A 1,153,433-nucleotide genomic window follows, 5' to 3' on the forward strand; every position below is an offset into this window, starting at 1 on the left:
GCCCAGTATAAAGGGACAATATTGCTAGGAGACCCGGAGGAGGGATTTCATAAAAAAAGAAATCATTTGGGAGCATTCCCAAGCAGAATTCGAAAACTTTTAAACAATTTCATTTGGTTTTTTTTTACGTAAGTATTTTTCACATTGATGGACTACCCAAATAAAAACCAACATCGTTGGAAGGAGAGGGTAGAGGAGAGTTCTCGTATTATTTATAGAGCGATTCGGACACAGAGCGATCATGCATTAAAAAATCCTGTTGTTTCATTTTTTTCCAACTTGGGAAACTTTAAACTCGGGAGGGGCTTAACAAAATTAGGAAACTGGAGGAAGTTCTTTCCCCCAAAAAAAGGGGAGTTGTTTAGATGAATATTACGCATAAATCTATGCTGGTAAATCGAAATGAAATATAGGCAGATACGTACTAATCATCGCGGGACAATACAACAGAACTTTTATTAATAATGTAATACAAAGAATAGGTACCTTTACCAACCTATCTATAATAATATGAAGAAAAGCTTACGAAATATATAATTAATTAGTTCACACGTAAGAATGATTTCGTGAAAAAATACTCAAGTATTATAAATTTTAAACAATAGGTACCTAAGTAAACTAAAAAATAAAATAGCGCTGAAATAAAAATATACCTAGGTACGGTTAAAATCATATCAGATAGAACAGCACTGAAAAAAATATAAAATATAGAATACCTACGCATGTAAATATATAATACCAAATTATGCCAAAATGAATCATTATACGTAACTACCTATCGAAAACAATTCTATATCAAATCAGCCACCCATGGCATCTTCGACAAAATCAGCTGTTTCTTTATTTCACGTGCGGTGGACAGATCGTTTGGAAAAACTGCGTCGATAAAATTACCAAATTCATTCCATTTTTCTCCATTCACAATGACACTTCCCGCATCAAATTCGTCAGACTTTAGTAACTTGTTGATGAATTTTCGAGTTACATCAACATTCGGTGAGTAAAACGCCACTCTGTCGACTCTGTCGGCAAATGTACCAAATCCTAAATGGTTTAAGAATTCCACGAAATGTTCTACCATCTCGGGCGATTCAATAATCAAATTTTTAAACTGCAATCGATCTGATTCTTCGAGTAAACATAACTCGAGAATACTGGAGAAGGCGCCGAAGTCGTCGACACGTACAGCGAAAGTATATTTATCTTGATGGAGAATCATTTCTTTTCTGCTATGTTCGTTTACCATTGACAAAATTTTTAGGACTAATGTAAGACCAGTAGACGAATACTGGAAACAATTGGCGAATGATTGGAACATGAAGGGAGCTTCGTTTTCGGCGAAATGTTTTCTAAGGCGATCCGAAGCTGTATCCCAAACATTATTCAGCATAATCAAACATTCTTCAGAAAACATTCTATAAAAGATTACGCTTTTCAATACGTTTTTTAAAAATGTTACAAATTGCAGCTCTGTGATTCGATCTTTCACGTGGGTCCAAACTATTAACGCATTCTCCGGTAAATCACATTTGACGACCAAATTCGTCATCAATTCGATAGGAATTTGGTCGATTAGTTGAAATTGTTGAAAGGAAGACATAGTCGATAACATGATTTCCTGAAATTTCCACGTCCGAATAGGCAGAATTCTAGAAGCAAGAGATACTTGTTCGCCTTCACTCAAACGGCTCCAAAAATACTCGAAAGCATACGGAATATCCTGCTTGGAACACCACACAGCCATGGTTACATCGATCGAGGCATCTTCATCGTACTGGAGCTCAGCTGATAATTCAGGCTTCAACGTGCGCAACTGGTTTCCAAGGTAAGAAAACCAATACGAGATTTCGAAGTTGAAATAATTGTAATCCAAAAAATATCCCGAAAGTGAGGTCACAGGAAACGTTTTCAATTCATCAGCCATACCGTAAAAGCACATAATCACAAATTTTTGCTCTGCTTCTAATTTTCCTTCGTCCGATAGTATCATCTTTGAAACACTTCTTTTGTAATCAATTTCATTATTTTGTTGCCAAACGCAGTGATTTGGATTCAGCCTCCATAGGCGATTGCGTGTAGTAAAACGATCGCAGAAAATTACCGTTTCAAAATGACGTAACCACGTATCCATTTCACAACGAATTCTTTTCAGGGAGTGTGTTAACATTGCTTCGATACAGCTTGGCATTTTCAACGATTCCGCCAATTTATCTGATTCACAATCAGATACGCAGCCTTCGCCGCCAGTTAAATTAGATGCGAACCACAAGCTTTTGAAGTTGAATTTTTTCTGTACTTTTTCGCTTTCAAGACGACTAAGGTAATGATTCCATAATAGTAAAGCGACCTCGTGGCTAGCTATACTTTGCAACGTTGGCACCGATGCGTAGAAAACGAATGGTTTTTCTGGCGAATAATCCAAATCCAAATCTTCAACGACGTTTCCCATGGCGGCCATGGCTCAGTTTACGAGGTGAAATTCGATAGAATATCTGAAATGAGAATTTCCACAAAAATCTATTCATTATTTTAAACTTACGATGTTTGTAGGTACTATAGGTAGGTAGGTACGTACTATTGGGTAAGTGAGCTATACTATAAGGTTGTGTTTACGAGCGTAGAAAAGAAATTTGTTCAAAAAAAAGGAGTTTTTTTGAAGAACTCTGACAAGAAATTGAAAAAATGTTGTCAACTTTCTTCTGTTTGATTTTTCTTTTCGATCTTGGAAGCTCTGCACAAGAGAAGGCTGACATCGCTTGGGCGATTTCGAGAAATTTGTCCAGTAAAGGAAGGTATCTATTTGGAAGAATTTCGACGCAGAAATTGGCAACTTCTAAACAATTTTTACCACATTTTTTTCCAAGTATTTTATTTTATTGATTTTTTTCGATTATGAGGAGCTCAATGTAAACGAAAGGTAGAGGAACTGGCAAAACACTGCTTGCAAAGTGCACAGGATTGGAATTTTACTAAAAAACATATAGTCCGGCATATGACAATAGGAGTAATTCCACCCCCCCCCGCCGATCGTCCGGGACAACTTTTTTCTTAAAGGGGACATCCTAAGGAACATTTTAAAGCAAAGTTGCCAAAAAAAAAGTTGGCCTTACAAAATGGCGGCCATTTTGATTGACAGGTCAGCCGAAATCGCAGATTTTGCGTTTTAACATAGGACTTGCACGAACTTTTTCAAACTTTACAAAAGTAGATCGAAATATAATGCAAAAATTTATCACCTGTCAAAATTTCAAGTGCTAAAGTGCGTTTTTCGATTTTTGGTGAATTTTTGAAAATCAAATTTAGGACAAAAATAAGGGAAAAAATCAAAATTTCACCAAATTGACCAAGAAAGCTGAAATTTGGGATACACCCTATTTTCGACATGCCAAATCGATTGGAAACGGTTTCAACCCGTTTTGAGCAGTTCTGGAGCCTCCAGCAAATTTTTGAAACTCGACATTCCCACAAAATTTCATCAAGTTGGAGTTGTAAAGCTAAAATTTATTCTAAAAACTAATTTCAATACGCTACGAAGTACTGCAGGTGAATTTCAAGTCGTTTTGGATCCTCCAGCGACTTTTTGAAAATTCCCAAAGCCTCCAGCAGATGTTTGAAACTTTAAATTTTCACAAAATTTCATCAAATGGAGATGGAAATCTGAAATTTTCTGTACACTCCAATTTTAACACCCTCTGAAGACGACTTCAGGCGAGTTCAAGTAATTTTAGGGCCTCCAGCGACTTTTTCTGAAAATTACTGGAGCCTCCAGCAGATTTTTGAAACTTTATATTTTCACAAAATTTCATCAAATGGAGATGGAAAGCTGAAATTTACTCTACACTCCAATTTTAACACCCTCTGGAGACGACTTCAGGTGAGTTCAAGTCATTTTAGGGCCTCCAGCGACTTTTTTGAAAATTACTGAAGCCTCCAGTAGATTTTTGAAACTTGAAATTTCCCCAACATCAATTTATCAAATGGAGTTGGCACGCTGAATTTTACTTCGCAGACTACGTGGTGGTTTCAAATGGTTTTAAAGCTTCCAACTACTTTTATGAAATTTAAATTTTCCAAAAAAACGTCATACAACCTTTCAAAAAGTTGTTGGAGGCTCCAAAACGACTTGAAATTCACCAGCAGTCAACTTCGTAGCGTATTGAAATTAGTTTGCAGAATGAATTTCGACTGTCCATCTTGGTTTGAAAAAATTTTGGGGAAATTTCCAATTTCAAAAATCTACTGGAAGCTCCAGTAATGTTCAAAAAAGTCGTTGGAGGCTCTAAAATGACTTGAAATCCACCCGAAGTCGTTTTCAGAGGGTCTTAAAATTGTAGTGTACAGAAAATTTCAGCTGTACATCTCTATTTGATGAAATTTTGTGAAAATTTAAAGTTTCAAACATCTGCTGGAGGCTTTGGGAATTTTCAAAAAGTCGCTGGAGGATCCAAAACGACTTGAAATTCACCTGCAGTACTTCGTAGCGTATTGAAATTAGTTTTTAGAATAAATTTTAGCTTTACAACTCCAACTTGATGAAATTTTGTGGGAATGTCGAGTTTCAAAAATTTGCTGGAGGCTCCAGAACTGCTCAAAACGGGTTGAAACCGTTTCCAATCGATTTGGCATGTCGAAAATAGGGTGTATCCCAAATTTCAGCTTTCTTGGCCAATTTGGTGAAATTTTGATTTTTTCCCTTATTTTTGTCCTAAATTTGATTTTCAAAAATTCACCAAAAATCGAAAAACGCACTTTAGCACTTGAAATTTTGACAGGTGATAAATTTTTGCATTATCTTTCGATCTACTTTTGTAAAGTTTGAAAAAGTTCGTGCAAGTCCTATGTTAAAACGCAAAATCTGCGATTTCGGCTGACCTGTCAATCAAAATGGCCCCATTTTGTAAGTAAGGCCAACTTTTTTTTGGCAACTTTGCTTTAAAATGTTCCTTAGGATGTCCCCTTTAAGAAAAAAGTTGTCCCGGAGGATCGGCGGGGGGGAGCAATTACTCCTATTGTCATATGCCGGACTAATAGTAATTTAAAACAATTCTAATGAATGAATTGAACTTTTTACAAAACATTCATTTTATTGACTTTTTTTTTTTCAAAAGTGAGGTCTTTGGCACAAACTCAACCTTATATGTTGAGACCCGAAATTTCAAGTGTTTTTTTTCCCTCGTAAAAACCAACGACTTCATGTTGAAGTACTTGAAAAATCGAGAAAAAAAATGTCTACACAATTAGTGTAGGTAACTAAGCCACTACCAATGATCACCATCTTTCTTCAACTATTCCAATATTTTGGATTGAATATTGTGTTACATACTAAATTTGGTGACATTTTCAACACGTAACACAACATGGATTTCAAGCAAAGAATGTCGCTCGTACAAATAAAGCAATAAATTTATTTGAACAAAAAAAAACGTAAAAGAACAGTAACTTACATTAAAAAAACCAATAAAATAAAACGTGCCAATAACTACGCAAACAAAAAAAATCAAAGTACCTATCTCTGAAACAAAATTCTCAAAAAAAAAAAAAAAATCATTCAAGATCAACTAAATCGATTACATTTTCTTTGCTGCTTCCCATCCACTGAACAGAAATTTGAACAGGTATTTTTCAATTTTTAACACTGAGCAACCAGTTTAAAATCGTACGTTGAGTTTCCCTCATAAAAAATTGCTCAACTTGACGAATCCAATACCCATCACGTTCGATATATTTACGTATTTTTACCATCTCAACTTCTTCATCACTAACGCAAACATATTTTAAAAACGCATCCAGCTCGTTGAGTAACTTTCCAGGATCGTTATTGGGTGCAGAGCAAATAGTACGGAAAATTTCGTCGAAAAATGCATCAATAGGAACAATACTCTTGAAATCAACTGCAATCTGGTTTTCATCACCTGAACACCACGATACAACAGTATTGTAGCATTTTCCTTCGAAGTCACGCCATGATGTTTGCGACGAGATCATTTTCTGGAAATTTTTCAACAATGTTTGTTTAAAAAGTTTCAATTCTTCGGTCGAGAAAACTTGTTCGGTTATTTGAGCTAATGCGCCAACGTTTTCTTTCTTGTCCCAACAATCAACATCATAAGCGGAAAGAGAGGAAACCATGTGTTTCTTTAGCCTTGAGATGGCGGAAAAATCGTTTGTATGAACTGTGTCGATGAAATTACATAATTTATTCCATGATTCATATTCTAGAATGAATGAAATGTCATAAATGTAGCCTGACTCTAGTGCTTTCTTGAATAATTCGCGAGCGTCATGATCATTCCGAGAGAAAAACTTCACTTTGGCGACTGCTTCATCGAATTCCTGATGGTTCAATAATAGGGCGCAATGGGCCACCATATCGAGGGACTCCATAATCCGATTCTTAAGTTGCAATTGATCGGCTTTTCCAGGCAAACATAAATTCAGGATACCGATGTCGCACTTCGAATAAATGTCACGCACGTTTAGAGCAAGATACAATTCTTTTCTAGTAGGTTCATTAACCAATGGCAAAAATTTCATGAAAAATTTGTAACCACTCGGTGAATACTTATGACACTGCATGAAAGAAGCGAATAAAATACTAGTACAGTTTTCGACAATGTGTCTCTTAAGATGATCCGAAGCTGTATCCCAAATCCTGTTCAACATAATCATGTACTTTTCAGAATACCACAGCTCATGGCTCAGTACGTTTTCTAGAAATTGAACAAATTGCTGCTCTGTAATCCAATCTTTTACGACGGTCCAAACTAGAAAAACATATTCTAGCATACAGTGTTCGCCGGAATAACGAATGACGGAGAAATTCGTCATTAATTCGACTGGAATTTGGTTGAACACCTGAAGTCGTTGAAAGGAGGACATCGTTGAGAGCATGAGTTTTTGACAATAGCTCGACCGCGAGCGAGGCAGAATTCTAACAGCAACTGATATTTGTTCGTCTTCATTTAAACGACTCCAAAAATATTCGAAAGCGTAAGGCAAAGACAGATTGACAGTCTCCATGGCCATAGTGACATTGATCGAAGTATCTTCAGGACGAATCACACCAGGCATTCTAAGCCAAATTTCACGTAAATCGTGTCTATGGTATGAAATCCAATACGCGACTTTCAAATCAGAAATCGCCAGTAAGCAAAAAAACTCAGGAAGAGAGTTTGCGGGAAATCTTTCCAATTCCGTACCCGCCGAACATTTCGTGTTATTTTACTGTCAACTGACCGCCACAACATCGTCAATTCTCTGTCACAGAATTTCAACCAATCAGAATAGAGGTGGCTCCGCCTACTTTCCAGTTTCAGGTTTGACAAAGATTTGACGCTGTCAATAAACAGTCAAATATGCGTCAAGTTTGTGTCATGATTTCATGACACAAATTTGGCACTAATTTGACGTATTATTGACAATTTTCAAGGACACCGAATTGATTAAATTAATGTAGTGAAACGACCATGGGTCTTTGACTAGGTTTTGACACTTATGTGACACTTTCGTGACATTATCCTAGAATTATCATTTGCTGAGACATTTCTTGATTTGTGGTAATTTTTGAGCTCTGATGTCAATGAAATTTTTTCAAAAATAGCCTAGTGTAAAAATTGTTATAAGTAGATACCTATTACCTACCTTATCAATATTTCGAAAATTTATTTTAATAATTGCAAGTAAGTAGGTACATACATACTTTGTGAAAAAAAGTAATATTTAGAGATTTTTGGGTAATACCTTATTTTTTTAAAAAAAATCAAGTTTGAAATACCTACTTACATTCACTTTTTTATTAAATCGAATGTTTATGCAAGAAATAAAAATCAATTTTTTATAAAGATACACAATTGATAGATTAATTAATCAACTATGTAATTTGAGATCCAATTAAGGGTAATTTTCGCGGAATCCATGAGTAGGTACTTCATTTCCAAGTAGGCCTAAAAATAAATTAACATTTTACGTGAGTTTATTCTAAAGGGTTTATCTTTTGTTGAGCATTTTTTACACTGTTTTTTTAATGTAAGTATTAGGTACCCATCTAACTTAGGTACATTCAAAATCAAAAGTTAATACCAAATTATTTCAATTCGTTATTCATGTAAAAAAATTCAAGAAAATTGGTAGATTAAATTCACTTACGTACCTATCTGCCAAGCAGAGTTTTTAAAGAGCACATAACAAATTATATGTATAGGTATCTTATCATTGCACACATATACTTTGCTTTTAATGCCTACATCACAGTCAAGTCGGCGTAGCCCATACGTTAGGTGAAGGTTATAGGGTAGTTGGAAATGTTAGGGTTACAGGTTCGAATCCCAGGAGAGGTAAGGAATTTTCGAAGTTGAATTCAAATTTCGATGATGCAGATCAATTCCTACCTATAGCAGAAGTGCATTACATGTTAAATTACATTCCCCAGTTAATTACTCGATTTTTAAAAATTAATTTTAATTATTCAACTTTGTCAAAAAATAGTCAAAATTTCGTCAAAACATTGTCAAATATTTGCCAAGAGATCGCCGAAAAACCGGTTTGGTGGCATGGTATTGACACGTTTTCGGCACTTTCAGCTTCTTTCTGATTGGTTGGAAATTGTCAAAATAGTGTCAAACGTACTGTCAAAATTATCACGTCAAAAAAGTGTCATTCGACACTTTTTTGACGTGTTGCTTTGCACGGCGGGTAGCCATACCGTACCAACACATCAAAATGAACTTCTGCTCCGTGTTTAATTTTCCTTCGGTCAACATCTTCGAAACGCTTCTTTCCCAATCAATCTCACCATTCGACCGCCAAACGATGCGATTCGGATCGAAATTTTGGACGCAGTATCTGGACATTCCATCCTTGAATATTTGATCGTTAAAATCATTTATCCACCATTCTGTTTCGTTACAAATATTCCTCAAGGATTTTTTCAACATTTCTTCGATGCGTTGAGGTGTTTTCAATAATTCTGTCAATTTTTCTAATTCTATTTCGTAGTCTTCATCCAGATTGAAAACTGTTTGAAAAAAGTCGTACGTTTCCTCTTGTGTTTTTCCACATTTTGCTCGACTGAGGTAATGGTGCCATAATTGCAGAGAAACTGCATGACTGGCTATACTCTGCAACGTTGATACAGATTCGCGGAAGACGAATAGTTCTTCTGATGAGTAATCGTGGTCCAAATCCCCAGCGTCGATTTCCATAGTCACCGAAGATTCAGCTCAGATTCAATTTACGAGGTGAAATTCGGAGGAATATCTGAAACGAGAATTTCCGCAAAAAATCTACTTAGTTATTATTTGATATACTTAGGTATTGTACTAGTTGAGTGGAAGTACGTAAATATACATGGGCTAAAACTGTATAGGTATATAGATAAGTTGTAACATAACGTACATATACCAGCAAATGTCAAAAATGCGTACCTGTGACATCGATCTCAATGCAATTGTGGGTAGATGTGATCAAAATTTCACGAAAAACAAATTTAATCAAAAAAATAATAAAATTACGTAAGTCTAACAATAAGTACATCGTCATTTGTCATTCTTCATCCTAATTTTCCTCAGAAACCAAAAAAAAAACAAAAACGAAACAGGCTTATTCAGTCTATAACAATTTCAACGTATGAGGGATTTGAATGAGTGATTCAAGCAATTGTTGGAAGATGATAAGTACCCGAATTTTATCAGTTTTCGGTCATTGACGTGCTAATTATAGAGTCGAATTCTGAAAGTCAATGGATCAGGACGATACAGAAACTCAAATAAATGAAGAAAAAAACTCAAGCTCAAATTCAAAAATCCGATCTATTGATTCCACATCAGTAAGGTATCGACGAGTCAAATAGCGTCGATCAAAATACATCAGATGATCATTTCACTTAAAATTTCAAATTTCAGTTTTTAACGAAAACTTTTACAATTATTTGATATTGAAATTCAGGAAAAGTGGGGAAAAAATAACTGAGATCTGAAAATTTAAGCAGCGTCTAATGGGTTTAGACGAAGGTTGACTGGCGAAGTGTCGAAAAAATAATTATATCAAATTTTCGAATTTAAGAACCAGTTCTATGTGAATTTTCAACTTGACTAGTTCGATGGTAGAAGAAAACAAAATTTCATTACATAATCCCCATGGCTTTAGGACGAATTAAAATTACGTCGCGGAGAAAATCATAGATACCTACCCAGGATTTTTTAGATTTTTTTTAGGTATACCTACAGGCAGTGTTGCCGTTCTAAAAATTTGAATCCCGCCAGATTGATCTCAAAAAATAGCTAAAAACCGCTAAATTGCCCATGGAAAATAGCTAAAGTTCCCGCTAGATTTACATCTTTGAAAAGTCTGACTTTTACGATAAAAATATGCTAAAAAGTTTCATTTTTTTTGCCAAAAATCATTAAAAATTGTCGTTTTTTTGCAAAAAAATCCAGAAAGCCTCATTTTTCCCCAAAATTTGCTGTGAAGTCTCATTTTTTCGTCAAAATTATCAACATTTTTCTTTCATGTCAGAAATTGAAAAAAAATTTAAAAATTTTCATTTTGATGTTAAAAATCAATTTGGAGTTTTTTTTTTTAGTAGAAAATAGTTAGAAATAAAAAGACAATTTTTCTCAATTTTTGACATGAAAGAAACATTTTGATGATTTTGACGAAAAAAATTAAAAAGAAGACTTTAATGCAATTTTTGGAAAAGAAATGAAGATTTTTGGATTTTTTTTGCAAAAAACGACAATTTTTAATGATTTTTGGCAAAAAAATGAAATTTTTCATCATTATTTTGATCGAAAAAGTGGGACTAATATGATATTATGATCTAAAACGAGAATTATTTTCAGCTGAATCGGAATAAAATAGGTTTTTGGTGAAAAAAGCTAGAGTTCCCGCTTAGCAGAGTGCAAAATCGCTAGACTTCCCGCCAGTTCCCGCTAATAGCTAGATTGAAAATATCTGGCGATTTTCCTAAACCAAAATCGCTAGGAATAGCTTGAAAATCGCTAAAACGGCAACACTGCCTACAGGGTGCCTAGAAATATCGAGCACCTCTAAAAAAGTTTTCTACTAAAATACTTTGGTTGGTCACAGTGAATGATAATAATGATAGCACATGATTGGTTGAGGGACTGGAGAGATAACATTCCACCAATCATATGCATCTATTTCACGTTGCCAACCTATATTTTTAATGAAAAACTTTCTTAGGGATGCTCGATATTTCGGGGCACCCTGTAACTTCTTCCTAGACATTTTTAAAATCCAAACCCACACTCGTGAAAAAATGTTTTACAATATTATATTTTTCAATTTTTACACTCACCCGATACTGTTGGAAATGTAGCAAACTCTACTCTATATTATAACTCGTAATAGTGGTAACCCTGCTATTACTGATGAGTCAGCTTCAAGCTGCTGTACGAGCGATTAAACTAAACCTATACCTAGTTAGTCGTTTTATGTATTCTGAGATGTAAATATATCGTAAAATGTATTCGGCGTTCGTTTATTACAACATGGTAGCCGTTCGTGGTTCGATTTTCGATTTTTTTTATGAATGAATTAAAAACTGTCAATTTTGTGATTTCGTGTATTTGAAATATTAATAACGAGATATTTCAATCGCGAGTGTGATTAAAATGGCATCCGGAAATTCAATCAGTCTCGAAAAATATGGAGTTACTGCTTTTGATGGCAACAACGCCGTTTTTAATAATTGGAAGTACAGAGTTGAATTGGTCCTAAAGTCCAGAACAGCTTTCGAGTCAGTGCAGAAGAAGACAGAAAAAGATGACGACGCAAAAGACCTTTTGGCGCGGACTATTATTGTGGCTTGCCTATCTGACACTGTGCTGGAAGATATCAAAGACTGCAAAACAGCTTATGACATGTGGGACACCCTGAGTAAAAAATATGAGAAAAGCAACGTTACCAGTAAGTTACTATTGAGAAGAAAATATTCGAATTTTACTGTGAACCCAAAGAAAAGCTTGGAGGAAGAATTCAAACGTTTTGACGAATTAATAAGAACATTAAAAGTAGCTGGAATAAATTATGACGAGGAAGAAAAATGCTCTACTTTACTTAATGGTATGCCTGAAGAATATGAATCAGTTGTAACAGCTATTGAAGTATCTGCAAAAGATGATGGTTTGGTATTGGCTAAAGTTAAAGCTGAATTAGAAGATCATGAAACGAAGTTGAAAATGAAAAAGGAAGAAAAGAGTCAAAAGGAACCTGAACAAACTTCATTTATGGCAGTTGGTAGTAATCGCGGCAGGCGAGGTAATTATCGAGGTTCAGGAAATCGTGGTGGAAGTTTTAGGCCGAATAACAGACAGGACGGACATCAACATAATGGTGAAAACTCTCAACATCAACGAGCCGATTTTCGTCATCCTACTGGTGGTTTTCAACAGCAGAATAATGATTTTCAACGTCCGAGTCCAAGATGTCATGGTTGTGGTGAAATTGGTCATATCAGGAAATATTGTCATTCTGGTTATGGTTCAAATGGTCGTGGACGAGGTTTTCAACGTGGTTATCAGCATAATAATTATCATAGAGGTAATTTTGGTAGAGGTAATAATGACGCAAATTTGAGTTTTCGTGATAATAATTATAAAAGGGAAACGTTTTTTGTATATGCTGGTAATACTGAATTAAGCTACGATGACGAAAATAGTGAATATGTTACGTTTATTTTAGATAGTGGTTGTAATCAGCATTTGGTAAAGGACCCTATTTTATGTAATGAGAAGAAACTAAATTTGACTATAGGTCTTGCTGAGTCTGGTAGTAAAATGGTCGGAGATGTGTGTGGTGACCTTGATGTTAAATGTGTGGAGTCTGGCAAAGAAATTACTATCAGCGACGTCTTGTATTTGAAAGGTTTACGAAGAAATTTGTTATCTGTGTCTCAGATCGAAGAAAAAGGTTTTATCATGCATGTGGGTAATGGAAAAATTGATATCTGCAAACACGGCGAAATTTATGCTACAGCTTATCGTAGGAATGGTTTATATTTTATCAAGTTTTTATTGCTGAGCCAGCCGGAAACGAATTATGGCAGTTATCCGTCGTCTAATAATCAAGAGTTAGAACTATGGCACCGGAGGTTTGGTCATCTAAATTACTCAACGTTAAAAGAAATGATCGATAAAAAAGTATTGGATGATTTGTGTGTTAAGGGTGACCTTGAGACGTGTGATGAGAAATGCGAAGTGTGTGTGTTAGCCAAGCATCACAAGCGGTCATATAATTCTGTCAACGATGCGCGAAGTAGTGAACCATTAGAGCTGATTCATTCTGATATTTGCGGTCCTATTGATCCTATATCACGCGACGGATATAGGTATTTTGTTTCTTTTATCGACGACTTTACTGGTTTCAAGGCAGTGTATTTTTTAAAGCAGAAAAGCGAAATGTTTGAGAAATTTAAGGAGTTTCAAGCTTGGATTTGTAATTGGATGGGTAAAAGGATTTGTAGGTTAAGGTGTGATCAAGGTGGTGAATATCGAAGTAGGGAGTTTATGAGTTGTTGTAGGAGTTTAGGAATCCGTATTAATTTTACACCTGCTTATGAGTCTCAGATGAATGGTGTGGCAGAAAGGTATAATCGAAGTGTTTGTGAGAAAAGCAGAGCTATTTTGGCGGAATCTGGATTACCTAAGACATTTTGGAAAGAAGCAGTTGAGTATGCAAATTATTTATTGAATAGGTCTCTGACTAGAGGTACGAAAAGTGAAAAACCGCCAGCTGAAATAATCTATGGAAAAAGGATCAGTGTGAAAAATCTTCATGTGTTTGGTTGTCGTGCCTATTGTCTCATTGATGGAAAATTTAGAAAGAAATTTGATGAAAAAAGTGGAAAGGGTTATTTCGTTGGAATAGAAGAAGGAGGATATAAAGTGTGGGTACCTGAAGAGAGGAGAATTAAATTTTCGAGTTGTGTAGAATTTGATGAGTCAAAGTTGTATAAGGATAGGGATGTGCGTTATGTAGATAACCTAGTGGAGAATGTGAATGAAGAGGATAAGGTAGAAGTTGAGGAAGAAAGTTCTGATAAAGATGAAAATGAAGTTAAAGGAGAAGAAAAGCGCGTGAAAAGAAAAAGAAAAGTGCCGAAGAAGTTTGATGATTATGAGGTGGAAATTCATTATGCGAGTGTGGATGACGTGCCTGAAAATTTTGAGGAAGCGATTCGTTCGAAAGAGAGTGAAAAATGGAAACAGGCTATGGAGGAAGAGTTGAATTCGATGTATGAGAACGAAGTGTGGGTGTTAGAACCGAGAAAAGAAGGTGAAAAGGTAATAGGGACCAAATGGGTGTTTTCGATTAAAAATAAAGGATGTAAAAATGAACGTTATAAGGCTAGGTTGGTGGCACAGGAGTATAATTCGTCAAATAATGCGCCAGTTGAGCAAACTTATGCACCAGTGGTACAAAAGACAACCGTTCGAAGTGTTTTATCCGTTGCTCATCAGAGGAAAATGATTTTACGTCAGGGTGATTTCAAAACTGCGTATTTGAATGGTAAGGTAGAAGGTAAAGTGTTGATTAAACAGCCACCAGGTTTTGAAAAAGGGAAAAATCTTGTGTGTAAATTGAATCGGACAATTTATGGTTTGAGAAGATCCTCAAGGTCATGGAATAAGTGTTTGCATGAGTATTTGTTAAAATTAGGTTTTGTCCAATCAGAATCGGATCGGTGCTTGTACGTAAGGTTTAAAAATGGTAGGTACACTTATTTCCTACTTTATGTTGACGATTATTTGTTGGTATCCGATGACCTTCGTGAACTCAACGTTATAGTAAAGGCGTTAGGCGATCGTTTTAAGATGGTTGATTTAGGTGTTCCGAGTAAATTTATTGGTATAAATATAGAACGTGACGAATCGGTTATGAAACTGCATCAGGCCGATTTTATTGAAAAATTGTTGAGTGATTATGGAATGTTAGAGTGTCGTCCGATTGATTCTCCGATGGAGGTTAATTTTTTATCGAATACTGACGATAACGAGTTGTGTGATCAGCCATATAGGGAATTGATAGGTTCACTTTTATACTTATCAACGAATACGAGGCCGGATATAGCGTTTGCCGTGAATGTTCTTAGTCGTTTCCAGGAAAATCCTACTAAAGCGAAGTGGGTTGCTTTGAAAAGAATTCTGAGATATTTGAAAGGAACTATGACGATTGGATTAATGTATACTCGAAACGAGGGGGATATTTTAAGAGCTTATGCTGATGCTGATTTTGGATCTGATTGTGTAGACAGGAAATCAGTTACTGGATTTGTGATCGAAGTGTTTGGAAACGTTGTAGGATGGGGTACTAGGAAGCAAAATATAGTTGCACTCAGTTCTACTGAGGCCGAGTATGTAGCTTTGTCTACTACTGTGAGTGAGTGTCTGGGTGTTTTACAAGTGTTGGAAAGTTTAGGTTTAGAAACGATTTGTGTTGTTTTCAAAGATAACGAGAGTGCTATACATATTAGCAAAGCTGTGGAAAATACTAAACGTACGAAACATATTGACGTGAGGTTTCATTTTATTCGCGATTATATTGATAAAGGTATTGTTAAGGTTAATTATATTAATACTAAGGAACAGAAGGCCGACTTATTAACCAAGTCGTTGCCCAAACAGACGTTTATGTATCTTCGAAATTTGTTGAATTTAAGTTTCTAGGTTTCATACCTACTAAGTATAAGATTATTTGATTTTAGTTTTTGGATTATTTTATCAAGGTATTTTATTATTATACCCATGCAGAGTTTGAGGGAGAGTGTTGGAAATGTAGCAAACTCTACTCTATATTATAACTCGTAATAGTGGTAACCCTGCTATTACTGATGAGTCAGCTTCAAGCTGCTGTACGAGCGATTAAACTAAACCTATACCTAGTTAGTCGTTTTATGTATTCTGAGATGTAAATATATCGTAAAATGTATTCGGCGTTCGTTTATTACAACAGATACAATAGTCTATGTGATCTCGATCTTTTCAACTGGATAATGATAAGATAATATCTCAACACTTCTACTCTTGAAATATTACAACATCTTCTTCACAATTATTCAAGAAGACGAATTTGTCAACACATTAGAAATTGTGTAACTCGATTTTTACACAAATAGGAAAGTATTTCGCGAACTCAAAGCTCCTAATTACATAAGTAGGTAACTAAATATTTTGCGAAATCAAAGGTCTTTTGTACTTAGCACCTCGACTGACACATGCGACTTGCGAGACCAACTATGTACTTGGAAAAGCAAAATATACAGAATATACAGAACAATAGAACATAACATAACATAAGTACTGAGAAGCAACAGCAACGCAAAAGATTAACAGTTCTTCAAATCTATCAGCTCGTCAACTGATAACGACATTCGCATTCGCCAACACCGAACACCTTTACGTACGACTTGTACGAGTAAAAAACTCTCTATCTTCAGGATCTGGTTGCCTATCTTGTGAATTGAAGGAGCCCCGTGCTTCACAAAACTCATTTACTATTACTAGTACTACAAAACAATAAACAAACACTTTTGAAATTGGAATTTCTAAAAAATCATCATTCAAATTCTAAAATTTTGAAACCGAAAAAACAAATTCTTCAAATAAAAGACCTTATGTTTCCACCTATCAAAATGTTAGACCCATCAAAAGTGACTTGAGTTTTTTTAAATTTTTATTTAAAAAAAAAAATGAAAATTAACCTCACCTAGCTAGTAGCTACACTATGAACTATGATCACTTCGCATTCATTCAAAAATTGTTGTACGAGTCGAACAAAAAAACTAGAGACCGCAAACGTACCTACGATAATCTTATCCCTGTCAACCGATTGATTTTTCTCGAAAACTTCGATCAGATTTTTTCTTTGAACCGTAATATTACAAAAATAAATTAGGTACACCGCCGTGTTCCTAAAATAATTACAAGCTACAAAATGAGCGCTTACTTAGTTCACTAATAATGCATGTGAATTAGGCTTTTATTCCCCAGAGCACAGAAGGCATTACGAACTTTGAAAATTCACATACAACACACACGGTTCCAACTTCCAGCAAATACTCGTAGCTCACTCATCAGAGTGAAATAATTATTCCCCAGTTCCTCAAGGAATGTTGACCTGTCAGTATGAAGTTCCAAAAATTAATGAAAAAAGAAACGAGCAAGCGAGGGACCTTCTATTGTGAAAACGGAGTAGTTTCAAAAATCAAGATAAGAAATTCATAATTTATTTAGGAAAAATTGTCCTCGAATTTCTGGATTTTCGACTTTATGTGGAAATATCTTGTACAGAAATAGGCAATTTTTGAACAATTTTTACCAAATTTTCTTTCAAGTATTTTATTTTACCTATTGATTTTTTTTTATCGATTATAAAGAGATTAAGGAAGTAGATAATCGGAAAGCGGAGGAACCGGCAACACCGTTTGCAGGATGGGGAAGATTAGGATTTTACTTATACATATGTATGTAGGTAAGTACCTATAGGTACTTGAAAAGAGGGTTATTTGAAACAATTCTGATGCATTGGAATTTTTGAATTTTGAACTGAATGAGCTAGTAAATTCAGTGACATCTTCAACGTACGAAACACAAAACGAATACAACGAAACAATATTAATCGTTAAATATATTTGAAAAAAACAGGTAGAAGAACAGTAACTTACAAAAAATGAATCAATAAAATAAATGCGTAAGTACGAATAATAATGAATAATGAAACAAAAAAATCAATATATGTAATAAATGTAAGTACCTAGGTATAATATATCTGGTACAAAATTCGAAAAAGATACAAACAAATTCATTCAAAGTAACACCGACTACATCTTTGCTGCTTCCAACTCACCAAACAGAAATTTGAATATAGGTTATTTCTCAATTTTTAACACTGAGAAACCAGTTTGAAATCGTGCGTCGATTTTCATCACGAAAAATTAGCTCAACTTGACGAATCCAATATCGATCACGTTCGAAATACTTACGTATTTTCACCAGCTCAACTTCTTCATCACTGACGCAAACATATTTTAAAAACTTATCCAGCTTCTTAAGCGAATTTTCAAAATTGCTATTGGATGAAGAGCAAATAGTACGAAAAGTGTCGTCGAAAAATGCATCAATTGGAACAATATCCTTGAGATCGATAATTCGGCTTTCATCTTCAGAACACCAGGATATAAACGTATTGAAACATTTCCCTTCAAAACGTGACCAATTCTGCGAGAAGATCATTTCTTGGAACTGTTTCAATAATGTTTGCTTAAAAGTTTTCATCTCTTCGGTCGAGAAAACTTGTTCGGTTATTTTAACCAGCACGCTGAAATTTTCTTTCTTGTCCCAACAATGAACAGCACGAGCGGAAAAAGAGGAAACTAATTGCTTCTTTAGCCTTGATATGGTTAATGAATAGTTCATAAAAATGGAATCGATAAAATTACTCAATTTATTCCAGTTTTCATAATCCAGGATGAATGTTTCCGCATGACCTTCAAGTTCTTTGGACTCCAGTAACTTCTTGAAAAATTTGCGACTTTTACGAGCATTCCGTGAAAAAAACGTCACCGCGTTGATTACTTCATCGAATTCCAAGAACCACAATTTTATTTCGCAATATTCACTCATATAGTCCGTCTCCATGATCGAATCCTTCAGCTGCAACTGATCAGATTCTTTTGGTAAACATAAGTTTAGCAATTCGGTGTCCCTCCTATGAATTATGACATCCGAATCTGAATCGCAAAACGACCACATCAGGTTTTTTCTGACACGTTCGTTCACCAATATTAATAATTTCATGAGCAATCTGTGACAACTCGGCGGATACGCCTCCGCCATGTAAAACATCAGAGGAACAAATATAGTGTACGGATCGTTTTCGGCAATGTGTTTTTTAAGACGATCCGAAGCTGTATCCCAAACCTTGTTCATCACAATCATGTGCTTTTCACACAACGTCAAATTTTCCAGCACGTTTCCTAGAAATTTTACAAATTGCTGCTCTGTAATTCGATCTTTTACGAGGGTCCAAACTGTAAAGACATTTTCTGGCATACAGTTTTTGGTGGAATCGTCAATGACGGAAAAAATCGTCATTAATTCGATAGGAATTTGATCGACCAGTTGAAGTTGTTGAGAGTAGGACATCGTCGATAGCATTATTTTTCGAAGGTCCTTCGACTGCATATGCGAGTGAGACAGGATTCTAAGAGCAACCGCTAATTGCTCCGCTTCACTCAAACGATTCCAAAAATACTCGACAGCATACGGCAATTTGACAGACTCCATGGCCATAGTGACATTGATCGAAGTATCTTCGGGACGAATCACGTCTGGCATTTTAAGCCAAATCTCACGCAAATCGTGCCTATGATAAGAAATCCAATACGCCACTTTCAAATCCGTAATCCCCAGCAAGCAAAAATACTCTGAGAGAGAGTTAGTGGGAAATTTTTCCAATTCCGTAGCCATACCATACGAACACATAATAACAAACTTCTGCTCTGCGTTTAATTTCCCTTCGGTCAATATCCTCGAAGCACTTTCTTTGCGATCAATTTCACCATTTGGCCGCCAAACGATGTGATTTGGATCGAAATTACTAGGGCAATATCTGGACATTCCACCACTGAATATGCAATAGTGAAAATGATCTATCCACGGTTCTGTTTCGCTACAAATTTTCTTCAATGATTTCTTCAACATTTTTTCGATACGTTGAGGTGTTTTCAATAGTTCTGCCACTTTTCTTGATTCTGTTTTGCAATCTTCAGCCAGATTAAAAACTTTTCGGAAAAAGTCGTCCGTTTTTTCTTGGATTTGTTTGGATTTCGCGCGACTGAGGTAATGGTGCCATAATTGCAGAGCCACTGCATGGCTGGCTATATTCTGCAGAGTTGATACAGATTCATGGAAGACGAATAGTTTTTCTGATGAGTTATCGTGGTCCATATCCACAGCGTCGATTTCCATAGTCACGAAGATTCAGCTTAGATTCAATTTCCTGGGTGAAATTCGGTGGAATATCTGAAACGAGAATTTCCGCAAAAAGTCTACTTAGTTATTATTTTTTTGTACTTGTGGTATTATACGAGTTGTGCGTTGATATCTAAGTATGCACTTATGCATATAAAGTAATCTATAGGTTTAGATAGGTAGTACGTGAGGGGAAATTTCGTAAAAATTGCTCATATCATCGAATCAATACAATTGTGGATAGGTGACACGTGTACACCGTTAGTTCTCATTCATCATCCTGACTTCTCTCAGAACCAAAAAACAAAAAAAACAAAAAAACAAGAAAAAACAGGCTTATTTAGTTTATAACGATTTTCCCTGAGGGAGGGGGGGATTTGGGGCCCGGCAACACACAAAATCGGTTTCGAGGTTCCTCAATTTACGTGACATTGGATGGATTGGTGGAAAATATAAAAGGTACCTATAGGTACTATCAACTGTAGATGTTTTTTTTTTCATGGAGTGAAATATTTTAAAATTCATGGCGAGCTATTCGATTTTGCTCTCACTCTCAAAGTGATTAGTTTTTATGGAGAAAAAACGCTGAAATTTTAGCCTCTCGACAAAGCAATATGTATTAAAACGAAACGTAGTTTTAAAAATATACCTTACCTTTTGCTCTCAACTGAGAAGTAAGAGGTTCCGAGAGCCCTTGAAAGTTGAAAACAACTTGAGAAATGAAATACTTAATACCTATCCTATACAATATAATTCTTATCAAAAATTTCAAAATTTATTTTATACGACAGACAAAAAATAATAATTGAGGGAAGGGAGGAGGTTTTTTGTTTGAAAAATGGAGTTAATTGAAAAAATCTCATCGACTTTCTTCTGTTTGATGTTTTTAGATCCTAGAAGCTCTACTAAGTATACAAAAAAGAAACCTGACATTGCTTGGGCTATTGCGAGAAGTTTTTTCTTAAAAGGAAATTATTTGGAATAATTTTAACGCAGAAATTGAAAATTTTTGAACAATTTTGCATTAAATTTCCCGCCAGGTAGTTCATTATTTTTATAGATTTTTTTTTCGATTATGAGGCGCTGAAAGTAAACTATATAGGCGAAGGAACCGGCAACGAAGGTGGGAAGAATTCAGATTCTACTCGAAACGAGAGTTATCTGTATTTAAAACAATTCTGAGACACAAATTGGAATCTTTGAAGGTAAGGCCCTTGGAACAATTCAACTTCGAGTTGAGAGGCTAAAGTTTCATGGAGAAGTACTCGTAAAATCGAAAAACCTTTCATCATAAATAACTAAGTGACCTCCCCCCCCCCCCTTCTAATGATCACCATCTTTCTTCGAGTATTCCAACATTTTAGACTAAATGTTTTGATAATTTTATTCATTTTAAAAAAAAATTTAAAAAGGTGAGACCCTTGGCACAAACTCAACTTGAAGTTGACAGGCTAAGATTCTAAGCGTTCTTTTTTTCATAAAAACCAACAATGGTCAACATCTTGGAGAAGTACTTGTAAAATCGAAAAAAAAATCTTCATAAAAGTAACTAAGTGACCACCACCCCAATGATTAGCATATTTCTTCAATAATTCCAACAATTTGGACATCTTCAACACGTAACACAACATGAATTTCAAGCGAAGAATGAACCTTGTACAACGAAACAATATTAGATGAACATGAAATTTATTTGAAAAAAGAAACCAAGGCAGAACAGCAACTTACAAAAAAAGAATAAATGAAATAATAAATTTTACACCATGTTTACGAATAATAGGCTATCTAATAAGAAAAAAAAAAACAAAATAAGTACATCTGATACAAAACTTGAAAACGAAACTAAAAATTAATTCAAAGGAAAACCGACTTCATCTTCTTTGCTGCTTCCAACTCATCGATTAGAAATTTGAATAAGTATAGGTATATCTCAATCTTTAACACTGAGAAACCAATTTGAAATCGTGTATCGAGTTAATCTATCAACGATAATTTGCTCAACTTGACGAATCCAATACCGATCACGTTCGAAATATTTACGAATTTTCACCAGCTCAACTTCTTCATTACTGACGCAAACATATTTTAAAAATGCATTCAGCCGGTTCAGCAAATGTTTAGGATCGTTGTTGGGCGAAGAGCAGATAGTACGAAAAGTGTCGTCGAAAAATGCATCAATCGGCAAAATGTCCTTGAGATCGATAATTCGGCTTTCATCTTCAGAGCACCAGGATATAAACGTATTGAAACACTTCCCTTCAAAAAAGGACCAATTCATTTGCGACAAGGCTGTTTCTTGGAAATGTTTCAACAATTTTTGCTTAAAAGTTTTCATCTCTTCGGTCGAGAAAACTTGTTCGGTTATTTTAACCAGCACGCTGAAATTTTCTTTCTCGTCCCAACAATAAACAGCCCGAGCGGAAAAAAAAGAAACTACTTGTTTCTTTATACTTGAGATGGTTGATGGATAGTTTGTAAAAACGGTGTCGATAAAATTACTCAATTTGTTCCACTTTTCGTAATCCAGGATGAATGTAAACGCATGAAGTAGTTCGGCCTTCAGTAACGTCTCGAAGAATTTGCGACTGTCACGAGCATTTCGCGAAAAAAACGCCACCGCGTTGATTACTTCATCGAATTTCAGAGAATTCAATTTTCCTACGCAATAAAATTTCATAGAGTCCGACTCCATGATGCAATCCTTTAGCTGAAACTGGTCAGATTCTCTTGGTAAACATAAGGTCAAGATGTCGGTGTCCCGCTTCTGAGCTAAGATATCTGAATGTCTTCTGGTAAGCTCCCAAATCAGGTCTTTTCTGGCATCTTCGCTCACCAATGGTAAAAATTTCATGAGCAATCTGTAACTAGTCGGCGGACACGGCACGCAATGTATTAAAGAATCAAATATAGAGAAGGAATGGTTTTCGACAATGTGTCTCTTAAGATGATCTGAAGCTGTATCCCAAATGTTGTTCAACATATTCATGTATTTTTCAGAATGCATCACATATCTCAGTACGCCTTTTAGAAATCGAGCAAATTGCAGCTCTGTAATTTGATCTTTTACAAGAGTCCAAATTGTGAAGACATTTTCTGGCGCACAGTGTTTGGCGGAATCAATAATGATGGAAAACATCGTCATTAATTCGATAGGAATTTGGTCAACCAGCTGATGTTGTTGAAAGGAGGACATCGTCGATAGTATGATTTTTTGAAGTTCCCTGCACTGAAAGCGAGGCAGGATACTAGGAGCGACAGCTAATTTCTCCACTTCACTCAAACGATTCCAAAAATACTCGAAAGCATACGGCAACCATGATTCGACAGACTCCATGGCCATAGTGACATTGATCGAAGTATCTTCGGGACGAATCACGCCTGGCATTTTATGCCAAATTTCACGCAAATCGTGTCTATGGTATGAAATCCAATACCCGACTATCAAATCAGTAATCCCCAGCAACAAAAAAAACTCTGGTAGAGAGTTGATGGGAAATCTTTCCAACTCTACAGCCATACCGTACGAACACATCATAACGAACTTCTGCTCCGCGTTCAATTTTCCTTCGGTCAATATCTTCGAAGCGGTCCTTTTGTAATCAATCTTACCATTTGACCGCCAAACGATGTGATTCGGATCGAAATTCTGGACGCAGTATCTAGATATTCCATTCCTGAACCTGAAGATCTTACTTTTGAAATGATAAACCCACTTTTCTGTTTTGGTACGAATTTTCTTCAACGATTTTTTCAACATCTCTTCGACACATTGAGGTGTTTCCAATAATTCTGCCAATTTTTCTGTTTCGCTTTCGTAATCTTCATCCAGATTAAAAACCTTCTCGAAAAAGTCTTTCGTTTGTTCTTGGTTTTCTTTGGATTTCGCACGAGTAATGTAATGGTGCCATAATTGCAGAGCCACCCTATGACTGGCTATCTCTCGTAATGTTGATACAGATTCGTGAAAAACGAAGAGTTTTTCTGATGAATTATCGATGTCCAAATCTCCGTTGGCGACTTCCATTGCTCGCGAAGACTCAGCTTAGACTCAATTTACGAGGTGAAATTCGGATGAATATCTGAAAACAGAATTTCCGCAAAAAATCTACTTAGTTATTATTTTCCAGGCTATAGCTGTATTGTGGATAGATGTGATCAAAATTTCACGAAAATCGAGTTTCAAAAAATAAATGATAAACACGAACATCGTCACTACTCATTCATCATCAATTTTCGGTTATTAGGTATCGTGCTCATTTTACACAGTCGAATTCTCAAGTCTATATGGATCAGGACGATACAGAAACTCAAATAAATGAGAAAACTCACTCTCAAACTCAAAAATCCAATCTCTCAATAAAGATCCGTCAGATGATCATTTTACTTAAAATTTCAAATTTCGGTTTTTAACGAAAACTTTTACAATTTGATATTGAAAATCATGGAAAAGTGCAGGGAAAAAAAATAACTGATAGGTATCTGGAAATTGAAGCGAAGTGATTGTATAATGGGTTTAGATGTGGATTGAATATCTAAAATATACCCACATAAATGTACAAGTGTGAAATATAAATGGGAAATTACATCTTCTGAAATTTTTCGAATTCAAGAACCAATTTTATGTGAATTTCTGAATTTTCAACTTGACTAGTTTGAAGGTAGAAGAAAACAAAATTTTATTACATTATAGCATTTCCATGGCTTTGGGATGTATTCAAATTTACGCTATGGAGAAATTTTCAAATCATAGATAGAGGTACATAGATTATTTCAGGTATAACTCTTCTTTTCAAACATTTTTCAAATCTAAACTCACATTCGTGAGAAAATTTTTAGCAATATTAAGTACATATGTTTTTTAATTTTTACACTCACCCAATATAATGATAGGCTATGCGATCTTTTCAAACTGGTTAATATCTCAACTTCAACGCTTCTACTTGAAATATTACAACATGTTCTTCACAATTAGGTAGTTAAGAACACGAATTTGTCAACACCAATTTGATTTTTACACAAATAGGAAAGTATTTCGCGAACTCAACGCTCCAAATTACATAAGTAAACCTGATGGGAAGTAGATACGATTAAAACAATGAGAAAGAAGACATTTCGAAACACTTCTATAGCAACGCAATCTAACGCAACGCAAAAGGTTATCAGATCTTCAAATCAAACTCGTCGACTACTACTGATAACGAAATTCCCCTGTGCCGAATGCTAGCAACCAGTCATACCTGATAACGTATAACGTTTTTTGATCATCTACTCTAGTCTAGTACTATTTTCAGCTGAATTTTAACAGACGATTTCCGGAACACCTTTTTTTCAAATAAAAAATTAAATTCATCTCCTAACATAAAAAAAGCAAAGCTCTTTCAGCTATCAAAATACGAACTTTCGAAAGCTATTGCTCTCAGTTCATTCCCACCTGTCTGTTTTTTTTTAAAAACTTGGAAATCAACCTCTTCATACAAAAGACATTACACACCATGATCAGTGATCATACTTCGAATTCATTCAAAAAATTTTGTAGCAGTCAAATAAAAAAACTGAACACATCCCCGTGTGCAGGAGGCTTTGGACTGTAAAATGAGAGCACACATTAGTCAGTTTATCCCTGTCAATCGATTGATTTTTCTTTAAAACTTTTCAAATTCGATTCAATTTTTTCTATAAGCAGTATCAAAAAAATAAATAGGTAGGTACTCCACCATCGTGTTCCTAAAACTTCAGGCCACAAAATGAGCGCTCACTTAGTTCAATAATATGTGAACGACCGTCCTCCAGAGCACAGAAAGGGAAGACATTACTTACCTATTTTCATTTTACCCTCGTATTATCAAAAACTTTGAATTTATACAACACGGTTCTAACTTCCAGCAAATGCATAACTCGCTTTTTAAGAAAAAAAAATATTCCCCGGTTCTTCCAGTACAAAGTTCCCAAAGTTTAAATAAAAAAAAAAAAACAAAAAAAACACTTGAAAGAAAGTTTCAAAAAAATTTGATTTCTTATGTCGGAATAATTGTGAAAGAAAATAATATGAGTACACATGTAGGTAAGGTACTATTTACGTAGATAGAAGATACCTAAGTAAGTATGCTGCAGAAATTGACAAATTTTTAACAATTTTTACCACATTTTTTCCCAAGTATGTAGGTATTTCATTTTAATGATTTTTTTCAATTATGAAGAGCTCAAAGTAAAATTTCTTCACGAGTAAATAAGAAACCACCCCAATGATCACCATCTCTGTGTCTTAGGCCTATTAAATTTGGTGACATCTTCAACACGTAAGCCAACATGAATTTCAAGCGAAGATTGCAGCTCGTACAACAAAACAATACATACCTATTCAACATTAAATTTATTTTTTTTTAAAAACACGTGGAAGAATACAAACTTACAAAAAAGAATAACCAATGCAATGAACGTGTACGAATATCTAATACCTACATGTAAAAAAAAATCAATGCCTATAAAATATACCTATCTGATACAAAAAACGAGTACGAAAAAGATTACATAAAATTATTTCGAAGTAACACCGACTACATCTTTGCTGCTTCAAACTCACCGAACAGAAATTTGAATATAGGTTATTTCTCAATTTTTAACACTGAGAAACCAGTTTGAAATCGAGCGTCGAGTATCATCAGGAAAAATTTGCTCAACTCGACGAATCCAATACTGATCATGTTCGAAATATTTACGTATTTTTACCAGCTCGACTTCTTCATCACTGACGCAAACATATTTCAAAAAGTTATCCAGCTGCTTGAGCGAAATTTTAAAATTCTCATTCGATGAAGAGCAAATAGTACGAAAAGTGTCGTCGAAAAATGCATCAATCGGAACGATATCCTTGAGATCGATAATTCGGCTTTCATCTTCAGAACACCAGGATATAAATGTATTGAAACATTTTCCTTCAAAACGTGACCAATTCTGCTCCGACGAGATCGTTTTTTGGAAATGTTCCAACAACGTTCGCTTAAAAGTTTTCATCTCTTCGGTCGAGAAAACTTGTTCGGTTATTTTAACCAGCACGTTGAAATTTTCTTTCTTGTCCCAACAATGAACAGCACGAGCGGAAAAAGAGGAAACTAATTGTTTCTTTAGCCTTGATATGGTTGACGAATAGTTTCTAAAAACGGCGTTGATAAAATTACTGAATCTAATCCAGTTTTCATAATCCATGATGAATGTTTCCGCATAAAGTTCAAGTTCTTCGGACTCCAATAACTTCTTGAAGAATTTGCGACTGTCACGATCATTTCGAGAAAAAAACGCCACTGCATTGATTACTTCATCGAATTCCAGATAATGCAATGTATTTGCGCAATAATCTATCATACCGCTCGAATCCATGACGATATCCTTCAGCTCCAACTGGTCAGATTCTTTTGGTATACACAAGTTCAGGATGTCGGTGTCTCGCCTCCGAGCTATGCGATTTGAATCTGAATAGGAAAACGACCAAATGTGGTCTTTCCTGGCATGTTCGTTCATCAATGGTAAAAATTTCTTGAAAAGTCTGTAACTACTCGGCGGACACGGATCGCAAAACATGAATGCAGCAAATATTAGGAAACCATGGTTTTCGACAACGTATCTCTTAAGACGACCTGAAGCTGTATCCCAAACGTTATTCAACATAACCATGTACTTTTCAGAATTCATCATATCACGCTCCATCAATACTTCTTCTAGAAATTTGACAAATTGCTGCTCCGTGATTCGATCTTTAATTCGGGTCCAAATTATAAAAACATTTTCTGGCGTACAATATTCGGCGGAATAACCAGTGATGGAAAAATTCGCCATTAATTCGAGAGGAATTTGATCGACCAGCTGAAGTTGTTGAAAGGAGGTCATCGTCGATAGCATGATTTTTTGAATTTCTCTTGACTCCGCATGCCAAGAAAGCTGAGGCAGGATTCTAAGAGCAAACGCTAATTGCTCCGCTTCACTCAAACGATTCCAAAAATACTCGAAAGCATACGGTAAACACGATTCGACAGACTTCATGGCCATAGTGACATTGATGGAAGTATCTTCGGGACGAATCATACTTGGCATTTTAAGCCAAATCTTAAGCAGGTCGTGTCTATGATAACAAATCCAAAACGCGATTTTCAAATCCGTAATCCCCAGCAAGCAAAAATATTCTGGGAGGGAGTTCATAGGAAATCTTTCCAATTTGGTAGCCATACCAAACGAACCCATTATAACGAACTTCTGCTCCGCGTTTAATTTTCCTTCGGTCAACACCTTCGAAGCGCTTTTTTTGTAATCAATTTTACCATTTGGCCGCCAAACGATGTGGTTCAGATCGAAATTACTGGGGCAATATCTGGACATTCCGTCCGTGAAGATCTTACTTTTGAAATGACATATCCACTGTCTTGTTTCGGTACAAGTTTTCTTCACGGATTTTTTCAACATTTTTTCGATACAACGAGGTGCTTTCAATAGTTCTGCCAATTTTTTTGTTTCACTTTCGTAGTCTGCATCCAGATTAAAAACCGTTCGATAAAAGTCGTTCGTTTCTTCTTTTATTTCTTCAGATTTCGCACGAGTAATGTAATGGTGCCATAATTGCAGAGCCACCTTATGACTGGCTATCTCTTGTAATGTTGACACAGATTCGTGAAAAACGAACAGTTTTTCTGATGAATTATCCATGTCCAAATCTCCGTAGGCGACTTCCATTGCTCTGAAGATTCAGCTTAGATTCAATTTACGAGATGAAATGCGGTGGAGTATCTGAAACCAGAATTTCCACAAAAAATCTACTTAGTTATTATTTCCCAAGCTATAGCTGTATTGTGGTTAGATGTGATCTAACTTTCACGAAAATCAAGTTTCAAAAAATAAATGATAAACACGAACATCGTCACTACCTACTCATTCATCATCCGGATTATCTCCAGAACTAAGAAAAACCCAGACTTGCTCAGTCTACATAAATGTATATAACGATTTTCACAGACGGGGAATTTGGAGTCAGACCACACACGAAATCGGTTTTTTATGCGCATTGGGTCTTACTTATATATGTACTTATACGTCTCCTGTTTTTACCTTCGGATTTATAAGATCATCTCTGATCTCGGTCGGAGGAATTTCTACGAAATTTGCTCAAATTTGGTATTTAGAGCGAGTATGAGATGATATGATCAGAAAAAGCGAACATAAAAATCAATCTATTGAAAAGCTAAGAACTGTGATTTGTAACCACGTTCATGAATCAATTTTTGCTCTTTCTTCTATCAGCATTATTCATCACGCAATATTACTAGTTACGCCATTGATTTCAATAAAATTTTAATGAAATAAATTCGAGAGTAAGTAAATTTGAATGATATGCTTCAAGTAATTGTCTGTCGCCATGTTCACCAACAATTTTCGGTTATTATCGTGCTCATTTTATTTTTATAGTCGAATTCTCAAGTCTATGGATCCGGACGATACAGAAACGTAAATAAATGAAAAAACTCACTCTCAAACTCAAAAATCCAATCTCCCGATCAAAATCCATCAGATGATCATTTCACTTAAAATGTCAAATTTCGGTTTTCAACTTAAACTTTTACAATTTGACATTGAAAATCAGGAAAAGTGGGGGGAAATACATAGGTAACTGATATCTGGAAATTTATAAGCGATGTGATCGTATAATCAATAATGGGTTTAGACGGGGGTTGACTGGCTAAAAAATACTTAGGGTACAAAGTGTGTACTAAAATAATTACCTATATCAAATTTTCGAATTTAAGAACCAGTTGTATGTTCTATGCCAATTTTCAACTTGACTAGTTCGAAGGTAGAAGAAAACAAAATTTTATTAGTTACCTATTACATAACATTTCCATGGTTTTGGGATGTATTCAAATTGCTATGGAGAAATTTTCAAATCATAGGTAGAGGTACATAGATTATTTCAGGTATAACTTTCTTATTAGACTTTTTTCAAATCCAAACTCACATTTGTGAGAAAATTTTTGACAATATTATATTTTTCAATTTTTACACTCACCCGATACAACGACAGCAGTATGTGATATCGATCTTTTCAGCAGGTTTATATCTCAACACGTCTTCTACTTGAAATATTACAACATCTTCTTCACAATTAGTTAAGAACACGAATTTGTCAACACATTAAAAACTAACTATAACATGATTTTTACACGATCAGGAAAGTATTTCGCGAACTCAAAGCTTCATAGCTCCAAATTACATAGGTAAAAAAACTAAGAAAGAAGACATTTCGAAACATTTCTACAGCAACACAATAACGCAAAAGGTTATCAGTTCTTCAAATCTGGGTAATTCGTCAACTGATAACGACATTTAATTCGCCTGCGCCGAATAGGGTAAAGTCGCCAGTAGTTGAACAGATTTTTGATACTTTTTGATAAAAAACAATCTACAGCTCAAGTTGATATTTTTTTGAAAACTTTGGTAAGTACATCTAAAAGAACACAGTTTTCCTTACATTTTGATTTGTGTTTCACATTTGTAAGTGCATTTTTGAGATTTTTACGATCATTTCAAAAAGTGTCCAGAAAACCCCAGTAATTGACACCCGGTTTATCGAGCATGAAAATGTGATTATGAATCAATCAAAAGTAGTTAGAAAGAAAGTGTATCTCATTAGCTTTCAAATGGTATAATAACCATCTCAAAATGTTCAAAATTGTTTGATGGAAAAATAATTGTAAAAAACTTTGCAAAATTTTCATGGTGAAAATAAAAGTTGATAAAATGCAAAAAGTATGACTGATAATCATCACCTAACTCACGGCCAATAATAAGCGAGGTATGAATTAACTTTTAGTGCAATCAGTGTTTTCAATAATCACACTGGGACACCAAAATGGCGATTTTTGTGACGTAGGTGTCAACTACTGGATCATGTCAACTACTGGTGACTTTACCCTACACCATTGTTAGCAATTTTCACCATGTACGAGTTATCGTTTTGCTCGGGATAATTAGAATTAGCTTTTCTGTTCTAGAATTAAAATGTTTGAAAGCATTAATAATTGTTGAAATTTTAAAAATTTCAAATGCGGCAAAATTAAATTTTTGCACCTAAAATGATGTCGTTCTATTTTTTGAATAATAAATTTTATACGTAACTATCTGAAGCTAGTTCCCTATTTGAAGTACTATTCGGGCCGGGCAGCGCTAGTATCGCTGGACGAAAACGTGATGATTTGAAATTTGGTGCAATGGTGAATTACTGAATAAATGCTGAAATATCGAAATGAAGTGATGATTTTGATTTTTAAAGTTGTTTTCACGATCAAGAAACTGAAAAATCACAAGTACAACGGAAAATTGTGCTTATTTCCGATCATCAGTTTTCAACTTTATCACGTTTTCGTCCAAGGACAACTAGCGATCCAAGCGGATGCCCGGCCCGAATTATGAAAAATTTCAAACAAAAAAAAGAAGGCAAAACTGCTAAAAATGTGACCAAAAATAGATAATTTTGAAGTAATGGAGGGGAGAGGATGAAACAGGAGTACAAAGGATGATGTAAGTGTTCCTTTATTTACATTACAGGTTTAACTTGACTTGAAGGTTAATAGCGAAAACCGCGCGAAAATAACTGCATTACAGCCAAAGTTGTGTGATCTCAATTATCTGAGTAAGAAGATGAGGCGTGAGTGGGAGGTGAGGGTGAGTGGAAAAAATATTTATCAAATTCTAAGCATTAATTGTAACCTAACAAAAAAAATTTCACTCAAATAAGTGCATTGCATCAGGAAATATACGCATTTTCATTTTTGAGGGGGGTGGACCCTTTTTAGGGGTGGGGGAGGAAGGGGGTATTGATTATTTTTAAACTATAACAATACGACAGTATAGATTTCACCCAAAAATTACGAAAATACACACCACAAGACGGGCTTTCACACCCCCTCTAGGGGGGTGGTACCTCAGCCCATGGTCGGAGGGGTGGGAACATTTTATTTTTTCAATCAGTGGTATATGCCCTTTTCAAAAATATAATGTTCCCATAGTCCCCGAAAAGTATTTACAGTCGACTTTCGGGAGCCCCCCTTTTTTTTGAACACTTTTCGGCCCATAGAATATAGACTAGATTGGTCGGTTTCATTATCAACAAACAAATTTGGCCAATACCACCTATAGTAAAAGGCCTGAGCGCTGTTTTGTGACGTCATCACTAACGGGGTATACTTATGTATCTAACATGTAACATATCTTAATACACTGTAGAAATGAAAGAAAAATGCACTCGAACGAATTAAATCCGGTGAAAATTTTATTTTTCACATTTTATTCACATGAATAATGAATTTATGATCACGTAGGAATGATTTAAATGAAAAAAAATGAAAAAATTAGGTTATAAACAACACTGTTTTTCAGAATTTAAGATGAAACTTATACATAAACTTGACAAAATTATACCTTCTGGCGGATATTACAACACTCACTGGTGAAATAGAATGAAATAATCGTCGAAGATTCGCAGGGGTGCTAACCGTAACTGCAAAAAACCGAAAACCGTAACCGAAACCCAAACAAGAACCTAATTTTAGCCATTTTCAAACCCTAACTGAAAAAAAAACCGAAATTTCATAGGTTTTTTAAAAACCCTAAAAAACCATAACAATAATAATGAAGCAGAGTGAGTGAAACCGAAACCTAAACCGATATAATTTATTTCGGTTTTTTTCGGTTTTCGGTTTGGGTTTTTTCAGTTTTTTCAATTTTTTTGGGGGGATTTTTTCACATTTTCGACTTTTGAGACTCGAAATCCGGGGAAATTGATAAATTTAATGAACCTATCAAATTGGGTCCTTGGCTGTTGTTGTTGACTTGTTGCTTTTTGGGTTGTTAAATCGCTTTGTGTTTTGAGATTGAGAAATTTTGAAGAAATTTTTAAAAAATACGTAAACCAAAAAAAACCGAAAACCGAAACCAAAACCGAAATTTTTGTAAATAAAACCGAAACCCAAACCGAAACTGAAATTTTGAATTTTAAAACCAAAACCGAAACAAAAACCGAAAAATGTCAACGAAAAAATTGGAGTGAAACCGTAACCTTAATAAAAATAATTAAGGTTAGCACCCCTGAAGATTCGTTAATTTGTCAAAATCACACAAAAATTAAATGATATCAACTCTATTCCGATTTCCGAAGTATGTATTCCATTTCAACTACAGGTAAAAAACCACACATGACAGGGATAACCAGTGTTCAGTTTCTTCATCAGCAATGTGATTGATAACCAACTTGAGTGATAAATTAATGACTAAACTAAAACACTTTCAGCTAATTGGTTTCAGTTTTGAGATGTTGATGGTTTCTTCATCTTGATTAGATTATCCATTGTACTTTGTAGTTGGATTGGATGGTTGTACTCAATATGCAGATTTAAAAGTAAAACGCATTGTAGATTTTATGGTTCACATCTATTCATTTCACTGTGACATTTGACATTATTATTCCAGTAAAGAGTAAAACACAAGCACATACACACACACACACATCAGTTTTCATTTTTCAATTCACTTGATAGTTGATATCTACATATTGTTCAAATCACACAACACAAACAGATTGCGAATTATACAAAAAGAAAGTGAACCAACACCACCAATGATTGAAAACAACAATATTTCATCACTATACCACATTTTAGAACGAATACTAATTAAAATTTCATCATTTTAATAATATTTTCAACGAAAGTTTAACTCAATTTCACGAATTCGCCATTTAAACATATGTTAAAATTCAAATTGTAAACACAATGGAGTCCCCTTAAGGTGTGATGTCAGAAGGTGATAACGATTCAGCGCTCAGGCCTTTTACTATAGGTGGTATTGATTTGGCCCTCGATTAGCATTACGTTAAATGGGGAATTTGAAATCTATAAAGAAATGAGGAAAACGCTTGTTAAATTCGGATTCTGCGTTGAAAAATACCCTAATATCATACAACCTTTCTCATAATTTCTTTATGGATATTAAATTCCCCATTTAAGGTAATGTTAATCGAGGGCCAAAAACGTTGTCAAAAGCGCTTTCGAACAATTGTCGCTACACCATTAGCCAATCACGTTGCAGCTGTCCGTCAAGTGACGTCATTGTGACGTTTCATTGAAATCGTCTATAGCCAAGTTTGTGTGTACCACAGGGTGTTCGGGAATTTTTTTGCCAAAATTCTACTCTATAGATAGTACTATTAGTACTCGAGGAGGAGGAGATAAACAAAAAACGTTATTATGACTCACAGTGGGACCTGAGCAGAATTTAGGAGGGAAAAAGTCAAATTGACGGATGCACCTGAAACCACTGTTTTCTACTTGAAAATACTTTAAAGTAACTATAGACACTGGAACTAGTGTCTATAAGAGTAACACATACAATCATTAAAAACTCGCCCTACCCACTTTTCCTGGAATTACAGATAGAGGAACTTCAATGTTCTAGGAATGTGAAAAATGGTGAAGGTAATGTTGATAAGATTAAGTGCGCCGTGTTGTACATTTCAAGTTTGCGTGAGTTAAATAGTAGGTAGGAAAATTCTGAAACATGGAAATGAAAGCTGAAGGGATGTAGATTCTATTAATGTACTTAATTTTGAATTTACAATTATTTATAATGTAATTATAAGCTGTTGAAGTTGGAAAAAAAATTTGTAATTTTGAAATTTTCAAAAAAATGGTAAACTTGGCTTTCAAAAATTGGGGTGTAAGTTAAAAAAATTTCAAATGCAAGAAAATGTGACACCAAGTGTAGACTTTGAAAGAATCGAAAATTTTTTGCAACTGAGCTTTAGTTGGTTTGCAATTTTTGGTTTTAGCAGCCAAAAACGTTGAAATTTTGCAAAAAAAACTGTTATATTTTTAGTCATTTTTTTTCTGTCTAAAAATGTTTTCAGAAAAATGGTTTCGGGCTCAAAAGACAAGAAATTTTATGCTGTTTCCAAATCACCTCTCGTATACTTGATTTTTCCCATAATAAGTGTCCAAAAATCGTTTTTTTTTTCTAGAGATTACATCAAAATTAGTGATTTTCCAAGTACCTGAATTTTCTAATTTCAAATTTTTTAGGGTGAATTGACTGAATTCCGGCTGGGGTGTAATGATTTTGGTTTTGAAAGATGCTAAATTTGATACCTTCTCATAATTTGTTTCAACCAATGAGATAAGTTTGCAACTTCTCCCCCTATGGTGGAATCAGAATGAAATGGAGGGGGCAGGAAACCTTTTTCTATGGTAATCAAGCTCTTGAGGGGTAAAAATTGTTTTTTTTTTTGGTGCTGAATGCAAATTTCATGTCCGATTTGAAACATCGTACTTCTAACGTAGTGAACCGCCACCCCCCCCCCTTTATATGATACAAAATCGAAAAAAAAATTAAATACCAAGTGACATATCGTTTGTTATGTTTTTGGGGACGCTGAATCCGAATATCGACTTCGTTTTTCGATCTGGCCTTCTCTACCCTTTCCACCCCCTCCCCCACCCTTTATGATCCAAAATTGAAAAAAATAATACCATGTGGCATATCGTTTGTTATGTTTTTGGGGATGCTGAGTCCGAATATGCGCTTAGTTTTTCGATCTGGCCTTCTCTACCTTTTCCACCCCCTTCCCCCACCTTTTATGATCCAAAATTGAAAAAAAAATAATACCATGTGACGTATCGTTCGTTATGTTTTTGGGGACGATGAATCCGAATATGGGCTTAGTTTTTCGATCTGGGCTTCTCTATCCGTTCCACCTCCTCCCTTGCCCCTTCTTCAGCCAAAATTCAAAAAAAAAAAATTATAAAACCATTGGACATCCGATTACTATGGACAAAACCTAATAATGGATTCGGATTCAACGCCTCAAAAAACCTATAATATGAGGATACCCATATTGGTTTATAAACCCATTTTATGATTTTACCCCTTTCCTCCCTCTTTTTCCTACCCTCAGATGACCATAGACAAAAAACTAATATTGGATTCGGATTCAGCGCCTCAAAAAACATATATCCCGGTTGGCAAAACGGCATTTTTTAGACAGTGCATCTGAATAGGGATATGACCACATATCAGTCAGAATGTATTTTCTGACTGCCAAAACGGCAATATCTGACTGTGGTTCTGAGTGTGGATCTGACTAGTCAGATCCACACTCAGATCTCCACTCAGTCTTCTGACGAGTCACCGCCATCTTGGAATTCCAAAAAAATACTTGTTTCTGATTGGTTGATTGTAGTCAGACTGCGAATCTGACTGTCAAAACGGCAATTTTTGACTGCAGAAATGATTAGTCAGATATCACCAGAAATGTGCCAATCGGGATGAGAATACCCATATTGGTTTTTAAGCCTATTTTCATGATTTTAACCCCTCCCTCCCCCTCTCCCCCACACCCTGATGACCATAGATAAAAACTACCATCGAATTCGGATTCAGCGCCTCAAAGAACATACATGAGAATACGCATATTGGTTTTTAAGCCTATTTTCATGATTTCACCCTCTCCCTCCCCCTCTCCCCCACCCCCTGATGACCATAGATAAAAACTATCATCGAATTCGGATTCAGCGCCTCAAAAAACATACATGAGGATACCCATATTCGTTTTTAAGCCTATTTTTATGATTTTACCCCCTCCCCTCACCCCCCCAATGCCCATAGTCAAAAACTGATATCATATTCAGATTCAGCGCTAAAAAATACTTCTAGTCAGACATATTCCAAAATTACTACATTCAAAGGGACTTTTTTCCTCCTAAATTCTGCTCAGGTCCCACTGTGATGACTGGTTGCTTAGCCTATCTTATAGAGACTCCAGTGTCTATAGCTTATCTTGTGAATTGAAAGAGCCACGTGCTTCACAAAACTCAAATTAGAAGTTTACACTTTTGGGAAAAACATCATTCAAATGATGCCTATAACTGTGTTTGCAACTACAATTTTGAGGATGGACAATTTGTCATCATTTTATTGTTCGTTCTTTGAACACTATGGGTCATTAAATTCAATTTCAAAGATGCAAACATTTTCTCACTACATATACGTAAGGTAAGTACATATCCGTAAATTGAAAAAGTAACATCATTTTTGGGCAAAAATTTATCAATTTTAAAAAATTTGCCAACAAAATTATTGGATTATTCAAGTGACTTCAGTAAGCAACCAGGCATACCTAATAACGATTTTTAATCATCTACTCAAGTACCTACTTTTTCCAGTTGAATTTTAACCGACGATGTCTGGAACACCCTTTTAGAAACCAAAAAAATCAAACTCCTCACATAAAAAAAGCAAAGCTCTTTCAGCTAAATATCTAAAAACGAATTTTTGAAAACTTTTGCCCTCAGTTCGTTACCGCCTGTTGTTTTTTTTTCAAACTTGGAATTTCTAAAAAATCATCATTCAAATTCTAAAATTTTGAAACCGAAAAATCTAACTCCAAACGCTTCACATAAAAAACATTACATTACACCATGATCATTGATGCACACATTAGTCTGTTATCCCTGCCAACCGTTTGATTTTTCTCTAAAACTTTTCAAATCCGATCAAATTTTTTCTATGAGCCGTATCAAAAAAATAAATAGGTAGGTATAGGTACCCTATCGTGTTCTTAAAACTTCAGGCAACAAAATGAGCGCTCACTTAGTTCAATAATATGTTAATTAGACCCTCCTCCAGAGCACAGAAAGGGAAGATATTACCTCTTTTCATAAGGTATTACATGACCAAGCGAGAGACGTTCTATCGTGAAAACGGAGTTGTGATAATTTTGGAAAAATTGTCATAGACATTCTAGATTTTCGACTTTATGCGGATTGCATATAGCAGCAAGCGGATTTGTCAGCCAAGTGAAATAAGAACAGATCTGAAATTAAACAGAATTTAATAGTTTTTTAAAAATTTATGTACCTAAGGATCTTATGCAGAAATTGACAATTTTTGAACAATTTTTACCAAATTTTCTTCCAAGTATTTTTTTTGATTTATGAATGAGATTAAGTGATCAGAAATTGGAGGAACCGGCAAAACTGTTTGCAGGATGGGGAAGATTAAGATTTCGCTGATACTTGAAAAAAGGGTTATTTGAAACAATTCTGATGCATAAATTGGATTTTTTGCAGCATTTTTTTGATTTTTGCCAAAAGTTTCCTTCAATTATTCCATATACGTAGATAGGTATATTTGAACTGAATGTTCTAGTGAATTTAGTGACATCTTCAACACTTAATACAACAGGAATTTCAAGTGAAGTTTGCAGCTCGTACAACAAAACATTATTGATTATTATTTATTAAATTTATTTGAAAAAAAAAACATGTAGAAGAACAGTGAGTAACTTACGGGGAAAAAAATCAATAAAATAAATGCGTTAGAATAATAAAGAAAAATGCAAGAAAATCAATATAGGTAAGTAATTAAGTATATATATCTACGAAAAATATACAAAAAATTAATTCGAAGTAGATAACACCGACTATAATATCTTCTTTGCTGCTTCCAACTCGCCGAACAAAAATTTGAATACTGCATTTCTCAATTTTTAACACTGAGAAACCAGTTTGAAATCGTGCGTCGATTAGAATTAAGTTCACCAGGAAAAATTTGCTCAACTCGACGAATCCAATACCGGTCACGTTCGAAATATTTACGTATTTTTACCAGCTCAACTTCTTCATCGCTGACGCAAACATATTTTAGAAACTCATCTATCTGGCTAAGCCGATATTTAAGATCTTTATTGGGTGAAGAGCAGATATCACGAAAACTGTCGTCGAAAAATGCATCAATCTGAACCATACTCTTGAAATCAACCATCCGATTTTCATCACCTGAACACCACGATACAAACGTATTGAAGCATTTTCCTTTAAAACGACGCCAAAACTGCGGCGATGAGATCTTTTTTTGGAACTGTTCCAACAACGTTTGCTTAAAAGATTTCATCTCTTCGGTCGAGAAAACTTGTTCGGTTATTTTAACCAGCACGCTGAAGTTTTCTTTCTTGTCCAAACAATGAACAGCACGAGCGGAAACAGAGGAAACTACTTGTTTCTTTAGCCTTGATATGGTCGATGAATAGTTTCTAAAAACGGTGTCGATAAAATTACTCAAGTTGTTCCAGTATTCAAAATTCAGAATGAATGTTTGCGCATCAAGTTGTTCGGACTCAAGTAACTTCTTATAGAATTTACGACTGCAACGAGCATTCCGCGAAATAAACGCCACCGCGTTGATTACTTCGTCGAATTCTAAATCATTCAATTTATATGCGCAACAATTTATCAGACCTTCCAACTCCATGATGCAATCCTTCAGCTCCAGTTGGTCAGATTCTTTTGGTAAACATAAGTTCAGGACATCGGTTTCTCGCCTCCGAGCTATGAACTCTAAATCTGAAAAGGGATATGACAAAAATTGGTCTTTCCTGGCATGCTCGTTCATCAATAGTACAAATTTCTTGAAACAGTGCCGGCGTTAGCACTGTCGCATATGTCGCAAAGTGCGACATAGCAGATTTCTGGTGTGTCGCATTGCGACACACCGGAAATCTGTTGCCAAATATGAGAAAATTTGAAAAATTGAAAAAAACGTCAATTTGGTAGCAAAATTGTTAGTTTGCCGACAAAATCACCGATCTGTCCTCAAAATTCTCATTTTTTTCAAAAGCTTTTGCCCTCGCTTCGCTCGGGCTACATTAATATTTTCTATTTCTCAAATTCTTCATGATTGTGCTTGAAAAGTATTTTTATTTTAGACTTTTAAAAATGTCAGTAATGGAAAACTGACTTTTCACATCAAAATTACAGCAGTTTTGCTTCTTGAAACTTCAAATTTTTGATAGCTTTAGCCCTCGCTTCGCTCGGGCCAATGTTGTTCTATTTTTCAAAACACAATTTTTCCAAAGCTTTTGCCCTCGCTTCGGTCTGGAATTCAAGATACTGATTTCCCAAATTTTAAGAATATGAAAACCAAATAGAAAAATTCTAGAAATGGGAACTCATAATACTCAAAGCACATGTGAAAAATGCAAATTTATCATTTTTTGTGAACAGGTTCATTAGCTTTTCAAATTTTTTTAACACAGCACGTTCAAATTTTGATTATCGCCGGCAAAATTCCGACTTTTTGTCGGCAAAATTACGTGATACCTCCCCTCCCTCCCAGTATGTTAAATTGTTCGCAAAAAATGAATAAGTTAAAGAAATGTCGAATTGAACATTTTTAAAATTTGAACCCTTCTCCTCCTTCTCCTAGGAGAAGGGTGCTGTTCTTTCATGTGTGAAAAGGAGCTCCTTTTCACACATGAAAAACTGGCACACTCTACTGGAAGGCCCAGTTACACTTATTGGGGGGTGGGGGGGGGGTCTTGGCTACGTTTCTCATATGTAATTTTTTTGCGACACATCAGAAAAATTTACTTCGCCGGCTCTGTCTTGAAAAGTCTGTAACTACTCGGCGGACACGGATTGGAAAACATGAATGCATGAAATATTAGGAAATGATGGTCTTCGACAATGTATCTCTTAAGACGATCCGAAGCCTCATCCCAAATGTTGTTCAACATAACCATGTACTTTTCAGAATTCATCATATCATTTTCCACCAAAACTTCTTCTAGAAATTTATCAAATTGCTGCTCCGTGATTCGATCTTTAATTCGGGTCCAAATTATAAAAACATTTTCTGGCGTACAATGTTCGGCGGAATAACCAGTGATGGAAAAATTCGACATTAATTCGAGAGGAATTTGATCGACCAGCTGAAGTTGTTGAAAGTAGGACATCGTCGATAGCATGACTTTTTGAAGATCTCTCGACTGCATATCCCAGTGAGGAAAAATTCTAAGAGCAACCGCTAATTGCTCCGCTTCACTCAAACGATTCCAAAAATACTCGAAAGCATACGGCAATCTGACCGACTCCATGGCCATAGTGACATTGATCGAAGTATCTTCGGTACGAATCACACCTGGCATTTTAAGCCAAATCTCACGCAAATCGTGTCTACGAGTATGATAAGAAATCCAATACGCGATTTTTAATTCAGTAATCCCCAGCAAGAAAAAATACTCTGAGAGAGAGTTTGTGGGAAATCTTTCCAATTCTGTAGCCATACCGTATGAACACATTATGACGTACTTCTGCTCCGCGTTTAACTGTCCTTCGGTTAACATTTTCGAAGCGCTTCTTTTGTAATCAATCTCACCATGTGGCCGCCAAACGATGTGATTCTGATCGAAATTATTGGGGCAATATCTGGACATTCCATCATTAAATATCCAATGGTTGAAATGATTTATCCACGGTCCTGTTTCGCGACAAATTTTCTCCAGTGATTTTTTCAACATTTTTTCGATACGTTGAGGTGTTTTTAATAGTTCTGTCAATTTTTTTAACTCTCTTTCGTAGTACGAATCCAAATTGAAAACCGTCCTGAATAGGTCGTACGTTTTCTCTGGTATTTTTCTACATTTCGCACGACTGAGGTAATGGTTCCATAATTGCAGAGCCGCTGCATGGCTGGCTATATTCTGCAAAGTTGATACAGATTCGTGGAAGACGAATAGTTTTTCTGATGAATTATCGTGGTCCAAATCCCCAGCGTCGATTTCCATAGTTACGAAGATTCAGCTTGGATTCAATTTACGAGGTGAAATTCGGTGGAATATCTGAAACGAGAATTTTCACAAAAAATTTACTAAGTTATCATTACAAAGTACATAGTTGGGCGTTAGTATCTTAAGTATGTAGATGTACTTACTACTTATACATATAATTTAGGTTATAGCTTTAGATAGGTAGTACGTGCGGGGAAAGGCTATAGCCGGTATAGGTGGATAAGTATGGCGAATTTGCCCCCGAAAGCTTCAGGGTTGATATTTGCATGGAAGGTGGGTACCTTTGAGCACCTTCCGTCACGAAAGTTTCAGACCCCCAGACCCCCCGTTTTTGAGAAATCCCCCCTTTTATGAAATTACAATATAAATTTTTTTCTCAGCCCCATGTGAACCGATTTTTTCAATTTTTTGGTATGTTGTAAACATCCATAAGAGGTATCCCTACGGAAATTTTCACCCCCCTCCCCCCATATTTTCCCCTCAAAATGACGTTTCTTAGCTTTGTTTGAGTGTTTAAGCAATGATAATGATTCTGCACAAAAATGGGAATAGCATTTTTAAATGTGTTTTCGACCCCCACAAAACATATATTTTTTTTCAAAAAAAAATTTTTGGTGGGTCGTGGTCAAAAGTTGAAAAAACTAACAGAGGGGGTAAAAATGAATTCTGGTGTAAATTATTGTTTTTGGTAAACGAGGTGTCGTTTCCATATGAATCGAACCCTCCGAACACGAATATGACGTCCAATTTAATGCTACCCTCAACCACACCCCTCCAGTGCCTCTGCCCCCACCTCAATTTTTACTATTATACTAAAAATTGAGCTATATAATAATATTGGTGTCGTTCTCATATGAATCAAACACCTCGAACCCGAATATGAAGTCAAATTTTATGCTACCCTCATCCACACCCCTCAGGTCCCTCTGTCCCCAACTAAATTTTTACTATACTTACTGAAAGTTGAGCTATTTTCATAATATTAGTGTCGTTTCCATATGAATCTAACCCCCCGAACACGAATATGAAATCAAATTTTATGCTACCCTCATCCACACCCCTCCGATGCCTCTGCCCCCACCTCTATTCTTACTGTATTAAAGGTTGAGCTATTTTCATAATGTTTGTGTCATTTTCATATGACACGAATACCCCGAACACGAATATGACGTCCCATTTAATGCTACCCGCGTCTATCCCCTTCCAGGCTACAGCCAGCTGCTCGAGAATGTTAATTAAAGTTTGACCCTTGCGATGTCGTTGAGTTTTCAACCTTCGCGAAACATACCTTTAATAGTAATTGATTTGATTTGAAGTAATTATTGGTCGAAGATTGATCGGAGTTAGTTAGGTGCGGGCAGAGGCACTGTAGGGGTGTGAATCGGGGTATCGTTAAATTGGATGTCATATTCGTGTTGGAGGGTTTGTTTCATATGAAAACGACACCAACATTATGAAAATATCAAAACTTTTAAAATAGTATAAATTGAAGTGGTGGCAGAGGCACCTGAGGGGTGTGGATGAGGATAGCATGAAATTTGACTTCATATTCGTGTTCGGGGTGTTTGATTCATATGAGAACGACACCAATATTATTATATAGCTCATTTTTTAGTATAATAGTAAAAATTGAGGTGGGGGCAGAGGCACTGGAGGGGTGTGGTTGAGGGTAGCATTAAATTGGACGTCATATTCGTGTTCGGAGGGTTCGATTCATATGGAAACGACACCTCGTTTACCAAAAACAATAATTTACACCAGAATTCATTTTTACCCCCTCTGTTAGTTTTTTCAACTTTTGACCACGACCCACCAAAAAATTTTTTTTGAAAAAAATATATGTTTTGTGGGGGTCGAAAACACATTTTTGAAAATGCTATTCCCATTTTTGTGCAGAATCATTATCATTGCTTAAACACTCAAACAAAGCTAAGAAACGTCATTTTGAGGGGAAAATATGGCGGGTTGAAAAAATCGGTTCACATGGGGCTGAGAAAAAAAATTCTATTGTAATTTCATAAAAGGGGGGGTTTCTCAAATACGGGGGGTCTGGGGGTCTGAAACTTTCGTGACGGAAGGTGCTCAAGGGTACCCACCTTCCATGCAAATATCAACCCTGAAGCTCTCAGGGGCAAATTCGCCATACTTATCCACCTATAGCCTTTCGTGAAAAATGCGCAAGTCATCGACACACATCGTCACTTCTCATTCGTCATCCTGATTTTCCTCAGAACCAAGAAAAAACTAGGCTTATTTCCACGAATGGGGGAGGGGGGATTTTGGGTCAAATCACACACAAAATCGGTTTTGTGATTCCACAAGTTCATTTTCGCATCTACTTTATGCACATTGGATAGGTTTAGGTATTGGATAAATTTCTATTTTTCCCATCGGATTTATGGTAATTTTCACGACAATTCGATCAATTCTTCAGCTAAGAATCGTGATTCGTGATCACGTTCACTGACCATTTTCTTTGCTCCTTTTTGCTTCACAAGACAATATTATACTATGCTATTGATTTCAGTAAAATTCTACTCAAATAAATTCGAGAGTATTCCTCAGTCGAATTTCAAGATACCTATATTTTTTATGAACATTGAATGAAGTTTAAAACATTTGTCTGTTGCCATGTTCACCTCATGTACTACAATTTTATCAATTTTCCATAATTTTCGGTTATTATCGTGCTCATTTTATAGTCGAATTCTCAAGTCAATGGATCAAGACGATACAGAAACTCAAATACGATTAAATGAAGAAATTCACTCACAAACACGATCTATTGTTTTCACATAATGAATGTACCTACTTGGCGAGTCAAATAGCAACTGAAAATAAGATTGAATAACGCAGAGAGCCTTTGAAACTTGAAAATGAGCAAAATGATTGAAATGAAAAAATTATTATCACCAGAGACTGTGAATTTATACGTACAACACAGTTCTAACTTCGAGCAAATACATACATAACTCGCTCATCAAGAAAAAAAATTATTCCCTCCGTTCGTCATGCAATGCAGACCTTTCAGTACGAAGTACCCATAGTTTTAAAAAAAAATTAAAATAAGCTAGGAACGTTGTAGGTATCATAAAAAAGAAGTTATTTCAAAAATTCAGACAAGAACAATTGATAGATAATTTTGGAAAAACTTGCCATCGATTTTATAGATTTTCGAATTACTTAATGCGGATTGCATAGGTACCTTCAGGCGTATTTGTCTGCCAGCGAAATACGAACAGAATTTGATAGTTTCTGAACGTTTACTTAGTTTATTGATGAATTTACAACTGTTGAAATTTACCCATGAACCAAATAAATAGGTAAACGTCCTGCAACTAGGAGGTTTCTATTTTATTCCAAATTCGTTGTTATCTCGTTGGCAGGCAAATCCGCTCAAAGCTATGCAATCCATATGAAGTTAAGAATCTCATTAAAGGCCAAATCTTCAACACGTAACAGAGCTGAATGTTTATTTAAGGAATGTGCTAAAGCATTTTAGATTAAGTATGAAATAAATTTAAAACGACATCACAATAACATCTAAGTATTTTGAAAAAAAAACACGTAAAAACTGTTTCAAAAAAAGAAAGAAGAGAATATCTAATTCATTTGATTTTATGCCGGAATGATTCTAAAAAAAAAAATAAAATAAAATTAGAATAGGATAAGTATCTTATGCAGAAATTGACTATTTTGAACGATTTTTACTAAATTTTCTACTAAGTATTTTATTTTATTGATTAGAGGGTTATTTAAAACAATTCTGATGTACATTGGGATTTTGAAAAAAAAATCATTTTTTTGATTTTTTTTCAAAGGTAGAGAGAATTTCTTGGCACAAACTCGACTTTAATTTTTATTCTCGTAAAACCAACAACATTATGGCAAAGTAGGTACTTAATTCGAAAAAAAAAAACATTTCAATCACAATCAACGAATCAACAAAGCGATCACTGTATACAGGGGTGGCGAAAAGTCAGTTTACCCATCATATTTTTGCATGTGGATCGAGAACGAAGCATCCTAGAGAAAAACTGATGCCATTGATCTGAAAGGAAATGTTATCCTCTACAATTTTCTACACCCTCATTTTTCTCTAGGATGCACCGTTCGCCGGGAAAATCAACTTTTATGTCAAAAAACGTGAATTAAAAAAAACAAAAAAAATTGGGGAAAAAATAATAAAAAAATAATGATTCATCTAGAGGGTTGAGAGGGTGCGCATGCATGGAGGTGACGTCAATGACGTCATGCATGTTACCTTTTACCTACTCAAGTACCCAACAAACAGTAAACACCTCCTACAGGGTAGAGCCCTGCGCCGACAGCGAAATGATCGGCGGCGGCTACAGTACGCGCAGCACTGTGGCTGGCGGCGAAGCCGATTCCAGCCGAAGGTCTTGGCGGCTGCCAAAATTTTGCTCGGCGGCGGCTCAGCCGGCTACAAAGTTGAAATTTTGGGGTAATTTTTCGTAAATTTTAAAATTACCCCAAAATAAAAATTGGAAAGCAAAATCAAATTCAACTTCTCAAATGAAAATACCAATTTTTTCCGAGCTGAAAAGATTGGCTGTTTTTAATGACGAAAAGTTTTGATTTTTGTTTTTGAAAAAGTCAAAATATTCGAAAAATCCTCCTGAAATTTGCTGATTGAGTGAGTTGAGCCGGCTCAGCCGAGCAGATTACTCGGCGGCGGCTGCGGCGGCTGAAGTAATTTTTGAAACGGCGGCGGCGGCTTGAAAAATGTTTGAAAAATCGGTGGCGGCGGCGGCGCGGCGCGGCGGCGCAGGGCTCTACTACAGGGTGGACAGAAATATCGGGTACCCCTAAGAAAGTTTTTCATTGAAAATATAGGTTGGCAACGTGAAATAGATGCATATGATTGGTGAAATGTTATCTCTCCAGTCTAACAACCAATCATGTGCTACCATTATTATCATTCACTGTGACCAACCGAAGTATTTAGCAGAAAACTTTTTTAGGGGTACCCGATATTTCTGTCCACCCTGTATGCCTGAAATATGTACTTATTCAGTTTTGTTTTGGTAGAGCGCGCTTCGAACACTACACAAAAACTGGACCTTACAAAAATGTTTTTGACCTGTTTTTTTTTTTTTTTATTTTTTTTTAAACGTATTATGTATTTATATTTTATCAAATTATGTAAATCATGTTGAAAATAGCTGAAATTATCTGCTGAATTAATTTTAAATTTTTTTCTCGAATTTTTTCCATTTTTTTTTTTTTTAAATTCACGTTTTTTGACATAAAAGTTGATTTTCCCGGCGAACGGTGCATCCTAGAGAAAAATGACAATAAAGAAAATTGTAGAGGATAAAATTTCCTTTCAGATCAAAGCCATTAGTTTTTCTTTAGGAGGCTTAGTTTTTGAATTATGTGTGATTTTTTATGGCATAAACTGACTTTAAACAGCAAAACTGAACCTTACAAAAATGTTTTTGTAAAAAAAAATTTTAACGTGTTTTTTTCTTTTAAATCATAATATATTTCATCAATTTATGGAAATCATGTTGAAAATAGCTGAAATTGACTGCTAAATTAATTTTAATTTTTTTTCTCGAATTTTTTTCATTTTTTTTCTTTTTTAAATTCACGTTTTTTGACATAAAAGTTTGATTTTCTCGGCGAACGGTGCATCCTAGAGAAAAATGACAATGAAGAAAATTGTAGAGGATAAAATTTCCTTTCAGATTAATGCCATCAGTTTTTCTCTAGGATGCTTCGTTCTCGATCCACATGCAAAAGTATGATGGGTAAACTGACTTTTTGCCACCCCTGTATAATGATCACTATATCTTTCTTCAACTAGGTATTCCAAAATTTTGGACCGAATATTGTGATGTGCTATTAAATTTGGTGACATCTTCAACGCGTAAGGCAATATAAACATTAAATTTAATTTGAAAAAACCACGTAGAAGAACAGTAACTTACAAAAAAAAAGAACCAATAAAATAATAAGTACGAATGATAATTATTAATAATGCAAAAAAAAATCAATACAAGTACATATAGGTAGTAAAATATATCTGATACAAAATTCGAAAAATATACAAAAAATTTATTCAAAGTAACACCGAATGTATTTTCTTCGCTGCTTCCAACTCACCGAACACTGAACAGAAATTTGAATAAGCACTTCTCAATTTTCAACACTGAAAAACCAGTTTAAAATTGTGATTCGATAAGGATTAGGTTCGCCCAGAAAACTTTGCTCAACTTGACGAACCCAATACCGATCACGTTCGAAATATTTACGTACTTTTACCAGATCAACTTCTTCATTACTGACACAAACATATTTTAGAAACTCATCTAGCTGGCTAAGCAGACATTTAGGATTGTTATTAGGTGAAGAACAGATATCACGAAAACTGTCGTCGAAAAATACATCAATTGGAACAATATCCCTGAAATCGATAATTCGGCTTTCATCTTCAGAGCACCAGGATATAAAGGTATCGAAACACTTCCCTATAAAACGACGCCAATTTTTTCGCGATGAGATCATTTTTTGGAAATGTTTAAACAATGTTTGCTTAAAAGTTGTCATCTCTTCGGTCGAGAAAACTTGTTCGGTTATTTTAACCAGCACGCTGAAATTTTCTTCTTTGTCCCAACAACCAACATAACGAGCGGAAAAAGAAGAAACCAAGTGTTTCTTTAGCGTTGAGATGGTCGAAAAATCGTCTGTTAGAACTACGTCGATGAAATTACTCAATTTATTCCAGTTTTCATAATCCAGGATGAATGGTTTCCCATAAAAATCAATTCCTTCCGACTCCAGTAACTTCTTGAAGAATTTGTGACTGTCGTTAGCATTTTGCGAAAAAAACGCTACCGCGTTGATTACCTCGTCGAATTCCAGACACTCCAATTTCATTGCGCAATAAGATATCATACCGCTCGACTTCATAACCCAATCCTTCAGCTGCAACCGGTCAGATTCCTTTGGTAAACATAAGTTCCAGATCTCGGTGTCCCGCTTCCCAGCTACGAGATCCGCATCTCCACCGTCATCCGGCCAAAACAAGTATTTTCTGGTATGTTCGTTCAACAATGGTAAAAATTTCATGAACAATCTGTAACTACTCGGTGGATACGGCTCGCAAAACAAGAAAGGAATAAATATAGTGTTGGGATGGTTTTCGACAATGTATCTCTTAAGACGATCAGAAGCTGTATCCCAAATGTTGTTCAACATAATCATGTACTTTTCAGAATACATCACATGGAGCAGTACTTCTTCTAGAAATTTAGCAAATTGCTGCTCTGTAATTCGATCTTTTGCCAGATTCCAAACTGTGAACACATTTTCTGGCATACAGTGTTTGGCGGAATCACCACCTGTGAGGGAAAATATCGTCATTAATTGTGCAGGAATTTGGTCGACTAGCCGAAGTTGTTGAAAGTAGGGCATTGTCGGTAGCATGATTTTTCGAAGTTCCTTCGACTTCAGGTGAGGCACGATTCTAGGAGCAACCGCTAATTGCTCCATTTCACTCAGAAGATTCCAAAAATACTCGAAAGCATACGGCAAAGATCGCTTGACAGACTCTATGGCCATAGTTACATTGATCGAAGTATCTTCGGGACGAATCACACCTGGCATTCTACGCCATATCTCACGCAAATCTTGTCTATGGTGAGAAATCCAATACGCAATATTTAAATTAGTAATCCCCAGCCACTGAAACAATTCCGGGAGCGAGTTCGTGGGAAATCTTTCCAATTCTTCAGCCATACCATGTGCGCACATTAAAACGAACTTCTGCTCGGTGTTTAATTTACCTTCGGTCAACATCTTCGAAGCGCTTCTTTTGCCATTAATCTCACCATTTGGCCGCCAAACGATGAGACTCGAATCAAAATTATCGGGACAATATCTGGATATTCCATCCGTGAAGATCTTACTTTTGAAATGATTTATCCACTCTTCTGTTTCGGTATAAATTTTCATCAAAGATTTTTTCAACATTTTTTCGATGCGTTGAGGTGTTTTCAATAATTCTGCCAATTTTTCTGATTCAATATCGTAGTTTCCATCCAGGTTAAAAACCTTCTCGAAAAAATCTCCCGCGTTTTCTTGAATTTCTTTGGATTTAGCACGATTGAGGTAATGGTGCCATAATTGCAGAGCCACCCTGTGACTGGCAATCTTCTGTAATGTTGGTACAGATTCGCGGAAAACGAACAGTTTTTCTGATGAATTATCAATGTCCGAATTTCCATAGGCGACTTCCATTGCTGCGAAGGTTTAGTTTTGATTCAACTGACGACGTTTAATTCGGTAGAATATCTGAAACGAGAATTTCCGCAAAAAGTCTACTTAGTGATTATGTATACGAGTTGTGCGTTGGTATCTACTACGTAAGTAATTAAGTATGCACTTATTTATACATATAATTATAAAGTAGGCTACATGTTTAGATAGGAAGTACGGGGAAATTTTGTCAAAATTGCGAATGTCATCGAATCAATACAATTATTGTGGATCGGCTTCGCACACATTGGATACATCTATTTTTCCCTTACAACGGAACCCTCCCTCAAAACACCCCCATCCCCCAATTTTCAGCTGCTGAAGTTGATTTTTCGAATTCGATTTTTGACGAGCGTACTTGAAGTTTTGTGTACACAGGTAAAGTTGTTCTGTAAATTCGAAAAATGGCCGTTTCTCCCCACCGTATGAACTTCAGCAGCTGAAATTTTGGTCAAAGGCTCTATGCTTGATGCCTAATTGACTAATACTACCGCCGGCCGGATCTGGAATTATCATCAGAAATCGAATTTTTTGCCCAATTGCTGGTTTTTAAATGCCATTGAAAAATTCGAAAAATGAGTCAATTAAGCTCTTCTAATGAACTTCAAGGGCTCAAATTTTGGTCAAACAGTCTCAGCCGAATACCAAATCGACTCATGCCATCATTGGCCGGATCCGGCCATCCGTTCAGGAAACAAGATTTTTTACTGTTTTTTCCCATGTTATGAATGAATTCAAAAAATGGCCGTTTCTCCCCACCACATGAACTTCAGCAGCCGAAATTTTGGCCAAATGGTCCCTGCTTGATACCTAATCGATAAGTACTACCGTCGGTCAAATCTGGAATTATCATCAGAAATCGAATTTTTTGACACATAACATGAGAAAAGTATAAAAAATACACAAAACTTCACACGCTCGCCAAAAATAGAAAAATCAACTTCAGCAGCTGGAAATTTAGGGATGGGGGTTTTTTGAGGTCCTCTTTCCACCTGTCCAAGTTTCATTCAAATCGGAGATTATCATGTGGGAGGGTTCCCTTGTTAGAATTTATGAGACTATGTCTCGGCCGAAGGAATTTCAACGATATTTGCTCAAATGGTATTTTGCTTTTATTTACAGTCAAATTAGAGGGGTTTTAGAACGGGTCAGATGAAAAGATCAGAAAAAGTGAAAATAAGAATCAATCGATAAGAAATGAAGGTTGTAAGTACATATGCAGGGTCCGGGACAATTCGATTATTTCTTCAGCTAAGAATCGTGATTCGTGATTACATTCACGCATCATTTTCTTAGCTCTTTTTCTCTTCGTCACACAATATTATACTATATCGAATTTTAAAATATATTTTTCATGAACTTTGAATGAAGTTTCAAGCATTTGTCTGTTGCCAAGTAAGTATACCTCATTATACTACAATTTTATTAATTTTCCGTAATTTTCGGTTATTATCGTGCTCATTTTATATTCGTAGTCAAATTCTCAAGTCAATGGATCAAGACGATACAGAAACTCAAATACGAGTAAAAGAAAAAACTCACTCTCAAACTCAAAAATCCTATCTATTGCTTTCATATAATGTACCTACTTGGCGAGTCAAATAGTTACTGAAAATAAGATCGAATAACGCAGAGAGCCTTGAAAACTTGAAAATGAGCAAAATTATTACCATCAGAAACTTTGAATTTATACAACACAGTTCTAACTTCCAGCAAATACATAGTCTAGGTATACATAACTCGCTCATTAAGAAAAAAAATTATTCTTTCCGTTCCCCAATTTTAGAATTAAAAAAGCGAGACTCTCAAAGTCTCAAGTTGTTAAGACAGAAGCTAGAATTGAATCGGTCAGTACGGAAAGGTAACAAGTCACATTTTTGAAAAAAAATGTTTTTGCGGAAATGGGGGTTTCAAAGTACGGCGGATCGACTGGTGATGTCAGAGTTCCGCAAAACTGCCGGGAAAGTGGTATTTGGGCGCAGAAAAAGGGCGGATCCGCATTTATGACTTTTTTTGTAAAATGTTTTAAATTCCTTGAAAAATAACTAACATTTTTGAGAAGACCATTTTTTGAAATTTAAGTTAATCTCTGAACTGAAAAATGATGAAAAAATTAACAACTTCGGCAAAAAGTATTATGTAGAACTCAAGGGGTTTTTGGTCAATTTAAACGAGATAGCAGTCTAAATGATGTACTTAGATGTAGAATCAAGCCCCATTCGTGCCCGAGAAATTTCAAAAGAAATTTTGTCGATTGAGTGCAGAAAGGGTCTAAGTCCCATTTGTTTAGGCAGCAACAGCACCGGCGCACGTGAATATTTTTTTTTGGAAACTGCGCTAAAAGTTGTGTCTTGGTGTCCTCTTTCAATGACCTTAAGCATGTTTACTAAAATTTTTTGATTTTTGAATGAATCAGTTTTTTGTTATTCCTGAAAAACGCAAAAATGGACTTATCCCCTTTCCGTACTGACCGATTCAATTTTTGACGAAAAAACAAGACCTTCGGACAATTGAGGAAAAAAGGAAGATTTTCTGAAATTTTTTGCAAAAATAAAATACATTTTTTAGTCATTTTTCTGAAAAAAAATCCAGAATTTTTGTCAATTTTCAACAAAACGTAGTCATTTATTATTGGCAAAAAATCAAAATGATTTTCGCAGTTTTTGTCGAAAAAGCGAAATCTTTTTTCAATTTTTCAGTTGAAAGGCGAGATTTTTAGACCATTTTTCGACATTATACTTAGGGTACACAGAGGACAGGTTTACATTATTTTTTTTCAACAAATAGTCCGGCATATGACAATAGGAGTAATTGCACCCCCCCCCCCCACCGATCCTCCGGGACAACTTTTTTCTTAAAGGGGACATCCTAAGGAACATTTTAAAGCAAACTTGCCAAAAAAAAAAGTTGGCCTTACTTACAAAATGGCGGCCATTTTGATTGACAGGTCAGCCGAAATCGCAGATTTTGGGTTTTAACATAGGACTTGCACAAACTTTTTCAAACTTTACAAAGGTAGATCGAAAGATCATGCAAAAATTTATCACCTGTTCAAATTTTAAGTGCTAAAGTGCGTTTTTCGATTTTTGGTGAATTTTTGAAAATCGAATTTAGGCCAAAAATGAGGGGAAAAATCAAAATTTTACCAAATTGACCAAGAAAGCTGAAATTTGGGATAAATCCTATTTTCGACATGCCAAATCGACTGGAAACGGTTTCAACCCGTTTTGAGCAGTTCTGGAGCCTCCAGCAGATTTTCGAAACTCGAAATTCCCACAAAATTCCATCAAATTGGAGTTGTAAAGCTAAAATTCATTCTAAAAACTAATTTCAATACGCTACGAAGTACTGCAGGTGAATTTCAAGTCGTTTTGGTGGCTCCAGCGACCTTTTGAAAATTCCTGAAACCTCCATCAGATTTTTGAATCTTTTAAATTTTCACAAAATTTCATCAAATGGAGATGGAAAGCTGAAATTTACTCTACACTCCAATTTTAACACCCTCGGAAGACGACTTCAGGTGGGTTCAAGTAATTTTAGGGCCACCAGCGACTTTTTTTGAAAATTACTGGAGCCTCTAGCAGATTTTTGAAACTTGAAATTTTCACAAAATTTCATCAAATGGAGATAGAAAGCTGAAATTTATTCCACACTTCAATTTTAACACCCTCTGAAGACGATTTCAGGTGGGTTCAAGTCATTTTAGGGCCTCCAGCGACTTTTCTGAAAATTACTGGAGCCTCCAGTAGATTTTTGAAACTTGAAATTTCCCCAACATTAATTTATCAAATGGAGTTTGCAAGCTGAAATTCACTTCGCAGACTACATGGTGGTTTCAAATGGTTTTGAAGCTTCCAGCTACTTTTAGGAAAGTTCAATTTTCCAAAAAATACGTCATACAACCTTTCAAAAAGTCGCTGGAGGCTCCAAAAAGACTTGAAATTCACCAGCAGTCAACTTCGTAGCGTATTGAAATTAGTGTGCAGAATGAATTTCGACTCTCCATCTCAATTTGATGAAATTTTGTGAAAATTTAAAGTTTCAAAAATCTGCTGGAGGCTTCAGGAATTTTCAAAAAGTCGCTGGAGGCTCCAAAACAACTTGAAATTCACCTGCAGTACTTCGTAGCGTATTGAAATTAGTTTTTAGAATGAATTTTAGCTTTACAACTCCAATTTGATGGAATTTTGTGGGAATTTCGAGTTTCAAAAATCTGCTGGAGGCTCCAGAACTGCTCAAAACGGGTTGAAACCGTTTCCAATCGATTTGGCATGTCGAAAATAGGGTATATCCCCAGCTTTCTTGGTCAATTTGGTAGAATTTTGATTTTTTCCCTCATGTTTGGCCTAAATTCGATTTTCAAAAATTCACCAAAAATCGAAAAACGCACTTTAGCACTTGAAATTTGGACAGGTGATAAATTTTTGCATGATCTTTCGATTTACCTTCGTAAAGTTTGAAAAAGTTTGTGCAAGTCCTATGTTAAAATGCAAAATCTGCGATTTCGGCTGACCTGTCAATCAAAATGGCCGCCATTTTGTAAGTAAGGCCAACTTTTTTTTGGCCACTTTGCATTAAAATGTTCCTTAGGATGTCCCCTTTAAGAAAAATGTTGTCCTGGAGGATCGGCGGGGGGGGGGGTGCAATTACTCCTATTGTCATATGCCGGACTAAAAGGCGAGCTCTCGAAATAATAAATAATATTCATCTATGTACATAACTCAAAACAACACAACTTTTATTAAAAATAACATGCGAGTACCTATAGGTACTAAAATAAAGAAAATAAAAAATATCGATCCTCCGTAAGTAGTAAGACTTCGTACACAAAAAAAATTGCTAACAATAGATAATTAAGCAAATCAAAATCAAACAAACTAGCGAAAAAATAGAAGTAACCCAAGTACATTTATACACTTTGAAATAACAACAAATTAAATATTGTCGAAAAAAAATGTATCCAAGATACGCATCCCTAATTCAGCATCCTATATCATAACAGCAAATGATGCTCAAGCTCAAATTGAACATAATTATCGGAACAATTCTACCAAATGGCCAACGCACACTAACGGCTTCTTCGACAAAATAAGCTGTTTCTTCAGTTCACGGGCGATGGACAAATTATTTGGAAAAACTGCGTTGATGAAATTACTAAATTTATTCCATAACTCGCCATCGAGAATAAACTTTTCCAAATCAAATGTGTCAGACCTTAGTAGCTTGTTGATGAATTTTCGAGTTATATCAGCATTTGGCGAGTAAAACGCAACTTTGGCGACTAATTCATCGAATTGGAAATGCTGCAGCAGTTCCAGGCAATGCTTCACCATTTCATCCGATTCTATAATCGAATTCTTGAATTGCGATCGATCGGACTCTGAACAAAACTCCAGAATACGGGAAAATGCATCGAAATTGTTGATATTTGTAACTAGGCAATATAAATTATGCTGCATAATTAAATAGTTTCTGGTATGTTCGCTTGCCATCGACAGAACTTTAATGGCAAATGCAAGACCTGAAGCAGACCTCTGGAAGCATGTATCGAATAAAAAGTACATGATTTCGCCTGCGTCTTCAGCGAAGCATTTTTTATGACCGTTCGAAGCTGTATCCCAAATGTTATTCAAAATATTCATGCACTTTTCAGTATACGTAGCATCTTCGTATACCAAATCCAAAAACTCTACGAATTCGAACTCTTCAATTCGATGTTTCACGCGAGTCCAAATTACAAGCGCATTCTCCGGCGTATCTGATTCGTCGATAGAATTCACCATCAATGCAGTAGGAACTCGGTCGATAAGCTGACGTTGCTGAGATGGAGTCATTTTCGGTAATATGAATTTTTGGAATTCCCACGTTGGACGATAACGCCGCATTAAATGAGCAGCTGGACGATAATGCAGTATCACATCAGCAGCGGCCACCTGTTCATTTTCATTTAAACGGCTCCAAAAATACTCGCAAGCGTACAGAAACAATTCTTTGAAACACCACATGGTTATTTTGAAATCAAACGAGACGTACGATTCATTATAGCTGTGCAGAAAAATTACTTTAGATATTCTAAACTTCACCTTGTGCACCTGATTCCTAAGATAATAAATCCAATACGAGATTTCGAAATTCGAATTATTTCGTTGAATAAAACAGTCCGGAAGCGAATTCACGGGAAACTTTTTCAATTCATCGGCCATTCCGTAAAAACACATTATCATAAATTTTTGCTCTGCTTCCAATTTTCCTTCGGATAGTATCTTCGAAGCGCTTCTTTTGTAATTAATTTTACCATTTTGGAACCAAACGCAGTGATTCGGGTTGAAGTTACGTAACCGATAATGGCTCCTTTGTTTAGGGAAAATTTTCTCGTCAAAATGACGTATCCACTCTTCCATTTCATTACGAATTGTCTGCATGGATATTATCAATATTTTTTCGATACAGCGAGACAGTTTCAACGATTCTATCAATTTCCACGAATCAGAAGCGTAGTCTTCGTCTAGATTAAAAACTAAACACAAGTAGTCGCTGATTTCACTATCATCGTCGCTAACATCATCATCGTCTTCGTCGCTGACGTCGGATCTTGATTTTGCTTTCGACTCATCGAGATCGATATAGTAGAGCCATAAATGTAGAGCCAACTCGTGGCTAGCTATAACCTGCAACGTTGGTACAGATTCATAGAACAGGAACAGATTTTCTGACGACGAATGATCGGAGCTTAAACCTCCATCTACGTCTCCCATTTCGATCTATTCTCAAAATTGAATCCAGTTGAAAATCTGAAACAAGAATTTTCGAAAAAAATCGATTCCCACTCAATACTCATGGTATTGGGTAAGTACTAAGTAGTTAGGTAAATATGTATGAATGTATAACTATGAATACTTACTTAGAGATTTGTTCAAACATAAGTATTATTAGTTTCAAATTGAAAATGTATTCAGATCAAAAACACACGTAAGTTGGCTTAAATGATGGCAAAATAATCAAAATTCAAAACTCCTCTGAATAAAAATAAGCAAAACCAAATCGAAGTAATTCAGAATTTCACCAAAGATAAAAATATTACCTTCGAAACTTTGAGTTAGGTATAAAATAATAATTTCCCCTTACAGAAGTACATTACATAAAGGAAATCTTTACAACAGATGAAGTTACTTACTTAAAATAACACCGGTATACAAAGTTGCTTCACGTGAGTAGCGGTTCTGTAAACTTGACTCTTAACGGCGATCTTTGAGGCGTGTACAGATCTTGATACAGAATTCGAATTCAATTCAATCATAAACCATGGAAACCTTTGGTGGCTTTTTGCTTCGACATTACCTTAAAGATGATTTAGGTGATGAGAATGGGAACGAGATCAAACGATGAAAGTTCATCTGCAAGACAATACCACTTTAAACAGCGATTAATAATAATTTAGGTACGCGAAAATGTACACTTGAGAATCTCCGGCACGTGTATTACATATTACCGGGTGACCAAGAATAATGGGATTTCGATGTTATCAAAAAGAAGAGAAAATTCCCGTTATGAAAATTAGAAAATTAAATAATCATGTAAAAAATGACGTTTGAGTGATTGTTTCAATGAAATACGAAATAATCTTTCATTTTGCATCGAAACAATAATTCGAAAGCACTTTTTCTCGATTGTTATTTCATTTTCCAGTTTTTAATTAGGGAAATTTTTTTCCCTTTTTGGCATATCAGAACATTACAAAACCCATTATTCTTGGTCACCCGGTAGACGAGTGTTTTGGTGATAATACTGATAAGATCATAAGTGTTTAAGTGATAACTGATAATTGGTGCAACATACCCCCTTCCTCTTGTTTTTCTCTTTGACTATATATACATGGACTGCTATCTTCTATTGTTCTTGAACGGGAATCGTGAAGCCAAAGCAATGGAGGTACTTAATCGGGACATGGGCTCTGAGCATGCGCGAGATTTCGTTGCAACGAGCAGTGCGGTTGTTGGAACGTAGGAGGGTGTCCGTCGCTGGTGATTGGAAGGGTCGTGCTAGATTCACCGACTCCCAGTCCAAAAGAGTCGATTCACTGTAATTCGATTCTTTTTGCTATTTGATGGTGGGTTTACACCGCAGTCGACAACAGTGTTTCAGAAACAAATTCATGTTTACAACCAAGTTTCAGTTTTTCATTTACACCAAATGTTTCGAAACCTGTGTTTACAACGTGTTGTAAACAATGTTTCAGGTCGCCGAAATTTCCGGCGACTTGAAACAATGTTTAGAAACATTTGTGGTTAAGGGTATTGGTATGAAAGATGAACAGTAATTTAAGTGTGTTTTCCTTATATTTTTTATTGTGAGGTGTATTATTTTTCATTAAAAAGCTGAAAAATCATGTCAGGAATGCTTCTATTGCTACTTTTCTACTAAATACAGCAGCAATATCATTTTTTTGCAATGGTTACTGATAAGCATATAACGAACAAACAAAACACAATTTTTGATATATAAGTACCAGAAAGAGGTGAGTGAACAGACTGCATTGCATAGGATTTAAATCAGAAAGTAAAAATATTCAATATGAAGAGAATTAATTAATCAGAAAATCGTGAAGAGAAATGCTGATAAAAATGTTGCTGTTTTAAAATTTGGTGTAAATCAATCATGTTTCAAACATTGTTTCCTAAACATTTTGTTTTCCAACTTTGTTTTCGAAACATTGTTGTCGACTGCGATGTAAACCCACCATTATGCAATATGTTTTTGTTAAGGTAGCTGTTTTTAGTGTTTTTAGTGTTGGGGGGCGTTGTGTCTGCTCACCTCGGCTTCGCCTCGGTTGCGCTGGTCGCTTTGTTGTTCATACTATGTCGGTTTACTTCCCTCGGCCTTCGGCCTCGGTGAGTACAATTTTTTTATAAACAACCGCAGTGCTTCATACACGGTAATGTCTAGCCTCCGTCTGAACTTACCAAGGGGAGTAATGCTCATCGAATGAAATGTAAATTTTAAACGGCTCGGCTTCGCCTCGCCTAATTCGGCATACAATTCGAAAAATAATATTAATAAATTTATTCATTGTTTGAAAGCAAAAAAAAATAATTTAATTACATTTTCTGTAAAAATTCAACTCGTAAAAATAAAAATCGCGATAAAAATTTTTGAAAAAATTTGTGCCCGACGCGGGATTCGAACCCGCATTTTCTTGCACTCCGATCCGATACCTTAGCCATGCAGCCATCGGTGCTGATTGGCAATTCGTCTTTTTCAACACTTTACATGTTGCTAAACACGTCGAAAACTACCCCCCCACGCGCGCGCACGTATACGCGTACGCGACCGATTCATTTCTAGTTTGGACTGAGAGTCGGTGAATAAAGTAGTACCCTGATTGGGAGGTGTGAGCGCGGTTCGGATTCCTGCGCGCGCATGAAAATTCCCGATGCTCCCGATTAAGTACCTCCATTACTTCGGCTTCATCGGCGACAATGAAGATAGCAGTCCATGTATATATAGTCAAAGGTTTTTCTCTGACTCCAGTTTTTTCAGGTATTTTCACAGTAATTACGATGCTACGTAGGTAGAAATAATATTGTAGAAAATAAAAATGTACATTGTACAATCAACAATGTAGAGTTCGCAGATAATGACTCCGTGCGAGTCATCCTCTTATTATCTACCTAGTCAGAGAAAAATTGAGTTGAAAATCATGTATCTTCTCCTTCTATACTTTTACAAAAAGTAGAAGTACATTAGTACATACCTAAATCCAGTATCTACATATCTATAGGAGGTATATGTCTTCAATTAATTTATTCAGTAAAACTTCAATTTGAGTAACTCATACACTGACTGACATTTTGGGAATAGCTCCGCAGAACAAAAATAAACGCATACCTACGTAGTACGTACTGTAGATACTTACGCTCGTATCTACATCGCACATCCACATATTTTGTGAAGACCGAAAAAACTTGTCTAGGACTTCGGTTCACCCTCAAGCAATGTTGACTTTTCAGTACAAAGTCACCAAAGTTTTAAAAAAAATGGACCAGCGAGGAACATTGTATCATGAAAAGGGAGTTCTTTCAAAAATTGAAATTCAGACAAGAAATTGATACATATCTAAATACAATAGACGACACTAATCGTTTTTTCATACAAAATCACATTAGTCAAATTGGTTAAAATGAAGGTAAATTTGTTTTCAAGAAATCAAGATTCATAGTTGCTCTGAATAAAAAATAAGCAAACGTACTTCAAAACTTCACCCAAGATGAAACGACCCAATAACTTTGCAATTGTGAGTAAAAAAATACCTATGTACTACGTAATTTCCTTTTGAAGCAGTAGGTAAAGTATGTACATTAATTGCAGATTTATATTAAGCAAATCAATAACTCCAATTCTACTTAAATTTTCAAATCTAAAAATCTACGTAAAGTGTACCTTACCTACGTCCAACGTCTAATGGGTCTAGAACTAGATCGAGCTTATTCGACGTCGCTAAATACGAGTACCTCTACCTACCTACAAATGTAATCAGGTAGGTAGAGGTAATGAATTTTTCAGATATAGAACGAATTTTCTCTGAATTTTCGAGTTGAGCGAAAGGTAGGTATACCGAATTGGAAACAAATTTCAAGCCACCTTTAATTTATAATTTACGTTTCATTGGATCGATTGGAGAAAAATATCAAATTAGGTATACCCAGGTCCCAGATGTTTTTTGCATAGAGTGAAATATTGTAGAATTCATGGCCGTGCTGTCGCTATTCACATCTCTGAAATTTCGCTCTCATGTTGGTTTTTAAGGAGAAAAAGCACTGAAATTGTAGCCTCTTAAGCAATACCTATCTACGAGTATTAAAACGAAACTTAGTTTTTATATACCTAGCTCTGAGCTGAAAAAGAAGTGGTTCGAGAGCCCTTAAAAGTTTAAACAAAATGAAATAATTATTTTTTACAAAAATTATTTAATACCACGAAATTTCAACTTTGACCATTGTCAAGAAAACAATCACCCACGGTCCCCCATGCGATGCTGATCTTCTAGTACGAAGTCCCATACTTGAAAAAAAATTTAAAAATGAAATGAAGGAAATTTTTCAACCAAAAAAGAATAATTGAGGGAACCCCTACCGGCCACAAACGTCTAATAGACATCTATTAGATATTCTTTTCAGCCAAAGATACAGCTAATGGATAACTGGAATAGCTGAAATTACCTTGTTTTAATAACTGGAAAGTACCTTTTATGTAGTATTACATGGTAAATACAAGGCTAATAGATATCTGTAAAGCACTATGGCTGCAATGCGCTAAAGAATAGATATCTATTCTCCAATGCCTTGTAGCCATAATGTTTTACAGATATCTATTGGATGCTTCTCAGCTATTGAAATGACTGAAATTCGCCCTGCAAAATGAAAGTGCTTTTAAAGATCTGCAACTCGTTTATTTGAGTAAAAAGTAAATTTAAAGAAAACTCAAAGTGTTCTAAAAGTAATAGGCAATATTATAATATGGCAAAGTTTTACATTATTCAGGTATACTTAATTGGAGAAGAATTTGCGGAAATAATAGCAAAATGGTGTCAGCAGCATATTCACTTTATCAGTAAGTTAGTATTAATATAATTAACATGAAAATAAGAAGTTCATGGTTAGGTAGGTAGGTAGGTAGGTAGGTACTATACAGATCTATACTTACATATTATCATATATTTCATAAACTATTTCTACCTAATCATGGGTTTCATAATTTCATGTCAGTTATAAATCTACTTACTACGTAAGATGAACATGCTGCTGACTCAATTTTTCCATTATTTTCCGCGAATTCTTCTCAAATTGAACCTGAATTACTTGGAGTTTGTCACTTATTATTACTTTTTGAACACTTCGAGTTTTCTTTACATTTAACACAAATAAACACGTTTTACGATACATATTTTCTTATCAAAAAGCGAAATTGAAGAAATATCAACTTTAAATGTAATTTAAGAACTCAATTAATTGTAATTTATTGCAATTGCGGCCATTTTCAAGTATAAAATAACGAAAATACTTATTTCCGATGCACACTCTCCCTTCTATCATGACAACTGGAGCAATACTAAAGTTCTTGTTCAAGTTTTATAATTCATTTAGTTTGCTGTATATCTATTAGACATCTAGTAGCTGTAAATTTTTGTTTGGTTATTTAATATCTGGTGACGATATATTTTAGCTATCTAAAATTTGTTTCCAATAGATATTGAAAATTTGGGCTTATATGTAGCTAACTATTATACGTTGCTTGATATTCCATTCAATATTTTGCAGATGGAATATTTAACAACTTTTCCGAATATCTGAAAGATAGCGAATGAATAGCGGAATGACTGAATAGCTGAAAAGCTGTTACAGACATAAATATTCTGTCTATTAGATATTTGTGGCCGGTAGGGACGGGGAAGTTTTCTCTAAGAAAAAAGGAATTGTATAGAAGAACTCTGACAAGAAATTGAAAAAAATTCACCAACTTACATTTGTTTGATTTTTTCGATCTTATAGTTAGATTAGAAGCGCTGCACAAGATAAGGCTTACATTGCTAGGGCAATTACGAGAAGTATTTTTCTTGAAAAGAAATGTTATTTGGAAGAAATTTTACCCCAGAAATGGGCAATTTTTGAACAATTTTTACCAAATTTTCTGCCAGATGTTTCATTTTAAAAAGTTTTTCTGTCAATTATGATAACTTCAAAGTAAACGATAGGCGGAGAAACCGACAATGCTGCTTATAAGGAGAGGGGGGATTGGGATTTTACTCGAAACGAGAGTTATCTAAATTTAAAACAATTCTGATCCATAAATTAAAAATTTTAAAAAGTAATTCATTTTTCAATTTTTTTTAAAGGAGAGGTTCCCTTTGGCACAAATTCAACTGGGTAAAATTTCAAATTTTCTTTTATCGTACAATATCATAGAGAAGTACCTACTTGAAAAATCCCTCCAAAAAATTCTTCATAAGTAACTAAGTGACGTGACCAATACACCCCATGATCACAACTCTTTCTTCGACTATTCCAACATTTTGAACTGAAATGTGCTAATAAATTTGGTCACATCTTATTCAACACGTAACACAATACGAATTTCAAGTAAAGAATGCAGCTTGTATACAACGAAACAACATTAACCATTAACTTTATTTGAAAAACAAAACAGGTAGAAGAACAATAACTCACAAAAAAATAACCAATGAAACAAATGCGTACGAACAATAATAAATAGGTAACCTGGTAGGTAATAACGCAAAAAAATCAATATAAATATAACATCTTATACAATTCGAAAAAGATAACAAAAAATTCATTCAAAGTACATAACACCGACTAGATCATTGCTGCTTCCAACTCGCCGAACAGATATTTGAATATAGGTATTTCTCAATTTTAAACACTGAAAAACCAGTTTAAAATCGTGCGTCGATCTTCACCATGAAAAATTTGCTCAACTTGACCAATCCAATACTGATCACGTTCGAAATATTTACGTATTTTCATCAACTCAACTTCTTCATCACTGACGCAAACATTTAATAACTTATCCAGCTGCTTAAGCAAATATTCGAAATTCTCATTGGGTGAAGAGCAGATAGTACGAAAAGTGTCGTCGAAAAATGCATCAATTGGGACGATATTCTTGAGATCGATAGTTCGGCTTTCATCTTCAGAACACCAGGATATAAACGTGTTGAAACATTTTCCTTCTAAAGATGACCAATTCTGCGACAATATTTCCTGGAAATGCTTCAACAATGTTTGCTTAAACGTTTTCATCTCTTCGGCCGAGAAAACTTGTTCGGTTATTTTAACCAGCACGTCGAAATTTTCTTTCTTGCCCCAACAATCAACAGCACGAGCGGAAAACGAGTTAACTACCTGTTTCTTTAGCCTTGATATGGTTAATGAATAGTTTTTGAAAACGGTCTCGATAAATTTACTCAACTTGTTCCAGTTTTCATAATCCAGGATGAATGTTTCCGCATAACGTTCAAGTTCTTCAGACTCCAGTAACTTCTTGAAGAATTTACGACTGTCACGAGCATTCCGCGAAAAAAACGCTACCGCGTCGATTATTTCATCGAATTCCAGATCATTCAATTTCTCTGCGCAATAAGCGATCATACCGGACGACTTCATGACCCAATCCTTGAGCTGCAACCGATCAGATTCTTTTGGTAAACATAAGTTCCACATGTCGGTGTCCCGCTTCCGAGCTACGAGATCTGCATGATCCTCGAACCTCGGCCAAAACAAGGCTTTTCTGGTACGTTCGTCCAGCAATAATAAAAATTTCATGACAAATCTGTAACTGCTCGGCGGAAACGGCTCGCAAAACGTGAAGGTGAAATTGTCAAATATAATGGTAGGATCGTGTTCGGCCATGTGTCTCTTAAGGCGATCAGAAGCTGTATCCCAAATGTTGTTCAACATAATCATGTACTTTTCACAAGACATCGCCTCCTCGCTCAGTACGTTATCTAGAAATATTTCAAATTCTCGCTCTGTAATTCGATCTTTTACGAGGGTCCACACTACAAAAACATTATCTGGCATACAGTGTTTGACGGACCATACGAGCGTGAAATTACCAGTGAGGGAAAACATCGTCATTAATTTTACAGGAATATGGTCGACTAGCTGAAGTTGTTGAGAGTAGGACATCGTAGATAGCATGATTTTTCGAAGTTCCTTCGACTGCGAGCAAAGCGAGATTCTTTCAGCAACCGCTAATTGTTCCGCTTCACTCAGACGTTTCCAAAAATACTCGAAAGCATACGGAAATTTGACAGACTCCATGGCCATAGTGACATTGAACGAAGTATCTTCGGAACGAATAACATCTGGCATTTTAAGCCACATCTCACGCAAATCGAGTCTATGATAAGAAATCCAATACGCGACTTTCAAATCCGTAATTCCCAGCAAGCAAAAATACTCTGGGAGAGCGTTTATGGGAAATCTTTCCAATTCTGTACCCATACCGTACGAACACATTAAAACGAACTTCTGCTCGATGTTCAATTTTCCATCAGCCAACATCTTCGAAGTGCTTCTTTTGCCATCAATCTCACCATTTGGCCGCCAAACGATGAGATTCGCATCGAAATTACTGGGACAATACCTGGACATTCCATCCGTGAAGATCTTATATTTGAAATGATTTATCCACTGTTCTGTTTCGGTACAAATTTTCTTCAAAGGTTTTTTCAACATTTCTTCGATGCGTCGAGGTGTTCTCAATAATTCTGCCAATTTTTTTGATTCACTTTCGTAGTTTTCTTCCAGATTAAAAACGGTCTCGAAAAAGTTCGTTGGCTCTTGTATTTTTCTACATTTTGCACGTCGACTGAGGTAATGATGCCATAATTGCAGAGCCGCCTTGTGACTGGCCATCTTCTGTAACGTTGGTACAGATTCGTCGAATACGAACAGTTTTTCTGATGAATTATCCATGTCCAAATTTCCGTAGGGGACTTCTATTGCTGCGAACTGGTTGGAATGTCTGAAACGAAAATTTTCGCAAAAAAACTACTCAGTTTACTATTTAGCGCTCCTGGTATACTACTTGAGTGGAGGTATACAATATTTTTTTCGTAGGGGTGAATGGTGAGGGATGAAAGGGGTGAAAACGATTGAAAATTCAAAATTTTGACTGATGTGTGATACGTCGAAAGGTACCAAGTATGAATAATTCAACTGAAAGTAAGTACTTTTCATCAATTTACAGGATTTTAGTTTTTATAAAGTACCTAGATGCACGGGAAATTCCAGTGGCTGGTAATACCTTGAGATAGTGTATTTCAAGATGTTATATGCCATTTTTGACCTAAAGTGACCCGTCGTCGACCTCTACAGTCAATTGTAGTGAAAAATCATAGTGAATTTTGTTAAAATGTTACAAATTTTTTCTTATACTGGGACTTTGACGGCTCCCCAACAGAAAATTCTTCATCCCCCACCCTTCACACACATCATTGTAGTCAAATTTTCAATTTTTCACCCCCTCACCCCCACCATTCACCCCTACGAAAAAAAATATTGTGACATTCGTGATCTACACCCTCGAAAACATACATTTCGTCATATCACACATCATTGTAGTCAAATTTTGAATTTTTCACCGTTTACACCCCCTTCATCCCCCACCATTCACCCCTACGAAAAAAATATTACGAAATTAGTGATCTACGCCCTCAAAAACAAACATTTCGACGTATCACACATCATTATGGTCTTATTGGATATACCTACATATTTCTATTTTTCCCTTCGAATTATTTATAAGACCATGTCTCGGCCGGAGGATTTTCAATTTGCTCAAATTAGGCGTTTTGGCTTTATTTGTCGTTGTATTTGAAGGGTTTTTTGAGCGGGTGAGATGAAAAGATCAAAAAATTTAAGAATAAGATTCAATCAATTTCTAATGAAAACTTTTATAATTTGATATTGCAAAATCAGAAGAAATAAATTTAAAAAATGATCACAACTGAGATCTGCACATTTAAACGATGTGATCGTCTGATGGGTTTAGACGGAGGTTATTTGACTGGCTAAAAAATACCTGTAAAAATTGTCCAACTCTATGTGAATTTATAACTTGACTAGTTCGAAGGTAGAAAATAAAATTTCACATGTACCCATCAACATATGTAATTCCCAAGGCTTTGGAATGAATACAAAATTACGCTTATACAGAAAGTTTTCAAATCGTAGGTTCCTAGCCTAGATGTATTTACCTATGCATAACTTTTTTTTTTAAATTCAAACCAAACCCTTCTGGATCAGGGTAGTTTGGTCACACTCGTGAGAAAATTTTTAGCAATATTTTATCTACATACTAGGGGGCTTCGCCCCCTAGGTCGCTTCGCGACCCAGACCCACCAACGCCTCGCGCACTCGCTTCGCTCGTGCTGCTCGCCCTGGCCCTCGCTTCGCTCAGGCCTCTCGCCCCTTCGGGGCTCGCTTTTTTGACGACTCAACTCATGCCCCTCACTTCGCTCGGGCTGCTCTTATATGTCAATAGCGAATTCTACTCTGGTTCTAAAATACAATTTTTAAAAAAAATTCATGTTTGAACAATATTTCTATCAATTTTTAAAATGAATTAACGACATTTTTTTCTCAAAAAACTTCCGACTATTCACTTCAGATTTATATTTGAGGTGTTGAATTACTCTGGTATAACTACCTATACTGACTTGACATCATCATTTTTTAGGAGTAAAATTTCTGAAATTCTGTATACGTAAAAATTGGGTAGAAAAATAATTGAAATTCTTGGAGTATGCTGGAATAATTCATTCCTATTAAATGAAAATCTGAGGTAAGGTAGTCAAATTTGTATCCCAAGTATAGAAACCCTACCAGTGGTGGCGTGGCTATAGGAGGGATGTGACTTGAGCCATTGCCCCCCCCCCATGTGAAAATTTGAAATAATACATGCAATAATGAACTGTTTTTTCGTTTTTTGTGGACCCATTTTTTTCAAAAAAATTTTGTTCTCACTTCACTTGAGCTGTAATTGCACCTTCATTTCCATTAAATTACCATACATTACAAAGGGTTTTCATAAAATTACCTCTAATTTCGATTTTTTATGCCTAAAAATCTGGTTTTGCCCCCTCCCTCGAGAGAATTCTGGCTACACTGTACTGAACCCTTCCTCTATCTTCACTTCAACTTTTTTACCAACATTTGTTCCAGTTCCACTAAACATTTCAATTTGTACTATTGTACTGTGGAAATAAAATTCTAAACCAAAAATTATCTCAAGTGCAGAACCTCCTCTCCATTTTATTTTAACAGACACCACATTCCAGTTTTAAAAAAAAATGAAATATCAAGTATAGCAATGAATGCGAAACTGCTTTTTTGGAACTCGCAACACAACAACAACATTCCCTCCTCAACACCCCTATGCTGTAAACACGCCCACATAGCAACGTTCTGAGTGTATTGTTGTCCCTGCGCATTGTATTCTGTAAAACGTGCATTTTATACACAAAAGAGAAAGTGTTTTTTCAATTTTTTCGGCCCTTAATTTGAAAGTTTCCGATTTTTTTTTCTTGATGACATATCTACACGTCAAAAGGAACGTTTTAAAAAAAATATTGTCGAAATCGGTTCAATAGAAAAGGCTGGCGGACTCTATCAAGGTTTCTATTCGAAATTCTATTGTTTAAACACAATAGAAAACGTGTTTTTTCAATTTTTTCGGCCCTTAATTTCAAAATTTTCAATTTTTTTTTCTTGATGACATATCTACACGTCAAAAGGAACGTTTTAAAAAAAAATTTGTTGAAATCGGTTCAGTAGAAGAGGCTGGCGGACTCTATCAAGGTTTTTCTACACGATTCTTTTAATATATATAGATAGTTAGGTAGGTATATTTTTCAATTTTTACACTCACCTTTAGATTGCGATCTATCTATGTGGTTAATACGTAAGTAGGTATCTTAACAATTTTACTTGAAATATAACAACGTCATCTTCACAATTAAGAACACGAATATGTCAACAAATACAAAATTAACTTCATTTTTCCACAAATTGATAAATATTTCGCGAATTCAAAGCTCCGTATTTAGCTCAGCTCCTCGACTGACACATGCGAGACCAACGTATCTACAGTATCTACTTTGGAAAGCAAGAGGAAGGACAGGTATAAATATACTTAATATAAAACATACTGAGAAACAAGCAAAAGCATGATGACGAGAACGATCATTTTTTCCCCATCAATACCTCAAGCACTCATCTTCACAAAAGTGCAGTCATCTAGACGATAAGATTAGAAACAAGAATAAAAGGTTCTCATGTTATCAGAATTTCAAATCTAACTCGCCAACTGATAAGGACATCCCCCGCTGTTATTAGAGTCAGCGCTGAATGGTATCAAAAAAATAAATACGCCAGCGTGTTCCTAAAACTTCAGGCTGAAAATGAGCGCTCACTTTCAGTTCAATATGAGAAGTAGACTATCCTCAAAAGCGCAGGGGGTATTACCTTTCAACTCATGCTCGTATTATCAAAAACTTTGAATTAATGCAACGCGTCAGAGGGTGTTGAAATTGGAGTGTAGAGTAAATTTCAGCTTTCCATCTTCATTAATGATGAAATTTTGTAAAAATTGAAAGTTCAAAAAATCGCTGGAGGCTCCAAAATGACTTGAACCCATCTGAAGTCATCTTCAGAGGGTGTTAAAATTGGAGTGTAGAGTGAATTTCAGCTTTCCATCTCCATTTGATGAAATTTTGTAAAAATTAAAATTTTAAAAATCTGCTGGAGGCTCCAGTAATTTTTAAAAAATCGCTGGAGGCTCCAAAACGACTTGAAATCCACCAGAAGTCGACTTCGCAGCGTATTAAAATTAGTATGCAGAATGAATTTCGACTTTCCATCTCCGTTTGATGAAATTTTGTGGGAATTTCGAGTTCTAAAAATCTGCTGGAGGTTTCAGAACTGCTCAAAACGGTTTGAAACAGTTTCCAATCGATTTACCATGTCGAAAATAGGGTATATCACAAATTTCAATTTTTTTGGTCAATTTGGTAAAATATTGATTTTTTACCCTCATTTTTGGCCAAAATTTGATTTTTAAAAATTCACCAAAAATCGAAAAACGCACTTTAGCACTTGAAATTTTGACAGGTGATAAATGTTTGCCTGATCTTTCGATCTACCTTTGTACGGTTTGAAAAATTTTGTAGAAGTCCTATATTGGAACGCAAAATCTGCGATTTCGGCTGACCTGTCAATCAAAATGGCCGCCATTTTGTAAGTAGGGCCACTTTTTTTTTGAGTACAAGGGCTAGAAATGTTCCTTAGGACCCCCTCTTTTTAGAAAAAAGTTGTCCCGGAGCCAGTACGAAGTCTAAGAAAAAGTCGGAATAAGAACAGATCTGCAATTAAACAGAATTTGATAATTTTTGAACGTTTACGTAGTTTTTTGATGAATTGTCAACTGTTGAAATTTATCCATAAACCAAATACGAGATTCTGTTTTATTCCAAATTCATTCACTGGCAGGTAAATCCGTTTGAAAGCTAACTTAAGTAGGTAATCCATTTAAAATCAAGAAGCCCATGCTACAAAGGTCACATTTTCAACCCACGTACAATAAAACGACATAAAAAAACATATACCTATAAAGTATGTATTTTTTTTTAACACGTGAAAAACAGCCATAAAAAAGAAAGAATAAAATAATTAAGTCTGATTTTATTTTATGTCAGAACACTTGTGATGAAAATTAAAATTTACCTACGTAGAAAAACATCTTATACTTAAATATGTACTTATTCGACACAAAATTCTATGAAAAAATAAAAAAAATTCACAGAAAGTAACTTCTGCAACTGCAGCTTTTTTGCTGCCATACAACTCATTAAACAGAACTTTGAATAAGTATCTCCTCAATTTTTAACACTACGAAACCAGTTGAAAATCATGCGTCGAGTTAGAGAATCAAAAACTCGATCAACTTCGCGAATCCAATAGCGATCACGATCGTGATATTTACGTATTTTCAACAGCTCAACTTCTTCATCACTGACACAAACATATCTTAAAAACTCATCCAGCTTGTTGAGCAAATTTTGAGGATCGTTATCGGGCGAAGAGCAAATAGTACGGAAAATTTCGTCGAAAAATGCATCAATAGGAACAATATTCTTGAGATCAACAATCTTGTTTTCATCACCTGAACACCACGATACAAAGGTATTAAAGCATTTTCCTTTAAAAAGATGCCAACGCTTCGGCGAGGAGATCTCTTTTTGGAAATGTTCCAACAATGTCTGCTTGAAAGATTTCATCTCCTCGGGCGAAAAAACTTGTTCGGTTATCTGAACTAATGCGTCAACGTTTTCTTTCTTATCCCAACAATAAATAACACGAGCGGAATGAGAGGAAACTAGCCGTTTCTTTAGCCTGGATACAGTGGATAAATCGTTTGTGAAAACTTTGTCGATAAAATTACTCAATTTATTCCACGATTCATACTCCAAAATGAACGAATTGTCATTAATTCGGTCTGACTCTAGCGCCTTCTTGAAGAATTCGCGAGCGTCGTGAGCATTCCGCGAGAAAAACGTCGCTACGGTAATTACTTCATCGAATTTCTTATCGTGTAATAACGCGGCGCAATAATCTACCATATCAGGGGACTCCATGATCCGATTCTTAAGTTGCAACTGATCGGCTTCTTCAGGCAAACATAAATTCAAGATATCGATGTCGCATTTCGAAGCAATGTCATGCACATTTAGATCGAGATACAATTCTTTTCTGGTATGTTCATTCACCAATGGTAAAAATTTCATGAAAAATTTGTAACTACTCGGTGAATACTCGTCGCAAAGCATGAAAGAAATGAATAAAACGTCAGGATGGTTTTCGACAATGTGTCTTTTAAGACGATCCGAAGCTGTATCCCAAATTTTGATCAATAGAATCATGTACTCTTCACACACCATTGCATCGTCATCGTAACATACTTCTTTTAGAAATTGAACAAATTGCTGCTCTGTAATTCGATCTTTTACGAGGGTCCAAACTATACGAACATTATCTGACACAGGCCTGTAGAATTCCGCGGGATCATGTCTGATGAAAAAAGTTCTCATTAATTCGGCAGGAATTTGGTCGACCAGCTGAAGTTGTCGAAAGTAAGACATCGTGGATAGCATTATTTTAACCACTTTCCATCCTTCAGGCAAGATTCTAACAGCAACCGATGTTTGTTCGTTGTCATTTAAACGACTCCAAAAATGTTCGAAAGCGTGAGGCAAAGACCACTTGGCACACTCTATTGCCATAGTGACATGAATCGAAGTATCTTCGGGACGAAACACATCTGGCATTCCAAGCCATATCTCACACAAGTCGGGCTTATGGTATGAAATCCAATACGCGGCTATCAAATTAGAATCAGAAATCCCCAGTAAGCAAAAATACTCTGAGAGCAAGTTAATGGGAAATCTATACAATTCTGTAGCCATACCATACGCGCACATTAAAACGAACTTCTGCTCCACGTTTAATTTTCCTTCGATCAACATCTTCGCAGCGCTCTTTCTGTAATCAATTTTATCATTTTGGTGCCAAACGATTAGATTCGGATCGAAATTACTGGGACAATACCGGGACATTCCATCCCTGAATATGCTACAGTTGAAATGATTTACCCATTGACTTGTTTCGCAATCAATTTTTTTCAATGATTCTTTCAACATTTCTTCGATACCTCGAGGTGTTCTCAATAATTCTGCCAATTTTTTTGATTCTCTTCTGTAGTCTCCACCCAGATTGAAAACCTTGATGAAAAAGTCGTACGTTTTCTCTTGTATTTTCCCGCAGCATTTTGCACGACTGAGGTAATGGTGCCATAATTGCAGAGCCACTGTATGGCTGGCTATATTCTGCAATGTTGATACAGATTCGTGGAAAACGAATAGCTCTTCTGATGATGAATTATCGAGGTCCAAATCCGCAGCGTCGACTTCCATTGTCACGAAGATTCGCCTTAGATCAGGTTACGCGGTGAAATTTTGATCGAATATCTGAAATGAGAATTTCCACAAAAAATCTACTTAGATAGGTGTATAATTTACAGTTATGTTATATGTTAGGTAGCAACGCATGCATAAACAAAATTGGTTTTTCAAAATCCAACCCCCTTTCACAAACAGGGCTGGCGGTCAAACATAAAAGAAAACTCGAGTTTTTTCCACTTTAAATTAGGGATAAGTACACATTGTTTTGGAAAATCAAGTTTGAACCACAATTCGTACTACACACACACAAAGGTTGTCCTTATTCACTTTGCAAAAAAAAAAAAATTTCTGCGATATTTTTTCCTGCTAATACCACATCTGCTGCACTCCAGCAGGATTTTTAGCCTGGTCATCGTATAATCACTTGGGGATTTTTAAAGGAGGGAAGAAGGGGCGAGGGAAAATTTTATAATCACTTTTTTCGATTTTCTAATGGCTTGAAACGTCTCAAGATTTTTCACAAGCGAGCGGATATCGAAACTGTAATTTCATCATTTAAATCTTTGATTTGATTTTCACCCTTAAGGTTCTTGCTAATGTAATGAAATTGGGCAAATGAAAAATATTTTACAACATAACAAATTTTTTTCAACTTAAAAAAATTTAATGGAAGATTTCAACATTAAGTACATTTGGAAAAAAATACACAAATTTTTCAAAATAAAACGGCGAATCTTGAAGCAAAATAAGTAAGAGATGAAATAAAAATGTTGTCATTTGATAGGAGGTAGGTATACGTGTAAAAATATTCATTTCTCCTTCAAAACCGGAATTTTATAATTACGGAAAAAAGAAACGAACTGGTTCCAGCGCAGCGAGGGCAAAAGCTCTCCGGAAATCAGTACTTCGAGCGAGAGGTATAAAAAACGATATGCTTCAAACTTTTTTAATTTAAATGATTTTTTTTTTTTTGAAGGATTCGCAAACAGGCTCGAGTGAAGCGAGGGCAAAAGCTCTCAAAAATGTGAAATTCAAATTTTAAAAAACTCGACAAATGGGCCTTTTTCTAGAAAAAGGAGAAATTAATTTGATAGTTCGAAGCTTGATTGAAAAAAAGCAGGACTTTTGGATAAAATTGTTGAAACGCAGGACTTTAGCAGGGTCAGCTTGAAAATGATCAAATTACTGGAGTTGAAAAATTATCAACATCGAATTTATACAACACAGTTTCAACTTCCACCAAATAACTCGCCCATCAAAAAAAAAATCATCCACCAGTTCTTCAATCAAGCAATGTTGACCCTCCAATACGAAGTGCCCAATAAACTTCTAAAAAAATTAAGCGATTGAGAGACGTTCTATCATGAAAACGGAGTTAGGTATTCTAAAAATTCAGACAAGAAATATATATAGATAAGTTTGGAAAAATTGCCTCGGATTTTCGACTTGCGGATTGCATAGCTTCAGGCGGAAATCAGAACAGATCTGAAATTAACAGAATTTGATAGTTTTTGAACGTTTATTTAGTCTATATTGATGAATTTCCTGAAATTTATCCATAAACCAAATGAACGTTCTACGACTACGAGATTCCGTTTCATTCCAAATTCGTTGTTATCTGGCTTGGCAGTTAAATCCGTCTGAAGCTAACGTAAGCGATCCAATTAAAACGTCAAGTCTTCAACACGTAACAGACAGAGCAGAAAAGTGAAAAACTAACGAATGTACACAAGCATTTCAGATTATTTATGAAATCTAACGTAAGCACAAAATCGTAGCACGTACAAAAAAATGACATTAAAAAAACATTTATTTAGAAAAAAAAACACGTGGAAACAGCCTTTAAAAAAAGAATGAAATATTTTATTTGATTTCATGCCGGAATAATTGTGAAAAAAAAAACAATATTTACCTATACGAGTATGTAGAAGAACATCTTACAATTAACAAAACATTCTAAAAATATAAAAAAAGAAAAAGTTAACAAAAAGTAACACCCACTGCACATTTTTCTTGTTGCCTACAACTCATCGAAAAGAAATTAGAATAAAAACTTCTCAGTTTTATCGCTGCGAAACCAGTCTAAAATCTGGCGTCGCGTAGCCCAGCCGAAAATTTGATCAACTTGACGAATCCAATACTGATCACGTTCGTAATATTTACGTATTTTCAACAGCTTAACTTCTTCATTACTGACACAAACATATCTTAAAAACTCATCCAGCGTGTGGAGCCAATATTCAGGATTTTTATCGGGCGTAGAGCAAATATCACGAAAAGTTTCGTCGAAAAATGCATCAATCCGAATAATACTCTTGAAATCAACAATCTGATTTTCATCACTCGAACACCACGATACAAAGGCATTAAAGCATCTTCCTTTGTAAAAAGGCCAACACCTTGGCGAGGAGATCTGTTTTTGGAAATCTTCCAACAATGTTTTCTTGAAAGATTTCATCTCCTCAGGCGAAAAAACTTGTTCGGTTATTTGAACTAATGCTTCAACGTTTTTTTTCTTGTTCCAATAATAAACCTCAATAAACGATAAAGAAGAAACTAGCCGTTTCTTTAGCATCGAGATAGTGGAAAAATCGTTTGCAAAAACCGAGTCGATAAAATTACTCAATTTATTCCATGTTTCATACTCCGTAATGAACTTACTGCCAAAAAATCCGCTTGATTCTAGTACCTCCTTGAGGAATTTGCGAACGTCATGAGGATTTCGCGAGAATAAAGTCACTTTGGCGATTGCTTCATCGAATTTTTCATCCTTCAATAATTCGGCGCAATAATCTAACACTTCGCCGGAGTCCATCATCCGAATCCTAAGTTGCAACTGATCGACTTCTTCAGGCAAACATAAATTCAGGATATCGATGTCGAACTTCGAAGCAATCTCATATTCGTGTAGATCGAGATACAATTCTTTTCTGGTATGTTCATTCACCAATGGCAAAAATTTCATGAAAAATTTGTAACTACTCGGTGAATACCCATCACAACGCATGAAAGAATTGAATAAAATGTCAGCACGGTTTTCGACAATGTGTCTCTTAAGACGATCCGAAGCTGTATCCCAAACTTTGATCAATACAGTCATGTACTCTTCACACTTCATCGAAACGTCGCATACGTTTTCTAAAAATTGATCAAATTGCTGCTCCGTAATTCGATCTTTTACGAGGGTCCAAACTATGAGAACATTTTCTGGCACAGGCCTGCAGAATTTGACTTCATCATCATTCGAGATGAAAAAAGTACTCAATAATTCGACAGGAATTTGATCGACTAGCTGAAGTTGTTGAAAGGAAGGCATCGTCGATAGCATTATTTTAAGAAGTTTCCAACATTGAGGCAGGATTCTACCAGCAACTAATGTTCGTTCGTCTTCATTTAAACGACTCCAAAAATATTCGAAAGCGTAAGGAAAAAATCGATTGGCACACTCCATGGCCATAGTGACATGGATAGAAGGATCTTCAGGACGAATCACATCTGGAATTCTAACCCAAATTTCACGCAAATCGTGTCTATGGTATGAAATCCAATACGCGACTTTCAAATTAGAAATTCCCAGTAAGCAAAAAAACTCCGGGAGCGAGTTCATAGGAAAGCTTTCCAATTCTTTACTCATGCCATATGCGCACATCACAATGAATTTCTGTTCCGCGTTCAATTTTTCTTCGGTCAATATATTCGAAGCGCTCATTTTGTAATCAATTTCATCATTTTGCCGCCAAACGATACGATTCGGATCAAAATTACTGGGGCAATATCTGCGCATTCCATCACTGAATATCCTATAGTAAATAAGATTTATCCACTCTTTTGTTTCGTAACAAATCTTGCGTAAGGATTTTTTCAACATTTCTTCGATACGTTTAGGTGTTTTCAATAATTCTGCCGATTCAACTGATTCTCTTTCATACTCTTCATTTAGATTAAAAACTGTCCTGAATAAGTTGTACGTTTTCTTTTGTATTTTTCCGCATTTTGCACGACTGAGGTAATGGTGCCATAATTGCAGAGCCACTGCATGGCTGGCTATATCCTGTAACGTTGATACAGATTTGTTGAAAACGAATAGTTCTTCTTCTGATGAATTATCGAGCTCCAAATCGCTAGCGTCGACTTCCATAGTCACGAAGATTCTGCTTAGATCAGGTTACGCGGTGAAATTTTAATGGAATATCTGAAATGAGAATTTCCACAAAAAATCTACTTAGACATCATCTTGCACTTGTGTATTAGGTAGGTAACTAGATGTAATATACAGGTAGGTATATGTTAGGTAGCAGTGCATGCATAAACTGATTATGTCACATATTACTTATATGCTAATGCAACTGTCAATTGAATTAACTTTCTGCATGGTAAATTTCGTTAAGAACATTTTTACGGACATTGGATATACATATTGTACTTCTATTTTTCCCTTCGGATTAATCTCACTCATCAAGAAAAAAATTATTCCCTCCGTTCCTCAAGCAATGCACCCCTCTCAGTACGAAGTACCCACAGTTTTAAAACAAATTCAACGAGCGAGGGACGTTGGTATCATAAAAAAGAAGTTGGTTCTTTCAAAAATTCAGTCAAGAAAAATTGATAGGTAATTTTGGAAAAACTGCCATCGACTTTATAGATTTTCGAATTAATGCGGATTGCATACTTTCGGGCGTATTTATCTGCCAGCGAATGAGCGAAATGAGAACAGATTTGCAATTAAACAGAATTTGATAGTTTTTGAACGTTCACTTACTTTATTGATGAATTTCCAACTGTTGAAATTTATTCATGAACCAAAATAAACGTCCTGCGACTATACGAGGTATCAGTTTTATTTTTATTCCAAATTCGTTGGTATCTCGCTGGCAGGTAAATCCGCCTGAAGGTATGCAATCTGTATGAAGTCAAGAACCTCAATCAAAAGTCTAATCTTCAACGCGTAACAGAGCTGAATTTTAAGGAATGTGCTAAAGCATTTTAGATTAAGTACGAAATAAATTTAAAACGACATCAAAATAACATCTAAGTATTTAAAAAAAAAAAAAAAAATTAAAAAAAACTGTTTTAAAAAAAGAAAGAAGAGAATAATTAATTTGATTTTATGCAGGAATAATTCTTTTTTAAAAAAATTATGTACTTAGATAAGTAAGTATCTTATGCAGAAACTGACAATTTTTGAACGATTTTTACAAAATTTTCTACCAAGTATTTTATTTTATTGATTTCTTTCTATTCTGAGATTAGGTAAACGGAAGGCGGAAGAATCGGCAACACTCCATGTAGGATTGGAAAGATCATGATTTTACTTGAAAAAAGGGTCAAGTATTTAAAACAATTTTGACGTATGACTTGGGATTTTGAAAGAGAAAACCTTTTTTTGATTTTTTCAAAGGTAGAGAGGACCTTGGCACAAACTCAACTTCAATTCTTTTCTCACGTAAAACAAACAACATTATGGCGAAATACTTTATTCGAAAAAAAAGGCCATCACAATCACAATCAACAAAGCGATTACTGTAATTATCGCTATCTTTCTTCAACTATAGGTAGGTATTCTTAACATTTTGGACTGAATGTGATGTGCTATTAAATTTAAGATTGCAGCTCGTACAACGAAACAGCATTAATTATTAAATTTATTTGAAAGTGGAAAAATAGTAACTTACAAAAAAAAAGAACCAATAAAATAAATGCGTACGAATGATAATTATTATTAAATAATAATGCAAAAAAAATCAATACAAGTAAGTAAGTGAAGTATATCTGATAGGTATACAAAATTCGAAAAATATACAAAAAATGCATTCAAAGTAAGGCCGAATTTATTTTCTTTGCTGCTTTCAACTCAACGAACAGAAATTTGAATGAGCACATCTTCTCAATATTCAACACTGAGAAACCATTTAAAAATCGTGCGTTGATTAGGATGAAGTAGATTAGGTGATGGACTAGGAAAAATTTGCTCAACTCGACGAATCCAATACCGATCACGTTCGAAATATTTACGTACTTTTACCAGATTAACTTCCTCATCACTGACGCAAACATATTTAAGAAACTCATCTATCTGGCTAAGCTGATATTCAACATTTTTATTGGGCGAAGAGCAGATATCACGAAAACTGTCGTCGAAAAATGCATCAATCGGAACAACATCCTTGAGATTGATAACTCGGCTTTCGTCTTCAGAACACCAGGATATAAACGTATCGTAGCATTTTCCTTCAAAGTTTCGCCAAGATGTTCGCGACGAGATCATTTTCTGGAAACGTTTCAACAACGTTTGCTTAAAAGTTTTCACCTCTTCGGTCGAGAAAACTTGTTCGGTTATTTTAACCAGCACGCTGAAATTTTCTTTCTTGTCCCAACAATCAACTTCACGAACGGAAAAAGAAGAAACCAACTGTTTCTTTAGCGTTGAGATGGTCGAAAAATCGTCTGTAAGAACTACGTCGATGAAATTACTGAATTTATTCCAGTTTTCATAATCCAGAATGAATGTACTCGCCGAACTTTCCAGTTCTTTGGGCTCCAGTAACTTCATGTAGAATTTGCGACTGTCACGAGCATTTCGCGAAAAAAAAGCCACCGCGTTGATTGCTTCATCGAATTCCAGACACACCAATTTATCTGCGCAATACTTCATCATACCGCTCGACTTCAAGACCCAATCCTTCAGCTGCAACCGATCAGATTCTTTTGGTAAACATAAGTTCCAGATGTCGGTGTCCCGCTTCCCAGCTACGAGATCCGCATCACTGTAATGCGGCCAAAAAAAGTCTTTTCTGGTACGTTCGTTCAATAATGGTACATAATTCATGAACAATCTGTAACTACTCGGCGGATACGACTTGCAAAACATGAATGCATTAAATATCAGGAAGCCATGGTTTTCGACCACGTGTCTCTTAAGACGATCAGAAGCTGTATCCCAAATGTTGTTCAACATAATCATGTACTTTTCGCAATACATCACCTCCTCATCGTTCAGTACGTTCTCTAGAAATTTTTCAAATTGCTGCTCTGTAATTCGATCTTTTACGAGGGTCCAAACTCTGAACACATTTTCTGGCATACAGTTTTTGGTGGAATTACCAGTGACAGAAAAATTCGTCATTAATTCGATAGGAATTTGGTCTACTAGCTGAAGTTGTTGAAAGTAAGACATTGTCGATAGCATGATTTTTCGAACTTCCTTCGACTTCAAGTCAGGCACGATTCTAGGAACAACCGCTAATTGCTCCACTTCACTCAAACGTTTCCAAAAATACTCGAAAGCGTAAGGCAAAGACTGACTGGCACACTCAATGGCCATAGTGACATTGATCGAAGTATCTTCGGGACGATTCATCTCTGGCAGTCTACGCCATATCTCACGCAAATCTTGTCTATGGTGAGAAATCCAATATCCGACTTTCATATCAGAAATCCCCAGCCACTGAAACGACTCTGGAAGCGAGTTCATAGGAAATCTTTCCAATTCTTCAGCCATAGCATGTGCGCACATTAAAACGAACTTCTGCTCCGTGTTTAATTTTCCTTCGGTCAAGATCTTCGAAGCGCTTCTTTCGCCATCAATCTCACCATTTGGCCGCCAAATTATGTGATTTGGATCGAAAACACGGACGCAGTATCTGAATATTCCTTCCGTGAAACTTCTGAAATGATGTATCCACTCTTCGGTTTCGGTACAAATTTTCTTCAAAGATTTTTTCAACATTTTTTCGATGCGTTGAGGTGTTTTCAATAATTCTACCAATTTTTCTGATTCATTTTCGTAGTTTTCATTCAGATTAAAAACCGTCAAGAAAAAGTACGATCGCTCTTGTATTTTTCTACGTTTTGCACGACTGAGGAAATGATGCCATAATTGCAGAGCCACCGTGTGACTGGCCATCTTTTGTAATGTTGGTACAGATTCGTGGAAAACGAACAGGTCTTCTGATGAATTATCGATGTCCATATCTCCATAGTCGACTTCCATTGCTGCGAAGATTCAATTTACGAAGAGTAATTCGTTGGAATATCTGAAACGAAAATTTCCGCAAAAAATCTACTTAGTTATTATGTTGCACTCCTGGTAAACCACTGAGTGGAGGTACGTTACGTATATCGCACATATGAATAAAAAGTACCTAAACTAAAGCTGTAGATGGGTGGTACATAAGGGCAAATTTTGTCAAAAATGCGCATGTCATCGATACATGCAATTGCACATAGATAGATGTGATCAAAAATTTCACGAAAATCACGTTTAATCAAAAAAGTAATAATTGTAAGTACACATGTACATCGTCACTAGTCGTTCATTGCCCTGATTTTCCTTAAAACCAAGAAAAACCCCGGCATACTTAGTCTTTAACATGCACATTGGATAAATGTATTTCTATTTTTCCCTTCGGATTTATGAGACCATATTGTCTCGGCCGGAGGAATCATTCTGGAGCCTCCGGCGCGATTTTTCAATTTCTCCAGAATTATGAATTTGCTCCAGAAGGCGTGAATATGAAGGTGGACAGCTAAAAGTCGAGTTGAATATTACACTCGACCTGTTTAACGAGTTTATGCACATTTGAGCCGATTTTGAGAGTGACGCCTCAAAAGTGGCTTTTTGACCAGCTTTTTTCAAAATTAAAAAATCCAAAAAATCAAAATGATAACCGTTTGTGAGGAAATTTCTGAAATTTGTGCGATTCGTTGTATTTCTTCAAGAACTAACCCCCGGAGCGCAAATTCTACCATTTCCAGCCGTTTTGGAGCGACAGTGATACCTCAAAAAACCACTCTTGAGGTGTCACTCTCAAAATTGCCTCAAATGTGGATCAACTCGTTAAACAGGTCGAGTGTAATGTACAACTGGATTTTTAGCTGCCCAACTGCATATTCACGCCATCTGGAGCAAATTCAAAATTCTGGAGAAATTGAAAAATCGCGCTGGAGGCTCCAGAATGGCTGGAAATTGTGAAATTTGGACTCGGAAAATTAATTTTAGGCAAAATATAGCAATTTGCGTGAATTTCGAAAATTTCCACACAAACGGTTATCTTTTGATTTTTTGGTTTTTTGAATTTTGAAAAAAGCTAGTCAAAAAGCCACTTTTGAGGTGTCACTCTCAAAATCGGCTCAAAAGTGGATAAACCCGTTAAACAGGTCGAGTGAAATACACAACTCGATTTTTAGCTGCCCAACTTCATATTCACGCCTTCTGGAGCAAATTAAAAATTCTGGAGAAATTGAAAAATCGCGCTGGAGGCTCCAGAATGGCTGGAAATTGTGAAATTTGGATAGGGGGGGTTAGGTTTGGACAAAGTACAGCGATTCGCGAGAATTTCAAAAATTTCCACACCAACGGTAAACTTTGGATACTTTGGATTTTTTAATTTTGAAAAAATCTGGTCAAAAAGCCAATTTGAGGTGTCACTTTCAAAATCGGCTCAAATGGGGATAAACTCGTTAAACAGGTCGAGTGTAATATACAACTAGATTTTTAGCTGCCCAACTTCATATTCACGCCTTCTGGTGCAAATTCAAAATTCTGGAGAAATTTAAAAATTGTGCTGGAGGCTCCAGAATGGCTGGAAATTGTAAAATTTGGATTCGGAAAATTAATTTTAGGCAAAATATAGCAATTTGCGTGAATTTCGAAAATTTCCACACAAACGGTTATCTTTTGATTTTTTGGATTTTTGAATTTTGAAAAAAGCTGGTCAAAAAGCCACTTTTGAGGTGTCACTCTGAAAATCGGCTCAAATGCGGATAAACTCGTTAAACAGGTCGAGTGAAATACACAACTCGATTTTTAGCTGTCCAACTTCATATTCACGCCTTCTGGAGCAAATTAAAAATTCTGGAGAAATTGAAAAATCGCGCTGGAGGCTCCAGAATGGCTGGAAATTGTGAAATTTGGATAGGGGGGGTTAGGTTTGGACAAAGTACAGCGATTCGCGAGAATTTCAAAAATTTCCACACCAACGGTAAACTTTGGATCTTTTGGATTTTTCAATTTTGAAAAAATCTGGTCAAAAAGCCAATTTGAGGTGTCACTTTCAAAATCGGCTCAAATGGGGATAAACTCGTTAAACAGGTCGAGTGTAATATACAACTAGATTTTTAGCTGCCCAACTGCATATTCACGCCTTCTGGTGCAAATTCAAAATTCTGGAGAAATTGAAAAATCGCGCTGGAGGCTCCAGAATGGCTGGAAATTGTGAAATTTGGATTCGGAAAATTAATTTTAGGCAAAATATAGCAATTTGCGTGAATTTCGAAAATTTCCACACAAACGGTTATCTTTTGATTTTTTGGATTTTTGAATTTTGAAAAAAGCTAGTCAAAAAGCCACTTTTGAGGTGTCACTCTCAAAATCGGCTCAAAAGTGGATAAACCCGTTAAACAGGTCGAGTGAAATACACAACTCGATTTTTAGCTGCCCAACTTCATATTCACGCCTTCTGGAGCAAATTAAAAATTCTGGAGAAATTGAAAAATCGCGCTGGAGGCTCCAGAATGGCTGGAAATTGTGAAATTTGGATAGGGGGGGTTAGGTTGGGACAAAGTACAGCGATTCGCGAGAATTTCAAAAATTTCCACACCAACGGTAAACTTTGGATACTTTGGATTTTTTAATTTTGAAAAAATCTGGTCAAAAAGCCAATTTGAGGTGTCACTTTCAAAATCGGCTCAAATGGGGATAAACTCGTTAAACAGGTCGAGTGTAATATACAACTAGATTTTTAGCTGCCCAACTTCATATTCACGCCTTCTGGTGCAAATTCAAAATTCTGGAGAAATTTAAAAATTGTGCTGGAGGCTCCAGAATGGCTGGAAATTGTAAAATTTGGATTCGGAAAATTAATTTTAGGCAAAATATAGCAATTTGCGTGAATTTCGAAAATTTCCACACAAACGGTTATCTTTTGATTTTTTGGATTTTTGAATTTTGAAAAAAGTTGGTCAAAAAGCCACTTTTGAGGTGTCACTCTGAAAATCGGCTCAAATGCGGATAAACTCGTTAAACAGGTCGAGTGAAATACACAACTCGATTTTTAGCTGTCCAACTTCATATTCACGCCTTCTGGAGCAAATTAAAAATTCTGGAGAAATTGAAAAATCGCGCTGGAGGCTCCAGAATGGCTGGAAATTGTGAAATTTGGATAGGGGGGTTAGGTTTGGACAAAGTACAGCGATTCGCGTGAATTTCAAAAATTTCCACACCAATGGTAAACTTTGGATCTTTTGGATTTTTCAATTTTGAAAAAATCTGGTCAAAAAGCCAATTTGAGGTGTCACTTTCAAAATCGGCTCAAATGTGGATAAACTCGTTAAACAGGCCGAGCGTAATATACAACTCGATTTTTAGCTGCCCAACTGCATATTCACGCCATCTGGAGCAAATTCAAAATTCTGGGGAAATTGAAAAATCGCGCTGGAGGCTCCAGAATGACTTGAAATGGTGAAATTTGGATTTGGGTAATTAATATTAGTTTTGGGACTTATTTTGACCATTTTTATTGATCAAGTACGTACTTTTTTTAAAAAAAAAACATAAATCGCCAATAAAAGTCAGTTTTGAGTTTTCAAAAATTCCCCAAAAATCGTAAAATGAACTTGGGCAGCTGAAAATTTGGTTTTGGGGGTTTTAGACTATGCACTATCCAAAAATCGCGGTCCCGTTCAAATCGGAGTGTGCCACCTCAAGACGTTCCCTTGTTAGAATCGTGATTCATGATTACGTTCACGTATCATTTTTCTTTGCACCTTTTCCATTCATCAGACAATATTATATTACGATGCTACTGATTGTTGCAAAATTTTACTCAAATAAATTCGAGAGTAATTATTCCTTAACCTGGTCCTTCGGGTGTTGCGTTTTTTAATCTTAGTATAACCAATGGGCTCAAGGCGCATCTGAAACCAAAATTATTTTTGTTCGTTTTCGTGTTTAAGTGCAGTAAATTGAAAATGTAATCGATCAAATCGCTAGTATATTGTGTAATTAATAAGATGAAATATTTTGAAGCATTTAAATAACTGTATAAGAATTTTTAGCTCTTTTTTGTAAGTGTTAAATTTCAAGATATCCGTTCGGTTTTAAAGGGATTTCTCCGCGAAAACTGAATGAAATTGGATGATTTTTGGATATGTTGTTCATGAAAGTGCCCTTGAGGTTGCTATGTTGCCCTTTTTTTCAAATTTGGATTTTAAGTTGCCCTTTTTTTCAAATTTGGAATGAAAATTCCAAATTTTAAAAAAAGGGCAACGTAGCAGCCTCAAGGGCACTTTCATGAACAACATATCCAAAAATCATCCAATTTCATTTAGTTTTCGCGGAGAAATCCCTTTAAAACAGTCATTCTGGACATCTTCCAAAATAACTAAACAAATGTACTTATATAGGTACTGTTTTTATTATTTCAAAATATTTTATTATATTAAACAAACTAATATTAATCGTTCTGCGCAAAAAGTTTTTACTTTAGTACTTTTGAACACGAAAAAAAAAAGATTGAAATTCTCTGCCTTGATAAGTGAAACGCAACCCTCAATTACCGAAGGACCACGTTAAGCGAATTAAGTATGAGATTTATCTACTTAATAAATTTTGAATAATGTTTCAAGATTGTCTATTGCCAAGGCCACCTCATTCTACTAAAATTTCATCAATTTTCGATAATTTTTGGTTATTATAGTGCTCACTTGGTACTCGAATTCTCAAGTCAATGGATCAGGACAATACAGAAACTCAAATACGAATAAATGAAAAAAATCACTCTCAAACTTAAAAATCCGAGCTAGGTATTGTTTCCACATTTTGTACTTGGCGAGTCAAATATGCTCGATCAAGAATCAAGATCCATTACAAGATCATTTCACTGAAAACTTTTATAATTTGATATTGAAAATCAGGAGGACTCGGGAGAAGTGAAAAAAAATGAAAATAACTGAAATCATATGGGTTCATACGACGGTTCTGTGACTAGCAGACAGGCTACTAAATAAGTACCAATACTAATTGTAAATCTGGAAGAAATTGATCACATTTTCGAGTTCAAGAACCAGTTCTCGATAAGTATGTGAATTTTCAACTTGACTTGAAAGTAGAAGTAAACAAGATTGTATTATGCACAAAATTTCCATGGCTTTGGAATGAATACAAAATTATACGCTATGGAGAAAGTTTTCAAATCGTATGCTCTTAGATCTAAGTGTTTATGCATAACTTTTTTTTTTTTTTTGAAAAAATGTAAATCAAACCCTTCTGGATCAGAGTACATAGTTTGGTCACACTCGTGAGAAAAATTTTTGCAATACATATATATCTACTTATTAGGTATATTTTTCAATGTTCACACTCACCTTATTTCGGAATTCTGGCCAATTTCAACATTTCTCAAGTGCACAAAGATTTTTTACTTCTTCAGTCTTCAAAAAACGATATGATAGTCTATGTGATCGCGATCTTCTTAACAATTCTACTTGAAATACATATAACAACGTTATCTTCACAATTAAGAACACGAATTCGTCAACACACACAAAATTAGCTTCATTTTCCCACAAATTGATAAGTATTTCGCGAATTCGAAGCTCTGTATTCAGCTCAGCAACTCAACTGACATGCGAGAGGCGAGACCATTTATCTACTTTGGAAAGCAAGAGGGCAGGTGTAGGTAGACAAGATTAGAAAGAACAACAAGAGACAGAAAACACTTCGATACATTATATGTAATGCAGCAACGCAATAAAAGGTTCTCAGTTCTCAGAATTTAAAATCTAACTAACCAACTGATAACGACATTCCCCACTGCTATAAGTCAGCGCCGAATGCCCGATTGTCAGCAATATCAATCCATTGATTTTTCTCGATAACTTTCAATTCAATCAAATTTTTTCTACGAGCCGTATCAAAAAAATGAATACACCACCGTGTTCCTATAAAACTTCAAGCTACAAAATGAGCGCTCATTTTTAGTTCAATAAATGTGAATTAATCTCTCGTCCTCTTCAAAAACGCAGGAGGTATTATTACTTTTCAACTCACCATCCTTTTATCAAAAACTTTGAAATACAACGTGGTTTTAATTTCCAGAAAAATTAATACATAATTCGCTCATCAAAAAAAAAACTTATTCCACAGTTCTTTAAGCAACGTTGGCCTAAAAAATTGAGCAAGCAAAGCACGTTATCGTGAAAAGGGAGTTGTTTCAAAAATTCAGAAAAGAAATAAATAATTTTGGAAAAATTGCAATCGAATTTCTGGCATACCTTTAGGTTGATTTGTCTGCGAGCGAAATAAGAACATTATCCAAAACCAAACAGAATTTGATAGTTTTTGACCGTTTACTAACTCAGTTTGTTGATGAATTTCAACAAACTGTAGAAATTTATTCATAAACCAAATAAACACCATACGACTACGAGAACGTTTTATTTCAAATTCGCTGAAGCATTTCAGGTTGAGTACAAACTCTAAGCAAAAATCGTATCATACAATAAAACAACATCAATTTAAGATCTATTTTATTGAAAAAAAAAGATGAATAGTTTTTAAAAAAATAAAGAATACCTCTAGAATACATAAATTTGATCTCAGGTAGGAATTAATAATTTTGAAAAAAAAATATTTATGTAGGTATCTAAGCCTCTTTTAATTATGTAAAATCAAATTCTAAAAAAAAAAACAATAATTTACAGAAAGTAACACCAACAGCATCGCTCTTGCTGAGTCCAACTCATTTAACAGAAAGTCGAATAGGTACTTCTCAATTTTAAATACTGAGAAACCAGTTAAAAATCACACTTTGAGATTCAGAACCAAAAATTCGCTCAACTTCGCAAATCCAATACCGATCACGCTCGTAATATTTACGTATTTTCAACAGCTCAACTTCTTCATCACTGACACAAACATATCTTAAAAATTCATCCAGCTTGTTGAGCAAATTCTGAGGATCGTTATCGGGCGAAGAGCAAATATCACGGAAAATTTCTTCGAAAAATGCATCAATAGGAACAATATTCTTGAGATCAACAATCTGGTTTTCACCACCTGAACACCACGATACAAAGGTATTAAAGCATTTTCCTTTGAAAAGATGCCAATGCTTCGGCGATGAGATCTTCTTTTGGAAATGTTCCAACAACGTTTGTTTGAAAGATTTCATCTCCTCAGGCGAAAAAACTTGTTCGGTTATTTGAACCAATGCGGCAACGTTTTCTTTCTTATCCCAACAATGAATAATACGAGCGGAACGAGAGGAAACTAGCTGTTTCTTTCGCCCGGAAATGGTGGATAAATCGTTTGTAAAAACCGTGTCGATAAAATTACTCAATTTATTCCATGATTCGTACTCCAGAAAGAATGAATCGTCATTATTAATATGGTCTGATTCTAGTAACTTTTTGAAGAATTCGCGAGCATCGTGATCATTCCGCGAGAAAAACTTTACTCTGGCGATTACTTCATCGAATTTCCTTTCGACCAATTTTGCGCCACAATAAGTTACCATTTTGCGGGACTCCATAATCCAATTCTTGAGTTGCAACTGATCGGCTTCTTCAGGTAAACATAAATTCACGATATCGATGTCGCACTTCGAAACAATGTCATGCGGTTTTAGAGCCAAGAACAACCCTTTTCTGGCATGCTCATTCACCAATGGCAAAAATTTCATGAACAATTTGTAACTACTCGGTGAATACTCCTTACAACGCATGAAAGAAGTGAATAAAATGCTAGGACGGTCTTCTACAATATGTCTCTTAAGATGATCCGAAGCAGTATCCCAAACTTTCATCAATATAATCATGCACTCTTCACGTCCCATCGCACGGTTACATACGTTTTCTAGAAATTGAAGGAATTGCTGCTCTGTTATTCGATCTTTTACGAGGGTCCAAACCTTAAGCAGATTTTCTAGCATTATAGGCCTGCAGAAATCCGCGATGACAAAAGCACTCAATAATTCGACAGGAATTTGGTCGACCAGCTGATGTTGTTGAAATGATGACATCGTTGATAGCATTATTTTAAGCGTTTCCCACGACTCCGGTAGGTTTTTAACAGCAACCGATGTTTGGTCGTCTTCCTTCATATGACTCCAAAAATGTTCGAAAGCGTAAGGCAAAGACAGCCTGGCACACTCTGTGGCCATAATGACATGGATCGCAGCATCATCGGGACGAGTCACATCTAGCATTTTGAGCCAGGTTTCGCGCAAGTCGGATCTATGGTATGAAATCCAATACCCGACAATCAAATCAGAAATTGCCAGTAAGCAAAAATACTCTGGGAGCAAGTTGGTGGGAAATTTTTCTAGTTCATCGGCCACACCATACGAAGACATTAAAACGAACTTCTGCTCCGCGTTTAATTTTCCTTCGGTCAGTAAATTCGATGCGCTCCTTTTGTAATCAATCTCATCGACTAGGCGCCAAACGATATGATTCGGATCAAAATTACGAACGCAATATCTTCTGGACATTCCGTAACTGAATATTTCATCGTCGAAATGATTTATCCACCATTCTGTTTCGTAACGAATTTTGACTAAGGATTTTTTCAGCATTTCTTCGATACGTTGAGGTGTTTTCAATAATTCTGGCAATTTTTCCGATTCTCTTTTGTAGTCTTCATCCAGATTAAAAACTTTTCTGAAAAATCCGCACGTTTTCTCTTGTATTTTTCCGCATTTTGAACGACGATTGAGGTAATGGTGCCATAACTGCAGAGCCACCGCATGGCTGGCTATATTCTGCAACGTTGAAACAGAATCGTGGAAAACGAATAGCTGTTCTGATGATGAATTATTGAGCTCCAAATCGCCAGCGTCGACTTCCATATTCACGAAGATTCAGCTTATAGATCAGGTTACGCGGTGAAATTTGATGGAATATCTGAAATGAGAATTTCCACAAAAAATCTACTTAGACGTTATCTTGCACTTGTGGTATCAGGTAGGTATAATTTACATTTAAGTATATGTTAGATAGCAGTAAGTAGGTACATGCAAAGATAGATTTTGTCACATTATTAATGCTCATTTTCATCAAGTTCAGCGCAACTGTCCATTGAATTTGAATCTAATTAATTTTCTCGTGAAATGGAACTCCTTTTTTTCATAGGAATGGGTTAATATGTTGTTTAGAGGACCATTGTAGGCACAAATATGCGCAAAAAAACCTCAAAATCCATTATTTGAAAGATCACAAGGTCAAAAATTAAGCTTGTTTGACGAGGCTAAAAAACCATCTACGATTTGGACCTTAGTTTCATCCAAAGCCACGGAAGTCAATCAAAACAGTAAGAAGATTTGAAGATCTGCTGCCGCGGCCGTCTACTTTCGAGGTGCTCAACTAGAAAATGCAGATTTGAAAAAAACTTCACGCAAACATACCAAGTTGTTCATATATTTTTTTACGTTTGACTCGCCCATTCCTTACATAAAATGATATAAAATTGCATAAAAAGTAGTTTTTCAAAAACGATTTCATTTTGAAGATTTATTAGCTCCAACCACAAACGGTCTTATGAAACCTGCAAAAGCTACATCATATCATTGAAACGGCCACAGGTCTAAAAACGCAAAAAAATAGCTCACCAATCGAATTTTTTTGACTGTGGAGAGGAATCAAAATAATAAGATTAGAAGTCGGAACCTAGTCTACCCCTCTGAAAAAACACATCTATGTAGCATCTTTTCTTTCGTTGTGCCAAATTTGAACCGTCCTGATTAATTTGGAATGGCTGGCGGACAAAAGTAAAAGAAAACTCGTGTTTTTCCACCTTAAATAGGGGATACCTAACTGTACATTTTCTAGAAAATCAAGTTGAACCACAGTTCAAACTACGCACAAGGGCTGTCCTCACTCACATTTGCAAAAAAAAAAATGTCTACAATACTTATTTTTCACAGCTACTATACCAAATTTTCTGTTTTCTACAAAAGAAAAATATACTTATCCACTGGAAATTAAGTAACCGCTCAATTAAAAATTGAAAATTAATTTTGAATTTTACCAAAGATTTTTTTTAGGATCCTGAATTTTTCAATTGCGGAAAAAAGAAATAAACTGGTCACAGCGAAGCGAGGGCAAAAGCTTTCAAAAATGTGTAATTCAAGTTTGAAACTTGAAGTCTGATTGAAAAAAAAAGCAGCACTTTAGCAGGACCATCAGACACTTTGAAAATCAGCAAATAATTGAAATAAATAAATTATCATAAAAAACTTTGAATTCATGCAACACCGTTCTAACATCCGCCAAATACTAGTAACTCGCTCACCAAGAAACAAAAATCATCCAGTAAGTCCTCAAGCAATTTCGACCTTCCAGTACGAAGTTCTCTAAGTTGGAAAAAAAATTGATCAAGCGAGAGACGTTCTATTGAGTAGTTTCAATTGCCATTGAATTTCTGGATTTTCCACTTAATGCAAATTGCATAGTTTAAGGCACATTTGTCTTTCAGCGAAATCAGAATAGATCTACAATTAACAGAATTTGATAGTTTTAAAACGTTTATTTAGTCTATTGATGAATTTCAAATGGTTAAGATTTATCCATAAGCCAAATAAACCGTTCTACGACTTCGAGATCTTATTTTATTCCAAATTCGTTGTTATCTCGCTGTCAGGTAAATCTGTCTGAAGCTAACTTAAGCAACCGTTTGAAAACAAGAAGCCTAATTAAAAGGTCACATCTTCGAAAAGCTAACGAATGTACAGAAGCATTTTAGATTAAGTATGAAATCAAACGTAAGCAAAAAATCGTAGCCCGTACAAAAAAATGACATGCGAGAGGGCAGGTACCTATAGAACACTGAGAAACAAGCAAAAGCATGACGACGAGCATGCGAACGATCAATTATTTTTTCCATCAATACCTCATTTCAAGCATTCATTTTCATTAAAGTACTGTCATTCATCTAGACGATAAGATTAGAAAAAAGAGACAGAAAACATGTCGAAACATTAATACAGCAACGCAATACGAGTAAAAGGTTCTCAAATATCAGCATTTCAAATCCAACTCGCCAACTAATAACGACATTCGCCGCTGCTAATGCTGCTGTAACAGTCAGCGCCGAATGCTCGATTGTCAGCAATGTCAACCGATTGATTTTTCTCCATAACTTTTAATCCAAACAAATTTTTTTTATGAGCCGTATCAAAAATAAATAAAATAAATACACCAGCGTGTTCCTAAAACTCTGAGTTACAAAATGAGCGATCACTTTTAGTTCAATAAGTATGTGAATTAAGCTCTCGTCAAAAGCGCAGGAGGTATTTCATTTCAACTCACCATCGCTCGTATTGTATTATCAAAAACTTTGAATTAATATACAACGCGGTTTTAACTTACAGCAAAATAAATACATAATTCGCAATTCGCTCATCATCAAGAAAAAAAATTATTCCACAGTTCCTCAAGCAATGTTGACCTAAAAAATTGAGCAAGCAAAGCACGTTTTATCATGAAAAGAGAGTTGTACATACTAAAATAAAAATTGAGAAAAAAAATCGAAAATTTTGAAAAAATTGCCATCGAATTTCTGGCCTAGGTAGGTACCTATTGGCTTTAGGTGGATTTGTTTGCCAACGAAATAAGAACAGATTCGAAATTAAATACAATTTTACAGTTTTGAACGTTTACTAACTTAGTTCATTGATGAATTTCAACCGTTAAAATTTATTCATAAACCAAATAAACACCTTACGACTAAGAGATTATGTTTTATTTCAAATTCGATAAAGCATTTCAGATTCAGTACAAAATCTAAGCAAAAATCGTAGCACGTACAATAAAACGACATCAAAAAAAACATCTACCTTCATTGGAAAAAAAAAGTTTTAAAAAAAGAAAAATTATAGAATAATCAATTTGATTTTATGTCGGAATAATTGTGGAAAAACACAATACATATTTATGTTGATACGTATCTTACATCTAATACAAAATTCTAAAAAAAATATATATTATGTATATTAAAAATTCACAAAATGTAACTCTAATTGGAATCTGCATCGTTCTCTTCAACTCATAGAAGAATAGTATGACAAATTTGAGTATCATAGGAATTTCCAAAACTGCGAAACCAATCTAAAATCGTGTGTTGAGTTTCACTATCAAAAATTCGCTCAACTTCGCGAATCCAATACTGATCACGTTCGTAAAATTTACGTATTTTCAACAGCTCAACTTTTTCATCACTGACACAAACATATTTTAAAAAATCATCCAGCTTTTTGAGCAACTTTTCGGGATTTTCATCGGGTGAAGAGCAAATACCACGGAAAATTTCGTTGAAAAATGCATCAATCGGAACAATACTCTTGAAATCAACAATCTGATTTTCATCACTTGAACACCACGATACAAACGTATTGAAGCATCTCCCTTCAAAACAACTCCAACGATTCGGCGATGAGATCTCTTTTTGGAAATGTTTAAACAATGTTTGCTTGAAAGATTTTATCTCCTCGGGCGAAAAAACTTGCTCGGTTATTTGAACCAATACGTCGAAATATTCTTTTTTGTGCCAACGAGAAACATTCAAAGCTGAAATAGAGCGAACTAGCTGTTTCTTCAGCCTTGAGATAGTCGAAAAATCGTTTGTGAGAGCCGTGTCGATAAAGTTACTGACTTCATTCCATGATTCCAACTTCAGAAAGAAGGATGTTAAATAGCCATAAACTGTGCGTGACTCTAGTAACTTCTTGAAGAATTCGCGAGCCTCGTGAGCATTCCGTGAGAAAAACGTCACTCTGGCGATTACATCATCGAATTTCTCATGAAACATTAACATGGCGCAATCCTTCACCATATCGCGGGATTCGTCCATAATCTCATTCTTAAGTCGCAACTGATCGGCTTCTTCAGGCAAACATAAATTCAAGATATCGATGTCGTACTTTGACGTAATGTCATATACATCTAGAGAGAGATACAATTCTTTTCTGGTATCTTCATTCACCAATTGCAAAAATTTTATGAAAAATTTGTGACTACTCGGTGAATAGTCAAATCGACGCATGAAAGAAGCGAATAATATGTCAGGACGGTTTTCGACAATGTGTCTCTTAAGACGATCGGAAGCTGTATCCCAAACTTTGATTAATGTCACCATGTACTCCTCACACCCCATCGCATCGAAACATACGTTTACTAGAAATTTAACAAATTCTTGCTCTGTAATTCGATCTTTTACGAGCGTCCAATAAGCTATAAAAACATTCTCTGGCATAGGCCAGTAGATTTGCGTCAACTTATTCTTGATGAAAAAACCACTCATTAATGCGACAGGAATTTGGTTGACCAGCTGAAGTTGTCGAAAGGAAGGCATCGTCGACAGCATTATTTTAAGTAGTTTCCAACACTGAGGCAGTATTCTGACAATAACCGATGTTTGTTCCTCTTCATTTAAACGATTCCAAAAATATTCGAAAGCGTAAGACAAAGACTGACGGGCACACTCAATGGCCATAGTGACATTGATGGAAGCATCTTGGTTACGAATCATTTCCGGCATTCTAAGCCACATCTCGTGCAAGTCGGGTCTATGGTATGAAATCCAATACGCGACTTTCAAATCAGAAATCCCTAGTAAGCAAAAAAACTCTGGAAGAGTGTTGATGGGAAATATTTCCAATTCTGTAGCCATACCATACGAACACATTAAAACGAACTTCTGTTCCGCGTTTAATTTTCCATCGGTCAACATATTTGAAGCGCTCCTTTTGTAATCGATTTCATCGTTTTGGCACCAAACGATGAGACTCAAATCAAAATCACGAGGACAATATCTGGACGTTCCATCGCAGAATATTTGAAAAGAAAAATGATGTATCCACCGTTTTGTTTCGTAACAAATTTTGACTAAGGATTTTTTCAACATTTCTTCGATACATTGAGGTGTTTTCAGTGATTCTAATAATTTTTTAGATTCTTTTTCGAAATTTAAATCCAGATGAACAACCGTCTCGATAACGCGCCACAATTCCACTGGCATTTTACTAGCATGTTTTTCACGACTGAGGTAATGGTGCAATAATTGCAGAGCCACCGTATGACTGGCTATATGCTGTAACGTTGATACGGAGATTTCGGACTCGTGGAAAACGAACAGTCTTTCCGATGAATTATCGATGTCCAACTTTCCAGCGTCGATTTCCATAGTCACAAAGATTCAGCTTGAATCACGTAACGCGGTGAAATTTGATGGAATATCTGAAATGAGAATATCCACAAAAAATCGACTTAGAAATTACTTGCACTTGGGGTATTTACTTAGGTTGGTAGTTGGTACACACATAAGTATCTACGTATTTACAGTATCAAGTTCAATGCAATAATTATTGTCAATGTTGTGAATAAATAAATAAACTCTACGCATAGGTATAGAATTATCCACTTAATTTTCTCGTGAAATGCAAACTCCTTTTTTAAAAAAGGAATTGGTTAACAATATGTTGTTCGGGGAACCACCATTATACTTATGGGCACAGATATTTGCAAGAAACCTCAATAGCCATTTTTTGAAAGATCCAGGTCAATAGTTAAGTTTGTTTTACGAGTCTTAAAAAACATCTGCGATTTGAATCTAATCTAAACAGGAAAAAATTTGGCTGCTGCTTACTTTCGAGGAGCTCAACTCGAAAATATGAATTGTGCATCTGGCAGAGCGATGTTTTTGAAAATGTTGTTGAGGAATTACACTCGTGAGAATTCGAAAACTGAAGATAAGCAGATGTGACGCTGCTGTAATTAGATTTCAGTTGTTTAGGCTCACATGAGCGATATGTCTGGGTTTGTGGTAGACCTTGAACATGAAATACGTTCTTATACGAAGATATTCAGGCAAACTTATCAAGTATACCTACGTACTACGTAGTTGTTCATTTATGTAATTTCATGTTGACTCGTCCATTTCGAAAATCGTTCCATTTTAATTTTTCGACTGCGAAGAGGAATCAAATAAGATCAGAAGTCGGAACCTAGCCTACCTAAATGAAAAAACACATCTGTACCACCTTCTCTTTCGCTGCGCCGAATTTGAACCGTTCAGATAAATTTGGGATAGCTGGTGGTTGGAAATGAAAGAATATACACATGTTTTTTCCACCTTAAATAGGGTAAAGATAACCAGCTGGAATGCTGAAATGTGCATATGTTGGCCACCATGAATTGAAGGTTCCTTTTTTGAAAATCAAGTTCGAATTACAGCTCAAACTACCCACAAAGGTGGCCCTTATTCACATTTGCAAAAAAAAATTCTGCGATATTTCTTGCTGCAACTCCCAAAGTTGCCGGTCTCTACGAGAAAAATGAAATAGCCGCTCAATTAAAAATGAAAAAGTTTATCAAAAAAATAAAATTTCATTAAAAATTTTGAATTTTACCACAGATTTCTTCTGGAAAACTCCCTCGTCAAGAAATAATCAAAAAATCACCCTCGCTTCCCCAAGCAAACTTTATCTTCTCGGCGCAAGCGCTCTTTATAAAGTTGAGAAAAAAATTTTCGAACAAACGGGGCAGCGAGGGTAATTTTTTCTTAAAAGAGAGCTCTTTTGAGAAATTTTGCCAAAAAATTTAAAACTTGAAAAACTGTCAACATTTGATTTTGAATGCTTTGCATGAGACTAAAGTAACATATTGCTTGGGAAATCGCCCGAAGTTTTTTCTTGGAAAAAGGTCATAATTATTTGGAAGAATTTTGAGGAAGAAAATAATTTTTGGAAAATGCTTACAGGGTGTCTAACAAAATATTTTAAAATATTTTAAAGGAAGGGGGATGGGAGAGGCAAAACTTTGTATTCAAATTTTTCAATTTTCCAATGTCTTTTCTTGAAACATCTTTAGATTTTTTCAAATTTGAACGACATTTGGAAAAAAAATACACAAATTTTTCAAAATAAAACGGCGAATTTTAAAGTAAAATGAGTAAGCGAGATAAAATAAAAGTGTTGTCATTTGATAGGTATATGTGACGCGACCAGCGATACCATACCATATGTCGGCAAAAATTTTTTTCGTTTTATTGTGGTTTCTGGTAGTGTTTTTCTTCCTCTTTTCAATGGTGCAAACAGATTTTCAAAATATTAAAATCTGACAAATTTGCAAAATTTCAAAGTTGCGTATTTTTTGAAATTCAAAAACCAAAATTCTGAGAAAAACGTTTTTGAAAGTTTGGGTTATTTTTGTAACATTTTTAAAAACCAGTGAACAGTATTTTTTTTTTTTTTTTGATTTTCTTCATCTTTTAATGGTTTTACATCATAATATTTTTTTTTTTTTTTGACATTTTTTTATGAAAGCACTTTTGTAAAACCGGTTTTTCACCACTAAAACGACGTGTTTGAGATCGGTGGGTACACCCATTCCAAAGTATAGGCTTCACAGTATATGAATCGACAAAAAATTTTTTTTTGATATTTTCTGACTTTTTCCATGAAAACGCGATTATCTCAAAAAAAAGTTTTCCGACTTATGGTATGGTATCGCTGGTCGCGTCACATATATCGTATACCTACCCTCGGAAAAAAGAAACAAACAAGTTCCGGCGAAGCGAGGCAAAAGCTCTCGAAAATCGGTACTTCAAGAGGTATAAAAAACGATGTTTTTTTGTGCGATGATTTACTTATACCAAGTTTATTATTTTGATTCAAAATCCTTAAATCGAATGATGATTTTTTTTTAAAATTCGTAATTGAAAAACAAAGCAACGGGCCCGAGCGAAGCGAGGACAAAAGCTCTCAAAAAAGTGTAATTAATGTTTTAAAAAATTGACAAATGAACCCTTTTCTACAAACTTTTTCCAAAATTCAAGATAACAGGAGAAATTAATTTGATAATTTCAAATCTGACTGAAAAAACAGGACTTTTGGATATAATTGTTAAAAAGCAGGACTTTAGCAGGACCGTCAGACACTGTGAAAATTAGTGAATAATTAAAATCAAAAAATTATCATCAAAAACATTGAATTCATGCAACACAGTTCTAACTTCCACCGAATAACTCGCTCATCAAGAAAAAAACCATTCACCTGTTCCTCAAGCAATGTTGACTTTCCAGTACAAAGTCCCCAAAGTTGAAAAAAAATTGAGCAAGTAAGAGACATTCTATTGTGAAAACGGAGATTTTTCAAAAATTCAGACAAGAAATTGATAATTTTGGAAAAATTGCCTTAGAATAAACCAAATAAACGTCCTACGACTACGAGATCCGAAGTTATGCAATTCGTATGAAATCAACAAACCCAATTAGGTAAAGGACACATCATCAACAGGTAACCCAGGTGAATAGCTAAAGAATGTGCTGAAGCATTTCAGAAGTATGAAATCTAAGCAGAAAACGTAGCACGAAAAACAAAACGACATCGAAATAAGATCTAGGTAAGTATTTATTGAAAAAAAAAAAGAAAAAAAGAAAATACGTGAAAAACAGTGCTGTTTAAAAAACAAGAAAGAATAGTTAGAATAACAAATTTGATTTCATGTATATGTAGGAATAATTGTGAAAACAAAAAACAATATTAATGTAGATAGGTTATCTTATATTTAACACAAAATTCTAAAAATATAAAAAAAGCAAAAAATTCACAGAAAGTACGTCTTTCTTGCTGCCTACAACTCATTGAACAGAAAATTGAATACTAATAAGTACTTCTCAATCTTCATCACTGAGAAACCAGTTTAGAATCATACGTCGAGTTTCGAAACCAAAAATTCGCTCAACTTCGCGAATCCAATACCGATCACGTTCGTAATATTTACGTATTTTCACTAGTTCAACTTCTTCATCGCTGACATAAACATATCTCAAAAACTCATCCAGCTTGTTGAGCAAATTTTGAGGATTATTATCGGGCGAAGAACAAATATCACGGAAAATTTCGTTGAAAAATTCATCAATCGGAACAATTCCCTTGAAATCAACAATCTGATTTTCACTACCTAAACACCACGATACAAAGGTATTGAAGCAATTTTCTTTAAAAAGATGCCAATAATTCGGCGATGAGATCTTTTTCTGAAAATGTTCTAACAATGTTTGCTTGACAGATTTCATCTCTCCAGGCGAAAAAACTTGCTCGGTTATTTTAACCAGCACGTTGAAATTTTCTATTTCGTCCCAATAATGAACAGCGCGACCGGAAAAAGAGGAAACCACTTGTTTCTTTAGACTTGAGATGGTCGAAAAATCTCCTGTAAGAACTGTTTCGATAAAATTATTCAACTTATTCCATGATTCATACTCCAGAATGAATGATTCGTCATAAATGTAGTCTGACTCTAGTATCTTCTTGAAGAATTCCCGAGCATCATGAGCATTTCCCAAAAAAAAGGTCACTATGGCGATTACTTCATCGAATTTCTTATCGTATAATAATCCGGCGCAATAGTCTACCATATCGCGAGACTCCTTAATCCGATTCACAAGTTGCAGCTGATCGGCTTCATCAGGGATACATAAATTCAAGATATTAATGTCGCACTTCGAAGCAATGATAGACATATCTAGAGCGAGATACAATTCTCTTCTAGTATGTTCATTCACCAATGGCAAAAATTTCATGAAAAATTCGTAACTACTCGGTGAATACTCGCGACAATGCATGAAAGAATTGAATAAAATGTCAGCACGGTTTTCAACAATGTGTCTCTTAAGACGATCCGGAGCTGTATGCCAAACTTCGATCAATATAATCATATACTCTTCACACCCCATCGCATTGGCACATACGTTTTCTAGATATTGAACAAATTGCTGCTCAGTAATTCGATCTTTTACGACGGTCCAAACTATAAGAACACTCTCTGGCATAGGCCTGCAGAACTGCGCAGAATTTTCGTCGATGAAAAAAGCACTCATTAATTCGACAGGAATTTGATTGACCAGCTGAAATTGTTGAAAGGAAGACATCGTCGTCAGCATTATTTTAACAGATTCCCACGACTCAGGCAGAATGTCAGCAGCAACCGATATTTGTTCGTCTTCGTTTAATTGACTCCAAAAATGTTCGAAAGCGTAAGGCAAAGCCTGATTGGCAGACGCCACGGCCATAGTGACATGGATCGAAGCATCTTCAGGTCGAATCACACCTGGCATTCTAAACCACATTTCATGCAAGTCGTGTCTATAGCATGCAATCCAATACGCCACTATCAAATCGGAAATCCCCAGTAAGCAAAAATACTCTGGGAGAGAGTTTATGGGAAATCTTGCTAGTTCATTGGCCATACCATACGAACATATTAAAACGAACTTCTGCTCCGCGTTTAATTTTCCTTCCATCAACATATTCGATGCGCTCCTTTTGTAATCAATTTCATCGTTTTGGCGCCAAATGATGAGATTGAGATCGAAATTACTGGGGCAATATCTGCGAATTCTATCCCTGAATATATCGTACTTGAAATGGCTTATCCAGAGTTGTGTTTCGTTACAAATCATTTTCAAGGATTTTTTCAACGTTTCTTCGATACGTCGAGGTGTTTTTAATAATTCTATCAATTTTCCTGATTCTCCTTCGTAGTCTTCATCCAGATTAAAAACTGTTCTGAAAAAGTCGTATGTGTTCTCTGGTATTTTTCTACATTTCGCACGACTGAGGTAATGATACCATAATTGCAGAACCACTGTATGGCTGGCTATATGCTGCAATGTTGGTACAGATTCGTGGAAAACGAACAGTCTTTCTGGTGGATTGTCGTGCTCCAAATCTCCAGCATCGTCGACTTCCATAGTTACAAATATTCAGCTTAGATCGGGTTACGCGATGAAATTTGATGGAATATCTGAAATGAGAATTTCCACAAAAAATCTACTTAGACGTTATCTTGAACTTGTGGTATTAGGTAGGTATATTTTACATTTTATAGGTTAGGTAGGAATGCATGCGTACACTACACAGATTTGGTAACATATAATTCTCATGCTATCATGTTCATTGAAGGGTCATTCCACGTCAATTGGACCAAGAAGTGGTAGGTGGGTTCGGCGATTTTTTTGAAATTTTTCCTGTGGAAATACCTTCCGAAGGGATGACCAATGGCGCAAATCGCAGCCCTCTAGCCCATTTTTAACGGCAGCCAGGGGGTGTCAAAGTTTTCAGTGAACCTAAAATATCATCCATTTCAGCAGTGGATTGCTCGATAACCGCGATACCTACCAAAATGGAACTTTTTCCCATAGTTAGAGGTTTTGAAAGGCTTTTAGGTGATATCATAAAAATCAGTGTTGCCACTTTTTTTCGTACAAAAAATTAGCTGAAAAAGTTTCAAAACGTAGTTTTCATATCGTTCCGACTCTCAATAATTCTAAAAAAAATATATTATGGACAACTGTTCATGCTGAAAAACATATTAAAAAATTGGGATGGTAACGTGTAACAAAGTCAATTTAAAAAAATTTAAACTTTGCGAAAAAATGTGATTTTTTGATTTAAAACATGAAAAAAAGTTTTGATTGGTAAAGTTGACCCATTTGACCTCTATTTTTACATATCTGTTGAAAAAGTTGAAAAAACCCCTTTCACTCAATAAAATGAACTCATCACAAAAAAATCAAAATTCGAAAAAATTCAATTTTCAATTTCAAACATCAAAAAAAGTTTAAATTTATTCAGTTGTCTGATTTTGACCACTTTCTGACGTATTTCATGAAAAAGTTGATAAAAATCTCACTCACAGTAAAAAAAAATGAAATTGGCTTTTTTTTGAATTTTTTTGAATTTTGATTTTTTTGTGATGAGTTAATTTCACCGAGTGAAGGGGTTTTTTCAACTTTTTCAACAGATATGTAAAAATAGGGGTCAAATGGGTCAACTTTACCAATCAAAACTTTTTTTCATGTTTTAAATCAAAAAATCGCATTTTTTCGCAAAGTTTAAATTTTTTTAAATCGACTTTGTTACAAGTTACCATCCCAATTTTTTAATATGTTGTTCAGCATGAACAGTTGTCCATAATATATATTTTTTTAGAATTATTGAGAGTCGGAACGATATGAAAACTACGTTTTGAAACTTTTTCAGCTAATTTTTTGTATACGAAAAAAAGTGGCAACACTGATTTTTATGATATCACCTAAAAGCCTTTCAAAACCTCTAACTATGGGAAAAAGTTCCATTTTGGTAGGTATCGCGGTTATCGAGCAATCCACTGCTGAAATGGATGATATTTTAGGTTCACTGAAAACTTTGACACCCCCTGGCTGCCGTTAAAAATGGGCTAGAGGGCATGCGATTTGCGCCATTGGTCATCCCTTCGGAAGGTATTTCCACAGGAAAAATTTCAAAAAAATCGCCGAACCCACCTACCACTTCGACTGCTCTGCGGAAGAAGGGCCAAACTGCTTTTTTACACCCAAGGGCCAAACTGATTTTGCAAATTTCACGAAAGTCAAAAGGGCCAAACTGTGAAGTTTTTTAGGGCCAATCTGATTTTATGAGCAGAAAAAGAGCCAAACTGTATTGCTTTTCCAACAGAATAACGTAGTTTCCTAGGGCAAATCGAGAATAATTATCTTTGCTTCGTGTTTTTTGATTTTCTGTGCCATCCTTAGTGTCAACACAACCGCTGTTACCAATTTTTGAAGTCTTAACAACACCTTTTATAGACGATTCTCTGGAAAGTAGGTATACATTGCTGTTGTTTGACAGTAATTATCATCGAAGACAAAGTTTTCAACTTTCCCAGTTGTTTTCATTCCAAATGCTGCGGTTATTCAATTAAATTTTGAAGAGATTCATGTTGAAAATGTTGAAAAAAATTGCATGTTGTGTGTGAAAATCATTATTTAAAATGCCACGAGTGAGAGGCGGAATGCTCTCCAAAAGATTGAAATTAAAAACTCCTCGTAATTCGCAAGATGCCCTTGTTAGTAATACAGATGGTACGTTGCTATTGCTGTTTTGGATAAAATTATTACACTGTATTAGAATAATAAGAGTAAGACTGCTGCTTCATGTTTTTCTTTTTTCGGTTGAATTTAATCGTAATGATACTCTCACACCACCGGAAGAGAATGTTATGATTATGAATCAATTTGAGCTTTAGAGCTTTCACATCTTTTGATTGAAAAGCGCTAGAGCTTTGGGGAAAAAACGAGGTTGTAGAGGAGAAAGAGTAGATCTTTTTTCATGTTTCAAAAACCTATGTGCTCGATCAAATTTTCGAGTTATCAAAGTTCAAAGTTTCAAAGTTACAATTTTTTTACATTTAAATTAAAATATCTCAAAATTTTGATTGGGCATATGGGTGTTTGAAGCATGAAAAATGATCAACTTTTTCTCCTCTACAAGCTGGTTTCTAATTCAAATCTGTTAGCATCAACCATTCAAAAGTTAGATATTCGAGAAAAACTAAGAAATTGGGCAATCTCCCATAAGAGGGGATAAAGGTAATCGATTGTGTTGCTGGCCGAAGAAAAGACTGCAAAAAAGTGAAAAGAGTATCATGAAAATTGAAAACAACTTCGGGTCAATCCTATGAAAACTCAAAAGGGAATAACTATTCCAGCAAGAAATATTAAACCTGGTTGCAACGAAAAGTGTTCGAAGAAATGCGCAACTTAATTTTCTGATCCAGAACACGATGAACTTTTTTCAAATTACTGGGCTCTTCTTGAAAGTTGAAATACAAAAGAAGGAGTTCGTATTGCGGCATATTATCAGAAACGACAAGAGAAGAAAAACTGTTGCTGGGAATAGTAGAAGACACTTTTCTCGAGAATATTCCTTGCCCAAGAATGGTGAAATTGTACCAGTATGTCGATAAAACTGACAGATTGGCCCTTTTGATTTGTGTAAAAATTGAAAAATAATATAGCTCAAAGGGCCAATCTTCATCATTCACTACAAATACATTCCTTGTTAATAAATTTTTAAATCAAACTGTGATTTTTTCACGTAATGTTGTACCTGAATGGTGAATGAAGGCGAGAAAAATTTAAAACCTAATTTATAATACTATAAAATCTGTGTATGGCGATTACCGTTTTAGAAACGGGTGTAAAAAAGCAGTTTGGCCCTTCTTCCGCAGAGCAGTCGACTTCTTGGTCCAATTGACGTGGAATGGTCCTGAATTAATCCTTCGCAGTCCGCATGGGAAATTGTGTCAAGAACATTTTTGGATTACACCAATTTTCTCTTCAAATACATCTTTCAAGAGATTATGAGCAAAACACTCATACTTCGTTTCTTGGATTGAAAGGGAGGGGAGGGGGGGGGTCAGCAGGGCATAACTTTCTGTACGTATGTTGTTTCGTGGACCATTCAGCATAGATATTCGCAACAAAAATTCTCAATACTTAACCCTTAAATGCATGATTTTTCGAAACGTGTTGAAAAATTTTTTTTTGGGTAGGTATTTTATGTGCCCCATAACTTGGAAAAAATACGCAAAAAATTCTATCTGCAGGAACTGTGAGGAAATCGAACATGGTGGCCATATTTTACAGGATCAAAAATTAGGTTTTTTGAACAAATTTTGATTTTTTTTCATTTTATGGGTTCATAAAAAAATTTGTAAGTATATTTCGAGTAAAATGCATGACTTTTATTCAAATTCAATGAAAAAGTCGTAAAAAATATAATCCATAATTTGCGAGTAGGTAATTAATTTCAAGTGCATATTTTCTTTACTTGAAGAAAAAACAACGCGTGTAACTGAAATAATTTTCAATTTTAGTATTGGGTTGGATTTTTAATCGCAGTATTTCAATTTTTAATGAGTATTGGTTTCTTAGTTTTTGATTGAGACATTTAAGCTCACTTCGTTTTTGTTCAATTCATTTGGTTATTTCAAGTCATTTTAAATTTTTTTAAAACAAATTTGTAACTTGATTATTGTTGAATTTTACTGAAATCATCATAGTTTTTGGAATTTTGAAGTGTTTTAATTGCGTTTGCTGAATTTCAGAGGAAGTTTCAACAATGTTTCACACAATTTTTGTAAAATTTTACCTGAATTTCTTTAAATTTCACATGATTTTGATGATTATTCATGTCCAAAAAACAAAATGAACCAAAATCAAATTTGAAAAATGTTTGTGTTACTACAAAACTACCAAATTATGTTCAAATTGTTAATTGGCCATGTATAGGTATAATTGACACAAAATAGAAAATATTGATGTTTGGGTTAATTTTTAGTTTTTACACACTCCTGCATATGAAAAAAAGCATTGTGCAGATACTCACACTATAAAAAAATATAAACCAGCGCATAAAAAAAAATGATTTTACCTTCATGAACTTGTTGTAGGTACACTGCTCGAAAACATCTCAAAAAATTTATAAATCATATTCTAAGCGTACGTACTCGTATTATTTTCAATACAGAAAACTCAACTGACCACAAAAAATTATCTTTCCAAATAAGGAATGATGGATACATATATTCAACACTTTATATCACTTATTTCTATACCCACAGCAGTGCAGTGTACTCCTACAATCCAAGTCAGCCAGCATCCCCTGAAGGTACCAGGTGCGCAGGGTAAGAAGAAACCAGGAACAATCAACATCATAAGAAGAGAGAACTGCATACAGCATACAAAGCATACTGATACACACAGATCGTGCAGTAGAAAGATGGCTGACAAAAAAAACTGGTTTCTGTTGCTGTTCAAGGGTGGGATGAGGGTGAAAGGGAAGTACCTTACATACACAGTGCTCTATTCATTCATTAGTACCTACCTGTGTATGCAAGGTGAGGGGACGGGAACGCTTCACTCGATTGCATTGTTAGTGAAAGAAAATGAGTGAAAGACTGTCCTTATTATTGAATTTTTTAATCATATGGTCGAGAACCAGTAAATCCGGGACATTTTGTGGAGAATTCGTTATCCCTTACTTACATGGAAATTAATTTAACCTGCATAAGCGCTGCGAACAAGGGTGCATAAAACCAGGTATAAATATGAGGGAGACGCACAGTGGCGGACTGGCCTATGATGTTATCTGGCGATTGCCAAGGACCCCGAAACACCAAGAGGCCCCCAGGGCCATGTTTAAACAAAAAAAAAAAAAATGATATTTTCACTTTCTCTAACAAAAATTTTTGAAAAGCTTTCGCCCTCGCTTGGGCCCATTTTCTTTCTTTTTTGTTTTAAATCTAAATCTTCATTCATTATTAGTAGGCATGTATACCTATTCAAATTCTAAAATTATGTGGTCAAAAAAATAAACTCATCAGTCTCCACAAAAAACATTGTTTTTTACCTTTCAAAATACAAATTTTTGAAATCTTCACTTGAGCCTCTATGATTTTTTTCTCAAACTGAGATCGAGCTTCAATAAAAATCTACATATCTAGGTATTCAAATTCCAAGAAATTTTTTAACTAAAAAAAAACACTTTTTCCCTCAAAAAACGTTGTTTTTCTACTTCTCGAAACTAGCTGAGCCCTTTTGCTTTTCATTTTCAAATTTAAAATTTTTAAAGAACAGTTCGTCCGGCATATGACAATAGGAGTAATTGCACCCCACCCCCCCGCCGATTCTCCGGGACAACTTTTTTCTTAAAGGGGATATCCTAAGGAACATTTTGAAGCAAACTTGCCAAAAAAAAAAGTTCACCTTACTTACAAAATGGCGGCTATTTTGATTGACAGGTCAGCCGAAATCGCAGATTTTGCGTTTCAACATAGGACTTGCACGAACTTTTTCATACTTTACAAAGGTGGATCGAAAGATCATGCAAACATTTACCACCTGTCAAAATTTCAAGTGCTAAAGTGCGTTTTTCGATTTTTAGTGAATTTTTGAAAATCGAATTTAGACCAAAAATGAGGGAAAAAATCAAAATTTTACCAAATTGACCAAGAAAGCTGAAATTTGGGATATACCCTATTTTCGACATGCCAAATCGATTGGAAACGGTTTCAACCCGTTTTGAGCAGTTCTTGAGCTTCCAGCAGATTTTTGAAACTCGAAATTCCCACAAAATTCCATCAAATTGGAGTTGTAAAGCTAAAATTTATTCTAAAAACTAATTTCAATACGCTACGAAGTACTGCAGGTGAATTTCAACTCGTTTAGGAGCCTCCAGCAACTTTTTAAAAATTCCTAAAGCCTCCAGCAGATTTTTGAAACTTTAAATTTTCACAAAATTTCATCAAATGGAGATGGAAAGCTGAAATTTACTCTACACTCCAATTTTAGCACCCTCTGAAGACGACTTCAGGTGGGTTCAAGTCATTTCAGGGCCTCCAGCAACTTTTTTGAAAATTACTGGAGCCTCCAGTAGATTTTTGAAACTTGAAATGTCCCCAACATTAATTTATCAAATGGAGTTGGCAAACTGAAATTTTCTTCGCAGACTACGTGGTGGTTTCAAATGGTTTTGAAGCTTCCAGCTACTTTTTGGAAATTTCAATTTTCCAAAAAAATGTCATACAACCTTTCAAAAAGTTGCTGGAGGCTCCAAAACGACTTGAAATTCACCAGCGGTCAACTTCGTAGCGTATTGAAATTAGTTTGCGGAATGGATTTCGACTCTTCATCTCAGTTTGATGAAATTTTGGGGAAATTTCAAGTTTAAAAAATCTACTGGAGGCTCCAGTAATTTTCAAAAAAGTCGTTGGAGGCTCTAAAATGACTTGAAATCTACCTGAAGTCGTTTTCAGAGGGTGTTAAAATTGGAGTGTAGAGTAAATTTCAGCTTTCCATCTCTATTTGATGAAATTTTGTGAAAATTTAAAGTTTCAAAAATCTGCTGGAGGCTTCAGGAATTTTTAAAAAGTCGCTGGAGGCTCCAAAACGACTTGAAATTTACCTGCAGAACTTCGTAGCGTATTGAAATTAGTTTTTAGAATAAATTTTAGCTTTACAACTACAACTCCAATGTGATGGAATTTTGTGGGAATTTCGAGTTTCAAAAATCTGCTGGAGGCTCCAGAACTGCTCAAAACGGGTTGAAACCGTTTCCAATCGATTTGGCATGTCGAAAATAGGGCATATCCCAAATTTCAGCGTTCTTGGTCAATTTGGTAAAATTTTGATTTTTTTCCTCATTTTTGGTCTAAATTCGATTTTCAAAAATTCACCAAAAATCGAAAAACGCACTTGAGCACTTGAAATTTTGACAGGTGGTAAATTTTTGCATGATTTTTCGATGTACCTTTGTAAAGTATGAAAAAGTTCGTGCAAGTCCTATGTTGAAACGCAAAATCTGCGATTTCGGCTGACCTGTCAATCAAAATGGCCGCCATTTTGTAAGTAAGGCCAACTTTTTTTTTTGCAAGTTTGCTTTAAAATGTTCCTTAGGATGTCCCCTTTAAGAAAAAAGTTGTCCTGGAGGATCGGGGGGGTGCAATTACTTCTATTGTCATATGCCGGACTAAGTCATTCAAATTTTAAAATTTTGAGCTAAAAAGGTGAAGAAATTATTTAAAACGTCGTTTTTTTACCTCTACAAATACGAATTTTTAAAAGCTTTTGCCCTCGCTTTGTTCGAGTCAATTTCTATCTCTTCTCTAAACCAAAAAAAATCTTTCAAAAGGGAAAATAAGAATTTTTCATAAGCCCAAATGGGAATTATATTATATCAGTTGGCAAAGTACAGTAAAAAGCTCGTAACTTTATTCGGTAAAATTGGTATTTTTTTCTTATGGAAAATTTTTCGTTCACCCTCCCTCAAAAAACCTGCTCTTTTTTGCTATAATATTGAATAAAAAGACAAAAGCAAAAATCAATCCCATAACTTGCATTCGAGTACCCAAACCTTGAAAAAAAAAAAACAGAATGAGAAAGATTCTGAAGGGGCAGTGGCGTAGCCTAGGAGGGGGAAGGGAGCCATTTCCCTCCTTGCGAGTGAAAATTTGAAATAAAACATACAAAAATAGACGTTTTTTTGGTTATTTGGATCCTTTTTTTCTAAAAATGTTTGCTCTCGCTTCGCTCGAGCAGTAATTTTGCCTTCGTCTTCGTAAAATCACCACACATTACGACCGACAGGTTCCCAGAAAATTACCCCTAATTTCGATTTTGCATGCCTAAAAATCTGGTTTTGCCCCCTCATTGAGAAAATCCTGGCTACGCCACTGTTAAGGAGGGAGGGAAAAATTTTTGTGGATCCCATTCGGTGTCTCCGCCAGGGGCCCCGAACCGACCCAGTCCGCCACTGATTGCAGAACACGCGTAAATCAGTTGAAAATTGCTGCTCGGGAATATCGGTGCATGAAAAAATGTCAATTAAAAATACAATTCTTTTTCCTCCAGGTAGTCTTTCGACCCAAACTAGAATTTCAGTTGAGATTCGAGAGAAAATTTTCGAAGATTTTTTTTAATGCCATCAACTTTAGAGAGCGAAATGAGAAGAGTTTTGAAATTAAACACAACTTCACAGTTTTTCAACTGTTACTTAGTTTATTGAAATTTATCTATACTTACCCCTAAACCAAATAAACCTTCTACCACTACGAGATTCTGTTTTATTCCAAATTCATTGTTATCTCGCTGGCAGGTAAATTCACCCGAAGCTATGCAATCCCTATCAAGTAAAGAAGCCCAATTTAAAGAACACATCTTCAACACGTTACACAGGATGAATAGTTCAAGAATAAGCTGAAGCATAAATCGTAGTACGAACAATGAAACGACATTAAACTAAGATCTATTTTTTTTTTTTAAAGGTGAAAAACAGTTTAAAAAAAAGAAATAATAAAATAATAACTTTGATTTTATGTTGGAATAATTGTGGAGAAAAAAAACAATATTTAGGTATGTAGATAAGTATCTTACATTATTTAACACAGAATTATAAAAATATAAAATAAGAAAAAATTCACAGAAAATAACACCCACTGCACATATTTCTTGCTGCCTACAACTCATTGAACAAAAATTGAAATTTGAATAGGTAGGCTAAGTATGTACTTCTCAATTTTTATCACTGAAAAACCAGTTTAAAATCTTGCCTCGCCTCGTTGGTATGCCTCGCGCCGTCACCATACCAAAAATTTGCTCAACTTGACGAATCCAATACTGATCACGTTCGAAATATTTACGTAGTTTAACTACTTCAACTTCTTCATCACTGACGCAAACATATTTTAAAAACTCATCCAGACGGTTGAGTACCCGTTCAGGATCGTCACGGGGCGAAGAGCACATAGTACGTAACATTTCGTCGAAAAATGCATCAATCGGAACAACACTCTTGAAATCGACAATCTGATTTCCATCATCCGAACACCACGATACAAAGGTATTAAAGCATTTCCCTTTAAAAAGATCCCAACACTTCGGCGAGGAGATCTTCTTTTGGAAATGTTCCAACAATGTTTGCTTGAAAGATTTCATCTCCTCGGGCGAAAAAACTTGCTCGGTTATTTGAACTAATGCATCAACGTTTCCTTTCTTGTTCCAACTATACACAGGACGAACCGAAAAAGAAGAAACTAGCTGTTTCTTTAGCTTTGAGATGGTTAATGAATAGTTTGTAAAAACGGTGTCGATAAAATTACTCAATTTATTCCAGTTTTCATAATCCAGGATGAATGTTTCCGCATAACGTTCAAGTTCTTTGGACTCGAGTAAATTCTCGAAAAATTCGCGAGCATCATGAGGATTCCGCGAGAAAAACGTCAGCATGGCGATAACCTCATCGAATTTCAAATTGCCTAATAATCCGGCGCAATAACCTACCACATCGCGGGACTCCATAATTCGATTCTTAAGTTGCAACTGATCGGCTTCTTCAGGCAAACATAAATTCAGGATATCGATGTCGCACTTCGAAGTAATGTCATACATACTTAGAGCAAGATACAATTCTTTTCTAGTACGTTCATTCACCAATAGCAAAAATTTCATGAAAAATTCGTAACTACTCGGTGAATACTCACGACAACGCATGAAAGAAGTGAATAAAATGCTAGGGCGGTCTTCTATAATGTGTCTCTTATGATGATCCGAAGCTGTATCCCAAACTACGATCAATATAATCATATACTCTTCACACTCCATCACATCGTCGCATACGTTTCCTAGAAATTTAACAAATTGCTGCTCTGTAATTCGATCTTTCAGCCGGGTCCAAACTGTGAGAATATGCTCTGGCATAGGCCTGCAGAACTGCGCAGAATTATCATCGACGAAAAAAGCACTCATTAATTCGACAGGAATTTGATTGACCAGCTGAAATTGTTGAAAGGTAGACATCGTCGACAGCATTATTTTAACACATTCCCACGACCGAGGCAGAATTTCAACAGCAACCGATATTTGTTCGTCTTCGTTTAAACGACTCCAAAAATGTTCGAAAGCGTAAGGCAAACACTCATAGGCACACTCCATGGCCATAGTGACATGGATCGAAGTATCTTCAGGACGAATTACATCTGGCATTCTAAGCCATACCTCGCGCAAGTCGTGTCTATGGTATGAAATCCAATACGCGAGTATCAAATCAGAAATCCCCCTTAAGCAAAATGACTCCGGCAGCGAGTCCATAGGAAACCTTTCCAGTTCTTGATTCATGCCATACGCGCACATTAAAACGAACTTCTGCACCGCGTTCAATTTTACTTCCATCAACATATTCGAAGCGCTCCTTTTGTAATCAATTTCATCGTTTTGGCGCCAAATGATGAGATTCGGATTGAAATTTTTCGGACAATATCTGGACATTCTATTCCTGAATACTTTGTACTTGAAATGGGTTATCCAGAAATGCGTTTCGTTACAAATTTTCTTCAAGGATTTTTTCAACGTTTCTTCGATACGTTGAGGTGTTTTCAATATTTCAACCAATTTTTCCGATTCTCTTTTGTAGTCTCCATCCAGATTAAAAACCGTTCTGAAAAAGTCGTACGGTTCCTCTTGTATTTTTCCGCATTTTGCACGACTGAGGTAATGGTGCCATAATTGCAGAGCCACTGTATGGCTGGCTATATGCTGCAATGTTGATACAGATTCGTGGAAAACGAACAGTCTTTCTGGCGGATTATCGAGGTCCAAATCTCCAGCAGCGTCGACTTCCATAGCCGCAAATATTCAGCTCACAATCAGATCAGAATTTGATGGAATATCTGAAATGAGAATTCCCGCAAAAACTATACTTAAGACGTTATCTTGCACTTGTGGTATTAGGTAGGTATAATTTACATTTATAGGTTAGGTAGGAGTGCATGCGTAAACAAATTTTGTCACACAGCTCGTGTTATCAAGTTCAATGCAATTGTCAATTGTGAATAAATTGAATCAACTCTCCGCAGCCAACATGGGAAATTGTGTTGTTAAGCACATTTTTGTTCCATACCTGGATTATTCTCAAAAAAAAGTAAAAATCGTGTACATGGCAAATTTCTCAAAGGTTTTAGCATGAATTTTTTTTTTTTTTTTTTTTGGTCCATTCAAGGATCATCCCTCACACATTTCACATTTCACATATGCTATTGAAATTTTTAGCCCCTCATTTCATTGGTGTATATTCGATTTTATACCCCAAATGTCCTTCGACTTGGCTGTCACACGCCATGTTTTTGAAAATGAATGTTATAAAGTGTCATGAACTTCATTTTTTTGGAGAAAAATTGACACATTCTCATTATCATAGAACACGGAGGTCCATTATTGTGCAAATTGCAATTGCAGTAAGTCCATAGGAAGCTCACATTTCACATTTGAAAACTATCACACACTTTTTGCGCAAATTTTAGAGCAATTTTCAATTATTTTTGGTAGTTTCCCAATCCAACATTTTTTCTGGTGAGTGGCTGTACTGGTTCACTGTTCTCATAAAAATGTTACCCCGCAATGTTATTTTCAAAACCTACGCAATGGCTCGCAATGGCTCGTTCTGGTCGTACTTAGGTATCTCTGAAAATTTGATATTTCAAAAAATCCGTGTCCTTCGGCTTGCTTTTTTATTTACCCCGATAAACCCCGTGTTAAACATCGAATAATGTCCAGTAGGTAAGGCTAGAAACGAAAAAACGTTGAGATTGCCCTTCCACAGACCCCCCCCCCCAAAAACGGCGATAATTCGGATTCTACCTTCATCGATGTGCAATACGTCGAATAATACGTTTTCGAGGTCGTAGAATTCGAATCTGCACTTATTTTTTTGTAGGGGTGGGGGTGAGGCGTGGGGAGCGGGCAAATTTCAAATGCTGCTTATATGTATAATCGTGTAATATATCGATTAATACGTTTTCGAGGTCGTAGAGTTCGAATCTGGAGTTATTTTTTTGGTAAGGGTGGGGGGTGAGGCACGGGGAGGAGAGAATTTCAAATTTTGCTTATATTATTGTGTAATGTGTCGATTGATGTGTTTCCGAGGTCGTAGAATTCGAATCTGCACTTATTTTTTTGAAGGGGTGGGGGGTGAGGCGTGGGGAAGTGAAAAATCCCAAATTTACTTTTTGATGTTTTCTTATACCACTGATTTTTAAAGTTTACGGTTTTTTACACAAAATCAGAACACATTTTGGAACAAAACTCATATAATTGCGCAATCTTGCGTGTTCTCTTCTGCATAGTGATGTGTATCTGGGAGTAGTGTATGCTACATAATTATGTTCTAGCAATTTTTTGCCCGAAGTTGCCCCATTGCTTTGCACAGGATCATTTTTCCATTAAAAATACATCAATTTTCTTCACAATTGCGGATACATCGCAATTTTAAGATCGAAACATGATATACTTGATTCAATTTTGATTGAAATACATTATTTTAGATATAAAATGATTTTTTCAAATCAACGATATAAACAACCTCAAAAACATAACAAACGGCATATTAAACGATAATATGAGCAAAATTTGGAATTTTTCACCTCTCCACGCCTCACTTTTAATCTCTACCAAAAAAATAACTCCATATTCGAACTCTACGACCTCGAAAACATATTAATCGATATATTACACAATAATATAAGCAAAATTTGAAATTTTTCGCTTCCCACGCCTCACCCCCCCATCCCTACAAAAAAAATAAGTGCAGATTCGAGTTCTACGACCTCGAAAACATATCAATCGACATATCACACAATAATATAAGCAAAATTTGAAATTTTTCGCTCCCCACGCCTCACCCCCCCACCCTACCAAAAAAATAACTCCAGATTCGAACTCTACGACCTCGAATACATAGTAATCGATATATTACACGATAATATAAGCAAAATTTGACATTTTCCCCCTCCCCACGCCTCACCCTCCACCTCTACATAAAAAATAACTCCAGATTCGAATTCTACGACCTCGAAAACATATCAATCGACATATTACACATCGATGAGGATCGAATGCTAATTATCGTCGTTTTAAGGGGGTGTCAGGGCCCACAGGGGGGATTGATTTGATGCCAACACTAGAAAAGGGATCTGGGACACCTAGACAAATGATTCCCACTTGAAATTTTCCAAAAAAATTATTTTTTTTTTTCAAAATTATCCACATCAAAATTGACCTTTTTTTTGAAAAATACCCACCTACTAATTTTCTCGCCAAATGTACCTTTTGAGAGATGTTAGCCAAAACTCACACTTCATTTATTGGGAGAAGGGAAGGGGAACAGTCTCATTTTTCTCTTGAAACAAGCCTAATGTCAGCAGGGCAGAACTTTCTGCATCTATTGGTCGTTGTTCAATTTTTAGACGATGATACATATATATGTACATTCGAAATGAACTTTCCGCAAAGGGTTGGAGAAATGTGGAAGGTTTTGTCTTTAAATGGTAGCTGTTCCCAAAAATTCTTTCAAGAAATAGAAAAGTTCAGAAAAATTTTGGTCGACTACTCGACTTTTTAAAAGATTTGTACACATAGGAGGAGGCTAATTCAGGGTGTCTACCGGAATTTTTTGGCCGAAAATCACTACCTTTTCACTAATTTTTTCACTACCTTTCAAAAAAACCAGTGAATTCCAAATCATTTTTAACCCCTCCCCCCTTCTCACAAGAACGATTTCCCATTTTTTTTTTGTTGCAATTTTTCACTTTGGAGTAAGTACACGTTTTCATCAATTAGAAATAACTTCAATGATTTTATAACCATTGCTACTTTTATTCAAGTTGGTACAACTTCTCATGTGTGCATGTTGAAAATACAAAATGAGCGAACTCGAAAAATTAACAGATCAACTATTTCGATTTTCGAGAATAAAATTCTTTTAAATATGAATGATGCAGGATTTGTTTCATTTTTAGCAATGATTTTTCAGGGTGTCCAATCCATCAAAATTTCAAAATAAAAAAGCAGGACTTTGACAGGACATTTTTTAAACACTGGCAAAATTTTACATTAAAATTTTTCGCTTTCCTAATGTCTTCAACCATCCCAAGATTTTTTTCAAGCAAGCCGATGTCGAGACTCGAGAATATAATTTTATCATTTCAATTTTTGATTTTATAATTGGGCGAATAAAGAACTTTTTCAAAATGAAAAATTTTTAAAAAAATTAATGGAAAATTTGAACAACATTTGGAAAAAAACATACCAATTTTCGAAAAAGTCATCGAAAATTAGTATTTCGAGGGGTATAAAAACCTTGTTTTATTGGGTGACGAATGACGAAGTTTATTACTTTTGCTTCAAAATTTTACAACTTGAATGATTATTTTTTTTTTTTAATTCAAACTTGAAAAAAAAGCAAACGAGCCCGAATAAAGCAAGGTCAAAAAATATTTCAAAAATTCATGTTTTAAGAAGTAAAAAAAAATTTTATGGAGGTAAGGGATTATTTTTCTGATTGAAACTTCGAACATTTCTTGAATTTGAACAGGCTTTTTACATTGAAAAAAGAGCAAATAGCCCGAAAGAAGCGAGGGCAAAAGCTTTCAAAAATATGTAATTCAAGTTCTAAAAAAGTCAACAAATGAGCCATTTTCTACAAAATTTCTCTTGTGAGGAAAATCGGATTTTCTGCTTTTTTTTCATTTTTCACTACCTTTTGAACAAAATTGCTAAAAATCACTACTTTTTCGCTACTTTCACTGCCTGGCGAACACCCTGTAATTACTTGTGGGATAGTGGGGAGTTTTTCCTCGGAAAGGAGACCAATTAAAATAATTTTGACGCAGAAATTGGACATTATATTTGTTTCAAAGTATTCGCCTACTTTCTGTCTACGTGTTTCATCGTTTGTATGATTTTTCTGATGAGAGGGGGAGGGACCCAAAGTAAAGGGCAACCCAGCTTGCGAGACGGGGAGGATTTTAGGAAGTTATTCGTAGCAATATTGATGCACAAAAAAATGTGCATTTAAAAAGATAATCATTTTTCTTCTAGATGGAATCTTTCCGGCACAAACTTAAATTTCAGTTGAGAAGAGAAAATTTTCGAGCATTTTTTTAAAAAGCCACCAGCGTTAGAGAAAAGAAATTTTAAAAAATCTCAACAATTTTCTTCACAAAAGCGACCAATAATGCACAGTATCTTTTTTCGACTTATTTCAACATTTGACATCTGATTTTAAAACATGTAACATAATTGAATAGTAGCTAGGAAAAGTATGGGCTTAATTCAAGAAAGAAATGTAGCACGTACAGAATGATGAAAGATTTTTTATACAGGGTGTCCACTCATTTCTGGAAATGATTTTCCCTGACTTTTCCAGGTTTTCCAGAACAATTTTTCCATTTTTCCAGACATTTTTTTTTTATTTTCTACCTATGCTTACTCCACACTTTAATTGAAGAGGAATTGGGGGGGGGGTGTAATTTTTATTTCATAAGCTCCTCTTCGAACTAGATACTTTTTCGGCTATAGAAACAGCCAAACTTCGATTATTAACTTTTTATTTTTAAATTAAAAATAAATAAATAAAATATGTATCAATTTTGGCCAATTTATACAATATTCATATGACTTATACAAATTTTTCTTTTGTTTTTTGGATTTTTGGAGGCCAGAAAATATGAAATTTGTTCATCTGAAAATGAGAAACAAATTGGCCCGAGCGAAGCGAAGGCTAGAACTTTTGAAAATTTTCACTTCGAGATGCCTAAAAACGAGGTTTTTTAATGCAAGAGTTCATTTTTTGATTTCTTAAATTTTAATATTGGAATGATGTTTTTTTGAAAGAAGTTACTTTGAAAAAAGAAACGAGAACAGGCTCGAGCGAAAGCTTCTGAAAATTTGCATTTCGAGAGGCATAAAAACGAGGTTTTTTCATGTGAAGACAAGTACATTGGCTTTTTTTGACTTTTAAAATTTTAGAATTTGAATTATGTTTTTTTCGAAGGAAGTTGATTTTGACAAAGAAAACAGAACAAGCCCAAGCGAGGGCGAAAGCTCCTGTAAATTTGTATTTTGAGATGCATACTTGTAAAAACGATGTTTTTTTTGTGAGTTCATTTTTTGGTTTCAGAACTTGATTTTTACTATCCAGAAATGGTCATCTTGCCGTTGAAAAAGAAAAGAAAACAAGCCCGAGCGAAGCGAGGGCAAAAGCTTTTGAAAATGTGTCTTTCGAGACGTAAAAAATGACGTTTTTCTTGCATCACAGGTCCTTATCCAAAATTTACAATTGATCATCTTTTAAAAATTCCAGGGATTTTGCGTGAAAATTACGAAATTCCCTGACATTTTCCTGACTTTTCCAGACCAACCAAATTCCCTGACTTTTCCAGGTTTTCCAGTCTTGTGGACACCCTGATTTAATGAAAACGAAACGTAATTGTAAAAAGAACTGCATGAAAAAATAACCAATAAATCAACTAATTTTTAATGCCACGTACAAATAATTATGTAATAAGAAAAAAAGTATTACACCGTTGAAAAGTCTAACTCATTCTCACTACTACAAAACCAGTCTGAAACCGCAACTTGAATTTTGCGATGAAGAAAAGTTCGATTAACTTCGCCAATCCAATACCCATTCCGTTCGTAATATTTACGTATTTTCAACAGTTTAATTTCTTCATCACTGGAGCAGAAGTTGCGCAAATACTGGTCCAGCTCTTCTAGCTTTAATTCAGGATTGATATCGGCTGAAGAACAAATAGAACGGAAAATTTCATCGAAAAATGCATCAATCGGAACAATACTCTTGAAATCAACAATTCGGCTTTCATCATCTGAACACCACATCACCAAGGCGTTATAGCATTTTCCTTCAAAATAAAACCAATCCTTAGGCGATGAGATCATTTTTTGGAAATGTTCCGACATTATTTGCTTGAAAGTTTTCATCTCTTCGGACGAAAAAACTTGTTCGGTTATTTTAACCAATACGTTGAGATTTTCTTCTTCGTCGCTATAACAATGAACGACATGAGCCGAAAAACAGGAAACTATTTGTTTCTTTAGCTCTGGGATGATTGACACATAGTTTGTGAAAACTGAATCGATAAAATTACTCAACTTATTCCAGTTTTCGTAATCCAGGATGAATGTTTGCGCATCAAGTTCTTCGGACTCCAATAACTTCATGAATAATTCGCCACTGTCGCGAGTATTTTGTGAGAAAAAAGCCATAGTGTTGATCACATCATCGAATTCCAGACAGTTCAATGTTTTTGCGCAATAACGTACCATACAGTCCGACTCCATAATCTGATTCTTAAGCCGCAACTGATCGGCTTCTTCTGGTAAACATAAGTTTAAGAAGTCGATGTCTTGCGCCCGAGCAAAGGTAATCTTAGTCTTCGAGAAAATAATTTCTTTTCTGGTATGTTTGTTCACTAACGGCAAGAATTCCATAACAAATCTGTAAATACTTGGCGACGGAACTTCTTTATAACTAATGAAAGCACCTAGTATAATATCTGGATTGTTTTCGGCAATATGTCTCTTAAGACGATCTGAAGCTGTATCCCAAACGTTGGTCAACATTACAAAACTTTTTTCAGAACACATAGCACGATAAAATACCATTTCTAGAAATCGTACAAATTGCTGCTCCGTGATTCGATCTTTGATGCGGGTCCAAATTATAAACGCAGTTTCTGGCATATCGCAACAACTGCAAAACGGCGCCATTATCGCGGGAGGAATTCGGTCGACTAGCTGACGTTGTTGAAAGGGAGACATCTTCGATAGTATGATTTTCTGAATTTCTCTATACTGCATATGCCACTGAGTCAGGATTTTAAGACTAAACGCTAGCTGCTCCGCTTCACTCAAAAACGATTCCAAAAATATTCGAAAACATGCGGCAAAATTAAACTGCCAAAATGACGATAGCCATACTCAAAGGTCATAGTGACATTGATCGAATTTTCACAACAATTCACACCTGGCTTTTCAAGCCAAATTTCACGCAAATCGTGTCTATGATAAGAAATCCAATACGCGATTTTCAAATTAGAAATCCCCAGCCACTGAAAAAACTCCGGGAGCGAGTTCATGGGAAATTGTTCTAATTCTTCAGCCATAGCATACGCGCACATCAAAACGAATTTCTGCTCCGCGTTCAATTTTCCATAAATTATCATCTTCGAAGCGCTTCTCTTGTCATCTATATTACCATTTTGGCCCCAAACGATGAGACTCGAATCAAAATTACGAGGACAATATCTGAATATTTGACCCGTGAAGATCTTGTATTTGAAATCATTTATCCACCGACTTGTTTCGAGATCAATTTTTTCCAAGGATTTTTTCAACATTTCTTCGATACGTTGAGGTGTTTTCAATAGTTCTGCCAATTTTTTTGATTCTCCTCTATAGTCGCCATCCAGATTGAAAACTGTCTTGAAAAAGTTCGACGATTCCTCTTGTATTTTTCCGCATTTTGCACGACTGAGGTAATGGTTCCATAATTGCACAGCCACCGTATGGCTGGCTATATGCTGCAATGTTGATACAGATTCGTGGAAAACGAACAGCTTCTCTGATGAATTATCGAGGTCCACATCCGCAGCGTCGACTTCCATAGTCACGAATATTCAGCTTAAATCAGGAATATCTGTAACGAGAATTCCCACAGAAAATCTACTTAGACGTTATCTTGCACTTGTGGTATTAAGTAGGTGTAATTTACATTTATACAAAGCTAGGTAAGTGTGCACGCGTACACAAACTCTTTCACATATACGTAGGTATTATGCTCATATTATCAAGTTCAATGCAATTGCAAATTGTGAAATATAAATGAATTAAATTTCCGCAGTCAGCTTGGGAAAAAGAACAGTTCTTGTTCTACACTAATTTTCTAGTCAAATCCACCCTTTGAGGGATGTGAGCAAAAAAATCACACTTCATTTTTCGAGAAGAAGCGAAAGGGGGGTGGCCGCATTCTTCTCTCGAAGCAAGCTTCATGTCAGCAGGGCAGAGCTTTCAGTAAGTATACGTTATTTTGTGGACCATTAAGCATTAGACATTCGTAATCGTAACAAAAATCCTCAATAACCATTAACCACGTTTCGGAAGATTCGAAGTTTTCCTTCATAATGAAATTTTCAAATTCCTTCCAAAGCCACGGAATTCAATAAAAATAGTAAAAAAAATAATTGCTCCCGTCTACCCGATTTCTTTTTGACGCACACAACTTTGAAATTCATATTTTAAAAAACCTTCAGCCAGACATTTTCCGAATAAGTAAGCCTATGCATAGTAGTCCGGCATATGACAATAGGAGTAATTGCACCCCCCCCCCGGCCGATCCTCCGGGACAACTTTTTTCTTAAAGGGGACATCCTAAGGAACATTTTAAAGCAAAGTTGCCAAAAAAAAGTTGGCCTTACTTACAAAATGGCGGCCATTTTGATTGACAGGTCAGCCGAAATCGCAGATTTTGCGTTTTAACATAGGATGTGCACGAACTTTTTCAAACTTTACAAAGGTAGATAGAAAGATCATGCAAAAATTAATCACCAGTCAAAATTTCAAGTGCTAAAGTGCGTTTTTCGATTTTTGGTGAATTTTTGAAAATCGAATTTAGGCCAAAAATGAGGGGAAAATCAAAATTTTATCAAATTGACCAAGAAAGCTGAAATTTGGGATATACCCTATTTTCGACATGCCAAATCGATTGGAAACGGTTCCAACCCGTTTTGAGCAATTCTGGAGCCTCCAGCAAATTTTTGAAACTTGAAATTCCACAAAATTCCATCAAATTGGAGTTGTAAAGCTAAAATTTATTCTAAAAACTAATTTCAATACGCTACGAAGTACTGCAGGTGAATTTCAAGTCGTTTTGGAGCCTCCAGCGACTTTTTGAAAATTCCTGAAACCTCCAGCAGATTTTTGAAACTTTAAATTTTCACAAAATTTCATCAAATAGAGATGGAAAGCTGAAAACTCTACACCGCAATTTTAACACACCCTGAAAACGACTTCTGGTGGATTTCAAGTCATTTTAGAGTCTCCAACAACTTTTTTGAAAATTACTGGAGTCTCCAGTAGATTTTTGAATCTTGAAATTTCCCCAAAATTTTATCAAACCAAGATGGAGAGTTGAAATTCATTCTGCAAACTAATTTCAATACGCTACGAAGTTGACTGCTGGTGAATTTCAAGTCGTTTTGGAGCCTGCAGCAACTTTTTGAAAGGTTGTATGACGTTTTTTTGGAAAATTGAAATTTCCTAAAAGTAGCTGGAAGCTTCAAAACCATTTGAAACCACCATGTAGTCTGCGAAGTAAATTTCAGCTTGCCAACTCCATTTGATAAATTAATGTTGGGGAAATTTCAAGTTGAAAAAATCTGCTGGAGGCTCCAGTAATTTTCAAAAAAGTCGCTGGAGGCCCTAAAATTACTTGAACCCACCTGAAGTCGTCTTCAGAGGGTGTTAAAATTGGAGTGTAGAGTAAATTTTAGCCTTCCATCTCCATTTTGATAAAATTTTGTGAAAATTCGAAGTTTCAAAAATCTGCTGGAGGTTTCAGGAATTTTCAAAAAGTCGCCGGAGGCTCCAAAACGACTTGAAATTCACCTGCAGTACTTCGTAGCGTATTGAAATTAGTTTTTAGAATAAACTTTAGCGTTACAACTCCAATTTGATGGAATTTTGTGGGAATTTCGTGTTTCAAAGATTTGCTGGAGGCTCTAGAATTGCTCAAAACGGGTTGGAACCGTTTCCAATCGATTTGGCATGTCGTAAATAGGGTATATCCCAAATTTCAGCTTTCTTGGTCAATTTGATAAAATTTTGATTTTTCCCCTCATTTTTGGCCTAAATTCGATTTTCAAAAATTCACCAAAAATCGAAAAACGCACTTTAGCTTTTGAAATTTTGACAGGTGATAAATTTTTGCATGATCTTTCGATCTACCTTTGTAAAGTTTGAAAAAGTTCGTGCAAGTCCTATGTTAAAACGCAAAATCAGCGATTTCGGCTGACCTGTCAATCAAAATGGCCGCCATTTTGTAAGTAAGGCCAACTTTTTTTTTGGCAACTTTGCTTTAAAATGTTCCTTAGGATGTTCCCCTTTTAGAAAAAAGTTGTCCCGGGAGGATCGGATTACTCCTATTGTCATATGCCGGACTATAGTTGTTCATATTATAATTGAAGGGCGGTTTTCCAAAAGTGGATAAGTCAGTTTTTTTGAAAATTGAGTTTTTCACGCCATTGTGTTCTATAGGTCGTATCTCACCTATTTAATGCCTAACCTACCCACAATACCTATTTATCTACGCACAATCCAGCTTTTCCGTAAGTTGGGGATTGCAATCGTTTTTCCAAAACGCGATAAGTCATAATTACTTCGTTTTCGTTACTTTTATAGCCAAAATAGAGCTGCCAATATGGTTTTTTTAATAGGTAGTACTGTAATATGTACTATATTTTCGTTTTTATTTTATTGCCAAAATGCAGATAAATTTTTTTTAAATGATAGTGCTGTAGATAAATACTTAATTTTTGTCAATTTTATCGCCAAAATGGAGGTAAACATTTTTTTTTTCAATCAAAAATTTTTTTTTCGTAAATTTATTGCCAAAATAGTGGTAAGATTTTTTTAAAATCAAAAATCTTTTTTTTCAATATATAGTGTTGTAATAGGTACTTAATTTTTGTTTAAAATACAGGTAAAATTTTTTGTAATCAATTTTTTTGGTCATATACTTTTGTATTGTGAATTAGAGTTGACTTACATCGATTTGCAACACTGGTTCTATCATATAAATGAAAACATGAAAAATCGTTTTTCCAAAAAGCGATAAGTCAGTTTACTTTTTCTGCCGCAGAAGCGCTGCAAACTTGAGTTACACCACAAAACCAACACGTACCTGTTGAGGTAGATCCAATACAACATGCAGGATAGGTGGCATACTCCAAGTGCATTGCGCCTTGGAATGGGCACTAAAAACATCATTTATCTCGAAATCATAATTTTTGACTTATCGCTTTTTGGAAAACCGCCCTTCAATTCTATGCTGACTCGCCCTACTCGAATTTTAACCATAATTCATAGGTATAATTAAAAGCTCAACATTAATTTTTTCCCCGCCATTTAAGCTTCATTAGATGAAATTACAACTATCAGCCTCACCATGTAAAACCAACCCATTCGAAGATTTTGAGAAAATATTGTATTCGGTGAAAAGAATAAAATAATAATAGAAAAATACTTCTGATTGCTTGAAAGGTTATAGTTGCAGCGGGCCGCCGAAAATCCAAAGCAGAAAATGAAAATTGTTATAAATCATATTGAACATGATCGGTGAAATTAGTAGGTAATTTCTTTCCCATATCAATCGGCAAATTTTCAATCGAACCCCCTCGCCTCCCAAATAACTTCGTAGTAGGTACATATCTAACGGATTTTTGATTGAAAAAATCACTACCTCTTTTCAACCAAATTTTCAGAATGCTTTCTACTCGACACCTCCCCCTCCCCCTCTTCATAGTGGCGAGACCAGGATTATCTCAATGAGTGGGCAAAACCAGATTTTTAGGCATAAAAAATCGAAATAACGAATTGAGATTTTTTCAAGTAAGCAGATGTCAAAAATATAATTCTATCATTTAAATTGTTGATTTAATTTTCACCTTTGAGGTTCTTGCTAATAAAAAAATTGTTCCAGTCTACCCAACTTATTTTCAACGCATGCAACTTCGAAATTCATATTTAAAAAAACCTTCAGCCAGACATTTATCGAAGAAGTAAGTCTATGCATAGTGTTGTTCATATTTTATGCTGACTCGCCCTACTCGAATTTCAACCATAATTCATAATAATTAAAAGCTCAACATTAATTTCATTTCCCACCATTTCAAGCTTCATCAGATGAAATTACAATTATCACCATCGCCATCACGTAAAACCAACCTATTCGAAGATTTTGAGAAAATATTGTATTCGGTGAAAAGAATAAAATGAAAATAGAAAAATAGTTTCGATTGCTTGAAAGGTTGCAATGACCTTTCCTGCAGGCGAAATTTTCAACAAATCATCAGTGACAGTGACCTATTGGTCATTGTTCAATTTTTAGACGATGCGATATGAAGTAAATCGTTTAATTATAAGCTGAAATATCAACAAAAAAAAAAAAAAAAATGCACACGCACTACATTCTGATACTTCGGTACGATGCAAACGCAGTAGAAAAATATTGAAAAATTCTTTCAAGAAATAGAAAAGTTCAGAAAAATTGTGGTCGACTTTCGTCCAAGTACCTACGAGTAATTATCTATTTCAGTTTTTGGTTTTCTTCGTTTTTAAAGACTTTGTATAGGAGGAGGCTAATATTGCTCGTGAGATAGTGGGAAATTTTTCCTTGGAAAGGAGATTAATTAGAAGAATTTTGACGCAGAAATTGGACATAATTTAATGTTCACCTACTTTCTGTCTATGTGTTATTGTGTTTCATTCGTATGTATAATTTTTCTGATCAGAGGAGGAGAGACTCGAATTCTACGGGAGGGTGTGGTAAGGGCAACCCAGCTTGCATGACGTGAAAGGATTTTAGGGTGCAAAATGTGAATTTGAAAATACAATTCTTTTTCCTCCAGATAAGAAGAGTAGTTCGGGCCAAACTTGAATTTCAGTGGAGAGGATAAAATTTTCAGCGATATTTTTTATTAAAGCAATCAGCTGTGGAGAAAATGAATGTTAAAAAAATGACAAAAATTTTATACAAAAGAATACAAAAATAAGGACCAAGCGATCTATAATGAAGATACTTTTTTTTCCGACTATTTCAACATTTTGCACTAAAATTAAATAAATTTGGCGACATCTGATTTTGAAACATGTAACACAGTTGAATAGTGTAGTAAAAGAATATAGACTGAAACATTTTTGCAGGCCATGTCATGAAATTAAAGCAAAAGTCGTAACACGTACAGAATGACAAAACGTTTAATGAAAATAAAACGTAAAAGAAAGATACGAGTACGTATATGAAAAGGAAATCGATAAATCGATTAATTTTTGATTCCATGTAAAAATAATTATGTAATAAGAAAAAAATCGATATAACTACTTAAGTAAGGTAGCTTTACCTTTATCGTAATACATATTAATTCGAAAAAGTTTTTTTAAAAATCACTTAAAGTAACACCAACTACGAGTACATCTTCTTTGCTCCTAATACGGGAAGAAATCTGGAAAGTCCAACTCCGTCAGAATACTACAAAACCAGTCTGAAATCGCGTTTTGAATTCTTTCGTCAGGCCATGTTCGATTAACTTCGCCAATCCAATACCGATCCCGGTCGTAATATTTACGTATTTTCAACAGTTGAATTTCTTTATAACTGGAGCAGAAGTAGCGCAAATACTGGTCCAGCTCTCTTAGCCTATATTTGGGATTTATATCGCCTTCAGAACAAATGGTACGGAAAATTTCATCGAAAAATGCATCAATCGGAACAATACTCTTGAAATCAATAATTTGGTTTTCATCATCCGAACACCAGGTTACCAAGGTGTTGTAGCACACTTCTCTAAAACAAGACCAATCGTCAGGCGATGAGATCATTTTTTGGAAATGTTCCAACATTGTTTGCTTAAAAGTTTTCATCTCTTCGGACGAAAAAACTTGTTCGGTTATTTTAACCAATGCGTTGAGATTTCCTTCCTCGTCGTTATAAAAATGAACGACATCAGCCGAAAAACAGGAAACTAGTTGTTTCTTTAGCTCGATGGTTGACAAATTGTAGTTGGTAAAAACTGCGTCGATAAAATTACTCAACTTATTCCAATTTTCGTAATCCAGGATGAACGTTTGCGGAACAAGTGCGTCGGACTCCAATAACTTCTTGAAGAATTCGCCACTGTCACGAGCATTTTGTGAAAAAAACGCCACCGTGTTGATCACATCATCGAAATCCAGATAGTATAATCTGTTTGCGCAATAACGTACCATACTGTCCGACTCCATAATCTGATTCTTAAGCTGCAACTGATCGGCTTCTTTTGGTAAACATAAGTTCAAGAAGTCGATGTCCTGTGTCCAAGCTACGCTACCCTCAGTGATCAAGAAAATCCTTTGTTTTCTCGTTTGTTCGTTCACCAATGGCAAAAATTTCATGACAAGTCTGTAAATATTGGGCGACGGAACTTTACTGCACACCATGAAAGAACTGAGTATAATGTCTGGATCGTTTCCGGCAATGTGTCTCTTGAGACGATCTGAAGCTGTATCCCAAACGTTGTTCAACATATTCATCAATTTTTCAGTATATACCGCCTGATTGTGATTTACGAATATAACTTCTGGAAATCTGATAGCACGACGAAATACCATATTTAGAAATTGTACAAATTGCTGCTCCGTGATTCGATCTTTAACGCGGGTCCAAATTATAAACACATTATCGAGCATACCGCAATCGATGCAAAAACTCGTCATCAACTCGAGAGGAATTCGATCGACAAGCTGACGTTGTTGAAAGGGAGACATTGTCGATAGTATGATTTTTTGAAGTTTCCACCATTCAGGTGGAATTTCAACAGCAACGGATAATTGCTCGTCTTCACTCAAACGATTCCAAAAATACTCGAAAGCGTCTAAGAATGGTCGGTTGGCATGCTTATTGGCCATAATGACATTGATCGAAGTATCTCCGTGAGAAATCATTTCTGGCATTTTCAGCCATATCTCGTGCAAATCGCACCGATGTTTACATATCCAATACGCGATTTTCGAATCAAAAATCCCCAGCAAGTGAAAAAACTCCGATAGCGAGTTCATGGGAAATCTTTCCAATTCTTCAGCCATACCATATGCGCACATCAGAATGAATTTCTGCTCCGCGTTTAATTTCCCGTAGATTAACATCTTCGAAGCGCTTCTGTTGCCATCTATTTTACTATTTTGATGCCAAACGATGAGATTCGGATCCAAATTACTGGGACAATATTTGGACATTTTACCCGAGAAGATATTGCTTTTGAAGTCGTTGGTCCATCCTTTAGTTTCGTTACAAATGTTCGTCAGGGATTTTTTCAGCATGTTTTCAATACACCGAGGTGTTTTCAATAATTCTGCCAATTTTTTTGATTCCGTTTCGTAGTCTAAATCCAGATTAAAAACCGTCCTCATGAAGTCAACGTACGATTCCGGTTGTAATTTTCCGCATTTTGCCCGATTGAGGAAATGGTTCCATAACTGCAGAGCCACCGTATGACTGGCTATATCTTGTAACGTTGATACGGATTCGTAGAAAACGAACAGTTTTTCCGATGAATTATCGAGGTCCAAATTCCCAGCGACGTCTTCCATTGTCAAGAAGATTCAGCTTGAATCAGTTTACGAGATGAAATTCGATGGAATATCTGAAATGAGAATTTTCGAAAAAAATTTACTTGGTCATTATCTTGCACTCTTGATATATGTAGGTAGCTATGTACTACGTTAGCATAAACATAGCTATAGCAGTTCGTGAATGTACTCAGATTTCTTCAAACATGTTCAATTATTGTTCATGTCATCAAGTTCGATACAATCGCGAATAAAATATAATGAAATCAACCTTCCGCATAAAAAATATTTCTCAGAACATTTTCTGAACTCGACAAAACTAGGAAGATACGATGGAAAAAAATTTTCTCTGTGAGGGGGGAGGAGTCTCTCATTTCTCTCCCGCGAGGGAAACTTGAAAATCTTCAGCCAAACATACCTATGTATATATCGAGTATCTAAGTAACATCTCCTCGACTTTTAACCATGAGATAATTCAGTTCATCTTCATATTCAAATCTCAAAATTACTTTTTCTTTATACTCTATTCGAACTTCATTGAATAAAATTTAAATTACACCAGCGTCATTAATCCTCATAAGGCGAGAACACTCGTAAATTAAAAAAAAATTATCTAGATCGCACAAAATAATATTACTTTGCATGTAAAATTTCCTTCCCAAGTACTTATTATTCTTTTTTTGATTTTTTTTTTTTTCATTTCCAAAGGCTTTGTAGTTTGTATAGGAGGAGGCTAATAATGCTTGGGGGATAGCGGGAACTTTTTTCTTGGAAAGGAGATTACATTATAATTAGAAGAATTTTTGACGCAGAAATTGGACATTATTGCCTTCAATATGTTCGCCGACTTGGGACTAAAAATAAATGGAAGAGTGAGGCAAGGACAACCTATGTATCTTGCAAGACGGGGGAGGATTTTAGGGAGTTATTTGTAGCAATACTGATGCATAAAAAAATGTGACTTTAAAAAGACAATTCTTTTTCCTCCAGGTAGATAGTCCGGCATATGACAATAGAAGTAATTGCACCCCCCCCCCACCGATCCTCTGGGACAAGTTCTTTCTTAAAGGGGGCATCCTAAGGAACATTTTAAAGCAAACTTGCCCAAAAAAAAGTTGGTCTTACTTACAAAATGGCGGCCATCCGAAATCGCAGATTCTGCGTTTCAAGATGGGACTTACACAGGTAGATCGAAAGATTATGCAAAAATTTATCACCTGTCAAAATTTCAAGTGCTGAAGTGCGTTTTTCGATTTTTGGTGAATTTTTGAAAATCCAATTCAGGCCAAAAATGAGGGAAAAAATCAAAATTTTACCTTTACCAAGAAAGCTGAAATTTGTGATATACCCTATTTTCGACATGCCAAATCGATTGGAAACGGTTTCAACCCGTTTTGAGCAGTTCTGGAGCCTCCAGCAGATTTTTGAAACTCGAAATTCCCACAAAATTCCATCAAATTGGACTTGTAAAGCTGAAATTTATTCTAAAAAGTAAATTCAATACGCTAGGAAGTACTGCAGGTGAATTTCAAGTCGTTTTGGAGCCTCCAGCGACTTTTTGAAATTTACTGAAGCCTCCAGCTACTTTTTTGAAAATTACTGGAGCCTCCAGTAGATTTTTGAAACTTGAAATTTCCATCAAACTGTGATGGAGAGTCGAAATTCATTCTGCAAACTAATTTCAATACGCTACGAAGTTGACTGCTGGTGGATTTCAAGTCGTTTTGGAGCCTCCAGCGACTTTTTGAAAGGTTGTATGGCGTTTTTTTGGAAAATTGAAATTTCCTAAAAGTAGCTGGAAGCTTCGAAACCATTTGAAACCACCATGTAGTCCGCGAAGTAAATTTCAGCTTGCCAACTTCATTTCATAAATTAATGTTGCGGGAATTTCAAGTTTCAAAAATGTACTGGAGGCTCCAGTAATTTTCAAAAAAGTCGCTGGAGGCTCTAAAATGACTCGAACCCACCTGAAGTCGTCTTCAGAGGGTATTAAAATTGGAGTGTAGAGTAAATTTCAGCTTTCCATCTTCATTTGATGAAATTTTGTGAACATTCAAAGTTTCAAAAACCTTCTGGAGGCTTCAGGAAATTTCAAAAAGTCGCTGGAGGCTCCAAAACGACTTGAAATTCACCTGCAGTACTTCGTAACGTATTGAATTTACTTTTTAGAATAAATTTCAGCTTTACAAGTCCAATTTGATGGAATTTTGTGGGAATTTCGAGTTTCAAAAATCTGCTGGAGGCTCCAGAACTGCTCAAAACGGGTTGAAACCGTTTCCAATCGATTTGGCATGTCGAAAATAGGGTATATCACAAATTTCAGCTTTCTTGGTAAATTTGGTAAAATTTTGATTTTTTCCCTCATTTTTGGCCAAAATTGGATTTTCAAAAATTCACCAGAAATCGAAAAACGCACTATAGCACTTGAAATTTTGATAGGTGATACATTTTTGCATGATCTTTCGATCTACCTTTGTAAGGTTTGAAAAATTTCGTGTAAGTCCCATGTTGAAACGCAAAATCTGCGATTTCGGCTGACCTGTCAATCAAAATGGCCGCTATTTTGTAAGTAAGGCCAACTTTTTTTTGGGCAAGTTTACTTTAAAATGTTCCTTAGGATGCCCCCTTAGAGAAAAAACTTAGCCCGGAGGAGGATCGGCGGGGGGGGGTGCAAGTACTCCTATTGTTATATGCCGGACTAAGAGTCTTTCGGCCCCCAAATTGAATTTCAGTTGAGACTTGAGAGAATAAAATTTTCTGGGATTTTTTTTTAGACCCACCAACTTTAGAGAAGAGGATTGCAAAATTTTCTTTACAACTGTACAATAATAAGGACCAAACCACCAATAATGCAAATTCTTTTTTTTTTCAACTATTTTAACATATTTTACTAAGTAGTTAAATTTAAATAAATTCGGTGATATCTGACTTTCAAACATATACATATTATATATCTAAATAACAGGAGTTGATTGGTATAGTAAAAGAATAGGTTGAAACATTTCCGGTAATGAAATTCAAGCAAAAATCGTAACTAGTACAGAATAACAAAACGTTTAATGAAAATAAAACGTAAAAGAACTATATGAAAAAAGAAACGATAAATCAATTAATTTTAGATCCTATGTAAAAATAATTAATGTAATAAGAAAAAAATCAATTATATAACTACTTGAGTAACGTACCGTTACCTTTATCCTGATACACAGTTCCAAAAAGGTTTGAATAAAAAAAAATCACTTAAAGTAACACTAACTATACGAGTACATATTCTTCACTCCTACCAAACCGGTAAAAAGAAAGTTGAAACTAACTCTTCTCAACACTGAAAAACCAGTCAGAAATCGCGCCTTGAGTTTTTGCTTGACGATAAGTTCGACAAACTTCGTTAATCCAATACCGATCTCGTTCGTAATATTTACGTATCTTCCAGACTCGAATTTCTTCATCACTGGAGCAAAAGTTACGCAGATACTTATCCAAATCTTTCAACTCACCATCAATCACAGGATTGGCGAAGACCGAACAGCAAAGGCACTCGAAAATGTAATCGAAAAATGCATCGATCGGAACAATCGTCCTGAAATCTATAATTTTGCTTTCATCATCCGAACACCAGGTTACCAAGGAGTTGTAGCATTTTCCACTAAAAATATGCCAACCATAACGCAATGAGATCATTTTTTTGAAACGTTCCAACATCGTTTGCTTAAAAGTTTTCATCTCTTCGGACGAAAAAACGTGTTCGGTTATTTTAACCAATTCGTTGAGATTTTCTTTCTCGTCGCTATAACAAGGTACGACACGAGCCGAAAAACGGGAAACTAGTTGTCTCTTTAGCTCGACGGTTGACAAATAGTTTGTCAAAACCGTGTCGATAAAATTACTCAGCTTATTCCAATTTTCGTAATCCAGGATGAATTTTGCCACATCGAGTTTGCTGTTCTCCAGTAACAGCTTCTTGAAGAATTCGCCACTCTCCTCAGCATTTCGTGAGTAAAACGCCACCGTGTTGATTAGATTATCGAAATCCAGACAATTTAATAATGTTTTCGCGCAATAACTTAGCATACCGTACGACCTCATAATCTGATTCTTAAACTGCAACTGATCGGCTTCCTTCGGTATACATAAGTTCAGGAAGTCGACGTTCTGCGCCCAAGCTACGGCACACTCAGTTTTCCTCGAAATCGCGATTCGTTTTCTGGTACATTCGTTCACCAACGGCAACAATTTCATGACAAATCTGTAAACACTCCGCGACGGAATCTCCCTGTCATTCATACTCGTATAAGGACCGAATACAACACCGGGATTCATTTCGAGAACGTGCCTCTTAAGACGGTCCGAAGCTGTATCCCAAACGTCGTTCAACATAATCACGCACTTTTTAGACGGATCGTGATTTACCAGTACGTTATTTAGAAATCGGACAAATCTCCTCTCCCTCATTTGATCTTTAATGTGGGTCCAAATTATAAACGCATTTTCCGGCATATCGCATTCGATGCAAAAATTTATCATCAAGTCCAAAGCAATTCGGTCGACCAGCTGACGTTGTAGACAGGGAGACATCGTCGGTAGTATGATTTTTTGAAGTTTCCGCGATTCACCGAGAATTTCAACAGCAACGGATAACTGCTCGTCTTCACTCAAACCATTCCAAAAATATTCGAAAGCATGCGGAAAAATTGAATTGACCCAACTACTACACTCCTTGGCCATAATGACATTGATCGAGATATCTCCTCGACGATTCATCACTGGCATTTTCAGCCAAATGTCACGCAAATCGCAACGATGTTTACATATCCAATACGCGATTTTCACATCAGAAATCCCTACCCACTGAAAAAACTCCGGCAGCGAGTTCATCGGAAATTTTTCCAATTCGTCAGCCATACCATATGCGCACATCAAAACGAATTTCTGCTCCACGTTTAATTTTCCGTACATTAACATCTTCGAAGCGCTTCTCTTGTCATCTATTTTACCATTTTGGCCCCAAACGATGAGATTTGGATCGAAACTACGGGGACAATATCTGGATATTTGACCCTCGAAAACGTGACGTTCGAAATCTTCTATCCATCGACTTGTTTCGAGATCAATTCTCTTCAGGGATTTTTTCAACTTTTTTTCGATACATCGAGGTGTTTTCAATAATTCTACCAATTTTTCTGATTCATTTTTGTAGTTTTCATCTAGCTTAAAAACCGTCCTGAAGAAGAAGTCATCCGATTTCTCTTGTACCGTTTCGCATTTTGCACGACTGAGGTAATGGTGCCATAGTTGCAGTGCCACCCTGTGACCGGCTACCTTTTGTAATGTTGATACCGATTCGTGGAAAACGAATAGTTCTTCTGATGAATTATCGAGGTCCAAATCTGCATCGACTTCCATTGCCTCGAACAATCAATTTAGATCGGTTCACGGGGTGAAATTCGGTGGAATATCTGAAATGAGAATTTTCGCAAACACTTTACATGGTCATTATCTTGCACTCTTGGTATAGGTAGGTAAGGTTACATACTAGATTCGCATTCCAATAACATATAGCTATAGCAGTTAGTGAATGTATGTACACGGATTTTGTCAAAGATGTTTAATCGATACAATCGCAAATAAATATAATTAGGTAAATCAAATGAACCTTCCGCATCAAAAATATTTTCATGAACATTTTTTGACTCGAGAGATGCGAGCGAAAAACTTTTTCTCTGGGAGGGGGGGAGGAGTCTCCCATTTCTCTCCCGAGGGAAACTTGAAAATCGTCAACCAAACATACCTGGGTATATATCGCGTAAGTAACGTCTTCTCGAATTTTAACCATGAGATAATTTATCATTCAAATCTCAACATTCCCCTATATTCAAAATTCATTAAATACGTACCTACAATTAAATCAGTGCCATCATAAGACGATATTTTTGTACTTGCATGTAAAATTACCTTCTCAAGCAAAAATTCGACATTACTCGTATTTTCTTCAACATGTTTACCGACTTTCTATCTAGCAGGGTGTCTAACAAAATTTGGAAACTAAAAAGAAGGACTTTAGAAGGACCTTTTGGAAGGACATTTTCAAAATTGAAAATGTACCAACTGAAACCCCCCTCATTTATTTTAACAAAATTTCCAAAAAAAACTTCAAAAATTTATAATTTTTAAAAGAAACGAAAAAATTAATAATATTCAAATAGACCTGATCAGTTTCTTTTCCAGGGTGTCTGGTGTCTACCAAATCCAGAAAACAAAATTTCGTACCTTTTTCATACTTTTTTCACACGCCATATTTTCAAGTTCTTTTTAGACATAAAAATTAAGTAATTATTGGGAAACTATTTAATGAAAATTTTTAATATCAGGGATTGTACTCAAATTTTTCTGTAAAAAGTAACTTTAGTACCCAAAAAGTAATCAAAAAAGTGATTTAAAAAATGTTTAGTGTAAAGAATAGAGACGAGCATAAAACTTTCCATACAAAACATTACATTTTATTTTCAGAGGCGTGACGAATCGATGTGTGGTGGGAGACGGGGGAGGGGGCGACACTGAGAAATTCTCTCAACTGTTCTCGCTAGGATTTTCCAATTATTTACTCCACACTCCCCTTTACACCAAGATTTTTCCAACTAATTGGCCAGATTTGGTTCAAACCATTTCTTAAAAAAGGAAATTGAAAACAAAAATGTCGAATAAAATTTTTTTGAATTTTTTTATCGATTGGATTATGTTTTTGGAATTTCTCGAGTTGATTTTTCCATTCAAGGAAATGTTTGAAAATTGACGTAGTAGAATTCAAATCTGATCGAGTGATGATGCAAGGGTGAAAAAGCTGTGAAAAATTGATAATTCAAAACGTAAATCATCATTTTTTATGCAAAAAGTTGATTTTCATAGCTTAGCTTCAAAACTTTCAAATCTTCAAAGTTTTCAGAAAATAACATAAGGTAGGTATTTATTACATTCGAAAATATGAGTACAGGCCCGAGCGAAGTGAGAGCAAAAATTTTGAAAATTCACAATTCCTGAGGGGTAAACCAGCATTATTTTTGATTTGAGGAATCAATTTTTCTGCCCACTAACTTCGGTTAGAGAAAAGAAAAGAAAAAAAAAAAAATCTAGCCCGAGCGAAGCGAGGGCGAAAGCTGCGGAAAAATGATAAAATGAGATGTAAAACAACGCCATTCCTGATTTTGATTAAATGACAGAATCATTTGAAAATTTGAAAAAAAGAAGGACCTTCGGGCAAAAAGGAGGACTTTTTACTGACTTTTTCGAAAAGAAGGACCCATAGGCAAAAAGACAAACTTTCACTGACCTAGAAGGACCGGAAGGACCGTTAGACACCCTGATCTAGGTATGTGTTTCATTTGTATGATTTTTCTTAAGAGAGGGCGAGGGACTTAAGGACAACCCATCTTGCAAGACAGAAAAGATTTTAGGGAGTTATTTATATCTAGCAATACTCATGCATTAAAAATTTAAAAATACAATTATTTTTCCTCCAAGTAGAGTCTTTTGGCCCAATAAACTTGAATTTCAGTTGAAATTCGAGAAGATAAAATTTTCAGGGATTTTTTTCAAAGAGAAGAGAATTTCTAAAAAATTGCAAAATTTTCTTCACAAGAGTACAAAAATAAGGACTAAACGACCAATAGGTAATGCACATTCTTTTTTTTCGAATATTCTAACATTTTACTTACACTAAAATGAAATAAATTCGGTGAAATCAGATTTTGAGACATACACATAACAGAACTGAATAGTAAAAGAATAGGTTTAAACATTTCAGGTTATGAAATCCAAGAAAGAATCATAGATAACACGTACAGAATGACAAACCGTTTAATGAAAATGAAACGTAAAAGAACGAAATGAAAAAACAAACGATGAATCAATTAATTTTTGATCCCATGTAAAAATAATTATGTAATTAGAAAAAAATCAATATAACTACTTAAGTAAGGTACCTTTACCTTTATCGTGATACATTTTAGTTCGAAAAATATTTTTTTTTAAAACCAACTCAAATGAACACTAACTTCTAATAAGTACATACATATTCTTCACTCCTACCAAACCGACGAAAATAAATTTGATACTAATTGTTCTCAACACTAAAAAACCAGTCTGTAATCTCGCGTCGAATTTCGTGAGGAAAAATGCGATTAACTTCGCCATTCCAATACCCATCCCGTTCGTAATATTTACGTATTTTCAACAGTTGAACTTCTTCATCAGTGGAGCAAAAGTATCGCAAATACTGGTCCAGTGCGTATAGGTTAGATGTAGGATATGTATTGCCTTCATAACAAATGGTATTACGGAAAAATTCATCGAACGATGCATCAATCGGAATAATATTCCTGAAATCAATAATTCGGCTTCCATCATCTGAACACCAGGTTACCAAGGCGTTGTAGCATTTTCCTTTAAAATAAATCCAATCCTCAAGCGATGAGATCATTTTTTGGAAATGTTCCAACATTGTTTGCTTAAAAGTTTTCATCTCTTCGGACGAAAAAACTTGTTCGGTTATTTTAACCAATGCGTTGAGATTTTCTTTCTCGTCGTTATAACAATGAACGGCACGAGCCGAAAAATTGGAAACTAATTGTTTCTTTAGCTCTGGGATGGTTGACAAATATTTTGTAAGAACTGTGTCGATAAAATTACTCAATTTATTCCAGTTTTCGTAATTCAGGATGAATTTTTCCGCATCAAGTTCATCTGCCTCCAGTAACTTCATGAAGAATTCGCCACTGTCACGAGCATTTTGTGAAAAAAACACAACCGTGTTGATCACATCATCGAATTCCAGACAGTTTAATGTTCTTGCGCAATAAAATATCAAAGACGACTCCATAATCAGATTCTTAAGCTGCAACTGATCGGCTTCTTTTGGTAAACATAAGTTCAAGAAGTCTATGTCCTGCACCCAAGCTATGGTAATTTCAGTGATTGTGAAAAACATTTGTTTTCTTGTATGTTCGTTCACCAACGGCAAGAATTTCATAAAAAATCTGTAAATAATCGGCGACGGAACTTTACTGTAACTAATGAGAGGATTGAGTATAATAAATGGATTGTTTTCGGCAATATGTCTCTTGAGACGATCTGAAGCTGTATCCCAAACGTTGGTCATCATTACAAATCTTTTTTCAGAATACATAGCATGATGAAATACCATTAGCAGAAATTGGCTAAATTGTTGCTCTGTGATTCGATCTTTAATGCGGGTCCAAATTACAAACGCATTTTCTGGCATATTCCAACGACTACTGCAAAACTGCGCCATCAATTCGAGAGGAATTTGGTCGACTAGCTGACGTTGTTGAAAAGGAGACATCGTCGATAGTATGATTTTTTGAATTTCTCTCGATGGCGAACCAGGCAGGATTCTAAGAGCAACCGCCAACTGCTCCGCTTCACTCAAACGATTCCAAAAATATTCGAAAACATGCGCCAGAACTGAACCGTCAAAATCATGAGGAGAGCCATACTCCTTGGCCATAGTGACATTGATCGAAGTATCTTCAGGACGAATCACATCTGGCATTTTAAGCCAAATTTCATGCAAATCGTGTCTATGATAAGTAATCCAATACGCTATTTTCAAATCAGAAATCCCCACCCATTGAAAAAACTCTGGCAGCGAACTCATGGGAAATATTTCCAATTCTTCAGCCATACCATATGCGCACATCAAAATGAATTTCTGCTCCGCGTTCAATTCTCCATAAATTATCATCTTCGAAGCGCTTCTCTTGCCATCTATATTGCCATTTTGGCCCCAAACGATGAGACTCGGATCGAAATCACGTGGAAGATATCTGCGTATGTGACCGTTGAAGATCTTGTATTCGAAATCTTTTAACCATCGTCGTGTCTCGGAATAAATTTTCTTCAGGGATTTTTTCAACATTTTTTCGATACACAGAGGCGTTTTCAATAATTCTGCTAATTTGTCTAATGCTTTATTGTAGTCTTCATGCAAATTAAAAACTTTCTCGAATAAATCGTACGATTCCTTTTGTATTTTACTACATTTTGCACGACTGAGGTAATGGTGCCATAATTGCACAGCCACCGTATCACTGGCTATATGCTGTAACGTTGATACGGATTCGTGGAAAACGAACAGTTTTTCTGATGAATTATCAGTGATCAAATCTCCAGCGACGACTTTCATTGTCAAGAAGATTCAGCTTAAACCAGTTCACTAGATGAAATTCGATGGGATATCTGAAATGAGAATTTTCACAAAAAATCTACTTAGTCATTAATTCATTATCTTGCTCTCTTGGTATAGGTACTAGATTAGCATAACATATAACTGTTATTGAATGTACACAGAATTCTGCAAACATGTTCATGTCATCAAGTTCGATACAAACGCGAATAAAATATAATAAAATGAACCTTCTGCATAAAAGTATTTCCCAGAATATATTTTAAACTCGACAAAAAATTTCCTTGAAAAATGCACCTCCGAAGATACGAGTGAAAAATTATTTTTCCATTTGTGGGGTGGTGGGGGGGGGGGCGAAGTCTCTCATTTCTCACCCGAGGGAAACTTGAAAATCTTCAGCCAAACATACCTAGGTACGTATGAATATTGGGTAAGTAACGCTTGCTCGAATTTTAACCATAATATAATTCAGAATTCAAATCTCAACGTTAATTTTTTTTCACACTCTATTCAAACTTCATTATAAATATGTAAAATTATGTACATCAGTGCCATCATAAGGCGAGAACACTCGTAAATTCAAAAAAAAAATATCTTGATCGCTCAAAATGATAAATGTATTACTTGCAAGTTGCATGTACATATAATTTCCTTCTCAAGTACCTATTTCATTTTTTGATTTTTTTCATTTTCAACGGCTTGTATAGGAGGAGGCTAATATTGCTTGGGGGATAGTAGGAAGTTTTTCTTTGGAAAGGAGATTACACAATTAGAAGAATTTTTGACGCGAAATTGGACATTATTTTCTTCAAAATGTTCCACCGACTTTCTATATTTATGTGTTTCATTTGTATGATTTTTCTGATGAGAGAGGGGGGACTCGGAGTAAACGGGAGAGTGAGGCAAGGGCAACCCATCTTGCAAGACGGGGCAGGATTTTAGGGAGTTATATATGTAGCAATACTGATGCATAAAATTTAAAAAATGTGAACTTAAAAAGACAATTATTTTCTCTCCAGGTAGAGTCTTTCGACCCAAACTTGATTTCAGTTGGGACTTGAGATGATAAAATTTTCAGGGATTTTTTTTAAAGCCACAAACTTTAGAGAAGAGGATTTTCAAAAAATTACGAAATTTTCTTCACAAGAGTACAAAAATGACGACCAAACGACCAATAATGCACATTCTTTTTTTTCGACTATTTCAACATTTTACACTAAAATTAAATAAATTCGGTGACATCTGAATTTGAAACATATACCTAACAAAGTTGAATGTTGTATTGTAGTAAAATAATAGGTTGAAACATTTCAGGTTATGAAATTCAAGAAAGAATCATAGCAAGTACAGAAATACAAAACGTTTAATGAAAATGAAACGTAAAAGAACGACGAGTACGACAAAAATCGATAAATCAATTAATTTTTGATTCCATGTAAAAATAATTATGCAATAAGAAAGGTACCTTTACCTTTATCATGATACATAGTTCGAAAAATATTTTTTTTTCAAAATCAACATTACGTAACACTAACTTCTAGTACCTACACATTTTTCGCTCCTACCAAACCGACGAAAAGAAATTTGAAACTAACTCTACTCAACTCCAAAGAACCAGTCTAAAACCGCGTCATGAATTTCGTCAGGAAAAAATCGACGTACTTCGCCAATCCAAAACTGATCCCGTTCATAATATTTACGTACTTTCAGAAGTTGAACTTCTTCATCGCTGGAGCAGAAGTTGCGCAGAAACAGGTTCAGCTCTCTAAGCCTAAATTCAGGATTCATATCGTCTTCAGAACAAATGGTACGGAAAATTTCATCGAAAAATGCATCAATCGGCACAATCTTTTTGAAATCAACAATTTGGCTTTCGTCATCGGAGCACCAGGTTACTATGGCGTTGTAGCATTCTCCTCTAAAACGAAACCATTCCACAGGTGTTGAGATAGTTTTTTGGAAATGTTTCAACAATACTTGCTTAAAAGTTTTCATCTCTTCGAACGAAAAAACTTGTTCCGTTATTTTAACCAATGCGTTGAGATTTTCTTTCTCGTCGTAACAATAATGAACGGCACGAGCCGAAAAATTGGAAACTATTTGTTTTTTTAGCTCTGGGATGGTTGACAAATATTTTGTAAGAACTGTGTCGATAAAATCACTCAACTTATTCCAATTTTCGTAATCCAGGATGAACGTTTGCGGAACAAGTTCGTCGGACTCCAATAACTTCTTGAAGAATTCGCCACTGTCACGAATATTTTGTGAGAAAAACGCCACAGTGTTGATCACATCATCGAAATCCAGACGGTTTAATGTTTTTGCGCAATAACGTACCATACAATGCGACTCCATAACCATATTCTTAAGCTGCAACTGATCGACTGGTTTTGGTAAACATATCTTCAAGAAGTCGATGTCCTGCGCCCGAGCTATGGTAATGTCAGTGATCGAGAAAATCATTTGTTTTCTTGTATGTTCGTTCACCAACGGCAAAAAATTCATTAGAAATCTGCAGATACCCGGCGACGGAACTTTTCTGTAACTCATGAAAGGACTGAGTATAATATTTGGACTGCTTTCGGCGATGTGCCTCTTAAGACGATCTGAAGCCTCATCCCAAACGTTGGTCAACATTATTAAACTTTTTTCAGAATACATAGCACGATCAAATACGGTTTTTAAAAATTGTACAAATTGCTGTTCGGTGATTCGATCTTTAATTCGGGTCCAAATTATAAACGCATTTTCTGGCATATCGCAACGACTCCTGCAAAACTGCGCCATCAATTCGAGAGGAATTCGGTCCACCAGCTGACGTTGTTGAAAGGGAGACATCGTTGATAGCACGATTTTTTGAATTTCTCTCCATTGCGATTGAGGCAGAATTCTAACAGCGACGGATAATTGCTCGTCTTCACTCAAACGATTCCAAAAATACTCGAAAACATGCGGCAAAATTAAACTGCCCTGATGATACTCCATGGCCATAATTACATTGATCGAAGTATCTCGTCCGTGACGAATCATTTGTGGCGTTCTAAGCCATATCTTGCGCAAATCGCACCGATGTTTACATATCCAATACGCGATATTCAAATCAGAAATTCCCAACCACTGAAAAAGCTCCGGAAGCGAGTTCATGGGAAATCTTTCCAATTCTTCAGCCATACCATATGCGCACATCAAAACGAATTTCTGCTCCGCGTTTAATTTTCCATTAATTATCATCTTCGAAGCACTCCTCTTGCCATCTATACCACCATTTTGGGCGTATTTTGACATCGCACGCACGATGTGACACTCCGTTCATTAGGAGTGGAAATTCCGATTCTTTTTCGCTCGTATCTATTATCAGTATGTATTATCAGTTTTCTGGACTTGAAAAAAATTTTCTATCGAATATGAATGAGTTACACCTGTCAATCATTAAAAAATGAAAATGTACATGGAATAATTAATCATTTTCAATTCTGAACTATGCAGAAGAAAATTCCATGATGTTTTGTTGCTTTGTAGTTTGTTAATTAAATAAATTTCGCCGATGAAATCTGTTCCAGTGCTACGAATGCTGCTCTACGTAATGCATGCATATCATAATAATTGTGTATTCTCATCTGATTTTTCAATTGTTGACCAGCAATCATTGATTTACACAATATTAAATTACATTTTGCTCGTAGAATGGTTGTAATTATCTATCATTTTTGCGTTGGCAATGTTGGCATATATATGAATATCTGTCATGTGGTATTGAGGGAATCGCGAAAATAATACAGCCATTTTACGAGCAAAATATAAAACAATAAATGTTTAATGAATTATTACATTGTTAGCGATGTGTGATCAACTGATTATAGAACAAACGTGATTTCGATTTGAAATTTGAATGGGTTGATTGTTGCGAAGGCGAAGAGCAAAGATGCTACATCACATCATAGCGTTACTGTTTAGTGTTTTCACATTTTAATAATTATGTAGTTCTCGATCTCGAACTTAATAAATAAATGTCAATGACAACATGAAACATGAAAGAAATTTGAGGTAAATGAGAATAAAAAGACGAGAATTAAAAGTGTATATTTAATTCATAATTCGGCATTGCCGTGCTTATTCCGTGTTGATGGTAAAATTTTTTCAAGTCCAGCATTCCAGCAAAACAACAGAAAGTAGATAAGGCGAATCGGTCCTCTGAACGACGCATCTGATTGGTCGAGTGTCACATCGTGCGTGCGATGTCAAAATACGCCCATTTTGGCTCCAAACGATGAAATTCGGATCAAAATTGCGGGGACAATATCCGGATATTTGATTCGTGAAGATCTTGGATTCAAAACTGTCTACCCACCGAGATGTTTCGGAATAAATTCTCTTCAAGGAATTTTTCAACATTTCTTCGATACGTTGAGGTGTTTTCAATAATTCTACCAATTCTTCTGATTCGCTTTCGTAGTCTTCATCCAGATTAAAAACCATCGTGAATAAATCGTACGATTCCTTTTGTATTTTACTACATTTTGCACAACCGAGGTAATGGTGCCATAATTGCAATGCCACCGTATGACTGGCTATATATTGTAACGGTGATACGTATTCGTGGAAAACGAACAGTTTTTCTGACGAATTATCGAGGTCCATATCCGCAGCATCGACTTCCATCGTCACGAAGAATCAGCTTAAATCAGTTTTCGAGATGAAATTCGATGGAAAACGTATCTGAAATGAGAATTTTTGCAAAAAATTTACTTGGTCATTATCTTACACTCTTGGTATAGGTACTTAGGTAGGTAGGTACATACTACGTTAGCATAACATGGCTATAGCTGTTCGTGAATGTACACAGATTTTGTCAAAGATGTTCAATTGTTCATGTTATCAAGTTCGATGACACAATCGCGAAAAAAACATAATCAAATGAACCTCCCGCATAGAAAATATTTCTCAAAACATTTTTTGAACTCGACAAACAATTTCCTTGAAGAACACACCTCGCTAGATTTGAGCGAAAAACTTTTTCTGTGGGAGGGCCAGGGGTTCAGCCAAGCATACCTGCGTAGGCAATGTAGGTATACATACATATCGAGTAAGTAATGTCTCCCCGAATTTTAAACATAATATAATTCAGTATTCAAAGCTCAACATCAATTTTTCTTCACACTCTATTCAAACTTCATTAAATAAAATCACATCAGTGTCGTCATAAAGCGAGAACACTCGTAAATTTAAAAAAAAAACTTATGGACTTTTTCCTTGGAACGGAGATTACATAATTAGAAGAATAGACCCGTTCGCGTACGAGTGTTGTGTGAATTATAGTGGGTGTCTAAGCATTGTTTTTCTATGCAAAAGTTGTCCCGGTGAACCCGGTGAACCCTCACACAGGGATGTTCCGTCAAATAACTCGAGTTATTTTACTGTAAAATAACTGTGTAAAATAACGTAATTTTACATTGTCAAATAACGCGAATTGTTTGACACATGTCAAATAACTAAAAAAAATGTAAAAAAACTACAAAAATGCTCAAAATCGAATTCTCACAAGCCAATTAACAAGTAGGTATTTGATTTTGATTGAGCTTTCTGTTTCTTTGATGTTGAACTGAACTTAGTTTGATTTAACTCATTTGCGTTGATTTGAAATTTGAGTATAATTAGATTTGAAAGTTTTGTGAAAATAAATGTGAAAAGGAATGAGATGAGAATGAGACCAAAGGATACTGTTGGAAGAGCAATGATTGTGAAAACAAATCCGAATAATGATACCTATTAATGAATAAATTCTCATTGACTCGACTGTGATTTTGTGTTTTTAACGTTATTTCATGAGATGAAATGAAAGTGTTACTCTTTGCAGCCTTACTGGTGGTAATTTATTTAAAATTTTTCCATTTTGAAACGAATTTTGACTCGTAATCATTCATAATTCATTCTTAAGCTGAAAAATTACTGAGTTATCAGTTATTATCAGTGAATTTTCCTTGTCTGTGATTGGCTGAATTATTTTACATTCTCAAATGTAATTTTACATGTTATTTGACACTAATAGTTATTTGACAGTTATTTGACATGTAATGTCAAAAAAGTTATTTGACATGTCAAGGAACATCCCTGCCCTCACACAACGAAAGAAAAAACGCTTCGACTACGAAATATTAGTTAAATTCACGCTGTACCCGTACGCTTATTAAAACCGAATATCTCACCATGAACGGGTCTATTTTTGACGCAGAAATTGGACATTATTACTACCTACCTATGTGTTTCAATTGAATGATTTTTCTGAAGAGTGGAGGAGGGACTCGAAGTAAACGAGAGGGTGACACAAGGGCAACCCATCTTGCGAAGAGGGGAGGTTTTTAGGGAGTTATTTATAGCAATACTGATGCATTAAAAACTAAAAAATACATACAATTATTTTTTCATAATACATGCAATGAAACGTCGGTATAACACACTCGATAAATGTTGAGAAACGCTAGAATTACAACGAGTTCAAACTAGCATTGAAAAAAACATAACAATAATACAGTTGAATGTATTTTTTCCCAACTTGTTTACGTTTTAACGCGCAACGATTGGTGAAAAAAAAACACCCAAGGGAAGGAAAAAAGCAACCATACTTTTTTCTTCCCTGGTTGCTTTTCTCCTTCCCTAGGTAAGGAGAAAAGCAATCACGTATTTTGTTAATTATGTACGTAAATCGGTTTGTTTCATTGCATTTATTATGAAATATACTATTCCTTCACGTAGAGTCTTTTGGCCCAAACTTGAATTTGATTTTGAGTTCAGACTTGAGAAGATAAAATTTTCAGGTATTTTTTTTTAAAGCCGCCAACTTTAGAGAAGAGGATTTCTAAAAAATTGCAAAATTTTCTTCACAAGAGTAAGGGTAAGGTGCTCTAATGTCGACCACATTTTTTCTTTTGGCTGCCAAACGAACACGTTTTGAGATAGAAATCCCGGAAATGGCTTAAAATACACCTTGATCCTTCCCCCAACCCATGCCAAAAGCTCATTGACATCAATAAATTTCTAAAGTTTTTGCAAAAGTTTTTCCTCAACAACTCAAAAATTGAATTCCAAATTTTTGGGTCCTAATTCCGACCACCCCTGAAATTGAAAAATAGATGTGTAAAAAGAAGTACAAAATAAATTTATTTGCGAGTAATTAAAATACTTTTCATAACTTTATCGTTCATTTAAGCAATAGCTATAGACATACTGATTTTTCGAAAGCATTCCAAGTGTTTTTTTCCCAAAATGACCCTACTTTGAGAGACCACCGTTCCACAGCAGGGGCAGGTAAAAACTGAAATTTTTTTGGGGGCCATTTCAACTCCAAATCTTCAAAATAATATTTCAATTTTCAGCAAAATCAAAGATTGCGTAAATTTTTTAGATCTGCCCTAATAGTAAGGTATAGGTAATGTGATTTGCTTGTAATTTAGGAGAAATATAAGGTGGTCGACATTAGAGCACTTTTCAAAAAAAAAAATTTTTGAGAAATTTTTCAACTTACCTTCGTCAAATTTGAAAAATTCTTATTTCATTGAATTCCTCATATTTTTTTATTGTCAAAAGATACCTCACATAATCAAAATCACATAAATCACCGAAGTCATAAAACGCAATATGAGAGGCGCCAAAAAGTTTTTGACCCTTCAAAAACAATTTTCTGCTCTATCTAATTCAATTTTGATTTTTGGGTTACGATTTTGGTGTCATTCGTTTTGTCTGTGAAAAAGGAACAGAAATACATGTTTTCCGGAAAACATTTGAATGAAATCGGCAGGTGGTCTGAATTAGAGTAGTGGTCGGCATTAAGGGCACCTTACCCTTACAAAAATATTAAGGACCAAACGACCAATAATGCACATTTTTTGTCGACTATTTCAACATTTTACACAAAAATTAAATAAAGTAGGTGACATATGATTTTGAAACACTTACCTACTTACCTAACAGAATTGAATGGTATAGTAAAAGACTAGGCTGAAACATTTCAGGATATGAAATTCAAGCAAAAAACGTAACAAGTACAGAATAACAAAACGTTTAATGAAAATAAAACGTAAAAGAACAATAAGTACGAGAAAAATCGATAAATCAATTAATTTTTCATCCCATGCAACAATAATTATGTAATAAGAAAAAAAATCAATATAACTACTTAACTAAGGTACCATTACTTTTATCGTGATATGTACATATAGTTCGAAATACTTTTTTAAAAAAAAAAATCAACTTAAAGTAACATTCTACACATTCTTCGCTCCTACCAAACCGACAAAAAGACATTTGAAACTAACTCTTCTCAGCACTAAAAAACCAGTCTGAAATCGCGTCTTGAATTTCGTGAGGAAAAACTCGATTAACTTCGCCAATCCAATACCCACCCCGTTCGTAATATTTGCGCATTTTCAACAGTTGAATTTCTTCATCACTGGAGCAGAAGTTTCTCAGATACGTGTCCAGCTCTTCTAGCTCATATTTAGGATCGCGATCGGCTGATGAGCAAATGCTACGGAAAATTTCATCGAAAAATGCATCAATCGGAACAATATCCTTGAAATCAATAATTCGGCTTTCATCATCTGAACACCAGCTTACTAAGGAGTTGTAGCATTTCCCTTCAAAACAAAACCAATAGTCACGCGATGAGCTCATTTGTTGGAAATGTTTTAACATTGTTTGCTTAAAAGTTTTCATCTCATCGGACGAAAAAACTTGTTCGGTTATTTTAACCAATACGTCAAGATTTTCTTCTTCGTCGCTATAACAATGAACGACACGAGCCGAAAAACGGGAAACTAATTGTTTCTTTAGCTCTGGGATGATTGGCAAATAGTTTGTGAAAAATGTGTCGATAAAATTATTCAACTTATTCCAAATTTCGTAATCCAGGATAAATTTTTTCGCTTTGACTAGTTTGGAATCCAGTAACTTCTTGAAGAATTCGTAACTATCATGAGCATTTCGTGAGAAAAACGCCACCGCGTTGATCACATCATCGAAATCCAGACAGTTTAATTTTTTCGCGCAATAACGTGCCATACCGTCCGACTTCATAATCCGATTCTTGAACTGCAACTGATCGGCTTCTGTTGGTAAACATAAGTTAACGAAGTCGATGTCCTGCGCCCAAGCTACGGTAAACTCAGTGATTCTGATCGAGAAAATTATTTGTTTTCTGGTATGTTCGTTCACCAACGGCAAGAATTTCATAACAAATCTGTAAATACTCGGCGACGGAACTTCTTCATAGCTAATGAAAGGACCTAGTACAATATCTGGATTGTTTTCGGCAATGTGCCTCTTAAGACGATCTGAAGCTGTATTCCAAACGTTGGTAAACATTTCAAACTTCTTTTCAGAATACATAGCACCTATAAATACAGGTTGTAGAAATCGTGCAAATTGCTGCTCCGTGATTCGATCTCTAATACGGGTCCAAATTATAAACGCAATTTCTGGCATCTTGCAATAACTGCAAAACTGCGTCATTAACTCGAAAGGAATTCGGTCGACTAGCTGAAGTTGTTGAAAGGAGGACATCGTCGATATCATGATTTTTTGAATTTCTCTCGATTGCGAGTGAGGCATTATTCGAAGAGCAACCGCTAACTGCTCCGCTTCATTCAAAAGATTCCAAAAATGTTCGAAAACATGTGGCAGAGTTGAACTGTGCCAATTACGAAAACCATACTCCATGGCCATAGTGACATTGATCGAAGTATCTCCTTGACGATTCATCACTGGCATTTTAAGCCAAATTTCACGCAAATCGTGTCTACGACGAGAAATCCAATACGCGATTTTCAAATCAGAAATTCCCACCCACTGAAAAAACTCCGGTAGCGAGTTCATGGGAAATCTTTCCAATTCTTCAGCCATAGCATATGCGCACATCAAAATGAATTTCTGCTCCGCGTTCAATTTTCCATGGATTATCAGCTTCGAAGTGCTTCTCTTGCCATCTATATCGCCATTTTGGCCCCAAACGATGAGACTCGGATCAAAATTACGGGGACAATATCTGGATATTTGACCCCTGAAGATCTTGTATTTGAAATCATTTATCCACCGACTTGTTTTGGGATAAATTTTCTTCAAGGATTCTTTCAACATTTCTTCGATACGTTGAGGTGTTTTCAATAATTCTGGCAATTTTTCTGATTCGCTTCCGAAATCTTCACCCAGATTGAAAACTTCTGCGAAAAAGCCCCTCGAGCTCGCTTGTATTTTTCTAGATTTTGCGCAATTGAGGTAATGGTTCCATAATTGCAGAGCTACCGTATGGCTAGCTATATCTTGTAACGTTGACACGGATTCGTGAAAAACGAACAGTTTTTCTGGTGGATTATCAAGGTCCAAATTTCCAACGCCGACTTCCATAGTCACGAAGATTCAGCTTAAATCAGTTCACGAGATGAAATTCGATGGAATATCTGAAATGAAAATTTTTTCAAAAAACCTACTTAGTCATTATCTTGCACTCTTGGTACAGGTAGCAGGTAGTAGGTTAGCATAACATATTATTATTAGCTGTACGTAAGTGAATGTACACAGATTTTGTCAAAGTTGTTCATGTCATGAACTTCGAATGCAATCGCAAATAAATACTTACTCGTAATGAAATGAACCTTCCGCATATGTAGCCCAGTCAAATAGCGGGAAAAAATGGGTGAACCCGGACATAATTGGGATCAAAGGTTTTTTTTTTTGCGAATATTGTCCAGGATGGTGTAGTGAGCAACATACTAAAAGCCCCCGCCCCAACGCCTCGAGCTAATCCCCCCACAGTGGATCAAAGCCCCCCAAAATCCGTTTTTTGTCAAAAAATTACTTTTGAGTAAAATGAGCACTGATTATTTAATCTCTCCTCAAATACCTATCAAATGAGCTATTAACCAACTCCCTAGCCCCAAGGGGGGCGCTACGACCCTTCAAAGTGATGTGATTTCAATAAAGTTTACATTTCATGATTTTGGAACTTGAAACCTGTTCTAATCGATCAAATAAAGTCAAACTTGGGGAATGAGATTATTTTGGGACCTAAAGTCGACCCCTAGGGTGGGGGAGGGTCAAATTCAAAAATTACGGTAAGGTCATTTTTTTGGAGGGCCACAATATGGTCCCAAATGAATGAAAATGGTCCAAAATCATATCATTGGCCAGTACTCCCATTGTGATCAACATATCCAAATTTCGGCTCCCTAGGTCATTCCCACCCCATTTAAGGCGGAATTAAGGTAGGAAACCCCTCATTTTACCCCTATTTTCGGGGTTTTCCTCCTTAAAAGAAGTGGGGATGACCTAGGAAGCTGAAATTTGGATATGTTGATCACAATGGGAGTACTGACCAATGATACATATGATTTTGGACCATTTTCATTCATTTGGGACCATATTATGGCCCTCCAAAAAAATGACCTTACCATAGTTAATTTTTCCATAACGAAACACTGCTGAATTGATTTTTTTTATAAATAATGAAAAACTCATCTAATTGGCATCATCTCTTGGAGAGGTATTTTCGCAATATCTAGGGAGATGAGGGGGAACATATTTTCTACATGAAGTTATACAGAGTGGGAACACTTAGCTTCAACCACCTTTCATCTTATCGTCTCAAGTTGAACAGGGTAAATAACAATAGTAAGAAAATGAGCCTTTTTTTAGTGAAGAATGGTGAAAGGCGAAAGCTCTTATTTAACTGGGCTATTTCATTTTATTTACCGAATTGAAGTTTGAATCACAACCCAATACTTAAAACACAATGGTAATCCTTATTCACATTTGTAAAAAAAAATTGCGATTTTTTTTGCTTCTACTCCCAAAGTTGTTAGTTTCTAACTAAAAATTAAAAGGTTGATTAAAAAACTAAAATAACTCCTAATTCTTATCGAAAAATCAAAATACATACATACATATGTAACACGATTCTTTCAAAAAACTCCCTTGACAAAACAAAAATAAAAAAATCACCTCTGCCCCCCCCCCCAATGCTGACTTTTCACCGCAAGCGCTTCCAGGGTTTAATGAAATGAAATCAAAAATGAAATACCTAAATTTTTCAATGAAAAAAATGGGACTGCGAGGGAGGTTTTTTCCTACAAGAAGAGCAAGCTATTTGGTATGAATTCTGTCAATAAACTGAAAACTTGAAACTTTGCTTCAATTTTTTTCTGATTCATTTGTTTTTTCGATTTTGGTGCTTTGCAACAAAAGAAGACTAACATTGCTGAAAAACTGCGAAAAGTTCTTTCTTGGAAAGAAGATCATTTGGGAGAATTTTTACGCAGAAATTGACACTGTTCGAAAAATCCTATGGTCTAGACAAAAACTTATTGTTCAGTGTTTTCTTTTCTCGTCAAAACTCACAGCTTTATGAAAAAGTACCTACTTTAAAAAAATTGGAAATCTTTCTTCGCAAGTATAAATATGGACCATGCGAGCATACGAATAAATCGCCATCTTTCTTAAGCTATTTCAACATTTCAGATTATGACATTCAAGCAAAGACCGCAGTTTGTAGTTGTACTCAACATTACATTTATTTCAAAATAACACGTGAAAAAACAGAAAGTATGAAAAATAACTAATTACAATGATTAATTTTACTCCATGTGTAAGAATGACTTTGTAAAAAAGAGAAAAAATCAATCCGTACATTGAGTGTAAGTATAATACTTCAAATCTAATAAAAAAAAATCCAAAAAGATACGAAAAAATTATCTATCTAAAAAAAAACACAAACAACATCTCCTCTCCCACCAACTCGTTGAACCGAAATTCGAAAACATCTCAATTAATTCCTTTCAAAAAACCATTTTAAAATCCGGCGTCGAACGTCACCAAGAAAGTTTTGCTCAACTTGACGAACCCAATACCTCTCGCATTCGTAATATTTACGTATTTTTACCAACTCAACTTCTTCATTATTGGTACAAAAGCATCTTAAAAACGTATTCAGTTCATAGAGCAATTCTCCAGGATCATTATCGACTGAAGAGCAAATAGTACGGAAAGTGTTGTCGAAAAATGCATCAATCGGAACAATACTTATGAAGTCAATAATTCGGCTTTCCTCGTCTGAACACCAGGATACAAAGGTATCGAAGCATTTTCCTTTAAAGTCTTGCCAAGATGTTTGAGTCGAAATCATTTCCTGGAAATGTCTCAACAATGTTTGTTTAAAAAGTTTCAACTCCTCGGTCGAAAAAACTCGTTCGCTTATTTGAACCAACGCTTCGACGTTTTTTTTCACGTTCCAATAATGAATAGCACGGACCGAAAAAGAAGAAACTAGCCGCTTCTTTATCCTCGAGATGGTTGATAAATAGTTCGCGAAAACTGAGTCGATAAAATTACTCAATTTATTCCAATTTTCGAAATTCACGATGAATGACAGCGGAGAAAATCTCTCTGACTTGAGTAATTTTTTATAGAATTTGTAAGCGACACGAGCATTTTGTGAATAAAATTCCACCATGGTGATGGCTTCATCGAATTCCCTGTTGCCCAATAATGCACAGCTTACCAATTCTGCGTAATGACCAATCACAAGGGGCGACTCCAATATACGATTTTTAAACTGCAGAAGATCGCTTTCTTTGGGTAAACATAATTTCAGAATTTCGATGTCGGGACGCTGAACCCAGACGAATTTCATATTTAGAGAGAAAATCAGATGTTTTCTAGTATCTTCGTCCACCAATGACAAAAAATCCATGAAAAATCTGTAAATACTCGGTGACGGAAGCTCGTAGAAACGAGAACTCATGAAAGGACGGAATATAATATCCGGATTGATTTCGATAATGTGCCTCTTAAGATGATCCGCAGCTGTATCCCAAATGTTGGTCAACATTACCATACTTTCTTCAGAGTACATAGCACGTTCAAATACGGTTTTCAGAACTTCACCGAATTGCTGCCCTGTGATCGTATGTTTTACCCGGGTCCAAATTGTATACGCGTATTCCAGCATATTATGGTGGCTGCAAAAATACATCAATAATTTGATAGCAATTCGGTCGACAAGCTGACGTTGTTGAAGGGAAGTCATCGACAAGAGCACCATTTTTAAAATTTCGAACGACTGACCAGGCAGGATTCTGACAGCCAAGGACATTTGTTCGTCTTCGTTCAAACAATTCCAAAAATACTCGAAAGCGTACGGCAAAGATCGCTTGGCGAACTCCACGGCCATGGTGACATTGATCGAAGCATCTTCCGGACGAATCACATCTGGCATTCTAAGCCATACCTCGCGCAAGTCGTGTCTACGGTATGAAATCCAATACGCGACTATGAAATCAGAAATCCCACGTAAGCAAAATACCTCCGGGAGCGAGTCCATAGGAAACCTTTCCAATTCTTGATTCATGCCATATGCGCACATCAAAATAAATTTCTGCTCCGCATTCAACTTTCCTTCGGTTAACATCTTCCAAGCACTTTTTTTGTGATCAATTTTATAATCTTGGTGCCAAACGACGTGATTCAGATCGAAATTGCGAGGGCAGTATTTAGATTTTCCACTCATGAAGATTCTGTATTCGAAATTCACTATCCATCGACTCATTTCCGAATAAATATTCGTTACGGATTTTTTCAACATTTTTTCGATACTTTCAGGTGTTTTCAATAATTCCGCCAATTTTTTCGATTTACTTTCGTCACGTTCATCCAGATCAAAAACCGTATCGCATAACTGCAGAGCAACCGTATGGCTGGCTATATGTTGTAATGTTGATACAGATTCGTAGAAAACGAACAGTCTTTCATCATCGAGGTCCAAATCTGCGTCGACGACTTCCATCGCCTCGAACATCTTAGATCAGTTCACGGGGTGAAATTCGGTGGAATATCTGAAATGAGAATTTCCGCAAAAAATCCACTTTTAGTCATTATTGCACTCGTCGTATCAGGTAGGTAAAGTATAAAGTAGGTTATTGCTGTAGGTAATATGTACACGAGGTGATCAAAATTTCAAGACCAACATGAAACAAAAAATAATAAACATGGGGATTGCAAAAAAATGCCGGATGATTTTGACCAAATTCGGCTAAGAACTTTGTTTGAGTTCAAACTAATTCAGAAAAAATTTTAGATCCGCAATTGTTCATGAAGGGGAAATCGGAGCTTTTGAGGAGGGGAAGTTTTATGATAAAATAGTGGTTTTTCGCTGTAGACTCTACCCAACCTGTTTTGAAACAGATGGTCCACTTCTAACAGATAGTATTTGAAATTCTGCGTCGACGTGACAATTTAAAAATCTCAAGAAATTTGGTGAGTTTTTGCCTACAAACTCAATTTTTTGGAATTTGCAGTAATGACCCGCGCCAGATTTTACTCCCTCTGATGATATTATTGATTAATTTCTTTGATATTAGGCACTTAATATTATACGATCTACTCAATTTTCACGTAATTGTGCTCAAATTCTGAGATTATCTGCCAATTTCTGGTCATTTTCATTACTTTTATGTCATTCCAATAAGTTCACAACATTGTTTTACATAAATTTTGCCATTTGTTAAATTTTTATCACTATCAGTTTTTCGATAATTTATTTACAGTTGTTCGGCACATATTAGCCCAGGTAATTTTTTATTTAAAACCACATTCAGGTTAATTTTTCGTAATTTTCCCCACATAGTTTGATTTTTCATATTTCAAAATATTTAATTATCATTTATTATTATTATTATTATTTATTTATTGAATTTCAGTTTTTTTTCAACCACTTTCACGGCATTTTAACAAATTTCGAACACATTTTCGCAAAATTTTTTCAGATGCTAAATTTTAAGCAATTTACCCTTATGCCAATTTTCAATAACTGGGAAATCAGTTTAACAAATTTTATTACACTTTTTTCTGCAATTTTGATCATTTCAAGACGCGATTGTCATTTTCTAAGTTCAGTAGTCCAGTAACTTTAGCATTGAATAGTGAATCTCAAGGTGGCAAGCTGACTTTTGGTATACTGGTCCATTTTGATGTCCTGAAAACGAATCCGAGGAGTCCCCAACTGTCCGAGGTGAGCTTTCCCCCAAATTGTGGATCTTAGCCCCCCAAAATAGGTTTTTGGCCAATATATCGAAAAATATCGACTCTAGCGCAAAAATGATTGAAGAATGTTGTTCTACGTTAAATTTCCGATCTATTGATATATCAACTGTCTTTCTCCTTCCCAAGGGGGGTGGAACTACAACCATTCAAAAAAGGGGGGTTTCCTGAAAAATACATAAAAGATACAGGCGCCTGAGGGGGGTGAAATGGTCCCTGAAAGCGTTCCAGTTGATATCAGCATGGAAAGTGGGTCCCATCGAGAAACTTCCACGTGAAAAATTTCAGATCGGCACCACCTCCCCTTTTTGGGGAACCCCCCTTTTCTGTAATTTCAATACCAATTTTCTCAGCCCCATTTCAACCGATTTTGAAAATTTTTCAGTATGTTATGTATATTTATAGTAGGTATCCCCACAAAAATTTTCAACCCCCTCCCCTCATACTTACTCCTCCAAATAGCGTTTTTCAACTTATTTCAAATAATATAAATTGAGGGGGGCTATGTGCTGTGGAGAGGGCTAGATGAGTGTAGCAAAAAATCTGACGTCATATTCGTGCTCAGCGGTATCGAATCATAAGAAAACGACACCCTACTCATTAATACTTATTTATTTTCCCCAAAATTTCCATTTTACCCCAACCCTCACCAAGGCACATTTTCACACCATTTTGAAGGGTAAATATGAGGGGAGAGGGCTGAAAATTTTTGTGGGGATACCTACTATGAATATACATAACATACTGAAAAATTTTCAAAATCGGTTGAAATGGGGCTGAGAAAATTGGTATTGAAATTACAGAAAAGGGGGTGCGGTGACCATAGCCATGGCCATCGCATTCTTACCTCGTCGTCGTCGTCCTCGTATCCTGCTGCTGTCGCTCACACTCCTGCTCGCATTCCTTTCGTCGTCATCTCGTCCTCCTTCGCTAATGCTGTCGTCGTCGCCGTTGACGCACTTGCACATTCTCGTACATCTCGTCCACGAACTGCAGCAACCAACACGACGATGCTCACGCCGCTGCCAATGTCGCTGCTTCTGCTCGCTCTCTCGAACCAGTTTCCCGTTATTCTCATCGTCCTTTCTCCTGCCTTTACGCGCCTCGCCTTTCCCCGCTTCTTGTCGTCGTCCACACGCTCGTTCTCTTCTCGCATCGATCCTCGCCTTAACCGACGACACATAGTTTAGTTCTTCTATGTATACGGCTACGTGCACACGCCAACAAATATATCGTTGTAACTCTAGCTTCGCCTCGACTATCTTTTCGCGCTCGCGACGATCTACGAATGCCCGTGACGCGCTCGGGCATATCTACGTTTGCGGAACCGTACAACCCCGCAACTGGTGACCCCGACGTTGAAAATTCGATCGCGCAACCGAATTCAGACAATATTAACGAACCCGCGAGTGCCGAAAATTCCGCGAAATCTAACGCAAATTCGAACATAGTCAACGAAAACCAACTCGAAAAACACGCGAATACGAACGAAAATCGCGCCGAACCACTCGAAAATCACGCGAACTTATCCGAAAAATCGCCCGTGACAGACGAAAATCGCGCCAAACAGCTCGAAAAATCGCTCTCTCCGCCTGAAAAATCGCTCGTTTCAACTTCAGCATCAGCAGCCATGGGAAACCCAACGCCGCCGCCAGCTATCTCGATTTCGCCTTCACCGTTCTCCAAGAAGGATCCGGCGAGTTGGTTCAGACAACTTGAGGCGATTTTCCAGATCAATTCAATCGAAGACGAATCGCTTAAATTCGTCTATGTCCAGGCTCAACTCGATCCGTTAATCACAGCTGAGGTAAACGATTTTTTTCCACCCAGTACCGACTACGAACTCGATTAATCAGTGAATTCTCCGACTCCACAAAACCGAACCAACTTCCCATCCGGCGACCATGTTTCTCAAACTACTCCGGCAGCAGATCCAATTCGTCTTGGCTCAAAAAACTCGTCAAAACAGCAGATCGAATGACGAACCACTTCAGCGACTCCATTCTGACCAACTCAGCGACACCTGTTTCTACCAGTGCGATCCAGACCAGATACAACGCAGCTCAACTTACTCACCGAACAAATCGCCAAGCTGACCAGTATCGTAAGCGATAAATACTTGACATCCGACCTTGTTCTCGTAATCTATTTGTCCGTGAAACCCTTCAGGCACATGATGGAAGGTCGCCAATTTCGGTGCTCACCGACCATCAGCCCCTGATTCACGCCTTTGCTCAGAATACCCATCTCCTTGACAATTTCGACATGTTTCTCTCTATCTCGTGTATTTCTCCGGCTCACCTGCAAAACCTTCTTCGCTCGAACTATTTTTATTATTCATACCTACTCAAACTATTTTGTATTTTGTATTTTGTCAAACTATTTTGTATTCTGTCGAACTATTTTGTGTTTTGTCGAACTATTTTTAAACGTCTATTGTTAACATTCATTTTCGTATCTTCGAACCTATTTTTATCGATACCTATTGTTAGACTTATTTTTAACTTTCTCCCTAAGTCCTTTCTAAAGGGGGGGTACTGCGGTGACCATAGCCATGGCCATCGCATTCTTACCTCGTCGTCGTCGTCCTCGTATCCTGCTGCTGTCGCTCACACTCCTGCTCGCATTCCTTTCGTCGTCATCTCGTCCTCCTTCGCTAATGCTGTCGTCGTCGCCGTTGACGCACTTGCACATTCTCGTACATCTCGTCCACGAACTGCAGCAACCAACACGACGATGCTCACGCCGCTGCCAATGTCGCTGCTTCTGCTCGCTCTCTCGAACCAGTTTCCCGTTATTCTCATCGTCCTTTCTCCTGCCTTTACGCGCCTCGCCTTTCCCCGCTTCTTGTCGTCGTCCACACGCTCGTTCTCTTCTCGCATCGATCCTCGCCTTAACCGACGACACATAGTTTAGTTCTTCTATGTATACGGCTACGTGCACACGCCAACAAATATATCGTTGTAACTCTAGCTTCGCCTCGACTATCTTTTCGCGCTCGCGACGATCTACGAATGCCCGTGACGCGCTCGGGCATATCTACGTTTGCGGAACCGTACAACCCCGCAGGGGGGTTCCCCAAAAAGGGGAGGTGGTGCCGATCTGAAATTTTTCACGCGAAGGTTTCTCGATGGGACCCACCTTCCATACTGATATCAACTCGAACGATTTCGGGGACCATTTCACTCCCCTCAGGCGCCTATATCCTTTATGTATTTTTCAGGAAACCCCCCTTTTTAAATGGCTATAGTTCCACCCCCCTTGAACGTACAAGGAAAGTTGATACATCATTAGATCGGAAATTTAACGTAGAACAACATTCTTCAATCATTTTTGCGCTAGAGTCGATATTTTTCGATATATTGGCCAAAAACCTATTTTGGGGGGCTAAACTCCACAATTTGGGGGAAAGCTCACCCGGCACAGTAGGGGACTCCTCAGATTCGTTTTCAGGACATCAAAATGGACCAGTATACCAAAAATCAGCTTGCCACCTAGAGATTCACTATAGCCCCTATTTTTTTGCTAAAGTTACTGGACTACAGGGTGTCTAACAAAATTTCAAAATGAAAAAAAAGGACTTCAAAAGGACTTTTAGTAGGACTTTCAGCTGGTCATTTTTCGATCACTTATGGAATTTTTTGATGAGAGGAAGGGGGGGGGGGGTCAAAATTTTTTTCCAAGGTGAGAGGTTCAAAATTTTCATTCAAGTGTATATTATTTTTCTTCAAAATTTTGAAATTCGAATAATGATTTTTTTTGAAAAATTGAAATCGCTCGGGGCAAAGCTCTCGAAAATCAGCATTTCGAGAGGTACAAAATCAAAGTTTGTATGCGTGATGAATTATTTATGTTTTGCTTCAAAACTTTAAAATTTGAATTGTGATTTTTTTGAAAATTTAAAACCGGAAAAAGAAAAGCCAACGAGCCCAAGCGAAGCGAGGGCAAAAGCTTTGGAAATTCAGTATTTTGAGAGGTATGAAAACGATGTTTTTTTGTGTAATAAGTTACCTATATTTTGCTACAAAATCTTAAAATTTAAATGATTCAACACCCCAATTCAAAAAAAAAAAAAGAAAAGAAAAAATTCAAACTTGAAAAAGAAAAGCAAACAAACCCAAGTGAAGCAAGGCTAAAAGTTTTCAAAATTTCATGTTTTGCTGAGAAGTAAAAAAAATCTGTAAGGAAGGAGGAGTTTATTTTTCTGTTTCAAACTTTGAACATTGCTTGAATTTGAACAGGCCCGAGCGAAGCGAGGGCAGAAGCCCACAAAGATGTGTGATTCAAGTTCTAAAAAAGTCGACAAATGAGCCCTTTTCTACAAGTTCAAAATTCCGGAAAAAGGGGAAAAAATTGAAATTTGAAAAAGTCATTTAAAAAAAAAAGGACTTTTGGATAAAATTGTTGAAAAAAAGGACACTAAAAGGACAAAAAGGTGTCATAGGCAAAAAAAAGGACTTTTGTAGGATAAATAGGATAAATAGGAGTGTTAGACACCCTGGTTGTAACAACATTTCAAGAAGTTTATCATTATTTCCTGCAATTTTTTTTTCAAATATTGAGCATTGGTGCAATATTTTGCTCAATTTTTGTAATGTTCAATAAATTTTCAGTTTACTTTATAACATTTTAATGAATTTTGATGCAATTTAAATAATTAAAAGCTCAACATTAATTTTTTTCCCCACCATTTCAAGCTTCATTAAATGAAATTACAACTATCAGCATCACTATGTAAAACCAACGCATTTGAAGATTTTGAAAAAATATTGTATTCGGGGAAAATATTGAAATAAAAATACTTTTGATTTCTTAAAAGGTTGCAATGACCTTTACTTGCAGGCGACATTTTCCAAATCATCAGTGACAGTGACCTATTCGTCTTTGTTCAATTTCAAGACGACGAAAAAAATATTGAAAAATTAAACTTTCTTTAAAAAGTTGGAGAAATGTGGAAGGTTTGTCCTAAAAATTCCTTCAAGAAATGGAAAAGTTCAGAAAAATTGTGGTCGACTTTCTTCCAAGTACCTAATTACTTATTCCATCTTTTGATTTTTTCGTTTTAAACGGCTTTGTATAGGAGGAGGCTAATATTGCTTGGGGGATAGTGGGAAATTTTTCCTTGAAAAGGAGAAATTTTAAAAAATCTAAAAAAATTGTCTTTACAAGAGTACAAAAATAAGGACCAAAGCGAACAATATGCATAGTAGGTAGCTATCTTTTTTTCAACTATTTTAACATTTTGCCCTTAAATTTAATATATTTGGTGACATCTGGTTTTAAAACATGTAACACGAGTTGAATAGTAGGAATAGAATGGGCTCAAACATTTCTGGTTATGAAATTCGAGAAAGAAATGTACCACGTACAGAATAATAAAACATTTATTGAAAACGAAACGTACTTGTAAAAAAAAACTGTATGAAAAAAGAACCAAATAAATCAACTAATTTGCAATTCCACGTACAAATAATTATGTAATAAGAAAAAAAGTATTATGTACTTCTTAAATGAGGTACCTTCACCTTCACCGTGATACATGGTTCGAAAAAGATTTATAAAAAAAAAATCACTTAAAGTAACACCAACTACGAGTACATCTTCTCAGCTCCTACCAACCCCATGAAAAATCCAACTCCTTCTCACTACTACAAAACCAATCGAAAATCGCAAGTTGAATTTCGCGACGAAAAGTTCGATTAACTTCGCCAATCCAATACCCATCTCGTTCGTAATATTTACGTATTTTCAACAGTTTAATTTCTTCATCACTGGAGCAGAAGTTGCGCAGATACCTGTCCAGCGTTTTCATCTCAAATTCAGGATTTCTATCGACTGTAGAGCAAATGGTACGTAAAATTTCATCGAAAAATGCATCAATCGGCACAACATCCCTGAAATCAATAATTCGGCTTTCATCATCTGAACACCAGGTTACCAAGGCGTTGTAGCATTTTCCTTCAAACTGAAACCAATACACAATCGATGAGACCTTTTTTTGGAAATGTTCCAACATTGTTAGCTTAAAAGTTTTCATCTCTTCGGACGAAAAAACTTGTTCGGTTATTTTAACCAATGCGTTGAAATTTTCTTCTTCGTCGTTGTAACAATGAACGGCACGAGCCGAAAAACGGGAAACTATTTGTTTCTTTAGCTCTGGAATGATTGACACGTAGTTATTAAAAACTGTGTCGATGAAATTACAAAATTTATTCCAGTTCTCGTAATCTAGGATGAATATCAACGCATTAAGCTCATCTGCCTCCAGTAACTTCTTGAAAAATTCGCCAATGTCATGAGTATTTCGTGAGAAAAACGCCACAGTGTTGATCACATCATCGAATTCCAGACGGTATAATGCTCTTGCGCAATAACGTGTCATAGTGACCGACTCCATAATCCGATTCTTAAACCGCCACTGATCGGCTTCTTCTGGTAAACATAAGTTCAAGAAGTCGATGTCCTGCACCCGAGCAATGTTAATCTTATTGATCGAGAAAATCATTTGTTTTCTGGTATGTTCTTTCATCAACGACAAGAATTTCATAACAAATCTGTAAATACTCGGCGACGGAACTTGATAGTATGCCATGAAAGGGCTGAGTATAATATCTGGATTGCTATCGGCAATGTGTCTCTTAAGACGATCTGAAGCTGTATTCCAAACGTTGGTCAATAATACAAAACTTTTTTCAAAATACACCGCACGATCAAATATCATTTTTAGAAATCGTACAAATTGCTGCTCCGTGATTCGATCTTTAATGCGGGTCCAAATTATAAACGCATTTTCTGGCATATCGCAACGACCGCAAAACTGCGCCATTAGCTCGAGAGGAATTTGGTCGACTAGCTGACGTTGTTGAAAAGGAGACATCGTCGATAGTATGATTTTTTGAATTTTTCTAGATTGCGAGCCAGGCAGGATTCTAAGAGCAACCGCCAACTGCTCCGCTTCACTCAAACGATTCCAAAAATGTTCGAAAACATGCGGCAAAATTGAACTGCCCCTATTACGACGATAGCCATACTCCATGGCCATAGTGACATTGAGCGAATGTTCAGCACGAATCACACCTGGCATTTTAAGCCAAACGTCGCGCAAATTGTGTCTATGATAAGAAATCCAATACGCGATTTTCAAATCAGAAATCCCCAGCCACTGAAAAAACTCCGGAATCGAGTTCATGGGAAATATTTCCAATTCTTGATTTATACCATACGCGCACATCAAAATGAATTTCTGCTCCGCGTTCAATTTTCCATAAATTATCATCTTCGAAGCGCTTCTCTTGCCATCTATATTGCCATTTTGGCCCCAAACGATGAGACTCTGATCTAAATTACCGGGACAATATCTGGATATTTGACCCGTGAAGATCTTGCATTCGAAATCACTTATCCACCGACTTGTTTCGAGACCAATTTTTCCCAAGGATTTTTTCAACATTTCTTCGATACGTTGAGGTGTTTTCAATAATTCTGCCAATTTTTCTGATTCTAAAAAGTCGTACGTTCTCTCTGGTATTTTTCCGCATTTTGCACGACTGAGGCGATGGTGCCATAGTTGCAGTGCTACCTTATGACTGGCTATATATTGTAACGTTGATACAGATTCGTGGAAAACGAACAGTTTTTCCGATGAATTATCGAGGTCCAAATCCGCAGCGTCTACTTCCATCGTCACGAAGATTCAGTTTAAATCAGTTTACTAGATGAAATTCGATGGGTTATCTGAAATGAGAATTTTCACAAAAAAATCTACTTAGTCATTATCTTGCACTCTTGGTTTAGATACTAGGTTAACATAACATATAGCTGTTAGTGAATGTGCACAGATTTTCAAAGATGCTCATGTCATCCAGTTCGATACTATCGAATAAATACTATAATCAAATGAACCTTCCGCATCATTATGCCAAGAACGTTTATTGAACACGACAAATTTTCTTGCAAAACGCACCTCGGGAGGTATGGGCGAAAACTTTTTTTTCCCGGAGGACTCTTTTTCTCTTCCGAGGGAAGCTTAAAAATCATCAGCCAGACATACCTATACATCGAGTAGGTGACGTCTCTTCAAAATTTAACTACAAGATAATTCAGTATTCAAGCCTGGACATTAATTTCTCTACACTCTATTCAAACTTCATTAAACAAAAGTACAACACCAGTGTCACCTCACCATAATACCAGAACACTCGTAATTTAAAAAAAAAATTATGTTGATCGCTCGAAATATTACTACTATGCATGCAAAATTTCCTTCTGATAGTACATACAATTAAAATGCCAAAAAATCAACAATTTTTCCGATTTCAACAGAAAAAGATGCGTTGTCTCCAAACAAATGTTGACTTTTCACAACAAGCGCCTTCAGAGTTGAAAAAAAATGAAATTTATCTAAATTTTTCAATAAAAAAAATGAGGCAGCGAGTGAGGTTTTTTCCTATAAGAAGAGCTAGCTATTTTGAAGAATTTTGCCAATAAACTGAAAATTCGAAACTTTGCTTCAATTTTTTTCTGGTTCATATTTTATTTTTTCGATTTTAGTGCTTTACAACAAAAGAAGACTATATAGTCCGGCATATGACAGTAGGAGTAATTGCACCCCCCCCCCCCCGCCGCCAATCCACCGGAACAACTTTTTTCTTAAAGGGGACATCCTAAGAAACATTTTAAAGCAAACTTGCCAAAAAAACTAGACAGCTAAGCAAAGCTTAGCTGCAAAGTGTGCGTAGCTAGCTGCCTTTTCTACAGCTCTAACCGCTATTACTCGTACATATCTAAGTAGTGCATGCCTCTAATTTTTCAGAATTCTCATTATCTTCATATATATTACATACAATAATTCATATCATTTTCAAGTTCACATTATCTACAACTTATAGAACTTTTAATCAATTTTTGGAATTCTCAGTGTCTCTAAATGACAAATTTTCATATTTTGTTTAGAATTTCCATTGTCTTCAAATTGATAAAATTTCAAACCAATTTTCAGAATTTGCCTTTGATTCTAAAATTATTAAATCATATACTTAAAATATGTTAAGAATTCGCATTGCCTCTAAATTGCACAAAAAAAATATGGATAATTTTTACAAAAAATGTTGACTAAATATTTAGCACAATAACCGGATCCCATTCAAAAATACATAATATAAGTATGATAACATTTGTTTTGAAAATCAGTAATTTCTAACTGTTCAGTTACAATAATAATTTTTACTGTAATCTTATAGTAAAAATCATCATTTTAATAAATTTTGCTATAACATTAGTAAAAATGATTTTGTTTTAATAATTTTTACTAAAGCATGATAATAAAAATTACATAAACCAAATTGTGTAAAAATTATTCATTTTAAAGTAATTTTTATATGTATCATAAAAAGTAAAAATCACTCAGTCATCTTAAGATAATTTTTACTATACTTACGGCATTATAGGTAGTAAAAAGTATTTGAATAAATGGAATGAAAATTCATTTAGCAAATGAAATCATCATATTTCATAACTTGATTTTTATAAATTGAAATGAGGGGGTTACATGGTTCAAAATTCATTTTTTTTGCACCAACATCATTGTACTTACTCCAAAGCATTTACCTATCCAATATTTCCAACGAAAAATCCGTCACCTATACCTACCTACCTGATGGGGATTCGAACCTGGGACCCTACAATTCCTATTCCTACCTACATGCCCTAACCATTCGACTATGAGTTCACATGGAGGGTTTGGGCATTAAAAGAATATATTTGTTGGGTAAACGCCCCACCAAACCACTCCCACTTGGAATATACAGCTAACAGATGAGGGGTGTAACAGGGTACAATGAGACAGCTGATTTGAAAAGCGGAGTTGAAATAGACTGGGGGTATAGCAGGGTACAATGAGCGGCAGGTGTTTTGCAAGTCCCCTTTCTCCTTTTTTAGGAATTTATGCATTAAAATAATGAACTAAAATTGCAATTACTCAGCAATTACCCATCCGAATTGAATGAAAAATAATCTATTCCCTCCGCCTTAATGATTCTCAAATGGTGTCCAATAGGTACAAAAAACAGTTGGATAGTTTAAGAGAACATTCATGTATAATGAAATTTCATTTCTCAAAGCGAAACCAATAGTGTGCTACGCACACTAAAAAGTTGGCTTTACTTACAAAATGGCGGTCATTTTGATTGACAGGTTGGCCAAAATCGCAGATTTTGCGTTTTAACATAGGACTTGCACGAACTTATTCAAACTTTACAAAGGTAGATCGAAAGATCATGCAAAAATTTATCACCTGTCAAAATTTCAAGTGCTAAAGTTCGTTTTTCGATTTTTGGTGAATTTTTGAAAATCGAATTTAGGCCAAAAACGAGGGAAAAAATCAAAATTTTACCAAATTGACCAAGAAAGCTGAAATTTGGGATATACCCTATTTTCGACATGCCAAATCGATTGGAAACGGTTTCAATCCGTTTTGAGCAGTTCTGGAGCCTCCAGCAGATTTTTGAATCTCGAAATTCCCACAAAATTCCATCAAATTGGAGTTGTAAAGCTAAAATTTATTCTAAAAACTAATTTCAATACGCTACGAAGTACTGCAGGTGAATTTCAAGTCGTTTTGGATCCTCCAGCGACTTTTTGAAAATTCCTGAAGCCTCCAGAAGATTTTTGAAACTTTGAATTTTCACAAAATTTCATCAAAATTGAGATAGAAAGCTGAAATTTACTCTATACTCCAATTTTAACACCCTCTGAAAACGACTTCTGGTAAATGTCAAGTCATTTTAGAGCCTCCAATGATTTTTTTGAAAATTACTGTTGCCTCCAGTAAAAATTTCATCAAACTGAGATGGAGAGTCAAAATTAATTTTGCAAACTAATTTCAGTACGCTACGAAGTTGACTGCTGATGGGTTCTAGTCATTTTAGGGCCTCCGGCGACTTTTTTTGAAAATAACTGGAGGCTCCAGCAGATTTTTGAATCTTTAAATTTTCACAAAATTTCATCAAATGGAGATGAAAAGCTGAAATTTACTCTACACTCCAATTTTAACACCCTCTGAAGACGACTTTAGGTGGGTTCCAGTCATTTTAGGGCCTCCAGAGACTTTTTTGAAAATTACTGGAGCCTCCAGTAGATTTTTGAAACTTGAAATTTCCCCAACATAAATTTATCAAATAGAGTTGGCAGGCTGAAGTTTACTTCGCAGACTACATGGTGGTTTCAAAATATGGTTTTGAAGCTTCCAGCTACTTTTATAGGAAATTTCAATTTTCCAAAAAAACGTCATACAACCTTTAAAAAGTTGCTGGAGGCTCCAAAACGACTTGAAATCTACCAGTCTGTCAACCTCGTAGCGTATTGAAATTAGTTTGCAGAATAAGTTTTGACTCTCCATCTTAGTTTGATGAAATTTTGGGGAAATTTCAAGTTTCAAAAATCTGCTGGAGGCTTCAGGAATTTTCAAAAAGTCGCTGGGGGATCCAAAACGACTTGAAATTCACCTGCAGTACTTCGTAGCGTATTGAAATTAGTTTTTAGAATAAATTTTAGCTTTACAACTCCAATTTGATGGAATTTTGTGGGAATTTCGAGATTCAAAAATCTGCCGGAGGCTCCAGAACTGCTCAAAACGGTTTGAAACCGTTTCCAATCGATTTGGCATGTCGAAAATAGGGTATATCCCAAATTTCAGCTTTCTTGGTCAATTTGGTAAAATTTTGATTTTTTCCCTCATTTTTGGCCTAAATTCGATTTTCAAAAATTCACCAAAAATCGAAAAACGCACTTTAGCACTTGAAATTTTGACAGGTGATAAATTTTTGCATGATCTTTCGATCTACCTTTGTAAAGTTTGAAAAAGTTCGTGCAAGTCCTATGTTAAAACGGAAAAATCTGCGATTTTGGCTGACCTGTCAATCAAAATGGCCGCCATTTTGTAAGTAAGGCCAACTTTTTTTTTTGGCAAGTTTGCTTTAAAATTTTCCTTAGGATGTCCCCTTTAAGAAAAAAGTTGTCCCGGAGGATCGGGGGGGGGGGTGCAATTACTCCTATTGTCATATGCCGGACTAATAACATTGCAGGAAAACTGAAAAGTTTTTTCTTGGAAAAAAGATCATTTGGGAGAATTTTTACGCAGAAATTGACAATTTTTGAAAAATCATTACCCAAAAAATGTGGATATTTATTCTGACGCATGAATTACACTTCTGATTTTTTTTTCTCGTAAAAACTTACAGCTTTATGAAAAAGTACCTATTTTAAAAAAATTGAATAAATTTCTTCGCAAGTATAAATACGGTCCATGCGAGCATACGAATAGATTCGATCTTTCTGAAGCTATGTATTTCAATATTTTGAACCGAATAATTATTTTCATTAGATTTGGTGACATCTTCAAGTCATAACACAGTTGAACAGCAAAAGAATGCGCAAAAAACATTTCAGATTATAAAATTCAAGGAAAGATTTCAGTTTGCTACATTTATTTCAAAATAACACGTGAAAAAACAATAAGTAAAAGAACTAATTACAATGACTAATTTTACTTCATGTGTAAGAATGATTATGTAAAAAAAAAACAATCGATACATTGAGTGTAAGTACTTCAAATCCGATAAAAAATTCTAAAAAAATACGAAAAAATTAATAAAAAAAAAAAACACAAAGTACATCTTCTTCTCTCCTATCAACTCCTCGAACCGAAATTCAAAAACTTCTCAATTAATAACAATTTTCAAAAAACCAGTTTACAATCCGGCGTCGAACGTCACCAACAAAATTTTGCTCAACTTTGCGAATCCAATACTGATCGCTTTCGTAATATTTACGTATTTTTACCAACTCAACTTCTTCATTATTGGTACAAAAATATCTTAAAAAGTCATTCAGTTCATAGAGCAATTTTCCAGGATTATTATCAACTGAAGAGCAAATAGTACGGAAAGTGTTGTCGAAAAATGCATCAATAGGAACAATACTCTTGAATTCAATAATTCGGCTTTCCTCGTCCAAACACCAGGATACAAAGGTATTGAAGCATTTTCCTTCAAAGTCTCGCCAAGATGTTCGCGACGAAATCATTTCCTGGAAATGTTTCAACAGTGTTTGTTTAAAAGGTTTCAGCTCGTCGGTCGGAAAAACTTGTTCGCTTATTTGAACTAATGCGCCAACGTATTTTTCTTCGTTCCAATAATGAACAGCACGTACTGAAAAAGAAGAAAGTAGCCGCTTCTTTAGCCTCGAAACGGTTGATAAATCGTAGTTCGTGAAAACTGCGTCGATAAAATCACTCAATTTATTCCATTTTTCGTAATCCAGGATGAACGATAGCGGAGAAAATCTCTCTGACTTGAGTAATTTTTTATAGAATTTATAGGCGACACGAGCATTTTGGGAATAAAATTCCACCATGGTGATTGCTTCATCGAATTCTGTGTTGTCCAATAACGCGCTGCTTACCCATTCCGCGTAATGATCTACCACAATGGGCGACTCCAATATACGATTTTTAAACTGCAAAAGATCGCTTTCTTTGGGTAAACATAATTTCAGAATTTCGACGTCGGGCCGCCGATCCAACAGGAATTCCACGTTTAGAGAAAAAATCAGATTTTTTCTATTGTCTTCGTTCACCAATGGCAAAAATTTCATGAAAAATCTGTACATACTCGGTGACGGAACCTCGTAGAAACGATGAGAAGTCATGAAAGGACTGAATATAATACCCGGATTGATTTCGATAATGTGCTTCTTAAGATGATCCGAAGCTGTATCCCAAACGTTGGTCAACATTACCATGCTTTCTTCAGAATACATAGCATCTCTAACTACGGTTTTTAGAAATTCACCAAATTGCAGCTCTGTGATTGTATGTTGTATGCGGGTCCAAATTATAAACGCGTACTTCAGCATACGGCAGCTGCAAAAATACATCAATAATTTGATAGCAATTCGGTCAATCAGCTGACATTGTTGAAACGGAGACATCGTCGATAGTACGATTTTTAGAATTTCGAACCACTGATGAGGCAGGATTCTGACAGCCACGGACATTTGTTCGTCTTCATTCAAACAATTCCAAAAATACTCGAAAGCGTAAGGCAAAGATCGCTTGGCATACTCCACGGCCATGGTGACATTGATCGAAGCATCTTCGGGACGTATCACATCTGGCATTCTAAGCCATACCTCGCGCAAGTCGTTTCTATGGTATGAAATCCAATACGCGACTATAAACTCAGAAATCCCTCGTAAGCAAAATAACATCGGGAGCGAGTCCATAGGAAACCTTTCCAATTCTTGATTCATGCCATACGCGCACATCAAAATGAATTTCTGCTCCGCATCCAATGTTCCTTCGGTTATCATCTTCGAAGCACTTTTTTTGTAATCAATTTTATAATCTTGGTGCCAAACGACGTGATTCAGCTGGAAATTTTTCAGGCGATATCTATATATTCTACTCGTACATGTGAAGATGTCGTATTCGAAATGGTGTATCCATCGACCTATTTGCGAATGAATATTCTTCAAGGAGCTTTTCAATATTTCTTCGATACTTTTGGGTGTTTTCAATAATTCCACCAATTTTTTTGATTCACTTTCGTAACTTTGATCCAGATTTAAAACCGTATCGCATAACTGCAGAACCACCGTATGGCTGGCTATATGTTGTAATGTTGACACGGATTCGTGGAAAACGAACAGTCTTTCATTATCGAGGTCCAAATCTACATTGACGACTTCCATTGCCTCGAACATCTTAGATCAGTTCACGGGGTGAAATTCGGTGGAATATCTGAAATGAAAATTTTCGCAAAAAATCCACTTTTAGTCATTATAATGCACTCGTATCAGGTAGGTAAAGTATACGGTAGATTATTGGTGTACTGTAAGTAATGTACACGAGTGCAAGATGAAACAAAAAAATAATAACAAGCGGGGATTGCGAAAAAAAACTGTCGGACGATTTTTACCAAATTCGGACAAGAACTGCATGGTGAGTTCAGACTAATTCAGAAAAATTTTAGCTCCTCAGTTATTCACGAAAGGAAAATAGGAGCTGTTGAAAAGGGGACGTTTCCGAATAAAATCGTGTTTTGGTTTGCTGTAGCCTCCCAACCCGCTTTGGAACAGGTGGATCGCTTCCAAAAGATAGTACCAACTTGAAATTTTGCGTCAACCTGCCAATTTAAAAAACTCGAAATTTGGTATTCCGAGATGCTTTGTCAATTTTCGATCATTTTCGTTATTTATACGTCATTCTATTTTGCCAATTTTGTCAAATTTTTATCAATTTTTCTGTAATTCTTTACAGCAATTTTTTAAAATATTTGAGCATTTGTGCGATATTTTGCTCAATTTTTGCAATTTTCAATCAATTTTCAGTCTACTTGAACCACTCTTATGGCATTTTAATAAATTTTAAAGCAATTTTGGCAAAACTTTGTCCGATTATTTGCATGGTAATTTTCAATTTTAATAACTGGAAGGCCAATTTAACAAACTTTTGAGTTTTTTGCATTTTTTACAAATTATTATTCAATTTTTCAAAATATTAAATTGAATAATTTTTTAGCTCAAAATTCTTCAAAATTGCTCAAAAAATATTTTTATTGAAATATTGGAATTTCTATAGCAAAATTATAACCCATTACGTATTAAATAGATTACGTGACATTTTCAAAAAATATAGGTTACCTAAAAAACCATTCCCCAATTTTGGACTAAAAATTCTTCAATAATGCTCAAAAAATATTCTCGAGGTAATATCATAATTTATCGCGATATTTCAACCCAATTTTGGACTAAAAATTCCTCAAAAAATATTCTCGAGGTAATAATATCATAATTTATCGCGATATTTCAATCAATTTTCATAGAATCATTACCCAATTATCGGCTTAAAATTCTTCGAAATTGCTTGAAAAGTACTCTCTAAATTTGAAACAGTCAATTTCACTGCTTAGCAGTCACGACATTTTGCCTTTTTAAAGCAGTAGTTTTGTTTTACTGCAAAACAGTGAAAAATTACTGAATTGGTCAGTAAAAAATCATTTTGACTGACCAATTCAGTAATTTTTCACTGTTTTGCAGTAAAAAAAAACTACTGCTTTAAAAAGGCAAAATGTCGTGACTGCTAAGCAGTGAAATTGACTGTTTCAAATTTAGAGAGTATTATCGTTGAAATATCTGAATTCCTCGTAAAATTATTCTAATCCATTCTGATAAGTCACGTGACAATTTTCACAAAAATTTTAAAAATCATGACGCAATTTTTTAAACTCAAATTTCATCAAAAATGCGTTTAAAAATTTATAATTGAAATATTTGAATCTCTCGTGAAATTTTGACTGATTTTGATAGGTCACATGACAACTGTTTTCAAATATCGCGAGAATCGTGACCCAATTTTGAGCTCCAAATTTTCAAAATTATTCAAAAAAAAACTTATTTTGATAGGTCGCGTGACACTTTTTCAAAAAAATCATTACCTAATTTTGGGCTCAAAATTCTTCAAAAATGCTCAAAACACATTTCTGTTGAAATATTTGAATGTCTCGCAAAATTTTAACTCATTTTGATAGGTCGTAAGGTCATTTTCGAAAAATTTTACAATACTTTAATTTCACTCAAAATAAAAGAGGCTTCATGCACATCCTCCCCTCTACTGATGGTGCAACTGCGAAGATCTAACATGTTACGCCTTTTCCGATATTCAAGACCAATTTCAATTCGATTCGATTCTGAGACAAGTTAATTCGACCCGAATCGAATAGACAATTAGACATGGTATAGTAGGTAGTAGGTACCTTATTTATTTCGCAGGTAAATCAATTCGAATTCGATGGCGTCAAAAATCGATTGTTACTTTCAGGATTGACAAAGAATGTAAACCTCTCGTTTGAAAAATAAAATTATTCACTTGAGAATGCAGTTTCGTTGAAATGTGTAAAATTCAAATCGAGAACAATCACTGTAAAGTATCCAGGTAAACAATTTTTTAAAATGTTATCTTGTTATCTTTTTTATGAAAAGTAACAATTAAAAAATATACTTATTGTTTTAAAATTTGTAAAAAAAATTATGAACAAAAGAATCTTCACAATTTATTGACTTTGACTGAACTGAAATTTAGTTCACTAAAAAAACACGTCGTTCTCACATCAGATCAAAATGTTGAGTTGCTAAAATTGACTTTTCGATTTCAGTCAAATTCTCGAAAATAATGGAAATAATCTCATTTTTCATTAATTTTAGGCATTTTGGAAATTAATTTATAAATTGATTTGCACATTAGAGTCGATCTCTCAACCCGATTACGATCATTTTCGAATCAATCTTGAGTCTCTATAGCAAAAGAAAAATTGATTAAAATGCTTTCTGGAGCAATTCCAGGATGCTGGGGGAAAATTCAACTTTCGCCAGATGAACCTGATCGACTCAAAAGTGGTTGCCATCGCTTCGAGGACCAACTCCGCCTGTAATAAACCGGTTTTCAGATTTTCAGTTCATGATTCTCTAATTATATATTTCGGTCACTTTTTTAAAAAAATCAACAAAGACAGAAAAATCAGTTTTTTTAGCAGCTCAAAATTTTGTTTCGAAGTGAGGGATGCTCTTTCAGTCAGCCAAATTTCAGGTCGATCGTTGAGAACAAGTTGTAAAGGTTTCCTCGTTAACAAAAATTTGAATTAAAATGTTTCTGAAATAGCTACTTACATAATTCTCTACATTCGTAAAATTCAAATTTCGTCGCAACTAACTAAAAATTGTTATTGATGCAACTGAACAACGAGAAAGAAGTACACAGCACATTTTCACGACCACGTCACAGGTGATGAGCTAACACAAGCAGTGGCAAATTCACTCGAATCGAATACCAGCTGTTAATAGAAAAGTGCATGGATTGAAAGCAATTGTCAAAACTTATAAATAGTACCGGTAAAACAGAACTTTCGGAGCAGTCGCGTATTCTTAGAAATGAGGCATTTTTTCGTGGTTTTGTTCTTAACCTGTGTAATGACGGTAAATCCATTTCATGTTTAAAAAATCAGGTAGGTGACTGGGCAAGTGATAGGCTTATACTTTACGCAATTATCTTTAAAAAAAATACGCGTTCAGTTTTTAAAAAATCGATAAATCTTTATACACGTCCACATTAAATTGTCACGTTTTCTGCATTGAAAAAATTGATCATTTGCAAAATACACCTGCCCACTTACAATTCCACGAAGTACCTATATCGCACTCGAAATTCCATAAAATTAAACAACCATCTATGTATCTTCATTTTACAGGCACCTTCTCCAGTAGATAAGCCTACCACAAATCCAGAACCAGAGAATTGTGCCTCGCTGTGCCAATCGATCCTCCAACAAAAGAAACCATCCCATAAGGAACCCAAAGAATGGGAATTCGCACCGATTAAATGGATAAAAACCTTCGCGAATTCCATCAGCAAATTTTTCACTGGTAAAAACCGTATATTCCCCAATTTGATCGTCAGAACTGGAGTAAAATCAGTTCCACAGAAACGACGATACTGTTGTTTTAAACCGAAGTCTTATCAATATCCTCCTCGCACACCATACACAAACGCCTACTCAGCATCAAGACCGAGACGTGAATCCAAAGATGGATGTTGCTTCACATTTTGTTGCACGTATATTCCCGACGATGATGGTAACGGAGGAGAATTAGTAGTTGTCGGGGGAGGCGCGATGAATCATTCTCACGGGGGCCAACGTACGACTGCTGCAGCAGGGTGCTGTTTTTCTGCCCACATTGATGATTCCAGCACTTCAACTACTACTAATTCAGCAAATCCCGAAGGGACTTTTAGCACAGGAAATCCATGCTGTTGTCCATGTTCGGCTGAAGATGTAATCAATTGCGCAGGTGCAACGTGCAGCTGTATCGGATCAGCTTGCAGTTGTGTAGGTCAAGCTCTTGGAACTTGTCTGGAATTCATGTGGAACATGAGTAGTGGATTGATTATATCATGTTTAAAAGGCGCAGCTGATTGTTGTTTAGATCCTTGACTCAACTATGAAATTCTGGACAGTTATTTTGTGCTCACATATTGAATTTCATGTTTTAGGGTTCTAAAGATTACATAATTATTCACTTATATGTATCATTAACGAGTTATATGTATAATACCGATATTTTTTATGAGCCAAAAGTTTGGCTGACAAAAATCAACGAAGGAAGAAAGGTTCAGAAACACATCTGACATCACGAATACCAACATTTTTTCAATCAACGATATATAAATACTCGTATTAAGGTTAAATGGTTATTGTTGTACTTACGATTAATTCTGAATCGGGTTCACCAAATCGACGTAATTCTGAAGTGTTCTCTCTCCTGAGAAGTTTTTTCACACGTTCCAACAGTTATGACTCAGATTATCCTGAAATAATACAGAAAATTAGATACTATTGAGGAAAAAAGTCATCATATCGTAGATAAATATTCGTGATTTAACGAAGGGGAAGTTCGGGGTAATGTCAATAAAATTGCCCTCAAAATATGTACCTTTGAGCACACTTCAAGCCCAGAGATATTTTTTTTCTTCCATAGGGCTCTTGGGGTATAACTTTAAAAAAAATTCTCCCCAAGTGGTGCCAAGTTTTTAATCATTATTGTAAAAAAAACTGAAAAAATTGATGAATTTTTGGTTCTTTTTCTCGATTTTTTAAAATTAATAATGGCCAAAAAATTGGCACCACTGCGCTTCAAAATATTTCACCAGTTTCAAAAATGATATCTTTCAATATTATTTTGGCTCAATTAATGAGAAAAGTTTCAGGAAAAAAATATCCAAAATTGCAAAAACAAAAAAATACTGAACTGAAATTGGAACTGATCAGAAACGAATACCTACTCATAAATTTTTTAAATTTGTTCAATGTTCATTCAAAATATAAATAACTCAATAAAACATTATTCTTCACTAAAACAGTGATTTTTTTTTTTTTTAAATAAAGTTACCTCCAAAACTGGTATCTATTAATTTGAACAAAACCTAGCAAAATCGAAAAAGCATGTCTTAAAATTACTTCTGTAAGTAATCAAAAATTTCAAGAAATAAGTTCATTTCGGGATTTCTTTCGAATTTTTGAAAATGTAAAAAGCTCTGTCAAGAGAATGCCCAATAAGCACCGATCAAAGTTATAGGTCCTAATGTTCATTTTTGACCCTTCCAAAACGATTAAAATTTATGGGAAAATTTGAGAAATTGAGATTTTTTCGAATTGAGTTGTGAATAAGTAGACGAAACAGACGATATTTTGCAGGAAAAATCGTTCGTTATATTGCTTTTGTTGAAAATTTCACTCTTTTACAAAACTCCTAGACTTTCACATGATTTATTTTTCACATTTTTACCGCATGAAAATACCCCCCCCCCTCCACAAAAAACCCTTGAAACTGCTAGGACAATTTTTTTAATTTGTAGACAAGCAGGTAGGTACATTTCAGTTTTTTCATTTTTCTGATTCAATTTTTATTTTTTATTTTTTTTTCATTTTATGGGCTTTTTGAAAAAATTTCAAATGTATTTCGAGTAAAATTCATGACTTTTCATGACTTTTATGACCGTTAAATATCCTGGTCAAAAATCTGAAAAGGGAGGATAATTAACTATGTTTCGTTCAAATTGGAGAGCGCCAGTTCAAAAAATTCCCTAGTAAGATATTTTGAGCAGAAGTTGATCTGAAATTTTCTACCTGTAGAGTGTGATTTTTCGTTTAGAACGCGATTGTATGTACTATTTCGAGCACCTGGTTCGAACAAAAACGATGAGAAAAAATAGAAACCCGATGTTAAAAACAGATGTTTCATTTTTAGCACGTTTTTTTTTTCCGAGAACGAATGTTTCATTCGACACAATGATACGTTTATTTGCGTACCTTGTCGACTAATTTCAACTAATTTTTAATCATGAATAATCATCGAAATGTGGCGAATATGGAGGCATATTTCGAACAGGCTTACCTTCTTCTGCGAACACAAAATCTATTTAAAGCTATGTACTTTTTAATCATAAATAATTTTTTCAATGTAGCAAAAGTGCAAGCATACTCACAACTCGCAAGATTCAAGATTGACGAGGAGGTATCAGAGTAAAGCAACATAATTATAGTGGCAAAATGTTCTACACTAGACGAATTCTGTTGTTATTGTTGCTGCTCCCGAATAATCAGGTAAGCACTGGTACGTACTACTAATGAAAGACAAAGCATGGCCAAAATTTACCGCAGATTTGATTACTTCGGAAAAAATAAAATTCGACATCTAATTCAAATCCAACATTTTTTGCAAAAAAAGTTCTAAAAAATTTCAAATGTGAAAATGTATAAGGTATGTACTCGTATGTACCTATTCTACAATTTTTACCTCAACATGACTTTTAAAAATAATAGATACACTTTGGACCCACTTATTCAAAAAACATCCTAACAAATTGAAAAAATTTCAAAAACGTTGATCTTACTTCTCAGTGGATATGGATGGATATTGTGATCAATTATTATAAAAACCTTTTTTCATTGATTATCAATGTCAATTTTTGGGATATAAAATTTTCCATGTAGTCTTTTGCAGTCCCTTCGCAACTTTTAATCGAATTCTCCTCCAATTTTCCTAATCAAACACACACACAATTAACCAAGTTGATAAACCCATTGAAATTATTTTATCGCCCGCAGGCATTTCCCACGCAAAACGAAGACCTCGCAAATACTCGTGACAATATTTCAAAAAAACCAGAAGACACCAATTTGAACAAAAAATCTAGTTGGATGCCCAATATTTTGAAAGCACCTTGGGAATGGGTTACTGGAAAAATATCGCAAGTTTTCGGCAGTTCCGAAGAAGAAGAAAAAGAAATGGTGAGCTGTTATCTTCCAGCAGATCGTTTACGAGAATTACGTGCTGAACGTGACACTGGAACTCAAGTAAGAGAAGTCTCAGAGGATCAGAAAAATAATCAACCGAAGAAGAGAGGCAGAGCTGCGCAATTCTTTGTCAATTCAGGTAAAAATATATTTCTTGGAGCCGCTTTCACCGGATGGGGTTGTTATCAAGTTAGCAAATACACGTGTGCATCGTTTGGAGGTTTGGCATTGGCCTTAGTCGGTCTGGGAGTGATGACCTGTTCAAATATAGCGGACTTATTCGAATCTGATTCGCCACCCAAAGAAAAACCTAAAAAATCCAAAAAGAAAGAACAACAAGAGTTGAAGAAATCAAAATCCCGAGGTGAAAATTGACAGTCATCGCAAGCATTGTTTTTAAAATCTACAAAATTGAGGTTTTTTTAAATAAATCGATATGCAAGGAGAGATTATAAATTTTAAGACGTATCCAATATTTTAAAAATTGAATTTCAAAGTTGCAATTTATTGTTCTCAAACGCTTTCAAAATATGTTTTACGACGTAAGTAACCTACAAGAAAAAAATTATCATTATTGTTACGAGTATTTTTTTATTCCAACCACTACGAACATCAACTAATTTAATTTGATAGATTTTGGGAGACCGGAGTCTGAATTAAAACTTGTTTTTTTTTTTTTTATCGGACTCCAAAAGGACTCTCTAATCCAACTCTAAAACAAGACTTTTTCCAAAACCAATACACCTTCCTAGCCATCTTCTTCTTTAAGATCATCCATTCCACTTTCCATATGATCTCAATCAACACCTCCATACGTGGTATAATCATACTCTCATTTTTCTCAAAACCACTGAAATAAAACCACCTTCACACTTCAAATGCGCACGCGAGCGAACTGCTGGAAGATCACCTACATCGAATTTTTCCTCTTCTCAAGCGGCGAGAATCTGTTTGATAATTTGTATAATAAAAAGCGACTAATTAAAAGACGCGAGCGTCGGCTAATTTTCATTATACGATGGCCTTGACACTTATACATGATAAAAGCGGTAGGTAAAGAATCGCATCGCACAGCGTAAAACGACGATTTAATGATTTATATCACAGTTACGCGCCAACGCCTTTGGAATAAAATTAATAAAACGAGGTAGAGAGGTACATAAACTCAAACTCGCCAGTAACTGGGCATCGAGCTCGTGTACACAGAAGGTATCTGTAGTGTAAATTCATAACAATGGTGCATTTCCCCTCCCCCCTCCAATCATCTCGCATAATTGGCATCATTATCTAAAGCAAAGATGCTGTAGTAATAATTGTCTCACCGAGATCGTTTAATTAATTCCTTTCTCTTCATTATCTAATATATGGAAAGAGCACTCTTCCATACGAAAAACAAACACATCGATTACAGGAAAATTTATCAATATTTTGTATGATGGTATTCAATTTTAAGAAGAAAGAGAGGGGAGAAAAAAAAATCTGCAAAATAATGAATCAACTCTCCTAGATTAATTAGCCACCTAAGTACATTATATGTTATGCTGTCTGGTGTTTAAAATGTCACGAACTGCTCGCGACTCGCTCAATTTCACAGAATCAAATCACCATGCTGTCTGCGGTATCCTTGTACTCCTATAATATTTTTCATTCAAGGTGCTAAACGTTCCATGTCAGCGAACAGATGCTTTTGAATGGCGTAAAATTTCTCATCGAAAAATCTAAAAATAGACGAGTATTTTCACTCGACCTGTACCTACTCAACTTTATGAGGGCGATCAAAGGACATTTTTGTTTTAATTACGATAATAATAAATGGCATAAAATTGGATGACCTTTTTATCTACCTATTCTTATTTTATAGAGCAATGAATTTTTTTCTTCTAAAGCTCCAAAGCAGATTTAAAGAGGCAATTAATGCAGGCATGCAAACACACTAAGTAGAATGTTTGATTAATAGAGAAGAAAAATAAAAGTTGGACAAAAATTGAAACAATTGCAGTAGGCAGGTACACATCACCTTTTTTTTGAAAAATTAAAAATCTGATACGAATGTAATGGGAGTTTCACGTTCACTCTCTAGAAAAAGAAAGAATCACTAAAACTTCATGACTGGAAGCTCCTATAGAAACAACAATTTCAACTCAATTGGAAATCCTTCTCAAGCTCACTCTGAAATTTACGCGAATAATTTGCAGATTAAAAACCAGTCTTGAAGTAGAAGCGAGTACGTAATTTGGGATATAACGATTAAACGTTTTTCCTGTTTTACACCAAAAAACCCAAACATTAAAATTTGATACGCATGTGACTACGCGAAAATTTTCAATTTTCCCCTACACTTCTTGTAATTCAGAAAATGTAAAAAGTGGGGAAGAGGAAGGGAGGGGAAATAATCAAAATCAACAGAAGGAGCTTTCATTCAAAAATTACTAGATGGATTTTTTATCTATTAGAATCAGGAAGGAGGAGGGTTGGTATCATCTTCAATGACTTTGAATGAAATTACAGCGACCTCAAAATTCCATCTTTTATTTATTCAAAACACAAGAACATATCCACGTTTCGAAAAATGTTCTTCTAATACTTCCTCATTAAATTTTGATTAAAAATTACAATTTAGAAATTCGGAAAAAAACATAACATTCGAACAAAAATGGGGTTTTCTGACATTTTTGAAAAAAAAGAACTCATTTCATTTCATTTCACTTCACTTCCTATCGAAATGTTTTTTGAGTATTCCCATTCTCAATCATTAAAAAAGTATAGTCACGTCTACAAGTACAGACAGCATCAGCATCAGCATCAGCCCACTAGCCCAGTTTTCAATTAAGTACATAAAAAAAGAAGAAAATTATTGAAAAATTGAGGCCACTAGAATCAAAAGTGTACTTCTCCACTTTTTTTCGAAAATGAGTTAAGTATGGTTTGGTATACTACAACATGTGCCGCATCCAATGAAAATGTCAAAATTTGAATTTTGTGCCAGGAAGTATGGTAAAACAGCGTGTAAAGTTAGGTGTTGGAATCAAAACTGCACTTTTTTAATGGAGAAGTGCAGTTTTGAAACCAACCTGGCGGAAATTGAATGAAGGACTAGTGTTATGCCTTGAAATTAGGCTTGAAATTGAATAAATTCATCAAGTGAGGACCCTATCCGCAAAAAACACCTTTCATTTTTATAATTGAAAATTAATTTTTTTTACTTTGAAAAAAAAAGGAAAATTATTTCAATTTCCAAATGAATGGTCTAAAAATGCAGTATTATTTCAATTTCTTAAACTTTACAAGATTTCCTGAACGTTTAGCACTGTATTGCTAAAAAAATTTTGATGAAATGCGCTACAAAGATATATTAAGTGTAAGGTTGGAGACAAAACTGCACTTCTCCAAACTTGAAGCGGCTCAGGAACTCTTATGGCAACGTGTAGGGTAAAACAAACATGCGGGTCACTATCGGCATGTTGGTACGAAAATATTAGACGTATTACCTCAGTATTTTATGTTACGATGAATGTTAGGGAGGTTTTTTGCGTTTTTCTCAAAAAGTTCAAAAATGGAGAAGTACACTTTTGATTCTAGTGGCCTCATATTATTAAACAACTGATTTTTACAATTTTGAATTTCATCATTCATCAGAACAAGATTGAAAAAATTACATCTTTTTTCAAGGCAGTCATCTCATTGTGTAGAAATCTTGAATCCCAAAAAAATCGCCACCGGCCAAAATCTCAGGTGCAGACTTTCATTTTCAGATTTTTGGAGATTTTTCGTGGATCCAAAAATGTTATCCAATTTTTTCACTTTGTTGCAATTTTGAGCACATAAAAAGTTTCTTAAGGGGGAGAAAGGGGAGGAGATTCACCAAAACCTTTATCGCCTTGAACTTCAGCTAGTTTGAGATGAGAATACAAATCTAGGTAATACTTTCCCTGCATATTTATTGTCCACTTGATTTTCAAGTAAAATATCTCTACTTTGTGTTGAATATGTAAAAAAAAAAATCAATGAGCTAGTGCAGGTGTTGGATTTTATTTGGGATTTTTTTTTTTTAAGTTGTCCGAGGCTTCAGAATGCTCTTTACTAACATCACTAATCGATTTGGAATTTCTAAAATAGGTTTAAGACCTTTCAGATTTTCGCCTCAATTTATTTAAATTATTTTTTTTTTCAATGGAAAATTGACCAAAATACCTCGCAATAGGAAAAAACTGAAAAATGGATTAAACCGAAATTCTCGAAAGTTTGACAAAAATTTATAAATCATTCAACTCAGCACCTAAAAAGTTCACTATGTGACGTATTTTCGATTATTTTTAGGCTTTTTCGTTACTTATTTTTTTTTCCTTCAAAATTTCCATTCATGCAACGTCTAGAATCAAGTTCTCTTGAAAAACTAATTTTTCAAAGAAAAGCTTTTTTTCGAGGGAGATTTTCTGATCCACAATTTTGTTCCTTTTCATTCGTAATTTTCAAAAATACCTGGATTTTTGATATAAATGACAATTTTTTGAAAATTTTCAACTTTCCATTGGAATATTTAAAGGAGACCCCAAGGATCTTGCAAAAACAATCAACAGACACAAAATTGCCAAGCATAAAATTATCTTGAAGTGGTTACTTTTTTTTATATGATTCGTTTTCGAGACAAACCAACAAATCATGTTGAAAAATTCAAACTGAATAGGTCCCTGAATGAAAAATTGAAAAAAAAACAATTTTCCAACACAAAAAATCCATTTTAGAAAAAAACGAAGTGTCCTTCCAAAAAAAAAAGGCAAAGAAAAATACGATTGTAGAGCACGAATTTTTCACTTGTAGAGACTGAAGAGTTTTATTTATTGAGCACTTGACTTTTTATGAAATTGAGGATACATAGAACAATTTTTACCTCGTACATTTGAAAATTATGTACACCAAAATTTGAGCATTTGGGAAGAAGATTCCCTCTCTGGTTTCCCACGCCGCCGTAAAAGGTCACAAATTGCCAAGAATTTCAAAATAAGGGCACGAGCGACACAAAATCATCAACCTGACAACATTTTGTCAAGGACGTGATAACCAACTCACATTGTTCAGATCTTTGTTTTCCTGGCCATAAATCTTTCTTTTACTATTCATTAATCAATCAATCAATTAATAAATCAATCAATCAACATGGTTCTTTAATATACGAGTATGATTTATTCTCACATGAATTCGAGCAAACCAAAAATCCAAAACAGAAAATGAAAATTTTCATCTCATATAAATAATATCAATCTGTGAAATTGGTATTTTCCTCCCTACATTAGTCGTCAAATTTTCAGTCGAAGCTCCTCCCCCCCCCCCTTATCCCTAAAAATGGAGCCAAATTATATATATTTGCCAGGGGCCCACATTGGCTCTCGACAGCCCTGTCCCTCTCTAACTTCAATCAATTCCTTTTATAATTCAAGTCATATTACCCACGAACACAAAAGCAATCTAAATTCTCATCAAAACGATAACTTTTCACACAATCGAATCCCAAAAATATTCCAATTACGTAACGACGGTCCGGTGACGATTGATACAAATAAATTAGACAGCACGCGACCATCATCAACTCGATACCTCATTAACCAATTACGTGAACATGGGTTTGATTCATTAACGATGCTATAATAAACAACAACTCGAAAACACGAGTACATCCGATAGTAATTATTTTCCCACATTATTGCCTACATTCTTCGCCTAGGTACACTATTATAGGATATACTCGTAGTAGCTTCAGGTACCTACACCAAACAATACCTCTATACAAACATCTGATTCGATGTTATACTTTCTTTAATTTGTACACAGAGATAATAATAACCTTGTAAGTTGTAATACTACATACTAAACTTGTTGCTTTATTCCTAACAGATAATGTCTTTCGGTGGCCATTTCGTACCCCACTCCATACACACGATAATACCTACCAAGTATACCGAGCATACGTTACGAGTACGAAGAATTTTTAATTAGAAAACCACGAGTTTCGCACACAATTAATATTTTCATCCGACAAATGCAACATGCCGGCCGCGTTGTGGTTTTTGTGCTTTTGTTTACTCAATTTGTGTTTGGGCGCCGATTTGCCAAATGCCCAGCCTACCTATATTACCAGATATGATTATTTGGATATCGATAAAATACTGACCAACGATCGCATCCTCAAGAGATTGATGGATTGTATTATGGATCGAGGACCGTGCACGAGGGAAGGAAAAGAACTAAAACGTAAGAGTTATAATCTTGTACTCATATCATTAATATTTTTCATTTCGCATCTTTTATGGTTAATCGCGCGTAATCTATTTTCATCACGGTGTTCGCATAAATAATGCTGTACTTATACCTATCAACGTATAGGATAAAGTAGCAATTATTCAGGTATTTAGAAGATACCAACAGCGTAATCACCGGGTCGAATTATCTACACACTTCATTGATTCGTCATTATTTTGCACGCGGAATTAAATAATTATACACGTTTGGTAAACAAACCATCGGGTTTGGAGGAAATTGGATAATTTTTCGCCAAATTGGCCAAATATCTAACCCTCTCCTCTTCCCCGTCCATGCTCGAGAAGATTATCTGATGTGTTTTTTATACCTGTAATCTTATATAACTAATTAATGGAAAAGTACACAAGAGTTCATTGAAGATTTTTCAAATATTTATGAACTTGACCGTCTCGATAAATTTTATTTTTTTCAACTCTTTTCTCGTTCAAAGAGTATCATTATATTTATGTGTAGAGTGGACATGTGGTCGATCTGAAAAATTGAAGAAAGTTTATGAGCCCCCCCCTCTCCTTCCCGAAAAAAGAGCATAATTATTTATGGGTAGAGTGGACATGTGGTCGATCTGAAAAATTGAAGAAAGTTTATGACACCCCCCCCCCCCCCCTCCTTCCCGGAAAAACATTTTAAAATTAGTTTTTGATCAAAGGAATACATAGACAATTAGACAATCGTTTTAAAACTAGGACAGCTTTCAACACACGATTCTTTGCCAAACATTGGACATGAAATCTTAAAAGGCTACAACTTATTGTGATTTCCTGAAGAAAAAAATCATCAATCAATATGGCTTAGAAAAGATATTGAATCCTGAACACATCAAGTTATGTTGACTTTTTTTTCATTTATTATTGTTTGATTGCTCGTTATTGGTATTCATAATTTCAGTTGAGTAGGGTTGGTATAAATAGATTTTTTCCACAAAAAAGTAATTTTAGTAGCCAAAAAAGCTCGCAAAAGTAACCGAAAAGTAATCAAAAAAGTGACAAAATGAGAGCAAAACATTTAATGCAGAAAAAAAATTACCAAAAAAAAACCAGAACATTTCGAATTGAAAAATTCTGGTTTCTAATTTTAAAAATCTAAGCTACTTATTTTGAAACTTTTCGATGAAAAGTCGAGACTTTTTGGCCAATTTTAGTAACAAAGTAAAATTTTTGCAATTTCCAGCAAAATAAAACGAGACTGACAACTTCTAACAAAATGCATAATCTTCTGGAATTTTGAGTAATTTTTGAAAAAAAAAAACAATTTGAAGGCAAAAAGTTGACAATTTTAGCAAGTCAACCATTTTTGGAATAGAAATAATTACACTTTTTTTCGCTGATTTTTGTTTTTTTTTTCGTAATTGTTGGAAATTTGACGTAAAACAGCGAATCTTCAGAATTTTTGAACATAAGAAGGCTTCTTTTTAGGCAATTTTTGGAAAAAAGCAAAACTTTTCAGAATATTTTGCAAAAAAAAAAACAAGAATTTTTGAGGCAATTATCAGGGTTGTGCCGTAGAATACACCATGTAGAATACATGGACATTCTACGCGTAGAATAGCACATGTAGAATAGCCTGGAAAGCATGTAAAATGCGTAGAATGAGTAGAATGCGTAGAATATGCGTAAAATGAATGTACAGACGATTTTTTTTTTTTGAAAAACTTTTATTTTTTCATTTTTTTCCATCATTTAATTTATTATCAAGTTACATAATCAAGAAGAAGAAATTCCAAATTCACATTTCACATTTCATTTGCAGAACAGAAAAGTTGAACTTTCATTTTTCAAGACGCATTTTCGCTAAATAAACAATTTTTTGGCTTTCAGATAGGTGATTTTACTGCATTCTACGCATTCTACATCGTATTTTACACATTCTACACATTCTACGCATTTTACGCATTCTACATCAAATTTTACGTATTCTACACCAAAATGTAGAATAGGCTATTCTACGCGTAGATACCCAACCCTGGCAATTATTGGCAAAAAAATGTGATTTTTCGCAATATTTGTTGAAAGAGGGAGACTGTTTTTGGTTTTAAAAAAATGAGACATTTCTTCATTTTTTTAGGGGGGAAAATGGAACTTTTGAGTAGAAATTTTTAGAAAAAACATCAACATTTTCAATTTTTTGGCAAAAAGGTGACAATTTTCAGCTTGAAACGAGGCTATATTTTGAGATTTTAATAGAAGGTGGGTTTCTTCCTATTTTTTCCAGAAAAGACGTCGGCAATTTTGGCAAAACGTACGGTTAGGATTGTTTTCCTTCAACTTATTTCAAAAAATGTTTCATTTTGCTCTCAAATTTAATCAAAGCATCCAAATTTGAATTCAAGTTCCGAAAAAATGAAATTTTCATAAACATAAGAGGAAAATTTCCAAGAATTCAAGTCTTTAAAAATTGTATCAAATGTTCGTACTTTGAAATCCCTTATTTTGCTTTTTTTCTACCATCTGATCGACCCAAAATTTGACTCACCCAAAGAGCGATGGGTCATCTCCCTCCCCTCCGTTTAAATGTGTGCTAAAATGGATTCTTCCATCTCCCAGATCGATTGTGATCAATTTCTGAGTTCATCTGGAGTTTCCAGCAGAAGCTGAATTATTTTTATAGCATGCCAGGATCAGTTCAGAACACATACTCAATCAACTTAGCTTCCACTAAAGGTTTCAGATCGGACTGAAAATGGTCAAAACCGATTTAAGGCAATTAACTCAGGGAAGTAAGGAAAGTTTCAAGCGATTTTTTTAGAACTTCTTCAAAACACTAGATCTTCCAAATCGTATGAAAAAAGGAAATAGGTACTCGACAACTCATCATTTTATAGATTTGAAATTCATCTACTGTAATCGGCTGTCAAGATCAAAAAGTCAAACCTTCATGACATGATTAAATTTCTAACATCCAGAGATTTATTCGAATTCTCAGGAGAAATTCAACTTTTGATAAAGACTCCAGATTGGCTCGAAAATGACCAAACTCAATTCGAGTGGCAGAAGGAGGGGGGGGGGGTGGGTAATTTCGAACATAAACAAATTTTTATATTTACAACTCAAAATTTACCACTATAACGAGCTATTTCTGTATAATTTTCAAACTTTTTAAAAAAATCGAGAAATCAACTTTCAGCAGCTCAAAATTTTTGCTCGATTGAAGATGACAAATCAACAAAGGGTCACCTACCTACTGAGATTACAAAATTTTCTACTTCTGGAATTGAGATTGCACTCCACTTTACAATCAGATAATTACTAGTGCCCCTAGGGTCTCTCCCTGTGACCCCAACTTCTCGACTCTTGCCTTTGTTTTGTCAAACATCTTTTCAAAAATTTGATTTTCAATCTTATGCTCACCCTTAGCTCATTGCTTTAGTCTACCTTTATACTTCCAAAATTGCAAGAATCCTTCTATCAAGTCGGAATTTCCTCCAAAAAAATTCAACTCCCATTTCTTTGAAAAAAATTTAGCGAAATCAGTCTATTAGGAGAGCTGGCAAATTACAACTTCAAAAAAAAAAAAAAACTTAAAATATTTTTCAAATAGAAAAAAATGCAATCATTTTCACTTTTTCAATCATTCTAATCCAACGCTGTACCTCAAAATAAAGTAATCACTTATAGTTATATACATCAACTTCATCCAAAATTCATCTCTAGAAACCATAAAAATCTTCGACTTCTCCAACCAGTCCCATTAATGAAAATTCTTTCATTTCGCAGGAATAATCCCAGACGCTCTACGCACAAACTGCAGTAAATGCAACGAGCGACAAAAAATGAACACCGGACGAGCTCTGGCATATTTACTCCACTACAAACCCGAATACTGGTACGAGCTACTCAATCGTTTCGATCGAGATGGCAGTTTCAGACGAAAGTTGAACATCGATATAGACGAAAGCTCCGAATACTCGAGCTCGAGCACATCGGTACGTAAAATACGAAGCCTGTTTTCCAAGGAATCGGAATCAAAAAGCATCGAAATGAGCTCGGAGAATGACCAATAATGAGAACCTCACTCGACTATAATTTTAATCCTATAAGCATAATGTGATAATTACTCAAACTTCTTTCGAACATTTCGCCGAAACTCGAAAGCAAGTACTCGTAAGATATTAAGAAAGCATTCATCAACCTAAATTCTCAAACCTGATAAACGCCATTCTCAGAGCCTGAGTTTTTTGACGTCAATTAAAGAAAAACAAAAATTCTCTTTCTCTGCGTAGTAAGCAGTAGGCATATCGAGTTGCGACTCATGTTGACAATTTTTTTTACCATTTTATTATACACGTTACCTTCGAGTAAAGAAAGACTACGTTTTAAAAACTTTTATACATCTACTCGTAATTCGCGTATTCGATCCATGTAGAAGTACCTGTGTCTTTGAATGACATTGTAATTTCAAGCGAACAAGTTTACTCTCTTTTTTTTTACTTCGTTTTGTTTTCAGTTTCGTTTTATTTATTTATTTTTTTTTCGAATTTTCGTTAAGATGTCGTATTATACTCTTATTATAGAATACTTAGATTTTACGAGTTTACTTCCAAAACTCCTCCCTCTCTTTTTAATGTTCCTTTTTTTAAAATTATCATTTTCAAGGCTATATTTTGCGTAAGCTTTGATGTCTGTAGGTAAACTTATCGTTGAAACAGGCAATTTTGGCAAACCGAGTATTTCCTTCCATCTTGTCCGCCGGATATTAAAGCTATAGAAATTCACAAATAAGCTAGAGCGGTATACGAAGAGGGAAATAATTACGATTTGCGAGAATCTCGTTTTTTATATACTCGTACTCGGTTTAATAAGCAAACTATAGCGTTTAATAACTCGATTTATTATTTGTACCTTAATCATACACGAGGCCCTTTTTTATAATCATTATTCACTTACCAAAGAAAATGGAGCACAGTGGAGTGAACTTTTGGCACTTTAATTGGCTACCACGATCACTTTGTTGTAGGTATAAATTTATACGTTTTTGCAAACAGCAAAATGGGCGAGGGTAAATCGAGCGCACCAATCACATTATTTTTGAATAACGCTAAATGCTTAATTCTAGGTGAGATTTTATTCGAAAGTTCCAATAAAGCTCATCTCGTACATGTGCATCATAACAATATACATACCTACATTTTATCAGAGGCGGATTTTAGTTTCCCTGATACGTTGAAAATCAAAAAAAAAGGCACGATTTCTACGAGTTATGTATTGAAAGAGATGAGGATTCTCTTTCAATACATAACTACTTAACTAGTAAATAGGACTTGATGATTTCGAAAATTAGCCATGTTGTGGTCATTGAATCAATCTTTCATGACCTATCAAAAATAGTTTTTTACTTTGGTGGTGGGGGGGGGGGATTCATTCGCGAACAATTGAAAAAAAATGATCATTAGCTAATTTTCATGAAAAATAACGACGATAAAATTATTCAGACGTCGATTTTTTTCCCAAATCAAGGTTAAACTAATGCGTAATAATCGAGTAAAATAAATTTTGAACGATTCAATGCATTGCACGCTAACATATTTTCATAGGAAATAAAAAGTGATTCAGTAATTCGCGAACGATTCAATCCTTCTGAAAAGAAAATAATTGAATTTTTGATGAAAAATCCTAATCAAAACAATTCAGTCAGTTCTATTCGAACGATTTTGTCATCATATTTTTTGAGTGAAATCTATTCAGTTGTTGACGAACGGTTCAAAATTCAGAAAGATGAATCGCAGGTCGTATTTTCTTCCCAAAAATTCAAGATCAAAATAATTAAAATGATTTTGAACGAATGAACAATTCAAAATCCACTTTATGATTAAAATGAAGTGATTCAGTCGTTCGCGAACGACCTTATACTGTCGGTTTTAGAATCAAAATCACAATTTAATGATTCAATCGTTCGCGAATGATTCAATTCAACATCTTGACAACAAAATTGCGAGCAGTATTTTTTCGCGATGAATTTAATTTCAAGATCGAAAAAAATTAGTTGATTTTGAAAAATTATACAACCGCTCGTTTAAATCAAAATGATGTGATTCAGTCGTTCGCGAACGATTCAGAATTCCCGAAAAAAAGAGATCTCGTGATTGAAATTTGTAGAAAGGAAAAAACTCAACTTTACTCGGAACAATTCCGACAAAATTTCAATTAAAATTGAAACGAAACGATTCAGTCGTTCGCGAATGATTCAAAACTAAATTGAGAAAAAAATCACCAGCATTATTTTTTTCCTAAAATTATTTAATATGAAAGTAATTTAGTCAATCCTGAGCTTACCAATACCAAATTTCAAAATGAAGTGATTCAGTCGTTCGCGAACGATTCAAAATTCAAAGAAATGATCAAGTTCTTGGTGATATTCTTCGTGAAAACTCGACATAAAAAAATTAACAATTCAAGAATCGAAATGAAAAATAATTCGATTGGATTAATTCTGAACTAGAACGACTCCGCATTCCAATTGAAATTTAGCAAATGATTGATTCAATTGAGTCGTTCGCGAATGATTCAAAATTATAAAAAATAAATCCTCTGCTAGAAAATTCAAGATAGAAATAATTCATCATTCTGTTTTAGAATAATTCAACAGTCAAGTTGAAATTGAAAATATAAGAATGATTCAGTCGTTCGTGAATGATTCAAAATTGAAAAAAGTTACCAGCAGTATTTTCTTCCTAAAATTATTCAATATGAAAGTAATTTAGTCAATCCTGAGTTTACCAATGCCAAATTTAAAAATAAAGTGAATAAGTCGTTCGCGAACGATTCAAGTTCTTCGCGATATTCTTCAAGAAAATTCGACATTAAAAAAATCAAAAACCGAAATGAAAAATAATTCGATCAATTCTGAACGAGAACGACTCTGCATTCCAATCAAAATTTAGCAAATGATTGATTCAATTTAGTCGTTCGCGAATGATTCAAAATTTGAAAAAATGAATCTCTAGCAATAATCTTCTATAAGGAAGAAAAAAAACAAGTTCAAAGTAATGTAGTTGATTTTGAATAGCTCTACAAACACTTCAAATGAAGTGATTCAGTCGTTCGCGAACGATTCAAAACTCAAAAAACTGATAACGAGCAATCCTTTCTTTAAAAAATGGGGGAAATAAAAATGAAAATCAGGATGAAAAATTTCAATTGATTCCGGATGATTTTTCATTAAAGCCGAAATTCGTGATGAGGTAATTCAGTCGTTCGAGAACGATTCTAACAATAGAAAATTGAATCACGAGTGATTTTCAATGGTAAATCATTCTACTCATTATTAAAAAATAATAACTAGGAGTTCCGAAAAATCAATTTTTGATAAATCTGCCTTTCTCTCGTCCAGAAAGATCTCAAAATCCGCCCCTGATATCCATTACACATAATTATTTAACTTATTTATTTTACATTACACGATCATGTCGGTTATTTTAACCTCTGTACAAAGAAATTAGACAATTAAGTGTGTTTCTACGTCATCTCGTATTATTCTAGTACTTATTTGTAATTGTTCTTTTTTACCATTTTTATTTATTATTATTTTATCAAAAATTTATAAATCGAGCATTTAGTCTATAAATATATCTATTTCTGTCTTTGTTTCATTTCTCGCTTTCTTAACTCCAATAAACACCTCGAAAATGTAACCTTAACCATCACTCATCCTACCTACATGAAAACATTGAAAACTCTGGCTACCAATAATGGTTGAATTTTTTTTATCGCAGATAATTACCAAAATATGTAAGTATTGTACATGTACATACTACGAGTACATTTTGGCATCGACGAGAATTTTCGTATTTTAAATTACGACAATTTTGAGGACAAGACAATGAGTAAGTAAACGTGCACAGAAAAAGCAATTAAAACCTCGTAAAATGAATAAAAACGCGTCCTCACTTAATGCAAAACCGGTGCTCGTAAGTTGGCAGTGCAAAGAGCAAGGACAACGACCAAGCATCGGTTCCAGACGTTCGTTCCATATGATTACGATAAGGAACAGCATCGAACATCGACAATGTATTATAATCGCACCTCGAGCATTCGAATCAGATCGATATCGATCATGTTGCTCGTAAATATAAACACGATGGTGAAATGTTTTTCCTCTTCGTTGAGAAATTGTTTACCCATAAAAATGAACTTGAAGTAAGCATTATCGTATACGAGTTATGTCTTCTTCGAAGGATATTTTTTCGACACGCGATCATTTTGTTCGGACAACTTTTAAAGAAGAGGAAATGTCGACTAGACGGTTTGTTTTTCTGCTCAGAATATCTAATACTACTCAGTTGTACCGTAAAAATCAGATTAAAATTTTTATGGTACCAAACAACGATAGTAATTTTCATCGTTAAAAACCCAAATCCAATTAGGTATACCTACCTATCTATTTCAGAACGTTAATTCTACTTAAAAAATTCAACTCGATAAAACAATACTTACATGTAAATTGTGTAATTTCAATTTGTAGACTTATAAGGGTATCTACCAAACTACCTACTGTCACGCTGAGTAAATTTGGCTGATAAAAATACTCGTTAAGGAAACGAGCAGTGAATTTTATAGAAGGGTTAATCAGAAAAATACACGTCGTATTATGTTCTATTGTTCCTACTCGAGTAAAATCAGACAAACGAGTAAATGTATTTATAATCTATCGAATCTGGAATTACGAGGATTTGACGATTAGCGATGATTTTTTGACAGGTGAATGTCAAGGTTTTTATATTTTTAACGCCATAATTATCCTTTTTGTTGCAAAGAATTCAAACCACGTGCTGAGAGATTTCGCCAGAGGCGCCTAATTACGACATTAGGCACGCGATTAGCGAATTTTTTCAAGTACTCGGAGATGATTTACGTTTGCGAAACGAGTGATTCGTTTTTTTTTTTTTGTAAGTTGTTGATTTCAGATACGATTCTAGAAAATTCTGTTACATTTATTATTAAGAAGAACGAGATGAATAATTTTTCAAAAAAAGAAATCTGGTGATGGTAATCGCTTTTTGCGATTCAACTATTTAGGTACACGTAATTTTTTGGGGCAGCTGATTGCAGTTAATGCAGAGCTCGTAAAGACATAAATCTATACCTTACGTCATCGAGAAAGTCAAATCATAGATATGAATAAAGTAACGAAGTTCACAAAATATTATAACAAGAACAATATACCAAACACGAGCTCAATATTTCAAGTTATTTTCCTTCAATTTTTCATGTCCTTAAATAAATACATGAATGTATAAGAAGTTGTATGACTCCACTCCTGTAAAAAATTTTCCTTTCAACATGGTAAGTTAGTTGTTCAACTCGACATCAGAAGTAATTTTCAACAGAGTAAGGGATGTATTTGATTTTTACCTTAATAAAAAAAAGACTATTCAACAAAAAAATAATAAAAAAATTACTAATAAAACAAAAATGGCTCAGAAAATCTGAAAAAGATTACCAAATACTATTCCATGTATTTCATGAAAATTTTCATAAAACCACATATCTCAACTTTCAAACTGGCAAGGACAATTTAGCAAAAAAAATGTATTGGAATAGTATCCAGCTAAAAACAACTTCACGAGTGTAATAATCTTGTAATTATAAACACTCAAAAAAAAAAACAATTGACGATCCGAATTACAAGTAAGTAAAGGAAAATATTCACATACCAATTTTAAATTTTTTTCTCACAATCAAATCTCTACATACTTCTTTTAATTTGCTGAAGCTGCTATATGAGGGATTCGGCTCCATACCACTAGGGTCATTCCATGTCAACTCAACCAACGTTTTTGAGTCATGTCATTCAATTTCGCTTAATTTTTTTTTTACAATATATACCCACCCAGTAAGTAAGAACCCCGCAATTAGTTTGGTCCCAGACCCCTCAGGGGGCGGGTGGAGGGGCTTCCATTATTTTCACATTGTCTCGAGGTACTCAACTTCAGCAGCCCATTCCTCCAAAACTATGATACTTTGATCAAAACTGATTTCACAGTTCGAAAGGGCATTGCATTTAGAACTTTTTAAGCATTTTGAAATGTTCAAAAGTTCAAAGTTGAACTTTCAAATTGAAAGTACAAATTTCAAAATGGCGCTGTAAGTGGGAGCTACCATTTAAAATTTTGAAAAAATTTCCTTAGATGTACCTTTTGATGCTATTTCGAAATATTCAAGTTTCGAGATGGGATCTCTCAATGGAGGGGGAGCACCCCAACCCCCAATTTTGGGCGAAACTTTCGAAAGAAAATCTGGGGCATGTGATATATCGAATTGTATGTTTTTGGTGACGCTGAACACGAATATGACGTCAGATTTTTGATAGGACCCCATCCACGGCCCCCAGCAGCCAGCATCTCCCCAAAGGGGGTAAAAGTTCAAAAAAGCGTTTTGTTCGTGTGACACATGGAATAGTATGTTTTTGGTGACGCTGAACATGAATATGACGTCAGATTTGTGATTGGACCCCATCCACGGCCTCCAACAATTTTTTTGGACTTTTACCTATTGGGGGAGGTTCCGGGGGCCATGGGTGAAGTCAATTCGAGAAACTAAGGCAATATTCGTGTTCAGCGATATCGAAAACATTCCATTTCATGTGTCACACGAATGTAGCCATCTTGGGGGGGGGGGGTCACCCCTTTTAGGGAGGTGCTGGGGGCAGTGGATGGGGTCCAATCACAAATCTGACGTCATATTCGTGTTCAGCGTCACCAAAAACATACTATTCCATGTGTCACATGAACAAAACGATTTTTTGAACTTTTGCCCCCTTTGGGGAGGTGCTGGGGGCCGTGGATGGGGTCCTCTCAATAATCTGACGTCATATTCGTGTTCAGCGTCACCAAAAACATACAATTCGATATATCACATGCCCCAGATTTTCTTTCGAAAGTTTCGCCCAAAATTGGGGGTTGGGGTGCTCCCCCTCCATTGAGAGATCCCATCTCGAAACTTGAATATTTCGAAATAGCATCAAAAGGTACATCTAAGGAAATTTTTTCAAAATTTTAAATGGTAGCTCCCACTTACAGCGCCATTTTGAAATTTGTACTTTCAATTTGAAAGTTCAACTTTGAACTTTTGAACATTTCAAAATGCTTAAAAAGTTCTAAATGCAATGCCCTTTCGAACTGTGAAATCAGTTTTGATCAAAGTATCATAGTTTTGGAGGAATGGGCTGCTGAAGTTGAGTACCTCGAGACAATGTGAAAATAATGGAAGCCCCTCCACCCGCCCCCTGAGGGGGCTGGGACCAAACTAATTGCGGGGTTCTCACAGTCTTACTGGGTGGGTATATATTGTAAAAAAAAAATTGAGCGAAATCGAAAGACATGACTTTCAAAATCGCCTTTTTTTTGGTTGAGTTGACATGGAATGACCCACTAGTAATATTACTAATACTCAATTAATTTTTGCATGTTTTCTCAATTTCATATTTTCTGATTTTTTTTGACCAAGAAAATTCATTTTTGCTGTCTTTATGGCAAAAGCACCTACCTAGTCATTTTTCGCTTGAAAATCGGAATCATTTTTCAGATAAATATCACTTCTTCTCAAAAATTATGATTTTTATACCAAAGTGGCCATTTTTGCAAAAAAATTAACTCATTTCCTATCAGAATCATTTTTTTGTTCAACATGTTCAATTGTTCATTTTCGCTGAGAATAATCATTTTTCGCCTAAAACACCAATTTTCGGTGAATTTTTGAAAATTTAAAAACTTCAAAAAACATATTTCGAGGGAAATTTCAACTTTTTAAATGAAATAACCCTTTTTTTTTTGAGGAAAGTGAAAACGTATACTGAATAATTCCCATTATCAACTCCCATACACCGAAATTGCTCATTTTGGGCAGTTCTGGAGCATCCGGCGATTTTTTAATTTTCTCCAGAAATCCCACATCGCCCTGAAAAAGGCCAAACATGAACGTCAGCATTCACAACCTCGGTCGGTGCTTATAGGGCATCCTCAGGAGTGTGAAGGGTATAAGAAGAGGAGTGTGAAGGGTAAGAAGTGTTTCCTTTTCAGGGAGGAGTGCGGTGTGGATGGTATGGGTGTAGGATGCAGGAAGAGGTCTTCTATTAGGGAAAAACTTGGTCGCTGGGGTCACTTGTCTAAAGCGTGCTTCAGCAACACCCCTACCAAAAAAAAAAAAAAAACAGGGCATCCTCTCAACCGTTCGACATGGTTGATTTTTTTCACATTTTTTTGGAATTTACAGATTGATTGAAAATTTACTTTGACCCGGGCACTCCTGGAATTTCACGATAACCACCTATAAAACGGCCGAGAGAGAAAGAGAAAGAGAGAGCTCAATAAGCGAGGGCAAAGTTATGTGTACTAAGGTTCATTTTCTATGCCCTTCCAGAACACGATTTGAACGATCTGGAAAAAGTTAAAAAAAAATCGCTGGAGGCTCCAGAATGACCCAAAATTAATAGTTTGTTGTCAATATATGGGAGTTGAATTATTGAAAAAATTATTCACATTGATCCACTTTTCTTCTTAAAAAATTTGAAAATCGCTTTTGGAACAGCTTTTTCAGTTTTTAAAAAATCTCCCAAAAATGCAAAAATAAATTGCAGCACACGACTTTTCTGTTTCTTCAGAATTTTAAAATTTCTCCAAAATATTTACAAAATAATTTAAGCTTATCTGCTGAAAAATAATGAACTTTTACTAAAGCTCCTATTTTTTTTTTTTTACAATTTTACAAAGTAAAAAAGTATTTTCAAAGGAAATCTTCAGAAAAATACACAAACATTTTACTACTTAATTGTAATAATTATTAGAATATCCAAATGAAAGATTACCTAAGATTGTATAAAAAAAGAATAATTTTCAGAGAATCTATTATTTGTATTTTAAAAAATAGATACCAAGCATTCACTCACAAGTTCATTAAAAATTCTACCAAAAACGTAAATAAATTGGGGAAAATTGAAAAAATTTTCAGAAAAAGTGCATCTCCCCCAAAGAAAACGATAAAAACATTGAAAACTCACATTCCAATCAATTTTTTTTTCAGTTCAACACAAAGAACTTCAAACTTTATGAAATCTTCAATAAATTTTTACAATTTTTCATGAGATTTCAAAGAAAAATTGAAAAGTTGGTCATTTTTTAATTTAAAAAAATGAATAAATAAGTAACAATCTCTCAAAAATATTAAATTCTATTAAAATGAGAAAAAAAAACAGGATACCAAGGTTTACAATTTTGGCACTTGAAGAATTTCAAGCCTTTTCCTAATCTACATATATTCCAAAGGCTATTCAAAGAAGAGCCATGTTTTCAAACACATACTGCTTAATAAAAAACCTATTTTGCCTTGCAGTTGTTTTGTTTCTCCTGCAGGTTGATTTGGATCTCAAGTCAAGAGCTGAATTATACTAAACCTGTTCGGTTACTTCGAACACCTATTGATAAGTACATTAATTCGAGTCTGGTCGTCTTTGGCTATCAGAAATAAAAATTGTGGAGGTTTTTGACTCGAGCTGTCATTTATTATCTGCCACGGTTTCAAAAAATCAAAAAACAACTTCTTTTGAAATTTAAAATCACGGTAGAAATGATGGGGTTCCTCAGTAAAAGACTCAAAATTTTATCCTTAGTCTTTTGACATCACCTCGTTTCTTTGCCACAAAAATATTCAAAGACGACTCAATCTAACCTGCACTCGTACCGTAATTTTCAAATGACTCAAATGTTCAAAATTTGAAATTTGTGCGTCTAAATGTTCAACGTAAAAAATGTCCTCACAACGTCTCGAGAGCTCATTTCGAGTACATTATGTCAAATAATGCTAAAAATAAAACCACTGAACTAGAAAAACTGGTACGAATTTCAATATCTCGACCTACCGCCCAATTAAACACTTCTCAATTAAATAAATTTGATAAACAAACCTACTGAACAGAACGAACAAAACTAACTGAATTTCGCTACTCTCTAGACCACACTTGAATCACGCAAATAAAATACAAGAATACCCATTCCGTATGATTTTTAATCCAAAATGCAACCAAGAATTCGCCCAACTATTCTCAAATACCACACATATCTCTTACCAGACTTTAATTTGCCTATCTTATTCACCTCACTTTAAAAATAAAACAAAAAAATGCATTTAAAAAAAACTTGAAAAACACCTTCAAATAAAATACCCAATACCCATATAACCGACGATTTAAAAAAATCAAACCACGAACATTCGCCAAGTAAACAAATAAATGTACTTCCATCAGAGATATATAAAAATTCAACTTGTATGTCCAATTTCGAGAAAAAAATTTCACCCATGGAAAATTTCCAAGTTTGAAAATTACGGAAATGGTTAATTATTCGCGATGAACTTCTCGATCTGGTTTCGCAAAAACCCCAATGGTATTTCCAAGTCAGTTATACCGAACAAGTTTTACATATTAAATAAGTAAATATATAGGTACCTCGTCGTCGTTGAATATAATTCAATTCCTCTTGGTACATGATCTTATATTAATATTCATCTCAAGCTCGAGTCAGTCAAACAGTCATAAATGTACACACCTTATTCGAATTGAATCTTAGGCATCACATTTTTTCATTTCATAGGCCTAACTACGTACATATAAAGATCTTTATCGAAGACCCAAGTACATATTAATAATCTTTAAAAAACGAGATGGATTAATAAAAATACACCTAATCTCACACATTCTCGAGATGAAGGCTGAAACTTCACGCAATGAACACCTTCATGCTTCAAAATTACGTGCTAATTACTTATTTTTGGTAAAAATCTCAAATTAATATTCGCTCGTAAATCGGAAATAATGAATAAAACAAGGCGATGCGTTGGATTATATTCTAGTAGGAAATATAGCCGAAAATAAAAACAAAAAAAAAACAAACCAACACTTAGAGCGTTAATGATAAAAACATGTTTCGTTAGCCCCTCTCTCTAGCTGCAGTTACGTTTACATTGATTTCAATTTATACATAATATAAATTCAAACATCAAGTTAGTAAAATTCATCAAAACACTTCACTATCCGGTTAGATACACGAAAAAGATCACCCTGCATTTAGAACATTTTCCTAGAAATCGCTATTCATTCGTCACTAAACTTTTTGTTTACAAACACCTGAGACAGGTTTTATTTGCAACAAAGTAATAGGTATTCAGTATTCACTAAGCTGGTAATGGATATTCGGAAATTTTTGTTTTATTTGTAGCAAACACGTAGCAGGCACGCTCAAAATGATTAACTCTGACTCATACTATCTATGTACTTCCTTTGACCAACTCAAGGTGAATACCTACTCTTATTCTTAAACAAGGAGCACGTTGCAACGAGTCAGACCATCAGACGAATAAACTCAACAGTACATGCAAAGCTTTCGTTTACGAAAATTTTCCACAATTGCTAGGGTAATTCGTTTCAATTTAATTATCCATCCAAGACTAAGACTACGAATTAACTAGCACCTGAAGATAATAATTTATACCATGACGATGCTTATTCGAATAGATAATAATCAGGTAGACTAATTTGTTGAGTATTACGCAGATAACAAAGTACCAAGACCAAATAACTTGAAGATTTGAATTTTGCATACATATTCAGACTACGAGCATACGCAGCTGATATAGAAAATCAATCGGAAACTTCTACAGACGTAATTCTAAAAATACTAAAAATATTCGCGAATTGTTCATCATTTAGATCGCATGTTTCCGGATTCGCGATGATTCTTTTTATTGTATTCGTTGTACGATTCTACAAAGGTTACATAACTTGGCCAGTATCATCGTTACATTTTTTTCGCATATTTCAAGGAAAACTGGTAGTTTTTCTCGACGAGTAGGATTACACGTACCTAACCACTTAAATAAGTAGATAAATAGATGAAGTAATGTAGGTACGAATTCGACATAAAAGTCGAAATTTTACATTTAAAATGCAAAAAATGCACTTCCATTACAACTAGGTAGTTAGGTAAGGCACTCATTGATATTCAAGTTCCGGAGCCAAGAACGTCAGCAATTGAAACATAGTCAAAGTTGCTATCGCAGGCTATCTGATATTACTCATTATGACCAATATTTTAGAAAGTGAAGGGCATTCTTCGGTTTATGGTGAATTCTTAAAAAACACTTTTGGGCCAAAAAATGTTTAAAAAATCAAAATTTTACCAAGTTGACCGATGAAGTTGAAATTTGGTATGTAAGCTATTTTCGATTCCCCAAATTGAACGAATAGAGGGCTCGTATCTAATTTTTTCCCCCCAAAAAAAAGAAACCTAAGAAACCAAAAAAGAGACAAAACGCGGGCAAAATATCTTCATGCAGAAAAAAGTTACTCCCCCCCCCTCAAAAAAAACAAAAGCGAGATTTTTTAGCTAGAAAGAGGAAATCTTTGCAATTGCTGCCATAAAACCTATTTTTGGCAAAGTATGATAGGCTACAGCGAAACTTTGACAATTTTAACAAGTGTTTTTTGAATATTTCTAGACAAAATGCAACACTTGGATAATTTTTGAAAAAAGTGACTTTTTGGAATTTGAGAACTATTGATAATTTTTGGCAAAAAGCCAGACCAACAGTTCTAGCAAAAAGCAGGACTTTTATAGGCAATTATTGACAAAAAAATGATACGTTTTCGCAATCATTGTGGAATATGGGCAACTTTTTTTCGGTTTTTTGGTTAAAAAACGAGTTTTTGTAATTACTGGCAAGAAGCTAATTTTTGGCAAAGTACAGCAATTCAACAAGGGGAAATGGCTTGTGGACAATTTCTGACAAAAATGCAAGAGTTGGACAATTTTTGAAAAAAGTGAGACTTCGGGATTTTTTGGGGAAAAAACACAAATATTAAAGTAGCAATTTTATTTAAAAGCCAACATTTCTTAAAATTTTAAAATTATTGTCAAAAAAGTGACTCTTTTATGGCAATTTCTGGCAATAAAGCGAGGGTTTTGGATAATTTTTGAAAGGAAATGAACAAAAATCTTAAGCAATTTTGCTAATAAGCAAAAAAAAAAATCAAAAATCGAAAATTCAACAATTTTAGCAAAAAGCAGCAGTTTTTTGGAATCAATGGCAAAGAAACTACATTTCCCCCCCAATTTTTTCATCAAAAAGTGATTGTTTTACATTGTTTATGGGAAAAAACGTCACATTTTAGGCAAAAAAAGTGAGACTTTTCAATTGTAAAAGAGCTTTTGGCAAAAAGAAAGGCTTTTAGACAATTTTCGGAGAAAAGTAAAACTTTTTGCTACTTTTTTTTTGGCAATCATTGTGGAATATAGACAACTTTTTTTCAGTTTTTCGATTAAAAAACGAGTTTTTGTAATTGCTGGCAAAAATCCAATTTCTGACAAAAACGCAAGACTTTGAAAAATTTGGAAAAAAAAGTGAGACTTTTGGGTGTTTTTGGGGAAAAAACACGAATATTATCGCAGCAATTTTATTTAAAAGCCAGAATTTTTTAGAATTTTTGACAAAACACAAGACTTTTGACAATTTTTCCAAAAATACGATATTTTGGAAATTATTGTCAAAAAAATGACACTTTTATAGCAATTTCTGGCAATAAAGCGAAGGTTTTGGATAATTTTTGAAAGGAAATATGAACAAAAATCTTGGGCAATTTTGCTAACAAAGCAAAAAAAATGTCAAAAATCAAAAATTCGACAATTTCTGGGAAAAAGCAACAGTTTTTGGAATTAATGGCAAAGAAATTACCTATATTTTTTCCTAATTTTTTCTTCAAAAAGTGTTTTAATTCTTCACATTTTGAAAAAAGTCACAATTTAGGTAAAAAAGTGAGACTTTTCAATTGTGAAAGAGCTTTTGGCAAAAAGAAAGACTTTTGGACAATTTTTGGAAAAAAGTAAAACTTTTTGCTATTTTTTTTTTTTTTTGCAAAAACACGAGAATTTATACCTATCAATTTTTGAAAAAAAGAGAATTTCTGATAATTTTTGGCAAAAAGTAAGACCAATAGTTCTAGCAAAATGCAAAACTTTTAGACAATTTATGGCAAAAAAATGAAATTTTTTCGCATCTTTGTTGAAAGTGGGTGATTTTTTTTCAACTTCTCGGTTATAAAGCGAGACTTTTATGGAGTTTTAGCAAAAATCCAAAACTAAAGGGTAATTTTTAGAAAATAATTAAGACTTTTTTTGATTTTATCCCCAATTTTTTCATCAAATAGTGTTTTTTTTTCACGTTTTTCAGGTGAAAAAACGTCACATTTTAGGTAAAAAAGTGGGAATTCTTGATTGTAAAAGAGCTTTTGGCAATAAGAAAGACTTTTGAACAGATTTTTTTTTTTGTAAAAACACGAGAATTTTTATCAATTTTTGAAAAAGCGAGAATTTCTAAAAATTTTGGCAAAAAGCAAGACCAACAGTTTTATAGCAAAAATCAAAACTTTCAGGCAATTATTGGCAGAACAATGAAACTTTTTCGCAATCATTGCGGAAAGTGGGTAACTTTTTTCGACTTTTCATTTAAAAAACGAGACTTTTTGGAGTTGAGGCAAAAAAAAAGGCGAAACTATATGGGAAAATTCAAGAATTAAAACTTTAATATGAATTTTTAGCGAAAATTCGTCAATTTTCAGCCAGAAACGAAGTTGTTTGGCAATTTTAGCAAAAGGTAGGGTTTGTATAACCACTGAAAATGCTGCGTAGTCAGTGCAGGACTTTTTGACATTATAAGCATTTTTTCAAGAGTAAAAAAATGAATTTTCGAAAATTTGTTTAAAAAAAATTATTTCTTGTAAGAACTAGAACGTAGAAAAAACTGAAATTTACTTCACAATATCACCTTAATTTTAAGGTTCGGAGTCAATTAGAAATGGTTCTAGGCCGATTTGGAGCCTCCGACAATGTTTAGGAAATTTCAGTTCTCTCAAAAATGTTATTAATCTGTCGAAATGAACTTCTTCAACACCTATGTATGTACGTGTTCAATGCATGTTACTTGCAATTAGTAAACCACTTGAGCGATTACACATCATTTTTCTAAAATCAGTTTTTTTTTTTTTTTTTTTTTTTTTTTTTTGAATAATATTTACATCTTATAATTACTTATCCCTGCGGTGAGGGGGCGGGGCCTAAGCCCCGCCCCTTCCGCAGAGATAATACCAGTACAATCTTAAGTTTAAGGGGAGGGTGATGTATATTCTAATACTAAATTACAAACTTAATACTAAAATTTAGCTATAAAGACTATGTACAACTTAAACTAAGCCAAGATTAGGAGTGTTTCAATTTTGCTTAAAACTAGGAGGGGAAGGGGACGGTTCGGCCACCCAGTGGTCCTGGAGCCGCAGTGAGTGGGGGGCCCCAGTTTTGGTTGGGACTGCTGACCCACCCCCCCCAGCACCAGGCCAAAGGCCCGGAGCTCCTAGGCAGTATCCCAGAATCGCTCCCACCACTTCGGGGTTGAGGGAGTGGTCACCCTAGGATGTAGCCCATTCCCCCCTTCCGCGGATTTGGAGCGACCCCCGACCCGTCTCCCATTTTGGGGTAGGCCTAGGAGGTCTCCGGGCACCACTGTACCCTTAACTACCTCAGAAAGAGATCTCCTAGAGTAGGATTGTCCAAAAGGATATTATTTCTGATGTGTGAAAGTGGGAACACTCGGTCCTACCTTACATAGTGGATAACATTGGAGTAGTTTTGAATGCTGAGAATGGACACATACCATAGGTTTCTTCCATCCTTCAGCTTAGGGTAGTGCTACAATAATATACATACATTGTACTATATAGATTAAATTAAATTAAATAAGATATATTTGGGGAGAATATTTACTTTATTACATTGTTATATAATCTATTTACAAGTGCTATCAATTCGTTTTAGAGCGGGTGTTAGGGGAGGTCCAGTTACATACCTTGATATTGATAGGTATCTCCCTGAACTCTCTTACGATGATTGGCCGTACCTGGCCCCAGTCAAGCTGGTCCAGCCCACATCCAATCCGTGGGATAGCGAGTTTTTTTATTTTTCTTCTGGTACATTCCCTGGCAAGATTTTGGATGCCAAGGGAGAAGTCCTTATATGTTGGTTTGTCGTAGTAATGGATTTTTGTGACGACACAGAATATTATATAATGTCCCTGGCTCACTGTTCCTTCGACTTTCCGCTTTAGAGTTGCCACTTCCCCCACATTGTGTGGTTGGGTCAGTAGCATCTCTCTGCCTCCAAAGTGGCGGACAAAGTCCCTCGCTATCCCAGCGGACATTCTGAGGTCTTGGCTGACACAGTGTGCCAGTGCAAAGGAGGGTCCCTGAAGAAATATGTCTTCATTGGCTTCCTCCAGCGTGAGTAGGCCGTTGGACTCAACTGCTGTTAAAGCCATATTTCCCAAGCTTCTTCTCCTCATTGCTTCTGCAGCAGAGGCGATGAGTCTGGTCTCGACATCACGAGGTGTTGGTTCGTGCATGTCAAGATATTGTTCGTATGGGAGAAGATCCCCCACACTAGCAGCACTGACTGGGGCGTAGAAGCGCTCTTGGATTCCACGAAGCACCAGGTATTGCATAGCAGGTATGTAGACATGGTCACTGAATATCAGGGAGTATGGATGATCCAGGCCTCCTTGAGTGAGCAACTGTCTCTGGGCTGTTGAGATTATCCTCCTGGGTTCAGCCTCCTTTGAGGCCTCTTCCCAGTGCTGGTATGCCACAGAAGTGGAGAGCTCAGTGCTACTCTTTCTGGGAGTTGGGGGGAAGGTGGTCCTTAGGAATATTATTCGTCGGTTTACATCCTCCAAGATGTGTCGGTTTACATATGGTCCCATTGGTGTGTAGTTTGATGGAGGTTTTTTGATGCCCAGCTTCCCACCAATGGAGAAAGTTGAATGATCTTGTTTTGGTGTTTCCTCAGCTACAGAGCCTGGAGTCACCCCTCCATGCATGAACTGTATTCTGTTTTTGTGACTCTCAAAGGCGTCTGCTACCTGCTTAGCTTTCAGCGATGTTTTGTTCAAGTTGATTGGTGGATGCACCTTGCTGATAGGTACCTGGATCAGATTTGGAGAGCACTGGACCTCAAAGCTACTTGTGTAGTCCATTCTATGTTGGTGAGCTGTTGGTGTGAGGGTTAACGGTGAGAAGTTGCAGGGTTGAAAGCCTGGGCTGTTCCAACCATTGTACACTGGTATTGATGTGCTGTGCCCCTCAACTGGACTGGAGTGTACAACAGGAATATTATATCTCCCTGTTCCCAGTGTTGTGCTAATGTTGTGTGCAGGGGGGCTTTTACAGTTTCGGATGACACGGCCATGTTGGGCAGTAGTTGTTGATGTTGTTGTAGTTGTGTTGGCAGGAGAATACAGTACATCGTGCTCAGGGTGTGGCATTGCTGTAGTATGTTGGAAAAGGGAGTTGGATACCATGATTCTCTTCCTAGGGGATGAGGTTGGTGAAGAAAGTGGGCCAAGTATGTGGTCTGTTTGCTGCAGGATTGGGTTGATAGGTTGCACCATTGGACTGAATTTGGGTAGGTTAATTGCTGTGAAGTTTCTCCTTGCAGCTAGCCATTCGTTTTCGAACCCTGGTGAATGATGCTGGTCACCTCCTTGTGAGGCCTCCGAACTAATACAGGATTCAGTTGAATGTTGTGTGACTGGGCTGCTGCAGACCTCTTGGTTCCTCTTGAGTAGCTCGCTAGCTATCAGCACTGTTCTAGGCACAAGCTTCAGTGCTGATGGTGAGTAGGTAGGTAAGCTTGTTACTCCGTTGTTTTTGTTGGTGGTTTCTGGTACTTGTGTTAGTTGTGTTTGGAGTATAGAGACTGGTGATGGTGACTGCAGGTGCATTGGTATTGGTGTGCTGGTGATACTGGTAGTAGGAGGTAGTTCTTGGAGACTATATAGTGTGGTTAAAGGTGATGGATCATCCACATCTGACGTTCCCTCAGTATCTGTGGTAGATTTGTCAGCTATAACTTTAATGGAGTCCCGGATGTGAAAGAGTTCTTTGATGAGTTGATTCAGATTTTGTAAGTTGGTGGGAGTGACATCAAGCATTTCTACTGGGTACCGTTCCCTGATCTCAGCAATTTGGGTATTTGTACATTCAGTGATGAGGTGTTGTGGACTTTGTAGATTACCGCATACACAGAGGTTACTCCTTATTATCTTGAATCTCTTCAAGTAATCGGCGAAGAAACCATGGCCTGTGAGGGCCTGGGTTAGGAAGAAGCTTGGTTTGAGATGTGCGCAGCTACCTTCCATTCTCTCAGCTATATCAGGAATCCATTCATAAGTGACTCTTCCAGTTGTAGCCAGATCCCAGCGGCTCTGCCACATCTGGTATGCCATTGAGGTGAGTTCATTATCCAGCTGACGCCTTGAGAATGATCTGTTTTGCATTATGTAGGCATTCTTGGTCCTATTGGAATCTTTGTGCAGTAAGGTAATGGGTCCTGTGTCTAGGTTTGGAGCTTGAGTGCGATACCCTATGTCAGCAGCTCTTCTAAGGGCCATTTTTGCTATTGCCAGGTCAAGTGGGAGCATCCCAGCAATAACAGAGGCTGCAGTATCAGACACTGTCCGATAAGCTGAGATAATCTTCAGGTTTGTTGCTCTCTGAGTTTTACGGATTTTTTCTAGAACGCATGTGTACTTCAGGGCTGGCAGCGTGATTGCTGACCCATAATACCAGAGTGAGTTGATCAGCCCCTGCGCCATGATTTTCCTTGCTTCATAACCATAGCCATAGGTGCGTCCAAACAATCTATTTATAATGTTGAGTGACAGTTGAGATTTCTTGTGTATGTTAGTGAAGTGTGGTATAAAGGTGAGTTTTTGATCAATTATCACTCCAAGGTATTTGATTTCCCTAGAGGTAGTGACTAGCTGACCATTTACTGTTATTATGGGCTCAGTGTGGTGCTTCCTAGTACATACCATCACCTGGGTTTTTGCAGCATTTAGGCTTAAACCAAGCTTACTCAGCATAATAGTGAGTTGGGTGATGGCAGTTCTGGCATTCTGTTCCAGGGTATTGATGTTTTTGGCTCCAAATACAAAAAGCAAGTCGTCAGCAAAGCCAATTGACCTGCAGCCCCGAAACATGAATTTGAGTACTACATTGTAGATGATGATCCATAAAAGGGGGCCCAGGTTAGACCCCTGGGGGCACCCCTTAGTTACCTTGGCCTTGAATGTTTTACCATTATACTGGTACTGCACTGTTCTGTCTTTTAGATATTCAACCAGCATCCAGATTAGTATTGGATGGATACCATGATCAATAAGTGCATCAATTATCACTTGATGAGGTATGGAATCAAAGGCCTTGGCAACATCAAAGCTTATAGTCATAGCTATGTCTCCATTAGCCTGAATAGATTCAATTTCAGTTATTAGTTTTGCCAGGGCGTGGTCTGTTGAGAGCCCAGGCTGAAATCCATATTGGTTAGGAGCAATGAGGTCATTACTAGATAGGTATTTAAAAATTCTTTTGTATATTAGTTTCTCTAGTATTTTTGATGTGGTTTTCAGCAAGCATATAGGCCTATATCCTGCAGGATCATCTGGGTCCTTACCAGGTTTTTGGAGGACAACTAGTTTAGCCACCCTCCAAGCAGTCGGAAAATATGCCCTTTTCAGACAGGAGGTGAACAGATTGGTGACCTGTTCTTTATTATGGAGAAAAATGATTTTCATTACTTTGTTGTCAACATTGTCCACTCCAGGGGCCTTACCATCTTTCAAATTGCGGATGATTTCCTCAATTTCATCAGCAGTAGGCTCTTCAAGATCATGTTGTAGTGGGTATCCAAGCATTTTATGGATATCCCTGTTTGTATTAATGTGTTGGTACAGGTTAGCAGTATTTACGGGGTGCCCATCTTGGGGAAAGAGGTGGTGGAGGAGGAAGTTCACATTTTCATTGTCAGTTTTTGCATTAGAGTTGCGAAGTAGTGGTATTGTTCTACTGTTGTTACTTGTTGCCATTTTTAGTACCTTGTAGGGTTTACCCCATGCCTGGTTGGTTGTTATGAATGTTCGCCAAGCTCTGCGCTTGGCTCCTGCTATTTCGTAGGTATATTTGCGCTCTATAGCTCTATATTCTTCATAGCATAGCTCATACTGGATTGACTCAGGTGGGATGGAGCGGAGGCATTTAGCAAGGTCATTTTTGGATTGCTTAATTTTCTCAAGGTCACTATTCCACCAAGGAAGAGGAGAGTCCTTTGAGGAGATTTTTGCCATATCTTTCAGATTACTAACCAGCTCTTCAAAGTATTGAATAAACTGGTCTATTTCTTCCCTACCACAATCTGGATCCAAACTTGGTAGGGGATTGGCTAGGATTGCCTCCTCTATCATATCGTAGTCGTAGATGTATTTTTCTTCTCCCACACAGTAGGTAGGTTGTATAGTAACTTCAAAGGTGATGAGCTGGTGATCTCTAGGAGCTGTAGGTACTACTTTCCAGTCTCTCACCCTACTTATCATGTAGTCTGAGACTATTGTGTAGTCCAGTATTGATTTATACTCCCTTCTAACAAAGGTTGGTGTATCGTCATTTAATATGGTGAGGTTAGAGGATATGATAAAATCATCAAATAATTCATCTCTCTCTCTTATAGCATGGTGCCTATAGAAATAAAGTAGAGACGAGTAGGTATTAAAATCACCCATCATAATAAGTTTATCATTTTGCTTTCTCAGCACAATGGTTTTCAGTACCTGTGTTATTCTCTTAATGGGCTTATTTGGCGAGGCGTATACAGAGACATACGTCACACCAGCTATTTCAATTTCAATGATGCCGCCGACACTATGGAATGTCTGTGTCAGCGGAATGTTTTTTTTAACAAGCATACATGCACTGCCACTACATATGCTTCGATAGTTGTCTGATAAGATAGGAATTTTATTATTACATGTGTATGGCTCAGACATTGCGATCACGTCAATATTTTCTTCTTTAATTACATCAGCTATTGTGGAGAGATATTTCTGGTTGTTACCTATATTTATCTGAGCTATTTTTGTGTTTGAGTTTTTCTTTTGATAGGCCATTCTACTCATATTGGATGGTTTTAGAAACTGCGTTGAGATGATTAATTAGGGAGGTACAATTTTTACTGTGAGTATCATGCTTGGTGTCCAAGGGGGTAGCTGAGGGATTTTTTTGATTCACTCGAGTGCAGTTTAAGCAGGTTCCAGCTTCCTTAGTTGCTACAGGAAGCCTGCAATATTTTTTAAGATGGCCATACTGATGGCATTGAGTGCATTTGATTAGAGGTATGTTATTAGCAACTGGACACACCGCCCAACTGTCTCCCCCTATCAATATCTTCCCATGGGTACTCACTAAGAGCTGCCATGCCGCGGGGGTTACCACAGCAGTTGCAAAAATTCCAGAGTTTGGATCGTCATGCCTATACCTCATAACTTTGGTGTACTGAGGGTTGCAGCCAGTACTATTTACTATTGCTTGCTCAATTTCTTGAGCTGTGCATAATTTTGGTAGGCGGTGGATAACTATTTCTGGATTTCTTTTTTCCTTTTTCAAGATAGGAGTGAGATTTTGCTGCAGCTTTTGCTGTACATTTTTGAGTTTTGACTGGTCCTGACATGCAATAAGTACTCCACCTCCAGGCAGGGGCTTTGCAAAAGTTACCCCATCAGTGTAGGGGTTGATAGCAGTTTTTACTAGCTGGAATCCATCTTGGCCTGTGATTTTGGGCTTTAGGACCATAGTATTATTGTTGAGTTTGATGGGAGTTTTGGGTACCAGTTCTGGGTTTTGCTGCTTGAGCTGATGCATTTGTACTGGTTTTTTAATTACATCTGCATAGGTAGTAGGCCTATTCGGAGGTATTAGTGGAGTATGTGAGAAGGTTAGCTGGGGTAGCTGGTTTTGTGCAGAGCTGCTTGGAGGCTGTGTGCGGCTGCCTGCAGCCTTTTCGGCGAGCTTGGCCGCAGCCTCCTTAATCTGAGTTTTCACGGAGTTCGCAAAATTAACGCTATTTTCTTTAAGTTTTGTGAAATTGTCCTTCATACCTGTTTTTATGCTGGTTTTCAGGTTGTTGGACTGGTCCAGCAGTTCAAGGCAGGAGTTGATGAGATCGTTGGTCTCTTTTAGGTAGTTGTCAATGAAGGAGGGGGGTGGGGTCCCTTTTTTCTTCCGATTTCTTCCTTTTTTGCCCTCATTTGACGAGTTGTTGGTGACGTTATTATCCGTAGATTCGACGTCAGTGTTGGCCATTTTTTAAGTAGGTCATCAGCGTTATACACACACGAAACGCGATATGCTCGTCAGTATAGGCGTGTCCGAACCGTTATGAGCCAAAAATCCCGTAATTTTGGTCCGATTTTTTGAGCAAGAGTGTGTCAAAACCAGAGAGAATCACAACCCGCACCCGGGGGCGCGAAAAAAAACGACGGAAAATCCGATTTTCCCGGAAAAATTCGCACTTTTTCCGAGACTCGACTGCGTACGTGTTGTCTATTCGAACGATACTTTAGGTATATACCTTTACCTACCTACAGTCAGTTCAGAACCGTACATTGTTCAAATTTTCAGTCATGAAATAGTTGGAGATACGTTCTTAAACAGGCAGAAATCAGGGGGCCCGCATAAGGATCACTAGCACCCCCCCCCCCGGAAATTTTGGAGAAATTCCAAGTTTCAAAAAGCTACTGGAGGCTCCAGTAATTATCAAAAAATTGCTGGATGCTCCATAGCGACTTGAAATTTACCTGCAGTCGACTTTATACAGCATATTGAAATCAATTTGCAGAATTAATTTCGGCTTTCCAACTCCCTCTGATGAAATTTTGTGAGAATTTCGAGTTTAAAAAAGCTACTGGAGGCTCCAGTAATTATCAAAAAATTGCTGGAGGCTCCATAACGACTTGAAATTTACCTGCAGTCGACTTTAAAGCATATTGAAATTAAATTGCAGAATTAATTTCGGCTTTCCAACTCCATTTTTGATGAAATTTTGTGAGAATTTCGAATTTCAAAAATCTGCTGGAGGCTCCGGAACTGCTCAAAACGGTTTGAAACAGTTTCCAATCGATTTGGCAGGTCGAAAATCGGGTATATCCCAAATTTCAGCTTTCTAGGTCAATTTGGTAACATTTTGATTTTTTTCTCATATAGTCCAGTAACTTTAGCATTGAATAGTGAATCTCTAGGTTGCAAGCTGATTTTTGGTATACTGGTCCATTTTGATGTCCTGAAAACGAATCTGAGGAGTGCCCTACTGTGCCGGGTGAGCTTTCCCCCGAATTGTGGATTTTAGCCCCCCAAAATAGGTTTTTGGCCAATATATCGAAAAATATCGACTCTAGCGCAAAAATGATTGAAGAATGTTGTTCTACGTTAAATTTCCGATCTATTGATATATCAACTGTCTTTCTCCCCCAGGGGGGGTGGAACTACAACCATTCAAAAAAGGGGGGTTTCCTGAAAAATACATAAAGGATATAGACGCCTGAGGGGGGTGAAATGGTCCCCGAAAGCGTTCGAGTTGATATCAGCATGGAAGGTGGGTCCCATCGAGAAACTTCCGCGTGAAAAATTTCAGATCGGCACCACCTCCCCTTTTTGGGGAACCCCCCTTTTCTGTAATTTCAATACCAATTTTCTCAGCCCCATTTCAACCGATTTTGAAAATTTTTCAGAATGTTATGTATATTCATAGTAGGTATCCCCACAACAATTTTCAACCCCCTCCCCTCATATTTACCCCTCAAAATGGTGTGAAAATGTGCCTTGGGGAGGGTTGGGGTAAAATGGAAATTTCGGGGAAAATAACTAAGTATTAATGAGTAGGGTGTCGTTTTCTTATGATTCGATACCGCTGAGCACAAATATGACGTCAGATTTTTTGCTACACTCATCTAGCCCTCTCCACAGCACATAGACCCCTCAATTTATACTATTTGAAATAAGTTGAAAAACGCTATTTTGAGGAGTAAATATGAGGGGAGGGGGTTGAAAATTTTTGTGGGGATACCTTCTACATATCAATATACATAACATACTGAAAAATTTTCAAAATCGATTGAAATGGGGCTGAGAAAATTGGTATTGAAATTACAGAAAAGGGGGGTTCCCCAAAAAGGGGAGGTGGTGCCGATCTGAAATTTTTCACGCGGAAGTTTCTCGATGGGACCCACCTTCCATGCTGATATCAACTCGAACGCTTTCGGGGACCATTTCACCCCCCTCAGGCGTCTATATCCTTTATGTATTTTTCAGGAAACCCCCCTTTTTTGAATGGTTGTAGTTCCACCCCCCCTGGGGGAGAAAGACAGTTGATATATCAATAGATCGGAAATTTAACGTAGAACAACATTCTTCAATCATTTTTGCGCTAGAGTCGATATTTTTCGATATATTGGCCAAAAACCTATTTTGGGGGGCTAAAATCCACAATTCGGGGGAAAGCTCACCCGGCACAGTAGGGGACTCCTCAGATTCGTTTTCAGGACATCAAAATGGACCAGTATACCAAAAATCAGCTTGCCACCTAGAGATTCACTATAGCCCCTATTTTTTTGCTAAAGTTACTGGACTAATATTTTGGCCAAAATTTGATTTTTGAAAATTCACCAAAAATCGAAAAAGGCACTTAAGCACTTGAAATTTTGACAGGTAGGTAATGAATTTTTGCCTGCTTTTTCGATCTGCCTTTGTACGGTTTAAAAAATTTTATATGTTGGAACGTAAAATCTGTGATTTCGGCTGACCTGTCAATCAAAATGGCCGCCATTTTATAAGTAGGGCCACTTTTTTTTGAGGACAAGGGCTAGAAATGTTCCTTAGAAATCCCCATTCAAGAAAAAAGTTGTCCCGGAGGATTGGCAGGGGGTGCTAGTGATTCTTATGCGGGCCCCGACTATAAAGCATAAATTGATCAAGTTAAATTGGTACAGTTTTCGCTGCACTTCATGAAAGTCTGGAATTTTTAGGATCGCTGCTAGTTCCAGAACAGTTTGAAACCATCTCCAGTCGACTCAGCACGTTGAAATCAGGATAATAAAGTAGAATTTAGCTTTGCAATAATTGAGGAGCTTGGAATCAAAACTCACTTTTGACACCAAAAATCGATATGCGTTTTTTCGCGGATTCGGATACTTCTTCAATTTCTCTATCACCCTACAGAATCCATTTTTCCGAATTCGGCCCCAGTTCTTCACAATTTCGTGTTAAAAAGTGCCCTTGGAATCAAAACTCACTTTTGCCAGTGGCAAAAGTGAGTTTTGACTCCAAGCTATACAAAAAACTGTATTTTCAAGGTCGCATGGCAGTCTACAAAGCCAAAATAATTCAATTGCAACTTCGGAAGCATTTTCTGATAGTGAAATTAGCGAAAATGGTAGTTTTGAATTTGGAAGTTATGCAACTGAGAAGGTGAAAAATTGGATGTATTGAGCGCTCAAAACTTTTAAAGCTCTCTGGAGGCGGAACAAAATACTCTACAGAAAAATGAAGTCGAGGAAAATTGTAGAGAATTAAATTTCCAATCGACGTAATGTCGTTAGTTTTTTTCTAGGGTGCTTAGTTTTCGATATATTTGCAAAAGAAAGTATAATTTTTGGAAAAATTCAGCGCTCAAAACTTTTAAAGCTGTATGGAGACGGAACGAAGCATTCTACGGAAAAATTAAATCGAGGAAAATTGTAGAAAATTAAATTTCCAATCGACATAATGTCGTTAGTTTTCTTCTAGGAGGCGTATTTTTCGATATATTTGCAAAAGAAAGTAAAATTACCCCACCTTGGAATCAAAACTCACTTTTGCCAAACTTGATAGCCATACTGCAACTATATGGCAACTTGAAAAAAAAAAATTTCTCATGGAATCCTATTTAGTAGTCTTACTCAAGAGCTCGACACACTTTGAGGTGTTTTTTTCATCAACGCACTAGGCGAAATCAGTTATTGTCGATTATCTCGAAACTTTGTCCGATGGCAAAAGTGAGTTTTGATTCCAAGCTCCTCAATTCTTCCTTGGGTAAAATTTAGCGGAAATTTCAAGATTCGAAGGTTCGCTGAAGGCTCTAGAACTGCTAACGGTGCCTTAAAATTGCTCAAAACGGTTCGAAATTGCTTCTAATCGATTCGGGGAGTCGAAAGTGAAGAATAGACATACCAACTAACAGCTTTTTAGATTAATTTGGTGAGATTTTGAGCCACGTTTCGGTAAAAAATTGAATTTTCAACAAAAAAATGTCGTCCACGGTCCACATATTAGATTTGTTTTTCGAAAATGAACTGTTTGAAAACATACGAAATTTTCTCTACTTTCGATTGATATGTTTGAGTTCAAAGCCAGAAAGTGTGATCTATATAGCTTGCCAGGTAGTGAGTTATAGCACTAAAAAGCAGTCATGTATTATGTTTACCGGTAGGTAATTAGAATCGAAAGGTTTTTCCATTTCCAGTTCAAGTAGTAGGACTAGTAGGTAGTCAAGATTAAACGACCAAAGTAATCGAAACGATTATCACGTCCTGTTCGACATTTTACATTTCCTAACCACAATTGTCCTTGATTAAGACCGCAGAAAATCGTACACACGTCAAAATAATAAACCAAAAGCTAGAACTTGGAAGATTATCGACATGGAAATGTAATTACAACTGTAGTAATACTCAAGCAATATCAAACGTACAAATACAAACACAATACAGTAGTCGAACACTGCGTGCTGTATACAGCAAATCCACATTTCCTGTATCTATCTACTTCGAGTTTTGACTAAGCAGAAGCAGATGATACTTACATAGACATTAAACATTATGTACAAATATCGTTTATGTTTTCGTTGATGCTAAATGAACGAAGAATTGAAAAACAACGTGACTATAGAATAGACCAAACCATTTGAATTGAATACGAACTACGAAGAAACAGTATGGACGTAGGGACAAAGAATGCACATGAGGTTAATAAATGATCAAGATCAAAACACATTGCGTAAATAAGTGGACCACTGGACCTGTACCTCAGATCAATTCAAAAATCTGATGATATTATAGTACTTTAGATGATATGCTGAAATGGATTCATTTACATTGAGGAGATATGATTTTAGATAGCATGGAGAAAGTTGTACTAAGTATTTTCAAAATAGAGCACGTGTATAGTATTACTGAACGGTAATAAACGATCGAAATATCATTAATATCATCATAACTTACTCTGCTGTTCATCAAACTGTGAAGTCCCAAATCGAATCGAATGGAATCCAAAACTATGACCGAAGATCGAACCCACGAAGAATATTTTGAGTATAGTTAACAGTTAATGAAATATAACGAGACCGAGGACCGAATTACACATGAAATAATAAATAAACGATGTTAAAATACACGAGACATCGCTTTTCGAATTCGTTCTATTAGAGTGTTCGACAAATTTCATCACACAACACAATACTGACGCCAATCTGATCTGACGGACGCACGCTTTTACTTATCTGAGCTGACAGCTGAGATATCTTTTGTTCTTTTGCAGTGCATTGAGATTGGAATTCGCATTTCTTGTCAATGCAATGCTGCCAACTGTTGAATGTTTAAATTCACTCGAATTCTCGAAAAATGTCATTGTGTTGTGTGATTGTGCCTAATTGTGCCTCAGCCCACTCAGCCTGTAGGAAACATATTAACGCACGTCAACAACAAATAACAACGTTTATTATAAAAATTAACAAGGAACATTGAAATTACATCTTAACGCTTCGAGAACATAAACGCTAGTCAGGGAATCGAATACACGAGATCGAGAAGGCGCGTGTACGTAAATACCGCGTAATTACGATGACTATTTCCCACAATCGGCCATCCTTTCCGGTGTGTCGTCCTCGACACACGATTTTCCTCGTTGAAATGGACCGCTTTCAGAAACGTTAGAAAGGCAGCCACTCGATTTCTCCTCGGAATTCGAATCGTTGTCAGATGACGAATCACTGGGCGATGAAGGACGATTTAACGATGGTTTGCTTGACTGGAACTCACGAAGACGTCTGGTCCAATCCGCCGCTTTCGAATAATCGTATACACGTAGGAAGTTGGCCATTTCCTCGTTTTTAAAACCAGAACATACCGCATTTTTCGAATCTGTCACTGATGCGCCGACATCTTTAGCTAACCGCAGCTTATCGAAGATGTATTCGATCGGTGACTCGTTTTCGTTTTGGGCTCGGAGGGAAAAACGCTCCCACTTGTCGACTACGTTGGTTTCGCTTCCGATAAACGTCTCGGAAAATTGCTGTCGAAAGTCATACCACGTTTTGATATCGTCTGCGGACAGGAGATACCAGGTTTTGGCCGCTTTTAGCAATAAACGCTTCGCTGCTTCTAATTTCTGTATATTGTTCCACCCGGCAATGGTTGCTTGGTTTTCGATGCTGTTCAGCCACTGTTTCGCTTCCGTCGATGATACTTCGCCGGTAAAGTGTGGAATGTTGGGCAATAGCACAGCGCTGCTAGCCGCTCGAACAATTTCACTCACCGTATCAATTGGAATCGTATTTTTCGATGCCGCCATGCTTTCGAGGGTGATCGAGAACAACACAAGAACTTTCAACACTTCAAAAACGAATGTAACGATAGCGATGTCATACGAGACACAGGTCCGACCACTTCTGAATATGTAGGAAACATATTAACGCACGTCAACAACAAATAACAACGTTTATTATAAAAATTAACAAGGAACATTGAAATTACATCTTAACGCTTCGAGAACATAAACGCTAGTCAGGGAATCGAATACACGAGATCGAGAAGGCGCGTGTACGTAAATACCGCGTAATTACGATGACTATTTCCCACACAGCCTCAATTTATTCAAGAATTTTTGAATTATTAATTATTTTATAGACCAGGGTTTAAAACTGATTGGATTAATCACCACTTAAAATCACCACTAACCTTTTTTTTTGGTCAGCTGAAGCGGTAACCAAAACCAATAGACCGTTTGAAAATTTACGACAAAAAAATCCCCAAAGAACCATCTTCACTCTTCAGTCATCAAAATAACACGATTATTTTGTAGGTATAGTAAGGTTACCGATTGAGTTTTTGAGGAAAAGAACAACCATCACAAGATTTCAATCAGAAGAATCATCAAAACCCTTTTCAGGTACCTATCGGTTCTTTTCTTTTTGGTTTCCTTAGTTTTTTTTTTTTACCAGGGGTTGAAACTGTTAAAAACCCCAAAACCAAAAATGAAGGAAAAACCAAATATAAAATTATAAATCTATTTTGTGCAAAACTCAAAACCAAAAATAAAAAATATTTGATCAAAACCACTTGACCAAAAACCAAATATAAAAAATTTAAAATTTAAATCATCAGAAATGTCAAAATATGTGTAATGTTTTCACATTTTATGCATTAATTGACTAGTAGAAATGAATACAATAATTAATAATATAATACTAATACTAGGTACCTAGAATTAGGCGGCATAATGCAATAATTGGCAGGAAAAAAAACCTGAAAACTGAAACCAAAAACCCAATACCAAATAAAAATAGCAAAAAACTGTAACCGAAAACCGAAAACCAAATAAAAGTAGCAAACAACTGAAACCAAAAACCAAAAAACCAATTATCAAAAGGTGAAAACTGAAACCAAACCAAAAACCAAAATTCAATTTTCAATCAGTTTCAACCCCTGTTTTTTACCAAACTCAAATAAGAATTCAAAATTTTTAGGCAAAGTTAGCAAAATGAAAGAAACTTTTTTAAATTGGTAATCTTTATACTATATTTTTGATTTCGAATTTTTCGAAGCACTTTTTTTGATCGGTGGAACCAAAAAGCGAAATAGAAGGAACAACCAGAACAACTGAAATAGTTTGAATTGAATTTGAAAAAATTTGAGAACCACTTTGGAACAATAACCTGAAAGCAAAGGCGAAGTGATCGAGTCAGAGTCCCTCATTCAGATTGAGTTGAGACATGGAATCTTTCAAAACTACGATTTTAGTCTCTAATAGACTAATATTGAATCGAGAAAGTATAATGCGAGTCCCTTTACGAGTCTTCATTGCCATGTCAAAATAAAAATTATGCTCTGAGGTAGGTTTTTTATGCATTTTTTGGTTTTCCGAGTTGAAATAAAGTCGATGCAGTGACAAAATCTGCCAAAATATTTGTAGGTACTTGAAATACCAATTTTTAAATATTTTGGATCATTTCAACATTCGTTCGTTTCCCTTATCCCCTATCTGAATAGCTCGAATATATTATTACCTTCCTGTCCTGTCGTAAAAAAAAAAAAGAAAAAAAAACATTTTAATATCTATTATTCTGAAAAAATCAACTTCTGTACCTACGTCTATAATTTTCTCATAAATGTGAATCTTCACCAAAATGAAGCCATATATTATTTCGACTTTTTGAGGATCAAACTTCTCAGTTTGAAGCTCTTGAATTTAAAAAAAAAATCATTAGGAAATAGGTACCTATGTGAATAGACATTTTAAAGATTCAAGACTCGCAAATAAAGACTCGCAAGTGTGAAGTCAGCTAAAATAAAGACTTGGAGTCTTTAATATGCGAGTCATCAACAAAATTAAAGCCGCAAAGTCGTCTAGTTCTGGTTGAAAAAAAAACAATAAAAAAAATAACAAAATTGAAAATACTGAACACGAAAATATTTTTGCTTTTTTTTTCTTGGAAAAATGGGAAGAAATTGTGACTATCATACCTACTATGGTGACAAATAAATTATTTGTTGCTTCTTAGTTTTGGAAATTTAACTTTTGAGTTACTTATGTTAAGTTTTATTCTTCAGTTTGACACATAGAAAGGAAACCCTGAGAAAGTTTAGACTCTCCGAACTGAAAAAAATGGAAACTTCATATTGACTGAAATAGTGAAATTCTATTAGTAGAAAGTTTATGTAAAAAAATATTGCAGAATATTATAATCCTTAAACACAAACACTTTCGTTTTACAAAATTTCCACCTTGTCCATTGTGATTTTTTTTATTTTCTGTAAAAAATGGTCTGTAGTCAACGATTTATGTTTTATTTTAGAGAACATGAAACAATTTAATTTTTGAGTGACTACGTATCTTTATTTAGTTTATTTAGAGATACATTATTAAACTTTTCAGATCTGACAAAAGGGGTAGATAGATATCCCAACTGGCAGACAAATTTTGGAGCCAAAGAAAGCTAAATCAAAAGAGCAAGTACATGTAGCCTATACAAAAATACATTACCAGCTAAAACTTGCAGGGCTTTAATGTATGTATTTTTTGATTTTTGATCACTTTTTGTAATCTTCGAGCAAAAGGTGCATGGGAAAAATATAAAGTTCCATCAAATTCGCCTAGAATGCTGAAATTTGATAAGTAGGTACCTAGCTACTAAGCTACCTACTGTATTTTCGACCCTCCCAAGTCGATTGGAAACGTTTTTCAACCGTTTTGAGCAGTTCTGAAGCCTCCAACAGTTTATTGAAAGATTGAAATTTCGACAAAGTTTTACCCAACGAAATTGGAAAGCTAAAATTTATTTTATAATTATTCTAATTTCAACATGGTGAGTCGATTGGATGTGATTTCAAGTCTTTTAGAGCATGCAGCCATATTTTGGAAATTCTAGATTTTTAAAGTGTCATAAAAATCAGCTTAACTCGACTTTAGCTCGTATGAACACGATTGGTGCTTGTCAGTGACCGACTTGAGTTAAGTTGAGCAATTACACATAATTTTTTCAAAATCGACGAAAAAACTGAAATTTAATTTATGACTGAAGATTGCTGGAGGCTCCAAAACAGCGTCAAACGTCCTCCAACGTAGGTACTCATTTTGTTGAAATATTTGGTGAAGAAAGTAAGAGTCGAATACAGGGCATCTACGCCGAATTTCAGTTTTCTAAGTTAATTTGGCGAAATTTTGATTTTTCCTTCATTTTTGGTACCTAACTATGAATTTAATTTTCAAAAATTCATCAGAATTCGAAAAACGCATTTAAGCAACTAAAATTTTGGCAGATGGTGCATTTTTGCACGCACTTTTGATTTGCCAAATTTTCCATCAAAAATTACTCTGCCAGTTGGGATCGGTACTTCCCTTGTGAGTAGCAGAGGCCTCTCGTTATCTACATAAAAAATAAACCTAAGTATATTAGCTGAACCCTGGACATTGTCGAATTAAAAACTAAGATAATGAAAAATCACGATCAAAATTTCACGAGTACCATTTAATGATCGCTAAATATAGGTTACATTTGCACGAGATCTCACGTCCGAATTCTGGCAACGAAAACAATGATTAAAATAATTTTTTTTCTGCTCGATCATCCGTAAATAAGAGTAAGGTATTAAAAATGTATTAGTACCGAAGGCACGACGACGATGTACCTATGTACGCAAATGACGATTTAAAAAAACAAAAAACCAGTTCTTTTTGATAATTATATTATATTTTTTACACGAATAAGTTTGGTTTTGTGTTATAGAGCGTCAAGTTTATGATAGATAAAAAGAAATTAAGATTAATGCGAGGAAAATCCTACATCAATGACGTCATGAATTTTCGAACATAAACTGCAAGAAAGGGTTCTCAATATTGTACTCTATTTGAAAAAGCTTTCGCACAACGTAGACTGTATTGTAGTAGGTCTAATCATTTTCGAAGTTCAAGAAATTTGTAAAAATAGTACCCAGCTGAGATCGATGAGTCGGATCACATGCCCTACCTTTCGTCCTCTCGAAGATATTTCAGAATATTCCAGAAAGCTTATTAATATCTGAATATAACAAGTTTTACTGGAATAAAACCTATCGAACGATGCTGGTCCTTTTTTGAACTTGAGAAAGCATAATTCCAATGACAAGAGTGCAATGCTCAGAAAGCACCTACCCAACTTTTTCATTTTTTTTTTCATCGTAGAATCCAGAAAACGACTTACAACAATTGTGATTTATTTGTGAAATTTTTGCTGTATAAAAAGTTGACGTAAAAAACACTCGAAACCTTCGTAGTTAGCCTTCAAAACAACTCGCAGCATGCATCTCGTTTATAGGTAGAGATTTTTCAATTTACCTACTCTTCGTATCTGTGTGGCTAAAATTTGAAAACCACTGCACTCGTAGAGTAGGTAGGTAATACGGCACTCAATCGATAGAAAATTCATCGAAATAGACTCGTCGCGAAGGCGAAGGTTAAATGCACCATCATCAAGGTATTAGCATCTTGAACTTGCGATATCAACAATAGCCAGAGGCTATCAAGTCTGCAACTGGTTTACGACTACCGAGTATTTATATAAGGAAGCACGTGCCTTTTGGACAGTATCAGTGCTTTGAAATTTGCCGGTTGTTCAAGTTGTCGTACGAGTCGTTCAATTTTTTAATACCTAAAATTAAATCGCAAAAATGAATTCCTTTTCGGTTTTAGCTATCGTGTTGTGTGCTTTTGTCTGCTACACTTGTGCGCAAGGAGGGCAACAAGGGCAAACCTCATATACCACCAGATACGATAATATCAATTTAGATGAAATTTTATCGAGTAAAAGGCTCGTTAATAATTATGTTCAGTGCTTAGTCAACGGAAAACCATGCTCTCCTGAAGGATTGGAATTGAGAAGTAAGTCAAGTTGATACATTTTCTCAAAAGTCGGATTGAGAATTTTTCAATATTGTAGAATTATTATTTCAAAAAGGTCCTAGAATAATAATTGACCATTTTTTTCATTTTATTTGCCTATTCATTTTTTCATATGACACCAATTTGAAATTAAATCCCTTTAAGTTCATATCTTATCTTTTTTTTTTTTTTTTTTTTTTTAAATATATTAGACAACTAGATAGGTACTTATTTATTTACTTGAATACCTAAATTATTTTAAAATATAAAAATAAAATTAATCATTTTTCTGAAAACATGTTCAAAAAGACCTTTTCAAAATCCAAATCTCGAATAATTTTGTTTGAAAGTTCAAGATTTAATGTAAGATTTTCTTCTCTACTTTGCCAACTTGCAAATAAATTAAACTTACACATTCCAGGATACATTACGAAATAATTTGTTTACATTTTTATACGAAGATACTTCATATTTCCGCGTTTTAATAATTCAATGTCTCATAAAGGTAAACCAGGTACTCCTCGTTAACGCTTCTGCAGAAGCATAAGCACAGGTAGTGTTTTAGTAGTACCCACACATTATACGTATTCGAACACGATGACATAATTGCACGTGATGATATTTAATGGCAAAATGACAAAATTATTTTTATTCATCCAACCGATGTAAAAAGCAAACTGGTTTTACTTTTTACTTGTTTAGTTTCCTACAAAACTAATTAGGTATTCATTTGTATAAAATTTCTCAAAAAATTGACCTCCAACAATTTATCGCTTATTTGCATTTAATTAATAGTGTACATTTTTTTCTAGCCAATTAATTGACATTTACATTGAAGTACTTACAAGCTGCTTATTTATTTGTATTAATATAGCGATAAAAAAAATGTTGAAAAATTATCCAGAAATATGTATTAAATAGTAAAATATGCAAATTAACGAATATATAAAAAAACAACACTTAAATTTCATGTTTTCTTTTTCACAGGAATATTACCCGATGCTTTGAAAACCAAATGCGCCAAATGTTCGCAAAAACAAAAAGAAGGTGCATTGAAGGTTATCCAAACTGTACAAAAAGATTACCCAGAAGATTGGAAGAAATTGGTTGCCAAATGGGATCCCAACGGTGAATACTTCAAAGCTTTCCAACAAGAAGTAGCTGCTGGAAGATTATAAGCGTTGATACGTAAACGTTTCAATTCTCAATTTTGATTTCCTATTTGAAAATGAAATCTGCATTTCTATACTTTAACGTATTTTTTAAAAAGAATTTTTCGAGTACCTACACCATATTTGAATGATGTTATTGCATTTTTTTTTTTAAATTCCTGTTTTTGAAATTGATCATTATAATGAATACCTACCTGTTTGAACCATTTTTTTTATCACGTAATTTTAAGGATAATTTAATTGTGATATAATTTATTCCTAAATTGTAATAAATTGACATTTTTTTTGAAAACTTGTGTGATTTTTTTTTTTTGAAATTTTGTTACGAAAGTATTGTAAAAAATAAACTATACCTATTTGAAAGTTGAGAATAGTTATTTAATCATAGAAAATAAGGACGTGGTGTGAATAACTCAGAAAAAGAAATGAGCATTTTGAAAATGAAATTCTTGTATTAAAAAAAAAAACAAACTCCAAAACCTGTTTTTTTAGCGATGCAAAAAAAATTCGATGGGTATATGGTTTGGGTTAACTATACATAGGATGATTCCGAATAAAATATCTTTTTCATGCGACCACCAACATAGAACTCGACTTTTTTACTTGTTTTTCACTTTCAATGATGATATTGGTTGGGTTTTTGTGTGACGAGGTTAATAAACTCCTTCGCTTCAGATTTTTTTGAACAGCCAATAACAGAAAATTGGAGGTCAAGTTTCGAATGGCTTATCGAATACCTACAGATACCGATAAGAATTATATTAAAAATGATATTTTGGGTAAGTATTTGTGTTTTGTAACTTTTCCTTCAAATCTGTTCTATATCAGTTCGAACAAAAAAAAATTGAAATTGAACTTCACAGGGAAAGGGAAAGCGAGAGAGACGATTCTCTTTCAACTATGATTTAAATAAATTTGTTTTTTTTTTGGAGTGGAACCTTTCTGGTTAGTGCTTCTTCAGACTACAAATCTTGGAAGAAAAAAAATTAAAATGTGAGGTGATGAATCAAAAATTTCAATTCGATTTCCTTATTTTGAAAATTATATGAAGGAACGACTTGAAAGTCTCGAAAGGGTCATTTGAGGAGCCGAATACAAAAAAAATAATACTCACCTAACATTTTATTTATTTTTTAAAATTTCAATGAAAATTGGAAACCGTAGTGTCCTCTTCCAAAGCTTTCAAATATGAGGTGATGTAAAAAGACCATCGGAAATATTTTGGATCTCTGACTTGAACACCTCGTTTAAAATTCCTAATAATTTCAAGTCCTAGGTCATTTTTTTTGAATTTTTTTTTTTCAAAATATTTCTTACAAAGGAATCTCTCGAAGTGTCTGCCTTTAATTTGGAAAGGACCGCTATTTTTGGAAAAGTTATGGCCTGAAACTTCCTTAACCAAAATTTCAACAGCCCAAATTCATGAATAGTATTTGAAAATTCAATATTGATTATTTTCGAAACTGATTTCAACTAGATAGGTACCTCGGATCGAATTTCAGCCTTCAGCGTGATTTTCGATCCCTCTAGAATTTTAAAATTTCTCCGGAAGATGTGGAAATTAATTCGGCCAACGAAAAATAGAGTTTTGGCTACGATTTTTAGCTCTTCAAATGAATTTCCAAACTTCCTGAAGACATTTTAAAATTCTGGAGAAATCGAAAATCACGCTGGAGACTCCAGAATCGCTTGAAACTGTGAAATCCGGTGAAATCCGAATTCGATAGGTTGGTTTTTGACAAGATACGTCCATTCGTGCCCGTTTTCAAAATTTCCCAACAAATAGAAAAATTTCAATTTTTTTGAATTTTTCTCAGAAATTGGCTTAAATAAAGATAAACGCTTTAGACAGCTTGGAAATGAGCTGCAACTCGTTTCTTAACTGCCGAAGTTGATTTATACATTTTCTAGAGAAATTTCAATATTTTGGAGAAATCGAAAACCATGCTGGAGACTCCAGAATGACCCGGAAAAGTGAAATTTGTTTTTTTTTTTGAAGGGGGCTGTTTATAGACAAAACGGTTATTCGCGTAAATTTAAATACTAATTTTCATTTGAATAGAATATTTTTGAGTTTTTAAATTTTTATGATGCTGGTCAAAAAAAAAACGCAAATGGGGTGTCCGCCCAGAAATTTGCTCAAATGTAGATAAACTCTTTAAACAGAATGAGAATAAGCCACATCTCGATTTTCAGCTACTCAAATTGATTTTTACACCTTCTGGAAAATTTTAAAATTTTGGAGAAATTCAAAATCACGCTGGAGGTCGTTGAAATTGAAAGACACATAAGCAAGTGGCACAATAAGGGGAAAAATTTTGTTCGATTCGAAAGGTTTTCGAAAAATCATGCTAAAAAAAATATGTTCAATAATTTTCAAAGTATTAAAATATTTAGCACATAATTTAATCAAAATAAAAAATATATAGGTAATATAATTTCAATTTTTTAAACATGTAATCTGAGATTATTTTCAAGATCCACCGTATACTGAAAAACTGAAATAAAACCAAAGCAATGGAACTACCTAGGTACCTACCTATTTCATGTAAGTAACAAATAAAGTACAATCGTAAAAGCTGATATAAATTAATTTAATTTAAAAATCAAGTAAAGAAGTAAAGTAGGTACCTACCTATCTAATTAGTGACTCAGAATTATGGTTAGGTACATTAATTTAATATTTATCTACTGCTAATGATATTTTTTTTGGAGAAGAGCATGTTGATCCACCATTATTAGCAGGACTAACTCCATAATAAGTTACACCACCGCTTCCTTTGCCATAAACCAGTTTACAGCCGTTTTCATTTTTGCACATGGATACTTTTTCTGTACCACCTCCCGCAATTTGGCATTCCACAATACTTGATGAGTATAAATCCACCATACCGTCAAGGTCCTCTATTTGAGCTACATGATTGCATATTCTATTACGCTCTTCCTGGGTTAATTTATCAATAGGTGTACTGAAAAATTTTAGGCAGCATAAATACTTAGTAGGAAATCTCATAAAAATGATAGGTAATTTCTTACCCTTTTAAAGCGTCGTAATGCTTATCCGCATATGTAACGCCGCAGTTTGGGTCATTGCTGTCAGATTGAGCATGGATCAGATACGGGGTTGATTTCATCATCAGAGTAATGTACAAGCCTAACAAACATAAACGATTTGGGAACATTTTATCAATTTTAACACAAAACACAATGAACTGAAATGCTGCAACGTTTCGACAGTGGAAATTTTTTTCCATTTTCATCTCATTATATAATTTGATAGTGCAAATAAATCGATGTGCAAATTAATGTTCTTTTATTTATCCAGCTTGCCATTTTTCAGCTAGATCAGGATACAGAAATAAAAATAGCAGTGTACGGAAATATACATCGCCATACCTATAAGCATTGAGAAACATATACCCAGATATGTATGAAGTCAATTGTGCAACCATTAGCACCTCCATTTGCCATTTGAACAATTATTTTTACCACTGACAAAGAAGGATGGTTTCATTGCTATTTATTCGTTCTCCTAGAATAGAAGTGAATGGGAGTGTACACAGCTGAAAAATACATTTTGCTATAGTACAGTCGATGGTTTCAGCAACATGAAGTGTAAAAATAAATAGGTACCTATGTCATAATTCAATCGCTTTATTTGTACATAATTATATTGTAGTTTGTGCCTATTTGTATCACATTGTTATTTAGATTGTTCAAAAATAATCTTTTTTTTGCTAAACACGTGATCACTGTAGCTGAGAACGGTGATTTGTTTTTCGCCATGAATACTCATTTTCTGTCTCAAAACACTTTTACCAAAATTGTTTGGTTTACGTCTTTGAAGTTTGAAAATATTCCTTTCTTGGAGAACTGATTTATTTTCTCAAAAATTTGGTGTTCGGAAAACTGTAATAATAAGTACGAGTATGGATAATTGGATATAGAGCATATTGTATTATTTTTATCACTTTTTTAACAGGTAAGAAAATAAAAGATCACCAGCCCAGTCCTACGTAAAAATACGTTCAAATTCAAACTACTTAAAATCAATTCAAAACATTATAATAAAAGATATTTTCAAATCCTCTCAAAAAAATAACTGATGAAAACTCAAACGAGGAGGAAATAATTATCAGAAAATCAAGCGAAAATCCATGTGAAAGTGCACGAAAAGTTCATTAGAAATCCGTACCAGGGATGGAAGAGCCTTGAATTCAGGGCTCCCGCTCTTGGCTCTGGCTCAGCTCCCCGCAAGTTTCAGCTCTGGCTCGCTCTTGGCTCTTGGCACTTTTTCTTTACATGAGCTCTTTGGCTCCTTGCTCGCTCCTCAATTCTTTCCGACTCCGCTCTTTGACTCTCGACTCCCTCTTCCAATTTCTCGGCTCCCACTCCAGCTCTGGCTCTGGCTCTTGGCTCTTTAAATTAGAGTTCAAAATTCGTGTAAAACGATGAAAAAAATGAAAATACACTGCATTTATTTTCATTTCATTTCTCAATGAGGAAAAAAACTTAGAAATTCTTCATTTTCTTCACAAATGTGAGTTAAAAGTTGAATTTTTGATAAAATTGTGCGCATTTTTCAACTTTTTTCTCTACTTTTAGGGAGCCAAAGAGCCTGAAAAATTTTGTGGGCTCCCACTCGGCTCTGGCTCTTTCCAGGTTAAAGACTCCTTATGATGATGGCTCTCTTGAGTAAAATAAGGAGCTCTTTTGCAAGAGAGCTCGTGATGTTTTTCTGCACTTTCATTTATTTGGCTCTTGGCTCTGGCTCTAGCTCCTCAAAAAATCCGGCTCTTTCAGACTCTGGCTCCGGCTCGCTCCCGGCTCTTCCATCCCTGATCCGTACCAAAATAAAATCGTAAAAATCAAGTCTGTCAAAATTCTACACGTCAGTTTTTTTTGGAAAAAAATCTTCAAAGTTGGAATAGTTAAAAGAAAGCATTCTAAAAAATTTCAAATTTCGTTTTCTTCAAAGTTTAAACTTCAAACTTCGAATTATTCTGTTCTTCAAATGAGTTCGAACGTTCGAATAAAAAATAAAAATTTGATTTTGTCCAACGTCCTCGTAATTCAGTAATGCCAACATGGTAATTACGGTAATTCTCGTAATTTTCCGATCTGGTGTTTGTTATCAAAAAATCGCGTTATCTTCATTCGCGGCGTGCTTTTGCTTTCAAAACACGTGTGATTGTAATTCAAATCGCGATCTTCGAATTAAATATAATTAAATTATTTATTTCGATATTTTAATATCTTCCTATCGCCCATGTACTTGCTCTACATGAATCACAATGATTGAAGATCGGATACACTTACGTAAAAAGACAGGAGCTAGTATCATCGATCATAAACCGGTGTTTTCTGCCAACTCCAAGTAAGTTTTAAACCTCAGTTCATTATTCCTCTTCGTATCGTTAAAATTATTAAATCACTACTTCTCTTCTAGAATACTGTATATTGGATGTGGTCCGGTTTTACGTTCATTCAGCACTGATACTGGAGAACATATACGAGATGTGGACTTCGAAACCATCTCATATGATAACCCAGAAGAGAAGCCAGAAGGCAGTATCGTCGACATAAGTTTACATCCTTTCGATAAAAATGTCATAATTGTATGTTTCGAAGATGGCCGAATCATCGCTTGGTCTTTCCAATTGAATTCTGTCGTTCATAACATTGTAAGATCGCAACTCAATTCATCGTTTATCATCTTCCTACTACTACGTTCGTGTAATTTATACTTTATTAATTTTAGGCATTAGATATCGGAAATTATCGAGTAACTCGTATGAAACTGTACGTTCGAAATGATGCAGAAATCTTCGACATTGTTGTTGCCAGAATAGTCAACGTTGAAGTAGAATTACTAATATTCTCGTACGAGAAAAGAATCTTGGAAAATATCGTAGGAAAAAAGTAACTTTCATTTCAAATACTCGTTTATTACTTTGCTTGTTTCGTTTCAATACTAAAGTTCTGCGTTTTAGGTTCGCTTTCTTGATGCATAGTTGGTCGGTAACCGAACGAGATGGTAAACAGTTTTTAGCTGGAATAAATGGAAATGCCCTGAGTGTGTTTAATTTAGCAACACGCAAATTAAATAGAGAGTAAGTTCGTTTTTCCCCCTTCAAATTAACGTTGAATTTCTTCGAATAACGAATTCTGTATGTGTTTTTTAATTAGCATTATGATCGGTACTGATCGTAAAGTCGGTGGTGAACGTTTTTTCACGTGCGTTTCGTGTCATCCTTCCGAAGAATGTTTAGCTGCTGGTGATAATACAGGAAGAGTTATTTTATATAATAATTTTTTGAATCCTAACGATCGACTGGTTCATAAAGTTTTCCATTGGCATACGTTGGCTGTAAACGATGTCACGTTTACGTTTACTGGTAAATGTTACAATATTCTGTACTTTGAAGATGATTTTATGGTGCTTAATCTTATTTCTGATTTATTTTTCAGGTACTTCGTTTTACAGCGGAGGTAACGAACACGTTTTAGTTAAATGGGCCGATGAAAATACGAAACACTGCCTACCTAGATTACCAGGACCAATCGTTCATGTTACCGTAGCATCTGATAATCAATTCGTAGCTCTTTCTACTTTAGATAATGGTGAGATTTGTTTACCTCGTCATAATTAACGTATATTTTGTGTACCTTAATCTACAATTCGAATTTTTCAGGTGTTCTGATTATTAATTCTCAAAATCGAATTCATTGTTCGTTACAACAATTCACTTGGGGATTTGTGAGCGTACCAGGTCAAAAATTATTCCCTAGTGGACTCGTCGTAGATCCTCGTTCAGACTGTATTGTAATGAATGGGAAACCAGGCCATATTCAGTTTTTTTCACCTCAGTATTCTTCATTAATTTATAACGTGAGTTGAATTAGCTATTTTTTCCCTAGTATTGTTCGTTTTAAATTAATGCTAAAGAATTTTTTTTCAGTTGGATATCGTTAATCAAAATTATATTACTCAAGAGAGAAATAAAGCCATTACGAATGCCGAAGTAGTTGCTATAAATTTCAGCTCTGATGGAACATGGTTAGCTACTTCACAGTGCAGAGATGATCCTGATTTTCAATCCGATACGCTTTTGAAATTTTGGCTGTTCGAACGTAAATCTCAAACGTACGTTGGCGTTTTCATGAATTTAACTACTTCGACCCTCCTGATTACGTAGATTCGTAGTCTTGTGACCATTAATCGACGCTAAATGTATTTTTCAGGTATAAGTTGACTTCCTGTGTAACTTTACAGCATTCTGTCACGAAGATACTCTTTCAACCGTTCAATTTAGATTCATCGCCGACTGAAATCGAGTATGTTGCTGCTACGTTGTGTAGCGATTGTAAATTCAGGTTTTGGATCAACGCTGCTAAAAGTAAACACGATTTTTACCTCGAACTCCGACTCAATCGATCGTATTAATCGAAATATTTCATTTTCACAGATCAAACCACCCAGGGTGTATGGAATTGCTATAGCATAGGATACTATAAAGATTTCCCATTGGGTGATATTTCATTCAGCAGCGATGGTTCTCTGTTAGGAGCTACCTTTGGACCTTGTTTTACTTTATGGGATGTTGAAACTAATGAAATGAAGTGTAGTCTTACCAAAGGATCGAAAAGTTTACTGTAAGTATTAATTTCTTTACGAAATTCAGGTATTTATATATATTTTTTTTTACATGTTTTTAATATTGAAAAAATGATGTTTTTAGGCAAATTATATTCGGAAGCGGAGATTGCTCTTTCATAGCTGTGACTCGTACAGATACAACGTTGTATGCTTGGGATTTACTGTCGCTTACTTTGATTTGGAGTTGTGAAATGAGTATTTCGTTCATTGTACCTGATCCTAGATCAGAATATTTTGCTGTTTTTACGCTGGAAAATTCTCGTAAGTTTAGCTCTTGATCAGTGTAAATTTTCGCGCGATTAGAAAATTAAAAATTCGTTTTCATGATTGAATCATAATCTGAGATGTTTTTAGAAGAAAAGTGAACCGGTCTTCTCGTTTTGTTGAGGTCTTTTTCTAGAAAAATTGTCATTTCAGCACCTGTTGCTCGCTGATTGAAGGTCATAGTTGATTGTTCTCAATTGATTTTGGATCATGAATTCCTTAAAATTATAATTGAAGGAAGGGAATGATGCAGGGGGGGGGGTATGGATCAAATTTTCATAAAAACTGAAAATATTCCTAAGGTTTCAATTTACAACTTCCGTATGAAATAGCAATTTATTTTCAAAAAAAGGCTGTAGCCTCAGAAAAAGGAAGGCTTCAAAAAAATGGAACACCGGTTCATTTTCTTCCAAAAATACTTGTCTCAGATTACGATTCAGTCGTGAAATTTTCTTTTTATTCATTTGATATCGCAAAAAAATTTTTTTTCTACATTAACCATATTAATTTATGTTTCAGTGTATGTTTTCCGAGCTTCTTCCTCAGATTACGTATATCATAGAGATAATCTTTGCGACGATCGTAACGATGTCCTCAACGCTATTTTCTTCCCAACTACGAATAGTTTTGATTTCCAGAAAACAGATTTAAGCTCACACTGGCTGTGCAATTCATCTTTATACTTTTTCAATTCGTGTCAAGTAAGAAACGTTTTACAAACTGAATTTTTATTCGTACTATCAAGAAAAGAAAAAAAATCATAATTGAAAATAATCTATTGTATTTTTTAAAAAAGGAATTAATGGTATTCGAGTATCGTGGAAAAGAAACGAAATCTGATAATTTGGCATTCATTTCGGAGAAATCTGCAGCTACTCCGTTCCAAGCGTTAGTTGCCAGACAGACAGCATCGAGTGTTGAAAAAAAAGAAATCAAATCGCATTTGCAACTCGGCGGATCTTGGTCTCAAACTGTTGCTCAAGTACGATACCATTTTTATTCGTTAATCATTATTTTCGAGGCTCGATATTTATATTTTCTTCTTCTGATTTTTTTCCAGTTTATTAATTCTCCTGCACACACAATGCCACCAGTTCATCTGCTAACGGAACCTTTACTCAAGTCGTTAATTATTAGTCGAGATTCGTGAACGTTGCAATTCTCCTATCCTGAGTCATCTTGGTTGGTTGTGAAATGCTCGCCCAGTGCTCGGTTCTTGAAGACTGGTGATATTTTTTTATCGAAGGAATGCAAGTTCATCGAGTCAAGCGTGGTCAAAGTTACCCATTTTTCATCGAGTTGAGAAGTGGTATTTTATATGAATTTTTCATGCGGTAAAAATTTCTTCGTGGCGACAAAAAAATGAATATGCGTATCGTGAAATTGGGAAAAAAATTTATTTAAATCGATCATCGTGTTTTGAATTTTAGTTTATACGATTTGTTTTTTATTTCTACGAATAAACGTTGTGATTTTACTTTGACAGTTGTTGAAATTCTCTATTTAAAAAAATATTTTGAGTAATTGAAGACTTCTTGCTTTTTTAATTATTTTCTAATTTTGGATTCTAAAAAATAGTAATCCTCTTTTTATCGAGCTGACAATGAGAAGTGAGAAGTAGCATTATTATTTATGAACTTTTAATAAATACCTACAGTGAAAATTTAATTGTGAAGCCAAAAACTGTGATAAGCATACTTATTGTGAAATCAGGAAAAAAAAATCCTTTTATTATTACCTATTTCATTTCTACGAATAAACATTGTGATTAAAAAGCGACGAATTCTTATTGGTCAACCAGTGTCGAGAAAATCTGGTCGGTCTGTGAAACGGTCTCACGAATATCTTCTTGGTTTCGTTTAGTTTAGCATCTCGACTCTTTCGATTCAAATCCACCAAGTACTTGTGAAACACTCCAAATGAAAAGTAATACATTATTTCGCCCAAACTGATAATGCTGGCTCCTACAAATAGACCTATGGCTCCGCCGAAGTAAACTGAAAATTTATAAAATAAAAGAGTCAGATGTTTTATAAACTGTCGGGTTAAAATTAGTTACCTACCTATTAGGAATATTTCAAACTTGCCTATTAAATCTTGTCGTTTTCTTACCACGTTCCTCTTGAATTTTTCAGATGGTAAATGATCAATGACTAATTCGATTGTGGAAGTATCGTCATCATCGTCCCTACTTTTTTGAAAACATCTTATTAATGATATTTTTACAAAGTTAATTATATCGAGCTGCACTGCTTTTACCTGAAACTTTCTTGTGAAACGATTTCCATCTCAATATCTTCGCAAGATGGTAGACAGTCGCAAGACAAGCCCGGTTTATCTTCCCATTTTGGTTTTAAAACAACAAAATCGTTATACATTTTGCTCAAACAGTTCAAACCTTCGAAATTACAATGAAGGCTTTTATCTAAAAAAATAATCATATTTTTTATTAAGAATATTATTTCAATAATTGGTAGGATGCAACTTTCGTGAAAAGTTTAGCGTACCAGCTTTTGGCATCAGATGTGAAGTGCAATTGCATTTCTTTAATTGATTCTGCATCCTGCAATCGACTAAACAAGCGCTGTAGCTGTATTTGTCGCTAACTCGTAGGTAATTTTCTTCGGGAAAACGACAATTACGTTGATTGATCTCAACCAATCGTAGTTCCGGTTCATTTTCAATATCTCTAACTGACATCGTATGTTTCGTATGAATATTCGGGATTGATTTTAGAGTTTCAGATGTTATCGAGTTGTAAAATGGTATATCGTGTTCAGCATGCACGTATACCTACGAAATAGAAAAAAAATGTAGGTATTGGATGATTTTCATGTTCGTGAATTTTAAATCAGATGAAAATATGAGTACAAACTTGTATCAAAGCTGTAGTCTTGATCAGAATACTCGCCTTGCCGTGGAAACGATTAGAATATAAATTGATATCCGAACCTTTATGCCTATAAAGTGGAAAATTATAAATTTTCATTTTTTTTGAATAGTACCCATTTGAAAGAAATAAACACGAACTACCAACCAACCTTTGAACTGAACTCATACTCAATATGTAACAAGTCCCTAACTCTGTCTCTTTAGTTTCGAAATACTGGCAACAATTGAAAGGTTTATTACTGTTCCAAAAACATTCGTTTAGAAGTTTTTCACAAGGGCTTCGAATCTGTGAAAAAAAAAGACAACAAAATGCGTAGGTAGGTAGGTTTTTTCAGCTTTACAATTCGAAAACTGACAGTCCTACGCTACGTTGGCTTACCCCTTCGGATATCTCTTTGTAATTTTTAGTCGGGCATTCGGATCCGGGATTGAAACAAAATTCATTAATGAAATAACCACTTCCTTTGAAGAAGGCTATTTCTTCCAGTACTTCGTCTATGTTGTAGTCGCGATCTTCACCGTAAATCCTGCGACATGAATATCGAGATGGTAGGTACTTTCTTTAAGGCAGAACACCCCACGAGGAAAAATGTTTTATGCAGGTAGTGGTAGATCAATAAAATAACCTACTTGGATGAATAATCTGCGATTGATTCCTGATTCTCAAGTTCACATACAGAAACTGCTGGAAATGTTGTGTTCCAGTTCAAATAATTCGTTTCTACCACGTAAGTAACCGCGTTATGTTGATAGGCTTCTATTGACGATAAAACCAGCTTTATTGTAGCAAACCAACTGAGAATGCAGCATATCACCCAAAATATTCTGAAACAACGTGCAGGTAAAAATACCTCGTGTAAAATAAATGCCTGCTTTATCAGCTATCCGTTTCAAAGAAAATTGTATTGTGGGAATAACATGTTACAAATATCTTCGAAACTGCTTTGATTTATTTTGCTTCAATTTTGGTCGGATTCCGTGAAAGTCAAAAAGGATTCGATTTAATTTTCAGTGATGATTCAGAAAATTAGCTGTTTCAACCGATATTCCGATGCAACGATTACCGAGAAATGTTCTTTAGATCTATTTAATTTTGCTCATGGGCAACATATGAAAGTAGCCTCTTTTTGTAGAGTATTCAAAATTGTATATGTAAAAGGCTGTATCACGTTATGTCCAAATTCAAGATTGGAGGCGTTAAAACATTGCAAAATTTCCAATCAATCGATCTCATTTTCTAAATATCTAGTAATTTTGCCCCTTCAGTTTTCAAGATCAGCAACCCAGTTCACGTTTATGCATCTAGTTTGAATTGCTATATTATTTCAGGCGGATTATTTTTGGTACCTGTAACGAATACAGAAAAAAAATCTGCAATTCGCAAGCAATGGCCCAATAAACTATTATTATGTAGTGTAGTTACGTACTTCTTTTTTTTTTTATAATAAAGATGCACAAAAAAAATAAAAATGTTGAAACGTTGAATGCTCTATATTAAATTTGGCAAAAATGCCACTTTTCAAGCAAAATATTTTTAAAATCGTTTTTTAAATTTAAAAGTGCCTAGGTACATACTAATATCTTGTCGTGAGTTGAATTCAGCTTTGGCACACTCCCAGGAAGCTTTTTTCATGGAGGGTACGTGTGTTTCTTTAAAACGAATTTATTGCCCCAAAAATGAAAAATTTCTAAATATTTTTACAGATTTTAATTTCTGATTTTTCCCACTATTTATTTTTTCAACTTTGGAGGGCTTTATATAAGAGTAAAAAGAGTGTTCGGAGGACCAAGGGAGATCTTTTTTTTTGGAAAGAGAACTATTCAGAAAACTTCCGATCAGAAATAAATATCTAATATTCAAAAAATTTATACCGACTTCAATTATTTTTGATTTAGGTATTTGATTTTTTTTTTTTCAAGTTTGGTAATTTTAAAGCAGAGGGTTAAACTTTTCAAGAAATTCAAGAAAACTAATAATCAGCAGTTTGACCAATAAGAAGGGGAAAAAATCGCAAAACTAATTTTTACAAATACAAATAAAAGGAGCCTTCTTATAACGACCATAAATACAAGAAGATCTACAAATCTGTTTATAAGGTTTGAGATTGAGAATCGAGATTGAAAATTAAGTTATCGTTTTTTTGTCTTTTAAAGCACGTCCCTCAGAATTTAAATTTTTCCGAAAATATTGTCCTGGAAAATTTACCTAAACACAAAAAATTTTATGATTGGTCCCTTCTCCATAAAAAAATCAATTTTAGGGATTTTCAACCCTCTACTTCCCCCTCTTACCAAAAAAACAACCAACACCTAAGAGGGAAATTTTTGAGAGGAATTCTACACACGCACTCAACACATACCGAGTGAACAATTTTCTATGAAAATTTCAATATTTTTAATATTGAATTTTGAGTATTCTTATGACTATTTCACTCAAATTGGAAAGGAGGATGGGATCGACTTAGAAATTGTTTTGAATTAGTTTTGCATCAATTTAAAAAATTTCGAGTGAGTTTCGCCAAATTTGATGAGAATGCGGATCTCACCATCTTTTATGCTCAAAGGCTCTTTGAAAAAGTTAAAAAATTTCAATACTTAACGTTTTTTCGAGCGGGTAAAGAACCTATTTTTTCCTCACAAGGCAGACAGGCATCCAAACCAAACTGATGATGGAAAACTTTCTAGAGCAGATACAAGGCTAAATCATAAGCTAGCACTCGAAAGTACATTACCAACCAAAATTTCAGGTGCTAAAAAGTGCATCTTTCGATTTTTTCCTGAAAATCAAACTCGGGCCAAAAATGGAACAAATCCAATTTTTACCTTTCTTGACTTTTTCCTGACTTTCACTCCCTAAATTTTAGTACAATATCCCCTCTCCCCTTCATCCACCTCCCGAAAAATCCCTTCACCCTTCCACCAACATGTAGCAAATTGGGATAGATTTTATGACTGCACTTTTTGAAAATCTGAAATTTTCAAAATATGACAGAAGCTCTAGAATGGCTTGAAGCCATTTATTCCGATTGACTCAGCGTGTTCACTGCTCAGATCAATGGTATAAAGTAAATTTTAGCTATCCAACTTCATTTGGTAAAATTTCCAAGGAATTTTAATTTTCAGAAATCTGCCGGAGACTCCAGACTTATCCAAATCGATTTTTGAGAGTCGAAAATAGAGTAGATATCCGGTCAAATTTCAGCTTTCTGAGTCGATTTGTTCAAATTTTGATATTTTTTCATTTCTGGCCCAAATTTCATTATCAAAAATTCACCCAAAATCTAAAAATGCACTGCAATCTCTGAAATGTTGGTATTTCGATTTAGAACTGGTTTTGATCTCGTTTTGATCTGAGAAATGAGAATAAGAAATAGACACTGCACTTCACTGATTTTTTTTTCATTTGGAATTTTTACTCCTCTCTCCACAGCCCCCCCCCATCTTCAGATTTCAGAAGCAGGATCTAAGAGACCTTTGCAGCTTTTTGAGGACTGTTTGGCAATTCCTGAATAGAAAAACGTTGGAAGTAACAAGTGGAGGTATTTTTTAATCTCCTTTCAGAGGCAAAGTTGTAGCACAGCAATATCTTTTAGACCATTTTGGAGCCTCTAGAACGATTTGTAGTTTTCAGAAACATTTTTAAAGCTCACATCAGACAATACAATGGCATACGAGTATAAACCGCATAGCTTGATATTTTTGAAAAATTCATTTTCTTTTTTTTTTTGGTTTTTTGTGACGAGGGAGGTATCCCAACCTGCAGAAATCCATTCGTGACTTTGCTTTGTGAAAAACGAATTTTTTAACTTACCTTTCCGTCCAATGCCTTTCATCTTCAACGATAAAATGTAACCCATGGATCGATGTTTGAGTGAAGTATTCTTTAAAATGCTCCACTATCACCTTTCCTGGCTCACTTCGTTCCTGTTCCATGTTACTTCTTTATCAAACTGCACACCTAAGGACTCGAAAAAGAAACGTGATTTCGAATCGAAAGCGAAACTATATCGCACCTCGGGAATAATAAGGTCACATCTCAAAAAAAATTGATTTTGACATTTTTGCATTTTTGGGGTTTGTATGACCCCCCTCAACCAAAAATAACACTTTGAGTTGGGTACATTATGTGGATCTTGTACAAAACGCAAATGGCCTAACTCAAAATCCCAACAACATTGCAAGTTGTTTGGAGTTATAAGGGCACATCTCAAAAAACTCCACCTTTTTTGATCAAAGAAGGAGGGTCATTATGGGCATTTTCGTGCCCCTCGCTACTTCGAGACTTGAATGGCCTTTTCTTATAGGGAATGGTCCCTAGTATTAATATTAGGCGATATTTTCCCAGAAAAGCCCATAGGGGGGCTGTGGGGTGGCCCCAAAGTCGAAAATTTCAAAAAATTTTAGAACCACTGCTCGAAAATGTAAAAAATTAAAAGTAGCGAATATATGTTGCTTTAAGGGTAAGTAATGCGGCACGTAACGCTTTTTTCATTTTTGACCTTTTTAGGGGTTGTGGTGGGGGTATTTCTATTTTTGAAAATTTTGGAACCCCCTTTTTTGACCCTTCCCGTCGAGCCACCCTAATGCCCTTTTCATGGTTTATTGCTACTAGTAGTAAGTTCAATTGATATCATTTGCAACCCCCTCACCAACTTGGCTCATATCGAAAAATTCAATTTTTGACTTTTTTTTGAGGTCCATATTTTGGGAAACCATGAAAAGCTATCGAGGTTCGGTTTGCGGCAAATATGTTGCATTTTACTTCTTAATCGACTGGCATGCTTAAATTTTTATTTCAAGTCAATTTTTGACCTCATTGTTGCAGATCACTTTTGGGGGTGGCGAACTTTGAGAACCCCTGAAAAAAGTTCTAAAGTGAATTTTTTCAAACTTTGAGCTGAAATGGTCTTAAATACATGGGTTTAACCAATATAATATGCGAATGCGATATTTTAATACAATTTAGTCATTTTGGCTGATTTTATCAAAAAAAGTAGTGTTTTAACAACAGGCATAGCATTTCCGGTAGTCCAGTCATTACTTAAAGACATTTTTACAGGAAAAATTAATATCAAACCGATCTTTCGCAGATATTGTTCACAGAGGTCCCCTCAACAACGTACTAAAAGTCCTGGCCCCTACGGGGTCCGGAGCCCCCTCAAATGGGGGTGGAACCTCCCCCGAAATCAGTTTTTCGCCATTTTCTCCCCCGCATTGCATTTTAGCGAAAAATATGTGGCTAGATAAAAGAACCTACGTCGAATTTCCGATGTAATGATGCATCAACTTCCCTTGTATGTTCAAGGGGGGCGGAACTGCAACCATTCAGATGAGGGGGGGTTCTCTGAAAAATACATAAAGGCTATAGACGCCTAAGAGGGGTGAAATGGTCACCGAAATCGTTCGAGTTGATATTAGTATGGAAGGTACCATAGGTACCATTGAGAAACTTCTGCGTGGAAAGTTTTAGATCCACACCCTCTCCCCTTTTTGGAGAGTCCCCCTTTTCTGAAACTTCAATAACACTTTTCTCAGCCTAATTCCAACCGATTTTGAAAATTTTTCAGTATGTTATGTATATCCTCATTAGGTATCCCCACAAAAATTTTCAACCTCTACCCTCATATTTACCCTTCAAAATGATGTAAAAATGTGTCATAGGGAGGGTTGGGGGTAAAATGGGAATTTTATAGAAAATAACTAAGAATTAATGAGTAGGGTATAGTTTTTCTTATGATTCGATACCGCTGAGCACGGATATGACGTCAGATTTTTTGCTACACTCATCTACAGAATACTTGGCCGCCTCAATTTTTATTATTGTTAAAAAGCATAAAATAAGTTGAAATACGCCATTTTGAAGGGTAAATATAAGGGGAGGGGGTTGAAAATTTTTGTGGGGATACCTAATAAGGATATACATAACATACTGAAAAATTTTCAAAATCGGTTGGAATGGGGCTGAGAAAAGTGTTATTGAAGTTTCAGAACTTTTGCCGGAAATGCTATGCCTGTTGTTAAAACACTACTTTTTTTGATAAAATCAGCCAAAATGACTAAATTGTATTAAAATATCGCATTCGCATATTATATTGGTTAAACCCATGTATTTAAGACCATTTCAGCTCAAAGTTTGAAAAAATTCACTTTAGAACTTTTTTCAGGGGTTCTCAAAGTTCGCCACCCCCAAAAGTGATCTGCAACAATGAGGTCAAAAATTGACTTGAAATAAAAATTTAAGCATGCCAGTCGATTAAGAAGTAAAATGCAACATATTTGCCGCAAACCGAACCTCGATAGCTTTTCATGGTTTCCCAAAATATGGACCTCAAAAAAAAGTCAAAAATTGAATTTTTCGATATGAGCCAAGTTGGTGAGGGGGTTGCAAATGATATCAATTGAACTTACTACTAGTAGCAATAAACCATGAAAAGGGCATTAGGGTGGCTCGACGGGAAGGGTCAAAAAAGGGGGTTCCAAAATTTTCAAAAATAGAAATACCCCCACCACAACCCCTAAAAAGGTCAAAAATGAAAAAAGCGTTACGTGCCGCATTACTTACCCTTAAAGCAACATATATTCGCTACTTTTAATTTTTTACATTTTCGAGCAGTGGTTCTAAAATTTTTTGAAATTTTCGACTTTGGGGCCACCCCACAGCCCCCCTATGGGCTTTTCTGGGAAAATATCGCCTAATATTAATACTAGGGACCATTCCCTATAAGAAAAGGCCATTCAAGTCTCGAAGTAGCGAGGGGCACGAAAATGCCCATAATGACCCTCCTTCTTTCATACATACAAAGTGTTAACAAACAGTTTTGATTGTTTTGAATGTTTGTCAGATAGAAATAGACACAAGAAGTGCATTTTTTATTGGTTTACACCAAATGGAAATTTTTTTTTAAATTGATCACTTTTCAGAAAAATGTATTTGCACATAAAATGAAATTTTAGTTTTTTGAGAATTACTCAAAAACTAAGCACTCTAGAAAAAAACTAACGACATTACGTCGATTGGAAATTTAATTCTCTACAACTTTGTTAACATGAATTTTTTTTTGGACGCTTCCTTTCGCCTCCACATCAACTTTAATGAAAGGTTATAACTCAAAATGTTTTCCAAACATTGAAATATTTCCTCTTCAGGATTTTATTTTTCAAAGTATTCTTATGCTAAATGAAGGTAAGATACCCAATCTTTAAAATGAGATGCTATTCATTCCTCACAATCAAATTATAAGTTGATGAAAATAATGTATAAAGTGTTTAAAAAAAAGAAAATCGCTCTCCTGTAAAATTTCACTTTTTTGAGATGTGACCTTATTACTCCCGAGGTGCGATATAGTAGCCAACTGCCAAGGACAAAATTGAAGGTTTTTTTTTGGTGGGGGCAAACCCTCAAACAAGGAATTTTTTATTTTGCAAAAAAAAACAAATTTGACCAACCGTAACGAGAGCAAAAGCTTTTAAAAATTCGTATTTTGATAGGTGAAAACACAATGTTTTTATGTGAAGAATTGGATTTTTTCTGTTTCAAAATTTTAGAATTTGAATAATGATTTTTTTAATAGAAATTTTAACCTGAGAAAAAAACAAAACAAACCGACCTGAACAAATTGAGAGCAGAAGCTTTCAAAAATTCGTATTTTGATAGGTGAAAAAACGATGTTTTTTTATGTGAGAAGTTTGATTATTTTAGTTTCAAAATTTTAGAATTTTAATGATCACTTTTTAGAAGTCCAAATTCGTAAAAAAAAAGGTTTCGAAAATACTGAGTTTCGAGAAGCAAAAAAAACGTCAATTCTTTATAGTAGGAGTCTCTTTTTTGATTTAAACATTTTTCGAGTGTGTTGTTTTTGTAATAAGTTAAGTATTCAAGTCTCAGATGACATTAAAAATACCTATACCATTAAAATAATGTGTATGCCCTTATTATTCAACGTTAAAAACAATACAAGACGTATTTTTTCCCCTTCCTCGATATACACATAAGTAAGTCCAGCCACCGGTCTGTTACAAATAAAACCGCTCGTACTAATTTATGTTCATTGGTACTTAAAACGAGTACCTACATATATAAAACGAAATTTAGTCGTCAAGAGACAAAAATAAATTTATGTCCCAAAGACCAACCAACGTGTTCATGTCAATACTTACAGCATACCATACACAAGTAGCAGTTGCATACCTACTTAAGTATAAACTTACCTTTCTCTTCAGCAGTAAACACGACCGGTGTATTTGTATTTTGGATAGGTAGACTAAGTATATTCTCGAAATTCACCACAAGCTGGTTCGTTATGACACCTGGAAAATGAATGCTTCGAACAGCAACATAATATATTTTCAAGTTCAATATTTCACCGTATACCTAAAGGGAAAGAGGGAAGCAATTTGGTCAGTTGATTTCCCACCAATACGTTGATTTGATTAAGTAACGCGAAAATGACATAAATTTTAAGCCTCTATTTGGACGAGTACCTAAGTTGTGTCATCAGTATTATTTTTTATTCAAAATATTATACCCTGCTATAATATACCTACCTATAGTCTATAAGTACGTAATCACGTATTATTAATTTATTATTTACAAATGCTCGAGTATAAATATAGTCAGCGTAATGACAAATACACGAATTAAAATGCTATCGGTCGTAAAGATCTTCAAACGATCTAAAATTCATGCTGAGAAATAAACGGAAAAGTGTGCCAAGAAATTAGGTGTTGTCCAGTCGAGCCATAAGCTGCATACATTTACCTAATGACTAAAATGACGTTATTCTTTTTTAAATTCACCGATCATTTTTATTTTTAATTTTTCATCTACGCTGCTCGTAACAAAACACGGATATCGATACTCAATCTAACCGTTAAATAAAGTGATCTAATACTACCTACAACCTATCCACCTCACAGTAAATTAGTTACACGGTGAAAAATGCATGTAAGCATTGTAAATATCGATGAAAAATTGCAATGAATCATAATGAGCTGTACGAATAGGTATTAGGTACTAAATAAACACCGTATGGAAATTTTTACTAGGTCAAGGAGAGCGATGAAGCTGATCTAATCTCTCTAGTATTTTGTTTACCGAAAAGAAAAAATCTACTCGTAGGATCGAGTCGATGAAATTTTTCATTCAAAGTTTGGTCCCTATTTATCTTTGTTTAAATCTTTAAAAATAATTTGGAGTACCTGAGAGCCAGACAGTTCCATATATTAATTTATTTTTAAACCCTCGACAATAGTCATGAACTTGTACCTACCTATTTTATTTGACGAATTGTACCCATACATAATCTTTGTCACACTCTCGAGATGAAGCGAAAAATTATGTACAGAGGTTACGTCTATTATAAGGTTAAAATTATACGACACCTCATACCTTACATAAAGTGCCATTATAACTGCATTAAACATTGCATATTAGAGATACCAAGCGTACCTACTTATCTATGCTTCAGTTGTGGGCGTTTTTTTTCTACAATTAAGCATCTACATGCAGCTTGTACAAATTTTCTCTCGAACAATTCAACACGCCTACTGTCTGTGCGGTATCGTACTTCGTTCGTATACATGGAACCAATTACGAGTACAAAGCATCTTCTGGAGTAATTTAATTTTCACTTACACTTACTCTCCGAGTGTCTATAAAACAAGTTTTCTGCACCAGTAATGAAAAGTTTAACATAAAATTTTTAATTGGAAGTCGTAATCTTTATCGTTGCACTCTTAGCTTTCTTTTTGCAAGCGTTTGAGTCTCTCGATTATATTGAACCCTGCAATCAATTGCAAGAGATGGATAATCGAGTGTTCAAGTTCAGTGTTCTGCTAGTTGTAGTGGTATAGGTATCAATTTCTTCGCAATATCTCACCTCATTAAACCGGCAATGATTGAATTTTGTTGTTTATGGGTGTGAGATGATGCGAGTGTCTGCATATTCTCTGTATTATGGTTGGTTAATTACTTAGTTCTACTATAGGTATACCTGTGGAGTTGAGAACGTATTTGTGTAGACTGTAGATGGTGAGAAATTGTTTTTCAGAGCAATGATGAACTACCTACCTTGATTGCTTTATCCATGAGTAAGAAAATGAACACATGCGAGCTTATAGATATTCGATCTCTTGCCAAAGGATTAGGTTTATTTATGTTTTGAAAATCTGGAACAATTTTCTACCTACCTATGCAAAAAGTTTGCCTTTATTATGAAAATTCGAATTTAACCGCTCTCATACGGTAATCAAATAAAACCATTGTTCAGTTCATTTTTGCTAAAAAAATTAGAGTCTGAAAATTTCAGCTCAAAAAAATTAATTTGATTTTATTCCCAAAAGCGAATAATTTGTTCTGATCTCATAAATGGAGATTCATTTAGGAAAAAAAGTTATTATGTACATCGCATTTTTTTTCAATTTAACAATTTTTTTGAACACTTTGGTGAATGGGGGGGGGGCTGATGTTTCAGAAAAGGCAGTTTCAGATATTTTCCAAATTTTGTCAATGTAGGTACGCATTTACTTCTTTGACCCTGAAGCCAGAAATGTGTTTATTAGAGTAGATCGCGAGAAAAACCTCAAACAATTTTGACCAAATTCGGTGAAGATCCTCATATTCCTGATTTACACTCGTAATAATGATATAGGTATTTAGACTTAACTTAGCTGGTGATTTGTTCGCATTTGCTGATGATACAGCACTTGTCTATAGATCAAAAAATGAGAGTGACTTGGTTAAAAGTATTAATGAAGACCTTAAAATTCTAAGTAAGTGGTTCTGGTACCATAAAATGAGTTCCAACCCCAGTAAGTCCCAGTTGCTTAGTCTAGGGTACCTATGTAACATCTTTGGACTTGAAAAGTAAGTAAATGTTTTCTGCATGAGCAACCAAACTGTGGTGAAAATTGTGATTGCAAGCCTCTAGCACAGGTGAGCTTGGTCCGTTATCTTGGAGTAATAATTGATGAAAAGTTGATCTGGAATGCTAACAGTCTTCACCTACAGGTAAAGTTGAGAAAATTAAATTACCTATTTGCATCATTTGGCGCAACACTTTCACTATTATGGCCACATGGTTAGAATTTATTATGCCCTGTATCAGTCAGTTACGCAATATGGTTGATAATCAGGGGGGGAGTAGATGAAACCCACATAAAGCCTATACAGACACATACTACAAAAATGGGCAATACAAAGTATTATGGGGCTGAAAAAGGGGTGTCCCCCTTTTTCAGCCCCATCATTTGAGTGATTTAAATCGGCTCAGCCGAGCACATTACTCGGCAGTGGCGACCAACAGCGGCTTCAAAAATTTTTAAAACGGCAGAGGTGGCTTAAAAAATGTATGAAAAATTGGTGGCGGTGGCGGCGGTGGCTGCGGCGGCAGCGCAGGGCTCTACCTGTTCAGTACAGACTAATTTATTCTAAAAATATGTATTTCCAATCTCTTATGCTTAAGTACAGTAAAAGATCGTTATAACGCTCTTCAAGGGACTGGAGAAAAAGAGTGTTATAAGCGGAAGCATGTTATAACCAAAAGTCTCATTTTAACGCTGATTAGCGTTATAGCGTTATACTGCGAATTCTCATTTTAAAGTGAAAAATGTGTTATAACTATAAAGGAAGTGGAAACGTGAACTTTATTTTGAATTTTAACAACTGTTCCAGTTGGAAATACCTAGAAAAATCTGAAATTTTACTTTGATTTTGAGGTCTGCTATAATATGTAATAAGTATAAATGATTTTTTGGCAAAATGTTTGCCATAAAAGTTTTTTTTTTGCTTTTTTAAAAATCAAAACTACAAAAATTGCAAAAAAAACTGTTGCTGCGGCCAAAATTGTCAGAAAGTGATAATTTTTTACACATGAGTAAGCTTTTTTTCGCAAAAAATTTGGTTCTTGTTGTTAAAATTATGAAAAAATGTGATTTTAACTGAATTAGTGAATTTTAGAGTATTAAAACACGATTTATAACCGCTCATGAGCATTATACTGCGATTAATTTTACATTGGTTTAAATGGGGATGTCAAGGGACTGGAAGAAATCAGCGTTATAACGAAATCAGCATTTACATTTTGTTGTTTTATTTTATTTATTTAATATTTTTTTTAATTCTGTAACTGTTAACTGGAGCCCTGTGCCACTCATGCAATATTGCGCATAGGCCAGGGAAAATTTGTAGATTTTAAATGTACTACCTACATAAATGAAATAAATTAAAATTGAAAATTGTATGATTTCCAATTATTTTTTGTCCAGAAATTATATAATTGAAAATTTGAAAAATTCACTGATGTGCGCTATGTGACAAAAAAAACTGAAATGAAGTTTAAACCGTATTTTTGATTTACCTAGTCGATTTTAGATGATTTCTAGCCGTTTTGAAGGCTCCAGTTAAATTTTGGAAATTCCAGTTTTCACCAATCGGTGCATCAAATTGCCAGAACAATTTTGAACGTAGAGAAAAAAGCAAACAGGAAGTGACTAAGTCGAATTTCATTTTCTGAATCTTGACTGACTTCCTATTAAAAGTTCAAAGTCCCATAAAAATACATATTAAAATTTGATCAAAATGACGTAGATTGTTGAAATATTGTTTACATTCCTATCTTAGACTTTCCAAATCGATTGGTATGGGTTCCAAGTCATTATAGATCATTCACTTTTAAATCACCCCACCAATTAATTTTACAGTTTTTGGAGAACTGATAATGGATTTGAGCAAGTGAAGGTAGGTGATTTTTGGAAAATCGAAGCTATAAATCGATCGTAAAGATCACAAGAATGATCAATTTAATGTTGTAAGCATTAAATTTAATTTCAAGTTCTACTAGGATACAATTTTTTGAAAATTGGCAATAATTGAAAAGTTTTAAAATATTTCTTGAAAATCGCCACAAATTAATTCACAGGGGACAGGGGGGCTCAAAAATAGAATTCTTGCTAAATAACGTACTTCGTTATCTTCCAGGCAAATTCCAGCTAACTTGGCACGCATCTACCTACTTCCCACTTATCTGCAATAATTTTGCATTGTTTAATGCAACTGGGAAATCCTTACGTAGACATACGTTATCGTCTCGTACTAATTATTCGATAAATTTCTGCGAAACAGTTTTATTTGACTCTTACAACGAAACATGCCAATGATCGTAAAACCCAGCGGCGATTCAAAGCACGTTGATTAAATTACTTACTCATACAATTTACTGTATCTGTATCGCAGAAAATATTTTACATCGAATTGCCAGTTGCCACTTAATCAGCATTCATTGTTTACCTTCAAATGAGCAATTATCGCCTACTAAGTGCATTATAATTTTGTTTGTTGCAATTTCGCGACATGATTTAATCACAAATTCAAACTAAGCGATTGAAGTTTCCTACATAAGTGGGTATATTTCATACGCCACGCTCTCGTAACACGCTGACTTTTTTTTTAAGAATAAAAAACCCCAATTTATTGGAGCAGACCTCACACATGTGATTTATTTCAACGCGGTCATACGTCTTTTCCAATTACTTCATCAAGGTTACTGATACGTACTGTTCTCTATTTTAGTCTCTCGTACATGTTCGCATATTCTATAATGTATACGCATTTCATTGACGGCGGCTTAACTTATACGTCTGCGGTTGCTCACTCCAATGGTATTTCATTTTTTCGAAATAAAATTTATCACAGAGCACAGACCGAGTTCGGAGTTCGGACAGCTCTTTTTATACCAGTATGAAATTAAAATTATCATCGTTGGTAGATACGTGAAAAAATTACCAGTAGGAAGACTGATAGTCAAATTCATACGCATACAATGCACAGAGCACGTACCTATATCTACCAATGTTTCGGTTATAAACGCCACAGGCCACCTGTAGATTGTTAATTAAGTTACATAGTAGATAGAGATACATACATATGTACGTCGTTGTATGACAGTATAGTTCTCTTGATCAGTTAAAAATACCTATCGCGAATATATAAATCAAGTTTGATTATTTCGTCGAGTTTTCTGGAAGGCGTTTGCTGAAAAATTTTTCATGTTTATCGATTGTGAAACATTCGTAAGTATATGAGGGCTCGTATTTTCTCGAACCGTGGGTATAAATCTTTTTTTCTTTTTACAAATTCGAATTTATACTATACCTATGAGCCTATGAAGTATTCTGGTTAAGGATTGGATAACGTAGGTATTTCAATAAAGATACAAAATGTTACCTATGTAGGCTTAATGACCCCTATTTTTACATACCCGTTGAAAAAGTTGAAAAAAATCCTTTCACTCGATGAAATAAACTCACCACAAAAAAAATCAAAATTAGAAAAAAATCAAAAAAATAAACGAATTTTATTTTTTTTGCTATATGAGTGTGATTTTTATCAACTTTTTCATGAAATACGTCAGAGAGAGGTCAAAATAAGAAAACCGAATAAATTAAAACTTTTTTTGATGTTTGGAATTCAAAAATTGAATTTTTTTTCAAATTTTGATTTTTTGTGGTGAGTTTATTTCATCGCGTGAAAGGGGTTTTTCAATTTTTTCGACGGATACGATAGGATTCAAATAGGTCAATTTCACCGATCAAAACTTTTTTTCATGTTTTAAATCAAAATAATCGCATTTTTTCTCAAATTTCAATTTTTTTAAATCGGCTTTACGAAATAACGTCATCTCAATTTTTTATTATGTTGTTCAGCATAAAAAGTTGTCCATAATATATTTTTTTCAGAATTTTTGAGAGTCGGAACGATATGAAAACTACGTTTTGAAACTTTTTGAGCTAATTTTTTGTACGAAAAAAAGTGGCAACACTGATTTTTATGATATCATCAAAAAGCCTTTCAAAACCCCTAACTATTGGAAAAAGTTCCATTTTGGTAGGTATCGCGTTTATCGAGTAATCCACTGCTGAAATGGATGATATTTCAAGTTCACTGAAATTTTTGACACCCCCTAGCAGCCTTTAAAAAGTGCTGGAGGGCTGCGATTTGCGCCATTGGTACTCCCTTCGGAAGGTCTTTCCACAGGGAAAATTTCAAAAAAATCGCCGACCCTCCCCTTACCACTTCTTGGTTGAATTGACGTGGAATGATTCAGTTGGAAAGCTAAAATTTACATTATTTATGCATTTTCATGGCTGGCGCTTTATAAAAATCTGAATAACCTTCCAAAATGTCAATGGCGGTTCCTGAACGGCTTGAAACCACCTTCAGATGACTCTGATCAGCATGTTAAAATCAGGGTTTAAAGGTGAATTTTAACATTTCAGCTCTATTTGATAAAATTTTTTGGGAATCGCAATTTTAAAAAATCCGCTGGAGGCTCTTGAACTGCTCAAATCAGATTGAAACTGTTTCCAATCAATTCAAGTGGGTCAAAAATAGCGAAGGTATGTGCCAAAATCTGGTTTTTTAAGTCAATTACCTTCGTCAGAATTCTAAATGAACGCTTTTTCAAGAATAAAATTACCCTTCTGTCATCCGAGTGATATTGGCCTCTCTACAGAGCGTCTAAAAATTGAAGAAAAAAAATTAAGAAGAGAGAAGTCAGTGAAATTTTTTTTTTAATTTTGAATTTCTGTATGAGAATTCGTGGAGATGCTCTCTCTTCGAAAAAAGTCCCCCCCCCATTTTGGTAACTTCAAGGAGATGGCGAAGGAGAGGAGCTTTCAAAATGATCAGAAAATTTAATTATTTTCTTTATAGGTACTTTCTGAATTTTGTTTACTCGTACTAAGAGTGGCTATGCTATAACTAATCACTTTTCAAAGTCTCTCATAGAATGTTGACTTTTCTCAGTGTGCCTCTGTCACACTGAGGTGAGGCTAACAAAAAATTGACACGAAGAACTACATATATTTAAATTTATTTAATATGGGAAGCGAGGGAGGGTTTTCACGAATGTTTGAGATTGATGATCAAGACAAAAAAACAACGCCTTTTCATGCCTTGAACTAAATGTGAATGAGAAACTTAATTCTAAAGATGAAATACACAGGTAAATAAGTAAGTATGTGTGATTATGCATGCATTATTCAATAAAACTACACACTGATAAAGTTTATATAATGTAGATACGAGTAGTGTCTGTTTCTCGAATTGCTCTAAAATATTTTCTCATTCTCCAAAACATCATGAAAAGATTTCAGTTTTTCATTAACAAATTTATTTCTTTAGTTGTAGGTAAGTTCCAATTCAGAGCTTAACAATGACTACTCAATAAACCATTGCCATTTTTCTGATCTGGGTATGTTTGGCAACTTATGAATTCTTTTATTTCCGCGATAAGTATAGTATAAGTTTTCGCATACATCATTATAGGGCCATTTACAAGTATTTTCTAGCGATCGCCTGTAGATATTAATCACGGAATCTCCAAATTGGTCAACGTAAGCCGCAAGATCGATAAATTTTTCGACTCATAAATTTCGTTTCGCAAAACCTCAAGGAATGTCGATGTGAAAATGAAAATCTGTCGGCCGAGTTATGCCAATGTTAATGTTGAATATTTATTACAGATCATTCTCGTCGTTTTCCTTTACGGATTTTTGATAATCACTTCGGTTAGTATTCTGCTGCATGAATTGATATTTGTTGGATCACGAGTGACCATGGATAAATGTAAAAATGTTTCATGAACTTTTGTAGAATTAATGGATGATATTAATTTTTGCTGGTTTTACGTAATTGGTTGAGTAAGTCCACAGAAAATGTGTCTGCTTCCCAAATTGCTTCAAAAGATTTTCTATACCAAGCCTTTTCTTCTCATCCTCTAAAACGTCATGAAATGCTTTTAGTCTTCCATTTATGGACTTTTCTGCAGTAGTCGCTTCCCATTCATGGCTTAGCAATAGCCATTTAATAAATAATTACCTATGTAAATGTCATTTTGCTGATCTGAGTATTCCGAGTAACTTTTCTGCATTCTTGTCCTTTTCGATATATAAAGTTTCTACATACATGCATTGTTGTAGGGTCACGTACTTTCCTTTATATTTTGTTTGCTCGAAAACGGAACGCATATATTCTTCACGGAATTTCCGATACTCAACATGAGCAGGACGATCGATAAATTTCTGACTCGTGAATTTTGTTTCACAAAGCCTCATCATGGAAATTGGAATGTTGGCAGTTCTATTTAATAAGTTTTCTTCAATGAATCTCTTGCTTCTTCTTTGTCAAGAACCGTTTTTTCATAATTTTATTACTTAAGGTCTTCGTTTTCTTTTTTCTTCATGGAACTATTGTCTTTAGTTGGCCAATTGTACATAAGGCCGCTATGCTACCTACATACAAAGGAAATTTACATTACCTAATGTAGCTAATTACGTACAGACTAATCATTATATGTACCTAATAGCTACATTATAAGCAAAGTAGAATAAAGGCATGTAAAAATAGGTAGGTATACTGGTACTTCTACTTACATCAGCCTGATCAGATGTTGTCTTGCTAATAATGAAATCTACAGTAAAATGGTGCCTGCGATTTACATTTATGAATTTATAGAAATATTTAATTGATAGTGAGTTATCTGGTTATAGGTACTTTTAATCTACAAATCTAGCTGTGATATCGAAACCATGTCTGGTTATTAAAAAATTTATTTGCAAAGGAAATATTTGATAGTAGGTACCTACTCAGTATCTTATCAAATTTTAAGATTTTATAAAGTTCGTTTCGATTAGGGTCATAGGGTGCGCAGAAAGATAGGTAGGTGGTCAACAGAGTATGTAAACGAATCGTAAAAAATCGAGATAAAATATTTTCTATCGTAAAATGAAACATTTTCATTCATTAAAACTAGGTATAGTTACCCAGATTTCTACTCGTAATTAAATGCTCAAATCGTTCATAAAAATCTTTGAAAAAATGAATTTTTGATGAATGGGTATATCTACTACCTACCTGCGGTAATTTCTTTCATTGAAAAAAAAAAGTTCATTGGGAGATGCGTGACTTTTTGTGTCGAATGTACTACAATTTCAAAGCCATCCATTCATTTGCGCATCCGAGAGCCTCCCAATTTTTTTCTAAAACACGTACAATTTTGAATATTGGTTTTTGTTAATTTTTTCAACCTGAGCGAATTGAAAAAATTAACGAATTTTAATTTTTTTGTCATGGGTGTAATTTCTATCAACTTTTTCCTGAAATACGTCAGATAAAAAAATGTCAAAATAAGACAACAGAATAAATCTTTTTTTGATATTTGGAATTGAAAATTGAATTTTTTCGAATTTTGATTTCTTTGTGATGAGTTTATTTCATCGAATGAAAGGGTTTTTTTCAACTTTTTCAACAGATACTTAAAATTAGGGGTCAAATGGCTCAACTTCATCAATCAAAACTTTTTCTCATGTTTTAAATAAAAAAACGCATTTTTCCACAAAATTTCAATCTTTTTAAATCGACTTTACGAAATAATGTCATCCCAATTTTTTAATATGTTGTTCAGCATAAAAAGTTGTCTGTAATATATATTTTTCAGAATTTTTAAGAGCCGGAACAATATAAAAACTACGTTTTGAAACTTTTCGAGCTGATTTTTCGTACGAAAAAAAGTGGCAACACTGATTTTTATGATATCACCTAAAGAGCTTTAATATCACCAAAAAGCTTTTCAAACCCCCTAACTACTGGAAACAGTTCCATTTTGGTAGGTATCGCGGTTATCGAGTAATCCACTGCTGAAATGGATGGTAAGTTCATTGAAATCTTTGACACCCCCTGGCCCTAGCAGCCTTTAAAAAAGGGCTGGAGGGCTGCGATTGGCGCCATTTGTCATCCCTTAGGAAGGTCTTTCCACAAGAAAAATTTCAAAAAAATCGCCGACCTCCTCTTATCACTTCTTGGTCAAATTGACGTGGAATGATCCTTCGATAAAAAAAAAACAAAAAAAAAACAGAAAATGAAGTTTGCAATTAAAAAATTGTGTTTGCTCACCATTTTTATTCCATTATAAAATAAAAATGAACGAGAAGCATGTAAAAGTAAATTTTACGTTGTATTATTATTTTAATGTTCAACTTCCTAACTGCAATTTCATCACGTTATTTCATCCTCTTGTAAAATGTCATTTCGTGGACTATGGACCCCTCGAATAGGTACATTTAATTTCACAATGGATGCAACTCGTGTGGGGGAACATAGAACATTATTATGATAAGTTGCCTATCTTGTAAAATAAAGGAACTATGTGCTTCGCAAAACCGAAAATTGACCCACTTTTAAAATTTCATCAAAAATAAGAAAATACTTATTCGAATCATTCAAATGATGCCCTGACTCCCTCACTCGAGTGGAAAAACAAAAAAATTTTACTATGACCAATTGCCTGTCTTCAAAATCAAAAGGGTAAACCGGATTCAACATTTCCAAAGTTTGAGTGCCCCAAATTTAAATTTTCAACTTGTGTTTGAGCCTTCAATTTTGAAGATAGGCAGTTCATCGTAATAACGGGGTTTGTTTGTATACTGGAGGAATTAGCCATGCATTTTTTTATTTTTGACAGATTGTTCGAAATTGGTAAATTTAAGTTCAAAAAATGGTGTAATTTCTTCAATTTTTGCAGACAAAAAGAAAATGTTCATATCATTTAAATAATATGTACTTACTCTCAATCCATAGTACTCGAGGGAACAAGCAAAAAATGTTATTATTACCAATTTGCTATTTTCGAAATTGAAGGGGAAAGCTTGATTCAAAATTTCCTCAATTTTGAAGTCAGGCTTATTTGTTTGTCCGCTTGAGTACCTAACTATGGGTTGGGAGAGTCATTTAAATGATGCAATAAACATTTTTTTATTATTGGGAGAATTTTTAAAAATTGGTTCAAATGATGCCCCTATTACCAGTGGTACTCGAGTAGATGAACAAAACAAGTTTCTATGACGAACTGCCTATCTTCAAAATTGAAGGTGTAAACGCAGTTTGGAAATGTAAATTTTGGGCACTCTAAATTTGGAAACTTTGAATCAGGTTTGCCCCTTCAATTTTGAAGACAGGCAATTAGTTATATGACATTTTTTGTTCGTCCACTGGAGTGTACGATGGGTTAATGGGAGGGGGGGGGGTCGTTCCATGTGAATTCGACCAAAAAATAAATGTGATTTTGAATGTCATGTCTTTCGATTTCGTTCAAATTTTTTTTTACAATGTCTACCCAAGTACCCACCCAATAAGTCAGAAACCCGCAATCAGTCATGAAATATGTATGTAGTATGTTTTTGGTGACGCTGTATGAACACGAATATGACGTCAGATTTTTGATTGGACCCCATCCACGGCCCCCAACCCAACGCAAATGAAACAATTTTTTTCAACTTTTACCCATTGTGGGGTTCTGGTGGGCATGGGTGAGGTCAATTTGAAAAACTAAGGCTATATTCGTGTTCAGCGATATCGAAAACATACCATTTTATGTGTCACACGAATTCAACTATTTTTTACACTTTTACCTCATTTGGGGAGGTGCTGGGGGCCGTGAATGAGGTCCAATCAAAAATCTGACACCATATTCGTGTTCAGCACCACCAAAAAAATACTATTTCATGTGTCGCACAAACAAAACACTTTTTTCTACTTTTACCCCATTTGGGGAGGTGCTGGGGGCCGTGGATGGGGTCCAATAAAAAATATGACGTCATATTCGTGTTCAGCGTCACCAAAAAACATACAATTCGATATATCACATCCTCCAGATTTTTTTTTAAAGTCTTTCCCAAATTTAGGAGAGGAGGTGCTTCCCCTCCATTAATAAATCCCATCTCGAAAATTAAATTTCGAAAAAGCATTAAATGGTGCATCTATGGAAATTTTTGCAGAATTTCAAATGGTAGCTCCCACTTACAGCGCCATTTTGAAATTTGAACTTTTAATTTGAAAGTTTGACTTTCAACTTTTGAAAATTTCAAAATACTTGAAAAGTTTAAAATAAAATGCCTTTTTGAACTGTGAAATTAGTTTTGATCAAAGTATAATAGCTTTGGAGGTATTCGCTGCTGAAGTTGAGTACCTCGAGACAATGTGAAAATAATTGGAGCCTCCCACCCACCCACTGATGGGCTGGGATTAAACTGATTGCGGGTTTCTTGCTTATTGGGGAGTAGACATTGTAAAAAAAAAAAATGAGCGAAATCGAAAGACAAGACTCAAAAACGTTGGTCGAATATTGAGGTGGAATGATCCATGGATATCATTTAAATGATTCAAACATTTTCTTATTTTGAATTTTTCAAAAAATGGGTAAATTTCAGGTTTTGTTTTTCGATGCACATAGCTCCTTCATTTTACGAGATCGGCAACTTATCTTAATAATGTTTTTTATTCGTCTACACTCTACAGTCTACTCGATTTGCATCTACTTATGTAGGTGTGAAATTATTGCCCACGTTTCAATCAACACCTTGTAGATTATCTACCTTCGATTTTGACCGAATTCACTAACAGGTAGTTCACCTTATCTGCAAATCATCCTGTACCAAACACTCCGATCAACTGATGAGGACACCCTGTATACAATTTTTGTTTGAATACTCACCGACCACAGTGACTTATTCGCACGCGTAAAATTGTTATAATTAAAATAGTAGCTTCGCGTAGTGAAATACTTATAATGTATTAGCAGCACGAAAATCGTGGTTCTCGTTCTCGAATCATCAGTTCAGTATTATTATACATAAGTATACATACATATGTAATAATATGCAAACTACAATGTACGCAGATGACGTCTCTGGGTGGATCCGAACATCCACTCATAGTCGTGTAGTACCTATTTTTTTCCTATCATTTGTAAAACGTTTGTGTCGCTTGAAGCTTTCAGTACGGTAGCCTAAAGATTGATTTTATCCTGTTGAATGTCGAATATAAGAAATCATTTATCAACGACTTTCTTTACCTACTGTTGTAATTTGTTGTTGTTGAAAAATAGTAGTACCAGCATCGTTTTAAAATTCATCCTCGTGATTTTCGAGTATTGAATTTCCAGTTTAATATACGCTTCATGCACTATCATACTCGTAAAACCATTTATGTACCTAAGGTGCAATTGCTCGAAATAATTGAACATGTATCTGTATCCAATCCATATATTGGAATGTCGAAATGTACCCTGAAAAAAAAGGACACAGTTACACGAGGCAATATCACATTCGAATCGAAAATAGTCTTCCATGAATGTACACGACTTTGGAATGTTTAACGTTATTTTATGCCTATATCGATTAACGTCTTTTTCATCTTAATACTTGGAATTCACGATTACGAAGTGTTACTGATTTAGAACAGTTTAGCTAAAAATTATACAACACGATGATATTAGCCCTATTTAAAACGTAATATTTATCAACTCGAGTAATGTAGACGTAAAAATACTAAAAATTTCACTCGTTCGTACCTATTTAAAAAATCAACAAGTTCGTATAGTATCTAGTAACTCGTTCTTACCTATTCAAACGTACATAATTCGAATAACGAAAGTTTATACGTGCATCTTTGGTTTATGGAATATTATCTCATAAATCACGAGCCTCCGAAGTCACGACGACGAATTAAGTACCTCACTTGAAAAATTTCACGATTCCGGATCATCTTCATCGTCGTCGTCATTGTGTACACCCTAAGGTGAATTTTTTCCCCAGATTTTTTTTTCACAATACCGATGATAAGAATCGAAAAAATTAATATTTTTCGTAATTCGCCCGAATCTAAACAGAATCCTCGAGTGTTGAAAGACATTGACTTATGGTGATCTGTCTACAAAGATACGTATAGCTGTTGCTCGTTTCTGTACAATTTCAGCGGCAGAATTCGAAGACAACCAGCCGCCGAAGTGTTATTGAGAAAAGCCGGTAACGCGACGAGACTTCTCGTGTCTTTTTATTTGCCGGCTTCATCGCATATTTCTCGGTCGGCTCTTGGCGCGTTTCTAAATTTCCGTATTTTAACTAATTAACCGAACAGTTTACCCTCGTGGATTCGCGATTTGATTTTATTTACTCGTGTAAACTCGTTAATAATTATTTTAATGAAATTCATAACGAGATTTTCGACGCGGGTTTATCGTCGTGTTATTTTTTTAACGTGTTTTTTCCTATCTCTGCGGCGTTAACCATGTGACTGTGTTGCGAAGTTTTTTTTTCACCGGAGATGAAGTAGTGCTAAGAGTGGTTCGAGAAAGTTTCGTAGTGGTGATTTTTTTTAAACCCCTTAAATGTGGATGTGAATGTGTTGGTGAAAGTGTTGCTCGAATTTTAATAGGATGGCTCGTTTGCGTGGATTTGTCAGGTAAGGAAGTTATTTTCAGATTTTTGAACTCGATTGTGAGAAAAATTGAAAAAATTTTCAATTTTTTTCTATCATTTTATTGCATACTTATTTTATCTTATAAGATCGAAGAATTAAAAAAAATTGATCAAAATTAAAAATTTTTTTCTACAATTAGATGAATCATTCACGTGAGAAAAACCCTCACGTGAATGTAGACCAATAAAATTCATTCCAAATTTTGCAAATCAGTGTTGCCACAAGTCAAGCCAAAAAACAAATTTTCAATTCATACACATTCAATAAAAATAACACCATGGTACCTGCTAATCTACTCCGAGTCAAAAAAATTAATTCTGGTAACCCTCACACCCCTCCCCCTCCACTTCTTAAAAATTTCACATTTTAGATTCAATTTACAACAATTTTTTTTTTTCAAGTACTACACAAATTCACAAAAAAAGAGAGAAAAAAATCAATACCACCTACCTCACAATAGCGTCGAAATTATTCGAAAATATCCTCCAGAGGTTTAACCAGAAGCTTCGTGAGCTTTCGCAAATTATAATAATACACCAGTATAGTAGTTGTAGTCATATTTTAACCGAACCTGTGTCGACGTGCTACAATGCTCGATGAAATTTTGGACTTACAAAACCGTGTTGAGAAATGAAAAAAAAAACCTTTTCCTTTCACAGAACAATCTCTCGTGTGTATTCAAATTCTTCTTAATCCTTCGCTCTGTATAGACTCCTCATGTGTACTGGAACTCTGTGTAAGGCGGCGTGTAGAGTACCTCTACCTATCTATGCATATTTCTCCACAATGTGTTTTACTTGTCTTGCCTCTACCTAGACCTATACCTATACGTATGAATAGCTTACTGAACTTGATGTGGATGTCGGTGTCTGTGTATAGTACGATATTTCTCCTTAGGTCGTCAAGTTTAGTATAAAGAAACCTACTGGCAGTACTGGCTGTGCTGTAAGTCGTTCGGGAATGTTTAACGAGGTGCTTATTCAGCTCGTAGACCTCGCGAGCAAATTTTTCTATAGAATTTTTTTTTCACCAGGTGAAAGAAACGTGCGAATTTCTTCGTGGGTGGATATTTTTTTTTAAATGGGTATCGTGAGACGTTTTTCTTCGTGGTGGAGAGGAGGATTTTTTTTTGGATTGATGGGTTTGTGATATTTTCGTCTCTCGTTTTTGTTTTATTAAACGTTTTAGTTCAAATAAACCCATTTTAAAAACAGAAAATTTACTCTTTACTTTTCCTCAAATGCGTGACTGCTTGATGAAAAATCAGAAAGATTTTTTTTTCACTTTTTTAACCATCAGAAAACCATTAATTATAATACGATACTTCGAAGTTTTTTTTAAATAAGTAATTTTTTTAGTTATTTTTTTTTAAATGATGTTTTAGAATAAAAATTATTTTTGTTCATTTTTTAATTTGAAAAAAAAATGAAAAGAAAAAAGAAAAATAAGGAAGCTGGACTACCTATATATTTTCGTGGCGTTCTTGTTCTTTCCTCCAGAAATTATTTTTTTAATGATAGAAAAATCATACTTTTGAACACAAAAAAATTATAGTGGAGAAAAACTACGGATTTTACGAAGAAAAAACAAAGAGAAAAAAAATTGTGGAGCCTTATACATATTTTATCAACAATTGTTTTTTTTTCAGTTATATTTCTAGGATTTTGTTTTTCAAATGATTTAAGTGTTGAAAAGCGCAGCTGAAATTGATCAAACCTGATCATGATCAACAATTGAGACCTTTTTCATATTTTTTTTTTGTCACAAATAGGCTAATGATTTTTAAAAAACTACCCCAGGGTTTGACAAAAAAAATCATTTGAAAGATGTGAAGGCTTTGTTTTTGAGATATAGTACAGTCATTTTAAATTTTTTATTCGGACTAAATCCTACAAAAGGTTTTTTTGCGGGATACTGTAGTGGAAGGGGTCCTATTTAACATACTAAAAGTCCCACCCCGTACCCCGCGTGCGTCGCGTGCTAGAGCGTGAAAAGTGTCCCGCCGCGGCGTTTTTTGCGATTTTCTCGCGAGGGTTTGATTTTACGTCGAAAATGGCTTTATTTTTGTGTTCTACGTCAAATTTCCGATCTATTGATATATCAACTGCCCTTCTACCCCCAAGGGGGGTGGGACCAGAACCATTCAAATGAGAGGGGTTTTCTAAAAAAAACAAAAAAGCTATCGGCGCATATGGGGGATGAAATGGTCCCGGAGAGTGTTCGAGTTGATACCAGCATGGAAGGTGGGTACCATCGAGAAACTTCCGCGTGAAAAATTTCAGATCCACGCCCCCTCCCCTTTTTGGGGAGCCCCCCTTTTCTGAAATTTCAATAACACTTTTCTCAGCCCCATTTCAACCGATTTTGAAAATTTTTCAGTATGTTATGTATATCCTTAGTAAGTATCCCCACAAAAATTTTCAACCCCCTCCCCTCATATTTACCCCTCAAAATGGCGTTTTTTTATATTTTTTATGCCTATTAACAATCAATATTGCGAGGTAAAATTTTGGAAACACGTTTTTTGGATGTATTTTCGGCCCCCAAACATCATATACTGTTTTAGAAATTTTTGCTTTGGTGCGCCGTGGTGAAAAATTGGATGAATGTGTTTTAGGGGGGTAGGGGGTGAAATGGGAATTTTGAAAAAAATAACTATTAACGAGTAGGGTGTCGTTTTCATATGATTCGATACCGCTGAGAACGAATATGACTTCAGATTTTCTGCTACACTCACCTAGACCCCTCCAGAGCCCCTCAGCCCCCCTCAATTTTCACTATTTTGGAAATGAAGTTATTTTGATGAAATTGGTGTCGTTTTCATATGATTCGATACCACCGAGCACGAATATGACTTCGAATTTTCTGCTACACTCTCCTAGCCCACTCCAGAGCCCCTCAGCCCCCTCAATTTTCATTATTTTGGAAATAAAGTCATTTTCATATTTTGATTATCTCGCGAAATATCGCGTTTTTCGACAAAGTTGTTATTCAAAAAATGTTCTCATATAATTTCCTATAAGAATGGTTCTTATCATGTTTTTGAAAAAAACGCAATTTAAACTCCCAAAAATCGTAATTTGTACCAATTGTTTAGGGGAAGCATGCCTTAACGCCGCTTCTCCTATGACAGAAGACGAAGATAGTGAAGAAGAAGACAACGTTGTAGAACTACAGACAAAAACTAAAACTCGTCGCCGATGCCTAAAATTTTAAATATTGAGATTAATGTAACTTGGAATTTTTTTGATTTCATTATTATATAATATATACACTTATTCTACAGGTTTCATTTAATTGTAACATCCTTCTAGTGAGTGTGACCTTGAAAAACTTCACTCTGATGTAACTATTTTAAAGATAGTGAAAATTGAGGTCGGGCTGAGGGCTGTGGAGAGAGCTAGGTGAGTGCAGCAGAAAATGTGAAGCCATATTCGTGCTCAGAAACATCGAATCATATAAATACGACACCAAAATAACTTTATTTCCAAAACAGTGAAAATTGAGGGGGCTGAGGGACTCTGGAGTGGGTTAGGAGAGTGTAGCAGAAAATTCGAAGTCATATTCGTGCTCGGTGGTATCGAATCATATGAAAACGACACCAATTTCATCAAAATAACTTTATTTCCAAAATAGTGAAAATTGAGGGGGGCTGGGGGGCTCTGGAGGGGGCTAGGTGAGCGTAGCAGAAAATCTGAAGTCATATTCGTTCTCAGCGGTATCGAATCATATGAAAACGATACCCTACTCGTTAATAGTTATTTTTTTCAAAATTCCCATTTCACCCCCTACCCCCTTAAAACACATTCATCTAATTTTTCACCCCGGCGCACCAAAGCAAAAATTTCTAAAACAGTATATGATGTTTGGGGGCCGAAAATACATCCAAAAAACGTGTTTCCAAAATTTTACCTCGCAATATAGATTGTTAATAGGCATAAAAAATATAAAAAAACGCCATTTTGAGGGGTAAATATGAGGGGAGGGGGTTGAAAATTTTTGTGGGGATACTTACTAAGGATATACATAACATACTGAAAAATTTTCAAAATCGGTTGAAATGGGGCTGAGAAAAGTGTTATTGAAATTACAGAAAAGGGGGGCTCCCCAAAAAGGGGAGGGGGCGTGGATCTGAAATTTTTCACGCGGAAGTTTCTCGATGGTACCCACCTTCCATGCTGGTATCAACTCGAACACTCTCCGGGACCATTTCATCCCCCATATGCGCCGATAGCTTTTTTGTTTTTTTTAGAAAACCCCTCTCATTTGAATGGTTCTGGTCCCACCCCCCTTGGGGGTAGAAAGGCAGTTGATATATCAATAGATCGGAAATTTGACGTAGAACACAAAAATAAAGCCATTTTCGACGTAAAATCAAACCCTCGCGAGAAAATCGCAAAAAACGCCGCGGCGGGACACTTTTCACGCTCTAGCACGCGACGCACGCGGGGTACGGGGTGGGACTTTTAGTATGTTAAATAGGACCCCTTCCACTACAGTATCCCGCAAAAAAACCTTTTGTAGGATTTAGTCCGAATAAATCTTCCCATATCATCTAAAATTCCTGTACTAATACCTAATTTGAGAAAAAATACAGAAATTATTAGATATTCAAATTGATTAATTTTTTTCTGAATGGCTTGAGATGAACCTTGAGTCCTTGAACATGAGCAACCCTGGATTTATGAGTTTATCCTTCATCATGTGTAAAGATAAGGAATATAATAATTGGGATAGGTAGTCTGTGTTATATAATTTGATGTAGAGAGGATTATTGAAATATTTTCCTAAGGGGTGAGAATTTACCTATGCCTAGTTGCATACCACTATGCAACTAGTATTACATTTTCTATCTTACACACTAAAAGCAATCACATATAATTTATAAATAACTTACGAGACAACGTTTTAAACCAATTTATTGATGTTTTAAATACCAATAAAATAACCTAATAAGTTGTGCATTTAATAAAACATTAATTATCGTAAGGATAATTAATGTAGTAATCATAAACAGGTGAATAGACCTAGATTTACGTTAAGTATATTAAGCTTTCACCTCAGGACGAATCCTGGTCTAACGATAGTTACATGAGCAGAATTAGAGTAATCTATTCCTTAACATCTAATTCGTTCATAGCTCAATGCAGGTAGGTGCAATGCAAATGCTCCGCTACATTGAGTCATTTCTATCATTTAATTACGATATAATTATAATTAAAATGATGATCGTTTGGAGCGTGTTTCAACACCTTACCCAACTGTTCACGTTAATCATCTCTTCCGGGGCTCACCAATACTAGGCCCAGCGATGATTATGAATAAAATCTCTGAATACACTTTGACACAAGTATGCTCTCCTATGGTCGACAAATAGGAGGCATACCAAGATACCGATTAGACACGACGTTCGATTCGAAACATACCGCGAATATTGTTAATATACACAAATTTAACAGAACAAGCGGGTAATTATTGAATTAATAAAAATGCATAGAGCCACAAGGGCTAAAATGACCAACAGTGACTACATTACCGAGAGCTCGAGATCTAGTAAGGTAGTGAAGAAGGTAATCTTCGCGATCCTGGTCCAGACCCAGGATCGCGGTATTTCTCACGTAACCTTGTACCCTCACCTACAAACTGGTTATTCTAATAATAACCACCCTAGAGTAAATTACATTAGAACCACCACAGGCGTTTAAGGCATGTCTGCTCATCACAAATGTATTTAAAATTAGATGTTTGTGACCATTTTTGTTTTTTTTGGCAAACCCCTCTTCACATAAAAAAAATAATCCACTCAGAAATTCGAAAAAAATGGCAATTCAAATAGAAGAAGTCCTGCAGGTTGCCTATCTGTACTTAGCACTAAAAAAATGGCACATTTAAAGAGCATAGTTATAGGTTGGAAGAAGAGGAGGAGGTGAAAAAGGAGGACGGGGAGGAGAAGGAAGAAGGGGAGGAGAAGGAGGAGGGGAAATGAACTCTCGGCTAAAATTTAAAAGTTACGTGCTAAAAATTGGTCTCTGCAGAAAAATTCTGTGGTAAAATTTTTGGCTTTTTTGGTTTTCATCGCCCCCCCAGTCCCTTCAAATGGGATAATCACTCATTTTTCGTTTTCAATTTATACTTTTATTAGTGAATTTTTGAATGATTTTTTTGAAATTTTGACCTATGTACTGTGAATATACTTTCATTGTAAAATAAGGAAACATTTCAATTGAGAATGGGGCCAGACTAAATTTCGAGAAATGAATTTAATTTTAAGATTTTTGGCAAATTTTTGTAAATTCCTATTTTTTGCTCCTGTTTTTTTTTTTTTTTGAAAATCTCGAAATTTGATCAAATTGTGGTAGAAAGATAAAATTTTGGTTTATTCTCTATTTTTGACCTCTCGAATCGATCGGTGATGGTTTTAAGCCATTTTAGAGCTCTCATCGGGTTTTTAGATTTTTCACAAAATACCACTAAAACGGTTAAAATGTAATTCAGCATTTATGAATTCGTACTTAGAATCTTTTTGATCATTTCAATCCATTTCCAGGCAAAAATTTTCAGATCCAATCAAATCCAAAATAATCTTTACGGATTGTTTTTGAAAAAAAAAAGAAGGAAAAATTCGAAATTCTCATTCACAAATATGCCAACGTAAAAAAGGTGAAATTCAGTTTGTACGCCATTTTCAACCTCCCAAATCGATTGGTGATGGTTTTAATGTTTTGAGTTATCCTAAATCTTCGAGTGGATTTTTTAGATTTTCCAGTTTTGAAAAAGTGTTATGAGTGCTCCGATCAATCTGAGCACAAATTTATAAAATTTGTTTCTTTTCTACTCATCATTCTTTAAATCAAATTTTCAATACACTTAATTACTTGACCAACTTTTTTTTAAAAGAAAGAACTGTAAAATTTTAAAATCTAAGGAAAGCTTTAAAATAGCTCGAAATCTTGGACGATCCATTGGGGAGGTTGAAGTTGCAGTTCGAACCGAACTTCAGCTTTCTGTCTCAATGTGATCAAATTCTGATTTTTTTTTTCATTGAGAAACAGCCAAATAGGTATGAATTTTCAAAAATTATCCAAAAATCAAGAAATGAAAGTCAGCGCTTGAAGTTAGGTTTAGTGGTGTGTTCTGTTCGAAATTTACTATTTTTAGGTCATTTTGGAGCCTGCAGGGAGTTTTCAATTTTCTTGAGGATTTCAAATTGCATTTGATTATCAGATCAGAATTTTTATACGATTAGATCTCTTCAGATATGATCAGATCAGGTTTGATCAGATTGGATTGAATCTAAATCCATGTTGATTTTACCAATCTGATCAAATCGCACCTCGGGAGTAATAAGGTCACATCTCAAAAAAAATTGATTTTGATGTTTTTGCATTTTTGGGACTTGTATGAGCCCCCTCAACTAGAAATAACACTTTGAGTTGGGTACATTATCTAGATCATGTAAAAAACCCAAATGGCCTAACTCAAAATCCCAACAACATTGCAAGTTGTTTGGAGTTATAAGGTGACATCTCAAAAAACTCCACCTTTTTTGAGCAAATTTTGTACATACAAAGTGTTAACAAACAGTTTTGATTGTTTTGAATGTTTGTCAGTTAGAAATAGTCACAAGGAGTGCATTTTTTATTGGTTTGTACCAAATGGAAAAATTTTTTTAAATCGAACACTTTTCAGAAAAATGAATTTGCACATATCATGAAATTTTAGTTTTTTGAGAAAAAGTCAAAAACTAAGCACTCTAGAAAAAAACTAACGACATCATGTCGATTGGAAATTCAATTCTCTACAACATTGTTCTCATGAAATTTTTTTTGGACGCTTCCTTTCGCCTCCACATCAATTTTAATGAAAGGTTCTAACTCAAAATGTTTTCCAAACATTGAAATATTTCCTCTTTAAGATTTTATTTTTCAAAGTGTTCTTATGCTAAATGAAGGTAGGATACCAGATCTTTAAAATGAGGTGCTATTCATTCCTCACAATTAATTATAAGTTGATAAAAATAATGAATCAAGTTTTTAAAAAAAAGAAAATCACTCTCCTGTAAAATTTCACTTTTTTGAGATGTGACCTTATTACTCCCGAGGTGCGAAATCTGATCAGATCCGATCAGGTTTCCCATTATAGGATATAATCAGGTTCAACCAAGCCTCTCTGATCACATTAGGTTAAATCAGATCAGGCTATAAAATCCCTTAGATACGTACAATTTGATTTGACCAGATCTAATCAGATCACAGTTTTGATCAGATTGAATTTGATTGGGTCTGATCAGCATTTTTTGATTAGGTCAGATGAGCTTTGATCGAATGTCGGACCCTTCAAATCCTCCTTTTTTTGACCCAATTTACCCCCTTGCATTCTTCTTTCAGTCCAAAATTGCACACTTAACCTAAATATAGGAACCAGGAATGCAATGTAAATCGTGAAAAATTTTACGACTGCATATTTTAATGCAGAATTTCTTTAATTATGGTGCTTACCACTCATGATTTATGCATTAGCCAAACGTGCCATGCTTTTCACTCGTCATTCGTCTCTCATTGTTGCCCACTTCTTCGAAAATACCACCCAAAATTTCACACATTAACGCCTGCTTTGAATACCTACATACTTACGAGTACTTAAAAAATGACAAAAAAATTGCACCAAAACACGAGTATTATTTTTAACGCCTAATTTACCCAGTCATCGTGGCGATTATTTTTCTATCCAGTAGTAAAATACCTACAAATAGCTTCCAGCGAATGTTTTTTTTTTATTATCTCGAGTATCAGCTTTTATTATTATTATTTTTTTTCATTCAAGTTCACTTGAATCGAGTCGGTCTCATCGTCTGGAATAATGAGATACTGTTTGCGATCTTTTCAAAGTAAATTTTTGTGTGAAGATTATTTAATTCTGTAGCTTTTATTATAATTGCCCATGTTTTAATAAACGTTGTCGTATGTAGAGAGATGCTTAGATACATGAATATTGTATAATGGGCAATGATCCAGATCCAAGGTATATTGTATTGAAATACTTAGTATAGTTACATTTATTGAAGGGGTTCCTAAATTATACCTACCTAGCTATAAAACTTACCCCAATGCAATCTATATTTTTTCGGATAAATCGTACCTACGATAAAGGTATAAAATCCATAAATCATTAAAAAAATTCTTATAACGTATACGGATGTATAAAAATATGCCCTACACCAAAGCATCGGAGAGCAATAAACGGTAACAATGTACGTATTTGGGCGCTACTGCTAGAAATATATGTAAATTTCCTGCTTTATAGCAGCACATTTCCTCGAAAATATTTCTTTCGCGAGGCACAACAGGCAAGAAAGGCGCTAGACAATGAGTCAATCTCATTATTCCAATTGATAAATGGCTATAAACTCGACCAAACTCTATCTTAATATTTTTTTTCCACCCGTTGTACATCTACATATATTGTGCTGCGGTTTCATCTTTCACAAAACCTTCTTCTTAATCCACCGACTAGTTTTTCTTTCCATCTTTTCTCGCTTTTATCAGCTGCAGGGCTTCGATATGCGATATTTCACGTACAATCACACCCTTTCTTCGTGGTTACCATCTGTCCAACCTCTCGTGGCAATTTTGCCAAAAAAAATTGGGTAATCACTGTGGTGAAAAATGTCATCGGATTTAAAACTCTGGTTTTAATGAATCGTTTCGTTTGCCGAAGAGAATTGCAAGTGCACTTTGTAGTTTTACTGTTGGCACTGAGACCACATGTGTCGTAAAATTTGGGTAATTTTCTAGCGTAAATTTTATTAGCGCCGGGATAATACGCTCGATTTTGTATGTTATGGGAACTCGCGGCTTAGTCGGTGTGATTTTGATTCATGCGTCGTGTTTTTTTTTTAGATGTTTATCATTTTGTCGTTGGGCGTATTACACTCACACTCTAAAGTACCAGATGAAAAATTAAAACGATCTGGTGCCCTTTAAAATGCGGCGAAATGCGAATTTTTCGCTAATAAGTTTTGACGGAGTGGTTTTCCATGGTGGAGAAGGCGGGGTAATGGAATATAAATTTGCATTCGAAATTTTTTTAATTGAAAAAAAAAGTGAATTAAAAATAGCATAAATGTTTTTTTTTTTTGCTTAACGAATTCAATTTAGAAGAATAAGATGTCATGTATCATTTTTGTCATGTGCTCTCAGACGAACTTAGCCCAAGTAACGAAAAAAAAAATCAAAATATATTACTTCTTTTTTTTACATATTCATGAAGTCACATTCCATTAGTCTACTAAAATGTAAGTACTTACTATACCTACGTTCTCGTTTGAAATGAATGTAAAATTAGGCAGTTTATTAGTGAATGAATCTCTCTCCCACGAAACGAATGAATTATATGCCAGGCTGCCGGTATTTCTCGACGTTTGTTGATTGTATACTGCGCTATTTTGAAGCGCTTACCTCATGTCGTCAAATTTTGCCATTGAAATTGAATAGAAAAAGCGACGAAATTTCAACGTTGTAAATATGCCTGGCCAGTGGCCCTTGTCAGCATCTTCATCTCATGTTGAGTGAAACTGGTTGCTCGTGGTTAATTAGATACGAGAGTTTATGCCAAAATTGGCCTTTCTGCAAGTTTGTAACAATGATGTGGATTTTGATTTCTATGGCGTTTTTATGGGTGTGTTGACTACGGGTTGTTGGAAATCAACAATGTGGAAAGATGTATGTAAATGTGACTTTTTAAGATATTTTTTTCCGAGTCTTGAGTGGAAAAATGGACGTAAAGTATCCTCTGCAGGGAAAATGTCAAATCATGAATATGTTTTTCACTTCATTACATGTCAAGAATTACTGAATTAGGTACCTATTTAATTGTAAATTTTGAGAATTCATCAGGATTTTTTCCACTTTCTTAAAAGTCAGGCAAAAGACTAGAGAAACTTCGACATACAGGGTGTCCCTACTTCTATCGGCAAGCTGACGTGTGGTGACAGTACTCGGCGAGACAAACAAAATTCATTATGTACACAAGTAGTCTATCTTGTGAATTGAAGGAGCCACGTGCTCCGCAAAACTAGAAATTCACTAATATTGAAAGGTTCATCAAAAATAGGAAAATGTTTGAATCATTCAAACGATGCCCAAAACCCATAGTACTCGAGTGGACAAACAGAAAATGTTATTATGACCAATTGCCTATCTTCGAAATTGAAGGGGCAAACACGATTTGAAAATTCAAAATTTTCAAAATCTAGGGCAAGTCAACTTTTAAAATTTTGAATTTTCAAATCGTGTTTGCGCCTTCAAATTTTAAGATAGACAATTTGTCATAATAACTTTTTTTGTACGTCTACTCAAATGCTATGAGTTACTGGAGTGACTTAAATGATCCAAACGTTTTCTCATTTTTGGCAAATTTTTCAAAATTGGTCAATTTTTGCCCAAAAATGGTGTAACATCTTAAATTCACGGATAGTAAGAAAATGTCTGCATCAATGAAATGACTTCAATAACCCATAGTACTCGAGTGGACAAACAAAAAAAGTTATTATGACAAATTGTCTATCTTCAAAATTGAAGGCGCAAACACGATTTGAAAATTCAAAATTTTCAAAATCTAGGCCAAGTCAAATTTGAAAATTTTGAATCAAGTTTGCCCCTTCAATTTCGAAGATAGGCAATTTGTCATAATAATATTTTCTGTTTGTCCACTCGAGTACTATGGGTTTTGGGCATCGTTTGAATGATTTAAACATTTCCTTATTTTTGATGAACCTTTCAAAATTAGCGAATTTGTAGTTTTGCGGAGCACCTGGCTCCTTCAATTCACAAGATAGACTACTTGTGTACATAACGAGTTTTGTTCGTCTCGCCGAGTACTATCACCACACGCCGGCTTTCCGTTCGAAGTTGGGACACCCTGTATATGATATTAAAATGTTAGAAATTATTAAGTACCTACTCATTTTTTTCAAAAGCTTTTAAAAATCTGATATAATTTCAAGAATTCCTCCAAAAATTGCAATTTTTTATAATTTCTTAAAAGTTGGACGAAATTTGAACAGTCTTGAATACATTTTTCTCAAGGTCACTGACCTGCCTGATTAGCTTCTTATGCTCTTCTGTATGCCTGCCCAGCTTCTGAAGGTCATTGACCAGTCTATCCAGTCGCTCAAAGGTTGTCTGTCTGATATTTTAAGGTCATTGACCCGTCAGCATAGCTTCCTAAGGTCATCGATGCTTGCTTGTCTGACTTCTTAAGGTCATTTACCCACCTGCGTGGCCTCTCAAGGATGTCTGTCTGCATCAGTTATGGCTTCACGAGGTTGTATATCCCTGTCATGTCTGGCCTCTTAAGGTCATTGACTCGTCTGTCTGGTCTCTTAAGGTCATCTGCCCACCTATATGAATTATTAAGGTCATTTACCCACCTGCGTGGCCTCTCAAGGATGTCTGTCTGCATCAGTATGGCTTCACAAGGTTGTATATCCCTGTCATGTCTGGCTTCCAAGGTCATTGACTCGTCTATCTGGCCTCTTTAGGTCATCTGCCCACCTGTTTGAATTCTTAAGGTCATTTACCCAACTGCGTTGCCTCTCAAGGATGTCTGTCTGCATCAGTATGGCTTCACACAGTTGTATATCCCTGTTATGGCTGGCTTTCTAAGGTCATTGATCCGTCTGTATGGCCTCTTAAGGTCGGCTGGCCCTTCAAGGTCATTACCTTGTTTGTTGGGCCTCTCAAGGTCGTGTGCCTGCCTCTCTTTTTAAGGTCGCTGACTTGCCTGTCTAGCCTCTCAAGGTTGTCTGTCTGCTTGTTTGATCTCTTAAGGTCATTGACCCATCAGTATGACTTCCCAAGGTCGTCTACTTGCCGGCATGGCTTCTTAAGGTTATTGACCCGTCTGCTAGGCCTCCTAAGGTCGCCTGATTACTTGTCTTGCCACTGAAGGTCATTGACCTATCTGTCTAGCCTCTCAATGTTGTCTGTCTGCCTGTCTGATCTTTCAAGGTCATTGATCTGTTGGAATATATACCTTATGGCTTTCCAAGGTCAGATGTCTGCTTGTCTGGTTTCTTAAGGCCACTGACCTTTCTGTCTGACCTTTCAATGTCGTATATATTCTTGTCTGGTCTCTAAACGTTATTGATATGTCTGTCCAATTTACGAGAATTTTTTCTAAATTTTCAAAAGTCTGACACAATGTCAAAAATTTATTGAGATTTTTCAAAAAATGTGGCATACTAATGTCAGATAATCATTGTATTTTTTTCCTTGAATATTCGAACAAGTCGATTGATTTTCTTACAATTTTTCAAAAGTCTGAGATAATGTCAGAAAGTCAACTGAATTTTTCCTCCAAGTTGACCCCCGGCCCAAGAAACACATCCATGTCAAAAGTTCTATGATAAGAAGTACATACCTATTCGTTTTATTCCATCTTCGTGGTCAATTTTCAAACATTTTGCACTATTCAGTGTCTATTTGTTCTGTTTTATGCATAAGAATAATGTTTCAATAACACTACATTTTAAAAAATTCAAATTTTGGTATCGAAGAGGGAAAGGGAGGGTGCAAGCGTCCTTGTAGCAAGTTTCATCACAAAATTGATGTCATATGAGACGTTCTTTGCCAGATGTTGGGAAAGTTGAGATGAACATTTGGGAGGATCACAAAAAAAAAATAATAATAATGTCTGACTGTTTTTACCAAATTTAAAGATGACCTTCATTTTGAATTTAAAGTCATTCAGAAAAAATTTTGGGTTTTGGATGGGCCTCAGGGTATTTTTGAAAAATTGCGATTTTTTCGCTCTAGCCTCTACTCAACCTGCTTTGGAAAATTAATATGGTTCCAAAATATAGTTTTTGAGATTCAGCGTCCATACAGGCTATTACTATAAAATCCAAGACCCATCTTGGGGCATTATTGCACGATTAAAAATTCAAAAATCAATCGCTCATTTTCGGGTAAATTTGTAACCTACATATTTTGATTTTTTTCTCAAATAGGTACTTACTTGATAAATGGTTTGAAATGTATTGGTGTCAATTTTTAGGTCATTATTCTTAATTTCAAAAAACCCAACAAATTTTCTAAGCTCTCTACTACTTTAAATTTTTTGAAATCGACAATAATGACCAAGAAATTGGCATCATTATCTACTGACAACGAAACTCACATACTATTTTTTGGAACTGGACCATTTTCCCTAAAATAGATTGGGTAAGGGTTAGAACGAAATAAAAATACAATTTTTCCAAAAATTCTCGCTCTGAGGATCTAATCTTCCCTTCAATGGCATCCTCGGAGCTGAAAATTTTTTCTGAGTGACTTTCAACAGAACTCAAAGTGAAGATTCCCACTGAATTTGGTCATAATCCTCTTGCTGCCATATGAGCCTGTTTTCTTCAAATTTTTGTCTTGCTATGAACTTCCAAAATTCAATAAAATTCCTGAATAATGAACTTTTTAAGGAAAACGAGTTCGAAGTTCTGCGTTTTTCCCACTTTTTTCAACATGGAACTCAATCATGTTAATTTCACATATTTCAACCATTCGTTAGCAAAATCAACCTTAAGTAGTTTAAACTTTAAATTTTCATCTCGTTCATCAACATTGCCTTTGAATTTTGCGACTTTCTACCTGTTGCTCTAATCCGATTCCTTTTCAAAACACAGTCTATTTTACCGGAAGTTCTACCTACCTGTTGAGCATCGCTCATTTTCCAGGCGCATAATTTACTTGGAACAAAATATAAAAAACACAATAAGAATCAAACTGACGAAGTTACCATTGTACTGTGTAGATTTGTACAGTATATAGAGATACCTCAATGGAACACAAATAGCCAGGTAAACTATCCATCTATTCATTTTACCTTCTACACCTGCCTACCGACACGTAACACAGCCTCAAATCTATCCATATTCACCTTTATTCAGCCGACAAAATAAAAAAGCAAACACAATTCGTAAGTACATAAAAAAAAAAGGAAAAAAACGCGATAGTAAAATTTAGGTATTTTCTTTTCGAAATAAAAACCAGTTATTAATTTTTTATCTTCGCTAAAGGAATTAATACAAGTTACGGGTGCCACAATCGCAATACCATTCGTTTAATGAATCGACCACGACCAAACTCGTAAATGGTAAAATATTGCCGAATAATGGGTATCGCAGTCGTTTACTTATATTCAAGATTTAGGATTACCATTATCATACGTAAATAGCTTTTTAAAAAGCCTGTTTTTTATTCGTATTCTTCACAGATTTTAGAACCAATGTTTCCAAATGGAAAAAAGTGACGACGAATGAAATGCTTTAAGGCGAAATTTTTGTTCATAGAAGCCGGATTTATTAATGGGAATATCATTTTGGTTGATTATATTGTTATGATTGTGATGCATTTGAAAGTGAACTGCATCGGAATTTTAGTTCACTCGTACATAATGCAAGGTACATTACATTATAACACCTGATTAGTAGGTTCATATTATAAGCCGACATTATTGTATATTCAGTTGGATCTTACACCCACTACTTCCAAATGCTAATGAATCATTTCGTTTACATAATTGTACGTAGTATGCAAATAGGAGGTTATAAGTTGTACAAGAAAAAAGTACAGGGCGATCGAAAATTAAGGAACGTCATTGTACATTGTGTGAATGTATTATCTATTACGCGCTTCTTTGAATACAGATAACTTCTTGCGTTTAAAAAATAGTATCGAGAGAGGTAGGTAATTCCAAAAAATATGAACCAATAAAGCATTATTCATCATGCGTAATTGAAAATTCGCAAATGAGCTCATTCGTACATAACAATATTATCGTTGTTCATTTCTATGAAGAAAGAAACATACTGATAAGAGAAATACTACTTAAGTGCGTAATCTACATATCTATGACTAAATTTCACAGAATCACCAAGTGGGTACTTCCTTATTTAGGCTACCTACATGTATGTTATGTTATCGAAAAGCCTAACAATCAGTGTCAAAATTTCAAGTTGAGATTAAAAATCGCAAGTCCCATGTTTTACACCCCCCCCCCCCCCACCTACAAAATAATTATTGAAACTAAAATTGAAGACAGATTTATTTTGCACATTTTCCTATTATTTTAGCCCACTCTCCAATCCTAAATTTCAGAGGATGAGTACAATACATTTTTTGATTTTTAGTGAATTTTTAAAAATCCAATTTGGGTGAAAAAAATACCAAAAAATCAAAATTTCAACAAATTGACCTAAAAAGCTGTTTAGTAGGTTCTCTATAGTATTCGACCACCCCTCCCCACAATCGATTTGAAACAGTTTCCAAACATTTTAATCAATTACGGAGCCTCTAACCGATTGTTGAAGGTTGCAATTTCTATCAAAATTTACTTAATCAAGGTGGAATGCTGAAATTCACTTTGTACCCTAATTTTAACATGCTGAGTCGACTGTAGAAGGTTTCCAGCCATTTTGAAGCTTCTAGTAACATTTTAAAATAATTGAAAGTTTTCAAAAAATGTCTGTACAAAAATATATGGTTCCAAACTGGAACACAACAATTTTTTTAAAAATACTGGAATTTCTAAAAAATCGCTGGAGGTTTTAAAACGGCTTGAAACCATCTCCACTTGACTAAGCTGGTTGAAGTTGGAATAATTAGAGGGCTTAATTTCCAAAGGGACCTATATCGATAAAAGTGACTCTCCAGAAGGTCTGAAAATGACATTTTCTCAAGGGTTCTTTTGGAAACGAATCTTTTTGGTTCGAAAAAAAAAATATTACTCTGGTGTAGCGAGAGAGGTCGTTAAGAGTGGAAACAGTTCCGAGATGGGTCACTTTGGAAATTCATTGACGTAAATTTTCAGAGGAAAAAATGTAAAAGCTGCGTTTAAAGACGTAATAAGTATGAATTTATGGTGTACTATACTAGGGTGAAAAATATGCTTCGAAGACTCAAGGAAGTACAGCACTAGACCTAGATGGCATTAAAACCAGAAAAACGACTTTTTCGAGATGGGTCACTCTGGAAGTTTGAGGCCTCAATAAAGTAAATTTTAGCTTTCGAGCTTCATCAGGTGAAGTTTGGTGGAAATTAAAATTTTCACAAATCTACTGGAAGCTCCTCAACTGTTTAAAGTGCTTCAAAACTCGAGGTACCTATCGAAAATAAGGCACCTACACGTTAATACCAAATTTCAACTTTCGGGGTCAATTTGGTGAAATTTTAATTTTTTTTGCATTTTTGGCCCAAGTAAGATTTTCAAAAATTCCCAAAAAGTGTAAAATTCACTAAGCACCCGAAAATTTGGATGATGGTATTTTTTGCACACTCTTTCAATCCAGCTTTGTCAGGTCCAAAAATTTTGTTGCCAGTTTGGATACCTTCCTTACAAGAGCACAATGAGTGAAAAGGAGCTTTCCCATAAAATAGCACTTTTGCAAAAATAAAAAAATTTAATGTTGAAGGAGTAAGATCAAACTGCTAGAGCATGAAATTTTCATCTTTTCTTGCTTTTTTGTAGTGGTAGAAATGATCACTTTTTCCACTATAGGCGGTAGAAAATGAACGTTTCTATGTAATTCTACAAGGTAGTTGTGACGTCATTCACATTTTATTGAGTATTCGTGACGTCAGTCACTGGAAATATTCGCGACACATCAACCCTTCCATGATACCACCACCAATTTACTGCCACCAATGAGACCTACGCGACACGCACCGTTATGTCCCTACTTTTACGCCAAATATCCGTCATTCCTGCCGCTTTTACGTTGAACTTTCGTCTTTATAAGCTCCTGCACAAGCGTTTTTTCCTCAGTTGTTAGTTCCAACAACTCACCATGCTAGCTGTTCCAGTTGTTGTATGCATTCCTCCTCACGCTTTCGACTTCTTGCTGCCCAGTGGAATACCTCGGTGACCAAGACTTACAAATACCAATTTATGCTGTGGATACGCTTTCTAAGTACGCTTGGAACTTATCCCATTCATCATGGACCAACATATCGAGTCACGCCCTACGCGTTCTTATATCTGCACAGCATAGTGGGATATAAGCCATGAAGGATCATAAATGAGGAACTGTGGAATGTAACTAGCACCAGGCGTTGGGGTTAAAAGCTCGTCAGTAGACACGGCACTCCAGAGAACGCGATGTCCTTAACCAAGACCCCAACAGGGGGTTGTATATGAGCTTTTCAGTTTTGGGCTCAATATGCAACTAAAAACGTTGAAAGCCTGCCACCAAACTACACATTCGATTTATTACGTTTTCTACTAGAAGTTTATAATTATCATTTAATTATAGAAGTCTCATTCATGTATATGATTTGAGCAACCTGTGATATTACGTGTTTATGCTATCAATACATGAATTTATTATTTGGCTAATTGATGTCATAATTTCCTTTGTACGCTTTAACCCCAAGAAGATCTATTATCGGGGCTTCCTACCTGAACAACTTATGACGTTTTCTACTGTTTTATGACTTCGCGCTTCGCGATATCAAGTTCCCCGTTAGTGTATCTGTTTCGGTTCACGAGGCTCCTTAGGAAAGAGTCAGAGGACATAATGTTGGTGGATAATTGCATTTATGCGAAGAAATGCAATTATATCAAGAATCAACAAAAGTAATGTGTTCGAATATGCAATCCAACCCCCTACATTGCGGACGAGGACCAGATAATTACTTTCTCCCCCTACATTTTCATTAGTTCCATAGGTACTTGATAATTCTCTTTTTTGGGCGATATTCAAAAAAATATTGAGACATGGGATTGAGAGAAGGAGTTGGAGCTTAAGTATGAGGAAGATTAAAGTGATAGTAGAGAAAGAGTTGGAGCGAAAAAATAATTTTAGAATGAATAAATCTGGTTGTTGCTAATGTCGCACCTTCTGGCCCTTTTAAAAGTTCGAATTTTTAGCCCCTGAGGCACGAAATAAAATTAAATTTCTATTGTTTTCGAGTCGGGTGATTGTATAGACACCCCAGATAATATTTTTTTGAAACCCCCTCTCTTTCTGCTCCTTCTTTGGAGATCGGAGAATGGAGATCTGTTTTTTTTCACATTTCCCTGGAATTCACAAATTGATCAAAAATTTACTTCTGAACTGACATTTCTATAGAATTCAGCGTTAACGACCTTAATAATTGGTCGAGAGGAATAATGGTCAATAATCACCTAGAAAAAGTTCCAAAGTTCATTTTGGGCCCCTTCAGATAGTGATTTGAAATTTCTAGAGAAATTAAAAAAATCACTGGAGGCTCCAGAGTTGATGTGTGGGAGTTGAATTGAAGGAATTAATTGCTTTAGCTCACTTTACTAAAAAAAATGTAGGCATAAGTATTTTATGAAAAATTAAAAAAAAACCTCTTTAAACTGCTTTTTAAAATTTTTAAAATTTGAAGAAAAATATCAGAATTCTTGTGAAAAATGTCCAAGAGGCGAGAATGCAAAAAAATGCATTTTATCCCCCCCCTCCCTTCCGCTATACAGCAAGCATGCAAGTACCGAGAGTAAAATGTTTCATGCTCGGTATCATTTTCCACCATGTTTGTGAATGCTGAAGCAGTAAATAGACATCTTATGTATTATGCCGAGTGGCAATTCTGTGCTGAAAATTTTTCGATAAATGAACATCTTTATCGAGGCAACTGTTTCTCTCATTTCCCTTCCAATCCGACACTTTTATTTTTTTATCTTATCAATGAGAAAATACAAATGTAGGTAGCAAGTGCCATTGAATATTTCTCATTAGTAATTTCTTCATAATCTACGTGGAGACATATCGCACACAAGATGAATCATACCTAATATCATTTCATTTATTCTGTTTCAGCATATCGTTGATCCTATACTTGAACTTGGTCAACTACACTAAGACTGAAATTGCAATAGCTGATTCAGCGGTACCAAAAGGTAAGATTAATTGTTCTCGTATAAAATATAATTTAGCTGACAAACACATTCTTGATTTCTTGCTGTTCGAGTGGTTGATAGAACGTCGATCTTATTGCTATAATGACCGGAAATACGAGTTAGCTTTGATAGTTCTTGTTCTTTGATACATGTAATGATATTTTTTCACATCGTCGACTCGAGCTAGGTAACTCATTAAAACGAGTTAATTTTATTCGAATGATTGAAGCACCTTATATAATGGTTATGAAAATCTAGCTGTACGATCCTCCACCCTAAACATAGAGAAGCTGCGTTCAATAGGGTAGGTAAGGGATCTATTTTCAAATAAATAGGTAGGTGCATATTTACGCTTTGACAGATATGAAAACTTTCATGTTTTTATGGTTCATCGAGTGAAGGTGCAAAAACAGATTGGGGTGGTACCTCTTAATAAAGTTTTTCATTTTCCTTCGCACGTTTCAACTCCAGCATTCAAGACGGAATTAATTTTTAATGGTATAAAAATGATTACAAAATGTTAATTAAAAACGTTGAAGGTGCTCCCTTCCTTGATCCCTAAAATTTGAGCATATAAAACACAGAAACCTATCTTTCTTTCAATTCAAATACTTACTCAGGTATTAGCCAACAATTTTTTCCGGAGCTAAAATTTTTTTCAACGACTATGAAAAGGAATTCCCAACAGACATGCTATAACGTCAAACAATGTTAATTTCAATTTCGAAAATTTTTTTCCCAAATTTTTAGCCCGGGTACTCGAGTCATTGGAGATTTCACTCGTTGAAAGAGAAAAAAAATTCCAGGATTAAAAATAATTTTAAAAGTAACCCTTGACCCGAAAAAGGGAGAAACGTTGACGTAATTATTAAGGTATTCCCATCGGATGCAGGCCTAAACTTAAGAGTTGTGTGGCTGCGCTACATAACAATATGGTTTGAAATAATAATGAAATAAAACGTATCATTACCCTTCCAAAAAGCATTTACACTATTTCGTCGCTATAGACGGATGGTCGCTTTTGTAACTTTAAAACAGACTTGCCGGAGAAGGCCTCTTTGTGGCAAAATCTTGGCCTGCTGGTTCTCGCCTGTGCTTTTGGGAATAGGTACCTACGAAATGTTGTTGTACGAGTTGTTGTTGTTGATTAAAATTTTATGTTTATAGATTTCTCGTCTCAAATTTACCTACCTATTCGCAGTGCATTCAGATTTTACTCGTGTTTTCGTGTTGTACAGATGCAAAAGGCTTGCATATTCATTCAGAAAGTTGATTTTGAAAAAATCTCATTCGGTTTCCTCTACTCTTATTTTATATGGGAATTTTTCAGCACATACTCAAAATACAGTAGAGAAGTTCAGCAGGAAAGTTAATGAACGAAGTGTCATCTAACTTACAACTTGATCGATTCGTGTGTATCGCAGAAACTTTCGACTTGTTTAACATGCTACCTATACTACCCACCTACCTACCTACCTACCAACCATATAAACGTAAATATAAGCAAACAATCTTTCTTCTTTTCTCTTCGTTTTTCACGGATACAATTTGAAAAATGTATTCAACGAAACGTAAACAAGCGTTACAGTACGTTTACTTTATTCACAAAAAAATGTATACTGGCGGGTCAAAAATGAGATAAAAGAAATTGTCAAAAAAACTATATAAACTTAAACGTGTTTGGAATACATTGATATCTGAGTGAAGGAAATGTTTTCGTCGATTGTTCTATTCAATACGAGTAAGAAAATACCTATACAAGAAAAGAAGAGTCGATATGTAAAAATCAACTCAATAACGGTGAATCGAACTGGAAACATCTTATTTCAATTTCTTTCCTTCATCATCGCGTTTTTTACTCATACTTACGTATTTTCACGTTAAAGTTTTTAAAAAACGCGTTTTCTTCTCTAGTGTTGAAATGTGTATCTCAGAATATATGAAGCTTAATTAATAATTTCTAGATATTTATATCATAGGAACTTATCAGTATAATAATTTTATTGTTCACACTAGAAAATAATTTAAAATAAGTAATTATACTGTCGATGACTGTAATGCATTCTGGTACGACAAGATATGTTTTTGATGCAGTTCAACTTACCATCAAATGGTGTCTGGATAGCTCTTTCACTGTTACGATGCAACGAAGAAAAAAAATCACTTTGTGCTTAAAACAAGGTTTAAATTCCTTAAAAGTGGGAATTCTAAATCATTGAAATAGATACGACTATAGGTTTTCAAAAAATAAAGGAACAAAAACGAACTCAAAATATCACAAAAGTTGAAAAAATCATTCAAATTGTTTCAAAAATTATCACTGAGGTTCCATAAATTGTTGAAATACAATTTTCAGCAATTTTTGAGACATTTCAGAATCAACGAGAATAGTTTATTTCATTTCAGCCCTTGAATCGGCTCTTTGGCTCAGATTTTGAAAATATTCGTAGGTTATCTTTGGGGGACCAAAAAATAATTTTAGAGATGAAAACATTTCACCCAACCCTCCTCCCCCTCCCCATTCAAAAAAAAAAATGTGTTTTCATCGCGAAAAATTCCTATTCTTTGCTATGTCGACCACAAATTTTGCAACTTATGTGGTAAACAGAAAAACTGGGGACCAACCCATGAATTTCTTTCAATTTTTTTGCGCTGTTTTCTAGCCAAAAAGCTCAAAAGAATATTTTAAACTGCAATTGCTCCGAAACTAAAAAAGGTGCGGACTAAATTTTTTCGTCAAAATGTCGACCTCAAGCCATAGTATTTTTTGGTATTTTTTTTGAAAGTTTTTCAAGTGCTAGGTCAGGGTTAAAAATCCAGAAAACCCACTTTTTGGTGGGCTTTTCTTTAATTTTAGAGCCCATTTAATATTGGAAATACCTAATAGGTAGCTGGTATCAGCCTTTTTTGTAAGTTCTCAATCCATCCCCTTCCAGCAATGCCAGTTGAAGTAAAACATTCGTCATTTCATAGAAAATTCTACAAAAAAAAAAACTCACGAAAGGTGTTTTTTTTTTATCCTGAACGAATCCTATTCCTATGGCCAAAATTCACCAATTTTATTTATCTATGTACATACATATTATCATCAGTGTTACCAGACGATTAGAGGTGTCACACACTTCTTTTTGTTTAAGGGAATTTTTCATTTTTGGGTTGGCGATAGTGATCTTAAAATGCGCGCAAATACCTCAAATGGATGGCACATGCTTATATGTATTTGTAATTTTCTACATGAAAATTTCTTCAACAAACAGAACAGCAAAAAATTAAAAAAAAAACAGGAAAAAAGTAAGACATTTTTTTCAAATTGTATTTGGGTGGAAGGGGGGGGGGGTGTTCCAACGTTCCATCCTGTTACTATCGATTTTTTTCACTAGGTATCTTGAGAAAACATTTCGATTTTTCCTTTTAAATTTCAAAGTTTTGTTTAGATCTTTCTCCCCAAATTTATCATCACTTAAGAGAAAATTGTTAGAAATTCAAGCTTTAAAACAAGAAGAGAATGAATGGAAAATTTATACGTTTTGATTTAAAATATGGAAAAACAAGACATTTTCCTAAGAATATCTCAATATTTTTCAGAATATAGGAAGTCTAAAAATTTTGTTTCCAAGGTTTGAAAACAGGAAAATAGAAGTAGAAAGTGTCGTCATAAATCAGAACATCGTGAAAAAAAAGAAGAGAAAAAAACAGACTTTTTTAAGGAGAACTTAATTTTCAGATGCCTATTTCAATTTTTGGGAATCAAAATATAAAATCAAAATTCCTCACTTTTTACCAAAAAATTATTATGGAATGGAAAAAAATGGCACAAATCATTTCATTTTTTAACTTTGGGGAAGGAGAGTTCAGTTGAAAAACTTTTCAGCAAAAAAAGGGAATTTGAACAATTTCATCTAAATGAACACAACTTTTTGACCATTATTGCCAATTTCAAAAGAACGAGAAAAACAGCCAAAAACTTTTCAATTTTTTCCCGTTTTTTGAAATTGGCAATGGCCAAAAATTTGGAACTTTCGCTCTTTTCAGAAATCATATCCTTCGATGTTTTGGCTCAATTAATACGAAATTTTCGAGAAGAAAATATTTTCAAAACATGAATTTACACTAAAATAAGCGATTTGTAAATTTTTAACAGCTCAGTAGTACCCTAAAAGTGGTCTTGAATTTTAATGTTAATATCCTAATTCTTTTCAAAACGTCTTAACTAGGGACAAGAGCGAAGAAACGGCGATTTTTTTCGAAAATGCCTCCTCTGTAGTGATTCATATTAATTTCCCTTCTATGGCCACTTTCGAAGGTTAAACCTTTTCTGTGCTAGGTACTTTATAAAGTCAAAATGAAATTATCCTCTGAATTTGATCGAGTTTCGTTGACTTTTTTTCTCGAGATCTTCTATATAATGTCGTTCAATTGAAATAGTAAAATTTCTTCAATGTTGAATAAAAAAATGATACAGAAATTTGAGCGGAAGACGGGGAGGGGATGGAGAACCTATAACAAGTCTGAATTCAGCAATTAGAAATTTCTTATATTTTATGCCTCAAAAGTTGGTTTTTTGAATTTTTGACACTGACCCACCACTTCAAAAATCTAAAAAAAAAAATATATATATATATATCAGGTCTTGAGATTGAAATTTTTGTGAAAATTCTAACCTGACTATTTTCAGTTTTTGAGCAATAGCAGTTTAAAATTTTTCAAAGGTTCATTTGGCTAGAAAACAGTGCAAAAAAAATGAAAAAATCCATGGATTTGTTCCTAGTTCCTCGCTTTATTCTAGAGATGGTAAAATGTGTGGTCAATGAGAATTTTTCGCGAGGAAAACACGTTCTTTTTTCGCACGGAGGCGGGGGGAGAGGGTTGGATAACGTTTTTTCAGTTCTAAAATTCGTTTTTGTCAAGGGCTGATTCACCTATCTGAACCAGAGTAGGGTATCCTTTTTCACACTAATTTTGGGAAAAGAGTATTCGCTCCTGCGAATAAGTCGAATCTCGCAATTTTTTCCTCCACAAACCACGCACAATAGTGCCAGTATTTTAAAACTCTATTCTCGAAAAACTCATCAACCAGGCTAAATTTCAATAATTCCATCGTTGAAAAAATATTTCAACCATTACCTCCCACAACGAAGCTCATCCAGACGATAATTACTCTGTCATCGTATCCGGATGACAGCGGCGGACGATAATTTGAGGACAAAATTACAACTGCACGCACTGGCAAGTTCAAAGTATCAACATCTCTTTGTCGGTTTTACGCCAGTATAAAACGCCAACACCTTTTTTTTTTTTTTTTTTTTTTCGTCGAATCGCGTTTAAAAGCTAATGAAATGTCTCCCGGGGTATCAAATTTTCAGTTTAAATTAACAATAAAAACAGAAAACAAAAAACGTGCTACTACGATTAATTTTTTTTTTACAGCGTTTGGTTTATCATAGGCAGACATTTTCATGCATGGTTGTGATTTTTTTTTAAAGCTTCCTACCGTAATACACACTACACAGGTAACTCTAATCCAAAATTAAAGAATGGAATTGTATTAAAAACCCGTCAACGTGGAATGAAAAGTCAAAAGGAAAAATAGTAGGTGCACACAAAATATAGGTTCATGTTCCTAGCTGCTTTCATTATACACTTCTCGTTCTCGCCGAATAAAGATTCCAAGTAAAGGGGTAGGTAATTCATAGAAAACTGAAGATTTTTTTCAAAAAGAAATCGATATTAAAAAAAAAAGAAATGTATGGCGAAAAAGCGGCCTTAATAAGAATTGAAATGACGAAAAAAAAATGCAAGAAGAGAAAAAGAGCCTCTTTTTTGTACACACTTTGACTTTTTGCGAGTAATATACCCTCAGCTTGTTTTAGTGTACCATATACTGGAGGCTGTAGCGATAACGAATTTCAAGAGATTCTTTGATGCGTTTGAATACGATACCTACGTCGATAAGTCCCATTCAACTTTTCTCCCTCCTTATATAATAAGCACTATTTTTAATAAATTTGCCAATTTTTCTTAAGCAAATTTCACGCACTGAGGAGTATAGCTAACGCGACTAACCAGGTAATTTCATAAATGAGTAAAGTTGCGCGGATTAATTTTTTTCTTTGATGATTATAATACGCGTGTATGTAGCGTAGGTCTAGGTACTTGAATATCAAAAGGATTTCACTTCTAAGGTAATTTCAGAACTTCTTTAATAAGTATTAATTTTATTTCGAATTACTGCGGGCAACTTTTACCCGTCTTTTGAATTATGTTCCTCGTACCTAAACCTAAAGCTACCTACGCGATGGAGAAATTCCTATAGCAGGTAGTAAACATGTACCTCCTCCATCAGTTTCGGTGACATTTAACGAGTAGGTACCTAAATAATATTAAACTGTATCGCGTTGATGATGACCATAATTTTTAAGATTTTATACCAAAGTGATACTTATTTTAGTTTTTTTGAGTGGGTGTATCGTGTTGAAAATTTACGAGTAGATGTAGGTACTCGTAGTATGAATGAAAAATGCTCTCGTGTATCGATATCGTGATTCTAAAGGGTTACAGGTGATGCTTCATCGGACAAAATTAGTTTAAAATTGGTCTCTGGAGTTTTTTTTGGGGAGGGGGCCGAGTTTATTGCCGCAAACGGCAGCTCATCGAAGTTATTTCTATTCACGAACGTGGTCAGGTCAGAATGCTGCTAAAAAGGGCCCAAAATTCAAGCACGTGCGACAAATTTGCGGAAACGAATTGAAAATTGGTATCTGGAGGTTTTCTGGGGCGGCAATTTCTTCATAATTAAGCTGCACTTTGAAGTGAATTCATTCGAAATTGATTTTCTTTCATCTTATAAAATTAGTAAAAATTCAAAAAATCCGGAAATTTGATAAAATTAACAATGAATTTTTGTTTGAAAATTATTCGAAATTACTTGGGAAAAACAATTCCTTAAAATTTTGTGCAACTCTATTAAAGGATCAGAAGATGTTCAATATAATGGCTTGACTTTATGAAAAATCGTCATAAAATTCAGTCGAAATCAGTAAACTGGCAAATTTATTTTTGAAAATAGTCACAATCAATAAAAATTTTTTTTGAAGCGTGTCATTCAAAATAGTAATTAAGTACCTTAAATTCCCGCAATATGTAAAAATTGATTTGCTTTTTGGTTTTCAACTTAGAAACTCCACAAGACTTTTCAAGTTTTCAAAAGCTGCTGGCTTCTCATGGTCGTCTGTATTCTTGTCTGGTCTCTCAAGGACATTGACCCGTGTATCTGAACTCTCAAGGTCACTGACCCATATGTCTAGTCTCCCAAGGTCACCTGCCTACGTGTCTGACGACCTTTAGAGTCCATTGGCTCATCTGTCTAGCTTCACAAGGTCGTATGTCTTCCTATTTGGCCTTTTTAAAGGTCATTTTGACCTGAGTGTCTCAACTATCAAAGTTACCGACTTACTTGTCTGGCTCCCAAAAGTCGTCTGAATGCCTGTGTCACCTCTGAAGTTCATTGGTCCCTCTGTCTGGCCTCTCAACGTTACTTGTTTTGCCTGCCTGGCCTCTTAGGGTGATATTTTATTCTCCTGTCTGGCACCAAAGATCGGCTGCCATTCTCTTCTTCTTCAATGTCATTAAACTGTCTGTCAGGGTTCCCATGGTCGTTTATCTCCTGTCCAGCCACTGAAGGTCATTGACCCGTCTGTCTGGTTTCTCGTGTACAAGTGTCTTTCTGTCCGGCTTCATAAAATCATTGACCCGTCAGTCTGACTTCTCCAGGTCGTCTGTCTCCCGATCCGGCCTCTGAACGTCATTGACTCGTCTGGCTGGCTTCTGAAGATCATTGACCTGACTGTCTGGCTTTTCAAGCCCGTCTGTCTTCCTGTCTAGCCTTATACGAGTATAAGGACAATGACATGCTAGTCTGTCTTCTCAAGGTCGTCTGTCTCCATGTCCCTTGTCTTAAGGTCATTGGCCTGTCTGTCTAGATTCCCAAGGTCATATGTCTGCCTGTCTCTACTATGTAGGTCATTGACCTGACGTCTGGCTCCAAGGCGGTCAGTGTAGCCTTGTAAGACCGTTGACCCGTCGGTCTTGCTTCGAAGGCCGTCTGCCTGCCTGTCCATCCTTAAGGTCATTGACCCATCAATATGACTTCTAAAAATTGTCTTCTTGTCTTTCCAGTCTCTCAAGGTCTTTGACCCAAATTACTTGTAATTTACCCAGTAATTTATTAAAAATTCCCAGTAATTAAGTACCAAAAATTCCCAGTAATTTACCTAAAAATTGAAAATTTCCAATAATTCATCAAAGAATTTCCAGCAATTTAACAAAAAAAATTACCAGTAATTCACCAAAAAAAATAACCAATAATTTACCAGTAACTTGCCAAGAAATTATCAGTGATATACCAAAAAATTACTAGTAATTTAGGTACCAAAAAATTACTAGTAATTTAGGTACCTACCAAAAAATTACCAGTACCTAATTTACCAATAAATTATCAGGAATTTACCGAAATTTACCAGTAATTTACCAAAAAATTACTGGTAATTTACCAAAAAATTACTGGTAATTTACCAAAAAAATTACCGTTAATTTACCAAAAAAATTACCAGTAATTTACCAAAAAAATTACCAGTAATTTACCAAAAAAATTACCAGTAATTTACCAAAAAAATTACCAGTAATTTACCAAAAAAATTACCAGTAATTTACCAAAAAAATTACCAGTAATTTACCAAAAAAATTACCAGTAATTTACCAAAAAAATTACCAGTAATTTACCAAAAAATTACCAGTAATTTACCAAAGAATTACCAGTATTTTCCAAAAAAATTACCAGTCAATTCCCCAAACTTGCCCATAATTTACCAAAAATTACTAGTGATGTGCCAAAAATTTCCTCACCGTCTGTTATTTAACAAGCATTATTAAATCATCATTTCAGCTACCAAAAGTCACTGAATCTGCAATCATTAATCAAAAATTACCTGAAATTCACCAACAATTACTAGTTTTTTTAAGCAATGGAAATTTATTATCTAAGATTTTTTGAAATTCTTAAAAGTTTGATGAAATGCCAGGTAGAGTCATTTCTGGCATAATTTTAGCAATTCATTATTTTTTTCAGCTTTTGAAAAGTCTACCTTGTGTAATATAATATGTATCTACTAATGGTCTGCTTCAGTGTGGCTCAAAATGTTTGAGAGGCCACTTTTTCAGTTTTTCAAAGTTCGAAACAACTCCAGAAATTTATCACAATTTTTTCAAGCCCATAAAAGTTGGTAAAAATATTGTAAAGTCATGAATTCCCAAAATATTCAAAAGTATTCGAAAAATTGTAAGTAAAACATGCGATAATTTTGGATAAAAATGTTCAAATATCAATATAATAGACACCTATGTGCAAAAATATTCATTTTTAGGCAAAATATTTGAAAATATTTGTAATGAGCTTCGGCTTATTTTAAATGATTTTTTTTTTTAAGGAAAAGGATTTTATTTCTTTGGTAATCAGGTGCAAAAAGTGCTAAAAAAAAACACATGAAAAATAAAATATTGGTTTGCTGTACACACGTGAAAAGTGTGAAAAACTGATCCCAAAGCTACAGCAATGGATTAAAAAAACACCACTTGAATTACTATATGCCCAAAAGATATTTTTTGTAGTATAGTTCTTCATAGGTCCAAGTAGGTACAGCTAAATGAATAAAAATATAGCACGTGCAAATAATAAGGCGCAGACAATACATGACACCGAGAAGATAATAGGCTGGAAGATCTACTCGTTGTAGACAATTTGGAACGAAGACACGAAAACTGATTACGAAGCTGTAAAAAATACACGATAAAGGCGTGTTTTTAATCCAAGAAAGAATTTTTTCCCCTCTAATTTATTTTGACACGAGAAAGTGTCATCGTAGTACAATACGCAAGTAAACGCGTATCTACTTCTACGTGGGTACTCGATAGGCTACGAAAACTAACGTTTTTCAGCCTTTGCAGATTGATTGCTGAGAACTTCACAACACATTGCACTCCTCCTATTCTACTGACTAACTGACAAAATGCGATTAATTTTAAATTTTTTATAATTTGTCTCTTTCTTCACATGGTGTCAGGCAGAGCCGACAATACACGTGCCAAAATCACTCCATGTATTACACTTACCCTTATAAACTGTTCGTTGATTTTATACTCAAACACTTTTATGCATCGATGATCCTTTTTTCTGCTACCCATACTTACCCATTCTAATTCTATAATATACTGTACCTATATTATGTTCGTTTCTAAAAATCTTTAATTTATTATCATCTCAAACGCTCGAGCCAAGTTGAAAAAAATTCAGTTTGATGGCGATTAAATAACATTCAGACGATGACCAAAAAAAAAAAAAAAAGGTTGTTCACTTTAGCATAGCCGGTTATTTCTACAATATACTCTTTCTCGTACACAGTCCTAGTGTAGTTTCCAATTGAAAACTATTCATGCGAATAAATTTCACTTCCTTGACCGTTCAAAAAGCCTTTGATCCTGTTTGATTTATTTGACTATGTCTTACATATATAGAGCCCAATCGTACACGAATCGTTCGACTCGAACGAATTTTCGTACTTTTGTCACGTTGAAAAAATATACGCATTTTTTATTATAGGCCCTTTTTCACTCACCCTGCTCCTCATTCTACATGTATATCTGGTTATGTTTTTTTTCCTTTAACCAAATATACTATAGCATATTTGTATGTACCTATACATATAATAGGTAGGTACTTCTTTGTATCGAAATCCAGACGACTTTTTTTCTATAAGAAATGGTACACTGTCTATTTGTACATATTTGTATTGAGTGAACTTCGTGTTTTCACTTTTACTGACACGAATTGGTCAATAAACGAAAAACGACATCGATACAGACACCCCCCCCCCGCTCAATGATACCAATTCTGGTTCAGTCAAGGGTAGATAGAGATACAGGAGAGTTGTTTGATCTAGCTAGAGAACATTATTTCAATAAGTTTCATCTGTGCTGTGTACCTATATTTTCGATTACACCTGCAGCTTAAATTCAAATGAAGATGACTGAAAAATAAGGGGAGGAAATGGAATAAAGAGTTTGGACACATGAAATACTTTCTACGATTTTTTTGAGGGTGGAGAAGACGAAGAGGAGGAGAGTAGAAGGGGATTACTTGAGTCTGGTACAACTTTGAACCGATTTCATCTCAATTTTCAACACGTTTTTTAACTTGAAGTGAAATTTTATGAGATTTTTGAAGGTTTTTTCCACATTTGAATGAATCAAATTGTTGTTATTTTTTGTCGATTCTCTCGCAAAATGTTCAATTTTCGAATCAATTCCGCGATAATTTTTCTAATCGTAAGAAAACGGAGGACGAGGGAACAATCAGTATTATTTAAGTTCAGTAGAAGTTTGAATCAAATTTGTCTTAATTTTCAACACATTTTGCGATTTTGAGCAAATTTTTATTTGATTTTTTGAAGGCGTTTTTCGAATTTTAATGATGATAATGAATAATGATGATGATTCAAATACTTGTATTTTTTGAGGATCAGGAATTTTCACTCTTTTCAAAAAAATGGTTCAAAAATCTTGATATTTTTTGTTCATTTTGGATACTTAACTAAATACTTTGAATGAATTTTCTTAAACATTTTGAAAGTTTTTCTAAAATTGAGTGAATTTTTGTAAAATTTGGTTCCAATTTTTGGATTTTTTGAAGATTTTCCCACAAATGTCCAATCTTTGAGCGAATTTCTAGGAACATTTTCTCAAAGTAAAAGATTGGGGGGGGGCGGATTATTTGGGTCTAGTAGAACTTAGAATCAATTTCATCTCTATTTTCAACTCACTTTTCAATTTAGAACAAATCCTCGTGCAGTTTTTTGAAATTTTTTTCCAAATTTAAATGATTTTTATTTTTTTTAGACGATTTTGTTCAAAAATCTTGGCATTTTTCGTTCATCCAAAGTGAATGCTTTTATAACTTCGATCTGATGATGAGCAATTTTTGAATGAATTTCTTGAATATTTCTCTGATATGAAGGGGGAGGGGAGAAGAGGATTATTAGAGTCCTTTAGAACTTCGAATCAATTCAATTTCAATTATCGAGTTATTTTCCAATTTTGAACGAATTTTCACGAACATTTTGGAGTTTTTTTTTTTTTTTTTTTTTTTTTTTTTTTTTTTTAGTCAAGTGGATTTTTGGAATAATATTGATTTTAAGGTCTAGTGAACTTTTAGAGGTTCTGATTCCAAGTTTAGATTTTTTTAATATTTTGAATACCTACTTGAATGTTTCTTGTTCACTATTTTGATTTCAAAATGTTAAATTTTTAAATGTAGCTTCAGCAAATTTTTTCACCTCAATTTCAAAGTTCTTTTCTGATTTTGAGTGAATTTTTATGAAAATTTTGCAGATTTTTCCAAATTCGAATGGATTTTTCAAAATTTTTTTGTAATAATCGGATTTTTTGAAAATTTTGAATGAACGCTGTTCATTTACAATTTTGATTTCGCAATAGGTACATATTAAACATTTTTGTATGTATTTCTAAAAAATTTTCTGAAAATAGAGGGGGAAGTTTAATCAATATCTTTTCAATTTTCAAGTCACTTTTCAATGTTTGGTGGCATTTTGTGTGGTCTTTCAAGATTAGACACATTTTCAGAAAAAATTCCAATGTACGAGTATTTTTCAAAAATTTTAAATTTACACAAAATGATGATTCAGATAATTCATCTGAGATGGAAAAGAAAGATGCACAAGAGATAATGATCATTCAAGTGCAACAGAATCTCAAATTCAATTGAAGCATGTGTTTCCAAAACGCACCAAGTCCAAAAAAATATTGATAAGAAATTCATGGTACATACTTAGTACAATTTGGAAACGTAGGAATGACCCAAATTGGCTGATTTTTTGATATGTTGTAGTCAAGACCCTTGGGCACAACATATCAAAAAATCAGCCAACTTGGGCCGCAACTTCATGCTAGTAGATGGCCTTGCAACCTCAGAATCTTTGAAAATGGACATAGTGTGTTTCAGAAACACATGCTTCAATTTCAATTTTCGAGTTATTTTTTGATTTTGAATAAATTTTTATGTTAATTCTATTTTCAGAACATTTTCTAAAATTTATCTAGAGACAAATGTTCGGTAAAATTTTTGGCAAATTTTGATGAACAGATTTTCCAATAATTTTCGAGAGGTAATGAGGATCGAAGATCTTTCAAGTCCAGTGGAACTTTGGACTGATTTAATTTCCTAAATTTTGAAGTAGCTAGGTAGGTGTTGACTTTGAAAAATTTTTAAAGAAATATTTTGATGGTTTTCCAACTTTCTATTTTTATAGAATTTCATCATGATTTTTATTTTGAGTTGGTAAGAAACTTTTTTTGCCACTTTCAGCATTTTCCAAAGTATGTACTTAGTAGGTTTTTGGAAGATGCTAAAAAATTTTCTAATTTTATTTTTTTGCCAATTTCGAGATAATTTTTCGACCTTCGCTCGATAATTGAGGACGTCATAGCAAAAAGGACATACGTGTGAAAGTTGTATTTTGAGAAAAAACTGTTTGAAAGTTTGAGTGCTTGTGAAGTTTAGAAATGTGCATATTTGAACATGGTGACGATTTTATCTTATTTTCCCACTATCTAACTATATGAAATGCTATGCACCATCAGTCTGGAGGAAACTGTGTGTTAGCGGTAAGCGCTCAAACATTTCAAATTATATGTCCTTTTTGAAGCGAAAAATTGGCCAATTTTTTTTTTGATTTAAAAATGTTTTTGAGGAAATTTTTGGATTTCAACCAGGTAAATAATGGTTGATAACACAAAATCGACCATGAATAACCCATTATCTCTGAAAAAAGATCGCTACGCTGAGTAAAAAAAAAAAAACAAAAAAGACAAGTTTTTTTGGCCAATTTTTTTTTATTGATTTAAAAATATTTTTGAGCAAATTTTTGGATTTAAACCAGGTAAATAATGGTTGACAACACAAAATCGACCACGAGTAACCCATTATCTCTGAAAAAGTAAATTTTTAATCGACTTCACAGTTTTAAAATGGCGATATCTCACTGGTTTTTCGACTTTGTGAAGTGGGGGTGGTCTGAAGGTCTGAAGAATAACAATATGGATTCGTCTCAAAAAGGACATATGTGTCATATATACCCCTTTTTGGTATGACGTCTTCAATTTCTTGTCAGAATGAGAGAAATATGTGAAGCAGTCAGAATTTTCAGAAGGGGGAGGGTGAAAGGGGCAAAGTTTTATCAAAAGTTTCAGTATTTTTTTTGATTTCTCAAAAAACAGCCCAGTTTTGTGCAAATTTACCTATGTGGCCGTTTCCTTCAACTTTATCGCCAGGACGGAGAGAGGTGAGAGGAGGATGGAAGAATTTACCTTGCTATCAAAATTGTTTTATTACGTTAGGATAGATACATTTTTCTGCGATTTTCACGCCAGGATTTAAACAAGTAGGTATTTTAAAATTTTGTTGCTTTGTCGAGAAGATACATTATTCTTAATGAATTAATTATTCATCAACGCCGACTGATTGATTACAACATAGGTACCTACCTCTTTCTAAAACCATCCCAAAGGACGCATTCTACTCTAACAAAAGCTACTTCTTAAATGTAGCTATTAATGCACTCGACCTTTGGGAATTTTTAATATGAAATATAATCAGTACAATCGCGTAGCATTTAATCGGTCGTATAACTTTTTTGATTTACAACGAAAAGAGCTCTATACCTCTACCTATAAAGTTACCGGGCGAGGTGAAATGAAGCTGAAAAGATTAAAGGCACGTCGAGCAGTAGCAGACTTTTTAAAAAAGTTCTTTGTGTACAACATGTACCTACCGTATACACTTCTTGAGAGATTTATTCGGTATTTATTTTTTTCGTGCTGTGCTACCTAGTTTTATGTATAAAGCCGTTATCATAGTTCTTTCATTTGTTTCAGCTTTATACTTTTTTTCTTCTTCTTCTTCTTCTTCATCTCCTTGCCTAACTTTTCCCTATACCTACTATACTATAGGTAGTCCTTTGCGCATTTTAGTTCGAAAAAGCAACAAACAGTCCTCAAGGGTGTAAACGATCATAACGCAGGACGAACCTCTCTCTTCTTTTTTCTTCCTTCGTCTACCTATACAGTATATATAGGTACTTTCTGGTGTTCGTATTTTATTTGTTTTATCTTCAACGTTAGAGTAGTATAAGAAAGGTAAACAGCCGAGTTAACTTTTCTCCTTTTTATAAGTTTTCGATTATCTGATCTCTGTAAACAGAAGTCCAATGTGACTTTTTTTTTTAGCAATTTGGAAAAATATAGAGGTTTTAAGGCAGGCTTGTATCAAGTTATAAATAATTGTTGTGAGTAGAGGGGTCGAAATACTAACTAAGGGGATGATGTTACCTACAACTTGTTTAATTGTACGAGGGGTTGTGTCCTTTTCTTCAACGACACGTGGCCTGGCGTTTACTTTAATATTTCAAACAGGAAAATTATTTTTATTTCGAATGACTTAAGGGTGAAATTAATTATTTCGTTGAACGAATCTAAAGATATTTTTTTATGATTCCTTTTGATTAAATTTTCAGTACAACGAATTTGAAAAATTTAGAAAATTTGTTTAGGAAAATTTTCATCTCTAAATTAGGTTCCTTTTTTTAGTGAGAAAGCGGCCGATTTTCATCAAAGGATTTGTTTCAAACGTACGAATAACTCGTCCGATGGGAATTTAATTTAAGTAAAGTATCGGTCAGAGTTTGTTCCTCGAGATGAATTTTTATTTTGTCAAATTGAAAGCTTTAGAGTGCGTAGATACGGAGGCGAGATGAGTGGTAGGTGGTTTAATTTAATGCTTTTGTAGCTTGTATTGGAAACGCCCTCTGTTCAGTTGGTAGTAAAGTTGAGAAGGAAAAATATCCGAAAGTTTGGAATAGTTTACGTAGAGAGCGGTATCGTGTGGTTGGGTAAGGAGAAAATTACTTGACTATGGGGATTTATTTTATTTGGAAGAAATTTAGAGTACCTAAATTGTACTCAAATAATTAAGAAGATTTCACATTGATTTAGTTAAATTGATTCTAATGTGGGTACATCATTACTGATTTTTTATCCATTTTTTTACAGTAAAAGAACACAATTTGCTGGGTACGATTAAAATACCATTCGAGGATCCGAGAACTACATTTTTCGATTCAGGCGTCGATGGATTTCCAGCCTACGGAATCATACCCGGTTCTGATATCAAAGTACCATATCGTTCGTTCCTTCCACCGAAATTATATCCAGAATTTTCGATCGTTTGTACGATAGCTGTGAAATCATACAATGGAGGATTTATTTTCGCTGTCGTAAATCCTTTGGAAACGGTAAATAAAACTATTTCTTACGTAGGTCTAGGTACCTATCTAAAATGAAACATATCGCACTCGTATCTCATAGAAAAAATTCCATTTTGCTTATAGGTAAGTATAAATAGTAATGTGCATATTTACTTCAATTGACAGGTGGTCGAATTCGGAGTCCAAGTCCATCCTGTGGTGGGACTTAATCGCATGAATATCAGTTTATTGTACACAGATATTGGGAAATTCTCGTCTTCTCAAATCATCGGTAGTTTCTTGATACCTTATCAAGTTGGAAAATTCATCAGATTCGCTCTTCAAGTGACAGGAGATAGTATCGGTCTGTATCACAATTGTAATAAATTCGAAACATTGTACATGAAGAGGGATACCAGTGAGTTACTCTTCGACACCGCATCCACCCTGTATATCGGACAAGCAGGACCAATCATCAACGGAAATTTGAACGTAAGTACCTACTTGGAATATTTATACCTACCTATTATTATTGAGTGAACTCAATTTACGAGTAATTATACAAAGTGCTACATTGATACGGTAATGACATGGAGAAGAATTTACCAGGATATTACTTAATAAGATAATTGTGTAAACAGTTGAGATTTCATTGATTAATGTTCAAAGTTACCCATTAAGGTTGATCATGAAAAAAAAAAAAAAAACTGCTTGAGAATTTTGACCAAATTCAAAGGAGCTCTTCATTTTGAGTTGAAAGTCGCCCAGAAAAAAAAACATTAGCTCTAGAAATGCCCCAGGAGGAGAGATAAAGATCCCAAAAGAAGAGACATTTTCGAAAAATCTTTCGCTTTGTCTCACCTCAACTTGTTTTGGGAAAATGGTCCAGTTCTCAAAGGTATTATTTTAGATTCTGGGTCGATCCAGGCCATTGTTTTCAAAACCCAAGACCACGTTTAGGGTTCTCCTGCTTCTATTGAACGGTTGAAGATTTGCCAATCAATTTTTCCTGGGTAAATTTGTATTTTAAAAATTTTTTCTTCCAAAATATGTCACATTAGGTACCTAATTAGGAATGCCAAAATATCGAAAGATATCATTTCCGAAACAGGTAGGTATCACATTTTGGAAAACAGTGGTGCCAATTTTTGAAAAATTCAATAATGATCAAAAAATCGTCACAAAATGCATTCCAAAATATTCCTCCAGTTTCAGAAATGATATCTTTATTCGATTTCAAAACACGACTTTTTCCTAAAATAAGCAATTTGCTTATTTTCAACCGCTCAGTCGAACCACAAAACTCGTTTTGGATTTTGAGGAAATCTCGAATATTTTTTAAAACTGGGTCGTTTTTTCCTAAACAGGTTAGGTAGAATTTCGAGTGAAAAAATCGGTGATTTTTTCAAAAAGGCTCCTTCTTTGAGGATATTTGCAAATGACTAGTGTGCCACTGCCCCCAATAACAACCGCCACTCCTCTCTATCTTGAGCTAGTATGGCCACATTCGCAACAGAGCCAACTATTTTCCAGACTGTATCAGTCCATCTTGTTGGAGATCTTCCTCTCCCTCATGTTCCAGGGACCTTGCCAAAGAGAATTCCTTTTTCTATGTTTTCTGGTCTTCTTCTGGCTATGTGTCCAAAATAACTCATTATCCTGGTTTCACATATTTTATTTAGCCTGGTTGATTCTTGCAGTTGTTCCACAATTGATGCATTTGTTCGGTGCACAGGCCACAGTGTATGGTATCTTCAACAACCTGAGCCATACCCACATTTCAAAGGCATCAATTCTTCTTTGATCATCTTGCTTCAATGTCCAAGTCTCCGCTCCATATAAGAAAACTGGAAAAACTAGCATACTGATTGGTCTCTTCCTTGTTTTTATGGAGATTTTCTGGTTGGTGGTGACTTTTCTCAACCGAGACATCACTGCTTTTCCAAGAGCTATTCTTGTTCTAATTTCCTTTGCTGATCCTCCATCAGCATCCACAAATGAACTCAAATAAATAAAAAGAGTTCACTTTTTCGAATTCATTCAAGGCTTTGGATTCTGGTAAGTATCCAGCTCTATCAACTACCATGACCTTGGTTTTCCCCACATTTATGAGGAGTCCCATGTCCTCACTGATAAACCTGACCCACTTGATCAGTTCTGCCAGTTCCTCTTCATTTGCAGCTATTAAGGTGGTATGTCATCAGCATAATGGAGATAGGAGATTCTTCTTCCTCCTGTCTTGATGCCGCCTTCCCAGTTCTCCAAGGCTTTTCGCATGATGTACTCACCATAGATCGCACCTCGAGAGTAATGAGGTGACATCTCAAAAAACTCAAAAAAGTGAAATTTTACAGGAGAGTGATTTTCTTTTTTTAAAAAACTTGATTCATTATTTTTATCAACTTATAATTAATTATGAGGAATGAATAGCACCTCATTTTAAAGATCTGGTATCCTACCTTCATTTAGCATAAGAACACTTTGAAAAATAAAATCTTAAAGAGGAAATATTTCAATGTTTGGAAAACATTTTGAGTTAGAACCTTTCATTAAAGTTGATGTGGAAGCGAAAGGAAGCGTCCAAAAAATTTCATGTTATCAAAGTTGTAGAGAATTAAATTTCCAATCGACATAATGTCGTTAGTTTTTTTCTAGAGTGCTTAGTTTTTGAGTTTTTCTCCTCTTTTTGTTTAATCCAATTTTTAGTGTGGTAATTAGTGTTTTTCTAACATGTTAATAATTTTGTTTATTAATTATGGCACTTTTGAATACATCTCCGATTATTCCGGACATCGAGAGTATTTCTTGTCTTTACATTGTACCTCTAGTAATACATTCCCATCGAGGCATCTAGTATGAGTGTGTGCATCAGAAAGAGATAGGAAAAATGTACAGTGTCCAAGTAAGTGTAAGGTAATTAATTATAAATAAATCATAATTAGTTGAGATGGATAAAATAGGTAAAAATACTCCTAGTACTCGTATTAGTGGCTGTATAGATAATACCCATCTTATTCTGGAAGAAAGACATAAATTTATCATGTTCTTAGTTATATTTAAGTAGTTTTCACACCTAATAAGTACTTAAGCTAAAACTGAGTGATTATTAGTGTACAATATATTGACGAGAGTGGTCATCATGTGAGCCACAGCTCATATGACATTAGAGAATGGCGTTAAGATGTGTTTTTAATTGAAGAACAACTGAGAATATGCATGGTGAGCTGGTATTATCTACATAAACTCTCCCAATACGAGCTAGTCTGGGACGAGAGAAAAATATTCACCCCTTAGTGAAGATTTCTTGGCCGACGATTCAATCGAGAGATCATTATAATTCTTACTATATCACAGCTAATGCCAACTTCCACTGTGTCAATATTTTTCTTGATTTTTTTGAAAATTAGCAAAAAATGACCAAAAAATTGGCACCACTGTCACCTTAATTGAGAGTAGGTAATTGAGCCAATACATTGAAAAATATAATTCCTGTAACTTGAGAAATTTTTTGAATTTTTTGACATTATTTCCAATTTGAAAAAAAAAACAAAAAATTTGGTAAGTTACCTATTGGCTATTTTTCTTTTTTTTTTTTTTTTTTTTTAAATAAAATTCGAAAGTCTTCACCGAATTTGGTTATAATTGTCCAACAACTCTTTTTCAAGATCCTCTCTAATGTAATGATTGTAAACATATTTCATTCAATTTTGAAATTGAGCTATAATTTTTTTTAAAAATTACAACATTACTAAAAATCACAACCTACGAATCCCTCCACTTTTTTTTTTACAGAAATTCTCTAGTGAAATAATGACCTTAAATTTCCACTTTAACCATTAAAGGGAGGAAGAAAGTACTTATCTTGAAGTCGTGAGCTAAAATGAGCCCAGAGATAAAGTCATTTTGCCAGCTTTCTTCAACAATAGGAAATCTACTCGTGAAAAAACTATTGATCAGTTGTTCATTTTAGAAAAATTAAGGGTTGTTCGAGGACTACTTAGTTTATAATTTTATGAAGGTATTATTTTATCGCTGACCCCTTCATTTTTCAATATTTTCAAAAAATTTCTTATTTTATAAGGTCTGGTCATACTTTATGATTTTTATGCATTTGCGATTTATTGCGGAATTTACAAATTAGAAAGGCTCATAACACTTCTAGAACTTGGTTTGCACATATTTGAAATCAATTACATAACTTATTATGTTTGAAAAATTCAAAATAAAATTTTTTTGAAATGAAAGCTCAAAATTTTCTCAATAAACACAAAAGTTGATTTTTTTCTCGAAGTGCCATGAAAGATGCCTCAATAACCACTCTATCATTATCCTGAATTTGGGCAAAACTCGTCAATTTTTTCCATGTTTAACTGAATCTTTATTTAAGAATTTGAGTCGCACATCATTTTGAGAATCCTTTGAATCTTTTTTCAAGTCACTCATGGACTAGAACTCATATCTAACAAGCTTATGCGCGTATCTATCATAAATTTCAATTTCAGAGAATCATTCCATTTTCTTTATTTTTAAATTTTATTTTTCAAGTGTTGAGACGTAAAAAATGCTGTTTATTACTTGATTTAGAATCACATTTTACATCAGATTTTCTAAAATTTTCCAAATTTTTTAAGAAATTGAAAATGATATTCGGGTTACTTTTTGCATAGTTTTTTACTCCTCAAATTCTTAGAGTTTTTTTTTTTTAGTTTTTAAATGTAGAAGGTTAAAAATCATGTTACCGGGCTAAAAAAAATGTCTACTTTCACTTTCCCTTTTCTCTATTTTTTTTTACAGTCATATGTTTTGGAAAGTTACAAATTTTGTCAACTGATTGCACAGTTTTTTACTTCACACTTTCTTGATTTTTTTCAAGCTTTATCAGGTAAAATTTTTAATTTTCAGAACTGGAAAATCCAAAAACTCGCAGAAATCTTCACATGAGTTTGAAATTAAGAACACGAAACCACCACTATTGATATTATGTATTTGGGAGTTTTTATGATGTCGTTTCATTAAAAATTAGGCCAGATTTAGATGCCTGAAAATGTGTAAAAATCAAAAAATTCACTGGGCTTAACTTTCCCAGGAGTGGATTCGGCAGCATTTTCGCGCCTCCTTCAACCTTTTTGGAAACCCCTCCTCAACCCTCACCTCCCACCCCCCCATCTTGAGGTGTCACTTTCAAAATCGGCTCAAATGTGGATAAACTCATTAAACAGGTCGAGTGTAATATAATGTACAACTAGATTTTTAGCTGCCTAACTTCATATTCACGCCTCGCCTTCTGAAGCAAATTCAAAATTCTGGAGAAATTGAAAAATCGCGCTGGAGGCTCAAACTGGGTGTCTAATGTTTCTCAAATTCAGACTACATCATGATTACAGTAGAAAATACGTCATCGAGTCGAGTATTCCACCTACTTACCTTTTTTTCCTTCGACATGATTTTTTTGTAATCCAAATTCCAGAGTTCTATTCGTTATTTGAAAACTTTTTTCCTTTACTTAAGGGAAATTGTTGCGTTGTTTGCTTCTTTTCTTATACTTAGTCGATTTGTTTGAATCCGTCTTCGTCTGTGGAAAATTTTCTCCGACACCGAAATGAGTTTTAATTGAAATTTCGCCGAGTAAATCGATTACACTACAACGATGTCTCATTGTTGTATACAAGTAAGTTGAAATGTTTTCAAAGAATGAAAAAAAAACTACTACCAGTGCCGTATGTTTGGCGTTCTCTCTCTCGCTCGGTTCACTGTATAGTGAAATTTCTATAAAAGAGAATATAATTACTTTTCTAATGCTTATTCTGTACTTTGGCTTGTGTATTGCACCATCAGCGAGAACTGATGGAAGTTTTTCTGAGCAGTGTTGCCCGTGCTGCCCCCTTACATGTATTGAGTATAGTATATGCTTGAAGAAGGGCAAAAAAAAAGGAAACGTACAATTTCGCTTATTAAAAATTAATACCATCGGGCGCGAGTTTATAGGCGTTCTTTTGCATGATCCGGAATGAGGGTGTACGACCGGTAAACATTGTACCTACAATACCTACCTATGTGTAATGTGTACTCGTACGTGTATTTTAAAATGAGTTTTCAATTTCGCGTATTTCTACACCGTTCGTTGTATGGCACATACTACTATATGTATAGGTTCCTATTACCTACACATATGGGAAGTCGTAGGCTGTCTTTTGTTTTTAATTTTACCTGAATTGTTGTCTTATGTAAACTGTACGCATTGCTTCAGTTGATTCGTTGAATTACTCGGTGTTTGTATTCGTGAAATAATTTATACCTGTAGGAAATTTGTGTGAAGTTGGATTTTTGGGGGTTGAAGGGGAAGGGATGTATGTGCTTTGAGCATATGCCACGAAATGTCGTAAAATGACAAATAAAGTTACAACAGCAATCGCCATCACTTTGAAGTCAATAATTTTTTTTATCAGATTGGAATATTGGATCCCTCTCAAACTGATTTTAATGGATTTTTTCTTTACAGAATTGGCGTTGAGAAAAAAAATAATCCATGTGGCAGAAAAACTGCTGAACCTACTGATATTAAAACAAAAGAGCAAACAAAAATGCATCGCAAAGTACCAAATTAGACTCGAAATTTGAAATTTGGCATGTACCTCATTTTTGATGCCTCAAATCGATTGCAAATGCTTTAGAACCGTTTTGAGTAGGTATAGTTCTGGAGCCTGTAGAAGATTTTTGAAAGTCGATTTCCACAAAATTTTCCCCTGAGTTCAGTAATCTGCTACCTATAGGTGCTCAAACCAGTTACAGAGTTGACCCAAAATGACCATTTTTTGGGCTCCAGGGGTTCCCAAAGTTGTGGATAAAATAATTTTAGGAACCACTGAGTATTATTTTCGAAGACTTTCTTAGTGTAAAATATCTGTTTTGACCCAGTGAACGTTATGTGAGGTGTTTTTTCCATTTTCGACTCTCCGAGGCGGAAATTGGGGAGGGGGGTTCATTTTTGGAAAATTTTGGAACCACCATTTTGAACCTACCCCTTTGAACACCGCAAAAAAAGTTTTCCATCGTTTATTAGTGTCTGAAAGACCTCCATCCTACCAAGTTTTGAGCTCAATAACATTTTGCGCTGGTACTCAAAAATCCAATTTTCCAATTTTTTGAGATTTCGATATTTTAAGGGAACCCTCGGAAAACCAGAAAAGTGCGATTTGCGCCAAACGTAACGTTTTGAGGCATATATTCAATTATTTATGTGAAAAATGTAGTGGGAGAAAATTACAGCTTTCTCCCCCACTTTAGTGGGAGAAAATAATTTTCTTCTGTCACTTAAGCTGGGAGAAGCCTAATTTTATATTTTTCTGTCACATATATACTGGGAGAAATTTATTTCGTCGTATTTCTGTCTGCCTACGTGGGAGAAAATAATTCTATCTCTGTATAGAATGAGTTTTCTCTGGTCTTTTAGACGAATGAATATTTTTCTGTCCCCTTAACGACGGATATTCGACCATTTTAATAACCATTTATGACGTCAGTGACCAAATGCGACATTTTTCCCAACCTATTTAGTGGTGGTGGCGCCTACGATCAATCGCAATCGCGAGATTATCGAATATCGACGATGATACACGATCATAACTTCGTACTTCCGGTGGTGGCGCCAAGTTTTACCTCCACTTCCGATATATCAACCAATAACAACTAAGTTTTTTACGATTTTCGCCGAATATACGCCAACATGACGTAATATGAGCGCCGGTCGCCTACGTTAGCGCCGCTAGACGCGATATACGCGTGCGCCACTTACCCCACCCAGCTACTGCACGATTTTCAACTACCGAAGGTTATAAATACTCCGATCCGAGAAGAAAGACCTCAGTGCATCACTCTTAGCCTTAGGTTAGTCATCAGTATTCGAATAAATTCTCTTTATTTGTTACTCCTAACCAACACACAAGTGCCATAGCTTGGGTTAGTCTTCAATGAGTCATTTTTCAAGAACTTGTAATATCAAGTTACAAGTTGTTAGTTGGTAAGTACTACAACTTCCGATGTCGTCATCATTATCTACTTGGATTGATCTGCAGTTCAATCCAAGAGATGAATTAGATCCAGTACAGTTCGTGTTCAAGTTAAGTAGGCAATTCGGTCATACGAAACCTACGATACTAAATGGATCAGACATCCACGACTCGGGCATTTTCGTTGCCATAGACGATTCTTGTCCTTAACACTGTTTCCATTGAGGATAAGTTATCGATTCCCGTCTTCCTCGGATTGGTTTCTGACAATTTAGTACAGGGGTAGGCACTTTAGGGCGTTTCTTTTCCTTTTTTTCCAAAATTTCCTTTATTCTGATAAGTTATTTTGATAAGTTTATTCTGATAAGTTTTATTCTGATAAGTCTCCCTTTCCCAATAAAAATCCCTTTATTCTGATAAGTTATTCTGATAAGTACACAAATCAAAAAGGACAATTTTGTATCAAAATGTCCACATTTTTCTCTTGGCATAATTATAATATATAAGTTATTTCACGAGTTCTTTTCTTATTTATCGACAATTGTCGAATCGTCAAATTATTATTCTTGGTAAATCATTCCATCTACGACAAAAGTAAGTATTTCCACGAATAAAGTAAGTATTTCTACGGTATGAGTAAATATGGCATTGTGGCGTATAAGACTACGCAGATTCGTACAATATACGAAGTATTGTATCGTGTCCCCAGGACAAATATAAATAAATTTAAATATTCCGGTGGAAATTAGGAATAATTCCTCGTCCGTGATTCATACAACCCCAAGATTATTGCACTGAGCTATCATACGAATCGCGAGAGATATTAATTATATGCACACGATCACATCCATTAGAACCAGGAGAGTGCATAATAGGATATCCAGTACACTGAAGTGGATATGAGGTTATTAGTTACAATTAAGTTGTGTATTGTCGGCTCTCATATCTTCAAAGAAATCAGAAATTTTCCTTCTGGAAAATTTCTGGGAAATTCCAAAAATCAAAAACCTTTAAACTTCAAAACGAAAAAATTTTCTGAATTTTTTGTTTTATGGTAGTTTTTGATTGGGTTCCAGTTTTTTCTCCCACCACAAAAAGTTTAATTAGGCTCCCTGTATACTTGTAATTTTGAACCCTTTTTTTTAAAAACCCTCACTTTGGGCACCCCTGTAAAGGCGTTTTTGTATATTTTTTCAAATAAATTGAAGGATTTACATTTGAAACGCACTAGCAATTGCTCGATAATTTTTCATTTGATTTTTATTGTAACTTTCGAAATTAAGCTATTTTTGGGTCAGTTCTGAGATTTTACCATAAAATTTTTAGATCGCCAAAAATCACTTCTAGGAACTCCTTCAAATGGGATAATTGTTTCTAGTTTACTCTCAACTCAAAATAAAGATCTCCACTGAATTTGGTCAAATTCTTTCCACAATTTTTTTTTTCTTTTCGAAAACCCCCCTAATACATAATAGTACTCATCTGAGAAAAAATACTGGTAAGTACAAAAATCAAACACATTGATTTCAACACCACCTTTACCAACTAATAAAAAAAAAGAAAAAAAATATAAGAAATAGAAGTGTGAAAAGAAGATGAGAAATTCTCACCTCGCATACGTAGTATTACGATGAGGAAACATAATACACTACGAAATTGGTTTAACGAGCAGAAATTTTCCTTGCAAGGCAACCCTATTACACAAAACGGGATCCCGAGCTAAAGAAATGCAAAAGGAAAAACCGGAAACCGAACTTTAACGTGGCGGAAATGTTGGCGAGAAATTTACAAAACTGAATGATGAACTGTTCCCAGAACACCGGAAATTTTTTTACAAATGATTTCGAAATTCCTTAGCGATTAACAGTCGCGTAAAATAAATAATTCAGGGAAATTACACGACGACGATGCGACCGCCGCGACGTCTTCAATAAGATTACTTATCCTTCTCTCTATTTTTTCACCCAGCTAACTCCTTCTTTCTCGTTATTTTATCCCTTTTTTTTAAGCCACCGAGCAGAAGGAGAGTTGCGAGTCTCTTTCTATACACAGATTTTCTATCTTCGTCTCTTATAGTTGAAGTTTTTTTTCTTTTTATTTTTTGTTAAGACGTAAATGAATCACTCGAGCGGTTATTATGCATCACTACACTTTGGCAAAATTATATTAAATAGTTCCAGCTATAAACGTAAGTTTTTACCTAGCTTACTTGGAACTTGGAAAGTGGCAAAAATTGCCAACTTACGACGAGTAGATTGTGGATATTCTGGTATACATCCAGTTGTCTTAAAAATTAACAACCAGAACAACATCGTGAAAGCGAATAGTTAAACCAGACGAGTGCAAGTTTGTTTTTACAAGTTTACGAGATGGTCGTCTCGTAAAATGATATTTTTGCAGTTCGATTTTCATTTTGTACGATGCTAGGTAAATGATACCTTACCTATCTGGCTCCAGCCATGATGCTGAGAATAATGTGCTATGCAGTTGGTATGATAGCAGATGACTGTGTATGTGTGTAGGTGTACTCGTAGATATATCAAACCAAAATATACGTGTATTACCTCGTCTCGTATCATTTATGAAAACACTGCAGTAAAATTTACCAAAAAACACAAACGAACCGTCTCGTTTTTTGAACTAAAATCAACAAAGGTACCTATTTTGTTTTCGTGTATTTATTCGACGTAATATTCCGACGGTGTTCGTATTTTTTTACGTTCACTTACGAAACGATTTTTTTTTCATACATCCAGTGGGGCGGGTGCCTGTTCAATGCCTATGTACATATCTCCAATCTCTATGTTAGGTAGGTATTTATTTTTATTTTTATAAGAAGTAGTCTCTGATTTATTATAAGTTGAATGAATCTCGTTTTTAGTGGTGTTGAAAGCGAGGAGAGAGGGGGAGGGTCTCTGAAAATCTCACATTTTAACATTTAAATAAAAATTGTTCAATAAAGTTGAGCTTTTTAAAAAAATTTTCGTTGTTTCTTTAAAACAAAACCTTTAAGTAAAAACCTCATCACACTTTACAGATGAAATTTCACACTCTATACAATTTAGTTTCTCCTCATTTTTTTCCTCGTTGAAATGAACCCTTAGTTTTCTTCTCAAAAATAAATTTTTCGAGATGAAAATTTTAAAAGAGTCCCTAACTTTTCAATAAAATTGAAACCGTCACCAATCAGCTCGAAAGGTCGAATTAATTTCAGCAGTTGAAATGTTGATTGGTGGTATATTTTGGGGTCCTCTTTCGATTCCCTTCTGCCCAGTTCAAAATGTTTTGAGCCAGTTATGATCATCCCCTAGTTAGGTCAAGGTTTAAAATTTGCAAATCGCTCATTTTTTGATAAATTCGTTGGATTTTACTATTTTAATTTCAGCTTTGAAAAATTCCATTTCAATAGAATATAATAACTCATGCAATCGAGGCAGAAACTTGGTGTTGGAATCCTTATGAACGGTTTTGGGACTGGTCTGAACCGCCTTAAAACATCCATTAAATTTCTGAATTTTATAGTTTTGGAATTATTATTCCCATCAAAAAGAAAATGTTGAAAGATTTTGACCAAATTCAAGGAAAACCTTCATTTTGAATTTCGAATCAAGCATACTATTCAAGAAGATAAAACAGATCACCCAGAGATTTTAAACCACAATCACGTGAAATCACAGCCGAGGATGGTACAGTCACATGGGACTCCAATAAGATTCTAGAGAACTGAAGATTGTATTGTAGCAAGCTACTCGTGTATGGGAGTGAACCATAGAACCCAAACAACAATGAAGTATCAGAAATTGGAAATTGAAGTGGACAGTGTAGAAGAGCCAGAAATCTTACTTGATGAAGTGAGAGATGCCATCAAGGCGTTGATAAAACACAAAGCACCTGGATGTGACAGTATTGAGACTGAGATACTACAGTCCATGGGTAAGGAAGCAGAGAAGGTGATCTTGAAGATATGCAACAACATAATATGGAGCAAAAGAGAATGACCAGAAGATTGGTGCAAATCAGTGTTAATTATACTACACAAGAAAGGTCACATAAAAAATTGCGCTAACTATCGCACAGTAGCCCTGATTCCACATGCCAGTAAAGTGATGCTCTGAATAATCAACAACAGGATCAAGGCATACTTGCAGATTCCAACTGAACAGGCAGGTCTTATGCCTGGAAGAGGTACAAGAGAGCAGATTTTGAAAATCAGACAAATAATCAAAAAATTCCGTGAATATATCCCTGCAGTACTATGCTTCATTGACTATGCAAAGGCCTTTGACTGTGTCAATTGGACAAAGCTACATGAGATACTATGTGAGATGGGAGTTCCAGAGCACTTAATTGAGCTTATCAAATCGCTCTATGACAAGAACAAGATGATGGTGAGAGTAGGTGGAGAAGAGTCAAAACCATTTCAGTCAGAACTGGGAGTAAGGCAGGGCTGCATACTCTCACCTCTGCTGTTCAACATCTATGGTGAGTACATCATGCGAAAAGCCTTTGAGAACTGGGAAGGTGGCATCAGGGCTTGCAAACCAAAACCAAAACCGAAACCAAAACCCCCAAAAACCGATTAAAATTGCTCAAAACCAAAACCAAAACCGAAACCTGGAGCGTTATTTTTCCACAACTAAAACCAAAACTGGGAGTGTTATTTTCTCAAATTCAAAACCAAAACCGAGAGCGTAACAGATTGAAAATTGAATTGGTTTTGGAATTTTTCAGATAATTAGCCTAATTAATACTGCATTTTTGGTAAAAATAAAGTAAAAACTGATGCTAAAGGTGAAAAGGCCTGAAAACTAAAAAAGTTGACAAATTTGGCACTTCCAAAGTGCCGATTTCTAGTCACATACACAAAATATTTGAAAGAGTGATCACTTTCTTGGCTTTGATCCTTCCCTGTAAAAAATGGAGAAAAAAGGAAAAAACCAAAACCAAAACAGATTCCTTTGAAATCAAACCATTTAGGTACAAATTGTTAATAAACAATCTAGGGGTAAGTTGAAATCAGCGTTGAGGCCTTTGAAAATATAAAAAGTTGATCCTAAATCATCGAACGAGTTCTTAATTTTGCATTTTCTTTTATATTGCTTTTAATATGTACGTATTTTTTCAACTCTCTTCATTTTTATTTGCAATCAAAATATCTTAATAGGTAACGTTTCTTCAAACTGAAAAATGCTGCGTTGTATTAATGGTCAAATTTTACCCCCACATTTATTAAACAGCTGTAGAAAAAAATGGCAAATACGTATTTCAAGGACTGGGCTTTTAATTTTCCAGATTACAAAAAAATCACTTTTTAAACGATAGGTATTTTTTTTCTTTCTTTAAAGCTGGAATTTTTCTGATGAATTTTTTCATCAGTCAGTTTTACTGTCTCGTTTAATCTCTTTTAAATTAAAATTTCAGTCGGACAATCTCCCACTTATTTATCCCACCTCCTTCCCTTTCAGTACAAATATTACATAGATACCCATCGTGTATTTTTTTTTTGTACAGAAATCGAAGTATAGGTATTAGGTAGGTACGAGTATTTTGATTTTAAACATCTGATACTACGCTATTTCTGTTGATTCGAGAATTTTCCTTATTCGGAGTATATTTTTAGCATTGACCGTATGCAATGCACGAATGAAAGATTGTTTGCCGATGTAAAGTTTAGCAGGCGTAAATGTCGCAGTATCGACTTCGTACGCATACCGATGATTGTAGGTGCATTGATCCGAATTACCCCGTGAAATTGGTTCAATTTATTTTCACGTACAAAAAAATACTACTTCGACCAACGTAATTTCCATTCCGAAGTAATATTACAATTAGGATCTAAAAAATATGGCAAATTTTATTTTGAAAAAATATTTGAAAAATTTTCGTTCTTTCAAATGTACAAAAAAAATTCACGTTCAATTTTTTATTTCCAAAAAATTTGAAAAATGTAAATTTTTTATTCCAATTTTTTTATTATTCGATATGAAAAAAAATCTTCGAGTCTACGTTATAGGTACCTAATACCTATACATTGTATATAGTACGCTTCGAATACGTAACATTTCAATTTATTTATAATCCCGAAGAATGTCTGTTTTTGCAAAAAGCAAAAAGAGGAGACAGACGCACAGACACGAAGAAAAAAAGATTATTATTAGCAGAGAGAGAGAGAGAGAGAGAGAGAGAGGCAACCGAGTAGATTCTTTTTAATTTCCGAGCAAGTAAAAACACGAATGGAAAATATCGCGTATTTAAGCCTTTTCGGGTTAGAATTTAATTTTTGTACAAAAACGTTGGTTCAAGCCGATGAAGAGAAGCGTGGTTAAAAAAATAAAATGCAATTTTAATTATTTCGGAGGTCGAATCGACGGCAGAGGAGCCGATCTCATGGTTCTGCGTGCTCGGTAGCAATTTCCGCAAGCGTCGGGGGCAGTCGAAGATTTTAAATGCCGAACTTGATTTCCTTCGCTTGGAAAATACGTGTTTTTCTTCGCGTTTAGTTGGTGTTTCGTTTTCACGCAGAGTGCGCTCGTCTGCACCAAACGTCGTTGAAATTTACCCGCCAAAATATCGTAATTTTTACGAAAATTCGCGGCAGTTTGTATTATATTTTCTTTGATGGTTTTGGCGAAACGTTGAACTGGACGGATTGCAACTTGTTCTACATATACGAGAATTTCTGTATGAATTAATTTTTTTTAATACGATTTTTTTGCATCGCTTGTAGATTTATTTTATTATTTTTTTTAAATACACGTACGAGCAATTTACCGGTATTTTTTGGAATTTTTTTATGCGTTGATTTTTCTAAATTAACTACTTTTTTAATTGGTTTTGTGTGTAGGTTTATATTAAATACTTGTTCTCATTCTATATGAGAAGGTGTACCTTATTTTAAAACTGGAGGTTATTTTTAATTTTTATTGAGACGAAATGAAGGAAAAAGACATGACTGCTTTTGATAAGAAAATCTGAAAAATGTCTGTGATGTTTATCAATAAATTTGTGATTTTTTTTTATGTATTTGAGAAAAGATAGGAATCGTTTATCAAGATTCATTCATTGACTTCTTGATGAACTGAAGAAATTACCTAATTGTGATTTAGTGAATTATCCAAAATCTCATTCCAGAGCTTTTTATCATTATTTGAAGTGTCAAATTTTGAATGAAAGACCTGGAGAAAAGGATTACGAAGCATGATTTAATTATTTTTGATTGAAATGAGCAATTTGCATGACTGAAAGTATTGGCGAGAGAAAAATTAATTAGGTAGGTACGTTAGAACATATTTCTGTGACTTTTTCTTGAAATGATGGAAAGATTTGAGTTTTTTGATGAAACAAATGTTAAATTTTTCAATTATTATCGCAAGTTTCGATTTATTCTCGAGTTTGATTTCATATCTTGTTTTTTTTGGAAATATTTTTTACCCTTTGTTTTGCTTTGAAATTGGAATTAAAAGTCTTTACCTATCGAAATTTCAAGAACTATAAATGAAAGGTTATTGGATTTTTTCCATGATGAAATTGGTCAGCTTTTTCGTGGAATTTTAGAACCAATATGATACAACTTTAAAAAAATAAATAAATACAATTTAATGGGCTGAGATTTTTAAAAAAGTTTGAAAAAAAGATGCTCACAAAAATATCTAAAGTAACATTTTGATACCTTGAAATGAAAGTGTGATCATATATGTGCCTTATACCTATGCTAAAAAACAGAAAATTGTTGATTTCAAATTTTTTTAAAAAATGTAAACAATTTATAAAAAAACAGGCAGACTAAAAAAGTTGAAGACAAAGACATTCATTTCTTTTTTTTTAAATAGGTACCTACCAAGTATCATTTTACAACATGGTTTGTGTTTGTGACGTTAATATTGTGTGAGGGTGGGGGGGAGGCGGTGAAGGAGGAGCCTACATGCGAATTCTTGATGTTCCTAAAATAATCTTTCAATAAAATTGATCTTTTAAATTTTCACTCGTACAGAAAAATTTCAACCCCCTTCAGAAAATACCACATATCTATACTTACAGCTACACACTCAACAGGTGTGAGAATTTTATGCTCTGCAATTTTCTTTTTCCATCTACATTTTTTTTCATACGATCCCTAATTTTTTAAAAATTGATATTTTGTGATGAAAAAACAATCAATTGTACGAGCAGATAGTTGAATTCTCCTAGTTTTGCTCATAATACGTATCTTGAAATCAATGTCTCCAAAAAAAAGAGTTAAACTCCGAGTGAGAAATTTTGTACCCTGCAATTTTGTTTTTCTTCGTTTTTTCGTACCTAGAACCCCAATTTCTTCAAAAATTGATAATTTGAAACGAAAAATTAAAATTTTTTCAATTTTTTCATCGTAAACAATCGATGAGGTAATCGTCCAATTTGGTCAAAATATCTCAAAATTAAAACCTGCTTGAGATGAGGCATGGAATCTAAATTAAGAGCAATTATTTTCATAAAATTCTGTTCCTATGCGAGTTCTTAAGAGATAAATTTACTCAAAATTCTACATAAATTTCAACCCAAGTTTCCGAATTTCCAAAATGAATTTTCATATGATTTTTGAATTAATTTTCAGAAAATTTTATTATTCGTTGGAAGCCTTCACATAAACGTTTCTCGCAATTTCGAAATCATTTTTTCAATTTTTAATGAATTTTTAGACACTTTTTCTGCTGAACGGAGAGAAGAGAGAGGAGCAGATCAGTCCAGTAGAATTTTGTTTCGAGTTCATATCAACTTACATTACAATTAATTTTTTTATTTTAAATAATTTTTTATGGTTTTTGAAAGATTTTTCAATTTTATTTATTTGGTTGGTTTTATTTACAGTCTCATATTTTTCAGTTTTAAATGAATTTTTAGGACAATTTTGACTCAATTAATTTTTTAAAAAGATTTTAAACGAATGTTTTCCCCATTTTTGAGTGAATTTTTCAAGTTTAATTCGATTTTCAGATGATTTTTCTGGGAGAGGGGGGGAGGGGAGGGGGTAGATTTCAATGTACATATTCACTTATATAAATGTACTATCCGAATTTAAATAGGTTATTTTTAAAACAAAATTTGTTGCAACTGTTCAACTTTTAAATGGGGTTTCTGATAATTTTTTGAGAGGAGAGCAAATGCAGAGAAGATGATTCAAGTTCAACTTTGAATCGACTCTATTTCAATTTTAATTTTCAAGATTTTGAGTCAAGTTTTTCACACTTACCTTTTTGTTGTTTCTGAGAAATTTCCTCTAGATAAATTTTCAGAAAAGTTGATTCGAGATTCTCATTTTGTTTTGAAAATTTTGAATGAATGTTCCTCATAGTTTCGATGTAATTTTCCAATTTTGAACGAATTTTTAGACTAAGTAATTTTTTGAAATGGGAGAGAGAAATCGAAGAGAAAGAGAATTGATTGTGTGCAATTTCAACAGAATTTTGAAACAATTTAATCACAATTTTTTATTTGTTTTTCTAATTTTAAGGGAATTTTCATGTAGTTTTTGAAGGATATTATTCCCCAGAAGCAGAATGAATTTCTTGATGAGAAAATTCACAACTTTTTTGAAGAGTTTAAATGATTATTCATCTTCACAATTTTTGAGGTAATTTTCCAATTTCTGATGCGTTTCTGAACAATACCTACTTCTAAAGTCGAGAGGGAGAACCAAAAAAATTTTTAGTGTTTTTTTTTTTTTAAAATTTAAGCGAATTTCTACTCAATTCTTGAAGGATTTTCCAAAACTGGATGGAATTCTTAGATGGCTTGATTCGAGAATTTTGATTTTTGTTCTTCGAGGATTTTTTCCAAAATTGTGATAGGTATTTTTGGAATTTTGAACAATTTTTCTAGAAAGGAAATGGTGGACAAAGATTATTCAAGTGCAGTGGAACTTTGAGTGTCACCGAGAGTCAATGTAAGCCTGAGGGGGGGGGGGGGAATAAGAGCCTCCTGAAGATTTCTCACTCTTTCACCCCCCCACCCTCTCACCTTCAAAAGCAAGCAAGTACGTCTTTGTTTCTGAAATCGAGGTCGAAAATGAGTCGTCCACAAAACCGAATTTTTCCACGAGTTTTTTCTACGAGGAAATCCCCCTCCCCTCCCCCAAAAATAGATCATTTTGTTTTCAACAAATTTGTTGGGTAAAAAGAAGTTTTCTCGTAAAAAGTTTCCTTCAATAAGAATGAAAACTTCATTTTTGAAAGTTGAAATCAAGAAGAAATTTTGTTTCGTGACAAACAGTTTTTGGAGAGACGATTTTCCTCAATTGTAGAAAAGTTTTTCACCAGAAACTTGATTTTTTCCCCCAAATAATGAAGGCTAGTTTGTCTTTAAATATGAAGTTTTCAATTTATTTTTAAAAATAACGATTGCATTTTCTCTTCTCAAAATGAAATTCACAAATTTGTTCAAATCACACAGATCCTCTGAAAAATAAGGACCTCGAAGTAAAGTGTCCCACTTGCCCAATTGTCTGTGGCAGTAGGAACTTTGAATCCTTTTTCATATAAATTTTGAAGAAATTTTCTAATAATTTTGAACCAATTTTTCCAGGATTTTTTCATCGTTTTTCAACCTTTTTACTGGGGTTTTGCGCGATTTTGAATACACTTTTTTGATTTTCTTGTTGTATTTTTCAAGGAAACCCCCATAATAATTTTATCAAACTCAATAAATAATTGAATTTAATTTTTTAAGTTATAATTTGTGTTGAAATTGGTCATTTTGAAAAATCTAATCAATCAAATCACAAGTGAATAAAAATCCACTTCAAAAAAAACTTCTCCCAATTGAATTTCCAGTTTCACTCAATTTTCAGAAAATTTTCCTTCATCTACCAAACACAAACTTTCTCACCAAAGCTGTAAACTAACGCTATCTACTTTTCTTTTTCATCGTCTCAATCGCACAGCGAGACAGTGTAATAAATTGAAGAAATCTGTTGCTTTATTATACAAGATGGAAATCATTCGATACGTTGTAAATTTCCACTCTCTGGTTTGAATTTTTTTTTTTTTTCATCGAAAATAAATTTCTATTCGGTATTACATAGGGCGAGAGAAAGGTAACGAAAAAAAAAAAAAAAAAAAAAACTGAAAACTGACATTCGACGACAATTCCGGATACGATTTAAAACTGATAAAATACTCGCCTGTACTGGTGGTTGTTTCGAGGAAAAATATATAGGAGAAGACGTATCTCTCTATATTGGAAGATAAACCTGTTAAAAATATAAGAATCCGGTAATGTGACAAAAATTCATTCCCGAGGGTCTTTTTTGCTTTATTTTTCAGTTCAAGTTGAACGATATTGCGTATTCATTGTGGCATAACTGTGTCATCGGCATTCCAATCTTATACCCTACTCCGTCGAAGGCGATATTTTCGGGGTTGGTTTTTATTTCGACGAATGTCTTTTCCATCGCTTACAGGTTGATGTGTTGCGTGCTCGAACTACTTTATACATGGCAAGGTTCCTCGTTCGTTCATTGGTCTCGACGACGACGATGGTTTGTGAATTGTGGACGAGAATGAAAGAAAGTACCTCAAAAAAAAAAAAAAAAAAAATGCGTTTATATGCGTCGCTTAAAAGTTATTATATTTCACACTTTGGTAAACCTACCCATGGCGTATGCGTATACAGTGTCTATATAAGCTTAAAGTTTATTTACTTTTTGCCGAGGGGTTGTGGTTTTGCGAAAATTAAATCGTACCGTCGAGGATTGTAAACGTTATACGTTGTAGAGTCAGGGTAATGAACGATTTTACGCGTTATTTTCTCAACGAAAATAGCTTTTTTTCCAGAGGAAAAATACCAAAGGGTTAACGAAACTGACAATGAGTGTTGTGTACGACTCGAGTCTCTGGTGTGTTGAGCAAACCATCCGGATGGCAATTTAATCAGCTGATAATATGGTCGTAGTGTTGAATAGACCACTGAGCAAAGATTACGATTTTTTTTTATTTTGCTGATGGCATGATTTCAATGATCATATGTAGTAGATGGGTGTTTAGAATGGTGAAATTGGCCTCAGGCTGAGATTTTCAAACTATTTTGGTGGAAGATATAATCCCCGAGGTATGAATACTTACTGGTAGAAAATTTTGAAGTTTTGGCATACTTATACTTATCTGGTGCAATGTTGCCAAAAGTGTTGTATTTTTCTGATGATTTTTACGCGGTATTTTCATTGGTGAAATTCAAATAATTACTAGTTATTGGTCCGATCTTTCTGAACATCTTCTTTGAAAAATTATTAAAAATGTATTTTGACTGCCCAGTTTACTGTTCTCGCGGAAAATCAGTTTGATATTAGATAAGAAAGTTGCAAAAAAGCGCAGTCTGTGGAGCCACCAGCACAATTTAAAAAAAAAAAATCAAGCGGAAGATGAAAATTAGAAAATACATTAAATATGTCGAAGAGTTATTTTCGAGTGAGAGAAAGGAGATAACCTGAGAAATCATTGCTGCTCTTTCCGTCAGTATGTACGGCTTCCCAAGGTTGTCAGTCAGCCTGTGTGGCCTCTTAAGGTCACTGACCTACCTGTCTAGCCTCACATGGTTGTCTAGACGGCATCCTGTCAGTATCACTACCACTGGTTTTAAGCAGTGTCTGTCACTAACACTGGTTTTCAACAGTGTCTGTCACAAACACTGGTTTCAAACAGTGTCTGTCACTACCACTGGTTTTACACAGTGTCTGGCACTACCACTGGTTTTAAGCAGTGTCTCTCACTACCACAGGTTTTAAACAGTGTCTGTCACAAACACTGGTTTTAAACAGTGTCTGTCACTACCACTGGTTTAACATAGTGTCTGTCACAACCACTGGTTTCAAACAGTGTGTGTCACAACCACTGGTTTCAAACAGTGTCTGTCACTACCATTGCTTTAAAACAGTGTCTGTCACTACCACTGGTTTTACATAGTGTCTGTCACAACCAGGGGTTTCAAACAGTGTCTGTCACAACCACTGGTTTCAAACAGTGTCTGTCACTAGCACTGGTTTCAAACAGTGTCTGTCACAACCACTGGTTTCAAACAGTGTCTGTCACTACCACTGGTTTAAAACAGTGTCTGGCACTACCACTGGTTTTAAACAGTATTTGTGACTACCACTGGCTTTGAGCAGTGTCTCTCACTACCACAGGTTTTAAACAGTGTCTGTCACAACCACTGGTTTTAAACAGTGTCTGTCACTGTCACTACCACTGGTTTCAAACAGTATCTGTCACTAACACTGGTTTTAAACAGTGTCTGCCACAAACACTCACTAGTTCAAGAGCAATGTCTGTCACACTGTCACAAACTTTGGTTTTAACCAGTGTCTGTCACTACCACTGGTTTTAAACAGTGTCTGTCACTACCACTCGTTTTACACAGTGTCTGTCACTACCACAGGTTTTGAACCGTGTCTGTCACAACCACTGCTTTTAAACAGTGTCTGTCACTGTCACTAGTTTTAAACAGTGTCTGTCACAAACACTGCTTTTAAACAGTCTCTGTCACTACCATTGCTTTTAAACAGTGTCTGTCACTGCCACTGGTTTTAAACAGTGTATGTCACTATCACTGGTTTTACACAGTATCTGTGACTACCACTGGTTTTGAGCAGTGTCTTGTCACAACCACTGGTTTTGAACAGTGTCTGTCACAACCACCGGTTTTAAATAAGGAACTAAATCGTCGCCTTAGTTGCAAAACCTTGTATCTCCAACTCTGAGATCACACCTTGTGTAAACCGTTCTTTTTGCACTGTAGCGCTCCCTATTGGACTTTAATGCTCAACTAAAAGGTAGGTAAGAGAGGGTGGTCCCCCTCTGTTACCAATCTTTTAGTTGAGCATTAAAGTCCAATAGGGAGCGCTACAGTGCAAAAAGAATGGTTTACACAAGGTGTGATCTCAGAGTTGGAGATACAAGGTTTTGCAACTAAGGCGACGAAATACCAGGTATGGAAATACGCAATTTTTGGTTATAGATTTCGTAGTTTTGACGGTGATTTGATTTTTTCATTTCAGTCATATAATGAAATGGAATCAAAAAAATGATGGGAAAATGTCTATTTTACTTATTAAAATGTAAATCAGGTAAAAAAATAACGTAAATTGGGGGTATTATTAATAAATTGGGAACTTGAAAATTTTTTTCTATAACCAAAGATGGCATATTTCCATACTTGGTATTTAGTTCCTTAGTCTTAAACAGTGTCTGTCACTACCACTGGTTTTAAACAGTATTTGTGACCACCACTGGTTTTGAGCAGTGTCTGTCACAACCACGGGTTTTGAACAGTGTCTGTCACAACCACTGGTTTTAAACAGTGTCTGTCACAACCACTGGTTTTAAACAGTGTCTGTCACTACCACTGGTTTTAAACAGTGTCTGTCACTACCACTGGTTTTAAACAGTGTCTGTCACAAACTCTGGTTTTAAGTGGTGTCTGTCACTACCACTGGTTTTCAACAGTGTCTGTCACTACCACTGGTTCTGAGCAGTGTCTGTCACTACCACAGGTTTTAAACAGTGTCTGTCACTGCCACTGGTTTTACACAGTGTCTGTTACTACCACTCGTTTCACACAGTGTCTGTCACTACCACTGGTTTTAAACAGTGTCTGTCAAAAACACTGGTCTTACACAAACTCATTCACAAACACTCACTAGTTTAAGAACAGTGTCTGTCACAAACTCTGGTTTTAAGCAGTGTCTGTCACTACCACTGTTTTTAAACAGTGTCTGTCACTACCGTTGCTTTAAAACAGTGTCTGTCACTACCACTGGTTTTACATAGTGTCTGTCATAATCAGGGGTTTCAAACAGTGTCTGTCACAACCACTGGTTTCAAACAGTGTCAGTCACCATCACTGGTTTTAAACAGTGTCTGTCACTACCACTGGTTTCAAACAGTGTTTGTCACTATTTTTTTACACACTGTCTGTCAAATTCCTGTCTGGCTCTCCAAGATTGTCATGTCCGCCCTCACAAGGTCATTTACTAGTTTTTCAGACCTTTAAAGGTCGTCTGTATTCCTGCCTGGCTTCTCAAGGTCATTGACCAGTTAATCTGATCTCTCAGGGTCATCTGTTTGGCTATCTGACCTCTCAAGGTCACTGATCCGTTTGTCTTACCTCTTAAGGCCATTGTATCATTTGTCTAATCTCCTAGGGTCATATCGTATCATTTGTCTGACCTCGCAATGTCATCTGTCTGCTGGTTTGGCTTCTCGGGGTCATTTACCCGTCTAATAGGTCTACCAAGGTGACTGACATGTCTGTCTGTCTGTCTTCTCAAGGTCATTGACCCGCACGTGTGAGTCCGGACTGACAAGGTCACTGACATACCTGCCTAGGTTCCCAAGATTGTCTGTCAAGCAACAAAATGTATCCTATGGCTTTAAATTCCTGCAGTTTTACCTATTTTTTTTTTTTTTTTAAATTGAAAATCCAAAAATCTGTTAGAGGCCCTACGATGTTTCAAAATCATCGCCAATTTACTCAAAAAGAGGGAAAAGAGCTGTTACCATAAAGATTAATCCGATTTTGAAGACGGCAAATTTTGTTTAAGTTCTTTTTATGTGAAAATTGGAGACCCCGAAAACTAGCCAAATGCTTCAGATGTCTTAAATATTCACCAATTTATTAGCAGGAGAAGGGGACTGGGGAATAGGGTCATCAGAATGATTAATTCGAATTTAAATGTGCTCAATGTTGTTGCAGTCCTGTTTAGGTGATATTTTGAAAATTAGAAAATCCAAAAATCCATTGGAGGCTATAAAATGGCTGAAAATCTTCATCGATCTATTTAGAAAAAATTACAGAATACCTCCAGAATGATTAATTCGAATTAAAAGGTGCTGGATTTCTGTTTATGGGATTTTTTTGAAAACTAAAAAATCCATACATCCATTGGATGCTCTAAAATTGCTCAAATTCATCACCAATCTGTACCATCACTCCTGCTTATGAGATTTTTTGAAAGCTGCGTGAAATTCAAAAAATTTATGGGAAGCTGTGAAATGATGTAAAATTATCACCAATCCAATCTATTTATTAGTATTTAGAGAGAACGGAAGAGGTGATTCCCAAAACATTCTCATTAAGGAAATAAGCCAAATTTAAATTTTCAAAAATTTGTGAAAAATCAGAAAGTACGTTCGTCTGTTGATATATTTCAAATTCTTTCTAAATTTTTTCTCCTGTTGCACCAAAATGTTTCTGTTGGTTGAGAATCCCCTCCTACTCCTTCACCATTTACCACATCTAGAAAAATATTAAAAATATAGTCAAACACATTTCTAAAATCAACACTTTGAAAACTTCTCATAATTTTCCTGTAACATCCACGAATAAAATACTCAAACAATTCCCCAACATTTTTTCCCTTCTTTTTCCAAAACTGACAATCAACTCGAACTTTCACTATAATATGTACCTTTCATATTTCTCGTCGCCACTCTCATCAAGAAAACGTCACATAACCAAGAGTGCAATAACTTGACCCCAGCGCAGAGTTCATTTCACTTTTAATCCGTCTCCTCCTCCTTCTCCTTCATCTTCGTCATAAAATTGCGGTAATTATGAAAAATTTCCCCAGCGTCGAATCGCCACATAGAAAAAAAAAATAGCAGGAATACGAGGCGCTTCAAACAGGACGAAAAAATTGGACACGAAGGCCGCCCCCGAGCAAAAGTTTCTTACTAATAACTCGGCAAAGTTGGTTAGCTAAGAAAAAACACGCTACATCGAGCGTCGTCGACGACGAAGAAGCGAAGGCAGCAATGGTGGCGGCGGTGGCTTTTTCGTTTAAATATTCACGCTAGACGAAGCTGGCTAATTTGAAACTAACAAATGATGACGGTTCCATCATCACAGTTAAACCAATTCCGAAGGGATTGCAACAGGCCAATGCGGGTTTTGTTCTATATAAATCCAAAATACCTCTAAGATTATCTCATCTTTCGTCTATGTCTCAAAACAAAACTAAGGTCGGGGTAGTACAGGTGGCTGAAAATTTCACCTAAACATTTTTACCCCAGCACCGCCATTGTTGCTCGCCAAACTTGCCGTAATAACCACAAAGAGATCAATAGTTTATAAAATTTATCCCACGAGACTGAGAAGCCTGCCTTATCCGCAGACTGTTCGCAAATCGTTCTCGTAAAAGCTAATTAAATCAACCTTCCTGTAGAGATTTTTGACCGAGGCTATGTACTAAGTACAAAGTACCTACTATACAAAAAGGCTGCAAGCGCAGGGTAGGGTATACGTTGTTGTGCTCGCAATGAAAAGAGACCAAATTCAGATGCTAAGATCCGAGTGACTGGAGGGGTTTTGAAAAAAAATTCTATTCTGTCGTACATTCGGTGCAAGCTCGAGTTATGTAGTAAGTCGGGGTGATTAAATTGCCTAGCCGAGTTTATACTACAAGGAGCACCGGCGCGCTGCTGCGCCGCGGCGTCAAAGTCACCGAGCGTATCTTAAACGAGAGAAGTCGGTAATTCAAATTAAACAACGTATTCGACTTAATTAAATGAAAGTGCCAGTATACCAATTGTTTTCAGCTGCCAGTCTGAATAATGCAACGCACACAACCCGAGTACTCTGCAAATACGATTTCATATAATAAATCTACTCGAAAATATAACCTAATTGTTCTTCCGCAATACACAATCGTGCTCCGATGCTGGGCGAAGTCGAACTTTTCATCAATTTAATCTCGGCAAAAATGAATCTCAAATGATACTACAAACTTCTACTTGTGGTCTAACTAGCTGATTCGTGATTAAATTATGAATTAATATCGTAATATCGTATTTCATTATACTTACAAGTAACTACTACAGAGGAAATTCAAAGATAGGTACCATGGGAGGTAAATCACAAAACGAAATAATCCATGTAGTGAGCACTCGAACGACTTTCATCGTTCAAAAAGCTTCTTCGCATTTCAGTTTTTCAACTCTGAATTTCTGCCAACCCCTTCGAGTGGCTTAAAAATAGGTTTTTCTTTCAAAAATTCCCTTTTTTATAGTTTTTAATTTTAATCAAATTTTTTGAAATTTGTTCAGCACTTTTTTACGTTGAAGTACGCTTTTTAAAATTTACGAGTAGCGAAAGAAATGCTCAAAATTACTCATTATCAAAAAACAATCCCAATTTTAAAGATTATTATGGTGATTTTTTTTTGTTTAAAAAAAACAGAGGCGTGAAGAAGTGATAATTATGTTGTGGTGGGGGGGTGGGAAAAAGGGTGGGACTGAAATTTTCTCAAAGATGTGGTTCGAACAAATTTTCTGAAAAGGGGAGTTACTGGCTAATCAATTTATGTATTTTCTTTCTCGTTTTTGCAAAATTTCTGCGAGAACTTCAAGTTGGTTCTAAAATGGGTTAATGTGGTGATGGGGGGGGGGGGGGTTGGATGTCGGGAGTCGGGACAGACAAACAGGGTGGAATTGAGGCAAGATTTTGTATATTTTTTTTTTGAATTTGCCTTTCTTGGCAATTCTTCTTTATGTATTGCTTTGCTTGTTATAAATCTGTTTCTCCCTTTAAATGATTACCAACGGATTATTTTTTCTTAAATTTTTTCAATTCATTTGGACACGAGGTTGTCAGCTTCATTTCTGAGTGAGTATCAAAAGTTGGTAGGTAGGAAAATAGGTATCAGAAGGAGAATTTCTACACAGGTAGGTAGGATCAAATTACGTAGGAAATCAGGTATAATAAACCCTAACACACCACGTCAGCTTCTTGATAATAACAAAATTCATTCTCGAATAAGAATCTAAAAATTCTTCTCCTTAAAATAATTTAGAGCAAAGCCAAGAAGGAGATGAGATAGAAGATCTCATCTATTTAAATTTGTTCACAAAATCCAAAAATTCTAACTCAAAAGAAAAACGAATTTATCTCACACAAACCAAATCATCTTGGTACTTCAAAGATAGGTAAAAAGTAAAATCTCATATGTCAAGATATATCAATAAATTTGGAAAGAAATAAACTCGATTCATAATTGAACCATTTCAATTTATAAAGCAAATAAGGTGCACCGGGGCAAGTCAGAATGATTTTTCGCAATTTCAACTTTGACCAGCTGTTACTCCCCTTCTAATGAACCAATATGGATCAAATTTATTATGTAGGTTCCCATAAGGGTTCTTAACCTATGGTAAAAATTTGAGCGCGATTGACACAGTAGCCTTCGCTCAGTGGAATAAAATATAAACTGTCCTGACTTACCCCAATTGGGGGAAGTCAGAACAGGCTAAACTTTGCAGAGGCGTAGATCACAAACCGAGCGTCCTAGAAAACTTGCATAATAACAAAATTGTAGAGAATTTAATTCTCTTTGAGATCACTCTCATCAGATTTTCACTAGGACGCACGGTTCGTCCGCTATATGTGAAAAACTAAGAAATAGAAAGTCTGTATTTTAGACCAAATTCAAAATAAGTTCAAAACAACAACAAAATACAATTGAACCAAAGACATCTAAAATGAAACTGAATCGCGAAAATTTTTATGCCGTGATGAAGTAGGGGTAGTACCCTCAATTCACCTTTAGTGGCACTTTGCCAGATATAAACCTATAGGCGCTAGAGCAAGTTTTCTAACTTACCCCGAATTCCAACTTCCCCCGGTGCACCTTATGTAAAAAGCTAGTGTTGAGTCCTATTTGACTACATTATATGTACCATACAAAATATTAATTAAAACCATATAATCATGGTATATCTTATGGGACGTTTGTTAGCTCACCTACTTAGGTCATGGCAGAGCCATGCCTACACCAGCACCCTCAGTGCAGCGACTTAGGCTTCCATAGTTACCTTGATGAGCACTTTGAAGTTTGAATAATATTTAAAAATCACAAAACTCTGAACACAATTAAATTCTCAATTCAAATCATAATAGCTTTAATTCTCTTCAAAACATAACATCAAAATCATAAGAAAAAATAGGAAAAATCAAACACATATAAAAGCACACTTCTTTCTCGAAACGTGGTCAAAATACAAGTTATTGAGAACATAGAAGTTTATCTCGAACACTAGATATTTTTCCCTTTACCTCCTCCTAAGGCTGTAAGGTAATTTATGTTGGTAAATTATGGCGGGTATTTTATGGTATTTTACCATAATTTACCAAAAATCCAAATTAAACACTTTTTTTCCATCTTTCCTTCATAAATTTCCAAATTTCCATGGAAATTTATGTTTTGAAAGTTACCAAAAATTTCCCCCATAAATTTCCAAAAGATGTCCATGGAAAATTTCCTATAATCTCTAATAACACCTAAAACAGATCAAAATTTACTTCAGAGGCAGGTCAGAAGTTCAGAACTTCAAAGTCAAACTACAAATAACTCTTCATATCCAAAATGGTAAAATACCATAAATACCGTAAAATACCGTATTTTACCGCCGTATTTTACCAGCTAATAAATTACGGTAATTTAACAGCCCTGCCTCCTCCATTTATCTCATCCAAAGAGAATAATATTTTATCAGTAAAATACGAAATTACAAGGTAATACACATTTTACGATAAGAACCTTGTTTATGTTGTTTATTTTTAGGGCTGAGATATTTATTTACTAAAAAATATACTTATGCTAAAATATTCCCTATAAATACAGTGAAACCGCGATAAGTGCAAACTCAAGGGACCAGAAAAATTAGTGCACTTATTGAGTTTTTCACTTAAAAGGGTTTGCACTAAGCAAGGTTATTTTTTCGCAATTTGCACTTATCAAGGTGAATAAATTACGCGACAAGTACCTCCTTTTTTTTACTCAATTTTGATGATTATTCATTTGATTTTACGTTACCTACATCCATTTTCTGCCAACTTTACCTGTTTTTCAATTTTACACAATTTTTTTTTGGACATTCTACTATTTCAGTGTAAGTGTTGGAGGATTTTTTGAATATTTTCTACATGTTTTACTCAATTTTTCAAATTTTTAGTCTAGTTTGAATGATTTTCACTAAAATTTCGCCAAATTTATTGAACTTATCGAGGTACTGTTGAAGTTATGGGGGTGAATTTACATAGTAAATCGACTGTAGGGACCGGGGATTAATTTTGGTTGCACTTAACGTGAATTTTCACATATTGAGGTTGCACTTATCGCGGTTTCACTGTATTTCCAAAAAAACGTGAAATATGTAAAAATATTCGCTAAAAACCCGAAATATGCAAAAAAATTCCCTTACAATATGAGTATCATTTGAAAGAGAATTTCATTCCCTCTTTCATTTTGTTGATATTATGTGATATTTTATATAAATGAATTAGAAATTCTATCATTTCCATCAAAATTAGCATAATTTTTGATTTTTTTAGAAAACAAATTTTTCATTTTTCAAATTTCAATTTTTTGATTGAAACATTTTTTTTGCATTTAAAATTTTTTTTTTAGTTTCAAAATTTTGCCTGCTTTGTTAGTTTTTCTTAAAATATTCTCCAAAAACAGTGAAAATTGCTGAATATTGCCAAATATTCCTTTAAAAAGCCCAAAATATGCTAAAATATCCATTTATGCCTAAAATATACCAAAATATTTTCTAACAAATGGGGCTCAATCGACTCGAAATTTTATGAAACGTAAAACTATGTTGGATATACCTTATCTAGTATACTACAAAAAATTACGATATAAAATATTTTTCTCAGCCCTATTTATTTTAATGCAGAAAAATATGTATCATCATAATCAAATTCTATGACCACCCAAGAAACATGTATTTTGATGTGTCACATGCCCGTATGTGAGAGGATTTTTCGACTTTCCCCCCATAATCCACCTCCCCTTCCCCCGTCATAAATGATTAATTTGGAAAAAATGTCTCATTTTGAAAATCATTACTGCTCTTTCCGTCAGTATGGCTTACCAGGGTTGTCTTTCAGCCTGTCCGGCCTTTAAAGGTCGCCTAACTTACCTGTTTAGCCTCATATGGTTGCCTGGCATCCTGTCTGGCTGTCCAAAGATTGGCCATCTGCCCTCTCAAGATCATTTACTCGTTTTTCTGACCTTCTATTCGAGGTCGTTTGTATTTCTGTCTGGCATTTCAAGGTCATTGACTCGTTTGTCTGACCTCTTAAGGTCTTTGTTTCATTTGTTCAACTTCTCAAGGTCCTCATAGTCTGTCTATTTGGCTTCTTAAGGTCATTGATCCGTCTGATTGGTCTCTCAAGGTTACTTAATCTACTTTTTTAGCCTCTCATAGTATAGTCTGTCTGGCTTCTCAAGGTCATTAACTGACCTGCAGTATGGCCTCTCAAGGTCGTATATATATATATCTATGTCTGTCGATGGCTTCCTTAGATAATTTACTGGTGGGTCTGGGCTGTCAGATTCACTGACCTACCTGCCTAAATTTCCAAAATTGTCTGTCAAGCAACAAATGTATTCATGGCTTTGAATCCCAGCAATTTTATAACTATGCTTTTTCAAAGTAGTAATCAGCTTAAAAAAATGAATATTTTAGGTACCTCTACCTACCTGATAATTCTCTGCACTACGAACGTTCGCAAGCGTAGATATTTTATCGTTCAAATATATTTTTTCGATCATTTGTATTCATTTATTTCGAAAAAATGAAACACCTACGTTACAGCAATATGAAAAAAGCAGTCTTACGTTAGGGTGAAATTTAGGCACAATTCCTCGAAGAAGAAAAAAAATCCAAGGATAAAAAATTTTCTGACGCGTGTACGACTTATATATTAATAAAAAATCGCATATCACGACGAATAATAAAATAAATGAAATGCAAAAAGGAAAAAAAATTTCACTATATTCATCAAAAATATGTTCAACGTCGAAATTTCAGTTAGAATGAAATCTCCAACTAAGTATAATTCAACTTCGGTAAAACACAATAGTGATGTGAAAAGACCGTGTATGTAGTAATTTCATTTGGTATGTTTTTCTGTTCCTTTTTTTTTGCCTCTCAACTCCCAGTGGAAACGAATACACTGAAAGATATAAGTTCGTATTTCATCTAGTTGGAAATTCTTATAGTTAGTAGAAAGCCTTATTTACGTAGACGTACGCGTACTACGAGTATAGGTATAATACCTCGAGATAAAAAAAATTCCGAGATAGAAAGTTTACCCAGAGAAAGAAATAAGGTGAAATGAGGGGTGGTTGGGAATGCATAACGATCGTTCGCGGTCTTCGACGTGGTTCAATGTTCAGCACCTATTTAACCCATTTATGCGAACTTCACGAGTATGAAGAGAGACGATCTATACTCACCACGTTCATGGAACACAAGTGAACGACTGACTGAATCATATGTTCGACTTCGGATTTGTAATCATTATCATTTCTACACTTAGCCGACTTCGGAAATTTTTTTATCAAAATTTTACCAATAAAATAATGTGAAATTTTAAAGGTGAAAAATGAAGGATGTGGACGAGTGTTTTTTAAGTAAATTGAAAACGTTTGATGGCGTTGTCCTATCCGATGACGCTTCTTCTTCTGGACTATGTAGTAACGTAAATTTTTACATAGATAATAAGGAAAACTTTGCGGATTTTTTAAAACACCTAAAAAGAGATGGCTACGAGTTCAGCAAGAGAAATTCTCGCTGTTTGGAAGGCAAGTATCCAATTTTTTTATTTTTTCAGTGCTTGTATACTTTTATGTACAATTACTGTTCTCATTATGTCATTAACAAAACCATAAATTTCAATTTTCATTTCATTTTGTAGGTTCTGTGCAAACTGAAATAAATGCATTAGATGTAAAAATCCCATACTTTGATCATCCTTTCGTAAAAGTTCAAACCTCCTACTATGAATGCAGTCACGGTGCGAAGTATTTTAAATCAAAAAATGATAATGTGGTAAGCTAATTGTGATATTATAATGACATATCTACACACTTTTCATGTTTCATTACTTTCACTGATTGATGTTATTGTTATGTTTGATAGCAACATCAAGATCATCCGGTTTGTAAAAAAAAGAAAAGATTCCGAATTCAAGACACGAAAAAAATGAACTGCCCTGTTGTTATGAAAGTGACTCGAATTGTATATTTCCCCAAAGTTGAATTGAAAAAAGATGTTAGCTCTTTTAAAAGGAAAAAAACCAAGGTATGGTGTCTATTTTGTATTGTAGTATTGAAAGTTCATATAAAATGAGATTCCTAATTTTTCTTCTTCTACTTTTAATAGATGATGAACGAAGTACGTAGAGTATTGCAACTGTCCGGTGATAAAAATGGTGAACTGGAGGGTAAAGAACGGTATTACTGCACGTTTTCGTTGCCAAGCAATCACAATCATCCGATAATGACCGCTTATTTGAATCAAAAATTGGACCCTTCCATCCAAGAAGAGATTAAAAAACTTGTCGAAAATGGTATAACAAATACGTACTTCGTGAAAGCTGCCCTGAAGAAGTTTGTATCTGAAATGCCAAATGGAAATAGCATACCTCGGATGTCTAAAGCGTTCTACCCATCCATTAAAATCATTTCCAATTACATCGCTAAATTTACGTTGGAAAATCGAGTAAGCAACATCGATCAAGTTGCATTGCAATCAAAAGTGAATAAATGGGAAAAGAACAAGTCCTGCAGTATTTTCTACCGTCCGCATGATACTGAGAATGATTTTTTACTTTGCTATCAAACTACATGGCAGAAACAACTATTGAAAACGTTCGGTGGAATCACTCTTCTAGATGCAACTTACAAAACTGTGAAATATGCCCTGCCAATGTTTTGTATTGCTGTCAAAACGAATGTAAATTATTGTATCGTCGGAATGTTTATCACGCTCTCGGAATCTTCTGAGAAAATAAAGGAGGCTCTCGAAATATTTAAATCATGGAACCCAGATTGGAATCCAGAATATTTTGTAGTCGATTATTCGGAAGCGGAAATTAATGCTATAAAATCGGCATTTGGATGCTACATTTACCTATGTGACTTCCACCGAGAACAGTCCTGGGGAAGATGGACAAAAAAACGTGATAATTTAGATTATGCTTCCGATGAAGATGAAATTATGGCGATTTTTAGAGCATTTGCGAACTGCAAAAGTAAGTCAGAATTTGAGGAGAAAATTGAAGATCTCAAATCTAATGACGTGTTTATTCGAAACCCAAAAGCACTTCGTTACTTCGAAAATACCTGGTTGCCTGTCAAAGAAATGTGGATAAGGTGCTTTTTTCCTGATGAATTTGTATTTAAAATTTCCACGAATAATGGGATCGAATCGCAATTTAAAATGCTAAAATACGGATACCTAAAAGTTCGTAATGTAAACACCTTAAGCGAGTTAATGACGTTAATGATTGAAGAAGTTTTCTACGATTTGCTGAATAAATACACCCAAAAGAACTCGTCGCTTTATCATGGTTATAAACTGTATAACAAAGAGATTCCTCATTTTCTTCAAAACCGTCCGAAGCCATTTATCAAACACGTCTGTAAACGATATGACACTGCTGAAGAGTACTCTTATGATTCAATTCTCTTTGAAGGTGGAAAATTGAAAGTTCGTAGCAAAATGAATCCTCTTACTCTTTATGAAGTAGATTTTACCAAACCATCTTGTAATTGTGAAGATTTTTGGCGATACCGGCTTCCATGTGTACATTTCTGTGCAGCTTTTCTATACTTACCGCATCTGCTCTCTTTTGAAGATTTGCCTGAAACGTATCGAAACTCTCCATACATCACGATCAATAAGGATTTCAACCTATTTGAAAATCAACCACAATGCGATTGGAATGCTGAAGCTCATTCGAATTACCAGTCTATTGAATGTTGTACTAATACTGCAGAACTTGGCTCGGATAACATGACGAAGAATACAAATGTGTTCGTTGAAGAAGTTTCCTCAGTTAATGTGAATGAGAAAAACCAAGCTCAAGACGATGTTGAAAATAAAAAGAAAGAAAAAAAAATTCGTAATATCCGAGAAATCTGTAAAATGTTGATCGATAAGACATATAACATGAGTTATGAACATGATAAAGTTCAAGTAATTGAAACGTTGCTTCAAGAAGTTGATGTAAAAATGAACGAGTTACAATCCTTTGAATTTTTACCTCTACGAAGTATTGAAAACAAGAAAAGAGGACCAGGATCACAGCTGCGAGACCTACCTAAACGAAAACGATTGAAGAAAACCAAAGCTGCCGGTGAAAATGATGCTAGTGCTATTGCAATGAATCTAGTTATGGAGGAAGCTACACCAGTGCTGATTGAAAGCACTTTAATCGATAATATATTAGTCTAATCCGCAATATGTTAGTCTTGTCTCTTATAAGTTGAAACGTTATATTTTTTAGTTACTCAACTCTAGTAATAGACATCAAACAAACTATTTTATTATACTCACTTATTATAGGTACCTTAAGATTTAAGAATGATTAATTCTAATCGTTACCTCAAATTTTTGTACCTTTTATTATTTTTAGGTATACTTCTGTTTCGTTTTTCATTTATGATAATTTAAGTCTACCTATTTTGTTACTTTCGTTTATGATTATTGAAAATTCAAGTCTTGTAATTTTCATTATTGGTGCCGAAGAATGATTATTTCTAATCGTTACCTCGAATTTTTGTACCTTTTATTATTTTTAGGTATACTTCTGTTTCGTTTTTCATTTATGATAATTTAAGTCTACCTATTTCGTTACTTTCGTTTATGATTATTGAAAATTCAAGTCTTGTAATTTTCATTATTGGTGCCGAAGAATGATTATTTCTAATCGTTACCTCGAATTTTTGTACCTTTTATTATTTTTAGGTATACTTCTGTTTCGTTTTTCATTTATGGTTATTTTAGTCTACCTATTTCGTTACTTTCGTTTATAATTATTGAAAATTCAAGTCTTGTAATTTTCATTATTGGTGCCGAAAAATGATTAATTCTAATCATTACCTCGAATTTTTGTACCTTTTATTATTTTTAGGTATACTTCTGTTTCATTTTTCGTTTATGATAATTTTAGTCTATTTCGTTACTTTTGTTTATGATTATTGAAAATTTAAGTCTTGTAATTTTCATTATTGGTGCCGTAGTGTTACCTAAAGACCTAAGACCTAAACTTTCAAGTGTTTGATTTTCCAAGTCATTATTATTATTATTATATTGGCAGTTATGTACTTTTATTTTTATTAAAGAACTGTCAGAAGTAAATAAACGCAATTGTTCATGATATTTCAAATTTTTATCAATTTGGGTACTTTCATAAAGAAAAAAATACGTGAACTCTTCTCTATTCATTGAAATAAAAAACAACAACTCATATGTTCGAAGTGCGAAGAAAAAAGAACGAATCTGCACTGATTCTTCATAGGCATGTTCCATGAACGTGGTGAGTATAGACCATCTCGTATGAAGAGATTCCTCACGAGGTTTTGGTTGCGAAACGTTGACCTTTATACGATGTATTTTTTTTTTCAAATTTCCTTTTTTATTGCCTCTGGTTTTAGAGGTGGAATTTTCTTCGATGATATTTGGTGAAGGTTTTTTTTTTATTTTTCAGGTGAACTGAAATGGTAATATTTGGTTTGGTTTCAACTTTTGATGGTTTTAGGTCCTCGAAAGATATGGAAATATGTAAATTTCTCTTGAGAAAATGAGATTTATGGCTGGACTCCTTTTTTTTTTTTGCTTTTTATTCGTTGCCAATGTTTGGCTACGTGCTCTTATCAACAGGTGTATTAAGTGAAAAAGAGAAGCAGAATATTCTTCGTTAAGGTTTTTGATTGCAATATTAATGATATCCCTGAACACAAATATATAGCTTTAGTTTTTCAAATTGACCTCACCCATGGCCCCCAGATGGTAAAAAAAATTGAGCGAAATTGAAGAACATGATTCAAAATCATTTATCGGAAATACATAACACAATTAAACATTGCAATTTATTTACCTAATCCTATTTTTTTAAAAAGTCGATTGTGACTGCCTACTTGATCAATGACTCGATACACTTTTTTTTTGTTTTGTTTGGGGGGGGGGGTGTTTATAATTACAAGATTATTACACCCGTAAAAAAGGGGGGTTAGATTTGGTTTGTTAGGTTGATGTTTTTTATTAGGGAGATGAATTTTTGTATTTCAGAGGGTTCGTCAGGGATAGTAGGTGGATTATCTTTTCTCTGTAGAGTAAGTCTGTTTTGTTTCAGTTGGGGACAGTTGAAAAGTACATATGTGTTGAATGGATGTGGGTTCGTTTCTGCAAAATTGACATGGGGGTTTTGGTTCTTTTTGGTATAAGTGATTATGAGTAATTTTTGTGTGGCCTATTATTAGTCTAGTAATAAGGATTTCTTCTTTTCTGTTCAGGTGGCCTAGATTTTTCCAGGGGAGGGTTGTTTTTTCATGTTGGAAGAGTTTGTTTGAAGTTTGTTGTGACCAAAAGTTCTGCCAGTTGGTAAATGTGTTGTGAGTGATTAGAGATTTAATATCATCAGGAGTGATAGAGGTAAGAGGAGAGGGGCAGCGGCTGTTTTTGCTAATCTATCAACAGTTTCGTTTCCAGTGATGTGATACCTATGTGGCTGGGAACGTACATGAAGCTAATTGAGTAATCATAATTTTGGAGGTTAAAAAGGGACTTCTGTATGTCTTGGACTACGGGATGGTCAGAAAAAATGTTTTGAATTGATAGCAGTGAGCTTAGTGAGTTGCTTTGGATTAAGAATTTTTTATTTTCTGATTGAATGGAAATTATATCTATTAGGCAATGTTTTATGGCAGTGAGTTCAGCAGTAAAAATTGAGGCACAGTTGTGAATTTTGAAACTGAGAACTTCGTCATTAATTGAGTAAGCATAACCAGTATGAATGTTAGAAATTTTTGAACCATCTGTGAAGCATAAGTTATATTCAGTATAGTTTGATAACAGTTCTAAGTAATGACTCTTGATTAATAATGGGGAGTGATCATGTTTTGGGTAGTTTCTTAAATAGAATTCCATCTGTATACTCGTAGATTTGAGAGACCAAGGGGGATAAGATATTGGTTGATGGATAAGGTTTATAAGGTCAATTTGTAAATTGTTCATATTTTTGATAAATTCTGGGATTAGACCTGAACTATGTAGGAAATGCGGAGAGCTGTAGACATTGAGTGATTTTTGAAGAGGGCGAGATGGATTATTTGCAACAGTTATTGAGAATTTGTTAGTCATGAGAATTTTTCTAAAATCAGGAGGAAGCTCTGTAGCTTCACAATAAATGCTATCAATTGGAGAAGAATAGAGAGCACCTATGCAGATGCGCAGGGAGGAATTTTGAACAGTTTTGAGAATGTTAGTAGTTTTATTTGAGAGGTTTGTAAAGCATGGACTTCCATATTCAATTTTACTACGTATCAGAGCTTTGTACAAGTGGAGTAATAGTTGGCGTGGGTTATACTCTGGATTTTTAACAATTTTTAGTAAATTTAGACGTTTGTTAAGTTTGAGCTTTTATGTTGAGAAAATGAGGTGTCCAAGTAAGTTTTTTTTATCAAAAGTAAGTCCGAGGAATTTGGTAATTGGTTTAAAACCTAAAGGATGTCATTTGAATTCAAGGATAGGTTCTAGGTAAGTTTTATTTCTCTTGGTAAAAAGTATACAGTGAGTTTTAGATTCAGAGAATGTTAGTCTGTTTGATTTAGCCCATTCTTCAATACAATTTTAGAGTTTTTTGGATCATTTCTGAGGCGAAGTTATTTGAGCGTATTGAAATGTTTATATCATCTGCAAAAATTCTTAAGGAAAGAGGTTGGGGAATAATACTACAGATATCATCAATTAGGAGTATAAATAGGATGGTGCTATGCACAGAGCCTTGAGGGACTCCATTTTCAACATCAAAAAGTTCAGAGTATGTATTTTCAATTCTGACTCATAAAGGTACAATTAGACAAAAAGTTTTGAATAAAGTAAGCTAAATGTCCTCGAATTCCTATAGAATGTATTTTTTGAAGTATTTTGTATCTCCATGCTTTGTCAAAAGCCTTTTCAAGATCAAAGAAGACTGAGAGTACAAATTCTTTATTTTGAAAGGCAGTATTGATTTCCTGTGTAAGACTAAGAAGATGGTCCAGAGTAGATCTTTTTTTCCAAAAGCCACTTTGAAAAGAACTGAGGGAATTTGTAGAGTCAATATACCAAGTAAGACATTTCATAACTATTTTTTCTAGAATTTTACATGGGACAGAAGTTAAGGAAATAGGCCTGTAATTGGAGGGAAAGTGAACGTTTTTCTCAAGTTTAAGTATGGGAATGACAGTTGCAGTTTTCCACGATTGAGGAAAGAAATCTGAAGACCAGATTTCATTATAGAGGTTTAGTAAGTCATTTTTTACGGGTGGGATTTATCGGCACGACAGTTTAGGGTGTTTCAACAACGAAAATAGGTGGTTTTCACGACGAAGTAATATAATGTCCGGCCATATAAGAATTGAACGACAATATAAAAAAGTCAGCGACGGAAAATAAAAAGTATCCCGACGGCAGTCAACGACAGGTTTAAAAAAAGTTCACGACAGATTAAAAAAAATTCACGACATTTTTGTTCATCAATTTCACGTCCATCTCGAGTCTCTGGAATCCCAAGTACAATCCGAGTATTCATTCAAATTCAGTCAAAAATCCTCGAATTCGGAAAATTGTCATGATTTTTAAAATTTGGGTTACATGAAACCCCCTCCTCTGAAGAAGGGTTCACACGGAGTCAAATTACTCATAGGATCTAAGAAGTCAATGTGATGATCAAATGTATTAAAATACTATTTTCAAAATTTTGGAGCATTTACTTAACCCCTCTCCTTCTCTCGCTCGATCCCAAAAATTAAATTTGTGTACTTTTCTGTCAAAAAAATTGTCAAATTCGGCAAACTTTAATACATAAATGAAAAAAGCTTAGGACACATGAACCCGCCCCCTCCTCCCCCAAGATTCTTATTTTTTGGAGATTATGAATTAATCTAGCTACTGGGAGGTATCTTACCTCCCTTCTTTCCTTCCGTAAGTCCCTCTTAAGTGTTTTGTGTCTCATTTATCTTGTAAAATTCAAAGGTCATTCTACAAGTACTATTGTCGGGAATTCTTTTTTTTTGGCGTGCAAATTGAATATCTCTGTCGTTACACTACCCGTCATTCAAAAACCTATTAAATTCGTCGTTCAAATCACTTATGCCGTCGTGCATTTATGGCTGTCGTGCAAACACCCTATATTGTATGGTTCGAGGTTATCAGATGAAAAATCAAGTACCTACTAAATTTTCAGTTTGGTTTTTGATTGTTTGAAAAGCTTCACTATAGGAACTTGTTGCTGAGACTTTGGAAAAAGATTGAGCCAGGGTGTTGGTTATGTTATCTAATGAAGTAATAATGTCATTGTTGTGGAGAAGATATGAAATGTCAGATGGGACATAGCAGCCTTTTAATACTCGTATTTTTTAGTCCACATTTCTTTTATACTAGTACTGTGAGTGATATTCAACAAAAATTTGGTCCAACTATCCTTTTGTCTTGATAGATTAGTTCGGCGAGCAATTGCTCGTTTTTTCTCAAAGTCTATGAAATTGTCAGTAGAAGGATATTTTTTGAATTTTCTTAAAGACCTTTTTCTTTCTTGAATAGCAATTTTCAACTCTGGACACCACCAGGGTACAGATTTTTTTGGGACCTTTGAAGAAGATTTAGGAATGGTTTTGGTAGCAGCTTGAATGATTGAATCAGTGAAGTAGGTACTGAACAGTAGAGTCAAGGTCTTGACAAGAGAAATCTAATGAAAGGACTTCTTTATTAAAATGAGACCAATTTCCCTTATCTAATATCCATTTTGGAAACTTTGCTTTTATGGGATTATGAATTTGGTTTGGAATGGAAATCGTCGGCTAAGTGCGAAAAGGTGCCTCGTGAAATTTGTTACTTGACACCTGTGTAAAACGGTCTTTCCACTCTGAGCACCATCTATCAATCCAAATGTTCAAACCAAAAGTTATGTTACCTCAAGGCACCCTTCCCATCACCGAAGATGCCTTTAGATTTGAACTTGGACTGATAGATGGCACTCAGTGTGGAAAGGTAGTTTTACACAGGTATCAAGTAACGAGTTGCACGAGGCACCCTTTTGCACTTAGCCGACGAAATGGTAATGGGAAAATGATCACTATGTTGAAGATCATCTTGGGGGTTCCAGTCTAAAAGATGTGAAATATTTGGAGAGCAAAAAGTCAGATCAATATTTGAGAAGGTACCATTTGATATATTAAAGTGAGTAGGTTTTGAAGAATTGAGGAGAAAAATATCATTTTTTGATAAGAATTTCTCTATAACATTACCTCGATTATTGTTAGAATTTGATCCCCAAATTTTTGAATGAGCATTAAAATCACCAAGTACAATGTATGGTTTAGGTAATTGTATGAGAAGGTTTTCTAGTTCTTGTAAGGTTATATTTTGATGAGGGGGAATTACGAGTCCAAGTATTTTTTCACACTTGATGCTTCTACGTAGTTCCTACTTGCTTAGCCAATCTACGTAAGTACATACATATTTTTGGAACCATTAAAAAGAGTGTATCATGAAATTGTTTGACGAAGTAGTTAAGCATCTCGAAAAATTCACACAGTAAAATTATTTATTCTACGAGTGCGGGGGAAAAATTACACGCTACAAAGTTATCATAAAACGTTCATGCGTTATTTCACAATTTCACACAAATTAGTCCAATGGTATGACACGGGTTAGTATAAAAAGGGTATAAGATGACGAAAAGGAAGACTGAAGGGGGAAACTGAGTGAAGGATTGAAATAGGTCTAGTAGCTCTGGCTGTAGCACGAGTTTTCGAAAACGATAGGCCTATCGATAACGTGAATAACGTCTATACGCAAATTTGCCTTCAAAGGAGGAAAAATTATCACGTGTTATCGAAATCGGACGTGTCTAGCGATGCGAGTATTTGCTTGTCGATGTTTTCCTCTTGGTTGATCTCGTCGTATCGATCGAATGGGCCTATTTTTGCGTTTTATTTACACAATACCTACGTAAGTATAGCAGTGTTTTAAAGAAAGAGAAAAAAGTAACAGTGACAGAGACAGCAGGGGGAGGCAGGGAGACTGAAAAGATCTAGGTTTCTTTGATGTGACACTTTTGTTCATAAAATAAAATAAGAAAATTTTCCAAAAATACTGCGGCGTAAGGAGTATAGTCTTTTTACCGTATGTCAAAATGTCAATTTCATTTCGCACCGTGGTGATAAATAACATCCATCCTCTATTTTAGTTTATATGTTCGAGCAGAGAGGATCTCCTTATATAAGAGAAAAAGAAAACGGCGACCGTATTTTAGAAATATCGCTCGCGTTTTTGAGAAAACACCAAATACTCGTAGTTGAGAGGGAGAGTGAGAAAGAAATACGAAAACGAAACGAGTCGAAGGGAACACTCGCACAGATAGCGAATTTTCGTACATTCCTATTTTCCCTCTTCAAATATCGGTTCAATTTATCTTTTTTTTTTCACCCGAAATAATTCAATCGAGCTGACAATTTTCTCAGAAACGGCAGAATTTTCGCGATGGTCCTTTCTCTTTTCGAGAGGATTTTTTTCTGCTGCGCTGATTCCCACTAAGTACTTTAATAACGAGACGTGTTCGCTTTTTTTTTCTCTCTTTTTTCGATACATCGAAAGGCTTTCTTTTTCGACCGGGTCCATTACCGCGTATAATATTGACACGAGTGACCGACGTGTAATTGGGTATTTTTGAATATGATATGGTATGAATTTTGATCGCAGTTTTAACCTAGGGATTTTCATTTTCGATCCCACGACCCTTTTTTTTTCTTTTTTTTACTCGTGTACCTACTCTTCTATTGTTTTAAATCTATTCGAACAATTTGGCACGTTTGCTTTTTTCTACGCGCCGAGTCGAGGTTTAGGAATTCGTATATATTTTCGAGGAAGCGATTTTTAAATTAAATTTTTTTCTTGGATTTTTTTTTCGACGTTCTTGTTTCCAACAATGTCGTCGTTGTTGTTATATTTTGTGTTCGACGAGAACGAGACGCGACGCTGATGTTTTTTCATTGATGTTTCATTCCGTCTACTATTATGAATCTTTTAAAGGTGGTGAAATATTCAAACGGCTTTGACGTTTTTCACGGGTCTCTTCTCTTTGGTGATAAGGCAATTTTTAAAAAATGTGTTCCTTTTTCGCCCTCCCCCTCGGTCTCCGCCCACGTGTTTCTAATTCTGATATTTTAGGTATCTACCGGTTTACGCCTACTGCCAATTATATTTGTATAAGTGATTACTTTTGGAGAAATTTTCCATCGTGAATGTATTTAATAGCGTGTTGAGTGTTTTCTTTCGTCTTAATGTTTGGATAAAGGACAGTTTCCTTTTTATTTTTCGTACACTGCCGGCAGACAACAAGGATTTTTAGGCCTTTTTAATGACGAGAAGATGAGAAATTAATGGAAAATTCTCCTTGTGATGGATACCATATGTTTCGTATCGGAAAGTGAGAGTAAATGAAAATAAAAACGATGGGTAGTCGGAAAAATTGTCTGGTTGAAAAGCGAAACTTTAACAATTGTAGTAAAAGTAGGAGCCTTTTAAAATTTCTGACAAAAAAACGAAACTTTTGACATTTTTTAAAAAAAGACTAGAGTTTTTGGTTTTTTACGAAAAAAAATCACAATTTATAGCCATTTTAATGAAACACGAAATTTTTTGTCAATTTTTAAAGTGCGAAAATTTTTGATAATGAGTAAGTACTTACCTTAGTATCTTAGTTTTAAAAAAACACAAATTTGATTTTTTGAGAATTATTGGCAATTTTGTGAAATACTTGACGAGAATTTGAGTCAAAAAGAAAGGACTTTGAAAACTCAAAAATCAGTCTACCTTATAAAAAAAAAACTCTCACGCATTTAGCGTGAGAAAACCGACTTTTCTTCAAATAAAAATCTTTTATCCTACTAGGTAGTAGAATAAAACACTACTTTATTCACTCTCGCTAGTCGCTCGAGTGATCAAATGCGCGTTTTCTTCCCACGTTTGGATAAAATATGTTATTCAACTAGTGAAATAAAGTGATTTTCGACGATTTTTAATTACTTCCCTCGCTCTGCTCGGGAAATAAACCTCAAAAATCGTCAAAAATCACTTTATTTTACTAGTAGAATAAAATACCATTACAAACGAATTGATTCACTTTTTTTGAAACATATTTTGTACAGTAATTGATGTGATTATAATCGAATCGAATCATTTACGAACGATTGGCGATTAAATAAATTGCTTGATTTCTTGGTGAATCAGTTCACAAACGGATCGATTAATTTACGATTGATTCGGTTTTTGTGAAACTATTGCATAGAGATTGATCTCTTTGCAAGCGAAGTGAATTAAATCGAATCAATTCGAATCATTCACAAACGATTGGCGATTGAACAAACTGATTGACTTCTAGATGAATCATTCGCGAACGAGTTGATCAATAGTTACTGAATCACTCGCGAACGAATCGATTCATTTCTTCAATTTTTGATGAATCATTGGCGAACGAATTGATTCGTATAAGTTACTCGTTCGCGAACGAATCAATTCATTTACTCAATTTTTGATGAATCATTCGCGAACGAATCGATTTGTATAAGTGACTCGTTGGCGAACGAATCGATTCACTTACTCAATTTTTGATGAATCATTCGCGAACGAATTGATTCGTATAAGTGACTCGTTCACAAACGAATCGATTAATTTACTCAATTTTCGATGAATCATTCGTGAACAAACCGATTCATTTACTCAATTTTTGATGAATCATTCGCGAACGAATCGATTTGTATAAGTGACTCGTTCGCGAACAAATCGATTCATTTACTCAATTTTTGATGAATCATTCGCGAACGAATTGATTCATTTCTTCAATTTTTGATGAATCATTGGCGAACGAATTGATTCGTATAAGTGACTCGTTCGCGAACAAATCGATTCATTTACTTGATTTTTGATGAATCATTCACGAACGAATTGATTCGTATAAGTGACTCGTTCGCGAACGAATCGATTTATTTTCTCAAATTTTGATGAATCATTCGCGAAAGAATTGATTCGTTCAAGTGACTCGTTCGCGAACGAATCGATTGATTTACTCAATTTTTGATGAATCATTCGCGAACGAATCGATTTGTATAAGTGACTCGTTCGCCGACGAATCGATCTGTTCAAGTGACTCGTTTGCCAACGAATCGATTCACTTACTCAATTTTTGATGAATCATTCGCGAACGAATTGATTCGAATAAGTGACTCGTTCACAAACGAATCGATTCACTTACTCAATTTTTGATGAATCATTCGCGAACGAATTGATTCGTATGAGTGACTCGTTCACAAACGAATCGATTCATTTACTCAATTTTTGATGAATCATTCGCGAACAAATTGATTCGTATGAGTGACTCGTTCACAAACGAATCGATTAATTTACTCAATTTTTTATGAATCATTCTCGAACGAATTGATTCGTTTGAGTGACTCATTCGCGAACAAATCGATTCATTTACTCAATTTTTGATGAATCATTCGCGAACGAATTGATTCGTTTGAGTGACTCATTCGCGAACGACTCGCTTCATTTACTCAATTTTTAGTGAATCATTCGCGAATGAATTGAATTATTTTTTGTGAATCATTCGTGAACGAATTGATTCATAAATTAAAGAATCGACCGATTCGTTGGCGAATGGTTCTTTCCAAAAAATTTATCTATTCGTTCATGAAAGATTCACCAAAAATTGAGGGTCGTATTAGTTTTTTGTAGGAATCGTTCAGGCCTAGTGAGATTTCAAGTTTCATCGAAATCGATTCAACCGTTTTCTAGGTAATGAGATTTAAAAAATGTTGAAAAAAAAATTGTCGCTCGATAAACTTGGAAGCTTTGAACTTGTGGAACATGATGATGATAGCGAAATGTCCGGCTAGAGTAGTCTAGTTGTGAAGTTTCAAATTTGATCAAAATTTTCGCAAATTGCTCACTAGTCAACCTGGCTGCTGATGCATCTTTCCATGCTTTTTAAATTCAGCCTCATCTGGTTCTGAAAATTTTCAGCCAGTTGGGGGTAATGCCCATGGTTGGAAAGAACGAGAAATTTTTTTAAAAATGTAGTTACAGTTTATGCATTTCTTTGATGTACCTTTTTCAGCTCGAAAAAAAAAACAGTTTAATTTTTACTCGAATCGATGTAGGTAAGTAGGTAGGTACCTATAACTTTGAAAATTACTTCAAGTTTTATGCTGTTCTTTCTTGTTCGAGTTTACACCACGATTAAGATAGAATTCGACGATGACCAAATCTAGCCTGCCTACAAGAGAAAAAACACGAAATTTACCCTAATTCGAAACTTTTCCAACTCAATTTCAACCCACTAAAGATAAAATAAAAAATAATTTTAAAAAACTCGCTTATTGTCATGATCTCACCTCAAGGGCTAACAACAAGTCCATACAATTTAAACAACCGAGTACCTGTAAGATACAGTCGCACAGAAGGAAAAACAATTCAAACGAAAAACAGTAGAAAAACATAGTAGCCTTATAGGCCTTTAAGGCCAACCCAATTACCAAAGTTTAGACGAAAGGAGACGCACTCCCTAGGCAATACTTCGACAAAACGTAAACTACTCTACTTAAAAACTTGTAAACAGGGGGCAAAAACCTTAATAATCTTTCAATACAATCTTTTATACACATTTTTTTGAAAATTTATCAAAAATTCTTTTTTTTTCAAAAAAAAAGAAAAGGAATCTCCCTTGTAACTTTTCCCTCCGAGCTATAGGCATTTGTTTCATTAAGAAATCTTTACACTGCTTTAAGAAGAGAATCTTGGAAATATAAATTGCAGAGAAAGTAGGTATTTCTCGACTGTACATGAAAGAAAACCCAAGTGGAACAATTTTTAACTGTAATATTGTGGAGAAATTTTAATCCGAAACCACAGAGTTGAGGAAATCCCATTCGATAGGTACTTCTCCCTTCTGTCGAATAAATTATTCGATACGGTTACTCGACTTGGTTGTTCAGTTGGCGTCGTGTTTGCTTTTTCACAACGCTAGACGAAGCAGTACAAAAATTATCTTTTATTCTCAAGATCACCATCAATCACCAAAGGTCGTCGGATCGAGTTCGAGTTTCTTTTCGAGGTTTTTCAAAAACTTCTAATCTTTCTATATCGAAGCATAGATACCACTTGGAAGATATATTTTTACCCAAACTGTACTCTCGTACATCAATATATCGAGAACTTGCAGTACATTGTTCAAAGGGACCTAAATCCTTGTTCGGTTAACATATCGACTCGAATTTTATTTTATTTTTCATACTAGGAAATAAATACTCGAGAATGACACCAAGATCGTTAATTATTCCAATTTTCCTCCACGAAGGAGTCCTCTATTTTATCCCACAAAAGTAGATCACTAGGTTTTTGAGTACTCTTTTTCCCCTTTACTAACAGACAAAGATGCTCTTGCAAAACTTTAAACTTTTTTTCAATACCTCATCATTCCTCCCTGGTATAACTTGGCTACCTACATATAACATCGAAACACAACACGACCTCATTTATAGGCATTTTTCTTCTCCTTGCAACTCCAAAGTTTATCCTGTTTCACATTCCAACTCGACTTTTTCATTAAAAAAGTTTCCTTTTGACGACTAAATTAAAAAATTCTACAGTTTGTTTTTTTTCTTCTTCGAAAATACCGATTCTTACATCTGCTTGTATTTTCTATACTTAGGTACCTACCTAAGCTTATATAGAGAAAAACGAAAGAGAAAACCCAGTCTGTGAAATGTTCTCTTTTCAAGAAAGAAAATCCTTTTAAAGTAACGCCGGTATTTGGAAAATGTTTATTTTACCTCCCTCGACTGTTTCCGCATCCGTTGCAATGGCGAGTTAAAAATTAGAATTTATCACACTGTAAGCCCCGACCAACGCAATCGTATGGAAAAAAAATCCCCAAATTATATGATACGCGCGATGACAAAATGAAAAATTATATAAATAATAGACTAGCGGCTAAAGGAGTTATTATAATTTAGATGGAAAAAGATTTCACCCGCTGAATATTATATATATACATACCATACCCGTCGTCGACGACGAGTAAACTATACGGATATTTATTTTTTGTTTTTAAAGGTTTATTTTTCTTCCTCGTCGAATTCTCCTTGAAAAATAATTCGAAAGGATTTTTTTTTTGAAAATAAATAATAACTAGGCTATACAACATATTGCAAAATCTTTCGATCGAGGATGAAAATTGAAAAACAAAATGAAACAAAATGAAAACGAAGACAACTTGTTGATTTATTCTCGATATGAGGGTAAGGGAATGATGTGAGTATATTGGTGAAAATTTTAAACATCTCTTATTCTGAAACCTGGGTGGTGAGGATTTTTAATGCTTTTTGCATTTTACGTGAATTTTTGAAAAAAAAAAAAAATGCAAATTTTCAAAGATGGCTGTAATTTTTAGAGATTTTTCTTCTAAAAAAAAACCAACAGTTTTACTCTGATCTAGATAGAGGTGAAAAGAGTACGCAAAAATTCATCACCAATCAAAATTTCAAGTGCTCAAGTGCATTTTTCGAATTTTGGTGAATTTTTAAAAATAAAATTTAAGCCAAAAATGAGAAAAAATCAAAATAGAGCTAGAAAGCTGAAATTTGGGATATACCCTATTTTCGACATGCCAAATCGATTGGAAACGGTTTCTACCTATTTTGAGCAGTTCTGGAGCCTCCAGCAGGTTTTTTAAACTTGAAATTTGCACAAAATTTCATCAAATAAAGTTGGGAATCCGAAATTCACGTTGTACTCCAATTTAAACACGTTATCAAATCGAATGCTGATGAGTTTAAGTCGTTTTTGGAGACTCCAGTGACTTTTTGAAAATTCCTAGAGCCTTCAACTGCAGATTTTTGAAACTTGAAATAGTCTTAAAATTTACAAAACATCTTCCAAAAATTGACGAAAAATGCGAATGGCCAGCTACAACTTTGGGAACCATCTTTTCTAGCCACAGTTCGAGCTCCTTGGGGTTTTTGGTCGATTTCGTGTCTAAATACCCAAAATGGTATTTTTTGAGCCCAAGACTTTCAAAAAATTACCCACAAAATGGTCGAAAATGTGAGAAACTCGACTTGTGACAAAAAATACCATTGTGGGTATTTGGACACGAAATCGACCAAAACCACGAGAAGCTCGAATTGTGGTTAGAAAAGATGGTTCCCAAAGTTGTAGCTGGCCATTCGCATTTTTCGTCCATTTTTGGAAAATGTTTTGTAAATTTTGAGACTAAAAAATTACCATTTCGTGTACTCAGGTTCAAAATTTTACCCGAACCCTAGGAAACTCGACGTATGACTCGAAAAGTTGATTCCCAAAGTTGTAGCTGACTGATTGACCAATAAAGATGCTCTCCCAAAGTCATGACTGCCCAATTACATTTTTTACCATTTTTGGAAAATTTTGGGCTCAAAAAATACCTAGCATTTTAAATGAGTAGACTCGAAATTGTGCTCAAACCCTGAGAAACTCGACTTGTGACAAAAAAGTACAGTTTCCAAGTTGTATAGCTGCTCAGTCACATTTTTCGACCATTTTTGGTCAATTTTTTGAAAATTTTGGGCCCAAAAAATGCAATTTCTGGTACTCAAGCTCGAAATCGCACCAAACCCCTAAAAAGCTTGAATTGCGACTAGAAAAGATGGTTTTCAAAGTTGTAACTGTCCATTCGCATTGTTCGTCCATTTTTGCTGAATCGATTGGAGGGTATTTCTCAAAAAAGTTTGAAAACCATGCAACAGGTGATTTACTTGAATACTATTGACAATTGAAATTTTTTCAGTGGTATTGTGTAGATACCAACTCGGGCATCACATGCATATAGTTTAACGACCCCCAACCCCCCCCCCCTCCACTATGGGTCAAGTCCCCCCAAACCCTGAAAACGCCATCGTCATGGCCTGTAACCACTTAAATTTTTCAACTTCATCTTCAAAAATGAATTACACTATCACTTTTTCTGAAAAAAAAAAAAAAAAAAAAAAAAATGGTACATCAAGTATATGATATGAGAGTAAATGACAGAACTGATACATATAAATTTTTGGAATGATACTTATACCCTGAAACCGGGGTCATAAAGTGATGTAACCAGTTTTTTGTCCATCGCCGTGGCCAATTTTTGTTTATTTTTTCCTGGCTCTCCTATTCGACTTTTTTTGCGGTGAAATGGCTACACTGTATTGTTTCAGTGATAGCAGTACAGTGCCCATTTCACAACCATCAATCAAATACAGTAACCCGTTCTCCGAACGGTAATCTGTAAAAATTGTACAGATTACCATTTTTCAGATCCATCGCCGTGGCTTATCATTCTCACGTTTAAAAGAGACATTTTTTTCTTGAAAAAAAAGAAAATATTCAAATAGTAAGTACTTGATGACCACAACTTTGAAAATTGAAAAATCATTGATTCTATTACCGGTAAAACAAATTTTAGTTCTTTTTTTCTGACGTCGTGGATAGTACAGTTTGGTATTTCGTCGTGGCTATCGTGATTTTTTTGTCCACGGCGAAGGAAAGTATCTACTTTATCATGTTTGAATACTCCCATTGAAATGTACCTGGTACCTACTTCATCGATGAACTTTTTGTGAGCTAAAGCTACTAATAACTGCTCCAGTTATACCTACATATACCTACCCAAAAGTAGTGAACAGCCTTTTTTTTCAACATGTGACACCAATTTTTTTAAAGCCCCTCCCCCCTCCCCTATTGAAGATGACTTGGGCCTGAAGTCATTTTTGGGGTCCTGGGTATGCCTAGAATCAAGTCCCTTTTGAAAAAAATTCAAAAAAAGGTTTTCATTTTCGAAAAATTTTAGTACTGAAATTTAAACTTTTTTTGAAAATTACCCTGGAAACAATTTCAAGCCGTTTTGAGCAGTTCTGGAGCCTCCAACAGATTTTTGACATTTGGAATTTCCACAAAATTTCATCAAAAAGACAAAATTTACGCTGCACAGTAGGCACGTGTTAAAGTTAATTCGTACAGATTATGTGGAATTTTTTGAAAAACAGAAGTTTCTAAAAAGCCACTGGAGGCTCCAAAGTGGATTGAAACTGCTTGTAATCCATCTCGGAATTAATTTCAAAAATAGAGTATAAAATGAATTTTTCCTTTCTACCTCAAACGGAGATGGAAGGTTAATTTTTCAAATTTTCAAAGCAGTAGTTATGAGATCGATGGACAAGAATATTTTTCAGACTAAGATACCTCAATTTTGAAAAAAATAACGGGCACCTCATCGGCCATGAAGGTTCAAAAAGTAGCTGGAAGCTTCAAAATGACTTGAAACCACCTGCAGTCAACTTCTAGAGTTTATAGAATTATTTTTGGCTTTCTAACTTCATTTTTGATGAAATTTTATGGAAATTTCAAGTTTTAAAAATCTGCTGGAGGCTCATGAACTGCTCAAAGTAAGTAGAAACCGTTTGAAATCGATTTGGTAGGTCGAAAATAGGGTATATCCCAAATTTCAGCTTTCTAGCTCTATTTGGTAAAATTTTGGATTTTTTTCTCATTTTTGGCTTGAATTTTATTTTTAAAAATTCACCAAAATTCGAAAAATGCACTTAAGCACTTGATATTGCGGCTATAGTGATAAATTTTTGCACGTTCTTTCAATCTAGCGGTGTCCAGTTCAAAAAATTTCGTGCGAGTCCTGTGTTGAAAAGCGAAATCTGACCTGTCAATCAAAATAGCCGCCATTTTGTTAGTAAGGCCAACATTTTTTTTTTTTGTCAAATTTGCTGTAAAATGTTCTTTAGGATATCTCCTTTGAGAAAAAATCAGTCTCAGTGGATTGGTGGAGGGGGTGGGGGGTGCAATTATTCTTATTGTCATACGCTGGACTATTTCTGTATTTACGGCGAACTGGTTATGCAAATTCATTAACATATTTTTAAGGTGGTTTGCATAAATCCTGGAAATATCACTTAAAAGATAGGCTATGATTTTTTTAGAAGTTGATCCCGTTAGTATTTTAAAAATCCCTCAGAATGTATTCCCTTCCTCCTCAACGTGTTTTCTCCCCCCTCCCAAAATTGACGAGTCACTCGTCAGTAAAGAAATCATACGACACCGCTGTGAAATTACGAATTTGTACTTCGTACAAAAACAACTCGGGAAGCATACAACTTACGATGGAAAAGAGTAGGGCGGAGGGGCCGGGGGTGGTAAAATTTTCTCACCGGGGCAACTTGTCGTTGCGGCGAGTTGATCGACACCGTGAAAAAGAGTCCGAAAAAGCAAAACTTGGTTAACGAAATAAAAAAAGAGAGAGAAACAGAGCGATTCAGACGAAGAAAAAACCAAACAGAAACATTTTAATGGAGCATAGTTTTGTTTTAGACATTCGACAAATGTTGATAATGTTCGTTTATATTTCATACGAGCGAGAGAGACGTAGTACGAACCAGTAAGTGCGATGAAAAAAGAAAAGGGTTTGGGGAAAAAAATCGAATGAACGGAAAACTTAATTTGTTTGAGGGTAAATGGTATTTAATGAAAAGAGAACTTTTAATTTACCTCGATATAAGCGAGCGAGCGAGCAAGCGTTTAAATGTGTAAAAAGTTTGTATAAAAAATAACCAGGCTTGGTGAAAAATTACACCTCGCTTTTATCATCGCATCTCGTCCAAATTGCTCCGACAATTAGAATGTGGAATCGAAAATTTTTTTCTTCGAGCCTCGAGGAGGAATCTCACATTGTGGGGAAAAAAGCCAAACCGAGTTTATAAATTTGAATAAGCGAATCATTTCGACGCCAACGTCCTAGATAAAATTTAATTTTATCTAATATACTCGCACTGCTGCAAGGGTGAAATATTCATGGTTATGTCAAAAACTCGTTGTGTTGTTTAAGTGGTGTGGTGGTGGAGATGGTATAATCTTTTCAGCAAATTTATCCTGCTATGAGGTATAAAAAGAGTGAGCCTGTTGAGAGAATAGTCTGGATTTTATTACGTGTAAATGGTTGGTAAAGGTGTATTAAAAAAACAGGTACACTGAAAATTAAATGTCTTAAAAACACGAAGGATGTGTAAGGGGTAGAAAAGTGTATACTTAAGGCACCTAGTACACTTACGTATGTTGTAAAATACCGTTCGCCGTCTTCAGCCAGCGTGCTAGCTTTTGTATTCGAATGAAAGAATAATTTTGAAATCTTGGGGATAAAATTCTTTTGAATTTTTTTTCTCTCTTTAGAGCTATAGCAAAGAATGAGTAAATTTAGGTATATACAGAAGGTCGTTGGTTTGAATAGAAGCGAGTTTCAATTCATTCGAATCGTACGTATAGCTGCGTTACTTGGGCATAGTTTGTATGGAAGATTACTGCAGGGGGGACTGAGGGGAGGCAGAGAAAGGAGGGAAACACGAGGGAAAAAATTCAGCTTGTGTATCTGCAGTGCTGGTGCGGCTCGTCGACCTTATAACTAGAAAATTCCACCGAAAGAGACCTGAGAACGTAATAATTTGCGAAACACGCTTTTCTGACGTGTACACACTTCGGTATTAATTCAAAGTTGGCAACTTTTACCTGCGTACAATCTCCTCGTGTTATAATCTACTCGTACTATACTCGTATACTCGTCCTCATCGTCCTCGTCGTCCTCGTCGTCATCGTCGTCGTCGTTCAACAACTCGACGAAAGAAAATCAACTTAGTCTGTCTCAACGCTTAATTTTATTTCGGTGTCGCTGACGCGAGCGCTGCTGCCACCTCATCGTCGTTTACCGTGTACTTATAAAAGCTCATTAAATTCCAGATTTCGACAATATTCGCAGCGTAAACTTTAACCTATGACACTTAATCACGACGAGCGTTTTTGCGCTTCCAAATTAGCAATCTGATGAAATGACGTAGGTAAAAAGAATTTCGCGAATTTGTTTCATAAGGTTTAATGTTATATGCTCGTATACGTATAGTTCTCGTGCTCGTGTTCTCTTCGTCTATACTCACGCGTACTCGTACTCGTACGTACGTTCTGTGTAAGTTGAAAGTTTTCGAATGTTTTGAAAAGTGTTCACGTTTCCGCTCCAAGTCGGATACAATACTTCAATCTGTTCTACTGCCTTATTTTCTTCTTTCGGCGTAAACTAAATTTACAGTGAAATGCGTTAAGAAAAGTTCATTTTCCGCCGACAAACTAATTAAATCACCATGTTTAGAATAGCGAACTTACCTACACAATTCAACATCCAATCAAAACGTTTCCGTTACAAAGGACTCGACTTAATGAGAATTTTAAACTATTATTGTACTTATACGGGTGTCGGGTAGGTAACGTAGTAGGTACGAGTACAAAGCCCTCATTTCGTTTGCGAAATTTTCCATCATCGATCACATCTTTCTATAGCTGAAATTTCCGTTTCGTGAGACGACTGAATTTTCTTCGCGAAATAACCTATAGGTAATTCTTATGTACCTACTACCTACACCAGGGTAAATTGTGAAAAAAAAAACAACAAAAAATGTCGATAGATTTTGACCAACGTCAACAGAGACCTTCATTTTGAATCGAAAGGTAGCGAGGAAAAAATTTTGGCCCCTTGAGATTGAAGTCTCATGAATCATTCTGGGTAAAAGATCCATCTTTCAAGATATTTTTAGTAGAGTAGTTGAATAAAAATTGAAAAAAACTTTCCCAAAAACTCAATAAACCTCCTTCACTCCTTCAAGTAAAAATTAACTGAATTTGTAAAGATAGGGTTGAGAACGACTGGCTGAGGTAAGAATTATCATAAATACTGGGTAAAGGGGGAATCTCAGAAATATTCCTTAGGGAAGGAACATTTCCTCGATACCTAACTAGCTCGGAGAGAAGGATCTTTGTCTATCTAAACCTATTTATACAGATAATTTTGTTCAAAAGTCGAATTAAAGACGCATCAAAAGAATTGTTGTCCTACTTTATTACGATTATGTACAACAATTGTGCAAAGGTTACAACTAATTGGCCTTATTGGCCACTAACCTAGTTGTCATGAGAAAATAGGTGAACAATGCCTACATCTCGAAAAGGTGAAATACACAATAATTATAAGGAAACTTACCAATTATTAATTAAAGTTATTTCAAAGACGATCATATAGGTAAGTGTTTTTCATCACTTACGTACCTACACTATTCGCATTAGCTATCTCTTCAGGGATCTCACAAATGTTAGGATCATTCAACAGCTATGATTAATCTCTAAAAGTTCACATTTAAACTGGGTACACACTCCCATGTCCGAATTATGGGAGGTGATCCAAAATACCATAAATCGCGAAGATCTATATGATAATTACGATTTACGTTAAAGAAACACATTTTAACCATCAAGTGGTAAATATTTAGGATCAGAGTGCGAGGATGGGCCAACCCATAGGTGACATAAGTCAGTTGTTGACGAGGATCTACCACTGCGAATAGCAAAAACCGAGTGAGAATCGAGAGTTATTTGCATAGGTACAAACCCTATGCTCATAAGAATAATAGCCACGTTAACCTTCAAATCTCAAACTAGGTAGAAGTTACATTAATAACCATCATATGCGGTTAGGCCATTCCTGCATTACAAATTTTCATTTTTAAAGTTCTTCGCATGTAAGTATGCTGGATGAATCATACATCCTGAAAATTGCAATTTTGCCTTAAAACGCTTCATTTTCGAGCTATACCACCTCAAAGCTAGAGTTAGCATTTCCTTTCAGTACATAAAGTGTTGACCAAAAATGGTCGAAAAATGTGCTAAGCCGTCGTCGTCGTTGTTTCCTTATAAATGGTAGGCCTGTTGGCCTGAGAATATTCTCAATGCGCATAATCTGAGAATATTCTCGCATATTCGCGAATATTCTCAAATGCTTGGAGAATATTCTCTCAAAAAAATAAAAATCATGACTTTTTTCAAAAAATTTGAAGATTTTTTTGCAATTTTCCCACAATTTACAAGTTTTACGACTACTTTTCTTAATATGTAATTTGAAAGTTGCCAAAACCTTTTCATGGAAAGTTTCCTATCATCTCCAAACTAAGCAAAATGTTCTAATTTTTTGAATAGAATATGCGGAATATGCGCACAAAAATGCGCATATTCTTGCGCATGCGCAAGCAAAAAAAGAATATTTGCGAATTTGCCCAACACTAGGCCTGTCTGCTACAGTGTGGAACCTGTTGAGGATGAGCCTGAGATGTCAGTGAGTTTCCTCCTTGGTCTCCCTTTGCTTCTCTTCCTCCTTGGTGTATATTGGAGGACCTGTTTTGGTGATCTTGTTTCCTCCATCCTTTTGACATGATTTCTCCAATCTTTCCTATACTGTTTTATCTTCTTCATAACTGGCTTCACCCTGAGATCTGCTGTTATTTTCTCAGATGGTGTCGTGTGAGAACAATCACACGAGCAAATTGATGAATTAATTAGCGAAAACGGTGAAAATAAATGAATAAATACGCGAACATTTTAACGGTTTTATTTCAACTCAAAAAACGTATAAAAAACGTTATGTACATAACTTAAGACTAGGGTATAGTAACACTATCTATGCTCTCTTCGAGACAGATGGGACTCTGTCTCTGAGAGTCATCCCTGCCATTCTCCTCATTTTATTTCGTTTGCGTGTGTTTTTATTTTAACCAGGGGTTCCCCTCCATCTGGGATCCAATAGTTCCATCCGTTTCTTGTTGTTTGCGTATTTTGAGTAAGGTTGATTTTCGTCTGACTTGGTTACTAGCCATGCCAGATATATCATGGTGATAGGGCTGCTATCTAGGCCTCCGCGTTTGCCTGGTCCTTTTAGTCGCCTTTTACAACAGGCAGAGGGTATAATAAGGATATTCTTAACCTGTCCCTACACGGGGAATCATGCTAAACCCCCTTTTGAAAGTAACGATAAATTGCACCCTAAAATTTTAATAAGATTAAATAGGTTTCATGGCACCTTTTGAAAATAAAAGGTTACCTAGAAAAGTCAGTTTTGAATAATCCAACAGCAGTGCATTTTCACTCAAAAAAATCTAAACACTTACCTACGTATTTTAATGGCAATTGAGACCCATATCTACAGAAAATTGATTGAATTTTTTGGGCTTCAAGAATACCAGCCAACAAAACTTTGTTTGTTTGATGGACTGTTGACTTCTTTAATTGGAAAAATGCTCACCTTCCCTCTAATTACAGACCTATTTCCTTAACTTCCGTCCCATGTAAAATTCTAGAAAAAATGGTTATGAAACTTATTACTTGGTATATCGACTCTATACAAATTCTATCAGTTCTTTTCAAAGTAAGTACATAGCTTTCAGAAAAAAAGATCTACTCTGGACCATCTACTTAGTATTACAGAAGAAATCAATACTGCCTTTCAAAATAAAGAATTTGTACTCTCCGTCTTCTTTGATCTTAATAAAGGTTTTGACAGCGCATGGAGATACAAAATACTTCAAAAAATACATTCTAAAAGAAATTAAGGGCATTTAGCTTACTTTATTCAAAACTTTTCATCAAATTGTACCTTTAGAGTCTGAATTGAAAATACTTACTCAGAACTTTTTGGTATTGGTGCTTAGCACCATTCTACAGGGTGGCCAGAAATATCGGGTACCCCTAAGAAAGTTTTTCATTAAAAATATAGGTTGGCAACATGAAATAGATGCATATGATTGGTGGAATGTTATCTCTCCAGCCCAACAACCAATCATGTGTTATCATTATTATCATTCACTGTGACCAACCGAAGTATTTAGTTGGAAAACTTTTTTAGGGGTACCAGATATTTCTGGCCACCCTGTATTATTATACTCCTAATTGATGATATCTGTAGTATTATTCCCCAACCTCTTTCCTTTAGAATTATTGCAGATGATTTATAAACATTTCAATACGTTCAAATAACATCAAACTAGCCTCAGAAATGATCAAAAAACTTTCAATTGTATTGAAAAATGGTCTGAATCAAATGGACTAACATTTTCTGAATCTAAAACTCTCTGATTGCTTTTTACTAAAAGAAATAAAACTTACCCAGAACCTATTCTTGAATTCAAATGACATCCTTTAGTTTTTAAACAAACTACCAAATTTCTCGGACTTACTTTTGATAAAAAACTTACGTGGACTCCTCATTTTCTAAACTGAAAACCTAAACTTAACAAACATTTAAATTTACTAAAAATTGTTAAAAATCCAAAGTATAACCCATCACGCCAACTATCACTCCACTTGTACAAAGTTCTGATACGTAGTATAATTGAATATAGAAGCCCATGCTTTACAAACCTCTCAAATAACACTACTAACATTCTCAAAACTGTTCAAAGTTCCTCCTTGCGCATTTGTATAGGTGCTCCCTATTCTTCTCCAATTAATAGCATCTATTGTGAAGCTGCAGAGCTTCTTCCTGATTTTAGAAAAATTCTCATGACAAACAAATTCATAACAACTGTTGCAAATAACCCATCTCACCCTCTTCAAAAATCACTCAATGCCTACAACTCGCAGCATTTCCTCCATACTTCAGGTCCAATCCCAGAATTTATCAAAAAAATGAACAACCTACAAATTGACCTAGAAAACTTTATCCATAAACCAATATCATACATCATACCCCCCTTGGTCTCTCAAACCTATATAGGTGGAACTCTATTTAAGAAACTACCCAAAACATGAGCACTTTCCATTATTAATCAAGAGTCCTTACTTAGAACTGTTATCAAACTATACGGAATATAACTTATGCTTCACAGATGGTTCAAAAATTTCCACCATTCATACTGGTTATGCTTACTCAATTAGGTAATGACGAAGTTCTCAATTTCAAAATTCACAACTGTGCCTCAATTTTTACTGCAGAACTCACTGCCATAAACCATTGCCTAATAGATATAATTTCCATTCAATCAGAAAATAAAAAATTCTTAATCCAAAGCGACTCTCTAAGTTCACTGCTATCTATTCAAAACATTTTTTCTGATCATCCCATAGTCCAAGACATCCATAAGTCCCTTTTTAACCTTCAAAATTATGATTATTCTATTAGCTTCATGTATGTTCCCAGCCATATAGGTGTCAGTGGAAACGAAACATGTTGATAGATTAGCAAAAACATCTGCTGCTCCCTTCCGTCTTACCTCTCTCACTCCTGATGATATTAGATCTCTAATCACTCACAACACATTTACCAACTGGCAGAACTTTTGGTCACAACAAACTTCAAACAAACTCTTCCTACATAAAAAAAACAACCCTCCCCTGGAAAAATCTAGGCCACCTGAACAGAAAAGAAGAAATTCTCATTACTAGACTAAGAATAGGCCACACAAAAATTACACATAATCACCTATATCAAAAAGAATCAAAACCCCCATGCCAATTTTGCAGAAACGAACCCACATCCATTCAACACATACTTTTCAACTGTCCTGAACTGAAACAAAACAGACTCACACTACAGATAAAAGAAAACCCACTTATTATCCCTGACGAACCCTCTGAAATACAAAAATTCATCTCTCTAATAAAAAACACCAACCTCACAAACCAAATCTAACCCCCCCCCTTATGGGTGTAATTATGTAAACACCCCCCCCCCCCCAAATTCAAGATAGACAATCCAATATATTTATCCATCAAAAAAAATTTTGTTCACGATTGTTCTCTTATGCCCAAATTTTAAATTTTTCACTCGCTCCTGGGATACCTTGTAGTTATTGCAAATTAATATCCGTCTTGTCGTCACCATTACAGTTTATTATTCCTTATACATAGAAACTTTCTTCGTCATTTCAGAAATTTTTCCCTCCTCGCTTCAACTTTTCATAAAGAATACATCGCCCACTATACACTTCTTATTGTACCTTTTCTAATTAAAAGAGTATCTAGGTGTTTGTTTGTTTACACATTGTTTGCCTGCGGAAAAAAATTCTGCGTTGGAATAATATAGGAAAATTTCAATCCCAGCAGCATTTCCATCAATTTTCAAAACTGTAGGTAGGTACTTAAATATTGTTATTCGACAAAATATTATAAAATTCTATTTCCAGTTACCTAAACTTCTTTCATTTTATAAATACCGTACTCGAATAATTCTTTTGTGTAGGCAGATTTGATGAAAAACGAAAATCGGAGTAAAGATTTAATTCGGTAGGGAATAATTTCGCATGAAATAAAACTACATATTTGCCAACTTTCAGTTACAGTTCAGAGTAAGTTTACCGCCCACAAAAATTAGGTAGATATATCTACACTGCGCTGATATAGACGAGGTTTTGAATACCAATAGGTTCAAATACCTACGAGTAATACAACGCTAGTACCTACCCTTGACTTACATAATTTTCAAATGCAAATGTTGAAATATACGGCAACCAATACAGGTGAAAAAACTCTTAAACGAATTTCTTATAGCATTTATTTAATTTAATCAAACAAGAAAACACGCAGTTGTACACCACAACAAAAAAAAACAAATAGAACGGGGAAAAAATATTAAACTTTTTTTACCCTGTTGCAAAAAAAAAAGAGAAATCATGTTTGAGATTTTTTCCCCGGTGTTTTTAATTTCATTCTTTGGCACGCCTTGAAACTAACTTTACTTCGCTGATGCTGATGCTGGTGTTTTCGTATAATGGTAAACCCGATACTAATGAGCGTTTAATTTCGTCATCTTGCCCACTCCGTTTGTCTCTGGTTGATGGCAGAACCAGAGGGAAAGAAATGAACGAATCTGTCAGCCGGCGAAACGTTGAATGTTGTTTTAATTATAAAAATATAACGAGAATATTAATAAAAGCTAGTTCGACGTATACGGTGTATTTTTTTTTATTATTATCCTATTTTTTTGCAATGATAAACCATAAAGTCATTAAATTTATATTATCCGTATATTTTTTTTTGGCCTCAAAGGGTGCGTGGTTTGTATTACCCTTGTCCTTGTGGTATATCTCAGAGGTTTTTAGAGAACTGAATTCGCGTCGATATTCTTTTACTGTTTGGCTCAAGAAATTAATTAAATTTTAGATTTTGAATTTTCATTTTTCGAATTTTTTAAAATTTATGTGATCAATTTTTTTCTGGAAAAAGATTGAAAATGTGTTAAAATTGAGGTATAAAACTAAAATTTGGTTCAGGTCTTATTTTTGATCGATGCATCAATTTGTGATGATTCCAAGCTGTTCTTTTGATATTTTTATGTTAGATAGATTTTATTCCAGTTTAGGAAAAACTGTCATAAGAAAGTTCACACAGAAATTCAAATCTTAAACGCAGGATAATCCAAAAAAAAAATCAGTAATGGATTCGTAAAAAAGCTCAAAACCATGGACCGAATTTCAGATTATGATCACAATCTCGTCAAATTTTGACTATTCTATAGAAAATTTGGATTTTGAATAGTATTGAAAATGTGCTAAAGATTCAAAAATTAAATTTATCACCACCCATAATTTGAAGTGCTAAAGTGTATCTATTTTTCGAATTTTGGTGAATTTTTGAAAATAAAATTTAATCCAAAAATGAGAAAAAAAATCAAAATTTTACCAAAAGGACCTACAAAGCTGAAATATGGGATATACCTTATTTTTGGCCTGCCAAATCGATTGGTAACGGTTTCAAACCGTTTTGAGCAATTCTGGAGCCTCTGGCAGATTTTTGAAAATTGAAATTTCCACAAAATTTCATAAAAATGCTGTTGGAAATCAGAAATTTATCCTTCAAACTAATTTCAGTACTCTATGAAGTCGACTGCAGGTAGATTTCCAGTCGTGTTGGAGCCTCCAGCGACTTTTTTTGAAAAATCTCGGAGCCTCCAGCAGATTTTTGAAACTTGAAATTTCATCAAATGGAGTTGAAAAGCTGAAATTCACTCTCCACAGTGGCTATACCTGAGTGCTATAGTTAATTCGGATAGAATTTGTGGCATTTTTTGACAAACAGAAGTTTCTAAAAATAAAAACGGATTGAAACTGCTTGCAATCCATCTCAAAATTGATGTCAAAAACAGGGTGTAAAGTAAATTTCATCTTTCTTGACGTGACTAACAAATTAAAATACATTGAATTTGTGCGAAATATTCAAATATTATTTCGATGGAAATATTTTTTTGAAATTTTTTACGAATTTCAAGCCCAAAAATTTGATCATGATTCTCAAGGGTTTTCAAAATATATCATGCGACCAATCAGATTGGGTTAAAATTTCGTCAGAAAATCAAAAATTTCAAACACTACTTTTTTTTGACCACGTTTGAAAAACTTTGAACCCAAAACTGAGTCAATTTTACGGTTAGTTATGAAAAAGTGCTCTGTGATTTATCAAAGTGGGTCACATATAGATAGAACATGCGGTTAAAACTTATTTATTACCAGTGTAATATTTTTAACATGTCTTTGGAATTTTTGAAGTACCTGTAACTTGGTAATGTAAAGAAAAACTACTTTTTTTCGTCTTCAATATAGTTTCCAAAACTCTATCAAATTCGAAGCTGTAAAAAAATGTTCTAAAAATATTTTTATTGGAATATTCAAATTACTCGCCAAATTTCAACTTATTTTGATAGATCGCATGGCATTTTTTAAAAATCCCAAAAATTATGACCCAATTTTGAGCTCAAAATTCTTCAAAAATTCTTAAAAATATTTTCGTCGGATTATGCGAATTTCTCGCTGAATTTCAACTATGAACTGAACTGAAAAAATATTTTATTTAAAGACGCCCAACATCTAGGCTTTTAGCATCTGCAGTAATTACATACATTAGAACACATAGATTTAAATTTTTAAACTAATGAACAAAATCACCAACATAGACATAAAGAATACATAACAATGGTAAAGGAAAAAATATAACAAATTAATAACAATTAAAAAAAAAAAAGTTTCAAATACTTATCATTAAATAGGTTGGAAACTTTCAAGAAAGTGAATAATTTTTTGCACAGGTCTTCATCATCTTCTTTCAAGTCTTCATATTTGAAGCCGATTCCCAATACCTATTTGATTTGTTTAAAATACAGGAGTCCAATATGTGTTGAATTGTTATGTTCACACTGCAACATGGACATATTTCTTGAAAGATTTTTCTGTGAAGAGTGAGCTGTGAGTAGGTATGGCCTATTTGCATCCTGGCTAAAATTACTTCTTCACGTCTACTTGAACGGTATAAGGTAGTAGGATTTGGTGGTATAATGTTTTTATATGACTGAATTCTCCCTTTAACAGCATTCAAGTTGGCAGGATCAATATTATCAGAAGTCAGCAATTTCCTAGTATGGTTTCCAAAAGGTTTGTAGGTGGAGTATTGCTTTTCAAGGCTTGAATGAAATATCTTGAAGTAATTCATGTGACTCGGATTCATGGCGATGGCGATCATTATGTAGTATTTTAGAGCAAGGTAGTTTCTTCTTTCTTGTAATGTGGTGTTGCCTACTTCGGATAAGTATAAGTTTTGATATGGGATTTGTGCGGAAAGTGCCTATACACAGACAAAGAGCATGATTTCTGATGGAATTTAGTTTGTCTAGTTCTGATTTGGCAGCTGAATTATAGATGATTGATCCATAGTAAATAATGGATTGAATGTGGCTTGAAAAAATGTGTAATAATGCCCATCTATCTGCATCCCATCTGGTATGACTGAGTTTTATAAGGATGTTCATAGCATTATTTCCTCTCTGTTTGACATAGTTGAGATGGGTTTTCCAATTTAAGCGCTCATCTAGGTAGAGTCCAAGAAACTTATGAACATGAGTACTTGTTATTTCAGTTGTAGATTCGAAGAAATTGATACTCTGTGTGGGTCCATGCTTATGATGAAAGTTGACAATAACAGTTTTTTCATGTGAAAATCACAGCCCCTTTTCAGTAATCAATCTCTGAAGTCGATTAATTGTTTCTTGGAGACTTTTTTGAAGTTTGTTGATTGATTTTGCTCGAATAAAGATCGCCACATCATCAGGAAATAGTGAGTAATTTACTGGCTTGAGTATCACGTTTTTAATATCATTCATTGCCAGAATAAATAACAGGGGTGGCAAAAAAAACAGACATGTTTAAAACAGTGTTTAAAACAGTGTTTTAAACAGCCCAAAAAAAATTGAAGTGTTTAAAACAAGGAAAGTGTTTAAAACGTTTAAAACGTTTTAAACGTTGTTTTTTTTGAAATGGAAAAAAAACATGTTTTTTTTCTATTTTTCTCATGAAATTCTCAATTTTTTACAATCACAGTCACATTTAAAAATCATTTGATAACCAATATAAAAATGATAAACAGAAATTTCAATCGTTGGCAGAAAGAACACTACATTATGAATGAAATTTAAACAACAAAAGTAAGACTTTTGAGATTTGACTGATTTGAGTTTTGACTACCTATTCATTTTGCTTATTTATTCAAAATTTTGTTTAAAACGTGTTTTAAACATGTTTTAAACACTGTTTTAAACAACGAATCGATGGAACTGTTTTTAACATTTGTTTAAAACAAAAACTGTTTAAAACAAAAACAAACGTTTTTTTTGTTTTTTTTTTAAAAAAAAATGTTTTTTTTTCCAACTCTGATAAATAATATTGGACTAATTACTGCTCCTTGGGGAGTGCCAATTTGTTGAATGTGTGAGCACTAGAGTAAGTTGTATTCAGCCGGATTTTAAAAGTTTGATGCCTTAGAAATGATGATATTAATAGAGGTAGATTTCCAGTAAGCTTGAGATTTTTCAGTGAGTTCATAATGGCTTGTTTTGGTATTCGATCAAATGCTTTTTCTACATCAAAGAAAACACAAGCTGTGTACTGTCTAGTTGTAAAGCCATCCAAGATTTCTTGCTGAAGTTTTACTACATATAGCTGGTCCAAGGTTGATCTGTGTTTTCTAAATCCACACTGGTTCTCATCAAGTAGGATTTTAGTTCCAGATGATCCATTAATCGAACAACAACCATTTTTTCCAGTATTTTACATAAAACTGAAGTTAGGGCAATAGGGGGATAGCTATTTGGTTCTAATGTAGGTTTTCCAAATTTTTGATAGCTTTTGTGACATCTTTCTCAAAAATCATAAAAATTGCGGTCCATTTTTGTCTCAAAATTTTTCAAAAATGCTGAAAATATTTGAATTTTTCGACAAATTTGTCAAATTTTAACGCATTTTGGCTGGTAACATGCAAATTTTTTTTGTTTAATCCTGAAAATCTGGATGCAATTTTGTACTACAAATGATTTTAAACTTTAAAGTTCTCAAAAAACGATTGCTATTCGTCAAATTAAGTAGGTATGTGAATTTTATTTTGAAGGTCCCATAGTCCCTTTTTTGTAAATCTCAAGAAACATGAACTCAATTTTGAGCTCAAAATTCTTCAAAAATATACCTACTCAGAAAACACTTTCGTTAAATCATTCGATTTTTTCGCAAAATTTTAACTCATTTTGATTGGTGGCATGGCATTTTTTCAAAAATCCTAAAAATTATGACATATTTTGGGCTTGAAGTTTGTCTAAAATGCTCCAAACAAATTTTCGTCGAAGTACATTTTCAATTCAATTTAGTCGGTCGTAACGTCACTTTGGAATAATTTTACTACAGTCGATTTTATACTCCAGTCATTTTTCGAGAATTTTAGTTCAATGGGAATAAAATTTGAGCCACAAAAATTCAAGCCAAATTCTATTGTTGGTGCACTTTTTGCCAATTGGACTACCTAGGTATATACACCCTAAAAGATGCTACGATGTGTACAACCTTGAAAAATCAACACCGAACACCTTCTATTTGTATTTCCAAGCCCAGCAAACCAATTCACCCTGACGTTATTTAGGTTGATGCATTACCAGTTGAATTATTCAAACTCACAGTATAAATAAAACCATCCAGATACCTACGATACAACAAAAAACTGAAAAATGATACGTTGCAGTCTCCAGCACGTACTACCCACTACCTACGGGGCGAAGTGAAAGTAAAAACAAATGATGAAAAAGTAGCCGAAATTTTAATATCGTTTTATTTATTACAATCGCGCCAGCGAGAGCGAGAACATCTCGTCGCAAAGTTTTTTGTCCTGTTGGAATCCTCGTGGCGTGTTTTTTGTACGCGACGACGACACCTCGAGTTTCATTTAAAATTAAAACAAGCTCGCGAACGAACGCTACAGCAGAACACAGAAGGCAGAGAAAAAAAAACCTACCTCTCGCTGAAAGAAAAAGAAAACGAAATTCGCAATTGGTGCTGCTGGAGAGCTCGTACATTTAATGAAATTTACGCCGGTTTTTGTCCTGCAAAGTAACCGAGCTTAAGCAAATTATGTATGTACATTGGTAGTAGTCACGTCATCCGCCATCCCTGGCACGATTTATCGAGCTTGTGTTTTTACTCGCGTACTATACTCGTATAAATACAAAGACGACGAGGACGATGCTATAGCCTAGCCAGAGGTATACACCGCACCGACGAATTAGGAATTATAAACTTTCGATGATGGTTTGTTAATTATGTGTAAACGATACTCGATAATCTGCCCGATGTTGATAACGCCCAGTCGAACGTTCAAGTATAGGCCTCTGCCTCTACCATATACACGCCTATACGTAAAGCAACAGAATAAATAATTTGTTTAAATTGTCAACATGACAAAACTAAAACTTGGCCAAATTATTTATTACGTCGTATTGATTCGTAGAGTCGAAATTCATTAAGATAATGCGTAATTTATCTAATTTATTTGCCATCGACTGACCAACAGACTCTGGCAGTGCTTGTATGTTTCAAAACTTGATGATCGAATGATGTGTAGGCTGTAGGTTGTTTTGAAAATGTGTGAGAGAGTTTGTGAACAGTTTTTTTTTCAGTGGACAGAGATTCTTGTTTATGGGAACTTTGTCCAAAATGTTTATCCTAAAAGATTTTGATACGTATTTGAAAGTGACAATCGATCAGTAAATTGCTCGTTTTTGTTTGCTTTTTATTGCGCTTTTGCTAGTATAACATTCAAATTGCTTGTAGGTAAGTGTTTTCATTACAATTCTATATTAGTTTTTAGATTTTAAACACTTTTTGCACACCTTCAATATTAAATGCGTAATATATTTTCAAATAACAATAAAAGCACCTTCTTATATTTAAAGAAAAAGAATTAGAGAACTTTATTTTTTTGTTGATTGGAAATTTAATTCCCTGTAAAATTAGATACCTACTTGATCAACTTGAGATTTTTTTCAAATTTTTTCCACCAAAACATTTTTTAGAATAGAAAACTTGAGAAAATTGCAAACCTGATCAATCGAATTAAAAAGAAGGCTAGATTTCAAGCAAAAAAATATTTTAATGCATAAATTTTGTCTATTTTCAAACTGCAACTTGATTATTATTTTCTCAATGTTTCTTTCAAAGAAAATTAATTCTGGAGAGTGGAAAATGCTTAATTTTTATTAATTTTTTTGTCTGTCAAATTTAGGTAGCCAGCTATTTGATTTAAAAATTTGATTGAAATTTAATTTTAATAATTATCAAATCAAATTTGGAAATCTTTCAGAGTTGCAAAACATTATTTTGGTAGAGGAAAATGGAAAAAGTTTTCAGAAAAATCTTTCCATTTATCATAATTGTATCAAATCCTCAATCTCAAAAAGAGGCCTTTTCAGAAGAACGAGCTTAAAGCCACAACTCGACTATGGCTCAAAGTGACCCTTATGAAAGTTTAGAATTTTACAGCTTTTCACAGCTAAATGGGCTTATTTTGGCTAAAAATGAAATTCTGAAAATTTCAGCTAGAAATATTTTTATTCCAACAGATGCCTTCGTGACCAAAATTTCAAGCTTCGAAACTCATTTTTGGATTTTTGATGAATTTTTGAAGCTGAAAAAAGTTATAAAACGACAGATTTATCATGTAGGTACTTATGGGCCCCTTCCACTTCGAAAACTACCAGTGTGAGGCTATTCTGGAATCTCCAGCGAGTTTTCAATTTTCTCCTGACATTTCAAATAGCTCTGGAAGCTTAAAAATGTGTTCATGAATGGCTTGAAACTTGGAGTTTTGAAAGGGTGGGAGGGGAGGGGGTTTAAATGAAGTAATTACTTGTATTTATACTGGTATGTTTCGTTTGAAGAAATCTGAAAATTTGCCAATTGCCATTGTTATAGGTGGAGATTTTTTTGAATTTCATCGATTTCCAAAAATTTGCCAAAAATCCCCAAATAAACATCAATCTGTGAAATTTTAATTACAGAGGTTTTAGGACATAGTCTTTCCTTCACAATTATATCAGACATTTTTCGTCACTAGGGAGAGAAAATATTACTCCTAGTAACGTTAAAGATTTATTTTTACTTTCAAAAGTACTATTTTTTTTTTTTTTTTAATATATTGTTTAAACAGTCACAAGGTATTAGATACATAAGTGACTTGATATCAGTAAATAATACATCTTAAATTAAATCATTGTACTTGATATCTCGAATAAATTTAAGTAGTTCACAATAATTATTTTCTAAAAAAGGATTTTGATTACGAGAAATTTTATGTAATTTTTGCACTTCAGAAACCGGAGTTTTTTTTTAGTTCCATTTATTTTTGTTTCTAACCTATAAGAAAAAATATTTACAAATTTTTAACATATTAAAATTATTTTATTAACTTAGATCTTCTGCCTTAATATTTTCTACATATGTAGTCAATCTCTGGTGAATTACTAGCTCTAATATGGAGCATTTTCAAACTGATTGGGGTGATCCTGTAAACGATCTTGGGGTCTTCTAGCAAATAAATTATGGGCTTATATTTGTACTCATACTTTTGTTCAATTTATGAACCTGACGAACTTGTTGGAGGGGGAAAGATGTTCCTTTTAATAATTTTTCAAATTAAAAGTATCGCAGGAATAATTTTTTTTAAAATGAACGTCAAGTTTCACTGAAAGTTTAGCCCTCGTAAAATCTTTTCCATCTCCAAAGTGTGAAATGAGTGAGTAAAATGACGTTGCTGGAATATTTTCTGTCAATTTTGAGGGGCTGTTGTAAAATCCACGCCAGAAAATTATTTCTTCAGAATTTTAAAAGTTGAATATTTACGAAGACTTGTTCGGAATTTTTGCAAAATTTTTGGAGAGAAATATGCTCCCTCCCTCAACACACACTAAAAATTTCCTTGAATGCCAATTAGCATTCTTAATCTCCTTTCTCATACTTTCTCTCCACCCCCCCCCCCAAAAAGGCATCAGTACCTACTTTACCATTTTTTAATCAAACGAATGAGTACTCGTATTTTTGAGTCAAATTCAGGACCTCTTTTTTAAATTAAGAATTCTTTGGCGGAAAAATTTTGTTTTAGATGATCTTTTTGATCGTTAAAAATAGAAAATTTGAGTGAGAGTAACCACGAGGAAAGAGTTTAAACTCGTAGGAGCCTATTGGACCAGATGAAAGGGAAAGGAAGGGAAGTCATATGCCTACAAATTTTTGGAAAAAGAAAAATACACGTGATCTACCTATTATAGAAATTTGAAATATTTACGTCATTTTTGAGATATGGGCGTCTTATAGATGCTCTGTGAACGGAGCTTAACGGCTCCTTAAATTTAAAAAAATTGCGTTTCCTTCATTTTTGAACATTTGGTTGTTTCATTGACTATTTTTAGCTCTTAAAATTTTCGAAAATTCATAAATACAAATAAAGTTGTACCTACTCTGCTTGTATTTGGAGCATGAAGGAATTACATAGTAGGCAGCGAGGGTATAAATGTACCTAAAAATTTTACTGTACAGTTGAAAAATTCAACTAGGCAACAAAATCCTGATTATTAGTAAAATTCTGCGAAAAAAGAACAGCAATAAATTGTTTCCCAATTTCTGGAGCATTTTCCTTCCCCTCCATCAAACCTATATCAGATCTTTGATAGCTCAAAAGATTATGTTTTGAGAAACACGAACCCCCCCTTTCATGCTCAAGTCTCTATTAGATCCAAATTGATCTATAAGATTCGGTTTTAGAATCAAAGAAGTGAAATCAATGACAAAATAAGCAAAAATCACTAAAAAAATTTTGAGCTCGTCTCAAAACCCTCCTACTCTAAAATGTTGAGGCATTTACTTCAATTTCTCAGCTAAAAAAATTCAAAAGTCTTGAATTTATAATCAAATTTTCACTATTGTAAAAATTTTCGGGGTACATAATCCCCCCCCGACCCAATGGGCTCCTATGAAATGGAAATAATCTTTGTATCCGCTTCATGTGAATTTTCACGTACAAAGTCATAATAATTCATGTTCAAACGATTTTTTTTTCTTTAAATTTAACGACTATCAGGAGGCTCAGTCTACGTATACCCCCCCCCCCCCAACAATCTCCTCTAGGTTTAAAATACACCTTTTTTTTCAAATTTAACCTCTATAAGGAGGCTCAGTCCACTCCAGCCCCCCCCCCCCTCAACCAACAATCTCCTCTAGGTTCAAAATGCACCGTGACGGAGCAAATAGACTCATGTTTCAGAGAGGTACCTATGTTACGTAAGTCTCAGCAGGTACTTAGCAGGTACTAACTATTTTTACCATGTTTCCCCTTCGTTCATCGTCAAAAAGTTTTTCGAGCTTAAATTTTTCAGAATCTGATTCTGAACCAGAGTGAACCAAATTTAGCATTTTTGAAAGCAATAAAATTCTTTTAAAAAATAATTGCCTAATCAGAGAAATGAATTTGAAAAGTATCAACATTTTTTTCCCAATCTCAAAATTATTTCAAACATTCAAACCACACAATTAGGTACCTATATTTTCATTCTTGTAAATTTTGTGCTGAAAAGTCAGAGCAAAAGTTAACATTTTTAGGGAAAAGATGTGAAAATTCACACAAAAAGGATTGCCAAATAATCTACATACTTACATTAGGCCTTATCTACAAAAATGTAACTGAGATTTTGAAAAATTGTATCCTTGCTTCAAAAAATGAGTTTCACTTTTTTTTATCCTTCTAAAAAATTTGAAAGTGGCTAAAAAAGAATAAAAAATGAAAATACTGCAATTTTAGTTTTTTTGAAATTGAAGTTCTGAGGAAGACTTCCAAGGTGAAGTTCAAAAATTGTCATCGATATACTCTTTTACTTCTCTACGAATTTTAAAATACCTAACTAGAAATAACCACAATTCTCTATTATTGAATGAGAATTAAATATACATTTTTGGGTACCCAACTCGAAATGAAAATTCTCCAGCTTGAGCTTTTTTGAATCAATTTTGAGTTTTTTTTGTTCGCTTGCTTGGCTTATAAAATCGCTCGCCAGAAAATCTATTTTCCACAAACTAATTTTAATTCAAAATAATTTTGTGTGTGATCTAGGGATGTGCCATCTCAGTCGTCAAAAATCACATGCACCTGATCAAATACCTGTGTAAGAATCTCGTATCCAAACATGTGACTGAAATAAAATGAATTTCGCCTCGATCGTTTTCTCACTATAAAGTGGAACACTCTCGACATCTACGATGACTTGACGCGTTTTTCGCCATGTTTTCTGAGTTGCTTCAGTTACCAGTTTAAAAATAAGCGACTCGTTAAAATAATATTGAAATGTGATACTTACTCATAATGTATATATAATTGTATAAAACAAAGAAGAAGAAGAAGAAACAGGCAGCGAAAAAAAAAATACGAACTCACTAGACCGATATGGCCATCGTGTTGAGTACGAAATCGAAAACGGTTACGGTTGTGGTGGTATGTGTATTTTGTGCCAGTTTCGCGATATTTGTGGGAAGTGCCAGTGGATGGTTTTCAAAAGGTGATCCTTTGGTGGAACCGTTGACTTCGATGAAACGAGAAGCTCGATTGGTTGGATCGAACAAGGAGCAAAATAGTGTTGACGCTTTTCAGGTTATATTGAATCTAATAATATGCTTACTTATATTATTTTTAACCGAGTATGTGAAATCATCAATCCTAAAAATCCTTTAAAAAATTCCTCATCTGATGTTCCTCGATAATCAACAATGGATGAATGAATTTTCCAAGTGTTGAGTATAAGATGACTCTTATCAAGTAAGTAGTTATTTAGATATAATACGAGTACTTGAAGAATTTCGAGTGATGAGTTATATTAGAGAAAGAGATCGGATCGATTTATTTTTTAAACGAGGCTACCTCACAATGGAATCCTTTCAACTCGGCTGATAGAGGCCTATATAACTATATTTAAGTCTTAATGAACAAGTTAAAATTTTTCTTTTCTTCAAAGCACCTTATTATAATAAGTAGGAATTTCAACTACTACCATAAAACAGCCACCGTATTTATATCGAATATCAAGCCTGTTTCTCCCCTGTGAACCATAGCAGCACGAAGTATACGAGTATATAAACACTCCCTAAAAAGCAAAAAGGAAATCTCGCAATAAGAATACAAAGTGATAGGCTTTTCTTCGACTTTTTTTTATTTTTTATTGTTGAAAATAAATGAATACAGTTACTGGAACACAGCAGCCGAACCGCCTACTTATCCGTTTTACTAGGCTTTTTTCCTTTGTTAATTTCATCGAAAAGATTTGCTTATTTTTGGTTGAATATAGCCTTTGATGTTTTACTATACATATATCGGCTATGTGGATCGTACACAAGGGTAATACACGGTACCGTAAGTTCTCGTATAATTGGATGAAAGTAATGAGAAACGAATTTGTCAATTTTTAACGAGCTCAATTGGTTCTCATCGATATGAAAGTTACGAGGTACTTGTCGTATACAAAAGAGGATCGTTATTTTGAGTCTTTTTTTTTTTACCTCCTCTTCGAGCTTTCTATTCCCCACATCACATGTGTGCAAAAGGTACATAAATAATGTTGCAGGTAAAAGTACCTAATCGAGTACCTACCAATGTTGAATTGTTGATTGTGAAGTAAAAAAGTCTATCGTTGTGTATAGATCTAAGGAGGAGGAGGAGGAGGAGGAGGAGTACAGATTACAGAGTGACAAGAAAGTCTTGACTGGTGTTTTTTATTTTATTCAAAACAAAGATGACCACGAGACGGTTCAAAATGATTTTTTATTTTTTATAATTGGTACTTTTTGCCAATACAAAAATTTCAATATCATATACACATACAGCGTGTTCAAAAAGGTCACAAAATGCGTTCGCATAAAAAATTATGATAAAAAATGCCATGATATGATACGTGATTCGGATCTTTCTTTTTTTGTCATGATTTGTGATTCCTTCTCAGCCATATGAATTACCTTCACGATTTTTTTTTGCTCCTCGTTCTTGTCATTAGGTTCACTACACTTTTGATTGTTTTTTTTTTCAAATTTTGCGATACTTTATCCACTTTGAATAATATTTCAAGCAATTTTTGCCAATTTTACCTCAATTTTTCAAAGATTTAATCGAAGTTTGATGGAAATTTTTAGCCATTTTCAAGCTTATTTTACAGCAACAGTTTTTATCAAATAACATTCTTGATTAATTTTATTAATAGGCATTGCTTACCAATTTAAAAATTTAGGCTATGCAATTTTTTGCGAAAATTTTCCCAAATTTTCAGATATTTCATTGATTTCTGCTTGTTTTTAATTTCAGAGTGTCCACTCTTTTGAAAAATGATTTTTCTGATTTCCCACGCTTTTCCAGACAAATTTTCCCCCAATTTCCTAGACTCTTTAACTTATCAACTGCACTCAAATAAAGGTGGAGGGGGGGGGGAGAGATCATTCAATTTGGTTTTCAAGGGCCTTAAAATTTGCAAAGTGGATCAGAAAAAATTAAAAAAAAGTAAATGGAAAATTTTAAATGTGTGGAGGGAGAAATATTCGGAAAAACCCAAAAACTACCATACCTAAAACAAGAAATTAAATTTTTCATTTTGAAGTTTTTGATTTTTCAACAAGAATTCAAAAATGGAAATTTTTGAATCTTGATTTCTTTGAAGATAAGAAAATATAGACTAATTCAAATCCTCTTTGGCCATCTGGATATCGGATTCATGCACTCTCGTTCTGTTGGAAAAAATAGTGATGGAAATATTGGTGATGTCAAAATTGATATCTCTCGCGATTCTATAACTAGCTCATCGAGATCTCAGGATCGGACGAATCGCGGATGTAAAATGGGTTCCCTTCCCAATATTTACATATTTATAATACGTGGGGTTAAAGTTGTATTAAATGAAGCTTGAGCTAAGATATGATTGAACTTTCGACGGAATGATATATTGTTGGTAAAGTTGGAAATATTCATTGAATTCTCAATTTCTCAGTCATGAAAGTTGAATAAAAGTCCAAGACAAATTCACATTTAGGACATTTATTCTTATACTTAAGGGATAAAACAAAGACAAATAAAAAGGATCGCAACCCTGGGGAATTTTGGGAATACTTAAACTAGGAGCAACAAAAAGGAAAATAAATATTAAAAAAAGAAAAAAGAAAGGAACGAAGTGAGCCATCCGTTGAACTTAAAACTAAAATGCACGTCCTGAGCGATACGTCATTTTCAAACAAAAAAGAAAATAAAGAAAGACAATGTGAGCCAAGGTCCTGAGACTTAAATCTAAAGTTGGAATGTAATGTGAACCAAGGCAACTTGTTATTAAAACCTATCTCTGTGCATTTCAAAGAGTGATCAGAGACAGCTGAAGATTCACTAATTGACCCATAGGGACTTAACTTGAGAAACGATGTCATCGCAGATGATGACAAAGTCCGAGGCTGCAGACGCCAAAATTCATCAAAGTCCAATAAATCACGAACTGAAGGAAGCTAAAGCTGGAAACAGTAGGAACTACAGTTGGAATTGTTGGAAATATTGAGCTAAAAATGGATTTATTGGTCTCTTCTGGCGAATGGGCTCCAGCCCATTCGCGGAGATGGAAGTAAAGTTGGAACTATACTTGGCAGCGTCGATGTCTGCAGTCCTACCTAGATTGTCTCGGATCAGAGCTTTTAGAACTGCGCTTTTTATGAGAAATCAGGTAGGGGAACGTATGCAGTCAGTGGCGCACGCGCTCAACGCTTCTAGCGGCGCTATCTTTCGTGGCTGGTGCTAGAATTACGTCACGTTCGATTATACTCTGCGATATTTGTATTGAACTGGTTTTCTATTGGTTATTATTGCGAGAGTGGTGGACAGCTTGGCGCCACCACCTAAAAAACGATGATGTAATCTAGTATAATCGGCTGTATTTGATAATTTCTTGATTATAATTGGAGGCAAGTGCCACCACCACTGAGTAGGAAGTTTAAATTGTCGCTGCTTGGTCACTGACGTCATAATTGGTCACTAAAATGATTGAAAATCTGTCGCTTAGGGGGTAGAAAAATATTCTGCTGCTATGGTGAATGAGAATTTTCCTCCCAATTAGGAGAGAGGAAAATTTTCTCCCATTAAGGTGACTGAACTTTTCGTATGTAAATTTCAGGGCTTCAAACCCGAACGTTTTCGGGTACAGGTATCGGGTACGGGTACAGATTTATTTCTCAGAGAATCGGGTACAGGTATGAAAATTTTAAACGTTCGGGTACAGGTACGGGTTCGGGAATTTTAGGTGAAGTACCCGAACTGTACCCGATCTATCGGGTATTTTCGGGTATTTGGGTTCAAAATATTCTCTATCGGGTACGGGTACAGGTTCGGGTATTCCTCATTTCATTTTTTGGGTACGGGTATGGGTTTGGGTACAGAAATTGTTGGATTTTCGTTCGGGTATTCGGGTACGGGTATGGGTATGGGTATGGGTTTGAAGCCCTGGTAAATTTCTCCCAGTGTAGGTGACGGAAAAAAATATTTTTCTGTGGGAGAACTGCGTGTATTTTTCTCCCACTACAAATGTTGATTGAGGAAATTTAAAACAAGCAAAACTGGCAATTTTGGCGAAAAAATAGTACTTTTTCGACACAAACAGAAAACAAGAAATTTTATGCTACCTAAGTAGTTCGGGCAGAGAAATTTTTTTTTGACAACTTTGGCCAGAAACAAAACGACAATTTTTAAAAAAATCAGGACTTTTTAATACCTAACAAAAAGTGGTATTTTCAGCGATGATTTTAGAAAAATTGGGAGTTTTTTGACAATTTTGGCCAAAAATTGAATCTTTTTGGACAATTATGGTGAAAAGTAAGACTTTTTTTGCATTAACAGAAAAAAAAACACTTTTAAATGTTGTTTGGCGCAAAATGGAACTTTTCGACAATTTTAGTAAGAAAAAAATAGAACTTTTGAACGACATTTTCGTCATTTTTTAAAAATCTGCTCTTTTAGCAAAAAACATGATTTTTTGGCAATTTTGTCAGAGCATAATGCTATTTTTTGGAAATAATTCAGGCAAAAGCTTTTCTGAAAACTTTGACAAGAAACAAAATTATTATTTGACAATTTTGAAATAAACTGGACCATTTGACCACATTGGCAAAAATTAAGTCCCTCAAGCAAAAAACAAGAGTTTTTTTTGACAATTTTGGTAAAAATGAAACTTTCTGGAAATTTTGCCATAAATTAGGGTTTTTTTGACAAACTTGGCTAAGTATGGAAACTTTTGAGTGATTTTGGCGAAAAACAGAACAGGGCTCCTTTTTATATTACCAGAAAAGAGGACTTTTCAAAATTTTTGACGCAAAACAGAACGTTTTGATAATTTTGGCTGAAAATGGGACTTTTTTTTTGAATTTTAGTGAAACAGGACTTTTCTGACAAAAAGTAGGTCTTTTGATAATTTTGACAACAATAATTAAGGACTTTTTGACAATTTTTGATAAGAACCCGAGACATTTTTCTGCAGTGTTAGTAAAAAAAACGTCAGTTTTACTAGAAGGTTTGGGAAAGCAAGGGCTACTTTTTTGGAAATAATTTAGTCAAAAACAGGATTTTCGACAACTTTGACAGAAAATAGAAAATTTAATGGGGTGATTTTGGAAAAAAACATGACTATTATTTGACGATTTTGACAAAAACTGAAGCATTTTAACAAAAAGTGAGATTTTTTTAAATCTTTGGAAAAAATGGAACTGTCCGCTAATTCTAGAAAAAATTACATCTTTTTGGGTAATTTTTGGCAAAAAAATAAAAATTTTCCTTCAAATAAAAAAAAATTAAAATATTAACAGAAAACAGGACCCTTGACATTTTTGACTCAAAACGGAATTTTTTGACGATTTTGGCTAGAAATTGGATCTGTTTTTGCTATGTAATCTATTTTGCCAGGAAATTAGGATTTTAAAGCGAAAAATAAATAAATTTTTGTTTTATTGTCTAAAGAATATTATAATTTGGAAATGACTTGAGTTTTCTGACGATTTTGGAGAAAACAAGACTGCTTTGTCAATTAAGACAAAAAGTAACATTCTTGTGTTTTTGCAAAGAGTAGGATACTCGATCACTCGATAAAAAAAATTGGACAAATGTAAGGAAAACAGGATTTGCAGATCAGGAAAAACATTATCAAAATTGGTGATACCGTATAACAAAATATGGTTGGATAGTTTAAGAAAAGATTCAGATATAATAATCGATAAAATTACTTCTCTCAGACTAAGACCAACAGTGAGATATACACAGTAAACGAAGAAGAATTTATATCTTGTCTAGGTATACATATGAAATTGAAGGAACTGAAGCATTTTTGAAATTTAAATTCTCTTCTTTCTGGTTCTAAATTTTTCAAAAACTTCTATGCCTGCAATTTTGAAATATGTGTTTCTGCATTGTCAGTCGAAATATTCGACATTTTGTCTCTGATTATCAAATTTGGTACTTACAAGAAACTTTACACGAACTGGGTGCTTATTTCGAAATCTGAAAGGGCAGCACTTATACAAAAATTTCAAAAAGGATAATTTTTTCTCGATTCAACAAATTTCACTTTTATTTAAGAGCATTCGTACTTTAAATACCTGCTTTCGGATATTCGACACGTGAAAGTTTTATATCATCAAACACCCCGTACCCAAAGCTTAGTAAATAAGTGGGAAATTTTTTCCAAACTTGATAGTTTTTTTCATCTGTCCTACGCCCACACCATATTCTTTCGATTTCTCCACACGTTTCTGTTTCCCAATCACCTCTCACACTTTAAAAAAGTAAAAAAACTCTTCAGCCAGCACAAAGCTTGCGAAGAAAAAAAAATAAAAAGCTTCAAACGATACATCACCACATATATCTCCATGTTCTATACGATACATAAGCGCTAGCGAAAGTTACTTTTAAAATCACAAGCTCCAGCAACAAAACACGTATTAAAGTTTAGTCATATAAGAAGAAGAAGAAGAGTACGATAACGAGGGGTGAGAGGTGAGAGGGGCAGGGGAGGGAAAGGAGAGAATAAGCGAGATGAAAAACTGGCGGAAAAAATCCAATAAAAGTATGAATATCAACTCAGCTGTTGTATAAGTTCACCGCGACGAAATCTTCGCTTAAACTGACACATATTGAAATGTCTCCCTTGGGACCAATTTGAAAATGCATTTAAGAAAATCACTCGAATATACGACAGAGCTTTCGAAACTTTTGCCAAGTAGTGATGTTGTACCATATATTTATATACTTACTTACTTGTGTAAGTATATCTGTACGCGACGACGACGAACAAGAAAGAGAAATGTCTGCACGGAGCTGGTTATAAATCGCCGAGTTTTCTTACTTTTTGCTACTTGGCTTTGGGAAAAAATTTCGATTAAATAGAATCCGCCTTTTGGCCTCATCGCCATCGCCATGCTCCTCGGTCGAGCACATACAGTGCTTGCTTAAATTGGTACTAAGCAGCGTAACATATTTGTACATATAGTTATATAGTATAGGATTGGTTTTAATAAAGAATTCATACGCGCGTACGTTCGTCCAATATAAGAAAACACTCGATAAAATTAAGCCAAAAACTTTCCGCAAAGCCAATAATACGAAAAACCAATTGCTGCGGCTCGTGAGTTGAAATGTTAATAACGTATGCGATGATACCAATTCGGGCAGAAGGGGCAGGAAAGGCAACACGAAGTCGAAGGGGTGTAAACCAAAAATTCTTTTCTGGGTTCGAATTTCGCACTGCTACGCGAAATAATGCTCTCGATGAATACTAATTAATATACGACTACGTGCTCCGAAGCAAAACATGCCAAAGGAGTAGAAAAAAAAACAATCAATTAGGACAACTTACCGTAAAACTTCACGCCGCAGCTTTCATGTGTTCGACTTTTAAATACGATTTTCTTTCGTTTCAATCTATACATAGGTATGTTATACATAGACATACAGGGTGACAAGAAAGTTCAGACGGATGCTACTAATGTTATTTGTGAACTCATTCTATAAATTTGGGTTTGATTTAAAGTACATTGATAAAATAATATTGTGTCGTAGGTACCTACTAAATATACGTTCGTATATTCGATACCTACTCAGTATTACCTATTAAATAGGTAATGAGTGACGGAAAATGCACTGGTGTAATTGTAATAAAGCTAATTACTTACCTCGGCTATGGGTTTTACAGTACACTACCGAACACAATAAATTATCATACGCAAAGTTCGTGTAAACGAATGTATTTGTCAATAAAGACAACTTAAACCGACTCGGAGCACTTCAAAGGGTTCAACACAACGATTATTCGGGGGGAATTACAAATTACGTTAACACTACTAAATTATTACTAAATTATAAAATATACAAAAACACTTTAAACCTAGGGCCGGAGCTCTAAAGAATTAAGGACATATTAACTTGGCAACTCGTATACTCGCGGATTCGAACTACGAGTTGGTCCAGTTGCCAAAGAAGCTGGAAGGCTCATTTGACACCTTGACCACTCATTGTTACCAACCACATCACCGAACGGTGCTGGAAGGGTTAAATTACCTGTTTATATACATACGTGTTACCATTAAGGCATATCCGTCTAACATATGCCCTCCGAGGTTTACTCAGCTATGACTCAGCGAGCTAAGTTCCCAGCAGAGGAAATCACGGTGTGAGACATAGACATGACTTAATGATAACACTGTCCATACGGACCCTGCTGCCCCCCATGAGTTTCTCGGATGAGAAATTGGTGAGCAGAGAAGAAAGAAGAAAATTCTCAAATTTGGAACCACAGCGCACCCTAGGTGTTGAAGCAGGCGCGTACGTGACCCACTGAGCCACCAGAGATCGATTACTCGAAATCCAATGTACTCAACAAATACACGTAACTACCTAGTTCTAGCCTAGAATACACGACATCGAAAAGGTTTCCAGTTAGCAATAATACGATCCTTTTTTGTTTCAGATACCCGTCCGGAAAAGGTGAGAATATGGATCAAATCAAGATCAGCCACAGCAGCTCTGAACGATGAAGAAAAGAAGAGCTACGTACGTAGCTGCGAGTTCGATGTCCAAGTCAACATGTCCAAAACAGGTGAGAACCGGTTACCAACTATTGCTATTATTTCGATGTAACTACTGTGAATAATAATCAAAATAAAATAAACAAAAAAAAAAAAAAATATTAAATTTGGATTTAAACTAGGCTCGTAATTATACACCTTGTATACTAACACCATTGTTTCTATTTTTATGTTTCAGGTTTATGGGTCATTAACGCCTCCGAGCCGGTTTATATTTACGTTCGTATTCATTCTTACGATTAAGTGCAACGTTTAGGAAGAAAAAATGTGCAAATTATAGAATAAGTTTGTACTTTTATTCGATGTATAGGTTACAACATGCATTGTAAATACTGATTATTGTTTATTGATAAAATAAAGAATAAATACCCAAAATAGTTTTGTAAATTATTACGATACTCAGTCTTACTTCTTCAGACTTATACAGTAAAGTAACGTTCGTTAAAAAAAAAAAAAAAATTATTAAGGAAAAAACAATAAAAATTAAAACAACATCCTCGAGATAAACGAATTACAGTTATGTAACGGAAAAACTGCAAAAAAAAAAATTCAACAATTGGTAAGAAAGGGTAAAGTAAAATAATACTATTTAGTACAAACTGGTATGAAATAAAATAGAAAAGCACTTCGAGGTTATTGATCATAAAGATCGCAGATGGCACTATTCGTGCAGAAATGTAAAATTTAAATTCCAAAATTTAACCTCGATAAATAAAAAAAAAAAAAAAAATATATCAAAAATTTGGCTTAAATTTAACTCAAACAACTACATAACATTGTAAAAAACTTAAACAAATACGCTTTTTTTTTAAATTTATGTCACGATTCGGTGGTAAATATTTACAGAAAAGTCACAATTGGTAATTTTAATGGATACTCCATTATGTCAAAGATTGGGTAGTATTCGAACGAAGGTAACGAAATTTATCACTTTCAAACTACACGAGAAAAATTTTGAGTAATTAAGAAAACATATTGCATCGATGAAAAATCCTTAGTTGCCAAAGTTCCAACATTTATTACCAAAAGATCGATGCAAAGTTACTCGTACGAGTCTTGATTTTGAATAGAATGGGAAAATTCCTCTTTTTCAATTTTTTCTGGTCTACATTTTTCCAGCAGGAGCTTCATAGTACCATGCAAAAGTAAGCAATAACAATGACGTACGTCAATATCATGCTGTTAGATTGAAAGTGATAAATTGTACAAACGAACCTTATTCGAGCATTTCTTCGTCCGTGGTTAGATTTGGAGCGGTTGTCGCATCGCCGTCGGTTTTTCCAGTATTTTCAGCTTGCTGATTTTCATCGTCGCTCAGATCTGAGACCGTGGTAGATAGCGATTTCATGTCTTCGTCAATATGGAGTTTGGAATCGACGGAATCGTTATCGGCATCGTCGTTGTTATCCGGCTGAGGCGTTGTTGGCCGTGCTTCCTGTTCGTTCGCTCGAACGCCCGAAAAACCTTCGCTTTCGTCAATTTTTTCTTCGGCCGTTGAAACGTCGTCGTTGGTACGGTTTTCGGAGTCTTGGCCGGCGGTAAGGTTTACCCAACTCTCGGTGTGTGCGGCTTTCGTCGATGGGCCAGGTTGGGCATCGTCTTCAGTCAAATCGTGGACGGCCTGGTGCGGCTGAGCGTCGCGCGACGTCGAAGCTGGGCCATGCGTCAGCTGGCGGTTGTCAGTCGTCGACGAAGATTCATTTTCGGATTGCGATTCTGCCGTCGGGTTGCGAATAAGATTCTCGGGTTCTCGATACCGTTGACGTATTGCCTCGCTGGCGTCGTTGGTCGGCGGAATGAACGTGTGCCGTATCCATACCGCGAACTCCTCATGTTCCTGTATCGTGTACATGGGAGGTCGTTCACCTACTGTCGGGGTGTAGTTCACGAACCACGGATAAGGGTCGATCAATGCGTAGCGTCCGCCGAGCATGGTGCTGTAGTTCACCTCAAACACTGACATGACCGAAGCGTATACAGTTTCATCATGCTCCACGTGTTGAATAATTGGCACAGCGTAAATTTCACGCACTCCGCGTTCGCGGCAAATCTTGATTAATCTGCGAAATAGTTCTTTGAATTCTTCGCTGTCGAAATTATCGAACGCATCAAGATTACCAATGGAGATGATGAGGCGAGGCGGTAACCGTTTGAAACTTGCGAGCGTACTGATGAATTCTCGAATACGAATCTCGCGTCCATACAGACCGGGATGCATGTATTCGCGTATATCGCGTTGGTACATAATCCATTCAGCTACACCTAGCACAAATCCATCACCAGCCAATAGCACGTCTTGTGCGGCGACCGCCGATCTCGCGTCATTTTCGCCGACGAATACGCCAAGTGTCGTAAACTCGTGAGGTAGGGCGTTGAGCGGATAGAACGGCTTGAGCATTTTGGAGTCGATCTTGAATTTTTTGTAGAAACGATTGTGGCTTTTCGAAAGATTTGCCATGCAATGCGGTCTTTGTTTCTCGGCAGGTTTCGCAGGCTCGGTGATGAATTTGCTCGTTGGATTGCGTGCGGTAGGTGGAATCGCCTCGTATCTGTCGTTGCTTGGCGCTGGACCAGATCGAAGGGGTCGGAAGCCCATGGTTGCGATCGATCCATCTGCATTATATTGGGGTAGATCTCGCATCGGCGTATCGTATTCGTAGTTGGACAGTGCGGCAGCAGCGTGCGAATTCGTAGGTCGGCGGTGAGACGTAGCATTATCGAAAGGCCGTACGGTCGCTACGTTTCCAGAAGACATACCAGGTGTCGGCGGTGTCACGTTCGTGGCGTTGGTCGTCGAAGTTGTCGCGTTTGTAGCGGTATTTGCCGGAGTCGTATCGGTATTCGTCGAAGTCGTCGAAGTCGTGGATACACGTCGCTGATCGGTGGTACTAGTGACAGCTGCGTTACGATTAGGCATATTGCGACTGGCTACATTGACTCGCGGCGGCCTGGTAGCTTGGTTACGATTTACGAGCGTAGCGTTCTCGTTACGTAGTTGGCGATTGACTTCTCGCTGGTGCTGCAATTGATTTTGTAAGCGGCGAATCGTCGCATCTCTATCTTGCACCGATTCGCGATAATTTTCCATGATGTATTCATACCTTGAAATTCGCTGGCGGGCCGCGTCGAGTTCAATTTGTGGGTCCGGACGGGCAATTGGAGCTGCGGCGATTTGATCGGTTGCCGGACTAATGAAATTCGCGTCGAGTGGCCTTATCGCTCGGTTACAATTCAGTTCTGGGCATAATACAAAATTGCCATTTTCGTCGGAAGCCATAGACTCACCTCGCATTTGGCTAAGGCAAAACGGGTGAAAAGCGTGGCAGTGCGTGGCGGCCAGCGTCGGTAAATTATCATGACTTACTCGTTGGTTTGGGTCGAAAATCGGTTTGTGACATTTGGAGCACAAGATTACCGTAATTTGGTCGTCGGCCATGGTGGAATTCACTCGCGATCGGTAAAGTTTTTCCACGAATCGTACACACGTACCCGAGATGTCGAACACTCTGCGTTCGTAGATATATAATTCGCGACACACCGACACTAGAGGATTATCGTACTCGCAGTATTTACACATATAACACGTAATGTACGCACAAAAAATTCATATTATTCGCGCAATTTACAAGAATGGTAATAAAATACTCGATTAATCGAACACTGATACTTCGCAAAACGTTCACACACGATAATAACATACATCAAAAATACAATGATAATTTTAAAAACGTAAAGATCGAACTGTAGCCGGGCGGTAGACAGGGATATAATGGAACCGATTACAATATGTGCAATAGATAGTAATTCGAATCCGTCTGCGCGCGTCGCTCGATGCCTTTTTTGTATAAATATAATTTAGAGGAGGGTGGAAAGCATCTCTCGAACGAGAGCAAGTATTTCTTTGATTATCAGTAAAATGCGCGATAACGTTTCGCATTCTTCCAGCGTAAGCATGATGATAACACGAGCGACTAGAAGAGAATAATCATATCAGAGCTGCTAACGCAAAAACTGCCCTTCTCCCTCCCTTAGGTGACTGGTTGGTGGCGACCAGGCGGCGTAGTCAAATTTCTACGAAAAGCAGAAGAAGCACGTTCGTGCAATGTGCGTATTGTTTCATTTTATTACGCACTAGAAAGCGGTCTTTTGGACATCTTATTCGGTTTCAAGTTGATTTTTTATAGGTAATAAATCTGTAGTTGTCACGCTAGTGAATATTTGGTCCTTTGAAAGGAATTTGATTGTAATTTTAGCCTTGAAATTCTAGCCCTGAGATGTACTGTATTGTTCGTACGAACCTATTTGCTACTATCACGTGTGTAGAAAAACATGTTTGGTTCAACTCACGTGGTTGTTTTTCACTTAGCAGGGCATCGAACGATGCATTAATTACCATTTTAATGGTCGATGAATTGTTACCGAAAAAGGTTCGTATTCATCGTACGATGAGTGTTTGAGTAATTTGCAGCAAAAAATGAACCTTTTTATGGTAATTAGTCACTCTGGTGGGCGTGGAGTTAGAAAAAAGAAACGTACGTTTCTAACTGGCATTTCTTATGTATTATTTCAAGGCAAGTAGGTACCTACCTATTTCTTCGCCTTCTCTACTCAACTCACCTATTTCTGTCTCAAATATACGATGTTTTATGTGTGTTCAGGCGTGAAACTGTACGAGTAATTTGAGTGAGGTGTGAGTAGGTTAGTGTGAGGCGGAACGAGCGTTTCAGGTTTTTAAAATAGTAAATCAAAAAATGTGTACGTTTTCGTACATGTTTAGATTTTTCAATCATTCTTTTCTACGTATTTTCCCGAGCTAGGTATAATTGTAAAGTACTTACCTTTCGGTTATTTGCACATAGGTGCATCTTGCGTTCGTATCATAACTGTGATACCACCTGTAGAGAAAAATGTTTCAATACAATTGATACTTACCCATATCTGTTGAGATAATAGTTATCAAGTTTATTTTTAAACTCTTATCACGTTGGTGATATTCTATTCGAAGCATTTCGTTAAATTTTTACTCATTTTTGAGTCTGTTAATTTTATCCCCTGTTGCCACGTTTGCCCTTCCTATAATTTTGTTGATTCTTATGTAAGCTTTTACCTATTTGTTCGAACATAGTTCCTATTTATTTTGCCCTGGTAGGCATGGACAAGTAATACGTATACGTATATCGCTGGACTAACCGTACAGTTTTATTCGTTGAGAAATTTTACATCTTAAAATTAAATACCGAGGTACAAGTTACCTATATAACAGTTACCGGACGAGTTCTTACTTTTTCGAGTCTATAAAACTTCGAATTTTACGCAAAATCCGCGTAATTTAATCTTAATAGCTGCAGGAACTCGTCTATGATCGCCATTGGTCGATAGACCCTTGTCGTACGATCTCTTCGCCTCGCAATGATCAGCTGCGCACCTTCTTCATTAAAATGTTGGTGAAATTCGATAACGATTGCTGAGTTTCCGTGCGCGAAATCTGTAAGATTTTGAAAAATTAGCTCATTTAGCCGTTGGTCGAAATCGTTGATATGGAGGAATCGTATTATATTCCGCTCATTGGCAGCGACTGTTACTACGATACGCGGGCATCGTCGTGCTGCGTGTCGAGGTCGCTGGAATTGTAAGAAGATCGATCGGAATGGTGGTCGCATTTCTGGCGGTCGAATGGCCGCAAGCGCCGGATCTAATCCGGGGAAAATCGGCTCCTGAGCCATCGTACGAACGTAGAAAGATTGCGTAGCAAAACACTCGTAAATTAACCGTACGGTAATATTATAAGCGCGATCACTTTACATCAATTTACAGTACTCGATATACGCACGCTGCCTCCCTTATACGCTCGAAATATTATGCTTTGCGAGAACGCATTTAATCGAACTACTGGCACATTGGTTGATTTATCAAAATTTTGATTTGATAATCGTACGAACGCACATTCGAATTTTGCTTAGCAAAATATTCTCCGATCTAGAGTGATGTGATATTTCACGATTGCGATATTCAAGAGAATCAATTTCACTTACCTTTTACAGTAGTTATTCTCTGGCTTTGTACGTGTGTCAATTTGTTCATTTATTGTACTTTAAGTAAAATAAAGAAGTCTATACGTGTGTACATTAATTATTTTATTCGAAACGAAAAATCGAAAGAAATCAGAAATCAGGTACATCTTGACTTAATACTAAGTGGTACGTACGTATCCTAATTAATCTAAACATCTTAAAACTTACATAAATTCCGCCGGGATAAAGCCGAAAGTATCGAGGAAGTCATCGACGACTGCTATGGGTATGCGTACCCGTGCCGTACGGCTTTCTCTGCGAATTACCAACAATCGATCACCATTCGCGAAGTAGAAATTATGAATCTCCATGATGATTAGTTCTATTGGATTATAGTCAAAATCGAACAATAGATCTTGATGGAACAGCTCGCGGATCATGTTTCGTAGATCAATTCGGGAAAATCTTCTTGTGCAGGCTCGTCCTCTAGCTTGTACGTTAACGCTAATCGCATCCGGTATAATATGATCATGGACCATTCCGTTTAGTCGTATCCGAACGGTAACATACCCAAATCGTAGGTTCCATGGTCGACGTCTGCGTAATGCGGGAGCCAGGTGTGGGAATGGTCGATTGTTATTCATTGCGATCGTTGAATTTGCCAATAGCACTGTTTTTTTATCACCGTAAGGTACTTGTATAATTATACGTACGCACTTATCTTACATTAAACTATATTACCGCACATGTACTGGTTTCTCGCGAACTTATACTTCACCGCATCAGGCGCTAAATAATAAAAATAGCCACGTTAGCTCTGGTTACGCACAATTACGTCCTTTCGATACTGATCTACACAACATAATAGCCTTTCAATCAATAGATGACGCGTGATGTTTCCAAAACTGAACGGCTGATTCTCGCAAAATTTCCTGGAATTTTACGAGATCGGTACAAAAAGTAGCGAGAGGGTGCGGGTGAATACGAATGATAGAACGACGAGCGTCGCTGAATTGGCTAATTCTAATCTTTTTTGTTCGAACCCATCAACCAAAGCGCCAATTTTTTAATCTTCGATTTTGCTTTTTTACCTTTCTTATCATTTTTCTCCGTATCAGAGTTGTTTGGCGAATTATTTAATATGAATTCCAGTGAGTTTTCTTCGTCCGAAGACAATTCAGACGAGTCACTTTCGCTTTCGCTAACTGATGCCGAACGGTCATCTTCGTATTCAGTTTTTGGATCTGGATCAGTACCGTAATACTTGCCGTAGAATTTTTGTTCATTATCAAGCATTTTAATTTGGTTTACCGTTTTGGCATTCTTTTTCAAAATTAACCGTTGTCCCATTCGAAGGGCTGTAGCTGCGAGACGTTCAGATCTTCGAGTTTTCTTTTCCTTTGGTTCTTCATTCGCAGCATCTTTCTCCTTGTCATCCGTGGTTAGATCTATGACAGGTACTTCGTTCGAAGTATTTTCCTTTTTCTTTTTCTTCTTTTTCTTCTTCTTCTTCACAGGTGTGTCCAATTCTTCGTATATTGGCTCTTCACTACCAGTGCCAGCTTTACTAGCTAGGTACTCCGAACGTTTCTTAGCTCGAGCGGCTTGTCTTTGATCTCGCGCGATTTTTTCTAATTTTGACAAAATTACCTTCGTGGCGTTTTTGGTATTTTCATCATTTTTGTCCGATCTTGGAACCTTGATTTTTTGAATTTTTTCGACCATTTCTAATTCATCCTCCTCCGATGATTCGTCGTTGTTGGTTTCAATTTTATGGTCATTCAAAAAATCAGAAATTTTCTTCTCTAACGTACGTTTATCTAGCCACGAACGTAGGCAGGGATCTTTTTCCATTTCTGAAATTTCAGCCTTTTTTAAAAACAACGTAAGTTGTCTAACGTTCGCAATGCGATTCACGTTTGAACCGTCGGTTGGTTCAAGTAGGTATGAGTTGGTACCTGCTCGTTTGAGAATCTTAAATGGACCAATACGCTTTTGGTACAATTTTTTCGCGGTTTGCTTGTCCGAACTAGACAATTTATGATTTGTGAGCAAAACCATATCTCCTTCCTTAAGCGTGTCTGGATCCTTGTGCTCCTTGTTGAACTTGTACTCCTCTTCGATCTTTTTTAATCGTCTTCTTTCCCGAATATAAGTTTCAATTATTTGACGGTCAGTCATTTTATCGATTTGGAATTTCGCCAGTTCAATCGTGTAGACAGCTTTTTTGGCCAAGTGATCCGCTATCACGTTCGTGTATTCGTATTTACGTGCGTAGACGTGGTGAAATTCAATGAAATCGAACGATTTTTTCAATTCCAAAATTTGCTCAAAAAGCTTCTTGTGGTGGACAGGTTTTTTCCTGGCGTTAAGCCACTTGTTTTTCAACCACACGTTAACCGTATGGTTCAGGGCCTTAATGACGTAATTCGAATCTGAAAAAAGCTTAACTTTTTTCACGTCATTAAATTTTAAAATTTCCAATGCTTGAATAATGGCTGACAATTCAGCAAAATTATTCGACAGTTGGAAATCTTCAGTAGGTGATATCCGATCGGATATATTTCTCAATGAATCTGGTGCAAAGCAGATTCCAATCCCCGCTACCGCGTCCGCGTCTCCATTCTTCGAACACGCGCCGTCGGCGGTTACGCGGGCGTATCCGTCTGGATCTAAAATTAAGTCGACCGTAGGGTCTAATTTCTTCGTAAAGCATTCCGATAAAGGAATTGAAGGAGCTTTAATTTTGCTCAAATTCTCTTTCAATTCGATTAATTTATGGGTAAAATCGAATTTCTTTCGTTTATGAGGCATTTTCGCGTTTATAGCATCTATTATGCCCCATGCCTCGTTCGGGGTGCATCCGAATGACGTAGGTGTATTATTTATTTCAATTTGGATTTCTCCAATAAAGCCTTGCCACCCCGTATGAGGTTTATGAGGATTATGAATTTTATTCAATTTAACCCTTAGCTTATCACCAATTACTCGCATCGTGCGTTCAACCGAAGACGATTGCGGGTTGTAAGCATTGGTATGGGCTACCTTGATATCATTATGTTCAAGTAGCTTATACCACGATTCACTAATAAATTGAGTACCGTTGTCGGTAATTACTTTTTTGACGGTTACGTCACGACGTTCGATGTCCGCAAGGACGGTTTGCATTGCGTTGCAGACATCCTTTTGTCGCGTATGGCACATAGTTTGGATCCATGTTTTACCGGTAAAAATATCTTTTACCACCAGTAAAAATTTAGGATATCCTTCGATCGCAGGAATTGGTCCAAAAATGTCAACTGACAAAACATCGCCAATGGCGTACGCCTCTATTTGTCCGTATTCTAAGACCTTATGGTTGGTGTAATTTTTATTTACTTTACACACAATGCACGTATTACATATTTCGCGTATGTAGTGCATAGAGTTGGGATGATAATACATGCGACGAAATATCATTTCCAACTTAGCTGGGCCCAAATGGCCATACGCGTAATGCAGGTAGTCTACTGTATCGTAGAATAGGGTATCTGGTAGGTAGGGTACCAGCGAGCCATTATCTAGCCTTTTCATTAACATTGGTTTTTTAATAGGCGTGAGGTCGTTGACCTCCTCATCATCTAAGTCCAATTCGTCCGAATTTTCATATACGAGCGTATCTTTGATCGCAAATTTCTTAGCTTTACGCTTTTTTATTTCGATTTCTTTCTTGTCCGTTTCTGGATAATGCGTAGTTAAAATCTTCATGATCGCTTCACATTTTTCATCTCCGTTTTGGAACTTAGGAATATCGTTCAGACGATTATGGAGTATCGTGATATTTTCTTCAACAAATAACACTTCCAAAGGTGGTATTTCGGTCGAAAAATTCTTTAATTCCAATTCTGGCGCTTTTACACTGTACAAGTGCTTATTGGATTTATCCATAGTCCATTGTAGATCGAAACAATTGAACCAAGTAATCCAATGAGCAGCTTTACGATGTGTTTGCGCCATCTCTCTATACCTATTAGCGATCGCCAATAAATTTTTCCGAACGTGAATTTTTCGTCCAATGACCCACATTTGAACTTTCTTCAAAACTTGCACCAGTGTCATCATTTCACGATCGAAAAGCGTGAAATTCTTCTGATGTGTTTCGAAAAGTTTCGATACAAATAAGCAGATATGCTTCTCTTTCGATACCTTATCTATGTAGAATAACACAGCGTTCATTGCATCTTCGGATACGTACGTATCAAGATACAAATCACCATCTTGAGGCGGTGGTTTCAGTTTGAAATCTTTGCAATACTCAGCTTTCAATTGCTCAAAAGCTTTTTCTTGCTCCTTGCCCCATACGACCTTGTCTTCATTACCCTTGGTAAGGTCATAGATAGGTCGCAAAATTTGCATATAATTAGGAATAAAATTCCTATAAAGACCGGTTAGTCCTACCAGAGTGAGAATTTCTTTCACCGTTTTTAGTGCAAATTTGCCTTTTTTCGTATGTTTTTCAACAAATTCCATAAACTTCTTGATTTTCTCACTCTGTTTAGCTACCTCATCTTTTGAAATAATGAAGCCCAAATGTTCCGCGTATTCGCGGAAAAATTGCGTCTTATTAGGGTTTAGTTTTAAACCATTCTTTCGAATTGCTTCGAATACTTCTTTTAGACGATCTAAAGTCTCTCTAAACGTAGCGCCAGACACTTTGACGTCGTCAACAAACTTAGTCACTCCTTTCATGTCAGGAATCACCTGATTTATCATGTGAACGAACTCGCCACTTGATATTTTCAAACCGTACGGTAATCGACAAAACTCATAAACTTGTCCGCATACTTGGAATGCGGTGTATTGACGCGATGCCTCGTCGAGAACCAGCTGCCAGAAACCGGCAGTAAAATCGAGAGTGCAAAATAATTCATCACCTTTGTTTTCAAAGATGATCCATTCAACCGGGTTCGGTTCTGTAAGCACTTGTTGTAGTTTTTTATTGAGTTCGTCGGCATCTAAACACAACCGAATGTCACCGTTCTTTTTTATGACCGGCGCCATCGTATTAATGTATTTTGACCGTGAGGGCCTTATTATACCTTCTCGCAACATTTTTGCGATCGTCTTTCTCAAGGCTTCCATGATCTTCTGCGAAGGACGGAATTTTTCACCTCTCCAAGGACCCAGTTTTGGGTCAATGTCAAACTTGAAGTTGACTCTTTCGCCAACATAGCGACCTGGCGAGTTGCTGAAAATGTCACAGTAGCCTTCAACTTCTTTATAGGCATTGTCTGCCTCTTTCGCGGTAATTTTACCCTTGAGAACGAGGTTGTTTAAGTCATTCTTCATATTCTTTTTATAGAGCTGTTGAGCCTTGAATTGCTCATCGAATAGCTCTTGGTCGAGGTATCCCGATTTTCTGTGTAAGTTGTGCACCATTTCGTGCATGTATTGTGGTTCAACTTCACAATGGTAGACGGACAAGGCGTCCCTATATTCGTCCTCACGTAGGTAAGGTATTTTGAACGGTTGTCCATTTCGTGGTTTACATAAAGCATAATCGTGCCCCTCTTCTAGCTGAGGTAAAATACCTAAGTATCTCATGGCCACACGGCCCATTATGCACGATTTGGCGGGAGTATCCAAGATGTAAAATGGTGAGTAAATCATCTGAGTACCTACTCTCATACAAATTTCCACGATATGAGTCATTGTTTTGACTAATTTATCATCAGCCATTCTTAATAGTACCGGACGGCGTAATTGGATATACTTAATCCATTGAGGGTGTTGTATACTCGACGACAGGCTTCGAAATTACATTGGGCAGAGCCCCTGAGTCCAATTGCAACGCCATCGGTTTTAATCCAATCATAACCGGGATTACACACACTGGATCGACCGTTTGGTGATCAATAAATTGATCACGAGTCATAGATTGTATCTCATCTTCGTTCGAAGCAGGGTGTGCATACTCGATTGCATCAATCGCATTGACTTTCAATTTAGGTGTTTTATCCACTTCCGGGTTCTCGTCATCAGAATTAGCATCTTCCATGATCACCTGGTTATCACCTTTGCCAAAAATCTGTTTTGGCGGTTTTGGTGAAAGAATGGTCAATTCTTCAAAGTTCACCGGTTTGGATAAGTGGCCAGCCTTAGCTGGCGGATCATATACAATTTTTGCAAAAATTGCATCGCCGTTTGGCGTTATTTTTCGACGTAAATAAACACCCGTATTTGGACAGCAGTCAATTTTCATAGACAACGCTTGGATTAATTTCTTCATCATCGAGTTGTTTATGTAAATTTTCTCGTCCATAGGGTTTTTATTTCGGTCGATATTCGATTCGAATAATGTTTTCAGACGTCCTAATGCAGCTTCCCGCGGCGGGGCCTCTTTATCACGTTTATAATCAAGTACAGATGTTTCCCATTTATCGAGAGCGTGCACAACCATCTGAAACACGTGCGTGTACATCGACATGTCTGGGTAATATCGATTGTACGCTTTCGAATAAAAGAATTTATTCTGTAATGGTATTACATTATTTCTTTGATCGATCGCAGGTCGATCAAATTCATCGCCATTTTCCGTATGGATTTTTTCTAATTTTAGATATGCGTACGCCATCTGGCGCCAAAATGTGATACGTTTGTCGTCTGTTAGTTTTACTAAAATATTTCTGTACGCAATATACCTACTTAAGCTTACTGGTTTGTCACCTTTTTTACGAGGCTTTACCAGCGGCATCATTAAAAATATATGCTGGACTTTTTTGACGTCCAATAGCAAATTAATAATGCTGTTAATTTGCTTCTCTACGACCTCGTAAGGTTTCCTTGAAAAATTCAATTCTCGTTGTCCTAACGACAATACCACCTTGGCATTAGGTGTAAAAGTCACCTTTTGAAGGCTCGCATAGAGCTCTTCTAAACCTATTTGGTCACGTACGTAATCTGGTAATTTTTCAATTTGGTCAACATCACCTCGTTTGAGATGATGGACCAAACCATCTCCGATCCACACATACTCGTAAAACATATCGTTAGGGATCTCTATGTGGCTAGGTTTATCCCTCTCTTCCCCTAGCTCTGTCGGTTTCCCGAAGTCGCCGTGGTGGCTGCTGGTTGAGTCGTTGTAGACGCTGTATTCGTGGTGCTCGTTAGAATACTCGTAGCTGTAGGAGTAGGCGGGATGTGCGGGTTGTTTACGTTCGTGGCCACGTGCGTGGCGGTAGGTGCTGGATGCATAAGCGTGGCGTATTGAACTTGCATCGAATTGTCAACGGTTTGTTGCTGTTGCGGTAATTCGGTAATTGTCGCTTGGTGCATCTGTTGATTTAAACATGCATCATACCAATCATTGTATTGTTTTTGTATTTCATCATACAATGGTTGGTGTTCATCGCTATAATAAAAATCATCATCGTCATTATATTGGGGTTGAAGGGGTACTTGCGTACCATTTACCATTCTTGGTATTCCGTTCGGGTCTATCATCATAAACTTAGCTGGCAAAATAGCCAATGGTGGATTCTGTGCTGTGGGTGGGGGCATCGGAATCGCTGCACTGGCGTTCGCGTTATTTTGTGCGGGTGGTGTATAATACACATCTTGGTTGCGAGGCACATTTCTATTATTTCCTCGGTTAAAAATATGCCTAGGTATCCATCCTTGTGGATTAGCTTGGCCTTTAATAAATGGAGGGTACCGGAATGCATTCGGACGCACCTGTGGTACCGTTGGTGCCGAAAAAAGTGGATGTTGCATTAATGGGGGTGGAGTGGGAGGGAGCGGTCCCATCGGTCCCATTTGGATCGTAGGTGGAGCATGAGGGGGCCATACCCCACTCATAATCATCTGTTGTTGCAACGTCCACTGGGGGGTTGGTTTGGATTGCACGTTCGGCATAATCCTTACCTTCTTGTGTTTAGCAAAATCGATATTAATTTCACTCAACGCACGTAGCTTTTCAATAAATTGCTCTATTGTTTGACCTTTCTTTTCGACTCGCATCTGGTATGCACCAGGTAGTTTATGTGCGATCGTATCGATTATGTAGGACGTACTACGGTGGTCAGAATGGCTTAGCGCGATAGTAAATCGGATTAATTGCCCAATTACGTCTTGTAGGCTGTTTGCACAATCAAAATTGTCGCACGCTCGTTCGAGCATATCTTGGGCACGTTCATTCCAATAGAATCTCAAAAAACTCTCCTTTGTACGTTCGTACGTATCATCTGGCGATAATGTCGTCATCCAGGTCTCACGATCGTTCGTAGCTACCACTGTGGTAAACACATGTGCTTTATGCGCATCCGGAGCATTCGTAGCATTTGTAAAATGCTCAAATTTCTGAATGAAATCATGTGGAAACAAGCGATTTTGCTCCGTAAATACTATGTTGGATGCTTTCAATAACATCACGTCGATCTTATTAGGTTGGCGGTTCCCGCCACCTCCTCCTCCGCTCGGAGCATTGTTAACACGTTGTTCGAGGGTATTGACCTTTTTGGCAAGGTGTTCGGTAGTAGCATTTGCGTCCTGCAATACCTCTGCATGTTCCTCAAGCTTGTGATCCAGCTCTTGTATGTCATCAAATAATTGATGCATCTCATCATTTGTATCACTTATAAGTTTATTGGTGGTTTCCTGGAACCTGTCATTTTTCTTGACGTATGCCGCAGATGCTTTGTTGATTTTATCAACCTCTTTCTGGTTCGCTTTGGCTATATCATTGGCCTTTCCAGCCATTGACAATGCACGATTCGCCGCATTGCTCGCCTGTTGTGACGAAACGTCAATTTCATTGATCCTATTTTGCATCTCTTTTTGCTTTTTATATACCTTTTTAAAACGACCATCGATATAGTTCCAGGTATACGTAAGTCTTTCAGCAACCATATCGAGCGATAAATCGCCGGGCGGCATTGTGGGAGGGTTAATTACCTCATCGTCACTCGCGGTAAGGTCATGACTTTCGTCGCCAAAATCGTTCATCTCGTGTAGTGGACCTAAGTTGTTTAATGATGGATTTCGCGACGATTTTTTACTACCTACATTGCTTGGTTTGCGACCTTGCAAATCTCTCTCGTTTAGGCTTCGTCTGTTAGGCCTATTTCTTAGTCTGTCTTTAAGTTCCGACATACGAGCGATATATTGGAACGGGTATTAAAACAAATAAAATTACTAGCTCGTAAAACAGTAGGCGTTGACAGACAGCAGAAATGCGTGAATGAGTCACACACGCACCGCAGATATAGTTGTTCTGTCTGGGACAAGTTTCGCGCCTCGGACGTTGTACAGAGGTTCCCCTCTGAAATCAAGCGTGACGAGGTCAACTAAGTATGTAGACGCGTTCGCGCCTTTTTCACACCTAATTGCACACGTTTATAAATATACAAATACCTACACAGGTATTTGCTATCGGAAAGCGGAAGCGAAGCACAAATTAATTAACGTTAAACACAGATTACAGTAGCTAACTGTATTTTAGGCGCGTTTTTCCGTAAGGAAAATCAAGCTCACTTTGCATGCAATAAAGATTTGCGTTGAGGCGCCAATGATAAAATAATATTGTGTCGTAGGTACCTACTAAATATACGTTCGTATATTCGATACCTACTGACTAATTACCTACTCGAATAAGCAGGTAATCGGATACGGAGAATGCACTGGTGTAATTGTAATAAAGCTAATTACTTACCTCGGCTATGGGTTTTACAGTACACTACCGAACACAATAAATTATCATACGCAAAGTTCGTGTAAACGAATGTATTTGTCAATAAAGACAACTTAAACCGACTCGGAGCACTTCAAAGGGTTCAACACAACGATTATTCGGGGGGAATTACAAATTACGTTAACACTACTAAATTATTACTAAATTATAAAATATACAAAAACACTTTAAACCTAGGGCCGGAGCTCTAAAGAATTAAGGACATATTAACTTGGCAACTCGTATACTCGCGGATTCGAACTACGAGTTGGTCCAGTTGCCAAAGAAGCTGGAAGGCTCATTTGACACCTTGACCACTCATTGTTACCAACCACATCACCGAACGGTGCTGGAAGGGTTAAATTACCTGTTTATATACATACGTGTTACCATTAAGGCATATCCGTCTAACAACATATTATTTTGAATCCAAATGGCAGCAATAATTTCTTAATCTTATACAGGGTGTCCAAAAAATCCTCACCCTGTTTTCCAACAAACAAAAGTGTCCATGTCCAATCTTGTAAAATAGTCAATTTACTTGCGAATGATTCACCAAAAATTATTCAATTCGTTCGCGAATGATTCGTAAAAAATTATTCAATTCATTCACGAACGAGTCACTTATACAAATCGATTCGTTCGCGAATGATTCACCAAAAAATATTCGATTTACTAGAAAATTCAATTCGTTCGCGAATTGATCCACCTAGGTATCAAAACCAAGTAAATGAATCGATTCGTTCGCGAACGAGTCACTTATACGTATCAATTCGTTCGCGAGTGATTCACCAAAAATTATTCAATTCGTTCGCGAATGATGCGCCAAAACATATTCAATTCGTTCGTGAATGATTCACTAAAATTAAGTTTAAAATGAATTTATTCGTTCGCGAATGATTCGGCAAAAATTATTCAACTCATTCGCGAACGAGTCACTTATTCAAATCGATTCATTCGCGACAGATTCACCAAAAATCACTCACTTTGTTCACGAATGATTCACTAAAAAAATTCAATCCGTTGGCGAATGATTCACCAACTATTAATCAATTCGTTCGCGAATGATTCACCTTGAAATCAAAATTAAGTAAATGAATCGATTCTTTCGCAGGCAAGTCACTTATACAAATCAATTTGTTCGAGAATGATTCACCAAAAAATATTCGATTCGTTCGCGAATGATTCGCCAAGAATTATTCAATTCGTTCGTGAATGATTCACCAAGAATTGTTCAGTTCCTTCGTGAATGATTCATCGAAAACTGAGTAAATGAAGTGATTCGTTCGCGAATGATTCGCAAAAAATTATTCAATTCATTCGCGAACGAGTCACTTATACAAATCGATTCGTTCGCGAATGATTCACCAAAAAATATTCGATTTACTAGAAAATTCAATTCGTTCACGAATGATCCACCTACGTATTAAAACCAAGTAAATGAATCGATTCGTTCGCGAACGAGTCACTTATACGTATCAATTCGTTCGCGAATGATTCACCTAGGAATCTAAACCAAGTAAATGAATCGATTTGTTCGCGAACGAGTCACTTATCACTTCGTTCGCGAATGATTCGCCAAATATTATTCAATTCGTTCGTGAATGATTCGTCAAAAATTATTCATTTGTTTTGTGAATGATTCACCAAAAATTAAGTAAATAAATCGGTTCGTTCGCGAATGATCCGCAAAAAACTATTTAATTTGTTCGCGAATGATTCACCTAAAAAATTTAATCCGCTGGCGAATGATCCACCAACTATTAATCAATTCGTTGGCGAATGATTCACCTTGAAATCAAAATCAAGTAAATGAATCGAACCGTTTACCCACGAGTCACTTATACGAATCAATTTGTTCGCGAATGATTTGCCAATAATTATACAATTCGTTCACGAATGATTCACAAGAAATAATTCAATTCGTTCGCGAATGATTCACTAAAAATTATTCAATTCCTTCGTGAATGATTCACCAAAAATAAAGTAAATGAATCGATTCGTTCGCGAATGATTCATCAAAAATTATTCAATTTGTTCGCGAATGATTCTCTAAAAAAATTTAATCCGTCGGCGAATGATTCACTATACCTAACTATTAATCGATTCGTTCGCGAATGACTCACCTTGAAATCAAAATCAAGTAAATGAATCGAACCGTTCACGAACGAGTTACTTATACGGATCAATTCGTTCGCGAATGATTCGCCAAAAATTATTCAATTCGTTCGCGAATGATTCACCAAAAATTATTCAATTCCTTTGTGAATGATTCACAAAAATTAAGTGAATGAATCGATTCGTTCGCGAATGATTCACTAAAAAAATTTAATCCGTCGGCGAATGATGCACTACCTAACTATTAATCAATTCGTTCGCGAATGACTCACCAAAAATTATTCAATTCGTTCGCGAATGATTCACCAAAAATTATTCAATTCGTTCGCGAATGATTCACCAAAAATTATTCAATTCCTTTGTGAATGATTCACCAAAAATTAAGTAAATGAATCGATTCGTTCGCGAATGATTCACCAAAAATTATTCAATTCCTTTGTGAATGATTCACCAAAAATTTAGTAAATGAATCGATTCGTTCGCGAATGATTCACCAAAAATTATTCAATTCCTTCGTGAATGATTCACCAAAAATTATTCAATTTGTTCGCGAATGATTCACTAAAAAAATTTAATTCGTTCGCGAATGATTCACCTTGAAATCAAAATTAATTAAATGAATCGATTCTTTCGCGAACGAGTCACTTATACGAATCAATTCATTCGCGAATGTTTCACTGAAAAGTTCGATTCTTTCGCGAATGATTCACCAACTATTAATCAATTCGTTTGCGATTGATTAACCCAGAAATCAATAGATTTGTTTAATCGTCAGTCGTTTGTGAATGAATCGATTCGATTCACTTCGCTTGAGAACAGATTAATTCCTATACAATAGTTTCACAATAACCGAATCAATCGTAAATTAATTGATCCGTTTGCGAATGATTCACAAAGAAATCAATCAATTTATTTAATCATCAATCGTTCGTAAATGATTCGATTCTACTGTGAACAGATCAATTGTTATACAAATGTTTCAAAAATAGTGAATCATTTCGTCCATAAAAGATTTTTACATGAAGAAAAGTCGTTCTTAGCGTGAGTGTTTTTGTAATTTGTAGACATTTTCAAAACGAAAATTGATGTACGAGTTCGTTATTTGAAAACAATAGAAATTCTCAAAATTTATTCAAAATATTGTTGGCCTTAATTTAAAGGCAATGTAGGTACGTAAATTCCAAAAATTGAACAAAAATTCCGTAATCTGAAGACAATTCAGAATTCTGAGAATTGATTTGAAATTTTATAAGTCTAATTTTAGAGGGAATGCAAACAGGAATTATTCTCAAGTTTAGTAAGTACCTAATTTAGAAGATATGAGAGATTATTTAAAATGACATGATTTGAAGCAAATGCACATTCTCGAGCATTCAATTTTCAAAAACTTTGATAAATATTTTTTCTGGATCAGATTTTAACATGCTTTTAAACGATGGAATCAATTTTGAGTTTAGACTAATATCATAGTGACGAGGTTGAAAATGAAAAACCTCCTTCCTCGACTCTCGCTAAACTCCAAGAGGTTTGTTAGATGAGTGGATGCTTCCAAAAAAAGAAAAAAAATTTAAAAAATCAAAAGACACACGACATCAAAAATTGCGTTTTTTTCCGGCCGAGTTGATATGGAAAGACTCCAATCCAATCTATAGACAGTTATGATTCGACACCTGTTCCAGAACACATTGCTTCAGTAAATAACGTTCAACATTTGACGTAGGTTTTGATGGAACACCCTGTACATATACACGTGTAGGTGTAGTAAATCCGACCAAATACATAGAATGGAAATTCAACATTGTATTTTTATTGACACATTTCCTTTTCATCTGATTTAATCGACCTATCGCGTACGATACACCTATACTATGTATATGCCATGAAATCGTTGTGTATTTTCATACTACATATGTATACTCTATTTTCATAAAATTTCTCTTAATACCATTGATATAAATACGCGTAGGTAAAGGTACACAGTACACACAGATACTCTCATTTTTTTTACACGCAGAAATTTGAACACCTCGAGCAAAAAAATCCGATTTCCGGTTTAACTGCAAAGAGCACACGAGATGAGATGAAAAAAAAGCAAAGTTATTTTAACCCATACGAAAACCTAAGGCAAGAGAATAAATCGCGCCGAAGTGTTACATAATTACCATAAAAAAAATTTTGAAAAAAAAATTAAATAAAAAGGCATCTCCAACAGTAGTGTTTTTTCAGTATTAATTTTTACAATTTTCATTTCCGCGCGTCTTTATTTTCATTTTTATATTAACTGCATTAAAACTTCCACGCTTCCTAATTACGAACGCTCGCAGATATTTTCTAAAAGCGGGATGTTATTTAAAAAAATCAATGTTGACATAAAAAATATTAAAAAAAAAAAAAAAAGAGGTTTTATTGTAAACGAAAAAAACTTTCTCGCTTTCGAAATTCGAACCTTAAATGTCAGAATAAAATTGAGTTTTTTCAGCTTTTTTCGTGCGAAATATACTCTATAAAAATGTAGTTTTATGTAAATCGACGGTGGTCAAATAATAAATAAATCGATAGTTATCAAATTCGAGTGGAAAAAATATATTTTGACGAAATTGATGATGAGAAGAAATTCTACAATGCTGTTGCCTTGTCAGAAGAGTTGACAAGAGGAGGGGGAGGAATAATATAGTCGGTTGATGAACTTACTTACGTAGATCAACGTGTGGTTGAGAAGACATTCTTTCGTACCTAGTCTGAAAATTTAGTTAGGTATATTATTGTAAAAAAAAAAACGAACCATAAGCAGGATTTTTTTTTCAATTTTTGAAAAAAAAAATGATGGGTATTTAGCTTATAGTTGGTGGGTAAACAATAATACCTACCTAGCTACTTTTACCTTGAAATAACCCTGAATACAAATCTCGTGGCTAAACAAAATAAACATCCATTCTCCAGACACCCTTAAGTACATATTTACGTATCATAAAATTTAACCCAGCGATGTAATTTTTCATCCCTAGACAGTTGTTATTTTTCTTAGGTAGGTACCTACCCTTGATGGCTGCAATTTATCGATACGATAATGACAACTGTTTAAAATGAAATTTCAACTACCTCGATCTCTCGAATACTTTACCTATTTCGGTTTCGACCGCGTGTACTAAAAAGGTCTCATTCAAAGGATATTCGAAAACTTGAAAACTATTCCAAAAGATAACATTCGATAGCCCTAGCTAGTAGTTTAATTCCATTCAAATAAATGAACCATGACAAGAGCTAAGAATTAAGTAGAATTTTCGTATCAATAATTTAACCATCAAACTTAAACTCGCCAACTTTGGTTGCCGAAGCCTTTAAAAGACTCGCGGCTCAGTGGCCATAGCAGCCGGCCTGTGTTCCACGAAAATACCTAAGGTAAAACCTATTTTCTCATACTTCCATAAATGGCTAATAAATTGGCTAACTTTATTTAAAGATACAAACGTAAGTATAAGCTTATTTCTGTATCTTTTATTCGAGTCTTATAGCGATGTACTTACAAAAGTAGGTAGGTAATGCGAGTGTATAGTTATGTATAGGTAGGTACCTAACAATTGAAGTAAGCATCGTGTTGTTTAAATTGCCTGAATTTATTGACGACTTCATCTTTGGTAATCGTTTTCTTGATGTTTGGAGTGTTTTAAAAATCGATATTCGATACGATAACTTAGTCAGTTTTTTTGTTTGCTTCAATTTCCAATGTGAAGAAATTACCATTTAAAGAGCTGGGTTTAATTAAATGGCACCTAGATTGAATTAGTTTTAAAAGATTTTGAATATTTATGAGGGGAAAAATTCTCAGTCAGCCTTGGAAATAGTATAGGCACAGTTTTTGGAAATTTATTTTCATGCGTTTAACTGTCTCCTCTCCCTGCTTGAATATCGTACAAATTAAACGTTGTATCAACACGAAAGTGTTCACTTCCTTGAATGCATGACCATAGGCAACTCATTCGTCAGAATCGAAGTGAAATTAAAGTCCTCTACATGGGCAAAATAGGATGTTTCTTATTTTGTAAAGTTGGAATTTTTCACCTCCCTCCTCCACCCAAAGTTGTTACCTCGGCCCCTTGGATGAGAAATAATTCTCTAGTTCTTATTTTCTTCTTATCTGTAAAAAAAGTGGCGCTGATAGCCCCTTCAAGTTGAAAAAAATCAAAAAAATGGAAAAATTATATTTTTCAAAATTCTTTGTTTCTGTGTTAGAATTTTCCTAAATAATCTATCCTTTTCAAAAAAAAATTTCCCCGGCCCTTCAAACTATAAAGGTCTCCTAGTAAGAGCACCCCCCCCCTAGGTGAAAAAATATCTAAGAATAAATCAAAATCAAGGAAAACTTTTCGAAAATATTTGTATCCCATTTCTATATTAAAATGCGATTCTACATTACCTCCATTTTCAAGAAAACCCTTCGTTGGACTCCCAAACGATGTTAGCTCTCTTGTACGGAGCTCCCCGAATTTGGGGAAAAAATTAGGTAATAAAAAAAATTGACGTCTGTAGAAATTTTTTGAAAATTTCTCATTTATGAGCAGATTTTTTTAAAATAGATAGATACCTACCTTTTCAAGAAAAACTTTTCTCGGTCTCCCAAATGATGTTTGTTCCTTTATTTATAATGCCCTTCAAAGTTGAAAAAAATGAAATATTGATATCTGTAACTTACAAATTTGAAAATGTTTGATTTCTATTCAGAATACGTTTAAATAAGTAACCATACTTTAAAGAAAAATCCTCCCTGGATCCTCTAAATGTTAATATGGTCCTTTCAAACGTATAAAACCTTCAAAGTTGAAAAATATCAAAAACCATGAAAAAAGGTCGAAAATTTTTAAAAATTAATTCAAGGTCGAATTAATTCACACTGAGCAGTAAAAAATGTAGCCAATTTAGATTTTGAAAACAATCGAATTTTTGTTGTAAAAAATGGCCCCTAAAATGTAGTGGAGGGAGGGGGGAGGAGACATCAGCAAAGACCAGATCTGAGGCAAAAGGAAGAATATTTCAACCCCAAAATAACCATTTAGAATGCAAAAAATTTTTATCATGACATTTTAATAAGTGAACGATTTTAATCGAATTCTAGCTGTCTAAAAACACTAGACTTTTTACTACTTTAAAATCCAGTGCTTTTTGGACGTTTTGGCGAAAAAACACACAAATTTCTTATCAATTTTGACAAAAATTACGACCATTTGACTGTTTCATCGAAAAACTACTTCCTGAGAATTTTGACGAAAAAACATTACAATTTTTCGTCGTTTCTCCAAAAATCGACACTTTTTTGGTGAATTTGATACCTAAAAAATGAAAATATTTTGACAATTTTAGCAAAAAAAGGATTTCTTAAAAGCAATTTGGGCAAGAACAGGACTGGTTGAGAATTTTACCAGAAATGGAAACTTTTTGACAATTGTGCCAAAAATGGGCACTTCTTGACTACCTATTTTTTTTTTTCAAAAATTGACTTTTTTCAACATTTTTCTCCCAAAAATTGACACTTTTTGATCAACTTTTCCAAAAATTGATACTACTTTTTGACTTGAACAAATTTGACAAAAAAAAAAAAAAAACAGAAACTTAGGTACATAAGCAAATTTGGCAAAAAAAACAGGACCTCTGTTTGACAATTTTGGAACAAAAAGATGATTTTTTAAACGCGAAAATTATTTTTTGTAGGTATGTTTGAATGTTTGATGTGGAGAGGGGGTACGAAGAATTATGGATTTACAACTTTCGAGAATTGGCATACCCCCAAAGAAGGTCTGTTTATCTCACAGAGAAATTTGTGGTGTTAAAGCTTTCTCTTATCAATAAAAAATATTGTGCTAATCACAACTTTTTCTATCCTTTAATAATGCTCTACTGTTTACCATCTAAATTGTCGTTTTTGAACTAAGTACATTGAAAACTTTGGAAAAAAATGAACAATTTTTGAAAACTCTCAGAAATGACTTTTTATTGAAAGGAAAAATTGAAAATCAAATGTTTTCTTTGGAGAATTTTCAAATGTGAATTTTTTTCTTCAGCTCATTCGATACAGAGCTCAATCTTGATCAAATGATCAATCGTAAATATTGCTCGTCGTCGTCGTCGTGGTTCCTTGTCCTTTACAGGACATTGGAAATCGCATTTTTGTGGTACCCTTACAGGGTGAGGTGAATGCCTATTGCCACTGCGATTATTCTGGGGAATCGACGTTGTTTCGAGCTTCCACTAGTAGTTTCCCGTTGCTTTCTAGTGACATCTACACAAGCACCTTGGAGCTAGCCGGGTAGTTTAGAGACCCTGAGCTCCTCAGTGTTGCCCTCTATAGACGCTCGAACCAGTTTCAGCTTTTTGATTCTGCTAACAGATGGCGTGCATCATCTGTTAGCTCAGCTAAACTGGTAGTCCCCCGGTACTTGGCGTGTAATGTTGATAATTGCACGAAAGATTTTTTAATTACACGCACAAGCTTGCCTCTGTAGCTGGGTTTGAACCCGGTACCTCTTGAACGGAGGTCCGCGGCTCTACCTACTACACCCCCGAGGGACTTCAAAAAATATTGCTAGGCGAATAAATTATATTGTGTTGCTTTTGACCACTTCAATTGTAATATATTCGTACACACGTAAATAAGCACATAATCACGTTGTCAGAGTTTATTCATAACTGCCATGTTGTGCAGTGCTACCAACCTAAAACTACCACAATTCTCTATACGCTACATATCCTATAATAATATAAAAAACAATTTTAAAAAATGCCGAGGACATCTTCAAGTCCATAACGAATCTAATAATACATCGAGCTGCATTGACTTGATAAAGTATAGCATACTCTGGGTCATCATCCTCACTATTGTCTGCTACTAATAACGCGTTTATCAGTGCTGTTGTTTCAGCTGCTGATGTGATGATGGATGAACCTTGTAAGGTGTACCAGGGTAAGTTGGAATTTGGGGTAAGTTAGAAAACTTGCTCTAGCGCCTAGAGGTTTATATCTGGCGAAGTGCCACTAAAGGTGACTTGAGAGTACTACCCCTACTTCATCACGGCATAAAAATTTTCGCGATTCAGTTTCATTTTAGATGTCTTTGGTTCAATTGTATTTTGTTGTTGTTTTGAACTTGTTTTGAATTTGGTCTAAAATACAGACTTTTTATTTCTTAGTTTTTCGCATATAGCGGACGAACCGTGCGTCCTAGTGAAAATCTGATGAGAGTGATCTCAAAGAGAATTAAATTTTCTACAATTTTGTTTGTATGCAATTTTTCTAGGACGCTCCGTTTGTGATCTACGCCTCTGCAAAGTTTAGCCTGTTCTGACTTCCCCCAATTGGGGGAAGTCAGAACAGTTTATATTTTATTCCACTGAGCGAAAGCTACTGTGTCAATCGCGCTCAAATTTTCACCATAGGTTGAGAACCCTTATGGGAACCTACATAATAAATTTGATCCATATTGGTTCATTAGAAGAGGAGTAACAGCTGGTCAAAGTTGAAATTGCGAAAAATCATTCTGACTTGCCCCGGTGCACCTTAGTTGAGCTGATTCCAGTAGATTGGCTGTTTTCACAACATCATTGAATGTTACATGTTCGTCTGGATGTTTGGCGAAGATTTTTTCGAGCATTGACGAATTGTTTATGCCAACCAGGAATTGATCTCTCTCTCAACCTTTCGTCCAGTGTTGTTCTAAATTTACAGGGCACTGCTTTTGAATGTAGATTTTCAACGAATTGCGAGATGTTTTGCGTATTTTTTCTGATGGTTTGGCCAAATTTTACTTGCTCTGACAGATAGTTTGTCATAGGGTGGTAGTATGTGTCCAGAAATTGCACAATTGATTTGTAAGTGAGCTGAGTTATTAGCTTTGGATCGAAGTGATCACTTACCATTTGGTAACGGTCTGGGCCAATGCATTTCAGCAGTAAGTTGCGCTTTGCTTTGATTTCGTCATCTAGTCCTTGTTGACTGATTTCTAGTTTGAATCGTTGTATGTAATAACGCCATTCATCAGATTGCAGAGAGAATTCTGCGAATAGGAAGTTTGAAATGCGTTGTTGTATTGTATAGGTGTTTGTCTGAAAGCGTGGACTGAAACCAGCAAAAGGTGTCTCTTCGTATGTTGGTGTCTTTGGCTGCTTATTTTTGCATCTAGGAGCCATTGTCTGGTGTCTTGTTGCCAAATGTAATATATATTCGTACACACGTAAATAAGCACATAATCACGTTGTCAGAGTTTATTCATAACTGCCATGTTGTGCAGTGCTACCAACCTAAAACTACCACAATTCTCTATACGCTACATCAATGATTTAATTTTTGGAAAAAATGTATTTCAATTTATCCCCAGTTTTAGGTGAAACTTTTCCCATTTTTTATGCCATTTAAACTTGTTTCAATAACGTTGTGTGGGTGATTTTATTTAAGTTTTGATGAAATTTCGTCTCTTTTTAATAATTTTCAATAATTTAATTGATATTTTTGTTTTGTTTGATTGTTTGTATTTTTTTTTTCGTATATCATTTCATAGGTTTTTTACATGCTGTATGCAATTTTCAACTTCGTGAGCTTCATTTGCCATTTCAATTTTCTAACAACCTATTTTCGAAGTACACGCTACTTTTATTTTAAGTATATTGGTGCGGTTTTCACATGAATTATTCAGCTCATTGAACTCGAATGTAAAGTTGGATTTACTGCCACCTACTTTCTTCCAGAACCCCCTTATAGGTATCTATTAATAATTTTGAAGTACTGCTGTATTGAGAAAATTAGCCTTGAATCGAACCCATCTTTTGGAGTTCTCCCTGATCAACTAGTACTCACATAATGATCAATCTCATAGAAAATTTTTAGAAAAATTAGAAATTCAGGGCAACAATTAATTCATCTCTAAACCTATTATGATTCTTGAATAAAACAAGATTAAAATTGCAGATTGCAGAACAACATTGAAAAAACCATTGTGAACATAACTCTGCTTCTTCAATCATGGGACTAGGCAAACACACATAGGTACACGAGCTCAATACGGGTTTCCTATGTTTCTGTATAAAAGGAGATTATTCTACACTGGGACACTCGGTATTTTCATCGTGTAAAAAACTATAAAATTCTCCATTCTCTCTTCTTTACGGCGTCGTCGACTCGTCGACTTATCTCCAGTCAATTTTTCTGCCGCAACGAAAAGGCTCGTCGAGCGTAAACGATAGAAGGGAAAATCAGAATCACCCCATGCACCGGTACAATTACCTGACAAAACATCTCGCGCGAAGAAATACCCTACTTCACGTTGTTTTTCAGTTCGTACGTATCTATACCTTCGTATATATATAGGTACCTACGTATATAACGTTGATACCCTCATATTCAAAAATAATCACGTAAACGGACATAATTTCACGTCAATGGATGCGCGCATTTAAATCACAACAACGAAACTCAATTTGAAAATGCACTAAACAGGAAACATAAAAGTATACCAATAATGGTAAAATTTTCGGACCCCCGTTGCGGAATATAAATTTCTCGGGCAGCAGCGAAATCTGAAAACAACGAACGTAGAACACCGAATGCGAATGGAACGTTTACACAATAAGAAACTTATAAGAATCGTATATTGCGCAAAAGTGCGTGCATACTACATAACTCCCGAAGTAACTGTTAAATTTACAGTCGGCGGCACAATTCCTTACGTGTGACCGGTACTTTAAATCTTACCTAACTAGTCTCCGGGGGCTCATCAAAAACCAGCCCCTTTTCTCACGCCTTCGTCAATTTTTTCGCTTTCTTTCCCTTAGCGTTTTTTTCCTCCCTTTCTTTCTCATCTTCGGGCATTTCATTTTTGCATTATTCGCGTAAAAACTGAGAAAATGAGAATTTTTTGCCATCGCCGAGCTTCGTTGTCTGAGCGTTGAAAAAAAAAAGAGGAGAAGTTTGAATTTGAAAAATCGTTCGCCTCTACAAAGAATGATTAATCGAGTCGATAACGACCTCCGGCTCCATCGCCTCTGTTACACGCTCGCAAAGGAACATCATTTTTTTAACATTTGATTGCTCGTGTTTCAACAGTACACAGTGTTGAAAAAAAAACCCTAGACCGAGTGATACGGATAGAATTTAATTGATTTTAACGTTTAACATTAATTTTAGCCGTTTTTCTCGCTGTTTCCGCGTCGTCGTCGTCGTTCCCTGGGCGCGTGTTTTATGTACCTAGCTGGGCTAACAAGAGCTACCTCTACGATACCTACCTACCTATACTAAACAGTACACATCCTGATATTATGCTACGATAACATCACGTCCTCCTGTATTATTTTACCTCATTCCTCTCGTGCCATCTAATTCATCACACTTATCGCGAACAATTTATTATCATATTTACCACGTGTAATATCACTCGATTGTCCTTGCTTTATATTGGCTTTCATGTTGGATTCATTTCACTTTCTGATATGATTTACCTAAATGATCCGCGAAAAATACACTTTCGTAGGAGCAAAAAATAAAACAAAATCAGGCAGACCGAATTATTTTTTTAATTTTCAAATTCAATGCTAGTGCATTACCTATTTATATTTGGTGGAATTTAAACTAGGTAATAATGCAATAAAAAACTCAAAATTAAATAGAAAACTTGAAATAAAATACGAACTTGAAAAATAAACTGGAAATTTTGAAAGGTAGATGAAAAAGTAAAAACAGGTATAAAAACAAAAATCAAAAACTGAAAATGAAATTGAAACCTAAAAATGAAATCCAAATCCAAAAATAACCTCTTGCCTCTCTTTCACACTAATTTTACGAATAATGCATCAGGTTCGTGATTAAGTTTAATTGTTTACGTTTTGATCAAAAATTCTGAATTCCAAAACCAAAAAATTTATTCAATTTAATTCAATCGATACAATTTAATTTCAGATACCTACTAAAGAAAAATAGATAAAAAAATAATATTGTAACAATTAATTAAATATGTAGTAATTATTTAATATTTACCTACATATTTTTTTTGAAATTTAATTTCAAACATTCGGGAATCGCCACTCAACAATTCACTGGATGTGCAATCATTCATGGTGATGTATCTATCCCCATTGCTCTCCCCTCCCTTTGCACTATCCTTACTGCTGAACTATATGCAATTAAATCTGCAATTTCATATTCCCTTGATTTTTCTTTAAATAATGTTATAATTTTTACTGACTCTTTATCTGCTCTTTTATCAATAAAAAACTATAGGTCAAAATATTCACATCCTATATCACTTGAGATCATTGAACTCCTTCAACTCTTCCAAAATAACACACCCATACTATGTTGGATACCTTCACCCGTGTAGAAAAAACGAGGTATTTACCACAAGTTTACCACAAAGTAGGTGGTATATCACTGATTTACTCTTGATATACCATCAAATTGTGGTATACCACTAGTAAATGTAAAAAGTAAAATTTACTACTGTTATACAATTTCCTGAAAATGTAAATGCAAAAGTTTACCACTGGTTTACCATTTAGTAAATTTAACAACATGGTAAACCAATGGTAAATGAAAGATGTAAAATTTACCACTGGTTTACTATATTTTGATAATGTTTTACTGTCTAAAAAGTGAAACCATGTTTGTAATACCATTGGTAAATGTGAGGAGGTAAATTTTACCATTGGTTATACCAAGCAAATCGTTTTTTGATTTGCTGAAGGATAAAGTTATCAAAAGTCCAAACTTTGTAGGTTATTCACAATTTTTGTGCAATTTTTTCATCAACTTTGAAGTTTTTAAAGCACATCACGTTTTAAATTTCAGTTCTAGATAATTTATGGTATTTTATTGAAAAAAAATATAAAAAGCACTCAAAAAACGCGACATTACTTTGTAGAAATCTACAAAAAACATTATAATTACAAAATAATGTCATCCATTCAGAAAAATACATATTTCTTGGGGACTGGTTAGGTATAGAATCAAATCTTTTTCATGAACAAATTTTTAATCAAGGTTTCCAGGTGTTTTTCAGATTTTCAGATGGTATTTTTTCAAGACTTCAAATAGGATTTACTAGATTCATGTCTTCCTACCCCATAAACTACCCACTTTCAGTGAAAACTGAAAAAATGTGCACCTCATCACCTATATCCTCATAAAAAAAGTCAGTAAACAAAGTGCATGATCTGGTATCATCTGCAAAATATCGCCCCATGAAATATTATTACAAAAAATGAAAGAAAATAAATAAGAATAAAATCATCACATCTCCAAAATTCGACTAAGTCCAAATTTCCTAAACAAATAAACCCATATAACACCACATCCTCCATCGAACGCAGTAGCCTAGTTGTCAGAGCAGAGCGGAAGTAAGTGGTGATATAGAGGTCGTGGGTTCGATCCCCACCCAGGGCACGAATTTTTTTATTTTGAAAAATTTTTTAGGTAGCATTTTAACATCAACTCTTGCTATTCTGTACACACAATGTGCATTTCAAGCCTTTTAAAACAATACAAAGGGCTTGACTTGCATTTCCAAACCAGTTGTAATTTGCATGGTATACTAGTGGTTTACGTGTTTCAATCTATGACTTGTATACAACATGGTATTCAACATAGTATATCCACCCAGTTAACTATGTGGTATACATCTGGTTTTTTCTACACGGGCACACTCCCAGATTCAAGGAAATGAGCTAGCAGACAAAACAGCTAAACAGGCAAACCTCCACCTCCCCCTTGCCAACATACCAATCCCTCTATCTGATTTGAAACTCCATTCCAAAAGACTAATGCATGAAGTATTTCAATCTTCATGGTCTCAGGTCCCAAGTTCAAATAAACTCAAAAGCATCAAAAACACCACATCTTTATGGAAAACTTCTGAGCAACATCAACGTAAATCTGAGGTTCTTCTCACCCGACTCAGGACTGGCCACTCCCTTCTCACTCACCAATTCATATTCCTCAAACAGCCTCCTCCGTTATGCCCAGAATGCAACAACATCCCCCTAAACATTGCTCATTTACTAATAGACTGCCCTTCCTACCAGAATGAACGCCCCAGACACCTAAGTTCTAACCAACTACAGGTCCTCCTCTCTGACAACCCTTCTCGCACAGACGAAGTAATTAAATTTCTAATCTCAACAAAATTAGATAAAAAAATTAAAATTTGTATGTACATACTTATCTTTATTTCCTGTACAACCTAATTTTAAGCTTTTCACTCGTACGTAAATACGAGCCTCTAGCCGATAAGTTGCTGTATATATGGCTCATTAAATGAAATAAAAAAAAACTAGACAGCTAAGCTTTGCTTAGCTGCAAAGTGTGCGTAGCTAGCTGCCTTTTCTACAGCTATAACCGTTATTACATCTAGGTAGGTAGTGCATAAGTGAATCAACCATGTCACAGTGATGAGAATTTTTGAAACTCTCACTGCTTCAAAATAATATTTGTTTTTCAGTGTTTTCATATTTTCCAAATTACAATAGGTATTTCAGAATAATTTATAAGCTTGTATTGCTTCTAAATTAAGAAATTTCTAGTTGTTTTTCATAGTTTGCATTGTTTTAAAATTTACAAAATTTCAAATCAATTTCCCGAATTCCCCATCGCTACAATTTCATAAAGTTTTCAATAAATGTTCAGAATTTTGCATTGCTGCTGAGTTAGGAAATTTGCAATCAATTTTTAAGAATTCACATTGCCTCTAAATAGTCAAATTTTGAATAATTTTTCAAAATTCTTATTGTCTTTAAATTAAAAAATTTCAAATTCAATTTTCAAGTTCATATTGTCCACAAATTGTAAAACTTTCACTCAATTTTTGGAATTCACAATTCACATTGCCACCAATTTTTCAGAATTCTCATCTTCTTTATAAATATATTACTTTTTGACTTTTTTCAGTCATTTCAATATGCTTTTTGGGTGTTTAAACACAATTCTGACATATTTTCAGTGATTTTGATATTTTTTTTTTTTGGAGTTTTTTGCCCATCATTTTATCGTATTTTTTACACTTTATTTTATCATAATTTATTTTTTCAGTGACTATTGCTTTTCTGATACTTTTACAGTATTTTGATGGGTATATTAAAATTCAACACTTTTTCATGCATTTCAGGCAGCTTTCACTAAAATTTTAGTAGTTTTGACTTCGTTCATTTTTATTAATTTTTTGTTGGAAATTCGAGGCTGTCTTGAAACTTGATCCACTCGATTATTAAAAGGGGCCCATTTTACGAAGTAGATCCATTATTCATGGGGTCCCACTGGCTACTGCTCTTTTTACCATGTATTGAATCCGCCTCTGGACTGGAGGAAAGGATTATCCGGTATTCAGTATCGATAATTCAAAATTCTCCCATCGATATTATCAACAGATCGTGTGCCTGGAAATATACTCGTAGCTTGTTGCATTATGCAAACTATGCGACTGCAGTCTGGCCAAACGTTTCCAAGAGGCGGTGGCGGTGTCAGTGTCAGAAACGTAGAATTGTGTATTCCAGTATAGTCTATAATAATATTACGGAGTTTAGCATTAAAACAGATAAGTTAAAGGATCGAATTTGTCATCGTCGTTTAATGGCCCTTATCTGAACAATGCTGTTATACGTATACTGAAGTCCTCGGTGAATAATAATTATGCTATATTAGCGAGCGAAGCTTCCCCCCTCTAGGTCGAGCTCCTTCTCCTCTCCCTCTGCTGGATTCTGGAATAATCGAAGCGACGCTAGTAATATTTCAGTTTGCTTTTGAAAGATTCATTTAATAAAAGCTTATCGGGTAAACTGGCTTAAATAAACGTTCGCAGATGATGGCACTTTTATGTAACGCTTTCAATTATACACATTTAAACGCCGGCGCCACCTTCGCGCGAGAGTAAATTAATTAAGCGACGAAAGGAGATGGTTTGGAATAACGCAGCGCCGTTTACAGATACGTACTACCACGCCGCTGTCGTCGCTTTACCCGTCCATCTTTCTGTCTCACTCTGGCTCAAGTCTCCTCACCTCGGCGTATAGACTTAAATACATACTGTAGAGATACCACTTTGCACATCGCCTTCTCAAATTTCACACACTATACGCTAATGGCGAACCAACATCCATTCTATACTATATAGGTATACAGGTGATAGAAATACCACTTTTCGGCTGCATCACAATGTCGCAAACTGTATACCTATAAATTATTGAAGACAAATACCTACTTATTAAGCGGTTTACACTTAGCCTACTTAATTAAATGACAAATCTCTCGTACTGCTATACATTATGTGTATCTATACCATACTCGTATACCTACAGAATATGCCAGCAAATCCCAAACATTCGGTGTGCCTGAGAAAGCTAATTCACGTGTAAGATTTTAGGAGAAAGTGAGGTGGTGATGAAAGCCCAAAATGAGATATATTTTGACGAGTTGATAGTGAAAATGTTCGCTATAGTATGGGGTAGTAAGGTTCGATCGGTATCGGATTGAGGTGATATTTCTGTGTTGATTAAGTAAGTACCTAACTAGGAGCGTATCGATCGCGAAGAGATGCTTATTTTCAAAACCAGAACATCAATTGGCCCGCTTTTGTGCGCATCAAATTAGGCAGATAACTCACAGGGAACCTCAAGCTTCTTGCTCATGCATGACATCGATTTTGCACATCTTTTTTACCAAATCATAAAATCTGATGAAATCAAAAGCTCCAAAAAAAATCATCTGTCATCTGTCAAAAAGACAACTTTTGTTTCAAGCTTTTTTCTCCATCTTCAATTCTTAGGCGACTGTCAAAAACTGGTTGGTAAATGCGAACCAATGAACCGGTTTCAGAATCTGATTTGCAAAAATGGTTCAATTTTTCAAGCTCTACAACTTTTGTCTCAAGCTTTTTTCTCGATCTCCAATTTTTAGGTAATTTTTAATAACTGGTTGTGAATTAACGAACCAGTTTCAAAATTTGATTAGTGAAAATGGTTTAATTTTTCAAGCTCTACAATTTTTGTGTCAAGCTTTTATCTCTATCTCCAATTTTTAGGTGATCGTCAAATCTGGTTGCTAAAAGCGAACCAATGAACCGGTTTCAAAATGTGATTAGATAGAATTGTGTAATTTTTCACACTATACAACTTTTGTTTTAAGCTATTTCTCTATCTACAATTTTTGGGTATTTTTTGTTAATTGGTTGCAAAATTAATGAGCCTGGCTCTGAAAGTTCATAAAATGTTTTTGAGAATGCTATTTACCTTAATGCTTGAAGTTGCAAAAAAGTGATGGAAAAATACTTAAAGATCGTTTTTGATCCAAAGCTTTGTGATTTTCAAGCATTTTTGTGTTAATTTTTTCCTAAAATAATGAATTTTTGAAATTTACATTCTTTTTGGAACTGCAAACTGCATAAATTTCATTTGGGGCTGCGAAAAATCTGAGCAGGTGCATGTTAGAATAAGTCCTGCATTTGCCAGAATTGCAAAAAAAACTTATGCACTGTAAAAATAATATTCTATTTTCGTCAAAAAATACCAAAAAAAAAAAAAATTGCCAGAAAGGATTTTTTTTCAAACATTTTTTTCTTTTTTAAAAATGTCAAAATTTCTAGAAAGTTTTGCTTTTTTATGGTAAAAAATCTTGATTCGTCAAAATTGCAAACAAAAATCAGATTCAAGCCAATACCATGTTTAAATCTCAATTTTATTTTGTTATCCAAATTGCAAAAAAAAACTATTTTTTTTGTGAATATGTACCCTACTGTAAAAAAGACCCATTTTTTTGTCAAAATTGCAAGAAAAAATTGTAATTTTATCAAAATATTTTCAAAATTATTTTTTTTTTGTAAAGGGTGTTTGTAAAGTTGTTTGAAAATGCGTCAGGAAATAGCCATTACAAACCACACAACTATTTATTAATTATTAAACAAAAGCAATTGTCAGGTAAAATAAAACGTCATCAAAAGAATAGGTATGCAAATCATCTAAATTGATATCTTAAATCAATCAATCAATCAATCAATCAATCAATTAATCAATCGAGGTTGGTAGGTCCTGAGTTCTGGCTTGGCTGGAACTTGGATGGATGAATCTGTAATAAAAATAATCGCTTTTGAGTACACACACATACTACTCATAGATCATGCAAGGCTAGTAAATAACTTGTAGATAACTCGTAAATATCTCAATCATTTCTAAAAGACCTCTGTCTCAGGCCGTGCAGTCTCAGCCACAGCCAACTGTGGGGATGCTTTGCACCCAAGTACCAATTCTACCTGTGGTTCACCCATCAGTGTCAGTATAATGGAATGATCTTCAATGGCCAACTAGTAGCACTGTTCAATGACGCCCTAGCCCGGCGACCCGAACATGGTGACAATTGTCACAAACCGGTTTCTTCCTGCGATTGCTCCGCAGGAACAAGTGATAGGGCAGTAACGACTCCTGGTACACATACTGGTATGCTCTGCCATTCATTTGCCGTGTGGAGAAGGTTGCCTACTTTTTTATTTTAAGGAGAATTTTTTTTTAAATTTTGTACAGGCCAGAAGCTCGAAATTTTTTGCCCCTTGAATAATTTAAATTAAAAGGATAGGCAAATTGCTGTGCATGAGCAAGTTGAACATGGACACACAATTGTCAGTGAGGAGTTAAAATGATTCCACCTGTTTTTAATTTATAAAAAAAAAAAATTTAATAAAGAATCAATAAATGTAGAAATTACAAATTTTTAAAAAAATGTTTGCCCCTTAAAATATAAAAATTGGCAAAATGCTCAACATGAGAAATTAATGATGCAACCTCTACACACCCCCTCTGGATATCCCAATGCCATACCATATTTCGTTCTGGCGCAGGAAAATTTATTAGTCAATGACATTTTTGTAAGTTGTGGGAGGCGGGCTAGGCACCAACACAGATTTATCCGAGAGGCCACATCATTTCCTGTATGGCTCGTCACACATACTGCATAGTGGTACCTCTATGAGTCCCCTACAGGGTCCTGACTCACTGACAAGACATACAATGTGTATATCAGAAGGCGACCACTATACTAATCACAATCACTGTCTGACTGTCTCGATTAAAATCATATCTAGTTGCATTGCATGTGCAATGCACCATGATATCATTCAATCACTAAAGCAAAACATATTCTAACCAAGTATTCATGTATCAGTGTACTTAGTAAGATAACTTACGTATTTGTAATTGTCAATACAGCGTCAACAGAGCAGGTATCTCTTAGGTGACCAGGGAAAACAGCAGCAACAAGCACAGGCACTTTACTTCAACATAGTCTTATAACGACTGAGATCTCTGTGCTTAGCCCAACTCTTTGCTGGTATATTTTTACTCAATAAGTGGGAGAACCCTTTTCCCCATCACCCATGGTTGCACTCAATGCAGCTGCCAATAATGCATATTTGTGCATCATAAAAATTCACATGCTTAAGTATCTGTGTATTGTAAAAATATATAGAAAACACACAGCCACTAATTGCCCTACAAGCTGACACCCCAGGAGGTATTGGAAATGCCAAACACACCAAGACGACGATAATAGCGTGAGAAACACACAAAATATACTTGTAACAAAAATGACTTCTTACATTTTCAAAATTGCAAAAAAAAATTATGTAAGTACCCTACTTTTATATCAATATCACCAAAAAATCTCACCTTTTTCATTGGAAAATTGCGAAAAATTTTACTTTTGTGTGCAAACTGTAAAAAAGAACCCATTTTTTGTCAAAAATAATAAAAAAGATGAAAATTTGCTAAAAGGTGATTTTTTTGTGAAATCTATACTGAAACACCCTTCTTTGTAGTCGAAATTTCCAAAAAGATTATGGTAGCTTTTTTGTTGCAAAAACTTTTCATTTATCAAAATTGCAAGAAAAAAAAAGTTTTTATTTACATACTTGTAGCAATAAATCTCAAGTGGATAGGTACTCACCTACTTTTTATGTCCAAATTTTTCAAAAATTTACATTTTTATGTAAAAATTGTAAAAATGGCCCATGTTTGTCAAAATTTCCAAAAAACATTTTGACAAATTTAAAATTTGCTACAGAATCTAAGTAGTTGTTTTTTTTTTGGTTGCCAAAAATCCCTAAACAACCAGTTTTTTTGCCCTAATGTGCTCAAAACTTGAAAGTCTCATTTTGTTTGCTCACGTTCAAAATCTTTTAAGCTGCAGTACCTCCTACCTTGATATGATATGATCAAATTTTGAGTTTTCCTAGGAAAATGGACCATTTTGAATCGCCAAAACTTGGGCATATGACACCACCAAGTACCTAAAATCAAGACATGGGTCAAAAAAATCTTTCAACAATCCGGAATTATTTAGGGTTAAACTTCGATTCACACACTTTCCACATCGCTCGAACACTTCACACGTCTAAATCAAGCCTTCTCGAATCCATTATCGCATCAACAAACAATAACGATAATTACCATCGCGAATTAACTTTACGCATTTTCAACCGCATAAGCGAACAATTAAAATAAAAATTTCCTCCTCACATCGGCGACGTAAAAATCTTCGCGAAGGAAAACATCGAACACGACGCAACGGCGAATTCGCCTTATAAAATTTTACGATAAGCTTTAAAAAATTCTCAGCTTTTTGCAAGACAGTTTTTTGCGTTATCCTTAACGGCGGTTTTTTTCCTTTTTTAATGGCCAATAAAACCGGGTGTTTCGGAAGTTCGTTCTCCATTTCCTTATATGAGCAGACGCGAAAATGTAAAAGGCATTTCGAGAAACGCGACTTGGCGAGTAAATTTTCAATTTTTATACCCGACGAGTGGATTTCATTAAAAGCTAAAAATTATCATCCAGCGATAATTGAACTTTCTTTTCTTTCTTTTTTTCCCCATCTCGCAGCAGTCGTTGTGTTTACCAAAGTATGGGTAAACGCGTAGTCGACCAAAAGTTACCGATATAAGAAAACACTTTGATATCAACGTGCTAAATTAAATAAAGCTGCGATAAAAAGAAAAAAAACTCCAACGCGAGGGTTAGTTTTATTGTTTTCTTCAAAGCTCCGTCAAACGATTACGACAACTGTCTTACCTATACTTAGGTACTTTTTTCAATTACTTATACTATTATCGGAAAATTAAGAAGAAAAAATCCAATCAATTTAAAACTGCAAAAATGCTGCTCTTCGTATAGCTAGTTGGCCGAGTATAAAAAAACAAAACTCTCGTTCGATAGAAACTTGAACAATTTTAAGAGTTTTATGTAGTTTGAAAAGTTACTTGAAAAGCGCCACGTGCTATATAAATTTTTACCATAATGTGTAATTTTTTTCGCTAAGATTTTTGTTAATTTAACTTTTCTACGTGTTTTGGGAATACAACCAACGCAGTTTTATTGTCAAATTTTCCAACCGATAATTTAAACCTATAATATCGAGTGCTGTACGCGAATTCAACCGTGCTCGTATTTTAAACTCGATAATAAATCAGTACTCGCAGGCAAAGAAATAAATACGCGGCGGTTCGTAAAATAATGATACTTATTTGTCCTCTATAGGTAAAGGCCATCGTATAAATAGGTAACATGCTGTACGTACGTATACCCTCCCATCCTATCTTTTTGTTTGATTTTTTTTTTCAAAAGAACAATGATAGGTAAGTAAGTACTTATCTTACTTCCTTCGAGTGGAACAAAAAATAAACCGTAATTGGAAACTGTTCAACAGTATCATCGAATTCTCCGCTTAGATTTATTTTTAAATGAATATTAAAGTAAAAGATGTTATAACATGGAGAGAAATCCTTTTCGAGATTTTTTTCTCTCTATCTTTTTTATAAATACGCGCGCTCGTTTTGATTTATAGCTCTGGAAATGGCATAGAATCGCTGCACTTTTTAAGACTATTTTTTTTTTTTTAGTATTTTTAATACATGTAGTACAAAATGATGTAGCCGATGTTTACACGATAGATTAGCAACGTGCAACATAATGGATTCGGATCTCTTCTCGCTGGTAATAGGTGTTTTGTTATGAATTCAACCCGAACGGTGTAGATTAGCATACGCTATAAATACCCAACGGTTGAATGATTCTTCTATCACAAGTGCCCTAACTTATACGCGTGTTTTAAATAGAATAAATTATGTACGGTCAATTTTCGAGTTCATCAAAGCGGTCGAATTGATTAAACTGTACGACTGTACGTATACTATGTAATATGTATGTGCTTGTAGCATTTGGTTTTCAAAATCATCGTCTCTGTACTTTGTATATTTGTAAATGTTGTCCTTTGATTCGATAATTTCAAATGGCTACTTGGGGAAAAACATCACATTTTTAGAATGCATTGAAGAAAACTTGCTACATGATTGAAAATTAAAAGCAAATCTTTGACGAAATGACGAGCCATAGGTAGACTATTTTTAGCAGGGTATAATTTGAAAAAAGTTGAGGTAAAATATGAGGCAGCTTGCTTTATTAAAATGTGATAACAAAAGGTGTAGGTAGCTAGGGGAGAACAGACTGTTATTTTTTGCAAATTTGATCATACTATCATGTCGCAAAAATGGCAAAAGCATAAAAAAAAATGTACATACCAAGAACTGGATGTTGTGGAAATACAATGTATAACCTAACCTAAGTTGCATGAAATCTTGTAGTACAGTCAATGACTCAGAAATCAAAATGTCAACAATGGCTGAGCTTATACTTTTTACTTACCCATTTAATTTTGAACTTTCAATTATATCATCTACAGAGTTACAGACTTATTTTTAACCAAATATTGGTACATATCACGTAACGAGACCGTTCGCTATTTCGTTTACCCCCATTCGCTATTTTTTTTACCCCCCCCCCCATTTTTCCTGTGTTTTCAATAGTAACAACATAGATTCAACGTTTCCTAACAAATTAATCATGCCAAAAAGTGTCCTGTCCGTTATCATTAGTATTTTATTCATTACTTGAAAACATAAGTGAGAATAAAATTGAGAATTTATAAAGATTATTTGTGCAAATTTTCAACAAAAAAAATTTAATACACGTATTTTTGGGCTCTAAAATTCCTGGACCACCAGGTGAACACATTGTTTTTCACCAGAAACTACTTTTTGGAAATTTTGTGCGGATATAGGTGGTGAAAAATTGCTGTGAAAGTTCCTGCTCCAATTTTCTGTTCTCATGTTACTGCTACCTACACTTAAAGTCTTCAATTTTGTACCTGTTTATGTTTCATTTGCTTTCCTAGAAAACCTATATTAGAGGGGTATCAATCATTTATTCAATTTTTTTGGTTGATTGTTTAAACCATTGGTTTTAAACAGTGCCTGTCACAACCACTGGTTTTGAAAAGTGTTGGTCACAACCACTGGTTTTAAACAGTGTCTGTCACAACCACTGGTTTTAAACAGTGTTGGTCACAACCACTGGTTTTAAGCAGTGTCTGTCACTACTACTGGTTTTTAACAGTGTTTGTCACTACAACTGGTTTTGAAAAGTGTTGGTCACAACCACTGGTTTTAAATAGTGTCTGTCACAACCACTGGTTTTCAACGGTGTCTGTCACAACTACTGGTTTTAAACCGTGTTTGTCACTACCACTGGTTTTAAACAGTGTCTGTCACAACCACTGGTTTTAAACAGTGTTGGTCACAACCACTGGTTTTAAGCAGTGTCTGTCACTACTACTGGTTTTAAACAGTGTTTGTCACTACCACTGGTTTTGAAAAGTGTTGGTCACAACCACTGGTTTTAAATAGTGTTGGTCACAACCACTGGTTTTAAGCAGTGTCTGTCACAACCACTGGTCTTAAACAGTGTCTGTCACTACCACTGGTTTCAAGCAGTGTCTGTCACTACTACTGGTTTTTAACAGTGTTTGTCACTACCACTGGTTTTGAAAAGTGTTGGTCACAACCACTGGTTTTAAATAGTGTCTGTCACAACCACTGGTTTTCAACGGTGTCTGTCACAACTACTGCTTTTAAACCGTGTTTGTCACTACCACTGGTTTTAAACAGTGTCTGTCACAACCACTGGTTTTAAACAGTGTCTGTCACAACCACTGGTTTTAAACAGTGTTGGTCACAACCCCTGGTTTTAAGCAGTGTCTGTCACTACTACTGGTTTTAAACAGTGTTTGTCACTACCACTGGTTTTGAAAAGTGTTGGTCACAACCACTGGTTTTAAATAGTGTTGGTCACAACCACTGGTTTTAAGCAGTGTCTGTCACAACCACTGGTTATAAACAGTGTCTGTCACTACCACTGGTTTTAAGCAGTGTCTGTCACTACTACTGGTTTTTAACAGTGTTTGTCACTACCACTGGTTTTGAAAAGTGTTGGTCACAACCACTGGTTTTAAACAGTGCTTGTCACAACCACTGGTTTTAAACAGTGTCTGTCACTACTACTGGTTTTTAACAGTGTTTGTCACCACCACTGGTTTTGAAAAGTGTTGGTCACAACCACTGGTTTTAAATAGTGTCTGTCACAACAACTGGGTTTCAACGGTGTCTGTCACAACTACTGGTTTTAAACCGTGTTTGTCACTACCACTGGTTTTAAACAGTGTCTGTCACAACCACTGGTTTTAAACAGTGTCTGTCACAACCACTGGTTTTAAACAGTGTTGGTCACAACCACTGGTTTTAAGCAGTGTCTGTCACTACTACTGGTTTTAAACAGTGTTTGTCACTACCACTGGTTTTGAAAAGTGTTGGTCACAACCACTGGTTTTAAATAGTGTTGGTCACAACCACTGGTTTTAAGCAGTGTCTGTCACAACCACTGGTTATAAACGGTGTCTGTCACTACCACTGGTTTTAAGCAGTGTCTGTCACTACTACTGGTTTTTAACAGTGTTTGTCACTACCACTGGTTTTGAAAAGTGTTGGTCACAACCACTGGTTTTAAACAGTGCTTGTCACTACCACTGGTTTTAAATAGTGTCTGTCACAACAACTGGTTTTAAACCGTGTTTGTCACTACCACTGGTTTTAAACAGTGTCTGTCACAACCACTTGTTTTAAACAGTGTCTGTCACATCCACCGGTTATAAACAGTGTCTGTCACTACCACTGGTTTTAAACAGTGTCTGCCACTACTACTGGTTTCAAACAGTGTTTGTCACAACCACTGATTTTAAGCAGTGTCTGCCACCACTACTGGTTTCAAACCGTGTTTGTCACCACCACTGGTTTTAAACAGTGTCTGTCACTACCACTAGATTTTAACAGTGTTTGTCACCACCACTGGTTTCAAACGGTGTCTGTCACTACCACTGGATTTTAACAGTGTTTGTCACCACCACTGGTTTCAAACAGTGTCTGTCACTACCACTGGTTTTTAACAGTGTTTGTCACTACCACTGGTTTTCAACAGTGATTGTCACCACCACTGATTTTAAACCGTGTCTGCCACTACCACTGGTTTCAAATGGTGTTTGTCACTACCACCAGTTTTAAACAGTGTCTGTCACTACCACTGGTTTTTAACAGTGTCTGTCACTACCACTGGATTTTAACAGTGTTTGTCACTACCACTGGTTTTTAACAGTGTCAGTCACTACCACTAGTTTTAAACAGTGTCTGTCACAACCACTGGTTTTAAACCGTGTTTGTCACTATTGATGTAATCAACTGTAGAAAGTATTTTTTGGACAATATTATTTACAAAAGTTCAGAGCCGCACATTCAAATACTTCCCCAAAAATGAATAAAATTGTTATCACACCTTTAAAGGGTCGTCAGCGAGTAAAAATTCTGAAAATAGGGGGGGGGGGGATCGGATAACAAAAATTAATGTGGATTTTCTATTTTTTTACCCGGTAAAAAAAATAGAAAACTGGGCTTGATTCGTTTTTCGTTCCCTATTTTTTTACCCTCTCTAAAAATTTTTAGAAAACAATTTTGATGAAAAATAACTACCTCATCTAACAGACCACAGTGTGTAGAATTCAGCGATGTACTCACGAACTCATTTTGATGGAAATTATTGCGACCCATCCTTAAAATCAAAACTCACTTTTTTAAAATTTTGTAAAGAAAATCGACTGAAATTCACATCGCATTTTTCAAAGTCTCCTGAACCATGAACATTGAATGGAAAATGCAGCTTTTCAAGGGCATTGTGTACCAAAAGTAGCACAAAACATGGTAATATGGTTTTCAAATCGATTCATGACTTTGGTGGCTTATTTTTCAGAGAATTCCTGGGGGGGGGGAGTAAAAAAAACTAGAGAGGGTAAAAAAACCAGGCTGTTTCCCCTGCTTATGCTTATGCCTGCGTGGATTTGAACGGGCGAAAACGACTTTCGAAAACTGGAAGATCTGAAAAGTTTCTGAAAGCTTCAAAATGGCTTGAAACGATTATTGAGGAATCACTTTGAAATAGTTCAAACATTTTCAAGTTACACATTTTTTTAAAAACAATAAAATTGCTGGAATATTTCTTGATTTGAACTGGCACAAATTAATTTAAAAATCTGTGGCCAAATCGAACGTGAATGGCTCACAAAGACGATAACCGAAGTGCAAGTTCATAGGGGCTAAATTTAGTTTCGGTAATTTTATAACAATTTCTCTAAAACTAAAAAATCCAAAATCTTGCTAAAAATTCCAAAACCACGTCGAATTGATTCGAAAGGTGGAAAATAGGGTATTAGAAACTTTCAGATTTTTACTTCCATTTCATCTTTTTTTTTTCCAATGAAAAAATCTATTCACAATTGAGTTTGGCTCCTCAAAATTCAACTCGTTGGCGTATTTTTGATGCTGTTTGGATTTTTCTTTGCTTGGTCTAAAAATTTCTCTATCAAGTATCAACCTTGAAAGTCTGAACATGACCATGGCAAAAAATTGATTTTTTTGCATGTTTCACCGATTTTCGAGCTCCACAAAAAATGTGTGTTTTACTTTCGTAGAGCGTACCCTCTCCGTTTTTTCTTTACGAATTTTTGAATTTTTGAACCCCCTTGAGCACTTCTGGAGCCTCCAGTAGATTTTTGAAAGTTAACATTTCCGCAATATATTACTTAATGAAGTTGAAAAGCTGTTGAGTCGATTGAGGTGGTGGTTTCAAGCCATTGTAAAGCCCCCGCAGTCATATTTTGAAAATTTCAGATTTTCACAAATTACTGTCAAATTTATTTTGGTGCTTACGAGTATTAGTGATCCATTTTGAGCAATTCTTCGCCATTTTTCTGAAATACATTTCTGCCAGTTTGGAATCGTATACCTATTTATTTCTTTAGCGATTTCAGAATTTAAAATTTGAAAAATATGCAGCGATGCTAAAGTTTATTTCCACAAATTTTATGGTATTTTTTTGGAATATTGGAATTTTCAAAAAAGTGTATGGAAGCTTCAAAATTTCAACTGACTTCAGAGCTGCTCATAAAACAGTTCGAAACGGTTTTCAATCAATTTTAAGAGTCAAAAATGAGGTATTAAACACATACCGAATTTCAACTTTCTACGTCATTAGGTAAAATTTAGATTTTTCCGCAATTTTGGCTGAAATTTGATTTTTTTAATTCAAAAAGAATGCTTCAGCACTGGAAATTTTAGCTGGAGATTATATTTTAGCACACTTTCTCGATGTTATGAGAATATTCTCAAATTTTCTCTGTTTACAAATGTACCTATATGATCCTCAAACTGCATTGTATGTCTCGTAACACTGATTTCAAGTGAATATCTTTTCTTTTCAATTTTAAAGACTCTCAGCAATAGTTATAGTATTTAAAATCTTTTCTTGGAAATTAATTTCAAAAATATTGTATTTTCGACTTTCCAAATCGATTGGTGATGTTTTCAGGCCGTTCTTGCTGCACATAGTTGGGCCTACGATATGTACATATTTCCAAAATCTGTCGGTGCCAGTTCAATCCCAAAATTTTTCTCTACGGATTATTTTTGAAAAAAAAAAATGAAAAAAATCACTTCTAACATAAGAAATTTGGTTTGTGTCCTATTTTTTACCTCTCGAGTGGATTTTAGATGGTGGTTTCGAGCTGGTTCTGGAGCCCCAGGATATTTTTGGATTCTCTCGCTTTTGAAAAAATGCTGTAAACAGGCTCATCAAAGAAATTCAACCTCTTTAAAACTCAAATTCGCCATTTTTCTCACTCTTCCGATCAATTTTGGAAAATTTGTTTGTGCCAATTCATATCTAAAAACCAGAATTTCTGTGATTATTTTTTGAAATAAATAAAAAATTCAAATCTTATTCACTCTCTTTTTCAGTTTTCTTCAATTGGCCCTTTATAACAGTAAAATAGATACCCTAATAAATACCGATTCATTAGGATACAAATCACCGTCCAAATTTCCATCTATGTTTTTTTTTTGTTTTTTTAAAAAAGCACCTAGGTATTTGTCTTCAATTTTAATCAAACAAACGTACTGTAAATCGCGTATAAGAATCGAAGAAAATCTAACGTCAAGTTAAGCAGAACGATGTTTCGTTTTTGTTGTTTAATTCTAGGTGAAAACGTTGAGAAAGCGAGTCGCTGTGTATACGATAGCGAGGAGCTAAAAGCCGTTGATTTTAGTACAATAAGAAAGCACTATTGTAAATCAAAAGTAGGAGGTCTTAAATTTACTGTTGCAGTTGATTCGGTGGGCCGCAGACTATTCAGTCACTTAGAGGGTATATAGGACTCATTCCACAACACTTATCTACTATTTATTTAATGGGATGGTTTAATTAAACTTCGTTTCTTCTCGTTTTACTGGCTATGTGGGTGCCTGACGCAACGTGTGTGTTTGTATTTTATAGGGATAAATTTGATTCACCACGTATTTACCACCGCAGCGTACCCTCTATCGTCATCCTTCATCGTTACCTACCTACCTACTCACCAAAAAGTAGTTTTCTTTATCAACTTCGCTTTTCGCCAACATCTCCTTCGTCTCCCCTGCCTCTTCGTTCACTCATCTGGACCAACTGAGAGCTGAAAAAACGTCGGTTTAGAGAACGAAAGAACGAAAAACTCAAACGACGACTCGATTCAACATTTACATTCCACACCGTTTCCTTAACTCGGCCAGAACTCTTAAATTAATTTCCAACTTCACAAATCACGTTATTTACTCGTTGAAAATAGCACACAACGAACGGTGAAAAACAGCGCGAGGGTATGAAACCCGTTCTTTTCGTTGATTTCTTTCATTTGTGACCTATTTTTACGTACCTACTCTCTCGGAGCTTACTTTTTTTCTGTTCGTTAGCAATTCGTCGATTCGAGCCAAAAAAGCACCTCCCCCGAAATTCGAAAAAAAACAACCAAAGTATTAAAAACCTGGTATGATTTGTGCTTCGTCACAAATTGCTTCAACAAATTTTACCTCAGAGTTTTTTTTTCTCTTCTTAAATGATTCGCGTTTATCATACTGTCGTCTGAGAAATTGGTGCGGATTTAGCTCAAACACCTTCTCCTGCACCTAATAACAAATCTCGTCGTACATTTGGATACCAATTTTATCGCTAATGGGTTGACATGGTTCTAACAAAATGTACGCACATACGAAATTTCATATTAAAGTCCTTTTTTTCCACCCTCTATACCTCGTACATAAAGTCATTACATAGATGTTCGTATACGTAGTATTTCGTATGACAAACGTCGACGTAGTAGGTAGGTTGGTACATATAGTAAAAAGAAAAGCTTTTATTTACAACTATACGAGATTCTGGTAGCGAGAGATGCAATTTCAAAACCTCTATTTCTTTTGTCGGTATTCATATACAAGTACTCGCGGGTAGGTCTCGGGTGCCGACTGCCGTCGACGAGCTGACTTTGAGAGACGTGCAGAAAACCGTATAATCTTTATTAATTGTTAGCCTTTTTAAAAATCTTATTTCTGCTAATTGGAAGACGGTAATTTGTTTCGCGGCGTAGGCTCTCCCTCTCACACCTCACTTTCTCCTCGGTGTTCGTTTCCTTTGGTTAATAGATGTTGTACCGTACTCGTTCGATTCTCTCTCGCTCTCTCGCTGCCTCGTTCATCTTCCATCGATTTCGCATTGTTAAAGCCAATTTTCGCTTGAACTAATCATTTGATTCGTTGTAACTGTCAGTTAAATTGGCCTCTTTCATTGTTCAGCCAATGATTTTCCATCTCGTATACTATAAAAGCGTCATTAGTATTTTACAAGCCAGACACGTGGTGAATTAAATAGTATTAACGTAACGAGAACCGGAATTAGAGGCTCGATTCTCGACTATAGTGAGTAATAAACGCACTGTTACAAAGTGAAAATGCCCCCCACGCGGTCGACAAGTAATCCTGGCATTTTTCTCATCTCGTCCAAGAATAGGTATTTTTGAGAGTTGGGTGTTATTAGAGGGGCAGTAGGGCAGTTCATGGAATTACCACATTTATTGGTTTCGATGTTCGAGTGGATCTTCTTCTTGGTATCGAGTTTTGAATCCTGAAATTATTCCATCCCTCTTTTTTTAAATGAGAAAATAGTCAAAATATGTATAGGATTCCCCCCCCCCAAATGAGGTAATCATTGTGTAGGAAGTTCAATTTCCTACAAAAGAAATCCTTTTCCCATTTTGGATATCCTCAAAACTGAAGCAGACAGATCGATTGAAAATTTGTATTGATCGGTCCGTTTCAGTTTTGATTTTCTTGTTCTTCAATTCTGATCTTGAATCATATCAAAAGTTTCTAATTTCTCACTCTTTCTGCATACTTTGTCACTTCAAGTTAAAAATTTTATGGACAGAAAAGGTTCATATTTTTTTGTAATTTCATGTCATGATTCTAATTTCTGATCAAATCTAGATTCAAAATGTTTAAAATTTTATCAAAACTGTTTGCTGTTCAGAAATTTGCTTCCCCCTCCTAAAAAATTCCCCAATTCAAGAACATTAAAAAAAAATTCTACTCAATTTTGGAGGACTAGGAGTTCGGTAAGTGTTACTTGTGCTTTAATTTAGAAGACTTATATTTGATTACATTTTTTTTTCTTTTGGTCATCAAACAGTATTTTTTATGGGACAGAAGCGGAGGAAAATTGTCACAATTTTAAATAGGTAGCTTAGTAAAAAAAATTCTTAACAATAGCCTTTAACAAAATTACATTTTTTTCGTCCATCTAGCAACGACTTCCATCTCCTTTAATCACCTTATTCTCGATCCAAATGGGGACACACGCAGTACATTACAGTGCGAAAAAGGTACCTACGAACATAGTACAATGTCCTCGAAATTTTTTTCTTCAGCATACGGAAACATTCGACGCGTAACGGCCTAAATTTTACAACAACTGCATTGTAGCCGTTTTCAAGGCTATTTAAATTGCCATGTTACGCAATCCGTGTAGTGAAAAATAACGCCAAACATTTACATAAATACACCATTCGGTTCTATAAATTCGAACAATTTGCTCGAAATATATTTCAATCGAAGATCTATACTTACACAAAAGACTCGCCGATACCCGGATGCCATTTATTTATTCCCAGTGTATTTATTTCACCAAATCGTGCTTCAGCAAACACAAACTTGAGAATACCATCGCCAAAAAGATTGTTTACGTTGAAAATTTTTTCTCTCGATTGGAGGCGTGATCAGTATTTCTGTCACTGTTAAGTAACTTCAAAGAAACGTTTTCAAGTTACCACAAACATCTACTACAAATCGCAATTTGTTTCTCGTGATTTTGATTTTTCGTTTAAATAAATTTCTAGGCCTTGTACTAAAAAAAAAAAAAAGGTGGCCCTATACTTACAAAATTGTGGCCATTTTGATTGACAGGTCAGCCGCAATTGCAGATTTTACGTACCAACATAGGACTTGCACAACATTTTTCAAACCGTACAAAGGTAGATAGAAAGATCACACATAAATTTATCACCTGTCAAAATTTCAAGTGCTAAAGTGCGTTTTTCGATTTTTGGTGAATTTTTTAAAATCAAAACATTGAAGCTAAAAATGAGGAGAAAAATCAAAATCTTTCCAAATTGACCAAGAAAGCTGAAAATTGGGATATACCTTATTTTCGACATGCCAAATTGATTGGAAACTGTTTCAAACCATTTTGAGCAGTTCTGGAGCCTCCAGCAGATTTTTAGAACTCGAAATTCCCACAAAATTTCATCAAAATGGAATTGGAAAGCTGAAATTTTTTCTGCAAACTAATTTCAATGCGCTACAAAGTACTGCAGGCGAATTTCAAGTCGTTTTGAAGCCTCCAGCAATTTTTTGAAAATTACTGGAGCCTCCGGTAGATTTTGTAAATTTTAAATTTTTACAAAATTTCATCAAAATGGAGATGGAAAGCTGAAATTTACTCTACACTCCCATTTTAACACCCTCTGGGGATGACTTCATGTGGGTTCAAGTCATTTTGGAGCCTCCTAGCAGATTTTTGAAACTTGAAATTCCGGCAACATTTTACCAAATGGAGTTGGCAAGCTGAAATTTACTTCGCAAACTAATTTCAATGCGATATGAAGTCGACTACATGATGGTTTCAAATGGTTTTGAGGCTTCCAGCTACTTTTTGGAAATTTCAATTTTCCAAAAAACGCCATACGACCTTTGAAAAATTCGCTGGAGGCTCCAAAACGACTTGAAATCCCCCTGCAGTTGACTTCGTAGCGTATTGAAATTAGTTTGCAGAGTAAATTTCGGTTATCCAACTCCATTTGATGAAATTTTGGGGAAATTTCATATTTCAAAAATCTGCTGAAGGCTCCAGAACTGCTCAAAATGGTGTGAAACAGTTTCCAATCGAGTTGGCATGTCGAAAATAGGGTATATCCCAAATTTCAGCTTTCTTGGTCAATTTGGTAAAATTTTGATTTTTCCCCACATTTTTTGACCTGAATTTGATTTTCAAAAATTCACCAAAAATCTAAAAACGCACTTCAGCTCTTGAAATTTTGACAGGTGATAAATTTTTGCCAGATCTTTCGATCTATCTATGTACGGTTTGAAAAATGTTGTGCAAGTCCTATGTTGGAACGCAAAATCTGCGATTTCGGCTGACCTGTCAATCAAAATGGCTGCCATTTTGTAAGTATAAGGCCACTTTTTTTTTGAGTACAAGGGGTAGAAATGTTCCTTAGGACTCCCCCTTTAAGAAAAAAGTTGTCCCAGAGGATCGACGGGGGGGCAATAGATACCTAAGCGGGCTTCCCGACAACATACTCTACCCACTGAAATTCAAAATACATAATATATATATTTTTTGGAGCTACTCTTTTCACTTTGAGAAAAATTGAGTGGAGTGACCTTATTCCGTCGTATAGACTTCCAAAAAATTTTCTCAAAAAATGTTAGTTTTATAGCGAAGATAGATATTTTTCTCCAGCGAGCTTTAGAAAACGTAGAAGTTTATTTAAGCAGCTGAAAATCGAGTTGTGGGTTATCAATCAAAAAATGCACTAGTTGAATAAGTTGAAAATGAGCCATAACTCGATTTTCAGCTACCCAAAGAAGTGTCCACTGTTCACACGTTGTAGAGAAATTTTAAAATTCTGCAGAGATGGAGGCTCCAGAACAGCTCGAAATGGCAAAATTTGAATTGAACGTGTCACTTCAAAAAGGACATAAGAGAAAAATGGCGATTTTGGGAAATCGCGTTTGAAGTTTTAAGTGCAATTTTTTTCGTATTTACGTTGGGAATTCAGCCGGAAACGTTTTGTATTCTAAAAATTTCATGTCTTCGCTACAAGAAAACACCTCGCTCATCACACAAAATAAATTTCTCTTTTCTCCAGAGCAATTTCAAAACTCAAAGTTATATGTCCTTTTTGAAGTGACTTTCTGTATTTTTGACATGTTCGCATTAATGACGTCAGAACTTCTGTGTATAGAAAGTAAATTTGAAAATTTTTATACGAAAATGTTCGTTGTTTCATCCTCTACAATTTTCGTCATGGTTATTTTTTTCGATACCCGCCCTGTGACGAAAAAATCACACGCCAAAAAATGACAAAATTTTTTCTCAAAAATTAAAAAAAATATCTACGGTGCCGATGTGGTGATGTCAAAATGGTCGAACATCGTGATTTTTAGGGACTTCGTGGTTTTAAAACGTCATTACTCTAGGAGAAAATCATTTTGGAAAGTGGGCGGGGTCTCATTATGTTTCCAAGGCTTCAGGGAACACGAATCCGTTGTCGCACCAAAAAGGACATAAGTGAACTTATGCCCCTCTTGAAGTGACACGTTCAATTAAAATTGTTGATTTTCGAACTTTTTCCTTTAGAGTAAAAAATATCCGGGACAAAAAAAATTGCCCTCGAGATGGCCTGAAAATTGGCTCAAATGTGCGCAAACTCTTTGCACGGGTCAAGAATGAGCCACAACTAGATTTTTAGCTGCATAAAATCAATTTTTACGCATTCTAGAGAAATTTTAAAATCCTGAATAAAATGAAAGTTCTGTGGAGTGGAGGCTCCAGAATGTCCAAAAATAGTGAAATTTGATTTGGGGGAGTCGATAAATAGGTTTCAGGAGTAATTAATATAATTTTTACTCACACATAAATACATACCTATGAACATTTTTGAGAAAATTGTCAATTTAAATTTTTTTTTAAAATTGTCGAAAATTGAAAAATTAATTTGGACAGCTAAAATTTTGAGTATGATTGGTGGGTTGTTTTTCAATTTTTTTTCTACAATAAAATTTCACTGACCTTGTTGGAAAAAAATTATGGCCAAATGACCTCAACAAAAAATGAAAAAAAATTTAAGATTACTATTCAAACTTTTCTAGTATTAGAGCTCATGGTTTAAAAAGTATGAACATTTTTCAATTATGTTTGAATTTTTTTCATTTTTTTTTCAAGTTCAAATGTTTAAAAAAATTGGAAAAATGCTTTTTGCATTCAAAATTCTTTACATTTTTCAAAATTTGAGCTCTCATCTGGGGGAGCTGAGTTGAGCATTCTGCATTTTTTTGACATTTCAAAATTTTTTTTACGTCTTGTTCAGGTTTATTTGGCTATAATTGTTTGCTAAGGCGCTGTTAAATTTGAAAAAAATTATTTTGAATGATTTTTGAAAAAAGGAGGTAGGAGAAGATAGCCTATCATAACTTATAACAAATTTTCGTTGAAAACAAATTAGCCCGTTTGGTGGATGAAAACATAACGTTTTTTATGTGAAGAGACACAAACAAAACGAGGGCAAAAGCTTTTGAAAATTCGAATTTTGATAGGTAAATGACCTTTATTTTTTCATGCGAGAAGTTCGATTTTTTTGGTTTCAAAATTTCAGAATTTGAATGATGTTTTTTAGAAATTGCAACATCGGGAAAGAAAGCAAACAGGCCCGAACGAAGGGAGGGGCGAAAGATTTCTAAAATGTAGGTAAATCAAATTCCAAAAAAGTCGTAAAATACTTATTTGCTTTATCAAGTCTGAAAAAATTTGAAATTTTCCGATTTTGTCAAAATTGGTCAACTTGGAGGCCTCCTTAGTTTCGTCTCTGCTGCATGCTGACGCATCGCAATCTCATCACAACTCGCTGATTCAAATCGGGACACCCTGTATACGGTGTGAGAATAGTTTCAAAGACGAGAATTTTCTTTCAACTTTACGTAAAATTCCGCAACAAACAAACGACGTAGAACGAACAAACTATACGTACAGAGAATAGCATTTTCGTTGAAACTTGGTAAATGACCGTAAAGTACCGAAACACGAATGACTTATACGTTTCAATTAAAATCTTATCAGTGGTTCGATAAATTAATGCGTAATTGCGCGTATAATTCCACGTATAACGAGAGTACACCGCCTTTAATCTACGTACAGTTTAATTCGGACAATTCTCGAAATCGTTTATTATGTGTATCGTATGGGTAGGTAAAGGTATACCATACCTGGTAGGTAAGTTGGGTATAACCATAGGTAGGTACCTTGTTTGTACGTAAGGAAGGTAAACGCATCATGAGAATTTATGAATTTCACGCGATTGTATTTTTTGTTTTTTTATTCAAAGCTTGTCTTGAATGAATCCATAGTCGATATAGTTTTACGATGCTTGCATTCTTTTAATCGTATATACGGTATAAATGCGGCGCACCGCGCACCGCATACATTAGCTTCCCTACCGGTTTCAAATTAGAGAACGTTTCGGCGAAACCTAATAATACACTTGCATCGGTACACGTCGACTGAAATCAGATTGTGTTTCAATTGTTGACTGTTAAAGTTGAAATTTTCCGAGGAATTTTAGATACAGATACAGTACAAGAGTAAACGTATATAGTGCAGTGCAGTACCGTATATACGTATCGAAATAATACGATATGTCGCCGTATATTATTTCCTTACGCTATTTATTATGTGCGCCGAGTATCTCGACGTAATTTTAACACAACTCGACGATGTGTTGTAGAATGGAATTCTTAATTTTATTCCGAATCTCGAACGTGTGTAACACGATCCACGATGTTTTAACGTCCGTCCTATGTACTATGGATGGTGAATGTATTGTTACTTCGTGGCATTACCGAATGTGCATCAGGATGTACATACATATATTTTTTTAAAAAAAGATCGATGAGTTTGGTTTTTTGATTTGATGGGTTGATTTTTTCACGAATATTTTGATAAAAATAATCGTTGTAAGTGGTATTTCAACAAATAACCATATAGGTAGGTACCTAATAAATGACCATGAGATGACGTGAATTTCGAGAAATTACGAAAAATTCAACCAAAGAGTCTAATGAGTTGCTCAAGTACCTATCAAATTTTTAGAGGAATAAAATTAATCATCGTCGTTTCTATTTCGTTTTTAATTTAGTGTTTCAAAATTATAGTCACAGATTAGGTCAAGTTTTGATAATGAAAAGTCATTGGAATATCGAATTTATACCCAACTTCTTGACCCTGTTTTTTTCACCCCCCCCTCCCCTCTTCTTTTCATATAACGTAAACCGATAAGAACCATCAAGTTCGTCACATTTGTATAGGTACCTAATTTGAATGCATATCAATGTCATTTGTTGATCGCATATGGTATTTTATTACATCTTCACGCTATTTAGGAACTGTAGAGGAGAAAATGGGAAGAATTTCTTAGGATATTGCAAAAACTTGAGGAAAATTTTACCCAGATGAAGATGTTGCCTACCTCAAAATTGAAGGGACAAACTGGTCTTGCATCATAATCGGTGAGGGGAGAGGGGGGCACATTGGGATCTTCGCCTATGAAAATTTCAAGTGCTAAAGTGCATTTTTCGATTTTTGGTGAATTTCATGAAAATCAAATTTAAGTTAGGGCAAAAATGAGGGGAAAAATCAAAATCTCGCCAAATTACCATAGAAAGCTGGAATTTGGTTTACATCCTATTTTCGTCCTGTCAAATCGATTGGAAACTGTTTCAGACTGTTTAGGGTAGTTCTGGAGCTTCTATTAGCAGATTTTTGAAACTCGAAATTCTCACATTTCATCAATGGAGTTGGAAAGCCGAAGTTCATTCTGAAAATTGATTTCAAAACTCTACGAAGTCGACTGCAGGTGGATTTCAAGTCGTTTTGGAGTCTCTAGCAACTTTTTGAAAATTACTGGAGCCTCCAGTAGATTTCTAAAACTAGAAATTTTCACAAAATTTCATCAAATGGGGATGAAAAGCCAAAATTTACTCTGCACTCCAATTTTAGCACTTCCTGAAGACGACTTCAGGTGGGTTCAAGTCATTTTGAAGCCTCCAGTAGATTTCTGAAACTTGCAATTTTTATAAAATTTCATCAAATGGAGTTATAAAACCGAAATTTACTATGCATCTTAAGACGGTGTATTCGACCTTATTTACAATTTTTGCGATTAAGACAAGAATTTAAAACTAAACAGCCTAAGACTTTGGAGCTTTGGTGGTATAAGTAGTAGGCAGCTTTTCAACTCCATTTGATGACATTTTGTTGAAATTTCAAGTTTCAAAAACTCGACTTGAGGCTCCAGTAATTTCTGAAAAGTCGATGGAAGCTCCAAAACCATTTGAAATCCACCTGCAGTCGTCTTCATAGCATATTCAAATTAATTTGCAGAGTAAAGCTCGGCCTTCCAACTGCATTTGATGAAATTTTATAAAAATTTCAAGTTTCAGAAATCCACTGGAGGCTCCAGGAACTTTCAAAAAGTCGCTGGAGGCTTCAAAATGACTTGATTTCACCTGATGTCGTCTTCAGAAAGTGCTAATATTGGAGTGCAGAGTGAATTTTGGCTTAATTTCCATCTCCATTTGATGAAATTTTGTGAAAATTTCTAGTTTCAGAAATCTACTGGAGGCTCCAGAAATTTTCAAAAAGTTGCTGGAGGCTTCAAAATGACTTGATTTCACCTGATGTCGTCTTCAGAAAGTGCTAATATTGAAGTGCAGAGTAAATTTTGGCTTAATTTCCATCCCCATTTGATGAAATTTTGTGAAAATTTCTAGTTTCAGAAATCTACTGGAGGCTCCAGGAATTTTCAAAAAGTCGCTGGAGGCTTCTGACTTGATTTCACCTGATTAGATGTTGTCTTCAGAAAGTGCTAAAATTGGAGTGCAGAGTCAATTTTGGCTTTCCATCTCCATTTGATGAAACTTTGTGAAAATTTCAAGTGTCAAAAACTCGACTTGAGGCTTCAGTAATTTCTGAAAAGTCGCTGGAAACTCCAAAATGACTTGAAATCCCCCTGTAGTTGACTTCGTAGCGTATTGAAATTAGTTTGTAGAATGAATTTCGGCTTTCCAAAAAAAAAAAACTCCATTTGATGAAATTTTGTGGGAATTTCGAGTTTTAAAAATCTGCTGGAGGCTCCAGAACTACCCTAAATGGTCTGCAACAGTTTCCAATCGATTTGGCAGGTCTAAAATAGGGTGTAATCCAAATTTCAGCTTTGTAGGTCAATTTGGCAAGATTTTTAACCCTCTCTGAAGACCACTTCAGGTGAGTTCAAGTAATTTTGGAGCCTCCAGTGACTTTTTGAAAGGTTTCATGGCGTTTTTAGCAGAACTGAAATTTCCAAAAAGTAGCTGGAACCTTCAAAACCACTTGAAACTACCATGCAGTCGACTTCATATTATTGCATTGAAATTAGTTTGCAGAGTAAATTTCGTTCGGTTTGCTAACCCCATTTGATGACATTTTGTGGGAATTTAAAAAATCGCTGGAGACTCCAGAACGGCTTGAAATTCATCTGCGGTCGACTTCATAGAGTATTGAAATTAGTTTGCAGAATTAATTTCGGCTTTCCAACTCCATTTTTGATGAAATTTTGTGGGAATTTCGAGTTTTAAAAATCTACTAAAGGCTCCAGTAATTTTTAAAAAATTGCTCGGGTCTCCAAAACGACTTGAAATTTACCTGGAGTCGACTTCATAGAGTATTGAAATTAGGTTGCAGAATTAATTGCGGCTTTCCAACTCCATTTGATGAAATTTTGTGAGAATTTCGAGTTTCAAAAATCTGCTGGAGGCTCCAGAACTGCTCAAAACGGTTTGAAACGGTTTCCAATCGATTTGGCAGGTCGAAAATAGGGTATATTCAAAATTCCAGCTTTCTAGGTCAATTAGGTAAAATTTTGATTTTTTCTCATATTTTGGCCAAAATTTGATTTTTGAAAATTCGCCAAAAATTGAAAAAGGTACTTTAGCACTTGAAATTTTGACATGTGATAAATTTTTGCCTGCTCTTTCGATCCATCTTTGTACGGTTTAAACAATTTCTTGCAAGTCCTGTGTTGGAACGCAAACTCTGCGATTTCGGCTGACCTGTAAATCAAAATGGCAAATATCCTCATCACTTCTCCTCCATCTTCAATCTCGTGGCTACTATTCGAAGAATTCAAAAAAATACTGCCAAAAAACTACACTTTTTTCCAAATTATATTTGCCCCTGGCCTACATTGGCTCTGGATGGCCCTGCTTATACTACAAAATATTTATGAAGTCAATTTGCCTTCTCTATACGAAAGCACGTATCAACATACCCGGTTGCATTTCATCTCTCATCTTCACCACGCTACCCATAAGTACCTGCCTTTTACAATGGTACATCTTATTTATCCATATCCAGGGTACAAAAAATCTAGTTAGTGTAATTCGAGCCATTACAAGACAGACGGTAGTTTGAAAAAGGAAAAAAAAGAAATAAGATCTCCGTAAGCGAGATGCCATGTTCATCTAATCCTTTCCCTCGTGTATGATTTCTTTCGACTAAATATCTAATCCGGATTTAAGAATAACGCGGCAGCGGCATGCAAGAGTAAAAAAAACACACCCAAACGTAAACGCGGCGATCCGTGGTAAAAAAATAAAGAAGAAAATACACGAGAATTTCAAAGGGCAAAGTCTTGTCGAGCCGTCGACGATGTCGAGTAATTCAATCAAAAAAAATTTAATTCAACCAGACTATACGGAGAGGAAAAAAAAACATTCGAAAAGTAGCTTAGCGACATTGTTGATCTTTATCACTACATACTTTGTTAGCTAATTGCCCCCCGTATAGAAAATTAATTTAATTAGGCCACCAACTAGGCGCCTTCTGCTTCTAATACGAGATAGTCTTGTACTCTGGTATACTTGTACGTAATCAGAGAATTATGCTACTAGTGCAACATACCTATAGTACTACGAGTAAAACACCACCATAACAGCAATGTATGTACCAGGAAATATTACTGAGAGGGAGAGAGGGAGAGAGTGAAAAAAAAATCTTCATTATTTTAAATAAATATGTACGAAGCATAACGTGAAAATTTTTTTCCACGTCGGTATTTCGAATCTGTGTAGAGTAGACGGTATATCGGTGCGCGATGAGGCTGTGTACATATTACCTACCTACCAGCTACCTACACATAGAGCGAAAACGAGGCACATGCACAATAAATTACGCTCGTTTAGAGAGAAAAAAAAGCACCATTCGCCTTGTCAAAACATCAAGTTCATCGCACCAACAGGTAATAAATCTAAACCGTGAATTTTTTTCACACTTTTATCGCAACTATGTGCGAACGTGTACACTAATACAGCCCTAGTATAATGTGTATATTTTTCGTATGAATGTGAGATTGTGTAATTTCAAATAAATGTAGGAAAATCCTACGTACGTTGGTATTACCTCTACCTATCTATTATATGGATCAATTGAACCGAATTTTTTCACTTATGCGAAGAACTAAAGCAGATAAAGATTTCCGATGAATCATTGTCCAAATGAGAAAACCCGTTTATATTTTGAAAAATTGGTTTTTACGATAACTTACAATATTTATGCGTCGAAATTGCTTATCTTGCGAAATACGAGGAGTACTTATCGCTACATAAGAAATTCCAAGTATCTTTTTGTAGATAAGTAAAGTAGGTACGTATCAACTTTTTCAGAACGTCTAGTCATCTTAGGTATGTAGAAAAATAGGAAATACATAATAAGAGAATGATATCAATTAAAGTGATAATTTAGACAGGAAGTGAATAAAAGGGTAGGTGAAGAGAGAAGGGAATGTTGCATGACAGATGATAAACGTTAGATCTTGATCTATACTGTATTTCAAAAGGTACATATAACGTGTGAATTTCGGTTCATGGTACATGGCAGGACTGTAAAGAGGGGGAAAAGTGAAGAATATCTGTCAAGGAAACTACAATGGTATTCTTTTTGAAAGGTAATGAGTAATTCGGTATTTTTTTAACGATAAGAGCGCAGAAAAGATCTTGTACCTGGGTCTATCTCTATAGGGAGACTCGTGCATTTGAGAATAGAATTTTTGGGTACAGTTTACATATCTTAGACCTCAGAGCAGACAGGTACTGTTTGGATATCATGAGGAACAAGTTACCTATGTAGTTGAATTTATGAATGAATGAATGAATGTGATGTAATCTACTGTGCTTTACATGTGTAAAGTTACACGTTGGTAGGCTATTTGCATAAGTAAATAAAGGGATTGAAAATGATACTTTCTTATTATCGTGTTCATGCACTCACTATTTACAAAAAAATAGGGCACAGATATCTCCGACAAAGAGATCTATTCATCTCACCAGAGCCCTGTAAGCTTGCCAAAGAACTTCCTCGTTTACAAAGATTGAAAAAATTCTGGCCTTATGAAGAATTTAAGTAAATACATATTGAAAATACAGGTATTGTCAAAATCTGAACTTTCTCACAGTTTTTTTTTTTTTTGAGCCTCAGGCGACTTGTTGATTCTTTTAAACATTTTCGAAACAATATTTAAATTACCTACTTTTGGCATTTCACGACTCAGCAGAGAACAACCTCTTGAAGTGTCTTCTATTTGAAGGGCATGATCTGAAATTTCCATAATCAAAATTTCTGCTCCCCAAATCGATTTTTAGATTTTAGTCGAATTTTTGAAAACCCTAAATCGACCTGCACTTTGGCAGTTCACAAAACTTGCAAGAGAACCTCTCGAGCTCCTCCAGATATCTTCTGATTTGAACAGGATTGTGGTTTTTGAAACCAGCATACCAAGTCTGAAACATCCATAGCCAAAATTTCACCTTCCCAGGCTGATTTTTGACGAATTTTTGAAAACCCAAAATTGACGATAATTTTGACAGTTTACTATTTACAAACTCGCATGGAAATCTCTTAAAAGTCATTTTATTTTTTGACATTTTTTTTCCTCATAAATATTGCAGTCAAACAAACAATCTCGAGATATTCCTTTTGTAACCAGCTCAGATGTGGATAAAATCACTTTTGGAGAAATCAGAATTGCGCTGGAGACTCCATAATTGCCTAAAATGATGGAATTTGCTTCAAGAGGATTTTTCAGGAATAATTTTCGTCCTTTTTTTAAACTCATTATTTATTTATTTTAATCCCGCGCGAGTCAAGAGGCGAAATTTTTTTGTCGATTTTTTTGTTAATTTTATTCGTCCAAAATTTTTTTGCTACAAACAATCAAAATTTTTCAAAAATTTCTAGTGTAATTTTTGTTTCAACAAAAAACATCAAGTTTTTGGTAAATAGCCAGTAACTTTTGATAATTTTTTTTTGGTGAATTAATAGTATCTAATTTTTAGTAAATAAAATGATTAGTTATTTTTGGTGAATTACTCGTAATTAAAGTTGGTCGATAATTTTGGTAAATTGCTTGGGTAATTTTTGTTTTGGTAAATTAATGGCGTAATTTTTGGTAAATTGGTATTCCAATTGGTAAATTTTCGTAAATTGCTGGGGTAATCTTCAGTTTTTCAATAAAGTTGGTTGAAAATGTTGGTAAATTACTGGGGTAATTTTTGGTAAATTGGTAAATGTTGGTAAATTGGTAAATTGGTAAATTTTGTAATATTGGTAAATTTTGGTAAATTGGTAAATTTTGGTATATTGGTAAATTTTGGCAAATTGGTGAATTTTAGTAAATTGGTAAATTTTGGTATATTGGTAAATTTTGGTAAATTTTGGTAAATCGGTAAATCGGTAAATTTTGGTAAATTGGTAAATTTTGGTAAATTGGTCAATTTTGAGGTAATGTCTGGTAAATTATATACTGAGGTAAATGTTATAAATTGCTGGGGTTATTTTTGGTAAATTGGTAAATTTTTGTAGCAAAGACGGTTAATATTGCGAACTGCGCAAGATGTTTTTTTAAGTTGGATTTTTTCCAAAAATACCAAGCAGAAAATTCAATTGAACAGCAACCGTTTTCCAAATGGCCTTTTGATTTATCCTTTTTTTTTTTTCGATGTAAACAGAAACACCCCAACAAGAATAGTTTGGGTCAAATTTTCTGAACCTAACAAAAACGTATAACTAAAAACCTAAAGAAAACGTTGGAAAAAGCTAACATTTCTACATCAATGCCAAGCCCCCTCTCCTGCAAGACTTCAAAATAGAAAAAATGTTGAAAAATGTTTACAGATTATTTAATTTTTTTATGAAAAAATTGGAAAATTGTAATAAAAACAGGTTTTTTAAAGTTTTCAAATTTTCGAAAACTCGCCAAAAATCTGAAAATGAATTTTTCACCCTAAAATTTTGGTTACAGGAGTGTTAAGTTTACCTATTCTTTTTTTCTGGCTTGGTTTCGTTCAAATCAGAAGGTGTCAGTTCAAAAGGCTCTCTTGTAAGGCCCTTCATTTCTGAGGACTTTCTATTCAATTTCCTTCTCTTCACGTCTATTTTATCATATTTGTATGTTACATTAAATTTCACTCTCTTCTGCAATCTGCATTGCGAGGATAGAGGGAGGGGGTGGAGAACTAAAGGTTGTGCATTTCAGTTTAAAGGACTGGACCGAAGCCTGTGTTATCCATAAATGTTCTCTTCACTTGTTGAAGGGAGAGAAAAAGTTGCAGCTCAGCAGCTCCAACATCATAGTTCAGATATTGAGATAAAGTTAAAATAAAGAAAACTGGGGGAAAAAAATTTTCGCCATTTCGACAGGCTTAATTCGAGTTAACTCGTAGCCTCGAGTTGAAATTTAATTAACTTCCAATTAAACAATTTCGATTGAGTTGGCGGCGTTGTAAATGTACCGTGCAGTACCTACGTTTCACAAAACAATAATTCTGGTGTATAGAGAGATGAAGATGCTTCGTGCTTTCGTGTTACTGCTTATAGAGGTACAACTACAAGTGCCTGCGAGGTAAAACGTGAATCAAGCACCGTATTGTATACAGTTTGCTGCTTCTGCCTTTCGCAGGCGGAGAGAAGTTTATGTTTTTCTTTGTAGGTACTCATCGTTCCATCTCTCTTACTCTTCCTCTTAACTTACTTACTCTCTGTGAAGCATTGAGAAAATTCGCGCGAGTTATACCATAATCGTTCGCCATTAAGTCTCGAGTAATTCACCTTAGTTAAAATTTCATAGTGGAAAAAAATATTATGCTTTGGGATCGAGCCAAAAAAACCGTTAATTTTAAATATACTGTAGGTTTTTATGGTGCTAAGTTGATTTCGTCGAGGCTTTTATTTATTACTTATTTTCTCGCGAAATGGCGAAGCTTAAATGGTGCCGGATTTCTTGGCTTTTTTTTTAGCATATCGTACCTACTTAAAGGTGTACTTATCTCAGCTGATAAGGCGAATATAGTGATTGGTAAGCGCCTACTTCGTGGTACTTTGTAAAACCAACAAATTGTTGCGAGGGTGGATTGCTTTATTTATATTGAATTCTCGATGGAAATGAGCTTATAATTGAATGTTCTTCTATCTTGTAGTCGAGCATTTATGCGAAAAATTCAACGAAATGGTAATAAATTTGATATGTAATCGGTTTCCAATTTTTTCACCTAATGAATTTGAATGAATTTGTGGAGGATGACAGATGATGAAATAAGTACCTACCAAAAATTTCTGCGAGGTGTTATCCGTAGGTATAGGACGTACATAGATAGAATTTGGACATGATGTTTAATTTGATAATAAATGAGTCAATTTTCTTAACAAGTATCTAAAATATCAATGTAAAACAAAAACAATAATTTATCCCAATAATTCTTAATTTATCTCTTCACTACACTCGAAAAATGTCATTCTTCGATCATAATCCCGAAAATCAGCTCTTCAGAATTGATGAGAACTCGTTTCAATAAATCAGTCGTAAACCACAGCATCAATTTTGAATTTTGATTGATCTCTTATTTAGCGATCTGTCAAAAATACGAATGATTGTGAAAAGGAAAGGAAATGAATCCAAAATTCAAAAGCTAAAATACAATAACTGAAAACATATCAGCTTTCAATTTCGATGTAACTTTTGGTTACCTACTTATTTTTTCAGTGATTTCGAACCTGGTTTTTGTCTGAAGAAAAAACTTTCATTAAAAAAATTGAAAAAGCGCTGGAAGCTCCTGAAATATGGCTCGAAATGGTGACATCCGATGCGGAAGTTCAGGTTTTTAGACAAACATGCAGCCATTTTCTCTGCGAATAAAATTATATTGATTTTTATGAATTCATTTTCAACCTAATTAATTATGTTTGTCAAAAAAATACAGCCGAAATGACCCCTCCCCCTGTCAAGAATGAGCCACAACTCGGTTTTCAACTGCCTGAATAAATTTTCTCCTTTTTGGAAAAATTCAAAAATTTTGGAAAAGTCGAAGCTCGACCTGAATGGCCCAAAAATCAATATTATTTTCAAAGCCAATTTTCATCCTTTTAACTAAATGAAAACAATAATTTATAGATACACTTTTTGAAAAAAAACATAAATCGTCAAAAATGGCCAATTTTGGATTTTTAAAAGTTCGCCAAAAATTCAAAAAATTAACTTTATTTGCAGCTGAAATTTTAGTTACGGAATTTTCAGATTCACGAATAGATTCATATTTAGCGAATCATTTGTGAACGATATCATTAATTTATGAATTAATTCGTTCGCGAAGGAGTCACTTATACAAATCAATTCGTTCACGAATGATTCACCAAAAAATATTCAATCAGTTCGCGAATGATTCGCCAAAAATTATTCAATTAAAAAAACACGGGACGTGTTTAGAAGACTAAATTACGTGATACGTTTGCGAATGATTCACTAATAAATCAACCAATTTATTCAATCACCAATCGTTCGTAAATGATTTGATTCGATTCGCTTCGCTTGTATAGACGGATCAGTTTCTATACAAATGGTTCACAAGAAGTTGAAGAAGTGAATCTATTCGTTCATTTCGTTCGTAAAAGATTTACCTACATATATTGGAATAATTTGACGAAAAGACGATCTTCTCACGCATAATGCATCAGTGTTTTTTCTATCGTAGCATGGTTTGGTTTGGTTTGGTTAATTGGAATGTGTCAGTTTAAAAGACTTCCTCGTTTTAATTAATCAAAGAGAGTTCTAAATTTATGTAAAACATCTCGATCATCTTGCATTGTTTTTTTTTGTATGTGTGCGACAGGGAAAAAGTGAAAAACGATCATCCTTATTCTTGAAGCCACAATTCTAATTTGAAATCTTCAAAATTAAGAAGAGGGATGCTCCTTTATTTGAAGAAACTGTACTCGTAAGTTGCTGCAAGATACATATAGGTATATATCGCAGCAATATAAAATTTTCAACAAATTTTGAAAACGTCTCGTAATTTTAATAATAAAGAAGCATTGACGCTGAAGGCAAAAATTTTCATATAATGTAGGTAAGTATGCTGTGTAGGTTTGAAAATGAATAGATTCAGCCTACTATACCTTCAACCCAAGTTACCCATCTTTCATCTCTTTCTCCACGAATATTATTACACCTATTTTACTGTTTTCTCCAGAGTCCTAGTTACACAAAAAAAAAAAACAAAAAATGCCCACTTAAAAATAAAAAAACAAATTGCTAAATTTTTCGTTGAAAATTTCCAGACCCAATAGCACCCAACAACCTACAACACATGATAGATATAAAATTTCGCGTTAAAAATTCATTTTTTTTTTAATACGAGAATTTTCAATAGCTCGAAAACAAAAGGATGGAATATTACGCCTGCTACAGCTGAACCTGAAATGATAATCTCTAATCAGAAAGGTTATTTTTCGCAAAGGATCAAAAATCTACCTAGGTACCTTAGCTAACTTGCCAACTTGGTGTGTAGTATCGCACATATGCCTACGTAGTGTTAATTTTTTTCCATCGCGCCGACAAAGTGTTTGCGAGTACGCAGAAGGGAATTTTCTACACACGAATATGTATAAAATGTTTTAATTAATGACGAACACAAAAGGAGTGATTAATTCAATTGATTACGCTGTAAAGGTTAATTTATTGGATACACATCGTATCACACCCATCGACCAGAAATAAAACCACCGTTAACCCCTTTGGAAATTCGCTGCTTGTCTTACCCCATCTATATCCCTCTCGCTGGATCGTTTAACGTGGTGTGGCGTGTAAATATCGCTGAAATATGTAATCTCGAATCTTAATGCACCACGTTACACTTAGGAATAGGTTTAGATAGGTACTCGACTACTTCTGTTCTACGCGGTTCTCATCTCACAGTATCGTTATGTATGTATATGTGGTTGGCTGGATGCTGCTGTTATACACTATGTACTTTAGTTTATTATAACTTGAAGATGATTTTCAATTTGCACTTTTTATGCATCATTTTCCATTAGATAATTGCTTCTTGTTACGCAGAACTCGATACGATTAAGGTTTCTTCTTTTTTTTTCATGTAACGTGTAGGTAGGTTGTGTACTTATATACCTACCCTTATATTTCGGCTGGTTGTCTATGCGTGTGCTTCGCCTTCCATATATGTGGTGTGAAGAGCTTTTATAGACTTTATATAGTGTGTGCTATATGCTTATACGTAGTATGATGGTCTTCTCGTATCATTGAATGCGAATGTTGCTAGGTTAGGTGTTTCTGCTTAGATACGCGTAATTTTTCTTCACTTTACGAGTATTACTTACTGGGTAACGAACTATGGAAAATGTGTAGGTATTAAAAAAGGTAACCTGCAATGACTATATAGTTATGTACGTGTGGTATCGAAAGGGTATCATGGTGTTGCTGTTTGTTGGTGTTTTTATCCTGCTAGCATTTCTCTATAATACAGCCACATATAAAATTCAATTCAGTGCCGGCTTATTTTATTATTATTGCAGCTGTATGATTATTTAGAATACATTTTTTTTCTCTTTTTCAAGAATTACACGTGACGTACCCTTTTTAGATAGGCACTACCTACTTACGAAATGTGTGGATTTTTCTCAGTTTCATATACCTACACCTAGGTACCTACGAACATATTTTGAAGATTTCTCTCACAAAATGAGTTGAATTTGGGAACAAAATTATTCGAGGACAACACAACTTTATTACAAAGGAATCATTACAATCTGTCGTCTGCAAATTGAACTAAAATTTAGCTCTCTGAAAGAGTTTAGGACCACTCTCAACTCAGAACCAAATTTAGAAGTTCTGAAGTTGGTTTTTTGATTTTTTAATGAAATTTCTAAACTGGCAAAATTTTTTTAAAAAAAATATGAAGCAATCAATTTTTTTGAAACTGGCGAAAAAATAGCTGAAAATATAAAAATCGACTTCTTCTGTAAAGTGTATCCTCTTCCCTCCACCCCTCAATCGATTGCCACTAATTTTGTGCTCGTTCAATGTACTTATTCCGTAAAAGTTGACTTTCTACAACAATCTCACGTTGAAAAAAATCCAAAATCGTTTATTTTTCAAAAAAAATTACTTCCTAGAAAATTTCTTTAACTCCTTGAAGTTGACCCTCTGAATTGATTGCAACAAATTTCAACCTCATATGAAACCTCCAACAATAATCAAATTGATTAGGTAAAACACTTTCTGGAGCGATTCCAGAATTCTGGAGATATACCTATTTATTAAGGCTGGAGGCTCTAAATTGGCTTGAAATTTAATTTGCATTAGATTTTAAAGTGGAGGAGAGGTTAACTCGAGGGGAAAAAAAGAATTCCACAATTTCATCTCAATATTGGCCTACTTTTTATTACAAAAAATCGATTCGGTTCTGCAATACACTAATTGTAAGTACCCTGCAGTGATTTCCATTTCAAAAATTCGTTGAAAATTGAAAATAATAGAAGTTCTGTAATTTTTAAAATTCTTATAATCACTTTTAAAGGTAATGAGTGCATGCTGGATTCGATTTTGGGTCTTTCTGGGTGAATCGACGATATATTTTCGGATTCTACGCGCTCTAAAACTCACGAATCTAGAGTCAGTCTTCAGTATGCATCAAAATGTTTCATTTTTTCGGCTGCTGTGACTCATTTTTGACTCAAAATCAAGTGATTTTCTGAAAAGCATTTTTATTTTTGCTTCTCAGCTTCGCAACTCATTTTTACTTCGAAAATTGACGATTTTCAACAAAAATTTAATTCTTTTCATAGCGTTTTAAAATATTTTCATCAACATGCTAGGTGAATTTGGAAACTTTGTTCAATCAAAGTGAGATCGATGCTGATCAAAAATATTCATTTTTTAAAAATCTTGGAAGGAACCAGAAGAGGCTTACTAGTTCAGCCATAATTTTATCTGATGCTACTGAATTTTTTTGTGGGGGGGGGGGGGAGGTTGAAATAACTTTAAAAACTGTCTTTTGTGGTTCTAGTTCTCGCTTTTGATGCATTAAAACACGTTTTCAACGATTTTTGGGCTTTTAAAAAATTAATTATTTGTTACTCCTAAGAAAATTCAAAAAAATATTTTTTTTTTAGTTCTGGTCAATTCGATTTCTAAAAAATTGAAGAACTCTATTCCAGAGTGGGTTAAGTCATTTTTTCACCAAAAAATGCGTTTAAAATTTTTGTTGCTAAAATTTGTTCTGTTTCGAAAGGTCGGTGCACATTTCCTTTCTTTGGACATAGAACAATTGCTTGTTGAGAAAATCACTTTGAAAAATCGATGACTTAACTCACTTTTGAAGTAAAAATCTCCGTAAAACGTGCATTTTTTTAAAAATGACTTACCCACTTTGGAATAGAGCTCTTCAATTGGACTTCGACTCTTTTGGTTCCAAAAACCTAAAAAAAATGGATATTTTTGGTAAACGTTGATTTTGAATTTTGATTGGACAAAGTATTCCGAAGTCACCTAGCTATTGATGAAATATTTTTGAAACACCATGAAAAGAAATGATTTCTTGTTGAAAATCGTCAATTTTCGAAGCAAAAATGAGTTTCGATGCTGAGAAGTAAAAATCAAAATATTTCTCAGAAAATCACTCGTTTTTGAGTCAAAAATAAGGCAGAGTAGCCGAAAAGATAGAATAGGTATTTTGAAGTTTGACCTATTTTGGCTACCTACCAATTCGAGCTTGCAATGTTGCCAGAATTTACTTTTATTGGTGCAATTTTTTGTAAAATTTCGATCATGCCAGTCTACGAGTATCTAAAATTTTCAAGTTGTTCGATTTCCTCCAAAAAGTCAAAAACGCTGAATTTGGACTGTTTATTTTTTTTGCTGTGGTCGAGTCGACTGCAGCTTCATGACAGTTTTTCTATACGTGATGATAATGTTATTACTTATATCAAGCATATTTTTAAAAACCTGATTTTCGTTTTTTTCTTCAAAAACTTTATTTTTTTTTAAAAGTTTGAAAAAATAATTTTGCCTTTTTTCCTCTTGATTTTTGCAAAATGTTTGATTGGATTTTTCTCTATTTTTAATCAACCTACATAATATTATGTTTATTATTTTTCACCATTTGATGACCACAAATTTCATGATGAGGTGAATTTTTATTGAGGACATTTTGAGAATTTTCAAGCTTCAAAAAAATTAATGAACACAAAAAATTTAAGAATATTCAAAATACCTAATGGTTGCAAAAATTTCAAAAAATTCGACCTTCTCCAGCTCTCCCCTCCAGTATGGTTCATTTCAAAATGAGTGCCTACTTATGTTTAAAGGTGACATAAACTTTCATGCAATTATATTCTCTATTAGGTATTTTATTCAATTTCTGATGTATACCTACTTAGCTATTTTCTTATAATAAGAGGTCTAGAGTTTAAAAATGATCGTTTTTTTTTCAAAACTGTTATAATTTTTTGTCTAGATAAAGAAGAAAAAAGCTTTAAAAATCTATTTGAACCGTTTTTGGGAATTTTTACATTGAAATAAAAACTGATTTTAGGTAATAAGCTTTTTAAGAGTAAACTTTTGTACGATTTTGAGAGCCCTAAAATTCTATTTCACCATTTTCAACTCACATGTTTGTCAAGGGGTTGAAATTGGCCCTCGACGCCCTCGTGCTTTTGACTTTTTATTTTCAAAATTGGAATAGTGTACTTGAAATTCGGGCCACCCATATACCTACTCTGAAGACCTGAAAAAAATTATAAAAAATTGAAAAGCTTTCAAGATTTTTTTGAAAAAAAAAAAACGAGCAATAGAAAATGTAGGAGACTGGAATTTTGTTTTAAAAATTATCTAAAATATTGGATAGATTCTTGCCAAAAATGTCCAAATTGAAGTGAGCAACCAGCCCAAATTAAGATTTCCAAATTTTTAAAATTCATTAATTTTGATTTTTCATGTTTTGAAAATCGTATACTAGTCGAACCTCTTGGAAAGGGAGGCCATCGAGAGTAAGTAATTAAAATTTAGAGTTTTTTCAGTTTTCTAGAATTCTACGTAAGGGTAGGAGTTTTTATGAAGATTTATTTTTAAGCATTTCGCGAAAGTCACTTTTGACTTTTGAGGACCACACTTGAAGACATCTAGAAAAGTCTCGAGTGTAATTGGGAGGTCACGAATACAAATTTTTGGTGTCTGTAATAACAAATTTCATGCAAATATGATCTCAGGCACCTACAATTTTTTTCAAAATATTAAAATTCAATCGTGAAATTTTCCTAGCAAACGTTCTACGGGTTTTTGCACATGAAGGGGTGACAATTAGGCTGAGAATAAGGGAGAAGTGAATTGAAAAAAAATCATTAAACATGTAATCGAAGACCACCCTAATACACGATGCACACCCTGCATAATAATGTTACTCTCTCTACTGGTTTTATGTACCTACTCCTAGGTATGGTTATGCTGATCGAAAAATCTACCTACGTAGAGACTACAACCACATCACCCCCTCTCACCCCTTCTCCCACATCGAATACACTTATTATAATTTCTTACGCTAAAGACAAAAATTACAAGGAAAAAGAACACGAGCGCGAGATTTTTTCAAAAGGCATTGTTTGAGACGCTTCTAAGTGGATTTTAATTTATCACGTATGATTAGTGGCCGACGTGTTGATCCGGTCGGTTTGATGCTGGCAACTCTAGTCAGTCGCATGGTGCAATTATCATCGTAATGTTCTACGCTGCTTCTTCGTGTGTGTGATATGCCTCTCGAATTTTATTATCGTCGTGTACGATTACGTAGCTGTAGCAGCGAAATACTACGAATACTTAGTGGTGATTTTTTTTGTTTTTCGCGAACATGGTGAAAATCGAATCATATTATTTTATTGGTTCGTAGAATTGATAGAAAAGTCGATGATGACGATGATGATGATAAGTGGTGGCATTTAATCGATAAAATGTCATGTACCGTTAATACTATTACCTAATAGACTATGTTTTTACCTACGTCTGCAATTATTAGAGTCTCGTCTTCATCGTTTCGTTGTTTAAGCTGCGATAATATCGAAATGTTCAGTCATTACCGTCGATGATAGCACTTTGTAGTATGGATTTATTTTTCATTATTTTATTCGCTTTGTCTTGTTTCAAGGGTTCGTTGCAAGAAGTTAAACTCTTCGATGCGGCTTCGTACGCCGAATACCAATGTGATAATTTTCAGGTAAGAAATTTTTTTACATTTTTTATACATTAGCTACCTACCTACTTACTACATATTTATGTATAATAGCTTTAGCTGTTTAGTGATAGAATATTTCGTTAGGGTTGTAGAAGGGTGGACTGATAAGGAAGTAAAGATTTACCTACCTAAGACTTGAATGTCGTGAATTATGTGAGGGGTAATCTAAATCGAGAGGATTTTTTACTCACTAATGTGAGTTTCGGTATCACGTTTTGAAAAATTAGATGGAATGTTTTTCAAATCGTATTTTTTTTTTTTTTTTTATTTATTTATAAAAGTGAAATATCTACATAATTGTGAACGATGAATTTCTAAATGAAGAAAAAAATTACAAAGTGAAGATTTTCTGAAAAATTATAATTTTTAAAAAAATTTATGAATATTTCTGGGTGTTTAAAAATTAAATTTAAAAATATTTTTCCAGTATGATTTTTTTTTTCGAGTTCCTATAACAGAAAATTTTGACGAAAGAACTTATCCGAAAACCCTTCAACCAAGATTTTAGGTCCTAAAGTTCATTTTTTTGGCAAATAAAAATTTTAAAAATTCAAAAAAACTGTTTCAAGCCCTATTTTCAAACCTTTTTACAAAGTATAAATTTTTTTGAGCAAACTGAACGAATACAAATAATTTTATCAATTCAACTTCCACAAACATCCACATCTACTAGTTTTAGACCTTTCTGAAGCCTCCAACAATTTTTAAAATTTCTCCAGAAATTTCAAATTGCTTTGAGGAAGCCAAAAATTGCCTTCGAAATCCGTAACTTTGGTCAGTACTTATTGGGCATCCTCTCGACCGTTTTCGGTGGTTACTGAGAACTTTCAGTAGTGCCAGTTCAAAAGTAAATTTTTGTCCAATTTTCAAATTCCAAAAAATTTGAAAAAAATCAAATTTTCAGAGAAGTTTTTTGAGAAGTTTTTTTGTTCAGATATCGCCTGATGAAAGGGTATCCATCAAGTTTTAGGTTCTAACGTTCATTTTTAGCCCCTTGGGAGCGATTTGAAAATTCTGGAGAAAATTGAAAAATCACTTGAAGGCTCCAGAATGACCCAAAACTAGTCAAATTTAATTTTTGATGGCGATGGGAGTCAAATTAAACAAATTATTTACAATTAATTCAGTTTTTTAGAGAAAAATCACCAAAAAAAATTTTGAGTTTTTTTTTTAATTTTTCAAAGTTGTATCCAAAAATGAGCTTTAGGGCCTAAAATTTGGTTACAAGGGATTTAGGAAGTAATCTTTCAATAATCAAGTAAATAAAATGGAAAAAAATGTGGGTGGAGAGAACCGAGGAAATGATGTTTTCGTATTGAACTTGAAACGCACGTGGCCGTGGTCATCTTCTAGTTGAATGTATGGGATGAGGTGGAGGAGGCGGTAATTAGAGAGAGCGTTTAATCGCTTAAAACGAAATGAACGATCATTCGAATAACAATTAAAGAAGAAGTATGGAAACATCTATAGATTTTTTTCGTGATTCGTGACCAATTAACCGAATATCATCGTCTATTTGAATGCGATGAAGTTGAATATCGCTTACGATGGGAAGAAAGAGCAGACAGAGCCGTCCAATTTATCCATTTGAGCATAAACAGATGGCTACTTTAAAAAATAAAATGAAATTCTGAGAATCGAAGGGGAAAACATTGAACAAATCTTGAAAAAAATTAAAAATTACACTGGTATTTAAAAACATTCAATTGCGCCAATTTCTACCAAAATTATACTCACAATAACATCAGCTGTAAAACCGAACCCAAAACTTGATCGAACAATACTGCACATTTATCTCAACGAAGAATACATTACAACTACATCTATCACCCGTCCATACATAAGTTATGTATACCTACCATATACACTATATCTATACAATATTTCACGGTAATTATATTTCCACGGTGATTAATAATTTTATTAGTAGTTAAGGTCCGGGTCAAACTTTTCTAATAAAGAGGTCTGGCCAAAACTAAGCTAACTTGTATGACAGTTTTAGTCACCAACAGAGAAGCGTGTAGGTGGAGATGCAGAAGTTGTAAAAAGTCATTTTTCATCGGTCCCGGCCAACAGCAGATTCTTAACCAACAGTCATTTTTTCAAACGCAAACAAATGAAAACAATTTGTAAGTTTTGCGAAATTAATCGCGTCGCGTCGCCAAAACAGCAACGCGATGTAATTGAATCGGAAATTCGCGAGCAAAAAAAAAGTTATAAATTGTCTCGAGTGGGGTGAGAAAAAAGAAGAATATTCGATATGATGTGAAGTGATGTAGTTGATGAGAGGTAATCAGTACTTACGTGTTTATTTGAGAGTTCGGTGGTAACTTTTTTTCATGTTGAGAGGGTTTACTTTGCACAGTTGATAAATTCAGGGTATCTTTATGAAGTGTGTTTTGCTGCAGTCGAGAGAGAATTTGACTCACGTGAGAGAGCATGAAAGCGAGACGTCAGAATTGAATTTTGAGCAGTCGAACTTTATTTTTCGATTTTTGGCGAATTTTTGAAAATGGTGGAAGTAGTTTTTGGCATTTTAATTTTCTACAAAAGAAGTAAATATGGAAGATAAATCGATTTTCACAATTTTCGGGTCGATCTGGAGCCTCCAGCAAAAGTTGGATTTCTCTTTAACAATACTAAATCACTCCAGACGGCGCTTGCAATCGACTTCGGCAGCTTAAAATTTCGAATCCTGTCTCTCCACAACAAAAATTCACAATATACCATTTGGGAGAATTTTGGTTATGACTCTAAGTCCGTAAAAAATGTCGAAAATACATCATCGAAAATATTGTGAAAGTTGAAAATTAATTTTTACAAATTTAAAATAAGTTTTTTCAAAGGCTAGGAAGGAAGAGAGGGGAACTTGAAAATTTGTTTTCGAAAAAATGAATTACGAGTAAAAATGTTTTCAAGAGGTAAATCAAAATCTTGATTACAATTTCCGACAGGGTTTCGTTTCCTATCATATATGTACCCTACTTCGCTCATTAGGCTGTTTTTTTTTGGTGCTGTTTACGTTTTTAGATTTTTCCAAAATTGCCAATTTTTGCAAAAAATTACTCAAACTTCTTGTAACTCTTAAAATCTACACTACAACGAATGGGTCGTTTTTCGATTTTTTTTCGAATTTTTATGGAGCTCAACAAAACAAAATGTCACAATGACCTCAATAAGACGCAGGAAAAATGTCAGATTTTTTGGTAACCCCCCCCCCCCCCCCTCTTAACTCGAGCTCGAAGTTTTCAAAGTTTGATAAATTTTCAATTGTTTCAATTTTTTGATTTTTTTTTTCAAGTTCAGGTGGTCTCTTGACGTCTTAATTACTTGCATGTGATTGTTTTCAGCTCATTAGAAAAGTTCAAAGTTAATTTTCACTGAATTCAGGAGTTTTCAAAATATTCGTTTTTTCCCTTCAAAATATGATAATTTTGTGATCACCTTCCTAAGATAGTGAAATTAGAATTGAATAAGTGGGTAATTTGGGCATCAATGGACCATTTAAGCTGAAAAATCAATTTTTTCAACATATGTATAAAAATTTTCAATTTTTAAAACCTTTAGCTGAAGGAAGGGGGAGGGGGGTCAAACATTTACCAAAAATATTAAAATTTCCTGTACGTCTTATTGAGGTTAATTGGCCACAATTTTTTGTTGGGCTCCATAAAAATTCGAAAAAATTGAAAAACGACCCTCCCTAATGTATAACCCTCCCATCACGCCATGTTTCATAGGCACATTTTTACTGAATCAAAAAAATAAGCTTCGAGTGAAGTGGTTGAAATTTCTGGAGAAAAACCAACTTTTTCAGGAGGCTCCATATCGGATGGGAAATGTTTATAATCGATTCGAGAGGTCAACTTTAGGGGGTATGAGAAATTTTGAGTAATTTGTTGAAAAATTGGCAATTTTGTAATTTTCTTCCGAGTTTAAAAATTTTTGACATAAAAAAATACCAACACTTTTCAACTTGTCGGTTTGAATTTGCGCAATTCATCTTCTGTAATCGATTCGGAAGGTAAACCAATTTTTGCTGGAAGCTCCAGATCGGTCCAAAAATGGTGACAATTGATTCGGGTGCCTAATTTTAGAGGATATGAGAAATTTTGAGTAGTCGAAAGAGAAATATAAAATAACTAGACAAAAATATAAGACTTTTATTGAAAAATGACAATTTTGGAACTTTTTTTTCGAATTTTCTTTGAAATTTGAAAATTTTTAGGAAAAGAAGCACTTACAAAAAGAAGTACTTACTAGTGGTCTGCGCGGGTCGGGCAAGCCCGTGGGCTTACCCGACCTGGCCCAAGTACTCGGGCAAAAAGCCCGACCCGACCCGAAAGCCCGAAACAAGCCTGAAGGGCCCGAGCCCGACCTGACAATAATTTTTTCAACACTTCCGATAAATTTTGTTGCAACGTTGGCGTGATGCAACGAGATGGTTTTCCCAACAATAGGTATTGTTGTGACGTGAACATGGTGCTACACTTCTTTATTTACAAGTACTCACAGCGCATGCGTTGAGTAAGAAACCCGAGCCTGAGGAAGCCCGACAACCCCGACAATCCTGGCCCAACCCGACCCGACTTTTATTGGGCTCGGCCCGCGGGCTTTCAGACAAACCCGTGCAGACCACTAGTACTTACATACACTTTTCAATAGGTCATTTCAGCGATTTGAAATTGCTGGAGAAAAGTAAGTTCAAATCAAATCAAATCAAATCAATTATTGTAAGGTACTGGAAGCGGCATTTACATGGTCATTTACATCGATAGTGCCTACAGAGCAACTTTACAATGATCAACAATACAATAAAATGAAATGAATGAAATAAAATAAAACAAAACAAAACAAAATGAAATAATAAATAAAGTAATAAACATAAAAATAATTCAATAGAGGGTTATAGTTTGCCCAGGAACTTATCTACACAATAAAATGCCTCCTTGATTAGCAATTTTTGAAGGAATTTTTGAAATAACTTAATATTATGAACATCTTTGATTTGTGGAGGGAGACTATTACAGATTTTTACTGCCATAGTATCTATTCCTTCCCTGTTGACTTTAGTCCTCATCTGATCGGCAAAGATTGAGTTTATCCCTCTGGTATTATAGTTATGGGTCAGTACTGAAGGCTGAATAATATTCTTTTTTATCATTATTGATACCTGCAGTATATATAGGGATGGTGTTGTAATAATTTTTTCATCAATGAAGGTTTGTTTACAGGATTGGACAGTAATGCGATCAATCTGTGCAATTTAAGTCGCTCGGCTTTGCCTCGCTCCTTAAACTTTGCACTCATTAATCGCATACTTTCCGCTCCTGTCACGTAATATACTATTAGTGTAGCGATTGATGCTGTTTTTTTCAATTGATAGAGAAGGTAGTTGTAAGATGATAGTTTTTTTGTAAGCTTATCTACATGGCTAGTCCACTTCAAGTTAGTTTCTACCAGAGTACTGCACGGTTAAGTTAAAATAGCCGGATAACCGCCGGAGCTATCGGCTAATTTAACTACAGGTTACAAACTGCAGTTACTTTTGTCGGCGCGCGCAACCAGCGGTAAGTTAGGTTAATAACCATACGTTAACCGCATTCGGTTCTCTGGTGTCTCAACAATACATTTTGGTGACTCATCAAACAGATAAGACAGAATCGAACATTACATTTCCGATAAGAGCGCGGTATAATCGCAGGTAGTTTAGTCATTTTAACTACAAAATTATCCGCATAGGCTAACGCTAATATAACTGCTTTTGGATGAGTTATATTTGGTAGCTTACCGCACACGACACGCGACTAACGCAGATAACTTTTAACTATACCGTGCAGGACTCTGGTTTCTACAGTAATGCCCAGAAATTTTGCAGTTTCCCTGAATTCTGGTAAAGAGGAATTTCTAGAATTGTCCAAAGTGTGCTGTATGCCAGAGGTGAAGGGGACTACTACAGTTTTCTGTAGGTTCAGGGCCATTTTATTCATTTCAAACCATCTTTAAGGATAGAGAGTTGGTTATTTTTATCTACTTTCAGGAGAACAGTGGAATCATCTGCAAATAACGTTGATGGGTAAGAGATACAATTGGGTAGATCATTTATGTATGTTATAAAAAAGAATGGACCTAATATCGTTCCTTGGGGGACACCCTGTTTTTTTGCTGAAAGCTCCATATGAGTTCAAAAAATGGTGAAAGGGGGGGGGGTTAACTTTTGGGAAACGGACGCAGTTTCGAGTAATTTGTTGCAAAAATTGACGATTTTGGAATTTTTTTTTTGAATTTGAAATTTGTAAAAACATCATTTTCCATTTCGTCGCTTTAGATTTGCAATTCACCCTTCGTAATCGATTCAGAAGGTTGGACTTCTGACAGGATTAAACTTTCAGCTGTCGAAGTTAATTACAACACTTTCAGGAGCGATTTGAAATTGATGGAGAAAAGTCAAATTTTGCTGGAAGCTCCACATCAGCTCAAAAAATGGTGACATTCGATTGTGGGGGGGGGGGAGTAAACTTTACGAAGTAGACGAACGACGAAGTTTCGAGTAATTTGTTGCAAAGTTAACGATTTTGGAATTTTTTTTTTTTTTGAATATGAGATTAGTAAAAATATCATTTTGCATTTCATCGCTTCGGATTTGCAAATCACCCTTTGTAATAGATTCAGAAAGTTGAACTTTTATGACAGGATTAAATTTTCAGCTGTCGAAGTTAATTAAAACACTTTCAGGATCGAGTTGAAATTGCTGTGGAGTGAATTCGACTTTTGCTGAAAGCCCCACATCAGGTCAAAAAATGTTTACATTCGATTGTTGAGGGGGGGGGATATATTTTACAAAGTAGACGAAGTTTCGAGTAATTTGTTGCAAAAATTGACGATTTTGGATATTTTTTTTGAATTTGCGATTTGTAAAAACATTATTTTCCATTTCATCGCTTTGAATTTGTAGGTAGGTAATTCACTTTTCGTAATCGATTCAGAAAGCCGAAATCATGACAGGATTAAATTTTCGATCAGGAGCCGAAGTTGATTGCAACACCCTAGTGCGATTTGATATCGCTAGAGAAAAGTCAACTTTTGCTGGAGGCTCCAGATTGGCTGAACGAAGAATTTCAAATTCTCATTTTTTTTTCAAATCAAAAAAAAAAATCTCGAAGTTAGAATCCAAAATTGCTCAAATGTCACAGATAAATTGATTGCAAGATACCTCGAATCTTATTTTAAAAAAAATTAAATTAAACAAAATACATCAAATCTGCGTACAATCTGCGAAACATGACGACGTCATCATTATTGTAGGAGTCTATAAATTGGTCGTCGGTCGTCGTCGTTCGTCTGATCCGAATATTCGTATCTCTTCCTACCTATAAACTAGCTCCAATGACCTGTGCAAACATTGACAGATAACCGTTTAAATCAATATTTACTTATGCCTTTTCCACCTGAAAGAATTTTCTGTGCGGGTCGACGTCGACGACCATAGGACCAGAAGGACGAATCTAAGCTATATAGGTAAAGCAGAATATACTCGTATACTACGTCTCGAGTAAATCTATCCTACACTATAGGAATAGGTATTATTTCGCACGACGAATTGGCATAAAAATTGACGCGATCTCGCTGTGTTGGTATTTCGATAGCTCGATAGTCGATGGGTGATTAGTACTTGGGGAAATTCACCCGCGCGTTTCCACCAATACCTACATATATAGGTAAAGGTATACTCTCGTACTCTACACGTTAAGCCATCTCATTAATAAAATTAACCCTATTTTAACGCTACACTAGTCTTTAAACTCAAACACGCATCAATAACGCGTCTCTCGCTAATTTCTAAAACTTATCCAGAAGATTGAATACTACACGAGGGTCGAGAGGGTCGTACTTTGGACGAAAAAAATACCGAGTACACCTCATCTCTCGAGTACGAGAGCTACGACTTGTTTTTTTCCACCTTATAATCTCATCCCACGAGCCACGACGATGACGTTCATTACAATCGAGTAAACTTGTATGTTATCGATAAATTGCGCTAATACCACCTGCGATGATATCCGACACGATGTGATAATTTGTTTTTTTAATCAGTCATTTCGGTGGAGGAAAAAAAACGCCAGCCTTTATACCTTTTTTTCAGCTGGGTTAACGATTTTCTAACCGAGTTTTAATCCGATTTGACAAAATGGGGAATTTTTTTCCTATATCGTTACTAAACCGGTTTCGAGTCACTTTTCACTTCTTAAATGGAAATTCGATTCGCAATTTTCGAATATTTCACACGTCGACAGTCGAATTAAATTTGGTGTGAATACAAAATGCAAAATAGAAAGTGAAAAAAAATTGCTGAGCTGAAATGCCCATCTCTTCTCTAAGATGCCATGGACCGAGCTCTTGCCGGATTCTATACGAATGAAATGTAATTTATTTACAATAAACTATGTATATCTATCGGATCGGTTTACTTAATACCTTTATTATGAGATTTTTAATGATTTTTCGTTAATCGAATTATCTACTTAACATTTTACGAGCTGGCAAGACGCTGCGCTGAGGTGGTTACAACGCGAAATATTTTCTCCAACGATAGTATAGGTACCTTGAGAAATTCGAACCTATTAATTAATCGTATAAATTACTGTAATGCTTCAAATGAATGGGATGGTTTTTAAATTACATTCTACTGCGCCGTTTATCAAATAGTCCATTTCTTTTACTTACCTACCTATGTATTAAGAGTACCCATTCATAGGAAGAAAGCAAAGAAATAGAAAAAAACCAGCCAACGAAATGAAAATCTTATGTATCGTAACATAACTAGGTAGCTTTATGTAAATGCGATATAGTTAATGAAACGTTTAGGCCATTCTCTCATCGAATAGTACGATCGACTTTGTCGTCAAGATGAAAATATCAGAGTACGATGCGTAAGGTATCTGTAGCATATAACTTCGCACACGCCTTCTTATTACACCATCGTCATCTCATTGAGATTTTTTTTATAGCATATTTGCCGCTCTGCTAGAGCTATCAAAAACGTGTATTATTATTTCGCCTCTCTTTTTCATCTTTGAAATGATCGTTTGGTTAATTGGATATGTTATGGAAGGTATAGTAATGAGCCGGTCTATGTGTTTCTTTTTTGATACCTTACAGATTCTTTTTCACGTCTTTTTACAACTTGCTCGGTTGAATTTGTGAACTAGGTACATTATTTAGTGATCGGCGTATTTAGGGGTTTATAATGCATATTTTATTGTTACGATACGATGTGTTCAAAATGAGTGTTTTGTTGGCTGGAATATTTTTCAGGTGAGAGAAAAAGGTGGATTAAATCGACCGGTTTATGTAGTGTGAGAATTAGGTATTTACTTGTGTTAGGATCATTTTATTCAATTTGTACTTACGGATTAGAGAAGATTGGAATGGATGAAAATTGAAAAAGGAATGTCAGAAATCATAATGAGAGTAAATATCTTCCTACTTACTTGATACGAAGTTCGGGATTTTTTCTGTGTAGTTTTTGTGGTGTTTTTTCGACTTTGAAATTTTTTTTGAGGATTTGAGAAAGGATTTTATATTTTATGCTTTACAAGATGTTATTAGAAGATTTTAAAATTTTCAAAATTTGACGTGATTTCAAACCGAAGTGAAAAAAAAGAATCGTGTCTAAATTTGGTAACATTATTTCGAGTCCTTTTTAGTCTCTGACGATGAGGGAGGATTTCGAAAAAATAGTCAGTGGATTTTGACTGAGTTCAGCAGAGACATTCTTTTTGAGTTGAAAGTTACTTACGAGGGAACCTTTATAACTCCTCTGCTCCGATCGAGCTATTTGGCTCACTGAAAGAGCATGTTACCTTGAACTGAGAACCAAATTTTCAGCTGCTGAAGTTTATTTTTGGCTTTTTGGCGATGGCGAACTTTTGAAAATGGAGGAAAAATAGCCTTTATTGTACCTACATATGTTGAATTTCTACAAAAAGAGCAAGGATCGAGATAGAAATCTGAAATTCTATTTGTATACTAAAATCGACCCCCTCCAAAATTAAATGGAACCATTTTCCAGCCGATCTGGAGCCTCCAGAAAAAGTTGTCTTTTCTCCAGCAACTTTAAATCGCTCTAGAAGGCGTTGTAATCAATTTCAACTGATGAAAATTTAATCATATCATAAGTTTGGTATTCCAAATTGATTAAGATCGATGAATCGAAAATCCTAAATGATGAATTGAAAAATGTAGTTTTTTACAAGTTGAATAGGTAGTCTCAAATTTTTAAAAAATTCCAGAATCGTAAATTTTTGCAATAGGTAAATTACACAAAACTTCACTTGGGTATTTCCTAAATTCAACCCCCCCCCCCGAATCGATTTCCACCATTTTTGGACCGATCCGGAGCCTCCAGCAAAAGTTGACTTTTCTCCAGCAATTTTAAATCGCTCTAGAAAACGTTATAATCAATTTGACTGCTAAAAATTCAATCATATCATAAGTTCGGTATTCCAAATCAATTAGGATCGATGAATCGAAAATCCGAGATGACGAATTGAAAAGTGTATTTTTTTACAAGTTAAAAAAAACTCCAAATTTTCAAAAAATTCTAGAATTGTAAATTTTTGCAACAAATTGCCTAAAACCTCACTTATTTCCTAAATTCGACCACCTCGAATCGATTGCCACCATTTTTGAACCGATCTGAAGTCTCCAGCAAAAGTTGACTTTTCTCCAGCAATTTAAAATCGCTCCAGAAGGCGTTGTAAATCAATTTCGGAAGCTGAAAATTTAATCCTATCATAGGTTCAGTATTCCAAATCGATTAGGGTCGGTGAATCGAAAATTCGAGGTCACGAGTTGAAAAGTGTATTTTTTTACAAATTGAATAAACTCAAATTTTCAAAAAATTCCAGAATTGCCTATTTTTGCAACAAATTGCCCGAAACTTTGCCTGACTCCTAAAATTTGACCCCTCGAATCGATTGCCACCATTTTTGGACCGATCTGGAGCCTCCAGCAAAAGTCGAGTTTTCTCCAGCAATTTCAAATCGCTCCAGAAGGCGTTGTAAATCAACTTCGGCAACTGAAAATGTAATCCTATCATAAGTTCGGTATTCCAAATCGATTAGGGTCGGTGAATTGAAAATCTGAGGTCACGAATTGAAAAGTGTAATTATTTTTTTACAAATTTGAAAAAACTCAAATTTTCAAAAAATTCCAGAATCACCTATTTTTGCAACAAATCCCCCGAAACTTCACCTAACTCCTAAAGTTCAACCCCTCGAATCGGTTTCCACCATTTTTGGACCGATCTGGAGCCTCCAGCAGAAGTTGACTTTTCTCCAGCAATTTAAAATCGCTCCAGAAGGCGTTGTAAATCAACTTCGGAAGCTGAAAATTTAATCCTATCATAGGTTCAGTATTCCAAATCGATTAGGGTCGGTGAATCGAAAATCCGAGGTCACGAGTTGAAAAGTGTATTTTTTTACAAATTGAAAAAACTCAAATTTTCAAAAAATTCCAGAATCACCTATTTTTGCAACAAATTGCCCGAAACTTCTCCTAACCCCTAAAATTTGACCCCTCGAATCGATTTCCATCATTTTTGGACCGATCCGGAACCTCCAGCAAAAGTTGACTTTTCTCCAGCAATTTCAAATCGCTCCAGAAAACGTTGCGATCAAATTGGGCAGCTGAAAATTTGGTTTTGAGGTATGGGTGACATGCTCTTTCAGTGAACCATAATTCCAGCTAGATTGGAGCTGACGAATTGTAAAAGTTCCCTGATGAGAAAAAATTTTGGCTCCGGAGATGCCCCTGGAGAAGAGATATGGGTCCTCAAAAAGGGGACATTCTCGAAAAAATCGTGATTTTTTCGCTCTAGCCCTTACCCAACCTGTTTTGGGAAAAATTGTCAAATTTCTAAGACATTTTTGAGGGATTAAAAATTTTCAAATCGCTAATTTTATTTTAGTGTAAATTTGTACGTATTTTGAAATTTTTTTCTCGCAAATATTTCGCATAAATTATGCCAAAATATCGAAAGATAATATTTCTGAAACTGGGGAAATATTTTGAAACCCAGTGGTGCCAATTTTTTGGTCATTATTGCCAATTTCGAAAAATCGCGAGAAAAATACACCTATAGAAACCTATGGAATTTTTTCGATTTTTTGAAACTGACAATAATTATTTACTTACCAAAAAATTGGCACCACTGTTCCAAAATGTTTCCCCAATTTCAAAAATGATATCTTTCGAATACTTACTTTGACTCCATTTATTGCGAAATATTGGAGAAGAAAAAATTTTCAGAACACGAATTTATCTCAACCGCTCAGTGGAGCCTTAAGAAGTGGGTGGTCTTGAAATATTTTGATTTTGGACTGGTCCATTTTCCCCCCACATCATAATTATTGAGTAGGGACTGGAGCGAAAAATTCACGATTATTCGAAAATTCTTCCTCTTTGAGGGCCTATATCTCTTCTCCAGAGCTACATTGAGAGCTAACAGCTAAAAAAATTTGTGAATCACTTTCAACTCAAAATGAAGGTCTCCTACTTAATTCGATCGAAATTCACCTATTTATTTTAGGACGATCCACCCTATAATTAATGTAAGTAAGGTTCTCAAATTTTAGTCTGTTCTATACTCAAAATAATTCCGAAAAATATTTCCTTCAAGTGGGTATACTGTGAGAATTTTGATAGTGATTTGAAGATCTGAGATTTATTAAAAACAATTCTTCGTTGAAGATTGAGGGAAGAGTCGAACTTTCAAAACTGCATTAAAATGAAACCAAAGTGGTTTCTCTTAATTTTTTGCCCACGATCGAGGATTTTTCGAAAAATTGATTACCTACCTATTTGAGTTGAAAAAAAAATAAGTACCTGAAATCACGAAAAATCAATTCTCGAAAAAACTAAGGTCCCTGTATAATAATCCATCGAGGAAAATGAAATCTCAAAGCTTCAAATTTGTTCTTGAAATTTTTTTGAAAAACTCTGAAGGACGAAGGCTTAATTTTAATTAAATCAGTGTGATAAAAACTTCTTATACCTAAGCTTTTCATCCCAAAAAAATTTGTTATTAATGAAGATCAAGAACTTTTACGAAAAATATCAATTTTTGCAATTTGATAGACTATCTACAACATTAAATTTTAAAAAAAGGTATGAAACGTGAAAAAAAACGAATGAAAAGATGGTATTTTCTTAATTCAGCTAGGTAGAAAAAAATTCCAACCAGCGAAAAAAAAATGTAGAAGTTTTATCAAGTAAAAATTTGCAATGCGAAAGTTACGTACGATTCATCTCCAAAGAGGATAACTTTTTGCAAAAAATTTATCTCGAGTATTTTTTATTTTTTTTATTTCACTTTCGAACCGTGCGAAAAAAATTCCAACTTCTGTGGTAGTAGGTACATAAATTTTGAAAAAATATTTGATCATTTGATAACAATAATAGGACCTAAGTATAATGATAGATTCTGTGGATACGAAAAAATAAAACGAAGATTATTTTTTTAGCTTGTACTTTCTTTCAATTTTTTTCCTAAAAAAAATTCATGTTGAGAGGAATATGAAAGATGATAACAAAACAGTTCTCGATTGAAAATAGGCACGTGCGGATTTTTATTAAGAAAAGAATTTCACGAGCACATTTAAAAATGTTTTTTCAATACAAATAAGTAAGTATCTACTTACCTATATCTGTACTTAATGAATAATTTTGGTTCGAAGCTTTAAAAAATTTGAAAAATTATTCATCTCGACTTTCAATGCCAAAAATTAACATCATCAATATTAAATACTTATTTTCTTTCAAAGTTTCCAAAAATCTATTATTTTTAAAACACCCAGTGTTTTTTTTTTCAATTTTAAATTCCCATTTGTAACATTCAGAATCTTTCCTGCATCACGATGAGACGTATTATAAGTACTTTTTGATAAATTTCTACCACAGATGTCATCTCATTTATCATTCCCTGCATCGTAAAATTCGCGCAAACCACGCAAAATAACTTGGCCAAATGACCCCATCAGGCAAACGATACAGCAAACTACATACACACTTGCATATATGCAAACGTCCAAAAAAAAATGTCAAATTACAAAGTGGCCAACAAATTTAGCATACAACGTGTTAAATTAACACCGCCGCATCTTACTCGAACACATATTCTGTCAATGAACCGAACCCAACCAAGCTTAAAATGTTCACGATGACATAATAAAACTTTATAACATGCCAGAGCAATTCAGATCACACGACCAAAGTATGCGATGAGGGAGGTGAACAGAACTACACAGAGAAGAAAAAAATACGCAGACGGAAGGGCGCTGGCTTGGCAAAATCTTCGCAGCCAATTTAATTATTCAGTCGGTTAAACGATTGTTCATATTCGCCAAGCATTAATAATCTAATATTTAACCTTTCAAGTGACGCCGTTTTGTTTTACAATGTTTCGATGTTGATTAATTTATTATTTGTTAAAATATTCTCGTCAACACACCTGTGTACCTGAAGTACTTCATTTACAATGCACCATGTACTGGGAGACTGGGACATTGCTGGCGCCGCAGAGCGAAGCCCGAGCTGGGGGATAGGGTACCACCCTGATGAAAGGATTTGTGTGTGTGGCAAGTTCCTATATAACTCGAGGTACATTCCGATTACTTGCTGTGTTCTGTGTGAAGTCGTCGTATGTACTATTTTATAGTATGGAGAAAAGTTATTATTTCATATCACGTGTTCTCCAAGTCTTTTATTCACGTTTAAATGAATGAAATGGTGCTTTGCTACATCTTCCACAGCTCTCGAGACTTGGAATTTAACACGTTGGTTGTTGTGATCGTGTCATTCGTACGAATGCTAATGCTCGTCTCGTCTCTCGTAATTTGCTGTACCTAGTAATATATCGTATAAAAATGCACCAGGTACGAATAGCTTCAGCTTCCATGTGTGTAAAGCATTCAATGAATACATTTCCCTATCTCGTACCTCGTATCTCTATAACACAAAGTATAAAGCTCTTACAAATTATTAACTCGTTTATCAGGTGTAAAGAATGTAAATGAAGAGATTATCTCGAATGAAATTTTATCTATGTAGTAATAGGCTGCGTAATATTTTACACGCATTTCAACTTGATTAATTCAATTAAACGAGACCGCGAAAGATCGAACTCTGCGTCATTTTTTCTCCTCTTTACGACGCGATGTGATGTTGTCAAGTCGTAAAAAAATTTGTTGGACTTTGAAATTTGGCCCAGTGTTGATCGTGCTCGTGTTCTAAATGGATCGTCATTTTAGACGATAAACCAACGAATGGATGAAAAATTTTTACGACTTTTTAAAAATCATATCGGTGCCTTTGCTTTTAGCTTTGTTGCGGTAGTTGTGTCTCCTTTGCCAATTGACCCGAAAGCTGCGTGTTTTACTACCTTCTTTATCGGTTTCTGATAACGATGATTAGATTCATCTTCATCGTCGTATTTCATACCTTTTACTTGCGTAATAATGTGGTTATTAGGTTTTTTATTTTTTTATTTTTTTGGACGATGCGATTGTGATGTGATGTTTCAGTAGATATACCTACCTACCTACCTACTAAAAAATACAAATTGATTCATCCAGGTATATGGAACGTTATAGATTTACGAGTGTAGACCTAATACTAGAGCTTATACGTATGCTTTGCCATTGAATATTCCTATGGACTGGTTTGAGTTTTATTATTGTCGAGACTAATGCCCAGAAGTGGTTTGATTGTGTTGTGATTCGTGTACAATGACAATGACATGATCGAGTTGTCTATACTCGTCTAAGATAGGTAATATGTGTATTGTCTATTTCTAAAGTCATCCTGCTGGTGAATTTGATTGATTTTATTCGAGTGCGGTCTCGAACGTGTAGATATAATATGAGGTCGATTTAATTTAAATGCAGTAATTTGATCATCATCATCAGCTTACCGGTTTAGTAATGGTAAAAGAAAAAAATATAGTAAATATTTTTTCGAGAAAGTGGTCAGATTTTTGTTCAACTGTTGTATTGATTTTATAGAATATCATGGAACTTAATGAATGTTATGAATTATTTATTCATTAAAAAAAATGAGGAGCTAGAAGCCAAACGTAAAACTTTGATGGATGAGAGGTGAATGGGAGAAGGATTTTGAAAATTGGAGCTGGATCTCTGCAGCTAATGTGAGATGTGATATAGGTACCTAAGCTTGACCCTCCTCTCCCCCTCCATCAAAAATCAAAAAAAAATTTCTTCAACTTTGAGTCTTTGAAGATGCTGATACGTTTTCAAAAACATTTGAATGCTGATAAAAAAAATTAATAATGCATTGAAAATTGGTTGAAGATTTTTTCTAATGCGATCTATTCACAATGGAGATATCCTAACTGGCGGAAAATTTTTGAATCAGGCAAACCTGAATCCAAAGAGCATGTGAGAATATATCATTAGTCAAAATTTCACGTGTTGAAGAACATTTTTTGATTTTGGTGAATTTTTGAAGATTAAATTTGGAATTAATAAAATAGGGAAAAATCGAAATTTTATCAAATTTACATAGAATGCTGAAATTTAGTATGCGCCATGTTGTTGACTCCCCAAATCGATTGAAAATGGTTTCGAGCTGTTTTGAGCAGTTCTGGAGGCTCCAGCAGATTTTTGAATGCTGAAATTTTCACAAAATTTCACCCAATGAAGTTGGAAAACTAAAATTCACATTAAATGTACACTAATTTCAACTTTCTAAATGAATCGAACTTGGTTTCAATCCATTCTGGAGCATCCAGCCATATTTTGGAAATTCCAAATTTTCAAAAAGTTCCGTACAAACCATCTACTTTGACTTGAGTGCGTATTAAACGTGACTGGTGCTTGTTAATGACCCATTTAATCGATTACACACCATTTTTCCAACATCGAGTTCTGCCTGTTCAGAAACGTATTATTTCTCCAGCGATTTTAATAATCGAAAGTTGGGGGAAAAAATACTTACGGTTCTGAGCTGGCAGAAACCGATCCTGGAAAAATGATTTGTAATCGGATGATTGGGTCACTAACATGTCCTGAACGCGTTTTATTGGTTCTAAATTTCATTTCGACAGATTTTATGACATTTTTTTGGGTAACTGGAAACTCTAAAAAATTGTTGGAGGCTTCAAAATGGCCTAAAACTGTCTCCAATCGACTCAGCATGTTGAAAATTACGGTTTAATGTAAATTTTAACTTTTTAATTTCACTATCTATAAATGAAGGGCGGTTTTCCAAAAGTGGATAAGTCAATTTTTTTGAAAATTGAGTTTTTCACGCCATTGTGTTCTATAGGTCGTATCTCACCTATTTAATGCCTAACCTACTCAAAATACCTATTTATCTACGCAAAATCCAGCTTTTCCGTAAGTTGCGGATTGCAATCGTTTTTCCAAAATGCAATAAGTCATGATTACTTCGTTTTCGTTACTTTTATAGCCAAAATAGAGCTGCGAATATGGTTTTTTTTAATAGATAGTACTGTAATATGTACTTAATTTTCGTTTTTATTTTATTGCCAAAATGCAGATTAATTTGTTTAAAATGATAGTTCTGTAGATAAATACTTAATTTTTGTCAATTTTATCGCCAAAATGGAGGTAAAAAATTTTTTTTTCAATCAGAATTTTTTTTTCGTAAATTTATTGCCGAAATGGTGGTAAGATTTTTTTTTAAATCAAAAATCTTTTTTTTCAATTTATAGTGTTGTAATAGGTTCTTAATTTTTGTTTAACATACAGGTAAAATTTTTTGTAATCAATTTTTTTGGTCATATACTTTTGTATTGTGAATTAGAGTTGACTTACATCGATTTGCAACACTGGTTCTATCATATAAATGAAAACATGAAAAATCGTTTTTCCAAAAGGCGATAAGTCAGTTTACTTTTTCTGCCGCAGAAGCGCTGCAAACTTGAGTTTCACCATGAAACCAACACGTACGTGTTGAGGTAGATCCAATACAACATGCAGGACAGGTGGCATACTTCAAGTGCATTGCGCCTTGGAATGGGCACTAAAAACATCATTTATCTCGAAATCATAATTTTTGACTTATCGCTTTTTGGAAAACCGCCCTTCAAATACATGACATTTTGTGGATATTTAAAACTTCAAAAATTGCTGGAGCTAGAGGTTCCAGAAGTGCTCAAAACATTTTGTGGAGATTTCAAATTTCAAAAATTTGTGGAGCTGCATGGAGGTTTCAGAAATGCTCAAAACAGTTCAAACCCGTTTCCAATGAATTCAAGGGGGGGGTGTTTAAAATAAGATACATAGTAAGTACTAAATTCCATAGCTTTCTTGGTCGATTTGGAGAAATTTAGATTTTTTTTTCGTATTTTTTGGTCAGTTTTTCTGGATTTTCAACTTTTTGATGGGTATTTCAGCTTTTTCTGCGATTCTTTTTCCAAATTTCAAATTTATTTTTCTCAAATTTTGAAAGATTTTATTATTCCTATGACATTTTTAGTTCATTTAATGTCTCTTTTTAACAATTGAAAATTTTTTATGCAATTTTTGTTCAATTTTGTTGAAATGTTATCAATTTTTAGCATGATTTTCAGTAATTTCGATGAAAATTTTACAATTTTTGAAGTATGATAATTTGTGTATTTTTTTTCTTCAAAATTTCATCTTTTTTGATATCTGAAGTTTGACAACTTTTTTTCTTATTTTTAAAAATACAATTCGTTAAGTATACATATTAATAGGCTATCAAGCATTTTTGTACAATTTCGTTTAAATTTTGTGATTTAACAACAACTTTTATCAAAAGATTTTCAACATTTTCGTGGCATTTCAGCAAAATCTTTAAATAATTTTCACAATTGCAATTTTGATGAAATTTCATTCAGCATTTGATAAAATGTATAGGTGCCAATAATTTTTGTAAATGTCCAAAAATCATAGTCTACAATCCACGGAGCCAAAAGTACGTTAGAAATCGATTTTACTGAAATTTTTTGCTCACCAAAAAAATTATCCGGCAAAATGTAGAAGGGACTCCCGAAACCCCGAAACGCATGATTTCAATATTTCAAACTTGCACAATAGGGGGCTGGAGCCTTAAAGGGGTGTATTTCTGAACGTGGCCGGCACAAAAAAAATGAAACGTGGTCAAGAAGGGTACTACCACCCGATACCGAATATGTGTTTTTTTCTGTTGGGCATTAGCACAAACGAATTTTATTGCACTTTGAATGCAGTTTTTATGCATTTTTGATGGTTAAATTGTTCTGTAGTCGTAAGTATGAGCGGCAACAGAAAGATTTTTGTGAAATTAGTTCGACAAGATTATTTCGAACCGAACTGAAAAAAAACGGCTGAAAAATACCGGCACAATGACGAATTATGGGGCCGTGAAGTTGTTTAGGGTTACCCCCACTCCAAAATTTACATTGACATTTTTTCTCTCAAAGTACCCGTGCGACCTATCAAAATGTATTAAAATTTCGCGTAAAATCCGAATATGCCATTAATTTTGCATTCCAACCCTTCAGTGCCCCTCCCCTCTGCCCTAAAATGTAGTTCGACAACTTGTTCATGAATATTCCCGTGTGACCAATCAAAATGCATTAAAATTTTGCGTAGAGTCCCAATATCTCACTAATTTTGAATTTCAGCCCTTCTGTGTCCGCTCCCCCACCCTAAAGTGTAATTCAACAAGTGTTTTATAAAAACATTCCGGTGCGACCTATCAAAATGCAATAAAATTTTGCGTGAAATCCAAATGCACCATCAGTTTTGAATTCCAACCCTTCTGTGTCCCCTCCCCGCGCCCCTAAAGTGTAATTCGACAACTTGTTTATGAATATTCCCATGCGACCAATCAAGATGCATTAAAATTTTGCGTAGAATCCCAATATCATATTAATTTTGAATTTCAATCCTGCTGTACCCCTCTCCACACCCAATGATGATTTAAAGGAAATGAATAAATTTTCAAAAGTTTATTACAAAAAATAAAAGTAAAAATTGAACAACCATCACGACGCTGCCATTCAACTACAGTTGTGAATCAGATTCAATTTTCACAATTCATTTTTATTTTGAATCCAGTTCTGAATGAGATTCAAAATTGATCCGCGATTCATTTCTGCGATTCGAATCAGGTTGTGGCTATACTCAGTAACCATCTGCGCAGCTCATATCGCACCTCGGGAGTAATAAGGTCACATCTCAAAAAAGTGAAATTTTACAGGAGAGTGATTTTCTTTTTTTTAAAACTTGATTCATTATTTTTATCAACTTATAATTAATTGTGAGGAATGAATAGCACCTCATTTTAAAGATCTGGTATCCTACCTTCATTCAGCATAAGAACACTTTGAAAAATAAAATCTTAAAGAGGAAATATTTCAATGTTTGGAAAACATTTTGAGTTATAACCTTTCATTAAAGTTGATGTGGAGGCGAAAGGAAGCGTCCAAAAAAAATTTCATAATAGCAAAGTTGTAGAGAATTAAATTTCCAATCGACATAATGTCGTTAGTTTTTTTCTAGAGTGCTTAGTTTTTGAGTTTTTCTCAAAAAACTAAAAGTTCATGATGTTCAAATTTATTTTTCTGAAAAGTGATCAATTTAAAAAAAAATTTCCATTTGGTACAAACCAATAAAAAATGCACTCCTTGTGACTATTTCTAACTGACAAACATTCAAAACAATCAAAACTATTTGTTAACACTTTGTATGTACGAATTTTGCTCAAAAAAGGTGGAATTTTTTGAGATGTGTCCTTATACGAGTAACTCCAAACAACTTGCAATGTTGTTGGAATTTTGAGCTAGGCCATTTGCGTTTTTTACAAGTTCTAGATAATGTACCCAACCCAAAGTGTAATTTTTCGTTGAGGGGGGTCATACAAACCCCAAAAATGCAAAAACATCAAAATCAATTTTTTTTTGAGATGTGAGCTCATTACTCCCGAGGTGCGATATGTTCTTTCAGGTTTGATGCAATATTCCACAACATTCATCATTGTGTCCTTTGTTGCGGATAAGTTAAAGATACACCGTGTGTGTGGAGGAGTGATGGTACACACTTCAGATTTGGTATAAATGACTTGAAAAAAAAAGTTAGATGAGCAAGTTGCCTACCATTCAAATTTAAAGGACAACCAAGCTTTGAAAAAAAGTCGGAAAAACGTATTTTTGGTCATGGGAATGAGTAATACTTTGAAAAATAAACAAATTTCGTAATAATAAATTTTTGCCCAACTTTGAAATTGAAGGGGCTAAAATAGTATTTGACAAACAATTTATTTTCAAACACTTTATTTGGTTGTTCAATTTTTACTTTTATTATTATTTTTTTTTTGGAATAAACTGTTGAAATTTTATTCATTACCTACCTTTAAATCATCATTGGGTGTGGAGAGGGGTACAGCAGGATTGAAATTCAAAATTAATATGATATTGGGATTCTACGCAAAATTTTAATGCATCTTGATTGGTCGCATGGGAATATTCATAAACAAGTTGTCGAATTACACTTTAGGGGCGCGGGGAGGGGACACAGAAGGGTTGGAATTCAAAACTGATGGTGCATTTGGATTTCACGCAAAATTTTATTGCATTTTGATAGGTCGCACCGGAATGTTTTTATAAAACACTTGTTGAATTACACTTTAGGGTGGGGGAGCGGACACAGAAGGGCTGAAATTCAAAATTAGTGAGATATTGGGACTCTACGCAAAATTTTAATGCATTTTGATTGGTCACACGGGAATATTCATGAACAAGTTGTCGAACTACATTTTAGGGCAGAGGGGAGGGGCACTGAAGGGTTGGAATGCAAAATTAATGGCATATTCGGATTTTACGCGAAATTTTAATACATTTTGATAGGTCGCACGGGTACTTTGAGAGAAAAAATGTCAATGTAAATTTTGGAGTGGGGGTAACCCTAAACAACTTCACGGCCCCATAATTCGTCATTGTGCCGGTATTTTTCAGCCGTTTTTTTTCAGTTCGGTTCGAAATAATCTTGTCGAACTAATTTCACAAAAATCTTTCTGTTGCCGCTCATACTTACGACTACAGAACAATTTAACCATCAAAAATGCATAAAAACTGCATTCAAAGTGCAATAAAATTCGTTTGTGCTAATGCCCAACAGAAAAAAACACATATTCGGTATCGGGTGGTAGTACCCTTCTTGACCACGTTTCATTTTTTTTGTGCCGGCCACGTTCAGAAATACACCCCTTTAAGGCTCCAGCCCCCTATTGTGCAAGTTTGAAATATTGAAATCATGCGTTTCGGGGTTTCGGGAGTCCCTTCTACATTTTGCCGGATAATTTTTTTGGTGAGCAAAAAATTTCAGTAGGGTAACACTTTTACGTGTATGGATTGTAGACTATCAAGGTGATTTCTGAAATATTTTACTCAAATTCATTCAAATTTTGAGATCTAGGTACTTTGTCACCTTTCAGCCATGTTCTGTTCTATTTGGGTAGGTATGTCCTCTTGACCAATTTTAAGCCTAAGGGTGCCCTATGCAATTTTTGGTTACCTCTTACCTAAAACGTCACCAATTTTTTAAATCATTTTGAGTGAGCTTTATTTCAACTTGACACATTTTAATAATAAATTTATGTGATTTTTGTAACATTCCAATCTGTTTTGAAAACGTGTTTACTGTTTATTCTTTTGTTATTTTTAGAATTTCCCATTTTTTATTTTGATTTCCATATTTCTGAAATTTTTGAAAGATTTTTTTCAAATTTTATAAAGGAACATCCACAACTTTTGATGTTTGCCAAATTTTGATCAATTTTTCTGACATACATATTTCCGCCCTTTTTTCGTTGGACTTGTTTTTACGATCAAAATATATCTTAAATTCAGAAGACCAATCTCGACAATTTTTCGCAAAAAAATTTTCAACGACAGAAAATGTTCTTATTTTCTATAAATTTATCATTTTCGTAATTTTTATGCAATTTTGAAAAAATTTCGTTCAATTTTATCAACGAAATAATAATAATTTTTGATATTTTCAAGATTTTAAGCGATTTCTTTCAAATTTTGGTCTATTCAATCTTCTTTCAATCGTCTTTAGCTCTGTTTATGTCACTTTAACCTGCAATTTTAATGGTGTTTCATGCAATTTTTTAAACCAGGTAAATTTCATTGAAAATTTCGTCAATTTTTCAGTAGTCATTTTCAACGATCCTTTATAAACAGCTATTTCTCTTCGATATACTGACACGATTCTTTTCGATTCATTTCTTCCATCGTGTGCTACTTGATGTATGCTCTAAAAGGTCGTGTGTGGGATGCTCGTAACTCGTATACTACCGAGACCGAGATATAGGTGCAAGATTGGAGATACCTAACGCGTCAATAATGTGGAATAATATTTAGTTGAATTGATTAGCTCTATCTTAACAGCAAATCTTTATTTGAATGGATTACAACGATAAGGGTTAGGATAGAATGATCCAGGTATACACATCTTTTATTGACGAATGTACCCTTTGTTTTATTATGATTGTACATTTACGAACTTATAGTTCAGTGTTGGGTTCTCTACATTGTACAGAGAATATACCTACACATCTGTCTAGCTAGACTAGGTATTTAAGTATTAAGACTATAGGTATCTAGTGTACAATGCAAGATCAAAGGTTCTTAAAACTTTCTACAGCGCAATTGTTTTCCAACTGAGTATAGAGTTTTAATCGGCGAACGACTCGACTCGACTCCGAACGTGGTATGGAGGAAGATGGAACTCGTTTATATGTATAAAAACGACTCGTTAAATTTATGGCACTAATAAAGTAAACAAAAATTCGATTCTCGAGTATATTCATGAATTCATGATCGTATTATTTGAAATATTTATAACGACGAACGTTTAATTTATTGCTGCGCGAACTCTTCTTCGCTTGTATCTGCTAGACAATTGTTTTCCATCACAAAATGCTTTTCACATTCGTACATTCACGAATAAATTTTTCATATTAAATGCGAACAAAACACAATGCTCTTTTTGCTCATCCTCAGCATCGTCGTCGTAATCAAGTAGCCTTGGAAAAAACAAGCAATTCATCTTTGATTAGAAAATGCTTATGTTTATAAAACCTAAATATGCTGCCTAGTTTGCATGTTGGGTTGTTCATTCGCGGTATCAGGCTCGTCATCCACAATACACATACATATAGGCGTATCGTCTTAAGATGTATTTTCGAATAACCTGTCTGGAAAATCGTTATTATATTAATATTTATGCCACGAGCTATGCATTTTTTTTTTTTTTCTAATGCAGTCTATCTCGAATGCTAAATGAAGACTTTTATTTATCGCACGAGCTGCTGTGGCTGACGAGTATCAGGTAGTAGGTATACGCGTGTTTAATATTATGTATGTGTAATATGTGGTTAACTTAATCTTCACCTTGTTATACGATGATGTTTTGCTTCTGGTCAATTTATATAGACAGATATTTACCTATTGGAAATCGCTTAAAATTACGAGATTAAAAAAAATTGTGATTAAATTAAGTACTACCTTTCTCACTCGTCGATGATTAAGTTGCTTGCACGAAGACGAACAAGTACCTATATTTGATAAATTGGATACGTACTTATACTTACGTCATTTTTTTGTAGGTAAATGCAGTCGATTTCTTTGAAAACAATATCTGGATGTGTGATCAAACATCGAAATGAATTTATAAAAAATATTACGAAGATTTTTTAAAAATACATCGTGAACGCTGTTTTTGCACGTGGAAAAAATTTCCAAAAAATTCTCCAAAATTGGCCAAAATAAGTACCTAAAAAACAGTCCTACTTTTCGTCAAAAATTCGTAAGCGATTTCTAATTTTTGCCCAAATTGGTTCTTCATGAAAAGGTAAAATTTTATGCTGAAAAAATGAATAATAATTGCGAATTTTTGAGAGCTTTTGACCTCGTTTCGCTCTGACTTGGGAAATTTTGGAAACATGATCAAATCAATAGAAAAATTCAAATTTTTTGTACAAAATAATCATTTTTGAAAATTTTAAATTATTTCAACATTTTTTTGTTTCCTACATTCCCTTTCAAAATTTATTCAAACTACATACATCTGGCTAATTAGCTGGAAAAATTTGTGGGGGGATCTGAAGTAAAAAATTGTGAAAATCTGCCGAAAAAACGTTTGGAAAATTTCAGCCTCACCCCCCCCTCAACACATCATTTCGTCATGGCTCTGATAGAACCCCAAAATACAATACGAGTGGGTACTGAGTACCTATATCATCAGTGCAAATCTCAGTAGCTGAAATTCATTTCTCGATTTTTAACGAATATTTTTAAAAATTTATAAATGTGGCTCATTTCCCTTGAAAAAAATCAAAATTTAATCAAATCAAAGGCTGAAATTTGGTTAGCTTTTCTGGAGCATCCGCGGTGGATTTTTGGATTCCACAGTTTTCGAAAAAATACTGTAAATAAAAGGTAAAAAAAAAAAACAGCCACTGCATTTTCAGATTTACCATCTGAGTAACCTTTTCGATCGATTTAGACGCAAACTTTCACAATCCATTTGAGCTAATCAAAATTCAAAATTTTCTGTAGCGATTATTTTGAAAAAAAAATCACGAACTTAGGAAAACAAAAAAAGCCGTTTGGTTTATTTGCCCAAAAATTCATTTAAAATTTAATTTCTCAGCAACGGCTGAATCGATTTTGATCAAATTTGAAATTTCACAACTAGGCTACTGAGCTTTAGGAAATATTCATGGGGTGATTTTGCACAATAAATTGATTAAAAATTTAATTTCTTAGAAACGGTTGAACCGATTTTGATCAAATTTGAAATATCACAACTAAGCTGCTAGCCGGGCATTCGCCATCATCATCATGTTCCAAAAGCTCAAAGCTTCCAAGTTAATCGAGCGACAACAAATTTTTTTTCAAAATTTTTTAAAACTTATCACCTAGAAAATGGCCGAATCATTCATGAACGAATTAATCAATTTTTTGAAAGAACCATTCGCCAACGAATCGACCAATTCTTCAATTTATGAATCAATTCGTTCGCGAATGATTCACAAAAAATGATTCAATTCGTTCGTGAATGATTCGCCAAAAATTGAGTAAATGAATCGATTCGTTCGCGCATGATTCACAAAAAATGATTCAATTCGTTCGTGAATGATTCGCCAAAAATTAAGTAAATGAATCGATTCGTTCGCGAACGAGTCACTTGTACGAATCAATTCGTTCGCGAATGATTCGTCAAAAATTGAGTAAATGAATCGATTCGTTCACGAACGAGTCACTTATACGAATCAATTCGTTCGCGAATGATTCATCGAAAATTGAGTAAATGAATCGATTCGTTCGCGAACGAGTCACTTGTACGAATCAATTCGTTCGCGAATGATTCGCTAAAAATTGAGTAAATGAATCGATTTGTTCGCGAACGAGTCACTTATACGAATGAATTCGTTCGCGAATGATTCATCGAAAATTGAGTAAATGAATTGATTCGTTCGCGAACGAGTCACTTATACGAATCAATTCGTTCGTGAGTGATTCAGCAGAAATTGAGTAAATGAATCGATTCGTTCGCGAACGAGTCACTTGTACGAATCAATTCGTTCGCGAATGATTCATCAAAAATTGAGTAAATGAATCTATTCGTTCGCGAACGAGTCACTCATACAAATCAATTCATTCGCGAATGATTCATCAAAAATTGAGTAAATGAATCTATTCGTTCGCGAACGAGTCACTTATACGAATCAATTCATTCGCGAATGATTCATCAAAAATTGAGTAAATGAATCGATTCGTTCGCGAACGATTCACTTACACGAATCAATTCGTTCGCGAATGATTCAGTAATTATTGATCAACTCGTTCACGATTGATTCACCTAGAAATCAATCAGTTTGTTCAATCGGTTGTGAATGATACGATTCGACGATTCGATTCAATTCACTTCGCTTGAAAAGAGATCAATTTCTATACAATAGTTTCACAAAAACCGAATCAATCGTAGGTAAATTAATTATTGATCCGTTTGCGAATGATTCACCAAAAAAATCAATCAATTTATATAATGGCCAATTGTTCGTAAGTGATTCGATTCGATTGTAAACAAATTAATTAAGTACTGTACAAAATATGTTTCAAAAAAAGTTAATCAATTCGTTCGTAAAAGATTTTTATTTGGGGAAAAGTCGGTCTTCTCACGCTAAATGCGTGAGTGTTTTCTATGCCTTAATTGATTTAATCAAATTTCGATTAAGTATTTGTTTTTCATAAAAAAATATGAACCAGATTTGAAATTTTCAAAATTCGAAAAAAATTAAGAAATCAACTTCACCGGCTGAAATTCACATTGGCGGTGTATTTTGAAATCTTTATTCGATACCCCTTTGGTCAGTTCCCGAAGTTTCCAGGTCAAAATCTGATGTTAGAATTTTCATCCTATTTTTCACCTTTCAAAAGCTAAATCACGGTGCATCATTTTAACCACTCTAAAGCATTCATCATCAGCGTGTTTCCAAATTTATAACTTTGGAAAAATTTCTTCAAAATGACACTAATAAAATTTTAGCCAACCTTACAAATTTTTGTCCATCAGTTAAGAAATGATTTTCCAAACTCTGTTTTCATCAATACAGGTACAAAGTTCATATTTTTTTCTATTCAAATTTTCCTATTTTTTATTGCAAATAAAATAACTTTCCTCGATGATCACCACTCTATAAAATTGTTTGCCTCGAGTAATCTCAGCTAACAATAAGTCAAAACATCAGTCCTGTAAAAGCTATATAATATCATCAACGCAATTCTTCAAACACAAATTTTCACCTAAACATGGGAAGCATTTCCGAAGCACACTAATCTGAAAACTTCGTAAACCTGTGAAATTCTCGTATTCTTAAAAAAATCTCATATCTGCTTCCATGCATTTCTTTTTCCAGCACCTCGACTACGTTACTCTCTAAATGGCATAGCACACCACCGCGTGTATATATTTTTGCACCAGCATCCAGCAACCTAATTCTCTTAGCGTAATTTCATTTTCGTTGATTTTTTTCCAAGAACTGTATACACAAACGTAAATAAAGAGCATTACTTCGTTTTAGCCCGAGAGCACTATGAAAACTATATATACACGAGAGAAGATGATGCCATAATTTCTCGTATCCTTTGGGTTGTTGCTTTCGCAGCAACGTTTTATAAAAACAACATCACTTTTTCCCTCTTAGATATACAATAAGTAAGTATAAGTTCAATTTGCTCGAAATAATTGTTCAATTTTTACATTTCGAAACGGGGCAAAAAAACTCCGTCGATTCGTCCTTTACTATTGACGCGACGATGTTTACCTGTATTGTGAATTTTATCGCATGAAAAACTTCGCTAATGAATTCAAAAGCGAAGATATAGGTATGCTAAAGGTTTTTTTTCTCTATTTACTTCGTAGAAGAAAAAAAAAAGAATGAAAATGTAGGTACCTGCCGGTACAATGTACAAAAATATCAAATTAAAGACGTAACTCGAATGACATTTTTTCGCTCGAATGTTTGCAACTTTATTGGTAATAGAACCTCAAAGAGGTACTGTCGCAAAGTGAACGTTGTTGTTGTTGTTGTTGCGAAAGCGAAAAAAGTGAATTCGACGAAAAAAGCTTTTCAGCTGCAAAGAAACTATCGAACATGTTGTCGAATTTGATTTTTTAAGATTGTAATTTAAAAGCTATCGAGGCATACGATAAAACGAGAGAAACAGAAAGAGAGAGAGAGAGACGAAAAAAAAGACGAGAGAATGATAATGTTACCAAGAGTTGAGCCATTTTTTTTTTTTTGCTAGCGCGATGACAGGCTACAGGTCAAAATTACATGCACACGTTGCTACTTCACCTCCCCCCCCCCCACCCCATCTGCAACCTTCTGCGATGACTTTATAGGTAGTATACGCCACCGCTCCGCGGCGGTACCATCGTAAGCTCGTTTTCTTATATATACGTAATAAACTTTTGGAAATTTTGCCGACTAATTTCACGGCCCATCAAGTTCTTTTTCTCTTCTCATTCATAACGATTTCGCGAAGAAGCAAATCTAACCGAGGAATTGGGCCGAGGAGCCGGATGGAGAGCGGCTGCTGCCTTTTGGAAAACTTTTTAAAGCGTCGGAGTAAACTTCAATTATGATAAAAATGAACCTCGATTCGTTCCCTAAAGCTTTGTGTTTTTTTTCCTGCTCTTCTACGGTGTCTTTAACACCGGCGTTAAATTTAGTTAATGATTATAGGGGATTTTTGCTTTCGATGCGGATCGCGAGAGCTGTACTCGTATACCGCATCGCGTCATCATCGTCGTCGTGGCGAATTTTCAGTGGCTAAAGGCAGCACAGCATGGTTGAGAGTGAAAAAAAAATCAAAATATCGTTTAAGCGTATTTGCTCATCGCGACTTATACTATAACGATAATTTCATACTTGGCTGACAATATCGCCTCTTATAATCGCACCAAATTCGGGGGTAGAGTTTCTTTATTCTATCCTTGATTCGGTACCATGTTCAAAGTTTTGGTTTTTTTTTTACTATGTATATCCGCTTATTTACTTGGAAACATCACACGGAATTCGTGTATCTTTTTATCTCCGCGGGGAATGCTCGAATTTATTGTTTTTTACCGTCTCATCCCATCTCTCGTATTTGGCTCAGTTTTGGTTTCTTATTCGCGGAAGCTGAGATGCTGCCTGGTGCCTGGGTAGGTCCTTGGTTTACTCGAAAGTTTCTTTTTAATGGCCGAAACTCGGTTAGCGAATTTTATTTCTTCGGAATTCGCAACTTGGCGATGGAATTTGCTGGTTAAATGGTGAGCATAGTTTACATATTTTATACGCCGACTTTTTACCATAATTACATTCGTATAAGTATAAGCGAAAGCAAACTTCGACTTTTCGTGATCGATTTTCCTCCATCGAGGAGTGGAAAAAACCAGAGGCGAAAGTGAACCGTGGTGAGGATGTTTTCCACATGGAAGAAATTAACACTCGAATGAGTAAATTCGCCGAGTACAAGTATTACGTTTTAAGTTTGAATTTTTTTTTTTACTCGGAAGACTTGTTAACGTAAGATATTGTTTTATTTTGTATTGGAAGTATTTTATATGGGGTGAGATTTTTCGAAAAAAAAAAAAAAAATAGTAATAATAAAAAAAATAATTATTTGAAAATTTTAGCTCATTCGGACTGAAGAATAAATTTAAGCTAAAAAAAAATTAATTTTCACTTGTGTCTGAAGCCTTTATTCTTTTTTATATGGAGATTAATATTGGGAAACAGGTTAAAACCAGGCTTTTTTCCAAACGATTATTCTAAAATGACTTTTTTTACTTTCAGAACTTGAAACAGGGACTCGGAAGGGGAGAGAAGATCTTAATACCCAGATTGATGCCAAAATTGAAATACATAAATCATTCATCAATGGATGAAATTTTCGAACTAGAAGGTCTCCAGTTTGAATAAAATAAAGTAAGATTAAAAGAAAATGCCCTAAAATCCCAGTTACCAAAATTTTAGATGGTCAAGTTAATTTCAGAAAATTAAAGAATCAGTTTTTATGACGATTGTTCAACTTGATCAATTTTTTAAAAATAATATGAGCTAGTAAGAATAATGACTTTATTTCAAGTTTTTCAACCTCCTCCTCCATTTCGAAAAATACAGTTTTAGTACGTACATACATCCTATTGCCTCCAGAGAGTTCTCAATTTTCTACAGAAATTCAATATCTGGCGATATTTTTTACAACTTTCCCAATTCTACCAATTTTCGTCCAATTTAGCCAATTTTTCATGCATTATTTGAGGAGGTGGATAGCAAAACGCAATAACTCCATTTTTGGTTTTTTTGGGAAATTAGGAAAAATTGTCAGGAGGGGAAGGGTGGGGGGTCGAGTTCCAAAATTGGTGTCAAATGAAAGGGGAAGGTGCCATAAATAAAATTTCCACTCAATTTCAAAATTTCGGTCACCTGGGTAAGCACAGTGAGGAAAAGAAAAAAAAGTTATTGCGTTTTGAACGCAAAATTTTTTTTTGGTATTTTTCTGCAAAAAAACGTATTTTTTATTTGAAAAAATTGATGTTTAATCGAGAATTTTCGATAAAAAACAATTAAAAAAATGGAATGTGAAATTCAAACAATTCCTGTGTGTGATATGGCATTCAGAGAGTGGCAACGAAAGCACCATTTTTTTAAGTAACTCCTACCCAACGATTTTCAGTACCTACCCGATGAAAAAAAACAGTGTTACCACATCTGCGCAACTGAAATGTATAAAAAGTAGTGGAGTTATTGCGTTTTGCAAACAAAATCTCATTTTTCAATGCATTTAGCTCTAAAATCAGACTTGTTTTCCTCGATTGCGCTATGATATTCAACTGATGGACAAAATCTGACACCGGGAATGGATTCCCCGTTGAATTTTACATAAGGATAGATATCAAACTCAATTTTCGTAATTTTGGAGTTATTGCGTTTTGCTATCCACCTCCTCATTTGGAAAATGTTTTGATTATTTCATTGGCTTGTATTCAACTTTGCTCGATATTCAACTAGGTATCCAAATTAATTTAATGATTTTTTGGTAATTTCAATTCATTTTTAATACTTCTTCGTACTTGGTTAATTAATTCGAATTTTTCGCTAACTTGTTTTTCGAGCTGTAGGTCTTCGTCACTTTCAGGAATTCTCACTATCAAACGAATTTTACGAGATTTTTCATGATTTGAAAGCTTTTTGTAATCGTCGCAATATTTTACGAAGAAACATTTTTCCAATTTTTCCAAAAGCCAAACATTTTGTACGGCCCACAGTGGGCCACAGACCCCCCCCCCCCCCAAAAACGGCGATAATTCGGACTCAACCCTCATCGATGTGCAATATACGTCGAATAATACGTTTTCGAGGTCGTAGAAATTCGAATCTGCACTTATTTTTTTTGTAGGGGTGGGGGGGGGTGAGGCGTGGGGAGTGGTAAAATTTCAAATGTTGCTTATAGGTATTATCGTGTAATATATCGATTAATATGTTTTCGAGGTCGTAGAATTCGAATCTGCACTTATTTTTTTTGTGGCGGTGGGGGTGAGGCGTGGGGAAGTGAAAAATTCCAAATTTACTTTTTGATCTTTTCTTATACCTTTGATTTTTAGAGTTTACAGTTTTTTATACAAAATCAGAACATATTTCGGAACAAAACTCATATAATTGCGTAATATTTCGTGTTCTCTTCTGCATAGTGATGTGATGTGTATTTGGGAGTAGTGTATACTTACTATGTTTTAGCGACTTTTTGCCCGAAATTGCCCCATTGCTTTACAGGTTCATTTTTCTATTGAAAATACATCAATTTTCTTCACAATTGCGGATATATCGAAATTTTAAGATCGAAACATGATATACTCTATTCAATTTCGATTGAAATACTTTATTTGAGATATAAAATGATTTTTTCAAATCAACAACATAAACAACCTCAAAAACATAACAAACGGCATATTAAACGATAATATGAGCAAAAAATTTGGAATTTTTTACCTCTCCACGCCTCACTTTTAATCCCTACCGAAAAAATAACTTCATATTCGAACTCTACGACCTCGAAAACATATTAATCGATATATTACACGATAATATAAGCAAAAACTCCAGAGTCGAACTCTACGACCTCGAAAACATATTAATCGATATATTACACGATAATATAAGCAACATATGAAATTTTCCCACTCCCCGCGCCTCACCCCCCCCTACAAAAAAAATAAGTGCAGATTCGAACTATACGACCTCGAAAACATATTAATCGATATATTACACGATAATATAAGCAACAATTGAAATTTTTCCACTCCCCAAGCCTCACCCCCCCTCCACCCCAATAAAAAAAGTGCAGATTCGAATTCTACGACCTCGAAAACGTATTATTCGAAGTATTGCACATCGATGAGTGTTGAATCCGAATTATCACCGTTTTTGGAGGGGGGGGGGGGTCTGTGGCCAATGTTTTGCCAATTTCGAGTATAATTTCATCAATTTTCGATCGAATTCGTGTAATTTATCAACTTAGATACAATTTTTGGGGATTTCTTTTGTCACAGGTTGCACAAATTTTCGCTCATTGTGAGGTTCTGATGCTTTTTGCACAATTTTGTTCATTTTCTGTGATTTTGTGTGATTTTTTGCTCATTGATTCGACAAGTTTTGCTCATGTTCGTACATTTTGCACATTTTGCGCATGTTTTTGCATCTGGTTCATTTCTGTGCGCATTTGATATATTTTTGCACACATTTCCACAATTTTTGAAGATTTTTTTAAAATGTTGCACAAATTTTTGCTGATTGTGAAATTCTGGTGCTACGAGTATTTGCACAATTATGTTAGGTAATTTTTTTGTGATTTTGTGTGATTTTTTGCACATTGACAATTTTTGCTCAGTCAGTTTATACATTTTGCACATTTTGCGCATGTTTTTGCATCTGGTTCATTTCTGTGCGCATTCAATACATTTTTGCGCACATTTGCACAATTTTTGCAGATTTTTTTTACATGAATTTTTGCTCATTGTGAAATTTTGGTGCTATTTGCACAATTTTGTTCATTTTTTTTTGTAATTACTTTGTGTGATTTTTTGCACATTGACAATTTTTACTCAGTGTGTAGTCGTACATTTTGCACATTTTTTGCATAAATATTTGCACTTTTGGCGATTTCTGTACACGTTGCGCACTTTTGTCGAGTGCGGTTCATTTTGCGCATTTTTTGTACATTTTGTGCATATTTGCACATTTTGTGCATATTTGCAAGTTTTTGTGCATATTTGCACATGCACATTTTTGTGTGTATTTGCACATGCACATTGTTGTGCGTATTTGCACATTTTTGTGCATATTTGCACATTTTGTGCATATTTGCACATTTTGTGCGTATTTGCACATTTTGTGCGTATTTGCACATTTTGTGCGTATTTGCACATTTTGTGCGTATTTGCACATTTTGTGCGTATTTGCACATTTTGTGCGTATTTGCACATTTTGTGCGTATTTGCACATTTTGTGCATATTTGCACGTTTTGTGCATTTGCATAATTATTTGTGCAAATTTGCATATTTTGTGCAATTTTGAACGCTTGTGCCACTCTTGCTCAATTTACACAACTTGGATGCATTTATTGCAAATTTGCACATTTTGTTCAATTTTGTAAATGCTATGTACTTTTTTGCACATTATGTGCAGTTTTAGAGCGTTTATCTTACATTTTCTCATTTTTTAAAATTTTCATTGTGTTTTATGCAAATTTTTTAATTTTTTAAATTTTTTTACATTTAAAAATTTTTGTTCTTTACACAATTGTTTATTTTGCTCATTTTTAAAAACATTTTGTGCAATTTGTCGCCGTCTTAGCACCTTTTATGCCATTGTTGCATGTTGCACATTTGAGCAATTTTAATGTGTTAAATACTCTAGCACATTTTGCTCAATTTATTTTTGTTCCTTTTTGTATATTTTCACTTATTTTGTAACCTACAGTTTGGTACAATTTGAAGAAATTTCACCAATTTTTGCAACATTTGTGCAATTTTTATGCATACTCTGATTTTGATGCATTTTGTGCCATTTTAAATTTATTTCTGTAATTTTAGGTATTTTGGTGTAATTTCCCTAGGTAGATATATATATATATCGCACAATTTTTCAAATTTTTCGCATTTTGGCTCATTTTTGAACACATTTTGCACATTTTTCTAAAGCTTTTTTTGTTTAATTTGTTGCAATTTTGGCGCGTTTGTGCGACTGTTGCACATATTTGTGCAGTTTCAGTGCAATTTGTGAAATTTTTATACTTTTTGAGTCGTTATTCATTTGGTCAATTTTTTTTGATAAATTTTTTTTTACTTACCTAGGTACTTATTTTCATTTCTGCTTTGCTCAAGTAATCACCTATTTCTCATTTGAAATATTTTGTAGGTAACGTTTACTTTTGTTTTCAAAGATTTTCATGCAAATTCATGATTTTTGCTGTAAAAATTTGGAGGATATTAATTACAATATTTTGATAATTTTTCTGCAGCTTTTTCTTGATTTTATTTTTCCAATTTATTGTAAGTTTTAAGTAATGATTTGTTTATGGGAATTTAGCAAAGTCCAATTCCTAATCAAAGCTGTCAAATTTCTACAATTCGACCAGAATAATTGATGATGTGACGAGAGCTTTCCAAAAAGTAATGAAATGACTTATCCTTTAATAAATCTATAAACCTTAACAATTTATGTAGCATACCTAATCATGCATCAGATCTCGGATAACTTCAAACTAACAACGTATTTATCACCCTATATTTCAAGCCAACCCCCTTCTATCCGCATTATTCAAGACATTTTACCACTTCACCGGACTCGTGAGGGTATCTTTGAGCCCTCATCAAAACGGGCGATAATTTTCAATTAAGCAATTCAACATGGCACGATTATCTCAGCTTATTAAACGGTTCACCTTTAACAAACCGCTCTAAATCCACACACAAACGAACACACAACTAAAAAAAGAAGGAAAAAAACACCCACGCCGAATCTAATTTACATTTTTCTAAATTAAGAAACCTTTATCTGTAAGTGTAAGCGTACATACTGGATAGTGGATGTACTAACTTTTACGGCTATCGCAAGAAAACGTGCATGGAAAGAAGGTTCAATTTGTACACAAATACCAACATCAACATCATCGACCCTAAAGTAATCATATTAATGACTCATCTAGCTAACAGTACCATTTCGTAATCAGCTCAAATGCACCAGTATCTAACGTTAGCCGTATACAATATACTACCTTCTTCATCAATGATAAATAAAAAAAAAAATGCTCGGTTAACCATTTGGTTCATTTATTACAAGAATTCTATCTTTAGGCTACCGGATAATTCAGCCCATAATTACTTAAGAAAACAATACGTTACTGCTTGGATTTGGTAAATTATCGGTAACTTACCTACCTACTCGTGATTTGTTGGGTTTTCTTCGCTAGCGGTGGATTTTTTTCCCTTTTTGAGTTAATATTTATGACGAATAGTAGCCTAGGTCTGTATTTAAAATTGGCCAAATTTTGCCAACTTTTCAGGTATTCGGTTCTTTATTTCCACGAGTTGTGTACTTGTCTTGAATAGTAGTTGGAAATTTTTCTTGTGAAGTCGAGTAATTTTAGTATAAACATCTTGGTCTGGGGTTTTTCCACGCATTAAAAAAAAAATTTAAGCAGCACGAAGCCTGAAAAAGAAAACAGGTATAATTTTATTTAGGCCTTTGATGTTTTTTACGTTATTTATTTCTTTGGCTTTTATTTTCTGCGTAAATGAGACGACCTTTAGATATGTTTTACAGACCATTATGTCACTCGAGTACCTACGTATTTTACTAGGGAAAATTTCACTCAGACTTAGAGACAACTTTGAAATGCCATGTACATGTTTTGCAACGTGGAACGTGGTGTTTGAATGCCTACATTTTAATAAGAACGTGAAATACACGACAAGATGATATCGAATAATATGCAGTAGGTATATAGCTATATACGTGGAAAGTAACCGAATATTATAGGTACCTACTCGCTGAATAATATTAAAAAAAGAAGAAAATACGAAATAGAAACGCGAGCGTATAACGATGCCAGATGCCATTGATACTCGTAGAATATAAGTATACCTTTTTATGCGAATAGAAAACGAGATGAAAAGTTTCACAGATTTCAAAACAACAATTACCAAATGATGCAATTATTTTTTATAAATACTACGTTCCTTGGTATTTTGAGTTTTTTTTTCATCATTTCACTTTTTTCATTTTTCTACCATTCGACTGGAAATTTTTTCTTCGTGTTTTGAGGTAGTAAACAGAGTGAGGATTTTACGGTCTACTTGTTTATCATATCGATTCGCAAGTTCAAGTGGCGAGTTTTCTGGAACTGAGTTTGAATCTTTGAAAATAATTATTGTAGAAAAATTATTTGAACGAGGCTTTCGATTATTTATATTTTTTCATTACGTTTGGAGGGTAAGATCACCATCATTGGTTGTATTACATATTTCAGGCTGATGCAGAATTAGAAATATTGACGATGATGGAGTGACATTAACGAGATATTCGAATGACAGATTTCAAAAAATGCAAAATTTTGATTAAAACTTGAAAAACTCGATAGGTATGAAAGGTAGTGTAAATTTTACGTATTTTGGCAAAACAAGTCTCTAAAATTTGAGAATTCTAATGTAGTAGTCAATTTTCATTCTATGGTACCTATGACAGTAGGAGGCACTAGTGAAGATTGTAATTTCTGATTGCCCATTTTTTGGGAAGCAAAATTTATACAGGGTGTTTCGTAACGAAATGTTCTCCTTCAAGAAAGCAAGTATGCAACTCAAGCTGACAAAATTCGGTTCAAAAAACTGCACGAAAATCTGAGGGAAACTCATTTCTTTGAGACTGAACACCCTGAGATCTGTCAGACCCCTGTACCACTACTCCAGGAATATTCCAAGTTCGTATATTTGGGTCATTCCACCTCAATTGGACCAACGTTTTCGATCGTCATGTCCTTCGATTTCGCTCAATTTTTTTTTACAATGTCTACCCACCCAATAAGTAAGAAACCCGCAATCAGTTTGGTCCCAGCCCCCTCAGGTCGGTCTGGAAAAGTCAAGGAAAAGTCAGGGAATTTTGGGAATTTACAGCATTTTTTACTCAAAAGTCAGGGAATTTTGTGAAAGGATACTTCAAACAGATTTTTCTATTCCTCACAATGAAAAAAATTCACCTTCGCTTTGCTCAGGCAATTTTTTCGATGGTTGGTTTTGTCATAAATTGCCAAATTCCCAGAAAGTCTTCTTTTTTGCAAAAATTGTTGAAGTCTTGCATTTTATCAACTTATGAGTTATGAGTATCATTATTAAATCTAGCTGCTCAACGTTGAATAGTTTTTTTTTGCTTTTTTGATAAAAATGGTTATAAGAAGCCCTACCTATTACTAACATTATTGTCTCATTTTCTGTCAAAAATAGCAAAAAGTCTCACTTTTAAGGTAAAGTGCGGTAATTCTGATATGGGGTAATTCCGATAGCAAGCCCTAGCTTTGTTGCAAAACACATTTTGGCACAAATGATGAAGAAAGTAGGTAGTTTTAGTGCTAACCTACACCCATTAATGATCAGATGGTTCATCTGCTCTGTTTTGTCAAGTCTGTGCAGTGTTCAAAATCTGAATGCCCAAATCCTTTGCTGCAAAAAACAGTGCACTTTTGAAACTCGTTTTTATCGTTCAAAACTTGTTGAAAAATTCTGTTTAGAAGCTGATATTTGATGAATACGTGTTAAAGTGTCAGTACCTCTTTTGATTTTGCTTTTATAATTATTTGTTTGGTGGCATTGAATTATTAAACATGTAGATCATTTTTCATGCCGCGGGGTAATTCCGATAGCCCCAGCAAAATTGTCTTGCAATGTTTTTTTCTCTGTTTTGATGTATTAAAGTTTTAGGGGGTCAAAATTATCAAAGAAAATCCTCAATACGGGGCATTTTTCTCTAGTTGGTCTAGTTTTCAAAAATTATGCCTCAAAAATGCCTATTTGTAAAAAAATTTTAATTTTTGTTCTAATGATTCAATTTACATGAAATAAAAACCTAAATATGCAATAAATGGTATATTTCAACATTACTGGCTCAGAATTACCCTGGGAGAATTCCTTTCCTTATAAAACTCATTATTGGAATTACCCTATTTTTAGGGTAATTCTGATAAATCAACCTTCCAAAATGTTTTTTCAATTATATGTATGAAGCCTTTACACAAATCACTCTTCAATATAGTCAATGTGTAGCTGAAGGATGTAGGAATAAAGTTGTTACATCATTTTTGCCCCAAAATGTACAGGAAATCCAAAAAATGAGAAATTGCTAAAATTTTGAATTTTGCCATCGGAATTACCCCACTCTACCTTAATCGAGATTGTCAAGAATTTTCTTCATTTTTTAGCCAAATTTTTGTAAAAAATGATGGCTATTGCGGTAGGCCCAACTTTGGATAAAAAGGTCGGGGATGAAAAATTTTGATAGTTCTCAACGTTTTAAGCTCAAACTAGACGATTCCCGGTGTGTCAGATTTTATATATATATATATATTTATTTATTTATATATATATAAGTTTCACCGAAACTTGAATTTTTTTACTTTTTAAATCAAGAGACGTTCTAATGAATGAAATGGGATAAAACTTGGACAATAGGGTTCTTTTGGGAGCTAGAGTTGACCCCTGCAGTGGGGAGGGTCAAAGTTCAAAATTACAGAAAGGTCATTTTTTTGGAGGGGCATAATATGGCCCCAAATGAACGAAAAAGGTCCAAAATCATACCATAGGTCAATACCTCCATTGTGAACAACATATCCAAATTTCAGCTTCCTAGGTCATCCCCACCCCATTTTAAGTGAGAAAAAACACATTTTACCCCTATTTTGGACCCCCTCACCCCTAAAATTGACCTTAGGAGTCCAAATTTTCAGCATACAATGAGAGGGTGCCCCTTGAGTGCTTTTTGCAGGTTTCAACCTTCCAACCCCATTTGACCCCTCTCCAGGGTCAAAAAAGTGGATTTTTGCGTGTTTTTTGACGTTTAGCCAAGTCTACAGCCCCCCCAAATTGACCTAGAGGGTCCAAATTTTCACAGTACATTGGGAGGATGTACCCGAAGTGCCTTTTGCAGGTTTCAACCTTCCAACCACATTTGACCCCTCTCCAGGGTCAAAAAAGTGGATTTTTTCATCAATTTAACGTGTTTTTTTGAAAATTTCAACATTTAGCCACGCCTACAGCCCCTCCAAATTGACCTAGAGGGTCCAAATTTTCACAGTACAATGGGAGGATGTACCGGAAGTGCCTTTTGCATGTTTAAACTTTCCAACCCCATTTTTACAGAAAGGTCATCTTTTTGGAGGGGCATAATATGACCCCAAAAATATGAAAAGAGTCCAAAATTATACCATTAGTCAGTACTCTTATTGTGATCAACATATCCAAATTTCAGTTTCCTAGGTCATCCCCACTCTGATTAAGGTGGGAAAAACCACATTTGACCCCTATTTTTGACCCCCTCACCCCTAAAATTGACCTTAGGAGTCCAAATTTTCAGCATACAATGAGAGGGTGCCCCTTGAGTGCTTTGTGCAGGTTTCAACCTTCCAACCTCATTTGACCCCTTTCCAGGGTCAAAAAAGTGGATTTTTGCGTGTTTTTTGACGTTTAGCCAAGCCTACAGCCCCTCCAAATTGACCTAGAGGGTCCAAATTTTCGCAGTACATTGGGAGGATGTACCCGAAGTGCCTTTTGCAGGTTTCAACCTTCCAACCTCATTAGACCCCTCTCCAGGGTCAAAAAAGTGGAGTTTTTCATCAATTATACGGGTTTTTTGACAATTTTGACGTTTAGCCAAGCCTACAGTCCCTCCAAATTGACCTAGAGGGTCCAAATTTTCACAGTGCATTGGGAGAATGTACCGGAAGTGCCTTTTGCAGGTTTCAACCTTCCTACCCCACTTGACCCCTCTCCAGGGTCAAAAAAGTAGATTTTTGCATGTTTTTTGACGTTAAGCCACACCTACTGCCCCTCCAAATTGACCTAGAGGGTTAAAATTTTCACAGTACATTGGGAGGATGTACCCGAAGTGCCTTTTGCCGGTTTCAGCCTTCCAACCCCATTTTACCTAAATCAGGGTCAAGACCGGTTTGTTACCACATTTGTCGAAGGAGAAAAAGAGAGTTGGGCGAAGCCCGAGGGGGGTGCAGGGGGGACAACGTCCCCCCGCGAATATAAGAAGGAAACAGCGGAAAGAGAGAGTTGGGCAAAGCCCAAGGGGGGTTTAGGGGGGGACAACGTCCCTCCACATGCAGGTGAAGCACGGGAGCGAAGCGAGGGTGCGAGCAGTCCAAGAGAAGCGTAGAACATGAAAAAAAGCATGTACAGGAGGTAGGTGGGCGAAGCCCCCGGGGGGTGCGGGGGGACAACGTCCCTCGCGAACCCTAAGAAGGAAACAGTGGAAGGAGAGAGTTGGGCGAAGCCCAAGGGGGTGCAGGGGGGACGGAAAAACAGGCGAAGCACAGGAGCGAAGCGAGGGTGCGAGTAGTTCAAGAGCCCTCAATGTTTCTGGCACAAAAATTTGGCTCTTACGTAGCGGCAGACTGCTACGACTTTTTTTTTTTTTTTTTGCAAAACAGATGCTAAGAATTGTGTTGTTTTTTGCATCCGAAAACTTTCACTCTTTTCCAATCATAGTTCTAATGTGATAGACGACTGATGAGTAGAAAGACAAGTAGACGAGTAGAAAGACAACTAGACGAGTAGAAAGACGAGTAGAAAGACAAGTAGATGAGTAGAAAGACGAGTAGACGAGTAGAAAGACGAGTAGACGAGTAGAAAGACGAGTAGATGAGTAAAAAGACGAGTAGGCGAGTAGAAAGACGAGTAGGCGAGTAGAAAGACGAGTAGGCGAGTAGAAAGACGAGTAGCGTAGGCGAGTAGAAAGACGAGTAGGTGAGTAGAAAGACGAGTAGGCGAGTAGAAAGACGAGTAGGCGAGTAGAAAGACGATTAGCGTAGGCGAGTAGAAAGACGAGTAGACGAGTAGAAAGACGAGTAGACGAGTAGAAAGACGAATAGACGAGTAGAAAGACGAGTAGACGAGTAGACGAGTAGAAAGACGAGTAGACGAGTAGAAAGACTAGTAGACAAATATTGACGACTTGACAAAAAGACGAATCAACACAAAGTCGAATCAAGAAATTGACAAAGCGACAAAAAGATGAAAAGACAGAAAGACAGAAGGACAAAAAGACGAAAAGATGAAAATACAAAAAGATGAAAAGACAAAAAGACAAAAAGATGAAAAGACAAAAAGACAGACAGACAAAAAGATGAAAAGATAAAAATATACAGACAAATAAAAAGAATTAAATACAAAAAGATGAAAAGACAAAAGGACAAATCGACAAATTGACAAAAAGATGAAAAGATGAAAAGACAAAAAGACGAAAAGATGAAAAGACAAAAAGATGAAAATACAAAAAGACAAAATGACAAAATGACAAAAAGACAAAAAGATGGACAATGAAAAGACAAAAAGATGAAAAGAAGAAAATACAAAAAGATGAAAAAACAAAAAGACAAAAAACAAAAAGACAAAAAGACAAAAAGACAAAAAGATGGACAGATGGAAAGATGGAAAGACAGACAGACTGGATGAAAGAATGAATTAAGAATAGAATAAAATAAAATTTCAGTATTTAGTTCATCATTCAGTGCAGTTTAGTATTCGGTTCAGTATCAGTATTGAGTTCAGTATTCTGTCCAATTCATCATTTGTATCAAGTTCCAATGAAAGATGTTTGAGAGTTCTAATAAAAATCTCCAAAAAAATTTCCCACCAAAAAAAGGGCACAACTGTAGATCTATTGACAAAATTATAGAGCTCATGATGTTCAAAAAAGTTTGACACCTCACTCCCCCCACCGGCTCTCTGAGGGGGCTGGGACCAAACTGATTGCGGGTTTCTTACTTATGGGTGGGTAGACAATGTAAGAAAAATCTGAGCAAAATCGAAAGACATGACTTTCAAAATCGCATTTTTTGTGGTCAAATTGACATATGGAATGACCTAACTCTGATTGGCCATTTTTTTTGGAAGCAAAATTATATGTACAGGGTGTTTCGTAACGAAATATTCTCCTTCAAGAAAGTGAGTATGCAACCCAAGCTGAAAAAATTTGGTTCAAAATCTGTATGAAAATCTGAGGGAAACTCATTTCTTTGAGACTGAACACCTTGTTGGCAACACTGAAAGATCTGTCAGACTTAGAACATATAGTATTAACATAGAAGGCTCATTGTGATAATATAAGTCGAGGAACATTAATGTGGGAGAAAAGTCTGACGAAGAGTTTCACTACCCCGCTTCAGCTATTGATATCCACATGGTTGTCCCTGATGCATGGACTTTAATTGTTTTTATGAAAATTACTCGAAATTTTGATCGAGGACATAGGTGTTTGAGGTAAGAAAAATAATCTACGTTAAATTCTCTACAAGATGAAGCAGGTTTGAAAGTTGTCCGAGCGATAGAAAAAAAATTATGAAAGCTCAAAGTTGTAAAAGTAAAACCCTTAAAAAAGAATTGTTTTTTCGTGTTTAAATGCAATTTACTCGAAATTTTGATCGAGGACATAGGTGTTTGAGGTAAGAAAAATAATCTACGTTAATTTCTCTACAAGATGAAGTAGGTTTGAATGTTATCCGCGCTATAGAAAAAAAGTTACGAAAGCTCAAAGTTGTAAAACTACTTTAAAAAACCGTTTTTTCGTTTTTTTTTTGTAGTTAAATACAATTTACTCAAAATTTTGATCGAGGACGTAGGTTTTTGAGGTAGGGAAAATGATCTACGTTAATTTATCTACAAGATGGAGTTTATTTGAAAATCATCGGCCCCATAGAAAAAAAGTTACGAGAGCTTAAATTCGTAAAACTACTGAAGAAACTGTTTTTTCGTATTTTTTTTTTACAACTTTAAGCTCTCTTAACTTTTTTTCTATGGGGCCGATAATTTTCAAATAAACTCCATCTTGTAGATAAATTAACGTAGATCATTTTCCCTACCTCAAAAACCTACGTCCTCGATCAAAATTTTGAGTAAATTGCATTTAAACATGAAAAAAACAATTCTGTTCCAAGGGTTTTACAACTTTGAGCTTTCATAACTTTCAAACCTACATCATCTTGTAGAGAATTTAACGTAGATTATTTTTCTTACCTCAAATATCTATGTCCTCGATCAAAATTTCGAGTAAATTCTATTTAAACACAAAAAAACCACGGTGATGATTGGACTTTTCCACCACATTCGCGAGGAAATGTTCCGCAACAAGATCCTGTACAGTGGGATAGCGAATGAGCCTTCTATGTTAATACTATATGTTCTAAGCTGTCAGACCCATGTACGACTTCTCCAGGAATATTCCAAGTTCGTATTTCAAGTTCAAACTATACGTAGACCGTTTTCTACCATCTCTCCACTTTATTCTCCTTTCGTTGGTCTTTCAAATACAAATTACGAGTTCACTGACCGACTGAACCGTCTTAAAATTCTAATTGAATAATAATTACCGGTAAATATCAACTAATAATAAGCTTTCCGACCATCGACGTAGGTAGAATGTAGGTCTATAGGTACTTTGAAAAACAAAAAAATACGACACACAACACACCTACCCACGGTGCACTGCTTAAGATCTTCTTACCCATAAACTATACCCAAATCATCTCAGCTTTATATCTATCTACGATTTGCTACACAGCATTTCGTAAAGTTTTTACTCTCGATGGGCGGTTCGAATCTATCATCGGTTTATTTACGATTAGGGATCATTACCCGTATACTTGGCGCGTTCATATTTCAAATTAAATTACATAGGTACAAATTTAACAAAACAAAAAGGTATATAGTGTGGAATATGAAATGTAAATAATTTACTCCCGGATTTTTGATCCTATTGTTGTAATTTATTACCCAATTATCTTCGAAGCGTAAGTGATTTAAGTGTTTAAGGTATTGGGTGGCAGTACACGTACCTATATAACTAGAATAGTGGCGCTGGCGAGAGCGTCAGAAATAGTGATTTTTTTCAGGCCCTATTTCAAAATAATCGCCGTATAAATATTTATGGAGCTTGAAGAAGGGTGCGAAATTATTTCGAAACAAAAGTACCAACTATCTATAGGTGTGTTTTTTTCAATTTCTCGAAGTTTGAAAGTGAAATTTCAAAGACTCGGTGAGTGGATAATCGATTAGCACTGTTATTGGTCCAACTGTACTTAAAGTTGTAAAAAAAAGGTTGAAGAAAGTTTGCAGTAGGATGGTGAAAAATGTATTAAAATTGGTTTCAAATGCTGTATCGTCTTTTACTAGAAATTTCTTCAGGGTGGACTGATAAATTCATAATCTATTCTAAAAATCGCGCTAAATATCGACAAATGGAAATTTGATCCTCATAAATTCCTCATACCAGTGATCAAAATTCCTCAACAAATTTTTGCTTTCAAAACAGCGTACCTTACTAAATGTCACATTTATCTGAAAAAGAACCACCTCGCCGTCCGTTAACTTGTTAAATTTGTGCTAGAAAACAAAGACAATAATCCTCGCAACTCTTTCATAGATAAGAGATAGCAAGAAGTAGACACCATTTCACTACTCGAGTGTGTATAAAAGAAAAGAGACAGATAGACAGATAGGGATGCGAGAGCTGCAGAAGTAGAAAAAAATGAAACGAGATTTACAGTAAATAAACGCTATTATTGCGTGAGAAACATCAACAAAAGACGATTCACCTAAGTGACACATCTAATAAGATGTTGGGAGACGAAAATAGTGAAAGTTAGTGGCGCTTATTTTGAGAAATGAGGTAGAAATGTCGAATAAAAGGAACAAGATAATGTCGAGATTGATATAGTTGCCGGCGAAATACAAGAAAAGAAGTGAATTCTGGTGGTACCTACCGAATATACCTATACGATAGATTTATAAGGAGAAAAAAATTAGGTCGATTGAGAAAGGCGACATTTTTCAAAAAAAACAAGTACCTACCAATACCATTGTATTGCTTTGGGTTGTTAGTTTCGGGATAGTAGATTTTAAAGCTATGAAAGTTTCCCTTCTCTCTTATTATTGGTTATTTACAGATAAACATTCATCGCACGGAGGTCATTTTGGAAATTTTTCTTCTTTTATCCTTTGTATTGAAAAGGGCCATTTTTCAAGATTGAAATCATATCAAACTCGGTCGAGCGCGTGCAAAAATTATACCCCACGTATAAAATGTGCATGCCCAACCATCGGTATGGTTATTGCGGTTACGTCCTCGTTGTCGCGAAAATCCGGAAAATTTTACGAGTTAACGAATCGATAGGTACGTAATTCTCTGCTATAGTACGTTTATAAGCTGACAAATTTATGCACTTTTTTACTGACCAGTGACCGTTGACCGGTGGTTGTGTTATTCGATAACGCAGTCTTTTAACTTTTATGGCCTTTTATATGCAGCTGCGTTGGTTAGAAATTCAAAACATTCGTAAGTAGCAACGATTGAAGGAATTTTCCAAACGAGTGTCTCGCTATATTCGAGAAACACACGAATGTTAATTTGAAATTCTATGGCTGAACTTTGGCTCGACTAATCGTAACTAATTTAGTATTCGGGTCGAGTTGGAAAAATTTGAAGAAATTGTCTATACCAAATTGGGGTCTAAATGCTGCTTTGCTATTATCAAAAAATACAAGTGCAATTTTCCAGAAATATATCTCGACAGTCCAACAGACATAAGAATTCTTAGGTTAGAGAAAACTCAAAAGGACACAAAAAATGTAGCACCAGTTTGAAGTCATTTTCTAATGAATTTTCAAACATTCAAATCAGGGTACCAATTTTTATTTTTAGAAAATCAAAATTTGGCCAAACAGAGGTAGAAAACTTATAATTGGTTCATGTGACTATTTTTGACTCCCAAATCGATTGGTGACGATTTTGAACCGTTTTGAAGGCTGTAGTAAATTTTCAGATTTTTTTATTTTTGGAAAAAATACTCGTTTTTAATGAAGAGAATTGAAATGTGCTCAACTTGAGGAAGAAAGCTGAAATTTGTTCTTAGGGTATTTTCGACCTCCCAAGTCAATTGGAAATACTTTTTAGCCGTTCTGGAGCCTTCAAAAAATTTTCAGATTTTTTGATTTTTGAAGAAAAGAGTAATTTTTGATGAAACTAAATCAAAATTTGACCAAATTGGGGTACGACACTGTAAATTGGTTTATATGTTACTTTCAACCTCCCGAATTGATTTATTGGTACCGTTTTTATGCGGTTCTGGAGCCTCCAGCGAATTTCATTACCTGGTAGGAAGCTATGAATTGATTTTTACGCTAGGTATATTTTTGAGCTCCTGAGTTGATTGGTAGTGATTTTGAGCCGTTTAGAAGTCTTCAGTGTACTTTTTGATTTTTGGAAAAAATTAGGCTATCTGTTTACATACTGAGGGAAAAAATCAACATTTAATCAAATTTTATTGTGATAGAAACTTGTAAATATGGTTTATTGGCTATTCTAGATCTCCCAAATTGATTGATAATAGTTTTGAGTCATTCTGGAGCCTCCCACAGATTTTTAAAATTTGATTTTTGGAAGAAAAAAACTCAATTTTAATGAAAAAAAAACAACAAAAATTTCATCAAATTTTAACCTCCTCAATTGATTGGTAGTGATTTCGAGCCGTTTTGGAGTCTCTAGAATATTTTTGATTTTTGGAAAAAATCTATTTTTACATGAGGGGGGGGGGAGAGGAGGGGAAGAGAGGGTATCAAAATTTCATCAAATTAAAGGAAAAAGCTGAGAATAGGTTCATAGGCTGTGTTTACATTACAAATTTGAGCCTCCAGCAGGTTTTCAAATTTTTTAATTTTTGGAAAACAGTCTCCATTTTTAATACCTTAATATAAAAAAAATCAAAATGTAATAAAATTCGAGTAGGATGGCAGAAAATCAATTTATTGTATATTTTCGACCTCCCAAATTGATCATCGGTGATTTTGAGCTGTTCTGAAGCCTCCAACTGATTTTCAGATTTTTTGTATTTATTTTCAGCAAAATATATCTACCCATTTTCAATGATCCAAATTGAGGTAGAGATGAACTGAAAATTAGTTCATAGCTTATTTTCAACCTCCTAAATTAATGGTCAATGGATTTGGAATGTTTTGGAGCCTACAAGAAATTTTTGATTTTTTATCCTTTGAGAAAACGCACTGTTCTAGATGAAAAAAAATCAACTTTGATCAAATTAACGTAGAAACCTGAAAATTGGTCCATAGGCTATTTTTGGTCTCACGAATTGATTGGCTGTAGTTTTGAGCCGATTTTGAGCCTTCAGCAACTGATTAATAAATTTTTCAATTTTTGGAAAAATTTCGTTTTTAATAAATTTGATAAAATTGAGATATAAAACTGAAAATTGACACACAGATTCGTTTTGACCTTCCGAATGAATTCTTGAAGTATTTGAGCAGTTCTAGAGCCTTCAACAGATTTTCAGATACCAAGATTTTTGGTGAGAAAGGACTATTCTTGATGAAAAAATTAAAATCTGATCAAATTGGGGCACAAATCTGAAAATTGGTTTGTAGGCCATTTTTGACCTCTTGAATCGATTGAAGGTGATTTTGAGTCGTTCTGGAGCCTCCAACAGATTTTCAATTTTTTATTTTTTGAAGAAAAAAAACGTTACCTGGTTACTTATCTACTTAATTAAAAAATAAAAATATGATCACATTGAGATAGACAGCTGAAAATTGGTTTGAACGCAGGTTTCAACTTCCTGAATCAATTAACAATATTTTCCCCAATTTTCTTATTTTTTGTTTTTTGGAGAAAAAGACCCTTTCTTGATACCAAAAATGACCGAAATATGATCAAATTGACATGACGTAGAAAACTGTAAATCAGTTCATAGACTATTTTTCACCTCCTGAATTGATTTGTGACAGTTCCAAGTCCTTCTGAAGCCTCCAGCAGATTTTCAGATTTTCCATTATTGGAAAAAAATGTCACGAAAATGCCCAAATGTGACCTATATCAGCTTAAACATACCAACTCCCCCACAAAAACCCACCCAAGTTTTCCCCTTCAAATCATAATAGGTACTTGTATTTTTATCTACAAAACGACATCAGCTCTGCCAATCTAATTTATTTCTCGATTCCGAATCTCGACTCATCGAATGAAATTTCGAATCCATTTTCAACAATGAATGAAAAAAACAAAAACAAACGACAAATTCTTAATAATAAAACACAGTCTTCGTCGTTTAAACTCCCCCGCACTTTTTTCATCTCAACCTTTCTGCTGGTCAAATTTCCAGCACTTTGCAATCAAGAACAAAAGGATGGCCCTTGTAAAATCGTAGCGAGATTAATCTGCTCGAAATTAATAAACTTTCGAATCTCATACTTCGCTGTATTACACAAAATACAGGCACTACAACAAGTTGAAAAGGTGAACGAGACGAGAGAATATCACAGTATAAACACGAGCCAGAGCCACACGATGATGAGAGTTGTAACAATAAGAAGGTACTTACCTACCTACCTGTGCAAGTATAATATGAGCAGCCAAATCGAGCTATTTAAAGTGAATATAATTAATAAAAGGGAAAAAACAGGGCGTGTACGGTATTAAGGATCACCCTGTATTTACACCTCTTTCGCTGTTATACATCACACTCAATTCATTAATCCGAGACACGAAATTAATTATTTTAAATACCGAAGCGTCTGCTAGTATTTTAAATTAACTATTCATTTACCAGTTATATGTAGTATAAGTCGGTGTTTAATTTCACGTGTTCGTAGTAATGTTGAAACTTTTGGTGTGAAAATATTAGCTAGATACATTGTATCTAAATGCTAGATAGGTAGGTACTCGAAGTATATTTTGATTTGTGAAATGTGTAGATACGAGTAGATTATAAACGTTGGTACCTGTATCAAAATTGAGAGCAAGGATTTGACGAAGGGAAAAAAACACTCTTGAAACAGAAGGAAGTGAAAAAAGACATGATAATAATAACCGTTCGCAGCAGATTTCAAAATGACGCCTTGAACAAGGGTTATTTCCATCAATTAAGTAAGTTTCGAAGAAAAAGTGAAATTTTAGACGGTGGGATGCTAATATTTATCTACTTCAAAGAAAACCCTCTTCGTTTGTTTGGAAATCTTTTTCAGCGAGCTTAGTTCCTTCTCGCGACCTTGTGCTTATACCTTTTGTCACTTTTTACTTCGATTTATTGTATCGTCCTGTTCTTTTTGAATTGTGAAATGAAATAAAGCAAATTTCTATTAAAAAAAAAAAAAAAAAAAAAAAAAACTGATCACTTTGGAACTGGGAAATTCCAATTAAATTACTTAAAACTCCATCATATTGTTCTAAATTTAAACTCCATTGAAAAAAAATCTCAATTTTGAATGGAACTTTCAGATCATCATTTCAAATTGTCTCATCCAATGACAATATTATTACTCGATACTACCTTGACTAAGTTTCATAAGTTACAACTCAGAAGGCTTAGCCTTTAAAGTCTACACGATTGCGGTCTTGTATGTCTCTCCACATAAGATAAAAAGTTTACATTCCTGAATATCTTCTACGTACAAACGATAGGTAGGTAGATGCGTCGTACTTTTACGCCTGCAATAAATATGTAAGAAATTTCCGCAGCACACGTTTGTCGTTGGTTAGTTGCCTTGTGTGTGTGTGTGTGTGTGTGTGTGTGTGAGCTGAAATAGGTACAAGAGACACCAAGAAAGATTTCAATTAAACGAATAACACACCAAAGTTTGTCAGACTTTTTCAATGTACTGTAGTTAAGTACTTACTATACTTACCTCATCCTACATTATTATAAGTCTTACTGTTTTGCGAAATTACTTCGTACCAGGGGAGGATTTACTGGATGGCTTATGCCGTAAAAAACACCACACGTTTAATAATTAAACCATTTTGGCTGAAAAATTTGCTTATTAAAATAAGATAACTTCTACTCGAATGAAATATAATGAGGATTAGTTGTACTATAGAAATGTTAAGAGGATTTTTTTTTCTCAAGTAGGCGAAAAATAAATTGACAAAATTTGCATAAAGAGGAGAAAAAGGATACACATAGTATGGATGGGCCTGTGGAGAGGGTGGTTTTTAATTTTTTTTTTTTTGGTTTGTAAAAAATAGTGGCATAGTTTTTATAGAAAACGAAGCATTTTTTTTGCACTGGAAGGGGAAGAAGGGATGGGAGTATCTTTTTAAGCTTTATGCATTGCACATACAATTTGCATTTCCGAACTTTTGAATGTATGTACTTAGGTACAGATATTCCCAATGACAGGAAGGTTTTCAAATTGAACGAAACTAATTCTAAAAATGATTTTTAAAATAAGGTTAGGACATTTCCAGCCGAAATCTAAAGTGTTTGGTAAATTTTTGAAAATCAAATATTTTGAGGTCAAAAATAGGAAAAAATCAAAATTTTACTACAACGACCTAAAAAGCTGAAATTTGCTTGGTACTCTATTTTCAATTTTTCAAATCATTTTGAAACGACTTGGAACCATTTGTGTAGTTCTGGAGCCTCCAGCAGTGATAGAAAACTAAAACTGGAACCAAAACTGAAACTGAAATAAGGAAATTGAACCTATAAAATTGAAAATAAAACCGAAATGAGCAAAACATGTAGCTGAAAAAAGAAAACTGATTTTTGGGAGTTCATGTTTTCAAATAAATATCCAAAATATTACGAATTTGATGGGGAAAAAATGGAGCTAAAATTAAAACTAGGAAAAAATTGAAACTGAAATTGAAATGAGCAAAACGGAAACTAACTGAAATTTAAAAATTTTGTTATAACTGGCCTCCAGAAGACTTTTGAAAGTTGAAATTTGCATGAAATATTATCCAATGAAGTTGGGAAGCTGAAATCTTGTTTTTGGGTTACTTTGCTTTAAGAAATTCATACGAGTTGATGAAAAAGTGATGAAATTGCATATAAAATGACTTCTTTGAATTTTTCAAATTTTCAAAAGCTCTCCAAAAATAATCTGACTACCCTAGCCCTTGTCCTCAAAAAAAATGTGGCCCTAATACTTACAAAATGGCGGCCAATCGCGTTCCAACATAGGACTGGCATGAAATTTTTTACACCGTACAGCGGTAGTTCGAAAGAGCAGACAAAAATTCATCACCTGTCAAAATTTCAAGTGCTAAAGCGCCTTTTATGATTTTTGGTGAATTTTCAAAAATCAAATTTCGACCAAAATGTGAGAAAAAAATCAAAATTTTACCAAATTAACCTAGAAATCTGAAATTCAGGATATACCCTATTTTCGACCTGCCAAATCGATTTGAAACTGTTTCAAACCGTTTTGAGCAGTTCTGGAGCCTCCAGCAGATTTTTGAAACTCGAAATTTCCACAAAATGTCATCAAATGGAGTTGGAAAGCCGAAATTAATTCTTCAAACTAATTTCAATAAGCAATGAAGTCAACTGCAGGTGAATTTCAAGTCATTTTGGAGCCTCCAGCAATTTTTTTAAATTACTGGAGCCTCCAGTAGATTTTTGAAACTTGAAATTCCCACTATCTTTCATTAAATGAAGTTGGAACGTTGAAATTAATTCTGCAAACTAATTTCAAGTCGTTTTGGAGCCTCAAGTGATTTTTTTGAAAATTACTGGAGCCTCCAGTAGGTTTTTGAAACTTTCCATCTCCATTTTGATCAAATTTCGGGGAAATTTCAAATTTCAAAAATTTACTGGATGCTCCAGTAATTTTCAAAAAATTGCTGGAGGCTCTAAAACGACTTGAAATTTACCTGCAGTCGACTTCGTAGCGTATTGAAATTAGTTTGCGGAATGAATTTCGGCTTTTCATCTCCATTTGAGACAATTTTGAGAAATTTCAAGTTCCAAAAATCTGCTGAAGGCTCCAGTAATTTTCTAAAGTCGCTGGAAGCTCCTAAATGACTTAAAATCCACCTGCAGTCGACTTCATAGCGTATCGAAATTAGTTTGCAGAGTGAATTTCGGCTTTAATTCTATCTCCAGTTGATAAAATTTTGGGAAATTTCAAGTTTTGAAAATCTACTGGAGGCATCAGTATTTTCAAAAAGTCACTGGAGGTTCCAAAACGACTAAAAATCCGCCTGCAGTCGACTTCGTAACACATTGAAGTTAATTTGCAGAATCCCAAAATTTTATCAACTGGAGATGGAAAAAAAATTGCTGAAGGCTCCAAAATGACTTGAAATTCAAGTGATCCTTTTGCGGGCCCCCGACTAAATTCGATTGGCCTCTTGAGGCAACTTTTCACATTATTTAACCCAAGAAATGAAAAGAGATGTCGAGAATATGAAGTCAACTTGAATCAACTTCAATTTGCATTTTTCGTTTTTCAAGCCCATTTCTGAATTGGTTTCACCCCCCCCCCCCCCAATAAAAATTGAAACACTTAAACAACAAAAAAATAATAATAATCAAAAATTTTAAAAATTATTCAAAACCAAAAAATGAAGTTCAGCCATTTCCATGAACTACATATAAGCAATCTCTGTTCATTTTTTAATGCAATAATGATAATTTTCACTCTATATCAGCTACTCATACAAACGCATTTTGAGACCCACTATCAACGCAAAATATCAAAATCGACCCAGCCTGAATCTAGTATCACCTATTCCCCCTAATAATCTCAACACGTTGAATACCAATTTTAGACGTAAAATCACCATAAATATGTACTTGAGATATGCCTTCGGAGCATTTTCAGCTCATCTCAATTCATTGATGCTCCTTCTCCATAAAGAGCAATTTTTTGACATTATCTTTTTGTTAAACGCGCTTGAAAACGATGTTATTCAAAATCACTCAAAGTCTGCAGCTTTTCTTATCACAAATTATACGACGAGATACCACAAAAATTCGGCTGAAAAAGCACCGCAGCTTACCCTAATGTTTTTTTTCTCTCGTCGCTTTTTTTCAACACGTTGCGGTCGCTTCTTCTCGTTTACGCGATATTTTAATTGAAAACATAAAACAAAAACTATCGCGTTGAATAGTTATACTCGCGCTATTACAGCAACGTTGTGAAGAAAATTTTTCAACGCCAGCTCTTCTCATAGTTGTGACATGAAATTAATCTTTCAACTCGGCACTAGGCTTTCTTCAAATCAACGCACACGCCATTTAACCTTATTTAAAATAATACCCTCTCGCGGTAATGATTAAAAAGCCGCCAAATAACAAAAACCACCTCATCGCGTATATACTTACACAGCTGTCTATATGTTAAAAAGCTTAAAGATTTGGCGACATATTGACAGACATTGATAGATATGCTATATTCTACCCTCTCTCTCTTTCTATACCTCATACTTCATCGCTAAAGGCCAAAAACCTACTTATATAAGTATATAGGTAAGAAACCTACCCACCTATACACCTGTACTTAAGTAAGTTTATACATAATACGAGTTCACTTTCCATACGTCAATTTATTTATGCCTCTTGCCCCCCTTCATCATCTGCCTACTTCTGTTCATACGCACGAAAATCTTGTACACTAAATCTTGCTTTACCTATCCTATGGCACAGCATAGGCAGTTTATAACAGATGCCGACATAAAGCCGTTCATCGATAAGCGAATAAACGTAGGTACCCGTGTAGAAGTCCTTTTTATTGATTTCCACTTCCTTTTTCATTCTGTTTTTCGCTGCTCTCTGTATACGTCGAGTACGAGTATATGGTCCCATAGCCAGCTTCCAGCAACCTTTCACCGACAATTTCGTCGATTTGATTTATGACTTTTTACTCCATATCAATCTAGAGGTATTCTTGTCAATTGTCGGATTCAACAGCATTTTCAAATAATAAACACAAAACGACAACAAATTTTCTTTTTCCGGTCAAAATACACGAGAGCTAGGTTTTTTTTTACACACAACTCCCTTTCCATCGCAAGTGACGTCCTTCCTACCGCACACACTTTTTTAACGGCAAACGAATAGCGCAAGATGAAAGATAGCAAAAATCACCGTTTTTTGTAGACTTTTTTTTTGCTTTTTGCTTTTTACTATTTCGTCGTCATATTTTTTTTTCCTTCTTCTTTTCAATTTATAAACGTACAACGAGGGAATTTTTCACACAATATGAGAAAGCCAGGCTGGCAAAGATGGAAGATTTTCTTCTGCCTTTATACTCGTACTACCGGAAGAGCTCAAAGAGTGTAAGAACAACTGTTGAAAAGCATTACTGCTTTATTTTTACGTCTCAAATTGGATAAGCAAGAATCGGCGTGTGAGCAGAGTTGGAGCTCGACGTATTAAAGACATTACGAAATATCTGGCGTGATGTGAAGAAGACGGGGGAGATGACAAACAGAGATTTTAAAAAGGTTACAAGAGAAAGAAAAACTGGTTAGATTTGAAGTTTTTGCACTAATTTGAACGAGAAAAAAGAGAGAAGGTTGTGGATAGAAAGTGAGATTTTCAAGTTCTTGGAAGTAGGCAAAATTGGCTCAATTTTAGAGTTGATCAAGTACTTTTTTTCAATTTAAAGGTACCTATACTTAATGATCCTGAATTTTTTCAATTTTTTTACTTAAACAACGACTTCAGGAAAAAACTTTATTTTCTTTATTGGAATAAAACAAATTTGATGGGAATGGCGATTTTATAAATTTCAGCTCTCCAATTACTAAAATAAATGGTCGCTTTTGAGCCATTCTAGAGCCTCCAGCAAGTTTTCAACTTTTTCCAGGAATCCCAAATTACTGTGTACGGGCTAAAAATGAACCTGTCAAATTTTAAAGTCTCGCCCTTTTCATTTTGAGCAAAATTGAACTATTGTAGGATTTTTTAAAGTTTTTGAAGAATTTTGAGCATAACATTTGTTCATGATTTTTGGGATTTTTGAAAAAAGTGTCATGCGACCTATCAAAATGGGTCAAAATTTCGCAAGAAATTCAAATATTGTGACCAAAGTTTTCTTTGAGTATTTTTGAATGAGGTGAGAATTGGGTATGGGTCAAAAGGAGGCGTTCCGATATAAGGCCATTTTTTGGGCCCCGCACAGTTATCGACTCGACAACTCTTAAAATGTGTAATGAATGTCCCAAATACGAATCCATGGTTAGTTAACCCAAAATGACTATTTTTTGGGCTCTAGGGATTCCCAAAGTTGTGAATAAAAAAAGAATTTTAGGAACCACTGAGTATTATTTTCAAAACCTTTTTAAGCGTAAAATATCTGTTTAAATCCGATAAACGTTATGCGAGGTGATTTCTTATTTTCGACCCTCAGGGGCAGAAATTGAGAAGGTTTCAATTTTTGGAAAATTTTGGAATCGCCATATCGACCTTACCCTTTTGAACCCCGCTAAAAAACTTTTTACGGTTTATTAGTATCTGAAAGACCTCCATCCTACCAAATTTTGAGCTCAATAAAATTTTGCGCTGGTACTCAAAAATCTAATTTTCCAATTTTTCGTAATTTTGATATTTTGGGAACCCCTGGAAAGCTAGAAACCTGCAATTTGCGCCAAACGTAACGTTTTGAGGTATATAATTAGTTATCTGGATGAAAAAGTTCAATTAGGCTCCCTGCATATTCGTAATTTTGAACCCTTTTATTGGAGCCCCCAACTTTAGGCATCCCTAAAAAAAGCTTTTATGCATATTTTTTCAAAAAAATTGAAGAATTTATATGTGAAACACACTAGCAAGTGCTCGAAAATTTTTCATTTAATTTTTCCTGTAACTTTCAAAATTGAGCTTTTTTTGGGTCAAATTTTGAGATTTAACTCTTCGAAAAGACATTAAAATCACGTTTTCACGATTTCAAATAACGAAGTATAAATCTCAGAATTTGACCCAAAAAACCTTTGTTTCTCGAGCATTTTTGAAAAATTTCAAGTCCATAACTGGGCGATGATTTTTTGAAAAAGTTTCATGTGACTTATCAAAATAAGATGAAATTTTACAAGAAAATCAACATTCTCTTCAAAACTTTTTTTGAGCTTCAAGTAAGTACGTATTGAAAAATTGCAACTGAAATTTGATTGATTTTCAGAAGTTTACTAAATTTTGAGCTCAATACCTATTCTTCAAAAATGCTCAAAAAACATTTGAATGGAAAATGTTTGATTTTCTTCTATAGTTTTTATCCACATTGATAAATTTCTATGCAGCTTGTTTAAAAATATCCAAAAATTATGACTCAAGTTTTTGTTTAAATTTTTTTTGAAATGCTCAAAAATATTGCGTTTTTTTTTTTTTTAGCTATTCAGGCTCCTGTCTTTTCCGATACTTTAGACCTGCAGTTTTTACTCTATAATAGGTACCTACATTAAGTCAATTGAATTCTTGTGTGGTGAAAATGACTGTCAAATTTGATTCCTTGAGCACTTTCTGAGAGACTGCTGCAAGTTTTCAGTTTTTCCATGAAAAAAGTGTGAAATTTGGCATGAATGCATTTTTTTAAATTTTTTGAATCTTTAAAAATTTATCAATAATTCCAAAATCAACTTCGGCATCTAAAATTTTGGTTGCAGCTGTTTTAGGGCATGTTATTCTTCCGATGTAATTTACCCATCTACAAGAGAAGTATCCCAATCAGCGGTAAAAATTTTGATCTGGACTAAAAGGAACCGATAAAGGACTTCGAAAGACACCATCCAACCAAAATTTAAGATGCTGAAATTCATTTATCTATTTTTGGTGAAATTTTATAAATTCAAATTTTAGCCAAGAATATGAAAAAATGAAAACCTCACCAAATCAACCGAGAAAGCCGATAATTAATATTGTTTGTACTGTATTTTTGGCCTTTTGCGAGTTGATTGGTGATAATTTCGAATCTTACTGGAGCCTCCAGTGGATTTTCAGATTCTTCAGTTTTCGAAAAAAAAAAAAAAACGCTGCGAGTAAAGCCTTTGGGTAAAAATGAGATTCAGAACCTACAAACTCGGACTCACGATCTCAATGATCCGTTCGTCGGTCAATTTGGGCACATTTTAGAAAAAAAACTGGGCAGGGGTTCGAATCCAAAATTTCTCCAGTGATTTTATTTCTTTTGAAAAAATGAAAAAAGTCATCGTTTGTGAACGAAAAATGCTAAAATTTGATTTTTACGAGTATGTTCGACCTCCCACGTTGATTGATGATGAATTCGATCGTCAGATTTTTTAATTTAAAAAAAAAAAATTGCTGTAAGTAGTGTGAAAAAAAAAATTACCACCAGTAAATTCGAGTTTATCATCTTTGTAATTTTTTCGATCCATTTAAGCACATATTTTCAAGATAATTTTGTGCCAAGGATCAAATCCAAAATTTTCTCCAGTGATTATTTTTGAAAAAATGAAAAAATCAACATCAAAATGGAGGCTCCAGAATGTTTGAAACCATCACTAATCGACTCGGGAGATCAAAAATGGGGTACAAATCAACAGCTTGCTTTCTTTGCGCGTTCGCGAACGATGATTTTTTAAATTTTTTTTTGAAAATGATCACTAGAGAAAATTTTTGTTTTGAACCGATGTGGAAAGATTTTGCAAATATGTGCCTTAGGCAATCGAAAAGACCATAAAGATGGCAAATCCGAGTTATTTGGATGCTGAATTTCATTTTCACCCCATTTTACAGTGTTTTTTTTTCGAAAACTGGAGGGACCGAAAATCCTCTGGAGGCATCAGAACGCTTCGAAACCATAACCGATCAATTTGGGAGATTTAAAATTGAGTTCATATCAAATTTAAACTTTCTAGATTAATTTGGTAAAATTTTTGAATTTTCAAAAATTCGCCAAAAATCAAAAAATGAATCTCAACTTCTGAATTTTGGTTATTTGTGTATTTTGGGACCCTCTATCGATTCCTCTTTGTCCAGATCAAAAGTTTTTGAGTCGGTTGGAATAATTTCCTCATTAGGAGAAAATGATCAGTGAAAATTTCAGACGCTAAAATGCAATTTATTGATTTTTTGTGAATTTATAAAAAATAAATTTGAGTCACAAATCACAAAAAATCAAAATTTTACCAACTTGTCCTAAATACCTTAAAATGGGTATGTTTCGTGTATTTTCGACTCCCGAAATGAATTGGAAACATTTTCAAACCACTTTGAGCAGTTATGGAGCCTCCAGCAGATTTTTGAAAATTGCAATTGCCATCAAATTTTACTAAATGAAATTGAAAGGCTGAAATTTACTATCTGCTCTAATTTCAACATACTGAGTTGTCAATTTGAACAGTTTTTATGGCACTTTTTGAAAATCTAGAACTTCCAAAATATCATTGGAGGCTTCAGAACGGCTTGAAACCTTCTCCAATCGACTCGATATGTTGAAATTAGGGTAAAATGAATAATTTTAGCTTCTCAACTTTATTGGGTAAAATTTTAGGGAAATTTCAACTTTCAAAAATCTGCTGGATGCTCAATCAGAGCTGCTCAAAAACGTTTCGAAACCTCTTCCAATCGACTAGGGGAATCGAAGATCTCAGATGTCTATAGACCAATGTAGTGAAATTTTGATTTTTTCCTCCATGTTTGTCCAAAAACTAAATTTTTAAAAATTGAACAAAAATCAAAAAAATGCACTTCTGCACTTGAAATGTTGGCTGGTGATGTATTTCTCTCGCTTTTTAAATTTTACCGAGCCGGTCCAAAAATTTGTAAAAAAAATACAAGAAAATGTCCACAAATTCACGATCACAAAAGCTATTAACGAGGTTGATGACTATGCAATGTAGGTACAATATTGTGCATTCCATCCTTACCCACTAAACTTTTCAACCCACCGACACTTTTATAGGTACTTATTTTTTCGGAAAAGCCTTTAACTTAATCCAATTTTAGTACGTATAGAGCATTTATCCAATGCGAATGCGGAGACTAACCAGGGATACAAAAAGAATCACCTGCCACTTAAGAAGAAAAACTTTTAATCCCAATAATCCTGCAGCCTATTGTACGAGTATTCGGAAAAGAAGAGGTAATCTATACGGTAATTTGTACCCGACAAAACAATATTTTTCACCGTATTAACCTGTTCTTGTAATCTGGATAAAGATTGTGCCTGGCAAGTAGCAAGCCATCGGAGCGGAGCGTTTCTCTTTATTATAAACGCATTTTGGCTTCGGCTCGTGGGGAGAGTGAGCGGAGATAAAACTATACTGCAGTGCATCGCGTTATCACCAGCAAAGCAGTATAGCGTCTTTGGCTCACCCTGCTATATATTTTTTAAAACTTAATTGCATAAGTTTCTCGAAAGAGAGAGAGATAGAGAGAGACGATCGAGTTGATAATTTTCTTATATACTTAGAATATACCCGTATTTCTCCAAGTACCTACCTCATCTCTTTCTTAGGCTTGGTACTCTACTCGTATAGTATCATATTATGTCGCGAGTCTGCAAGATTACGAAATAGGTCACCGTTTTGTGGACCACTGCGGCGAATAATTTTTTCAAAAATAAGTATAATTTACGATAAGTAGGCTACGCGGTACGTATAGAATTTCCAACTCCACTGTCGTCCGATCGTAGGCTCAGGATGGGTCTGCGGGTTGCCAGGGAGGTTTATCAAATCACATTAAATATGGCATTTAACGAGTGTTAAATTCTACAGTGAGAGTAGGCGTCCGCCATCGCCAGCGCCAACCACCTCGGTCGTAAAATTTCTAGCGAAGAAGAAATTTTTAAACATTTTGGAAAACTGGCATCACATCGCATCGAAAAGGCAAAGCTTCATTAATAATTCCATTCGAGCGAGTTTCCAGCCGCGGTAGTCAAGTGTAACGCGATAAAACGAAATCTTCGATTGCCAAAGCCAACATTATGTTAATTTAATTCCGCCAAGGTGGACGAGGAGGGCGGAAATGTCATCGAATTTCAACTTTGTCAACATTGTCATCAACTAGACAGGTCTGGTACACAAAGATGAGGCCATCGAATACCGAATATCTGCGTAAAGGCAAAGGAAAAAAATACCCGAAAACTTCATTAGTGATGGTGGCCCGAGTTAGAGTAGACGTAGGTATATAGTAGGCTTTTCTCAGGTATCATCATTCAAATTTCATCGTTAAGACAATAAGTTAAACAAGTCTGTATTTTCAGTTTTAATAGCACCTTAATGAACAACCAACAAAGTTACCATGTTCGTCAATTCGAGCCAATGCACGCGAAACAACTTTATATACGTGATAGCGTTTTTACGAGCTCCGCAGCCCTGCCCTTCTCGCTCATTTTCTCTGTGCTTTTTGGAAGTTCATCTCGATACAAGAAGCCGCAACGGCGACGCTCGCCCTCGTACTTTTCGTTTTACGATCGCTTGTTAGAGCAGGTATATGTACGCGATGATGTCACAGAATATCAAGTACATTTTATACCGCGTCTCATCTTCGCCATGTACTTTACCTATACTCTAGTCTCATCATACCACACACCAACAATACGAGTACATGGACTACCAACCATACTAGTACTACTCTTGTTTTATAACAATTTCGTCGGGGTAATAACGAAAGCGAATTAATTCGCTCATATAGTTATTTTATTCAGCTTGCTACTCAGCTTGCTCTTGCTCATCGTCGTCTCACGTTGCTCTCCTATCCTCACCTTTCTATTTATTTTTCAACGTATGTATTTTTTCGCGATTTTTGCAAAAAAAATAAACTCGCTATTATCAACGTCTTTGCTCTCGCCTATATTATTTTCCACTAGTCTCTGGATTGTTATTCGTAATAAGTTCGCGTATGAATGGTTTTTTAGTCGAATTTCCTTCGCTATACTGACGTATTTGAGAAAAAAATTGATATTTGATCGACTATGATGTAAACATAAAATAACATGGTGGGAGGAGGAGGGGAGATACAGTTTCACAATTTTTTTCACCAAAATTTCTCCCTCACAACGTGAGGATTTCGAAATGTACCAAATATCGTCTCATTTCCTGGACCTTTTTGGCACCTCTGCCCTTCTCACTTTTTCAAAAATTTTCGTGAAGTGACCCTGCGTCCAAATTTCAGGCGCCAAACTTCATTGGGGGGGGGGGGTTACTTTTGAAAATTCATAAAATGCAAATAACTGTTTTAAAGGCGAATTTCGCTCTTTACAACTTAGGTACAACTTTGTTCAGTGATTTTTGGGAACCATCTCGACAATTTTAGGTCGTTATCGAGAAATTCCACATGTGTTAGTTCAAAAATGAATTTTTGATGAATTGACTTTTCGCCATTTCCTGTAATTTACAAAATAGTCAAAAATTCCCCTTTAAACTGCTGATCTGGAATTTCGTAGTAACTGTCCAAGGATACCCAATGAGCGCTGATCGAAATTATAAGTTTCCAAGTTCATTTTTTGATCTCTCCATGTAAAGTTGGTTCGGCCAATCCTTCTGACTTTGAATAAATGAGACCTAAAAAACAATTTCATGAATTTTCTGCGGAAAATTGAAAAATCACTGGAGGCTCAAGAACGACTCAAAATTGTAGTAATTGTCGATGTATGGGAAGTTGAATTGAAGGAATTATTCACATTGGTTTCCTCTTTGGTTCAAAAACTTGATATTTTATGAAAGCTTAGTTTTTCGTTCGAATAGGAGAGTGTCTGTTTAAAAGATTCCCTAGTAAGTTCAAAAAACATCGAAAATGTGAAAAAAGTCCAACCAATTCTGCGACAGAATGTTCTAAATATCTATACCATAGTTAATCCTCTTCAAAAAAAATCTTAGTCTTCCAAAATAGTTTTGATTTTTTGGAAGTTTTTAATTCATCAGCAGAGTCATTCTAATCATTTTTCCGTTAAGAAAGAAACCCCCCTTCTCCAGCCTTCAAACAACGTTGGTTTCCTTATAAAAGCCCCCAAAATTTAAAAAATCTAAAAATATGAAAAAAATAAATAAATAAAAATTAAAGTCAGGGAAAAAATTTTCCTCATCTCCCAAACAAATATGATCTATCCCTTCACTCCCCCTCCAAAATTGGAAAAAATGAAAAATAGTTATACAAAAATTGAAGTAGAATTTTCATTTTTGGTAAAATCTTACTGAGTTGACCCCTTTTTAAAAAAAGTTTTCGCTCGGTCCCCCCAAAACAATGTTATTTTTCTCATTATACATAGATGCTGTATGGTCTGTGGTGTATGGATAAGCAAAAATTTAAATTTATATCATTTTTTGAAAGGGCTAGGGGGCCTAAATGTCACATTTACACCTTGATTGGGGGGAGGGGTAAAACTATTAGATAAATTTAGCTATGAGTGTGTGATGAAAATGGATCAAATCTTTAAGAAATTGGAATGTGAAAAAGTAAACACAATTGAATTTGTTTAATTACTTATTTGAATTTTTCTTATTATTTGGGGGATTAAAATGGGAGTAGGTTAAATCGTTTTTGACTTCTTGAAAAAGTGAGGGGTTGACGGGGTTCATAAAAATTTCTTGGGGAACCTCAAAAGACTGCAAGAAAAATTTTGGATTTCTGACTTATTGAACTATCACTTTTCTACCTGTGTTTCAAAACTTTTACAATTTTATAGCGTAAAGGAAAAAAGTTTTTGAAAAAAATTGTGATGACTGATCATCCATCTATGTAGGTATTTACAAGTAGGTAAGAACATCCGTTTTTGGAATTTTTTTTTCACTTTTTTGGATTATTTTGCACAAGTTTTGAATAGGTCTGAAATTCTATTTATTTTTGCAAGTCGTTCAAGACCCCTGGAAAGGTGAAAAAAATTGAAACTAGTTTTCTTATTTGTAAGAAGGAGATCTTGTATGATCAAAGTTTTCAACAAAAAAAAAACGTTAATCACCAATATTCACCAATTATTGCATTTCCTGGTCCATGTCGACACTCTCAGTACTCTACAGAATCAACAACATGGAGAATGAAAACAACAATCCTTTTGTTGACCAAATTTACTATCTACTGCATACCCCATTGCGGGAAAATCTGCCCATATACTGAAAAGATGACAAAACCAGCTCGTTTATTGATGTACTTATTCTGAATATATCGCATGAAAAAGCGCAGTTCAGAAGGCGGATTGGTGCACCAAAAAAACTCTGCTAAAAAATACCCTATGTGAATATTTTGTATCATATTTTTCTTGCGTAAGGCCACAGCGCTTTCAAATTACGTGGCATACGTTTCTTCACCCTGGAAGAAACCAACTACAAAATACGCTACTAACCTGTTTCTTGGCGTATTCTTTCGCATATTTGCTAAATAACACGCATAAATGCGGTATTTTAAGCAAATGTTTTGGCATAGTATGGAAATATTTGCATTCATTCCATGATTCCATCACATGCCACAGTGGTTAGTTAAGTAGAAAAATCCCTCTCCAACTCAGAGACATGGGTTCAATCCCCGGCAGAGCCAACAAAATTTCATAAATATTTTGACATTGGCAGAATTTATCAAGTTGAAAATTACGCGTGCTGATTAATGAGCAGAAAAGTATTGGTGGAAAGAGTTATAATTCCTGTCGCATTTTTTTGACGTGTATCATCAGCAGATTTTCACCTAATGGGGTTTGGTAACATCTCAACAAAAATTGTCACATTTCTCTGGATCCCCACCCCCAGCCATAAAGGTCTAACTTCCAATGAACAGGCTGATGAACTGGTGAAACAAGCAACAGAAATGTTAATCATAATCACCAAAGAATTAATACCGTGTTACGATCTCCAAAACCACTGAAAAAATACAATCTTACAACACTGGAAATTCAAATGGAATCAAACAATTAGGTAACCATCTAGCATCATTCAAAAAGACAAAAAATGCCTTAAAACTGTTTGTAAATGGGAAAATAAATGAAAGAAAACAAAATCATCAATGTAGCGATTAGAAGAGTGTTTATCGGACATACTAGAGTGATACACGAGCACATCCTAAAGAAGATACCAAGACCTCAGACATGTCCCTTTTGTCTAGCGAATGGATTTGATGTCTAACACATGATTCTACACTGTACCAACTTCAACAGTGAAAGAAGGAAATACAGTAAGTTCCGCTTAATGTGTTATCGGTTAATAGAGAAATTCGCTTAATAGAGTTGAAATGGGTTGGAACAGAACGTTTGCATCTTTTTACATGCAAGTTTTATCGCTTATAATAGTGAAAATGAGCATTGCACTCGGTTAATAGAGTGAACTATTCTTCAAAAGTTGGAGAAAATCATGAATTTCAGCAAAATTTAACAAAAATTGGATGAAAAAATGTTGAAATTGATGAAAATTAGCAAGAGATGATGAAATTTTTGTAAAATTTTTAAAAATTGTAAAAAAAAGGTGTTCAAAGTGTATTAAAAGATTAACGGTAACTAAAAAACACAAACAGTATTGAAATTACCTTTAAAAAACATCAAACAGTGATAAAACATCAATTAAATTTGGAATTTTGCAGCTTTTTCCGTATCGGTTATTAGAGTTTTTCGCTTAATAGAGTTGAACATGCCTTGGACCAACACGCCCACATTAAGCGGAACTTACTGTATAAAACAAATCTTCTCTCTTTAAAAAAAACTTTCAAATCTGGCACATTATCTTTCAGATACAAAATTGTATAAATTTATAGTTTAAATTATCATGTATTTTTGAACTCATGAAATAACCTAAAAGGTTGAAGTGACGATAGGTAATTTCAAATAAACAAACAAAGTTTGAAACCCTGTTGGAAAAGTGATGGTTCAAGTTAGTGGTCCAAAATTTCCCACTCCCCACCCTGCCCAATACTTTTTATCCAATAGCCCCTTCAATTTTCCAAGAATAAGTAGAATATGACCCACATTGACCCACCCTATTGGAGGAGGGTTCCTGACAGGACTTACTTTTATATTGGCATTTTCATCAGAGGGTTTAAAGTTAGTAGGCGTATACCTTACTTGATTTTACCAAATTATGGATCAAAATAGCGTGTTGTAACTGAAAAAATTCCAATTTGAAAAATTTTGTAGAAAAATTATATCTATTGAAAAAAAAGTGGAAATGTGAAAAAAACACTAAATAAGGCAAGTATGTAGTTGAGTATTTTTTCTCGAAAAAAAAAGTATTTTTATTCAATTCAAAAGTTACACAAATGGAAAATCTTTAAAAATACTCACGTTATCGTGATTTTTCGTGCTCCTAAAATGGCAACACAAATCTTCCTACAAATAAACAAGTCATCCTCAACCTTGAAAATTCTCAACCGCACACTTCTTCGAAAGGGTGGTCGAAGAGTCGAAAAGTTCGTATAAAATTTTTGCATAACTTACCCTCGACTCGATAAATTCTCTCGAAGCCACAAATTCGAATTCTGCAACTGATAAAATTTCGAAATTTTCAAACAAACGGCCCATATACCTACTCAAGTAACCGTATCTCTCTAACCACAGAAAAACTGCGTTCGTACAACAGGGCAATAACGACTCCCAAGCAAAAATACCTTTCCACATGAAAAATATCCTTTAAATTATATCGTAAACAAAGTCCAGCAAAAGTCAGCTTTCTGTTGAATTATTCAAACACGAGTCGAGAATCGAATGCTGGCGGAAAAATACATGTACCATCCTACAGCTGCATATCTTTATTTTTTACCCAAGCAAAAAAAAATTTCCAACAAATTCTACCGAAAAAAAATTTCCCTTAGTGACCTTGTCGGATAGTACGATATTTTTCTGTAGGTATGTTTTCCATCTCTCGATAACATCCACCTTCTTGCGGTTGTGGGTGTTTACATTTTACAATCTCGTGTACACGAGGACATGGCAGATATACGTATCAAGGTAGGTAAAGGTACATATATGTTGCTATGTTCAAAACTACTCCAATTTCCGGCCTTACGTTTACGTATAGTAGCTAAAATTTGACTAACATCCGAGTTTAGGTGTATGTAAGTTTTACCCCATAAAAACAAATACTCGTACACGATGCGACAGAATGAGATGGTAACAAAAAAAAAATACAGTTGTTTGCTGCGGTTACCTTTTAATGGTATTATTTAACCAGTGACAACGATACTATCGAGCACGTTTGATGAAATTTACTCTCGTAGGTAAATGTATCCTTTATACTCGCGACAATTCGCCTCAGCTCTTCATCGTGTATTTGAAAACTTTTTAGGATGACTTTCGTTCCATGTAAATAGGTAGGTAAACGTGGTTAGTCCTGCTGCGGATTATACTCTCAGCTGTCTGTATACAAAAAGGTTACCAAATCTAGGTAGGTATGTTATAAACTCGCGGTGAAATTCTTGAAAATATGCTAATCTGAAGAACATAGTGATAAACCGTACGTATAGCTAAAGCATATGGTTTTGTGTTTATTATTCTATTATATGTGAAATGTATCATACACGTTCAAAGGTTTTATTCATATTCTCACAATCAAACTCAAAAAAATTATCCCTCAAAGTCATGATCGGCCAGATCATCATTGGAAGTACTATCGCCCCCCCCCCCAATGAATTTTCAAAAGCTTTTACCTTCTTTTCCCCCTCCCTCCTGTTGAAAAAAAATCAAAAAAAAATTATTCAATTTTTCAACATTTTTTGTTTCTGCATAAGAATTTATAAAAATAATCCCCTTTAAAAAAAAAATTTCTCGAGACTTTCAAAAAAATTGGCCATCAAGTAAGAAGCTCCCCCCCCCAGTTGACAGTCCCCTCCAACAATGTTGGTAACCTACAAAAAGACCTCCGAAGTTGAAAAAATAATCTTATTATCAATTTTCTAAACAATTCCATTTCTACAACATTTACTTACCTACATATCTTGTAACTTTCAAATTTCAATCTTTGAACTCGTAAGCTGGGAAGCCAGCAAGCCACACGATGCAGTTAAAGTGCTAAATTCTCGACTCCCATGTCCAAATTTGCAACATTAATCTCGCGATGCCGCATTACTCGGATATAATTTAACATCAAAGTTAAATTGTTCGAGCTTTTTAAGAACTTTATTCGTTATGGTTTTCGGAGGACATCAGATATGCTTTGGAAATAATTCTTAAACGCAGATTTGGTTTCTGTCAGCCTTGCCATCGTCCATCGTCGGTTGACAATCACGTCGAGTCAATTAATGAGGGTGGGATTTTCTGAGGTAGATACGTATACATAATTTCATTAGATTAGAACAAAAGGCCACGAATGAAATTTTCACCAAACAAAAGCATCAGGTTATTTTCAGAGTAGTGTGTGGTAAAGGTTGGTGATACAGGCTACGTTTTAGTCTACATGCTACGAGTATATATAAGATATCTAACATGTAAAAGCCCAATGAGAAAATGCCTCTGTCGTGTCGACCTTTGTGGCGAAACCTCTTGTGACGGTTTTATCACACTGACACAACGATTACGGTTATATTTAGTCCACGCTGACGTACTGTAAAAGCTATTCGCCAGGGTAGAGTCGAAAGAAAACAAATGTGTAGCTGAACTTGAAAATAAACCTGTGTTTATGGTCTGGGAAGAGACAAAAAAAAAAAAGCTTTTCGCCACGTATTCGTCGAGTAATAAGTTCAACTTTGGTTCTACTATATTTAGTAACACCATGGACATATTAAATCTTTCAAAAGTCGAGGGAATGAGTAGGTAGGTAGGTAAGTGAACAAAGTGTCTGAGAGAGAAAGAGACCGAGACCTTTGGCAAATAATAGCATTTTCTATTCGTTATACTATGAGAGATCTGAAGTCTGAACCATCTATCTACCACTAACAAAAACATCAGAACACTAACTTTGTTATGGTTTTTCAAAATGAAAAAGCGCCAAAGTTATTTATCCATACGAACGCCCGAAAATTTCAACTTTGAATGCAGCATTACGCGAACATCGTGTGATTTTATAAAATACCAGAATAATTAATATTAAACTCCGACGCAGCAGTTTGCGGTTGTGCGAACAAATAGTTGCTGCTTTGAGGCTAATATATACATATACGCTTTTGAATATTTAATTGATAAAATGCTCTCTCTATACGCAGCTCGTATATCTACTCGTATACAGAAGAATTTAAGAAACAAGCAGCAGGTCGAAGGCTGCGAGCTTTTCAAATACTTCATTTGTTATATGTCTATGAGCAAAGAGCACCGAACCGTCTAAGAAAAGGTTTCATTCTTGCTTGAAACGCATGTACGAGTAACGTGCTGCCAACTGGAATATGCTCATTAAAACGTATTAATTCCAAAACTACCACCGAGTATAATGATATACTGGACTGGATGAAGTTTAATAATGAAAATCTAAACTTAGTGTGTAAAAGTGGTGGTGTTTTTTAGAGTTGGTTTTATTTTTCTAAATTAAGTTTTACGAGATACGTTACGTGGGAACTCTTTTTAGTGCTTGGTGATTCTGGCGAAGGAAATTTTTTACTGTTTATTTGAGGCTCCTGAGATATGAGCTCGATCTGTAGGCCTACAGAAATTGTTGGTTGCAACTTGATGTGTCAGCAAATTATGGTTTACGTAATTGAGACTTCATTGAGACTTTATATCATGCAGTGTACTTTGTGGTAAAGTTTCTACAAATATTTTTGGTAAATTGCTGGTAATATGTATTTGATAAATTATTGGTAGTTTTTTTGATAAATTACTGGTTATTTCTGGTAAATTACTGGTAATTTCTGGTAAATTATTGATAATTTCTGATAAATTACTGGTAATTTCTGGTACATTACTGGAAATTTCCAGGGATGCTAACCTTAATGAAAAAAAAATTTGGTTATGGTTAAAAGTTACATTTTTTTTCATTTTGATTATTTCAGTTACAGTTTTGGTAAAAATTGGTAAATGAATAAAGGTTATGGTTACGGTTACGGTTACGGTTATAGATTTTTTATGGAATTTTTTCGGTTAATTTGGGTTACGGTTACGGTTTTTTTTACGGAGTCCAATTTTTAAAACTTGGAATTTTCAAGGCTAATCGTATAAAAAATCACCAAGAAGTCTCACTTTTTTGTTTAAAATTTCTAAAAAGTTTCACTTTTTTGATAAAAATTAAGCCAAAAATGTTGCTCTTTTACACAAGGTTTCAATCTCCCCCCCCCCCCCCGCAATGCAAAAAAATATTTTAAAATTTCAAATTTTTCAAAAATTTTCAAATTACCTCTGTGTTATGCTTAAATTCATAAATTGCTGAAATCTCGCTTTTCTGCCAGTAATCACTTAACATTCTCTCTCTAATGTCAAAATTTCCAAAAAAAAGTCTTGATTTATCACCATAAAGCTGCAAAATCATCTCACTTTTTGGATAAAAATGTGAAAAACTCTTTTTTCTTTCCAAGTATGTAACTGATAAAATTAAGAAAAACTTTGAAAAATTGCTGAAAATATTGTTGAAATGAAATTGAAACAACCAAAATCTGATGAAATATCTCAAAACATTTAAAAAAAACCAGATCATTGATAATCGTGGCAAATTAATCTAAAAATTTTGCAAACTGGACAAAATGTACAATTAAAAACATTAAAATTGGTGTGAAAATCACCAATGATTGCTTCAAAGTTACAGAACTGTTAAAATTTGTGAAAATGAATTCAATTTTAAACAAAAACAAAACACTACTAGGTAAGTGCTCTACAAAAACCAGATGGTGAAAAACAAACGGAAAAAAATTTGTAATTATAACCAGTTTTTAATCGCAATTTTTGAGGTTAAGGTTGAAGTTAAGGTAATCAAATCTTGGAACAAAGGTCAAGGTTATTGGATAAGGTTACTCAGATTTAAATACGGCAATTTTTTTTGGTTAAGGTTACATGATTTTTTACCATTTTTTCCGGTTATTTCCCAAATTAAGGTTAAGGTTAAAACCCGGTCAACATCCCTGGTAATTTATGGTAAATTACTGGTAATTTATGGTAAATTACTGGTAATTTATGGTAAATTACTGGTAATTTATGGTAAATTACTGGTAATTTATGGTAAATTACTGGTAATTTATGGTAAATTACTGGTAATTTATGGTAAATTACTGGTAATTTATGGTAAATTACTGGTAATTTATGGTAAATTACTGATAATTTATGGTAAATTACTCGTAATTTATGGTAAATTACTGGTAATTTATGGTAAATTACTGGTAATTTATGGTAATTTCTGGCAAATTACTGGTAATTTATGGTAATTTCTGGCAAATTACTGGTAATTTATGGTAATTTCTGGTAAATTACTGGTAATTTATGGTAATTTCTGGTAAATTACTGGTAATTTCTGGTAAATTATTGGTAATTTTTGGTAAAATACTGGTAATTTTGAGTAAATTGCTGTATTACTGGTAATTTTGGGTAAGATACTAAAAAGGTACATAAATTCTTGGAAATTTGTGGTAAATTTGTAATAATTTTAATAAGTTACCAATGAATTAAGGAAATATTGTTTGATCATTTTTTGATAAATTACTGGTATCTTTTTAGTAAATTACTGGTATTTTCTGATAAATTACCATAATTTTTGGTAAATCTACATATTAATTTTGAGTAATTACCAGTGTTAACACTGTTAACATTGAAGAATAATTGGTATAGTTAGTATGTTAGTAACAATTTTTGGTAATTTGTGTTACCTCATTTTTGGTAAATGAGTGCGAGTGCGACATTTGATGCAAATTTTGTGAGATGGAAAGAACGCTTAGCACATTATTAGTTAGCATGAACATTTTCATTCCTGGCTTATTTATATTATATCTACCTACATACAATGCTCAAACCTAAAAATACGATCATTTGGGACGGATCATTAGTTGAATGAATGAAATTATTTATTTAAGGACGCTTCAGCAACAAAGGCTTTTTTGCGTTCACAATACATTTACATCATATGGACCATTGGACCATCAGGCAATAAATAAACAAGGCAAATAAACAGAAAAACGAGTCAAGTACAAGTAGCATAACAAGTAAAAAAGAAAATAACATTGAAAAAATAAAGTTTAAAATATGATGATAGATTCCAGTATGTTTCAAAAAGTGAAAAATACTTCGTGTTTCTTGAAGAATAAGGTGTTTTTTCCAATGCTTAGTGAAACTCTTACTCCTTTGTCTTGATTTGTTAAAAAGCTAAAATGTGTTTAAATTCTGACATTCGCTCGAAATTTATTTTTCCATTTTTTGTAAATTTTAAAAAAACAAATTTGGTCCAGCACAAATGGAAAAAATTTCACGTTTGCCAAATTGACCTAAAAAGCTCAATAAATTTGACTTTTATTTATTTTTTTGATCCCCAGAATTGGTCCTTATCGAACACCAAACACATTTGTATGCGCTTAAGTTAAGTTGGACAATTTTTATGACACTTTTTGAAAAAAAAAGTAGAATTCTCAAAATTTGGCTGGAGGTTCCACAATGACTTGGAACCACCTTCAACCAACTCATCATGTTGAAATTAGGATATAAAATAACTTTAGCTTTACAACTTCATAATTTCTTAGTATTTTTGTCTTTTTGGCTTTTTGGCTTTTTATCTTTTCGTTCTTTTGTCCTTTCCTCTTTTTGTCTTTTTGTTTTTCTGTCTTTTCGCCTTTTTGGCTTTTCATCTTTTCATCTTTTTGGGCCTTATGTCTTTTCATCTTTTCAGCTTTTCATCTTTTTGTCCATTCGTCTATTCGTCTTTTTTGACATTTTGTCTTTTCATCTTTTCTTGGCTTTTCGGCTTTTCATCTTTTCGTCTTTCCACCTTTCTGACTGAGTCAGACACAGTTTTCAATCAGTTGGTGTTTTCAGACCCAAGTGAGGACCTGTGTTTGAGACAAACACTGTTTCAATCAGTCCAGACCCTAGTAAGTGAGTCAGACACAGTTTTCAATCAGTGGGTGTGGGTGTTCTCAGACCCAAGTCAGGACCTGTGGTTGAGACAAACACTGTTTTAATCAGTGGGTGTATATCCAGACCCAAGTGAGTGATTCTGAAATGCAGACTTTCAAAAATTTTCTGGAAGCTTCACAATTGCTCAAAATGGTTTGAAATCGTTTTTAATTGGCTCAAGAGGGTCGGAATGGTGATTTTTAAAAATTTATTAAAAATCGAAAAATGCACTTTAGCTCTTTAAACTTTTGCTACTGATGTATTTTTACATGCTTTTCAATTTAATTTTGTCGACTTCAAACATTTTTCTACCACTTGGGATTCCTCCCTCGTAAGAATTTCCTTGTTTTTTCTGTTCGTAAAGTAAGTATGTATATCCCAGAGTTTCCTTCATGATTTAAATCAAATTGGCGATGTTCGCTATTTCTCAAGTTCAAATGCATTTATTGCTCTTGTAGTTGGAAAGTTTCAATTTTTTTTTCTTTGCATAACTTAACACTTCTCCACATACCTAACTTATACCTACCCTCGAGATAGAAATATTTTTGGTTTTTATGTCATTCCAGCGAATAAAACTTGGCGAAGCAGAGGTGCTTATCATAGGTATACATGTTGACGAAACGTCGCATATGCAAAACACTTCCCCGTACTTAAGTATGAAATAAGCGCAGGCGACTGTAAGTGGAGCTGTGCAAAACTTCGATATCAAAAATGTACATACCTAGGTAAAAATTTCAGTGCAAACTTTTTTATAGCTTTACTTATTCTAGTACGAGGATGAGTCTACGAGAATGTACAAAATCCAGTATACTAAACTGTATACCTACATTTGAACTCTGTTTCCAAGTGTGTAGATACTTATAAGTAGGTATACCAAGTAAAAGTAGTATCGACTATACCGCCATCATCTCAACCATTTCGGTATTCTTCCAAGACATGGGGCAAAAATTCGCTCGGCCTCGTGTTCTATTCGCCATACAAAATACCCTAGCATCTTTGAAAAAATACCTACAACGTTTTTGAATCGCCGATAAAATATAATATCGAGTCGTACACAGACTCTGAGCAGTTAAAACTGAAACAACATCTTCCTCGTGCTGAACTCTTTCCGCAGAATTTTTCAAAAATAAGGACCAGGGGTGGTAAAAAGTAGATACACGAAAGAGAAATGCAGCAGGGATCTCTACACAAAAGTGTAACACCCAAAGCAATGGTGAAAATATGAAAAACTACGAGAACAGTACAGATGTATACCATACACATCCTACATTGAATTTTACGATTCCATGAAAATGGTTATTTATCTGTTGAAACTTTTTTTTTCTCCCTTCATTTTTATTGTTGTTAATGACGTTAATGTCGTAGTTGTCTTCATTTTATGATACTTTTTGTAATGGTCCACTAAACTTGTATTTTTATCGCTCGCTTGAAAATATTAATAAAGTTTCATTAAATGCGAACTGCATAGTAAAATTCCCATCGGTCAACGTTTCAACGTTCGGGATGATAATTGTTATGTTCTTATAATCAAGTGGCCGTATTTTTCGTATAAAATCGACCATTTCGGGGGAGTAAGAAAAGAAAAGAAAACCGAATTATGTCGCGGTTAATGGCTTTATAATCGAAGTGTCAAAATACGAGTATAAACCGCGAATCGAGCTGAGAAGAGAAGAACTCGATACAGAGTCGTAAATTTGTACGTACGAGTAAGTTTTACTACTTTGAATTAGTTTTTATCGTTGTCGGCCTGTATTGGTGTGTAGATTTGTGTTATATTTTATCGCAGTATTCGTATATCGAATAGAATTTGAATTAAAATACGATTCGACCTGTTCACTTGTTCAGCCTATATATAAGATGATCTTATATGGTACCTTTTACCCGTAGTATTGCGAGAATTTCGTACATACAAAAAAAAAGACACAATTCTCCTACATACATAGAACGTTTCTTCCATATAATTTATTACGTACACCTCTCTACCCGGGTTCCTGAAGTACCTATCGTAAGAGACAAAGTTATAGTATAGGATAGGCAACCTGATTGCTTACCTACACATAAGTTTAATTGTTGGTATATACCGACGGTATTTAAGGCACCAACTAAATTAGCTTTGTCGTAGAACGCGAAGCTTTGATCAATGTTACATATAATTCGATATTTTAAGCGTATTTTATCAATTTCTAAAAGCTAAACCTACTTGTTTCTAGGACTTTGATGCGGGTTCTGGCGACGAAACCACAGAGTTAAACAATGTTGACTCGCAAAACGTTGAAATATTAGTAAGTCTGAAACGTATAAATAGCTACGCCGCCTGCTCTTGCTCTGGCTGTTCTCGCTCTCGCATTTACAGTGGACATGGGCATTTGGGCTACTAACAATTTCATTTCGAATCGCTCACTATAGGCCTATATAATACTAAACACTTTTTATTGTATAGTTATACGTACACTACTAACAAAGTTTTAATCGCATGTTACCTTTTACTTACTCGTACCTCTCTCGTGTAAACTTTGACTGACCGGAATTTAAGTGAGACGAGGATTTACCTATACTAACTGCTGGTTAAATGTTGTTTAAGTGCGCATAAATTATACTCGATCTTATATTTTACCTGAGATATGATGGCTTAAGTATTATGAAATGTATTGTAGGTAAGTTGTTTTATAAGGATTTGTGTTTCATGTGTTGGCGAAATTTCGTATGGTAATATTATTACGGTGATGGTTTTGTTGTTGATTTTGGTGATGGAATGATGGGGTTTGTGGAAGGGTTTCTTCGTGAGAGAATTTTTTCCAGGAAAATAATAGGAGCAGGTAATACATACATAATTAAAAGTGTTCTAACAAGATAAAGAACTATTACGACTCATCAATTCCGATTGCGCTAAAATTCGGCTCTACTCAAATCTCAGAACCAAATTTTGAGCTTTCGAAATTTATTTTTCGATTTTTGACGATTTTTTGAAGATGACGGAAAATTTTTAGCTCAAGGTAGGCCTGTAATATTAATTTAGGAACTATAAAGAAGTAATTTTAAGATAAAATATGAAAATTGGGGTGTGTTCAAACCAAAGTTAGGACCAGTGTTTGAAACAGCCACTTTTTCAAACCAGTGTTTGAAACAGACACTGTCTTCAAACCAGTGAGTGTGTTCAAACCCAGGTTAGCACCAGCGTTTGAAACAGTCACTGTTTTCCAACCAGTGTTTGAAGCAGACACTGTTTTCAAACCTGTGTTTGAAACAGACACTTTTTCAAATCGGTGGTTGAAACCGACATTGTTTTCAAACCAGTGTTTGAAACAGACACTGTCTTCAAACCAGTGAGTGTGTTCAAACCCAGGTTAGCACCAGTGTTTGAAACAGTCACTGTTTTCCAACCAGTGTTTGAAGCAGACACTGTTTTCAAACCTGTGTTTGAAACAGACACTTTTTCAAATGGGTGGTTGAAACCGACATTGTTTTCAAACCAGTGTTTGAAACAGACACTGCTTTCAAACCAGTGTTTGAAACAGACACTGCTTTCAAACCAGTGTTTGAAACAGACACTGCTTTCAGACCAGTGGGTGTCTTAAAACCCAGGTTAGTACCAGTGTTTGAAACGGACACTGTTTTCCAAGCAGTGTTTGAAACAGACACTTTTTCAAATCGGTGGTTGAAACCGACATTGTTTTCAAACCAGTGTTTGAAACAGACACAGTTTTCAAACCAGAGTTTCAAACAGACACTGTATTCAAACCAGTGTTTGAAACCGACACTGTTTTCAAGCCAGTGTTTGAAAAAGACACGGTTTTCCAACCAGTGTTTGAAACAGACACTGTTTTTCAACCAGTGTTTGAAACGGGCACTGTTTTTAATCAATGGGCACCAGTGTTTAAAACAGACACTGTTTTCAAACCAGTGGGTGTGTTCAAACCCAGGTTAGCATCAGAGTTTGAAACAGACACTATTTTTCAGCCAGTGTTTGAAACAGACACTGTTTTTAATCAATGGACACCAGTGTTTAAAACAGACACTGTTTTCAAACCAGTGGGTGTGTTCAAACCCAGGTTAGCATCAGAGTTTGAAACAGACACTATTTTTTAGCCAGTGTTTGAAACAGATACTGTTTTTTATCAATGGGCACCAGTGTTTAAAACAGACACTATTTTTCAGCCAGTGTTTGAAACAGACACTGTTTCCAAACCAGTGTTAGAAACAGACACTGTTTTTCAGCCAACCAGTGTTTGAAACAGACACTGTTTTCAAATCAGTGTTGGAAACAGACACTGTTTTCAAATCAGTGTTGGAAACAGACACTGTTTTCAAATCAGTGTTGGAAACAGACACTGTTTTTGATCATAGGGCACCAGTGTTTAAAACAGACACTGTTTTCAAACCAGTGGGTGTGTTCAAACCCAGGTTAGCATCAGTGTTTGAAACAGACACTATTTTTCAGCCAGTGTTTGAAACAGACACTGTTTTTAATCAATGGACACCAGTGTTTAAAACAGACACTGTTTTCAAACCATTGGGTGTGTTCAAACCCAGGTTAGCACCAGTGTTCGAAACAGACACTGTTTTCAAACCAGTGTTAGAAACAGATACTGTTTTTCAGAACAGACACTGGTTTCTAACCAGTGTTTGAAACAGACACTGGTTTTTAACCAGTGTCTGCAACAGGCACCGTTTTCAAACCAGGGTTTGAAGCAGACACTGTTCTTAATCAGTGGGTGTGTTCAAACCCAAGTTAGGACCAGTGTTTGAAGCAGCCATTTTTTTCTAACCAGTGTATGAAACAGACACTGTTTTCAAACCAGTGTCTGAAACAGACACTTTTTTCAAACCAGTGTTTGAAACAGACACTGTTTTCAAACCAAATTTCAAACAAATCCCTAAATCATCAATTTTTGCAACAAATTACTAAACATTTCTAATCTCCGAACTTGATCTCCAGTCCCGAATTGACTGTCACCATTTTTCAGCAAGTCTGAAGCTTCCACTAAAGTTGACTTCTCTCCAATAATTTCAAATCATACCTGAGCACGTTGCAATCAACTTTCGACTGGCGACTCCTGAAAATTTAATCTTGTCTTAAGGCTCAATATAGGTAAACAAAATTTTTGAGAAATTTGTTTGCAAAAATTAATTATTTTGGAACTTTTGTTCAATTTGAGATTTTTAGTTAGTAAGAAGATTTTTTTATCCATTGAATTTTCAAGTGATTAAGTTGAATAGTATAGCGCCGTCTGGGGTGATTTAAAATTTCTGGAGAGAAATCAACGGATGATGGAGAGGGATAAACTCCAGTGTGAAGATTCACTTTTAGATTTCTATCCCGAGGCATATTGACTTTTTTGGTAAAAAATTGATATATCTAGAGGCTACTACAACTATTTTGAAAAATTTTCTTGAGAATCCAAAAATCAACTTCAGCAGCTTAAAATTTGGTTCCAAGGTTTGGTTTGCATGCTCTTTCAGTGCACTCGATTTCAGTCTAATTGAAGTTAATTCTTCCGTTTCTTATCCTTAATTTACGAAGATAATGATTTCGTATGGTCTTTGATTCTTAAAATCAAGAGGAAAGAGAGGCTCCCTTAAAAGAATTCTCCCTCAATAAAAAAAAAAAAAAAAAAAAAAAAAAAAAAAACGTTGGTAGGACTGACTGAACGATAGCCATACCAATGCAGTCCGAATGTGCAAAAATTACGTTAAAGGATAGAGCACCGATAAAGCTGTTCAGAACACTGAGTCTCGGCGTTGAAGCACCCCCCTCCTCCATTACCCCCTCTCCTCAGAACAACCGGTTTAGCTTCTCAAGGTCGTCTGTCTGGCTGCCTGTACGTGCGACTACTCAGAGTCAGTTCACCCTCCAAACCTTTCATGGTCATTGGCCTGTCTGTCTGAACTATCAAGGTCATCGACCTGTAATTTTGCTCTCTCAATGTCATTTTGTCTGCCTGCCTAGTTTCTTACGGTCATCGACAGTGTGTCACTGTGTCTGGACTCTCAAGGTCAGTGACCTTTATACCTAGATTCACAACGTCGTCTGCATATCTGTCTGCTTGCCTGTCTGTCTGTGTGACCCCATAAGGTTATTGGCCCGTTTTATCTGACCTCTTAAGGTCATTGACCCGTTTATCTGACCTCTTAAGGTCATTGACCCGTTTATCTAATCTCTTAAGGCCATTTACCCATTTATTTAGCCTCTTAAGGTCATTTACTTGTCTGTCTGGCTTCCCAAGGTTGTCTATGTGTTCCTTTTCAGCCTCTTTAAGTCATTGATTCGTCTGTTTAGCTTCCCAAGGTCATTTGTCAGTCCATTTTTCTGTTCTCTTAAGGTCATTGACCTATCCGTCTGGTCTTCTAAGGTCGTCTTCTGTCTGTCTGTCCGTCTGTCGGACCTCTCAAGGTCGTCTGTCTGCTTGACTGGCTTCCCAAACCTACAAAATAAATGCGAATTGAAATTGCATACCTAATTTGGAGGCCAGACATGCTCTAAAAATGAATTTAAAATTTCTGGAAGCCATGTGAACTCTAAAAATATATCAGATTTTTCATACTTTTAAGGACACGCTGCTAACTCCAAAAATTGATTTGATTTTTGATTTATGTAGTTCAAAAGTCAGACGAATTCCCAAAAATTATTTGAAATTTTGTGATTCGAAGTACTGCAAGCTCCAAAAATCGGTTTCAAATGTCGTAATTTAAATAATGGTGCTAGCTCCAAAAAAAGATTTTGAAATTTTGTAATCATTTCAAGATCATGCAAACTCCAAAATTTAGAGATTGAAATTTCATAATTTGGAGACCATGCAAACACTAATTTCACTGTAAAGGGGGTTATTCAAAAGATTTCTGACTACAAATGAAAAATTTAAATCTTTTCGAGCACGTTCAAATTTAAAATTTTCTACGGTGATTATTTTTGAAGAAATGAAAAAATCAGAATCAACTGGAGGATTTAGAACGTTTCGAAACCGTCACCAATTGATTTCGAAGGCCAAAAATAGAGTACAAATCAAATTTCAGCTTTCCGCCAGAAAAAGTGTCAAATATTCGCATTATATTACATTTTTCTCCACGCAGTAAACAAAAAAAAAATGAAAACATCTTGTCTATTTACTAAAAATTCATGAAAAACTTTGAAAAAAATTTTCCACACAAAATTTTCGCTGTCAAAATCAATATGCTCGTTCATTCCAATTTCTATTGTTCTTCTCTTTATGTTTCGCCGCACAAACGTGGAATTATATTATGTTTACAAAACTCATATATATTTTTGAGCGCGAAAAAGTGGGTATTTCGCGTTTTAAAAATAAAATAAAAAAATACTAATCTTGACGAATTCGAACTCATATTTTTTTCCAATTTACAAAATAACGACGCCCGTCTACTGCAGCGCAAAAAATTGAACACGAGACTTGGTTAAAAGTGAGGTAAACATTGCGTCATATAGAAGTTTGGATTTTTTTTCTCTCTATCCAGTACTATAGGGTATGTCAAATGTAAGTATATGAAGTTATTGATTGAAGGTATGCGAGAATTCGAGTTGAATTCGCATAGAGAAAGTAAATATGCCAAAAAATTGCGCTAATGCTTCACAAACAGCGGAAACGTGTTATGATTTTGTATCTGTAGGTACTTTATTTCCCTCCCTACCTTCTTCATCGTACGTGAAAATCAAATCGTCTAAGTTCATGATGAAAAAGTTTTCGTTTTAATATTTTTCAACATGCTGATAAAGTCAATTTTTTAATATTTTTTATCGAGAAGTGTTCTGCTTGTTTTTTTTTTTATTGTGGGGTTTGTTTTTTATTTTTTTCTCGTCTTTTTGTGCATTCTTTATTTCGAACGCCATCGCCATGTCGCAATATTACGATTCGCGATGTACTCGTATTTTCGTCGATTGAGACTCTGCATAAAGAAGCTTTGGAAGCGCGAATCAAAATTCTACGTTTACGGTGAGTGAGATGATTTGGCGAAAGGAAATCGAAGAGTTATGTTTGGTTAAGGTTACACGTTTAAGAACGTTTGTAAGGTTGGATTCGCCACGATAGAAGTGATATTTACTTTTAATAAAACCGATGTTTAATCTTCGTGTTTATGAAATTTCAACTTTTCATTTCCTTACGTAGACGTCGAATATTTTCTCGAATACGAATAAACCCAAATAAGGTTTCCTTCCATGTTCGTACATGTTGGTTGCATTTTAACGCCGCATCGCGCAGATGTACTGCATATAAGCATACACACATCACATCTCTTCTTCGTTTTTACAGAGGTTTTAGCAAAGAAAAGAACCTAGCATAAGCTCCAGCTAATTTTATCTCCCGGATTTAAAATTCGCCAAAAAGAAAAACTAGTCGAGCATTTTGCTGCAGTCTTTCTTCAGTGTTGCCTCGAGTTTGGTTGATTGATTTATACAGGGTGTTCTGAAATTATGTCGCCATGTTACTGGTTTATGGTGTAGTCTACGTACTACGGTGACAAAGAAAGGGGCTTTTTCAAAAGACTGCAGGGTATCGGTTAACTCGTAAATTTCACACAAAGCACACCTACTACCTTCGTCTTGTGAAATGCCGCAAACCACAGTTTGATCGAGTTGGACGCATTCGAATAAGAAAGGATTAAGTGTAAGGCGAGTTGAAAATTTCAAGGATTACGAAAATAAATTGAAAATTGTATTTCTTCCAAGTATCTATCGTTGCGGACTTGGGTCGTATATTTGAGCCAAAATGAGCCTATTTGATGGAGTAAATCACGTATTATAACAAATGATCGCGTTTTGCGATGTCTTCGTGTAGGAGGTAGATTATTTCATGACCGAAAGAAAAAGAAAATTTGGTCGGAAATATATATATAAAAGAGAATAGAGAATCGTAGATCACAGTTTGATGCGATATTTTTGAGGTCGTTTTTTTTCGGCTTGTGTGAAATGTTGAATCCCTGCAGTCTCATAGTATGTATATTACTATAGGTAGGTACATAGTAGGTACCTAATTCTACAGTTTTACAGTAAAAGCTCGTTATAACGCTCTTCAAGGGATCAAAAAAAAGAGCGTTATAAGCCGAAACACGTTATAAGCAAAAGTCTCTTTTAAACGCTGATGAGTGTAATATCACGAATTCTTGTTTTAAAGCAAAAAGAGCATAATAAAAGAAAAGGAAACGCGAACTTTTTTGAATTTGAACAACTGTTCCAGTTGGAAATAAAAAAATCTGAAATTTTACTTCCATTTTAAGGTCTGCTATACCTAAGTAATATTATAGATAGGCCTAATGCCAGTTTTACAAAACTGTTTTCTGTGATCAAAATTTTCAAAAAGCAGGCACTTTTTTGTTCCAAATTTTCCAAAAAATACTTACCTACTTAATTTAGTTTTCTTCTCAAGATTATGACAACAAATCTAGAACGCTACGCTTTTCTAAGAACTTTGGATAGGCACTTACCTGCCTTTTTTGTAAGAATTGTAATCAAGCTTCTATTAAAGTTTGATAAGGTTATCAAAAAATCTTACTTTTTTTTGGCCAAAATTACTTGTTTGTATGAACTAAAACTGTTGAAAGTTTTAAAAAACCATTTTTTTTGGCAAAATTTTACCATAAAAGTTTTTTTTCCTTTTTTAAAAATTAAAACTGCAAAAATTGCAAAAAAAAAACTGTTGTTGCGGTCAAAATTTTCAGAAAGTGAGAATTTTTAGTTTACATGAAAGTAAGCTTTTTTGTCACAGAAAATTGTTTTTTTTTGGTTGTCAAATTTATAAAAAGATGTGATTTTTCCTGGATTTAAGAGCGTTAAAACGTGATTTATAATCACTCATGAGCGTTATTACATCGCGATTAATTTTACATTGGTTTAAATGGGGTTGTCTAGGGACTAGAGGAAATCAGTGTTATAACAAAATCAGTGTTATAACCAAAAGTGTTATAACGAGCTTTCACTGTACTACAAGACAGGAAGTAGAGTAGAGAGAGGTTGAATTCAGTTCCAAAGAAAAATGATCAAATTCAGGGTATACTTTCCAAGATTTTTTCAAGACTCCTGGGGGCTTCAGAACAGTTCAAAACTGTCACCAATCAACTCAGGAGGTCGAAACGAGGCTAGGTTAGTTTGATGATTTTTTTAATTTTTCTCATTTTTGGCCCTTTGAATTTTTTAAAATCATCATCATCATTGAACTTTGACCCAGTGAGCTGTTCATCCCATCTGGGAAACTGTAGACGAATTGCTCGCTGAGCGATGTGTCATCACTCATCAAGTTTTCTTCTTTGGCCTTCCTCTGCTCCTCCTGGCAGTTGTAGTGTATTCTTTGACTTTTTGAGGAGACTGTTTGTCAGGCTACAGTGATGGTTAGTACTGGTAATTTAAGTAACTTTATAAAGTTTCACCAAAATGGTTCAGAAGATCAGAGATGATGGTTACCTTAAATTCATCCAAAACTTCCAACAACTAAGAGAAATGGCTAGGGACTTGAGCAGATTTCCCAATTTCCCAATTCTGCTCATTTGGGCTAAGGCAGAACGAAAATTTCTGCCCCTCCTACTCATACTTCAAAACATTCCTAATAACAGCGCACTCCAACAATAATTTTCAAAAAAAAATTATTATTGATGATTTCTCAATTTTTTTTAAAAATTCCTTCACATTTGAAAATGAAGACCGGTTCATGGTGAGATATTCGGTTTTAATAAGTGTACGGGTACGGCGTGAATTTAACTAATATTTCGTAGTCGAAGGGTTTTTTTCTTTTGTTGTGCCGGTTCACCGGGTTCACCGGGACAACTTTTGCATAAGAAAAACAATGCTTAGACATCCCACTACATTCACACAACACTTGTACGCGAACGGGTCTATTCCTTCATTTCTTTAGCAATTTTTTCACCTTGAAAAACCTCAGCAAAATTTGATAAGTAGCTGTGGATGCGGAAACTTTTCAATTTAAAAAGTAAATTAAAATCAGTCATGAATCATGATGTGAGATTGTGAGATACTGAAATTTGAATTTCAAACCACAGTTTTTCATGAACTCCTCACAAAGAAAACCTAAAGGCTAAACAGGCAAATTCAAGAACTAAATTAGGTAGGCAAAGAAATCACATTGTCTCAACATCAATTGTTTCTCAAGTTCAAGTACAAACCACACAGACACAGCATTCAAATTTCAAAAAGAAGAAAAAACACAACTTTTGAAGATTTGTAATAGGTAGGTATCTAGACCTACCTACCTATTTACATATTGAAAAATTGTAACTTGTATCTAAACAGCTGTAGGAGCACATGCAAACGTCCAAAATTGCCCTTGTCAACATTTCTATCGAAAATTTATAAATTACCGCAGTAACTTATAGTAGCCTAATTTATGTCATGGTAACTTACCAGTAACTTACCCGTAAGTTCTCGGGTAAGTTACCATGGTAAGTTTCCAAGCATCACTCAGTCAGACATTCTATCAGCGTGTCATTGCCATTTCTTTCTGTAATCTTTCACCCATCCAATGATTGGCTCTGCTCCTAGCTCCCATCAGGATGTCTTCATTCCTTTTCCTATTATGTCTCATATATCCTGCCGTAGCTCATATGAATCTCATTTCTGCTGCACTTACTTTGCTTTTTACATCCTTTCTCATTGTCTATGTTTTGCCTCCATATAGCAGCATTGGTCTTGTCAGCATATTGTAGATTCTTATTCGAGTTTCGGCTCTGACTTTTCTTGGAGGGATGGCTCAGTTTATTGCCCTGCTTACTCTCAGGAATCCATAGCATGGGCTTTTTCATTTTTGCCTTCTACCGAACAAGATTCCTTGATTTTCAGGCCAGTTTCTTCTTTTTGTTGTTTTCTCAAGTAGTTGTTTTTTTGCTTCCATGGGTTTCTAGCCCAAGGAAGTATAGCTTGATGAGGGGACTGCCAGACTGCCCTCTGCGTCACTAAGCCGACTTTCCCAAAGTTCGGGTATAGCTCCAAATTTTCACTGTTGTACAGGATTTGTGCCTAGCACTAGCAGCAGTATTTATGGCTCTTGCATATTGGGGTTTGCAAGGTTCACTGCTCTTCCTGTTGCTGCTTCAGAGATATTTTCCCAATTGTTTTCTCTTCTCCCCTACTTCCTGAAACAGCTTGATGTTGTGGCCCATTCAGGTTGCAGCTTTGATGCTGGGCACATGCCAAGCAGCCAAGGTGTTACCATAAATGGTCTTAACCTTATCCTCAGCTTCCATCTTGCCAAAAATGAGTTACTGGCCTTGGTTACATGGATGCTCCAAACTTCTCGTCTTCTCTTAGAATTTGTCTTCTCTACTTCTGGGACTGGCAGTTGTAGTGTAGATCATACTTACCCTAAGTTGGACTGAGAGGTCATTTTTTGTTTAAATATATGCCTAAATCTATCAAAGGATCGCAAAGATGATAAATCTGAGTTTTTAGATGTTGAATTTCATTTTCACCTTATTTACAGCAGTTTTTTTTTCAAAAACTAAAAAAGCCTGAAATCCCTTGGGGGCCTTAGAATGGTTCAAAACTAGTGGTGTTTATGAAAAATCTGATATCTGATGTATCGGAAAATTTTTGAAATTTATGCCCATATCAGTAGTATGGTGAAATGTTGACTTTGCATCATCATCTTTGTCATCATTACTTCAAAACACCGAATAGGTAGCTATTAGCTAGATACTGAAAAGGCAAAGAATAATGGAATAGAAACCGATATGAGGGCCTTGATATTTTGACAATATCGATAATATCCCATCACTATTCAAAACAGCTGTCACCAATCGACTCAGAAGGTCGAAAAAAGGGTATAAACCAAATTTTTTTCAGCTTTCTAGGTCGGTTTGATGATTTTCTTACTTAATTTTTTTCATTTTCGGCTCAAATTTGAATTTTTCAAAATTCTCTAAAATCAAAACAAGAATTTGAACATCTGAAATTTTGGGTCATGGTGTATTTTGGGATCCTCTTTTGATTCCTTTTCGTCCAGATAAACAATTTTTGTGCCAGATGGGATAGGTACTTCCCATGTCGGTGTTTAGGATTTTGACAGCAAAAGCATACCTAGGTCAAAAGAGAATTTCAAAATTGGTACTATTTTGTAGACATGGACCAATTTTCTAGAATTATGCTCGATGCAGGTTGAGCACAATAAAGAACGAAAAACCCCAGGTTTTTCTAAAACTGCTCTTTCTTCGAGGAAATGCTCATGTATCTATCTCCCCTTCAGGAAAATCTTCAAGGCTGAAATTTTCTCTCAGATGGTGCGATCGAAAGACATGAAATCAATTGATTTTTCTCAACTATAAAATCTGAATTAAGTATTTTTATTTTATTTAATATTCCATTGGCCTCCCTCTCTCTTTGAATAAATATGAACCTTTTCCTACATTAAAGCCCACATAAGCTCTCAACTATATTGAAAAAATCCGGGCAACGCGAATTCACTCAAAAAAGATCGAATAATAGGTACCTTCGTAATAGGGATGTTTTTTAATGCGAAAATGAAACGACCCGCGGCATCGAAGAAGAAAATTCGTCGAGTGAATTTAAGTGAGAAAAATTCATTAGAACAGTTAAAGGCTTATCTAGTTATAGAGAACCACAAAACGAGAAGATGAGGGGAAAAAATGGTTTGCTAAACGTTGGTGACCGGTACGATAACTGTTTTCCAACTACACAGATACAAACTTTTCTCACAGGCTCTCTGTGTATAGTTTGAAAAGCTTTTATACGTTTAGGGGCTTTCTGAAGGATTGTCGTTTTTCTTCTTTAAATTTAGGTCATTCAACTATGAAACACGCTCGCTCTTTTACAAACTATCAGAAAGATTTTCGGGTAGACCGCAGAGAAAAGGGGCTGGATTTACGAAGACAAAATAATTGGACAGGTGTAGTTTATTGTAAAAGTTTATAAAGCGCGGATTTTATTATTCGAATTGTTCGACGAAAGTTGATTTATACGTAATAATGTCTTTATAATATAAAGTAGCGTATTTATTCCCGTCGTCAAATTTTCGCTCCGTTACAAATATTTGTTAAGCTTTGAAATGTAATCAGAGGAGAATACAAGTTCGACGTTTGCCGGCTTGCTTACTCTCTGAGTACGTTTCTCGCTTCAGTTCTTTATAACGATTCGTCATTACACAAGGATTAAATATAAGAGAGAAGTCCTTTTGCTTTGCTAACTACGTAATTCTGGTAATTCGTTTATCCTGCGTACTCGAATACCTACGTAGTACTATGTACTTAGACTTCTTACTCCGGTACCTATTTCTACTTACTTATCCTACAGTTTCTTATTCTTTGTCGTCGTGTAGAAGTGTACACTCGCTCCTGTTTTACTGTGTCAAAAACGATGACGATTTACCTAGTATTTTATTCGATTCGTGAAGTCAGCTAGTCGAATGTCGAAAGCGTATTTTTCACACCTTTAGGTACATGCTTACTCATACCTACATAGGTACCTAGGTACATAGAAACTAGCGCATGAACTGAAAGCTATGTATAGGTACTTGTTTTTGACAGCGAGGTGTAAGTAATGCATGTTTACGAGTTTGTGTCGTTGTAAATCTGATGTGATACTATGAGATGAAATATTCATATTAAAGTGTCGAAAATGGAACAGCTCTTAATTATTGATGCGTTCCCTGGCTCGAATCGCCTACACAAGCAAGATAAAATTATCCTTTACGTTTGCCAAAGGAGTATTTCAAAGGTAAACTTTACATTCGACGGTTTATTTTCGAGTTAGCTAGGTTTCTCTCGCAACAGGTGAGATGAGTTGCTATATACTTTTTAAAATGAATTTCAAAAAATGTGGGAACAATGATAGTCTACGGTTTAAAGTTTTTTTTAATGAAAAGATGACTTCAATTGTTTCGGTGGAAATGATGTAATTTCATCTCTTGGAATTGCCTTGTGTATATTGCGGAGGCTGAAGTAGTTGGTAGGCCCAGGAAAGGAGGAGGGACGAAGGAGTAATTGAGCTGCGGTTTTTTTAAATGCTCGATTAAGCTGAGAAAAAAAGTTTATCAGATCTAAATAGTGAAAAATTGGTGGAAAAATCCTGAAACTAGAGCTTGACAGTTACTCTATAAGGAAGAGAAGGCAGTCTTGAAATATTTTCAGAAAAAAATCGGCGAAAAATTTCAGGTCTTTGAAAATTACATACTTTCTACGAAGATGGTGATAAGAGAGAAAAAAAGAAAGAGAAAAGAGGCAAGAGTTCATTTTGAATGATAAAATTAAAAATTAAAAAATTACGATGGTGCTTCTTCATTTTCTAAATTTAAAAAAAAAGTGATGCATCAGGTAATTAAAAAACTAATTTGGATTTCAGTTGGTTCAAATTCAAAAATGCGCTTTTCATACCTGGCAAAGAAAACCTCTCGAGGTGCCCGTCACTGATTTGAAATTTCAGCTGTCCAAATTTATTTTTTTATTTTCGGCGAAAAGTTGGCCATTTTTCGCAATATAATTAATTAATTATGCTTTTTTTGAAAAAATGTAACATTGAAATGTGAGAAATTGCTCATTTTTTAAAAGTTTGTATCAAGAATTTCTCATAAAAACGCAATTTTTCATAAGATGTTAAAAGATGGACAAATTAAGGTCATTGAGCGGTCTCTCTGCCCTCTCATGGTCGTCTGTAATATTAACTGGGTTTTCGAGGTTGTCTGAATGTCTGTCTGGCCGTCGAAGGTCATTGACCGACCTGTCTAGATTTTCATGGTCATCTGTCTGGCCTCTTAAGGTCATTGACCCATCTGTTTGTTCTCTCAAAGTCGTTTGTATTCCAATCTGGCCACTCGAGGTTGTCTGAGTGCCCGTCTAGCTGTCCAAGGTCATCTGTCTGCTTGACTACCTTCTTAAGGTTATTGATCTAACTATTTAGCCTGTAATGGTCGTATGTCTATCTGTCTGTCTGTCTGTTTGGCCTCTAAAGGTCATTGGCCTAACTGTCTAGATTTTCATGGTCGTCTGTCTGACCTTTCAAGGTCGTTGACCCATCTGTTTGCTCTCTCAAGGTCGTTTGTATTCCTGTCTGGCCTTTCGAGGTTGTCTGAGCGCCCGTCTAGCTGTCCAATGTGGTCTGTCTGCTTGTCTACCCTCATAAGGTTAATGACCTAACTGTTCAGCCTTTCGTTGTTGTATGCCCGTCTGTCTGTCTGACCTCTAAAGGTCATTGACCCATCTGACTGCCTTCAGAAGGTCATTGACCTACCTGAATAACTCCTCATGGTAACATTTCTGGTTTATTAAGGTGATTAAACCAATCTGATTAACCTCAAGATATTGGCATTCGTTGTCTGTATTCCTGCCTGACCTCTCACGGTTGTCTGAGTGTCTGTCTGGATGTTCAAGGTCGTCCGTCTGCTTGTCTGACCTCATCAGGTCATTGACCCGCATGTCTAGCCTTTCACGTGATCATCTGTCTACCTTTCTGGCTTCTTAATGTCATCGAATGACGCGTCAGTATGGTCTCTCAGGGTCATCTGTGTGCTTGGCTGGCTTCTTCAGGTCAGTAACCTATCTGTCTGGCCTGTTGAGGTCATTGACTCCTCAAAATGACTTCCCAAAGGTTTCCTGTCTGCCTGTCTGGCCTTTCGAGGGTGTCTGAGTGCCTGTTTGGCTGTTCAATGTCATCTGTCTGCTTGTCTAGCTTCTTATAAGGTCATTGACCCGTATGTTCGGACTCTCATGGTCACTTGATCTGCCTGCAGTCTAGCACCTCATAGTCGTCTGGGTGCCTGTCTGGCTCTCTGAGGTTATCTGAGTATTTGTCTGGGTGCCCAAGGTGGTCTGTCTGCCCTTCTGTCTGGCTTCTTAAGGTCATCAACTTGTTTGTCTGAACTCTCAATACCATCTGTATTCCTGTATGGCCTCTTAAGGTTATTGGCCTGTCTGTCTGGACTCTCAAGGTCACATCTGACATACTTAAATAAAAAAATCATGATCAAGCAGTCCGGTCGGACTGCCCCGCCAAGCAAGAAAAAAAAACGAACACAAAAAAAACAAAAACCGATAATACCAAACGTGATGACAGTCCGGCCACTTACTGCTTATATTCCCTGAACAACTAAGCGTATTTTTGATGATGAATTTCTCGCGAATAAAAACACGCACGAATCTGATTTTTTGATATGTTGTTGGCATCAACGAGAGCTTTAATTTGGTATGCTTACAAACTTTCTACGGTAAAAAATGATGTAGATTGGAATACCCAAAGTTAGCATTTTGGGGTAATTTTTGAAATCACTAATCTTCGTGTCAAGAGAAAACTACTGAACCAATTCAAGTCAAATTTCGTACACTGGTGTAAATTAATGAGTTATTTTTAGATACAACGTCAGTTTTGAAAAAAAATTATTTTTGACGCCCTTTTTCTCAACTTTAAAATTTCTTTCCCCCCTAAAACACCCCCAAAATGAAAATTTTTCGCGGTACCGTAGAAAAGGGTCATCTACATTATATTCGCCATCATTGTGCAAAATTTCAAGCAAATCGGTTCATTTGGAAAGGCTGTAGCCTTGTCAACGGAAATTTAAGCATGAAATTTCGTGATGACTATTTCCATTTTTCATCCTAAACCACCCAAAAAATGAAAATTGTTAGCTGTATCATAAAAAAGGGTAATCTACATCATATTCACTATCAATGTGCAAAATCTCAAGCAAATCGGTTCATTAAGAGAGGCTGTAGCCTTGTCAACGGAAATTTCAGCATGAAAATTCATGAAAATTTCCGTTGACAAGGCTACAGCTTCTCCAAATGAACCGATTTGCTTGAAATTTGGCACAGTTGTATTAAATGTGATGCAGATGACCCTTTTTTATGGTACAGCAAACAATTTTCATTTTTAGGGTGGTTGAGGGTGAAAAATGGAAATATTCATGAAATTTCATGCTTAAATTTCCGTTGACAAGGCTACAGCTTCTCCAAATGAACCGATTTGCTTGAAATTTTGCAAAATGATAGCGAATATAATGTAGATGACCCTTTTCTACGGTACAACGAGAAATTTTCATTTTTGGGGGGTTTTATGGGGGAAAGCAATTTTCAAATTGTGAAAAAGGGAGTCAAAAATGATTTTTTTAAAAAACTAACGTTATATTTTGAAATAATACCCTAATTTAAATCACTGTACGAAATTTGACTCATATCAGTTCGGTAGTGTTCTTCTAGTGTGAGAAACTTTGTGATTTAATCAACAAATTATTCTAAAATTGTTGGTGTACCCGAATTCCCATTAATAATTTATAGGTAATAATGTACATTATTTAAAAAAAAAAAAAAAAGTGGTGATATCAATCGAAAATACTTTTAAAAAGCAAAAATTCCGCCAACCAAAAAAAAAAACTTACCTACAAAAAAACAAAAAGAATTGTCAACAAAAATCTGATATTCTCAACTTCTTGGAGTATGTACCCAGATTCGCATTAACAATTTACAATATGTACACATTAAAAAAAAAGTCGTGATATCCATCAAAAATACTTTTAAAAAGCAAAATTACCGCCAACCAAAAAAAAAAAACTTGCAAAAAGAATTGTTAACAAAAATTTGTTCATTAAGTAACTTTAATGAAAAAATTCATGATATCAAAACATCGCCAAGCAATTTTCATTCAGCAGTTGTGATCAGGAATTGATATGGAATTTCAAATTAATTTGGTACTTACTGAAATAAAATATCCATAAGTTTGAGAACTGAATTGAAAAACCGGGCCAAGCGCCGGCGGAATTTATCGGTCCGGTTTTTCAATTCAGTTCTCAAACTTATGGATATTTTATTTCAGTAAGTACCAAATTAATTTGAAATTCCATATCAATTCCTGATCACAACTGCTGAATGAAAATTGCTTGGCGATGTTTTGATATCATGAATTTTTTCATTAAAGTTACTTAATGAACAAATTTTTGTTAACAATTCTTTTTGCAAGTTTTTTTTTTTTGGTTGGCGGTAATTTTGCTTTTTAAAAGTATTTTTGATGGATCTAATTTTTCCAAGCTTTCAAAAATTTGACTTAATATTTAGAATTTCTTGAGATTTTTTAAAAAATGTGACATACTAATGTCAGAAAAATGACTGAATTTTTTTCACAAATTCTGAAAAGTCAACGTGACGCAGGTCAAAGTTAACGCAAAATAATGATCCCCAGCCCCGGTGCAAAAAAAATATTCATGTCAAAATGATTGAAATCAGTTCTGAAATTACTAATATCAACTCTCTCAATCTGAATTATACCATTTTCGGTCATTCTGGAGCCTCTAGTGCGATTTTCGGTTTCTCCAGAATTTTAGAATTTTTCCAACAGATATGGAGATTAATTTGAGGGGAACAAATCGAGTTTTGGACCATTCCCAGCCCATTGAACGAGTGACCTCTAATGTGTTTTTTCTGACTGGCATATTTATGAGGAGAAAATAAAAATTAAAAAAATCAAAAATATTCTGTTCGTAGTTGAAAATTGCACGAATGGCTGTATCTTATTTAAAAATCAACCCCGCTTCCAAATTTGAGTCATTTTGAGCCATTCTAGAGCCTCCAGCGCAATTTTTGATTTCTAGAAATCGACTCAAAATGTAAATATAATCTCTAAACAGTAAACAGGCCACAACTCGATTTTTTTAAAGCTGTTCAAATAAATTCCCACGCTTTGTGGCGTAATTCTATAATTCTGGAGGAACTGAAAATCGCAGTGAATGCTCCAGAATGACTTAAAAATGTGAAACTCGGTTCGGGAAAGTGCATACCTATGTAGGTACATATTAGTCTTAGGACTAATTTTAAATGCATGGATAGATACTTTACCTACCCATATTGCCAAAAAAAAAAAAAAAAAAAAAAAAAACATAAACTTACGAAAATGGCTAATTTTTAATTTTCACAAATTCGCTGAAAATTAAAAAATAAAATGTGGATGAAAGTTTTGCTATGGGGTTTCAGACATATGCTCTTTCTAAAGGTTCCTTTTCTCATTTTAAATTTTGAATCCATGTATGAATATTTGCTCAACCTCGTACTGAAAGGAACTAAAATTAGGCTATGCCTAAGACTAAACAATCTACCCCTGGAAAAATCTTGATCACCTAAACAGGAGAGAAGAAATAATTATAACCCGTCTAAGAATAGGTCACTCTAAAATCACACACAATCATCTCTATCAAAAAATTCCGAAACCCCCTTGTCAATTCTGTGAAAATGAACCTATATCCATCCAACATTTACTATTCACCTGTCCTAAACTACAGCAAACAAGACTATCTCTCCAAATAGACCCAAATTCAATGACCATTCCAGATAACCCTTCTGAAATCCAAAAATTCATAACCCTACTTAAAAGCACCAACCTAATAAACCAAATCTAAACCCTTCTAGCCACGGGTGTAATAATCGTGTAATTATAAACACCCAAAAAAAAAAAAAAAAAAAAATTTTGAGATTTTCATTAAAAATCAAGTTCAAATAATGCACCTTTGTGTATATATTTTTCTGATTTTTTGTTTTGCACGTTAATTTCTAACCAAGATAGAGAGCAACGTTTGTAATCGGAGCCTGCGAACCACAAATTCTGTATGAGCATTAAAGTTGAAATTTTTGAGCAACATTGAAAAAAATTCACTCACTGAGCATAATTCAGTTCTTTTTGACTTCATCTTGAAGCCTCTACCAGTCTCGTACTTAATTTATAAATTTTCCGCATTCATATATGTACTTATACCCATCTCCAAGAAATGACGTAGCCTATTACGAATGCAGTCGATCTAAAATTTCAGTCCACGCTCTAAAAACGTTCTGAAACAGCTTACTAACCAAACACGCATATCTATACAATATGTACTTATACGGAGCTTGATTTATATATCTCACTTGCTGATGCATACGGTTGCTGTCTATTAGAATATTTAAGTTAATGTATCGATGAAAGGTTGATATCTCGCTCTCTCGCTACACAGCTAAAGCTAGCGCAGCGATGCTTTCACCAATATAAATGCAGTCCGTCGACCGGAAAAGTAATTTTAATAACATAAAGAGTATGTATCGATTTTGTCGAGTGATTTATGGCATATGTATTACCACATCGGATAGTTTTATTTATGTAAAATTACGATTCATCGTCATCTCGTCGTCAGTTCACATGCTGCATGGTATACGAGTACACTATAACTTGACTATCACTTCGTTATATTATACTCGTATACTCGAATGGGAATGTGCGGTTCGACGAAATTGGCGCAATTTTCTAAACGCCAGTGACCCGATAGTATACTCTAGAATATCTAAATGCATTATCGAGAAGAATTTTTTTTGGCAAATTGTTGCATCGCTGCCAATACTTATTCAATACAGCAATCGTTGATATCATTAGTTAGTGGGAAATCTCGCCAGATGGGCAATTTCTTATAAATTTCCTCTTTTAAATTGGAAACACGCTTTTGCGGGGGTATCAAATGATAAATGGCATTCTTTTTTGGTGAACTTTACTTTTATCTTTTCTGTGTTTGAAAGAAAATGCTTGTTCGGAAACGTTGCGAATGCTTGCCTGTGCTTTAACAAATAACTTTGATTTTACAGCATGAAGAAGATGGATCCGGTACATCGGTGGAATTTCCTGGTAATACGTTTGATACTGTTTCCAAGACCGATTCAGATTTATCACCTCCTCCGTTCCCGCCACCTCCGCCTAAGCCGAACGGAAACGATGGTTAGTATGGTTGTATTTTTTTCCTCTTTTTTTTTTTGCAGGCGCACAAAAGTATTGTTGAAGTGCATACGTACGAGTATATATTGATGAGTAGTGTGCAGTTGTTTTCTATTATAGAAGGTAATAAGAGTAATTATGGGCTCGAAATGTTTCTCGTCGAAGCTTTTTAATCTGTGTCAAGGTTTTTAATGCCAAGAATTGTAGAAATAGGGATGCTATGGTTTGTTGGTGACTTGTTGAATGAATCGTTCTTACTTGAATTTTTTTTCATTAAGGGTTCGAATGGTGGAGATTTTTTTTTGAAAAGTTCATTTTGAAATGATTTTTATGTTCCACCGAGATTATCGAGCTATTTGATTTGGATGTTCAATAACTGTGCTTCTCTTAATTTTTTTGTTGTGAACCTTGTTTTCTCTAAAAAAAATATACATTTTTTTGCAATGAATCATTTCTTTAAAATCTCAAATTTTTTATTTCAAGAAAATTTATTCTTGAGCAAAAATTAAGGATGCTATGGGAAAAAAATGAAGGCAAATAAAATTATAGAGCCTAAAATTTCCTACCATTTTTCAATAGAAAATTTGTTGTTTGGGGTTATTTTAGGCAAAATTTTGAAAGCTCGACTTCATAAACTATTTGTAACGAAGAGTTTCAATTTTTAGGAGCATGAAATGTTATTATTTTTTGCTTAGGAAACTCTTTTTTATTTGGAAGAGTAAGACTTGGAAACTTGTAAAAAAAATTTTGCAGGTTCATAAATCAGAAAAATTGACCCATCAAGATTTCTGAATTGGAAAAATTTTCGTGATTTTAAAATTTTTGAGATGCACAACCTCTTCTCATAACTCTTCTAAGGCTAGAACCTTTGAAGATCTTTTTTTCACGGTCAAAAACATGTATCTAATTTCAGAGCTGAAAAGCCAACGTAAAAGCAAAATGTTTGACACTGAATTGAATTCTAATTTTCAATTCTTCATTACTTATTAAAAAAAAAAAAAAAAAAAAAATGATGGATAGGTACTTAGATAAATAACTTTAGGTCTAATTAGGTAATTTCTTCACAGTTTTCATAAATTTTGGGGCATATGCCCCCCCCCCCAGAGTATTATTCTCCGGCCTCTTCCGAGGTTTTTGGATTTTATCAGAAAATATACTGAATTTTTTTCATTTTCCCTCCCCCTTTCTTCACAAAAAATGCAAATTAAAGACACTTATTCATTGAAAGCTCTCTAATTTTGTAACAGAATTTGTTTACTTAGAAAAACAAAAAAAAACTTCAAGAAAAGTTGTTTTTGATATTCCAAGTAATGTTGATGGGGCATATGCCCCCTCAGAGTGTTATTCTCCTGCCTCTTCCTACGTTTTTAGATTTTATCAGAAAATATGCCGAAATTTTTGTATTTTTCCTCCCCGCTCCCCTCACAAAGAATGAAACAAAAAACCATTTGGTCTTCCAAGCAATGTTATTGGGGCATATGCCTCCCAGAGTGTTATTCTCCTGCCTCTTCCTAAGTTTTTAGATTTTAATGGAAAATAGGTATGCCGAAATTTTTGTATTTTTCCTCCCCGCTCCCCTCACAAAAAACGAAACAAAAAACGATTTGATCTTCCAAGCAATGTTAGTGGGGCATATGCCCGCCAGAGTGTTATTCTCCTGCCTCTTCCTAAGTTTTTGGATTTGATCAGAAAATAGGTATGCCGAAATTTTTGTATTTTTCCTCCCCGCTCCCCTCACAAAAAATGAAACAAAAAACGATTTGGTCTTCCAAGCAGTGTTATTGGGGCATATGCCTCCCAGAGTGTTATTCTTCTGCTTCTTCCGAGGTTTTTGGAGTTTATCAAAAAATATGCCGAAATTTTTTACAGATTGCTTTTCTTTTTGTTCCTTCAAATCAATGAAAAAATTAATTTTTCCATCCCCTTCCCTCACAAAAAATGAAACAATGAACCAAAAAAAAATGCAAATTAAAAAAACGTATTCATTGAAAGCTCTCTGATTTTGCAACAGAATTTCTTTTCTTTTTTGAAAAAAAGAAAACTCCTTTCAAGAAAAGTCGTTTTAGGTCTTCCAAGCAATGTTAGTCTCCCTTCCCATTACAAATCCCCCCCCCACCTAAATGTTGGAAAAATTATGGAAAGAAAGGAAATGATAAAATTATGAAATTGTTCAAAAATTTAAGTAGGTACCTATAGTACCTAATTTTTCCTCCAATGCTTTCAAAAAGAAAAAATACTCCCTCTACTCTTCGAGTTATGTCCACAAAAAATGTTGAACCTCCTACACGAAGCCTCCCCCCCCCTACAGTTGGAAAAATGAGAACACATAATATTAAATGAAAGAATTTTTCAAAAATAAAAGAGCCAAGAAATGGAGTTTCTCTTTCAAAAATAAGACTTATTGAGAGAAGAATTTGTTTTGAAAATGAGATCATTTAGAAGGAAAACCATGATGCATAAATTGAAAATTCTTGAAGGAATTTTCGTGTTTAAGTTTTTTAAAAATATTTCATTTGGTTATCATTTTTTTTTTAATATTGAGGGTTGTGCAAGGAGGCACCAAATCTTGGCTATCTGATACGTTGACTTGGGTTCTGACAACTGCTCACCCTCAAAACTAAAACCGAACCGCTAAAATTCTGAAAAATGCAATATGGTTTACAAATTCTGGTTTCTCTGAAGAGCTAAGTTTTCATTTTGGAATCAAGCAAGTATTCAGAATCGGCATCAGTGTCTATAAAAACACATCATTTTTTTCGATAGTCTGATTTTTTCATTCTCTCCTTCCTTTAGAGCTCGTTGACTCGTCCTTTCCCTCAATTTTTTGAGAAGAAATTTTTCCGCAATCGAGGAGATCAAAATTTGTGCAAAATGATTATTTTTTTTCAATTTTGGCCTCAATTTTGAGGTCTCGACTCCTCCTCCGTCTTTGAGTCCTCACTAAATTTAATGCTGAAAAAAAGAAAAAAATGTGAGGAGGGGTGAGGGTGGAGCCCGGGTTAAGATTAAATTCTTTGAGCTTTTCGAGCAGATACTACATATTTTCAAGATATTATTTTTCAGTCAAAATGAATGAAAGTATGAGACTTGAATAAGGCTCACCTCAAATTTCTCGTACCCATTTATAGTACCTAGTTATTAGTCTCTCCTCTAACCCATAATGAGTCTGTAGATATATTCATCCACTCCAATTTACGTTGCTTCCGGTACCTTAAACAATTCAAAATGCTATAAATATGCATTTTGCCCTATTTTACTCGTCTAAGATAATACCTACCTACTTCCACCGCAACACACAAAACCTCTGCTACGAACTTATGTAGAGAAAGATTTCGCAGCCATAGCCATACCAATAATAGAAAGCAACTGGTAGGTAGAATGGTAGATGTATCTTTAATTATTAATTTCGCCGCGCAGATAGCATTTAATACACAATAAAGAAAAAGCAAAATAAACCGGGCAAAAGTTGCGTTACTAGCTAATATCAAACTACCATTTGTTTATTTTGCAAAAAGTAACATAAATGTTTACAAGAAGCGGAAGAATTTTACACTTTAACAAGCCCGAGACCTAGCCCGCGTTAAATTTGCACAGCCGAGGGCAGTGTAATGGAAATACATGACGCCTGGTGGCTGGTTCGCTGTCGCTATATAGGCTATATAGCGTTGGTGGCGTTATATGAAAAATACTTAATTAAATTATACTATATTTTTCACCGTTACCGAGCACAAAATTAACACTTTTTTATGTCATTTCACAGTTCCTCTTCTTCCGCCTGCGTTGAAAGGAGAAAAAGGAGATAGGGTAAGTGAGAGGCGGTTTAGTTGTCTTTTATTACCCTTAGACTTTTCTTACGCCTACTTCATCGAGGCCTTGAATATCTAATTTTGGTTTAAATCTGGAAGTTAATTTTAACGTTTATTTTACAGGGACCTCCTGGTGAATCTATTCGAGGTCCTCCTGGACTTCCGGGTGAAATAGGACCTCCTGGACTGCCTGGTACGACTGAAGGGGTGAGTTTTTTTTTTTTTTTTTTTTGATATTTTGTGGTGAACCATGAATGGTTTTTTTTAAAGGAAGTTGCAAAGGGTTTAATTTGATTCTGATATCTTTTTTTTTTTTTTTTTCAGGGAGCGACATGCTTGTGTAATGTAACTGGACCTCCTGGACCCCCAGGAATTGAAGGAAAACAAGGATTAACAGGATATCCGGTAATTGATGAATATTATTTTTGTCTTTAATATTTAACTAGGTATGTACATATTTGAAGTCAAAAAAAAATCCTTCAGTTATGTAAAAATTCACCCGAAATTGCAGAACTTCTTAAAAAATCTTCCATTCTGAAAAAGATAAATTTTTTGTTTCAAAATTGACTAATTGTTCAAAAAAACCTTAGAAATTTGCTCAAAATGGGCTCAATCTCTATTCAGGTACCTCCGAATACTTCTCAAAAAAATAATAAAAATTGATAAAGAAAAATCCCAGGAATTTTTGCGACGAAACCTCCTTCTTTCTTTCCACCTTTAGCTAATATTTTGGGCACAAAATTACCAAACTACGATGATTTGAGTAGAATTATGAACGGTTTCACCCGCGTTGGTAAATCTTACTAATTCATTCGTAAAAGGGGCTACCTTATTCGGACGGAAAAAGAGTTAATACTTAATTCGCAAATTAATTTTTGGCCTTGTTCCATTAATACGCACCACGTCGTTTGTATCGAATGAGAAAAGATACCTACACGTTTGAAACCAGAAAAGGGATTGCTGCTTTGGATACCTCTAATGAAATTTACTCCAGAGTTAGCATTAGAGCGGTACGTTGCTAATAAAACACTGCATTTTTGAATACATTTACTTATACAGGGTGTACCAGGCGAAAGAGGAGAAATCGGTCCTGCCGGAGAGAAAGGAGACAGAGGAGATGTCGGTGCTCAGGGGCAAGAAGGAATACAAGGACAAAAAGGTAATTTTCAACTTGTATCGTTGTAAATTTTCTTTTTCTTTTTTTTTTCTCCTGTTCCTTTTTGGTTTTATTTTTCACGTTGTCGTTGTCGTAGTCGTCGCAGCACTCGTCGTCGTGTAAATTAAAGAAAAATATTATTTTACAAATATACCATCATCGGCTTATACCGCGCGGCTTAGAAGTGAAAAAGAAATTTACGATGTAAATTAGCTAATTTATTCTTCAATATATTCGCTTTGGCGAGGTATTTTTATTAATACGAGAAGCCAAGTTCACGTCGAGAAACGAATCGTATACAAATTCGAAAACTTTTTACCTTTTGTAATTAACATTTTGTTTTATGGCGAAAATAAATTACAAAAAGTTTGCCATTTTTTTTTTTTTACTACTTATTCGTCTGCTTCAATCGAAAATTACTTACCCGCACTTTACAACTCTTTTTGAAAAAAAAAAAGAAATAAGCTGCACACGTAATTATTGGGATTTTTGAGTTCGTTTCGGTCGTTTTACTATTGGATTCGGTCGCGAAATGAAGGTAGCTGTGAAAAGAAATGTTTCAGGCATTCAGTCGTCGATTTCGTTTTTTTTTTTTTTTTTTTTGTTCCTTCATGAGTAGGTAGGTGAGTATATGGAGAGGTAATTAAGGAACGAAACATTTTTAATTGAAAAAAACTCAAAAAAACATTCAAAAATACATTACCAAATTAAGTTTAAGGCAGTGAATTTCATATCGCGATTTTCGATGAATTTTTGAAAATTCAAAGGCTCCTTTTTTTTACGAAAAACTCAAAATTTGATCAATCTGAGATAGAAAGCTCAAATTTGGTTTGTTATCTATTATTGATCTTCCAAATTGATTGGAGGTGGTTTCGAGGCGTTCTGAAGCCTCCAACAATTTTTTGTGTTCTTCACTTTTGGAAAGTATGTATTTGCCATAAAAAATTTTAATTCACCGCTTTCAAGTTTAAATTCGCTGGATTTGTAGCCCTTTCGATCCATTTGGGAACAAATTATCAAAATTCGATTCTGTCGGTTCAAATTTTAAAACTTTTGCAGTGAGGTTTTTGGAAAAAATGAAAAAAAATCGTAATTTACGAATGTACATATTGTGAAGTTGAAAATCTGAAATTTGGTTCATGCCTTTTTTAGCCTGATTCTCTCTTAGAACAAAAAATTTTGAGGCTTACTTTTTGTATCATGATTATGGGATAAGGAGTGGACCACTCACGAAATCCCTTTTGGACCCCAGAAGACCATTTTCATTCATTTTATTTACTCATGTCTGGTATTCTTTCAATTTTCATTTTTTACCTATAATTTCGGAGAGGTGTCCTGGATGTGCTTGTATGAGGGTTTTGACTTTTCAAGCCCCTCCCACCTCTTCACAGCTACAAAAGAATGGGTGATTTAACCAAACCTCCTCCCTATGGATTGGATTTTGATTTTCTCTCATCGCTGAAACCTCTCCGAATTTATCGGAGGCTGAAATTTGGCACGTTTTGGGAGTTTCGACTCCTCAACTCTTCCTCGTCCCTTTCTAGTAACAAAAAAGTGGATTTTTGATTACTTTTGGAGTGTTTTCAACAAATGCAAGTCTTTGAAAGGGCAAGATATCTAAACATGATAAATAAAATTTCAACTTACTACTTCAGTTTGATCTAATTTTGAGTTTTGGATGAGAAATAAACTTTCGAATTTTGAAACATTTGCCGGAAATTTGAGATTGAAATTCAGTCTTTGAAATGTAGTCAGGTAATGTATTTTTATTTGTTTTGCCCAGTTCAAAATTTTGTCTGCGGGTTGTGGTGCTTTAGGTGAGGGGAGGGGGTGATGGGGTATTTCCTTGAAAATCCCATTTGCCCTGAAAAATGTCAAATTTTCTAAATTGCTAAACTCTCGCTAATAGACCGGTTACTAGTTCCAGAAATCTGCTGGAGGTTACAGAACTATTCAAACCGATTCGAAATTACTTCCAATCGATTCAGAGGGAGGGATCAAAAATAGAGTACACACCAAATTTCAGATTTCTATGTCAATGACGTAATGAAATTTGGATTTTTTGCATCTTTTTCACAAAGATTGTTAAAAATTTATTAAAAATCTAAAAATGCACTAAGGTAAAGTGGGGTAATTCCGATATGGGGTAATTCCGATAGCAAGCTCTAGCTTTGTTGCAAAACACATTTTAGCACAAATGATGAAGAAAGTAGGTAGTTTTAGTGCCAACCTACACCCATTAATGATCAGATGGTCCATCTGCTTCGTTTTGTCAAGTCTGTGCAGTGTTCAAAATCTGAATGCCCAAAACCTTTGCAGCAAAAAACAATGCATTTTTAAAACTTGTTTTTATCATTCAAAACTTGTTGAAAAATTCTGTTTAGAAGTTGAAAGGGTATAGGAGGATTAGGTACGGTTTTGGGCCCAGAAATGGATTTCGACGAAATTCACACCAAAGGTTACCCATGATGAGAAGATACGCTCAAAAAATTTTCAGACCCCCAGACCTTTTTTTCAGGGGGGGAGGGGCCAAAATGTGTTTTTTAAACTTTATTTTCCAGTGTTTCGCCAAAAGTAGATAAAAATTTCGCGTTTTTTTGTATCGATTCTTAAGGGTGAGGGGAAGCCCCTGAAATTTTTTCAAAATTTTTCGGACCATTTTTCACCAAATTGTGGCGTTTTGAAAATTTTGAGCGGCCATTTTGTAAAGAAGTTGCGGAGGTACAGTCACCATTTTTTTTCCTAAAATACGTTATTTAGTCAAGATTATACCATAAAAGTTTCAACGAGTTTGAGTTGGTGCAACATTGTCAAAAAAAATAAAAACTGACCACGCGTCATATTTGCCGGGGGTTGGGCATGATAGTCCACGGCGCTATCGTGGGAAGTTACGTAGCGTTCGCGCGCGTTACTGTCGTTCGTGGTTGTCTCATAGTCCAGTCAAATAGGGGGGAAAAATGGGTGAATCACCTACTCGTTATGCCGATCAAATATTTTTTTGTGAATATTGTCAAGAGTAGTGTGGTGAACAACATATTAAAATCCCCCCGACCCCTCCCACAGTGGATCACACCCCTTCAAAATCAGATTTTCGTTAAAAACTTCTAAAATATCAACTTTCGAGTAGAATGAGCTTTGTGATCATTTTATGCCCTCTCAAATACCTATCGAATGATCTATCAACCAACTCCCTAGCCCCAAGGGGGTGGCGCTACAATCCCTCGAAGTGACGTAATTTTTAGAAATGGGCTCCGTGAGCTGTTGGATTGATATTTGCATGTTAGGTAGGTAGGTACTAGGTAGGTAAAGGTACTTAACGAGGAACTTCCGCATTGAAAGTTTCAGATCTCCAGACCCCCTCATCCCATTTTTGAAAAACACCCTTTTTCTGGAATGGAATAAAAATTATTTTCTCAGCCCCATGTGAACCGATTTTTCTCATTTTTAAGTACGTTGTAAACATTTGTAAGGGGTGTACCCATAAGAAATTTCAACCCCCTCCCTTCATATTTACCCCCTCATAATGACGTTATGATACTGGTGTCGTTCGAACCTCCCAAGCGCAAATGTTGCGTCAGATTTTGTTTTACACTTACCCGGCCCCTGTAGAAGCTCCGGAGGGGCTGGGTGCGAGTAAAACGAAATCTGACGTTTGTATTTCCATTCGGGTAGTTCGGTTCACTTGAAAACTACACCAATATTATAAAAGTAGTTCCGTTTAAAAAACAGTAGAAATTGAGGAGGGGACTGAGGCCCTGGAGAGGCCAGGTAGGTGCAAAACAAAATCTGACATTAAATTTGTGCTCCGTAGGTTTGAAACATATGAAAACACCAATATCATCAAAATAACTATATTTCAAAAATATTAAAAATTGAGGAGGAGGCTGAAGGAGTGAAGACACTTGAGGGGGGGGCTTGATGAGTGCAGCAGAAAATCTGACGTCATATTCGTGCTTAGTGGTATCGAATCATGCGGAAACGACACCTCACTCATTAATAGTTAATTCTTCCAAAATACTCATTTTACCCCCTCTATGACTCGTTTTTTCAAATTTTCACCATGACGGACCTGCCAAAACAAAAATTTCGAAAAAATATATGATATTGAGGGGTCGTAAATACATCCAAAAAACATGTTTAGAAAATTGTTCCTCGCAATTTTCATTGTTAAAAAACATGAAATAAGACGAAAAAACGCCATTTCGAGGGGTATATATGAAGGGAGGGGGTTGACATTTCTGACAATATTCACCAAAAAATATTTGATTGGAATAACGAGTATGTGGTTCACCCATTTTTCCCCCCTATTTGACTGGACTATGAGACAACCACGAACGACAGTAACGCGCGCGAACGCTACGTAACTTCCCACGATAGCGCCGTGGACTATCATGCCCAACCCCCGGCAAATATGACGCGTGGTCAGTTTTTATTTTTTTTGACAATGTTGCACCAACTCAAACTCGTTGAAACTTTTATGGTATAATCTTGACTAAATAACGTATTTTAGGAAAAAAAATGGTGACTGTACCTCCGCAACTTCTTTACAAAATGGCCGCTCAAAATTTTCAAAACGCCACAATTTGGTGAAAAATGGTCCGAAAAATTTTGAAAAAATTTCAGGGGCTTCCCCTCACCCTTAAGAATCGATACAAAAAAACGCGAAATTTTTATCTACTTTTGGCGAAACACTGGAAAATAAAGTTTAAAAAACACATTTTGGCCCCTCCCCCCCTGAAAAAAAGGTCTGGGGGTCTGAAAATTTTTTGAGCGTATCTTCTCATCATGGGTAACCTTTGGTGTGAATTTCGTCGAAATCCATTTCTGGGCCCAAAACCGTACCTAATCCTCCTATACCCTTTGATGGATATGTGTTAAAGTGTCAGTACCTCTTTTGATTCTGCTTTTATAATTATTTGTTTGGTAGTATTGAATTATCAAACATGTCGCGGCGATCATTTTTCATGCCGTGGGGTAATTCCGATAGCTTTAGTAAAATTGCCCAGTAATATTTTTTTCTCAGTTTTGATGTAGTATTTTTTGGAAGGGTCGAAATTATCAAAGAAAAACCTCAAAAGGGGGCTTTTTTCTCTAGTTAGTCTAGTTTTCAAAAATTATGCCTCAAAAATGCATATTTGTAAAAAAAAATTAATTTTTTTTCTAATGATTCAATTTACATGAAATAAAAACCTAAGTATGCAATAAATGGTATATTTCAACATTACTGGCTCGGAATTACCCCAGAAGAATTACTTTCCTTATAAAACTTGTTATCGGAATTACCCCAAAAATGGGGTAATTCCGATAGCTCAACCTACCAAAATGTTTTTTCAATTACATGTATGAAGCCTCCGCACAAATCACTCTTCAATATAGTCAATGTGTAGCTGAAGGATGTAGGAATAAAGTTGTTTTATCGTTTTTGTCCCAAAATGTACAGGAAACCCAAAAAATGAGAAATTGCTAAAATTTTGAATTTTGCCATCGGAATTACCCCACTTTACCTTAATTTTAATTGATATTAGGTTTGACATCTCATTTTGATACCTGTCAGAAAAATTGTACTTACATAGTTTTTAAAAGTAGGTACTAAATTTTTCAAAAAACGTAATTTGGGAATCTGACATTTTCACTGTCATCATTCATACTAATTTTATTTCATTTCATCTGCCATTGTAAGTAATTTTAACCATCCTTTCAATGTTGATTAGGGACGGTTTTTCTAATTTCAGAGTCCTAATTTCACAAAGAAAAATACTACCTACAATAAAATCTTGAAAGATACCTGAAATGAAACTCTAGAAATATTTTATTCCGTTACATTTTCAAGCTCATTTTCGACATAGGTAAGGAGAAAAAAAATGTGTTTTTGGAGCCTAAATTTTTGGAAAAAATAATCGCGTTATTTTCCCGAACAGTTCACTTTTTTTGCTCACATTGAAAAATGAATTTTTTAAAGGCATGTACATGGCAATGTTGGGATCGCTAGAATAAAAATCTCACAGATGCAGTCATCCATTTGAGGAGCGATATTCCAAAACGCCCTTAGTGCATTTTTTTCGAATTGCGTTTTTAAAAATAAAAAGTGTTCCAAAACGCACTTTGTCCATTTTTATTGAATTTTTTTTAGTGGTATCTGGTGGATGAATTGTATAGCTACACTCCTAACATCATAAATCCACCCAAATAAAGTTTTAAACCCGCCTAAATAGCCAATTTACCAGACTAAAAATTAATTTTTTAAAATGGACATAGGGCGTTTTGGAATATCGCTCCTCATTTGTATTTGTTGAGATTGCAGAACATTTTTTTTTTTTTTTTTTTTGAAAATTTGAACTCTGAAAATTATTTGCATACAATTTTTTTTGTCACTCATGTCAAAATTGGGATTAAAAACATGATAGCAATAGGATTCCTATTTCCTGGTTGCGTTTTTTTTTCAACATGAGCCTTGAAAATACGAGTACGTCCTTCATCACTCACGCGAAAATGAGAAAAATAAGGCTTTAAAATACAGGGTGTCCCGGCACAGAATAACCCCCTTTCACCAGTAACATAGGCAACCAATTCTGACCACATATATGTATGTTTGCTTACTCTGGAATTTGAAGGGGCTGCGTTCTACACTCACATGAAAATTGCGGCGTTGAACTGTTCATTTTGTTTAGAATTTTTCAATCTAATCAATCGTTATGGTAGTTGATCAAAAATGGTCTACTGCCAGACAAAAAATCATTTCTACCATTTTTCTTGAAAATCTTTTAAAAATGTTCTCATTTACGTATTGATATTTAAATAATTTTTAATGGTTCTAATGACGGAACCATCTCTCCTCCATTTTGATTGGTTAAAAAAAATATAATGGCTTAAAATTTTGAAAATCACTCTCAAAGAATTCAAAAAAAAAAAATTGCATATTATAAAATTGGTCAAAACGCATGAAACGATGCAATATGAGTAAAAAATTCACTTACAACAGTTTTTGTGACGTTTACCCAATTTTGTTTGGCAACAAATTTTTTTGGATTTTTTTGAGAGTGATTACTTAAAATCTTACAATCTTTTTAACTTGTCAAGATAGAAGAGTACGACTTGGATAAATAATTTCTAAAGTTGCAATAGCTCTTTCAATTTTTTTTTTTTTTTTTTTTGATATTTTATGGACTCATTTTTTATTAATTTAAACGCTGCGATCACGAGGAGATCAACAAGTTGCTTCTCGAACTTTTTCTCTAATTTGGAGGGAGCGTTGATTGCGGATTGGTTAGACCTGAGAAATAGATTTGAGATACTAACCGCAGTACTCACAAAAATCTAACTCAATATTTTGTTGATATTATTTTTGAGTCAGTTTAAGAGCTTCACTTTATAGCAGGATTCAGAGAGATCGGATTGAAACAATTACAATTTGATCAATATTTTTAAATAAACATCTTTCAAATTAGCAACAATTACCTACTTGACTCAAACACGTTTCAACACTTTTTCGTGCAATTTTTGCCAAATTTTACTGAAACCTCCATATTTTTAGTAGGTACCTCATTTGTACCTAGGGTTGCCAAACTTCAAAGAGTGCCGAAAAGTCATTTTGCGAGTAGGTATATCATATTGAATAATCGATTTCTTGATGTTTAGGTGAACCAGGTATGGATGGAGTGGCAGGTATTCAAGGACCTCTCGGACCTCCAGGACCACCTGGACCACCAGGACCCGCCGGACCTCCAGGAATTACGCAAGTCAGGGGTGATGTAAGTATAACTAATGAAGTCCAGTCTTATTTAAATTCAATCTCTGGTATCTAATCAAGTAATCAATTTTAGAAAAAAAAAAAATCGTTCTTCAACTTGCATTATTATCTACTTGAGGAGAATTAGATATTTTGAGAATGATTTGCTACATGTTTCTAATTTACTTTATAATTAATTCCTAACAATATGCAGCCTGGATGGAAAGGCAAACCTCGTGGTAGTTTAAAGGTAACGTAATTACTATTAAAAATTCACCTTTAGAGTCGCTCATGAGCACGACAATGGTAAAAGTAGGTAAGTATAATATACGCAAGAATCACTTCGAAATGCAATTTTATTTCGAATTGATACTATTGTACTCGAGAGTGGATATAACTCGCCAATACGTCTAGAAGACGTAACTAGGTACCTACCTATCAACCAAACGGAAAATTTAAAATCGATACATAAGATTTTCAAAAGAACTTTTTTACTTTATATGAGAATGAGATTTACCAATATACCTACGATGTGGATTTATTTGCACACAATGTTTGTTAGTGTGTTCTTTCGTCCATGATGAGTTCGGTGTTTGGTTTTGTTTCCTTCTTCGTATACCTACGTAAAATCATGTCTTATATGTGCCACTGCTCGTCTTTTGTATACTTTTGTTTCGGTTTCATTAGACACACGATCGGTCGTTCCGTTTACAGACCTTTTTTTTTACGGTACTTTCGAGAAAACTAAATAAGTACTCCTACTCGTACGAGTATATGAACCAGAAAGAGACAAAAAAAAACAACTCGAGAACTCGAAATTCGTATACCTACAGTATGAAGCGAAGTTATGAATTTTAATTAAAAATACCTTTGAAAATAGTAAGACGTGAAAATGGCACAGTTTTCCAACTTGCAGTTTTGATTTGGTCACCAAGTCGACTCGACTCTCTACGCGCTGGTGTTGGACTCGTGTGCGCGATTTATACGTATTTTTTTAATACGCTCTGGGGAGCTTTTTGGGGGATTTTTTCCTTGGCTTGTGTTGTTTATAATTAAGTTACAGCGTTGGTGTGCCATTCGAGTACGCGACACGTGTATTGAAACGCGACCATTGTTATGGATTTTGAAAATGGTATCCGATAATTAACGATTATTGTTCGTACAGCGAATCGAAGTTTTCCAACACGAATTGGAAAAGTGCAAAGAAAATAGCTGAGCTCGGTTCAGCTAAGTTTGAAAGTGATTTTTTTTTAAGGTATGGGGTTTATTGTTGTGAAAATTATAATTTTTGAAGCTAGAGTGCAAAAGAGAGAACTGTGTAGCATTTTTTTTTGCGATAATTATGGAATTTTTTTGCTAAAAACTTTGAGATTTTGGATGAAGTCTTGAAAATTTACCTACCTATTTTTATCATAAAATGTACTAAAATTAGTTCGTTTTTTCGATTTAACCTCTCTCTCCCCCCCCCCCATTAAATATTAGAAAATTAATCCAAACGATTATGAAAAATCTGACAGGAAAAAATTTCCATTTCATGAGTAAAATTCATCTTCAACTTTTTGGAGTTTCTTATATTTTTATCGAATCACTGCGTTAAAATTACGAAAAATTGAATCAGTGGTGAACTCTAACCTGTGATATGTTGACTGGCGATCGCCAGGAGCCCCGAAATACCAAAGGGTCCCATTTAAAACCAAAAATATACTACTTTAACTCTGTCTAAACATGAATTTTTGCGAACTTTTGCCCTTGCTTCGTTCAAACCCGTTTGCCTTTCTTTTATTTCATGATTGAAATTTTTAACTACTTACCCAAAATATTCAAAATTTAAAATTGTAGAGTCCAAAAATAGGTATAGGCTCATCATAAAAAAAAAACATTATTTTTTATCTCTCAAAATACGAATTTTTGAAAGCTTTTGCCCTCACTTCGTTTTCAAATTGAATTTTGAAAAAATATATCATCCAAATTATTTATGAAATATTAAGCCAAAAAACGCACTTTTCATCTAAAAAAACTTTACTTCTCGGAACAAGCCTTTGCCCTCGCTCAGGGCTCGAACTTGGTCACTTTTTAAGCAACTAAATTATTAAAATTACAAAAAAATTCAAGAAATATTCATTTCCCTTCCTAAAAATTACCTAAAAATCCCACTTTTTGCCTAAAAAAATGTCAATGACCAAAAAACTTCTCCCATTTTTAACGAAGATTGCGAAAAAATAATATCATTTTTTGGTCAATAACGTTGCCAAAAATTCGTACTTTTCCCCAAAAATAGTTGATTTTGCTTTTTGCTTAAAATTGTCAAAATTCTCGTTTTTTCGCCAAAAATTTTAAAAAGTTATTTTTTCTCAAAAATCAGAAGTCTTTTCTATTCCTGAGAATTCTAGCTTTTTCGCAGTTGAAAAACCTCGATTTTTAACGTGAAATTTCCATAATTTCAAAGTGAAAAAGCTCACTTTTTGAGAAAAAATTGCGAAAAGATCTACTTAATTTCTTATTTTCATAAATCGTCTATTTTTACAAAAATTATCAAATTTTTGCTTTTAATTCTTTTTTTTTCAAAATTATCTAAAAGCCTGCCTTAGGTAGGTATTTGCCACAAATATTGTCAAAGTACCTACCTCTTTTCAGCCAATAATTCTCACAAAGTTCTTTTTGCTAAAACTGTTAAAATCCTGCTGCTTATTGCTAAAAATTGTAAAAAAAATTTTAATTTTTACTTTTTTTATAAAAAATTGTCCAAATGTCTCGCTTTTTTGCTAAAAACTGTCAGAAAACTATTATTTTTGTTAAAATTACCAGTCTCGTTTTATTTTTCCAAGAACTGCTTTCTTCGTCAGAAATTTCCAAAATCCTTATTTTGCTGTCAAAAAATATTGCCAAAAAGTCTCGATTTTTCATCAAAAAGTTTCGAAATAGTTCAACTTCTTAAAATTATAAATACCTACGTACATTTCAATTCGTAATTCGTTTTTTTTTTGTGATTTTTTTCTTTATTAAAACGTTTTGTCACTTTTTTGGCTACTTTTCAATTCCCTACTTTTTGGTTACTTTTTCGAGTCTTTTGAGTTACAAAATTACTTTTTTGGGGGAAAAATTGAGTACGAGCCCTGTCCTTGCTCCACTCGGGTCCATTTACTTTTCATTTTCAAAATTAAAATTTTTAAAAATTCACCATTCAAATTCTAAAATTTTGTTCCAAAACAAATACCTAAACGCATTTTTTTCAAACATTGTTTTTACCTCTCGAACCCCAATTTTTGAAAACTTTTGCCCTTGCTTCGCTGGGGCCAATTCTTATCTTTAAAATGAAAAAAATCCCAGGTCGAAACTTCCATAATTTGAAAAATGAAAATAACAATTTTTTGATGATCCTGTCTTGATATTTTTTTCTCATACCACTCTGGCAAATTTTTAGTCAACACCCTCCTCCACCCCCACTGCATTCCATCCAAACCACCTCCCCCCCCCCATAAAAAACTTTCGTATTTTTCTTGACAGATAAGGACTTTTGCAAAAGTGGATAAATACAAATTTTTATAAAAATAGAGTTGTTCAGAATTCGAAAAAACAAACGGTAGGAGAAATATTCGAGGGAGGATTAAAAGTTTGAGGGCCCTATTCGGTGCATCCAAGGGCCTTCAACTGACCCAGTCCGCGCCTGATTGAATTTGAATACCCATTGAAATAAAAATAGGTAGGTACCTATTATTCGATGAAAATTATGCTTTGAAAAATGAAATATAAGTAATCGCAGTCGCAGGTATTTAGTTTCGGTCTCTTTTATTTAAGAAAGTTGGCGTTAACGTTACCGGAACTCGTTTTCAATTAATCCATATACACAGTTTTCAACTGTCAATAAGTTTTTGGTCTCGAACAGAATAAGTTTTTAAGTCGATAAATAATGTTTCTATTGGAGAGATTTCATAACGAAAGCCACGTCCGGCTTTGCCTTTTAGGTGAAAATTTTCCCAAGGTGTAGTAATTTACGTTGCTTTGAATTTCATAAAACCTAGAAAAAACCTTGATGGGTAATCAATAATAGCCGGTTGAATGTAAAAGTTAGACGGAAAGTTTAGATATGTATTTTTTTTTGTTTAGGAAATTCGGGCAACTTGCGACTTGCGAAGTGTAAAATGAAAAAATTTTAAATTACGAATCATTAGGCAATAGGCGTGAAATTTTTTTGCAACTTTTTGAATATCAATGGTGAACTTTTTTTCTTGTTGCGAATTGATTACAAACATAGCGGATGTACCTTTTTTCTTCGACGACTCGACGACGTTGCTTTTCGTCGAGGGTTTTTTATTTCGACGAAAAGGTTGCTGTTGTTGCGCGAAAAAGGGTGTAAAGATAATGAAATGAGAAAAATTCTTTTATGCTGTGACTTTGATTTTATTGAAAATGTTTTCTTATTGTCAAGTAGCAGATACTTTTAATATTTTTTTTTTCGTGTGCTCTTCAAAGAGAGACGATGCTGTTCTTTTTTTTTTTGGTATCGAGTCGCTTCAAGGTTGAAGCGAAATTGGGTAAAGGAGGAAGTGATCAAATTGTTGAATGTGCGAAGTTGATGTACCTATACTTCGTATAAATTTATACCTACTTATATGATTGTACCTTATGTGTGAGGAAACTCAATTCATCGGTCGTTCTTTACACCATTGTATACTCTTTCTGATCCTGATATCCTTGTTGACCTTATTGACGATGATTTCACTATACTCGTTATTACTGTAAATTAATTGTTGTTTTTCGTGTCGAAAAATGGAGGTGATTTTAAATCGTCTAAACGTGATCGTTTATATTTTGCAGGAACCTATAATTCGACCAGGACCTCCTGGAGAAAAAGGAGATAGAGGAATGGATGGCAATCCTGGTCTAAAAGGAAAGCCTGGCAGTATTGGAATACCAGGAGTCAAAGGCGATAAAGGTGTGAACGGTCCTAAAGGGGATAGGGTGAGTACCAGGTACCTACTGTATTTAGAATATGTTCAGCATCAGATTCGGAATATCGGGAAGTAGGTACCTACAAATAGAATTTCAAATATTTGATTATGATCAATTCATTGAAAAAAAAACGTTGATAGAAACTCAAATAACCAACCTCAATAACCTCATTCAAATGTACTTAATATGATTTGAATCGAATTTCCGACTCAGTATTGCGTATCTACGTAAGGATTTTTCTGGTTCCAACCTCCCCCCTCACCGAATTATAGTTCAAAATGTAGAATAAATATACTGTACGTATATATGAATGATCGTTTCTTCGTTTTTCAAATCAATTTTTCCGACAAATTTTCGCTCGAGTGGCAATTTTACCTTCATTTCAATAAAATAATGATATAGGCTACCTATTATGAACGATTTTCAAAAAATTATCTAAAATTTAGATTTTTCATGCCTACCACCCCCCTTGAGATATCAATGATTTTATCCTGGATATGCCACGGTTCTGGCTCCAGTCGAGCCTCAAATTTGGTTTTCTATTCCGGATTCTGGTTTGTCAAATCATGCTAAGGACACTTGGACCACTCCAAAGGTTGGAATAGGCATATTTTTGATATGGTGAAATTTATGCCAACCTTTCTTAGGAAAATTGAGGTCTTGAAGAATTTTTTTTTCAAGTAGATACCTACTAAAGGTTAACGAAAAAAAAAACCACTGATAAAAAATTCTAAAACTGACCAAAATGCTTACCTGAGAAAACCAGATGTGGCAACTGAAAAAAAATGGCATTTGATGAAAGAAGCGTGAATTTTGGTATGATGAATTTTGGAACCAAAATGAAGTACCTATTTAAGACCAGGAGCCACTTGGGCTCCCCCCCTCGAGGGAGGGGGGTGGGGCTTACAATTTTGAGAATATTCCTGACTCCTGTGGATAGAGTTTCAATCAGAAATCCAATATTACGATGTCTGCTGTTAGATATTGATCAGCACTTTTTATTTTTACCATTGAAGCCGTCTTCCCCCTCTCCCCCTGGCGTGGGGCTCAGCCCCCTACATTGTGGATCTGGAAGACGTTGAGACTCGGAAATGTAGTTTTGTGAAAATATCCTTCAAAAAGTGTACAAATGATTGTGGTTGTTCATTTTTTGTTTTCCTCACCCCCTCTGCCCCCTGTGGCAACTAAAAACTTGAAAAACGCGCAAATTTGCCGCTTTATAATGCCAAAACATAGTGGAAATGGTGAGCTAAATACCAATTCTTCTATAAACTGATGAGAAACATTTTTTGAAAGCAGTAAATAACGCAAAAAATTATGAATCCCCCCTTTACGCGCCCCCATCAACCCCTAATTTCAAAACAGTTGTTTTAGTGTGGGAGCCCGCATAAGGATCTATTGTACCCCCCCACGGTCGATCCTCCGGAACAACTTTTTTCTTAAAGGGGGAGTCCTAAGGAACATTTCTAGCCATTGTCCTCAAAAAAAAGTGGCCCTACTTACAAAATGGCGGCCATTTTGATTGACAGGTCAGCCGAAATCGCAGATTTTGCGTTCCATTATGGGCCTTGCACGACATTTTTTGAACCGTACAAAGGTAGATCGAAAGATCAGGCAAAAATTTATCACCTGTCAAAATTTCAAGTGCTAAAGTGCGTTTTTCGATTTTTGATGAATTTTTAAAAATCAAATTTAGGCCAAAAATGAGGAAAAAAATCAAAATTTCACCAAATTGACCAAGAAAGCTGAAATTTGGGATTATACCCTATTTTCGACATACCAAATCGATTGGAAACTGTTTTCAACCGTTTTGAGCAGTTCTGGAGCCTCCAGCGGATTTTTGAAACTCGAAATTCCCACAAAATTTCATCAAATGGAGTTGGAAAGCCAAAATTCATTCTGCAAACTAATTTCAATACGCTACGAAGTCGACTGTAGGTGGATTTCAAGTCATTTTGGAGTCTACAGCGACTTCTTGAAAACTACTGGAGCCTCCAGTAGATTTTTGAACCTTGAAATACCCACAACATATTATAAAATGAAGTTGGCAAGCTGAAATTTTCTTCACAAACTAATTTCAATACGATATGAAGTTGACTGCTGGCGGATTTCAAGTCGTTTTGGAGCCTCCTGCGACTTTCTGAAAGCTTGTATGGCGATTTTTAGAAATTAAAATTTCCAAAAAGTTGCTGGAAGCTTCAAAATCATTTTGAAACCATCATACAGTCGACTTCAAATCATATTGAAATTAGTTTGCGAAGAAAATTTCAGCTTGCCAACTCCATCTGATAATATGTTATGAAAATTTCAAGTTTCAAAAATCTACTGGAGACTCCAGTAATTTTTAAAACGTTGCTGGAGGCTCCAAAACGACTTGAAATCCACCTACAGTTGACTTCGTAGCGTGTTGAAATTAGTTTGCAGAATGAATTTTGGCTTTCCAACTCCATTTGATGAAATTTTGTGGGAATTTCGAGTTTCAAAAATCTACTGGAGACTCCAGTAATTTTCAAAACGTTGCTGGAGGCTCCAAAACGACTTGAAATCCACCTACAGTTGACTTCGTAGCGTGTTGAAATTAGCTTGCAGAATGAATTTTGGCTTTCCAACTCCATTTTTTGATGAAATTTTGTGGGAATTTCGAGTTTCAAAAATCCGCTGGAGGCTCCAGAATTGCTCAAAATGGTTCGAAACAGATTCCAATCGAGTTGGCACGTCGAAAATAGGGTACATCCCAAATTTCAACTTTCTTGGTCAATTTGGTAAAATTTTGATTTTTCCCCTCATTTTTGGCCTAAATTTGATTTTCAAAAATTCACCAAAAATCGAAAAAGGCACTGAGGCACTTGAAATTTTGACAGGTGATGAATTTTTGACTGATCTTTCGATCTACCTTTGTACGGTTTAAAAAATTTCGTGCAAGGCTTATGCACTGAACTCTATACTCTTACACTGGAACGCTTACGATACCACGTGACCCGATCGAGCGCGTTAGAAAGAGATAGATATATGTTAAGACGTTCTTGTCCTTGTCTAGCGCGTTGGTAAGTATTGCGTATTCATTTCATCCGTACAGTAGCGTGATTTTTTTTTTGTTTTTTGTTTTAATTTTTGCAATTTTTTGTAGAATTTTTTTATTTTATACGAGTATTGATGTTCAAGATCACTTTTAAGACATCGGCGATCGTAGGAATTGAGAAAATTGCTTTTAAAAAATGAATTATTTACAAAAGTGTACCAGATACTTCAAGTTGAAATATTATAATTTGTAGCAGTACTTATTCAATAAAATTTAAAAACTCATGATCTGGAAATTGAAATACTTAATTCAAATTAGAAAAATATTTAAGTGAATATTGAATAATTTAAATTTTCCAGCAATATTCTATATATATTTATGTACTACATTATAATAAATAAACGAAATTACCTATTATGCAGCTGTGTTGTCAGTTGTGTAGGCTAGATACATGAAAAAGTGACTAAAAAAGGAAAACAGGTACATGATTGAAAATTTTTGAAGAATTTATCACTCAATGAAGCCTCAAACTCAAACTCATTCAAGAGCTGCACAAGACAAAGAATGCACAAATACATTTTTAAAATTGAATGAAATCGAAAATTTTAAATCCAGAACTCCAGAAGTTGTTCATTTTCCAATTCATTTATCAAATAGGTTGAGGTTGAACCTAATTTAGTAATTTAAATCAAGTTTTGAGGGGAAAAAATGAACTCAGATTTTTCAACTCCTTCATTTATCTATCTGTGATAAGATAACGGATAATACGGATATATTTTATTTTTATTCTTCAAAAATTTTCAATCGTGTACCTGTTTTCCTTTTTTAGTCACTTGTCCAAGTACCTTCCCTACACAGCTGCATAAGCACTTTGAAATTTTTTTTACCATTACATAAATGTCTATAAATGTCTCCGTTGTAATATATGAAATCAATTTTTACCGTGAAAAAAAAACGTGAAAAGTTAGAGTCATTATAAAAAAGTCTTAAAGTTCTGTTACGAAACATAATTTCAACTTGAAATACCTTGTTCACTTTTGTAAATAATTCATTTTTTAAAAGCAATTTTCTGAATTCCTAGGATCGCCGATGTCTCAATTTCATCTTGAAATATTAATAATTGTATAAAATAAAAAAAATCAGCAAAAAGTTGCAAAAATTTAAAAAAAAAAACAAAAAAAATCACGCTACTGTATGAATGAAATGAATACGCAACGCGCTAGACAAGGATAACAACTTCTATTCATATAGCTATCTCTTTCTAACTTGCTCGACCGGGTAGTTTAACATTGGACCATATGCAGCGTAAGCGTTCCAGTGTAAGAGTATAGAGTTCAGTGGGCTTATGTTGGAACACAAAATCTGCGATTTCGGCTGACCTGTCAATCAAAATGGCCGCCATTTTGTAAGTAGGACCGCTTTTTTTTAAAACAAGGGCTGGAAATGTTCCTTAGGACTTCCCCTTTAAGAAAAAAGTTGTTCCGGAGGATCGACCGAAGGGGGGGGGTTACAATAGATCCTTATGCGGGCTCCTCGACTATATTTAGGAGTTCATTCAGGAAGGATGTATGTAGTAATGGGCAAATTGCAATATTGCACTGTAAACCAGTGACCACTGTGATACTTCAGGCATTGAATTCAAGTCACGAATGTAAGAAATATTAAATTTTCATCCGTTAACTACTGTTTGGTTCTAGAAGATGACAAAAATAAATCTCTGGGTTTTAAATCAAAGCTTACAAGAGAAACACTATTTTAGGTGCTGAAGGTCATTTTTAGATTTTGGGTGAATTTTTAAAAATTAAAAATACTTTAAAAAGTTTCTAACGTGACGAATTTTCAACTTTGAAAATCCCTTGGGAAACAATGACCATTTCTGAAATGAACTCTTACTATCGTGGTATCAGGAATGAAGAAAATTTTGCGAAAATTGTATGAAAATAGGTCAAAATGTTTCGGATGTAAGGTAAGTATTGAAAAAATACATCAAAGTTAACGAAACATGGCAAAATTTTAACAAAACATCGCATCTCTGAATTGCCATCTAGTCGTTAATTAAAATATATAGGCATCGGAATAATAAATGATGAAAAAAAAAAAATTACGAAGAATACACGAAAAATTGATAAAATATTAATATTAAATCAACTCTTGCTAAAATTCCGAAAAGTTTGATAAAATTTGTAAAATCAGCAAAAATGAACTGCATCAACTAAAAAAAAAGTTCACGAAATTTGAAGAAAAAAAACCATAACCATTGCTAAAACGTATCGATCAACTCAAAATGTTATGGATTATGGAAAATTACAAAAAAAAATTAATACATAATTTAATCATACTTTTGGTACCTAAACCATTATTGGAATAACTGCAAAGTTGACATTAAAATCGGTGTTGCAATGTTTTAAAAAGTTTTTTAAAAAAACGAAAGCAAAAGACAATTTTTTCCAACCTTTTTGTAAAAAAAATTACAGTTAGTTCATCAAAATAATTCAAAAATTGAATAGTTTGCATTTTTTTAAATACACCTGAATTTTGAATTTTTTAAGGAGGGAGAAAAGGGATGTTTAATTACAAGATTATTACACCCGTAGTTTGGGGGTTTTATTGTGGTGAAAATTTTGATACTTTCAACTTTGAAGAAAAATTGGCAAGGGAAAGTTACTAACTCACTACCTATTCATTGCCAGGTTAATTAAACCGTTCAAATTCGAACAAAAAAGTGTAATAAAAATTAATTTTAGACCTTCGATGTAAGTAAATTATTATTTAAGCCTTAAATAGGTACTTATTTGAAAACCAAAAATGTTTACGAATTTTTGTACAAAATGTGTTCAATATCATAGTTGAATTCAGTTTGGGGAGGCAAAACGCCACCATGCGGGGGTGGAAATGAAAAATGTCTGCGATTTTAGAGTTCAGCGCGAAATTTTATACCATTTTGATAGGTCGCATCGATATTATCGGATAAATAATGCATTGTTGAATTCTGGTTGGGGGGGGGGGGTAGCTGACAAACCTATTATTTCGCATAAAATCGCCTTGTGCGAGTATTTTTTCGCCGTTTTTGTGTAGTTGGGCTTCAAATATCCCCATTTAACACACGTCCAAGAATCCATTGGTTCCAGGCTATACTCTGGTCATTAGAGCCTTTTTATCATCGAAATTGGCCAAAAATGCCTAAAAATCACATTCAAAGTGCCATAATATTATGCAGTTGTGCAGGGTGTCATGGAAAAAAATCACATATTCGGCATCGGGAGAAGTCCCCCAACACAACCCCGTCGAGTTTTTGTGGTTCCGACCATGTCCCCAAAATCACCTTTTTGAGGGTCCACCCCCCCCCCATTTGTGCAAGGGAAAAATTTCAAAATTGCACTTTTCTGAATGGGGCACATAGTATCTTCATTTTGGCAGCGAGTTTTTTTGGTTCCTGAAAAAAAAAATACAAAATCAACTTCTAGAGCACTTTTTCGTGTATGGATTGTGGTCTATATATTGGAAAAATTGTTCTCGCTTTTTTGGCTGATCCGGCAAAAAGTTTTGACGTGATTTTGGGGGTTTAATTCGTTCAAGTGGAAAATGATTCAATGCCAGAGTCTGAGACCAGCCTCCACTCGAATTAAGAATTCAGCAACACTTTTTGAATTATACTTAGACAATTTAAGCCCTGTAAAAAAAATTGAATGGGCCTCTGGTTCCGTTGCCCTTCCTCAAAAAATGTAACTGAAAGTTTAGATTCGAGTTTTTTTAGTCAAATAACTGGAAGCTCGAATTTCGATACTTTGGTTCGGAAAATAGCCAAGTATGGGCCTTTGAATTTCGCCTCTACTTACTTTGTCAACTTTTTTGCAATTTTGCTCAGCATCATGTATTTTAATTTTGTCCGAATCCTATTTTTAAAGCCCTGTAATTTTGTATTTGTCAAATTAACTCATTATATTATTTTTCATTCAGGGTATTCAAGGACTCACTGGAAAACAAGGTATCAAAGGTGATGCAGGCTCCAGAGGAAGAGATGGCATCCCAGGTTCACCAGGAGCCAACGGAAGACCTGGTCAGAAAGGGGAAAAGGGTACGTATTGGTCTGAAACTACTTCCAAATATTTTTTTTCAACTCGTACATAATTTATGATTTTTTAATAATTAGGTGATACTGGAATGACTGGGCCTCCTGGTCCTCCGGGCAATATGGGTAAGATTCTTCCAGCAAATTTCTCTTAGCACATACATAGGTATATTTTACGAATAGTTTCCCAACAATTGTTTAATTAATTCAAGGCGACGGAAAAATGCTGAGTACAATAGGAGAAAAAGGTCAACCTGGTGACAAAGGTGAGAAAGGAGAAAGGGGTGAAATCGGTTTACCAGGAATACCTGTAAGTTTCGTTTCAAATTATCAGTGCTGCATATTATTTTTTGAAATAAATTCCTGTTCGATACATCCGATTATTGAACATTCCAGGGAGATAAAGGAGACATGGGTAGCATAGGTATGACTGGAGTCAGAGGCGAAAAAGGAGACCGAGGAGAACCCGGTCCACCAGGTCCAGCAACTGTCACCGCCAACGGCAAAGACACCTTGATAGTAAAAGGTGAAAAAGGAGAGACCGGAAAACGAGGCCGATCTGGCAAACAAGGCCCTCCAGGACCAGTCGGACCACCTGGTCCACCAGCACTTCTCGCAGACGGAACAACGGTAAATGTCTCATTCTGAGGGAAAACTTTTGTAAAAATTTAAACGACAAAAAAGCACATAATTTTCGTTACAAAAGAAGATAGAAACGTTTAAAAAAATGAAAATTCTAATGAACTATTTCAGAGCAAAGGAGAAAAAGGTGAAAAAGGAGAACCAGGAAAAGATGGCAGGCCAGCGGAAATTGATAAAACGCTTTACACGCCCGTCCCAGGTCCACCGGGACCGCCCGGACCGCCTGGACCTCCTGTTAGTATATTTTGTTAAGAAAATTTTTGATTAATTTATTCCTCGGTTTTATTTTTCATTTTTTTTCTTTTTTTTTGGTTAAATATGAAATTCCTATTATGCTTTTGCAACTTGGTGTGGTTTCTTTTCTCTCACTGGTCCCTTACTCCGCGTCCCTTGTCTACTTCTCGTTTGCGAATATTATTAAAAGATACCAAGAGCGGTTTTTCTTATATGGAAATCAAATTTCAACTCGTTGCACGAGTTTTTGACTGCTGCTGCTGTTCTGTTCTTTTTTTTTTTTTTTATTATTCCTTCAAACTCTCGTATAATTACGAATATTTCGCTAACGGATGCTACGTCTTGCAGAGTACACTTAATTATATAAATTAAAAATGAAAATAAAACCTCGTAAGATGCACTCAACTCCGTTATAATATTAAGATTCTCGGCATTATTTCTATCAACTTGGATTCTTCTCTCTTGAGTTTTTCTTTCGACGAGTGAAATATTCGCAAATTTTTTGGCCAACCTTGACTAAAACTTTTCTATATTTTTTGCTAGAACGAGGGGAACGAGAATGAGAATAAGGGAATAAAGATCGTTTGAAGCTTCTTGACCTTATATTTTTCGTACCAGAGTTTTATAGACTACTCTCGATTTGTAAAAAATGGAGGACAGCATGGTATTGAATTTCGTTGTTCAAATGAAACGTTTTTTCTCGTGATGGGTAATTTTTTCCCCTATGACAAGAAACTTACCCTCAGCTAGTATTTTGATTTAGATCGTTTTTTTTCATGTTCGAGGACCCATTGAGTAAGTAATCAATATGAATTCCTGGCCAATCAATCAAAAGTCCAAAATCTCTCCAATTTTTGTAATTATCAAAAATTAAATTTTTCAAAAACTCGAAAAATGTAATAGCAGATTAGCATTAGTAGATTTATGTAAGTCTTTTTACTATGTTTTCATTTTCTTGTAGTTTGAGTCATTTTTCGATAAAATGGCCAAAGATACGTACCTATTTTAAAGATTCAATTTTTTGAAATTTCATCTACCTTCGTACTTATTAAGGGTAACTATTATTTATAAATGCCAAAAAACCTGTTTTTTTCAAATTTTCGCAAAAATCATACTTATTTTTTTGTTAAAATTGTGCTTGATGAAAATTTTTTCTTCTTTTTTTTGGCTCCATCTGCCCTTAAGTTGTTACCTCGAGTTAAAAAATCACTCGTGAAATTTTCAGCTCTCTTCATGAAAAATAAGAAGTGTAAGTGAGCTCTCAAATTTTACAACTGTGAAAAAAATCGATGAATTATCGAAATTGAAAGATTTCTAGGTACGTCGGAGGGACCGCATAAGGATCACGAGCACCCCCTGCCGATCCTCCGGGACAGCTTTTTTCTTAAAGGGAGAGTCTTAAGGAACATTTATAGTCCTTGTGCTCAAAAAAAAAAAGTGGCCCTACTTATAAAATGGCGGTCATTTTGATTGACAGGTCAGCCGAAATCGCAGATTTTGCGTTCCAACATAGGACTCGCACGAAATTTTTTAAACCGTACAAAGGTAGATCGAAAAAGCAGGCAAACATTCATCACCTATCAAAAATTCAAGTGCTAAAGTGCCTTTTTCGATTTTTGGTGAATTTTCAAAAATCACATTTTACCGAATTGACCTAGAAAGCTGAAATTTGGTATATACCCTATTTTCGATCTGCCAAATTGATTGGAAACTGTTTAAAACCGTTTTAAGCAGTTCTGGAGCCTCCAGCAGATTTTTTAAACTCGAAATTCTCACAAAATTTTGTCAAATGGAGTTGGAAAGCCGAAATTAATTCTGCAAACTAATTTCAATACGCTATGAAGTCGACTGCAGGTAAATTTCAAGTCGTTTTGGAGCCTCCAGCGATTTTTTGAAAATTACTGGAGCCTCCAGCAGATTTTTGAAACTTGAAATTTCCCCAAAATTTCATCAAATGGGGTTAGCAAGCAGAAATTTATTCTGCAAACTGATTTCAATTCAATGATATGAATTCGACTACATGGTGGTTTCAAGTGGTTTTGAAGCTTCCAGCAACTTTTTGGAAATTTCAATTTTCTTGAAAACGTCATGAAACCTTCAAAAAAGTAACTGGAGGTTCCAAAATTACTTGAACCCACTTGAGGTCGTGTTTAGAGGCTGCTAAAATTAGTTTGCAGAGTAAATTTCGGCTTGCTAACCCCATTTGATGAAACTTTGCGGAAATTTCATGTTTCAAAAATCTACTGGAGGCTCCAGTAATTTTCAAAAAATAGCTGGAGGCTCCAAAACGACTTGAAATTTACCTGCAGTCGACTTCATAACGTATTGAAATTAGTTTGCAGAATTAATTTCGGCTTTCCAACTCCATTGATGAAATTTTGTGAGAATTTCGAGTTTCAAAAATCTGCTGGAGGCTCCAAAATTGCTGAAAACGGTTTGAAACAGTTTCCAATCGATTTTGTAGGTCGAAAATGGAGTATATCCCAAATTTCAGCTTTCTAGGTACATTTGGTAAAGTTTTGATTTTTTTTCACATTTTGTCCAAAATTTGATTTTTGAAAATTTTGACAGGTGATGAATTTTTGTCTGCTCTTTCGATCTACTTTTGTAAGGTTCAAATTTTTTTATGCTAGTCCTATGTTGGAACGTAAAATCTGCGATTTCGGCTGACCTGCCAATCAAAATGGCTGCCATTTTGTAAGTAGGGCCACTTTTTTTTTAAGGACAAGGGCTAGAAATGTTCCTTTGGACTCCTCTTTTAATAAGAAATTTGTCCCGGAGGATCGGCAGGGGGTTCTAGTGATCCTTATGCGGGCCCCCCGACTGCTTTCAACTCCCTCTCTCCTGTATAAAAAGTCACTCCTCCCTAAAATGAAGAATTTGTCGAAAAATTGAATTTTTATGTTTTCACATTCTAATTTAGATATCTTTATCAGAAAAGCACTAGCTAGGTAAGTATTTAATTTTCACCACCCCCTTCCTGAATGATGAAAAAGTGAAACCTCCCCTACTCCTTTCTTCAAAAATAATAATTGTAGCCCATGTATTGAAAGATTAGATTGGAGAACCAAAAGTAGTTTTATTCAAAAAGGGGTTATTTAAAATATTTCTGATGCATAAATTGAGATTCTAAAAGAAATGTTAATATTATTTTTTTTGGGGGGGGGGGGGGATTTTTCTCTACTTCGGAAGCCTCTATGAAAAGAACCAGAAGTATTCGAGAAACCGAGGAACGCTTTTTCTTGAAAATGGGGTTCTTTGAGTAGATTTTGTAAAATATAATTTTACAGAGCTATCATTTTTTTCGGTTTTAAGGGCTTCTATAAAGTAGACTATCCTTTCAAAAGGACTGAAAAATGGAAAATTTTCAGCAAAAATGAAATAAATTTCGATTCTGAATTAGTATAACTGAATTTTATTTTTCTTGTTTTCTCTTCTTATTGTGGGGAGAGCAGAGTCCCACGCTATGAGTCGAATTGGGAGGGGGGTTCTTGAAAAGGAAGTTAGGTATTTTTTTAAATTCTGGCGCTTAAATGGAAAATTTTCTAATTTGTTCAAATTTTTTTTACAAGTTTGCTTCGAAAAAATTGGAAACATCAAAATTAAAATTTAGGATAGCTTAAATTTTCATGTTAAGTAAGGAAGTCAAAAGATGCTATTTGAAAATTTGAAAAATTACACTGAAGCCCCCTTTATATAGGTACCTACTTTTTAACCATCCATTTTTCAAAATAGGTTCTCAATACCCCCAAAATATGAAAGGGTTCCCAATTTCGATCAAAATTCAGGGGAAAAATCAAAGCGAAGTGCCACATCAATTTTTTTACTGATCCAAATGACTCTGACGCCTAATTTGAATATTGGTTTGGTTTTCAGATCACGCCTCTCTGAATCCATCCCCTTCCTCCATACATCTTAACTAATCATTTTTCAAAATAACTATAGGCTCCCAAAATCAAAATACCCAAAATGTGCAAAGGTTCCCAATTTGGATTAAAATTCTGGGAAAAAATCAAAGCAAAGTGCCAAGTGACTCATGACGCCTAATTTGAATATTGGTTTGTTTTTCAAAAATTATACCTCTCTGAATCCACCCCCTCCCTCCTTACATAGTTCCCCAATAAATTGAAAATTACATTTACCAGGTGCTGGGTTCGAATATCTGCCTATTTTTTTGATTCAGCTTCTTCCTGCCTTCATCGACCATCCAAATTCTGGCCTTCAAAGTCTCCACTCTTTCAAAAACTTTCAACATTATTTTACAAGCTTTAGGTCATCTGTATGGACATGTTGATATTTTTGATCTAAATATTTGGGTTTTCCATTTGTGTCATTTTTCATGGAATTTTTCATTTTTTTCACAAAGTCCTTACTCAGCAGAAAATTTTTCAATCAGGGCAAAGAAAAATCAATAGCGTCCAAAAATTTATCACCAGAGCAAATTTCTGGCACATTCATTTCGATTTTTTCGATTTTTGGAAAAATTTTAAAAATTAAAATTTAGCAGGTCATTTTGCATGAAAAAAATCTAAATTTCTTCAAATTGAAGCAGAAAGCTGAAATATGTTTTATGCCCTATTTTCAGCCTCTTTGAATAAATTGATGGTGGTTTCGAGTCACTTCGAAATTTTTTGTGAAAAATATAGTCAAATGGGTATTGGGTATAGGTGGTAATCGAATTTCGAAAGGTTTACTTTTCCACTCGTGGTCAGAAAGTCGACCTGTAAAACTCAAATTCATATTCAGTGATGCTAAACTGCATCGAAATGAGTTTTTTTTTCCATTCAGGTACCTATTTAGCTAAATTTTCCAAAACTTGATTTCTTGACAGATTTTTAGGGGGAAAAAATCAGATTTCTGATTCAAAATTTAGTTGAATCATTGCAAAATGACTAAAAAACGAGGTAAGTAGGCAATTTGACTCGTTGTTGAATCCAAATGATGGAAAAAAATATCGACTCGATGAAGTCATTCTTTGGGTGAACAGTACTGCTGAAACATAATTTTTGTGGAACAGGTGAAATGAAAAATACATTGCAAATACAAAAATTAAAAATTTTTGGGTATTATTTTTTAAGTTTTAAGATCTTATAGGGGGGGGGGGGGGCAGGGGGTGTCAAAAAACCCGAAAAATATATTTTTCAAATAATCGTCCTTTCAAAATTTTATTCCATTGGATGTCCATCAGTTTCCACAGGCGCAAGCATAGTTCAAATCCTCCCTCCCTTCCTTTCCTCACACTTCCTCCAAAAATGCCCGCTATATTTATTATAGCGAGGTACTTGAATTTATAATGAATTGATGAAATGGTGCTTGTTTTATTTTCTAGATTTTTTAAACTGCTTCAACCATTTACATTTCTATCAAAATATTGTCACTGTTACCTAAGTACCTTGTTTTTTATAATGATATCTTAAATCAGTTTCAAAACATTACCCACTGGTTTCGAACATTAAAAAAACACTTACCCGGATTTTTGTTAAATACACGTCATTTTAACGTATCCAAATTATACCCAGCATACAAACTTGTTAGCCACTTAAATACACACTCAAGTTACAACTCAATTGCTTCAGACTTTATCCCACATCGTTCCTATAATCGTAATGGCTTTAAAATGATATGTTGACATATTTTTAATGCAGGGACCCCCCGGATATTCAATCGAGGGACAGAAAGGTGAACCCGGCGAGCCAGGCATATCAGGAGAAGAACCACCGTTCGGTTACATATCTTCTGGTAGACCAGGTAAGAATTTCCATCATAAATGACTCGTCATCATGTTAAAACAATAACTTATTTTCTCCCTTCACCCTCCCATCACTTAAAATATATCTAGTTTGTGAATCTCTGGTAGCTACCTAGTACCTATTAACATTTAAAAAACCTACATGTAAATTCGATACTATTTTCCAACTGTTTATCGCGGCTGCTTAAGATACGGGAGGAATGGATAGCTTAAAAGCGTTAAAAAATTTAAATAAATCGTTCAGAAATGATTTCGACGATATCGGTGAGTAGACTATAATGTTAGAGAGACGAAGGGTAGCCTAATTTTATAACGTCTTGGTCGGTTGCATTTATAATTATAAAGGGATTATTTTTCTTATGGTTTTCGGTTTTCAGATGCATCTCATCAACCTCATTTTCATAGACAAGCTACCAACGCAGATGCTGTTAAAGTTGTACCAGGAGCTATCGTATTTAGTACGAAAGACGCTATGCTTAAAGTACGTATCTGCTGGCACAGAGTCCAGTTGTGTTTTTTTATCCTTTTTTTTATTTTATTTCTAAGGAAGTATAATACAGAAAATGGCGATAGCTGTCGTGTATAATGTAGCAAAAAGATAGAAGAAAATTATCCCTTTAAATTAAAGCTATAATATAGCGAATATGATTAATTAAAACGCGATTTTTTTTTTCGTCGTCTTCTTATCTTACGCATGAAAGACTGCGCTTTTATATAAAATTCTCAACTACGAGATGTTGGATTCGGCCTCTTTCATTACCGATGAGAAGGTATCTCATTAAATAATCAATTGGTTGAAATTTCGCAGGTATCCGCGACCAGTCCTGTAGGTACCATTTCATATATCATTGATGAACAAGCTGTACTTGTGAGAGTTAATAATGGATGGCAATACCTTCAGGTAAAATTCAGCTTAAGTTAGTAATTTCGATTTGAGCGAAGCGTGAAAATTTTTAATAATTTTTTCAAACGTGGTTGACCCATCATCGTCGTGTTTTGTTCGCATTGACCGACGAGAACGTTGAACTGCGAGCAAAAATTTGACGATTTTGGGAACGTTTCTCGATGCTACGTATGAGTGGAGATAAAAATGTACCTATCTATAGGTAACTAGATATAGAATAAATATTAATATTAGAGTAATTACCGTATCGGGTTGATTTCCATTTGCAGTTGGGTTCGGTTGTCACGTTGCCAGCTTCTACTACACCGTTACCTTATTCGACTAGCGAAGGTGCCCCACATTTTGAAGCATCCAATTTGATCAATAACTTTGCTCTTAAAGATAGTCCTAATGTGAGTATTAATATTTTAACGTTTTCTTTATCGGTGTGGATAAGCACAGAGTGTCCATTAAGTGGTCCAGGTTTTGCATTAAGGTTTTGCTTGACGAGAGATCGCGATGACCTAGTTTGGTAGGTGAATGAGGCTTCGATGCACAAAGGATATAAAACTTTGGAGAGCTTTTCAAATTCAAAATTTTTATTTTGGTAAAATTTTCATTCGTTGTTTGAGAATTGAAATTCAAGCACTCGAGTCGTAATAATTTGTTTTTCAGGGATTTTTGGAGCCAGCATGGTCTGATCCTACCCCCCTCACTCCCCTCATAACTGAAATTTAAGCTGCTAATTTCATTTTTTTTTTATCTTTAGTCGGTAGGTACACAAATCCAAAAATGATTTTCTGAAATGTATAGTTTTTTTAAAAAGAAAAATTTCATGTTGCCAACCTACCTATATTTTTAATGAAAAACTTTCTTTAGGGTTCGCGATATTTTTGCGCGCCCTGTACCCGTACCTACTTACCTATCTACATGTTTTCAAGAATAAATTTTATTTTTTTGAACTCTTTTGAATGCACGATGACAGATTCCTACAATAGTTTCAAATTTCTCCAGAAATTTCAATTTTTTCCAGAACTTTCAAATTTTTTCTGAAATTTTGAATTTTTTTAGAAATTTTAATTCTTTCCAAAAATTTTGAATTTCTCCAGAAATCTTGATTGGAATTTCTCCAAAAATTTTGAATAAGTATATCCAGGAATTTCAATTCTTTCCAAAAGTTTCGAATTTCTCCAGGAATCTCGATTGGAATTTCTCCAAAAATTCTACTGTAAATATTTCCAACAATTTCAATTCTTTCCAAAAACTTTGAATTTCTCCAGAAATCTCAATTAGAATTTCTCCAGAAATCTCAATTAGAATTTCTCCAGAAATCTCAATTAGAATTTCTCCAAAAATTTTGAATGTTTCCAAAAATTTTAATTCTTTCTAAAAATTTTGAATTGTTCCAGAAATTTTGAATTTCTCCAGAAATCTCGATCTGAATTTTCCCCGAAATTTTGAATTTTTCCAGAAATTCTAATTCTTTCCAAAAACTTTGAATTTCTCCAGAAATCTCTGTTAGAATTTCTCCAGGAATTTCAATTCTTTCCAAAAGTTTCGAATTTCTCCAGGAATCTCGATTGGAATTTCTCCAAAAATTCTAAATATTTCCAACAATTTCAATTCTTTCCAAAAACTTTGAATTTCTCCAGAAATCTCAATTAGAATTTCTCCAAAAATTTTGAATGTTTCCAAAAATTTTAATTCTTTCTAAAAATTTTGAATTGTTCCAGAAATTTTGAATTTCTCCAGAAATCTCGATCTGAATTTTCCCCGAAATTTTGAATTTTTCCAGAAATTCTAATTCTTTCCAAAAACTTTGAATTTCTCCAGAAATCTCTGTTAGAATTTCTCCAGAAATTTCAATTCTTTCCAAAAGTTTTGAATTTCTCCAGAAATCTTGATTAGAATTTCTCCAGAAATTTTGAATATTTTCAGAAATTTCAATTATTTCCAAAAGTTTTAAATTTATCCAGAAATCTCGATTGAAATTTCTCCAGAAATTTCTATTTTTTCCAAAAATTCTGAATTTTCCCCAAAATTTTGAATTTTTCCAGAAATTTTGATTCTTTCCAAAAACTTTGAATTTCTCCAGAAATCTCTGTTGGAATTTCTCCAGAAATTTCAATTTTTTCCAAAAGTTTTGAATTTCTCCAGAAATCTTGATTCTTTCCAAAAACTTTGAATTTCTCCAGAAATCTCTGTTGGAATTTCTCCAGAAATTTCAATTCTTTTCAAAAGTTTTGAATTTTTCCAGAAATCTTGATTAGAATTTCTACAGAAATTTTGAATTTTTCCAGAAATTTTAAATATTTTCAGAAATTTTTATTGGAATTTCTCCAGAAATTTTGAATGTTTCCAGAAATTTCAATTATTTCCAAAAGTTTTGAATTTCCCCAGAAATCTGGATTAGGCTAAAATTTCCCCAGAAATTTCAATTCTTCCCAAAGATTTTGAATTTTCCATTGAATTTCTCCAGAAATTTTGAATTGAAATTTCTGCAGAAGTTTTGAATTGAAATTTCTCCAAAAATGTCAATTTTTTCTAAAAATTTTGAATTTCTCCAGAAATTTTAGTTCTTTCCAGAAATTTTGAATTTCTCCAGAAATCTCGAATTCAATTTCTCCAGAAATTTTGAATTTCTCCAGATATCTCGGAGTTAAATTTTTCCAGAAATTTCAATTCTTTCCAAAAACTTTGAATTTCTCCAGAAATCTCGATTTGAATTTCTCCAGAAATTTTGGAAGTTTTAAACCTCTCCAGAATCAAATTTCTCAAAAATTTCCCATCGAGGTGCTTGCCTTGAAATTGCCAAAATTGTGAAAAAACTTATTAAATTGTTCGAAAATTAACCAGAATTCGATTTTCTGGTTGAAAATAAGCCACGGTTCATTTTGTTAGCTGCTCATTATTAATTCATGCTTCTACTGGAGAAATGCAAAAATTCCGGAGAAATCTGATATCGCGCTGGAGGTTTTATGAATTACTGGAAATGGTGAAATTTGCTTTAGGGGGGATAAAAAATCAGCATTGGATTTGTAAAACTTTTACTGAAGAAGTAGGTAAATTAAAAAAAAAACAAGCAAACAAATTTCAGAAAAGTTTGTGCTAAGTATATTTTCAAAAATTTGCCAAAAATTGAAAAAATCAATTTGGGCAGCTTGATTATTACCATGTTTGTTCCAAAAATTGCATTCACGTTCAAATTGAAGGCAGACACCTCGAGTGTTTCGCTATCTGAAAGGTTTTGTTGAAGAATATAATTCTTATCAAATTGAGGCCAAAAATGAGAAAAAAAAATATGTGCTAATGCTGATCTGGTTGACTTGTTTGACCATAAACATAAAAAATCAAAAATTCACGCGAGATAAATATTATGAAATGATTTTGAACTCATGAAAACCAAAGAGAGGGAAGGGTAAAATGTTCCAAAATTTTTAAAGTAAAAAATTGTCTTCATTGAGAATTTTTTGACTGAAAAATTGGAGTGAATTTTTCAGTTGTACTAATTGGAGTGTGAGGGAAGCTTTTTTGCCAGAATTGCTTCATATAACTGCATGTTTTTTTTGTGTTTTTTGTTTTTTTAAATTTCGGTAAGAAGAGTTTAATTTAATGGGGGGGGGGGGGTGCTCCAATATTTGCACATTTGGAAACAGAAAAAATGTGTGAAAAATAAATAAATATCGATATCTTGCAAATTATTCGTCCAGAGTAGGCCTAGGTACCTATCAAATAATTAATTTTTTCTCTATTTTACTGCTCTCTTTATCGGATGCACAGTGGCATCATCCTAAAATGGTAAGATCTCCGAGCAAATGAACGAAAAAAAAAATCAAACCACCACCGTTAATACTTATTTTCCTGTTGAATTACAGCTTCGATTGGCCTCACTGAACGAGCCGTATTCCGGAGACATGCACGGAGTTCAAACTGCCGATTACTCGTGCTACAGGCAATCTCGAAAGGCCGGCTTAAAAGGCACATTTAGAGCGTTTTTAGCATCGAGGATACAAAATATTGATTCAATAGTTCGATATCAAGATAGGGATTTACCTGTTGTGAATTTAAAGGTGAGCTAAATTAAAAATCGTCCAATCACCTTATACAGCTACGAGTACTCGGCGATATAGGACGAGGAATTTCACCTATTCTCGAGTATTTTATAATTAATCCGATGTTTTTTTGTTCATTTACCAGGGAGAAGTGCTGTTTAATTCGTGGAAATCTCTTTTCAACGGAGACGGCGGCGTTTTCTCGCAACCACCTCGTATTTATAGTTTCAACGGTAAAAATATTTTCGCAGATTTAAGCTGGTAAGCTTCGTCGTCGTAGTGGTAAAGTTATAGTGGAAAAAAAATGAAAACCCGGAATTAAAATATTACCGGCGAAGGTGGGTTCTTTTGTGCATATTTTTTCACCATTCTTGCGTTGTGTGTGTGTTGTTTAGGCCGCAGAAAATAATCTGGCATGGAGCGTATACGAATGGTAAACGTGCGATGGATTCGTATTGCGATGCTTGGAATACCGGCAGTACCGATAAAGTTGCATTGGCGTCGACCTTATTTAAAAATAAGTTATTATCGCAAGAGGAATTCTCGTGCAATAATCGATTCGCTGTTTTATGCATCGAAGTAACAACTCAGCAATCGAGAAGAAGAAGGAGAAGAAATTCGCACGGATATTTTAGCCACGAAATCGACGACGAGATGACAGAGTTGACTTTTGACGAGTACCAACACTTGATAGATAATTTGAACGAGCTGGAATGAAGTTGAAAGAGGATTCATTCGAATGGAAGTAATTTTTTTCCCAGGTTGTGATATCAACTTATATAATTCATTCAACTTGTACTGAAATTCCTGTGACATACCATTTTCATCACGACTTATTTATTTACTTTTTCTCAAAATTATACCTTTCGATGTTTTGTTGCCATTTTTTATTTTTATTTTTTAATGTTTACTCTTCAATCATATCCAATTATATCTTCCTTTAATTTTTAAAATATCTGTGCTCAGCAAAAACGAACTAGTCAACTGCATATCGATTTATACAATTTGGAAAGTTTTTAAAATGTACAGTCATTTTTTATTTGTTTAAGAATTAGTTTGTTGCTTTCGAGTATATATTCAAACGTGTAATTGAGTCAATTCTTTCGAGTTGTTGTTTTTTTTTTTCTTAAACGCTTCTAAAAAGTAAAAACTTGACTCGAAGTTGTCTAAAATATATTCATTTTTGGCCTTTATTTACTTTTAGACGTGGTGAGCAGTGTTATTAACAAAATTGCGTGATAACTACGTATTTAGTTATATTTTTCCTATTCTCGTCCAAGTGTTTGAAATTTTTCACAACAGTTGATCTGAAATTAAATACATAATCAAAAGAGTTTAACGATTACTGTATTTTGCCAATGTTAAAGTTGTTTTCAAAATATTAGTTTATTCCTATTTCAGAAAATATTTTTTCTAATCCATCATTAAGTTATAAATTTGTTGGAGATGTTGATTTTTAATAAGATATGCATTTTGTTGTAAAAATAAACTAATTAAGAAACGTATTGCATTTAAGATTTCGTTTCTGTTATTTTAAAAATGTGATTTTTGTTGTAAATTATTTTGCATTTGCAGTAAAATAAGTATAGATCTATTATTAATTATGGTTTCCTGTTATACTGTTGTTTATATTATAAAATTAATTCCAAATATTTTGTAAATAAATTTATCATTTTTGTACTTGTAATAAATTAAGATGGATTTATCCATAATTGACATATTCAATTTGGCTAGTCATTTTATTTATTTTCGAGTAGAGTTACGTAGTGATTGGAATCATTTTATGATTGCGTGTATTTTGTTTATTTTCATTTTTCATCAGTGTTATTTTAGTTTATGAACTAATTTCTATATTTTTTAGCTTATTATTGATATGATATCATTGTTTCGCCATTGCATGGAAATAAATATGTTTTTTTATACGAACGATTATGTTTCGATGATGGAGATCGATGAATGGAATACCTATTTCGAAAATTTAGAAGAAAACAATGAAAAATTTTACGATGAATTCTAAACTATTTGTGATCTTTAAAACGATTTTAAAATATTATTCATTTTTAATATTCATTTGATGTGAAAAAAATGAATTTTGTTTGGTAAACTGGCTATTGAAATCCATTAGGATATCTTAAATACTCAGTCAGGTCACAAGATTATTTGAGATTTGATTCAAAGAAACTCCTCAGTCATAATCTGCTACCAACAAAGGTGTTGACTTGGCCTACACAAAGACTGAATATCACTGAGGCAGTAAGAATAAATATTCCTGAGAAAAATACTCTCATCTAAGGTTAATATTACTCATAAGTAAAATGAAACGTCATGAAAAATATAACGACAAAACAAACGTAAGGTGTATTAATAATTAATGAACATCAAAAAGAACAATATTTTATCACAGTTGGTAAACTATTTACATAACTAGATACACATTACATTCGTAAATGCAATAGTGAAAAATAAAAAAGACAATACCGATACAAGTTCTTAATTGTATATGAAATGAAATTCACACATTTGAATCTAATTACTAACTTCATTGCGACATATAATCGAAATTCGTCTACCTCTATCGATTTTCATACCTTTAAACACAGATTCGTCTTTTTTCAATATCTCATGAGTAAACTTGAACCTTACATCATCTCGCATTATATACAAAGATCTACGAGGTAACAGTACATCTAACTTTATAGACTTATTTTCTTCCATAATCAAACGCATTATACTATCAGACAGTAAACTAATACCGGCGATCGTATTTCCACAAAATTTCACACTATCGACGTGAGGTTTAATGTACCCAGATTCGTGTAAATCCAACACATGAACATGATGAATAAGACCACAACTCGGAGGAAATGCGAATTTCCTTACTCTTTCGATTATTTTCTGGTTTTCAGTGTTCCATTGAAGTCGTTCGAGTTCGCGAAATCCTATAATAGCATCGTCCCAGTGATCGTATTCGTATCTTTTACTACGTAAATCTGTTTGAGCTTCGTCGAATAATGCGTTTTCTTCGGTCTCGGAGATGAAATCGGGTACGATGGTCATGTCACGTAGGAAAACATCGGTGTAGTGATGCGATTCTGCGGAAATATCGTAATTAAAAGGTATGTTCGAAGATATACTACTTGTGTTGGACTGTGTTGAGTATTTGGTTAACGATAAAGGTGGATGAATTGGGATACACTTTTTGATGGTGAACTTGAGAATGATATTTTTGAACATTTTCTACGATGAAAACGAAAGCTGCGATCGTGAAAAATTCAGAAAGTTCTGAACGTTCAATCAATTTTGTTGTGTTTTTGAAGAAGTGATAACAGAAGCGGATTGTGATAACGGACAGAAGGTGATGTTTGAATAGTGCCGAATTTCCCATTTCCAGTACTAGTTTATTGTGCGAATTTCATTTACGCGTAGACAAAGTTGAAGGTAACACTATTGTCAGTTTGGAAACTTTTACTTTTACTAGTTCTACTTCATGCCTTTGAGTATATAATACTAGGGGGCTCCGCCCCCTGGCCGCTTCGCGGCCTCACCCCCGTACTCGTTCCTCGGGCTTCGCCCTCGGAACTCGCTCTTGGGGGCTGCGCCCCCAAACCCCCCTTCCCTCTCCCTTTTCTCACTCAGAACTCGTTTTTTCAAGGTAGACCCCAAGTCCGTTTCCTTCATCGATATTACATTAAATAAATGGCTACCCAGCAAGTCCATTTACCCCGCGTCCATAAACAACAACGAAGCTTAGGGGCTTATTTAGTTATTGATGCGACTTTTTTCTTTTTCTGCGCATAGTATCTGATTGATTAATTTTGATTTTGAATACAAATTTGGTGGCCGCGTAGATCCGCGTAAATTTGAAGTTGATCGCCTCTTCCCCCTTGCAAAACGTTTTGATGGGCATCACTTGCGCCGAACGGATGCGCCTCAATAACCTCTCCTTTCCCCTGTGAACTTCGTGAGCAGTGAGCACTGCATTTCCCACCCGCCTCTCTACACGCTGCGTATCCATAGTGTAATATCGATGGTTTCCTTACAACTTACTAAGCAAAATGAATAATTAAAAAGAGAAATACTCGGCTGAGAAGTTGGATTTTTTGTTTACTATTTGATGATAAATAAAATGCCTAGCAAATTGGAAATATTCGGCTAAGAAAAAAATGAAAGCTCAAAGTTAAAATTGTTCAAAATAATTCGATTTTGATTTTTAATTTTTCATACTTAAACTAAAATATTTTGATTTCAAAATATTTTATAACATATCTACGCATTGTAAGGAAGATTTTGAAAAAAAAAATGAGCAAAATCGGTTCAGTTTTCATAAATTTAGAGGAGGGGGCCCAAAAATTGGTTTTTGGGGCATATCTCGCCCCCTATGGTACCAAATCGGTTCAAATTTTGGAATTCGGTTTAAAACGCAATTTGGAAGAAAGTGTATTTCCAAAATTTTTTTATGTTGATTTTAACCCCCTTTCTCCGAAATTTGAGGCCCTTAAAATCAAAATTGGGCCTTCGCTATAGTTTTCGCATCAAGTACTCGTCGAGGGCTTTCTTTTAAAAAAAAAATCAGCTTCCTAGGTGTAATGGGGGCCGAATGAGAGCCTGGTGAACTTTTTTTGCTTGTAGCTGTATACTATAGATATTATTATACTCAAAGCTTCATGCTGAACGGTTGACGGTTTTGATTTTGGTTTTTGACGTGCAGACTTCATTTCATTCTGGATTGAATTGTGCTTTTAAAACTGATGATTTCATTTTCGATTTCATGATGTAGCTGAGCTGTCTACTGTTCTGTTATCTGTTTATTCAAAATTAAATTTAGTGTTGACTGTTGATTCATGATTGTGATTTGATTGAATAGTGATTGATTACTGATGAATGATGATACTAAATAAACTGAAAACAAGGTTTCAAATTTAAATTTTGAAAATTTGCAATTGCCCAATCAATTCCATTATATTGCAATACTCGAGTTTAACTTTATAGACGTACCTAAATGAAAGTTGAAACTAGCTTTGTAGACGTTCTACGTTCTTGCACCTGAACTCTGAAGGTAACTCAAACTAACCTAACCTACCTACTAAACTAAGTACATAATTATGTAGTCAATCCAATATCGAAATATTTTCCATTTCCATTATTAAAATCTTAAAAATAATGCAAAATAGACTATCAAAAACTGAAGATTGGACAACTACCTATTGACTTTTTCAAAGTTTGAAAATTGGTAGGTCAGAAAAGACTGAGAGGAGGGGATTTCAAATTAACAGCTCGATGACTACGATGCGATGACAAACGTACAAAAATTACAAAAATATTTTTTAGAAGGTTAAATTACCCCACCACACCCCTCAGGTCCTTCGTATCCCAAAATGCAATCAACCTGTCTACCTACCTACTTTGATTTTTTGGACAAAAATTCTTGAATGAAGCAAGTTTTTAATATCACCATCGTCATTTTTTTTAAAAAACTTGGGGCACTGAACCTCCCAAATGGGTCTCACGATCCCATAAGGTCGAGATTATTCAAGGGCCCCGTTATCATTCATTTTTTGCCACTGGGATCCAAAAAATCAATGTGATAAGTGACAAAACGTACAAAAATTTCAAAAATACTTACCTGCTCAATTTCAAAATCTTTGGAAGTATTTTCTGAGTTGGGTCGTTTTTGTTTCTTTTTTTTTTTTGGAAAATTGTAAGGAAGAATCGATAAAAAGTTGTAGAGGAACCGGATCACAAAAAAAAACAGGAGCATTTTTCAATTATTGGATCCCCGACTTCAATTCAATTCAATCACTTTTTTCTATTGCGGAGTTTCAAATTTCAAAATTTACTTTGAAATTTTTTTTTTGAAAAAATGTTGTTGATCCCAATTGATTATGTCCTAATTAGGGCTGAGAAAAATATTTAATAACGTATTTTTTTGTAATATACCTACTAGATGTGAAATATCCAACATAATTATGTAGTTTTACGTTTCATCAAATTTCGAGTCGATTGAGCCAATGAGCCCAATACGTTGGCAAATATTTTGGCATATTTTGGGTATAAATGAAAGGCACATTTTAGCATATTTTGAGCAGTCTTAGGGAATATTTTGGTAAAATTCGTCAATTTTCGCTGTTTTTAGAGAATATTTTGTAAAAAAAAACTCACAAAACAAGTAAAATTTCAGAATTGAAAAACAATTTTTTTTTGTTGAAAAATATTGGAAATTTTTTTTTTTTAATGTTGATGGAAAGAATAGAAAATCAGGACTCATACGCCATTCAGTTCAATTTCAGTGATTGAAATTTAACAAAAAAAAAAAAAAAAAAAAAAAAAATGGTTATTGTACGAAATGAAAGAGAGGATAAAATTCCCTTCAAAATGATATCCATATTATTAGAGAATTTTTTTGAATATAGGTAGGTACTTAATCTGGTTTTTACTTTTTTAGGGAATATTTTTACATATTTCGCGTTTTTTAGGAAATATTTATAAGGAATATTTTAACATTTTTTAGAAAATAAATATCTCAGCCCCACCCCAAGCATAATGATTACTGCATAAGGAAAAAAAAACTTTTTTACCATGCTTTCTTCTATTAATTCACTTTAAAAAAGAGAGCCCCAATGCCCTAAGGCATCTTCACTTTATTAGATCATACAACATGATACTGTATGCGTTCAATTTTCTGCAATTTTCGGCCCTTAGAACATTCACGACTCACGTACGTAAAAAAAAAAAATGGATACACAGAGAAATTCTGCATAAAAAAAATACCTAACAAAAAACCCATGAAAATGTGAACTAAAGAATTTAGAAAAAAAAAATCGTAATTCCCTCTTAAAGAGTTGTATTTTGTAAAGCAACAAAAATTTTCCTCCATTTGGGCCTTTTTTTTCTTTTTTTTTACAGATTTTATTTAATATTACAATTTTAAGATATTTCTTAAGTAAGTAACACATTTTATTTATTCTGTTATGGACCAAAATGATTTTTTTTTTTGAAATTAACGCAAAACGACAACAAATACAAAAACAGGAATGATGAGGTACGGTACGGGGTCGACAATTTCATTTTCTGTAGAATTTTTCCATAGTTGTTTTTGTTTCTCTGACGAAATTGCTGTTCTGTAAATTAAAACCCTCCAAACATAAACGTAAACGACAAAACAAGCAGAAAACAAAATTGAGAATCACGCAAAAAATTACCATAGGAGAGAGTACGTAGCCTACTTGCTTATTTGAGGAAAAAATTGATAATTAAATAAAAATAATATTGCAAGCCTACCGATTGATTGAATCATCGACTCGTCGTGAATTTTTGCAAGAAAATCTCAATTCACGTCGGTTTTATTAGATTTTAGGTAAAGGTTGTTTTATAAAAGTTTCAGCTTTTTTCAGTTTTTGTTTAAAATCAATCGGTTACTCAAGTCAAGAGTTCGAGGTAACTGTTTTTGACGCTGCTGTAAGATTGGATTTTATGATAATATGAAACGAAAGGGAATTAGGGAAATCAGTAATGTGATTCATATATCCGCTTAATCGTATTCGTAAGTATGTACTTGTATTTTGAAATTTCATTTGTTGCAGTAAAATTGGATTCCATTCAAAATCACTACCTAACCTACTTCTAATTGTTTGATGTTTGATTTGATATTTGATTCAATGATTGTTCAATAATAACTCAAAAGTCAAATTCAATGTAGGTACGAAGATCTAATCGTAGGTACAAAAATACAATCTGAATCAAACCAAATTATTCCGAAATGCGAAGCCGAACGATAAAGATTAGCCTAGGTAAGTAAAAGAAAATGGGAAACGAAGGAAAAGAATAAAGATTCAGATTGTATCTAAAAGTCAATGATCTATTTTTCTCGATCTCGTTTCAGAAAAATTATTGAAATTAATGAATGAAATGGAAAACGTATCAAGTACCAACTTACTTATGGTAATTATTGCTCCATTCATTGCAAAGAGATGAAAGTTCAATATTTCAATTCAAAATAAAAATAATTCGCAATCGCAAATTCGCAATATTGAGGGCCGTATTCATAGACGTTACTTAGGGATCACTTGGCTAAGTGGTGAATTTTAAAGCAATTTTTCCAGGCCTGATTGAATTTTTGAAATTTTGTTTTTTAATAAATTGAGAGATTGGACTCCGAAGTGTTGGTTTATCATTTTAAAAATATAAAATTTTTATTTGTTCTTGAGAAAAATTGAATCAAAATTCACCACTTAGCCAAGTGTCCCTTAAGTAACGTCTATGAATTCGGCCCTGAATATTTTGAAAAAAAAAAGTAAAAAACTCACACAACAAAAAAGCATGGCATTGCTACGCCACCGATGGCATCGTCAAATCCTTCATCCACCTTTCGTGGCATTCCAGCTTACTACGAATGCTGCTCGCGAAAAGCTGAAAGTTGTTTTTGTTTATGTTTGAAACACTCTCGTAAGTTGCAACTTGTGCTTTGCGTCGGTATCGTGGTAGTTTACAAAAAAAGCTCGCGAAAAGTGGTAAGTTTGTGCTTGTTTCCGGTAACCGATGGAGTTGTTTTCCCTCCAACTTACGAAATTCTAATCGAATTTTTTTTGCAAATACGTTCGATGCTGATGAATTGTGAAACAAGTTGTTCTTCGAATGTTATGAAAGATGGTGAGTTTGAATTTCATTCGTAATTTTTTTTCAATCGCTAATTACTTTTCGTAATCTGTACTTACCTGAGTCATAGTTTCACCTAGTTTATCATGAGCTAAAATTGCGCCAATTTTTACCCACCGTCTGGGTATTTGTAGAATAATTTTAATGACTTGTTATGCATCTGTGTACTGATACGAGCACTAATTAATCGACGATTTATGGTTTTCTTCGTACAGTATCTTGTGGTGTTTGATGACAAATTCATTGACATGTGATTATCTCGTTAATTAAGTCGAGGAAATTATTCTTCAGTGAAAGTATACATATAAGTATCATACCTAGTATTCAACAGGTCGTGAAAAAATGTTGCTGAAACTGGCATTTATGAAATTTTACTGAAATTTGATCATTTCTAGTCTCATTTAGATTTATTCGTTATCTATGTAAATATGTTTAAACGAACGTGAACGCTTGTCAATTTTTTCCTAGAGGAGGGGATTTTTCAACGTTTTTATATAAATCATGATCATGATCAACCAGTCACATTAAATAGAATTTTTTGCATCAAACATTGAGTTATTTCAGGGTCAATTCGCTCGTGTACTGTAAACTTGTTTCTGATAAAATAAAATAACATAATATTTTTCCATCTCGCATATCTCTTTTCCGCATGTGTAAATATTTTACGAATTTTATTCCAAAAGCTTACTAGTCCGATTTTTAATTCGCAGAGATGGGTAAACGGTGGCGCTTATCAAAAGGATTTTTACATTCGGGTGATATCTATTTACTTGGCTCTTAGCATAGTGTGAATACATAATAGGGTTCGCAACCCCTTTTTTTTACTCTTCAATGGAAATCCACCCTACCCACTGCTCGTATTGCAGCAGTCGAACAAGACCTTACGTAACATTTCTCAACTCGTGTGCTCCTCGTTAAAAGCTACACCATAGCCTTTTCATCGAGCTTTTTTGTTTCAAGTTGCCCTTCTTTTTCACGTGTACTTATTCCCTCTGTCTGTTGAACGAATAATTATTTCGGATTTATTTGCTCGGTGAAATGTAATCGGAGAAAGGAAAAGTACCGGTGAATTTCCTTCTGTGTTCCAGAGGAAGGGAGCATGAGTGGGTGGTATGAGTTTTGGAAGTGAGGTGTAGTGTGACATAATGTTAAAAATGTTATTATGATGTTATACGAAGCGTGCATTGCATGCAAATGAAAGATTAGATGATAAAAAAATAAAACAATGTATCTACTGGATTGCGTTCATCTTTCGTTATCAATTCCATTTTTTTTTTAGAATTTCTCTATTGTTGTTGTAGTTTGTTTTCTCGTGTTCTAAATATCCGGCTTTGGTGTAGGTTCAATTTATATCATTTCACGAGTATTTTTGCACTTGAAGTATAGACTAAGAATGGACCTCGAGTCTTCAATGAGAGATGACCAATGGCACAAACAGCAGTTCTCAAAGTCCATTCCAATTTGTGAGGGAGATAGAGATGTTCAAAGTTTTGAGGAAAATGAGGATATTGTATAAGTAAAGTTCGAGCAGCATGAGTCAACTTGACAACTAAAAATGGGACAATTTTGGAATTTCTGCAAGTTTATGAGTCCTTATAGAACCGTTTTTTGGAGATTTGGTAAAAAAAAAACAGTGTTGCACCTTTTTGGGTGCCAAAAATAATTCGAAAAAGTTGAAACATTATATCGCACCTCGGGAGTAATAAGGTCACATCTCAAAAAAGTGAAATTTTACAGGAGAGTGATTTTCTTTTTTTTAAAAACTTGATTCATTATTTTTATCAACTTATAATTAATTGTGAGGAATGAATAGCACCTCATTTTAAAGATCTGGTATGTTCATTTAGCATAAGAACACTTTGAAAAATAAAATCTTAAAGAGGAAATATTTCAATGTTTGGAAAACATTTTGAGTTAGAACCTTTCATTAAAGTTGATGTGGAGGCGAAAGGAAGAGTCCAAAAAAAATTTCATGATAACAAAGTTGTAGAGAATTAAATTTCCAATCGACTTAATGGCGTTAGTTTTTTTCTAGAGTGCTTAGTTTTTGAGTTTTTCTCAAAAAACTAAAATTTCATGATGTGTGCAAATTCATTTTTTTGAAAAGTGATCAATTTAAAAAAAATTTTCCATTTGGTACAAACCAATAAAAAATGCACTCCTTGTGACTATTTCTAACTGACAAACATTCAAAACAATCAAAACTATGGGTGGGATTTATCGGCACGACAGTTTAGGGTGTTTCAACGACGAAAAAAGGTAGTTTTCACGACGAAGTAATATAATGCCCGGCCACATAAGAATTGAACGACCAAAAAAAAGTTGAACGACGAAATAAGTTTATTCAGCGACCATATAAAAATTGCACGACAACATAAAAAAATCAGCGACGGAAATTAAAAAGTCGCCCGACAGCAGTCAACGACAGATTTTTAAAAAATGCACGACATTCTTGTATAAAATAACGACGAAATCTCGAACATGTGTTTCTTTCTTAAATATAAAAATTAATCGATCATGTAAATATGTTATGGGACGAAATACATTCATCTACCTACTTCTTCACTGCTTCAGCAACGCTTTCTTTAGCCTTACTTGGCCGGCCTCTCTTACGTTTTTTGGCATAGAGGAATTGCTTTGGCCTTTTCTGGAACAGCAACAAGTTTGAGTCGAATGTGCATCCCTAATAGTCCGGCATACTTATGACAATAGGAGTAATTGCACCCCCCCCCCCGCTGATCCTCCGGGACAACTTTTTTCTTAAAGGGGACTTCCTAAGGAACATTTTAAAGCAAACTTGCCCAAAAAAAAGTTGGCCTTACTTACAAAATGGCGGCCATTTTGATTGACAGGTCAACCGAAATTGCAGATCTTGCGTTTCAACATAGGACTTGCACGAAATTTTTCAACCCTTACAAATGAGGAGTCGGCCTGCAAAGTGACCTAACTGCAAAAAAATGATTTTAGAGATAGCAACGCTATCTGATAGTTTAGGACATGCCCTACAAAAGGAATATATCACCTTCATCCAGTTTCACTCGTAACACCCCTTCCCCCCCCCCCCTTGAAAATGATAAAATTAAAAGCATGGCCTGCAAAGTGACCTTATTTTTACGATTTTCCGAAAATGTGTTTCATACGGTACTGTTTGTTGAAATCAAAATTAATTTTAACCCCTTCTGAAGAAATTCAAAAATTTTGGAGACATCGAAAATCGCACTGGAGGCTCCAGAGTGATTCGAAATTGTAAAATCGTAAGTTGAGAATAAGCCGCATCTCCAGTTTTAGCTACCCAGCTTCCTGTACATAAAAAAATCTTGAATGAATGAATAAATCTTTGCTTTCATAAAAAATAACGTACGCAATGAAAAACCGGAGAAAATTGCGTACATATCACTAAAAAACAAAAAAAACGCATGTGCGGCCTGCAAAGTGACCTAACTGCAGCATTTTTCATTTTTGTTGCATCCTGTAGCGAACCCGTGTTCATATTTTTCAGAAACGAAAATGTGATTAAGTGAGTGAGGGTTGACCCTTTCGATTCCCGAAAACAGATTTCGAAAATGTGACTTCATTTTCCTAGGACACGTTTTTCTCATTTATCTCGAAATCAATTTTTTGCAGTTAGGTCACTTTGCAGGCCGACTCCTCAAATGTAGATCGAAAGATCATGCAAAAATTTATCACCTGTCAAAATTTCAAGTGCTAAAGTGCGTTTTCCGATTTTTGGTGAATTTTTGAAAATCCAATTTAGGCCAAAAACGAGGGGAAAAAATCAAAATTATACCAAATTGACCAAGAAAGCTGAACTTTGGGATATACCCTATTTTCGACATGCCAAATCGATTGGAAACGGTTTCAACCCGTTTTGAGCAGTTCTGGAGCCTCCAGCAGATTTTTGAAACTCGAAATTCCCACAAAATTTCATGAAATTGGAGTTGTAAAGCTGAAATTTATTCTCAAAACTAATTTCAATACGCTACGAAGTACTGCAGGCGAATTTCAAGTCGTTTCGGAGCCTCCAGCGACTTTTTGAAAATTCCTGAAGCCTTCAGCAGATTTTTGAAACTTTAAATCAATTCAATACGATACTTGAACAACCTATAGTCTCGTAAAATTCACAGGTTATCTTATGTTGTCGGGAATTCCTTTTTTTCGGCGTGCAAAGTGAATATCTCTGTCGTTACACTGGTCGTCGTTCAAAAACCTATTAAATTCGTCGTTCAAATCACTTATGCCGTCGTGCATTTAAGGCTGTCGTGCAAACACCCTATTTCGTCGTTGAACTTTGCTGTCGTTCAATATATTTCTCTGTCGTGCCATTATAAAACTATTTGTTAACACTTTGTATGTACGAAATTTGCTCAAAAAAGGTGGAGTTTTTTGAGATGTGCCCTTATAACTCCAAACAACAGGCCATTTGCGTTTTTTACAAGATCTAGATAATGTACCCAACTCAAAGTGTAATTTTTGGATGAGGGGGGTCATACAAACCCCAAAAATGTAAAAACATCAAAATCAATTTTTTTTGAGATGTGACCTTATTACTCCCGAGGTGCGATGTATGTGTCTATCGCGTAAATGCTAAAAAAAATTGAAAAAATTACCCCAAGTACAACTCTTTATGCTAATTGATATACAATAAGCCAAAAAATGAGGGAAAAAATGTAAATTTTACCAAATTGATCAAGAAAGCTAAAATTTGGGATATACCCTATTTTTGACACGCCAAATCGATTGGAAACTGTTTCAACCCGTTTTGAGCAGTTCTGGAGTCTCCAGTAGATTTTTGAAACTTGAAATTTTCCGAAATTTTATCAAATGGAGGTGAAAAGCCGAAATTCATTCTGCTAACTAATTTCAATTCGCTATAAAGTCGGCTGCAGGTGGATTTCAAGTTGTTTTGGAGCCTTCAGCGACTTTTTTGAAAATTATGGGAGTCACCAGATTCTTGAAACACGAAATTCCTACAACATTTTATCAAATGGAGTTGGCAAGTGATTTCAATAGAATATGAAGTCGACTGCATGGTGGTTTCAAATGGTTTTGAAGCTTCCAGCTACTTTTTGGAAATTTAAATTTTCCAAAAAACGCCATACAACCTTTCAAAAAGTCGCTGGAGGCTCCCAAACAATTTTAAACCCACCAGTAGTCGACTTCGTAGCGTATTGAAATTAGTTTACGGAATGAATTTCGGCTTTCCATTTGATAAAATTTTGGGAAATTTCAAGTTTCAAAAATTACTGGAGGCTCCAGTAATTTTCAAAATGTCGCTGGAGGCTCCAAAGCGACTTGAAATCCACCTGCAGTCGACTTCGTGGCGTACTGAAATTAGTTTGCGGAATGAATTTTGGTTTTCCATACCCATTTAATGAAATTTTGGAAAATTTTGAGTTTCAAAAATCTACTGGAGGCTCCAGTAATTTTCAAGAAGTCGCTGTAGGCTCCAAAATGACTTGAAATCCACCTGCAGTCGACTTCGTATCGTATTGAAATTAGTTTTCATAATGAATTTCGGCTTTCCAAATCCATGTGATGAAATTTTGTGGGAATTTCAAGTTTCAAAAATCTACTGGAGGCTCCAGAACTGCTCAAAAGGGATAAAAACAGGTTCCAATCGATTTGGCGTTTCGAAAATAGGGTATATCCCAAATTTCAGCTTTCTTGGTCATTTTGGTAAAATTTTGATTGTTTCTCCTCCTTTTTGGCCTAAATTTGATTTTCAAAAATTCACCAAAAATCGAAAAAGACACTTTAACACTTGAAATTTTGACAGGTGAAATTTTTGCCTGATCTTTCGATCTACCTTTGTACGGTTTAAAAAATTTCGTGCAAGTCTTATGTTGGAACGCAGAATCTGCGATTTCGGCTGACCTGTCAATCAAAATGGCCACCCCCTTGTAAGTGGGGCCACTTTTTTTTCGTGCAAGGGCTAAAAATGTTCCTTAGGACTCTCCCTTCAAGGAAAAAAGTTGTCCCGGAGGATTGATGGGGAGGTGGTGCAATAAATCCTTATTCGGGCTCCCCGATCAACATATAGATATATTCTTTGCTCTCATTTCTCAAAATTTTTGTCACTTTTTCTCAAATTTTTGGTCACTTTTTTGCTATTTTTCAGGCACTAAAGTCACTAAAAAAAATTAAATAGTGGATTTCATGCCTGAAATTCATTCAAATTATGTTACATAAAATGCTGAAATTTGTTTTGTGTACTATTTTCGACATCTCAAGTCATTTAGTGGTGGTTTCGAACCGTTCTGGAGCATCCCGTAAAATTTTGGATCCTCAAGTTTTCGAAAAAAAAAATGCTGAAATGAGGTAAAAATAAAATTCAGCTCATATATAAATTCGGATTTACAATCTGAGGTTACCCTATCGATTGATTTAGACCCGTAGAACGGTTTGAAACCAGCATCAATCAACTCGGAGGATCAAAAAAGGGTAAGTGCAAATTAAATGCTAGCTTTTTGTGAGTTCATTGGAGCTGAATTTCATTTTCAGCCTGTTTGAAGTGTTTTTTCGTTGGTTAGAAAATCCAAAATCCTCTAGAGGCTTCAAAAATTTTCGAATCTTTCTTCTTTCTTTTTCTTCAAAATCATCACCAATCGACTCGAGGGGTCAAAAAATAGGTTATAAACCAAATTTCAGCCTTTTATGTCGATTTGTTCAAATTTTGATTTTTTTTAAAAATAGAAAATGAGCCCAATTCGAATTTTTGAAAAGCTAAAAATCGAAAAATGAATTTCAGCCTCCTGAAATTCTTGTTGATGGTGTTTTTTGAGGTCTTCTTTCAATCCCCTTTTATCAAATTTCGTCCATGTGAGTCGATTGGTGATCGTTTCGAACCGTTCGGGAGCCTCCAGCAGATTTTTGGATTATATAATTTTCGAAAAAAACGCTGCAATTGAGGTGAAAATTAAATTCAGGGCTTATAAACTCGGATTGACCATCTTTGTGACCATTTTGGTCGATTCAGACCGATATTTTCAAAATCTTTTAGTGCCAGTTCAAATTCAAATTTTTTCCAGCGAGTATTTTTGAAAAAAAATCACCATTTGCGAAAGTGCGAAGGAAAAAAGTTGAAATTTGGTTTACGTTCTATTTTTTACCTTTCGAGTTGATTAGTGATGGTTTAGAACTTTTCTGGAGCCTCCAGCCAATTTTCGCATCTTCCAGTTTTCGAAAAAAAAACCAATGTAGATAAGTAAGGTGAAAATGAAATTTTAGCTCCTTATAAGCTCACATTCACATTTTTGTGACCCTTTGGATCGATTTAGACAGATATTTTCAAAATCTTACTGTGCCAATTCAAGTCCAAAATATTCACTATCTACGATTATTCTTGAAAAAAATCATCGTTCGCGAATGTGTACCCTGCTTAGAACGTTTTTTCGAAACCAAAAATCAGTGTAGCCAGTTGGCTGAAAATTCACTATTGAAAAAACAATCGCTATAATTTGACACGCTAAGGAATTCCCCTTCTTGAAACGAATCGAAATACCACCACAGCTTAGCCCACAGCCCTTCATCTACGTTTGTCGAACCCTCCCCCATATACGACGATAACATTTAATTATACGCATCTGATTGTGTGAGAAGTGAGATGAAGCTCTCGAAATACTAACCCTCTTTGCAAATATCGCCAAACTGTTCGAGCACATACATGGCAACAAAGTCACTGGGTGCTTTGAAACTTCAAAACGTCGCTAACCTTTGGCTGAATTCGATACTACCGAGTCGAGTTACTCGTATACGAATGTGAAAATATTCGTTTATATAAAACGAGCATCGTCGTCGTTGCTTTTAAACGTAGAATTTCCCGAATGGAATAGAATAGAGCAAGTTCTTTAGCCCAGATATTTTGGCACTTGGCAGTTTAGAGATGTGAAATGGTGTAGAAACTCTTTGCTCGCAGTAAACGACAACTTTTACATTACGAAGCTGATTTTCCCAAAAACCACGAGCTTTTCTCGTCACATCACAACGTTTAGCATTTAAGCTGAGCTGTGTTACAATGAGCGAAATTCTAATAAAATACGTCATTATTGCATATTTCTGAAAGCCACCTTTTAGTACAACACAATAATATACGTCGTACTTAATAATTAATGAAACAGAACGTGGCGTGAGATGAACGTGTGAGCAAAAGCACCCGCCAACTGATGATTGCGTCTAATAATAGAATCATTTCGAACATGCTCCGATGATTTAATTATTTTAAAATTTCACTTCACCTCTCCGCGAGCTGTGTAAATATTCGTGTAGTTGAAACTTCAGCCATGAAATTATCGACGAGATGAAAGTTTTAAGGCAATATTAAAATATGCATTTCGCCAGGGTTTTTTATGCATTAATTTCAAAATGAAGTATTTTCACAAATTGATAAGTTCGCTAGAATGAATATTTCACGAGCAGGTGAACTTCGGGATGGTTTTTTTTCTTCGAGGAAAGAAACTTTTTAACGAGATGATAAATACTGGTAACTTTCCGTATCGATGGAAATCTTTCCAAGTATACAATGAGATTATCATGAAAGTACGAGTATTTGACGTAAATGTCAAATGGGTCATTCAAGTCAAATCGACGAGCTTTTTGAACCATTCGGGTAGTAGACGATTTAAAAAAAATATTTTTCATGTGGGTACATCCGATGAGAGATGACGAATGGCATAAACCGCAGTTCTCAAAAGAGCATTTCATGGGGGGGGGTCATTCCACCTCAACTCAATCAACGTTTTTGAGTCATGTCCTTCGATTTCGCTCAAATTTTAAATTTTTTTGCAATGTCTACCCACCCAAAGTAAGAAATCCACGATCAGTTTGGTCCCAGTCCCCTCAGTAAGCAAATGGGGGGGGGGCTTAAATTTTTTCACATTGTCTCGAGGTGTTCAACTTCAGCAGTGCATGCCTCCAAAGCTATGATACTTTGATTAAAACTGATTTCACAGTTCAAAAGACCATTGCATTGTGAACTTTTAAAGTATTTTGAAATTTTCAAAACTTGAAAGTTGAACTTTCAAATTAAAAGTTCAAATTTCAAAGTGACGCTGAAAGTAGGAGCTACCATTTAAAATTATGAAAAAATTTCCATAGATTTACCTTTTGATGCCTTTTTGAAATATCAAATTTTCGAGATGGGATCTTTCAATGTGGGGGGAACACCCCTCCCCCAAATTTGGGCAAAACTTTCAAAAAAAAATCTGGGGCATGTGATATATCGAATTGTATGTTTTAAGTGACGCTGAAAACGAATATGGCGTCAGATTTTTGATTGGACCCTATCCACGGCCCCCAGCACCTCCCCAAATGGGGTAAAAGTACGTAAAAAAAATGGTTTTATTCGTGTGACACTTGAAATAGTATGTTTTCGATATCGCTGAACACGAATATAGCCTTAGTTTTTCGAATTGACCTCACCCCCCCCCCCTAGAACCTCCCCACCATTGGGTAAAGGTCCAAAAAATTTGTTGGGGACCGTGGATGGGGACTAATCAAAAATCTGACGTCATATTCGTGTTCAGCGTCATCAAAAACATACTATTTCATGTGTCACACGAACAAAAACATTTTTTAAAACTCTTACCCCATTTGGGGAGGTGCTAGGGGACGTGGATGGGTCCAATCACAAATCTGACGTCATATTCGCATTTGGCGTCACCAAAAACATAGAATTCGATATATCACATGCCCCAGATTTTTTTGAAAGTTTTGCCCAAATTTGGGGGAAGGCGGGCAGTGCTCCCCCCTATTAAAATATCCCCATCTCGAAAATTGAATATTTTGAAAAAGCATCAAAAGGCACATCTATGGAAATTTTTCAGAATTTTAAATTGTAGCTCTCACTGGCAGCGCCATTTTGAGATTTGAACTTTAAATTTTTGAAAATTCCAAAATGCTTACTTAAAAAGTTTAAAATGCAGTGACCTTTTGAACTGTGAAATCAGTTTTGATCAAAGTATCATAGCTTCTGCTGAAGTTGAGTACCTCGAGATAATGTGAATATAATTGAACCCCCCCCCCCATTCGCCACCTGAGGGGCTGGGACCGAACTGATTGCGGGTTTCTTACTTATTGGGTGGGCAGACATTGTAAAAAAAACTTGAGCGAAATCAAAAGACCTGACTTGTGGAATGACCCAGGGAATTGTTGAAAGAGGATTCGAAAGAAGACACAGAAGTTCGTCACATTAAGCAAAAATTTCAGTTGTTGAAATTCATTTTTCGATTTTTGGCGAATTTTTTAAACATTTATAACTGAGTTATTTTTTGTGAAGAAAAATCAAAATTTCATCGAATTTGATATAGTGAGAATAGGAATTACTGACTTAGGGAATTGGAATTATTAGAATTGGTTAAGGGATGAAGTCAAGAATTATTCCCTAGAGAGTGAATAATTTCTCGTACCAGGATAGCTCATAGAGAAAAGACCTTAAGTAAAACCAAACCACCATATGCACAAACATCATACCAAACTATCAATAAAGTACTCGAGATCGCAGAAATGTTATTAGAAGTAATTTATTGATACTTTAGTATAACAAAATACACGTTAGATTTCATGAAAGTATAACATAATCAGCATTATTTTATGTTTGAAAGTGGACTCTACATCTACTTGACATCTCGCATAAAATATCGACACGTAATATAATTAAGTTTAAGCTTAATTAACATTACCTGGCGATGCAAACTACGTATTATTTAATTAGACTAGGTGTGTTACGTCCCTCATAATATTATTATTTAACTAATAAGTCTATTTCACAACTTACGACACTGTGCTTATTTTCTGCCTCTCCTGTGATCCACTCATACTAAGATCGGCGACAGAATTGGGTTATGTAATTCCATATTTCCCGAATGGATCCGATTCGGAGAAATATCCGTAAAATGGGTAATTTAAATTATTTAGATGAACGTATTTAATTAATTCACATTTTTGAACAAATTATCCACAGTGGTAGTGGGCGAAAACAGTTAAGAGGGATGATGGTTTTTTAGACCATCATTGCCTATACGTCTTTTGTGACCAAGAACCAGCCATCGCGAGTAGCTTATTCCAAGTGAAGTTCGTGGCTGGAGATCCGATGCTCGTACCCTCGAGTTTTCCCTCGATCTACGAGCCACCGGACACAATAAATCATTTCCCCTAGGATGTATAAATACTTTCCCCTATATGCGTAGTTCTCACGTTGCCATACCTCTGGTATAAGTAAATCTTATACGCCTAGCTGACGAAGAATATTACGATTAAATGTACGAAGGGATTAATTTAATTATCGCTAAGGCGATCAGGGCATATTCCCTCATATCAAATTGGCATGAAAGGCTGAAATTTAGTTTTTGCCCTATATTTTCAACCTTTTGAGTGGATTGGTGATGGTTTCGAACTGTTCTGAAGCCTTCTGCGGATTTTCGGATTCCTCAATTTTCATTTTCAAGCAGTTTTGCGAGAGAACGTTTAAGGTATAGTCAACATTGGGTAGGAAAAAAGATTTTGACGAAAATTGGTGAGAAAGTGTACTTTATTGAGTGAGACTGAGAAACCTCTCAAATTGTTAGTCATACAAGAAGCTGAGCCGAAACCAACAATGTTTCATCAAAATTTCAAAAATTCGAGGACAGGGGCATTTCACCTATTTTACCTCGGAGTATCTTTTCAAATCGCTCTGGAGGGTCTATAATAATGAACCTCAGAAGTCAGAACCTATAACTTTGGTCGATTCTTATTGGACACCTTCTTGATCACTTTAGGTGATTATGGCAAAAATTCAGGGGTACCAATTCAAAAATTAATGTTGACCAATTTGTAAAATAAATCTCAGAAAAAGACTAAAAACATCAAATTTTTAAAAACAATCGAAATGACTAAAAATAGTTTTTATTTTTCTATAATTTTACACCAAGCTAATTTATTACCGGTGTGCCTCAGGTGCAAACATTTTTTCACCATAAACCACAATTGGCAATTCGTTTATTGTCGTGTAATTAAATTAACTCCGCCATAAAATTATTATTCTAATCGATTAAGTAAATATTCACTTATCGATATCGTTTATCGTAATAACGTATAGCTATTATCAAAACATTCGATTAGCTATTCAAACGGAAAATTCCCAATTCAATTTCTCAATTTTTCTTTTTTTTTGTAAATTCCCAAATTAATGTGAGAGTTTTATGCCTCTCGTTGAACTCGTAAATTATTATATGGAAATAAAAACGATAATGAATGCGTGTCAGGGCTCGCGCAGCAATGAAAACGTATCTCAATATTTTGAGAGTTTTATCGTCGATGCATGCAAAGTTCGCCATGAATGAAGAATTTGTCTGCTGACCTTTTAACTCGTAAACAACGCACGATTCTTATCACCGTTTTATAGGTATTTTGCGGCGTTACGCGACAATTCACATACGTCGCTGATTATTTAAAATTTCAAAAAGCCACATAAGAAAAATCATCTCTATAGGGATTAATTCTTTATTCCAGACACGTCCGAGGACGGAAATCTCCAACAGAAAGAAACGTATGATTTAATTGGGCGATATGCGCGTATATACTATATTGAATATAAGTAGGAACTGACTCAGTATATAGAGAAAGATAGAACGAGTGAAAGATAGAAAGGAGAAGGTTGATGGTGTTGCGAATCGGCTACTGCCTCTTCTCGGTTCAATCGGATTAAATTAAATTTAAGTTTATTAGCATATATAAGAATCGGACGTTCGTTTAATCCACTTCGGTTCTTCTAATTTGAACTCGTTCGTTTTGGCCTTTTTGCCATTTGTGTATTAAACTTTAACTGAGTAGATGGACGATCTACGGTAATCGTTGAGTTTAATTGAATGATTATTTAGATAGTACGTGTCTAGTTGAAACTGGTTCTGTGAATAGTGGTTTTTGCTGCTGACATTCGCGTAATATGTTACGTATTGCGGTTTGATTTATTTTACGATGTGTAGCCTACCGGTAGCTTCTGCTTTTTTGCAACCACACTACACACTTGATGCCAGTTGCCAGTTGTGCGCTCGTATATCGATTCATCGTATGGTATCTAATTGCTGTTTGAGGATGATAGGGGATAGGAGGTTTTTGCGAAGCCGTAGGGTGGTAATAATGTGCTTGTGTATAGTGGGATAGATCTGAATCACCAAAATAGCGTTCACGATTCCGAAATCCATTTCATCAATAATCAAAAATGGGGTGTCTGTGTTCAGTAGGGTGGGTCGTTTTTCAACTTTTTTTGGATTGTAATGGAGCTTAGCAAAAGGTCATGACGGTGGAGAAATTTCAAATTTTTTGGTCAACGTTTGACCCTCCCTCCCTTGCTCAAGCTTAAAGTTTTAAAAATTGACAAAATTTCAAATGTAACAATTTTTTCAACTTTTTTTATGTACTTCAGGTGGTCTCATTAGTCTTTAGTATGTACTTGCATGTCATCGTTTTTTGGCCATTAGAAAAGTTCGATGTTCATTTTAGTGATTTTTGTCAAGTTTAAATTATTTCGTAATTAGTATCTCCATAAAATTGTGAAATAAAAATTAAATGATCTAATAGAATTTCTTTTTCAACACATCGGTGTAAAAATTTTTCAAAATTTTCAAAATTTTGAGCTCTGGTGGGAAGGGGGGGAGGGTAAATGTTGAAAAAAAATTGAAGTTTTCCTTACGTCTCATTGAGGTCATTTGGCCATGACTTTTTACCATACTCCATCAAAAATTTTTAAAAAGTTGAAAAACGATCCACCGTTAGTTCTGAGTAGTGTCAAGTCTCTAGAAAACTGAGAAGGGTCTGGGTATTTTACCCTTCTGGAACAGTCAAGGGATGTCAGGCAATTTTGCAGTTTTCTCTCTATAATCAGGGAATGCCTTTAATTAATTTTTTTAATTTGAATTTGGTTTTTTATTTGTGCCAAGTTTTCGAGTTTTTCAAATTTAAAATTTCATAAAAATAAAAAATTTTTGACTTAGGTATAAATTGAAAAATATTCTGATTTGACGTCTGAAGAAACTTGGAATGAGCTGGGGAAGGAAATGCCGTCCATCGCACAATCCTTTCAAAGATGAAAAATTCAACGTGCCAAATAAATGTGACAAAATGAAGTTCTAATTTTTCAAATTTTGCAAAATTTTAACCCCTTTTTCTTTCCTGCCAATTCATTGTGGGTTCCCAATGCCCCTATTATCTTCGTATTATCTATTAGGAATTAGGATCGATTTATAGAAACATATTTTGGATCTTGGTCTATGTCAAATTTACGTAATTTGTTCACTTTGAGTTGAAAGTGAGCCATAACAAAATTTGAGACTCCCGCGTCGAAGGAGGAAAGGACTATTCGTCTCCAATGTTGAGTCATGTAAAAAATGGAACATTCCCCCTCCCCTGGCTCCTAAAAAGGTTCTGCATCTGTCTGATGTAAATGATACCTGAATTACAGATATTTTTCAGGTGGCAAGCCAGAGTTGAAAAGTTGCAGGTCGCTGAAATAAAAATATCTTCGTTTTGAAAAACTGAAAAAAAAGCTTGGTTCGAAAGTTGAATATTTGATCTATCGTTTCCAGATTCGTATTCAGCCATTCAAATAATCCCGATCCAGACTAATTTAGGCAAGTCGTTTGCCAAAATTCTCAGAATTGATTTTTTTCCACCATTTCCTTTTGATTTTTAATCGAAAATTCAAGAAAGTTTCGTCAAAAACAGAAATCTGAAAATTTTAGTAAAAATGATGCTCTTTAACTCGCTGAATAAGATCTGGGAACCATAGATCGAACTTTGAGTTTGAAAATGAGTTTTCTCATTTTTTGGAACTAGAAAAACTTTGATTTCCGAGATCTTCAACTTTTCAACTCTTCCTTTCCACCTGAAAAATGACCTCTACTTATCTTGAATTCTTGGATTTTTTTGGGGGTACACGGATTAAATTTCAATAAATTTCACAGTATTTTCTAAAATGACCCGACTTTGAGGACCCATTGCTCTCATCCTTCTTCGACCTAGGAGTTTCAAGCTTTTTATGAAACACTTGTAACTCAAGGTCAACTGTAGCTTCATAAAATTGATCGAATTCCGAGATATGTATCTTTTTCGATCGGTCAGATGATTCTACGTATTTGATTTTTTGGAAGGCAAAATTGTCAATTTTTTGCTGGTTTTTGACGTTTTTGGTGTGCAGAAATTTTCTCTTATGGGTTCTGTGAGGTCAGAATTTGTTCTATGATTCTGTGAGGTCTCCTAAAAATTGTTTACCTCCCCCTTCCGCCAACCAACGTTTAAAACGTTTAAAGCAATATTAAATTGAGGTCCAAAATGAGTTGTTTGCACAACAGAATTTCCAAAAGCTTTCCCCTATGAAGAAGTTCCTCCTTCCTCTCACTAAAAATTGAAAATTTCGTTTTTTTTAAATGTTTTGGAAGTTTTTTCAAAAATGAGTTTTCTTTTAAAAAATGTATGTATTTCCAAATAAAAAGTCGAGGTCAAGAACGAATTTTGGTTTGTGGCAAACAATTTTTGAAGAGAGGCGTTTTCTCTTCTAGGGATTTTTTTCGAAAAAGTTCTTCACAAAAGAGCTTTTTTCAAGCAAAAGTTTAATACCTACTTTTCATACTTTTTGTTCCACGAAGTTTATGAAGTTTTCAGATCTGAAAAATTAAAAAAGATAAGCGAAAATCAGAGAAATAAAATCATTTCTCTGAAAGACATGGGGTTGGGTCAAAACTAAAAAATGAAACGTAGGGTACGTGACATATCGGTTGCTATGTTTTTGAAGCTGCTGAACACGAATACGGCGTTATCTTTTCGATCCAATCCTCTTTGGGGCTTTTAGTGCTCCTCTCCCTCTTCTGTATAGAAAAAATGCTTATAAAACGTCTCTGTAAAGTGTCGAATTGAAAAAATGATGAATTTGAGTTCAGCACCTTCGAAAATATAGAATTCGACATATCGCATGATTTTCAACAGTTTTTTGAATTTAGCCCCAAAATGGGGGGGGGGCCTTTTTGGGTCAAAACTGAAAAATGAAAGATAGGGCATGTGACATATCGATTTCTATGTTTTTGAAGATCCTTAACACGAATATGGCGTTATTTTTTCGATCTGGCCCTCTCTGGCGCTTTTATAGTGCTCCTCTCCCTCTTCTGTATAGAAAAAATGCTTATAAAACGTCTCTGTAAAGTGTCGAATTGAAAAAATGATGACATATTTGAGTTCAGCACCTTCGAAAATATAGAATTCGACATATCGCATGATTTTCAACAGTTTTTTGAATTTAGTCCCCAAGGGGGGGGGGAGATTTTTGGGTCAAAACTGAAAAATGAAAGGTTGAGCATGTGACATATCGATTGCTATGTTTTTGAAGGTGCTGAACACGAATATTGCGTTATTTTTTCGACCAGGCCCTGATTTTTCGAGATATCGAAGTCGATGCTTTGATTTTTTCAGAATCAATTCCTCGGATTTTTTGTGAAAGCAACATCTATTCAGAATTCATCAAAATTTGGCCAAAATGCTGAAATTACATGAAAATTGTCGGAATTATGTAGTTTCAAGATCGGTGAAATTTCCATCAAAAGAATGTAAAATTGGAAAAAATTGACTGATAATTGGCCATATAGTTGTACTTGTACATGTACATATTTTCATGAATCGACTGTTTGAAAGTTGAAAACTTAGAGAATGAGATATTCAGAGCAATGTAACAGCCTTTTTGATTCGTATTCGACTTCTATGTAGATGACTTCGGTGCATCAAATATGACATAGTGTGCCAACCTACTTATACCTAGAGCTTTTAATGAGATATGCGACTCTCGAAGCTCACTAGTTACGGTAGATATCATTTATGTATTCAAAAACGTCGCACTTTAATCGTATTTATGTTAGCGGAAATGATTCCATATCTTGCTCATGAACTCACGTGTGTCTGCGTTTTGGATGTTTACATACCCATGGCGATAATATCACTGGTTTTTCAATAGAAATTTATGTACGTGTACGTGTTAACTTATCGAGTTGAGAAATTCGTCGTAATATAATCGTCATAGATTCTCTACGAACCGAGAGGATGAGGCGAGGTGTTGGTACTCGTATATTCGAATTCCCAACATATACTCGTACTCACATATTGTGTGCTTTTACTTACACTCGTCGAACATTCGAGCTTATCTGTGCGTCGTACTGTAAAACAAATAATCATTAATTTACGATCTACCGTCGTCGATACCAGTGGATATACGAAAAGCAACACCGAATAACCATTCGCACTCGGGGTTCGATTTTAAATTAAATAAATAAGCTATAAAACGCACTGCTGTAGCGTGGAATGGCATAATCGAGCTTTATAGCTGATGTAGATGTGGGTGTACGATGTGATCGTTGTGACGACTAACGTCGAAAAAAAGAAAAGTATACAAGTTGTATTACCATTTGGCGAAAAATACGTTCGAATTTTGGTATTGTTGAGCAGATCAAAGGTCATTCAAATCGAGTTGTGAGACTGCGACTATAGAGAAAGGAAATCTGATACGGTGGGTAAGGTTGCGGGGGTGATAGTGACGACGTCGACGTTTAATTTCGTCTCATTTTTAGCGTAATTATCTTTACATTGTATTCTATATTAATTTTTCCCCTTCTCCGGTGCTTTTGCCGTGTTTGTGTGTTGTATTTGTATCTAGCTGTATACATCATCGGTCGATGTATTGTTGCACTTTCTTTCACGCAGCAGTATCTCGTCGTCGAGTTGTGTTGGAGCTGCTGTTCGTACCTGGGCTCCTGGGTGGTATGGTCTGAAGCGATGAAAAATATCATCCAAAGTAAAAGTAATACACCTGCAGGGTTTTTGAATTTACCAGCTGAGAAAATGTACGGAATTGTTATTCGTGAAATTATTTTTTTTCAGAGAATCTCAAGGTGATGCTTTCTGAACTTAATTTTAAATAAATTTGCACCAATTATCGCAAATTGAATTTCCAAAGGAATATGGTCAAACGAAAAGCAAACCGAATAAAAATCGTATTTCACCTCCGGATAAAGGTACAAGGTCCTCGGATGAAAGCTAACGTAATTATTTCATTTTTAAATACCTCACAAAACGAAGATTTAGTTTAGAGAGCTTATTTGGCATTCTGTATTTGTTTTTCGACAGTTGGAAAATTCACCAGAGAGAGAGAGAGACAGTAAGGTAATTTGAATGCGAAAAGGTAAGCACTAGCACAACGAAAACGCCTCCTTATGAAATTACCTACAAAATTCTGTTTCGCTGATTCGGTGAACCTACTTATAAAATAAACCTTGTCTTGGCTTTTGTACGTTGGTAAAATTTTTGAAACCCTTTGAGGCTTTGCTGCATCCGAGCCATCGTTTTATTACGCCTTTTGGCGTTGACCTTGCGTACGAAACTCAGCTCACCGTGGAAATTTATTTTATATTAATTACATACATAAAGCACACTATTATACCTCTGTTGGTATGCACAAAAAGTATGTCTTTATAGACGACCAAAATCTTAGGGAAATAAAATATTATAATCTCCCTAGGGAAATAAAGTAAATTTTATTCCAACGGTTACATTCGGCAACAACGCAACACCTGACGCCGGCGACACCGTGGTCAAGTAAACACTTGTAAAAACAGCATTGGAACTTTCGTGTTTAAATGCAATTTACTCGAAATTTTGATCGAGGACATAGATGTTTGAGGTAAGGAAAATAATCTACGTTAAATTCTCTACAAGATGAAGTAGGTTTGAAAGTATTCCGCGTTATAGAAAAAAAGTTACGAAAGCTCAAAGTTGTAAAACCCTTGGAAAAAAATTGTTTGTTTGTGTTTAAATGCAATTTACTCGAAATTTTGAGTGAGGACATAGGTGTTTGAGGTAAGAAAAATAATCTACGTTAAATTCTCTACAAGATGGAGTTGGTTTGAAACTTATCCACGCTATAGAAAAAAAAATATGAAAGCCTAAAGTTGTAAAACTACTGAAAAAAGCTGAGTTTCGTATTTTTTTTTGGTATGTTTGAGCTTTGCAGGATATTTTCTTTACCTCAAACACCTACATGTATCCTCACTCAATATTTTGAGTAATTTCCATAGAAACAAATAAGGACGATGCATCACAGACAACAATGATTCATCAAGATTCAGGACCCATCTGAACCTGAAATAAAATTTACTTCATTTCCCTCGGAAGCTTACAATATTCTATTTCCCTGCGATTTTGGTCGACCATACAGACATACTTTTTGTATACCAACAGAGGTATAGTAGTTTGCTATATGTACGTAATTAATATAAAACAGTTTTTACATCTCGATTCATAAAGTGGATGATTCTAAACAAGTGCGTTACAGCGCTCGCTTACGCTCGCGCTGCAATTTCGCACTCGCTTATAATCACCCACTTTATGAATCTTGATGTAAAAACTACTATTTCTCCGCTGTGCGGATAATTTTACGCTCGGATACAATAGCTGTATGTACGAGTAAGTAATGTAAGAAAATGTGTATAAATGTTGCATTAGAGTAGGTATAACTATTCTATATGTACTTTTACTTTATGATATATTACGAGAACCCAAGCAGCCTTTGAGCCAAACTTTCTTCTCACAGAATGTCTTAAGTAGGTATAATCTTGAAGGATGCAAGCGTTTAAAATTCTATACGTTTGAATAAATTCGCCATATGAGATTTTTATCCAAAATTACTACAACAAGGATTACCGAAAATATCGACATTCAAATTTATCACCTGATGTGTTCGCGGTTTACGGTTTTGAGAAACGTTTGCGTCGAATAGTCATGGGCAATGTGCCAGGACCAGGAAAATTCAACCTGCTATCGGCGAACTTACCGAGATTATTTTTCTCGACGGATAAACTATGTATTTTTGATTCGAATCTTATTCGAAAATTGATTAAAATGTTACGTCGACTTGAGAACTTGTCGATCGAGGGAGTAGTTTTGATGACTGTTACGAAGACGCGTGTATTAAATAGGGATTATTGTCTGGAATGTGACGAAGGAGAAGGACGCTGCAAGGACGCCGATTAAAGATGTAATTAAATTTTTATAGGTCGTATTTCGATGAAAACGTTCGTTTATGAAACGTTTTCCGGATTTTAAATTTTACTACGGGAAATCAGTTTGTATGTACTTGGGATTACTGCCCCTTTCCCCTACACACCATGCTTTTGGTACGAATGTTTAGTTGTATTCCTTCTGTTCTCTGATTGACTGAACCAAAATTGTCAAAAAGTTTCAATTTTTACCAGAATTGCTCGCTATTAGAAATTTTTGCTTTTTGTAACCTTATAGCCTAGGCAAAATGCAATTTGACCCGGACATAATTGGGATCAAAGGTTTTTTTGGTGAATATTGTCTAGGATGGTGTGGTGAACAACATACTAAAAGCCCCCGCCCCTACCCCTAGAGCTACCCCCCCCCCCCACAGTGGATCAAAGTCCCCCAAAATCAGTTTTTTGTCAAAAAAAATCTGAAATGTCAACTTTTGAGTAAAATGAGCACTGATTATTTAATCTCCTCTCAAATACCTGTCAAATGAGCTATCAACCAACTCCCTAGCCCCAAGGGGGTGGCGCTATGACCCCTCAGTGATGTGATTTCAATAAATTCACATTTCATGACTTTGGGACTTGGAACCTGTTCTAATCGATCAAATAAAGTCAAACTTGGGAAATGAGATTCTTTTGGGACATAAAGTCGACCCCTAGGGTGGGGAGGGTCAAATTCGAAAATTACGGAAAGGTCATTTTTTTGGAGGGGCACAATATGGCCCCAAATGGATGAAAATGGTCCAAAATTGTACCATTGGTCAGTACTCCCATTGTGATCAACATATCCAAATTTCAGCTTCCTAGGTCATCCCCACTTCTTTTAAGGAGGAAAAAATCAAAAATGGGAGTAAAATGAGGGGGTTTCCACCTTAATTCCGCCTTAAATGGGGCGGGGATGACCTAGGAAGCTGAAATTTGGATATGTTGATCACAATGGGAGTACTGACCAATGATATAATTTTGGACTATTTTCATCCATTTGGGACCATATTATGCCCCTCCAAAAAAATGACCATTCCGTAATTTTCGAATTTGACCCTCCCCACTTTAGGGGTCGACTTCATGTCCCAAAAGAATCTCATTCCCCAAGTTTGACTTTATTTGATCGATTAGAACAGGTTCCAAGTCCCAAAGCCATGAAATGTGAACTTATTGAAATCACATCACTTTGAGGGGTCGTAGCGCCATCCCCCTTGGGGCTTGGGAGTTAGTTGATAGCTCATTTGATAGGTATTTGAGAGGAGATTAAATAATCAGTGCTCATTTTACTCAAAAGTTGACATTTCAGAATTTTTTGACAAAAAAGTGATTTTGGGGGGCTTTGATCCACTGTAGGGGGATTAGCTCTGGGGGTAGGGCGGGGGCTTTTAGTATGTTGTTCACCACACCATCCTAGATAATCTCCGCAAAAAAAACCTTTGATCCCAATTATGTCTGGGTTCACCCATTTTTTCCGCTATTTGCCTAGGCTATTAGCTAGATAAGTAGCCTTTGTTTTTGACAAAATTTCCGTAAAAGGTCTACGTTGTTGTCAAATTTCCAAAAAGATCCATTTTTTTTTTTTTTTTTGGTCAAAATTGTGATAAAATGTTAATTTTTGTCAAAGTTGTTTCAAAAATTTTTTTTTGAGGATGCCTCACAAAAAATTTTTTTTTGCAAAAGTTATCAAAAAGTTCTCATTTTTGATCATGGAAGTCAATTTTTTGCCGAAATTATCAAAAAGTTTTCCTTTGTTTTTGTCAAATGAGAAGTCCTTTTTTTTTTAAATCGACAAACAGATCTTGTTTTTGCCAAAATCGTCAAAGAGTTCGTGTTTCTCTTTGTTGAGATTATTTTGTTGTTATATTTTTGTTATTTGTTAATTTAATTTCTGTTGTTGGATTGTTGACGTTAAAGGCCAAGATGCCGGACGTCATAAAATAAAACTTTTGATTGATCGTTTTGTAAAATTTGTTGAAAAATTTTTCATTTTTATCAAAATGAGTCCTTTTTTTTAAACTATCAAAAAAACCTTCTTTTTTACCAAAAATGTTTTTAAAAAATCCTACCTAATTTTTTTCAAAAAAAAGTCCTTATTTTTGTCAAAAAAGTCCTACTTTTTGCCTAAATTGACATAGTATAAGTTTTGTTTTTGGCCTAAATTGTTGAAAAAGTCCACATTTTTGTTGAAAAAAAACATCTGTTTTTTGCCAAAGTTGCTGAAAGAAATCCTCATTATTGTTGAAGAAAGTTCTATGTCCCACTTTAATCAACAAAAAGCCCTGTTTTTGCCAGAATTTTCAAAAAGTTCACGCCTTAGTTTTATCAAATTTGTTAAAGTTTTCATTTTTGTTAAAAAAAAAAGGTCCTGTTTTTTCCAAAGTTGTTGGAAAAAAAGTCTTAAGTATATTTCACTTAAATCAACAAAAAAGTCCGTTTTTTGCCAAAATTGTCAAAAAGTTCGCTTCTTAGTCTTGTCGAATTTGTCGAAAAGCTTTCATTTTTATCAAAGAAGTACTGTTTTTTTTTTCTAAATTGTCAAAAAAGTATGTAATATTTTTTCAAAAATTTGTTTTATAAAATCCTACTTAATTTTTTTTCAAAAAAAGTTCTTATTTTTGTCAAAAAAGAAATCCTATCTTTTAAATTCTTCAATATAAGTTTTGTTTTTGATTTGAATTGTTGAAAAAGTCCGATTTTTTTAAAAAAAATAAAACGTCATCTATTTTACCTGAAATTTAAAAAAGTCCTTTTTTGTCAAAATTGTCAAAAAGTTTGCGCCTTAAATTCGAAGTTGTCAAAAAAGTCTCAAATTATTCAATAAGTAAATTGACAAAAAGGTCCTGTTTTTTGCCAAATGTTTTTGAAAAAGTCTTCATTCTTGTTGAAAAAAGGTCCTATGTTTTACCTAAATCAACCAAAAAGTACAGTTTTTGCCAAAATTGTCAAAAATTTCGTGTCACAGTATTGTCAAATTTGTTGGAAAATATTAATTTTTGACAAAAAAATCCATTTTTTTTTCCAAAATTGTCAAAAAGTCCTATTTTTTTCAAAACTGTTTATAAAAAATCCCAACTAACCTTTCTCAAAAAAGTACTATTTTTTGCCTAAATCGCCAAATAAGTTCTGTTTTTTTCACAAGTTGTTAAAAAGTCTCACCTAATTTTTGTCTTTGTCATAAAATTTTCATTTTTGTTGGGAAAAAAGTCCTGTTTTTGCTCAAAATTGCCAGTTTTGCTTCCATTTATGTATTTTATCCAGGGGCATGCTCGTGCCCCACCCTGCCCTCCTCCGAGACAAATGCAAAAAACAGGAAAATTGTATCATTTTCACCTGTTCTACATAGTACTTTGGTTTGATTGAATTTTAAGTCTTTACCAATCTGACCCCCCTCCACCCGCCGTATTTGAGTATAGCTGATATTTGAAGGGTTTAGAAAATTGAACTACCTACGTAAAAAAATTCCAAATATGCACCATTTGTTGTTTTAAAGCCAACTCCGCTTGAATTTCACAATATCTTCGTTTTCCTCAAAATTTTGAGTACCCTTATCTTCCTCCCTCTCTCATCGAGATCCATCCATACGAGAAATACTGAAAAAAAATTGACGACCTCGAGTGCAAAAACCTTCGGCGTTTTAACATGGAATGGACCCTTCAGTATCATCATCGTTGGACACGCGAACCATTCAGTTTCCCTCTTCACGCGCCTTATACCTACTCGTGCACTCGAATGAGCTATCTCGCGAAGAAATCACCCAAAAGGAAAATTAGCCTGAACGAAAGTGGAAAAGAAGATTTGTATAAATATCTTCCGTTTTACGCTAAGTACCCATTATTGTTCGGAGAAGAAAAAATTCGCATTTTTCCTCCCTCGACGTATTCTTTTCTGCTTTTGTTTTTTTTTTTTTTTCGTTTTCTATCTCGCAGCGTATAAAAAATTATATTTTATAAATTTTCATTCGTTATGAAACTTGTTATTGCCGAGGAAAGACAGGAGGCCGGAGTGAAAATAATTAAAAGTTTTCCGGTATTATTTTTTTCCTTTCTTTTTTCCTCGGTACGAGAAAAAAAGTCTGAAAAGCGTGCAAGAAGGAGAAAAAAAAGGGGTTGAAAAAACTTCACTTGGCGAAATCTTATTTGGTAAAATTGCTCGTTGATTAGGTCGACGCGACAAGCTCATGCAGACTGCTCGATTCATCGTCGTCGACGTCGTTTTGCACTTTTTCCGTTCGTATTCTTATCGTTTGCTAGAATGATGTTCGGTTTTTTCTTCCCCTTGGTTTTTTTTCTGTTGTTATTCTTATTGCTGTCTTTGTATATTTTGTATTCTTTCTCAATTTAATTAATTTTCTTAATGGGGGTGTGAGAAAATGGAGTCATTTTTACAGAATTGTATCACTGTCGTAGTATACGTTCGATATTCTATACCAATTTTTTCGAACTATACGGTGCATTTCGCATATCCCCGAAGCAATTCGAAGTTTTCGATCGAAAAAAAACAACGTCTCGATGCAACTTCAGGTATATTGATATCGTTTTCGCGATGAGCTAATAAACCTCGTTCTTCTCTGTTGGTTTCGATTACGTAGGTACTTGTGTAACTTTTGATTTAAACGCCTAAAAGACGATTTGTTCCAGATATTGGGAACATTTTGGAAAGAAATTCGAATAAAATACGAGTATAGGAAACGTACCTATACGTAGGTATAACTCTGTTCGAATCTACTTACTGGGAAATTGTACACTCTCGAGTATAAAATATGAACGACCGAAGATAAAGTTTAGCCGTATAGACAAACTTTTTCTCGACAGTTTGCTTATAATAAATTTTTAACGTGCAAATACCCTCATGCTTTTCTTCAACCAAGAAATGCAGGATGAAGCAGATTCGCACAGAACAGAAATACGAGTAAAACTTGCGCCAGCAGCAAAAATACTCTTACTCCTACACACGTTGTAGAATAAAATGACTCCGGTAGAGTATTTTTCTACAGGATTTTCAATGTACTGTGGCGTCGTATTTTCCATGAATGAATACCTGTGTACGACGAGTTGACGAGTTGTGTACTTAGCTCATAGTACATACATGGGTTTATACGTAGATTTAGTCGAGGTATCCAACTATCTAACCCGAACTATGGGCGATTATTTGTTGTATACTTACCTTAGTACATATACGAGGTTCACGACGATGTTGTAAACATACGATATTAAACGTAAATAGCAGTGTATCCTCGAAATGGTTGTTGTTACCATTTCGAGGATACGAATTTCCAGAAACCTAGAAAAATATGTATCGTGTTTGCGAAAGATTTAGAGGTATTTTTTCTGTCTGTCTGTATGGGCGGTCTATGTGTATGGGTCCAACTACCCGAAGGATATAAAAGATAACGTATTGTGGAAATATTCTACCTGAGATGGGTTTTCAGAGGGATAAAATGAAAATCTTCTGGTATTTGTTGGTTTGTTTATTTATTGTTTTACTTATAAATATTCTTACTATTTTTTTTAGAGGTAGATTTGCGAATTTGACCCGAAAGGTAGAACTTATGTAGGAAGTGAATTTGAAATTATCCAAAAAATTTTGAAGTAGAAAAAAAGACAATTGAAAGAGGACCTTGAAACATTCTACCAGCAAAAATTTCAGACGCTGAAATTCATTTTTTTGACTTTTGGCGAATTTTTAAAAATTTTAATTCGACTCATTTTTTACGAAAAAAATTTAAAAATTGATCAGATTGACTTGAGAAGCTGACATTTGGCGTTCGCTCTATTGTCGGCTTTCTGAGTCGATTTGGGATGGTTTCGAACCATTCTGAACTCTGGAGCGTCCTGTAGATTTTTAAATTCAGGTGAGAGTATTTAGCACCTGTCGACTCGGATTTACCTTCTATTTTCAACCAAGAAGTGGTAAGGGGCTAGTCGATTTTTTTGAAATTTTTCCTGTGGAAAGACGTTCCAATGAGATGATCAATGGCGTAAATCTCAGCCCTCTAGCCCTTTTTTTAAAGGCTGCTAGGGGGTGTCAAAGTTGTCAGTGGACTTGCAATATCATCCATTTCAGCAGTGGATTACTCGATAGCCGCTATACCTACCAAAATAGAACTTTTTCCAATAGTTAAGGGTTTTGAAAGGATTTTTGGTGATATCATAAAAATCAGTGTTGCCACTTTTTTTCGTACAGAAAATTAGCTCGAAAAGTTTCAAAACGTAGTTTTTATGTCGTTCCAACTCTCAAAAATTCTGAAAAAATATATTATGGACAACTTTTCATGCTGAACAACGTATTAAAAAATTTGGATGGCCCTTTATTTCGTAAGTCGATTTTAAAAAATTGAAAGTTTGCGAAAAAATGCGATTTTTTTATTTAAAACATGAAAAAAAGTTTTGATTAGTGAAGTTTACCCATTTGGCCCCTATTTTCACGTATCCGTTGAAAAAGTTGAAAACCTCCTTTCACTCAATGAAATGAACTCATCACAAAAAAATCAAAATTCGAAAAAATTCAATTTTCAATTCCAAACATCAAAAAAAGTTTAAATTTATTCAGTCGTCTTGCATATTTTGACCTCTTTCTGACGTACCTAGTTCATGCAAAAGTTAATAAAAATTACACGCATAGCAAAAAAATTAAAATTCGTTTATTTTTTCAATTCACGCAGGTGAAAAAATAAACGAACCGTCACTAATCGACTTGGCCGAGATCTAAAATAGAACACAAACCAAATTTGAGGCTTTTTGCCAATTTGATCAAGTTTGAATTTCTTTTCATAAAAAAATAGGCAAAATCCTGAATAATTGCTGGTGGTGTATTTTGAAGTTTTCCATCGATCCTCCTTTGTCTGATTCGAAAAATTTTTTGCTGGTTGAGATACATTCACTTCCCTTATGAGGGGTTATCAATGTGCAAACCCTATAACATGATGTAATTTTGGTCGCATGAAATACTAGCAAAAAAAATGGCAAAAAATATTCAAAACTTTGTATAGGTAATGTTATAAAAACACAAAAACATCTGTAAAACCCTGTATGTTAAAAATCGAATGAGAAAGTGTTGAAAACGTGATAAAAGTCAATAAAAACTGAAAAAAACTGAAGAAATTCCGGCAAAATTGATCAAAATGTGAGGAAAATGACTAAAATTTGAATATTATTATCATAAAATTCCATTCAGGTTTGACGAATTGCTGAAAAAAAATGTGTTGAGAACAAGTTAGTTTTATAAAAATACAAGAAAATAATTAAAATTATTAAACATCACCAAAATTGATGGAATTCTCGCAAATTTAATGGGACTGGGCAAAAATTGCATGAAACATCATTTTGAAATCACTGAAAGTTGCTAAGAAGTAGTGTAATTCTGGCGATATTTTGCAAAATGTCGTAAAAATGGTGTAAAACATCCTTAATGAATAAAGTAAGTATATTGAAGTTATACTATGAATCAACCAAACAAAAAATGGAATTTCGGCGAAAGGAGGAGTATCGATAAGGCCATTTTTTGGCCCCAGACAGTTATCTACTGAACCACTCTTAAATTGTTGTAATAAATTCCCCAAATACGAATCCGTGGTCAGTTGACCCAAAATGACCATTTTTTTGGGCTCCAGGGGTCCCCAAAGTTGCGAATAAAAAAATAATTTTTGGAACCACTGAGTATTATTTTCACAAACTTTTTCAACGTAAAATATCTGTTTGAACCCGTTAAAACATTACTTATACGAGACAATTTTTCCATTTTCGATCCTCAAGAGCAGAAATTGGGGGGGTTTTCATTTTTGAAAAATTTTGGAACCACTATTTTGAACCTACCCCTTTGCACCCCCCTAAAAAGCTTTTTACAGTTTATTAGTATCTGAAAGATCTCCATCCCACCAAATTTTGAGCTCAATAAAATTTTGCGCTGGTACTCAAAAATTCAAATTTCCAATTTTTTGTAATTTGGATTTTATGGGAACCCCTGAATAGCTGGAAACCTGCGATTTGCGCCAAACGTAAAGTTTTGAAGCATATATTCAATTACCCAGGTAAAAAAGTTTAATTAAGCTTCCTGTATATTCGTAATTTTGAACCTTTTTTTCAGAGCCCCCCACTTTGGGCACCCCTGAAAATGGCGATTATGCATATTTTCTCAAATAAATTGAAGAATTTACATTTGGAACACACTAGCAAGAGCTCGATAATTTTTCACTCGATTTTACCAGTAACTTTCAAAATTAAGCTTTTTTGGGCCAAATTCTGAGATTTTACTTCGTTGAAATCATGAAAACGTGATTTTATAACGTTTTTTCGAAGACAAAAGTTGCATGAACTTTCGAAAGAAAGCAGAAAACATTTAAAATTGATACATACTGTACCTACCTAGTGATTTTGAAAACCGGTAGTGAAAGTAGTGAAAAAGTAGTGATTTTCAGCAATTTTACTTGAAAGATAGTGAAAAATGAAAGAAAGTGGAAAATAAAAAAAAAAATAAAAATCACTGATCAAAAAAAGAAAAAAAATCCTCCATCTTTCATATTTAAAAAAAATATTTTATGCTCAAGATACTAGTTAAGCAAATGGTAAAACTGGTGTTATGAGTGTAGTTCAGTTTTTTGTATTTTTGAATTGCTCTATTTTTAATTTGTTCATTTTTCGAGTTCCTTCGTTCAATTTTTTATTTTCAATACGTACATTATGAGAAATTGTAACAACTTGAATAAATAAAGCGATGGTTTTGTAATCATTGAATTGATTTCAAATGTTGACGAAAACATTCAGACCTACTCAAATGTAAAAAAATAAAAAGTCCAAACCACAAAAAAATATATTGTTGTGGAAGGGGGGGGGGGGGTTTAAATCATTTTAGAAGGTAGTCATTTTTTTTTTGAAATGGTAGTGAAAAAATAGCTGTAGACATCCTGTGCAAAAACACGAAAAAATCATGAAAATCAATGAGAATTCACAAAAAATTTGCAGAATTTTATACTCATAATTTGTAATCTTCTTCCCCTCTTCCCCATTTTATTCAGCATACCTATTTTTTTGAAAACACGAATTCAATCCCAATATCGAAAGGAAATAAACCTACAAAAGAGGAAAAATGTCGTCGATGTCGCCTTCGTCGCAGTGCACTATTACTCGTACGAGTATTTTTTCGTCTAGACACGATACAACGTAGGTACTCGTAGATACAAAACCTACTGAATGCAGACTGTTAGAAAAGAAGCGACCCGGCAGAAAATCTCTTCGTAAATTGTGAGGAATTGACTGGCGTGTGTCATTTTCCAGCGTACAGTGTACTATAAAAAGTAAAAACAGAACACAGATATAATTGACCAAATGACCGTAGAGTCGTTTTACTCAGCACACAATTAGCAAAGCGTATTATTTGTGGCTTGGATCGTCTACGAGTTATAAGGCTACTACGATGCTAAGTTTTTCCTTATTGTTGTTTTATGGAGTCTACGGTTATAGGAGAATTTTAATCCGTTCGTTGCGACGTTATACGAGCTCGGGTAAATCTCCTAAGGAAAAAAAAGTCGTATATACTTGTAGTTTGTTTCTTACGTTTTAAAGAATTGTTCGGAAGTAGAAAATAAACGATTCGAGACCTTCTACGCTTCGGTCAATCAGTGTAATTTGAAAATTTCGTAGCTGAAAGTGCTAAAGAAATGTGTGAAAATATAACTTGTGGGAGTATTTTTGTGATCCTGAGTTTTAAGCCTTTGAGTACCTATATTTAAATGAGCACAAAAATAATATTATGAAAATTTCTTCAAATGAATTAAACGAGTAAGTAGATAAAGATGAACTTGAAGCTTAACATACGAAACTACATAGATGTGATCGATGATAAATGGGGGATGTGGCGAAGGGGTACGAAGTAAACGCGAAAAAGCAATTACGTAGGCGTATTTTTCATCACTCGTAATCCTTATGGTTCATCTTATAGTTGAGAGATAATTTCAAATTTGGCCGCGAATACAGCGATGCGGCAACCGGCTCGAGGGAAAATGATAATGGAACATAATCCATTAATCTATTTCATCGAGATTTTCCATTTTCAAGATTTACATATCTTCTGTTAAAGGACGTTGTCGTTGTGGTAACAAGGATATACTGTAGTGTTATTTAAAAGTGTGTGTGTGAGAGAGAGAAAGAAAGCGAGAAAAATGTTTTTAATTTTACTCGAGATGGTGCTATGTGAGGGTGAGGGGGAGGGGGAGGGGAGGCTTCGGATCTGGCGGATTATCCTGTTTCGTCGAAGTGAGCAGGGGCAAAGGCAGAGCTTGAGAAAAATTGACTTTTGTTTTGTTTGGTGTTGTTCCAAAAAATTTACTGTGTTTTTCGTGATGCTTTTTTCGTGTTAGGAAATTGTGCCGGGAGAGAAAATGTCCTGTGTTGATACATTTTTAGCAGGATTTTTTCATCGAAGAATTGACTATTGTGGTCATCGATGGGGATATTCATCTGAAATACCTTTATTGGGGCCAAAATCTAGAGACATTGGAGTCATTCCATGTCTAATTAGTTCGGTTTTGGGTTCACGTCCTCCGATTTTATTTTAATTTTTTTGTGGCTTTTTACATTTAGAAAGAAAGAAAAATACTTTCATCGGACGTATTTTTTTTCACATCTGTTTGCACATTTTGAAGGCAGTTTAAAATAGTTTAAAAAATATTTGCCAAAAATACCAAAAGTTCAAAGTTGAGTTTTTTTTGAAAGTTCAGAAATAGTTTTCAACCCCTTTGTAAAATTTTGGAACTATAATTTTGAAATTTGAAAAAAAATCCAGGAAGCATATTATTTGTAGGATACTACGATTTACAACTATGAACTTGTCGTGATGTGGTGATTCCAAAAAAATGGAGGGGGGTTCAGATCCTCAATCAGCTCGTTTTTTTGATTCGGCCCCTTCCACCCTCTCCCATCAGCCCCCAAATTTCCAGAAAATTGATAAAAATCTTCGGTTCTAGGAAGTGTTAGATTCGAGTATAGGTAGACTCATTTTTTAAATTCAAACCCTCCTACAACTCTCTTCCCCCCAAAAAAAAATAATTGTAAAAAAGTGCTGAAAATTGATGTAATCTTGTGACTTCGACGCCTGCGACGTTATCATCAACTTTACCTATTTATTGAAAATTGAAGAAATCTTATAGATTTTAGTGTAATTAATAATTTGTTTTGTTTTTTGTTTCAGGTGAGTACAAATTTTCACTCTAAAAACGACCAGTTGTTGAAATGCGAGTAAGTCATTTATTTCTCACGATTCTCAAAATGATTTTATATAATCAGCGATGTATGCTTTGATAGATGGATGGAAAAGGGGAATAGCAACAATCGAATTTTCATTTCAAGAACCACTCGTGAATTTCTGTTTCTTTTGTAAATTTCTTTTGCTCGATTCTTCGCGTTGAAAAAAAAATACATCTAAAGAGGTTATTTTCTTATAGAGAATTTTTAATGTGAAAAAAAAGTTTCTTTTACAAACTTCTTTTGAAAAGTAATCAGTTTTATTTCAAATTGTGATTGGAACTTTCTACCTTCTTACTCGAAAGTCGAAAGTTAGGCAACGTGAATTTCTCTTCATGACTGGATAATTACATTGACTCAGGTACATATTTTCAGCAGTTACTTCAACTGTTGGGATTTGTAGAGGATATAAATGGCCATTTTAATATTTTGAAGAGGCGATTATTTTGAATATTTCAAGAAAGGAAAGTATTTCAATTTCAAATAGAGATTGAAACATTTAAAAATGGTCAATTTTTGGCAACAGGAGTGGTATCCCAACCAGCAGAATAATTAATTTTTGAACCAGAATTGAATTTATAGGTATGTGTTTAAAATTGATTTGGATGGTTTTTCAAGGCCCTTTTTTGAAAATGTGGAATTTACAGAAATAGATGAAGGTTCCAGAACGATTTGAAACCATCTTCAATCGACTAAGCTTGCTGAAATCAGCGTGTGAAGTAAATTTTAGCTTTTCGACTTCATTGTTCAAAATTTTGTGGAACTTTCAACTTTCAAAAATTTGCTGGAGGCTCCAGAACTGCTCAAAACGGTTCGGAACCGCTTCTAATCGATTCGAAGGGTCAAAAATAAGGCGTATACAAAATTTCAGCTTTCTGGCTCCATAAGGTAAAATTTCGATTCTTTCGATTTATTGTGCCCTCGATTTTCAGAAAATTCCCCAATAATCAAAAAATGCTTTTTAGCAGCTGAAAGAAGTTTTTCTCCAAGTTGAGATAGCTCTGAAAAGTGGCCTTCCTGCTACGATCTTCTATTTTATTTTTGTTATTCGCGTACTTTTTTTCCAACGTAACGTGTTGCTGAAATTTAACGAAGCTTTATTATAAAATTTCGCATCAAATTCATCAAAAATACCTATAGCATTAGGTGCATTATTTCAAAGAGTTTGAGGTGTTCAAATACATAATATTACGACGTAAAAATGTCTCTCGCGACGAAAATTATTAATTTCGTACGCCTTCTCCTTTCCCCTCTCCTGCTCTTTTTCTCTTCATTTTCAATGAAATGAACAATGGAATCGTAGGCTGCCGGCGAATGATTTGGTCTAGAAATTTGACACGTTTAACGATACGATTGTTTAAATTACAAAACAATATCTCGCCTCGAGATGCTCGTGCAAGTTTATTAAATATTTTACCCAGAATCAAGGTCTTCGATTGGTCAACGAGAAAGCTCGTGTGAACCGTGAACTACGAGTATGGATGAAAAAAAAAAAGTATACGAACGAGTTGAGCTTTTCTCGGGAGTGAAATTTTGCTAACACCATTTGCGAAGTTTTTATTAATAGAATGGGGGTTGTGTACGAATTGCCCACACCTTGGTCGCCTGATCGCGGGCCTTTTGCAGGCTCGCGGGTGTACATATCTTTCCCCAGCGTGTCGTGCAGCCAAGGTCGAGGGATGTGATTTATTCGCGTCGTGTTTTGGTGACGTATCGACGACGACGACTACTACTACGTGCCTTATAAAGCGTCTACTGACTCGTATGCTCTATTCGATATTAAAGCTTCGAAATTACCTATTTAATTTCAACAATTGGGGATTGAAACGAAAGCCTACCTGGTTTCAATGTGGATTCGGGTTGACCGTGAATGTTTTTCAAATACCTCTAAAGGTGCCTTTAATTGAATATGCATTACGTTCTACTATACGTTGCATTCGGGTGCACGAAATAGGTGCTAGGTAGACTGTGCCACTATTTGTTTACCTTTTTCCGTCGTGTTCGTCTGTTTTATTGTACGATGGAGTATTATCGATGACAATGGGTTGATTGTTGTGTATTCGATACGAATCAGAGCTAAATATTAAGAATACATTTTAATAGAGTGATAGTTTTTTAATCTTGCTGATTACCTAGCAGAAAAATCATTGCTTCCAATTATCAGAAAATTATTTTATTTAGGTAATCTTTTTGTACGGTACACTTTTATCTATTTCTTTTTTACGACAAATTATGTTTTCGGGTTACCAAAGTAGGTCACTTTTCAATTTTTTTTCTGAAAGATAACATTTGAAAATATGGTGCCCAGATGCCCTCGAGAGGATGTAGAAGAAATTTCAAATTAATTTTTGTCAAGTTCAGCAGTTCTCAAAATTGCCTCAATTACTAGTTTTTACCTTTGATCAACACTTGAACGCTTAAAAAAAGTTCAACCGATGAATTTGAGAATTTTCATGAGAGAAATTGAACTGAACAATCAGATTTTGATGAATAGGTACTTGAAAAAAATGAATTTGAGTGCTCGCTAATATTTTGGAAATTGGGCATTGATCTCAAAAAATGAAAAAGTATGACCTTTTGATGGCTTTTTTTTGACATTTTTTTATACTGGGCGTGTATAATTGCCAGGATTTTTACGCCCAGTTTCGAGGGGTTAGTCTAGATTTGGTTTGAAAGATTGATTTCTTTGATGTACATATTTAAGAATGTTTTCCATCTGCTTGATGTTGTCAGGAATTGTAGGGTTGAGGTCTGAAATGTTTAAGGATTGACGTTTTGTTTTGAGGGAGGGACAGTAGAATAGAATGTGTTGAGTGGAGATTATTTCAGAATTACAGAATTGACAGGTGGGTTTAGAAGCTTTGGTGTACAAATGGCTGTGGGTTAATTTGGTATGACCAATTCGGAGGTGGGTGATTATAATTTCTTCTGATCTATTTAGGTGACTAAGGTGCTTCCAAGGGAGGATTGATTTTTTGTGGGTAAATAGTTTGTGATTTGTTTCTGAGTTCCAAAGGTTTTGCCAATTGGAGTTTTGGATGATTTTTAGAATGTTAATAACATCATCATGGGTCACAGAGAAAATTTTAGAGGGGGTAACAGCTGTTTTAGCTGATTTATCTATTGCCTGATTTCCTTCAATGCCTACATGACTTGGGACAAACATAAATTTAATAATTTTGTCAGTAGTCTGAAGTTTATAGATGATTTGATGGATCTTATGAACAAGTTGATGTTCAGAAAATTTGTTTTGAATTGATAAAAGAGCAGAGAGTGAGTCTGACTGAATCAGGAATTTTTTGTTAGGGCTTTTTGAAGTAGAGATCTTTTGTAGGCAATGGAGTACCTATAGCAGAAACTTCTAAATTGAAAATTGAAGAATATTTATGAGGTGTGAAGTTGGTAATTCTACCATAAATAGAGAAAGCATAGCCTGCATATTCAAACTCATTTTTAGAACCATCTGTGAAGCATGAAATAAATTCATGATATTCTGCTATGATCTAAGTATATTTTTCTTTGATGAAACCAGATGGGTACTCATTTTTTTTGTATTGGGATAAGGGTAGATTGAATTCTGGTAAAATTAATTCCCAGGGAGGAAATTTATTGTATTCGTAAGTGAGGTCTAATAGGTTTACATGGTAATTTCCTAAAGAATTTTGGAGAATACAGGAGTGATTTTCAGAATGGTTTGAAATATTTTGAATTTGTTTTTTGATTAAAGTTCTGACTGGGTTTGTTGGATTTGTTGTTGCTGAAACAATGAATTTATTAGTAGCTTTTGAATGACCAATATTTTTGATGGATGATTTTTATAGAATTTTTTGCGTTGATCACTAAAAAATTATTTAAAAAATTCCATCACGTCAGAATATTATTTACATTTCTAGAGTTTATCACTGAAATTCTATCAGTTTTTGGTAAATTTCAAGTTATTTCTATAATAATTTTACAGCTTTTGTCATTCTTCATGTGACTTTTTTCGCGATTTCATTTATTTCAATGCTTGAACATTTTTGCGATATTTCGCTCAATTTTATAGCATTTTTCATCAATTTTTAGCCAATTTTAAAAACTTATATGACATTTCAACAAACGCAAGCAATTTTCTCAAAACTTTGCTCAATTATGCTAATTTTTTCACCAATTTATGGTAATTTTCAGTAACTAGGAGGTCAATTCAACAATAATTTTAACATGAATATGTTTTTTTGCGCCTCAGCTGGCTTTCTGACATAATGTGACACTTTTAAAAACTTGGAAAAAATTTGGTCAATTTTCAATATGCTTTAAAGTTAGTTTATACATAACTAATTTTTCAATAGCTATTTTGTCTTAGTTTCAAAAACTTGGAAAAATTCCGATGAATTCCTGACCTAAAGGAAGGGGGTGGGAGAGTATCAGTCAATTAATTACTAAAATTATGCCTATTAAATTTTCAAAAATTAAATTCTGATATTTTGTCAGATTTTTTTGATACCTATCTGAAAGCAAAAAACATAATCCGTGATTTAAAATGTTTCTTAAAGAGGAGACTTTACACTCATTTCCATCATAATTACTGCACTTTTGACAAATTACCATCCAAATTTAAGAAAAGATTAATTTTTCATCACCTAAACATTTTTTTGATGTTTTTTTACCAATATTTTTATGAGACCTGCAAAGCAAAAAATTGCATGCTCCAAAATACAAAATTTCAATCCATTTCCTCAAAAAATTTCGACAGCTCCCAAAGAAAATTTTTTACATCGTAAGGAAATTGGAATGAAATAAGGTGAAATAATGTCAGGGTTTTCAATTTTGATCAAATTTTATTTTGGAATTTCAATTTTCAAAAAAAAATGGTAAAAATGGGGCATTTTTGAGAATTTTTAAGGACCAACAAGATATTGAAAATTAGTTGAAATTTTAATTTGGAATTTAAAAGAGAAATAATTGAAATGTAAGTTTCTTATTTCAATGTAGGAGTTGAAAAATGGCTAAATATGAAAAAAAAAATCTGAAGAGAAATTTCTGCTGAAAAAATAAGATCAGCATAAAAACATTTCAACGAATTTTCGAAAGTTCCAAAATGAAATTCAATTCGAAATTGAAAACTTCAGCGTTATTTTACTCAATTTGATTCCAGTTTCGTTAAGATGCAAACTTTTTTCCTGATGAGCTCTCGAAATTGTCAAAAAAAAGGAATGAAATTTTGCGTTTTGAAGCATTCAGTTTTTCCTTTACGAGTTTTGTGAAAAAATTGAGAAAAACAATTGAAAAAGTTTTCAGCTGATGAAATTGTACGGTAAATTTCCATCAACTTGGCTTTTTGTTTCCTTTCTGCATCAATAAATTTGGCTTTAGAAACCAACATAATCTCCAGAAGAAAATCGAAGAAAAACTTCAATTTCCTGATAACTCAATTTTTTTTCAAATATCACAAATCTGATCGTTCAGTCCGAAATTTCTGCATGACAATTTTTGAAATTTATCGGTTGAACGCCAATCGTTGAAGGATTGAGAAACTCACAATGGTGATCATTTCACGCGAAAATTCAACCAAAGTATTTTATTATACAAAACCAGAAACATAAATTTACTGCATCGTCGCACAGTGAACACGATACTCGTATAGGTAGGGTGGTACCCTTAGTCCTTTACCTATGTTGTACATCATTTCGCAAATACCTACACTCTTTCTAACGTATCGCAGCAATTTGCCAGTTTACGCGAGAGAAGTCCTCAATAGCACACTCTTTTTTTCATTAAAATTCTCCGCATAAAAGGTTTCCCTTTTTATTGAATTCTCCGACAATTTGAATACACTACGTGAGCTTTTTCAATACCTTTACCATACATATGTCTACCAAATATACAAATCTGCCACCGTGGCATGGCCTTTCTCTGTGTCACACAACCGCACAACAACAACAACGACGACGACGACGTGTCTGCATTCGACATCGAGCTTTATACACATAAGGAGAAAAAAAATAATAAAAAACAAAAAAAAAAGCTTTAACGTCGCCCTTTCGTGAACGTACACGTATCGTATGTGAAGTGATATCATACGTAATACGCGTACACGTATAGCCCCAATATTATGAGTATTCCGCAATACGACCTACACTTCTTTTTACCCTACATAACGTGTGAAAAAATCATCGCCAAGTTTATCGGCTGTTATGTGTATTTTCAAAGAATAAAATAGAAGACTCGAGTGCGATGAAAGGGAAAAGGAACGGTGCGTAAAAAAAAACCTGAAACAAATAACGTTTTACGGTGGGTACCATATCGTGTCGTACCTATTCGTATTTGTCGCAGTTATCCTGATATGAAAATCCAATTACCAAAAGCTCGCTATGATATTAAAAAATTGTAAAGACGAATTTTCAACGAGGGCATCGCGACGTTTTTGATATTAAATTCGTAGTAGAGGAAATTTTCATATATTCTTACACAAGTTCTCAATGTATTCAGGTAACTCGATAAGAACGTAAGAACATGATGAAAAACTTACAGGAAAACATATTCAGGTAACTTGATAAGAACATAAGAACATGATGAAAAACTTACAGGAAAACAATCTATAGTTATGTATGTAAAATAAAGTTTGGAGCAGTAAGATCCTCCAAAATTGCAAAAATTCAAGAAGAGAGATTTGAGCTAAAGAATATGGATTAAAAGTGGAGAGTTAAAAACTTCAGCATTTCTCAACTTTCACCAAAAATGAGAATTTTTTTACCAAGAAATTTTTTCTGCTGGAATTTCTCGATTTGAACGAAACCAATTTAAATCGAAAGAGCATGTCCTAAAAACCCTGTTACCAAAATTTCCAGACATCTCAATGATATTTTTCAAAAAAAAAGTAACCAAACATTAACCAAAAGTAACCAAAAATTTTCAGTTTTGCAAATATTTTCACCAATATTCTTGAGTAAAAAACTTTTATAACATGAAAAAAAGTCAATTAAACGACCAAAAAATTAAATTTGGAGGCGTGCTGAACGAAAGCCCCCCCCCCCCTCCAACAGAAAAATTTAGGTGAAGAGTTTTCAATTTTGGGGGAAAATTGGATGAGCTGGAGAAAGTTTTAAGTGAGCAGGGAAAATTGGAGAATTACCAAAAAGTACATATGGATTTTCATTTCTTGAAAATTATAAATTTTCAAAAGTTTTCGGCCTCGTTTCTCTCGGGTCAGATCATTTTCCTTTTCCTTTCTCCGACCAAATTGAAGAGTGGAAAAATTGATATCTCACATCAAAAATAAGATTGCTTTTTTTAAATTCCCCCTCTCCCCTCCAAAAAAAGTCTCTTTCGCGTTGAAACTTTTTATACTGAAAATAATTTTTTTGTACCTCACAAATTGTGAATTTTTTGAAGCTTTGGCAATATTCCATTCTCTTTTTGAATTTGATTTTCAAAGGCCAAAAGGTTAAAAAAAAACACAAAAAATTGGGAATTTTCAATTATGGATGTAAATTGATTTATTGGAAAGGTTGGCCTTTCCAATAAATCAATTTACATTTTTTGTCAAGTATAAAACCATCGCCTTTGAACATTTAGAATTACTCAAGATTTTCGTTTACAACTGATTCTTCCAAACTGGAGGGGTGGGGGGAGGGCCAGGAGTAAACAGTTGAGAATATCTGGCGAAAAAAGTTGGAAATATTCCAGGCTCTCCCCCTCCCCAAGACATATCGGCTCTGATTGAATCATTTCATTCATTCAGTCAGTTTGTTTGTACTTGTAGAATATAATTTCAAGAAATCCTAAAAATATAATTACTAAAAATGATTATGGAAATAATTTGAAAGTTACCAAAATATTTTTTTTTTTTTTTTTTAACAAATTTATTAGGCACTGCCGATAGGCATTCTCCTACACATTTAACAATGAACTTAATATTAGAATAAAATAAAAAATAAAATAAAAATTTCAAGTATAACGTGATAGGGAGTCAGGTCTATACCATCATCCCAACAAGAAGTACATTAAATTATATCCATGGGCTTTGTGCGGTCCAATCTTCTCTTGACTACCGAATTATCCAGAAGCTGAATTGCCTCAGTGTTCGGATGTTTATATAGGCGATCTTCATGGGCTTTTGCTACATATTTGATGATCTCGCCAACTGAAGAAATCTTCCAGTCAGCTCTGAGTGATTTATTACTCACATACTAGGGAGAATTTGACATTACACAAAGTGTTTTATCTTAGAAACGCTGAATAACATCACAATTTGACTTTTTGGCACAACCCGATAGTTGGGCTCCGTATGCCCAAATAGGCCTAATCATCATCGTATAGATGAGTTTCTTATTTTCCATGCTGAGCTTGGACTTCTTACCAATCAGCCAGTAGAGACTTCTAACTCGAAGGTCAAGTTCTTTTCTCTTTTGGTACACATGATGTTTCCAATTTAACCTTGAGTCAAGGTGCATACCAAGGTACTTGGACACATCTGACCGAGGAACAATTGAGCCATTTATTGTGATTGGTAGGTAACCATATTTCCTGTTGGTGAAGACAGTTGTGGATGATTTACTTTCGTTGAGCTTTATCTTCCATTGATTTTCCCACTTGGACACCTTGTCCACACAAGTTTGCAAATTATTAACTGCTGTTAGATGTATTCTGTTCACTGATATTTGAGCTGAATCATCAGCAAAGGTAGCAGTTGTAGTTTTGTCTGTAGTGGGCATATCTGCAGTATAAATGATAATATAAAGCTTAGGCCCAAGGCGACTACCTTGGGGCACTCCAGCTTTAATTTGATATTCATATGAGATTGAGTCTCCATAATAAACTATGAATCTCCTCTTGGTCAGGTAAGAGGCAATGACCTCGCAAAGGTAGCCTGGAAGAATTTTACTGAGCTTGAATAATAGGCCTTCAAAAGCTTGGCTGACATCTAAGAAGCAAGCAACGCAGTACTTTTTATCTTCTAAAGCAGATTCGATGATTTGAGTAATTTGATGCACTTGATCAATTGCTGCATGTCTTTTTTGAAACCCAAACTGATGTTCAGGAATGATGTTCTTGAAACGTATGGAATCCTCTATCCGACGCAGAATGAATGCCACCATTACTTTGGTGAGAACTGGAAGGAGGGAGATTGGCCTGTAGGAAGTAGGTAGTTCTGATGGTTTCCCTGGTTTAAGTATAGCTATAATTTTTGCGATTTTCCACTGATGAGGAAAATATCTTAGCCTCAGGACTGCTAGCGATAAAAGTGCCATCTACTCTGAAAATGTGAAAAATTCTGACATGATGGTTTAGTGATCATTGATCGGTGTAAAAAATTCTATAAAAATTACCATCAATGTAGAATTTAAAACCCTGCTCTGTAATTTTTTAAAAAGACCGTCCAATAGTGAAAATTTGGCCATTCAAAATTCATTAAAAGTTCAGGCGTTTGAGTGTTAATCAAAGGAAAAAACTAGTACTTCGGCCAATTTGAGAACTACTAAATTTGACAAAAATAAATTTTAAAGTAATACCTATTCATGCAATTACAAACACCCCCCCCCCCAATCTCAACCGGCACCAACATTTTTAAACTGTACTATGCTAAATGGAAATAGCAAGCGAAAATATATCGCCAGCCAAAATTTCAGGTGCCAAACTGTATTTTACAATTTTTGGTGAATTTTTGAAAATCAAAGGGCCAAATTGAAAAAAAAACAAATTTCAACAAATTGACCTGGAAAGCTGAAATTCAAAATAATTATACGCTATTTTCAACCCGCCAAATCGATTGGAAACAGTTTCCAATCATTATGACCAGTTGTGGAGCCTCCAGCAAATTTTTGAAACTTGAAATTTTCACAAAATTTACCAAATAACTGAAATTGGATTTCTGAAATTCGCTCTGCACCTTAATTTCAACATGCTGAGTCGACTGCCGGTGATTTCAAGCCGTTTTGGAGCCTCCAGCTATTTTTCCAAAATTCCAGTTTTCCAAAAAAACGCCACAAAATTTCTCCAAATCAACTTTAGCCTGTATGCTCGAGATTGATGATAATTTTATTTGAAAGTCGTCATCCAAATGTTTGAAAATTCATACCATTTTAGCTTAACCCGAATGTAAATAGAACCTTCATCTCGAATTTGCACAATTACGAGTATACTCTGCACTTGGCACGTTTTATTCCAGTGCACACATTCGCTTGAAAATACCGAATAACACGTGTATGTAATTTCGTTAATTCAACAGCCTTTTTACCATAAAAGCAACGACGAAAAAAGCGAAGAATATCAATTTAAATTTGTAGGTACGTAAACGTGTACTATACGAGTATTTCGTTTTACAAATGTATACGAAAATTTCCTTACACACGAAACAAACATTATTATAAAAGCACCGGCTCGATTTTCGTCTTTAATTCTATGTACCTTTTAAGCGACTGTATAGGTTTGGTGGTACAAAAAAGTCGTTCTCTCGCAGTTCATTATACTATAGGAAAAAGCAAAATGCTACGACACCTCGCTCAGTTAGCGGTTGATAAGTTTATAGTATAAAAAGCTACTCGCTTTTAAAATGAGCTACGCGGAAACCACCGTCGCGTAAATCAAAACCCTACGATCTGATATGAAATTAAAGCTAATACCTCCGCATCCAGCAGGTCGTGTGTTTAAATTGAACACGATGGAAAGTGGTGTTTTTTCCCTTTACTTTCACCCCAACCCCATAGCCCCCTGTACCATCGTGTATATTTTGGTTCGTACCTATAATACAAAGTGTGTTCGAAATGGGTACAAGGTACATAGATGGAGCAAAATCCGAGAGAAAAAGCAACGACCGACACATACACGTGAAATTAAAAGGACTATTGTAATTAAAATTAATTACCAGACGATACGAATACCGAAACGGACTTGTTGGTAGAACGTTTGCCTTTTTCGTATAGTTGAATCAACCCTTATACTTACCTATACTCTTACCTATGTATGTGTAGTACTTTGAAACTCTGTGCTGCTGTAGTTTGGGACGAAAGATGAAGGCGAAGCTATGAAATTAGACCTACTTTCGGCTTATTAACGATTAATTATACGATGTTTGTGGAAATCTACACAGTGTTCGAGTAATACGTCGTCGTCGTCGTCGTCTCGTATATTCAAACACAACCGTATAGAAGACTATAGACTTATCGTTATTTGCTTGTGTTTGTATATATAGCAGCACCCATCGTGCGTAATTTATCAACGAACGACCTAATGTTTCAACGTTTTAATTAATTATTCAAAATTACTCTTTGTTAAAGCTACCGAATTATACGCGTAAATTGTAAATTGGTCTTTTTTTTCGTTTTGTTTCCAGCTTTTTTGGTGGGCGATAAAAATAAAAATGGACAGCGAATGATTTATTTATAAAGAAAAAAAGCTGCTGAATAGAGAACGAGAAGGAGGGAAGAAGGGATTCTTCGAGTCTTTTTAAATTCGATTTGCGTTCTATTTAATCAATTATAAATTAATGAATTATTAATACGAATTTAATTCAACTCGTAGGCTGTTCTGACTGAGTAACGTTTACGATATTTTTTTCTCGTTTCACCGGGAAACTTTTACAACTCGTCGATTTCGACTGAGCACTGAGCTGGAATTTGGCTCAGTTGAAAAGCATATTATCCATACCTCAGAATTCAATTTTGAGCTTGTTTTTTTGGCGAATTTTTGGTCTTTCTCTGTCTCCCAGAGGTGACCTCGTGTATTAAGGCAATCTTTTTCAAATCGAGCCGGAGCCTCCAGTAAAACTGCACTGAAAAAAATATCCTTAGCTATTTCAAATGGCTCCAGAAGGCGATGTAATCAATTTCGATAGCTGAAAACGTAATTCTCTATCGGGACAGCTGAATCGAAAATTCGAGGTAATGTATCGAAAAGTTCATTTTTTTGGAAGTTGATTGTTTCATTCTTTTCTAACTGGCTAACCTGCCTTTTCAGCGTTACGGTTACGAAGTCCTGCCTTTTTCCAAAGTTGTCAAAGTCTCGTTTATGCCAAAAATGGCAAAAAATCTAACCTTTTGTCAAAGGTCACCTAAAAGATTCGTTTTTTGCTGAAAATCGCTAAAAATTGTCGCTTTTTTTCGATTTGAAAAATTTCATGTTTCGTATCTGGTATAAAACAAAATTAGAAATTTTTTTGTGATGGCATAAAACCATGTTTTTTCCCCTGCAACCCCTCTTATCACAACCCCTATCAAAGCTAGGGCAAAAACTGACACATATTTGAAATCCTTGTGAAATGCCCAAACTTTTTTACCCAGATCATTTTTCGGCTGCGAAATTACCCCTCCGCCCCCCGGAGTAATACTCGATTGATTCCGCGACTTGAAAAAAGAAATTTCGAAATTTCCACTTTGGGAACCACTGAGCGAGGGTTTTTATGAGTAGCTATTTGAAGAGTGGTCCTTTACGAGTGTTTTAAGCCCACAATCGTTTCCCTATACCTACATCTTCTGTGAAGACTCATAAGCCAAAATATGTAGGAAAAAATAGACAATTTTTAGAACTTTGAGTACCCCTGAACCAGTTTTGCAAGTCTATCTCAAAAATGTGATGGTGGTTTCGGGATCGGAGAAAAGTCTACTTTTGACTATATATCGCAAAAATTTTATATCTTTCTGGTTGCACTCTTTTTGGAATTTTCGTTTCGGTGCCCTTACTAAAACCTTTTTGCTTTCAAGTAAAATGGCCAAGAATTTTAGTGTTGCTTTTTCGACAAAAATTGTGAAAAAATATCATTTTTTTATTATTTCCAAGAAGTAGATACTGGTTTTTGCTATGATTGTCAAAATCTTGCTGTTTGCAAAAAATTTACAAAAACTCTCTGTTTCTTGCAAAAATGCTTAAAAATTCGTTTTTTTCTCAAAAATTCCAAATTATTGTCCAAAAGTCTTGGTTTTTTCTCAGAAATTGCCAAAAAAGCACTCCATTTTATGCTAAAATTGTCATAATCTTGCATATTGTCAAAATTTTTCAAAAATGGCAAACATTTTTACCTTTTAGCAAAATGGCTGAAAATGTTTTTTCGTTTACAGAAAATTCCAAAGAAAAAATTGTTTTCTATAAGTTGCCCAAAAATCTCACTTTTTTTTACAAATTATTGCAAACAGTTCTGTTTTTTGCTATAATTGCCAAAATCTTGCAATTTGCAAAAAATTTACAAAAACCTTCAATTTTTAGAAAAATATCTAAAAAATTCACTTTTTTCCAAAAAATTCCAATTCACTCGCATTGTTTAAAAGTCTGGGGTTTTTCTCTGAAGTTGCCAAAAAGCACTTCCTTTTGCTAAAATTGTCAACGATGTCAAAAAATCCGGATTTTTCAAAAATGACACAACTTTTTGCCATGGCTAATTTTTTTTTGCAAAAAATATTCTAAAAAACTGTTTTTTTATGCTGTTTAAAAGTCTTACTTCATTTACCATAAATTTCCAAAAAGCCTTTTCTTCTGCTAAAATTATTGTCTAAGTGTCATTTTTTGCCAAAAATTCTCATTTTGTTGCCAAAAAAGCTTATTTTTTGAAATCAAAAACTATAGCGAAATAAGTAGATTAATTTTTTAAGTATAAAAGCCAGAATATCATTTTTCTCTGTTACTCAAGTTTTGTAGTTTTTTTGGTACCTAACATAATTATTAGTTATTTTTTCACGCTTTTTTGGTTACAAAAGTTAATTTTTTTGTGGGGAGGGGGATTACTTTGGTTAGTACATACATGCTGGTCATATTTTCAAATTCTTATTCATGGATCGTCTTCTTTTCTTTTTACAGAAAATTAATACACTCACCAAAGAGCAATTCCCGCTATTTTCAAAAATTTTTAAAAAGTCAAAAAATCAACTTCAGCTGTTCATAATTTGGTCCTGGGATGAGGGCGACTCACTTTCAGTGAACCAAAATTTAAGCTCAATCGGAATCAGTCGACGAGCTATGAAAGTTCCCTTCTGAGCTGAAGTCCTAACAAGGAAAGCATTCAAACTGGCAGCAGAATTTTTTGGTCCTACAAAAATAAACCACAGGAGCACCCAAAAATGTACCACGAAGTAAATTTTAGAGGCAGAATTTGATTTTTTTTCAATTTTTGGACAATTTTTGTAAATTTTAATCAAGCTCATTTTCCACGAAAGAAATTAAAATTTGATCAAATGGGGATAGAAAGCTGAAATTTGGTGTATTATCCCATTTTCAAGCTTTCCAGTCAATTTTTTGAACCCATCTGAAGCCTTTTGTGGATTTTTGGATTTTCCAGTTCTAAAAAAATTACCCAAAAAAAGCCCAAATGAAATTCAGCAGCAATCACAGATTTCGGTTTCACGTCCTAGTAAGTAGTCTTTTTGACGGATTTAAACACAAATTTTCAAAATACCTTTCTACTCATCGAAATCCAAAATTTTCTCCAGCGATAATTTTTGGGGAAAAAGTCCATTTACTTGTGAAAAAATCTCACGAAAGCCATTCACGGGATCGAACTCACTACTACAGAGTTTATCGCCTTACAGCAAAAGTCTTCAGTTAGCGTATAATTACCACAGAATACCCTTGAAAGTTTATAAATCGCCTCTAAACTTTTTTATTCCCATTTAACCACCAACAGCAGCTCACCGAGCCATCGACAGTCGTTTTAATTCTCGCATCGTCCTCACGACATGGTAGACATTTTCACATTACACGCGCCTTGTAGTATAAAATGTACCTATGTACTTCGAAGTAGAAACATGGTCCAGTTCTCATAAAACAATTTGAATTTCGCGATCCTAAAACATACCATAAAGGGCATGTCCCATTAAAATACATATAAGATCACTTTTTGTCTCAATTTCCATGGTCAGTTGTTATTTTACATTTTTTCTGAATTCGATTAAACAATATCCAACTGTCCTCTGGTCTGATTGAACTCGAAAGTCGAAACGCCATCTACTCAGTTATACAAACGTCTATATGTACATTGCATTTAAATCGCTTCATAACGTACCCTATCATTACTATAACGTGGGGCAATCGTAGTATATAATAAATGTGCACATAATAAAATTTTATTACCGAGCTAAATTACTCGGATATAATTTCTATACGCGTAACAGACGCGAATACGAGCAGAGAAAAAACTTACCATGTATAAGTAGATATATCTATAATGAAAAATGAAAAAAAAAATCATACTCGCACACCATTGGCTAAATGCAATAACTGTATGTAAGTATACTCTAATGTGAACTGTGTGGTAATCGCTTTGCTTGGTTAAACTCTTTGGTTAACTTCCTCATCTTTTTGTTATCACAGCAGGTATGTATCTAGATTTGCCCTTTTCTAGCTTTCAAACAAACACTTTTCTCTTTTTATTAAAATTCGTTGTTTTAATTTTGCCTCTCCCTAAAATCAAAGGCACTCGAATTTTTGAAAAAATCAAATTTGAAGTGCTTTTAGGTAAATGTTTTAAATGCTCTATATTTTGAAGAGCCATCTTAAAGCATCCCATAACTTTGCTCCTTCAGTTTTCAAGGCCGGTATCTCAACTCACATTTACGTTGTTCAGGTTGCTGTGTTACCAGGCTGAATATTCGATATTTATCCCCTCCCTGAACACCAGGTACCTACATCAACTCCAAAATTTCTGATGCTGGTATTTCGCATAGTTGTGCTCAGGTATAACGAACTAAACTTTTTTTATGAAAAATACTATTCATCAACCTCCCTCTCCCTCCACCCTCTTAAATGATAGTTTGGATTAGACTTTACGCAGGCTGCAAGAGCCATTTATGATTAAATAGAGTAGGTGCAAACTCTGCACGTGTTACTTAAAAGAGTACTCCTCTCTCTCCCCCTTCTCAGAACAAAAACATACACACACCTTTTTTTTCTTTACTCATGCACTTAGATAGTTAGACTACCTATACACTATTAAAATGTAGGTGTACCGTTCAAAGAGCTCGACGAGGTAAAGGGTGACGTGATATATTTCCGCAGCGAATAAATTTTATAAACGTGTAGTTGTGTACCTCCTCTGCCTTGCCTTTCGTTTGCAGTACGCTCGTGCCCATTAATTCGGAAGTGGCGCTGAAAAAAGCACATAGTAAAAATTATACGGTCGATTTTCACTCTTAAATTCACTTTACAGTGTAGCAATCGCATTGTTTTTATTAGATATCGCGATGCAGCGACCGACCTTTACACGCGTTCACACCTTTGATATCATCGACGTTTGTAGTATATTCGTGTTTTTTTTGTTGTATGTATTTTTCCAATACGAAATATGTGAGATGAATCGTACACATGAGTCATGAATTCATGATCGATATTGCTGGAGGAGAAACTTCATCCACAAGGTGGTCAATATTTTAAAGAAGAGCCAAGTTTGCATCGAAAGGAAGTGTTCAACCCTCCCTTCCTCCTTTCAAAAGCTAAATAGTTTTTAACTGCTCTCATTGATTTTTTTTCGCAAAACTAAAAGGTAGAACTTTGGAAAGCCATTTTCAGAATGAAAAATGAGCCAATGCTACACCACATACCCTCCCCCCAAATGGTAAAACATTTTGCTTACCAAAATAACCAAAACAAATATTTGAAAAAAATCAATCATTTTATTCAATTCTTCAACAAAATTTCAATTTTGATTACAAATTACAATACATACACTCTCTGAATTGAACGACACTAAACTAGATGGAAAGAACGTGCCCTAACCCCCCCCCCCCCAAGGGCGTATTCAGGGGGGGGGTGATTTGGGGTACAATCACCCCCCAGGGCCAAAAAATCCTTAGGTTAATATAATTTCCTACGATTTCTTGCATTGAAACACAGGAAAAAAATCATGTTGTTTTGCGTTTCTAGGGAGATAATTTGCTACAAATTTCAAAATTCATTGAAAATCACATTATCTCCCTAGGTACATAGTTGCATAATCTATGTACTAATTAAGTATTTTTGTTTCTTGAATTATGAATTTCCAATGCTTTTGTTTGCTTTCCTTTTTTGAAATCAAAATTTCTGGAAGCATATTTTTTCGTTATTATAAGGGAGAAAAGAAAAACTGAAAAACTGCTCCTTTTGCTCCAGCTTACTGATCATTATTGGAATTGAATAGGTACTGAGATTTTTCTCCCTCACTAACGAAAAATATGTTATCCAACTCAGGAGCAAAAATGATTTTCGACAATTTTGAATTATTTTTCTCGCGACGCTTAGGCAATAAACCTCGAAAATCGTCAAAAATCATTATCCCTCCCTAGTTGAACAAATTACTAATTCAAGTCTAAGGATGTGAGGAGTGTCAAGTTAAATCCAGAAAAATCAATTTTACAATCAGAAATGTAGTATTTTTTATTCTTTGGATTGACAAATCTCCAATTTGCCCTCGCTTCGCGCGTGCTTATCTGAATTTCATTATAAATAGGTATAAACAATTTACTGGGTGAATTTCAAAAATCTCACTCTGAGCAACACGTTTTTCAAGCTGAAATTCAGCATGAAAATGTCTGAAATGTGCCTACCTACCATTAAAATTTTTATACATATGAGCTCGTTGGGAATTTTGTGATTTTTGTCCCCCTACTTATGAGTCATTCATCACCCCCCAGGAGGAAATCCTGGATACGGGCTTGCGGCCCCCCCCACTAACATTTTTCAATTTTTGGCGAATTTTTTGAAAATTGAAAAAATTTAGAAGAGCAGTTGTAGTAGTGTGGGGTGTTACCGCACTTGCCACTTGGGTGGACTAACTGCTACATGTATCGAAGATGCTACTTGGTGTTACAAATTGAGGGTAGCTATCTCCGATGGGGGAAGAATGTCGGGAAACACTCTTTTACTAGGCCAGAGCTGAGGTACAGCTGCTGAGATCGTAGAACGAACGCGACACAATGAAATTGATACCTTAGGTACTTTAAGACGCTTTATTACGTGAGTCAGAGACAGCTTCACAACGTTACGCTGCTCTTTAAGAACATATTTAAGACTACACGAAATATACAAGCGAATGAGTAAAGACACGATTACTACAGAATAAAAACAAGTCCCTAAGTTGAGCTTACTCATCTGCATAGCAGGTATTCAGTCTCAACGTTGTGTAGCAAAGCTAACGAAAAACATACTGATGCTGCTTTCACAGCATCCGATCGGTGAAGCTTCTACGAACTACACCGCTAGATCGCGCCGCTAATGGAGCTGCGCGATGCTACGTATATGGGCTCACAACTTCCACTTATGGTGGTAGCTGCGGGCGCACGACCTACCGGTACACAGTTCTGTTTCAAAGGCAATTTTTAAATTGTTTCATGAAGTATACATTTTTTGAGCAAAATAAAACAATTCAACTTCCACAACTGTGCAGCCTCTTAGCGACTTTAAATTTCCTTTAGAAACTGAAATACAGGCCTCAAAAAGGTCAAATTGTGGTCGTTTTTGAATCTGGCGATTGCGTAAGCACACCAGACAATATATTCTCAAGAAAACCACCCGTTACTTACCTTCTTTGAAAATTTGATTTTTTCACTATTTTCGTGCTAAAAAAAATTTATAATGGACACAAGCCTTTGCTCACATCTTACAACTTGCGTTAGTGAATAGAAAAATCATAGTAATAATGTTAAGTATTAGCTTGAGTATTATTAATTAGCGATGAAGTAACATAAAATTAATAAGACATGGTTAGGTTATGCCTTTTGTCCAAGTCTTCAGCTGTAGGTGTAAATATGATGATCAACACCCATAGGGAAAAAGTGCATAAATTAAACTAAATAAGCATATTTCACTACTTACTGACACTGTACTTATCTTCTATTTCTTTCCCAGTCTCTACTCAGACTAAGAGCATCGACAGAAATGGATTACATGAAGTCCTTATTACTTGAGAGATACCTCCAATGACTAGTAAGATCAGTGAAATATCCAATGTTCCCTAATTAATAAACATAATTACTAATCACGTTAAATTGCACAAATTATCCACTTAGATAATGGGCAAAGCCAGGAAGGAGGGATGGGGGGGAAACTCTGTTGCTTTTACATCTGTGTTTTGATGTAGAACCAGCCATCGCGAGTAACCGAAACCAAATGAACTTCAATTATGTTGAAAATTTGGGTAAGGTGGTTTTAGGATATGCTCGTTTGATCTAGCTTGGTTTTATTCAAATATTGGAATGTGTGAGCTCAAAATAAAGGACTTTCACATGACTTTTTTGAAAAACAAGAACAATCAGACAAAAAAATAGTTTTCCTGGTCAGAAGAACCATATAAAGACTTGTTAGACACCCTGTTCTTTTTATTTTTTAAAATAAGCTGTGAAGTTTATTTTAAACTTGAACTAAAAATGCAGGTTGGTAGGTTTTCAGCTAATCATTATTTTAGATCTTCTGGAACCCCCATAACCAAAATTTAAAATTTTTATTTCAATTTTTGGCAAATTTTTCAAACTTTAATTTGTCATATGCCTCCCTGCCCCTAAAAACTAGTTTGTAAATGAGGGGTCAATTTTTTCATTTTTTTGTAAATTATGAAAAAGAAAAATACTCAATTGGCCCAAATTTGAGGTAATTGTAGAGAGAAGATAGGTGGGAACTTGGTCCTCCTAGGAGGATTTAGTTCCCTATGTACCTGTCCGGGTATGCTCGGCTAATTAATACCCTTCATCATCCCTCATACAGATTGTGTGTATGTCACTATTCGTCCGACCAATAAGATAAAAAATGATAAATCACTTTTAACACTTTATTGAGCTTCTCTTAATGAACATACATTTACACCACTTATAGGTAATACCTAGAGCTATAAATACACACACGTCCGTGCAGTTCTGCTCAAAAGGCTGGTTGTCCTAATGTCCACCCAGAGGAGCAATTACTCTAAGCAACCTGAGACAACTGTGAAGCGGACATGGCAGGCTGTTTCGGTCGTCCGCATCTCACCGAACTAATCCGCTAGATAGCACTGCACCAGCAGTGTTACCGACGACCGAGGGCATATATTCCCTGCTATAACAAGTACTTTGGGTCCTCATCTACCCTCTACATAATCTTATATAATCGCATTCCACACACCTGATTATTGAAAGCAAATCCTTGATGAGTCCCATCCCATTTTTAGGGGGGCATAAATAGCAAAAAGTTGAGGTAAAATATGCCCCAATATGCTCCATTTTTAATTTTATGAATTTGCTAATATGCTTTCAAAAAATATAATCACAAAGGGTATACACCATAGGGGGGTACAGAGCGATTTTTTCATTTTTTGATTAACTGGTTTTGTAAGTGTGGCTAAAACGTGAGACACAAGTACACCAAGTACCACATATGAGGATACACTTTACTTGAAGTAAAAAGTACGAAAATTATAAAATGTGTATACAAGCATGGCTCAGCTTTTTCAGGACTTTTCACTTTTAGTTGCACAAATATCTGAAGCTCATCAGAATAAAATTCACACATCATTCGTAATTTGAGTGAAGTGAAATTTTTGTACGGTGATGCCAGTTACTCAACTGGAATCATGATTAGTTACAAAAAATTATAACAATATGGTACAAGAATGCCTGAGCTTTTTCAGAACTTTCAGCTGTCAGCTTCTCATACCTCTAAAGCACATCTGTATACATTTTACATATCATTTGTAATTAATTTGGATAGTAAAATTTCTGTATAATGATGCAGCTTCCTCCACAACAAGATTGGGCACAACATAAAGGAATCATGATTAGTTACGATAATTATAAACTATAAATACAAGCATGCCTGAGCTTTTTCAGAACTTTGAGCTGCCAGCTTCTCATACCTATAAAGCACATCTGTATAAATTTCACACATCATTCGTAATCAATTTGGGTAGTGAAATTTCTGTATGATGATGCAGCTTCTTCTTCTACAAGATTAGGCACAACATTCTCATTTTTTGTTCTTATTAGACCATTTATAAAGTATACATTTTAAATGTGATATAATTTTCGAAAATTAAGCAGATCTTTACATCATCTATAGCTACACTTTTACTGTCATGATTTTTCAACTCATAATTATATTCAAGATGGTTGCAAGATACTTAGTCATAAGCGCATTAATCGAACTACCAATGCTGGTTTTTGCTATTCTTAGCGCATAAAATATATACTCACGCGATTCATAAAAAATGGTCACCGCGTAGGCTCCATACACGCTGCTAAATAATTGTACGCTTCGAGTCGATAGGATTACCTACGGATATAAAGGTGTAGGATGTCGTTAGGAATGTGGTACCGACGAATTTTTTTTTCTCTTTCCTCGATGGCCTTTCCAATACACGGTGCTGCGACTCGTTCGCGTAATTACAACCACTGTAGGTACAAATACGTACCTTCTTACATTAGACGATTTTTAATCTCAACAAGAACTGATAAGGAATTTTTTTGGCATCCTGAAGAACAATACCCTGAATCGAGTATATAGACTCTTTCTTACTGCAATATAATCCAAGTACGAGATGAAGCAAGTTTCTTACGTACAAGAGTGTAAGTAATTAAGAATCCGAGTAACGTTCTTAATCGGTATTAACGCCTTTTAAAGGTGTTCTCGACGTACAATTGTTGGAACAAAATGCCGAATAAGCGAATGTGTGCTCGTTCGTTGTGCTTAGTAAATTCTAAATTGTAACATAGAATTACCTACGTTTATAGAAATAACGTTGTTAATTCATCGTATAATTATTTTACGTCTCGTATGAACACACAATTAGGTAGAGTTTCCAGCGTTTCGAGAATGTCTACGATGGCTTGCTGCGGTTTATAAATCACGATGAAAAATTATTTCCAACGTGTGGCTAATTTAACAACTGAGAAATATTTTTATGTGTGGGAAGTTTCCGTGCAGTTGGAATTTCGAAACTTGTTTGATACGAATGTCGAATTTTAAACGCTTTTTCAAAAGGTTTGGAAAATCTCAGAGCGAATATGTGGCTTTAAAATGTTGAAATTTTGGTCGTGGAAAATTTTATTTTAAATAAACCAGGCTGTTTGTTTTTATGAATGTTTCGGTCTCTTTTCCTCATGTTGGACTCGAACAAAAACAAAACGAACCCATCGAGAGAAAACATCGGAATTTTTGGGTCATTGGTTTTTCACCAAACTCGAAAATCGTAACAGTGAAAAGTTTCGTGAAATTTTCAGATTTCTGAGAAAAATTCGCAGAAATTGGCCAATAAGTGGGCAATTTAGAGGAAAACGTTGAAAATAAAGACGACGATAAAATTATATGAAAATTTGCCGAAAAAGACGTGTACTCGATCTTTTCATCTTTTTTTTCCACCCTGAAAGTTCAAACTGATATAAATTTTAAATGAAGATCTGCTCTCGTAACGATGCTCATCGTACCGCATTTTTTTCTCCCAAATTGTGAAAATTATCAACGAAAAAAATATTTTAACGCCCAAACTAAGTAAACCGAAACTTTTTTCTAGCTGTAAACTTTTTCTCGCAAACGTTCAATTTTATTATCGTAAATCAGTCGGCCAGTGTCTCGTGGTTCTTTTCTTTTTTCTGTCCTTTTTGTGTTTCTTAACCCTTATACGAGTACTATACTGCTGGAAACAACAAAACTGTTGGGATTCTTGTATCAAAGCGGTTGATTTGATTTCACATCGGATTGCGCCTATTCTGTAATCCAAATATCCTGTTTCGTTGGGTTCTCGGCAAACTTTTCTTAGTTTGTTTTACCCTCGTCGTCGTCGTTTCTTTATCTTGGATTCTTTTTAGTTTGCTTTTTCCACGTTTGGTTTTGCGAAGAAAAAAATTTATTCGTCGAATTCGGAATTATGCGTATTATTCTTGGGTGGAACACCTCGAATCCGGCATCCAACGTGTCTGTGTACTGTTGAAGGGATTCGAATGGAAAATCTATTGGATTAGAAATGAGCAGATAAAGTAACTAGATTAAACTTCACGGTTTGACGCGATCTGGCGTCGAATTTAAATAAATTGCGCCAAAGATGAATGAGGAGCAAATCTCACGAAATACTAGGGGTTTATTGACGTATGATGAGGAAAAAGAGAAAATTATGGGAAAACTGCGACGTCGACGTGAAACTGAAAGCAGTTTTTTTTTTTTTTTTTGAAGCAGACAAATAGGTATAGGTAAAGGTAACCAGAAGCACCATATTTGAAGAATTTTCAATTGAATCTTGTGCTGTAATAAAAACAAAAGAGAAACGAGAGAAATGTGTAATTGATAACGATCTTTTTATAGATGACCGTGTAATGATACATATAAAACCCTCTGAATAACGAATCGTTTGACAAATTACTTCCTCGCGATAAAATGTCGAACCAATTTCATTTTCGAATCGGCTCGTGTAGATTTTCCTTTCGAGATATGGACGTTTTTCGTTTAGAGTCAACGCACTTTGCTTCCTTTTGCTCCCCTTTCTATTCATTGTCAGTGGAATAAAATCGTTTGCGAATTCACAATTCGCGAATATGTACAACTATGCGTATACCTACCTGAACCTAAGTTTCGTTTATTTCTTTTAGTTGCTTACCCTTTCGTTTTGATTCAGTTTTCATTTAGGGTAATGTAATGAGAATTTCTAAAGCAATTTTTCGTTCACAAAATTTTGAAGTGATTCCGCCACATATTTTGTGGTGTGCCAATTTAAGGGTCAGCTTGCTTATTTCAAAATGCGAAAGTGACCGGCCAAAGTCAACTACGTGTGACTTTTTGAATTTTCCGTTAAATCTGCCTCCACCCCTTCCCCCTTCCTAGATTGAAAACAACAAAATAGTTTTATGTTGCACCAATTTTTTTTCGATTTTTTTTTCTTTTTTCTTTTCGTTTTCAACTTGAACAAAAAAAATGGGAAAATATCAATTTGATATTTTATTGAACATCACTTTTATTTTTTCGATTATTTTTAGAATTTTTTTCGGTATTTTTTTGACTTTTCATATTTTTTGACATCAGCTGGTTAATGGATTTTTTATCTTGGTAAAATTGCAAAATTTAAAGTATTTTAAAGAATTGAAGTCTTTGTTTCAAAATTATTGAAAGTCGAGAAAATTTGAAAATTGATTCAAAAAAAGAACAGGACAAAATTTCTGGAAAATGATTAAAAATTGAAGCAAAAATTGAACGCTTAAATTGCACAAATTTTCCAATTTAAGAGCACTTTCTGAAAAAAATCGATAAAATGCTGAAATCTTGTAGAATATTGCAAAAGGAACATAGAAAACATTTTTTAAACGTTGTTCAACTAGTTATCATTGTTGCAGAACATCGCAAAAATACACCTCTCTAAATTAACACAAAAATCAATGAAAATGTTATAAAAATTCAGTTGAATAGAAAATAATCAAAATTTACGTGGAAACCGTAGAACGTGTAAAAACTGAAAAAAGTGTGATTTGTACACTCTCATAGGTAAAGAAATAAAAAAAATCTCGTTAAAAAAATTGAGCAATTTTTAATTTAAAAAAAAAAAAAATCAAAATTCAAATCATATCAGACAACATTAATCATAGAAGTATTATTGCAAAAAAAAAATGGCAAAAATAGCAAAAAAAGCTTGCTTTAAATCAATAAAAATTTGACAAAATTAATAAACAAGAATTGCTGAAGGTGGCTTGAGTGACAAAAAGAGTGTTACAATTTTGTGAAATTTATCTCATTGTTTCTCTTCTTTTATTTTTTCATAAGACATCAGCAACTTTCGTACTTATAATTTTATCAACATTTTTATTGATTTCAGGCTACTTTTTCGTGCAAATTTTAATTATTTCATATTATTCATTTGAGAAAATTTGGTCAATATTTAGAGTAATTTTCTCGAAATTTCATGAATTTTTACAAGTTTTACATTGATTTATTATACTTTGTGGGAATTTGGGGTTTGGAAGAAGTCAAATCGATAAAAGTTGAAATTGCGTTCAGAATCAGAACCTTCGAAAACATTAACATTCGAAAAATTTATATGAAGATTTTGACCCTAATGGAACGGTCACTGAGAGCGTGGAAGAAGTCAGATCGAAAAAATGAGATCATAATATTCATTATGTCATGTGATATTTTATAACACTTCTTAGACCAGGACTATGACAGAAGGAGGTGCTGGAGACGTGAAAGGGATCAAATATTCGGTACATCGCATAGTTTCAACATTTTTTCAAAACATTTACCCCAATTTTAGGGCGACGGTGCCCATTTCTATTGAGAGTGTCCCATTTTGAAAATACATAATATGTACATATAAGTTTTATCCACATACCATAAAAAGCTGCTTCTGTACAATTTTTTTTTGAATTTCGAATTACAGCATAGAGCTTGAGTTTGCTTAAACTTTAAATTTGAAAAGGCCCATCTAGTTTTCAACATTATTTGACCTCCAGAAATCCATAATAATATTTATATAATATTTATTGATTTCCCCAGCTGTAAAATTTGTTTTAATGAATGTAAGTATAATGTTGTTCATAAGATATTCACCTTTGAAGTTGATGATTAATTACCACACATAGATGAAATAAACAAAGCCTCCATCCCATTTCACTCTGATAAGTTTAGAAACCATCTGAAAGTATTTTTAATTATGCTTTTAAAATTCATGCAACCGTTTTCGAAGAATCAAAAGTTGATTAAATTGACTTGAAAAAGCTGTAGTGTTGCTTTCGACCAGCGTTTTGAAATTTTCAATGGATTTTTGACGTTTTTAGCCTTCGAAAGTTCCAAAAAAAAAGTCCCAAATGAAATTTAGTACAGTACCATGTAAATTAATTGACACGGTTTGAAAAAAATAAAAATTTTATTTTTTTTTATTTCATCCATTTAGCAGGTTTGAGTTCGAGAAAAATAAACTAATTTTTTGAAAAAATGGTTTCTAAGAAATACGAATAAGAATTGAGAACAGGTGTTTGGAGTAATGTTTATCTTGTTTAGATAAAGAAAAAGGTGTAGCTTTGTAATATCTTAGCTATTTCGAGTATCAAGAAGCATTGTATAAAAAATTCAACTGATAAGCGTTGCGTACAGCCCAGTTATCTGGATGAGTCATAGACTGGCGATGTCATCATATCATCATTCAACGCGTCGACCTTTGAAAGTTGATACCTATATGTCATTCTATATTCATTATTTACGTGATTTGGCTTTCTTTTTTACCTACAAAAGACGTATCCAAACTGGCAGGAAAATTTCGAGATCAAACGAAGCTACTTACTTTAGTCCTCTCATACAACACCTGTGTAAATGTACGAGATTAAAAAATGATACAAAAAATACTCCACTCATCAAACTGCGAGTTTATACATACTCAGAACTTTTTGATATTGAGAATGGAGTCCCTCAAGGCTCTATGCTTAGCACCATCCTATTTATACTCCTAATTGATGATGTCTGTAGTATTATTTCCCAACCTCTTTCCTTAAGAATTTTTGCAGATGATATAAACATTTCAATACGCTCAAATAACATCAAACTAGCCTCAGAAATGATCCAAAAAACTCTCAATTGTACCTATTGAAAAATTGGCTGAATCAAATGGACTAACATTTTCTGAATCTAAAACTCACTGTATACTTTTTACTAAGAGAAATAAAACTTACCCAGAACCTATCCTTGAATTCAAAGGACATCCTTTAGTTTTTAAACCAACTACCAAATTCCTCGGACTTACTTTTGATAAAAAACTTACTTGGACTCCTCATTTTCTCAACATAAAAGCTCAACTTAACAAACGTTTAAATTTACTAAAAATTGTTAAAAATCCAAAGTATAACCCATCACGCCAACTATTACTTCACTTATACAAAGCTCTGATACGTAGTAAAATTGAATATGGAAGTCCATGCTTTACAAACCTGTCAAATAAAACTACTAACATTCTCCAAACAGTTCAAAATTCCTCCTTGCGCATCTGCATAGGTGCTCTCTATTCGTCTCCAATTAATAGCATTTATTGTGAAGCTGCAGAGCTTCCTCCCGATTTTAGGAAAATTCTCATGACAAACAAATTCTTAACAACTGTTGCAAATAATCCATCTCACCCTCTTCAAAGGTCACTCAATGTCTACAGCTCTCAGCATTTCCTCCATACTTCAGGTCCAATCCCAGAATTTATCAAAATTATGAACAACCTACAAATAGACCCAAAAAACATAATCCATAAACCAATATCTTATCCCCCTTGGTCTCTCAAACCTATACAGATGGAATTCTACTTAAAAAACTACCCAAAACATGATTACTCCCCATTATTAATTAAGAGTCATTACTTAGAACTGTTATCAAACTATACTGAATATAACTTATGCTTCACAGATGGTTCAAAAATTTCTAACATTCATACTGGTTATGCTTCACAACTGTGCCTCAATTTTTACTGCTGAACTCACTGCCATTAAACATTGCCTAATAGATATAATTTCCATTCAATCAGAAAATAAAAAGTTCTTAATCCAAAGCGACTCACTAAGTTCACTGCTATCCATTCAAAACATTTTTTCTGACCATCCCATAGTCCAAGACATACATAAGTTCCTTTTCAATCTCCAATATAATGATTACTCAATTAGCTTCATGTATGTTCCCAGCCACATAGGTATCACTGGAAACGAAACTGTTGATAGATTAGCAAAAACAGCCGCTGCCCCCTCCCCTCTTACCTCTCTCACTCCTGATGACACTAAATCTCTTATCACTCACAACACATTTACTAACTGGCAGAACTTTTGGTCACAACAAACTTCAAACAAACTCTTCCAACATAAAAAAACAACCCTCCCCTGGAAAAATCTAGGCCACCTGAACAGAAAAGAAGAAATCCTTATTACTAGACTAAGAATAGGCCACACAAAAATTACTCATAACCACTTATACCAAAAAGAACCAAAACCCTCATGCCAATTTTGCAGAAACGAACCCACATCCATCCAACACATACTTTTCAACTGTCCCCAAATAAAACAGACTTACACTACAGATAAAAGAAAACCCTCCTACTATTCCCGACGAACCCTCGGAAATACAAAAATTCATCTCCCTAATAAAAAACCTCAACCTCACAAACAAAATCTAACCTCCCCCCCCTTTCGGGTGTAATAATCTTGTAATTATAAACACCCCCCCCCCAAAAAAAAAAAAAAAATTTGAAGCGTTGGGCGATTTAAAAAAATAAAATCCGAGCCAATAAAGACAAAAGGAAATCAAAATCTTATCTATTTCAGCTATCGATTTGAAAATCGGCGAGTACTCTATTTTTCCCTCCTCTCCCTTTTCTTGGTTCAGTTGAAAGCGATTTCGAGTCATTCTGAGAAGTTCTTAGAGCCTCCAAAAATGTTTGTAAATTACAACATCCCCTCGAAACTTCGTCCAGTCAAGTTGCCAAGTAGTATTTTCGACCCTCCTTCTCCTCTTGATCGATGAGTGGGGGGGGGGGGTGGAAGTGATGTTGAGTAGTTCTGGAATCTCCAGCGGTATTTTAGAAGTTGAAGTTCACCAACAGGAGGGACGAATTTTGAAAATTTGTGCATAAATTAATCGATAAGGCTTGAACAGTCAATATGAATTTCATCCTAGCCTTTTTTGTGAAATTTTTTGAAGATATGAAAATACAAAAATTGTAGGGAACTCTCAAAATAGGTACTTGAAAACATCATCAAACAGTTGGGAGGGGGCGGGGTCAAAATTAGAAAGAAAATTACATTTTACTCGACGAAATTTTCGAAACACCCCCCTCATTGAGATAAATTCGCATAAAAAATAAACGATTATTCATAAAGCAGGAAAATCGACTATCGACGAATAAAAACCACTTCGCATCGTATTAATTTTCAACTAGAGTAAGATTATCGAAGAAAACAGCGCTAAGATTTCATAAGCTACGGACTGCATCCGAGGTACTCTTGCAAATACTCGTGTTTGAGGGGATGGCGGGCAGACGTGGAACCTGCAAATGGACCAGAGCGCAGCGTAACGTCGTTGGTGGTGGGTTAAAACGTGTCAGAAACTGTGTCGGGGTTGTTATTTCATTACTAGGTTAAAAGGTAACTAGAGAAATGGTGTATGTGTGTCTGAATCGCGCTCGTTCGTTCAGCAGTTTGTATTTGTACGTACATATGGTACCTGCAGCCCCGTAAATAGCGCAACGATAGGCAACTTATTATACGTGTCGAGAGTAGGCTCACAGATGAAGAGGGGCTCGCAGCGATTGCGTTGGTTGATCGTGTGTCGTATGCCCAATGCCCTGTGTGACTCACAGTGAGTGAGAAACAAGAGAGAGAGACCTGGCTGGAGAGTGGAGACGACCGAGGACCGCTAGTTTTTACACGAGCAAGTTCGAGGTTCGGTGTTCGGTGGAATGGGTATTCGAGTCGACCAGTTAGTTGTGCTGGTGATGGTGGTTCTATTAGCTTGATTAAAACCCATTATTATTTGTACGTCGGTCGGTGTGACTGTGTGACACGGTGCGGTGTGTTTTTGCTCTCGCGAATTAAGCCGTTACGTAATCTGATGATTATTTTTCTCGACCCAATGGTCTAGGTGCGTTTCTCTGTTTATTTCTGGTAATTTTTTTTTTCACGTGGATGAAATTTTATCGTTCGTATCGTACAGTGTTCGAGGTAATCGTTGTCGTGTAATTTTTCGCCATTCACGTGGGTAATTTAGCGAATGTGTTTTATAGATAATTGAGCCTCAAGCCCGAGCCGAAAACCCTGCGTTTTTTTTTGTTTCATTTACACGGCGCATGCGCCGTTATGGTTCGCGATATGTTACGAGTTTAATTAATTAAAAGATGATTTTTTTTTCTTCGACAAAGTGCGTGGGAGTAGTGTCGAGTTAATTAATTTCTTGCACCGGTATGATCTCGAGTTAGGTGATAATAAGCTGCGTTCGTTTCTCTTTCGTTTGCTGTTGTTGTGTTTGTTTTTTGTATTTCGAGTTTTAATCTGGTCGTATATATTGTGTATAAAGTTCAAGTGCGTAATCACCTCGTATGTAATTAAATTTCGCGCCCGGTTCGGCGTGTAAAGTTGATAATTCAACGTGTCCAATTGGTTTATCCAGCTGGTGCTCTTGTTCCCTCCCCCTCTACTTTGACCATCCTTGTTGTATTTTTTCATACAAGGAGAATCATCCGAAACGGTAAATTTACCGAATTTTTTTCTATACTTGATTTGACTCGTATTCTTATTACTTATTTACGAGTACCTATATTAATTTTACAATCGAAGATAACGTTCAACGAGATCATAACCACAAATGTTTATTATTTTGTTACAGGACTAAAGATGAAAGAGAAAAAAGCTGGTACACTTGGTAAAGTGCAAAAGCTCAAGAAACGACTCAGCTTGAGTTTTGGACGATTATGTAAGTGTTTCTCAACTAATTCATTTATTTATAAACTGACCTCTGAGTAATGAGTAATTGATTATGTATGTATTTCAACTCTCCCCTCATCTTCCCATTCCTTGATGCAATATTTTGGGATAATAATTGTACGAGATTGTCTTTCCATGTTAGATAGAGGTACCTATAGGTATATTGGTAATTCGTGATATCGTATTGCAATATTGTAATTATACCTATGTGGTTATATTATCCGGTAATTCGTGAATTTCTTCTTAGAGATTGTAAATTTATAGTTGCCCTGTGCCTGTGACGATGACGACGACGATGCCTGAGATCGTAATACGGTCTGATTGTATTTTACTATGTACGTGTAATCGAACCGAAAAATTTTTATCACGATGTTCTATCCTCTCGTCTTTTGTCTAGTTTTGGTCAAGTTCGACCTCGATGGGTTTTTGACTCGAGTACTCGAATGTTTGATGGACGAATAGAAGAAAAAAAATCACACAGTGGGTGTTCAGAATAGAGTAATAGGTACTCGTAAAAAAAGAGTTCATGGTGGTCGGGGTATTCGGTACACCCCCCTCGACCCTCACTCATAGAAATATTTTGGCCTATATCATAAATTTGGTGACTTGCAAAGATTTCCATTTGAAATAATATTTTTCCTTTTCGTGTGATTTTTTTTCCACCGATTTGATGGTCGAGTGATTCGAATATTTTATTGTGCAAGTGTGTGTTATTGATTTATAAAGACATGATCCCCTCTTCTTCGTCATAATTTTTCTTCTTTCGTTTTTCTATACATATTTACTGAGTATTTCTTTGTAATGAATTTCGTCACGCTTATGGATTTTATGGAGGTTGAATTTTTTGCTTCATCGTGAATAATGGGGAAAAGATGAGAGATGTTCAACGAGTCTATAGATTTGCAATTTGGTCTACTAGAGTGTTTCAAATAATTTCACTTGTTTTTCAAAATTTGGAGATTTCTTGATCCCAAATGAAATGAATTTTTCAGATCAAAGTCAGACAAATTTCATTTGAAAAACAGTGAAATTATAAGGAAAATTCCAGGGCTCATACTCGGTTCCTTTTTCGACATTTTGGTTTGCAAAGTTATTTTATTTTATTTTATTTTTGAATTTTTCAATGTTTGATTTTTTTTAAATGTTGGTCTTGCTTTTAAAAAGGTAGACGGTATCACCGAAAATTAATAATTTACGAAATTCACTTTCTTCCTTTTTCCTACTGGTTTATACTGATTTACCTTTGCGTAAGATTATCGAGGTCTCATTTTCTGCCAAAAATAATAAAAAAGCTCAGTTTTTGTCAGAATTGCAGAGAATTGTTGTTTCTTGACAAAAATTACTAAAAATTGTGGCTTATTCGCAAAAAACTCCAAGTATCACTTTTTTTTTCTTCAAAAATTGCCCAAAAGTCTCGCTTTGTTTCCAAAAATTGCCTGTAATATCTTTCACGAGAAATAAAAGAAGAAACCATTACAAAACGAATGATAAAATATAATGAATAAAACACACGTAAGAATAAAGGTACCAAACTAAAAAGATGATGAAATAATACCAATAGGTTGCGACTACGATTACATAGATCGCGCTAAAATCGAATAAAAATAATAAAATAATAATATTATCGAAGTAAAACGTATCAACCTCCCCCACTAAGGGGAAAAACGTTTTGGGGATCTCCTGTCACGAGTAGAACGACGAAGAACCGGAGGAGGCGAAGCAGTAGCCTCTTGAAAGGATTGCTCATGAACATCGTGATCATGAAGCTCTTGATCTTCGAATTGATCCGCAAACGAATAAGGAGTAGAGGAAACAGCTCCAGCAACATCGAACGAACGACTTCGAATTTGATTTGCATGACGCTTCGCGATGGAACCATTATCGTTGATCAAATACAGTACTTTACCAAGACGACTATGTATAAAACCATAGGCCCATTTTTCGCTTTTATTATAAACACGATATTGAACCTTTTGATTAGGACAAAATGATCGTCTAGGTTCATCCGCAATCTCCTTGGTCTCAGAATCCTTCGGTAGTAGTAGGTCGAGCGTTGTGTTCATTGAACGACTGAACATTAATTCAAACGGCGATTTATTAGTTGTAGAATTAGGCGCACGACGATAGGACTGCAGAAAACGAGCCAATCGTTGAGTTAAAGTGCCATTGGTGTCGCATTTTAAACCATTTTTTACCGTCTGTACGTAACGCTCAACTTGTCCGTTGGATTGAGGGTGGAACGGAGGGGAAGTAACATGCTTTACGCCAATACTTCGCAGGTAGGTACTCATTTCCGATGAAACAAACTGAGGAGCGTTGTCCGAAACGAGCACAGTAGGATTGCCGAAACGACTAAAACATTCGACAAAACATTCGATGACCTTTTCAGTAGTAATTGACTGCAGCGGATAAACTTCTACCCATTTCGAGTAAGCATCGACCAAAATGAGTAAATTCGTACCATCGAGTGTACCAATATCGAAATGTACTCGTTGCCACGGAGCTTTAGGATTCTCCCACTGATGAGGCGGAAGTTTATCGGCGTTTCGAGCGTTTTTACCGCAAATTTCACACTGCGCGACCATTTTTTCGATGCACTGGTCGATTTTTGGCCAATAAATGTAGCTCTGAGCGAGTTGTTTACATTTTACAATTCCCAGATGACCAGAATGAATTTCGCGTAGAACCGCATCGCGAAATTTGGTAGGAATGTAAACACGTTCGTTACGAAAAATACAGCCATTATACAAAGAGTATGCGCACAACTCCTTGGGCTTTAACGAACATTGCTCTTCACCGGACAGCTGACGAAGTAGAGAAGCTGTGGTAGGATCTTTCAAAGTTTCCTCGGCAATTTGAGCAGCAGTAACTGGAATTTTCTGCAACAACTCTTTCTGTAGAAACGTAGGTGTATCGATTTGGTTAACATCGACTTCGTTATAAGGAAAACGACTGACAAAATCGGCATTGGCGTTCTGTTCGGAACGGCGGTACTTGATTTCGTAGTCAAAACCTTGAAGAAAAATGGCGTAATGCAAAAGTCGGGTAGCACTGAGTGAAGGTTTAGCAGCATGAGCGGCGAAAATCGATTGAAGAGGACGACAGTCGGTAATTAACGTAAATTTTCTTCCAAATAAGTAATTGAAAAACTTACGCGTTCCCCAGTAGATGGAAAGTGCCTCCTTATCAATCTGGCTATAACGCTGCTCTGTAGGAGTAAGCTTACGAGAAACAAACGCAATCGGGCGCTCACCATTTTCATCTTCGTGACTCAAAACGGCGCCAATCGCTTCTGGAGATGCATCGGTTGCTAGAATCAATTTTTTGCTCGGATCGAAATGAGTCAAAACGCGATCACTAGCTATCTCCTTTTTAATATTCTCAAACGCAGCACTGCAAGCCTTAGTCCATTTAAATCTGGCATTTTTCTGCAAAAGTTTACCCAAAGGAGCAAATAATTGACTCATATTAGGAACAAAACGCGCGTAGTAATTCACTAAGCCTTGAAACGATTTCAGCTCAGCAGCAGTACGAGGTTGTTTAGCATTTAAAACTGCCTCAATTTTCTCTTGCGTTTTATGAACTCCATTGGAATCAATTTCGTAACCAAGGTAGGTTAAACGGTCAGTAAGAAAATCGCACTTTTTCTTATTCAAACGAATGTTGAACTTACGGCATAATTCGAAAAATTTACGAACTCGCATTAAATGTTCTTTAGCAGTAGCAGAAGCGATTTTAACGTCATCGTAGAAAACGCACGATCCTGGAAGATCTTTCAGCATAGATTCCATAAATCTTTGCCACTTCGCTGCGGCACATTGAACACCGTAATTCATACGATTCACGTTGTGTAAACCCTTTGGAGTATTCACCGTTAAAATTTTCGAAGCGTTCAACGTAGTACACATGTGCATATAAGCTTCACTGATGTCAAACTTCGAAAAATAGCGACAATTACCAGATCCATGAAACGTTTCTTCCACATTTGGAATTGGGTAATCTTCAGGTACGATGTGTCGATTAACAGTTACGCTATAATCGCCAACTAAACGTACACGACCGTCAGATTTAATCACTGGCACAACTGGAGTAGCCCATTCTGAAGAAGTGACAGGCGTATAAACTCCTTCGGCGACCAAACGATCAATTTCAGCATTAACAGCAGCTTGAAGCGCATAGGGAACTGGTCTAGCTCGACAGTATATCGGAACAGTCTCAGGTTTCAAATAAATTTCAGCCTCGACGTCTGGAATTCGTCCAATACCACTGGCAAAAATATCCGCGAACTCTTCGGTTAAACGTAAAATACCATTTTTCAACTCGACATGTTCAGAAACAGTCTGATTGATAACGTTCTCGGAATCAGCAGGTTTGTAGCAATGATCTCGAATATCGATATTTAAAGGTAGCAACCAATCGAGACCAACAACACTTGAATAATCACCATCGACGATTTGCAGTTCGAGATCGAGTGATTTTTGTTTGTAGGAAACCGTAACAGGTACAATACCGATGATAGTAAGTTCACCACCAGTGTACGAAGTAAGTGGGATATTTTCAGCTCGCATATTAGATAACAAACCAAGCTGACGTGCTTCACTCTTCGATAATAACGTGTAAGCAGAACCGCTATCCGCTTCGAAACGTACTTCACGACCATTTACTGATAAAGTAAGTTTTATCTTCGGCGTTGGAGCACTGCTTATGGCGGAAATACTAGCGATATCAACCACTTTAACGGATCTAGCTGACTGAGATTCGTTTAACGCACGTATCATTTCAGATCTAGACATACCGCAAACGCTAGGAAGATGACCCGTTTTGCTGCACTTTTTGCATTTTGTATTTTTACTGCAATTTCTGCACTCTGTTGCCTTATGATCTTTTCGTCCGCAATGGTAGCATACGATGACTTGAGATGACGAATTCGATGAGGCGTTAGATTTGGGTTTTTCACTCTTCGAAGAAGACGTATTCGACGCAGCGGCAGATTGGGGTTTTTTCTTCTTACGCACTGACTCGTTGATTTTGTTCATCGAGTTATCACTATTCGACCTTGACGAATTGGTAGCAGTTTCGCCAGTCGGAGCAGATTGTAACTGAGTAACACCCTTACCTGCTTGTTCAGCAGCTTTCGCACGAGCAATAACATCTTTCAACGCAAGATTCGGGGTAGAGAAGTAATAATTTTGCAAACTCGTATCACGTACTCCCGCAATAATGCGATCTCGAATCTCCTCGTCTAAACGTGCATCGGTATCAAACTCGCATCCGATCGTTAGTTCCTTTAAAGCAGCATGAAACGAATTGAAATCTTCGTTTTCTTGCTGAACACGGGAGCGAAATTTGTATCGACATACTGCTGATAGCGGTGATGGGTTGTAATGTTCGATTAATGCTTCGGTCAACGTTTTGAAATCCATGTCCTTCGGCTTTTTCGGTACTGAAATTTTCTTCATAATAGAGTAAGTTTCAGGTCCAACCGACGCAATTAGAAAATTAACTTTGTCGGCATCGAGAACCTTGTAGCAATTGAGATGACTGGTGAATTGCTCCAACCATGATTCAAAATCTTCTTTTGTAGCATCGAAGCGACCAAATGGAGGAGGAATATTAGCCGCCATCTCGCACGAAGAAAACGACGCACCGGACTCGGAGGAACTATCGGAATCGTAAATACTATCACTTACATCGTCGACCATAACAATTCGCACATACGCACATATTTAAAAGGCATCCTCGTCGCCAGTTGTAATATCTTTCACGAGAAATAAAAGAAGAAACCATTACAAAACGAATGATAAAATATAATGAATAAAACACACGTAAGAATAAAGGTACCAAACTAAAAAGATGATGAAATAATACCAATAGGTTGCGACTACGATTACATAGATCGCGCTAAAATCGAATAAAAATAATAAAATAATAATATTATCGAAGTAAAACGTATCATTGCCTATAAACCTTGCCTTTCTGCTAAAATTATCAAAATCTTGCTTTTTGTCAACATTTAGAGAAGAAAAGTAACTTTTTTACCAAATGGTTGCAAAATAAATCTCTTTTTTTCCGGCTTAAAATTTCAGAAAATTATCACTCGTTTGCGAGTTGTTTCCTAAAAGCGTTGGTTTTTTTGGCCAAAGATTGACAAAAATTCTCGCTTTCTTGTAAATTATCAATAAGGTTAAATCTCGCTTTTTTCCCTAAAAAATGTCAATCCAAAAAGTCTCACTTGTTTCCAAAAATTATTGCTGAAAAGCTCTTGCTGCAATTCTCAAAATCTCGCTTTTTCGCCAGAAACTGCCAAAAATTATCACTTTCATGTCTCAAAAATATTGAAAATCTTACTTTATTACAACAATAAGTTCAACTTTTCTATCATAAATTTGGAAAACGAATCATTTCCTTGCTGATAATTGCCCAAGATGTAATTTTTGCTTAAATTGTCAAAGATGCTCGTTTTTTCCGAATTAGTCTCGCCCCCCCCCCCCTCCTAAAAATTCTAAAAATAGCCAAAAAGTCTCACTTTTTTTTTACGAATATTGATTAATCAAGTCTCGCTTTTGTGTCAAAAATTACTTTTAAAAAGGTCTGCTTTTTGCTGAAATTGCCAAAATCACACTTTTTTATCAAAAATTGTCAAAAATTCTCATTTTTACATCAAAAATTGCCAAAAATCTTCTTTTAAGTATTACCAAAAAGTTGTCAAATAGTCTCACTTTCTAACAAAAATTTAGAAAACGTAAGCTATTATTTTTTTGCCAGTAGGTAAGTAATTGCCAAAAATCGTACTTTTTGCTAAAATTCTCAAAGTCTCAATCGAGTTTCATTGTCGGATTTCAATTGGAATATTTATTGTTTTGTAGGTATTTTCTTTCTTTTTTTGAATGAAATGTTCGTTTTTTTAAATTCTGTTTCATTGTAACTTTTTTAGTTAGTTTTTAATCTTTTTAAAAAAAATTTAGGTTAGTCAAGTACCTAATTTTTTGGAAAACAATAAGAGTTTGGGTCCGGAAATTCTTTCCTGAGCAATTTTTGGTGTAGAGGCCAAAGACACTATCCTGACCAGAACGCTAAACTCGCATATGATCCGAAGTGAGCGTAAAACCTCAATGAAAGTGATGGAACCTCCACCAAATTCAGATTTTCGGATTCACTTGGAGAGATATCGCAAGAATAAGCTTTTATTGATAAAGAACTTATTTATAAAATTATTCTATTCTGAATTTTCTACCAAAAATGTCCTAAAGATTTTTAAAATTAACTATTCGTTTAATCACAAAAACTTCCTTTGGGGTTTATCGAAAAAATATTTAGGTCTTCGATCTGAAAATCAGCTCATTTTGAGTTGAAATTATCTTCTCCTTATCTCCCTCTTTCGTTCCCATCTCCCTCCTCTCCCTCCCTCCCTCATACACTCCTCCAAAAAATTTTAGCTCACGCGAATTTTTTTTCTTTTGAAAAACTGCGAGATCATAATTCCATTCGATAACGCTTTCAATCGTATGAAAAATAGTATGTTTTTGTAAACTTGAGAACTTTTTAAAATGCTGAATACGAAAAAAAAACGTTCCAATTTTTCAATGAGTAAACTGTTGTTATCGGAATCATTATTTCAAAATATGTGTAACTAGATGCAATGAAGGAGTATCATTTTTCACTTTTTCCAATTAGTTTTTGAGTTTTAAAATAGTATATTATTATACGTATAGATGATAGATATAGATATAATTTATAAAGTCAAAATATGAAAAAAAAAAAAAAAACTTATTTTATGTGTACCCATTTTAAAGTACTTTGACATACATCATTGTAGAATTCAAATTTTCGTTGATTGATCTACCGATGCGAACCCTCCCTTCGAGTAATCTGTTGATGTAGACCCTTCCTTCAATTTATCAGATTACGTGGACTGATCCTTCGAGTGATATGTTGATGTGGACCCTTCCTTCGAGTCATTTTTCGGTTCTTCTTCAATCTTGTTTTTCCAGTAGCCTTTCAAATTCTTTTTTGGTTCACAAGCCCAACCCTGCGAATTAAATGGAAAATAGGTACGAAAATTTTCTATGAATTTTTGAAATCCGAATAAGTAGGTATACGAGTACTTAGGTATTTTATACACACCAAAAGAACCAATAGGTACGATTAAATTACTTACTTTGAATTTCGGCGCAACTAACTCAACTTTAACGCGTGACCAAATCAACAAATCGTCTGCCGTTGGACCCATCGATATACATTTGTCATCTTTACCTGCACTTAGATAACAAATTCCTATTTCTCTTGGAACGAAAATTTCACCGTGCATAATACTGAATAGCTTGACTTGCAAATTTTTACACCCACTGTCATTTCTAATCTTCTCTTCGCTGTATGCGTTTTCTACTTTTTTCCCGAGTTCTACGCAAATGTCTTTTACCAATGCCGCTTTTTGCTTATCTTTGCATATATTGGAGCTGAAATTTTGGAATATAATGAAAATTGTGTCTAATTTAAAATTACCTCGAGTTACATTTTCCACAACTATAGACGTATGATTAATTAGTTACAGGCATATGGTTTAATGAATGTGAACAACCGATGTATATGTATAAGTACTTCTATACTTACTTAAACTCACTTCATTTTTCAAAATCTAATTTAAATGTTTTCAGAATCTTATCTTATTATTTATTACATAAGTAGAAGTATTCTGCTCAGATATGAAAAATTTTAAAATAATTTGCTCGTATCTACGGACATCTATTTATTTATTTTTTTTTTATATTTTTCAACTTAATAAGGCGTTTCATATGTACAAGGGGGTCAACATCTTTGAATATTCTTTGACCGTCGTTAGCGACGGGTGGATTTGCTAATTGATAAATAAAACTCAAACGCTTTACCTATTCCAAAGGTTATCGAACTGATTAAACATCACAGAAGGTACAGGCTCCTCTTCATAATCAGGGCAGGTCACATACGAACACGATACGAAAAGAAAAATGACCAAATACGCGAACATGTTTGAAGATTTTCAATTTTCATGCAAAATTTGTACTACTTTCAATTTGATCAAAGTTTCGATGTGAATCACTGTTTTCGAATTCATAATATAATTCTTCCATCTGGATACCTATGTCTTTATACGTGACTAATTGTTTAGACAAGTGGTGAATTTGAACATAAATCTGTCGTGATCATAAACCACCTGTGTTTCGTTGATTTTAGATTCGAAAATTTTAGAAATCGAAATTGAGCAGTTGGCGAAATTTGTAACCATCAATTTGATATTTTTGAGCTAAATCTTTTATGGTCAAGTAGCGAAAAATTTTACTTGTCAATCTGAAAAGCTGGAAGTTTACGAATCTTGTAATTATAAACACCCCCCCCCCCCAAAAAAAAAAGTTTCAGTTTTCGAAAAGAGTATATGGTCTGAAACACCAGAACCAAACTTTCAGCTACCCGAATTGATTTTTGGAGAATTTTTGAAAATTCAAAATTGATCATTTTCGATAATTTTGAGAAATTTTTGGAAAAATTGATAGGAAAAAATACCACCAACACGTCAATTTTGAACAAAATTCAAGTCAATCAACTCACATACATAACTAATCTACTCAACCATGCCATAAAACCAAACATCTAAATACCACAACACGAAACCTTTAATTCAAGCTCCATTTTCATCCAGTGCCAGGTAAAAAAACCAAAAAAATTAATACTTAACTTCTTCTTTTGTATAAACGTCGTCGTCGTCAAATAGGCTAAAAAAAAAGAGGCAGCAGACATTCCAGACAACGAAGCATGAATGAAGCGAGCGAAAAAAAAAAAAGAAAATCTTACCACCGTCATCGTAAAGGTTCACCGTAGAACATTTTCTTTTTCTTCATCTGACATCCATTTCTTTTCTCGATATACTTCAAGCCAACTATGAAATAAAAGTTGAAAGACCTTTTACGTGTCGTTTTTCCTTTTCCTGTATTCCTCTTTCGCGGAGGTTTTTTTTCACATCTTCGTACAGTTCGTAGTCGCTTGCGAATGCGATGGCGTGAAAACAAAATCTAAATCTCGATTTTTTCGCATTGATAAAAGAGTAAACAGAAACACCCAGACTTTTCTAGACTGACTTTTACCGCCACGAATTGTTATTTTGTTTATGGTTCCGCAAAATGCCAATTTCAATCGTATTATTTATACTTGAGCTTTTGTAAAGTTACGTCAGCATCGGCTTCGGCTCCCATATCCGCCAACCCGAACTCTCAGCCTTTCCTTCGGACTCTATCGTATTATTATACTACGACGTGAAATCCGAAGCTTGCTAGCCTACTTTATGTTTTTTTTTCTACTGCTACTTTAGACCACTTTGCTTTTATTGAGGGTTTTCGATTTTTTTTTCGTTTTTAGCAGCTTTTGTACCTTGGCGATTCTCCATTCTGTTTTCGATCATTATTTCATATTTTTTGCACGCGTTGCAATCTGACGTTAAATTTCCTATTTTTGTTCCTAAAAAAAATTACATGTTGTAGAATGTAGATCGTCACGTAAATACACACGTTGCATTATATACCTGCGATATTTTACACCTGTACAAACAAAGCCTCACTATAGAAGTATAGGTTAGATTCCTTGATCGAAGGAATTCTCTAGCAAATTTTCGCATCTCGACGATACTACCGTTAACACGATCGACGTCGCATTAGGGATTTACATGCTCTACAATATATGCTCGTATTTTGTACGTAGTATATTTACTCGTACGACGACAGCGTCGACGTCTGCGTCCGAAATCGTATCAATCATTTATAACGAGAATTTATTCTTTCGGCGACGCTTCTTATTCTTCTCGAGGTTGGAGGAGAATAAAAGAGACGACAGCTAAGAAAAAATACCCTGTTCCGGAGCCATTTCCGAGCTTGATTTTTGTTACAGGATTTGATAAATATTGGATGGATGAAAAACGTTCACACACAGTACAAGTAGTCGTATTTTTCACGATATAGGATGAAGCTAGAGCAGTGGGGGAGGAGAAAATAGAAAAACGATGTACAGGAAGAGACAAATTCTTCGGTGTTTGGTAAGGTGATGGTGTGTTTGTGTGAAATTACTCGTACGTACGTACATCAATTGTGAAGAAAATTTGTTCGATGAAATAGATTTTTTTACTCGTTTGTTTTCCGCAAAGATGCTGCAGGTATGTTATGTTACCCTGGGGAAGATGTAGTCAGATCTGGACAAAGGTTTTTTTCTTTTTCAATATGTGTATGTGATATAATCTGATTTAACGTCTTGACCTCCAGCCCTCATTTTATTTTCAAGCTATTAACTTTTTCGAAGATTTACTGTACAATCGAAAATTTTGTGATGCTGGTAGCAACCTTGGAATCTTAAACTCAAAGTATTTTTTTTTTTCATCAGGGGATCAAATAAATATATATATTTTTTAATCCATACTTCGGCTGTTGTTTTAAGGGGAGAGGAAGAAAGCGGTCAAAAATCATGAGAGTGATGTAAAAAAATTATCGGGGTGTAACTTCCCTTGAACAATGTACTTCATGTTGAAAATAATGATTATCGATTTGTGGGTATAGATATCTTTGATAAATATTCCTCAAATTCGTTGAACTTTTCCCCCGTAAACCCAGTATTTTGAAATTTAGAGACGAAATAGGTTCCTTGAGTGGGGAAAGGGACCAGACAATGAAAAATACGTAACCAATGTGTAACTCTTTTGAAAAAAACTTTCACCCTGGAATTTTTTTGTGGGAATGCATTTTGCTGTTTTGTTGAAACTTTTCCTTATCAAAATAAAACTATAGCCAGCTGAGAAAGGCTTAGCTGCAAAATGTGCGTACCTTAAACCATAATTTCTCAGGTTATATGAAATATTTCGATAGGTGATTGTTGAATTCAAAAAAAAAAAAAAAATTAAATAAAATGTGATAAAAATAATGAAATTTTGTAAATCTGTGAAAAATTGCATAAAACATCCTTAAAACGCGTTTAAAATTGCAAAAATCCGTTTTTTGAGGCATAAATTTTCAAATTACCAAACATTGATGAAATTTTTGTAAAATTCGTCAAAAATTGCGTGAAAAATTGTTTAAAAAACCCGCTAAAGTGAAACAAAAAGACAAAAATGTATCATTAAGATCCCTGAAAATCATCAAAAACTATTAAAATTTCATTTAAAAAACTCGCTTAAAGTTCCATAAAACGTCTTCAAAACATGTTAAAGTAGCATAAAACATGTCAAAAGCGTCAAAATCATTATTGTAACTACTAAATGCTGATAAAATTTCATCAAAATTCGGCAAGACTTACAGAAATTTTGCAAAAAAAAGTTGTTAAAAAATGTTGAAATGACAATCATAATAAACATTTTTGAAAAAATGAATATCATTGAAAAACAACGAAAATGATATAAAAATACAAAAATGTTGTCAAGATTATCAAAAATTGAAGAATTTTCATCAAAATTGTTTATAAATCATGAAAAATAATTATTATTAATTATCGAAAATTTCTCAAATTCGGCAAAATTCAAGGGTAAACAGTCCAAAATAGTGAACTTGTTCAAAATACAAAGGGATCCCTTAAAAGAGTAGAAATAATTCACGAATAGGTATCAAAATATCAACATCTGACGAAATCCTAAAAAAATTTACGAAAAACATCGTGAAAGATCGTTAAAAATTACATAAAAACCGTTGAAAAAACATTCAAATCATTAAAAATTATTTTTAAAACCAAGATATTTTAGTCTTACACACTTCGTGCAATTTTTGACAATTTGGTGTTATTCCAACAATATTTTTGATTATACAAATTTTATTATTTTATTAGTGATTTTATAGTTTTTTGAGGGGGGGGGATGTACTCACAATTTTTTTTACCAGGTAGATTTCACAGAATTTTTTCAAAAATCTCCTTAGTTTTTTGTAGATTTCTGAATGTTGATCAATGAACATTTTAATGTTCTTAAAGTTTTTTTATGAGATTTTAAAATAGGGTTATTTATTGACTTCTTCGTACTTAATATTAGCTGAATGTTCCCGGATTTTCTTGAAATTTCGTCAGTTTTTGGTTTTGAAGAATTTTAATGTCTTTCAGAAGTATCTTTATGAAATTCCAGCATATTTTAAGGACATTTTTGCAACTTTTTTGTGAATTCTGGCAAATTTTGATGATGTTTCATCAGTGTTTGGTAGTTCAAAATAATTTCAATGCTTCCTAACACATTTTTAGGTCATTTTAACATGTTTTATTGCCGACATTTCGTGCAATTTTATGCGAATTTTGATGAAATTCCTCAAATTTTATATGTAAATAAAAGTTGCCTTGAATGATATTCTTATTTTAAAAAAATTGAAAGTAGGTATATGTAAAAGAGCTGTTGAGGTACAACATTTGTTTGAAAAATGTTTTCAAAAAAATTGAAAAAATTTTCGGGAATGATTTTTAATACGATGCATGATTTGTACAAGTTTGAAAAAATTCTACCGAGAACTTTGTAAGTTGAAAATTTTTCGAGAACCCACATTTTGGGTGAAAAAGGAACTATGGGTGAAAACAGACTGCTAACATTTTTATCAGTAAGTTTTTGTATGTACCTTGTAAAGCGACCTTCGCGAAGAGGATCAAATCACCTCATCCATTCAGTTTCGCTCTTCGGCTTTCTTTCTAAAATTTTGACTCGACAAATATAATTCACATTTTCGAGTGATTCTGATCTCTCTCATGAAGACTCAACCTCAGTTTTTTTTCTCAGTTTTCATGTACAGGAAATGTAGATAAATTTTTTTTTTTCAAACATACTACGTGAATTTTGACATACCAGTTGGTCGGTTCATAGTGCCACAACTTCCGCGATTCAAAGTTCACACACGCGCACAACAATCAACATAACGACAACCTATAGAGAGGTAGACTTGAATTATAATATCCTAATACTCGTAAATCGCAGACAGAGACGTAAAGAGCGAGATCAAAAATACCTGATCGAATCAATTATAGATACACCTACGGCATTGTGATCAAACATTGCGAACATGGGCACTGGTGTGGTCGTTCTTATGAATGGCGTCGACCTTGGAGGCCAGCGACATTGTACGTATATTACAGGCTTAATTAACGTGGAAAAAAAAGAGTGTAAGGTACTTTGGTATGGGTAATTTCTACGTTTGTATGGATAGTTAGATACAACTCTGCAGATTCATACGAACTCCAGAATGTTCAGTAGAGACTAGAGAGTAGATAATGAGACACTCGGTATCATGGTATGAATAACTGCGAATAGGTATAATTTGCCACTGCCACCCTCTGTCGTCGCGTCATCGTCTTCGTCGTCGTCGTTTCAACAGGAAATTGTGAATCATCGTTTCTCACCTGTTTTATAAATGAAATAAGTAGACGTCCGCGTCCGTGGTCTTACGACGAACAACGTCGGATTCGCGTTGTATGTACACTATTATAAACACACGTAGGCTTTGTAATACTCGAGTATAACGTGTACAACTGTACATGTACGATGCATGTAGATAGGCAAGGAACACGAGGAACGTATAGATCTACAACCAATGATATCATTAATTTCTACATTAGGTACGTTGACGTAATACCATTGTACGAAGTTCGTTTGAATTATGAATGACGATGACTGTTCTTGTGTCTTTGTATTCTACGATGGATGCACAGGCACTACAGGCAGTCAGGCACACTGCAAACATGTACTTACATACAATCATACATAAAAAGATATTATTTATCAAAATCATGAAACATAAAAAAGTTTGATGCTAGCTTTTGACAGCGATTAAATCAACATTCAACCAGGGCACCCTCTGCACAAATTGGTGAAAATTTATACTTCGACGAAAATGACTCGATCAAGCACCCTCTGCACAAATTAGAGAAAATTTCCAACCTCGACAAAAATGAATTGATTTCTTCATCACAATTCAACAGATTTTTTACTAATACATTATTGATGAATAGAAATTCTTTCTTGATAGATGTTACTTTCTTATGGATATTGTTGATTTCATACTAGGTACCTAAGTATCTCCAAATTTTTGAGAATTGTGTTGTTCTTCACATACCATGGCATGTTTATAAGTTTTCTTAGAATTTTATTCTGGAATCTTTCAATAATCAGGATCTTGGAATCTCTAGCCAAACCCCATAGTTCAATACCATATGACCAAATTGGTTTGAATAAACATTTTTGTATATTAAGATCTTGTTTTGTTGGTTCAGCATATTAGTTCTAAGAAGCCAATAAAGCAATTTGAGTTTTTTGTCCACTCGAGTTCTCTTCTTCAGAATATGATCTCTCCATGTGAGATGATTATCAAGGTGTAATCCCAGATATTTGACAACATTTGTTCAAAGTATTTCATCGTTATCAAACATATCATTAGTGAGCAAGTTGTTTCAAATTTCCTTCTGGTAAAAAGGAAGTAGCTCAATTTTTCACTGTTGAGTTTGATTCTCCAAGTTTGACACCATTGTCCATTGCAACATCTGGATCAAAATCTTGTGTGGTAATTGCAGTGTTGTCAGCAAATGTCGCCATTGTGATGTCATTGCTTGTCAAAGGGATGTCACCCGTGTAGAGAAGATGTAATACAGTGAAGTCTTGATAACTCAAACTCCGGTAACTCGAAGCAGAGTGTTTCCCTTCAACTCCCCATAAGACTCAATCAAAAATTCACTTCTTTACCTCAAAACAAGAATTCCAAAGCCTTTGATAACTCGGAAGTAAAATTTTTGAAAAATATAGAAAAAAAGCTCTGTAAGTTGAACGTTGCCAACGTTTTGCCTCTATAACTCAAATTTCTTGTTGAAAAAACTTGTAAATTTGATTCTCATTGATGCAAACCTCTTTTACAAACACATCAGAGTTACTTATAAGTACATTCATGTTCATAAACATGTACATTTCACTTAAATACATAGGTATAATACATTTTCCACTTCATTTCTTAGTAAAAAACATTGATCTAATTCAAACTTTGCTAACTCAAAATATACCAAAAACGAACCTCTATAACTCGAACTCCAATAACTCCAAAACTCCGATAGCTTGAAGTTAACTCCTTCTCCCTTCAGCTTCAAGTTATCAAGACTCCAAAGTAGTCTGTATTGGGCTCAATATGTTTCCTTGTGGTACTCCTGCTCGGATTGTTCTGAAGTCAGAGAAAGCATCATCACATTAGACTCTGAATTTTCTATCATGTAGATAGATAGTGAGCTAGAAGATTGTATTGTACAGTATGTCTGAAAGATGGTTTTTAAGTTTCATTAAGAGCCCGGGGGTGTATTCACTTTGCATGTAAAAATCAGGTATAAGTTACTCAATTTCATTAGGTATAAACAAGCTTTACGATACACAAATTAGTTCTTTTGTTTGAGAAGTTGGAAAATTAATTGGCCAATAATAGGCAAATTTCTCTGAATAAAAGTATCATGTTTGGTATTTCATTTCTCAACAAGAGACAACTAACAATATTTTTGTTTCCTGAGGCAAAATTAACGTTCTGTTTATGAATCCAAATCTGTCAAAGAACGAAAGAACCTGTCGGTTAATGCTTTGTTTATGCCTAATGAAATCAAGTAAGTATACCCGATTTCTACATGCAAAGTGAATGCACCCCAGCATGCCATATTGTCCATCCAACATAGCTTGAGCTGAATTGTGTCATCTGCATAAGCCAAATCCCAACACATTTTTCCAATTTTTTTTAGTTCCCAACATTTTTTAGAAAGTAAAAATTATTGGCTATGTATGTATTTTTTGCATGTTTATTTATGGATGATTGGTTGAAAAAAGATTTATTGAAAAAAAATCAAGATAAGAGCAAATCAATTTGGGAAACCCTTCTGTTATTCCTTTTTGGCTTCCATAAAATGCGACTGACACAATTCAGCTCAAGCTACAGGGTGCCCAGAAATATCGAAGTACCCCTAAGAAAGTTTTTCATTAAAAATATAGGTTGGCAATGTGAAATAGATGCATATGATTGGTGAAATGTTATCTCTCCAGTCCAACAACCAATCATGTGCTATCATTATTATCATTCACTGTGACCAACCGGAGTATTTTAGTAGAAAACTTTTTTAGGGGTACTCGATATTTCTGGGCACCCTGTATATTGGACTGACAATAAGCGATCAAAAGCTCAGCTTACATCAAGAAAAGCTGCAGCAGCACAAATTTTTTTATCTTTGAGAGAGTTGTTAATTTTTTCGACGAGATGATGTACTTGCTGAATTGAATAATATTGTGTTTCAAACGAAATCCGAATTGGTGGTTTGGAATCAGCCTTCTATTTTCCAGAATTGGCCATAGCCTTTGTAAAATTAGTTTTTCAAAGATTTTAGATAGGATTGGCAATAAGCTGATAGGTCTGTACAATGAGGTTTCGCATTCTGGTTTCCTTGTTTGTGGATGAGAATAACTTCGGCTTACTTCCATTCATTGGGATGGAATCCAGTTGTAAGTATTATGTTAAAAATTTGTGTGATACACCAAATCAGCCAGGTGGAAATTCTTTCATGATTTTTCCATCAATTTTGTCGTATCCAGGTGATTTTTTGTTGTTAATTTGTTTCACAATTCCTCTAACTTTGTTGATTATGATTTTTGGTATTTGAGTGTTGTTACATTCCATAGCAGATATATTTGGTGTTGATGTACATGTAGATGAGGTTTGAATTGTTTTTCAAGGTGCTTGATTTAAAAATGATTACTTTATCAGTAAATATCACAATTGAAGCGTCATTTCCTCCAATATTGGCAGAAATTCATCAACATACAAATTTTTCGTCCGGTGTGCGATTCGTCATCGATAGATGACCTCTCCATACGGTAAAAATTATATGAAAAAATTCCACCATGTGCAAATTTTAAACGTTTCAAGGTACATATAAAATGACTCAGCTGATTTTCCTCTCTTGCATCCCATACTTATATGAAATTACATATTCGTGAAATTATGTTTTCAAACTCGTTAATCGCTCGGAAGCTGTCCATGTCGGTCCTACTCTTCAGTTTGCCTCCCTCTGAACCAACCTAAATTGACATTTGGTGCATTCTCGCGATGCAAAACGAATCATTATTGCATTTCGAAATAGATATAATGAGCATGTACAAAGTACGTATTATGAGCACACAGGGTATCGCACGTAAAACACATAACATTATACTGCGTTTAATATGTATCCTTTTTAGGATATTTTATTACATTGGCTACCCATACCCAACCCATTGCAATCCTACAGCTACATAACGACGACAACGGCATCCGCACTAACACCCGTCGTTATTTAATCGTCATAATATACGTAAATATAGCGTCGTTTATGTATACGTATAAATTGGATTCGGCGCGCGGTGTGCAGTGTGCACTGTGCAGCTTTACCCTGCAGCTTCTCCAGCCACCGACGCCCTCGTTAGGAAAAAATTGCATCGCTTAACCCGTTCACTTTGAATGAATGCATGTGAAACTGCTCTCTGCTACCACGTCCTCCCGCAACTGTTGGTTAATTTATGCAAAAAACCATAATAACTCCTAAAGCGTTTCTGCCTGCTCGGCCGGCCATCGAACGTGCTGCGCTGTGTAGGTAATTGCTGCGACGTTGTCGTCGTCGTAATGTTACAATGCTTAAAATCCTACATTCTATTTCTGCTGCGAGTATGATGAGAGCTAATCCCTAGGTCAAATTGGTACCTTTATGTGTATTGATTCGCTTTTTTTTCATCGTTACAAGTAGGAAGTACATAAAGCGAATCAGGTTTCAATTATTACGTATTAAAAATGTAGAGAAAAAACATCACTCTTCAAACGAGAAGCAGAGTATCAATATACTGATGAAGTAATACTACAGGTAGAAGTAATAATATTATTAAAACGTATAGTAGGTATACGTACGATGCGTATGTATGTAGATGTACATATATGTTTTTATTATCTGCGAATTAAAATGCAAAATTATACGAACGCTCGCCGCGCCGCGCCGGAATTATAAATTATTATTTTTTTCTCTCTAGTAAAATATTTTTCCGGTCGTCGAGCTCATTTTCTATCTTCTATATGTACTTTTTCTACTGCATGTCGATTCGTAGATGTGCATAATGTGAGAAAAAATTCAACCCGAACCGAACATGTTTTATAATAGGTACCTACTGAAACTCATGTCATGTCCTAGAGTATTTGTAACTATTCGTAGCCATACTTGCGAGTACATCTTCTCTTTCGTAATAAGTATACGATGAGAGATTGGCATTGCAGACGCAGAATGAGAAGACAGGAGCAGGTTTGCTTTTATTTTATTGAATCTAAATGTGACCTTTTTCTTATGAAATTGATCGAGCCAAAAATGAGGGCGTGTCCTTCGTTTTTTTTCCTGACGTGATTTTCCTCTGTTGGTGTAGTCAGATGACCATTGCACCCCCCACCTCGATCCGCCGGGACAACTTTTTTCTTAAAGGGGGAGTCCTAAGGAACATTTCTAGCCCTTGTCCTCAAAAAAAAAGTGGTCCTACTTACAAAATGGCGGTCATTTTGATTGACAGGTCAGCCGAAATCGCAGATTTTGCGTTCCAACATAGGAATCGCACGAAATTTTTTAAACCGTACAATGGTAGATCGAAAGATCAGGCAAAAATTCATCACCTGTCAAAATTTCAAGTGCTAAAGTGCCTTTTTCAATTTTTGGTGAATTTTTGAAAATCAAGTTTAGGCCAAAAATGAGGGATAAAATCAAAATTCTGGGTAATTCTCAAAAAAAAGGTCAATTTTGATGTGCATAATTTTGAAAAACAAAAATCATTTTTTTGGAAAATTTCAAGTTTAAAAAATCTGGTGGAGACTCCAGTAATTTTCAAAATGTCGCTGGAGGCTCCAAAACGACTTGAAATCTACCTGCAGTTGACTTCGTAGTGAATTGGAATTAGTTTGCAGAATGAATTTCGGCTTTCCATCTCCATAAATTTATCACAAACCCAATCTTCCCCCTTGGTTATGTGAAATCTAAAACCCTTCCATCCCCCTTGGTTATGTAAAATTTTTCAAACATCATTAGAACGACTCAACAAAATGATCTCAAACCCCCTGGCTCCCCCTTGGTTATGTGAAATCTAAAACCCTTGCCCCCACCTTGGTCATGTTAAATTTTTCAAACCACATTATAACCACTCAACAAAATATTCTCAAACCCAACCTTTCCCCTTTGGTTATGTAAAATCTCAAACCCGTGCCTCCCCATGGGTTATGTAAAATGTCAAAACCTTGCCTCCCCCTTCATTATGTATCAGCACAAACCCTTGCATCCCTCTTGGTTAAGTTGAACCTCAAACCCAATCTTCCCCCTTGGTTAGGTAAAATCTCAAACCCTTGCCTCCCCCTTGGTCATGTAAAATTGATCAACCCTATTACATTGACTCAACAAAAAAATCTCAAACCCTTGCCTCCCCCTTGGTTATGTAAAATCTCAATCCCTTGCCACCCCTGTCGTTATGTAAAAGCACAAACCCTTGCCACCCCCTTCCTTATGTAAAATCTCAAACCCTTGCCTCCCCCTTGGTTATGTAAAATCTCAAACCGTTGCCTCCCCCTTGGTTATGTAAAATCTCAAACCCTTGCCTCCGCCTTGGGTATGTAAAATTTCTCAACCCCCATCAGAACGACTCAACAAAATATTCTCAAACCCAACCTTTCCCCTTTGGTTATGTAGAATCTCAAACCCTTGCCTCCACCTTGGTTATGTAAAATCTCAAACCCTTGCCTCCCCCTTGGTTATGTAGAATCTCAAGCCCTTGCCTCCCCCTTGGTTATGTAGAATCTCAGACCCTTGACTCCCCCTTGGTTATGTAAAATTTTTCAACGCACTATAGAACAGCTAAACAAAAAAATTTCAAACCCTTCCCTCCTCTTTGGTTATGTAGACTCTCAAACCCTTGCCTCCACCTTGGTTATGTAAAATCTCAAATCCTTGCCTCCCCCTTGGTTATGTAAAATCTCAAGCCCTTGCCTCCCCCTTGGTTATGTTATATCTCAAACTCTTGCCTCCCCCTTGGTTATGTAAAATCTCAAAACCTTGCCTCCCTCTTGGTTATGTAGAATCTCAAACGCTTGCCTCCACCTTGGTTATGTAAAATCTCAAACCCTTACCTCCCCCTTGGTTATGTAAAATCTCAAACCCTTACCTCCCCCTTGGTTATGTAGAATCTCAGACCCTTGACTCCCCCTTGGTTATGTAAAATTTTTCAACGCACAATAGAACAGCTAAACAAAAAATTTTCAAACCCTTGCCTCCCCTTTGGTTATGTAGAATCTCAAACCCTTGCCTCCACCTTGGTTATGTAAAATCTCAAACCCTTGCCTCCCCCTTGGTTATGTAGAATCTCAAGCCCTTGCCTCCCCCTTGGTTATGTAGAATCTCAGACCCTTGACTCCCCCTTGGTTATGTAAATTTTGATGAAATTAATTTTGAGAAATTTCGAGTTTCAAAAATCTGCTGGAGGCTCCATGAACTGCTCAAAACGGTTTGAAACAGTTTCCAATCGATTTGGCACGTCGAAAATAAGGTATACCTCTAATTTCAGCTTTCTTGGTCGATTTGGTAAAATTTTGATTTTATTCCTCATTTTTGGCCTAAACTTGATTTTCAAAAATTCACCAAAAATTGAAAAAGGCACTGAAGCACTTGAAATTTTGACAGGTGATGAATTTTTGCCTGATCTTTCAATCTACCTTTGTACGGTTTAAAAAATTTAGTGCAAGTCCTATTGTTGGAACGCAAAATCTGTGATTTCGGCTGACCTGTCAATCAAAATGGCCGCCATTTTGTAAGTAGGGCCACTTTTTTTTTGAGGACAAGGGCTAGAAATGTTCCTTAGGACTCGCCCTTTAAGAAATAAGTTTTTCCAGAGGATCGACCGGGGGGGGGGGGTGCAATAGACCCTTATGCGGGCTCCCCGACTAGTACATACTTCTACTTACCTTACTGCAATTTTTCTTGCCTTTAAAAAAAATTCCAAAAAATTTGAAATTGAAAAGTTGGAAAAAATGTAAAAATCGAACAAAAAATATAAGGGTATTGTACCCGTTGGATGGTAGTTTGATAATGTTATTTTTAAATTTAAAAAAAAAAACTGAAATTTTTTTAAAGGGGTAGGTAAAACTTAAACATGAAGAGTGATATTCCAAAACTCGCTTTGTCCATTTTCGCAACTTTTCAGGAAAGAGGAAAAACAGTTTCCCTTTAAACGGGTAAATTTGCTTTTTAGGCGAGTTTAGCACTTTATTTGGGTGGATTTATGATGTAGGAGTGTAGGTATACACTTCATCCACTAAATACTGCTGAAAAAAATTTCAATAAAAATGGACAAAGCGAGTTTTGGAACATTATTTTTTTTTAATTTTTTAGTGAATTGGCTATTTAGATGAGTTTAACACCTCATTTTGGTAAGTTGATGATGTAGGAATGTGAGTTAATACTTCATGTACCAGGTTCCACTGAAAAACGCACTTCGATAAAAATGGACAAAGCGAGTTTTGGAATATCACTCTTCACATGTATTTTTTTAAAAATAAATAAATAAAATAATCAGTATAGAACTTGAAGGGAAACGTGTAAGGAGGTTCCTGAATCAACGTTATTCTTCCTTTTGGAAAATAAGCACACCTCCAGTACCTTAAAACGGAGATAGACCTTGAGAAATGGATTCCTAACTCATGCGTCACTTTACATTTTCATGAATTTTGGATCAATCATAAAATTGCTTTCATCAACCCCATAATCTTGCAAACTTCTCCTTTATGATTATTACTGCGCTATGAGAATCTTACCTGCTACATAGTACCCAGAATGGTAGACGATCGAATATCCTATAATTTACACCTGGCTGCGACTCCGTAATGTCCTTCAAACGCAAATTGCGACTGGCAATCTCAGTTTTGTAAGTGTGTATTGGTAATTGGATAACTATGTGTTCGTGTCGAGTGTCTATGTGTAATCAAAGTCACTGTCACACCTCGTATTGTGTTTGAGGGAAGTGGGCATTTCACCCTATCCTAAATTAAATCTGATGAATGACGAACTGGTCCTGGTCGCGAAATTATCCATCTAAATGACCCGCATCATTTACGCTGCCCATGCCCGTTCTATTTTAAATTGTATACGACGAGTGCTCGCAATCAGTGTAACAAGAGAACGGAGAAGTTTCATTGACTCGATTACGTTTATATACGCGGTGTATTTGGAGACTTGTGCTATGTCTAATGGTAAATGAGTAAAAGACATTGACGTGAAAAGATATCAAAATGATCAGATCACTCGAGATAACTATAGTGATGTATAATACGCTCTGTATACCAATTTAGCATCCGTCTGGTTAAAATTCTCCGGCAGCGATGACTTCGCCAAGTGTATACTCGAGTAGATATAAAATGTATTTCCTGGCACTGGAGTAAGAATTCTTACAATACTTTTTAAATTCAAAAGTATGTGGAAACTTATGTGAAAAATTTCACATAAACCTTCACATAGTTTTTCATTCAATCAAATGCAAAAATATTTACAAAACTTAGATATTGAAATGAAATGCAAAATTTTTTGCAATACTTAAACATTTCAAACAAATGCAAAAATTTCATCAAAACCTAAACATTTCAAACAAATGCAAAAATTCATTCAAAACTTAAACATTTCAATGAAATGCAAAAATTCTTTCAAAACTTAAACATTTCAAACAAATGCAAAAATTTCATCACAACATTACCATTATACCACTAGTTAAAGAAAACATTATCTCTAATAAAGCGATAACACAAACACCAACACCTTTATCATAGAAACTGATTCTTTTAACTAATGCACCCACCACATGTGGAGGTAGTTATTGAAGAGAAATTTTTGCATTTGATTAAAACAAATTGACATTTTTTTTTTCTTTCTATTATAAAATAAATAATGAACACTATTGAAAAGAGCCACCTTGAATTAATAAAAGATTATGTAAATTGGTATGATGTTTCAAGTAATCAAACACTATCAGAAGATTTCATAAGGGAATTCAAAGACAAAGTAGATTGGGAGGGAATTTCAGAATATCAAAAACTATCAGAAGATTTCATAAGGGAATTCAAAGACAAAGTAGATTGGGAAGAAATTTCAAGTAATCAGGAACTATCAGAAAATTTAATCAGAGAATTCAAAGACAAAGTATATTGGGAAAGGATTTCATGGCGTCAAAAACTATCAGAAAACTTTATAAGAGAATTCAAAGACAAAGTATATTGGAGTGAAATTTCAGGAAATCAAGCACTATCAGAAAACTTTATAAGAGAGTTCAAAGATCAAGTAGATTGGCATTGGATTTCAAAACATCAAACACTATCAGAAAACTTTATAAGAGAATTCAAAGATCAAGTTGTTTGGGGAATGATTTCAAAACATCAAACACTATCAGAAGATTTCATAAGGGAATTCAAAGACAAAGTAGATTGGGGGGGAATTTTATGGCATGAGATGCTATCTGAAGATTTCATGAGAGAATTCAAAGACAAAGTAGATTGGTATAGAATTTCAGTTCATCAATATTTATCAGGAAATTTCATAATAGAGTTCAAAGACAAAATTGAACTGTAAAAATCATACAAAACTTTAACAATTATACCACTAGTTAAAGAAAACATTATCTCTAATAAAGTGGTAACACAAACACCAACACCTTTATCATAGAAACTGATTCTTTTAACTAATGAATTTTTTCCACTGTGAACGAATTTTTTTGCATTTGAAGTACACCATCTTTTAGAAATTGATCCATTAGTTAAAGAAATCAATTTCAATAATAAAATGAATAACTATAATAAAATGGATAACCAAGCACCTTTAAGAACATGTGAGAAGTGTATGTGTAAAATTACATACAAGAACTATGCCAGACATTTAAAAACAAAGAAACACAATGAAGTCAAGATTAATGTGAAAGAATTAAAGACGGAATTGAAGTGGTATGGAATGAAAAATGTTGATAAAATGAAAAAATCAGATTTGTTAGTGAACAAAGATAAAATCAAGGCTATTAATATTGATAGAGAAAAATTGTTGAAATTATCAAAAAAGAAATTGATTGAGTTTATTCAGGATAACAATTTCAATATTAATAAACAGTTGAGAAAAGATCAAATAGTAGAAAGGTTACTCGATTTTCACTCAAATAAAACATTACCTCTGCCCAAATGGGAATTTGTGGATGAAAATTTTAAATCAAGACATGCTCAATTTGATATGAAAAATAACTGGGATATTAAAGATATGTCAAAGTTTTTACATTTTATGAAAAAACATGTTAGTTCTTTACTTCAAGAATGGATGAAAAAGCATAGTGGTATTAAAGTGAATTTTTGTGTTTCTGCAACTTATGTAGACACTCGAGATGAAACAAAAATTGCATACAAACATTTGCAAACTAAGAATGATAGAATTACTAATAGAAGTGAATTAACAAATGGAATTTCAACTTTAATGAAGAGTGTACTTGATAGACATGAAAATATCATTGATGAATTAACAGGTAGTCCATGGCGAATAATATCAATCAATAGTTTTAGAGTAAATATAAACAAATATGACCCGCTTAGAGCAAGTTCCTATATTGATCTTCCAAAAATTTTAAAAGATAAGAAAGCAATTATAAATGTTAAAAATACTGATAATAAATGCTTTTTATGGTCACTTTTAGCATGTTTATATCCTGCAAAAGATAATCCACAAGAAATAATAAAGTACAAAGCATATGAGAAAACTTTTGATAAAGCTTTGAAAGATATTGAATTTCCGATGAAAATTAAAGACATAGAGAAATTTGAAAATAAAGTGAATGAATTGAAATTGGTAGAAGGTGGATTATCTATTAATGTTTATCATCATGATGATCGTTATAAAATTTATCCCTTACATATTACTAAAGAAGAGAAAACAAAACATGTTGATTTATTGTATTTATGTGAAGAGAGTAATGATAGAAATACTCACTACTGTTGGATTAAGGATCTAACAAAATTGATTAAAAGTCAATTAACCAAAAACACTCAAAAAATACATTTTTTGTGCAAAAGGTGCCTTTGTCATTTTTACAGTGAAGTTAAATATTTAGAACATAGAGAAAGCTGTAAAGTACATGATCCAGTTGCAGTAAAACTTCCTCTTAAAAGTGATAACATTTGTGAATTTACAAACTATAATCGATCAATGAAAATTCCTTTCACAATAATAGCTGATTTTGAGTGTATACTTAGAAAACTTGAAAAAACTAAAGTAGAGGAAGATGCTAAAACACAAAAAATTCAAGAGCACGTACCAATTAGTTGTGTTTATTACATTTTATATGAGAATGGAGAAATATCAGAGAACATGTTTGAATATTTTGGAAGTAATACCCCTCAAGTATTGTGTGAAAAATTATCAGAAGATGCAGTACGTATTGCTAATGAATACATATATAATTGTAAAAAAATGAAGAAACTGACCAATATACAAAAATGTGAATATAAAGAAGCAACAATATGTCATATTTGTGAAAGAAAATTGAGTGATTTCCCACCTATGATGGAAAAAAATATTAATAAATTGAGAAAAGAAATAGAAATTACTTCAAATATTTTAAAGTATCATGATGATCAAACACTGACTGATAGACTAGAGAAATTAGAATTAGATTTGAAAGAGAAATTAGATGATGAAGAAAAAAATAAAAAGAAAGTTCAGGATCATGACCATATAACAGGTGAATATAGAGGTGCAGCTCATAGTCTTTGCAACTTGAATTACAATGTACCTAGTTTCATACCCGTCTTGTTTCACAACTTTTCTGGTTATGATTCCCACTTATTAGTCAAAGAATTTGCTGGAACTACAGATAATTTAAAACTAATTCCAAATAATGAGGAATCTTACATCAGCTTCTCAAAAGTTGTAAAGTTTCAACACTATTCAGGAAAAGAGGGTAAAATAGAACTTAGATTTTTAGATTCATACAAATTTCTATCTGAACCACTTTCTAAATTGGCTAAAAACTTGGAAATGTGTCATTTCAAAAATTTAAAGAAATGGTTTGATAATACAGTACCACCTGGAAATGATTCATTGTTCAATTTGTTGACTGAAAAATTGGCTTACCCTTACGATTATATGGACTCATTAGAAAAATATGATGAGGAAGAGTTACCATCTAGGGGAAATTTCTACAACTCCTTGAATGATGAACATGTAGATGAACAGGAATTTTTACGTGCTCAAAAAATTTGGGAACATTTCAACATTAAAAATCTAAAAGAGTTTACAATGTTGTACAATAAAATTGATGTACTCTTGCTAGCAGATGTGATTGAAAATTTCAGAAAAACTGCACTTGAAATTTACAAGTTAGATCCACTTTGGTATTATACTACCCCCGGATTTGCTTGGGATTGCATGTTGAAAACAACAAAACAAAAATTGGAATTGATAACTGATGTAGACATGTTGTACATGTTTGAAAATGCCAAGCGTGGTGGAATTTCCCAATGTTCAAATAGATATGAAAAAGCCAATCATAAGTACATGGGTGAAAAATTTGATAAAAATAAAGAATCAACATTCATTCAGTATTTGGATGCAAATAATTTATATGGATGGGCTATGAGTAAACATTTACCATATGGAGGGTTTTGGTGGGCAAATCCAAACGATTTTACTTACAGTAGAATTTTGAAAATGAGAGATAACCAAAGCAAAGGATATCTGTTTGAAGTTGATTTAAGCTATCCAGAAACATTACATGATTATCATTCTGATCTACCTTATTGTGCAGAAAATATTATTGATGAAAATAGACTTCCTAAATTATTCACAACATTATATGATAAGAAGAAATATGTTTTACATTATTTGAATCTTAGACAGGCTCTTGAAGCAGGTTTGAAATTGGAAAAAATTCACAGAGTTATTCAATTCAACCAATCAGATTGGATGAAAGTATATATTGATAAAAATACAAAGCATAGACAAAATGCAAAAAATGAATTTGAAAAAGACTTTTTTAAATTGATGAATAACTCGGTGTTTGGTAGAACAATGATGAATGTGCGAAATCATGTGGATATAAAATTGATTAGTGAAGGTAAAAAATATACAAAGTATGTTTCAAAACCAAATTTTGTAAAATCAACATTTTTTGCAGAAGATCTTGCAGCTGTTCACATGAAAAAAACTCACATCAATTTCAATCAACCAATTTATGTGGGTGTTTCTATTTTAGATATTTCAAAAACATTGATGTATGATTTCTATTATAGGTTGAAGAGAGAATATAAAAATGATGTTAAACTTTTGTATACTGATACAGACTCATTAATTTTGTCAATAAAAACGCCAGACTTTTACAGTGATATGAAAGGAATGATTGATGAATTTGACACATCAGACTATCCTGAGAATAATATATATGGTATTCCTCAAGTTAATAAAAAAGTTATTGGTAAATTCAAAGATGAAATGAAAGGAAAAAGTATTGAAGAATTCATAGGGTTAGCTTCTAAATTGTACTCCATCAAAGTATTTGAAGAAGATGAAAAGAAAAGAGCAAAAGGAGTGAAGAAACATGTAATCAAAAATCAAATCACCCATAATGATTATAAAGAATGCTTAGAGAAGAAAATAACAAAGAGTTTCAAGCAGAAAATTATACAAAGTAAAAATCATAATATTTACACATTTGAACAAGATAAAAGAGGTTTATCTCCATTTGATGACAAGAGATGTATATTTGACAATGAAACTTTACCTTGGGGACATTATAAACTAGAAGTAGAAAGACAGAATTTTATCACACATTTGAAAACTCTCTCTTCACTAATATAAATAACTTTGGTTAAAATTTTTTTTTCCTTATTATAAAATAATAATATGATCAATAATGAAAAGGGGCATCTTAAATTATTACTCTCTCATGTAAATTGGTATGATGTTTCAAGTAATCAGGAACTATCAGAAAATTTAATCAGAGAATTCAAAGACAAAGTATATTGGTTTGCAATTTCAGAATATCAAAAACTATCAGAAGATTTCATAAGGGAATTCAAAGACAAAGTATATTGGTTTGCAATTTCAGTTCATCAAAAACTGTCAGAAGATTTCATTAGGGAATTCAAAGATCAAGTAAATTGGGAAAGGATTTCACGTTATCAAAAACTATCAGAAAATTTCATAAGGGAATTCAAAGGCAAAGTAAATTGGGAAGAAATTTCACGTTATCAAGAACTATCAGAAGATTTCATAAGGGAATTCAAAGATTGTGTAAATTGGCATTGGATTTCAGGTCATCAAAAACTGTCTGAACATTTCATTAGAGAATTCAAAGATCAAGTAAATTGGCATTGGATTTCATGCCATCAAAAACTGGCTGAAGATTTCATTAAAGAATTTAAAGACCAAGTATGCTGGGAATGTATTTCATGGAGTCAAAAACTGTCTGAACATTTCATTAGAGAATTCAAAGACAAAGTAGATTGGAAAGAAATCTTAGAAAATCAAGAGCTATCAGAAGATTTCATATGTGAATTGAAAGATTGGGTATCTAGGAAAAAAATGTAATAGTTAAAAGAATTGTTTTCTATAATAAAATGAGTTCTATTATAGAATTGGATAATTTTATAACAAATACTTTAAGGAACAATATTCAATTATTTCAAGAATCTAAGCAAAGAGTGAAAACATACAACATTGAGGATGCTCTTTCTCCTGAAGTTGTGAATGATTTTAAAAACATGGACAAGTTTCAATTTTCAGAAAGCATATTGATGTTATATTTGAGAACGAGAGAAAACTTGATGAAAACAAATGTGAATACATATTTGAATGAAATGAAAAAAATCATTCCTTATGAGATTATGAAGGAAGCTTCACAGAGATTTGGTCTCATATGCAATGTATCAAAAAAAGAGTATTATCCATCCAAAAGGTGTCAAAACTGTGGAAGTACTCGAGAATTTTTCAAAGATCGAGATAATATTTTAATATGCAAAAAATGTTTTGCCGAGGTAATTCACTACAAACATAATTCTAAACCTCATTGCTTCAAGAAACAAAATTCAAACTACAATAGGTTAAGTAATTTCAAAAAGTGTTTGGAGAAATATCAAGGAAAACAAACTGATTTTATAAGTCCAGAGGTTTATATACATTTACAAGAAGCTTTATCTACATTTGGACAAGTGAAAAAATCAACTGTTTTTTATTTCTTGAAAGAACTAGGTTATCATAAACACTATGACGATTATATTCTAATTCATTCTAATTTAACAGGGCAGAAACCAAGTGATATTTCCCATTTAGAACAACAACTTCTAAATGATTTTGAAAAATTTTCCAATCAATTTGATTTGATAAATAGCCATAGAAAAAACTTTATAAATATGAAATTTCTTTTACATAAATTAATGTTGAAAGATGGTCACAATTTTGATCCAGAAGATTTCATTTCACTTGGCAACAAGAGGGAATGTGATGAAATATGCAGAAAAATATTCCTTTCTTTAGGATGGAAATATCTAATTAACTGCTTTGTTCTTTTAGAACACTGTTCTAAAAGATATTACCACTTTTTATAATTTTTTGTAACCACTAAAGCTGTATAAAACTCATTGTTTGGACTCACACATCTGTACGCATTTTGATCTGTAAAAGTTAGATTTTTGATTTCAATAAACAAGTCTGTGGTACGAATTCGCTCATTAGAAATGATGGATTCATTGTTATAATTGAACCACTTATTATTTGACTGAAATTTCTCAAAATTATAAACACATTCAATTTTTGTATTGACTCCCTCTGTTTCCATAAGCAATTTTACCCAAGTTTTTGTCACCAAATGCTGTTGACTCTTTAAATTTTGCTGCGACACTACCAAATAATCATAGTAATAGTTACTTGAAGATTCACCAAATTTTTTTGTTCTAATTCGACACATGTATTGTCCTTCATTTATAACTTTCAAAAATGATACAACCTCAACCTTTTTCTTCGATGTTGAATTCAAATATTCAAATTTATTGATACTTAAACGTTCTGGAATGTCAAAAGGAACATCTTTAAGCCATTCCAGCTGATACACAAATTCTTGTTCTGAAAATGTAACATTACAAAATAGTGTAACCCCATCATTGTTGACTATTTTTTGAGATCTGAAGAATAAATCATGTTCTTGTAAAGTTGATACAAAAAGGGTAAACAGAATAATACCAGCACACTTCATTTTATAATAGGAAAAAAAATTTTTCTACTATAAATGAGCAATAATTACAATTTAGTAAATGAAAATGTTAATATAAGAAAGGAATTGAAGGCAATGTATCAGGCAAGTAAAGCAGGTAAAATTTATAAGCAAGAAGTATTAGAAGAACAGTTTAAACCAATCATTACACCACTAGAAAAAATTAGAAACCAAATAACTCAAAATGTTCCAGAAACCGTCCAAATACCTTCCCAAAACCTTCCAGAAACCTTCCCACAACCTACCCAAAATATGCTTGAGTGGAATAGTCCTCAAGAAAATGTTCTTGGTGAAATAGCAAAACAATATTTACAATTTTATGCAGCTGATGATAAAAAAGAAATTTGTGATACTACTTTTGGAATTCGATATGATCCAGACATTAATAAATGGATGATTGGCAATGAAGAAATTACTTTTAATGGTAATAACATCAAGTTTAAAGGTGGTATTGAATTTAAAGGAACTCATGGTTTATGGCAGTTGTTGACATTAAAAAATCCAGATCCAAATGAGTATGATTCTGAAGATTTAAAGGATTTTTGGAAAATTATTGATAAAACCAGTAGTTATAAACAAAATAATAATCCATCTTCCAGAGTGAAATCAAGTTGTGGAATCAAATACATTTCTGTAATAAAACCTTTACTGGATAAATATCTGAAAAAGGGGGGAGGGTTGTATCAAAGTGATAGCATAGATAGTTATCTAGAAAAATTAATCACAATTTACTCAGAGATTCGAAATGGATCTTTAGATGGTAAGGCAATAGTACCAATTTTAAATCATCTCAAAAAAATGAATTTGTATGCCAACACATCTGGGGATAAATATATTTATTGGGATAACTTGCCTGAATTGTTTGATAAATTAGTTGTTTTGTATGGTGAAAAGAAAGCTGGAAATTCCAACCCTCATTTAAGAAATGAAATTGTTAGGATTTTGCAAGAACTTAAAGAACTTTGAAAAAAAAAAATTTCCTATTATAAAATGAATAGTGACTCTCCATGTAGTAGTGAAGGAAATAATTCTAATACACAAAGTGGGAGAACAAGCTCCCAGCATCAAAATATGAAAACATGTATTTTCTTGATGACGATTCTCTTGAAAAGTATTTGGAAATTTAGAAAAAAAGTGATTAGACGCAAAAAGAAGAAATGATATTTTTTTTTCTGTAATAAACATGAATAGTAACAACTTTAAAACTATATTGAATGACAAAATTCGACAAAGAATTCCCAAGGTGATGTTTGATGGTGAAGTGAAAGAAGGTAGTGGTATGTTGGGTACAGTTGCAAATTGGGCAATAAAGAAGCTTCCATTACCTCCCATGCATTTAGAAGATCATAATTTTACTGGACCCTGGACAAATCCAACTTTACAAATATTGAAAGGAGTTGAACCAAGAAATAAACTGGATTATGCATCTAGGAGACATGATGTTGCTTATGAATTGATGGAAGATCCTGCTGAACTTCATGAAGCTGATTATATATTACAGAGAGAAGCTTCAAATATTGCACGTGATAAAGATACAAGTAAAAAATTGGAAAAACAAGCTCAGCTTGTGGATGCTGTCATGGGTGCAAAAAGGTACTTTGGTACCGGTATGAAAAAGGAAAATTATGAAAAAATTCCTGTCAATTTAGATGAAAAAGAGCAACTGTTAATTCTAGAGGGAATAAAGTTAGGGAAACCAATTACTTTAAACTTGGATCACAAACAATTGATTCGAACAAAAAACAGTGTGATGAAAGAGACTTATTTACCAGTGACAACATATCAAAAGAAGGAAATCAGTAAAGCGCGTACTAAAAAGAAATCAGTCAAGATAAAGTTGTCTGCAAAACAATTGGAATTTATCAACACAAATAATAAAACTGGAGGTTTCTTACCTGCTCTAGTTGCTGCATTACCAGCTATAGCTGCAGCATCATCCATAATTAAAAATGGTTTTGATGCCTATAGCAATCATAGAGCAAACAATCAGTTAGTTGAAGAAGTTAAAAAAAGATATAAAGAAGAAAAACCTCTTCACAAACAACTAACTGATATACTAGAGGAACCAGTAAAGTCTGGTACAGGTTTGGAAAACAACGAAAAGGTTTTGCAATTTATAAATAATTCTAAAGATATCAAATTAGCTATGAAGAAAGTAGGAAAAGGATTATATTTGAATCCAGCTTCTCATCGAAAACCTGTTGAAGGTGAGGGGTTATATTTAAATCCGGCTTCTCATCGAAAACCTGTTGAAGGTGCTGGGGTTAATGTGAAAGCAAAAAAAAAAAAGAGGAAGGGAGGTTAATAAAAATTCCTATTAAACCCTTATCCAATATGGAACTAGAATTATATGCAAAGGAATTGTGTATACCTTATTTTAGGGGAGTGTTTATGAAAGATCAACTACCAAAACAAATTGGAAGAAATGAAAGCATGATTATCAATTTAGATGATTCTATTGGACCGGGATCTCATTGGGTTTGTTTTTTCAAGAAAGATGATTATATAATTTATTTTGATTCTTTCGGTGAAAGACCTCCTAGTGAAGTACTAAACTATTTTCAAAAGAATGTATATTATAATGTTGACCAAAAGCAAAATTTCAATCAAGTTATTTGTGGACATCTTTGTTTGAAATTTTTAGCTGAGTTCTAAGTATTTTAAGAGAATTTCTCTTAAAATTACATTTCTCTAATATCCAATGCTACATAAATTTTTTCATCACCAAAATCCAACAGATTACCATCTTGATCTACAATCTGAACTACAATTTCCCTGAAAGAATGTGTATTTATTTCATAGTATAAGTAGTGATACGGGATTATCCAATATTTTTCACCTGTTGGAGCTGACCAGGGGTGGGAGTATATTACACCACCTCCTCCTTCTCCATTTTCATAATTTGTATTCACTAAATTACATTTTACTTGAATAGCAGTAAGAGGAAAAATGTCAATCATTCTATCTGAATGATGTGTTACATCTTTTTCTAAAACCCTTTCACTATAACCCAAAACTCTACAAATAGAGTTGGGTACACTAAAGTCAACTTTTTTACCTTCAGATATTATCTTTACTTTATGGGTATATGGTGTCAAATTCATTTTCAATTTATCTGCTGCACACCTTCTCTCTTTAATTGCTTGTAAGATATCTTCTACTTTGTACTTATCTCTAGGAATGTGAATGTAATGACGACACTCTTTATCTAATAACTTATCTAGATGTAAATCTTCCCTTTTTTGTATTATTGTACTTAGTTTATCAAATTCCTTTGCTTTGATTGTACTCTCTAGATTATCCACATCATAAATTCCTTCTGGAACTGTAATCATCTTCTTTTCATCTTCTGAAAGATCAAATCGTATATTTTTTCTTTCAACATTATATAAAGAGTTGAATTTTTTATCTCTTATAGCGTTGATAATATCCGTAACTTCGTAGGCACCTTCTGGAATATAAATTTCCTCGTGATTTCCTTGATCATCTACAAGATCAAACCTGTTGTTATGTTTTCTTACATTCATTAAAGAATTAAAGAGACTAAGAATGAGTAAACAAACTCCATAGAGTTTATTAGAACACAGATTAACTCTATTTTTAAATATTGTGTGAATGTAAGAAGATAAAGTTTCTCCTTTACGTTCGCCTATTAAATCAAATCTCATATTTATAATACAAAAAAAAAAATCCTAATATAAATGAAGAAAAAACGTATTATAAAAGTAGTTAAAAGTGATATACCTATTGAAATTGAAAATTATGATTACAAGGAGGTGGGTCCACGATATAATAGAAATTTTCCAAATGTAATTCGAGCTGGTATATTTGGTCCATCAGGTTGTGGTAAAACCAATCTTTTAATTCAAATTCTAATGGAAATAAATACATATACCCATATTTATCTTTGCTCAAAAACATCTCATCAAGAAAAATATATTCGATTGAAAAACATAATAGATATTATCAACAGAACATCGCCAGAACAGAACATTGGTTTTAGTACTATATTACCTCAAGATTTGAAAGAACCTGAAGAAATGAAACCAAATTCAGTTATAATTTTTGACGATGTTTTGACAGACCCTCAAGATAAAATAGCAAATTTCTATCTGAGAGGAAGACATTACAATATTTCTTGCTTTTATCTAGCTCAATCCTATTCAAAATGTCCAAAACAATGTATAAGAGATAATTTTAATTTACTGGCAATTTTTATGCAAGATCTTAGAAATTCGAGACACATTTACGATAATCATGTCTCGCATTTAGTAACATTTGATGAATATTTGGAAATGTGCAATATTTGTTGGAAAACTAAGTATGGCTTTCTAGTAATTGATAAAGATTGTGATAATGTGAATGAAATTTTTAAACAAAGTTTTAAAGGATTTTTTTATATACAATAAATAAATGGAAGAAGCTAAAGAATTACATGCACCTATTAGGAAAAAGTTTTGTAAAAGAAGTATTGTAACCAAAGGTATTGATGATTTATGGGCAGCTGATTTATTAATTATGGACAAATATTCCAAAGAAAATGATGGTTTTAAATATATGCTCAATGTTGAAGATACATTTTCTAAATTTGTATGGATTGAACCTTTGAAGAATAAGTCAGGCAAAGCAGCTACAGATGCTTTTGAAAATATTTTGAAAATCTCGAAAAGAAAACCCAATTTACTTCATGTGGACAAAGGTGGGGAATTTGTAAATCAAACTTTCAAGACAATGTTGAAAAAACACAACATTAAAATGTATCATACCAATAATGAGGAAAAGTCTGCAATAATTGAACGTTTCAACAGAACATTAAATCAAAAGTTGAAAATTTATTTTGAGATGAGGAAGAATTTCAGATGGATTGATATTTTACCTAAAATACTAGAAGAATATAACACAAAAGATGTTCATAGAACTATTGGTATGCCACCTATTAAAGTTGATAAGGATAATGCAGAAGAAATTTTGATGAAATTTAACAAAAATAAACCCAAATGTAAATCGAATCAGAAATTTAAGCAGGGAGATCGAGTTAGAATTTTTGCATATAAAAAAGTTTTTGATAACAAGTACAAGAATAACTGGACTAAAGAAATTTTTGTAGTTGATGAAATATTTCACACAACTCCTGTAACTTATTCTATTAAAGATACTGATGGTGAAGAAATTGAAGGGAAATTCTATAATGAAGAACTTTTAAAATCCAAGTTTTAATAAAAAAAAATTTTTCCTATTATAAATATGATACAAAATTACATTGAAAGTGAAGACTTTGTAGTCTACAGACCCTCTCCACAAGATGATATAAATAAACCAAACAGTAAAATTCGTATAAGAACATACAATGAAGATGTCATTACCCATCCACATAGAAGTGGATTACTTGTGAAAGGAATTGTTACAGTGACTAAAAATTCTGACAAGAGTGCTGTACCAGAACTTGATTTGAAAAAAATATCATTTGTTACTAATCCACTACCACATTTATTTTCAAAAATTGAATATTTGGAATGTGATAAAATAATAGATTCAGTTGAAGAGCCAGGTGTGGTTACTACTATGAAAGGAATTGTTTCATTTGGTTCTGATTTGATTTACAATGATGGAGGCTGGAATATCTCCTCTCCAAACTCAAATGTTCTGAACAAATCTGGGTATTTTACTTTGTATGATTCTTTAGAAACACTATTTGGTTATCATGAGGATCACAAGGATTATGTATTTCACGTCCCACATGAATTAAGGTTAACAAAAACCCATCTCAATAATTATAATAATATGTTTCAAGTTGATAGTACTTTTGCAAATGAACATACTATTACTATAAAATTTACAGATGTTGCACTAATAATGTCACAGGTAAAATTGAGAAGAGAAATGGAAAACAAATGTCTAAAACAAATACTGGCTTCAAAAGATTTACCACAAATTTTTAGACATTGGGGATATGAGTTTAAAACTGGTATAACAACAAAAAAGTATACATGTGAATATACTTGTGATGGGAATCCAATATTTATTCTTATTGGGATGCAAAAAAATAGAAATGATAACATCAAAGTGGATAATAGTCAATTTGATTTATGTGGCCTTGAAAACGTTCAAGCTGTTCTCAACAATAATGAACATTATCCTAAAACTGAACTAAATATAAATAGTTCAGAAAATGATTATAATAAAATTTATCAAATGTTTAAAAATTTCAAACTAGCTTATTATGGTAATGAAGGGAAACCAATTTGTTCTTTAAATGATTATGCCAACAAATATCCCATAATAGCTATTGATTGTACCTGCCAACCTGAAAGCATAAAGGAGAGTACCACAAACGTAAAATTAAAATTTAGATTCAAGGAAGCTCTTTCTGCTGATACAGTAATACACATTGTAACTATTTATAATGTTGTTTCTACTTATAACCCTTTCACAAATAGAGCTGTTGTAAATTAATCTTACATCTTTTATGAAAAAATTTTTCATAAAAAAGTTTTTTATTCACATCATTAAAGTCTGACAATATGAATATTACTTGAGTCTAAGTTACATAAAATATGTTCAATTAAGCCTTTTGAAATATTGCGTTTTACTATGTCTTTAAGTTCTTTTGGCAGTTTTTCATTTTCTGAAATTGCGCACTAATTTACTTTGTCTTTGAACTCTATTATGAAATTTTCTGATAGTTTTTGATGTTTTGAAATTCTATACCAATCTACTTTGTCTTTAAATTCTCTTATGAAATCTTAGCATCTCATACCATGAAATTCCACTCCAATCTACTTTGTCTTTGAATTCCCTTATGAAATCTTCTGACAGTTTTTGATGAACTGAAATCCTTTCCCAATTTACTTGATCTTTGAATTCCATGATGAAATCTTCTGATAGTGCTTGATTTCCTGAAATTTCACTCCAATATACTTTGTCTTTGAATTCTCTTATAAAGTTTTCTGATAGTTTTTGATGTTTTGAAATCCTTTCCCAATCAACTTGATCTTTGAATTCTCTTATAAAGTTTTCTGATAGTGTTTGATGTTTTGAAATCTTTTTCCAATGTACTTGATCTTTGAATTCTCTTATAAAGTTTTCTGATAGTGCTTGATTTCCTGAAATTTCACTCCAATATACTTTGTCTTTGAATTCTCTTATGAAATCTTCTGATAGTTTTTGATTACTTGAAACATCATACCAATTTACATAATCTTTTATTAATTCAAGGTGGCTCTTTTCAATAGTGTTCATTATTTATTTTATAATAGAAAGGAAAAAAAAATGTCAATTTGTTTTAATCAAATGCAAAAATTTCTCTTCAATAACTACCTCCACATGTGGTGGGTGCATTAGTTAAAAGAATCAGTTTCTATGATAAAGGTGTTGGTGTTTGTGTTATCGCTTTATTAGAGATAATGTTTTCTTTAACTAGTGGTATAATGGTAATGTTGTGATGAAATTTTTGCATTTGTTTGAAATGTTTAAGTTTTGATGAAATTTTTGCATTTCATTGAAATGTTTAAGTTTTGAATGAATTTTTGCATTTGTTTGAAATGTTTAAGTATTGATGAAATTTTTGCATTTGTTTGAAATGTTCAAGTTTTGATGAAATTTTTGCATTTCATTTCAATATCTAAGTTTTGTAAATATTTTTGCATTTGATTGAATGAAAAACTATGTGAAGGTTTATGTGAAATTTTTCACATAAGTTTCCACATACTTTTGAATTTAAAAAGTATTGTAAGAATTCTTACTCCAGTGCCAGGAAATACATTTTATATCTACTTACTCGTACCTATCTACTCGTACATTTGGTTCATGGGTTATGTAACTTTCACCGTTGCCGAAGCTGTATTCATAACTATACGGTAACTCGTGGGTATATATGTGATGTTGACTTGGAGTTGATTATATTTGATTATAATATTTACATAATGGTAGTTCGTCCACCATATATAGGACGAGAGTTACTTTTTAACATGTGATTTATTTCATATACTCGTATATTCGATGTGTAATGTGTACGATAACAGAGGTCCCCCAAGCTATAGGAAGCTACTATTTGCCTATTAAGTAAACGCATTAGTGGTTAATCAATTTTTAAATTATCTCGGAAAGGTTAAGCAAGCTATTCGAATGCATGGTTTATGGCTATAATGCTCTCAAGTCAAACATGGAGTGAAAATTTTCAACAGTGATGGGAAAATGTGGACACGAATGTTGATAAAATTGTAAAAGGTGCCGAATAATTTATTCGAACATGTTAGTGAATGGTACTGGAATTTTATGCTTATTTTTTGAGAATATTTTCAAGGAAATTTGCTCGAAAATTGACAAAATTTCAAAAAATACATATAGTATTATATTGTTCAAGTTGCCTAGGTATTTATTTTGCCGTGACATAATTATTAATTGAAATTTTTTCTGTTTCAGGTGAGTATCAGATTTTTACCATAATGATAGAATTGACTGCAAATACGTGAGTTATTTTTTATCCATTTTTTTCCTGTTTATTTTCCTAAACATTAGCGTCTATTTGACCAAATTTCAACTTGTGACAATTTTTCAAAATCTAGTGACCAATTCAAAATTACCAGTAATTTACCAAAATTACCTGTAATTTACCAAAATTACCTGTAATTTACCAAAATTACCTGTAATTTACCAAAATTACCTGTAATTTACCAAAATTACCTGTAATTTACCAAAATTACCTGTAATTTACCAAAATTACCAATTATTTAACAAAACATCTGCGTCACACAATTCACCAAAATTACCGGTAATTTACCAAAATTACCTGTAATTTACCAAAATTACCTGTAATTTACCAAAATTACCTGTAATTTACCAAAATTACCTGTAATTTACCAAAATTACCTGCAATTTACCAAAATTACCAACCATTTATTGAAACATCTGTGTCACACAATTTACCAAAATTACCAATTATTTACCAAAATTACTGATTGTTTAACAAAATACCGGTAATTTACTAAAATTACCAATAATTTACCAAAATTACCTGTAATTTAGCCGAATTGCCGCTAATTTGTCAAAAAAAATTGCTAAAAATTTTTACCAAAAATAACCAGTAATTTACCATTATTATCAGAAATTTAATAAAGTTACCAGTAATCTACCAAAATTATTGGTAATTTACTAAAATCACCCGTAATTTACCGAAATAACCGAAAATTCTCCAAAATTATTTGGTGAAAATTTAGATCCTTGCTCCTTCTCTTCTTCACTAACATAGCCTACCTAATTGGTGTGTATTGGTTTTAATGGTTGGTACATATTATCGAAAATAAACAACCTATCTTGTATCACAACGTACCTATTAACGCAATCGTCGAGAAACTTTATATATCCATTACCGCTATTTATAACAAAATTTACTGCTTCTTTTTTATATTTCCTCGCTCCTCTCACTCTTTCTCTCGATCTTTACTACTCTTTAGCTAATCTAAACTTTTTGAAATACTATAAGCAGATGAGAAAAAATACGGTAACTGTGATTTTCTGCGCCTGTGTATAGTGTATAAAGTGGATACCGATCAAATACGAGTATTTCACCTCTTTGAAGCGGTTCCTCTTCTATTTTTATACGTATCTCGAGTTTAATACAATGCACACGAGAAAGTGAAAAATCTACCAAAATATTTAAAGAATTAACACCGTGGAACGTGGAAACATGTACGGATGTTAACGTAGCGTGATAACTTGTTGATTTTTAGCATCGTATCTATCGCTTTGGAAAGCATCAAAGTAAATAAACCCAGAGAAAGAAAAAAAAACAATCGATCCGCGGTTGGCGCCATCGCTTAAGTAGTTTTACGAACGAGCTACAGTTATACGAGTAACGAGTGTAATAATTCATGCAACAAGATGAACGAGTTGAAAGACGACAAAAAGTTCACTCGTTTCACGATTTTCTCAAAGAGGTGGGGGGGTGGGCAAAACCGGATTTTTGGTGATGAAAAATCAAAACTGGAGGTAATTTTCTAAAAACTGTAAAATTTTGCTTCCGGAGGGGGGGGGGGAGAGGTCTTGGATTTGCCACTGCTCGTTTCATCAGTGGATATAGATTTTGTAGGGAAAATTGTATTGGACTAGTCGTTGTAATTTTTCATTTGGTTCTGTTTATTACCAAAGATATATTTTGGTCTTCGAAATATAGTACATACTCGTAGGTATATGAAAATCACTTAAGACAACTAACCAACATCACAGTTGACGGTTGACGTTGCTAGGTAAATGTTTCTTTAGTATAATTAGCACGTTCGCTACAAAGCCAGACTGACTATGAATGGAATGACAATGAATTGGTAAGAATTAAGGAACTAAATACCAGGTATGGAAATACGCCATCTTTGGATATAGAAAAAAAATTTTAAGGACTCAATTTATTAATAATACCGCCAATTTACATTATTTTTTTACTTCATATTCATTTTAATACACAAAATAAACATTTTCCCACCATTTTTTTGATTTCATTTCTTTATATGACTGAAATGAAAAAATCACATCACCGTCAAAACTACGAAATCTATATCCAAAGATGGCGTATTTCCATACCTGGTATTTAGTTCCTTAGTAAGAATGCCTGCTCTAGTTTTTTATTTCAAGTTCGTGGTTTTACTACGTGGCGTATGCATGAGTACTATACCTGTATTGTGATGTTGTAGTGTACCTAATGAAACAATTAGTCTCTTTCAATTGGTAGTCGAACGAGAGAAATATGACCCACCCAGCAGAAAGTATTTCAGCTGGATAGGGCAAAATCGTCATAGAGGGTCCAAAAATACATCACTGAGTAAAATTATCGATGCTGAATGTAAATTTCATTTTTTGATTTTTAAAAACTGATTTTTTTCTTTGAAAAAATTCGAGATTTTTGATCACTGTTTTTTTTTTTGGAGGGGGGGGGGTTAAGTTGTAAAAAACAGATTTTACAAATTTTATGGTCAAATCGATCACCGGGATCAGACACCTATAATTGTAAGAATGCAGATTTGGGTGTGCCTTATTTTGGAATATTGGAATTTTTCATCTCCTACTCTTGAAATAATTGTTACCTAGGGTAAAAAATAATTCCCTATTTTTCATTTTTCCTCTACGTATATGAGGAAAAATTGTGCTAAGATGAGTACCCTCAAGTTGAAAAAAAAATCTAATTTACCCGAAAATTTTCAATTTCTGCGTTAGAATTGTTCTAAATAGTCTAATTTTCCACTAAAAACTTCCCCCCAATCTTCAAGTTGGTGTGTTGAAAAAACTTGAATTCTGATTTTTTTGGCATTTTCCATGGAATTTGGTCCCCCAATAGTCCAAAATGTGATTTAAAAAAAAACTGTAATTCTGGTTTTTTGGCACCTCCTCATGAAATTTGGTCGCCCCATAAATTCAATGTGATTTCAAAAAAACAAAAAACTTGAATCCTGATTTTTTGGCATTTTCCATGAAATTTGGTCCCCCAAAACTCAAAAGTCCAAAATGTGATTTTTTGGCACCTTCTCATGAAATTTGGTCCCCCCCCCAATAAATTCAATGCGATTTCAAAAAAACAAAAAACTTGAATTCTGATTTTTTGGCACCTTTCCATTAAATTTAATCCCCCAAAAGCCCAAATGTGATTTTCAAAAAAAAAAAACAATTCTGATTTTTTGGCACCTTCCCAAGAAATTTGGTTCGCCAAAGGCCCAAAAGCCCAAATGTGATTTTCAAAAAAAAGAATTCTAATTTTTTGGCACCTTTTCATGAAATTTGGTCCCCCCATAAATTCAATGCGATTTCAAAAAAAAACAACAAAAAACTTGAATTCTGATTTTTTGGCATTTTCCATGAAATGTGGTCCCCCAAAACTCAAAAGTCCAAAATGTGATTTTTTTAAACTTGAATTCTGATTTTTTGGCACCATCTCACGAAATTTGGTCCCCCATTAAATTCAAAACTTGAATTCCAATTTTTTGGCACCTTTCCATGAAATTAAATCCCCCAAAAGCCCAAAAGTAATTTTCAAAAAAAAAAACAATTGATTCTTGGCACCTTCTCATGAAATATTTGGTTTGCCAAAGGCCCAAAAGCCCAAATGTGATTTTCAACAAAAAAAAGAATTCTGATTTTTTGGCACCTTTCCATGAAATTTGGTTCCCCAAAAATCCAAGTAAGATTTCCAAAAAAAACTAAGTGAATTCTGATTTTTTGGCACCTCCTCACGAAATTTGGTCCTCCAAAAAACCCAAAGTCCAGATGAAATTTTCAAAAAAAAAAAAAACTTGAATTCTGATTTTTTGCACCTTTCATAAAATTTGGTTACTTACCCGAAAGTCTAAATGTGATTTTCAAAAAAAAACTTGAAATTCTGATTTTTTGGTACCTCCTCATGAAATTTGTTTCCTCCATAGTCCAAATTTATCTTTATCTGTACTTTTATGATGCAAGTATATTCGTTGAAAACATTCCACTAAAAAAAATATTGCTTTTTTCAACCAAGAGAAACTATGCGACATCTTCCTTCGTCTCTTAGTATTTCCCTCGTCCATTTGGAATTACGAATACTTGCAAAAAGGTTGTTTTAAATTTCGTTTTATTGATTTGGATATGGAAATTAACAATTTTGCGTATTTTTCGAGCCAGTTTTTTTTCTTTGGTCATTCAAAAAAATCTCTACACTTTAAACTATTTTTCAATTTATGAGTGAGAAAAAAATTCTCAATCAAATATAACGTAACTTCGTTTTTGAAATCAAATCCGTGCTGAATTTCATGCCATTGAATAGCATGAAAATAAAAATGGCATTTCAAGTTGCCTGTAAAATTACAGGTTCTAAATCACAGAATTTCCAGTTTTGAGAAGCTGAATTTTCCTGCGAATTGGTTGGTTAAAAATTTTCAAGTGGTTGTTTCTGGTGGTATTTTGATTTTTCTTACATTTTATGGCTTTGTTTACTTACTCAATGATGTACCCAAACAGTATTTTTAAAATTCAATTTTGTTGGATAAATTGCAACAAACTTCATTTTGTTTCATTTTGTGAATTTTTTGTGGGAGGGGGGGGGGGTATTTCTTTTCATTCTACTGTCTTTCAAATCATTCGTTGGATCAAGTTTCTTTCGAATATTGAAACGTTGAGGTACGTTCGTAGCTTCTTTTTGGGATTTACTCGAGCAAAAACATTTTTTTTAAAATTTTTTTTTATTGCATAAAGCTCGAAATCTCATTAAGAAAATGAGGATCATCGACTTGAATTTATCCGAAGCACGAGTCTTTTACTGGTCGATATTGATGGTATGAATTTTGTCGAGTATAAAAATACCAAAAAAGGTATTCTAGTACAACTCACACTATATTTATATGTACATAGAAAGAAGGTCTATTTTAGTAGGAGGTTTATGTATCGTGAGAATGTTCAGGTCGTTTTTCATGCATTCAACATCACATGTGTAGTATACATACATCTACATAGCTGTAGTATACCGTTGGCAAATATGTATGTACTTCATTTCCTCTGAAAAAATTTCTCCGTGTGGAAACTTTTTCTTCGTATATGTACCTTCATTCCTTCAAATATGCTTATTGCCAACCACGAGTCAGCTCAGCGCATTCCTATCTGTGATGTATTACACGTATGGATGAAGATTATGTGACAAGAGAATGACATACCTTTATCTACTCGCAATAACGCTCATAAGCACATTTTTTCTCGGGCTCGTGCCTATGAAAAATTTGCTCGATGAATTGTTATAGAAATGTATAATATAAAAAGACCATCTCAATCGAAATCTTTTCTTCGTTTTTGCGATTCGTCTAGCTAATGTAACTCGAACACTTACAAAAATAGGTACGGTATACCTACGGGTAATATTTACGTGAAAAATCACGATCGATGAGCGAAAAATACACGTTCGTATACCTCACGTTCATAATTTTAAACAACATCCGCCAGTGAAAAAAATTCTTCTCGAAAATTAAACGTGGAAATAATGTAAACGACACGGCTCGGTTGCATCCAAGAGGGTAATTGGCTTTCCTAGTTCGTGTCTAAGCAAGTGGAACGTAAACTCGGCTAGTTGAAGTAAGAGAAAAAAAAGAGTAAGAAGAAATAATACACTCGAAATTCATGTTCGTATCAACACAAATAAAATCATAATTTTTCTCACGTATCGAAGACTCGCACATGCAGCTTAAACTAGGTCTTTTAGCTTTTTCAGTTTGCTTCATTCTGTAAATTTTTTTTTTTTTTCAATGTTTGAACGAATACAGTTGGGTATAAAAATTTAAACTCTTTTGTGTTTGGAGGGAAAACTTTTTGTGATAGATATTTTTTTTGTTTACATTTTCATGTCAGTGGTATCAACGAAAATGTAAAATCTCCGTAGGTTAAAATTCATTCTGCAAATAATAGGTACCTAGTTATTTTTCATTGTTTTTCGTTCGTTTTATTTTTTTGCTTTTTTTGTCGTAAAATTGAATATTAGTATTTGATCAAAAAATTGTATCTGTTGGTTTCTTTGAAATTAGCAACTTGTGCTGAACAGGGCTTTCATCTGATTTGGTGATTTGGACATCAGACTATGGGGTCTTCTTTAGTCTGTTAGTGTCTGTGCTGGTCTCCATCTAGATGCTTGGACAACTGACTGTCTAGACATCTAGACTCTGCTTAAGCTCTGAGGTCTCAGTTCTTGACAATTTTATGGACTTCTACTGGAAATAAAAATTTCTAGAGTCTTCAAAACTGCTTAAATAGTCAAGTATTGCTCCAAAAGGATAAAAAAAAGTCACGCTGCAAGTTTTTTAAAATCAATTTCAGTTCAAAAAATTCAGTCTTCATAAATTTACGTAATAATCTTGCGACTAAGTATTCTTATGATGAGATGAATTTTTGATTTTAAGCAGCTAAAACTTCAGCTTTGGGGTTATTTTTACACTCTGTATTTTGAAAAAAAGCAAATTTTGCACTATTCCAAAGCAATAAGCTTCGTAAGGTTCTCTTGTGAGCGTTCAGTCGTTGGTCATGCTCGATTGCTTTCATTTTCGGTATTCATTATTTCGTTTGTAACATGACAAGAGAGGTCCAATGTCTCCAACATTCGTTCCAGTATTTTCCCCCACCTACCTACATCGTCAAACACTCGTGTCAATATGCTAAATGAGGAGGAAAGGTGAAGAGGATGCAATATGACCCTACTTCTAACAAAACATTTGGTTTCTTTTCATTTTCCCGACTTAATTAGATAGATGTTTCTAGTATTTATCTATTATGTCAAACAAAGGTATATATTTGTGTACCAGTGTGACATTCTTTTAATCACCTTCGTATGCATTATTCCGACAAACGCGCCTTGTCTGGCCAGATGAGGCTTTGAAATGAAATCCTTGAGCATGATCGTGAATATACAACGTACATAGCATGCTACATGCATACCATGGTGCATATACTTACATCTACGTATGTAATGTACTATGTAGACCTACCTAGTTGCTAGTAATAGTACACAGTTGAAATGAAAAATATGTATTGTATACATTTGTGTACAACACACGACGTCGCTCATTTTGTATAGAATGACAAGACGACCGACCCTTGTTGTAATACTTTGACGTTTAAAATTACATAGCAGGCGTAACATATAGTTTTTTTCTCAAATATAATGTGTAACATTTTACGTGAATCAACTGTACGATGAATACTCGAAGGAGTTTGGATCTCTCTGGTAGACCTATTTCCTGCTTCTACTCCCTTCCTCTGCTTCTTGACTGAAAAATCGATCATGTCCTTGAAAACTGTCATCTCTATCGTTGAAAAGCACTGAATTAGAATTTAATTTAATTCATCATATATTTTATCGACTCAATTTTTTAAAGCGAACTTGATTTTTTTTTTCAAATCATTAAATAATTTTCACTAATATAATTCGATAAATTTTTTTGATTAATTTTTTTTTGGCCTGCTTACAAGAGAACCTCTTGAGGTGTCCGCTTCCGATTCGAACGGGGCCGCAATTTTTGGAAAGAGCATGTTCTAAAACCCCTAAATCCAAATTTTCAGCTGTCCAAGATCATTTTTCGATTTTTGGCGAATTTTTGAAAATCCAAAATTGACTATTTTGGTGATTTATGCTTTTTTTTAAAAAGTACGTACTTGATCAGCAAAAATGTTCAAAATAAGTCCTAACACTTATATTAACCCCCCAAATCCAAATTTTGCCATTTCCAGTCATTCTGGAGCCTCCAGCGCTATTTTTAAATTTCTCCAGAAATTTTAATTTGCTCCATAAGGCGTGAATATGAAATTGAGCAGCTAAAAATCGAGTTGTGTGTTATACTCGATCTGTTTAACGAGTTCATCCACATTTGAGTCGATTTTGGGAGAGACACCTCAAGAGTGGTTTTGTGACCAGCTTTTTTCATAATAAGAAATTCAAAAAAATCAAAATTTTACCGTTTTATGAGGAAATTTTTGAAATTTGAGCGAATCGCTGTATTTCGTCCTCAACAAATCCCCCGAGGCCGAGTTATGCCATTTCCAGCCATTCTGGAGCCTCCAGCGCGATTATTAAATTTCTCCAGAATTGTTAATTTGCCCCAGAAGGCATGAATATGAAATTGGGCAGCTAAAAATCAAGTTGTGTGTTATACTCGATCTGTTTAACGAGTTTATCCACATTTGAGTCAATTTGGGGAGGTATACCTCAAGAGTGGTTTTTTGACTATCCTATTTTCAAAACTGGTCAAAAAACCACTCTTGAGGTGTCCCTCCCAAAACCGACTCAAAACTGGATGAACTCGTTAAACAGATCGAGTATAACACACAACTCGATTTTTAGCTGCCCAACTTCATATTCATGCCTTCTGGAGCAAATTAAAAATTCTGGAGAAATTGAAAAATAGCGCTGGAGGCTCCAGAATGGCTGGAAATGGCGAAATTAGGATTTAGGGGGTTAATATAAGTTTTAGGACTTATTTTGAACATTTTTGCTGATCAAGTACCTACGTACTTTGAAAAAAAATCATACCTAAATCACCAAAATAGTCAATGTTGGATTTTAAAAAATTCGCCAAAAATCGAAAAATGATCTTATGCTCTTTCCAAAAATCGCGGTCCTGTTCAAATCGGAGGCGGACATCTCAAGAGGTTCCCTTGTTAGTTCTTTAGAAAATGAATTTGAAAGATAGTTTGCAAGAAATCAGATTTGAATAAAAATTCTGACCCAAAGTACAAAATTTAATTTCAATTCACAATTTGATGCAGAAATTTCCCGGGTAAATCTAGTTAGAAATACTTAATTAATGTACATAACACTCGAAAAAAATATTTTTCCTCCACTAAAGTTGATTAGATGATTACTTTGACACTATAACAAGAATTAGCTGATACTAGTAATCAATATCATCGTATCGAAGAAATATTCCTCAAATTTTATAGTAAAATTTCAAAACAAAAAGACTCAAAATGAAAAGTACTTAATTCTTACTAAATTATTCCTTTACCTTACCACATTTGACACATTCGCTCATCTTGAGACAGCACTGAGAACCTCCGACTAAAACACAACTAGCTACGACACCTCCGAATTCTATACACCCGTCTTTGATTATCTGCCAATAAACCAGACAATCGCACATGCAAATTGCCCTGTTGACTTAGCTCTTCTGACAAATTTTCCTCCAGTTGATTCTGTTACTTCCCTGACATTTATTCCTGTAGCAGAACGCTCAGTAAAAGTAGAATCGGGCGGATTTTCTTTGGGCACGCAACAACATATTCCTTGCTCTTTTTTTGATCTACCCATGAAGCTGGACACTGTACTGGTGATTAATCCATCATCTCCGAATAAATAGTTGTATGGTTTTCTGAAGAATAAATCCGGGATCCATTTTATTATTCCGTTGGCGTAGTTACTAGTGTATGTGGATTCTTCATGTGGCTGGGTTTCAGTCAATGGACATTTGACGCTGGGAATGTCTGCGATTAGTTTCAATTTTATTATTTATTTTACTATTTTACTTACCTATTTTTTATTTATTTCATTTTTTTAAATTTTGCAGTATTATTTTTGAAAGTTTTTGAGATAGTGGCAAGGTATGGAAGATCTGAGTTTTTTTTTAAAAGTTACATATAAGGAATAGTAAAAAAAAAAAAAAAAAAAAAATGTAAAAAAGTGTTCTGCAAGTTTAAGGGATAATTGGAGAGAGGGAAGTGAAAGAGTCAATTTTTTCATAGTGTAATTTTAAGAGAGTTCTAGTAGCTGTTTTCATGCTGCTGAGAATCAAATTCAGAAAATAAAATGAAAAATTGCCCCTCAGGACGTATTGCAGTTCAAGTGTTCACTTCTCCTGGAGAATTTTTGTCTCCATAATTTTTCATTTTTCGAATAGATCCAATACCTATTTTAATAAAATGAGAAAAAATAATTGATCCGAGATTTTCTTTTATATGTACCTTACCAATTTTATGTAGTAATTTAATTACCTGATCATTGAAGAAAAGCAACAAAAAATTCACCAAAAATCGCTTCAAGTAAAACATATCGCAACTTTACGTACAGATCTCAAGTAAAACTTGAAGAAACTTAAATACGGAATGCTTACGTATCTACATTTATACGTAGTAACCTACTGCAAGTTTTCGGCACAGTTGGAATAAATAATTAAAAATTGGCTGAATATAGACAACTGTGTCGTTCCAACATTGTACTTACCTAATGTAAAATACCAGTAAGAAAAATAACTATCTGTTTTCGACAGCTGCTTGCTTCTTTCTTTCTCCCAATTTACACATCCTTCGCGCTAAAAAAAAAAAACAACAGACAAGTGAAATCATTCTCGTGTCATTAAATGTCAGAAATCACGAAATTATGACCTTAAAAAACGTCTAGCTCAAATGAAACGTTTACCTATTTCTAAAACGTGCTATTCAACATTTCTCGCGAATTTGAGCTTATTATCAGTTCGGTTGATTTTTTACCTTGGAAGTTCGCCGCCGCCGGTGGCATTGGTTCGGTATTAAAAATTTTCGTGTTTTGTCAAAACTGACAGTTTAAAGGTTTTCTCCTAAATAACGAGAAGGAAATAATTTTGTACACTTTTGGCGAACACCTTACCTATTTGAAAGGAGCTGGAATTAACTTTCAAAAGATAAAATTAATTTTCGATTTTATTCGTGTAAACTTGCAAACGAGAATTAAAATGTAATATTACCTTTGAAGCAATTTGAATGGAAAAATTTTCAATTTGTTTTTCATATCATTCAATTCATTCAAAATGTGATTAATTTTTTGTGAAAAATATGATTCTGAAACTTTCAATCAACGGAGACGTATTGAAAATTGAATGAAATTTTGAACAAATTGAGGTGTGAAAAATTTCAGAATTTTATTTCAAAACCTGTAAATACGTAACTACATAATATATTTTGAAATAATGAAAATACAAAACATATACGAGTATATACCGGTATTAGAGTCACTTTAATTAGGGTACAGAGTTATTTTCTGGTGGAATAGAATAATCTCACTCGGGCAATTTTGAAACGAACCTGTAAAACAATTGTGAATCGAAAACTCATCGAAATGAGCAATGCAATTTTCTCCACTAGCTAAAAAATTTTCAAACCTTCGAGCCAATCGATTGGTTGTACTCTGCTCTAGAAACGTAATAAGGGAAAATTTTCCAGTTCATTACTTCTGATTTTTATTTGATCAAGTCCCACTCGAGAGTCCGATGTACGATGATAGCATTAAATTCTTCGAAACGCCGGATGCCAGGCTGGGTGCGAAGGGGGCATTGGTTTGCAAATGCGGCGGTTTTACGTCAGCTATAGAATTTATACTAGAGTTGAATTCAAAACACGTAGTAGATACATGAATAGGAGAAAAGTTTTCCTTTTTTGTAAATTTCGACGTACTTAATTCTTGGTTCTTGGTTTGATAATGTTTGTAATTTGGCAAAATTTTTACTTGTTTTTTTTTTCAAAAAATGTTAATCGTTGTAATTGGTAGGCTTAGAAAAATCTGTGGTCTAAAAAATGGAAGTTTTTTTTTTTTTACAAAAAAAAGTAGCAAAAAGTCCCTCTTTTTCAACCCAAAACTCTCGTTTTCTCATAAATCGACAAAAATTCTCGTTTTTTAGCAAAATTATCAAAAACTGTCGTTTTTTTTTGCAAAAATCTCCAAAATTTCAAAAATGTTATTTTTTAAAAAAATTGCCCCACAAGTCTTCCTTTTTCTCAAAAGTGACCAAATATTCGTGCTTTTTTTTAGCAATTGAAAAGTCTCCCTTTTTTACTCAAAATAGTCAAAAATTATAAAAAATAATTCAAAAAAGTTTCACTTGTTGAGAAAAAAATGTGCAAAAAAATGAAATTTCTTTGCCAATAATTCCCAAAGTTGCTGCTTTTAGCAATTTTTGATTTGGTGAAGAATTTTTCTGAAGTGATTGCAAATGATTTTTTTGGTGCGATTATTTGGGTGGAGAGAGAAAAAAAACATATCCGGGATTTGGAGGAAAGTTGGAGAGGACGCTTACTTTGAGTGGGAGACTACCCAGAAAAATTTTAAGCCCCTTAGTCATTCAGGAGGTTGAGCCAGAGGTTCTCAAATTAGGGTCACTTTTGAAAAAATTTCAAGCTCTTCAGTCATTCAAGAGGGTGAGCCACGGGTCCTCAAATTAGAGGCACTTTGAAAATTTTTTAAGCCATTCAGTCATTCAAGAGGCTGAGCTAGGGGTCCTCAAATTAGGGTCACTTTTGAAGAAATTTTAAGCCCTTCTTCAGTCATTCAAAAGGGTGAGCCAGGAGTCCTCAAATTAGGGTCACTTTTGAAATTTTTTTAAGCCATCTAGTCATTTAGGAAGCTGAGCTAGGGTTTCTCAAATTAGGATCACTTTTGAAAAAATTTCAAGCCCTTCAGTCATTCAAGAGGGTGAGCCAGGGGTCCTCAAATTATGGCCACTTTGAAAAAATTTTAAGCCATTCAGTCATTCAGGAGGCTGAACCAGGGGCTCTCAAATTAGGAGCACTTTTGAAAAAATTTTAAGCCCTTCAGTCATTCAAGAGAGTGAGCCAAAAGTCGTCAAATTAGAGTCTTTTTTGAAAAAAAAAAAGTTTAATTCTCTTCAAAACATTTTTTTTCAATATACGGAGACACTATGGATAATTGGGGAGACCAATTGTCCTAAAAATACTCTTAAAATGACGGATAAAAGACCACATAAGTATATAGAGGGTACATAAGATGTGGAAAGAAGAGCAAAATAAGGAGTATTAGAGTGGCACAGAATATGGACAAGGAAACAAGAACATCGTATTGCACCAACTTATATAGCTTCAAATTCGAAACTACCTGCACAGTGCACATAGAGAGGATAGCTGATATACAATACAAACACAACATACTAAGTAACAAAGCTGGAAAAAAGTATAAGGAAAACGTTTCGACAAACAATCGAACTTGTTCGAGAGTAAAATTAGATTAAAATAGCAAGCAGCGTGCGGATTCGTATCAAGTTTCTGCTGCAAAACATCAGCAAAACTGCATCGCACCGCAGAGAAAACATTTGAGAACGTCAAAACTCTTATAAAGGCGATTATTTTTTTTTCCACTAGGAAAAGTAACCTAACCTACTTCGAAGTACATAGAAAGAAAAAGAATAGAAAGATAATTTTTTTTCTTTTACATTGTCATCGATGTGTTGTCTATTAAAGCACTTTTGTTTATGCTTGTTGTTCTGCCCTGTTGAGAGTATAAAACCCGAAGAGAGTAACGAGAGAATTCATATTTTGCGGATGATTCCTTTTTTTTCTTTTTTCACGTAGCTATAAATTTCAAGCACAAGTTGAGAAGAGGAGTTATTTATTCGTTACGGAAAATATAGGTATAGTACGAAGGTTTCGGCTTTCAAAGTTATGCTCTCGTGTTTACGATCGAGCAGATGGTACGTTTAAGTGAGAAACGATCGAGTAAGGGGGCTTTTGTATACACGAGTAGGGAAGCTTTTTTGTCAGCTTTTCAACATTCGCGTATATCTAATTAGCGAATATATAGTTACGCGGTATTAAAACGTCGTTAAGTGGCTGAAAAGCTGCGCAGTTGTTGATGAGGTTGCTCGAATAAAAATAATATAGGTTACCTTTGGCTTCGGTTTAGGTATTTTGAGTATGTAAAGGATAAAACTAGTAGCAAAGCTCGTTCGTAGATGAGGCATTTTCCTCTCTTTTTTTTCATGTTGAAAAGATATTTTTTTTAGAAATTGGGTTAACTGAGGCTCGAATTTCAAACGTGGTTGCAATCTCAAAACTTTATTCGAGTGTTTTTTTTTTAAGAGAAGCGGGAGTATTGTTCAATTCATCTTCAATTTCAATGACGAGATCTTGCCAATCACGGTGTGAATGTAAAGGGTCATAAGTCTTATTTATTTTGACTCTTAGCTTATCACCTATGCATCGCATCGTCCTCTCAACTGATGAAGATTAAGGATTGTAAGCATTTATGTGAGCAACTTGAATCTGATGTGATTCTAGTAAATTGTACCAAGAGTCAGAAATAAACTGCGAACCGCTATCTGTAATTACCTTTTTATTTTTGACCTTATGGCTTTCAACGTCGTGTTTACAGTTGTCATTTGTTTACAGACTGATCACTTCTTGAATGCACAGGGGGTCTTTGATTTTTTTCAAAATCAGATCATGTGTACAGGTCATCAAACAATGGTGAATTTTTCCGATTTTTTTTGGCAGAATGTGAGGCTTCATACTCCTAGTTCTCTAAAATGGCCAAAAATGGAAAATTTCAGATGCAAATTGCTCCGGTTCACGTGGTATAGAATTTTAAACTCTTTTTAAAATTTTAGTACTTTGAGAGGGTATTTGACAAATGATGTCCAAATCAGTGTTGCCACTTTCAAAAATCTAAAAAAACTCGATTTAAAAACTTATAATTTAAATAATAACCATGATCTTGATGATTAAAAATTCTGAAAAAATTCTCAGTTTTAGTCCTTTTTACATAAATAGAATAACATACTTACCTATCAAAAAATTGGACTGGCATTTTTTTTCATTCAAGAAAAAAAATAACAAGTTTTACACTTATTGCAAAAATACCATCAGAAATCTAAAAAATGAAAATTTTTGCATTTTTGAGGTATTTTACCAATGTGTAGACGAAAATGTGAAAAAAATCCCCCTACCACCAATTTGTCAACGAATTGACGAGAAATATCACTTTTCATGCTAGAATTTCAAGACTGAAACGTATTGAAAAAAGTTTGCCGCCGTTTTAAACAAAAGTAGGAACCTAAAAAATGAATATTTGTGTCATTCCGTAGGTAATGGGCCCATTTGGTTGTTTCTATTTATCGAGATGATCGTATTTTTAGTGAAAAAGTTGAGAGAATTGATAATCGAGGTTTTGATGGATTTCGATTTAGAACATATCCGACTATCATGTGTTAAAGACGTTAAAGTATCAAGGCCGCAGGTGCGCCCCAAGCGGAGAAAAATGTAACTAAAGTTTTTCCAAGAAGGACCCATTTGGTTGATTTTTTGTTTTTTTCGTGATAAATTCATTTCCGAAGACTTCCAAAAAAATACCCTCTGTATTATACTGCACCTAGTCGCCAGTGGCAACATGTATACCATTCAAAAACACATTTTACTTAGGTGCAGCGCTAGCCATGTTGCATTGGTACTGGATTGCGGAGCAGGAGGTATGGGTGCAAATTTCACCTCGGGAAGAAATTTGAAAATAAAAATTTTACGATTTTTATTTTTACAAGTTGAATTTTGACAGAAAATGTAATTTAATAATTTTTTTTGCTTTTGAACGGAGTAATGAGTTTTTATGCAAAATTTTAATTTAATAATCATTGTTTTTCAGGCTTAAAATACTCATAAGTCATAAACATGAGAAGATTGAGTAAAAAAAATTGCTATTGCAGGTGGGTAGTAATATTTGACATCAGAAACAATGATGTTCAATTTTAGGTATAAAGGTTTTGGGATTACATGAAATTTCAGCTTTTTTCAGAAAAAAAAACTTCGATGGCGATTTTCTCAAAAGTTGAGCTTTTCAAATTTTTAATTATGGATTTTTTTGGAGGTTTTTTTGCACTTTTTGGGCTTCTATCCAGCTCATATGATTGCTCCGGAGGTCTACTTCACCCCCCCCCCCCCCACCCATAACTCAATATCGACCAAATGGGCCCATTACCTGCGGAGTGACACATTTTTGCATTTTTGAAATATTTTACGGTTTACCAATGTGTGGACGAACATGTAAAAAAATTTCCCTTCCTCCCTCCCCACAATGCATTTCATTCGTTTTATATAAGGTGTACTTGCGACCTATCAAAATGGGTTAAAATTTAGCACTGAATTCGAAAATATCGATGATTTCAACTTTGACTCCAAAAGTGAAATTTTAGACCCCAAAATTGAAAATTTTAGAATAAAAAATGAACGTTTTCCTATTTTGTTTATGTTAGATGAGACGTATACGTGATTGTGCCTTTTACATCAAACTTACCAGGAAGGAAAGTAAAAAAAAAAATGTATTGGCAACTGAAAAAGACCAAGAAGTAGTGATCTTACATTTGCAATAGCTCCCTTTAGTCAAGTACGTCGAACGTGACTGCAGCTTATTGAAACATTAACGAAACCGAAACGTTTGAGAATTGTCTTGTTTATCAAATTGAACAATTTAATTCCAATCTGGCGTACGAAAGATGAGAAAGTCGTTTCGAATTACACGAGATGATTTTTTTTTCTCCCGAGAAAGAACGATTTGAGGGGTTTCGTGAGACCGATGCTGGATGTCGATACGAATTTAGAAAATGTTTGTCGTTCGATAGACTAGTTTAAGTATAAAGTTTGTGGTTCGAGTAGTTCAGAATGAAATTATCTCGAGTTGGTAAAATGGGCTTCTTGGGAAAGGGGTGGATTTTAATTCTTTCGCACACGTTCAAGAAATTACTTACGTATACCTTCGATTCCACCATCGAATTGAAATTAATAGGCACGAAATTTTAGGATCAATACACGAGCACATGTGGCTCTCAACAACCAGCACCAGCACGAGCACCGGTAACTACCTACTCGTATTTCCCAGCTGGTAATTTAGTTAGCTAAACAACCAACAACGCTTCGAAGCCGAAGTGTAAACGAGCAAAAAAAAAAGATATAAATAACGCCTCGAGGCTGCTTCCGTTAGATATAAGGCTGATAGGCGAAAGTGTGGGTAAAAGTTTAGCAAGTTTGCCACTTTCAATGAACTTTTCATCGGCTGCAGGTAACTTTTCCGGCAGGTGTAAAGTTTTAAATCGTTGTAGCTCCTCGAGTTATTCTATTTAGCGAGTATTTCGGCAACAGGGAGAGGAAGTAAAGGCCTCAGGACTGACTTGAAAACAGAATAGAGGGGAAAACACCGCACCTTCGGCTCGTCGTTGGTGTGTAAGTTCGGTGCTTGGAAAATTGTCACATCTAGCCCTACAGACCCACCGACCCAGTTATTGGACTCAAACCGTCAAACCGACATGATGATGTGGTCAAAGTTACCTACTTGCTGCGGTAACTTGACAGAAACGGAAACTGAAAAACGACCACGATGAAGTTGGGCATGGGATGCGGACGCTCGTCGTCGATGCGGTGAATTATTTGCTTTCAATTTCACGTTTCGCTGTGTGAGTGCGTTGTACGAGTACTTTGTGTATGCTATTGCTTGCTGTTGTCCTAACATAAATACATTTCCGAATAAAACGTCGATGATGATGAAACGTGACCGACATTCAACGTGCAAAAAGTCTCCGAGTATATTTGCTCATTCTAAGAACCAAAAATGGAGAAGTAATTTTATTTTACAACGTGTCGTGACATTAACAACAACATCAATACTTGAAGTCTTAAACGATACTTACCGAATAATTCTTGGATGAAAATTTCAAACTCAGAAAGAATAAATTTCTATTGGTCTGCTAGAGGTATGCGAAGATGTCGCTCTTGAGTCTTTGACAAACGATTCATCGACGAGTACACAGCATAAAATCGAACGTGGCATATTTTTAGCGAATTATCTTCCATGCAAATAAACTGGAGAATGCGAGAAGCGTCTCGTGTGAAACGGAAAGTACCTTGAGGCGAAGAAAAACCGTCATCCTGAAGTGTACTACCTGCATAACGGAGTCTTGGTATGCTAACTCGTCTGCTGACGAAGATGAAAGTGGAAATTTGCACGCGTTCCAAACTCATCTGCAGAAGTGTGGATGCTGATAGCTCGTCTCTTGCCGCAATTACTCTCACATCAGCCTCCCGTTTCCCCTATCTGGTATCGTGAACTAATTCAGTACAATATAACGGATATGTGTCAGCGGACCGGAGTAAATGATAAGAAGAGTGGAGTCTTCCGGAATTATTCAATAAAAAATAACCTCCAGGATGAAACAAATTATATGTGAAGAAGGCCGAATTTTACTCAAATGAGGCGGGAGTATTTTTAATTGTACATATTATACGTATGATGCAACAAAAAAAAATTGGGGTATCTGGAGTGATGAAGACCCGCCAACCACCACAAAACTAGAACAGGCTGATGAAACCCTCAAAAAAACGAAACATTCATAAAATAATTTCCGTCTTTGGAAAAAAATATTTAGAACCACTGAATGCAATTTTTGGTGTTTTTAGCCCTTTTCTATTTTCCAATAAAGGAGGTTCCTTGACAGAAAAATTTTTGAACTGGACAAAGAAAAATTACAAGAGCTTGCAAAAATACATCATCTCTCAAATTTCAGATTCTGAAGTGCATTTTTCGATTTTTGGCGAATGATTGAAAATCAAAGGGCTAAATGTGGGAAAAAATCAAAAATTTCGCCATCTTGACGTTGAAAGCTGAAATTTAGCGTGTACCTTATGTTCAACCCCCTGAATCGATTGGAAACTGCTTTGAGCTGTTTTGAGTAGTTCTGGAGCCTCTAGCAGATTTTTGGAGGTTTAAATTTCCACAATATTTTACTCAATGAAATTGGAATGATGAAAGATAGTTTATTATACCTTTACCTATCTTGTTTGAGATACCTTCTAAATTGTTCTGGAGCTTCCAACCATGTTTTGGAAGGTATTTGTGTGGGAAATCGTGGCTTCAAAATTGTTCGTGCTCTTACAATTTATAATATCTAGAATTCAATTTTGAACATTTGATGAAAATTTTTTTTATAGAATCGACTTGCTGATATCTTATCATCACTTTAAAATTCTAAAACGAATTTTCAACATCAAAATTTTTGCACTTTTGCAAACTACAAATACATAATTATAAATTTCTCTTTCATTCAAATCACATAAACCAATTTTCAGATTCAAAAAACGTTCAAATTTTGTTACCAACTTTTTTTTCAAATCGAAATTTTTAAATTTCAAAATTCATTTCAATTTTGTCGATTTTTAGAAATTTTAGTTTTTCATCAACGTTTTTTTGAAACTTTGGCAATTTTCAAAAAAATGTCTTCAAATTTAGAAAAATGAGATTCTCAAAAATTTTAGTTTTTAACCAATTTTTTTTCGAAAATTAAATTCCAAATTAACTTTTCGAATTCAAAACACATTAAAATATTGTTAATTCTTTGAAATTCCAGTTTTCTATCATTTTTATTCTGAAAATTGAATTCTTAAAACCAGGCATCTTACTGGGTCACTTTTTTTTACGAAAAGTCACTTTTGGTTACTTTTTTCATCAAAAAGTCACTATTGGTCACTTTTCTTCCAAAAAAGTCACTTTTTTGATTTTTTTTTCGCTTTTTAAACAAAAAAAAACGTTTTTAATCCAAATTATCTTTTTTTTACTCATTTTCGAAAGGTTTTATGCGAATTTTCTTTATTAAACAATTTCAGAATATTAAAAACAGAAATTTTTACTTTTCGAAACATCAATTTTCGAAAGCTTTTGCTCTCGCTTCGCTCGGGCTTGTTTTCTTTTCATTTTCAAAATAAAGATGAAAATTCATTTTTTTAAAAATCAAGTAAGTACTAAAGCCAAAAAACAAATTTCTCACAAAAAAACATCGTTTTTATGCCTCTCAAAATACAAATTTTCAAGAGCTTTCGCCCTCGATTAGGCCTGTCTTTTTTCATTTTCAAAATCAACTTCCTTCAAAAAAAACATCATTCAAATTCTAAAATTTTAAAAATAAAAAAATGAGCTAAGTACTCGTTCTCACATTTAAAAAAAACGGATTTTCCGGTGGTGCCAAACTGGAGAATAAAGTAATAGTTTTTAGGTGAGATATTGAACGTTTTTTTGCTTTTGTTTTTCGATTTTTTGCTCTCCTGAACGCTGGAATTTAAAAAAAATTGGTCACTTTTTTGGTCATTTTTTCACTGATGAAAGTCACTAAAGTCACTTTTTTTTTTAGAAAAATTTGGGTACGATGCCTGCTTAAAACAAAGTTTTTTTCAAATTGAAAAAAAAACATACCTACAGATTAGATTTTCTTGTTACTTACAATTTTTTTCTGAAACTCGAATTTTAATTGAGAAAACCTCAACATACTTATTACTGATTGTTGTTTTTTTTAAATATTATTTTAGCAATTTTTTTCTAACCCTTGAAATTTGAAATACAATTTTTCCGTATTAAAAAAAATTTTCAACTTCAGTTTTTACCAATTTTTTTGAAAACTCAAATTCCTAAATAATTCATGTATTTTCTAAATTGAAGCAACACTTGAATTTTCTTGAATCCCTGATGTTTATTTTTTTATGATAATGTTTTTTGAAACTCAATTTTTTCAAACATTTTATTGATTTTCAAAAAATGTTGATGCTTAACTCAAATTCCAAAATCTAAATTTATTTTTTAAATTGAGAAACATTAAAATTGTGTCAATCCTCAAAAATTTCAGTTTTTTACCAATTTTTTCTGCAGCTCAAATTATAAAATTATGTGCTTATTTTCAATTTCAGCTATCAAAATTGGCATCCCCTCTCTTATTTTAATTTTTTGTCGAAGTGAAAAATTTTTCTTTTTCTTGGGGAATCTGATTTTTTAAAAACATTCGGCGATTGTGTAAAAATTACTCATTTTAAAGTACCTACCTAATTTTTATATCATAAAAAGTAAAAATTACAAGGAATTAAATTTTCGATTTCTAACGCTTCATTAAATTTTTGATGCAATCAATGGTCGATTTTTATCTCGAATCAAATGTATCTTCATAAATGGCCCACTTTCTAAAATTTTAAAGGTATTCAGCTACTTTTCAAAATTTGAAAAATAAAGATGAATGCCAAGACTATCGTACTCATATGTTGAAAAAACTTTTCCAGCTTCGAGAAATTCTACAAATATTGCTAAATAGAAATCAAAATAATTATCTAATAATTATCTTTTCCCCATGATTTACTCCTTTCTTCCTTTACATTAGTTTAATTTGGTGCTCAGAATATTTTAGAATGTCGAAATTCATCAAACAATTAATTGTTTAAGTTAAGATATTTTACATTGGCACGACTAGAAAATAATTAATCGACTTTTTTTCTGTTTTTAGGTGAGTATCGAATTTTCGCCATAAAGATGTAGAATAAAATGAAAATGCGTAAGTTATTTTATCATAATTGGATGCTTGTCACTGATACGATGTTTTTTTTGTGGTTGGGAATTTTTTGGTCGCCAAAGTCTTTTTTTTATTTCTGAAAAAAAATACAACGAGTATAGTCCAGCATATGACAATAGGAGTAATTGCACCCTCCCCCGCCGATCCTCCGGGACAACAAACTTTTTTCTTAAAGGGGACATCCTAAGGAACATTTTAAAGCAAAGTTGTCAAAAAAAAAGTTGGCCTTACTTACAAAATGGCGGCCATTTTGATTGACAGGTCAGCCGAAATCGCAGATTTTGCGTTTTAACATAGGACTTGCACGAACTTTTTCAAACTTTACAAAGGTAGATCGAAAGATCATGCAAAAATTTATCACCTGTCAAAATTTCAAGTGCTAAAGTGCGTTTTTCGATTTTTGGTGAATTTTTGAAAATCGAATTTAGGCCAAAAATGAGGGAAAAAATCAAAATTTCACCAAATTGACCAAGAAAGCTGAAATTTGGGATAAACCCTATTTTCGTCATGCCGAATCGATTGGAAACGGTTTCGACTCGTTTTGAGCAGTTCTGGAGCCTCCGGAAAATTTTTGAAAATTTAAATTTTCACGAAATTTCATCAAATGGAGATGGAAAGCTGAAATTTACTCTACAATTCAATTTCAACACCCTCTGAAGACGACTTTAGGTGAGTTCTAGTAATTTTAGGGCCTTCGGCGACTTTTTTTGAAAATTACTGGAGCCTCCAGCAGATTTTTGAAGCTTTAAATTTTCACAAAACTTTATCAAATGGAGATGGAAAGCTGAAATTTACTCTACACTCCAATTTTAACACCCTCTGAAGACGACTTCAGGTGAGTTCAAGTAATTTTAGGGCCTTCGGCGACTTTTTTTGAAAATTACTGGAGCCTCCAGCAGATTTTTGAAGCTTTAAATTTTGACAAAATTTCATCAAATGGAGATGGAAAGCTGAAATTTACTCTACACTCTAATTTTAACACCCTCTGAAGACGACTTCACCTGGGTTCAAGTCATTTTATGGCCTCCAGCGACTTTTTTGAAAATTACTGGAGCCTTTTGAAGCTTCCAGCTACTTTTAGGAAATTTCAATTTTCCAAAAAAAGTCATTCAACCTTACAAAAAGTTGCTGGAGGGACCAAAACGACTTGAAATTCACCAGCAGTCAACTTCGTAGCGTATTGAAATTAGTTTGCAGAATGAATTTCAACTCTCCATCTTGGTTTGATAAAATTTTGGGGAAATTTCAAGTTTCAAAAATCTACTGGAGGCTCCAGTAATGTTCAAAAAAGTCGTTGGAGGCTCTAAAATGACTTGAAATCAACCAGAAGTCGTTTTCAGAGGGTGTTAAAATTGGAGTGTAGAGTAAATTTCAGCATTCCATCTCTATTTGATGAAGTTTTGTGAAAATTTAAAGGTTCAAAAATATGCTGGAGGCTCCAGTAATTTTCAAAAAAAGTCGCTGGAGGCCCTAAAATTACTTGAACCCACCTGAAGTCGTCTTCAGAGGGTGTTGAAATTGAATTGTAGAGTAAATTTCAGCTTTTCATCTCCATTTGATGAAATTTCGTGAAAATTTAAAGTTTCAAAAATTTGCTGGAGGCTCCAGAACTGCTCAAAACGAGTCGAAACCGTTTCCAATCGATTCGGCATGACGAAAATAGGGTGTATCCCAAATTTCAGCTTTCTTGGTCAATTTGGTGAAATTTTGATTTTTTCCCTCATTTTTGGCCTAAATTCGATTTTCAAAAATTCACCAAAAATTGAAAAACGCACTTTAGCACTTGAAATTTTGACAGGTGATAAATTTTTGCATGATCTTTCGATCTACCTTTGTAAAGTTTGAAAAAGTTCGTGCAAGTCCTATGTTAAAACGCAAAATCTGCGATTTCGGCTGACCTGTCAATCAAAATGGCCGCCATTTTGTAAGTAAGGCCAACTTTTTTTTTTGACAACTTTGCTTTAAAATGTTCCTTAGGATGTCCCCTTTAAGAAAAAAGTTGTCCCGGAGGATCGGCGGGGGGGTGCAATGCAATTACTCCTATTGTCATATGCCGGACTAGTAGGTATACGATTCTATATGAATCGGGTCGTTGCGAACAGGGATGCATACGATCACAATCCGATTCGATCTCGATCAAATTTCAGAAAAAGATCGTTTTTGATCGATCATGATCGCGATCAAGAAGACAAGAATTTTTGCTGTAGTATGACGTCACGTGGATGCAATTCTGAACTATTCACTGTCATCGATCTTTTCCGATCAAATGATCAGATCAAAAGATCACGATCAAAATTAGTGATCCTTGCATTCTTGTTAGCGAATCTTCGCCTTACTACAAGAGGAATATTTATCACACCGAGTCATAGATGGAGGAATCTCCATACCCATTCTATGACAAATTAGACCATCATTGTGTACATATCGAAATCGATATCAAATTCGGAGTTATTATTTAAAACACGTACCCACCTATCCTAATATACCTACCTATACAAGTGAATTCTCATTCAACTCTTTTGTCGTGCCTTTGCAAAACATTCTCTTCATAATATATCCTGTACCCTGCACTTTTCTTCCTTCACTTATACGATTCTCCAAGTTTTTGCGACAGACGTCAGCACAATAAAACGTCAGCAACGTGTCGATAAAAGGGTATCACCGATGTAGAGTTATGTGTGTATGGCAATCTGTATAATACGTATACAGCATGCGAACGAGATCGAAGCATTTTCGGCCTTTTAAAAGATTTTGATTTATGGCTTATTTTATTGCCGAATAACACTCGAGGTATAATATTTGCATTGTCATAAATTCGCTGGCTCGCTGATATATTCAGAGCTATACTCGCACACTTGGAAATACACGTTTTGTATACTTACATGAACGTATATAGTTTATTTTGCTGGTGATATACTCGTGCATGGGGGTGAGTAGGGGTACGTGTATCGTGTATAATGTAGTAGCTACGTAAATGTATGTACCTTTACAAATGCTCCAAGTATATAAGTTAAACGACCAAAAGTGTACGAGAAAAGGGTTCCCGAAGGCGTATTTTGCGACATTTTCTGCAGTCAATTTTTTACGATATGGTCGCAATAAAAGAACGAAATACGACTGCATCAATCGTCGGGTCAACTTGAAATTTTAAACGTCAAGTTTTACCAACTTAAACAACACGCAGTCGTTTCGACGAATAAAAATACCGCAGGCTCGAATGTGCAAATGTGGAAGAAGTAGGCCCAGAATGGAGATTTATTTCAATTAAGTTATTCTTATGTGGATTTTTTCTTCGAAATGAGGACCTAGTGTTGAGAATAATGCCTTTGAATGGTGCGTTGAAAAAAGTTTTGTCGGGTTTGCCTTACCCAGGAGATATCTGAGGGATGATATTTGAAAATATTTATCACGTTTTGTTGGTTTTTTGTGGAAATATGGTAAAAAATGGGATTTCTAAGTAAAAAGTAAGATTTTACGTAGGATATAGGATTTTATAAAAATTTGTGTAGAGAATAAAAAATTACAAAAAATAATTTTCGTGAAAATAATTTTGCGAAAAAAAAGTCTAAAAATTGAAAATAATTCTTCCAAATAATATGCTTAAAATATAAGCAAAATTGTACCATTACAAACCGTCGAAATTCCAAAAATTAGAGAAATTCGACTCACGAAACACTTATTAATGTTACTTTCATCCCCTGTGAAAAAGAAAACCGAAACCAAAAGTCTGAATTTCGATTTCCACGTGTGAACTTTTGCCAGCATTATGATAGTACTACGATAAATCGACCATAAAGAGTAAACAAAAACCAAATAAAACTGTCCATGAAAGATAGAACAGCGAATTGGAACAGTAGGTACCTCGCTTCTTCTCTCGCTCCACCATCCACTACATTGCGAGAGGCAGCTGCTTTAGACAATTCGTGCTCAACGTTGCCTCGAAAGTATAAAGTCGTTTAATAAATTTTAAATTTTGCAAATCGTTGGCTCGCGTGAAGAAGTTTTAAACAAGCGCTGGAACATCGTAGTATACACTACGGTATATAGTGGATTTCCGAAAAATTAAAATAACCCTCGCCCCTTCCCGCTAAATTCCTTCCTCGTTATACCGCAGTAATCCTACGATAGCGAAGTTTTGCATTTCGACCATTCAAAAGACTATTGTGAATAGAACCTACTACAAGCGAATTTATTCATTCGGACGAAATACGAAGGCGAAGGCGAAGGCGCCCTACGAAGGAGGCAGGCTCACAGGGATAAGTGTACATAAAAAAAGACTACACCGTTAAAGTCGTCGCCTTATATATATCGAAGTAACGTTGCTATATTCGCTCTCTCGACGGCCTGTTTAACAATTCTCCGCACTGTTTTATTATTCGAGATGCTTTTTTAAATGTTTCTTAATCCGTATAGCTTCGACGGTGTCAGTTTATAAATGGCTTTTAAAGTTTATTTACGCTTGTGGCCTTTTTTTCTCAAAAGCAGAATATTTAACCAAAGGCGAAAAGCGACCGGAAATGTATGCGGTGGAGAAAAACCATAAGAAGGGGGTGGAGTGGAATCTGCGGACGATTTTCGATCCGGTGTCTTTTTTTCCTTCTTTTTATTTTTTTTGTGACTTTTTTTTATCGTGCTTGATGGGTTTAGTTTTACGTTGTCACTTGGCGAGATTTACGAGGGTGTGAATTTTGAAGGCTTTTTTGACGTTTCAAAGAGGCGTTTGGGTTGAATTTTATTCAATTCTATGCTCGAGTTATTGGTGGCTTTGTTCTTGGGTTCGAGGTGTGATTCGAAAACCAGTGAAGTACTAGCCAAGTTCCAAGGATTCTGATGAAAATGAAATCAATTTTTAATATTTTTGCTTTTGTTCGAAATTTAATTTGAAAAAATTGTCAAAAGGGTAACTTCGGCCAAGATATGTGAATTGGCCTCGTTTGACCCAGATTTCGAAAAAATTTTCAAGATATTCTTGGAGGGCTAGAATAATTTGGAGTCGAAAACATTTCGTTTGTCTCCTTCTCTCGTCAGTGATTGATATCATATTCATACGATTTATAAAAATTTTCATTTTCTGTTTTGGATTTTTGGGGGCCCAAATTCGAATTTTTAAAATTTTTAAACAAGAAATCAAATTGGGCTGCGCGAAGCAAGGGTGAAGAAAGTTATTGAAAAGACTTCGAGAATCCTAAGAACGGTATTTTTATAAGAAGTTAATTTTGTACCAAAAACTGGCGTTTTTTTATGCAAGGAGTTAATTTTTTGGCTTTTATTTTTTAGAATTTTTTTTCTTCTTATCGTGTCTGGAATAGTCGGACTTCATCGTATTCTTCCCTCCCATCTCTGCACCAGGTCTTCAGTGCGGTTGTTCATTTCTCCCCACAGCTCCTCTCTAGTGTATGCAGTGCTAGTGCCACACACTAGGAGGTGGTCATCATTTTGTGTCTGTGTTGCACTCTGGACACTTCACATTGTCCTAGATGCCCCATCTGGTAAGGTTTACAGCCATCTGGGCGCATCCAGCTCAGATCTGGTTTAGTGTGAGCCACTCTACATATGGCAATTTGTGTCCATTTGCCAAGTTCTCACTACATGTGGCCCCCTCAAGATCTGGCCATCTTGTCTCTCTCCCCTTCACAGGATTTACATCCATTATGTGTGTCTCCTTCATGAAACTCTTCCTGGATTTTAGTCTGGAGGTCATCTGTTTTTTGGCTGAACATGACATGATTCTTTGTCCTCTCTACATCAGGTGCTACATGGCATCACCAAAAACTGTTTACAGTTCTGTTGGCAACTGGTTTTTCTTATCAGCATATTATTCACATTGTTTTCTAACAAGTTTATTTGAAACAATGTTGTTAATAAAACTGTTGCCATCAGTATCGCTTTTGGATACCTACTGATTCACACACAGATGCACACTGTGCTCATATAAGCGTGCGCATTGCGCAACCATTCATGCATTCATACAACAGATAAGAATAATCATTTTATACAAACTGATTGTAACAACTCCGGTTTGGGTTTCATTTTGTCATCTGAATACGCAAAGTGGCTAACTCCAATTTTTGACCAAAATGAGTTATGAGCGCCATCTGATTTTTCTTCACTTAATTCATGAGTTGAAACCTTAAAAACACGCCTATGCAGGCCCATTCCTCTATTATTTGTGGTTGACGTCGGGAAAATTATCTAACTCCACTAAAGAATAACACACTGAATATTCAGCTACATGAAACTGTTTCATTTGTACGTTACATGAAAATGAGTTATGAACACCATCTGAAAACTGCGTTGGAGTGCAGCTGCTGAGGTGCCAGACTGTCGGGAAAAAGTGACAAAATGGCGGCTCTGCGATAAGCGGGTATCAGAACACAAAGGAGAATGAATTCTCAGAATTGCGAGAAAGAAAAGGGAGAAGATACTGCGTATAAGCAGGGTTTCTCAACTTGGGACTATTGCACAATGTGCAACTTGAATATTGTTGGGATAAATTAGGCCTGACTCACCTTTGGGACAAAGGGAATACTGGGAAATTGGGATACGATTTTTGCCATTTTCGACCTGACTTGGTCCGTTCGTGATGGCGAACAAAAGACAGTGCGTAACCACTGTTTTTATCTTTTCAGGTTGTGACTTGTTGCGTAATGCAACTTGGCAAAAATATGATGCTCGGGAGGTTGTGAGTATATCACGATGATTGGAGGTTATTGGAAAATTGTTCCAACTCGAAATTTTTTTCAACTCAAATCATTAAAATTGTATTATGAAACATGTGGAAATGGGTCGCCTATGCAGGCCCATTCCTCTATTATTTGTGGTTGAAGTTGGGAAAATTATCTAACTCCACTAAAGAATAACACACTGAATATTCAGCTACATGAAACTGTTTCATTGGTATGTTACATGAAAATGAGTTATGAACACCATCTGAAATGTGAACACTTTGTATACAACTTTCAACCTTGAAAATTACCTCAGGCGAATTCATAGGTCTAGTATCCTCGTTTGAAGTTGGGAAAAATATCTAACTTCACTCAAAGTGACTTAAAATGTGTCAAGTGAAAAAAATTTTTAGCTACATTTTTTTTTTTTACTTCAATAAATAAGCTTAACTATTGTAACACCCATCAATAGTTGATAACGCTGTTTTTCGCATTTCCTGAACAATTTACAAAAATGGAGTTGGCCACTTTGCGTATTAAGATGGCGATTTGGCAATACTGATAACTAACAGTTGGCAGTTTTAAATAATGTTGAGACTGTTACAACAACATTGCCAACGCTATTGTTCCAGGTTTTACTACACACTGCCTTATCCCAGGAGGTGTGATGTCACATAAGTATTCTTGGCAGTAGAGCTGAAAAAGGTTACGCTACCCGCTAACCAGTATCTGGTGAAAATACTGGTTAAACCTGCTAGTGGTGGGTATTGGATTGATTTGGGTGTAGATAGTAGCGTACAGCAAGCACAACCCAATTGATTTTGAACTTAGTCTGCGCACGCACCCCAAAACTTGATAATGCGTAAGTGGGAGGAGTTACGCTTCGACTCATGTCGTTCGTATGTGTGATTGACGTTTGACAGTGTTTGATGACAATGATGATGTCATGCTGGTACACCGGCAAATGCAATGCATCCAACTCGCTAGGTACAAGTTATAATGTGAATGGGTGTGAAATTTTTTCAACTTGCTACAAGCTACTAGCGAGAAGCGAGAATTTACAATATGAGTACAGTAGTTATCCGCTGTCAGCGAGTACAGTTTTCACTTTTTCAGCTGTAATTGGTAGGTGTTCAGCTCTGGTTGGTTTGAGCAAATACTATCAACTAACAATACTGGCAACTCCATTTAAAATACATTGAGCGTTTTTATCGCAATAATAGCGCGATCTGAATGGCCTGGTTTGAAACTCTTTATCAAAAATGCTCTGATGGGTTGGTTTATAACTGGTTTGAATCTTGTGCATCTGTAAGATTTGAATTCGGCGTATATCTAGTGGCGGCGCCACCATCGACTTGCTGAAGGGGGGACATTTCATTGAGAATCACATCTTGATAAGTCGAGTGTGCATGTGTGGAAGCGTGTGTGAGTATGAAAATGTCCCATTGGCACTGCGACGCAAAGTGGCTGGCATCTAGCGGCGAACGCTCGAAATGCTGAAAACGGGTCCAGTTGTACAGAGAGCATAGGAAGAAATCGCGTTTTTTAATTTTTACCCAAAAACGGTAGGGTTTTTTACCAATTGTATAGGGTATTATTTAAAGGGAATTAAATTTCCGATTTTTTGGTATAAAAAAAAATGAACTTCGACCGTTTCCAACGTGACAAATTCGGTTTTTGTGTAGCAATTTTCACCTGTTTTCAGCATTTCACAAAAAAAATACATCGGTAAATCCAATTTTTTTAATGTTCTCAGTAATCAGCATTTTCTCCCCTTCACATTAATATAATCACCAGATTTTTAGCTTCAATACTCGCGGAGAAATTCAATTAAAAAGTTGTGAAATGCTGAAAGCGGGTGAAAGAAATTATCGAAATTCAATTTTTTTACACCAAAAAATCGGAAATTAAATTCTCTGAAAATAATGTTCTATACATAATAGCAAAAAACCCTACCGTTTTTGCGTAAAAATTAAAAAACGTGATTTTCCCCTATGCTCCCTGTACAACTGGACCCGTTTTCAACTTTACGTTTTGGCGCGTAGCAGCGCGCTCTATGTATCCGTCGCACAGCCAATTGTCCCCCTTTCAGCATGATAACATTCATTTCATGTATTTCACCGCCAGGGTGCAACACTTGTTTGTCAACTCCAGAGTCAGCAAATCAGATGCTTGTGGTAAAATTTAGTTTCACTCCAGGCCGCTAGGAAGATAAAACACCATTTTTCGATGGAGTTGCCAGTATTGTTAGTTGATAGTACAATTTGGTTTGAGACATCCTGACACAATTCTCATGGTGGTGTTGAGGGTGATATCGACCTTCTCGAAGTGTGAATATTGGCCCTGGGCAGCACATCCATACTCTGCTGTAGAGTAACACAGTGCCATAGCTGTTGTTCTCAATGTCTTGGTTTTGCTTCCCATCTATGTAGTTGATACGAGTTTCCGCAGTTTTTAGAGAACAGGCCCAAGTGAGGGCAGAAGCTCTAGAAAATTTGTATTTTGAGTGGTATCATAGAAACGATTCTTTTTATGCGAGAAGTTTATTTTTTCACTTTGAAACTGTAAAAGTTTAATGAAAGAAAACAGGCCCGAGCAAAGGTAGGGCAAACGCTTTCAAAAAATTGTGTTTTCCATTCTTTTGTCAGGTCCTCTAAAAAGCGCCCTCCCTTTCGACCGCCCTGCTCATTATGTAGCCTCATCTTTAAACCAAAAGCTTTACATATACGTACATTAAACCCTCCACATCTCGTCGTATTACCGAATAATTATTTTATTTTCGAATCGAAATTCGTAGAAAACTCCTCATCGTTCAAGTGTAGGTGACGCGTACGACTATTTAATTACTCACACTCACATAACCAAACCATCCATTCGTTAGTGCCGGTGCTCATCGTTTATCGTACCTATTATGTCGCGTGCCCAAATAAAATTAACAGTTTTGCGCACGGCTGTGTTAGTTTGTATTCGTGTGAAAGAAGAAGACAGAAAACAAAACACAGTTCTTTCTTTTCTCCGAAGTCCGAACCGAATGAAAAGTTATTCTAAAGGTCATTGATGCGTTTTACTCTGTTGTACTGGTAATTAGGTGGAAGTATAGGTTTTTAGGTGACCGTGAGTAGCCTTAATGCCAATAATTACTTCGTTTCTAGAAGAAATGTCGATGTTCACTCGGTCATTTATGGTAATGGAATTTCCATTATGTAAGCTAAATCGTTAGGTACACGTTGAGCAGAGAAAAATATGACTCATAAAGAGTGTTAAATTAACGTTAGATTGCGAATGCACGTAATAAATCACCGTTTTAGTTGTCAACAAGTCGACGTTGTTGAATCATGTACGTATTATTATATGCTTAAGGTGTATACGGAATAAATTGTATGCATCTTTGGTATGTGTGAAATGTACCTATAAAGTATTCGCTAGCTACAAATATGCAGCCGAAGTGGTATGAAAGATGATGTTAAACGCCAGGAAGCCAATCAGTGGTAGTTTGACGTGAATTAGGTTCGTCTCCTCTGCGTAGATCCGGACCAATCGTACGGTATTGTTCGAAGTATGTCGGAAGTCGTCATCGAAGAAGGTATTATTGTTCCGTTTGTAATGAGAAATAAAGACTCGAAATGGAGGAGGAAGTTTCAAATGAATTGGTAGACTACGTTTTACGAGTAATACTCCGAGCAATATATACGAAGGAAGTGTGAATTTTCATGGTATTGTATAAGGTTTGACTTTTAGTTGACAAGAATGATGTTGGGATAAAATGGCTCTGTGTTGTTGGCAAAACTTAACCTATTGTAATCGGTTCCCCAAATTAATTTAAGGAGACGACGTTTCAAGTGGAAATTTCCTTTTTTCAGCTTCGTAGTTAACTATTCGCTTTTGTATTTTTTCTTGATAAATTAAAGAGCTAATACGCTTTAGTTTCCGAACAGAAAATACCTACCAAATGACTCGAAGGCGAAAGCTCTTATAAATACATTGTGTAGCACTCATGTGCACTTTATTTATCGTGTACTTACCTTTAACGGACAACGACACTATTAACCTTTCATCCATATTTTCATATACACGCGCCTGGCTCAGCTGAAACCAACGACTACATAAGAGAGAATGACGAAACGTGTTTGGCAGCTTATGAAACTACTGTTCCATTATGATTCGTCGAGTTTCTCGTAATATCCGTATACATACTTTGATAAAATTCTCCGAACTTGGTACTCCTAATCTGGCGACGTACTCGAATGGTAATAAAGCCATCGGCTAAGAGTCAATATGGCCTATTTTTCGAGCCTTAAAGTCGTTAAAATTGCTCAACGGCAGTGAAATGATATATTACCAACGAGATGATATTTATTATATATTCGATAGAAGCCGTAAGAATTTCCCAAGTACTCGATCCGAATATGTGACATACGAGCTAAGGTGCTCGAGATATCGCTAATAAACGTACACGAATACGCTGAAGATGCGAGTTTTGGAAGCTTATTGCTGTATTGAGGATTATTTACTGTCGTATTGCTCGAAATATGGTTTACGATAAAATAGATTTATACGGTTTGTTCGTTCTGTTATTGATTTCATTCCAGCGTTGTGTTGAAGTTGAAGACCTCCAAAGATTAACAAAGTGAAAAATAAAATATTATGTATCAATTCTATAGTTCATTAAAAATTGAATTTTTCAGTGAACGACTGAACTGATTTTGATAAAATTTGAAATTTCACAACTTGGCTACTAGCCGGACATTTCGCCATTACCATCAAGTTCCAAAAGCTCAAAGCTTTCAAGTTTATCGAGCGACACCATTTTTCAAAACATCATTACCTATAGGAAAAGGCTGAACCGATTTTGATTAAACTTGAAATCTCACAAAGCCTCCACCATTCCTAACGAATCGTTTATTAACAAGTGGATCTGTTTTCAAACGAATTGTTTACGTATAAATTGATTCATTTCTCAGTGAATCTGAATTGTTCGTGAGAATAATAATTCATTTAAAGGAATCATTCATGAACGAATTGGTTAATTTTTTGAATGAACCATTCGCGAACGATTGATCAATTCTTCAATTTATGAATCAATTCGTTCGCGAATGATTCGCCAAAAAATTAGGTAAATGAATCGGGTCGTTCGCGAACGAGTCACTTATACAAATCAATTCGTTAGCGAATGATTCACCAAAAATTATTCAATTCGTTCACGAATGATCCGCCAAAAATTAGGTAAATGAATCGGATCGTTCGCGAACAAGTCACTTATACGAATCATTTCGTTCGAGAATGATTCATCAAAACTTATTAAATTCGTTCGCGAATGATTCGCCAAAAATTGGGTAAATGAATCGGTTTGTTCGCGAATGAGTCGCTTATACAAATCAATTATTTCGCGAATGATTCATCAAAAATCAACATAAATGAATCTATTCGTTCGCGAACGAGTCACTTATACAAATCAATTCGTTCGCAAATGATTCACCAAAAATTTTTTAATTCGTTTACGAATGATTCGCTAAAAATTAGGTAAATGAATCGGGTCGTTCGCGAACGAGTCACTTATACAAAACAATTCGTTCGCGAATGATTCACTTATACGCATCATTTCGTTCGCGAATGATTCACCAAAAATTATTCAATTCGTTCACGAATGATCCGCCAAAAATTAGGTAAATGAATCGGATCGTTCGCGAACAAGTCACTTATACGAATCATTTCGTTCGAGAATGATTCATCAAAACTTATTCAATTCGTTCACGAATGATTCGCCAAAAATTGAGTAAATGAATCGGGTCATTCGCGAATGAGTCACTTATACAAATCAATTAGTTCGCGAATGATTCATCAAAAATCAAGTACATAAATGAATCGGGTCGTTCACGAATGATTCACCAAAACTTATTCAATTCGTTGGTGAATAATTCACCAAAAATTTTTCAATTCGTTCACGAATGATTTGCTAAAAATTAGGTTAATGAATCGGGTCGTTCCCGAACAAGTCACTTATACGAATCAATTCGTTCGTAAATGATTCACCAAAAATTATTCAATTCGATCACGAATGATTCGCCAAAAATTAGGTAAATGAATCGGGTCGTTCGCGAATGATTCACCAAAACTTATTCAATTCGTTGGCGAATAATTCACCAAAAAATTTTCAATTCGTTCACGGATGATTCGCTAAAAATTAGGTTAATGAATCGGGTCGTTCGCGAACATGTCACTTATACAAATCAATTCGTTCGTGAAATGATTCACCAAAAATTATTCAATTCGATCACGAATGATTCGCCAAAAATTAGGTAAATGAATCGGGTCGTTTGCGAACGAGTCACTTATACAAATCAATTTGTTTGAGAATGATTCACCAAAAATTATTCAATTCGTTCGCGAACGATTCACTAGAAAATTCAATTCGTTCACAAATGATTCACCAAAAAATTTTAAATCGATTGCGAATGATTAACCAAAAAATGCAATTCGTTCACGAATGATTTATCAAAAATTGAGTAAATGAATCGATTCGTTCGCGATAGATTCAGTAATTATTGATCAACTTGTTCGCGAATGATTCACCTAGAAATCGATCAGTTGGTTCAATCGCCAATCGGTTGTGAATGATTCGATTCGATTTGATTCACGTGGCTTGAAAAGAGATCAATTTCTATACAATAGTTTCACAAAAACCGAATCAGTCGTAAAATAATTGATTCGTTTGCGAATGATTCACCAAGAAATCAATCAATTTATTTAATCGCCAATCGTTCGTAAATGATTCGATTCGATTGTAAACAGATCAATTGCTGTACAAAATATGTTTCAAAAAAAGTGAATCAATTCGTTCGTAAAAGATATTTATTTGAAGAAAAGTTGGTGTTCTCACGCATGTGTTTTTTTTTTTGCTTCCATGAATAGCCTTTTTTCCCCGTCAAAATTATGAAATGATCAACTAATTTACTTGCAGTTGATCATCGTGTAGGAAATCCGAATGAATCAATCAGTCTTATTCTATCAGGAGCACTTCTACATGCAGAATTATAGACACATATAAATGTACCTAGACTTGACATCTGATTACTTGCCATTTCGTGTACAGCTGTAGCCAAATTATCCATGGTTAATTCGTCCCTGGACCACCTCTCTCTTTTTGTCTTTCACTCTTTCAAATCTGTGTAAAAATCTGTTTTTTTTTTTTTTTTTTCATGAAATATAAAAAAATACGCATTAAAAGTACCGAGATGTGTAGGACGTAATATCTATTCGCATAAACACGACGAATTCGTCTATAAATACAGAACAACTAGAATAAGAATAAAATAATATAACCTTTACAGTATAGCTATACCGGTCAATGACGTTTATAGACGAGACGACATGATATTTATCGATTTCGATATACTTACACGACATTCGCGACTAATTCGTCATTTAGTAACGGTTCGACCATATACGATGATGATGACGATGCGAAAAAAAAGCCAGGTAGGTAAGAGGAATTTGAGGAAACTCGTGTATTGGATAGGTTTCTGGAAACTACCAGTAGGTATAGGTAAAGGTAGAAGGTATCCCATCTCTATGGAAGGTAGTTAACGATACAGTGTGAGATATCGTCTGATGTTTCATATGTACAATGTGGACAAGCAGCACGTAAAAGAGAAGCCAGAAAGTGTAGTAGGGTATAAAGAGGAGACTACGAGACCGTGAAAATAAATCATATTCAAGTTCGATATGATATACATTTTATATGATAGATAGGTATAAGGTAGAGGTAGAGGTATTGTAGTATATATTACCAAGTGATGGATTAATCGGATTACCAGACATTGGCTAGGTTGTACCTACATTATAATTCATGTAGATTATTATACCAGTGAAGTGAAACGACGATGGTGTCGTATCGGGCGTTTGTTTATGTATACAGGGCCGAACGAATTATTAGATTTGAAGCGATGATAATTACACTTGTAAAGGTTGAATAGACTGTAATCGTGCCGGGCGCGTTATTTTTTTTTTACTCTTTGTATATTCGTAATAGTACGAGTAGGTACATTTAATAAAGTAATTTTTTTCTGCTTTTTATTCTGATGAAATCGTCGTCGTCGTCGCCAACACAAAAAATACGAAACCAATTTAGTTAACGAGAAACATACATTGATCTGCGACTACTATCTCTATTTTTACGTCTGCAATGAAAAAAGTTCACTATGGGTTTTATATATACGTACTTTTTCTCAGTCGTTTTACTCGTCTCTCAATGAAATTCCAAACTTTATGGAATTCTCACAAAGTTGCCAGATATTCGTATACCAGCTTATAAGCCTGCGAGTTGTAATACAAACCGATGAAATAGACGCGAGACGTGACGTGCTGAAAAAAAGTTCACGTAGAGACCGAAGAAGAAATTTTTTCTCATACTCGATAGTGTAAGCGAATATTCATAGTCTGATATACGTATACCCTACTAAAGGGATGAGGAGGTAGGACAGGAAAAAATATGCACAAAAGTTGGTTAGTAGGCAGATGGAGAGAGAGAGAAAAACGATGAGAAAAAAACACGAAGAACGTAGTGTAGACTCGAATGAAAAGTTGGAATTTTGTTTACAAGAGTACAAATGCATGGAGGGTATAAGGTGAAGAAAAGCGAGACGAGTAAAAGGGAAACCTTTACGAGTATAATTTAAGGAAATTATTTTCTATTTGAGACTCTGTGTTGTAGTCGGGGTATGGTCGCGGCTTCGTAATACGAGTAAAATTATACCACTACTAGTTACAGTATATTTTATCGTTAAGGAAATACTACTGCGATCCGAACTCGGCAAAGTTTTGTAGTCTTTGGGTACGTAGATTTGTATTCCTGTATTGTGTGTACAGGGTGTCCGGAAATTTTCGAATTCCCAGTGGAGTGAATTGGATTGTTTTGCTGGGTGTATTTTTGCGGAAGTTGTGAGTGGCGGAGATGTGTTGGGATGAGGCTTTTTGTACCTACGCACTTACATATGTGCTTTAGGCTGGATCGTAAAAAAGAAGTTGGAAGATTTTGAGTTGATATTTACTCAGAATTTTTTTTTACTCTGGAGGTGTCCTTGGAAGGGGAATGAGGGTCCTGAGAGAGGCAATTTTCGGAAAAATCGTGGATTTTTTGCTCTCTAGCTCCTCCTACCCAACCTGTTTTGGAAAAAATGGCCCAATTATAGAGGATAATATTTGAGATTCTGTATCAACCTAGGCCATCGCCATTAAAATCCAAGACCACTAATTTCAGGGTTCTATTGAGCAGTTGAAAATTTGCAGATCTCTCATTTTTAGGTAAATTCGTGTTTTGAAATTTTTTTCTTCCTAAATATTTCATATGCAAAACATGGAAAGATTTCATTTCTGAAACTGGTGAAATATTTTTGAATACAGTAGTGCCAATTTTTTGGTCATTATAGGCAACTTCAAAAAATCGAAAATAATTTTTTTCGATTTTTTGGATTTGGAAACAGTGACTAAAAAAGTGGCAACACTGTATTTTAAAATATTATGCGTTCAATTTTTTGGTGGTAATTTTGAAAAATTTGAATGATATTTCACAATGTTATTTATTTTTTATTTTTTTTTTGTCGTCAGTTGAATAGGTTAATTATTGAGTTTATTTTACGCAGTTTTTACTGCAGTTTGGCAAATGTTGCGTAAATTTCATCAAGTACTGATCACCAAAATGTCCATAAAACATCGCGAAAACATGTTTAAATTGACGTAAGAACAACTTTAATTGGCCAAATGTAGCAAAAATCGCTTAAAATATCGTTAAAAATGTAATTAATATAACGTAAAACTACTACTGGAAAGCACTGGAGCCATTAAAATTGATCAATAATTGATAAAATTGCATCAACATTCGGAAAAACTGGCAAAAAAGTGCATAGAACGTCATCAAACAATGCTAAAATGACATGAAACGTCATTTAAATATTTTTAAAATGACATAAAAACACTTTTAAAGGCTAAGTATGTAATAAAATTATCAAAAACTTATACAACTTTGAAAAATTCTGTAAAATGTTCAAAATCACCAAAAACTGATGAAATTTCGGGGGGGGGGGGTCGAAGGAATTGTCAACATTTATTTTAAAAAAAAAAACAGATATAAAACGTTCTGAAAACATTTGAAAAACTTTCAAATCATGCATAAGTGCTAAAATTATTGCTTTTGGCCAGTTTTTAAAAGTTTTTGTTAATTTTTAATGGTTTTAATTTTTTTTTTAGTGTTTTTATGTCATTTTCTACACGTTTTTACGTACAGTGTTTTATGAAAGTTTTGCTAAATTTTAAGATGAAATTTCATCAATGTTTGGTCATTTGTAATGATTTTAATGCTTATATTAAGTGTTCTGATGTAATTTTAAACACATTTCTTGGTATAAATTTGAAAATACTGTGCATTTTTTTGAAAGCAACTTTCGCCAAATTTTCCCAAAATTTCATCAGTTGCATGGAAATTTTCAATGCTTTTAATACTTTTTTTGAGATGTTTTAACGTCAATCTATGCAATTTTTGTGGATTTTTACCAATTTTGAAAAAAGTTCATCAGTTTTTGTGATTTTTCATGATTTACATGATACTTTTGTTTTTCATCATTTCAACTGATTGTCAAACATGCTTCATAGGTATATACTTTTTGCCAAGTTCTGGTGAATTTTTCTTGAATTTCGTCAATTTTTGGTAATTTGAAATAATTTTATTGCTGGGTCATTCCACGTCAATTCAACCAGGTAGTGGTAAGGGGGGGGAGGTTGGCAATTTTATTGAAATTTTTTCTGCGGAAAGACCTTCCGAAGAGATGATCAATGGCGCAAATCGCAGCCCTATAGCCCTTTTTAACCCATTTCACTCAATGAAATGAACTTATAAGAAAAAAATTAAAATTCAAAAAAATTCAATTTTCAATTTCAAACATCAAAAAAAGTTTAAATTCATTCTGTTGTCTTAGTTTGACCTCTTCCTGACGTATTTCATGAAAAAGTTTATAAAAATCACACTTATAGCAAAAAAATAAAATTCGTTTATTTTTCGAATTTTTTCGAATTTTGATTTTTTTGTGATGAGTTTAAGTATCTCATCGAGTGAAGGGAGGTTCTCAACTTTTTCAACGGATACGTAAAAATATGAGTCAAATGAGTCAACTTCTCCAATGAAAACTCTTTTTCATGTTTTAAATCAAAAAATTGAAATTTTTCGCAAAACTTTCAATTTTTTTAAATTGACTTTACGACATAATGCCATCCCAATTTTTCCGGTTGAATTGACGTGGAATGACCCTGCTTACAGAATTTTTATACCATTTTTAACGTATTTTCGTGATGATTTCAGCAATAATAAGATTTTGGATATTTTGTTGAAATTTTATCGTTTTTGTAGTTCAAATTGTGTCCAAACATGGGCCGAAAAAGTACTTACCCTTTCAAATGTGCAGACTTGGAAATCGCCCCAACTCCAAGAAACTCGACTTGTGCTTGGAAAATACGATTCTCAAAGTTGTGGCTGCCCAATCGCATTTTTCGACCACTTTCAAATTTTGAACCGAAAAATATACCCTATGAATCCTACGACTTTTCTTACTCTGATGAGAATCAATATTTTTGAGGCTCATTCTTTCATTTTTTTTGTGGCGAAAAGCCAAAAATCAGAATTTTGAGACCTTCGGACCCTGTGAGACGTCGAAAATCAGAATTTTGAGACCTTTGAACCCTGTGGGACGTATAATTCTGCAATTGAGAAGCTACAGATTTTGTGAACCACTCAGTGGATCTTCTTAGGTACTTGAAAAAATCTGGTCAAATGGGTTACTGCACACTCGTGAGGTCCCCTTGTTAAACAGCTGTAATTTTTTCAATTTTTTCAACGGTAACTTTCAATTAAGTGTTAAGACTATGCTTGCCAAGAAAAATTAAACTGCCAGTGTAAAAGATCTGTTTTGAGTTTTTCAAAAATCGAGTTTAAAGAAACCTCCTATTGAGGCTTCTTAAAATTTTGCAAACAGATTTGTTCCAACTGTTCCAAGCTCAGATTAGTCTTCAAAGTTTAGTCATTCATGTTTCTCAAAAAATCTTGAATAGTGAAAATCAATCACTCCCTCATCCCCTCTGTCGGAGGATTAGGACTGAAATGATGGTGGCTGATCCACTTCTTTGACGTGAGAAAAATCACTCACGATTTTCTCGCTCCTCCTATCACCCTTAGCTTATGCAAATCACATTACACGAGTGTAAAAAGATTTGCCTTCATCAAATTCAAATTTGATCGAAATACTTGAGTATTTACAGAACACCCTGTATAAATGTAAAATTTTGAAATATATCATTTATTTATTCGGTCGCAGTAGCCGGAATTCATTGCTTAGGAAACTGGAATTTATCCAATTCTAGCATTCGGCCCCGAATAATAACCGGCGTGGAATTTGTGAATGTGACGTGAGGACGTGAGGAGGAAAGACGTGTGTAGCGAAATGTGTAGCTTACAATCGTACGTTTCTTTGCAGCGAGAAACTATATAGTGCCCTGCCGTTGAAACGAAATTCTGATTGGTTATTTATTTATTATGTTTTTTTTTCTTTCTTTCTATTCAACTAGACATTCGCATTACAAAAGCATGCGAACTTGGAAAGGCTCGTCGTGTTTGGGTTTTGTTTCGTGAGATGAATTACGAGTATATCGTAGTACGTATGTTGTTGTTGTTGTTGTGCCATTCCACGTTATTCACATTGTCGAGAAAATTGTAAAACATAGTTTGCGACTAAAAACGAATGTTCTTTGCGTTGAAATATTATGTAGTATTATGTTTCATTTTCCACTTTTTTTTCGCGTTGAAAATCATACCTACGAAGGGGTTTTTTCATTTCGTGTAATAAGTTTTGATGATGATGATGATGTTGATGTTGATTATTACGGATGATGGTGTCATTCGACTGATTTAATTCGTCGTTTGTGGTTGAAGGTTGATAATTCTCGATTACCAAACCGGTCCCATTCACGTGTACTTTGGTTTTGATTACTCGTACCGACGAACGTGTCATAATTTATGGTTTATTGATGGTCATTTTATAGTTAGGGTTTCTTCACGAGCACCAAGCGATGGAGTTGTTATAAAGTTGTATGGTAATTAGACCTGAAATCTAAATGGACTGTGGATTTTTCAATACAAAGTGCTCGTAAATTGATGATAATATTTGAAGCATAATATTTTCAAACGAAGATGGAAGTCGAGTTTTTTTGTTAAAACTCTTCGTTTGACCCCCCCCCCCCCACCCTTAACCCCTTACTTTGGCGTGAAAAACGATTTCTACGAAAATCGAATTTCTCAGTGCTGAGAAGTGAGAACGTTTAAAGGTTCGAGGCATTTTTTTCTAATGAGTATTTCGAGCCCCGGGTAATCGTCCGCTTAACCCATTATGATTAAAGTGACGCTGCAAACGAAACGACGACAAGGGTGCGAAAGTACGACAGGGAAACTCGACCCCATTTTCGAAACACAACAGAGAAGACTGCTTTCAACTTATACTCTTGGAAAACTTACAAGTTGAGAAGGGTCGGTTATAAATAAAAGTGAAACTTTCCAAAGATTTCATCGTCGTTGTCGTTGAAAGGTGGGCTGGAATATGGAGCGAAAGAAAAAAACGTAACAACGACGACGACAATGAAAAATACTTCTTTCGCGAAGTACATCAGTTTTTAAAAGAGGCTTATGTATAAACAGGCGTGTAGGAAGAACATTGTGTAGGAAATCTGCACAGAACAAGGTGTACAAAGCTGTCGGAGTTTTTCGATTTCGTCATCTTGGCTGGAAATTTTTACATCATTAACGATGATTTATTTTCTACTTTCATTATCAGTTTTCAAATTAATTGGAACATCTCGCAGATCTCTTCGTTTCGATCCGAATTCTACGCCGAATAAATCTCTCGCTCTTGGTTTCGTTTTCGTCGCTCGTCGTCGTATATTTACTTATTCAATTATTAAAGGTACAGGTGCGTTTATTTCATCATTTTTCGTCCACGTTGAAGTGAAAAAAAATTCGCAATCGGGTTCGACGACTTTGAACAAGTTTCCGGATTATTTTCAAGCATAGTTGGTAACTTTTCGAGGCATATCGTCGTGAAATCCACTCGAAAAGGATGTTTTTAATTTCGCCGTCGTCGTCGAGACGACGATATAACTCTTGCCAATTTAATTCCATAATCTCGAAGCTCCTACCGAGACGCGGATTAGAATCTTTTTAATTATGTCAGAAGTATTTTTAATAATGTCTGGTTCTCGGAAGACGATGATGGGGATGGAGGTGTACGAGATCGTTGTAAAAATTGATTATTTTTATCATATTATGATCTTTGGAGACGTTCGAAGGGCGAAAAAGAAACCTATTTTTACGCAGGTTCTGGATGAATGTGGTTTTTAAATGATTAAAGAACCCGCAGCATGCGTATTTTTCAAGTTTTTTTTCTCTCTTTATGAGTGCAAGAAAGGGCTAGAATTATTCTCGTACTAAGTACCTGCTCATCCGGAATAATACTTGTCTCATAAAACGAGTATTTACTTACTACTTAATTACTGAATTGCTGTCAATTTTTTCCTTCGAGGCGTTCTCACAATAAACTCGAACTAGGTTTCTACTGAATGTTTGTATGTATAAAATAATGATTTGTTATTGGCTCAATTCTTTAAGAGATAAGAACGAGATTCATGGATATGAAGCTCTGGAATATGAATTTGCGAGTTTTTGAGATGCGAAAGAGTTTAATTTGAATATTTCATGTGCAAAATTTGAAAAAAAAATTTCAGCAGTGTGTAGAAAAATGAATAATGTTATTAAAATGGGATTTTTTGGGTGTGATCTTTTCGAGCAGTAAAATATTCATTTTTGGTATTTTTTGATACTATTTTGCAACTTTTTGTTAATAAAGCAAGAATTTTGGCCAATTTTTGACAAAATAAAGTAAAATTTTTTGGCAATTTCGAACGAAAAAATAATATTTTCACAATTTTGTTGAAAAGCTGAGCATATTTTTTGGCAAAGAACAATTTTTCGTGAGAAAAAATATAATTGTTTTGTGTTTGACAAAAAGTGACAATTTTTTGTAGTTTTTGGCATTTATAGATGAAAAAAAAAAACAATATTTTTCACAAGTTAGGAAAATCGAGAATGTTTGTCAATTTTCGTCAAAAAGCGAGACTTTTTGGAAATCACATGCAAAATACCTATTTGATATTCTTTTTACAATTTTTGTCAAAAAAATTATACTTTTCAACTTTTTGATGGGAGAGTGGCCTTTTTTTTTTTTTTTTTTTTTTTGAAAAATAATGGCAAAAAGCGAGACTTTTGGGCACTGTTTTGAAAAAAGTTACACATTAGGAGTTTTTTTGCAAACAAGCGACAATTTTCAGCTATTTTTGACAGAAAATAATTTTTTTTAGAAATTTTGACAAAGAAAGACTTTTTGGAAATTACTGGCAAAATGCCTATTGATACTTTTTTTTTGCAATTTTTGTCAAAAAAACTGACACTTTTTTGCAATTTTTTGATGGGAGAGTGACGTTTTTTTGGAAAGTATTGGCAAAAAGCGAGACTTTTGAGCAATGTTTTGTAAAAAGTGAGACAAAAGGAATTCTTTGCAAATAAGCGACAATTTTCAGCCATTTTTGACAGAAAATATTTTTTTTTTTTGGAAATTCTGACAAAAGCTGAGAATTTTTTCTGTTTTTGGCGGAAAGCTGAAATTCTGATTTCTGTTTTCTTCAAGTAGCATTTCTGGAGGTTTCAAACTGAATGAAAACAGCAAAATTCCATTTTGGCTGATTTCAGACTTTAATGAAATTTTCATCGCTTTTACTGAAAAAGTTCGTCATTTCAGAGACGTTACATTTTTTTGAAAAATAAATTGTCACTTCTTGTGAAAAATCAAGATTTTTAACAAAATTTCAAGAAAATTGAAATCAATGATTTTTGAAATTTTGATTGGAAAGTTCTTGAACGTATCGTTTCCAAAAATCCAAATTTAGATGAAATCAAATGCGAAGAGTTGAAAGAGCGTCTCAACTATTTAATTAGAAAAGCAGGGTAGCTAACAGGTAGTGAAAGTAGTGAAAAAGTAGTAAACTTTGTCAAACAGGTAGTGAAAAAATACAAAAATTCAAATGCGCACCAAAAACCATTAAAATTATTGAAAAAAAATATATTTTTGACGAAATTAAAAAATACTTTTGTGTACAAATTTTTTTCCGATTTCAATTTTTTTTAAAAATAATTTTCCTGTAAAAAATTTGACTTTGTTAATTTGTGTGTGTGGGGGGGGGGGGGTGTCGAGGTGGGGAGGTCGAGTGAAGAGCTTTCTGAAAATTTGGTTTAAAAAATGTAGTGAAAAAGGATGAGAACGTTTTGATTGGCAGAAAAATCGGATGAATCAAGCTTACCTGAATCGATTGATGAGGGTTTCGTGCTGTCCAGGAATCTTCTCCATGTTTAGATTTTCCAGCCTTCGTAAAAAATCTCATACAAAGCACCCAAGTGGAAGTCATCGAATTTGGATCTGTCATTTTTTCAAAAATGTAACTTTCTAAAGCATGAAGGAGGGGATGGTCTTCAAAACAGTCAAAAGTTTTTGAAACGTACGAACAGAAATCCACTGAGCATTCAAGAACTTCATTTTTTAACATTTTGGGTAAAATTTCAAAAAATTTCAAATCGGTTTTTATAAATAATCAAAATCAATTATTGTTGGTAGTTTCCATTTTCTGGAGTCTCCTGCAAATTTATGGATTTTCCATTCATAAAAAGTTGTTTCTGAATTAATCAAAGTGGATACGAAATCGCACTGAAGTCTTTTTTAGGACCTATTTTGAAAACTGGAAAATCCAAAAATCCTCTGGAAGCTCAAGAAAAGCTCCAGGCATATGAAAATTCATTTTGGAAGTTGAACATAGTCGTTTACGAATCAAATTTCAGTATTTTACCCCAATTTTATGAAATATATATATACTTATACTTATCTATATTTTTAAAATAAGAAATGGGGTTTTGAATGTCTGAAAATTGGCAAAAAAATCGAAAATTGAAATCTAGAACTTGATCGTGAATTTTCAAACATTTGAATTAGGCCCATTTCTCGCGAGAAAAAAAATCAGAATTTGGTTGAATTGAAGAGATCCTAAATAAATTCAAAATTTACAAATTCGAATTAATCACCCCCGCTGCCCTTTTGTTCTGCTCAGGCATGAATTTTCAAAATCTGTTTCTGTCTATTTGAATCCATCCTATGATTTTTCCAATTTTTGAAAAATACAACAGAAATACATGGATGGAGTTTGAAAAATTACCAATCAAGCCAGGGCCACGAGGATGATCAGTCCGAGTTTTGAAACTTCAAATTTCATTTGAGCTAAGAATATTTATTTGATTTTTTGAAAAATGGAGAACGTACAAATCCACTTAAAACCTCAGAAGTGTTTGAAAAATCACCAATGGATTTTGTGGTGGGGAGGAAATTGTCAGAAGTAGATCACGGTGCATATTTTTTTTACCCTTGTGATTCGTTGTTCTAATTTTTTTTCCTTTTTATTCTTTCTGTTCACAGGTGAGTATCATTTTACAAGATCGTTATATTGTATAAATACACGTCCGAATCCAAATGGCTTCACGTATAGTAAGTTTTTTCAATTTAAATTACCGTAAATACCTCGCCACATCTTCGCAGTCTCGACTAAGGAAATGCCTTAATTTGCGAATACGCGAAAAAGCGGAAATAGCCCGCTATTTATTCGTATGTGCTAAAATACTAGCGCGAATGCATGCGGAAATGGATATAAAACGTCCGATTCAGTGTACTAAATTTAGTTTCAGTTTTGCTTTTGCTCGTGCGTTGTTGCTGTAGTAGGTAAAATTACTTCAGTCGTCGTGTATTCTGGCTTAGGTAGCGTATTTGTGGCGCTGGTTTGGTGCTGAAATGGGAACTGCTGATGGTATAAAAACGCGAATTTTATAGGTTTATTTGTTATGGCAGCGATGGCACATTATTTGTATTTTAACGATATTGTTTTCCTTTTTTCTTTCATGCGCATCGTCGTCGTCGCTCGGTATATACACGAGGTATTTGGACGAGATTGCCTCTACATTATATGCACTACAAAGAGAAAGAGTAAATAAAAACGTACCTTACTTGCACGATACGAGTATCGTAAAGCCTACGATACGCGCTAATTTGATTTTGTTTTTTTTTGCGCTCGCTGCAATCGGTTAATTTATTCGAATGAATTGCTAAATCATCCGTTAAGTTGGTATTTTTATGGTTTCATCGAGTTTGATGAGTTGATTTGCTCGCGTGAAAGGAAAGCAAATGCAAATCGTCCAACCAAACGAAAGGGTTTCTCGAGCCATAATCTGGTCGTCGATCGGCCCGAGGGATGATTTTTATGAGCATTGGTGTCAAACGACGACGACAACGATGTTATGAATAGTGAAAAATCATCGTATCGTCGAAAGGAAATGAAACAGGTTGATGAACTGGGTCTAGGTACGAATAGTAGACACTGAGAATGCCACGCTGCAGAGATCGAGACACATTCCATTTTACGAGTACCATTTCCGTCGTCAGTCGCAGATGAGATGACGTTACATTATTAATGCCACTGTTCGATGATGAGATTTTATACATAGTTTTTCTCTTATTTCGACTTCGACTCGATATGTGGTATGTGGTAATTGAGTATTGAATACAATGTGCGGTTGAGGTTACCTGGAGCCGTCTTCCCCCTCCCTATATCTTTCAAGTTGGAACGTACGTGATAAATGGAGGTATCAGACGTATGTTTATGTAGCAATTTGAATTTTCTGTCGTCCATTTTTGAGTGTTTTTTTGATGAAGTGTTAGTTGAAGTACAAAAAAAATCGTTCAAAGAGGTGTTACTTTCTAAACCAAGAGAAGGATCACTGACATCAAAACGTTAATTCAACTTTTCCAGTACTAATACTCATCCTTTAAACAGGGTGTATGGTTTGGTAGATCATTGTTTTCATGAATGAAGTGATCGTAATTTATGTGGTTGATATTTTCTGGATTAATGATTGTTTGTCTATTCGTGAATAGGGTCAAGTTTCGTCATGGCATCTTCGTATCTACTTTGATTCATCAATGATTCATTCGTTCCCGAACGATTCAAATGCATAAGTCGTTCGCGAACGAATCATCTCAAGTTCTTATGGGTGGATTTAAAAAGTTGAAATTTCGCCCTGCCTTTTTTCCTTGATTTGATTCAGTGGTGATTCAGTCGTTTTCGAATGATTCATCGATTCTGAAAAAATCGTTCGCGAACGAACTGGTACAGTTTTTCGAGAATAGGATTAAAATTGCATAGTATCGTCATGTCATCTTCATCTAATCTAATTCAATTGTTCGGCGATTCATTCGTTCGTGAACGATTTTTTTCTCCTCTGAGCAAATCGTTCGTGAACGAATCAAGTGTATTTTTTGGTGGGAGAATAAAAATTGAAAACTGTCCATTTTGTGAAATTTTGTCTTCCAACTTAGGTTCTTGATTTTCTAGTGATTCATTCGTTCTTGAACGATTTTTTCTCCTCTGAGCAAATCGTTCGTGAACGAATCGAAGTGTATTTTTTGGTGGTAGGATAAAAATTGAAAACAGTCCATTTTGTGAAATTTCGTCTTTAACTTAGGTACTTGATTTTCTAGTGATTCATTCGTTCGTGAACGATTTTTTCTCCTCTGACCAAATCGTTCGTGAACGAATCATTGAATCTAGTGTACTTTGTTGATGGTAGGATAAAAGTTAAAAGCTATCCATTTTTTGAAATTTCATCTTCAACTTACTTGATTTTTCTAGTAATTCATTCGTTCGTGAACGATTTTTTCTCGTCTGATCAAATCGTTCGTGAACGAATGAAGTGTATTTTTTGGTGGTAGGATAAATTTTAAAAACTGTCCATTTTGTGAAATTTCGTCTTCAACTTGAGTACTTCCACTTAATTTTCTAGTGATTCATTTGTTCGTGAACGATTTTTTCTCATCTGAGCAAATCGTTCGTGAACGAATCATTGAATCTAGTGTACTTGTTGATGGTAGGATAAACGTTAAAAGCTGTCCATTTTTTGAAATTTCATCTTCAACTTACTTTATTTTACTAGTGATTCATTTGTTCGTGAACGATTTTTTCTCCTTTGAGCAAATCGTTCGTGAACGAATCAAGTGTATTTTTTTATGGTAGAATAAAAATTGAAAACTGTCCATTTTGTGAAATTTTGTCTTCAACTTAGGTTCTTGATTTTCTAGTGATTCATTCGTTCGTGAACGATTTTTTCTCTTCTGATCAAATCGTTCGTGAACGAATCAAGTGTATTTTTTGGTGGTAGGATAAAAATTAAAAACTGTCCATTTTGTGAAATTTCGTCTTTAACTTAGGTACTTGATTTTCTAGTGATTCATTCGTTCGTGAACGAATCATTGAATCTAGTGTACCTACTTGTTGATGGTAGGATAAACTTTGAAAGCTATTCATTTTTTGAAATTTCATCTTCAACTTACTTGATTTTTCTAGTGATTCATTCGTTCGTGAACGATTTTTTCTCCTCTGAGCAAATCGTTCGTGAACGAATCAAGTGTATTTTTTGGTGATAGGATAAACTTTAAAAGCTATCCATTTTTTGAAATATTATCTTCAACTTACTTGATTTTTCTAGTGATTCATTCGTTCGTGAACGATCTTTTCTCCTCTGAGCAAATCGTTCGTGAACGAATCAAGTGTATTTTTTGGTGTTAAGATTGAAATTAAAAACGTGTCATTTTTTTGAAATTTCATCTTCAGCTTACTTGATTTTTTAGTCATTCATTCGTTAGTGGACGATATTTTCTCTTGTGAGCAAATCGTTCGTGAACGAATCAAGTCAATCAAGGGTACTTTTTGATGGTAGGATAAACGTTAAAAACTATCCATTTTTTGAAGTTCAATCTTCAACTCACTCGATATTTTAGTGATTCATTCGTTCGTGAACAATTTTTTCTCCTCTCAACGAATCGTTCGCGAACGAATGAAGTCTAGTTTTTTTTAATGATGGGATTGAAACGGTCGAATTCCTTTAAATCATTTTCACTTTATTCGATTTTTCACTTTCGGAGGTTATTCGTTCGCGAACGGCTTCTTCTGCTCTGAGCTTGATCAAAATGAAAACTACTGAAAGAATTACAAAAATTACAGCTTGAAATGAGCAGAAAATCAAAAAATTGTGGTGCTACAAAATGAACAAAAAACAACAATAACGACAACAAAAAAATACCCCAAAACGTGAAATAAAACTCAAGAATTTTGAAAATTGAAAAAATGAAAATTTTGAAACAAAGAAAAATTGAATTAATAAAAAAAAACACGCAGAAAAAAACATGAAATAAATTTAAAAAATAGAAAAATGACGAATAAAATTGATAAAAATTCTAAAAATTGATTAAATCCTAAATCGTTGAATGAAATAGGTATCTGATGAAAAAACAAAAAATTGGTTTATAAAAAAACTGCAGAAAAAATTCCCAAAAAAACGGAAATGGAATAATTTCGGGGCCACAAAACAAAAGAATAAACAAAACATCAACAACAACATCAAGTTTTGAGGTAATCGAATAAAATTACTTTTTTACAAAGAAATGTTCGAAAATTAAACAAACTTGAAAATTATTGAAATTAAAAAGAAGAAAAAAACTTGAAATGATGAAAAATTGGGAAGAAAAAACACGCTGAGAAATACCTACCCTACACCAAAAGAACCTGAAAATGAAAAATAAATGAATAAAATGAAAAGGTCCAGTTTTTGAAATAGGTCACATTCGACCGACGAGTAGGTAGGTAGTAGGTACCAAAAAAGCCAACTTTCCATTCACCGCACATCGTTAAAAGTATACATATAAAACTTGTATACGTATACTTACAACTTATATACTCAACTCGAGACATACTGTAATACCTCTATTCCAACGTAAAACATAAATACAATTTCGCAAAAACGTCAGCGAATATTTACAACCACTTTAGCAAATAAGAACGAAATCGTAAAACTAGCTGCAAATCATTTAATGTGATTTATAATTGAACATAGTACACATACACAGTACACACCGCAGTATCTTCTCTTTCTTCATCGCTTGCTCTCTTCATTTCATACGCCAGAGTAAGCACTGTAAGTACATGTTCCGTATAGGTAGAGGTACGTACAAGTAGGAAAAACCACCTTTTCGCGCTCGTATACTCTTCGTAGCTTTTCCAGATTAAAAACTTGATCCTTTCAGTGTTTTTTCTTCCTTTACTGGTATACGAGTACTATAAGGTGAAAACATGGCGTTATTCAAACAACTCGACGTCTGAGGTACGTCGCATTACATCAAACTCCATTACAACTTTATCCGGTTTATTTTTCCTGCTTTATTTTCCTCATTCCAAAAAAAGGTTATTTTAGAGTCGAGACGGATTTTTTTTTTTACATAGGATCGTCTTTCGGCTTTTCGTCCAATATCTTACACCGTCATCGTCGACGGTTACCTTGATACACGCTTACACGAGAAAAAGCCAGAAAGATAAGTCGTGTAGTCGAGCCCAAAAAATACAGCTTTTTCGCCATCACTACCGATACACGAGCTGTGCGACAAAACCCGGTAAAATGCCGCCAACTTCGTCCCCCCCTCCCTCTTCCAGCCGTAACGTTACGACAAACGCCTAAACTCTGGATACATTTTTCATTAGTAAAAGGAGAAAAAAGGAAAAAAGAGGGCGGCGAAGAAAGACTGGCTGTTTTTTCCGATGATGATGATGCCTAAAATCATCAATTCTCCAAAGGCGTGGTTCGCTTTTTTTCTCCTGATAGAGTTGCAAATGGGGGTAGGGGCGCCATCAGTATACCATTGCCATAACGTATCGTAATTTAAAAGGACAGATGTCAGCCCACGAACGCAGACGTGCGGTGTTAGTTTTTTTTAATTTCAATTCCAAATATAGCACGTTCCCAGGTCCTAGCAATCGAACACCCTTTGCTGCCTGATGTTCCTATATTCGTATATACGCTGCTGCGAAAGTATGCGTATAACTAAGACTATATCTAGGTCACAATTTTTATTTCTTCTTCTTTGCGCCATAATAGTGCCATATTCGTCCGGATATATAGTAATTTTATGTGTTTTACGCGTTCTCTATACTCTCGCAATATAACCGATACCTTCGCGTTAACTTCGCCTTCGCGTTTGTTGTTTCTTTGCTTCGTATGCATTTTCGTTTACGGTATTTTTGGATTCTGGGTACGCGCGTGAGTCATTCTGAGGCGGATTTTCTTCGCGAAATTGCGGCTATTGAACTTGAAGCGAATGTTTTCGAATTTTCACTTTCACAAGCCAAAGATTGCGAGCTAGAATCTCCCAAGGTGTATCGATAAATGATGAATTTTTTGTACGTCTGCTTCAATTTCGGCGAATAAATATGCTCTTGCCTGATGATGAAAAGTTGTACTTATTGAAAAGATCTTTGCAATAATAAAGCTTGAAAAATAAGGAGGGAGTTATTCTTTTTCAATATCTCATCTCTTTTTCGTTTTTCTTTCACAGATTTTTAACCACTTTTTAGGTCAATTTCACTGATTTTCTGGTAATTTTATACCTATTAATTTATTTGTATGTGTTACCGTTAATGTGTTTACTCCAGGTAATGTATGAAATAACTAGTTATTTCATACATTACCTGAGAAAGTGTGAAATTTAATTTTTTCTATACTTTACCTAGTTATTTCATACATACACGAGGGGTGTATCGTTAAAGTGTGAAATCAATGAATGAACTGTAATAAAGTAAGAAATGAAGGTTAATTCAAAGCTAGAACAGAGTATCCCGCCACAGAATAACCTCCAAGCCCCAGAGGGGCAGATTTTTGGCCACTCAAAAAAAAAAGTTTTTTTCATTCTGAACTTTACTTTTAACATTACACCGTTGAGTGACCATGATAGGTAGAGTGTTTATAGGTTTGCAGGGCTCAATAGCAAATTCAACGTAGAATTTTTTGATATGGTCAATAAGTGCACTGGATGAACCGGAAGAGTTCGTACCAAAGTGAAATAATTGGAAAAACGTGTTCAAAAATTGACATTTTTTTTTAATTTTGTAAAAAACCTAAAAAACTTTTCCTCATGACATATCCTTTTTATCAGTTGCCTTGAATTGAAAAAGTGTGACATTTTTGGTACTGCAAACCGCGCCTCTCCATCTCAATTTGTAAAAATGTTTCGCTATACTTTCCATACTGAACAAAAACTTGGAAAAATTCAAAAATTTCCTTTTTTTTTACTCTCATTTAAAGATCTGGTGCAGTTATCAGCCACATCAAAAAATTCTATGAGAAAATTGCTATCAACCCCAGCAAACCACAATTTTTAACAGTTCATTTCATGATTTAACTGATCACACCTCGTTATTTCATAGAATAACTAGATTCTTCATACATTACCTAGATGAACTATGAACAATTTACTATCATTAAGTACTTTTTCGTTAATGTATGAAATAACTAGTTATTTCATACATTACCTGGAGTAAACACATTAACGGTAACATATGTATATTTATTGCAATTTCTGACAAAACTTTGAATCAACAATAAATTGAACTAAAATATTGATAAGGAGGGGGGAAGGAGGGATTTTTTCACATGTCTGTCTGCATATTGGTGAAATATTTCAAAAATGCAAAAATATTAATTTTTTAGGTTCCTGCTTTTGTTTAAAACAGCGGTGAAATTTTTTCAATATGAATGTAAAAGAGTGCTTGAAAACTAATTCAAAAATACGTCAGGAAAAGCCATTACAAACCAAACGACTTTCATTAGCTAAATATCATTATAGCCATTTGTCAGGAAAAATCATAATGTAATATCTACATAATGGAAGTATGCAAATTATCGATCTATACAAAAGATATAAATATCAATAATCAATCAATCAAACAATTGAGGTTGTCAGGTCTGGAGTTCTGGCTTGGCTGGAACTTGGATGGATGATAAGCAATCTGTAATAAAAATAATACCTTTTGAGTACACATATGTACATGCTACTCATCGATCATGCAAGACCCATACAACAATTGTCGACATCGACATTTACAATGGAAAAGTGACCAATAAGTTATTCAATAGGAATCTTCTATCCGTAAAGAAGCCAGGTTAATGAAAATTTTTGAAATTTTCTCATACCTCAACATGTGATGTCGACATGTTGATGTAAAATTTGATGCTCAAAATTTACATCTGCAATTATGTCGACCAATGTTTCAGAATTAAAATTTCTGTTTCAGTGTTTAAAAGTTCAGTAAACATTTAAAAATATGATCTTTGTTTGAAGGGAGAAAAATTTTTTAATGGCCTTAATAAAATTATTCACTTTTTCCATAGTTTGGAGTTGTCAATGTTATGTTGATGTGAAAGTCAATCGTCCACAAATACATCGACACCAACATCGACCAAATTTTCAAAGATTTCTTATAATTTGAAAAATGAAGTGATATTGTGGATGTATTTGTTGATGTCGAATTTCAAATCAACATTAACATTGACATGTTGTCGACATGAAAATGTATCAGTTTTGTACTCTTAGATAACCTATTGCACCTTTCAGTATAAAGAGTTTAATGTTCAACTATACTGAATAATTATGGACTTTCTGTCTGTACTACTCGGAGGTGGCCTCTGCGTCGATGCTGCTTTCGCTTTCAGCATGAGCAATGGCCACCTAAGTGTGCAAGAAAAATGATTTTTGGAAAAAAATTCAATTCTGAAACTAAAATTTAACAACTTTGGGTAGCTGGAGGTCGATCTAAATTTTGATGCCAATGTTCCATCACATTTGGATCCCACATGTCAATGTAAATTTTGACCCTGTGTCGAGCCAATTGTCAACATAAATGCCTATCAACATTGGTCGACAATTACATCAACAATTAGCTCGACACAGAGTCAAAATTCACATCGAAATGTGGCATCCAAAAGTGATGGATGTGGATGGGTCGACATTCTCATCAAAATTAGCATGGTCATTGTTGTATGGGGACTTGTAAATAATTTGTAAATAAATTGTAAATTACCTCTTCAATAAATAAACACCTTAAAGACGTCCGTCTCAGGACTCACCGTCTCAGCGATGACCAACTGTGGGGCTGCTTTGGACCTGAGTGCCAATAATTGACCTGTGGTTCACCCATTAGTGTCAGTATAACGGAATGATCCTTAATGGCCAACTAGCAGCATTGTAACAGAGACACCCTAGGTGCCGAACCCAGATTCATCCGCGAGGACCACATCGTTGCCTGTATGCTTCGTCACATATACTGCATAGTGGTACCCCTTTGAGTCCCCCTCAGGGTTGTGACTCACTGACAAGACATATAATGCACATATTAAATGGCAACCACTGTACTAATCACAATCACTGTCCTAATTAAAATTGAAGCATACGTTTCCAAAACGCACTAAGTCCAAAAAAATATTGATAAGAAATTCATGGTACTTGGTACAATTTGGAAACGTAGAAATGGCCCAAATTGGCTGATTTTTTGATATGTTGTAGCCAAGACCCTTGGGCATAACATATCAAAAAATTGGCCATTTTGGGCCACAACTTTATGCTAGATGGCTTTGCAACCTCAGAATCTTTGAAAATGGACTTGGTGCATTTTGGAAACGTATGCTTCAATTATATCTTACCTAGTGCTTTGCATGCGCACTGCACCAAGATATCATGCAAACAATTAAAGCAGGGACTATTCTAAACAAGTATTCGACTATTCGTGTATCAGTGTACTCAGTAAGATAACTTACATATTCGCATAATATTGGTATCGAAATCGTAATTGTCAATACAGCACCAATGAAGCAGGTACATATACATACAACCGGAGCAATTTCCAACTGACGTTTTCCTTTTTCGGCCATTTTGGAGAACTTTGAAGCCCCATAGCTCCGTCAAAAATAATCTAAAAAATGTTCAGTTTGCGTCATTTGCCATAGTTTAATGACCTCTACACATGATCTAATTTTGAAAAAAATCAAGACCCCTTGTGCACAGATCCGCCATGACCCTCTATTACCCCACATAGATGTATCTAGCCGTTCCACTAAAACATTTCATATTTCAACAATTCTATCCTAAAAAAAAATTATACCAACGTTAACTCTCTTCCTCCTCCTGTATCATCGTCCATAACAAGCGATAAAAATAAATAAATGCCTATTATTATCGAAAATGACCAAAAATGAGTCTCGTTCCCAACGTTTACAAAGCTTTGTTCATCGAATACGAGTGTATAAGTGAATTCAGCAGACGAAACCTTATCAGCCATTAACGGTCGCGAGTAAAAAGCTTTCGCAGCTCGCCGACGATTAAACTCGAATTCTACGATACCACATAGTGCTAGTGCCAGCGCAGCGTAAGCAATCCAATGAAAAGAGACGCTAAAAAGGATACATACAAGTGGTAATGAACCAAGAAAATTGGCGATAAAAGAAGGAACCATCGTGGCTGTTGGATCCGAGGCGAAGTAAAGACGTTCACAAGGAAGAGGCGAAGTAAAAAAATAATTTTTCCGATTCGAAATCGTATCGTAAAACAAACGCATCGTACAAATATATCATGGAGTCGTTATGTACGTACATCGTACAAGTTAAAGAAATGGAAAAATGATGAAGGTTGTCTCCTTATGTGGTTTTCTTGTGCTCTATATTTTCTTCTCTTAGAAGGGAGCTCAGGTATGGTGTCTTGTGTACTTCTACACACAACTACGTATACAATGCAATGCACTGTCTATATTACAATGAGGACTCTGGAGGGAAAAAAAGGAAATGAACGTATGTATGTACATAGAATGGTGTATGATGCGATTTCTCGCAGTATACTGTGTAAGTATGAGAGAAAAGTAGAGTGGTCGTACATTGGGTCGTTCGTATGTATATGCTTGGAAGTTTTGTTGTCGTTTTTAATAAACGTGACAGCGGCGTTTTTACGATTTCGATGTTATGTGCTGATGGTGAGCATTTCGAACATATGATTAGAGGATACAGAGGTATAAACCATAAGGTACATTCGGCATAGAAATACGCTACGTAGGTAATAGGTACGAGTATATCTGCCTACGCGGCGCCGTTTTATTCCTATAAAAAAATACGTGATGAAAAACGTGTGCGAATGAGAGCGATTTTTTTGGCGACGTGGAAAAATCAACGAGACGTGGGAAGTACTTTGTAAAAAAAAGGAGAAAACAAAATGGAAAGCTGCGGGATGCTGCGATACTCGGGTAGAATTTTTCAGTATCATGGTTTCCAGTAACTAAAAGAATAATGAGTTCTATATAATTAGGTATACTAAAAATAGGTTTTGAAAAATTTCAAATTTTATTTCAACAAGAAACAACCTTAATTACTTAGTTGAGCAAACATATTAGAAGAGTGTTCGACAATTCACTTTTAGGAAAAATCTCAGATGCTAAGATTCGATTTTTAGATTTTCAAAATTTTTCAAAAGCTGTAATATTTTGCAATGAAAAATCTAATTTTTTCGGATTGGAATAGAAAGCTAGAAAGTTTATACTCAATATTTGACCTCCCAAATCAACTAATGACGGTGTTGAGTCGTTCTGAAATCTTTACTGGAGAAGTGTTTGGATTTTTTTAGGTTTAAAGATTTCTCATAATTATCACATAATGTGAAGAACGAAATGTACATACATACCTACCTACAGTCTTGGATTAATCATTCTAGTGACCCCTTCGAACGATTCAGACGCAGTTTTTTTAAAATCACTTTCTGAATATTTTCATTAAATTTTTCAAGAACCACAAAATATAAAAATCCCCTTCAAAAATGACTCAAAACTTCCTACAGAAGGTCAATTTCTGTTACATGAAAATTGAACTCTGAGTTTTCGAGGTTCCTGATTTTGTTTGTTTTTTTATTTTTTTTATTTTTTTTAATCAATGATTTTACTTATAAAAAGTACAAATTATGCACACACAAAAATTGATGAATAGCACGTCATAAAAAAAAAAATAAAAAAAAACAGTTTATCTACAGCACAAGTCGTGCATTTTTGCTTTTTCGGACAACAGGAGGAGATGGAAGTTATATGGAGGATTAAAAATTTCACCAGAGAGTTTTTAAACTCACTTTTGGGCAGTTTTAACGAAAAGTAAGATTTTTTGACAGTTATTTTGGCAAAAAAAAACAAAAATTTTTTGATAGTTTTGATGAAAAGCAAGATCTTTTTGGTGATCTTGACCAAAAAATCAAAATGTTCACAATTATTTTAGCAAAAAAAAAAACGTAGAACTTTCTGTTAATTTTTCAGTGATTTGGACCATTTTTTTTTTTTTTTGAAAATTCACAAAAAATTATGAAAAGAAAATTTTGAAAAAAATAGAAAACTATGGCAGTTTTTGAAAAAAAAACAAGATTTTTGACAGTTTTGTAAGAAGCAAAATTTATTTGGTAATTTTAGAAAAAAGAAAGACTTTTTGAAAATTGTTTATAATTCTGACCATAAAAAACAAAATTTTTTCACAATTTTAGCAACTAAAAAAACCCACAACTTTTTCATAATTTTTAGCGATTTCTACAAGAAATCAATTTTTTTGAGAAGCAAAACTTTTTCGAATTCAACTTGAAAAACGAGTTTTTTTCAAAAAATAAAGGACTTCCCATTCTCGAAATTTATTTGCTTATTTTTACCAAAAAATTTTTCATTACAAAATAAATTATTTTTCCAGACAATATTTTGGGGGGGGGGGGAGTCAAAATATTTGGGCGTGGATTACATTTCTTTTGTCGTTATATTAAATCGAATTGTCGTTCGTATTACCTAAATTGTCGTGCTGAACCGTCATTAACGACTGTCGTTGAAATGCCCTATTCTGTCGTTCGAATGTCTCGTACGTCGTTCAAATCACTTTTTCTGTCGTGCCAATTCGACTTTCAAAATCTAATAATAATTGTGAAATGCCATGGGTATAGAAAACTGAGATTTAGAGGTTGTTTCGATAAATTGAGCTCTAAGGGGAGGAAAGTTCAGTTTTCTAAATTTCAAAAATATTTTTACATGACATGGAAATAAAAAAATTTTATTTTAGAGCACCCTGATTACGATTTATTCAAGATGAAGGGTGAAATGATGTGAAAAATCGAAATCTGGGCTCAATTTGAAGTCAGAAGTAAAAATGACTGAAAAACGATTTTTTCGAGTTGAAATATGTAAAATAATTTCCAGTCAAATAAAAAAACTACCTATAGCTTAAGTTTTCAATTTCATTATTTTTCGAAAAAAAAATCAATGTTTTTGTAGTGAGCAGGTAGGTATGTACTATGTACTATGTACCTACTTTGAATTCTTACTTCAATTCTTTGATGGGAAAAAAGTCAGTTGTTTAATATGAAAAAACTTCCAAAATGATAGTTGATTGATTAGATAATTATTTTCCATTTTAAATAACAACAAAAATGGATAATTTTTGAATTTTTTTATTTTTATTTATTTATTTATTTATTTTTTTGGTTATCCTAAAAGTTTTTGGTCATCTGAAATGGTCTGGGCTGAAAAATATTTAATCAATGTTTCAGTTTACCATTTTCATCAGAATATGTTAGCAGGTCAATCTTCTTCTCTTGGTCATCAGTGTTTCAAAATAATAAGCATCTCTATACAACTTGCATTACAAAAAATATCACACCATTTTTCTTCCTCTTCGCTTCCGCAGCTGACCTGAAAAAATACCTCAAAACTTCATCGCATAGAATCATAAGGGAGAAAAAATATATAGGTATTTATTTGCCAACTTGATTATGTACGAGACTTTCGTTATTGTAGTTTGAAATTGCTCCATAATGTACTCGGATGTTTGCTCATGTAGAAGAAAGTTCGCGAGTAAATAAGATTTTGATATCCAAATTTATTGACCTCGTTTCAGCAACTCGACAATAATACGCTTTTATGGGGTTATTCCGAAGTAAAAATTGCATATACTATACAAACGACTATGAAGACAAAATGTTATTATTAAGTATTCCAAAAGCGAGGTACTAGATAGATACGATAGCTAAAGAAAGCAAAAAAAAGTAAAAGAAAAGTAAAGCAATAAAAAGCAGAGCTTTTACACAGCTTGAGTTTCATATAGTAAGTACATTTTTCTTTGTGTTCGTGAAAGATGTGGGATTTTTTTCTATGTGCATCGTTCGTATATAAAGGACAGAGTGAGTCGTGTATTGTACGTACGTATGTTACCCTCCTTCTCTTCCGCATTCTTCTCCTAGACCATATCAAACGGTAAATTTTATTTAGTGGTAAGAGAATTTTCTTGCAAGATGAGTAAACGAGCGTGATATCGTTAAGTTTTGACAAAAGAATTTTATTTTTTTTTCGATTTACTCTTTTCGACTTGATTGAAACAGATTTTATCGATTGGTTTCGTCTTATCGAACGACAATATGGGGATGTAAGTAAATGTGACGAAGAGTAAAGAATACAGACTTGGATGAAATTTAATGGAAGTTAAATTTTTGTCAGCTCATAATGGAAAATATGAGAGCCATTTTTGAAATTTCGAAATTCAATTTTAGTATTGAGAAAAATCTGAAAAAATTTGGTAGAATTTTTATGGGGTACCTCATCTTGCGTACGAAATTTATTTTCGTAGCAGATAAAAAAATACACATCTCCTTTCCTGATCGAAAAAAAAAATTCAGCCATTTGTAACTTTCCCTTTTTGCAGGAAATGGCTAAATTAGGCTATTAGAATTTTAATTTCCCTAGAAACATTTCGTATCGCCGAATAAGCTTTATTATTGTAGTGTTAAAATTTCATTTGCATAAATTGATGAAATTTTACGTTCATCGACACTCAGAGTTCGTTGCCATCGTAGCTCGGATTAGGCAACCAATGAGTCATCGCTGTCGGTCGTTCAATTTTTCGTTTCAGACGAACGGAGGAAAAAGTGGACGAATTAATTCTAATTACTCGTATATCGAATAAATAGGTACTTTAACCTGCGCTGAAATGGCACCTGAGGACTGGGCTACGTTAGCACAGGATTTTCTCACTTGAGAAAAACATTCGCGAAAAATTCATAATGCAACATACAAAACGAAACAGGAGAGAAAACCTGCAGGGGAATGAGAAACGTAGCGTAGGTGAAAAAAAACAGAAAAACGACGAGAGAGAGAAAAAAAACGATAATTAATTTTTTGCACCTCGCGTGTAATGGCCGAATACGTATGCGCGATAGTGAAATTAAATCACGAACGTTATTAAAATTCTCGCCGGCAAAATTTTTTCAAGTATTTCAACGCGTTTGGAATACTAAATTTGTCCGAATTGGTAGAAAAATGCTACGAGAAAAAGGTGAATAGGCTAAAATTCAAAGTATTTCATTGCTCGGGCTGTTTTTTTCCTCCGCTTTTTCTTTATTCGTCGCTGTAACAAAGTCGTGTGTTTTTCGACGATTTAAAAAAATTTTCTTTTGCTCGTATTTACGAGTATAGAAGAAGCAAAGGCTTCGGTGGGAATTATTCGCGAAATATTCGCTCGTATTTTTTTTCATTCCAATTGAAACGAATGGTTTTTTTTTAGTTTTTTTTTTTTTGTTCATCGAGTATAAAAAGTATATGCTATAAAAGTTTTAACGAGGTAAAATTTCTAAAGACAGTATGAATAATGTTTGTATAAAAAGATCGGATACAAATGAAATTTTTCACTGTGTTTTTAACGAGTTCGGTTTTTTTTTCCTTGGATATTTTTTTCTCAACATCATACGAGTACGGTATGTCGACTAATGAATTCGCACTAGAAAATATTATACCGATACAGATGGCTTACCCGGAAAGTAATCGATTCACCTGGATTGCGAAATAACTAATGAATATAATTAAAGGGATTTTCTCGTTGGTAATTTGGCGCGTATTTTATGGTTTCGCTTCGCCGTCCTAGTTCGCTGAGCTTTTCAGTTCTAATGCAAAAGATTTTTATCGAAATTAGCTCCATTTTACACGGTACGATACATGTGCTCTGTGTTTATATGTGTATATGGTTGGTGTATGGTATTTGTTTGTATACGTGGGTATCCCTTTTTATTATAGTTCAAGTTTTTGAAAACCTGACTCGAATGCGCGTATAATTTTGGCGATTTATCATCGCGATTCGAATTGTTCGACACTTGAGTCTAACAACGAGATTTTAATACGTGGCTGGTATATTAGAAGTTGGTGTCACTGTTTCGATTTATGTGGGTGGTCTTATACGTATTCGTACACTCGTACAGGTAGCTGTAGTCTTAGTTGAGCATCGCTGAACTTACAGCTCGCCGCAATTATTTCGTTGTTGTTGTTATTTTGTGACGCACGTTGGTCGCCCGGTGAATATTGTCTAAGGTAAATTTGACTGGATAACGTGTCTTGCATGATGAAAATGTTTCAGCATGGTTCGAATGTTAACCTGGCCAGGAAATCACATCATTTACATATAAGACAGAGGTTTTACAAATACAAGCATATCTAGGCAGGGAATATGAGAATTTCTTTCAAATTTTGAGAGGTCAATGTTCAAATTTAGAGGTTTTAGAACCAAAAATTCAAATCGAGGTCACTTATCCTTTACAGGAGGTTGAGTGGATTTACCACTTCCAGCGAGATGATTGCATCTCTGATCCATTTTTTTGACACACAGCCTTACTGAGTTTCACTGAGAGTTTCATCCAGTTTCTCTCAATTCTGACATCGATGATGGATAGCAGTAGTATTGAAATTCGGTATGAAATTTCATTTCAAGCATCAAATGCACAAAATTTTGATGTTGAAACTTTTGTACAGTAAGTCCCACTTACTTACATATTATAATTGAGTTCGGACCAGGTATGTTTGATTCTATAAACTGGAGTATTCTATAAAGCGGAAGGATAAAATGTTTTTTTGAAGTTGATTCTAAAACTTTTTCAGTTTTTTAGTTACGTTTAGTCTTTTTTTGTACAATGTTTATAAAATTTTACAAAAATTTCATCACCTTTTACCAATTTTCACCAATTTAAAATCTTTATTTTGAGTTTTTATGCCATTTTTACATATTTTTAACACATTTTCATTCAATTTTTGTTAAATTTTGCTGAATTTTGTATTTTTTTTTCAACTTTTGAAGATCAATTCAATTGACCAAATGAAATGCTCTTTCTTACTCCAATAATAGTCCAGGAAAATTAGATGAAAAAAAGGGTCATTGGGAAAAGTGAGGTAGAAAGCTGAATTTTGGTATACAGGTCCATTTTTTGGTGCTGAACACGAATCCGATGAGTCCCCGGTCGTCCCTCGTGAGCTTTCTCCCCTATTGTGGATCTAAGCCCCCCAAAACCAGTTTTTTGCAATTTTCTCCCCCGCATTGCATTTTAGCGAAAAATGAGGTTAGACACAAGAATCTACGTCAAATTTCCGATCTAGTGACATATCAACTTTTCTTCTACCCTCAAGGGGGTTGGAACCACAACCATTCAAAAAAGGGGGGTTCCCTGAAAAATACAAAACGTCTATAGGCGCCTAAGAGGGGTGAAATGGTCCCCGACAGCGTTCGAGTTGATATTAGCATGAAAAGTGGGTACCATAGAGAAACCTCCGCGCAAAAAATTTTAGATCCACACCCCCCCTTTTTGCGGAACCCTCCTTTTTTGAAATTTCAGTATCACTTTCCTCAGCCCCATTTCAACCGATTTTGAAAATTTTTCTGGAGGTTATGTATATGCTTGATAGGTAACCCCACAAAAATTTTCAACCCCCTCCCTTCATATTTACCCCCCAAAATGGCGTTTTTTTCATTTTTTTAGGCCTATTAACAATCAAGATTGCGAGGTAAAATTTTGTAAACACGTTTTTTGGATGTATTTTTGGCCCCCAAACATCATATACTATATTAGAAATTTTTGCTTTGGTGCGCCGTGGTAAAAACTTGAAATAATGTATCGTAGGGGGTGGAGGGTGAAATGGCAATTTTGAAAAAAACAACTATCAATGAGTAGGGTATCGTTTTCATATGATTCGACACCGCTGAGCACGAATATGACCTCCGATTTTTTGCTACACTCACCTACCCCTCTCCAGAGCCCCTCAGCCCCCTCAATTATCACGATTTTCGAAATAAAGTTATTTTGGTGATGTTGGTTTCATTGCTATGGAAAAATTACATAAATTCATTGTTATTGTACATAAAATTTCTCGTAGAATGAGCTACAGCAGATGGCTCCCCCTCGAGGGGGTGGACCCTTCAATTTTTTTCCACGCAGAAAACGTAACAATCTGTATGTGTACTGGACTGTATAGGTATGCGGAGCATATGTGGCATAATAATTATTCATGATAACTGTAACTTGAGTATGTATGAGTATGTATTTTATAATTCAATGACTAGGTACCTACATAAAAAATCACAAGAAAAAAATATGGTAACGAAATACTTATTAAAAAAAAGTAAAGAATGTTAATTTGTGATTCACTTAATCGTCATCATCACTAATGTCATCATCTGTGGTATAACTTTCGTCGCTGGAGTAGTTGTAATTGTCATTTTCTTTCGAAAATCGTGAAAAATGAGGGGGCAGAGGGACTCTGGAGAGGGGTAGGTGATTGTAGCAGAAAATCTGAGGTCATATTCGTGCTCAGCGGTATCGAATCATATGAAAACGACACCAACATCATCAAAATAACTATATTTCGGAAATCGTGAAAATTGGGGGGGCTGAGGGGCTCTGGAGAGGGGTAGGTGAGTGTAGCAAAAAATCGGAGGTCATATTCGTGCTCAGCGGTGTCGAATCATATGAAAACGATACCCTACTCATTGATAGTTGTTTTTTTCAAAATTGCCATTTCACCCTCCACCCCCCTACGATACATTATTTCAAGTTTTTACCACGGCACACCAAAGCAAAAATTTCCAATATAGTATATGATGTTTGGGGGCCAAAAATACATCCAAAAAACGTGTTTACAAAATTTTACCTCGCAATCTTGATTGTTAATAGGCCTAAAAAAATGAAAAAAACGCCATTTTGGGGGGTAAATATGAAGGGAGGGGGTTGAAAATTTTTGTGGGGTTACCTATCAAGCATATACATAACCTCCAGAAAAATTTTCAAAATCGGTTGAAATGGGGCTGAGGAAAGTGATACTGAAATTTCAAAAAAGGAGGGTTCCGCAAAAAGGGGAGGGGGTGTGGATCTAAAATTTTTTGCGCGGAGGTTTCTCTATGGTACCCACTTTTCATGCTAATATCAACTCGAACGCTGTCGGGGACCATTTCACCCCTCTTAGGCGCCTATAGACGTTTTGTATTTTTCAGGGAACCCCCCTTTTTTGAATGGTTGTGGTTCCAACCCCCTTGAGGGTAGAAGAAAAGTTGATATGTCACTAGATCGGAAATTTGACGTAGATTCTTGTGTCTAACCTCATTTTTCGCTGAAATGCAATGCGGGGGAGAAAATTGCAAAAAACTGGTTTTGGGGGGCTTAGATCCACAATAGGGGAGAAAGCTCACGAGGGACGACCGGGGACTCATCGGATTCGTGTTCAGCACCAAAAAATGGACCTGTATACCAAAATTCAGCTTTCTACCTCACTTTTCCCAATGGAATGTTATTTTTCCTGGACTATAAGCAAAAAAATATGCATGTGAAAAAATACAAAAATATGTTCTCTCCCAGCGCGCACTCCATTCCATTGACCAAATTATACCTATACTATTATCTCCAATTCTAATAAGGGCGACTTAAATGTTTTAAAAATCATTTTTTTGTACCTCTCAGTCTCAGAGTTTAAATTTCAAAAGCTTTCACCTTTGCTTCACTCTGGCATACATATAACTCAAAATTTTCCAAAAATGTTCCAAAAAATTTGTTTGTGTCACAAAGGCAAAAAAATATTCTCTTTTCTTTTTGAATATAATACACCAAAAAAAGCATTTAAAAAAGGTGTAAATTTTTGATTGAAAGTCCACAACTTTTGGCACAGTCATTGTCACTTTTCTGGAAGGGGGATGTTTGAAAAATTTGATATGCATTTACAGTAAAAGCTTGTTGTAACACTTTTCAAGGGACTGGAAAAAAGGAGCGTTATAAGCCGTAGGAGGTATGTACCTTATAAGCAAAATTCACATTTCAACGTTAACGAGTGTAATACTGCAAATTCTCATTTTACCGCAAAAAGAGTGTAAGAAAAGAAGTGGAAACATGAACTTTATTTTGAATTTGAACAACTGTTTCAGTTTGAAGTAAAAATATCTGAAATTTTACTTTGATTTTGAGGTCTGTGTGAACTTAAAAATCTTACGTGCACTTATCAACATTATACACCAAGTACCAAGGGACCACCAATTATTAGCGGAGCTTACAGATCATGCACACCATCTGTTAGCAGAATCAAAAAGCTGAAACTGGTTAGAGCGTCTATAGAGGTCAACACTGAGGAGCTCAGGGTCTCTAAACAACCCGGCTAGTTCCAAGGTACTTGTGTACTGTGTAGATGTCACTAGTAAGCAAGTGGGAAACTACTAGTGGAAGCTCAAAAATAAATTTCCATGAGATACATAATCAACGCAATAGAGGCAACACCAACATAAAGGATGTTGGCCCAAATAATACCCAATTTGGCATAAGGATATGCGTTGATTTGTACGCAATACCACCTAGAGTGGTTATACGACTCAATGATGATGATGATGATGATAATAATTATACTGTAATTATGTCAGTTTTACAAAACTGTTTTCTTTGGTCAAAATTCTCTGAAATCCAACTTTTTTGTTCCAAATTTTTGAAAAAGTGATCAGTGGCTTACCAAAATTATGAAAAATTTTATTTTTCAGTTTTCTTCTCAACCTGTACAACAATGACCATGTTAATTTTGATGTGAATTTCAACCCATCCACATTTGTCAGTTTTGGATGCCACATGTCGATGTGAATTTCGACCCTGTGTCGAGCTAATTGTCGATGTAATTGTCGACTGATGTTGATCTGCATTTGTGTCAACAATTGGCTCAACACAGGGTTGAAATCAGTGTTGCAGGGTGAAATGAATTTCGGTTCAGGGTTCGGCTCTGGCATAAAAAATGATTCTGTTCCGGTTAACTATATCGTTCCGCTCCACTTTAAAATATCGCTCTGTTCCAGTTTAGCATTCCGTTCCGCTCAGACTTTTCTTTTTTGTTTTAGAGAAAGTTGTATTCAAAGTACGTCATGAATTTTTGTGTCTGGAACAAAATTTGAAGTTAAAATACTTACCCAAAATTTTGAAAAATGGTTGAATTCAGAGTGTTTTAATGAAATTTAAAGTCCATCACATATAAAAGAAGCACCAAAAACACCCAATGAAATTTGGAAGGTTTTACTTGGTGTTTTGACTGTTCAGGATTTGAATTTTCATGATCTGAAAATGGTTCATTTCATGTCATTTACCATGTCTTTTTATAATTTTCTGGTTTATTGAGGTAAAATTTTAGCAAAAACACGTGTTGTTCACACTAGTCTTGCAAAACGTTCATTAAAGGTCAAAAAATTTTGTGAGGTCAGAGTGTTAAAAACCCATATTTTTATTCCAGTTTGGTTCCAGATTCGCTCCAGTAAATTTTTTGTAAGTTGCTCCAGGTTCTGTTCCACTCCGCAAAAATTCTCCCAAAAGTTAGGGGTTTAGCGTTCCAGTTCGTTCCGGTTTGGTTCCACTCCGCAACACTGGTCAAAATTCACATCGACATGGGGCATCAGCAGCATTGATGCAAATTCCACATCCAAAGAAGTACTGACAAAAAGTCTATATAATCACAAAATTGAACAGAAATTCCTTATATCAAAGATGGTGCAATACTTTATCTAAGAGTACTAAACTAATCCATTTTCATGTGGACATGTTGATGTTAATGTTGATGTGAAATTTGACATCAACAAATACATCCACAATATCAACATCATATCATCTACAACTCCAAAAACTGTGGAAAAGTGAATAATTTCATCAATGCCATAAAAAATTTGTTTTCCTCATTGAACAAGATCATATTTTTGAATGTTTACTAAACTTTTAAACACTAAAACAGAAATTTTAATTCTGAAAAATTGGTCGACATAGTTGTAGATGTAAATTTTGAGCATCGAATTTTACATCTATATGTCAAGATGGCATGTCGAGGTATCAGAAATAATGAGAAAATTTCAAAACTTTTCATTTACCTGGCTTTTGTACAGACAGAAGATTCCTACTAAATAATTAATTGATCACTTTTCCATCATTATGTTGAAAAAAAAACATAGTCGTGGGTCGATGTAAATGTCGACGTCGACAATTGTTGTGCGGGAAGATTATGCTCAATCTCAGTTTTAGTCCTTTTCATGTAGAATAACATATCAAAAAATTGGACTGGCATTTTTTTTTTCATTTTTGAGAAAAAAATTACACGTTTGGCACTTATTGCAAAAATACTATCAGAAACCTAAAAAATGAAAATTTTTGCATTTTTGAGATATTTTACCAATGTGTAGACAAACATTAGAAAAAATTTCCTTCCCCCGCAATTTGTCAATGAATTGATGAATTTTCATGCTGAAATTTCCTTTGACAAGGCTACAGCCTCTCCAAATGAACCTATTTGCTTGAGATTTTGTACAGTGATGGCAATTGTAAGGTAAATTACCCTTTTCTATGGTACAACGAAACCCATATTTTTTTCAATCATGCCCCTTTCACAACGGATTTGTGCGATACATTGAACGATGTCTAAAATACTTTTGAAGATACTATGAACACAATTTTGGCAGCATTATATCGATTTGAATTATCCATGTGCTCCGTGTAAATTTTGCCGAAAAAAATACAGCGAGAAAAATGTTTTTCAACTGCCTACTTTAGTACTTCGTCAAAACCTTTAACAATGAAAACAATAAAAATAGACTGAAAAAAGCTCGTAATTTTCGTACATCGCTCGACTGGTATTTTGTAGCAATTAATCAACCATAAATATCCGCACACTGCACAGGCAAGGTCGTCGAGATGAATCACGTACACTGACAGGATGAAAACAAAAAGCCATCTTTGAAATCTGCACGATGAAGACCTTTTATCGACACTTAATGGTTTGTTTTCAAGAGTCAGCTTGTTAAGTACATAGTTTTCCTTATAATGTTTTTCTTTCTCGTAACCATAATGAAGAAGTACTCGGATGAGAATAAACATCGCTTTAGCACAACGAAAGCGAAATTGAGCTCTTGTTTTTAAAACGTATCTCGTTCTTTAGCATTTGAAACGTGCAAAGGGTCACGCCGATGACGATTATATTACTTTTACGACGACATTCCGCGATTCTTTTTTTTTTTCTCACGAGTTAATTTAACGCCGATGCTCCGAATAACACGCCACAATATTTTGTTATAATCCGTACTCTGCCTTTTATTCCTACGAGGCGCATTTCAAAAGTAAGGTTACACCTGTTCGTTCTCCGGAACTGGTAACACTGGCGAGCTGAAACTTGGAGGGAATGTTTGGGAGGTTTCAATGAACACACATTCAAATTTTGAATACATTTGGTGGAGTAGTTCGCGAGCTAACATGGTTTTAACGTGAAAGTGAGTAAAAACATGCCGTCCAATTTTTGAAGTTTGTGATGTAAGTGAATTTTTATGGAAAGAAAAGGTTTCCCCGGCCAAAATCGATCCTAGACTATGTAAAGTGTATAGTAAAGACAATGCGATGTCGAACGTAAGTGGATAACACGTTTTTAAGAAGGTCTGACGAACACACACGACGTGGAGCGATCTGAGCGGCCTCCTGATCCTGAATCTTTCAAAAATGAAACAATTGCGTGTGTGCTCCTCTCTTGGACGAAGATCGTGATCGTCGATGCACTTTTTCAGATATTCACTATGAGATGATGCCATTTCGACATCATATTGTCTTTACTATACACTTTACATAGTCTGGGATCAATTTTGGCCCGGGAAACCTTTTCTTTCTATAAAAATTCACTTACATCACAAACTTCAAAAATTGGACGGCATGTTTTTACTCACTTTCACGTTAAAACCATGTTAGCTCGCGAACTACTCCACCAAATGTATTCAAAATTTGAATGTGTGTTCATTGAAACCTCCCAAACATTCCCTCCAAGTTTCAGCTCGCCAGTGTAACCAGTTCCGGAGAACGAACAGGTGTAACCTTACTTTTGAAATGCGCCTCGTAGATGTGTTTGCGAAGAAATATACGATTACTTTGAATTAGCAGATTGGTGTGTGCTCGATCGAGAGGCGGAATATCGTATTAAATTTTTGTTGCTTGTGCGAGCGCTAGTGCAAATCAACGCGAGATAAGTTTGAAATGATAATTTAATGAAAACAAGCGCCACCGCCGCTTTACAGCATTTATTCTGTCGCGGTTTTGCAACTTTACTACCGCAAAACCTAATAGCGTTTCCGACAGTTTTCCGAAAATTGGGTGCGAAATTATTATTGTTCTATAGTCTACGTACCTCTACGTAAGCTATGTTTTCCCAAACAATGATGACAAAATACCATGTTGGGAATGTTACAGTGGTACGTAATACTTACACGAGTAAGGATGTACTGTATACGACGAATTGTGGACGAATAAATAAGAAATACCTTCGCCCGGAGTAACACGACGAAATTTAAACGAATTGTTGAATTAATGATACGAAAGGGATATCCTGCTTTTTACCCCTTCTTTTGTTTCGTTCGCTGGTTCGCCCCTTTGTAGGTACTACATACGTAAGTTGTGTGGTGACGGTTGCGGAAGAAATTGAAAAAGTACCTAGTTTTGGACGAATTTCTCCATACAAGAAGAGACTATTGTGATAAAAAGTGAAACGACTTTTGATAAAAGTTGATTGAGTGGTGGTAAGGGGTAGGAGGAGGAGGTACTTTAAGAATCCATTTGACTATTCTAAACGAAGTTATACATTGATGCGCATCGATGTACTCGTACATTGAACTTCAAAAATGAATATTTAAATTGAATTTTTGAAAATCAAATTTGAGCTAAAAATTAGGGAAAAAATCAAAATTTTACCAAATTGTTCAAGAAAACTGAAATTTAGGATATACCCTATTTTTGACACGTCAAAACGATTGGAAACTGTTTCAAACCATTTTGAGCAGTTCTGGAGCCTCCAGCCGATTTTTGAAACTCGAAATTTCTCCAAAATTTCATCAAAAAGAGATGGGAAACCGAAATTTACTTCGCTAACTAATTTCAATACGACACGAAGTCGACTATATGGTGGTTTCAAATAGTTGTGAAGCTTCTAGCCACTTTCCAAATTTCAATTTTCCAAAAAATGCCATACAACTTTTGAAAAAGTCGCTGGAGGCTCCAAAGCGACTTGAAATCCACAAGCAGTCGACTTCGTAGCATATTGAAATTAGTCTGGAGATTAAATTTCAGCTTCCCAACTCCATTTCATAAAATGTTGTGGGAATTTCAAGTTTCAAAAATTTAATGGAGGCTCCACTAATTTTCAAAAAGTCGCTGGAGGCTCCGAAATAACTTCAACCCACCGGAAGTCGTCTTCAGGGGGTTTCAATCTTGCATTGTGGGGAGTAAATTGCAAACCAATTTCAATACACCACGAAGTCAACTGCAGGTGTATTTCAAGTCGTTTTGGAGCCTCCAGCGATTTTTTGAAAATTACTGGAGCCTCCAGTAGATTTTTGAAACTTTTCATCAAATGGGGATGGAAGGCCGAAATTTACTATGCACTTCGATTTTAACATCCTCTGAACACGACTTCAGGTGGGTTCAAGTTATTTTGAAGCCTCCAGCAACTTTTTGAAAATTACTGGAGTCGCCACCAGATTTTTGAAACTTGAAATTCCCACAATATTTTATAAAATAGATTTACCAAGCTAAAATTTACTTCGCAAACTAATTTCAATACAACACGTAGTCGACTGCACGGTGGTTTCAAATGGTTTTGAAGCCTCCGACTACTTTTTGGAAATTTCAATTTTCCAAAAAACGCCATACAACCTTTCAAAAATTCGCTGGAGGCTCCAAAACGACTTGAAATCCACCAGCAGTCGACTTCGTAGCGAATTGAAATTAGTTTACAGAATGAATTTCGGCTTTCCATCTCCATTTGATAAAATTCAGGGAAATTTCAAGTTTCAAAAATCTACTGGAGGCTCCAAAACGACTTGAAATCCACCTGCAGTTGACCTCGTGGTGTATTGAAATTAGTTCGCAGGGTAAATTTCGGCTTTCCAATTCCATTTGATGAAATATTGTGGGAATTTCAAGTTTCAAAAATCTGCGAGTGCTGGAGGCTCCAGAACTGCTCCAAACGGTTTGAAACAGTTTCCAATCGATTTGGCGTATCGAAAATAGGATATACCCCAAATTTCAGCTTTCTTGAACAATTTGGTAAAATTTTGATTTTTTCCCTCATTCTCGGCCAAAATTTGATTTTCAAAAATTCACCAAAAATCGAAAAAGGCATTTTGCCACGTGATAAATTTTTGCCTGATCTATCGATCTACTTTCGTAAGGTTTAAACAATTTCGTACAAGTCTCATGTTCGAACGCAAAATCTGCGATTTCGGCTGACCTGTTAATCAAAATGGCCGCCATTTTGTAAGTAGGACCACTTTTTTTTGAGTACAAGGCTAGAAATGTTCCTTTAGGACTTCCCCTTTAAAAAAAAGTGTCCCCGAGGATCGACGGGGGGGGGGTGCAATAGATCCTTATGCGGGCTCCCCCACTAATGATCTGATTTTGAAAAAAAAATCGACGGCCCTCCCTTCCCCCCTCCCCCGGTGCAAAAATCCGTCGATTTCGTTTTGCCTTTTTTAAAAACCATTTTAAAACTCGATTGATCACTGCCCAATTTGAGTTTGAAAAAACTATCTCTGAAAAGTACATTGAATTGGAGGAAGAGAACAGAAGAGAAGAGGAATGATGACTCATCTACCTTAATTCTTCTCTCAACACGACCCAACGAACGGAGGGTTAAGAAGAAAAAAATTTCTCAATGCAGGCGTCTTGAACTCCACAGGGTCCTCTTATTCTAAATCCTTCTCTACGTGGTCGACGTCGAAAACCCCTCGAGAAAAAACGATCCTTTCGTGCGCGTCTCCTCTCATAATATACTTACGCAAGCGACCTAAGACATCATACGGTGAAAAAATTCGCTTCATCTCGTTCATAATTCACTTCTTGGGTATCTAACGAACCTCATCGGTCAGCGAAATCGTTTTGTAACTAGACGCTCGTTCCAGTATCATGGTCACACATTTTGTCGCTGTGTAAATTGTGGCCGGGCGAATGGCGTTTATGCCAGTAAAGCACGATAGCTGGCGACGAGAAAAAGAAACAGACTCGCGTATTATACTTTAATAAAACTATCCTCTCGGTAGATTGTTATCTTGTTCCCTTTCGTTTAAAAATCGCTATAAGAGCGTCTTTTTGCCAGATAAGGGGTGATAAATTGGTCGCCGTTTAGAAGCGCCAACTTTTTGTCAGTCAACGACGACGACAAGCCATGTACGTAAAAAAAAGGGAGAAGGTGGCTTTTCTGAAAAACTCATGTTGCAGCTTCTTCTTGGAGTCTTTGCAACTGTACCTTACCTACAATGCGTAGTAAGCGAGACTTGCTCTCCCTGTACCTTTTTACCTATACACATTCAACACAATAACGACTTTTTTTTTTCGCTCATTCACCTCGAAACATTACACACGATGGTGTTTTCCTTTACCGCTGTTTTTTTTTCACTGTGCTTTTCTTCCCCCATATTTATCGGGCATGGTGATGCTGCTGTGCTTACTCAATATACGATATTGCAACAAACGTAGGTTCCTGTTCCTATGTACGGTGTTGTGTTCTTTTGTCTACGCGGCGCAGCTTTTTGTGTACAGTTAGAGGATGTGCTTTCGTTAAGAATTCAATTTCGGTATCCGGCTACGGGAACGAGCCGATTGTATCTCTTTTCATTGTGCTTTTTGGTTAATATATTAAAATTTTTATGGCCGATAAATTCAACTCAACTGTATCTTCGCGATTTACGTACTATATTTTCACTCGACATCCTCCGCGGTAATTCTTTTCTATGGTGTGTTGCAAAAAAAAAAAACACGAAACAATATATCGCCGTAAGCGTCTTTGCTTTTTCAGCCGAATTTTCCGAATGGTGTGGTTTTCAGTGGGGCTAAATCTTGCAAGATGCTGACTTCCAATAATTTTAGAGAAGAAAACTATTGGTCAGAGCGAAGCAAGGGCAAACGCTCTCGTTTATTTCTAATTTAAAGAACTATTTAAGATCATTTTTGAGATGAAAAGTTCTCTTTTTTTTAGCTCTAACTTGAAACAATTTTTTTTTTAGAAATTCAAATTCTAGAATAGGGAAGAAGATTGCCAGGAGCAAAGCGAGGCAGAAGCTTGCGAAACTGTGAGATTCTAGAAGTAAAACAATGTTGGACATTTTCACGAAAAAAAGTGATGTCTGAGAAAATAATTGTCATCGCAGGTGCAAAAAAAATGAAAAATTTAATAAAATACCTATTCCCAAAATTGTATAAAATCATGCAAAATATTTTACCAAAACTTAATGGCATCAAAATTTGCTCAAAATTAAGTTATTGAAAATTTCAATTAACAGAAAACAATTTAAAAAATCAAGAAATAATTGACAAAATAGGATCAAAATCAGGTTTTAAAAATCTTTTAAAATTGGAAAAACTTTCTTGAAATTATGCTAGATTGGAGATATTTAAATTAAATTGACATAACAATGATCACATGTCGAGTAAATGTTAAAAAAACATCAAACCTGGATAAATGATGCAAAACTGTGAATATAACATGTGAAATTCTAAAAAAAATCTGCTTCAGGTTTACAAAAATATTGATAGAATTTGTCTGAAATTATCAAAACATGATTGGAAATCAGGAAAAAGTTATTAAAGATCAGAAATTGTTTAAAACGTGGAAAAGTTTGTTAGGCTTGATGAGAAATTGCAGGCTAAATTTTTCTGAAAATCTTTGACAACAAAATGAAAAAAATTGGCTAAAAAGTAATTGACAAATTAACCAATAATGCTAAAAATATCTGTAAACATTTTTTTTTGGATTGAGAATTTAAAAATTATAAAATTCGCTACTGCTGTATTTTTCATGTAATTTTCCAAGTTTTATGTAAGGATATTTAAACATAGCAGTGCTTTTTTGAAAATCAAAAATTCAATTCATATGTCCCTAACCCCGACATTTTTGTAAAATTTTCAACGTTTAGAATAAGTTTTCGTATTGTTTGTTTTTTGCATCTCAAAAACAGAGTGTCTATGGGCACGAAAAACTCGCAAAAGCACGAAAAAGGCGACAATTTGAACAAAATGTGAGAAAATTATGGGGAAATTCACGATTTCAAATGAATTGTGCATCTTTTTCACTATTTTAACAACCAACTTTTGAAATTCGAAATTTTTTTCAAATTCAACAGTTGATTGCTAAAGTTGTAAAAAAGATGCGCGATTCATCCGAAATTGCGAATTCCCCCCCCCCCGATTTTTTCTAATTTTTTTGTCATAATCGTTCAAGAAAATACAAAAAACCCTTTTTCAAATCACAAGTTTTCTTTTGCCCTTGTTTCGCTCGAGCCTCTTGGCTTTTTGTCAAATTTTCTGAAGAATAGTTTTTCAAAAACAATGAGATAGTTTTACTTACAAAATCTTGAATAAGAAAAAAAAATGAAAATTTTGCAGGTCATTGAATCAATTTTTTTTTTAAATTAAAAAAAGTATTCCAAAAATCACAAAAATGTTTTGATTCTGGATTTCAATGCACTGTATAGGAACCTTGTTGAAAATTGCTTAAAATTTGTTTGACAAAATTCTCTCCTGCTTTTGAATAAAATTATGAAATGGGCACAGAGGAGCGGGAAAAGAGGGTGAACCTTGAAATCGTATGTACCTTCATGATGAAAAATATCAAAAAATCTCATATTAGAATACATATTTTAAAAATCTGGGGACACCTTGAAGACTTGTGTTTTTTGGGGGGCCGGGAGGAGGGGTAAACTATGGGTAGATATGACGACATTGACGGGTAAGAAATTTCATTTCGGGAGTACGAAAAAGGCACGAATTTAGCTTTCTAATAGACACCCTGAAAAAGTAAATTTTTTCCAAGTCGAACTTCGGTCGAAGAAAATTAAACAAGGATGATTTCGATTCGCTTTAACGCTCGTGTAATCCTTTACAATGACATAGATAAAAGATAGACCGGTAATAATTGGCGACTCGACAAAGGTCTACCTATTCTTTCTGTTGTAATAATTACGCAAAGGTTTACGTACTCGCGCCCAACTCGAACGATAGTATGGATTAAATAACGTTCTCGACGCTGAAAACTACCCCAATTACTACTATTCCTAGATTATAGTAGACTGTGCGAAGCACTCGTCGCTATGATGTGGTAGTATGGTATTCAACATTAGCAAAATTGTTTAAAGCGCCAGCGCCTGAGCTGTTACAGAGGTAGAATAAAGCCGAACGTAAGCTCAAACTCGCCGTGTCTCTTTCGCCGTTGAGTCCTTTTATATTGTTACTCCATATTACACCATTCTTCGCTTTCATAATCGACCAATCGAAGCGAATTAATACTCGCGTTTCTTTCTTCTTCAGCTCTCAGCTCGTATAACGAATCTATTCATTAGCTCTCGATACGGATGCTCAGAGAGTGTACGAGTACGTCCGACTGACTCCGTCCAATCTATTCCTTCGAGATGAGCAATCGTCTTCAGGTCTTCTTATATCTCTCCTGTCGTGCTTTATATTATTAAGTCTACGTTTGCCGTGCCAATGATCGAATTATCCGGCCATGCCCCCCAAAACAATAGCTTTTAAACGGTGGAAAATTGAATATACCTTTAACTCGCTGAGCTACGATATCAATTTATATCCATCCAATCCAATTCCCCGCACGAAAATATAATACTTAATACTTATACAGTCTTTATATAATACCGGATTCCTTCGTGAAACGTGTGAAATCCAATTTCGATAATAATACGCTGGAGGTATTTTTTCTTTTCGGGATGAAAATGATGATAAAAAGGGTGGTGCAAGTTTCTAAACGAATTGTAAATATTTTCTAAACGAAAAAAAATAATGTAAGAGTGCATTTGAGAAAATGCAATAAATACAGTAGAACGGTTCGTAGATTTGTTTGAGATTTCCCCCCCCCTTTCTCCCATCTTTGGAAATATTGTGAGTACTGATTCCTGATTCTAAATCTCGTGTCCATTCTCTCTGAAAATCTTGAATTTTTTTTTTTTGTAATATCAATTAATTTTGAGATAGGGGTGGATTAATGGTGGTTGTTTTACCAGATCATCAAAGTGAAAAAGTGAGTAGAATCGAGGAAACCGACTTCATTTTGGTTCAAGTTTATACTTTATAATAGTGTTTTTCACCGTACGTAAGTTGAGTTGCGACCCTAAAAACTGAAGGGGCAAAGTTATGGACTGTTTCATGTTGAATCAAAAAAAATTCATTTGTCTACTTTTTCTTGTCTTTGAAATATTTTTTAGTCAATTTTAGCCAATTTCAGATAGGTATATTTTTGAATTTTTTTTTCCAATATTGATTAACTTTTTAATTCTTTTTGCATCATTTTACACAAAACGGTTATCCATCAAAAATACTTTTAAAAAGCAAAATTACCGCCAACCAAAAAAAAAAAAAAAAAAAAAAAACTTGCAAAAGGAATTGTCAACAAAAATCTGTTCATTAAGTAACTTTAATGAAAAAATTCATGATATCAAAACATCGCCAAGCAATTTTCATTCAGCAGTTGTGATCAGGAATTGATATGGAATTTCAAATTAATTTGGTACTTACTGAAATAAAATATCCATAAGTTTGAGAACTGAATTGAAAAACCGGACCGATAAATTCCGCCGGCGCTTGGCCCGGTTTTTCAATTCAGTTCTCAAACTTATGGATATTTTATTTCAGTAAGTACCAAATTAATTTGAAATTCCATATCAATTCCTGATCACAACTGCTGAATGAAAATTGCTTGGCGATGTTTTGATATCATGAATTTTTTCATTAAAGTTACTTAATGAACAGATTTTTGTTGACAATTCCTTTTGCAAGTTTTTTTTTTTTTTTTTTTTTTTGGTTGGCGGTAATTTTGCTTTTTAAAAGTATTTTTGATGGATATCACGACTTTTTTTTTTTTTTAATGTGTACATATTGTAAATTGTACTCCAAGAAGTTTAGAATATCAGATTTTTGTTGACAATTCTTTTTGTTTTTTTGTAAGTTTTTTTTTTGGTTGGCGGAATTTTTGCTTTTTAAAAGTATTTTCGATTGATATCACGACTTTTTTTTTTTTTTAATAATGTACATTATCATAAATTATTTTTTTTAAATAATGTACATTATCATAAATTATTAATGGGAATTCGGGTACACTCCAAGAATTTTAGAATATTTTGTTAATTAAATCACAAAGTTTCTCACTAGAAGAACACTACCGAACCGATATGAGTCAAATTTCGTACATTGATTTAAATTAGGGTATTATTTCAAAATATAACGTTGGTTATTTAAAAAAATCATTTTTGACTCCCTTTTTCACAATTTTAAAATTGCTTTCCCCCATAAAACCCCCCAAAATTGAAAATTTCTCGTTTTACCGTAGAAAAGGGTCATCTACATTATATTCGGTATCATTTTGCAAAATTTCCAGCAAATCGGTTCATTTGGAGAAGCTGTAGCCTTGTCAACGGAAATTTAAGCATCAAATTTCATGAATATTTTCATTTTTCACTCTCAATCACCCTAAAAATAAAAATTGTTTGCTGTACCATAAAAAAGGGTCATCTGCATCATATTTAATACTACTGTGCAAAATTTCAAGCAAATCGGTTCAATTGGAGGAGCTGTAGCCTTGTCAACAGAAATTTTCATGAATTTTCATGCTGAAATTTCCGTTGACAAGGCTACAGCCTCTCTTAATGAACCGATTTGCTTGAGATTTTGCACATTGATAGTGAATATGATGTAGATGACCCTTTTTTATGGTACAGCAAACAATTTTTATTTTTTGCGTGGTTTAGAATGAAAAATGGAAATAGTCATCACGAAATTTCATGCTTAAATTTCCGTTGACAAGGCTACAGCCTTTCCAAATGAACCGATTTGCTTGAAATTTTGCACAGTGATGGCGAATATAATGTAGATGACCCTTTTCTACGGTACCGCGAAAAATTTTCATTTTGGGGGTGTTTTAGGGGGGAAAGAAATTCTAAAATTAAGAAAAAGGGGGTCAAAAATAATTTTTTTTCAAAACTGACGTTGTATCTAGAAATAACTCATTAATTTACACCAGTGTACGAAATTTGACTTGAATTGGTTCAGTAGTTTTCTCTTGACACGAAGATTAGTGATTTCAAAAATTACCCCAAAATGCTAACTTTGGGTATTTCAATCTACATCATTTTTTACCGTAGAAAGTTTGTAAGTATACCAAATTAAAGCTCTCGTTGATGTCAACAACATATCAAAAAATCAGATTCGTGCGTTTTTTTATTCGCGAGAAATTCATCATCGAAAATACGCTTAGTTGTTCAGGGAATGTAAGCAGTAAGTGGCCGGACTGTCATCGCGTTTGGTATTATCGTTTTTGGTTTTTTTTTTTGTGTTCGTTTTTTTTTCTTGCTTGGCGGGGCAGTCCGACCGGACTGCTTGATATATTTTCATCATCTTTTCCTCAACTTTTTATTTTAATGTTGTTAATTTGACAGATTTTTGAGCATTTGTTTTTCAATTTTTATAAATTTTGAATAACTTTTGCATCATTTAACACGAGATTTTCTCCAACTTTTGCAATGGTTCAGTAATTTTTCTTCAGGTTTCATGAAGTTTGAGAAATTTTTGCATAATTTTCACTATTTCAATGACTTTCCATCTATTTACCCCTTCTTTTTCAATAATAGTTTTTGGATCAATTTTGTAAATTTTTCAAAGTTTTTAGTTTTTTTTTCAATTTTTATGAATTTTGAATAAATTTTGCATCATTTAACGCAATTTAGTAACATGAATGAATAAATTTATTTTATTTAAAAATGCCCAGCAACTTAGGCTTTTTTGCGTTTGCTGTTTGACAGTTGACACAGATTACAAATTCAATTAATTAATTCATTTACATAGACCTCTGATGTGTACAAATACATTCAACAATATAACAACAAAATATGAACAAAAAATAAATAGGAAATATACCTATAACATGCAAAAAGAAAGATAACATTGAAAAAATTTAAGAAACAGCAATAAGAAAGTAATGTGTTTGAATATCATTGAATAAGTTAGACACTTTTAGAAAAACTGAACAATTTTTGGCACAGATTTTCAACATCAGCCTTCAGATCAGGGCCAGATTCAAGGGCACGTGGCCCATCAATATATCCCATTTTAGCGGCCCTGATTTTGGGCTCCTCAATTGATTGGCCAAATTTTTTTCTCCCATTTTTTAAAGTGCAGGACACTGAGCATAAAAATTCATTCAGAGATTTTTAAGCGGACCAGTTTTTACCTCATTGGCCCAAATATGTCGCGACCCACCAAGATTTTCTCAGTAATTTGGTGGGTGGGTCCGGGCCTGCTTCAGATGATCATAATTAAAAGTCATTACCAACTACAGTAAAAGTTCGTTATAACTCTCTTCAAGGGACCAAAAAAAAATTGTTAAAAACGCTTTATAAGCAAAAGTCTTGTTTTACCGCTGATGAGCATAATAAGTATACTGCAAATTCTCGTTTTAAAGCAAAAAGAGTGTAATAAATGAAGTGGAAACATGAACTTTATTTTGAATTTGAACATCTGTTCCAGTTAGAAATGAAAAAATCTGGAATTTTACTTTGATTTTGTGGTCTGCTATTCAGAAAGCCTTGCTTTTTTGTTCCAAATCTTCCAAAAAGTAATCAGTTGCTTACCAAAATTCTAAAAAATTTTACTTTTCAGTTTTCTTCTCAAGATTATGATGAAAAAAATCTAGAACTCTACTCTTTTGTAAAAACTTTAAGGTAAATCGTCGTCCTAATAATTAGGACAACAATTTCGTTTTTACGCTCTTCTGTATAAAACCGTTTTTGGCACTTAGCACACTTTGCATTTCCGCCATTCAATTGTAAAAGCTCGTCTCTCCAACTCTGAGATCACACCTTGTGTAAACCGTTCTTTTTGCACTGTAGCACTCCCTATTGGACTTGAACACTCAACTGCGTGATCTCAGAGTTGGAGATACGAGTTTTTACAACTAGGACGGCGAAATACTTTTGAAAGTTAAAAACATAATTTTGGCAAAATTTTGCCATAAAAGTTTTTTTTTACTTTTTCAAGATCAAAACTGCAAAAACTGCAAGAAAAAACTGTTGTTGTGGCCAACATTTTCAGAAAGTGAGAATTTCTTACATGAAAGTCAGTTTTTTTGTCATAAAAAATTGGTTTTTTATTGTCAAAATTATTGAAAAATGTGATTTTTTCCTGAATTTTAGAGCGTTAAAACATAATTTATATTGCTCATGAGCATCACATCACGATTAATTTTTCATTGGTTTCAATGGGGTTGTCTAGGGACCACAGAAATCAGAGTTATAACAAAGTTAGCGTTATAACCAAAAGCGTTATAACAAGCTTTTACTGCATACCTATTTTCAACATTTGATTTGTATTGTACTTATACACGAGTCCAGTATATGTTGAATGGTTACATTTGTATCACAACTTGGACATTTTTTCAGAGATTTTTGTGTGAAAAGTAAACTGTGTGTGAATGTGGTGTGGCACGAGGGCACGACCCTCTTCATTTAACAGGCCGGAACTGCTGCTAATGGCAACGCCGCATTTTTACAATTATCAGGCCCAGAAAGCACATTGTTGTTATGGCGAAATGTGCATTTTTGAAGTTTTTCGTTAATTTCTTTTTATGGAGTACATTTTACTAAATTTTTTTTTAGCATGGTCGAAAGATGATTGATTTGTCTATCGAATGGTATGGGTACTTTTGAATTTCACTTTGTAAGTAAGCTTATAAGTAAGGAAAATGTCTACAGTAATTATTGAAGGTCCTCTATTATCACATATTACAGCAATTAATTTCATCTAAATTATACAAATCTATAATTATATCGTTGGAAAGAGCATAAAAAATGGTACCTTTTGAGCACTGTGAGTGTTCTGTCACTTGTTACAGTATTTGAAATAATTCAATTCAAATTTTCAATTGAAGATGTTCTCAAAAATATGACAAATTACTTGACACCTGTTTTGTTCAAAATGTAGCGTTTTTTATCCTCTTTCCAACGATATATAGTTTTATACAATTTAAATGAAAATATTCGGTGCAATTACTGATAATTAGAGGTCACCCAACAATCATTTCACACACATTCCCAATTGATTAATAGTAAACTGACTAAAATTCAACAATGGGTACACCATTCGATTGCAAATTTTATTCCCTTTTGATCTTTTACAACAAAATTTCCATAAAATCACTGACAAAAAAGTTATTCAACGAAAAACTGTTCAAAATTGTATCAGGCCCATTTAAACGCATATTATCTCTAGCGCGACTTGGGTCTGATAAACATTGTTGCCAGATTTGGCGGTTCTGGCCTGTGGGTGTGGCCTATGCGGATCCTAGCTAAAATTACTTCTTCTCACCCCCTTAAACGATAAGAGGTGGCTGGATTTGGCGGTACAGTAAACTTCGCTTATTATTATAACGGTTAATGTTATAAATCGCTTTATGTTATTAAAATCGTCTGGTCCCGATCTTTTATATCCCATTACATTTCAATCGGTTTATGTTATAAGTCGCTTAATGTTATTAAAATGGGCTGGGACAAACGTTATAACATTAAGCGAAGTTTACTGTATAATGTTTTTATATGATTGAATTTTTTCTTTGATAGCATTCAAGTTGGTAGGATCAATTATTGTAGGAAGCAAGCAGTTCTCTAGTGTGATTTCCAAAAGGTTTATATGTATAAGTATAGAGTATTGGTTTTCAAGGCTTGCATGAAAAATTTTTGAAAATTTCATCCACTTTTTCTTTTCTTTTAAAAATTTTTAAATCAATTTGAGCAATTATCAATTGAAGAGGTTTTTTTTTTCATACACATATTCTGGGCTTCTAGTATTTTTCTAAATTTTTTGGCAGCTTTTCACATTGTTTTTCACTCTCTATTTGATTATTTCCTCCAGTTTTTAAAAAATAGTATTAAAACGCAATTTCATCAACATATTTTAAAATAAGTAAGTAATTATAAGTTGTTAAGAGAGATGATGATGAAAAATTAATATTGATGGTTTAATTACTTACAAGTAAAATTTTAAAAGTAATTCAAAATTGAATTTTTTGAAATGTTTCAATTTGAAAATTTACTTTTGAACGTAGTTAGATTTTTTGATAAAATTTTTGAGGAGATGAAGGCTGAGTCATTAAGTGAAATTTTTACCACAAAGTTCTGAGTTTTTAATGCAACGTTGCCCCTTCCCCTTCAATTTTCTAGGATGGAAATATACATTTTACAGAAGGGAAAATGTTGAGGATTCAAAGAACAGATCATATTGAAATATCAAACAAGGTACCATGATTCATTCTAAATAATTACATATAATTGAACTTGAAAACGTAACACAGTAATACCTATGAAATGATTATTACATTACATGAATGTCCTTAACTTGATATAGCTTCTTAATACTTAATTATAAAAAAATAATTAGCTCAATCGTGTATTTTATATTGTGCATAAAATTGTGATATTTAAATTTATTTCGCTAGCCTTTTACTAACATTTCTTCGTTTTCTTTTGTTACAGGTGAGTATCCGAAAGATTGAATTATTTACTCCATCGATCACGAAATTTTACTGTAGTCTATGGATTTGGTAAATATATTCCACTTTTACTTATGTCTAAAGCTCTCTTTCAAGAGATTCGTTCAAAAATTTGGAATTTTCGAGCCTTTGCTAGGTAGAGAAGCTGCAAAATAGAACATATTGCCTACAAGATAGATTAAATGATAATTGATACGCAATGTATTTAGATGGGGAAGGGAAGGGAGGTAATACAGACCAAGTTTTATGCCATCGGTGGCGTCTGCCTTCGTATATATGTGGCAATAATGACGACGATGATGTCTGGTAAATACGTAAATTTCCTCGTATAAGTATAATCTACGTTTAGGAACCATGCAGTATTCGTCGTACATATTATACTCGTACTCGTATATCGCACGTTAAATCTCTCGTCGCAGTTATGAATTTTTTTAACGCCTCATTTACGCATTTATGTAAATTGAAAAAGCCTCTCGATAGACGCGCATTTCGCTTTGAGCAAAACGAAGCGTCGAGAAGAGACTTCAAATCGTGCGAAAGGCTGCACAATGCGTACAATTGAGTGAAAGATGACTCGTCGTGAAAGTTGGCTCGAATTTACGTCATCTTTGGCCACCCCTTGAGTATTTCTGGGCATAGAAACCCCCAAAAAAAGGACTCCGAAATTTCCATTGGACTTGTCGCAGAAATCAGTTTTGGTTTTTTTAGTTCATTGCTAGGAAATTATGCAGATTGCAACGTACCTACCTATACAAAATTTCCCTTGATAAAATATTTATATCCGCAGATTGAATTCAATTAAAAAGGAACATTTCATTAGACGAGTTAATTAACAAAATAGGCAGCTCCACGTATAGGCTTATTTTTCAACTGACACGAATTGAAAACTTTACTCTTTCTTCGACCTACGCTTACATCAATTTTACTATTCGTAATTGGTCGAAAATTTGAAATCCCTAATTGAAAAATGGCTCCTGTATTACCTGTGAAAAATATGCTCATACCTACGCGAATTTATTAATTTGGCAATTCGTTACACATACATACAACACACGAGTGAAGCTAATTAGTCGAAAATAAGGAAATTAACACGTCAATTCGGGGTCTCATCGCGCAGGAAACAAGTTAATTAACGCAGTTTAAGTCGATGAAATACGAATATTGTAGATGAATACACCTTTGGCGTTACGCGAATATTTCGTCTACGATGAGAGAAGTTGTTATATCCTGAGAACAGAACGAAAGAGAGGTGGAAATACTGCATAGGCAGTTAGCTATGTCAGCTGTCGACTAGTATCGCGTAAAGTTTCACTGACGAGCAATTTATTATACCACAAAAAGGGTTGAGTGAGTTTCGCTGCAGAAGAAATGAAAAAGATGAAAAGTCCTATGGGGTATGTAAATATTTAAACTACCGGTGAGAAAAGAGTAGGGTACCGAGGTAAGTAAATCATTTACAATTAATATAATGAAACCTGCTTTGTATTTGATGAAGGCATTACTGTTTTCAGCTTTTTTCCCTCATCGCTCCTACTTACTTTCATCGTAAAATTAGTATATATTTTGAGTAATGAACGAACCGAAAGGCGTTTACGATTATACGTAGGTACGTATTGCTCGTTTTCAGCAAACGGCGGCATTTTTAAAGCATTTTTTTCTTCTATCGTGGTATACATGGTATGCTTATACTTTGTGTAATTGAAGTTGAAAAGTAATTTAAGAACGAAGCGAGTATGATTAATGAAAAAGTATTTCAAGATTGGCGTAATTAGCGAGCTTTACTAATTGACGAAGCAAAATGTACGGAAAATTATATTAGATTTAATTACCGAGTAAATCCACGATGTTAATATTTTTCGCAGAACTCGTTGTTGAATTTTTTAAAAAGGGTTTAGTTTATTGCGAAAAAAGGCATCTCGACTGGCGGAAAATTATTTTAAATGGGTAAGAAAAAATCGGAAAAGCATTTACTTGCTCTAAAAAAAAAATAGAAAAATTTGAAATGCCCAACTTTATGAATTTTTTGAAAAAATTTCCAACGTATTTCTGGAAAAAATTACACATGAAGTAGGTATCATTTCAGATTTTTTTTTCAATTTCTGTAAAATGGTGGTTAAAGCAATGTTTTTGATTTCGAGTTCAAATTTGTTTTAAAATCAGAATTATCCTCTTTGAAAACTAATAATTTGAACAACCATATTGAATTCTTCAAAATTTCCAGCTCAATGTATCGGTTAAGGAGCTTAATATTAGTTTAGGGGTCAAATGCATGATTCGGGTAAAGAATTTGAATCAGTGAATTGGAAGCCCCACATTGAATTTTTTAGAATTTCAAGTTATTGGGTCTGTGCTGAGGCTCTAGAGTCTCAATTTTGATTTTAGAATGAAACAGAATGAGCTCCTTCGACAACTTGTACTGATTTCGATACCCATATTATAACATTTTTCGACCGTATACAATTTTCTGATTAGATCCCTTCTCTTTAGAAGCCAATGTTTCAAAAATATTAAAAATGAAAAATAAACTCACGCATTATGAGTGAGAAGACCGACTTTTCTTCAAATGCAAATCTTTTACGAACAAATTGAGTCACTTTTTTTGAAATATTGATAGAGCAATTGATCTGCTTAGAATCGAATCATTCACAACCGATTGGCGATTGAACAAATTGATTGATTTCTAGACGAATCACTCGCGAACGAATTGATTAATTGCTAGTGAATTATTCGCGAACGAATTGAATAATTTCTGGTGAATCATTCGCGAACGAATTGATTCGTATAAGTGACCCGTTCGCGAGCGAATTGATTCGTATGAGTGACTCGTTCGCGAACGAATTAATTCGTATGAGTGTCACGCTCGCGAACGAATTGATTCGTATTAGTGACTCGATCACGAACGTATTGAATTTTTTAGTGAATCATTCACGAACGAATTGATTTGTATAAGTGACTGTCGTTCGTGAACGAATTGAATTTTTGGTGAATCGTGAACGAATCGATTGGTATAAGTGACTCGTTCGCGATCGAATTGAATCTTTTAGTAAATCATTCACGACCAAATTGATTTGTATGAGTGACTCGTTCGCGAACGAATCAATTCGTATAAGTGACTCTTTCGCGAACGAATTAAGTTTCTTAGTAAATCATTCACGACCGAATTGATTAGTATAAGTGACTCATTCGCGAACGAATTGAATTTTTGGTGAATCATTCTCAAACGAATCGATTCGTATAAGTGACTCGTTCGCGAACGAATCAATTCGTATAAGTGACTCGTTCGCGAACGAATTGAGTTTTTTAGTAAATCATTCACGACCGAATTGATTTGTATAAGTGACTCATTCGCGAACGAATTGAATTTTTGGTGAATCATTCTCAAACAATCAATCAATTTCATTTATTTGGCTCAGTTTTCACAACTTTATCACAAAAAGATAACAGGTATAATTATTAAAGATGAAAATTAAAGGGGCAGGATTTTAAACCTGAATATCTTGGAAAAGTCTGGGTCGAAGACGACGGTTTATGGTCCGTATAAGTGACTCGTTCGCGAACGAATTGAATTTTTGGTGAATCATTCGCGAACGAATTAATTCGTATGAGAGACTCGTTTGCGAACGAATTGATTCGTATAAGTGACTCGTTCGCGAACGAATTAATTCGTATAAGTGATTCGTTCGGGAACGAATTGAATTTTTGGTGAATCATTCTCAAACGAATCGATTCGTATAAGTGACTCGTTCGCGAACAAATTGATTCATATAAGTGACTCGTTCGCGAACGAATTGATTCGTATAAGTGACTCGTTCACGAACGAATTGAATCGTTCAAGTTGTGGGAAATTTGAAGGGAATTAAGTAAGGGAATTTTGATTCACGAAACGAGCATATTATTCTAGAAATTACCAAGTAATTTACCTGTTGATTTAAATAAAATATCTTCTGTCTGCTTCAAATTAAATTCTTCTGGATAAATAATAAATAATATTCTTCTAAATAATAATTTCTTCTAATTGAATTGAGTTATTGATTGGATCAATTACCGCGACGTCCGGCAGGCAGAAAAAGAACACAGGGCCCAATTAGTTTCATTGAAACTAAGTGAGTGTAATTTAGACTAAAAAGGCAGAGGAATTTAGTGGAAGCGTTTTTGAGTCCTGAAGCATTTTCTAAAATGGTCAGAAGGGGGATCTTAACCCAGTGATCCAGAAAAGACCTCTAGTAAATTTGAGTGCACCATGTGCATTGTGCACAACTGACAAGTGTAACATTTTCACTAAAAATACAAATTAATAACTCACTGTTGGTGCTATCGGCGAATCCTGCTCCATTGCAGAGTCTCCTGTGGTTTCCGGCATAATATCCAAGGAAATTTTGAATAATTTGAAGAAAAAGTCAAATTGAAAAATGAACACACTGTTATTAGTTTAAGATGCAAAGGGCAAATGGCAGAGTTTTAGCTAAGAGGAATAGTAGTTTATTGTGGGAGCCTGAGTCATTCCCAAAGAGGATTTTTGGTGGCCATTTTAATAGTTGACCAACTCATAGGGTGAGTCACCCTTCCAAAGAGGTCACTATCCTTCTGAAATCGAGGTGGAGAAATTACGGGTAATTACCACGTAATTTACCACCTCTAAATTTGGTAATTTTCAAGTGGAGCGTCAGTGTTGCCACTTCAAGTCGATTTTTCGACACAAGTGACTCCTTCGCGAACGATTCGATTCATTTATTACTTTAAAAAATTTCGGTTTTTTGGCTGAAGTGCGTGTAAAAAAAATGACATATTTTTTCTTTATTTAAATCCTCGTTTTTAAAAAAATTCGTTTTGTTGCAAAATTTCTTAAAATGGCCGTTTTTTGCAAAAAAATCTCAAATCTCATTTTTCCTCAAAAAATTGTCCAGAATATTTCATTTTTCTATTTTATTTTAACAATTAAGGTATCTTCAACGCTTTCTGACAAATACATGTAGATATTGGGTTTTTTTGCAAGAAGTGGCTAAAATTTTAGCATTTTAGCTTTCAATTTTTAGTGTTATGTTTTTTTTGAGTGTTTTGCCCCTCTTTTTGTCACTTTTTTGATTACTTTTTCAAGCTTTTGATTATTTAAAGTCGCTTTTTTTTGGAAAAAATTGGAGTATTTGCGTAAAAATCGTTGAAATGACTTACGTTCAAACACTATTAAAATATTATATAATTTCTGCAAATCATCAAAAAACTATGAACGTTGAGTAAAATTTGACAAAACTTGTACGAGGAAGTCCTAAAGTACGTTAAAATGATGTAAAAGTATAAAAAAACCTCGTAATTTGATAAAAAATACCCAATAAATAATTAAATTAAACCTACCTATGGTCAAGTCTCGAGAGCTGATTTAAAGCTTAACGCGTATTCCATGTAAGTACGAAGTGCCCATTGCACTCGTACGCAGCAAGTATAAACGAATTACGACTATGAGGTGGTTTTAAATTTCATTTCTGAACTAAAACTTTGGTTCGTTTCGCTCTTACAATGTTTTCCACTCGCGTAATAAAAGCTAATTTGCCAGCACACATAAAAAACCAAAGAATCCCCATCTGCCTTCTCTGTCGCTCCTGCTCGCTCAACTTTTCAGCTCGCGAAGGTGGAAAATCCTACGTAGGTAGTCGTGTTAAGAGCATCGTTAAGGGAGTAAATTAAACGCAAATTCGGATCATTTTTTATTCGATGTTTAATTCGCCGAATAAAATTACCCTATACAAGGTAATTATGCGCACAGAACGCCTTCCCGTTGGGATCTTTTGACGTAAAAAAGAAAAAAAAAAGCTTATTAAAACCGAAACGAAAAATAACACCGTTGTTGTCGTCGTCGCGAAAAAAATATAAAAAAGGTGTTCGCGTTTATTTTTTTTCTATTTACTTTCGCTTTTTACAAGAATTTTCTCGAAGATCGTCATCGTCGCGTCGCGTCGTTTTCTTAATTCGTATTATTTTACATTTCATTAAATTTTGGTCGTCTCGTGTTTTTTTTTTCTTCCTTGCTCACGTTCGATATCTCATGGTCGGTTAAAATTACGTCATTTTTCAAAAATTAAAAAAGGAAAACATCGGCCTTTCGTCGATATACTGTGAAAAACATCTTTTCTGAAAAAAATACCGATTTGACACGAACGTAAAATTTTCCATCATTTTTTCTTTGTTATTGTCGAGTGAAAAAATACGCAAAAATTACGAACACGAGGTTTTCAAAATAGACTTTTATTTCGAACAAATAATACATACGTAAATAGGATTACTTTTTTTTTTTTTTTTATTTATTAAGAGCCATTTACAGCAACTTAGGCTAGGGGCCCTATATTAAGACAAACTTATGATTAGGGTATATACATATCTAGAAATAAAGTCACAATCAGTACAAAAAAATGGGCTACCTGGGTTTTTAAATTTTAAATTTTTTTATCTAATTTAGTAGAGTAAAGAAATTTAATGACATTGTCTATATGAGTGGGGTCATCAGAAAGGAGGACTTGAAGTTGGTTGGAATTTAGAAGTCTGGAGCGTTCATTTTGGTAGGAAGGACAGTCTATTAGTAGATGAGCAATGTTTAAAGGGATGTTGCATTCTGGGCACGAAGGGGGAGGCTGTTTGAGGAATATGAATTGGTGAGTAAGAAGAGAGTGACCAGTTCTGAGTCTGGTGAGAAGAACTTCAGATCTACGCTGAAGTTGTTCAGAAGTTTTCCACAAAGATGTAGTGTTTTTTATTCTTTTTAGTTTATTTGAGCTAGGGATTAGAGACCATGAAAATTGAAACACTTCATGCATTAAAGTTTTTGAATGGAGCTTTAGGTCTGATAGAGGGATTGGAATGTTGGCAAGGGGGAGGTGCAGGTGTGCTTGCTTAGCTATTTTATCAGCCAACTCATTACCATGAATCTGGGAGTGTGAAGGTATCCAGCATAGTATGGGTGTGCTATTTTGGAAGAGTTGCAGGAGTTCAATAATTTCAAGTGATATAGGATGTGAATATTTTGACCTATAGTTTTTTATTGATAAAAGAGCTGATAGTGAGTCAGTAAAAACTGTAACTTTATTTAATGAAAAATCAAGGGAATATGTTATTGCAGATTTAATTGCATATAATTCAGCAGTGAGAATGGTGCAAAGGGAGGGGAGAGCAATGGGAATAGAGATATCGTCATGAATGATAGCACATCCAGTGAATTGTTTAGTTTTTGAGCCATCCGTATATATGTGACTGTATTCTTTATACTTGTCAAGAAGAAGAAGAAAATGTCTTTTAAGTATGATGGGGTTGGTGAGATTTTTATTAAATTCTGTCAAAGATAGGTCAATGATAGGGTTAAAAGATTGCCAAGGTGGGGTAGGGTTTACTAGCAAATGGTGTATTTTGATGTTATTTTCTTCTACTTGTTGTAGAAAAGATTGGAATTTTACAGATAGTGAATGCATAGGAATCATATATTCCAACTTCAAGTTGAAATCTGGGTTTGATTTTATGTTCAAGTATGTTGATGTAGAAATGTACTGTCTACGTATGTCAAGTGGACATTCAGAAGCATCATTGAGGAGACTTACTGTGGGGGTAGTTCTAAATGCTCCAGTGGAAATCCGTACAGCTGTATTTTGGATAGTGTTTAGCCTGCTAAGGCGATTTTCAGGAGCATAGGTATAGATAGAGCATCCATAATCTAAAACTGGTCTGATGAGTGTGCGGTATAGTTTGAGTAAGGTATGACGATCAGAGCCATAAGAGGTGTGTGAAAGTTTCTTAAGTAGGTTCATTTTTTTGAAGCATTTAGATCGGATTTCTTCTATATGAGAGGACCAGGAGAGATTATTGTCAAAGTTAATACCTAAGTATTTGATAGTGTTGAGGGTTGGAATTTGAGTATTGTTGAAGTGTATGTTTAGTTCATGAGTACAATTATTTCGTTTGCAAATATGTAGGGCAGCTGATTTGGAATGAGAAAATTTTAAACCATTTTGTTGTGACCATGATAGCAGCTGGTCTGTGGCTTGTTGTAGTAGAGATTCGCCAAGTTCTATGTCATTACAAGATAGAGAAATGTTGAGGTCATCAGCAAATAAAGCTTTTTTGATTGGAGAGGGAATTGCTTCAGTGAGGTCATTAATTCCTACAATGAATAGAGTTGGGCTTAACACAGCACCCTGAGGAACTCCATTGACAAGAGAGTATTCATCAGAGATTTCACTTGAGATTTTAACTCTGAAGTGTCTATCTTTTAAAAAGTTGGCTATAGAGTGCAGTAAGTTACCTTGGATGTTCCATGAGTGTAAAGTTTTAATAATTTTAAACTTCCAAATAGTATCAAAGGCATGACTAATGTCATAGAAAACTGATAGGAAATGAGTTTTATTCTTTCTAGACTTGTTGATTTCAGAGTTAATGAAGGCTAACTGATGAAAAGTTGATCTAGAGGAGCGGAAACCACATTGAGATGGGGATAGTTTTTTGGTTGATTCAAGGATCCATAAAAGGCGCCTGTTTATAATTCTTTCAAATAGTTTACAGAGGTTGGAAGTTAGAGAGATTGGGCGATAGCTGTTGATATCAAATGGGTTTTTATCTGGTTTCAAGAGAGGTAGAACTATTGCAGTTTTCCAGCAATTTGGAAAAGAATGAGATGTCCACATTTGATTGAAAATTTCCAATAGTAAGAGGGTCACATTTTCTGGTGCATTTTTGATGAATTGTAAGTGAATTAAATCAGCACCTGGGGCCGAGTTTCTAGCTGAAGAAAGAGCTGTGTTAAATTCTTCAATGCTAATGGGGGAATTATAAGGTTCATTTGTAGCATCATCAATATGAAGAGTAGGTTCATTGTTTAGTTTAAAATTGAGGAAGTTCTGGTCAAGAGCTTCATCACTAGAGGTTTTTGCAAACATCTGGGCAAAAGCATTAGCAATGGTGTTGGGATCATAGATAGTGCAATTGTCTACTTTAATACATTTTGGAGAGGGGTTGAAATTTTTGGAGCCAAGTTTTTTAATAGCTGACCATAGTTTACTAATTGGAGTTTTATAATTAATATTTGAGATAAAATTCCTCCAGGAGGATTTCTTTGCTTGCTTTATAATGTATTGAGCCTTAGCTCTTAGTCTGCGGTAGTTAATGAGGTTGGTTTCAGAAGGATAATTTTTCAATAGTTTCAAGGCTTTCCTACGATTTCGAATGGCTAAGGCACATTCTTCAGTCCACCAGGGGACACTTTTTCGTTTGAATGGATGGATTTTTGGAATTGAAAGTTCAGCAAAGTGTAGAATATATTTGCAAAAATTGTCAATAATAATATTTATGTCTTGACTGAGGTCAATATTAGGGAAATTTAGGCATAGCTCTTTGAAAGCTGACCAGTTTGCTTTCTTAAAATCCCATTTAGAAGATGGGTTTTCATTGTGGTTGTTTGGAAGTGAAGAATTATTATATTGAATGAGTTGTGGTACATGATCACTGCCTGACAGATCATCATTATAAAATACTTGAAGAGAGTCACACAGACTTATTACAACGATATTGATATGTTTACGTCAAAAACACCTGAAAAAAAGTCGAAACGTTTTCAACTTGGCGTATTTTTATTCATTTCGAAAATAAACTGTAACGTAGGTTCCTTTGTGGTTGAAAATTAAAAAATTTATAACACTTTTCAAGATAAAAAACAGAAAAAAATATTAACTTTCCTCGAATATCTAAATTCTTTACATTTTCTATTACAAGTACAACACGCTTTTCTCACTGCTCTTCCATTTTCAAAAATTTTTATTCGTTGCACTTGACAGATCAAGTTCACCGGTGAAATGTAGGTCAGCATTGTTATGCATTTTTTTTCTCATGTTTAAATCGATTCAAAACCGCGAGAAAAATTACCAAGTTACACGCTGCAGCTGGCAAGACTTTAATTGAAATAGTTTTGAATATTTCGCAAGATTCAGAGCTGATGCACTCGAGAAACCATTACTTTTTTCCGTCCCAAAGGAAGAGTTGGCTAACGACGATGATGCCCCTTTATTGTCACTGATTATGTAACAGCAGTAGTACCCAAGGGTATCACTCATCCCTTTCGCGACCTCTTCTTTGCTGCATATCATGACTCGTCATGTTGATCGAAAAGGCTCGTGTTTTCTTCTTCCTTCGTTCGTACTCTCTCTGTGTAATAATAAGGGTTGCAAGTTGCAATTCTATATTGTTACCTAGATATCCAGTTCGTCTCTCAAATGTATTCGTAATTCGATTATGAATATTTTGAGAATCTGATACAAAATATTAATTTAACGTAAAATTCCGAAAATGGCTGTGAATTTTGTTGAGAAGACGAGATGGGGGGGGGGGTGTCGCGAATCGCGATTTATTTAAATAAAAATAATATTTCAATAGTTGAATATATTTGGTTCCTTGTACTAAAGCAAGTTTTAATGTTAGGAGTATTTTTTAGCTTGTTATTGTTGGCTATTTATACTTACATATCCTTTTTATCTAAATTGATAAAATTATTGTTTTGATTATTCCACTGTAAATATTCAAGAGATCAACATCTCGAATTATAATTATTGAATTAATAATGAATTTTATTTCAGATTTGCTAATTATACAATTTTTGGGTCTCGTTAATATACCAGTTTTGACTTTAACCTTCGCTGAACAAATATTTCTGCCACTGCTAATGTGAAGCTGATCACACCTAATCTCCATTTTCCCCTCAAAACGTCATCTTCTATTAATACAGGTTCTCCCACAGTTGGTACATGACAAACAGCGCTTCTTTGTTAGGTGAACTACCAGTCATGAACCACTTTTTTACAATTAATCACCAAAACATCATTTATGACCCAATTTTGAATTTTTTTTTTTTTTAATAATCCTTGAAGCTTCCTCTTTTATTTCAAGGTGTTCAGTTTTGAAAAAAAAGTAATTTTAATTTCCCTAATTCCTATTTGAAATAAGGTCTAAAAAAGGCAGTTTTTGAAGAAGTACCAATTAAGGATCATGCAAATATGAGCAAAACCGTTTAATTTTTTTTCACTCTGAGACCATTTTATACCCTGAGAACCACATTAGAAAATGTTTGTCATCAAAGTTCACAAATATTGAAGTTAAAAAACTACCAGTTGTGGACTGGTCCGCAAATTGGTACCTGACAGCCCTTTTGAGATTAAAAAATTCATAGAAAAAAAAAGAGAAAAAATTAGCTACCAATATTGCGGATCAAACCAATTGTGAACCAAAACTGAATTTCCCAGTAAGCATGCTGTGACATTAATATCACAGTGATGTCATTTTGTGATGTGTATCCGTACAACAATGACCATGCTAATTTCGATGTGAATGTCGACCCATCCACATCCGTCACTTTTGGATGCCACATGTCAATGTGATTTGCGACCCTGTGTCGAGCTAATTGTTGATGTAATTGTCGACTGATGTTGATCTGCATTCGTGTCGACAATTGGCTCAACGCAAGGTCGAAATTCACATCGACATGTGGCATCCAAAAGTGACGGATGTGGATGGATCGACATTCTCATCAAAATTCATGTCGACCTTCTGCGTCGTAACATTATGAAATTTGAGTTTAAAAATTGAAAATTTTTTTCCAAAAATTATTTCCTCTGATGTGGCTATTGCTCATGCTGAAAACAGCATCGACATAAAGTCCAGTCCAGTTCCTAGGAAGTACAGGCGAAAAGTCTGTACAATCAAATAGATGAACAGAAATTCTTTATATCAATGATGGTGCAATACTCTATCTAAGAGTACTAAACTAATCCATTTTTCATGTCAACATGTCGATGTTAATGTTGATGTGAAGTTCGACATCAACAAATGAAGAGTGATATTCCAAAACTCGCTTTGTCCATTTTTATCAAAGTTGGGTTTTCAGTGGTACCTGGTAGATGAAGTATTGACTCACATTCCTACATCATCAACCTACCAAAATGAGGTGTTAAACTCACCTAAATAGCCAATTCACTAAAAATTTTAAAAAAAATAATGTTCCAAAACGCGCTTTGTCCATTTTTGTTGAACTTTTTTTCAGCAGTATTTAGTGGATGAAATGTATACCTACACTCCTACATCATAAATCCACCCAAATAAAGTGCTAAACTCGCCTAAAAAGCCAATTTACCCGTTTAAAGGGAAACTGTTTTTCCTCTCTCCTGAAAAGTTGTGAAAATGGACAACGCGAGTTTTGGAATATCACTCTTCAAATACATCCACAATACCAACATCATATCATCTACAACTCCAAACTGTGGAAAAGTGCATAATTTCATCAATGCCCTAAAAAATTTGTTTTCCTCATTGAACAAGATCATATCTTTAAATGTTTACTAAACTTTCAAACACTAAAACAGAAATTTTAATTGTGAAAAATTGGTCGACATAGTTGTAGATGTAAAATTCGATTCGAGCATCGAATTTTACATCTACATGTCAAGATGGCACACAGTGGGATGTGAAAATATTTAGGAGGAAAAAAATTGAAATTTGGGGTATAGGGGTTTTTTAATGTGCTGAACACGATTTTGAAGGTATTTTCACTCAAAACCCCAAAGGAGGGGTAGGGGGAGGGGGTAAAAACTCAAAATTTTGAAAATTTTCATGTGGGGTGTCTAAATGTAGGTTTTTTGATGCGCTGAACACGATTTCAAAGATATTTTCACTCAAAACCACAAAGAAGTGGCAGGGGGAGGAAGTAAAAACTCGAAATGTTGAAAATTTGTGGATGTCTGTATTATCTAGTCAAATTAGCTCATACGAGAACTCAACTTGGAATAAATTGGGGGAAAATTTTTTTTTGCACAAAAATCCTTACTTAGAATGATAGTCCTAAATGACATGCTAGAACCCACTCTAAATCCGCGTGGAGCTTCTCCTCCCAGACCCACATTTTCTGCCGCCTAGCACAGTTTATCGCGATTTTCTAGCGAGGAGTTGATTTTACGTTGAAAATAGCTTTATTTTTGTGTTCTATGTCAAATTTCCGATCTAGTGATATATTAACTGTCCTTCTACCCCCAAGGGGGCGCTTGAGTTGATATTAGCATGGTAGATGGGTACCATTGAGAAACTTCCTACTAAAGGATTATACATAACATACTGAAAAATTTTCAAAATTGGTTGAAATAGGGCTCAGAAAAGTGTTATTGAAATTTCAGAAAAGGAGGGGTTCCTCAAAAAGGAGAGAGGATGTGGACCTGCAATTTTTTACGTGGAAGTTTCTCAATGGTACCATACCCATCTTCCATGCTAATATCAACTCGAACACGTTCGGGGACCATTTCACACCTCTTAGGCGCCTATAGCCTTTATGTGTTTTTCAGGAAACCTCCCTTATTTGAATGGTTCTAGCCCCACCCCCTTGAGAGTAGAAGGACAGTTGATATATCACTAGATCGGAAACTTGACATTGAATACAAAAATAAAGCTATTTTCGGTGTAAAATCAACTCCTTGCGAGAAGATTGCGAAAAACTGTGCTAAGCGGCACAAATGTGGGTCGGGGGGGGGGGAGAAGCTACACGCCGATTTAGGGTGGGTTTTAGTATGTCATTTAGGACACCATCCTGAGGATTTTGTCGTAAAAAAAATTTTCCCCAAATTTATTCCAGGTGAAATCCCTATTTGACTGAATTAGTACCTATGTACAATAACAAGACTATTTTGTTTGATCGACTACTGAACTTTTTTTTTTGAATTACACTTGTTTTAGGTGGCCTTCTGGCCTACAATGTGTCAAATGTTTTTTTCTCATGCATATATTTCGCGCATTTGGTCAAAATTAGTAGACATAAATCCGCCCATATGCGCAGCGAGCATGTGCTCATAACATCACTGGTCATATTTTTACCCACCAAACCCTTATTTCCAAGAAATTGATGATTTGTAGCAATAATACATCAGTTTTGGTTGTATTTTTCCTGTTTTTGCCCAAGGTGGCGAGTTGTGGCAAAAACTGATAAAAGCATGTAAAAGCACACATTTCAGTGGTACTTTTCATGAAAAAAGTTTTTTAAGGAACATCAAGGATTTTTTTATAATTCGAAGTTTATGTTGAATTTACACAGTAAAATGTACTGACTTTAATTAAAGATTACTCGGCCTATGGAACATCGAAACTAAAAAACAAGCATATTTTTGAAATCTACGTTAAAAATGCTACAAGAAAGCTGCAACAGTATCAACATCAACGCACATGTCACGAAAATTCACGCATGTTCAAACAAGTGCATCTTGTCATGAAACCAGGTGCTTCTATTCAACACACTGCCATAGCAACATAACATGCGTTCATACTGCCAGCACAAGTGAAAGCAAATCATTCGAGGGTTATAGTACACGTTGGGATTGAGTTTTGGTCATATTAGTGCAGTTCGTTTTTTTCGATTTCTTGATTTTTTTCCTCCTAAATATTTGCACATCCCACTGTGTGGCATGTCAAGGTATCAGAAATAATGAGAAAATTTTGAAACTTATCATTTACCTGGCTATTGTACGGACAGAAGATTCCTACTAAACAATTAATTGATCGCTTTTCCATCATTATGTTGGAAAAAAACGTAGTCGATGTAAATGTCGACGTCGACAATTGTTGTGCGGGTATAGGACATTGCAAAGTAATATTCCTGTGACATTTTTGCAACATTGCTTTGGAATGGAAAAAGAAATATATGGCCAGAATGTTTGAAAAATATAACTTTGATGATATCGCATAGACATCACTAAAAGATATTACAGTGACATTTCTGCCTCAAACTATACCATTTTTACTTCTCGCTGATACAGTATGTTGACAATTAGTATATAAGGAAGAGACTGGGTAGCTATTCCTCAAATTTCGGTAAGCGTGATAAGCCAGTTATGATGGTTAAGTTCCGCAAATAACGTGCGGTATTTTTTTTTACTATCACCGTACTATCACGCGTAACGTTGTACATTAACTGATGAGTAGCCACAAGTTTTCGGAATAATGGAATGGGCACTACTCGCACCGTCATAAACTATTTTCATATTTTTAAATTGAACTGACATTTTTAATCCGTATTTTGTATTTTCATCATTTGCTAATACTTTAGGTGCCATAGCAAAATTACATTTTAATCAAAATAGTTGAAAAATCGCAATTAAAACAAAATGAAGCAATAAAGAAACTTCATTTACCTACATCTCCAAGACTGCAACCATTAGTCTTTTAGCCTTTTTTTAGCTTAACTTTGGAGTTAACGTAAGTAAGTTACCGACATGTTACCGATCCGTAACTGTGGTAACTGCGTTAGTTAACCGTTTTGAAACTCTCATAACTCGCTTATCACGCATACCGAAATTTCAGGAATAGCTACCCTGGTCTCATGCGAATTTACCCTCATTAATGATGGGTGCTGGAGACTTTGCCGAAATGTGGCTGAGTCAACAGCCTCAAATCTCAACTCCAAACTTCAGGAGTTGAGAGAAGAGAATATTTTTGCAGAAAATACATTATATTATTTTATTACATCACTCAATTTGCTGAACTAAAAGGTACCCTATCACTTTATGATTTACATTTTTTTTTTCAAATATTTCAGTGTAATATTTATGTGACATTGCAAAAATGTCCCTACACTGGTGTGAGTGATGTCTTGGTGACCATTTTGCTGGGTACATTTTATATCACCAGTAAGTCACAGAGACATCACAATGCAATATTACATATCTCCTCAGTGATATTGCATGATGTTATAGTGACCTTGCAATGCTTAGGGTTCACAATTTGAATGTTTATTCACTGGAACATGAAAATATATGTGGTATGCAACATAAATACATAAGACTTGGCGTATAATCATCAATTTTGAAAACATCATTCTACCAAAAAGTGCCTAACATAAACCTAAAATCTGCAGAAAAAAGTAGTTCTTGGTACTTAGTTTCACACATAGAAACCAAATGTTCAATACTGTTTGGATCAATGTAATTGAATTAATTAAAAACCCTTGCACAAATTTAACAAAAATTTTTGCTGTAAAAATTTTTACTTTCTGATTACAAACACGCGGAGCATACTGATAACACCCAACATCCAAACACCATGCATTTCTAGGTTGGCTGCACTCAAGGCTACACAATGCCGCAGTTGGCACTCCTATCTGAAAAGTTGCAAACCAGCCAGGACGTTGCAAAAAAAAGATCCATAATTGGTACCCTGGTCCATAACTGGTAGTTTACCTTATAGAATAATTCTAAGTAATCTTTATACCAAATAGACCAAAATGATTGTAATACCTTTTTACATGAATTCCAAAATGTTGGATAATTTCAGATTTCATATTAACAACACCCATTTGTTGTCGACTTAAATGTGACTTTGATTACAAATGAAATGAGGTGGAGTGATGACATCTTTGGGATCACCAGAAACATACTATGTGAGCGACCTTGAGTTTAATACATTTTCAATTTCTTTTAATGTTGTTCTCAAGTTTTCAAAATTAATCATGCCAGAAACTGATTTTTTTATACCTTAAGACAAGGTGGGGGGGGGGGTTCAAAAACCTAATTCAAACTACCCAGTTTCTATCATAATCTGATAAAAATCAATTTTTTTTTCATGAGAAATTGGTCACATTCAAAAGATTTCAGTGACTAAAATAGGTCACTTTGCCATCAGTTCGGATTCTGAAAATATTCTAGACTTTTTAGGGATAGGGAGGGGGGGGGGCAAAAATATCTTGTATCAAAAAAATGTTGCTCACTATCTCCTCTTGTCTCATACCAAAAAAACACTTTTTATTCTTTCTAAACTGGCTACACTGCCCCTCCAGCGCACTTTCTGCCAAAATTGAAAAATATTGTCGTTTTTTTTGGCAAAATATTCTAAAAATGGTTACTTTTTCACCAAAAACTGCCTATTATTTCAACTTTATTTCGAAAAAGTGACACTTTATTGCCAATAATTGCCAGAAGTCCTGCTTTTTCCATTTTTTTTTTTTTTTAAATTGTTGCTAAAGTAAAGTTTCTTTTTTTGTCAAATATGGACACCAAATCACACCAAATTCAAGTTTGTAGGTGTTCGCTGAATTTCATTTTGACCCTATATTACACCAAATGTAGATCCCCTCCCCTCCCCTTTAACTAGAAAATCCACTTATAGTCTCAAAAATGACTTGAAATCATTAATTAACGAATAGAGGTATGTATAACTTTTCATCAGAAATGAGCGAAATACTAGATTAGAAATATTTTTTCAAAATCGAGGAGTGAATTTCAGCAGGCACTTGAATGAAAAATATTTATGTTTGGTTCATATGTACTTCATTTTTCACCTATTAAGTACATAATTCTTCATTCGTGACAGAAATATGTGGAATCGAGGTCTGCAAACTGGTGGTATGTAGGTAATAAATAATAATGACTCACTACGATTCTAATCTGAAATTGGAAATAACCATTTTAGAGTGTCGTTCCGAAGCCTTTCGCAAGCTGACAATTTTTTACATGATTTTCAAACTCTGGAAGAGGTTCATTTTGTTTCCTTCCAATGCAATAGGGAGTTCCTGGAAAAAGTTGAAAACTTGCTGGAAGCTCCAAAATGGATCAAAATGGTTGTTTTGGAGTTTCGTTTGAAGAAAAGAATATGATAACTAGGCCAACAGCTATAAAAATTCGACGTAATACTTATTGCAGTTTTTTTTTGGGATTTTTTGAAATTTAAAAATCTTGCTATAAACCTAAAAATTAATTTTAAAGCTTGAAATTCGTAATCGTTCGATCTAGCTTGGTTTAAATTCAAATCAGAATGATCTCCCCATCAGAAATATTGGATCTTTAGCACCTCTTTTCTCTCAACTAAATAACAACGGCCCACAATGTGGCTCCAAATACATATGACTTCGTTTGATATCTGATACTCCGAGCAAGGTAAAATTTCATAATAATTATATTTATAGCCTACTTACTCCATTTTGCTAAAGCATGAGCAAAATATGTATTACTGGTAAGGTACACACCACACATGCAGAAGTGACTCGAGAAGTGAAACCATAAACCAACCACATTACGGAGTTGGTACTCGAATGGAATATATATAAAGGCACAATTATAATTATGGTCGTTATACACGATGCTTGTTAGAAAAAGACAGTAGCTGGTTGGAGGATCTAGGGATGGAGGTTAGTTATATGCGTATGAGGAGGAGAAAAGGTGAGCCTTGTGTACAATGCGGTATAAATTGTGCCTGTTGTTTAGAGTATATACGAGCTTAAAGCTCATATTATCAGTCGGCTGTAACTTCGCCATTTATCATTAAAGTCTACAAGACGAGGACTACGTATAAGGTATGTTCTAAGGGTGGTTTGGTTCAAGTTTTTTTTTTCAGCTCGTAATACTTTTTACCACTTTTGATAATTACAAAACATTTAAGGTTTTTAAAAGCCACGTTAATTATCAAATAATAAGATAGGGTGGTTGATTTATAATTATCGTTGTAATGGCGCCTTCGTGGTACATTAAAGATACTCGCGAAATTAAATACCCTTCAAAGGTCGCATACACGGTGGATGTTTTTTTTCTTCGCATTCTCTTCATTATTATTTTTCTTTCATATTTTCGTCGTCATCGTCGTCGTTTTCGTCGTTGAAGTTTGTAACGTTAAGATTTCCTTCTTTCAGGGTTTTTTATTTTCGGCTGCGACAAAAAAAAAACGTTAAATTAATTTTTTAAACCGGAGAATTTTTTTTCATTTTAGCAAAAAACTTCTTATAATATTTTTTCATTACGACGGTATCGTTTCTTTTCGTCTGTGCGTTTGTGTGAATGCAAAATAAAGTTACGTTTGAGGCTATATACGTTGGAGGGAAGGAGGCTGGGAGGCTGAGAGGATGACGATAGCGTATACATTCAACGGATTAAAAACTTTTAAAAGCCAGGAATTATTTGCTAATATTTGGCGGCATGGCACGGTACACGAAATGGAAATTACTCTGGAAATTAAAAAATAATACACGATGGTTTTTTTTTCCTTTACGGGTTTTCAAGTTTGTTGTTTTTTGTCGCCTTAAGTTAGGCTCGACGATAGAAAATTTTTTCTGACTTGATGACATTCCGGTGGAAAATTTCTTTGACGCAGTGACAAACATCTTGAGGCTGGTGAGTAGGTAACTGTATATTCGTGTTTGTAATACGATGATGGTTTTTTTTCTTTTTGGTGACTTTGTTTCTGTTCCATTTTCTTTAAAATGCTGATTTTTTCCCTTCAGCTTAGCGAAATTTTAAAACAACCACTTGTGAACTTTTTTGGAACCTTCAGGAAGTTTTCAATTCCCATCGTAATAATGTTCTGTAATGAGTCCAGAGACGAAATTAGGAGGGAGGGGTGGAAGATGGACCATCCCCTTCAAAGTTACCAAACTTGGAAAAAGTTGGAAAAGCCTGTATCTAATCTGCCAATTTAAAAAATTTTAGACTTGATAAAAAAAAACTATTCTGCCAACTTGAGGTATGTCCAGATTGATGACAGATGAAGCATTTGACAATAGCATCATTATAGAATACTCTGTATTCATCTTCATCACGTTTAATGAGCTCAGAGGAAGGTAATATGGTTGCATCTTCTGCAGGAATGTACACAAACAAAATTATGTTCTGATAAGATATCTGTAAGATCCTCCTCTTGTGACAGTCTCAAAAACTTCATTTTGGAAGAAGGAGTAATTCCATGTGAAATTATTATTTTGGTTATCTCATCATGGGGCGCATGTGGTAGTACATTAGATATGATTATTTTTTTGTCATTTCTTTCTTGCCTATACAATCTGGCTTTTATGGGCTTACTATCAATTTCAATTTCACCACCATTTGATAAAAATTTTCTGCAATTTCCTTACTTCTAATATATGTACTAGTGGTCTGCACGGGCCTGTCCGAAAGCCCGCGGGCCGAGCCCGATAAAAGTTGGGTCGGGTCGCGTCAGGCCGGGCTTGTCGGGCTTTCTTGGGTTCAGGTTTCAGTACGTAACTGGTACTCAACGCATGCGCCGTGAGTACTCGTAAATAAAGAAGTGTAGCACCATGTTCAAGTCACAACAATGCCTATTGTTGGGAAAACTCACCATGTTCACGTCACAACAATGCCTATTGTTGGGAAAACTATCTCGTCGCGTCACGCCATTGTTGCAATGAAATTTATTGGAAGTGTTGAAAAATTTTAGTCAGGTCAGGCTCGGGCCCGGCTCGGGCCTGTCAGGCTTGTTTCGGGGTTTCGGGTCGGGTCAGGCTACCCGACCCGTACAGACCACTAATATGTACATAGTAAAGCCCAGAATGATGTTGTTAGTGATGTAGTTATAACAGCTATCACATCGCTTAAAAGCGATACCTACCTGTTAGTAATTGGTATTGCAAAATGAAACCAAACCTGTTAGTTATGATCGGTTTTTATAAAACGATTATTTCAGTATCGCTTACGCATCTGCAATGAAATCCTTACCTGTTGTATGAATATATGAATGGTTGCGCACACTTATATGAGCACGGGGGTGTGTGTGAGAGTCAGTATCTAAAAGCAATGGTGATACCAACAGTTTTACTAATGACATCGCTTCAAATAAACTTGTTAGAAAACGATGTGAATAATACGCTGATAAGAAAAACTTGCTACTAACAGTACCTATTGTTAACAAGTAACAACTTTAAAGTGATGTCATTGTAACAACTAATGACATCATTCCGGGCTTTAGTAGGTACTTACATACATACATACCAGAGCTCAAATCAGTAAGAGTATAGGATAGATAATTAGATACTCGTTACTGGGTCAGGCAAAACTGGTACCGAGTACTATCCTGTATCTGCTTTAACCAAGTACTATACCGTACTTATATTTGCTTCAATTTTTGCTGACAGGATACTATCTGGTAACCAAGTAGTTCCAATTATTGTCAAGTAGCTAGTGTATTACATCATGTATTTGAATGGGTGCTGGTGGTACAATGCATCTTACTTCATTATGTCAAGTTGACTGAAATGCAATGAGTTATAGCTGAAGGCGAGTACAGAGTGTTTCATTTTGTCAAAGGCTAACCCAGTACAGGATACTACTGGTACTGGGTTTGTCTTCATCAAACAGGTAACAGGTACTACTCGGTATCTGCTTCAACCAATTACAATTACGAGTATACCCGGATGCTACTCTGTACTGGTTCTAGCTCTGATACATATACCATTGTTTGATATCTTTGCACAATGAAGAATGTTATTACATATTACTCTGATCATTTTTCTGGCATAGTACTGGATTGGGACTCCATCAATGAATGGGAAAGTAATTGCTTGGCCAGTGGATGGGAAGGTGTAATTTTTTAAGGCTGCAGAAGTGCAGAGTATGAAATATCTGGTCTGTACTCAGTACCAGTTGTCTTGAATAAACTGATATCAGATGAACTAGCTCAGCTAAGCTGAGACTGGCCTGGTTTTAAAGTTGAAAATAAATCACCTGTCGTTTTATCTGCACAGGAAAGTATCAAGAGATAACAAACAACAGAAAGGCAATTGTAAAAGGCACTAAAGTAGGGATAATTACTTTCAAGATCGCGAGCAACAGACGAACATATCGAAACACGTTGGTCACAGAACTGTTTTTTGGTACTATTTTTAGAAATTTCTTCAGAAAGCACGAAAGTCTAAAAAAATAAAAATTGGTGTCATTATCAAAACTGTTGTTTTTAATTTTTATTCAATTTTCTTTGTTACATATCTACTTCTTAAATCATAAATTTTCAAGAGCTTTTTTCCTCGCTTTACTTGGGTTACTTCTCTCTTTTTTTTCCGGCTTACATTTTATAGAAAACTACATCCTTCAAATCTGAAAAATTCTTGCTTGCATTTTTTTTCGGAATTGGAATTCTAAAAAACTATCATTCAGTTTCTAAAATTTTGAAACGAAAAAAATCAAACTCCTCACATAAAAAAAAGCTCTTTCACCTATCAAAATACAAACTTTTTGAAAGGTTTTGCCCTCAGTTCATTCGAGCCTGTTTGCTTTTTTTTGATGTTGGAATTTCTATTTAAAAAAAAACCCATCATCCAAATTCAAGAATGTTGAAACCAAAAACATCAAACTCCTCACTTAAAAAAACATTGCATTTTCACTTTTCAAAATAAGGATTTTTCGAAAACTTTTGCCCTCAGTTCATTCAAGCCTGTTTGCTTTTCTTATTCGAAGTTGGGATTTCTAAAAAACCATCATTCAAATTCTAAAATTTTAAAAACCAAAAAAATCAAACTCCTCACATAAAAAAAAATTGTCTTTACGATAATCAAAATTCGAATGTTCGAAAGCTTTTTCCCTTAGTTCGTTTAAGCCAGTTTTCTTTTATTTTTTGAAGCTGGAATTTCTAAAAAAATCTTCATTCAAATTCTAAACTTTTTAAACCAAAAAATCAAACTCCTCACATGAAAAACATTACTTTTTCATCTATCAAAATACAAATTTTCGAGAGCTTTTGCCCTTAGTTCATTCAGACCTTTTTGCTTTTTTTTCAAACTTGGAATTTTAAAAATCACATTCAAGTTATAAAATTCTGAAACCAAAAAAATCAAACTCTTCACATAAAAACGTTGTGTTTTCACGTACCAAAGTACGAATTTTCGAAAGCTTTTGTCCTCGCCACGCTAGAGCTAATTTGTACCTTTTACGAAATAAAAAAATTCCATGTTCGAGGTTCTGAAAATTGAACAAAGAAAAGAAAATTTTTTATAAGCCATGATAGGCTATTAGAAGACCTACCTATACCTATAAGTAATGTCAACTGGCAGAATTGTTTTCTCATGTTTCCTTTTATTCGGCAAAATTGGTATTTTTTTCTCATAGTAGTCGGAAAATTTTCGGTTGCACACCCTTCCCCCATCCCTGCCAAACAAAACCTTTAGTTTTGCCCCTATACTATGTGAAGCCTGTATAGGTATATCAATAGATGTAACTTTTGTACTGCCAAAGTTGAAAAATTATGAAATTTTTGTAACGTTACCTAGAAAGAAAAAGGCTTTCGAGAAATACGATATTTTAAATTACCAAAGAAGCATTTTGCAACGCGAATGAAAACTAAAAAGAGACGATGAAAAGCAAAGGTTATAATTTAGCGATGCTTACGTATCACGTTATCGTCGTGTTTACAAAATTTATCCTACGTTTCTTTTCTATTCTTTGTGTGAAACAAACCGCGAAATTGATGCCATAGAATGAAATTTTTCTAATATTTTTTCCTCGTGATGTAATTGACAATGTATCAATATAGGTGGGTTATTGTTTGATGAATGTGGGAGTTCGTACGTGTTTCATTTCAAGTATACGTCTCTAACAGTAAATTACGTCAAATGTATGCGAACCAATTGATTTAATATTAATTCGGGCCTAATTTTTTTTTTAATCCGGTGTGGTTATTCCATTAAATGGAAAGTTTACGTCATTCAAATAAAAAAAAAATTAAAAAGTTGATCGACAATATTTGCTTTTCTGACAAGCACATTTTTTTGATGGATTTGACGAAAAAAAATTGCGTCAAAAAGGTCGCAAACGATGAAGAGTTTATTGTTATTCGAAGGTACGGTAAATTTAACCGGGATGGATGCGAAATCGATACTCGATAAACGATCGTGTGTGCTGGAAGAAGAGGTGAAGGGTAGGTGTACCTACATGAATTTTATACTCGTACGTTGAGTTGAACAGGTACTTGAAAATACCAATGGGTTTGTACATGTACATATATGGGTATGAGATTAGTTAAGTTTGGGTTTTATGACCAGCGAATATTTTCTATTACGAATTTTTTGCCTTTCGAGTTTATTTCTGAAGGTATTTACGTCCAAAAAATTATAATTTTTTCTCGATTATAAAATTTCAGAATAATATTTTGAATCGGGGAAAAATATCGAAGAAATCTAGCAGGTATAAATCTACATAAATCTTGCACATGCCTATTTTGCCTTTAAGTAGGTATAAAATATACCTATTTACATAGATTGGCACTTGACTCTTTATTTTTCCCTTAGGTTCCTCTTTTTATAAATTTTAATTCTCAATCTACTTTCTTTCTCTCTTTATCGCCCGAAAACTAATTCTTTGCTAATTCTTGAAAAATCTCAAATGGAAAATTCATACAACGGTGTTTTTTTCCCTATTAATGTTTGTTGTTAATTTATATAATTTCTGGATCGTTTTATTTCAATTTTTTCGTTCGAAGAATTTCAGCGTCTGTGCCCTTCTTATTCTGTTACTCGTTTGTAAAAAAATTTAAATTAGTTTTGAAATTCAAACGAAGCAGAATAACGCTAGAACGATTAAACATTCATTTTTTATGCCCTGCAGGCTCTTTTTCACTTCGTACCTCTACCTACTCATTTTCACGTGCTTTCGTTTGACATTAAAATAATTCAATAGTGAAACTACGAGAGAAATTTTACAAAAATGCTGAGTCCTTGCCAAAAATTTAAACGAGAAGTGCCATTTTGAAATTTTACACGATGCTGGTGTCTGTTTTGCTGTAAATGGAGACTTGATGGATTACTTATTCGATAACTTGCAGGAGAAAAATAGATGTGAAAACATTCTCAAAATTTATGATAAAAAATCAAATTAAAATTAGACAACTGTTTTAAAATCAGAAAAAATCAAAAAAATAAATCTCGAAGTAAAAATTTGCAAAAATTTGACCTTTTAGGTGTCTTAAGAACTGAACACCCTGCTTTTTAACCAGCATGCTCGACAAATTCGGGCATTAAAACCTAATTTAAAAACCTCTTCAGCGTTAAAAAAAAGTAGTTCTATACTCCTCCTCAGTAAAAATGCAGCGAATTGTTAATTGCTTCCTTTTTATTTACGATATTTTTCTTATCCTTACGTATAAAACTAGAAAAAACAACGCGACAAAAGCAGCTTTAAACTGCATCCTTTGCCAAACTCCTCTCAAAGCTAATCAATTTGCTATCAAATTGCAATCAGCATTTCTTTTTTAACAACTTTGTATACACAGAGCACCACAGCTCCGCGATATCGTCGTTATAAACGGGTAATTAGTTTTCCAACGACTCGAAAGCCCGACGTTTTTCTTTATTTCCCCAGTTACAGAGGGAGAAAAAAAACACAAAGTTACTCGTACATCTACTCGAGTGTAGAGGTATCTCTATCGACATCTATGCCAAAAAATACCTGGGAGTATCAAAGGAGTCAGAATAAACGTAGTAAATTTCACTCCATCATTACCACCAGCATCTAGGTAACTTTTATATAACGATGCATAATGTAAATTCAAACCATACTACCCTGCTTTCCAGCTAACATCATTTATTGTACAATAATTATACTCTAGCAAAAGTAAACGTAGGTGGGTATTTATTACACTTTGCTCGATTAAAAAAGCTTTTTATAACGTTGTTAATCGAATTAAAAACCACTTTATCGTTACTAAACACACATGTCATCGTTGTGTAAACACTCCGACAATTAAAAAGAGTTTTCATTTTTTAGCAAACATCGAAATTGATGAGAAGAGAAAAAGTCAACCTTTTTCCCCGCATGAAAACCTATACAGTTGTGTTGACGCACATTTCATATACATGCATATTGTATCATAATTATGTGCTGAATGAAAAAGATTTTCTGGAATTTCATATTAGCTCATTAAGTACCAGCTCTGATACAAAGTACACAATATTAAGAGTACCATAATTATCTTATGTGTATTAAAATTGATAATTTCACTTCGTAACTGATCAGAATTTAATCCCTGGATCGGTTTAATTATAATTTAAACCTAAAAGTAGTAAACATACAATTTCCCCCTATATACATATGAACGAACGATTAATGAGAAAATAAAAACAGCCAGGTATCTATACAGTATACACTGTTCGAGCTTTAGAAGTTCTCATCATCATCATAATTGGACATCGTATATTGGTAGTAGATAGGAATAGGACTAGATACAGCAGGATGTATAATATCGAACCGATTATACGTATACCTACATAATATATCGCAATGTAGGCTAATACGTGCAGAATACATGGGTTAGGTAGGTAGGTCTAGGTACCTATCTCATAAAGTTACACGTTTGTATAAAAGTAGCGTGCGTTCAAAATGTCACCATTATTGTTATAATTGTCAGTAGGTATCGGTAGGTAGGTGGGTACACAATTGTGAAAACAGACAATAGGCTATATTTTGATCATGTGTTAATTTGACTATAAATGTTTAACGAGTTCATTAATCGCGATAGAAGTCTCATGTTTTTTTTTGAAATGTGCGCATACAATTACCAATACAAATTGTATAAAATAGGTAGGAGTACAAAGGTGAATGCGTGAACATATATTTACCCAACTATGTACTTCTAAAACGAATAAATGTTTAATTTTTCTCATTATTCGGTCATGATACTGAATTAGTTACAGGGTGGCCAGAAATATCGGGTACCCCTAAGAAAGTTTTTCATTAAAAATATAAGTTGGCAACGTGAAATAGATGCATATGATTGGTGGAATGTTATCTCTCCAGTCCAACAACCAATCATGTGTTATCATTATTATCATTCACTGTGACCAACCGAAGTATTTAGTTAGAAAATTTTTTTAGGGGTACCCGATATTTCTGGCCACCCTGTACAAGGGAAAAAAGTATTATGGTTCTCACAAAAGAATTAAGTAACAAGAACAAACCATCTGTAAATTCTAAATCACTAAACAAACATTTATTCTAAAAATAACCAAAAAAATTTCTTTTTAATTACTAAAAAAAATCTCATTGAAAATAATTATGAAAAAGTTCCAAACTGAATCATCATTGAACAAATTATTCTAAATCATCACCAAAAAGTTCACTTAAAATCATCACAAAATAATTCATTTGTTATACTTAACTCGAAAAAAAATCATTCGATTCAACACTAAAAAATTTCAAAAATTGAAATTCTAAATAAAAAATTTATTGAAAAGATTTACAAAAAAATTTCATTTACCAATTTACAGAGATCCCACAGCAAACTAAAATACCTTTCAACAACGATACATTTCAAAAAAAATAAATAAATAAACACACATCATTCCTAAACAACATTCTCGAGGGCACAGTAAAATCACAAATGACTCTTGAGTGCTGGAAATGATTTATGAATTCAAACAAAGAAAGTAAAATTTTGTTGAAATCTGAAATGCCGGAAAATGTGAACATTATTTTTTTCTCACTAAAAATAAACAAAAAGCTCAAAACATTAAAATGAATATAAGTATACAAGTAGTAGGAATATACCAATTCTATGAGAGGAGTAGTAGTCCACTTAGTCCATGATCAATGGGCCAGTAGTCCGGCTTCCTGCACTGAGCGCATGTGAGACTTGCATCAAGCCAGTAAATCATGCAGTTTCTGCATGTGAAGTGTTCACACAGATTCGTTTCCCATACTTCCAGCTCCTGGTTTTCTTCTAGGAAGATTTGGCACTGCTTTACCTCTATTTTAGGGAACACTGCCCCTTCAGGCCACACTCCCCTATGGTAAAGATGGTCTTCACGTCCCACTCGCCTGAGGGCATCACCATTCGGATTTGGCAGAAAGTGGGGAAGCACATTTATTATAGCTTCAACCTCTGATTCATCAGTTGATTTGTCACTTGATTCGGATTTGTTGCTTGATTCGGATTTGTTGCTGGATTCATCACTGGATTCGTCCATGTTGATATCCAGATCATCATCATCATCATCATCATCATCACTGATAACACCCCCATTGATGATGGGTACATTACCAACTGGTATCATATCATCGTCATCAAAATCAATCACAATTACTTCAGGCACATCATCATAATCATCATCATAAGAGTCAATCACAATACTTCTAGCCTATCAAATTTCTCAGAGTACATCTAGATTTAAAAAAAAAAAAAATGTTAGAAATGTGGTGATCATTGTTGAAATTTGAGTTGATTATTGTGTCAGAAATTCAATTCTGTACAAAAAAGTTTTTCAACTCATTTTTGATATTTTCAATTCATTTTTATTTTTCAAATTGATGTATCTCGCATAATTTTGATTATAGCAAAAACATACAAAAAACCTTTTTTTGTAGAAAATTGATTTTGCTACGCAACGATAATCTCATTTTAAAAAATATCTTCAAAATTGAAATATTTGCAAATGTTTTAGTTTTCAACAAAAATCAAATTCACTACATTTATCTCACATAATTTTAATGTTATCAAAATATGCATGGGATCTATTTTGTCGAGCATTAAACTTCCAACACAATGATATCCTCATTTTAAAGAATATCTTCAAAATTGAACAAATATTTGAAACAATCAAAAATTGAAATTAATTTTCTCTTTTCAAGTACATAGATCTCCGATCAATTTTGAATTCATCATGAAATAAATATTCACAAATTGGTGCATATTCACAGTAGAAATAAAAATTCACAGCACTATACAATATTAATATAAGCACTATAAAAATTTACCTTGAAAAATATAATTTTGATTAAGAAATATATCTCTACAGCAAATAAATCTCAATAGCAGCTCGAATCTTGAAAATGTGATTATCTGATCAATATTAAAGCAGCTAGGTAAAGGATGAACCAAAACTAAGGAGTCCAATAATTGGAAAAGAAAAAACTCTCTCCTTATTTTTAATGCTTTTTATTGCAAAGATCTTTTCAAAAAGTACAACTTTTCATCATCAGGCAAGAGCACATTTCAGCTTCCTAGGTCATTCCCACCCCATTTAAGGTGGAATTAAGGTGGAAAACCCCTCATTTTACCCCTATTTTCGGTTTTTTCCTCCTTAAAAGAAGTGGGGATGACCTAGGAAGCTGAAATTTGGATATGTTGATCACAATGGGAGTACTGACCAATGATATGATTTTGGACCATTTTCATTCATTTGGGACCATATTATGGCCCTCCAAAAAAATGACCTTACCGTAATTTTCGAATTTGACCCTCCCCCACCCTAGGGGTCGACTTTAGGTCCCAAAGTAATCTCATTCCCCAAGTTTGACTTAATTTGATCGATTAGAACAGGTTTCAAGGCCCAAAGTCATGAAATTGAAATCACATCACTTTGAGGGGTCGTAGCACCCCCCTTGGGGCTAGGGAGTTGGTTGATAGCTCATTTGATAGGTATTTGAGGAGAGATTAAATAATCAGTGCTCATTTTACTCAAAAGTAATTTTTTGACAATAAACGGATTTTGGGGGGCTTTGATCCACTGTGGGGGGATTAGCTCTAGGGGTAGGGGCGGGGGCTTTTAGTATGTTGTTCACTACACCATCCTAGACAATATTCGCAAAAAAAACTTTGATCCCAATTATGTCCGGGTTCACCCATTTTTTCCCGCTATTTGACTGAGCTATTAGTGCAGGAAGCCAGTCTGGTCAGTATCTCTGTGATGCTTTATGGCGAAATGTGTGCAGCGAAACAAGCAGTCCCCTTATTTTTCTGCTTTCATCAAACCTAATCTTTTCTAGAAGAAAATGATTGGATCTGATCAGATTAAAGTTTTGATTAGCTGAAATTCTATCAGATCCGATATTTCCTTAATCAAATTTTCATACGACCAGATCTAATCAGAAACCAAATTAGATATGTGATCTTTTGAAACCCTCCAGGAAAAACCGTTTTCTGAGAAATATGAAAAAAATATTAATCCTAGTTTGTCTTTGTTCTGTTATGTTACAGCTTTATCAAAAAATGATTCCGAGAATCATCAAAGTATCAATATTATCGTTGACCAATGTGATAAACCGACGAACCGATTTGACAAAAGACTGCCATTTAACGGCTATTCAGACGAATACCTAGATCGATTAGAAACCAATGGAAATGTCCTCAATGATGAACATATCGACCGTTATTCAGGTAAGCAAAGTATATCATCACGTTTTGGCTACCCCTAGTTACCAACAACAAAAGTACAAATATTTTTCCAAACTAGATACAGATAGGTTTAGGTACCGACTTGGGTACATATTTATCTAATTCATCGGATGACGAGCTCTGCAACTTGAATGCAACTTTTGAGTCGAGAAGTATGTACTTTATGTATCGTACCTGCTACAGAAATGAAACGTTATTGGCAGTTTTGTAATCCACGAGTTAAAGTTTTCGCTATTCTAGCGACTAAAACTTGGAATGGAAGTAATTACTGGTGTTTTGAAAGGTTTACCTGCCTGTTTTGAAAAGGTAAATAGGGAAAGTCATTTTTGTATACGTCTCAACTTTCTGTGTGAAATGAAAGCTTACGTATTTGCCAACGTCATCGTGAAAATACGAATTGCTAGTGTCGATTGTATAAATTATTTGGTTGGAAGAGCGATGTGATGGAAAAGCAGTATAAGGGAATTTGTGCAACCGTACATTTCATTCAACTTTATGGAAAACTGATTCAAACATACGAAATTTGATTGTTGATTTGAGCAAGCTAGAAGCTAAAGTTGAGTATCCTGAAAAGCTGTAGCCCGGCAGTATGATTCGGAAATAATTTTCATCATTGGCTCAAATTTCTAATGTTCGAGTTCATTTTTCAGTTTTGTTTGGCTAGATTTTGATTCAAGATTAACCTGCCCTTTAAAACATCGCAGCATTTGGAAAATTTTTAATCACACTCTTTGTCATGAAAATAACTCACAACTGTACGAGTTTCATTCAATCCAAAGTTTCGTTTTTCTCGACTTACAAGGGAGGTGCCCCAGGTGACATGCACCGATTTTAATGATTCTTGCACCATTGGATAGAGGACATCGAACATAGTCAACCACAAAATTTTCAGCTGCTGAAGTTGATATTTCGATTTTTCAGAGCAATTTTTCGATTTTCACATAGCAATAATTGTGAAAATAGAAAAATCGCCCTGGAGGACTCAAATATCAACTTCAGCAGCTGAAAATTTCACCGTGGGCTAGTCTCATCATATGTATTGAAATGCCCAAATATTATGGGAGGTTTCGGTATGCGACCTCCGCCAACTATTTTTGGCCAATTTTTCCAAATTGCAATGTGAAAATCAAAAAACCGCCCTGGAGGGCTCAAATATCAACTTCAGCAGCTGAAAATTCCACCGTGGGCTAGTCTTATCATAAGTATTGAAATGCCCAAATAATATGGGAGGTTTCGGTATGCGACCTCCGCCGACTATTTTTGGCCAATTTTTCCAAATTGCAATGTGAAAATCATAAAATTGCCCTTGAGGGCTCAAATATCAACTTCAGCACCTGAAAATTTCACCGTGGGCTAGTCTTATCATAAGTATTGAAATGCCCAAATATTATGGGAGGTTTCGGTATGCGACCTCCGCCGACTATTTTTGGCCAATTTTTTAAAATTGCAATGTGAAAATCAAAAAACCGCCCTGGAGGGCTCAAATATCAACTTCAGCAGCTGAAAATTTCACCGTGGGCTAGTCTTATCATAAGTATTGAAATGCCCAAATATTATGGGAGGTTTCGGTATGCGACCTCCGCCGACTATTTTTGGCCAATTTTTTAAAATTGCAATGTGAAAATCAAAAAACCGCCCTGGAGGGCTCAAATATCAACTTCAGCAGCTGAAAATTTCACCGTGGGCTAGTCTCATCATATGTATTGAAATGCCCAAATAATATGGGAGGTTTCGGTATGCGACCTCCGCCGACTATTTTTGGCCAATTTTTCCAAATTGCAATGTGAAAATCATAAAATTGCCCTGGAGGGCTCAGAAATGCCCAAATAATATGGGAGGTTTCGGTATGCGACCTCCGCCGACTATTTTTGGCCAATTTTTTAAAATTGCAATGTGAAAATCAAAAAATCGCCCTTGAGGGCTCAAATATTAACTTCAGCAGCTGAAAATTCCACCGTGGGCTAGTCTTATCATAAGTATTGAAATGCCCAAATAATATGGGAGGTTTCGGTATGCGACCTCCGCCGACTATTTTTGGCCAATTTTTTAAAATTGCAATGTGAAAATCAAAAAATCGCCCTTGAGGGCTCAAATATTAACTTCAGCAGCTGAAAATTCCACCGTGGGCTAGTCTTATCATAAGTATTGAAATGCCCAAATAATATGGGAGGTTTCGGTATGCGACCTCCGCCGACTATTTTTGGCCAATTTTTTAAAATTGCAATGTGAAAATCAAAAAATCGCCCTTGAGGGCTCAAATATTAACTTCAGCAGCTGAAAATTTCACCGTGGGCTAGTCTTATCATAAGTATTGAAATGCCCAAATAATATGGGAGGTTTCGGTATGCGACCTCCGCCGACTATTTTTGGCCAATTTTTTAAAATTGCAATGTGAAAATCAAAAAATCGACCTTGAGGGCTCAAATATTAACTTCAGCAGCTGAAAATTCCACCGTGGGCTAGTCTTATCATAAGTATTGAAATGCCCAAATAATATGGGAGGTTTCGGTATGCGACCTCCGCCGACTATTTTTGGCCAATTTTTCCAAATTGCAATGTGAAAATCAAAAAACCGCCCTGGAGGGCTCAAATATTAACTTCAGCAGCTGAAAATTTCACCGTGGGCTAGTCTTATCATAAGTATTGAAATGCCCAAATAATATGGGAGGTTTCAGTATGCGACCTCCGCCGACTATTTTTGTCCAATTTTTCAAAATTGCAATGTGAAAATCATAAAATTGCCCTGGAGGGCTCAAATATCAACTTCAGCAGCTGAAAATTTCACCGTGGGCTAGTCTCATCATAAGTATTGAAATGCCCAAATAATATTGCAGGTTTTGGTATGCGACCTCCGCCGACTATTTTTGGCCAATTTTTCAAAATTGCAATGTGAAAATCAAAAAATCGCCCTTGAGGGCTCAAATATCAACTTCAGCAGCTGAAAATTTCACCGTGGGCTAGTTTTATCATAAGTATTGTAATGCCCAAATAATATGGGAGGTTTCGGTATGCGACCTCCGCCGACTATTTTTGGCCAACTTTTCCAAATTACTATGTGAAAATCGAAAAATTGCTCTGAAAAATCGAAATATCAACTTCAGCAGCTGAAAATTTTGTGGTAGACTATGTTCGATGTCCTCTATCCAATGGTGCAAAAATCATTTAAATCGGTGCATGTCACCTGGGGCACCTCCCTTGTTAGTCGCGTAATTCAAATGTCGTGCTCTTACCAGAGCAATAAAGGAAGGTATAACGAAGACACGCGACGAAGCAGCACACGCTTAATATTATTTATACGACTTGGAAAAATAAAATCTCCGAGTACGAGTAACTTTTTGCATTTAGTCGAGTCGAAGAATTACTTTACTTCGTCGAGTTGAATTTTTCTCAAAGACTTGAGCATTAATTCTGATTAAAATCTTGTTATCCAAGTTTATGACGTCGTGTATCGTCAAAGACCGGAGAAAAATGTTTGTTTTTTGGGGGGTGGGGCGAATTTTTCAAGTGTGCAGTTCTCAAAAAAGGTTGAATTTTGGAATAATATTGATTATTGAATTTAAAAAAAAAAATAATCGAAGGAGAAAAATAGACCTTTTTGACGCACATTTTTCAGTAGGTAAATAAAATACACCAGTCTTGCAAAAATATCCCTCATAATATTCGATTTCTCATTACGCAAATGTCAAAATATTCATTTCATCTAAACCAACGAACTCGATAATATGTTCGAGTTCATCCTCACCCTCGTCTAAAAATCCCACTCATGTAATTTTTCATTTCCTTCACGTTTTTCAGTCACGTATTTTGATTACGTACCTTAATAATGAACGTAAATAAATAGAAAACAAGGCGAGAGTAATTTTTACCCAAGGACAAGGAGTATCAAGACGAATTACACCGCCTACGTACCATACTTACGGAAACACCTTACGAAAATATGTTGCTAAAAGACAGCCAGGCAAGCAGGCAAAAAAAGACGAGAATGTGAACAGATTTGCCAACTTTTATGTACTCGTGTAGTCTCCAGTCTCGTAAACGTAGGATAAACCTTATGTCTTATAAGTAAGAAACGAACTTGTGTATAAGTTGATTACCAATACATACTCGTAGACTTATAGATACCTACACGATGTGCAAAGGTAATGAAGGATGACATGACTTAACGATTCTATCCATTTAGTAGTTTTACCTTTAACGAACTCCATTAGCGTGCGGCTGGGGGTCCTTATAGTATACTCTTTTACTCGTACGTATAACGTGCTAGTCTCTAAACGTAGGTACAACATAAGTAAGTCGTGATGTGGTAAATTGTTGAGAGAATTAGTTGTACAGTAAATTACTCGTGCGTTGTATATTCTACCCACACAGAGATACGGTATAGAACGTGTATACAGGGTGTCCCTTCGAACTTCTGCCACACTTGAGGATCTCGTTGTCAAACTAACGTTAATGAGCTGTTTAGAATAAAAATGTCGTATAAGTTGCCTATCATGGCTGTTTAAAGGGGAATGTTTTTTATTTCATTTTCGAGAAGATAATGTTTCAAACTGGATTTTATTTTAGTTCGAGTTTTAATTTGTTGTCACCACAACATTAAAATGAGTTGATAATTTTTTAATTCGAATGTTGATGCTTACTTTGAGTTTAATTAGTTTCAAGATGAATTTTTTCAACCTAGATACTTAATAATTAATTTAAATCTAATAAAAAATGATATAAAATTGTACCAATGAAAATGAAAATAATTTGTTGAGGGGTTTGGGAAAAATAGGGTTATAAAAAATGGTTCCTTTTTGAGATTTTTCCGTCTTCTTTTTCGGTTTTTGATTTCATTTTTGGGGATTACAAAATTTCGTTTTTAGTTTTGTTTTTGGGCTAACACAATTTTGTTTTCAGGGGGGGGGGGGTGTTTCGTTTTAGTATTTTGGATTTTTTTTCTTCAATTTTGTACCAATCATGGTTGTGAAAACGAAATTATTTTAGTTTTTTGTTCTTGCCATTAAGTTTTTTGGTTTTTGTTTTCAAGGTTTTCGGTTTCTATATCCATCGTTTTCGTTTTAGTTTTTCTACAATTTAATTTCAGGTGTTTTTTTTTAAATTTTTTTCCTACAATTTTCGTAGCTCTGCTTTGAATGTGAAAGTATAGGAAATTGCTAGTTTCACGATCGTTCGCATGCAAAAACGAAAACGATGCTAAACTGAAACTAAAAGAAAAAAAATCAATTTTGGTGTTTATTTTTGCATTTGTTTTTTGAGCTTTCGTTTTCGTTTCTTAGTTTGTTTTTTTTGAATGGGGGGGGGGGGGTCATTTTCCGATTTTAATGTCTGTTTTTGTTTTCATTTTTCCAAAATGTTGTTCCAAACGTTATTTTTCCATTTTTATAATATTTTTTTTTGGGAGGGGTAGGGGTTAGTTTTGTGTGTTTTTTTCCTATTTTTAGAGGGAGAGGTTTGGGGAAATTATAGAAAAATAATTCGAATCATGGATCAAGAATCACTGTACGTAAAAAGTGATTCGAATCACGAATTTTTCCATTGCTTCAATTTTGTATTCGTGAATTACCTATGATTTTCATGATATGCCTATTTCTTCCTTCTTTTTCAATATTTTTTGGCAAATCCCATCATCCGAATTTGAAAATGACCAAAAAAATGATGAAATGTTAATAAAATTGAAGAAAATATCCCGAAAATTGCATAAAATACCTTTAAAATGTATTTAATGGGCATTATAAACAATAAAAACCTACAAATTATTGAAATATCTCAAAATTGGTCAAATTGATCAAATATTATCTAAATGGCATGAAATTTGGTAAAAATTACATTACCTAAATATCATGAAAACTGTAAAATGAACATAGAAATATGGCTGATGATCGCCAAAAATTAATGAAAGTTTTGCAAAATTGAAGTAAAATTGGCAATAAGTAATTGAATATTACTTTAAAGTGGATAAAGTATCTCAAAATTTTAAAAAAAGAAAGGAAAAATTTAAATAATAATGTCGTCTAATGGAGAAAAAAGGAGCAAAAAAATGATATGTGATTCATGATTTTTAAGTTTCGAATCACAAATCAGAGGTAAAAAAAAAAGATTCGAATCACGAATCAAATGACGACATTTATGATTCGAATCACAATTTGAATCCCTAATCTTGGTTCTACAAACGATTTGGTTTGAGTGGTTTTCTGTTTTTGATTTTAGTTCTCGTTTTTACTTTTTTTTTTAATTTTTAATTTTTCTTTCTTTTTTTTGTTTTTTTCGGTTTTGTTTATTTGGTGAGTGATTATTTATTTTATGAGATCATGTACAAAGATAACAGCAAGGAATTTGAAACACAATCAAAGGTCCTCAATTCATTTGAATTTATGTGGAATAGGTGGAACAAGTCATTTATGAATTCATAAATTATTCCAGGAAAAAATTTTCTTGGTGACATTATAACAGTGTTGCGATTTTTTTTAACGAAGAAAGTCTTGAAAAGCTCAAATATACAGAAATATGCAGGCTTTTCTCCTAAAATATGCTAAAATACATATACAATTTGGTCTGAAATTTGCAAAATATGCAAAATTATACAGTCCGACCTCGCTAAGTGGAAGCCCAAGGGAAACAGATTTTTTTCCACTTATATAGGTTTTCCACTAAAGTAGGTTTCAGTTATACAGGTTGAACAAATTGGAATTCCAGTAATAGAGGTTTTATTTGTTTTGAGTAGCAGAACCTCTGTAACTGAAATGTTACTTTCGTTTTACCTCTATTAGTGAAATTCCTTTCCTTCTTACCTCTTCAACTGAAGCATTTATCATAACATCACCTTTGGAGATAAGAAGGAAAGGAATTTCACTAATAGAGGTAAAACGAAAGTAACATTCAGTTACAGAGGTTCTGCTATTCCAATCAAAATTCCACTGAGGTAAGAAGGAAAATAATTCCACTAATAGAGGTAAAACGAAAGTAACATTCCAGTTTCAGAGGTTCGGCTACTCAAAACAAAATTCCACTTATATAGGTTCCATTTCCATTTATGAAGGTTTCTTTAACATAGGTTTAGATAGGGAAGTGCTAGGGAAACGAATTTTGTTCCACTTATAGAGGTTTTCCACTTACATAAGTGCCACTTAGCGAGGTCGGACTGTACTGGGCTCATTCGTCAGGAAATTTCGTGATTCGTGAAGATTTTATCAAATACATATGCAATTTTTCTGGTCCATAGAAAAATATTCAAAGTATAAAAATTCTAGCAGTAATTATTACCTTCAAATCCTCAAGAAGTGATAGAAGTAAAAAATTAGTTAAACATAACTTTATTTGGGCCAAATGTTTCCCCTTAATGTAAAAATTAATAACGAAATGAATCGACAAATTTTTATAAGGTTCAAAAATAAGGAATCGGAGACAAATTCCCATGAAAATTCGAAAAATTCGGTTTTCTACATTCTCTTTAATAGAAGAGGAAGAGAATGAACCACAACTAATTTTGGATGTTTGGGTGAAAATATTTTGTAACCAACTCACCATTTTTGGCGAAAACATTTCCGTATTTTTTTCCATTTTTTAAAATATTATAATCAATACAGATGCCTTCTTAATTGATTACACATCAAAAGTAATTAAGGAAGGAGAAAGAATGAGCCAGATGTTGAAATTATCACCATAGGATGTTTTTGAATTTTATCACATCCTCCTCCTCCCCATTTCCCGATTCCTTCTCTCTTTTCCTCTCCCCTTCTCCTTTCAAGCTCTCTCTCTCTCTCTCTCTCTCTCTCTCTCTCAAAAAAACAACACACAAACCCTCATGGAACTCGGGACACCTTGTATGTAGCCTACCTAAAACAAGACGACGACGCGATATACCTATACCTTTACGTACGTATAGTACTTGCAGCATCGCGAAACTTTTACCGTACAATAATAGGTTTAAGTTGCCAGGATAGCTGTTGAACGCGCATTTTAAAACGAATATTTACTTAGATGAGCTTTTCATTAAGGATAAAACGTGTAATGGGGTTTTTCGTATGCATACGACAGACACAGCTACACCACCCTGCATCCTGCAGTGTAGAGCAGCTCTCCAGTCTTCACACCGAGCTGGCCAGAACGCAGCTCGACCCACCACGCCGGGTATCTATATAGAGTGAAGGTGCGCGGATTTAACCTGCAAAACTAGGTCGTCTTGCAGCGAAGAAAAAGCTCAGAGCTTTCTACCACCGCCTCTCTTCTTTCCCAATTCCCTCTCTTGGTTCACAACAACAACGCGACATTCGCATTGTACTGTGTGTATAGTATGTAATGTACATACATACAAACGAAAATCCTCTTCGAGTTCGGCTAAAGTTTATCTTACGTATATACACCTCTCTCACGCTGCTTGCACCTTTGGCGTTAACGCTCATCCTTCGTCACAGACTTATACAACACATAGTAGTTATTTAACGCGAAATCCCACGCGTAAAATTTGTAACTTTATCAATGAATAATAATGGAGTGTCGTCCCATGCCTCGCTCATTCCCAAGTCTAACAGTCTAGATGAATTGGTAGTTGGTTCCAGTACATAATATATATTTGAGTGACATCTCGAGGAGAATTTTCAATTAGCTATGCACACGATGGGGGTTTCTTCGGAACCGAAAGCTTTGGCCTTTGGTAAACGATTCAAGGCAGGCGTAGTTGTGGACTATTTTTTTTTTCGAAGGAATTTTTTAAATGTTGATTTATCGTACAAATTGTCTCGTGCTGTAAAAGACAACGACAAGATTAATGGAATTAATTGGAACCGCCAACTTAATTGATCGTCAAATAAAACTCAACGATGGCGAAGAAAACTATAATTTTTCAACAAGTTGTTTTCAAGAATTTTTTATTTATTTATTTTTTTTATTATTTCGGATTCTTTGATTTTTAATGAAGTTTAATGGCTGAATTTTATTAATTTGGTGTTGTAGATGGAAAAATTGAAGAAGTGGGCTGAATCAGAAATTACTTTTTAGCACTCTTTTCAATCAAAAAATTGGCCCAGATTTGAGGAATTTTGCTCGAGAAGTTTCAAATTGAATTTTCCGTCACCATTCAATTCTAAAATTTTTCACATTTACAGCGAATTGGATCAGAGAATCAAAGGGAGCTAAAATTGCCCTTCATCTTACACGTGTGATTTGATTGATTTTTTCATTAACCAAAACCAAAAATGGGATGCTGTGAATATTTATTTAAAATATTACTAACGATAATAACACGAAAAATATTCTATCTTACACTAAAAACAATATTTTATCATACACTTTATTTTCTGCTAATTTGGCCACATTCTTTTTCCATCTTGATTATTGTTCTGTTTTTTTATATATATACAGAAAGCTTTCAAAGCTATTTTTTGCTGAAAATTGAAAAGCTGGAATTTTATTGGCTTCAAAAACATTAAAAAAATGAATAATGGGTCCAGAAGTTTTGAATTCTGTGATTCAATTTTTGATTTCTGACAAATTTTTAAATGAAACTGGACCCTCGAAAAATATCAAAATTTGATTTGATTTGTAATTATTTTGCTCTTCTGAATCAACAAGTGGTAATACCAAATTGATTTATAATCCTTCAAAATGTCCACACTTTTCAGTCCAGAATAAAAAATAATTCGCTCGACCTGGGCGATCTTCAAAAAAAAGTAATACTAGATAAATAATTAACGAAATTAAAATTAAAATAATGTAACACTAAAACAATAAGCTCAAATCAATGTTATTTTTGATTTTTTGCCTCAAAAAAATTTAAAAGAAGAAGAATATAAACTATTAAAATATGTAGTCACTTGTGAAGGAAATTTACATCATCAGCGCTTTGCTCAAAAATTTGAAGGAGATGCACGCAAAAGTGACGTGTTTTCCCTCAAGCCCATTACGTTAGTTTGATGGTTTCGATGGTTCTGATGATGATGATGATCCATCATCCTTTCTTACTGATTTAGCGAAAGCATCAATCACTTTATAATGCGGATGACGAGTCAATAGCTGCGAAGTGAGAAAACAAGTATAAAACTTAGTTTGTTTTTTCGACTTAAATGTGAAGTCCTCGTTCAAAAAAAAAATTGAAATTGAAATAGGCTTACCGGTTGTGTGAATGCTTCTTTGGGAGTAAGTAATCGCTTCCAAACCAGCATATTGTCCTTTTCTTCGGATCCTGTTACACAAACGCTTTTTGTTGGACTTGAATGGAATATTCCTATCCAAATATAATATCGTTATCTGTTAAAGCAACCCATGCGAGCTTACATCCGCTTTCTTGTTGAATTTGTTTCACATTATAAGCATATAAGCTCCTTTCAAATCAGGATCCTCAAATCCTTCGCATATGTTGATCATTGCTGCATTTTTTATTTTGTCGTCTTTGGCGCATAATCTGCCGCTGAAAAAGTAGGTACTTAATCATGGTTTCATTTCAAAATTCTCAAAAATAGCCTATAAATTCAAATTTTACGATTTTTTATAAATAATTTGCAAAGAAAATTACTTAAAAAATGTAAAAATTTACCCACTCCAATCTTCATATTATTGTTTAACCGTCACACTAGTTATTGATTTTGTGGGGCATTTGGGGAATACTACCTTCGTACGATTTCTAGTAACTTATGAATACGGTATTTGGATTATTTAAACAAGTGTGAAGAATATTTACGTTGATGATTTTTTAGGCTGTGAACACACGTTGATGGATTTACGATAAAAATATCCATATTTGATGATTTATTGCATGATTTCATACGTGTGTAAATAATAAATTTTTACGTATGTACAATCAACATTTTGAAGAAAAACTTCGACGCTTTATTGCACGTACTCGTATGTAATGTACATACCTAGGTATGAAAAATCGCTGTAAATTCTATTTTGAAATATCGTATGCCTTGATCAACTACAGGATCCCTTTTTAATCTTGTATGCAAGAGTAAACACTTAAACAGGTTGTATATGAGATTAAAAATAGGTGTTCTCATAGCCTTGAATATTTCAGTTTGAGCCGTTTTTCAAATCACATATTTTTTGTAGTGGGGGAGGGCGGACGTTCGAACTGATTCCCAATATCTTGTCAAGCGTTGATTTTTTGAAACGTAGAAAAATATGTACCTAACCTACGAAAACGATTTGAGAACGGAAATGAGGGTCGATAGGTCTGAACTAAATTAGTTAGAATTGTATTTGAAACCCAAAAAGCCCCTTTGAACAGATATTTATTATTTCAAAACTGAAATGAAAGAGTCAGTTTCTGATAATTTCTTCTGATAATAGAGCCAGTTGAATAAAGCTACAGCAAACGGTTCAAGAAGCAGTTTATCAGAAAAATTTAAAACTTCCTATTTTTTGTCAAAATCTATTTTTTTTTGGGGGGGGGGGGGGGGTGTTTATAATTACAAGATTATTACACCCGTAAAAGGGGGGGGGGAGATTTGGTTTGTGAGGTTGGTATTTTTTATTAGGGAGATTTGGAATAATGCACTCATCACAGGTAAAAAAAAAAATCAAAGATTTTCAATTTTTCTGAAATTGGGCCGGGTAGGTCACCCAGAAGGTAATTCAGGGATTCCCAAAATAGTGGGAATCAATTTTTAAAAATAAAAACTAAGGTGTTCCGCCCCCTGGGCTGCTCCACAGCCCCGTACCCCGGCTCGCCCCCAAAAAGAGTTGAAAATATTTCCCCTGAAAGTTCAAAATTGTTAATGAACTGGCAACGGTTTTCTCCAATGCAAAAATTTAAAAAATCCCTCATCTCAAGTTTTCCATTTCTAGTTTTCAGTTATAATTTTGCATTTTTTCTTGTGTTCAGTTTTCGATTCAATTTCAGTTTTTCTTTGTTTAGATGTTGTTCAATTTTCTTTCTTTAAATTCACTTTTATTATTATAATTTTTTCTTGTTCTCATTTCTTGTTCTCATTTCTTTTTTCAATTTTTTGTCTTCAGTTTTATTTTTGCATTTTTTCTTGTTGTCAGTTTTTCATTCTATTTTAGGTTTTTTTTTTATTTTGATATCGCTCAATTTTCTTTGCCAATTGTTTTCACTTTTATCATCATTATTTCTTCTTGTTTTTATTCATCAATTTTTGACATTTTTTATTCTTTTTCATTACTTTTTCATATATTATCTTTCTTTCTTTCTTTCTTTATTTGAGATACATGCGGCAGCATTGCTGCCATCGTATCAGGTTAAGCATTACATAGATGATTATTTGAATATTTCTTACATAGGTTTATTGGATTCACCTCATCAATTCCCAATTCCCATAATTTTTCTGTTATCTTTTTTTATTGTTTTATTTTTTGCTCATTTTTTCATTTATTCATCATGAATTCATTTTTATTCCTTTTCAACCAAATTTTTTTATTTCACTTCAATACATTTTTCTTTTTTTTTGGGTGGGGGGGGGGCAATAATTTTTTTTTCAGTTTGTAGAAAAATGCCTAGCAAATGAGAAATATTCGGCCGCAAAATGAAAGCTCAAAGTTACAATTGTTCAAAATTATGCATTTTTAATTTTTTGGTCTCAAACTACAAAATTTTGAATTTTAAATGTTTGATGGCTTATCTACGCGTCATGAGGATCATTTTTTTTTTTTAAATGAGTGAAATCGGTCCAGTGTGAGAGGCTGGCGGATTGGAAATAGATTTTCAAAGATCTTTTAATATATTACTAGGGGGCTACGCCCCCTGGCCGCTTCGCGGCCCAACCCCCATGCGAGTTCCAAGGGCAAAATCCCCTAAATACTAAGCATGAAATTAAAAAAAAAATAGTAATCCAAAAAACGCACTTTTCATGTGAAAAAAATTTTGCAAAATAAAATTGGAAAAGTAATTTCCTCTTCCTAAAAATTACCTAAAAATCTAGTTTTTTGCATAAAAAATATCAATGACTAAAATTTTTGAATTTTTCTACCTACACTCCTACAGCTTTTGAAATGGGCATTATTTCTGAAGATTCCTTCATTTTGGTCTCTGAATTAAGAAAATTTTGTAGTAAATCGTTTGTGATTTTCTCTACCACTAAATCTTATCGATGCTTCTCCCCCTCCCCCTTCAAAAATAGGGCTTTCAACTGAAGTGTACGTTGCTTCCATTAAAAATGATTTTCGAATCCAAAATTCCACTTTTCTGGAACCAAAGTTCGAAACCACTGAAAGCTAAAGCTCATACGTAAGCCTACTCCACCTGCAAACTTGCCTATTATTTTAGCGGTTAAAAATCAATATTTTGCCCAATAATAATCAAAAATTCGTGCTTTCCTTCATAAACAGTCAGTTTCGCTTTTCGCTTAAAATTGTAAAAATTCTCAGTGTTTTTTTACAAAAAATTCTCGGTTTTTTACAAAAATTTTCAAAAAAATTGTCCAACAGTCTTCCCTATTGCTGAAAATTCTAGCTTTTTTGCAGTTGAAAAGTCACGATTTTCAACGTAAAATTGCCATAAGTTTCAAAGTGAAAAATCTCACTTTTTGGAATAAAATTCCGAAAAGGTGTACTTAATTTCTAATTCTAAAAAATTGTTCATTTTTACTAAAATTATCTAATTTTCAACTTTAAAATTTTTTTTCTTCAAAATTAACTAAAAACCAAGCTTGGGTAAGTATTTTGCCAGGAATTGCCAAAGTATCTTTTCTTTCCAATAGGTAATTCTCACAAAGTTCTTTTTGCTAAAATTGTCAAAATCCTGCTGTTTGTCAAAAATTGCAAAAAAAATCCTCGCTTTTTAACGGAGTTTCTAAACATACAAAATTTTTTTTCTTCAAAATTAACTAAAGCCAAGCTTGGGTAAGTATTTTGCCAGAAATTGCCAAAGTATCTTTTTTTGCCAATAGGTAATTCTCACAAAGTTCTTTTTGCTAAAATTGTCAAAATCCTGCTGTTTACCAAAAATTGTAAAAAATCCTCGTTTTTTAACAAAGTTTCCAAACATACTTGGTAGTTTTTTCAGAAAATTTCGAACTTTTTATTTTTTTTTTTAAATTGTTCAAAGATAGTTGAAAGGATTTACTATTGCCCCCTTTTTGGGCTTATATCGAGGTTAAGGTGGATATATGAATGCTAAAATTGACATTAGCGACCCTAAAAACCCCTATTTCGATACCCACATTGAATTTTTCGAAATTGGACGTTTTGTACCCTCTCCCCAAATTGAGGGTTCATGTTGAAACTCTCTTTGGATGGTTCATTTCGAGGTTAAAGTGAATATGAATGCTATTTCGAATTTTTCATTTTTTTAAAAAAAATGTCCAATAGTTAGAAGGATTTATTATTCGATAAATACATGGCTGCGAAGCCTTAAGTTTTACCGGCTTTTCGTAGAAAAGTCAGGTACTGTATTTGTCTCAACTGTGACAGTTTCGGTCCGGAGTAAATTTTCTTTGCGTTTTGGGGTGTTGGGATCATTGTGGGACCATTAGTTTTTTTTCAGGTTTCCTTAAAGTTTATATATATATATATATATATGTGTTTATGTACCAATTTTGTGGCAGAGTAAACTCGAAACCTATGAAATTTTGAACAAAGTGCTTTATCCCTCCCGACTGGTGTATTGCCGAAATTTTGAGATTTCGAGTTTTATTAAAATCGGTTCAGGCGTTCCCTCGATATTTCAGATTAAGTGATATTTTTTGTCATTTTTGCGTCCTTTTGCAGACTTCCTCATCAGTTTTGTTTTTGGTATACCTATTTTTTTCTAAGAATAAATATTTTGCTTAGCAATAATCAGTAACGTCTGTTTTAATATACCCAAACGATTTCTCAGTTTATTTCTTGTTAGGAACTCGATGGAAAGTCGGTTCACGTGTTCCTCTGACAGTTCAGCTTAGGTAGGCCTAATTTATTTTTGGTGGCATTTTTGCAGACTTTTGCAGACTTCCTCATCAGTTTTGTTTTTGGTACACCTATTTTTTTTAAAGCATAAATGTTTTGCTTAGCAATCACCAATGTCTGTCTTAATACCCAAACGATTTCTCAGTTTATTTCTTGTTTCGAAGTATTTAGGTTTCGAGATGGGACTCTTTGACGAAGGGGGAGCACCCCCACCTCCAATTTTGGGTGAAACTTTCAAAAGAAAATCTGGGGCATGTGATATATCAAATTGTATGTTTTCGGTGACGCTGAACACGAATATGACGTCAGATTTTTGATTGGACCCCATCCATGGCCCTCGACACCTCCCCAAAGGGGGTAAAAATTAAAAAAGTGTTTTGTTCGTGCGACACATGAAATAGTACGTTTCTTGTAACGCTGAATACGAATATGACGTCAGATTTTCTATCTATTAAATTCTAAAAGCAATTTAATAATAAAATTTGCATATTGAAAGACATTGTTATGAATTCTATTTGAAAAGAACAATATGAAATCTCCAAATTTGCTTTATTGAGATTTTATTTGTTTTTTAAATTTATTTCAATGAATTGAAATATTATGCAAATTTAAAATTAATTACGCTATTGTAATACTTGAGAAACTAGTGAATAAATAACTGACCCGAAGTTGATTACGACGTGGTAATGTTTAAAATCATAATCAAAAATTAACCCAAGAAATTTTAAAATTTTCCAGTCATAATTGAATTATGAACACCCTCGAAAAAAAGAACAATATGAAATCTCCAAATTTGCTTTATTGAGATTTTATTTGTTTTTTAAATTTATTTCAATGAATTGAAATATAATGCAAATTTAAAATTAATTACGCTATTGTAATACTTGAGAAAATAGTGAATAAATAACTGACCCGAAGTTGATTACGATGTAGATATTTTTTTTATATTTATAAAACTGTTATACTGATATAAATATAATTAATATGTTTTTAATACGTTTTTTAATTCTGAAAAGCCGGTTATCTCACGCTTTTTTGCGTGAGTGTTTTTTTGTTTACTATTCGATTATAAAGAAAATGCATAGCAAATGAAAATATTCGATCGCAAATCGAAGATAAAATTGTTCAAAAAAATGCATTTTTAATTTTTTGGGCTCAAAATGAATAATTTTGAATTTTAAATGTTTCATAACACATCTACATGTGATAAGGAACATTTAAAAAAAAAAATTGAGCAAAATCGGTTCAGTAGGAGAGGCTGGCGGACTGTCACCAGATTTAACAAATTCTTTTAATATATATGATGATGATGATGATGATGATGATGATGATGATGATGATGATGATGATGATGATGATGATGATGATACATAGATAGGTTATAAAACATAAAAAATTGACAAATTCGGTACGGATTCGGCATGGATTTGGGTTGATGATTTAGTTGGACGTCTTTCATGATATATTGTGAGGAACATTTTTTTCGGCAAAAATCGACCAATTTGGGCGAGAAAAACTGCATTTTTGAAGGTTTTTACCAATATAAAAAATTCTAAAAAAAATATATGCTGTAAATGTAGGTATACATAATATATATTTTTTTCACTATTGAACCTCTGACAGAAGAGACCAATAGTGCCGTTTGAAAGCTAAAAATACGCGTGTAGTTCAGAAGATATGCTTGAAAAAATTTCAAAAAAATGTTCATGAAAATCCTCGAATCTCGATGGCGTCCAACATTCCTGCAAGTTGAAAAAAAATCGGATAAAAACCGTTAAAGTATAGAATTTGGTTTTGGTAGTTCAGTTTGGCTCAAATTTTCCCATTTCACCCAAAAGTAGCCACTTAGAAAATCAAGAATATGGAATTTCACCAAATTGACCTCGAAAGCTGAATTTTAGTACACCTACATAGTCCTATTTTTGCCCACTCCCCTTTCTCCCGAATCGATTGAAAACTATTTCGAATCGTTTTGAACAGTTCTAGAGCTTCCAGCGGATTTTCAAAAAAAATTTACCTAATGAAGTTGGAAAATTGAAATTCACATTAATATGCTCTTTTGGAGCACTTCGCGAAAATGTGAAATTTCCAAAATTTCAGTGTTGGTTTCTGAACGGCTTGAAATCATCTTGAGTCGATTTAGTATGTTGAAATTAGAGTTTTAAGTGAATTTTTGGTTTTCAACTTCATTTTGTAACCATTTTAAAAAATTGAAACTTGAAAAAATCTGCTTGCGGCTCCAAAACTGATCTAAACGATTTGAAACCGTTTTTAATCGGTTCGACGCATTGAAAATAGGGCACATATCGTAGTTACCAAAATTCAGCTTTCGATGGAGTTCAATTTGTTGAAATTTCCTTTTTTCATTTTTCAAGTGGCTATTTCTGGGTACTTTCGGGTGACCACTTTTGGTCTGTAGAAATTTCAAAATAACCATTTTTGGGCCAGAAAAATTGCAGTCTTTAATAGGAAATTTCGTTCGCAAAATTGATTAATTTTTTGAAAATAATAAAGTGTTCACGCTCAATAGATCCGAAATTCTCGCTTACTTTCGATTTAGGTATATGGTTTTGAAGCCAGTAAGTGTGATCTAGCTTATGGCTTGCTAAGGTGCGTTTATCAAAAAAAAAAAAAACTTCAAGGTGGTCAGTTGGCCACATTTACCTATGCACGTTTTACCTTACAATATCGACTCAAACAAAACAGGCACATTTCTTAATGATTAATTTTATTGTCGCTTGCAAAATTTAGAAACTTTCTTCAAATGTAAATAAAATATATCAATTTTCTCGAATAAAATAATTATAATGATCATTAGCACTAAAATAATTGTAATACATAATTATGTACCTATGCTAAAATAGAAATATGTACTTTATAATTTTTCGTATTCAAAATATTTAAAATGAAAATAGTTAAACTAAAATAATTATGTATATTGTGTATGAAAGAAATATGATGATCCATCATCCACTTTTCATGTTGTATAATCTGGATGACAGGTCAATAGCTGCAGAGCAAAAAAAAAGCATATTATAATCGACCACCTTTTTTTAAAACTTGGATAAGAATTTTTCATTTCAAAAATTTGTCTCACTCGATTTTTGTATCCTTCTTTCGGAGTTCTCATTCGTTTCCAAACCTGTAGATTACCTTGTGGGGCTGCTGTTACACATATACTATAGTCTGGACTCAGATGACATATTCCTATCCAAAGATACTGCAGATCGTCATCTGACAATAAAGCTACCCAGGCGTGTTTGCATCCACTATTTACTCGAATTTCTTGCGCACCATAAGCCTTATCCAAGTGAGAATTTTGGAATTCTACGCATGTGCTCTGCATTTCTGCATTTTGTGATGCATCATCAGAGTTGCATAATATGTCACTATGTAAAAGAGAATTTTTTTGAACACTAATATTTGAGAAACATAATACATACATATTTCGTGAGAAAATTAGTTCCGATTTCTAATAAATTGTTTAGAAAGCAATACGTATCACGTTCCTTTCAGTAGCAAAATTGAAATTAAAAATTTTGAATGAAAGCAACATTTTTTTTTGAGGTAAAAATTATCATTTTTTAAAAAATACCAATTACAATCATGCATACCTACCTATATTGGCATACCACAAAGAAACACCATGAAAATAATAACGGTAAGATCAAAAATATCGACATTGTTGGTAATTTTTTTTCACAAACAATTCACTTTTTCAACCAACTTGCAGGTTTCGATACGAATGCAATTTTCATACGATTTCCAGTATCTTATATCAAAGTATTTTGGTTGTTTTTTTAAGTGTATTGAATGTTCACCGTGATGACGAGAATATTAGAAAAAATTCAATGATTTATAGCCCATTTGTCTGAATGCACGCGCGTAATGAAAAACTGTTGAAAATTCTATTTTGAAATATTATAGGTATACCCTACGTGCAATATTTTTCAAAAAACATTCTCATCAAGGTGTAAGCCATAAAAAATTCATAGTTTAGATAGAAATCTAAAAACCATGAAAATGATTTTGAAAATTCATCGTTTTTGTGGTCAATACCTATCTAACCTTAGCCTACCAAAACAGATTTTTTCCCGCTGAAAGTCGAAAAATTGTAATTTTATTGGCTTCGAAATATTGATTGAAAGAAGAAATTGAATAACATGCACTTTTGAATACCAGTGCCAGGAATCTGTGATCCCATTTTTAAAATCGGCATTTAAATTGAGAAATAAAAGGATCAAAATTTCGATGCTCTTTGGAGATTGAACGACAAATTTTACCACAAAAATGGAGATTTAAAGTCTGCTTTCCATTAATTTTGCTCCAAAAAGATCTATATTTTCGAACTATTCGCGCAAAATGTTTCAAAAGGTATTCCCGGTTAATATAGGGGAAATGGACCTGTTCCCAGATTTGGAAAATCATGAGGGATTATTGTTGGGTACCTCCAGTAAAAATTTTCGAGCGGAATTTTCCAAATCTGGAACAGGACCATTTCACCTATCTTGACCGGGAATACCCTTTTTCCATTTCACCAAAAAGTGGCTACTTCGAAATTCAAGAATATGGAATTTCACCAAATTGACCTCGAAAGCTGTTTTAACCCTCCCTCCCTCTTCTCCCGAATCTATTGAAAACGATTTCGAACCGTTTTGGTCAGTTCTAGAGCTTCCAGCAGATTTTTAAAAAATTTACCTCAATGAAGTTGGAAAGTTGAAAGGCTATAGGTGGATAAGTATGTCGAATATGCCCCCGAGAGCTTCAGGGTTGATATTTGCATGGAAGGTGGGTACCCTTGAGCATCTTCCGTCACGAAAGTTTCAGACCCCCAACCCCCCCCCCCCCCGTTTTTGAGAAACCCCCCTTTTTCTGAAATTACAATAAAAAATTTTTTCTCAGCCCTATGTAAACCGATTTTTTCAATTTTTTGGTATGTTGTGAACATCCATAAGAGGTATCCCCACAAAAATTTTCACCCCCCTCCCCCATATTTACCCCCCAAAATGACGTTTTTTAGCTTTGTTTTCCCGTTTTAGCAATGATCATGATTCTGCACAAAAATGGGAATAGCATTTTTAAATGTGTTTTCGACCCCCAAAAAACATATATTTTTTTCAAAAAAAAAATTTTGGTGGGTCGTGGTCAAAAATTGAAAAAACTAACAGAGGGGGTAAAAATGAATTCTGGTGTAAATTATTGTTTTTGGTAAACGAGGTGTCGTTTCCATATGAATCGAACCCCCCGAACACGAATATGACGTCCAATTTAATGCTACCATCAACCACACCCCTCCAGTGCCTCTGCCCCCACCTCAATTTTTACTATTATATTAAAAATTGAGCTGTATAATAATATTGGTGTCGTTCTCATATGAATCAAACACCCCGAAGACAAATATGAAGTCAAATTTTATGCTATCCTCATCCACACCCCTCAGGTGCCTCTGCTCCCAACTAAATTTTTACTATACTAAAAGTTGAGCTATTTTCATAATATTAGTATCGTTTTCATATGAATCAAACACCCCGATCACCAGCATGGTGTCCAATTTAATGCTACTCTCAACCACACTCCTCCAGTGCCTCTGCCCCAACCTCAATTTTTACTATTATACTAAAAATTGAGCTAGGTATATAATAATATGAAGTCCAATTTAGGTCTACCCGCATGTATTCCCTTTCAGGCTACAGCCAGCTCCTCGAGAATGTTAAAGTTTGACCCTTGCTATGTCGTTAAGTTTTCAACCTTCGCGAAATATACTTTTAATAGTAATTGATTTGATTTGAAGTAATTATTGGTCAATGATTGATCGGAGTTTGATAAAAAATTTATTGTTTAGGTGGGGGCAGAGGCACTGTAGGGGTGTGAATGAGGGTAGCGTAAAATTGGATGTCATATTCGTGTTCGGAGGGTTTGATTCATATGGACACGACACCAACATTATGAAAATATCGAAACTTTTAAAATAGTTTAAATTGAAGTGGGGACAGAAGCACTGGAGGGGTGTGGATGAAGGTAGAGCTAAATTGGACACCATGCTCGTGATCGGGGTGTTTGAGACACTAATATTATGAAAATTGCTCAACTTTTAGTATAGTAAAAATTTAGTTGGGAGCAGAGGCACCTGAGGGGTGTGGATGAGGATAGCATAAAATTTGACTTCATATTTGTCTTCGGGGTGTTTGATTCATATGAGAACGACACCAATATTATTATACAGCTCAATTTTTAATATAATAGTAAAAATTGAGGTGGGGGCAGAGGCACTGGAGGGGTGTGGTTGATGGTAGCATTAAATTGGACGTCATATTCGTGTTCGGGGGGTTCGATTCATATGGAAACGACACCTCGTTTACCAAAAACAATAATTTACACCAGAATTCATTTTTACCCCCTCTGTTAGTTTTTTCAATTTTTGACCACGACCCACCAAAATTTTTTTTTTGAAAAAAATATATGTTTTTTGGGGGTCGAAAACACATTTAAAAATGCTATTCCCATTTTTGTGCAGAATCATGATCATTGCTAAAACGGGAAAACAAAGCTAAAAAACGTCATTTTGGGGGGTAAATATGGGGGAGGGGGGGTGAAAATTTTTGTGGGGATACCTCTTATAAATGTTCACAACATACCAAAAAATTGAAAAAATCGGTTTACATAGGGCTGAGAAAAATTTTTTTATTGTAATTTCAGAAAAAGGGGGGTTTCTCAAAAACGGGGGGGGGGGGTTGGGGGTCTGAAAATTTCGTGACGGAAGATGCTCAAGGGTACCCACCTTCCATGCAAATATCAACCCTGAAGCTCTCGGGGGCAAATTCGACATACTTATCCACCAGCCTTTACATTATGCTCTTTTAGGGCACTTCACGAAAATGTGGAATTTCCAAAATTTCTGTGTTGGTTTCTGAACGGCTTGAAATCATCTTCAGTCGATTCAGTATGTTGAAATTAGGGTTTAATGTGAATTTTTGGTTTCCAACTTCGTTTGATAAACTTTTTTAAAAATTGCAACTTAAAAAAATCTGCTTGCGGCTCCGAAACTGATCTATAAACGGTTTGAAACAGTTTTCAATCGATTCGGCGTATTGAAAATAGGGCACACTAGGTACCAAAATTCTGCTTTCGATGTAGGTCAATACAATCAATAAATCTATCTATCTAATTTGTTGAAATTTTATTCTTTATTTTTCACGTGGCTATTTCTGGGTACTTTCGAGTGACCACTTTTGGTTTTTAGAAATTTCAAAATTACCATTTTTGGGTCAGAAAAATTGCAATCTCCAATGGGAAATTTTGTTCGCAAAATTGATTAATTTTTCGAAAATAATGAGATGCTCGTGCTCAATAGATGCGAAATTTTTTCTACTGTCGATTAATATGGTTTTGAAGCCAGTAAGTGTGATCTTATGGCTTGTTTATCAGAAAGAAAAAAAAATAATGTCAAGGTGGTCATTTGGTCACATTATTACCCACTTTACCTTACACAATCGACTCAAAAAAACCAGGCATATTTCTTGATGATTAATTTTGTCGGTTGCAAAATTTAGAAACTTTCTTCAAATGTAAATAAAATATCAATTTTCTCGAATGAAAATGTCTATATTTGAATATTATAGGTACATACTACATACCTACGTGCAATATTTTTCAAAAAAAAATTGTCTACGAGGTGTAACCATGAAAAATTCATAGTTTAGATGGAAATCTAAAAAGCATAAAAATCGTTTTGAAAATACATACATCGTTTTTGTGGTCAATACCTATCTAACCTTAGCCTACTAAACCCGATTTTTTTTTTTGCTGAAAGTTGAAAAATTGTAATTTTATTGGCTTCAAAATATTGATTCAAAGAAAAAATTGATTCACATGTATTTTTTTCTGATATGAAATTTCATTCAATGAGTTTCAAGTGGAAAAAACAAGCATGAATACTGAATAAAATGAAATACCTAGAAATCCTTTCCAAGTTTGTAAATAAAATCGAGACAAAGAATAATACCAGGGCCAGGAATCTGTGATCACATTTTTAAAATCAGCATTCAAATTGGGAAATAAAGCGCTCAAAACTTCGATGCTATTTGGAGACTGAACGAAAAAATTTTTACCCCAAAAATGGAGAATTAAATTTCCAATCGTCTGCTTTCCATTAATATTGCTCCAAGAGCATATCTATTTCGAAATATTTGCGCAAAATGGTGCAAATTTTGGAGTTTGATTTGAGGTGTTTGAAACTTTACAGCGTTCTGGATGCTAACGAAGTATTCTGAGAGTGAGACAAATAGTGGTATCAAATTTTTTTAAAATTCAAATTTATTAGTACATATCTAACATTTTCAGCGACTGTTTCGCCAGGACAAGAAGCCAAGCAATTAGATCAAAATACCAAGACATGGAGTGCATCTGAACCTAAGATTTGAAAAATTTGACTTCAATTAAGAATTTTGAGGGGAAAAGTGTCCAATATTTCCCCGAAAAAGGAACTCACGCACTTCGATCTCAACGAAAGCGAGCTATATCGAAAGAGCATTCCATAACCCCTCCCCCTCTTAACCTAAATTACAAATGCTAAAATTCATTTTCTTCTTTTCCGAATTTTTGAAGATTGAAAAAAATTTAAAAAGGAGTGATTCCGGGTCATTCCACGTCAATTGGACCAACAAGTGGTAGGGGGGTTCGGCGATTTTTTTGAAATTTTTCCTGTGGAAAGACCTTCCGAAGGGATGACCAATGGCGTAAATCGCAGCCCTCTAGCCCATTTCTAAAAGCAGCCAGGGGGTGTCAAAGTTTTCAGTGAACCTAAAATATCATCCATTTCAGCAGTGGATTACTCGATAACCGCGATACCTACCAAAATTGAACATTTTCCCATAGTTAGGGGGTTTGAAAGGCTTTTTGGTGATATCATGAAAATCAGTGTTGCCACTTTTTTCGTACAAAAAATTAGCTCAAAAAGTTTCGAAACGTAGTTTTCATATCGTTCCGACTCTCAAAAATTCTGAAAAAAATATATCATGGACAACTTTTCATGCTGAATAACATATTGAAAAATTGGGATGGTTACATGTTGTAAAGTCGATTTAAAAAAATTCAAAGTTTGCGAAAAAATGCGATTTTTTGATTTAAAAACATGAAAAAAGTTTTTATAGGTGAAGTTGACCCATTTGACCCCTAGTTTTACGTATCTGTCGAAAAAGTTGAAAAAACCCATTCACTCGATGAAATGAATTCCTCACCAAAAAAATCAAAATTCTAAAAGATTCAAAAAATGAACGAATATATTTTATCTTTTTGTTGCGAGTGTAATTTTTATCAACTTTTTCATGAAATACGTCAGAAATAGGTCAAAATAAAACAACTGAATAAATCTTTACTTTTTTTGATGATTGAAATTGAAAATTGAATTTTTTCGAATTTTGATTTTTTTTTGTGAGGAATTCAATTCATCGAGTGAATGGGTTTTTTCAACTTTTTCGACAGATACGTAAAAATAGGGGTCAAATGGGTCAACGTCACCTATAAAAACTTTTTTCATGTTTTTAAATCAAAAAATCGCATTTTTTCGCAAACTTTGAATTTTTTTAAATCGACTTTGCAACATGTTACCATCCCAATTTTTCAATATGTTATTCAGCATGAAAAGTTGTCCATGATATATTTTTTTCAGAATTTTTGAGAGTCGGAACGATATGAAAACTACGTTTCGAAACTTTTTGAGCTAATTTTTTGTACGAAAAAAGTGGCAACACTGATTTTCATGATATCACCAAAAAGCCTTTCAAACCCCCTAACTATGGGAAAATGTTCAATTTTGGTAGGTATCGCGGTCATCGAGTAATCCACCGCTGAAATGGATGATATTTTAGGTTCACTGAAAACTTTGACACCCCCTCCCTGGCTGCCATTAGAAATGGGCTAGAGGGCTGCGATTTGCGCCATTGGTCATCCCTTCAAAATGGTCTTTCCACAGGAAAAATTTCAAAAAAATCGCCGAACCCCCCTACCACTTGTTGGTCCAATTGACGTGGAATGACCCTTCCTAAACTAAAATTTCACTGTCATTTCTGAAGACATTTACTCGTATGTACATTCGGCCAATTTTTTCAATTTCCACAATTTCATGTAATTTTGAATTTTGATGATGAGTATTTTTCAAGTTTTTCTTAAAATTTGAATTCTTGCATGAATTTTGTTCATTTTCAATAAATTTCTGTGACAATTCCGTCAACACTTTTTGAATTTTTTGCTACCTACTCATAAAATTTGAACCGAGTTTTAACTATTTTTTTTTTTTTTTTGGTCATTTCAAGCAATATTTGTACTTTTATTCTCTCAATTTTTTGGCTATTTTTTCAAAATCATTTTATACAACATTGATTTCCATATGCAGTTTTACATTTTGCATGTTTTAAGTAGTCATTTCATAAACAATTTTTTGTGTCAACTTGGAGATTTTTTATGGTGACGAAATCAGTGTTACCACCGAAACAGAGTCAAATTTCTCAATGATTAATTTGCGATTTTAAAACTTATTTCTGTAGGTTACAAATCAGCTCGAAATTACCAAAAATCGATTCCGGAGATCAAAATCAAGATGTACTTACATTATCGATATCTGCCTTAGGTGGATGGTTTGGATGTTTTTGTAGACTGAAAAATTTTCTAAAATTTATCACAATTCGTAATATGAATCCCAGATATTTCAAAATGATCCATCGATATTTCTTCACCTTCTTTGTGAGGCTTGTTTAATTTTTATGAGTCAAATCTTCCGGATTTTAGCCTTACACTCTCACAACACAATAAATTATGTGTCTTAAAAAAAAAAAAAAATGGAAAAAATAACGATGCTGGTTTTTTACTCATTTTTGACAGAAAACCTGTCCTCAATATACAAGAAAAATAGAACCAAGAACGCAATTTTGAGCATTTATGTTCTCATTTTATTTGTTATTTTTTCCTCAGCTTGGTCAAAATTTCTATACACTGGTGAAAAAGATAAATTATTTGAAAATTATTAAATACCGTCGTTTGGTATCCGACTGTAGCATTTTTTATATTTTCTTCTCGCCACGGTATTGCTTTTGAAATAAGAGAGAATTTCACGTTGTCGTTTTGATTAATGAGATAAACAGTTTCGTCGAGCGAAAGAAGGATTTTGAAACGACGACGTCGACATTTCATCGAATTCGGGTTCGGTTTACATTTGAATATACGAGCAAAGGCTGCAGGTTTGTGAGCTACGGAAAAGGAACCCTGAACCCAAAGGGAGGGAAAAAAGAACGTGCGAAATCAGTTCGAGAGTTTTTATATTATTGGAAACGACAACTACGACGAAATTTCTAGCTTGCCGAGCGCGAATACGACATTGCCACTGGTAAATTAAAATTCCATCTACGATTGCCGAACGACTTTATTTTGTTTTTACGCGTGATGATGTTTTTGCTCCCTTATTTTTAATACGTTCACGCCTCAAGTAAGCTCGATGGCGAATATATACGATATTTCAATCACGTCATCGAACCGAATAAAAAATTGGGTTAAATTTCTGCCTTCCGAGTGCGGAATTACGATTCGCATGGGTATAGTTTCTCGATACACGATGGTGGTCAATCTTATTCTAGCGTAGTATGAGCATTGAGCATATACGTAGTAGGTATGTACGTGTCCGAGACCAAAATATTTATGTATTTACGTCGCTGTAGACTTGTTTTGGTAAAATATCGTACTTATATAGTGGATTTTTTCAATCTGATACAATCTCTCGTAAACAATACACCTACCCTACTACCCTAGTAAAGGAGTTAATTGGAAAAGAAATCATATCCGAATGGTCTTGTTTACTTTGTAAGTAGAGGTACTCTCGATTCGAATGCTGAAGAAAACAGAAGAGACAACTCAACGTCGCAGTAAAATTTAATCCGCGTATTTTCAAACTCAGATTCGCATAAATTAGCAATTTTAACCCAGACTAACAGTTTCCCGTTAATCTGGACTCGAGAGGCTGTGCATTTTTCTTGATTGTTATTTCGAAAACTCAATTAAGGATGAGTTGTTTTGATTTCTGGGCGATAACCTTGACCCAATAGGGTTGATTATTTCTTGGTATGGGGCGAAGTTTACTTATATAAGTAAAATACTTACTAGAAATTTTATTTTCATTTCTGTTGCTATGGCATTTGCCAAAACCGAAGGTTTTGCACTGCATCGTAGTCAACTATAGGTAGGTACATATTTTTATTTTCTTCCGGTTTTTTTTTCGAAAATAATTTAAATACAAATACGTAGGTACGTATGCAGGTAGGTATCATATGTTCAATTAACGGCTTTGAAAGTGTTTTAAACCTCGTGAAATTGGCTTAATGTAATCATAAGCTTAGCAGATAATTTAAATTGTACAAAAAACATTTTTCCCTGATGATTTTTTTTCATTTGAAAAAAAACAATTTGTAATCTGGATATATTTATTGAAGGAGAAAAATTTGAAAAATCAAAAGTTGTATGCTTGTAGGGAAATTTTTTTATATGTATTTACGTGAAAAACCACCCCCAAAGAAAGTGGCACAAATGCGGACAATGCACCCCCTTCCCACCTCCTCATAGTAGGCAGAAAAATACTGGACAAAATAGAGTTGAGAGAGCATACAAAAATAGGTACATCACTAGTTCAAATTTCAGGTGCTAAAGCAAATTTTTTGACTTTAAATCAGAATGCCTAACTGTCATGAAAGTCATGAAAAAATGATAAATTTTGGTAGGTAGTTCCGAAAGTCATGAAAATGTCATAAGAAAGTCATGGATTTTGCTCGAAACACATTTAAAATTTTTTCAAAAAACTCAAATATTACTTTAAACCTTGTTAAATTAAAAAAAAAAAGAAACATCAAATTAAAAAAAATGAAAAATTTGTTCCAAAAATCAGAAAAATGAAAAACTTAAATACTGAAATACTTAATTTTTGATCCTGTAAAAAATGGCAACCCTGTTCGATGCCCTCACAGTTTCAAGTTGATTGTTTTTTTTATGGGTGGGGGGAGGGAGATTCTCATGCGGTTAAAATGTGAAAAATGGGCCATGAAAAAGTTGCGAAGAAGTCATGATTTTTTGACTGGCAGTTTTGTTAGACACCCTGTAGATGCATTTTTTGAAATCCAATGCGAGTTTGAAATTTGGAAAAATTTGAAATTATATCAAGTTGGTATGTATCCTATTTTTGACGTCTCAAATCAATTGAGAACTGGTTCAAACCCTTTTAGAGTAGTTTTGAAGCCTCCAGAAAGTCCACAAAATTTTACCAAATCAAGTTGAAATTATTTTTCTTCTTCCTCGCTTGCCCATATCCGGACATTGCGACTACAAAATCCCCGCAACCAGTTCTCTTCAGCTATCTCTGTCCTCGGCTTTTCTTGTGCATTCTCCCAGTGACATTTTGGCAGTTTTCTTGATTAAGTCTGTGTATCGGGTGGGTGATCTTCCCCTTCCCCTCTTACCTTCTATGTGGCCTTGGACTGTCAATTTTTCCAGTTTGTCCTGCCTCACGATGTGTCCGAAGTAGCATAGTATTCGTCTCCTGATGACTGTGCTTAGCGTTTCCTTTATGCCCAGTTGCATAAGTATTGACGCATTTGTTCTTTTCTGGACCCATTACATCCTTAGTATGCGTCTGTAGCAGTACATTTTGAATGCGTCAATTTTAACTTGATCTGCCTCGTGTATACTGTCCAGCATTCTGACACATAGAGGAAGATGGAGAAGACTAGCGTTCTTACGATTCTCAGCTTTGTGGCCTTTGTAATGTTGTGGCTTTTCCATATCCGGTTGAGCTTCCCCATTGCTGTCATTGCTATGGCTGACCTTCTCCTGATTTCTCGGGCTGAGCTTCCCTGATTCATTATTGATGAACAAAGGTACACAAAGTCCTGTACCTACAACCTCTATACCATCAATCTCCAATATTTTAGGTCCGTTTTTTTGCTTCCTGTTGATTATCATTATTTTTGTTTTTCCTTTGTTGACCCTCAGACCTGCCTCATTGCTGGCTTCTTCGATTTTCCTGAGCATTTCCTTCATCTTATGCGGTGTCTCAGCAAGCAGGGTTGTGTCATTGGCATATCGTAAGTTTGATGATGTCTTTCCTCCAATTCTGACTCCCTTTTCCCAATCCTGTAGGGCAGTTCTCATTACCCATTCTCCATATGCATTGAAGAGAATTGGGCAGAGTATCAATGGCTTGGTATAAATACCACGTAAGTCCAAAATCCTACAATTTTCAGGATAGCAAAAAAACGTTTAAAACATTCATATTTTGTTATTTGCAGTTTTAGATTACATTATTATGTTTTAGAGGTCTTAATGGTATGGCCTGATGATATTTTATAGGTTGATAAAATATAATTAGTTGATTTAAAGCGCTTTGGAAGGACATACGAGATTTTCATCGTACTTATGTACGACTTACATGGTTTTTAACAAGGACTTACGAGATTTTCAAATTTACGATTGATGAAATTCATGTACATACTTACCTCGTAAGTCGGACTTATGTGTTTTTTAATGTTAGATTTTCGCCGATTAGAGCGCTAGGATGCGTTTTAGACTTAAGAGGTTTTTAAATTCGGATTCCTCGTTATTTTTTACTAAAGAAACCACAAAAAAGGCATTTTTGAAAAAATCTGGACTTACGAGGTTTTTATACCAAGCCATCATCAGTATGCATCCCTGTCTCACTCCTTTTGCTGTATGGAAATGATTGGCGAGCTCTCCTTCAACTCTCACCTGTGCCACGTTGTCCTCATACAGACTCTCCATGAGACTGACAAGGTGCTCTGGTACTCCAAGCTTTTTGAGGTTTTGCCAGAGGATCTTCCACTTCACATTGTCAAATGCCTTCTCGTAGTCAATGAAGCACATGTACACCGGCTTGTTGAATTCTCTTGCCTTTTCAATTACTTGGCGTACATTTAGGATTTGTTCTCTTGTGCCTCTTCCTGGCACAAAACCTGCCTGTTCTGGTGGTATCTGTGGCAGGATGTACGCTACTTTATCGACTAATTTTGACACGCTAACTGTAAGTCCATTGAAGGGGGTTTCGAGCCGTTTTGGAGCTTCTAGCCATATTTAGGAAACTCTAGATTTTCATCAGTATTAGAAAAATTATGTGTTTTGAAAATCTGGAATTTTAGAAGCATGGGTTTTGTCCCCAATTGAATAAAAGTTGAAAGGCAACTTTGTGATCAAAATAGTAGATTTTTTTTATAAAGTTTTTTTTTGTAGCGTTCTGAGCAGATCATGACCAATTAATTCAAAATGTTTAAAAAATTTTCATATTTGAAGATTTATGTTCTGATACAGAAATCTATACTTTATAGTAAATATTTGCAATTAGATTAAATTTTTTTATATACTTTATAGTAAATATTTGCAATTAGATTAAACTTTTTTATAACTTTGAAAGCTGCTGGCATCACTTCATTTTCAGTTGGAAAGCTGAAATTTTTAATGAATGTTTTTTTTTTCATAAAAACCAACATTTTTAAAAAGTGGCAGCGAAAAATCCCTCCAAAATACATATACCCAATTCTCGTTTTTTTTTTCTCTCGCAAAACAAAAATCATAGGAACAAGGTAATAAACCTCAAGCCAAATTTTCCTCGACGTATTCACTGAATAAATAATGAAACGCGTCAAAGTTGTGACAGAATTTATGACGAGATGTCGCGCATTTACCGACAATTCAGATGTTTACAAGACGACATTACCAGTAGAAGACGAAGCTGTCACTGCGTGTAGGAAGTGAATATATCGAACGATACACGTACTCGTAGTTCGTGTGTACAATCTTATGCAATTTGACTAAATCGACAGATTGGTACGCGCATCTCACGTTGGGAATTTTACAAAACCTTTCCCAAGCAGGAATTAAATTTTCATCAAACGGATTTCTACGAGAAATGTAGGTGAAAAGTGACATACGAGTATGTGGTGGGTGTTCTGTTGATGGTTCTTGGTAATTTTCGCAATCCTCTTTCTGCCATTCGTTCGTCGATTTCACTCATTTTTTTAAATTAATGTTGTTAGGGTCCCTTAGGGTACCTCAAGAAAATTCAGCTGCCCAATTTAAAAAATTAGACGCCCCATAGAAATTTAAATTCTTCTAAATACGTCAAAAGGTTCCTTAATACACTCGTAAGCACGAGGAAAAATCCTCATAACACACTTCTCTCAGTATAACAAATTGAAATCAAGACGAATCGAACCAGCAAAAATTCAAAATTAAAATATTTGTCGTTCATTTTACTCGCGAAGAATTTCGAATCTCATCACACTTACAAGAATAGAAACGTATCAACCTTATTTTCGAATTTCGTATCCTCGAAGTGGCAGTTTTGTGGTTTATTGATACGAAAGTGAACAATTGCGCTGAAATGGCTCATCGAGTACAGAGCACTGTGGTTCGATTAAGTATTCCACTCGTTCTTATTTTTCTGATCCTCGTTCGCTCCATCGCTCTTGAAAAAGGCTGTATAGAAACCAAATAACAATTAATTGAAATCTCAACCCAAAAACGTAGATATTCATTTACCAAAATTCGAAAGCGTGTTACAATTCGACGAACGTGAACGTGAACGAACGAATGAATGACGTAAATTGAATTTTACTACGTCGAAGCGAGAAAAAGAAAAAATACAGTTATAAACGCTCCACTCCAAGTTTTTATTGTTTGCTCGGGTCGAAATTACGAATGATTTCCCTATGCGGCGTGTTTTATACTCCAGTACGTTGGAATAATTACGTCACCGAAGTCGAAATCGCAAATAAATTCGACGACGATTTGGATTCGGATTAACAAAGAAATGCGCAAAAAAACACCTCGTCGGAGTCGTTTCCTCGTTTTATATCTTTCGATTCGTTGGTCGACGCAGTGGTTTTTTTTTTAGTCGTGTCCAAATGGAGAAAAAAAGCTCAGGTTGCGGATAGAAATTATATCTCGTAAAAAGTGCTCCGAGCTTTCAATAATGGCTACAAAGCTGAGAAAAGGGTGGAAGGAACGTCGCGACTGCCCATAGGAGAAATACATTTACATTAGGGGCTTTCAAAGTAGATCCTCTCCTTATCCTGTGTCTCATCATCTCCTTTCTCGATTCACAATGCAGTTGCATTAAGCGTCTGTGTGATCAACTCGAAGAGAAAAATGACAACTGGCTGACTTAGTTCTTGGTAACTGGATAGTGAGGAAAAAAGTACCCCTATTTTTGATTGAGATTTTGGCAAAGTAAAGTGTAAGAGGAAAAAAGAAAAGAAGTGTTACTTTTTTCAGTGACCGGAAAAGTCTAATTTATTCCTTGTGGGTGTGGATGGATTAAAAGTCGAAATTAAGAACAAAAATATCAATATCATGCAGTGTAGCCCCCCCCCACTGGCTACATCTGATCGACACCTCCAAACGCAGAAACTTTCTCGTATACCTACACGAATCCAGATCGTCGAAGTAGAACTTTCTTGAAAAAAAAACAAAGAAAATGAGAAAAATATTCATCGATAATTACGAACATCTTCGTAAAAAGTTTTCCTTCTCTACAAAGACCTTATTTTCCGCCAGATATAATTTCAACTCGCTGCCTTTAAATTGTCCACCTCGAAGCATACTCGAAAAAAAATTTGAAAACACAACCTTAAGGTGAAAAAAATTTCTCATTAAACTACCGTCTCAGGTATACGTAAACAATAAGTTAGATTTACTGGGGGTGATTTTCACTCGAACGAACGACTTATTTATCGCGCTAGTGATATTGAAAATATGCTCATTTTATTGAACTTCTCTCCGGCGTAGCAGTAAATTCTTCATTAAGTTGCTCGTCTGTATTTGAAATTGAACCCGCTTCTCGTCATCGTACTCGTATTTGGCGCTGCTTCCGAGAGCAAAACTTTACCATTTTATCAAGCACGGTAAATTACATTCGTCAGGGTAATACAAAATTCCGATCAGATTTACCTACCTGTATCGATACGATGGTTGAAATTTCACTCGAGTGTTTTCTTCTTCGTCGAAAGTCGATTTTAAAATATGTGCTGGAGCTTTTGTGAGCGTTTCTACGTCTTGTAGTATACGAGTAGGTTATGAAGATATTAATGAACTAATACAAATATTTCGCGTATTTTTCCATTACCTATTTCTTTCATTTGGTCGTTTACTGCTTTGCTATATACCTTCTTTTGGTAATTCCCATCGGTATTGTACTGGTATCTCGGATGCTCGAAAGTAGCAATAAAATTCCATTTTCTTTTTCTCAAATTATATGGAGAAAGTTGACCATTTTGTGTATCCTTGATTTCAATGGCTGCTTTTCTTATTTTTCGTAATTTTAGAAAAATTTTCATCTCGAGTTTCACTACTTTTATTGTACAGGTAATTTAAGTGAATAGGAAGCAAAAATAATTTCGACGTCCTTTTTCTCGCCTCATAACTTATCAACGGCCAAGAAAAGAGCTAAATTTCAAAATCGATGAAATCTCGATATCTCGAGATCAGAAACCTCTCGAAAGAAAAATCAAAAAATCTCGAAATCTTAAGAAAGAAAAAACTCGAAATCTTGAGATCAAATGACGAAACAATCTCATGAGCAAAAAATCTCAAAATCTCTACTCTTCGAAATCGAGAATCTCTCGAAGTCTGCAGACGAAAAAATTTCAAAATCTCAAGATAAAAAAATCTGGAAATCTCGAAAAAAAATCTCAAATCTCTGGATGGAGAAAAATCTCAAAATTTTGAAATTGAAAACACTTCTATAATCTTGAGATCATGAAAATATGCGAAAAAAATCTTGAAAATCTATCAAAAACAAAAAACTAGAAATCTGTTGATCAAAAAATCTTGGAGACCAAAATCGTCTCGAAGCCTGATGGCGAAAAAAATTTGGAAATCTCGAAATCAAAAAAATCTTGAAAGGAAAAAAATATTCAGATTAACAAATTTTAGAATCAGATGATTAAAAAATCTTAAAATTCTGACATAGGAGTTCAAAGCCCTCTGGAAGCCTCGTGACAAAAAAGTTCTGGAAGTCAATAACATCTCACAAAAAAAAAATCTTGAAAATCCCGAGACAGAAAAATCCCAAACTATCCAGATTGAAAAAATCTTGTAATCTCGAGGTAAAAAACCTCTCAAACTTGGAGGCTAAAGATCAAAATTTGAAAACTTTGAGATGAAAAAAAAATGGAATCTCAAAACAAAAAAAATCTCAAAATTTTATACTCACAACCAAAAAAGACTTATAACCTCTAGATCAAAAACCTACTTTCGGAATAAAAATCTCAAAATTTTAAAATTAATAAGACCTCAAAATCTCAAGATAAACAAAATTGGAAGTCCTGAGACAAAAAAATTTCAAACTCTCCAGAATGAAAATACTTGTAATCTCACGATCAAAAATTTCTCAATGTCTGGATGCAAAAGTATCAAAATCTCAGAACCTCAAGATGATAAAAATAAAATCACGAAACAAAAATCTAACAATAAAATCTAAAATTTCAAGACTTAAAAATCTCAAAATCTCGAGATGGATAAAAAAATATAGAATCTCCAAACAAAAAAATCTCAAATTCTTAGGGTCTAAAAATCTCATAATCTCACGACCAAAAATAACCTATAATCTTAAGATCAAAAACCTACTCTGGGAACAAAAATCTAAAAATTTCAAAACCAATAAGAGCTGAAAATCTCAAGATGAAAAAATTGAAGTCCTGAGGCAAAAAATTTTAAAATGTCACGACAGAAAAATCTCAAACTCTCCAGATCGAAAAAATCTTGTAATCTTAAGATCAAAAACTTTTCAAAGTTTGAATGCAAAAGTATCAAAATTTCAAATCTCGAAAATTTGCGACCTAAAAATCTCACAATTTCACCATTCAAGAAATCTCATAAAGCTCAAGATCAAAAACTCAGTCTGACAAGGAGGTGCCCCAGGTGACGACCAATATCACCGATTTTTGCATTATTGGATAGAGGACATCGAACATAGTTTAACCCCAAATTTTCAGCTGCTGAAGTTGATATTTCAGCCTTCCAGGACGATTTTTCGATTTTCACATTGCAATTTTGAAAAAATCGAAAAATCGCCCTGAAACCCTGAAATATTAACTTCAGCAGCTGAAAATTTCACCGTGGGCTAGTCTCATCATAATTAGGTATGTATTGAAATGCCCAAATAATATGAGAGGTTTCGGTATGCGACCTCCGCCGACTATTTTTGTCTAATTTTTCAAAATTGTCATGTGAAAATCGAAAAATCGCCCTGAAACGGTGAAATATCAAATTCAGCAGCTGAAAATTTCACCGTGGGCTAGTCTCATCATATGTATTGAAATGCCCAAATAATATGAGAGGTTTCGGTATGCGACCTCCGCCAACCTATTTTTGTCCAAATTTTCAAAATTGCCATGTGAAAATCGAAAAATCGCCCTGGAAGGCTGAAATATCAACTTCAGCAGCTGAAAATTTCGTGGCAGACTATGTTCGATGTTCTCTATCCAATGGTGCAAGCATCATTGAAATCGGTACATGTCACATGGGGCACCTACCTTGTGAGGACAAAAATCTGAAAATTTCAAAATCTTAAGATGAAAAAAAAATTAAAATCCTGAGATGAAAATTTTACAATCTCAAGACAGAGAAATCTCGCAAACTGTCCAGATCGAAAAAATCTTATAAATTGCGTGATTAAAACCCTTTCAAAATCTCAAAATTTCAAGATCGAATAATCTCAAAATTTCGGAGTCTGAAAATCTCGTAATCTCACAATAAAAAATTGTGGACAAAAATATCGAAATTTCAAAATTAAATAAGACTTCAAAATCTGAAAAGATGAAAAAAATTTCGAAATGGTGTACACAAAATCTCTAACCCTGGATCAAAAAAATTTTGTCATCTCGGGGTCAAAACCGTCTCGACGTCTGAAGACAAAAATCACAAAATCTCAGAAAAAATTTCGAAAAATTGAGATCTAAAAATCTCACAATCTCAGGGTCAAAACATCTTGAGAAAAATCTTGAAAAAACTCATAATTTTGGGGTAAAAATATCTCTCAAAATCTCTAAAAATCTTTAAATCTGGAGATGAAAAATATAATCATTTGAAGACAATAATCTCGAGATCAAAAAGCGTTCTTCGATCATATCGTTCGAAAACACCCCTTCAGCTCTCTTTCTCCTATTTTTTGAGTGAAGTTGATATTTGAATAGTTCAGAAAACATGTACATAGGTAAAATTACTCAGAAACACTGAAAAAAATCAAGAAAATATTCCTCTGAATGAGTGGTCACCTTATCTTGGTCATATCGTACGAGTACTTAGCCTATTTACTAAGTACCTACTTCGCGTTTCACGTAAAACATTCACCGCAGCAGTCTAGACGTCTCTGGGAAATACAATTTCTGTGCCCACGCGTTTGCCCCAGCTCTATTCCCATTCCTCTAATTTCCTTTCTTTTTCTTTTCATTTTAATATACACATTACACGTACCTACTTAAACCGGAAGATTTAACAAATTAATCGAGACCCTGTTAAAAGAAAAAAAAATAAAATAGAAAAGGAAAAGAAACGATCATGAGGTGAAATAATGTAACAAAAGGTGCTGCTTGCAAAGAACCTCGGCACGTTTGTGTTTTCAAGCTTTCCCTCCCATCCTCTTCGTCTCACTCTGGTGGTTATAAAGTTAGCAAACTGCAAATCATGCGAATTACGAACACGACCAAGATTAATCAAAGGCTGAAAGGGAACAGGAGACGTTATATAGCGGTATACTAACTAAAAAGGTGAAAAAGCGAAAAAGAACACGAGGGACGTCGAGGTAAAAGAGTAAATGACAAGACACGCGATCATTTCGGACGAGCGAAGGTAGACGCCCGTTTAAATGGCCTCTCATTTGCCATTTTCAGTCTTATTACTTCTCTTGCGTTTTTATAATTTGTAAAGGTAAACGAAACACGAGCGAAAAAAACGAGAAATCGTTTTACCGGTCTTAATTAAATAACGTTTATGAACTTGTAAATTTTTTATTAACGATCCGTGCGGCGATGATGAGAGGTGGCGCCAAAGCTTTCCATTGCTGACCGCATATAATCAGGTGACCTGAACGTGCAACTTGCCACATATTGCAATTAATCTCGATGTGATGCTTGAAATATTGGAATATTGGTTTTTAATTCGAGTAATACGAGTTGAGGGATGAAGGAATCTCTCGACCTTTCATTTAAAACTGATTGAAACTTTGGTCGATGGAAAGAGAAGTTTTATAGAAGTATTGTTTGAAAACGAACGTACGTTAACTCGAAAATTATTTTTTCTTTTAAAAATTTCTCAATTGCCATATTTTCTAATCAAAGTCAACGATTTATCAACTCCCCAATAAATATGAAAATAAAAAAACGGAAAAACACAAAAATCATTCCAATATAGAATAAAAAATACAATAAAAAGATGACACAGTCGCACGAATTTTTCATATAAAATACTTTTTCGGAGTTTCCTTTCATGTCACAAGGCAATTTCAAGCCATCTTTCCTCTTTACTCAGCCATACGTATTCCCCCTCCCCTCACTTCGTTTTTCGCCTCTTTCATACTCGTATGTACATGCGAAATACACCACCAGGACATTACTTCATGCAATATATGTATAAAGAATCGAAATATAAACGTATGTAGTACGAGTCTTTTAAAAGCGTGCAGGGTGTACCGACACACCAATGAATTCCAAATCGAAATAAGATAAAAAGAATCACCGCGACACATTCCAAGCCCCTATCAAACATCGCTTTTGAATTTCCATATCATAAATTTTACATTAAAAAGTAACTCGACTCGCAGAAATAAAATGAAAAACGCACATATCATTCGACACACATATAACTTTTTCCTTAGATGTTTTTTTCCTCGTATATTTTTTTCTCTCTCACTAACCGCCTGTGTTCGTATTTACCAGGCTGGAACATTTTTTATCCATCAAAATATTCCTTATATATTTTGTTGTATAAGTACGAATTATACAGGTACCTCTGTAGTCTGCATAGTCTCTCTCTCTCTACCTAACCCGGAATAGAGAGAAAAAAAAATCTGCGTCGAGATAAAAATACACGTAGTCGTCTTATAGCCTGACTCAATTCGACGCTTTACAAAGGATCTATCTATTTTTACCATAACCTATACGAGTAAGTACGACGTATGTATTCAATTTTTATCACGAAAATGGTAGATAAGCCTCATTCAGTTACTTCGCCAATCTTCACAATATGCTCAAGGTATATATTGTGAAATGGATTTTTTTTTTTCAAGTAGAAAAATATTTATAATCTACGATATATGGAAATACGAGTACTTCTACTTACTGTAGGTCTATAGAGTAGGTAATATTTTATGAGTATTATTCGAACTACTCTCTTCTCTTTCCTCGAATGGAAAATTACGTATTCGGTTTGCCATCACCCACTTCAAGAGCACTGGAGAGCCCAATTCTTACAAGCGAACTCGATTTTTTGATCTCGAGACATCAATTTTTTTTACCTTGTGAATTAATGATTTTGAGATTTTCTTGCCTTTGGATTATTGGTTTTTTTTTCAGATCTCGCTGTTTCAAGACTTTTTTCCAACATTTCCTTGATTTTGAAATTGTAAGATTTTTTGATTTCAAGATTTTGAAATTTTTCAGTCTCAAAATATCAAGTTTTTCGATCTGGTAATTTTGAAATTTTTAGTGATCTCAAGATCTTGAAGGTTTTTATTTTCTTATAATCTCGAGATTTCAAGATTTTTTCCAAGATTGATTTGACCCTGGGATTGTGAGATTTTTCCGTTTTCACACTTTGGGGTTTTAAAGATCTTTTGATCTCGAGATTTCAGGACTTTTTGATCTTGAAATGAGATTTTGAGATTTTTTTGTCTTGAAATTCTGAGATTTTTTCGTTTTGAGATTTTAATTTTTTTCAATTTCAAGGTTTTCAGATTCTGAGATTTTGAGATTTTTCAAGAAGATTTTTTTGTTCTATAGAGTTCCAGATTTTTTTGTTCAAGATTTCAAAATTGTTTTCATCTTTAGATTTTGAAGTCCAATTTATTTTGAAACTTTGTTATTATTTTCGTCAAACTTCGAGAGGTTTTTCAGCTTGAGGTTACAAGATTTTCGGACCCCAAAATTTTGAGATTTTTTTGTTTGAAGATTTTAATTTGTTTTTCATCTTGAGATGAGAGGATTTTTTGATCCAGAAAGTTTGAAATTTTTCTGTCTTGAAATTTCGTTTTTTTTGTCTCGGGATTTTTATTTTTATCATCTTGAGATTTCGGGGTCTTGTCTTCAGATTTGAGAGATTTTTGATCTCGGGGTCATAAAATTTTTTTATGATGAAATGTTGATGTTTTGAGAGTTTGACACTTTTGCCTCCAGGTTTTGAAAGGTCTTTGGATCTTGAGACTACAAGATTTTTTCGATCTGGACAGTTTGAGATTTCTCTGTCTTGAGATTGTAAATTTTTTTTTGTCTCAGGATTTTAATTTTTTTACATATTCAGATTTTGAGGCCTTGTGGATTTTGAAACTTTCAGATTTTTGTCCCCAGACTAGATTTTTGATCTAGAAGTTAATAAGATTTTTTTGATGTTGAGATTTTGTGAGATTTCTATGACCCCAAAATTTTGAGATTTTTTATATTTTGAGATTCTAGTTTTTTTTTTCATCTTGAGGTTTTGAGATTTTGATACTGGGCAGTTTTGCCTCCTGAGTTTGAGAGGTTTTTGATCTTGAGACTGCAAGATTATTCCGACGTGGAGAATTTGAGATTTTTCTGTCTTAACATTTAAAAAATTTTTTGTCTCAGAACTTCAATTTTTTTTCATTGTTAGATTTTGAAATGTGGAGATTTTTGTTCCTTGAGTAGGTTTTTGATCTTGAGGTTATAAGTTTTTTTTAATTTTGGTTGTGAGATTATGAGATTATTAAATTCTAAAAATTTGAGATTTTTCATTTTTTTCTTCGTTTTGAAATTTTGAGATTTTTGAATCTTGAAATTTTGCATTAAAACTTTTTTGTTTCGAGATTCAATTTTTACGTTCTTGAGGTTTTCAGATTTTGATACTTTTGCCTCCTGAGTTTGAGAGGTTTTTGATCTTGAGATAGCAAGATTTTTTCGATGTGGAGAATTCGAGATTTTTCTGTCTCAACATTTTAAAATTTTTTTGTCTCAGAACTTCAATTTTTTTTCATTGTTAGATTTTGAAATTTAGAGATTTTTGTTTTCCTAGAGTATGTTTTTGACTTTTTGATCTTGAGATTATAAGTTTTTTTTGGTTGTGAGATTATGAGATTATTGAATTCTAATAATTTGAGATTTTTTTGTTTCGAGATTTTTTAGTATTGAATTTTAAATTCTAGATTTTTTGTTTCCAGATTATATTTTTTCAATCTTGAGGTTTGAGATTTTGACACTTTTGCCTTCAACTTTGAGAGGATTTTGATCTTGAGATTACAAGATTTTTTCGATGTGGAGAGTTTGAGATTTTTCTGTCTTGAAATTTTTTTGTCTCAGGATTTCAATTTTTTTCATCTTGAAATTTTATTTTGAGATTTTATTGATTTTGAAATTTTGTCTCCAGACTTGAGAAAGTTTTAGATCTCAAGATTTCAAGATGTTTCTAATTGTGAGAATTTCTGATCTCAAAATTTTGAGATTTATCGTTCACGAACGATTGAATCAGTTTTTCCAGGAACACTCCTGCATTCAATTTTTCTTGCAATCTCAGAATCCAAAGCAATATTTACTCCTTGGAAATATAATTTTTTCTGAAATAATCACAAGAGTCATTTGTGAACGATTTTTTTCAATCAAATATCGAGTCTTCACGAACGACTGAATCAAAACAACCAAGCTTTTGCAGATCAAAACGGTTTCTCTTTGTCAAACTGCCAATAAAATTATCACTAGTTCCTTCTCATGTACTACAAATCTGTATTTTGTACGAAAAGAAAGAAAAGAAAAATAAAGTAGAAATGAAAACACCGAATGCACAGAATTCGTCAATAGTACACAAGAAAAGACAAGATTTTTGTCAATCATAGAGCCTTTTTTTTTTTTTTTTTTTTTTTTTGGCTCTTTTCAAGCAAAGTGAAAGTGTGTAGTTGAGTCATTTTGTAAAAGAGTAATGTTGTAGCAGCCGCCGTAAGGGATTGTGGAAAAATCCAAGACGGATATTGCTTCCGAAAACTTTTCATTAACGTTCCCCTTCATTTCCGGTGTTCTTTTTTTTTGAAAATGTACTATTTACAAGAGATCGCTCGTCTTCATCGTTATGCTTGTGAGTTCGAAAGAGAACTTAATTATCGTTGTCGTGAGCTCGTCGGAAATGGAAAAGTTTCCAGTTTTAAAGGGTTAAAGGATGGGGGGGGGGAACTTCCACGTGTTGTAAGCTATGAATTTATTCAGCCCTGAAGTGTATTTTTTAGGTAAATAAGTGTATTTTTATTTTTTCTGTTACAGTTTGGCATGATAAAGGTCATCATCATGAATTGGTCAAACGTCAATTATCTGTATCGTCTGATTCGAAGTTACTAGACGAAGATATCTGTGAAGAAACTCGTGTGATACTTAGACCTAAAAAGCCATCTAGACCTAAGTCCGAAGTGTTCCTTATGAAAGATTCAAACCAAAGAAGAACTAAACGATATTCGGCCTTTGGGGTAAGTAAATACGAGTAAAACAACAAAATAAGGATTTTATCGAATATTCGGTCTACTCGAAGAATGTTTGAAATGGCAATGATGAAATAAAATCGCGAAGAGTATAAAAATTGACCTTCAATAAAACAGAAGAACGAATGACGAAATTTAATCACCGAATTTAAACTCGGTAATGAAAACCAAAGTACCTTTCAAAAAACAATTTCCACTCCGTACAAGATTTTTACTACGCGTACCAGCCGACCAAGTTCAATAAAATTCAGACGTGAAAAATACGAGTATAAATCTTACGCCTAAAAAAGAAAAAAACGAATGTTGAATTGTTATATCATCGTAATTCCTTGCAGTACATTTTAACTGACTTCTTCGGCTCATTTTTTATTTGATAAAAATACGTTTTAATTTCCAAATGAGTCGTGAAAATATATACTGCTTACTGCCGCATATAAAACGAAAGCTGACTGGCGGAATTAGCGAATAAATAATTAACTATTCGTAGACGACGTGTTGGTGGTGTTGGGTTTACGACAACGATGAACGAGAAAATGTGTTCAAAGATAACGAATCTGGGAATCTGTCTCGATTAGATTGTCATTCTGTCGAGTAATATGAGGTGATTTGAAAGTCTGCGTAAAAACTTGTCGTCTGAGTATTTGAAACGTCGCAGTTATAAGCGTATCATTTCCAAGAACAAAGTTAAAGATCCCGAAAAACGTAATGGTGATTCAATTACGTGCTCGTAGAAGCAACAAGTTCGACGAATGAGTTTTCCCTAAGTTATCTTCTCGCTTTTATGGAAAATGCGAAAGAGTAATAAGTTCGAGAATTATTTTATTTGCAAATCTTTGTGCACTTTGCTCTTTATGTCGATGATGTGAATACTGAATTTTGCTCGTCGAGTAAAAAAAGAGAACGATTCAGTGCGTTGTTTATGAAGTGGACTAATATTCTGTTTTTTGACCTAAATCTATATTTTTCTGACGCAATAAGAAGTATACATTAAAGCATGCAGTAATGAATTTTGGAAAACTGCACCCAAATTGATTGAAAGAGTTATCAAAATGATCAATTTGAAGAGCTGTTATGTGCAAAATTTGGACACTTCAAAATTTATTAGAAGTCTCTGGTGGAAACTGCTGCAAATGAATTTTAGGGCCTGGGGGTTGGAAAAGAGGTCGAAGCTTAATTTCAACTTTCTACCTCAATTTGATATAATTTTGAGTTTATTTCCATTGGAAATGGATTTTTGAATTTTTAAAAATTCATCGAGATATCCTCAGACATTGAAATTTTAATGAAATAGGAAAATAAAAAAATTTAATGTGGAGTGCAATCCGCAATATTGTAGCCTTTCTTATTTCACTGAAGCTGCATTTTATTAGATTCAAAGTATTAATTGGGTCATTCCATGTCAAATTAGTTCCCTCTTGGGAATAAGGTGTTCCAGAGCTCGCATGTTATGAAAGTTAGATTTTGAAAGTAACTTTTCTGGTTACCGGTGTTCTACCAAAGTTACGTTTGCTGGAAATTTTCAAAAAATTACAATGTTAACATTGACCAAGTGAATGATATTTTACGATCGATAACATTTATGTGTGCGTTCTGTTATTTTCCCAGCTGTTTACACTGCCTTTTCAGCTTTGTCGAAATCTTGCTTTATGCCTCAAATAGCAAAAAGTATCGGTTTTTGTTAAAATTACAAAAATTGTTCCTTTTTGCAAAAAATTCCAAAAAGTCTCAATTCTTTTCCAAAAGTTACTTTGAAATCTCAATCTCTTGCTAAAATTGTAAACTTTCGTTTTTTTACCAAAAAAATAATTTTTTGACTTGAATTAAAAATTTTTAAATTTCCAAAAATTTCATTTTTTTCGCTTGATTGCTGAAAAAATTTCACGTTTTGCCAAAAGTTACTGAAAATTGTCGCTTTCTTTTTGTAAAAAATCCAACCAAAATTTACTCAAAAAATCTCGCTTTTTGCCAAAAATTCCCATAAAGCCTCTCCTTTTCGCTAAAAAAGTCAACGTTTCGCTTTTTTTTTGCCAAAAAATTGACAAAAAACCATAAAGCACCAAACAAATTTTATAATTATTTTTTTTTCAAAACTGCTCAGAAAAAATATTTATACTTAAAAGCTTATGATTTTCTGCAAAAAAATTTAAAATTTTTCAATTGCCAGAAATTTCATTTTTTTTTTACTAAAAATTGCTGAAAAAATTTTACGTTTTGCCAAAAATTACTAAAAAGTTGAATTGTCACTTTCTTTTTGTAAAAAATTCCAAAAAGTCTCCATTTTTTTCCAAAATTTACTCAAAAAACTCGTTTTTTGCTGAAAATTGCCAAAAAGCCTCAACTTTTTGCTTTTTTTTACGAAAAAAATTGACAAAAATCCGTAAAACATCAAAAATTTCTACAATAGGTATTTTTTTCAAAACTGCTTAGAAAAAATATTAGTAGAAGCTTTATGATTTTCTGCTATGGAAATTCAAAATTTTTCAATAGCCAAAAATCCTTTTTTTTTTTTGTTAAAAATTGCTGAAAAAATTTTACGTTTTGTCAAAAATTACTAAATATTTAAATTGTCCCTTTTTTTTTTTAAAAATTCCAAAAAGTCACAATTTTTGTTCCAAAATTTACTCAAAAATTGCCAAAAAAAAAAGGCTGCCTTTTGCTAAAATTGTCAAAATCTCTTTTCTTATGCCAACAATGTCATAAGTCTTCCTTTATTGACAAGAATTTCTTAAGAAATCTCATTTCTCTGACAACAATTCAGAAAAGGTGTCATTTTTATCCAACGATTGCTGAAAAATTCTGTTTTTTTGCTGAAACTGTTGAAAGTCTCGACCGAGTTTCATTATAAGTTTCAATTGGAATGTTTATTTTTTCATTTTTTTTTTTTTTTTTTTGAATTTATAATTGAAATTTTTTGATTTTTTTGTGATGTTTTTCACCTCAAAATGTTCTGCTCACGTCGTGTAATTTTTTTGGTTAGGTCCAAACCAAACCAAATTTTGATTAGGTGCATACTTTTTTAAAAATTTTTTTTTTTGGGGGGGGGGACTTGAGTACGAGCTCTGGTTTTTCGATTTTTAGTGTTGCCAGATCATTTGCTGATTTTAAAGAAAATTTTGATGCTAAAAAAAAATATTACCTGTGCGGAAAATAAGACAAATGGAGCAACCAATAAAGCAACTGTGACGGTAGGGGATGCGCCCACAGCTTCCACCTAAAGGGAAGATGTGTTCCCTCGGAGTGGCAGCACTGACTAAGTAGTGCACTCTATCGGACTAGTTCGAGTATAGCCACTCCGCCGTTAGAGACGTTACAAACGTTAAGTATTTTTTCACTGGTGTTCCGGTTCGGATGCATTTCAGAGCTTCCACTTGCAATTGACATTGCAAGTGTCTTTTTATAATGATTAGTGTGTCTTTTTTGTATTTAATCGATTCGGTTTTATATCAGAGATGTGTACAAATAAAGCATAACACTTCATTTGCGGTCTATGATCATTTATGCGGTGTTTCGTCACCTTTGCTGTTCGATGTACTTTCGTAAGGTCATCAGTAGAGTTTGGGTTCCCTGGGCTCAATTATATGTCGAATAGACCTGGACTTTCCCTCTGTAAACCAAGGAGAGTCCCACCTATCACATATTTGGCGCCCTAAACGTGGTAAAAACTGTACCCAGGGCTTTTCAAGTGCACTTTTTGTGTCACAAATTAGGGCAAAGTCACGAGGTATTGCGACCTCTAGCCTAACCTCTAGCCTAACCGCTATTACTGCTCTCGAAAGAGGCAAACTGTACCTAGTACAGGCGGAATCGCGTATTCCAACCAGAGTTTTTTACTTATCAGAGTTTTTACAAACCCCAGAATTCCAGTCAAAATTTGGTCAACCAGGCGACTACGGCGAAAATTGGTCAACCAGGCGACTACATCGTATCAATCAGTCAACTAGGCGACTGCAACGTTCGTTAAAAAGGTACGTGAGAGTTTATTTCTCGAAAGAATCGCGAAAAAGTGCCGAAAAATCGCGTTATTAGAGCTTTCGTTCCAAGTTCGACAAGCTTTGGTTTGGAAAAACCGAGCACAGTTGAACAAGCTCGTACCAAAGTTCAAGGTCAAGCGTTGAAAGCTCGTTGCAAGCTTGTACCGTGCTACGTACCTAACAGAGACAATACAAAGCTTCGACATGCCGATGCGGTTACCGGAATATTTATCAGAGGAATTTTTGGATCACTTACCTGATCGAATGCGACGATTATTTGAGATGACGGCCGATCGAAATTCTCCGAATCCTGGAATTGACAATGCACGTAGATCCAGCTTTCCATTGGTCAGTCAGGATGCACGTGTAACCGAATTGAGACCTGAAACAAATAGTAGAGATTATGATAGCGATGGTTTCCAAAATCAGAGTATTACAAACCATGAAAGCTGTAAAATTCAAAATACTCACAATCAGCAGTTACGACGTTCGAGTAGAAATGCTGCAAAGAATGCTGATATTCAACGCCGGAATCAGTTAGGAATTCAAGCCACGCCGAAAATCAAGCCTAAAATGAAGGATCGAAAATTATTGCGCAGATTGCACGAGAATATTTTAGATCAGAGAAGAGAATGGCGCAGTGCTGAAATAAAAATTGATTCGATCGAGTATCAAGAAGCACTCGAAGAAGGCGATTTATTTTTCCTGAATGATGATCAAGATGAGATCGACGCAAGCGGTGCTGATGAAGCGAAAGCTGGAAACGGTGCACAACCGTCAGGTGAAGAAACCCCTGAGGCGTCGATTTTGCAGTTTCAACCTGATTATGAACTTGAAGGTGAACTTTCCCGGTCGGATAAGTACATGAAGAATATAGCAGAGTCCAAAATGGCTCAAATTTGTAATTTTGATCCGGTAAATTTTGATAAAAAAATTGAGATAAAAATTGAAAAAAGGCCAGAAGAATTATTTCCGAAAACTTTAACAGAGGAGGAATTAATTTTCCATAAATGGGCCTATTCATCTGCTGACAATCACGATAGCAACGATAAGGTTATTGCTCAGCGAGTCATTGATTCTGAGAAAGCCATCTCAAAAACCAGAGAGGATGTAGGCAACCTATATCTGGAGCTGCGTGCTCAAATAGCGAATATGAAATCAGAGTTAAAGAGAGAAAATGATAAAAAAATCGAAGATTTGAAATCAGAGATGAAATCAATTTTTAAAGCTTACAAAGAAACCACCGATAGAGTACTCACATCTCACGTCCTCATTATGAATAAAATGAAGGAAAGAAATATGTACCAAGGTGGACTATTATATCAGATGCAGTTACAACATGTTGAGTTTATCGAGAATATGGAAGAAGAACGTGCTGCATATTTTGAATGGAAAGATCACGTGGATGGATTTATAGAAAATCTCCACGAACCGGATGAACCACCCTACCAGCCCCCTATTGTGCCACCAGTTGCGCACAACGTGAACAGTAACATCGTTGGTAACACTGCCAGTCGCAGCAGTGGAAATACCAGTAAAGGTGTGGGTCTCTTCCGAGGAAGGAGGGACTCAAATGATCGATCTAGATCCCCCGCCCCTTCCAGGGGCAACTCGAATTCGAACAATAACAACTTCAATAACGACAGACATCGCACTCCGAGTAACGGTAATCGAAATAGATCATCATCCAGAGATTCTAGATCCCGTAGATCGCGTTCGCGAAGTAACACACCGCGACGCGACAGCCGCGACAGCCGAGGCAGCAGCGATCGACGCGAAAGCAGAGACAGCCGCGATAGGCGAGACGGTAACGGCAGCAGTGATCACAGTGATCGTCGTGATCGACGCGACAGCTACAATAGTCGCGATCGAGATAACAGAGATGATCGAAATAATCGTAGTGGCAATGATCGAAGGAGCAGCGATTATAACAATAACAGTAATCGCAATTACAATGCCAATAACAACAATGGCAACAGAGATGATCGAAACAGTCGACGTAACGATGATCGAGAGCCTGAAATTGATCCAAGATGGCTTCAGGCTGAGCGTGAGCAGCAAAACCACCCCCCAGAGCGCAGGCTAAATTATCGAATCCAGTTTGGCGGTACCAATACCAACATTAGGCCTGATAGATTGCGCGAATTTGGTGTTAGTTATTCAGAAGAAAATAAGTACCAAGTTTACAATTTTATTCACCGTTTTGAGAGACGTATGCAGCCATATCAGGTATCTCAAAGTCAATACTGTGATGCTCTGATGGTGCTTATCGATGATAAGCTGATACATATGGCACCCTGGAAAGATCTTCAGGAAAATAGCACTGATTATTATCAACTCAGAAAGGATTTTATTGATTGCGCTTGGAGCCCTCAGAGGCAAAATGAGGCGAGAAATCACTTTAGGAATATGTCAGTGTGCAAAACGTCATCAACCACTCAGTGCTCTGAGTTAATGATATGGTTGAAAGTTCTGAAGACCACCAATTCACCATTCGAAGATATAATAATGATGATTTATTATAAACTAACATCCAGTCTCAGACCTCGTTTTACTGAGATTGAACTTCAAGACATCAACATCTTCGAAAAAAGGCTAAACGCGATGACTCGTGTGGAAGAGTTTGCTCAGAAACCAGCTGAACCTGAAAGGCCTACTCAGACTCGAAATATTCAGCAGAGATCTGAAAATCGTCGATCTAGCTTTGGTGGAAATGATAGACGCTCTAATTCGTACAATTCTCGCAACAACAACAGTGAGAGCAAAAATGAGCGCACAACTGATCAGCAGAAAAAATCGTATGACAAGTATAGAAACCAGCCCAAATCAGAGACGATGAAAAATGGTCAGAAAGAGAAAAAAGATGAGCACAGGTATAAAAAGCCTAACAAAGAAAACGCTCATCAGGTGAATTCAGTCACTGGAAAAGAAGAAACGCAATCAGAGACTGAAGTTTCAGACGAACAGACCCCCCCTACATCACCAGAGGGGTCTACTGATTCAACAGGAATGCCGTCGGGAAACGAGTAGCTGACGCATGCAATTTAGCACAAGTGGAGGATTTCCATGAGCTACCACAAGATGAATTTGAGCTGATTGGCGACTCACTCGCTGTATTTTTAGCGAATGTTATACCACGACGAAGGCCTGAAATTTCTCAGCCCTACCTCAAAGAACAACGTAACTTCAGTGACCTGTTAAAAGCTGCCAAAGCTGCCAACTTTACGAAGAAAAAAGCTATTGTATCGTTGGCTCAGTATGAGCTGAATTACTCTGACATGAGTTCACAAGCTATGAAGAATTATGCGTCGCAGATATTAGAGATGTTAAAAAAGAAAGGTTTCACGAAGATTATTTTACTCTTTCCACTGGTTAAGCCAAAAGTTGCTGCAAGTAATCCAGTTTCGCTGGACAGATACTTTGCGTACAGAAGAGCTTTGGAGTCACTAGAAGATGATATTGTATCATTCTGGTGGACACCTGCTGCTGTATTTTTGGACTTAAAAAGAGACCAGCAAAATCAAGCTATGCGTCAGTTCAGAGTGGATGAACACTACAACATGATACCAGTGATGCACAAATTCCATTTAAGTAAGAAAAATGGTAGATACTATCCGAGATTTGCACGCAAAACAGAGTTGATTCAGGAAATGGATAAAATGTACAATTACGATTGGCATAAGAAGACACCTCCTGAAATCATCACTGATCAAGATGGCGCTGAAACTCAGGAGAGCAGAGAAATTGTAACAGAAGAAGATGGATTGCAGTACGAAATTATCAGAAAAAAGACCCTGATAGAGAAGAAAAAAGCAGAGAATCCTAAAAACATTGAAAAAGAAGTTGCTGATGCTGTTAAAAAAATAGAGAAGTTAAAAAAATTCATCAAACCTCAGACACTCCACAAGCTACTCAACAGGATAGGAATCCCCTCCCCTCCCGGTGAGGAACGAAACTTATCAGAGACTGCAGAAACACCTGTCAGCCCTGCTGGGGCATCAGAGACGATTAAAATTAATGTTAATCACGTGAATGGGGCAACACATATTCCCCAAAACATGCAGAGTGCACAACCGACTCTCGAAAGTTCGTTGAACTTGCTCAGGACACCTGTTACGCCGAAACCACCGCTGCGAAGAGAAGAAATTGAAGCTCGAGTTAGAGAGCAGATTCTCAGAGAAAAAGATAAATTCGATACGTGTGTGGTGCCACTAACCGTAAATGGCACCGCCTATCCGGCTCAACTCGACACAGGTGCCACTCCCAACGTTGTATCAGAGGAAACAGCCAACATTCTACTCAGAGATCACTATGACAATGTTGAGTATATCATGCTGAAAAGACCTATAGTGTGTAACTTGGCAGATGACTCAAAGGTAGAGTCATATCGCTATGTCATCGTGATAAAGCTCAAATTTGGTGATTGTGAGCTCAAAATCCCATTTTACATCTTAAAGGGATGCAATCAGATATTCATCATTGGCACAAAAACCATGAAAGTGCTCGGAATAAAACCTGATGTGGAAAACCAACAAGCTACCTGCTGCCCTCCAGGAGGGGAGAAAACAGAGACGTTAAAATTTATGTCAGAGCAGGAGTACAGAGAAAAAATTACACTCAGGCGAATCAGAGTAAAGAAAAAGAATGTTGAGCAAATTGATCGTATCTCGAAAAAAGCCAACACTGCTGATAAGTACCAGGCAGAAGAGCCTGAAGATGTCGATGATGGTCCAGAAATATTTTTGGAAACACTGCGAGCAGATTTGGAGCAAGCTGTAAATGAAGAAACCATTACGAAGAAACAGGCTAAAAAAGCTTTTGACATACTTAAAGAGTTTGCCTGCATATTCAGCAAGTACCCAGGAAAATGGGTAGGACCACCTATGAAGCTGAGATTTAAAGATCCTAAAAACATCAAGAGATTTCATGGTCCTAAGTATGCTCCTTCGAATAAGCAGATGCCACTTGTGAGAGAAGCTCTCAGAGTGATGGTTGCAAAAAAGATCGTTGAACCTTCCAGTTCACCCTACATCAATGCATTGGTTGTCAATATCAAGAAAAATGGCGACGTGAGATTATGCCTAAATCCTATGGAGTTAAATCCTATACTCGAAAATGATTACAATGAGGCTGGATTGCTTGATAGAATTATAACGACAGATGGATGTGCCAAAATTTACTGCTGCTTGGATTTTGTGGCAGGATTCTGGCAGATGGTGTTACATGAAGCATGTAGAAAATATTGTGCTTTCATTGTTGACGGAGAAGTCCACCAATTTATCAGAGTGCCATATGGATTGAAGGTGTCATCTGCATTGTTTGTAAAAATGATGAACACAATTATGCCAGCAAAAGAAGGCAGGACTAAATATGTTGACGATGTTTTGCTTAAAGCTGCAACTTTCGAAGAGATGATGGAATTACTTGTTGACACTCTCAAGATTATCAGAGATAATGGGCTTAGGCTTAATCCAAGGAAATCAAAGTTTTTCAAGAGTAAAATAAACCATCTCGGATTCCAGCTTCAACCTGGCAGGATTTTGAAGCAGAATAAAAAGATTGAAAAGCTTGACCAATTCAAAGCCAAGCATACCAACAAGAAAGGTGAATTCAAACTCAAAAATGAAAAAGATGTTATGGCATTTCTGGGCATTGTTGGATTTTACAAACGCTTCATAGCAGATTATCAGCAGTTAGCAGTGCCACTTTATGAAGTCATACGAAAAGAGAACTTCAAGTGGGGAGAAGAGCAGCAAGATGCATTAGAGAAGTTGGAAACTGAGTACCGGAAGAAGTTTGAGCTGGCATCTCCGATCGAGGGGCAAGATTTTTATCTTGAAACCAGCTTTACACACGATGCTATGAATGCTGTAGTGTACCAAAAAGAAGAAGATGGTACAGATCGTGTAATCTTATTTGTGAGCAACACATTCAAAGACCACCAGAAGAACTACACCATTATAGAGAAAGAAATGTACTCGCTTGCGAATGCACTGAAGAAACTCGAAATGTGGCTTCATGGTTACAGAGTGCATATTAGAAAAGATATCATGTCAATTGTGCACAGATTCAATACTTTGGCTCAAATACACCGCAAAGCAGCAGCATGGATTACCCATTTTAATTGCCATGATTTGGTTTATGATTTGCCAAAAAGAGTTGGTAAATGGTGGGAAATGCAGGCACCTGAGCTGACCCTATATGAGACGAACTGGACCAGAATGGTGCCACTTGGCGTTGTTTACAAAGACCTAGTAAAAGAACAGTTGGTAGACTGTCTCAAGAGGCTGGACTTGTACCAAAACAGAGATGAAAATTGGTCCAAGGTCATACGAAGACTTCAAGCTGAGGAATTGGACATGACTTCAAAGCAGAGAAAAGCGAAGAGACAGCTTGAGAAGAAATATGTCATTTTGGACGAAGAAGAAGGTGTCAGAGTACTTCATCGAATCAGAGAAGATGGCTCAAAAGTGCCATGTATGCCAGATGAGCTGTATAAAGATACCATAATGTACCTACATGAGGAATACGGTCACGTAGGAGCTGCCAAAATAGATGCAATTTTTCGACGCATGTACTATTCGCCAAATGTACCAAAATCTGCCAAATTGGCCACAATTGAATGTCTCGATTGTAAACATAACAAGAACTTTGGGCAGAAAAAGAAGCTAGAGTATGCTCAAATTGAAGCTTATGGCATAGCAGACGTACTATCAGCTGATCTAATTGGACAAATTGCTAACAAGGCCAGTGATCCAAAATACATGTTAGTTGTGAAATGTGTATTCACTGCCAAAGTTTGGCTAAAAACCCTGATTGTGGCTACCAAAGAAGAGGTTTCTAAAGCTATGAAAGAGATCCTCGAAGAAATCAAGAAACTGGGGCACAAAGTGCGTAAAGTCATTACTGATAATGGTACTCAATTTGTGAGTGATGCCTGGAATGACCTACTCAAATCCTATGGTGTGAAAGTCGGTCACACTACAAAATATAATCCACAATCAAGCCTAGTGGAAAGAACAATGAGAATAATTGGCGATAGACTGAGAGTCAAGATAAATCAGTCAGCAGAGAACTTCGATTACACTCACCATGGCTGGCACAGATATGCCAAACAAGTCGAAAATGAGATTAATAACACGCCAACGGAGTTCGGAGTAAAGCTAAATGAAGCTTGGGGAATCAGAGATGATTTAGCTCAGGATTTGCCAGTGCCAAGTGTTGGTATAAATGCCAAATTCGAGTTGAGAAAGTTACGAGAAGAGCAACGTGCCAATAATGTTCCATCGATAACAACTGAAGAAGCTCTAAAAGTAAAAATGGACCCCAAAAAGCTCATTGTTGATAAGAAAGGATTTGTATGGGTAGCAGTAGACGGTGCTTGTTCTCAAAATGGCACTGATGAAGCAATTGCGGGTATCGGAATCAGTTGGACACCCAGTGCAGATTTCAATATTTCCGAACGAGTCGTGCACCCTGATTATAAAAATTCCAACAATTTGGCTGAAATCATTGCGTTGATTAGAGCGATGGAAATTGCCTTAAAAAATGAAGTAGAGAAGCTTAAAGTATTTTCCGATTCCAATTACCTAGTTACAGCAGTAAACCACAATTCGAAAAGGTGGATCGAGAATAACTGGAAGAATTCGAACAAAAAACCAGTTCATCATAAAGCAGCTTTCCAGCAGGTCATTGAACTGTCCAAAAAATTTAAGGAGTTCGAGTTAAGACATGTCAGAGCGAGAAAATATGATCACAATAATTTCGTAGCAGACAAGTTGGCTAGAAAAGCAGTCTATACTCAAGAAGTCATTGATGAAAATATTGACAGTATGACTGACCAACAGGCCTTGGTGAATTTTATTCGCGAAAAAAGAATGCAGCAGAGAATTAATAACGAAGTTGCATTCAACAAGCTACATGGGCCCCCCACTATTTTTGAAAATGGTGAATTGGTCATGTTAACATCACACCGCTTGTCTTCGTATGAAAAAGGCTTGTCCAAAAAGCTATTTCAAAAACGCTATGGTCCTTATACAGTAGAACAGAACGTTGGTAGCAATTGTTACATGGTCAAAAACGTGGCTGACCCTACTGACGAGCAAATTGTTAACACTCGCCAAATGACGTCATATCTTAACAAAAACCAGCTGGAGGAGTTAAAAAATGATTTGAAGCAGAGATCAAAATTCGATAACAGAGACTTGGTGGAAAAAATCAGAGATTATTCAAAGCAGAAAACCATCGAGCAAACAGAGAAGTTGGAAGAGGAAAGCGAGGATGAGGAGGAGGTCGACGACCCCAAGGATCCAGAGTATTTGCCCAGAGGTTCGCGAAAACAACCTGAAAAAACCCTGGAAAAAATTCGCCAAACTTGCCAATCAGAGATGCCTAAAAAAGAGATTTCAAAGCACGATGCAGAGTTCCGAGAAATAAAGAAGAGATTACGCAGAAAGCTCCCCCCCTCCGAAGAGCGAAAGCTCGAAGATTGCCTTGAACAAACGTTTCCTGATAAGAAAAAGTACAAGGAGAGGAGAGAGGCGGCGCGGGAGAGGTACGAAACGCGTTCTAAAGCTAAGCAGGTACCTACCAATCTCGAAAGTTCGAACTTGCATACTCGAAATGCACCGGATGACCTTGGAAATCAGAGAAATAGAAAACGAAAAAAGACCTTGAATTTTATTCAGCTAGAGATGCTTGATGATTTTGAGAGAGCATATTTTGTTCAAGCTTTCAATTGTTATCGTTTCAACGACGAAGTAAGCGAGTTTTGAAGCTTTGAAAACTTTCAAGGTCAACTACTTTTATGTAGACTAGTGTAATTATATTCTAACATCCGAGTGCAACGTTAGAGATAAGATTGTAACTTAGATAACTGTAACTACGTAAAAGTTTATCTCTAAAAACGCCATTTTGTGCAAACTAATCTATTGCCAGAACTTTTGATGCACAACAGTTGGAACTTTCATTCGCCAACTTGAAAGCATAGTGAATAGTTCGAATCGTATTACTGTATTGCGCTTAGCTCCTAATTAGTGGTACAATTTGGTTATTTTTTACATTGTTGATTTATTTATGAAAAATTGCACTAGGAGCAAATTTTTTTATGGTTAATTTATGACTAATTTATTTTTAGTGTAATTTTGACTTAGTTATAGAATTGTTTTATTGTAAATACTTTTTTATCATCAAACAGAGAAGTTGAAAACCGTGTGAGCGAGTTCCAGAAATCAGAGAGGCTTGAAACTTCGTTCGATAAAAAATCAAAACAGGCACGAGAAGTTTTTTGGTTGCAGAAAAATCAGAGAAAATGCGACTCGAAAACGCGCAAAAAGTCAGTTCCGGCCAGCTGTCTGGGAAAATAGCATCGTCCCAGCTGTCAGTGGGAGTAACGTAAACATTCCCAGCTGTGTGTGAACATAGCGACGTATGGCTAGCTGTCTGGGACAGTAACGCGGCTCCAATAAGAAACTACACGAGAGCAGAGTTCGCGAAAACGATTTAGTCAACGGAGTACTTACTGTAGTAGAGATGAAATAAAGCAGTTTCCAGCTCCAGTATCGTCTAACTCCAACTTGACGAAAATATCAGCTTGCAGATAACAGAGAAAAATGAAAATTAGATCGAGTATTGAGAAAGAAGCAAACTCAATGTGAACTCAATGTGATTCAACATACATGTTATTATTCTCGAGTACTGGAGCCTTGTTTTGGAATGGTTTTCAATCATCTCTTATAGCTACTTGCGTAATTACGGATTTCGATTTATTTTTGGAACTTTGTACTTTCTCTGTTGTTTATGTAAATATTTATGTGTTTGTGAATTGTTGTGACACTTAGCGACTAAGATGTGAATGTAAATAATTTATTTGAGAAAATGTTCGCATCTAAGGTAATTTTAAGTCGCTGGTGCCGTGAAAAATTAGCAGAGACGTTTTAAAATCAGCAGTTGGAGGCTGAAATCGGATTCCGATGGACCCAGCCAGTTTAACATCTGGAAGCTGCGGGTTCATATGAAGCGGGGCAGATGGGCCCTCCCGTCCGTTGTCCGTTGGCCAGTTTTTTGGCTTCAATGTTCCAGCATCTCCGATGTCCACGCTGTTCAAATGGAAGCGGGGCATATGTGACGGTAGGGGATGCGCCCACAGCTTCCACCTAAAGGGAAGATGTGTTCCCTCGGAGTGGCAGCACTGACTAAGTAGTGCACTCTATCGGACTAGTTCGAGTATAGCCACTCCGCCGTTAGAGACGTTACAAACGTTAAGTATTTTTTCACTGGTGTTCCGGTTCGGATGCATTTCAGAGCTTCCACTTGCAATCGACATTGCAAGTGTCTTTTTATAATGATTAGTGTGTCTTTTTTGTATTTAATCGATTCGGTTTTATATCAGAGATGTGTACAAATAAAGCATAACACTTCATTTGCGGTCTATGATCATTTATGCGGTGTTTCGTCACCTTTGCTGTTCGATGTACTTTCGTAAGGTCATCAGTAGAGTTTGGGTTCCCTGGGCTCAATTATATGTCGAATAGACCTGGACTTTCCCTCTGTAAACCAAGGAGAGTCCCACCTATCACACAACATTGCCGATTTCTTTGAAAAATATGAGTTCTATTCGACGGTCCGGTGAAGTAACCGCCATCGTTTCTATTCTACCTATCCTGGAAATTGTAGTGGGAGGGGGGGTGAGTCCGAAGTTGAAATTCCAAAAGCACATAAATTTATCCTTTTAAATTGCGGCATAATTGAAAATTTGGGGGAAAATTACACTGGAGGTTTTTTTTCCGTTTTGTTTCAATAAACTAATTTTTTAAATGAGGTCTCAACACGTCTGAGAGGCACCGATGCCCTCAATTTCGACCAAAATTTGAAGGGAAAAAATCACAATGAAGTAGTATTATCGATCGATACTAATTTGAGTGTGCTGAGTCCTTCAAAATGAGGGGGAGTTGAAGTGGCATTGCCGAGTAATATTCAAAGCAATTACTACGTATTATTCGAACTCGGTGCCCTCAAAAAAAAAAAATGTTCACACGAATAAAGTGTCTAATGCAGTTAAATCAGTACACATCAATTTGAAACTTGTTCTTTCTTTCAGTCTCTTCATCTTTCATGATACATAATCCACCTCGGAAGTTTTTTTTCTTCATCTTGGGTGATTTTATCTACCTCTATCATGTCTAAAAAATTAGTTTTTTGATACATTTCAAACTACGCCCCTTCAAATGTCAAGATGGACGCCTTATTGGTATAGTTTTTGCTTCCTGTACCCATATTTATACTCAAATACGCAGTATACTTGCGTCAAAATTTAGAAAGGACATTTTACCAAGTCCACAGTATCTTTTTCCGCCTTTTAACCCGTCAAGAAATTCAATTCAACAAAACACCCTACTTCCCACAATTATGTCGACTATAAAGTCTCTCTTTTTACATTCAAAATTCAAATACCAACTTCCAAAGCAGGGTATATCAACCACCGATGTTTTTATTTTTGGAACGACATCGGCGGAAAAAATATCTGAAATCCTCGAAATGTCTCCGTCTTAAAATATTCCAACATTTGAATCAAACTTTCGCAAAAATACACAAACTTGAAATCCCTGTCGAGAAATTCTTCCACTGTTTGTCAAATATTAAAATTTTCCTAACCGTAGACCGAATTCAATCCGTCCTCCTACACGAGATGAAAACTTATATGTACACGAATCCAAAATACCGTCACCACAGCGATGGGAAATTCCATATCGTCACAAGGTGTTACGTAAATCACGAACGTAAAATTTCATCTGTCTAAATTTACTTTCAGATGAGTTTACGTAAATCATCTCGTGCGGTCTATACAGAATTATCATCACCCTTTTGATTCCCACAGGGTGGAAAAAAATACCTCGTGAGATGGAAATCGTTATGGAAATTTAAATTCTGAAGCATATTCGACTCGAACGAAAATGATCGTACACGAGTTTTCCAGACTACAAATATATGACGTAGATTAACTACAGTTTACATGAATCGTAATACTGTTGTATTTTACACCACATTAAATATTACGTCGTGTAAGTGGCTTCGGAGCGGAGGTCGTCTATGGTAGGCGTTTTGCCTCAATTTCATCATCTTCTTCCCCTGCTGGTCGCCCTGTAACGACGACGACGACGACGACGACGCCAACACATTGTCTCGTCTCATCGCGAATTTCACGATAGAATTTTTCTCCATCACGACGTCAAAAGATGCCCAGCTTATGGAAAAAAAAAATCATCTCGTGTGTACGATACTCGCTTCATCGTTGTTCAACAAATTATAAAACTACCCACACGTCAGATCGACTCGTAGTATATAAGTTTAATAAACACAATATTACCAAATTCCGAATCAGCATAAGCTCGTATACTACTACGATAAATTCCCATTAACTAATGCACGACTCCGGTGGCGATGGCGGCGCGCCACGCCGTCGAGTACCTGTCAAATTTTCACGAATAGCAAATTTCCAATTAAAAAATTTATCGATAATGGAATATTTAATGTCGATCGACGCAGCCGTAGTTGTATAATCGGTCGTGTCATCGTCGCAGCAGCTAACTTATCAAATTCTCGCCAAATTATAGTATAACCGATTCCATTATCGTTTATTAAATATCTGTTGTGTGCTCTTATAATATCTATGCCAGTGATGTAAAACTTTCGGTGCACCTACGCGATTCATTTTGTATCGAAATGTGTACATTTATTTCACATAATCGTCCGTCTGTAGTAAGTAGATTTAGATGTGTAATGTATTGTTTGTGAAAATGTAGGTACCTTATATCGCCAGCTGATTGGTCGCGATCGGAAGTTCATTATGTTTTTTCACCATTGCCGAAATTTTCTCTTTTGTGTGATTAGAATGGTATAAAATTGACGTATTTTGTTAGTGGCTAAAAGCCAGGTTTTTCCATTTATATAAGGGGTGTCCCAAATGTCTGCAGTATTTAAAATTTGGGATTTTTATATCGGAACAAGGATGACTATCGTGAAGTTTGAAGAAATAAGTCAGTGGATTTGTGAATTCAGGAACGCAGATAAATACATTCATGGTTTTTGATCAGGGGAGGGGAAAGGAATACTCCTCACCTCTACCTATTACATGCTTCAAATTTCATTTTTGAACTTTTTGACGAATTTTTGAAAATTTAAAAATTCAAAAAAATATTGTAAGGGCAATTTTTAAATTTTTTTAATGAAATATGTTTTTTTTTTTATTGAAAAACCCAAACCAAAGTTTATTTTTGATCCTTTAAAAAAAATTTGAAGTTTCTGTAGGAAGTTGAAAAATCGCTGGAAGTTCCAGAATGGCTCAAAACTACTAATTATTGATGTGAGCGAGTTGAATTGCAGGAATGATTCACATTGGCCCACTTTGCTCACAAAAAAAATTATACGTTCATGAAAAAGTTGAAAAATATCACTTGAAACTACTTTTTTGAATTTTTAGAATTTTCAAAAATGTTGTCAAAAATTCAAAAATATTGGTTCTTGGGGGTTTTTATGGCATCCTCTTTCGATGTAGGTACATATTATCATGGTTTGGTTCAAATCAGAGAATGTGAGTTCAACAGGTTCCCTTGTAAGAAAATCAGCATTAGTTTGCTTAAATGTCCATGGCCTTTTTTTTAGAGAGAGAGTGGGAGGACTTTTTCCATTTTCAAATATCTCGATGCACTCATCGTCTGTGAGGTACTTTAATTATTATTTCGTGACCATTTTTGAAGCCACTGAAAATGAAAAATATCAACGAAAAATTATTTGTGATTTTTTTTCTTCAAATTTCTTCGATAAAAATTTTTAAAAAGTTACTTATGAAGCAACATTTTATGAGAATCGCACTCAATTTGTACAGAAACATACAAAAGATAATTCTCAAACTGCTTGTATCATTTTTAGAAATTTATACTATTTATGATCAATGATCATTATGAAAGGCTTTGAAGGAAAATCTTCTATGAAGGAGATATTTCCTCAGATGAAAAATTTCACACCAAGCGAAAAAAACTTGAAAAAGTGTCTAAAAAATAATACGATGTTAACTCAAAAAATACATTTTATGCCAATTATTTGGAAAATAAACAAAAATAAAAAAAATTAGAAGGTTGTAAAAAAAATACCCTTCACTTTTTTTGAGGAAAAATGGTTGGTGCAAATCGAGTCAAAATTTTTTAGGAGTTTTTCTAGTTCGGAGAATTTTACCGAAAATGGTCCATTTTTGAGCTGCAATTCGAGTCAAAATTTGTTTCCGAGAACAACAATTTTCATGACTTTTTTTTACTAATCGTCTCTGAACACAAAAACGGCGTCAAAATTGAGCGCTGAGGCATCGTTTTTCAGAAAATTTTATCTTCAGGTCAAAAACGGCCATTTTTTTATTGATAAAGACGTGACAAATATCATATTTGAAGAGTGATATTCCAAAACTCGCTTTGTCCATTTTTATCGAAGTGCGTTTTTCAGTGGAACCTGGTACATGAAGTATTAACTCACATTCCTACATCATCAACTTACCAAAATGAGGTGTTAAACTCATCTAAATAGCCAATTCACTAAAAAATTAAAAAAAAATAATGTTCCAAAACTCGCTTTGTCCATTTTTATTGAAATTTTTTTCAGCAGTATTTAGTGGATGAAGTGTATACCTACACTCCTACATCATAAATCCACCCAAATAAAGTGCTAAACTCGCCTAAAAAGCAAATTTACCCGTTTAAAGGGAAACTGTTTTTCCTCTTTCCTGAAAAGTTGCGAAAATGGACAAAGCGAGTTTTGGAATATCACTCTTCATTTTTATTCAGCGACCTTAAATTGGTCACAAAAGACATTTATTTTACATTTTTTTCAAATTAAAAAAATCAAAAAATGAAAAAAAAAGATGCTGAAAAAATTTTTTTCATTTTTTATTCATTTTCTTTTTGAGAAAGAACTTTTGATTGCAAATCAAGTGGATATTTTCAGATATGGGTTTTTTTTGAGGCAGCAAATTTATTCCCGCAAATAGAATTTCACAAAAATGATGTGTTCTTTTCAAAATATACCATTTTTGAGTTGAAATTCGAGCCAGATAAGCCAGATTTTTTTTCTCTCGAATAATAATTTTTATGACGTTTTCTTACAAATTCGTCGAGGTCGTTGAACTCGAAAATGAAGTCAAAATTGAGCCCTGTGTCGCGGTCGCCTTAAATCTCATTTTTCTAGAAAAAATTCCAACTTTTTGATAAAGGAGCTAAGAGCGTCAAAAACTGACGCCAGATTCGAATTCACCGACCTTAAAGTAGTCAAAAAACACCTTCATCTCGAAATAATAAAGATCTCACGTTTTTTTCTTTCTTTTTTTCCCCCAAAAAGAAACTTTTTAGCGCTGTTTGAGATGAAATATTCTAATGAAGGGTTTCTTTCGACTGACAAATTCATTTCTATGGTCAGATTTTCATCATCAAATCCCTTCTTTTTCCTTGTAAAGTACATTATTTTGAAGTTCAAAATTGAGCAAAAATGTTTGTTTCCATAAGTTGGGACATTTTTTTTCTGATTCGAGAACTTGGAAAAATGACATCCGAGTTTTCAGCGCAGAGTCGCCGTTCTTCCAAAATTCCTGTTTTTCTGAAATAAAAAATTGTCATTTCTTGATGAAGGAGCGACGAACGTCTATATTTGACTCTAAATTTGGATTCAGTGACTTCAAATAAGTAAAAAATCACCATTATCTCGATTTTTATAAAAATTGAAAATTTGAAAAATGAGAAAGGTGCAAAAAATTATCCTTCATTCTTTTTGAAAAAAAAAAAAAACGTTGGTCATGAATCGAGTTGAAATTTTGGTAAGGGGGGGGGGAGAATTTTTGATGCGACGAATTCATTTCTTGGGATAGAGTTTCACAATATCGCTTCTTTCTCCCGAAAATCGTTCATTTCGGTGCTCAAATCAAAATTGAGTGAAAAATGTTGTTTCCGAAACGATAATTTGTGTCACCTTTCTCATTAATTTCAAGTAATGCTAAACTCGAAAATCATAGATATTTAAAATTTAACACAGAGTCGCCCATTTTTCTGGAAAAAATCGTCATTTATCGATGAAGAAGCACTGTGGATGAAAAAACTCGCACCAGATTCCAATTCAGCGACCTCGAATTATTCAGAAAGAATTTTTTTTCGATTTGAAAAAACAAAAAATGAAAATACCTAGTGTAAAATTGAGTTTAATTAAACATCTGTCATGAATGAAGCTATAAAAACTTGGGTTCTGGGAAAATTCAGACACCCCTCAGGAGTAAAGCGAGCAGTGGAGCAGAGGGTTTAACTCCCCTTCCCCTCCCTCCCCTAGACGTTTTGAAAGTTGACAGTTGGCAATTTTGAATGTCCAACGATGAACTGACAACTCTAAAATTTGTAAAATTGTGTCTAAAATTGTTAAAAATCTTCATTTTTCAAACATAGTAATTCCTAAAACAGTTTTTACCCTCGCTCCTCTCCCTTCTCTGGAAATTTCTGAATTTCGAAAAACCACAAAAATCAAAACCACATCATGTTTCATCATTTTTCATCCATAACATTCAATTTCTCCAGCTTTCTAATAAAAAATATATTATTTTCAATTGCAATTGCAAAATGCGTACAAATTATCCACAAAATTTTCACGTTTTTAAAGTATTATGTTGGGAAGACATGAAAAAATGCAGGGTTTACCTCATAAAAGTAGGTAGTAATTAGTCAAGTTTTTGGAAAATTTGTGATTTCGTGGTTGGCATTTTCAAAATCTTTTTCCGCTTCTATTAAACTTGGTTTTCTACGCCCCTGACACCCTGTATAATTCCACATCACTGAAAAGTTTAATACATTCATTGATGACGACGACGTTTAAAATTCATTCAATTCAAAAAAGCGATAATGAATTTCGACGAATGATAGATAATTACAAAGGGAAACTTTTCAATGGACTTTTACCCACCATCGACATCGAATCGTTCTCGTTCGTCTGTGTGTCCATCTAAATCCACAGTTCCACACCATGCCTCATGCCTGTATTAGTGTATACGTCTACGTGTTTCATATTAACTTTCATCGCAATATACGTGCAATTATTGAACCCAAACACGTCACTGGTTGAAAAAAAAACACCCTGCAAGGCGAATTAATTCTTCTTTCAGAACTTCTGATACGTAGTATGTAGTATAGTAGTGTACCTTTATAATTATAGAATAGTTATACGGTGTGTTCGATTGATTAGTACGAAGTGGCGATATCGCTGCAGTTGAGCGAAAATTCTTTTTAATCGAATATAATGAACGTGTTGATTTTGGTCAAGGACTTGGCTATGGGACCTTTGTCAAATTAACTTTTTGTCCTTCAAATTCGTTATTCTTTTTTTTTCGTAATTGACTGAGAAAAAAAATTCTGAAACATTTTTTTTCTTTGCTAACGACTTTGAAAGTTTATGAGGTACGTTGATGAAAATTTATTTTCAAATCCAAAAATGGGTTATTGTCACGTGAACGATTTGATTCAATCATTTTGTCAAGTGGGATGATTTTTTTTTTCAGAAGCTTGGTTTTGATGAAAATTAAATTCATCAGAAACTTGAAATTGGAATATGAATTGATGCCACTGAAAATTCTATTTGTTCAGTTCATTTGCAATTTTTTAGCACAGTTGATAATGATCATGAAAAGTGAAGCTTTCAAAATAAAATAAAATCTGAAAAAATCGTTCTCTGTTCTCCATAGTTACCTGAGACAATTGGCAAAATTAACCTTTCAAAACTAGACGAAACGATTCTAAAAATTTATTCGTTCTTTCTCGCGGTTCTTTTTCCATTCCAATCAAGATACCCGCATTTTTTCCCTTTGTTCGCGAAACACGACAGTCGACATCTCATTTCTTCAACGGATTTCCACCTTTACTCGTTCACGAAAACAAATCTCACTGCGGAGAAACCTCCATTCGGAAAAATTATTTACGATTATTGTCCAGTGCCCGAAAAAGGTTCCCTGCTTCATTCCACATCCTTCCATTTGTACAAAAAAAAAGACAACTTATATTATACTATAACTTATATACAAGAAAGACATGATATGCAACAATGACGATTACACGATGCGACAAAAAATCAAATAAATAATACGTTCGTGCATTCGCCCAAGTCGTACGTAGGACAGGATGAGAAAAAAGAACTGAATAAAATTGCCATTTCAACATTCTACGAGTACAGTATAATTCAGCTACAATATTCGCATGGCTTCTCTAGGGCCAACGTATATATACCATAAAGCTGTATGATAAATGACATAGCAAATATGAAATGACGTTCTTTACAGGATGGAATTTTTACTCGGTGTTGTTTGTACTTTGATTCCAGGGCGATTCTCCGTTCGGTAAATCGGAAGCGTATATTAAATTAGATCAATTAGGAGAAGGTTCCTACGCGACTGTATACAAAGGGTATAGTAAGTAAGTATGAAAAATACAAAACACTTTTCGTCCAGACAGACACATTCATTTGTAACGCTCTATGTACCTAGATCTTTAGTCGAAGCAACTTTGTTCGTATAATATTTTCCTTTTGTTAGCCTATAGCTTAAAGTTAGGCCGAAGTAAAAATAAGCTCGACGAAGAACAAGACTAAAAAAAAAGAGAAAAAAACACAGCTCGTTAAAATTTTGATATTTTTACGTTTAGTATTTATTATTATTATATTTTGTAGTAGAGGATCACAGCAGGAAAAACCAGACTGAAATTGTATAAAACCTTGGCTCGGTTCAAGTAGGCTATATACGAAGGAATTTACATTTAACAAATTGGCCTTACAGTGGAATTTTTTTTCCACTTTCTTTCATCAGGATATCTTTCAAAGTGGCTTTAGTATACCAACTAAAAGAAATAGGCTCTGGTTTTTTTTTCTCTCTTTTTTATTCTAAAGGATCAATTATGTATTATTCGCGAATTCAACGAATGCGTATGTAGGCTGCTGGTATTTTCTTTATTTTTACTCATGTTTTTTTTTTCTTTTTTGGATTGCTTTGCAGTTTAACGAATCGTATAGTAGCTTTGAAAGAAATTAGACTTCAAGAAGAAGAAGGAGCTCCGTTCACTGCCATTAGAGAAGCATCTCTACTTAAGAATTTAAAACATAATAATATCGTTACGTTGCACGATATCGTCCATACCAGGCACACGTTGACGTTCGTGTTCGAATATGTGGTAAGTGAAGTTGCACAATTACTTACCTACGATTTAAGCGGAGATTTTTCTATTTTAATTGTATCTGATCGAGAGGAACGAGGGTTGCCTACCTTATCATATTAATAAAACTGATTATTGAAACGGACGCCCCTACCCCGGAAAAATGTCGCGTTGAAAATCTTTAATTATGTAGATATTTTATATGTACCTACAAAAATGTTGAATGATTTTAATCATTTTTAGTGGAGACCATTTTGTAGAAAGATCAGAGATGGTAAAAATTAAGTACTGGGTAGGGATTTTCTAAGAATTATTCCCTAGTGAGGGAATATTTCTCTTCTACCTGACTAGCTTCGAGAGTAGGCTTTTAGATCCTTAACAGTCTCAACTACATCAGAACGGTCTCAAAGTGAAATAAAACACCCTAGTTTATACACATTTAATGATGAAGTTATAATATTATAAACAGTTTGGCAAGATTGAACTAAATAAATACATTATAAACTAAATATTTATCTCGTGTGTGAGCTTGGCGAATACTGCCTTGCTTCTATGGTCAGATGCCAATCTGATTAGATAAATTACAACGTTCACAGGAAAACCTGACAATTGCACAAAAAGGTATGGCAGATCAATCGGAGATACATTAAAATCATAATTATCTTTCTTCTAAAATATTGAATTAATGACTGTTAAACACTCACCATTTCAATATTTATTCGATTAATTGAAGATGGGAGAACACAACCTGTAGGAAAGGCACATATTTCAACCTCCCCCCTAACACTGTACGTGTTGACTGCCTCTCCCTTGAATCCCCTAATATTAGGTGCGGCGGCAGCTATTGGTAGAAAGCAGAGTCCTGCACGGTGTAGTTAAAATAGCCGGATAATCACCGGAGCTATCGGCTAATTTAACTACACGTTACTAACTGTGGTTAGTTTTGTCAGCGCGCGCAACCGACAAATAACTAACTACAACTACCTGCCAATGCAGCGGTAAGTTAGCTTCGGTTCTGTAGGTGTCTCATCAATACATTTTGGTGACTCATCAAACAGATAAGAAAGAAGCAAACGTTATTTTTCTGATAAGAACGCGGTATAATCGCAGGTAGTGTAGTTATTTTAACTACAAGTTAGTCAATGGTTATGTTATCTGAGTTACAAATATTATTGCACTGGCCGGTGCGGTTATAACCTGCCGTTAGGATGACTATTAACTATAGACACTAGAACTACAAGATGAACAACTGCAGGTCACAGCGGTAAGGGGAATCATGTAAAATTTTGTGAAAAGTTTTTCCAAATGGTACCTGTAGAGGCGCTGATCGTCGTTTTCCAACTGGCGGCTACTAGACGACGCGGGTGTTGGTGCGGCAAGGGGAAGTAATACGTTTCAGTGGTTTACTCGCTAGAGGCGCTGATCGTCGTTTCTCTAATGGACGACGCGGGTGTTGGCGCGGTAAGGGGAATGAAATAACTTTTTACCGGATCCCCTAACGTCTGTGCCCACCAGTTGTTCATCTTGTAGTTCCAGTGTCTATACTACTAACCATAGCTATCCGCGCTCAACGTGCGACTAACGCAGATAACTTTTAACTACACTGTGCAGGACTCTGGAGAAAGACAACATGTAAAAATTGGGTATATCTCTTCTATGTCTGGATAATAGAGAGATGCTGCGAGAAACCATCAATCAAATCGACATTACGTTAATTTAAGGTAAAGTGGGGTAATTCCGATGGCAAAATTCAAAATTTTAGCAATTTCTCATTTTTTGGATTTTGTGTACATTTTAGGGCAAAAATGATGTAACAACTTTATTCCTGCGTCCTTCAGCTACACATTGACTATATTGAAGAGTGATTTGTGTGAAGGCTTCATACATATAATTGAAAAAACATTTTGGAAGGTTGAGTTATCAGAATTACCCTAAAAATGGGGTAATTCCGATAATGAGTTTTATAAGGGAAGGAATTCTCCCTGGGTAATTCCGAGCCAGTAATGTTGAAATATACCATTTATTGCATATTTAGGTTTTTATTTCATGTAAATTGAATCATTAGAACAAAAATTTAATTTTTTTTACAAATATGCATTTTTGAGGCATAATTTTTGAAAACTAGACCAACTAGAGAAAAATGCCCCGTTTTGAGGATTTTCTTTGATAATTTCGACCCCCTAAAACTATAATACATCAAAACAGAGAAAAAAACATTGCAGGACAATTTTGCTGGGGCTATCGGAATTACCCCGCAGCATGAAAAATGATCGGCATGTTTAATAATTCAATGCCACCAAACAAATAATTATAAAAGCAAAATCAAAAGAGGTACTGACACTTTAACACGTATTCATCAAATATCAGCTTCTAAACAGAATTTTTCAACAAGTTTTGAACGATAAAAACGAGTTTCAAAAGTGCACTGTTTTTTGGGGCAAAGGATTTGGGCATTCAGATTTTGAACACTGCACAGACTTGACAAAGCAGTGCAGATGAACCATCTGATCATTAATGGGTGTAGGTTAGCACTAAAACTGCCTACTTTCTTCATCATTTGTGCCAAAATGTGTTTTGCAACAAAGCTAGGGCTTGCTATCGGAATTACCCCATATCGGAATTACCCCACTTTACCTTATGTTTAATTCAATCAAACACATATTAACCAATAAATGGAAACATCACTATTAGGGGATAAGAGGGATGGCCCTCACCTGCCTTTGTATTTTCACCGTTGACAAAATGCATTAGCTTACTTGAGTCGCTAAACTGGAAGACGTGGTTCTTGTAAGTTTTAGATCTTCGCATCGAACCGAAGATCTGAAGAATTTAACACGTATACCTGTTTTTCCCACTCTTATGGAAAAATTACACTAATATTTCCCATAGAGGAATTACGTCACAAACCACCTATGGCGGTTATAGGCACTGCTGCTCATCACACATTTTGTGTTTTAAGCTACTTGGAAAAAATTTGGGCTCTGGATGTGCCCCTAGAGGAGATATATGGTTCCTCAAAGAGAGGGCATTTACGAAACAATCGTGTTTTTTCCGCTTTTGTCCCTACCTAACCTGTTTTGGGAAATTGGAAATTTTTTCTCCTCAAATATTTCGCATTATCAATTATGCAAAAACATGGACGGATGTCGAATTCCTGAATCTAGGGAAATATTTTGGGACGCACTGATGTCAACTTTTTGGACATGACTGCAAATTTCAAGAAATTGAGAAAAATAGCCGAAAACTTGACAACTTTCTCTGGTCTTGAATCCACCAACAAGAATTTAAGAACACTATCTGCCATTTACCACAAGCTACAAATATCATAATTCACTAAAAATAACCAGTTTATTAAAGGTAAAAAAGGATTCCATTGATCACCCATTTTGGAAATTGAGGATTTCCCTCAAGTTTCTCCAAAAGATTATGTTGATTTTCAAAGCAAAATTTAAACATGCAGAAGGAAACAAAAAGCCAGGTTGATTGAAACTCGCTGAAAAATTTTATAAGCTAAAATTTTTATTGATTATTTGTCTCAATTTTTTCAACGGGACCCACGAAGAAAAACCTTTATGCTTCAAAACGAAAAATGTAATCCCCTTTTCTCAACAATTTTGACAGCTCTCAAGGTAATAATTCAATATCCCAACAAAATTGGAATAAAATTAGGTAAAACTTGCCCCCTCAAAAACGGAACTGTTTCTAAGTAAGCTGCATCAACATTTTTCAACTGAAAAAATGTTTATTTCAGAAGAGTTTTGGACTTGTATAGAAATAAAAATATCAATAATTTGAATTTTGACGAACTCATCTCAATTTTCTCTTTCAATTTCCAAAATTAAATTTCCACCTATTTCCAAAATCTTTTCGCATTTCCTCTTTGCGAAAAATTGTATTTTATTTCAAGCTAAAATTTTACAAAATTCAAAAACATATAAAAAATTTTGTTAATTCTCAAAAATTCTCAAAAATTTTAAATTTTTATTTTTTTAATTGAAATTTTTGAAATTTTAAAATGAAATTTGAAAACCCTTGCGTTATTTTTCCTATTTAGTTGAATTTAATTTTTCCTTTGTAGGAATCGAAAGAATTTTTAGCACATGAAATTTTAGAGCAAATTTCCATCAACTTAACTGTTCGTTTCTGTCTGTACCTGTAATTTTAGTTGTGTAAATCAACATAATTTTTTGGAAAAAATTGAGCAAACATTTTCAAAATGGGGGATCGCGATCGCACAAATTCATTTTTTTTCAAATATTACAATCTGATTGTTTGTTTGTTCAATCGAATTTATCTCGTGAGAATTTTTGAAATTTATCGGTTGAACTTCTCCTACGCGTTTGAGGGTTAAACTCTGACAAAATATTTAAAAACACATGAACTTACACTATTAACACCCTTCATGTCAAAAATTATTCTAAATATCAAAAAACATCAAATAAATTGAAAAACTTGACAATTTCCACAGTTTTGAGCCCACTTATCAATTGCCCATCTCCAAATTTTTCAATTTTTGTCATCATCTTCCCCTTTCTCCTGAGTGAGATACCTACACATTTATCTAGATAAACCCTGTAGCATTTTAGTTTGAAGTCACATCAGAAATTTAAAATTTAGCTGTGAATTATCAATTTTCAAAAAAAAAAATAATAATTGATTTCTTAAAGAAAAATTTTTGAGCAAAAATTCACAACTTCGAAAAAAAAAATTCAACCAATTTGCGAATGGTTCGAAAGAAATGCATTTAAGCGAGCACGTATCAAACGATATGAAAACACACAGTGGAAACCAAAGGAACACATTAATCACGATGAGAAAATGCAATAAACTCAATGGGTTTCAGTAAACAGTCACCCGCAATGTAATCAAACCATAAAATTTGAATGATAACAAATCAATCGAACAATTATCAAAACAAACTAAATAATAACAAATGGAAAAAATTCGGTTGTAATATTGAAATATATAACTAATATACTTGTCACATCACAAAATTGAATGCCACCATAGTGACAGCGTCAACTATTCAAATTGATTTACTGAAGTAATTGAGGCGTTTTCAATCTGATTTTCATTTTTTTTTTTTTTATTAATTTTTGTTGATATGCCGCGCCGCTGGCTACGCGATGAAATATTTTATGTCTATATAAACAAATAATGTGGTCCCCAATCTATCAATGATTTTCTGCTCGGTTATCGATCGTGTAATGAATTTATTTAAAATGAGTGCGAGTCTTGTTGCCGGATTTATGTGCATTTTTTCTGTAAGTATCCATCCTGAGGTATCATTTGAAATGCCAAATGCTTACCTGTCCGTCTCCTTGAAAATCAAATTTCCTTATTTCCGATACTATTGTTTTACAATGTCACTTTTTTCTCAATAGATCTGCATCGTCAATGGAGCTCCATTAATGAATGTTGATGTCTCTCAACAAGCGCCAGCTACTGATAGTTCTGATCACCTGTCAATCTTCAAGGTCTCAGAAATCATGGACAATAAGACTCTGAACGATATTGGCACTGAAGGAGGATATGTTGTTGATGAATCTTTGTGCAAATCAATAATCACGATATTGTCTTCCTCCAAAGAATCTGAGACATTCAAATTAGCAGCCTCCAAAATTAAAGACCTTACTGGGGGCTACGAAGCTCAAAAGACCATCATGAGCAAAATTTCTGCTACTTTGCAGTTGTGTCAGCGGCTCGAAGGTACTGAAATTGATATCGAATCGCCGAACGAAAAATTGGAAAAACCCATATTCGAAGAAATACGGGTAGAAAGAGTTCTTCCTATAGAGTCTGATGAAATCAATGAAAAAAAAAGTTCTGAAGCATCCACGAATTTGGATGACTACGCTTTAGACCATGTGAATATCTCAAGAAGTCTGGACGAGGAACCTGAAGACGAGGTCTACGATGATGACATTTCGCATTTCAGAAGTTTACAAAAGGCTCCAGCAAGAAAAACTTTTAAAGGGAAGAATGCAGGGCAATACTTCTCCACCAAATCTAAACCTCTCATATCAGACCCAGAAGATATGAGCATTACCTCATTCCTTCCTAACCGCAAGCATGGCAGTTCAAATGATAAGGACGATAAGATGGCCAGTAAGATTTTCTTATTCGATGGTCATGTGGGTCCATCATTCGATCCAGAAGCTAAGAAAAAAAGTGGCCAAAAGACTAAGTTTCTGTTTAATAGGGATCCATTTACAGATTACAGTGACCAAAAAACCAAGTTTTTGTTTAATAGAGGTGTTTAGAGGTCCATTTGCAGATTTCAGCAAAGTGTCTACAAATCTTGAAAGGAAAAAAAAGGATCTAAGAACAAAAACGTTGATTAAGGTTGGGTTTAGAAATAGGGTACAGAAGTTTGAGAAACTCTGTTTAGAGATTGATGCTTAATTCATGTGATTTTAGTTTTAGTGATATTTTTTTGAATTTTTCTAATGTTGAATAAGTATTAAGTTAATCTCCATTTTTAGTTCGTTTGTTTTTTTGCAAAATAGATAATTTTCCATATTTTTTGAATACCTACATAAATTCAATTTTTTTTTCAAATGTATTGAGGTGAATCGCGGAAAAAATGTCGGAGGATTTAAGCCAAATTCAGCGGAGATCTTTATTTTGAGTTGAAAGTCATTTAAAGAAGAATTTAGGTACAGGTGTGCTCCTGGAAAGGACATTTATTATAAGTTCTCAGAGATGACGAATTTTAGAGAAAAAAAATCATGGTTTTTTTCGTTCTAATCTCTATCCAACCTACATCGAAAAAATGTCCCACTTCTAAATGATATTGATTCAGCGTCCAGGTAGGCCATTGTCAGAATCTGAAGTCCATCTTTGGAGTTCTACCGAGTGGTTTATAATTTGCAAATTACTTATTACTGACTTTTCACTAGAGAAGTCGAGTACTGTACTTGTTGCAATAGTGAAAGTTGGACCGGGGAGTGACTTTTCTTTACGTTTTGAAGGTTTGGGATCACGGAACAACAAACAACAACGATACGATCATTCCCAAATATTCCGGTTTTCTTATTTATAAGATTTATACACACGTATTTTTTTTTGAATTTTTGATTTAATTCGAAAGCTGCGAACTTTTGGGTCATGATGATTGTATTCTTTAGTAGGAATGGTAGAGTCCTAGTGAGATTTCAAATTTCATCGAGATCGGTTCAACCGTTTTTTAGGTAATGAGTGTTGAAAAATTTTGAAAAAAAAAATGTTGTCGCTCGATAAACTTGGAAGCTTTGAGCTTTTGGAACTTTTCATTTGAGGGAATCGTTCATGAACGAATTGATTAATTTTTTGAAAGAACCATTCGTGCATGAATTAATAAATTCTTCAATTTATGAATCAATTCGTTCGTGAATGATTCACCAACCACTAAGTAAATGAATCGATTCGTTCGCGAATGATTCACCAAAAACTTTTCAATTCGTTCGTGAATGATTCGCCAAAAATTATTGAATTCGTTCGCAAATGATTCATCAAAAATTATATAATTCGTTCGTGAACGATTCGCCAAAAATCAAGTAAATAAATCGATTCGTTTGCGAATGATTCACCAAAAAATTTTCAATTCGTTCGTGAACGATTCACCAAAAATCAAGTAAATGAATCGATTCGTTCGCGAACGAGTCACTTATACGAATCGATTCGTTCGCGAACGAGTCACTTATACGAATGATTCATCAACTATTAATGAATTCGATCGCGAGTAAGTCGCCTAGAAATTACTCAATTTGTCCCAATCACCAATCGATTGCGAATGATTCGATTCGATTTGATTCACTTCTCTTGAAAACGGATCAATTCCTATACAATAATTCTGAAACAATCGTAAATTAATTGATCCGTTTGCGCTTTGCGATTGCGAATGATTCACTAAGAAATCAATCAATTTATTTATACATCAATCGTTCGTAAATGATTCGATTCGATTGTAAGCAGACCAATTGCTTTACACATGTTTCAAATAAAGTGACTCAATTATTTTGTTCGTATAATATTTGTATTTGAAGAAAAGTCGGTCTTCTCACGCTTAAAGACTCGGAGAAATTTCAAAAAAAATTAGTAACTACGTCCAAAAATTACCAGTAATTTACCATAAATTGACAGTTTGTTACCAAAAATTACCGGTAATTCACCACCAATTACTGTAACAAAACAATAACAGTACCTAATTTACACAACATTGTCAGTACCTAATATACCAAAAATTACATGTAATTTACGAAAAGTAATCAGTAATTCACTAAAAGTGACTATTTGACAAAAATGATTGTCAATTAAAGGTGAAAAAAAAAAGATTTAAGTGATCACCCATTTTGTAAATTGAGAATTTCCCTCAATTTTCTCCAAAAATTACGTTGATTTTCAAAGCCAAAATACCAGATGCAGAAGGAAACAAAAAGCCAAGCTGATCGAAATTCGCTGTAAAATTTTTATTTGATTGTTCATCTCAATTTCTTTATAGGACCCGTTAAAACTAAAAACGTTAATCCCTTTTCTCAACAATTTCGATGGCTCACAAGGAAAAATTTTTACATCTCAACAAAATTGGAATAAAATAGGGAAAACTGACGCTCTTGATCAAAATTTTTCAACAGAAAAAATGTTCATTTCAGAAGACTCCTGTCCTGTACTTGTATGGAAAAAATTTCAATTCGAATTTTGGCCATATTTTCATTTTTAGAGTTAGGTTTTTTTCGAATGTGTTTAGAATGAGAAACTTACATCTCAATTTCTCCTTCAAATTCCAAAATTAAATTTCAACCAATTTCCAAAATTTGTGCGCATTTTGGCCTTGCAAAAAATTGAACCAATTTTATTTCTAGCTGGAATTTTTCAAAAACCCTTGCGTTATTTTCTCTATGCCCTATTTTGTTAACATTTTGTTGAGATGTAAGAATTTTTCCTATATAATGAGCTGTATCGAAGTAGTTGAAAAATGCGAATGAAATTATTCGTTTGGAAGCATTTCACTTTCCTTTTTGGGGTTTGTGAAAAAAATTAATACGACCAATCAAAAAAATTTTCAGCACATGAAACTTTACAACAAATTTCTATCAACGTTACTTTTTGAAGAAAATTGAGCAAAAATTTTCAAATGAGTGATCGCTCAAATTCATTTTTTTCCAGATATTACAATCTGATTGTTCATTTGCTCGGTCCAACTTATCTCGTGAGAATTTTTGAAATTTATTGGTTGAACTTGTCCCATGCGTTTGAGGATTAAACTCTGACAAAATATAAAATCAGATGTACATATGTAGATACTCGTACTTACTCTTTAACACCCTTCATGTCAAAAATTATTCTGAATATCAAAAAATATCAAATAAATTGAAAAAATTCACAATTTCTAAAGTTTTGTGTCGAATTATCAAATTGTCGAACTCCAAATTTTTGAATTTTTTTCATCGTCCTCCCTCTTCCTTTCAGTGAGACACACATTTCTCGAAAAACCCTGCAGCATTTTAGTTCGAAATCACATCAGAAATGGTCATAGATCAAATCATATACTTTCACATTCAATATAAAATTCTCTAAAAAAATTCAAACATCGCATCGTTTTGCTTGCTTGTTTGCTTGTTCAATTAAATACTCTACTATCTGTCATTAAAACCAAACCCACAATCCCATGGACTCACGAAGACAGAAAAACATGGATTCAATCATACAGAAATTTAAAATGCAGCTGTAAATTATCAATTTTCAACAAAAAAATTAGATTTCTTCAACCATAATTTTTGAGCAAAAATTCACAACTTCGATGGCAAAAAATTCAACCAATCTGCGAATGGTTCAAAAGAAAGGCCTTCAAGCGATAACACACAGTGGAAATCAAACGAACACATTAATCACGATAGGAAAATGCAATAAAACGTAATGGTTTTCTGTAAACAGTCACCCGCATGTAATCAAACCATAAAATTTGAATGACAACAACACATTCGAGTGATTATCAAAAAAAAAAAAAAAAAAAAAATGAAAACAAATGGAAAAAATTTGGTCGTAATAACTAATATGGTTATCACATTACACCATTGAATGTCACCATAATGACAACGCCAACTGCTTCACACGTTACCATCAAAAGATAAACAGAATATTCAAATTGATTTACTCAGGTATTGATGCGTTTTTCCGCCTAATTTGCTCTTTTTTTTGTTGATATGCCGCGCCGCTGGCTACGCGTGTTGAATATTTTATGACTATATAAACGAATAATATGCTCTCCAAGCTATCAATGATTTTCTGCTCGTTTATCGATCGTGTAATGAATTTCTTCAAAATGAGTACAAGTCTTGTTGCCGGATTTATCAGCATTTTCTCTGTAAGTATCCATCCTACGGTATCATTTGAAATGCCAAATGTTTACCTATCTGTCTCCTTGAAAATCAAATTTCCTTATTTCCGATACTATTGTTTTACAATGTCACTTTTTTCTCAATAGATCTACATCGTCAATGGAGCTCCACTAATGAATGCTGATGTTGCCCAACAAGCTCCAGATACTGACAGTGCTGATCATCTGTCAATGTTCATTGTCTCCGAAATCATGGAGAATATGACTCTGAACGATATTGGAACTGAAGGAGGAAATGTTGTTGATGAATCTTTGTGCAAATCAATACTCACGATATTGTCTTCCTCCGAAGAATCAGAGACATTCAAATTAGCAGTCTCCAACATTAAAGACATTACTGGGAGCTACAAAGCTCAAAAGACCATAATCAGAAAAATGTCTGCAACTTTACAGTTGTGTCAGCGACTCGATGTTACTGAAATTGATATTCAAACGTTGAGCGAAAAATTGGAAAGAACCATATTCGAAGAAATACGAGTAGAAAGAGTTCCTCCAATAGAGTCTAATGAAGTGAACGAAACAAAAAATTCTGAAGTATCGACGAATTTGGATAACTACGTCTTTGTTAATTCTTCGGAAGATAATTTGAAATCAGACCATGTGAATGTGTCGAGAAGTCTGGACGACGAACCCGAACACGAAGACGAAGTCGAGGATGATTCCGTCCCGCATTTCCGAAGTTTAGAAGAGGCTCCAGCAAGAAAAAGTATGAAAGGGAGGAATGCATCGCAATACTTCTTTCCCAAACCTCTCGTACCAGACTCAGAAGATACGAGCAATACTTTATTGCCTCCTGGTCGCAAGCAGGGCAGTTCAAATGCCAAGTACGATGACATGGCCAGTAAAATTTTCTTATTCGATGGTCACGTAGGCCCGTCATTCGATCCAGCTGCTAAAGAAAAAAAGGGCCAAAAAACCAAGTTTCTGTTTAATAGAAATCCATTCACAGATTACAGCAAAGTGTCCGCAAACCTTGAAAGGAGAAGAAAGGGATCGAAGATCAAGAACGTAGATTAGGGTTAGGTTTTGAAATATGCTGCGAAAGGTTGAAGAAACTCTATTTTAGAGATTGATGCTTAATTCATGTGATTTTAGTTTTAGTTATTTTTTTTCATCTAACGTTGAATATTCCTTTTTTGTTTGTTTTTGTTTTTAAACAAAATAGATAATTTTTCATATTTTTTGAATACCTATTCACTTTTTTTTAAAGGTAGGTACATATTAAGAGTAAATCGTGGAAAAAAAATTAAGAGGATTTTGACAGACCTTCATTTTGAGTTGAAAGTCTCTCAAAGTAAAATTTAGGAACTAAAGTGCTCCTGGAAGGAACATAAGTAATAAGTTCTCAAAGATGGTGAATTTTTGAGAAAAAAAATCTTGTTTGAAAGATTATACCATTTCTGAATTTGGGGAAATATTTCGAAATGCAGCTGTAGGCCAGTGTTTTGGTTCTCGATTGACAAATTTTTTCGGTTTTTTGAAATTGGAAATACCTAATGATCGAAAAATTGACGCTACTGTATTCCAATATGTTTTACCAACTTTGGAAATGGTGTCTTTTGGTGTTTTTGCATAATTCACGCGAAATATTGGAGAAGAAAAAATTTACCAAACACGAATCTGCACCCAAAAAAAGTGATTTGCAAATTTCCAAGCTCAGTAGACGAGTAGAACCCTTGAAAGTGGTCTTGGTTTTTGATGAAAATGACTTAACTAGGCCTGGCCCATGCGTATAATTTCAAATACTATCATTTAGAACTGGGAAATAATTTTACAAACAGGTTGGGTAAAGTTTAATGCTAAAAAACTACCATTTGTTCGAGAATACTTACTCTCACTTTGAAGAACCTATCTCACCTTTAGGAGCAACTGGGAATCTGGCATTTTTTCTAAATAAGTTTCAATTTAAAGTGAAGGTCTTTGCCGAATGTGGTAAAGCTTTTTGAATTTTTTTGTGTGAGGGGAGGGGACAAATGTACAAATACCAGGAATTACTGCAGCAACGCATCTTTTTCCTTTTTTCCTTTGGACATCTTATTCTACTCCAAGGTTAATTTTGAGTTCCTTCAGTTGAGGTGGTGAAAAAAATTGTCATTTTTGTGTTGTTATTCCATTCAGCTTACAATGAAATTGGAATGGAGAACTTTGTCACTCAAGCAATAGAAATCTTCAATGTTGTTGAAAAATTGTTTGCAACCATCAATATTGATTTTTCAAAAAATAATTTAAAAAAATAAAATATGTAATTGAAAACTCACAGTACCTACGAGGCTACGAATCTAAGATACCATCTTGAAATACAATCGTAAAAAAAATCAAGTCTAAAATTGCAAATATAATTTTCCCAATATAGTTCAGTGGCAAACTGTAAGTAAGCGGCAAATTATGATAAAGCTTTGAAATTTGGTATGATGAACAAGGACACCAACAGAAAATTTTTAAGCCCGGGAGGCAATCTCCAAGTCCCATAAGAGGGGAATGGGGGTGATTTGGGGGAGGGTTCAAACCCCCATTTTTCCAAATGGGGCTAACGGGTCGATATTGGTGTCATATCCATATGATTGAACCCCGCTGAGTTCGAAAATACCATTACTTTCAAAATCTGAGGAAGAGGCATGCCTCAAATTTGAGATTTTCTGAGTGAAGTTTTTGCATTTTTCTCAAAAATACCCCAAAATTACAGTTTTTCAACCCTAGACGAAACGCTGACCTTCCATCGACATTTTTATGGTCATTTTCGGATTCTACAGGTCAATTACAATGCGAATCGACCATCAATACTTTCGCATACCTCTACCGTGGGTGTACAGAGGTGTCTAAAGGGGTTAAAAATTGTTTTTTTTTCGGCATTTTCTCGCAAAAATCGGGGTTTTTGAACTGTGCACCGGATACAATTAGCGGGAGAAGATTCTAATGTCGATTTTCGAATACTACAAACCAAATGCCATCGAATAAGACTCGGAGGCACTTTTTACACCCCTCCTGGGAGGTAGTAGAGGGGGTCAAATTTGACCCTTATCTTGCTTATGTTGAATCGATTTTAGAAATGTAATCAACGTACGTGTACATTTCCTTACTACCGAGGTAATGATGTTTGTATCAATGTTTTTTGTACCGTCGAACCCAAATTTGCACCCATCATTTTTTCGATTCCAGGGGGAGGGGGTGAGACCATATAGGGGAGTAGGTCCATTTTTCACAAAAAATCGACATGTATATCGAAATGTAGGTTTTCAAGGACGCTGATTTCAGAAATGCTATCAGTTTTTCATTTTGGTTGAACCTAAGGGGATGATACTGCATTCAAGGGGTGGGGGATGAAATTTTTCAGAAAAAATCGACATGTATATCGAAATGTAAGTTTTCAAGGATGCTGATTTCAGAAATGCTATCAGTTTTTCATTTTGGTCGATCCCAAAGATGTGATACAGCATTCGAGAGGTGGGGGATGAAATTTTTTACAAAAAATCGTCATGTACATCAATCTTTTTCTTTCAATTACGTTTTGTGTTCCGGCTCAGAGAAGTGGGAGTCTGAATAAATAATTCGACATAATTTTGTTAAAATATTTCTGATTATTCGTGGTATTTACGTGAGCGTGGCTAGTTACCAGATAAAGATTTTTTAGAATGAAAATTGTAGCGTAAAAAATTTGTGCATCTTGAGTATGATTTTACTATTCCATAATCATGATAATTTAACAAGCCTTTCGTATCTCATTTTTTCATTATCCAAAGACACTATCTCCATGTAAATGTACGCTTAGACCTCTCATAAGAATAATGTGAGAATGAGGTTGAGAAAGCTAACCGAGGAAAAAGTTGGAAAAATATTTTTATAACTCGACCAATGAAGTGAAAAAGCAATTCTCATTTTGTCAAAAATTGTATGAGTAGCACAAGCTTTCTTTTCTCTAATGCAGTATCATCCCCTTGGCTTAAACCCAAATGAAAAATCGATAGCATTTCTGAAATCAGCATCCTTGAAAACTTACATTTCGATATACATGTCGATTTTTTCTGAAAAATTTCATCCCCCACCCCTTGAATGCAGTATCATCCCCTTAGGTTCAACCAAAATGAAAAACTGATAGCATTTCTGAAATCAGCGTCCTTGAAAACCTACATTTCGATATACATGTCGATTTTTTGTGAAAAATGGACCTACTCCCCTATATGGTCTCACCCCCTCCCCCTGGAATCGAAAAAATGATGGATGCAAATTTGGGTTCGACGGTACAAAAAACATTGATACAAACATCATTACCTCGGTAGTAAGGAAATGTACACTTACGTTGATTACATTTCTAAAATCGATTCAACATAAGCAAGATAAGGGTCAAATTTGACCCCCTCTACTACCTCCCAGGAGGGGTGTAAAAAGTGCCTCCGAGTCTTATTCGATGGCATTTGGTTTGTAGTATTCGAAAATCGACATTAGAATCTTCTCCCGCTAATTGTATCCGGTGCACAGTTCAAAAACCCCGATTTTTGCGAGAAAATGCCGAAAAAAAAACAATTTTTAACCCCTTTAGACACCTCTGTACACCCACGGTAGAGGTATGCGAAAGTATTGATGGTCGATTCGCATTGTAATTGACCTGTAGAATCCGAAAATGACCATAAAAATGTCGATGGAAGGTCAGCGTTTCGTCTAGGGTTGAAAAACTGTAATTTTGGGGTATTTTTGAGAAAAATGCAAAAACTTCACTCAGAAAATCTCAAATTTGAGGCATGCCTCTTCCTCAGATTTTGAAAGTAATGGTATTTTCGAACTCAGCGGGGTTCAATCATATGGAAATGACATCAATATCGACCCGTTAGCCCCATTTGGAAAAATGGGGGTTTGAACCATCCCCCAAATCACCCCCATTCCCCTCCTATGGGACTTGGCGATTGCCTCCCGGGCTTAAAAATTTTCTGTTGGTGTCCTTGTTCATCATACCAAATTTCAAAGCTTTATCATAATTTGCCGTTTATCGCCCAAAATATACATTTTGCCACTGAACTAATAGATTTATATCGTTGATGAAGCTCCATTGACAAACATTGTCGTGCAAACTTCAACTGCAGATACTGGAATTTTTTCATCGGTGGTCCACATGTCAAAAATTCTAAGCAACGTGTGAAGAAAAAAAGATTTTGTTATCGATCTCTGTACAAATCGTTGACCACTTCCGAAGGATCCGAGGCCTTTAGATCAGTCATGGCCGAAATTGAAGATCTTCCCGATGATTCTACTTTGAATTAAAACACAAGTGGAAATTCTAATTGCCCAGCAAATTTAGACAACGATGCTAATAATATCGAGTTGCCAGAAAATCACCCGTTTGAAGGTGATTCGGAATCAGAACATATGAACTCACCTACGAGTAGATGAACTCACCAAATTTGAAGATTATAATCCAGAATCCGAAAATTCTGATGAAGAGCCTACCCAAATATAGTCAAGGCGTAAAAAGGGAAAAAGTACCCCGATGCTAGCAACCCCAATAATGCATCTAAACCGGTAAATATTAGTAAGATTTCAATGGACAATGAGATTGGTAAGGGGCCATCTAAACCCATTATTGACGACGATATGACCAGTAAAATCTTCTTATTTGATGGCCACTTGGGCTCTTCGTTCAGGTCCAATTCTGCCTCTGGGAAAAAGAAAGCCAAAAGAACGCAATTTTTATTTGATATCAATCCATCCTAAGGGAAACCTGAATTTGATTCATTAACACTAAAGAAATTGGATAAAGTGAAAAAAAATCGTCACTTTTTCTTCGATCTTGAACAAATGGTATGTACACAAAAAAAAGTAACAGCTTGTATAACAGTAAACCATGGATTCAATCATTCAAAAAATTAAAATCCAGTTGTGAATTACATATTACCAATTTTTTTTTTTTAAATAATAAAATTTTAATTTCTTGAACAATAATTTTTAAGAAAAAATTCACAACTTCGAATGACAAAAAATTCAATCAAGATGACAGAAAATTCAACCAATCTGTGAATAGTTCAAAAGAAAGACCTTCAAGCGATGTATTGAACAATTTATTATGAAAACATACAGTGGAAATCAAACAAACACATTAATCACGATTGGGAAATGCAATAAACATAATGGTTTTTAGTAAACAATCACCCGCGTGTAATCAACCATAAAATTTGAATGACAACAAAACATTCGAGTGATAATCACAAAAAAAAAAAAAAAAATTAAATAAATTAAATGAAACCAAATGGAAAAAATTCAGTTGTAATTGAATTGATGAAATTATTCGTACTGATTCAGTTTGCTTTATTTCTCAAAAAAATATCAAAAATCACCCTCGAATCAATTTTTTGGATTTCAAAAATTTTCATAAATGAATTTAAGGACATGAAATTTTGGGTACGGGGGTTTTATTATGACGTTCTTTTTCGATCTAACATAATTTTACACAAATCGGAGAGTGCTAGTTCGAAACGTCCCCTCGTGAATATGTAAAATTCTGCTAGGAATGGGACCAAAAAGTGCTCAATGTCACTTTTCGTCGAGGTAAGTACTTATATAAACCCAGTTACTTTTTTTGTGTACATACATTTTGTTCAAGATCGAAGAAAAACTGGCGTAAATCATCCAATAAAATTCTAGCCCAAAAGCTGTTTTCTTTTTCACTGGTACTATGCAGAGTAAATTTCAGCTTCCCAACTCCATTTGATGAAATTTTGTTGAAATTTCTTTCAAGTTTCAAAAATCTGTTGGAGACTCCAGGAATTTTCAAAAATTCACTTGAGGCCCCAAAATGACTTGAACTCACTTGAAGTCGTCTTCAGAGAGTGCTAAAATTAGAGAGCAGAGTAAATTTCCACTTTTCATCTCCATTTTATGAAATTTTCACAAGTTTCATAAATCTACTGGAGGCTCCAGTAATTTTCAAAAAGTCACTGGAGACTCCAAAACGACTAGAAATCCACCTGCAGTCGACTTCGTAGCGTATTGAAACTAGTTTGCGGAGCAAACTTCGTCTTTCCAACTCCATTTTAAGAAAATTTTGTGGGAATTTCGAGTTTCAAAAATCTGCTGGAAGCTCCAGAACTGCTCAAAACGGTTTGAAACAGTTTCCAATCGATTTGGGATTTCGAAAATGGGATATATTCCAAATTTCAGCTTTCTAGGTCAATTCGGTAAGATTTTGATTTTTTCCCCTCATTTTTGGCCTATTTTTTTTTACATTTTTTTATACTGGGCTTGTATAATTTCCAGGATTTTTACGCCCAGCTTAGAGGGGTTAGTTAGATTTGGTTCGAAAGATTGATTTCTTTGATGAATTTAAGAATGTTTTCCATCTGTTTAATGTTGTCAGGAATTGTAGGGTTAAGGTCTGAAATGTTTAAGGATTGGCGTTTTGTTTTGAGGGAGGGGCAATAAAATAGAAGGTGTTGAGTGAAGATTATTTCAGAGTTACAGAATTGACAGGTGGCTTTAGGTGCTTTAGTGTACAAATGGTTATGGGTTAATTTGGTGTGACCAATTCTGAGCGGGTGATTATAATTTCTTCTGATCGATTTAGGTGATGAAGGTGCTTGCAGGGGAGGATTGATTTTTTGTGGGTAAACAGTTTGTGATCTGTTTTTCAGTTCCATAGGTTTTGCTAGTTGGAGTTTTGGATGGTTTTTAGAATATTTAATAACGTCATCATGGGTTACAGAGAAAATTTTAGAGGTGGTAACAGATGTTGTAGCAGACTCATCTACTGCCTGATTTCCTTCGATGCCTACATGACTTGGAACAAACATAAATTTAATAATTTTATCATAATAGTCTGAAGTTTATAAATGATTTGATGGATCTTATGGACAAGTTGATATTCTGAAAATTTGTTTTGAATCGATAAAAGAGCAGTGAGCGAGTCTGATTGAATCAGGAATTTTTTGTTAGGGCTTCTGGAGGTAGGAGGTAAAGATCTTTTATAGGCAGTAAATTTGATTTTCAAAAATTTGCCAAAATTCGAAAAAGGCACTTCAGCACTTGAAATTTTGTCAGATGATAAATTTTTGCCTGCTCTTTAGATCTACTTTTGTAAGGTTTGTAAAATGTCGTGCAAGTCCTATGTTGGAACGCAAAATCTGCGATTTCGGCTGACTAGTCAATCGAAATGGCCGCCATTTTGTGATTGAGGCCATGAATTTTTTTGAGGACAAGGGCTAGAAATGTTCCTTAGGACTCCCCCTATAAGACAAAAGCTGTCCCGGAGGATCGGCAGGGGGATGCAATTGATCTTTATGTGGGCCTCTGGACAGTTTGAGTCATTTTTTTCAAAGTCGAAAATGTTTACAAAACTGTGCACCGGCTGCACCAGTTTTGTAAACATTAAAATACTGGTTTGTAATTTTTTGTTTTAAATCCATCCTTATGTATTCCGTAAAAACCGATAGAACTTAACAAAATCTCTAAAAAATTGAAAATATTTTTTAATCTAATGCATCAAAAAATGTTACCAACAATGCATCACACTACTTTTCTGATGTTTTGTGTGGATATGTTTCTAATCAAAAGGAGTTATTGGGAAATTCATTTTCTTTAAATACCCCTACTTGCTTAATAGAATAATTAAATCTTTTAGGAACCGAAGGGGGGGAGGGTATGGTCCTGATGATGATTTGTCACAATTTTAACATGCATTTCAAAGCAAATTATAATTTTTGATCTAATATTTCACCTAACTCGAAATTGAAGAAGAGAATGAAACGAATAAAAGTTGAGAAAAAAGGTTGATTTCAGGTCGAAATCACATCAGAAATGGCCACAGACCAGGCAAAAACATGTATTTTCACAACCAATGAAATTCACTAAAAAATCCTAATAAAATGTTGATTTCTTAACCAATAATTTTGGAGAAAAAATTCACAACTTCGGTGACACAAAATTCAACTAATCTGCGAATGGTTCAAAAGAAAGGTCTTCAAGCGATGTATTGAGCAATATGAAAACACGCAGTGGAAATCAAACGAACACATTAATCACGATGTGAAAATGCAATAAACATACTTAATAGTTTTCAGCAAACAGTCATCCGCATGTAATCAGACTATAAAATTTGAATGACAACAAAACATTCGAGTGATTATCAAAAAAAAAAAAATTAAATGAAAACAAATGGATAAAATTCGGTTGTATGTAATAACAATGGTTATCACATTAAGTATTGAATGTCACAATAATGACAGCGCCAACTGCTTCACATGTTACCATCAAAAGATAAACAAAAGAATATTCAAATTGATTTACTCAAATATTGACGCGTTTTTCCGCCTAATTTGCCCTTTTTCTTTCTTTTTTTTTTTTTTGATATGCCGCGCCGCTGGCTACGCGTGTGAAATATTTTATGTCTATATAAACAAATAATCTGCTCTCCAACTTATCAATGATTTTCTGCTCGATTATCGATCGTGTAATGAATTTCTTCAAAATGAGTACGAGTCTTGTTGCCGGATTTATGTGCATTTTTTCTGTAAGTATCCATCCTAAGGTATCATTTGAAATGCCAAATGCTTACCTGTCCGTCTCCTTGAAAATCAAATTTCCTTATTTCCGATACTATTGTTTTACAATGTCACTTTTTGCTCAATAGATCTACATCGTCAATGGAGCTCCATTAATGAACGTTGATGTCTCCCAACAAACTCCAGCTACTGGCAGTGCTGATCATCTGTCAATGTTCAAGGTCTCAGAAATCATGGACAATATGACTCTGAACGATATTGGCACTGAAGGAGGATATGTAGTTGATGAAACTCTGTGCAAATCAATACTCACGAAATTGTCTTCTTCCAACAAAACTGAGACATTCAGATCAGCAGCCTCCAACATTGAAGACCATACTGGGAGCTACGAAGCTCAAAAGACCATCGTAAACAAAATTTCCACTGCTCTGCAGTTGTGTCAGCAGCTCGAAATTACTGAAAGTGATATCCAATCGTTGAACGAAATATTGGATAATACCATATTCGAAGAAATACGTGCAGAGAAAGCTCAACCTATAGAGTCTGATGAAGTCAACGAAAAAAAAAGTACTGATGTATCGACGAATTTGCATGAAGAAGATAATTTGAAATCAGACCATGTGAATGTCTCGAGAAGCCTGATCGATGAACCTGAATACGGGAACGACGAATCTGCATACGACGAAGATGAACACGATGATTCCGTTCCGATTTTCCGAAGTGCACAGCAGTCTCCAGGAAGAAAAGGTTCGAAATCGAGGAATGCAGCACAATACTTTTTTTCCAAACCTCTCGCACCGGACTCAGAAGATACGAGTAATACTTTATTGCTTCCTAATCGCAAGCTAGGCAGTTCAAATGCTATGGACGATAACATGGCCAGTAAAATTTTCTTATTCAATGGTCATGTGGGCCCATCATTCAATCCCGCTGCTATGGAAACAAAAAGCCAAAAAACCAGGTTTCTGTTTAATAGAGATCCATTTGCAGCTTACAGCAATGTGCCCACAAAACTTGAGAGAAAAAAAGAATTTAAGAAGAAGTATGTACAAGATTTGCGTTAGGTTTAGAAATAGGCTGCGAAAAGTTGAGAACCTCTATTCTGGAGATTGATGCTTAATTCATGTGATTTTAGTTTTAGTAATTCTGTTTTTTATTCAACATCGAATATGTAGTATTAAGTTAATTTTAGCGAAATCTGCGTTGTTTCTTCTCGAGTCCAACTTAACCTTTTTTATTCAATTTTGTTTTTCTTTTTAAACAAAATAGATCATTTTTCGAATTCTTTGACCACCTACTACTTTTTTTTCAAAGGTATACGATTGAATCGCGGAAACAAATGTCGGTGAATTTTTACCAAATTCAGCGAAGACCTTCGTTTTGAGTTGAAAGTCACTCAAAGAAAAATTTAGTTTTGGAAGTGCTCTCGGAGGGAACATTTATAAGTTCTCAAAGATGATGAATTTAAAAAAAAAAATCATGTTTGAAAGATTAATATTTCTGAATTTGGAGAAATATTTCGAAATGCAGCTGTTGATCAATTTTTTGATCACGATTGACAAATCTTTTCGATTTTTTGTAATTGGCAACAATGATCGAAAATTTGGCGCAACTGTATTCCAATATTATGTTTTCCCAGTTTTGGAAATGACATTTTTTAGTGTTTTTGCATAATTCGCGCGAAATATTGGAGTAGAAAAAATGTTCAAAACACAGCTCTACCAAAAAAAAAAAAAAAAAAACAAAGTGATTTGCAAAGTTCCGACCGCTCAGTAGAACTCTTAAAGTAGTCTTGGATTTTGATGGAAATGACCCAATTAGACTTATAAGTACCTATAATTTGAAATACTATCATTTAGAACTAGGATATTCTTTTCAAAACAGGTTGGGTAGAGGTTAGAGCGAAAAAACCACTATTTTTTCGAGAATACTCTCCCTTTGAAGACTTTTATCATCCCTTCAGGGGCAACTCGTGATCCAAAATTTTTTCTAAATGACTTTCAAATTCAAAGTAAGGGTAGAGGAACCAAATTACTTCTCAAGTAACGCAACCTGAAAGTGGAAAAATCCTGCAGTAAATTTTCTTATCTTTTTTTGTCAAGATCCAAGATTTTTTTCAAGATTCGTCACAGGAAATGAAAAAGATTGATGGGTTAAATGGAAAAGGGGCCTTTGCTAATTTTTCATTTGTTTCTCTGATTTTTACAATTCTGAATATACCTACAACGTATTTAAAATTTGCTTTTTCATTAATCTCATCATGAAATACTTTTAAATAATTGAAAATCATGTTAGATTGAAAGAGAATGCCCTAGATATTGTAGAACCCTCGCACTCAAACTTTCAGATCCTAAAATTCATTTTTGGATTTTTGGTGAATTTTTGAAAATTTTGAAAACCTAAAAATTTAATCAATTCTGAAAATATTTGTATTTTTTAAAGCAAAGTGAACCAATGTGAACAATAATTTCATCAATTCAATAATTCCCGAACATGAATTTCTGAACTAGGTTTGAGCTGTTCTGGAGCTTCCAGCCATTTTTCAATTTTCTCCAGAAATTTTAAATCGCTCTGAAGAAGCCAAAAAGGTCATATTGAGGTAAAACCCTCTAGTTATGTAACTTCTTTGAAAGGTTTGATTTTTTTTTCTCACTTTTTCTGAAATTCACTACTTTGTCAAAAATTCACTTTATTGAACTGTCTTTCCTGGAATTTCGAAGAAATTAACTAAAACAGTCTAGAAAGTGTCCAATAAGTATACCAACTAGAGTTGTAGATGTTTTTTTTTTTTAGGGGAACCCAAGTCCCAACATCCTGTGGGTGGGGCAAGTATATTTAGGAATCATCATCATGGAGTCGTTTGCTCGAGGTGGTATCACGTACTAGTGACATCTACACAAGCACATTGGAGCTAGCCAGGTAGTTTAGAGACCCTGGGCTTCTCAGTGTTGACCTCTATAGACGCTCGAACCAGTTTAAGCTTTTTGATTCTGCTAACAGATGGCGTGCATGATCTGTTAGCTCGGCTAATAACCGGTAGTCCCCCAGTACTTGGCTTGTAACGTTGATAATTGCTCATAAGATTTTTAATTACACGCTCAAGCTTGCCTCTGTAGCTGGGTTTGAACCAGGTACCTTGTGAACGGAGGTCCGCGGCTCTACCTACTAGAGCTGAAAACAGTACTCGCTGATGGCGGGTAACTATCGTATCTGTATTGTAAATTCTCGCTACTCGGTAGTAGCGGGTAGCGAATTGAAAAAATTTCGCACCAGTTCAGGATATAACTAGTAGCACATTGAATGCGTAGCTGGTGTACCAGCATGACATCATCATTGTCATCAATCATGTCAAACCTCAATCACACATACAAACGACAGGTGTCAAAGCGTAACTCCTCCCACTTACGCATTATCAAATTTTGGGGTGCGTGCGCAGACCAAGTGCGAAAACATTTGGGTTGTACTTGCTATATGCTACTATCTATATCCGAATCAACCAGATACAACCACTAGCGGGTTTAGCTGGTATTTTAACCAGATACTGGTAAGCGGGTAGCGTAACTGTTTTCAGCTCTACTACCTACTATGCCACTGAGGAACATATTTAGGAATACACGAGTACAATTATCTTTTATGCTGAGGTTTCTAAAATAATTACTCAACTCAAAACAAACTTAACTTATTTCCTTGCGCCCATACTTACCTGACTGGAACTTTGTCGCCTTCAGGAAGTACGATGTGGCTGGGCTCTTCTACCCTCTTGATCCGTGTAAAGGCCCAGCCTTGGAGGGTTTTTTACCTTATGACACGACCTTCAAGAGCCTACTTTTGTTCTTCCCTACATAACTGTTTGACTGCTTCTCTCATACAACTCAAATGTGACCTGTCACTGGGGTTCAGAGGTACAGGTCTACTGTCTGCAAATCTGATGCATTCTGTCAATATATGCTCTGCTGTCTCAGTGGGATGTATGCATCTACAGTAAGGGCTAACTTTTCTTTTTATCGAGTGAAGAGAGTTGTCGCAGTTGGGTGAAAATCTGCCCTTCTGCCAATAAAAACGCCTTAAAGAGCAGTTTAATTGGCGTAAACGCCAATTCATAGGTGTAATTTGAAGCAACTTTTCAGGTTGTTACATTTTCTGCACTGCAGAAAAAAATTTCTGCTGGAAAACACGCTGCAAGAATATTTTGTAGCATATTTTTGTCACGTAAGGCCGCCACGCTTTTAAATTAAGTGACGTATTTCTGCACATAGAAAGAAACCAGCAACAAAAGATGCTGCAAGAATGTTTCTTAGTGTATTTATTCGCATACTCGCTGAAAAACGCGTGTAAATGTTGTATTTTACGTGTGTTTTAGCTTAGTATATAAATATTAAGGGCCAAATTTATAAACGTTTCTAATTCTCAAGTAAGTAATAAGTAATAGTCATTGCTCAAATTACAATGAAAAAAATCACGTTTTAGCGCTATCAATGGGTTACAACAACATAATCTGAATTCATAGTCAATTCTTGATTCCTACGTAAGTATTGAGTATTTACTTACCAAAGAGAAAGAGGCTGTATAGTATTATAAAATTTCCTATTTTTGATGCTGTAAAATTCAATTTTTCTTCAAATTTCCAACGTTTTCTTGATCAGCGACACCAGCTCTGATAATGTATTTAGTTCAAAACACATTTTGAAAATTTTTGGTTACCTGATACAGAAGAACTTAGCAGCCGAAATCCTGTACTAGTACTTACTAGCATATTTTCACTTGGGTAAGTAATACTCAGTACTTGGATTGACTATGAATAGGAATTTAGTGAGTACTAGCGAATTGAAGTTCATTTATAATTATTTTGACCTGGGTAAAATTGAAGTAATACTTGATACTTGAATTAGTAATACTTGATACTAATTACTTGGGTGAGAAACGATTATAAATTCGGCCCTTAGTCTCTTGATATCATCTGCCCAGATAATTAGGGTATGAGAGTTCTCGCTCTCTGATCCAGAGACCTGAGATCGATCCCGGACTGAGTAAAAATATTTTTCATGAACTAACAGAAATGGCAAATTTTTACGCCTAGGGACAGAAAAACCAAATACACGCTGATTAATGGGCCAGGAATTCCTGCCCATGTTTTTATGTCGTGTAAGGGCAGATTTTCACCCAACTGGGGTAGATGCTCAGAGTTCATTTTTTGCCTTCCCATAATAATCCGAAGTTCCTGGAGAAGATTGAAAAATTTCTGGAGGCTCCAGAATGACCTACAATTACTTAATAATTCTTTTGCTGGTTCACTTTGTTCAGTAAAAAATTATATTTTATAAAAATTTTAAAAATCATTCTTTTTAAAACGAGGTATTTTAATTTTGACAATTTTTCCAAAAATCCAAAAATGAACTTTGGCATTTTAAATTTTGGTTATAGGGGTTTTAAGACATGCTCTTTTGATCTATCTCGAATTCGTTGAAACTTCAGTGCATAGAAAAATGTTACCAATAATGCATCGCACTAATTTTCTGATTCTTTGATCAAAAGGGAAATTCATTTTCTCTAAATACCTCTACTTGCTTAATAGAATACTTAATTAAACCTATTAAAAACTGGGGAGGGGGGCGTATGCTTCTGATGATCATTTGTCACAATTCAAAGTGCATTTCAAAGCAAATTATAATTCTTGAAACGAACACATTAATCGCAATAGAAACTGCAATAAATGTAATGGTTTTCAGTAAACATTCACCCGCATGTATCAGACCATAAAATTTGAATGACAACAAAACATTCGAGTGATAATCAAAAAAAAAGAATAAAAAGCAAATGAAAACAAATTGAAAAAATTCGGTTGTAATTACTAATAGTATGGTTATCACATTACATACTGAATGTCACAATAATGACAGCGCCGACTGCTTCACATGTTACCATCAAAAGATAAACAAAAGAATATTTAAATTGATTTACTCAAGTATTGATCGTTTTTTGGCCTAATTGGTTTTTTTTTGTTGATAAGCATGCCGCGCCGCTGGCTACGCGTGTGAAATATTTTATGTCTATATAAACAAATAATGTGCTCTCCAACTTATCAATGACTTTCTGCTCGATTATCGACTGTGTAATGAATTTCTTCAAAATGGGTACGAGTCTTGTTGCCGGATTTATGTGCATTTTTTCTGTAAGTATCCATCCTAATAAGGTATCATTTGAAATGTCAAATGCTTACCTATCCGTCTCCTTGAAAATAAAATTTCCTTAATTCCGATACTATTGTTTTACAATGTCACTTTTTTTCTGAATAGACCTACATCGTCAATGGAGCTCCTTTAATGAATGTTGATGTTGCTCAACAAGCTTCAGCTGCTGATAGTGCTAATCACCTGTCAATGTTCGAGGTCTCAGAAATCATGGACAATATGACACTGAACGATATTGGCACTGAAGGAGGATATGTTGTTGATGAATCTTTGTGCAAATCAATACTCACGATATTGTCTTCCTCCAACAAATCTGAGACATTCAGATCAGCAGCCTCCAACATTGAAGATCTTACAGGGAGCTACGAAGCCCAAAAGACCATCGTAAGCAAAATTTCCACTACTTTGCAGTTGTGTCAGCGGCTCGAAATTACTCAAAGTGATATCCAATCGTTGAGCGAAAAATTGGAAAAAACCATATTCGAAGAAATAAGTGTAGAAAGAGCTCTTATTCCTATAGAGTTTGATGAAGTCAACGAAAAAAAAAGTACTGAAGTATCTACGAATTTGGATAACTACGCTTTTGTTGATTCTTTTGAAGATAATTTGAAATCAGACCATGTGAATGTGTCGAGAAGTCTGAATTTCGAACCTGAACATGATGTCGGCCATGATTACATTCCGAATTTCAAAAGTTTAGAAGAGGCTCCACCAATGAAAGGTTCGAAATGGAGGAATGCACCACAATTCTCCGTTTCCCAACCTCTCGCACCAGACTCAGGAGATATGAGCAATACTTTATTGCTTCCTGGTCGCAAGCTTGGCAGTTCAAATGCTATGGACGATAACATGGCCAGTAAAATTTTCTTATTCGATGGTCATGTGGGTCCATCATTCGATCCAGCTGCTAACGGGAAAAAAGGCGAAAAAACCAGGTTTCTGTTCAATAGAGATCCATTAAATACAGATTACAGTAAAAAAAGAAAGGTATATAAGAACAAGAATGTAGATTAGGACGGATTGCGAAAAGTTGAGAAATTCTATTTCAGAGATTGATGCTTAATTCATGTGATTTTAGTTTTAGTGATTCATTTTTTTATTTAACGTTGAATACGTATTAAGTTAATCTTAAGTTAGCGAAATCTGTGTTGTTTCTTCTCGAGTCTAACTAAGCGATTTTCGTTTAGTTTTGTTTTTCTTTTTATGTCAACAAAATAGATCATTTTTCGTATTTTTTAAACACCTACCCCTTTTTTTTATTTTACAAAGGTATTAAGTAGATTGAATCGCGAAAAAAATGTCGGAGGATTTTTACCAAATATGTACCTACCAAACTTGAAACTCTCTCTTCGCGAGCATAATAATCTGGCAATTATAAACACCCTGGGGAAAAAAAATTCTTGCCAAATAAGAATATCTTGAAAACTTTGATTTTGTATAGCTCATTTGCCATTATTTTCCTCAAATTTCCAAATTTTGATTTGTGTCCAGATTATCAATGACCAGTTGATAGAAGGAATTTTTTAAATTCGTATTAATTATCGTGAAAAAATCACATATTACTCCAAAAATGCTGAAAATTTGTTTAAAAGTGAGAAATATCGAAAAATATTTTCTATGTTGCAAATTAAGTAGGTATTATGTAGCTACTCATAGATTCTAAAATGGTCGAGTGAATATTGTTTTTAAAATTTCAAAATTATTAATTTTACAGATCAAAAAAGCTAGTAAAGTAAGACAATCTGATCAAAATGAAGCCTAAAATTTGGGTACCTAATCGAAGTATTTCAATTTGTTGATCGTAAATCCAGCAAGAGTTTTGCCCAAATGGAATTTGTATAATGGTTTGAAAGAGCCATCGTATAATTTTTGCTATCCACTACTCATAAAATTGCTAGCAAGTAATTCGAAGTGTTATCGAATTGTGAGGTGAAAATGGCTCAAGGCGGTTTAGAAACTCAAATCGCTCTTTTTTTGGGGGGGGGGGAGGGTTACTTATACCTAATACCCATACCTACTAGTGCAAGAGCTATACCACTGCGATTGGGCCGAAATAACTGAAAGCTGGGGATGGTCTCAAAAGTTAGTATATATACCCCTATTTTGAAAACACTTGGTCTGCCGATCCGCAGCTGCTGCTTTAAAGCTCAGTGAAAGCTCGAAAGTTCAAAATTTTTCTGAACTTTCAGCTGAGAAAACTGATGGCTGAAATTGGTGCCTAATTATAGAATTTTTCGCGCTGAATCCGAATATATCGGTCTGCCGACCCATAAGTGCCGCCAAAGCCTCGCCAGACTGGGTCAAAAGGGGAGCAAATTTGACAAATTTCATGTTTTTGGGCTAAATTCGCATAAAAAGCTACAAAATCGGGTTAAAAATTCTTTTCAAGCAGTTTAATGGAATGCTCTATGGCTAAAATGATTTTTAGGCACCGAAATTTTTCAAAATTTTCGTTTTTTGGGGGGTGGGGCGCGAGGGGAGTAGTAATAAATTCAGAAAATATGGCCTTGTGATATATCAAAATGTATGTTTTTTGGACCGTAGAATTCAATTATGGCAATATTTTTCACATTAGAGGACAATACGGTCAAAAAACATATATTTTGATGCATCACAAAACCATATTTGCTGAATTCATTACTACTCCCCTCACGCACCACCCCCCAAAAAACGAAAATTATGAAAAATTTCGGTACCTAAAAATCATTTTAGCCATAGAGCATTCCATTAAACTGCTTGAAAAGAATTTTTAACCCGATTTTGTAGCTTTTTATGCGAATTTAGCCCAAAAACATGAAATTTGTCAAATTTGCTCCCCTTTTGACCCAGTCTGGCGAGGCTTTGGCGGCACTTATGGGTCGGCAGACCGATATATTCGGATTCAGCGCGAAAAATGCTATAATTAGGCACCAATTTCAGCCATCAGTTTTCTCAGCTGAAAGTTCAGAAAAATTTTGAACTTTCGAGCTTTCACTGAGCTTTAAAGCAGCAGCTGCGGATCGGCAGACCAAGTGTTTTCAAAATAGGGGTATATATACTAACTTTTGAGACCATCCCCAGCTTTCAGTTATTTCGGCCCAATCGCAGTGGTATAGCTCTTGGACTATACGGTAGAGGGGCCAAAGTACTTCTCAAGTAACGCAACCTGAAAGTGGAGTATGACTTTTTGTCAAGATCCAAGAATTTTTTTCAAGATTCGTCGAAACACAAGTACCTTTAAACCTTTAAAGGGGATGAAAATGATTGAGGGGTTGAGTAAAAAAGGGGCCTTTGTCAATTTTCTTTTGTTTTTCTGGTTTTTAAAATTTTGAATACCTATATGAATTTAACATTTTCCTTTTCATTAATTTCACCATATTCAGTAATATTGAAGGTTCTTCGATTAAAAAAAACTAATTGGAAAATATTAGCAATGGAAATACAATTTCAAGTCCATTTAAAATTCTAAAAATCATTTTAAAAAATTGGCAAAGTCTCCTTTTTCATTCAACCCCCCCCCCCCCTCCACCGATTGTAACGATGTGGGTTTTACTTGAATGAGTACCCAATAAAAATTTGTACTTGAAAAAATAAGTACAAATTTTCAAAATCTGAAGATGAATCAACGAAGCATAATGAGTAAAATTAATCGTAATATTTTGGGAATCATTCAAAAATATAATTAATATGCCAGTCTTGTAATTTTTTGATTTTTCAAAAAAGTAATTCAATTTGTTGGATTGAAAATTTGAATTAAAGGTTACATTTTTGCTCTCAAAATTCAAAATTCTAACATGCTTTTCGGGATTTGAAAAAAAATCTCAATATATCCTTCACTTTTCAACCCATGTGTGCGATGGATTTGCAATTCTACTCGATTTCTCTGCTAAAAAAAGTCTCAGCTTCGGAACAACCGTTCAGTATGACTCTTTTATAATTTCTAAATAATTTTTAAATTTTTTTTTCAATTGCTAGGTATTTTTGTAAAATTGAAAAAAAAGAGTCGAAAGGGACTGATTTTCATAAAGTAGAAAGTTTGAATTTCTCGATGATTTTTGATCAAAGTAAAGCCGAAATTCACGGCTTCATTGACCTGACTAAGACGGTGACTTGAATCAAAACAGAGACTCTAGCAGATATTAAACAATATTCGAATAGATTAGACCAGGAAAATTGAAAAACACGTTAATTATAATTACGAGTGCACGTAAATACCTGAACTACGTACACAATATATTTTTCTTTTTCATATTTTTAACAAGTAAAACGTGGAAAGGAAATGTGATACTTGTACATTAATGGTTTTATTTTTATTTTTTGGTAAAAATCTACTGAAGATAAGTCTGTAAAAAGGTGATAAAAAGAGATAAATGAATAGGCAGTATATTTCACATACGCCTAAAAAAAACCTAACGTGAAACGATACCGCTGAAATTAATCATTTTACCTGCTTAAATATCATACTTTATCCTCGAACTGATATCATCAAACCTATTGCTGACTCTATCAATTTCTTTAAATATCGCCGTTAAAAGAAAAAAATTATTAAAATTAATTTACGCGAGTATTTATGTGTTTTTTCTCTTAAATGTGTGCTTTTTGATGGTACGCGGCTGACTACACATTTAAAATACCTATTCCACGTCTATATAAATGAATAATATTCTGTTCATTTTTCTCAAACGAGTACCTATTCGAGTATCTATCTATTGTGTTATAGAAACGTTCGAAATGAGTGCAATTTTCGTCGGTGGATTTTTCTTGATTTTTTCTGTAAGTACGAATCAAGATACATACCATCTCGTCTTAAAACACAATGTGACTCTTAAAAAAATCAAATTTAAAATTTTCAATACATTTTTCCAATAGATCTATATCACTAATGGAGCTCCATTGACAAACATTGTGGAGCAAACGTCAGCTACAGATACTGAACTTTTCTCCTCGATGGTCCAGATGTCCAAAATTCTAAGCAACGTGCTGACTTCGGATGATTTGGGAACTGGAGAAAAAAATATTGCTTATCGATCTCTGTACAAATCGATAACCACTTCCGAAGGATCTGAGGCCTTCACATCAGTCATGATCGAAATTGAAGATCTTTCCGACGATTCTACCTTAGATCAAAATACAAGTGGAAATTCTAATTGCTCAGAAAATTTAGACGATGATGCTACTAGTATCGAGTGGCCAGAAAATCACTCGCTTGAAGGTGATTCAGAATCAGAACATATAAACTCACTTGGAAGTCTGGCTGATGAACTCACCAAATTCGAAGATTATAATCCAAAATCCGAAAATTCTGACGAAGATGAGCGAGCCCAAATATGGTCAAGGCGTAAAAGGGGGGAGGGAATACCACGATACTAGCCACTCCAATAATGCATCTGAACCGGTAAACATGAGCAAAATTTCAATGGATAATGAGATTGGTAAAAGACCATCTAAACCCATTATTGACGACGATATGGCCAGTGAAATCTTCTTATTTGATGGCCACCAAGGCTCTTCGTCCAGTTCCAGTTCAGCTTCTGGGAAAAAGGAAGGCAAAAGTACACGATTTTTATTTGATAAAATAATCCATTCCAAGAGAAGCCTGAATTTGATCCATTAACACGAGTCCAATAAAGAAACCGCACAATAGAGTGATGAATTAAAGCTTCGACGTTAGAATCAGATTTCTAGAGAAAATTGAAAAATTGCTGGAGGCTCTAGAATGGCCTAAAATTAATGATTATGGATGTGTCGGAGTTGGATAGAAAGGAATTATTCACATTGGTTCACTTTGCTCAATAAAAAACTATATTTAACAAATTTTTTTAAATCATATATTTTTTTTAATTTTAAAAAATTTGCTAAAAATCCAAAAATGAACTTGAGCCCCAGAAATTTTGGTTATGAGGGTTTTAGGACATGCTCTTTCGATCTACCTTGGTTTTGTTAAAATTTAGTATGACCCTATTATTATCTCAATTTACCAAATCTACCATAATATTGTCCCTTTTCCCCTACTTTTTACATCAGTGTTGCGTATTAAGTTATCATCATGGTGAATTAAATTATTCTGTGCATATTCGAGTAGTTTTTCCCTACAATCTGAGTGTTTTGTTTTTGCAACAAAAGATACATTCGAATTTTAAAAATACTCGTTTGAATTTTTTGTTTTAAATTCATCCTCATGTATTCTGTAAAAAAAACGATAAAACTCTACAAAATCTCTAAAAAATTGATAACATTTTCTAATGTAATACATCAAAAAATGTTACTAATGCCCATAATGAATCACACCAATTTTATGATTTTTTGTGCGGAGATATTTCAAAAGTAGTTATTGGGAAATTCAATTTCATCTTTCAGGAACTGGGAGGGAGGGGGGGGGGGGTGATCCTGATGATCGTTAGTCACCATTAAACGTGCATTTCAAAGCAAATTATAATTTTTGACCTAATATTTCACGTTACTCCAAAATGAAGAAGAGAATGAAGCGAACGAGAGATCGAAAAAAATTGAAGTAGAAGCGATATAGTTGCCTATAATAAACGTTAAGGTATTCAATTTATCGGTTCGAATGCGTTATTCTACACCCTTTTTCTGGATGTCATCGTAATGCCATCTCCATAAACTATTTTGAATATTACCTTCAAAGGAAAAAAAAAATAATCAAATTAATTGACGCAAGCATTAATGCGTTTTTTCACATAATCGTTAGTTTTTTCATACGCCGCTGACTGCAAATACGTGTGTAAATTTTTCAACTTCTATGTAAATGAATGATACGTATGTCATTCAATTTACAAATGTGTATTCGAATATCAATCGTGTAATACGTGGTAAAGTTCAAAATGAGTGCAATTTTCATAGGCGGATTTCTTTGCATTTTCTCCGTAAGTACCTATCTAAGACACCATTTGAAAAACAATACGACTCTCTAAAAACCAGATTTCACGATTTTCCACTTCCACTCATTCTGATACTTTCTTTCGAGTAGATCTACATTTCCGATGGATCTCCAATCACAAATGCTGCCAAAGAAGCTACAATTTCAGATGATGCAAGCCTAGATTACACCTCGATGATTCGAATGTCAGAAATGATCAGCAATTTGATGACATCGAATGATCTCAGATCTGATGGCAAAAGAACTATTAGTGAATCTCTATGCAAATCGATGCTCATGATATTGAGTACTTTCAAGGCATCAGGGACATTAAGATCAGTCGTAACTGATACAAAACACCTGGCCAACGATCATGAAGCTCAACAAACCGTAATCAGAAAAATCACCACTTCTTTTCAGTCGTGTCAGTCGCACGAGGTCGTTAAAAATGATACCCAATCTATAGAGGAAATGTTTGAAAACACTATGAAAGAAAATCCAGATCCGCCGATCAATTCGCAGAATAACGATTTTAAAATTGATTCCTTACAAAAAAACAGTTTGAAATCAGATCACACAAATTTCTCGAGAAGTATAAGCGATGATCTTTACAAAGTCGAAGATTACATTCCGGATTTTGAGAACACAGATGAGTGGCCATTATTATCTGGTAAAAATTACAAGGGTCAGAAGGGTAAAATACATTATTTCCACTCGAACATGTATAATAATGCTCCCAAACGAAATTCTAAGAGAAATTTTGGCAAGGTCTCATTGAACGATGACATGTTCGATAAGTCATCTAAACCAGTTGCTTACGACGATAATATGGCGAGTAAAATTTTCCTATTTGATGGCCAATTCGGTGGTCAATCAATCGATCCGTCACTTGGGAGAAGTAAAGGTAGAGGTCAAAAAACACAATTTTTATTCAACGACGATCCATTTGCAGGCAACACGAATATACAAAATGAGTTTATAGCGAAAGAAAGAAGAGAATGGAATCACATAAAACACGTTCAAAAGGTTCAGGATGATATGGGTGCGTGAAGAACTCTTATTTGGGAGATCTACGATGTTGAATTTCTGTGATTTTTTTTTAGGTAATGTACACGCGTTAGTTTAGTTTTTTTCCATTGTCCGAATTTTTTTGTTTTTTCAATAAAAAATAGATGGGTAAATTTTTCTACTCATTTCTTATTTGTTTCTGTTTTTTCCTGCAAAAAATTCCTGTTACATTTTGGCAAAAAATATTTTTAATATGCGGTTTGAAAAAAAAGTTTCTGTTGGGTATGTGAAAATGAAACATCATTTTCTTGGGGCTCCCTGATTTTGTTAGAAAATTTTTCCATCAATTTTGTCAGGATGATGAGAAAGCTACTATTCTTTTTTTAACCATTCACCTAGTATTTAGAATTTTTGAGCTACATAGAAGTTTTCACTTCGCTTTAGAATGCTTTGTGAAATTTGAAGAGAAAGTCCAAATTAAATGTGATATAATTGTTTTTTTATGTTTTTTTATTGTTAAATGGAAACATTGGTATAATTTTTAAATGCGAATTTGTAAGTACATATTATGTACCTACTCAATTCTGTAAGTTCGATGGATTTTTGAAAGATTTTCAAATCACGTTTATATGTAGCCTGATTCGTAAAAAATAAAGCGATTGCAAACACCTCGAAAGTTATTTAAAAATGTGAAATATTGGAACAAAAATGGCGTTCAATGGAGCCTTAATATAATGTTATCGAATTTACACTTTTTAAGCATGAATAAAAAATTGAGACGTGTCAATTATTGTGCTTTGTTTTCAAACGATCTTTCCAAGAGAACCTTCCAAAATGCATTTTTAACCACAGAGGTTGATAGTATACATAAGTACCTACACCAAAAAATGAGCAACATTTTTCAATATTACACGGAAAAAATAAGTATGGATAATTTTTACTATTTCATACAGTAACCGGATCCCATTCAAAAATATTGTGATTTTTACTATGAGAATAGTAAATTTTACTATGAGAGTAATAAATGTTTACCTAATTCTAGATAAAATGTATTTTTTGGCTGAGTAAAAATCACTATTATTTTTGAATGGGATCCGGTTACTGTACTGAAATAGTAATTTTTATTAATTTTTTTTTTCAGTGTATAATTTCGATTAGCCTGCAAATTGAAGGGCTTCCTATGTTTAAAAAACTACCAAATGAATAGATAGTTTTTCGTGGAGTGTGTAACTTTTGTCATCACAATTTCTTACCCAGGAATAAAAATTAAAAATTTCATCAAAAATTTTGAGTTTCAAAAACTTCTAAAATTTTTAACCCCAGTAAAAAGGTTGCTATTACAAAATTTGTTTATTTTGACGAATTTCATCTAGGTATGTATCTACATTGTGCATATGTGACCGTTTTTTAAATTGAGATAATTATTTCTCAAAATCTGAATGTGTAGCCCCTTTCAATTTGTGACTTATATGCTTTGCTCAATAGAATAAATCTTTTCAGAGAATTGGTGGGGGGAGGGGGGTTCCTGATGATCATTTTTCACAATTCAACGTGCATTGAAAGTAAATGACTATCTTTGAATAATACCTACATACTTCACTCAACTTCAAAATGTAGAAGAGAATGCAGTAAACGAAAGTTCAAACAAAAAAATTGAAGTAGAAGCGCTACACCTAGTTGCGTTTATACCTAATAAACGTTATTCAATTTGTCTGTTCGAATGCGTTATTCCACACCATTTTGCTGGATGTCATCGTAATACCAGCTCCATAAATTATTTTGAATATTACCTTCAAAGGAAAAAAAATAAACAAATTAATTTACGCGAGCATTAATGCGTTTTTTCACATAATGGTTTGTTTTTTCATACGCCGCTGATTGCAAATACGTGTGTAAACTTTTCAACGTCCAGATATATAAATGAATGATACGTAAGTCATTCAATAATTTACTAATGTGTATTCGAATATCAATCGTGTAATACGTGGTAAAGTTCAAAATGAGTGCAATTTTTATAGGCGGATTTCTTTGCATTCTCTCCGTAAGTACCTATCTAAGACACCATTTGAAAAACAATGCGACTCTCTAAAAATCAAATTTCACGATTTTCCACGTCTTTACTCATTTTGGTACTTTCTTTCAAGTAGATCTATATTTCCGATGGATCACCAATCACAAATGCTGCCAAAGAAGCTCCAATTTCAGATGATGCAAGCTCAGATTACACCTCGATGATTCGAATGTCAGAAATTATCAGCAATGTGATGACATCGAATGATCTCAGATCTGATGACAAAAGGACTGTTAGTGAATCTCTGTGCAAATCGATGCTCATGATATTGAGTACTTTCAAGGCAGCAGGGACATTCAGATCAGACATGACTGAAACAAAACACCTGACCAACGATCATGAAGCTCAACAAACCATAATCAGAAAAATTTCCGCTACTTTTCAGTCGTGCCAGTCGCACGAGGTCATTAAAAATTATACCCAATCTATAAAAGAAATATTTGAAAGCACTATAAAAGAAAATCCAGATCTGCCGATAGATTTGCAGAATAACGATATTAAAATTGATTTGTTACAAAAAGACGGTTTGAAATCAGATCACACGAATTACTCGAGAAGTATCAGCGACGATCTCTACAAAGTCCAAGATGACACTCCGGATTTTGAGAACTTGGATGACAGACCGTCATTAGGAGAGAGAAACTCCAGGGGGCAGAAGAGTAAAATAGATTCTCCCAAACTAAATTCCAAGATAACTTTTGGCAGGTATTCGTTGAACGATAACAAGTTTGATAGGTCATCTAAACCAGTTGCTTATGACGATAATATGGCGAGTAAAATTTTCTTATTTGATAGCCAATTCGGTGGTCAATCGTTTGATCCGTTGTTTAAGGGAAGTAAGGGTAAAGGCCAAAAAACACAATTTTTATTCGATGACGAGCCATTTGCAGGCAATACAAATATACAAAATGAATTTATGGCCAAAGTAATGAGAGAATGGGCTACAAAAAAGGTTCAAGAATGATACGAATACGTGAGAAACTCGTATTAGAAGATTTATGTTGAATTTCTGTGATTTTTTTTAATTTGGGTAATGCATATACGTTGCTGTAAGTTTTTCCATTGTCCAAAATTTTTTGTTTTTTCAATAAAAAATTGATGGGTAAATTTTTCTACTCATTTCTTCTTTGGTTTTGTTTGTTTGTTGTTTTTTTTTAAATTACTTTTACATTTTGGCAACAAAAAAATGCATCATTTTGATATGCTATCTGAAAAAAATTTTCTGTTAAATACGTAAGAATATAACTTATTTTTTTTGGAGTCCCTGCTTTTGTTTGAAAATTTTTTCGTCAATTTTAATCAGGTTAATGAGAAATTTGTCGTCATTTATCAAAACCATTAACCCGTGAAAGCTGGGAAGAACTTCGCGTATTTAGCTTATTTGAGCAAGAAAAGTTCCACTTTTCAAAAAATGATTTGTGAAATTTGAAAAGAAAGTCCAAATTACATTTGATAAGTACATATTGTTTTTTATGTTTTTTTTCTGTTTTCATTTTTTAAATATTAAATGGAAATATTAGTAAGTAGATATAGTTTTTAAGCGTATAGTTGTACGCGATACCACCTCGAGTAGTAGTATGACTCAATGATGATTCAATTCTGTAAGTTCATTGGATTAATGTTTAAATGTAGCCCAATTCGTAAAGAACACAGCGAGTGTAAATATATGTATGTACTTCGAATATGTGAAATACTGAAACAAAAATGGCATTCAATGGTACCTGAATATTATACGAGTAATGTTATCACATTTAGTTGTACACTTTTTAAGCATGAATAAAAAAATTCCGACGAGATAATTGTGCTCAAATTTTTAGAGCTTCTCCCAAAGGAACCTCCCAAAATACATTTGTGACCACACAGGTTGGTAGTTCATTGAACACGTCAAAAAATAAGCAAACTTTTTCAACAGACTAATTTTTGATTAGCCTGCAAATTAAAGAGGCTACGAAAACAGATTATGAGAAAAAAGTATCAAATGTTGAAAAAATGACCAAATAAATGGATAGTTCGTCGAGAAGGGAGCCAATTTTGTCATCACACCGTCTCATCCAGGAATGAAAAAAAAAATTTTAATCAACTATTTCGAGTTTTTAAAACGTCTAAAATTTTCTATCTCGGGAAAAAAATTTCGGCTACAAAATTTGTTTGTTTTTTAATGAATTTCATTTATTTGGCCATTTTTTAAATTGAGATACTTACATTTCACAAAATCTGAAAGTGTAGCCCCTTCAATTTGAGACTTACGCTGATGCTTATTATTTTATTACTTACAGGTACACAAAAGATCATTTTATACCTACAGATAGGTATAGTTCGGAATCTCATTAAAAATAAGAACGTCAAGTGCTGCTAGGAAAAAGTCTTTCGCTCCCCTCTCCAAGTGTTCCAAATCAGAAAAATGGTACAAAATTACATGCTAAATGTGTACATGTTTAGATTCTAATCCTAATAATTTTATTATTTGTTCAATAATTTCCATCAGAAAAATTTATTCAATGGCTTACCCCTCCCCCTTCTTCCCTTTCTAAGGAAGTCAAAGTGAGTTGGGGGATCCCAGGGAAATTTTTCATGAAATAATTTGAGAGGAGTAGGATTGCCCTCATCGCTTAGGTGGTCATTCGCGTAATTTCCCCTTAAGAGAAGCTTCTGTATATGTTTCTATAATGGAGTCTGCGCTTCATTCCATATACTGTAAGTAGGGTAATGTGATAAACTCTGCTAAATTTATACGTGTGCTCATAGGATCCAAAATAACTGGAAGGATCCCCCTAACTATCATATGATAATACGATCAGATCATTCGTTCCCGCCAAATGATCTGTTTTCTGATGAATAATTTCTAAGCACGAAGTGGCGTTGGCAAGCCACAAACTTTACTTGGTCTTGTTACTCTGCAGTAACTTGTTCCTCGTCAAAACGATGATGTGTTAATTATTTCGACACAATGAATGTATAAGCGCAAATGGGGTTCTCCTCATTTGTCCTTCTTTTCATATTTGACCCATTTATAGCGTGGTAATTAGTGTTTCTCTGAACGTGTTAATCAATTATTATTAAATTCAGTTCTTTTGAATACACTTTGATTTTCTGGACATCAAAAGTATTTCTCGTCTATACAACGTACCTAGATAGATGTTCCTATCTACGCACCTGGTTTTGGAGAGTGCATTGAAAGAGGTAGGAAAAATGCATAGTGTCCAAGTAAGTTTAAGATAATTAGTTACAGTGGCGTCGCGATAAGTGAAAATTCAAGGGAAGAAAATTTTTGTTTCACTTATCGAGTTTTTCACATACAAAGGTTTCAGTTGGAGAATTTTTTTTTGGTCAATTTCACTTATCGAAGTTCAGGCAAAAAAAACGAAAAACATGAATTAAACAATAAAATTTTCCGATTTTCATTGATCATTTTCGAATTTAGTTTGATCAGCCAGTCTTGAAACAGCTCACAGATCATCCATGCCTTCTTGTTCGACACATAATCCATTGGAAACTATTTGACTTCAGCAAAACATCGAGGCTCTCTTTCACTTATAGAGGCTGAACGAGTCAGTACCTTTCAGTTGAAGAGGTATTTTCACTTATAGAGGTAAAACGCAGACAACATTTTCACTTGTAGAGGTAAACACGATAATTTTGGGATAAATCCTAGTTTCAGTTAACGAGGTAGCCTTTTTTCACTTATTGAGGTTGATTTACACGTAAAATTGGCCCAAGGTGAAGGGAAGGAGGTTTTTATTTCACTTATTGAGTTTTTTCACATATCGAGGTTTCACTTATCGCGACGCCACTGTATAAATGAATCATAATTAATTGAGATGGATAAAGTGGGTAATAATACACCTAGTATTAGTGGCTGTATAGGAGATACTTATTTTATCTCAAACAAAAGACATAATTTCACCATGTTTTAGTTAGATTCATCGTTGTTGTAGTCACACTCCTTTACAGGAGATAGCGTATATGTCCATCTATATTAGCTGGTATCTAGCGTATCTGATAGTTTCTTTCAGGGTCTTACAGGGAGAGTTGGCTGGTGAGTTTGTTGTTAACAGCTCCGATCGTTTCCTCCCTCTCATTGATCTGTCTTGGATTTTCCCCTGTACAGCTAGCATGAAAATACCGTTTTCTAGTAATTTTATGAGCTGAATACTTTAGCTTTCTAGTTTTGATATCTTCAACTACGACTTTCCGCTCCTCTCCTATTCTTGCTAATACTTCCTTGTTGGTAATGAAGTCCTTCCATGAGATTCGTAGTAGCCTTTGATAGCACCACATCTCAAAAGCAGATACTTTGTTCTCGCATTCTGCACTCATGGTCCATGTTTTGCAAGAATATTTCAGAACGGTCCATACGTAGCATCGCATAATTCTCTTCCTCAGATCTATACTTATCGTTCGATTTCCCAGCACATTGGCAAGGTTGTTGAAAGCGGTTTTTGCCATTCCAATCCGTGATTTAATTTCTGTATTATCTCTGCCATCATCGTTTATCAGTGCTCCAAGGTACCTGAATTGCTTTACATTTTCAATTTCTTGTGATCCGATGTTGATTTTGACCACTTTATCATCTCCTTTTGTAAATCTCATCACCTTAGTCTTGCCTGCATTTATACGTAGGTAATCATTTAAGGTAAAACTTGGGTGGTTGTGTGTAGATTAAACTTTACTCGATACAAGTGTGCACTCGTATTGAATTACTTAATAATAGTCTTAGTAATCCTTTATTATTTTGTATGTATCTCTTTCGGTATATCATTCAATAAACATATCGAATAGCATGAGTATAATTATGTTTTTATTTGGTGAAGAACTGATGTGCTTATGGTGAGTAAGATATTGCCGAAGTCTCCTATCTGAGCTAGTCAGGAACAACGAGAAAATATTCACTGCCTAGGGAATATTTCTTAGCTAACTACAGGGATAGATCATGCTGATATCTACTATCTCCCCGGATAATTCTTACCTTCACCATAACAAATTGATTTCAAAAAAATTGTTCTTTTCCATCATTTAATTTTTTTTCAATTTTGGAATCCTCCATAGTATAAAAGGGCTTCTGTTTTGAAAAAAAGGTTATTTAAAAAAATTCCGATACAGAAATGAAAAACTTTTTTGAAAAAAAGGTCTTAATTTATTTGTCTAGTTTTCCTAATTTTCTACAAATTTATAGGGCTCTAGATTGAAAGGCCAACGCAGCTTGCAGGACCGGCTAAAGTTTTTTCCCCCTAAAAGGGGTCACTTGGAAAAATTATAACGCCAAAATGCAGAATTTTGGGAACAATTGTGTTATTTCCCGTTTTTTTTTCGATTATCTTATTCAATGGAAAGGGGAGGGGCCCTCAACATAACTTTTGTTCAGATAGGAGAACATTTTTTTTAAAAAAAGAGGGAATTGGCCCTCCCCCCTCAGTGGATAAGAACTTTAAGGGGAGAGAAGTGAAAAATGTCGACCATGCTAAATTTCTTTTTCATAGTTTTCAGCGAGTAAAACGTGGAAAGGAAGGTGTGATACTAGGACATAATGATTTTTTGTATTATTATTTTTTTTTTTTTTGTGAAAATCTACTGACGATAAGTCTGTAGAAAGGCGATAAAAAAAAGGTAAATGAATAGGCAGTATATTACACATATACCTACCTAAAAAAAACTAATGTTGAATGATACCGCTGAAATAAATCATTCACCTGCTTAAATGTATGATACTTTATCCTCGAACTGATATCATCAAACTTAATACTCACTCCATCAATTTCTTTAAATATCGCCGTTAAAAGTAAAAAAAATTATTAAAATTAATTTACGCGAGTATTTATGTGTTTTTTCCCATAAATGTGCGCTTTTCGATACGCCGCCGCCGCTTTCTACACATTTAAAGTATTTCACATCTATACATATAAATGTATGATATTCAGTTCATTTCTCAAACAAGTACCTATTCGAATGCCTTCCGATTGTGTGAAAGAAACGTTCGAAATGAGTGCTATTTTCGTTGGTGGATTTTTCTTGATTTTTTCTGTAAGTACGAACCTATACGAACCTAAGATATTGTCTAGAAACGCAGTATGACTCGTAAAAAAAAAATCAATTAAACATTTCCAATTCCATTTTTCCAATAGATCTATATCGCTAATGGAGCTCCAGCTGCAGATGCTGGACTTTTTTCCTCGATGGTCGAGGTGTCAAAAATTGTAAGCAACGTGTTGACTTCGAATGATCTGGGAACTGAAGAAGAAAAGGTTGTTTATCGATCTCTGTACAAATCGCTGACCACTTCCGAAGGATCTGAGGATTTCAGATCAGTCATGGTCGAAATTGAAGATCTTTCCGACGACTCTACTTTTAATTCAAATACAAGTGGAAATACAAATTGCTCAGCAAATTTAGACAATGATGCTAGTATCGAGTTGCCAGAATATCGCTCGCTTGAAGGCGATTCGGAATCAGAAAATAAAAACTCATCGAGAAGTCTGGCTGATGAACTCGCCAAATTCGAAGATTATAATCCAGAATCCGAAAATTCTGATGAAGAGCCTGCCCAAATATGGTCAAGGCGTAAAAAAGGGAAAAAATACCACGATACTAGCAACTCCAATAATGCATCTAAACCGGTGAATATGAGTAGAATTTCAATGGATAATGAGATAGGTAAAGGGCCATCTAAACCCATTATTGAGGACGATATGGCCAGTAAAATCTTCTCATTTGATGGCCACGTGGGCTCTTCGTCCAGGTCCAATTCAGCTTCTAAGAAAAAGAAAGGCAAAAAGACACAATTCTTATTTGATGATAATCCATTCCATGGGAAACCTGAATTTGGTCCATTAACACGAGACCAGTAAATAAATTGGACAGAGTGAAAAAAATAATTTTTTTTTTGATCTTGAACAAAAAACAAAACATACACTGAAAAAAGTCACAGCTTGTTACAGAAAAAGAATTTAAAAACTCTACAATTTTTGTTATAAGCTATTTCTTTTTACAAAAATTGCAAAATTTAAAAAAAGTTCTGTTTTTATGAAATAATTTTCTTTATTTACAAACTACGCATCCAACTAGTAATTTATTAGCCAGGTTATAGTGATGTAAATTTCTTTGATTAATTAATTTGACTGCAATTCTGAGTTTTTTGCAGAAAAACTAAACCAAAAAAATCAAATCAGATTTTGAACCTATTTTTCTCTAAAGGTCATTTTATTTACGAGGGAAAGTTTCGAACTGGTACTCTTTGATTTGAACAAAATCATGTTAGATCGAAGGAAAATGTCCTAATTCATTTTTGAATTTTTGGCGAATTTTTAAAAATTTTGAAAATTTAAAAAATTGATTTAGGGGTGATTTTTGAACTTTTACGAGAAATGTGAATTTTTTTGGAGCGAAATGAACCAGTGTGAATAATTTCTTCAATTCAGTTCCCGAACATCAACTTTTACTAGTTTTGGGTCGTTCTGGAGCGCCTCCAGCGATTTTTCAATTTTCTTCAGAAGTTTCAAATCGCCCTGAAGAGGTCAAAAATGTCATATTGAGATTGTTTTTGGGTCAGATGGTTGTGTAGATACACCAGACGATATCTTTCTGGAAAAAATCGGCCGTTATGTACCTTTTTTGAAAATTTGATTTTTTCACTATTTCTGAAATTCACAACTTGGTCAAAAATTCACTTTATTGAACTTCCATTCTTGGAATTTCGCGGTAATTACCTGAAACTGTCTAGAAAGTGTCTAATAAGTACACCGACAAAAGTTGTAGATGCTCAGGGTTCATTTTTTGCCTTCCTACAGCAATTTGAAGTTTATAGAGAAAATTGAAAAATTTCTGGAGTCTCCAGAATGGCCTAAAATTGATAATTCTTGATGTGTGAGAGTTGAATTGAAGGATTTGGTTCCTGAAATTTTAGTTACGGGGGTTTTAGGACATGCTCTTCCGATCTACCTTGGTTTCGTTCAAATTTCAGACAGCCTGTTTAAAAGGTTCCCTCATTAGTATCATCCTATCCTCATCTCAATTTTCCCAAATCTACCATAAATAACATTCTCCCTTTTCCTGTGAAATATGTGCAAATCACAATTTTTTTTATATCAGTGTTGCATAATATCAAGTTATCATCATAGTGAATGTAATATTAACGTATATTACAGTGGTTTTTCCCCACAATCTGAGTGTTTTGTTTTTGCAACAAAAAATACATACATCAGAATTTTTAAAATAGGTATTATCGTTTATAATTTTTCGTTTTAAATTCATCCTTGTGTATTCTGTAAAAAATCATGTTACTTATTCAAAAAGTGCAAAAACGTCCTCTCTGATTTTATTCGTTGTCAATCCTTATACTTTTTATTCTGTTGGCGAGAGGGAAAAAAACTTGGTTTTGCACAAATATTTGTTTCAACTGTTGGTAGAACTCTACAAAAGCTACCCCCTCCCCCCTAATAACAAGCCATCAAACATTGAGCAAAAAAAATGAAAAAATTTTCGTATCATATGCATCAAAAAATGTTACAAATCATGCATCACACTGTTTTTCTAATTATGTACTTTGATTACAATTCGAGAGCTCATACGTCTGGAGCAACTTGAAATCAAAAAAAATTTCAGAACGGGGGAGGGGGGGTTCTGATGATCATTTTTCACAATTCAACGTGCATTTTACAGAAAATCCTAATCTTTGAATAATATTTCACGTAGCTTCAAAATGAAGAAGAGAATGAAGCAAACAAACGTTCAAAAAAAAATTGAGTAGTAGCGATTTAGGTACATAGTTGCCTATAATAAACGTTATTCAATTTATCTATTCGAATGTGTTATTCTACACTCTTTTGCTGTATGTCATCGTAATGCCAGCTCCATAAACTATTTTGAATATTGCCTTCAAAGGAAAAAAAGATAATCAAAGTAATTGACGCGAGCATTTATGCGTTTTTTCACATAATGGTTAGTTTTTTCATGCGCCGCTATTTTCCAACGTCTATATAAATGAATGATACGTATGTCATTCAATTTACAAATGTGTATTCGTATATCAATCGTGTAATACGTGGTAAAGTTCAAAATGAGTGCAATTTTTATAGGCGGATTTCTTTGCATTTTCTCCGTAAGTATACCTAAGTGCCTATCTAAGACACCATTTGAAAAACAATACGACTTTCTAAAAACCTTTCACGATTTTCCATTTCTTTACTCATTCTGGTACTTTCTTTCAAGTAGATCTACATTTCCGATGGATCTCCAATAACCAATGTTGTCGAAAAATCTCCAATTTCAAATGATGCAAGCTCAGATTACACCTCGATGATTCGAATGTCAGAAATTATCAGCAATGTTGTGACATCGAATGATCTCAGAACTGATGACAAAAGGACTGTTGATGAATCTCTGTGCAAATCGATGCTCATGATATTGAGTACTTTCAAGGCAGCAGGGACATTCAGATCAGACATGACTGAAACAAAACACCTGGCCAACGATCATGAAGCTCACCAAACCATAATCAGAAAAATTTCCACTATTTTTCAGTCGTGTCAGTCGCACGAGGGTATTAACAGGGCCGGATTAAGCCTCTTTGCGCTCCTAGGCGGAATTGAAATTTGCCGCCCTTTCAAAAAAAATCAAGTACCCCCCCCCCCAACTTTTATCAACATACCTATAAGAATAAACAGGGCTCTTCTTTGATCGGGCCCTCTAGAATGATCACATCCGGGGCAAACTGTCCTTTTTGACGCCCTCTCAACAACCCTGCTCCTCCAGAAATCTAACAATAATTTCCATAAAATTCCAATAGGTAGGTATTTCTGGAAACACGCATAAATGGTCTGAACGAAGCGAGGTCGAAAGCACTCAAAATAACAAAGTTCACAATCCCTCAGAAGTGAAAAAACATCATTTTTAATCTGAGAAGTCAATTTTTCTACCCTCAAGACTCAACTTTTGTTTAGAGAAAAGAAAAATAATATGCCCGAGCGAAGCGAGGGCAAAAGCTTTTGAAATTTTGAATTTTTATGATTATTCAAAATACCAATTTAGCAGTAGCACTACTATTGAACACCTAATAGTACAAGAATTTAAAAAAATTTAAATTCGTGACGATTTTCGCGACTTTTTTGTAATTTTTGTTGAAAATCGATTTACAAGTTAAGATAATCGCAAAAATCGCCAGGAAAGCTCTTCAGAATTTGCCGCCCCTGAAAATTTGCCGCCCTAGGCAACTGCCTAGGTTGCCTGTGCGTAAATACGGCCCTGGGTATTAATAATTATACCCAATCTGTAAAGGAAACGTTTGAAAACACTATAAAAGAAAATCTAGATCTGCCGATCAATTCGCAGAATAACGATTTTAAAATTAATTCGTTACAAAAAGGCAATTTGGAATCAGATCACACGTATTTTTCGAGAAGCATAAGCGATGATTTCGTAGAACACATTCCGGATTCTGAGAACTTAGAAAAGTGGCTAGCATCAGATGATGAAAGGGCCAAGGGTAAGAAGGGTAAAGTATCGTTTTTCCACGCGACAACGTACAATAGTTTACCTAAACGAAAATCGAAGAAAACTTTTGGCAAGGTCTCGGTCAACGTTGACATGTTTGATAAGTCATCTAAACCAGTTGATTATGACGATAAAATGGCGAGTAAAATTTTCTTATTTGATGGCCAAATCGGCGGTGAATCATTCGAACATTCGGTTGGGAAAAGTAAAGGTAAAGGCCAAAAAACGCAATTTTTATTCGACGACGATCCATTTGCAGGGAACACGAACATACAAAATGAGTTTTTGGGGAAAGAAATTAGAGCATGGGCTCGCAAAAAAAAGCTTCAGGAGGATGATATAATAAATACGTGAAAAACTCTTATTATAGGAGATTTATGTTGAATTAATGTAATTTTTTATTTAGGTAATGAATGTGTTTTTTCCATTGTCCAAAATTGTTTGTTTTTTCAATAAAAAATAGATGGGTGTGTTTTTTTTAACCATTTCTTCTTCGTTGTTTTTTTTTCTTTAAAAAATTTCCCTTACGTTTTGGCTAAAAAATATATTTACTTGTAATATGCTATCTGAAGAAAAAAAGTTTCTGTTGAGTAGGTATGTATGTGAAAATGTGACATAATTTTTCTTTGGCACCCTAATTTTGTTAGAAAATTTATTCGTCAATTTTATCATAGATTGATGAGAAAGTTATAATTATTTTTCCAACCATTCACTTTTGAAAGGAAGGAAGAACTAACATTTGAGCAAGAAATTTTCACTTTGTTTTAAAGTTCAAATTAATTAAGTATATGTGATTATATCCTTTTTTTTTTAAATATTAAATGAAAATATTGGTACAGTTTTCAAGTGTCGAATTGTAAATACTAAGCAGGTACTTAATTCTGTAAGTTCAATGGATTTTTGAGAGATTTTCAAATTACGTTCAAATTTAGCCTATTTCGTAAGGAATAAAGCGAGTGTGAATGCCTCGATACCTACATCAAAAAATTAGCAAAATTTTCAATATGAGGTTTTCATTATCTTGCAAGTTGAATGGGCTATAATTCAAATCACAGAATAAATTCCAAATATGAATGATCATTTTGTATACTTACAGATACTCCGTAATTTCATTAAAAATAGGAGCTCAAGTCCTGCTAGAAAACCTTCCGCTTCCCCCCTCCCCCTCAAGTGTTCGAAATCAGAAAAATTTTACAAAACTAGAATGTTTAGGTGTTTAGATTCTCATTCTGATATTTGTTCAATTTTCATCAGAAAGGTTTATTCAATAGCTTAGACTCTCCCTTCCCTTTCTAAAGAAGTCAATGTGATTTGTAGGACCCTGGGGATTTTTTTATGAAAATGAGATTAGGTATTTAGAAATGTCTGTCTCATGTCCAGTAATGAAAATTTTCAAAAAATTGTTCTTTTCCATAATTTATTTATTTTTTTTCAATTTTGGGATCCTCCAAATAAAAGGGTTAATTTATTGGAAAAAAATGGTTATTTAAAAGAATTCTGACACAGAAATGAAAAACTCTTGAAAAAAAAACGATTTTAATTACATATTTTAATTTTTCTTGATTTTATTTAAACTTTTAGCTTGCATGATCAGCTGAACTTCTTTCTCCAAAAAGCCAAAAAGGGACAATTTGGAGAAATTCTAACGCAAAAATGACTTCCCATTTTTTTGACTTTTATACAATGGTGAGAGGAGGGGTTCTCGGCATGAATTTTATTCAGATTGGAGAAAAATAAAAATATGGAATTGCCCCCCCCCCCCTGGATAACAACTTCAAGGGGTCGTTAATTTATTTGATTTTTTTAATTTTCTTCAAATTTTTAGGACTCTAGATTGAAAGGCCAACATAGTTTGCAGGATCAACTCAAATTTTTTCTCCAAAAAGGGATTATTTGGAGGAAATTCTGACGCAAAAATGGAGATTTTAGGGATTAGTTGTGTTCTTCTCCATTTTTTTACTTCTTTTTTGAATCCAGAGGGGGAGGGAGGCTATCAGCATGGCTTTCCTTCAGATGAAACAAAAATAAAAATAGGAAATTATATTGTTCTCTTCCCTGGGTAACAACTTTGAGGAGAGAAGAGTAAAAAATGGTAACCTTGCAAAATTAGCTAGCACCTTTGAGTCATTTTTGTAAATTAAGGACTGGTTTGTGAAAGTTTGGGTAAAATAATAGAACAATAATATAGAGACCTAAATAAAAATTCGTTAGATTAGAAAAATTTTTAAAATTACATATTAAAGTAGATATTCTTACCTTTGAATATGAAAATTCCAACACAGATTTAAAAACTGAATTTCTCAATGATTCGTATAAGAAAAATAAAACTCATACAAATTTATGCTCTTCCTCCCTTTGCTTGAAAATTTGATTTTGATATTTTTTTTATAGCTTTAATGAAATTTCTACTGGTGATTTTCACTGCTAAAATATAATTTTTCATTTGAAATTTGAACATTTTAAATGTTCTTTGCGTTTATGTGAAGTGCATCACTCGATTTCATGATTTTTATAATTTTATTTGTTATCTGAAGTATATGATTTTTTTTTAACGAATTTTTTATATCTTAAACACTCGAAAAAATCTAACAAGATAATCATTTTTTAGACAATATCAACTATATTTTCAATTGATTTTTTTTTTGTTGGAATTTTCGTGACAGAACAATTTTTTACTAATTGATGAATAATTCATTGAAGTTTTTTCACGACTTTCTCAAAACCATGTTTATAATAAGTCGAGGGTGTTTTTTTGATCTTGCAAAATTTAAAGGCAAAAAAAAAGTAAAATATTCCTCTTTTTTAACAAAATTCTTTACGAGTAAGTAGTTTTATAGATTTTTTTTAGCACAAAACCGACTATTTCGAGACAAACAGAACTCTACGAATTCGCGAATGATCCAAGAAGAGGCACAAAGCATGAATGGTACCAAATTTAAACTAAATCGACTATACAAGTTAAACGAACACATCTATTTTATAATTTCGTTGACGAAAGCATCGCAGATATCAAAGACAAAGAGGGGGCACTCTCAATGGTTTTCGGCGAACAAATACTTATCATAAGTGTCTATAAATTGGTGAAAAAGATAAGCTAAAAAAAATTTGAAATAAAAATAGAAAAAATGAAAGGAAAACGAAATAGTTGAAATAGATATTTTATTTATTTAAATAACCCATCGATCTAATGTCGTCGAGATGAAAACTCCATCATCTGGTTTCAATAGAGCCGCCAAAGAAAAAAATAAAATTTTCGTATTATATTAATGTGCTAGTGGTTTTTTTTAACTTAAATTGTCGTCTCTTTGATGTACCGCTAACTGCGTAAGTATGGGAAACATTACGCGATATTATAAATATATGTATAATGTGCTTACGAATTCAATATTTAGTATTCTGGTGCCTGGTGTGTAATACATAGAGATGTGTAAAATGAGTATAAATTTTGTTTGCGGATTCCTGTGTGTTTTTTCTGTAAGTACAGAACTCTGAAATATCATTCAAAATGTTAGATACGTTTCTTAAAACTGAATTTTCATAATTTCTGTTTCTATTATTCATTTATCAACAGATCTACATCATCGATGCAATTCCATTAACGAATGTTGTCGAACAAGTTCCAACAACTGATACTGATGATCTTCTCTGCAGATCTCAAATTTCAAAAATTATAGACCATTTGATGACATCGAATGAATTGGGAACTGAACAAAAAAACACAGTTGACGAATCTCTCTGCGAATCGATGCTCATGATGCTAAAAACTTCCAAAGGAGCTGATTCTTTCAAATCAGTAATGACTGAAATCAAACAACTTGTCAGTGATCCTGAAGCTGAACACATCATCAGTCAGATTTCCACCACCGTTCAGTTGTGTCAGTCACTCAAAAATACTGAAAATAATGTAGGAGTTTTCCCTACAGGATCTAATGACTTGAGGAAAATGGCGCCGGATTCAAACACAGCAGAAAATTCTGACTCGTCAGCAAATTTTGATAGAGATTTTCAACAAAACGACAAAACACTACATCATATCAATGTGTCGAGAGATCTAACAGGACTTGATGAATTCGAAGGTCTTATACCAGAAGATGAAAATATCACTGATAAAGACGATTACAAAAGAAAGATAATGGGCAAGGGGACAAAAGTGCATTTCTTACCAACTTTCGGGGGTGGTAAAAAACCCACACAAGATGCTGGACTTACAAAAGGTTTAGGCAAAAAATTTTTCTTGTTTGATAACGGGCCATCTAAACATATAGCTGATGATATTTTGGGCAGGAAGATTTTCTTATTTAATGGCAACTTGAAAGAGTCAACTGATACTACTGCTAAGAAAAATGATGGTGAAAAAAAGCATTTCTTATTCGACAAAAATCCGTTTGCTGAAAAACAGAGAATCGACAGGCAGATGATTGATTTTAGGAACTGGAACGTACAAGACCAAAACAAAGATACGGGTGTTGAAATGGAGTAAATGTGCAATTGTTCAATATATATAATAATCTTCAGAGATTAATGCTCAATTTTAATGATTTTCATTTTTATATATTGTACATATAATTCATTACTAAACGAACCTATACTTATTTATTAACAAACAAATGCAACTTACGTTTGTGCAGTTTACAGTTTTCTCTTTATTTCTCATTCAAGGAGATACCACAAATAGAAAATTTTAAAGTTTGATTTTCAAAATGAAAAAAAAGCAAGGAATTTTTTCAAATAGGTATTTCAATTTTTTGGAAGGTGGGAGGTGGGGGTGGGGGGTTGAACTCGTCGTTTTCTTTTAATTTGTATATCACCAAAGAAAAAAATCAAAATTTTTCAACAAAGGAGAATGGGGGCGTCAAATTTTTTTTTCTATTTTTTTCTTTCAATTGTACCATTTAAGGTACTTTTTTCGAAAATCAGAATTTTCAAACAAATGTGAGAATGAATACAAAATTTTAGTGAATAAAAAATTGACAAAAGTGCTAAAATACATTTTTTGATTTTTGTCAAGTTTCTTATAAAAATCTTGAGCTAAAAATGGAGAAAAACATCTCGCCAAACTGACCTACAAAGCGGAAATTTGGTTAGTATGTATCATATTTTTGACCTCCCCCTCCCCTCCCATGGACTGAAAACGGTTTCAAACGATTTAGAGCTCTGAATAATTTTGAAGAAAATTAAGAAAAAATTTTTAAAATGGAAATTCGTATTTCTTTTTTTGGAAGTTTTTTATTCCTGTGTTGGAATTTTTTTGAATGACCCCTTTTTCAAATAATTGGACCTTTTGTATCGTGTGGCTCCCAAAATTGAAATTCATCAAAAAATAATCAAATTTTGTGACAGCAACTTTTTTCCCAAAAATTTAAAATTTCATAAATTTTTGGAACTCAAAATTGTTTAGGTATGAAAATTTCGTGACAAAATTTACTCCCTTTTCGACAAACTATCCAATCCATCTATTTCGTCATTTCTTCACATGAGAAATTTTTTTCTAATAATCTTGTCGTAGTCTCTTCAATTTGCAAGCTAACCAAAAAGTTGTATTGAACTATTTTGCTCATTTTTTGATGTAATGCATTTGAGAGGTTCCTTTGGAATGAGCGTAAGTATATGAAAACAAAGCACAATAACTCGTCGCAATTTTTTATTATGCTTAAAAAGTGCACATGTGATAACATTATATATTATTTAGGTACAATTTTCATAAATTTATCAATCTAACGCTAATTGGTATCTCCTCGAATAGGAAATTTTAAAAAATTACAAAATTGAGCATTAATCTTTAAAGGTTATTATTGAACAGTTAATCATTTATTCCATACCTATCCATACCCGTATCTTTGTTTTGGTCTTGTACATTCCAGTTGCTAATTTCGATTTTCTGACTTTTAGCAAACGGATCATTGTCGAATAAGAAATGCTTTTTTTCTCCATTATTTTTCTTAGCAGTAGTATCAGTTGACTCTTTCAAGTTGCCATTAAATAAGAAAATCTTTCTGCCCATAATATCATTAGCTACATGTTTAGGTGTCCCGTTATCAAACAAGAATAATTTTTTGCCTAATTTTTTTGTGGCATCTTGTTTGATTTTTTTACCCATCTCGTCTGTATCCTTACCCATTATTTTTCTTATGTAATCGTGTCTATCGTTGATATTTTCATCGCCTGGAACAAAACCATCGAATTCGTCAAGACCTAGAGTATCTCTCGACACATTGATATGTACTGTTTTGTCGTTTTCTAGAAAATTGACAAGCATATCTCTATCAAAATTTGCTGATAAATCAGAATTTTCTGCAGTGTTTGAATCCAGCGCTATTTTCCCTGAGTTATCAGATCCTGTAGGGAAAACTCCTTCGTCATTTTCAGTAACTTTGAACGACTGACATAACTGGACAGTAGTGGAAATTTTGCTGATGATGTGTTCAGATTCAGGATCATTGACAAGTTGTTTGATTTCAGTCATTACTGATTTGAAACCATCCGCTCCTTTGGAAGTTTTTACCATCGTGAGCATCGATTCGCAGAGAGATTCGTCAACTGTGGTATTTTCTTCAGTTCTCAGTTCATTCGATGTCATCAAATGGTCTATAATTTTTGAAATTTGAGATCTCAACAGAAGATCATCAGCATCAGTGGTTGGAACTTGTTCGACAACGTTCGTTAATGGAATTGCATCGGTGGTGTAGATCTGTTGATAGATAGAAAATAGAATAGAAATGATGAAAAATCAATTTCAAGGAAGGGATCTAACATTTTGAATTTGTACTTCAGAGTTGTACTTACAAAAAAAGCGCACAGCAATCCGAAAACAAAATTTTTACTCATTTTACACATTTTTTTTGTATGTACTGTACTCGTATTACACACCAGGCACCGGAATACTTGATACTGAATTCGCTAGTACATTACACGTGTATTTATATTATCGAGGAAAATTTCCCATACGCGGTTGATGGCGCATCAAAAAACCGACAATTCGAGTTTGAAAAACCCGCACGCTCATTAATATATAATATGAATTTTTTTTTTCTTTGGCGGCTCTATTCAAACCAGATGACGGACTTTTTCGCATTTTTTTCAAAAAAAAAAAAATGATAATAATAATTATAAAAATAACAAAAAACCAGCGAAAAAACAGAATAAGCAGGACTCGTAAACACCCCATGATCCCATTTCTAACCAAATATTCAATTCTTCACCTCCTTTAAAAATGGCCTCCAATTTCTAAAAATTGTTTCATTAATTTTTTTTCAGACTGGTATAAAAAAAAAACCAAGTATTTGAGTGAATTTGACTTTTTGTTTATTTAGGAAACAATTCCATTGCTCCTACTTCAAAATTCACGTACTTAAATTGAGTTTCAAATGACTTGATCTCCATGTGCCTATTTAAACTTTCCTTCAGAGGCAGACTGGACTATGATGTTGACTGGCGATCACCATGGGACTTCCTTTAGACCTGAATTTTCGCAAGTTTTTGCCCTCGCTTCGCTCGGGTCTGTTTGCTTTTCTTTTATTTCGAAATTAAAATTTTTAATTATAATTGAAATCCTAAAATTGTGCAGTCAAAAAAAAATATATTTATCACCTCTCAAAATGTGAATTTTTGAAAGCTTAGCTTTTGCCCTCGCTTCGTTTAGGCCTCTTGTGTTTTTTTCTTCAAATTGAACTTTTAAAAAAATATATCATTTCAATTTTTAGAAATATTAATGCTAAAAAACACACTTCTCGCCTGAAAAAACATAGTTTTTTTTACTTCTTGAAACAAGCTTTTGTCCTCGTTTCACTCGGGTCTGTTTGCTTTTCGTTTTCAAAATTCAAATTTTTGAAAACTCATCATTTAAATTCTTACATTTTTTATCAAAAGAAAAAAACAAATTTTCATATCATTGTTTTTTTACTTCTCATGTTAAAGTACCTTTCAGACACTGGAAAAGAAGACTTACTTCAGTTATATAACAAAATTTGGACTTCTGATTCCTTTCCAAAAATATGGAGAACTGCAACAATCATTCCAATATTAAAACCTGATAAAACCCCAAATCTTGCATCTAGTTATCACGCCATCTCCTCAACTTCAGTTCCTTGTAAAATACTTGAAAAAACGGTTATTAAACGTCTTCATTGGTATATTGATTCCTAAAACTCTCTTAGCATTTATCAGAGTGGTTTCAGAAAGAAAAGATCTACCCTAGACCACCTCTTTAGTCTCCAAACAGAAATTAGTTCAGCCTTCCAGAATAAAGAAAGTGTTCTTTCAATCTTTTTTGATCTTGAAAAGGCATTTGATAAAGCCTGGCGTTATAAAATTCTCCAAAAATTACATTCCATTGAAATTAGAGGACATTTAGCCTACTTTATTCAAAATTTCTTAACAAACCGTACTTTTAGAGTGAGAGTTAACAATACATACTCGGAATTTTTTGAAATTGAAAATGGAGTCCCCCAAGGTTCAGTTCTTAGCACAGTTTTATTTATACTTTTGATTGGTGACATTTCCAATGTTGTTTCTAGACCCATTTCTCTGAGAATCGTTGCTGATGATATAAACATTTCCTTTCGTTCAAATAATATTCATTTAGCTCTTCATGTAATCAAAGAAACCCTGAATCATGGGCAGATTCTAATGGTCTAACCTTCTCTGAGTCAAAAACCCACTGCATACTTTTCACCAAAAAAAAAATAAGATTCCTCCAGATCTCATTCTCAACTTCAAAGGACACTCTGTAGAATTCAAAACCACTACTAAATTTCTTGGCTTAACTTTTGATAGAAAACTAAATTGGACTCCTCATTTCCTAAAAGTAAAATCAGATCTCATGAAACGCCTGAATCTGTTGAAAATAATCAAAAATGCTAAGTATAATCCTTCTCGCAAACTTTTACTTCACTTATATAAACCTCTAATTCGTAGTAAAATTGAGTATGGAAGCCCATGTTTTGCAAATATCTCAAATAAAACTTGAAATATCCTAAAAAGAATTCAAAATTCAGCCCTAAGGATCTGTATAGGAGCCCTCTATTCCTCTCCAATAGATAGCATTTATTGTGAAGCAGCAGAATTGCCCCCAGATTTTAGAAGAACTCTCATAACAAACAAATTCATCTCAAATGCATCCACCAACCCTTCCCATCCACTCCAAAACTCAATTAACCCACCGAACCCCCAAAATTTTGACCATATAGAAGGAGGAACCCATTTCTAATTTCATCACAATGTTGAATGATCTTCAAATCAATCCTAAAACTCTCATCTAAAAACCAATATTATACCCCCCTTGGCTTCTAAAGCCTCCTCAAGTCAATCTAATTAACTACTCAAAAAATAGCCACTCTCCATTAGTAATAAAACAGGACTATCTTGAACTGTTATCAGAATACAAAAATTCAATCTTTGCTTCACAGATGGATCAAAAATACCAACACTTCACACAGGATATGCCTTCGTCTCTATAAATGATAGAATTTCAAATTTTAAAATCCATAACTGTTCTTCAATCTACACTGCCGAACTCACAGCTATTTTCCACTGTCTCTGTGATATACTCACTTATGAATCAGAAAATAAGTCCTTCTTAATTCAAAGTGATTCCCTCAGCTCACTAACTGCTATCCAAAATATTTTTTCCGATCACCTTCTAATTCAAAATATTCATAAAACTCTATTTCACTTACAAAATTCAAACTTCTTCATACAGTTTATGCATGTACCCAGCCACGTTGGAATCTTAGGAAATGAAATTGTCGATATTAATGCAAAATCTGCCACCACCCGTTCTCCTCTTATATTTCTCACAGCTGACGACCTCAAATCTATCTTCACCCAAAGCACACTTAAGAAATGGCGAGACTTTTGGTCCCTCCAAACCACAAACAAGCTCTTTCAACATAAACAATCAGTCCATCCTTGGAAAAACCTCTCCCACTTAAACAGACTTAAAGAAATCATTATAACCAGATTGAGAATTGGCCACACAAAAATCACACACAATAACCTCTATGAAAAGGCCCCAAAACCTACATGTCAGTTCTGCCTGTCAGAACTTATATCTGTCCAACACTTACTATTTCACTGTCCCTTCTTACATCAGCACAGACTATCCCTTCAAATAGATGAATGATCCCTATTCATACCATCGACCTTTTAGTTAACCTAGACGACTACTCCAATGCAAACTAAGGCCACTGGTTATGTCGCCAACTCTGTGGATGTAAAATTAGAAACAAACGCATTTGCGCATGTCTCAGGAATTGGTGCTTGTGAACAGTAAACGGAAACACCACTAGCACCCCCACTTCCACCCCTAATCCACTGACAACAAAATACACACACACGTTTCCTGAGACATGCGCACATGCGTTTGTTTCTAATTTGAAATCCACAGAGTTGGCGACATAACCAGTGGGATAATTTTGCGTATGAGTAGCCGTCTAGGTTAACTAAAAGGTCGATGATTCATACCAGACGACCCTTCTGAAATTAAAAATTCTTAGACCTAATTAAAAAACTTGACCTTACCAACTCCATTTAAATCTCACACGACGACGGGTGTAATAATCAAGTAATTACAAACACCAAAAAAACCTGAATTTTTGAAATCTTTTGCCCTTACTTCACCCGGGTCAATTCCTTCCTATCTCTCAACTAAAGAAAATTTCTGTTTGAAATTTCCAAAAATTTAAAATATGAAAATAACATTTTTTCAATGAATCTTATTTAATTTGAGTATAATTTCAATTGGATAAATTGTAATTTTATCTTTTACTTGTATTTAATCTTTATAACTCGTCATCAAAATTGGTATCTTTCTCTGATACCAGTTGGTAAATTTTCAGTCAGCCTTCCCACCATTAAGAACAGAACCTCGAGCAGTAGTCGACACCTGTTGAAGGTTCTCCACATCTCGTGTCAAGTCTTCAAGAATGGATTCATGTCCAAAAAATGTATCCAAACTCTCACAATACTGCATATAGGATCGCCGCACTTGATGCACAACATTCCAGTAAATTCTGTCTCCTCGTTGTACGAAAAATGTTAAATTGGGTCTCAATAGGAGAATATTTTCTTTTGAAATGCGCAATATTTTATTGATGAGGCATAAAGGTGTATTACGATCATCTAGAACATCGCTAGAAAATAATCCAGAACCAGAGAGTCCAGGTGGTGACGGTATCGATGAACTTTTCATCGAGTTTGCACGAAGTTCTCTTCTAATTTCTAGAATATCGTTTTTCGCTGCTGTAAGTGCGAGTTGACAACAGAGGAGTGACTTGAGAGCTTGAACGTACGGGACGTACATTTCAGGAAGTAAATTCGAATACAAAACTAAACGCATGTCAGAGGTTGCCTTCCAGGTATCCATGTGCGATAATTTGACCGTTTTACGAAGTAAATACTGAAAAGGATCGGCCTCTGATAATATAGCAGTTGATAAGAGATTGAATGATTTGGAGGCGATGTAAGGTCTTAGAAGCTGAAGACGAGATTCGATTTCATCTTTTATCGTTGAAGCTGAAATTATGTCATGTGTATTTGAAGCAGTTGTTGAATCATTTGATGGAGAAAAGGGCAATTCGATGTTATCATCTTTGGTGGGAGTATCATTTCTAGCATTGTTATTAAGCTGAGGCATTTTCGAATTGAGATTAGGAGTTGGTGCATTTTGAGAAGAACTCGAACGATGAGCAGTGGTCGATATACGTCGAAGTATATCCATATCACGTTTCATATCATCCAAAATGGAATCGTCTTTAAAAACCGAACTCAGGCTAAAGCTGTACCAAATGTAAGGCCACCACGTCTGGCGAGAGTATCTGTTCAATTGTTCTTCCGTTTGTTGATGATAATCTTTCAAACGTGCTCTCCAATAAGGAATATTTTTTTTTGGAATGCTCAGTAATTTCCTGAGAAGCTCTAAAGGTGTATCAGGATCGAAGAATATTTCTTTAGAAAATAATCCCGAACCGGATAGTTCAAATGGCGATGATACACTAGATGGTATGGGGAAATTATATGTCTTAGAGTTCGCTTGATGTTCACTCTGAATATCTAAAATATCGATTTTAGCGCTTGTAAGAGCAATTTCACAATTAAGAATCGAGTTCAGAGCTTGCACGTATGGAATATACAGTTCTGGAAGCATATTCGAATTTAAAACAAACTTCACATCTGAGATCGCTGTCAAAATATCTTGAAATGGTAACTTGTACGTTTTACGAACTAAATACTTGAATGGGTTAGGTTCTGATAACACGTCAGCAGATAGAAGATCGAATGATGTGGGTGAGATTTGAGATTGTAGGAGCAAGAGGTGTGATTCGATTTCATCCTTTGTCGATGGAGTTGAAGGAATTTCCTCTGATGTAGTTTTAGACTCGATGTTGGGGTCGCTGGTAGGTGTTTTGATGCTGATGTCGTTATTGGGTTGAGCGACTTCTGGTTCGGCATTAGGGGCTTCTATATTGATTGGAGTATTTGAAGACGGATGATCCGAACTCACATTCGTCAAGTCTGATTCTGCTGTTGCAAATAGAACGAAAGCGAACTGAAAATTTTCCAAATGAAATAGTAGTTTTCGTATAGTCATGCATTGGCTATGGCTTAGATAAGAGAAAAAAGTTTTGCTTTAGGTAGGTAATTTACTTACCCCGATAAGAACTGTGGATATCCAGTGTGATGAGTCAACCCCCATGATTGTGACGTTTTAGGTATCTTTTTTGCATAACGAATTAAACGTTTTCTGGACCAATTTATTGTCGCAGGATGTATGTTTCATTTGACGCCATTCACCTTGATATTTTTACGTCGTAAAATATTGGCAAGTTGAAATTATTATTTTTTTTTTATTGACTCATTCTGCCATGCCAGTACATTTATGATGAATTTGAAGATCGACTGAATTTGAAACGTTTGCCGCAATTTATGAGCGTATTGTTTTTTAGACTGCGCTGTCATCTTTTTTCGTTGAAAAAAAAATTCACCCAGAAAAATACGTTTCAAAGCGGAAAGGAAGTTCACGGTTGGGAAAATAATGCTTTAAAATTCAGGAAAAATCACAATTTCTTTATAATCTTGACAACAAAAAACCATTTTTTTGCGACAAAAAGCCTACTTTCAATTTTATTCTCACTTTCTGAAAATTTTAGCCACAACAACAGTTTTTTTTTTTATTTTTAAAAAAGTAAGAAAAAACTTTTATGGCAAAATTTTGCCAAAAAAAAAACTGTTTTTCAACTTCCAACAGTATTTTAGTTCATACAAACAAGTAAAATTATTTTAGATTTTGGCCAAAAAAAGTAAGATTTTTTGATAACTGTATCAAACTTTAATAGAAGCTTGATTACAATTCTTACAAAAAAGGCGGGTAAGTAAGTACATATCTAAAGTTTTTACCAGGTGCTACAAAAAAGTAGAGTTCTAGATTTTTCCTCATAATCTTGATAAAAAAAACTGAAAAGTTACATTTTTTTCAAAATGTTGGTGAGCAACTGATTTAATTTTTGGAAAATTTGGAACAAACAAGCAAGGCTTTCTGAAAATTGTGACCACAGTAAACAATTTTTTTGTTCAAATTCAAAATAAAGTTCACATTTCCACTTCTTTTATTACACTCTTGCTTTTAAATGAGAATTCACAGTATTACACTCATCAGAATTGAAACAAGACTTTTGCTTATAACGAGTTTTGGCTTAGAATGCTCTTTTTTCCTAGTCCCTTGAAGAGGGTTGTAAAACTGTATTTTCTATTTTTATTTTTAATTTATTATTTTCGGTTTGGGACATTCCCAAATGAGAGACAAAATTTACCTCAATCAAGTTCAAGGGGTTACAACTTTTTAATGGGCCTAGTGATAATACCAATTTTGATTCTAACATATTGTTACCTCAAAGCTGAAACTGCATATGTCCATAAAAAAAAGTACGATTTTACGCATCACTGATAAGATTCGGATTTGCTTGGCAAGGGTTTGTTTCTGTGGTGCACTTTCTGTGCATAAATGGTTAGGTTTTTGTGCCAAATGCTTCCCAATGTTCGGAAAGTTTTGTGATGGTTGCATCACAGTTTCTTTGATATATTTTTTCACAGATAAAATTAAACGTTTGGAGAACAACAGAGGCAACAGAAATGCACGCAATCTGTTGCCGGTATCAAAAAGCTGTAACTGGTTGAGCACCTATAGGTAGCAGTGATTACTGAACTCAGGGTTGTAAAAACCCGGCTAGCGATGTATGAGCTACTTTGTAGATAGCGTAGAAAGCAACTGGAAACTACTACGTGTTAGCTCAAAAAATGTCGATTCCCTAGAATAATCACAGTGGCATATAGGCATTCGCCTCACCCTGTTGGGGTACCACTTAATGCGATTTCCAATGTCCTGTAAAGGATATGGAACCACAACGACGAGATGTCGAAGCCCTGAGCGATGTTTTGTGATGTCATCGCTAGTAGGGAGTATGTACTCTGATAACACTATAGAAATGAATGAAATATTAATGCACTAGAACGAAATAAATCCTGAGAACATTTTATTTTGTGTTTTTAATCACATTCTGACATTTAATGATTAATTTGAGTTCACATGGGAATGATTTAAATGAAAAAATAAGTATAAATGAGCTCATAAACAACACTGTTTTCATCATTAAGGATAAGAATTACAATCGTTCATGATCTAATTTCTAAAAGAATACTGAGAAAGACTCTGGAGGATGACAATTTACAATGAGGAATATAGCAAAGAAGTAGATGAAGATCTCATCAATTCAACACATACAAAATATTGTAAATATACGTGAACATAATCTCCAACTCAAAGACTAAGATACACCAAACGATTACCAAATATTGCATACATGACGGAGATTTCTCTTGAAATTCTTTGCAAACATTGTACCTATGCCTGTTGATATCCATCCGGAAGAATTTTGGAATTTAAAGTTGCTTCAATTGGTTTGAGATGATGATGATTTCTTGTGTAATATCCATCATACCTTTAGCTGGCTGGTCCCCAAGAAATAGATTTAAAACATATTGTAATTTTTCTCCAACTTAATGCGATTGCATTGTTCACTATTTATTTCATTATAACATCATTCCGGTAAAACACAAGCACTTGTATTACACAAAATAAAATACAATGTAATTGGCGAATTACAAGGCAAGAACTTGACACAACTAAAAACTTAATTGAAATAAAATATTAAACATAGAAAAACCATTTTAACCGAGGGCCTGAGCTCTCCAATTTTTATGGGTATTTTTAACTTATCAATTTGTGACTCTTGTTGTTGTAGAACTGCGACAAGTCCAGGTAGTCAATTTGGCTACTTAGCCAAAAGAATACCTTGACCACGCTTATTATTACCTAATTGGTAAAGGGTGACATACGTGAACACATATATTTGCACATATTGGCAGTGGCTTTAAGGCATATAATTCCTACTCTTACAATTTTAATATACATTACATCACTATCCATTCAAATCACACAACACAAACGAGTTGCAAAAAATTAATTTTTGTACACAAATCAAATAAACTAACACTACCTATGGTTGAAAACATCAGTATCATTACTAGAACACATTTTACAACAAATATTAATTAAATTTTATAATTTAAATAACTTTTTTAACAAAAGTTTTACTCAATTTCACGAATTCGCCATTTAAATATATATTAAAATTCAAATGATAAACACAATCAAGTTCCTACTAGGTGTGACCTCAGAAGGAGATAACAATTCTGCGCTCAGGCCTTCTATGTACTATAGGTGGTATTGAGATGTCCCCCATCCAGGGAGCATTTTTGGTAATAAACTTCCATTCGATATTGTTTTCAAGCAAGAAGTGAACAAATTCTTTGTTCTTTTTTAAATTTTCTCTCCAAACGTGATCAATGAATGATTTAAATTTTTCAAATTGTGCTGCGTTATCAGAAATGATCTTTTTAGGCATGTTTCTCTCCATAATAAAATGACGAAAAATGATCAAAAAATCTGTAGCTTTCATACTTTTAACAAGTTCAAGATGGATAAAAAAATCGAAGGAAAAATCAATTGTATGTTCACTGCATACAACTTGCATTCAAGTATACAAACCTGGGAAAAAAACAGAAGGAGAAAGATTTTGGGCGGGGCCTGCAGGGAGGGCAAAATTTTGAGGACTCTTTATTTGATGCATCCGCCTGGGGTCCTCAACCTACCCAATCCGCACCATTAGTATTCAGTTTCAACTTCCTTTTCATCCAAGAGTTCAATTAAAAGAAAAATCTCATCCGATAAAAATTGTTTATTCTCTCTATTCAACATTCAATTCTAGTATCATTGATTTGGCAACATTGCGAATGTAAAATGTGCCCAAAGAATCGAAAAAACTAGCCAATTTTTTCACCTTCTGTCCCATCACGAAGAACAGAACCTCGAACAGTAGTTGACACATGTTGAAGTTTCTCCACATCTCGTGCCAAGTCTTCAAGAATGGATTCTTGTCCAACAAATGTATTCAAACTGTCACAATACCGCATATAGGATCGCCGCACTTGATGCACAACATTCCAGTAAATTCTGTCCCCTCGTTGTACGATAGATCTTAAATTGGGTCTTAACAGGAGAATCTTTTCTTTTGAAATGCGCAATAATTGATTAATTAGGCATAAAGGTGGATTACGATCATCTAAAACATCGGTAGAAAATAATCCGGAACCAGAGAGTCCAGGTGGTGATGGTATCGATGAACTTTTCATCGAGTTTGCACGAAGTTTTCTTCTAATTTCTAGAATATCGTTTTTCGCTCCTGTAAGCGCGAGTTGACAACAGAGGAGTGACTTGAGTACTTGAACGTATGGGACGTAGATCTCAGGAAGTAAATTCGAATACAAAACTAAACGCATATCAGAGGTTGCCTTCCAGGTATCCATATATGGTAATTTCACCGTCTTACGAAGAAAATACTGAAAAGGATCGGCCTCTAATAATACGGCAGTTGATAAGAGATTGAATGATTTGGGGGCGATGTAAGGTTTTAGAAGCTGAAGACGAGATTCGATTTCATCTTTTGTAGGTGTTGCTGATACAATTTCAGGTGTATTTGATGTATTTGTTGAATCATTTAATGGAGAAGGGGGCAATTCGATGTTATCATCTTTGGTGGGAGTATCATTTCTAGCATTGTTATCGAGCTGAGACACTTTTGAGTTGGGATTTGGAGTTGGTGCATTTTCAGAAGAACTCGAACGATGAGCAGTGGTCGATATACGTCGAAGTATATCCATATCACGTTTCATATCATCCAAAATGGAATCGTCTTTAAAAACCGAACTCAGGCTAAAGCTGTACCAGATGTAAGGCCACCCCTCCCGGCGAGTGTATCTGTTCAATTCTTCTTCCGTTTGTTGATGATAATCTTTCAAACGTGCTCTCCAATAAGGAATATTTTTTTTTGGAATGCTCAGTAATTTCCTAAGAAGCTCTAAAGGTGTATCAGGATCGAAGAATACTTCTTTAGAAAATAATCCCGAACCGGATAGTTCAAATGGCGATGATACACTAGATGGTATGAGGAAATTATATGTCTTAGAGTTCGCTTGATGTTCACTCTGAATATCTAAAATATCGATTTTAGCGCTTGTAAGAGCAATTTCACAATTAAGAATCGAGTTCAGAGCTTGCACGTATGGAATATACAGTTCTGGAAGCATATTCGAATTTAAAACAAACTTCACATCTGAGATCGCTGTCAAAATATCTTGAAATGGTAACTTGTACGTTTTACGAACTAAATACTTGAATGGGTTAGGTTCTGATAACACGTCAGCAGATAGAAGATCGAATGATGTGGGTGAGATTTGAGATTGTAGGAGCAAGAGGTGTGATTCGATTTCATCCTTTGTCGATGGAGTTGAAGGAATTTCCTCTGATGTAGTTTTAGACTCGATGTTGGGGTCGCTGGTAGGTGTTTTGATGCTGATGTCGTTATTGGGTTGAGCGACTTCTGGTTCGGCATTAGGGGCTTCTATATTGATTGGAGTATTTGAAGACGGATGATCCGAACTCACATTCGTCAAGTCTGATTCTGCTGTTGCAAATAGAACGAAAGCGAACTGAAAATTTTCCAAATGAAATAGTAGTTTTCGTATAGTCATGCATTGGCTATGGCTTAGATAAGAGAAAAAAGTTTTGCTTTAGGTAGGTAATTTACTTACCCCGATAAGAACTGTGGATATCCAGTGTGATGAGTCAACCCCCATGATTGTGACGTTTTAGGTATCTTTTTCGCACAACGAATTAAACGTTTTCAGAACCAATTTATTGTCATGGGATGTGTGTTTCATTTCGCGCCATTCACCTTGATATTTTCATGTCGTAAAATAATGGCAAGTTCAAATTGTTTTTTTATTTTTTATTGACTCATTCTACCAGTACATTTATGATGAATTCGAAGATCGGCTGAATTTGAAACGTTTGCCGAAATTTATGAGCATATTGTTTTTTCGACTGCGCTGTCGTCTTTTTTCTTTGAAAAAATAAAAAATAAAAATTCACGCAGAAAAATACGTTTTAAGATTACCTACAATGGAGGTTCAAAGTCGGGAAAATACCGGAGGAAGATAGTCCAAATAATTTCTGATCTCGATCGATGCTTACCTAGTTGCTTTCCATACAAAGTCCAGTCTTAACAGTGCGATTTTCAATTTCTCCAGAAGATGTGAGAATTGATTTTGGCTGCTATACATCGAGCTGTAGATAGCTTATTTTTGACCTGTTTAACGAGTTGAAGCACATTTTGGATGATTTCAAGACGGATACCTCGAGTGTGATTTTTTGACCAGCAGTTTTATTACCTAGGAAAAAAATTTTAAAAGTCGATATGTTTTTGTTGATAGGAAAATTTTTGAAATTAGCACAAATGTTTGTATATTGTCAAAAACCAACCTACTCCCCTCCCCCACCATGAATTTTACCATTTCGACGCATTCTGGAGCTTCCAGTGCGATTTTCGATTTCTCCAGAATCTTTGTATTTTTTTAGAAAGGCGTGGAAATGAATTTGAGCAGCAAAAAATCAATCTACAAAATTATTTTCGACCTGTTTAACTATAGGGGAATCACATTTGGGCTGATTTCGGAACGGATACCTAAAGTGTGTTGTTTTGATGTAGTTTAAGGGGGAAAAGTAAAAGTTCAAAAAAATAAAAATAAAATTTTTGCTTGTAGTTCTATTTGCTTTTAATGAATTTATTCACATTTGGGTCAATTTTCAGACGCACATCTCAAATGATTTTTATGGATAATTTGAATTTTTTTCGTAAGCAAATATGAAGGTAAAAAAAACACGTCACTCGATGTGTCAATCTTGGAATCATCTCAAATAAGAGTAACCTCGTTCAACAGATCAAGAATTAGCCACTATACTCACGCCTTCTGGAGAAATGAAAAAGTTCTGGAAAATCTAAAATCGCTTTGGAGGCTTTAAAATAACTGGAAATTATGAAATTCGGTGGTGGGGGGGGGGTTGTTGATATTAGTTCCAGGGCTAGTACTTAATCTTTTTTTTCACCATAAATTTACATTTCTTTTCTTCATTGAAAACAGATTTTCCGCACTGAAATGGCCACATTTTGTTTGCTAAGTAATAATAATGCAGTAATTGTTTTTGTCTAGAATTAAAACATTCTCCAAATTTGAAAATTTTTTGACTAAAAATTTGAAGTAAATCCTTCAAGAAGGGAGGGGAGATGGAAAACCTCAAAATTTTAAAAAATTAGCATTTCTCCAATTTTTGAACCTTTGAGGAATTTTGAAAAATGACAAAAATTTTGATGATTCTCAAGACTCTCTGATTTAGGCTATAAATTGAAATACTTATTATGTTTCTTAATACACAGTTCTGATTTGAGACACGAGAGACTTAACATGGGTGAACAGAAGGGTTTCAATGTTCCCAAATTTTTTCACCGTTATAGAAATACCTCACAATCCTTTCAGAATTAAAGATCTTGACGTAAGTAGCAACAAAATGTTGGGAAATAATGGTCGGTCATTTCGAACCACTCGTCTTCCTCATCATCAACGTACGGTTGGTCTCAATGATCCCTACTGTCCCCAGATCATCCATCTCATTTTTTCAGTCAAAAAATTGTCAAGTTGAGCGAATTTTCGCCATTTTCAAAAAATGTTGATGCACATTAATTCCCTTCAATAATGCCTGGAAGGCGAGAATATATTTGAGGAACATTTTCCGGGTATTTTTTCGAATCTGAGAAGTCAACACAATGACAGAATCTCTCCCCCCCCCCCCCCTCTGTTCGTTCCAAAATTTGGATACCAGAAGTATGAAAAGATTGCTTTTGCCTCTTTCAGTCATTTTCTGTGTTCGATACTGTCTTGTTTGAAATGAATCATGAAACTAGGCAAAACCGGTGTGGGAAACTGGAACAGGCAGGAAAAATCATTTCTCCAGAAGACTATAGACACCCTGTTTTATTTTTTTGAGCAATTTTTCAAATTTTTTCGATTTTATAACTTTGAAAAAAAATTAGGAAGAAAAAGAGTTTGAAAAAAATATGAATTACGAAAATTCAATTTGAATAGATTATCACTAATGAAAGTATCTTAAGAATTTTGACTTTCATTATCTTTGCTTTTTAAAGGGTGTTTTTCATCTCAAAAATGGACTTGACCTGAAGATGCAGAAACCTGAAACTGATTTTTAAAGAAGGTATGTAAGAGGGGTGGGGTGGGGTTCATGAAATTTAGTCAACATCTTTCGATTTTTTTTCGCAATTTGATGAGAGGGAATTGAATCTTGATACAAACACTTTGAATGGTTTTCAATGAAGAAATATCTACCTTAAATCTATATGCATTGAATCGATGAAAAAAATGTAGTAAAAATGAATGAGTATTCATAGAAAAACATAAGGAATAAAAACGAGAAAAATGGAAGAAAAACGATTACAGCTGAAATTACACTGCTCAATTTATGCATTCAAATGATCTACCTATCTATCGCGAATGTCAAGATGGAAACTTCCATCCGCTGGTTTGAATGCAGCAGTCAAAAGAAAATAAAATGTTCGTATTAATGTACCTACCTGTATGGTTATTAACACGCTTATGGGTTTTTTTCAACTTGAATCGTTTTTTTCTTCTTCTGATGTGCCGATAACTGAGTATGGAAAACATTTCACGTTGTATATATAAATATATGATAAACTGTAAATTGACGATTTCGATTTCACATTTTGTGCACACTATCGTGTGGTAAAAACGTACAAAATGAGTATAAGTCTCATTTGTGGCTTGCTGTGCGCATTTTTTGTAAGTACAACATTTAAAATATTGTTCGAAACTAACTCTATTTTCATTATTTCTATCCACATTGCAACTTGCTTGCACTTTCACACGTGTTTGAGCAGATTTACTCCGCGAATGGAATTCCTCTGAGAAATATCGCTGATCAAGCCTATGGAGCAGATCCTCCTATAACAATTAAGATGTTGAAAATCGTTGACAATTTGATGACACTCGATGATCTAGGAACTGAAGAAAAAAACACAGTGAGCGAATCTTTGTGTAAATCAATACTAAAGTTATTCACGTCTTCCAATGATGTTGAAACATTGAGATCAGTCATGATTAACGAAGACCTTGTCAATGATCTGGAAGCTCAAGAGTTCATAATCAGCAAAATTTCTACCACTCTTCAGTCCTGTCAGGTGGACAAAGTTACTGAAAATAATGCCACCATTTTCCAGAGGTCCGACGATTCATCTTCGTCTACGAGGAGCACTCCCCTGAAGTAACCAACAACCGCTCATTTCCTCCATTTTTCTTTATCACAAAACAAAATGTGTAATTTGCATCAATATCTACCTTATACCAGAGTAAATATACGAAAACTTATATTTTTGTGAGTTTTTTTTCTTTTTCTCATTCGTCATAAAATTCGAAAAAGAGATCGGTATGGAAGATAATGTGAAATTCTGTATGCTTGAATTGTTGCTCCAGGGAATCGAATGTTTCTGGCTTTAATCTCGTTAAACGAATCTATTTCCTTTTCCTCGCCTCAAAATGAATCACTTTTAGTCAACTTCATCAAAGCTGAAACACAACCCAAAGTGAGAGTATTCCTCCAATCTTGAAACAAAACACCCAATTTACCTTGCTGTATATAGCCTAATAGAGGTAAAGGTGCAGGGAAAACAAGCAGGACGTCATTTTATCGCTCTGAAATTAATAACATTTTATAACATAGACCTAAAACAACGTGTCACACGAAACACTCAGCTTTATAATCAATTCGCTGCTCAAAATGATAATTGAAATTTGCATCGAACTTGACGGTTCGTGGCGAAACGAAAATAATTCAAAGTCCGAACTACGAGTATAACAATCGAACGACGAACTCGTCTGATATTGTTTTAATATCAAATTGCAACCTTCTCAGTGGCATCGCTCGCGAGCTGCGAGCTACGAGTTCTTTTAGTAAGAAAAATGATCCCTCGCTTTTATGTATAGAAAGCAAAACGGAAACGAGATTCAAATCTTGAGATACTTAAAAGCTAAACCCATTTAGATGGTTGAAATCGATACAAATATCCCCCTGCTCCCTTCGCGATTCCAACGTTAGCTCGGTTAATAGCCACAATTCCAATACAGTAATCAAATAAAACTTCCCTTCTCCTTTCTCGTTCCATTACCTAGTTATTTTTTTATGCCATATCGTACGTTAATTATAATATTATTTTTTTGAAAGGAAATATACCTACTTCTTAAATTTTTCAAGTGCTCTTCAGCTTCTTTCGAATGATCAACCACATACGAGCTCTCTCAGTGGGTTCAAGTTTAATAATAATCTGTCATTTCGCGATTCCCCCTTTCAACCTCGCCTCGTTCCTACTCGTAATGCATTTATAATAAATATTTAATAGGTATAGCTCAACGTATTACTAGTGTAGGTACTCTTATTATTATGATTTCAGCACACTGATTTATCGCAGTATATGGAAAGGTATAGCGGCGGACTGCATTACGGAAATGTTAAATTGTTTTTATTTCAATTATTAAGAGGCTTAGAGTATATCCATAAACGACGAGTGCTGCATCGAGACGTAAAGCCGCAGAATTTACTCATCAGCGAAATAGGCGAGCTCAAGTTGGCCGATTTTGGTAATTGAATTTAATTATTTCTACTTCGTTGTTGCTTTTTAATTACGTGTGGCATGGCTGGATAATTATAACATACAGGGTGTCTCAGTTTAGGTCAGAAGTCAGTCAGCGAAATTCAGCGACAAAATTCGTTTATGCTCGAAAAAAAACAATAAACGACTTTTTCGAGGTTCAGAAGTGCCCCTCCCCCTCTAAAAAAAAACCATCGCAATTGGCTATAATAAGCCTCACGTGTGAGCAAACTCCATCTTCACAAATTTTTCAACAGGATGTTTCAAATTTTTTTAAATGCTTGAAAATCATGTTTTCCATGAAAAAATTCAACATTCGATTTTGAAAAATTTTACAATAATTGTTTTCGAGTTTTATTTAGACGACCTAATTTTTCTTTATTTTCCTACAGTATAAAAACAAAACGAATGATTACATCAAATGAGCCTTCCAACCACTTCGTCAATTTGGTCAATTTTTAGTGAATGCATAATAATAGGGAGGGACTAAAATGGGTCATTTTTTTGCATTTTTCTTATGTTTGGAAAGGAAGGAGGTCAATCGAATGTGCCAAAAATTTTGAACCTCTCAAACCAAACTTTATGAGGCGTTGGTCTCGTTACATCGTCGTTTTAAAAAGTAGTCATTTTTGAGTTTTTCATTTTTTTTTTATGCTCATTTGTGCCAACATTGAATACCTAAAATTATCCATCAGCTCTCTCAAAAAAGAAGAAAAAACTAAAACAATTTAATTTTTTGATGGTAGGAAGATATCTTTTAATTATTTTCGATTCAAAAAAAAAATTGAAAATAAAATAGGGAAAAAGTGATTCGATGCTGAGGATCTTAAACCTCATAAGGATGGGAGGTTCGGAGTTTTTTGCACAAGCATTTGAGCGCATTTTGGTTACTTTAAAAAAATCCTATGGACTGGTCAATATCAGACTTTTCAAATTCCAATAATTATATCATTTTAAACTTTTATCAATTTTCAAGAACTTAGAAAAAAGTTTCAATAAATTCTTTACACAATTTTTCAGAATTTTAAAATTCAAGAAAATTGATCTATTAACAACTTTTTGAAGTGCGAAAAAGTTACGCAGGAAAATATACAAAGGGGTTGGCAAAATATTTGAATGCAGAAGAAAAATCACAAAAAAGTCACGACTATTCGATTTAAAAATACATTATGTAAAGGACTTTTTGACATTATTTATTGGCAAAAATTATCCTTTTTTAACATCTTTATCAGAAAAATGAGACTGTTTCACAACTTTTTGGTAATTTTTGGCATTAAAGTGATGATTTTTGGCAAAAAAACGCAACTTTAGAACTTTTTTTTTTTTTAATTAAGGTTTTCTTGGAAGTTTTTGCCAAAATGACAACTTTAGTAATTTGTGGAAACTGTTTAGCAATTTTCAGCTAAAAAGCAAGACTTTTTTTGGTGAAAAAGTCAGATTCTTCTATTATTGGCAAAAAGGGAAACTTTAAAAAATTTTATGCAATTTTTTTGTAAAAAAGCAAAAAATTTTAATTTTGGCAAACTAGTGAAACTTTTTAGTACCTCTTCGCAAAAGAGAGAAACTTTCAAACGTGTTTTTTTTTGGCAAAAATTGAAACCTTTTGGAATTTTTGGCCAAAAAAAAACTATTTTCAGTTGTTTTTGATAAAAAAGTGGAACTTTTTGAAAATTTCTCACCATTTTCCCAGTTTAAAAAAAAAAACATATTTTTTAGCAATTTGATTAAAAGCAAGAATTTTTATCAACTATTTTCAAAAAGCGAATCTTTTAAGGAGTTTTTTTCGAAAAAATTGAAATTTTATGCAATTTTTGTTTGCAAAAAAACGAAAATTTTCATTTTTTGTAAAATAGTGAAACTTTTTAGTAATAAGAGTAAAACTTTTCAACGTTTTTTTTGGAAAGAATTGAAATATTTTGGAATTTTTTGTCAAAAAAAAAAACAATTTTTAGTCATTTTTGGCAAAAAAGTGAAAATTTTTACCTTTTTTTCCAGTTTAAAAAAAAACATATTTTTTTAGCAATTTGATTAATAGCAAGAATTTTTATCAACTATTTTCAAAAAGCGAATCTTTTAAGGAGTTTTTTTTCGAAAAAATTGAAATTTTATGCAATTTTTGTTTGCAAAAAAACGAAAATTTTCAATTTTGGTATTTAGTAATAACTCTTAGCAAAAGAGTAAAACTTTTTAACGTTTTTTTTGGAAAGAATTGAAATATTTTGGAATTTTTTGTCAAAAAAAAAAACAATTTTTAGTCAGTTTTAGCAAAAAAGTGAAAATTTTTACCTTTTTTTCCAGTTCAAAAAAAAACATATTTTTTAGCAATTTGATTAAAAGCAAGAATTTTCATCAACTATTGGCAAAAAGCGAATCTTTTAAGGAGTTTTTTTCGAAAAAATTGAAATTTTATGCAATTTTTCTGCAAAAAAACAAAAATGTTTAATTTTGGTAAAATAGTGAAACTTTTTAGTAATAACTCGTAGCAAAACAGTGAAACTTTTAAACTTTTTTTTGGTAAAAATTGAAATATTTTGGAATTTTTTGTCCAAAAAAAAAACAATTTTTAGTCATTTTTGGCACAAAAGTGAGAATTTTTTACCTTTTTTTCCACTCTATAAAAAACGTATTTTTTTAGCAATTTGATTAACAGCAAGAACTTTCATCAATTATTGGCAAAAATCAAAACTTTTAAGGAATTTTTTGGAAAAAATTGAAATTTTGTGAAATTTTTTTAGAAAAAAAACGAAAATTTTCAATTTTGGTAAATAGTGAAACTTTTTAGTAACTCTCAGCAGAAAAATAAAACTTGAACAATTTTTTTTAAATAAAAATTGGCATTTTTTGAAATTTTTTTGCAAAAAAAAAAACATTTTCTAGTCATTTTTGGCAAAAGGAAATTGTTTACCTTCTTTTCAGATTAGAAAAAACATATTTTTTAGCAATTTGATTAAAAGAAAGAATTTTTGGCAAAAAGAGATTCTTTTTTGTCAATTTTTGTCGAAGAAGTGATACTTTTTCGCAGATTTCTATTGATAAAAAATATATGAGTTTTTTTTTGGAAAATGTTAATAAAAAACGAGACGTTGACAATGTTGCTAGAAAATCAAGGATTTCTGGCAATTTTTTTGCGAAAAAACGACAATTTTTAGCTACTTTTGGAAAGAAACAACTTTTTTTAGAAATTTCGACAGAATCCGAAACTTTTTGCTATGTTTTTGGCTGAAAACAAGGCTTTTACAATTTCAACCAAAGGCAAAGAATGATAAAAACTTCAACTTTGGCTCCAGGTGGCGACTACTTTGGAGTAATTTTAGATCGCTGATTTTCAATCTGACGTCCATTTTCAACGCCAGTTTGTGTAAATTGAACGGATCAATGTCTGTGCCTTCCAAACCGAATTCAGACCACTAGCAAGCTGCTATGTGTTGAAATGCAATTTTGAAATCTTCCTCGCAATGGAGATTTTACTCCTTTTTTTTTTTTTTTTTGATAAAATTCTTTTCAACTCCTCGATTTTTCTTTGGTGAACATAAAATGAAAACTTGGGAGCACGATAAATATCGAATCAAATACGTAAAAATATATCGAGCTTATGAAAAAAAAAACAAAAAAAAACACCTCGTACAAATGGTGAGATCAGGATCAGTCTAAGTATTCTACAAAACACGTCACGAGGTAAATTCCACTCTTCACTTCTCTATCTCCGAAAAAAAATATAAAATGAAAAAAAAACTCCATCCAAGTTGACAAAAAATAAACACAGAAGATATACAGTGCCTACTCGGGCGATAGGATCGCGTACATGTGTATTTAGCGATGAGGAAAAACTCCACCGAGCGTAATATACGCGAATTATTATTTCACGATGTAAATTTCGAAAACGTATAGTGTAGGAGGGTGCCATTGAAACATCACGCAAAGGGATGGAGAATGAGAATGGGAAACAGGCGAAGGCGAAATTCTCTCATCATTACGCGTGGAAGAAGACGAGAAAGTTGAGAGATCTCGTGTTTTATTGTTTTTCACTATGAAAAATTTTCATTTAGTCTGCCTATATAGTATAACATTTTAACGCGTGTGTTTAACGAGAGATGGAGAAAGTTTCTGTCGCCTCTCTCGCTCACTCTTTGTTTAGTAAATATTTAATTATTACGGAGTTTTGATGAAGTAAAATTCGAATATCAAGATGGGCGGTAGGTAAAGCGGCACGTCTGCTGCTGGGTGTAAACTATAAAGTGTGTTAACGCTACTGGTAGGGTATTTTTTTACTTGCTTCTTGCGGTGGTGTAAAGCTTTGCTTTGCTCACATGTAAGGTAGGTATATATTAAACACAAGTATAACAACTTTAAAGCTTATAGCGTATGTATAAATAAAGCTGTACGTTAAGAAAATTCTTGAGGGGGTGCTTTTGTGTATTTCGGCTACATCTCATCTTTATTTTCGCCTTTCGGGCTAATAATGAGAAACTATTTTAGCTTTTATATATTCTAATAACGCGAGCAGCGAAAAAGTGCTCGTTACGAGCCAAGTATTAGTATGATTTTTAGTGAGACTATAACGCGAGCTGATGACGCAGCAAAGTTGAAGGGAAAAAAACCACAACGCGCGTAAAGTTCAATTAGGTAAATTGAAATGTGTAATTAAGGAAAAGTCTGCGTTGGGCGACGTAGTAGTCGCGGAGCTTTTTTCCTGAAAATACAACGACGACGACACGACGACGACGTCGACGTCGACCGTGCCGAAGGAAAAATCAACTTGCACGAGGGGCAAGGTGGAGGTGTGACGAATGATGCGTGAACCAAAACGAAACGTTCGTTCGGAACGGCCATAAATATGTGCAAGTTGGGTAAAAACTTATATACTCTGGAGCGAGAAACGTTCAACTCTGATGGATGATTATTGGACGTGATTTTAATGGTTATAGAAAATTCGAGCTCGAGCGTTAAAACGGTTCCTGGTACTGGAAAGTTTTTCTGCTTTTTACTTTTTCGACGAATTAAAAACAAACCGCAGATATTTTCCAAGTGCTGTCTGAAAAAATTGATAAAGTTATGAAACAGCTAACGAGAGAAGGGTTGATTTGGTTTTGCAAATGGATCAGAGATAATGTAGGTATCAAGTGGGCTGTGAAATGTTTTTTTTTCCACGTGGTGGGGTGAGGAAAGAGGTTAAGAGAGAAAGTAGTGGAATCGTGTTTTTTTTTTCGAAAGTAATCTTTTAAATTCGTAATTTACACAGGGTGTCATTCTCCTGGAAAACCTGGAAAAATCAGGGAATTTAGTCGGTCTGGAAAAGTCAGAGAAATCCGTAATTTTCACGCAAAATGCCTGAAATTTGAAAAAAACGATCAATTGCAAATTTCGGATAAGGGCCTGTGATGAAAAGAATAACATTATTTTTTTTACTTCTCGAAACACAAATTTTCGAAAGCTTTAGTAGTCGGGGAGCCCGCATAAGGATCTATTGCACCCCCCCCCCCCCCCCACCAGTCGATCCTCAGGGACAACTTTTTTCTTAAAGGAGAAGTCCTAAGGAACATTTCTAGCCCTTGTACTCAAACAAAAAGTGGCCCTACTCATAAAATGGCCGCCATTTTGATTGACAGGTCGGCCACAGTCACAGATTTTGCGTTCCAACAAAGGACTTGCACGAAATTTTTTAAACCGTACAAAGATAGATCGAAAGATCAGGCAAAAATTTATCACCTGGCAAAATTTCAAGTGCTAAAGTGCTGTCTTCGATTTTTGGTAAATATTTGAAAAGCAATAGGCCAAAAATGAGGGGAAAAAATCAAAATTTCGCCACATTGACCAAGAAAGTTGAAATTTGGAGTATACCCTATTTTCGACATGCCAAAACGATTGGAAACTGTTTCAAACCATTTTGAGCAGTTCTGGAGCCTCCAGAAGATTTTTAGAACTCGAAATTCCCACAAATTTTCATCAAATGAAGTTGGATAACTGAAATTTACTCTGCAAACTAATTTCAATACGCTACGAAGTAAACTGCAGGGGGATTTTAAGTCGTTTTGGAGCCTCTAGCGTTTTTTTGAAAATTACTGGAGCCTTCAGTAGATTTTTGAACCTTGAAATTTCCCCAAAATTTCATCAAATGGAGATGGAAAGCTAAAATTCATTCTGCAAACTAATTTCAATACGCTACGAAGTCGACTGCAGGTGGATTTCAAGTCATTTTGGAGCCTCCAGCGACTTTTTGAAAGGTTGTATAGCGTTCTTTAGAAAATTGAGATTTCCAAAAAGTAGCTGGAAGCTTCAAAACCATTTGAAACCACCATGCAGTCGACTTTATATCGCATTGAAATTAGTTTGCGAAGTAAATTTTAGCTTGCTACTTCCATTTGATAAAATGTTGTGGGAATTTCAAGTTTCAGAAATCTGGTGGAGATTCAGTGATTTTCAAAAGGTCGCTAGAGACTCTAAAATGACTTGAACCCACCTGAAGTCGTCTTCAGAGGGTGTTAAAATTGGAGTGCAGTGTAAATTTCGGCTTTTCATCTCCGTTCGATGAAATTTTGGGGAAATTTCATGTTTCAAAAATCTACTGGAGGCTCCAGTAATTTTCAAAAAGTTGCTGGAGGCTTTAAAACGACTTGAAATCCACCAGCAGCCGTTATCTTAGCGTATTGAAATTAGTTTGCAAAATGAATTTCGGCTTTCCATCTCCATTTGATGAAATTTCAAGTTTCAAAAATCTACTGAAACCTCCAGTAATTTTCAAAAAGTCGCTGGAGGCTTCAAAACGACTTGAAATCTACCTGCAGTCGAATTCGTAGCGTATTGAAATTAGTTTGCAGAATAAATTTCGGTTTTCCAGCTCCATTTGATGAAATTTTGTGGGAATTTCGAGTTTCAAAAATCTGCTGGAGGCTCCAGAAATGCTCAAAACGATTTGAAACAGTTTCCAATCGATTTGGCATGTCGAAAATAGGGTATTTCAACTTTCTTGGTCAATGTGGCAAAATTTTGATTTGTTCCCTCATTTTTAACTTATTGATTTTCAAAAATTTACCAAAAATCGAAAAAGGTACTTTAGCATTTGAAATTTTGCCAGGTGATAAATTTTTGCCTGATCTTTCGATCTACCTTTGTACAGCTTAAAAAATTTCGTGCAAGTCCTATGTTGGAACGCCAAACCTGCGACTTTTGTTGACCTGTCAATCAAAATGGCCGCCATTTTGTAAGTACGGCCAATTTTTTTTTCTGAGTACAAGGGCTAAAAATGTTCCTTAGGACTCCCCCTTTTAAGATGTGGTCTGGAAAATTGATCTGGAACACCTGGAAAAGTCAGGGGAAATGACTAGCCAAAAATAATAGACACCCATGTTACGTAGGAACGTTCTAAAGTGTCATATAGAAAAATTAAAAAAATCATTTTGACAAGTCTGTTGTTGAAAACAAAGGGACGAACCTGATTTGAAAATCCAGAAATATTCTAAATTCAATGTGTACATCTAATTTTAAAATTCAAAAATTTTGACTGCAGGTTATTAGTTTTTCGATATTTTTCAAATTTTTAACATGTTGCATAAAAAATACGTTTTCAGTTTATTTTTATCTCGTTCACGAAGTCTTCTCTACAAAGAAAGCTGACGAAATGTCTGGAAGTCATTTTTGTTCAAAAGTGCTCAAAAAATATTTTAGTTACATGATGTTTAGTTGTTTACATTTCTTGTAAAACCCATTTTGATTGGTCGGATGGTGCTGTTTCAAAAATACCAAAAAATGTTGATCCAAATTGTAACTTCAGAATTTTTTAAACGTGCTCAAAAAAACATTTTCCTCGCGATGTTTGGATTTCTTGTAAAATTTCAACTCATTTAGAAAGGTCGGATGACACCGCACCGTTTGAAAAAAAAAACAAAAATTCAAACCCAATTTTGTGTTCAAAATTTTTGAAAAATTCCAACTCAACTTTGGGTTTAAAGCATTTAAAAAATTCTAACCCAATTTTTAGCTCAAAATTTTTGAAAAATTCTCATAAAGAATTCTCATTAGAATACTTGAATTTCTTGAATTTTTCTTTTCTATTTTGATAAGTTGCAAGTTCACTTTCAAATAGGAAGAACTTTCAAAATGTCCTCTTTTTCTTTTAACCTCCCTTGTTGTATGTATGTATGTATTAAAGTGTCATTGGCAAGTCCTCTCTTTTACACATAAGTATGCAAATTGCAAACACACTACACACATCGTTAAAAACACAGTTAATCTGAGCAGATAATAGAAATGCGAATTAGCACGAGGTAGTTATACGAACAAAGAAAATTATCGGATTACCTATTTATAAAATCTAATTCGAGCATAATACCTCGTTATAATGTGTATTTACCTCGTCTTCCAATAAAGGTATACGAAAAGACGAGAAAAATTTCTACGTCTCAGAGCTTTATTATGTAGGTCGACCCTACCGCCGCCACCGAGTCAAATGTCGGTCGTTAGCTCATCGCACTGTTTGCTTTTTCCGCCACCTTCTGCCTTCCACTCATCTTTTAAGAAAAACTGCATCACGAAGGGTGAAAGGTTCGGCTAGGTACCTACTTTTATACTCGTATCCACGGTGCGCAAATTTTTATCGCTTACGTTGGAAATCGAGTTTAGACGATGTGATAATGATTAAAGAGCTTTAGCAATCGAAAAACGACATCGCATCGTTACGCTGTACTTACTCGTATAATTTTATAGCAGCAGCGAACGAAGAGAAGAGAGCTTTTGAAGTCGAATTACGCCGCCTCGATAAATTTAAAGTAGTTAATTTTTCGTTCGCTGCTTCGAGAGTTTCGAGTGATAAATACGCGGAAAATTCCAACTACATAGTGTATTTAAAAACTAGTTTATGTAAAAAAAAAAAAAAAGGATTCCGTAGCATAAATACAAAGGTCAGTCAACAAATAAGTTTCCCGCATTCAGAAAATTAGGAAGGGAAATACCTAGGAACTTGAAATTTTCAAGGAATCTTGATACAACCTTTGAGCATCACTCTGCAAAATTTTATTCGGATCCGTTCAGTTGTTCGTTTATAATGAGAGTTTGAATATGTGGTAGGAGTCTTATAGCGGGTCCGAGTTGAAACTTAAATTGATTTCTCAATGGGGATTGTTCCAAATTTGCGAGGCATAGTGATGCACTCAACCCTGTTTTTGGTTACCATTGTGTTAAGGAACTTGTTTTCATCATTCTTACACAAATTCTGACTATTCTTTTGACATGCAGCAAAATTTTGTTTGTGATGCAGCACATTCAAATTTTGCGGTATTGAAAATGACTTTCAAAGTTCAATAATGTTTTTTAGGTAGTCAAATATGAAGCATCATGCTCACATATGATGTTTTTGATACTGATATTAAGATTATTGTGTATAATTTCATCAATTTTGGCTGTTGAGTTCGTTTTTGAAACACTAGTTGTGCAACCTACTCTGTGATCACTTATCATGCTCGTGTGCTCACCTCTGGATTTTCGGCACCACTCACATATTGTTCAAATTAGAACAGTTTTTTCTTCATGGAGGATCAGTAGGCATCTATAAAAATCCATTGGCGTATTTTTTTCAAAATTAAAAATTTTTTTTACTCCTCCTTGATCCACTTGAACCTCGGACACGCTATAAAACTTCTATCACATCTTCAAACTCTCATTATAAACGAACTACTGACCGGATCCAAATAAAATTTTGCAGAGTAGTGCTCAAAGGTTGTATCAAGATTCCCCGAAAATTTCAAGTTCCTAAGTATTTCTCTTCCTAATTTTCTGAATGAGGGAAACTTATTTGTTGACTGACCTTTGTATGTTACACTAGCTCGCGATCTTGTCAGCGAACAAACGCCTCTGCTGAGTCGTGTTAATGAAATATTCAAGTATCGAGGTTTTTCATTATGTAGGTTACCAAAATGCTCACCGGCTCAGCTCGTGCCTGGGTTTTTTCTTCCTCCTTTTTTTTTGGCTTGTAAAATTTTTCTCTCCAGAGTACTACTTCAATGTAATCGATTTACCCCTATTCTCTGAGTTCATCTCGTCGTTTCTGTTAAACAACAGCCAAGAGCAAATTAATTTTTTTATTAGTGGAAACATTACAGGAAAATTCGATTCGATGCGAATAAAGAGAAAAAACAACCTGAGAAAGGAGAAAGGGGGAAGTGGAGATGTGAAATTCGAGCCGGGGTTATTGTTTTCTACGCTTTGTACTGCAAGTTGTGTACGTACTAAGGAAACGATGAAAGTTTCAAAGAACGTTTCAAGTATCTAGGTGTAATACTGAAAAGCGAATGTAAAAAAAGCAAGTTTTTTTGACAAAATTTTTTACATGGTTTATTGGACATAGTTTATGAACACATTCTATTTCTTAAAAGTGTGTTAACAGTCATTGAACTAAAATTTTGCAGATTTTGTCAGAAAAAGTGTTGAAAATAAGTTATAACTTTGAAAAATCACAAAAAAGTAGGTAGGTAAAAATAATGTCAATCAGAAAAAAACTTCTGAAATTTCAGAAAAATTGGGCAAAAACTGGGTGAAAAAGAGTTGGAAACATAATAAATTTACATAAAAACACGATAAACCCAGAAACTTCATTAAGATCAGTTAAAAGTGATAACATTATCTGATGTTCTGATCACAATAACCGATGGAATTTCTATGTAATTGGATATAAAAGATTGGAACCATAATAAATTGTAAACTTTTTAATGAAGATTTCCAAAAGATGAAGTCGATAATTCATATAGGGTATACCTACCTAGTATGAAATTGAAATGAAATCTTAGATATAAATTTTTCAATAGAGTTTCGATTGATTATTGTTCAAAGCCCTCTTTCGATACAGTAGATGAAATTGAACTTTTTAATGAAAATTTGCAATCAGTTGAGTTGAAAATTCACCTGATATGAAATCTAAATAAAATCGACTTTGATAAATCTCCTACGCTACTGTTTGGATAATACGTACTTCGGACAGAAATCAATGAACATACTTAAGACTTGAGTACATATTATCAAAAGTTAATCTGAAACAATAAATCTTAGATTGTTTAAGGAATATTGAATGTTACATTGTTCATTTTGCATGAAATGCACATTACTCACCTGTTAAAAATGTGAAAACGTGTGATGATTTTTTGGTAAATTTGACTGATAAGGTTGGCATATTGTCGTCTTAAAGTGGCTAACTCCAATTTTTAACCAAAATGAGTTATAAGGGACATCTGATTTTTCTTCACTTAATTTCATAAGTTGAAACCTTAAAAACACGCCTGCACTGAGAAAAATCACTTTAGTAAAAATTACTGAAAAGTTTAGTAAAGAGGACCTCTGGTCACTTTTTTGTTGTATTTACTACATTTCTTAGTATTATGTACTACAAAATGTAGTAAATTCTACAAAAAGGGTTACCAGAGGGCCTCTTTACTAAATTTTACAGTAACTTCTACTAAACAGTTCTCTCAGTGTGTGCAGGTCCATTCGTCTATTATCAGTGGTTGAAGTCGGGAAAATTATCCAACTCCGCTAAAGGATACTGCACTGTGTATTTAGCTATGTGAAACTGTTTCATTTTTACGTTACATGAAAATGAGTTATGAACACCATCTGAAAGTTGAACACTTTGTATGTAACTTCCAACATTGAAAATTACCTCAGGTGAAATTCATTGGTGTAGTATCCGCGTTTGAAGTTGGGAAAAATATCTAACTCTACTCAAAGTGGCTTAATTTTTAGCAGTATTTTTTTACTTTAATAAATAACCTTAACTATGTAATACCCATCAATAGTTGATAATGCGGTTTTTCGCATTTCCTAAACAATTTACAAAAATGGAGTTGGCCACTTTGTGTATTAAGACAACGATATTGTGCTACCCATACTTCGGAATTGAATGATAAGTAGATATTAAAGCCCGGAATGATGGTGTTAGTGAAGTAGCTGTTATAACAGCTATTGCATCGTTTAAAAGCAATACTTACCTGTTAGTAATCAGTATCACCAAATGAAACCCAAACCTGTTAGTTATTACAATCACTTTTTATAAAACGATTATTTCGGTATCGCTTACACATCGTCAAAGAAAACTGTATCTGTTGTATGAATACATGAATGGTTGCGCACTAGGGTGGTCCTTAACTACATGGCAAAAAAAAGTGTGATTTTTTCCGCTCCCACCCCCTAAAGTGGTGACCTTGGGTGAGAAAATAATTCCCTATTTTTTATTTTTTCCATTTTTGAAAAATTCGGGCTGCGGTGGGCCCCTCGATTTTCAAAAATTTTAAAAAAACCTAATTCAAAGAAAAATGTTTCAAATTTCAAAATTTCGAGTTCCATCATCTCTAGAAGGTCCTTTTTGAGTAAAAAAGCCTCTCATGGCGATTTTAGCCCCCTCCCATGAAAACCAAGCTGACCCCCCAGAATAGCTGAAATTCGTATATTATGTGAGATGTCCTAAAATTAGTTGTTTTTGGTCTTTCCTCCTTCCAACCCCACAAAGTGGTGTCCTTTGGTGAGAAAATAATTCCCTAGGTATTTTTTATTTTTTCCATTTTCGAAAAATTCGAGTTGCGGTGGGCCACGAGGCCACGACCCTCTTCATTTAACAGGCCGGAACCGCTGCTAACGGCAACGCCGCGTTTTTACGATTATCAGGCCCAGAAAACACATTGTTGTTATGGCAAAATGTGCATTTTTGAAGTTTTTCGTTAATTTCTTTTTATGGAGTACCTTTTACTAAAAATTTTTTTAGCATGGTCGAAAGATGATTGATTTGTCTATCGAATGGTATGGGTACTTTTGAATTTCACTTTGTAAGTAAGCTTATAAGTAAGGAAAATGTCTACAGTAATTATTGAAGGTCCTCTATTATCACATATTATAGCGATTATTTCCATCTAAATTATACAAATCTATACATCGTTGGAAAGAGCATAAAAAATGCTACCTTTTGAGCAATATGAGTGTTCAGTCACTTGTTATAGTATTTGAAATAATTCAATTCAAATTTTCAATTGAAGATGTTCTCAAAAATATGACAAATTACTTGACACCTGTTTTGTTCAAAATGTAGCGTTTTTTATCCTCTTTCCAACGATATATAGTTTTATACAATTTAAATGAAAATATTCGGTGCAGTTACTGATAATTAGAGGTCACCCAACAATCATTTCACACACATTCCCAATTGATTAATAGTAAATTGACTAAAATTCAACAATGGGTACACCATTCGATTGCAAATTTTATTCCCTTTTGATCTTTTACAACAAAATTTTCATAAAATCACTGACAAAAAAGTTATTTAACGAAAAACTGTTCAAAATTGTATCAGGCCCATTTAAACGCATGTTATCTCTAGCGCGACTTGGGCCTGATAAGCATTGTTGCCAGATTTGGCGGTTCTGGCCTGTTAAATGAAGAGGGTCGTGGGTGGGCCCCTCAATTTTCAAAAATTTGAAAAAAAAACCAATTCAAAGAAAAATTTTTAAAATTTCAAAATTTTGAGTTCCATCGTCTCTAAAAGGTCTCTTTTGAGTAAAATAGACTCTCATGACGATTTTAGCCCCTTCACATGAAAACCAAGCTGACCCCACCAGAAAAGCTAAAATACAAATTTAAGTTATTCTGGTGGGGTCAGCTTGGTTTTCATGTGAGGGGGCTAAAATCGTCATGAGAGTCTATTTTACTCAAAAAGGACCTTCTAGAAATGATGGAACTCGAAATTTTGAAATTTGAAACATTTTTCTTTGAATTAGGTTTTTTTCAAATTTTTGAAAATTGAGGGGCCCACCGCAGCCCAAATTTTTCGAAAATGGAAAAAATAGAATATAGGGAATTATTTTCTCACCCAAGGTCACCACTTTAGGGGGTGGGAGCGGAAAAAATCCCAACTTCAAAAATAAGGACCACCCTATTTCGCACACTTATATGAGCACCGGTGTGTGTGTATGTGAGAGCCAATCCAAACGCAATAGCAATACCAACAGTTTTAACAACATCGTTTCAAATAAACTAGTTAGAAAATGATGTTAATAATTTGCCGATAATAGAAACCTGTTACTAACAGTATTGTTAACAACTTCTAAGCGATGTCGTTGTAACAACTAATGACATCGTTCCAGGCTTTAGTAGATATCGAAGACCCTGAATGATCTCCTATAGTATACAATTTCAGCAAACAAACATAATTTCCTAGTAGGATTTCTGCAAGTTTTGATTGGATCTCTTTGTGCCATACTCAGTCAAATGCTCGTGCTACATCAAGAAATGCTGAGGAACAGTATTTCTTTTCCTCAAGTGCTCTTTCAATGATGGCTGTGACTCTGTAGATCTAGCCAATCATCAAGTGTTTATTGCGGAACCCAAACTAATAATCTGGTATTTTAGCTAGTAAATATAGTTTGAAGCGTTTCAGAAATAACCTGTCAAATAACCTTAATATTGCTTGTCATATTGTTAGTCTATATGATTCCACTTTTTCTTCAGGCATGTCTGGTTTTTTCAGCATGATAATTCTGCAATTTTGAAGCACTGTGGTGCATATTCCAGCCAGAAGGCATGCATTGAATATGTATGTTAGCATCACAATACCTTTTTTTTTGATAAATCCTTCAGTATTCCTGGTAAGGTTTTATCAATACTTACCTGCAGATTTCCTTGAATTAAGTAAGATTTCCATCAATTTCCTTGGCAACTTCCATGGAAGTTACTAGTTCCATTTGGAAGTTTGGTATTAAATCTTCAGTCAACTGGGATTTAAAACCAAAATGGCTGACACCCTAAAATCACATCACTGAAGTCATATTTTTCAATGTAAATATCCCATAGGCGGGAAGCAGAATAGTATTGTTTGCATAAAGTATGTTTTGTAAGTGTATGATTCAAATCACTTACACTGAAAATAAGAATGTATTGGAAGAGTAGAAGGTTGATTCTTTCATCTAAAACAAAACGCACCTTGCTAGCTTGGTCACAGAATTAATTATAGATTTTCAAAACTCAAGAATTTTCTGTAAGGAACACATGTAAAAAGAAAGAATGATGATTGTTTCATCTTATTAGTAGGTAGTGATTTTCAGCGCACTTGAAAAAAAAAACTCTGGGAAAGTCGAAATGGAGTTTGAAATTTTAGTACCTATCTCGAGCATTTCTAAAGCATATGGATTAATTTAAATACTAAGAGACATAATGTGATAATTATCTTTAAACCTATATTTCCTAATTTCTTTGTTTACAGGTTTAGCTAGAGCGAAGTCAGTACCAAGCCATACATATTCTCACGAAGTGGTTACCTTATGGTACCGTCCACCAGATGTATTATTAGGATCAACCGAATACTCGACGTCTCTGGATATGTGGGGCGTGGGGTGTATTTTTATCGAAATGATTACCGGAATGCCATCGTTTCCTGGAGTTCGTGATACAGTCGATCAGCTAGAGAAAATATTCAGGGTAAGTTGAAATTGATATTTTTTAAATCCATATGATCAAGGGTAGAAAAAAAACTGGACTGAAAATTTGGTGGAGGAAAATCTGAAGAAATTCAACCAAATCATTTGAAAAAAGGTTTTCCAGTTTTGAGTCATATCTCAAGAATTACTCCCATTTGAGGAGTGAAACTTGCACAAAAATTTATTAGGAGTGGAGAGGGGCAAAGAGTACTTGAAATGTGAAAGGTTTTTATTTTAAAAAATTTACAATTTAAGAGGTCGTCTGATTTTTAAAATATCGAATTTGGGTTACCACCTAACCCCTTTCAAACAATAACATCCCGAATGAAAATTTCCTCAGAAGGTATTCGCGAGTAAACTCCACTCTCCTTCGCCTTCCACTCCAATCACTTATCAATTTACGATAGAAGCAAGGTAGAAGATGGAAATTGCCAACTGCGAAATAGAAATATGCCCTCCGGCTGCTTCTTGAGATACTTCATAAATAATTTATTCTCCATACTATACGCGTGGTAATATTTTGCTGAAAATGGTCTACTATACTGTTTATTCGCAGGTTTTAGGAACTCCTACGGAGAAAGATTGGGAAGGAGTGACTCGTTTGCGAGGTTACCGTCAAAACGTGGAGAAAATTGGATTCCATCGTGGAATGAAATTAGGATACGAGTTTCCTAGATTATACGATATAGCTGAAGGAGAAGCTCTAGCCAGCGCCTTCCTTCAAGTAAGTATTTTACGATGTAAAAAAAAATTGCACAAAATGTTGGTTTGGTACAGTACATATTTTCATATTCATTTTTTGCCATTTTGACGTCTGTTAGGATTCACTCCCTCTTTACCCCCCCCCCCCCATTTCCGCGCACAAGGACGAAAAAATTCTCTCTGCTTTTGTTGTTTATTTAGCATAAATTGAAAAATTATTCGTACGTGTAGACGTTCCTCTACATATGTGTACCTTTTACCTGCTGCATTCCCGTACTATTTTTTATATATTTGCGCAATGCGGTCGATGAATTTATGTGTGTAAAAGCTCGCGAGCTTATTAAAGAAGTGATGTCAGAAGGGAGAAGAATGAGAAGAGGGTGCAAGGAAAGGTTGTTATGTACAATATGTTACTCGTATGTACTCGTATGTCAAATGGTTTAACGCGTTTCTCTTTTATTCTTTCTTTTGTTATACTCGTAAGATGAAAGACGAAGCCGAAGCCAACGTGTGTGGCTCGCGAAATATTTCGACGGAAAATTGTACATTGTGTAAAGGCCGCCGCCACCTTGTCTATATGAACGCGTTTATTAGATGCGTCATCGTCAGATTCGTTTATGAATATTTTCCTTTCCTCCTTTTTCTCAAGTACATACAATATGAGAATACGTACTTGTAAATAAACGACGACGGTTTGGTTGGAAATTCTGCCCATATTTTGAACGAGGAAAACGCTCTTTTGAAAAATGTATCGTTTTAGTAGCCCGTGAGCTGATTTTTAGACGAATTTTCCTTTGAAAAAATTCCATCTAAGTATTTCGAATTACGTATTGTATACAAAACGTAGGTACGTTAAATTAGTCTGTTTTATTCTATTTTTTTTTTTTGCAGAAGTTTTAAGGTTTTTGCTATTTCTGCATACATGTAGATAGACCAATATTTGGGAGGACCGGAGGAGGGAGTATTTGGAGCAATTCTGACTCAGATTGAGAAAATTTTTTGTTCGCTAAATATTTTTTCAACTCATTTTTTTTTTTTGATATGTTCCAGTTTGAGGCTCGTTAAAGAATTCAATCACAAAAATTGAGAATTTTTTCAAAAAAAAATTTCATCGGTTTCATTTTATTTTAATTTTTTTTTCGCTTAGGTGAAGGGGGAGGGATTTTGTACCAGCGAGCCAGCATATCTTGGAAGATCTTTGAAGGTTTTTAAAATAAAAAATAGGGCTATTTAAATGAATTCTGTCAGAAATCAAAAATTAAATTTTTTTGTCTCACTTTACTGATTTTTTTAAACGAGAAGGGGGATTTTTTGACGCCACTTTTTTCGAAAAGAGGGATGTGAATTCAAGAAAATGAGGAATCATTTTTTTCAAAATGTAAAACAAAACAGCCCAAAATGCAAAGGCAGGATAATGACAGGAAATCAAGCAGAACATTTTTTATGTTTTAATTTAAGACGATCGAGAGAGACGTCAGGTTTAAATTTTTTCGGGATGATCTATTTTTAAAATAAAATTTTGGAAGAAGAAAACAATATTTATGGAGAGAATTAAAAATTGATTGTAGGGGACTTTTTGCAGATTGATCACTGAAGCAGGCTTTTTTGAGAAGAAATTTTTTGTTTTTTTCACTCTTATGTTTTTATTGCACGAAAGGAGGAGTTTGAGTCAAAATTTATTCATCCAAAACATGAAAAAGAAAATTACAAAATTCTAAAAGAAAATGAATGGAAAATTTTCAAGATTGATGACTAAAAAAATGTAAAAATTTAGTACTTTTTAGCAATTTGATGGAAAGCAATAAGTACTTTTTGAATGGAACTTTCCGATTAGGAGAGGAAGATTAAGATAAAAGTTTTAACACCGCAATTGTTCAGTTTGAAATTTTTTCATTTTCAAAGAAACCCAGAAAAGAACAAAAAAAATCCCTGACTCTAAAAAGTTACCTACTCAAAATAAATGGAAAATTTCAAAATTTTAATGATAGATGAAAAAAGTGACGTGCACTTTACAAATTTTGTGATTGTTATAAATGTGAACATTTTTTGGCAATTTTTGGAAGAAAAATTATTTTTTGGCCCCTTTTGGATAAAAGCAAGATTTTCTGATCATTTTTTGATAAAACCAAAACTGTGCTCAATTTTGTAAATAATCTTACAATTTTGAATTTTGTTTACAAAAATAAAGATTTTGATGCAATTTTTGGAAGAAAAGGAGATTTCTGGGTTATTTTTGACTAAAAGCAAGATTTTTTGCATTTTTTTTTTTAAAAAAGAAGAGATTTTTGGCCATTTTTGGATAAAAGCAATTTTTTGCAGATGTTTTTGCTTGTAACAGTAAAAGCATTAAATAGGTATATATGAAAAAAAAATTGAAAAAAGTTAAATTTTTTGCTATAATTTTTGCAAAATTTTTTGCCTACATATTTTTTGAAGAAGAAAAAGCAATGAATTTTTTGTCAATTTATAAACATTTAATAGGTACCAATTTTATGTGAAAAAAACTTTTTTTTTCAAAATTTTTTTGGGAGTTTAGGCAAAAAAGGTAAAATTTTTGGCAAATTTGGTTTATTAGAAAAGCAACATTTATCGGCTATTTTTTGGCTATTTTTGGTTAAAATGAAAACAATTTTTGCACATATTTTACCTATTGATAGATATTTTTGGAAAAAAAGAAAAATTTTTGAAAATTTCAATTTAAAAACCAAACGATTTTTTTGGCCATTTTTGAAAATTACCAACACTTTTTGTCAATTTTTGCCAATTTATTGACATTTTTGGCAAAAAAAACAACAAAATTTTTGGAAATTTTAATTTTAAAAAAAGGAAATTTGAAATTTTTTAAAATTAGTAATTTTTGCAAATTTAATCATTATTTTTGCAAAAAAAAAAAACAAAAACAAAATTTCAGTAGTAAGGTAAAGTGGGGTAATTCCGATGGCAAAATTCAAAATTTTAGCAATTTCTCATTTTTTGGATTTCCTGTACATTTTGGGGCAAAAATGATAAAACAACTTTATTCCTACGTCCTTCAGCTACACATTCACTATATTGAAGAGTGATTTGTGCGGAGGCTTCATACATATAATTTAAAAAACATTTTGTAAGGTTGAGTTATCGGAATTACACCATTTTTGGGGTAATTCCGATAATGAGTTAATTTGAGTTTTATAAGGAAAGTAATTCTCCTGGGGTAATTCCGAGCCAGTAATGTTGAAATATACCATTTATTGCATACTTGGGTTTTTATTTCATGTAAATTGAATCATTAGAACAAAAATTGAAAATTTTTTACAAATATGCATTTTTGAGGCATAATTTTTGAAAACTAGACCAACTAGAGAAAAAAGCCCCCTTCTAAGGGTTTTCGTTGCTAATTTTGACCCCTCAAAACAATACTACACCAAAACAGAGAAAAAAACATTGCAGGACAATTTTGCTAGGGCTATTGGAATTACCCCAGGGCATGAAAAATGATCGACATGTTTAATAATTCAACACCACCAAACAAATAATTGTAAAAGCAAAATCAAAAGAGGTACTGACACTTTAACACGTATCCATCAAATTTCAACTTCTAAACAGAATTTTTCAACAAGTTTTGAACGGTAAAAACTAATTTCAAAAATGCACTGTTTTTTGCCGCAAAGGTTTTGGGCATTCAGATTTTGAACTTTGCACAGACTTGGCAAAACAGATCAGATGGACCATCTGATCATTAATGGGTGTAGGTTAGCACTAAAACTATCTACTTTCTTCATCATTTGTGCCAAAATGTGTTTTGCAACAAAGCTAGGGCTTGCTATCGGAATTACCCCATATCGGAATTACCCCACTTTACCTTACCTTAAACTTTTTTTATGCTTTATGGAAGAAAAAATGAGGGCAGATGAGTCAAAAGTTTTTTTAGTCACAAAATTTTCACGTCAAAATTCTATAAATTTTTTAAAGAGAACTAGAAAAATTGGAGGGGGGATCAAAATTCTTCAAGAAATCCGGAATCAAATCATTGTAAAATTCCTACAACTTTTCCATAATTTTGCAAAAAAAATCACAAATTCTGAAAAATTCAGAGCCCTTTTCTAACACGTACTTTAATATGGATGGGGGTGGGGGAGACTCAAAAAGCACTCGTGAGCAAGTTGAGCTGGATGTAAGAACCGACTGGAACTCTGATACGTCATCTCATCATGAATCTTATCGTATTTACGGCAAACTGGTTATGCAAATCTATTAACACGAAGAATTATTTGAAGAAATATATGCTCGAGTTTTTTCAACGTGAACTCGTTCAAGCGTGGATTGATCCTTCAATCTCTCTTCAAGCTTTCCCTCCTCGTCCACCTCTTCACCCCCCCCCAAAAAAAATTGACAAGTTGCTTGTGAGTCATTAAAAAGGGACTCTTAAATGTCCTGAAATCCCCATCACGAAAATTTCAGATTTATCAGTTCATTCTGAAATTTGTTGATGAAGTTTTATATAAATTCAAAGAAGCTGCTGAAGCTCTTATCATTTCTTTCCCTGAAAAAATAGGAAAAACACTTGAAAAATTCAACTAAAAATATACCTACTTGTACAATACACTAGAATTTCATTTTAGATAATTATTTAACGCTTTGTTGTGTACGAATTTGTAGATGCAGCCTGAAAAACGTATCTCAGCCGACGATGCAATGAGGCATAAATATTTTCATAATTTTCCTAAAGAACTGTACGAGCTTCCCGATGGTAAGTATCGAATTCGATATTTTTCAAGTGCCAACTGTCTGTCTTTATTTCCTCGAATAATATCACTTTTGTATCTGACTTTTCGCCTCGATGATAATAACTCGAATGAATTCAAAAAGAAGCATAGAGGGGGGTAGACAAAAAATAATATAATGAAGATATCCTGGACACAGTACTATGAATTTCCAAAGCTATAAAAACATGGTCTCTTTCGAGCATCGAGCTCTCGAGTTATCAGTGAAAAAAATAACCCATACTTAAATTACCTACCTGTGAATACTCACGTAGTGTACGTTCATTTTAGAAAATTATATTTTTGAAAAATCGCTCGAAATTCGACGAATATTTCACGTTCCGGTTGACGTTGTCGAATCGTCGATGTGTAAATATGGTCGTTTTGCGTTCGTTTGTTTGCTGTTTGTGAAAAACCGAAAATATTCGATTTATTTTCGATGCCATTTTTCATTCGGGAATGTTTTCGTGTTTCACACGCGGTATGTTTTATTTCGGTACCAGATTCGAGATTCCCCTCACTTCCCTACCATTTGCTCTTACTCATTTCTCGTGAAAGTCGGAAAAAATGTTGACGAACGGTGAAAAATTTTTCAATAACCTGATTATTTCGACAACATTGACGACTTCCTCTTCCACTCCTGCTTCTATACAATTTAACACGTTGGCTCGTTTAAAAGATTTCTTTTCATTTTAAGAGTAATTTTTTACACATTTGTAACGTTTTGTTTTTCTTGTTTCTTTTTTTTTTGTTACAGAGTCATCCATCTATAGCGTTAGCGGAATATCGTTGTTTCCCGAAACGAAAGGCATTATGTTGAAAAATTAATTTCTAGCTCAATTGATCTTCTTTGTATTTTTTTTTCTCCTTTTCGTTTCGTTTCTTTTACTTTTTTTTTCATTTTATTCATTTAGTCGAATTTTTATTTTTTAACGTTTTATATAAGATTGCTCTTTTTATGGGAATTCCGACAAGCTCGAGAAAAGAAGGGTTTTTTTACTTGGGATGGTGGAGGTAATAGGGATTGAATTTTAGAGTGGTAAGGTATTATTGGATTTTTTGCTCTGGATAAGTTTGACTTTCCCGCAGAAGGAAACGAATTTTTCAGATGTTTGAATTTTTAAAACGTGATTTAACTTCATTGTTTTCCCACCGACTCAACCATGACGGTTTGTATCGATTAAGAATTGTAGTTGGTCGTTTGATGGCTGTAGAAATTTACCTTTTTTGAATAATTTGCAACGTTGGGTGTCTTTTTTTTGCACAGTTTCTTGGGGGTTTCAACCAGATTTCAGATTTTTGGTATTAGAATTTGGGATATCGTTGAAAAAATTGACGAGGTTCGACGAAAAAAATTTTATTTAATTCACGAGTTTGAATTTTTTTTTCAACTTACACACAAAAATATGTTTCTTGAATCGCATCTATTTAAAAAAAAATTAAGAACTTAAAAAACGTGATTTATTTTTGGAATGATCAATTCTTGGGCTGCGTAGAAAATTTCAACTCATTCGCCATTCGCAATTGTCTGGACCTGATGCCATTTAAAATTTTCACAAGATCAAAATTCGTTAAAATTTGTGCTTTCTTTCGCATTTTTTATCTAGAAATTCAATTTTTTACTACAAAAAAGGCGAGGAAAAAATTTCTGAATTTGTTCTTGAACTTTTCAAAATTGATTCTTTGCTTTGATCAAAAAAGACTATTCAAGTAGGTATATTAATTAAATTCTAACGGAGAATAAATTTTGTGCTGAAAATTTTAAAATTGAGTGATGTAGAGTAATGTGCCAAAGTCAATACCCTGCTGCAAACAATTTCGACCATTTTTGAACCGATCTGGAGCCTCCAGCAAAAGTTGGCTTTCCTCCATTACATCAAAAATAATAAATTTTGAGATCAAAATTCAAAATTCGAGCAAGGTAGGATCATTTGCTCAAATCAATGTTCCTTCCAATCAATTTTGACTGTTTTTGAATCGACCTGGAGCCTCCAGCGAAAATTGACTTTACTCGATCTCACTAAAAGGATAAACTCCAGAGTGATAATTTAAAAATCAAGTTATGTTGGGCAATGCAAAAAAAAGAAAATGAATTCTCCTCACAAACCATATTGATCAGTTTTAAACCTACTATGGAGCCTCCAGCAAAAGTTGACTCTTCTCCAGCGCACCATAAAAAGTAAATTCTTGGATGAAAATTTGGAAATTGAGTGATTTGTAGGGAGATGTACAAAATTCGGTATCCTCCTGATCAATTTTTACCATTTTGGAATAAACCTGGAGCCTCCAGGAAATGTTGACTTTCCATTAGCACATTAAAAAACTGAATTTTGCAATGAAAGTTTTAAAATCGAATGATGAAGGGTCATGTATAAAAGTCAATGTCCTCTCAAATCAATGTTGACCATTTTGGAACCGACCTGGATCCTCCTGCCAAAGTTGGCTTTTCTCCAGCACTATAGAAAAATGAATTTTCTGGTGAAAATTTGAAATTCGAGAGTTATATGTGATATACGAAAGCCACTAATACCCCCTCCTATCGATTTTCACATTTTGGAACCAACCTGGAGCCTCCAGCAAAAGTTGAATTTTTTCCAGCGCACTAAAAAAATCAATTTCAAGGTGAAAATTTAAAAATCAAGGAATGTAGAAATGTCAATGCCTTAGTTAAATGAATTTTCTCCATTTTTGAATCGATCTGGAGCCTCCAGAAAAATTTCAATTTTCTCCAGCACACTAAAAAAATAAATTTCCGAGTGATAATTTGAAAATCGAACAATGTAGGATGATGTACAAAATCCAATGTCCTCTCCAATCAATTCTGACCATTTTGGAACCGAACTGGAGCCTCCAGCAAAAGTTGAATTTTCTCCAGCGCGCCGAAAAAATAAATTTCAAGGCAAAAATTTAAATACGAAATGAGGTAGGAATGTCAATGCCCCTCCAATGAATTTTGACTATTTTAGAATCGACCTGGAGTCTCCAGCAGAATTTGACTTCTCTCCAGCGCGCTAAAAAAAATGAATTTCAAGGTAAAAAGGTAAAACTCGAGTGATGTACGAAAACTAATCTTCCCTCCAATAAATTCTGACCATTTTGGAACCGACCTGGGGCCTCCAGCAAAAGTTGAATTTTATCCAGCACACTAAAACAACAAATTTCAAGGCAAAAATTTAAAAATCGAGTTATTTAGAAATTTGAGTGCCCCCTCCAATGAATTTAGGCCATTTAAGAATCAACCTGGAGCCTCCAGCAGAATTTGACTTTTCTCCAGCGCAAAAAAAAATGATTTTACAGTGAAAATTCAAAAATGGAGTGATGTAGGGTGATGTACATACATCAGTCAATGTCCCGTCTGATCAATTCTAATCGTTTTGGAACCGACCTGGAGCCTCCAGCAAAAATCTAATTTTCTCCAGCTCGCTAAAAAACACATTTCAAGGCAAAAATTTATAAACGGAGTGATGTAGGAATGTCAATGCCCCCATAAAATGAATTTGGACCATTTCTGAATCGATCTGGAGCCTCCAGCAGAATTTGACTTCGCTCCACTGCATCAAAAAAATGAATTTCAAGGTGAAAAGGTAAAAATTAAGTGATATACGAAAGCCAATGTTCCCTCCAATAAATTCTGACCTTTTATGAACCAGCTTGGAGCCTCCAGCAAAATTTGAGTTTCTCCAGCGGACTAAAAAAATTGATTTTAGTCTTTTAGATAACCTCCTTCCACTTTCTTAAATATTCCTATGAACCAAATATCATCCGTATTGAAACCAAAATACAAAAAAAAAAAAAAAAAAAAAAATCAACACCAATTCGATAATGTAAAAAATCCTCCCCAAACGTGTGTTAAATTGAATTTCGAAGTTATACGAAATGAAACCTGTGGCAACTTTTCAAAATCCTCAACGCAGCGTGTTCTAATTTACTTTCGAGTGAATGGTACTGACGTTTGAAACGAGCTAGTATAGGTATTTTTCTGCTTTTAAAAAAATGCAAACTGAATTTATTCGCTGAAAGAGAGGAGAGGAAAAGGGTACACTCTAACAGTTTGCCAAAGTAAGCATCATTTGCAATGTAAAGGTACGTCGATGTGAAACGATGGTGTCTAATTCGGGCTACGTATATCTCATTAATGAAAATTATTAATTAACAAGACCACCGAAGCAAACAGGCGATCGCGAATACGTACAGAGATGATAAAGTAGATGATGGAATATTACACGAGTGGTATATCTCGTGATATGTGTGTGTAATAAACGTATACCAACCTAACTAACTAGAGCTAGTAAGATATACACATACCTACACCTCGCGTGGATATACAAATTAAAGTGTACCATACACACCTAGAGAATTTTATTTGCAGCTCGTATGTCAATTTGGGTAAAATCTCACTCGATGTGATTTTAGAACACGCGGTTCTGGTTACTTCTCCAGTAGTAACAAATTATCAAATTATTCTGTGATCTCGTTAGCTACATTATGTATAGATAAAGAAACCTACCCTAGGTTTATTTACCTAATAAAATTAACCGAGTACCTACGATTAAGATGTTAACGTTGCATAAGTTTGATACCTACCTACGTTCGTGCTGAAACCCAATTTTGAAACTTGAAAGTTTGCTCAATGAGAAATTTTTGCCTCAATTAACGCGTACCTACGACTCGAAGTCGAATATGTAAGCATTTATTTTTAATCCGTGTTTTTGAAATACCAGAGGTATAGAAATGTCCAAACAAAAAACCAAAGTTGTGTTATGGTGTTTTATTGTCTCAATAGTGTTTTTTTTCCTAATTCTTGGGATTGATTCCCAGCTGCTTGATTTTCTCTCTGTTGTCTTTTTAATTTGTATTTTGCATAAAAATTGATCGAATGTTGTGTATAACCAATTTGACTAATTCTATCGTTAAAAATAAGCATAACCAAGTAATGCCATAGGCAACGAGTATGTTACAATATAAAGCCAGTGTGTCTTTATGAGAAAAATATTCTCCACTTGGGTACCTTTATTTACCTACAAATTAATTAAAACATAAATTACCTATCTATTTTGTAAAATATTCGACTTGATATTTTTATCTTACTTACCACATTTCATTAGAATAATTTTTTACGTCATTTAAATTAGGTAATTACACCGCAACAATGATGGCACGCTGGTTTTATAGAAAAAAAAAATTTAGTAATTTCCTTTTTATAATTGTGTATTTTGTGGGACGAATGAATTTGCAATTTGTATTGCAAAAATGATCTGTGTTCAATAATTTTTTTTTCATTATTTTAACCTTTTTTTATTTGTATTATTTTTTCATTTTTTTCAATTTTTAAGTTATTTAATTATCGAGTAAGCTAATACCATGTGATCTTGTTGAAAGAGAAGAATGGTTAGTAAAAAATTTATATAATTACTTAATATTTTTGTTCCCAATTTTTTTTCTATTTTTAATTTGACTGTACTGTGTTTGAAATCACGTAGTGAGTCAGGTTAGATTTACATCTTCTTACCAATATACGTGGTTTAAGCCATAATACACACGTTTTATTTTAATATTTTTATTTTTCATTTTTTATTTCTATTATATTTTTTTTTCTTCTATTAAAATGACGACTGCTGTACGTATATGTTAATTGTTTACTCATTTTTTTTCTTTTTTTACGATGATTAGTTGTTTGACGTTTGTGTTTGTACGTGTTTTAGAATTTTTATCATTTTAGAATATCGTTGTAATTTCTCTTCTTTTATTATACATTTTTTCCGCCTTTTTTTTATTACTTTATTTTTAAATAATCTATAATTTGTAACACTTTGTAATATTCTAGTTGTTACCAGATACTTATAAATTTCACCGATCTTGGAGAGAAGATGTTTTCCCGTTATGTTTAGTTATGTAGATAGATGTTTGTGGTTAGTAAAATTATAATGAAAAAAAATTTAAAAATTCGCTTAACATGGTGTAATATCGAATAAATGTTTTCCGATTTTCAATTCGATGTTGGTTATTGTTTCTTTTGTTTTAATGGTAATGAGCTTAATGTTTGTGGGAAACGACGCCAAAAATGGCGCGAGTTTGCGATTTAAAATTTTCAACAGGGGTCCAAGGGGGATAATCAAGGGAACCAACACTAGAAATGGATTCTTTGTGTTCAAAAAGCCTTTTGACGGAACTTTGTACATTGTGAAAAGTTCCATAAACCTCAAAAAAATCTGTCAAATAAGTAAAGTTTGGCGGGTTGTATGTGTTGCATACCCTAATTTTAAGGGGCAAATATGAACTTTTGAAAATTGAGCTTTTTACCATACTGAAAAGCCCCAAGAGGACTGACACCACTGTGGAAACCTCCGTGTGGAAGTTAATGGATACTGACACCACTGTGGAAATCTCCGGTTAACCCGGAGATTTCCACAGTGGTGTCAGTTTAAACATATGTCAGTCCTCTTGGAAAACTTTTTGTAGTTGATGTTCATGCTGCCAGATTTCCATGGACATTGGACAGTCACATGCTTTCCATTTAATGTTGCACAGCAATTAGGCATCTCCCAATGGTTCTCAAATCCTTGGGCTATGGTAGACCAATTGAGCCAAGTTACTGTAAATTTAATAATTATTATTGCAATCTAGCGGCTGTAAATTATGATGAATTACTACGAGGGTTAGTCAATATGTATGATGAACATGGCTGGAAAATTATGAACACGGTGGACATTTTTTGACCAAAATTGGAGAAAATATAGTTCAAATGATTCAACCAGATCTGACAAAATTTATTTTGCATTTTGGTGCGTTGTTTGTATTTGACAGCGTGATTAGTAAATTTCTGATAAAAAAATTTATGTCCAAAAATTATATTTTGGAAAAAATTAATTTTTTAAGCTAACAAAAGAAAAATTCATCGGAAAATTGATGAGAACCACTCGAGACATAACATACAAATCCAAATGAAGTAGATTGTTCAGTGATACCTAATTTGAAATTTTGCGACCATCACATGAACAATTTACAGCAGTGATGTCATAATTTTATTCTTAACGTAACGAAAAACAAAAAAACTGGAATTTTATCCGTTACAATAACGAAACGATAAACCAAAATGAAATTTTCTATGGAACAAACGTTAACAAAATTATAACGTTATGAAAAAATCTTTATGCCAAAACAAAAGGATAAACGAAAAAAATCTGTTCTTTTTTTCGTTTTTTTTTGTTTTTTTAGAGCAAAAAAACTGTTGAAAATTCAATAAAATCAACTTGATTTACAAAATTGCTGCTTCAGTAATCGAAAATCCGTAAAATGTAAAATATACCTGTTTTTTGAAATAAAAAAAAAATAAAATATTAATTAAATTGCTCAAAATTGAAAAAAGTAGTGTTGCTGATACCTCTCAAATTACCAAAAAATAGATTTTAAAAAATGATTGAAATTTGTAAAAAACTTGCTCACAAAATATAAGTACAAGAAAAGACTGAAAGAGCAAATTTGAAATGAAAATTATGTTGAAAATGCTGAAATTGGAAAAAGTAACCCCCCCCCCAGATGGCTTCGTTTTTTTGGGTGTTTCAACTTTTCTGAAGTTGGTTGGACACCAATTTGGGCAGCCAAGGTACTGTAACGAAAAACAAAACGAAATAACGGAAAACATAAAGTAACGAAATTGTCTGTGTAACAAAATAGTGGAAAAATAACGTAACGAAAAATTCCATCAAATCTGAAACAAAACGATATAACGTAACGGGAAATATGGTTATGACCCAAAGAAATAAAGGTTATAGTTAAAAATAAAGGTTACAGTTTTCTTTCATTTATCAAAAATTAATTGCACTTCTATGTCATAAAAGTGTGCCTGCGGCCAAAAAAATGAAAAAAACACGAAATTTCACAGCCATCTTCTGAGTTTGAAGAAAATTTTAGACAAATTGAGCCCTTTTTTTAAAAAAATAATAATAAATGTCATATTTTACACGAAAAAAATGAGATTTTTACTCAAAAAAATAACCGTTATGTATTTAACCAAAACAAAAAAATGAATCGGTTAAGGTTATGGTTAAAAAATTTCAAATCAATAATTTCGGTTATGGTTACAGTTTTTTCCTCATTTTAGCGGTTAAAATTCATTTCGGTTAAAAATTTCGGTTACAGTTTCCATCCCTGGACATCACTGATTTACAGCGCCAAATAATGTCCCAACTTGAAATAACATTAGCATGATATGTTTTGAGTATGGCTTGATGAATTTTAGTCACAAAATTATAACAACTAAAAATTTTTTTGGCCAAATTCCATATTTGGACGGCATTTTTTTTATCAGCACTTTACTAATCACGCTGTATAATACAAACAACGCACTCAAATGTAAAATAAATTTTGTCTGATCTGGTGGAATGTTTGAACTTATGAACTATATTTCCTCCAATTTTGGTAGAAAAATGTCCATGCCTTCATAATTTTTCAGCCATGTGAAATGTACAAATTATTAACTAACCCTTTGTACAAACATACTGTATTGTTGCAGCTAAACGCTCTTCTGCATCTGCACAGCCAAAATGTACAATTTCTTCTCAATGATACTTTTCAATATTAATTATTGTGTTCATCATTTCAATTGGTGGCACAATACCCAATTTTGTTTGATGTTTGACAAAAGTTTGCAAAATAAATCTCTTAGAAAAAGTTTTTGAGAGCATCACAGTTACTATAAACACGGATCTGGACATTGGATAAGATTTCAAATATACTGGTGGGTATTCAATTCAGCTCCCAGCTTGTTTTCTTACACATGTTTTGTAATTTCAATTAAGTATCATTATTTTGTTAAAATTGATTAGGAGCACAATTGAAGACAGATTCAAGCAGTTGAAAGACTGCTTCACCAAAGGAAGGAGTCAGCTAGCAAAAATACCCTCAGGTTTGTCCCAGGCAATAGGCAGATGCAAAACCTCTGTTTGATCTTTATCATATTATGATTTATCTTGACCCTCATCTAAGCCAAATCCAAAAGCAAACCTCATCAACTGTGAATATTTACTACTGTTACTTTGGATAGCAGTGGTATTAATGCTGAAGTAAAATAATACTCATACTGCTGTTGCTGATAACAATGAGTGTAGCCATAGCAATGAAGAGGATGATCTGGCACAGTGGTACCTATGGACAAATTGGATTATGTGACTGGTTTGTGTTTCTGTGTTATTTTAATGTGTGATCTGCATGTGTATCATATTAAAATTAAATTTGTTTTTAAACACATTACAGGCAATTTAATAAAAACTAAAGTGGTATCTGTGATCAAAGCTGGGCCCTCTGCTGCTAAAAAAGCTAGACCCAAGACCGAGAAAGATGAAGAAAACCCGTCTAAAAACGAAGCCACTGCGCTGCTCTCAGCTATTGACACAATGACTCAAAACTATAGCCACTGTTGGCAATAATGTACCTACCACAGAGGATGATGATATGAGTAAAAAAGATTCAACTTCAATTATTTCTTGGGAATTCAAAAAAATCAAAGAAGACAGTCATTTAGATTGTTTCATTTTATTAATGTGATTAATGCAAGTAATAAGTAAAGCAATTCCAATAGAAAAAGTAAATATTTTCTATTGTTTTTTTAAAAATGTTTTCGATTTTGTATTGGTTCTACAGTACTTAATCGTATTTGTATTAGTAATATGTACAATTATGCTTTTTGTACCTAATTCATTTTTAAATAAAAAATCACAGTGATTGGTGAAGGTCATTTAATTATTAATTTGTAATATATATATATAGATTGGTATGGTAGAGAAAAGGTTCACACACTTTTATTAACAGAGATTTCATCTTTTGCAGTTAGTAAAGTGAGCCTCATTTAGAGACTATATTTTATTCCAAGCAGGGAAAAGTAATAAACAGTTTTGCAAATTCATTATTTCAATAATGTAATAAATCACCCATGTTTCTTATCATTACTGCTAAAATGTGGATTTGAGCTTTTCACTGAGAAATTTACTCACTGCAGCATCTCATGTTTGATTGACTTGTAACAATTTAGCATTCTCATCATCGCCTTTTCTGTTGGGTCATTCCACGTCAATTGGACCAAGAAGTGGTAGCGGGTTGGGCGACTTTTTTGAAATTTTTCCTTCAGAAAGACCTTCCGAAGGGATGACCAATAGGGTGGTCCTTATTTTTGAACTTCGGATTTTTTCCACTCCCACCCCCTAAAGTGGTGACCTCGGGTGAGAAAATAATTCCCTATTTTTTATTTTTTCCATTTTCGAAAAATTCGGGCAGCAGTGGGCCCCTCAATTTTCAAAAATTTGAAAAAAACTCAATTCAAAGAAAAATTTTTGAAATTTCAAAATTTCGAGTTCCATCATCTTTAGAAGGTCCTTTTTGAATAAAAAACCTTTCATGACGATTTTAGCCCCCTCCCATGAAAACAAAGCTGACCCCCAGAATAGCTGAAATTTGTATATTATGTGAGATGTCCTAAAATTGGTTGTTTTTGGTCTTTCCTCCTTCCAACCCCACCAAGTGATGTCCTTTGGTGAGAAAATAATTCCCTATTTTTTATTTTTTCCATTTTCAAGAAATTTGGGTTGCAGTGAGCCCCTCAATTTTCAAAAATTTGAAAAAAAAACAATTCAAAGAAAAATTTTTAAAATTTCAAAATTTTGAGTTCCATCGTCTCTAAAAGGTCCCTTTTGAGTAAAATAGACTCTCATGACGATTTTAGCCCCCTCCCATGAAAACCAAGCTGACCCCACCAGAATAGCTGAAATTTGTATTTTAGCTTTTCTGGTGGGGTCAGCTTGGTTTTCATGGGAGGGGGCTAAAATCGTCATGAGCATCTATTTTACTCAAAAGGGACCTGTTAGAGACAATGGAACTCAAAATTTTGAAATTTTTCTTTGAAATGTTTTTTTTTCAAATTTTTGAAAATTGAGGGGCCCACCGCAACCCGAATTTCTTGAAAATGGAAAAGATAAAAAATATCGAATTATTTTCTCATCAAAGGACACCACTCTGTGGGGTTGGAAGGAGGAAAGAACAAAAACAACCAATTTTAGGACATCTCACATAATATACGAATTTCAGCTATTCTGGGGGGGGGGGTCAGCTTGGTTTTCATGGGAGGGGACTAAAATCGCCATGAGAGGCTTTTTTACTCAAAAAGAACCTTCTAGAGATGATGGAACTTGAAATTTTGAAATTTCGAAAATTTTTCTTTGAATTAGGTTTTTTTCAAATTTTTGAAAATTGAGGGACCCATCGCAGCCCGAATTTTTCGAAAATGGAAAAAATAAAAAATAGGGAATTATTTTCTCACTCGAGGTCACCACTTTAAGGGGTGGGAGCGAAAAAAATCGCACATTTTTTTGCCATGTAGTTAAGGACCACCCTAATGACCAATGGCGCAAATCGCACATTTTTAAAGGCAGCCAGGGGGTGTCAAAGTTTTCAGTGGACCTAAAATATCATCCATTTCAGATGTGGATTACTCATTAACCGCGGTACCTATCAAAATGGAGCATTTTCTCATAGTTAGGGGTTTTGAAAGGCTTTTTGGTGATATCTTAAAAATCAGTGTTGCCACTTTTTTTCATACAAAAAATTAGCACCAAAAGTTTCGAAACGTAGTTTTCACATCGTTCCGACTCTCAAAAATTCTGAAAAAAATATATTATGGACAACTTTTTATGCTGAACAACATATTAAAAAATTGGGATGGTACCATGTTGCAAAGTTGATTTAAAAAATTTTAAGTTGGCAAAAAAATGCAATTTTTTGATTTAAAACATGAAAGAAAGTTTTGATAGGTGAAGTTGACCCATTTGACCACTATTCTTACGTATCTGTTGAAAAAGTTGAAAACCCCCTTTCACTTGATGAAATGAACTCCTCACAAAAAAATCAAAATTCGAACAGATTCAAAAAATGAACGAATTTTTATTTTTCTGTGGTGAGTGTAATTTTCATCAACTTTTTCATGAAATACGTCAGAAAGAGGTCAAAATAAGACAACTGAATAAAAACCTTTTTTTGATGTTTGGAATCGAAAATTGAATTTTTTCGAATTTAGATTTTTTGTGAAGAGTTCATTTCATCGAGTGAAAGGGTTTTCTCAAGATTTCATTCGGATCCGTGCAAAATCCGTGGGCATTATGAACCTATACCTACCTTGAACTGCTGAAAATAATATGTTATTGGCAAAAATGTGAATTTTTCCAGATTCAAATTCAAGTAAATCAGTCGGAATTGGGGTCCTGAGGCCTGAGGTGGTTCCTTTGGTCGAAGAATTCATTGCGATGATCGGTAGTCCGCCAGAGTTTGATTGAAAGTCTGTGGATACCAAAGTTGGGATGCTTGTGTAAGATAACTTGCCTATTGAAAATCAGAAGGGGAATAGGTATCAAGCAGAGTGAAATTTTCACCACAGAATGAGAGGCAATAGTATGTATGTATGTACAATGTTCATTTCATTCATTATTTTGAAATTTTTTTCCTTCGCATCTTTGATTTATTTTCGTTACCCGAGGTTTTTTCAAACACTAGTCCTCGGCCTCAGGCTCGGTAGGATTCTCTCATCATCACACAATGATTTCTGATCCCTTTTTCTTCCAAACATCACCACTTCATAAAAACCATTACCATTCAAACCCACTTTCAAATTTATTGCTTCATCCGGAGACCTTTTCTTTGCTCGTTTTTTTCTCCTCCGCCAAAGACATTTCAAAACACAGCTCGAACAACAAAGACGTCAACACGTGTCTCGAATACGAGTAATTTTCAAAATAAGACCGGCGGTCGAATAAAATCATTGTTTGGGGGTGTTAATCCGCACCAGATGCTTTCTACTATTAACAGTATCCTTTTCCATTGTAAAATTAATTTCCTTAAAAAGAAACAAAAAGCACGATGAACGTGCTCGTTTCTTGTTTCTCCCAATTCTTCTTTTTTTTTCGCTCTCTAAAAGCGCGTATTGTTTAAGAGTGTCGGCTCGTGGAAAAAACAGCGTGAAGGCTCGCCAATGTAACAGGTTCCAGGACCAGGGGTTCGGAAAGGCTTCACTATATCGGAGGCGATATATGAGTTGAGAATATTCACACGTCCAAACAGAGTCGCATGTTGGAGGTTTTTTCGTAGAATATTACGATGAATCGATTCTCGAAGATTATATATTTTTCGGCGAGGATTGTTTATTAGTACGCGATGTAGCCGCATCGTATGGCGCATAACCACGCTCTCTTGTAACGAAATTAAACCTGTTAATAGTCCGTTGCCATATGCGGTGTTATGAATTGAATTGTTGCGACAAATATTGCGTAGGATATCGAGGTACCTCATACCTATATAACGGCCACGCGTTTTTTCCTCTCTATTTTTTTTATACTTACTTATACGCCGTATATCAGCCCACTCTCGCTAACTAGCTAATCTATGGGCAACCGGTTGGTCGGTTTTCTTTTTCAATTAATCTGCTATGTATTACGACTGGCGAATGCCTATTATACTCGTGTCTCAGTCTCTCTCTCTGTGTAGATACAGCAGCATACGATTACCTTGCATACAATTGGTACAAATTTTGCCAAATTCGCATTCAAATGTCACGTAACATCGTGAAAATGTGTATTTGTAGATGAAATCAGTGTGTGAGCACTGTGAGCTGAGTAATCATATTTTTTTTGATATCGTTGCTCAGCATTTTCCCCTCATCATTTTGGAACGGAGGGAGATCGTGATGTATGAAATTTTAATCGGTCTATGGAACTAAACACTAAACAGGTTCACCTATAGGTACTGATGGTGTCGTTGAACAATGTGAAAATCACGTTTCAGAGCACCTGGATGCTTCGATAATGTACATTAATATGATCTACGAAGATAAACATCATTAATAAAGTTTATTTTCGACGATACCAATCGTGTAATTAAAATTTAATTAAATCGTGTTAGGTATTCCCCCCTCTCAAATTTGAATGTATCAATGATGAAAATAATTCATCAGTTCATCACTAAAAGAATAAGAAATAGGAAACGGAGGTGTTCGATGTTTTCAAGTGTGTATTTATCGAATTTGGAATAGGTAGTTTTCATATTTATCGTGGGTAGGATTCGTGAAGGATGAAACCAGAACGTACCACATCTGGATTAACCATGTGGTAGTTGCTTGTATTCATCTTGGAGTAAAACGGTGAAGGTTGGTAACACTGGATTTATACTCAAGCTCCAGGGTCATTCCATTTGTCGCATGAGCCTGGTTTTGGCAATTGGGTTCAGGTGCTTTAGTTTTGATAAATATTTTTTTGTAAGCTGAGGACGAAACCAAAGGCTTGAAGGGGGAAGGATTGAAAAATTACCAATTAACATGAGAAAAAAATGTCAATTTTACAGAATGAAATAAAGGGTTACTACAGTAAAAAAAATGATAAATTTGTCAATTGATAGGTATATTAATTATGTATTTTTTTAGTACAAAAAGTTTTGAAACCAACTCATAGAAAATCTTTTCATAAATATGAAAACTCAAAACCGTGGCCAAATTTTATCAAAATTAAGTTCAACTCAAAAATATGCAATTTTCACCCAACTTTAGTCAAAATTTAATTTTAAAAAAATTTCCCAATGTTGATAATGTGAGTGAAATACTCCCCAAAATTTTAAAAATCGATCACAGAATTTTCTATTCAATTTGTTTTTTCAACATAATTTCTCTGCAAAATGACAAAAATTAAAAAATTCCTGAAAACACCCAAATTTTGAATTAAAAAAAAAAGTGATCGAAAACAAAAAATCTCCCACCAGATTTCTCAAAATTCGATGGTAAAGATAGACAAATTTACTCGAACGAAGCGAGAGAAAAAGCATTCGGAAATTCGTATTTCGAGAAATGAAAAATTCATTATTTTGGCTTCAAAATTATGGAATTTAAACTGCAAAAAAAAACCAAACGAAGCGAGAGCAAAAGCTTTCGAAAATTTGTATTTTGAGAAGTGAAAAAAAAACAAGACCGAGCAAAATTTTTAAGGAATCGTATTTTCCTGAATTTATTTTCAAATTATCAGATTCAAATTTTCAAAGTCATAAATTTACTCACTTCAACGTTTTATTTTTTTAAAACTTTGGTGGATTTTCAAACTTTTCTTCTGAACGATTTGAACAATTTTTAAAAAATGTTGTACAAATCATAAAATTTTCCAATTATAATTGCCAATTTTTCAAATTTTTTTGGAAAATTTTTACCATGCAGTCGTCAAAATTATAAAATTTTACAATCTTTGTAGCCAATTTTTCAAATTTTCGAAAAATTTCCAACAAGTTATCAAAATTATAAAATTGATTGATTTTTGTAGTCAAAAATATTCCTCAAATTTTTTGGAAAAATCACATCCAAGTTGTGAAATTTTCCGATTTCAAGCAAAATACATATGATAAATTTTTGGAAATAGGGACGACTTTTTAAAGAGTTTTTTGGTGGGAGGGGAGGGGGTGGATCCCCAACACTTTCCTGAGTTTTGTCTCTGGTTGTAGGTTCCATTATACTCACCCTACATTTTAAGAAAGATGGAAAATTACAATCAATAGCACCCCATCCTCCCTTGGGGCAAGTGGGGTGTTTTTTTTTCAGAAATTGAATTTTCTCATCATAATGCTCGTCTTTGAATTCGGATTGTTCGGGACTGTTGCAACTTGGAGAACATTTTCTGGCGGAATTTTAAAGTAGACCGAAAGCAGTTTCGAAAATTTTCCATCAAAAATGTCAAAAGATGAAAGTTGAGCAGTTTCTTTCGAAACTGAATTATCAAAAGCAATAATTTAAAAATTTGAAGAAAAAAATCCAGTAAGCAAAACGTGGGTTTTTCGCACTTGTTTCTACCCAACCTGCTTTGGGAAAAATTGGAAAAATTTCCCAGTTCCAAAAGATACGATAGTACGAGTATAAATGAGGTTCTGCGTTCACCTGTAGGCCATTGCCCTCAAAATCCAAAACCACTTTCAAGGTTCTACATGAGCAGTCAAAAATTCACAAATCACTTACGAGTATTTTTTTGAGTAAATAAATAATTGTTGATTTGAAAATTTTTCTTTTCAAATATTTCGCATTAATTATGCCGAAACATCGAAAGATATTATTTCTGAAGCTCAGGAAATGTTTTGGAACACATCAGTACCAATTTCTGACAATTTTTTGGTTGATTTTTTGAGTAAGTATTTTTTTTAATTTTTTGAAATGGAGCAATATTGTCAACTGCATTTCAAAATATTTCCCCAGTTTCAGAATTGATATTTTTTTATGTTTCCGCACAATTTGCACGAAAAACTTTGGAGACAAAAAAAACAAAAATACACGATTTGCAAATTTTTAAACACCCAGCAAAATTCTAAAAGCAGCCTTGAATTTTGGTGGAAATGACCTAAGCTCTTAGTCGACGCAAATTCTCAAATGCTATCTCTTGAAACTGGATTATTTTCCCCAAAAATAGTTTGGGTTGGAACAAAAGAAAAACAACTTTCAATTTAAAAAAAAAAAAAAAAACTCCTCTTTGAGGACCTATATTTCTCCTCCAGAGGCTCTTCGGAGCTAAAAAAATTTTCTGAGTAACCTTCGATTCAAGATGAACTCTCTACTGAATTAGGCCAAAATCCTCCAACATTTTTTTTCGCGAACCACCCTAATAGTCACCTCACTGGAGAAGATTCCTCGTTTTTGAACCATATCTCCCTCGCAAATCAAATTCAAATGTAAACAATTTTGAATCTTTTTAAATAATTTCGGATTTCCACAAAATTTTACCCTAGTGAAATTCTGGAATTTCCTAAATATTCATGAAGGCTCTAGCATGCCTTGAAACCATCTTTATTTGAATGACTCATCGTGTTAAAAATTAGGATACACCCAAAATAAAGTCAAGTTTTTTAATTATATTGAGTGAAATTTAATGGAAATTTCAATTTTTTAAAAATCTTTGAGGCTTCAGAAGTGCTCAAAATAATTCTAACCCGTTTACAAATTTGCAGGGGGAAGGAAGGGGGTAAAAAATGGTAGGTACACTTATCAAATTTCAGAGTTCCTAGTGAATTTGGTAAAATGTTGATTTTTTTCCCCTCATTTTTGATCCAAATTTGATTTTTAAAAATTTACCAAAAATTTAAAAAATGCATTTTAGAACCTGAAATGTCTTGAGATATTATTTTCAAGCTCGTTCGATTCCGTTCTGTCTTCTTGAAAAATTGAGACCTGCATAGAGCGTTGGTTTGTTTTGAAGTGGGATTTGATTACTTCCATAATCGTCAGCTTAGTCGAGTTGCCCAGTCTCCTATAATTCTTTACATTTTCAGCCATTTCCGAATCTTTTGACCCATAAATGGTCCGATTTCCAAATATTTGAATGAAAATCCAACCAACTAACCAACCAATTCACCCTTAAAATACGTACTATAATCAGTTATGACCTCTCAAAGCTCTTTCACCCATCAGTACTACATAAATTTCACTTAACCAAATTAATACGATGAATACAAAACGTATAAGCAAGTATACTCGTATGAAAGTCTTAAGTATGCCATTTACGTCATTTCTTTCATCTTATTTATGTATTTCCATTTCGGTCGCATATATGTCATTAGATAAATTGTCCGATTAATGATAATTACTCGTTGGAGCAAATTATCAGCGAATTGGCCCTGTCTGGTAATTAAAACCAGTATAGATATTTATAACGAACGATGAGGATGAAGATGTTTACATTTTGATGAAAATTGAAAATTCAACCCAGTTCAATGAACAACAGCAGGCTTCTCAATGCTGTCATATTCAATTCACTTCCTAAAGTCAGTATTCATTATTCAAGTATGTACGAGTACCTCTACCTACCTTCCATGCGATATCCTACCTACAAAAAAAATAAACGTCTACCTTATCGTACGTAATTACAAACTACCGAGAAGCAGCTATATACATTTTTCGCTCTCTCTACAAGCAACACTGTGTTTCGTAACAGGTATCCACACGTTGCAGAGACATTGTCTCTCTCTAATCATATCCTATCTCTTCGCGTGCATATTATTACTGCCTAACAACGCCGCAGACGTGTTTAGCTGCGAATGAATGGCTGTGTCGCGTGTACTACACTGAAAATGATACGAAGATAATTTACCGGTTTCTTTAATCGTTTTTCTTATCAAAGGCTTATTAGTTCTTTTTTTCTAGTTCTAATTAATGTGTCGTGAAGTAAACTAACTTGTCAGTTTAGTGGTGTTGGAAAATTTTCAAAAGTGAATCACTGAGAAAATACGTATACAATTTGAAGTGAGTACAGACCTTTTTTTTCACACTATTTTTAGCATTTTTTATTTTGACATAATTTACGTAAAGTCTGAAAAATGCTCGAGTGCAAAGTTTTTTTTAAAAGTGATTTTTTTTTTCAATTTTACAGAAAATTAAAAGTTATACCTACCTACCTATTGCTTTTGTGTTCTGATTTTTTTTTAATAGGTATAAAACATTTTCAAAAAAAACACCGATTATCTAAAACAAAAATAACCTAATTGGTCATTTTTATTTCACTCTCATCAAAAAAAGTGATTTGAATTTTCCGTTGATTTTCAACAATGTAAATTTTCAAATTTGAATTTGACAGGTTTTTTTTTTTGTTATCATAAAAAAAGTGATTGAAATAAAAAAATTAATAATTTGGCAAAAATCATTCATTTGGGGAGGGGGGGTGTTTATAATTACTAGAAAGAGAGTAATAAATTTTTCTATTTCGGTGGGGTTGTCAGAGTCGAGCAAAAAGTGGTGATACAGAGCTCTGGAAAAATACTGCTGAGGGGGGAGGGGGGTCATTTTTCTCATTTTCCATAAAATGAATTGAATTTTCGGCTAGAAGTTTCGTTCCTCTTCCTCCTCCCTCCCCCTCACTTTCTTTTCCTCGCTCCTCCTTCCTCTCTCTACATTGAAGTAAAAAAATAAAATCTACCTTTACAAAAAAAATTATGTTACAGACATTGGAAACCAAAAATAAATAAAATGAAAAATATCACCATAAAAAAAGTAATTTTAAAATTTGCTACAATAAAATTTTTGTTCAGATTTCAGAATTTTCATTCCTCCCTCCCTCGAAAAACTGAGGGTAAAAAAATTGAATCTACCCACAATAATAAAATCAAAAAACAAAAAAAAAAACTTTAAAAATCAGGAATTCAATTTTGGAGCATTTTTTTTACTCAAACAAATAAAATGTTTGTTCGATTATTTCCATTTTATATGTAATTTGAAATTTCGTGTTCCTTACTCCCTCCCTCACCCCTCCCCCCATCCCCTCCCCCCTTGACACGAACAATTACCTAGTGAAAAAAATGATTATATTTGAAGAAAATATTCGTAATGTTGGTTCCAGGGAACTAAATATCTATTTAAATTCGTAAATTTGAACAAAATTCTGTGATAAGTAAATTTTTAGAATCAAGATGACCAAATATCCAGTATTTTGAAAAAAATTGAAATAGAATTAAAAATTTTCCTCGAAAAATAGATACATAAAATATTTCCAGATATGAAAAAAAATTCAAACTCAAATTACAATTTCTAAAAATTTGTATATTATTTTGAATGTAAAAAAAGTGAACGTTCAAAAAGTCTGAAAAAAAAAACGCACAAGCAGGACATTTTGAAGAATCAGCATTTGACATTTTTGGTCTGGTGGGGGTTGCAACATGCTCTATTGATTTAACTTTGTTTCCTTCAAATCAGAGAGGTTCAGTTCAAATTCCCAGACATTGGAAAAAATTATTTAAACTCAAACTTCAATTTCTAATTTTTTTAAAAATTTGAATGAAAAAAAATGGACGTTCATTGAAAAAATACATGAGCAGGGCATTTTGAAGAATCAGAATTTGAAATTTTGGTCAATGGTGGTTTCAAGACATGCTTATTGATCTGACTAAGTTTTCTTCAAATCTGAGAGGATCAGTTCAAATTTCCAGATATTGAAAAAAATTAGTAACTCAAATTTCAATTTCTAGAATTTTCTAAATTTTGAATTAAAAAAAGTGAATGTTCAAAAATTTTTAAAAAAATACGTCTTGAGCAGAGCATTTTGAAGACTCAGCATTTGAAATTTTGGTCATGGAGGTTTCAATACATGTCCAATTTATCTAGTTCGGTTTGCTTCAAATCTGAGAAGACCAGTGCAAATTTTCAGATATTAAAAAAATTATTTAAACTCAAATTTCGATTTCTAAAACTTTCTAGATTTTGAATTGAAAAAAGTGTGAACGCTCAAAAAATTTTAAAAAATACATGAGCAGGACATTTTGAAGAATCAGCCTTTGAAATTTTGGTCAATTGATCTGACTTTGTTTTCTTCAAATCTGAAAGGATCAGTTCAAATTTTCTCCCCTCCCCTCCTTCCTCCTATGAAGAGAGTACCTTTTTTTTCCAAAAAAAAAAGTCAAAAATGAGTTTTTTACAAAACAGAAGTTTTCTTGATGAAAAAGCCCGCCTACTTCCCCTCCCCCTCAAAATGATAATTTCGTTTTCAAAAAAAAAAAAAAAATTGAAACAGTTATTTCTGAGAAAGTTTTTTCAAATTTGTAGTTTTCAATTTATTTAAACTCAAATTACAAACTCTAAAATTTTTAATATTCGAATTTAAAAAATGAACGTTCAAAATTTTTTGAAAAAATTACATAAATAGGGCATTTTGAAGAATCAGCATTTGAAATTTTGGTCAATGAGGGTTTCAAGACATGCTGTATTGATCTGGTTTGGTTTCCTTCAAATCTGAAGGGATCAGTTCAAATTTTCCCCCTCCCCTCCTTCCTCCTCTGAAGAGAGTACCTTTTTTCAAAAAAAAGAGTCAAAAATGAGTTTTTTACAAAACAGAAGTTTTCTTGATAAAAAAAACCCACCTCCTCCCCCCCTCAAAATGATAATTTCGTTTTCAAACAAAAAAAAAATTGAAAAAGTTATTTCTGAGAAATTTTTTAAAATTTATGTACTTTTCAATTTATTTAAACTCAAATTACAAACTCTAAAATTTTTAAAATTCGAATTTAAAAAATGAACGTTCAAAAAATTCAAAAAAATTACATAAATAGGGCATTTTGAAGAATCAGCATTTGAAATTCATGGTCAATGGGGATGGGGGTTTCAAAACATGCTCTATTGATTTGGCTTGGTTCACTTCAAATCGGAAAGAATCAATTCAAATTTCAAAAGGTTTCCTTGCACCTTTCTTTCCACCTCAAATAAACACATTTGTTTCAATACTCCAAAAAAAAAAAAAAAACTGATAATGATCATTTCGTTATTTTGTCTCATTGAATCAAATTGTCATAATGAAAAATACGTCTCGATTCACATTTCGGTTCGTTATTTTGTTCACGTAATTGGCTCGATTTATTTCACCTGCACCTCTCTTCCCTCCAAATGTGTTCGAAAAAGACCCGAGTAAAAGATAAATTACCATAATTATCAACGATTTGCTTCCAATATCCAATTTATTATATCATATTTAATTCTTCATTTACCAAACTGAATCATTCTCATTGTCAGTCTCAGTGCTCCAAAATTTGATCCAATCAACTCCTTCAAATGCTCAATACTTATATTAATCTCACTATGCACTTGAAATTATTAAAGGTACCTAAATACTCTCAAATATATAAGAATATTCGAAAGCCAACTAATGATGTAATCTTTATGCTTAGGTTTGTTTGGAAATTATCGCTGTGTCGGTTGTGTTTGGCTGCCGAAGCTCGAATGCGTCTATTTTTAAAGTTGCATGTACTTCGCCGGCTCCGTTCATCTCGAGAAGGCAAAATAGGACACGATCGTTGAGTCAGTACGTCGAGTCGATTTTTTTGACTGCCGGCCAGTTTCCGAAAAACCTGAAAAGCGGACATATTTTCGAGGGAAAAAACCCCCAACACGAATTTCCACCTCTCAAACGATGAAAGTTTTACGCGATGTGTGATTGAATAAAAATATAAAAGTTCGACTTGGATCGATTGTGTGTTTTTTTTACAAGTTCGATTTCAATTTTTCGAGTATAATGTCGAGAAAATCGTGTAGTGATGGTGCGTTTGGTTGGCGAACGTTTCGCGTAATTTGTTCGATTCTGGTTATTTTCGTGGTTAATTTTATCGAAGCTTTTAATGTGGATTTACCAAGTGCTGTTTTATACCATGGTACTAGTCAATCGATGTTTGGATTCACCGTCGCTGAGTACAAAGAAGACGGCAGAAGCTGGTGAGTGATTTTCGATGGTTGTTAATATTAATCGTCGAGGTGTCGGCCAAACATCTATGTATCTACTTTGCCTATAGAACACGTTTCAAGGGGGTGAAGAAGAAGGGCCATGTACGTGTTTCCTTTCATAGGTGTTTTATTTCCTATTTACGTATGTCGGCTACTGTTTCTTTCTCATCTTTGAGTCTAGCTGACTCAGTACGAGGTACGTGTCGAATTATTTCAATCGACTTTCAAACATTGTAAATCATTCGATAAACATAAATTTTCTCTCGCTTCTTATACACCGCGCCATTGTAAATCGATACACATTGGAATTGAAAAAATAATGTAAACAAATGGTTTCTTAGCCTAACTCAACTGAGAGAGATAAGATAATACGTGTAGCTAAATTTACACTTGAGAGAATAAGATTGTACTGAAATAATAGGTACTTGTGGTGAAATGCTCTTTATCGAAATAGGAATAAAGAGTATGTGATCTTATGTGGAAAAGTTCACGTGTTTATCATATTATCATTATCACGTTAAAAAGGCGATCGATGATGTTTTCATGCTGGGATCTCGTATACAGGACCTATACACTTTATTAGTAGGTAGAGAATCATGCAGATGTTTTTTTGCCTCACGAGATACTACAAGTACGTGTTGATTTTTTGAAGTTTTTTTTTTTATTATTTTCGTGGTGATCGCGGTTTAATTTACGATAGGGTTTTATTGCAAACACACGTCCGAAAAGCTGGAAGGTGCACCGGATGGCACGTACTTGGATGTACGAGAATGGCGAACGTTTGTCGCAATTTCAATCACCGTTAAGAATACGTATGCCTACAAAAGGAGATGTTGGCATGGTGAAGAAGTTTTTTGGAATTGGAAAAAAAACGACAAAGAAACAGAATCAAAGCGAACATTGTGTGAAACGATATGAGTTTTAAGTATCACTGGGCACTGGACAGTGAAGATGCATTCATTTGAAAAAGGACTCGTGGAGAGATTGTCGATCAATAATTCTAATGATCGAGGTTTGATGAATCTGGGATTGTAGCCCAAGGAGGAAACTAAAGGTTTGTTTGGGAGGGTGTGTAATCGAAAATTTGTCGACTGATATGAGAAAAAATTGTGATTTTGCCGCATGAAAACGAAATACTAGAAAACAATTCTTGCAGTTGACATTATTTACAGGCAGGTCTTCTTATAGCCTACCATGGCTCATAAAAAATTTTCGTTTTTCCTGTTAAATTTTTAAAAGCATCAAACATGGAATTTTTTATTTTGTAAATAGGTTAGGTTAGGTTATGATGATTTTTTAGAAATTCCGAGCTTGAAAAAAAAAACAAAATAGACCCAAACGAACTGAAGGAAAAAACTTTCAGAAATTCGTGTTTTGGTAGATCAAAGATCTATGTTTTTTTCATATGAAGAGTTTGATTTTTTTGCTTTCAAAATTTTAGAATTTGATGTTGTTTTTTTTTTTGAAAATTCCAACTTCGAAAAAAAAGCAAACAGGCCCGAACGAACAGGACCCCAAAATACACCTACAGCCAAAATTTCAAGTGCCGAAATTCAGTTTTTGATTGTTGACGAATTTTTGAAAACTCAAACTTGACTTGACTCGAAATAGAAAAAAAAAATTCACCAAATTGACCTAGAGAGCAGAAATTCTGTTTGTAGTTTATTTTCTGTCTTCTGAGTTGATTGGCGATGGTTTCGAACCAATCTGGAGCCTCCAGCGGATTTTCAGATTCTCTCCCCCTCTCAAGAAAAAATGGAGGTTATGGGGTATGTGAGTTGGAGTTACAGCAAGTCAATATTTTTCAAAAAAAAATGAAAAGCAGATCATTTCACATTACTTTCTTTTTTACTGTGAACTATTTTTTAATGGTCGTTTTCCCATCAGAAAAAAATTCAAGGGGGACAGAAAACTGGATTCGTAGGTCATTTTCAACTTCTAGAGTTTCAAGCAGTTCAAGAAACTTGAGCACTAGCATTTAAATTGTTGTTTTTTTTTGAAACTTGAAAATTAAAAAATTTGCAGGAGACTGCAGCAGAATAAGGGCTCAAAATGACCCACCAATTAATTTTACAGGTAAAAAATCGACAACGCAAATCATTAATTTTTCTTGCAACAGCTTAAGATTTAATTGACCTTTATTTCAAGAATTTACGCAAAAATGTATTGAAAAAAATCACAAAAATCGGTGCTGAATTTCATTCAAGTCATTTTCATGACCTGCTTCGATTTGACCAAATTTATATTTTTATCTTGGAAAAATAATTTTAAAAAATTAATTCGTAAAAAATGTTTAAAATTTTGAAAGTTAGCATGATGATGTATTTTTGAATGCTTTTTACATGATGGATTTTTCCAAACACGAGTTCAAACATTTTTTTGCCAGTTAAGATAATGTAGAGCTACTCACTTCCTCTGATATAAAAATTATGGATTAGAACCAGGATGTACATATAGAAACACAGATATTAAAAAGTTTCATCTGAATCAATTTTAAAAAGTAATGAGGAAAGTTAATTTCACGCAGGGCTGGCGTACTTTCATTTTTTTCGCCTGTGCTAGAGAGACCCCCCCCCCCACATTATTTTAGTTTTTTGAAAACACAATTATTGGAAAAGTAAGTAGGTGATATTTTTTTTTTGAAATTTATACTTCTGGTGTAAAATGGAGTTCTCAAAAAAATGAGCATTCTTGTGAAAATATAGAATTTCATTGGCAAGAATCGGGCAAATTTTGTGACAAAAAATTTCAAATTATAAATTTTTTGTAAAAAAAAAAAAAAAATTGGAAATGTTTGGTAGAAATCTGTATTTTGGAAGAAAAAACGAATTTGGCAGAAAAAATCAATTGTTGGCAAAAATGCGCGTAAAAATAAAAATTTTTTGGTCAATATGTGATTTTTCTTTAAAAAAGTCTATTTTTGGCAAAAACGAGCACTTTGGTAGAAAAATATAGATTTTTATGGAAAAATTCTCATTTTTGGCGGAATTTGGCAGATAAAATCAATTGTTGGCAAAAATGCTATGGTTGAAAATTTTTGTTAGATACTTGATTTTTTTTGTAAAAAGTCAATTTTTGGCAGAAACGAGTATTTTGGCATATGTGTCGTATAAACGACGATTTTTTGGGAAATGCGCATTTTTGGCAGATTTTGGCATAAAAATCATTGTTGGCAACAATGCGCGTGAAAATGAAAATTTTGGTCAAATATGTGATTTTTTAAGTCAATTTTTGGCAAAACCGAATAACTTTTGGCAGAAAAACAAAATTTATGGAAAAAACAGGAAGGTGTTTCCTAATTTTTTTTGGCAAAAGATGAAAAATTTCTGACACATCTGAGAATTTATAGCAGGAAAAGCGAATTTTTGATTTAAAAAAAGGGTTGGTGAAGTTTTTCTTTGACTAGAAGACTATATAGAAAAATTTCGAGCTCTCCTAGCCTCATGAGCTAAGGATCCTAAAAGTGGAGTCATTTCCCAGAAAAGTGTTCTGTTTTGTTGCCATCTTTGAATTCTTTACCATGTACCGAACTCAGTCCCCTCCCTCTCCAAAAGAAGAAAGCGTAATTTGAATTTGTATGAACTCCTTTGGTCCATTGACTTCGAAATTCCATATCACTTTTAGTCCTCTAAAAACGACATGAAGATGGTGGGTGAAAAATATTTTGATTTCTCATCAACTTTACGTCTCTGTTTCTCCATTGAAAATTACATTTGAGAAAATTGGAGTAAGTATTTCGACCTCCTGAGTACGAAACCAAAAATTGTTTTTCCCAAAGGAAAATTTTCATGGCTGAAAAATGCCAAAAAGTCGATAAGAATTTGAAAATTTTGCAATTCACCAATTTTCAAGTCGTTTGTACAGGACTAGAAGTGGTATATCTTTCAAAGGCTACCGGTCAAGGAGGATCAGAAACTCAAATATTTTTCGAGGTAAGAGGGCGAGACTGGAGTTGTGAGCAATACCAGAAAATGCTGAAAAACCACATTTTCAAAAACGACCTCACATGAAGCTTTATGGCTCCACTTTCTGTATGATTAGGTGGCTCAAAATTTTCGTGATTAGTCTCATACTCAAAGTTAACTTCTTTACCAATTTTCATCAAAATTCTGGATAAGTATGTTTTTTGAAAATTGTAGAACGTCAACAAGTAGGTTCCTAACACTCCAGAAAATTCGTTTAAAACCCCATCAAACCTTTTTTATTCCCATCGTACGTAATTAATTTAAATCTAGTACTTCTATCGAAGAAAATCAAGCACCCCATTTTCTCTCACTCTTTCTAACACTATTGAAGGCTGTGCAAGTTGATAAGATTTACGTAAGCTGTTTTCCAACGCATAGGACATAATTACTCTACACCGATGGTCGCTGCGATGCTGCGGCTCAAGCCTGTGGGCCAATTATTCATCCAAACACGTGGCTTTCTTTTAATTCAGCCTCAGCGTATCTTTGTGCACGATCTCTGGAAGGTATCTAATACGCTTGGTACACGTTTCACACACAGCATCGTCGGGGTATAGGAACTGTGGAAAATTCGCTCGAGGCTCTCGATTACACCTCACACGGTAATGCACTGTGTATACTGTGTGTACCGCATCGAGACCAGTGACAATTATAAAGAATGGCCAACGCTTCTCTGTATAGGTACGTTTATAATACACAGTATTTTATGGTATAAGGCTCATTTCGCTGCTATATTTACCTGTTTTAAACTTAATACCGATCTATAAGTGGTTCGCACGAGTACACAAGTACTATATGTTTCTCTCTCAATTGCTCGTTCTTTCTCTGAGGAATATCAGTACAACTTTATCAGTAAATATCTCACACGATATCACGTTTCAAAGGTGGTATATACTATAGTACGTATGACTGTTGTGAGTTAAACGTATGTACGATGTACGTACGTATGTGTACTGTACCATTTAAACGGTTATCCATCTCGCGGTGGTGGGTGCGAAACTGTACTCGTATATGATACTTCTCAGGACACATAGTGCAATTTACCTACTCTTTCATAGCCTTATAGTACGAGTATAGATACACTTCTACATTTATAGTGTTATGTACCAAACCTCCGACTCCGACACGATTCGCAGTACAAGATAAAAACAATTTACAAGGTTGCACACCTCTTTTCATGCACATTTCTATCGACTCATCGAGGACGTAATATCTGAGCAATAAGGGGGACAGGTGCGGGTCGACGGACGTCGTCGTGCTTTAAATATATGGCAATTAGAAATTCGTTTCGATGATGAAGTAAGCTAAACGTATGTGAGTTTACGAAGGTGGATACCGGATAGGTGCGGAGAACATAAGTACGTTGGCACTATATAGACGTGCAACAGTTCAATAAAATAGATCGATTAATTTTTTTTGCACTGTTGTGGCCTCAAAATTGAGTGCAAATCATTTCAAAAAATTATGGATTAACTTGCGAATTTTTGAAAGTTCAAAGGCTGTAGTACAGTACATAAGAAGGGTGATTTGGCTTTTGGCTCATTTTGGCTCAAAATATTGATTTTATTTTATAAGTGCATCTGCATAACCCCATACACAAGGAGTGGTACCTCCAAAAATGTCGATACGAAGATGAAAGTACCAGAGGGCAATGACCCTGATTTTTTCAGATTGTTTCCAACCTCTACAGGGTCATTCCACGTCAATTGGACCAAGAAGTGGTAGGTGGGTTCGGCGATTTTTTTGAAATTTTTCCTGTGGAAAGACCTTCCGAAGGGATGGCCAATGGCGCAAATCGCAGCACTCTAGCCCATTTTTAACGGCAGCCAGGGGGTGTCAAAGTTTTCAGTGATCCTAAAATATCATCCATTTCAGCAGTGGATTACTCGATAACCGCGATACCTACTAAAATGAAACTTTTCCCCATAGTTAGGGGTTTTGAAAGGCTTTTTGGTGATTTCATAAAAATCAGTATTGCCACTTTTTTTCGCACAAAAAATTAGCTCAAAAAGTTTCAAAACGTAGTTTTCATATCGTTCCGACTCTCAAAAATTCTGAAAAAAATATATTATGGACAACTGTTCATGCTGAACAACATATTGAAAAATTGGGATGGTAACTTGTTGCAAAGTCAATTTAAAAAAATTCAAAGTTTGCGAAAAAATACGATTTTTCGACTTGAGACATGAAAAAAAGTTTTGATTGGTAAAGTTGACCCATTTGACCCCTAATTTTACGTATCCGTTGAAAAAGTTGAGAAAACCCCTTCACACGGTGAAATTAACTCATCACAAAAAAATCAAAATTCGAAAAAATTCAAAAAACAAACAAATTTTTATTTTTTTGCTGTGAGTCTGATTTTTATCAACTTTTTCATGAAATACGTCAGAAATAGGTCTAAATAAGACAACTGAATAAATTTAAACTTTTTTTGATGTTTGAAATTGAAAATTGAATTTTTTCGAATTTTGATTTTTTTGTGATGAGTTTATTTTATCGAGGTGAAAGGAAGGTTTCAACTTTTTCAACAGATACGTAAAAATATGGGTCAAATGGGTCAACTCTACCAATCAAAACTTTTTTTCATGTCTCAAGTCAAAAAATCGCATTTTTTCGCAAACTTAAATTTTTTTAAAATCGATTTTACGACAAGTTACCATTCCAATTTTTTGATATGTTGTTCAGCATGAGCAGTTGTGCATAATTATATTTTTTTCAGAATTTTTGAGAGTCGGAACGATATGAAAACTACGTTTTGAAACGTTTCGAGCTAATTTTTCGTACGAAAAAAAGTGGCAACACTGATTTTTATAAAATCACCAAAAAGCCTTTTAAAACCCCTAAATATGGGGAAAAGTTCCATTTTGGTAGGTATCGCGGTTATCGAGTAATCCACTGCTGAAATGGATGATATTTTAGGTTCACTGAAAACTTTGACACCCCCTGGCTGCCGTTGAAAATGGGCTAGAGGGCTGCGATTTGTGCCATTGGTCATCCCTTCAAAAGGTCTTTCCACTGGAAAAATTTCAAAAAAATCGCCGAACCCACCTACCACTTCTTGGTCCAATTGACGTGGAATGACCCTACAGCGACCTTGAAATCCGCTTTTGAAGATTCAACCCACAGTAGAGGGGGCAGTGATGGAAAGCTGGAAGATGAAACTTTTGGCTTTAGCTTTTATCTTCTAAAAAATTTATAAAGCTTTAGCATTAGGATTTTCAAATTTGTAAAGTTTTCTAACAGCAAACTTTTAGCTTTCAGTTTTTCCAATTTTTTTTCAATGAGATGAAATGAGAGGAAGGGGAAAACTCATTACCACAACGAAAAAAAAAATGAAAAAACTGAAAAAAGGAGAAAAGTATGAAGTGAAAATTGAAAAATGAATCAAACTGAAACCAAACCAAATAAATTTGCAAAAAGCTGAAAAATGAAGCTTTTGGCTAGCTTTTAGCTTTTCAATCGTACAGCTTTGGCTAGCTTTTGGCTTTCAAAAAACTTCAAAAATCATCGACTTTTAGCTTTTAGCTTTCGGCTAGCTTTTTATCCCTGGGAATAGGTTCAAAATGAATGAAAAAAAGACGAAAATTAAAAAAAAAATTTTAATATATTTTCTACTGCTTATATTTTTTTAGACGTGAAAATTTTCAATCTATTGAGTGCATAATTTCAAGGTGGGTAAGAATATTTGAATCCTCCAAAAGATAGATGGATAGATATTTATTTGAAAGTGCTTACAACACAATGTATTGGAAATTTTTACCTCTGGCGGTCATTCGTGGAGATTTTTTGAAATTTTATCAAACGTGCGATACGCATTTCTAGTTTTTCAATGACTTTTTTGGTAACTTCCACCAGTTTGTGGCAACAAAACAAATATTTTTTTTCAGAATTTTGTATACCGGTGCAAGAGACAAGACCCTTCAAGAATACAAAATACTGATTTCTCAGCAATTTTACCCGCCTTGATGGTCCATTTTGGTCGACATTTTTTTTTCTCGCATGCAATTGATCATGAAAACGCCCTGAATTTGGACAAAATTCGTCAATTTTTTCCATGTTTTGTAATTTAAATGACAAAAATTGTGTAACGTCGTTTTAGGAATCCCTGACCCATCTTTTGTACGATCCATCCGTAAAATCAAATTTAGTATTTATATACCTGAAATTTCGCCTAAAAGAAAAATAAATGGTTCACAAAATTTTTAAATCGATAATGTGTAACAAAATAGATTAACAAATATTCTGAGGGCTAAAATATTGTACATTCAACCAGGGATTGTACTCAAAGTTTTCTCAAATAAAGTAACTTTAGTACCAAAAAAGCTGGGAAAAGTAACCAAAAAGTAATCAAAAAAGTGACTAAAAAAATTTTTAATGAAAAAAAGAGCCGACCAAAGTACGTTAATCCATACAAAACATCACATTTTATTATAAATCAACAAAAAACAAAAAACATTCAAGCATAATAATTCAAGATTTGAAAAAAAAACGTAAACTTTGCATTTAAATTTTGAAAAAAAAAACAGGAAATTTGTGAAAAAACTTGGAAAAAGTACTTTTTAGTCGCCTAAAACCGCGAGTACAATCCCTGTACGTATTATGTATGTAGATGTACCTACCTAGATAGATAGATAAATTTTCATGTTCAGTGTTCATATTATAAGTATTATTTTTTCCAAAACTCCAAGATCGTCATTTTTTAAAATCATAATCGTCTGCTTGGCTAAAATCCTAATAACCTGCATGAATTTAAATTTATTCAATTCTCAGAAAACTGTGGGAGCCAGTGAGGACGTTTCAGGTACCAAATCCAAAAATCAAGTTCATTTTTATGTATTCAGAGCGCCTTAAAACTTAATAAATCATTCATGTCTTACGAATACGATTTATTCAATTTTCAGGAAATTTTGGGCACCAATGGAGGCGTCAGAGCTTGATAAAGCATACCTATGCGGGGTTCGTAGGTACTCATTTTTTCTTCCAAAAAACACATTGATAATCCGTCTCCCCCCCCCCCAATACGTCTCTTGAACATAATTTTGGCATAATTAAGTACCTACTTATTACACTTAAAAAATTGAAAAAAATTCCAACGTCATATCGTCAGAAAATGTTTCAAAAATTGTAAAAAATTTATCTTTGATTACCCTTTTATCAAATATCCGAGTAATAATCTCTCGTCAAAAATTCATCAAACGTTTTTCTAATATGAGATATGAGTGACAATGCAGATATAGATACCTAGACCTACTTGATGTGTAATTTATATAACCATCATAAAAAGATAAACAAAGATAAAATTTTTCTGCATATTTTCAACATTTTTAATTGATATGGCGTTGGATTTTTTTTCAAATTTTCAAGCGTGATTATGCCAAAATCACGTCTAAAAAGCGCATTTTTGTTGTTGGTAAATTTGTGATCCATTTAGGCAAGAATGAAATTTTATTTGTTTTATTCTATCAAGAAAATAATAAGTAAATCATTTCAACATTACAGGAAAAATATTTTTTTGGAATTTTTTACAACGATTTTGTATTTACTAACTATTTTTGAAAATTAATTTCTCGGAAATATCAAAAGGCATCGATCGTCGCAGATTTTTGATTTATATTGAAAAAGCTATTTTGGAGAATTTATTCAGAATTTTCAATTCGTACCTACCTTCATACTTTTATTTCAATTACAAGCTTTTAAACTTATTGCTTTACGTCATTAAAATTGACAACACTGATTTTAGCACCATGAGCTGAAGCTCTTACCACGAGCAAATAGCCATTGGAATGTAGAGCAAAATGAAAAAAAAACAAACGTTTAAACCGCAAAGTTGATTTGAATCACAGCAACAGGCATTTGAAATTCTCATTTGGCAACCATTGAAAATTTTCAAGTGCCCCTCCTGCCCGCAAAAAGTCATAGGGACCGCCGGTTTGCGCCATTTGTCATCGTTTGGTGCCCTCTACCAACAAATGTACAAAATAAAGAAAAAAAAAACGGGAAACCTTCGTGCAAATTTCAGCTGATTTAGCATGGAAATGACACACTTATGAACATGTTCAAAATCGTATTATTTTTGTCAAGTGATGCACCCACGAAAAAGTGAAAAAATAACAGAAACAATTTTAATATGTACTTCTAAATGAATATAATACAATCAATGATGATAGGTACAGCTTATTCACACAACCTGTTACCACCAAAAAAAAAAATTTCAAAAAATTTTTTTTTAGTGCACTTTAAATTTTAAACGTTGAAACTACAAGATACAGATGATTTCTTTTTTCGAATAAATTTTTCAGAAAAAAAAACAGCAGAAGTCAATACACCTCAATTTACCAAAATTTTGCCAATTTTTCTTCATTTTTCAAAAATGTTGCTCCTTATTAGAGCTGATTAGGGGGTCAAATTCTATTCACAAAATTTCTATAAAATTTGACCGACATTAAAAATATTTCTATCAATATATTTTTTTCACATCTGAGACATCATTTTATGTATTTTCCAACTCGAAAAAAAAACACCTCAACTCCAAAACATAGCTCAAAGGTACCTCCACATTACATCCATTAACGAAGCCTCATCCTACCAACCATCTCGTACAACTGTTTTTTTTTTTTTTTTTTTTGATAAAATGATAATAAGTTTCAACCGCACAAATAGCACGGTTTATTACATCCATATCCTATCGACTGTATTTATACGAGTATCTTCGTACAAGCATCTACCAGCGCAACAAGGTTAACCGCCCATATTTTAATATTTATCCGTATTTGGAGATTCCCTCCGACATCAGCGTCAGTTCACTTTTCTGTCTCTTTCTCTCGATGACGGTTTGCTCGCTGAAAGCTGCACATTCGTTGCTTCAATGTACGAGTTTGTACGTCGTCTTCGCAGACATACGAGTCGACTATTTCTTTGGCACGTGTGTAATTTACCAATCAAGTCTGCATTCTGTTTGTAAGTACGTAGCTATTTGCGTGTAAAATTAATTTAAGTGCAAAAACTGCATCATTCACACTCAAGTACCTAAATATGTACTTAGTATAAGCGATTTCGAGGAGAAACGTGTAATTAAACGTAAACACGATAAAATTGCATACTTTTCGAGCGCAGTAAATCAACCAGAGTGATGTAAATATGTTCGCATCAATTTATAGAAAAATCGTCAACAGAACGAATCATCGAGGAATAATTTCCCAACGTCATATTTCCACCTTAAAACGTCATGTCAGGGTATTTTATGCACACATGTGTTTCTTTTTTTTAGTGTATTTACTTACTTTGGATCTCGTTCCGAATACATTTTAAGTGTGACTAATTGCGTTGGTGTGGCGAAGAGCCGAAGAATGAACCATGCACATAAACGTAGGTACCTACAACTTCCTAACCTCTTTGGTTATTTTTTTTCTTTACCTATGTAGCTCGCTCTTCAAACTATGTGTAGTTTATTCGCCCACGAAAAATTGTCTCACAAATGGACTACCGAGCGTGGTGGTAAGCTTACACATAGGTAACGTGTATCATGGATATAATTATATATAAAGTGATGCTGATACCGCATCCAGGTCTGATACTACTGATTGTGCGTTCGAACGACCTCGGGGGTTTCCTTCCGCGCAAATCTGATGTGGAAAAGTGATTCAGTCGAGCACTTGATAAGAGCTATAATTAGTTCAGTTTAAAACCGCGGAAGTTTTTGCAGTCGCAGAAGTGACGTGTGTGAGTGATAGTCCTTTTTTTTTACCTCGTGAAAATAGAGTTATCGAAATATGAAAATAAATACCGATCAATGAATCACTCTTTATTTATTTCGAAAAGAGGAAACTCGAGCTCGTCAAAGCTCTCAAGCAGGTGCATCAATCAGACTTCCTGTGACATGCAATTTTGTGCACCATGTTTCATTAATTTCGAGCCCAATGCCCAATTGGTGACAATGTTTGTCTTTAAAAATATCCCTCACACAGAAATAAACCGGAGGCATGAACACATGCACATGTTGCATATAAATTTATGTACAAATACGTATACATTGACATCTTCATGATCGTCACAAAAGCTCTCATTGTAGCCGGCAGCCATAAACGAAGAATGAACCAGTTCACGACACCACAACGACAAACATCACAAATACGTACGTACGATGGCAGCTCTGAGCTCATCGGGCATCAACACCGAATAATGTTTCAATTGAAAAATCTCTTCGGATGTTGCCTCATGTTTGCTTTTTTATTGTTTGACGAATACTTAATCTCGTATACTTACGAGTAAGTACATACACAGACACAGGTATCATATAAGGTCAAATTACTACCTACTATAGCTGAAACATACGCGAGTACTATAACTCCATACTTGTATGTACGTGAGTAAGTGTATCGATTGCGATATCCCTCTATAGAAAGGAAAAATTGACATTGAAACAAAATTCGAAGTTCTTTTCATGTTATATTATGCATGAATAAGTCTATGCCCGAGGAGATGCACACCATAATAGGTATATATATCGCTATGGTGCGTGTACTATATACGTACGTAAGATATCAGAACAAAAGTTCGTATTATCGATGAATAACGATCGATCATCGAGTATGTGTTGTGAAGGTATCTCGTATGAACGATTTCTGTTTAGTTTGGACGAATTTCTCTGGGAAATCAGGCTATTGTGGAAGACAATTCAAAATATGGAGAGGAAGATGGAGACATTTGTGAAAATTTTATTCCATGGACTTGAAGTGTTCTGAGCAGGGAATCCTTGAAATCAGAGGGTTTTAGCTCACTGAAAGATTATACGAGTACTTTTCATATCTCAGAACCAAATTTCGAACTGCGAAATTTCATTTTTCGATCATGAATGGATTCCATGGGAAGAGCAGAAATCACTCGTTGATGTGTAAATTACTCGTATTCGCAAAAAAAATCTCGATCAAGATGAAAACTTGATGCTGAAGTCGATCTTTATTTCCCAAAATCGATTACGATCATTAAAGAAAAATTAGACCTTTTTTCAACATTTTAAAATCACTCAAAGACTCTGATCAACTTTTAAGTTCTGAAAATTCAATTTTGTCTGACAGGTTTCATTTTTAGGGAACTGAGTCTGAATTTCAGTTTACAAATAACCTCTCATTGTCAGCCACTCACCTCAGTCACCCATTTTGTTCATTTTTTCTGAAACCAGAGCATGGAGACTCAATAGGATAGCTCCCTAAACGAATTTCAACCACCCAAATGAAAAATTTAGTACCCAGCGGAGTTTTGAGTTTTTCAAAATACACATTTTAAAAATTGAATAAATTGATAAAAAATTAAATGACAAGTTATAATCCAAAAAACTTCATTTTCAGTCAGTTTTGAATCGCAATCGCGTTTTAGAGGCACAATTCTGTCACATATAGGTAGGGGCATAAAAAATAGAAAGTACAATTTCAAAAAGCCAAACTTTTTTGAAAAAAAAATGCAAAAATTGTTCCATCAAAATGCACTTTAGTAAGATTATGAGCATGACTTGAAAATAAGTTAGATTCTCATGGATGTAGCAGCCCAATCGCATAATTTGAGATTTTCAGCAATTTTTTGAAAAAATTTGAGACCCAAAAATACCATTTTTCTCACTCATGTTTGAAGAAGCCCTCAGGACACACATATGATGTAGGAAGACGATTTCACATAAATTATTATTGTACTGCTCATATCACACATTTTAGATTTCAGGGAATTTTTTTGAAAAAATGTGGGCTCAAAAAATACACTTTCACTCATTGATGTTGAAAGTGTCCTTCAAAACGTGTAAAAGTTCGAATAGAAATATTTCCAATATTGTGTTGCTCAATCTAAAATATTGAGGTTTTTAACCTTTTTTTTTTTTTGAAAAAATTTGAGCTCAAAAAATATACTTTTACTTACATGTGGGCAGTGGTCCTTAAAATGCGTTCAAATGCAGAAACTGATCACGTAGTAAAAATATTTCCACAGTTGTACCTACTGCACAATCACACATTTCGAGATTTTGTGGCATTTTTTATAAAAAAAAGTCCCTCAAAAAATTTTTATTTTCAAATAATTCATATTGAAAGTGGCCCTCAAAACGCGTCTTATGTATTTGAAATACGACAAAAATATGTAGAAGATTCTCAAAGTCGCAACTGCCCAATCCAATCGCAGTTTTTGAAATTTAGGGAATATTTTTGAAAAAATTTGGACTCGAATAATGCACTTTTTCCGCATATCTAACGTGGCCCTCAAACCATTTGTGTTAGTAGTTGGGATATGACATTTGACCTATAAAGAAAATTACAGAAGTTGCATCACCCATTTACACGTTTTGATATTTTGGGTTTTAAAAATAAAAAATAGTTAAATAAGGCTCAAACATACATTTTTTCTCACTCGGGTTGAAAGTGACCTTCAAAATACACAGAAAATGGAAGCTCAATTATGACTTAAAAAGAAGATTCCCTGAGTTGTAGCTGCTCAAAAGCATATTTTAGGATTGCAAGGCATCTTATAGGAAAAATTTGGATCGCTTAATCACACCAAAATTCTGCCTCTTATTGTGATGTAAATGTAACTGGAAGAAATCTAAATCGAGGCTCCCAAAATAATATACCATCACCCAAAATTTCAAATACTGACATTCTTGTTCGATTTTCGGCGAATTTTTAAAAATTCAAATTTGGGCCAAAAATGGGAAAAAATCAAAATGTTACCAAACTGACCTAGAAGGCTGCAATTTGGTTTGTATCATATTTTCGATTTCTCGAATCGATTGGTGACGGTTTCGAACTGCTCTGGAAGCTCCAGGTGATTTCAGGTCTCTCTGGTTATCAAAAAAAAAATCTATAAATAGGGTGAAAATGAAATTCAGCACCTATATAAGCTCGGATTTACCATCTTTGCGACCATTCTCATAAATTTAGACGCATTGTAGCGGTTAAAATCTAAAATTTTCCACAATGGTTATTTTCGGAATAATTAAAAAAATCAACAGGTGGAGGCCCCAGAATGCGTTGATACCGTCACCAATTGACTCCTATGTAGTCAAAAATAGGGTACAACAGATATAAGTCAATTTTCAGCTTTTTTGTTCACAAGTTCGCGGAACGACGATTTTAACGTTTTAAAAAAAAATAAACACTGGAAAAAATTTTTGATTTGAACCATCATAAAAAGATTTTGATAATACCTATGTGCATAAATCGATCGAAAGGGTAGCAAAGATGGTGAATCCGAGTTCATAGATACTGAATTTCATTTTTACTCAATCCACAGTTTTTTTTTTTTTCAAAAACTAAATAAACCTAAAATCCGCTAGATGGTTCAGAACGGTTCGAAACCATCACCAATTGACTGGGAAGGTTGAAAATAGTTTACAAACCAAATTTTAGATTCCTAGGTCAATTTGCTGAAATTTTGATTTTTTTTCTATTTAATTTTCTCTGAGAATCTTTGCTGATGATATAAACATTTCCTTTCGTTCAAATAATATTCAACTAGCTGTTCAAGTAATCCAAGAAACCCTTGAAAAAATTGAATCATGGGCAGATTCAAACGGTCCAACCTTCTCTGAGTCAAAAACCCACTGTACACTTTTCACCAAAAAAAATAAGATTCCTCCAGATCTCATTCTCAACTTCAAAGGACACTCTTTAGAATTTAAAACCACAACTAAATTTCTTGGCTTAACTTTTGATAGAAAACTAAATTGGACTCCTCATTTTCTAAAAGTAACATCAGATATCATGAAACGCCTAAATCTGTTGAAAATAATCAAAAACACCAAGTATAAACCATCTCGCAAACTCCTACTTCACTTGTATAAATCTCTAATTCGCAGTAAAATTGAGTATGGAAGCCCATGTTTTGCAAATATCTCAAATAAAACTTCAAATATCCTAAAAACAATTCAAAATTCAGCCCTAAGGATCTGTTTAGGAGCCCTCTATTCCTCTCCAATAGATAGCCTACATTGTGAAGCAGCAGAATTACCCCCAGATTTCAGAAGAACTCTCATAACAAACAAATTCATCTCAAATGCATCCACCAACCCTTCCCATCCACTCCAAAACTCAATTAACCCACCCAACCCCCAACATTTTGATCATATAGAAGGACCCATTTCTAATTTCATCACAATGTTGAATGATCTTCAAATCAATCCTAAAACTCTCATCCAAAAACGAATATTATACCCCCCTTGGCTTCTAAAACCTCCTGAAGTCAACCTACAGCTTATTAACTACCCAAAAAATAGCCACTCTCCATTAGTAATAAAACAGAACTACCTTGAAATCTTATCAGAATACAAAAATATTCAATCTTTGCTTTACAGATGGATCAAAAATACCAACACTTCACACAGGATATGCATACTCTATAAATGATAGAATTTCAAATTTTAAAATCCTTAACTGTTCTTCAATCTACATTGCCGAACTCACAGCTATTTTCCACTGTCTCTGTGATATACTCACTTATGAATCAGAAAATAAGTCCTTCTTAATTCAAAGTGATTCCCTCAGCTCACTAACTGCTATCCAAAATATTTTTTCCGATCACCTTCTAATTCAAAATATTCATAAAACTCTATTTGACTGACAAAATTCAAACTTCTTCATACAGTTTATGTATGTACCCAGCCACGTTGGAATCTTAGGAAATGAAATTGTAGATATTAATGCAAAAACTGCCACCATCCTTTCTCCCCTTATATTTATCACAGCTGACGACCGCAAATCTATCTTCACCCAAAGCACACTTAAGAAATGGCAAAACTTTACTTTAGGTCCCTTCAAACCACAAACAAGCTCTTTCAACATAAAAAATTAGTCCATCCTTGGAAAAACCTCTCCCACTTAAACAGACTTGAAGAAATCATTATAACCAGACTAAGAATTGGCCACACAAAAATCACACACAATCACCTCTATGAAAAGGCCCCAAAACCCACATGTCAGTTCTGCCTGTCAGAACTTATATCTGTCCAACACTTACTATTTCACTGTCCCTCCTTACATCAGTACAGACTGTCCCTACAAATAGATGAAAGATCCCTATTCATACCAGACGACCCTTCCGAAATTAAAAAATTCTTAGATCTAATTAAAAAACTAGACCTTACCAACTCGATTTAAATCTCATATGACGGGTGTAATAATCAAGTAATTACAAACACCAAAAAAAAAAAATTTGACCCAAATTTGAATTTTTAAAAATTCGCCAAAATTCAAAAAACGAATTTCAGTATTTGAAATTTTCTATGGTGGTTTATTTTGGGGTCCTCTTTCGATTCCCTTCCATCCAGTTCAAAAATTTTTATGAAAAAACTGCCCGTGATTGATCCCTAAAAATCCTCAACTAAAAATAACATCTACACCGTCAATCATTTCTTTATATCTATTTTCATTCGTTGAAATTCTCTATTATGAATTGTTGCCTTGGAAAATTTCTCTTCCCACATCACGATACGTGAATATTGTGTTGTTTTTTCTGCGAAACGATTTCATCTCAAAAGATGCACCTTCCTCCTTCCTCCACTTGGTACTATTTTTTTAAAAGCGTGCCGAAGCGAATAAAAAACATTCCTTGAGAATCAGATATTTAATTTTTGAAACACATGTTCTCAGTATATGTTCTCGTACATATATTATAGGTTTTGTGCATTACCGCAATTTTTGGGAACTACGCCAAGATTCGAGTAATTTACAATATTTCGTTATTTCACATTCGATCTATCGAACGAAAAAGCATATCTGTCGTTTGATGTAAAATTTTTCGACCACCGTGCCGAAAATAATTGCATCAAGTGCGGTGTATTTATGTGCATAGGTACATACTTTGAATTACCAGATTACCCACTACTCGGATTGATGTGTTTGGTCAAGAGCCCAGTAATATAAAAACGAAACGAATACCTAAATTTCTTGTAATTCTCTCTTTTTTTTCTCTCGTTTTCATCGTGTATACTCACTGCATATTGAGTAGGTACCTATATTTAGTGAAAAACAACATCGAATCGTTACGAATTTTTTCACTGTAGAAATTCTTCAAAAATCGTACTAGAGAGTCAGAGTCTCATTCATTCGGTTGTGGTTGAGTTAGAACGACTATCAGTCAGGGAAATCAGTAGTTTACAGTACGATCAATTTGAAAAATAGGTGCTTGGATAAGTATGTGAAGAATAATAAAGACGATATGAAAATGCATAATATATTATGATATACCTAAAGATGAACAATATCGATACGAAGGAATTTATTTTACCAATATTTCAACGAGTTTTTATGTCTATTCGATGACGAAGATTATATTAAAAACCTTCTACTCTCATCGATGAGGTATAACAACCCAGCAGACTAGAAGAAAAGTTGTTATAAATGAGGAATTTTTCCATATGTGATAAGAGTTATAGGTAGGTCTAAAATAAATATACATATAGAATTATAGATGTAGCTGTATGGGTATTGCATTGTCTACCTACTCTCATTCGTGATTTCTGTGCCCATTTTTTCACTATTTTTTCTTCAATCTGTCCAGATGGCTTTTTTATTTTTGTAATTCTCAAACATATATGTACGAGGTACCTATTTAGATAACAATGCGAAAATAAGAATTCCTTTGAAACACCTACTAACAGGCTACATAAGGTTAGAAATCATTCATTGTTTTCGTTTCGGAGGTGAGATTTGATTGTAATTTACTACGGCTGTGGCGCACGTCGCGCGAAGTCGTATATCATTTCACGTGTCCGGTATCATCAGCCTATGGTGTAATTTAAATGTCATATTTTTATGATGTCCGAGTACCATACATAGAGAAGAGAAGATTATGGGAAAAAAATACTACACAAATTCACAGTTTTCATGTTAAACTGAAAGGCACAAAAATTACAAGAGGGGGAGGGGTCAACATTGAGCAGTCATGTAGATGTACAGGAACCTTGAAAATTGATGATTGAGTACTGGGGTATATCTTGTTTATAGGGGATTTGAACATTTTTTTCGTTTTTTTCTGCTCCCACCAGTTATTTTAAAATGTTGAAATAAAAGGTCCAATTTTTCTTCAGGTCTCGTATTGGTTCACAATGATTGTAATCAATTTGGGACAGTAAAGATTGACTCCAGCATCAAAGGGTGTTCCCAGGTAAGATAGGCGAAATTGCCCGATGTTGCCGAATTTTTTTAGTAGTTTGGTTTTTTTCTCATTTTTAAGAATATGCCAACTGCCACAAAAATTTAGAACTGGACAAAACATAAGTGAAACAGGACCCCAACATATGCCATCACCCAAAATTTCAAGTGCTGAAATTCGTTTTTCGAATTTTGACGAATTTTTAAAAATGAAAATTTGGCTCAAAATTAGGAAAAAAAATAAAAATTTTAGCAACTTAACCTAGGAAGCATTTGGTATATAACCTATTTTTGAAAAATTTTCTCTAGTTATTATTTTTTGAAAAAATTCAAAAATCGTTGTTTCCAAACGTGTGAACAAAAAAAGCTGAAAATTGACTCATATCCCATTTTTGACCTCTGGAGTCCATTGGTGACGGTTTCTAAGCGTTCTGGAGCCTCCAGCGGATTTTGGTTTTTTCATTTCTTCAAAAATAAATAATAATTACTGTAGAAAATTGTGGGTTTGAACCGCGGTACCAAGAGAATTTTATGATACGTTCCTAAATCGATCGAAAAAGTCTCAAAGATATGTAGTAAATCTGGGTTTAAAGATGCTGAACTGCAAAATATCATTTTCGTGCACATTCACGTTGTTTTTTCAAAAATCAGAGAAACCTGAAATCCGTTGGAGGTTCCAGAGCGGACATTTTTCAATTTTTTCCCTTTTTTGTCCCAAATTTCAATTTTTGAAAATTCTCCAAAAAAGGTGTATTTTTTGTACTCAGATTTTTTCAGAAAAATGCTCAAAGTCTTTGAACGTGTGATTGGACAGTACAACTCTGGAATTTTTTTTGTTTATTGGCCATAATGTAAAAATATGTACTTAAACTTCAACATGGTTCGAGGGGCACTTTGGACATGCGTTAGAAAACGTGTATTTTTCAAGCTCGATTTTTTTCAGAAAATATTTCCTAAATTTCAAAAACTGTGATTAAGATGCGTTTTGAGGGTCACTTTCAACATGAATTGAAAATAAAAATATTTTTATAGAATTTTTTTTCTTAATGCCACCAAACTCGAAATGTGTGATTGGGCTGGTAGATATACAACACTGGAAATATTTTTCATAGGTAATACGTTTCTGCATTTGAACACGTTTTGAGGACCACTGCCCACATAGGTGAGTAAAAATGTATTTTTTGAGCTCAAATTTTTTCAAAAAAAAAGGAACACTTTCGACATCAATAGGTGAGAATGTATTTTTTTAACCTTTATTTTTTCAAAAAAAGCCCCTAAAATCTAAAGTGAGTGGTTCAGAAAATTGCAGATGTGGCTTCAAAATTCATCAAAAAAAGCATAATTGTGCCACTGTTTCGTTTTTTTTTTCACTTTATGATTTAAAAAGGTAGCTTATGAAATTTTCGGTAACTCCATTGAAAATTTAGGATCATGAAGATGCTCGAGTTTCCAAAACAGTCCAACATTGTAACATGAATGGATGAAAAATATGTTATGTTTTGAGGTCCAGTTTTGATTTTCCTGAGAAAAAAATTGCCAAAAAATGTGTTCGGGCAGCTGAAATACAAATTGCAGGAGTCTTCTATTTCAATAGTATCCAATCTACCATCAGGTCCAACCCCCCCCCCACCCCGACATAACCAAGAAATAGCATATTCAAGTCCCCCAAAATTTCAGATTTGGGGCCACGCTCTTTCGATTTAGTTTGGTTTGGATTGCGAGTTCAAAAAGTTTCATGGTGGGAATTTCATGCCACCTACGACAACGTCATAAATACAGAACCAATCCCACCATCGTGCTAACACCCTCTGCTTATGAATCATTGTTTTTGTGACAACCTTCGTTTGTGATCTCATCGAAATATGTGTAGAGAAAATCGTATCACAAATGCATCTCGCATATATGCGTTTTTAGCATACGTGTGACATGACGATCAATTTACATTCTATTTTAAGACACGCTATTTTTCTACCAAGTGAGGCGAATGCGTAAGCTAGCATAATAAAGAACCCATTCCAAGTAAGTAGGTAACACGTACGAGTACATAAAAATACGTATTACGCAGTACATACAAGAGTACATCTCTAAAAAAAAAAGTAAAAACCTACAATTTCTGTAATTCTCACTTCTCAGTAGCATCGTTCAACTGTCAATGTGGAAGAGAAGAGGGAAGAAGAAGAAGAAAAAAAAGATAATAAAAATGTTAACAAAATGCCAGATTTATCGAGATCTGTGCTGAGAAAAAAAAACTACTGTACGAATTATACGATAGAACGAAGAACTCCTAGAATTAGGATGGAAGCAAGAGAAGGAGAACCGTTTTTACGTATATTACTCTTGTACCTATTTATGTACGTATAATCGTGCGAACGAATTTAAAAATTATTACTATTACGAGAAAGATGCGTTTTTACGAGCATTCTAGCAACGTATCTTCGGTAATGATCTCGGTTATTGTTGTTGCAATGCAGGCGATGATAGGGTAACACAAGTACCCATACGTCGAGTTTTTCTCCCAAAGCCAGACACATCGATGCAGACATTTGGAAGTTTATTAGACGAACGATGATCTACATCAATTATTCCAAGTTTAAACCCTTCCAAAATAAAACTCGATAAACCATTTCGTCGTTTACTATACCTACCCTGATGCTCAGTGAGCTGGTTTTTTTCTCTGTTTTTCTTTTTTTTATTGCATCGAGGATGGAATTTTTTTACTATTCGAGGTATGTAAGTCCTGTATTTATGTACTTATGTATTATGTTGCAGCAATGATATTTACCAAACATATGGCTGCTTAGGGGTAGGTACGTATTTCCCCTTCGTACACGAGAATTAATTAAATTGTATCCGGAAGTGGGTCCTACTACCGGGCTTGTTTACCTACCACCATTCAGCAGTACATAGAAATAGCGACTCACGACAGCAGAATAATTTGCGATTAATGGTATTTCTAAATGGAAATGACATTTACTCGGGCGTACAGCAAGAAGCCCAGCCGACGATTCGTGACATTTATGAAACGCAAAATTACCCCCTCCTCCCACTCTTCGGCATCATCTGCGGATTTTTCATAATGTCATTTCCATACCTCGAATTCCCCACCTCTGAAAGGCTACTACTAAGTACATACATAAAACCGTATAAGAAGGTGTATGGAGTTCTGTAGGCAGGCAGGGGGGGGGGTAAAAAACTAAAACAAAATCCACGACCGAGGAAAAAATCGTGATTTCTAGGTAATCGCCGATCGTAGTCACGATAACCTAAGTATCGAGCGAGTTGACTCGAATAAAGGAGTTAAAAAATCCGCATTTACTATTAATTTTAATAGATCATGACCCAACGAAACCGTTCATCGTACACCTTTCGCACTCTTTAGGCTTGGTTTGTACACTGTACAAAGTTATTTTTAAAATAATTCTAACACTGGAGGCTTCTTCGTTCTTCCAAATGAATTTTCTTTTACTCGCTCGTCTTGGAAACGGAATGAATAGCGTATTGTTTATTGCTGGTAATCGATGCAAATATGTGTAAGTATTTGCTCAGGTTGCATATTTGTCTCATAGTCAATATTATTTGCCAGTAGAGAACCGGAAATTCATATTTTTGTTAACGTTGATTGTTTTCTTTTTCACTGTTTACCTAATGCATAATGAAATGGTGTTGCTCTATAGCAATGTGTACGTCCACGTACCTACTTTGTGCACGAGTACGCGTGCCAGATGGTTTTAATTGATATCATTTTGTTAATTTTGTCTGAAAATGTACGTAAAATTATGCAGAATGAAGTTTTAGGGTTATACATTTGGACAAAGAGTTACGAAAATTATTGTTTTGAAGTAATACATATGTATTTTGAAGGAAGGGGGAGGATTGAGCATAGGGTGACGACGAGACAATTTTTCATGGTATAAAAGTGAAGAGAGATCGAAATGAAGTTGCTGTAAGATTAAGAAAGTAACCCTGAGAGTTGAAAATTCGAAGATTTCCCTTCAATCAAAGGGTGAAAATTTCCAACTTATAGGGCCAAACAATCAATCCATTATTCGATATAGAGAATCTTTTCATTATGACAAAATGTTTTTGTGATTTTTGATCTGAAAGAAAATATGGTCATAAATCCTTAGAAACTTCGATCGATTTTTCTTTCGAGGTATCCAACCCCAAAATTCGGTATTTCTACAAAAATTAGGGCAAATATGATTTTCCAGTTTGAAGCTGAAATATTGAAAATAATTGTCTATGGGAACTTTTTTTCTTGCCAGATATTAATTATTTGGAGCTTCCATCAAAATTTCTAATTTCTCCATCAATTTTCAAAATCCTACTTTTGAGGTGCTGAAGTCAAAAAATGTATTTTTATTATGAGAGTTTCAATTTTTTTTGCCAAAGTTTGAAATTTGAAACAAAAACCGTAATATTCAAAGTTATACTTGATGAAATTAGGTAGGTGATTGTCTGTGAGAAAATTTTTTTCCATTGATCAACCCAGTTTGAATTTCACCTGTGTGCTTTTTTTCGATCGACATCCAGACACTAAAAATCATAGTCAGTTGGCTTAAAAAAAAATTCAACAGCTTTAGTAGGACTTTTGAAGCAGAGACTTTCGTTTTGATTTCAAAGTTGATCGGTAAATTTTATACCTCGAGATGTGCTCTTGAATAAGGGGAGATAAAGATTCTCAAAAAGTGGGCATTTTTGAAAAAATTGTGGTTTTTTGCTCAGGAGAAACTCTCAAATGAAAGTAGATACATATTTATGATTTTGCATCGATCTATGCCATTGTTGTCAAAATCCAAGATCACTTTTAAAGATCTACTGCAGAGCGTTTGAAAATTTAAAAATCTTTTTTTTTTTTGGATAAATCCGAATTGCTTGTGTTTAAGTGACGCCAATTTTTTAGTCAATACAGCCAACTTTTTTTGAATTTTTTTATTTTTGTTTTTTTAAAATTATTTTTCCAATTTATTTTTTGAAATTTTTTTATTAGGTATTATTTTTTTTATATGTAGGTACATATATTCATTTTTTAAATATTTTTTTGTAAGTTTACAAATTTTTTTTAAAAGTTGAAAAAAATAGGTAGGTACTGTCAATTTCAAAAAATTGAGAAAACGCCACAAGTTTTTGGCTATTTATTGTTTATATTTTTTGGACATTGGCAATAATGACCAAAAAATTGGCACCACTGCTTTCCCAAATGCGGTACAGACTTGACAAAATGGCAATTATTATGCGACCAAAATCGTTTGAAATCCCCGATTCTCAATGATCACGCTAATTGCATTGAAATTGAGATTTTCCTGGCTGAAGAAGCTTCACCAAAATCGTATGCCAAAGCTGTTCGAAGCGAAAATCGTTTCAATTCAAAAGACCCTATGGACACCGCGATCCGTTCCATAGCCACTAACAATGCGCCGGATCTGTGTTCTAGATCTCCGGGAACGTCATCAGACATTGATATGTCTGATATTTTCAATCGATCATCGATCCACAGTAGATGAGCTGCTGTTACATCGCCAGAGACACGTCGAAATCCCTCTGGAAAATTTTACCACCAAAGACATCAGCTGTCTAAAATGTGAATTGTGAATCGAAGACAGCTCCAACGTTCCAGCTATGCTGATTTCACCGGATGTCTGAGTACATTACTCAACAACTGGCGTATACTTCAAAAATGCTGACGCGGTGATATAGGAACTTGACAGAGGGTCGCCGCGCTAGTGTCGCCTTGTTTCTGATTGGCTGATGAAAGGTCCCCAAATAAACATTGGAATGTATTGTAGTGAAAATTGAAGGAAAATTGTTGAAAATTGCCGAAAATTGCTGATAACAACAGGACCTTCCGTTAGTTCCGGTGTTTTTTACTACAATTTCCTAGAGTGCAACAGTTGTCTTGTCAAATCCCTATTGTGGATCCAGGTAGCTGATTGAGTTGCTTATCCAAGTTCATTGCCGCTTACAAAGCATCTTTAACATCGACCAAATTAGAGGAAACATGATCGTTTTTCATGTTTGAACGGAGCAGTTTTGCTGTCAATTTATTGCTCGATAATTCTTGAATTAGGGAAAAAGTTGAAAATAATGTAAAAAATTGCGTCAACATTGTAATCGTTTACCTATTTACTTTGTAATTACACGTAATTTGTCCTATTATTGAGATACAATGTATGTGTAAAGTCAACAAACATCAATAGTGACTTTTAGATTTTTCTATTCGAATATCCGAAAATTCATTCGTTTATTATTACTGTTTCACGCTAACGTTCGCATTATAGCAATTACCTATCTGTTTATTTGTCTATACATAAGACGTATTTGTTTGTTTGTAAATATGTTAAATACATCCAGTTTTATTTCAAATTGTGCATCATATTAATACCTAATGATATTTCGTTAGATTATGTTAGAATTTCATTTTTAAAAAAAAAATAGTAGGTACCTAGCTTCTTTTCAAGCATATGGCTTCAATTCGGAAAAATTGGCTCATTTTTACAGTATGGAGCTTTAATGAGCTTTTGAAAGAGTTTTTGGAGGGTGGGAGGGAGGGAGAAGGAGAGGAAGAAGATTATTGCATTGAAAATAATTTCCAACTACTTGAATTCATATTAACGACATTTTTGTGGTGAAGAGTATAGAAAAACAGTGCAATGTGAATTTTTAAGCAAAATGTGTCATAGAACAACATCGACAGCAATAGACTTGAATCTAAAGCTCACTTCATAGAATTGTTTTCTCAAGTCATGGCAACATCTTAGTCACCGTATACGTGTAATTTACACCCTCGTGTGCCAAACCGAAAGCTTGTCTCCAAAGACACCCCCGTCTGCCCTGTTCTTACACAGCGAGCAGATATCAACGTATCTTTACAAATCGTAAATCTTGGCCACATGATTCTAAAAATGAACTAGCCACATTACGTACGACTTCCGTTACCGCGACTACCTCGCGTCAGCTTTCTCGCCTACCCATTCGCGTTTTTTAATTCAACAGATGAAAATATTCGCCATAATGTTCTCGCCATCGCTTTACTCGCGTACAAGCGATGAATGAAGGAGTCAAATTCAAGTCAATGTACATCGCAGGTCCCCGGAATGATAAATAGCTCGAGTAATTAATAAATATCTCAGGTACTAGGCCGGCTGGGACTATGGTCTATGGGCTGCACGACGAACGCAGACGTCAATCAATATTCAAACTTTATAACCTGTTCTTCGATGTATGTAGTATTTCAGCCCGAACTTCTCCATCGCAGACGCGCAGTCATGCGACTTTATAACCATAAACAGAAGCAAACGAGAGACGAGAATTACGCGATCGTATTCGGCGACAACGATGCTATAGGTAAAGGGGGAAAAAAATACTTTCAGTGTACGAATGACGAGTGTCATTCAATACAAAGGTGATTAAACGTGTACATGGAAGCGGTTTAGGCTTCGGGAATTAACCATGTTCAACCTGCAAGTGTATAGTTGAACCGAGAACCGAACTCAACTCATAATAGCTCGACTTTATAATATATCGACTTCATTAACGAACTTATTGATGGTAGACGAACCACCGAAGCAGAGATGGAGAGATTCAGATGATTCGTGAGCGAGGTTTTTTCACTCACAAGGAAGAGCTCCCTTTTTTGAAATAAATCATACCATTTGGACGAACGAGTTGTAGTTAATTTGACGTATGATGGGTGCGATGTGGAATTGAGACGAGCGCAAATCGTGTTCAAATGTATGCGATTAATGATCAAGGTGTAGGTGATCTGTTTGGCTCGATGGATAGGTTGGTCGAAATTTACGCTAAGCTATACCTATAGTTACATTTTCACATTTCTTTAATGGTATCTGAGCAAGATGAAAAAAAAAAAGATGAAAGAGAACCCCAGCAGGTTAAAAACAAAGCTCCATATTATGTAGAGGTACATCAAATACGTCATAAATGCTTAAGTAACTTTATTTAAAGTACGTATTTGAGTACGATGAGTTTCGAGTATCAAGTAAATTCTGTGGGTATTTTTCTGTTGCATATTTATCGACTTTTTGATAAAGTACAACTGTACCTATTGGGTTTTGGTCGTTAACAAGTGCGGGTCATATGCTTTCGATGGACACTGGATACATTCGAAGAAACGTTTTTCATGTAATTTACATTTTAACGATATTTTTAAAGAGATAAACTTGAATGTGTTTTTTTTTGAGTGATAAAAAACAATAAGTGCTACATTTGGGGAGTAGATGATTTTTTCCAAGTCGATAGACAATTTTTGTGAATATGGACAGGCTCCAAGAAGTGAAACTTTTGACACGTGTATTTTTAAAACAATTAAAATGTGCTCATTTTTCAGTTCTTCATGAACGAGAATTTGAGATTTCGATTTTTAATCCACCCAATAAGTAAGAAATCCGAAATCAGTTTGGTCCCAGTCCTCTCAGGGGGCGGGTGGGGGCTTCAATTATTTTCACATTGTCTTGAGGTACTCAACTTCAGCAGCGCATACCTCTAAAGCCATGATACTTTGATCAAAACTGATACCACAGTTCGAAAGGACATTGTATTTTAAACTTTTCAAGTATTTTGAAATTTTCAAAAGTGTAAAGATAAACTTTCAAATTGAATTATGAAAGAAAAATCACTTTTACAAGAAAACACTATATTTATTATTAGAAAAAACGAGTCTAATTCGCAAACGTCGACCGAGGTATCTTTCTGCTGGACTTTTCCCATCCAATAAGGGAGTAGCACGAAAACGGAGTAGAATTTTATTCATCAGCAGTTGAATTGATAAGTTTTCGTGGTCCATCTTGTTGAGTTTTGATTTCAGTATTTGAACGTACCGTTCGGCAAGACCATTTGTACTCGGATGCGTTGGAGCAGTGAACATTTGAAAAATACCACGTTCTTCGCAGTATTTCTGGAACTCGTCGCTTTTGAAAATTGATGCATTGTCGCTCACTATAATTTTCAGATAACCGTCGACTGTGAATAATTCTTCAAGTGCTAGCATAGTTGACAACGACGTTGGATCTTTATTGAAAATCTTGATTTCTGGCCATTTTGATTTTGCATCGACTACAATCAGAAACTGGTAGCCTTTTCTGAGACTGGCGAAATCGATGTGAATTCGATCAAAATTATTTTCAGGAATTTCCCAGTGATGAACTTTGACCTTGGCTAGTTGCACTAAAAGTGATAATTTCCTACATACGTTTCAAATTGAAAGTTTAAATTTCAAAATGACGCTGTTAGTGAGTTTCTACCATTTAAAATTACGAAAAAATTTCCACAGGTGTACATTTTGATGTTTTTTAAAAAAAATAGATATTTGATTTTCAAGATGGGATCTCTTAATGGTGGAGGAGTGCTCCCTCCCCCCAAAATTTGGGCAAACTTTCAAAAAAAAATCTGGGGCATGTGACATATTGAATAGTATGTTTTTGGTGACGCTGAACACGAATATGAAGTCAGATTTTTGATTGGACCCCATCCACGACCCCCAGCACTTCCCCAAAGGGAGTAAAAGTTGACAAAAAATGGTTTTACTTGTGTGACACATGAAATAGTATGTTTTCGATATCACTGAACACGAATATAGCCTTAGTTTTTTCAAATTGATCTCACCCATGACCTCCAGGAACCTCCCCAAATAGGTAAAAGTCCAACAAATGGGTAATGATTTCCATATTCAGAGTAAGATCGGATTGGAATAGGTATCTGACGTCATATTCGTGTTCAACGTCACCAAAAACGTACTATTTCATGTGTCGCACAAACAACACACTTTTTTGAACTTTTACCCCATTTGGGGAGGTGCTGGGGGCCGTGGATGGGGCCCAATCAAAAATTTGATGTCATATTCGTGTTCAGCGTTGCCAAAAACATACTACTCGATATATCACATGCCCCAGATTTTTTTCGAAAGTTATGCCCAAATTTGGGGGAGGGGGTGCTCCCCTTCCAATAAAGGATCCCATCTCGAAAATTAAATATTTCGAAAAAACATCAAAAGGTACATCCATGGAAATTTTTTCAGAATTTTAAATGGTAGGATCCCACTCACAGCGTCATTTTGAAATTTGGACTTTCAATTTGAAAGTTCAACTTCCAACTTTTGAAAGTTTCAAAGTACTTAAAAAGTTCAAAATGCAATGCCCTTTCGAACTGTGAAATCAGTTTTGATCAAAGTATCATAGCTTTGGAGGTATGCACTGCTGAAGTTGAGTACCTCGAGACAATGTGAAAATAATTGAAGACCCTCATCCGCCCCCTGAAGGGGCAGGGTCCAAACTAATTGCGGGTTTCTTACTCATTGGGTGAGTAGACATTTTTTTTAAATTGAGCAAAATCGAAAGACGTGACCTTCGAAATCGCGTTTTTTTGGTCGAATTGACATGGAATGATTCGAGTACCTGCCTTATTTTGGAAAGTTGGAATTTTTCACTTCTCTCCCCCCCCCCACCCAACAACCGGCATTACCAGTGAGAAAAATTATTCACTATTTTTATATTTTTTTCTCATCTGCAAAAAAATCGTCAGTAGCCCCCCCCCCCCGTTGAAAAAATGCAAAGAATGCAAAAAAAAGGTCCAATTTATAAAAATAATTTCAAGTATTTCTACATCAGAATTTTTCTAAAACAACTAAACTATCTTTTCGAAAATAAATTCGATTCAAAGTACGTACTTGGCTAAATAGTAATTGATAAAATAACGTTGAAAAAATTCATCGCATAATAAAAACAACCATCTGAGTCGAATTCGACGACGATGATGATGCAGATGTACCATACACATTTACTTTTCTCTTGAAATCATTTTGTTTGGGCGATGAAAATAACTCGAGCTGGAGCAGACATCATGTAGCACATAAATCGGAAAGGTAAAAGGTGTCTGTGGGATAAAGCAGCTGTGCATTTAGAAGTAAGAAAGCTAAATTTGTATACGATGGTTTTGACACAGCTTTAGACTAGTATGTCTCAACGTCAACGATTTATAAGCGACATTCGTGTTACGTATAGGTAGGTACTTGGGCCAAACTTCGTCACTTATTTACGTATAAATTGTCGTCGAGATGGTATTTTTTTACTCTTCACTGAATAGAGAATTGTATGGTATGTTTGATCAATTCCGAATTCCTGATCTAAGTCTCGGAGAGAGTGAGGTAGTTGTAATGATTTTGCATTTCTTGAGGTTTTGTCTGAAGTGAGAATGCAAAAAATATTACACAACGTGCAGTTTAATTTTAGACGAGATTTCTATTTTTTTACAGTCAAAAGACTTGATCTCAATGGGAAAAATCCAATAAAAAAATATAATTTTTCTGTTCGAAACAATTTTGCAAAAATCAATCAAGGAAGTTAACCTATAGACAGTAGACACGTGCAAGAGGTAAACGATAGCGAGGTGTTTTTTTCCATTTCTAAAAGAGTAAAGGCAGCTATAACTTACGTATATAAATCGTGACGTTTGAAGATACGATTTATCAATCTATCGGAAAGTATTAGTCGTTCGGATATTGTAATTATAGCGTTAAGAAACCCAGCAACCAAGGAAGCCACACCCGATTATCGGTAATATTCGCGCCGAATGCCCAAATTTATTATTTCCTTTGCCTTTTGTTAGTTTACTAGGTACCCAATACCTTGGCTACAGACTATACAGAACTAGCCAGCTACTTAGATTTATTCTTCATTCATTAAAAGCTCTCGGTCAGAGGTCATTTTTTTATCTAAAGGTAGCGTGATTTTAGTATCATATCAGAATGAAGCACCTTTTTCGTGACCTCGAGTTCAAAGTGGTGGTCGTAATGTAAAATTTGATCGAGCGTTTGAGCTAGAAAGTTTTTTAAGAGAGGTGTCACACTTTTGGAAAGTTTTTAAAGCTTTATGTATAGTCATTTACATGGAAATTATTTTTGTTGATTAAATTGTTGTCTCAAAATTTGATTCTCATCAAATTTTTGTTTCAAAAGTTCATCATTTAAAATACATATTTCAGATACTTTTTTTTTAATAAACTCAATTTTTATTATTATCTTTACTTATTGAATTTTCTAATTTCAAATCTAATAAAAGCAAATGGATTGCCTGCTATTTCATTACACCAGAAAATTTGTTCAAAATAATCACCAAGTACCTATTTTTTTTTTTTTTCAAGTTCAAAGAAAACGCCAACAAAATTTAAGAAATGCTACTAAATAATTGAAAATCCAACTGACAATTTTTCATAAAAATGTGAACCAGATTTTTAAAAATTTTAGAGATCAGAAAATACATTTTTTGTAAAAATTGAACAAAAAAAATAATAAATCCATAATGAAGTGACAGCCATCGATTGGCATAAAATATAATCAGAACTCTGATCTAATGACATCTGGTAGGATAAAATCAGATTTCATTCGATCTGATCAGAAAGGTCTAATCAGATTCAACGGAGATTTCCTTCATTAGAATATGACAAATAGAAAAGCCAAAAAGAAAACCAGGACATTTCAATTGATATTACTGTGGGTTTTTATTTGAAAAAAAAAACAAAACTTTTTGGTAAAGAAACAAAACTTAGTCTATGCATTGGCAATTTTTGGTAAGTTAATAAAAATGACAACTTTTTCACTTTCTGATAAAAAAAAGGTCAATTTTTGGGGAAAAGCAAGATTTTGACAATTTTAGCAGAAGAAGAAGGATTTTTAGTCGATTTCTGGTAAAACATCAAAACTTCAGGCAATTCTGGAAAAACGTGAAATTTTTTGCAAAAAAAAAACAAATATTTTTTACCCATCTGATTTTGTTAAGAGCAACAGTTTTCATGAATTTTTGACAACTTTAAGCAAAAAGCAAGACTTTTGACAATTGCTCAAAACGTGATAACTTTTTGAAAATTTCTGGCAAAAAAAGCGAGACTTTTGGGTTATTCTTGAAACAAAATAAATTTTGAAAAAGCAGAATTTTTTGGTAATAATTATTTGCATTTTGAAATTTTTGTCGAAAAATTGATATTTTTGTAACTTAGGTGTTTCAGTAAAAAAAAAACCTACATTTATGTAGAAGACTCTGGGTGGTTAATTTTTGGGGGGAAATGAGATTTTTTGATATTTTTTCTCAATTTTTGTCAAACAAACGGAACTTTTCAACTTTTTAGTAGAAAAACGAGACTTTTTGCCAATTACGACAAAAAAACGACATTTTTGTGATTTTTACCAACAAAAAAAATTTGAGACTGTTGAGAAATTCTTAGCCACAATCGTCCATTTTTAGCAAGAAATTAGAATTCTTGACAATTTTAACAAAAAGGCACATTTTTTTCATTTTAGGCAGAAAACGAGACTTTGACATAGTTTTACAAAAGACTGGATTTTTCAACCATAAAGTTTATAAGGCAGTGTAGGCAGTTTGAAAATTCTTCAGAACAGTGAGTGCTGTACCTACTTCTACAAATTAGTCACTTATTGATATCATTGACAATTTTAACTTCTCCAAGATTAATGAAAAAAATTGATTTTTGAAAATTTTGAGGGAAAAGTGATAAGACTCCATATTTTAGGAGTACAAAAATGGGATTCAAACTTCTAAATATACATATTACACATTAGATTCTTTTAGAGCTGCCTTACATTTTTAGGGCCTTCATAATTTGTTTTTTGGAAAATTTTGGCCCCAAAAATATCGATTATTCTGGTACAATTCCCCGAATCCAATTTCTCGAAATCCTTTAACGATATTTTTATGAAATTTTGACCAAATTTAAGTAAGTAGAGATTCATCAATTTTCACGATGCTTATATGTATTAACTAATTTCTAGCATTATTCGTAACTTTGTAAATAATTTTTCAATTTTAACTTGCTCGCAGTCCAATTTTTTTTTCAAGAACTCTAAAATCTCGTCGAATTTTGTTGATTTTGTACAATTTATTATTTAAATAAGTCTTTTACAAAAATCCAATCAATTTATATTATTTTTAAATTTTTTTCGTTTCATTTGCTCTTCCAGAAAATTCTTTTGGAACCCTAACCTAATTTAAAAAATTTCTAACGTAAGGATGAAAATTTCATTTTTTTCAAAATTTTCTATTCAGCGTGTAATTCCTCAATTTTTCTTCTCCCTGCTAAGAACATCGTATCTACGAGCCTGTCTGTATATAGACTGAGCCCACACCACGTGTAAAAAAAAAAGGTAAACCTGCCATAAGCCAAAGACTCGCGTGCGTTATCTATTACATCGATGAATGAAAACAATACGCACCATGCGTTACTTAATATTGTACTATCACATCTAACATCGCTAGTCCAAATTACTCTTTATAAACCGGTTAAAAAGTACCAGGTTTTTGGGTACCTTACCATACCTATAACACCTTACTCGTAGCTATGCCCACTGTACAGATATACGACAGTATACCCTCCCTCCCTTTTCCCCAAAAAACATGTATATTATTCCAAGACAGCATCTAGTAACTCACTACCTAAAAAAAAAGTCGTATACACGAGCACTGTACTTGCAATATCTTCCTTATGTATCATCCGGGTAGCACTTTGGCAGACATGTAAAATAATACTCTCACAAGTACAAGTAGGTACATTTGTTTTTGCAAACACTGCTCGCCAAGACACAAAGGGCAGTAAAAAATGTACAAAAAAAGTTGATAAATTACGAAATTTTCACCCATTTGTTTACCTTTTGATGTTCAGGGTAGCACAGAGAAATCTAATTCCTTTACATCTTGGCGAGAAAGAAACTGGGAAAAAAAATCATTTCCCGATTTATACCTATCCAGAGTACCCATAAGGTGCAGAATCAGTTAAAAGTACACGATAAGTTCGCCCGTTTAAATCATCGCCTACTTGAGACAAGTCATAAAGTATGGTCGAGGTTGCGGTATATTTGTAAGATACATCTGATTATTTCGGTTCTGTACGACGACTAGTTTTTCTCCATGGAGTGTTTTTTTCGTGTGATGAATATTTTATATTTGATTATTGTCTTAGATGTACGTATATACGAGAGTGTTATTTACTATTTAGGATAGTGTCAAGGATGCGTAGATATACAATGCGTTGTATTTTAATTTCAAACACATAACGTTCTTCTCGCCTCGATTTTTTTGTCCTGGTGCTCGATTTATAGGTATTCTCACCCTAGAGAGAAGTAATTTACAAATATTTGCCGCTCGTTTGGAGCCCAAACGACCCCACGTACGAGGGCCGATGTCGAATAACCTTTTGCACGCGTCTGTAGCCCTATTTCCGCACTCTGAGGCTGGCTCGTCGTCTTCGGTACAAATTATTTAAATACCAGGTTGCTGCACGACGTCGACGACTGACTACACAGTCTCTCTCTTTTGACAGATGTATATTACGTCTGTGTTATCGTAATGCTACCTATGGGTGTTATGAGTCGTCTTGTAAACACCATGTGCTTATTAATAGTACCCCAATTCGACTACATAGATGCACAGAAGCAAAGATGTACGTACTGGCTCCACCAAGTTCAACCGAAATAATAAATATTCCGCTAAGAGTAATTTTTACACAAAATTTAACTCGGTTAATGATCGAAATACTCGTCTTTACTCTTCCTCTTCCTCTTTCTTTGCATTGTAAACTTATACGACTATCAGACTCCATAATTTTGTACCATGTATCTCCAAAGTACCCGCACACGAGAAAACGTACGCACGTAATTAGTATTCTTAAAAAAGGTACATATAATAAACGAAGTGTCTAAACGCCTGCGCCTCCCTTAACCTATTATCTGAAAATTCCTTCCCCTCGAAGATGAACACATATACAATAAGATTTACTTACATAATACGCCAAGATGACTCGTATCGTATCTCAAACTCGTAAATCAACCGGTTAAATAAATATTTGTACTTTGGTGTCCTTAAAGAATGTCTGTGTCTTTTTCTCGTCGACTCTTTAGATTATATTAAGACGTAATGTAAACGATTTTTGTTTTCTCTTTCTCCCTCTGTATTGTTTTAGGTATTAGATACTCATTTGTAAGACTATAGGTATAATGATGCCAATGGCGTTTTAACGCCTCGGAATTCAAACAACGCGTAACCGATGGCAAATAAAATGACAAATTAACGAGATACCTACGTATAGTAATGACCAAATATTATAATTCGCTGAATGGACGTCTCATCGGAATCGCAGACGACCTCGAATCGTTGAGATTCTTTTATTTACCAATTTACCAAACTATTTTGTTTTTACGATGTACATAGTTTGATTTTTGTCGAGTTTTGGTTTTTTTTTTAAATTTTCGATATATGTATTTCGAATGAAAGGGAACGATTTTTTGGATTTAATCCCTTCCCTTCCCTTCCCTTCCCCCTTTTCATTCTTGTCGAGTTTCGAGTTGTTTTGTTTTTGAAATGTTGAGTGAAAATGAACGATTTTTTGGGACTGATCCCCTCCCTCCCTTCCTTCCCCATTCTTCGCAACCAAATACTTCAGAGTCAGTTTTCGTAAACTGAGTGGAAAAAATATGATGTTCGACCTCATCATATCCTTCGATTTCGCTCAATTTTTTTTCCTCCAAAATCTAACCATCCATTAAAAAACAATTTCAGTATTTTCAGTTAGTTCACAACCCGTCAAGGAAAAATTATTTGGGAGGGGAGGGGAGAGGATGTTTATTTCATTTTCCTCGAGGGATTGATTAGCTAACTGAAAATGACTGAAATTGTTTTTTTTTATGGATCGTGAAAAAAATTGAGCAAAATCAAAAGACATGGGGTCGAACTTCCATATACTTATGTATATTTTTTTCATTCAATTTGCGAAAAATTACTCTGAGTCTGAAGTATGATTGTGAGGGAGAGGAAAGGGAGGGAACTTTTCTGCATGTGCTTGGACGTTATTTTTAGGATCAAAATTTTCCAAAAAAAACTAAGCAACTATAATATTACTTTCTCCCAAATATTTTCATGTTGGCGTTTTTCCATTAATCTTGGAAAAGAAACAAATAGGTAGGTATCAATGATCCAACCTTTCACTTCAAAAACGTTCAGTTTTAGGTCATTCTGAAGCTTTCAGCAAGTTTTCAATTTTCTCCAGGAATTTCAAATTCTCTAAAGGGTCAAAAACGAACTTTGGCGCCCACTCATAGCTTTGATCAACCCTTATTAGACACCCTCTCGATCGTTTGAGGTGATTACCGCGAAATTCCAGGATGAATGCCTGTTGTTCATGGACTTATTGACCAATCAGATTCTTTTACTGATAAAAAAATTATATTCGAACTGATAAAATACTCCTGGAATTTCACAGTAACCACATAAGAACGGTCAAAGGAGTGCCCAATAAACATGGATCAAAATTTTAAGTGCTTAAGTTCATTTTTAGCCCTTCCACAGAAATTTGAAATGTTTGGCGAGAATTACAAATTCGCTGTAGACTGCTGAAAAATAGATCGAAACTAAAATTTTCAAAGTGGTAGGAAGACGGAGAGCTGAAATATGAAATAATCCTGCTTCAAAAATGAACAGAACCTCAGCACTTGAAATTAGGTATATGCTTTTGGATTAGAGGAGAAAAAACTGTAACTGCAGTCAAAGAAAAAGTCAGTTTAATCAGATAATTTTTTAAGCATGATTTGAAGATTTATTTAAATCACCCAACTGGAAAAGACAACTTGAAACCGATAAATCGTCGAAAAATTCAATAAAACGTATCAAAGATTTACAAAAAATTCAAAAATAATTCAAAAATCTCTAAAAATTGCACGTTAAAAATTCTCTAAAAATCCATTTGCAAATTTGAAAAATCTATTACTGTTGAGATTTGTCTCCACAGCTGTGATGGAGTCCATTTAAAATTCAAACCTTTTATCATTCCTATTGAACCACAGTGATCTACTTCTTTATGCAACTGATTGAGAGCGAAAAACGAATTAAATCCCATAACCTTAAAATATGGAGACAATTTAAAAATTTTTTGGGAATGGAAAATCTACACAAGATTCTAAAAAACTGTAACGTAAATTAGCTCAATTTTAAATTCTCCAAAATGTTTTTTTTTTTTTAAGGAGAAGGTAACACGTTATTTGAAAATTTACTGAAAATCAGTCAGTTCTTTCAATATTGTCACAGATTCACCAAGTTCTTCCGAAACTAATTTCAATTGCTCAGAAATCATTCAGAAGGTACGAAAAAATTATTTGAGGTTATCAAAAAGTTCACCAAGACTTCTGAAAGGGTGAGGAAAAGGGGGATGGGGGTATCGAGCATTTCACCAGAATCATGCTCAAGGATTGAGAATGCAAGATTTACTTCTACTATTTTTTTTTTACCACTTCGAGAAGTTATTTCACAGGGAAGCTTCTCAACCTCACTCTGTTTGACCAAATTTTTCGAAAGTTAGGTGAAGAAAAAAAATCAAAAAATCTCCAAACCCAAATTTTTGGTCTTTGAAGGTGATTCTGAAAGCATTCCAAAGATTTGAAAATTATCAAAAAAGAAGAAAAAACTCGAATTTTCAATCAACACATCAAAATTGCTCAAAAATTTGAAAAATGAGCTCAATGGCAGAAGAGGTGTAAATATTAATTTTTCCATGCTTGAAAATTCAACAAGACTTGGCCTAAATTTAAAATTTTGAACATTGTTCGGCACTCTAATTTTTTAAAAGAAGATCAAAATTTCAGAACATCGACAAATTCTTCAACCTACCTACAAAAACTTCAAAGATTCCGGATTTGTTCGCAATACTTCAAAGGAGAATAAACCTATACCTACTTGGCGAATTTCCGAATGATTTGTTGAAATATGTACTTCGATGACACATTTGAGCATTTCTTATTTTACCATCTGATTTCAATAATTTTCTCTTCTTTTTTATTCATTCTTCGAAGAAAAGAATTGATAAATGCGACAGGTCATTGTGTTCAGTTGAGTAGAGTCTGACCTGGCAGACGGTATACCTATATTCTGAAGGGTCATCGATCATTATCAGCAAGTTATGATAGTGTTCCAGAATGACATATTTGCAGGTCATCGTAACTGGAGATTATATTGTTCGTTCTTATATAGTTACTCGTAGTAGAACCAACTTCCAAGCATCCAATCTGTCGGTTTAATCCTCTTTATTAAGTATTATGATCCGTTAAACCGCGACGATATAACGATTATTACGTGTGAATATTAAATATTTCATTCCGAATGCTCACACGGTTTTGATTAAACGAACTTCAACATCAAAATAACTCAATATTTACCTTTAACCCAGACCTACCCAAAAAACGACTTAATTTTTGAGCAAATAAAAAACTCGGTTACCTTGCGAAACTTTAATTTCAATATGTAATCAAATCGACGACCGATAATTAATTCTTTGGCACTCCTGAATAAGTAAATCATCGTTCGATTAAGCGGAATTGGTAAAAAAAAATCAATATTTATCGAGTATCGAGTTACAGACTTATTGAGAATATAGGCTAATTTCAATTTTCGATTCTATATGTCATCTTTACAAGATCTGCAGGTTCGATAAGCGCACATGTTTTTTTGCCTTCATTTTCTGGAATAAACCATAACATCGAGTAACATGGTCGACGGTACAATATTTCGCTTCACTTGATACGTGATGGATTGGCGGACGATCTTTAGACGCTGCTAGGAGATGCGAGAGGTGCGAGGTAAATGGCGGAGGCAACCACACCGACTTGTGAGAATGGGTAAAAGTTGCGTTAACATGTACGAATGTGTGGGTGCGTTTGAAAATAAGCGGTAAGTCGCGTTATGTAAACGCTGCGGTCGCGGTTTGCCATATTTGGAGGTGCAGTGGCGCTTGTCCTTGTGACGTCAGCGTGCCAGCTGCTATGTGTTTGGGTGTGACTCTGTATTTTCAAAAATTTACTTCCAAAATGGTCTTCAGGTGGAGATGGTTTCCTATGTACTACAGTCAGAGACGTACACATGTTTTGGTTGTTGTTATTTTTTTTTTTTTTTGGCTACGTTCGAGTGTGCAATTTGATGGGTCGTGAATGACCCACATTTCATCTGTTTCAGTCCGTCCTAGAGCTGGTTTTTATTTTCAAGAGGTTCAGACAGACGATATAGAAGGCGGTCTATTAATAATTTACCGCGTGCCATGCTTTCAACGTGAAAGGTTTTGAAGGAATAACATACGTTTCAAAAAGGCATCTTCCATAATATACTCGATTCACCTCAAGGAAATGGTTCATCGAGAACGTCTCGTTTGGTGGGGAGAGGAAGGTAAGAGGAGAGGTCATTGATGCTGAAATCAATTTCTGGGAAAATGACCAAAAGTTAATTTTTGGCAGTCCATTGTGATCGCCAGCCATATTTTCTCCCAAAATGGATTCCAACCCTCCCATCTTTTTCCTAACTCATTTTGGAATTTTTTACGTCTTCTGCTCCCTTCTTAAACACGATTTGAAAGTTTCGAACTGTGAAATAAGAAAAGGAAAGATAAATAAAAACTACTCCGGCTGGAATTTTTCTTCTTTGAAACAGCCAAATTTACCCATAGCCCATGTATAAACTCATCACAAGAAATCAAAATTCAAAAAAATTCAATTTTCAATTCCAAACATCAAAAAAAGTTTTAATTCATTCTGTTGTCTTATTTTAACCTCTTTCTGACGTATTTCATGAAAAAGTTGATAAAAATCACACTCATAGCAAAAAAAACTAAAATTCGTTCATCTTTTGAATTTTTTCGAATTTTGATTTTTTTGTGACGAGTTTATTTCATTGAGTAAAAGGGGGGGTTTCAACTTTTTCAGCGGATACGTAAGAATAGGGGTCAAATGGGTGAACTTCACCGCTCAAAACTTTTTTTGTGTTTTAAATCAAAAAATCACATTTTTTCGCAAACTTTCAATTTTTTAAAATCGATTTTACAACATAATGCCATTCCAATTTTTTGATATGTTGTTCAGCATGAAAAGTCGTCCATAAAATATTTTTTCTGAATTTTTCAATGTCGGAACGACATGAAAATGACGTTTTGAAACTTTTCAAGCTAATTTTTCGTACGAAAAAAAGTGGCAACATTGATTTTTATGATATAACCAAAAAGCCTTTTAAAACCTCTACCTATTGGAAAAAGTTCCATTTTGGTAGGTATCGTGGTTATCCAGTAATCCACTGCTGGAATGGATGATATTTCAAGTTCACTGAAAACTTTGATACCCCCTAGCAGCCTTTAAAAAATGACTAGAGGGCTGCGATTTGCGTCATTGGTCAACCCTTCGGGAAGTCTTCTCACAGAAAAAATTTCAAAAAAATTGCGGACCCCCCCCTTACCACTTCTTGGTCGAATTGACGTGGAATGACCTTTTTGGTAAAAATTTTTGAACTTTACCAATTGAGGTGAAAAAACTATCAAAATTGGGAATATTTGAATTTTAGCCAACAATTCGCTAGGAAATCTCTACACAACATTGCATTTTTCCATTAACCCCCCCCCCACCCCTCCTCAATCTACAAAGTAACTCGACTGCGATATCAGCACCTCGAGTGATTTCCTACAAACAAGATACAGCAGTCAAATTATTTCGCTGGAGAACCCAAAATGGCTCGAAATGGTCAAATGTCACTCCAGAGAATTGAAAAAATTTAGGATGTCTTTTTTGGACCAATTTCGGCTCTAAAAATTCTTATTTACTATTCAAGTATCGTCACTTTGAAGTTTGAACAAAATACATCCATAGTTTTTTTTTAAATTCATCAAGATCCGTCAAAAATTGACAATTCGAGTCCAGCAGCTGAAAATTTCTCATTTGGAGAGAGAGATAAAGCTAATGACATCTTTTCAAACACCTCCCATGAGCCGAATTTCATCATTTTAAGCAATTTTGGAACCTCCAGTGATTTTTTCAATTTCTTAAGAATTTTCTACATTTGAACCACTTTTCCAAAGGACACATCGGGAGTGTTTTTTTTTTCATTTTTAATAGAATTTTTTTTTCTCAGAAATATGCAGGAGAAAAAAAACACACTCAAGGTAAGTTTAGGAAATTGACTCAAATGTGACAAAATTGGTTCAACAGGTCAAAATAAGCCCCAAGTAAATTTTCAGCTGGCCAAATTATTTTTTATGCCTTTCTGGAGAAATTTTTAAAAACCTGGAAAAGTCTAAAATGGCGCTGGAGGTTTCAAAATGGCTCGAAATAGTGAAATTTCGATTACCCAGATAGTTGATTTTAGACAAGATACAACTATTTGTGTGAATTCCCAAAATTTCTCAACGAAAAGAAAACTTTGGATTTTTTAATTTTTTTCCTCAAATGCTCTGGTGAAAAAAACATACTTACTCAAAATGTTCACTTGGAAATCAGCTGAATTGTGGATAAACTATCTCATTAAACAGGCCGAGAGTAAGCCACAATTCGATTTTTAGCTCTGCAAATTAATTTCCACGTCTTCTGGAGAAATTGAAAATCGCACTGGAGACTCCAGAAGGGCTCGAAATGGTAAAATTCAGATTAAGAAGATTGATTTTAGGTAAAATAAGGCCAATCGTGTAAATTTCAAAAATTTCTCCTCGGACAGAAATGTATCAATCTTTTTCTTTGAATGTGATGGTCATAAAAACACACTGAAGGTGTCCGCCTGGAAAGCGGACCAAATGTCAACAGGTCAAAAGTAGACCATAACTCGATTTCTAGCACCTCAATTTATGCAATTTCCACGCTTCCTGGAAAAATTCAAAAAATCTGAAAAAATCAAAAATAACGTTGAGTCTCTAGACTGGCGTAAATAATGATTACATTCGTTCCGGAGATGTTAAAATTAGTTTGAGGACTAATTTTCATCTTTTTTACTTACTGACCATACAACTTGAAAAAAGAAACAAAAAACAAAAAAAAAATACAAAAAAAATCCATTTTGGATTTCAAAAAATGTTGTCAAGAATCTAAAAAAATTTGAGGCAGTTGGAATTTTGGTTAAGGGGGTTTCAAGCTATACTATACTTTGTCCAAAAATTGCGATCACTTTCAAATCAGAGGCGAACAACTCGAGAAGTTCTATATCAAGTTCTAAATTTTTAAGGTGAACAAACATAAATTATTTTGAGTGGATACCAAAATTTTGAATATATTTGTACATATGTACATATTTCAATATTTCCTCTGCCTTACAATTAAGTAAGATATTATTGAATAAGCAATAATCATGCTTGGTTGGGCAATTTGAAATTTTTTTCAACAGTTTATGCACAGGTAACTTTTTTTGCACTAAAGATGGTATCAGAAGGGGAGAGAAAACTAATAAAATACACACATATTATGTTGAAATATGAGAACTTTTATCGAATAAATCGACATAAAGTTTTCAATGTCAATTTATGTACTTGACCTCCTCCCCTCCCCTACTGGCCCTCCTCTCCACAACCACCTCACTTCAAAGCTCAAAATATGTGTTGTACATATCTGATTTTCAGCCAAAAAAAATGACGAATCATGACAGGTGTTTCTATAAACTTTATTCGAATTTTTTTTTTTTGCCAAATCAATAACTTGGAACTTAAAATTTTTGAGTCTTCATCTTTCTATAAAATTGAATCATTTTCATTTTGATTTTATGATTTTATAAGATTGAAAAGAATAAGGCACATTATTCTAATTTAAATAATGTGTTTTAAAAAAGTTCTGTAACCTCATCAAGATTTACTCATAATTTTTGTAAAAATTCTGTTCTGTCAATGAGCAACAATTCCGAATCTAATCGAGTCTCCAAGTCATGAATGGCGCGGCACAGAAGCGTAGGAGAAAATGTAGTCAAGGTGCACCCACATATAAAATCAGGTAGAGTTGGTTGTATTTTATTTTCCTGAAAAATACTACACACACAAACACTACACAATCGACGATGAGTGTAAAAGTACAGAAAAAAATTAGTAAGAAATAAAAAAATAGTGACGTTGAACATCTTTTATGGCAAGCAGGCAAGCTCGTTCTCAAACATCGAAGAGCATTCATTTTGGTATAATTCACAATCACATTATAGCCAAAAAAACGCATCGTATATAATGGTATTGGGAAGAGTAACGATTATTTGATTCTTTTTAATCACGTGTTCGATGTTCACGTCTTGGAAGATGAATCGTGAAAAAAAATCAAAACCGAAAAAAAAAGCTTTCCAGGAACCAAATTAGGTAAACACTCGACCGATTCATCGTCGTCGTCGCGGGAACGTCGATAAAAATAAGTTCGAGAATCACGCGACCGAGAATGAGCTATGCACGAAAATGGGATATAAATTTCGAAGACGATGGCCGAAAATACATCAATTTTATTATATTTCTCGAACGACGACGAATGCCGAGGCCGGACGTACTTGTACTCTTATAGACATAGGGATGGAGGCAAAATAACGCCGATAACGTGGGCGACTGATTTGTTGGTCAACTTTCATTTAATTACTTAACCGACCAGCTGCGATTGTTGTTTTGGTAGTGAAATTCAAGAGTATGATACGTTTACACGAGGCTTGGGTCGAAGAAATGTGCCAAAAAGTTGGATAAATTGAACCTATGGCGCTAGTTACTTAGTCTGAAGGTTACTCGAAGTGAAAAATCTCATCTCGAGTAACTTAGCCTAGGTAGGTAATCTGTGTATTAGAAAAAGGGTATCTACTATGTAAACTATTAAGGAATCTATGGTTGATATCTCAACAAGAATGTTGTACAAACTGAGACAATATTGCCTTCATCACATGAGAAAGAAAGAGAGAAAGATGTGGGTAATTGGCCGAAAATTGACGCGACCTTAATCGAGTTGTTATCAATTTAATGTAGTTTAATCTCACCAGTGTTAGAGTGTATTCGATTAATGCGGCTATAAACAAAGGTCTCATATAAATGTGATCCAATAAAGGATTCCAACGAGTATCGTCTTTTTACCCCTTGAAAAAAAGAGGAAAAAATCAAAACCATATGCACTTAGTTCTCATTTATCCATTTATCTTTATGAAGTGAGTGTATCGAAGGTCGTGGACCGGAATTTAACCACTGGTCTAATCTTAAACCATATTTAGATTCGTCGAGACCTTCGAATTCGGTGCCGAACAGGTGACGCGTCTCTTTAAGGTGTACATATACACCTCGCTCGATTATTAACTTTAAGATACATTTTGTCGCCTATTACATTATTATAAATTCAATGCTTTAATATTGTAATCATTTTTTTTCCTTTTTCAGGGTACTGATCGGTGCTCCGGAGGCTCCAGATTCGCATTTCTCGCTAGAAGAGGCTGATTACAGAGGAGGATCTGTGTACGCTTGCGATGTGAGGGAAAACGACAGATGTAGTTCGTTGAGATTTCCACGTAAGTTGATACGATAGTTTGACTTATTCCTTATACTTATTCAAAGTAGATCTCATCGATAGGCATAAATATGAATGAGGTATATTACAAGTCATTCAAACGAGTTTAATTACTCTGCTTGATCGTAGGTACCTACCTTGTATAAGAGAATATCTAGATGATAATCGAATTCGATAATCGATTAGTTGTGTTTCATTAACAACTCTCGATAATATAGACCGATATCTAGATCTGTCAAGTCGAGTATAAGAGGTATATTATCGATTTCGAACACTCCATTATACGTACCAATTTGAATTTTGCGCCGCAGGAAGCCATTTGCTTGACATGTGGCCACCAATGTTGAAACCAATTATCTTATAAAATAGGTTTTTATCGCAGATTTTGCGCGTTTGCGTGCGCCATCGTCGTATAAGATTACGTAGAAAGATTACTTCGGTAAAGGATAAGATGGAAATGGTGCGAGGGATGAGATAAATTGAGAATAAAGTAAGAGCTGGGCTCATTTTGGAGAAGTTTATGAGCTTCTTATTATGTCTCAATTAATTCAAAGAAGCGAAATATTTTTTGAACAAATCACGGATCATTTTGTAGAAGAAGGATCTGGATCGAAATCTGGATCCATTTTTCACAGATGTTGTGGTAAACAACGCCTCTTTCTCTCCTAATCAAAAGAATTTATCTCTCTGCCTTAAAAATGCGACTCACATATCAAACATTAAAAAACAAAACAAAAAAAACGATTTTCATCCTCGTTAAATTTTGGGAGTAGATTATATAATACCTATTATTCAAGTTTCATTCCAGTAAAAAGTCTTTTATTAATTACGAATAATCCATAATGAACAAATCGTTTGCGAACGAAAGATTTACAACACCGAAACAAAATAACCTAAAAATAAGATGTTGGGAGATTTCAACAAATCAGTTCGATAACTCATCGTTCGCGAATGAATCATTCATACGAACGAATCGTTCGCAAATGAAAGGTTTACAACGAGGAAATATTCAGGAAAAAAGAATAATTTCAACAAATCAGTTTGATAACTACTTAATCGTTCACGAACGACTGATCCACAGTAACAAATACTTGGTTCAAGAATAAATGAGCAATTTCAACAAATCATTTACGTAAATGCGTAGATAAAAATGAGTATAATCACAAACGAATGATATTCAACGAAAAAACAAATCGTTCGCGAACGAGTGATTCACTTCACAAAAATTTTTCCGGAATCCTGAATGAATGACTGATTGAGTAGCCTAATTTGACCAAATCATTTTAATGACTCATCATTCGCGAACGAATGATTCACAAAAAAGAATCGTTCGCGAACGAGCGATTCACTACACAAAAATTTTTGCGGAATCCGGAATGAATGACTAATTGAATAATTTGAACAAATCATTTTAGTGACCCATCATTCGTGAACGAATGATTCACAAAAAAGAATCGTTCGCGAACAAGTGATTCACATTTGAAAAAAAATTAGGAATCAATAAGTAATTTGAACAAATTTATTCCGATGATCCATCATTCGCGAACGAAAGATTCACACGAACAATTCGTTCGCGAACGAGTGATTCACTGGACAAAAACTTTTCTAGAATCCAGAATAAATGACTAATTGAGTACTTTGAACAAAACATTTTGAATAATTCATCATTCGCGAACGAAGATTCACAAAAAAGAATCGTTCGCGAACGAGTGATTCACATTTTTAAAAAAATTTAGGAATTAATAAGTAATTTGAACGAATTCATTTAGATGATCCATCATTGGCGAACGAAAGATTCACAGGAACAATTCGTTCGCGAACGAATGATTCACATTTGAAAAAAAAATTAAGAATCAATAAATGATTTGAACAAATTTATTTAAATGATCCATCATCAGCGAACGAAAGATTTACACGAACAAATCGTTCGCGAACGAATGATTCACAAAAAAGAATCGTTCGCTAACGAGTGATTCGCATTTATAAAAAAAGTTTAGGAATTAATAAGTAATTTGAACAAATTCATTTAGATGATCCATCATTGGCGAACGGAAGATTCACACGAACAATTCGTTCGCGAACGAGTAATTCAAATTCACTGAACAAAAACCTTTCCAGAATCCAGAATAAATGACTAATTGAGTAATTTGAACAAAACATTTGAATAATTCATCATTTGCGAACGAATGATTCACAAAAAAGAATCGTTCGTGAACAAATGATTCATACAAATTCATAAGAACAGATTGTTCACGAACGAGTGATTTGCATTTGAAAAAAATTAAGAATTAATAAGTAATTTGAACGAATTCATTTAGATAATCCATCACTAGCGAACGAAAGATTCACACGAACAAATCGATCGCGAACGAGTGATTCACTAGATCAAAACTTTTCTAGAATCCAGAATAAATGACTAATTGAGTAATTTGAACTAAACATTTGAATAATTCATCATTTGCGAACGGATGATTCACTAAAAAGACTCGTTCGCGAACGAGTGATTCACATTTTTAAAAAAAAGTTTAGGAATTGATAAGTAATTCGAACGATTTCATTTAGATGATCCATCATTGGCGAACGAAATATTCACACGAACAATTCGTTCGCGAACGAGTGATTCACTGCACAAAAACCTTTCCAGAATCCAGAATAAATGACTAATTGAGTAATTTGAACAAAATATTTGAGTAATTCATCATTCGCGAACGAATGATTCACTAAAAAGACTCGTTCGCGAACGAGTGATTCACATTTTTTAAAAAAAGTTTAGGAATTGATAAGTACATAATTCGAACGATTTCATTTAGATGATCCATCATTAGCGAACGAAATATTCACACGAACAATTCGTTCGCGAACGAAATATTCACACAAACAATTCGTTCGCGAACGAGTGATTCACTGGACCAAAACTTTTCTAAATCCAGAATAAATGACTAATTGAATAATTTGAACAAAACATTTGAATAATTCATCATTCGCGAACGAATGATTCATAAAAAAGAATCGTTCGTGAACGAATGATTCATACAAATTCATAAGAACAGATCGTTCACGAACGAGTGATTCACATTTGAAAAAAAGTTTAGGAATTAATATTTGAACAAAGTGAAAAAATTAAAACTAAAACTGAAAATTGGAAACGAGAACACTTCAATTTTTTAGGTTTTCCAGTCCTGATTAATCTATCGTTTGCGAACGAATGATTCCCTTCACACGAACGACGAGAGTTTCGACTTCTAAATTACTCCCTGCCTAACTCTAACTTTCAAAAAAAATAATTTCACGCCGTTTTTAAAGAGTTTTCAATTTTGCTTCGCGTCTTCGATTTCTTCAATTCACTCGAGAGACTGAAATTTTTGCATTTTTTACAATACTTCATCATCACCACTCACGTGTTGGCAGAACTGACCGAAAGGAACAAAATGTACGAACGCACTATTTGAAAAGGGAGAAGTGTAGGTTAGGTATTGAATTCGCACACAACAAATTTTTAGCAAAATCGGCGATTTTTTAAAATTTTTAGCATGGAGCATGGAGAACACGACTCTTTTTGCTCTGTAGGGAGTTGTACAGAAAGTAGAACAGATCTGGACAATTTTTGGCATGCAAGTACATTTATGCTGAATTGTTGAACCACTCTGAAAGAGAACACTGCATTTTCTTAGCAAGATAAAAAAAAATGTTTCACTTTTTTTCTCTCTTTTTTTTTTGATTAAACTATTTAACATAGTTGCACGCTTGCAAGTTGAATCATTATCGTTAATTTTTCTCGTATTATTGCTATTTACGATAAAAATCTCGCTGATTAAAGTCTTTCATCGTACCGACCACCCTGTACCTAGATATAAATCCTTCGAACAAGCTGTCAGAAATGTGTTACGTTCAACTTACCTATACCTACGCAGATAATCCTCTTACGAGTATATGAACAATTAAATCTCAATGTAGTAGGTACGTAACTATACGTCTTGATGAGTACCCTAATTAGGGTTTTGTAAAGTGCCACTTCTCTACACATTGTTTCAATAGCACCAGTACGTAGTGCATTACATTTGAAGATGCCGATTTTAAATCAGAATTATTAGGAATTATGAGGAAATGGAAATGCAAGGGTCTGATTATGGAGCAGGCAAAAAAAAAAGAAGAAGATAGAGTGACTCAATACCAAGATCTTTTGTTGCTAGTTTCCCAGAAGAAAATGATGTGGGGGGGGGGTGCCTTCAGAGAATAAGATTTTCAAAACCAAGAAGAGCAGAAAAATGTGAACTGATTTTTTTTACGAGCTCACATCAATTAAATTTACGAATCGTTCGATAAAATTAGAAAAAATGGGCAATATCAATTCATAAGAGTGCCTATTTCAACATTTCGTTGAAAAATTAGAACAATTCAAACTAACGCCACAGCCTTTCAATCGAAAACTCGCAAATGAACTGCTATTAAAAATATACGTTATGATTTTTCACCATCATCAACTCCATTTATCTAATACTATAAGCTGGCCACACCAATCACCAATCATATAGCAATTTTACGCTTGTAAAACCATTTCATAAACAGAACAGAAGGCCAAAAAAACAAACAACCGAATTGAATTAATTACAGAAATTGAATCCGAGTCAACTTTTCTACTACCCAGTATACTCGAAACTCGACTCTCGAGTCCGACTTGTGCATCGTATTTGTATAATACAGATACACTCGTATAACAATGAAATGTGACGATATGTAAACGAGAATCGATTAATCAAAAGTTTATTAGCCTAAAGGTCATCAGTCGACGAGTTCATTTCTATTTATCTTAGTATAATAGTATTTATTTATTTATTTTTTTTATCATCGAAAACTCACAATACGCGAGTGGAAAGTGCATGTAAACGTTATATCAATAATAATTGCCACCATAAATAAATCCACAAACCGATTCATACGTATGCCCGAGTAGGTAAATTCAACACACTATGCGATGCATTGAAATTAATTCCAACTTGTAACATGCGTGCAAACCAAAATTAATTAGAGGTAAAAAATTTGCTCGCTTTGGAACTGATTTACGCTTCGTTAAATTAAATCGATTTTATGCTTTTTTGGTGGGCTCCTTCGAGCGAGTAATCATTTTAAATAAAACGTACGCGAGTCCCTTCCCCTCCCTTTTTCTCTCCTACACTCTTGCAAACAAATGTAAGTCTAGGAACTGACCTTATTTGTATTAGAAGAGAGTATTGTTTTTAATCAGAAATATGATCAATTAATGAAGGTCTGGAAACGTGCTAATTGCATTGAGACCTTTTTTATTGTGAGTTGACAGTCGAGCTCTTGATTTTGATGAGAGAAAAATAGCTAACGTGAGCCTTAAGTTAAGTTTACGAATCCCAGAGGAAGGAATATTTTTTTTTAGAACATCACCAGTGGAAATTTCAAACCCCAAAGTGCGTTTTACGATTCCAAGTGAAGTATTGAAAATCTTTGGGCAAGAAATGGGAAAATCAAAATTTTACAAAATTGACTTGGAAACCTGAAATTTTGCATGTGCCCTACTTTCGATCTTTCCAGCCAAATGAAAGTAAATTTCTAATCGTCTTGAGCATTTCAGGATCCTCGAGCTAAGTTTTGAAAGTAGAAATCTTCAAAAAAAAAAATTACCCAATGATCGAAGTTGAAAATCTAAAATTGTCAAGATTTCGATTTTTCTCATTTCTGACCCAAATTTTAATTTTCAAAAATTCGTCAAAAATCGAAAAAAATTACTCAAATTAATTTTCTTTTTAAAAAAGTACGTTTTAGAGTTTTCCAACCGACGCCACATTCTTCAAATTTTGAAATTAATCTCGTCCAAGTGACAATAGTCCGACATATGACAATTGGAGTAATTGCACCCCCCCCCCCCCCGCCGATCCTCCGGGACAACATTTTTCTTAAAGGGGACATCCTACGGAACATTTTAAAGCAAAGTTGCCAAAAAAAAGTTAGCCTTACTCACAAAATGGCGGCCATTTTGATTGACAGGTCAGCCGAAATCGCAGATTTTGCGTTTCAATATAGGACTTGCACGAACTTTTTCAAACTTTACAGAGGTAGATCGAAAGATCATGCAAAATTTCAAGTGCTAAAGTGCGTTTTTCGATTTTTGATGAATTTTTGAAAATCGAATTTTGGCCAAAATGTGAGAAAAAATCAAAATTTAACCAAATTGACCTAGAAAGCTGAAATTTGGGATATACCCTATTTTCGACCCGCCAAATCGATTGGAAACTGTTTCAAACCGTTTCGAGCAGTTCTGGAGCCTCCAGCAGATTTTGGAAACTCGAAATTTCCACAAAATTCCATCAAATTGGAGTTGTGAAGCTAAAATTTCTTCTAAAAACCAATTTCAATACGCTACGAAGTACTGCTGGTGAATTTCAAGTCGTTTTGGATCCTCCAGCGACTTTTTGAAAATTCCTGAAGGCTCCAGCAGATTTTTGAAACTTTAAATTTTCACAAAATTTCATTAAATCGAGATGGAAAGCTGAAATTTACTCTACACTCCAACTTTAACACCCTCTGAAGACGACTTCTGGTGGATTTTTAGTCATTTTAGAGCATCCAACGACTTTTTTGAAAATTACCGGAGCCTCCAGTAGATTTTTGAAACTTGAAATTTCCCCAAAACATCACCAAACTAAAATGGAGAGTCGAAATTCATTCCGCAAACTAATTTCAATACACTACGAAGTTGACTGCTGGTGAATTTCAAGTCGTTTTGGAGCCTCCAGCAATTTTTTGAAAGGTTATATGACGTTTTTTTGGAAAATTGAAATTTCCTAAAAGTAGCTGGAAGCTTCAAAACCATTTGAAACCACCATGTCGTCTGCGAAGTAAATTTCAGCTGGCCAACTCCATTTGATAAATTAATGTTGGGGAAATTTCAAGTTTCAAAAATCTACTGGAGGCTCCAGTAATTTTCAAAAAAGTCGCTGGAGGCCCTAAAATGACTTGAGCCCACTTAAAGTCGTCTTCGGAGGGTGTTAAAATTGGAGTGTAGAGTAAATTTCAGCTTTCCATCTCGATTTAATGAAATTTTGTGAAAATTTAAAGTTTCAAAAATCTGCTGGAGGCGTCAGGAATTTACAAAAAGTCGCTGGAGGATCCAAAACGACTTGAAATTCACCTGCAGTACTTCGTAGCGTATTGAAATTGGTTTTTAGAATAAATTTTAGCTTTACAACTCCAATTTGATGGAATTTTGTGGAAATTTCGAGTTTCCAAAATCTGCTGGAGGCTCCAGAACTGCTCGAAACGGTTTGAAACCGTTTCCAATCGATTTGGCGGTTCGAAAATAGGGTATATCCCAAATTTCAGCTTTCTAGGTCAATTTGGTTAAATTTTGATTTTTTCTCACATTTTGGCCAAAATTCGATTTTCAAAAATTCATCAAAAATCGAAAAACGCACTTTAGCACTTGAAATTTTGGCAGGTGATGAATTTTTGCATGATCTTTCGATCTACCTCTGTAAAGTTTGAAAAAGTTCGTGCAAGTCCTATATTGAAACGCAAAATCTGCGATTTCGGCTGACCTGTCAATCAAAATGGCCGCCATTTTGTAAGTAAGGACAACTTTTTTTTTGCAAGTTTGCTTTAAAATGTTCCTTAGGATGTCCCCTTTAAGAAAAATGTTGTCCCGGAGGATCGGCGGGGGGGGGTGCAATTACTCCTATTGTCATATTATGCCGGACTACAAAGGAGGGAGTCGCTCTCTACACTCGACTCGACCCACTTCGGTTCACAGACATTTATGAAAATCACAAATGATTTTTTCGAAATCAATCACGCTCTAACTTTGGGACACCCTGTATAAACAAATCATATCTAAAATACACACAATATAGTCTTGAACTCGGGTCTCGGGTGCTGTATCTTTCAGACATCAATGTATCGAGCATTTCGCTTGATTATAAATAATGAAACAATTAACTACCATATTGAATGGCGACCGCGACTTGGCACTTGCGCCGTGAATATAACTGACAAGATTAATCGAGTTATTAAAACGTTGTCTTTTATTTCATTTCTACTCCTTTCATATACTTACTAAGATAACCCGCTCGATCTAACGATAATAGGTGGTTTGTTGTTTTCACGACAAATATGTTGTGATTAAACGTTCATCAGGTAGGTCTAGGTATACGCTTTTTACTACACCAGACGACCTATTTCACGAAGACCAAAAAAAAACACCTTATAAATACTTTCATTTCTGCCTCTTTCCTCATCATGTGAGAAAAAAAGGCCTTCGACACAGCTACTGATTTTAAATGTGCAAGTTCACCGATCCAGTTAATTATTAATTCAACGTGGGTAACTATATCAGTATTTTAGCACATTTCGAATACCTATCTCAAGTTTGGGCATCGTCGAGTTCTGGGTTCTGTTTTTTTTTTTTTTTAGAAAAAAAAGCTCGTCTGGGCGAAAAGTAGTAAGCATTAAAAAAAAAATACTCGTGACATCGTGTTGAATTTTTTTCCACCAAAGTTCACATGACTTGGTACAACATGGAGCATTCTTTAACCGCATTCGGAATAAAACACAGGTTCGATATCGCATCCGCGTGTAACAAACCGACTGCAAATATTACATTCGAGTCGCGTATGAAAGATGCATCTCGGTTGCAATTTTTCTTCTTATCAAGGATAAGGGTATTGTCGCGTCTGAGATGATACTATTTTACGTATATATATGGAACACGACGACTTCGAACATATAAATTGTACATGCGAGATGCTAACTTTGACTTCGTACAGTAAATACGCAGGCACCGCCGTTTATAAAATGTAACTTTGCCCTTTTATAGGTGAACGCATTGCGCCGTGTCGTCGAGAAAAATGTTGTTTCAGTTTTTTTCTCCATCGTAACTCGATTATGTCCTGTATAAGTGAACGATCTTGCTTACACGAAGTGATGATTCTGTTTGTGAATTTTTTTTTCATAACTGTAACAGTTCAGTGTTGTAGCACTTTTATGAAAAAAGAGTGATAAATTGTGTCGATGGAATGAAATTTGCTGAAATTATGGCGCATTGTTGCTTAAGATCTCCTACTTTTGCTCGATGTATTGAAAAAATATTCCATAAAAAATTCATCGTAGGTAGGTACTCTACTGGCGAGGAAATGTACGTCCTAAAATTTTGCTCTCCTTGAGTTTCGTTTGAAAACCCCTTAAAATTTTTCAACCAAAGCCACCGAAAAAACAGGGCAGGGTATTTTTCAATTTTTGATGAATTTCAAACAAAATTTTGCCAAACTGACTAAAAATCTGAAATTTGAAATAAAACCGCTTTTCAACCCCCCCTCTCCCCAATTCCAAAAAATTGACTAAAAACGGTTGCGAAAGTCAAACTGTTTTGAGCAGTTTTAGAGACTTTGGCAGGTTCTTGAAAGTACATGAAATTTTTCCACAATTTTCAAAAATGAAGTTGGGAAGCTAAAATTCACTCTTTACTCGCCCTATAATTTCAACTGAGACCATTCCAGGTGGTTTCCGCCATTCTGGAGCCTCCGGGAGTATTTTGGGAATTCCAGATTTTCAATAAAAACTACAGCTGAAAATTATAAAAATTCACTGCATTCGTGCCATTCGACAAAAAAATGTTGTTTTCAATTTAAGCCCTATTTTCGATATTCCGAATCGACTGGAGTAGGTTTTAAGTAATTTTGGAGCCTCATAAAGTTTTTTTTTTTTTTAGAAGCTTCAGCTCTTCAAAACAAAAGAAATAAAATCTATCAAAATGAACTTCAGCTCCTAGATTCAGTGCATGTTTCTCAAGACGGTTTGAAAGAAAGTTTCAGCTTTCTGAGTTAATTCAGTAAACTTTCAATTTCATTTTCAAAAATTCACTAAAAATCAAAAAAAAACATTTTGGATTTGAACCAGCAAAAAAAAAAAATTGAAAATATGTGCCTAAAATGATGAAAAATGCCAAAGAGATGATAAATTTGAGTTTATAATACCAAATTAGTGCTGAATTTCACCATTTCATTATTCTTGCAGCGCTCTTTGGAGAACTGGAGAATTCGAGAATCTACAGGAGGCTCCAGAATGGTTCAAAACCACCACCAATCGACTCGTGGGGGGGGGGTCATTTTTTTTCATGAGAAATGGACCAAATTTGAATTTTAGAAATCGGAAACAAATTTCAGGTCTCGGAAATTTTTGCTGGCAGCGTATTTTGGGATCCTGTGGACTAAATTTAAATTTTGAAAAATCGTCAAAAATCGAAAAAATAATCCCAGCTTCTGAAATTTTTGCTAGTAGTGTGTTTTGGAATCCTGTTTTGATTCTATATTATTTTCATTAGGTATTCTTGCAGCGCTCTTTGGAGAACTGGAGAATCCGAGAATCTACAGGAGGCTCCAGAATGGTTCGAAACCACCGCCAATCGATTCGGAGGGTCGAAAACTGGGCAAAAACCAAATTCCAACCTTTCATGACAATTTCATCGAATTTTGATTTTTTTCGGGAAAAATGGACCAAAAAATATTAAAAATCATTTTAAAAAAATGTCAAGGCCTGGAATTTTTGCTGGTAGCGTATTTTGAGATCCTGTGAACTGAATTTAAATTTTGAAAAATCGTCAAAAATCGAAAAAATAATCCCAGCTTCTGAAATTTTTGCTAGTAGTGTGTTTTGGAATCCTGTTTTGATTCTATATTATTTTCATTAGGTATTCTTGCAGCGCTCTTTGGAGAACTGGAGAATCCGAGAATCTACAGGAGGCTCCAGAATGGTTCGAAACCACCACCAATCGATTCGGAGGGTCGAAAACTGGGCACAAACCAAATTTCAATCTTTCATGATAATTTCATCGAATTTTGATTTTTTTTCTAGAGAAATGGGCCAAATTTGAATTATTTTTAAAAATCGTCAAAAATCGAAAAAAGAATTTCAGCTTTTGAAATGTTTGCCGGTAGCCTACTTTGGAATCCTGTTTTGACTCTATTTTGTCTAGTTCAAAAATTGTTGTGCAAATAAAAGAACTAAAGGAAAAATGATTTTAGATCTTTCGTTTAATCTTTAGTACGTAATTAGGACTACCCTATTTTCATCTAAGAGAGCTTTGCTTCTGAGATACGAGTATTTCGAAAAAAATTCAGAAATTTTGAATTTCATCCAATTTTGAAATTTTACAATTTTTTTATCATGGGAATGAATTTTTAGAAAAATATTAAGAATCTTGAGAAAAAATTAAATTAAAAATTATAGGGCATGAAGTTTTCTACCATTGTGCAATGTGATAATTTTTTATGAGGTTTTGTTTTCGAAATATCTCAAGATAACACATGCAACCTTCAAAGTTGCTCAAGTTCGTTCTCGATCGGTTTAGAAGGTCGAAAATAGAATGCAAATTCAAACATTAGCATGGGATGAAAAGCCTTAAAATGACACTTCAGCTTTTGGCTTCCAGCTTGAAATTTCAAAATTGAAACTTTTGGCTTTATAGCTTTCGGCTATCTCGATTTTTACGGCTTGCTTTATTTAGCCAAACTTTCAGCTTCCAATGGCTTCCCCTTATATTTTCAATTTCACAGCTTTCAGCTATATTTTATTAAGCTTTTAGCTTTAAGCTTTTGACTTCAAAATTTTAGCTGATACACCATCAACCATCAATTCACAAAAAAAGGGAATTAAAAATCAGATCAGGTACATGGATTTCATAATTAGTGATAGTGGAGAACATTCATTGCTAGAACTTTTTTTTTTTTTTTTCATTTCATTAAATTGCATTAGAATAAAATTGAATGAATTTTTTTTTCATTTTTTTTGTTTTTTCTGAATTTAAAGAATTCAATTCCTCAAAAAAGCCTTTGAAAAAGCCAAAAAAATGAAACTTTTGGCTTAGTGCGAAAATCTGCTCGGCTTTCAGCTTTCGGCTCTAAGCTTTCGGCTAGCTTTTCATCCCTGAAAATTAGCTTTCTACCTCAATTGAAGCAGATTTTAATGTACCTAGGTATAGGTACTCATCACAAAACATTTCATTTTTTTATTTTTTAAAGAAAGAAATTCAGCTACGTTTTATTACAACCTCAATTTTTTCAGACATTAGCAAAAGAATTGTTTTCAGATGCTCAAGAATTTTCTCCAATCTATATATATTTTTTCAAAATTTCACTTTCATCAAAATCCAAAAATTAGAGGAGAAAAATTACTTCCAATGATTTTGTCCACTCTGTTTTCTTTGGAACAATTTTCAAAAATGCACTCAAAATTTGAAAAAAAAATGTTTTGTCTCAAAGTATACCTTATTTTTCAAAAGTTCTGGAGACGTATTCTGAATTAAAGGAAATTAGATGAATGAATTTATGTTTCAGAAGTCTTCACATGTGAAATAATTCAAGATGCAAAGCATATTTTTTTCTCAACAAATCAAAAAAAAAATGAGAATCATAGGTACAGCTCAAAGCTTTAAACCTATCGTTCGTTTTCAAATCGATTTCGTGATTCGCAACCGATTTCCAAGAATCGATAGCAAAATTAAGATGTTGAACAGATGAACCATAATTTTTGGCTTCATTACTTTTTACAATTTGTTTCTCGTGATAAATATCGTAAGAATGTATACTAAAAATAAACCGAAGTCGTCCCTTACAATGTATACAGATTTTTCATAATCCAACTGAACTTCTTTTTCCTATTCTAAATATCTCAACAATTCACCAATAGTCGACTTCGAATTCAACGACCAGAATTTCAGGACACCTTATATATGTACTCCATGGTGGTATTTGATTAATTAAAAAAATGAATATAAAAGCCGGAGCCGCGTACATTTAGCGCATGAATGCTTGTCAGCTTTTTAATGATGACTGACATATTTTTTTTACCATATCGGCTATGGTCGGTATAGAGAGAGAGGTCGTGAAGGTTGGATTAAATGGTCGATGGTCGGTTCGATTCGGTATGCCACACATTACCAGTGGTAATTCGAAGAAGACAGGTAATCAAAAAGGTAAACAAAACTCAACTATGATCTAAGTCATTAGGTGTTTTATTGAAATTTCAATACGTCGTATTCTCTCATCTATGTAGGTACATGGCAAGGCAATGGCGGTAGCACTTTGGGGCATGAAAATTCAACTACAATATACGAGGGTGTGATTCGACGATCATGATGAACGTATTATTAAGATACATTCATTCATAACAACGGGTTTATTGCGTTACAATACTTATAAATGAACGATTATCGCGATAAATTCTATTAGAAAAAATTAAATAAACCTGAAAATTTTAGATAATGAATAAACGAGGAAGTGCATCGAAGGCATCTAAGTACCTCGTGTTGTTTTATTTTTTCCTATAATACGAGATAAAATTCATAATGCATAAATACCTACATAGACAACACGAGTGAATGGCTTCATACGAGTAGATTAGATAAAACGTTGAGAAAAAATAACACCTCTCTAGGACGATACTTTCGTATTTTTTTCCCTACACAATACCTACTCGTCTGCGTAGCACGAGAGAAATACGTAGATAGGCAAGTGGAAGTATACGGAGGAAATTTTTCGTAACTTGATTGACATTTCAAAAAGATACAAGTCGACGTGAAAAATCACCGAAGCCGGGGTATTTATACGAGGTTTGAACTCGACAAATTAGGAATGTAGTTTTAGTATTTGAGAAATGCACGATGGATTTTTTATTTCGCAGACAATTTGCCATTTAAAGAAAACAAACAAAATAATTGTTTGTTTTGTGATGCTGCGCAGAAATAAGGTTACAGCGGCAGATGATGGCGATGGCGGTGTCGACGAATATACAGACTCCAGTTGAAATTCTTACGTCGTATTGTTTCGAAAAGAATGCTAATGTATCTACCTACAAGTTGCAAAATATATTTACCTATCTATTTGACCGAGTGGATAATATATTTAGACAATCGAGACGTCTATAAAAATCATACCAGTGGCGGTGTTTTTTATTTGAAAATTTAACTTCTGAATTACTACAGTGATAGTCTTTATGGTAATTTCGTGTTATTTTAGATGATAATTTTTTTCTAGATAGCGAAAATTTATCAGCTTAGAGTAATTTGTTGCGATTACGAGTACTTATGTATCTAACGTAAGACATGTATAGAAAATTATAATGATTCGAATACTTCTTACATTGTTGGCTTCTTGAACGGAAATACGGAACTAATTGGGTCGAATTCATTAATGAAAATTTGATTATCTTTTTGAGCTACGATTAACGAACGTTCGGTGTGCTTGGTAGTTTTAATTATCAACGAGAATGCTATTTTGGTGCGAATTGTATGGCGTTACATCGACGTCATATCAGTTTTTAAAGTACATGAATCGCCTGAGAATTTCGTGGATTTTTTTTGAAAATTATAAGGTGAATGGTCGAGTAAATCACAAAATCTTTTGAGCTAGGTACCCCCCCCTCCCCGCCGATCCTCCGGGACAAATTTTTTTTTAAAGGGGACATCCTAAGGAACATTTTAATGCAAACTTTCCCAAAAAAAAGTCGGCCTACTTATAAAATGGCGGCCATTTCGATTGACAGGTCAGCCGAAATCGCAGATTTTGCGTTTTAACATCGGACTTGCACGAAATTTTTCAAACATTACAAAGGTAGATCGAAAGATCATGCAAAAATTTATCACCTCTCAAAATTTCAAGTGCTAAAGTGCGTTTTTCGATTTTTGGTGAATTTTTGAAAATCAAATTTAGGCCAAAAATGAGGGGAAAAATCAAAATTTTACCAAATTCACCAAGAAAGCTGAAATTTGGGATATACCCTATTTTCGACATGCCAAATCGATTGGAAGCGGTTTCAACTCGTTTTGAGCAGTTCTGAAGCCTCCAACAGATTTTGGAAACTCGAAATTCCCACAAAATGCCATTAAATTGGAGTTGTAAAGCTGAAATTTATTGTAAAAACTAATTTCAATACGCTACAAAGTACTGCAGGTGAATTTCAAGTCGTTTTGGAGCCCCCAGCAACTTTTTGACAATTCCTGAAGCCTCCAGCAGATTTTTGAAACTTGAAATTTTCCCAAAATTTCATCAAACTAAAATTGAGAGTCAAAATTCATTCTGCAAACTAATTTCAATACGCTACGAAGTTGACTGCTGGTGAATTTCAAGTCGTTTTGGAGTCTCCAGCAACTTTTTGAAAGGTTGTATGACGTTTTTTTGGAAAATTGAAATTTCCTAAAAGTAGCTGGAAGCTTCAAAACCATTTGAAACCACCATGTAGTCTGTGAAGTACACAAATTTCAGCTTTCCATCTCCATTGATGAAATTTTGTGAAAATTAAAAGTTTCAAAAATCTGCTAGAGGTTCCAGTAATTTTCAAAAAAAGTCGCTGGAGGCCCTAAAATGACTTTAAATCCACCAGGAGTCATTTTCAGAGGGTGTTGAAATTGGAGTGTAGAGTAAATTTCAGCTTTCCATCTCCATTTGATGAAATTTTGTGAAAATTTAAAGGTTCAAAAAACTGATGGAGGCTTCAGGAATTTTCAAAAAGTCGCTGGAGGATCCAAAACGACTTGAAATTCACCTGCAGTACTTCGTAGCGTATTAAAATTAGTTTTTAGAATAAATTTCAGCTTTACAACTCCAATTTAATGGAATTTAGTGGAAATTTCGAGTTTCAAAAATCTGCTGGAGGCTCCAGAACTGCTCAAAACGAGTTGAAACCGCTTCCAATCGATTTGGCATGTCGAAAATAGGGTATATCCCAAATTTCAGCTTTCTTGGTCAATTTGGTAAAATTTTGATTTTTTCCCTCATTTTTGGCCTAAATTTGATTTTCAAAAATTCACCAAAAATCGAAAAACGCACTTTAGCACTTGAAATTTTGAGAGGTGATAAATTTTTGCATGATCTTTCGATCTACCTTTGTAAAGTTTGAAAAATTTCGTGCAAGTCCTATGTTAAAACGCAAAATCTGCGATTTCGGCTGACCTGTCAATCGAAATGGCCGCCATTTTGTAAGTAAAGCCAACTTTTTTTTCGGGAAAGTTTGCATTAAAATGTTCCTTAGGATGTCCCCTTTAAGAAAAAATTTGCCCTGGTGGATCGACGGGGGGGGGGGTGCAATCACTCTCATTGTCATATGCTGGACTATATGGGTATTCAAAGTTTCGAATAAATGGCAAAATTCTTTATCCAAAATGCATTTTTTGATTTTTAGAGGTCAAAAATGAGGGGAAAAACGTCTCGAGCAATTTTGAAGTTTCCAGCATGTTTTTTGAAAAACCAAAATTACTAAACAAAATTCTACCCGATGAAGTTGGAAAGCTAAAACTTATCTACTTATTACCCTGATTTCAACATGTTGAGTCGATAAAGAGAAGGCTTCAAAAAGCCACTCGACCGACTTCCCACTTTCCGAAATCGATTTCTGCCGATTTAAAACTGCAGATTTCTTCAATAATTTTATTATAGGTATAAATCAAGTTCGAAAAATTGGTTGATAATCACTAATCAGTCAAATGGGTCATTAGCATCTACTGAACCTAGGTGCTAAAGTACTTTTGACAGATTAAATAACATAAATCTGAAGAATTTCCAAAATACAGCTCGATGAGGCCCCAGAATAATTTGAAACCACCTGGAATAAACTCAGTCGAAATTAAAGTATGGAAAATTCAACTTTTAAGAACCTGCCAAAGTTTCCAAAATCACTTAAAAATAGTTTGAATAATTTTAAAACGGTCCCCAGTCGATTTTTTTGGGAGGGAAAGGGGGCTCAAAATGCGGGTTTATTTCAAATTTCAGCTTTTTAGGTCAATTTAGGCGATGAAAATACTTTTTAAAAAAAAAACATTTCAAGGTTGAAGTTGAGTTATTTACAAAACAGAATTTTTTCATTAGTTTTCCGCATGTTGAAGATGCATGCCTCCCTCTCCTCTTTAAAAAAAATTGTACCTAGTTTCGTTAAAAAAAAAAAAAAAAAAAATTGTGGCAAAGTTTTTTCTAAAAAAGTTTTTTTCAAAATAAAGTTGCCATTTTTTTACATTTTCAGGTTATTTTACACAAGTTTGAAAATATAAGTTCAAATCATATCACCATTTTAAAAAGAAAATGCACCGTGCATATTTGGAAAAAAAATGAAAATTTCATCTTCGAGCTAAAAATTTACAAAATCTTAATTTTTGAAGAAAAATTGAAAGCTTCATTTCTGAAGCAAAAATGGAAACTCCATGGAACAAAAGCAATCAAACTCTACTTTTAAAAGTGAAGTTGTGACCAAGAACAAATTTTGTGTCATGACAAATAATTTTTGGAGGTAGAAAAGTTTTATGTATTTTCGATAAAGTTTTTCACATTTTCAGGAGAAACTTTTAAAAGTAGAGTTTGATTGATTTTGTTCCACGAAGTTTCCTTTCGTTCTTTAAAAATAAAGTTGAAGTATTTTTTTTCAAAAAAAAAGTTGGAAGTATTTTTTTTCAAAAATTACTCTCTGAATTTGACTGTTTCAAATTTAGAGAGCAGGTTTTTTTGAATTTTCAGCTCAGAGATGAAGTTTTCATTTTTTTCCTTCAAAAAAATATGTAGGATTGCATTTTCTTTTCAAACTGATGATACGTTTTTTAATTTATTCCAAACTTAAGTAAAATACCTATCCTAAAAATGCGAAAAAAATGTCAAAAGCGAGTTCCTTACTTCTAAGTCGATGAAATAATCTTATGCTCAGTTGAACGATGCCAAAAAAAAATTCGAAAAAACATTTTTTTTTTGATTTTCAATGTCAATTTTAAAATTTGAAATACGTCAGTACAAACTTTTACCAACTTCAGATTACTTATGGAAATGGTTAAAGGACAGCAAGACCCTTATCTAAGTGTCACACAATTTACAAATGATATTGATGGAGTTATTAAAATCCTATCTGAAAACTACAAGCACCTTGAATACAGATCTATGAAAATAAGATTTACAAAACTGCAGAATAAATTGAAAAAAACCACCCCTGAAGAAGAAAACAAACCTGACCATACATCAGAATCATCTGAAGACTCATCATCATCATCATCATCAGAGAATGAGAAAAACTGAAATTAATTCCTACTTTTGTTTTGTTTTTGTTTTTGTTTTTTTTTTTTTCTTACTAGATATCCATGATAATGTTACTGCTATTATTTTAGTATTTAGTTTACTACCTATTCAGTAGAAATATTTATAGCATTGTTGTAGATATTTAGGAACTTGATTGTAAATAATTTTTGAATCTTATAAGCCAGTCAAAAAACAAAAAAACAAAAACAAAAAAAAAACAAAAAAAATCAAATCAAATCAAATTACTTTTGGACTATTAAATCAAAACAAAATTTTGAAAATTTTCTACAAACATGAAATTTGTAAAAAAAAAAAAAAAAAAAAAAATTGCTGGAAAATTTCAATCTTTTCTCACCCCCCCCCCAAATTATTTTTATTTTTTTTAAATAGTCTGGTATGAATTTTCTCATTCAATGGAATATAAATGGTGTTTATAGCCACTCTGGTGAACTCAAGACTCTCATAAGCAAATTTAACCCTGAAATTATTGCCTTACAAGAGACACATCTCCGCAATCATCACTCTTTTAACCTCCGAAATTACAGCTCTTATCGTTTCAACTTTCAAGGAGGAAATAAAGCTTGCGGAGGCACAGCAATTTTTGTAAAAAAAACTACCTCATCATCTACCTTAAATATTTCTATAGGCAATATCCAAGCAAATGCAATAACCATTGAGGCTCCAAATTTTTATAAGTCAAAAATATCTGTCTGTAATATTTACATCCCTCCTCACCAGGACATAACAGAATATGAATTAGATCAACTTTTTGCCCAAATACCAAAACCTTATATTGTTGTAGGGGATTTTAATGCCCACTCCAAAACTTGGGGATCAAGTATCACAAATAATAGAGGTAATGTAATTGACAAATTTCTCCTGAAAAATGATACTTTCCTTCTGAATGAGTCAAAGCACACTCACTTTAACATTTCTAATGGTACCTATTCAAACATTGATTTAGCTTTTTGTTCCCCAAACATTTCTCATCTTTTGAACTGGAACCCCCATGATGACCTTTATTATAGTGACCACTTTCCAATTAGCATCAACATCCCTCTTCAAACTCAGAAACCCACACATGAAAAATGTCCCAAGTGGATTCTAAACAAGGTAAACTAGTCACATTTCAACAAAAAAGTTCTCCCAATTGACTTTACACCAGATGATCTGGACACTATAGTTTCATATTTCACAACTTCTATTATCCAAGCAGCTGAAGAAATTATTCCAAAAACTTCAACCAAAGTTCCCAAAAAGTCTGTCCCATGGTGGTGTCATGAACTAAAAACTGCAATCCAAGATAGAAAAAGATCATTAAAAAAGTACCAAAAAAATCGCACTCTTGACAACCTCATTGATTTCAAGAAAAAAAGAGCTATTGCTCGCCAAATCAACTTATCTAAACAAAGAGAAAGTTGGAATAATTTCATGTTGAGCATCACCCAAAGCACATCTACAAAAGAAATGTGGAAAAAAGTTCAAATCCTTAAAGGAAGTTATATACCTACTGAAATACCCTACTTAGTAGATGACAACACTGAAATAAACTCAATAGATGACATTGCAAACACCTTAGCTAGATCCTTTGCAAAAGCTTCTGCAACTGCCTCTTATAGCTCTGCTTTCCAAACACTAAAAACACAAATAGAATCCACCCCCTTAGACTTTTCATCTCAAAATCTAGAACCATACAACTCTCTTTTCTCTCTTGAAGAGCTAAATCATTGTCTAAACTACAACATTAAAGATTCATCCCCTGGACCTGATGAAATACACCCTCACATGTTAAAGTACCTTTCAGACACTGGAAAAGAAGATTTACTTCAATTATATAACAAAATTTGGACTTCGGATTCCTTCCCAAAATTATGGAAAACTGCAACAATCATTCCAATATTAAAACCAGATAAAAGCCCAAATCTGGCATCTAGTTATCGCCCCATCTCCTTAACTTCAGTTCCTTGCAAAATACTTGAAAAAATGGTTATTAAACGTCTTAATTGGTATATTAATTCCTCAAACTCTCTTAGCATTTATCAAAGTGGTTTCAGAAAGAAAAGATCTACCCTAGACCACCTCTTTAGTCTCCAAAAAGAAATTAGTTCGGCCTTCCAGAATAAAGAAAGTGTTCTTTCAGTCTTTTTTGATCTTGAAAAGGCATTTGATAAAGCCTGGCGTTATAAAATTCTCCAAAAATTACATTCCATTGGAATTAGAGGACATTTGGCTTACTTTATTCAGAATTTCTTAACAAACCGTACTTTTAGAGTAAGAGTTGACAATACATACTCAGAGTTTTTTGAAATTGAAAATGGAGTCCCCCAAGGTTCAGTTCTTAGCACAGTCTTATTTATACTTTTGATTGATGACATTTCCAATGTTGTTTCTAGACCCATTTCTCTGAGAATCTTTGCTGATGATATAAACATTTCCTTTCGTTCAAATAATATTCAACTAGCTCTTCAAGTAATCCAAGAAACCCTTGAAAAAATTGAATCATGGGCAGATTCAAATGGTCTAACCTTCTCTGAGTCAAAAACCCACTGTATACTTTTCACCAAAAAAAATAAGATTCCTCCAGATCTCATCCTCAACTTCAAAGGACACTCTTTAGAATTCAAAACCACAACTAAATTTCTTGGCTTAACTTTTGATAGAAAACTAAATTGGACTCCTCATTTTCTAAAAGTAAAATCAGATATCATGAAACGCCTAAATTTGTTGAAAATAATCAAAAACACCAAGTATAAACCATCTCGCAAACTCCTACTTCACTTGTATAAATCTCTAATTCGCAGTAAAATTGAGTATGGAAGCCCATGTTTTGCAAATATCTCAAATAAAACTTCAAATATCCTAAAAACAATTCAAAATTCAGCCCTAAGGATCTGTTTAGGAGCCCTCTATTCCTCTCCAATAGATAGCCTATATTGTGAAGCAGCAGAATTACCCCCAGATTTCAGAAGAACTCTCATAACAAACAAATTCATCTCAAATGCATCCACCAACCCTTCCCATCCACTCCAAAACTCAATTAACCCACCTAACCCCCAACATTTTGATCATATAGAAGGACCCATTTCTAATTTCATCACAATGTTGAATGATCTGCAAATCAATCCCAAAACTCTCATCCAAAAACCAATATTATACCCCCCTTGGCTTCTAAAACCTCCTCAAGTCAACCTACAGCTTATTAACTACCCAAAAAATAGCCACTCTCCATTAGTAATAAAACAGAACTATCTTGAACTTTTATCAGAATACAAAAAATTCAATCTTTGCTTTACAGATGGATCAAAAATACCAACACTTCACACAGGATATGCATACTCTATAAATGATAGAATTTCAAATTTTAAAATCCATAACTGTTCTTCAATCTACACTGCCGAACTCACAGCTATTTTCCACTGTCTCTGTGACATACTCACTTATGAATCAGAAAATAAGTCCTTCTTAATTCAAAGTGATTCCCTCAGCTCACTAACTGCTATCCAAAATCTTTTTTCCGATCACCTTCTAATTCAAAATATTCATAAAACTCTATTTGACTTACAAAATTCAAACTTCTTCATACAGTTTATGTATGTACCCAGCCACGTTGGAATCTTAGGAAATGAAATTGTAGATATTAATGCAAAATCTGCCACCATCCTTTCTCCCCTTATATTTATCACAGCTGACGACCTCAAATCGATCTTCACCCAAAGCACACTCAAGAAATGGCAAAACTTTTGGTCCCTCCAAACCACAAACAAGCTCTTTCAACATAAAAAATTAGTCCATCCTTGGAAAAACCTCTCCCACTTAAACAGACTTGAAGAAATCATTATAACCAGACTGAGAATTGGCCACACAAAAATCACACATAACCACCTCTATGAAAAGGCCTCAAAACCCACATGTCAATTCTGCCTCTCAGAACTTATATCTGTCCAACACTTACTATTTCAATGTCCCTCCTTACATCAGCACAGACTGTCCCTACAAATAGATGAAAGATCCCTATTCATACCAGACGACCCTTCCGAAATTAAAAAATTCTTAGACCTAATTAAAAAACTTGACCTTACCAACTCGATTTAAATCTAATACGACGGGTGTAATAATCAAGTAATTACAAACACCCAAAAAAAAAAAAAAAAAAAAAAAAAAAAAAAAAAAAAAAAAATGACGATACAAAAGTTGGAGAACTAAAATTTGTCTCACAGTCTATTAAGGCCTCCCCCTCCCTCCCTGCTCGGATGACTACTTTCTATGAAAATTTTCAAAATTTTCGGACCATCTTCACAGGTACGTAGAAAAGTATACAATTTTAAGCTCGAGATGGGGGAGGGGAGGGATTGACTTGAAAATTTGTTTGGAGTGGGTTTGAATCAAAATCAGTCTTTTTGGACCAGTTTGCTGATTTCACCAACTGAATCTACCGCTAAAAATCATTTTTGGACAGCAAAATTTCGTCACATTACTAAATTTTAAACGCACACCTGGCTTCTGAAGAACTTTCAATGACCTTTCAATTTTTTTAATCCCAATATTGTATTAAATTTCCATTTAAAATTCAACCTAGGTAACTCGAGAAATGGAGAAGATAGTTAAACACCAATTCTCCGGCACTTGAACTTGGAGTAAAATTCAATTAATTCCACAAATACGTATCATAAACTTTAACAATCGAGTAAAGTACACATTGTGAAAATACCCGATATTTTTATGAATAAATGGAAAATTTTACGACCACTTACTCGTGCGAATAATTATCGCACTAAAGCATTATCATAGGGTAATTCCATTCATCCTATATTACTCACATACATATAAAAATATTGCTTGCACTCCCACCTACGATGTTATTCACCAAGACTCCACTGTCAAATACTAAACAGCAAAAATTGAAAGAAAAAACAAATTTTACGAGTATTTAGTACTCTTAATAATAGAAGAAATTACGAATAAGAAAAATACCAACTCAAAAAGGAAGTTAGGTATGCGATGTACCAAATTAACTACACCTATTAGGTACCTACCTATGGTCTTCGACGAATTGGAAATTTTCTGACCATAGTTCTCGCTACTTGATGGCTACTTCGACCTTTGACCACGATCAAATACAATAAAAACCGGTAAATTGATAACATTATAAGGCCGCGGCGGCAACAATAGCGTAATGATTTCTGTCGGATCTGGCGAGATTACAGATGAAAAGATTTTTTATAGTCGGTTTGAAGGGGACAGAGGAAGAGAAATGGTGATATTTTTATTACTCTGTATATTGCGCAAGATGTGTGTAGGTACTCGTACACTATAAAGATTTACTACAGGTGAGATGAGATGAGATCGCCATCGTGTAATACTTACTCATGACCATTGAGCGCAGATACAATTGCAACAATGCTTAAGATATATAGGAACTTGGGTAGCACCTTCAACAACGCCCAAGTTTATGGCTAAATGTAATTTACGTGGAAATTGAAAAGTACCAGAGTATAAGGTGCAACTGATTTAATGTAAGGTGTTGCATGTTGTTAAGCTTTCAGCTACAGAGACTTCTTTGATAAAGAGACTGTAATTTTTTAAACTGTTGGATTTTTCAAACATGTGAAGATTTACTAAAGATAACTTATTCTTGGTGTATTTTTTACAGTTGGTGGCAGAACTGGTAACTTGAAACCTGATTATAAAGGAAGACAATGGCTGGGAGCTACTTTGACCACTGCAGGACCCAATGGAGCTGTACTGGTGAGTAATCCTTGAAAATAATGGGTATTCAAAGAAAAAAATCAACGAGATGAAAAAAGCTTCAGAAATAAACCAGTGATCACCTAAATTTCGAAAATACTACCTTTAATATTGGATGATTGAGGGGGGGGGGGGTAGAAAAAATTCTGGATCACTTTCTCCATAAAAAAATCAAGCTTTTTATGAACATTCCAAGTAAGAAGGATGAAATGAAGGAGGCTGGAGGGGGAGAAAATATTGCATTAGGAACTTTTCTTCGAAGGTGAACCTGAATAATTTCCAATATTCTGAGGAAAAGGGAACCCAAAAATAGCGGACCTTTACTCCACTTTACAAACAATGTGTATTGTGCACGTCAAAGATCCGGATCATTCATCATATTATGGCGAATTAAAAGTAATGCCAATGAACCAAACCACTCTACTCGTAATTATGGGAAAATTCGCCGACTAATCACGATGAACCACTTCGAGTCGAGCATCATAATTAAGACCATCCTTAACGATACAGCGAACGAAAAAAAAAAACGCAGCATCCATAGTCCATAGAGTGTGTTTCCATTAAGTAATACGATCTGAGCATATGAAGTTGTTACATTACGTTATTAAATTAATGGCGTTAATGTTGTTAATACTACACGCGTTCGTCTGAGCTGTGTGAGACAAAGTCGTATATACTTATGACTAATAGCTCGAAGAGTACACCCTGTACTTAAATCTTTCGAAGATGCATTTCGATGGACTCGAAAATGTAACTGAATTAACACATTAACGACTTCTTTCTCAAAATTAGATATACGTAGGCATATATAGTTTGAAAAACTTTCTCGCGTCTGGCCATGTTAGATGTAATTGTTTTATTGTGTCAAAGTGCGAAGTACATTGGTACAGTTTGTCGAATTGGATGATTTTTTTATAGTTATGAATAATAAAATAGTTTTTTTTTTTGGATGATGGTTGGTGGGTCGAAGCTTTTAAGGAGATGTAACTAATTTTAAGTGTTATTAAGTCTTTCAATTTAATTGTCCAAATACGTAATATGTATGTACATATAAGCTCACCCCACTTTCTCGATACGATGAATAGGTATGTTAAATATACCCCTCTCCAACTGTCTCTACCCGCGAGACACTAAAAAATTCAGAGAACATGGGATACCTATTTGAAATTAGAAAAATTTTCCAGGTAATTTACCACTTTTATATGTAGGTATCTAATTTTGGAAAACTGGTGGGGGGGTCGAAAAAAAGTTGCAGGGGACCTCAAAAGACTGAGAGGAAAACATCTCCTCATTATTGAGGTTTCAAACTTTAAAATTTACATTAAAAATTTTTTTAAAAAATTGTTTAAAAATTTTTTTTGTGATGATTGATCATAATTATCATATTCACTTGGATGTACATACTATTAAAACCGTGTTTGAACTTTTTTCACCGTTCCAGGGGTTTTGCATGACTTACAAAAATGAAACAATTTAGGACATACTAACAAATGCATGTTTAATTTACCATAATTTTTGATTTTTGGTTTTGTTTCCAAATTTTTCGATTCTTTATTTCATTTTTCAATTTTTAATTAGGTAGGTAATTTTCAGAGTTTACCATTTTACTTTGATTTTTTATGATTATTTTTAATTTCTGATCTATTCAATTTTCTGTATTTGGAACTTCATTTTCATTTTGTTTTCGGTTTTCAAATTTCATTTTCACAGTTTTCAGTTTTGCTTCGTTTTTCGATTTCATTTTCATGCAGTTTTTAACCTAACTTTTGGAATTATATGTTTCATTTTCGATTTTTGATGTTGTTTTTTGGGTTCTAATTCTATTTTCGGAGTTTCGCCAATTTTGATTTTATTTTTCGATTTTAATTCTCAGCATTTTGACGTCATTTTCTGAATTTTCAATTTCATTTTCGATTTTTGGTTTCATTTTCAGTTACTCCTACTTTGATTTTTCGATTTCTTTTTTATTCATCCAATTTTTAGTGTTTCCAGTTTGATTTTCAATTCTTGACTCTATTTTTTTAAATTTAATTTTCACTTTTTGATTACCTACCTAATCTTCATAATTTTCAATATTTCATGTTCGGTTCTTAATTTTTTTCCCACTTTTCCGTCTTGTTTTCTGAGTTTTTACTTTTTAGTTTTACTCGTTCTTCAATTGTTTTTTTCGATTCAATTTTCACCAGCTATTCAATTTAAATTTTAGAATTTTCAATTTCATTTTTGGCTTTTGATTTCGTTTTTCGATTACATTTCCACTTTTTGAATAATTTTCAGAGTTTCCTGATTTACTTTTTTTTTAATTTTTTGATTTTATTTCCTTTTTTTAATAAATTTTTAGTTTTCAACTCTATTTTCAATTTTTGATTCTTACTTTAATTTTTCGATTTTATTTTCATTTTTATTCATCCAATTTTCACTGTTTCCAGTTTGATTTTCAATTCTTGATTCTGTTTTCGATAGTCTTGTTTTCTGAGTTTTTAGTTTTATTTAATTTTTCGATTTTATTTCCGTTCTTTAATAAATTTTCAGAATTTTCGATTCTATTTTTAATTTTTGATTTTGTTTATATTTTTTGATTTTCTTTTCACTCTTTCGGTTGTTGCTCAAAATTTCTAATTTCATGTTCGGTTTCAATTTTCTTTTCAGTTTTCATTTTCTTTTTCGTTTTTTTATCTAATTCTAAATCCAAAATTTTCAGTTCTGATTTCAATTTTAGTATTCTAGATTTGATTTTCAGTTTTTTAATCTGTTTTCAGATTTTTTAACTTGATTTTCAGAGTTTTTGATCTTATACTCTCTGCACTTTATTCATTTTTTTCATTTTTCATTTACCGGAGTAGGTATACTTACAGTTTTAGCTTCGGTTTTTCATTAACTACGTTTTCATGAGTTTTCGACTTCATTTTAAAAATATTGCATTTTAAACCCTAAAAAAATCAGTGTTGATAATTTTGTTTTCAGTTTTCAATTTTCAATGTTTTTAGCTTTATTTTTGGGTTTTCATTTAATTTTAATTTTTGATCTAATTTTTAGTATTTTTCATAAATTTTTTATTTTTTACCACATTGCCAGTTTTGATTTTCAATCTCATGTTTGAAGCTTCCCAATTTATTTTCAGAACTCTACGTTGCTCTTTCAGAGTTACGTAGATTTCATTAATATCAAAGTTGTTGATTTTTTTTTAATTTTTCGTTTAATTACCAAGCTTTTCAATTTGGTTTCCAGTTTTTAATTTTATTCGCAGATTATACGATTTTAATTTCGAGTTTTGATTACTTATACTTACCTATTTTCAGAGTTAAAGATTTCGTTTTCCAAATACCTATTCTATTTCATTCTTAGAATTTTCGGTTCCTTCTTATGACTTTTAAGAACTTGGAAAAAATTACAATGAATTCCTGGAATAAATATCAGACTTTTGAAAACGAAAAAAATTAGGTAATCATCTTTGAAATTTTCACTTGTATTAAAATGGACTTATAATGTAGATATAAAATCTAACTTACCCACAAAAACTTGAAAAAAAAAGTAGGTCAAGTACTGAGAATTGCTAAAATTATATAAAATTTTCAAAAATGAATTTAGAATTCTAAAAACATCAAGTTAGCTTGACCAAAAACCATCATTATTTTCGGTATTTAACTTTATTTATTTTCAGTTTACAATGTTATTCTTTGAATTTGCCAGCAGAAAAAATTTCAGTCGCCTAATTTTTTTCATTTTTTTGGTGGAGGGGGGGGTGGTTGGTTGAAATTGTTGTCGTCTAATTTTAAAAGTTAAAATTCCCAAAATAGTTCAAAAATTACCTCAATTTATGAAAAATTTCCTACAATTACGTTTTGTGGCCAAGAAATCCTTGAAATACAATAGCATCCCATGGGGGATGGGGGGGGGGTCACAAAAAGCTGTGTAAAATGTGATCAGGCGGCGGGCTCTCTGTCAATATTTTCTTCTAGTAATATTCAAAAAATATAATTTTTCTCGTTCATGTCAAAAAAGGTTCTCAAAATACTACTAATTGATAGGTACATCAAGAATAAACAGTTTTCAAAGGTTCTCAAAGTCCAATCACATGGTTTGGAATTTTATACTTCAATAGGGTTAAAAAGTACTTTTTTTTTCTTGGCTATATGGTCTAAAATGGTAACACTACATTCCAAAAGTGGCAACACTTCTGTGCTCTTAGGTGTTTACATCTCAAAACAGGACTTTTCTTATCACTCAAGAACTTCGGCGATTATTTCATAGTTTTAACTAAGTTTTAACAATATTTCATTTACATGATAGCAAGAATGCAAAACAACTCACCACACGTAAATTTAGTTCTATTTAATGTGAAATTAGTGGAAATATAGCATCGAATAAGAAAGTCCTGTTTTGAAAATGTAAACGTGCCGCGGTCTTCAACTGAAATGTAGTGTTACCACTTTAGACTATATAGCCAAGAAAAAAAAAGTACTTTTTAACCCTATTGTTGATGAATGTGAAAACCTGATATCTATAAAAATTACATAGATTTCGAAACGTGATGGCAGTTCATCTACTTACATGATCAAAAAAACAGTTATTGAGTTTCTAAACTAACAAGTTCATTTGATTTCTTTTCTTTCATCAATTGATCCTTACTCACAACAAATTTATCGTGATTTGTTCCATTTGTGGTTTTAAATTTCAGAGGCCCTTTCTAACAATTCACTACTTTTTTTGCATCTCTCAAGTATTTGACGTCCAAGAACCTCCCCTCATTTAAAGTTTCATCTTCTTAGTCGAACTTTCTCCTTCTACATATAAGCTTTCAGAGCTGGCAAAAATTGCTTTCAATTTGAAATTATCTCAACATACATACATCTTTTCAATTTCTCTAAAATTTCAAAGCAAAAATCACAAGCCACCGAGTTGGGAAAAATAGGAAGGTAAGGTCTAGTGTATGGCGAAATTTTGAGAAATATCAGGCCAAAATTTCCAAATATCCCCATCCTTACAAGCTTACAACACTTGTATCAAAATTAACATTTTCATTATCATAAAAAAAAAATACCCATCTCATTCTCATAATCACGTCCGTTGAAAAAAAAATCATATCTAACATGTCAAACACTTAATCATACGTCAAATACCCAACTTACCCTTCATCTAAAACCATACCTAGCTCGTGAACCGAACCGAACCATGCTACAGTCAACACATGGTCAAATGCAAATCCACCTCCTGCCCCCTTCAACCGATAAAGATTTTAGATTTCCTTTCAACGACTCATTTGGCGGCAAAACAAAGCCAGGAAAAGGACACGACAACTAGACTTATGACGGTAAAACATAAACGTTAAGAATTAGTCATGTCTGCCTTAGAACTAATAGCGCTGGCGATGGCGGTACATTTCGGTGTATCATGTTTGTCTCCGGCTCCGCGCCGGGACCGTCCTCCTTGTCGTATGGTTTTATGGAGCGCGACGTTTTGTATATTTAAAATGTTGCGTGAAAGGTTTCCAAGACTACTGTTGCTTCCAAAGTCATCTCCAGTATGTACAGTGAATCCGATTGTTTATAAAGCACAAGACAGAGACAGAGTACACGGTAGAATGGGTGGCCATCACAGATGCCGCATTGCATACAAGTCTGCCTGACTCTGTGTTTCGCATAAACCAATGATAACCTTCGAACTCATATTTTTCCATACTTTTTTTTCCTCGTGTATGCGTTTTTTTCACTTTTTTGCCCCATGCCCCCGCTCGTGCTCTACTTCGGATGGAATACTCGGAGCTTGTATAAATCCTGCGAAATGGATTGTTCTCTCGCGTATGAGAATACGCTTTGAATTTCTTAGAAGAGTACGTCGTCGTAATGAAATATTTCTTTTATGGTATAAATACCTGTTTTTTTCCTCTATCTACTACACTACCTCCGCTGCTCTTATTTGCTGCGTCGATCGATATATTGCGTGAAATTTTCATACAATTCTTACCACATCGCATCGTGTGCCGACAATAAGCCATTGTGATAATTTGATTTTAATGTTATCGAAGGTAGGTTAGGTATAGAAAAAAAAAATACTTATACACAGCTTTCGTTTTCCATCCAGGTATACGTAGGTACCTTTTTCCCCCTGAAGTAATCTGAGGATGATCTGAAATTTTTACACAGTAGACATCGTGACCACGTCTTCAATGGCGAGAACATCTCTTGTGAAAAAAAGCATATTCGATGGAATATCGAAGCAGCTCCCGTGTATAGAGAGACAATACATCTTGTGAGCTCATATATAGAGAAGGAGGAAAGCAGAATCTCTTGTGGTATGAAAAACGGAGCACAAAAACGTGTTCGGCGTCAAAGCACGTAAAGTTTTTTAACCTTACCGTCATATTTTCTGCAATATTTTATATTCAATTTCAACTTTATCGTGATTTTTATTGTCTTTCTCGAGATTTATTTCGTATTCAATTCGAATCTGGTAGTGGGAAGTATCAATAGGATATCTGATTTCAGTGAGGTGTTATTTTTGCTTAGGATGTCGGACACATTTCGTGTCAACTCAAACTAAAAAAAAAAATGAAATCGGACTTTACAGTTTCGAAAAAATGTTGCAATTGTAGCAAAAAGTCGAGAAAGCACTTTTTTTGATCATGTTAGAAGTTTTTCACTTGGTGTTGAAAGTGGCCCCAAAATCCGTTGGTGGCTGCGTCGCGAATTTCAATGGAGGTGGCCCAACTGCATTTTTCGATTTTTGGCGAATTTTTGAAAATCTAAGGGCCCAAAATGTAAAAAGTCAAAATTTCTTAAAATTGATCAAGAAAGCTACAATTTAGTACGTGGCTCATTTTCGACCACTTGAATTGAATGGAAATGGTTTCAAACCATTTTAATCAGTTCTGGAGCTTCTTGCAGGTTTTTTAAAGTTGAAATTACCACAAAATGACATGTAGGTACCAAATGAAGTTAAGAAGCTAAAATTCACTCTATACCCTAATTTCAACATGCATCGAGTCGATTGACGAAGATGGTTTCAAGTTGATCTGAAGCCTTAGGCTATATTTTGGAAATTCCGAGCTTTCAAAAAAGGTTAGAAAACCTCCCAAATCAACTTTGGCATTGTATAAGCTTGATTGGCGGTCATTAGTGACCTACTTTTTGAAAATATGGAATTTCCAAAATTTTACTGGAGGCTCCAGAACAACTCAAAACGGCTCGAAACCGTTTCCAATCAATCCCGGAAGTCGAAAATAGGACACAACTCAAATTTCAACTTTCTAGGTCAATTTGGTGAATTTTTGATTTTTTAATATTATTTTAAGTATTTTTGATACTTTAATTTTTCAAAATTCTTTGCCACTGGAATCCAAAAAATTTAGTTTGACGCCTGAAATTTTGGCTGATGGTGTATTTTTGCATGCTCTATCCATTTTGTTCAGCTCAACAAATTTTCTTTTCGGTTGTGATACCTCTGTTATTGAGAATAACCTCAGATCATTTTTATTTGAAAATCGCTCAGAAAAAATTTTAGTTCCGGAGGTACTCCTGGAAAAAAGTTGAGGGTCCTTAAAGAAGGGGAATTTTTGAAAAGCAGTGGTTTTTTCGCTCTAGCCTCCACTTGACCTGTTTCTCGAGAAAAATGGTTCAAATCCAAAAGATGATATTTGAGAATTTCGACTTTCAAGTCAACCCAAGACATTTTTATCAAAATCCAAAGCCACTTTTAGGGTTTTCTTGAGCGGTTTAAAATTTAAAAATCGCTTGTTTTTGGTAAATTTATAAGTACATAAAACCAAAAATTGAAAATGAAAAGGCAAACATTGATGATAAAAACTGGGAACTGAAGATAAAATTGAAAACAAATCAAACCCAAAGTTCTAAAAACAAAAATGAAAACTGAAACCGAATACCGATTTTGAAAATCAAAAACCCTGAAAGATTCAAAAATTGAAATTGAAAAAAAATCGGATGATTAGATCAAAATTTGAAAATGAAATGAAAAATCGAAAACGAAGCCAAAAACTTTGAAAATAAAATTGAAAACTGAAAATAAAAATATATTGAAACTGATTTTTTTTAGGGTTTGAAATGCGATATTTTTAAAATAAAATCAAAAGCCCTGAAATATTCAAAAATTGGAATTGAAAAAAAATCTGTTAATTATGTCTGATCAAAAATTCAAAATGAAATCAAAAATCGAAAACAAAGCCAAAAACTTTGAAAATAAAATTAAAAATTGAAAAAAAAATTAAAACAATTGATTTATTTTAGGGTTTGAAATGCGATATTTTTAAAATGAAATCGAAAACCCAGAAAACTTGGCTAATAAATAAAAAAGAAAGTGCTGAGAGTGAGATCAAAAACTCTGGAAATCAAGTAGGAATTAAAATCTAGAAACAAAATCAAGAATTGAAAATCAGATCTAGAATGCTGAAATTGAAATCAAAATTAAAAATTTTGGATTTAGAATTGAAAATAGAAAACAAAATCAAAAAATGAAAAAGAAAATAAAAACTTTGAAATAAAAACTGAAAATTGAAAAAAAAATTGAGATCGAACAAGAAATTAGAAATTTTGAACAATAACCAAAAAAGTGAAAACAGAATCGAAAACTCTGAAAATTATTCAACAAGTGGAAATGAAATCGAAAAACGAAATCAAAAACCAGAAATGAAATTTAAAATTTAGAAACACGAACTTAAATAGGTAGCTGGTAGAAGTAAAATCGAAAAAAAATTAAAGAACAAGTGGAACTGAAAACTCCAAAAACAGAACTAAAAACTGGAAACAAAATCAAGAACCGAACATGAAATTGAAAATTCCGAAAATCATTCAAAAAGTGAAAATGAAATCGAAAAACAAAATCAAAAACTGAAAATCAAAATTGAATACTCTGAAAGTTGAATTAAGTACATAACAAATGGAAATAAAATCGAAAACTGAAAGCAGGAGTAACTAACCAAGTAAAAATGAAATTCAAATCCGAAAATGTAATCGAAAACTTAGAAAAAATTATGCAAAAAGCTGAAAATGAAATTGAAAAATCAAAGAAAAATTGGAAACTCTGAAAACCGAATTAAAACCGAAAAAAAAAACAAAAATCAATAATGAAGTATAAAATTCTAAAAATGAAGTTGAAATTTGAAAATAAAATCAAAAAATAAAGCAAAACTGAGAACTGTGAAAATGAAATAGGAAAACGGAAAACAAAATGAAAACCTGAGAATGAAGTTCAAAATTCAAAAAATTAAATAGATCAGAAATTTGAATTCAAAGCAAAATCGAAAACTCTAAAAATGGAATTAAAAATTGAGAATAAAATTAAAAACCAAAAATTACGGAAATATACCTTTTTGTAAATCTATTTCAAAAACTGAAAATAGAAAAATCGAGGCCAAAAAATCAAGAAAGAAAGCAAAAAAACCGAGAAATAACTGTTTAGAAATCGGTATATGTAACACTTTTTCTGCACTCAAAATTTCATCAACTCGACTTAGGTACTAGAAATCTGATATTTCCGGAATAATTTCACCTTTTTCACAATTCTGACTCACAAAAATCCCCATTAGGTATACGTTTTATTTTGTACGAGTATATTATTTTCAACGATACGTACCATATATGTACCTACAATTTCAATGCTTATTTTTCAATTAAACACACACTCGAATCAAGCACTCGAAAACATATGTGCAAACAAAAAGTCACCAGAGGAATATTTCCAACAACGTATGTCATTGAAATTTACGTAGGAACCTATCTAATCATTCGATTAAAAAACCCATCGAGTACACTCGACATTTTCATAACTTAATTTGTGAAATAATTCGGCGCACTTGAAATAATTACAGCTCATCAAAGGGGTGCACTCGAGTAAAATGTACATATTTATCCTAATTACCATCAATCATTTTGAACTTATCAACATAGCCTATAATATCACTTTCAGTTTCATGATGATGAGGGCGGTTTAATTTCTTCGTCGAGATGTATGTATTCAAAGATGAGAGACGAATCCTGTTGACTAAATTTTGCATCATCTTGTAATGAGGGTGTTCTAGAAGTACATACATAGATCTAACCGAACTAAAAATATTTAAGAAAACGAAGCCAAAGTGGAATAAGGGAAAAGATACCTATACCGAATACATTTTCATTTTTAGCGAATATTTAACCGAAAGCTTTTCAATCCAGGTCAGCGATATCATTATAAATAGGTACCTAGTGGAGGACAATGATGAAATGGCGTTGTTTTTCATATTAGCACGCTCGACTTTATAACCTTTACGTTGATGACGATGCATTTTACGAGCAAATAATTTAACAAAGGTCATTATTTTGGTCGATGAACGATATTTATATCGATTCGTGGCTATTACATAGCTAAACCTAAACAGAGAATCGTACCGAAGGGTGGAAAATTCGAGCTATTATTTCATGCATTTTAAAGAACTACTACGAGACGAATAATTAAAAAGAAAGTAACACGAGGGGTTTAGAAAAAAAAAGGAGCCCTTTTACAATGGTCTTATTGTAAGTCCAGCTCGATGGTGGTGTGAAATGGTTCATCGTGGGTTACACTAGCATTGAGACGTTCACGAACATTTGTTATTAATCAGTTGGGAAGCTCGTAATGATGACAGACAAGTGAGTTATTGGCTTTGGTGATTTTTTTCTTCGAACCAATACCCCGGTTATAAAGGTTTGGTAGGACTAGGGTAGTACGTAAAGTACTATTGTACAATGTATTATATTGCATATAAAGTCTATACCTAGATCTATGTATGTGTACGTTATGTTCTAAGGGGTTACCAAAATATACCCAAATGTAATACATACGATGGTATTATTATGTTACAGGCATGTGCTCCTCGTTACTATTGGTTTACACCGAATAAAAACAGTAGCGCATTTCGTGAACCTGTTGGATCATGTTATTACTCCGAGAAGGGATTCTCCAATTTCACCGAATATTCGCCATGTCGAATTAACACGAGTAAGTATTTTTTTTTTTTTTTTGACGCCACATAAATAATGGAATGGGCCTGTAGGTCTAGGTACAAGCTTACACCTAAAAATGTAATTCTATATATCTCCTCATCCGTATTTCCGCTGCGTTCATCGCGGTTGGCACCCCTGGTTTTCATCATTACACCGACACGAAGATAGTAAAAACAAAGACGTTTTCAATACAAACGGAAATGAGGTAGCATCATCGGTGTACACCCTGCGAGTTTCAGAAACTAAATTACATTTCCATATGTCTCTAATGAAGAAGTAACTCGTACATACGAGAACCTAACCTTTAACGTAGTCAGGAAGTCGTAGACTATTTTACGAGTATTCGAACCCGAATGCTGGGTCGATGAAGTCGATGTTGGTAAAAATATCGAACGATTATTTCCTCCTCCTCATTCGTAAAGAGGGAAACCAGCTGAGTATCTTATCGAGAAGACGATCTTGATCGAGATATTGGGTGGGAATAAATCGGCTCGCGATGGCGCGAGTTTGTGATATGTAGATTTTCGCGATAGGTGTGTGTTTTTTTTTTTTAGAAAGATATAGATCTAATTTGTTGAGTGATTTTTCGATTTTTTTTGGAAAGTTGATGTTTAAATGATAAATCTGTTCCCTTGAGCTCTTTTCTGCCTTTAATCGTATTCGTCGTACCTAATATTTATCTCGTTTCTATGATTTCGATTTCTCATTTTGGAAATGACATCTCGAAAATTGACAACAAAAAAAAATGTTCCAAGCAAAAAAATGAATTCTTGACCATTGAGCAAGAAGTGAGAGGTAGGTACATCAAAAATTAAACTCAATCTAAATGAATGAAGTTTTGCCTCAAATGCGGCCGGGAAAGGGGAAAGGGGAACATATATTTTGGAGCCTCCAAACCCCCCCTCCCCGAAAACACGTGCTAAAATGAACAGATTTCATTCTGTAAGTAACAATTTTTTACCAGGACTTGTGCAAAAATTTGAAAAATCTTCAAGGCATAAACCTTATGCAGCCAACTTTGAACTCTCAACTTATTTTAAGATCTGATGATTTCATGATTTTCAGTCTGGGGTGAATTTGTCACTGAAATTGATTTACTGTGCATCGTAATTCGACCACTCTTATAATCACTTTTCAATGAACCATCGAGTTTCCATTCTCTGGTCAAAAATTCATTGAAGGGACTTTGTATACCATTGGATCTTCAAAATAGATCACATGTTCATCTTCGAAACATCGTGACCGGGGGGAGGGAGGGGAAATTCCTTCTCACCAACACAGACTTTCATTCGGTAACTCAGCCAATTGATAAATAGTCAAAAAAAATTGATATTTTTCAAAATCAAAAATCTTTTTTTTTTACTGTTTTGAAAATGTCAAAGGAAAAAAAATAGTGTTGTATCACTTCGAATACCTAATTGTGAATTTTTTCTGAAAATAGTAATTGCTACTAGAAAACTATAGTTCCAATTCTAGATGTCTAACAAACAGAACCACATATTTAAAAAATCGTGAAAGCTGGATTTTTGGCGGGAAATATTTTCAAATAATCTGGGAACAGTAAGGAATTGGATCGAAATTAATTCAAAAAATTTTTTTCAATTCTCCTTCGAAAAAAATGAGAATTCTAAAAGAAATAAAAAAAAAATAAGTGGAAAATTATACAAAATTAGAATGAATTAAAAAGGAAAGTACTCGAGAACTTATCTGTGATTTTGTAAAAAGAAAGAACTTTGAACATGAAATTTTATCAAATGTTTCGTCAATCGAAATGAAAGGGGAGGAGATCAAAATTTATTCCGAGTAAAACTTTTCCAATATCAAAAATAATTAAAGAAATGAAAAAAAAGATCCTCGCCCCCCTCCCTCCAAGAAATACCTACCTGAATGAGAAGCTTTCAGTTTGATTGAAAAAAAGTAGGAAACATTTTTTTATATGTTTCAATTGGTTTATACGTAAAAAAATGGACTTTTTGGCATTTTTCTAAAAAAAAATTGAACAACAACAACAAAAATTGTGACACAAAAATCTTGGGAAAACAAATTAAGAAGGCCTGTTAAACATAAAAATCAATTTCTTACCAAGAAAAAAAAAATGGTTTTACTCTTCAAAATAATAAATTTTCAACCGGTTGCCCAAAAGTAAAATTTTTTCAAAATTTTTGAAAACTGAAAACTTGGGCTGATAAATTTCAGAAATAAAACCAAATTGACTAAAAAACTTCACTTTTTTAGCATGGAACCATTATTTTTAAAAGTTTTAAATTATTTGGCATATTTATTCTCGCCTCCCACCCCCCCCTTCCACCCTTCAAAAAATGCCCAACCCGTTTCTGGATCATCTCCAGTTTTTTTTTTTCAAAAGTAAACTTCATTACGACCGTCGGCTATGAACATACTTCCAGAATACTCTGTAGATTGAAACTGGTTCTACAGTGCTCGAAAAATTCTCAATCGGTCAGGAAAATTCGCTTAAACAGAAAACTTGATAAATTACTTCAAAATTATGCAAAATGCTTCAAACAAAATTACATTAATGTTCGGCTCTGGCATAAGAATTAATTGAAAAATGATGAAAACGTGGTTAAAATATCGATAAAATTATATAAAACAAAGCAAAAAAGTGTTGGAAAAATTTACCGAATTTAAAAAAAAAAAATGTTAAAAATGGAAAAGTTGAAAAAAATCAAAAAAATTTCAAATGCACAAAATCTGTTCAAAATAGAGCAAAAGCTTTGAAAATATTTTCAAAATTACCAAAGTATGCGGAAAATGCCTATCATAAAAATTAATGAAAATTTCAATATTGAAGCTTCAATACTTCATTTTAAAAAAAAACAAAAAAAATGAAAAAAATTGAGAATAAATTTTAAATAACATTCCACTGCTAAAAAATTCCAAAAACCACAAGTTTTTGAGCTATTTTAATAACTATTTTCAGCAATTTTCGAAAATTAGATCTGAAAAAATAAGTTTTATCAATAATTTTGAGACTTTACGAACGGCAGCATTTTCAAAATTTCATAACATAATAAACAATTTTTACGATGTTCGAACTTTGAAGCATCCAAATTTTCGTACAATTTGATTTCATTTTTACCTACACTATTAAAAAATGCCTATATTTTAGCTTTTGTTTTGAAAAAAAAAGTTTCAAACTTTCCTCAGGGGTTCCCAAGTCATGAATTCAAAAATATAAAGTTAAACTGCAGGTTCAAGTTATGATTCCAAAACAATGTTGGGAGTAAATTTTGAATGCAATAATATACATTTACAAACAACATGTTTGCCATACAAACTGCGTGTTTTTACCTTTTCAGGGGGTCCTAAAATATGTATTAAAAATTGAAAAAAGATTTTTCGATACCAGCACAACTGGTTACAGGGACGCGAATTGGGTCATCTTCAAGTACCTCTACCTACCCCTTGAGATTGATTACCCATAAAAAGGAAATTATCAGGGCTAAACCAGAAGGTTGTGATATTGATTTTTCAAAAATTTCAAAAACATAAATACCTTATATGCACCTCACAATTCCGAAAAAAGGTCAATGACCTCAACGACCAGTTTCATTACTTCACTTGTGTTGTACCCAAATGCACAAAAATACACAATTAAATTTTTTTTCAATTGCAGTGATTCACAAATTTTTTTCAAGTTTTCAGCTTTAGGGGACTGGTACCACCTCCTGATCATGTTTTGGGGGAACTGATAACCAATTTTTCCAAAAGGGGCTATATGCGATATTTTTGGCTATTTTTGTCCAAATTCAAGGGAGGGGGGTACAAAACAGGTCTTATTGCAACTCGTTCTTTTTGAAAAAAATGGAGAATTTAGAACAGTTTTTTTTTATTCATTTATTTATTCGAAATCGTTCGAGACCGTCGTATTTGTAATTTATGAATAGAAACCGAAAATGGTACCAAATAAGCATGAAACCAGGAGTGTCACATGGTCATATGCAGAGAATTGTCATCCCTTTTATATGTACAATTTCCTTTTCCAATTTATGATTGAATTTCTCGTAGCAAAAATGTCCGATAAAAAATTCATCAAGTTTTTAAAAATTACAGGATCTTCGTTTGGTTACGGTAAACTGGGATCGTGCCAAGCTGGCTTCAGTGCAACCATATCAAAGGTAAGTGAACACTTGAGTATACACCATAATTAATTTTTTTTTACACCTTCTACAATTGAAAGAATAAATAATTGCTATAAAAATGTAAAAATTCCAAAAATATGTAAGAGGAAATGAACAATCATAAAAATAATCTCGTTATTTCACACTTAAACTTACACAGTTACACAGGTGAATCTAACGTAGACTTATGAAAATTTATAGATAAAAATAAATAATCTCTCGGTCATTATTGAGTAGTTAATAGCGGTCACGATAATAATACTCGTACGTACACCTCACACTCGTAGGTACGTATATTCTGAATGAATAATAACATCTTCATTATTTCACGACGAAGCCAGCGAGAACGAGAATATTAATTAGATCTTTACTCGAAGGCGATGAAGGTGATTTGACCCCATCAGCTTAAAATTCTGTTATCCTTATTGTTCGTAAAACTAGGCCGGAAAAATGTTTTGAGATTTTTATCTCGTTAGACAATCATTCATCGACATAAAAGCCGAGCAATTAATTTAGCCACAGATTATGGTAGTAGACACATAGGTGTATATGTGTACTTCTACGTCAAAAGGGCCCATACTGTCGGTATGGAGTTAAGACCACTGGGCCATACTAGACAAAATTTCGGTTCCAATGGTCCAAACTGGGGGTCTTAAAGTGAAAATCTCGCGATTTTACAGATTTTTGAAGTCAAAGTTTTAAAAAACATAGTTTTGAGAAAAACGCGTTTAAAGTTTGAGGAAAAAAAAACATTTTAGTAAGCTTTTAAAATTTTTGAAAACCTAATATCTACTCAAAATTATGCTAAAAATGACGTTTTTAATGTATTTTTTCACGTAGAACACGAATTCGTGATCAGTTTTGCTCTAAAGTCATGCCCGTTTTAGTAATCGCAAAAAAACCTGCTTAACTTTCATTGTTTTTTTTCAAAAAATTAAAAAAATTTACATACGTTTCTTCAACTTTAAAGGCGTAAAGTTTCGAAATTAAGCGTTCTACGAAAATTTCATGTAAACAAAATTGTAGAGAATTTAATTCTCTTTGAGATCAATGTCATCAGATTTTTGCTAGGACGTACCGTACGTCCGGTAAACGCGGAAAACTAAAGGACTGAATTTTCACCTTATGCAAAAAAATGTACAATTATTTCAGTTAGTTTTGGTGAGCTTTTGGAATCAATTATATTTTTCAAATTATGTTTTTAATGTATTTTTTCATGAAGAATACGAATTTGCGGTCATTTTCATCTCTAAAGTCGTACCCATTTTTGTGATCGCAAAAAAAGTACTCAACTTTCATTTTTTTTAAAAATAAAAATCATTTGCGGCTGGTTTCACTCGTATTTATTATTTAGATTCACCATAAAATTAGTTATATACTATTAAAAATCCGAGTTTGAAGATCAATACCGGTGGCTAGGTGACTGTATTAGTGGATTATCACGCCAGAGGTAGGGAGTTCGAGTCTCTGCAGGGGCGAAAATTTTTTATGATTTTTTTATATCAATTTCTTTTTAAAGCCACGAGTTTTTGTAAAATTTTCATTTTTTATACATTTTAACTTATTTTTCAAATTTTTTGCGTCATTTTTCTACTTTTGTGAGTAATAAATTCAAGCATGCTTCACAAAAAAACAAAAAGTTTCGATGAAAATAGGAGTTATTGGAGGGTTTGGAAGGTTCCATTCGATTCTTAAAGACACAAAGAGTTTCTACAACAATTTCTGGAAAAAAATATTTATTCATTTTTGGTTGTATTGTCCCTTTCCGTATGCGCCCTCACATAATATGCAAAACTTGGCCAAAATAAAAATAATGTAATGCTTGGTATCGACAAAGTGGGCCCTTTCTTAACGAACATGTTTCAGGTGGTTTCATGCGGTTGTTGGAGGGAGAACATTATGAAAAACCGGTTATCGACAACATGGGCCCTTTTTCTTTTTTCGCTTTTAGTGCTGTAAGTCTGTAAAAAGTCATGGTATCAAAAATCCGCGAATGGCATGTGATGTACCCAGGTTAGGGGTACCCAAAACCGTGAAAACACCAATTTTGTCAAAATCGACTTTCTTACACGTTTTGGTTAATATCTCCTAAACTAAAATCGACAAAGTGGGCCCTTGTGATGTAGAAGTACACATATTTGATTTATAGGCATACGCCTTTTTTAGACACCACATTAGGGTGGTATTTTTCATAATAGTTTCTTAACTTATTTCTATAGTCTCTTTATTTTATAAAGTCGCTAAGTACGAGTACAAGCATTTTGTAATGGAATTAGTATAGCTATTTGTCAACGAAAACAGTACTAATTTTTTTCTTCTCTGAACAGGATTCAAACAGATTTTATTTGGGGGCTGTCGGCAGTTATTATTGGCAAGGTAAGCGATTCTATTCTATTTTTAATCGAGTTAATTTTATATTATAGAAATTAGTCACTGTGGTGTTGTGATTGTTGTGAAAAAGTGAAGGGAAGTTGTCTTATTGTGGCCGGAAATGTGTTGTGTAAAAAATTCGTACTTTATTACGATTATATTTTCTTCGTAGGTATACGAGTCTTTAATTTCTCTCTATAGCTATCTTCTATACTTTTTCACTGTATTGTTTTTTTTCTATCTTTTTCTATTCTTGTTTCGCTTAAATCTTTTTTTAAATGTATGTGTAATTGAGTGGCGTTCAAAAATTGTGGGTGGATGGGAAGCTAGTGCTGGGCATTTTGTTATAAAAAAAGGTTGTTTATTTTATAAGTTGATTGCATGATGCTTTTTTGATTTTTTTTCCAAACTAGAAATTGAGAGTGAAATAATTTGTTCGAAAGTGAGGTATGAGAGATTACAATGAAATTCTTGAGTGAGCTATTTGGAGAAAAAAATCTGAAATTTTTTTACTCTCTTCTACAGTGTTTTTTTTCAATATTGTGCTTCCTTTGCATGGGTATTCTAAGACGTATTTTTACTCGTACGAATAATTACATCTACAAAAAGTAGACAATTATTGCAAACTATAATTGTATGAATTTTTTTTTCATGTTCCATTTATTTTTATAAGTATATGTACGTGTGTAGAGGTAAACTTTGATATTTTGGATCTTTCATTGTCGCATGCTGACATATTGTGTTTGGCTAATTATTTTGCAAATGGTATTGATAAGTTGAGTGATTTCATTTTTTAGATTGTATGAATTTTTTAAAAGTTGAAATTCGTTTTCGTACTCATAATATGTAGTAGGTGTATTTTAGAAGTGATCAGTAGTAATTCAACTCATTCAAGGGGATAATTTAGGCAACTTATATAACAAGAGGTTGAACAATTGCATGAACACAGATGGGAAGCATGATTTAGATTGTTTGATCGTATGATCGTATTGAAATAGTGGGCAATTGAATTACTCGCATGGATGGATACTGCTCGAGTCATTTTTTTTTTTTTTGTCATCATCATCATGAAGGTTAACATAGTCCAGCATACAATTGACAAAAAACTGTCTAGAAATAAAATTTGGCTGAAATTTTAGCGTCACAAAAATTCAGTCAACTTTATATGGATAAGTATGGGTTTTTTCACAGTCCAAAAGGTATTTAGGTATTCCTATGCCATAAAACCAAAGTCGAATTTTAATGGTCACCCCCCCCCCCCTCCGCTTCCATTTTAAATAAAAATAGGCTGCGATGAAATTATTTAAAAGTGACCTTCCAACCTATCGAAGTGTGATAAAATTTTGCGAAAAATTCAAATATCTCGATTGGAATATTTTTTGACCATTTTTTAAAATAATTTTGAGCCCAAAATTGGGTATCTACTGATTTTCAAGATATTCGATAAACGTGTCATGCAACTTATCACAAGGGTTTGCAATTTTACAAGGAATTCGAATATTTCATTGAAAATATCTTTTGACCATTTTTTAAGAATTCTGAGCTCATGATGGAATAATAATTTTCGAGACTGTTGAAAAAGTGTGATGTGACACATCGAAGTGGGTTAAAATTTCGCGAAAAATTCAAATATTTCAACGAAAATATTTTTTTAAAATTTTGAAAAATATTTAAGCCGAAAATTGAGTTGTGATATTCAGAATTTTTGATAAAGGTGTCATGGGGATCTATCACCATGAATTGAAATTTCGAGAGAAAATCAATTATTTCAACCAAACCTTCTTTTAAGCATTTCTAAAAAATAACAATTTGAAATTTGGCAGATTTTCAGAAATCATCATAAAGTACCTCTACCTGGAATTTTGACTCATTTATGGTCTCAAACTTCTTCAAAAGTGCCCCAAAAATGTCAAGATCGACAGCTTCGATTTGACGTCAAAATTTTCACTCATTTCTGACAATTTGCATAACACTTGACACTAAAAACCTGAAAATCATTGGTCATGACCCAATATTATGAGGCACAAAAATTCTTTAAAAATGCCCAAAAAACAATTTCGTTAAAATATTGGAATTTCTCGCGAAATTTTACCTTTTTTAATCAACTTTGATAGGTCAAATGATATTTTTTTCAAAAATTTTGAAAATAATGACCCAATTTTGAGCTCAAAATTCTCCAAAAATGTCCAAAAAAAACAATTCTGTTGCAATATTTGAATTTCTGGCAAAATTTTAAGCAACTCTGATAAGTCACATGACACCTATTTTTCAAAAATCTTGAAAATCATAGCCCAATTTTGAGCTTGAAATTATTCAAAAATGATCACAGAACGTTTTCTATGAAATATTTGAATTTTTCTAAAAATTATAACCATCTTTGATAGGCCACATAACACCATTTACAAAAATCCCAAAAATCATTAGCTCATTTTTGATTCAAAACTCTTCAAAAAATATGCTCAAAAAAGATTTTTGTCAAAATATTTCAAGTTCTCGCAAAATCTTGACCAAATCCTCTAATACATGACATTTTTTCAAAAATATTTGAAATCGTGACTAAATTTTGGACTTGAAAAAAGATACACAAAAATCCAATTTTGATAGGTCACATCACACTTTTTTGAAAAATTTGGAAAATCATAACTCAATTTTGAGCTCAGAATTCTTCAAACATGCTCAAAAAACGTTTCCATCGAAATATTAGCCAATTTTGATAGGTCACATGACCCTTTTTTCAAAAATCCTGTAAACCAGTTCACAATTTTGGGCTCAAAATGTTTTGAAATGTTCAAAGAACATTTTTGTCAAAATATTACAATTTTTCGTTAAATCTTAATCAACTTTGCTCGGTAATACCCTAAGCCCTCTTTTTCAAAAATCTTATAAATCATCTCCCAGTTTTGGATTCAAAATTCTTCAAAAATGCTCAAAAACGATTACGTATTGTCAAAATATTTAAATTTCCCAAAAAATTGTAGTAAACTTTGCTCGGTTACATGACACCTTTTTTTCAGAAATCCTTAACATTATGACTCAATTTTGAGCACAAAATTCTTTTAAAATGTTCGAAACCCCAATTTTGATGAGTTACAAGTCACACTTTATTCAAAAATCCAAGAAATTATGATCCAATTTTGAAGCTAAAATTCTCGAAAAATGCTCAAAAGCCCAACTTTTGATAGATCACATGATTCTTTTTTCAAAAATCGATCAATAGCCAATTTTACGCTCAATTTTTTCATAGGGTACTTACAAATGCTCAAAATACATCCTTGTTGAAACGTAAAATTTTTACACATTTTAATAAGTTCAATTCTAAACAATTCTATCATAGTTCTTTTCTACAAAAAGTTATAGGGAGCGTGACTTTAAAATCTGATTGTGTCCCAAAAAGAAAAATGTTCATTGAAATTTTCTCTTTGAGCCCGTTTTCTTCAAATTGTTGAAAAAATTTACTTAAAAAAAAAAAAATGAAAAATGAAAAGTATTCAAAGCATTGAATCCATTTCTCTCTAAAAATTTCACCAGCAAAAAAATTGGAAAATATTTTTCCAGAACAGAAGTTCAGGCCTAGAGATTGGAAGTTTTCAATATCATAGTTTTGAGTGTCGATGTTCGTATTCTACGTTTTTATTTGACCATCTCAGCCCATTTATGAAGGTGATTTATTGTTACTAAAAAAATCAGAAAGTATAGAAAATGAGCTGGGGGGGGGGCAGGCAGACATCAAAATTATTTCATATCATGTATTGAATTCAATATCCACAAACGAGATTATTTTCTTCATAAGGTTCGAGGGGAACGACGAGAAAGAAATTATAATGAATGAAAGAAGGGTTAGAAAAAAATTAATGAAATGAAAATATTCCAAAAATTGAAAGGTTTTTCGCATATCTATCTACTTAGGGCTCATACAACTTTTTCTTCGGGTGTAATGAGAAAAGGGCGTGTGTACTGTGTATATTTTTTGTATAGCGGTGAAACTATAAACATGTGAAATTCCTTCGCAGGTCAATTATTCTCAATGCATAAGATTTTAAAACTACCGTACGCGTACGACGATCACGAAATATTATTCGATGAAACAGGTAAATAGTCCCTGCCTGATGTTTTGAAAGTAACCCATTCACACTCAATGGTGAAGGTACTGTAACTCACACGTTCATTACATCATTGTATAGCTATGTACAAATAATACCCGCAAATGTGACGTAAAAAATGAATAATATTATACCAAAAACCTTCGTCTTTATGAACAGTACGAGTTGGTGAATTTTTTTTACATTTTTGCTTAAGCCTGAATCCTTCGCCTGTGCCAATGGTGACTGGTTGCATTCACTTTAGCTATGTACTTTTGGTGTTCTTGAGAGTAGGATTCGTACTGTTCATGATGTTATGTGTGAGCTTTTTGTAATTTGCTTTTTGTGCTTATTGTGATATGTGCTGCTGTATGTTTATTGTTGATGCACCTTGTTTTTGTGTCTGTGAAATTTAACACGCTTCTGGGTTTCTGTGTATTTCTGAGTAATAATGATAGGCTATATGTTAACTTAGAATAGGAATTCAATTCAGTAACATCGAGTCCTGAAAATTTTGTTTTAATTTACACAAATTATGATAGCATTCGTAAAGATGCTCAGTAAATATGTACAAATGAACCTATAATATCTACTGGTATGATGCCTTATAGAACACGAGTTTTAAATAAATATTATAATGTTGCAAGTGGAAAAATTGCTGTACAAATGTTGAATTTACATATTTCACTAGAGCAAATACCCACGTAGGACCATTTTCCAAATGTATCTAGTTTTTCAATGCAAAATACGAATATGCTTTTGATTCCAAGTCACTTTATGGAGTAGGTAGGTACATTCAATTGATTCGAATTAAATTTACAGATTTGTATTATAAAATTCTGGAATCGAAATTTCGCAATTATTAAAATTTAAAATCAATAGGCAGATTTATTCGTTCTACTACGATTCTCATCAATCATTACGAAATTTAATTAAAATCAGCAACTGAATCATTTGCGAACGACTTTACAGCTCGAAAAATAGATGGTTTTTGGATGGCAGAATTGCTGGCAAAGAAAATAATTTGCAAATTAAGTGAAAATTACCTAAAATGATTCAATTATGCAACACAAAAGTCGTTCGACAACGATTCACAGAGTTGCCAATTCCATCAGAAAATGGAATTAGGCAACAGAATCATTCGCGAACGATTCAAACTTCAACACAAACATTTTTGATTGAATTATAATGACCGAATCAGTCGCGAACGACTCGACAACCAATGCAAAAAGAGCCATTGGCAAATAAAACCTAAATTAGAAAACGTTCGCGAATGATTCAATTATGAAATGGCAATCATTCGCGAACGACTGAAAAATTTGTAAATGATTTTTTTATTAACAATTGAGGAAGCAGACGAAGAAAATTATTTACGAATTTGAAAAAAGAAAAAAACTCGAATTATTGAATTATCTGACAAATAAGTCGTTCGTGAACGATTCAAACAAAATTTCAGCTATATTGTTTGAGCAACTGAATCATTCGTGAACGAATTGATAAAATCAATCAAGAATTATACCGAATCATTCGCGAACGACTTGACAATTGAATTAAGAAAATTGTTCGATAAGAAAATACATACTTGTATCACAAATGATTGAATCACTGGATAAAAAAAACGTTCGCAAACAATTTTTTTATCAACAGAAATGGAAATCATTCGCGAACGACATTACTGAGTCGTAGGTGAAGAAAATGACTGGCAATTGAAAAAAAATCATCTGGGGTACCCAAATTAGGTACCTATTCAACAAAAAAAAACTCTCACGTAGAAAAGACCGACTTTTCTTCAAAAAAATCTGATTTCTAGGTGAATCATTCGCGAACGAATTGATTCGTATAAGTGACTCGTTCGCGAACGAATCGATTCATTTGGGTACTCAATTTTAGATGAATCATTCGTATAAATGACTCGTTTGTGAATAAATCGATTCATTTACTCAATTGTTGATGAATCATTCGCGAACGAATTGATTCGTGTAAGTGACTCGTTCGCGAACGAATCGACTGATTTACTCAACTTTTGATGAATCATTCGTGAGCAAATTCATTCGTATAAGTGACTCGTTCGTGAACAAATCGATTCATTTATTCATTTACTCAATTTCAGGTGAATCATTCACGAACGAATTGAATCATTTATTGTGAATCATTCACGAACGAATTGATTAGTATAAGTGACTCATTCGCGAACGAATTGATTCATAAATTAAAGAATTGATCGATTCGTTGGCGAACGGTTCTTTCAAAAAATTCTATCAATTCGTTCATGAATGATTCACCGTATTTTGTAGGACTCGTTCAGGCCTAGTGAGATTTCAAGTTTTATCGAAATCGGTTCAGCCGTTTTCTAAGTAATGCGTTCAAAGATTCAGTGATTCAAACGAAAAACTCTGAGCAACTGAATCACTCGTGAACGACTCAACAACTAGGGCTTATATTATAAAGAACCGTTTACAAACTGAACCATAAAATAGGGAAATCGTTTGGAAAATTGGTCATAATGATTGAATCACTCAAAAAGAGAAACGTTCGCGAATGAATCAATTAATGAAATGGCCAATCATTCACTAATGACTCGACAGATTAAAAAAAAAACATTCATAGTTGACTAAATCTTCAACAAAAAAAAAACATTTTGTAAATGAAAAAAAAAATCTCAGATGACCGAATTATTCCTCAAAAAAAAAATCGTTGGCAAACGACTCAAAGATTTCGAAAAATTTCAATTGAGCAACAGAATCATTTGTGAACGACTTAATAGCTTGACCAAAAAAAAAAAATCATTCACGAATATTTTACCTACTTATTTGAAGTTGAATACACATATTCAATAAAACTAAGGACTGAATCATTCGCGAACGACTCATAAGCTTGAAAAACGTTTTATTTACAGACGACTGAATCGTATAAACAAAGAAAATGATTCTTAAATGAAAAATAAATCATTCAGAGAAATTTATTCAATAAAAAAAAATTGTTGGCGAACAACTCAAAGATTCCATGATTCAAACTGAAAGCTTGAATTGAGCAGCTGAATCATTCGCGAACGACTTGACATCACGATCAAAAGAAATCATTTACGATTTACTGACTTCAATAGTCAATACACCACATTCAACCGGGCTAATGCCAGAATCGTTCGCGAATAGCTTGAAAATGAAGGAAAAAAATCATTTTTAGGGCAACCGTATTTTTTAACAAAAAAGTCATTCACGAACGACTCAAAGACTGAATTATCAAGATTGGAAATAGTTTCCAAATGGAACAGAAAAATTCATCAATAATGACACTCCATTTATTGCGATTGCGACTGATTCAATTGCTGAAATAGTAAAATTGTCAACAAACCATTCAATCAATAAATTGAAAAATAAATTAAAGAATAAAGTGATTCAATTGATTCGAATCATTTGAATGTACAAAATTCTCGCACGTAGATTCTCTGTAGGTACATAATAGTTCAGAGTTGAAATAAAACAAATATTTTTTTGCAATTTTTCATTATCAAACAAATTTTTTACCACAAAAATGAAATTTTGATTTTGTTTTTGAAAGTTTTTTTTTATTTTCTTCAAGTTTTGATTCGAACATATCTGCCCTGATTTGATGCACTTTTTTTAAAAAATGGAAACCCCTGCAAATATTTCATAACTTGGAGCAAATGAAATCGTTAGTCAGGGCTACAATATCCAAATTCCTGAGCTTCTCATTTTGACTAAAAAAAAACAAAAAAAAACAAGACACTTAATCCAGGCAAAAACACAGACACAAGCCAACTCAACGACTTCAAATTCGTGGAAATTGATAACATATTATCGATTTTTTTGAAGGGGGGAGCCTGGGGGTAGGAGCAACAAGAAAATCAAGTCCAAAAAAAAAAAAAAAAAAATAGCTGGAATAGGATTCAGAGGGAAATAGGGAATAGTTTAGAAAAAGAGTCAATATTTGTACTGAACAAATTCAAATTAACAATTTTCAAATTTATTTGGGCACGACCTGACTTCATCTTTGGCTCGAGAATCAAGAGTTTTTATTTTTGCTCCCAAGATTTTTGTGTGATGCATAAAAAGGGAAAATTTACAAATTCATCTAATCAGGGCGACACCTTGACTGTCCTTTGCTCGCCTACGGGCCTGCGATCTTAATTTTCTACCTGAACTCAAAATCGTTCCAATTCTAACAAACATATTTTATGCCATCTTAATAGAACAGCCTCTGATTGATCTAATCATTAACAGGAAATATGATTATCTTAACTACATACCGAATATTTTAACCATTGGCTCAACCAAATGATTATAAAATTTTGTACCCCAAAGCTCAAATATGGAGCATGGCGCAATAATACGTACAAGAAAGATGGTTCATTAATAATTTTTTACCTTTTTTTTGAATTTTGTGTTTTAATTTTTTCCTCGACATTTTTACTCAAGTTTTTGATTCTAGAGGAAAATACAATATTTTTTTTTTTTTTTTTGAAACCAACGTGGCACATAAACCGTTGGTCGGAGGTAATTGCACGATGAGGTATTTATTAAAATATATAATTTCACTCTATAGGACGTCTGATCGCTCGTAATTTCCGAGGCAGGCCGGAATTTATGTCAACGGAAGAAGGTCCAAAACACACAGACGATAGTTACATGGGATACGCTGTGACCAGTTTGGATTTCTATGGCACGGTGATATCGGGAGCTGCTGTGGGTGTCCCACGTGCGGATCGATTACTCGGAAAGGTGATTCTTTATTAATTTTTATAGCCGGAATGGTGGTAAGGCGGATTAGACGACATTTACGATGCGCCTGCGCCTGTCGAAGTGCGATCATAAAGTTACAAAGAAACAACCGAACAGGCGTTAATACATTTGCATAATCGGATCGCCTTAAATGTGGGTTCTTTTTCACAGGTTAGGATATTCACGTGGAATATGATCAATTTCAAGAACTTGACTGGTGAACAGTTCGCTGCATATTTTGGGTACTCCATTTGTACCGCTGATGTGGATGGAGATGGAGCTGAGGATTTGATTGTTGGAGCACCGATGTACTCGACTTTCCAATCGAATGATTACGAAACTGGCAGAGTTTACGTTTATTATCAAGGCAACGAGTTGTGCGCGTCGTTGAACTCGACTTGTGGGGTAAGATGGCGTAAATTGAACCATTGGTGATCTCGAAGAGCTCTCTATGAAATCAGTGGGTAATTCGATTCAATTAATTTTTCAGGATAGTAAATTCAGCAGGTGGAATTTCATCAATGGTGAACATACTAAAGGACGTTTTGGTTTAGCTGTAGCTTCCGTGGGCGATATAAATCAAGATGGATTTGGAGGTGAGCTCAACTAATCAGTTTTAAATTCCCTCACAATTCACAAGTAACCTAATTTCGTAACCTGAACTTCGCAGATTTCGCTGTAAGTGCTCCGTACGAAGGATCATTCTCAGAATGTCGAGATCAACGTACCAAAGCCTCGAATACAGGAGCTGTTTACATTTTCCATGGTTCAAGATACGGTATAAGGAGCAAATACTCGCAGGTGATCAGGGCCTCAGATGTGTACCAACAAAACCAAGTGTCATCTTACCTGAACACTTTTGGTTACTCGTTATCTGGTGGATCGGATCTGGATGATAATTTATACCCTGACTTGGTGGTTGGAGCTTATGAATCAGATGTCGTTTATTTATTCAGGTAAGAAATCCCCCCACTCAAAATGCACCATCTTCTCAAATGAAACATCCTTCAGATGAAATTACTCTCTAATTTTGTAGATCTCGACCAGTCATTCAACTAGTCGCCAATTTCTCATTCGCCACTACCAAGAAAGCCATAGGACTGGATGAGTTCACATGCCAATTACGAGGCAATATCTGGGTTCCTTGCGTTACTCTGCAAATGTGTCTAGTCTACGATGGTATCGGTGTGGAATCCCAAATTGGTAAGTTAACTGATCCTTCCTCAGTCCAAATCTTGACAGCAAATTCATGAAAATAATCTCGTACAGAACTCTGGGTAAGAATTACGCTCGATTCGAGGAACCCGAAAGCCTCCAGAATGTTTTTCTTAGAGAAAGACGAAGCATACAGTGCCACGAATAAAGAACCAGATCGTATTTTCCAAAATCGTCTTCGTCTCTACAAAGGTACAACTCTGTGCAGGAATATGACCACGTATGTGGCTCGTCTCAGTGTAAGTATCTCCCACAAATTCAAAAAAAAAGAGAAAGATATTTGAACCTTGCAGTAATTTTCAACTGATCGATTTCGTAGGCAAATCAAGACAAATTGACTCCATTAGAAGCTGAACTAAAATACGAATTGGTCGAATTGGGCCCCAGAAGACCAAATGTGCTTCCTAGTATATTGAACATGGACGACGAAACACCTCTGACGAGGAAGGACTTTCTAAGCATTAAAAACAATTGCGGAGACGATAACGTTTGCATTCCTGACTTGCACATGTCGATTAATTCGTGAGTATGGTTCATATGTAGATGGGAATATTTCCCCCAGAAGTGTATTTTCAATGGGCTTATTCGTGTTCCAGGAATGTGGATCAATATGTACTGGGATCTGGACATCTTTATTTCAATGTTTCTGTGATCAACGATGGAGAAGATTCATTTGGTAGCACGTTCAAGCTGAGAATACCTCAAGGTGTTAATTATTCGAGATCAGAGTTGATCAGTTCGACTTCTAGTGATATTGCCATTTACTGCTCGGTTCCTAATTTCATGAACAATAACACGATTACTTGCGATATTGGCAATCCTTTGCCGAGAAGAAAAATGGTAAGACACTGAAGAATATTCATTCTGAAAAAAAAACGTGACTCATTTAAGGGGGGAGGTGTGTGAACAATTTGTGAATTAACAAAAAATTGCATTACGATTTAATTTAAAAAAATTATTTGCTCAATATTTCGACAATTTTTTCACCAATTGTGGGATTTATTTTTACAGGTGAACTTCAGCGTCATACTTGAACCGAATAATGAAGTTGAAGAATCAAGATTTGAATTCTGGGCCAACGTAAATAGCACAAATTCCGAATTGAGTAAAACTATGGCAGATAACGAGAAATCATTCTATATTCAAATTGTGGAAAAAACTAGTCTAACTATTGAAAGGTACGTAATCCAAATCATAAGTTGCAAAAATTAAATCAAGTTGACGTATCTCCAGTCCTATTCAGAAATATTTTCGAGAGTATAGGTATACTATAAGTATCGAATCGAAACTATTGAGCAGCTTTCAATTTTTCCAATCTGACTCCATCGGAATTTCATTTTTTCCAATTGGAGAAAAATGCGAACAAAACAACTTGAAGTAATGAAAAAGAAAACTAATCACATCAGGGAGACTACCAGACTTTCAAGATGAATTTCTTGACTTCATGTGGATTCCTGATGGTGATCAAATTAATTTTCAAAAATTTTGACTTGATTTTCGAAAATTAGAGGAATCGACAGAAGACCCAGAAATACACCATAAGCTAAAATTTCAAATGCTGAAATTTATTTTATGATTTTTAGTAAATTTTTAAAATAATTCAAATCTGGGTCACAAATGAAAAAAAAATGAAAATTTCACCAATTTGGTGTAGAAAACTGAAATTCTATTTATACCCGGTCTTCAATCTCCGAAACCAATTGATGATGGTTTCGAGCCGTTCTGGAGCCTCCAGCGGATTTTCGGATTTAACAGTTTTGAAAAAAAAAAACTGTTAGTCCGGCATATGACAATAGGAGTAATTGCACCCCCCCCGCGCCGATCCTCCGGGACAACTTTCTTCTTAAAGGGGACATCCTGAGGAACATTTTAAAGCAAACTTGCCCAGAAAAAAGTTGGCCTTACTTACAAAATGGCGGCCATTTTGATTGACAGGTCAGCCAAAATCGCAGATTTTGCGTTCCAACATAGGACTTGCACGAAATTTTTCAAACATTACAAAGGTAGATCGAAAGATCATGCAAAAATTTATCACTTGTCAAAATTTCAAATGCTAAAGCGCGTTTTTCGATTTTTGGCGAATTTTCGAAAATCCTATTTAGGCCAAAAATGAGGTAAAAAATCAAAATTCTACCAAATTGACCAAGAAAGCTTAAATTTGAGATATATCCTATTTTCGACATGCCAAATCAATTGGAAACGGTTTCAAACCGTTTTGAGCAGTTCTGGAGCCTCCAGCAGATTTTTGAAACTGGAAATTTCCCCAAAATTTTATCAAATGGAATTGAAAAGCCGAAATTTATTCTGCAAACTAATTTCAATACGCTACAGAGTCGACTGCAGGTGAATTTCAAGTTGTTTTGGAGCCTCCGGCGACTTTTTGAAAATTCCTGGAGCCTCCAGCGGATTTTTGAAACTTTGAATTTCAACTAAATTTCATCAAATGGAGATGGAAAGCCGAAATTTACTCTGCACTCCAATTTTAACACCCTCTGAAGATCACTTTAGGTAGGTTCAAGTCATTTTGGACCGCCTCCAGCGACTTTTAGAAAGGTTTCATGGCGTTATTAGGAAAATTGATTTCCCAAAAGTAGCTGGAGGCTCCAAAAAGGACTTGAACCCACCTGAAGTCGACTTCAGAGGGTGTTAAAATTGGGATGCAGAGTAAATTTCGGATTTCCATCTCCATTTTATGAAATTTTGAGGAAATTTCAAGTTTAAAAAATCTACTAGAGACTCCAGTAATTTTCAAAAAGTCGCTGGAGGCTCCAGAATAACTTAAAATTCCCATCAAATTGGAGTTGTAAAGCTGAAATTTATTCTAAAATCCAATTTAAATACGCTGCGAAGTACTGCAGGTGAATTTCAAGAAGTTTTGGAGCCTCCAGCGACTTTTTGAAAATTCCTGAAGACTCCAGCAGATTTTTGAAACTTGAAATTCCAGCAACATTAATTCATCAAATGGAGTTGGCAAGTTGAAATTTACTTCGCAGACTGCATGGTGGTTTCAAATGGTTTTGTAGCTTCCAGCTACTTTTAGGAAATTTCAATTTTCCAAAAAAACGCCATACAACCTTTCAAAAAGTCGCTGGAGGTTCCAAAACGACTTGAAATCCACTAGCAGTCAACTTCGTAGCGTATTGAAATTTAGTTTCCAGAATAAATTTCGACTCTCCATCTCAGTTTGATGAAATTTTGGGAAAATTTCAAGTTTCAAAAATCTACTGGAGGCTCCAGTAATTTTCAAAAAAGTCGCTGGAGGCTCAAAAACAACTTGAAATTCACCTGCAGTCGACTTTTTGTAGCGTATTGAAATTAGTTTTCAGAATAAATTTTGGCTTTCCAATTCCATTTGATAAAATTTTGGGGAAATTTCCAGTTTCAAAAATCTGCTGGAGGCTCCAGAACTGCTCAAAATGGTTTGAAATAGTTTCCAATTGATTTGTCGTGTCGAAAATAGGGCATATCTCAAATTTCAGCTTTCTTGGTCAATTTGGTAAAATTTTGATTTTTTCTCTCATTTTTGGCCTAAACTGGATTTTCGAAAATTCACCAAAAATCGAAAAACGCACTTAAGCACTTGAAATTTTGACAAGTGATAAATTTTTGCATGATCTTTCGATCTACCTTTGTAATGTTTGAAAAATTTCGTGCAAGTCCTATGTTGGAACGCAAAATCTGCGATTTCGGCTTACCTGTCAATCAAAATGGCCGCCATTTTGTAAGTAAGGCCAACTTTTTTTTGGCAAGTTTGCTTTAAAATGTTCCTTAGGATGTCTCCTTTAAGAAAAAAGTTGTCCGGTGGATCGGCGGGGGGGGGGGGTGCAATTACTCCTATTGTCATATGCCGGACTATGTAGGTAGGGTGGAAATTAAAATCCAGCCTCAATAAACGAGTATTTTCCTTATATGAGACTCATTCGATCGATTCAAGCACTAGTTTTCAAAATCCCATCGCGCTGGTAAAAAGACTGAAATTTTCTCCAATGATCATTATTGAGAAAAATTAAAAATTCGTCGTTCACGAGCACATGAATTTATTTTGGATTCAGTTTTTCAAATATTCGTTATCCAGTCATCAATTTTCAAAATGTGACGTCATTAAAATAGCTGTAAGGCTCAAGAAATATTGAAAAATTGAAATCAAAACACAAAAAATTGTCTAAAAAAAGTACAGGTAAAAAAAATATGAAAATCTAAAAATAAAGTTCATTCAATTCCACTTTTTTTTCAACGAAAAACTAAAAAAAATGTGGTTTTTCTAGGGAATTTTTTTTTTTTTTTTTTTTTTTTGAAATTTGTTGGAACCTGGCAAAAAAGTATGGTCAAAAGATCCCAACAAAACGTAGAGAAAATCTCACATTTTCACTGCTTAATCCCTTCAAGTACAACTCAAAGTGTGAAAAATTGTTTCAAATATTTTTTTTTTTCAATTTCTTTTTTGGACTACATTTATTTTGAGAACTCCTGAACTTAGTACAAATGAACATCGAACTTTTTTGATGATTTCAACGTGATGATATGGGAGCACTAAAGACATAAAAGACCATTCAAACCAAAAAAAAACGTTGAAATAATTTAAAAAATTTGAGCTTATGGTCGGAAAGGTTAAACATGGGTCTGAAAATTTCCAACTTTTTTCTACAAATCCACAAAACCAGTCCAATTTTCCAGCTGTTCAGGCTAACTAAAAAAATTCGAACTCACGCTGAATGTTACTTGTCTGCTGGAGAATATTTTTAAAAAATTCCAAGGTGCAAACTCGACCCCTTAACATGTTTAGATCGCAAAAATGATGAATTTTAAAAATTTCAAAATATGTATCAGGAAAACAAATCAATTTTATTTTGCCAAAAGTTCCAATGATTAAAGTGTATTCAAGTCAGCGCAGGGTCGAAAGGAATAAAAAAAAATTACTCAACTAAGTATTCATAAAACTCCAAGATTTTTGAAAATACATATTTTTCAACAGTCCTACTTCTCATAATATCAAAAAAATAATAATAAAACATCATGTAAAAATGCACTTTCTGCCAATCTGTTTTTGTTGGGTGAAAATTGAAAATTATTCTTCGATTATGAAAACATTTTCTGATTAAGCTAAATTTGCCCCTGCGTCCTGAACATTAGACAACCATGTCTACATTGACTCCACATGAGTTGCATAATACTCGTAAGTACCAATAGGGGTCTGAAAAATTACGCTTCAACTAACTCTGAAATGTATATATTTTTTTTTCTCAAATGAAAATTGAAGGGACTGAAGAAGGGCCTTAATTTCGAATTAAATAGTAGATAAATACTCATAAAATAAAATTTAGAAGATTAATCCTAGCAGAAGCATAACTGAAGATGAAAAGTTATTTTCAAAATTCGAAGTTCACTCGAAAATTCGAGCCCAGAGATTTTTCTATTCTGATGATAGCTTATCAGTTATCACCCTGATTGAGCAAATTTCAGAAAAACCTAATGCCAGAAAAAATTCAACCAATCTGGTCAATTTATCTCTTAATTACGATTGACTTTTTTGTGCTGTTGATTCAAATCTTAATTGGACTGATTCAACATAATTTTTTCAACTCAGCTGATTCGAATTCTGTAAATTTTAATCGATTTTTTTCTCCGTTTTTTTTTCAACAGCTCGTGCACACCAAAGGAGGTTTATTACAACATCTCACAATACAATTTCGAAGACATTCAGTCGGATATCCAAGCAGGACCATTCCTGAAACACGAATACGTGATTAAAAATTCAGGTCCTTCAGAGATAACTGAAGCAACAGCAGTATTTTATTGGCCATTGAAAATTGCTTCAGGTAATGTCTACTGTCAAATTTGCGTACTCCTAGTTTTAGAATAGAAAATTGACACCAATTTTAGATGATTTTTCAGCGTCATTTTGACTTTTTGACCAAAAAAAAAAAAACAAAAAACTTGAATACTTGACTCTTTTTGACTTCTTCTTTGATTATTAAATTGCTCATATACAGTCTCATTTTTGGATTCTTACTCTTAAACAAGCAATTCATCAGCCAAATTATGTATTTTTCAGGCGAAGATTTGCTATATCTGATCACCGAGCCAGAAACCAGAGGTCCAATCGTATGCGATAAAATCGTAAATCCAAATTACAGACAACTCGAAGTAAGTTTGTCGTACCATCTCTAATAAAATTCTCATCTACAACTGGAAATTTTTTTTATTAATTTCATCATTTTTCTCTCCTCATTTAATCCAGCTCAGACGCAAATTCAGAGACGACGATACCAGCAGCTCGCAAGAATCATGGCAGACAGGAACTTCGTGGCAAAATTCCGGATCAACCCATAGCCAAGAAACGTACTACACTCAAGGCACCAAAGTCACTCAATCAGGCTCAATAAATGATATCCCAAGACCATACGGTACCGGAAACAAAGGTCCCGAGTACACAAAGAATGACGGTACCTTCCAAACAGGCAGTATAGGGTTAAACAACAACCAGGGTGGTAATTCATACCAGCAATCGGGTCAGAACACTTACACGTATCAGCAAACCGGCCAAACAGGGGTCTACCAGGGTGGTCAAGTATACCAAGGAGGCTCATCTCAAAATAATCAAGGAGGATATTACGGAAACGTACAAACCAATCAAGGAGGCTACGTGCAAACTGGCCAAGGAGGTTACACCAATGTAAACCAAGGCAGTCAAGGAGTCTACACTGGTACTGGCCAAGCTGGTCAAGCTGGCCAAGGAATCTATACCGGGGGAGGAAGCCAAGGCAGCTATTCAGGTAGCCAAAACACTTACAGTCAATCTGGTAGCCAAAACACATATACGAGCCAATCAGGCCAAAGTTATTCGGGTGGTGCTCAAGGTGGATATTACGGTACGTACCAAGGACAAGGAGGCTCTTCGGTAAATTATGGCAGCGGAGGCGGAGGCGGATACCAAGTACAAGGTTCGGGTACTGGAAATCGTCAGAATTTGAATTCAGTCCACGAATCTGTAACCAATTACACCAAGTCCACAAACTTCGACGGTAATAATCCCAACACTTATACTGAAACGAAGTGGTGGACCAATGATAACGGTGTGGTCAGAAATGGAAGCTATTCCAACGTCAATAATGGTTTAGCTTATGATACTAACATTCCATTGAATACCGATAAGAAAACTTTCTTCAGTGATAAACAAGGTGGTGGAGCTACATACTACAATCAAGGAGGTTCGAGTTCATCATCATCATCATCATCATCAGGTGGTAGCATCGACTTGAATACCCTCAAAGGAGCCAATATTCATAAAGTGTATGATCCGGCTACTGGAACTTATATTACAACCATCGAAGAGAAAATAACCAGCCTCGATCCTGATGTTAAGAAAAGACTCGAAGAAACTGGCAGCATTTATCATGTCAAGTAAGCTTATTATACCTAGTCAGTTTTCATCATATTAAATTCATTTCACAAATAAGTAATTAAAATTCAAAAAAAAAAATCGTAAATGGGCACCTGATCAATGATATTTTTGGTCTTTACAGATCTGAAAATACTCAAATCGTGAACCCCCACAAAGTTACCTATGGACCTGTAACCTTCACCGGAGATATATCTCCGAGCAGAATGAGCACCAGAAGCAACAAATCTCCTGATTCCATTCTCATTAACGACGATGGCGATGACGATGATGACGATAACAAAGACGAAGATGAGGATGAAGATGAAGATGATTCGTCCAAACCGCTACATAGAAGAAAACGACAAGTATTTGGAGGTTATGTGGATAACAGTTTTTGCGCTTCGGCTCAATGCATCAGAGTTCAATGTGTTATTAGACGACTGAAAGCTGAACAAGAAGCTACCGTCACATTCCCATCTATTGTGTGGGTCAAGACTATACAAAAAGTAAGAACAAATTGAGTAAATTTCACAGATGGTAATTAGAAGTGAAGAAATGAAAATTAATTTGGAGGCCTGAGGAGAAATAAAGACTTAAACATACCTTTTTTTTTTCAAAAAAACAAACAAAACAAAAGTTAGATCAAACAAGCAAAGATAAAAAATCTAGCAATGATGACTTTTTGTCAAGGGCTCAAGACCTTCTTTTTTTTGCCTTGAAATTCTCCAATTTTTTTCAATAATTTTTTGTCAACTCAGTTTTTTTCCTCACAATTTTTAAAAATGAAAAAAATGCGCCAATTCTGAAATCATCAATCACCAGCAATTAGTTTTTTCCATTTTTTTTTTTTTGTAAATATGCAGCAAAATTTTTTAATGATTCAAGAATCTTGATCATTCAAAAAAGTTCAAATTTTTCACCACATTGATGAAAAGAAAAAAAAACACTTGAACATAAGAATTTTTTCAAAAAAAAACAAAAAACAAAAGCCAGATTAAACAAGCAACGAAGAAAAATCAAGCAATGGTAATTTTTTTATCAAGGGCTTAAGTTTTTTTTGTCTTGAATAATTCTCTAATTATTTTTAATAATTTTTTGTCAACTTTTGTTTTTTTCCTAATTCTTAACATGAAAAAAATGCACCAATTTTGAAATCATCAAGTCATCAGCAATTAGGTAGTTTTTTCAATTTTTTTTTTTTTTTTTTTTTTGTAAATCATGAAACAAAATTTTTTAATGATTCAAGGATCTTGATCATTCGAAAAAGTTCAAATTTTTCACCACAGTGATGAGAAGAAAAAAAAACACTGGAACATAAGACCTTTTTCTCCAAAAAATTTTTCAAAAAAAAAAAAAAAACAAAAGCCAGATTAAACAAGCAACGAAGGACGGAAGGAAAATCAAGCAAAGATGATTTTTTTATCAAGGGCTCAAGATGTTTTGTTTTGAATAATTCTCCAATTTTTTTCAATAAATTTTGGTCAGCTCTAGTTTTTTTCCTCAGAATTTTTTAAATGAAAAAAATGCACCAATTTTGAAATCATCAGTCATCAAAAAATTGGTTTTTTCAATTTTTTATTTTAATCACGAAAAAAAATTTTCAATGATTCAGTGATCTTGATCATTCGAAAAAAATCAAATTTTTCACCACAGTGAAAAACTGAAGGGCCCAATCGAAAAAAAACTTTTGAACACAAAAAGTCTCTTTAAAGAGTTACATTAAAGTCGTTTTTTTATTACCACACTCAATTCATTTCCAAAAAAAGATATCTAAAAATCAATGCAGATCAAAAAATTAACAGAATTACTAAAAAATTGGAATAATGCAACAAAATTGTATGAAATACCCTTGAAAGTGGTAAAAATAACTCTCATTATGATTCAAGGATTGATAAATTGTCATTTTTTTGTGTACATAAATGATTGAATTTGTTCATCATTTTGTTGTTGAAATTGAAGTCAAGTTTCGTCGAGATATCTTTATATTTTGATTTGATTCATCAGAGGTTCCTTCATTCGTGAACGATTTTTTCACCTCTCGGAGTCTAGGTAAATTTCAATTCTCATTGAATGGGTTAAAAAAAGTCGAATTTCACTACTTCCTCTTTCACCCAATTCGATTTAGTAGTACTTGTAATTCAAATTGTTCTCGAATGATTTGTCGAGGTCGCCAAATAACTCCTAAACCCCTTCAAATGGAGTGATAATGCAATTTTTATCAAAGTTTGAAAATTTTTCATACTCAAGTTTTTAGGAAATTATTTGATGATATTTCACTCATTTCATTTTTGATAATTTTTGAATTGATTTTGCCATTTTTATTTCTAAGATTTTTCTCAATTTTCAATCATTTACCAGTCAGTTTTACTCATTTTTTTGGCAATTCCATGTTAAGTACTGTTTTTGTAAATCATTATACTTTTTGAAACTTTTATCACTACTAAGTACCTACATAAAATAATTCTTAAAAAAAAAAAAAAAAAAAAAATTCAACAATTGATTCTAAGAAAAATTTTGGCATTTTATCAATTTTGTCTCAGCTCTAATAATTTTCATGTTGCATATTTTTAAAATTATTTTCAAAGTACCTACTGAATTCAGATTGGTCTGAATTTATTCAACTTCAATCAAAGTTACACAGCTTATGCACGTTCACGTAACAACATTTTGAGCTTTCTATGAGTGGAAATTGCACGCTTAATTCTGAAAAATGTTTTTAAATAAATCGAATAAATCTGGAATTGGATAAATTGACGTAAAAATTGCATGAGGTATCCTAAAAATTGCTAAATTGACACACATCACCCGCATAGTTATCAAAAATTATCATAAAATGACGAAAAATATCACAAATCAATAAGAAAAAATGTGTAATCGTAATTGTTCAAAAATTTTTTGAAAAAAAAATGGCAGGTAACAAAATTATATTTGTCCATATTTGTCCTGAACAAACAAGAAGGTTAATTAAATGTGAAAAAAGATCAGCCAGATTAATTCTTCTTTTCAGCCAACAAACGAGCACTTCAAAAAACTCTCCTAAACAAAATATGAAATGACAAAACCACCTTACAAGCCATGATTTTCTCTTTGGCTAACGTTGTTTTGAAAATGCAATGTGATTTTTAATTTTAGCTGATTTCGTTTGCAAAATCTGGCCTAAGGAACTGATTGGTCATTCAGCAAAATTCTTTGTGATTTCATTTTTTTTTTTTTTTTGAATTTTACAACATAAAAAATTTTTATGGCTCAAGCTGAATAAATTGGAAATACTTATTTAATTAAAATTAAATCCATTTTCAACTTAATTTTAAATTTTTAACCATATTTTTTTTCAAAACAATTATTCAATTGTAATATCACATCGTTATTAATTTCCTTTACAGATTGCTCTCTTCAGACCAGTGCAAGTGGGTTCCTATGTCGAAGTCAATATCACAAAACTTCCACACATTAGAGCACAAGTATCGAATGTCACTTACGTATCAGAAGTGCTGACAAACGTCACATCATTAGATTATGGTAAAACCCCACCGGATGTAATACCTCTTTGGGTAGTTGTTGGATCAGCATGTCTGGGCGCACTTATCCTCATGTTATTAGTCTATTTATTATACAAGGTGAGAAAAAATTACTCGAATTGATCATAGGAAATAATTTTTTTTTTTGTATCACAAATCATTAATCATTCTGTATATTTTCAGAGCGGTTTCTTTAAAAGAAATCGTCCACCAATGATGCCAGAAAGACAACCTTTGAATAGAAATGGACAGTATCATTTAGGAGATGAAGCACTATAGAGAAAGTATCGAATTTATTTTCCTAATGATTCTTTCTTTTGAAGTTCCCAGAAGATCTATTGCAACGTTTGCAATACGAATATGTACTTTTTTTTAGATGTCTTTTTCTTTTATAATATTGTTTATACCAACGTTTCTATTCTCGTCTCGTTTTATGTATTAAATTTTAAGAGCTCCGGTGAGATGATTCCAAAATGCTTTTTTAAATGTGTAATTTTGAAAGGAAAAAAAATACGAGCAACTCGTCATTTGTTTTTATTGCACCAAATCAAGACTGTTACTGACATCATTTTTTTAGTCATTTTTTTTTTTAATAATCACGTTCTATTTATTGAACCTAACTCTTTTTAGATCTATAAGGTTTATTCTCGTGTGGATATTTTCATGTTATTTCTTTTTTTTTAATTTCATTTTTTTTATCTTTGTTATTTATGATTGAAGAAGAATGGTGCTATTTTTTTCACTTATTTTGACGTAATTTAGAAGTCAAGTTAAACGAGTTTATGTGCATTGCATTTATTCAATTTTTTTTCTCACATCAAATTGATGCATTATTATTTCATTAATTATTTAAATCATTCATGGTCAGAAAAAAAAAATATTCACATTTTGTTTACGCCTTTGTCTCATTAGCCAATCTGACGTGGCTTAACTTTCATTATGAAACTACCAATTTAAAATAAGTTTAAGGAATAAGCGGCCTTATAATGTTAATTTACTTATTTGCAATTACCTACTGTTTTTTTTTTGTTTTTTTTTCAATCATGTAGTTTTTGTTCATCTTCTTCGAACAACTTAGAAAGAGGATCTATTTACTTACAAAAATATAATGTGTTCAAAAGAATAAATACAAAGGGTACTCTTTTTTTTAAAAAAAAAACTATTAATACTTTATTGTGATAATAATTAATAAGCTGTATTTGATAATTGTAAGATATATGATTTGTGTACTTTTTGTAAAATAATTTTGTGTACTTCGTTATCGTGTGCCATAAGCATAAAAAATTGTTGCAATTTTGAAAGCTAAAACTATCGATTTTGAGAAGTCATTTAGTACTAAAATGTTGACTAATTTATAAAACTGGACAAAAGCAGACGATAATTTAATTTTGCGATTCTCATCGTTAGTCTAATTTATATTGTACCTTATTATATGTATGTACATTACGGATTGTACAATATTTGTAATATTGCTACGAAGTATTTTCTTTTTCAAGTATTTAACAAAAATGCATTTCTTTTTCTTGAATATTTGTGATAACTACTCTCTCCCACGGTATTAATTTTTAGCTTAATAAGATAGGTTTTTTTTTATGTGCTTGTGTAAAGTTGTGTTATGTTTTTAACGTTTAAATTAACAGATTACCTACCATGCAAATGTTGATTTTGTATACTTTTTTTTTTTTTTTGTAATTCTCTAGTAGAATTTTAACTATTGAATAGTGTTTTATTTCTTTAGCTCGAAAGAGTTTGAATTTTATTAAATTAAAAAAAAATCGACACCAAGAAGCAGTTGAAAAAATCTGATGAGCTTAGAAAGTAATTTTTTGTGGCACTTTTACCTACCTACGTGGTTCAGAATCAGAAACTCAACAGTTGAGCGCAATTTCATTTTTTATTTATTTTTTTCTCACTTAAAAATTTTGTAAAATGGGTAAGTGCACAAAAAAAACACGCAGAAAGGCAATCGAACGACTGGACTTTACTTACAAGGGAAGGCATCCACATGAGAATCTCCTATTTGAATGAAACTTGAAGTGTTGGAAAGAGGACCTCAAAAAACACCCATCCCCCAATTTTCAGCTGCTCAAGTTGATTTTTCGATTTTTGGCGAATTTTTGAAGTTTTGTGTACACAGGAAAAGAGCTGTTCAACTCACAAAATGGAAAAAAACTACAAATATCCATCTCTCCCGCGTATCAACTTCCGGAGCTCAAATTTGGGCCAACGGTAGTCTTCTAGATACCTGATTGACTCGTACCATCCATTGGCCGGATCCGGCCTTCCGGTCAGAAAATAGTTTTTTTTACTTTTTTTCTCATAAGTATTTTCAGTGAATTTGAAAAATGGGCGTTTCTCCCCACCACATGAACTTGAGCAGCTAAAATTTTGGCCGAAGGGTTTATGCTTGATACTTCATTGATTAATACTACCGTCGGCCGGATCTGGAATTTACATTAGAAAGCATATTTTTTGTCCATCTGGTTTTTTATGCCAAGGTTAACAAAATGGGCAAAAAATATGATTTCTGATGATAATTACAGAGTAGGAAAAACCTCAGAATATTTTTTTCCATAAAATTCTAACAAAAATGAATTTCTTGACAATGTTTGAGCTTTTGATAATTTTGGAGTAAATTTCTGAAATTTTTTACCATAATTCCTCCGCATAAAATTTGATTTCGAACCTTATTTCAACTTCATCAGCAAAAAACTTGCTGCTTTCTCCAAAAACCGTAGCAAACAAGCATTCAATACCCTGTCTTTACTCGAAGTGAATATTCAGGGCGAAGCATAAATAAAAACAAACTAATTTAGCACGGGAGAATTAGACATAAAATGAGCCAAAGGTCGGAAAAATTCCTATCAAAGGGGACTTTTTTCTAAAACGTGCAGAATACCGCCCTAAACAACATACTAAAAGTCCCCATCGCTAGGGGTTGTGCTAACCCCAGGAGGGGGGTGAGACCTCCCCCAATTTCACTTTTTCGCCATTTTCTCCTCCGCATTGCATTTTAGCGAAAAATGTGTGGTTAGATAAAAATCTACGTCAAATTTCCGATCTAATGATGTATCAACTTCCTTTGTAGGTACAAGGGGGGTGGGACTGCAACCATTTAAAGAAGGGGGGTTTTCTAAAAAATGCATAACGGCTATAGTTGCCTAAGAGGGGTGAAATGGTCTCCGAGACCGTTCGGGTTGATATTATCATGGATGGTGGGTACCATTGAGAAACTTCCGCGCGGAAAATTTCAGATCCACAGCCCCTCCCCTTTTTGAGGGACCCCCCTTTTCTGAAATTTCAATAACGCTTTTCTCAGCCCCATATTAACCGATTTTGAAAATTTTTCAGTATGTTATGTATATCCTTAGTAGGTATTCCCACAAAAATTTTCGACCTCCTCCCCTCATATTTTCCCCTCAAAATGGTGTAAAAACGTGTCTTAGGGAGGGTTGAGGTAAAATGGTAATTTTGAGGAAAATAACGAGGTATTAATGAGTAGGGTGTTGTTTTCTTATGATTCGATACCACTGAGAACGAATATGACGTCAGATTCTTTGCTACACTCATCTAGCTCTCTCCAGAGCACTTAGTCTCTTCAATTTTTACGATTGTTAAAAAGCATTAAAAAAATGAAAAAACGCTATTTTGAGGGGTAAATATGAGAAGAGGGGATCGAAAATTTTTGTGGGAATACCTACTAAGGATATACATATGGGTTGAAAAATGTCATTTTCGTATCATTTGACGTACCTACGTTACTCAAAATTTCAATTATTTTCCCAAAAATATTGACCTTGAAGGATCTAAACACGATACGATTACAATTTATTTGACCGTATTGCACCGACTTTTGAACTCTAAAAATACTTTCCGACTTCCTAAAAAATCACAGAATAATAACATGGGTAATTTTTTGGAAAAAATTATTTCCTTCGAAGGTCTAAAATATTTTTTTGAATCATGTCTTCTCCAAGATGGAAAAAACGTTGAATTTCGCGCATGAACGTCGCATAACTCCAGTTGAGGGGGTCAAGGATCGACTCGAAAAATTCTTCAACTGAAAATCGTTTCTTATTGAAACCACTTTTCTGAGTGAGTTTTGTCCAATTTCGAGAGAGTGTTGATTACACCATCTTACCCTTGATAGTTAAAGAGTTCACGGAAAGAACCAGACAAGTTACTTTTTTACCCCCTCCTCTTTTTTTAAACACCATTTTAACCACAAAAAATCGATTTTTTTCAAAATCTAAATGGACTAAATTTTTCCACTCCTCAGGGTGAATTTAATTCAACCCTAAATTCATTTTTGAAAAAAAGTGACTTACCTTGTTCTTTCCGTGTAGTCTTCAGTTCTTCAAGACGCTGAATTTCATACTTCAATTATTGTAGATTTTGTTTTTTTAAATCAAATTTAGCTCATTTTTTATCGAAGAAATGTTTTGAATCAAACCAATAAAAAAAGAATTTTGAAAAGTTTGTATCCATGATCATTAATTAAAATCCAATATTGTAGATTCAAAAAAAAATCAAATTTAGCTCGTTTCCTATTATCAAAGAAATGTTTGAAATCAAACCAATAAAAAAAATATTTTGAAAGTTTGTATTCAGATCAATCAAAAGTAGGTATCACAAAGACAAATATGCCATCTGATTGTGAGTTTGTAAGCTTTGAATTACATTTTGATCAATTTCATGCAGATTTTTTTCAAAACTAAAAACCTAAAAATCTACTGAAAGTCCTCAAAATGGTTTGAAACCACTACCAATCGATTCAAAGTGCTGAAAACAGAGTATAAACACGACTAAGCAAATTTCAACTTTCTACCTCAATTTTACAAAATTTTGATTTTTTTAAATACTTCGCAATTTGAATGAAGTTCAAAAATTGACCAAAAATCCGGTAAATGCTGATTTTTTTGCACGAGTGTTCGAGGCTACGTAGATATAATTTTTTCAATTTCATTTTGGATGACATCATATTCAATGTTCACCATTTTCTCAAATTTTTGATAATTTCCTGCCCATCGCAGAATTTTCTCGTACATCGCAACCAAGTAGGTATTAAACTCAGTTCAATTGCAATTATTCATGAAAACCAGGTTCTCGGTTTAATAAAAAAAATTCACATTAAAAAACCATTTACTTACCGAGACATCTGTTCAATAGGCCACATGTAATGACGCATAATCTCGAAAAAAATACTACAAATACGTAGCCTATGCATTATTTACAAAGATGTCATATTTTTCAGTACCTATTATACACGTCCACAGTTAGTTTTCGATTGAGAAAAATCTTCATCGCACAAATCAAAGCGATAATTTCATCGCCACTGTCGAATTTTTCTATAGTTTTCAATTCATAATCATGTTTCGCGAAAAATCATTACAGATGCTGATGCTGTTTTCAATCACTGGTAAGTATACCTATTTAATTGGTGTTGATGCAAAATAGTTATAAAAATTTGAAAATGATGAAGAGGTGAAATGATGCAAAGAATTCAGAAAGAATTTGTTTCAAAATTTGAGATTCTTGTCACGATTATAGTTGGCATTATTTTGAAATTTTCTTCAGAACTCTCATGAATCAATTATTAAACAATAATTCTAAAAATAAGAATGAAACGACACATCTCACTTCTAAAATATGGTACAGGATGAATGATTTTCATTAATGCAATTTGATTATTACTGTTGAACAGTTCTGCCACTCGTAACATGCACTGGTGATGCTCTAGTACCAAAATCCAATACACGTAAGTTCTCCTAGAAATCATTTTGTTGACTTTTCAAACGAATCTCAAAATTCCATTCATTTTAGCTGTATATAGTGAAGAAGAACCGAACGGTAAGAACACATCCCACATTCGTTTTTTTCCTCTTGACGTTTTCCAACAACTTATCTCAAAATTTTATCAATTTTAGCTGTCATTGGTGAAGAAGAATTGAAAGGTAAAAACAATATTTTCAATTTCTCGAATAAATGTGATTTTTAATTCGATAGGTACCTACTAATAAATCGAAAATTTTGATCAATTTCAAGAGGTTCATCAATGTATATTAAACGTCTCTATCTACAGACATGATGAACGAGTAAAAGATTACAACACCCGTAAATTTATAGGAAGTAAGAATCGCCTAATATTATGCTCAAATACCTACCTATGAATTTCGCAAACTACAGACAATGATTGGTATGTTTTCAGTGGTTTGCGAACATAACAGAAACAGGAAAATTGAATTAGATTACTTGAAATCACATCAACCAGGTTTGTTTATGGCTGCCATTTTTTTTCTCATGTTAACAATTAACATATTATTTCCCAAATTTTTTCACTAATTTGAATATCTAATCATTTTTAAACGAAAACACTCAAGCCATAATGAATCTTTTCAATTTCAACTTAATTAAACTACATATATGTACCTTACCTACTAACTCGTGTCACACAGATGGTGACATGGGAAAATACATGAAGACTTGTCTTCAGCCAAAACAACCTAAAGCATTTCAACACTTTTACGAAATGGGAATAAGAGTAAAAAAAGCAATAGCATTCATGGATCAAGAATTAATGCACGTACATCGAATTTCAATTTTCGAAGAGGAATCAACAGAAACTAAAACTGAGCACACTCCCACTAAACCAAACGAAGAAGAACTCAAACGAAAACTTAAAGAAATTCAAAATGCATTATCTCTTGAAGAAACTCAAGCAGGAGATGAAACAGACAAAAAAAACACATTATTTGAAGGCTCTCAACCCGTGAATGACTCAGAGCCAAACGCATTATATTTTGAAGAATCTCAACCCGTAGATGACTCAGCAGAACCAAACACATTTTTATCTTTCGAAGACTCTCAAGCCGTAGTTGACCCAGAACAACACAATCCCAAACAATCGGAAATCACTAATCAACAAGCTGAAACGAATGTTAAAGCTTTAGCAACTCCTGATCAGAAAGGAAGACATCAATATACAGAATCAGAAGAGTATGCAGATTTCAAAGAGAAAGAAACCGATTATTCCATATTTGCAAATGGTAAAGCGTTTGGAAAAAATACTCATTCTTTAAAAAATGTTTCTAGCAGTTTTATTAAGAATAAGTGGGATTTTATTTCAGGATTTTGTTATTCAAGGTTGATTGATAATACACAACTACTGTCAGGTAATGTATCAATTGTTTTCAAATATATTAGGGTACAGTGTAGGGGAAAAATGCCGAAGAATTTCGACCAAATGCAGTAGAGACCTTCATAAGTCACTCAGGAAAAAATTCAGACCCTGAGGTGCCCATGAAGGGATGAAGGGGGCGATTTGAATTCTCAAGGAGGAGGTATTTTCTAAAAAAAATGTTTTTTTTTGCTCTCATCCCCACTCAACCTGTTTCGGGGAAAATGGCCCAGATCAAAAAGATGGTACCTATTGAGTCTGTGTCAATCTAGACCATTGCCACTGAAATCCAAGACCACTTTGAGAATTTTACTAAAGGGTTGCAAATTTACAAATCGCTTATTTTTGGGTGAATTTGTACATCATTTTGAAAATTTTTTCTTCTAAATATTTTGCCTTAATTGAGCCAAAACATCAAACGTTATCGTTTCTGAAACTGAAGACATATTTAAATGTTCAAAACATAAATGGTCTAGGTCAATGTAGAATCTCAAATACTGTATTTTTAAACTGCTTCATTCCTCCTGAGATAGATTGAGTGGGGGCTAGAGCAAAAAAACCACGATTTTTTTGAAAATGACCCTTCGTTAAAGACTCATATCTACCCTCCAAGGGCACCTTCAGAGCCTAAATTTTTCCTGAATGACTTTCAACTTTAAATGAAGATCTCAATTTTGTTTGCAATCCGCCCTAAATACTTATTTTTTATTGAAAAATGAAAAAACTGAACGTTAAAACTTTCAAACACTTGACTATTCAAGTAACTAAATGAATCTCACAATCAGTTGAGAAAAATATTCTCAAATAAATGAGTTCTTACAGCTGAATTGGATTGTGCGGCATTGTGCATGGAAGAATTGTTCACAGAAATAGAAAAAATCCTGATGGAAAATATATCACCCGAAGGTATGAAAATCCAATATCTCAGTTTCTTTGCAGCTCGATGATCATTCATCAAATCAGTATCATGAAGAACTTCAGCAGTTTTGGAACCAAATAAAAAACAATTTTTTTTAAAACTATGGATAAATACTTAGGTAGATATTATTAAAAGAATTGTTTTCAAATTACCATTTTGTGCCTACTTTACAGATACGACTACGGTTCAACCTGAAGCACATTTATTTGGAATGGGTAAGTAAAAAAATATGTACCTAATTTCAGATAAATAAAAGTCCTATAATAAACACACAGACTGATTCTGCTTTTACTTTTGCATTAGTTGGCAGATTTATAAGAACCGTCGGTGAGTAATTATACCTACCTACTTATCCAATATCCAACACCCTCCAAACCAGTGAAATTTCTATAAAATGTGCTGAGACCTGATTTTTCATTTACAGAAGTTGAAAAACTGGTCAAACTAGGTGGAAAATGGTTGAACTCATACAGATTAACATACCTACATATATTGCTCAGTTATTACAAGCAGGATGCCATAGAAAAAATACTTATTCTAAATTACTGTTTGAAAAGTACAATAATCCAACAATGAAATACTTATCAGACCAAAAAAAGTACTTTGGTGCAAACTTAAAGACAGTATCATTAATAACTACATGTATCGAATTTAATCCCACAGATGCCACGACCATGTATTTAAGTTGTCCCACAGAAAGCTGTTTCAAGATGAATGAATCTCAGAATGAATCACAAAATGTCAGTCCAGAGATCAACGATACGCCTCTTTATGGTGAATAAATACCTAATTTTTTTTCAAATCAACTGCTCAAATCATATTAATATATACCAACCTTCATACATATTTTTCCAACGTTAAACTTGTGAAAAACTGAGTAGAAATAAAACCTTTTGAAAGTTCATCAGAACAGAAACTTATTAGTAATCCAGCTTTTGAAATTTCACTCGATGGCATAACTACTATTTTTGAATCATTTTTCAATTTTTCTCTTCTTACCTACTCAATTATTTTTTTTTAAATTACCTACCTATGTGCTTTTATTGCAGAATGGATTAAAAGCGAAGTCATGGAGAAAAAATTAGGAGACGATTTGTTACGTGTTTTGATGGATGATGATCAAGACGTTCATCGGTATATTGAACCAAACGACAACAATGTGCCCACAGAAATGATTGAAGATCACAATAATCACATTCCAAATCAGACTAGTGACCTGTTCAGTACAATAAAAAAGAGAAAAGCAGATGGTGAAGCTGTATCATCAGAAGATAAAGAGGCTCCAAGGGCAAAAAAAAGCTAAATGATAATAATAAAAAGTGATCGATTCATCTTGAATGAGTGCACAGGCACAATTTTTTAAAATAAAATTTGAGTGATTATAATTTAAAATGAATACATATTCTTGCAGATGTGCATACATTTTGAGTTTCTAATTTTCTTTGAAATACAATAATACATACATATTATACAATAAGTAAGCGAGTTTGATGATATCGCCAGCAGAGAGATGAATCACAAGCAGAACCTAAATTTTCATTATCAAGTACCACAAATATGAATAGGCTCTATACAAAGAAACAAGTGTATGAAAAAAATGTCTCAAATGAGTAATGCTCAATATTCTACTCGAGTTAGATACTCAACAATTCTAATTATAAGTAATTCATGGCTTGGAATACCTAATATGAAAAGCTTATAATTATATAGGTAAGACGAACGTCTCGAGAGCTTTGTGACACCAATCAGCTTAGCCCTTTGGGGGTTCTTTAGGTTTCCATGTTGGGGAAACAAAGCTGCTTTGAAGGGTGGAATAGGGTAGCCTACTCAATTGACGAAATTACAAAAAAGGTGAGAGAAATCATTTTGAAAAGGCTCAAATCCTTCATTTCCAACAAAACAAACGAATAAAAATTTAAAAAATTGGAGATTTTTTTCAAAAATAATTCAACAATATGAGTAAAAAACATAAGTTGACAGCAATTTTTGAACACATTATAAAAAATAAATTAAAAAAAATTGTACCCACCTAATAACTATAGGGACGAAGAATTCTCTAAAGAAAAATGAAAATATGCGCATTTGGTGAAAATATGCAAAAAAATCCCCCAAAAATCGAAAATATTTCCAGCATTTCTTTCACAGTATGGGTACCGTTTTACAGGGAAAAACAAAATGAATCCAAAGGAAACCTTGACAATTTGATAAAATCACAATTCAAGAAAATATTTGCAAAGAAAGATTGAAGTTGCTCAAGAAAGAATGATATCAAATTTATACAGTGTTAACTTTTTCCATTTAAAAAAATTTGTTTTCAAAAAATTATGAAAAAAGTCTAATTTTGAAGATTCTTAAAAATATTCACTAAAAGTGGGGAAAAACTATGAAAATTTGAGTAAGGGTAAGGTAGCTCAAAATGGGACCACTGCTTAATATGGACTACCGGCCGATTTCGTTGGCTATGAGCACTATCTGGTGGGAACAAGCTTTATCTCTAGTGTATAGTGTATTTTTCACAGAAAAACACAAAGAAGACCAAAATCAAAGCCCCAAAGACAAAATTTGCTAACTGAGAGGGAAACAACGAAATTGATAGGGTCAAATTTTTTTTTTTTCTAAGGTTCACAAAAATCTGGATTCTTAAAAAATTTTCCGAAGAAACGTTATGATGTGATTTATTTTTAATACCTACAGAAAAGTGCTACAGTTCTTTGAATCGATCGAGGCCATTCTACTAGTATGTAATTATTCAAGGTAAGTACTTATGGTTATGATTTTTCAAAGTTCAAAGTTATAGGGTAGCTTAATATGGACTACCTGTAGATTTGCTGTGGATTTGACAATTTCAAGTTAAAGTACCTAGTCCATATTAGGGACCCAAAATTTACTTTTCAAATTTTGACTCTTTTCAGGAAAAAAAATTCATTTGACCCACTTGGAATTTACTCTTATTGTCTTCATTAAACATATTATTCTAATGGCGTTTCAGCAATTAAACGTATTTTTATAACATTGTAGCCTTTTTTAAAATGAATTTTCAAAGTGGTCCATATTAGGAGTCCCAAAATTCACTTTTCAATTTTTGACATTTTTTTGGCCCTCTTGAAATTTTTCAAAAATTTTGAGGCTTTGGAATATGATAGTAGGGTCATTCCACGTCAATTGGACCAAGAAGTGGTAGGTTGGTTCGATGATTTTTTTGAAATTTTTCCAATGGAAAGACCTTCCAAAGGGATGACCAATGGTGCAAATCACAGCCCTCTAGCCCATTTTTAACGGCAGCCAGGGGTTGTCAAAGTTTGATACCTACCAAAATGGAACTTTTTCCCATAGTTAGGGGGTTTGAAAGACTTTTTGTTGATATCATAAAAATCAGTGTTTCCACTTTTTTTCGTACAAAAAATTAGCTCAAAAAGTTTCAAAACGTAGTTTTCACATCGTTCCGACTCTCAAATATTCTGAAAAAAATATATTATGGACAACTGTTCATGCTGAACAACTTATTGAAAAATTGGGATGGTAACTTGTTGCAAACTTGATTTTAAAAAATTTAAAGTTTGCAAAAAAATGAGATTTTTTGATTTAAAACATGAAACAAAGTTTTGATTGGTAAAGTTGACCCATTTGACCCCTATTTTTACGTATCCGTTGGAAAAGTTGAAAAAACCTCTTCACTCGGTGAAATTAACTCATCACAAAAAATTTAAATTAAGTACATAAAATTCAAAAAATAACAAATTTTAGTTTTTTTGCTGTGAGTGTGATTTTTATAAGCTTTTTCATGAAATACGTCAGAAAGAGGTCAAAATAAAACAACTGAATAAATTAAAATTTTTTTTGATGTTTGGAATTGAAAATTGAACTTTTTCGAATTTTGATTTTTTTGTGATGAGTTTATTATACATTGAGTGAAAGGTGTTTTTCAACTTTTTCAACAGATACGTAAAAATATGGGTCAAATGGGTCAACTTTACCAATCAAAACTTTTTTTCATCTTGTAAATCAAAAAATCGCATTTTTTCGCAAACTTTAAATTTTTTAAAATCGACTTTGCGACAAGTTACCATCCCAATTTTTGAATAATTATGTTGTTCAGCATGAAAAGTTGTCTATAATAATATTTTTTTCAGAATATTTGAGAAGAATCGAGACAGTAGTGTACCTTCACTATGCGCATGCTCGCGCGGATTTAGTTACACTAGAGTAGGTCTAGGAACGAGTTGCCAGTCAGTTGTCAGTCGCACTTCACTTACTTCAGACCTAGAGATGTACTTTTTTCATATTAATAATTTGATAATTGGATCTTGCTGGGTAATTTCTCTTGCCTTTAACATACGTCTTATCAAGCATGGTGTGGGTCGAGGGTCGCCATGTTATCAAATAATGTTATCTCAGAATAATTTTATTCAGCGGAAAAGTGGGATTTTTTTCATCTTGGGTAAAAAAAAACCTGAGCGTGTCCGAAACTTCTCAGTACTTTTTTGAATTTCGCTTAGAAATTTAACAGAAAACAATACCCATGTTTTGCCAAACATTAGTAAAATTTATAAAAGAACCTACCGCCCTTTATAAAAGTTCCAACTCCTATTTTTTTTTACCCAAGTTGAAAAAAAGTCCTGCTTATGAAGATTGAAGAACTTTTTTGAAACTTTGGCAAAAAAGTGATGAAATTGGAAACCCTCCGCAGAATTTTTAAATATCAAGTAAAAAAAAACAAGAATACATTACATTATTTTTTTTTAAAATTTCAGATAGAAAAGAAAACGGAAGTCCAAGCGCATGCGCATAGCGAGGGCACCCGCTGTCTCGAGCGATTATCTCGATTCAGAGTCCGACTGAGGGACAGACTGATTGTGTAGTGGTTTATTGGTCCCATAAATGTGCTCCCGAGGGCCGAAACGTTCGTTTAATTACATGGTACACAGAAAATAATACAGTCAAAGTCGGAAATTTTTTTTGCGCCAAAATGCTTAGGATGGTGTCCTAAATGACATACGAGGCAATGTTGCCATCTCAATTTTTTTTTTACTTGCCAAATGGAGGAAAGAAGTAAGTATGGTAAAGCTTTACATCAGAAAGCAGAGAAAAAATGCTGAATTTTGTGAGCTGGATATCAATGGATTGTCACAAAAATTCAAAGGAACTCTAATCCAGCACAGAATAATGACACAGAAAGGCGGACGTCTTCTTTGAAAATGGAACAAATTTCAAAGAACATTGCAGGGAATCTGGGATGCTTCAGCTGATTGGAGATGCAAAAGCGGTTGGTAGGTACTTTGAAATTATTGTATGTAACTGAATAGTGAATATACATAGCTGTGTAGCTTAAGCAGTGCCATTGAGAGCCATGCGGGCCCCGGGGCAAATATAATTTTGCTCCATTTCTACAGACGAAACTATGAGATTTTTTAGAGCGGAAGGGAGGAGGGGGTTCAATTGAAAATTGACCAACTGATATTTAGGGGGAAAAATACCAATTTAGCTGATGGATATAATATTCAAATCACTTACAAAAATTTTAATTTTTAGTTTTGAATTTTTGGGGGCCCAAATCTGGATTTTTTAAATTTCAAGGCGAGAAACAAATTGACCCGGGCGAAACAGTAAAAGTTTTTGAAAATTTGATTCGAAATGCCTAAAAACGATATTTTCTTAGGAAGCTGATACTGAAAGAAAAAGGACAGGTCTGAACGAAGCGATGAGGGTGAAAACTTTTGAGAATTTATATTTTGAGAGAACTAAAATTGATGATTTTTTATGCAAGGAGTTTCAAAATTTAAGAAATTGAAAGATTTTTGTAGGGTGTTTATTTTAAAACAGAAAACAGAACTGAGATCAAAAATTGACCATTTTGATTCAGCTCAATATTTTTTTGTCTGCAATCATTTTGGATTTTTTTCACTCTACTTCATTGAAAGAATAAAGAAACCGCATCAACTTCTTTTATTTTTCTGAAGAGTAAACGACTGAAAAAATTCATCGATTTCGCTTTTCGTATAATCTTTGTAAGTTATGGTAGGGGTTACCAAAATGCGTTCAATTCAACCACATTTATTCAACTCAAGTAAACGAACAAAAAAAATATTATGGTAATCGATTAGTTGCCTACCTCGTGATTTGAAGGAGTTATAAGTTCCCTAAAACTAAATTCACCTACTAATTTTGAAAAATTCGTCAAAAATGAGAAAAAAGCTTGAACCACACAAATGTTGCCCCTGACCCCATATTACTGATGTGTACAAACAAAAAATTTTATTATGACAAATTCGTTGTCTCCAAAATTAAAGGGGTAAACTTGAATCAAGCTTTTCATTTCAGTAGACGATGACTCTCTCCCTTCCCCCACAAATGCCCACCTTGAAAAAAAATCCAGAATGAAAATTATTTTTCTTTTAATGCTTAATAACTTTTTTTTGAACCGTTTTTGGAATTTTCTATCGCAGAGGATTCACAACGGAGCAAAATTTAAATTTTCCCAAACGAGGTGCTACCTCCCTCGAAACTTTGTGGTCGAGGGGAATGGTGGAGTTTCTATTTTTTCTCATTTTTATTACCAATTAAAAGTAAAATGCAAAATAACTCTCCCTCAAAGTCGAATAAACTGATTTTATGAATTTTTAATGCCGGCGGGAGGTGTTAAAAACGACGGTTTGTTCAAGTTTTATGCATTGCGTTTAATGAGCCCGGACAAAAAATTTGTAATAACCAAAAATCTTTTTTTTTGTGCTGTACAACTTTTGTTTGAACATTTTTCAAAATTTTTCGGTTATTCAAAAAGTTGGGGCTGAAAAACCAAAAAGTGGACCCCTTTGTCCTCCCAGGAGGGGGGGGGCTCAAAACATAAACGGATTTTACTCAAATTAAAAAATATAGAAATACATACTCTGCTATTACCTTCAACAAAACTTCTCCCTGGAAATTTTTTTCTCTTTTTTGGGGCTGGATGGCTGGGGGGCTGAGGAGCCAAACCAAAAAACTCACACCAACGGTCCTACTTTTTGGGAGGTGTCAAAAACGAAGTTTTGTCCAAGTTTTATACATTGCGTTTAATGAGCCCGGACAAAAAATATGTAATAACCAAAAATATTTTTTTTTAAGCTGTACAACTTTTGTATGAACATTTTTCAAACTTTTTGGGTTATTCAAAAAGTTGGGGCTGAAAAACCAAAAAGTGGACCCTTTTGTCCTCCCAGGAGGGGGGTGGCACAAAACATGAACGGATTTTACTAAACTCAAAAATATAGAAATACATACTCTGCTGTTACCTTACACAAAACTTCCTCTTCTGAAAATGTTTTCACTTTTTTTGGGGTAGAGGGCTGGGGGCTGGGGGCCAGCCCAAAAAACTTACACCAACGGTCCTACTTTTTGGATTTTTTTTTTCAAAAAAACTTTCAAAATCTATCAAAAAAACACGAATTTTGAAAAATATAAAAATTATACTTATAGCGAAAAGTGCGAACAACGTTCCGAGTACGACTGATTATTTACCACCACTCCAACCGAAATTGTTCGTTTAAAAAATGAGAAAATAGGCGTGGCACGCGATTAGAGTAGGGAAGGCGTAAATCATGAGTCTATGGGCAGTTAGGCTGTACACCATATAGACAAGGGCGTATCCAAACCATGAAATTTTACAGATTGGATGAAGGGGAACCGAAAGAAGACCCCTAACTTTGCCCCATTTCACACTAATAGACAAAATATTTAAAATCTACGTTTTTGAACGCAATTTCTTGATCATAATTGGTCCGAGACTGGAGGAGATTATTGAGAAAACGAAACTTCCACCAATCAGGCAATCAGAATTAATTTATTAACATTTCATCCGGCGCAAGCGCAGAACGTTTTCAAGGTTCTGCGTTTGAAAAGTCGGTTTTAATAGACCAATTTGTCCAATATTGTACGTTTGAAGGCCCCTAAATACACCATAAACGCAAATTTCAAATTTGGAAATTCAATTTTTGATTTTTGGTAATTTTTGAAAAATTTAATTCGGCTTAATTTACAAAAAAAACGATCAAATTGAGTTAAACGGTTTATTGAAACGATGAAAACGGAAAAAATTCTCGAACTTTTATTCGGCCCCTATTCGAGCTAGAAAGCTGAATTTTTAAAAATCGAAATCTTTCAATAAGTATTTTACAGAACAACTATGGGATGGGCCCAATTTTGATTTTAAGGGCCCCAAATTTGACAAAAGAAGGCCCAAAAATCAACATAGACATTTTTTGGAAAAATGGTTTTTTTCTAAATTGCATCTCAATCTCAAATCCAAAATTTGAATCAATTTGGTCCCATAGAGCTCGAGATATGGTTCAAAAATCAAATTTGTGGATCCCTTTCCCTCAACATAATGCATTAAAAAACAAATTTTTGAACACCTCCATTCAAAATTTTTGATTTTTTGCAGATTTAAAAAAAATTTAATTCAGCTTATTTTACAAAAAAAAACCAATCAAATTGAAGGTAAACGGTTTATACAAAATGTATCAAGTAAGTGAAACGCTGAAAACGAAAAAAATTCTCGTACTTTTATTCGGCCCCTATTAAAGTTGGAAAGCTGATTTTTTTTTAAATCGAAATCTTTCACCGAGTATTTTACAGAACAACTATGGCAAAGGCCCAATTTTGATTTTAAGGGCCCAAAATTTGGAAAAAGGGCCCTGAAATCAACATAGACATTTTTTGGAAAAATGATTTTTTACCAAATTGTATTTTAATCATAAATCCAAAATTTCAACTAATTTGGTCCCATAGAGCTCCAGATATGCCCAAAAAATAAAATTTTTGGATCCCTTTCCCCCAACATAATTAGGTACATTACCATCCAAATTTTTGAAAACCTCTATCATTCAAAATTTAAGATTTTTTGCTGATTTTTGAAAAATTTAATTCAGCTTATTTTACAAGAAAAACAATCAAATTGAGATACCTAAACGGTTTATATGTAACAAAATGTATAAGTAAAACGCTGAAAACGAAAAAAATTCTCGTACTTTTATTTGGCCCCTATTCAAGTCAGAAAGCTGATTTTTTCAAAAATCGAAAGCTGTCAACGAGTATTTTACAGAACAACAATAGCGAAGGTCCAATTTTGATTTTAAGGTCCCAAAATTTGGAAAAAAAGGGCCCTAAAATCAACATGGACATTTTTTGGAAAAATGAATTTTTCCAAAGTGTGTTTTAATCATAAATCCAAAATTCGAATCAATTTAGTCTCATAGAACTCGAGACATGCCCAAAAAAACAAATTCTTAGATCCCTTCTCCCCAACATAATATGCATTAAAACCCAAATTTTTGAATACCTCCACCATTCAACATTTTTGATTTCTTGCTGATTTTTGAAAATTTCAATTCAATTCAGCTTATTTTACCAAAAAAAAAAAACAATCAAATTGAGGTAAATGGTAAATGGTTTATACAAAACGTATTAAGTGAAACGCTGAAAACTAAAAAAATTCTCGTACTTTTATTCGGTCCCTGTTTAAGCTAGAAAGCTGATTTTTTTAAAAATCGAAAGCTATCAACGAGTACTTTTCAGAACAACAGCATCAAAGGCCTTTTGATTTCAAGTGGCCCAAATTTGAATAAAGGTGCCCTAAAAAATCAACATGGACATTTTTGGGGAAATGTTTTTATTTTTAAATTGTACCTACTTTAATCTTAAATCCAATATTTGAACCAATTTGGCCCCATAGGACTCAAGATATGCCCAAAAAACCAAATTTTTGGACAGTTTTTCGCCATTCAAAGTTTTGAAGAAACTCAATTCGAGCATGCAGAAAAGGATAGCAAATTGGCCCAATCGAGAAAAGCAAGAGCACAAGTTTTCAAAAAATTCATGAAGCCGTAACATTTTTGAGGTGAGTCAAATTTTATTTTTAACCTTACTTACTCTTATGATTTAAAAAAAATGGGGTGGAAAATTGCAAGTGACAAAAATTCAAATTTAACGCACCTAAAGATACCTAATTATTCAAAAATTATCATCAGAATTTCTTTTCTGGAGCCTACTTCCGCTTTGGGCCCAGGCAGTTACCACTGCCTTGCCTTTTGTTTAATTTACCACTGCCAAAACCCTATAGACAATGCAACCCACTACATCCGTTTTACATATTATTTATTTTATTGTTCACAGGGTAGGTACACAAGTTATTCATTTATTTGGTCCAAGTTTCGTTGCTGTGCCTTACCTGGAAATTTTTTTTGTTCGCGGATAAACTGGTTTATTTCAGGCGCCACGTTCGTTAAAGTACCGAATCGAAGAATCGCTGCAACATGGTGTTAGGAGCTTGCGGCAATGTGCATACAATTCAAAATGAAATCTGGTTTCCATTTCTGTTATTTGTACCGATCTTACCTACTTAACTCATTATGACTGACGCTGACGATTTTTATGAAATCTATAACCGAAAATGGCGTATTTCCATACCTGGTATCTAGTTTCTTAGTTTTATGGAACCATGGGTATTTGAAAAGATTTTTTTCAAGTGCTATGTGAAAAGAACAGGGAGACATGAACGGAGGTCGGAGTGAAGTTGAAAATCCTCTTATTAAAATCGTTATATTTTGTCTGCATAAAAAGTACGTAGATACAGATAGGTACCATAATATTGCAGAGTGCACATTTGATTCGAGATGCGCTTCAAGAGGGAGTGTTAATTCAACTCAGCAAGTAGCAAGGTAATTTTTGTGCCGTCGACAAATGAGGGCAACGCTGAATAAAGTATAAGCAACGCAATCACCATTCGAAATTAGGAATTAGAATGTACTTTCGCAGCTAACCCAGAGTTGTCAGCGTCACAAAAATTGCTACCATGTTAGCCAGTTAAATAAATGCATTAACACTCCCTCCTGAAGTGTACCTTCATTTTCAAATAGAATATGCCGTTGTCCAAAAAAATTATTTCGGTTTTTTTTGGGGGGGGGGGGGTTTGAAAAACAACAACAGAAAATCAAAATCCCTCACTGAAAATTTTAAAAACAAAAAATGAAAAACTGAAGAGGATACAAGGACAAGGAATGTAGTAATAAATTAATTTTTTTCAAAATCATTTATACTCGTATGACTGTTTTTGTTTAAAAAACAAATTATATATGCCAATAGAATTGAAAAAACTAAACGAAATAGGTGTTTTTGAAAATGAATAAAGTAAATCGAACTCTGAATCAATAAGAACTGTAAAAACGATACATGTAATGTAATATCGGTATCGTTTCTGTTTTCGGTATCGGTTTTACGGATTTTCAAAAGGTAGGTATCCGTTTTTGTTTCGTTTTCCATTTTTTTAATTGGTGTTATAAATTTGGAAATTTTAACCCTTTGAACAACGATGAGACAAACTGACGGATAAAATTTGAAGTGATTTGAACTGGGTGAGGCCGGTAGCTGCCTGTAACTCAAAATTTGCTGAAAATCGCAACGCATTAAAATAAAGCTTTCTGAGGAATCTGATACTCCGGGATGAAAATATTAATAACAAGCATTACTTGGGAAAAACAAGGTATCCGACTTCAGATAGTTTACAAACTTCAAAAATGTTTGAAGGCGATTGCTTTTGGAAGGATTAATTACTTGATGGAAAAATCATTTTTTGAAATTATGAAAACTCGTGTCACAATTCAACGAAACGCTAATTTTCAGAGAAATTCTAAAAAGTATGATTATTTTCATTTTCTGACACATACTTTTCTTTTGAGGTGATTTGCCTGGGCTAGTAAGTTTAAAGTTACCTCAGAAGGTTCTAATTACCTAAGTGGTAAAATACTTAATTTTTTCCAAAATGAAAGAAAGTTCAGTTCTACGCATGTTATAAGTATACTTCCCGTTTTAAAGCAAAAATGTTTTCACCATTAGGTAGTTACTTATTGTCAAATTTTGAGTCATATTATTTTTGCCTAACTTGTAAAATGTCAGATGGTTTTTTTTTACTACCTTTATTACGTTTGTTTCGTATATATATTTTTTTAAATATTGTTTTTTACCTAAGGGTAAGGTGACGACCACCTGCCGATTTCATTCAAATGATGCCGGAACTTTTCCGGAAAAAATGTACATATTTCTATTCCTTTTTCACAGACAAAACGAATGACGCCAAAATCGTAACCGTAAAACCAAAATTGACTTAGATAGAGCAGAAAATTGTTTTTGAAGGGTCAAAAACTTTTTGGCGCCTCTCACTTTGCGTTTTATGACTTTGGTGATTTATGTGATTTTAATTACATGTGAGGTATCTTTTGAGAATAAAAAAAGACGAGGAATTCAATGAAATAAGAATTTTTCAAATTTGACGAAGGTAAGTTGAAAAATTTCTCAAAAAAAATTTTTTTTGAGAAGTGCTCTAATGTCTACCACCTTGTGTTTCTTCTAAATTACAAACAAATCACATTACCTATACCTACCTATTAGGGCGGATCTGAAAAATTTACGCAATCTTTGATTTTGCTGAAAATTGAAATATCATGTTGAAGATTCGGAGTTGAAATGGCCCCAAAAAAATTTTCAGTTTTCACCTGCCCCTGCTGTGGAACGGTGGTCTCTCGAAGTAGTGTCGTTTTGAGAAAAAACACTTGGAATGGTCTCGAAAAATCAGTATGTCTATAGCTATTGCTTGAATGAATGATAAAGTTATGAAAAGTATTTTAATTACTCGTAAATGAATTGATTTTGTACTTCTTTTTACATATTTATTTTTCAATTTCGGGGTGGTCGTAATTAGGACCTTAAAATTTGAAATTCAATTTTTGAGTTGTTGAGGAAAAACTTTTATAAAAACTTTTATAAAAACTTTAAAAATTTATTGATGTCAATGAGCTTTTGGCATGTGTTGAGGGAAGGATCAAGGTGTATTTTAAGCCATTTCGGGGATTTCTATCTCAAAACGTGTTCGTTTGGCAGCCAAAAGAAAAAATGTGGTCGACATTAGAGCACCTTACCCTTATATGGTTGAATTATTTTAGAAAAAAATTTCAAATTTATGTTCATTTGTTTTGGATTTTTCTTTTTAAAAAAATTTTTTGTCTAGTGTCATATTTGCCTGTAATCTGGACTGTAAAAATAGGTAATTATAATAATCGGTTTCAGTTTTCCAGATTTTCGAACGGTATCAGTTTTCGTTTTTTGACATTATTAATATTGATTGGTTTTTCGTACCTAATATCTGTTATAAAGTTGGAAATTTTAATTTAAAACTTTTTTGGGTCTCCTGGTAAATAGTGCTAGTTTCATAAATGTGTCATTAAAATTCACCTTCACGAAAAACCAAATTCGTATTTACATTTTCAAAGATGATTCAGGGTGTCTACTGGATTTAAAAAATCAAATTCCTAGCTATTTCCTTGTTTTTCCATGCCATTTTCCTTGCTCAAAATTCGAGTTTAAAAAGACAACCCTCCCCCCATTGTGTGTACTCGTTTTGTAGGAAATTTCTTGAAGTTTTTCTCAATCAATTTCATTCTGATGAAACATCACGAAGAAAAAAATTGGCATGATTAAGAATGAAAAGTGTACTAATAACACAAATACAACTAAAGATGAGCTTTACAACAATTCGACATGGAAAAAAAATCATGAAATACATATAATAATAATAGCAAGTGGCGTTCAGTAAACTGAAAAAAGGTGGAGCAAAATGTGCAACTCTGACACCCACCACCACATCCCCTCCCTTTCATTTTTTTTTACTTGTCACATTAGCAGAAAAGAAAAACGAACAGAAATTTGTACATTTTTTCGTTTTTTTGTGATTTATTCAGCTTTTGATTTTTGAAAATTGAATCTAAGACGAGAAGAGAATATTTTTTGCCCGACGAGGACGATCGTATCAACAATTTAGGACAGTAAAATCATCTTAATAAGAAATTTCAACAATAAATTTGAGTGGTTTTTGAAGTTTTTAAAAGAAATTTCCCACCTCTTTTCGCTATTTTGTGCTTCATAATACAGTACAATTAGTTTTTTGCACCCTCATCATAATCCTGAAATTTTATAACTTTTGATTTGAAAGCGAAGCGAGAGAAATTTTTTTTTAAACTGATAATAATTCAAGAAGTATGACTATTATTTTCTATTAAAATCATTTTTTCAATTTTCACCTTTCACTTTCAACTGTTAAATTGAAGATTTGTCTAACAAAATAATTTAGGAAAAATAAAATAATGCAGCTCGAGCGAAGCGAGGGCGAAAGCTTTCGAAAATTCATAATTCAAAAAGTAGAAAGCAACAATCTCTAATGGGAAAAATTACAAGAAAAAAAATGGAAAATACATGTTTAATGAAATTGAAAATTCAAGAGGAACTTTTTTGAAAAATCCTTGCTATTACACAGAAATTATCAACATCCCTGCTATTTCCCTGCTTCCTTGCTACCTCGAGTGAAATCCCAGCTATTTCCTTGTTTTCCTTGATTTCTTTGCCAGTAGACACCCTGTCATTCAATCGACCTGGACAGAGCTGTAAAGACAATATAATATCGATATCGTTTTTGATTTTGGTTTTCTAGATTTTTAATCGGTGGTTTTCGTTTTTCGCTAACAATATTATAATATCGGTTTCGATTTCAGTTTCGTTTTGTTTTTCTTTGTTTAATAGTGATGCTTGAAAAACTAAAAATTTGAATTTCTTGAAATTTTTGTGCTATATTAAATTTGCTTTTTAATGAAAATTCATTTTCACATTTCAGAGATGATTTAATTTACACAAAAGGAAGAAAAATAATCAGCTCACAGTTGTACGAGTTGGAAAAACCATCAAAATTGGATGAAATGATATAGAAGAAGACAAAAAAGAAAACAAAACTCAATTTATAACGGTTATCGGTTTCGTTTTTGGTTTTGATTTCGTTCTTTAGGTGACGCTGACGGTTGATATGAGGACTTTTTCTTTTTTTTTTTTTTTTTGGCAAAAATGGCCCAAGTGCGGGAGAACCAAAAATGATGCATGGGATACATAATTATTCATTAAATCAAAGTTGAGGTATTTTTTAAACTCTACAGGGGTACTCGCAACTAATTACCTGATGCTTTCAGAATGTTTACGTCTGAATGTAGGCAGATTGTATTCAAATCACATTTTCATACATCAAAATACTATGCACATTAGTTACCGGTTTAGTGGGAAAATATCGGAGTCTGGTAGAAGCGGATCCAATAATTGTCTAAAACACACAAAATAACATTCATAGATTACCTAATAATACCTTAAATCTCGTAGGTATATTTTCAAAGTTCTTATAAAAAATAAAAATAATACTAGAAATACGTCACTATCGTCACGAACAAGGCACATGATCCTGTGATGACCAACAGCTCGTCCAACACACACGAAAAATATCGTTTAATTTCGTTTTTCGGTTCAGTTTCGGTTTCGTTTTCACAGCGACCTGCATAAAAAAGAAGGTGAAAATTCATACAGAAAAATCTAAACGAGATGACGTCTCGAGTAATCGGGTAATTATCATTCATAGCTAAGTACATAACTGTGTTTTCACCAAAATAAAAATAAAACACGCCTAAATTACGCCGAATTAAGAGGAACGTTTTAATTAAAATAAGTACATTATTAATTTATTTATCTCTTACCGTTTTCGAACGTGATAAGGGAATAAGTCGAAGTAGCCTTCGTCAATTATCGCCTCCATTTTCCATAATATTTTATTTCTCATATTCTGCATGAGAGATGAGAGTATTTTTGATTTTCAGCTTTTTCGACCTGAACGTAATTAGTACCGAACAGAACGATTCAAAAGATAACCTCACGATGTTTTGAGGAAATAATTTGATGGATTAGTAAACTTATCAAGGTTACCTACATTTATTTATTTGTTGAAACGGAGAAGAAAGTTGAAAAAAAGCTGAAGATGTAATTTATAGGAAATTAACACACTATTATCTATTTTAATATGTTCGAGTGTTTAGAGATATCAAGTAGGGCTGCTGTACTAGTAGGCAGCTCATAGCTAGTAGGTAGGTATACATAAAGGTACATCTCAGTCTCCTATTCTCAAGGAGAATAAATTGTTCAGATTTTTGCTTTAGAGGAAGAGAAAAATAGCAAGTTTTGAAAACAGCAATCCACCATAATCGAGTACCTATTTTTATTTTTTGAATCCAAAAAAAAATATTATTTTAGAAAAGGGGAAACCACAAATCAATTTTCGTGAACATTTTTCATCGCTTTTTGAATCTTTATCAAATGTAGGTAAGTGGAAAAGTAATTTAGGAGTGAAAAAAACAAATTTATCGACAAATATACCTACATTTTCAAAGAATAGCAGGTTGACTCAACTTTATTAGTGTTGTAATCTTCAAATATTTTCCCAATTGAAAGCCTTATAATATGCTTTCAAATGCCACGAATAAATTAAAATCATTAGATCCTATATACAGAAAAGTGCATAACTCCTCTTGCACGAATAAAAAACTTTTCCAGGATGAATAGTAAGATTTTTTTCGTTTAAATGTCAAACAACTAATCCCAGCTCGTGGAACAAAGTTTATTTTTTTCATGGTCGAAGAAAATGAATATATTCCCCAAATGCCATACACATTTTGTACCTTCTACAAAAGAAACAATAATAATAGGTACATTACACGTACGAGTTTACTTAGACTTGCCATTCATAACTTCATTTCATTGTTACTTTGTCCCATATGCAATATTAATGCTCGAGAATTGACATAGATAATCTTATCAATTATCATAGCCTATATTTTGGACAATTTTCATTCATTGAAGTCGTGTACCAATGTTTCCATACTCATTTATCAAAACGATCGAAAATTACTCATTACCACCATGCTTATTGTAGAAATTTCAGTACATATACAGTTTCTAATAACCGTTTTTTTTTTAATCTTAATCACATCGATGCATCAACTCGCGCCTTTATCATCTGCCTTTTATCTTCTCCAGATAAGCATTACAACGATAGTTAAGTTTCATACAAAGAGACTATAATCAGGTCTTAATAGATCCTGGGTTTTTAAGCAAAGATTTTTTTTTGAAATAATGGCAGCTAAATTACGATATATACAGATAGGTATAAAAATAGCTCTTATTTCCCAGGGAATTCTTATTCGTACCATCTACAGCATCCAGACAGTGTTTCCATCTTGACATTATTATGCTGAAACATTATCTAGTATACGTTTTCAAGGCATAATTCGACATCATTTTTTCGAAATCAATGTATACTTTAGCTTCCAAAAAATCGATAAAATAGATTGAAAATTTTTTCTTTAAAAAAAGAGACTATGATGAACAATTGATGCAACTCTTCAGCTAAAAAAATATTAAATCGAGAAAAAATCGTCTCATTATACCAATCTGTTTCTAATGAAAATGCTCAAAAAAAAGTGACCATTAATTCACATCTCTTTCACTTCAACTCGTAATTTGATTAAAATAGGATTTATTTAGCACATTTTATCCTCAGGAACAGTGAATAAGTTCGTGAATCAAATGATTCGAAATTAGATAACGAATAATTGAACGATATCGACCCAGTTCCAACTACAGAAATAATTATTGGTCACCATGAAAAATATCTTTTGATATGAACACACAATTGGGCAGAACTGATCAAATTGTATCGAAGATATACACTATTTTCGCCTTTTTCTGGGAATAATCCTCGCCAAGTGCATAATGGTCGAATGAAAATAGCCAAAATGAGCCATGCTTAAATCGATGTACGTAATTAGGTAGGCAGTTCAAAAAAAGGGCTTTGTAAATTTATAGTGACGTACATACGACTTTTATGAACAACGTATCCAAAAATGAAAGAAAATAGAGCATTAGTTCCTTCCTCCTTCGTAGTTTCTTCGATACCTATACAAAAAATTATATCTAGGAACCTATTTACGTACCTACTAAAGTACGAGTATAAGTCCATATTATTTTGAACCTTTATCAGTAAAATGCCTTAATTAGAGAATTTATAATTTTTCAGGTTCAATTGAAATTAGGAAATGGAGAAACACAAAATTGCGTCGTATTCTCGTGGGATTAAATGAGCCATAGCAAAAAAGTTCAGAACCGAATATAGCTAGAACAAAAAAACACGTGAAATTACGTAACCAATTATATTTCTAATACCTAATTAGTTCATTTCTGAAATTATGGCGAGTTTGTAAAAATCATATTTGAGTAAAAAAAAAAAAAAAATAGAGAAATTAAAATACTCGTATTCAGTACTTAGGCCATACCCATAAGCCTATAGATACATAATTACATGTGTCCTGTTTTTTAGCTTTCAAATTGATTGAAAGCAGTTTCAAACCATTTTGAGCAGTTCCAAAACTTCGATCAAATTTTTAGAAAGTATAATTTCGATGAAATTGCAACCAATCGAAGTTGGGGAGCTGAAGTTATTGTTGGTGTATTCTATATTTACAACCACAATAGATAGACTGAGGGAGGTTTTGAGTTGTTCTAGAGCCTCCGATAGGTACTTCAGAGTTCGTGACAATATCATCACTTGAAAGGAATGGGCACGATTTGAATCGTGCATTTTTATTCGTGATTCGTGATTAGAATCATTTTCAAAACGATTCTTAGGAATCAATATTGGAACTTGGAACTGATTCGAATCGCTAAACCGAAGTAATGATTCGTGATTCACGAATCGAAAATTTCAACGATTCGCGTTCATGATTCGAATCAGTTATTTCCCCTTAGATTCAAATTTCGAACTTTTCACTTTCGATAAATAAAGTGGGGTTTTTTGATTTCATGTTTAATCCCAATTTTTTAATTAAGTAAATTTGCCCAACTTCGAAAAAAAATGACAAAAAAAGCAAGGTAAAATGAGGACAAAACAAATGAATTTTTGAAAAAAAATTGCTAACCGTGATTCGAAAAATTGACATGATTCGCGACTCGTGATTTGAATTATTTTACGTACAAATGATTCTGCAGATTGGCGACTGGAAGTGATTCGACTCGCTGAAATTGAAAATGATTCGTGATTTGAATCAATTCTTACGCGATTCTGCCTAAGTTTTGATAATTTTCAAGTAATTTCTATAAAAAAAAAATTTCTGTGATTTTTCACGATATCATTTCATTTTATAATTTGATCAAATTTACGTAATTTCCCAGCTTTTTTTTTCTTCATAACTTGAACATTTTTTCGCTATTTTGCTCAATTTTCACAATGTTTCATTAATTTCCATCCAATTAAAATTAAGTACTTTTATGATAGTCGGGAGCCCACTTGAGGATCTATTGCAGCCCCCCTACCCCCGTCGATCATCCAGGACAACTTTTTTGTAAAAGGGAGAGTCTTAAGGAACATTTCTAACCCTTGTGCTCAAAAAAAAGTGGCCCTACTTACAAAATGGCGGCCATTAATTTTGACTGATAGGTCAGCCGAAATCGCAGATTTTGCGTTCCAACATAGAACTTGCACAAGATTTTTCAAACTGTACAAAAGTAGATCGAAAGATCAAGCAAGAATTCATCACCTGTCAAGATTTCAAGTGCTAAAGTGCGTTATTCGATTTTTGGTGAATTTTTGAAAATCAGGCCAAAAATGAGGGAAAACAATCACAATTTTACCAAATTGAGCAAGAAAGCTGAAATTTGGGATGCACCCTATTTTCGACATGCCCAATCGATTAAAAACTGTTTCAAATCGTTTTGAGCAGTTCTGGAGCCTCCAGCAGATTTTTGAAACTCGAAATTCCCACAAAATACGCTACGAAGTCAACTGCAGGGAATTTCAAGTCTTTTGAAGCATCCAGCAATTTTTTGAAGATTACTGGAGCCTCCAGTAGATTTTTGAAATTTAAATTTCCTGAAAATTGCATCAATCGGAGATGGAAAGTCAAAATTCATTCTGCAAACTAATTTCAATACGCTACGAAGTCGTCTGCAGATGGGTTCAAATCATTTTGGAGCCTCAGGCAACTTTTTGAAAATTACTGAAGCCTCCAGGAGTAGATTTTTGAAACATGAAATTCCCGCAACATTTTACCAAATGGAGTTGGCAAGCTGAAATTTACTTCGCAAACTAATTTCAATACGATATGAAGTCGACTAAGTACATGGTGGTTTCAAATGGTTCTAAATTATTTTGAAGCTTTCAGCTACTTTTTGGAAATTTCAATTTTCCAAGAAACACCCTACGACCACTCAAAAAGTCGCTGGAGGCTCCAAAACGACTTGAAATCCACCAGCAGACGACTTCGTAGTGTATTGAAATTAGTTTGCAGAATGAATTTTGACTTTCCATCTCCGATTGATGCAATTTTTAGGAAATTTAAAGTTTCAAAAATCTACTGGAGGCTCCAGTAATCTTCAAAAATTTGCTGGATGCTCTAAAATACTTGAAATCCCCCTGCAGTTGACTTCGTAGCGTATTGAAATTAGTTTGCAGAGTAAATTTCGGCTATCCAACTCCATTTGATGAAATTTTGTAGGAATTTCGAGTTTAAAAAATCCGCTGGAGGCCCCAGAACTGCTCAAAACGGTTTGAAACAGTTTCCAATCGATTTGGCATGTTGAAAATAGGGTGTATCCCAAATTTAAGCTTTCTTTCTCAATTTAATACAATTTTGATTTTTTCCCTCATTTTTGACCTAAATTTGATTTTCAAAAATTCACCAAAAATCGAAAAACGCACTTTGGCACTTGAAATTTTGACAGGTGATGAATTTTTGCTTGATCTTTCGATCTACTTTTGTACAGTTTGAAAATTTTTTCGCAAGTCCTATGTTGGAACGCAAAATCAGTGATTTCGGCTGACCTATCAATCAAAATGGCCGCCATTTTGTAAGTAGGGCCACCTTTTTTTTGAGTACAAGGGCTAGAAATGTTCCTTAGGACTCCCCCCTTAAGAAAAAAGTTGTCCCGGACGATCGCCCGGGGGGTGCAATAGATCCTTAAGCGAGCTCCCCGACAATGAATATTTCAACAATTTTCCAAATACGAAAATGTTGGTCAATTATGTTAATTTTTCAACGCTTTATGGTAAGAGGTCAATACAACAATGGGTAATTTTCAGAATAGGTGCACTCACTTTCTACACTTTCGACAAATCATCTTTCAATTTTGAAAACATTAGAATAAAATTTTTGCTAGCCTAATTGCGTTCAATTTTGTGGCCAAAAGGACAACTTTTTCAAGGCCTTGATGATCTACAGTCCAAAAAGATGACCTGATGACCTGGCAGACACCTTAAGAAACACTCAAAACCTTCTCTAGTCAATCTGCGAGGTTAAAAATGTAATATCCACTAAATTTCAACAGGTAAACTTTTTTTAAATGCAAATTCTTAGCAATCAATTTTTTTTAGAGCCTACAGAAGTGCTCAAAATCACTCGAAACTGCTTCCAACGGATTTGAGGGATCAAAAATTATGTGCATACCTTACCAAAATTTAGCATTCTATCTCAATTAAATATTTCAACTTTTTCGTTTTTTTAGCGATTGGATTTTCAAAAATTTACCAGAAATCGAAAAATTACTTACCTCTAGCCCCTGAAATCTTGACAAGTAAGGTACCATATTTTTGATTATTTGGGTCAGAATTTTTTTCCTCAGTTCGGAGACCAATTTTCTCGTAGATAATCCAAGCTTTTTTCTGAAAAAAAAAAAAAAATGAAAAATGTAAGCAATTGGACGTTGTAAGTAAGACTTATTGCTTTCGAAAAATGTTCGTGAAAAAAAATTGAGCAAAAAAAAAACTTGACGATAATTTTTAATTTTACAGCTTTCTGTGAAGATTTTTCGAGTCATAATAATTTTTTGGGCAGTTTTCAGCTCTATTTTGAAAAAATTTGGAATTTATACGAGATCCTAATTTTATTTTTTTGGACACCTTTACCTATAACTACAAGTACCACTACCTACTTGAATAAGAATCGTGAGGAAAAAATGTAATAAAAGTCTGTATGAATTCTAGGGATCATTTTAAATAAAGATTTTGGCATAATTCACCACGAAAAAAAATCAACATTTTTTCAAAAAGTTCAAAATTTTCAAAACCAACACAGACTAGCAAAAAAAGTTGAAGAAAACTGGCAAAAAAAATTTACCATATTTCTTTCTAATTTCTGGCACATTTTAGCATATTTTCCTCCTCCATTTAGTATTGGAAAAAAATTAAAAATGGTAACACTGAGGACCACCCGACGAGAAATCATCAGATCCGATCGAATCAGCGAAATCATACACTAGATCCGGATACCTACTCTACGTATTCAATTTGATTAATCAGATCAGGGTTTTGATTATTGGATTAGATCTAGATCTGCCAGAAAACCGGTTTAGAACCAATCATTTCCCTCACTGAGAAATCATCTCTCCAGAAAACTTTCAATTTTGGCAAAAATGCTCACACTTCGAACGCGGCGCCAAAATTCAATTTTAGAAAGAGTGATAATTTTGTTGCAGCAGAAAATTACAAATATTAAGTCATCATGTTTACTCGTTAACCTATTAAAAGCATCATTTAAAATTTCGACCCTAAAATCTCATCTCGTGGTATTTTCATCGTGTTTAAAATGAAATCATTCATTCTTGCGATTAATCATTTTTTAAATTAGCGGTTAGTATTTTTCTCATAACTTCGCTACTCGTTAACTTATCTTTCATCCTTCATTTTATCGGAATTACGAAAATAGATGAAATGAAACACGTTTCCCGTTAGAATAACTTGAGAAAGATAACACCCTGTACTTCATGTAGGTAATCATATAGGTACCTATCTTGAAGTGAAAAACAGTTGGAACCTATCTTATACTTTAACACGTGTAAGTTCATACCAAAGGCTGCCAAATTTACCTATCGTTCGAACCAACCATTATAACCTGGTTCACTGGCATTCTTAAAAATTATACCTATTCATTTCAATATGAATTTCTCATTTTTTTTTCAAATTGAACAACTGAAAAGGTACCTAGACCTACAAACAGTTTGGTACAGTAAATAGAGACAGTCACAAGTAGCATCTCTATCGAACATCCATACTAACTTCAGCCTCCCCACCACCTCGAAACTCCGCCTTTTCGTTGAAAAGCTTCGTAATACAAACTTATCTCATCGTCTGATAATAAAGGCATCGCGAAGAACAAAACCTTTCAACTGGTTTGGTTTACTGATGGTTATATGCGTTTGAGTTCGCGGTTTGTTATTCTGGTTTTTTTGCTCGGTTTTCCTATAGTTTCGTAAGAATTACGTTCACGCCGCGAAAATACATGAAAATGCTGCTGCACCCTTCGGAGGATGAAAGTTCCGATCGTTTTACGGAATATAAGGTCAACAATATGCTGTTACACCCTTCGAAGGATGAAAGTCCCGATCGTTTTACGGACTACAAGGTGAACAATATGCTGTCACTCGCTTCGGAGGATGAAAGTTCCGATCGTTTTCCAGAATACAAGGTGAACAATATGCCTAATAATTCCATCCCACCTTCTTTCGCGCTCTTCATCCCAAATTCGGCCAATTTTCAAGATGATTATGTTTCGTCGTCGTACGAGTTCGGAGGTGCGTCTGCTGCATACTCTGGTGAGTTGAGAATGATTTTTTTTTTCTATTTTTAAATCAAATATCAGTGGCATGAAAATTGAATTATGAGTATATTAGCATTATTTTTTCCCTCGAATGAGACTGCATCGGTAATATTTCATAGGAAGCTATAGAACATCATGGATGATGTGATCATTTTTCAAAATACACATGGGAAATAATAATGATTCAGGAACAGGTCGATGATGATTAGGGACAGGTTTTCTCGAACTAGGAAAAAAGCTCAAATGTCTAGACGCATACGAATTTACCTACATAGGCTTACAAAATTGACCAGGTGTCATTTACAATTCTATAGAATATTCGAGCAATCAAAACTGATTTGTAAATATGACTCGAGGTTTCAATTTATCTCACATTTTTCATAAATTCAGCTGTTTTATGGGTATAAAGAATTGATAATACGCAGGGATACCCCAATTAGACAAGTGCAAAAATATACGTTGTAAGTTCGACATTTTATAATGCGCAGTATTGAAAGTATGTACCTATTTTTTTAATAATGATCCATAAACATGTGATTTATCATGTACAAAACTCACAACGAGTTATTTATTTACTAAAAATAATGAAGAAAAGTTTTCCACCAATATTGAAATAACCTTCGACGTGGTTTTGAATCATTCTCATTCACCATTATTTATGTATGTACTTCGCATGCAAGCATACCGTGTACGAGTATATAAGTATAGGTATAGCACAACAATAGTGTAAGTTATTGTTAGATGAGCAAAAAAATGTACTCGTAACTGATTTATTTAATTATGCAATTTTGTATCCATTCTGATATGGACTTTGATTGATATAATTAGTTAGAAGAGTGTAGGTGTAGGGGAAGGGGGGGGATAAAAGACATTTTGAGATGACCGAAAACACTAGAGAATGAAATGATTTTCTATCAAAAGTATCGCAGAGAGAACCAGGGAAGAATTGTGAGGTTGAAACGTAGTTTTTTTTTGTGGCCTTTCACTTTGGTACGTACAATTTGTTTGAAATTTCAATTCTTTGTTAAAATAATATCGTAGGCGAAAAAATGAATAATACCTAGGTATTTTAAATCAATTTAAGACAAAACGAAATTTGAGAATTTCCATCTCTTTCAAATTGGTTTTCTAATTTTTCGACTCCTTGACTGAAGAGAAACTTTGAAAAATTAAAAATGTGTTCGTTTCAAGCACCATACTAATGATATCTAGTTATAATTGCGATTTTCAATTTCGTAATCATAAATAAATACAACTATCCAGCAGAGAATTTTTTTCAACTGCAAAAAATGCACAAATAGGAGAAATTTTTAAATTTTTACAGTTTGAAGCACATTTTTCGAGGCATGAGAGCTCGAAATGAAATTTTAATTGATGCTACAATGTATTGTTGAAATTAAAATCTTTCGAAGTTGAAATTAAACATTTTTAAAAATCATTTTAAGAAAATAACCAATCAGCAGCGTAGAAAGAAATTGTACCCTTTCAGAGCTAGAAATAGACATTTTTTCAGTTTCTTCAAGGAGTGTGGATGAAAATGGCCAAATGAATTGTCATCACGTAAAATCGATTTTTTTGGGAAAAATTAAAGGCCTTTTGAAAAAAATAGAGAGAAATGACGTTGTAAAGCATAAAATCTTCCATCTGTGGAACGTGATCTGTTTTTTCGACGATTTTTAGTGCTTGAGGTATTTTGAGCTGAAGTAGGAAGGAACTAAACTTGAATCGATTGTGATGACATTTTTATTCAGCTTTTCCATAGCAAAAACTTGGTTTCAGAGAAAAACAAAGAGTCCAATCAAAAAAACACACAAGTGTTTTTTTCAAGAGGCTTTATAATTGAGACACATTTAGCAAAACATTAAAGGTTCAGTTTTATGAAACGAGTTCCTTTGCTTCCTACACCATTGGTCAAGATTTACAATATTTTTTCTCAATTTCAATCTCTAAAAGTAAGTAAATTAATTCAACAGGAAAACTCGTACGCTGCAGCTGTAGGTACTTAATCTCGATCACTTGATTTCAGTTTGAGAAATCAATATCTCTATTTTTCTCTGTTTCAAAATAACACCATAGTTCGACCAAATATTCATTAAAAAAAAAACTAGGTCATTTGTCGAAATTTCAAGAAAAATTCCGTTTGGTACATTTCTAAATTTCTTAAATTTACTCGTAAAAATATGAGCTAAAATAAACTATCTCTGGCGTCGAATTCCCCTCACTCCCCTCTAAAATAATTCGGGGATCTCGAAAAACCAAAATATAGCAAACGTCGTTAAGTCAACCCCCCCCCCCCTCTACACAAGAGACTGACTTTTGAGAGAATTGATTTTTATTCGATGATTCGTTGATTTTTAAAGGAAATCAGAACTTTTCGATGAATTTTTAAAATTTAACACCTGTGTGATTCATCTTTAACTCTTCACTTCTCGAGGAGAAAATTTCCTCTAGTCCACTCCCCCCTCGCTCATCTTTTTTCATGTCACCAGTAATTTCAATCTAAAGAATTTAAGTTTTGGATTTTGAGAGACGGTTTTTCATTTTTTTAAATTTTTTTACGAACTCGTCGATTTGTATTGTATGTACCAAAAAATACTTCTTTTTGAGTAGGAAATTTTTATTATTTCATTCATTTTCGAGCAGTTTCCATTTTTTTTTCAATTTTATTCATTTCTTTTGTTTTTTGGTCGTCCTCTGAAAATTCATATTCTGTGTGGTTTGAATGACACTGAAGTGAGATAAAATTTTCAATTTTTGAGGAAAAATCTTAAAATTTTCGTAAATTTCTTTTAAGTAGGTATTTAAAAAAAAGTGAATGAACAACCATAGATTGAAATTCACTCGCATCAGATTTTATATATGTAAGTACTTAGGTAAGTAGGTAAGGTACCCATATGAATGCAAGAATGCCACCAATAACCTAATTACAATTGTGTAGGTACTTATACCTAGGCAAATTCGAAATTTTTTTCTTTTTGAAGTGCCATCATTTGTACTCCTTTTAAGATAGTCCATTACAAATTTTTTTTCAATGATATGTACTCATCAAAGTTTCCCGAATAATGAATACTTTTTCGACAACTGCTCATTTCGCATTTCTTTGCCTGACAAGGAAACCTTTTGAACTGGCATCTTCCGATTCAACCAGATCGAAAACAAAACGTCTAAAAAAATGTCAAAATAAAGAAGCAGGATTTTTAGTAGGATGTTTTTCAAACAAATCACGATTTTTTTGGAAAAAGGGGGTAAGCGTCGTGAGAATTTAGCACGTCAAATTTTCGCATTTTCAATATCATCGAACATTTTAGGCTTTTTTTCAAAGGGAAGTGGCATCAAAAATATTTTTAATTGTCATTTCAATTTTTTGTTTTTCACATTCTTCAACTTTTATGCCTACCTAGGTATATCATATGTACCTATTTTTCCACCAATTTGTTTTCAAAAAATATAAATTAATTCTTTCAAATTTACTTTTGACCAGTTTAAAGTCATTCTGGACGTTTCAGTGAGTTTTCAGTATTTTTTACAAGCAAATTAATTTCAAATTCTACTCTAAAATGGCCAAAAAATCAACTTGAGCAGTTTCAACTTTGATTTATGCTTATTGGGAATCGTCTTGCACGTTTTAGAATGGTCATCTTGAGATTCCAGGAGTTCCAGCGCAAAATTAATTTTCTGATCGTGAAAATGACCTATTTGAATTTTTGAAATTCTCAAAAATTCACTTAAAATTTAATCACTGAACTTCCAACACCCAAAAATTGGGTCAGGTATGTGAGTTTTAGGACATGTTTTTTCGATCTACGTAGCTGCTAATTTCATATTTTTTCAATTTTTGTTTGTTGGATCTGAGAAACAATTCACATGAAAAAGTTTAAAAAGTGTTATTTTGTATTTTAAAAATTCGAAGTCCTTTTGCCATTGGAGGGGGAAAAGCTTATGGGAGGAAAGAGGAGTAGTCTGTCTCTGTACCTACGAATATTTTCAAACTTTGACCCTTTTTCCAAAATGATCGATTCTCACGAAAAAAGATCTCCAGACTGCCTTATGGCTTGAAAAATATACATGTCTAAGAAGCCTAATAATTCGCTAACTTTCTAGAGAAACCATCACCGTTGTACCGGTTTAGATTTTTGGTAAGCATTCCATAATCCTTAAGATGGATTTTGAATTCGAAGGTACATTTAGAGGCGTGCCAAACACGCGGTGAAGGGTGCCTCACCCCCTTCCCACAGAAAAATTTGATCGAAAAGTTGGAAAATTTTGGAAAAATTGGGTGAGTTGGAAAAAGTTTAGAAATTTTGGAAGGTTGGGAAGAAATTTCGTAAGCAGGCAGAAATCAAAGAATTGCCAAAAACCACGAGTTTTACCTTTCGAATAAAAATTTTCATTTTCTTTTTCGTTTCACCGACCAAAGTTACATGACTTCTCACATCAAAAATAATGTTTTACTTAAAATTTTTCAAAAAAAAAGTCTCTCCGATGCATTCTAGTCTAAAATACCAGAAAGTTTCAACTTTAGCTGAAATATCAAAAAAATGTGTTAAATTTTAGTTAGGCAACAATAACTTCTAATTTTTGCCAAAATTGGTTATTTTTGAAAATATATAATAGGTATTAATCATGTCCTGAAAGAAATTAAGAATTGTAAATTTTCGAGAGGTTGTTTTCTTGCATATTCGGGTCCTATTTATATTTTTAAAAATACCTATATAGGTACGTATTATAATTTTCTGAAAACAAAAAATGCCTAAGCCATGAAAACCTCAACTTTTTGAAATAATCAAAAATGATGTTTTTTATACGTTTAGATTTCGAATTTTTCACAGTTCAGGATAGATTATTATCCATATTTTTTTAAAATTTTCTCTGAACAAAGTTGGAGTATTGAAAAATTGACTTCTCACATCGAAAATCATATTGTTTTACTTCAGAAAAATTATCAATTTTCGAACTCATTGTAATTTTCTGAAAACTAGCTATGAAAATCAAATTTTTGCACCAGTTATTCTACTTTTTAAATTGTGGTTCGAAAAAATTTTGAAAAGAGTACTTGTAAACAAAAACGTTTCGAGTGATTTTGAATGTTCAAAAACGTTGCTTTTATACTTGTCAAAAAATTTGAAGTTTTCTACTCGTATTGACGAGTTGGTAAAATAATGAAATCTAAAATGAAAAATTCGTGATTGTTTTCGTGGCTTTTTTTTTGCCTTTTGGCTTTTGAAAATCAAATTCAAAAGAAGAATAGAATATTTAAGATTTTGCCCGAATGAAGCGAGGGCAAAAGCTTCAGAATTTTTACTATTTGTGAGATACAAAAAATCATTTTCAGTATACGATTTGAATTCCACTGCTGAATTTTTCAAACGGTTTCAAGAATGAAAAATTACTTCAGAAATTCAAAAAACATTATACCAAATCAATACCTGATGCAGAGTTAGTATCGATGCGAAAAAGAGCAAAATAACGAAAAAAGTACGAAATTTCATTCAAAAATACCAAAAAGCATAAAATTTTGACGTTGAAACTTCGTATTACTGAAAATTATTTTTTTGTACCTTACAAATTGTAAATTTTCTGAAGCTTTCGCCCTCGTTTCATTCGGGAAAAATCTTAAATATTCTATTCTTCTTTTGAATTTGATTTTCAAAAGGCAAAAAAACGACCTTTGGGCTCTCCTTCAAAAATGACCCGATCATTCTACAAAAAAGGTATCACGAATTTTTCTTATTAGAGCTTTCTAACAAGATTTCGAAACAAAAGATCACGACTCTTGGTAGCAAATTTTTCAAACCTTAGACGACTTCTTTTCAGGACAGGGGAGGAGGAAGACAATCATAATTTTACAATCCAATCTTTCGTTTTGCAATATTTCCAAATATTCTGACATTATCGGTTACTTATACTCGAAAAAGAGAAAAAACAATCCATTTATTTTCACGACTCATTAATTTCCATTTTCGAAAATGCTAAACTTAATTCCTCATTATAATATCAAAGGACCTTCACAAATCACACCCATAAAATATATCTCTCATTTCCCAACCAATCTGATGAAACACAAAACGTCTCGAAAGCCAAAACCTAAAAAAATTTGATATAGACAAAACAAAAACAATTGAGAAATCGCTAACACACTACTTGGAGGTCAAAACCGTTATCACCTCGCGCCAACAAGATGATACCAGCGAAATTCTCACCTACTATCTCTATATAAATTAACGAGGTTTCGAAACACATCACTCTCAAGTTCTAAATTTAACACGCCTAAATTATAAAAATCATTTAATACATACATTCCTACCTTCCTTAATTATTATGGTCAATTTTAGATAGCATTTATAGATACGAGTAGGTATTTGCCAATACTCTTTTGATTTTCCATCATAATTAATAAACATTTCTCGTACATTTTTCAGACCCTCCCGAACTGCAGTTGCAAAATACCACCAGTCAACAAGTCGTCCCTGCAGCCTCAATGGAGAACAATCCAGTCAGCACAGTGGCGACCATTCCCATTGTGAATCAATTCTGCGCCATATGTGGTGATAGAGCCACTGGAAAACATTACGGTGCTGCAAGTTGCGATGGTTGCAAAGGATTCTTCAGGAGATCTGTTCGAAAGAATCATGTCTACGCTTGTCGGTAAGATAAATTGATTTCTGTATAAAAGTTATAATATTTTGTATAAATATTGACATGGCGATTACCTATCATCAGACCCATTCACGTGTCTTCTGATTAACATTTTAAGAACGTCTTTTAATATAGATAATTCATGTTTTCTGAGAAAAGTTCAACTTATCTGTTTATGTGTAAATTTCTATAGACGGGAAATTCACAATTCACATATTCATGGTATTGGTAGGAGGAATGCAATGTATAAGACGAAAACAAAACATAATTTCGTACTGTCAGGAACGTAGATAGGTATTCATTCATTGTAAAAATCGTTTTTGTATTGGGATAATTTTTTTAGTTCAATTTTATGATCAATGAGTTCTTAAAATGATTCTAAACAGATTTTAGATTTCCACTACCTATTTAAAGTAGGTAACAAAATAATAAAAATCATTAGAAATTTACTAACCTATCAATGCAGGAAATACGTAAAGAATATCTCATCAATAATATTATATCGTGTGTAAATTCGTAATCGAAATTTTTCATAATGAACATAATATTTAGGTAGTTTTAGTTTCCTTGAAACGTAAAAAATTTAAAGAGCCTAATCTAAAATAGACGTAAATAGATAAATTAGAAGCTTTTACGAAACACTCGCTATATAATATCTCTATAATATGATAACACTGATTAGGAAAAGAAGAGAAATAACTCAATTATCACGAAAATGCGGTCATATTCGTCCTCATTACTCGAGTATTTACTCGAATGTTTGCGTGGGTAGATATCTAGTAAATTCGGAAAATAAACGATAATTGGGGGGAAATGGTGAGAAAAAATACACCGATGGGAAAAACCATTTTTCGAGTCCATTAAGCGATTTTTTTTCAATCGAGCAATTCTCAATTTCTCGATAGATAATTTTTTTTTCGCCATTTCTGATCTCGTCGAAAATTTCAAATACTCTGATACTTTGGCACGAACGAGTAGGCACACCTATAATATTTTCTACTTTATAACAGCCATTAGCCATTAATAATTCTCACCGTTCAAAGGTATAATTTTTTTCGATCAACGAATGAGAACTTTCCTATCCATCAAACCGATAGGTAAATATTTACGCCTCATAAAACGGCGTAAATTTACCTACACAGCTACATTTATACAACTAAAATAAATGAAAAAAAAAATTTCAAATTCTGTGTTAATAATCAGATTGAATTCCCTTCGTCTAATTAACGTCCGAGATAACCCAACGACACCGCGTTTTCTTCTTTTTGTTATACGTCTCGAATCTCGAATATACGAATTTTTATCTCCCTTTTTTTTTTAATACTTAGATATCGTTCTTCTTGAGATAAAAAATCACCTTCTTTATCTTATAAATACATTCGACAGCTAACCAGTAGTGTGAAAATTTATACGAGAGGAACGGTATGCTTTCCATTTACGGAATAATTAGATCGGTTTCTTTGTTTTAAATACGAGTAAATATTATAATGAATCGATGCCTCTGTTTTAGGTTAATTTCTGGTTGTAAGACGTAAGATAGGTATAAATACACGTGGATGGGATTAGGAAGTGCGTATGAAAATATTAACAAAGTGTAGGGAGAAATGGTTAATCTGCAGTTGAATCTAATTAGATTAGGAATTCTGTAAGAACTGTACGAGTTATCTTACGACGACTGTATAGGTAGAGGAAAATTTATTTAGCTGCACACGTTGAAAAGTTTTCATTCAGGGATCGACGAACTTATTTAATGAGGTATTATTTGATTGATAAATGGGCCATTAACTTTTTCCAAGTTTTATAAGCGTGGTCTATTTAGATAGGATACGAGCTGCAATATTGGAAATACAATAATTATCGTATCTATATCATGCATTATTTTTATTTCAAGTAGGTACATAGTAGTAGGATTAGGAGTAGGTAACTTAATCTTATTCTTGATTTTTTCATCATCTAAGAGCCCCATCTATCCTAAATGTAATCAACTAGGTAACTGAAAAAGGAAATTTTTGATTGTTTTCAGATTCAACAGAAGCTGTGTCGTCGATAAAGATAAACGAAATCAATGCAGATATTGCAGATTGCGAAAATGCTTCAAAGCTGGCATGAAAAAAGAAGGTAAGGTACCAATATAGGTACTCTCATAAATAATCAATCAAGACGTAGAGTAGATACGAGTATTTCATAAGAGGCGGACGAGAGGACTGGAGGTATTTGATAGAAGGGAAGAGAAATTCAATTTATTTAAAATCAATTTTTAGATTGTTATTACAAGATTTTTGAAGAATCCATGCAGATTACTAAAATTTAAAAATTATTTCGAATTTCAATAAATAATCTCAATCATTTTCCATGATCATGGCTCAGTTCCTTTTGATTGTGCATGTTTTCAAATCGGTTTGAAGAGAGTTGAAATAGGCTTACTGAACTTTGCCAAAACTTTTTTTTTTTTGAAAGAATTGAATCAGTCAATGTTTCTATTCTTTCGAACGAGTTCAATTTTTTTTCCAACCATTCTCCACGTTAAAATAAAATATATCGTACATATATTTATCAATGCCATTGTATCTTGTGCTTCTGGAGCAATACCAGAAAGTAATCTTAACTCAACACGTTATCGAAATGGGTAAAAAAAACTCGAGTACCTATATAGATAGTGATGTAGGCAGAGGCACTACTTAATTATGTACTTCCTCACTTTCGTAATCTACCAAAATATTGAAAAATGTTCGAAAATATGGGCAAGCTGTTTGAAAAAGGGCCGATTCAGCTTTTTTTTTGTTGAAAATATCAAATAATATTAGGGTAATTCTCAAAAAAAGTTTGAAAATCATATAACAGGTGGTGTACTTGAATACTATTTACAATTGAAATTTTTTCGGTGGCATTGTGTAGATATCAACTCGGGCATCACGTGCATATAGTTTCACGCCCCCCCCTCCACTATGGGTCAAGTCCTCCCAAATCCCGAAAATTCCATCGTCGTGGCTTGTAACCACTTTTAATTTTTCAACTTCATCTTCAAAAATTAATTACACTGTCACTTTTTCTGAGAAAAAAAAGGATACATATTATTGTGTGATATCCTGAGTAAATGATAGAACCAATACAAATTTTCAAAATGATATTTTATACCCTGAAACCGAGGCCATAGAAAGATGTAACCAGTTTTTGTTCATTTTTTCCTGGCTCTCCTATTCGACTTTTCTTGCGGTGAAATGGCTACACTGTATTGTTTCAGTAATAGCAGTGCTGTGCACCATTTCACAACCATCAAGCAAATACAGTCACCCCTTCTCCGAATGGTAATCTGCGAAAATTATACAGATTACCATTTTTCAGATCCATCGCCGTGGCTTATCATTCTCACGTTTAAAAGAGACATTTTTTTTTCTTGAAAAAAGAAGAAAATATTTAAATGATAAGTATTTGTGACCACAATTTTGAAAATTGAAAAATTATTGATTCTACTACCAGTATAACAAATTTTAGTTCTTTTTTTCTTACGTCGTGGATAGTATAGTTTGGTATTTCGTCGTGGCTGTCGTGATTTTTCTGTCCACGGCGAAGGAAAGTACCTACCTTATCGTGTTTGAATACTCCCATTAAAATGTACCTGGTACCTACTTGATGACCTTCTTGTGAGCTAAAGCTACTAATAACTGCTCCAGTTATACCTACACCTACTCAAAAGTAGTAAACTGCCTTTCCTTTCAACAATATATGACACCGATTTTTTTAAATCTCCTACCCCCACCCCCATTGAAGATAACTTGGGCCTGAAGTCATTTTAAGGGTCCTGTGTATGCCTAAAATCGAGTCTCTTTTGAAAAAAATTCAAAAAGTTTTAATTTTTGAAAAATTTTAGTATCTACTGAAATTTAAACTTTTTTTGAGAATTACCCATCATGAAGTTCAATTCCGAATTCCAGTTGAAAAAAACTCCTTCGCACAATCTCAAATGCATGACAAAAATTTGCATAAAACATCGTTGGAAATATTTTAAAACACGAATAAGACATCAAAATGATTGCAAATCAACAAAAAATGGTGAAATTCCAATGAAATTGTAAAAAATTATAAAAACATCCACATTGAAAATGTTTCCTTTACGTGTCGTAAAACATGAAAAAACACTCCAATCAATAAAACCTGCCAAAAAATGATGAAATTTTATCAAAAAATTTAACGAAATTTAGTCAGAATTGTAGTTAACATGGTTAGAAATTTGTTAAAATATTACAAGAGTAAAGATCAAGCATTAAAAATTACTACAAAACAACACAAAAATGATAAAATCTCAGAAAAATTTGATCAAAATTCAGATGAAATTGAATAAAACATTGTTAAAATCTCTTCCAACACAATTAAATGTATCAACAGTATTGTAGGTAAATTAACAAAAACGCGTAAAATTCCAGACAAATTCGGCAAAAATTGCATGAAAAAATGGTTTAAAAATGAGTTGAAATCACACAAGAACACAAAAAGTATCACAAAGTCAATGAAAATGACCAGAAATCGTCGAAATTTCAGTAGAATTTGTACATAATAACATAATAGAAATCTTTCGAAATGACGTAAAAATACGAAAAAATTACTAAAATTATTAAAGTTGGCTGAAAAGTAATGAAATTTCAGTTCCACTTCACAAAATGTCGTAAATAACGTTAATTTGGCTCAAAAACATCTATTAAAATGAAGTATCAAGATCGCAGAAAACTTACAGAAAATTACGAAATTTTCATCGACCATTACTAGGAATCTTGTAAAATAGCAAATACATGTATATATGTATAAGGCTCGATAGACATTTCCTCAATTGTTTTTCTCAAAAAAAAAATACCTTTAGTAACCAAAAAAGCTTGGAAAAGTAACTATAAAAGCGACAAGACGTGAGTAAAACATTTACTTGAATGAATGAAAAAGGACCAAAATTTTAAAACAAGTGGACCATTTTGCAACTTTTTGGTAAAAAAATCGAGACTTTTTGAAAACATGCTGAAAATTTTTACAATTTATAAAAAAAAAAAAAAACAATTTTGGCAATACCTAAGCAAGATTTAAACAATTTTAGCAGAAGGGATGGTCTTTTGACAATTTCTAGCAAAGAGCAAGACTTTCAGACAACTATTGAAAAAAAAAGACTCCTTGAAATTTAGACATTTTTCTGAAAACCAACACTTTTTGTCATTTTCTGAGAAAGCGAAAATTTTTGACAATTTTTTTCTAGAAATTTCTGACAATATGGAGAACATTTTGTTGACAATTCACGGCAGAAAAAAAATGATGGCTCGCTGTTTGAAGATTTTTGTCAAAAAAGTGAAACTAATTTCTGCAATTTCTTGTTTTATCGTTGAAAAAACGAGACTTTTGGACAATTTTTAAAGAAAAAAAGTACAACTTTTCGCAATTTTGCCAAAAAGCGAGGACTTGTAATTTTTTGGCAAAAAATAGAATTTCTGGACAATTTATGTGCTGTTGGCAAAAAAACACTCAATACTTCGTAATTTTAATCGAAAAAAACGTAACTTTCTTCAACTTTTGATGGAATGGCAACACTTTGTAGGAATTTCCAGCAAAATAGCGATACGTTTGGACAGTTTGGGTAACTTTTGGGGAAAAAATTTATATTTTTCGGGATTTTTGGCAAAATATCGACAACTTTTGGAATTTTTAGTAAAAAGTGAGACTTTTTGGCAGTTCTGACGAGAGACGGCCGTAAAGCTGGAAAGGCAGTGTAACGTACCAGTTGGAAAAAAATAAAACAGCGTATACTTTCGTATAATTAGGTATTCACCAACATTTTCTTCTAATTCAGGATGAATTTTCCAAAATATATTTTTCGAAAATTTGCAAAAAAAAAAATGACAAGATAACTGAGTACAAATTGTGCATAATAATAAGGAAAAAAACATTCGATATTACTGAAAGGTATCAAAAAGTAATAAAATTTCAGTGACATTCGACAAAATGTAGCAAAAACAATTTAGGTAAATCAAGCATCAAAATCATTCCAATTCCAGAAAAAAAAACACGTAAATTTTCAGTGAAATTCGACAAAGCTTGACAAAAATTACACGAAACATATTTGAAATCTCTTCCACTCCCTAATAAAGACATTAAAAACACTATAAATCACAAACATTTCATGCAAAGCTCGTCCAGAATTGCATTTAAAAAATATTAAACAGAAATCAGCACTAAAAATCAATGAAAATTACGAACCCAAGGACCGAAAGGGGTATTTTTTCAAAAGTTTACCAATTTAAAAGAATTCTGACGCAGAGACTAAGTTTATTTTTAAAATATCGACCAAATTTATTTCAATCAAATCATCGAATTGTTCCAATTCTGGTGGCATTCATCAGAAAGAAGACCAGAAACAAAAAATTCTCTCAAAAAAATTACGACTTGGATTTTTTTGTTCTTAAATTTTTTCCAATTTTTAGAACTTCCATGTTAGGAGGTCAACATTGTTTTGGAGGGCTGACTGCTGAGGGAAGGGGTTTCTCGAAAAATGGATTTTTAAAAAGGATTCTTCCCAGAATGAAGAATGTTCAAAAATTTCGTATGGACTTGAAACTTTTCATCTTTTTTGATTTTTTCCAACATTGAGGGTCTCTGAATGATTAATTGGAAAAATTCGGTCACGAAAATGGAGGATTTTCAAATTGAAAGGATTTTCATGATTTTCTCACAAAGGAAGGGGAGGGAGGCTCTTATAGCATCACTTTTTCGAAGGTTCGAGAAAAATGAAAAATATGGATTAATTTTTTCACCTTTGGTAACAACTTTAGGGGAGCTGGGAGGTAAAAATTTCAACCTTGCGAAATAAGGTAGATACGTCTACCTACCTACACTATACTCATTACTCAATGATGGAGTAATAACGTTGTAATCCCAGCTCATGAAAAATTTTTCACTTACAGCCGTCCAGAACGAAAGAGATCGGATAAGCTGCCGAAGACTCAGTTACGAAGAACGGTCATCTTTAAGTGGACTTTCTGTTACTACATTATTGAGTGCTGAAATGCTTTCGAGACAAGCTGGCGGTACAAAAGAGGTAGGTGAATTTTCGCAAATAATTTCAAGAATAGAATTTTCGATCCAAGTCATCATTAGGATAATATTTTAATACTTATCCAATTTTAATAATTTTTTTTTTTTTTTGATAATTTTCATGTAGCCTACAAACATTGATCTATCAGTGAAGCAAATGGCCAATATCGATGATGTATGCGAATCCATGAAGCAACAATTGTTATATTTAGTAGAATGGGCCAAATACATACCCGTATTTTCCGAACTATCCCTGGACGATCAGGTAAAAAAAAAACACATTTTCGTGAAATTTTAACTATATAGCTACTCTGGATCTGAAATACCTAATTCATTTTTTTTTACAAATAGGTTGCTTTATTACGAGCACACGCCGGAGAAAATTTATTATTAGGATTGGCCAGACGTTCATTACACTTAAAAGATATCCTATTGCTAGGAAATAACTGCGTCATTACCAGATACAACAGTGGTAAGAACAAAATACAATAAAAAAATATCAATAGGTCAATAAAAATGATTAACAACTTAATCACGTGTATATTTCCTTTTTGTAAACAGAATCCAATATATCAGCAGATTTAGATATAAGCCGAATCGGTACAAGAGTAATGGATGAATTGGTCAAACGTCTAGCTGAAGTTCAAATAGACGACAGCGAATTCGCTTGTTTAAAAGCCATAGTCTTTTTCGACCCTAGTAAGTGTGAAATTTATTTAAATTATTCACATTTGTGGGCAAAACGAAAACCATACTCAACTCAAGAGGAAGAATAGGAAAATTCTAGATATGTGAACATTGATCTAATTGAAAATTTTTTCTTTCAGATGCTAAAGGACTAAGTGACAGCGCCCGTGTTCAATATTTGAGAGATCAAATTCAAATAAACTTAGAAGATTATATCAGTGACCGCCAGTACGACTCCAGAGGCCGATTTGGCAAATTGTTATTGACTCTTCCACCCCTGCAATCGATATCGTGGCAGATGATTGAACAAATCCAGTTCGCTAAATTATTCGGCGTAGCTCAGATCGACAGTTTACTGCAAGAAATGCTTCTTGGGGGTATGTAGTTTATCCAGTTTTAATAAATTTATTTGTTATAATTTAACAGGCACATTACTCGAAAATTTGTATACCTAATTTTTATTCTAATTCCAAAACGTTTTAATACCTACGCTAACATTTTTTACAACACACTATACAGAATTAATTACTCCTTAAAGGTCAAAATAAAACAAAAAAAATCGAATTAAAAACTTGGACTAATTTAAACATACCTATTACCTACCCAATGAGAAATAATTGGATGGATCTGATCTGCTCTGGACATTCTGTGGACCCAATTTGACCCAAACAGAACTGATAAGATTAAAATTTGATTGGATCAGATATGTTCAGAGCTGATCAGATTCAATGGTGGAGGAAAAAACACCAATTTTACCAATTTGTTTTCATATTCATACAACTTATAAAAATTTTCATTTGCTGTTTTCGATTTTTGGTGGCCGAATATTGAGTTTTTTCAAACAAATTGACTTGAATAAAGCAAGGGCGAAAGTTCTTGGAAATTCTATTTTGAGAAGCTCAGTCGATTTTGAAAAAAAAAGAGGCCAAATTTGAGTGAAGCAAGGACAAAAACGTTTGAAAATTTTGTATTTTGAGAGAGCTAAAAACGATGATTTTTTATGTGAGAGTTTATTTTTGGCTTTTAAAATCTTAGTACATATTTGAAAAAAATTTTCAGATTGTTACTCGTAATTTTGAAAAAGAAAATAGAACAAGCCAAAGTGCTGAGGGAGGAAGCTCTTAAAAATGTGTGTTTTGAGAGGCATAAAAACGATAATTTTTATGCGAGTGGTACATTTTTTCATTCAAAATTTTAAAAATTGAATGATGAGTATTTTTTTTAGAAGTTTCAATTTCGAAAAACAAAACAAAACAAAACCCACCGAAGCGAGGGCAAAAACTATCGAAAATTTATGATCTGAGATGTGAAAAAAATCAGGTATTTCTTTCATCAAAGGCCCTTCTTGTGCCAGGCATTTCAGAAAGCGCGAGTCAGGGAAAATTTGCCCTCTCCTCCCCCCTCTCGACAGTTCTGCTTGATCTGAGTAAAAAAAAGACATGATCAGATCATGACATTCTTCAAATCTGCTTAAATCAGGCCAGATCTGAGCAGATCAAAGTACATATTTTAATCCTTAGGGGTCATTCCACGTCAATTGGACCAAGAAGTGGTAGGGGGGTTCGGCGATTTTTTTGAAATTTTTGCTGTGGAAAGACCTTCCGAAGGGACGACCAATAGCGCAAATCGCAGCCCTCTAGCCCATTTTTAAAGGCAGCCAGGGGGTGTCAAAGTTTTCAGTGATCCTAAAATATCATCCATTTCAGCAGTGGATTACTCAACCGTGATACCTACCAAAATGGAACTTCATCTCATAGTTAGGGGTTTTAAAAGGCTTTTTGGTGATATCATAAAAATCAGTGTTGCCACTTTTTTTCGTACTAAAAATTAGCTCAAAAAGTTTCAAAACGTAGTTTTCATATAGTTTCGACTCTCAAAAGTTCTGAAAAAAATATATTATGCACAACTTTTCATGCTGAACAACATATTAAGAAATTGGGATGGTAACATGTTGCAAAGTCGATTTTAAAAAATTCAAAGTTTGCGGAAAAAATGCGATTTTTCGATTTAAAACATGAAAAAAAGTTTTTATAGGCGAAGTTGACCCATTCGACTCCTATTTTTACGTATCTGTTGAAAAAGTTGGAAAACCCCTTTCACTCGATGAAATGAACTCCTCACAAAAAAATCAAAATTCTAAAAGATTCAAAAAATGAACGAATTTTTAGTTTTTTGTTGTGAGTGTGATTTTTATCAACTTTTTCATGAAATACGTCAGAAAGAGGTCAAAATAAGACAACTAAATAAATTTAAACTTTTTTTGATGATGGAAATTGAAAATTGAATTTTTTTGAATTATGATTTTTTTGTGAGAAGTTCATTTCATCGAGTGAAAGAGTTTTTCCAACTTTTTCAACAGATACGTAAAAATAGGAGTCGAATGGGTCAACTTCGCCTATAAAAACTTTTTTTCATGTTTTAAATCAAAAAATCGCATTTTTTCGCAAACTTTGAATTCTTCAAAATCGACTTTGCAACATGTTACCATCCCAATTTCTTAATATATTGTTCAGTATGAAAAGTTGTGCATAATATATTTTTTTCAGAATTTTTGAGAGTCGGAACGATATGAAAACTACGTTTCGAAACTTTTTGAGCTAATTTTTTGTACGAAAAAAAGTGGCAACACTGATTTTTATGATATCACCAAAAAGCCTTTTAAAACCCCTAACTATGGGGAAAAGTTCCATTTTGGTAGGTATCGCGGTTATTGAGTAATCCACTACTGAAATGGATGATATTTTAGGATCACTGAAAACTTTGACACCCCCTGGCTGCCTTTAAAAATGAGCTAGAGGGCTGCGATTTGCGCCATTAGTCGTCCCTTCAAAAGGTCTTTCCACAGGAAAAATTTCAAAAAAAAAATCGCCGAACCCCCCTACCACTTCTTGGTCCAATTGACATGGAATGACCTCTTACCATTTTCATTAATTATGGTCAACATTTTATTTTTCACTAATAAAAATCAATTAGGTATCTTACTTTTAATTTTAAAAATCATGATGATGAAAGAACTATGAGTAGACCTAAGCTACATCAAGTTATCAGAGGGTTTGAGTTTATTTTATTTTCTTCACAAAAAAATGTAATTTTTCAGAAGTATACGACGATCCCGGGAGTGACCTCGTCCATAGAATTAAATTAATTAAAATATGGAAACTAGTAAAAGGTGATAAAAAAATTATTTTACCCGTTTCATCTACTTAGGTATTTGTTTAGGGGGATTTTTTAATGCAATCATTTGGCATCATCTCATATATTCTCATTCATTTTTTTTCTGGGAAAACATCTCATTCAATTTGAAAAGTTCGCTTGAAATAATATACCTCATCTGAGGGCGCATACGGAAAGGGTCCTTATGACCAAAAAAAAAAAAAAAAAAAAGTTCTCTGAAATTGTTGTAGGAACCCTTTACAGAGTTCCTACAACAATTTCAGAGAACTTTTTTTTTTTTTTTTTTTGGTCGAATTGTCCCTTTCCGTATGCGCCCTCACATATGCTTTGCTTTCACACAAACATATTTCACATTGTTTTCATCACATTAATCATATCAATGGTGTATTCTTAATCCATCTCAGCTATAACTATCTCATTTGTATGCCAACGAATTAATACCATCAACACTAAAACTTTCAACTCGAGAAAAAAAGTCCATAGGTAGCTCATTTTTTCCCCATAATAAATATAGAGAAAAATCGTTGCATTAATTATCAACTCATCGGATGTATTTTTCCATTAAATCAATTACCATCGCTTACTTTGTAGGTTGAAAAATTAGTACCTGTATTTTTATCTTGAAAAATTATCAATTAAAAAAAAAAAATTATCAATATTGAAAGTCATTCAACACTTAAATCATTTTCAATAAGTATACAGGTTATCTAATTTTTCTTCTGAAGGTGGAATGCGTATCATGTGTTCTATTTGAAATTACGCGTATCACCCCATTTCCAATTTTTAACCACCGAACAGTATTATTAATTGTTTTCGAGATAGGCAACTACTTTTAAAATCAAATCAACAAGCTAACTTGAGATTTCTGTTTTTGACAGGCTGTACGAGTAACTCCGGATCATCTTTATCAGTGCTGGATAGACCCCTGACAGATTGCAATCAACCGGTGACACCAGCAAATGTTCGAGATAGCCTAATGATGAACCAAATGGAGAACGATGGTTCTTGCAACTTGCTGGTGCCCAAAATTGAGAACATGTGAGGTCAATATTATAAACGAGACGTTTTATCATTAAGCATCTATTATAAGTTTCGTCGGTTAATCAGACATTTTTTCCATTTTTTATAAGTTTTATCGTTGAGCCTACTTATTATAAGTTTCGTTAGTTATTCAGGTCTTTTCCTCTTTTTTTTTTTTTTTTGTGAATTGACAATTTTTAACAATTAACTAAACTTAGAAATGAGCTTGTTATTTTTATTTTTTCTATAAAGTAATTTTTTGTAACATAAGGCGTATTTACATCCTACATCTTTTTACTTCATTAATTTACATTTTAAAGACATTTTTTTCCAACGTTTAATATTTTTAGCTACCTATACAAATAATTTGTCACTGCGATAGGTATAGAGTAATTTTATATTTTAAAACAATAATAATTTCAAAATTTTACTGCTTTTGTTTTTTATTGAAATTTTTCTCTTCAATTAGCTCAGCTGTTATACAATGTCGAGTGAGAAATAATTTAGTGGAAATAGCCATCATTGAGCAACAATATGTATAGCGAATATTTGCGATAGGTATAGGTAAGCCAATGGCGCCTATGATTTTGAAGAAACATATCACAATAGCAAGAGCAACACAATCACACATACAGGTCGTGATTTTTGTTTGTTTTATATGAAATTATCAATAACAAGCATCTTACACATTAACACGTGACGTAATAATCAATGACAAAAAGGTTTCGGCGTACTTCTATACGCGTATAGGTAGTTAGGTACATGCTGAATACTTCTCAGATAATGAGATTTTATCGTTTTGTACATGTAAGTATTTACATCCTATTCCTATTGTGCATGATATGGATACGAGATTAGCTTCAAAAATATTAGTCAAATAAGTCGAAAGTTCGAAGATGAGCTTTTTTGAGCGCTCGGTTTTCAAAATCTTGCCGGATTTTGAAGCTAAAATGTCGTAATTAGAAAAAAAATTCAAGAAGAAATTATTTTTATGATAGGGATTTACAACTCTGAGCTTGTTAAAGCATTACGAACTGAATTAAGAAGAGTAAAACTACCTTATTGGGTTATAGCATTTCTCATTTTTTCAAAAAAAGTTGGTTTACAAATCACGAAAAATTACCAAAAAAATGTGTGAAAATCTAACCACCTCCTTCACAGTCAACTTGACGTCTTCATGCTTTAAACAAGATCAGAATAATTTATTGTGATCCGATATTGAAAAAGCATGAAAATTAAAAAAAAAACACTCGCGCGTTTAGCGTGAGAAGACCGACTTTTCTCTAAATGAAAATATTTTACGAACAAATTGATTCACTTTTTTAGTTTTTTTTGAAACACTTGTACAGCAATTGATCTGTTTACAATCGAATACAATCATTTACAAACGATCAGCGATTGAACAAATTGATTGATTTCTAGGTGAATCATTCGCGAATAAGTTGATCAATAGTTACTGAATCACTCGCGAACGAATTGATTCGTATAAGTGATTCGTTCGCGAACGAATCGACTCATACACTCAAGTTTTGATGAATCATTCGCGAACGATTTGATTGTATAAGTGACTCGTTCGCGAACCAATCGATTCATTTACTCAAGTTTTGATGAATCATTCGCGAACGAAATGATTCGTATAAGTGACTCGTTCGTGGACGAATTGATTCATTTACTCAATTTTAGATGAATCATTCGCGAACGAACTGATTCATTTACTCGATTTTTGATGAATCATTCGCGAACGAATTGATTCGTATAAGTGACTCGTTCGTGAACGAATTGATTCATTTACTCAATTTTTGATGAATCATTCGTGAACGAATTTATTTATATAAGTGACTCGTTCGCAAACGAATCGAGTCATTTACTCAATTTTTTATGAATCATTCGCGAACGAATAGATTTGTATAAGTGACTCGTTCGCAAACGAATCGAGTCATTTACTCAATTTTTGATGAATCATTCGCGAAAAAATTGAATAATTTTTAGTGAATCATTCGCGGACGAATTGATTCGTATAAGTGATTCATTCGCGAACGAATCGATTCATACACTCAAGTTTTGATGAATCATTCGCGAACGATTTGATTGTATAAGTGACTCGTTCGCGAACCAATCGATTCATTTACTCAAGTTTTGATGAATCATTCGCGAACGAAATGATTCGTATAAGTGACTCGTTCGTGGACGAATTGATTCATTTACTCAATATTAGATGAATCATTCGCGAACGAACTGATTCATTTACTCGATTTTTGATGAATCATTCGCGGACGAATTGATTCGTATAACTGATTCGTTCGCGAACGAATTGATTCATACACTCAAGTTTTGATGAATCATTCGCGAACGATTTGATTGTATAAGTGACTCGTTCGCGAACCAATCGATTCATTTACTCAAGTTTTGATGAATCATTCGCGAACGAATAGATTTGTATAAGTGACTCGTTCGCAAACGAATCGATTCATTTACTAAATTTTTGGTGAATCATTCACGAACGAATTGAATTATTTTTAGTGAATCATTCGCGGACGAATTGATTCATATAAGTGACTCGTTCGCGAACGAATCGATTCATTCACTCAATTTTTGGTGAATCATTCACAAACGAATTGAATTATTTTTTGTGAATTATTCGCGAACGAATTGATTCATAAATAATGAATCATTGGCGAACGAATCGATTAATATGATCAATTTTTGGTAAATCATTCACGAACGAATATTGTTGATGAATTATTCGCGAATGACTCGATTCATTGAATTATTTTTCGTGAATCATTCGCGAAAGACTCCATTTATTCAATTTATTTAATTTTTCGCGAATCATTCGCGAACGAATTGACGAACAAATTAATCAATTGTTAATAAATCATTCGCGAACGAATCGATTTATTTGATTAATTTTTGGTAAATTAAACACGAACAAACTGATCAATTGTTGACGAATTGATCAATTGTCGTCTACCCACTCAATTCACAGTTCGAATTCAAAATGGCGGTGTAAGAAGGGGCTACCATTTAAAATTCTGAAAAATTTCCATAAATGTACTTTCTGATGCTTTTTCGAAATATTCGTTTTCGAGATGCGATCTTTCAATGGAGGGGAACGACCCTCTCCTCCAAATTTGGGAAAAACTTTCAAAAAAAATCTGAAGCATGTGATACATAATATATCAAATAGTATGTTTTTTGGTAACGCTGAACACGAATATGACGTCAGATTTTAGATTGGACCCCCATACATGGAAATCATTACCTATTTGTTGGACGTTTTTACCTATTCGGAGAGGTTCTGAGGGTCATGGGTGAGGTCCAATCAAACATTTGATGTCATATTCGTGTTCAGCGATATCGAAAACATACTATTTCATGTGTCACATGAATGAAACCATTTTTTTGACTTTTACCCCCTTTGGAGAGGTGCTGGGGGCCATCGCTGGAGTCCAATCAAAAATCTGACGTCATATTCGTGTTCAGCGTCACCAAAAACATACAATTCGATATACCACATGCCCCAGATTTTTTTGAAAGTTTTGCCCAAATTTGGGGGAGGGGGTGCCCCTCCCACATTGAAAGATCCCATCTCGAGAATTGAATATTTCGAAAAAACATCAAAAGGTACATCTATGCAAATTTTCCAGAATTTTAAATGGTAACTCCCACTTACAGCGCCATTTTGAAATTTGAACTTTTGATTTTGAAAGTTCAACCTTCAATTTCTGAAAATTTCAAAATAAGTACTAAACATTTTGAAATGCAATGTCTTTCAAAACTGTGAAATTAGTTTTTATCAAAGTATCATATCTTTGGAGGCATGCTCTACTGAAGTCGATTACATCGAGACAATGTGAAAATAATTAAACCCCCCCTCCCTCACCTGCCAACCGCTGAGGGAGTTGGGACTAAACTGATAGCGGGTTTCTTACTGATTAGGTGGGTAGACATTATAAAAAAAATTGAGCGAAATCGAAAGACTTTCTATCAAAATTACATTTTTTTGGTCGAATTGACAAAAATGGAATGACCTTTGAAATTATCGAAAAGCAATGAAACTTGGGTAAAATTCAAACGAAATGCTACAAATATTGCATAGAATATTGTTGAACTTGAAACCTCCATTAAACGAACAAAGAAGCATTAAACTCATCAAGGGTTATAAACCAGCAATGAAAATTATCCAAAAATGCAAAGACAAGAGTTGAAAATACATAATGCATTAAATTAACAACAGATAAAAGGATTGGCTAAATCAAACAGTCGAGTCGCCAGGAAGTAAAGTACAAATTTTCATCAAGCGACACTCAACACTCCCATTTTCTCGTTTATTTACAATTACATACCTACATAAATGAACGCAAAGCAAACTTCAACAATATAATAAACAATAAACCTCGAACGAAAAAAAAAGTATAAATACAGGGAAAATTCAAATTGAATAATTTCAAATCGAAAATGCAATAATCTGAGCTCTTCCAGAGTCAATTCGTCAATCGCTGTTTCTGGTTAGCACTAGAACGAACTTCTACTTGGCCGAAGTCGATCCTGTAAATAATAAATAAAACGTGATTTTAGTATCGAAAAATTACTGAAATCGTAATACTTATGTAAGTATGTAGATCATACAATCAAATCAACATTATCATTCAATGAGTAAAACATTGAAATCAAATTTTTCCAAACTCAATTCCAACCCAGGGTGTCATACCGCCCATACCGGAACCAAATGAACCAATTTAGCAAAAAGCATAAATGACTTTCGTATGACCTAGTTAGCATTTTTGTGAGTCTTTTATTTAAATTTCAGTACACTGTAATAGGTATTATGGCAATTATGGTAAACAGCGAGACTATGAAAATTTTAGCTAAAGGCGAGGTTTTCATTGCATGGATACAAATAAAAATTTGAAATATTTTTCAACAATAATTTTCGGCGAAAAGCAGACTTTTTGACAATCATTGGCAAAAAAGCGATACTTATTTTTTCACAATTTTTATAGAAAAAAGAGACTTTTCCACAGTAGCCCAGTCAAATAGCGGGAAAAAATGGGTGAACCCGGACATAATTGGGATCAAAGGTTTTTTTTGCGAATATTGTCTAGGATGGTGTAGTGAACAACATACTAAAAGCCCCCGCCCCTACCCCTTGAGCTAATCCCCCCACAGTGGATCAAAGCCCCCCAAAATCCGTTTTTTGTCAAAAAATTACTTTTGAGGAAAATGAGCACTGATTATTTAATCTCTCCTCAAATACCTATCAAATGAGCCATCAACCAACTCCCTAGCCCCAAGGGGGGCGCTACGACCCCTCAAAGTGATGTGATTTCAATTTCATGACTTTGGGTCTTGAAACCTGTTCTAATCGATCAAATAAAGTCAAACTTGGGGAATGAGATTACTTTGGGACCTAAAGTCGACCCCTAGGGTGGGGGAGGGTCAAATTCGAAAATTACGGTAAGGTCATTTTTTTGGAGGGCCATAATATGGTCCCAAATGAGTGAAAATGGTCCAAAATCATATCATTGGTCAGTACTCCCATTGTGATCAACATATCCAAATTTCAGCTTCCTAGGTCATTCCCACTCCATTTAAGGCGGAATTAAGGTGGAAAACCCCTCATTTTACCCCTATTTTCGGTTTTTTCCTCCTTAAAAGAAGTGGGGATGACCTTGGAAGCTGAAATTTGGATATGTTGATCACAATGGGAGTACTGACCAATGATATGATTTTGGACCATTTTCATTCATTTGGGACCATATTATGGCCCTCCAAAAAAATGACCTTACCGTAATTTTCGAATTTGACCCTCCCCCACCCTAGGGGTCGACTTTAGGTCCCAAAGTAATCTCATTCCCCAAGTTTGACTTTATTTGATCGATTAGAACAGGTTTCAAGACCCAAAGTCATGAAATTGAAATCACATCACTTTGAGGGGTCGTAGCGCCCCCCTTGGGGCTAGGGAGTTGGTTGATGGCTCATTTGATAGGTATTTGAGGAGAGATTAAATAATCAGTGCTCATTTTCCTCAAAAGTAATTTTTTGACAAAAAACGGATTTTGGGGGGCTTTGATCCACTGTGGGGGGATTAGCTCAAGGGGTAGGGGCGGGGGCTTTTAGTATGTTGTTCACTACACCATCCTAGACAATATTCGCAAAAAAAACCTTTGATCCCAATTATGTCCGGGTCAAATCGTAATTTGACTGGGCTACAGCCGAAAAAAGTACCCGCTCATCATTGCGAACCACACAAAAAATACGCAATAAAACTATGTAAGGTACTTACTTTTAATTCCCGTAGCTTATCTTCGGACTTCCTGATTTTTAGAGTCAATTCTTTGTACTGTTTTTTCAGTTTTGTAAGTTTTATACGTTGAAGTTGGCGGATTCTTCTCTTGCTAGCCTTTATTTCTGCCTTAAGTTCATTTATATTTTCATCGGCTGTCTGGGTACAATCTTCTTTTTCTGCAATCGCCTTACGGTCATTGTGAGTATCCATTTTGAAATTACGAGTATAACTCCCGAAAACACAACCAAGAGATGAAGAGAATTTAACTAATCGAAAAATCAACGACGCAAACCGAACGGAATGTTTTCAAATTATTCTTACGAGCGAAATGAAAACTACTAAAATGAGTTCTGGCATTAGGTACTGATAACTACAATAAGTGCAACCAACTGACCAATATGACGGACTGAACACATCTGTACCTATAGCTTCACTTGGGTGAAATCGGTCGGCCATCTTTGGTGCAAAATTAATGTAAACAAACAAAGTAGACATAGACAATGTTAATTAAACGTCACAGTGACGTCACTTTGACGAACATCTGTGCTGTGATTGGCTGAAACCTTGCTTGTTTATATTTATTTTGCACCAAAGATGGTCGACTGATTTCACCTGAGTGAAACTATAGGGCCCTAACGAGAGACGAGAGACATAGGAAAATAATGTAGCTATAGACCCAACTCAGACCCAAGGAGCCAACTTTGAAGGTGCCTCTCACATGTTACAGGATGTGATGTAACATAAGAAAACAATCATGCACAGGTGGCACACATCTCCCCACTCGTCTCTACCGACTGAATATTCCACACTTCGCCAAACCGGTTTTTTGTTGTATGTGCTTTTGATCTTTAGCACTTGAAATTTTGACAGGTGATGCATTTATGACTGATCTTTCGATCTACCTTTGTACGGTTTGAAAAATTTCGTACAAGTCCTATGTTGGAACGCAAAAGTCTGCCATGTATTTCGGCTGACCTGTCAATCAAAATGGCCGCCATTTTGCAAGTAGGGCCACTTTTTTTTAGTACAAGGGCTAGAAAGTTGTCCTGGAGGATCAACGGGTGGGGGGGGGGTACCATAGATCCTCATGCGGGCTCTCCGACTACCAGGGAGTAAAGTATGTACAAGTAGTGTGACCAAGCGACACTCAACACTCCCATTTTCTCGTTTATTTACATAAATGAACGCAAAGTAAACTTCAACTACATTATAATAAATTCTTTATAATTGATTACATGAATACTCCAAGCTTATTAAATAATGTATGTACATGCATTGTTTATACATAATATACGAATAGCAAAAATGACGATAAGGATCTCCTCCACATTTCGATAGAAAAAAAATCTAAATCAAATTAAGGGGTGAGACGATGGGGGGAGAACCTCGAACGAAAAAAATTAAATGTTAACATACTTATTTCACATCGAAAAAGTAATAATCTGAGATCTTCCGGAATCGATCAGTCCGTCGCTGTTTCTGGTTACCACAAGAATGAACTTCTTCTTGATGCAAATTGATCCTGTGAACTAATTACACATCGAAAAAGCAATAATCTATGAGATCTTCCGGAATTGATCAGTCCATCGCTGTTTCTGGTTAGCACTAGAACGAAAACTTCTTCTTGGCCTAAGTCGATCCTGTAAATAATAAGTACATAAAACGTGATTTTAGTATCATAAAAATTAAAATGACTGAAATCGTAATACCTATCTTATGTAAGTAGATCATACAATCAAATCAACATCATCAATCAATGAGTAAACCATTGAAATAAAATTTTTCAAAACTCAATTCCAACCCAGGATGTCGACCGGAACCAAATGAATCAATTTAGCAAAAAGCATGACTTCTGTATGACCATAGTTAGCATTTTTGTAAGTCCTTTTTTAAAATTTCGGTCAACTGTTGTAATGTGATAATAAGTACATAAAATCAGGGTGCTCGTAAACGTATCTTTATTTAATATCTATAGGTAAAAAAGATTTGAGATTTTTTTCCTTTTTATTTCGCCATGATTTTAATGTTTTACGCTATTTTGCTTGAATTAATTTTGCTTGAATTAAAATTGTTTCAAGTGATTTCTGGCCAAAAGTATAACTTTTGTATGACTTGAAATGACTTCAAATTTCAAAGTATGACTTTCGCGGCCTGGTATGACCCTGCGACGTCACAGTTCAACAACATAAAACCCATGTAACCAAAATTTCAAATTTTGAAGTTTATTTTTGGATTTTGGACTAATTTATGAAAATCGAAAACCGAAATAAAAACGAATTTTTAATTAAGTTTAATGTAAAAAAAAAGTAAGTAAGTAAACGAAACGTTTGAATTAAAATCTGATGATGAAACATGAAACTCAATCAGAATTTTATCAATTTTGGCAAAAATCCGGACTTTTGGACGAGTATTAGCGACAATTTTTGTGTCAGGGTCATTCTACCTCAATTCGACCGACGTTTTTGAGTCATGGCTTTTGATTTCGCTCAAGTTTTTTTTACTATGTCTATCCACCCATAAATAAGTAAGAAAACTGCAATGAGTTTGGTCCCAGCCCTCTCAGGGGGTGAGTGGGGAAGCTCCAATTTTATTTTCACATTGTCTGGAGGTACTCAACTTCAGCAGCGCATTACTCCAAAGCTATGATACTTTGATCAAAACTGATTTCACAGTTCGAAAGGGCATTGCATTTTGAACTTTTTAAGTGTTTTGAAATTTTCAAAAATTGAAAGTTCAAATTTAAAAATGATGCTGTAAGTGGAAGCTACCATTTAAAATTCTGAAAAAAATTCCATAGATGCACCTTTTGATGCTTTTTTAAAATATTCCATTTTCGAGATCGGGTCTTTTAACCCTACGTGGGTATTTATGGAAAAAGCGCAAAGGGTACACTTCACCCATATAAAAAACACGGGCAAAATTAATTTGAGATGGGTGGCATAGCTGCTGTTGGTATAGACGTGTACCTCGGACCTTACTGAACACAACGCACCACCTACAAGTCCCCTCCTTTCATTATATTTGGAAAAATTACCTACTGTTTATTGATAAAAATCTGATAGAATAATTTCACCTTAAGGAGGCGTTTTTCCCTGATCGTATCAATGAAAATCAATGCGAAGAAGACACCTTAAGGTGAATTCCTGTGTTTTTAGTAAATTTAATTATCCAATTTTTTAAAAATAAATAAAAAACCGTAATAGGATCGTGTAGGCAACCACACATACATCCATACGTAGTCCGATAGTGGAGAAACCTGCCCACCTGAACAAAAACTGGTATTGGTGGTGAATTGGGCAGTACAATGTTATTGTTTGGTTCAACGACTGGGGCGCTTAGTAGCTCGACTATCGGACTACACATGGATGTATGTGTGGTTGCTTACACGAACCTATTACGTTTTTTTATTTCATTTTTTTAAAATTGGATAAATAAATTTACTAAAAACACAGGAATTCACCTTAAGGTGTCTTCTTCGTATTGATTTTCATTGATACGATCAGAGAAAAACGCCTCCTTAAGGTGAAATTATTCTATTAGATTTTTTTAATAATCAATAAACAGTAATTTTTCCAAATGAATAACGAAAGGAGGGGACTTGTAGGTGGTGCGTTGTGTTCAGTAAGGTCCGAGGTACACAAGCACCCTCCTCCACCAAATTTGGGCAACACTTTAAAAAAAATCTGGGGCATGTGATACATTAAATTGTATGTTTTTGGTGACGTTGAACACGAATATGACGTTAGATTTTTGATTGGACCTCATCCACAGCCCCCAGCACCACCTAAAATGGAGCAAAAGCCAAAAAAATGGTTTCATTCGTGAGACACATGAAATATAGCATGTTTTCGATACAACTGAACACAAATATAGCCTTAGTTTTTCAAATTGACCTCACCCATGCCCCCAGAACTTCCCCAAATAGGTAATGATTTCCATATATGGGGTCCAATCTAAAATCTGACGTCATATTTGTGTTCAGCGTCACCAAAAGCATACTATCTCATGTGTCGCACGAATGAAACAACTTTTTTGAACTTTTATTTTATTTGGGGACGTGCTGGGGGCCGTGGATGGGGTCCAATCAAAAATCTGTCGTCATATTCGTGTTCAGCGTCACCAAAAACATACAATTTGATATATCACATGCCTCAAATTTTTTTGAAAGTTTTGCCCAAATTTAGGGGAGGGGTGCTCCTCTACCATTAGAAGATCCCATATTGAAAATTTAATACTTCGAAAAAGCATAAAAATATACATCTATAAATTTTTTTTCAGAATTTTAAATGGTAGCTTCCACTTACAGCACCATTTTGAAATTTGAACTTTCAACTTTTGAAAATTTCAAAATAGGTACCTACTTAAAAAGTTCAAAATGCAATTCCCTTTTGAACTGCGAAATCAGTTTTGATCAAATTATCATAGCTTTGGAGTAGTGCGTTGCTGAAGTTGAGTAGTTCGAGACAGTATGAAAATAATGGAAGCCCCCCCCCCACCACCAATACACTGAGCAGGCTGGGACCAAAATGATTGCGGATTTCTTACTTATTGGGTGGATAGACCTTGTAAAAAAAATGTAAGCGAAATTGAAAGATATGACTTTCAAAATCGCATTTTTTTTTTTGATCGAATTGACATGGAATGAGTCCGTTAGAAAAGTGAGACTAACTATTTCACAAAAAGCATAATTTCTCGGAAATATTTGGAAGAGATGTCAAACTTACGGAAATTTCTTTGCAGAGAACTGAAATTAAAAAAAAAAATTCAATAAAAAACGAAACTTTATGGCAATTATGGTAAACAGCGAGACTTTTGACATTTTTAACTGGACGCGAGACTATGAAAATTTTAGCAAAAAGCAAGGTTTTTATTGCATGGATAATAATGAAAATTAGTGAGAGTTTTCAGCAACTATTTTTGGCGAAAGCAGTACTTTTTGGCAATCATTGGCAAAAAAGAGATACTATTTCACAATTTTTATAGAAAAGAGAGACTTTTCGACAGCCGAAAAAAGTATCTGCTCATCATTGGGAACGCACCTACAGAATACGCAATTAAACTACTTACTTTTAATTCTCGTAATTCATCATTGGTCTTTCTGATTTTTTCGGTCAATTCTTTGCACTGTTTTTTCAGTTTTCGAATCTTTCTACGTCGATGTTGTTGTTGACGAATACGTTTCTTTGTAGCCTTGATTGCTGCCTTAAGTTCACTTATTTGTTTATCGGCTTTCTGGATAGCTTCGTCTCTTTCTGCAAGCGCCTTCAATAATTCGTTACGTTCATTGAGAAGAGCATCATCCATTTTGGGGAATCCTACACGATCACAGGACTGAAATTAAAACAACCGGCCACCCAACCAAAAGAATTCAACTCGAAAAATCGACGACGCGAACTAAAAGGAATTTTAAAAAATATATATTCTTACGACGGCAGGAGCGAAATGAAATCTACTGAAATGAGTACTGACATTACAGACAACTACAAAGTGCAACCGAGAGATTCACTGAAAAAATCGCCAACGTGGACAAACTGACCAATATGACACAACGGACTGAACAGTGAACAAAACTGGAACTGATGACTGTACTGTCGAGAGCGAGAGACAAAGGAAATCTAGTTCTGGAGTCCACACCCAAGGAGCCAACTTTGAAGGCGCCTCTCACATGTTACAGGATGTGGTGTAAGTAACATAAGAAAACAATCATGCACGCGTGGCACACACTTCGCGAAACCGGTTTTTTGTTGTAAGTGCTTTTAGACTCAGGTAAGTAATATATCCGTCTTCATTTTTTTCATATAGGGTAAAGTCACCAGTAGTTGACATGATCCAGTAGTTGACACCTACGTCACAAAAATCGCCATTTTGGTGTCCCAGTGTGATTATTGAAAACACTGATTGCACTAAAAATTAATTCATACCTCGCTTATTATTGGCCGTGAGTTAGGTGATGATTATCAGTCATACTTTTTGCGTTTTATCAACTTTTATTTTCACCATGAAAATTTTGCAAACTGTTTTACAATTATTTTTCTATCAAACAATTTTGAACATTTTGAGATAGTTATTATATCATTTGAAAGCTAATGAGATACACTTTCTTTCTAACTACTTTTGATTGACTCATAATCACATTTTCATGCTCGATAAGCCGGGTGTCAATTACTGGGGTTTTTTGGACACTTTTTGAAATTATCGTAAGAATCTCAAAAATGCACTTACGAATGTGAAACACAAATCAAAATGTAAGGAAAACTGTGTTCTTTTAGATGTACTTACGAAAGTTTTCAAAAAAATATCAACTTGAGCTGCAGATTGTTTTTTATCAAAAAGTATCAAAAATCTGTTCAACTACTGGCGACTTTACCCTACCTATATAGAGCAGGAAAATAACGTAAAAAAGCGAGGGCGAAAAGGAAAAAATTGGCACATAAATTTTTTCTTCGGGAATGTGTTCAGATGAACCCCCTGAACTACCAAAAAAAAACCGCGCCTTCTACCCCTGGAGCTAACTTTTTTAGGGGGCCAAAACCGGTTCCGATTCATGTTTTTTGCGATTTACTCCGAAAATATTAGGTTTACGATAAAAAATACCATGACAAAAAATGTTCCCCTTCAAATTCTCGACAATTTGATACTACGATCGATACCCATATCTCAAAAGGGGTGTCTGAAAAAAGGGGTGGAAAGAGAAGGTGTTTCAAAAAAAGTCAGTCCAATAAATTGATCAAAGTTACCACTTAATATCATTCGTTTTCGCTCAAAATTTTTTTACAAAGTCTACTCACTCAACTATTAATTACACCACCATTGATTGGTCTTCAATCCTCCCCGGGGGTTGGTGGGGGGTGCTTGATTTTTCAAGTAACACACAACCGAATCATGTATTTGAAAAACGAATCTGGACATGCGATATATCGAATAGTATGTTTTCGAGGTCGCTGAATACGAATATCAACTTATTTTTTGGGCCCAGTTCCTCAAAGCCCCCCTGTGCCCCAAAAAGGGGGTTAAAATTTTGAAAAATCGTGAAAAGTCGAGTGATATATCGAATGGTATGTTTCCGAGGTCGCTGAATACGAATATGAACTTATTTTTTGGGTCCCACCCCCCAATGTCCTTCTGTGCCCCAACAAGGGGGCTGAAATTTCAAAAAATCATCAAAAAGTCGAGTGATGTATCGAATGGTATGTTTTCGAGGTCGCTGAGTACAAATATGAACTTATTTTTTGGGTCCCACTCCCTAATGTCTCTATGTTCCCCCAAAAAAAGGGCCAAATTTCGAAAAATCGTGAAATGTCGTGTGATACATCAAATGGTATGTTTTCGGGATTCTATTTCGAAATATTTTATCAATTTATGTGTTTTCCCAACAAAAAAAAACATTGTAAAAAAATAATTCCATTTAAATTTCCCATAATTAATAATTCAAGTGGCACATATCTAAGCGAACTTTACAAATAGAAATTAGTTGGATGGTTATACATTTTATTTCGACGAAATTCGACAAAACTGCAAAAGTCCTACTTCCATTTTATTTTCTATTAAAAAGTAATCAAAAACTGGTAGGTGAGTGAGCGTTTTAAAAAAAATCTCGAGATGTAAAATGTTTTCTTTGCAAAATGAGCGTTCAAACTTTTTGAATAGCGATCCCGGTAATACCACCTTGGTAATACCTCTACCTCTGCCCTCCTCTCTCCGAAAGTTACTCCAATCAGTGTTTTTGAGATGAATTTTCAGAATTATTTCTAAAATAATGGTGAGAATCTTCAAAGAAAAAGATCACACCATGTTTTGTCGTTAAGTTTTTTGGGACGGAGAACCAATGTGCTTTAAATCCTAAAAATTTGCGTTCAGCAATCTTGAAAATATACTACTCGATATACTCGTATTATACGATTTTCAGCGACTTTTCAAAATGTTATCCTCTTTAGATGGGCGTAAATGGGTTTTGAAAACCTGTAAGCAGAAAATAAGTTCATATTCGTATTCAGCGACTTCCAAAACATATCATTCGATATATCACTCGACTTTTCACGATTTTTCAAAATTTGGCCCTTTTTTGGGGGAATATAGAGACATTAGGGGGTGGGACCCAAAAAATAAGTTCATATTTGTACTCAGCGACCTCGAAAACATACCATTCGATACATCACTCGACTTTTTGATGATTTTTTGAAATTTCAGCCCCCTTGTTGGGGCACAGAAGGACATTGGGGGGTGGGACCCAAAAAATAAGTTCATATTCGTATTCAGCGACCTCGGAAACATACCATTCGATATATCACTCGACTTTTCACGATTTTTCAAAATTTTAACCCCCTTTTTGGGGCACAGGGGGGCTTTGAGGAACTGGGCCCAAAAAATAAGTTGATATTCGTATTCAGCGACCTCGAAAACATACTATTCGATATATCGCATGTCCAGATTCGTTTTTCAAATACATGATTCGGTTGTGTGTTACTTGAAAAATCAAGCACCCCCCACCAACCCCCGGGGAGGATTGAAGACCAATCAATGGTGGTGTAATTAATAGTTGAGTGAGTAGACTTTGTAAAAAAATTTTGAGCGAAAACGAATGATATAAAGTGGTAACTTTGATCAATTTATTGAACTGACTTTTTTTGAAACACCTTCTCTTTCCACCCCTTTTTTCAGACACCCCTTTTGAGATATGGGTATCGATCGTAGTATCAAATTGTCGAGAATTTGAAGGGGAACATTTTTTGTCATGGTATTTTTTATCGTAAACCTAATATTTTCGGAGTAAATCGCAAAAAACATGAATCGGAACCGGTTTTGGCCCCCTAAAAAAGTTAGCTCCAGGGGTAGAAGGCGCGGGTTTTTTTTGGTAGTTCAGGGGGTTCATCTGAACACATTCCCGAAGAAAAAATTTATGTGCCAATTTTTTCCTTTTTAAAACCGCTATTTGCCCGCTCTAATAGTAGGTATATTTTATTTTATTTCATTTTTTCAACTTTTTTTCTAAATTTTTTCAAATACTCGTACTTGTTATATGAGACTTTTTTTTATTATTTATTTCATGAGCTACATGCAGCAACTTATTTTTTAGTCGTTTTTGTTTTTTTGTTTTTAACTTATATTATTCTTCTCTGTTTCAGTTACTTATTAATTCTTTAATTTTTATTCCTTTTTTGTCTAGAAAAATCAAAATGTGAAAAAACTATTTATTTCGAAGATTTTTTTGTGTTAAGTAATTGTTTTCATTCTAGTTGCTTTAGTTTTTTTTTTTTTTATGCCTGTCTAGAAAATTGCACCTCTGTGGAGCAGTCCAGTCAAAAATGGGCTTTCCCAAAATTTTCTGTGAGGGCATACTGCTTTTTTTGTCTATAAATTTTTCTGTCAAAATGTAAGATTTAAAGGGTACCTTGAAAGCTACATCCCTAAAAAAAATTCGTCAATGTTCAGATGACAGTTCAGTAATAAAAAAAACTTTCCAGCCTATCATCCTTTCCCCTACCATGGTTCAGAACCTACAAAATGTGGAAAAACGCAATTTTGATTATTAAAAAAAAAATCTATAATTTACAGTCATCTATTTTGAAGATACCTGTATTAAATCGACGAATATTGAAAAATCCAAAACAGGCAAACTATTAAACGCATCAAAAATATAATCACCACGACGACATAGCTCTGCGCAGATATTGCAGAAAAATACGAAAATTAAAAACAGGCAGGTATAGAGCTATTAATAGGTGGCTAAGTCTGAAAAATTACCAGGGTCACATTGAACAATGAACGAACGTAAGTTCATCATTTTAGCTACATAGATACATTTTTTCATATTTTTTGAAACGACTCAGCTGTGCAATGTGCATTTTGTGTTTACTGAACATTAATCATGGAATGACGTAAAGCTATAAAAAAAAGTTTACATTATGGCATGGAAGTTTTTCGAAATACTTTCTTTCATATAATATTATCGTATTGAGGTCGTACTGAATGAAAAGACAAATATTAATCTATTGACGCAGCTTTTATTCTCCGAAATCAAACAAAAAAAATCTGGATTTATAAACTCTAGGGCTAAAATCGACATCCCACAAAAATATAAAAACAGATTTCAGGCAACTTGATCACCCATAAAGTCATACAGCACTATTCAGCTTTCAAGTTCATTATCATTACGTTTTACGTTCGTCGTATCTACAAAAAATTGTAAAAATGTTCGCGAAAATTATCTATTCCTTATGTTTGTACGTTTTTATGATGAAATTATCAACGCATCAGGTGGAAAATTTTACTCTCACAGAACACGATAAATTCACGGGGTAAGAAACAGAAATTTTTACCAGACGTACGGTGAGATACACAAACCAAATTTTTCAACTTTCACCTTATCACAAATTGTTTCAGTAAAACCATTCCAGAATATACAGAAGGTCAGCGTGACGCGATGTGCAAAAAGCTTGGAAGTGGCAAATCATATCTCGCGGATTCGAGAATTTACGCTTCAGGCCACGTAGATCCATGGGATCAGGAAACAGTACTTTTGTGTCGAGGAAGCTGCGGTGATACATATTATGGAAAAGGACAAAAAGGAACTGATCTTTATCATTATACGGGTGGTTATGTGGACGGAATACTGATGTTGCATCCTGATAAGAATATTCCTGGTCCTTTATGTTGAATAAAAATTAAGCAATTTTTGTTGTCAAATAAGAAGCCCGTTTATTATAGATGGAATAGAGCATTTTTTTCGATACATACTCGTATAAGTGTATATTGTATATTTTTGAGGAAATTAAACAAGTGGTACACTCTAGGTACACTTTTTTCGCTCCCATGAACAGTTGGGGGGCTCATGTTGCACATAACCTTTTTCGCTTGTCTAAGCAAGATCTACACGAAGTTGCCACCTCCCGCAAGATTTTTTGGCAGAATGTTGGCAAATTCTGCGGGGAAAAAAAACATTTTTTGGCCAAAAGCAGAACTCCAACAATTGTGGTGAAAAGAGGAGTCTTTTGGAATTTCTGACAAAAAATCAAGACTTTTGACAATTTTTCAAAAAAAAAAAAATAGATTGTTTGCCTTTTTACGAAGAAAATCAAAATTTATAGCCATTTTAATAGTACTCAAAGTCAATTTTCAAAATGCGAAAATTTTTGTCAAAGAGCAAGACTGAAAACTTTGGCAAAAATCAGGCCACTTCATAAAAAGGAATCATGCGCTAAAAAAATAATACATAATATTTTCTCTCAATTTCTGAAGATGCGCGAGTCTTTTTGAAGTTTTTCTACAAAGAAACTAGTCTCGGTAAGGATAAGCCTACCGAGGCCCTGGTCGACCTATGTGGTCGTAGATTATATGGCGGAGTATTTTCCGCAATGTCCGCGAATTTGACGCGACCTATCGCGTACTTAGCCACCGAAAATAATGCCTATGATTTCCCTAAGTTGTAAGGAGACCCGTACCGTACCTTTAGGCCCGTACCATACCTTTAGGCCCGGTCTGGATACTTAGGATGAGGCAATTTGTCCGTACCACTAGGCCCGTTCGAATTGCAAAGAGAGAGCGTAATGTCTGTACGTACCACTAGACCCGTTTAGATATTGGAATGAGTGCGATAAGTCCGTACCACGGGGCCTGTTCAAATCACAAGAGATTGAGGAAAATATCCGTCCGTACCACGTGGCCCGTTTGGATATGTAACTGAGAAAAAGGAGAACTCAGCAGCAGCTATACCTGGACCAGCAGGCCCGTGTATAGGTAAGCAAAGTCCGGAGAGAGAAGGAATAAAGGCAACGCGACTGTACAACTATACAGGTACCACGAGGGCCGCGAGTAGTTGAATGGGTGCGAGAGAGAAGAGAGAGAAGTGAGAGAGAGAAAGAATGCGAGTCAAGAAAGCAACACCAAGTTAACAAGAGAGATGTTATTTGGTTGTAAATATTTACAAGACTGACTTCTAAGCTGAATACAGCTTATATTTATATAAAAACCCTTAATTCTATTAACCAATAGAAAAGAAGCTAGCCTGTAACCTTTTTTCGATAACATTGTTTTGTAATGTAGATTGTTTAAACAATCACATTACAGAAAACTGTATAAGAAAAAAGGTTCATTTTAGCTATACTGGCTAGTATTCTTCACTACGGTACTACTTCGTGATACATATACAAAAAGAGCAATTTTTAAATGTAAGTATATGTATCACTGTAGTATGTAGAGGGTGGATGTGAATGCATCGGACACGCGAGAACCGCTTTTAGATACCTGGAATGCCGTTAGGTAGAGTCCAACATAATACAAAGGCATCTCGCGTTGTCCGATGCAATCACAGATACCCCTACACTAGCAATTTTTAGCCATTTCGCTGAAAAACGAATTTTTGGCCCAATTTTGGGGAAAACAATTAAACTTTTTTTGAAATTTTGGAAAAAAAGTTGACGTTTTTGAAGTTGTGAAATTTTTAACAAATTGAGCTAAAAAAAAGCGAGCATTTTTGACAACTTTAGCAGAAAAATGGAAATAATGGTAGATATAGTTATTTGCAAAAAAATAGGATTTTTCGCAATTTTTGTTTAAAAAAAAGCGAAACTTTTGAACAATTTGGAGAAAAATGAAACTTTTTGGAATTTTCTGAAAAAAAAACAGTCATTTTTTGGCCACATTTTTAAAAAAGCGAAAATTTTTGTCAATTTTTAAAAAAGGTGGAATTTTTGAAAATTGTCAAAAAACAAAATATTGACAGTTTTAGCAAAACGCAAGACACTGGTATTTTTTTGCAATTATTGTAGATTTTGTAACCTTTTTGTTTTGCTTAAAAACAGAAACTTTTGGGTAATTTTTTGAAAAAAGTACACTTTTTTCCAGCTAATGTTCCCAAAATGCGAGATTTTTTGCGAATTTTCTGGCAAAAAGCAAGAATTTGACAATTTAACCTAAAAGCAGCTGGACTTCTTGGTAAATTATCGGGAAAAAATTATACTTCTTCGTTCTTCCCAATTTCTGTCAAACAAACAAGGCTTTTGGAGAACTTCGAGAAAAAATTGGGCCTTTTCGGAATATTTAGAAAAAAAGGCCATCTTCTGTAATTTTTTTAAAAAGAATGTTTGACAATTTTTGGTCAAAAGAGCGAGACTTCGAGACAATTTTTGGAAAAAAGTAAAATTTTTCTAGAAAACAAAAATTTTTGTCAATTTTTGGACAAACAAGTAATTTTGGTTATTAAAAAAAAAAAATTCATGATTTATAGTTGTCTATTTTGAAGATACATATTGTCATTAAATCAACCAAGCGAATTGTGAATATTGGAAAATCTAAAACAGGCAAATTACATATTAAACGCATCAGAAATATCAAAATATTTACCATACATAATAAAAATCACCACGGAGATAAAGCTCTGCACAGGAAAGTATCGCAAAAATACACCAAAATTAAAAACAGGTAGGTATAGATATATGTATAGCTATTAATAAGTGACAAACTGTGAAAAATTACCAGGGTCACATTGAACAATGAACGAATATAAGCTCATCATTTTAGCTGGGTGGGTACCTTTTCTCATATTTTTTGAAACGACTCAACTGTGCAGCGAGCATTGTGTATTTAACTATTTATTGAACGTTCATCATGGAATGACGTACCTAAATCTATAAAAAAATTTACATCATGGCATGGAAATTTTTTGAAATACCCTTTTTCATAAAATATTATTATCATATTGAGGTCGTATTGAATGAAAAAACAAATATTAATCCATCGACGAAACTTCTATTCTCTGAAATCAAACAAAAAAAAAAATTTGGATTCATGAACTTTATTTGCATAACGTTGAAATCGACGTCCCACAAAAATATAAAAACAGATTTCAGGTAGGTAACTATGATCACACACAAAGTCGTACAGCACCATTCAGCTTTCAAGTTCATTTCGTTCATCGTACCTATCTACAAAAAATTGTTAAAAATGTTCGCGAATATTTTCTATTCGTTATGTTTATACGTTTTTATAATGAAATTAGCAACGTATCAAGTGGATAACTTTAGCCTCCTAGAACACGATAAATTCACAGGGTAAGAAACAGACATTTTTACGAGATGTGAGATGCCCTTTATTTCATTCATGTACATTCAACACAAACAATTTTCAACTTTCACCTTGTCACAAATTGTTTCAGTAAAACTATTCCAGAGTACACAGAAGGTCAGCGTGACGCAATGTGCAAAAAGCTCGGAGGTGGCAAATCATACCTTGCGGATGCTAAAATTTACGGTTCAGGCCATAAAGATGCCTGGGACCAGGAAACAGTACTTTTGTGTCGAGGGAGCGGCGGTGATACTTATTATGGGAAAGGACAAAAAGGAACTGATCTTTATCACTATACGGGTGGTTATGTGGATGGAATACTATGTTTGCATGCTGATAAGAATATTCCTGGTCCTGTATGATGAATAGAAATTAAGCAAATTACACAGTTGAGTAAATTTTTGGTGTCAAATAAGAAGCCCTTTATTATATGTATGTACTTGAATGAAATAAAGCATTTTTTTTAGATAATAAGTAAGTGTATTTTTGATGCTTCTCAAAACGATACCAAACTACATGAATACGTTGAATCAATTTAGAAAACAGGAGAAGGTCAGACATAGAGGATGTATAAATTAAATTTCAGAGTCTAGCACAATTGGATAAAATTTCTTCTAATTCTTTTTTTTTTCATCACTCAAAAATCCAAAAATTCTGAACAGGTTGGGTATTTTTGCAAGTTTGTTTGTTCCCAAGTTTTATTGATATTTTTCCATCGATTTCATATCACGAAAGAAAAACATCAAAATTCCAAAAGAAGAAGAAAATTGATCAAATTTCTACAGTTTTTTTTCATAATCATTTTATAACTGAGCATTTTGGCGATATTTCACTCAATTTTCAACTAATTCGTGAATTTTTGACCAATTTAAAAATTTTTTCTGTCATTCCAATAAATTTATGAGCAATTTTTGGTATATTTTGCTTAATTTTTCGTTGTGTCCTTTTTTTGCTGATGTCCTACTTGCAAAAATAGCAAAAATGTCCTGTTTTTTGATTTAATAATTTTTTATTAGATTTTAAAATTTTCATTTTTTTTATACCTAATATTGAAACATTTCAAGGTAAATGTTTACTACGAGGCGCAGCGCTGCTATTCAAGATCACAGTCAGCTACCTTTCTTTCATGTTCTTGATCCCGACGCCAGTGAAGAGTACATATGCAACATATCGAGCATCCGAATTAGGCTATTTGCACGTATTTGCTAAAGGTTTTCTGAATGCCTCCAGTTCTGAAGTTGAATTCAAAAAAGAATTATTTTTTCAAGTTTTGAGAAGTCCAATTTGCAAGCTTCATTTGCACTCGAATTAAAAAATCTAAAAAAAATTTGGGAAACGTATTTTACTTTCAAATTTTAGAATCGTGAACTTCGAAAAATAATGATCAAGCAAACCGTTGAAAGCATCTAAAATACCGAAATAAATGCTCTGCTCAGGTATGGCAAAAAAACATGAAAATTCAAAACCAGAGGTAAAGCTATAAATAGGTGTCCAACTCTTTGAAAAATTAGAAGGGTCACATTGAACAATGAAAGAACATGAGCCCATCAACAGCTATAATGTGCCTTTTTTTAGTATTTTTAAAACCACTGCTGTACACTGTATATTCATCAAACATTCATCATGGAAAATAAACACGTAAAACTGTAAAAAAAAAAGTTAATTTTAGAATGTAAATTTTTAAAATGCACACTTTTGCAAAATATTATTGAGGTTGTATCGAATGAAAAAACAAATAAGTAATAATCTATTGACGCAACTTTCATTCTCTAAAATCAAACAAAAAAAATTGCGGATATTTTATAAATTTTATTTGCATTATGAATGTGCTATGGCTAAATTCAGCGTACCTACTTACAGAAATATAAAAACATATTTCAGGAAACTCAATTTTGCAGAAAGATCCATAATAATGTGCTATTCGTATTCTACCTCCAATTCACTTCGATCGTTATATTTATACTCGTATATTGTTAAAATGTTCGCGAATCGTTTACATTCATTGTGCTTATACGTTTTTATAATGAAATTAGCTACGTATCCGGTACATAACTTTACTCTCGGTGAATATGCGAAATTCGAAGGGTAAGAAAAATAAATCCTCATGAAAAATGTTAGAAAAAAAAAATCAAAAAAATTTCAACTTTCACCTTGTTATCAAATGTTTTAGTAAACCTATTCCAAAATTCACTCAGACTGAACGAAACATAATCTGCAATAACTTAGCTAGAAAGCTCGGTTCAACTGGCGCAGGTACCTACAAATCGAATCTTGCGGAAGCCAAAATATGGGTTGGAATTACATCGGATGCATTTGTCACGGAAACAGTATCTTGGTGTAAAGGACCCGGCGGTGATCTTGTTTATGGGAAAGGATCGTCAGCATACGGTGTTTTTCATTATACGGGTCAGTTGGTGGGTGGTACGCTATCTTTGCATCCTAAAACCAATATTGCTGGCCCTATACTGTAAAATAAAATAAACGCCATTTTTTTTTTTTTTTTACAAATACATAAATGTGTTTTTGGTACCTGCTCTAACGATACGAAAGTGCTTCGAATCGATTTTTAAAAAGAAGATGAAGATTATTATTACAGGGAACATGCATATTTAAATTTAAGCTGCTGGTTCAATTGGCTAAAAATCTCCTTCAAACAAAAATTTGTTTCTGAACATTACCTTAAATTCAAGAAATTCTCTCAAAGAATTTAAATTCAGGTTTTTAGGCATTTAAAATTTTCAAAATTTCGTTTTTTTTTTCATATTTAGGCATTATCATGTGAGAGGGGGGGGGATTTCTAGAAGGAGGAAAAAACAAATAAATGTAAAATTTGAAAATATTATTCAAAAGATGAAAAATTAATATTTTTCGACGACAAAAGCGAAATTTTTGTTAATATTTTCTTTAAAAAATCAAAATTTCAAAAGAAGAAGGAAACAAACATCAAATTTTCAATGAACCTACTTTCAATTTTAGCAACAATTTTTTTGAATGCTTCGAGAAACTGTTGCCATGAGGTTCGCCTCAATTTTACATGTAACATCGATTTTTGCAAATTTTCTGCTATTTTCATGCCACTTTTACAGCTTGTGTGTATCCTCATTTATGCAATTCCTGGCGAATCTTACACCTCTGTGCTGATATTTGATCAATTTTACTGATGATATTTTGTTATTTCTATTGTGTCATTCGATTCCAAATCAAGCAAAATTTACACGAAGATTCATCGACGTTTTTCATATTTTGAATGTCGAAAGAGAACTATACAGGCATTTGAAATTTTCATTTGACAGCCATTTTCAAAATTTCAAATGCCCCTCAGTTCAAAAATTTCGTCCTCCAGTTTTGACGTGATTGCCAGACAAAAAACAAACAAACTTCTACGGATCAACTTTGAACTTTCTTTAGAGATGAGACTTCACCCTTATTTTTTCAAAAATTTCTACAAATTATCGAGCAATTTCGAGAATATTCGAATAATTTTTAATAATCTAAGTGACTTATGCAAAATTTCATTCAATTTTCACGACATTTCATCAAGTTTTTGTTGTTTTTAATGTCATTTAAACTTATTTTTTTAAAATAATTACTATGGACAAATTTTGGATTTGAACTGGTGCTATCAGATTTTCAAAATAAGAATATAAACTGATCAAGTTCTATGGTGTTGTCCTTAACAAAAGTTCAATGCAAAAAAAATAGTTACCTACCAGAATGCTTGTAATTTGAACTTGACGTTTGGAAGCAGCTCAAATTATGTACATTTGAACAAGTACAAAAAAGTTTGTTATTCACAAAATCGAAATACATACATAGATTACATCATCTTGCAGAGAATTTCACGAGCTTTCCAACGGTATATCTGATTGTAAAATTGAGATTTCACTTAACCCCTCCCTTCAAATTTCAGGAAATTGTCCAAAAAATGATCCTTTTATCAGCTCATCCCACAGATTTGTCATTTTTTTTTTGGCAAATTCTCTCAAATTTGAGGAGGGGGGGTATTAAGTGCAATCTCAATTTAAGGTAAGTACACCATTGGAATGTTGGTGAAATTTCCTACACCTAATATTTCCACAAAAAAATACTTCATTTTTTCTCTACATTCAAACATGGCATTGATAAAATAAAGTACATTAATTATTATTTTTCTGAGCAATTTCCTCAAATATGAGAAGAAGAGTAAATGCAATCTCAATTTTATTAAACTGTTGGAAAGGTCGTGAAATTTCCCATAAGTTGATGATCGCGTTCGATTTCGTGAATTACAGACTTTTTTGTACTTGTTCAAATGAAAGAGCTTTCAAACTTCATATTCAAATTACAGGCACTTCTAGTAAATTTTTTTCAATTCCAACCATATAGTTAATAAATTCGGATTCAATGAAGAAAAATTGTGTAAAATTCATCGTCGACTTTTTTTCAAGTCTCGATAAATTCGGAAAAGCTCAGAAAATGTGTTACACTAATTTTGAACTTTGGTATTAAGGGCACCTGAACGCATTTAAAAAAATAGATTTTACAAAATTAAGAATGGAACCATTTATACAGAGAATAGAGTTCTGAACAACTTTTGTGAGATTTTTTTTTATCGGCCAGGAGATCCAAAAAATTATGAAGTGGTGGGTTCAACCCCCTCCGATGAGCATAATAGGTAATTAAAGGGGCAGGGGTACAATGGATTTTCGAAAATCCGATTTTTAAACATGGATTCTGGCATAATTTTATGAGACGAACAAAATTGGTTCTTTGACAAAATTACCTACCTATCTCTAAAACTGAAGGCAGTATACGAGTAATCATATTTTGCAAATAGAATAAATTTTTTGCACACTAAGTTTCTTAAAATTTTCAAAAATTCAATTTTTTTCAGTTTTGAAGGTTAATTCTTGTGTAACTTTTCAAAACGAGCAAAAAACGCCATTTCGTGAATTTGGCCAACTTTGAAATCGAAGAAGCCAGAAACAATAGTTGATACAGAAATTTTGGGACATTCCTATATTGCCCATCATAGCCCATTCAGTTTTAGAGATAGGCAATTTTATCAGAGAGCCGTTTTTGTTCGTCTCAAAAAATTAATAAATTATACCAGAATCCATGTTCAAAAATTGAATTTTGAAAAATCCATAAATACTTACCCCTGCCTCTGCAATTTCCAAATTAGGCACATCGCAAAAAAAACTAAATAAAACTAAAAGTGAAAATTGGAATTTTTTGGTATTTCTCAAATCTCATGAAAATTTTTTCTTTTTACCCTTGATTTGATAGAAATTCAAAGTTTCAAAAATTGATTAGTGGCTCCAAGAATTTTCAAAAAATTGCTGGAGGCTCCAAAACGACTTGATTATTCTTATTGTCATATGCGAGACTGAATATTTGAATTTGAATTTAAACTTTAAAGAGATTTCTATGCATG

The 1,153,433-nt window shown here is 34.3% G+C and overlaps 24 protein-coding genes and 4 long non-coding RNA genes across 44 annotated transcripts; 15 read left to right on the forward strand and 13 right to left on the reverse strand.

The window, feature by feature from the left end:
- Positions 1-17,633: 17,633 nt before the first annotated feature.
- On the reverse strand, positions 17,634-30,491 carry LOC135839588 (uncharacterized). Of its 4 annotated transcripts, none has more exons than XM_065355676.1 (2): positions 30,037-30,491; positions 17,634-20,042 (listed from the first exon to the last, which is right to left on the reverse strand). In XM_065355676.1, exon 2 carries the CDS (start codon positions 19,986-19,988, stop codon positions 17,895-17,897), a length of 2,094 nt encoding a protein of 697 aa, XP_065211748.1. In that variant the 5' UTR covers positions 19,989-20,042; positions 30,037-30,491; the 3' UTR covers positions 17,634-17,894. The 4 variants fall into 4 exon arrangements, with proteins under 4 accessions (XP_065211748.1, XP_065211747.1, XP_065211746.1 ...); XM_065355675.1 differs by lacking the exon at positions 17,634-20,042 and adding an exon at positions 21,664-24,070 and having other exon boundaries at positions 30,037-30,389; XM_065355674.1 differs by lacking the exons at positions 17,634-20,042; positions 30,037-30,491 and adding exons at positions 21,664-24,070; positions 24,867-25,189.
- A 15,469-nt stretch (positions 30,492-45,960) lies between these two features.
- LOC135840274 (uncharacterized) lies at positions 45,961-57,691 on the reverse strand. 2 transcript variants are annotated; one of them, XM_065356712.1, is made up of 2 exons: positions 57,104-57,691; positions 45,961-49,965 (listed from the first exon to the last, which is right to left on the reverse strand). In XM_065356712.1, exon 2 carries the CDS (start codon positions 49,909-49,911, stop codon positions 47,809-47,811), a length of 2,103 nt encoding a protein of 700 aa, XP_065212784.1. In that variant the 5' UTR covers positions 49,912-49,965; positions 57,104-57,691; the 3' UTR covers positions 45,961-47,808. The 2 variants fall into 2 exon arrangements, with proteins under 2 accessions (XP_065212784.1, XP_065212785.1); XM_065356713.1 differs by lacking the exon at positions 45,961-49,965 and adding an exon at positions 54,653-56,720.
- Positions 57,692-63,092: 5,401 nt separating this feature from the next.
- LOC135840525 (uncharacterized) lies at positions 63,093-68,690 on the reverse strand. The gene is made up of 2 exons (XM_065357122.1): positions 68,380-68,690; positions 63,093-65,472 (listed from the first exon to the last, which is right to left on the reverse strand). The coding sequence occupies exon 2, from the start codon at positions 65,421-65,423 to the stop codon at positions 63,357-63,359; it is 2,067 nt and encodes a 688-aa protein (XP_065213194.1). The 5' UTR covers positions 65,424-65,472; positions 68,380-68,690; the 3' UTR covers positions 63,093-63,356.
- Positions 68,691-70,113: 1,423 nt separating this feature from the next.
- On the reverse strand, positions 70,114-86,269 carry LOC135839954 (uncharacterized). Of its 3 annotated transcripts, none has more exons than XM_065356240.1 (2): positions 85,829-86,269; positions 70,114-72,532 (listed from the first exon to the last, which is right to left on the reverse strand). In XM_065356240.1, exon 2 carries the CDS (start codon positions 72,476-72,478, stop codon positions 70,385-70,387), a length of 2,094 nt encoding a protein of 697 aa, XP_065212312.1. In that variant the 5' UTR covers positions 72,479-72,532; positions 85,829-86,269; the 3' UTR covers positions 70,114-70,384. The 3 variants fall into 3 exon arrangements, with proteins under 3 accessions (XP_065212312.1, XP_065212311.1, XP_065212310.1); XM_065356239.1 differs by lacking the exon at positions 70,114-72,532 and adding an exon at positions 74,260-76,658; XM_065356238.1 differs by lacking the exon at positions 70,114-72,532 and adding an exon at positions 77,925-80,499 and having other exon boundaries at positions 85,829-86,245.
- A 6,099-nt stretch (positions 86,270-92,368) lies between these two features.
- Positions 92,369-212,991, reverse strand: LOC135841121 (uncharacterized). 4 transcript variants are annotated; one of them, XM_065357932.1, is made up of 3 exons: positions 212,678-212,991; positions 172,611-172,711; positions 92,369-94,696 (listed from the first exon to the last, which is right to left on the reverse strand). In XM_065357932.1, the coding sequence occupies exon 3, from the start codon at positions 94,641-94,643 to the stop codon at positions 92,508-92,510; it is 2,136 nt and encodes a 711-aa protein (XP_065214004.1). In that variant the 5' UTR covers positions 94,644-94,696; positions 172,611-172,711; positions 212,678-212,991; the 3' UTR covers positions 92,369-92,507. The 4 variants fall into 4 exon arrangements, with proteins under 4 accessions (XP_065214004.1, XP_065214009.1, XP_065214007.1 ...); XM_065357937.1 differs by lacking the exon at positions 92,369-94,696 and adding an exon at positions 117,161-119,334; XM_065357935.1 differs by lacking the exon at positions 92,369-94,696 and adding an exon at positions 158,685-161,028.
- LOC135841455 (uncharacterized) lies at positions 97,851-105,028 on the reverse strand. Its single transcript, XM_065358419.1, has 2 exons — positions 104,719-105,028; positions 97,851-100,267 (listed from the first exon to the last, which is right to left on the reverse strand). The coding sequence occupies exon 2, from the start codon at positions 100,212-100,214 to the stop codon at positions 98,136-98,138; it is 2,079 nt and encodes a 692-aa protein (XP_065214491.1). The 5' UTR covers positions 100,215-100,267; positions 104,719-105,028; the 3' UTR covers positions 97,851-98,135.
- LOC135841124 (uncharacterized) lies at positions 170,152-172,435 on the forward strand. The gene is made up of 2 exons (XR_010557848.1): positions 170,152-170,284; positions 171,594-172,435. It is a non-coding gene; the product is annotated as an uncharacterized LOC135841124 (long non-coding RNA).
- Positions 181,082-189,096, forward strand: LOC135841122 (ejaculatory bulb-specific protein 3-like). Its single transcript, XM_065357938.1, has 2 exons — positions 181,082-181,445; positions 185,225-189,096. Exons 1-2 carry the CDS (start codon positions 181,241-181,243, stop codon positions 185,509-185,511), a joined length of 492 nt encoding a protein of 163 aa, XP_065214010.1. The 5' UTR covers positions 181,082-181,240; the 3' UTR covers positions 185,512-189,096.
- A 5,786-nt stretch (positions 212,992-218,777) lies between the features above and the next one.
- LOC135841123 (ejaculatory bulb-specific protein 3-like) lies at positions 218,778-220,553 on the forward strand. The gene is made up of 2 exons (XM_065357939.1): positions 218,778-219,089; positions 220,077-220,553. The coding sequence occupies exons 1-2, from the start codon at positions 218,879-218,881 to the stop codon at positions 220,265-220,267; spliced, it is 402 nt and encodes a 133-aa protein (XP_065214011.1). The 5' UTR covers positions 218,778-218,878; the 3' UTR covers positions 220,268-220,553.
- A 4,859-nt stretch (positions 220,554-225,412) lies between these two features.
- Positions 225,413-229,668, forward strand: l(2)05287 (WD repeat-containing protein l(2)05287). Its single transcript, XM_065356161.1, has 14 exons — positions 225,413-225,638; positions 225,711-225,945; positions 226,023-226,183; positions 226,255-226,374; positions 226,451-226,659; positions 226,733-226,885; positions 226,957-227,153; positions 227,224-227,408; positions 227,507-227,661; positions 227,731-227,917; positions 228,004-228,182; positions 228,705-228,886; positions 228,982-229,167; positions 229,246-229,668. Exons 1-14 carry the CDS (start codon positions 225,556-225,558, stop codon positions 229,333-229,335), a joined length of 2,322 nt encoding a protein of 773 aa, XP_065212233.1. The 5' UTR covers positions 225,413-225,555; the 3' UTR covers positions 229,336-229,668.
- A 226-nt stretch (positions 229,669-229,894) lies between these two features.
- LOC135839909 (sodium channel protein Nach) lies at positions 229,895-235,079 on the reverse strand. Of its 2 annotated transcripts, none has more exons than XM_065356163.1 (9): positions 234,889-235,079; positions 231,708-231,902; positions 231,457-231,604; positions 231,227-231,363; positions 231,061-231,145; positions 230,693-230,978; positions 230,445-230,610; positions 230,273-230,373; positions 229,895-230,182 (listed from the first exon to the last, which is right to left on the reverse strand). In XM_065356163.1, exons 1-9 carry the CDS (start codon positions 235,008-235,010, stop codon positions 229,935-229,937), a joined length of 1,488 nt encoding a protein of 495 aa, XP_065212235.1. In that variant the 5' UTR covers positions 235,011-235,079; the 3' UTR covers positions 229,895-229,934. The 2 variants fall into 2 exon arrangements, with proteins under 2 accessions (XP_065212235.1, XP_065212234.1); XM_065356162.1 differs by having other exon boundaries at positions 230,273-230,376.
- An 11,837-nt stretch (positions 235,080-246,916) lies between these two features.
- On the reverse strand, positions 246,917-248,616 carry LOC135841117 (uncharacterized). The gene is made up of 2 exons (XR_010557847.1): positions 248,508-248,616; positions 246,917-248,366 (listed from the first exon to the last, which is right to left on the reverse strand). It is a non-coding gene; the product is annotated as an uncharacterized LOC135841117 (long non-coding RNA).
- Positions 248,617-253,895: 5,279 nt separating this feature from the next.
- Positions 253,896-572,576, forward strand: LOC135839787 (collagen alpha-1(XVIII) chain-like). 4 transcript variants are annotated; one of them, XM_065355987.1, is made up of 27 exons: positions 253,896-254,370; positions 274,229-274,308; positions 290,482-290,723; positions 290,862-291,167; positions 440,107-440,175; positions 514,902-514,973; positions 534,238-534,367; positions 538,125-538,168; positions 538,294-538,377; positions 538,495-538,575; positions 539,230-539,329; positions 546,962-547,074; positions 551,868-552,011; positions 558,979-559,096; positions 559,172-559,216; positions 559,303-559,400; positions 559,487-559,720; positions 559,844-559,966; positions 565,612-565,714; positions 565,905-565,979; positions 566,093-566,196; positions 566,524-566,616; positions 566,889-567,011; positions 570,379-570,396; positions 570,474-570,668; positions 570,796-570,911; positions 571,046-572,576. In XM_065355987.1, the coding sequence occupies exons 1-27, from the start codon at positions 254,345-254,347 to the stop codon at positions 571,365-571,367; spliced, it is 3,258 nt and encodes a 1,085-aa protein (XP_065212059.1). In that variant the 5' UTR covers positions 253,896-254,344; the 3' UTR covers positions 571,368-572,576. The 4 variants fall into 4 exon arrangements, with proteins under 4 accessions (XP_065212059.1, XP_065212061.1, XP_065212060.1 ...); XM_065355989.1 differs by lacking the exon at positions 514,902-514,973; XM_065355988.1 differs by lacking the exon at positions 570,379-570,396 and having other exon boundaries at positions 253,899-254,370.
- Positions 321,944-325,102, forward strand: LOC135840155 (uncharacterized). The gene is made up of 4 exons (XM_065356530.1): positions 321,944-322,301; positions 322,415-322,548; positions 322,639-322,800; positions 322,882-325,102. Exons 1-4 carry the CDS (start codon positions 322,103-322,105, stop codon positions 324,955-324,957), a joined length of 2,571 nt encoding a protein of 856 aa, XP_065212602.1. The 5' UTR covers positions 321,944-322,102; the 3' UTR covers positions 324,958-325,102.
- On the forward strand, positions 366,987-370,645 carry LOC135840839 (uncharacterized). The gene is made up of 2 exons (XR_010557790.1): positions 366,987-370,138; positions 370,306-370,645. It is a non-coding gene; the product is annotated as an uncharacterized LOC135840839 (long non-coding RNA).
- Positions 572,577-572,988: 412 nt separating the features above from the next.
- LOC135840849 (alpha-ketoglutarate-dependent dioxygenase alkB homolog 7, mitochondrial) lies at positions 572,989-574,043 on the reverse strand. The gene has a single exon (XM_065357572.1). The coding sequence runs from the start codon at positions 573,882-573,884 to the stop codon at positions 573,177-573,179; it is 708 nt and encodes a 235-aa protein (XP_065213644.1). The 5' UTR covers positions 573,885-574,043; the 3' UTR covers positions 572,989-573,176.
- Positions 574,044-579,079: 5,036 nt separating this feature from the next.
- On the forward strand, positions 579,080-954,612 carry Eip63E (cyclin dependent kinase Eip63E). 2 transcript variants are annotated; one of them, XM_065355991.1, is made up of 11 exons: positions 579,080-579,296; positions 640,795-640,881; positions 793,154-793,333; positions 834,706-834,905; positions 857,273-857,364; positions 857,940-858,114; positions 927,541-927,727; positions 942,965-943,179; positions 943,735-943,902; positions 948,519-948,609; positions 949,380-954,612. In XM_065355991.1, exons 1-11 carry the CDS (start codon positions 579,248-579,250, stop codon positions 949,448-949,450), a joined length of 1,515 nt encoding a protein of 504 aa, XP_065212063.1. In that variant the 5' UTR covers positions 579,080-579,247; the 3' UTR covers positions 949,451-954,612. The 2 variants fall into 2 exon arrangements, with proteins under 2 accessions (XP_065212063.1, XP_065212065.1); XM_065355993.1 differs by lacking the exon at positions 579,080-579,296 and adding an exon at positions 639,833-640,656.
- Positions 864,619-869,661, forward strand: LOC135839792 (uncharacterized). The gene is made up of 2 exons (XM_065355996.1): positions 864,619-868,441; positions 868,562-869,661. Exons 1-2 carry the CDS (start codon positions 868,337-868,339, stop codon positions 869,489-869,491), a joined length of 1,035 nt encoding a protein of 344 aa, XP_065212068.1. The 5' UTR covers positions 864,619-868,336; the 3' UTR covers positions 869,492-869,661.
- On the forward strand, positions 873,302-880,316 carry LOC135839793 (uncharacterized). Its single transcript, XM_065355998.1, has 2 exons — positions 873,302-877,961; positions 878,082-880,316. The coding sequence occupies exons 1-2, from the start codon at positions 877,875-877,877 to the stop codon at positions 879,015-879,017; spliced, it is 1,023 nt and encodes a 340-aa protein (XP_065212070.1). The 5' UTR covers positions 873,302-877,874; the 3' UTR covers positions 879,018-880,316.
- On the forward strand, positions 893,963-895,926 carry LOC135839795 (uncharacterized). Its single transcript, XM_065356000.1, has 2 exons — positions 893,963-894,046; positions 894,153-895,926. The coding sequence occupies exons 1-2, from the start codon at positions 894,005-894,007 to the stop codon at positions 895,038-895,040; spliced, it is 930 nt and encodes a 309-aa protein (XP_065212072.1). The 5' UTR covers positions 893,963-894,004; the 3' UTR covers positions 895,041-895,926.
- LOC135839794 (uncharacterized) lies at positions 910,192-911,764 on the reverse strand. Its single transcript, XM_065355999.1, has 2 exons — positions 911,342-911,764; positions 910,192-911,246 (listed from the first exon to the last, which is right to left on the reverse strand). Exons 1-2 carry the CDS (start codon positions 911,390-911,392, stop codon positions 910,359-910,361), a joined length of 939 nt encoding a protein of 312 aa, XP_065212071.1. The 5' UTR covers positions 911,393-911,764; the 3' UTR covers positions 910,192-910,358.
- LOC135839791 (uncharacterized) lies at positions 915,292-917,332 on the reverse strand. Its single transcript, XM_065355995.1, has 2 exons — positions 917,205-917,332; positions 915,292-917,102 (listed from the first exon to the last, which is right to left on the reverse strand). The coding sequence occupies exons 1-2, from the start codon at positions 917,247-917,249 to the stop codon at positions 915,390-915,392; spliced, it is 1,758 nt and encodes a 585-aa protein (XP_065212067.1). The 5' UTR covers positions 917,250-917,332; the 3' UTR covers positions 915,292-915,389.
- LOC135839790 (uncharacterized) lies at positions 920,846-923,030 on the reverse strand. Its single transcript, XM_065355994.1, has 2 exons — positions 922,760-923,030; positions 920,846-922,657 (listed from the first exon to the last, which is right to left on the reverse strand). Exons 1-2 carry the CDS (start codon positions 922,802-922,804, stop codon positions 920,933-920,935), a joined length of 1,770 nt encoding a protein of 589 aa, XP_065212066.1. The 5' UTR covers positions 922,805-923,030; the 3' UTR covers positions 920,846-920,932.
- Positions 954,613-966,654: 12,042 nt separating the features above from the next.
- if (inflated) lies at positions 966,655-1,079,189 on the forward strand. Of its 2 annotated transcripts, XM_065357907.1 has the most exons (23): positions 966,655-966,911; positions 970,316-970,856; positions 1,015,126-1,015,253; positions 1,038,962-1,039,056; positions 1,049,886-1,050,021; positions 1,054,101-1,054,165; positions 1,056,496-1,056,544; positions 1,060,549-1,060,626; positions 1,065,181-1,065,356; positions 1,065,528-1,065,761; positions 1,065,847-1,065,952; positions 1,066,027-1,066,312; positions 1,066,393-1,066,559; positions 1,066,626-1,066,810; positions 1,066,891-1,067,093; positions 1,067,168-1,067,411; positions 1,067,583-1,067,749; positions 1,072,212-1,072,387; positions 1,072,624-1,072,715; positions 1,072,810-1,073,972; positions 1,074,095-1,074,458; positions 1,077,336-1,077,569; positions 1,077,654-1,079,189. In XM_065357907.1, exons 2-23 carry the CDS (start codon positions 970,660-970,662, stop codon positions 1,077,747-1,077,749), a joined length of 4,641 nt encoding a protein of 1,546 aa, XP_065213979.1. In that variant the 5' UTR covers positions 966,655-966,911; positions 970,316-970,659; the 3' UTR covers positions 1,077,750-1,079,189. The 2 variants fall into 2 exon arrangements, with proteins under 2 accessions (XP_065213979.1, XP_065213980.1); XM_065357908.1 differs by lacking the exon at positions 1,060,549-1,060,626.
- Positions 1,079,190-1,082,740: 3,551 nt separating this feature from the next.
- On the forward strand, positions 1,082,741-1,083,424 carry LOC135839300 (uncharacterized). Its single transcript, XR_010557571.1, has 4 exons — positions 1,082,741-1,082,889; positions 1,083,175-1,083,228; positions 1,083,294-1,083,320; positions 1,083,398-1,083,424. It is a non-coding gene; the product is annotated as an uncharacterized LOC135839300 (long non-coding RNA).
- Positions 1,083,425-1,085,735: 2,311 nt separating this feature from the next.
- Positions 1,085,736-1,086,976, forward strand: LOC135841390 (uncharacterized). The gene is made up of 5 exons (XM_065358329.1): positions 1,085,736-1,085,781; positions 1,085,870-1,085,893; positions 1,085,991-1,086,122; positions 1,086,230-1,086,340; positions 1,086,616-1,086,976. Exons 1-5 carry the CDS (start codon positions 1,085,778-1,085,780, stop codon positions 1,086,867-1,086,869), a joined length of 525 nt encoding a protein of 174 aa, XP_065214401.1. The 5' UTR covers positions 1,085,736-1,085,777; the 3' UTR covers positions 1,086,870-1,086,976.
- Positions 1,086,977-1,108,622: 21,646 nt separating this feature from the next.
- Positions 1,108,623-1,128,100, forward strand: LOC135839403 (hepatocyte nuclear factor 4-gamma-like). Of its 2 annotated transcripts, XM_065355414.1 has the most exons (10): positions 1,108,623-1,109,086; positions 1,115,511-1,115,736; positions 1,117,751-1,117,845; positions 1,122,660-1,122,793; positions 1,122,917-1,123,054; positions 1,123,141-1,123,261; positions 1,123,351-1,123,488; positions 1,123,617-1,123,853; positions 1,126,574-1,126,645; positions 1,127,529-1,128,100. In XM_065355414.1, the coding sequence occupies exons 1-10, from the start codon at positions 1,108,774-1,108,776 to the stop codon at positions 1,127,690-1,127,692; spliced, it is 1,638 nt and encodes a 545-aa protein (XP_065211486.1). In that variant the 5' UTR covers positions 1,108,623-1,108,773; the 3' UTR covers positions 1,127,693-1,128,100. The 2 variants fall into 2 exon arrangements, with proteins under 2 accessions (XP_065211486.1, XP_065211487.1); XM_065355415.1 differs by lacking the exon at positions 1,126,574-1,126,645 and having other exon boundaries at positions 1,108,625-1,109,086.
- A 7,076-nt stretch (positions 1,128,101-1,135,176) lies between these two features.
- On the reverse strand, positions 1,135,177-1,139,617 carry LOC135840530 (uncharacterized). Its single transcript, XM_065357125.1, has 2 exons — positions 1,139,027-1,139,617; positions 1,135,177-1,135,599 (listed from the first exon to the last, which is right to left on the reverse strand). The coding sequence occupies exons 1-2, from the start codon at positions 1,139,261-1,139,263 to the stop codon at positions 1,135,516-1,135,518; spliced, it is 321 nt and encodes a 106-aa protein (XP_065213197.1). The 5' UTR covers positions 1,139,264-1,139,617; the 3' UTR covers positions 1,135,177-1,135,515.
- Positions 1,139,618-1,153,433: the final 13,816 nt, after the last annotated feature.

Source organism: Planococcus citri, chromosome 3, assembly GCF_950023065.1.
Source record: "Planococcus citri chromosome 3, ihPlaCitr1.1, whole genome shotgun sequence".
NCBI lineage: Eukaryota > Metazoa > Arthropoda > Insecta > Hemiptera > Pseudococcidae > Planococcus > Planococcus citri.

Bases quoted from the DNA above. Each gene is read 5' to 3' on its own strand.
- LOC135840274 (XM_065356712.1), bottom strand. From the start codon at position 49,911: ATGGAAGTCGCCTATGGAAATTCGGACATTGATAATTCATCAGAAAAA.
- LOC135839793 (XM_065355998.1), top strand. From the start codon at position 877,875: ATGATTTTCTGCTCGATTATCGATCGTGTAATGAATTTCTTCAAAATG. The intron at 877,962-878,081 runs GTAAGTATCCAT...TTTGCTCAATAG, and splicing joins GATTTATGTGCATTTTTTCT to ATCTACATCGTCAATGGAGC.
- LOC135839794 (XM_065355999.1), bottom strand. From the start codon at position 911,392: ATGTGTAAAATGAGTAAAAATTTTGTTTTCGGATTGCTGTGCGCTTTT. The intron at 911,247-911,341 runs GTAAGTACAACT...ATCTATCAACAG, and splicing joins GATTGCTGTGCGCTTTTTTT to ATCTACACCACCGATGCAAT.
- Eip63E (XM_065355991.1), top strand. From the start codon at position 579,248: ATGCTGATGAATTGTGAAACAAGTTGTTCTTCGAATGTTATGAAAGAT. The intron at 579,297-640,794 runs GTGAGTTTGAAT...ATTTTGTTACAG, and splicing joins TTCGAATGTTATGAAAGATG to GACTAAAGATGAAAGAGAAA. The intron at 640,882-793,153 runs GTAAGTGTTTCT...GTTATGTTACAG, and splicing joins CTTGAGTTTTGGACGATTAT to CTTTATCAAAAAATGATTCC.
- LOC135840849 (XM_065357572.1), bottom strand. From the start codon at position 573,884: ATGTTCAAAAATATCATTCTCAAGTTCACCATCAAAAAGTGTATCCCA.
- LOC135841123 (XM_065357939.1), top strand. From the start codon at position 218,879: ATGAATTCCTTTTCGGTTTTAGCTATCGTGTTGTGTGCTTTTGTCTGC. The intron at 219,090-220,076 runs GTAAGTCAAGTT...TCTTTTTCACAG, and splicing joins TGAAGGATTGGAATTGAGAA to GAATATTACCCGATGCTTTG.
- LOC135841122 (XM_065357938.1), top strand. From the start codon at position 181,241: ATGCCGGCCGCGTTGTGGTTTTTGTGCTTTTGTTTACTCAATTTGTGT. The intron at 181,446-185,224 runs GTAAGAGTTATA...TTCATTTCGCAG, and splicing joins GGAAGGAAAAGAACTAAAAC to GAATAATCCCAGACGCTCTA.
- LOC135839787 (XM_065355987.1), top strand. From the start codon at position 254,345: ATGGCTCGTTTGCGTGGATTTGTCAG. The intron at 254,371-274,228 runs GTAAGGAAGTTA...ATTCTGTTTCAG, and splicing joins CGTTTGCGTGGATTTGTCAG to CATATCGTTGATCCTATACT. The intron at 559,401-559,486 runs GTAAGTTTCGTT...TGAACATTCCAG, and splicing joins TCGGTTTACCAGGAATACCT to GGAGATAAAGGAGACATGGG.
- LOC135840530 (XM_065357125.1), bottom strand. From the start codon at position 1,139,263: ATGGATGATGCTCTTCTCAATGAACGTAACGAATTATTGAAGGCGCTT. The intron at 1,135,600-1,139,026 runs GTAAGTAGTTTA...TATTATTTACAG, and splicing joins ATGAATTACGAGAATTAAAA to GATCGACTTAGGCCAAGAAG.
- LOC135841390 (XM_065358329.1), top strand. The intron at 1,086,123-1,086,229 runs GTACAATAATCC...TTAATCCCACAG, and splicing joins TCTAAATTACTGTTTGAAAA to ATGCCACGACCATGTATTTA. The intron at 1,086,341-1,086,615 runs GTGAATAAATAC...CTTTTATTGCAG, and splicing joins CAACGATACGCCTCTTTATG to AATGGATTAAAAGCGAAGTC.
- LOC135839795 (XM_065356000.1), top strand. From the start codon at position 894,005: ATGAGTGCAATTTTTATAGGCGGATTTCTTTGCATTCTCTCC. The intron at 894,047-894,152 runs GTAAGTACCTAT...TCTTTCAAGTAG, and splicing joins GATTTCTTTGCATTCTCTCC to ATCTATATTTCCGATGGATC.
- LOC135841455 (XM_065358419.1), bottom strand. From the start codon at position 100,214: ATGGAAGTCGACGATGCTGGAGATTTGGAGCACGACAATCCACCAGAA.
- LOC135839790 (XM_065355994.1), bottom strand. From the start codon at position 922,804: ATGGGGGTTGACTCATCACACTGGATATCCACAGTTCTTATCGGG. The intron at 922,658-922,759 runs GTAAGTAAATTA...GAAAATTTTCAG, and splicing joins TATCCACAGTTCTTATCGGG to TTCGCTTTCGTTCTATTTGC.
- LOC135839791 (XM_065355995.1), bottom strand. From the start codon at position 917,249: ATGGGGGTTGACTCATCACACTGGATATCCACAGTTCTTATCGGG. The intron at 917,103-917,204 runs GTAAGTAAATTA...GAAAATTTTCAG, and splicing joins TATCCACAGTTCTTATCGGG to TTCGCTTTCGTTCTATTTGC.
- LOC135840525 (XM_065357122.1), bottom strand. From the start codon at position 65,423: ATGGATAATTCATCAGAAAAACTGTTCGTATTCGACGAATCTGTACCA.
- LOC135839792 (XM_065355996.1), top strand. From the start codon at position 868,337: ATGCTCTCCAAGCTATCAATGATTTTCTGCTCGTTTATCGATCGTGTA. The intron at 868,442-868,561 runs GTAAGTATCCAT...TTTTCTCAATAG, and splicing joins GATTTATCAGCATTTTCTCT to ATCTACATCGTCAATGGAGC.
- LOC135840155 (XM_065356530.1), top strand. From the start codon at position 322,103: ATGAAGGATGTGGACGAGTGTTTTTTAAGTAAATTGAAAACGTTTGAT. The intron at 322,302-322,414 runs GCAAGTATCCAA...TTCATTTTGTAG, and splicing joins AAATTCTCGCTGTTTGGAAG to GTTCTGTGCAAACTGAAATA. The intron at 322,549-322,638 runs GTAAGCTAATTG...TATGTTTGATAG, and splicing joins AATCAAAAAATGATAATGTG to CAACATCAAGATCATCCGGT.
- LOC135839909 (XM_065356162.1), bottom strand. From the start codon at position 235,010: ATGGAACAGGAACGAAGTGAGCCAGGAAAGGTGATAGTGGAGCATTTT. The intron at 230,377-230,444 runs GTAAAAGCAGTG...TTTTCAAAAAAG, and splicing joins GTTTCACAAGAAAGTTTCAG to TAGGGACGATGATGACGATA. The intron at 230,183-230,272 runs GCAAGTTTGAAA...ATAAATTTTCAG, and splicing joins AAAACGACAAGATTTAATAG to TTTACTTCGGCGGAGCCATA.
- if (XM_065357907.1), top strand. From the start codon at position 970,660: ATGTCGAGAAAATCGTGTAGTGATGGTGCGTTTGGTTGGCGAACGTTT. The intron at 970,857-1,015,125 runs GTGAGTGATTTT...TTCCTTTTTCAG, and splicing joins AAAGAAGACGGCAGAAGCTG to GGTACTGATCGGTGCTCCGG. The intron at 1,050,022-1,054,100 runs GTAAGTATTTTT...TAAAAATTACAG, and splicing joins GCCATGTCGAATTAACACGA to GATCTTCGTTTGGTTACGGT.
- LOC135839403 (XM_065355414.1), top strand. From the start codon at position 1,108,774: ATGAAAATGCTGCTGCACCCTTCGGAGGATGAAAGTTCCGATCGTTTT. The intron at 1,115,737-1,117,750 runs GTAAGATAAATT...GATTGTTTTCAG, and splicing joins AATCATGTCTACGCTTGTCG to ATTCAACAGAAGCTGTGTCG. The intron at 1,123,489-1,123,616 runs GTAAGTGTGAAA...TTTTTCTTTCAG, and splicing joins CATAGTCTTTTTCGACCCTA to ATGCTAAAGGACTAAGTGAC.
- LOC135839954 (XM_065356238.1), bottom strand. From the start codon at position 80,456: ATGGAAGTCGACTATGGAGATATGGACATCGATAATTCATCAGAAGAC.
- LOC135841121 (XM_065357932.1), bottom strand. From the start codon at position 94,643: ATGGAAATCGACGCTGGAAAGTTGGACATCGATAATTCATCGGAAAGA.
- LOC135839588 (XM_065355673.1), bottom strand. From the start codon at position 28,709: ATGGAAGTCGCCTACGGAGATTTGGACATGGATAATTCATCAGAAAAA.